The 1,153,433-nt window shown below is 42.0% G+C and overlaps 1 protein-coding gene across 3 annotated transcripts; it reads right to left on the bottom strand.

Moving 5' to 3' along the window:
* Positions 1-200,942: 200,942 nt before the first annotated feature.
* Positions 200,943-740,797, bottom strand: LRRC4C (leucine rich repeat containing 4C). Of its 3 annotated transcripts, XM_019477201.2 has the most exons (5): positions 740,711-740,797; positions 498,188-498,337; positions 346,752-346,838; positions 282,349-282,421; positions 200,943-203,599 (listed from the first exon to the last, which is right to left on the bottom strand). In XM_019477201.2, the coding sequence occupies exon 5, from the start codon at positions 203,555-203,557 to the stop codon at positions 201,644-201,646; it is 1,914 nt and encodes a 637-aa protein (XP_019332746.1). In that variant the 5' UTR covers positions 203,558-203,599; positions 282,349-282,421; positions 346,752-346,838; positions 498,188-498,337; positions 740,711-740,797; the 3' UTR covers positions 200,943-201,643. The 3 variants fall into 3 exon arrangements, with proteins under 3 accessions (XP_019332746.1, XP_019332744.1, XP_019332745.1); XM_019477199.2 differs by lacking the exons at positions 346,752-346,838; positions 498,188-498,337; positions 740,711-740,797 and adding exons at positions 335,434-335,890; positions 336,146-337,272; XM_019477200.2 differs by lacking the exons at positions 282,349-282,421; positions 346,752-346,838; positions 498,188-498,337; positions 740,711-740,797 and adding exons at positions 335,434-335,890; positions 336,146-337,272.
* Positions 740,798-1,153,433: the final 412,636 nt, after the last annotated feature.

Below are 1,153,433 nucleotides of genomic sequence, written 5' to 3' on the forward strand. Positions count from 1 at the left end.
TAACCACATAGCTCCACACTTTCAGCACTCTCCTGCCCCAGCCACCCACCTGCCACCTGCCACTGCCACCCAAAGTCCAGGGCTGCGTGGTTGTGACATAAACTGCTCCACCTCAGTTCAAATTGCTACTGTCCCTGGCACACAAGTGGCCGCTGCACCCAGAAGTAATTTACTCCAGCTCAAACTGCTCCAGAGTTTATTGCTTCAAATTAATTGCATGTGTAGATGCATCCAAAAGGCGCCTCTACATGTGATGCTTACTGTGGAGTTGACTAATTACCTCTGCAGTGGCCACATCTACACAAGATGCTACATCACCATAGCGATGAGCTATGGTGATGTAGCTCATCACTATGGTAACATAGCATCAATGGGCACAAACCATGATGCTATGTCACCATAATGATGAGCTTCATTGCTGTAGCTTGTTGCTATGGCGACATTGTACCTAAAAATAACCATGCACCACTACCTAAAGTGTAGTTAGGGGCACATGTAGACATGTCCAGTAAACATCGCACATGTATACATGCACCCCTATTAAGCTGGAGTAAACGAAGGTTAAATACCAGTACAAGTAGTATCCTGCTGTGGAGTAAAAAACTGTGCAACAGTGCATGTGTAGATGTTGCCCTGGCTGTCTGGCTGGTTCATGAAGGTGCTCCAGGTTGGGGATTGCTTGGTGACTATACCCACACTGAAGCACCCTTGTGCCTCAGCCAGACCCTCTGCAGCACATTGAGGAGGAGGAGTAGCCCTAGGCTGGCTGGTTGGCTGCTCCAACCTGACTCAGTATGCTGCAATCCTGGGTGCATGTGTAAAAATATGTCTGGGAGCAATAAACTCTCGTGCAATAAGCAGAGTTTATTGCATCTCATTAATAGGCATGTGTAGACATGTCCACAGGGAACTAGTACCAGTATATAGAACAGTGGTTGGGTTGATATATGCAGAGAAATATTGCAAGCTCATATAAGTTGCTGCTTGCCCAAATAACTTAGAGGCTCTATTACAAGCAAAGAAGGATTTCTTCTATATTATCTGAGATTCATCTTGCATTTTATTATATTTACAGTAAACCACTGACAAATCAGCCTCCCTGTGAGAACTGACATTCCAGTAAATAATAGCACATTTAAATCTAAATTGAAAACTCATCTCTTGAAAATAACTAATTTAAAGAATTCCCAATCCAGTTCATTCTTTCTTTCTTCTTCTTCTCCTCCTCCTTCTTCTTTTTTTTCTTCTTTCTTGCAAAGAGCAAGGACAGGAGAGAAACCTTTGGAGCATTTAGTCTCCGACTACCCCATAAAAAGGACACAGTTTGTCCAGAAATGGCAAGTGCCCCAGTTTATATTGTGGCTGCCAAACCTCTTTAATATTCACAGTTTAATGTCTGCACAATTATGAAAGGCAGACACTTGTTTCTGCTCACTCAGGCGAAGCACTGTTCTGGCTAAATCTACAGCCCCTTTTGCCTGGGCTTTAAAAAAAAAATCCCCAAATAAATATGCATGTTACCAAGAAAAACTTTGAAACTTATTTTTGATTGGACTATGCTGTGGTAAGTAACACAGGCTATTTCACATTTCTGACATATCAAGAGCCTGTCTCCTGTGGATAATATATATCTGTCCTTGACTAATCATTTAGCATGGCATATGATGAAGATAGCATCAAGAAGAGGAAAAGACTACAGTACATTTTGTAAAATCTGCAATCATGTGTACATGACATACCAGTACATTTTGTAAAAGCTCCGTCTTCCTGTACCAGTGTGAATTAAACTACCAAAATTCATGAAGATGTCATTCAAATCACGCCAGGTCCAAGGTCTAACAGAGATTTTAAAAGGGGTACTTGCAAAAGAGGTAGTTTGCAAAAGAGGACTTGCAAAAGTCCACATGTTCAAAATTAATAAAATTTGTCTTCTGCCACTCCCTTACGTTTAACTTCTACAACATCAATGACAATGCACAGTGCTGACAACCCCAATTTACTCAGTACAGTATAGGAACATGGCATTTTGTGATACCTGTCTTGAAAATGGCTATATACAATCATTTTTTCCATTCCCTTATTATCTGAGCACTTCTGCACCCTGGGTAGTGATGGTGGCTCATGAAGAAATATCAGTGACTGGGCTGCTGACATTTCTGGCAAAAAGACCATAGTGTGGTGGCTTCTATTTTTGCACTTTCCCCACAATTTAGCGCCCTGGTCATTCACCCCCTAGCTATTCTACTGGCTCCACTGCTTTCAATGCAATTGCACAAATGTAAAACTGACAAACATGGCGGAGTGTTGGGTTTATGGCATTTAACATTTAGATATTCAGAAGTGCTCACAAAAATGATGTTCCAGCAGCTTTTTATTGTCACTTCCTTTTCCCCCTTGGTCAGAATGTGTTCTGTTTTCATTGCAGATAACTTTACCCTTTATGGAATGCTGTGACAATATCTGTGATTTTCAGGGAAGTTTTCAATTATTAATTTGGAGAGCACTGAGATCTCAATCCATTGGATAATTTGTTTCTGAAGTTTAGAAGCCTTGTCCATGTCAAAGGGATGGTTATCATTTTCTTGTAATCACACCTTACCTTGTTATCACACCTTGCAAAATGATTCATTTCTACTTCCAAACAATGACAACTATGGAGCTGGTTAACAGCTGGGCAAACATAAAGCAAGAATTTGAAAACTGCCTTAAATTGAATACATTCTATACTTTGGGAGAGAAGATTAAATTCTTGCATTGATTTATTTGTGTTATATCTCATAGGGTATTTATAAAGTAGAAATAGCAAGTTAAATACTGTGGACAACCCCCAACTTGCAAGAAAATCAACTGCCAAAAGCTAAATTCCGTATTCATAACATTATTTCCCTCTGAAATTCTCACTTACATGAATCTAGCCCTTCTCATCCTAATAGAGGGACTGCATCATATCTACCCCTTTGCTCAGGAATCGACTATTCATGAGTTTTAGATTTCATTGTTAAGGAGAGGCCAATTCAGGACCAAGAGCATTGTGGAGACAAGTGGGATAAATTATTTACCAATAAGCACTATAGGAATCTATTCAAAAAGCTTCAGACTGTCTTGTCTTTATTATGGAGACTTTTCTATGATATTAAATGCTCTTTTTTTAGGGCACCTGAAAATATTCTCTCCTGGAGTTCCATTACAGTTTTGGCACTTCCTGGAAGCATGGGCGACTGGTGCCTCCTGAGTCTGGAGGGGCACTGGCAGCACACAACTGGAGGGGGGTCCCCAGTGGCCAATTGTGGCCACCAGGGGGCGGGGTCCCCAAGAAGCTGCTTGCTGAGCATGCCAGCAGCACAGCAGAAATTATGAGACTTCCACACGCAGCATGGCGGCTGCAGAAGTGCCGGGACTTCCACTGCTGGCACTTCTAATACTGATGTCCCACCAGTGGAGCCAATTTAATAGAGGGGCAAAAGCACTCTCTGTGTCCCCCCACCAGTCAGAGTGCTCGCTCTCAGGGGGGGCACTAGCACTATCGGGGGGCTCCCCTATGCCCCCCACTTCCCCCCTACACGTTGCCTATGACTGGAAGAACTACAGAGACACAGAGCAGATGTCAAGGCACCAGTATTTCCAGATGGATGGTTCCAGTGTAAAATAAACCCCTAAGATCTGTGGCAGAACTTAGGGGGTCTGAACAACTTAGGAACTGCACCCTGTTCCTTCCACAGGTAAGTGAATAAGTTAACAATGCCACTGTGATGGAAATCTTCAGGGAAAATGCTGTTACAGGGAAACTTATGACATTTTCTTTACTCAAGGTTCCCTTTACAGTAGGACTGATGTATGACTTCAGTAGGACAAACACCTACTCAATGAGATTCCAGCCGAAGTGGCCAGTAAAAATGAATACATCAAAATTTGGTTTTTAAAGCTGTTTATTGCATCTCAGAATGTGGCTTGATGATCATTTTTGATGATTTTGTATTTTACTGCATATCATTGATATCCATATTAAACTGATCCCCATGGAGAATTACTAAAAGATCATCCAATTATTATGTTTCCCATTAACAAGAACATTTTGAAAACCAACAGAAAGCTACTTTGTAATCTATTAAATATGTGTTATTTAATAATTTTGCTGAAAGGCAGGAAGTTGTAACTACTTCAGCCATTTCTAAGGTTTGCTCTGGAGTTTTTCTTTTAATACAGTTTCATCATTTCCTTCCAAGAACAAGTAGTAAACCATTTACTTGTTATTAGCTTAGCCCTTCATTTTAGATCAACACTAAGAATAGTCAAGTAGGTTGCTGATAATGTTCAGCCAACTTTGAACCCAACAACATACAGCCCCATAGAGGACAGATCTTTTTCAGCTTTTGGTCCCTCTTCATGTCATGGATCTCTTTTCAACTGTTCACTCATAAAATTCATAATAAACTTGTACAATGCAGCTAAAATTGTACTGAGTATTGTTTAAAACATTAAAAGAATATTGATTTAGTCCAAATCTTTATATACTCTTTCTGGGAATGGAGAAAATTAAATCATTTTTAGTAAAACAAGGCTGATATTAGTATACTATCAAGCATGCAATGTTTATTACAGCTTAGAGATTTCAGTAAATACCTTTCAAGAGAAGCTATCTTGAAGTTGCCCCATAGCAATAGTCTGACTTTATGTTTTAATTAACAGTTAAGTACCCAGATGAACTGGGATGGGAACTGTTGACTTATTGCATTAGTATTATTATACACATGGCTGAAAAATATTTTTAGACAGTAATATAAAAAAAAAAAATAAAGCTGTCCTCTTGTACAGCCACTGCATTTGTGCTAGATGGTCCTGATCAGAACTTGAATGGGAGACTGTGAGGAAAAACTTGATGCAGGAAATAGTCCCCTGAATTCAGTAGGTAGCATGCTATGTTCTGAGGTACAGGTGAGTTCAGTACTTCATGTATTATCCTACTTTGTGTGCAACAGCAGCCTAACACAGCAATATTATTTCCTGTTCAGGAGCTAGTATGCATCTAAAGTGTAATGAATAGCCCTTGTGGCATATTTCTGATCACCTAAATACTAAGATATTTCCATAATCTTTCATACCTAGGCATTCCTATGGAAGGCAATGGGGGCATTCATGTGTGAAAGGCTAACTATATGCATAAAGATTAGTAGAAACAGGCTCTGAGTGCCTTTAGTAGTAGGCGGCAACCATTGATCCTTCTGGATCCTATTGTATGCATTAGTGCTATGTGAAGCTTTGGTAGCTGATTTAATTCAGAGGATATTTGGCTGGATTTGGGGAGCGGATCTCCAAATCTGAATTGAATCACGAGACCAAGTAAGCTCCAAATCGATTCAGAGAAACCAAATTGATTCACAAATCTTTGAAAACGATTCAGCTGATTCAGAGATTCAGCCATCTGATTTGGAGATTGAGGGAGGGAGAGAATTGGGCTGGGACAAGCTGTCCAGCCCAGGTGGGGGGGCGCATTACTTGGGAAGAGGGGTGGTGGGAGCAGGATGCAAGCATGGCAGCTCTGGGAGTGAGAGCTCTGCATTAGTGCTATGTGCATTCATCCTGCACCCCACCATGCTGCCTGGCAACTGGCAGCAGGTCATAGCACCCCATGGCTCCCCGAACTGGGGCAGAGGCAGGCAGAGCTGGAGGAGCGACAGAGAAGCCCCCATGGCTGCCCTGCCCAGCCCCATCCACCACCCAGCCCAGCCCCCCAGCACTTTAAAAAAAGAAAAAAGCTCTGCATTCACCCGCTGTGGCAGCAGCAATCAGGGGCCTCTGAGGACTTGTGGCGGAGGCCCCCACACACAGATCAGGGCAGCAGGGGGAAGCAGGGATTGCCCCCCCACGTGGCACCTGCACAGCAGCTCCCCCATGGCACAGGTGCAGCTTGGCTTAGCAGGGCACTGCATGCTGCCTGGGAGCTGGGGCAGCTCCAGCACTCAGCTGGAGCCCAGTAGCACTCAGCCCTAGTAGCCCTAGCTCCCAGACAGCGTGCAGCATTCTGTGGAGCCATGCCACACCCATGCCATGGGGTAGCTGCCGCATGGGTGCCAAGCAGGAGAGAGGTGATCCCCACTGCCCCATGCTGCATGGGGGGGCTCTGCCAGAAGCTCTCAGAGACCCCTGATTGCCGCTGCCAGAGCCAGTTAGTGCAGAGTGTTTTTTCTTTTTCTTTTTTTCTTAAACTCCATAGCCACTAGCTGCAGGAGCAGTGATTGGGTCCCCTGGGCACTCATGGAAGAGCCCCCCTGTGCAGTGCGGGGCAGTGGGGGGCAGCAGAGATTGCCCCCCTGCCTGGCACCCATGTGATAGCTGTCATATCATGTGGGTCCAGTGCGGCTCAGCAGGGCGCTGCATACTGTCTGGGAGCTGGGCAGCTTCAAGTGTCAACCAGAGCCCAGCAGCACTCAGCGCCAGTGGCCCCAGTTCCCAGGCAGTGTGTGGCACCCTGCCAAGCTATGCTGTACCCGTGCCATAAGGTGGATGCCATGCAGATGCCAAGCAGGGGGGCAATCCCTGCTTCCCCCCACTGTCCTATTTTGTGCAGGGGGTGGCTCTGCCACGAGCTCTCAGAGGCCCCAGTTGTGGCTCCTGCAGCCGGTGAGTGTGGGGCATTTTTTTTTTAAGTGCCAGGAGTAGGCTAGGGATGGGGATGGGCAGGGCAGTCATGGGGGCTTCTGCTGCACCTCCCCTCACCCAGGGAGAGGCAGGCACTGTTGGAGGAGCCACAAGAGAACCTAGAGCCACCCAGCTGTGCCTGCCTCTCCCCAGCTGATCCAAATCACCAAATCTCTCTGAATCAGCACCAAATCTTCCAAAACTGGTTCAGCTGAATCAATTCAGGACAGTGATCCAAATCTCTGAATTGAATCACTGTCCTCCGAATCATCTGAATCCAAATCAGAATTGGATGCTTCCATATTCGTATAGACCTAGTATGCATGAAAGGTCATCGAGACCTTTGACATGTACAGCTAGACAGGAATAGGGAAGAATTGAGACTGCCCAGACCACACATCCCCTCTTTAGAGCATTGACACATGGCTGTACTTATATGCATGTCAAGGAATCCAACCTGACCTCCTGTATAGCAGAAAAGGATTCTAACACTGAACCACAACAGGGAGCATGTTAGTAGTGCTAAGGAAATAAAAGCTTGAGCTAGATAGAGGGAATAATTCATAACAAAAAGCAAGTCAACAGAAAAAAAGACCTGGGATGTCTGATAGTATTGTCTATGGTCTCTCATTTCATAGTGAAGAAGCATTCATAGCATCTTGGCTTTGTATATTTGTAGTACTTTTATATATAATATTGAATTCCTTTTTATTTACTAAAAATAACATATTTTTCCACACCATTAAAATGCTACAGGGATATTCATTTAAAATCTCTAACCTCCCTTTAAAGATTGGAAAAACAAAACAAAACAAAGAAAGACGTACAAGAAAATCGATAAGCTGATGCTCGGTCAGTGAATGGGTTTCCATTAAGCTGCATGAATTTATTGCGCGGAATTGGTAACCTTTGAGGAGGGTATATAGTAAATACAATTCAGGAAATACTGCACTTGATTTCATAAACTGCTTTTGATTTCACACCACAAATGGTTGGTGCACGGTAACAATTTCTAAAGATATCTGCTGCTGTTCACTTTCTAAATCAGGGGCTGCCAAACTTCTAGAATAGGGGCAGGTTGCTTGTGCCATTTTGGGCAGTCTATTCCCTCTGCAGTGCCCCAGCTCTCTCTCTGCTCTGTGCTGAGGGCTTGTTTTCTGTGCCCCCTATTTCAGCCTCCACTCACTGAGCCCTGCCAAAAAAACATGTCCATTGGTGACATGTAGGGGGTGCATGCGAGTGCACACGTACCCCCTGAGCATGGTGGTGCACCCCCTATGAAAAGGAACCACCAACACTGTTCACAGTGCCTGCGGGCGGTTGCTGCTCACCATCCTGCCCCTTGCCACTGACACCACCAGTGGCATTTGCGGACAATCAGTGATTGCCACTGGCCACCACTGATGCTGTCAGTGGCATCTGCAGATGGTCGCTGACCTCTGGTCAGCTCTTGGCACTCCCCCCCACCACTGACAGTGCCAGCAGCATCTGTGGGAACTCCCTGCTTACTGCTGCCATGCTCCCACTGCTGCCGGAGGCATGTGCTTGTTCATGAGCATGGCCAAAACAAATGGTTATGTCTGATCAGCAGAGCTTATCAAGTTGCAGTGGGGCATGGGACACCAGCTCTCAGCACAGTGAAGAGAGTGCTGAAGTAGCAAGAGGCTCCTCAAAGCTCCACATACCATGGGCCAGATATGACTGCTGTGGACTGGGCAAAATCAGTCTGCCATAAGTCAAATCTAAGCTCTTGGCTTCCATCAAGCCTGTGGGACATAGGTTGCCAACCCTCATTATAAATCATTTGCTGTGACTTTATTTCAGTACTGGTGTTTTGCTTGATTTTACACTGACAGCATGTTTCATCCAGAAAGATTCGTCACTCTTTTTAAACTTTCAAGATTCAATTAATCTTGCAAAGAAATAAAAATGAATGTAAGATGAAAAATAATAACGCTTTTAACTGTCCAAAATTATTATAGGACAAGACACGAAATACCATCATAACCAATTAAGGCTATATCATGCATTTAGCTATGACGTGAGGGCCAACACTCCTGTTCGAGCTAAAAATGTCATAACAGTTTTTAACGACCATATGGGAGAGCTCTGATTCTTCCTCAAACACCTCCACAGCTTCTCCCATTAGCCATCATTTAATCATGGGAAAAAAAAAACCCATAAAACACAGTAAAGTCATCATTTTATCTTTCAAATTGCTCCTCAAAAACTGCTTCTACTGTGGTGCCCCATCCTCCCCAAGTCCCTACTATTGGATAGACAAGTGGCAAACTGAGGCATCTGCTTTAATGCTAAAATCTTTTATTATTACTTGAATTCTGCAATCTACTTTCACTCCTTTTTTCAGTCTTCTTCATGTGTCACATCCTTTCTGACATATAGATGGCAACCTTTCTGAAACAGGGACTGTCTCTTTGTTCCCTTCTTGATGCAATCCTTAGCACAATGGAAGGCCAGATTTTGTTCCTAAGAACAACAAATGTTACTGACAAGATGGTCAAAATATCTTTTTATAGGTGATCCAGGTAGCAGCATTTGTAGTTGGTCAGCATCACAGTGGGTCACTGAGTCAATAGAATCAGCACCTTAATCACTGTGGGACCTTGATTTCCTTTGTACTTCTGGCAGACAAATGCCAAACGCCCAACTTTATATAACTTTCAGAATCTAAGCAGATTGCAACTATGCACAAGTCTGATGATCAGGGTGTAACTGTGCCCTGGGCAGTGGTGTTGCACAGGGTAGCTGCTGCAGTTTAGCTATCAGCCATGGCAAGCAGGCCAGCAGTATAGCATCTGCTCCCAACAAATCAATCCCCAGGACCTGTTCACAGGTCTCCTCTCAACCTAGTTATGATACTACTAATGATTATTTAACAGCTACTAATTCTACCCTTAATAATTATAATTTTCTACTTTTGCCATGAGTCCAAAACATAGAATCTCAGTATCAATTCAGTTAGTTTACCCAGAAGCTATTTTTTTTTCTTCCCCTGAGAGCCTATAAGTGTTTGTTGCTTGTATCTGAATTTAGCTCTCCTTCTGCCACCACAATCTGAAACAATGCTCCAATTTCCTCTGTACGCTGTTCTAATCTTTACCCTGAAAACTTTCAGCTTCTTTTGCAAATTTATGATTGAATTTCTGCCATTTCAACAGTCTCTCGGTCAGAATACTGAACTGAGTGGAAAAAAAACACTATAAAAATGATTTACTACAAAATACTTCTGTCACAGTCAATGCCATCTCCTTTCCATCCTTTTCTCCTACATTATACTGGCTTCCTTCAAAGTTTGCTTCACTTTATGAGTCTTATAGGCCAGGGGCAAAATGCTTTATGAATCTGAAGGACTACAATTAATGAAGAGAAGGTAAAGTGAAGACTGGTTAAAAGAAAAGTTACCATATTTAAAGGCAGCATCTTTTAAGTATACCAGAATTCTTTGCAAAATTGCTTCTTAAAGTGGAAACAGTATAGCCACAACCAGTCCATGCTGTGAGTAGGATTACTGGCATTGTCATTCAGGAGTGTTAATTAGTCCACCTTCTAATTTAGGAAATATCTTACCCACAGTACATTGTGTTTGAGGATCTAACTCTGGAACAGAGTAAGTTCACAGTGTAGACATAGGCTAAGAATAGTAAACAAAACTCCTCTCAATAATCTGGAGTTAGGGTGAAGTTTCATGTTACACTTAGACCAGCTATTCCCAAACTGAAAGATTGCACACCACCAATTTAAAACAATACAACCTTAAGTACCACCAACATTTTTTTTCAATTCAACCTTAAGTACTATGAGCAATTTTTTTTTCATATAAAGTAATTATAATGAATCTGTTAATGCATACCACTGACAAGCTGTTTTGTGTACCACTGGTGGTATCCATACTACAGATTGGGAATTGGATTGAGAATCACTGACTTAGACTATACTAAATCTGTGGAATGCATAGGTGACTGGTAGGGTGGGCACAGGGAGTGGCACGGGGGGGAGGGGACATGTGGCCCACCCTGAGATTGGCCCCCGACTTGGCACCACTTAGGATGGGGACATTTTTTTGCTGTGCAAGCTTGCGGCATGTTGGGGGCGGGGCACTAAGCCATGACACAGACACATAGGAGTGGATGTGGGGGGTTTGGCTCACTCCTGGGCTTGATCACAAATTGTGCCCCCGCCAGACTCAGGAGGCACCAGTCACCCCTGGTGGAATGTCAAGTGGTGTTAAAGTTAAAATGTGCTGTGAGTAGTTAAACATTGAGGGTTAATACTGATTCTTGCCTGCACCGCTCTAACTTGCTACTAGCAGGCTGGTAAGCAGGGGTGTGGCTAAGAGCCAGGACATCTGGGCTCTATTTCTGCTTGGGGGCAGGGTGGGTAGGAGGGAGAGAGACTGGGAGTGGTGCACATCCTGGGATGCTGGAGGACTGCAGATTACTTGTTTTAGCCCCATGGAAAAGATTAAAGTTATTCTAGCAGTAACTGAATAGCACGACCCAGAGTTAACCCTCACCTGAAGTGGTATAACTTTGAGACACTCAAAAAGCACTTAGCATGAATTAACAAGATTTAGTATGTGGATGCTAGCATTTTATGATTTAAGTGTAATGTGTAACTTTGCTCTAATGAATCTCAGGCCCAAGTGCTCTTCTAGGCCAAACTGGTTATTAAAAATATATCATTGTATCTCTACGTGATGTAGCACCCACAGATCATCATGGAACATTGCTACATTACAGACCAGCAAGTATTAATCAGCTTTATGAAACTTTATCATGTTTTGATCCCTTACAGCTGCCCAACAAGTAAATGCAGATTTCTGGTAGAGACTTATAGTAAAGATTTTTCCTATAGTTACACTCTAGTTGTATAGTTGGGATATAACTATAGTTCTACTAAGGTGAGATCCAAAAAGAAAAAAGAAGCATATGTTGGCATAGTTGCAAGTTCCTGGCTATATCCATTGGCTAATATCTTTTCTAACATTTAAGAACCAGAAATGTCAAAATGTGTCCTTTTTACTGTTGTCTTTCATTAAGAAAACAAAAAAAATCAGCCTTGAATGAACTTGATGGATTGCTGACTTAGCAAACTTATCAATTTAATATTTGAAGATAGTGTAGCCTAGTTGATTAAGCACAATGCTGGGTTACAAGATATCTGGGTCCTCCCACTCGTCCTGCCGTTAGCCTGCACAGTGACATTAAACAAGTCATTTCTTTTATCACAGCTTCCATTTTTTTTATCTGGAAAAAGGAGGAAATATTACCAACTAGGACTGGCTAGATATTTTCTCATTAAATTAAGTTCCATTCAAATACACCAGTCCGTTGAGCCCAAAATAGTTATTTTGAAATACTTTCTGTTTTTCAAGTTTGTGATGCTGACTTCAAAGCAGATTTCTGTGGAAACTCAATATTGACCTAAGATTGGGTCTAATATTGACCTCCTTGTAAACTATTTTAGGTCTATGGATTAAAAATATTATATAAATGCTTAGGATTATTATTTAAGTTGTCAAGAAAGAAGTCCTCATATACCTGTACCATTTCAGACACGATTCAGAAGAATGAATTCCGCTGTATCGGAGGGCTCCTGTAGATGTTCAGGGAGCTGACACTGACAGGCTGGAAATCCGGTGTGGCAGAGCAGGCTCAATTAATTGAGTCTGCTAGAATGCATAAATTTAATATGTAAAAATGCCCAGAGACCCCTGTAAAAGATAGGTCACTCCTATGAAAAGATGACATTTTAAACAAGATTTGTGACAATAAAGTACTATGTAACATTTACCTTCATAAACCTTAACTAAAACTGAGGTAGCCCATTTCAATGCTCATCTTTTGCTCTATCTGTTCTCATCTCTTAAGCAAGGCTGACCCTAATTGCTATCCCATGCTGCAACTAGGTTGGTAGGCTAATTTTGATAGGCCTCTCTTGGCTAATTTGGATATTTTATTTTCTTATGGAGTCATTGTTGCCTTTAAAATGTACTGCTTTTTAAATGTTATTTTACCATTGCCTTACATTCAAAACCCTCCAGGTTACAGAACTTTAAACTAAATAATAAATTAATCACAACCCTTAGCTATAGACTCAATTATTTAAGTAGACTAGGCAATTAAGATATTATAAAATTTTGGAAATTAAGTTTAATTATTTAGGTTTTATAAAATGTACAAATTATAAACCTAATAACTTTTGTGAAGCAGCACACTTACAGTGAGACCAAATCTGGCCCACTGAGTTCAAGAAAAAGATATACGAGACAGGACATGCATTGCACAAAGGTTGTTCTCTCCTCCCTGTGTGTTGAAAGAAAGGGCTGATCTCTTGTCTCTATCCCACCACCTTGGTTTTGGGGGTTTTTTGTTTTATTTGTAATTTAAACAAATGGATTAAATTAATTTCCCTGTCTGAGGATTAAATGAAGTGAGGCCCATCCCTGAAGATCAGAGTTGGGTGCCTCAGGTTGCATAGGCGTGACTTGTTTGTTTCAGCATATTTTACCATAGGTATTACTCTGCGCAAATTTATCCTATAAGAAGGAGCAGGTGCATAACCAGCTTTCCCAAGCTGACTAGCCAAAGTAGACTCGGTTGGATGTAGACTGCATGGAATACATGCAGGAGTAACTTTCTCAACAGTGAATTTATTTGTGACTTCTTTAAAATTAACTTTACACTGGAGGACAGCATTTTTCCAGAGTAGATGCTGTGCATTTTGTATTTGACCCCTTTTGCCTCTGGGAGGATATAAGAATCCTCAGAAGTAAACATGTATATGGGTGCCTATACATGAGCCGGGACGCTGCTCTGACATGCTGTAATTACAGCGTGTCAGAGAAGATTCAATTAATCAATTAATTGAGTCTGCTGGAGTGTGGTAATTACCGCACCCCAGCAGCCTCCACATCTCATGTATCAGCACCCCCATACTTAAAAATGGTGGCGGGGTGCTTTAACTAAAACTTGTTCAACAAGCTTAACATAAAGTACCCCCACCACCATTTTGAAGCATGGAGACTCTGATACACAAGATGCTCTGGGATCTTTAATTAGGGCAGCTCTCAGAGCCACTGTAATTAAACCCCCTCTGCCCCCCACTACTGGACCATTTGTAAAAATGCTTGGAGTGTATCCACACCCAAAAACCCTTGGGAAGGACACGATTTTATAGGGAATGTCTTATTGTTGGATTTTGTGGATCCTATTTTTATGTCTTCAAATGTCCCCTTGGATTGAATAGGGAAGCTGGGAATACAACTTGGTTATTATGAATTCCATGAGGCAGTAAATTGCATAGAAGTTAGGTGCTGCAGCACTCAACCTTATAATCCTTTCTGATAAATCCCTTAGAACCTAATAAGAGATTTCTGTTGACTTCACTGGGCTTTGAATCGATCCCTTATTGCCCTAAGTACCTGTAATCAATATGTTAATTGTCATGGAATTTTATAGGATATGCATCCTTAAATTTTCTTTTAAAATATAATAACTTATGTTAACCAATTGGTATATAAATATTCTATTAACAAAACACATGTTTGGTAATTGAAAATTATGCATTTATAAACTGACTACGCAAATGAAGTGTCACTAATTATTACATAGTGTCACGTTAGAAGGAAACTAAGCAGATGAGAGTAAAAGCAGACATATGACTCCACTGAAACAGTATGCAGTAAGTTAATGTGCCATTGTTACAGTAGAAGGGATCACATAAATGATAATTTTTTTCATATTATATTGAACCCAAACATGATATTATATGTAATCTAAACCAAGAGAAGAAATGAATGTCACAAAACATTAATAATATTACTTTAGTGTTGGGTTACAGAGACCTTTCTTGGTGTAATTCAAGGTGAAATTTGCCTGTATCCAAAGAGAAGGAATATGGCCTATGAACAACCTATAACCCATGTATGCCCTGCAATTAGAATCTAATTGGAATGTAAATAATGTATGGACTTTGTGTTCTTTCTCTGACCAATGGAGATTTCACCCTTTATTCATCTAGAGAGTATGATGGATAACTCTGTTTAGGTCAGTTGCCTGAATTTGTTCTCCATTCCTATCTACTATCCAATATTCAGCTGCTACGTATGGGGTCCACAGCAAAAAAACAAATCACAAGCAGTTCAGGGCAGCAACTGGAAAAAAACAGAAATGAGTTTTTGTTTAGTACCCTGCCAATGCTGTAATTGTGAACCTTGGCAATCAAGAATCGTCAATGCCAGAGTCTGAAATGGATTCAGTCCAGGGCTCTAGATCCCAACTTAGCCTGTCATTGACTCTTTGTTAATAATAAATCATTTACTGAGGCATGACCAGTCAAAACAGAAAGCCATTTGTATGCACGTGAGTGTTTGGTTGTTTTTACCAAGAGTGACTCATGTGTAAGAGACACCAAATAAAAAGAAGGATCCAAATACACAATTAGGTCTGATATTCCATTTCAGGCAGCTTGCATCATCATTTTAACTGCATAAAATGAAATGCTTAAATACTACCAATGCTACCATCTCTTATGTGGATGAGGCATTTTGAAAATTATTTAAGATACAGATGAATTTAGGCAGAATACTTGCCACGATTATAAAAATATCCTCTAAGTGCCTCTCCAGAATAGACTTCAGTGTTGTAGATTGCCTTACACATCCAGACACCCCCAGGTACTTTAGAAACAGGGATGTAATCAAATAAGAATTGGCTTAAGGGATGACTATTATGTGTTAGTAAATACAGTAGGCATTACATATCGCTTATATTCTCATAGTATGGAAAGCCCCATTGAGAACTGTGCTAGGTTCTGTGAAAATACAGTCCCTAATGTGAAGGAAAATGTTATTTCAAAATGATCACTTGATCCCCAATAGGTAATGCTATCATTTCCTCAAGCAAGGTTTCTTTAATAGAAGAAAATGTTAGAGCATAAGGAAAATCTCTGGAAAGTGAAGATGGGTTAAACTACTATTTGAGGATCAGTAGTATCTAGGGACTCCATCCCAGATCAGGGATAGAAGTGGCTAGAAAAATGGTACAGTAGAGCTAGCCAGACAGAGAGATGTTTCCAACATTTTTTTTTTTTCACAGTAATCAGCCCTTGTTGGAAAATTCTAGTACCCCTCTCCCTCCACCCCACTTCCCATGTGAGAACCACCATCCCACTCCCCATGGAAATTTTAAATTATAGGGCTTTCCCCCCCCCCCCCCGATCTTTTTTTCACAAGAAGATGTATGAAAACATTCAGAAGGTGGGGGAAATCTTACAAAATGCTTTCCAATCTTGATTTTTTGTTCTACCCCTGACCCTTAACCTCCCCCAAAACCCAATAACACATTATTAAAAGCTCTTTCTTTCTCAGAACATGTTCAAGCAATACTATTAGCATCCCCAAGGGTTTACATACATAAATAGATCAAAACAAATAAATAGCTGTACTATTATCTCCATTTTATAGTTGGGAAACTATAAGAAACTATAAGAAAAAATTGCATGGCACAATGTAGTGCCAGGCAGAGATACACAAACAACCTCTGAATGAGCTAGCTTGAACACTTCAGGCTGTATGTGCATATTAGCGTGTTGCTCTACCTGATCTCACTAGCCCTGTTGAGAAACTTTGTTTATTTGCTCATTTGAAGCATCATATTAACACCATTATGCCATTTTGTAAACCCGAGCTAATGTTCATACCTCTGCATAACACTGCATTGTGTCATGAAGACCTTGTCCAAGGTCAAGTAGGAAATGTGTGGCAGAGGTGGAAACTGGATGCCTATACATGTGCTTTGGGATGGAGGGGGAGGGGGCACTTCAGATAGAGTGGCACTGAGAGCAGCTCAAATTAAAGCACCCACAGTGTCATGTATATTCAGCATCCCCACATTTCAAGATGGCAGTGGGGATGCTTTAACTAAAGCTTATTTGACGAGCTTTAGGTAAAACACCCCTGCCATCATTTTGAAATGTGGAGATACTGAATACACATGATCCAGAGCCTTCTGGAGCATGCTAATTAGCATGCTCCAACAGACTTGCAGCAGACTCAGTTAATTGAGTCTGATCCAATGTGTGCTAATTGGCACGCATAAGAGCAGAGCTCCATCATGTGTATAGGTACCTTATATAAAGATCTTTTAGATTGTTGTTCAGTATTTTAGCTGTAAGCCCAGCACTTTTTAACAGCAAGTCCAGTCAAGTATAGTTTACTGTTAGGGTCTTGTTAAATGTTAATTTTATGTGACCCTTAGAATTCTTAACCCCTAGATTGTCTATACGTTAACACCTGAAACTAGTTTTAAGCACTCTTTAGGTAGCTTAAAGTTCTGCCACTCCAGGGTAGGCATATTTCTGATTTGTGTTACCCGGCTCATGTTCCATTAATTTTTATTCATTCCCTATGGATGAGCTGCCCAAGTTGTGGTCCTTCAGCATCCTAGGATGCAGTGGCCCCCTCCCCCATCCTGCTATTCTGTGTAGACAGGCTTTCTACCCCCTGAACTCTGCTCAGGAGGCATTTCTGGTACCAAGACAATTCCCCCTCCTGCCCCTCTAGGTACCAAGGCAATTTCCCCTTCTGCCACTGCCCCAGAAAAGGGCCATTTCTGCATGCAGGAAAGGTGTTAAAGGGGATGGGAAGCCCTCTTGGCTTACCGGAGGAGTCAAGAAATGTTTAAAAAAGAAAAAGGAGGCTTACAGACAGTGGAAACAAGGGGTAGTCACTAAGGAGGAATACACAAGTATAGCCTGTATTTGTGAGGAGAGATTAAAGAAAGAAAAAGCAGTGACCAAAATCAGGTTGGCGACCAAAATCAAGAACAATAAGAAGCCTTTCTTTAGGTATATAGGGAGCAGGAGTAAAACCAAGGGAAATGTTGGGCTCTTGCAGAATGCAACAGGACAGCTGATAACAAACAGTCAGAAGAAAGCTGAATTCTTTAATGAATACTTTTTGTCACTGTTCCTTCATACAAATGGTGGTCACCTGCCTGGTCCGATACTGGATGGATGCAAGGGGTAGATTGCCAACCAATGGTCAGGTGAGGCAGCACTTAGAGTGGCTGAATATCTTCAAGTTGGCAGGACCAGATGGACTACACCCAAGAGTGCTGAGGGAATTGGCTGGAGTGCTTATGATCCAGTATGGCATACTGGCCTGCTTTTAAAGCTGTCAAGAGTACTTCCAAGCTGGGTCATTATAGTCATCAAAACACTCCTCCATAATAGATGATTCAGAGTCCACCTTGGGCATGGGGATGAGCGCATGAAGGAAACACAGCAATGAACTTCCACAGGGCTCAGTCCTAGCCCCAAACCTGTTCAACTTATACATAAATGATCTACCAACAACCACATCCCGCAAGTTCATCTGTGCTGATGACATCTGCTGTGCCACTCAAGTTCCATCTTTCCACACTCTGGACCAGACGCTGAAGAAAGATGTGACAAAGCTGGCAGACTACTGCACCACATGGATGCTCAAACCAAGTCCTACCAAAACTGTATCCAGTGTATTCCATCTCCACAATGCCAGTGCCAAAAAACCCCCCAAAAACCTTTAGACAGAACCCTGACTTTCTGGGAACATAGCAGCAAAGGTCAAATCCCGAAACAACTTGCTAGCCAAGCTCACATGATCAATGTAGGGAGCCACAGCCAAAACACTCCAGACCTCAGCTTTTGCCTCAGCATACACAGCAGCCATGTTCTGTGGACCTGTCTGGCAAAGGTCTTCATATACACAACTTGTTGACACTCAACTGAATGCAACCATGTGTATCATAGCTGGAATTCTCTGCTCAACTCCCTTCCCTAGCTTCCCATCCGTGCAAATGTCACTCCCCACTACATTCATTGACTGATGATGACCTGACAGTTGGTTGAAACCATCTGTGTTGCATCTTACCTACCACTCTATGGCCATAAACTGTTACAGGATAGTTTCAGTTTGGATGTAAGGGTGACCAGAATCTGAAATAGATTTCCCAAGGAGGTGGCACAGTCCCCAACCTTGGAAGTCTTCACAAGGAGACTAGACAGGCAACTTACTGGGATCATTTGATCTCAGAAGTTTTCCTGCCCAGAGCAGGGGTAGACTCGATGATCCTCCCAGTTTCGGGCTATGGGCTGAGGAGGGAGAGGAGGATCGAGGTAGTGAATCAAAGACTGTGGTGATGGTGTCATTGGGAAGGCTTTGGCTTCCATGACCACAGTTCGCTCTTTGGTGAGAAAGGCAGTGAGCTGCTGGGAAGGGACAGCCTCAACCTGTCTCCACTGGGGAGGAGGCTCTTCTCAGATAGACTGGCTGACCTGCTCCACCGGGCTTTAAACTAAGCCCACTGGGGGAGGTGGGGACTACTGCCACTGCTGGCCTGCTGAGCAACCCTTGCAAAGCCAACATGCCAAGGCACTTCAGGGATCCCACCCCTGCCCCAACCTTGGAACAAGCTGTAGGCACAGCAAGGGTCCTGAAAGGGACACTTGCATGCCTATACACAAATGCCAAGAGCTTGGGGAATAAACAGGAGGAACTTGTCCTCCTGCTTAACACAAATAACTATGATGTCATAGGGATAACGGAGACCTGGTGGGACTCCACCCATGACTGGGCAACAAGTACAGATGGCTATACCCTGTATAGGAGAGATCGAGTGGATAAAAGGGGCAGGGGTGTTGCTCTTTATGCAACAGGGAAAGCTACGCATCTCTGCAAGCCAACATTGGCACCCAGGGTGGACAACTGGAGACCATCTGGGTTAAAATCTGTGGGAAAGATGGCACAGGAGACACAATGGTGGGAGTCTATTACAGACCTCCTACCCAGAATCAAGAGATTGACCAGGAGTTGGCCAGGGAATTCGCTGAGGCCTCATGCTCCTGTTCCATGGTTGTCATGGGAGACTTCAACTACCCAGACATCTTGTGGGAAGAACGCTCAGCCAAATCCAAGTGGTCACAAAGCTTTCTCTCCTGTGTGGATGACCCCTATCTGACACAAGAAGTCTATGGACCAACAAGAGGTAAAGTGCTGCTTGACCTGGTACTGGCAATGGGGGATGACCTAATCAGTGACCTAATCATCGAAGGGAAGCTGGGTGACAGTGACCATGAGCTGATCACCTTCGCCATCTGTCGTAAAGCTGGCAAGTCAGTCAGCAATAGAGAAGTCCTTGGCTTCAGGAAAGCTGACTTTGACAAGCTCAGGAGACTTGTCAGTGAGGCCCTAAAGGATCAACCCAAAGGAGAGGGGAGTTCAGGATGAGTGGTTGCTCTTCAAAGGAGCAATCCTGCATGCACAAGCAAAGTCTATTCCACCTAGGAGGAAAGGCAGCAAAAGAGCACAGCAGCCCCCCTGGCTCTCCAGGGAGCTAGCAGAACTCCTGCACCTAAAAAGAAAGAACTACAAAGGATGAAGGACTGGATCCACCTCCAAGGAAGAATATTCTGCACTGGTCTGCACCTGCAGAGAGTGAACAAGGAAATCCAAGGCTGCGATGGAGCTCCATCTAGCTACAAGTATCAAGGACAATAAAAACTCCTTTTTTAGATATGTGGGGAGCTGGGGGAAAAGCAAGGGCAACCTTGGACCTTGCTAAAACCAATGGGACAACTGATGACCAATGCCCAGGAAAAAGCCAACCTACTAAACGGGTACTTTGTGTCTGTCTTTCACCAGTCCCATGGGATGCCCCTGCCCATTATGGGAAAGGGAGGCCCGGATGAGGGAGATTCCTTGCCCTCCATCAATGATGACCCTGTGAAGGAACACCTTGAGAGGCTGGATACCTTTAAGTCAGCTGGCCCTGATAGTCCTCACCCCAGGGTACTCAAGGAGCTGGCTAGCATCATAGCTCAGCCCCTGGCATGGATCTTCGAGAACTCCTGGTGTTCTGGTGAAGTGCCCGAAGTTTGGAAGAAGGCCAATGTGGTGCCTATCTTCAAAAAAGGGAGGAAAGTAGATCCAGCAAACTACAGGCCCATTAGCCTGAACTCTATCCTGGGGAAGGTCTTAGAAAAGATTATCGAAGAGGCCATTCTTAACAGACTGGCCAATGGCAACATCCTGAGAGATAGCCAGCATGGGTTTGTTGAAGGTAGGTCTTGCTCAACCAATCTAATTTCCTTTTACAAACAGGTGACCTATCACCTGGACAAGGGAGAAGAGATTGATGTCATATATCTTGACTTTAAAAGAGATTTTGAACTGGTATCCCATGATCACCTCTTTGCAAAACTGGCTAACTGGGACCTCGGCCTCACCATGCTCTGCCGGTTGGGGAACTGGCTCCGTCGTAGGACCCAGAGGGTAGTGGTAGATGCAAGTCAATTGTCGAAGGGCGGTATAACCAGTGGGGTCCCACAAGGCTCTGTCCTTGGGTCTATACTATTTAACATCTTCATTAACAATGTAAACATAAGTGTCAGAAGCAGATTGGCCAAGTTCACTGACTACACCAAACTCTGGGGTAAAGCATCCACACCTGAGGACAGGAGGGTGATCCAGGCAGACCTTGACAGGCACAGGAAATGGGAGGATGGGAACCTGGTGGTGTTTAGCACCAAAAAATGCAAAGTTCTCCACCTTGGGAAGAAAAACCTGCAGCATCCTTATAGGCTCAGCAGTGCCACACTGGCTAGTACTATGGACAAAAGGGACTTGGGGGTCATAATTGACCACAAGATGAACATGAGCCTTCAATGTGATGCTGCAGCTAGTAAAGCAAACAAAATGCTGGATTGCATCCATAGATTCAAATCCAGCAAATCCTCAAGCAAATCCCAGGGTGTCATTCTCCTGTTGTACTTGGCCTTGGTGAGGCCACAACTGGAGTACTGCATCCAGTTTTGGGCTCCATAATTCAAGAAGGATGTGGAGAACCTTGAGAGAGTGCAGAGGAGAGCCACACACATGATCAAAGATCAGGAAAACATACCTTATGATGAGAGTTATCAGACTACAAAAGTGGGCAGATGAGAATAGGATGGGGTTCAACGTAGACAAATGCAGGGTGCTGCGCCTTGGGAGAAGGAATCCACAGCATACATATAGGCTGGGGAGTTCCCTTCTTGAAAGGACAGAGGCAGAAAGGGATCTTGGACTCATTATTGACTCCAAAATGAACATGAGCCACCAATGCCAGACCACAGCCAGTAAGGCCAGACATACCTTGTCATACATCCAAAGGTCCATCTCAAGCCAGTCCAGAAAGGTTATCCTCCCCCTCTATGCGACGTTGGTCAGGCTGCAGATGGAGTACTGTGTCCAATACTGGGCGCTGCACTTCAAAGGGGATGTGGCCAGCCTGGACAGGGTTCAGAGGAGGGCCACCTGCTTGGTGAGAGGGCAGCAGGACAGGCCCTACGAGGAGAGACTGAAGGACCTGAACCTGTTCAGCCTCAGAAAGAGGAGGCTGAGGGGGGACCTAGTGGCTGGCTACAAGCTCATCAGGGGAGATCAACAGCAAATAGGCAGAGCCCTTTTCTCCCCAGCACCACCTGGGCTGACAAGGAACAATGGTAATAAGCTGATGAAAAATATGTTTAAGTTACAGATCAGAAGGCAATATTTTACAGTTAGGGTGGCCAAAATCTGGAACCAACTTCCCAGGGAAGTGGTTCTTGCCCCTACCTTGGGCAAATTCAAGACGAAGTTGGATGATCACCTGTCTGGGGTCTTGTGAACCCAGAATTCATTCCTGCCTGTGGCAGGGGGTCAGGCTAGATGATCTGTTCAGGTCCCTCCTGACCCTAGCTACTGTGAAACTATGAAACTACGAAAGGCTGAGAGCCATGGGACTCTTCAGCCTGGAAAAGAGCAGGCTCAGGGGTGATCTGGTGGCCACCTAATGTTCATCTGGGGTGCTCACCAGGATTTGGGGGAATGTCTGTTTACCAGAGCACCCCAAGGAATGACAAGGTTGAATGGTCACAGAATCCTCTGTGACCATTTCAGGCTGAACATAAGGAAGAACTTCTTTACTGTCTGAGGCCCCAAGGTCCGGAATAGACTGCCACCGGAAGTGGTTTAAGCATCTACTTTGAACACCTTCAAGAGACGTTTGGATATTTATCTTGCTGGGATCCTATGATCCCTGCTGACTTCCTGCCCCTTGGGCAGGGGGCTGGACTCTATGATCTTCAGAGGTCCCTTGCAGCCGTAGTGTCTATGAATCTATGAATCTTTCAAGGTCCCTTCCAGCCCTTAATTTCTATGATTGATTGTTGCCTATGATTCTATGTGAACTTCCCACCCATCCTATGCAAAGAGCTTCCAGAGCACATACCAGGTAGCCAAGTGCCAGGGCTCTGATGGGTCTTAGAATAGGTCTAGTGTGATGGGGAAGAACAAGGTAGGGGGCTGGATTGGGTACCCATGACCTGGGGCTTTCTTCCTAGGGCAGTAACTTCCTCAAAAATACCTTCTCTTATTGCTCCCACCTCCAGGCTACCAAAACTTGCCTCACACTTCTCTTTTCCAAACAAAATAATCCAAGCTTTTTCAGGTCTTCCTCATAAGTCATTTGTTGTTCTTCACTGGACTTTTTCTAATCTGTCCACATAGTTCTTGAAATGTGGGTCCCAAAACTGAACAAAGTACTGCAGGTGTCCTCACCAATGTTGAATAGGGTGGAAGAATTGCTTCCCTGGATTTGCAAGTGATTTCCCTTGATTGTATAAACTCCTGTTTATACAATCCAGGATGCTGTTGGCTTCTTTTTTTCCAACAACAGCACATTGATATTCAGCTAATATTCAGTTTATTGTCTAACCCCTATATCCCTCTCTGCAGTATTGCAGCCTAGCTAGTCTTCCCAAGTCTGTATTTGTGCATGCAATTATTCTGTCCTAAGTGCAGGACTTTGCACTCATCCTTTTTGAATCTCATCTCATTGACTGTGGATGATTTGTTTGTTCTACCCAGGTTATTCTGGATCCTAGCCCTAACTTCTGGAGTATCTGCAACTCTACCCAAGTTAGTGTCTTCCACAAATGTATTAAGCATGCATTCAAGCCCATCATCCAAATCATCACTGAAGAAATTAAACTATACCAGAGCTAGGACAGAACCTTGGGAACTTCACTTGATACCTCCTCCCATCTATACATTGAGCCATTGAAGACTATTCATTGAGCATGATGATCCAAACAGTTATTTGTCCACCCTGCAGTACTTACATCTTGTCAATATTTCTTTGCCTTGTTAATAAGAATGTCATGAAAGAGAGTGTGAGAAGCCTTGCTAAAATCAAGTTATATCACAGCCATTGCTCTCCCCACCCAAGCAGAAAACCTGTCACATTATCATAGAAACAAATCAGGTTGGGCAGGAAGGATTTGCTATGCTGGCTGCTCCTGATCACATTTTTTTACTCTATGTGCTTCACGGTGGATTATTTGAGGACCTGATCCATGATCTTTCACGGTATGGAGGTCAGACTGACTAGCCTATAGTTCCCCAGATCATACTTCTTTTTGTTAAAGATGGGCACCATATATTCCTGTTTTCAGTCAACTGGGACCTTGCCTCACCTCCAAGAGTTTTCAAAGAGGGTAGCCAATAGCTTTAAATTACCTCACCTAATTTTTCAGTACTTTTCAATGTATTCCATTCAGCCCTGACAACTTGAAAGCATCTAGTTTCTCTAAGTAATCTCTAACCTCTTCTTCTATGACTCTAGGACAGAGATGGGCAAAATACAGCCTGCGGGCTAGATCCATCCCACCAAGGGATTTTATCTGGCCCATGACAGGTCCCTTAGTCCACTCACCCCAGGCACCGGGGCAGCCTGGGCTGTGATGTGCGCAGCCAGTCCTGATGCCTCAGAGCATACAGTGGGTCTGGGGCAGCATGGCATCTAGACTCACTTCCTGATAGCCCCAGGAGTGGTGGCTCCTTCCAACTGCCACTACCACTGGACCCATTTCTGCTTCCCCCGCCCATCTGCCCTGCACCCACTGCCAGAGGCAGGACCCATGTAGGCAGGCTGTACGCCTGGGCAGAAGGGATGGGGCCACGAGTGGGCAGGGATGAGTGTTCAGGAGTGGAATGGGTGTTCAGGTGAGGTTGGGATCATGGGGTGTTGACAGCATGGGGCCAGGGCCAGGACATAGACATGATCCACTGCTTTTATGGCCCTACGATAGGCATGGGCTCTGCAGAAAGTAGTGTGTGGGAGTGGATCATGGCTCTGCCCTGGTCACTGGCCCCGTGCTGTCACCACCCCAAGATTCTGGCCCTGACCTCTGACACAGCCTGAATGTGGTCCCATCCTGTCCGCTTGGCTATGCGCCCTGCCCATGTGGGTCCCAGGTGGTCTCCGTGGAGACCCCAGGATTGTCCAGCAGTGTCAATGCAGTGATGGAGTCCAGCAGAGTTGCAATCTGCTCCCCACATGCCCCTACTTGCAGAATTCGTGTTCTGTCACAGGGACATGTGGGAAGTGGTTCACAGCCCTGCCCTGGGACCTGGTCCCACACTGTCACCACCCACTGTCCCAGCCCCCACCCAGCCCCGCCACCTGTCTGTCTCCTAGATGCTGCTCTGTACCCACCTGCAGTCCCATCCCAGTCACTCTACCAAGCATGGAGTACAGCCACTTAGGGAATTTTGGCAAGCTGTTGCATTGGGTGGAGTGCTTACCTGGCCTGCAACAGCTCACCAAAACTCCCTATGTGGCCCATGGGCCCAAATAATCGTGCATCTCTGCTCTAGGCTGTTTGTCTCTTTTTGTATCTTTGCTGCCAACTGCAGTCATCATCTGGTAGCTGCCCTGTTTGTGAAGACTGAAGTAAAAAGGCATTAAATATTTCAGCTTTTGCTGCATCATCCATAAGTAGATTGGCTTCTGCATTCCATGAGCATTTCTCTGCTCTTCCTCTTACTTTTGACATACTTGTAGAATTCCTTTTATTGCCTTTTATGTCCCTTGCCAGCTGTATCTCAAAACATGCCTTCCTAATTTTCTCTCTGCATGCTAATGTGATACTCTTATACTCTTTCCTAGTAGTCTGACCAAGTTTCAACTTTTTATAAGATTCCTCATTTAGTTTCAACTTGTTAAAGAGATTGCTGTCTAGTTAGTCTAGTATCCTGTTGCATTTCCCATTCTTCCATTGTACTGGGATAGCTTGCTCCTGTGCTCTTAAGAGGACCTCCTTAAAGTATAGCCAGCTCTCTTGAACTTATTTTTCCTTCAGACATTCCTCCCGTAGGATCCTGCCCATCAAATCCTTAAGTTTGTTAAAGGCTTATTTTCTGAAGTCCAGTATCCTTATTCTGGTGCTTTCCTTCCTTCCTTACCTTGAACTTCTACCTTCCTTACCAGTCTTGAACTCTATCATTTTGTGGTCACTGTCACCCAAGTTACCTTCCACCTTCCCATTCATAACCAATTCCTCCCTGTTTGCTCGGAGTACATAAAGAAGAGCTCTGACTTTCACCCCCTGCATCTAGTCAGGTTCTCTACCATCTGTACCAAAAATAATCCCCAACATGCTCCAGGAATTTGTTAGACTGCTTGTGCACTGCTGTGTTTCCCTGCCAGAAGATGCCCGTATAATTGAAGTCCCCTAAGATGTTTGAAAGCTTCTATCAATTATTTTAAAAGGGCCTTACTAATCTCCTTCTCCTTGTTTAGAGGCCTATAGCAAATGCTATTGCTCCTGCTGCTCTCTACTCTAACTTACCCAGAGGCTTTCAAATGGCCTACCTTTCACTTTGTATTACATCTACATGTGCATGGCAATTAGGCTGGTGGAGACTAATTTACTGTGCTGGCAGATAGTCCCATAAAACACAAGTACAATCCCATGGCAGAGAAAATTACTGTGCTTAAGCACACATGTAGACAGTGATGGGGCTGGCTGGAGCACCAGGGTGCTTGAGTGCAGGGCTAGCCAGCTGGCAACCTCCACACATAGCTATTCTATATCTGAGGCACCTTTGTGCCTCAGCCATCTACTCCACAGGACATGGAGCCTTGCTGGAGCAGCCCTGGGCTGGCTGCTCTTTTGCTGCTCCATGTGCCATGCAGTGACTGGATGAGGCATAAGGAGCCCCTGTGCTGAAGCACCTTCATACCTCAGCAGGGCTTCCACAGCACATGGATCCCTGCAGCCCTAGGGCTCCACATGCTGCAGAGGGGCTGGCTGGGGCAAGAGGGTGCTTCAGCACAGGGGCTGCCTGCCATCTATCCTCACACTGAAACCCCTTCATGCCCTGCCCCAGCCAGCCACTTTGCTGACCTGCTGGGTCCTCTGCCAGCCTGGGCTGCTGCCACTGAGCTTCATTTGCTGTGCACAAATAAAATCTGAAGTTTATTGCCCCAGAATTTTTTGCTCCAAGGTGCACCATTTGAATGTGCACCAGGGAACAAAAAAATCCAGACCAATAAACTCTGAGATGTATTCATGCACATTAATTGCACATGTAGACTAATAATGTACTGAGATTAATATGATTATTCTAGGCACTTATTTAGTGAGAAATAATAATTCTCTAATGACTGTGGTAGGACTGTGGTAGAGACCCAGTCTCTTGAGTTACAGTAAACAGAACTAGATGAATCTTTGCTGCATATTGTGTCAAGACAGAACAAGTCCACATGATGGATGACATTAATTTAAAGATCATTTCAGAGATTTCAGAGATTTCATAGACATTAGGAATGGAAGGGACCTCGGAAAATCATCAAGTCCAGCCCCCTGCCCCAGGGGCAAGAAGTCAGCTGGGGTCATAGGATCCTAGCAAGATAAACATCCAAATGTCTCTTGAAAGCGTTCAAAGTAGATGCTCGAACCACCTCCAATGGCAGGCTATTCCAGACCTTGGGGGCTCAGACAGTAAAAAAGTTCTTCCTTACGTCCAGCCTGAAACAGTCCTGGAGGAGTTTATAACCATTCAACCTTGTCATCCCTTGGGGGGCTCTGGTGAACAAACGTTCCCCCAGATACTGGTGAGCACCCCTTATAAACGTATAGGTGGCCATCATATTGCCCCTGAGTCTGTGCTTTTCCAGGCTGAAGAGTCCCATAGCTCTTAGCCTCTCATCATAAAATCTGTTTTCCTGACCTCTGATCATGCGTGTGGCTTTTCTCTGGACTCTCTCAAGCTTCTTCACATCCTTTTTGAATTGAGGAGCCCAAAACTGGATGCAGTACTCCAGCTGTGGCCTCACCAAGGCCAAGTACAATGGGAGAATATGTTCTGAGATTTGCTTGAGAAGCATCTATGGATGCAAGCCAGCGTTTTGCTTGATTTACTAATCGCAGCATCACATTGAAGTTTCATGTTCATCTTGTTAATCATGACTCCAAAGTCTCTTTCATCTTCAGTGGTAGCCAGCGTAGCACTGCCGAGCCTATAAGCATGCTGCAGCTTTTTCTTCCCAAGGTGGAGATCCTTGACTTTTTTGGTGTTAAAAACCATCAGGTTCTCATCTGCCCATTTCCTGTGCTTGTCAAGGTCTGCCTGGATTGCCCTCCTGTACTCAGGTGTGGATGCTTTACCCCAAAGTTTGGTATCATTGGCAAACTTGTCCAATCTGCTACTGATACCAATGTCTATATCATTAATGAAGATGTTGAACAAAACAGGTCCAAGGACAGAGCTTTGAGGGACCCCACTGGTCACAGGGTACCACAATGATTGTCTTCCATCAACCACCACCCTCTGGGTCAGACCACAGAGCCAATTCCCCAGCCAGTGGATCGTGGTGGACCCAAGGCCACAGTTGACCAGTTTTGCCAAGAGATGATCATGGGATACCAGATTGAAGGCTTTTTTAAAGTCAAGATATATGACATCAATCTCTTCCCCCTTGTCCAGGTGATAGGACACCTGCTCATAAAAGGAAATAAGATTGGTCAACCAAGACCTACCCTCAACAAACCCATGCTGGCTACTCCTCAAGATGTTGCCATCAGCCAGTCCATTAAGAATGGCCTCTTTGATAATCTTCTCTAAGACCTTCCCCAGGATAGAGGTCAGGCTGATGGGCCTGTAGTTTGCTGGATCTACTTTCCTCCCTTTTTTGAAGATAGGCACCACATTGGCCTTCTTCCAAACTTCGGGCACTTCACCAGAACACCAGGAGTTCTCGAAGATCCATGCCAGGGGCTGAGCTATGATGCTAGCCAGCTCCTTGAGTACCCTGGGGTGAAGACTATCAGGGCCAGCTGACTTAAAGGTATCCAGCCTCTCAAGGTGTTCCTTCACAAGGTCATCATTGATGGAGGGCAAGGAATCTCCCTCACCCAGGCCTCCCTTTCCCATAATGGGCAGGGACATCCCATGGGACTGGTGAAAGACAGACACAAAGTACCCGTTTAGTAGGTTGGCTTTTTCCTGGGCATTGGTCATCAGTTGTCCCATCTGGTTTAACAAGGGTCCAATGTTGCCCTTGCTTTTCCCCCAGCTCCCCACATATCTAAAAAGGACTTTTTATTATCCTTGATACTAGTAGCCAGTCGGAGTTACATCACAGCCTTGTCTTTCCTATTTCACTCCCTGCAGGTCTGGACCAGTGCAGAATATTCCTCCTTGGAGGTGGAGCCCATCCTCCATTCTTTGTAGGTTTTTCTTTTTATGTGCAGGAGATCTGCTAGTTCCTTGATGAGCCAAGGGGGCTGCTGTTCCCTTTTGCTGCCTTTCCTCCGAGATGGAATAGCCTTAGCTTGTGCATCTAGGATCACTCCCTTGATGAGCAACCACTCACCCTGAACTCCCCTCTCCTTGGGGTTGTGGTCCCTTAGAGCCTCACTGTCAAGCCTCCTGAGATTGTCAAAATCAGCTTTCCTGAAGTTGAGGATTTCTGTATTGCTGACTTCCCAGCTTTATGTCAGATGATGAAGGTGATCAGCTCATGGTTACTGTCACCCAGCTTCCTTTCGATCATTAGGTCACTGATAAGGTCATCCACACAGGAAAGAAAGCTTTGTGACCACTTGGATTTGGCTGACTGTTCTTCTCTCAAGACATCTGCGTAGCTGAAGTCTCCCATGACAACCATGGACCAGAAGCATGCGGCCTCAGCGAATTCCCTGGCCAACTCCTGGTCAATCTCTTGATTCTGGGTAGGAGGTCTGTAATAGACTCCCACCATTGTGTCCCCTGTGCCATGTTTCCCACGGATTTTAACCCAGAGGGTCTCCAGTTGTCCACCCTGGGTGCCAATGTTGGCTTGCAGGGATGCATAGCTTTCCTTGACATAGACAGCTACACCCCTTCCCCCTTTGTCCACTCAATCCCTCCTGTACAGGGTATAGCTATCTATACCTGTGGTCCAGTCATGGGTGGCATTGCACCAGGTCTCCATTATCTTATGACATCGGAGATATTTGTGTTTAGCAGGAGGACAAGTTCCTCCTGTTTATTCCCCAAGCTCCTGGCATTTGTGTATAGGCACACAAGGCACGCAGAGTAATATCTCTGATTTATTTAAGTGAATGATTCCTCTGCAAAGCATCATACCTGAAATAAGCTTGTTTTTGACATTCTCCATTTTTGGTTCTTCTGTGCATTTGGCAAGACCTCTGCAGACATGTATGAAAGGATCATGTATGCATACTTCGATCCTTGTGAAAGATTTGAAATACTACTTGCTGTTGAAATTCAGCATCATTTCATGCTAACTAAAAACCTGAGGGGAAGGGAAAAAAAGATGATAAACTTTGACTCTTTCTGACAGCTGACCTTTCAGGATTAAAACAGATGATAATAGCAATGCAAAATAAGTCTTGACTTGGTCAGAACATTATCCATCATGTCAGCCAAGGCCATGTTTAGAATGTCAGCCATTACTGCTCTGTGTTCCAGGGTCCAGGTTTTATAAACTTTACAGATAAGCACAGACATTCAAAAAGCCCAAGGCTGAATTGATTCAATCTTCATAGGTTAATCTTAGGTGCATAGATTCAACCGATAAGTAAGTGAAAACACATTCAATTTTGATTCTGGAAATCAAAACATCGCACCAAGTGCTTGTCTAACCTGCTTCTAAAACTTCCATCAAGGGAGATTCACAAACTGTGAAGGTAATGTGCTACATTGTGTGGCAGGCTGGCCAGTGGTAGCTCGGCTTGATGGCTTGATCAATTAAGTCTGATACTAATCTATCTAGGTTTTTCTTAAACCAGTTTCAGTCATTTTGAAAGTGGTTTAAGTGCACTGAACTTATGTTGTGTTACATATTTGAATTAGTTTCCAATCACTTATACCAGTTTATGTATACTTTCTGTACCTGTAATGTTCAAGACAATTTAGTACCAATGGAAAAGAAGAATCAGAGCTATGGGTGAAATATTGAGTGGGGTGAAATATTTGGGGGGGGGGGTGCTTTTCAAGATTATTAATCTCCCACACAGACAGTGTTGCCAATAAACCTTCACTGTGGCCTATAACCCCTTCCTACTAAACTATATCTGGTCTCTTAACATCTATACTATGCCGCTCAAACTTGAAGCATGGTCCTTTTAGCTATTCTACTCCTGTTCAAATCTATCTCTGTACCATAAGCTCCAAATTTTATTCCACCTATTAGGTATATAAGTTCCTGAGAAACAATTAACATAAAAGGTGAGTGGGTCCTCTTCTTCCTTGCTGCCTTTCTGTGATTCATTTTTAAGGGAGAGATGACAGTGTGTTCTGATTCCAAAATAGATGCATTAATGGATTTTCAAGACTTGATCAGGGTGAAATAAAATTGCACTTGGCACCTAAATGTATTTAGATGCCTAATAGGTGAAATAGAATCTGTTCTGAGGTGTTCTAATTTATGCATGCTGTATAGGAGCCAGGAGATATTAGATGGGTAGTCAGAGCCACCAGAATGGAAGCATTGGGATGTCTCAAGGGTAGATGTGAAAGATTCTGGGACAGAAACATTGAAGCCCTGATCATAAATAAAGTTCTTTGGGAGAAGACGTAGAGGAAAGGGGAATAAAGGGTGACATTTCTTCAGCTTCTTTGGAACATTTGTAGAAAACAAGGAGGGAGGAAGAATAGGTAAAGGAGATGTATAGAGATGTACAAGGACAGTCAACAGTCTTGAAGTTCCAGGGAACAGAGATTTTGAAACAAGAGTTCTCAGACAGCAAGCAGGAAACAACAGAAATGAGATCTTGAAATTTTACTTAGAAGTAGTCATTGGTGCCCTTGGTTAGGGCACTTTTAGCATGGGATCAATGGCTATCATGAGACTAAGGCCCCTGGAAAACATTCATTTAAAGGCATGATGGCATCTGATTTGCAAGCCCAACAACAGTGTCTTCATGTCTCCTGTTCTGCAGTATTGCATGGCAAGAGGCACAAGTGTAGGACTGGGAATCGGATCCTAGTCATGCGCTATTGCTGGTGCATGATCCTGTACAGTGGGAAGTAGCAAGCTACTAGTTCAGTGCTCCTGTTTCTCTGAGCACCAGTCAGCTGACTGTTCCTTCTTGCTGTGGGCTTGCACCAGAACCGTTCAAGAGGCAAAGAAGATGAAATAGAGATAAATAAGGTGCATCTGATGCAGCTGTTGGGAAGTAAGAATCAAGACTGGCATTATAATCGTAGAATTATCAAAAAATAGGACTGGAAAGGACCTAAAGAAGTCATCTAATTTAAATCCCTTCTGAACACAGGAACATCCCACCAAGTGCTTGTCTAACCTGCTTCTCAAAGTTCCAGCAACGGAGATTCACAATGTGTGGCAGGCTGGCCAGTGGTAGCCCAGCTTGACAGAAGGCTCAGACCAATTGGTGGGGGCATTCCCTTTCCCCACTAATCAAGAGAAGGTAGGAGAGAGGCTTACCCCACCCTGACCTAGGGGTGAGGTGAAGAAGAGAACCTGAGGGGGAACTAACTCTTCGGGCTTTCCCATTGGTCCATTCCCTATCTGGGGGTACAGCCTCTAGAAGGAATATAAGCCAGCATGCCCAGCACACCGGTGGCTTCAATGAAGGACAATAAAGATGCGCTATGATGCGCATGCGCTATGATGCGCATGTTGCTCCAGAAGTGGTCTGAAGATGCCTCTGCTGAGCAGGAAGCAGCAGGTGACTGTATCCCAGCCCTGCTGTGGTTCAAGCTGCAGCATCAGTGCACAGATCAGAGCATGGAGGATCCAGGAGTAGACAGGACCTCAGCAGCTGCATGAGGCAGCACTGATCCCCAAACCTGCACAAGACAGGAGCCCTCAGTTCACACAGTGGTGCACAGGGCAGGAAAGCTGAGAAGGGATAGCTGTGGCTGCATGAGGCAATGTGGGTCCCCAACCCTACATGAGGCAAGAGCTCTCAATGCATGGATCGGTGCATGGGGCTGGAGAGGGGCTGGGAGCAGATGGGACTTCAGCAACTCCACAAGGCAGCGCTGGTCCCTGACCCTGCATGAGGCAGGAGCCCTCAATGCACGGAGCAGTGCACAGAGCTGGTGAGCTGAAAGGATTGCTGCAGCTGTACAAGGTAGCACAGGTCCCCATCCCTACTCAAGGCAGGCACGCCTTCGGTGCATGGGCAGCGCACGGGTAGGAGAACTCAGCGGTAATTGATGGGACACCATGGCTGCATAAGGCAGCATGGGTCCCCATCCATGCATGAGGCAGGTGCCCCCTTCGGTGCACAGGGCAATGCATGGAGCTGAAAGAGGGCTGACAGGCCTGGTGGCTGCACAAGGCAGCTTGGGCCTTCCTGCAACAAGCAGTGACTGGATAGATCAACTACCTGTGAGGGAGGATGCCCTACATCCAACCCTCAAGCAGAGATGAGCCTAGCCCTCCAAAGCTGCTGGGAGTCATGAGTTATCCGGGAGGGAATTTCCACAGGGGAGGAGGGGCCCTCCCCATTTTGGGTGATCAAAAGAAAGCCCTAACGGAGCTTCCTTTGCCTGGTGCCTGGAGGGTCTTGTCGAGGGCAGGGACTTCATACCAACTAGAAGGCCACAGAGGATTAAGGCCTGTGCCTGAGTTCAGGGTTAATAAGAGTTATTGTCCGTGTAAACCTATATTTGTAAATAATGTATGTGTGCATGTGTGTGTGTATAAGTTTATGTTTACAAGTTTTATATTATATTGTACCATTAAACCTGTAAACAGTTAAGTATCACTGGATGTCCCTGGTCTCTGTTCTGCTCTGTAGGGAAAGGAGGTGAGCTGACCTGCAGCTAGGCAGTTACACTCCCACAGCATACATGCACCTACTGACATCCCTTGAATTGAAGAATGGGTACCAGCCGTGTACCACCTGGGTTACAACTGGCTAACATCCCCCAAGGTTAGAAGTTTCTTCCTAATATCTAAACTACATTTCCTTTGTTGCATTTGAAAACCATTACTTCTTATCCTGCCCCCCTTGGACAGAGAAAACTATTACCATCCATGTAAAATGCATATATTTGAACTCTGCTATTGAATCTCCATCAGTCTTCTCTTCTCCAGGCTACATAATCCTAGTTCGTCCCATGTTTCCTTTTACATCATACTTCATAGATCTGTAATAATTTTTGATACTCTTCAAGTTCTTTACAAAACCAAATCAGGAACATCTAATAAGACATTTTGATAAAATTTGAACAGCACAAGCAAAGGAAGAGCTAGTTGTGTCAGTTGTTTGGCATTGCAACGATTACAGTGCTTTTTCTTTTACTACCTACTAGAACAACAACAAAAAAAATCCCCCATTCCTTAAACTGTGGGTACTCAGCAATTCTTATTTTAAAAAGGGTACTAAAACATAGGGAACTCCCCCTGAGGAATTTCCAATCAGATTCCTCTATCAGCTGTTGTGGTATTACTCACTCCTGGTAATGCTGGGACTCTAGTGAGCCCTTTTCTAACCCTTCTGATTAGAAAAGTCCCACCTCCTGGCACACATTTGCTAAGAACTTTTAGGCTCAGCAACTGAAAGGGGCTTGTTGCTCGTTGCTTCAAAGAACTCTCCATGACATCAGTAATTCAAAATGGGCTGATCACAAAGCCCAAATCAAACAGGCAAACATACAAGCACTCACAAAGCTTCCCCCCACGTAACAAAGGCTCTCTCCTCTCCCAAACATGAGTCCCGTATTCTCCTGTTAACTGGTGTCACTCACCCCTTGGCTAAGGACAGAAATTACACATAAACCAGACCAAGCCCTACGAGGAGAGACTAGAGAAACTGGACCTTTTCAGCCTCCGCAAGAGAAGGTTGAGAAGTGACCTTGTGGCTGCCTATAAGTTTATCACGGGGGCACAGAAGGGAATTGGTGAGTATTTATTCACCAAGGCGCCCCCGGGGGTTACAAGAAACAATGGCCACAAGCTAGCAGAGAGCAGATTTAGACTGGACATTAGGAAGAACTTCTTCACAGTTCGAGTGTCCAAGGTCTGGAACGGGCTCCCAAGGGAGGTGGTGCTCTCCCCTACCCTGAGGGTCTTCAAGAGGAGGTTAGATGAGTATCTAGCTGGGGTCATCTAGACCCAGCACTCTTTCCTGCTTATGCAGGGGGTCGGACTCGATGATCTATTGAGGTCCCTTCCGACCCTAACATCTATGAAACTATAAGTGATCGGAAACCAGTTCAAATCTGTAACACAACAGAAATTCAGTGTGCACAACCCACTGTCAAAATGACTGAAATCAGTTTAAAATAAACTTGGATGGATGTAGTATAAGACTTAACTGATTGGATTAAATCAGTTTATTGAACTCTTGTCCCAGATCCCCTCCAGATTCAAGTTAACTCACAGTCCCCCATAATCCCACGGATGCTTTGCACCTCCCCTGCAACCTCCCTAACTCAGGGTGGGCAGGCTAGCCTTGGCCCAAGCTCTGTTTCAGCCAAACAGGGAGGCTTGCTTTAGCAGCCCCTGGCTTTTAGTCTGGGCCAGTGCAAGCATGTGGCTGCATTTCCAGAATCAAAAGTTCAAGCTATGCAGCTCAGATCAGCCTGTGAAGATTGAACTGATTCAGTCTCGGGCTTTTTGACTGCCTGTACTTAGACCTGGTGTCAGGTTTCACATCAAGAATACTTGGGATTTAGGACTAGACAATCAGAGTTGCTATATGTCAAAACTGAAGCACAGTGGTCTGTAGCACCAAACACTGATAATTCCTCACCTTCAACATCTTTAACTTGAAACAAACAAAAGAAATTACAAAACAGCACTTGTTTTCTTCTTTTGTGTTTACTTATTTTGTATGATATATCTGTTCCTCAGTTCTTCATCTGTTAAATAGGACCAAATAACATTTTCTTTCATTTTCAAGTTTTTTAGTACCTAGAAGTCTGAGGAAGTTCCAGTACTACTGCTTAACAGAAAAATTGTTAAGATGTCGACCTACTACATCCAAAGCCTGGATTTTCTCTTGGATTGGTCAAATAGCCAGGTGCCTAAAGTTTAGGGGAATAATCCAGGTTGGTCTGGAATTAATTGTTTGAAGGTACCTAATAAGGATTTAGGTGAATTTTAGCAATCAAGTTTGTAATCCACTGAATGAGCCACAAAACACAGTAGATAGCTATGTTCTGCTGGAATCTCCATTTTGACTGTAAAATTCCTTATATGCCTGTATTCTTATTATCTAGGTGCCTACCTCACATCTAACCTGTTATAATCCAGATTGATGTTGTGAAGGTGCCAGTCAGGTGCATATGTGATCTGCATCAACAGTACTGAATTCAACTCAAAGATAATAACACTGAAGGTGGAACATCTCACCTTTTGCCAAGTAATTTACAGTTTAAAATACTCATTCAGGAAATGGAACACCTACATATTAGGTCCTCTGAAAACTAAGGAAATCTGAACCCATATCTCCAACTTTCCAAGAGAGTGTCCTTTGGCACCTATACACATGCTGGACATTTTCTTCAACATGTGGTAATTAGCATCAGAGCAGACTCGATTAATGAGTCTGCTGGAGTGTGCTAATTAGCATGCTCCAGCAGCTTTTACATCACATGTATTCAGTGTCCCCATGCCTCAAAACAACAGTGGGGGTACTTTAACTAAAGCTTATTGAACAAGTTTTATTTAAATCACCCCTGTTGCCATTTTTAAATGCAGGGCATTGAATACACATGATGTTGTAGGCACTTTAATTAAAGCGCTTTCGGAGCTGCTCAGATTAAAATCCTCCATGGGATCGCATGTAAAGACTTCCCTTGTGACTAGGCTATGGAATAAAATCTCAGGTCTCCTGCTTCCTGTGATGTATACTCTAAATTAGTGGAAATTGGACAAAGGGTGTGGGTCACCACCACTACCACCACCAGCGGCACCACCATGCATCTTCCCTTGCAAGTGGCAGTGGGCATTCTGAATCAAGTGAGTTGAGGTGCATAGGTACCTAAATAAAAATGACCCTTTCACTGACAGCAGATAAATAAGATCATTTTTCTTTATTAATTCACAACTGGGAAAAATACTATATGACACCACTTTACTGAATTCACATTTTACAATAGATTATACAATAACCTAATAGCAGTGACTGTTGAAAGAATGGGTATGAAAATGAATCAGAAAGACTGTATTATTACAAATAGGAAGGGTTTTTACTGCATTTCAAGGACAATTCTAAAGTCATAACTGATAAGGGAGGAGAAATTAAAATCAGAAATTAAATTAAATTATACATTTCAATTTTAAATAACCATGTAGTAAGGGCATGGTGCATTTAAGCCACCTATCTTTTTGGAGGTTGTAAAAGGGAATTGAAGGAATTTATGGGGGGCACCATGTGAGAAAACTCTGAAAAGCTCTGCTTTGCTTCAAAAACTCAGTTGTGTGGTGAACCTGGATCCTTAGACCTCTATACCAGCATATGCATGAGGACCATAACTGAATCCCTGATACATGTGAGATGCTGCTTTGCCATCTTCTCCCCGGTGTATTCCTTTCGATCCTCCTACTCTTCTTCCTGTCCCATCTATTTCTCTCTCTTTTTCTCCCATCTGATCCTGAGACCAGATGCAATGCACAGCATCAGTAAAATTGAATGGCATGACCCAAATTACCAGTGAGGAGAGGGACCTGACCAGACCACTCAGCAGCCACCCAGATCAGGGAAGCAAGCCAAGGTTTACAGCAACAGATGCCACAGCTGACCCAGCTAGATCACAACAACTGTCTGTGACTGAGCAGTCACTTTGCAAACTGAGAACATCAGCAAAGACATATTTCTACCATTTTTTACTTTCATAGCTCTCCTCTCCTTTGTTTCTTTCTTTTCTAAATTACAGGTGGGAGAAATATTTTTTCTTAGTGATAAGACTGAAAATTAACAACAGAAGTAACTCTTTCTTTACCATTAATAAGAATTGAAGAATTGGTGGACATAGTAAGAGACTCTAGTTGTTATCTTTGCTTTCTTCAAGGTGACTTTTATGTGTGTTTTTATTACATTTGTCTTGAATAACCATTCAATTTCAGTTTCAAAATGTTTTGTTGTTGTTTATTCTATTTCTTGGGTATGCCCTAAATGATAAATATCCAAACATCAGGATAAATTTTCTGGCAAGTTATGTGGGATTGCAGGACAGGGAGGAGGGGGTTTGTTGTGTTCATGTATTTGTCTTGTGTTTTCCATGGGGCTAGGTAGGCAATCTGACATCTCTGTCATCCAAAACCTGAACCATATTTAACTGTTTAACATGGTATAGTAACATGAGCATATTAGCACTTTTGAGTCTCTGGATCCTTTTCCCATCAATGTTAATGGCCTTTTATACTTTACTCCTGTCAAGTTTACCAAGTAGCATGGTCATGTGCAGATATAAGTATATTACATATATGTGGTGGTAATATTAGTGGTGATAAATTGCAGAAATTTGCAACAAATATAATACTTCAATTTGCTTACTACTTGCTCAGGAATCCATCAGATTGTTTCTAAAATTACAGATTCTGAGCAACTTCAACCACGTTCTATTTTAAAACTCTATTTAAAAAACTGTGAAATATCCCAGATAACAAAATGCCTTAAGCTCTAGTCTGGACAGTGTTCAGACTTACCTGAAAAACAAATCTTAACAACAAAAATGTTTGGTCCAAAGGTGACTCGAATAGGCTCATGCTTCATAAATCAGTGCTGTATATGGAGCACACTGTGATTCATATGATGAAAGGAGTCTATATAAATTAGAAGATCATTATCATTACATTGCCCTTTTGATCAGAGAACTCATGCAGAGACTGTGTAGAACATTAAGATTCAAAAACTACAAATTCATAAACACAGAAGCACCTTAAGGCCATTTTTGCCATAGCTTTCACCAAATTTGAAGGTATTCAGACTAAGTGTAAAAGAGTGTAGCCAGAAAAATGAAGGTGTCTGATCTTATTATGCAACCCCTGGAAAGAAAAATTATCAGTCTTTCTTTCCAATATAGGTCAAGCCTGGTCCATGTGTTTTTTTGTTTGTTTTTTTTTCAGTAGTAATTACTAATTAAAGGGCATAACATTGAAGTGTGTCCGTATATATGTAATGTTTATATTTGTTTTAATTTCTTCTGAACTGACAGTGAGATTGGAGTGTTTTAATTATTTCAAGAAAATGAAAACCAAACAATTTCCTTCAGCCACTAAAAGCTCTTGAACCAATTAAAATGAATATTTAATCACAGGAGAAAATTATACCACTTATGTGCCAAGAGAGTTCAAAGAAAAAAAAAAAAGAAAAAAGAAAGAAAAAAAAAGAAGCTGCATGTCATATCATAATACACCCATCTGGCTTAACTAAACATTGCAGGACTTTAAAACATTACTATCATATTCAGTTAAGATAAAATTCTGTTTAACTGTTTTTAATCAAATCCTTATCTGGCTGCTCCTGGAAAAAATATTTGCAAAGTGTTTAGCTCCCTTAATTCAACTCTTATCCAAGAAAATTTAAGATGTTCAGCGCCTCAGAGAACCAAGCCCCTCATTAATATTTAATGATAAGACATTTCCAACTATTGTCCAGTTTAGTTCTGATAGAAGTAATGGAAACAATATTTTAAGGGCATATTTAGGGCTCAAAATATACCACAGCAACCTCAAAATGCAGCAGGTTGCCAAAGATTCTACCTATCTTACTGATTCTTATTTAAAAGCCTGTAAAAATATCAATGGTATAAGTTATGGTATTAATGGTATAATTTATGGTATAAATATTTCCAAACTATTTTTGCTTTCAAAAAAGCACAAATTGATGAAAAAAAGTAGGAAAATTCTACTTTTAGTTAGTTTCACACAAATTATCCTTTTATATTTCAGCCTGTATTAGTCTGAATGCCATCTTTTCCAGTATCATCAAAAAAATCAGCAGGTATAGGACATAACTGTTCAGAACAAACGACTAAAGCATTTTTTTTATAATTAATAACCCAAACCTAGGGAGAACAGGAGTTAATAGTTAAAATGAACTCAAAGTAGATTCAGACTTATTGATTGATTCCACTCCAGTACATTTTGAAGACTGCCATTCTCCATGCATCTTATGGGTATAATTATTCTGTCCTTCAGGAAACTGCACTAGTTAAAAAATTACAAAACTGATTGGAGTATTTTTTTTAGAACCATGTTGCCCTTTAATACTGTGTAGGAAGGTATTTCTTCCATCATTTTTTCTGTTCTTAAGAAAAGAGAAATGATTGAAGGTGGGTGGCTCTTGACAATTTTTAAGTAGGCTCATACTTTCATAGGCTCTGAACCTAGTACTTTTATATGTGTCTTGTCTGCTTTCTGTGGTCAGGGCTTCCCCATCCATAAAGACAGTGATGACTTCATGTTTTTCCTGCGAGTTTTCCCATCTGATTAAAATGATATTTATGTACCTATCTACCACCAAGGATAATTCAAAGGTAAAAGTCTCGATCCCGGAAGCTTGCTATGTATAACATGTACAGTAAAGTGTCATAGATTCATAGATTCATAGATGTTAGGGTCGGAAGGGACCTCAATAGATCATCAAGTCCGACCCCCTGCATAAGCAGGAAAGAGTGCTGGGTCTAGATGACCCCAGCTAGATACTCGTCTAACCTCCTCTTGAAGACCTCCAGGGTAGGGGAGAGCACCACCTCCCTTGGGAGCCCGTTCCAGACCTTGGCCACTCGAACTGTGAAGAAGTTCTTCCTAATGTCCAATCTAAATCTGCTCTCTGCTAGCTTGTGGCCATTGTTTCTTGTAACCCCCGGGGGCGCCTTGGTGAATAAATCCTCACCAATTCCCTTCTGTGCCCCCGTGATGAACTTATAGGCAGCCACAAGGTCGCCTCTCAACCTTCTCTTGCGGAGGCTGAAAAGGTCCAGTTTCTCTAGTCTCTCCTCGTAGGGCTTGGTCTGCAGGCCCTTGACCATACGAGTGGCCCTTCTCTGGACCCTCTCCAGGTTATACGCATCCTTCTTGAAGTGTAGCGCCCAGAATTGCATGCAGTACTCCAAGTGCGGTCTGACCAACGCCCTATAGAGGGGAAGTATCACCTCCCTGGACCTATTCGTCATGCATCTGCTGATGCACGATAAAGTGCCATTGGCTTTTCTGATGGCTTTGTCACACTGCCGGCTCATGTTCATCTTGGAGTCCACTAGGACTCCAAGATCCCTTTCCACCTCTGTGCCACCCAGCAGGTCATTCCCTAGGCTGTAGGTGTGCTGGACATTTTTCCTCCCTAGGTGCAGCACTTTGCATTTCTCCTTGTTGAACTGCATCCTGTTGTTTTCTGCCCACTTGTGCAACCTATCCAGGTCTGCCTGCAGCTGTTCCCTACCCTCCGGCGTGTCCACTTCTCCCCATAGCTTTGTGTCATCTGCAAACTTGGACAGAGTACATTTCACTCCCTCGTCCAAGTCGCTGATGAAGACATTAAAGAGTATCAGTTCAAGGACCGAACCCTGCAGGACCCCACTGCCCACACCCTTCCAGGTCGAGACCGACCCATCCACCACGACTCTTTGGGTGTGACCCTCTAGCCAATTCGCCACCCACCGGACTGTGCAGTCATCCACATCACAGCCTCTTAACTTGTTCACCAGTATCTTAACTTGTTCACCAGTGTGTACATTTTTAAAACATTTTTTGTCGAACTTCTCTCCCAACTATATAGTTGATCCAATAAAATATATCACCAAAACACAACAAAGCACAACACAACAAAAACAAAACAAAGAAACACCTCCCCCCCAAAAATCCCTCTTGTTCTTCCTGAACAATCATAGCTAAAAATAACTCTCCAATTTTATTGGGTTTTTTTGTGAAATTTAGAGGGAGAGAAAAAAACCTCTTATAAAATGTGTTGAAAACTAGAAGTACAGTGGACAATGTTTTAAATTGCCCTGAAACTGAACATGACTATTTTTCAAAATTGTTAAAGCGCTGTTGAAATTCATACTACAGAGGTGTAGGTTGTATCCATGTTGGTCTAAGGACATAGGCAGACAAGGTTCCTTGGGTGAATCTGATATCTTTTATTAGACCAACCCAAATAGTTGGAAAATAATTATTAAGCAAGCTTTTGGGTTGAAAAACCCTTTGTCAGGCTAAGGAAGTTTCAGCAGTTGGTGTGAAACTGCTGAAACTTCTTTAGCCTGACAAAGGGTTTTTGAACCCAAAAGCTTACTTAATAATTATTTTCCAACTATTTGGGTTGGTCTAATAAAAGATATCAGATTCACCCAAGGAACCTTGTCTGCCTGTTGAAATTCATGTAACTTGTGTACCGTATTTACTTGAATCAAATATGACCTTCAATTTAAGATGACCCTCCAGTAATTCGATTCTAGACATAGAAAATGTATACATTTCTTATAATTTTTCATGTATAGAATCTAATTATTGGAGAGTCCTTTTTAATTCCTCCTTCTCACTGCTGCAGGGGGCAGGCAGTGGGGAGCCAGGTAGTATGTTTGTCCCTACTTACCCAAGTCCCCACCTTCCCCTTATCCTCTGTTTCCCCTCCCAGTCTCTGACCCTCCCTATCCCCAGCCTCTGCTCCACACCACCAGGCTCCATCCCCATTCTAGCCTAGGATATGGAGCACGGACCCAAGCCATGCCCTATAGCAATCATGCAGGATGTTTGCTGCTGGTACAGGCCCAGCTGGGGCTCAGCTGGGGCTGTGGTCATGGTCCTAGGCTGTACTGTTCATGGAGCCTGCTGTCATAGAGCAAGAGTATGCAGTGCAGGGGAGAATAGCAGGTAGGGGACCAGAGGCTGTTTGTTGGGGGAGGTAGAGGAAAATGCTACATGGGGGACATGGTGGGGTACAGAGCCAATGGCGAGGGGGGCAAGCAGCAGTTGTGGCCCCAGGTAGGGGCTGGAGCCCAAGCCACAGCAGACATCTCTCCCGCCCACCCTTTTTACACCTGATTCTAAAATAAGAGGCTTTTTCCCCCATGTTAAATGGGGAAGAAAACCTCATCTTAAAATTGAGTAAATATGGTATTTGCTTAAAAAATATCTGAGCTATTGCTGTTATTATTATTGTTATTATTGTCATGTATTCATGAAACAGTGGCACATGAATAGGATATAGGTTTCATGGGGCCCCCCTATACAAGCAGGTAAGGGACCATTGGGAACTAATGCAGGACCCACACAATCATACATTAGATCACATGGTGCCTTATCGCTGGTGTAGGGAGAGCCTGGTCCTAGGCTCCCTCTGCTCTGGTAAGAAGCAAGCTGTCACAGATAGAAGCTTCCTCAACTGAGGAGCTTCCAGCTTCAGGAGTGGCCCATGCACCCACACAGCTGGGTGACACAACTATGGTCTTCCAGCCCCCAGGGGATGTGAAGCCCTCAGGCTGGGAGATCACAGCCACACAGCGATTCACAATAAAATACCTGGTCCCTCATCCCCATCCCTAATTCAGATGTGCTGCTAATGAAAGGTGAGCTTTGAGCTTATGAGCTGAGTTTCCTCTGAGGGAAAGAACTGCTCTGCTGACCAAAACACAGAGTGGGGAGGCTGTACAAAAGGTTCAGCAACAAGAGCAGCAGGGCTTGGATTCTCCTGAATACCTTATTTTCCTCTGTCCCCAACAGACTATTATCATGTACAAATAAAGCAGGCCATGTTGAGTATTTGTTTGCAATCTGGTCCTTACAGGGAAGAGGTGATAAATGGCTCCTTAAAGAAGCAGCATTGAAGGCTGGTTGGAGAAAGGGACAAAGAAGCAGTGAGTCATGATATCTCTTGCTGAGACAGTCCTAGGGTGCCTACAGATGTTATGGTCTGCACTCCAACTCATGGTACTTTATACAAAACACTGTGAGCTACAGCCTTGATCCCTACCATCCCAAAAGTTGTTTGCTTGTTGGGTCAGGGGGGATTGAGCTGGCCTGCACTGCCCCCCCTGGACAGCATGCAGGGGTGCTTCAGTAGCCTCAAGGGAAGCTGATGAATTGCCCTTCTCACCAGCCCCACAATCCCAGCTCCAGGGCTCTCAGTAGGGGAGGGAGGGAATGGAGCATCATCCAGCTACTGGCTGTTTTGCCAAGCCTGAGGTGGAAGGAGGGGTGGAATAGAGCCTCCTCACCTCATGCCCTCCAGAGCTACCCCAGCCAGGTGTTTGGGGGAACTGAGCTGGGTCCATGAGGTTGGAGGGCTCCACTCCATCCCACCCTTCTAGCTTAGTCTGAGCAAAATAGCTAGCAACTCCATGCTACTGCCCCTCTCAAGAGGCCTGGCTGGAGCTGGGGAAGGTAGAACAGAGCACCACACCCCTTCATAGGCCTGGCCTGGCTCCCCCAATATCCTGGCCAGAGTATCTGGGGGAGGGCGGGGAGCCTTTAGGTGAGAGGGCTTCTTTCTACTCCACCACTCCAGTTCAGGCCAGGCAAAACAGCCAGTAGCTGGATGCTGGTCCCTTTTCTCCTTCTCCTACTGACAGTTCCAAGGATGGGGTGCAAATATATGCACCAGCCCAGCCCAACCTCTCACATGAAATATTAACCCTTGAGGGAATACAAGTTTCCTACAGCACACTGATTTAAAGTGCTTTAATCTAGTAGCTGATTTGACAAGGATTAATTTTTTCATACAATCAGCCATTTTAAAAGTGCTCTGCAGCCATGCTTTATGTTATGCCATGGCTCTAGAGCACTTTCAGGGGCTTGATCACACAAGAAAGTCATATGTTTAAGCTGTCCCTAAGCAGCAGAGTTCTACACAAAGCAGAGAGTCTCCTTGCAGGAAGGAAGGGAAGGGAGAGCATTGCATGCTGGAGAACTTAAACATGATCAGCCTATTTGTGACTTGCCACAGCTTCAAATAAAAGTGTGATACAAATGAGCTTCAAAGATATGCTACATTTAGCAAGTACCATCTTTGTGACTTGATGACCATTTGTGTGGCTCATTATCCAGTGATATATTGCTTGAACTTCTGGCATGTTACAATTTCTTGCTCCAATAACACATTGATCACACTTTAAATGTAATGCCTGTCAGAGAAATTGAAAATGGCTGTCAAATACACCAAACATGCAGCTGCCAGCCTTCTTAGAAGAATAAATGTTGTCGCTAAATATGAATATTAAACTTAAAGCTAACTGTACTCTGTGCATACCTTCTGGTGATGTACATAATTTTTTTATATGCAGCACTCTCTAGTCTTTCATGAGACTACTAGTTGGCCTGGCATTTTAGGCAGGTTCTTAAGTATGTTGCTACACTATTATCTGATTTAATATCTATTGAAGTCAGCGATATATCCCCATTACTTTCAGTGGGTTTTGGACCACAATTTTGGTATTTAACCTTCATATATTCCTATGGGATAATTTCATACCCTTGATGTATATTTTGTTAATTAATTCTAAAAAAAAAAAATTCTTGGGACATTGTCACTTGAACTGCAGTGCACAATATCCCCAAAGAACAGCCATCTAATATGAATGGTTTGCTCTCTATGCATGAAAAATTGCCCAGGGTAACAAGTTACTCCAGGCATGAATGTGTTTTTCCATATGGGGTAACAACTTACCCCAAGCCCATGTTAATGAATTGGGGTTACTTGTTATCCCAATGCAATTTCTGTATAAATGACAGGCCTAGACATGTTTGGTCACTTATGGTGGATGCATCTGAAAGGTCAGCATTCATTCACACCCCATTCATATCCACTTCAGGTATTCATGGTAACTAATGGATGGCCATCCTCCACTCTGCTTTTGCAGAAGATGAGGTAATGTCTTTTGTTAACCACTTTGTTTACAGGCTGCAAGGTCATCAAAACACCCTGCCCTTTGCCAAAAACAAACAAACAAACAAACAAAACTCACCCTTTGTCACACCAAAATCCAGCTCTGCTCTCTTTATACATTGCAATACTCTGCATCACCTGCTCCTTTCATAACATACAAGCTGGTTTGCCCTGCCTTTGTTGGAAGTGAGGACAAGGAACAAAGGGACAGCAGTGAAGAAATAGAACAACATAATACTTCAATACAGCGTATACTATGGAGTCCCCTTCAACAGTAAGGGCTTGACACCCCCCCCCCCCCATGTCCCTTTTACCTGCTCTCAATAATCCCCTTCATGTGTGGTTTCCAAACAGCGTCCACCCACATTTAGCTTTCCTGCAAAGGGTGGAAGCTGGTCTCTGGTTTCTGTGCTCAGGAGGAGAGGGTGCTACCTGTGCTGCCATAGGGCAGGACAGAATTGCTTCTGGGACAGCATAGGTGAACAGGCTTGTCTTGGATTATTATTTATATGCATTCAGTAGTAATCAGTGCTTTTTTTTTTTTTTTTTTTTCAGCCGTCCTGGATGAGAAGGCAGCACATATTCAGTCCTGAAGCCTGTCTTGGTAACCAGGGATGACAGTGACACATCCACTGATGAAATCTTATCCCAAGGCAGTGAGGATGCTGACTTTGTTCCAGGCATGGGAGACTGTTAAAAGCAAGAAGACAATGTGTCTATGGAAGCTTCATCCAGCTTAAATGAGGAGGAGTTGGTGCCACAAGCAGAAGTGATGCCAACAATTCCAGTGGGAAAGGGAAGAAGACCAGCCTAGGGCCACAGTGGAAAACTGAGAAGAACAACAGCAGGATGTGGAGCAGAACCATTGCCACCACCCACATTAAATATTGCAGATGATGACATCTTTAGAGGAAGGAATGACAGTGTGTGGGAAAAAAGTCCACAACTAACACATCATTGGAGAACAGCCAAGGACATAGTACATGGAAGTTCTGGGCCAACAAGAGAAAATATTAAACGTTTCCACCACTGTTTCCACCTGGTTCTCTCAGAAGATATCCTGACAGTTATCATAAAAGAACCAAACAGAGATGCAGAACAAAGATTCAGAGAGTGGAATGATAGCCATCCTGAAAATAGAACGGAGTGAAAAAAACAGATGACACAGAGATGAAAGCCTACATTGGCCTCCTACTGCTGAGTAGTCTATACCATGGGGGTCATGAGACACTGGAGGAGTTGTGGGAGCAATATACCGTGTGTCCTTGTTTCTGTGCCACCATGGGCATGTCCAGACAATCACACACATGCCTCTTGCCTTGTCTCAAACCCCTTTGAGGTGGGGCAAGTGTGCAGGAATGAAAAAATGTTCCCCGCACTGCAAACTTGCAGCATGGGGAGAAAATTAGACCCCTGGATATCAAAAATGTGGAAAAAATGGGTCAGGGCACAGACCCAGACTGTGTTCTAAGGCAACTGGAGGCTCATTCCTCCAGAGATGCTCTGGCAGAGTGCCAGATTCTCTCTATGATTGGCCCTTTCCACACTCCTGAAACACGCTGCTTGCCCATGCTAGTCAGGCAGTAGTGCAAGCTTCAGGGACCTGGACCCAGCTTCTGCCAGGTAAGCAGAGGGCTGGGGGGCTGGAGGAGTGTGGGGGGAACCTCAGGAGTCTAGAGACAGCAGGGGAAGGAGCAGGGGGCTGGAGACAGCCCCAGAGGCATTCCCCTGCTGTCCCTTGCTCTCCTGAAGCTGGAGTCAGCAAGGGAATGTCTCTGTGGCTGTCTCCATCCCCTTGCTCCTTCTCCTGCTTGTCTCCAGCCTCAGGGGAGCAGGAGAAGGAGCAGGGGTCTGGAAATAGCAGGGGAATGTCTCCGGGGCTGTCTCCATCCTCCTGCTTCTTCCCCTGCTTGTCTCCAGCCTCAGTTAGCATAAAAGAACCAAACAGAAAGGCAGAAAGAAGATTCAGAGAGTGGAATGATAGACATCCTGAAAATAAAAAGGAATGAAGAAACCAGATGAAACAGAGATGAAAGCCTACATTGGCCTCCTACTTCTGAGTGGTCTATACCACGGGGATCACGAGGCACTGGAGGAGTTGTGGGAACAATGTACCAGGTGTCCTTGCTTCTGGTCCACCATGGGTATGTCTGGATGAGCATGCAGCATGGAGAGAAACTTGCAGCATAGGGAGAAAATTAGACCCCTGGATATCCAGAGGTCAAACAAAAACCTGGGGGAAAAAAATGGCTCAGAGCACAGTCCCAGACCATGGCCTGAGACAACTAGAGGCTCAGTCCTCCAGAGATCCTTTGGCAGAGTGCCAGAGCATTTCTATGATTGGCCCTTTCCACACTCCTGAAGCACACTGCCTGCCCATGCTGGCAGGCAGCAGTGCAAGCTTCAGGGACCTGGACCCAGCTTCTGCCAGGTAAGCAGGGGGGTTGGAGGAAGGTGGGGGGCGACCTCAGGAGTCTGGAGACAGCAGGGGAAGGAGCAGGGGGCTGGAGAGAGACCCAGAGGCATTCCCTTGCTGTCCCCTGCTCTTCTGAGGCTGGAGACAAGCAGGGGAAGGAGCAGGGGGCTAGAGACAGACATGAAGACATTCTCCTGCTGTCTCCAGCCCCCTGCTCCTTCCCCTGCTCCCCTGAGGCTGAAGACAAACAGAGGAAGAAGCAGGGGGCTAGAGACGAGCAGGAGGCCGGAGACAAGCCCCTGGTGATAAGCTGGAGATTTCCTCTGCTCTCTCCATCCTCCTGCTCATTCTCTGCTACTTCTGGTAAGTGGTGGGGGGGAGGGGGCACTGGGAGAGCAAGTGGGGAGCTGGGGAAATGAACAGAGGGTGCGGGGAATGAACATGAGGGGGAGAATGAACAGGTGGCACGGGGAATGAGTGGGGAACAGGGAATAGATGCAAAGCAGGGGAATAAATGGGGAGCAGAGGGAATGAACAGGGAGTGGGGAGAATGAATGATGGATGGGGGGAATGAATGGGGAGCTGGGGGAACCAATGGGGGTGGGGGGGAATGAGCTTCCTGTTCATTCTTCTATTCTCTCTAGCCTGATGCTTGTTCTCCTGCTTATCTCCAGCCTCCAGAGGTTGGATGAGAGCAGGGGAATGAGCAGGGGCCTGTAGACCAGCAGTGCGGGGGGAGGAACTGTTGCCCCTGGGGGGGCCTGGGACCCTGCAGTCAGGGTAGTCCACATGCTGGGGTGAGCTCTGCCCCGTGAGGGGCAGGGGACCATTGGTGATGCATAGGGGATGCATGTGCACTCCCTGAGCATGGCGGTGCACCCCCTCAAAAAAACTGTTGCTGACACTGTCGGTGGTGCCTGTAGGCAGTTGTTGCTTGCCACACCCCACTGCCAGGGTTTCTGTGGGAAGTCAATGATCACTGCTGGCCACCACTGTCACTGCCGGTGGTGTCTGTGGGTGCTTGCCACTCCCCACCCCTCCCCACTCTGCTGACAGTGCCGGCGGCATCTGCGGGAGCTCCCTGCTTACCACTGCCACCATGTTTCCACAGCCACCAGCACCGCTGTGCCCTGCCAGCTCCCGGGGGCATGCAATATTCGTGCAGGGAACCCACCCCTCCTAAGCAGCCCACACCCACAGTACCCCCACATCTACCCACACAATGACTCATTGCCCCCACATCCCCCCATATCCCTCCACCTCCTCTTGCAAACCCCACATCCCTCCATCACATCCCCCCGCATAACCTGTCAGTGGGTGGAGAGCAAAGAAAGCCAGACATCATCCATGACTATAATAAAAACAAGAGTGGGTTGGAAAGCCTTGACCACTTAGTCCATATATGACCACATGCAGATAGAAAATGAACAGGTGGCCAATGACATTATTTTTCAATATGCTGGATGTGGCTGCCATTGCCAGTCTCATCATTTGGCTAGGCTACAATGCAAATTGGAAGCTAAGATCACATTTAAGAAGATGCTGCTTTTTTTTGCTGGAGTTTGGAGAACAGTTGATCAATGCACAAATAAAAGAAAGAATGATGTGGGGTGGGAGACAGAGGCACAGCTCATGGGGTGGGGGTGGCTCCCGCAACTTCTTGCACCCCAGGGGGAGGGGTGTTTGCCCCCAGATCTGCGCAGGGCTGTAGCCACCCCATATTTTGCCTCAGCTCTGCTCCCAGCCTTACACCGCCGCCCAGCAGAGCCATAACTTTTCCCAGAGCTTGGATAGAGGCAAGGCAATCAGATGGGTCTATAATGGAGGGTGGTGTGGGGCTGCAAGCAAAGCTGTGGCAAAATTTGGGGTGGCTGTGGCCTCCTCCCAGCACCGCTGGAGTCCACTCTGAGCCCAGACTCCAGTGAGAAGAGTCATGCAGTGCCAGCTCTAGCTCCACCCCACAGCTGCAGCCCACTGAAAGCCACACAGACCCGGGGGCACATGCCCCCTCTGCCCCCACCCTCCCATGGTGCAAGCTGCAGTGGAGCCATCCCTACACCACAAGTCATGCCTCCATCCTACCCCCCCACCAGCCTGGCTGGGCAGTGCCTGCCCCTGCCCCCTCCTTCACCACGGGCAGCGTTCATCTGGCCACCCCCCATGCCCCTTCCCTCCCCCCGCTCCTTCCAACTTACCAGCTGGAGGCAGCTCTCCATGCTGCAGGTTCTGCTCCATGCTGCACTGTGGTGGCATGCAGCACGGGCATTTATTGGCCAAATTATCTGCCCCATAAGGCCAATATCCAATATAGAGAATTTTCTTCATATTGGTACCGATCCAATATTGGACAGATGTATCAGTGCACCTCTAGTTCAAATAATCATAAATACTCTTTCAAACAATTTGTATGTTTAATAAATATTTTTTGGTACATTTATACTGTTGTCACTGGTTCCATTTTGTTCATGCAGGTGGGGTAACAAGTTACCACATGAGACCAACAATGTCAAATTGCAGGGTAACAAGTTATCCCATGAGAATGGCAACGGTTACAGTTTCATGAGAACAATGAGGGTTAAGGACATCTACTAAAGCCAAATTGTTCAGTATATTTTAGGAAGAAGTAACATCCACTGGGAGGACCAGCCAGCTAAGGCTGAGGGCACTCATCCCTTAAGAGTGATATTTCACTCATAATTAACTTTTATTTTAGGCAGACAGACAAATAAGCCACTCAAATTGGAAATTTCTTTTAATCCAATGATTCCATGATTCTGTTTCTTTCTTGGAGATTCTAGTGGATGGTTATGTCTGTCTGCCTGAAATATCTGGCATGCATACCAGCCCAGCCTCTGGCTTCTTTACTTTTCATTCCCTCCAGGAAGAGCACACACCAACTGCTGAAACTTCCTCAGCCTGAAGAAAGGTTTTTGAACCCAGAAGCTTGCTTAAAATTTTTTTTCCAACTATTTAAGTTGGTGTAATAAAAGATATCAAATTCACCTTGTCTGAAATAAGGGAGACATTTGAGATAAAAAACATACTAAAACATAGGTGTGTGACCTACTGTCCTAGCCAATTTAATTTCAAAATAATGCTCTTTAAAGTTAAGCACATATGTAAATGGCATCAAAAAGTAAAGTTAAACACTAAGAATACAGGTTGTGATCCAATGCCAACTGAGGACATTGTGATATTTAGGCATATAATGTTTGTGATGGTGGTTTGAGTTTATAGGAAACTAAAGGATATTTTTTTGCCTCCCAAATAGGTTTAAATTTTGGTAATATTAAATCGAAAGTAGATAATGGAGATTATTGAGCAAGAGAATGTAATTAACATGTTCTATCAGACTTCAGCACTTCAAGCAATTAAAGAAATTGGATAAAAGGATTTCATCTAAATGCACTAAACTGGAACAATGCATATTGGACAAGAAGCTCTACACAGACAGCACTAAGGAAATTAAACTTTAGAAGAGGAAGAGGGGTAAACACAAAGAATTTCAAGTGAGTATCCAGTTTTATCAACAAAGTTCAGTTGAGAACTACTACTTATGCTCATAATTTTCTCTCCTGCAAAGATGAAAGGTGAAAATGTTCAATGCATGATGTACAACCCATAGATATTGTTGTTCCTCCCTCCCTAACAGGAAGGAACAGCTCATTTAATCTGCTTGAGAAACAAATGCACAAGCACCCTTGAGCTCCTCCTACATCTGTTTTTCAGCCTTCCCCATGCCTCCTTCCCACCCCATGACAGGTTCTCTGTTATACTGTACTGGCAGGACTATTATTTCACATGATTTTATCTATGGTATGTTAGGAGTGCTGCTAGGGCCTCTGCCCAGGGGGACAAGGCTACCCGGGGCTGGTCTGAGGCCTCCACCCAGACCGAGCCCATGGGGGAGCTGATGTCCCCCTACCTCCTGGCCTGTGGGGGATCCCCAGCAGGGCCGGGGGGGGGCAGAGATTGGGGGCCCCCACACCTGTCCGGCAGGTGCCTGTCTTAGGGCTCTGGAGGCGCAGGTGAGGGAGCTCCGGGAGAAGGTTAGCAGGATGAGGGGGATCAGGGAGGCGGAGGATGAAATTGACAATTATTTCCTTTCCCTGCAGGCCCAGGCACTGAAGGAAGAAGCAGCCGGGGAGTGCCCTCCACAGCAGAGTGGCAGACGGTCACATCCAGGACCGGAGCAGCTTGCAGCGAACCGGTACCAGCTTCTCCAGTCCGACTGGTGAACAGGTAGGAGGCCCTGGCAACCCTGCAGGAGATGGAAGGGGAGGAGGAAACCCTTGGGCAAGAAGAAACACCACGTTCTTCACACTCCGAACAGGTCAAGAGATCCACGAGGACCCAGAGGAGGAGGCGATGAGTGCTCGCCATAGGCGACTCCATCCTGAGAGGTACGGAAGGACCCATCTGTCGCCAGGACCCCTCAGCACGAGAAGTATACTGCCTCCCTGGAGCAAAGATTCGGGATGTGACGGAGGTAATCCAGGCCAGGATCAAGCCCACCGATTACTACCCCATGGTCCTAGTCCATGTGGGTACTAATGATGCGGCCAGGAGACCCCCGATCACCTGATGGCGGACTACAGTGCTCTGGGCGGCGTGCTGAAGGAATTCGGTGCACAGGTGGTATTCTCTTCCATCCTACCAGTGAGCGGACGAGGAAGACGGCATGAGAACTGCCTCCAAGAAACCAACTGGCGGCTTTGGCAGTGGTGTCTCGAGGCAGGCTTCGGCTTCCTGGACAATGACTCGCACATCACGACGAGGGACATGCTCAGCTGGGATGGGCTTCACCTGTCCCCCAAAGGTAAGCGTGTGTTTTCTTCTAGGTTGGCAGATCTCTTCCGGTGGGCTTTAAACTAGGCTTGTCGGGGGGAGGGGAGTACGAGGGCAGGGGAAGCTGTCGACCACCAAACCATGTGGCACCCACAAGGACAGACCAGCCTGAAGAAAGAGAGCATTGGAAACCTGAAAGCCATGGGGAGACCAGCACTACAGAGCAGGTAAGAAACAAGAAGGTAAGAAACAATGGGCCCCTTGGGACTCGGAGCGGGGAGGCAGCAAAGGCACCAGTCGCAGGGCTCAAGTGCCTATATACTAATGCTAGGAGCATGGGAAACAAGCAGGATGAACTAGCGCTCCTGCTTGCACTAAACACCTATGACTTAGTGGGGCTAACAGAAACCTGGTGGGATTCATCCCACGACTGGGCAGTACATATTGAGGGCTATAGATTGTACAGAAAGGACAGGTCGGGGAAGAAAGGTGGGGGGGGTTGCACTTTATGTCAGTGAGCAATATACATCAACCCTCATCAAGACAGAATCCAAGGTTGAGGAAGTAGAAGGATTGTGGGTTAGGCTACATGGGGGGCAAGGAGAAAGGGATTTAGTGATAGGGGTCTGCTACAGACCCACACACCAAGGGGAAGAAATAGATGCGGGGCTCCTGAGGCAACTCTCAGAGACCATAAAAGCTAAAGAGGTGGTAGTCATGGGGGACCTAAACTACCCGGACATCTGCTGGGAGACGCAGACAGCAAAGTCCCACCGCTCACGCAGGTTTCTAACCTGTGTACAGGACCTCCACGTGACACAGGAGGTACATGATCCCACTAGGGGGAATGCCATACTGGATCTGGTATTGGCAACGGGGGATGACATGGTAGGGGACCTCCAGATCGGTAGCCATTTGGGAGACAGTGATCACCTAATAATAGAATTCAACATAAGACATCGAGTGGGTAAGGTAACTAGTAGGGTGAAAGTGCTAGACTTTAGGAAAGCTGATCTCAATGAACTCAGGCGATTAGTCAAGGACGCACTGCAGAGTAGGAGTTTTGAAGGGATGGGAGCCCAAGAAGGGTGGCTGTGCCTTAAGGAAACAATCCTTCGGGCACAAAGCAAGACGATCCCCGAGCGAGGCAAAAGAGGGAAAGGGGCCAGGAGGCTTCCATGGCTGACCAGAGAAATCCAGGGCAGCCTAAGAGCCAAAAGGGGAGCACATAAAAAGTGGAAACAAAGTGAGATCACTAAAGATGTTTATACCCCCTCTGCTCGTGCTTGTAGGGAGGCAGTTAGACGGGCCAAAGCTACCATGGAGCTGAGGATGGCAACCCAAGTAAAAGACAACAAGAAATTGTTTTTTAGATATATAGGGAGTAAAAGGAAGGCCCAGGGAGGAATAGGACCCCTGCTAAATGGGCAGAAACAATTTTTGACAGACAGGGGGGACAAGGCTGTACTCCTCAACGAGTTCTTTGCCTCAGTGTTCCTAAGCGAGGGGCACGACAAGTCTCTCACTGGGATTGTAGAGAGGCAGCAGCAAGGCGCCAGACTTCCATACGTAGATCCTGAGATGGTGCAGAGTCACTTGGAAGAACTGGATGCCTTTAAGTTGGCAGGCCCAAATGAGCTCCATCCGAGGGTGCTGAAGGCACTGGCCAACATCATTGCAGAGCCACTGGCGGGAATATTTGAACACTCGTGGTGCACGGGCCAAGTCCCAGAGGACTGGAAAAGGGCTAACGTGGTCCCCATTTTCAAAAAGGGGAGGAAGGAGGACCCGGGCAACTATAGGCCGGTCAGTCTCACCTCCATCCTTGGTAAAGTCTTTGAAAAAATTATCAAGGCTCACATTTGTGAGAGCCCAGCAGGGCAAATTATGCTGAGGGGAAACCAGCACAGGTTTGTGGCGGGCAGATCGTGCCTGACCAATCTCTAGTCTCTTTCTATGACCAGGTTACGAAACGCCTGGACACAGGAGGAGGGGTGGATGTCGTATACTTAGACTTCAGGAAGGCCTTCAATACGGTATCCCACCCCATACTGGTGAACAAGTTAAGAGGCTGTGATGTGGATGACTACACAGTCCGGTGGGTGGCAAATTGGCTAGAGGGCCGCACCCAGAGAGTCGTGATGGATGGGTCCGTCTCGACCTGGAAGGGTGTGGGCAGTGGGGTCCCTCAGGGCTCAGTCCTTGGACCGATACTCTTTAATGTCTTCATTAGTGACTTGGACGAGGGAGTGAAATGTACTCTGTCCAAGTTTGCAGATGACACAAAGCTATGGGGAGAAGTGGACACACCGGAGGGCAGGGAACAGCTGCAGGCAGACCTGGATAGGTTGGACAAGTGGGCAGAAAACAACAGGATGCAGTTCAACAAGGAGAAATGCAAAGTGCTGCACCTAGGGAGGAAAAATGTCCAGCGCACCTACAGCCTAGGGAATGACCTGCTGGGTGGCACAGAGGTGGAAAGGGATCTTGGAGTCCTAGTGGACTCCAAGATGAACATGAGCCGGCAGTGTGACGAAGCCATCAAAAAAGCCAATGGCACTTTATCGTGCATCAGCAGATGCATGACGAATAGGTCCAAGGAGGTGATACTTCCCCTCTATCGGGCGCTGGTCAGACTGCAGTTGGAGTACTGCGTACAATTCTGGGCGCCACACTTCAAGAAGGATGCGATAACCTGGAGAGGGTCCAGAGAAGGGCAACTCGTATGGTCAAGGGCCTGCAGACCAAGCCCTACGAGGAGAGACTAGAGAAACTGGACCTTTTCAGCCTCCGCAAGAGAAGGTTGAGAGGCGACCTTGTGGCTGCCTTTAAGTTCATCACGGGGGCACAGAAGGGAATTGGTGAGGATTTATTCACCAAGGCACCCCTGGGGGTTACAAGAAACAATGGCCACAAGCTAGCAGAGAGCAGATTTAGATTGGACATTAGGAAGAACTTCTTCACAGTTAGAGTGGCCAAGGTCTGGAACAGGCTCCCAAGGGAGGTGGTGCTCTCCCCTACCCTGGGGGTCTTCAAGAGGAGGTTAGACGAGTATCTAGCTGCGGTCATCTAGACCCAGCACTCTTTCCTGCTTATGCAGGGGGTCGGACTCGATGATCTATTGAGGTCCCTTCTGACCCTAACATCTATGAATCTATGAATCTATGAGATAGTTTTGATATTGAGATAGTTTTGATGTTGTAGGTGTTGTGTCCAGACGAGTTTTGTTGTGTTGTATGTTGTGCTGCAAACACATTTGCAGTGCCGCATACGAGACAGTCCAGTCTTCTCCATGCTGGAAGGGCACGCTGCCCAAGCATGTGCTGTGCCGGGGGTGGGGGGGAGGTTCATGAGGTTTTTTTTACTTCTGGATAATGCTTTTTTGACCAGTGGTAACTTGCCATACGCCAAAGCATGCATGTCATGGGTGTTTCCCAGGGACAAGAAGTGGTGGCACAAATAGCAGCTGCTACTTGTCCCCAGGGAACCAAATGTCCATGCACGTCTTGACATGCCCAATAGCTGCATCCAGATGAGCATGTTGATGTGATTTACAGCACCACAGATGCCTCACATGCAGGTGTTCACCACACTGCAAATTAGCAGTGCTGCTGGCTCTTTTGACACCAGGAGATCCCAATGGCAAAAAAAATCTGCACCAGAAAAAAGCAGGGTGGCACACATGGTGGCAGTGTGCGCCATCCAAAACCAGAGCCTGGAAGGCCAGAGTCATGCTTCTGCTGCCATCTAAACTCTGCACACCTAGATTGCTGCCACAGGAGCTCCAGGAGGCCCCCAGAACCCCAGGTAAGGCTGCTGGAGCATTTTTCCCCATGCTAACCCCATGCTAACCCCATGTGCAGGTGCATGCACTGGGGGCAAAAAGCTGTGGCATGACTTAGTGCTTTTTTACCCACAGTAACTGCATGCTCCTGCTATAGGGGATATGGCCAATGGGTCCAGGAAGCTCCATATCCCTATGTTCCAGTGCTTTAGCACATTCCTACTGTCATCTCACTAGCAACACATTCCAACTCCTTGATAGAAAGCTGCACAATCATTCCCTTCACATGTTTCAATATGTTTTGTACTGTTGTCCATATACTACTTATCCATGGCTCTCACCATAACTTCTTTTACATCATGCCATCATCTGTTTCCATCATATACTTCCTCTAATTATCTCTATTTCCTCACCTTTGTTTTCCTGTCTTCCTTTCTACATTCCATTCTTCCCTCTCCCCTCTCCTCCTCCTCCTGGAATAATTCAGATTCTACAGCCATACTATCCTCTGCAACATCTTCCTCATCTTCAATTACATTTGCTTTGCACCTGACCTTCCCACCATCAGCACCCTTCATTATCCCACACTCTTCTTTCTAGTGCCTCCACCATCCTTGTGTTACACATGTGTTGCTGTATGTGGAATGTCCCCACTGTCTTGAAAATATGACCAGTATTGATAATCTTATCATATTGTGCTACCTCCAGCTCTTGGCTCTGACATGAATCTGGATTTCTTGGTTTTCCACTCTTCTGCAGCTACCCTGCCTTATGGAGGCTTCCCTTTCTCACATACTCCTCATCCTGTATCAGGTTTTGCGTATCTCCTCTCTCATTCCTGCCACTTACAATCTTTCTCATTTCCTATGCCCTCTTTTAGCATTTCATCCATCTTTCCTCTGATCCTCTACATTATTGACATTTACTGGTCAATACATTTCTTCCAGTAATCTGCCTTTCCATCTTATGAGTTCAAGTTTGCTTCCTTTTCTGCATTGGTCCTTGTAATTTCAGTTTCCATCCAAACCTTTTGGATCCAATCCCATTTTATTGCTTATACCTTCATTCAATCCAATTCCACTTTTCTACTCACAGAAAATTCCTTTCACTTAGTCTTCACTAAGTATTTACTTTCTCTCTAATCTCTGTTTCTGAATCAGAACTTTGCAGTCTCATTTAATGTATACCCATCCTTTTTATTTAGGCAGTGTTACTGCCTTGTTGTTGTCCCCCCCCACTACCCACTATGATGATAAATATTAAAATGATCTTGAACTAGACATTTCTCAGATATAGAAAAGTGAATGATCTGAAAAGTGAGTTCTATGTGACAAACTGACTTGATAATAATTGTCTCAACCCGTATCTGGAAGATGACTTCCACAGACTTCAATGAAACTGAGATAATTTTTGCCACTTCAGGATATGCTCAGAATGAAGTACTATGACATAACAGACCTTTAGGTTAGATGGATAGAAAACTGGCTGGAGCATCAGAGGGTAGTAATCAGTGGCTCAGTGTCTAATTGGCAGCTGGTATCAAGGTGAGTGCCCCAGAGGTCAATCTTGGGGCCAGTTTTTCTCAGTGTCTTCATAAGCAACCTGAAAGATGGCATAGAGTGCACCCTCAGCAAGTTTGCAGATGACACTAAGCTGTGGGGAGCAGTAGATATGCTGAAGAGTAGGGCGAGGATTCAGAGTGACCTCGACAAATTGGAGGATTGGGCCAAAATAAATCTCATTAGGTTCAACAAGTGAAAAATCCCACACTTAGGATGGAACCAGTCCAATGTACCAGTACAGGCTGGGGCTGACTGGCTGGGCAGCAGCTTTGCAGAAATGGTCCTGGGGTTTACAGTGGACAACAAGCTGAACAGTGTGCCCGTGTTGCAAAGAAAGATAATGGCATACTGGGCTGCATTGGTGGGAGTATTTCTAGCAGGTCAAGGGAACTGGTTATTCCCCTCTATTCAGCACTGATGAGGCCACATCTGGAGTACTGTGTTCAGTTTTGGGCCCCCACTACAGAAAGGTTGTGGACAAATTAGAGAGGGTCCAGTGGAGGGCAACAAAAATGGTTAAGGAGTTGGGGGACATGATTTATGAGGGAAGACTGAGGGAACTGAGCATATATTGTCTAAAAAGAGGAGACAGAGAGAGGATTTAATAGCAGCCTTCAACTACCTACTAGCCTCAAAAGAAGATGGATCTAGACTGTTCTCGATGGTGGCAGATGATAGAACAAGAAGCAACAGTCTTAAATTGCAGCAAGGGAACTTAGGTTAGATATTAGGAAGACTTTTCTCACTAGGAGGGTAGTAAAACACTGGAACAGGTTACCCAGAGATGTGGTGGTGGAATCATTCTTTGGAGGTTTTAACAACCTGACTAGACAAAGCTTTGGCCGAGATGATCTAATCATATATGGTTGTTCTTTGAGCAGAGGGTTGGACTAGATGACCTCCTGAGGTCTCTTCCAACCCTAATAGATGACTATAACAAGGAAAACTCATTTAAATATGGTAACTAAAGATAGTTGAATATTGCAAAACTGTATTTGTGTAATTTGAATACAGAATAGCCACCTGGTTCAATCATACTTGTTGTTTGCTATTCATGAACTTTTTCATGGGGAGACTTTTATCTCACAAATACCCAATGGAAGCCTGTCCAGTGTATGCATATTGATCTTCACATGTGACCCAAGATATCTGTGCAAGAGAAAGAATAGTTTCTATCTTATATTCATTATACTCCTAATTGAAGTTGAATATTGAGTCATCCAGCCAGCAACAGTATCATAAACAACAAATAAGGAATTATTGCAAGGAACAGTATATAGAGAACCCAGAAGCAGAAATGTGTCATTGAGTAGAAATTAATTCATAAATGTCAAAAAGTCTGAATCTCTGCAAACGTGTGTTTTGTTACTATTTTAGATGTCTGCAGAAGGAATGTTAATGCTAGGTTTTCTTAGATGCATGATGTGCTTGCATGTTGGAGGCTATAAAAGAAATTATTTTTTCTTGGGTCACATCAGAGCTCTTGGTGCTAGGCCTGCAAAGGTTATGTGTTGCAGCATTGTAACACCTAACCTTTCTGTGTCCTACCAGCTGGTAAAATCCATAGTCCTAATTAGGCATTCAGGAATTATTCTATGCCTGGTGCCTATTGTGTATGGTTGCAAGCTCATGCAGAGTAACCAATCAAAAGAGATGACACATGCTCAGGCATAGAAGCTAAGGAGGTAAACAGTTAAATGTTGATTGCATTTATATCATTTGCCATTTATTGTGACTTCCAGCAGAAATGGCCCCTTAGATCTTCACCATGCTCCCAGCACTGCACAGGTCCTAGGCCACTGGCAGGGAGTGAACCTTGGGCAGGGAATGGCAGGCATGGCTGAGCTGTTAGGGGGCACTGTCCAGCTGTGGTGCAGCTGCTTCCCTTCACATGGGCAGAGGCTGGAGCTGGTTCTGAAGGGCTGTGGACCTCTCTATGTCCAGAGCCCAATGCCATGGGGAGGAAGAAAGTGGGGGGGTGGGGGGAAGGATGTGCCTACACAGGGACTCCTGGCCCCATGGTGGGTCTGTCTGGCCTCCCCGCAGTGGTGGGGCCCAGACAGGGCTATTAGCTCCCTACACCTCCTGCTGTACTTGTGCATCTGTAGCCTGGACTTGGAAGGCTCTTCCACACTCCCAGGTCTGGCCCTCCCCAGCTCACCTCGGGGGAAACAGGTGGTTCAGTCCCAGCAGAGCAACCTCCACTGGGCAGGTTGCATCCTTCTCCTTCCCACCTGTGGTGCTGGGGATGTGCAAGGCCTTTCCCAGTTCTGAAGTAGGGCTGAGTGCATGGCTGGCTCAGCCCAAGGAGGTGCCATAGCAGCTGGACCAGGCGACGCTGAGTGTGAAGGGTCACTGCCAGCCCCTTGTATGGTAAGCGCAGTCTCAGAGTATTCCTAAAGACTTGCACAGGGCCAGGGGTACAGTGAAGATATAAGGGGCTGCAGCCATTTCTGCCAGAGGTTGCTTAACTTGGTATGAGTTATTGCTTAAATATTTAAACCATATAATTGAAAGAGATTAAATGGATAATATTTTAAATGATATTTGCATCCCTAAAGAAGCCATCAAGTTAAGATTATTGTTTCATTATGTAGCCAATAGGAATGACAAGCAGAGAAGAATCATCTAATTTCTGCCCTTCTTGGTGAATGATACAATTTCCTCATGAACTAAACCACATTAGTCCCCTGTAAAAAATACAGTCAAGAGGATACGCCATCACTCTCTTTATACAAAGCAGAGTACTCATCTGGATTACGGGAAGCCTACCAATACAGCCAAACCCCTCCTTGCTTGATTGGAAACAGAGATTTGATCTCAGTTCTCCTACCAAAGTGTCACTTCCACTGGGCTATAGGTTAGCTGGAGAAATATTTTTCTCCATCTGTTGTCAAGGCTGCGCTTGTTTGTTAAAATAAATATTTATTTGGACAGAAAGAAGGTGATAAAGGCTCAGTGGCTTTAAATATTAATTCCCTACATCAATGAATATTTAAGTATTAAGTAATTTCTGTGATAGTCTTTCACTTGATTATTATTAGTCAATCAAACTTTCTGATGTTCATATACATTGCACATTCTTACTAGAACCACCCAAAGTTATTTCCATGTGTCAGTTACTAAGCTGGAGAGTTTAGACCCTTATTATAACCAATTCTATTTAACATGAAACTCAGAATAAATTCATTCCATGATAGGACATTCTTATTGCATAATTTTCACAATATAAATCCCTAGATTTTACCAAAGATCCCAATCCTGGGATGTTCTGTGAACCTACTGCAAAATACTGAGAGTCACCACAAAATTCAAATGTCTTTTCTGAACCTGAGTAGCTCATTGAACCGGTACAATTAATGCACACTAATTTATATAGCTAATGGCCCACAAGTGAGTGATGTAATCAGTGTCATATCTATCTAATCATTTTTGACACCTCGACCCAAATGACCACATTCCTATTTAGAGCTGAGTCACTGGGGGATGATAAAACCAGACTGAGGATGAAACACATGACTTTGTATCTGCTTTAACCATGCAGATACTGTACCTCTCTCTGCCATCAACCTCCATCTAAGTCAGAAGTTCTCAGATCCTTAGAAAAGGTAAAATTCATCTATGACTTGAGTGCCAGCTCAACATCTACATGGATCTTCAGTTTCATTTAAGTCAAAATGGGTAAATTTCAATCATGAAGTTTTGAGAACCTTTTGGCACCAGGCCTCAGTTTAGGTAATTTAAACTACTTGACCATCTTGGTTTCTCTTCTAGTGTCTTCCAAACACAAAGGGGACAATTTAAGGGGAAGGAAGGACTATTTTACTCCAAAGCTGGATGTGAATGGAGGTTGATAGATGTTTTAAGTGTGATTATGATAAAAACTGTGCCTGTAAAAGCAGCACCTTCTAACTGCCCATATCTTGCTCATCATGTGTTGTGAGTCATGTCCGCTTAGCTTACAGCGCAAAAGAGGTTGCATTTTTAACACTGTCAGCACTGCTGAGTCAGTGCAGCTGAAGAATGGCACAGCTGGGGCTGATTCTGCTTCCATAAGTGCATAACAAAATTTCCATTTCATTTATAGCTTTCAAAGCTTTCTTGGTGGTGCTGTTTGAAGCGAATGCTATGGACCAAAAGGCTACCACCTGATTTCAGAACTGGGCTAAACTGAAAGATGTAGAACAAATCTTGAGGCTAACTGGCAAACATTTTTCAGAACTGCCTGAAAATATCCTCTTGATTTCCCTGGAAGTGTAAGTAAAGGACTGCAGAATGTGAACACTACTGCAAAACAAATTGAATGGTAATAACAATACTCTGACCTTCTATAGCTGTGTACAGCCAAGGCTCTCAAAGTGCTTTACAAACATTAATTAACTCTCAGGACACCCACACAATGTACAAGTATAATTACACCCATTCTACAAGATGTCTCTATGAGGTCCTGAGATTAGTTATTTCAACTAAGTTATACATTGAGAAAGTGGCAGCACCAGCAACACAATTTGGGCCTCCTGATTTGAATTACTTCCATTTATCCAGAAAATGACACTGCAAACATAGCATTTTACTGTCCCCAACATGTTTCCTTGCACTCCATTAAAGGTCAGCCATCACTGAAATTCTCCCTCTGGTTGAAGGTTGCTAGGTTGCTAAATGCACCTTCCTGGAGGATCTGGCGATGTTTTTTCTAAGACATCAAGGAGCCAGAGGGAGAAGGCAGGGAATGGGGAGTGGGGGGAGAGGGGAAGAAAGCAAGGGTGGTGGACATGTAAAAGGTAAAATAATGCAGAAGAATAGACAAATAGGAAGCCCAAATCTGATTTCCTGCTCAGTGACCCACTATTCTTGCAAAACAATTGGATAGAAATAGCACTTAATATGACTGGCAATATCAGATCAGGCATTAGAAATGATTTAAACTATGCAGCTTACAGAAACTATGTAACTGAGATCAATTCCACCTTCAGTCTTTTGTAAGTCTGTACATAGGCATGGAGTCTAATATCCTGTTTTCAACAGTGCACTCCATTTGGTGCTTCAGAGGAAGTCTAAAAACAATTTAATGTAGATTTTTAATTGTGCGGTATTCTGTTCAGTAAACATGTTCCTTTTCTGAACAGTGTGATGATAATTTTTGTCCAGATGTGTGAACTCCGATTTATCTTTCTCTCATACAATACTGCTATGACTAAAAAGTCATTATTCAGCCATAGTAAATACAAACTTGTATCTAAAATACCACTTTTCATTCATTTAAAGTAATCATAAAATTGTATTTGACATATCACGGTATCTTCCATTCCATTTGGGTAAAATTCACCCCTGAACTGAGGAGAAGCAAAAATCCTATACACAGGGGAGACTTGGAGGCACTGGTATTAACATGCAGATGTTAATGTTTTTCTCGAAGAAAAGAAGTATGGTATATTTCTTCCTCTTTATTCACTGTTTAACATTTTGAATCCCATCAACTGGTGTTTTTCTCAGGTCAACTTGTTCTTTTGGCACAAAATGACTGTACATCTTGCTTTTCATTCAGAGTTGTAGAGCAATTATACCCTCCATTCTCTGGCCATTTGCAGCAAATATTTGCTTTAAGAAAGTCATGTTAACATTTATTTGACAAACCTAATTTCAACAAGGGCACAAAACTTTCATTACCTGTTAAAATGTAAGAATTCAATGATTCCAATACAGAATCCAAGGATGAATTCCTAGATGCATCAAACTCAATAGCAAAACTGCCATTGACTTCAGTGGGGTCAGAAGTTTATTCCATTTTCTCCCTGCCAAGATCTAAATGCAGAAGTTTATATTTCTCCTGCCAGGATTGATGGCATGACTACAGCTCTAAGCAGGGCAGACAGCTGCATTTCTTTACTCTTTCTGTGTTAGCAATATGATGCATTTTTGAAAGGGGAGTGTGTCCATCTTAACTCAGATTTTGAAAGTGAAGTAAAGGAGCAAGTATTTTCACTATGTTTAAGAGCAATGTTATAATGCTTGCTTACACGACATTGATTCCTTGGTACTTTTTGTAATTTCTAATAACTTGCTTATTTCTCTTTAAACCCACATTCTATTACTTTTCTTGAATTTAAAAGTAATTTCTCTTTCTTTTCCCCTTTCCTTTTTCGCTTCTTTCCCTAAACTTTTGAGGTGTCTACCAAATAAGATACAATAGAGTTTGTACCATGCACTGATTGCCAATTAAAAATTGACACGGGTTTTAAATATTTGTTCATAACATGCATAGTCAGAGGGTTAAGGGACACAGCGCTAGCCATTCAGCCCATTCAGCTCCTCTGTTCTTCCCCATAGGCAGAAACGTCATGCTTGTTTGAGTTGCTGTGAGAGGATTTTGAAGAATGAAGTAGCAATGATACAGCCTGCTGCATTCTGGGCTCCAGACCCAAGAGGATTATCATTGGCTGTGATGAGCTTTGAAGATGTTCTTCTCTGCATAAGAATCCTAGAGGGGATTATTGTTGGCTGAGATAAGCTCTGGAGATGTTCTCAACAAAAGAATCATGCAAAGTGACTTGACAAGCGTCTTAAGGTTTAAAATGCCAATAGTCTCAAAATATTGAAATGAAGTATTATTGAAGCATTAAATTTCAATTATTTGGGTCAATGATAGTTTTAGTCACTCGAGTGTAGAAACTCTGTAGCTCAGAAAATAGGTAGCAGAAGTAATATATTTCTGATTAAAAAACATGATATGAAAGTGTATTTAATTCAACAGTTATTATAAATTATGTTATTGCTTGACAGATGCACAGTTTCTGAAGCACAAATTCCCAGAATAATATCAGCAAACAAGAAGAACAAAACTTCTGCTTCTCTGTTTTAGAAGGAATAAATATGATATAAAGTGGTATTAAAGTGGGCAGCTTTTGGGCTCTCTAATTGCTGTGTGTTGTAAACAATAAAAATAAAACACAGGAAATAGTTTTTTACGCATAATGTCTCGCCAACTTATGGAACTCATCCCCACAAGATATCAAGGCCAAAATTCAGGCTTTACAAAAGAATTTAAGTTTTAATATAGCATGGATAATAAGAATAAGAAAGAGAGAATGAGCAACAGGTGAGAGAGATGTACGAAGAACTAACATTTGCTTAAGTCCCTTTAATAAGAAAGTCTAGCTAGAGGTGCACCTGGGCACATCAATACATACATTGATATGCTGTAGTTATTGTGCATTAGGTTTAGTACCTATAACAGGTACTAACTAAATGCACAATAACCAGCACTAATGCACAATAGCACTGGCGCATGCCTTTTAAGTGATCTTATTGCACAATAGACCAATTCTGCTGTGCATTAGTGCGATAGCATGGCTTTCATTGTGATGTGCTAATGCACAGTAGCATTAGTCTATGGTGCATTTAGTGTCTCATGTAGACATGCCCACTGAGAGTTACAAGTATGGGAAATACGTAAAATTTCATCTAGAAGGTGTATCGTGGTTCCACTAAAATCAATGGAAATGTTACACCATGATTTCATCCCATGGATATGTCTATACATTAAATTAATTTGATGAAATAAACTCCAGTGCAGTTTGTGCTGGAGTTATTTGCTCCTAGGTGCAGCATTTACACATACTCCCAGGACTGCAGCACATTGAGCTGGGGTAGTACAGCTCTGGCTGGCAGGAGGCCTGGGGAGTCATCCTGCTAGCCCAGGGCTTCTCCAACCTGGTTCAATGTTCTATGGAGGGGCTGACTGGGGCATGAGGGTGCTTCAGTGTGGGGCTAGTCAGCAGGCAACTTCTGCACTGTAGTACACTCATGCCCCAGCCAGACCTGATCACTGTCTGCATAAATAACTCCACCATAGGACGGTACTTGTGTTGGGCAGTACTAACCTACAGCAGAATTAATTGATTTACTTGGGTGTAATAGCTCCTCATGTGACAATGATGCATTATTTCAGGCTAATTAGGCAATTCCACAGTAAGCATCTCATGTAGATGCACCCCATGTGTACAAAACCTCCATAATTAAAGGCATTAGTAAGAGCTAAATTATATGAAAAAAACTTATATGTGACTATCTTCACAAATAAGCAAGAAGATTTCACTGTGATTAGTTGAATCATTTTTAATTAATGAAAACCTGGATGATTGCTATGTATTTAGCAAAATTCTTCTAGATACCAGACAGTTACTGGAAATGTCCTTATTCTTATAAAAATGATTATTGAAAAACTTAAACTTAAAAAGAAAAAAAATACTTCCAAATTATTTGCTATTATATTTAAAAAAAAATCTTAATCATGTATTCAGCAAACAAATATTGTATTCAGAAAAAAAATGTATCCTTGAGGTTAAAATATTGTTGATATATGGCGGGGAAATGTGTATTTCTCCCCTATCCCCCTTATTTTTAACTAGCTCTATTTATTATTTGGCTGGATCTAGCACGTAGGTATTATCTTTCTTTATTTTTCTATAGCATATTGAAACAATATTAATGTTCGGAAACTATCTATCTTTAGCTCTGAAAAAGAATGCACGTAAATATGAACAAGCTTGTTTAATTGTTCAGTGCCATTAATTATTATACTTGTGACTTAATGTTGTTCTTAACACTACTTAGACATAGGTTATCAATGCCAAGTGCCTAACCTAGAATTCTGTTGAGATTGCTGCAGAGGTATTCACCACTGTGTGATGTTTTGTCATATGATAACTTGAAAAAATGCCCGAGCCTTTAAATTTGGATTACACCAGTGTAACATGAGAAATAACATCATAGAAATTTCTCTTTCATTGTGACTAAGTATAGATATTGCCATGGTACAATAATATGAAGGAATATTTTTAACTACAGTTCTGAATGGAATATTAATGAGCCTCCCTTATTATTTATGGCACTGGGAGCCAACCTTTTTGTCAGGCATACCACAAATTATCATATTTACTCAAATATAAGACAAGGTTTTTCCCCCAATTATCATAGGGAAAAAAATCCCTTGTCTTATATTCTCATACAAGAAACCCTGCCTCATTGCCTATCATTAAACTGTTGCCAAAAGGAGTTATGAAGTTCATTGACTGCAGCCAACACTGAACATGCCTGTAAGACACATGACCAATACTAGGGAAACATACTGATAGGAACCTTTTGTGTGTATATGTGTGGCCCTTAAAAAATGGGTGAGTATTCCCTCTGCTGGAAACCAACACTGGACCTGAAGGTACTACAATACAGGGCCAGTGCTGGGAAGGCCAGAGCTAGCCCTGACACCTTCCGCTGGGTGCCAAAAGTCCTATATTTGATCTTAGTCTAAGAGGCCAAGGTGCTGCTGGGAACCTACCAAAAAGATAAATCAATGCAGCCTATCTGAATAAGATATTGTGCCCACTGGACTCAGTAGCCCTCAGCACCAACTGTTTCTCAAGTCATAATGAACCACTACATTGAATACATTTCAAATTCTTCACTCCCACAGCTGATCAGCACCTTACTTTTCCATTTTCAGTGATTCCTGTTTCTTTACCAGCCTTAAATGTCTGGCAAACAACACCAAACAACCTTGTAGATGAGGGGTGCTGTTGCCCCTTCTCTCAACTTGTCACTGATTGACGTGGCCCTGCTTTTCATGAGGTAGAGCCAGACCAGGAGGCCCAATGCCTCATCTGCATGTACATTTTTTGAAGGATCCCAGGACTCATGATAAACATACCTGATCCCAGTCATGAGTGGGGTTCTAATTAGCACATAGATACTTTGTGAAAGTATCTGGGGTACACACATACAAGGTCTGTTCAAAAAGTATTGACACTAAATGTGTATTTGTGGTACAAAGTGGGTTGAGTGGGAGGCGTGGCTTCGCTGAAACTTTCTGGCCATGTTGGGACTCCTGGACAGGTTTGCAGCTCGTGGTGTTTCCCCAGTTTTCTGTAGCCAGTTGTTGAAGTAAGATTGTTTGTATCTCACATTCCCTTTCGTTATGTCAGAGTGTCCAGAACAACACGTGTGTATAGAATTTTGTGTGAAAATAGGGAAAACAGGGTGAAACATTTGAATGGCTTAAAATAGCATTTGGTGATGACACTATGAGCCGTGCAAGACTTTTTGAATGGTATCATTGGTTTAAAGAAGGACGATCATCAGTCAAGAGTGATGAGCATTCCGGATACCTTTCAACATCTCAAAATGATGAAAATGTGGCAGCAGTTCACAGTTTGGTTTGAAATGATAGGTGACTGACTGTCTGAGAGAGAGAGCAGAAGTTGGAATTTCTGTTGGTTCATGTCATTCAATCCTAACCAGCAATTTGGGAATGAAATGACCAGAACGACACCCATAAAAGTGCGTGTCCCAACTCCCAGATGTTCCACCACAATAACATGCCTGCTCACTCAGCACAGTTTGTGAAGCAATTTTTAGCCAAATATTAGCCAAATACCATATCCCACATGTGCCACAGCCTCCATAGTCACCTGATATGGCCCCATTCAACTTCTTTCTCTTCCCTCAACTAAAGAAAACCTTGAAAGGAAAAAGATTTTGTGATGTGGAAACCATAAAACAAAATGCAATTGAGCAGCTTCTAGTGATTCCACAAATTGCTGATCAGAGGTGCTTCCAACAATGGCAGAATCATTGGGAGAAGCGTGAGGCTACAGAATGATCATACTTTGAAGGAGATTAAGCCCAAACCCAGGTAAATAAAATATTTTGTTTTCTACAGCATCAGTCTCTTGATACTTTTTGAACAGACCTCGTATAATGAGCAGTGCTAGACTCTGGGTTTGCCATGGCTTGAAATGTTATTGACTGCATTTCCTGGGGCCCAGCCCAATGAACTGTGCGCTAAATCTTGAGCCTTTTGGCTTTGGACTAGTATCGTGCATAGTTTGTACTATGTATAAGCAGGTACAAAAGTGCTGCTACAAAAGCGCTGCTCAAAAGTGTGTTTATGGAGTACTTGTGCTGAAACTTACAGCAGTTTGCAAAAGATAAAATCAATTCTGGATGAACCGAGTCTATAGGCACAAGTACTTCATAAACACACTTTTGAGCAGCAGTTTTTTGCTCTGATGATTAGATTCTATACCTGAAACAATTATAGTACATTTATAAATTTTCCATAAATAGAATCTAATTACTGGGAGGTTGTCTTAAATTCAAGGTTATCTTAGCTACAAGTAAATACAGTAGATCTCCACCCTCCCTGAGTGCTACTTTGAATCCCCTTCCTCTGCCCAATCTGTTGAATCTTGACCTGTGCTTCCTCCCTGATCTGATGCTCTGCTTTCTGCTTCCTGCCCCATTTGCTGCTATGTTACTTGTCCTTTGCCTAGTCTGCTATGGGCCACATATGGAGGCAGCCGAAGCCGCTTGTGGCACTCCTGATGTAAGTCAGCCACATGTGATTTAAAGGAACTCCAACTGAGGAGAGAGGGGGAAGGAGGGTTGGATTCATTTCATTCTTTTGTTGAAGGTTTCTTATTTTTTTTATTGTTATGGTAGATGAAACAAGAAATATATAATTTGATAGGTAAGTGGAAATGAAAGAGAAAGAGATAAAATGTTAATGCTGATGAAAAGTGGTGGATTGGCAGTCCTGGGAAATTAAACTCTTTCATGTAGTCGGAAGAACCCATGGTAGTTTACCCTTTTCATTGATAGCTTCATCTGACCTACTTTAAGAATGAGAAGCCAACCTCAGGCTTTGCAGTCATTCTGACCTCCTTTTTTGGTTGTTGTTGGATCACATCTGACTCCTGGTAAGAGAACTAAATCGAAACATCTGTGGTTATGCCCTAAATATGCAAAGGCCCACATCCTGCATAATGCAAACATTTAGCAAAAAAAGTTCCAGGTAGTCAGGAATATCTATCTAGCTATTCAGCTATCTACATATATATACATACATCTATGTCTGTGTGTATATACATGCACACGCACACGTGTGCACACAAACACACACATATGTATACATATATATATATACTATGTGTGTATAGATATAGATATATGGGTCCATCTGCAGTGAGATAGAGAGGCAATTCCACTGGATCTGACTCATCCAGCATTATAGGCCAGGTATGTATCCCAGTTCAGAACAACACCTAACCATGCAGTTAACTTTTAAACACACAAGACATCTCCACTAAGTGAATGAACTCATATAGTAAAAGTTAAAAACATGTTTGCTTGATCAACAGTAAAGATGATTAAATGAACTATTTCTGATCAACTTTATTTACAGATTCAACGCTACCACAGTTTTAGTTGCTTCATGGCAATTAAGGTCTTGTATGCCATACTGAAAAAATATTCTCCAATAACAAATCCCTTAGCTATTATTTTCAACAGAGGCACATGTATTTTCCATGTTGAGAGAGGGAGGAAAATTACACATTTTTTATGATGAAGGAACACAAAAAAGAATGTATAGGTAGAATCACCCTCCTGTTAACGATTATACTTTTCAAGATTTTTCAAATGAAATGAAATTGTGTTTTAAAACCTTTTGCCATCCCATTGGTAGTAGTAAAATTTTAGCTACCGAGAATGCCTTTTTTATTAATACTTTGAAATTGCTCATTGGTTTGAGAAGAAACACTAATATTTCTTCATTATTCATTGTTCTTTTCAATCAGGAAGGTGATTCAGGGAGACCTTGACAGGCTCAGGAAATGGGTGGATGAGAACCTGATGGTGTTTAACACCAAAAAATGCAAGGTTTTCCACCTTGGGAGGAAAACCCTCCAGCATGCTTATAGGCTTGGAAGTGCTACACTGGCTAACACTATGGACAAAAGGGACTTGGGGGTCATGATTCACCACAAGATAAACATGAGCCTTCAATGTGATGCTGCAGCTAGTAAAGCAAGCAAAACGCTGGCTTGCATCCATAGATGCTTCCCAAGCAAATCCTGGGGCATCATTCTCCCACTGTACTCGGCCTTGGTGAGGCTGCAGCTGGAGTACTGCATCCAGTTTTGGGCTCCTCAATTCAAAAAGGATGTGGAGAAGCTTGAGAGAGCACAGAGGAGAGCCACGTGCATGATCAAGGGTCAGGAAAACAGACCTTATGATAAAAGGCTGAGAGCCATAGGACTGTTCAGCCTGGAAAAGCACAGGCTCAGGGATGATTTGGTGTCCACCTATAAGTTTATCAGAGGTGCTCACCAGGATGTGGGGGAACATCTGTTTGCCAGAGTGCCCCAAGGGATGACAAAGTTGAATGGTCACAAACTCCACTGTGACCAATTCAGGCTTGACATAAGGAAGAACTTCTTTACTGTCTGAGCCCCCAGGTTGGGAATAGACTGCCACCGGAGGTGATTCAAGCACCCACTTTGAATGCCTTCAAGAGACAATTGGATGTTTATCTTGCTGGGATCCTGTGACCCCTGCTGACTTCCTGCCCCTGGGGTAGGGGCTCAATTCGATGATCTTCTGAGGTCCCTTCCAGCTCTAATGTCTATGAAATCTATGAAATCTTTACAAAGTTTATTCTTGTCTAAACACAGAAGACAGAATCTCCCTCTTCAGCATCAGATATAAAGCAGCCAAGGAACACAAGCAAGCTTTGACAAACAAAGGAAAATTTCCCTTTTATCACCTCTCCATTTAATATCTATTTACTGAAACTTTGGTGTGTTTTAGGTCCTTTGTCCTACAGTGTTAAAAATAACACTGTATCCACTTGGCTCTGCATGTCTGTTATACCACATGTGACTCCTGCTATCATATTATCCCAGACATGAGGAAGTCTAGGCCTCATTTCAGCAAAACATTTAAACACATACTTAAATTCATTTCTATTCATCAAAGGATTTAGGACTCCAGACACAAAAAATTACAGACCATTTTAGCCTGAACCATTAAAACATGTGATTTGTTTTAAGCATATGAATAATTCCATTGACTTTAAGTGTTTTGGAAGATTGACCTACCCTTCATGAACTTGCAGGTCATAAGGGCAGAAGGTTTTTCCATGATTAGTACAAGTATCACACAGTGGGCATGTCTACACGTGCACATTTGCTGCACAGTAACTGAAATAACTGTGCAGTATGGGCACACGTCTACACATGCATGCCTATACTGCACAGTAAATATAGCAATTTATGCTGGTTTGAGCATAAGTTTGATACCTGCATCATGCCCAATTAGTTACTGCACAGTAACACATGTATAGATGCCTTACTGTGCAGTAACACTGTGTGTGTGGACTGACCACAGGTGGCTCATCTGGGGGGTGGGGGAGCTGGCTCCCTGCCACTGCGTACACTCCCAGGTGGGGAGGGGTGGCACGTGCATCCCAGATCTGTGCACAGGGTAGGGATGGGGGCAGGCTCCCCACCCTGCTGGCTTCCCTCCAGGGCCTGTGCAGTCCAGCAAGTGGGACCTGGCACAGCAGGGCAGAGCAGGGCTGGGCAGGAAAGTTCCTTGCCACTGCAAGCCCTGCACCACCCTGGCAAAGCATTCCCTGCTTACCTGGTAGCAGCGGGGGGTGGTGGCAGTGTTGTGCCCCTTGATGCTGCCAGGTGGACAGGAGGCACCTTGCCACAGTGGTGCAGAGCTCTCAGTGGTGGCACTAAGTTTCCCCACTCAGCCTCACTCTGCCCTGCTGTGCCAGGTCCCACCTGCTGGGTGACGGAGACCCAGGGGCAGGGTAGCAGGGCAGGGAGCACCTGTCCCACCCCCCATGGGCTCCACTCCAGCCGTATTGCTCATGGAGGAAAGGGAGATAGGCTCCACACTCCACCGCTACAGCCACTGCCTCCCTGAGGCAGTAGCCAAGGCTTGGGAACTGCTGTGGGGGGCAAGGGGGCTGTGGACCCAGCTACTTGGCACCATAGCCCTGGCAGTTGGAGGCCCCCTTTGGCAGCACTGGGGGAGTGAGGGGGGCTAGGGTGTGCAGTGAGCAGCACCAGTATGGCCAGGCGGGGCTGTGGGTGGGGAGTTGGGGGGCAGTGGCAGGGCTGAGGGGGGCTATGTCTTGGGAGTGAGGGGCCTGGACTATGTACTGGTGAGCAACAGGGGCAGAGGGAGCTCTGATTTTCCATGATAAAAAACACAAAATGAAATACCAAAACTAGGGTTAGGTAAATGTAAATACCAATCTCTGCAGACATTCATGGGGTTTAAATCAAGCCTGATCTAAGTTAGTTCACCTGAGTAGATGAAATAACTTAGATTGGGAACAGGTTAACTTGATGTATCGAGCACATTTGGAGTGCAGCCTCAGGGATGGGAAAGCCGTGTTGTTCATTCCAGCCCAGAGGCTAAGCCCTTCATGCCTGAAGGGTGGATACGAAGAGGATGGAGCTACACTCTTCTTACTGGTGGCAGATGGCAGAACAAGGAGCAATGGTATCAAGTTGGAGCAAGGGAGTTTTAGGTTAGATACTAGGAAAAAAAATCTCACAAGAAGGGTAGTAAAGCACTGGAACAAGTTACCCAGAGAGGTTGTGGAATCTCCATCCTTGGAGGTTTTTCAGACCGGGATAAATAAAGCCTTGGCTGGGATGAAACAGCTGAAGATGGTCCTGCTTTGAGCACGGGGCTGAACTAGATGACCTTCTAAGGTCCCTTCCAACCCTGATTTTCTATGATTCTAGATTCTATACCTTTAGAGGCCCATCCAGGTTTTTCTGAAGCATGTCTAGACAGAACAAGACAACACTATACAGAGACACCTTAAGATACCTTCACAAGTGCTATCTCTTAAATTGGAGGGAGTATAACCATGTTAAAAATGGTGTTACCTGCAGACTAATTAGTTGTTCTTAGAAAAAGGACTATTATCTTGAGCATACACTCAGGTAAATTTTCCCTTGGTTATTTACCTTTCTAGATAAAGGTTTTTCATCTTATATCCAGCCAAATTTGGATGAAAAATATATGGTCAAGGGGACACAGTGAAAGAAAAGTGTAAAAATGATTTTTCAAAAGCTTTACAAAATACATATTTGACTTTATTCACTTGTAAATACACATTCACATGCATATCTGAAGAATTTTAAAAGTGAGTCATACAAATCTCCATTAAATCAAAAATAAGGGTCACATTTATGATTTATGTGAAAATGAAATATTCACAAATCATTTTTTGCAAAATTTTCCCAGCTCTAGTCATTACTGTCCAGTTCTAATTTTGCAACAGCTTGCAACAAAGTGTGATAGTATTCTGCCTATCCCTTTAACTATCCTTATGGTAATGCAGTTTCTCTTCATTGCTTTTCCACAAAAAATATTTTCAAATTGTATAACAGTTGAAGAAATATATTCTGCTTTAGAGATTGAACTAGAATGCAGTGGTCACCTTCAATTTCTCTCCTCTCCCATTACTGTCAGGGATATCCTCTGAGTTTACACTGTGTTCAGTTTCACCCATTTTCTACTTTTACTTTATGGACACTGATGTTTCATTTAAAGTGTCTGTCTTTGTTTCACCCATATAACTGTTGTGGAATAGTCTAATCTAAAGGTTTTTCATAGTGATCTATTGCAGTTAAATTTGGGGGGAGGTCATATTTTCTCTTCACAGTACCTTGCATATCACTATTTTAAGCTCAGTTTTTAATGTTTTAGACATCATTTTCTGTGAATGTTGGTATGGGAATATTGTTGATTGTGAAAGAACTAGGTCTCTCATCCTACTCAGGGATTTTCTGTGTCACTAAATATATCTATGCATTACTCATACATAGCCCTCAGATGTACATTTTAACTCTCTAGAGTGTAATGCTATGTTTGCTACATTGCATTGGAAACAACACCATGCACATACACATTGGGTTTGTTTTCACTAGGGTGAGGTAGAGAAGTTACACTTATTGCATGGTAGGAATGCAGAAGACCCTCCACAGTTGTAACTGAACAGATGGCCAGGGCACATAAAGCACTGTAAAAATGGCAGATCCCACTCTAAGATATCACTGGATGGATGTTGTATCAGACTCCTAAAAAAAATTGTTTTTACACTTTTCTTTCACTGTGTCCCCTTGACCATATATTTTTCATCCAAATTTGGCTGGATATAAGATGAAAAACCTTCATCTAGAAAGGTAAATAACCAAGGGAAAATTTACCTGAATGTATGCTCAAGATAATAGTCCTTTTTCTAAGAACAACTAATTAGTCTGCAGGTAACACCATTTTTAACATGGTTATACTCCCTCCAATTTAAGAGATAGCACTTGTGAAAGTATCTTAAGGTGTCTCTGTATAGTGTTGTCTTGTTCTGTCTAGACATGCTTCAGAAAAACCTGGATGGGCCTCTAAAGGTATAGAATCTAGAATCATAGAAAATCAGGGTTGGAAGGGACCTTAGAAGGTCATCTAGTTCAACCCCGTGCTCAAAGCAGGACCATCTTCAGCTGTTTCATCCCAGTCAAGGCTTTATCTATCCGGGTCTGTGCTGTAGGGTAGAGCACCACAATGAACATCTGTACCAGCTCCCAACGTGACTTATGGCAGGTTGCATTCCGCTGGCAACCCATAGGGCCTTGCAGCACCCTACTCATCCATCCCCCCAGGGTAGTCCTCTAGCCTCAGCCAGATTTCCTGTGGTCAGCCTGTGAAACAGCCCCTCCCCACCTTGCCTCAGGCTGTCACTGTCACTTAGGATCTGTCTTCTTATGTCACTTGTTCTAATGCCCTAGAATGCAGGGAATAGATCTGTGTGTGTGCAAGTTGTGCAGGTTGTCATGAGTCTCTTCACTCTGTTAAGTACAGCATCAAGCTTTTTAATTCAACAACTTCTGGACCATACAGGAGCACTGTAAGCTGCTGGGGCATATAGCATGGCAAGTGAGGTAGTCCTGAGAACTTTGAAGTTGGCACCCCATGTCACACTAGCTAAATGTCCTAAGGCAGCTACCCATGCAGAGACTTTACTGCTGACCTTCTGAATGTGATGTTGATATGTGAGGGAACAGTCTAATATGATTCCTTGATAGTTTGGACTATGCTCATAGGAAAGGATGTGGTTGCCTACTCTGATATTCAGCATGTTTTTGGCTTGATGATTACCCAGGTGGAAGAGTGATGATACTGATTTATTGATGCTCCCCACTGACCTTTTGCCTTGCAAACACTTCCTCCTACCTCTATCCTGTGCCACTTATCTAGCATGAAACAAAGGTGCTAGGGTTGTTACCCTCTACTGTTGATGAGGGCCTATTAGTTTGTGTTACATTGAATAGGACCATACATTTGGGTAATTGAAAGCTGACGGCTCCATTCCTCAAGGTCACATTGCTTTCCTGAGAGAGGCCAGCATGTTTACCTAGATCCACCTGATGCAAAACCTAATCCAAACAGATCCTGATATACACTGAAAGCTTTTTTATTGAGCCCCACAGGCCAGGTGTAACCAACAGGTGGAAATGAACATTTTTGCTGGCAATTCTCTGGGAGCTATTTGGCAGAGTAGCTACAGGTGAGCACCACTGTAAGTAAGGTGTAGCAGGAAACAAGAACTCACCCTAACAACGTACCCCCTCTCATTCCCTTCCTCATTTTCCAGAGATGACTCATTCCTCCAGGCCTTGATGCTTGGGTTTCCCAGCCCACCTGGCTCCCACAGCAACACGTGTCTGGGTTTTCCCAGCTGGGAACTGGAACATGAGCATTCTGTGCCATGGTCAGCACCTGGTCATGAGGAAATGAGTAGCTTCCAGCCCAACGCAAGGGAAAGAATCTGGACAGGTGATTCACTAGAGGTCCCTCAGTGTCTCTCTTGCCTGCAGGTTCCACATTTTTGTGTGGGAGGCCCAGTCATGAAGCCCAAGATGCTGGATCCAGAATAGTCACCTGGACACTTGCAGAACACCAGAGACATGTGCATTGATGGTGCCAGCAATAGAGGGGAACCTCATTGTGGGGTGTTAAAATGGACAGGTTGGTGACTGCTTGTACCTGTGGTGCTATGGCACTTGATCAAGCTGCCTAGGCCAAGGAATGTACTTTGAGGGTCCAAGAATGAGGTCTATGGATGGCCAGCCACTGAGGGATGCTGCATGAAACACTATGGATCTGAGAGAGTCATAATGACAGGATAAGGAATTTATGCACAAACAGAAATTGCTTGGGATCCAGCTGCGACACTCCTAAGTAGTGTTAGCATTGCATCCCATGGGGAGACCTTTGCCCTTCTGAGCTGAAGTGGTGGGACAGGCTGCTACCCCCTGCCCATGAATGAAGAGCCCTGATCCAGGGACTCCTCCCTGGGATGGTATGCCCAAGAGTTCCAAGGGAGTGGTGGGGAGGGGGAGGCTGGGTGGCACCTGAGGGGGAATACTCCACACTGTGCATTGATTGGGAGATGCTGGGGGATGGGGGGAGCCCCAAGACATGACATATGGCATGTGAGAGCCGCTGACTTTTGGTCCAAGAAGCTAGGAAGATTTCTGGTGGGGCCTGTAACAGAGCATGCTCAGTTACACCTCAGGGCATGGGCAGCAGCTTAGCAGCCTGCAGCTGGTTATTCTCCCAATCAGGCCTAATTACCTGATTGGGAACAGGGCCCAGCTGTTCACTGTAAGAGCAGGCCACTAAGGAGCAAAACCAGCAGTCTGCTTCTAGTAGCTAGGAGAACACCACCTGGCTGGAGCTACTGCCCGTGACATCTTAGCGGTAAGGATAGGAGCTATTGGGATGGCTGGAGGCTCCTGGTCCTGGGGAATGACCTAAAACTATACCATGCTGGGGTTGATGTTGTGGTGGGGCTGCTTGTGGCAGGGCAGCTTCCAGGAAATGCCATGCCTGAGGCCTCCCCAATGAAGAGCAAGTATGGGGAGCCAGAAAGCCTCAGCCCCTGCTGCCTTGCAAGTGACCCCATGGAGGGGAAAGGCTAGGGGAGCACACCCCAAAGAACAAAGCAGGATCCCAGACTCAAGGTGAGTTCTGAGGTAGGGCCTCAGGTCAGAAAGGGACCTGAGGTAGTGCTCAGACTCATCGTGAGCTCTGAAGCTGCACTAAAGGATTGGGCATGAGGCTCCAGGACGGTGGGCCCCTAAGCCTTCAGGGAGATATGTGAGAATCTCTTGATCCTAGTGTGCAGGGGCTAGATGAGGGTGCACAAGGCCTTATCAAGGGGTATGGACCTGATTCTGATATGTGGGGTCTGATCCAGCCCCACACCACTCATCTGGCCCTCAGGGCCAACAAGTTGAGCACCACTGGTCTATGTAAATAATTAGGTATGAACTTGAGATGAAACCTTCAAAGACATAAGAAAGAGCTACCATTTCCTGTCTACATGATATCTTACAGTTTATATAAAATAATGACCATTTCACTTCTGATTTTTTTGATTACAGCTATGAAGTATGATTCGGGTTCCTTTGAAGAACTCTTCTAGGAATCTACTTGTAGACCACTTAGCTCTCTTCTTAGTCTTGTCTCTACTTATAGGCATTAGAGAAAGGAAACAGGGTGCAAAATGTTCAGAAACCAGGATTGCTGCTGCTGCTTCAGGCCTGCATACCCAGTAGGATATGAGCAATGACAAACTCAGCATCATAATTCCAAATTCAGCAGAGCTCAACAGGATTGTTCTGAACTGCTTCCAGGGACAGAGTTTAGAAGGTTACACTACAGACAAAGAGTTTACTAGGGATTATGGATTACCTTAAAGTCTACATTAACTATCAATGAGCATGTCTACACAAGATATTTACTGCAGAGTTGCCTAATTAGCTCTGCAGTAAAAGTTGCACATCTGTATGTGTGTCCTTCTTAAACTGGAGTAAACTAACTCCACAGCAGAATAGTACCTATAAATACTGATAGTATCCTGCTGCATGGCTTTTTACTCTGCAGCAGCACATGCTGGCTGAGGCATGAGGGTGCTTCATTGTGGAGGCTGCCTGCCAATTCACCCTGCACTAGAGCACCCTTTTGCCCCAGTCAGCCCCTCAACCCCCAGTGAGCTGGGGTGGGGGTGGAGTGGGGGCATCCCTGCATTGGCTGGCTGGCTGACCCTGAGACCTCCGCCAGCTGGGGCAGCTCTGACCTAGCTCAATATTCTGAGGTGTTGGCTGCATATTCAAACAGCATGCTCAGAAGCAATACGCACTGAAATGTATTACTTTGCATGTGTAGATACACCAAGTGCAAATTTAGCCAATAAGTTATGGAACCACACACTACCTGCAGGATGTTTTGTATTTTACCTCTACTTCAAAGGGTGGGGAGGGGGATGGGGAAGGAGGGACTGGGGAAGGGGAGAATGTGTGGTTGAGGATGGAAGAAGTACATTACAAATTCTTAGGTTATAAGGTCAGAGAAGACCACTGTGATGGTTTTGTCTGACCTCCTGTGTAACAAAGGCCGATTTTTCTGGCAATCTCAAGGAGTATAACAGGTTGGAAAACAAACAAACAAAAGAAAATCTTTTCAATTCTTCAGAATGATTTTTGCCCACCAGATGTTTTCATCCTACAAAATGAAATGATAGAATGTCTTAATCAAAATATGTGGCACAAATCAACTATATGATTTAAGCCTACTATAGTATTACCTTTATCAACTAGATTTGTAATATCTGCAAAAAAGGGTATGATTTTTAGTTGATCATGATCCAAAAAAAACGATATGGATTTGAATTACATTGTCCTACTTTAATTCTTATTTGAGTCCAGGGTCAGCCATTACATTTTACCTCAGTTCAATGTTAGACTGACAGGCTGATTGTAAATATCTAGGCCATTTAATTTACCAGTTTTAAATACTGGCACAATACCAACTTTCTTCCATTTCTCTGTAACCTTTCTAGCATTCCAAGATTTACTGAAAAATCAATACTGATGGTTCAATTTATTCCTTGGCCAGTTCTTTAAAAACACTTAGATGCAAGTTATGCAGATTCACCAATTAAAAAATATCTAGTATTAAGAGTGATATCTAACATGCTCCAGACTTACTGCTATCATGTGAGATAAGTAAGTCTCTGGTTTTCTCTAAAATACAGATCAATACTATTTATTGAATACTTCTGCCTTTTTAGCATCTTTATATACAAGATTACTATCTCTATCTAGTAATGTATTAATTCTATTGTCTGGCTTCCTTCCATTCCTAATATTTTAAATCTTCCCTCCCCCAATCTTTACTGTCCTTAACTCTTCAGGTCACAGATTTCTCCTGAGAATCCTTTGGCCTCCTTTGCTAAATTTTCCATATCAGCCAGATCTTTCTATGTATATTGATTGCTATTATCTTCCATTTTTTTTTCCTTTTATATGTTAAAACTTTCACTTTCCATCAGACCTATTTATTTTTTTAACTGGCGGAACCTTCTTTCTCAATTGTCTAATTATGGCTTTTGAGAGATATATTAATGTTTTAAGTACCCTCCAATTATCACTTCTATTTTCTGCTTAGATTCTTTTACCTAGATTGTCTCCGTTGTTTTCAGATCTGTGTTACTGGCTGTTTTAGAAAGTAAATATATGCATCTGTAAGTGGCTTGGACTTTAGATTTGTTATGTCTGAACATAATATTCAAATTATCATCTTTTGTGACTAAATAAAACCCCACTTTTAAAAATCTGTGATCAATTCCTTTTTGTCCATCAAAATGAGTTCTAATATAAAATTCTCCCATGTTCAGCTCAATATTTTTTTTTGGATTTATGAATTTGGCATCTAAAATTTTTAGAAAGTGCAGGGATTTGTTAACACTGGAAGCAAGAACTTTTCTGCAGGTGTCACACACATTGAACTCTCCCGTGAGAATGGCACTTTTTTTTTTTTCCCCTAGGCATTATAGGTATATATGTAAGGAGTTCATCATTTTGCTTTTTCATGCGATTCAATGTTTTTTAGCAGATACCAGCTAGCAACCTATTTTGTGCTTGACATAAGAACATTGGTCCATAGTCATTACAGATCATTTTCTTCTGAGTTCTCAATGACTCAGTGAGGCAATTTTTTTAACAGTGTCACTCTCCCCTTTCCATCCATTCAGTCCTTCCAGAATTGGTTATAACCATTCATTTTAACATTCCAGTCATGAAAATTACCTCTAGGATTCATTGATTGGAATTCACTAAGTTTATTACCCAGGGTCCTAGCACTGATGGGGAATTTTAAAGAATTTCACTGATGATGTGAATTTTCATTCTATATAACACTATACAACAATATGCTTTTTTTTATCTCTATGCAACATTGTAGAGGTGAAATCACATCACACAGCTGGGTTCTAAATAATTGTGTTTATTAATTATATGCCAATGCTCAAGGCCTAATACAATGCCTACATATACACCTTCACATTTACACCCGCACTTTTTCTATTTCAATTTGGTGACTTCTCAACCTAAGTCAGTTGGTGCAGACATAGTATAATTAATACTGGTGTAATTTATATCAGATGCATACACCAGTGTAGATTATTGATACTCAGAGCAGAGAGATAACTACCTCTGAGGCAGCTGCTTGCTTGCAGTAGTTGCCATTACAGGCCTTGGCACTATGTTTCAGAGCAGCTGGTCATGGCTTGTTTGTAATGAGAAAAGGACTACACAAGAATGAGATGACTAGAGCTGCAGATACATGGCTGATATATCTGTGTAAATGATGTCAATGTACTCCTGACTTTCTAAGAGTGAGGTGACCTACACTGGTGTATTTGCCATGGGTCTAGGACTCAAGAGGCTCACTGAAGTGTTCCCATGCTTGATAAATGGATACCTGCCAATTTTCAAGTACTACAGTTTTGTTTTACATATCCTTTTACCTTACCCTTTTATTATGGCAACTGGATAAACTATGTTTAGATTCCATAAAATTTAGTCATGCATTGAGGTCTAAATTTACAACTGCAAAACCTAACATAAAAATTGCTTGACTATTTGCATTTATTAATTCTTTAAGATTGCATTTAATTTCATTTCAAGACTTCAGCCCTAATCTACCAACCTTGTCACCCTAGCCATACTCCTCATTTAACTTGAGACTGAAAGTGTACAAGATAGCCCTTACATCTCTTTTTAGTGTGCCTCTATGTTACATTAAGAAATCCTCTAAACCCTCATTGTCCTCTTTCCATTCTGCTTCTAAATATTTTTTCCCTGTTCTATATATATAGTAAAGCACATGGCATGTCCTAGTCGCATGTATAATATGCATAATATAGTCCAAAGAATTGGTAAGAAGCACCTTCTTGTTTTCTGCATAGCACATTTTGCCATTCTATATCTGCTTATTATATAGTTGTACTGACCCTATTCAAGTTGGGAAAGATCAAGATCCTTGTTAGTCACTGACAGCAACAGAAATCCAGGCAAATATTTTACTTATTTTTGAATAACTAGGTAGTGTGGGTGTGATACAAACTGCTTTTTTGCCCATGGTAAAATAAAACACTTTCCACATACCCCAGCAAAATGTATCACATAGGTGCTCATACATGGGCTGTCCATCAAATCCTGAAGAATGGTAGAGAGTCTATTAACATACTCACCTGCTCCAAATGACAAAAAAGGTGTGTGTGTGTGTGTGTGTGTACCAGCAACAGCACCTGCGTAATTCAGAAGCTCTATTCTGAACACCCAAACAGTGCAATACCAATCAAAGCACTCAAAACTGTATTAGAAGAACAATCGCGTTGCAAATCTATATGACTACTGAGTCAACCATGGATTTACCAACCCTGCACTGCCTACCAACCAGTCTGTAACCATTTTTGTTGCTTGCCAACTTCCACAGAACAATAGCAGCATGCACCTGGGCAATTATTTACCTTGTAGGCACTCAAACTCTACTTGTGGAATTTTTCACGTGAAAACTCTGGGCCCAGTGTTGGTGCTCATAATTTTCCAACAAAATGTTGTTCCACTATGTTGTACTTGTGAAACTTTTCCAAAAATAATAGTGTGGTAGAGAGGTGGATTTGTAAAATGCTCTGTCAAAAAACAACATCATCAGCTGGATTTATGTCTGTATGTCACGGCGGGGTCCTCGCGGAGGGCCGTGATCTCCTTGAGGCCCTCTCACCGCGCTACTTTGGCCCGAGGGCACCCTCCATTCTCGCCCACCACATCTTGCTGGAATATGTAATAGGGAGGCTGCCTTGTGTTTCCTCGGGCATGTAAGCTCCTGGACCCCTCGTGGGTCGCCCCGTACAATGGGTGCTACTCAAGCACCTCAGCCTTATGGGCTGTGCGTGGCTCCAACCTCCCTTGATACCACGCCCCAAGCCTTGCAGATATAATGGACGTTGTTAGGTCTGCACGCCCGCTTCCCGGGCCTCCTCTATAGTGTAGCCAACTCTGGGCTTTCTCTAGTACCAAGCCTGTCACTGGGACTCTCATCCAGCCCACTCTGGGCCTTCCCTGACGGTGTGGTCCCGCTCAGGAACTCTCTAGCGGGCCCCGGCCCTTCCCTAGCCAACCGCACGGGTACCCTCTCTGATACGGGCTCACCGCGCTGCTACTCCCTATCTTCTCGGGGCAACCGCAGCACCCTGCCTCGGTCTGAGGGGTGCTGCCGCACTAGCCTGCAGCTGGGCTCGCTATGCCCGTCTCGGGCTCCTCAATATGGCCCCGCTCTAGGGCTCCTCAGTATCGCCCCTCTCTAGGGCTTCTCAATAATACAACGTGGCGCTCCCCCTCTTTGGGGCTCACCGTGCCCACCCTGGGCTTCTCAATGAAATTGCCCCTCGCTCTGGGGCTGGGGTCTATGTACCCCGCATGCGATCCGGGGTCTATGTCCCCCGTCTGCAACCTACTGGTTGCGCCCGCGACCCACTGGCCGTGCTCCTCGCCACCAGTTGCTCCCGCACTGGCATGCAAGCTGAGCCTTCACTGGCGCTGTGAAATTAATGCGCCCTCTTGGAGCTAGGGCACCCCACACTCTCTGGGGTCCCTATGATTGAGGCCTCCTCCAACACCTACAGCCTCACCCAAGCCTCCAGGTGTAATATCACAACATCAAAGCAAACCCACAAGCCCCTAGGCTGTAACACAAATGCAAGCTCAAGCCGTCTGGCTGTAACTCAAACCCGAAGCCCTATGGCCATAACAACATTGCTCCATATGACCATGGTATTTGCTGCTAGGCTTCTTTCCACATCCTCACTCCCACAACTCCTGCCTCCCAGGCTGCTGGCAGAGAACTGCCAGCCTGGCTTCAGCCCTGGGCTTTACAAAGGCCAGGCCCTGCCCCCTTCTGGCCAGCTGCTTCTGATTAGTTGCCCCGGCAACTTGCAGCTGTGCTCATTAGGCACTGCCAGGGCTCTCTCCCTGGCAGTTTCTCCTCTCCAGGAGCAGAGCACCGAGGTGCCCTGCGACACTGTACATCATTAAATGTTTCTTCTTCTGTCTTTAACAGGAAGCCATTGTCTTCCCTCAACATGCTGCCTCTTAAATACATTCTCCTCCTGTCTCTTGGAGACAGATTCTGAAGATACATTTCAAGGAAACCTTACTTCTATTAAAAGCAGAACAAAACAAAACAAAACCCTGTTTGTTCTAGTTGTTAGGAGAGTTGGATCCATATCTTTAAATATAAAAAACAAGAGGACACCAGTTTGAATCCTGTTAAGAAATGAATTTCAGGAGCCTAGATCAGGGATTGGCAATTTCCCATGGGTTGGATCCAGCCGGCAGATAAGGATTTTCAATGGTATTCAGTGCTGGGGGTTTCAGGTGTAAACGCTTTCCCTGTGCCTCTGTAGCGATGAGTGACAGTTGTGTCCTAGCATCTGCCTGCCCACTTGCCTCTGACCTGGATGGGTCATTCTGCCCAAAAAAAGTGGCCTATTCTTATTCTAAATCATTTCTACCAATAATTTCTAGAGAAAAAAGATGAGTCCCACACCACCATACAACAGCATGCATAAAATGCCATGGTGAGGTGTAATACAATGATTCTTGGACTACACACTTAGATACCTTTGCATTTCTCACAGCTATATACAGCACGAGAGCTACCAGTGGACACAGAATCATAGAAAAGTAAGGCTGAAAGGGATCTTCAGGAAATAGTCTTGTCCAACTCTGTGCTCGAGGCAGGATCATCCGTCTCCAAACTATCCCATACATGTGATTGTCTAGCTTATTTTCTGTACCGTGACCGGGTGCCTGAAGGACCCTGCCATGGGAATACCGAGGGAGAAACAAAAGGGACAAACTTACCTCAAGGAGCAGGAGAAGCCATGGCAATCCTGGATAAGGAAAGTGCCATGTTCTGAATGATCAGAGGAGTCAGCTGGGGCCGTTGCAGATCAAAGGCTGCTGTAGAAAACCCAACTGCCAGAGTTTGAACCTGGAAAGAGGAAAATGGCACAGCAAAAGAGAAAAAAACGGGAGACCATACTGGAGAGCAAAAAAAGGAACAGCTGTGTCAGACGGGCAATAAATAGAAGGCTGGCATGGTGGACCCAGCTGGGAAAAAGGAGAATTTAAGGGACACTAAGGAAGGCAAGAGTGGAGGGAACAGAGAAGTAGCAAAGAGAAGAGGAGATCTGAGAGCAGTTGAGAGAAGAGGACTGACACGAGTCTAAGGTAGAGCTCCAGACTCTCAACTTACCTGGTAAGACCCAGTGAAGAATTTGATCCAATGAAGAGAATCAACCAGCTGGCGCATCCAGTACTGGAGGGGTGAAAAGAACCACTACAGGGACCTAGGGGAAGAAGAAGGCACAGGCTGAATTACTTCCTGGAAAGGGCAGGGCTGAGAGTCAGTCTCAGTCCCAGGAGGCAAATGGGGGACCGGAAGAGAGAGAGCTGCCTTGGGACCCATGCAGGGAAGAATGGGTCAAACAGCCACTTAGCCAAAGACCCCAGTCAAGAATCCTTTGAACAAAGGTAGGAATATCGGCCTGAGAGGCAAGTAACAATGCCCAGAACATCAGGTGTGGTAAGGGCAGGGGATGGGGATGGTGGAGCCTTGTGAAGAACCACCAGCATCCTGAGCCTATGACCATTCTCTGTTGTCTCCCAGGAGTGTCAAGACATATCTCCCATAACATCAAAGGCATGGCAGAAGATCCTTCCAATGACAAGACACTACCAGTTCAGTTGGGAGGCGACGTGGCTCCAGGCAGCACAACATCCACCTCTTACATGGACAAACAACCCTATGACATAACTACATCACATATCACCCCAGAACTCAAGAACACCCTGTGGACTTTGACCTTTTTTTCAGTGTAGTCATACTCTTCAACAGTGGTTATTGACTCTTCCTGGCTCAGAAGTGACAAGATTGAGCAAGTAATATTTTATGGAGAATACAATACTTTGATCCCCCTGTCTACTTCAGTTTTAACCTTTGTACTTTCCTGTGGCCATGAATAATACTAGAAGTTCTCACAGGTAACATGTTGCCCTTAAATCACAGCTTAAGTAACTCTGTTCTACTGTGTTAGCCTCAAACTAGACAATTGTTTCATAATTACTTAACTGGTGATTAGACAATAGTGAAGATGTAGCTCTTGGTTTAGGTCTGCATCAGGAGTGGATATTTTTTCCCTAGTATGTTGATCAATTGACTAGACTGCTTTGTTAATCATTTTTTTTTTTAATTTCTGAGTGCATTTTGCCCTGAAGGAAAGCATGATTACATGAGCTTAATTGTATTTTGGGGGTTATAGGAAAACTTAATATAAAAATGTAGGAAAGGAAAGTACAGTTCCCTCATATTAGATGTGTCAGTTTTTCCCATTTGAGAAAATACATTAGAAAAGATCTACCTCATACAAAACAAGAGAAACTTTTGAGATCAGCCCATTTGGACCAGGCTAAAATAACAAGTTTATCATTTCTGCTATTGGACATGATTATTCAGTAGTACTCTGAAGTTCATCATAAGTAGAGAGAGATAACTGGTTTGGTTTAGAAACTGGAATCAAAATAGTAGATTTTTTTTATTGTTCCATTCCCAAGATGACTTCAGAGTATATTACACAGCAAATAGTAGAGGTCATTTTAAAACACACACCAGAAAAGGATTCAGAAAAGGATGGCTATAACTACCCAGCATCTATAAAGAGCCTGATGTCTTTTCTTCATTCATTCCTACTCAGACAGACACAGACACACATACACATAAAATTAGGCCTCATACCCACTATGCACCCTGACAGTTGAATTGCAATAACTGAAATTCACATCAAATCAATGCAAATGTTATTATGCTGTGTGTTCCTTTTTGCTTGTTCCAGCTGAATGGATTGTTGAGCTACTGCAGAGAGAAGCAATGTATTTTGGTTTGCATTCAAGGGCCATGGATTACCAACTGACAGAGCCATTAAAACAATTCCTAAGGAGAAAAAAAAAGTACATTCGACATTAACATTAATCTAATCCCCCCCCGCCCCCAATTAATTTAGCCACAGGCTCTGACTGCATATTTACATATCTGGACTATACAACACAAGATGAAGAACAAAAGAAAGAAAGGCAGACAGACTTTTGACTTTTATGAACATTTATTAAGAGAAAAAGGCGGAGAAATACAACAAAGGATGGTCCACACGGGAGCCCAAGTACAACAGACAGAGCCTGCAAGGCCTGCCCTCACAGTCTACAAACAAAAACAACAAACCACTAAGACCCCTGCTGTTACCCAGGGAAGGGGTGAGCACTATCAGAGTATGAGGACCAAACGGCCACTCTCGATGCTGCAGAGCACCCCCTGAATGACTCAACGCACCTGGAAGGTGGGTACTATCCACTGGAGGACTCATGTTTGAATTCCAGTGATGGGCACACCTGGATCAAGAAGTGAAAGAGCCACAGGGTGTCATCAGAACCAGCTCCAGTGAATTGGTTCCTGTGGCTTTTGAGGATGGCCATCATGGCCTGCCCAACCAGACTGTTGGTCAGGCAGATGACACCCTCTTCAGCTCCCCGGTATGGAAAGGAAAACAAATAGGTGGCCTCTGAGCGGTCCACATCCAGTGCCTGAAATGAAGTGCTGAGGGAAGCGAAGACCAGTGGCCCTGGCCTTCCTCAGCTGTAGGCAGATAGAGAATGGCTCAAGGGAGCCAATGGCACCTGTCCCAGAAAAAATCCACAAGCAGTCTCTGGAGCTTCTCAAGTAAGTCCAGCTGGTTGGGGGGGGGGGGAGGTCCAACACAGCACACCAGTTCCATAATGTTGTGGCTGCCAAGTTGTTCATAATGAGGACCCACCCATGGTAGGAGAGGCCAGGCAGACACCATGAAAGCCATGGGGAGGCCAGCACTACAGAACAGGTAAGGAACAAGAAGGTAAGAAACAAAGGGCCCCATGGGACTGGGAGCGGGGGGGCAGCAAAGGCACCAGTCGCAGGGCTCAAGTGCCTATATACTAATGCTAGGAGCATGGGAAACAAGCAGGATGAACTAGCGCTCCTGCTTGCTCTAAACACCTATGACTTAGTGGGGCTAACAGAGACCTGGTGGGATTCATCCCATGACTGGGCAGTACATATTGAGGGCTATAGATTGTATAGAAAGGACAGGTCGGGGAAGAAAGGGGGGGGGGTTGCACTTTATGTCAGTGAGCAATACACATCAACCCTCATCCAGACAGAATCCGAGGTTGAGGAAGTAGAAGGATTGTGGGTTAGGCTACATGGGGGGCAAGGAGAAAGGGATTTGGTGGTAGGGGTCTGTTACAGACCCCCACACCAAGGGGAAGAAATAGATGCGGGGCTCCTGAGGCAACTCTCGGAGACCATAAAAGCTAAAGAGGCGGTAGTCATGGGGGACCTAAACTACCCGGACATCTGCTGGGAGACGCAGACAGCAAAGTCCCATCGCTCACGCAGGTTTCTAACTTGTGTACAGGACCTCCACCTGACACAGGAGGTGCATGGTCCCACTAGGGGGAATGCCATACTGGATCTGGTATTGGCAACGGGAGATGACATGATAGGGGACCTCCAGATCGGTAGCTATCTGGGAGACAGTGATCACCTTATAATAGAATTCAACATAAGACGGCGAGTGGGTAAGGTAACTAGTAGGGTGAAAGTGCTAGACTTTAGGAAAGCTGATCTCATTGCACTCAGGCGATTAGTCAAGGAAGCACTGCAGAGTAGGAGTTTTGATGGGATGGGTGCCCAAGAAGGGTGGCTGTGCCTAAAGGAAACGATCCTTTGGGCACAAAGCAAGACGATCCCTGAGCGAGGCAAAAGAGGGAAAGGGGCCAGGAGGCTTCCATGGCTGACCAGAGAAATCCAGGGCAGCCTAAGGGCCAAAAGGGGAGCACATAAAAAGTGGAAACAGGGTGAGATCACTAAAGATGAATATACCTCCTCTGCTCGTGCTTGTAGGGAGGCAGTTAGGCGGGCCAAAGCTACCATGGAGCTGAGGATGGCAACCCAAGTAAAGGACAACAAGAAATTGTTTTTTAGATATATTGGGAGTAAAAGGAAGGCCCAGGGAGGAATAGGACCCCTGCTAAATGGGCAGAAACAATTGGTGACAGATAGGGGGGACAAGGCTGAACTCCTCAACAAGTTCTTTGCCTCAGTGTTCCTAAGCGAAGGGCACGACAAGTCTCTCACTGGGGTTGTAGACAGGCAGCAGCAAGGCACCAGACTTCCATGCGTAGACCCTGAGGTGGTGCAGAGTCACTTGGAAGAACTGGATGCCTTTAAGTCGGCAGGCCCGGATGGGCTCCATCCGACGGTGCTGAAGGCACTGGCCGACGTCATTGCAGAGCCACTGGCGGGAATATTCGAATGCTCGTGGCGCACGGGCCAAGTCCCGGAGGACTGGAAAAGGGCTAACGTGGTCCCCATTTTCAAAAAGGGGAGGAAGGAGGACCCGGGCAACTATAGGCCGGTCAGTCTCACCTCCATCCTTGATAAAGTCTTTGAAAAAATTATCAAGCCTCACATTTGTGAGAGCCCGGCAGGACAAATTATGCTGAGGGGAAACCAGCATGGGTTTGTGGCGGGCAGATCGTGCCTGACCAACCTAGTCTCTTTCTATGACCAGGTTACGAAACGCCTGGACACAGGAGGAGGGGTGGATGTCGTATACTTAGACTTCAGGAAGGCCTTCGATACGGTATCCCACCCCATACTGGTGAACAAGTTAAGAGGCTGTGATGTGGATGACTGCGCAGTCCGGTGGGTGGCGAATTGGCTAGAGGGTCACACCCAAAGAGTCGTGGTAGATGGGTCGGTCTCGACCTGGAAGGGTGTGGGCAGTGGGGTCCCGCAGGGTTCAGTCCTTGGACCGATACTCTTTAATGTCTTCATCAGCAACTTGGACGTGGGAGTGAAATGTACTCTGTCCAAGTTTGCAGATGACACAAAGCTATGGGGAGAAGTGGACACGCCGGAGGGTAGGGAACAGCTGCAGGCAGACCTGGATAGGTTGGACAAGTGGGCAGAAAACAACAGGATGCAGTTCAACAAGGAGAAATGCAAAGTGCTGCACCTAGGGAGGAAAAATGTCCAGCACACCTACAGCCTAGGGAATGACCTGCTGGGTGGCACAGAGGTGGAAAGGGATCTTGGAGTCCTAGTGGACTCCAAGTTGAACATGAGCCGGCAGTGTGACAAAGCCATCAGAAAAGCCAATGACACTTTATCGTGCATCAGCAGATGCATGACAAATAGGTCCAGGGAGGTGATACTTCCCCTCTATAGGGCGTTGGTCAGACCGCAGTTGGAGTACTGCATGCAATTCTGGGCACCACACTTCAAGAAGGATGCAGATAACCTGGAGAGGGTACAGCGAAGGGCAACTCGTATGGTCAAGGGCCTGCAGACCAAGCCCTACAAGGAGAGACTAGAGAAACTGGACCTTTTCAGTCTCCGCAAGAGAAGGTTGAGAGGCGACCTTGTGGCTGCCTATAAGTTCATCACGGGGGCACAGAAGGGAATTGGTGAGGATTTATTCACCAAGGCGCCCCCGGGGGTTACAAGAAACAATGGCCACAAGCTAGTAGAGAGCAGATTTAGACTGGACATAAGGAAGAACTTCTTCACAGTTCGAGTGGCCAAGGTCTGGAACGGGCTCCCAAGGGAGGTGGTGCTCTCCCCTACCCTGGGGGTCTTCAAGAGGAGGTTAGACGAGTATCTAGCTGGGGTCATCTAGACCCAGCACTCTTTCCTGCTTATGCAGGGGGTCGGACTTGATGATCTATTGAGGTCCCTTCCGACCCTAGCATCTAAGGGTCTAAGAACCACCCCCCCCCCGCAGGGGCTTAGCACCCTTGCAATGCCAGGTGAGACCTGTGGGCAGGTCGGGGCGGGGGGTTGGGGTAAGGTTAGCCCAAACACTTAGAAGCAGGGTGTTGCTCTTAGTCCTGTTGATGCCAGCCAAAGAGATGTTCTCATAAGCACTCTGACAGTCAACCAATGACCGGACATCACCCTGGGTACTAAGGAGGATGGTCACATCATCTGCATATGCCATCAGCCTGATCAGCAGGCTGCCAACCAAGCCAGAGGCCAATGGAAGGGTGAGGCCGTTCAGGTGCTGTTGCAGCGCATGGAGCAGGGGCTCAATGGCCAGGGTGTAGAGCATTCCGAAAAGGGGCCAGCCCTGGTGAATGCCCTTATGGGCTGGGAAAGGGGCACAGAGCATGCTGTTCACTTTCAAAATTTTGTAAATGTCTCGATACAAGACCCAGAGGGAGGAGGTAAAAACAGATCCAAAGTTAAAAGTCTCTAGGGTCCAAAAAAGGGAGTTGTGGCCAACCCTAGAAAAGGGCTTCTTTTGGTCATAGGAAATGAGCCTGATATTCAGTCTGAAGAGGTCTGCAGCCATCAACTGATCATGAAGCAGGAAGAGATTGTCCTGGATGGTTCCGCCTGGCATGCAGTATCTCTGTTTAGGACTGATGACCAAGGCTATGATGGTATGCAGCCAATTGGCCAAGGATTTGGCCAAAATATTATAGTTGGCATACAAAAGGGATGCTGCCTGCCAGTTCTTAATGCAACCAAGGTTCCCTGTCTTAGGTAGCAGGGTGAGAACCGCCCAGTGACAGCTGACAGGCTTATTAGCAAGGCTATCATGGAATACGCGCAAAAGGCAGGGGCCAATAAGGGGCCAGAAGGTCTTATAAAACTCATCGGGCAACCTGTCAAGACCTGGGGCTGTGCCTGAGGTGAGGCCTCCCACCACAGTTGTGAGTTCTTCTTAGGACAATTCTCACTCAAGGTCATTGGCTGCCAATGGGCAGAGCATAGGGAGGCTGTTGTGTAAATGCCTACTGAACTCTTGGCAGAGAGGTTGAGCTGCAAACAGATCCTGATAAATTGTGATGGCATGACATCAGATCTCAACAGAATCCAAGAGTATCCAGCCATCTGGGGTCTTGAGATGGTCAATGACTTTTCATATCACCCACTGCCTTTCTAGATTGAAAAAGAAATGAGTCGAGGCATCACCCTCTTCCAGCTCTTGGCAGCAGGACCCAAACCTCATGCCCTGGGCTTCACACTCTGGCAGATCCTGGAGTTGCTTCTTCCTCACCTTAAGGCTCTCAAATAGCTCCATGTCACCACCAGCATCACGCAGGGATGCCTTGATCGCCGTCACATCCTCCTCCAGCCCCAAGACACAGCGACGGATCTCAGTTGTTGACAGCTGTATGTGTTGATTCATAGATTCATAGATTGTAGAGTCAGAAGGGACCACAATGGATCATCATGTCTGACCCCCTGCCCCTGGCAGAAAAGAGGACCGAGGTCAGATGACCCCAGCCAGGTGACTATCAAGCCTCCTCTTGAAGACCTCCAAGTTAGGTGATAGCACTACCTTTCTTGAAAGCCCATTCCAGATTCTGGCCACCCTTACTGTAAAAAAAAATCTTTCTAATGTTTAACCTAAATCTACTCTCCACTAGTTTGCACCCATTAATCCTAGTTTCTCCCTGGGGCGCTCTGGTAAATAGCGCATCACCAATTCCCTGTTGTCCTCCCTTGATAAACTTATAGGTGGCTACAAGGTCTCCCTTCAGATGTCTCTTGTGAAGGCTGATGATATCCAGATCTCTCAGTCTCCCCTCATAGGGTCTTTCACGGATGCCACTAATCATTGCTGGCGGAAGTCTCTGATTTATGCCTTTCCCACATCCCACCATTGCTTCCAAGAAGAAAAGGTGGCTCTTGCAGTCTCCCATGTCCACCATAAATGCTTGGCAATGCTTGGTGATATACAAAAAGTTAAGGCATGCCATGGCAAGCCCACTGGCACTCACCTTCAGTCAAGTGTACTGTCTTGCAACAGCATGCAAATGGTGCCAGATGTCAATGAGGTCCACTGCCTTCCAAGCAGTTCACAGCTGTTAGGCTGAGGATGGATGGGCTTCTTTGTCAAGTCACTCACTGACTGTGTAATTAAAGCCCTTCTCAGGAGGAGAAAGTCATCACCATCAGCTGTGGCCTGCAAAAGGTCAGCCAGGGTCTCAAAAAAAGTCAATCTGTTCCCGCCTGGCAATGGGCACATAGATGTTAATTAAAAGGAGATGATGTTGTGCCAAAGAGATGCAAACAGTAAGCAGGCAGCCAGGGATGACCTCTTGGGCTACCACCAAGTCAGGCATCAGCTGAGGTGACAAGAGCATCATGACCCCTGTTCTAAGGAAGGTGCCATGACTCAGGAACATATGGCCCCTCCAGGCAACATGTCAGTCAGCCTGATTGGCTACATCAATATGTGTTTCTCACAGAAAAGTGACATCCAGCTGCTTCTGATGCAGGAAATCACAGAGACCCATAAACTTCACAGACTCTCTGCAACCATTGACATTGAGAGAACTAAAGTGTGTGGCAGCTGTGCATAAAGGGTATAGAAAGGGAGACAGGCGAAGTCAAAAGCAAAAAAGTGAACTTGCTAAATGGGTACTTTGCATCAGTATTTCACCAGTCCCATGGGACAGCCCTTCCCACTGTGGGTCAGGGAGGCCCAGGTGAGGGAGATTCCTTGCCCTCCATTGAAGCTGACCTCGTGAAGGAACACCTTGACAGGCTGGATACCTTCAAGTCAGCTGGCCCTAATGGGTTACAGCCAAGGGTACTCAGGGAGCTGGAAAGCATCATAGCTTAGCCCCTGGCATGGATCTCTGAGAGCTCTTGGTGCTCTGGTGAAGTCCCTGAAGATTGGAAGAGGGCCAATATTGTGCCTATCTTCAAGAAAGGAAGGAAAGTAGATCCAGTAAACTACACACACATCAGTCTGACCTCTATCCTGGGGAAGGTCTTGGAAAAGATTGTCAGAGAGGTCATCCTTAACAGACTAGCTGAAGGCAATATCCTCAGGGATACCCAGCATGGGTTTGTTGTGGGTAGGTCTTGCTTGACTAATCTCATTTCCTTTTATGACCAGGTGACCTATCACCTGGACAAGGGGGAAGAGACCAATGTTGTATATCGTGTCTTTAAAAAAGCCATTGATCTGGTATCCCACGATCACCTCTTGGCTAAACTGGCTAACTGCAGCCTCAACCTCACCATGATCTGCTGGCTGGGGAATTGGCTCTGTGGTAGGACCCAGAGGGTGGTGGTCGATGAGATCCAATCATCTTGGTGCGCCGTCACCAGTGGGGTCCCTGAAGGCTCTGTCCTAAGGCCTATACTATTTAACATCTTCATCAACGATGTGAACATTGGTGTCAGAGTGGACTGGCCAAGTTTGCTAAATGACACCAAACTCTGGGGTAAAGCATCCACACCTGAGAACAGGAGGATGATCCAGGCAGATATTGACAGGCTCAGGAAATGGGTGGACGAGAACCTGAAGGTGTTCAACCCCCAAAAATGCAGGTTCTCCACCTTGGGAGGAAAAACCTGCAGCATGCTTATAGGGTCAGCAGTGCTACACTGGTTAGCACTACATTTGAAAGAGACTTGGGGGTCATGATTGACCACAAAATGAACGTGAGCCTTCAATGCGATGCTGTGGCTAGTAAAGTGAACAAAATGCTGGCTTGCATCCATAGATGCTTCTCAAGCAAATCCCAAGACGTCATGCTCCCATTGTACTCAGCCTTGGTTAGGCTGCAGCTGGAGTAGTGCATCCAGTTTTGGGCTCCTCAATTCAAAAAGGATGTGGAGAAGCTTGAGAGGGTGCAGAGGAGAGCCATGTACATGATCAAGGGTCAGGAAAACAGACCTTATTTTGAGAGGCTAAGAGCCATGGGACTCTTCAGCCTGAAAAACCGCAGGCTCAGGGGTGATCTGGTGGCCACCTATAAGTTTATCAGGGATGCTCATCAGGATCTGGGGTAATGTCTGTTCACCAGAGTGCCCCAAGGGATGACAAGATTGAATGGTCACAAACTCCACCATGACCGATCCAGGCTGGACATAAGAAAGAACTTCAGTGTCTGAGCCCCCAAGGTTTGGAATGGACTACTGCCGGAGGTGGTTCAAGCACCCATTTTGAATGCCTTCAAGACACATTTGGATGCTTATCTTGCTGGGCTCCTATGATCCCTGCTGACTTCCTGCCCTGGGGCAGTGGACTGGACTCGATGATCCTCTGCGGTCCCTTCCAGCCCAAATGTCTATGAAATGTATGAAAAGAACAGAGAGATGCACCAGAGAGGAGAAAGCATGCAGGACAGGGGAAAAACAGGCCTACAGCTCGCCGGCTGGAGCTTCCTGCAACAGACATCCAACATGAGTCACCAATGTGATGAAGTAATAAGTAAAGCTTACCACACTCTTTCTTGCATATGTAGGTGCATCACAAACAGGTCTCAGCATTGGTCAGGCCGCAGCTGGAGTACTGCATCCAGATTTGGGTGCCACACTTCAAGTGGGATGTAGATAACCTGAAAAGGGTTCAGAGGAGGGTCACCTGTCTGGTTAAAGGCCTACAGGAAAAACCCTATGAGGACTGATTGAGGAATTTGAATCTCTTCAGCCTCTGCAACAGAAGGCTGAAAGGTGATCTTGTGGCCATCTACAAACTCAGGGGGGGACAGCAGGAAATAAGGGATACAATGTTTACCAGGGCACCCATCGGGGTAACTAGAAACAATGGCCACGAAGTGAAGGAGAGCAAATTTAGATTGGACATCAGGAAAAAAATTCTTTACAGTGAGGGTTGCCAAAATATGGAATACGCTTCCAAAAGGAGGTGGTGCTGTCCCCTTCCCTGGAGGTATTTAAGAGGAGATTGGACAAGCACCTGGCTGGGGTCATCTGACCCCAGCACTCTTTCCAGCCCAGGGTAGCGAGTCAGACTCAGTGATCTAATAGGTCCCTTCCGACCTTAAAATCTATGAAATCTATGAAAATCTCCTGCAAGCTTGCTTAGGCAAAAGCTATAATGCTGCATCCCCAGAGTGGAGTGCAGCATCAGTGCTGTGGTCATGGAGGAAAGGACAAACATTTCAGGTATTGGAAACCATTTACGAATATGCTTTGAAACTTTCCGGTGATGCTTGATCTGGTCAAGAAACCCGTTGAGGCACTCAATGCAGTAACCAACACAAGGAGGTTTCTCAGAAGCAGGAACAGGCTTCACCACCAGGGTGGAGACCCTCCTCATGGGGGAGGGAGGGGGAGGTCACCTTAGCTGAGACCGGGGGATGCTGCCCCCTAAGTCAGGACTTGCATCAACTCATCCTCAGAGGCAGAATCAAAATCAGACCCTGAAAAGGAGGAGATGTACATGTCATGCACAGAGAGTCACTAAGGCCTGGGGGGGATAGATCCCTCCCACCAGGACTTCCAGGGTCAGACCCTGTGGGAGTGGTGTTCTCCAAGGTCCCCTTGGGAGTTGCTGCAGTCCCTGATCTCTTGGGGGCGGGGGGCACTCTCCTGGGCTGGAATCTCTCTCAGAGCCACTTGCGGCTCCCAGAGGGCCCAAACCCCATGTCAACATCATCAAGCTCAGGGAGCTGAGAAGCAAGTGGAGGGTCATCAGACTCCCCCCCGCCCCCCTCCACCCCTGACCACTACAAGGTCTGGGGGAGGAGGCTATGCTGAGGAGACAGGCAGAGAGGGGAGATCCCACTCACTAACCTCAGATCCCCCTGAAATGATAGGGAAGTTTTGAAGGGATGACAAGGCCTTCTTGGAAGATCTGTTGCTATGCATTACACTTCTCAAGAGAAGGTCCCCCTCATGGGGAGAGGAGGAGACAGGGCCAGGTCCACCCCCACAGAGCTAACTCTCTCCAACGAAATGGGGATTGGCGGGGAAGAAAGTCCATCCCCACCACCTGATCTTCTGCACCAGAGGTGGACGAACCACCATGGGGTACAGCCGCAGTCAGCTCTGCCACAGTAGACTTCTTCCTCAGGCACTGGGCAGCCAGAAGGGATCTGTTGCCACAGTAAAAATGCAAGGTGTCCGCAGTTGTGAGGTAAACCTCCTAATGCTGCCCATCAATCATAAAAATCAGGGAGTGGGGCAAGATCGAACCCTCCATGATAAGAAGCTTAAACACCTGTCTTTTAAAGGACAGGACATGCCAGAGCTCAGGAATCTTGATGCTAAGTGACAGTCTACAGATCAGGCCTGTAACCATGCTACAAGGGCTTAGGCAGTTGGTGAGCTCATTGTCCAAGAGAAATGGAGGGACATTAGAGGCTCCCACCTGAACAGCTGGTGTATCTAGGGGCATTGGGATGCAAAATACATCCCTGGCAGACAAGCCCACTACCACAACATCATGCACCAGCACAGGACAGCTGAAGAAAATGATGGGGACTGAACTCACTCAGGCAGCATAAAGGACATTTTTGCAACCCACTAGTGTACCCACAGCAAAAGTACATTCCTCAACCCTGAGGGAAGATGGGGCATAAAGCCAGACATCAAAACTTCAGTCCAAAGGGGTAGAAGCCCCAGTAGTGGACCACTGGGAGCTGCCTTCAGCCATCTCAGTGAAAAAAGAGTTAACTATGCAAGGAACCAGAGGGGTGGGAGATGGGTGGCCATCTGTCTGACAGGGAACAAATAAGCTGAAGAAAACAAACAAATAACAGAGAAGAGGATAAAGGCAAGCAATATATGAGGAAAGAGGAGGAAAAATAAGAAAGCAACAGAACAGCCACAGTGAGAAGAAAGAAATGCAAAGTAAAACCAGAAAGAGGGTGGGGAGATGGAGGAATGGGCAGGGGGGAGGGGGGTAAGTTACTGCAAGAAAAATGGCTTAAAACAGAGGAAAAAGGCAAGAAAAAGTAATTAAAAGTGGGGGACTATGGTAAGAAAGGGGTCAGACTGTCTGGGGGAGGAAAAAACAGAACAAGAAAAGGAGAAAGGCTCACAGACTAGGCACAAGCTCCCAGAGCCCAAAGGGAACACAGGTCTCAGTAGCCATATTAAAGAAAGGAAGGAAGGAACAAATGAAGGGCGAGCAAGCGAGCTGTCATAAAGGCTGCAAAGTAAAAGAGCACCAAGACCTTTAGCCATAGGTAGGTGTCACGGTGGATGTAGTCTTTCTGGACTTTAGGAAGGCCTTCAACATTGTCTCTCATCCCATTGTCATTAAAAAATTAGGCAACTGTGGTGTCGATGCTTACACAGTCAGATGGGTCACCAATTGGCTGGAAGGCCACACACAGAGAGTGGTCGTTGATGCATCATTTTTGACTTGGAGGGATGTGGGCAGTGGGGTCCCCCAGGGCTCGGTCCTCGGGCCCACACTGTTTAACATCATCAGCAGCAACTTGGACGAGGGGGTGAAAAGCACCTTGTTCAAATTCACGGATGACACTAAGATGTGGGGAGAAGTGGGCACACTAAAAGAGAGGGACAGGCTACAACTAGATCTGGACAGGTTACAGGGGTGGGTGGATGAGAATAGATGGGTTTCAATACTGACAAATGCAAGGTACTGCACGTAGGGAGGAAGACCCAACAGCATACCTACAGGCTGGGGAACTCCCTTCTTGTCAACACAAAGGCAGAAAAGGATCTTGGAGTCACTACTAATTCCAAGATGAACACGGGCCGCCAATGTGAGGACGCGGTCAGGAAGACTAATCGCACCTTGTCATGCATCCACAGATGCATCACAAGCAGGTCCAAGGAGGTGATCCTCCCCCTGTATGCAACATTGGTCAGGCTGCAGGTGGATTACTGTGTCCAGTTCTGGGCGCCGCACTTCAGGAGGGATGTGGACAGCATTGAGAGGTTTCAAAGGATTGAGAGGGTCACTTGCATGATCAGGGGGCAGCAGGGCAGCCCCTACAAGGAGAGGCTATGGGACCTGAACCTGTTCAGCCTCCACAAGAGAAGGCTGAGAGGGGACCTAGTGGCCATCTATAAACTTGTCAAAGGGGATCAGCATGCAATGGGAGAGTCCCGGTTCCCCCAAGCACTACCGAGAGTAACAAGTAATAACGGTCATAAGTTGATGGAGAGTAGATTCAGGCTAGATATCAGGAGGCGCTACTTGATAGTCAGAGTGGCTAGGATCTGGAACCAACTTCCAAGGGAAGTGGTGCTCACTCCTACCATGGGAGTCTTCAAAAGGAGGCTAAAAAATCATCTAGCTGGGGTTGTTTGGCCCCAGCATTCTTTCCTGCCCACAGGGGGTCGGACTTGATGATCTGCTCAAGTCCCTTCCGACCCTACCAACTATGAAACTATGAATATACTCTGAACAATGGCTTCATTTATGTGCGTTAATGTTAAGACAGGGGAGAGAATTAAAATTCCAGCTGTTAAAGACAGTGAGGGAGGGAATGACATTAGCATTTTTAGGTGGTTGTTGAGAGGGACAAACAATTTCACCATTTGTAAAGAAAGGCCGAAGGGATGGACAATCTCAACTGTAAAGCAAAGAGTAGAGGGAAGTGACTACAACCGTGAGGCTTAGAGTGTAGAAGAGTAAATTAAAAAGTAGGGGAGAATGGGAAACTACTAGTAAAGTACAAGACAATTCACAAAGAAAGATTTTTCCTATACTATATGATTCAGTGGTTGGTTTGGGTCCTAAAATTTGAGCTATTATATGATATCCTTCTATTCTTCTTTCTTTTTAAAAACCCAGCCTAATGTACCTAATCTATTCTAATCTAATCTCATTCTCTAGAGAAGGCCTTGAGTGTGCAACTATTCTGTTGTTATCAATAGGACGGATGAAAGAATGAATTTTCCATCCAGGAAATATTTTGGAACATGAAGAAGAAAAAATATCTACTGAATCAGAAACGAAAATGACAATTTTTGAATGTTTGCAAAATTATTTCAAAGAAATATTTTGGGTAATTTTTTCCAATAAATAAGAGGCATTTCAATAAATTCTGTGAATTTTTCATTACTTTTTTTAGATACGTTTTATTCTTAAAAAGTAATTTTAAATAATCAAAAGGTATTTTTTTTTTCATTCTGAAAAGTACCAAAATGGTTGTTGCAAATTTTTTGGAAAAATGTGCCTTTTTTCTCCACAAGAAAATGTCAAAAATCCCACAAGTGCTTTATGGAGAAAACACTAACAGTTTTATTGTAATGACGTTTTTTAATGAAAAGCAGTTTCAATATTTTTTTTAACTAGCAATTATGACAACTGTGTTACCACCAGCATATGGGTGCTAAATGTCCCATTTTTGCAGTTTTGTTTGTCTGTTTTTAAAATCCTATCAATGCTATCTTATGGCAGTAAATGCCATCAGTCAACTATACACTGATTAAAAGAAATAACATTTCACTTAATTTTTTTTTTAATCAGATGCTTTTCAGCTGCATTGTATATGGCCTTGTAAAAAAAACCCCAAAGGTAAACAGAATCATTTGATCTCTCCTCTAGCTCATAGTTTCCCTCATGGTTTCTTTTCTTTCCATACAGAAGAACTCTATCCTTTTGAATCTATCCTTACATGGAGTTCCATGACTCTAATCAGTTTTGTCTGTAAACTCTCTCCATTTCTGAGAAACTGGAAAGGCGGATGACCCAAATGATTGTGGACAGTGATATACATAACTATAGAAACATAAAAGATTGGAGTTGGAAGGAACCTCAGGGAAGTCATCTAGTCCAACCCCCTGCTCAAAGCAGGGCCATCCCCAACTTTGGGGACTTCATCTAGCCAGGCCATAAAAGCCTCCAAGGATTTCACCACCTCTGTAGGTAACTCATTCCAATGCTTCACTGCTCTCCTAGTTGAAAAGTTTTTTTCCTAATAGCCAACCTAAACTTCCCTTGCTGCAACTTGAGACCATTGCTCCTTGTTCTGTCAAATAATTAAGCTATTATAACAAAGCTATTCAATTTAGAATCCAGAAATATGCATGAGTAGGGTGCCTTACAACAGGCATTTGTCAGCAGTGAATTGTATCTGATACCACCTCACTTTGTTTGGAAGATCCCTTGGAAGTACATAAAAATCCTTTCCTGTATTAACTCTTCTATTAAAGGTGATCAATATAAGACAGTATGTTTAGCATCTCTAAAATGAAAAGCTTCTAATCCCTCCTGTCATCATGCAGTCCTAATGGCACAGACTTCATAAAGCTAAAGAAAAACGAGTGTCATTTGTATTAAAATGTGAGCCTTGTCAGCTGTTTGAAAATAAAATAAAAAGGTAACCGTTCCCTGCAATAACTTAATAGCCAAGATCATAGACCAAGTTTGAGGACATCCACCCACAGAATAAAAAGATAAGAATGAAATATTGCAAATGGGCAGATAGTAAAAATGTCTGCGGAAACATATTATCCACAGATAATCCAATTACCTGTTGCTTGCAGAACTCCAATCTGTTAATTATATCCATTCATTCTGAATTAGATGTCTGCTGCTTAGATTCATTAAAGGTCCATCCAGATCTGTACAACTATTCAACTATGTTTGCACCATGTGTTCAGTGCTTAAAGGCCCTTGGATATACGTGTGCAGTGCACACTGAAGTCAATGAAGTATTTGCATATGATAGAGCAATATTTTAGAATATTTTGAGTCACTTTGTTCTAAATATTTACTTTAGTATTTTACATCTGCTTCTGTGATTCCTAGTAGCACCTAATAAAGAACTGAATCTGCCATACAACTCCATTCTATGACAACATGCAAAAAGACTAATTGGTTTAATATCTGGGCATGCTTAATTAGTATTCATTATATTTCTCAAAATCCTTTGAATGAAGGAACAGTTTTAACATATACACACCTCAGTGAGGGTATTCATGACTGTTTGAGCACTAAAATGAAAATAAGGAGCCTAATCTGGATTGTCAAGAAAGATAATTAGGCTCAGCTGGCTATATGCACAATGTAAATTTAAGTTCAGCATTGCAACAACAAACCTTTAGGTAACACATTGCCTAGTCCACAGTATAAGTTAAGTGTTTAGGCTTTCTTTACAATGCATGACAAAAATAAAGATTCACAAAAAGTGGTATGCTGGGTAATCTAAATTAGCCATTGAAAAATGCAAAGGAGTCAAGGGTGGCTTAAAACAAGCCTCTTAAACTAATGTTTGAAGCTACCACCAGGCTAAAGGGAGACATATCTCCACTTTGGAATCAAAACCAGGTACTTTTTCCTGGAGTTTGGTGCCTAAGCCTGATAAGCCTTTTCTTGAACCGAATGTGGAAGCAGGAAGTAGCATTCTAATTTGATGCAATAGCCCAAAGTTGAGCCAAAGGCCTTGAGTTCTCTACGTAATGGGATATTGGATAAATGGGTTGTGTGGCATCCAGTTGTGGACTATTCTTTCTTCAAGTATACCCACTAGGGAGAGGAATAAAAGGAAAATAGATTCTGTGAATTCTGCTAGTGTTTAGCAAATTTACCAAATTCCATGAAATTTGGTAAATTCCATGAATTTGGGGGTGGCTATAGCCTCCCTCCCCCCAAGCATCCTCTAGTGCCACCCTTGCTGGCAGGGTGCAGAGCTGCTCCAGGTGCCAAGCAGTTCCTAAGACTTAAGCAGTTCTGCATATGCCCCCAAGCAGAAAGTAAAATGTCTTCTGGAGTTTAAGGGTTTTAGGTGCTGTTGGGATTAATTTTTGTGGGATGGACTGAGGCTCTGAATTTTGGATTTGGATGCCTAAATTAACATGTACCTTATACTGTTAAATGAAGTGTTGTTGACCAGGAAATTAGGACCTCTCCATGGTCTCTGGACTCTCTGAAATCTCTTTAGTTTCCATGTGACTCCATTCACTCATAAGTAAAATAAGGATATAGTTCTTTCTCATGCAGGAGCATGAGACTCTTAGTTCATAAGATACTCAAAGATCGTGAAAGGAATGTGAAAAGTTTAAATAAACTATTAAAATAAAAACTCACTCTATATTATCATTACAGCTATCTCCACAGAACCACCATAAACTTTTTATACCTATAACCTTGTAGACATTATGGTCTATTCTTCACTAGGATTAAAGGGATGTTGTTAGGAATAATTAAATAACATATTCTAGCTTATTTGGAAAGAACACTGTAGATGATGCATCATTTTAACATTTGCTAACTTTGGTCACTTTTAGATTTTAAAGACTCAGCCATGTCTATGTAAGACTTTTCAGACATGTTAGAATGTAGTAGTTTGCATATTTCATCTGGATATCTAGGACAGGTGAGATCATTAAAATTAGAGCTGAATGCTAATAACCTGTGTCTTATTAACCTGGGCAGGATAGTACAGGTTAAAAGGAGCCTCCATACTGCAAGGATAAATTTTATTTTCAGTTAATTTCAGAAATACTTTTATTTTTCCTTTTGCCATGTGGCCTGATTTATATTAACTGACATTAGGTATCTGCTTGCATGATGGCCTTTGGACCCTATGTAAACTATTGTGTATGTCAGATTATAGGATGCACTTGTAGTCCTGGACCTGGGGAGACAGGGGAATTAGTTTATTTGCAAATTGGACACATTTACTATGGTATCTTTGAAACACAAGAAACACAGGCTCTCCAAAGCCAGTCCTTTAGAGTAGACCACTTTAATGTGAAATACAGAAGAAAAAATAGAGTTCTGAAAAGTTACCCTGTCAGATTCCTTCTGTGATAAGGTTAGAGGGCCTGGCTCAATAGACACATCCAGACGAGTTCGCATATGAGTTTCCCCAGGGACAAATTGCAGCAGCACATAGTTGTGCCATTGCTACATGTCCCTGGGGAATACCACTGCATGCGTGCTCTGTCACACAGCAAGTTGCCCCAGGTGAGGTAGGGGAGGCTGGAACCGTCACCTGGACTGGTCCCAGCAGCCTTACCTGGGATTCTGGGGGCCTTCCAGGCCACATATGGTTGGAGGAAAATTCCCCCACTGTAGACATTGCTCAAGCAACCTGCTAGTCAATGAAAAACCTCAACATATTTTGGAGGCACAGGACAGCCTTTCATCCACACTGAGAAGAAGAAAAATATACACATACTTGAAGAATCACTTTAGAATTCCACAATGTCTCTTGCACATGTTGGCTGCTTAATGGGGAACTTCTAGCCTTTATTTTAAGATACGTTTAGCTGACTTTTATTTAAAAAAAAATCCTACACATACAATTCTGATTGCCAACAACAACCAACATGGGAGACCTTTTTGCAACACAAACACGTTATACTCTTAGGTGATAGCAAACTCTTCACACATTATACTTAGGTGATCAAAATAAATCTATTTTCAGATTTATTAGTTTGTTTTCATGAAAGCCTGTAATTCACAGGCCATTGGTTGGGTCATCCATTTTTTCACTGAGAGGTTGGTGAAAAATAGTTTGCATTCTTTGTATATATTGTTTTGTATTAAGTAGTGCCACAAGGGCAGTCAGAGTAAAACAAACAAGATATGCAAAATGTAAGCCTGAATGAAATTTCATTTGTATATTCTTAATGGTAGAGGTATACAGATTAGTGTGCCATTTGCAGTTGGACAAGTATATGTCTATTGAAGAGGCTAAGAAAGTCCCGGGTTTGGCAGTGGCACACAATAAAGGGGGAAAAAACCCAGCACCTCTCTTCTCTTCTGTACTTGTACCACATTCTGTCAAACTCAATTCAATGTACATTTCTAATTGTTTTGGTGTAAAAATCTGATATGAAACCAATGCAGGTTAACAGGACAGTAATGAGCCAGTAGCTGAACATAAAGGAGGGAGCACTAAAGGTGTGGAAGGAGAGTTATTACAGATGAAAAGCCAATGGGGATTTATTTAAGCTTTCTAACCCAAAAGAATGGCAACTTGAACTTTATTAATCTCTTCTGTTGCCTTTGTTAAATCCAGAGAAAAAGACTGACAGCCCAACATGGCGATCTTAAGTAGCTGCTACTAGGGCTGTGCAAAATTTCACCAGCTGTTTTGATTTGACACTGTTTCAACTCATTTTGAGCTCAAAACTACAAGCAAATCAGAACAATGGGCTTCAAAACAGCCTTGAAACAAAACAAGTCTAATTGAAACATTTCAAAAGTTTCAAAATGTTTTGAGTTTAAAGCAGGCAGCAACGAGATGGTGGGAGACAAGGGAGAACCAGGGCTGCGCTCCAAGCACCAGCTGGGAGCGCAGCCCTGGCTCTCCCCATCTCCTGCTGCTGGGCTGAGGAAATCTGATCATAGTGCAGGAGAAGGGAACTGAGCCCGGGCTCAGTTCCTGTCCCAAGTGCTGCAATTGGGCTGGGGAAAGGAACTGAACCCGATGGCTCAGTTCTCCTTCCCAGCCCTATGATTGGGATGAGGATGGGAAGTTAACCTAGCTGGGCTGAATTCCTTTCTCCAGTGTGGTGTTAGGGCTGGGGTTGGGAAGTCAGCCCAGCTGGGCTGAGTTCCTTTCCCCAGTGCGATGATTGGTCTGGGGAAATGAACTCAGCCTCGCTGGGCTAAGTTTCCCCAGCCCAATTGTGGGGCTGGGGCTGGGAATCCAGCCCAGCCGAGCTGAGTTCCTTTCCCTAGCCCAATGGTCAGGTGAAACGTCAAAACAGCATTGAAACAGCCTCACTGTTTCGATGAAGTGAAACAGTGAGGCTGTTTCGACTCAAAATGAAATTCAAAACACAACACTGTTCTGTCCAAACCTCAAAACTGAAGTCGAAATGGAACAGTGCCATTTTGCACAACCCTATCAGCTACCATTTTTACAAATAAAATAAAATAAAATAAATCAGGAGTAGAAATTTTGTACAAAAACAAGCAACGATTCCCATTCCTTAATGCTTTATAGTATTCTTGGTGATAGATTCCATTAATATACATTGTGAATTAAAACTTTCACTAGTTTTTACTATATTCACACATTTATTTTTATTATTACCAATACTGCTATTACCATAGTACTAATAAGAGATGCATGATTTTTATAGGTGATTAATGGTATGAAAATGAGAACATAAAGCTATTATATTAGAGAGAGTCACATACTATCTAAATACTCATATCAGAAGGGGCATAAATTCATAAGAAGATGAATTTAAGGGTGGGGGTCAAAACAAATAAGTAATTTTCAGAATTCTCTAGAGAGGATTTTTACTCTCAGAATAATTAGCATGATACTTGAGCTGCTATTGTATGTTAGATTAAGTTTTTTTAACTTTCAAAATGTCATCACCAAAACATAGCATCTAACAGGTGAACACAAAGGTCAATATGCACTATATAAAAAAAATGTTTATAAAAATAATTTTGATAATGATAAATAAAGGTGGGTTTCAAAACAGTTTTCTAAATTTAAAGGTAGAAAGACATGTGAGGCCAGATATTCCAAAACACCTAGGCCTAGATCTTAAAGGATAATTTTTCTATGTCTATACCACTTCCCTAGTGTTCCTTGGGGATGCTGCTTTTGAGTATATCCCACCCATCTGCTCCTGCCTTCATCCCTCATATGCCAAACCCATAAATGTGACAGTGAAGTTAATCTGTTGTTCTCAGTGGCAGGGGCAGCCTTGGCATAACTCTACTACTTCATTCATGGGTTTCATGGATGCAGATGCATATTAGCTCAGGAGTGGCCCCCATGGAGCACCATGAGGTAGTAGGTACTGTATATGCTTATAGGCATGTATGTTCACTATTTCTTCTTCAGCTGCCACATAATGTTATGTCATCCCTTAAGTACAAACCAGTCAGTACATATAGTGGGCTAGTGAGCTTGGTCTTGAGTTTAGAACTATGGCTCAAGATCTGAATTAGGATTCCCAAACAACTGTTACCACGACTCTCTCTTCCCCCCAGCATAAACACACATTCTTACCAACAAGCCATTTCTCTTAGCATGTATAAAACAAAAGACACTCATCTGCACAGGACAGGGTAACTGTGTCCTGATGGTTGTGGGCACCTGAGTCTAAGGAGGAGACTACAGTTAAATAACGCAAAATTAGGGTCTTTATTGTTCTAATTTATTGTCTGTTCTATATCCTGGTTTGTCTCTATCTTAATCCCTCCAGTTGCAGCAATTCCACTCTTAATAAATAATTAAATGTTCATATGGAGAGGGACCTGTACCCACATCTTAGGTGAGTGTCCTAACCACTTGAGCCAATATTTAATTATATATAATGTGAAATAGTTCCAACAAAAGGCACAGAAAAAGATCATTTCAAAATGAAGACCTGCCCCATTACTGCCTGGTGTTCAGTCCACTTACCTGGGCTATGCCTGCTATAGTCCATACTTCAAATGAAAGAGAGAAAGAATGATTTGATGCCCAGTTCTCCTATATTACACGTAAGCACCTGACTAATAAGCTTTTCCCACAGGAGCACCTGGTTAGGCACTTAAAACCCAATCCTCTTCCTTTGCATTTCACTCATGGTAAGGTTAGGTTGCTGCCTCCTTAATCTGATTTCTGGGGATCCCTTCTTTAGGCACTTAAATCTTCCCCTTCTTTGTATGTACAACCTAGTACTTAACCCAGGGCCAGAGAGCCTATTACATGTCAGGGCACATGAAAGTTAATTCTCATAGATGAAATGCTTAAGTCACTTTGAGGATGATGTCCCAGAGGTATTTAGTTACTTAGCACACCTTGAAATCGATAAGAGCTAGGTGCCTTTGAGGATCTGAGACAAAATCTCCTAGCAGCACAAGTTCCTTTGAAAGTCATTTGTGGTTTTCCAGTCCCAAAGATCTTTTGTCACCTTCACAGCTTTGGGACATATATATATATATATGTAGCCTAGGTGTACACAGGTATGTACTCCCTTCTCCAATTGAAGGGATTGTTAGCTGGCAGGTGTGCTGTGGATGAAACTGCAGACTACTCACAGTTTCACTCTGTGCCAAAGAAGCCAGGCCAGGCCAATCTGGAATTTAACTATATACAAAAATATTATTATTTACATAAGTGAGTAAAAGATAAACATAAACATAAACATATATATATATATATATATATATATATATATATACATGTATATAAGTATATATTCAAACATATAACTATAAACCTTATTCTCTATAATGGGTTACCACCACTGGGGTTTCAGGTAAGTTACAGGTAAACACAAGTAAATAATGGCAAAGTGTTCCAACGGATAACCCTGGCAGGGTTATAGACTCTATTAAACTACCAATTCATAAATATAGAAGTACACAAAATATAAGGTTTAATATTACAAAATGTAAAGCGCTCTCTCACAAAATATAAGACACATCAATCTTAGACTAAACTTATCTCTTTAAGCCCCCAGGGCCATAGGCTGATCCTGGGGCATTGGCTGTCCTCCAGCAACCAGTAGGAGGTGAGGGATTCCTCCAGTGCTCTTGCCCTTGGAGCCCTGGCAAGGATGCCACCCAAAATGGACCACTTGGGAGGCCCTGGCTGTGATGTTCCCTCCCCTATGGAAAAGACCCTTTTCTCCAGGTAACTTACAGCTCCAGAGGATATCCCATGAGTGGTCAGCATCCCCTCAGTCCCACTGCTCCACACTTGCAAGGCCTCCAGGACCAATGGCTCCCCTTGGGCTGCCACCTGATGGGGCTCCTGGACACTGTCACGTGCACTGGAGGCCACAACCTTCTGTTACAGGTTGGAGGCCTGGGCTGCCTCATGCAGTGCCAGGGCTCGGTCTGTTCCTGGACCCTCTGTGAAATGTCATCTGCACTGAGCCACTAGCCCCATACCAACAGCTGCAGACCTGAGCAATCTCAAGTGGCTCCAAGGGTCTTGTCTCATCAGGGATCCACCGTGCAGTGAAGCCTGTACTGAGCCCTGGTTGCTTACCAGGTGTTGGAGGCCTGAGCCATCTCAAGAGGCTCCCAGGGCCTCAAACCCACTGTGCACCATCCATGCATCAAAAAAGCCTAGCTGCTTGACAGGGGGGTGGGGACCTGAGCTGCCCCATGTGGCTCCCAGGGTCCTGGTCCAGACCATGCACCATTCATACACTGGAATCTTGGACACAAGCCAGGGGTTGGGACCTGAGCCACCTGGAACGGCTCCCAGGGTCTGGGCCCGATGCACTGTGCTGCACACCAGCTGGGGCTGGACCATCAGACTGGCATGAGGAGTCCTCGTGCTCTTCAGGGCACTGGCTCCACCCAGTGGGCAGCTGTTCCCAGCTTTTCTTCTGCCCCGCTCTCTCCTCCATCTCCCCAACACATCTGCCGCATGCTGGGCACACTGCTTCTTTTATACCTTTTGGAGGCCCTGCCCCCAAATTGCAAATGGGTCAATCAAGTTGAAGCAAAGTGCAGGCTTCAACAGGTCCAGGGCTCTTTGCCTCATCCTGGGAAGCCCCTCCCAGCAGTTACCTGATTGGTGGGTGTGTTCCACCAATCACAATGAAGATTCTCCAAGCTCGGATGTGCCTGGCTGTTATCGGTAAGTCCACCACAGATATATACACAAAGAAGTATATTTACTCAAAAATAGACCATCCCATCACTCTTGAGAGATACTTGATAGCCACCATATCGCATGACCTACCAGAGAGGAACCATATTTGAAAGTTAGGGACCTTAAAATCACATCATTCTAATTACAATATTTACTCAAATTCAAGATGAGTCCTTCCCCCATTTAAGATAGGGGGAAGTCCCTCATCTTGGATTGAGGTAAAAGGTGGTAGGGCGGCAGGAAGTTGCTGGAAGAACAGGTATTAGAAAACATACAAAAATGTATTAGCAACAGGGAAACCTTGCTAGTTTTACTGTACCTCTCCTGTTCATCTGCTTCCAAGATTTTATTTTGCAATTACCTACCTACATAACTAAACTTCTATACTAAACCCATTGATTTAGTAACTAAGGCTTTACTAGGACTTAGGAAGGGGTGAAGTGACTTAATCCAAAATTATTACCCAAAGAAACACAGAGCTCAGCTCTTGCCTTATACAATACCAAAAGCTAACTCACTAAGGGACTCCTGTTTCACCTAATAGCTTACTAGTCAGAAAACATTCTATTTCTGAGCATGACCTGGTGCTCCGGTCTAAGTAGCTCTGTGCTTAGCACATACCTAAGCTTCACTGGATACCAGATATTGGATACCAAATGTTGATTTGAACCCCTTCAGACTGAAGAAAGACTGGAACCTAAATCTCCAGTCACCTGGACAAATGTTCTAACAACTAGATTAGCCTACAGGCAGGCACACCTCAGCCATTTCAGCCCTCAACACAGGGCTGAACTGTATAAAGAACTGTATTAATATAAAACTAAAACTAATCTCTGTGTTTTAAAAAGAAAAGTATGAGCCTGTCTACATTCTTCCAATGATGAATACAGGCGTTTGTCCTCAGGAGAGCACTCCTAAATAGAGATCCCAAGGGGAGAGGAACCTCCCACAATCATTTAAGCACTAGAGAGGAAAAGGATTTCAGAAATCACTCTGCAGTGTTTCTTATTGGACAGATCTAGGTGGTTTCCTGCTCATCGTGTGGTTTTCTAACATCATCATTCTGACTGACATGCTCTATGTACTTGAAATGGAGTCCAACAACTGGATTCCAACTCCTAGGGCCAGGCCTAAAATTAGGCATCTACGTTGTAGACACCTACATCCTTTATCAGATCTAGTCCTAAATGTCTCAAATAAAGTAAACCTTTCCACAGTTAAGAAGTGATAGGGCTGGGCCATTTTGGGATATGAGAGTTTTGAGATGCAGATTCATTTGTATCCATTATCCATTTTGCAAAGAGCATAATTTTTAAAAAGGGCATAAAATCCATTAAAGTAGCGAGGAAAGAATAATGAAGTTTGAGGTTTTAATTAATGTTGGGCTTATCCTAGGAGATACAGAAGGTATTTATCAATTTTAGGTTCATAAAACATACCCACTGGATATACCAAGTGCATTTACATAGTAAGAAAACAAAGTCACCCTACAGACTCACCACACTACCTCTGCCAAAGGAAAAAAAGCCTGAAAGGACAGATGAGACTTACACTATGCCCTGAGGATCAACAAACCCATGTGCTATATAGGCCAAGAAGGAAATAAGAGTTCAGAGTCAAAAGACCTAAAGCAAGAAAACATCCATTTTCATTTGCTAACTCAAAATTGAGCCTGTTCTTATCCAGAGCTGTGTTCAATCTTTATACAGGAAGTAGCATGCAAGTGTATTTCTGCTTCACTTCTGTGCAGCTGAGTGGGGCAGGCAAAATGCAAAGTACAGCCCACGGATTCTTGATTCTCCCTGAGTCTTGCAATCACTGATGGTGCAGCGAAGTCTCCTTGCACATTCTACAGATGCAGGGAATGCCCTAGGCAAAAGGAGTGCCTTTTTGCCCTATCTACATTTATGATTTTGCCACAGTCATCACTGTGGCATTTGATCCTCTTTGGGATGGTTTATAAGTAGTTTGAATGGTATATAAATAGCACTAAAGTGTGGAAATGGTGAGTAAAGTAGACGTTGTGAGAACCTGGCAGTCAGCCGTGGTATGAGTATCACCTCAGTAAGGGTCAGAATCTATTTGCCTTCACTCTATTGGCTACAGATTTCTAGAAGTGTTTTCTTCTCAGCCATTTTAGCCTTCAGCACAGGGGATGCTGTATTGCATAGAGAACTACATTACCATTAAACTAAAACTCTTTTAATACAGATACAAATGCATGTGGTGTTAAGATAACTTTATTTCAGTGTAACTAAGTTTAACTCATCAGGGACACATTGGCATATGCACAACACCAGCTGTCAGCGCTCAAAGCTGACATGGCTACTATCTGTTCAGTTAATTATCTAGGTTGGTTCATTGGTCTAATTATAGCGGAACTTAACTGATCATCACTTGTAGTAGTCATTTGATTCAGTGGATCAAATCTGGCTTTTCAAAACCAATTTCTCTCATATATTCCAAGTAGAGGGACCTGAGGTCATGATTAGAACTAACTACTCCTCTCCTTTTCTTTGATGATTTCAAAGGCAGGATTTTTTTTTTCATTCTTTGGAGTAACACTTGGCTTCAGGTAACATTAAAACTGGTGGAAGTACCAATTATAACTAATTATAGTGCAATTGACCTGCTATAACATTAAAATTCCTGGTAGTTGCTTGCTGTGTCTTGACAAAAGGGAGATTATGCTTGAATACTTATTTGTTTTGAGAAATTTAAGGATCCATGAATATTCAGATATAATGCTCACAAAAAGGAATCACTGAAGAAAGTTTTAGGGACTTGTCTCACATTACTCGTAGGACATGTTAAATGCTCTTAAAACTCAAACATCTGAATTGAAGCAGGAAAAAGCATCTAACCTAGAAAAGTTGATTTTCATGTTCCAGTTTGGATGTGGTGAAATCTCACAAGAAAACTCGTTCTTATAGTAATGGAAATATAACAAAACCTACTACTAGGGAACTGGTCATCTAAGAGTGCATCTACAAATTGCCATACAATGATGTTGCTATGGTGCTGTGCTTTAATACTTTCTTTTGGAGGTACTAAAGCATGGTGCAGTAACCTCCTGTGCTGCGCTGTGCTCACGGCACATGGTTAAAATTTTCCGCTACTTCATTGTAGCGGTGCGCTTAAGCGAGGGAGCATGCCGCTATGGTGATATAGCTGCTGATCATGTGTAGACCCATGTGATTGCTACATCACCGTAGTGCACCATACGGTGACGTAACTTGTTGCTTCCATAGGGCAACGTATATATGTGCCCTAAGAGGATTTAACATGGAAGCAGTTGTTATGCAGAAGCTCATATTATACAATGTTAACTAGCTAGAACTCAGTCACAGACCAAAGCAAACTTCTGTCAGACTCATTGGCTATGAGTGATTACCAAATAATACATTGTTCCATGAGTAAAATGAACTAAAAGAGCAGAAGTTAAAAGAAGGCCACCCTTGAAACATTCTGGATATGTGTCAACAACTGGAGGAAGTATAAGCCATGCTTTACTCAGTGCTGCAACTAATGGGTAGAAAACAATCAAAAGGCAGTGTTAGTTCTAGTAATAATTAGCTCTGAAGTATTTTATGTTTTTAATAGTTTTCAGTTTAACTCAGGTAGAAGTGGTTAGGTATTAGACTGTGTTATAGAAATTAGGGTATTGAATGTAATAGTGAAGCAAATTAAATATATGTTTTTAAACAGACCACAAGAAGGTGAAAATATAGACTAAGATTGAACATGAAAACAGTTTCAGTCCAAGGGGCCAATGTTGCAATTTTCAAGGGTTAACCGAGTCCCAGATTATGACTGAGATCTGTGACAAAACCCTCAGAGAGACCATAGAAAGATCAAAAATAAATTATTGACAAAGCAAATAAAATTTGTCAAGTGCTTGAACTCAACCACTCCAAAATTAACCTTATAGGTAGACAATGCTTTGACATTTTGGGGGCTTGCTAGAAAATCCAAAATACTACAAGAAAAGAGAACTGTAAGTCACAAAGAGCTCAAAGTCAGAGATCACAAAAAATATTCATAGAGCAACATATTCTGAAGCAAACAGCGCAAGCCATGGCAATACATAGTATTTGGAAAAGGGTACCTGAATTGTAATGGTTAAATCACTTTATAAAAGCCATCAGTGTGTGCATAGCATGGACAATAGAAAATTAAAATTATAACACTAGTTCTGAGGAATTCTATATAGGAGCAATAGACAAAGTTGCAGCATTTGATGAACAGACTATCAATATGAAAACAAATGGCACACTTAATAATTTTAAGTTGGACACTGGTGTACAAGACAGTTCAGTGCCAGACTGAGTGATATTAGCACTGAGGGAAAAGCTGTATCTAGTAGAAGATAAATGGATGAAACAAAGTTCTGGCAGTGATGACCTCATTCCTTCTAAGGGCATATGAAAAATTAAATATATAGAAATGAACATATTGGAAAAGACACACTTTGAAATAGTATTAGGCAAAGAAAAGGCCTATTACTGCATTAAAAACACATCAAGCAATTGGTCTTATCAAGAGGTTGCATTCCAACAAGCTAGGGTAGATAGCTTGCTCTGACTTCAAGTATGTCTAAACAAAGACACCTTTAACTTTAGTGTAGACATATCCATAATAATGTCTAATAATGCACCAGAGTTTAATGACATGAGTTGATGAATAGACTATCAATTTGAATGAAGTCTGGAAAGAAGTAAACAATACCTAATAAATAAACAATAAAACACCTATTAAAAAAACTCTAGTCAGACTCTGCTCCATACTCAACACAAAATACTGAAAAGCACCAATGAATTGTGCATTGTCACCTTATAAAGTACCTGAAGGTCCATATGACAGCACAGGCACCACAAAAACTAATTGAACATATCATTATATATACTTAACAGACTGATTATAACTTTTTGAGATTCTTTATTATGCTACTATTTTCTAATTGTTAACATCATTATGTTCAGTTAAGAAACTGTATCTTTGGTTCTCACATGAGTCAGCTCTTATGCTGAGGTTCATGTTTCAAAATCATAATTTTGAACTCCGTAGTTAGCCATATTATTCTGATGTTGGGTAGAAGGCAGGAATAGACTAGGCAGGAGAGAGTGGCACTTTAGAGATTAACTTGTTCAGAGAGGTATAAGTTTCCAAAGGCTACAGTGTATTCCGTCATATACTATGAAAACTATTTGCGTGTTGGATGAAGTAGGCTGTAGACTATGAAAGCTCATGCCTCTGTGAACGAGTTAGTCATTTAGAATTCAGACACTGAAAGAAGCAGACCCCAGTCAGATTCTATTGTTCAGAAAGTGATTATTGAAAATACAGAACTGATCTCTTGTGGTTTGTACTATTTTATATGGTGACTCGAAGCAAAAGGGTTATGTTAGTGAGTCTGGCAATCAGACCTCAAAGAAAAAATGGTAGGTTCCATTACTGCACAGAAGCCACAAAAAAAGAACTCACTTTGTATCCATTTTTTTAGACCCTAAATCATGGAATACAAATAACAGACACTGCAAACTAAAATTATAGATTCTCAAACCTTTATTCCCTATCTCAAATCCAGTTTATATTTTCAGATTGCTAATTTGGACCGTTCCTAATTCTCATTCTACTACACATTGCTGAGCTGTATATCAATCTGCAGTCCCCACTTTAACAGAGAAGTCCTTACAGGCACTTAGGCCTAGTAGCATAGAGCATTAAGAAAACATAGATATTGCCAAACATATTTAATGTTTGTATCTTTTCTTGCACATGCAGAGCGAAGAAGTCACTGAAAAATCCTGACAACTAAGGTTTGTTCCTAATAGTCTAAGAAAAGGCTTTATTCAGTATTCATGTATCTGTAGTGTGGTACTGCACCACACATCAAGTTTTTATCTCTGCAATTCATAATATAGAAGTCCATTTATAGCACAGAATAATGGGCATATTTTATTTCCAATTAAGATTACTCATCAGTTCACACCCACCAAGATTTCTACTGTGCTTTTAATTTATTATTGCTTACTTTAATGCACCCACTTTAATCACAGTAGCACCAGGAATCAGATCATTATAACGAGAGCTGTACTGAACTAATTTAATCTTCGTGAAAAAAAGAGAGCATTTTAAATTCAAGGATGTAGCAGGGATGGGGGTTATTTATTTATTTTTACTATGTTACTTGCCATCTCACATTATGTCCCAGTGCTTCATAATATAATTGGACTGTCCTAACGGTTTGACTACTTCCACCATCCAAAGTAAGTTGACTTTCATTTTAAAGCTGCAGAAAGTTGAGACTCAGATTATAGCTAAAATGAACTAACCTGACCTACTAGTAATGAAGCAACCCTCCATGTTATAGCAACAGACTTTCAAACCCCAGCACCAGTCAAAACTTAATCAAAAACAGTTTGGATAGTCTTGTCCCATTCTTTATCCCATTATTCATGTCAGAATAGCATTATGCAGAGCACTACACATTTCTGTTCAATGGAAGCCCAGCAATAGAACAGGGAAAGCTGAAGGATGAGACTGAGGCACATTAGCAGAGTTGTTTTAAAACTATAGGAATGGGATTTCAGATGATGTTACAAAGCAAGAGAAAATGTAAATAGAGTAGGAATATCGATGAAAAATAAGGCCTACAGACAGATTTGTCTTAGGGTGGAGGTGAGGATGTAGGAGCTGCAAAGATATTGCAGGCTAGAGATGGATTTATGTGTGCTCACAACTTCCTGCAAGGAGATACTACCAGCACTGTATTGTGTGGCAGCTGAAACATACCATTCTGGATTTAAATACATTTTGGGGCTACAGTCTTCCCATTTGCTCTGTTTAGAACAAATCTTTCATGTTAAAAACTGAGGATAAAGACTGATTTCCATGATTAATGAGTCAATCTGCACTACAGAACTGGATCTTATTAATGCAGTTGCTTGTAAATGTTGAAGGTATTTTCATCTGTAAAATGCAATTGACCGACAACTGATTTTTAATGCCAGTGAAAACAATCAACAATAAACTTCTGTTTGTCCATGTGGCAAAATGCAAGGAAAAGATCATTGTTGCACATCATAGGCTTTTTTTTTTTTTTTTTTTTTTTGCCTTTTAATATTCTTACAGAGTGAAATTAGGACTGGCCCTTGTCTCTGACCAAGGTGACAGTGCAATCTCTGGAAACACCAAAAAAATGGAGTTCCTGCCTTAAAGGCAATTCATTAATAAATCCTCCACTTTGTCAACCAGATTCAAGATTGAGAAAGATCATGGCCAATGTGAAAGTTTTAGGAACTGTTTTTTCCTTCCTTTATAAGATCCTCTTTCCTAGAACCTAGGGCTTATTTTAACTGTTTTGCAGTGCACTAGTTGTCTCCCCTGGTGTTTAAGGGATTTTCCGGTGACACAGAAACAGTGAAGTCAGCACAGAAGTGGGAGACAATGGCCAGGATATCCCATAAGACTGTACCTTTGCCTGTATAATCACCCCTTTGAACTGTTTGATATCAGTATAACAGCTTTTACTCGATGGATTCCAAAGTTCTAAAAACTGCCTCTGAAAAAACAGAGCAACTGTAACTGGAACAAGCCACTTGGGGCACTTAACTTCTTCGAGACAGATTTTTAACACAGCTAGAAATTTTGTTAAACCTGCTTGATCTTGACCTTAATACTGAATTCCAGTGTATTAATTAAAGCTTTTCAGAGACTTAGAATATAGCAATTGTCACAAAACCATGCACAACCTTTTAGTGCATAAGATATAGATGCACATTAGCCACTTTATCTATAAAAAATGCACCCCTTCATTTACAAATACCTTGTTTGGTCCCAACTCCCATCAGCAAGCTCCTATATAACCTTTAGATTTCCCTCTATCTAGCTCAGTCAATGTTAATTACTTAGAGAAATAAGCATTTCAGTTATTTGCACATGCAGAGCAAAGAAGTCTGCTCCTCTGAGTTTTTTCATACTTGTTGCATAGGAATTGAATTCTCGCTTCTTCTTTTTTCCCCCCTCCCAGAAAAGTTTTAATTTCCAGCTCAACTTGTGGCCCATGGAGTTTTTTGTCCATTTCAAATTGAAATACATTGAGCAACATCTAAAATCAGTGAGCTGGCTTTTATTTTCTATCTTTGCTTTTAATCATACTTGCAGATATCCTTAAAACATGAATTCAGTGACAAGAAAAATGTCTTATATAAAAGGACTAGGGTACCTATTCACTCTTGAATCTGCATATTACTAAAGATGTGCAAAATATTTAAGTCAATCCACAGGTTGTACATTCCCAGGCCTTCACTTGCCCAAGTGCAAAGGCAGAGATTGAAATGTTTACAAAAAATATCCATGTAACCTTCCTTTGGGGGAATGTTCTTGGAAAGTCATGCTACAAGAGATATCTAATAATTTCAAACATATTTCCTTATTTGTGAGCTGGGGAAGCAAGAGCGGTTTCCTCAATAATACTTTATAAAGGGTGAAAGATGAATACTGCCAACACCTTCCATGAAGAAAATTTATACTTCAGAATAGTTGAAATCTGGTAACTTCCAAAAGCCCTGTAAAAAGTAAGCAATTTCTTAACTTCTTGCCCTTAAAAGGGATAGGGAATGCAAAAATGTGTGTACATGTATGCACATGCACACACAAGGCATGTCCAAATGAGCATGCACATGCAGATCCAGGTGTTTCCCATGGGACAAATAGCAGTGGCACATATTTGTGCCACTGCTATTTGTCCCTGGGCACACCCTTGCATGTGAGCTCTGTTACACAGCAAAGGAACCTGGTAATGTAAGGGAAGCTGGGGCCAGCACCTGTGTTGGTCCCAGCAGCCTTATCTTGTTTCCTGGGAGGCCTCCTGGGGCAGCAAGAGTGCCAAGCCAGCCACTCAGAGCCTGGCTGTCCACTAGAGCATGGCTCTGGCTAGCCAAGCTATGGTTTGTGGTGATGTACACTCCTGCTATGTACACCACCCTGGTTTTTTAGCAGCATTTTTTAACACCAGGATCTCCCGGTGTCATCATAAAACCCCCCCCATGCTGCAAATTAGCAGTGTGGTGCATGGGTACATATACAGTGTGTGTGGCTTCTGGTGCCTTAAATGGCTTTGGGAGATGAGCCTACATAGTTAAAAAAAGTACACACTAGGGCTGAGAAGCAACTACTTTGAGAGGAAGGAGCTAGTGACAGAAAAGAAAGCATGGTTAAACTATTTTGTCCTTGGAAACTCAAACTCAAAAAACTCAGAGCAAAGCATTATTCCATAGAGAACTGGATTTGTGGATACACTTCATCAACCATCCTGTGAATCAAATACTGGAGGTTTTGCCAAGTCCTGGTTATTACTTCATATAACCTGTTTCTTATATTCACATGTATTTCAGGAGAAAGTATATTTCACTCTATCAGTCATTAAAGTGAACCCCGGGAAGGTTGTTGGGCAGTCTATGTGAAAGAGAGATGTTTGATTGGTTTTAGTCCATTTCTTACTGTTTCATTAGTAAAGACAATCACCAAAATTGGCACAAACTCACAAACTGCCTATAGGCAGTTTGCAGAGAAGTAAAACTGCAGTGGGGTCTTATCAATACTCTTTTTCCTAGCAGCATGAAGAACGTTTGGGGAGGTAGAGGGGAGACACTTCCTGCATGAAGTATTCACTGGTATAGCTAGCCCTCCCACTGGCCATGCTGCAATAGTGCTATGAATCAAGAGAACACTTCATTCTCTAAGACTTTCAATCTGACCTTTTCACAGAGCGCTAAACTAATTACAAAGGGTACCTATACCCATGATGGTGTTCACCATTTAAAGCAGCAGTTCTTAACCTTTCTTGCGTCAGGACCCATTTGTAAACATCCATGGCCAGTCCCAACCCAGTGCCACTCACTCTCGACCCACTGCCCCCTGCCCCCAGTATGTGGGGCAGGGGGTGACTGTGTGGAGTGGGGGGCAGAGAAATGAGAGGGGGGGGCAAGCAGCCCCTTGCAGGCTGGAACTCTTACAGCCTGCCAGGGAAAAGCCACTGTTTCCCACATTTTTCTCCTTTAAAGGAGAATCTATTTTTTAAGTTTGTTGATTCATTTTTAAAGTTTGTCTGCAATCTCTTTATATATTCTTCCAATCCACCTATGGGTCCTGACCCATGGGTTGAGAAACTGTGATTTAAAGATCACTTAATACATCACCTAAAGCCATCACTTAATACATGTGGATGACTATACAACATATTTAAAAAGGCAGAAGTTGCCTTAATTAAACCTCCTTGTATGTTTTTTTAAATGTAAGGCGAACTGTGGTAGTGCATCTTAGCTTACTTAATTCGCCTTTGTAGCACGTGCATTTACCTGAGGCTTTTCAGACTAGTAATTACTAATTGCTGCAGTATCCAGTGGCCCCTGCCCCGACTCTACAGAACTACATTAAACTTGCATCAAATCTATCGCGTTGTAAGACTCTGTACCTAAAGCACTTTAAGTAACACGCAAAAGTTACAGTATCTTTGGAAATGCCTATCCTGCATGTATATAGGCATATGAAGTGGAGGGGAAAAAACTAGCACATTTCCCTGTCTGAATTTCCCCGCTTTCTGAAGAAGACAGAATGTAGTTTTCTTCACATCTGTAAGAGGCTCCTATAAAAAATAAAAATCCTTCCAACCCTTAATCAGACTTCAATAACACCTCTAATATTGTGCATCCCAAGGTGTTTTAGCAAAAGACAAAATTAGCAATGGCTTTAATTATGAATTATTCAAACAAATGAGCTGTGAACCTAGATTTAAGGGCTGTAACTGAGCCAGCATAGCAATTATCAAGGGTGTGGAATCCCAGAGCTGAGGTGAACTGCATTTGGAAATCCTTAATAGAGAGCCAGGGATCTCTAGACTGAAATTATAAGCCATGTCTGGAAATAAATTGAAATCCCTAAAAATATTAGTGTTCTTCCTGACAGAACCAGTTAAAGCTAACACATTTCAGCAAGAGTGTCAGAGAGGTAAGAGGGAGAGCAGAGTCCCATTTCAGTTGAGACTAGTTATAGATCTGGTCTTTACAAACTAGCCAATGATTAACAGATTTCCAAATTATTTCTGGAAAATCCATGTCCAAGGCTTCCTAAAGTATCTCTGGATGATCCAGGTTGAGTGCCACTGGGTCTATGGAAGTGAAAGCATCTGACTGAGAACAGCTCACTGCAGGATTAAAGCAGGCCCAGTCAAGGCAAGTTGTATCTGCTGCAATTTGAAATCAGAACATCAACAGCAGCAAAGTACCATTGGTGGCATTAAAAAAATCTACATTTTTAATACCAAGCACCTGCAGTGACTGCGGCATCTTAGTATACTTAAAGACACTGCAGTACCACAGTTGCTGCGCAGTGCCAAATGCTGAGTTTTTAATCATGCCCACAGAATTAATAATAATTTGTTTTTATGCAGGCAGATTGTAATGTCTTGATTGTGGATTTAAGAATTCCCCTAGGTTTTGTATTGCTTAAGCACTCCTAGCTACTACAAGCTTGGTTAAATTGCTTATATGAAGAGAAAAGAAAGGCTGTAAATTGCAGTCTCCCTAATTCCCTGAGCTGCTCAGAGATCTATGCAGTCAAGGGACAATAAAATGTTATACAACCTCACTACATATAGTGAAAATGGAGGGACTTTTGGTATGTTCCAGTACCTCATTCTCTTTCCTATCATTGACCTTCTGCCCTTTGGTTCAGTTGCCTCTCCAGGCAGCATAATCTTTTATTGCTTGTCAGCCTTGGTTCTAACCCTTGATGACTCCTTGCCTTTTCCATGAGAGAGTGCTTATGAATGACTCCCACACCTTTCCACATGTACAGCTTATCAGGCTGTACATTGCCTGATAAGCCGGCAAAAGTTTCTACAGGAACACGAACATGCTAGTATATAACAAAAAGAGAATGGGTATGATAATAAGAGACCCCAAATGCATCCCTCCCCACCCTTCAGGAGTTTTATTGAGCAAGTTTTTTGGTTTTTTTGTTTGTTTGTTTGTTTTTGGGGTTTTTTTTTTTTTGGGGGGGGGGGGGGAAGGAATGGTAAAAGAAGCCAGAAAGCAAAAATAGGAAGGAAGGATTCATGAGATGAAATAACACCTCTAGGTAAGGCAACACATATATCACTGAAGCAAGCGACGGAGGGTGGAACTGAAACAAATCTGGATCATCAGACCCCAAATCCTCTGTGGTTACTTCTCACATCATTGTTGTTTACCACGGCAAAATTACCTACTGTTGGGTCCCTACTGAATCTAACAGTTAATTAGGAAACATAAGCTGGACACTTATCCTCTAGAAATGATAGATTCAGATGAGAAAGTGCCCGTCAATGCATTCACCATTTATATGGTATGTTTCCTATCTGGATTTGCAGCCTCAACAGATCTAGTCCTGCTGCCCACCATGTAGATTCCAGATGGAGGGCTCTCTCCTCGCTATTTTCTTATGCAAACAATTTGGATAATTCATATTCCTCGACTAATGACTTTCCTGGTATTGCAGGATATTGGCAGCACTCTTGCATCCCTCTTTACCTATGACATGTTATAGGATATTCTTGATGTTTCACATATTGCTATTTGTAATTGAGGGTGGGGGTTTGAAGTGGAGGTTTTAGAGATTGCTTCGGTTGTTGGCTGCCTCAGAATGCAAGGGACTGATTGCTTTCACCCAGATCTATTCCAGTCCTACATTCCTATGTATTTCCAGGTTACTTATATCTATTCTACTGGTATCTATCTGAACTCTCTTCACACTGTTCTCCTCCCCTTCTGTTTTCTACCAGGATATTCAGACAGTCACAATAGTAAGTGCTCTGTCCAATCTTATTGGCATGGACAAAATGAAAAGAGGATTCAAAGAAATCCCTTACGGAAGATTTTCCTAACAAGGTTTCTACACCCATTTCTTAAAACCTATCGCAAGGATAACGGGAGGAGCAACTCTGGATGTGTATCCATATTTGAAGATACCTCTAAGAAATATTTTTTATGTTTGCCATTTACAAACATTTCTGGACATGTCTATATTGCCTCCAGCTATGCTAGGGAACATATACCCTGACCAGTCTCTGTACCTCCATGTACAAAAAATTGTGAAAATAAAAAAGAATATAGTCAACATTAGGGTGGTGTTGAAGCTCATTACATTGGGTGGCGCTGATGTCCATTACACCGGGTACAGCCTTGGCAGACACCAAAAGAAGCTAGATTACTCTGTTTTTGGTGGCAGGAGAAAGGACATGGGGGACATTTAGTGCATGAAGCAAAAGAGAATGGGCCGTATGTCTTCATAGTAGTGCATTTGCTGAGGTGGAGGGCAATATAGATTTTCCCTTTCAAGCTGTTTAGTAAACACTCCCCATCCCATTCCAGGTTTCAGATTAAACAATCAACATCTGATCTCCTGATACCCATGGCAAATTTTATGCCCAGGTTCTCTGTAAACTCTGTAATTTTTAACTGAAAGCTAGCTTTATCATGTACACCTTCTGAGAACTGTATTAGGGACCTAGGGGTAGTGATCAACCATCACATGAACATGAGCTGGCAGTGCAATGCTGTGGCCAGCAGGGCAAACAACACGCTGTCATGCATTAACCATGCAAAACTAAGGAAGTGATACTCAAACTGTACTCCACGCTGGTGAGACCACAGCTGGAGTACTGCATCCAGTTCTGGGCTCCACGCTTCAACAAGGACATGGAAAAATGTGAGAGGATCCAGAGAAGAGCCATCCATATGATCAGGGACTTGCAAGACAAGCCATATGAGGAGAGGCTGAGGGACATAGACCTCTTCAGCCTACAGAAGAGAAGGCCGAGGTGGGACTTGGTAGTGGCTTACTGCTACATCAGGGGAGTACATCAAGAACTTGGCGAACAGCTGTTCACCAGGGCACCCCTGGGGAAGACCAGGAACAATGGATACAAACTCCTGGAAGGCCAATTCAGGCTTAATTCCAAGAAAAAACTCCTTCACGGTTAGGGTGTCCAGACTGTGCAATAAACTCCCTCCAGTGGTAGTGCAGCCACTTACCCTGGAAATCTTCAAAAGAAGACTGGACAGCCACCTTGCTGGGGTCACTTGACTACAGTTGCCTTTTCCTGCCTAGTGCAGGGGGGCTGGACCTGATGATCTACAAGGTCCCTTTCAGCCCCTAACAATCTATTAATCTATAAGTTATTAAGACAAAGATGACAGTGAAATAGATTTTTCTGAAAAAGTTCATGAACTTAAGGTGCTATTCATAAAGAGGCTTATGCTACTGCTTGCCAGTTTAGGTGCCTAAGTGCAAAACATGGCACCTCAAATGCCAGCTGCCTAATTCTAGAGGCACTTCAGCTCACAAAGTACCTTGGTTTTCAGTGGTGAAGTCCTCTAGGCACCTATGTGTCTGCTTGAAGCATCTGAGTCTTGACAGTGCTGAGCAGCTGTGTGGCTAGTTCGTACCAAGATTCACAAACTGGGTGTTCCTCCATATATCTTGCTGCATGATCTAAACTCGTCTCATGCCATATTTATCAGAGCAGATGATACTAGGAGTGATCCTTCCACATTTTACCCAATATTCCAGTGGTGAAATACTTACTGAGTGCATGGAAGACCTAGGTTCAAATCCTTCCTTAGCCTGACGAAATTTGAAACAGTCTCTTCCCAAAAAATGATCTTAACCAGCAGGCTATAGAGCATTCTCTGGTACAACTCTTTAGATCCTATGAAGCTGTTCCATGTTTCATGGGCTAATTAAAAATTCATAATGGCTTAGAAGAAAGAGACAGCCGAATGGTTAGAGCACTCATATGGGACGAGGAAATATAGGAAGCAATTCTTCCTCTGATGAATATTTAATATAAAATATTTTAATATTTATGGGAGCAAGGACTGGAAACTAGATCTCCACACTACAAACTGTGTGTCCTAACCGCGTAGGCTAGAAAGAGTCCAGTCTCTAAGTTCTGTTTTGGAAATAGATATGATATGTTAGATATCATCACTGCTCAATAGGCATTTTAGCATAGCCAGTTTTGGGCATCGCTTGGTGGTATTATGCAGCCATAATCTCCTGAACTAGCTGTACCTATTGACATGCTGTTATTTTATATTATATTTACTTTAAGAGAAGGAAAAGTATTAAAAAAAATCACCAATGGGTCCTTACAAATAAATCTGTAGTTCCGGAACATACACATTAAAATGCCTTAATCTTAAATCATGTGGTAATGTATGATGTCACAACAAAGTAGATTGCAGGTTGTTTAGGTGATGTGAATGTGTGTTTATTACCTTAAAATGTTAACATTTCTTTAACTATAATACTGATTTTTTGCAGTTTGTAATGCATTGTTTTGAAAATTGCAATACAACATCCTTGTAATTTGTTTGTTTAAAGTATGGCTTTGTTTTACCACTAAATTACTTATATAAGCTCTAAAAAACACTCTCATCTTAATGTAGCCTTAGTTTCTGAGAATTATGTAAGATAAAAATGGAAAATAGGAAAAAGGTACGTGCCAGAGGAATGTTTAAAGCTCCTGCGAAAAGTTTGTAAACTGCACAATGTATTGTCCTTTAAGATCTGGTACCATTATTGTTATGTGATAAAATAGTCTGTGCTTTGCTATTAAATATTACAGGTTAAGTGAAAGATTTCTGCCCTTAGAGAAGAAATAATTTCACATGCTGGATGACAAAAGAGCAGTTTAAGCCCAGCTCTGAGTTACCTAACTAAAGGCCATGTCTATACGAGACTCTGACTGCAGAGTAGCCCGAGATTACTGTGCAGCAGTGTTGCATGGCAGAAACCATAATGCAACACTACTGCTCAGTAGTCTCAGGCTACTGTGCAGTCAGCATCACAAAAAAACTGTTAGTCAGTGCTACTGCACAGAAACATGCGTTACTGCACACTCATTTACTACTTGCTTATACAAGTACTAAATGGCTACACAGTAACAACTGTGCAGTCAGCATCTCATGTAGATGTGGCTACCATGTAGGAATATGTTTATTACCTTTCTGGAATGCAGAAGTGCCATATAATAGGAATGGGATCATTCTTCAGAGATCCACACGCATATCCCTATTCCTATCATGTGAGCAATCACATGCCCAGAGCAGGTAATAGAATTGTTCTAATACAGCGGTTATCAACCATTTTTAACTTGAGGCGCTTCTTGATAGACTTGAGGTATCCCTTAGAAAATGCCAGCTCTTAGTTTTCACTCAATTTTTTACTACAAAAAAAAAAAGAAATTCTTCTGTTGCAAAGAACTCAGGAAGATCATAATTCAACATGTTTTTGACACTATAAAGGTTGGAAATCTCTGGGTTTGTCTTGTGAATCATGTTTGCACACCTAACAGTGCTAACATTAAGTGGCACCCTGTGACACCCTTGAAAGGCACCCTAGGTGATCTAACATTTTAGTTGGGTGCTTCAGACTTAGTCTCAAGCTGCACTTAGGTCATCTATTACAAGAAAAAAAATCTGCCCTATATCTTAACGGTGTAACCTTCTGTGGACAGAGACTGCCTTTGTTTTGCATAGAAGCATGCATAAAGACTACGAAACAATAATGATGATGATAATAACAGGGCACTACATGAACATTTTTCACTTTTTATAGAAAATTGAAGATGGCTTAGAAATCCCAAAATTTATTATCCATTTATAAAAAGCAAAATAATATTGGAATAGCTTATCACATTATCACTCGTTGACCCAAATCTTATAAGCCTACTTAACTAAAATGAGCACAGATTGCAGATAACCTAAACAGAAGAAAGGTTTTGTTTTGTTTCGCTCAAATTGTTTTCTTCTCTTTTTTTCTTCTCTCTCCCCTCCCTTGGTTCCTCATGGTTTATATGTTCTGTGTAAATTACAGTGTTGTTGGCCTAATTTAAAACCATTTTATTCATTAATTTTCTTTGCATCTCATATTTATAAATACGAAAGACACCTGAGGATAGGAGGTGTTATGAAAAACTCAGATGCTATACAAAGGTGACATTAATGCTTTTAGAGTGATGAACAAAGACAGGCTCAATCCTGCCAAGTATTGAGCATACCTGTGAGGTACTCAGTGTACTTAACTCCCAATATGTTTTGGAGGACTTTGTAAAGTGAAGACAATTTTGCAAGGCTGAGACCATAATAAGCTTTTAATTTTAGTGTCCCATGTGATTGTTAGTTTTTTGTTCTGTTTTGGGTTTTTTTTGCGGGGGAGGGGGGTTGTTTGTATTCTGTTTACAGCTTTGGTGTCCTCCAGGGAGCAAAGAGGGCACAAATGGAGGCTGGGTTAGCAGTTGTGGCCTGTGTGTAATTGTATGTAATGTGACATGTCTGTGTTCTTCACAGAGGGTCATAAACACTTCATCCGCATGACGTGTAAGCTGGTGTCTGTCCTGGAAGGAAAGATGCAAAGGTTGAAAGCAAAGATATTCATGCTGCATTATATCAGGCCAAAGAAAGATGATTTGGACAGGAGTTATAAGAGGCAGTACAGGTGAGGTCAAAGAGAAAAGAGGAGAAGTGGCATCATATGCCTACTAGAAGAAATAGGGTCCCCAGAATTCAAGAGGAATAGATTGAAGTCAGCAACTGCTTTCAAACATCCTGCAGTAGAACAGCTGAGGAAAAGGTGGAGAAGAGGACATCTGCAGGCATGATACAGGTCTAGAAATCAGGAAGTACAGGGTTCCAGGGATGCAAGTTCTAGAACCACTGTACCAAAAATGAAGAGCACAGTAGTGATAGCTGATAACTTCCTTTGTGGTGGACAGAAGCAACAATTTGTTATCTGGATATGGTGTCCTAGTCCCAGGGACGCAGGATCAGGCAAGGGGAAAGCCTCATTCAGAGGCACACCCCAGACTGAAGTAAAATAATTAAAAAACATACCTGTTGCAGGGGCCCAGAGAAGCGAGGAGGTGCGCCATGGAAAACTGCCTGAGCTGTTTATCAGCCATGCCCATCTCCAGCTGGAGCCAGGTGACGTAATGGAAAGGCATTACCTGGTGAAGATAAAAATCAGCCCTGATAGCGTGGAAAGCAGGACACTGAGTCCCGGAGGAGCAGCGGGGAACCGCCGGGCAGAGCGCGTCCAGCCTCTGCAGTCGGCAGTGGCAGCAGGAGCTGCAAGGCATCCTTGTGCCGGGGAAGACCGGCAGGGATCAAAGGAGCTAGCAGGGAGGCCAGCAGTAGTGGCAGCAGCAGGAACTGTGAGAGAGCCTGGTACCAGGGAAGACCAGTGGGGACCAGAGGAACCTGCAGAGAGGCCAGTGGCAGTGACAGCAAGAGCCAGCAAGGGAGCTCCCATTGGAGGCAGTGGGTGCTGCAACCAAAGGGTGGAGGTGGGTCCTGGAGGGGATGAAAGAAACCCGGCTGGGGTGAAGGTGTGGGCCCCAACCCAGGGAATGTGCTAGTCTTGGGGCATTAGGAGTGAGGGGAGCATTGAACCCTGTGCGTGGTTGCTCCTCTTCTCTTTTCTTTTTCCCTTTATCTCATTTCCCTTGAAGTCTTGTCTTTAGTTCCTTTGTCTGTCACTTTGGGTTGTTCCCGGGGCGTGAGGTTTTATGGTGGTGAGGGTACCATTTGTGTTTTTCTTTCTTGGTCCGATCTATTTTAGTTCCCTGTCTAGAGCAGGTTAGCTTAGCATACCATACCGGGCTGGGGAAGCAGAGACCCCTTTTAAAGATGAAAGACCATGTGAGAATGCAGTTATGACCAACGGCATCCACAGTAGAAAGCGCAGGGTGTCAAAAGGGACAATCCCAAAGGCCGAGTGCCACCAGACCCTCTGGGTCTGGCCAGAGCCCAAGGCACCCATCTGTGAGGGAGGACATGTAGGAACCAAGGAAGACATTAACAGGGGATAGCTGCAAAAGATCCTGAGGCTCATCTCGAAGGTTGGCATATGCCCGGAGTGTAGGGGAGGTTGGAGCCCTGTGGACATCTGCCAGGACGCGTGGCTACTCTGGAGGCATCCTCAAAGAGGACCCCCTCCACTGAAGGACCATCTGAAGTCATGGCAGGTGAGTTTGGGGGATACCCCGAAGGTAATCGAGGAACACTCCGGGGTCTACATGAGGTTCCTTGGTGAGCAGGATCAGCTGCCTGGGCAAAGGCGGCGCGGGAGCGAATCATTGAGCAGAGCTGGGCACACCTGGAAGGTGGGCTGTTTGCCTGGAGCATGAATTTAGGATGTCACAGAAAGATTACCAAAGTTCATCTGTCCCTCAAACCACTATGTAGTGGTGACATGTAGGAGGTGCACGGGGTTGCATGTGCACCCCTTGAGAGTGCCAGTGCACCCCCTGACTGGCCGCATTCACCACTTAGGCAATGGGAAGGGGAGGCAGGTGGAAGTGCCTGTGCCCCCCCTGCAAGCGCCAGCCAATTGCTGCGATTGCTGCAGCTGCTTCCGGGAGTGGCTGTAATTGCAATCTCTCCCCCCCCCCCCCACCCTTTCCTCCTGATCAGCAGGACTGGTCGCAGTGGGGGACATGTGCCCCCCCCCCCCCCCCCCCCGGTTAAGACAGCTCCAGTTGCCATGCCACTATACTTTCCTGCTTGTCCATGTGGGCAGCAATGATACTGCCAGGAACAACACTGAGTACATCAAAGGTGACTATGAGGCTTTTGACAGAAGGATGAAGAAAAGGAACATAAGTGGTATTTTCATTAATCTTCCCCATGGAATAAAGGGCTCTGGCAGGGGCCATTGTATGTGGAAGTAAATGTGTGGCTGAGCTAGTGTCAATATGAAGACTTTGGATTCTCAGATGGATGTTCTGCAGAGGAGGGCTGCTATTAAGATATAGGATCCAACTAAACAAAACTGAAGAGATCATTTTTGGGTGTTGTCTGTCCAACCTAGTAAGAGGGCTTTAAACTAGGTCTCATTGGAGATAGTGAACAAAATGCTCCAGCACAGAGCAAGCAATCCAGAGGGGAAAGGACTGGAAGCAGTGGCTCTGGGAAAGGGCCAAGGAGATGCAGGATAGCAACAAATGGTGCAAAAGGGAAGCAAATGAGCTGAAATGCAAAAAAAGTCTGATATATGTATACAAATACAAGAAGTATGGGGAAAAAACCAAGATGAGATGGAAGCTGCAGCCTGTGGTAAGACTTATGACCTGACTGGTATCACAGGGACCTGATTGGACTGCTCTTATGACTCGATTGTCAACAATGAGGGGTACATTTTGTTTCAGAAAGACAGAGTTGGGAGAAAAGGTGGTCATGTAACCATGTATGTCAAATTACACACACTTCTTCCCGAGTTTAGAATGAAGAAGGTAGCAAATCAGAATGCATTTGGGTGAAGACAGAAGGTGAAACATACAGCACTGATATAATGGTAGGGATTTATTATAAGTCAACAAGTCACAAAGAGGAAATGGATGATGAACTCTTCAAGGAAATGACAAAACCACCCAAAAGCTATGACACGGTACTGATGAAAGGTTTAAATTTTCCAGATAAATTTGCATGGTGCCATGGTAAGACAGATTGAAAGATAAAGGCAAGGGAGAATAAAGACAACAAGAAGAGGTTCTAGAAATACGTTGGCCAGAAAACAAAGACCATGAATCTGTGGGTCCACTGTTAACTAGCCAGAGGGAACTACAGATGCAAAGAAGGCAGAGCTACTCAACAGCTACTTTCCCTCAATCTTCACAAGAACATTAAGCTTTAACCAGATACCTAACAAAGATTATTTTGATATGGAAGGGGACAAGATAAGGGATGAGATCACAAGAAAGACAGTTGGAGAGTGTTTGATGGGTCTCAATGATTTCCAGTCAGTGGGGCCTGATCAGCTTCCTCTCAGGGTACTGAAGGAACTGACAAAGGAGATCTTGGAGCCCTTGAAAATGATATTCAGGGAGTCATGAATTCATGAAGGGAGACAGGTGAGGTACCAAAATACTGGAAAAGGGCCAACATAATGTCCTTCTTTTAAAAAGCAACAAGGACTATCCAGGGAACTAAAGACTGGTTATCCTTATCTTAATACCCAGGAAGTTACTGGAGCATTTTCTAAGAAAGTCCATTTGAAAGCCTCTGGAGGAGGAAATGCTAATCACAATCACCACGCATAGATTTACTAAGAACAAAACAAACTTGATCTCCTTCCTTTGTGAAGTAACAACTTGGGTGGATAAAGGCAATGTTGTGGATATAAAATATCTGGACTAATTAGCATGCTTCAGCCAGCCTCTGTGTCTCATGTATCAACATCCCCATACTTCAAAATGGTGTTGGGGGCACTTGATGAGATTTAGCTAAAGCACCTCCACCACCATTTTGAAGCGTGGGGATGCTGATGCACAAGACAATGTTAACACTTTAATTAGAGTGGCTCTTGAAGCTGCTCTATTTAAAATTACCCGCAGTGTGCCCCCACCCCCTCAACCCTGAAGCATGTGTAGAAATGCCCAAAAGAATTAAGTTCAATGCTAACAAATACAAGGTACTACACCTCAGGAATAATTAAAAATATATATAGAAACAAAATGTGTGACATCTAGATGGGTAACAGCACTTTAGATGAGGATCTGGGAGTCTTGATATATCAGAGATTAAATATAAGTTTACAGTGTGATGTAGTGGCACAAAAGGCAATGTGGCATTGATGCAGTTTTGCATCATTAGAAGCATTGGGTGCATGACATGGGAGGTGATAGTGCCTCTCTAATTGACATTAGTTAGGCCTCATCTAGAGTATAATGTGAAGGACATGGAGAAAGAGACAGTTTAGAGGTGGGCAAAAAAAATGATAAAGTGCTTGGAAGGCAAGTCATATGAGGAGAGATCAAAAGATCAAAGAAAACTGGTATATTTAGCTTGCAGAAAACATGCTTAAGAAGAGACATGATATCAGTCTTTTAATACCTTAAGGACTATCATAAAGAATAGGGAAAACACCTTTTCTTCTCTTGCTGCAAAGAGTAGGACATGGCCCAATGGCTGGAAGTTGCAGCAAAGTAAATTTAGATTGGATAACTGGAAAAAAAAAATGTCTTCACTGTTAGGACAGTGAGGCAGTGGAATAGACTGACTAGGGAAGTTGTGGACTTTCCATCATTGGATATGTTCAAAAGGAAGCTGGACAGCCACTGGTCAGGGATGAGCTCAGAAGCTATGCCCGTGTTCTACTATGGTTACATCCCAGGCTTCTGAGCTTTCTTGGTTGCACATGAGGTTGGAAGGAAAATTTTTCCCTCCTGCTACTACAAGTTTCAGGATGTTTTTTAAGCTTTCCTCAGAGGCATTGGGTGTTGGGTGCATCCAAGGCTGGGGATTTTGATGGGTGTGCTGGTGCTTCTTCAGGGTCTTAAAACCAGAGGTTCCTGGATAGAGAGGTCTTGCACCTCTGCTCAGGGTCAGATCGATTCCCATATTTGGGATTAGGAAGAGATTTTTATCCCACAGTCATATTGGAATTTTACCCCATGGTCACCTCATTGTTTGGTATGGCTGTGGAAGTTTTGGCTTCCTGTGTAGCATGGGGCATGGCTCTCTTCCTGGGATCTCTTAAACATATATTAACAACCTTTACAGTAGCAGAACATTGGCCACCATCGTCTCCCTGCTTAACTTCTGGCTATTTTAGATGTTATGTCCTGTGTTGTGTTAGTGTTGACTGTGTAGTTTTGCTAAGATGTTAGATAACAGATTTGTATAGGTTGGTTTGGATAGGGATGATCCTGCCTTAGGTAGGAGGTTGTACTAGACCTATGAAGGTTCCTTCCAGCCCTGCTTCTCTATTATTCTATGATTTTATACTTCGATTTAAGTAAAGTGAAGAACTGTTTTATTCCTAATCAATTGGCTGTCATGAGGTTTAAGTGGATTATTATGTTTATCAGTTTTTTATAAGACTAGGAGCAAAATGGGAATCCAGCAGAATGTAAAACTAAAAAAAGGAAATACTTATTTATATTGTATGTAACAAAACTGACTATTAGAGATAAGGATGCAATCTACTCTGGGAACAGATTATCCTGTATCAGTCTACTGCAGGGTTTTTATGCTTTAATCTAAAATATTAGGCATTGGGTATAATCAGCTATGGACTACTAAACTAGATGAACCACAAACCTAATCCAATGTGGTGATTTTTAAGTATTCTAGCATTTTCATATTTTAAATGGAAAACAGCAATACTTACCCAAAGGTAAGTGCGAGGAGCTAGTTTCTTCATTTATGTTGACCTTGTTTTGACTTTGGAATACAAAAAATTATGACCCCTTTCTAAAATATTCTTCTTTTTTACCGTTTCAAAACTTTTCTTTTTTATATAGTCTGTAAAATAGGATAGATTTGCCATATATAGAGATATAAAAATGAATATACCATACTTTTTGCATACAACACCCTGGAATAAAATATGCACTGTATGTTTGAAAGGAAGAACAAAGAAAAAAGATAATTCCTTGTAGCAAGTAAGGGCCTTGTTATATGGTAATTTGGACAACTGCTGGAGTTCTTAACACCTGGACTATCTGCACATTAACACCTGGAACTAATTTTATGCACTCGTTATGCTGTTAAAAGTGATGCCACTCCAGGGTAGGATTATGTCTGATCTGTGTAAATCAGCTCACGTTATACTAAGGTATAAATACTCCAGGCTACACCTTAATGTAAACACATCAGCCAGCCTTCCTGCCCCACTGTGATCATGCCCACTGCCCGCCCCCAACCTTCTCAAAGCCCTAGATCCCCAATCGCTGCCCCCACTGCTCTCCCCTGCATACATGTGGCTGCCCACTCTGTGCTGTAGAGCAGTCAGGGAAGTGTTAATCTGCTTGCCTTGCCACCGCTGCTGCTACTTTTTTCTGCTCTGCGGGCCAGGATTAGCCTGGACAACAGCAGCAGCAGTGGCAACAGCAGTCAGGTAGGCAGATTAACCCTTCTCTGCCTGATCCCCTGGAACAGACAGTGCGGGTGGGTAGCCACAATTAAGTAAGTGAGAGGAGAAGGAACCCCAAGGAGTAGGGGAGAGCCCTGGAGAAAAAGGCAAAGCCCATGATGGGAGGGTGGGGGATTCTGACCCTTTAGTTCTCGAGGCCCCTGCTTGCACAAACGTGTGACTGCTCCAAACTTGAGCAAGCGCTAAGACGAAGCAAAATTTGTGCAGCTCACAGTGTAAGGTGTAATAAATAGGGCTGTGGTCCCTGATTCGATTTGGTGGAGATTGGGCCTGATTCAGTGGCCAAATCTCCGAATCTGAATTGCATCAGAGGGCCCTTTAATCTCTCCAAATTGAATAGGAACCCTCCAAATTGATTCAGAGAGATTCAGAAAGATTTGGCAATTCAGACATAGACACAGATTTAAATGTTTTTTTCTATATACCTCTAGGTAACAGGTGGCTCATCAATGCTGTGATGCTGGGGCACATGGAGTGTCCCAAAGGAGGACGGGGGGGGCAAAGTACACGCTCAGCAGTAGACCCGGAAGTGGACCAGAAGCACTTCCAGTCCACTTCTGGGTCCGCTGGAAAGTGTGCAGCCCCCCCCCCCAATGCCCTCCCAGCTGGTGCCTCCTGGGTCTGGGAGGGCACCCGGGGTCCCCCTGTGGCCAATCACTGAGCCAGGAGGGCATAGCCCCCCCCCCCCCCCGCATGCTCCCTGGCAGACCTGGAAGTGGATTGGATGTACTTCCAGTCCACTTCTGGGTTTATCGCTGAGCACGTGTCTCCCCCCCACCCCCATGCTCCTGTGGGATGCTCCATCCACTCCAGCATTACAGAATTCACAAGCTGCGCTAGTACCTCAAGGTATGTAGAAAAAACATTTAAAACTGTGTTTATGTCTGAATCGCTGATTCCCCAAATCAGCATTGAATCTTCAGATTCAGATTTAGCTGAATTGAATCATGGACAGTGATCTGAATCAACAAATTGAACCACTGTCCCTGATTTGGGTGAAATCCAAATCAAATAGGGCCTGCTTTTCACATCACTAGTAATAAAGCCCTATCTGAGTAACAGAAGCTAACGAGTCAAGCCAGGCCTATACTGTACTGCTTCCTGGAGTCAAGTGCAGATTTTCATTTTGCTTTTTCCTAGTAATCAATGGAAAATCTTATTCCTTATATATACTGCGCACTAACATTTTCAGCAGTTATTTTTTGTGGAAAAAAAAATAATGCGTTGTATCTGAGAAAATATGCTATTCAAGAGAGGAAGCATTAGTAATAACTTATTAAAAGAAGAATAATGTTATGGTAAAGACTCCAGACTAGGAGTCAAAAGACCTGGGTTCAAACCTCACCCTGTTAGAGCATTTCTTTTTTATAGTATGACAGGAGTCAACTAAAGCCAGATTTTCAAACATATTAGCCATGACCATATACACCCACACAGGAACTTTTAGAAATCATAATAAACTCTCAGAAGTCTTAGCACCTTTAAAAATCTGATTATGCTAATTCATTTTTACATATTTAACTTGAGACAGTTTTAAGGGGGGGTCTGAATTTTAGAATTTTAGAAAAATCCTGAATGTGGAATCTATCTGCTGTAAGTTCTCCCTAATTTGAAACATAAAACTACTAGATACTTTTGAAAACCTCATCTTCCAGGTTTCATTTTGAAGCATAACATTTTAGTATATTTAGATCTAGGTAGTTAGTTAAGCATCTAAGTCCTATAAACTCCGCTTATAATTCTTAGGTTCCACAAAACTGAAAAATAAGGGATTTCTGAATGCTTTGTTAAAGGCTTTAAATTCTCTTTGTTTCTTCATATGTAAAGTGAGGAAGCTAGGATGGTGCAAAATTAAATTAACTAATTCTTGTAATGTGCATTGAGACCTCAGGAAAGAAGTTGATGTAGAACTGTAAGTCATGCTTAGTCATGCTCTCCCCAAATCAATCTGTAGCAGATTTTTCCTTTCCATACTAAAATAGGACTTTGTTTTCTTTGCAGGATTTTTTCCTATTGTTTCATTGTTTCCTCAAGACCCTGCTGACACCTCTCTACCCAGGAATGTTTAGAGTGATCACGTAATTCCCATTTTGAACCCATTAGAACTAATCACAAAAGGATGCAACTCATAGCTGCATTACTTATGAAAATGTGGACACATATACACCGTTGCATGATGGCTCTTTCCTAAGGGCTAGAAGGTACATCTCTCTCAGGGTTGCTACTATCTGTAGGATCCCTGCCAGAATGGAGGAAGCCTCAGTTCATGGAATCCAGGACCTTGTTTCATGGGGGGGTACATCTGAAAGGGTTTTTTCTTACTTTATTCTTCCCCTAGCCTCATCACTAGTTATTACTTTAATATGAGATATAGAATTTTAAATGGCCTGATGTACTTAGTATTTTTTTCTCTCCAATATATCCCTTTAGTATTCTTAACAAACTATTAAATACAAATGATGATTCCAAAGCAAAGCAAAAGCAGGCCATTCACAATACAGATATTAAGCTATTTTACATAATCGATTGTTTTCATGAGGGGATGGGATTGTGTTTTTCTTTTCCTCAGCCAAGGTGGCTGAAATCTACATTTTCCTGTTTATGTATCAGATAAAAAGCATTTGGCTATCTTGTCACATGTCAGCTGGTAGATCTATTAATAACACACATCTCTGCTTCTCAGAGACTCATTGGAATTAACATTCATACTGATACTTGACAGTGGCAGGAGGTAGCTTTCACTTCAGGTTTCCCTATATGAATAATATTAGCCATCATGTAATGGCTTTGAGCATTAACCATATTTGTTGTGTGCCAGGAAATTTACACACAAATGTGGAAGCCAGAGAAAGCATTTTTCAGATGGTTTCAAAGGGCTAAAGGAACAGATTGTGATCTTTTCCCTTTAAAACTTCTGCTGTAAACATCAAATTACTTCTGTTGGGGAAGCAGAATCTCAAAAGGCTCTTTGGCATCCTGAGCTTTGCATCAGCCATTTAAAACTGAATAAGCAATAGCAGGGTGTAGCATATACTGAAGCAGAGAAAAAAAAATGAATAAACAAAAATCTCCAGAAGTAGCCTGAAATAAATTCTAAGTGTACATAATGTATGATGTTCATTATAGTGATACCACCTGCAATAGCAATGGGTCATATCCCAGCAATGAATAAAAGATTATGCTTGAAACTACCTGCTGTGCTTTATTTCACACATCCTGAGGTCCTTGCCCTAGAGAGCAACCAGAAAATAAAGGTTTTGGTCCCTGAAGTGGTAGAAAGATATTAGACATGTTTTGATTATTTCACTTGTCTTCCAAGAAGCCAAGAGCAAAGAGAGGGAGGAGAGATTAGCTGCCAGATCAGAACCAGGAGTTCCTGCTTGCCCAGGAAATAGAGATAGCCTTGTTTCACTGAAGATGCTCCCATTATTATTAATTCCTCAGTGCCATTCAGTCATTTTTCCCCCTCGCCCTCAGATGACTCATGGTGCTTGCCGAAGAAATTCTGTCTTGGGTTTTGGACTGTAAACTAGCGCTGTCAGTCGCTAATTTGATTCGGAGGAGATTTGGACAGATTTGGAGGATGAATCTCTGAATCCGAATCGAATCAGGAGACCCATTAATCTCTCTGAATCAAATTTGAAGCCTCTGATTCAATTCAGAAAGCTTTGATGATTCAGCTATAGACACAGCTTTATATGTTTTTTCTAGGAACCTCAAGGTACCAGGTGCAGCTTATGAACACTGAGGTGGTGAGGTGGATGGAGCATCCCACAGAAGCATGGGGGGGCGGTCCCCTGCGTGCTCCATGGCAGACCTGGAAGTACTTCCGGTCCACTTTTGGATCCACCGCCGAATGTGCAGGGGTTTCCCCACCTGCTCCTATGGGACGCTCCATCCATCCCACCATCTCAGCATTCATGAGCCATGCCTGGTACCTCGAGGTACCTAGAGAAAACATGTAAAGCTGTGTCTATGGCCGAACCACTCATTCTTCAAATCAGAATTGAATTTTCAGATTCGACCACATCGAATCAGGAGAGTGATCCAAATCCATGAATCAAATCACTGTCACCTGAATCAGGCTGAATCTAAATCCAAATCAAATAACGCCCACTTCACACATGCCAACTGTAAACGGTTTTTGGAACTACAAAAAATACATTGACTGAACTATTTTCTCATGTTTAGACCCAGGAATTAGTCATGAGAATTTCAAGATGATAATCCTACTATTTGTGGGTTCATGAAGTCACCCTCAGCTCAGTTTTCAAACCAGATCTTTTGGTTTGGTTTGGTTTGGTTTGGTTTGGTTTTCTGCAGACACAAGTTTTTTACCTACAAAGGTATTTTCACAGTATTTTCACAAGGCAGTGTGCACTCCATCCCATTCATTCTTTTCCAGAGGATTCATTCTGGTGAAAAAAATATGCTTGTGAAAGTGGAGGCCTGGTTTAAACTCAAGCGCAAATCAGGAGTAAATTATACAGATCTTACAGTTGATTCATTTCTGCATTGTGCACTGACTTGAAAGGCATTGCTTCACTTCAAAAGCTCAAAGTCCACTCCAATCAATGGATGAATTATACATCCATTATACAGGGAGTGATAGATATAGTTTATCTGTTTTAAAACAGATGCTACTTCTTTGCAAGAATAGTCCAATCTTTAATATACCTAGAATGTCAAAGGTAGTTACTGGATTTTGAAGGCTTCCTCCCCCTCCTTAAGAGGCTTCTAAATTGCAGGAATTGATTAATATTTATGAAACAGTTATTGTTAATCCCTGAATTGAGAATGTAGACTTTTATTTCTGATTTCCAATGGACATATTTAGCCATGAAGGTTCAGTGTCATGAGTTCGCATAAATAATTTTAGGAGTCTGGGAATGCAAAATAATAACTAGGAAGTGTATTTGCATTGCAGCTCACAGCATAATGAAAAATTTCACTTATAAGGGTAATTTTCTGCCTTGACTTCCATGGCTTCTCTGTGAAGTAAAGACTTTCTGAAGCTCAGTCAGAAAATGAAATGTCCCACTAGGGTGCTTTCTTATTATGGAAGCTTATGGAGCCATGGAAATCCATATAAAAACACTTATGCCATGTCTATACTGCCTTTTGGTTGAGCCCAGAACCATCAGGTCCTGAGTTCAGTATGTCAACTTCACACACTACTCCTCTGCCCAAGCTCAGCAATTAGGCATAATAGAGAGCTTGGGGTCCCACATACATAGACAGCATTCCTCAGGGTCCCTGACTGCATAGACTGAGACTAGGTTAGGGACTGAGACTAAGTAAAAGATGACTATCATAGTCCTAGCTAATATAAATATGTTCTTATATATATAGCCTTCGGATTTGTCTCCACAGCTGAATTCAGTATCATACAAAAATACACAAGCTACTTCAGGAACCAGTAGCAGTTTAACTCATTAGTACAGCACTCAAAGGTAGCTCTGATATCTCTGCATAGTATTATATTGGGCCACACAGACATACCCTATGTCCAAGATTCATCATGCCATCTTAGTCAATGATCTGTACATAATGAACTTGTCATTGTTCTATTTCTAACAGATACTTGCTTACTAAAGTAGATTAAAGGTTCTGAAACAAATAATGTGCTTGATTACACGGATGCAACCCAAGAATAGGTCCATTCAAATAAGCGTCATTATACCATAGTTATAAAGATTCAACCCAAACCAGAAGCATTTATAAGCTCATCTTTATTCATTTCATATTTCTGTGTTCATTTCATGTACAGGTGTGACCCCAGTAAATGGTCCTTTAGCACCAGCTTCTATTCTGTGGATGCATCTACTCTTGCACAGTTACAACACAGTAGTTTAGGTTACTATGCAATAACTGAAAATTACTGTGCAGTATGGGTGCGTATCTACATGTATATGCCCATACTGCACAATAACTCTGGCAGCTTACATCAGCATGGCCTGATTAGTTACTGTGCAGTAAGGCATGTGTAGATGCTTAACTTCCTAATAACACTGTGTGTGGACCAATTTGAGACAGCCTTGCTGTGCTGTAGTGTCTACATTAGGGCTGTGCAAAGCTTCAGGTGCTGATTCAATTTGGAGATTCAGTTCGATTCAGTGGCCGAATCTCTGAATCCAAATTGAACCAGGGGACCAATTAAAAGGTCTGAATCAATTTGAAGCTCTCTGAATTGATCTGGAAAAGATTTGGAGAGCTTTGGATATTCGGGCAGTCCCTGCTCGCTGCAGGGGGGAGCTGGACCCAGACTCCATGCTGGTAAGTAGGGGGTGGGGGAGGGGAGGCTGGAGGAGGGGGGAAGGGACCATGGGGGTACCCCTGCTAGGCCCCATTGCCTGCCTTCTCCCCTGGCCCCCTGAGCACCCCGACCCCCTCCCACTCTCCCAGCCCTGCCCCTATGGCAGCACCACCTGGTCCCAGCTCCCAGCTCTTAAAAAAAAGCCCCCACTCACTGGCTGCTGCTGTGGGGGTGATCCCCAATGTCCCCCACTGCCCCACACTGCATGGGGAGCTCTGCCACAAGCCCCCCAAACCCTATCTGCTCTCCCAGCCCCCCTCCAAGGTTGCCCTTTCCATTCCAGCTCCCAGCCCTTTAAAAAAAAAAAAAGTCCTGACTCACTGGGTGCTTCAGTGGCCTCAGGGTTTCTGGGTGCTCGTGGCAGAGCCCCCCATGCAGTGTGGTGCAGTGGGGAGCAGCAGACAGTCAGGACCTTTTTTTTTTTTTTTTTTTTTTTTTTTTACTTATACATCTCTGGAATATCATATCCACAAGGAAAGTTTCTGGTCTGGCTCTGTCTAGTTAGACATTGATTAGTGCTCTAAAACATGAGGACTTTCGAAACATAAAATTAGAAGTGATTTCCTGTATCATCACATCTAATTCACTTCTGGGCTAAGTACAGACAGTTAAAAAAAACCTGAGGCTGAATCAATTCAATCTTTGCAGTCTAAGCTCCATAGATTGAACCCATAATCAAGTGAACAGACATTAACTTTTGATTCCAGAAACACAGTCACATGCTTGCAGTGGGGGCTGCTCAAGCATGCCTCCCTGCTCGGCTGGAGCAGACAGCATGGACCAAGGCTAGCCTTTGCATCCTGCGAGAGGATGGGTTGTGGGGGAGGTGCAAAGCATCCTGAGATGCTGGAAGACTGAGAGTTAACTTGAAATTGGAGGGGATTTGATACAGAAGTTCAATAACCCAATTTAGCTTAAATCAGTTAAGTCTGATAGTGCATCCATCCAGGTTTATCTTAAACTAGTTTTGTCCATTTTTAAAGTGGTTTACATACATTGAATTTCTGTTGCCTTACAGATTTGAACCAGTTTCCAATTACTTATACCACTTTATGTGTAATTTCTGTTCCTATCCCTAATGCATCAGATAATCCTATTCATAAACCATTATCCTGTTCATAAACCAGAAACCAAAAACCTCTATCTTAAAATTAGTTTTTTTGCCCTCCCTAATTCTAGCTGAGGGTGTTCCTAAACCTTGCTCCTTTGATAATCACAAACCTTCTGCTAGCCTAAATTTACTCCACCTTACTTATTCTTGTATCAAACCAGTCCTCTCTTTCCCTTCCCTAGCGTTTACCCTCTGGTTGATTAGGAAAAAAATGAGCAAACATACTCAGGGCCTTGTTATGCAGTAATTTTGGGCAGCTCCTGGGGTTCTTAACCCCTGGATTGTCTGCACATTTACATCTTAAAGTGGCTTAAAGCACTCATTATGCAACTCAAAGTTATGCCACTCCAGGGCAGAATTATCTCTTGATCTGCACAACCCAGGTCCTGTTCCATTAAGGTGTGCCACTCAAGTTGAAGGTGTGACTGCTCCAAACTCCATGCTAACACTAATTCAGTCAACAGTTGTGTAATTCACAGTGTAAGGTCCTCTTTCCCTCTCTTTTCCTTCTTCCCCTCACCTTTTTGGGGGGGCAAGATAAACAAATCAAAATATAGTCCATTCTCATAAGATAAGATCTCCATTCCCTTGAGCACCTGAATAGCCTTTCACTGCACCTCTTGTTTGTATTCATCTTTCTAATACACAGTAAGTCTTATCTTCACCTTGTACAAATTAATAATACTTCCCTACCTTTGCTTGAGACAGAAGAGTATCTCACTGCCTGATGTGTCCTAAGATTATATTTGCTTATTTCATGGCTGTAACGTATTAGTGAGTAATGGTCATCAATCCTCTCAAAAAGTTTTTAAAGGAAATAAGGTTTTTAACCAGATGACATGATCTTGGGATACACTTCAAGGAACAAATCTATGTTTACTGGGACCAGGAAATAGACAAGCTGGCCTAATAAAGGCTTTCTGTCTCTAGGATGCGCTGAAACTTAGTGTTGGCTTAATGAGAACAGTGTTAGATACCACTGAGTGTTTTAACAAAATTATTCATATATCTGTAAGTCTTTGCTCTTCACAGAATACAATTCAAGATCACCAGCCACGTGGGCAAAACATACAGAAATATTCAGTCTGAAACTTGAATATTGCATTGTACTGGAAATAAATGGTTTGGATAGAAAGGGAAATTGTTTACCTGTGTCTTTCAGTAGAAGAACAATATACCCACCCCACATATTGGTTATTACTATATACAAGTAAAATATGCAAACCCAATAGAATTTTCTACGTTGCTTAGTGTTCAGGCTGGAGAATTACAGCAGGACTGCCTTACAGTTTGTTAAAATGATTGTATTATAATGATTTTGTCAGTATGTCGTTATCCTTAGGCACAATATTATAAACTATATTTTAGATCTAAGTATTGCCATATTTTTAATTATTGTATGATTAAAGCAGTTTGGTACTTTCACAAATAAGTTTAACTTACAAAATATTTTTCTTCTGAAATGCATTTGCGCCTTATTTCCACCAATTATAATACATTTACCAACCCGTGTTAATATCTCATTGGGTGTGATCTCATTAGAGCTCTGAACTTCAGGCTAGAAAGTACTTGGATAGGAGATCCTAGGAGACACAGGAAGTAACAAAGCTCTCACACAATATAATGAAGCAATGTCATGGCCTAAAGTACTGTGGTGATAGAGGGGTGCTATCTTTCAGATGAGGTGTTAAAGAGATTCTGAAAACGTACAGATTTGATAACTTTTCCCTACAAGTACAAGTTATTATATAAATGTAAGCTATTCGTATTAATCGGGTCTGGAGTAAAAATTAAGTGAGTGTGTGTGTGTGGCAGAGGGGCACTGGCAACATGTAGGGGGTGCATGCAGGTGCATGTGTACCCCCTGAGTGTGGCAGTGCACCTCCTACAAAAAGGAGCTGCTGACACTGTTGGTGGTACCTGTGGGTGGTTGCCGGTTGCCAACCCCCACCCCTGCAGTCGACAGCACCAGCAGTGTCTGTGGGCAGTCAGCGATTGCCACTGGCTGCTGCCGACACTGCCAGCAGCATCTGTGGGTGGTTGCCAACCCCTGGTTGGTGCTCACAACTAGCCCCACCACCACCAACACTGCCGACGGTGTCTGCAGCAGCTCCCCACTTACCACCACCATGCTCCCACTGCTGTCATGCCCTCCCCAGCTGCTGAGGGTATCCATCATTCATGAGGGGCAGGGTCTGCATGAAAGAACCTTCCTCTGTCTGCTTTTGGTCAATATTTGCTCAAGGGGAGATTTTCACTTCATGTATATGGGCATTGGTCCTGTGAGGTTAATAGAGCTAGGACAGGAGAGGAGCTGGCCTAAAGTCAATGAGAACTGCAGGTGCACAGCAAACACACCCAGATCTCCTTAAGCAGATATTGTGTGCATGTTTTTTACAATGCTGAGCACACTAGTGGTGCTTAGTGATATAAATCCTTCACGTTCACAAAGCAAGATCTGTTGTCCCCACTTTGCTCAGTGTACAATATATTATGAAATCCCAGAAAGGAGAATACATATGTCCATCCCCTCCCCCACCTCCCCAGCTCCCCAAAAAGTGTTACATACTAAAACTAACGTTATTCCTGGCATACCTTAAATATTGTGTCATCATAAGAGTTAATGGACTAACAGAATTACATCAACAAGCTGCACAAGAAAACCTGTTAATTCCTCTCCACAGTGCAAGCCCCAATGAAATGTTGATGATGAACAGTGATTGGATCCAATAACTATTAGTTAAAGCATTTGCCATGTGTACCATAGGAACACTTGCATGACCTTCTGTGAGTTAATTAAAGATAACACTAACTCACACAGCTCAGGATCTATATCCTCACTGCCTATATTTTCAAAAGAAAACAAACCTTCCTAGAGAGCCATAAAGCAGACAAACCAAGAGACAGGCTCCCTCTATAAATAAATAAATAAATAAATACAGCATTATCTTAATTTAAATCTCCAGTGAAAGCAAGGTTAATTATTACTATGTTGGCATTCTATTTATGTGTGGTGCAAATAGATCATGATGTTTAATTGCACTATAATTTATTTAAAGAATATATAAAAATAGGAGTACTTTTCCATAGAATGATTTCAATGAAGAGACCAACTTGTACATATATAAGAACTGCCATTTACTGGGTGAGACCATAGGTCCATGTTGGCAATGCTCCAGAGTCCACCAGAGGTCCACCATTTCTCCCTGAGTGGTTCCCTGAGGGGCCAGGCACCAGCAGGATCCTGTTGAGCTTTCCCACGCTCCAGCTCTCTCCACCACCACCTGCACCTCATCTCCTGGGGGACAAGACCTCCTTCATCACCCACCACCAGGCTTTCCCCCTCCCTCCTGTGTGTATCCTGGTATGTCTTTTTGTGTTTCCCTCCAGCTCCAGCCCCTCTCACACACACCACTTTCCACATAGCCCTCCCAACCAATGGCACCAAAGGAGGTACACTGTACCCCTCTGTAGCAATCCACCCTCTTCCATGCCACTGGGCCCCTTCCCACCTAGTCTCCCATGACAAGTCAAGAGCCCTCTGAGACAGCTACTATGCTGGTGGCCTGTTGGAGGCAGCCAATGAAATGGGAGAGACCACACAGGGCCAGGAGGCTCCTCCTGGCCAGTTTCCCCCAGAATAGGACAAAGTCCCTGAAACCCAACAAGGGCAGGGGAAAAGGCAAAGGGCTTCTCATCCTGCTCCTTCATAAGGGGTTGTAAAGGTATAGGGCCTGAAAAAAGGCACATTAACAACACCTGCAGGGACCAGAGACAACTTGTTAGCAGGTGTCCTTCCCACTCAGCCTTTCCCTAGCTCTGCAAGCCCAGCTTCTCATCACAGCAGCTGGAGCTATGCCTAGGCAGCTACAGAAAAGCCTGCAGCCTTGGAGCCTGGTCCCTCCACTACCTCTGCCCATACCACCTTAGGCAATCTAGGCCACCCACCCCATCATCATCAGGTGCAAAGGGATGCTTTGTGACATTCCCAAGATAGAGCTTCCATCCTTTGAAACCTATGTGTGGGTGCTTACCCAAGTAGTGGGGTCGCAAAGATCATGGCAGCCTCCAGACACTACAGCAAAGGTGTCTACTACTTTGCCATGGAGGCTGCCACACAAGCGGTAGTAGAGAAGGGGCTCAAAGTCAGAGGGAAAACATGTACGCCTTGTACCCCTGGAAGAGATAGGGACCTGGGTGTTCCTCAGCCCCATCCTCCTCACCTCCCTAACTAGTCCCTCATGCCCTTCTTACAAGGCCTGGGGTGAATCCTTTCCCCAGTCACCAGCCTCCACCACACCCAATCCTTCCATACCCAAGTCACCATACAGCTGGCATTAGAGGTGGAGATGGAGGACACCTTTATGATCCCTTTCCAGGGGTCCCTGAACTGCATCTATTACATGGTAGGGGAGGTAAGATTCTTCTGGTGCTCAGCACTGGCGCACCTCCACCAAGAGTGCCCCCTCAGTCAACAATGGGGGCCACTACAGGCCCCTGCTGAGGAAACAGGTGCCAGCACCACTGCCACCCCTGGCACTTCATCTCCCACACAAGCTCTGGAGGCCCCACACCACAGCCAATGGTGGAATTTCAAAGCACATAGATGCAGACATTGGATGCGGGACATGCCACCACCCCATCCTAGACCCACACCACTCTGGACCCCAGGCATACCCCTCCCTGGGCCACCCCAAAGATGGGTGGATGCTGGTCCTATATGGGTGGCAATTTGTCACCCAGAACAAAGTAAAGTGCAAGTCCCAGGTGTAACTAGGACTCTCTCACTTAGGCAGTGACAGGCTCCCCTCTTACTATCTAAGAGGGGGCTGACATCGACAGCATACGCACCACCTCCCAAGCTGCATCAAGAATCCCATCCCTGGGAAAATTTAAAAAGATAGCTGTCACCACCTAGAAGGAGGCCCCAGGATGACACAGCCATCCTACAGTAGAACAAGCCATGAAGGAACCCCCTATCTCTAACATCTATGACCTGTCCCCCTCCCCCCACTACTGCAGGCACTGGGTCCTTGTTCCCAGCCACCCATCTGGGAGAGGTGAGTCCCTGGGACTCACACTAGTGGGCCCCTATAGGGAAGAGTCCCTTCCCCAGGGCTCTGGGGAGGCCACCATCACCACCCACATGCCTGAACCATGTCCTCCCTCCCCAATCAAAGCCACCCCTGCCACAGACCTGAGTGTGTTCTGTGGCCCCAGTACAGAGGGGGGAGATTCAAGGTCCCTCCCTGAAAACCTCTGCAACACTGAGGAAGACTTTACAGAGCCCCCCTTGACATTTTCCCTGTTGCTTCCATTCTTCCTCCTTCCCTACCCCAAGAGACTGCAGCACTACATCTCCCCAAACTCTTCTATTGTCAGGGGATGTAGCAGACAGGGTGGTTCAGGCAGTGGTCCACCAGGCCTCTGCCCCCTTGGTGGTGGAGGAGGGGGAAACACCTATCCCACACAGAAGCCAAAATGGGCCTGCTGAACCACAGAACAAGGAGGAAAATGACCAGGAGTCTGTGGGCTCCATAGAGCTTGCAGAACTCTCAGCCTTGATGGTACCCAGGGAGGAGCTAATCCAATTCCTGGAGAGCACACTGTGCTCCAAGAAAAAAGATTTAGCTTTCCCTGGACTGCTAGGGGGATTTCTATCAAGTCTTCAACTCAGTGAGGGCTCTAGTGGGGGAAGGCAAGGGACATAAGTGTAGCAATGCCCTAAGTATCCATAACACCCTCTACAAATATTGGAGAGAAGTGGGATTGCTCTTGGGCCCCATGGTTGGCTTTGCTTCCTGCCAAAAACCTGCCAAGCCTAACAACAACCCCACTAATGAGGTCCCTCACTGTGGTTACCCTCAATGTGTATGATTGCAGAACAGGTTTCCACAGATGCCAGGTACTCTCCTTCCTCCAGGTACTCTGTGCTCCTCCTTCAGAAGATCCACATGACTCCAGCCACCAAAGCCAAATGGCAACTGTCCCTCTGAAGAGAGCATTGGGAGAAGTGGAAAGAACTCTGAGTTCTGGACATCTTCTACATCTGTGGTACATTCATCTGCTTGTGCATCCAGCTCCTCCAGAAGATGGACTGCAGCTCCCATACCATACCTACTCTCTGGAGAAGAAGAGGGGTGCCAAGTTCACCACTTGCTGGGATCACAGATCCTGGGAAGCTATGAGAAAGGGCAAAGGCGTTCTATGCAGTCTTCTTCTTGATGCCAATAACTGCCAGGTTCTGTGGGAGAGACTGTCACAGGTCAGCATGGGCAAGCAGGATTGGTTAGAGGGTCCTCTCCCCCTGGCTGAGCTCACAAACACCCTCCACCTGATACCCACCAACAAAATGTTAGGCATTGAAGGCATGATTGTGTATTGCATCTTCTGGGACATCTTTGGCCTGGACCTTGCTGTAGTCTGAACTGAGTCTGAAATGGACAGGGAGTTTCCCCTGTCATGCAGGAGGGCCATCCTGACCCGGCAGCCAAAGAAGGCACATGACCTGAGGAACTTGTGTCCAGTCTCGCTTCTCTTTAAGGTCATAGTGAAAGCCAACTTGCTGTACCTGAGGTCCATGCAGGTGGACAGGATTCAGCCTGACCAGGTGTAAGTGGCTCCAGGGTGGTCCATCTTTGACAACCTGTACCTGGTGTGGGACTACCATGAGCTTCCTAACAGGGATGGTCTGTCATTTGCCCTCCTGTCCTTTTACTAGGAGAAAGTATTTGGCAGCATGGATCAAGGGTACCTCATAGGTATTCTAAGGGAGTTTGATTTCAGTCCCCACTTTGTGCAGTTTCTCCATGTGCTTTACACCTTGACAGAGTGTATGGTCAAGCTCAACTGCAAGCTGACAGAGCCCATACTGTTTGGGCAGGGAGTGTGTCAAGGTTGTCTGCTGTCAAGCCAACTCTATACCATTATCCTCAAGCAGTTTCTCTGCCTCCTGTGCAAGTGGATGTTGGGGTTATTGCTCAAAGAAATGGCCATGAGACTAATCAAGTCAGTGTATGCCAATGATGTGCTCCCTGCTACCCAGGACCTGGGTGACCTGGAGCAGGTGGAGACATGCCAGTCCATCTACTTGGCAGACTCCTTTGCCTAGGTCAGCTGGGTCAAGAGCTCTGGCCTGACAGAGGGTGACAGGTGGCAGGTGGGCTTGCTCCCACCTGCACTCAAGAATATCCAATGGAGCGTAGGCTTGCTCTTCTCTCTTGGGTTCTACTTGTTCCCCAGTCACCCCTCCCTGCCTGAGAACTGTCATCAGCTACAGATCAGGGTGTCTGAGTGGCTGCAGGCATGGGCATGCCTGCTGCAGTGTCTGTCCCTTCAGGATAAGCAGCTGGTCCTGCCCATGCTCTGGCACCACTTCAACACCCTGGCTGTGCCCCTAGAGCTCCTGACCAGTCTCCAGAGAAGGGAATTGAAGTTCATCTGGCCAGGACCGAACTGAATTAATGCAGGTATCCATTGATCCACTGGGCAGAGTTTCACTGGTCAGCATCCACAATCTCCCCTGACTCATTCTGGTGCAGGTAAACACCGGACAGTGTGTTCTGTTTGGAGTCCCCTTCCAGATCCCTTCTTTTGAATGTGTGAACCCACTCCCTTTCTGTTTTTCGTTTTCATTTGTCCCAAGCAATCAGTTGCTGCATTCTCAGTTGCCACACTCCATTTTAAGGGGTGCCACACTCTATTTCATGGTAGGCCTAGTTTCACATTCCCTGAGCACAACAAATAGGCCTGTGTCATACAGTGGCAGAGAACAGGTGCTGAAAGGTGGAATGAACACGATATGACCATTGTTTTGTTTTTCTTCTCCCGTTTTTAGCCTCCGTCACTTAAAGTCTAGGAAGTTCTGATTCAGAGTCTATCCCCCTAACTCCCATGTTCAAAAACTACAGATGCACCTTTCCTCCAAGAATTTGTCTAACCACTTTTAAATCTGGTTAATCTGTCAATTTCAACAATAACCCATGGCAGTGAGTTTCACACTTTAATTACACATTGTGTGAAAAAGAATTGTTTTGGTTATTTTTAAACTTACTACCTACTAGTTTTATTTTATGACCCCTAGGTCTTCTATTTTGAGAGACAGTGAATCATAAATCCCTATTTACTTTCTCTTCACCATTTACCATTTTGTAAACTATTAGTATAACCCCCCTGAAGCATCTCCTTTCCAAACTGAATAGGTCTAACCTCTCCTTGTTTGGAAGCCTCTCCATACTACTAATCATCCTTTTTGCCCTTCTCTGTACCTTCTCTAGCTCTTCTATATCCCTTTTTGCATAAGGCAATGCTACATGTTGTTGCCAGGCTTGTCCATTTTTAAGAGTCCTAGACCAAAGATGAAAAAGTGTAGCTAAAGAAGAGCCTGTGTCTGAGTGACTGTAGCATAAACCTTTTCAGATGTAACAACTAGCTTGGTCAGCAAAGTAAAGGAAGCCATCCACATGTTTAACCAGACAAAAATCAAACAGAGCACAAGGATAAGAAAGAACCATGCATAAATTAATCTAAATACACTATATTATAGCTTTATCTTAAAATATCAGAAGTAGTAATTAATATAACCAAATGCATTGAATGTTATTTTGCTATAACAGATATTTTTGTTAGAATACATAGATAGGCTGTAAAAACAAAGCAGCCTTCTCAGATCATAAACTAAGCTGAAGAAGTAACATACTAGTGTGAAACAGCATTCCACGATGAGAAGGAATAGGAGATAAGGAATTCTCCCTTTTGCTCCTATAGGGCTATAAATCCCAACTAACTGACACCTTCCGGGTCTATAAGAAATCTAGTTTAATTCAATTCTAAAAGTTTCAGTGCAAAAAATTTAAATAAAATCAATCAGAGATCAGTCATTAGACTATTAGGGCCAGCCATCTATAAATATTGGGCATAGACTAGAGGGAAATTTGGACATATATACTTGATTTTTTCTAGAGCTCAGTGAACCAACTCAAGTCCCCAGAGGAACAGAGAAGCCTGCTCAGTGGACCTATTTCTTCCCTGAATCTGAGGCTACATAAGCATTGTCTTTCTTGATCCAAATAAGTCTGTGCTACTACATATCCTAATAAAGCTTTCAAGTTGTGACTGGAATGGTCTCATTGATCTATCAATCTTCTCTCACCCAGTTAAAATTGAGTGTAACATTGACATGTGGGAACCAAAGCTGGACACATTATTCAAGGTGGGGATGCACCAGGGATTAATAAAAGGGCATGTTGGTACTTTTGTTGTCGTTCAGAATTCCCTTTTTAATAATCCCTAACATTTTGTTTGCCTTTTTAACAGCTGCTGAGCTCTGAGCTGAGATTTTAGTGAACTGTCCACATGACTCCCAAATTTGTTTCCTATATAGTAACAGCTAATGTACAGTCATCATAGTGTAGGTACAGTTTTGGTTAGTTTCGTCCAGGTGCATCACTTGAGACTTATCTACATTGATTTTCATAGGCCATTAAATTGCCCATTCACTCAATAGTGCCAGATCCTTCTGTTGCGCATCACATTCCACCTTGGTCTTACCACTTTTAATAATTTTGTCATCCACAACTGTGGCCACCTCACTATTTACCTCCTTTTCCAGGTCATTTAAGTATATGTTAAACAGCATACCAGTCCCAACACAGATACCTGGGGAACCCCTCTATTTACTTCTTTCCATTCCAAAAACTGAATATTTATACTAACTTATTGTTTTCTATCCTGAAGACAGCTTTAATCCACAAATGGACCTTCCCTGTAATCCAAAGACTACCTAACTTCATTAAAAGCCTTTGGGCACCTGCATTGGCAATGTGTAGGGGGTGCACGTGGGTGCACATGGAGCCCCTGAGCTTGGCGGTGCATCCCTTGCAAAAACGCACCACAAACACTGCCAGTGACACCTGTGGGCACTTGCCACTCTTTCCTGCTCCCCTCACTGCCAACACCGCTGGCGGCATCTGCGGGCAGTCCCCAGTCGCCACTGGCCACCACTACCAGCGGTGTCTGCGGGTGGTTGCCGACCACCAGTCGGCTCTCACCACCTGCCCCCATCACCGCCAGTGTTGTGGCTAACTGCAGGAGCTCACCACTTGCCACTGCCATGCTCCCACTGCCGAGAGTGCTGCCACTGCCTGCAGGAGCTAACTGTGCCCCCGCCGCCCCAGTCTTCGAAGGCACACTACATTCATGGGCACCTGTACACATCACAGGGTTTAATCCTCATTAAATTCAATATGTTTATAAAATTTAAACTTGTTTATTTTGGAGTGTCACATCAGTACTTGCACGCACTAGGTTTTTGAAATTAAGCCCTGGCCAGCACCACAGGAAAGCAGCATGGTTCTGTGCTCCCCGTCCCCCCCCCCCCCGCCCAGCCTGGGATTCCCCACCCCATACCCTGCCCTGCAGCTGTGGGAGCAGGGAGCTGGGACATAGCACAGGAAAAATAAGTGGGGGTAGGGGGAAGCAATTCAAAAGCAACAGCAATTTGAAGGGGTGAACTACAAATAAGCCACAGTGCCATCTGGTGGACAAAGAGTCTCATTACATGTCTTTGAGTGTCTTTGTGTTTGCATGCAACAAATCCATGGACACAATGCTTTAATTTGCGGTGAGCCAATGTAAACTATGTCCAAGGAGTTTTAATTTAATTCACCAGAAAGACTTTTAAAGCATCCAGAAAATCCACACATGCAAACAGTCATGCCACTGAAGTATAAGAAAGGGGAAAAAATGTGGTATATACAAACACCCTTTGATGGAGAACCTTAATAACTGAACATTCACAAGTGTGTGAACCAGTTCACAATCATTTGCTCCAAGCATTTTTCCCATTTAACTTGAACTAAGGTTTTTGAGCCATTCTGCCACTGACACCATGACTTGGTTAGTGCATTTTATGTCTACCTCAGTTTGCTTGCATAAAATTAGCACTTCTTTTGTAAGGTGCGTCTACTTAATTAATACTTTGGCTAATTATGGTATGTTATGGAGAAGAAAGGAATTCACCAAAACCATTCTATCTCCTGTAATAAAAGTACTTGCTGAAGTTGCAGTAGGTAACACACAGCAGTGTCTCCTCATTTTTCAATACCAATTATTGTGATAAATGTAAAATACATGCAAAATTTTAAAGAACTTTCTGATGTATAATGTCCAAATGAAAGGATGTTTGGCCCATAGCCACTAATCGATTTAGACAGTAGAAGGCAAAAATATTCTTGATGATGTTGAGGAAAATGAAGAATGTACCAAGATAGCTCACAGTGAGTTTCCAAACTTCAAAATTAAAATGTTTAGTTTTGGCAACCCTAAAGGAATTCTTACATTCTGCCTTGAGCTTCAGGTATACTTCAAAGACAATAGTGAGACAGATAAAACAGCAAACAGTAACAGAATATGATTAATGCTGCTTGGGATCCTTGAAACAGCACATTGGGTGTGTCTACATAAGACACTTTACTGCACAGTACTGTAGTTTACTGTGCAGTAAGCTTGCATGTCTATACATGGACATACTTACCTCTCAGTAAATGTCATTGCTCATGAGTAAATTTTCTGCCTACCAATGCAAGTAGCAAATTTACTCACAAGTACTTATGGCATAGTAACACTTGTGTAGATGCCACCTGGGAGCAGATTCACCCCTCCATAGCCATTTGGGGTGCAGCCAGAGCTTAGCTCTAGGGCCCCAGAGCTGGGAACCTCTCATGCCCCAGGGCTGGCTCACCTCTATGGCAGCTCCGTCGCCAGGCCTTTTAAAATCCTGCAGGCATTTTGAGACCTCTGGCATAACAGCAGAGAGCCTAGGAGGACTCTTGGCCTCTGCTGCCCCTGCACAGACTGTGGGATCCTTGTGCCAGCTTGCCTGCACCCTGGTGCTGCTGCCTAGTCCCACAGTGCTGTGCAGCTTCCAGGCCCATGCCATCCAGCTCTGCAGGCTCCTGCTAGGCCTGCCAGCCCCAGAGCCCATCTGCAGCCAGCTCCTGGCTAAAAGGGACAGTGCCAGCTGTCTACAGCCAACCCACAGCCCAGAGCCTGCAGGTGCTGCAGGACATCACCTCACCACGTGGCTCCCAGTCCTGCACCATGCCCCTGCTCTCAGCATTGCAGGCAGATGCCCAGGCCTGGCAGCACAGGAAGAGCCATGTGGTGGCCCAAAGGTCTAGCACGGGATCCTCGATGGGCTCATCACTGATTCAATTCACCACCACCTGGGGCCCCAACGAGACTCAGGAGGAGACTGGCAAACTCATGGCCCTGAGCGGTTAGGCAGAGGTGCAAAGGCAGTTCACACAGTGAAGGCACTCCAATGCCCACATTTATGAGGGAATGTTAGGCTTGATGTGGGAGCATGGGCATGACCAGTTGGCATGGCACTGCCACATAAAGATCAAGGCCTTGAGGGCACAGTGAGTCACCATCACTGACCACAATCATCAGTTAGGGAGTACCCCCAAGACTGTGCCCTTTATGCAGCCGCCGACTGAGTTCCTTGTGCCCCAGGACCCAGGCTGCAGCCATGCTGTGTACAGCAGCATGGACAACCTGCCCAAGCCTCCACTTCAGCCTCACACCTGCGATGACTTGTCACCAGGAAAGGACCCCTTGAGGTGCCAGCAGCCCATCCCACCAAGCTCCCCAGACAAAACCTCAGCCAGAAGCTTGGGGAACTTGGGCCAGTGCCTGCCCTCAGAGCTCCATAGCCTCATCCCCAGCCACAAGGAGCAACTGACTATATCACCACCTGCTGCCAGCAGTGCCAGCTCCTCCTCAGGGGGGCTCCTTGCCACGTGCCCTCATACCACTCGCTGCTGCCCAGGGATACCACCAGGAGTCACACACCATTGCCAACAGCCAGGACTGAGTAAAGCTGCTGGGCACACCAACCCTGCCCACATGGTAAGCCTCACGCTGAGGGGAGGGCCCTCCCTGCCCCTGCCCCTTCTCACCACTCCTCACCTGCTTAGTCCAGCTATGCTCCCCTTTTCCGCATGTTCCCCCCTCACAGCACGCAGGGAGATGGGAGACAGTGAAAAACTTTATTGTGCAGTACATGACCCTACAGCTAGGTGGGCACAGGCCTGTCACACACTAAGGAATGTGTTGATGCTGGTAACAATGTCCTCTTAAGTTGTTCCAGGGAGGGGGAGCTTCCTGGGCCTCAGCCTGCCAGGCCAACTTATGATGGTTCCTGGGCACTCCTACATGCTTAACCCCCAGGGCATCTTATATCAGAAATGTTGCAAACTCTCACAAACAACTTTTTTTTCTCATAGCTCTGCACTCCCTGCAGCTGCACATTGGGTAGAGGTTACAGTTGGTAGCTAGGAACTGTCCTCAGGGTCACTGCTGCCCACATTTGGGGCCCTGGGGATGAGCCAGCTCCACAGGAAGAGGACCCAGGATCAGACCCTCCTCCTGGGTCAGCTGCCAATGGCTACAGAGGACTGACAAGTGGATGTGTTGGTGAAAGGTGTCATCCAGCAGGACAGGTGGCAGATGAAGGATGTCACCTGTGATGACACATGGGACCCTAGACTTGGAGTTCAGGGTGCAGCTCCCGGCCCTGAAACACATGGATCCCATGTGGAAGCCACCATGGTCATGGTGAGGGCAGTGCAGACCCCAGAGGAGGCCCGCTGGGTGATGGACATTGTCTTGGCCCTGGTGGTCACCTTCATGCCACCCACTGCCCTACCCCCAACACTAGCCCCTCCTGCCCCTTGGGAACCACCCACCTCCAAGTACTAGGCCCCCTCATGGGCCTGGGTGGAGGTCCAGCACTGCCTCCACCAGCCACAATCCCCTATTGTAGCCACTGGCCTGGGGCCCCCGCCACCCAGCCACCCAATCTGGGCCCAGCCCCACTGCTTCCCCCAGCTGCAGGAAAATGCAGAACAGGAGCTACCTGCAGTGTGATCAGAACCTCATGCTGGCCCTGCCAGCCCTGACCAACAGCTGCAAGAGGGGGAACCACCTGCACTGGGGGACCAGTAGCTACTGTCACCCCTGGGTGAGCCCCCCACCCACCAGACTCACTGTGGCATGTGAACCCACAGGGAAATGGCCAGAGGCTGGGGTGCTGGCTGCCTGTCCCTGGGCTCCACCCACTAGGTGCCCCCACCCTATGGCCACCACCCCAGGAGGGCACACAGACATACCACATTATAAATAGTTTTCATGGGGAAGAAGATGCTTTATTGTTGATGGGTGGAGTAGGCTGGGGTGGGTGGTGGATGGGCTCTGGTGTTGGGGAGGGTAGGGTCTGTGCTCTTATTGTTTTGAGGGCAATGAAGTGTTTTTCTGAGAACTGTCCATATTGAACATGCTGCTGGGGGTGGGGCATGTGGCAGGTGTCCATGGGCTGCTGTCCAGGCAGCCTAAAGTGGGGACAAGGTGGTCAGTCAGCATCTCTCACACCCTGTACCCTGGCCTCTATGGAGGGGGCATGGGGCCTTGGGGGGGGGGGGGGGAGCACTGCTGTAGCTGCTGCTGCAGCTGGTGCTCCTGCTGCCAGATGTCCTCTTCCTGGTGCACCTCCCCCACCCAGGCCTTGCAAAAGAGCTCTCCTTGGGCCTCACAGGTGTTATGTAGCATGCAGGCTGTCATGAGGACCTGGGGAATGTTGTCCTCACTCAACTCGAGGCAGGTGGTGAGGGTGTTCCAGCATCCCTTGAGATGCCTGAAGGTGCACTCCACCAGGGCACAGGTCCATTCCAGGCACCAGTTGAAGTAGGCCTGATGGGGTTGCAGCTAGCCAGTGTAGGGCCACATGAGCCAGGGGAGCAGGTAGGCAGGGTCCCCCATGAAGTGGAGGAGGACCACTATGTCACTCAGCTGCAAGTCTGGCACCCCCAGCATGAACTGCCTGCTCTGCACCAGAGCTGGCAAGGTGGAGTTCTGAAACATGCAGGCATTGTGGACACTGCCTGCTGGCACTCATGTTGGTGAAGGCACCATGGTGGCTGATGATGGCCTGAAGCACAATGGAGTGAAAGTCTGTAGTAGAGGCAGTCATCATGGGGTGGGCAGGTGATGGGAATGTAGGTCCTGTCCAGGGCCCTGATGCACTGGGGGAATCCCAGGGCATGGAACCCTGGCACCACCATCATGGGATCATGCACCTGCATCATGGTATGCTCGAGTAGGTCCTGGAGAGTCTCACTCACATCCAGGATGGCCTTCCCAGCTGTGGCCTTGCTGACACCGAAGTGGTGGTCCATGTAGTGGATGCTGGTGGGTGTAGTCAGCTTCAGCAGGTGATGGCCAGCTGGCTGTCCGTGGGGAGGGACAGTCACATGGTGGTGTCTTGCCACTCCAGGTGCAGGCAGAGCTGATCCAGGATGTCCTGGAATGTGACCATGGTCATCCAGAATGACCCCAGCCACTGCTCATCATCCTAGGTGTGGTGGATGATGTGCAGCAACTGGTCCTGGCTGATGGAGTGGCCCCAGAGATGGCAGGGCTGGAGGGCCAGGCAGTGGCATCCTGAGGTGCATCCCTGCTGGGGTTCAGCCAGCAGGATGAGGTCCAGGTGGCAGCCGAGAAGCAGTGGTGGCCCTGGGACAGCACAGTGGGGCTGGGCAAGTGGGCTCTGCATGTTGAGGAGCCGGCAGGACCCAGACAGTGGTAGCTGGCACCATGGGCCAGCAGGGCCATCTCATCAACCAGCAGGAACCTAGAGTACTGGGCACCACTGCCAAAGGTAGGGCCTGGAGCAACCAGGGCTCAGGGAGGCAGAGGCTGCTGTGCAAGAACTGCTGCACAGCAGCCCCCATGCTGTGCATGCTGCTTCGGCCAAAAATGCAGCTGGCCAGGGAGCAGGGAGTTGGGCTGCCTTTTAAAGATGGTGTCTGGCCACAGGCAGTTGCAGCCAGAGTCTCCAGTTCCTCCTGGTGGTGGCAAGGGCCTGTTGCAGAGCCCCAGGAAGTGAGAGCAATTTGCTTGCCTCTGTAGATGTCTGTCTAGGACTGTTTACTTGTGAATAGTTTACTCACAAGTAAACTGGTCCCACATCAAATGCACATATAGACACACCCCTTATGCTCAAGAGTAGGTTGGTAGAGTTACTGCTCTCCTGCATATACCTTCAGAGTACCCACCTGATTCCACCCAAATGCTTCTGGCATCTACTACTACTGTGATGCTTCTTCTGCTTTGTAAGGCCACATCCAGACATGCAGGGTTGTGCACTTGCAGTAGCACATATTGCCACAGTACACACCCCTGCATATGCACTCCACTGTGAGACAAATTGTCCTGCAACAGGCAAACTGCTCTTGCCCAGCTCCTTCCAGCTATTCATCCAGGCAGAGCTAGAGGCTGGGTCCAGCACCAATGGTGGCCCCAGGAGTCTTATCTGGTGGCCTGGAGCAGCAGGGGAACAGGTCAGGCAACATGGAGGCCTGGCCAGCACCCAGAGTGTTGCTATGGATGGCCTGGTCTGTGTGTGTGCCGGTGCACACTTGTTGTATGTGCATTCAATTTACATCCAGGTTTGTGCTGCTTTTACATCCTGGTTTTTGTTTGTGCTGCCAGGAAATCCACAAAATGCACACCCCTGCATATCTGGGCATAGTCTAAGAGTGGAAACAGATGTTGCCTGACATCTTATTTGTATCACCATAAAACTTTTTTATGGTGGCACAAATTGTAAGTAAATAGACATTGTAGCTTTTGTCGCACCAAAAGAAAATCAGTGGCATGACAAAGGGTAGTAACAGACTTCCACTTTATTGAGGTGGATGTCTTCTAGCTCTCTGTCAGGAGGTTATGGAAATCCTGAGCTGTTCACACTTTCTAGCTACCCCAGGCAGGTGCTTTTTAAGTCCCTGGAGTATCTGTCCAGCTTTCCTCACTTACAGAGAGGCACCCCAGGGAATCTCAGGGTGCCTCTCTATAAGCAGGGAAGTTGGGGTTCCCCTCTCAATCAGACCCACTTCCCAGATTACAGAAGCAAGTCTTGTTGAGCAAGGAAAACACCACTTTCCCTGCTCAGCTAGACTCACTCCTGTGATTGCCAGGGACAGTACAGCTGAGCAGAAAAAATTAAACTTTTGCTGATCAGCAAAAACAGCCTCTGGAGATCATATCAAAAAACTTCCTTGACTATACAGGGAAATCCTGGGTCACAAAATGCTTAGATACAGGAGTAGAGGTGGACATCGTTTTCTTGGACTTTGATATGGTATCTCATCCTATTCTTATAAATACATTAAGAAGCTGTGACATAGATGTTTACACAGTCCGGTGGGTGGAAAATTGACTTAGCGATCACACCCAGACAGTGATAGTAGATGGGTCAGTGTCAACCTGGAAGGATGTGGGTAGTGGGGTCCCACAGTGTTCGTCCTTGTACATGTACTCTTCAATATCTTTATCAGTAACTTGGAGGTGGGTATGAAGTGTACTCTGTCCAAGTTTGTGGATGATACTAAATTCTGGGGTGAAGTGCACACTCCAGAGGGTAGGGAATGATTGCAGGCAGACCTGGACAGGTTAGAAAAGTGGGCAGTACACAATAGGATGCAGTACAACAAGGACAAGTGCAGAGTGCTGCACCTAGGATGCAAAAATATCCAGCAGGGATGTGCGAAATTTTGCCAGCTGTTTCATTTCAACACTGTTTTGACTCATTTTGAGGTCTAAACAGCAAAATCAAACCAAAACAAGGAGCTTTGCAACAACCTTGAAACAAAACAAGGCTTAGTCAAAATGTTTCTAACATAGCGCTGGGGATGGGAAGTCATTTCATTTGGACCAAGTTCCCATCCCCAGCTAGCTCAAACTGGGAAAAGGAAATCAGCCCAGCTGGGCTGAGTTCTCCTCCCCAGCACCACGATCGCACTGGGGAAATGAACTCAGCCTAGTTGGGCTGAGTTCCTATCCCTGGTGCTAGATAGGGCTGGGGCTGGGAAGCCAGCCCAGCTGGGCTGGGCTGGGCTGGGCTGACTTCCCGTCCCTGGCTAATCTAGCAAAATGTCAAAACAGAGTCGAAACAGCCTCACTGTTTTGATGAAGCAAAATGGAACAGCTGTTTTGAATCTAAATGAAATTCAATACAAAACTGTGTTCTGTCAAAAGCTTGAAATTCAAGGTGAAATGGAACGGTTTCGTTTTACACAGCACTAATATCCAGCATACCTACTGGCTGGGAAGTGACCCTCTCAGCAGCACAGAAGCAGAAAGGGATCTTGGAGTCATAGTGGACTCCAAAATGAACATGAGTCATCAGTGTGACAAAATCATCAGCAAAGCTAACCACACTTTATCATGCATCAGCAGATGCATGACAAATAGAACCAAGGAGGTGATACTTCCCCTCTATGCGGCATTGGTCAGACCGCAGTTGGAGTACTGCATCCAGTTTTGGGTGCTTTACTTCAAGAAGGATGTTGATAGACTCGAGAGGGTCCAGAGGCCACTCATATAGTTAGGGGCTTCCAGGATGAGCCCCGTTAGGAAAGAATGAGGGACCTAGACTGAGGGACCTGGACCTCTTCAGCCTTCTCAAGAGAAGGCTGAGAGGTGATCTTGTGGCTGCCTATAAATTCATTAGGGGGACACAGCAAGGGATTGGAGATGCTCTGTTCACCAGGGTGCCTCCTGGGGTAACAAGGAACAATGGTCACAAACTAACAAAGAGCAGATTTAGGCTAGATATCAGGAAAAACTTCTTCATGGTAAGGTTGGCCAAAGAGAAGGCTGGATAGGCATCTAGCTGGGGTCATCTGAACCCAGCATTCTTTCCTGCCTAGGCAGGGGGTCAGACTCGATGATCTGTTGAGGTCCCTTCCCTAGCATCTATGAATCTATAATTCTATGAATCACCCCATGTCTGGCATCATCAAGGGTGTGTATTTCACATAGTGAAGCGGATCAGCTGCTCCATGACACATTGTGACATAGCTGATCCATTTCATTTGGCAACATCTATTTCTAACCTAAAGCTACATCAGAGTCCTAAATATGAAGCAGATAATTTTGGTATCTACAACCTTTACAAAGGTGCTTGCTTATTTATAACAAATCTAATGAAATTCTTCGTAAGTAAAATTACTTTGATGCCATACTTTCCCCTCCTACCCACCCTCTGTTAAAGCAAGGACATAGATTATGTTCCTTTTCTCCTCCACCCCCCATTTATGAAGTAGCATTATATAAGCAGCCTGAAATGAACCACTCACCTTGCTTTCCATTTAGCTTATCATCTCTCAAACATTTACATGGGGAAATGTTGGTAACAGCAAGCAGATAACCCTGAAGCTATAAAAGGAGAGATTGCTGCTTCATTCTAAATGCACATTTTACCCTTTTTATGTATCTAAACCTCTGTTTGCTTATGACTTTTCCTCCCTGAATTCATGTTTCTTTAGCAATTTGTCCATGTAGAGTAGCTCTACTGTGACAAACCCTATTAAAATGAGTAGCCATGCTGAGTGCAAAACATAACAAATGAGCCTTGTTCTGGAAGAATTTGTTCCAAAATAGAAAACCAAAAGAAAAATTTAAAAGAATCTTAAAAGAAGGTTTTAAAAGGCAAAGACACTGTTACTTTAAATGTTAAGGATGACATCCAACTGTTCTAACTCAGCAAGACATTCTTATTCACTTGAGGATGATAGTGAATTCACAGAGACCATTCATGTCATTAAGGACTATTCAAATGTATAAGGGTTTGCAGGATATACTTTTTACTAAAAATACTTTTACATCTCAGAGCTCAGGTCTCTGTAGTCCACTTGCAAAGGTTGTAAGTAGGCCTGAAACAAGTCCCATTAAAATCAACCACAAAATTAATTTAAAAGGAATGGGGTTTTACTCATAAAAGACCCAACCCTATAAGCAGCATCACTTTCTACTGAATTTAATAAGGCCAAACTTTGAGCATGAGTAAAAGGAGCTGAAGACACTTGTCAACTGCCAAGTTGTGCTACTCTGCTATTCCACGTGTTTAATTATAAGTCAGAGGAGGATGGGCTTTTGCCTCAGATTCTGGACAGGATTTCAAACGTTTTTAACTCCATCAAATGCTTTATTTTTTACACCCTTGTGACCGTAGACACATTATTTGAAAATTCTCACTGCTTTAGTTTTCCTTTCTTCAAAATGGAGAAAAATACAATAGCCCTACCACTGAAGGTACTGTGATGACAAACTAACCAATTTAGATGTTATAATGATTAAAACCACACAAACAGATAATTTGATAACAGAGAGCTGTACTTCTTCTTTTGCTTTAAAATTAATGTCCCCAGCTGCACATGGACACTACAGTAGTAGATGAAAATCCAAAACTTTACAGCTAATGCAGGGCTGAACTTAAAAGAATTTAAACATTTTAAGACATGTTTATTTGTAAAACAGTAGCTACTAGGGGTGTGCAAAGTTGGCCCTATTTGATTGGGATTCATATTCAACCTGAATCAGGGACAGTGATTCAATTTGTTGATTCAGATCTCTGTCCCTGATTTGGCTGAATCTGAATCTGAAGATTTGATGCTGATTCAGAGAATCAGCGATTCTGACATAGACACAACTTTAAATGTTTTGTCTACATACCTCAAGGTACCAGCGTGACTTGTGAATGCTGAGATGCTGGGGTGCATGGAGCATCCCACAGGAATGCGGGGGGGGGGGGGGGCCCTCCACATGCTTGGCTCAAACCGCTAGGTGACTGGCCTTGGGGAGACCCCGGATACCCCCCCAGACCCAGGAGAGACCAGTCACTGAGCTGGGGGCGGGGGAGGGCAGCACAGGAGGGGCCCCCTGGTGTGCTCCCCAGCAAACCTGGAAGTGCACCGGAAGTGTTTCTGGTCTACTTCTGGGTCTGCTGCTGAGTGTGCTGGGGAGCCCCCCATACTCTTGTGGGAAGCTCCATGTGCCCCAGCATCGCAGCATTCATGAGATGCCTGCTACCTAGATGTATGTGGAAAAAACATTTAAAGCCATTTATGTTCAAATCTCTGAATCTTTCTGAATCTCTCTAAATCAATTCAGAGGTTTCCAATTTGATTTGGAAAGATCAAAAGGTCCTCTGATTTGATTCAGATTTGGAGAGTCAGCCACCGAATCAGGCCATATCTCAGCTGAATCGAATCAGAGATCAAAGCTTCACACATCCCTAGTACCTACCAGTATATTGTTCTGAGGCTGAGGTTTTGAATTTATGAACTCTTTGGATATTAAAACTGCCTCAGTTCTGCTTTTGGTAATTAAAAAATAATATTGTCTATGTTCACAAAAGGAAGTGGAGAAACAATCCAACACACCCTGGGAATACTGTCCTTTGCTACTCCTTACTGCTTGTATTAAGTCTTGGAAAATTAATGCTGACATTGCTAGACTAGATTCATCACAAATTCAGGTCAGATAGTGCTTCCCAGTTTCATTCTGAAAGTGAAAATCATTTCAAAGACTCGTCTCCTCATTTCTTAATGTTCTGAGTCTTGAAAAAAAAAACAGGGCAATCAGATAGTTGTCAACAGGGTTTCATCAATGGAACATCAAATTAAGCTTCATTTTAATGCTGATCTGTGTGCGAGTGGGTGTGTGTGAGGAAGGGAAGTGTGAGCACAATTTTATTTGACACTTTGGTGTCTGTAAATAACCGATGGGCTTGTTTTTTGAAGAGCTGGATTAGTGGCAATTTTTTAAAATTTATCTTCCTTTAGAGTTTTGCAAGAGAACATATATAAATCTCTTCTTTGTTTTCAGGCCTATAAAAACAGAACATCTTTCAAGGTAAACAAGTTTTGAATTACAAATGGATTTGACTGGGTAAACCCCAGTGACTGGTCGTAGGATATGGAGCCTTTCACTGATGGAACACTGACTTGAAATCCATCCAGGTGAAGAGTGATGATAAGACATTTTCATTTGACGACTGTATGGTTTATATAGAATACATTACAGGGTCTTGATCCAACTCCTTGGGGTCACACCACCATGGAAATCCTCAGCAAAGAGCCTGAGTTATGAATAGGCACAGAGAGAGGTAAGTATGTCTTCTGTTAAGTGAGGTACTCAGTAGTGAGGAATCCTCTGCTGATGCTGCTACCATAGTTATTTCAGGGATAATCAGAAAATACCGGGCCAGAAAGCTGCCAGTCCAGCAGTTAAAAACAAAAACAGCCAACAAAACAAAACAACCAACCAAAAAAAAATAATTTCAGATTCTTTCTTTCAGACTAAACTCACCTACTACTTAAAAATAAAATAAAATAAAGTAGAAACAAACAACTGTTTAACATAGCATATCTATTTAAAAAGTACCCAACATCTGAACAGAATGAGCACAGGAAACAAATTATTCTCCAAGGGCAAAATACCTCCTAGCTCTTTTTTTAAATGCAGCTGGCTTTTTATCATTAATTCAAAAGTACCATGATAATTGGCTCCCTGAATATGCACATTGAGAAATATTTTGTGAACTTATTGGAGCGATAACATCAAATTCAGGGAAAAAATCTGTTTAATACTTCAAAACTCCCAACATCTCTATAGTCTATGTAGAAGTTACTCCTTTCTCACATTCAACTCTGAATGTTATCACTTAAAAAAAATGCCAGGGACCTGAATGTTCTCCTGAAAGTGTCCATGCTTTCCTGAAAGTGCCCATAGTTCATTTCTTTGGAAATTAAAGTAGATAAGAATACTCTGTTCATATTGATATTGCTCCCTCTTTAGGTTGTGTAGCTTCTAACCGTTATAATGTTATCTTAACTATAACTGTGTGCACTTATCAATGGGGAGTTGTTCTGCCTGTCCACTACAGAGGTAATTGACGTTGTCTAATCAGAAGTAGGGTGCTACAGGGGAAATGCACTACATACATGCATAGTGTACCCTCTGTCTTTTCTTTAATGTGATCTTGCTTTTTCATGTTCTGAATGCAAAACAAAAGTAATTATAACTCTAACGTTAATGCTTTGTGTGATACCCGATAGATATATGGGCATGTCCACATAGCAGATTTACTGTGCTTGGCAACTGCATCCTCAAGCAGGTTGGGCTGCTCCATGCATAGCCATGTGGTAATTCAGGCAGGCCAATTAGCACTGTTGAGAAACCATATCTACACAGTAACTTCACCATTTCAGGCATCTAGCACTGGTGTATCAAACGGATGGCTGGCCCACAGAACCATTCCCTTTAGTCCACAGGTCTCTTGGCAATCCAGGCCTTGCTGCCAAATCCAGGCCTATGGAGCCAAGTTGGGCATGGTTGTCAGTGGCAAGGGGATGAGTGAGACCTGTTCTGATACAGCCCTACTTCGCCTGCCATTCTTAGCCTGCCACCTGTCCTGCTGTCTCCATCACTGGCCTTTTTGCCCCTTCACACTCACCAACACTAGCTTTTAGCACTAGCTCCACTGCTGCCAGGTCCAGATCCAGCCTGTCTAGAGCACCAGAGTCCAGATCTCATCTGGGGCAAAGATCTGGTTTGACATTCCATATCTGGCACATCTGGATGATCTATGGTTCTAATCTATATGCAGTTCTGCAGCATTCACGTCACTAAATTTAGCATGGCAATGGGCTAACTGGTTCTGTAACCCAACAGTGCTGATTATCCTGCTTTACAAACATGGCTAATGTTGCTTCCACTTTAGAAAGTAGCTTCAAGGAAAAGCATTGAATGCTTGAGAACATTGCTACTGGGCTCATTTAGTTTACTACATAGACATGTCCTGACAATGCCATTTACTCCACTATCATGCTAATTAGATCACATAGGCTAGGGACAGACATTCAAAATGCCTGAGCCTGAATTGATCCAATCTTTGCAGCTTAGTCGAACCTGGCTAGGCTGAACCGGTTTGTAACCAGGCAGACATTCTCTCTGCACTGAGCAAATTCAGACATATGCCTGCAGTGGCTCAGGCTAGAAGCTGGGGGTGCTAGAGCAGCCCTCCCTTCCCTTCTGCAGGGAGCTGAGTTGAGGGGGGCATGGCCAGGCTCTGCAGGACATTCTGATTAGGGAGGTCTGACTGCAGCATCCCAGGTTTTTCCCTGCTGGCTGCTTAAGGGGCAGGAGTGTTGCCAGACCCTAGACCCCTACTAGCACTCTGAGGCAAGAGTTAGGGCCGTGCAGTTCATGCATCTGTTAATGCTATGGAGCTTTTTAATCTTCATAGATTCATAGATGCTAGCGTCGGAAGGGACCTCAATAGATCATCGAGTCCAACCCCCTTCATAAGCAGGAAAGAGTGCTGGGTCTAGATGACCCCAGCTAGATACTCATCTAACCTCCTCTTGAAGACCCCCAGGGTAGGGGAGAGCACCACCTCCCTTCGGAGCCCGTTCCAGACCTTGGCCACTCGAAATGTGAAGAAGTTCCTCCTAATGTCCAATCTAAATCTGCTCTCTGCTAGCTTGTAGCCATTATTTCTTGGAACCCCCAGGGGCGCCTTGGTGAATAAATACTCACCTATTCCCTTCTGTGCCCCCGTGATGAACTTATAGGCAGCCACAAGGTCGCCTCTCAACCTTCTCTTGTGGAGGCTGAAAAGGTCTAGTTTCTCTAGTCTCTCCTTGTAGGGCTTGGTCTTCAGGCCCTTAACCATACGAGTGGCCCTTCTCTGGACCCTCTCCAGGTTATACGCATCCTTCTTGAAGTGTGGCGCCCAGAATTGCACGCAGTACTCCAACTGCGGTCTGACCAGTGCCCGATAGAGGGGAAGTATCACTTCCTTGGACCTATTCGTCATGCATCTGCTGATGCACGATAAAGTGCCATTGGCTTTTCTGATGGTTTCGTCACACTGCCGGCTCATGTTCATCTTGGAGTCCACTAGGACTCCAAGATCCCTTTCCACTTGCGTACCACCCAGCTGGTCATTTCCTAGGCTGTAGGTGTGCTGGACATTTTTCTTCCCTAGGTGCAGCACTTTGCATTTCTCCTTGTTGAACTGCATTCTGTTGTTTTCTGCCCATTTGTCCAACCTGTCCAGGTCTGCTTGCAGCTGTTCCCTGCCCTCCGGTGTGTCCACTTCTCCCCATAGCTTTGTGTCATCTGCAAACTTGGACAGAGTACATTTAACTCCTTAGTCCAAGTCACTGATGAAGACATTAAAGAGTATCGGTCCAAGGACCAAGCCCTGCAGGACCCCACTGCCCACACCCTTCCAGGTCAAAACTGACCCATCTACCATGACTCTCTGAGTGCGACCCTCCAGCCAATTTGCCACCCACCAGACTGTGTAGTCATCCAAGTCACAGCCTCTTAACTTGTTCACCAGTATGGGGTGGGATACCGTATCGAAGGCCTTCCTGAAGTCCAAGTATACGACATCCACCCCTCCTCCTGTTTCCAGGCGTTTCGTAACCTGGTCATAAAAAGAGACTAGATTGGTCAGGCACGCTCTGCCTGCCACGAAACCATGCTGGTTTCCCCTCAACATAATTTGTCCTGCTGGGCTTCCTGCCTCGTGTTTCTCTATACTGTCTGCAGAAAACTGACAGGTGATCAAGCTGTCAGGGAACTGATAACAGTGTTTATCACCTCATCAGCAAAACAATGGCCTCTTACCATTATTACAAACTCTTCTTAAATAGTTTACCAGTTGACCTGTTGATTAGCTGCAAAAAGCCCTAAGGGTTCACTGTTCTGTCTGCCTGCTCCAGTAAAACTGGAGATGCACACACAGACAACTCTTGGCATTAGTTAGCATGCCACATACTTAGGGTCCATAGGGCTGGGGTCTATGCTGTGGAAGATGGTAGGGAAGGGGGGATCCCTGCTTAAGCAGTGAGTGGCAGGGGGCAAGTGGTGGGGTAGAGCAGGGGGAAGCCAGGGAGACCCTGCTGTGTCTGTAATCTCTGCTGGAGCTCCAGCCAGGGAGCAGAGGGGAGGGCCCAGCTCTGCCATGGAGCAGAGAGCCCTGTCCAGCCCAGAAAGTATGCTGGGATGCTGGAGGATCCTGGTTTATATTAAACCAGCAAGGGGAGTGGGACAGACATTACATAAACTTGTTTGACCCAAATCATTCAATCAGATTGATCTCAAACCGGTTTCAGTCATCTTCAGACTGGTTTATGTGCACTGAACATCTGTTCAGTTACAGGTTTAAACCAGTTTATTTGTAATGTCTATCCTTAGCCATATAGAACCACAAAATACAGTTATACTGCTTCTTAAGAGGCAGGCCATGCAAAAGGGTCTTGAGATCACAGCTGGCTGAAAAATAAGTTTAATGTGTAAACATAGCTTTACTCTCAAATAAACACATTATATACTATTCTATACATTGTCAGGCTCTTTTTCCAAGCAGTTTTCAAGCACCTAATATTAGAAATGGGGGCATTTTGGTAGGGGAATAAATGATTCACAAAAAGGAGCTCTTAATGGGCTTCACATAGCTTGCAAGACCTAATCAAGTATTTCTGACTGCTAGACCAGGACTATAGTTTATAACCCACTTAGATAAAGTTACAAAGCCCTTCCACGTGAAAACTGGATCCAATTGTGAACCATTATTTTTACAGGCCAGGTTCTCAGCAGGCATACAGTTGCATACCTCTAGGAAAGTGGTGCTTAATCTTTTGCCCACAAGGATTAGATAAGTGACACGGGGCCAGTCCATGCACTGGTTTAGGCTTTGCAACACCCACTCAGTTACCTGCCTCCCAGCTCAGCTCCCTGCCATCCAGCGCTGCCCCACTCAGCCTCACTCACTCAATCTGGCCTACAGGGCTAGAACTTTAACAGTAGAAGAACAGTGGTTAGTTGACCTGCAAGCCAAGGATGGAGCATCCCTGCTCTAGGGAGCTATGTTTTACTCCAGCTGAAGATCAGAGTCTGTGCCTCAACCCTCCAGGGCTAAATACAAACAGTCAAAAAGCCCAAGGCTAAATTGATTCAGTCTTTGCAGATTAGTCTATGATGCAAAGAGTGAACCAATAAGCAAATGAACAGACATTCACTTTTGATTCAGGAAATGCAGCCACATGCCTGCAGTGGCTTAAGCCAGAAGCTGGGGGGAAGGGGAGCATAGCTCTCTGGCACTTAACCAGCATGTGCTGTGTGCTTGCTTCTTCTTCCTACTGCCCCTAAAGTCTCTGGGATTTGCAGTTAACAATCACAGAAGCAGGACTCTGCAGAGTTCCTCACTTCCTCTTCCTGCTTCCAGGTGACTCTGGGATTTACAGTCCACAGTCACAGCTAGCAGTAAGTTTAGCAGGGCATGGGAGCTCTGTACTTGGGGAAAGGGAAGTTTGACACCCCTCCCTGGTCCCAGAACCCAGGCTGGGTTTGCCTGGGGGGCCCAGTGAGCCAGACAATGAGGCCAGTGAGTCAGCCCTCACTGCTCCACTAAGGAGCAGAGGAGTGGGGCCAGCCCTGCTCTCTGGAGTAGACAGCACAGCCTAAAGCTGTGTCCAGGGCTACAAAATGTTGGGATGCTGGGGGATTTTAATTTAACTTGAACCAGGAAGGGGTCTGAGACAGAAGTTTCATAACCCTAAATCAGTTAAGTTTCACCTAAATCAGTTAAGCCCATTTAACTAGGCTTATTTTAAACCAATTTCAGCCATTTTGAAACTGGTTTATGTGCACTGAACTTCTATTCTATCGTAGGTTTAAACCAGTTTCTGATCACTTAAACTGGTTTATTTGTAACTTCTGTCCCTAGCCCAAATGATAAAAAAAAGATTGCTACCTTTCTACTAAAATAAATAAATAAATAAATAAGCTAGAGTGACAGAGCTCAGCATTCCAGTATATAATATAACTATTTTGCCAAGCTTTTAGCTTTTGTTCATGCCATATCAATGGCTAATTGTGGAAGATGGAAGATATTCATCATCCATCCAATAAGATGCACACTCCCAAGAAGGAAAACCGTCCTTTTTCAAAATCCAAAAGATAAGGTAGTGCTAAAACTTTGCAGTGATTAGTCCTCTGAGGGGTGCCCAGCACCTCACAAGTTTAGGTCTTTAGTTGTTCGAATGATCCCTGAAGTGGCATTATCTTGCTGAGAACAAATTATCTTGAAACTAAATATATTTGGCTGCCTTTTAGATAGGAGAAATCTGAAATTATGCCCAGGGGAAGGACATTTTTCTTTACTAAATCACTACTTCAATTTACAATCCCAACTGATTTTAGATCTGTCATTTTACGATTTACATTTAATCCAAACAGTTCTGGTCATGACAACACACAAAGGAAGGATGACTGGGGAATTTATACCCTAGCAAGAGAAATCACACTGGCATCAAGAGAGGCTCAATCTCAGGTCAGGTTTCCAAAACCTACTCTAGACCAAAGCAATAGAATCCTAGCTGAAGAGAAGTCTATAAGAAACATATGCTGAAGGGCATAATAAGTAAATAATGGCATATTCAAGAAAAAAATAACAGTCCCCTTGCTTCAGTTTATGCACGCATTTTAATTTGCTTCTCCAAACATCTATGGAGTTTTACTGTATAAAAAAAAAGATCATCTGGTCTGAAAGTTTTGTGTAGTCTTCAAGAAAAAGATGCAACAGCTTGATTTCAAGATGGGAACATTAACTTTTAATTTAACAGTCTCAAATTCCAATTATTAGATGATATAGAAATCAAGAGACAAAATGAAAATGCATATGTTAATTTTCACATAGCCCCTGAAAATTTAAAAGTATCTCTGAAATGTCCTGACACCTACAAAATTTTGCTATATCTATTTGAGCAAGGTGCTTTGAGGAAATTGAAGAGTTTTCTGAGAGGTTATTCTCAGCTAGTTTAATGTGGGGGTTTGTGGGGGAGTTGCTTGCTTGTTTGTTTTGAGACACTACCCCACAAGCAACTCCTCTCTTTCTTTAGTGCTGCTTCCTAACATTCAGCCCATGTTTTCCTATGATTGTACATATTCCATGATTTCTTGTATCACCCCAGCAAGCCATCTATTTAGCCTGTAATATATGTTTTTTGGGGAAAATATATAGTTTGCATTTATATCCTAGGCCTCCTATTATGATATTGCACTATCTTCTTATGAAGAATTTATTTAAATAGTAAACATTACTCCTACATTTCACATGTCCCTAAAATATGCCTGTATTCTCCTATCTCTTTTCTACCTCAAAATGCTATGTTCTAAAGTATTGGAATCTCCCCATTGATCCGCATTCTCTGAGAGCTTTGCATCTGTTTTTCCTTCACTAGAGGGTCAGTAGGCCCATCACTTCAAACAATTTTCCTCCTGGAAGCCAGGAAGATAAGTGTCACACATAGCTGAGACAGGTGTCTGAAATGGACAAGCCAGTTAAAGCATCACTGTGCAATACAGAAAGGGAACAGGAAATATAGCACTTAGTATGTAAATCTCTGTGTTTTCATCTCTCTCTCTCACCCCCCCCCCACAATTTGGTTAATTAAGTATTTTCTTGTATGTGTGCCTAAAGCAAGATAATCTCTGCTTTACAAAGATTAACCCCATTTATACCAATTAACAGAAGGTAAAGAAGGCTTTTGATATGTTACTGCAGCAAGCTAAGGAGGATGGTATAGAGCAGGATTAGAAAGGATCACCTATATCTTTAGTTTTTGACATCTCATTAAATAACATATAATAGCTGTCAAATCTTTTATACTAAAGAATTTGCAAGTGTTTAAATGGCAGGATATATTGCAAGCAATTAAAGGGGGCAAGGATAAATTTCATTCATACTTATGTGTGGGGGGGGGGGACAAGAAGGAAAAGGACTGAGATAGAAGCAAGAATCAGAGATAAAATTTTAAATTAATTATACAGGGCTGTCTGTCACCATGCCACAATCCCGAATGGAATTAGGAAGGGACATTTTCTTTTGGCTCGTGTAGGGAACAGGGAGTCATGACTATTCATTATGCGATCACTACATTTCACTAGGGTGCTTAACCCTTGGCGCCTGGGACGGATCTGACCTCCAGTAGCTTGTCATCCAGCTTTCAGTGTTCCCCATGGGTCTATGGCTCTGAGCACTAGATGTGGTGTGTAGGGCAGCACAGGGCCTGATTCCAGCATACAAGGCTAAGCAGAGGTGGTGCAGGGAGGCACAGAGCCTAATCCTGGTGCACAGACCCAGCCAAGGGAGCACTGAATCCCAGGGCCCTGATCACACAGAACCATATGGGGAGGTATAAGGCCTGGGGTTCCAATCCCAGCAGGCAGGGCTGGATCAGGGGGCACAATGGGGATTCAGAGGTACAAGCCCAATCCTGAGGCAAGGGGTCTGATATGGACCATTCCCACACCACTCATTTTGCCCATGGGGCCAAAAGGTTGAGCACTATTGCTTGAGCATCCCAATGTACCTGTCTGTTTCAAGTGTTGCCAAAACAGTTGTACTCTAAAGTGGCAGAGTTAATGCCATACATTCTCCCTACTATGGGCATGATTACACTGGTATAAGAAAGAATAGAAATAGTTGTATAAACTATACCAATATAGTGCCCTTCTATAAATACATTACTCCAGTATAAGTGAGTTCACAAAAAATCACAGGAATATTTGAAGTAGACCAGGCTGCAGTTCCTTTACCTGAAAAAAAAAGGAAGTAAGCCTTGGTTTAAAAGATTGACTTGGTTTAAAACCCATTCTCACTTTCAAAAATATAGAAGCAGTTTTGAATCAATGAATTAGGCTCCTAATGAGGACACGCAGGGTGTTCTTGCTCTACTCATCTTACTTGGACATTGTCCTAGTTGCTTGCTTCTGTTAAAATAATATGTAGTAAAAGAATCCCCATACAGGCTGGGGAACTCCATTCTCATCAGTGCAGAGGCAGAGGCAGAAAAGGATCTTGGAATCATTATTGATGCAAAATGAACATGGGCCAACAGTGTGGGGACGCGGTCAGGAAGGCCAACCACACCTTCTCATGCATCCACAGGTGCATCTCGAGCAGGTCCAAGGAGGTGATCCTCCCCCTCTATGCGGCATTGGTCAGGCCACAGTTGGAGTACTGCGTCCAGTTCTGGGCACCGCACTTCAGGAGGGATGTGGATAACATGGAGAGGGTCCAGGGGAGGGCCACTCACATGATATGGGGCCAGCAGGGCAGGCCCTACGAGGAGAGGCTAAGGGACCTGAACCTGTTCAGCCTCCACAAGAGAAGGCTGAGGGGGGATCTAGTGGCTGTTTACAAACTAATCAGAAGGGACCAGCAGGCATTGGGGGAGTCCCTGTTCCCCCGAGCACTACCAGGAGTGACTAGAAATAATGGTCACAAGCTGGCAGAGGGTAGATTCAGACTAGACATCAGGAGGCGCTACTTCACAGTCAGGGAGGCTAGGATCTGGAACCAACTTCCAAGAGAAGCGATGCTGGCTCCTACCCTGGGGGTCTTTAAAAGGAGATTAGACGAACACCTTGCTGGGGTTGTTTGACCCCAGTACTTTTTCCTGCCATGGCAGGTGGTCAGACTTGATGATCTGCTCAGGTCCCTTCCAACCCTACCAACTATGAAACTATGAATTTTCACCGGAGGAATTCCTACTTCTCTTTTTATTTCTCAGTAAAGGGGTTGGAACAGTGATTCTCAACCTTGTTAGCACCATGTTACACCTTTCACTGTGGGCCACACAAATGTTGATCAGTATTAGTGCTTGGTCAAGTTTGAAGCAGACACACATTCAGGCCAGCAGGGGCCTGGAGGACTGAAAGGTAAGAATCCCACCCCCCTCCCATTCCAGGCTTCCCCCCTGCCCCCTGCCTCTTGCCCCTGGGCCTCCCCTTCTGTCCCCCCACCCTCAGGGCTCCCCTCCCTGACCCCTCAGGTTTCCCCCTCATGCCTGGGGCTTCCCCTGTGCCCTACCCTCAACCCCTGCCTACTTGTAGCTCCCCAGCTGTTTGTCCCAGGGGAGCAGGCAGGGAAGGGTTAACCTGCCTGAACAGTTGCCACTGCCAGGCTGCTGCTCCTAGGGCTGAACCTGCCCGGAGATCTGCAGTGGCACAGTCAGGCAGGCAGTTCAACCCTCCCCTGCCTTCTCCCTGGGACAGACAGAGTGGGTGTGGGGCAGTGAGCAGGTATCTGAGATGCAGGGGAAGATGGAAGGGGGCAGTGGCCCCAGGACAGGTGGGAAGTTCACACTAAGGTGTAGCCTAGAGTGGCTGCACCTTTGTGTAATACAAGCTGGGTAACATTGATCAGAGATAATCCTGCCCTGGAGTGTCATGACTTGAGGTGCCAAACAAGTGCTTAAACCAAACCAGTTTCAGGTGTTAATGTGCAGACAATCTTACCAAAATTACCATGCAACCAGGCCCTTAAGATACAAGACACCCCTCCAGGATTCAAGGCACCCTGTTTGAAAGCCACTGTTGCAGTGCCTCAGTTTACCTCAGGAGTTCTCAACCAGGTGCTACTACCACTACTGTCATCAGGTAAACGTGCCCCAAGCACATTGTGCGCAGCAAGACTGAGAAGGCACATGCATGCATGCTTGCTTGCCTATATTTGGGTTCTTGGTTAAGCAGGCACACATGGTCTCTCTTGCCCAACATGCAACTCCTAGAAACAGAGGCACAAAGGACAGTTCCATCTGCCAGCGGAGATGGCAAGGCAGTCTGTAGACAGATGTCTCTGCTGCTACCACGGTAGCTGAGTGGAACTGCCCTATGTACCTGTTTCCAAGAGGCATTTGTGGGACCAGACTGGGAAGGGAGGTAGCAGAAGCATGTTGGTTTCTGGTCTGGCTGTGACGTGCCTCCTGAAAATTGAGGGACACAGGGAAAATTTCACGTCACCTCACCAGTAGCGTCTGTCTCCAGGCTGCTGTGGCACTGCAACAGCCACAGCAGGTAAAACTCTCTCATGTGCCTTGGTTCCTAGGAGGCATGCTGGACCCAAACCAGGAAGTGGATGCACCTGGAAGGGGGCATTTCTGCCTCCATTCAATAATACAGAGAGATGTGCCTTTTACTGTCAAAGCTGCTTCCTGGTTTGGCTGGACATGTCTTCTGGAAACTGAGGTGTGTGGGAAGTTTCACCTGTCTGAAGTCACAGGTGTAGTGATAGTGGCAGACCCAGGACTGCAGTACCCCAGGGTGCTACTACATCCAGTCGAGAATCATTGACCTAGAGGGAAAACAAATCCTTCCTGACCCCAGATTTGGCAATTGGTATGACCCAAAGTAAAAGAACAATATTTTGTATACTTAGAAAGCTCAGATCTTTCTGTGTCAGTGGGAGCATGAACACATCCCAGCCAACCCCCCCCCCCCAACACACACACACACACACACACACACACACACACACACACTCTTACCTGTGGGCAGTGTTTAATTTTTCAGTGGAAGGCAGTGAAAATCCCTGAAGCTTGGAATTGGCAGGCCACTACTATGGGGGTACAAATACTTGTTGAGGGGTTTTCCATGGAGATTGCAAATACATATCTGGCATTCTGATAGTTGAACCAAGAATTTCCTAGCCTATCATTTTATTCCTTCTTCACTGAGTCAGTCTTAAAATGTTATTAGAGTTCTTTGTTCCCACTACTTCAGAAGAATATCCCCAAACTTCACGCCTCTGATTGAATGACATCCTCTGATTTACAGCCAGAATTTGCTCATTAATAGCTTTTAGCAATCTGAACTGGTGCTGGTTTTGTTGCTTAGCCTACCAAGCTCTTTTCCCTCCTTAATATTCATCCCAAAATATATTTGTAAACAATAATCAATCTTTCACAATCTCTGTTTTTTAAGCAAAACAAAGCATGCTCCTTTAATCATCTTTAATAGCATAAGGGTGTCCATATTTATCGGTCACCTTTGTACCTTTTTTTAAAACATTGTTGACCAGAACTGTACATAATATTCCAAATGGGGTATTACCAATGCCTTGTACACTGGTACTAGTATTTCTTTGAATTTATTGAATATACCTCACCTAATACGCTCCAGAATTGCATTATAGCATTTTCCCAGCTGCATCACTCTTGTGATTCCTCATCATCTTATAATTAAACAATAAATCTCATGTCCTGCTCACCCTCAGTTGCTTTCAGGCTATGTACCCCTATCCTATACTTATTTATTACTATATCTACTTGAATCCAAGATGATCCCCCCATCACTCCCCATTTGACATGGAGAAACAAAAAAAGACATTGTTTCAGCTACTCCTTCCTTAGCTCACAACCCACTGTAGCCTTCCTTTGAATGAACATCAATCACTTTAAAATTGTAATATTGATCTTTATCCTTTCCAGTTTTTCCAAGAATTCTTCATGAGACATTGCATCAAAAGCTTTGCTTAAATATAGATAAATAAGTTTACCACATTGCCTTTAGCCAAGAAATCTGTTATCCTGTCAAAGTGTGGTAGCTTCCTAAGATCACAACAGAGACTACCCTTTTGTAGGAAGCCCTCTACAAACAAAATAACTAAATCCTTGCCCTTAAGAACTTACTGTCTAAACAGAGAAGATAAAGGGTAGGAAGGAAAAAAGGGTTGTAATCAATTTAGGACACAAGCAAATTTTCATAGAGCCAAGAATTTCATTCATATCACCCTAAACACAGAATATTTTCTAAACAAAATTCCTTCTTTGCAAGGAAATGATGATACTCCCGCAAACGCCATTTTAACAGTACAAACAAAAGCAGAATTTATTTTAGGAATTATCACAGGATTTCTAACCTACATGTGCGGAGTTGAGAAGTCCAATGAATTTGAAGGAATGAACAGGAACCTGAGGCTTTGGGATACTTTTATAAAACTACTATTAAACACTTAAATATAACTTTTTTTGTTCCCACTACACAAGGCATTTTTTAATATTCTTGCACAGTAGGGTAACTAAGAGGGGTGGAGGTTTGACCAGCACACCAACCCAGGCCTCAAGTTAGTCAGCTGGTGGGGTGGAGAGGACAAGTAAGTTGGAAGGCAGGCAGCAGAGTGGGCAAATGGCTGGTGGAGGCAGGCCACATAGAGACAAATAGATGTGGGGGTGGTTAGGCAGCAGGGGGGTAGACAATGTGTAGTAGTCTGTCTACGTGTCCCTCCCACAACTGCTTTCTCTCTCACAGTTGTTGGGGGGCAAAGTTAGGGTGAGCCCCCAATAATTAGATTTGGATGAATCCCCAACAATTAGATTCTATACCTGAAAAATTGTAAGAAATTTATAGTTTACCAGGTATAGAATCTAATTGTTGGGGGTCATTTTAAATTTGAAGTCATCTTGGACCTGGGTAAATATGGTATAGTCATGTTATAGAGACAGAGGCCGTGTGTGGACAAAATGAGAGGCCTGTGTGCACGACACTTTAAAACGGGCTAAATGCTTTTGCTTTTCTTTAATAGTGTTGGTGTTTGCATGCCTTGGTGGTGTGTTGCGCATTAATTTCAGCCACTGCAGGAACTTCGGTGGTGTAATGCACCTTAAATGACTTGGGGTGCAGCAAACTAAAACTCCTTCAAGGAGTTTCAGTTTGTTGCCCCTACAGCCACATAGTGAAGCACCGGGCTCCATGCAGCTCCACAGCTCAACAGCAGCCTGGGAAGGCAGGCTCAGCCCAAGAAAAGTGCCAAGCCGGATCTTCCCCTTCCCCCACCCCCACTTGGAGCCTGCCTGCCTGCCTGAGCTGCACAGGGGCCTGGTGCTTTCCTCTGCGGCTGCGGTGGCCCCTGGGACTCCCTGAGCTGGGCGCCGGCGGGCGGGTGCTGCCTAGGGAGGCGGGGGGCTGCTGCTGCCATGGAAGGAATCACCAGCCCCCCTCACAGACCAGGGACCACTCCACCCGCCAGCAGCTCACCCTCCCCTCCTCACCAGAAAGGCAGGTAAGTCAGCAGGGTGTGTGCACAACATGGGGGTTTAATCAGCTCTAAATTGAAGTGGTGACTTTTAAAACCCATCGCTTCAATTTATGGCCCCTGTTTTGTCTACACATGCTCAAAGAACATAGCTGCCTATAGAAATGGTTCAAAAAATGTCTGAGGGTTTGGAACACTGCCATTCTCATAAAGAGAAAAATGCTTGATTTACTCTCCTATTTTAACAGAGTTGAAAGGATTGGAGGAGAAGAAATAACAGAAACATCATAATAGCATCTCTTGGAGCATACACTCTCCAATCCTAATTCTGACCTAGTCTTCTCCCAGTGTTTGCACAGTGTAGAAAACCAGTACAGTTAGGAAATCTTCCTTGTATCCTTTTCTGCTTCTGCCTACTTTACCTAAACTAATACTGCTGCTTTCAACACATCCATATTGATTCAGACCCCCTTTGCTCTCTGACATGCTTCCTGTTGGTTGCTAGGAAACAAGAACGGTTTGCAAGCAAGCTCAGAGCTGGCATTCTAGTTTATGGCACGAACTTTTGTTTTTTAACACAAAAAAAAAATACATGTGGCCCTTTAATTCAGAATCGCTTAGCTGATAGCAAACTCACATCTCTAGAGGCAGAGAGAGAGAGAGAGAGAGAGAGAGAGAGATTTAGTGTCTCGAGAACCCGACTTTATGTCCATGCTTAGTTCATGTACTGTAATTTGTACAAGGTTACAGAATATTACCATTTGGTAAATATCCTATGTGGTCAGAAGACTAAATCTTATAAATATATGTATTATTATTTTGATATTATGAACATTTTTTCTTAATTATCTGCTAATAGGAAAACAAAAATCTCCAAATTGTCATATGTGGTAGGTCAGTACACAAATATGTTTATTTATAAGTATAGATGTATTTGTGTATGGATTATTTTTAATCCAAAAAGACCATGGTAATGCACTGGGAAATTCCTGAAGTGATAGCATTTCTTTTTTACTCTTACAGCCTTTTACAATTGCCTGTTTTGTTTTGCTTTGTTTTGCGGGGAGGGTTTGAAGGGGGGAGGGGGGGAAGAAGAGTTGGTGTTTAAAATATAAAAAGCACAACCAAAATGTAGCTACTCCGAGAATGAAAGCCTTTCAGCAGCAATTTTGGGCTATTTTAAGTCTTTACTTTTCTGCCACTGTGTGGCTATGGTTAAATACATTCATCTAACTTTTTTTCTGTGCAAGGAGGATAAAATATACTTAGTAACATATGTACCTGAAAAAGATGTTGCTCCCTCCTTTTCATTTTGTTTCTCTTTCAGCCTTTCCCCTTCTTTTTCCTCAGAACCAATATGCCTGACTAATCATACCAGTTATTCCTCTACTTTTCAGTGGATTTTTATCTCAGAATCAGGCAGAGCCTCTAGGCTCTAGTGTTCCCTCTTCATTCCAGTTCTGCTATGCCCTCCTTCAAGCCATTCCTTAAGAGTGAGGGCCAATCATTTTGGTAGGTGTGCCATAAATTAAACCCCATGCCCTCCCCTAGTGCCCCTGATCCCCTTCTCCTACCCAATCTGCCTCTCGACTTTCTGCTCCCTGCCTCCTCTACACGCCACTTACAGAGGTGCCCCATGCCACAAGTCAGCCACCCCTACTTCAAAATATGCTGATTCCAAAGGGACTATACACTCCAATTCTGCTCCCAAATAAATATTAGCCAAATAGTTGAGAGTTTCAATTATCCCCCAAACCAAAAATCATACAACTGCTAAGACATGTTAAACCCTCATTACTCACTTGTTTTTTATTGCATTCCACCCCCTATCATTTGACGGTAGCTATTTAGATGAGCAGCTTTTCAGGAGAGGAGCAGGGACGATTTCTCTGTTCTCTTCAAATCTGAAGTCAGAGCACCTCAGTAGTGTAAATTCCAGTAGTCTCCATTTAGAATTTGTTTCACTTCATTTTATCTGGAGGTCCAGCAGCCCCTGGAACCCATTGCTTTGTTCTCAACATCCCAGCTGTCTAGAACAATTAGGAACCAAATGAAAAATGTCAGCTGGATTCTCTCCTGGGGCTGTCACACTGTACACACTACCCAATTAATAAAAAATGTCGAGCATTGTATGAGATCCTTGTATTATCTGTCCTGTGTTAAAGATGATGTATTTGCCTTCTAACAGTTGAGGATATTACCACTAACTCAGACAACATTCCCATACTGCTCACACCAAAAAAAACCCCCACATCCTAGGAGTCTGATCATGTAGGATTTAGCAGGAGGACCTGCTAGTCAACATTTTTAAATGTCAAGGCATTTGTGATTTTGTTGAATCTACATTTCTAATTCAGTTACTCTTGTGCAGCCTTCAGTGATTGCAATGCAATGTTGGCAAAAGCTTTTCCATTTACTTTAAAGGAAATAATTTACCTGAATCCTCTGAAGCTTCCTCTCCCTGACTGTCACTCGAATTGTGTTACTGTGTTTCTAACATGACCCTGACTAGAAAACTCTGGCCTGTGAATGATGTAAACTGTGCCATACAGATGATTGCAGTTGCCAAGGGGATTGTGATGCAGAGCTCTCTTATTCTGGAGGTGTATAATTGCAGGTGCTGAAAATAGATATGAACTCCTATCCTGCTTCTGAAGATGCTCCTCAATCTGCCCCCATTATTTTAGAGGCGAAAAAAGAAAGAGAAACTGAATGAGGTTAATTATAAACAGGAAAGAGAGGATATGGGATGTAATGGACCTAGGGTCATGCACTAAACTAAATCCTAATGTAAATCCTTTGAAGTCAATAGATCTTTGTCAGTTACACGATTTGAGACCTGAGCCCTATTACCTATTAAACACAAGTAGTATGACAATAGAATCTGAGGATTTCTCATTCCAAAATGCAGGACTCTATATGCATTAAACTCAGGGTGGGTTTTTTCACTTGTGAGATGTAGCTGGTTGGCAGATGGTGACTATACTCATAATACATTAATCATAGATGAGTAACCAAGTACTGAACCAAGCTTCGGTGAATCGTATAAGGATGAACTATGGTGAAGTTGAAAAGTAGTGTAACTATGCTAGGTGCAGTCTATGTATGTAATACTGTGCCCTGTTGGTTGAAATCACACCATTTCAAGTATTTTTGATTACAGAGGTTGGAGGTTATAAGTAATAGCTGTACAAAACTTCATGATTTCTGGTCATAGACTTCTATAATTTTTCCTGAATACTAGGTGGAAGTCACCCTAACAGTTTAAACCAAAACACACCCAAAACATTTTTGGTGGAAAAGATGTGACACACAAAATTCATGCTATTACCAGGCAAAAAATATAACACAGTTTGAACTCATAAAATAGTTTTCCCTGATTATTCATTCAAATCTCAGATTAATTGGAGAGGGTGGAGGAAGAAGGAGAGCTGAACAGGGTCTGACCAACACTCAACAGAAATCCTCCTTTAGAAGAAATGGTTCATGGAGGGCCTTCCATTTTGTTGTTAGAATCCCAAAATGTATTTCCTTTGTGATTATAGGATCATAAGCAAGTTGGGTTGGGAGGGGTCCCATAAGGTTATCTACTCCAGCCCCATGACCAAGGCAGGATCATGCCTAACTAAACTGTTCCTGCCAAGCATCCATCTAACCTGCTCTTGAAATTTTCCAGGGATAGCGATTACACTTCTACAAGTAACTTGTTCCAATGCTCAACTACTCTCATGGTCAAAAAGTTATTCCTAATCTCCAACCTAAATTTCCTCTGCTGCTGCTTGATATCATTGCCTCTGGTCCTATCCACTACAGCCACAGACAATAATAGTCTGTCTCCATCTTTTCTGTAATCACCTTTCTGGTATTTGGTATTACCAAAACCCCGCTCAGTCTTTTTTTCTCTTGACTAAATAGCTATACTTCTTTCAGCCCTTCCTCATAAGCTATGGCTCCAAAGCCTCTTATTATTTTTGTCATTCTGAACTGTACTCTTTCTAAAATGTCCACATCTTGTTCTTTCTAAAATGTCCACAACTGTACTCTTTCTAAGAATGTCCTTGTTGAATCTCAACTGATTGATTGTAAACCATTTCTCCAGGCTATTCACATAACTTTGGTTTCTAGCCCTAGCCCTCCACAGTGTTTGTAACTCCACCCAACTTGGTGTCACCTGCTAATTTGCTAAACATGCACTCAGGCCCATTGTCTGAATCATTAATGAAGATGTTAAACAAGACCAGACCCAGTAACAGCCCCAGGATGGATCCCTGGGGAACTCCATTTAATACGCTCCTTACAACTAAACACTGAGTTAATGGTAACTACCCTTTGAGCCTGACAGTCCAACTAGTTATGTATCAGTGCTACAGTATGTATTTTTTTTTATATTTCCTAGACATTTTATATGCTATTGTTAAGTGGAATGAGTTTTACACAAAGATTTAGAGATAATATATGGAAATGTAGGCTCATCTCTTAAATTAAAAACTAAATAAACAAACAAACAAGTTCCCTAAAAAAACAAAAAATACCCAACCCCTTATTATTCACATGCATTGAAAATTCTGAAATTGTTTGACTTCTATGGCATTCAGCTTTTCTCTGAGAGTTTTGAAGCTTATTAAATGGAAAATGTTTTCTAGTGCAAATGCCACAGACAGGGTTTAGGTTATGTTTAGCTTTTACTGATGATATAGTACATGTAATTTCTCTCTCTCTTCCCTTCTCTCCAGAGCAAAACACATTATTAAAAGAAATAAACACTTGGATTACAATATATGCTGTTCAGTGCCCTTTGTCACGATGCTATTTATTAATAGCACTTAATACATAGAATCAACTCTTGAAATTTTGAAGAGGATTTCAAAATACTCTTGAGGTGTCAACTTGTAACTCTAATACCAATCACTCCATAATTACTTTTCCTTATGCAGTCCATGTTATCCAAGGAGCCATTAACATATTGTATTTTGAGCAAATATTTTAGAGTCACATTTCCAGTTTTAATGAGCTATAAAATTATTTTCTCCTTTGGAGATCTGTGATGTGTGGTTTGGATCAGGTGAATTGTTGATAAGGCAGTAGTGAGTGGAAAAAGGCACTTATCTGCAGATGAATTTTCTTGTTAGAAGATGTGAGACTACTGAACTGATTTAACACCAATGGATTTTGAGGGGGTTTTGGTTGTGTTGGTCTAAAGACATAAGCAGGCAAGGTTCTTTGAGTAGATGTGATATCTTTTATTAGACCAACTGAGTAGTTGGAAAAAAATTCTTGGCAAGCTTTCAGGTGCAGTCACCCTTCTTCAGGCATGGGGAGTCTCTGCTATTTTGAGACTCCAAGAATTGAAAGAAGCTAAAAGTGTGGCAGGATGTCAGTGAAAATGTAAATAGGTAGAATTAGAAATATAAAAGGTGAGAGAAAGAGGGGAAGTGGGGGCAGGGGGAAAAGAGCAGGGGGAAAAAGGCTGAAGGAAGACAGTGCAGTGATCAAGTACAAGGTAGAAAAGAGGCTTTCAGGCAAGTACCTAGTGAATCAGATGTCAGGTAGGTTGTAATGAGTCATAAAACCAATGTCTATATTGAGTCCGTGATTTTTTTGTATCCAGTAGCCTTATGGAGTGAAGTTTGTAGGCTCCTCTATGGAAGGTGTTTTGCAAGTTCCCATTGAAGATTAGAATTGAGAGATCGGGAGACTCCCCATGCCTGAAGAAGGGTGACTGCACCCAAAAGCTTGTCAATAATTTTTTTCCAACTACTCATTTGGGCTAATAAAAGATATCACATCCACTCAAAGAACCTTGTCTGCCTTGGATTTTGAGAACACTTTTGCTGCCTGACCTCACTGCAGTTTCTTACTGAAAAGAATGGGGATAAGAACTTGCCAAAATATTCACCCTGGGTTCCATTGAAGAATTTGCTTTTTTCTTTAAAAAAAATTCATTTTACTTGCTTTTCAAATCTGCATTTACATTTGGCTCTCATTTCCCAGTGGCAGGTTGTTTCCCTCTTTATTACATCACATCCTCACTTACCCTATTGTGTGTACAAACCCCACCCTCCAGTGGCCTGTTTTGTTTATTCTAATCTGAGTAAACTGTTTAGATCAGACATTCAGAGATGCCCTGCTCCATAAAAATACAGAAATCCATAGACAGAAAGAATTCCACTAAATATTTCTAGAGAGGGACTGAGAAATAACAACAACAACAACAACAAAAAGCCCCACTTCAGAACATAAGACCATAGGAAGTTCCAGATTGGGTCAAACCAATGAACCATGTAGCCTAGCATTCTGTCTCCAATGGTGACAGAAATAGATGTTATAGTGTGATCTATCTTCTATTCAATATCCACCCTGGCATCCACCATTATTAAATTAGAGATACCAGAGGAAACATCTCCAACCATTCCACGCAATAACCATTAACAGATCTATCATCCATGAATTTATCCAGTCCCTATTTGATCCTGGCTATGTTATCTGCCTCCGCTACCTCCTGAGGCAATGCATTCTACAAGTTAATTAGGTATTACGTAAAAAAGTACTTTCTCTTGCTAGTTTTAAACCTAACAACTACTAATTTCAGCAGGTGCCCCCTAGTTGTAGTATTCTAGGACTTAGTGAACAACAATTCCTGTTCACTTGGTTCACACCCATCAGGATTTTATAGACCTCTACCATATCCCCCCATAGTCTTCTCCTTTCTAAACTGAAGAGTCGTAGCCTTTTTAGTTTCTCCTGGTATGACAACTGCTCTCTGTCTCTGACCAATTTGTCTGCCCTTCTCTGAATCTTTTCTAATTCTACTACATCCTTTTTAGAGATGCAGGGACTAGAACTACACACAGTTTTCAAGATGTGGGTGCACCACAGATTTGTATAATGGTATGATGATGTTCTCCATTTTATTTTTAAGTCCCTTTGTAATGATGTCCAACATTTTATTGGGGTTTTTTTTGTTCACTGCTGCACATTGAGCTGACATTTTTAGAGTACTATCTAACAATGATTCCAAGGTCTCTTTCCTGAGTCATAACAGCTAATTCAGAACCCAACATTTTGTGCTATAGCTTGGAGTTATTTTTCCCCATGTTCATTACCTTACACTTATTGACATTGAAGTTCACCTGTCATTTTTTGTCTGCCCATTGCCTTAGTTGGGTAAGATCTTTCTGCAGTTTGTCTCCATTATCTTGGGATTTGGCTACCCAGGATAATTTTGTATCATCTGCAAATTGGGAGATGTCACTGTGCATCCCTATTTCCAGGTCATTGATGAAGATGTTGAACAAATAGGGCCCAGCACAGATCCCTGTGGACTCCATGTCTGACCTTCCTCCAACCTGAAATAAAGTGATCACTTAGCCCTACACTTTTCTTCCTTTTAATCAGCTCTGAATCCACAAAAGAACCTTCCGTCCAATCCCATGACAACCCAGTTCTTTGAAAAAGCCTTTGGTGAGGGACCTTGCTGAATGTTTTTTGAAAGTCTGAATACATCATGCAAACTGGATACCCGTTGTCAATATGCTTGTTACCACCTGCAAAGAACTCCAGTGGATTTGTGAGGCAGGATTTTTCTTTATAAAAAACCAGGTTGGCTCTTCCCCAGCAAATCATATTTGTCCACATGACTAGTAATTTTATTCTGTATTATAGATTCTACCAACTTGCCATGAACAGAATTGAGACTCACTGTGGGCAATTCCTAGGATGACCTCTGTAATACTTTTTTGAAGATCTTGAACACTTGTAAAAGACAAGGAAATTGGAGTATGTGGTATTGAACAGAGGCATAATTGGTTATTTTTGCACCCTGGGCAAAGATTGGGGAGGGGAGTTTGCCAAGCATGTAAGAGACGTAGGGGCCGGGGAGGCGCAAGTGGGGGCAAGTATGAGAAGGTCTTACCTGATAGCAGCTGGACTTCAGAAGAGCAGACTTCGACTCAGGGAACTGGTGGGCAGGATACCTGGGAGGCCAGTCTGAAGGGGAAAGGAGTCCAGACGTTCCGGTTGTATTTTAAAGAAACCTTACTAGGGCCACAGGAATGAAACATCCTGATGCACAGAAAGACTATCAAGTATAGCAGAATACAAGCTTAGCTTAACAGGGAAGCTTACAATAGGTGGAACCTTGGACAAACAAAGAGGGAGGAGTATAAGAGTAGTACTTGGGCATATAGGGATGAAATCGGCAAGGTCAAAGTGCAATTGGAGTTGCAGCTTAGCAAGGGACATGAAGAATAACAAGGGTTTCTGTAAGTAGGTCAGCAACAAAAGAAAGATGTTGAGGGAGTTGGTCCTAATCTTTGAAAACTCATGATGATCAGGAGAGGTCCCAGATGACTTGAAAAGGGCAAATACAGTTCCCATCTATAACAAAAGGAAGAAGGAAGATCCAGGGACCTACAGACTGGCCAGCCTCACCTTAAACCCTGGAAAAATCATGGAGCAGGTCTACCATTATTAAGCACTTAATGAAGAAAAAAGTTTTGAGGAATAATGAGCACGGATTCACCAAGGACAGGTCATACCTAAACAATCTGATTGCCTTCTATGATGAGATGACTGGATGACTGGCTCTGTGGATGTAGGTAGAGCAGTGGGTGCAATATGCCTTGAATTTAGCAAGGCTTGTGATATGGTCTCCAAGTGGCAATGGGTAGGGGGAGCACGTGGGTACACGTGCACATGCACCCCCTGAGCGTGGCAGTGCATCCCCTAAAAAAAGGTACCACCAACAGTGTCAGTGGTGCCTGTGGGCAGTCGCTGTTGCCTCCGCCCTCCGCCGCCTACCTCCAAACTGCTGGTGGCATCTGTGGGTAGTCGCCTGAAAAGGGCTTCCAAAGAAGATGGAGCTAGACTGTTCTCACTGGTGGTAGATGACAGAACAAGGAGCAATGGTCTCTAGTTGCAGCAAGGGAAGTTTAGGTTAGATATTAGGAAAATCTTATTCACTAGGAGAGTCATAAAGCACTGGAACAGTTTACCCAGAGAGGCTGTGGAATCTCCATCCATGGAGGTTTTTTAGACCCACCTAGACAAAGCCTTGACTAAGACAATATAGTTGGGGACAGTCCTGTTTTGAGCAGGGGGTTGGAGTAGATGACCTTCTGAGGTCCCTTCCAACCTTAATTTTCTATGATTCTATACATTTTGTCCAAAATACCTCTTTTAGATGAACTACTTTCATTTTCTGCATCACACCAGTAGTGATTTCATTAAGGAATAGATAGTCTGCAACCTATTGAAAATCATGTTTGGGGTATCCTTACATATTAAATAACCACTAAGCAACAATCACTAGAATGGGAGTCAAATTTTGCATCCTGTGTCCTACATAGGATGCAACTGTCCTACATATGTTGCTACTGTCCTACAATACCTCCTTCCCTCTCAGGTAATAATTAGTTGGAATATATTTCATACAAAACTAATTTATACTTTTATTTTATTTTGGAGGCAAGTATAGTTGGAAGGAGAATGTAGTATAATTTGGTAATTCCAGACAATAAAACAAATTATCCACTACAGAGAAATAATCAATCAATTTAAAAGTTGGTCCTTTTTGCTTAAACATTTGGCTTTTGATTCTTAGGTCTCTATTGTATCCCCCTGATCATTCTCCAAATTAAAAAAAAAATTTAAATAAACTTCCAAACTAAACTTTCCTCGAGAAACAATGGTAGTGTAACTAAGGTGAGAAGCGAGCAAAGCACCAGCTCTGGGTTCCAATTTTGTTAGGGGAGGAGTGCAAGAATAGGAGGAGACACATGGGGTGCAAAACTACACAGAAACATCACACAGTTGGTCCAATGAAAGATATCCCAAAACAATCCTTATCTCTGAGAAAGAGCATTCAGCACTGGTACTTAGTAAATGTTTCATGTATTCAGGACATGAGTATAAAAAACCTCACAGGAAAGCCTGGGAATTGCTTTTAAGAACCTTTTAGAGTCTTTGTTTCCACCCCTCTCCACCCCTCCACCTCCATCTTTTCCTCAAGCTGTGATCTTTCTTATTCATTTGCTGTAATACTGTGAGAAATACAGAAAGCTGTCATACATTTCACAAAGGAGAGGTTGGAGGAGGCTGGAAGGCAGATGATGGTTATATTGCAGAATGGCTTATGAAGCTGAAACCTATTTATATAGACAGTAGGGACAGGTCCAAGGCACATAATTCTAATCAATTTGATTTAATCTATATAGGCCACCCATATACTTAGGGTTTGCATCTAAATTCACCAAATGGTCAAGGTTGTGGGATCCAAGGCTTTGGGAGTAAACATCTCTGTTTATGCAGGAGTACCTGGAGACCTATAGTTTTCTACAAAAAAAAAAAAAAAATGATGATGAATAACAATGTGAAATGCATGGATTCTCAACTGTGACCCATTTTTCTAGCCAGAACCTCATATAGAGCCTCCTTTCTATCTAGCAAAAAATGTAGCCAGAACACCTTCCTCCTTTAGCAGCATGAGAAGGCCTGGTCCTCAAAACTGTTTACTGTCCTACAGGGACTGGAAACCTCTGAATGAAAGACTTGCCTTGGTTGTCAAAAAAAAAGAAAAGAAAAGAAACCATGCAGAATTAAGAATGATGGAATTCAGCAGACTAAATAAATAAAAATAGATAATGGACAGCAGGCTGGAAAAAAAAGAAGCCTCGTGAAAAGAAGCTTTTCTGTGATATTTTATGAAAAGTACTACCCATTTTTATAAGAGTTTTCTGTGCTTCACATTGTGCCAAAAATACTATGAAATCACTCTTTCTTCTTCCCACAGAATTTTGGCATTATCATTTCTACGCTGAGTCAGCTCACCCTCCTACCACCCCACCTTGGGCGTGGGTGGAGAGAGGAGTTCAGTGCAAGTTAAAATCCAAGTTGATATTAAATTCTCTCAAGATGCTTACCTAGTCTATACCACAAATTATGAGTGCTACCTCTCATCACACAACACCACCCCACTATGGCAACTGGTAATTTTTCAGATCATTATGAAAATCTCCTTCATGGGAACACATGAATTTGAATTTACCTAGCTTTGGAAGAAAAGCCATGTGAAAAAGATGTTGTGGGAGACAAAGAAAAACATCCTGCTCCTCAAAGTCCAAATGTATCTCTTTTTCATTTGTATTTAAATAAAAGCAGATAATAGATTTTGAAGCTAGAGAAAATACCTTGTATTTATTTAGAGACTTCCTTTCCATTATCAAAGAACAAAAATTTTGAGTTGTCCATTTGTATCACTGTCATGCTGTCAACACACCTACCATCCATTTGGCTAAAACAGGAAAAAAGTAAAATTGTTTTTATTTATACAACAAAACTGATATACTTATATCCTCTTCAGGTAAGAACATTTTGCTTACAGGGCCAGGTGACCAAACAGGATAGAAGCTAAACATTGAACATGAGTGAAAGGAGAAGTTGTGATGGTTCCTTGGGATTCATCTGTAGCAATGCTGTTCCTTTTAGGGATCCCATATCATATGTAGCATCTAAGAAATCTATGATATTTAAAAAAAATGTATTATTCATGTTCTTTGTTCATTCTTTGCCTTTCTGTCTTGTGAAAAATATGTATGGAGACTTTCAGAGGCTGTTAGAGAAGTGTATGACCATTTTCAGCTCTCATGCTTTGGAACAATACTGTATGGTTCAGGTTATAAACACAACAAACTAACTCTTATGTCCTTTTGGATATATATTAGTTCATATTCTACTTAGATTTTACAAAAACTAAATTGGCCAACTATGAACTCAGAAATATTTTCTCTTTAATTTTTACTAAATGTAGTATTTAAATGTATTTTTCCTCTGCATTCATATCTTTCCTCCCCCAATCCTACTCTTTGGTGACAAAATTATGTTGGATTACTACGATCATGATTTCAGTATATGATGTACACACTATTTATGCAAAAGGATACTAAAAAAATCTGTTGAGTGAATGAATCAGCTGAAGATTTATTTTAATATGATAAATTGGAAAATAAAAAGAAAGCATACAAACTCCAATAAAGAAGCACTTGAGAAATGGAAGAGGACATAATTAATAACAATAAGCCCTGCTTTTTTTACCCATTTGGCTGAAAGATTCATTGATGATGACTATTTGAGGACTTGATATCAGAATTTAAGACATGAAAGCTAAATTGGATATTAATCCCTGCCCTTCTCTCTAGGAAAACAGAATGTCTGAGTATGCTTATTACAAACAATAGGGGTGAGAAGAAAACTAAAATAGGTATAAATCTAGTTTGAGAAAACATAAGTAGGAGACAGGAAATTAGTTTTCTATTTCTAGAATTAGAATATCTACTGACTTGGTCTACTCCTTTCTAAAATGGACATAATACTTACTGCTTTTTATATCTGTGCTGAGGCTTTGTAAAAGCATGTGTCAAGTTACCTGAACCTCCTAGTTGTCAGGTTCTATCAGAATATGGGTGAATGATTTTTCTTTTCTTCCAAATCCATGAATATTTACTCATACATACTTTACACTTGCTTCACCCACGTTCTGACAATTTGTGTTCCCTTTCTGTTCTTCAGTTGCAATAAATGTTTGTGGGAAGCCAATTTTGACATTTCTCTTACAATAGTTACTATTATGGACGTTCCAGACAAACTTGTTGAGTTGATGAACGCCCTTGAAAAAAAGTCTACAGCTTCTTCTGCTATTGCCTGTCCTGTCTCTGAAGCACTTTGAAAAATTAAATGGAAAAAGGTAGATTATTCTTCTGAACTAGGAATTCGGAGAATCATGTATATAGGAGCAGACTGTAATGGATGCCACGTAGAATTGACTGGAGAGTTGGTTTGTTGATCTCCATATTATGGTGTTTCATTTTCATATCTTCTTCACCAAAAAAATAGAATTCTAGGATCGCTCTTGGAAACCAAACACCTTCTATCTGTACTGATCTGATTTTGAGACCCTGATGACTCTTTCAATTGGTATCAAGATATAAAAAAGATAATCACCCAGCCAATATCCTTACTTATGAAGGATTGTGTTTTTTGTCCCTGATGAATATGCGATAATCTACTTTTGTTTGACAGTCCCTAATTCATCCTAGTTTTATGGGTCTATATTCAAAAGCTCACCAACTGTAACACTCAATATGGGTACCAGTAGAGAAGGTATAGGAATTTAATTCCTCTGACATATCAATAGGTGTTCTCTTACATGTCAGAGCTGAAGCACCTCAAGTTTGTGAAGCAATGTGAGGAACTGCTGCTGCTAATGCTTTTTCTGTGTTGTGGCTATATTCCATATTTCATTCTCCAGCCATGTCAATCCAGACCTTTTCATTAGTGTCAACAGTCAGCATATTTTAAAAATAAAATTGTTTTACTGGCTGTACTACTACAATGACTCATATCATGCTTCAGCAAAAAATCCATCCACAACATCCAGGTTAAACAGGGCTGACAAACCACTGCATACGGATTGAATGTCCCAAATTAACATAGCTTCAAGAGTTTGGTTTTGTTTCCATTATCATAATCGTGACTAAGGAAATACAACTGTGCATCAATATAAACACCGTTATCATAGTCTATTGAGCAATATGTAAGAGTAGTGAGTGGTACAGCACTACAAGGTGCTGAGTACTTAGTAAGATACTGAGTGCTAGAACTCCCAGTGAAGTCAGTGAGAAATGATAGCACTCTGACATGCCTACACATCGCCTTCAGCAATGTAGTGATGAGCACAGCACACTAAGGTGACATAGTGACCATGTGGGTCTACACGTGATGGCCAGCTATATTGCTTTAGCAGTGTGCTCCCCCAGTATAGTGCACTGCTACAGCGATGTAGCAAAGAAATCTAACCACGCGTGGCATGCATGGTGCAGTAACTGCCCATACTGCATCATCTACAGTGATGTGTAGACATGCCCTCAGTACCTTACAGCCCAGCAGAATGTCAGAACTTGTTATAACATCAGTGCAGTCATAACTTGGCTTGCCAGTAGAGTTTAGTACAAGCAATATGGTCCCATGGGTTATTATTATGGGTTATTAAACAAGGGGTAGTTCAAATCTAAAAGGCAAGGCAGAAATCTAGCTGTTGGTGACTATAGGGAAGCCATAATTCCAAGTTGAGCTGGGCCAGAGACTAACTGTCAGGCCTGCTGGAAATGGTAAAGGATTGTCTGTAGAGTTGATTGGAAACCATGACCAAGATTTAAAAAAAAAAACAACAAAAAAACTAATACTCTTCAACCCGCAGTTTCAGGTATCCAAATTAAAATGTTACAATGGGGCCTGATCTTAAGAAAATTCTGGGTGAGCATAATGAAACATTAAAAACGGAAGCAACTCAAATTTATTAGCCATTAAAAAAATAGTCTATGCTCATCCCACACTATGAGACAGACTAGATGCAGTAAATAGAAAGGCTATGAAATTTAAATATATAAAAGGCAAGAGAAACTCATAAAGTGTGAGGTAGTGAAAAAGCTGAAAAAGCACCTTACGTTTGCAGGAAAGGAAGTCAAAGCACTTTCAAAATCAAACTAACTGCTAGGCAAACTTTACACATGAATAGCTTCATTTATCACCCAAATGTTTCCATTCCTTCAGCAAAAATATAGTTGCTTAAAAGAGCAAAATTACATGGGTTTGGGATAGGAATTAAAATTATGGGAAAGAAACATGGTATTTTAAGAGGAAAAGGAGAAATACAAAGTGATATAGAGAGGAACAAAAAAGGAAAGAGGATGATGAGGCAAATAGAAAGGAAAACTAGAAGAAAGTATATATAAGCTAAAAGTACTTACCAGCTAGGAGGCAGGAAGGTAGAGTCTACAGTCAGATACACATGGGGTACCTTAGGGCTGCAGCTGCTTGTCTGTCTTCAATTTAAAGGAGCAGATACCAGGAAAGGCATTTTGGGAAAGGTTTCCATAACACAGCGTAGCCCACCTATGGAGACTGGCACTGATGAGGTAATTAAAAAGAATATATCTATTGGGTAACAGGATGAATCTTCATAATTTGTTCCTGATTGGAGATATGATTAGAAAAGAAACCTGGAAGTGGTGGAAGGAAATGACCTTTGCCTTTTTATAATTAGAAGTATCCTGAAAGTCACAACACTACTTCACGATGAGAATATATGTAAGGGGAAGAAGATTCATCATTCTGAGGAAGCGAACCAGTGGAGAAAAAAACAAACAAACAACCCCCTCCCCCCCCCCCCCCAACTGATGGATAATCAAAGTATTTGCCAAACTAGCCTGGTTCCTTAAAACAAATAAACAAAACCACCCAAATTCTTGAGTTTATAGATTTAGAGAATTATAGAAATAAATTCTAGAAAAGGACTATTTGGATACTTAGTTTATTCGAGTAGGTTAAAATCAACAAAACAACCAAATAAACTATATAAGAGACAATCTTCCTTACGTTGAATTTTTTAAGGCTGGAATCTTCACCTTGAGTAATGGTGGAATATCTATTGTTTAACACATTTAAAATTGACTGGATTAAAAACAAAAATAAAAAAGCAACACAAAGAGAAATAGTGTTTCCTATCTCCTGGTACAGGCTTCTGCATTATCTAACTGAATCACAAAAGTTGGAGTTTGAAACACCTTGTGTGTCAGGTATTTCACTGCTACCAATTTTGGACATTCTATACAACTAAGTTTTGCTCAGCTATTCTTAAGTGCCAAATGTTAAAACCAACAGAGACCACTCCAAAATAGCATTTACATGCATAAATTTCCAGTTATATGATCACAGTATACAGATTTCTATCACTACTCTCAGAGTATTATGCCTTGTTCAAAATGAACTCTATTCTTCCTCCCCTGTAGCAGTGACCCCTATATTTCAGTATTGTGGTTGGTACCATTTTGGTAGTGTTTCACAATAAAGATTGTTTATTCACTCCTGGATCCCCCAAAACAGCAAGGTGATAGAAGGGAAATTCCCCAAGTCCCTTTTTCAGACAGAAGAGAGAAGAGAGAACCATACTTCCCACATCTATGCTGTTCTGAACACTCTGGAGCTAGGCAACAGAATATATCAAGAAAACAAAACAAAGCAAAGCAAAATGATTTCTGTGAGACTGTTAAAGCAGGGTGATTGTCAGCCCCTCTCCAACTTACTGTCCAGTCTGACAGGGGCACAACGACCTGGAGATAGTATCAAAAGAAAAAGCATCTGTTGAAATACAGAAAGGAAGAGGGGAGGAGGAAGAAAGAGAAAATGCTCATTTGTTTGCACAAATATTTTTTTAAAAACATTAGAACATTTTATTTATCTTTTTTAAAGATAAGTCTGTTCAGAGTTTCAAAATTTAACATCCCCCCCACCCAAAAAAAACATATTAGGAGAGCATACTCCAGTTGTAAAAACCCACAGTTCTCGAACATACTTGGTCAGAAGACAAGATGTGTACTACTGGGAAAATGACACGGTATTTCATGTGTCTCTTTGTCTTTCAAGGCTGACTTGTTTAGAGCTGGTGCAAGAGGTAAAATTTACAAAATTACTTAAGGACCCTGGGAGGCTGAAACCCAGTTTCAAATGTGAGCCTAGATCTCATTGAAAGTCAGTAAGATTTAGACTCCCCTAGCCCAAATCCTTAAAAATACTTTGATGTTGTTCTGCTCCCTGATGCAACGCGTAACCACTATATGGTCTCTTGTCTAGTAGAATTTTCAATCCAAGGCAAAACCAGAGTATTACATATGCAACGAAGGAATTTTCAAAAAAATGGTCAAATGAGTGGGGAGATACCTGAGCTAAGCAGGTGAGCCATCGTAAGGCAGTGCAAACCATGCCATTTGAGCTGGAAATTTATTGAATTATGGTAGGTAATGTACTTATATTGTAGTTATTATGGTTCTTTGCAGGGACTAGAAACTGAAAATCTGCATGGGTGACTCTAAAAGGTAAATCCTACTGCTTTAACCAGAAACAAAATGTCAAGGGCAGAGGCAGGTGAAAGAAAGAATTTTTAAAGTCTACATAGCAAGTTAGTGTTAGAAGCAGACATAAAATCCAGATTTCTGCATCCATTCTGAGACAAACTAGGTCAAATTTGTTCTTTTGGTTGCTTACGTTACTGAACCATAAGAACCTACGTGGCAAAATATAACTTGTAATTGTTTTAGTTAAGTATGCCTAAATAACCACCTCATCTATGCAATACAGACATACACACACACACACACACGTTCATTTCTTTCATTCCATTTGTAAGATCCTTACTTTAAATAATACAAAATGTGAATGTCTGTGTTAATTATTCATGGTATATATATATACATACATATCAATAAACATATATACATATATATCGATCAATTATATTAATCACTATTTATGACATGTTGATCATAGATATGCTATACATAATTTTTTTTATATATATGATACACTTATGTGACAAGTAATAATATAATTGATATGTGTATATATTTATATCAGTATAATTATTCATTATAACTTGCTTTACCTTGGCAGGGCAGCAAGATACACACATATAAATAGTATTCATAATGATGCATTATTACAGTTGTATTTATGATGTGTAATACATGTGCACACATATATATATCAGGGTATTAAGAAGCAAGATCGGTATACATTTTATATATATATATATATATTATATATATATGTAATGTGTTTGTAATATATATATTACACACCCACATATAATTGTAAAAATATGCACTTATTAATATTATTTATATGCATGTTATAGTTATAATTATAGTTACAGTTTTATAATTCATACCAATCCTGTCCCTCAGTAACTTGATCTTTCCAAAACAGCTTCTTGTTCCAAACTCTTGGTTACAGAACTTACGTTGTTATTACAGTACATAACTGGAGACATTTGTAGAAAATGTATTGGTCAAGCCTTTCAAAGCAGACTGAAACAGTTTTTAGAAAAGGAAGTGGTGAAACTGCATCGCAAAGGGAGAAGATTCATACGAGCAGAGGTTTTTTGTACATCTCATTATTCCAGAGGCAATTTGAGATGCTCCTGTATGAGCTTGTCAGAAAATTAATAGGAATAGGAAGTTCATGAACACCTATACCAAGTAAAGGTCAGACATAATCCTTGTATTTCTGAGGTGTGTTTTCTGTAGTGTGAAAAACTGATTAGGAGTGATGTGATATGTGTTTTCTGCTTGCCTTTATCCTCTGAAGATGTTCCCCTTTTGTGAAGCACATTTCCAATGATATAAAAGCTATTGCAGAGTCCACTTCAGGTTGTTTTGTGACCTTCAAGTGTATGGTGTTTACATTTTTATAGCAGCTTTTACATATACTTTACCAATATTAAGTAGATGTCACAAACTACCTGACAGAAAGGATAGCATTAGTATACCCAATTAGAGTTGAGGGGAAAAAATACACACACAGGTTAAACCCCTTACCTGAAGCCATGTATTGAGTGGTTGACAGAGATACAAATACTATCCAAGCATCCCAATTTCCAGTTTGTTCTTTAATTATTATATAACATCTTTTTCTTCATATCAGAAAAATGTGTTATAATCTACTGTTTAAGTAATGTGATTTTTTTTTTCATGTGAAATGCCTCTGAAGTTCCTACAGAAAGATAGGTTTTATTTTCTTCTGTACCAATGTAAATGAAGTAGCCATACAGCATAAACTTTCAAAGTGTTTCTTCTTTCAGCCAAAATAAGGTAGTAGACTAGGGTTAGGACATAGAAAAGAACTAAAATTTCTCAGTCTTACATAGTGATAAAGATCAAGGTATGTTCATGGCCCAGATGCTTGTACAGCACACTGGGATTCTTCCAGATAAAAGGAACTATGTGTATGTAATATAAAATGAACTGCCTATGCCTTCATGGGGTTTTTTGCTGCCAAAGGACAATCCTGCTGGAGGAAACTTTCAGGTCTTTCTATTGAAATATAATTACTTGCCTAAATAAAAATTTCCACTGAGATCCACCCAACGGTTTCTCAGTCTTTTCCAAAACTTCATAAACCATAGCAATGTCTGGTGAAAATATGACAACTTTGACAACTTTGTCATTTGTGCAAAATCCGCACTGTAGGTCAGTAATATTCATTCCTGGTCCCTAAAGATTACATTTTATTCCCTAACCAATGTCTTTGGAGCTGGTGGGAAGGAATTATTCCTCTGTTTCCAACCATCTACCAGGATTCTACTGTAGTCCTATCACGTATGATCCTGTGCTCTAAGTGGGGAGCAGCCAGATGCACTATGCATCTGCAATACTCTTTCCATCCCAAATGATATTGTTCAGGAGTGCTCAAGAAAACACCACAGAATTAGGCTTCATGGTGTACAGATGTTGAACTCTACTGTGTAAGATCCCCAGATCCTGTCCAAGGTCAACTCATGCCTTCAGTAGTGCCATACCTGTTCTCTTAGTCTCTTCTCGTAGTCCTGTTCTCTTCATGACAGCGCAACAAACACACTCATGGAAACCTTCTGATTGGAGACATCCATCCCCTGCTTACTATCCTATTAGTATAACTATAGATGGAGCTAGTGGAATTGTGTCCTACTGGATTAAGTTTTTCTTTGGTCATACATGCACGTTTATACAAATTGGGGAAAAAGACACAGTAAGAAAAAAACAACATGTTCAGGTTTTGTTCTTCCTATTATATCATGTAGATTATGGTAACATTTGCAATTTTATTTCTTTATTTACTTCTTTAGGCAGCAAAATTGCATAGTTTCTCTTTTGGAACTCCTAATGCTTCCTAAATCTTTATCAGACAGACCTAAAAAGAAAGGAAAGAGAGAAAATGCCATGCTTAACACAGAATTATACAACTGGGCATTTCAGGGAAAGGCAAATAGAAGACAGAATGCTTCATTGTCCTCATTCAAAAGACTAGAGTAATATTGTCACCTTACATGATTAAAGCTTGTGACAGAAGTTGTGCAGGAACCTCAAACCATATCAAATCTAGAACATTAGTCTCTCCATATTCCAAATACAGTGTCAGCTTAGTGTCAACCCTTTTATGACAACACAATTGGCCCACAGCAGGTGTCATCTTCGGAAAAGGGAATCTTGAAACTATCACATGTTATTGTTTGAATGTTTTTAACATAAGAAATACAGCAACACAACCATATTCAAACATACAGCCCTTTTTAGAAACCAAATGTACAAGTTATGTTGCAAAATGAAATGTTATTCAGTTGCTTTTCACATGTTCCTTCTGCATACTGCAAAGCCTATAATCATACTTCTTACTGTGCCTTACTCTTATTCTTAAGATAAAATGCTCTGTAATATGTATTTGTGCAGGAGAGCTGCTAACTTTCTTCAGCCTTGGTCAGGTGAAGTAAAGATTATATCATCCTTTCCCATGTGCACACTATAAAATGATAGTTCATAATCAAGATTGCAGTTTCTACTCCCATGGAGGAAATAACATATCATACCTCATCTAAAATGTCATCAACAAGAGCAATTTAATCAAAGCAGCCTGGTAGCTGTGCTTTGCTATGCACCTTGCACCTGGGCTTCCTTATCAACTTCCAAATCTATGCAGTAGAAATGCACAGTCTGTGACATCATCCCCAGTGGTTAAGAGGCACATCATGTTACTCTCACCATTCTGCAGTCCCTCTGGGTAGTGTTTTTTGAATGGGGCCTTAATGCCATGTTTTTCCTTTTATTTTAGCTATTTTGAAATTGTTTTTATCAACATGATCAAAATGTGACACCTGAATCTAATTGACAAAATCTGACAAAGTCTCTGTGGGAGCTTTTCTGCAGTGCCCAGTATACCTTGTTATTTTCCTTTCTGTTCTTAGGATGTCTTCTCAAAGTGTAAAGAACTCTCTTAAACTAATTCACATAGTAGACTAACCTTTTGTCTTTCAATCTATGTTATAATCTTTAAAAATATTCCAAACTACTTTCAACATAAAGAACATCCAGGTATGAGGCCATTATGTTCCCTGTGTTTCCAAACCCTTTCATTTTCAGTATGCATGAGTCAGTCCTTTCTCCTATTTCCCCTGCAAAATGGCCTAAAGGCCTTTTCCTTAGGCCTTGTTCTCAGCAGCTAAGAATTCTTGCTCAACATGAGAACTGCAGGGAGGGAGGGAGGGGGTCATTTAAAAAAAAATGTGTGCAATTTATTTTTTTAATCTTTGATTATACAGTATGATGCAATTACAGCTCAATTAATATTTTAGATTAAAACTAGTCCTTGGCAGTAATGCTATGAATAAAGAGCAATAACAAATTCTACTGACTTTGTTCCATACCTATTAAACTGTGCATCAGTATCTACAATCAAGCAATCCACCACCTTCACTTTATTAAAGATCCTACTCTGCCATACAGTCAATAAGAAAAAAAGGCAGCTACCAAAATACGGGAGATTTGTTTGCAGCAGCATGGAGACCACATGCTTTTAAGACCATAGATGTGATTTTTGTGAAAGTTGCTTAACATTCTCATGATATTGGATGACCCAGGACTGAGAAACAAAAAATACATTCCTAGTGCTACTGCACAGAGCAGTAATCTTGAGCAAAATACACCTGTTGGATGGATCAGGTATATTGAACAATGCACTTGCAGTATTCCAGAACAGATCTGATCCCAATATTTGTATAGATTTTAGTGGGGAAATGACTAAAGAACTAAGAAAATTAGAAGAGGGCTAGGAAGCAATGTCTGTAGGACCACAAACTATCCAATAGTACAATATTTTTAATTCATACATATCTTCATCTTCTATTAAAATTCTCTTAAAGCAGATATTTTTCATGCAATACATCAAAAGATAATGTATTGTCAAATATTTCTCTGAAATTATTAGATGATTTTTGAGTTCCCCTTTGTAGCATAGTTAGCATACTCCTTTCACACACTGATTCAGTGTCATCCATCCAGTGTCCTCTGTAGATTAGACCTTCTGCCTTAAATATGCACTTGCAACCTTCAGGATTGTACATCCTACAGTGGAGCATTTAACCTTTCACTCTATGTAGTATCTACTCCTTCCAAAATACACAGTAGGCAGATAAACAACTTGGGAGGATCTTGGTCCTGTGAGGACTTCAACAGAAGTCAGTTTCTGAACCTAGATTGGGAATTGGAACTTTAATTATCAGGGGTAGGATGTTGGCAACAAGAGAAATTGTTGATAAGTAGGGAAATAAAAGTAAGATGACAAAGAGCCACGTTCAGTGAATAAATTAGACTTTGTTACATTCATTGAAACTCCCTTAAACCCCTTAAATCTACTTACCTTACCTGCCCATATAATTGCCCAGTCTATGTTGGCATAATTTGCACAGCTAGGCTATGCCCAGATGAGCAGGGGCATGAGATTCATGGTGCCACAAAGCGCACATAGGAAATGTTAAAATGTGCAAATTTGCAGCCCAGTAGCAAAAAAAGCACTGGGAAAAAACCATGGCATGGTGCACATGACAGGAGCATGTGCCCAAAGACAGGGAGGCTTAGTGCTCCAGGGAGATGCTCTGGCTGCCAGCCAGAGCATCTCCACTCCTTCAGCTGTGGTGGAGCTCCTCCAGCATGCTGGGAGCTAGAAGGAGTTGAGCACAGGCAGTTTTCCTGAAGCAGAACAAAGTGCATGGATAGGAAAGTGTGTTTTGGAAAAAAGTAGCAGCACAAATTTGTGCCACTACTATTTTTGCCGCTGCAAGTGCATGCCCCTGCACATCTGAACATGGCCCTGGAGTCTAAATACTCATGATCACTGTTTTTTCTAGCTCTTAGCATGTGAGTCAAGCCAACACATACTCAGCTCATAAACCTGCTCAACAGACTAAATTCTGGGGAACATATTAAAGGGAAAAAATGTAAGTAAGCAATCTCAATCAATATAAGCTAATCAGCCTAATAGGAATATACTTTGGCATTACAATTGGTATAAAAGTAGGTATAGGCTGCAAGCAATTTGGATGTACCTCTGTATGTGACCAAGGGTTTATTGGTCATGCTTTATTTCTGGGTCAGTCAAACGCTTTCAAATATTTTTCTCTGTGAAACATTATTGATAGCACATTGATTCCATTCCAGGAATGTGGGCTCTGGGATGTATCCTTGGGTGGGTGTCTGCACAAGTTTCATATTAACAGCTAGAAACATTTCAAGACCTGCCCAATGAAAGCTATTGTCTTTAAAGATTAAGACTCCAGCATCATGTGTATCAGTGTCTCCATGCTCAAAAATGGTGGCAGGGGCACTTTAACTAAAGCTTGTTCGATGAGCTTTAGTTAAAGTGCCCCTGCTGCCATTTTTCAGTGTGGGGACACTGATACACATGACACATTGGGTGCTTTAATTAGAGAGGCTCTCAGAGGCAATCTAATTAAAGCAGCCCCCCCCCTCCCCCCCAACACACATACACACTCCTGGAGCACATGCCAATTCCAGGTAGCATTTCTTTAAAATAAGAACAATATTTTCGACTTTGTTTAGTTATCCCACTAGTACTTGAACTCTTTGTAGACACCTTCATCACACTAAGGAATGTTTGGAAAGTTTTCTAATCCAATGAAGAAAGCTGAAAGGTCCCTTAGAGTAAATCATCATAATTTTCCATTAAGTATAAGGTATATTTACCATTTTAAATATTAATATTAAATATATTATTCCTCTGTAATGATCCAAAACACTGTAACAATATTCTTTGAAGTATATGTGTTTGGATCATAACAGCAGAAGATAGTAACATTCTTAGCAAACTTTTAATGTTTAAAGCCACACTAAAAATGAGCTATATCCAAGTACAGAAAAAAAACCAACAATATTTTATTTATAATCTTATTTTAGTGTTTGAACTACAAATTCTGATTCTAGAATTGTTTAAAAGATCATGGGTTTTATAGATGTTCACAAGTAAATTAATTTCTTGGATATTTTTTTTTTTTTTTTTTTCTTCTTTCACAGAATGGTCCTCTTGGTAAATACAGAACAGGTCATTACATGAAAAAAAAAAAAGTTTTTTTTTGTTTTTTTTTCCTTATTCTTCCTTATAAATCTACCCCTAATGCTCCACATCCTGTTGAACCATTCAAGAAGGGCATGAAGAAAGAAAAATGAAACAGAAAAAAGAGACAAAATAGACCAAATCTCACCACTAGAATTCACCATAAAAATTCTCAAAGTGTAACAGAATTCATACAAAATTTCCTAGACCAGTTCTTTTAGGGAATCAAGAACTTCTATGAAAAATATGGCCAATGGGGTTTAGAGTAGGTAGGGGAAGGAGGAGGAAAGGACTTGGGTAAATAAGTGCAGCAAAACAGGTTCTGAGGAATACACATAATTTTGTCTGCTTTAGATCACAATAGAATTTTTAATAAATAAATTTCTTTTTTTTTGTAAAGACACTTTTTTGAAACAGTAGATTTAGCCCAGTCATTTGTGTCATTTGTTTTATAAACCGTCTTTTTTGTCCCCTCCCACCCCATAACTTCATAAATGTTTCAGATCTGAGTCTCTTGTACATTGTCTTTAGAGTTCATTCGGATCAATAACGGTTCATGCACTGAACTGTGTATTGAATTTATTGTGTTAACTGTTGTTGTGTGGTTGAAAGGAGACTTATAAGAGTTATAGTGATTTAAGTGCTCATGCTCTATTGCTGGCATGGGCAAATGACTCTCTATGGGTGTGTCACCTGTAAGCTCATCATCCACATTAATAATCTCTACAGTCCTTGTTGGAGCATGGTGGTTCTGCCGGTGATGCTGTTTCCTCATTTTGTAGAAAATTACCAGCATCACAGCAGCCATGAGGGTGATAGCCACAAAACAACCAATTATGATTTTGGTAGTCTTCATAACCTCATCTATTCCTGGAATCCCATTGTTTGGGTCCGTCACTGGGATGGTGTACGTTTTTTCTGTTGACCTTGTGCTCTGTGGAGTGAGAGAGGTTGTCATGTTGGTGGTCTCCCAGTCAGTAACTGGCGTGGGCCCGACCTGCTCCGTGGTCCGTGCCTCATCCTGAGAAGGTTCCACAGTCTCTACTGTGACAGTTGAAAAGTATGTGTAACCATTTTCCACTGCAGTCACATTGAGCGTGGCAGAAGCTGTGGTATTTCCAACAGAGTTACTCACCATGCATGTATACAAGCCCGTGTCTTGCACGGTCACCTTTGTAAAATTTAATGTGCCATCACTAAGCACAGAAATCCGAACTCTGTATGCCCCATGTGTCATAACTGATCCATTTGGAGTAATCCAAGATACAGAAGTCAGAGAGGTCGATGCTCGGCATTTCATCTCTGCAGCCATGCCTTCTGTGACGTTGAGGTCTGCTGGTGGCTCCACTATCACTGGAGCATAGCACGTGAAGTAATTCAGGTCCAGCTCACCAATGTACCTTCCTTTCAAGTTAGGAGGTGTGTGGCAACGGGCACAGCATGCAGTGTTGGAGGGTGCTTTGTCTTTAATCCACCAACTGAGCCAAAGAATGTCACAGTTGCAGTTCCAAGGATTGTGGTGCAGGTGAATCCTTTCTAGTCGGAGTGGTGTGAAAAGGTCATGAGGCAGTAGCGTGAGATTGTTGTGTGCCAGATTGATCTCTACCAGTGACTGAAGGTTATCAAAGGCATTCCGTTCAATCACTTGAATCTGGGATTGTATCATCCACAATTTTTGAAGATGCATTAATCCTTGGAAGGATCCAGGCCTGATGGCAGATAGATGGTTCCCAGAAAGATCTAGCTCATCCAGTTTTACAAGCGGTGTAAGGTTAGGGATCTCCCGAAGGTTGCACATGGCAAGGTTCAAATATCTCAAATTAGACAAACCTTCAAAGGCACCTTCTGAGATGTATGAAAGCCTTTTCAATTCACCCAAATCCAACCTACGCAGGGAAGGGATTCTGTTAAAAGCATAAGAAGGGATGCTCTCAATTGGGTTGTTTCTCAACCAAAGCTCCTTCAGTTTTGACAGGTATACAAAAGCCCCATTAGGGATGGTGGTAAGACGATTGTCAAAGAGTTCCAAAGTGTTGAGATTGGCCAGACCATTGAAGGCCCCTATTTCAATTGTTCTAATGTGATTCCTGCTTAGCTGCAAGATTTCTAGGTGCCTCAGATGTTTGAAACTATTCACCTTAATGATTTGAATCTGGTTCTCATGAAGATTCAGTAATCGTGTGTTGGTAGAGATACTGTCTGGGACATCTCTCAGATTCTTCCGCACGCAGATCACTTTGCTGAACTGGTTGCTGCAGGAGCAGACAGAAGGGCAAGTTTGAGCCCTTACTAGACCAGCCACCACAAGTAGTTGAAGAGCCAATAGCACCACAAGCAGGGGGTCAAATAGGGCCCTGTTAAACCTAGGACCTATCATTATCTGCTGTGGATGTAAGGTCATCTTGTTCAACATTCATAATTTATTTGGTGTTGGTCCTTCTGGAGTTTGAATAGTCTGCAAGAAAGAAAGGAAGGAAGAGGGAAGAACGTTAAATAAATACCAAATATTAATATTAGCTGATAAAAATTCTCAGTGCTTTTCAGTCAACCCTGCCTGTTCCATTAGATATGGGTTTTGGTGTTTGCAGCTTTCCACCCAACAGCGCAAGCTACAACTTGCATTTCAATTTAACACCTTCAGAACATAAGCCATACTTCATTTCAAGTTATAAATGTTTGTAATAGGATGGCAGGTAAACTGCATCACCTACCAGTACCTAAGAGAAACACACTGTAGGTCTAGAAGGGGAGCCCAGAGAACCAATGACAAGACCCTGAAGAGACAGACAGGCAACAACAGTAAAGAAATTATCTAAGTACCAAGTATTTTAAAGCAGAAAAAAAAAAAAAAAAAACCAAACAGAAAAAAATCCCAAAACCTCAGGAGCAAGATAAGGCTTCACCTTTTTGAACCTTTAAGCCTGTGTGAATGTGAATGCAGGTCTGGAGCCATATTGCAAATGAAGCTTTTACTGTTGAATGTAGAACATGAAAATGTGAGTGCAAGATCTTTCTTATTTCATGGAAGCAAATACAAAAAAACCCAAAGCTTTGTGTGACCTGCTGAGCATCAGTTCTCCCCCACCATTAAACAGCCTCATCCAATTTCACGATATTTCCTCCTCTATTCTCATGTTTGGCAGCAGCAGCAGAGAAACACTCATTAGTAAATGTGTGCTGAACACAGAAATGAAGAATAGCTGTTTAAACTCGGAAAAAAATATCTCAGTAGCTGCAGGGTTAGCAATTTCACTGGTACCTCTAAAAAACTTTCCTACAGATCTTAGTGCAAGGAAGAACAGGGGGAAGACCTTTGCACTCTGCAAATGATCATTACCATTAAAAGATTTTCAGTGCTGATTCATTTGTAGTAGTGCCTAAATCCACCAGCCCTGGGTTCATTTTCAATCTGCTGCTCACTGCAAGGTCCCTCTGCTGTAGAGATTAATGAAATTTCCTATAAATCAGCCAAAAGTGAAGTCTTATAAATTACAGCAAGCTCGAAGCACATTTATAACCCAGAGCACCAAGATGCATAATACATGTATTCAGTAGAACAAAATACTATCAGCCAAAGGTTACTATTATTTCCATTTTTGTTTCATTTTGTACTAAAAAGATATCCTACTTTTTAAACTATGGTAAGGGATAATACAATAGAAAGTAAAAGAAAAAATAGTATGTTGCGCATTGGAGCAGATCATTTAATGACAGACTTGTTATAATTATACATTCAAAGTACATGGACGGTGCATCTACATGTCATCCTACGGAAATGGAGTGATGCACTATGCCACTGTATGGCATGCTATGCTGATGTACTGTTCACGTGGGTCTACACATGATTGGCAGCTATGTCACCATAGTGGTGCACTCTCCTGAGCACCACATGTAAGGTGCAGTATGGGCAGTTACTGCACTGTGCTTTAGTACTTCCAAAAGGAAATAAGAAAGCATGGCATCATAGCAATGTTGCTGTATGGTGATGTGTAAATGTGCCCATATTTATGGATGTGGTTTGGTACTCTTGGTACTAACTTTCTGTTTTAGCTTAGAATTAGAAAGAGTTTTCATTTGAACTTTTAAATCTTTACTGCAGAGGTAGCATGGATTAATGGTTAAAGTTCATCACTGGAAGAGCTGGGCTGTTTTATTTACTCTTTGTTGTTTATAAGACACCAGTCATTGTAGTATCTATTCAAGAAACTGGCACCTCAGCCTTTTGCAACCTTGGGCAACGTCTTTCTGTGTCTATAAAAATCAAGTCAGCATTAATACTAGCTTCACAGAGGGAAGGCAACATTTAATTAATCAGGCATGATTCTGATCTTACACTGTTGTATAAAAGGAGTAAATCTGCTGAGGTCAGTAAGGTCACAACGGTTTGAAAGCAATAAAAGCATAAACAGGCCTTTATTGATAACGCTAAGATCTTTGAATGGATTTTGCTACAAACTGAATGCCATGATTCCTATTTTGAACAACTGAGCAACATTTTAAAATATTTTTCTATCGTTTTATTTTAGTGTGTTTCATTAATGCATTCTTTAAAATGTATCCTTTAAGTATCTGGCATAAACGATACATCCCATTAGCAAGTAATAAAACAGGTAGTCATTGAACCACTTCCCCCATGCAGTAGTACAATTCTCTTGACTCTACTGCAGTTAAGAACAGAGTTTATTCCACTGCAGTTAAGTTCTAAGTTGTCGAGTATTGTTGTATATTTGGAATGGTATGTAGTTGGGAGATCCATCTGCATCCAGCAGATCCACTTCCACCCTTTCTCTTTGTTGCCTGTTGGTTAGAATACTTAACTGGGAGATGAGATATCTGAGTAACGATCGCTATTCCAGTCCATGAGTATGTCTTGCAAAAGTGAAAGTATCAACAGGGTCTAAATGTGATACTGTTTTGTACTGCTTGAGTCCCTGAAAAACTGTGTATTGGGGTGGGGGGGGGAGGTGGCAACATGAGTTTATATAGTCTCAGGCACAGAAAGACACTGAACCTGTATCTCTTGACTGCCATAACTACTACTGGTAAAAGGGGAACAATTTCCTCCTCCTTTTTTCTACCCCTTCATTTCCTTTGCATTTATTAACAGTATCCAGAGTGATCTTTTTCTCACTTCAGGTTGAACATTTTGTTTGACCACCAAATTGTCTTTTTTTCTTCTCTGTTATGGTAACTGAAATTGAAATATTTTTCCCTAATATTTCTCTTTAACTACTGAACCAAAATTCACTTATTCACAGAGCCCTAATGCTCACGTTGGCATTACAGGCCAAACAATCCTGTGACATTTGTCTTTACCTTTACCGTTTATGTCCTGCACCAAGCATATTTCATTCAGACTTAAGCCTGAGGGCCATGCTCTATGAAGTCACCATAAATAATTGTTCTCTACCTGTTATATATGTGTACATTTTCATCCCATCCTACTATTTGCTCAGCTAACTGGATACCTTAAACATACATATTCAAAATCAAGATGGCCACTGCAAGAATGACAGGATAAAGAAGAAAATATGGAGATATTTTCATGTGTATTTTGTGGGGGGATGCTCATTTTATCTCCCTGTGTATCTAAGATTTTGTTTTGTATTTTAGGAGTATAAGTACAAAAGATAAGTAAGAAGCCTCTAGTATCTTACTGAGTATATGTGTGGAGTTTTAGCTTTTGTAGCTACTATTCGATTTTATTTTTGGACTTATTTATATAAGTATTTTTCCCCATCTCTAGTAATGCATGATATAAAATTCCCTATATCAGCATAAGTCCAGTCTAATTAGGCTTTGTGCCATTGAAGTACTAGGGAGGGCAAGCTAAAATCCAGTCTCTTCAAATGTGAGGTTGATGCTGCAGATTAGCCACCATAACCACTGCAGTCTAACCAGGAAATAGGGTGCTCAAGATTTCCCTTTGCAGTACACATGGGTTACAAATATTCTTTCTTATTTGGACTGTGGTTCCCCCTTTCACTGTGCAGACCATGTGCATCAAGGTCAATTACACCCAAAATAATATACTAAAAAATAGCCAGCACTAAAGTAAAATATGAAAAAATCGTTTAAATGAATTTTTAAATTAATTAGCTCCAGCCTTAAAAATGTGCTGGAAGTATATTTTTAATGGTCCTCACATAAAGACCCATTTTCAGATGTATATTAGGGGATGGGGTGGTGCTAGTGCTAAGGCGCACAGTTAACAGCCCAAAGATTGCAAATTTGAAGCCATAGCAGAAATGCTCATGGCATGGCCCTGTCATATTCCAACAAATCTGAAGATTCTGTTAAATTCCTTATTACAAAGACATGGAAAAGGAATGATGCATATTCTCACAATTCAATCTCCCTTTTTTTTTTTGCTGGCAAAATATAAAGGTTTGGCTTTATAGATTTAATTTATTTATTACATTTATATACCACATTTCCCAAAAGAGACTCAGGGCAGCTTACAATAAAAGACAAACTAACTTATAAAAACACATATAAAATATTAAATTATATAGAAGGTATATAATAATAGCTCCCTAAAAAACACCCCAACTTAACCTTGCTTGCTAAATGCCTGTTCAAATAAAATGGTTTTCATTGCTTCCAGATGTCCTGGATCGGGTTCTGATGACCCACAAGATAGAACGAGTTCCAAAAGCATGACTTCCTATGCAAACTTGATACACAGATGATACTTGCAGATGGTTCCTCTTATTGGATCTTAGGGATCAAGATGGAACACAAAGGAAAATGAGATAGGTATGTAGGTGTGTAGCACCAAGACCCAGGCCTTACAGGTCAAACCCAGTTCCCTGAATTCTTTTCAGAAAGTTATTGGGAGCCAGGGCAGACTCTGGAGCACTGGACTAATGTGTTCTTGGTGACCCAGGCTCATCACAAGGTAGCTGCCACATTATGCACTAGCTGTAGCTTTTGGCCAGGTGTCAAGGACAGCCCCACATACAGCATTTTGCAATGGTGTAGCCTCAAGTTTAAAAAAGCATAGATGATAGTGGTCAGATCAAAATCTGAAATAAATATTCCAAGCCTTTTCACCAGATAGAGTTAGTGAAAGATGTTCTTAACTACTACCACAACCTGGAGATCTAGATACAACAAAGGATCCAGCAGCACCCCAAGACTGCAGAATTAAGTGAAAGGGGGACTAAATCCCACCAGTGATGAACATCCTTATCCCCACCCCCTACCAAGTCATGAAGATTGCCAACAATCATCATATTTGCCTTGTTAGGGTTCAGCTTTATCTGGTTCATCTGGATTCAACCCCCAACTGTAGCCAGGAACTGGGTAATAACAAAGACTGTGAGGCTCACATGAGAAAGAAAAATAAAGACAGGTGTCCAAAACTCTGTACTGTCTTTTCTAGGGGCCTCATATGCTCATTGAACAAGAGGTGACAAGAAACCTATGGGACAACAAGTAAGGTCTGGAGAGGATGACAAGCACATTTACCCATCACTACCCTCTGGGATCTCTTTATTAGGAAAGAGCAGAACTAAATAAGAGTGGTTCCACCAGGTTGTATAAACTTTTTATCAATAATTCCATCACAGGGCACTGAAAGATTCTAGTATGATTAACGAGGCACAATTTCCTTTTTCAGTTTCCAAGAAAATTCAAACAAAAACAGCACTTGTGGACAGTCAACAAGCTTCTTTCACTTCCCTTGATTACTCTTTACTTCCAAGATATTTTTGCCTAGCAACACATGTACAAACAACACAACTCAATAGTACTAGTGTTTATATTTAAAATTCAATGTAAAATATTGAGAATGCTGTTCAATTAAGTTCAATTCAATTCCTATAAGTTAGAAAATGATTAGATTATGTTTGCCTGCATAACCTTAACTCTACCCTTTGGATTTATGCATTACATAAGGCACTTCTTGATAGATTTAAGACACTCCCCAATAGACTTGAGGCACTACAGAAAAATAATAAAGTAATTCTTCTGTTGCAAAGAACTCGGAAAGATCACAAGTCAAAATGTTTTAACTCTATGGATTCCTATTTGAATTGCTGAGTTTTTCTACTGAATTATGTTTGTACACCTAACAGTGCTAACATTGAGCGTCACCCCACAGAATCCTTTAAAAGATCTCAAAACACTTCAGGGTGCTATGGCACCCTGCCTAGGACTCGTTGACCTATATCCAAAAAGTTGTTTGATATCACACAATTGTGTCATCATTAATGTAAACCCTGATCAAGCAAAGGAGTATTGAGTTCACTTTTCACAACTCAGTCATGTGTGCATGCACTGGAGAAAATCATGGCCAGTTCACACTTGCCCTTCTGATGCAAGTAAGGAAAATTGCTTTTCAGAAGGCATCTATTTGTCTCTTTTAAAAAAAAAATGGTTAGCCTTGGGATCATTGATGTGGCTGCACTGCATGGAACTGAGCAGGAAATGGAACAATAAAAATGTCCAAGTCCAAGGCTGACTTTAAACACAAGTGACTTGTTTGACACCTTTCCAGGGACTCTGCATAACCTCAGCAACTCATATTGATTCTCATCTGGCATCAACATTGGCAGACAAAGCCAGAATTTTTTAATCTACCCTCCACAAACCATGAACGTAACCTAAAACAGGAAGCTGAAACAGGCAAAAAAAATCCTGGTATCTACACTGACACTAAGATCCTGGTAGGAGAGTTCCATGGGGCTCATATAGCCTCAGATGATATTGGTTTTGTAGATGCTACAGATGCGTCTTCCCAGATGGTTGTGAAGAGTTTGGTTACAATCAGGTAATCACATATTCATTCATCCTAGCCTCCCTCAACCTTCATTCCTGTCATCTTCACCCCATTTAGTGTCCATGGGAGAGTGGCCTTCCATTTCAGAAAAAAAAACAAGTCCTTCACTTTCAGTTCCTCATCCTACACAGTACAATGATACTGTTCTCTTGTCGAGATGCACAAACAAGCTATACCCTTATTAAAGTACTACTTTAAGCATGATACTGCATCAGTTCATGGATTGGGTTAAAGTACTATCTTTTAGGTCTTCCCAGCTTGTATTTCTAATTGTATATTTTCTTTTTTCTCATAGATTTCTTTCTAAATTCCCCCTAGTAATGTCTTTACAGTACAGGTTATATTTACAGCAAAAACCTTTTCACTGAATGGCTAATACATATGTTTTCCCTCCTTTTAAACACAGCTTTTTCTTTACACAGTTATGGGACTTTAAAAGGCTCAACAGCAGTTTGGGGAGCCATTGTGATAATGTGTAACAGCCGAGGTGGTTTCAGAGCCTAACAGATTCTATCTGTTTGCTTTTTATTTTACTTTTAGTTAACATAGTGGTAGGTAAAAAGTTCTATATAAGCTGCTTTGCAGAATGAACAGCTCTGCTTATGCACAGGACCAGATGAAGGTGAGATACCAGCAATCCAAGCTCCCTTTTCCATAGCTGTTTCTCTTTTCCCCCCTCATTGGAAAAATAGGGGATAACAACTTATCTGATATTTTTTGTTTCACTGATCATTGGGTGAGGGGAAATCAACCTTATTCTATTAACCAACACGGCTTTCAAATATTATAGACATTTTTAATTTGCATGTTCAGGATTTGGGAAGGCTGCCAAAAGAAAGGAATCCACATTTTACCTGGAATCCAGTTCTTTGGAATCCCTACCTTGCAGTATATAGGAATAGACTAATGAGGCCCTTGTTACACATTCATTTTATGTAGTTCCTGGAGCTCTTAACCTCTTGACTGTCCACACATTTAGACATGAAAATTCATCTCATGCAACCTTTAGGTATTTAAAGTTATGCCACTCCAGGACAGTTTTATCTCTGATTCATGTTACCCAGCTTATGTTCCATGAATATGCGGCCAATCCCCAGAAATAAGCCACACAAGTTTCAGTCCTCCAGCATCCCAGGATGCAGTGTCCCCTCCCCCCACTCTCCTATTCTGTGTGGACAAATTTTCTACCCCCTTATCGCTACTGCCCAGGGGGTGGTAATGGCTACAAGCCAATTTCTCCTCTCACCCTGCTGCAGAGTTTTTTTTTTCATGCACAGCAGCACACATCTGGATGCTGCCCTGCCTGTCTGGGGCATGAGGATGCTTCAATGCAGGGGCTGCCTGCTGGCTAGCTCCACATTGAAGCACCCTTGTGCCCCAGCCAGCCTCTCCACTGGACATTGAGCCTGGTCAGAACAGCCTTGGGCTGGCAGGCTGACCCCTGGAGCCCCTTGCCAACCAAGGATGCTTTGACTGGGCTCCATAATAAATTCTGAAGCTGATTTCTCCAGAGTTCATTACTCCTGGGTGCATGTTTAAATGGTGCACCTGAAAGCAATTGCACAGGTAGACGTGACCACTCAAGGTAACACTAACACTGATTGACATTTCAGAAGCGTAAAGTATAATCTGTGACAAAACCCTAAGAGTAGCAAGTGTGGAGATCCACTGCTTTGCGGCATCACCTATCAAGGAGTGCTGGTGGGACAGGTAGGTTAGATAATGTATTCCTTTCCATGCCTTCCAGTCCAATCCTACTGAATCTTTATCATATACTTGAGCTACAGTGGCTGTATCTACACAAGAAGCTGCATGTCTATAGTGATGATCTATGGCAATGCAGCTCATTGCTATGGCAACATAATGTTGGTGAGCATGAACTGTGACACTGATACTACTGCACAGTAGGGTTGGAAACAACCTATGCACTACCATAGTTTTGCTTTAGCTAAAACAAGTATTAAATGACTGTGCAGTAACAACTGCACATCCAGAAACGTGTAGATGTGCCCTTGTGTAGGACACTCACCTAAGATATATAAATGTGATTGGAGAAGGTCATCCATATTAGATCCCCATTGACTTCAGTGGAGTTTGACTATTTTTTTTTATAAAGATAAATTGCTTTATTTCATAAGCATTCTGGTTGAGCAAGGGTCCTTGATTTCTCTACTACACTTTCTTAGTTTTTTTTTTTACCCTCACATTCACAATGAGCACAAACTATGTCCAAGTATTTACTTTTCTGAATAGGCAGTTTGTATAGGCGAATTCTAGGGTGAATGCTACTATAACTGTCTGGTGTGTCTCTATATTTGAGTATTCTGTCTTAATCTGTTTTAACTTTCACTTTGTGTCCCTTGTTATTGATCCTAACATTTGTGGATTTCAGGAATCAAAGAGAAATTCAGGGACCATCAGATAAGAGATAAATTAAACAGGGAAAGCAAAGACTTATATATTTCTCTAAGACCATGTCTACAAGAGACTGTCAGTCACTGTGCAGTCATCTAGTATGTGTATAAACAAGTACTAAATGATTGTGCAGTAACCCATGCTACCGCACAGCAGTGCTGGCAAATACCATTTTTGTGATGATGACTGTGCAGTAACCTGAGAGTAGTGCGTAGTACCGTCATATCACTGTTTCTGCCATGCAACGCTACAGTGCAGTAGCCTTGGGCTAATGCACAGACAGCATCTCATGTAGACACAGCCTAAGTGTTATAAATATATACTAGGAAGATTGGTCATTTTCATTGTCCGCCTATATACTCGGCCTACATTAAGAACACATCTGTACTACAAAATAGACTCTATGGGTGTTTATACACATGTTCCAGGAGCGGGGGCGTGGGGCCACGTTAATTAAAGCAGCTCCAAGAACCACTCTAATTAAAGCATCCAGAGTATCTCATGTATCAGTGCTCCTGCACTTCAAAATGGTGCTCATTGAATGAGCTTTAGATAAAGCACCACTGCTGCCATTTTGAAGTGTAGGGAGGCTGATACATGAAATGCTGGAGGCTGCTGGAGCACAGTAATTACCATGCTCCAGCAGACTTGATGAACTGAATTGGCTCTGACACACTGTAAGTATAGTGCATCGGAGCAGCCTCACTGCTTGTGTATAGGGGCCCAATGGCCCTAATCTCAACACTGAGGTTTTTTTTTTTCGTAATGGGGCTAATCAGAGTCATTTAGTACCTGCCCAGTAAGAGCTGAACTAAACTCAATTTACTAATGCCACAAAACTTTAATGACAGACTTGATTTGTCTATACAGAGGCACTTAAGAATATTAATCTGAATTAACTTTTAATGTGGATTTTTAAAACTGATTTAAATACTCTATATAGATTCTCTTATTCAGAATTAATGTAGTCTTAATTTGATTTAGCTTCATTCATGAGTTAAACTAAATCAAATTGTGCCCACTTGAATTCTAAATAAGGATGTCCACACAGAAATGCAATGAAGTTCAACTAATCCACTGTAGAAATATTTCAGATTAATTTCTCCAAATGTCCACACGTAGACAAACCCTAGGTATTGTTTCATATTCTGTACTGGCCCAAGCAAGATTCAAACCAATTGCTTGTAGCTAAAATATTTCCTACTTGGCCTCTTGGGTTACTCAAGTCATACTTTTCCTACTTCAACAATTTTATTGATAAGACACAGCTTTTCTGAAAACTTCTTTTCTGTTTTTATATTCTATATTCTCCTAGGCAGATATTTATGAGGAAGGACACCTGGATATCAAAACAGATAATTGCACTGAAGAGTCTTGCAATAGTCCTGACACCAGCAAGCTTGTAATTACTCATACTAAGATGTTAGTACACCCCATGCACCAACTGTAACATGAATGTAAGTCACAGAAATACCTCCTTGATGCCACTCTCTCCGCAAAAAAAAATAAAAAATTATCAACAGGTAATGGTTAAGCTGAAATTTCTCTATACTTATTAATGAAACTTTTTTATGCCTATTTTTATTTTACAGTAATGATACAAACATATTTCTGGAATAGTTTCTTGGAAGATATGTGAGTAACTTAGCCAGCCCCAAATAAATGTGATATGGTAATTTAAACAAATGATCCAAAACATTATAGTTACCACCAGTGTCAATAAATGTGTTTGAACCATTACTCTAGAATTCTGTAGTGCTTTTTATCTTATGAGGTTTAATACTTGTATAGGGCAGATAACTTACAAAGTTGTCAGAGTAATAATTGCCTTACAAATGTCTAATGAACCTTAAATCGGCATGTATAGACATGCCCTGCATGTATGATTCAATAGAAGACATATTTATATCACTTCCCTGGCACTCTCAAAAACCATCAAGAAGCATGTTCTGCTGCCAAAGCCGAGGTAGTTGTTGAAGAATATTCATCATCTTCCTGCTTTTTTGAGATGAGACAGTCAGAAGTTTTCATTAAGGGGGAGTCAAAATTAAAAATCCACTCCAAATATAGAAGGAAGCAAACACACCTGTTAAAGGAGGGAACTTTATAAAATGCAAAACAGAATTTAGAAAAAAAAATGCAGGGAGAGTAACAAGGACCTTGCTGAAAAAGTCTTCTAGTAATAGATGTAAGGAGAAATAGGAATACATCATGATTTAAATTAAAAAACCTTCCCCACTATGTTATACCAGCAAGCTTCTTCTGTGCCACACTGTTATTATGGGCATATCAGTAACTGGGACAGTTTACACATCCCCTTAGGTATTCCAGTTTTCTAAATTGTATTGACATGTAAAAGGCATATGGAAAAGAGCAAGAGAAAGAAGTCCTCCTATTTTTCAAGTCTAGAGTATATTGTGTTGAACAGGAGACTTGCTGAATAATAGTGTTTCATTACCTTGGTGACTACAGGCTGCATCCATCTAGTACGCATTTTAGAGGGAGAATATCAAGGAAACATATCCAGTTAATAACACAAAACACACTGAAGCATGAGAGTCCATTTTGCATTATTGCATTTGCAGGGGCTAACTGAGTCCAAATGACTCCCTCATTATGTTAATAAACAAAAAGGCAGGAAGAAATAGAGACAAGAGAGAAAAGGTAAGGCTCTGAATAGCCTGGAGTCCAGCAAATGATGGTTAAACTTCTTGTCCTTGGTAACTATGGAAACCCCTTAAGGTAAGAGTGGAACACAGACATTTTGTGGTCTGCAATTTACAAGCTGTTTATTTAATTATGAAGGAATATGAAACTGTTAGGGGCAATGCAATTATCATACTGTGATAGCATTCTGGATGCAACAAATTGGTGCAGCAAAATAAGAAGTTAATTTTTTGGAAAATTACTTGTTTTATTGGAGTTTCATGCAACCACAACACATTGTTTTTTACTGGTATTTGAGAGTTTCTTTTCCTAAAAGGTGCAAGAAGCCAAAATTAGCAATATGACATTTTGCAATAACATCCTTCAGCAGAATCATAGCAATTAAGTCCTTTCTGTGCCCAGTGAACAAAACCAAGGTCAGACTGTATTTTCAATTAAACCCTAGGTGTTACCAATGTGCAGCACAGCCAGAATAGCAGGCACATTATTACTAAATCTATCACTGTTGAGCAATGAATAGGTCAGAGGTGCTCCTGAACACGGTATTTGTACACCTTTGAATATTACACCTGGGAAAATGTTTCAAATCAATTTAGGAGGTAGCAAATGAAATAAAATTAAAAGTGAAGCTATGTGATGACTCAGGGGCAATAAAAACTGCCTATAAGTATTTGTACATGTGAACAACAAACTTTGACCTGATACCGCTGTCACTGTGAGTATGTATGGATATAATATCTGAAATGCCCTTTGAAGGCAATGGGAGTTTGGCTGCACTCCATAGCACCCTTGATGAAAGAGTCACAATTGAATAACAAATAGTATTTTAGCCTCACAATATTCCTCAGGTTAGTAATATCTTTATTTTATAACTGGAAAAATAAGTCACAGAGAAATCAAACGGTATGGCCTAATTAACACAAGGAATCCCTGATATAATTAGGACATCCTGATTTTCATTCCAACTAGAGCATACTTCATTCATATTCAGCTGTCAAATGAAGAGGTAGAAAGCCTACATCTAATGATATTTAAAACTAGATTGGAGAAAACATTAGGAAAAAAGCATTAATGGCAGTGTTAGTGATGCTGTAGCTGGGATGGTCCAAAAATTATGTAAGAAGCAAGGATATTTATTAGGGTGATATTTTTATTGGACCAACAGTACAGTTGGGATAGAGTTAGATAAGGTTTCAAATACAAGATATTTCATTTTTTTTTACTATACTGTGTTGGCTCTCACTGCTCAGCTATTCAGTTGGTCTAATAAAAGATATCACTCTAAGAAATCCTTGCCTCTTACAAAAAAGCATTAGAACATTTTCTATGTGGCTTCTTATACTCTCATTACCAGAGTATGAGTGCCTTGAAGTAGTGTATTAAGAGATGTGACTATCATGTCTCCCAGTGACAGCAGTATCAGATCAAAGTGTGTTGTTCACATGAACAAGTACTTATAGGCAGTTTTTATTCCCCCTGAGTCATCAAATAGTTTCACATCATGTGCAGTTTGTTCTCTCTTTCATCCTCTCACCCTAGGAAGGCCAGCATGTTCAGAACAGTGTTCTCTTTTGGTAGGAATGTACAGGTTTATGTACATATTGCAATGATTACGTTAAGGAAGGCAAGTCTGAAAAAAACTGTGTCTTGCTAAGTAGAGGATGGTGACTGTGACAGGTTTTAGTTTCTCTGGAAGTTCATTCCTGAGTCTTGAACTCATCCCTGTTTCTTGTCCAGAGAAATTTTACCATTATGGTCAGAGCCATTGTATCATACGAGAGCTGAAAGCAGGTTGGATGTAAATAGTGTGTATCGCTGCACTGTAGAGTACCTTGCAGAGTTTCCTAAAAGCTCACAATTTCATGCTCGAATATACTGCATTACTGCAGTCAAGAGATGATAAAAGTGTGAATAACTGAGACAAGCTTGTCATCTGCTGGGATAGAATAGTTTCCTAGACAACTGAACATAGAAGATGTCAGGGCTGGTCATCAAAAAGGAATTTAAGAGTCCTTCTAAACTACAAACTGAATTAACCAATAGTGGTTGTGCATCTTCAACCCAAAGAAAATGCACTATGGCTGCAAACTCTCAAAATGCTTTCTTCTTCCTATGAACTTCCAATCTATATTGCTTGTTTTCAGCTTTAACCAGTTGTTCTTTATCCATTAGCTGATCTCATCCAAGTACTGTACTGAGCTAGCTTGATGATTGTGATGAAGTCAAGATGAACAATATGTAGAAAGCTGTGTGTCACCTGCTTATTGCTACAGGCACTTAAGTTGTTATAATCTTAGAAGCTCATCTAGTGGCTGCTATTCATGTTGAACAGAATTGGAGAAAAAAATCATCTTATGCGACTCAATGATTGGCAGTGGAAGAATTTCACATTACTGCTATTTAGGGGGCATCCTGCTAGGAAGCATTTGGTGAATTCCCTACCACAACTAGTAAAAACAGTATCGTATACCCTAGGGAGTAATCCTGCTTTAGCAGGAGATGAGCTAAATAAGTGGCTTGCAATTTTTTCAGAATTTTAAGAATGTGTGTGTGTGTGTGTGTGTGTGTGTGTGAGAGAGAGAGAGAGAGAGTGTGTATACTGGTTATATACAGTTTTCTGTGTATATATACAGTTTTCTGTTCCGCTCCCCCTTCCCAGTATCATATTTACTCAAATATAAGAAGGTTTTTTCCCCACTCAACGTGGGGGAAAAAAGGTCTCATCTTAGATCTGAGTACTGGCCTGAAGCAGGTAGCTCCAGTTTCAGTCCTGGAGCTGCAGCAAGAGCTACCACAGGAAGTAAGTGGCATGAAGTACAGGTAGCATAGGGAGCAGGTGGGGCAGGCAGCAGAGAGAGGCAAGCAGAGACATAGGGGGAGCCATGGTTGGGGGGGGGGGGACATGTGGTGGGAGAGAGGCAAAAAGGGGCCCAGCACAGATGCAGGGAGTGGAGGGCAATGGGCAATTGAGTACATGGTTGGACAGCAGGTGGTAAGGGATAAGGGAGAAGTTGGTGGGGGGCAGGCACTGGGGGATATGTGGCAAAGGGGACAGGTGGCAGAGGACAGGCACAGGCAGGCATGGAAGAGGCAAGGGACAGGTCAAGGAAAGGGGTAGGTAGCAAGGGAGCACATGGTGGGGGGCACATGGCAGAAGGCCAGGTATTGAGGTGAGGCAGGGGGGCTAGAGAAAAAGGGGTGGGAGGGTAGGTAGAGGGACAAGGGACTAGGGGTGGAAGTCTAACCCCTCACTCCCCACTGTTTCTTTCCCCACCACAGTGATGGGAGTGTGGGCAAATTTAATGACAATCCATCTGTAATTAGAATCTATACATGAAAAATTATAACAGATTTATAAATTTCTATTTATAGAATCTACTTATTGGAGGTTTGTCTTAAATAGAAATCTCTCTAGGATTTGTGTGAATTGGGATGGGAAGGTTAGTGGAGGAGGGCATGTGGGATGGGGGAAAGTGGGGTCTGCAGAGGGAATTGTGGGGGCAGGCAGGCTCCATGGGGGTGGGTGGGAACCAGAAGAGTTTGGCAGGATGGTGGTGGAACTGGGGGAGCTAGCAGGTTCTGTGAGGGGTTTGGTGGGGTCTGGGAGGATTTGGCAGGATCAAGAGGGCTTGTAGGGTTTGGGGGGATGGAAGGTTCTCCACTGGTCAACCAAGGACCAGAGACTATTTTCACCCCCCCCCAGATGAATAACTCCCACCCAGAAAAGCAGCCCCCACTCCATTTCTGCCCACCCCTCCCCTCATCCCAATGTGTTTTGATTGCCTCCCAGCAATGGGGGTTTTGGTGGGCTGGGGGAGTAGCTAGTTCATGGAGAGCTTGGAGTTGTTCATTTGGGGGTGGGATGAGGGGCTGTGGGGCCAGAAATCTCCTAGTGCTGGAGGCGAGGTAGGCTTTCCCAGTCCCAGGGCTGTTCTGGGAACTGTACAGAAATTCAATTAGATCAGTCTTGCCAGACCCAATCTAAGTTAGGCTTCCTCTGAGATACAGTTAACTTAGATCTGATTGGCCAGTTTTAGACTATTCTAACCTTTCTGAACTTCTGTACAGTTCACACTTAAATTCCCCAGTTAGGTCAATCTAAGTGTAAGGCCCACCACCTGGGCAAACTAAGTTAGACTGGGTGGCTATTTTTAATCCAATCTAACCTTCCCCTAACTGTACCCAGCCCTTATAATTAAAAAACCAACCTCCCCCCCAAAACAAACAAGCAAACAAACAAACAAACAAACGAACAAAAAACCCTGTATCAAACTGCCTACCTACATTGTGGTCAAATTTAGGTTACACAGACAATCTTAATTTTGGCATTTCCTAACCTTTAAATATTTGACTCTGACATACTATTCTTTAAGTTTAGCTTGTTAGCATTATAACTATATCTGTACATATTTGTAGCTTTCAGTATGGACTCTTAAGTCTTTCTGCCAAAATTATTTTGTTTAAAAAACCAAGGGCAGTAGCTTAAAATTTGGTTTCTGGGTTCGTACCCTTTAAACTGTGCTCAAGCTTGTGACAAACATATTCACAGACATACACACACGCTTCCAGATCTCCCCAGCTGAAGATTTGTGACTTAGCTCTTTATCTGTATTTGCTACCTCAGGGGATGTTGTAAGGATAAATACATTAAAGATTTTGAGGCATTTGGCTATTACAGTAATGGGGATCATATAAGTACTTAAAATGGATAGATAAGTCTCTAATTCAACCATTGCAAACTCATGCCAGAAAAACCTTATTGCACCATTATGCATTCTAAAGTACATACACATTCTATTCTTACAAAATGAGCTTTGCCTGAGTTGTTCACACCATGTTCACATAGTTCTGTGCTGCTGCAAATGATAATAGCGTTCTTGTAAGTGGTAATGTTCCACTGAAATAACACTTTACAGGGTACATACTTTATACATAGGTCAGCAATAGAGGTGCTGTTGATACCACATACTGGGCAGCATATAAGCTTGTACATTTAAATCATGAGTGTCTTTTACTATACAATTGGCAGGTCCATGCCCTTTTTCCTGTTATACATGATGGTGATTATTAAGTGGAAACTATATATAATGTCCAGTCATGAAAGCCTGAGTCACAGAAACCTAGTTTAATTACCTTTAGTTTCTTATTCTTGTTGCTCCCCATAAGTTATTGCTTACCGATGCTCACTCTACTCAAGAAAAGTTTAGGAATTCAGGAGCTATAACTGCAATAGCAAAAACTATTGGAGACTGTAGTCATGTAGTTCACATTGTAGCCATGAATGAGCAAAGAGGTCAGAAGAAGCGCAAACCTGATATGCTGGACTGGGGCCTAAATATCTAAAATGAATTTAAGCAAAGGCAGAAGTGCAAGGGAGTCTTTTTCCCTACGGCTCCATGAAATTTTGGCTAGTTCTCAGTTGCTATTAATTGGTATTTCTCCACTGAAAACAATGAAATTATCATGATTTATAGTGGCTGGGATTTGGGCCCCTTATTATTTTCTTCACTAGATTCACCCATCCTTAATGAATTACCAAAAGGTTCAGACAAATTATTAATAGGAAGCAGCCTTTATAAAAGTTGGCTTCTGCTGTTAAACATGATATGAACACTTTTGTTTTAATTGTGTTTAATTAAGGCGATCTGCAAGCAGCTTGCTAAAATGCTGGAAGGGGGATAATAACACATTAAAATGCTTGATTTATTTTTAGTTTGTAAAAATTAACTTTCTAAACTATTTTTTTCTCAAATGATAAGTAACCCCCTTCCTCCCACACCTTATTATCATGAGATGCCTTGTTCTAATAATAGCTGAAAAATAATAAATGGCAAGCATAAACCAGGATGAATCAAAAGAGATTCTTATCTGCAGCCTTTGTAATGTGTTATGTCTAGTTTGGAGGAGATTTAGAAAGCTTTAAATTGACTAATAGATAATAATAGCTTGCATTTATACACCATCCTTCATTCTGAATAATCCCTGTGGGCTTTATAAATTTACACTGATAAACAACACATATAGTGTACCATGATCACCTTGTACACCACCAAAATGTAGCTATGTCTGGGGAGAACTTAGCAGGCATTTTATAGTGCACCAATATGTGACATCTTCAAGTCACACTACAAGACAAAGTTATGGAGATCCAGGATAATTCCCAATATTAAAATTTGATCATGAAATTCCCACCCTTTTAGAAATTGCGTTAGTAGACCAAATATTATGTGGAGAGGGCCACTCACTCACATCTCTATTTAGCACAACATACCATGTCAGGATTAGTGGAGAGAGAAAGGCTCCTTCTACTGAGTCATCAAACTCACTTCTTGCAACCCACTATGTTTTCCATGGAGAGCTCCCATTAAAAGAAGCACCAGTAATAGGAGTTATGGTGGCACTCATGGAGGGGAAGGGGATAGAAGTGGCCATCAGGGAAGGGACAGGACATAGAGGTTGGTGCTGGCTCAAGTGTTTGCTACTGTGGAAGCTGCAGGAGCTGGTTCTTCCAAATTCAGTGTTGCCATTTCCCAGTGGCAACTAGATTTCATAGCACTGGACAAGAACAGTGCTTGATTAGAGGGGCCTCCTCATATTCTGAACTTAACTTGTGGCATGCTTACCAAAAACATTGGCCACTATTGATTTATGAGTATTTACAAAACTGTTTTCTAGCTAATCCCTGATACTATGGCATCTATCATCTTGAACTGGGACATGAGGCATTACTTGAGAAAAAAAATTAGCCTTAAGTTATCCTATCTTCTCTTAAAAGTAAAGAAAAATGAAACAGCCTGAAGAAGGGCATTTTGTATCCAAAAACTTCTCTGATATCTTTCTTAATGATATAGTTGTTCCAATAAAACATATTACCAAACACATTTTCTTTCAAGAAAAATGATTCAAGCAGTCAGTCATCATCCAGTGAGTACCATTAAAAATTGTTATTCACCCTCTCATATACCATTAACTGCTGTATGCTCAAAATGTGTGACACTAACACTTATACAATGGCAAATACTTGGATAAACAACCACAAAAAAATATGAACGTAGCCAAAGCAAAATTGATCCCTAGCTGTTTACAAGCATTTATGGTAGCAATGTTCCATGCAGCTCCTGCATGTCACTGGACTACAACTATCACTCGGACTACAAGACTGCAGTATACTGTAGTCAGGTAGACCATTGTACTGGTCTTTCCCTAAGACATTAGAGCATTATAGTCATGTACCTTTCACTATAATTAAGGATCTTTCCAGAATTTCTAAACTAAAACCTCATTTTTTTTCTCCTAAAGAATACAAATTCTCCTTTTAAAATTCCATTTACCTGCAGTTTGGTGTCCAATTTGTCAGCTCTGTTGCCATTTATTTTTTTTCCCTAAACACAGTACAAATTGCTTAGTCATTTTAAAATTATATAGCTGCAAAAAGCACGGATTTTTAAAAATGGTTTGGGGTGCTTTTTTTCTTTTCACACTTTGTCATACTCACGCTAAAAACAGTTTCATTTTTCAAAATGAAATTTAACAAGCAGCACTTAAAGGTGAGACAGATGCTTGCTAGACTGAATTCGACTGCTCTTCACTCCTGTTCTTTATCTTCCTATTTTTACTGAGAGGCAGGGGAAGAGAGTTGCACAGGGAATGCCTTAGAAATGGCTGGTGCTTCTAGAAAAGGGGATTACTATTTTTTTTCCCACCTTTTAAGGCATTGCAGCCTCCCTCTAACAGATTAATGGAAAAGCTGGCATCACTTCCCTTAAAATTTGGCAAGAATAATAGTGATTCCATAATAGAATTTTCTATGGGAAAAAATTGTCCATCCACTGAGCTACAGCCATCTGAGAATGCAACATTTGGATTTGGATGTTTCAGTTTGCAAAATGTTTCTATATGCTCACACATATCTTAGGGCAGTTTGAAGCCATGCCACTCTTCCCGTTAGCAAACTTCAGTGTGATGAGTTGTGTGGAACTCCTTGAGTTCATTATTTGCCATCCTGTCCCAAATGGACAAAATGGGATAATCTGACCCATAAAAAGTCTTTCAGAAAAAATAATAATTTAACTCAAACTATGATTGATTTCTTCCTTCCACTATTCATCTGGGATTACACTGCCCCTGGTTATTCTTGCTCCTCCTTTTGAATAAGAATTTTCCAGCTGAATTCAATGAGGGAAGAACCCATATCGTGTCTGCAATACAAATATTTTTTGTAATTACAGATACAGCTCCATTGTTTCATGATATGAACAACCCCTAGTATTGCTGTAGTCATGTTTACTGTCTGAGATAAAGTTCATGGTGATCCTTAAGTAGTATAAATTGGTGTCATGTCACTGAAATTGATGGAGCGACATCAGACTACACTGACAAGATATTCAAAATCATGCAGTATATCGGACACACACATGGTCACATACTTTAAATTTTCATCCAGATGCTGATGAAGGACATTTGGACATACATTTAAAAACAAAGGAGAAGAAGAAGAAGAAAAGAAGAAAGGCACTTCTTTTGTCCTTCCCTTTGTCTAGAGTACTCATTGCTTAGAGGATTGTTTTCCTTTTTCTACTGTGTTTTATATCCTTATTCATTCAATAGCAGTACTAATTAACTATCTAAGTGCTTATATACTAAGGTGCAGGTATCTATGTAAAATAGCTATTTGGCATCCAGTTCAATATACAGGGGATGAAATCTTCTTTAGTGCAATGTTTCTCAAAGTTTATGGTCTTTAATCTACAAGCAGGCTAAAATATTTTCCAATAACCTTTTGTGTCTTGACAATGTGTTCCCTTGGAATGACTGTTGTATTTGGATCCCAAGGATCAGCAGCAGATTTAGAAATTGTGAAAGAAGGGTGATGCATCATAGGGATTTGTGGCCTGGGTCTGGTCAGTGTTAGCTGCTGAATGGGGTAATTAGAGCAGGAAATGTAGAATAAAGAGCTACAATCATCTTTGATTATGGCATGTCAAGGTCAGATGGCTGTCAAATAACAAGACAGTTCTCTTGGGTCATAAGCTCAAGCTGTCTTTTCTTTAACCACTGGTGTCTCAAGAAAATATTAACTAGCTAGTAATTTATTTATCATGAAGTAGTGTGACATCTTTAGTTATTTAGGGCCACTGAAATGAAATGTAACACTTCGCTTTCCCCCTTTTACCCAGTCACCTAACTCAAGGGAAACTGAAGTGCCATTATCAAGGGACCAGTTAAGAAGATTTTACCACAGAAATGATAATCAGTCTTTGCACATGTTCCTATTAAGCTGCTGTGCGCCAGTTCCCTCCCAGGCAAATGCCATATACCTCACCAATATCACTTCCACATATGTGATATTCAGAAACCTTTCCTTTTAGCTTAAAGTCACATATTCACCTTAAACATGAGTTAACGATACATACTGGAGAAGATCACAGTCTGCCATTATCTTGAATATTTGATCTTAATAGGGTCTGACTGCACTTCAAACAAGTTAGAATAAAGTGTGCAAAACTATCAGGGCTGTATTAAAAAAACGGTAACTACAATCTTTGATGTTTTGATTCCTTTCTTATTCATACAAAAGCGAGTGTGAGCTAACAGAACTTCCCCTTCTACTCAAAGCAGCAGGTTGCAAATCCTGAAAACTACAAAAGCATTTTGCCAAGAGATTGTAGCTCCAAATTAACCTGCAGTTGATTGAAGACCTACACTTTATTGTCAAAATTGTATTTAAAAGTATGATTTGCTATAACTTATGATGTAATTCACAACATTTGAAGGAGGGGAAAATGATTCATACTCACTTACAAGGATGAAATTCTAGGCTTTCTGGAAAGAAAAATGGCTCTTGTCCAAACAAGCCATTTTTTGAGGGATATTTTTCTCCTGTAATCACCCTCTACTGTATGTGTTTCATGCTTCTAATCACAGTACCTAAGCAACGATGATATTAACCCTTATGAGTTATATGTAGGCATGGGAGGAGTTGGGGCTATGCATTAAAAAAATGTTTACATTAATTATTTTGTAGGTGATCAAATAATATTAGGTGAATATACTGACACAATTTTTCCCACTGGTCATAAGAACGTAGGGAGTGTCGCATGGTCAGACCAATGGTCCATCTAGCCCAGTATTCTGTGTCTGACAGTGGCAGAGGTGAATGATAAAGGAAGACCACAGAACTGGATACACCTACAGCAACCCCTGGCCCACGGAGCCAAGGCATCTGGCCTGCAGTGTTCCCCACAGGTTGGGTAATTTGGCAGTGGAGGAGTGGTAGCAATTAATACTGCTACTCTTCCTCCACTTCCAAATTTCCAAGCTGTATACAGCCAGATTGAGCCTGGGCCATGCCCCCTCCCCTATGCAACTAGGTCAGGGCTAAGCCATGCCCCTTCCATCTATGCAGTCAGATCAAGGCCAGGCACACCCTGTTCCCAACAATGGCTTTATTGGGGCTGGACCATGGCCCCTAACCTGCATGGCTAGATCCAGCTTAGATCATACCCCATCCCCACTCCAGGTGGCCAGGCTGTGCCCTGCCACACCCACTGGATCAGGCCCATAGGCTGGATCTTACCTCCAGAAGGACACCTCCCATCTGGCCCTTGAGGGAAAAAGGTTGAGCACCACTGATCTACAGAGACCTATTCCCTATTAATTACTTTCCGTGGCATCCACAGAGATGCCAGAGGAAACATCTTCAACCATTCTGTTCAATGACTATTAACAGATGTATCATCCATGCATTTGTCTAGTACGTTTTAAACATGACTATGCTATCTGCCTCTACCACCTCCTGAATTCCACAAGTTGTGTAAAAAAAGTAATTTCTCTTGTTAGTCCTAGGTTTTGCCTCCTAATAATTTCAGTGAGTGTCCCCTGGTATTCTAGTATTCTGGGACTTGGTGAACAACCATTCCAGTCTACGTGTCTCATAATTTTATAGACTTCTAGAAAGAGCTCTAGCCTTTTTAGTCTCCTGGAATGGCAACTGCTCCATAACCCTGATCATTTTGGTCACAGAAAAAACTGCTCACAAGTAAATGTTTTCTTTCTTCAACCTATTCTTGTCTTAAAGATTGTAGTGAATGTCCTTGAGGCTTGCATGGGTCCTTTTGAAATTCTAGCAGAGTTGTGTAACATTTTTCTGTTAATGCCACAACCTTGTTCCTTCTTCTTCTTGTTATCCAAAGCCAAGAAAGACTTTTAACTCACAGATTTCTTTGGGTGATATACAATAATACTACTAATAATAATAATATTAACTCTTACAATGCACAGATGTAATTGTAAGCCAAATGACTACACACACATTTTTAAATCAATTCCTATAACATTTTAAAGGGTTCTAATTGTTCCTATGAAAACACACTCTAGCTAGAGGATGAGCTGTAGTACTAATGCCAAAAATGAAGGCAAATTATACTGTCTCTTATGGGATCGGTATAGGGATATTTTTAGTAGCAGGAATTTCATTAACAGAACAACAACTAATTTTCACTTCAGTTCAGAAGAAGTCTGAGTCAACAGAAGCCCATCCTCTCTCTCTTATATTGGTCAGGCAGAGATGTAAAAAAAGTTATTGACTTGTCTATGCCAAAAAAGAGACCTAAAACATGACATCTGAGTGCTCAAATGCATTTGTATCTTTTGACCGAGATAGGGCTGTGGCTATAAGGGAAGGGAAGAGATGAAACAGGTGCTCCTGCAGCTAAAACATTCTGCCACATGTCTCTTCCATACTCTGTGAGGCTCTGCTTAGCTGCTTATTTCAGGTTCCTCCACGTATGCACTCCTGGTACATAGGACTGTTGCATTACTATATATTTTTGCATGCCACACTCCCCTAAATGAGACATACACCTTGTTTTGGAAAGGAAAAATAAAGAAAAAAAAATATATTGTCCAGAGTCTTACCTGATAGCATGGGCTCACTGTGGCTAAACACTTCCAGCAGCATGCAGAAGGGATGAAGTCTAATCCTCACCACATTCACCCTTTCCTTATAGCTGCAAAACTAAAAGTCTAACCCTGTCACCGCCACTGGGACTGAGGGGCTCAACTCAACTGAGCTGAGGGACTCCTAACTTTGGAAGCCTCCCATGCATCTCCTCGAGGCTGGGATATTACAGCTGTCATGATCTCCTCCCCAGCCCCCCCCCCCCCCCCAACCTCAGGGGTCTGTGAAACCCCCAAATCTGGGATATCATGGCAACTGCATCTTCTAGTGCCAGGGGCTCCACACAGTGGCTGGAAAGAGAGAACAGCCCTAGCAGCCATTCCAGCATTCATTCAGGCATGAAAATGAGCTTAAAATATAAGCTTCAATTTTGGATAACTAACTTTTGGGAAAAGCTATGCACATTATGTGAGTAAATATGGTAATCGTTGCTATAGCTTGTGCAAGAAACTTGATAGCATACATAGGAAGACATGGTTCTTTTTCCAATATAATTGCAAGTATAATACAACTAATGGCTTTAGTAAGCTATAAGAAAGGGGTTAGTTGAACAAGAATGAGGCTTATAGCAATAAGTTTGGGCTGCTCACTAGATATGTCGATATCTTAGTAAGTATAAGAAATTATGTTTATTGCTAGATATTTCATAGATGTTTATAAGGATTAGGTGCACAATTATCATAAAATTCTACTGCTGTATGGTGCTCTTAAGGCCCTTCAAATACCCCAAATCATATTTCTAGCTATTGTTATTACTGACTCACTTCTTGTAGACATTGCTGAAATGGGAGATGTGGATCTTATGAATGAATTCAGATGAATGGGTAGTGGTTTAGAAACACACAAATGTAAGGCTATTCTGTGACAATGGGTCAAAGTGGGGGAAGAAATAATGTGAGAAAGGGAGGCAGAAAAGCAGATAAATGAGTTATCAGCCCCACTGCTATCTATACTTCAAAATGAGTGACATAAGAGAAGCCTTAATCAGTCTCAGGCCAGAGGGACCAGAATGGGTAAGTTACTAAAGGCCCTGGAGGAAAGGATAAATAAAGAATTAATAAAGAGTCAAATTCTAAAATACTAAATTGGGATATAACTAGAACCAGTTGAAACCAATTTGGTCATATTTTCCATCTGTTAACTGCCTACAATTCCATGGTGATTTTCCTAAATGTATTTGTTATTCTTTAGTTCTATTATATGCACATCTTCAGGCTTATGAGTCTTTTTTACAAGCTGTTCACAGCAAATATGACATCAAACACTGAGTATTCACCATGTGAATAGCATGGCTTGTCAATCAAGTCCAGTTAAGTGGCCTCTGTTCCCTGCTTGATTGACCTCACATGAAGACTTTTGGTGCAGTCATTCAAGCATAGATTTGCAAAGGTAAAACATCCTCTTCACCAAACAAAGTTAAACACAGCATCACATCATTGTTACAAAACAAATCAGAGAAGGTATGAACAAATGTGGCTGTACAGATTACTTGGATTTTCCCTTTGTTTTTGAGAACATTTCCCCCACTATTTGCCCAGCTACAACTAAGGTGAACAGTGTACTTGTCATATCCCTGGCTGATGGTATCTATACAAAAAAGACAGCCTCCTACTATGTATAATTAACAAATTAGCTTGCTTAATACAAGTAGCAAAAGTTTGTATGGCAGTAGTGAAAATTACAGGTACAAACCCTGCTGAAGAAACATGTTGGGGATCATTACACATACTGGGTTGAGGCTGATTTATTCTTAAAGCTCAACAGAGAAGCTTCCTGCCTCCACATCAAGCAGCTAAAAATGATTCTCCTCTATAAAGGGTCATATAAAGATGAAGAAAGCAGTTCTTCACATTTAATTATTACAGCTTACTCATTATTGTCATTGACTCGTGGTATGAAAACAAAAGTATAAAGTTCCTACACCAACTGAATACCCCCCAAAATGTTCTTTCATAACTATGAATTACTGGGAATCTTTGATTTATGGTTAAATATCTCTTTAACCCACACGGTTTATCTACTATTTAAGAGCAAGGCAGGTAGACAATACAAATCCTAGGGGCTGCCAGGGAAATTTAATTTCAATGAGAAGTCATGTCTTCTTTTTAAATTGTTTGTTCTTGTTAATTAGTTGCTACTGTTATTTTATATGTCCCCGTTCTTCCTCCTCCAAGTCTGCCTATCAATGTAACCTACAGAAGATTGCTACACAATACAATACAATGCACAAAATGTCTTTCAGAAATAATAAACTATAAAAAGACCAGAAAAAGTGTTGCTTTTTATTAAAGCTAATGCTAGCAAACACTTTTCAAAGCCCTTAGTGGACTGGCATACAGAATATAATGGAAAATGAAACATTTACTATTTTTTTTATATATCAATCTATATAATCTAATAGAAAATGTTCTTCATGCTACAGAATTCTAAGAGACAGCCCAAAACTAATACAGAATAGAGATCAGTGCTGATTAAATTCTATGGATAAAATTCTGGTGCCAATTAATACAAAGACAAAACTTCCATTGGCTTTATTAGGGTCCGGAATAATTCTACAGAATCATTTTAATGGAAATTTGTTTAAATTCTATAAGAGCTCTCCTGTTTTCATCCCTGTCAAAAGATAAAGCATTTCATAAAATATGCAGATTCTTTCTCTTTCTTTTTCTCTGTCTCTCTCACCCACACACACACTTTCATCCTCATGTTCATCCAAAGGGCTAAATAAGAATATCAGTTCAAAACCTTTCCACCCTCCCCTTTTCACCCCATAAGTCACAAAACAACTTGTAATGCTATAATAAATTTTTGATTTGTACAACAGAAGAATAAACCCTACAATGTGGCACAAGGTGAAAACAAGGGGAAAGGATACTATTACCTTGGCCCCTGAAGTGGCAGAGAATTTTCTATGAAAAATTTGCCCAACTGAACTAGGAAGAAAACCACATCCCGTGGTAGCAAGAAAATAAAGTAACCCTCGACAGTCCCTTCCAAACTGACAAGAGAGAAAAATTACTTTCTGAATTACTTCTCTGAACACTGAGAACACTGACACCTGAGCAAGACCCCACACCCAGCTACTGAGAGGTACCTCACTGTCAATAGCAAAAACAGTGCCATGTTTAACACCGTGGTTTTCATTTCCCTGAAGATCAGGAGTGAACCACAAGCAGGTCCCCGCCAACAATCGGTGGGGGGGTGCACATGGAAACTTGCAAGATTAAAGGAGCTGCAGCACACTCCACTTCTGCCATAAATTTGGTAGGGTCCTAATCATAATCCTGTGACTATGCAGGGACTGTCAAGTCATCCTGATTGTTCCTCTGCTTCTCACATTAGTATATAAACACTTCAGGTATCTAACTGCTTGTCCTATCTTCTCCCTGAAAACGTTGCTAAGGCTTCTGCTATTGATTTCCCTCACTAGGTTTTTATCCAGGTCCCTTGGCTCTTTACCTGCCTCTGGGATTTTGTCTCCAACTGTCCTACGAACCTAGTTTAAAGCTTTCCTCCTAGGTTAGCAAGCCTATATGTGAGGACACTCTTCCATCTCTTCATCAGGTGGACCACTTCGCTTCCCAGTAGTCATTTTATGAACAGAACCCTGTGGTCAAAGAAGCCAGAGTTGGTGACACTATCTATGCAACCACATGTTGATTTCCAGGATGCATCTGCTGGGACTTTACCTTTGACTGAAAGGATTAATGAGAACACCACCTAGACCCCTGTTCCCTTCACTCCTGTGCCCAGAGCAATATGTTTACTTCTGATTTCCTCAAGTTCACCCCCGGCAGTATCATTAGTTCCCACATGGATGAGCATCTTAAGATAGTAGTCAGAGGGCCAGATGCAGCATGGCAACCATTCCATGACATCTCTGGTATGGGGTCCTGGCAAGCAGCAGACTCTCTGAGTTAACAGATGGGGCTTCCACACGGATGCTTTCATGCTCCACAGGAGGAAGTCATCAACCCCCACCACCTATCACTGCCTCTTGGCAGCAGTGATCTCTATCCTGCCCCACAGTGGTGCATGATTTGGTGTCTCCTGTTGCTTATGTGGCCTCCTACTCATCTGATGCCAGGGCTTCAGACCTGTTCTCCAGCTGGACAGCTGCAGTTTCATCAGAGGGGTGCTATCTGTTGCCAGAGGTGACAAACTGAAGCTACACCACCAAGCCTTCCTACTCACCAGCACCCACAAGCCCTCTCCCCAGGCAACCATGGCTTCTTGTTCAGCTCCCAAGCAGGGGTCCTATTCAAACTCTGGCTTGTTTTCTAGCTTGTTCACTGGTCCTGTGTCTCTGGATCTTGAGGCTAAATACAAAATAACTGAATAAAATGTAAATAGTGTAACAAGTTTTGTTAGACAATGATCAAGGGAAATTAACCTAATTCAGAAAAGGCTATCACAACTTTTTAATCTGACATTCCTTGCACACACACACCATGCAATCCCTATAATCTAAACCACAGCGCATTCCTAACCCCACCATCAAAATAGCCTCAAAACCCTCATATTATTACAAGTCTACAATCCCTCAGTATAAGCTATTCAGACACTCACATTGAGAGCACTTCCTCTAATTTCAGTCTCTGCCCCAGACCCTGTATCAGCACGGAAGTCAGAAAGACCCATGCCACCAGACAATCTCCTCAGATACAAATAATCCATATGCTGATTGAGTCTCCTTTATTTTTCTCTTGGAAAGAGCAAAAATTAAGCACCCAGAGCTCATAGCACAAGCTTTAATTTCTAACTGCACCATCACTCTTATGCTATTATACTCCTTTTTCCATGAACTTATCAGGCTTTATCTTGAAATGGTCCTTTAACACATTACTTTGTTTGGGAGAGACTGTTGCAGAACTTCATTTATCTGATGCTTAGACCTTTTATCGCCCAGTATAAATTTATTTTGACCAAGTTATTCCCATTTATAGTACTACTCTTTAAATAGCTTCCTGGTATTTACCACTTGAACACAGGTACAAAAAATGATCTTATCACATCTCATTTTTTTTTCCTGGTCTAAACACCCAGGCTTTTTCCCTTCTTCTAAGATTTCAGTAGTAGTTAGGCACTTAGAGATTTCTAAGGATTTTGGTCTCAGCATTTTCTTTTCCATATAAATATGCATCTGTCTATGAAAGACTGATAATAAAACCTTTTGCTATAAAATGGGAGCTAATAGATTAGAGGCAATGGAAGAAGAGTAGGCTCTAAATGTGTTGGTTGATGGCAAAAAAAAAAATGAACTTCTCATGTGAAGCAGATGTAAAAAAGAAAAATGTAAGATGTGTTTTCACTGCATGCAGGGAAATACAGGACATTGTACCTTAATACAAGACAGTAATAAGACTTTATTTAGAATATTATTTACTGCTTTGGTCACTTGTGTTCAAAAATGATTAATTTAACTAGGCACAAAGGAGGGCTAGAAGGTTGTCTAAGAAAGTAAGAATCCTATCTTACATCAAAAAATCAGGGTTTCAAAAGGAGAAAATTAAGTAACTTGCTTACTTTGTCACTATAGACCAGCTTTGTTCCAGGATAGTCACATGCAACCCATTAATTTTAAATCTAATTATGCTCTACTGCTAAGCACAAATGCACAAAATGTTATGCATCCAAGAATATATTTCACAGTGTTTTCCTTTATGGAAACATCTGCAGTACCTATTTTTAAATCAAGGACCCAATATTATGTCTTCACTGGAATGAAGCTATCTTCTGCACAGTGAACCAAAAGAGCCGTCCTCTAATGGTGTACTGCATAAGGACAAAGAAAGAGGAGAACTCCATTTACGTCCTCAGGTACAACAGAAGTCCTCATCAAATGTGTCTACTACTTCTTCTTATGAAGAAAACAGGTTTGACATTAGATATGACAAATACATGTTTGAAGAAAATTAATTTTTCAGAGCTTTAGTTACTGTATTTGATGGACATCTTACATCCCAGTTAGTCTTTCAGATGTGGTAACTTCTGAAAACAGGTCATAGTTTCATAGTTTGTAGGGTCAGAAGGGACCTGAGCAGATCATCAAGTCCAACCCCCTGCCATGGCAGGAAAGAGTACTGGGGTCAAACAACCCTGGCAAGGTTTTCATCCAGCCTCCTCTTAAAGACCCCCAGACCCTTACCTGTAGTCAACCCACTACAGAAAAGAACTCTGTACACTGGATTTAAAATTCAATCTCACCACTCTAAAAGATTGTATTGCTCTGAGAACCTCACTTCATGCTGTGAGTTAAGACTTTGATACCCGTGTGAAACACTGTAGGATCTTCATGCCCACAAGTGGTAAGGTTCTAGGTTTGCAGCTCATTTGAAAGATGAAAAGTCCTCCAGCACCATGCTGGGACATTCTTTCTGCATGTGCTAAAAAGGAAAATTGCTTCTGAGTGAATTATTGCCATGAGCCTTGCAGTACTTGACCTACTACATGGAATGTTCCCATTCATTCACTGACCTACTTCAACCCTGGTTAGTTTATGAGAACTACAGAGATCAGAACTCTAAATCACCTGACTTAAAAATCATAAATAGCATACGTTTTCCATCAAAATGAACACAGCTGAAAAAAATTAGTAGAGATCAATGTTTTCCAAAAACACACGATCCATACAATACAGAAATCACTATCAGCCTTTAAGAATAGCCTTAGGGTGCCCAGTGCTTTTATAACCCATTAAGCTATCTTAATTTGTACATCCTTATCAGGGTTCCGCCATTTCAATAGGCTTCAGAGGCCTGTTACCTGAACATACAGCGTTCCATACCAGTGACTCTGCAATCAACAATAGAATATAATGAAACAACTGTAATAGCACAGTATCCCCACTTGAGAGGTATGTAATTCAATAAGTTTTGTTAGTTCTAGTTCTTCCTAGTTTAGGCAATACCAGGAATGCTTGCCTGTGTTTTCCATTATGATAAATCTGAGGCATTTCAGTGATACACATAGACATAAACTCTGCCATACTTCCTTTGTTGCAGCAAGTTCTAAATATGAAGAAACATTAAACTACCTGGGTCAAATGCATTCCTCAGGCCTACCAATTTGAAAACTAAATTATGTTTGGTGTAGCTAACAGACTTTTTTTTAACTCTCCCTGCTCCCATTTGGGGGCACTATATTCTTAGCTCCATGATTCTTTGGTGAGTCCCATAGTGGTTCTTGCTTTTTTCCAAGGCCAACCCAACCTTATCCTTATGTGAAAACCTTCAGCCCCTGCTGAAAAGACAAGAAAGTGTTTGCAGGGCTCATGATTAAAGAAAAGCTTAAAACATCCCACAGGTATCAACAATAAAAAACTAATTTGCTATTTTCAAATGTCCTTATTTAAGCTAATTTTATATTTTTGCAGCAAAGTTGTAAATAATTTACAAAATATAATAATTTTAAATTATTTTCACAATTAAATCAAAACATTTAACCCCCACAAGAACAGAGCTATTTTTTTTTATTTTTTTTTTTGTAGAATTAAGGAATCCTGTTGCTTTTCCAGCCCAAAGGCAAGAAGGCCAGAAAATTAAACTAACTTGAGTTTGTATACCTAAAACTCAATTGCATTTTAAATAGAAAAGAACGAAGAAATTCTGGAAAGCAAAATACACTTTTAACATAATTTCATTTTTAATAAATTAGTTTGTTATCACTTGTCCAAAAAGGCAGTATTTTCTTTAAAAATGTAGGCTTATATTTCGTCTCTCCATTAGGTTTTTATGGGTATGTCCACACATCGCCATATGGTGAAGTTGCTATGACACCGTGCTTTTGGAAGTACTAAAGCATGGCGCAGTATGGATAGTTACTGCTGTGTGCACGCGGTGCATGGATAGATTTTGCAGCTGTGTCATCATAACAGTGCGCTATACCTGAGGAGCACACCACTTTGGCAACATAGCTGGCAATCATGTCTTGAAACTTGTGATCACTATGTTGCCCTAGCACGTCATATGGTGATGTAGCGTGTCACTACATCACCATAGGATGATGTGTAAATGCGCCCTATGTTTTCCACAGAGCTAATTTTCCAGCTTTTCAGCCTGGAGGTCAGAGTGGATTACAGATTCTCTATGGACATTACATGTATACGAGCTGGTTCCTCATCAGGTGCAGAATATAGTTTCAGTGAAAGCACTGAAGTTACATCAACCCTACACTGGTGAAAATTGGGCTCATGAGCCTAATAATGGGGAATATTATAAGGATAAAATATTTAGAGAACAATGTGTCTCCATTTTACATATATAAATAGTACAGAGAAGTCAGTGGGCCTCTGGTAAGTAGGCCAGGGCAGATGGGGCAACCACCACGGGTGCCAAGTGGTGGCATGAGGAGCAGGTGCAAAAAAAGCATCTGCTGCCAACAACCACACAAACTGTAAATTGTGATTGTGGAAGCAACTGAAAGTTGCCCCTGCTTCTATGCCCTGGGCTCCCAGCTGCATCCTTATGCTGCTGCATGAGGTTTAGGGATGATTTTGGAAATATGGCAAAGCAGGCACTGTCCAACACAAGGGACTGGCTTGGTTACATAAATACAGAGGACAGGGATGACACAAACAAACCTCTTACTTAGCTGCCTAACCAGTGTGAATTGCCCACAGCTAACCAGTGTGACTAATCACCAGTTTGGGTCAGGAAGAAAATTTCCCTAAATCAGGTTGGCAGGATCCTTTTCTTCTTTCTAATCCTGCAGTATGTGGAATGGATTGTCTGCTTGGCCCAAATGAACCCTAACCAATTACCTGCCATTTCAGGTGCCCTTCATTGCCCTGAGGACTGAAAGGCTTTGTTCTAGCTAAAATCAGTGTATGAATATCCAGGTGAAAAATCATGGTTTATGATATATATAGGTTAGATAATCAGACTAGATAACCTAGTGGTCCCTTCTGGCCTTAAACTCTAAAGGAGTGTCCAGATGAGCAGAGGTGTGTGGTTTACAGTGCTACAGACTTCTCTGTGGTGCCACAAACCACGTGCATTGCACGTTAAACCATGAACTGCTGATTTGCATCATGGGGGCAAAATTTGCTAATGGAACTTCCCTGAGAAAAAACCCTGGAAAAAACTGGCATAAAGCACATGAAAATAGTGTGCACCGTGACAAACGCAGAGATGGGGGAGCAGGCAGCCCGTAGCTGCCTACTCCCCTGTCTCCACCACTGCAGAGCCCCCATGCTGAGGCATGTGGAGACAGGTGAGTACTACCCCAGGGCTGCTTGCTCCCCCATTTCGAGGCACACTGTGTGTCAAAGTGGAGGATCCGCAGTGCGTGGAGACTGGGGAGGACGTAGCCCAGGGCTGAGGTACAGGGTGCTCTAGCCAGCTTCCCACCCCTGGCCCCCACAGCACATGAAGCCCAGCTGGGATCCATGAGGAGCTGGGCAACAAAGGGCCTGTAACAAAGGGCACATGCAGGGACGAGCATTGTGCACAAAGTAGCGGCACAAATTCGTGCTGTTACTGTATGTGCCACTGCAAGTGCATGCCCTTGCTTGTCTAGACACAGCCCAAGAGTCCATGCTGCATTTCTTTCAACTCTAGCAACACTACCTACCTGCCTGCCCATCTCTGCCTGAAAAGGTTTTTGAGCCATACAATGCTGCCAAAAAGGCTTCCTGGGAGTATGTGTATGGGGGAATACAAGAAAAAAAAAAACCTGTTGGTGTGTTTGGGCACACGTATGAAAATGTGCGAGAGAGAAAGACTAATAAAGTCCTCTCTTACGTCAGGTCTTTGAGCAGCTACCCAACTTTGCTGATACCGCGTACTGGCCTGGTTTCTTGATTCATACATTCCTAGATTGTTAGGGCTGGAAGAGACCTTCCTCTAGGCAGGATTAAAATTTTAAAAACTATGATTGAGACATTACATTTCTTCAAGCTAAAGTTTGTTACAAAATATTTTAGTTTTATTGTTGGTTCTATACACCAAAGTAATTGTGTGATTATCCGAGACATTAATTGCATAAGAGACTTTTAATGGAAAAGTGTGTGTGTGCCTGTGCACGCACATGTGTGCATTATAGCACCTATGCCTTCAGAGCCCTTAAATGTAAGAGGAAAAGTGCTTTCCAAAGCAACAGGAACAAGCAGATTAAACAGCAATTATTTCTTAAGATGAGGACCAGGACTCCAGGGGAGGCCATTAACATGAATCAACAATAACTTCACCCCTTATGATAGCATTCTAAGATGATTTTTTTCCCCTATCTCACTGGATATAGGTTGTAATTATTTGGTTATGTCCTTCAGACAGACCCTATGCTGCTGTAGTCCTGTTTATGTTTTACTGAACCAGAGATTGGTGTGGTACCCCTGCCTGATACATTCAACAGCACTGCAACTCTGTTCCACCTGATATGGAGCTACCTGACTTAATACACAGCTCTTTGAGGAAAAGAATCCTACAGCTCTGGTGAGTATAATATGAATTACATCTCATCTACTTACAGAGTGGGTATACTGTAGCCTTACCTCCTAACAAGGGCTGTTCTTAATCAAGAATACAGTTCTTTAGTTGCCATGCTAAATAGCTTATATTCATACAATGTTTCATCTAAGAATCTCTTAGATTAGTTATAAAACTACCACACCTAAAAATTAAATTACTCGTCCAAAATCACACAGCAAGTCAGTAATAGAACTGAGACTTGAACATTGTTCTTTTGACTCACCACCCAACCCCTAGTCCAGGGGTAGCCAACCTGTGGCACATGGGCCACAAGTGGCACGGGCAGCCTGTGTATGTGGCATACAGCAGATAAGGGAGGGAACAGGCAACATAGTGGTAGATATGACAGGGATTACAGGACAGAGCAGTAAGAGTAGCAAATTGAGGAGAGAGAAGGGATTGGAGTGGTACTTAGTGAAGGTATAGGGTTAATTTGTAGCATGCCTGCCAAAAAGGTTAGCCCACGCTGCCATAATTTAATGATAGAGCCTACCACTTAATATAGTTTTCTTGTAATTCATCTTCGCTCCAGCTGTTCCAAATCACAAACCAATCCTAAACTTCTCTCTGGTCCTTTGCACTGATCCAGGCTCTCACATATCGGGTAAACAGGTTCACTTGACTTTACTACCTGTTCAACCACAAATGACATACTCAGAATTTTATGTTTTTTCTTCCTAAAACAGACGTTATACTGTGTTATAACCATCATCAGATCTACCTTAAGCAGTTGAAAAATAAAATGATAATTAACTTTGAATGCTTTTCTCCTTGCATTTATCAATCATAGTATTACCATAAAAGCCTCATAAAAAGTGCTAGCCTCCCTTTCCTACTGAAGGAAAAAAAAACAAAAACTTACAATCTTCCACTGTAATAAGGTTTAATTTTGTAAGACCTCCAAGCAGAAAACAAATTTCAGAGCCACCTGGTCAATATTGGGGAAGGTCATTGACCTAAGACTGTCAGAGGCAGACAGAATACCTAGCACAGCTCATGTGTGATATGTAAAGACCTTCAGGCAATTTGTTGTGCCTTATGGCGTGGAAAGCACTGCAGCCTCAGTGACAAGCCAGAGCAGTGATAAACCCATGTTATAAAGCTAATCGAGAACTTTGCTCATCATTTTTGCTTAATGGTAGTGTAAGGCAGACAAAACAAGGGAAAACTGTTCTTGAAATAGCTGTCATTTTAGTACGTGCCATAAAATGTTTTATTGGTCGGGGGTGGAGTGGGCAAACTGAAGAGATGCATTAACATTGCTTATGGTGACTAGCAGGGGGAACCTGTTTTTCATCAGGTTTTATATTGACTGCCTGAGGAGATTATTGAGTCAAGTAGTATGTATGGATTTGATTAAAAAAAAAAAAAACCTGGTTAATGTCATAACCATTATCATTATCCATACTTACACCTGTTGTAGAAGAGTTTTCATTGTAACAGATATAAAGGAGATCCTTTATTGAGGTTGGATGGCATGCATAGATCCTGGGGTTCTCTCTGTGTGTTTAGTTTCCAGATTGATTAAAAACAGCCTGAGCTGTCTGTCATTATCACACAAGGTTTCCTTAAGTTCTAGTTTGGATTCAACAGTCTCCAAAGGGACTCACTGTGCTAAAAATAGGGGTAATCACACTTTAATTTCAGGTCATAAGCTGATTGCTAAAGGATCAGAGACCAAATCCCTTTTCCTCTCACATAAAGCACAACATATTTCTGTGGCTATACTATGTGGCATTTTCAGTTTCATTTGAACCATCAAGTATTGGGCACTCCTGGAGGCAAGACACTGGACTTAATGGTTGTGTGAGCTGATCCAGTAAGGCAAAAACCTATGCTCCTCTCCAGCATGCTGCTAGATCTCTATCTAACTGCAGCTGCCACCGTAGTGATCATATTGTGTGTAATGGTGTGTCTGCCTTAGGGAATTTATGGGCATGCAGTACAGACAATGGGGAAGGGGGATGTGCGTGGGGTAGACAAATCAGCCAGGATGTATAGACATTTTGAATCACTGGCAATCCCCCCAGGGCTGTGCTGCAGAAAAAAAAAAATGAGGGAGTGAAGGAGCTGACAGCTGACACACTGGATGATCAGTTTCTTTCTGAAATGCGGAAAGTAAAACAACACTCAACAGTGATGAAAAGAAGTAAAAAAGCAGTCCTGAACTATCACTTCTTTCGGTGTTCCAGAGATTGGCATAGTGCCCAATGCAAAATTACATCTGAACTCTCACACAGTCTGAGCAGCTCCAGGAAAAAGGCTGGGCTGAGCAAGCACTTGAAGAGCTGAGCTGCCCATTTCCATTTGATCCTAAAAGCAGTTCAAGTTCTCAACATAAGGATTCAAGGATGCAATTCAAAACTAAACCTTATAAATAAAAATATTACTTTATATTGTTTCAGGTAAATTTAGTGGAGGTTAAAGGTGTTGAAATGACCATGAAGGAGACTGCTTATTAACCAAGGAAATGGGCAACTATTAGTAATGTTTCTCCAGTGATGCTCTCCCACCTATGTGCCTTGTCATAAACCTGGAGGGACCAGTGGACACCTTTCAATATTTTGCAATGAAGCCTTTAACACTCACTGCTATAGGATGTCATTGGGACTAAACTCTTAACAGGAGTCTAGAAGAGGAATGGATGAGTGTACAGATAATATCAACATCCACAGATACTGTAAGGATCTTAAAAAATTACAACTCAGTATTTTGAATAAAGGCTACAAACTCCCAAGCTTCAAAGAAACAGGTGATCTCTTCTTGATGGGACCCTGGAGGCAACTTCCTCTGGGCATACTTTATTCCATCCCTGCAAACTATAGGATTTCTTACACTTTCTTTCAAATAAACTGATATTGGCCACTCACAGACAGGAGAATGGATTAGGTAGACCCCTATGCTAGTATGGTAATTCTATATTCTTTGCATTCCTCTTCCTATTGAGGTGCATATAAAAGAGGGATACAAATTAATTCCAACTTCCAAGGAAGACAGCTATGTTTTCCATAATAGAGCATTACTTCTATGTGATCTAAAATAACATGAGTCCTCAAATGCATTTCACTGAAAAAAAAATCATTGTTTCAAATTCAGCTCCTCCTCACCTGCTTGTCAAAACTCATATTTTTATTGCAACAATAGCTGAAATTGCCTGCCTATTTGAGCAGAGCCGTCAGCTGTTCTTTAATCTGCTTTATAGACACTATACATGTATTGAGTGCTTTAAAATAATCAATAACCTGGACTCAGTGCTTGTTAAAAAAAAAAAGAGCAGGCAGTAGTTTCCATTTCTTCTTTGTTTCCAGTTTCATTTTCTTCTCTTATTTTGAGCTTCAAGGACTCTCACAGAAGTGTTGGGGCCATGTTGCTGGATGAAGGAATTTCATTAGGCTAAGATGACATTTTAAGGCTTGTTTTAATTATTCTAGAGCAATTGCTTTCTGCTTGGAATAATTCTTTTAAATACTAGTTGTTGCAGAGCACAATCAAGGCATCTCTTAGCAGGATATAAGAAATGATCATAGACTCCTCTGATAGTTATTCGTACTCTGCAATAGGGTAGAGGTTGGGAGAGAATAGGGCTCCAGAGTGAAGTGGTCTGAAGTTGCCAATCACAGAAACACTGAGTGGCTGACTTTTGCATAGAATTTAATCAGAAACAGACTCCAAGTGGATATACTGCAGTCTAAAGTGGCTCAGCATCTCTTTTTGCAAACAGCAGCCATCCCAGCTCCTGTAAGCTTAGCCCAAGATAAACCTATGATCTCTATTTCCAACTTTAAATACATGCACAGCCTATCTCCTGAGTGTATACAAGGGCATTGCAGCCCCATTTCCAGGTGAACCACATCTTGAAAAAAGTAGGAAATATATAAAAAAAAAAATATCCTGGAATATGAGAGTCAACAATATATTCCTTGTTTGCCAATTACTTCAGATCTGTTTCTTGCCAGAAACCAACTGTGCCTCAAATTCACCTCTAGCTCTGTATTTCTGCAATTTCTGAGATGCTGAGTGACCTAGCGTTCCTACAGATTTACTGTAATCGTATTGCAAACAAATGTGCACCAACAGGCTGATTTTATTACCAAGCAAGGCTCAATTCTCAAACACTAAATTATACAAGACAGTTTTAACTTGTCCTTCTGCAACTTTGCAAGAGTCATCACTTGCATACACAATTGTTAGTAATATTACCAGTGTGTGACCACATGTAAAATCCAATTTGCCTTAGAACTGCCCCACAAATTCTGTTTCCTGCCTGCAAAATCTATTGTTTGTTTGCAAAGTGAGGGAATGAAAAAAAAAAGTCTAATCACTTGTACACAAAGAGCTATATGCACCTGGAGGTTTCGTTTTGAAAACATGATCCAGAGAATCTAACCTCCTTCTTAGATACTAACAAAGAGAAATGTAATTTCCTAATTACAAATACTTTGAACAGTAAGAAAGGCCTAAGTTAAATGAGCTTGTTCAGATCATTAGACTCCACATTAAATTTTGCATTAAAGAAGATTTTATAAGGCTTTACTGACAAAAGAAAACTAATTTAATGAAAAACAGCAACTGTTTTTTTTAACATTTTAACTTTACCCTGCAGGGCTGTGATCCCAAATATCAACAATGTACTAGTCTATGAACACCAGAAAGCAAAACTGACGAGCTGAGATATGTTGTCCAAGCTAACTGAAGTGCAAAGAGCACACATTCTCAATGTGAACTAGCTATTTAAAATTCTGTCAGCTTTAATAACTTAGGTTATTATTAGTAACACAATGTGAGCAGGCATCTTTCCCAGAATTCTCAAAAAAAAATAAAAATCCACACAATATGTAGAGTTCAAAAATCCATGCCCTTCATGAAGTCTCACTTTGTTGCAACACAGAAATTAATAACATTATATAGAATAATGTAACATAACTCAACATAAAAAAGAATAAAACTTACAGTTCAAATCTTCTCCCAAAGACTTAGATACAGGTATATTTCCTCACTCAGGACACCCTATATCCCCGACCCGCAGAGACCCATTCTTTCCCTTATATATAGGTAGGGCAATGAGCTGCCTGTATCTGTCACAGTGTTGTTATTGCTAACCTTCATGATTTACCGTGGGCATTGATTTATTGTTTTTGTTAATAAAAATAATATTATGAATTATCATGGCATGTCAAGTTCTTATGCTCAAAATGATTTTCTTTCTTTCTTTTAGGTGTGTGTGCAGGGGGTTGGGGGGGGGGGGGATACAACATCCTAGCCATATCACATTATTTCAAAGGAGACTGAGGTTAAATGTGTTTTAGCTTACATTTTAGGTAGTGTTTTGCTGTAGAATAGAGGCCACCCCCAATAAAAAGATGTCTCTCATCTTTTCTTATTTTAAATGACATAAAAACCAGGCTGCTATTCTGAATATTATGGTTAGTGGGGCTAAATTATAGTCAGCTAATGGGAACAATTTTTTTTTAACATAATGCTTTGTGCAAGTATCTTTGGGAAGAGGTTAAGTTTGTCAAGTCTTCCAACAAAGACGAATCTGGAGAGTCTGAAACCCCTTGCAGACTCTGAACTCCAACTTTCATCTAAAGCTGCAACAAATCAAGAAGCCCAGAGAACCTAAGAGCACAAGCTTGAGCACAGCTGTGGGAACCAAAATGGCCCCACGGTATGCCAAACTTCTTATGGGCCACATGGAAGAAGAATTCCTCAAGAACTGCACCAGCAGACCCATGCTATACTTAAGATGAATCAATGACTTCTGCATTAAGTGACTGAAAACCTGCAATCTCTGATAGTTTCAATCACCCTAAATACACCAAGAAAGCTGTAATATACAGCCAAGCCAATACCACTGAATTTGCGGTGAGGAGAACACCTGCAATCATCAACTCACAAATCTCAAAAGGACTTTCACTCTACAAGGACACTCCTCCAGAGAGACAGATCACACTTTTGGAAGAGCCACCTGGATACTACATGAAGAATTGCTGCAGTACAAAAAGAAAATCCCCATGAATCACACACCATTAGTTACGGCATACCATCCCTCTCTGGAACCTATATGGAAAATTGTCAAACAATTGCAACCCATACTAGAATAAGACCCAATTCTTAAAGAGATCTTCCCAGAGCCACCCATCCTAGACTTTAAACAAACACTGAACCTCCCCAACCTCATCACTACAAGTAAACTTACTAGGTCCCAAAACAGACCAAAAGGATCCAAACCATGTGAGGACAAGAAATGTAAAACCTGCCAAAATATCTCCACCACCCCCACGATAACTACACCCCACAACAGAACCATCGCCGTTCCCGGATCTTACGCCTGTACCTCCAGAAATGTAATATATCACATCTAGTGCATTAAATGCCCTGATGGAAAATATGTAGGAGAAACCAAACAACAACTGCATGCCAGAATGAGTGCACACTGAAAATCTATCAAAGACAGAAATACCCAATTACCTGTAGGTGCACAATTCTCACAAGATAACCACTGTCTCTCCAACCTCTCAGTTCTAATCTTCAAAGGGAATTTACAAAACACCTTTCATAGATGAGCCTACAAACTTTACTTCATCAATCTACTGGATACAAAAAATCATGAACTAAATATAGACATTGAATTTATAGCATATTATAACTTGTCTACCATCTGATACCCCAGGTTACCTCTCCACTATTTACCAGCTACATTCCATCACAAGCTCACCATTTCCCTCCTCCCCTCCCCACAATCTGTCTCTCACCTATTGTCTCTGACCCCCTCTGACTCTCACTGCCATGCATTTACATTTTCACTGACCTGAATTCTTGCATACTGGCTTGCATCCCATCCAGGAGAGCACAAAACAACTGCAGATGCTCCCTCTGCCTGAAGAAGGGTCTTTGTACCCAAAAGCTTGCAAAGAAGAATTTTTTCCAACTATTTTAGTCGGTCTGATAAAAGATACCAGATTTACCCAAAGAACTTTGTCTGTCTATGTCCTTAGACCAACACAGCTACAACCAACACCCCTTAAGCTTGAGCTGGGCTTTTACAGTTAACTGGCTTCTAACAGTCCCTCAGGGGACCTGAAAATAGGACTGTTGGTTTGTCTGGCAGTTTAGGGAGCATCTGTAATTTTATTAAAAAGAAAAAAAATCTAAAATTAAGTTGTTTCATTTTTTTCTTAAATAAAGGTTAGGGTGCCTGTTTCATCTTAATTTCCTGCTTTGGAATAATGACTTTCATATGAATGGTGGCATCTTCTGTGTAATGAAAATTCCAGATTCCAATCTGTTCTACTAGGAAAAAAATCCCCTTGATTATGCATAGTTTGGGGGTAAGTTAGCATCTTAATTTTGAATGCAATGGGGTAATATTAGAATATTAGAGTCAACACAACCCACTTAACTACCTCCTAAATTCACTTATAGCTTTGATCTATTTGGATATTTCAGGCCAACCTGTTACACATGTAAGTAGTTTCCTTCTGACAAAATACCTATGTAATTAGAATAAATGCAAAACTCTTGAGCTCTAGGTTCAGACATGATGCTTTGTATTAGACCAACAAAGAAATATATATATATATAAATAAATGTGATTGCTTTGTTGGTCTAATAAAAGGTATCATCTCTGAAACAAGAGTTCTAGAGTTTTGCATTTCTGTTTGTCTCAGGTCAACACTACTACCAAATACATCTATGTAACTAAAAAGTATTCCTATATGTATAAGAAACATTTTTTAATTTTTTAAAATTTTTTTATTATTTTATTACAGCAAGTTGTAAAAAGAATTGATATATTTTTTTTAAATCAGTGTTGACATTTTCTATTAACACACACACAACCACAAACAATCAATTGTACAGAAAATCTAAAAAGGAGCTTGAAAGACAGATTGAATCAGATTTCCCCACTGAAATATTGGAAGCATATCATTCATCACATTTAATTTGAATGAAACAGTTAAGCTACAATGGGGTTCCACTCTGTCCACAGCTAGTAGAGAGATATTTTCTGTTTGTTTTTTTAACCAGTGGTAAGAAGGTCATATTTTACTGTGCTATGTAGTAAAGTAAGTAGTAAGGTGAAAAGAGATATGGAAAGGTCTTCTTTCAGGAAACAGACTTCAAAGTTAACCTTGGCAACATGAAATGTAGCAGATGGAAACAATATTTGACATAAAGGCTTTTTGATGTGTATATGTATGTAAGCCTTTGATATTTTTTTGATCCCCCAACTTTTACTGAATCAAGTTTCTGCCTCAAATTACTTTAAACAGCTGCAACATTTTCTCTTTCTGCCCAGTTTATTTATTCATTTGGCTAAAGCTGGGTGAGAATAGAATATTGCTCTCTTAACAATCCAGTATTTGATTTAGTGATTGTAGCTATTAAAAAAATGGATATGTTGGCTGCCACTGCAACCAACTTTTGTATTCGCTCCAAATACTTATTAATACCCCAAGCTATAGGATCCAGAGGAGAAATCCTCTGGATTCTGAAATATCTGAAACAGAATAGATTACACATGTGAAACAAAAGTAAAGGTTTACAATAGATACAAAAGTAAACCCCCCCCAAATACTTCACATCTTTCTTTCCTGAACACTATTTGTATTGTACCAATATAAAGATTCTATCAAAGGATCCTTCCTACAATTTCTGAATCTTAGAAAGATTCAGGGTTTAAGACATATTCTTCAATAAACTCCAGGGGTGCATCCAGATTGACATTTATGTGAGGTATGTGGCACCGCAGACCCATGTACAATGCACACATGCAGGCATTCCCCGCACCGCTTATTTGCAGCAAGGGGCAGGGGGGGGGGGGGGGGGGGGGGGGGAACACGACAGACACAGGGGTTGATACTGGGAAATCTCAGTGTCAAAAAAAACCCGCAGAAGAAAAAAGTGCAGCAGTTCACATGGTGGAAGTATGCACCCCCGAAACCAGACCCTGGCCAGCTGGACCCATACTCCAGCTGGAGGCCAGGCTCCCTGATGCTGGATCACCATGGCTGGAGCCCTGGGAAGCCCTCAAGTAAGGCTTCTGGGGCCAGCCCAGGTGCTGACCCCTGCCTTCCCTACCCCACCCAGGACAGCTGCACATATTGCATCACTGGTATTTGCCCCAAATGAAACGCACATGCACGTTCATTTCTACATGGTCCAGGTGACCAAATACCTGTGCTTCTCTGAAGCACAACTTAACTTCATTGGGGTTCCACCCAAGCACAAAAAACTGTATGATTAGGCTCTTACTTGGCATTTAGATGTGAAGTCTGCAAGAACATTGTTACACATCACTTTTAGGCTGTTTCTAGAACTCTTAAACCCTGGATTGTTCACACATTAACTCCTTAAATTATCGTTAAACACACCTTAGGTGACTTAAAATTATGCTACTCAAGGGCAAATTTATCTCTGATCCACATTACCTAGATCATGTTCCATTAATGCAGAGGTAGGCAACCCCCGGTATGGGTGCCAGAGTGTGTCACTCAAAGGCATTTTGCTTGGCACACATGCCTCTGGCTGGAAGGTGGGAAGGGGCCAGGGCTACATGGCAACAGCAAGGATTGGGCCCCTCAAGGCTCCCCCATCATCCACCCTGGCACACCAACATCTTACAAGTTGAAGTTGTGGGTGTTTTCAGCACTCTGCCCAAAAATGTTGCTGGCCCCTGCATTAATGCAAGGCCACTTCCCACAGATGAGGCACCAAGCTACAGCCCTATGGTATCCCAAGATGTAGTGTCCCCTCTCCCATCCTTCTGTTTTATGTGGACAAAGTTTCCATCCCTTGGACTTTACTGCCCAGGGAGGATTCGCCAAACCAACTCTACATCCCACTCCCAGGGATACACCCTCATGCAAACAGCCTCCGAGCACATTTCAGCTTGCTAGGTCACAGGACCTGGGGGGAACTAGGCTGAATGGGGTCCCTGTGAGCTGGGGCTTCCTTTCCCAGAGCATGACACTAGCTCCCCAAAAAGTGCCTTCCCTCACTGCTCCTGGCTCCAAGCCACCCAAAGAAGCATAGCTAGCACCCCCCACATCCCAATCTATTATAAAATGAGACCATCTTTAATTTACTACCTCTTTCTTTTCAAATCCTGTTATATATACACACTTTTTATTTTATCCTACAGCAGCTGACTTCCTTTTCACAACCCTTCCTCCACTCCATTTCCTTTCTACCTCCCACTTCATTACGTACACCATCTCACTAACTCTCCATCTCCCAGCTTCATGTTTTCATCCCTCCTCCCCAGCCATCTCTCACGCAACCCCACCTACAGCAGGCATAGATGCCTGCCCTGACCCACCTACCCTGCAGAGGCAACCCACAGCTGTATCTCCTAGTCAGGCCCCTAGCTCTGCCCCCATTCTCAGAGCTCCCTTGCTGTCCCTGGATGGGAGGAGGGAGAAGGCATGGGAGGGAGGTCAATCTGAAGTTGTGGGGGGTAGGTGGATTAAAGCCTCCTCAAGGTGAGGGGCTCCAATCCACTTGCCCTCCCCCCAAACTCCAGTAGAGCTAAGAAAACCCTAGTAGGAACATCTCTCCCCTGTCTTATCCCCCTCCTGTCCAGGGACAGCAGCTCAGTCAGGCTGCTATTGCAGCCAGGGCAGACAGACATCAATAATTAATAAAATCGCTCCTTTTAGGAGCATCTTCATTTGAACCCTCATACAACAAGAGTTAATTTGTCATGGGATCGGAGGGCTCTGCAGCCATGCTCTTCTGTTTGGGCATGGCTTTAGAGTCCTTTCAAGGGGCTGATTGAGTGGCAAATGTTATTTCTGTCTGTGCTAAGACGTTGCAGGTATTAGCAGTGAAACTGGCAAGAACAGCACATTCCAAACTAGGGAGCTCCCTGTTCACACTGAAACCAAGTTGAAAAAGAGATAATCGTGTGACTCAGTTACCTTAGTATTCAGCTGGCTCAACTTATCAGTGATTTATAAAAGTGTTTTATGTAGCTATAGCCAGGACCACCAACCATCATATGGCAATGGCATGGGATTTTCAAAAGCATTTGGCAGTAGACTTTATCTACTGCTTTGCTGAAATCAATGGAAATGGGAACAAGGATGGGTCAGTGCTAAACACTATTGAAAGTAGTCAGTGCTACTTAACAAAGACCGACAGGAGTTCTGAACCAATGATGACCAAAGTGAAAAACTCCAGTTACCCAACCACTGAACATCCAGATGTTCTTCCTTCTTTGGAGAGCATTACACTTTAGTTTAAAAAAATGTTTTGATTTCCATCCTGCATATCCAGGTAAAGCTTTTCCATGTGCTAGCATTTTAATTATATTGTTTCCCCTTCTTTTCTCTAAGAGTTGTCACCAAGATTAAAATCCTTGTTCAAAGCAGATCTAAGCAAGAAGGGTGACTTTAAGGTTCATTTTCTAATTGATCAAACAACCTGCTAATTAAATGCATCTGTGCTTAATCAGAATGGAGCTAAAATGCAAACGCACAGCATAACATTTAGCTAGGTGCATAAAATTCTAGCCATCAAGGGAAATGAGGCTCAATATGTTATTTATTTACATTATAACTGGGATTTCAAAGGCACTTGACAGAGGAAGAGTACCTAAATTTCTCCATTTCCTTTGAAAATATAAGTCCATGTTTATTTTATTTATGCACTTTACTCATAATGTATGTGCTGAGAGTTCCCGAGCACGATCTAGCCTCCCAAAGGCTTGTCTTCACATACAGAGCGTGCAATGTAAAACCTGGGAAGGATTCTCTAACTGAACAGTGTTCTGGTTGTTCTATACTCCAGGTCAAACATACTGATAAGTAGGCGTCCAGAAAGTTACAAAATACTTACTTCCTCTGCTTAAAGGATTTGTTTACCTACTAATCTATATGATTAATTGTTCTATCCCCATCATTCCTCCCCATTCAAGTTCCAGTGGGTGCTATTTCTTTCCATAAATTAACTAACATTTGGAAAAAAATCAAGGGCTAGCCTGAGGGTGCCAGCTAATGTTTGGGATTCAAGAGAATAATGAGAAGACAGGAATTAAACTATTTCTACTATACTACGACACTCGCATAGTTTTTCCACGGACCAAATCATAAGGCAAATGTGCTGACACAAATACTGTTGTACCATTTGGAAACAGATTTAACAACGTGTGAGAGGCAATACTGGTTAAATCTAAGGATAACTTGGGTCTATCTGACAAATGTTAAGCTTGACTCACTGTGACTGATATCAGTTAGAGTGCACACTTTGCACTATTGTTTCTCTAATGCAAGGATGAGCCAAATGTTTTGCATTATTATCATTGTTGCTGTTATTGTTGTTGGTGGTGTTTCATCTGGATGCCCAATCATGACTCCACTATTAAAGATTATTTGAAAAACTAAGGCAAAAAAATGACTTTTCTGATGCTACCCCAACTCCCCTTCCCCTCCTTCCCTCTGCCCCCCCCCCCCCCCCCAAATAAAAACCCTCAAAAAATCCAGGAGCAGATCCATGAACAGAAAGCACTGGCATGAAATCTCCTGCACTAACCACTGGGAAGTACTCCAGTTGTTTAATGATGGAGAGAGAAATTACAAACCACAACACAATGTCGTGTCATCCTTGGTTAGGAAACAATTGTGTACTGCCTCTTTGTTTAAACTGCCTCATAGCTTGTCAGGCTTTTATTTCCTTTTGTCCAAAAGAGTGGTCTTATGAGAAAGAGGAAAATTAGCCATTATTCCTACCCACAAACCTCCTACATCATATCTTTTTAGCACTTCAGTGTTTTTTGGAGAGCTGATGTGAGTTATAAAAGACATAATATCAATAGTGCCCAAAGACAGGGCTTATCCACAGCCAGTGAAATGTGCTTGCAGTTGCTTGCCTGTGTAACAACAGTGACATCAAGTGGACAATACATCCAAATCCTTCTAATGGATACTATAGGGAAGACCTCACAGCTGTCTCTCATGAGCTGTACATGGAGATAGAGTAAAGTATTTGGCCTAATTTCCAGTGCAATCAAATTGAGCAGATTCCAAAGTTAGACTCAAATGATATTTGCTTTATACTCTGCTCTGAAGATAAGAATAGGGCTGAAAAATTATGTCTTTGTTATCCTGAACAAACTCTGCCGTTAACCTGGGCCTCAAAGACTATCCTTTATAGCTTCTCATGAAAACTAACTGTTACCTATGGAAAACTTCAGTTATTTTTAGAACAACTTCCCTTTGAATTTAGTTCAGCAGATATACTACTCTTTGGCTTGGAAATAATGGCAAAGGCTATGCATAAGCCTCAGCTTATGTGGAAAATCCATCCCCCCAAATTGGAGGGCCACTAATCGGTTAAGTCTTCTGTAACACTCAATGTCATTTACAACTTCACTTGTTCTAAATGTAAGATAGTCCAGGCCTTTGCTAGTGGGAGATTTGGGCACATGGTGAAGAACTTACAGAGATTTTATAACAGCCACAAACTACTATATCTATATAGTAAGTATACAGGATATGAATATTTCTGTTAAACAAATTATTACAGCACAGTATTAAAATACTAAATTATACTTCTATATTTTCATGGAAGGAGGGTGTGGACATGTGTTTGAGTTAATGTAGGAACTAAGCTATAAAGCTTACATTACATTGCATTACCAAATACATTTATCATTTGTCCTACAGTTGGCAAAGGTGACCTCTGGGATTCCTGGATTTCCAGGGGGGGAGAGGGAGTGCTGTTCTCGTTTTCTTTTAGATTGAAATGTTTTGCAGGCATAAGTGAACAGGATAACTCTTGTCGACTCTTGAAATAAACAAAAAAAATAAAGCCCTCATCTGCTTCAGTTTGTCAAAATAAGGTCTTTCAGCTTTTTTGTGGTGTTGTTACCTAGCAAAAAAAGAAGTGTTTGCTTGAACACAGGAGTTGTGTCCTGAGATACAGTTTCAGCATAGCCTGAGGATTCAGAAACGATGCAACTGGAGGGCAGCACAGTCCAATTAGTTCACATCAGATCTGAGGTGAGATCCTCAGCTGATGTAAACTCAGGCAGCTCTAAAGTAGTAAGATGGACAGCAAGATTAATTGACTGACAAGACAGAAAAGTCCATGTGGGGGGACACTGAAATTCCCAACTTAAGGCTTCCATCTAAGGCTTTTTCACTGTATACTGTGTACCTTGCCATCAGAAAAATCTCAAAAGTCTTAGCAAATATTAACAAATTTAAACTCACATATGTTCTGATGTGGTTATTGTTCAGTCAGCCCCATTTTAGGAACATGAACCAGAATGATTAAAGGCTAAATTTTGAATATATTGAACACTGGTGGGCACTTACTCATATGAGTAGCTTTACTGAAGTCAAAGGTCTATTTGAGAAGTCACTGATAACCAATGTGAGAGAGGATTTGAAATTTGATCTTCAGTGATTTGACAGAAATTCATGGACTAAGTCTGTGAACAGCCAATGAGTTTGACAGACATTGAGTTTGAATTTTTAATATATTTTGCAGTGTTTTTAAGTGCTAGTGAAAATTAACATGTTAATACCTGTCCAGCCTTCTCTCCTCTCTATATACACAGAACAATACAGGCACTACAGCAATGCTAGCTGTCCTTGTGCTGTTCAACTAGAATGCAGGATTAATGCTGTCCCATGTAACAGGTACTTTTGGAAGCAAAGAAGTGATTAACAGCTGTCCTCAGTAAGTTAGAAATATAGTAGGACTCATGGGGCTTTGTGGGAACCAATATAAATGCTTAATGCTTGTGTTGTGCTTTGAAAAGAGGCATTCTCACATCTATTTTTAGGCAGGTGGAAACTGAAGCATAGGAAGGTGAAGTGACATGCCTCAGATTGCATTGTGTGTCAGTGACAGAGTAAGGAAGAATATCCAGGATTCCTTAAAAAGAAAAAGAAATAAAACAACCCTTGCTTTAGTGTAAGGAGCAACTGAGGGTATATCTCCACTATCTCTGCAGTGATACTGAAACATTTACCAAGAAACAAGAACTGACCACTTTTTCCTGGTTCCACGTGGTCCTACATGCTGCTTGTCTCCAAAATGTCGTGTAATTAGTTTTTCACACGTATACTGGGATGCTCTGGAAGGGCCGGTCTTGGCTGTCATGCTCAGCACTGCTTTAACAGTAACTATACAACTCTCTTGAGGACATGTCAAGTGCAGAGGGAAGGTGTGGGCAGGGGGCACTGTAGACATACTCTGAGTGAATCTTAATGTAGCAATCACCATTTTTGTCTTTTATTTCCACTTAAACACCGTGCACTATGCCTGGCCAAATGACAAGGTAGCTCTCTCTCCTTGAAAGGCAAATGGTCCTTGCATGAGTTGCAGTTACTGTATTAATTATGAAAACATCTATTTACTTGGGATTTTTTTCAAAAGAAAAACACTAAAAATAGAATCACTTAAATGTGTATTTAGTTTCAGTGCCCAAGTGACCTGCCCCCAAGGAATACCAGTTGCTGAGCCACTTGAAAATGCCCTTGCAAATTAGCAAACCTTGCACAAACACTGCTGGCAAATTCAATCATTTTTCTGTCCTACTGCATTGCTATCTGCTCCTCTCTTAAAGAGGTGAGCTTCATTTTGCTTTAATTCAGTGTAGGTTACTGAGTTGATACAAATGACTTTCCTTAAGAATCATCAACTCTATTCATATTTAACTATAGACAGTAACAAAGTAGAACAAAACAGTTTAGAAATTCAGCTGTCAGTTGCATGGTATTTTCTGGTCCTCCTTTTTTTTAATCTTTTCCCCCAAAATATATATTTTATCTCTTTAAAAGAAGGGTATCCAATCATCCCTTATACTGCAATTCTGGGACTGCTGAAAGAAAGGGACTTAAAAAGAAGAGGTCCAGGCTCCAGTGGACACATCTACACATGTGCTTTAACTAGCAGTAACCTATTTTACTGCACGTTGAAGCATCACATAAGAAAAGGGCAATTACGCTAATGCACAGTAAAATAAGCTACTGCACATTAAACGTCGCTTTAAAAAAGTGCGCTTTTGGTACTGCACATTAGGGAAGCCTAATAAACTTTTATTTAGTACCTCAAAATAGAGGGTCCTTATACATGAGAAGGAGGCTGGTCTGACATGCCATAATTACAGTGCATCAGAACAGACTTGATTAATCGAGTCTACTGGAGCATGGTAATTACCGTACTCCAGCAGCCTCCCACATCTCATGAATCAGTGTCCTCACCCTTCAAGATGGCAGTGGGGGTGCTTTATCTAAAGCTCCTTAGACAAGCTTTAGATAAAGTACCCCTGCCACCATTTTCAAGTGTGGGAACACTGATATACGAGACACTCCAGGCACTTCACAGTAACTCTTGGAGCCACTCTAGTTAAAGTGCGCCCCCCCACAAAGTATGTGTATAAATACCAGGAGGTACTAAATTTAATGTCCATTAGGAAAAGTGCATTAATGTGCATGTAGATGTACCCAGTAGCTCTTAAAATCACCAAGCTTTTACAAACTCCCAAGGACCACAAAAACAACACCACTGATATTCAGAAACAGAAGCCTGAAAGTAGGGCTTCAAGGTTGTTGACTCAAAAGTGAAGCCTTTCATAAAAGCATATCTGCAACAAGCAGCTGATGAGAGAACGAATCAGGCCCTCAACCACAGTATTATTAAATCTTTTGCTTCCCCTGTCCTCCCTCAACCCTCCCCCCGCCCCCCCCCCCCCCGGAAAAAAATAAGAGAGAAAGATCTTTGGAGGAAAATATTCAAGTGCTCTTTTGAAGTCCAAATGTAAAATTGCTTTGCATACCCTTCCACACTAAAAAACAGTATTAGTACATGAAACCACGCATTTGTTCACACAAAGCTACATAACTGTGCTCCTATGGTCAGATAATAAAAGAGGACCATATGCTTAGGTCTTCCCTACATGTTAAATATGAAGTGTCTTTACAACACAAATGTTTTCAAAAGAATCACAAGATGCTGATTTAGGGATTATTCTAAATACAAAAGTAAACATCTGAATTTGTTCTTGGGTATCACAAGTTCAAATATAAGTAATAAAATAAATAACAAAGAAGAGAATATATATTTTAGGGGTCACAAAGGGGGATTTGGAGACAGAAATTTTAAGCCCTGTAAGACATGGTATTGCCATTAGACATGAAGGTCATTTCTACTCCATAAATGGGAATAAAATATTTAATTCTGAGAAAGGCATAGAGGGCTAATTAAGGTTTACAAATACACTGAGTGAAATGTTCTGGAGAAGTGCAAAGCATTGTTAGTATTAAAAGTGTTATTTCCTGATTTATTTTTCCATTTTTTTTTTTTTTTTTACATTTTACTCTCAATCCTTAAAACAATTCTAATGTTACTCTTAGCTCTACTAAAATACTTTACCTTTTATGTTCTTTTGCTTTTATATGTTGCATAGTACAATAATTGTTGGCATCTATTTTCATATCCATAAACACATGTTTTTCCTTTATTTTGAAGGAGGGTTTTTTTTTGCCTGATAATTAGAACCAATTAAGCAACAGTTTAGTATGAAATCACAGCAAGTCACTATTTGGCTACATCTCATACCAGCTAATATTTAAGCCTTAATGAAGTTAGTCATCTTGCATTAAATATAATGGTGCTGAGCAAATTGTGAATGATGCCAATAACTTGTGTAATTTTCTGAAAGCCACTTAAGCTCTGAAATTGCCCTGTTTCTTCATTCCCATGTTCTTGCTAATGGAATAATTTGAAATTAAGGCAAAATTAAAGTATACATATAGTGGTATTATTTTCTATTCAATATGGGGAAGATGCCAATCTTGTGTTTTGATTTCACAATCCCCATGATTTATTTACATTTTTGGTTGTGGTATTATATCCTGGGTGTACACAAAACAGAATTAGGTCCTTAGGATAAGGCTTAAAATTAGGAATGCACCGACAGAGATTTTGAGGGCCGATACTGATAGCTGATTTTTAAGGAGGCATATTGGCCAATATTGATCCGATTTCCAATACCAGCCTGGCAGCTTGGAAAGCTGCGTGCAGCTGGTAAGGCTGGTGTGGTGGAAGGGGAGCAGGGAGGAAAGGGGTGTGGCAGAGCAGATCCAGGCCCCCGCAGTGAGGGGAGTGGGGCTGGAGCTGGGGCCAGAGCTGCCCAGCTGGGGCAGGACAGGTGCAGGATGGAGCCGTGGCTCATCTGAGGGTCATGGGGGTGGGCAATTCCTGCTGATTCGTGCTGCTCATCTGGGGGATACTGGTCCGGCAGCTCCCACCACTGCTCCTGTCGCTCATCCAGGAGGGCATGTGGGGGTTTGTGCCCCCAGATCTGTGTGGGGTGGGGCAGGCCAGGAAGAGCCCCATGCAGCCCCAACCCCAGCCTGCCTCACCCCACCCCACCCCACCCCACCCCATGAAGATCTTGGTGCACTCCCCCCCCGCCATGCCCTCCTAGATGAGCGATGGGAGCAGCAGCAGGAGCTGCCAGATGAGTGGGTCAGTGCGGGACCAGCAGCTCCTGGACCAATGGAATGCAGTGGTGGGAGCCAGCCCCCCCTCCACACACCCTCCTGAACAAGCCATGGCTCTGTCCCATGCCCACCCCACCTGAACTGGGCAGTGCTTGCCCCAGCCACACTCCTCCCTCACCAAAGGGACCTTGATCTCTGTCCCCCACCCTCCCAGCGTTTCCCAAGAGTGCTGAAGGAACTGGCTGAGCTCATAGCAGTGCCTCTGGTGAGGCTGTTCGAAGAGTCATGGAACTCAGGAGTGGTCCTGAACAACTGGAAGAGGGGTAATGTGGTGCCCATCTTTAAGAAAAGAAAGAGGGATGACACTGCTAATTACAGACTGGTCAGTCTGATATTGGCCTTGGGAAAAATCTCTGAAAAAATTGTCAAGGAGGCCATCAACCACAAGATCACAACTGGTAGGGTACTGAGAAGCAACCAGAATGGCTTTGTAGAGGGGAGGTCATGCCTAATAAACCTTGTGTATGTTTATGAAAAGGTAACTAACCACCTGTGCATGGGACAGGAGGTGAACATCATCTACCTAAATTTCAGCAAGGCCTTTAATACTGTTCCCAATTAAATCCTTTCAGTTAAGTTGGTGAGCACTGGCCTAGACCAGGCTACAGTGAGGTGGGTTGGCAACTGGCTCAGTGGCTGATCCCAGTGAGTGGTAATTGATGGGGTGGCTTCATCCTGGAGAGCCATCTCCAGTGGTGTCCCCCAGGGATTAGTGCTTGGGCCCATGCTCTTTAGCATCTTTATCAATGACCTGGATGAGGGAATGAAAAGCTCAATGATTAAGTTTGTGGATGACAGCAAGCTGTGGGGATAAGCGGGTACATCTGAGGACAGGACAAAGATCCAGGATTACCTTGACAGGCTGGTCCTAGGGGCTGAATGCAATCAGATGAGATTCAACAGGGACAAGTGCTGGGTCATTCATCTGGGAAGGATGAAGCCTCACCACACCTATACAATGGGTGGTGGTCCACTAAGTGGCACTACATCCAATAGGGACGTGGGGGTTACAACTGACCAGAGAATGAATATGACTTCATCACAGTGGAGGCTCATCAACAGAGCAAAAAGAACTCTGGTGTGCATCACCAGGTGTGTCACTAACAGATCCAAAGAGGTGCTCCTCCCCCTCTATTCAGCATTAGTGAGACCACAGCTCAAGTACTATGCCCGGTTCTGGGCACCACATTTCAAGAAGGATGTGGACAAGCTCAAAAGGGTACAAAACAAGGCCACCCGCATGATCAAGGGCCTGGGGGACAGGCCTTATGAGGAGAGACTTCAGGACCTGGGTTTGTCCATTCTGAGTAAAAGAAGGCTGAGGGGTGACTTGATAGCCACCTACAAATATGCTCTCCAAGCCAGCCCAGAACCTGGGAGAGCAACTTTTCAAAAAAGCACCCCCCAGGAGGATAAGAACCAATAGGCATGAGCTAGTTAGGGAAAAGTTTAGTCAAGACATATAGAAAAACTTCTTTTCCATCCAGGTAACCAAAAACTGGAATACTTCCAGCAGAGGTGGTGCAGTCACCATTCCTGGAGGTGTTCAAGACAAAGCTGAACAAGCACCTCATTCAGCTCATTTAAGCCCACTACCTCCTGCCCATAGCAGGGAACCAGACTTGATGATCTTATAGGTCTCTATAATTCCCTCCCCACTCCCCTTCCACCACACCAGACTTACCAGCTGTGCGCAGCTCTCCAAGCTGCTGGGCTGTGCTCTTTGCTGCCTACATGCTGCGCTGTGGCCATGCACACACATGGGCATTTATCAGCCAAATTATTGGCCACATCACCGATTTCTGATACAATCAATTTTCTTTATATCAGTGCTGATCTGATATTGGACCGATGTATCAGTGCACCTCTACTTAAAACTGATAATTGATTATTCCTAACTTGTGATTTTTAAAAATCCCACTGGATTCATCAGAATACTAATGGTGCTTTTAACCTCAGAAACCTATCCATATTCATAGTCTACCCACAAACTAATGAAGTCCATATCACCAGTTACTCTTGAAAATTTGTGTTTCATTCTTCATTCATCATGTTGTCCTACAGCTTAATTTAGCATATTGTTATTTTCCTTTTATGCTTCCAGAATAGAGGCAACACTGAAAGGGAAATAAACCATATTTTCCAAAATTTTTATTTTATAATTAAATACTGTATTGGTCTATATAGATTATGAATAATGAATCTTTTAAAATCTTCTTTGACATGTATTCACAATAACAATCATAATTAAATGCAAAAACTAAGATGTGAAATAACCTAAGTATGATGCAGAAAATGAATCAACGTGTGTGGGAGAGGGAAAAAAATAACCTCAGGAAATAGGAATGAAATCCATGAAAGTATTGTTGTTGTTACTATTACGTGTTTATTCAGCACCTTCCAAAGGAACATTTCAAAGCAATTTTCAAATATATCATTAACAAGATCTTAACACTCATGTATGTTAAATATTATGGCTTTCATTTTATAGGCTGGGAAACATAGGTAAAGATAGTTTAAATCAGAGATATCAAACATACAGCCCATGGGGCAAATCTGGTTTGTGGAGCTGCTCCTTCTGACCTGTGAGGCTTTTGACATACGAGGGAATTTGGGAACTGGTTTAGATGGACAAGGCCTGCCACAGAATCCACATTGGTTGGGGCTGTCAGTGACAAGGGGGCAAGTGAAGGCTGTTTCCAGGCAGACCTTGCTCACCCCATGGCTGACTGCACTGCCACAGTTCTCCCCAGGGCCACTTGGCCTGTGCCATCTTCCCCCATCCCACCACTAGCACCACTTCCACTGCTGCTTCCCCCATTGATCTGCCCATGAAAAGCCCTGAGTTTTGGATCTGACCCAAGCCTCATTTTGACACTCCTGGTTTATTAAGTTACTTGCTCAAGGATATATAGAAGCAGAAAAAGAACTAAAAAAAAAAACTTTATAATTTTGTTGTACTAAATTTAGTTAAGGGGCGGGGTTAATGGAAATGAAACGATAGGTGAGACCATTTGAGTCTCAAATCCTAATTTATTGAACATATAAGTAATACCAATATTTAAGCAAGGCTTTAAATACAACACTCAACTTCTAAGCACGCGCTAACAGTCAATATAGATATTCTTACATGAGTCTCCCAATGGATAAAGTGAGTTCAGCTGGCCAAGTGTCCATCACAGCACAGGTTCAAATAGTTTTGTTTCTTTTCCTGTGTGTCATTCTCTCCCAACTTTAATTTTTTTCCCCCAGGTTTTTATATATTTTTTTACAGTTCTCTTCCCGTTATCCCATATATAGATATGTCCTAAATATTCACCAATCATCTTTTACAGTGTTTGTTTTCCTGGTGTATGCATCCTGTCTCAGACTGCTAAACCACATAATCTTTTAATTTTTTTGCTGACATGGGTTATAAAGAGATGACCCCAAACTGTGACCCCTTTGCTTTGCTTTTAGTTAATGGCATTAGTTATGTCAAGACACAAAATAGCGTTGCTTATGCTAAACATTTTGCTAAGGCGGCTTTCAGGTCTACAGTCTGACAAACAAATAGCACAGACTCCTGTGTCTGTCAATCAAATATTCAACAAACAAAGTGGAAACAAGAAACTACAGGCACACCCAGATGAGCGCGAACATGCAGTATACAGTGCCACAGACCCATCCGCAGCACCAAATGCTGCACACACTGCACATGAAGGCATTCCCCACAATGCCACTTTGTAGTAAGGAGGGGCAGGAGGGGGTTGACCCCAAGAGAAACCAGGGTCAAAAAAACCCACACCTGAAAATAGCAGGGGAGTGCACGTGGTGTCTGTGTGCGCCTCCTAAAACCTGGAGCCTGGCAGGCTGGAGCCACACTCTGGATGCTGGCCAGGCTCCCTGCTGCAGGAGCACAATGGCTGCAGCTCCCAGAGGCCTCCAGGACTGCAGGTAAGGCTGCTGGGGCCAGCACAGTTGCCGGCCCCAGCCTCCCCTACCCCACCCAGGGCAATGTGCCACATGCTAGAGTGCATGTGGCATAAGCCTTCCCCAAGGGACAAGTAGCAGCAGCACAAGGTTTGCTGTTGCTGCTTGGCCCCAGGGAAACATACATTCCTGCTTGTGGGGAAGCACCCTACAAGTCCATTCTATACAAGCAGAAAAGATTTAAATGAAGACAGCTTGGTCTGTAAAGGCACACACAGAGAACACAGTACCATTAATAAAATACTCATACTCAAATCAAGTACAGAAAACTCTTTAGTATTTTCTTGCAGCAGTGTGTAAATATAAAACACAGCAGCACTACTACAGCTTTTCTTTGATACAAAAGAAAGGGGAGAAAAAGAAAGAAAACTCTTCTGTCTTTTCATTGAACTTGACATTTGCTATATATCTTTGCATAGGAAATCAATACAAAAGTCTGTGAGACGTAAGGCAGCAATCAGAGCTGGGAAGGAAGAAAGGCCAAATAAGTAATATTTTTTTTTTTTTGTAAAAGAAGATTTAGTTAATAACTAAGGTAAGAAAGTTAATATAAATCAGAGGCAGGGTAGGGTTCCTATGGAAAAATATAAATGATATTTGGATTAAGTTGATAGTAGGCATTAGCTAGGCACCCACCTGATCAGAAGGAACAGAAACAGGAAAAAATGATAACAGAAATCAAAAACAGGAGATGAAAAGATGACATCAGTAGCAATCAATAGAAGATTTTAACAGCTACCTTGGCAAGTGCTGGAATCCATTAAATTAGATTAGACACTTTTACCAATGCTGTAGCCAGTCACATTCACTTTCCAGCAGTTAGGTACACAGAAGGGTTCATGTTTCATCAGGAGCAGCTTGGTTCTTTCTAGCACAGGTCACTGTATAATGGCTGTAGGATATATTTTGGTGTAGAGTTTCCAATTTGTGCACCTATATTTTTAGATGCCTGCTAGAAATATATATTTCAGTTGCCTGCACAATTCCATGCTTAAACTTTTGTTCATTACATATGCACTTACTACATCAGGGCATGTAAGTGAAGTGGATACCCATTAGACAGGCAAGTCAGAATTTATTCTAAATTTAGATATTAAGAATTATATCTTAGCTTTTATATAACTCTGTGAAGAACTGTAGATTCTTACCCTGTTCTCTTCTCATTTGTGGTCCATCACACTCTAACTGTCAACATGTCTAGCTTTCATTAGGAAATGCAACATGTCTAGCTTTCATTAGGAAATGCAACTCCAACCATGGTCATTTTTTTACAAGATAGAGTTACTACCAAAGTGCCATTACTAATTAACAAATCACCTGAATCAAAATTCAGGTATGTCATGATCAGACAATATGATTGGCACCAGAACAAGAATGGGCCAGAAGATTTCAAATGACCAGGGATCATTTGTTTCAACTTCATTAACTTTCTATAATTTCTGTTCCGAAGTTGGGCTGGCCTCTTTAGTGACTTTTATGATGAAGCATATTTGTGTAATACATAAGTCTAAAAGTTATAGGGTGCTTTATTAATGTGTGGGGTCTGATGTTCCAAGGCTCTCCTATAATAAATGCCCTAATAAAACTCATGAACTTCAATTGGATTTGAGGATACTCATTACCTCAAATAATCAGACTTAACTTTACTAGGAAAATGGGTATAGCAAAACTTATCTTATAAAAATGCTCAAGGGGATGATAAAAATGAGTTTGTTAATTAAACAAGCTCAAAATTGTCCTCTGTATGTTTTGGGGTACTTTGGGACTGCAAGTTGCTTTTCAAGAAACTTTTTGTAGAGGTTTTAGTTTGACTGATTGGCTTACAGAATTATTTTTCTACTTATTGCAGTATCATAGTACCTTTAGTATAAAATTGGTAGCAACAGAAAAGTCCCTTGTGGAGTTCGCTAATCATATACCATATAAATATAGTATATGACTCAATAAAATTACAACCACCAAAACTTCAGGGAATAAAACATAAAATAATAAAGAAAAGACACACTCAAATTTCTCTAGTAAGGTAAAGGCAAATAAAAGACTGATTCAGTTATGCAGTAACTGGTAACATCAAATTACAGTCATATCATATGGGTATCAGATTTTTACTTGGTCATACAGTCCATTTTATAACATCAAATCAAGACTCTGCTCATATTGTTGAATATCACAGAGCACTGGAAACAGCTTAGCATTTCAGATGGGAATCATTTAGTGATAAGAGCAACAACAAATATATTTGAGATGGAGCCACTTTAGAACCATCTCTATGGAGATGCTGATCATGGACTTCAGCATTTGCTGCCTATCTATTTTCCTCCAAGGATTTGTCCCTTTGGCTCTCAAAAATAGAAATGAAAAGGAATATCTGTTTAAATATTTGGAATAATTAAGGCCTTAGAACAATGGAGTAGTGAAAGAGGCTAAGGCACTTAAAGAATGATACACTTAATCCAATGAAAAACACAAGCTATCAATGGTTGCTTACCCAGAAACATCCAACACCACCATGTGCAATAAAACTGGTGCCAAGGTACCTTTATATCTCAGTGCCTTGTAACTGCTCAAAAAAGTAATAACATACAATAATTAATGATTAATTAAGAAGTCTGAGATTAGCAAGACAAATATTGAAAGGAAAATTTTACAAATGGACAAAAAGTGTCAGAGGGAAAGGGAATGAGGCTGTGCTGCCATTAACTGCTTTCTCTGTTAGCTCATTAAGTTGGCTTTTACCAAAGGAGTCAAGCCTAAGTGTGTGTATATGTGTGTGTGTGTATGCATGTGTAGCAGATGAAACATATAAAGCTAGCAGGAAGCTCCTGCTGGGGACCCAGGGAGAAGAGTGCTCAGATTTCCCTGCAAGAGGCCAGAGAAGTGTTTGGGGGATATGCTCCCCTGTGGAGTTCAATAGCAAAGCTACCATTAAACAGCCAAAAAAACAGTGCCAGCAGAGGTGAGGAACAAAGGGAGAAAAGCAGTAACTGCTAAGAGAGCTGAAAGCCTGCTGCTAGCAGCAAGAGCTACAGCATTGGATATAGTGGCCATTTCTGATGTGTTTCTCATTCCACAGGAGAATCTGAACAAAAACAGAGCTGGATTAACAGAGTATTAAGGGGGCAAATAGGGAAAGGCCTGAGAATAAGAAAGATAGGCAGTTCCTCTGGCTGAAATGAAGCAGATGAAAACACAGGTAAAAATTATAGCTCTCCGTATATAGACAGCAGATAGTACTATGAGAGGAAGAGTGCAAAAAAGTCTGGTCTCTTTTATTGCTTCCTACTGGGAAAACATGGTCCTGCTTTACCATTCCCCACAACTGATTCTAGGGTAAAAGACTTATCCTGCTAAAATATTTCCTTTCCAAATCTGGTCTAAGAAATTAAATTCTTGAATCCCCCACTTATTCTACATATGCAGTATCTAGATAAAATGTCCTGGAGTTACAAGGCAAAAAATGTTCTTTTTTAGTTTTCCTCCATCAGCTGGTGTTACAAGTAAGCCAGCAATCAGAATACAGATGATAAATTACACCCTTTCAGCAGAATACAGGCCAGCTCCTCACCCAATAGTAAGGTTGGCTTGACATAGCTTGAATAAACATGTATTTTTGTCAGTGAAATAAGATCCAAGGAGAACAAACTGCACTGAATAAAAGGGTTCCATATTTTATGGTGATATTTTTATTAGACCAATAGAGTTAGACAAGCTTTTGAATGCAAGACATGGGTACAAGATCACTTTTACACTACAAAATGTTATGGCATTTCTTTTTCTGATGTTTAGGATACTCCCCAAGCCTTTCCCTTTTGGCTATTATATTCAAGTTTTTATGGTACAACTTCTTTGTGCCTAGATGACTGGAACTGCTTAATGAACAGCTTACATGGCTTCATACTGCTGCTATACAACTCATAGGAAACTAAATACTGATTACTTAGAATAATAGGATTCTGAAAGGGTCATGGGAGGAAAAAGTGGATTAAATGATTGCTCCATGGCAAAAGTTTTGGGTAAGAGACTACAAAGATTATCAAATTAGGGCCTGAGGTTTAAGAAGAAACAAAAGGAAAAGTTACGAGGGAGAGAGGAACATAAAGACAAGGGAAGAGAGGATGAGCAGCACACACTTGTGGGAAGCAGGACAGTGTTTGTCTGCAGAGATGGAGTATATGTCAGAGGGGCAGAGGAGGACAGAATGAGTCAGAAATAACACAAAAATGCAAATAAATCAACAAGATGTTGATAGAATTGTTTCCAAGTAGAATGGTTTCAGTATTTTCCAAGAGGTAAGGACATAAGTGTGATAAGGTTGTTGAATTCAGCAAGGGCAGAAGTAGAAGACCAAATGAATACAGAAGCACTGATTAACTGCAGAGGAAAGGCAGTAAGAGTACATCAAAGGAGAGCAAAAGAATCTCTTCAGACTTAGAGGAGTAAGCAATTGCACGGTTTATCAATTCTCTTTTTAACTTTCATAAATAATATCAGGTTTAAAAGGAGAAGGTAAGTTCTAGTATATGAAAAGCACATGCACAAGTCAGGGCACGTGAAATATTTAACTTTTAATATCCCTTCTGTTCGATTACCTAAAGCCTGAGGAAAAAGAAATACAAGACAATGTTTTCTCTCTGAGCCCAACTGCAAAGCTCAACTTGAATCTTCTATTCTCCTTAAGACCACAGGTCTGCTGCTGACCTCACTGGGAGTCTTGTGCATGAACTGAACAGAATATCTAAATCAACAATCTGTCCAGTGGGCATGATATGAGAATGGAAATAGAAGGGTTGTATTTGTCTTATTTATAATACATACTGCATACAGGGGGAAAAAAGACTCTAAGATATAGGGGTTGAAAAGTCTAGCATTCAAAAGTTAGCAAATGCTAGATTTAGGATTACCCTGCAATCCCATTTTGCACCTGTGTGCTGCATGGGGAATAGGATCTGTTGAAGTAGGACGGCCCTTAAGGTGTAATCATGTAATTTGAGACTGTATCATACTAAATATGTTTGGGAAAAGGGAACAAAATAATTTCATATCATTCAAGAGCCTGATTTGTAACCAAATAATGTATTTTATTATGTTTCTTAATGTAAGCTCATACATTTATTTTAAAGTAAAAAATCTAAAAGCAAATTCTAGTATGTGCTGCTGTAATCAAATTCCAACTGTTATCTATCATCAGCAGGGACTAAACCCTAAACTTTGAACTTTGTCTTCTACCAGTTGAGCTACAAGAATAACTGGAGCTGGCAGCACCAGAGGGAGGTGATTCCCTGGCATCAGAAGGCAGATCCACAAATAGCCTCTCTTGACCGAATGAGGCTATTTGTGGCCAAGAGAGGCCCCACTTAGGGCTTAGGGAATGGGACTGGAGGTCAGCTGGTTATGGAAAGAACCCACCAGCCAAAGCAGGATAGTGCTTGGTCAGAAACTCTGAGGCAGACTCTCTTCTACAGCAGAAAATAATTCCATCAAGGCATGGCAGGAAAGAGGAAAAGAAAGGGTACCCAAGGAGCCGGAGTGGGGCAGGAGCTGCATGGCCACCTGGGGGTGTCATAACCACCCCTGGAGCTTGGTCTTGTCACAGGGAGCAAGGGGTGGGGCTGGTCCCTTGCCCCCCTGCTGCTGCTTGCCCTATCACAGCAGGGGGGCATACAAATTTAAGATAAACTTCCACTAATTAAATTCTATACAGGGGAAATTATTTAAAAAATATATAATTTCCATGTGTAGACTCTAATGGGGGGAGGGGGGGCAGCTTAAACTCAAGGTAATCTTAAGTTTAAGTAAATATGGTAAATTAATAAAAATACCATAAAATGAAACAATCAAATCAAAACCAACATACCATACTCCCTGTCAAGTTGAGAATGATATGACCAAATTCTACTCAAGTGAAATTTGTCTGAGAAACTTAAGAGCAACTGAAATCATTGAGGCCACCCATACATGTGCAGTGAAGATGCTCCAATGTGCTGTAATTACAGAGCACTGGAGCAGATTCAATTAATCAAGTCTACTGGAGCGTGTTAATTATTGCACTCCAGAAGACTCCAGTGTCAAGTGTATCAGCATCCCTGCACTGAAAAATGGTCGGGGGGGGGGGGGGCGGGGAGGTCTTTAACTAAACCTTGTTCAACAAGCTTTAGTTAAAGAGCTCCTGCTGCCATTTTTTAGCACAGGGACACTGATACAAGTGACACTCCCAGTGCTTTAACTAGAGTGACTCTCAGAGTCACTCTAAAGTGCCTCCCTGCCCCTCACACAGACTCCTGGAGCACATGTATAAATGCCCTGACATTTTAATGGGTGTTACACTACAGCTTCAACTACTGTAGTCACTTGAATGACTACCAGTAAGTTTTAGACACAGGCACAAATAAATCTCATTAGGTTAAATCACTAAGCATAGAGGTAAACAATATTATAAATATATTTTTGTATTGACAAGGTTTCTAACAACATCTACATCTCTTTAGCTTAATTTAAAAATACGAGTTTTGCTATTAAGATGATTGTTTATGTATACAGGGAAAAAAAATCTCATGCTATCTCCTTCCTTCTATATATGCTTATGCATTAAAATTCATTAGCATGATTGAGGCATGGGAAATAAGAATAAGAACACTACAAAAAGGAACATGTATTACTATTGTCCATTTGCAAAGCAAGATGTATATCTGTGGCATGGTGATGTATGTTCCATGTTTCCTAATCTCTCATTGATTTCCAGGGGGGAAGTGGGGGGAGTGGGTCGTTATCAGCTTCAGTAAGTATTTGAAGATGTTCAGAATTTTTCTGGATCATATTTTTTAAATCGGCTTTGAATTTAATAAGAATAACAACACCATATTTAGCCCTAATGAGTCCTTATCCCTTTTCTTTTTAGATATTGCTCTTACATTTGAAAATCACATTTGATCTTGAGCATTAGAGGGGAAAAAAGACTGAAAGATGATGGTGGAATGGAATTAACAACAACAACAACATGAGTTTCTGCAAGAACTATAAAGAAAAATATAAGAATCAGGGGAATAGAACAAATTCAAGTAAATACTGTTTCAAACAGCTTGCCTAATAGACAGCTTGCTGAGGGCAGGATCCAAAGCCCTGGAAGTCAAAGGAAGCCGTTCCATCAATGTTAATTAGGTCCAGATCAGGACCTATGTACAATAAATATATTCCTGTGAAATGTGTGGTTTGGGTTTGGGGAGAGCTGGTTTGTTTTGTTTTGTTTTATTCTTTTATTTCTTTCTTGCCTTCTTTGAAGCCTCCAGAGCTTAAGAGTATTGACAATTCTGAAAACATTTGGAGTTCATTTCAGAGAGGCATGAACATATTAGGATGCATATATTATACTGTGAACTAGGTAAAACAAGATAGTACAGGCCATGGGCAGATTCAGCTAAAAGCACAGGGAGGCAGGTGAACCCTCCTAAAAGGTCTCATGGGAGCAGGAAGTGATGGGTTGAAGCACTACATGGTATGGCCATACTTCTCAGGAATCACACTGGCCTTCCAAAAAATAATCTCTGGAAGAGCTAGAAAAAAGAAATACTTCCCTGAGAACGTGCAAAACTCTACTTCTGAGAGAGAGAGAGAAACTTCTGAGCGTGGTATCAAAAGGGAACAATTGGATTCCCCTTCCTCTTACTTCAACTGGTAAAATAATCACTTTGCCAAAAAAACAAACAAACAAACCCTCCCCTCCCCCCCCTCCAAAAAAAAAAAAAATCAAGGATTTTAAATTGTTACTTCATTTCAACTGGTAAAATAATCACTTTACCAAAAAAACAAAACAAAACAAAAATCAACCCCCCCCCAAACAAACAAAAAAACCCCCACAAAAAACCATATCAAAGATTTTTAGTTCTCTCCTGAATTCCATGACTTCATTAGGACTGAATACTTTTATAGGAAAGCCATTTTTTCCTACTTGACCAAAATATTACGAAAGCATTTTGCCAATCAGATAAACTAGAGATACAGAAGATTTCTTCCCTATCGCATCAAAGTCCTGGACAAAGGAATTTGATATGCACATGCACTGAAGATGCAAATGAAACTACATATCAACATGCCCTAGTGATATAGGCAGGCATCACAAGTGAAATGACAAAAAAATAAAAAATAAATAAATAAAAAAAGAACAAAAACGAGTCAGGGATCACTTTTCACCTACTAAAAGAACACCGATTTTGCATTATTTTTCATATTTCAGTTTGACTACAAAGAGCAACAAAAGAGATGAAAATTATTCCAGGCTGCTCAGTTTTCCTCAGAGACCCACAGCTCTTATTTGCATCTTATCTGTCTGTGAACCAAGATGATGGAAATCTAGTTGTAGCACTTCTGCCTCTGGGAAGCATTGAGGCATGTGAAAATTTTAAATAGCAAACAAAAATTATGCGAAACATTAAGGTAAACAAAGTTTCAAACTGGCCCTTGAATTTGGAAGAAAGTTCAATTGGTTCTTAGCCAGATCATCTGTCTCTGATACAGCTACGATATAGCTGTATGATAACTACATAAAAGACAAGACCATCTACAATGATTTTATAAACCTGACACACATTTTATTTAAAGTATTAAATATGTGTATTTTTACCCTTGGCTATGTTTATTAGAACTAAGGCTTACACTAGCAAGAAATTGGTGCTTCCACTTTGTGACCTTGCAGACAGCAAAAATCATTGAGGCAGATTGTGTTCATTATTGCAGATACAGCTCAGGCTCATTTGGCATACAAACCCTATTTTTTCAGACATATACTGTTTAGCTAATGTGATCCATGTCAGTTTGAAACTTCATTTAAAAGTGGCCAGTTGAGTCACAAATTGTTTTCCTTTTCTAAGAGAGCAGTTTATACCTTTAATCTCTGGAGATTTAGGATCAATTTATGGCTTAATTAAAATAAAAGAAGGAAATGGGTTTGGTGAGCCACAGTGAACATTTGCCAGCATTGTTAGTGTCCACTTAAAAGAGCTTAGAACTAAAATAGCAGGGGAGGTTGTAGGTCAAGACTCAAAACATACTGATGAAGCAGCATTGGACCTTTAGCCCTCTTAGCAGAACAGCATATGGGAAATTAGCACACACTTATCTGTTACTAGTTTTAGCTACTAGCACTTTGCTTTAATGAGTATCAAATTCACCTACTCTTAAAAAAGGGAGCATGAATTAGAACAGAAGAACATATATATAAAAACTTATTAAAATAAAAAATGAAAACAGCAGATTTTTTATAAGTCATTACATCTTGGGTTCTTTGAATGTTGGATAGCTTGGACTCTTTAGGGTTACAAATGCTTTGTGTTTTCCAATGAGAAGCTGAAATCTTAACTGATCTTGATAGAGTTCTGCATACATAAAAGAGATCCTAAAGTCTAAAGTGCTTAAGAAAGGTATCATGTTTTTAATCGATATTAAATCTTTACTCTGTTCCAAATGTTGCCTTTTTTTAACCTTGAGCAAGTCTCCTTGTAGCACAATATATAGCCCAGTACCATAGCAAAGGAGGGCGGGGGGCGAGTGGGGTGACTGCCCTGGGCACTGAAGCGAAGGGGTGCAAACAGGCAAGTCACAAGTCAATATTGTTATAAATATTTGGAAAAATTTTGGCTGACAATGGCACCAATAAGTACTGCATGCAGTCTGTTGGCGGGGAGGAGGAAGGGAGGGAAGGGGCATAGACCAGCCAGAGTCATATTCTAGCTGCTGGAAAGGCTCTATGCACCTTGATCAAAGAGCTGCAACCCCAGGAGGCCTCCAGGACCCCAGGTAAGGCTGCTGGGGCCAGTCCAGGTGCTGGACCCAGGCTCCCCTGACCCATCCAAAACAATCTGCCCTGTGCCAGAATATGTGTGCAGAGGCAATCCCCAGGGACAACTAGCAACAGCACAAAATTCCCCAAGGGAAACACATGTGTGTACTCATCTGGATGTGCCCCTGGAGTCAGTGGGAGAATTTCAGTTGACATCAGTGAGCAGTCAGGTCCCTCAGTTTCCCCCTCTGAAGAATGGGAATAAAGATTATGCAGGGTATTGCTAATTTGTAGAATACACTGCAAGGCATATCATAGAATCATACAAGTAGGGTTGGAAGGGACCTTGTAGATCTTCAAGTCTGACCCCCTGCCTGGGCAGGAGGAAACTGGGTTCAAGTGACCCCAGCCAGGTAGGCATCGACCCTCTTCTTAAAGACCCCCAGGGTAGGAGCCAGCACCACTTCCCTTGGAAGTTGGTTCCAGATCCTAGCCGCCCTAACTGTGAAGTAGTTCTTATGGATGTCTAATCTAAACCTACTCTCCAACAACTTGTGGCCGTTATTCCTTGTTATCCCTGGGGGCGCTAGGGGAAACAAGGTCTCCCCCAAACCCTTCTGGTCCCCCCCTAGTGAGTTTATATCTTGAAGGACTGGTGAAGACAAATAGTTTAAGTATATTTAAGCACATCAGGAATTTTGATTGCCATTTTGCAACAGTTAATACATTGATGTCACTGGGTTACTCTTTTTTTTTAAATGTAATGTACTTTATGTATTGACCAGGGACTTAGAGTATTCAGAGAGGTGCTTGTTGCTGTTTTATAAAGGAATTAGTGCTTTTGGAGCACTTGGATACCCCAGTGATGAGCACCATTAAACAGCTGATAAATCAAGGGGATAAAATAAGGATACTGGGTTCATCATTATAGCATGATGTCTACAAAATACAGCGTACTCCCATTCATTCTGATATAAGCTTTTACGGAAGGGACTGGATTTTTGTTCTGCTTCTGGAGTGCATATCACAATGGTGCTTTTCTTCATAACTATAGCTCATAGGCTCAATGATAGTACAACTAAATAATAATAATATTACGCTGCATAACTGGAATACTTGCACATTTGATTGCATAAAGTTTTTGCACATTTAAAATATAGTCAAATAAAAACTTTCAGAATAAGAAGTTAGCTTTAGCCTCTACATACCATAAAGTTTGTTTGCAGTTGCTTACCTGCTCTAAGGAGTGAAATGTCAGGAAGGGAGGTGTTTTATTTTGTTTCTCAACTTTTTTAGGAAGTTAATTAAAAAAAAACCCTTTATTTTGATTATGTTTACCAGTTTTAGAACTGATAAATATAGCAATGTTCCTTTGACTATGTCTTTGTTACTAAAGTAGCTGGGCATCTACAAAGAAAATAGAGATACTGAGTGAGTATAATATTTCTATGTAGAAGAACATCTCTAGCATAGTATTTGAAACTCATCTGTTGTGTAAAGCTTTTTCAAAGGATTTTTGGCTTGTTCTTATACTTACTACTCCACATATTGCCAAATTTCCAAGTCCTTAGATTGGGATTTGATCTTTCCCCCCACAGAGATCTAATGGGAGCCAAGAGAAGGTAATGTCCACAAGGGAAGGAAATTTTAGATACTCCCAGTTCCATTTGGAATAGGTGATGTGATTTAGCCCCCCGAGGTTTTACTGGATCTTTAGGAAAGATCAGGTAATCTTTGTCATTAGGTATACAAACAGTCAGACCAAGCCTATAGGTTCAATAGGTTTCACACTCACTCCCAATCTTGTTCCAAAGATCATCAGTAAAATAAGTAAATAAATGGATGAAATCCTGGTCCCCTTGAAGTCAATAGTTTTGCCATTGAGTTAATGGAGCAAGGGGACATGGAACCTGGGATAAACACTGAATAACCATATACAGTGTCCTCATTTAGGAACCAAGACGTTTTTACATAATACCTAGTGTAATATTGACATTTTGTAGCAATTATTCTAATGTTTACTGCATGGCAGCACTTTTCCAGATGCACACCAAATTCTCTTCCGCAGTGCCACAAAGTAATAATGTTTTGCTGTAAGCCACAGCAATGCAAACCACAGGCAAATTCCTCAGCTGGCACACACAGCTAAAGCAATGATGTTACTACAGCTACAATGGTTTACGTGTGGGCTGGGGGCGAGCCGGTCCCGTCTTTGTGCACGCGGGCTGTGGCCAGCAGCCCGGGCACGCGGGGTCAGAGGAGACCGCAGCGGTGGCAAGGCACGCACGGGCTAGAATTAGTCACAGAGGCGTAATGGTTGATTGAAAGATGATTTACTTACACCCAAGATGGTCACGGTGTAGGCTGGACAGTTTCCAGGTGCAGCTCCGCTTAAATCCTCATTGGAGGACTACGACAAATTCGGTTCTTTGGCCCCGGAGTTGTTAAGGCTCCGCGGGTTCGGCAATTCTTTCCCACGGAGTTGTCAAAGCTCTGTAGGCTCTGTTCGGTTCTCAGGCCCCGGAGTTGTTAAGGCTCCGTGGGTTCGAAAATTGAGTATATAGGAAAGGGATACATCTAGGATTGCGCTCGGCGACAGGGAGAGGCCAGAGGCTGTTTAGACCTCTGTTGCCTGCTTAAGAAATGCGTTGGGTCCATGAGGATCCACAGCGCTTAGAGATCTTCACGCTCTTTAAGTGATTTCTCTCCAAGTGATTTCTCTCCAACTTGGGCGGAAGCCACCCAAGCCCTTTATATGGCTAGCAAGCCAATCGCTAGCCGTTACGTGTGCATATATTAGAGTTGGCCAATAATGTGGCACGAACTCTAATACAAATGGCAGGAACTCCTTTGCACCGTGCATCTCTGAGATGCAAAAGAAATGCACCATGCAAAGAAGCTACAAATTTGGCGGGAAATTCCCCATTGCACCGGAGTTCTCTTCCGCAGCAGAGAACTACACCATGCAAGGAAGCTGCAATTTAGCGGGAACATAATTTAGCGTTGCCGAAGCGCACACACACAAAAACTCACAACTTTGGGTTGTGATAGTTTACACCTGCTAACAATATGACTGCATAAATCTAGCATCTATTATCATTCATCATAATTGAACCCAAACAAAACTATTTATAAAATGAAATGAAAAAACAAATGGATGAAAAAAACATATAGTGTAGTGCAATTAAGCATAGCAGCCACTTAATACTGCACAAAAATAGCAAACACATGCTGAGAAAATGAAATGAAAAAAAAAAAGAAGGCAATGTCTTTAGTTTCACCTGTGTTCAATCTGTGAGTGACTCCAGTGAATTCAGTAAATTTATAATTAATTCAAATGGACATAACTGGTAGCAAAACTTGGTCTCAAGTGAGAAAGAATGCTATGTTCAATTGAAATTGTAAGTGTGACTAGTATGCCATTGTAGTTAGTATTTGGCCAAGAAACAGGCCTCTTGGTTGTGAAATATGAAATCAAATCTAAAACATTCACTGTAAAGTTCTCAGTCCCCCATCCCCCACCCCAAAACAGCACTTCCAACTGCACTCCCTAGGCATTCCCTAGGTCCATATGGCACATTTGCTCAGTTGTGAATCAAAACACAACTCACAATCTACTTAACCACCTGTGTCTACCTCCACTCTCCCCTGCTGAATGATAAGAGCTGATCAGGTCCAGTGTTTCTTGAGGCTATGTTGCACGTGACACTCAGCACTTGTTTTATATAGATTGTAGTTATCATCACTGTACCATATTAAAAGTTGGAACATGTTCTTAGCAACCACACAGTAATGTTTACTATTATCTCCCAGCCCACGTGCTTCATAGGGAGCTCTGGAAAATCAGACCTCTGAAGCTGGTGGTGGGTGGAGGGAGTCACGGAGAGTCGAGCCCAGGAGATGGTGCCATTCCTGCCACTGGATCCTACTAGTTTCCCGAGACCTGAACTAGTTCAAGTTTCCCATGTGGGCCTAGGGCTAGGACTCAGAATCACTGTGGGTTCCAGACCCAGGACCACAAATTGCTTGCATCTCGAACTGCTTTTGTTATCTCCATGGAGTGGTCAGACAATAGTATAATGCATGCTAATATGCATTATACTAATTCATCATACTTAATATGATCTGAAGATACTCCTCCTGTGAATAGTCCTAACTTTTCTACAATACGAGTGCACTTAGCATGTATTTTACTGATTGAATGCATGGACACTTGCATTTTAAATGCAGTTAACATGTTCTAAATGGAAAATGAAACAAGGCTCTTAGGCCAGACATCACACTTTTGATTGGAATGATTGGAAACTGGTCTATACCCATAACAGAACAGAAGTCCAGAACAAACAGACTGGTTTAAAAATGGCAGAACCTGTTCTAAGATTTGCCCCTCGTACCAAAGGGTGAATGTGTGTTCTGTTCACTAACAATCTAAACTATGCCACTGGCAGAAAATGAAACATAACTTAAATCGAGTCCACTTCAGGCTTTTTGAATGTCTGTACCTAACCTTACTGTCTGCAATACAACCTGGTCTAACTTCTGATGTTTTTCTCTTACATTTACTCTGATAAGAAATCACTTTTTCTGCATATGCAAAACACAACTAGCAGCACCAGGATTTCTTTGTCTTCTATATAGGGCAATTACATTGCACTATTAATCACCTTAGTGTTGGAGTGCCACACAGAATTAAATGAAGGAACCTTACAAAACCCCTTTGAGGCAAGGGGTTATTGTTGACCCCATCTTAGCGATGGAAAACAGAAATAGAGAAACACTGCTCACGGTGAAGCAGGAAATTCAGGTCAGAGCTAGGAACAGAGCACTGATTACCCAATTTACAAGCAAGTTCTTTCCTTTGCTGGTGCCATTGGAAACTTGACTTGACAACTTGTGCAGTTAATATGGAAGCTTCAAGGAAAAAATGCCAAAGAATCCAGCACTAATTTCTTCTACAGAGCAGTAAATAGTGTGTGAAATATGTGTGCAACAAGGAATCTCTGGGCATTTATACACATGCTCCAGAAGTGTGTGTGTGGAGTGGAGGGCACTTTAATGAGAGTGGCTCTGAGAGCTGCTCTAATTAAAGTTCCCAGAGCATCTTGCGTATCAGCATCCTCACACTTAAAAATGGCAATGGGGCACTTTAAAGCATTCATGAGCTTAAAAATGGTGGTGGGCGCGCTTTAAAGTGCCCCCACCATAATTTTTAAGTGTGAGGACACTGATACATGAGACACTGGAGTCTGCTGGAATGTGGTAATTACTATGCTCCAGCAGACTCGATTAATCAAGCCTGCTCTGAGACGCTGTAATTACGGTAAATCGGAACAGCCTTGCTTCTCATGTATAGACACCCTCGGTGTCTGATCACTGGTCATTATTTATTACGAGTTTTGAATCCATATCCCAGGACAGAAGGAGGAGCAGAGGAAATATAGGATCAAAATTATGTCTGTCTAGAAAACAAGAGAAAATGAATGGAGTACCCACAAATATACCCTGTCTTTCCATATCACTTTTTAATTTTTTTCCCAACAAAAATTGTTCATTATCTTCTCTGAGAAGAGTGTGGAAAGCCTCCTAGAGGCTTCCACATCTCTCTCTCTCTCTCTCTCTCTCTCTTTCAAGGTGATAAACCATGTAGAAAAGTAACTCTCAGTAATGTTATGATTGCAGATTGGCCTGTTGTCTTGTGGCTGCCAAGCCTGGCTAAGCATGGAAGCAATTTGTGAATAGCAGCAGTGGAATCTCTGAATAGCTCTAATTAATGGATGCCAGGGAGCTGGAGCAAGCTCACCAGCAACAAAAAAGAAGGTATTTCCCTGAGACTTTTGAAAGCCCAGTCTATTATTTAACCAGCCAAGCCTATCTACATCCCTGAGAGCTGAGTGGAGGCAAAAACGACTCCATTTGAAAGTGTTCTATCCAGCTTCCTCTGCTTCCAATGAGAAGTGGAAAGGGAACATTGTAGAAACTTTTCCATCACAAAGTTCCTTTGCACAATCTAACCAATGGTATTTTCCATTGCCTACATCGTTTCCCCCTTTTTTGTGCAGAACATTTATGCATAAGGAAAGGCAATTTGGTTGTCCTAAGAAAAGAGCGATTTTAAGATGGGTGTAAGTAATCTATTTGTTCCATAACCTTTTTGTTTCTCCTTATCTGAGGATAAATGTGGTGAAGGCACCACTAAAAGCTAAGGGGAATTAAAAATAGCTGGCATGTAGCATGTAGCTGAGCTTTTGGCTATATGTTTCTACTACATTCCATAGTCTGTTCTAGTTCATTGGGACTTCATGGCTCAGTCCTAGGGGATACACAAAGGATTAAGTTTCATCCCTTGCTTTATAAAATCTTGGATCGCCTGGTTATCTTCCTGAATCTTCCTATGCTTCTAAGGCTGATAAAAAGCTAATCAAGCAAGAATATTTACAGTAAGGAGTGAAGCCATCCCTTCAACACTTCCTCCACCCGAGACATACATATTGGAGATAGGCTGTATTGTTCCTGATTGTGCTACAGCCCACATGCTTGTATTGTCACAGAATCTTGTGATTTCCAAACCTAACAGGGCCACAAGAAAATAAAAAATATTAATTTGGTAGAGAAGCCTCTGAATTTTCTGACAGGAGGAGGCATATTTTGCTCCCCATACAGAAGGGGATTGAACACCAAGTCAGGAAGACCTTGGCCACTCTTCAGGAACAGGATAAATCATATGAATGACTGGAGCCCACATACCATTGAAACTTTGTGCTCCTTTCTCCTGCCTCCTAGTACTTTCTTCACTGATAGATAGCCCTAGGACTTGGAGGGAGCTCTAATGCACAGAATTGCCTTCTGTGTGGCTTTACCATCTGGGGGAGATGAAACCAATCTCCCTGCCTAAAACCATCCTTAGACTCCCCAGCCCACCAAAGAGTCTGGTTCAGGATGTGGAAGAGGGAGTGCCATAGAGCTAGCTGGACCCTCTTACAGCAGCCAGGAAGATATAAATATGGATGCCAAGGAAAGCAACTACCCCACTGAGTGAACTCTAAACCTTGCCTCTGAATGTCTTGGCTGCTGTAATTGAGCACAATTGCATTTTGATATGGGTATTACTGTTAGGAAGGATCCATATGCTCATGTTGCATTTTGGCAGTGACTGAGCTCTAAATATATAGATTATATATAGAGATTTTATATCTATATATAAAATCTGACCTTTGAATTCCCTCTGAAATGCACAACTAAAGGAGTGACCTGTACCTCATAGCACTGGGTCATTCTTATTTATGGCACCTTACATGCACATGGCTATTGATTAAAAAAAGAAATGGTCATTTGACAGTAAATGGTTTTAAAAAATAAAATAAATTGCTGCCCTTAGATATAGACACAAGTCTTCACATAAAGAGCCAGACATCTTTATGTAGATCAGTAAATGAATACCATGGCAAATAATAATCACATATATAATCCCATTGCCTGCAAAGGAAGTAGATGCAAAAATAGGTCTTTCATTTCAAATGAGTTAAAAACACTACTAATCTATTAAAGAAAAAAAATCCAAACTTTTTTTATTTGTTAAAAAAAGAGATGGCATCATTTATTTATTTATTTGTTTGTAAAATAAGTGGAGATTCCAGATAACCTATAAGTCTCTAATTTTATTTTCAAAGCCCTGTCTGCTCTCTATTTCTTTGACCTTCGCTGCCTAGCAACCTCCACAGAGCTTTCTTATTCTATACTACTTCTGGAGGGTTTACATTTATATTTATTTATTTATGATAATGTGTAGAAGGGAAATATGGAAACAAACACTGTTTGTCCCTCCTGGGTAACTTCCAACCCTCCGCATCACAGCTCAGTGAGAACTATAACTCCTGGTCTTTCAATAATACAGGTACCTTCCCTTGAATTCAGTGAGGAATAAAACAAACCCCACTTTTATGATAGGAGGTGAACTGTCAAGTCCCTGGAGCATTTTGCTGCAGTCACAGGCACTGGTCTTTTTCAGTCCTTCTAATTGTGTTGATTGAATCTGCAAAAGCCTTTTTATACTGGAACATCATGTACTGGTAAAGCTTCTGCTTTCAAGAAGCCTTGGAATTCTTGAAGAACAGGCACTGACAGAGGTTATACTGCAATACTGACTCTCGAAGAGTTTCTACAGCATCTACGCTGTGGAGAAAACAAAGATTAAACCTTTGATCTCTCACTGAGTCTGTGCTTCAAGTTACAACAGTTTGCAAAGGGAAGGGAACTGCAGTGAGTAGGTTCAAACAGAAAAGATGAGGAATCACATTGTACTAGCCCCAGGGCATGTCTGCATGTGCAAATGCTACCAGATGGGTTTATTTCAAAGTAATTTACTCTAGAGTAAACCCATCCCAGGCAGGCTTCTTCTATACATGTGCCCATTTGGGAGCAAATTTACTTCTACCATCCACTTCGTCCCTGCACCAGCCCCCTGGGTGCTAGCCCAGGGGCCAGCAGGCAGCAAAAGGTCAGGAGACAACTGTCTTCTGGCGGGGTCTCGGAGATTGCTCCCTACCCTGGCAGCTGCCTGCTGCTGGGGCAGGCTCCAGTGGCAGAACACAGGGAAGAATAATGTCCCCCTGCCCTGGGATCACCTGGCCCCAGCTCCCTGATCACTGGCAGGGAGCTTGGAAAGAGCTGCAGGGGAGGAGCAGGTCCCAGCCTCCTGCCCTGATCTGCCAGCGGGACAGCTAGCAGAGCCCCTGGGCTGGGAGGGGATTCCCACAGCTCGTTCATGTTACAACCCAAGGGTATGATTTTTTGTTTGTGTGTGCTTTGGCACTGCTAAATTATTTTCCCGCCGTTTGTAGCTTTCTTTGCAGGGTGCATTTCTTCGTTGCAGCACAGAAATGCACGTTGCAAGGAGTTCCCGCCATTTGTATTTAAATTCGTGCCCCACTATTGGTCAGTCCTAAATTATTCCTATGTGGCAGCTAGCGATTGGCTTGCTAGCCGTATAAGAGGCTTGAGTGGATTCCGCCCACGTTGGAGGACTCCACGAACATCAGGAGGAGGAGAATTCACATCTCGCGAAGATCTCTAAGCGCTGCGGAGCCTATTGGACCCAGCGTGACTATCAAGAAGGCAACAGGGGTCTGATCAGCCTCTCGCCTCTCCCTGTCACCGCCTGATCCCTCGATGTACCCTTTCCCTGCCCGCAAAAGTTCCACGGAGCCTCGAAAACTTTGTGTGAGTGAATTGTGAGTGAATCCAGAGCTCTGTCCGAGTCCTAAAACTAGGATTTAAGCAAAGTATTCCTGGAAAAGTTCCAGCCTGCACCACGACCATCTACGGTGTAAGTAAACAATCTTAAACAACCATTAAGCGTCTGTGCCTAATTCTAGCTTGCCGCCTCCCTTCCCCGACCCAGCGTGTCCGGGCTGCTAGCCACAGCCCGCCACATGAAAAAAGGGCCTCGGACTGCTCCCTGCCCGCACAGTTCCAAGCTCTGTGCTTTGATCTCCCAATCAGGGCATAGGGATGGGAAAAAGCTGTACAGCTGGGACCTGCCACAGACTGGGAGAGTTCCCAGCTAGCCCCAAGCTGCATGGGGAATTCTGCATGTGCATGAGCTGGCTGGGGACTGCCTGAAACAGGACAGTCCCCAGGCAGACCCAGTATGCATGTGCAGACTTCCCCATGCAGCTTGGGGCTGGCTGGGATCTGTCCCAGGCTGGGGCAGGTCCCAGCCAGGTCCAGGCTGGGTGGGGAACTCTCCCCATTCAGACCGTGATAATAGAGCAGGGGCTAGAAGCTCCGTGCTTCTGGGGCAAGGGGACATTGTCCCTGGCCCAGCAGCAGGCAGCTCCTGGGGGCAAGAAGCAATCTCCTGCCACCTGCTGCCTGGTTGACTGGGACCAAATTTGCTCCTTGTTGGCCATCTATGCGTGCTTTGCTGCACAGTAATTTCTTGGCAGTTGATTTGCTACTTGTATTTGCAGATAGCAAATTAACTGCCAAGTAGAGCAAATTACTGAGCAGTAAGGGTCTGAACATTTAGACACAGGCACAGTAATTTGCTCTACTGTGCAGTAAAGTATCTTGTGTATACATGCACCAAGAAAATGAGTTATAGAAGTGTACTGCTTCCCAAAACTAGGGACAGAAAGCAGAGGTCTCCTGTGCCTTCATTGGATGGGAGGTGCTTCTTAGTCTTCTTTTGAATAATTCTTTCCAAGGCTGTCGAGAATTACCTTATGTGGTTATAATGTTTTTTGACTCATAAACTGAGGTTTGCACCATGTCCTCTATCCTTAGTTAGATAACACTTATTCCTTATTTTCATTTGTAGTGATTCTGAAAGACTTTGCAATCATCACTGGATTAATAACACTCTTCCCATACCCCTATTCCAGTGAATTATATCACTATTATGAAGACTCTTTTAAAGACAGTGACAGTGAGGTATGGAAAGGTAGAGTAATTTGACTGAGGTCATCGAGTCAGTAGCAGAGCCAGGAACTGAACTCAAATTTTCCAACTGCCATTCCTCAAGCTATTTGCTAAATTATTTTATCCTGATAGATAAGTCTGAATAAATAGTAAAAAAGCAACAGCAACCCCACATCTTATCTACCCCAAAATATATGTTTTCAGGAATAAAAACACCCCCCTTGTCTTGATAAGGTTCATATGCTTTTATTATTCATGATAAGTTGTAGGACTAGGAAATGTTTGTGAATCACAGGCATTTACCCACTTTTAAATACAAATGGTTTTTCATCCAAAATGTCCAATACTGGGAAATGTACTATAACTATCTATTTTTTTTTCATTTTAAAGTTACCCTGTACTTAGATGTAGTAACTTAAAGCAGAAACAATATCAGATGATTTTACTGTCTTTTCATGCAATACCATTAAATAAGTGGTTGAAAAAAATATAAACAACCTGGTGACATTCACACACTTTGGAATGGGTCTGCAAAGAGTTCATGGTCTGAAAAAGGAGATAAGTTAGTTATAATTCAAGAGAGAGGGATGGGTGGGTGAGTAGAGCCAGGAGTAGAACTATAATTCCGGAAACATTTCTGTTTCTATTTGTGGCGGGGCACCTTTGGGTGCCTGGCACTTGAAGGGCAGAGGCAGGCAGCTCCCAGGTGCCTGATGAAGGCAGCCATTCTCAACAAGGCATATAAAGGCTGCAGTTTCCTGAAGCCAGGGGAGGCAGAATCATTGCCTATCTGAGCTGCAGCAAGAGATAAGGGCAGGAGCTTATGGAGATGGTTTAGAGGCTACTGGTCCTGGGCATGACATAAAACTGCACCCTGCCAGGGAAGGGTGGCCTGCTGGGGCTCCTGGTGGTGTGGGAGTCCACAGGAAATGCCAGGCCAGTTACCTGCCTGGTAAAAGGCAAGGAGGGGTGCCTTGGCCCCAGCCCCCATCTTTGGGTGGGTTTTGGAGACAGCTGGGGAAGTAGTGGGGGCCAGGTATGCCCATAAGTAGGTTCCTGAGCCCAGCAGAGATGCAGATCCCAGAGACCCCTGAGGAGGTAGGATGGAGAGCATTGCGAAGCCCCACACAGAGTAGGGCTGAAGGACAAGTAGACCTGAAGGGTTGTGCGTGTGATGGGGCTGAGTAGGGCTGAAGTTGGAGTAGGCCTGAAGGACAGCCCAAGGGGTGCACTGACTAGGGCTGAACGAGAGTAAACTTGAAGGACAGCGTGGGGCCCAGCCCCATGAGAAGGTGTGCCTGGTGGGAGGCTTGGGGCAGAATTAGCCCAGGGTTTGGCATAAGGCCGACCCACGTACAGTAGGGGAACTCGCAGAAACCGAAGGTTCTGCGTGGCAAGGCCATTATGAGAGTAGCAAACCCTGATGGCCCAAGAGGGGCTGCTCAAGGAGAAGCAGGGCAGTGGAGTGTGGCCCCATAATGGGCAGTATGCCACAGGCCCCAGTGAGAGAGGGGCAGAGTGGAAGAGGCCTCCTGTGAAAGGAGAGGTGGCGTGCATATGGGTGTGTGTGGAGCCAAACTTTGGATTCAGTTTGCTCCAGCCCCAGACTGGGAGTAATATTAACCTGGATGCTATCTGCGAGGCATGGGCTGTGGTGTAGGGGAGGTCAGAGCCACAGATAGCACATCCTGGTATCGGGGCAGTAATGGGCAGTCCCCCGTGTGTACCATCCGTATATGAGAACAACCAAGTCATGGCAGGTGGGATTGGGTGAATTACCCCATAGAGACTCGTGGGCAGGCTGACATAAGACCCGGCCCTGAGAGTTGCCACTTGTCAAACTATTCCTGGATCTGACATTGGTATGGTATGGGCAAGCTATTTCACCTCTGTGCCTCTGTTTTCTCTCCTCCGACTTCTCAAAGTAGACTGTTGATTGTTTGGAACAACTCCATGCACAATCAATCTATCTCAATTGGTGCTACCATAATAAAAATAAGCAATAATAAATATTTAAATTGAAATTGTGGACCCTCTCTACTTATAAACATTTTTTCATGATTACTTTTCACAGAGTGCCAACATTCATTTTAAAACAAAAATCAAATGACTCTTGTTTTCCTTTTACCAAGAACAAATGTAAAAATACGTGCTCCTACCCTGACAAGGCAACATTGCTAGGAATAATGTCCAGACAAAAAGTAGCAATAGAAGTGCAAACTCACCCATCTACCACCTTTGTCATGTGGGCAAGGAGGCAGCTGAATAAAGCTGAATCGCTGTCATGTAAACGGATGACTGAAAAAAAAATATGTATGAATGGGTTTCACTATATAAAGAAGAAAATAGGATTATTACCAAAGCAAACACTAGAGGAAATATTTTGAAAACAAGCAAAAATGGAGATATAGAAGGTTCTTCAGGTTTTTGGAATAGTAAGTTGGAAGGTATCTTCCTAACTTCTGAAACCTGAATTTAGACATTATAAAAGAAAATTACCCACTGCCTTTCTTTTATGCTTTAAAAAAGTTGGTATAGTCAAGGGGATCAATTCTTCCTCCTGGGAAATGCCTGCAGACTTTTTTGAGTCTCAGGTTACATTCTCTATCTAAACCTGAAATAAAGAAAGGCCTCTTAAGAAAATTAACAAGAAGTTATGCAAAGGCAGATGAGATCTACTTTATAAATGCAAAGCAAACATGTTGTAAAAAATGTGCCAAACAATAAGGTATCTCTTGTTTTAATTACATATGTATTTAATCAATAAAGACTGCTATCTAACTTTTAATAATAGGAAGTATTATTCCCATTATTAAATCCTGATCCCGTTACCCTGATGTTATTCCATATTTATTCCAGTGTACCTGAGATCAGAATTTGACCCTAGGTTATCAGAATAATGGAAACATAGACTACATGAAATCATCAGTGTTAAAAAAAAAACAGCTTTATCCAGGCACTGTTAAATGTTCTCAACTGTTGCCTGAACAAAAGCATGACATCATAATAAAAAGAAAGTTGTGATCAAAGGGAGATTGGTGAATGATGGTTAAATAAAAACTTTAGAACTATTGCCATAATGGTGTAATAAATAAAGCATACAAAGAACAAAACCAAACCAATACTAAGACTTCCATTATTTTAGGAAAATGTGCAACACTTGAACATCTACCCACATTATAAAGTGAGAGATAAGATGCTGCCAGGAAAACAGATGTGCTTTGGATGCTTACATCTATCTGTTAGGAGGCACACTGAAGACAAAAGTTACTAAAATGGAAAAGTCAAAATATAATATTCTATTATAAGTCATTTAACTGCCCTTGTGGATACAGAAAGAAGAAACTGTTTTATACAATTTTGTTGGTAAAGACATTTCTTCTTCCTCCCATTCAGTACTTCTAGTGGTAGACATCTCGCCTATGAATAAGTCCTGACATATGCTGCAGTGCTTAGCTACTAAAGGTTGCTGGATGATTTGCAATACCATTTGTTGTACTTTACATTTCTCCCATTTGATAGCACTTTGTTTAAAGGCAGGAATAGAGTGTCTAGTGGAATCAAAGAGAACTACTATGTTCTATGGCTTAAGATATCAGCTGCATGATATTTCATGGTATTAATTTTCATGTATCTAGTGTGGAGAAGATCCTTTGATGCAGTTAACTGATTTATGTATACTTCAATTCTTCAGATTCTTAAAATTAAAAAAAAAAAAAAAATCCACGGAAGATGTCAGAGTGACAGCCCTGGGGGGGAAAAAAAAGGAAGAAGCTGTTTTTGTTTGAAGGCCTAAGCAGGGATGATCATACGTCTCTGTCTCTGGAACATATAATACAAGGGTCCCAACCAAGCTGTGGCCTGTGGACAACATAGCATTACCACCATAAAGTAATAATAAAAAATAAAAAAATATAAAAATGATATGTCCATAACATAGACAGGAATACTTAGGTGGTGGTAGTGTAAGCTATCCCCTACTGATGAACCTCATCTTGGATGTGTTATGTTGGTTATTGCTTACATCTACACAAATCACTGCTCTAGGAAGGAGGATGGCAGGTGCTAGGGGATGTCTCTCTGCTAAGAACTGAGGTGATAGCCATCACCACAAGAGGAGAACCAATAAAAACTGGGGACTGGCATGTTGCATACAGTGCCATATAAGCATAGGTGTTCTTAACACCATTCCAGCTTACATCCTTGAACCTCCTTGCCTATAATTAATTCTCTTAGTATCCTGACTATATGGCAAATTATGCAGCTAACTGGAAATGGAGTGAAAACTGAAATTTTGTCCCCCAGAAATGAATTTTTCCAAAGCTTTGCATTTTCTGACCAGGTCTATTCATTTGAAAATACTAGTTTCTAGATACTCCGCTGACAAATGGTTGTTTAACACAGGTCTGCCTATGAATGGCTTGCCCTGGTTTGTGGATCTATAAATACACATTTATGTGCTGTAGACACAAATATGCATTTGTGTTAGCTTTCATCCCTGCTGTGTTTGTACAACACAGTGTGACATTCACAAACAGAGAAGAAAAGAGAATGAAGTGAAGAGCATTCAGTAGTGCTGTCTAGCATTTTAAATGAAGTGAGAAAAATAAATTAGTGCCAACTTCATCAACTGCTAAGCTCAGAGAGACTGAAATGAGAAAAAGGCAAGGAGGGATAGGCAGAGATATAAGGAGATCTAAAATGAAGTTCTCAGCCTCCCATGCAGTCTCAGCAGCACTAATACATCTACAGTTGAACTGTACCTTATTCCAAAGTACATTATTCATTTTAGATCTAGATTTAACTCTGCCTCTGGTGACTGATCTTGTGTTTCACTATCACTGTTAAAAACAACAGAGCTTTGTCATGTCCAACTGACTTCCAGGCAAGAAAATCTAGGTCATTTCACTAACATGAAGTGATCAAGCCTCAGTGGACCAGGCAATGAGGTAAAACCCATTAGCTCCACTTTACAGAAAGTAAAGTAGCTTGACCAAAGTAACACAAAAACTAGGAAGATGGCTTACCTGATTTCCAAACTCTTATTTTAACTGCCAGAAAACATTGTCTTCATCATTTACTAATGTTACTAGCATATGAAATGCTGACTCTTGAGACTGAATTTACAGAAAAATATGTGTGCACTAAATAATTAGTTATTTTAAAATGTATTACATGTGGCTAGATTTGCAGAGGTTGCAATCATCATCTTAGGCCAGTGACTTCATCTGGCTTTGAGGATGGTCAGCACCTATCAAAATCAAATTTAAGGCTCCTGGCTTGTTAAGTGCTTCAGCATGCTAAGTTTCAATAGCCTACATGTGCTTCATCACCACATTTTTCCTAAAGCAATAGCTCAGAGAGTTTCAAATAAATTGGAAATGCAAAAAGATCTCCTAGATTATCTAATCTGTCCTTTTCCCTTTAGATGCCCATGTTAAGACAGAAGAAGCACTCTAGGTAACATTATCTGTTTGTCACAGTACAAAGAAAAGGTCTTCATAGTGTTTAACAGAAACAAAGATTTTTTTCAGATATATTTTTAGTTACAAATTCCCAGACATCCTTCATGAGACTATGAAGAACACTCTTTGCTCTATGCTGTATACTCATCGCTAGATTACTGTTATATCTGTGACTATAATTTCTGAACGATGAAGGCTTTCTTGGGTATTCTCAGATGTCATACAAATGGCATCACTTTAAAACAAAAGAAAAGTAGTGAATGGCATTCACTATTATAAACTGAAGACGAACAGCTGGATATTAATGGCTTGGCCAACTTCAAGTAAGCAGTTGAGTCCCCTTTATTAATGAACAACTCTGGTTCAGCTGATGGCTTCCTGTAACGATAATATATATTTAATAAATCCATCCCGGCTAAACCCAGCCCAGAGCGTGGCAATGGTGGTGGGGGCTGGGCAGGAAGATTGCCTTCAGGACAGTGCCAGAAGCCAAACGTAAGCTGGGAGAGCAAGGGGCGGGGGGGGGGGAGTGGGGATCTGGGGTACTGGAGGGGAGGGAGGTGATAGAGGATGGTGTTCCTGATCCAGTGGAGTGGACACAGCAGCAGGTTGATCAGGGCTGATGAGGGTGGGGGCAGCAGCCCAACTGGGGGCATGGGGCAGGAGACGAGTGGGGCCAATGTGGGCCAGCAGGGGAGGTAGGGAATGAGGGGTGTTCACACTAATGCATAGCCTAGAATGGCTACAAATTACTGTAACGTGAACTGAATAACAGATCAGAGATAAACTTAGGTTGGAGTGGTGTAACTTTAAGTTGCCTAAAGAGGGCTTAAAACTAGTTTCATGTTTTACTGTGTGGACAATCCAGGGGTTGAGAGCTCCAGGAGCCACCTAAAATAAACATGTAAAAAGGGCTTCCGACTACTCTGCTCCAAAAATACATGTAGACTTTTATTATGTGTTAGAATATTACGACTAGGATTAACTGAGAAATTCAGATTTTGTCTTACAGGGAAAGTGATCTACACGAATAACAATATATTTTATTACAAACCCCCACACTTCTTTCCCGTAAATGGCACTCACTGATCAAGTGATTATCGTGGAATACAAGAAAAAACACATTTACTTTTAAGGCATTATGCAGCTTTTCAACATTCATACAAGAAGCATATTTTATTCGGTGTTTGTAAAGTACTATGTAAATTTATGGTGTAATATAATTTTTTAATAAGAATGTTAATGAAGTGTTAAACTCCATTTAATAATATCATCCATGAGTATTAAATTGCACATATATTGGTTCTCAATAAAAAAAAAAATCTGTATTTTGTCTAATGGAATAGAATTCACATTTTCAACCCTTACGGCAATTTACCATATTATCAACATATCATCATAAGCCGTATTAAAATCAATCTCTCTTGACTTGGTATGCATGGTGTTTGGTTCATAGATCATGAAATGATATAACTGTCACACTTGCAAGAGGTAAAAATTCCTAACCTATTTTTTAACATTTGTCAAACTGTTTAGAGCCACTTGTCTTTTTCTAACAAGCAGTTTCAAGTGAAAAAATATATATACTAAACTATAAGAAGAGGATCAATAATATATCATTAACAATGTGCATAATGACTTTATATGAAAACAGGTAAGTGCAAGGTACAATAATATTTAGTGGAACCTAAACTACCAGGAAGTGCCATGCAATTTTACATATAAAGGATAGGCTATTTCAACAGAAAAAGAAGACAGAGGCAGAATCTAGTATATATCCACTATTAACAGTCTCTAGACAGTCATGATCAAAAGATTCTCTCTCCGATGTATCTGGACCCACTATTAGATCATTTTGTTCTACTAGAGTTGAGCAAAGTAATTATTAGAAACTATTTCCTCAGTGAAGATAATCCCTTTGTCCTGTCTGCTAACTGCCCATGGGCCAATTCACTCTTTTTTTCTTTATTTTCATTCATTCATTCATTCATTCATTCAAAACAGATAAATATATCAATTGACAGTCTATATATACCCACAAATTAAATGGTGGTATTAATTATTGTGCATGATTAGTTACTTAAGACACATGGTACTTTTTTGATCTCTTCCTGGTTGTACTGGTATTTGTAGTTTCCAGAATAAATCATTGGTCTTTTAATTCTTTTGGAAGTGTTGAAAGTGTCCTTTAGGGAAAGGAGCACAAAGATTATAGGTTTAGAGAATACTGGGACATCTCATATCTTCTCCTGTCCTCAAGAAAATGTTCTTTACTTAGCTGTGGACATGGACACATATTTAAAGTTATCTGTGTTCCCTACTGGGGGGAGGAGGGCACAAACAGAGGAGTAAACTGCTCCACTATAAGATTTTACATGTGCATTGCTCTCATTTTACGGGAACTGTTGATGTGGAAGATGCAATTAGGGCACCTCCCAAACTGCAGAAAAACTAAAATAGTTATATTACAAACAAAGGCTGTGCACAGACATTCCCAGGATCCAATCACCACTTAAAGCACTGTAATTGCAGATTGGATGCTGATTGTATAGATGCTCTCCAGTGTTAGGAGCCCAATCTAAATAAGCCAGGTTGAGGGGAGGGGCAGGTGGGATTGGGGAAGCTAGTAGGTCCATGGGTAGAGTGGGGGTTGGTGGAACTAGGGGAGCTACCAGGTCTGTGGGGGGAGGTTGGTGGAATTGGGGATTAGTAGATCCACAGGGGGGTGCCTAGCAAGTCCACAGGAAGGTTTAGTATATCCGTTGTCTATCTGGGAGTAGCGGGGTGAAAGGCCTGATCAGAGTTGAAGGGGAGGGGGAAAAACACAGCCCTGGGGCTGGGGCTGGAGCAAGCAGCTGGGCTCCATCAAACCCAAGGCTGCACTAAAAACATGTACACACATTCTCAGCAACTGATCAACAAGCACATGACTCACTTCAAATTGCATGATTATATGGCAGGTCCTGCATGTGTACACATTTAATGATGACAGAAGCCACACCAAGAGCATGATCTAAGTAAGTCAGGGTGATTTGGGGTGCTAGCAAATCTGTGGGGAAGGATTAGCAGGTCTAATCCCCCCAGAGGGAGTTGGTGGGTCTTCAGGGGGTAGAGAGTGGGTAAGTTGTCCATCAGGGGAATTAATCCATCCTGATACACATGTTTGAGTTAGATTGGGAATGGGTTAGCTCGGTCTGTGTAGTTTACCTTCTAGGTCAGGGCAGGCAATTATTTTGGGTGGAGGACCACTTAAAGAGTTTTGGTGAGCTGTTGAGGGCCACAAGGGTAGCCCTGCCCCTTTGACAGGTGCTCTGGCCCCTGGTGACCATCTTGGGACCAGAAATCCTGCCCCCTAACCCCTGACCTTTTTTTACCAGAAGTCCTTCCCCTTGCCCCAGAAGTAGTCCTTTTGGGAAGGGGTTTTGCCATCTTGGAATCATGAAAAAAAACAAAAAACAAATTATATACTAAAAATCAAACATTGACAACATATCTTCATTTTATTTTTAAAAATGAATATTTTATCCTGATTTGTGTGTGTTTACATTGTGTATATAGAGATCATAAAATAATAGCTCAAAATTAGGTCTTATTAACGTATATTGTGGGGGGGTATGGATGGAAAGGTATGGGGTTTGTGGGGAGTTGTGGGGGTATGTGTGTGGATTTGTATATGTGGGGTGTGGGGAGGGTATGGGGGAGTATGGGGTTGTGGGTGTATGTGTGTGGATTTGTATATGTGCGGTGTGGGGAGGGTATGGGGAGGGTATGGGGGTGTGGGTGTGGGTGGGTGAGTATGGGAGGTTTGTGGGGGGTTGTGGAGATGTGTGTGTGTGGATGGGTATAGGGTTTGTGGGGGACTTTGGGGTGTGTGGAGGGTGAGAGTGGCTGGGGTGTGTGGGGGTGGGTATGAAGTATGCATGGGGAGGTTTGGGTGCATGTGTGTGGGGAGGGTGTACATAGCAGTGAGTGGGGCTCCCCCCAGAGGCATGGGTGTGTGGGGGGGAGGTTCATGTGGGAAAGGGTGTAGAGGGGAGGGTGTGGGTGGTTTAAATAAACTAATAAATGATTAGCTCTAATAAACTAAAGATAGATCAGGCCAGCAATTTATTGTCCAATTTAACCTTACTAAATGTTTGTACAGAATGGCACTTAGATTGACCGAGTTCAAGGAAGGAGGGAGGGTAACACAACACAATGAAAAATTGAGGGAGGGGAAAAAGAAAATCAAAGAAAAAAATGTTGAGCCAAATTCTATTCTCACTCCCAATCACTTAAACTGACCATTGCTCCATTACAGTCAAAGGGTGATGTTCCAAATTCATGGGGATTAACTTAAAATAGAATATGGACTAATGTGATGCTTTTGTATATCATTCCCAAAGAACAGATACCCAGAGCAATTTGAGTATAATGTCCACATAAAATTGATGCTTCTTCCAACAACTTGAAATATTGGAATTTGTCCAAGCCACTCAAAGCACTAATCCAAATTATGGTAACAAGTGGCAAGATTCCAGCATAAATCCCATCTCTGAGGTGTACAAGTGAAAAAAAAAAGTGAGAGCCTTTTTAGATTTTAGACAATCATATAAAACGAAAAACTAAAAAAACAAAGACTCTTTCTCTTCAAATGCTTTACAAATATAATACTTACTTTTTGGCTTAAACTTTGCAGTATAGTGCCAAGTTTCAAGTCAGAATAGATTTCACAGCCGAGTAATTAAAAACAAAACATAAAAGCGCAACACGTAGAAATGACGCTCCCAGGATAAGTCTAAAATTGGAAACTTAGAAAAAACATGAACTGTGATGGCAATAGTGCATCTCTGATTAAGCTGTAGCTTTAATGATTCCTATTAATATTAAGACATTTTAAAAATTCTCCCTGCTGCCAACACTGCACCCAACTCAATTCAGGTTCAGGGCCTAGAACAATCATTAGGCTATAATATAACTTCAGCATCTTTCAGGATCTTGCCCAGAATCTAGCCATACCCAAGAGATGATCAGTGAATGATTTATAAAATATCCAGTTGTCTAACTGCCTGTTTTGCCAGTTCCTAAGATTATATTGAAAATCTCAAAGCCTTTGGTATTGTTCTTAAAGCCAGAATTTACCAAGACAAATGATTAGGTGAGAAAACTTTGTTTTTATTAAAAAAAAGAAAGGAAGTTCTCCACTTAGTTGAGGAGAAAGCTTTAAAATTGACAGGAACACAATCCAAAAACTTGAAAAATAAAAAACAACCCAAAACACACACACACAAAGAAAACACAGTAATGTTTACTCCTAATTCTCATTATTTTTAGGCCGATCTCATGATTTCTGTATGAATGGACCTGACTCATGATTTCTGAATACTTGAAAATGGCAATACTGGATGTGCTTTATTACAAAATGAATGCTCTGCTGATGAAAGATGACTGCTTGTTCCAGAGACCAGTCCTAGATTTGTGCACAGAATGAGTAATGATTGGATAACATAATGGTTGGATCCCTTAATGCTGCCTCTTTCCCATGGCAGATGAATAACCTGCATAAATTCAAGAAGGTCACTCTTTCATTACAATGCTTTCTATTGTTCCTTTGTTTCTCTGCTGAGATTGGCTCTCAAAAGTGCCATTATGAAACATGGACACCTCTCCAGTAGTAGCTAAAGCAAGATCTAGCACAAACATTTTACAAAGTCTCCCAAGGAACTGATAGGTAGCCATTTTGGTTCCTGATTACCTGAGCTGAATGTGAATTTGCATCCCAGAGGTGAAGCACTTATTCATCTGAATGGTTTGACAACCTCACTTATTTTGGCTCCCCATTGAAACCAAATGTGTATGTGTGCTTTATGTATAGATGCATATAAACCTATACATATGTCTGTGTGTGTTTTCTGTATGTGTGTGTATGTTTTATATATGTACATGCACACACATACGTGTGTGTGTGTGTGTGTGTGTGTGTGTGAGAGAGAGAGAGAGAGAGAGAGAGAGAGAGAGAGTGTCCACTAAATCATTTATTACTTTATAGGAGCTATCATATGCAAAGCTCTTTCATATATTTCTTAAGCTTTACAGAGCACAGAACTGACAGTCTAGCGAGTCTTCTCTCCATTACCGAACCTCAAATTTAGGCTATATTGTAAATTGTGAGGAATTTACAAATGCACATGTTCACCATTATCCCCAGCTGGATAGATCCCATTCTGTTCACCATTTTATAGGCACTGATTTGGTAAAATTAGAAAGATATTTTCCTTTAGTTTAGTCATGTGGTTTAGGATATGTCAACTGATCACAGAATGCAACATAGTAAAAAAGATACGACACAATATGCAAAACATAATGGATGGCCATTACTAATGGCTCTGATCTGTTTGTAAACAGTCATCCAGAAAGCTCCTAAGCTGGTCTACCCACTTATCAAATGCCATTATTTAATGTGCGGGTTCAGAGACACTAGCAAATAGAGAGCCATAGTCTAACATACAGGCATAATATAGACTTATTATGCTGTTGTGCATCTACAGCAAGGCTATTTAAATGAAAGGAAATATCTTCTCAAGAGTAGCTTTTTGTTTTTTTTTTATTTCTGTGCTCAGTCACATTAGTGAGAAATAGAGATAATGCTTTGGTTTTACAGGTGCTTTATGCTTCCTGACAAACCAAATGATTTTTGTCAGGATAGGTTGTAGGCAGCATAGAACTGTTGCAATTTTACATCTCATTGGTAGCAGAATGGAAATTGAAAGCAGTGTTGAGTTTCAACCCAGTAATAAAAATACTGTTCACAGGCCATACACATGCATGCAGAGCCCAGATAGAAACAAAAGAAAAAAAAACTGGGTCTGATGTTGTTTTCCCATGTGTCTGAGTCAGGCCTATCTCACCTTTTTGGGGGCCAATAATAAAGCAATAAGGTGACATGCAGCCGAGCAGGTCATTCTGTGTGTAATTCAGAAAATGGTTACATGGAACAAAAGTGCAGTTCAGTGCCAGGAGGCTTAAAGGAGACATTTACTTTTGATAAGTGCATCATATGTACTGGTGGCATATGCACATTCCCACTTCTTGTACAATCACAACAAACACTGTTGAAACAACAAAGCCAGTAGGAAAATTCAGATGTATTAATATTGTCCTGTTGCCTCAAACACAGACTGCTTTAATCTTCTTTTTATTTTAGATAAAATGCACAGGGAAGTGTTGATATAACAAGAACAACAAAAATAATATAGTGTACATATGTCATTTGCAATCTTCCCATTGTACAACATTACACTGCCTTCATCACAGACTTTCCTTGGGCTTTCTTCTATTTTTTTTAACATTTGCCATGCTCTGAATTTTAATCCTTTCCCTATTAAGTGAAAACCTTTAATACATTATTATAGATGTATCCAGAAAAGGGAAAAAATGAAGAGAGTTGAACTCTCTCTCTCTCTCTCTATATATATATATACACACACACACACACACACACACACTCATATACATACACACATACACACACAGGGAGAGAGAGTTGATAGAGAGAGAGAGAGAAAAAGAGAGTGCTATACATTTTTTGCATAGACGTTATATATATAGCACACTCTCTCTCTCTCTCTCTCTTTCTCTCTCCCTATATATCAACTCTCATTTTTTCCCTTTTCTGGATACATCTATCATAATGTATTAAAAAGTTTTCACTTAATAGGGAAAGGATTAAAATTCAGAGCATGGCAAATGTTAAAAAAATAGAAGAGAGCCCAAGGAAAGTCTGTGATGAAGGCAGTGAAATGTTGTACAATAGGAAGATTGCAAATGACATATGTACGTCCATGTGCTCAGCAGGCTGTGATCTACCAATCCTGCAAGGTGCCTTGCTATCTTTCACCACCTTGAACTAAAACTGACAATGCACCAAACTGAAAATATAATAAACAGGTATGCACCAAGACTGAAAAGGATCTACTGGAGATCAAGTATTTAGGCACTCAAAGTTGCTTTACATCATCTTCTTTCTTGTCCTAACTAAAAATGCAAGAGTAGATCCCTTGCACCCCTCATAACAGTCCTATGAGACACATATGTAGCATTGCCTTTTAGAGATAAGAAACAGAGGCAAGCAAAGTGACACACAAGGGCCTACTGGAAGCTTACCATGCTTACCAGGAATAGAAATCTCTTGACCCCAGCCTTAAAAGCAACCAATTAAAAGCCAAAAACAAAAAGCTGTTTGCTAGCCAAGAACAGCAACTGCTGAATCAACCACATTATTATTTTTTTGCCTTTGTCCAACAAGGAAAATATAATTTACTGGTCACCACTGTATTGACTGTGGTTCATTAAGAACAGGTATTATATGAATGGAACAATTATGAACCCTGTGTTGGTATTTTGTTATTAACCTTTCACCAAGGATTTTGCTTAGCAATTCCTCTACACAAAAATATAACTCATTATAAGTGTAATGCAACCTTATACATGAATTCCTGTTTTCTTATTGGTTACATAACTCTTTCCCTAAGTGCTGGAAGCATAAAGAAATAGTGCACCTACAAAAGCAACAGCAGATAAAGCATGAGACACTATACATTTCTCTTTATATTTTTTATCATCATATTTTATAAAAGAAATAATGACCTCTACATTGGCTGTTCTTCAAAATCAATAACTGAATGGGTCAAGGGCCTCAACCACACAAGTGGTCATTAAGTACCATATAATACTTGATCTGGTGGTCCTTGTCAATACATACGTTTTATAAACCAGGGCTGCTCAACCTCCGGTCCATGGGTGAGATCCAGCCTTCAGCACTGTGTCATCCTGCTTGTGGGGTTCCCCATGAGTCTGGAAGTTTCACCATAGGGGAGCATCACTCCCGATCCCAATCCCAGCACACGAGAGACCTCAGGGACCAAACCCAGCGAGTGGGGGCAGGAAGGGGTCACAAGGCTTGATCTGGCCTACAGACTGGCCCTGCATACTCATCTGGCCTCACAGGGCCAAAAGCACCACTGTTATAAATCAGTGAGAATTGGGTCTAGTTAATTTTTTATATATGGTACTTTAGATTCATAGATGTTTGGGTCTGACTGGACTGCAGCAGATCACTGAGTGCAACCCCCTGCCCTGGGCAGGAAAGAGTGCTGGGGTTAGATAACCCCAGTCAGGTGCATGTCTAGCCTCCTCTTAAAGACCCCCAAGGTAGTGGAAAACACCACCACCCTTGGAAGCCCGTTCCAGATTCTGACAACCCTTACCATAAAGAAATTCTTCTTGATGTCTAACCTAAATCTGTTCTCTGTCAGTTTGTGGCCATTGTTTTAGTGACCCCAAGGGGTGCCCTGGTAAACACAGCATCTCCTGTTCCTTGCTGCTCCCCTTCCCCACAATGAATTTGTAGATGGCCACAATATCACCTCTCAGCCTTCTCTTGTGGAGGCTGAAGAGCTGCAAGGTCCTCAATCTCTCCTCGTAGGGCTTTGCTTGCAGGCCCCTAACCATACGAGTGGCCTTCCTCTGAACCCTCTCGAAGTTGTCCACATCCCTCTTGAAGTACGGCGCCCAGTAATGCCCATTTGACAACACATTATTTTGATTTTCCCCTCAGTGCCAGTGTATGCAACTTAAACATATCTCTCAAGTTTTGTTATTTATTTTACTTAGTTAAAGGTGCTGGATAGTATGGTTTTCCAGTCATGGAACAGACGCAAACTGAAAAGCTGCAGGATCAGCTAGTCCATGGCCCAGTAACCTTAACAACAAGTGGTTATGTCTAGAAATAAGAGGACAGCTGATTCCATAGGGCCACAAAATGATGTTACTTTCCCCTGAACTATATTAAAAAAAAAGTAGAAAAAATGCTAATGCAGAAATTTAAACTGTGTTATGGACCAGCAAAATCTACCACACTGTTTTGCATCATTATTCCATCAAAAAGGAAAGCAATGGCTACTCTACATAGATTTGATAGATCAATACCTGAAGACCTACATTAGTTTTCACAACTTTTTTTTTTATGAGAAACTGATTGGCAAATGCAAGGAGTTCACAGAAGAACTACAAATAAGAGCAGACTAGTATGAATGACTTATGAAGTAATGATGAATTACTTAGTGCCATACAAAAAAGAAGAGAATGAAAAGCTAGCAGCAATGGGAAGAAATGAAGGATGGGAAAATTCAGATGGAATGTTAAGAAACATTGCTTGACAGTGAGATCAAGCCATGAAATTCTGCAAAGGAAGTGCCATTAGACCCTTTGCTTTAAATTGCTAAAAATAGAGAGAACAAAGCATGACAGAGGCAGGCAGATGACCCTTCCAATGCCCTAATAAGGATGGAGTAGATGATTCACATAGGCCTTTCCCATTTCATTTTTTGAAGAAAACTCCCTCTATTCAATCATTTTTAAGTACTGCTATGTTTCAACCTTTATTTTTTTAATGGAGCTATCAAAAGAGAGAATTTTGTGACTTAGGTTTCTTCTTTCTCTTTACTTTGAACAAACAGCTTGTGTAGTCACTATGTTTATCCTGATGTTTTCATACTTGAATCTTTCTCTCTTGGTGAAAAAATTATTTTAAGCAGCCAATAGCAATGGCATTTAGTATTCTTCTTGAAAAAATATAGCTCTGCTGCCCTTCTTTGATCTTTTTATAAGGTCACCCATCACCGTGGTCTCTCACTGACCTTATAAAAATCTAGATAGATAGATGGCTAAAGAAAGGCTTGAGCAGTTATGGCATGCTAAATGCCATGACTGCTTCCCATCTTCCAACATATACAGACTCAGACTTTTTTGACATACAAAAGACCAAGTAACAGTCAAACATCTTCTAAAAGTGAGGGAAAAGTCTATAAAACTGTACATACTCAACACAGAAATTTCATGCTTGTGCAAGCCTAGAAAATGGGACTAAAGCTTTTGATGTCATAGAAAAATAAATAGTTATCCCTTCATGTTTAAAAAATAATCAAAACATTCTGACCTTTACTGTGAGATTGTATTTAAAATACCTGATAAGAAATATCTGGTATCTATAAATCTTTCGTTGCTGCAGTACTCTGAGAAGTCTATGATGAAAGGAAAGGTTGGTCGTTTTCTTGATGTTTTTAATACAAATATGCCTTTTAAAAAATAAGTGCAAATACATCTTGAAATGTCAAAGGCAAGGAAAGGGAAAACTGTAATCCAACAAAGATAGTTTCAGGCATCCTAATACTGTATTTTCTTTCAATAGCTATTCAAATAAAAAGTTTCCACTAAAGATATGTCTTCTGACTAAGGGTATGGTCACAGAAACTAACTTTACCCACTTAGGCTGTCACCTTTTCAAAACAAAATCACTTTCCGCTCTTCTGATTCTTTCCCAAATGATATTTTGAAATATAAGAATCTGAAATTCTACTTTTCTCTACACTTCATAACTGTAGTAACCCTCACTAAATAGGAATTTAAAGGAATTTTTGTGCCATGGGTCAACAAAACACTTGAGTCCTTGCATCCATCCTCATTCACCAAGCTTGAGTCTCACAGAAGTAAATTAAAAATAAAATAATTTGAAAATAATTTTGAAAATTAATGTACTCTAACATTCCATTTTCTTACCTTTGGTATTTTACTCAGGTTCTAAAATGAGAGTAGTCAGATTCACCTTGAGGCTTCCAATATATTCTGTTGGTGCAAGAACTTTTTACAAGTAGAGACTTACAAGCGTCCTCCTGGTTTCTAAAACAGAGACAGCTAGCAATCAGACAGAGGTATGACAGGTTAGCACCTTAGGCCAGATCCAGATGTGCAGGCATATGTAGTTTGTGGCACTGCAGACCTCTTTGCAGCATCACAAACTGCACATCTTGCACATTAAACCATGTGTAGCACTGCCAACTAGCAGCACTGAGGCAAAATATGCTACCAGGATTTCCAGGTAGCAAAAAAAAAAAAACCCCTGAAAAAAAATGGCAAAAAGCATGGCAAGGAGCTGTGTGCCAGGACATATGCAGAAACAGTGGAGCAGGCAGCCTGGGGCTCCCAGCTCCCCCATCTCTACACACTGTGGAGCACCCACACTGAGGAACCCTGTGCCCCACCTCTCTATACTGCACATGGAGCCCGCATCTCAAGGCATACTGTGCCCCAGCCAGCCATGGAGTAGCTGGCTGGGGTGCAGTGTGCCTCAAGACAGGGCTCAAGATAGTGTGCCTCAAGACAGTGTTTCCAGGGCTGCCTGCTCTGTCTACATGCGCTACTCTTTGGGTGGCTGGGGCACAGGGTGCCTCAGCGTGGGGGCCGAGTGCCAGCTAACCCTGCATGGAGGAACTCTGTGTCTCAGCCAGCCTTACAAAACAACAGGACAATGTGTCCAGTTGCAAACCGCAAGAGAAAGGGCATGCACTGGAGCACAAAGTAGTGACACAAATTTGTGCTGCTACTATTTGTGCCACTGCAAACTCACGCCCCTGCTCATGTGGATGCGGCCTTAGAAACTGTCACAACCCAAGGGTGTGATTTTTTTGTTTGTGTGTGCTTCGGCACTGCTAAATTATTTCCCGTCACTTGTAGCTTTCTTTGCAGGGTGCATTTCTTCGTTGCAACACAGAAATGCACGTTGCAAGGAGTTCCCGCCATTTGTATTCAAATGTGTGCCCCACTATTGGCCAGTTCTAAATTATTCCTACGTGGCGGCTAGCGATTGGCTTGCTAGCCGTATAAGAGGCTTGAGTGGTTTCTGCCCAAGTTAGAGGACTCCACGAACATCAAGAGGAGGAGATTTCACGTCTCATGAAGATCTCTAAGCGCTGCGGAGCCTATCGGACCCAGCGTGTATTTCAAGAAGGCTATAGGGGTCTGATCAGCCTCTCGCCTCTCCCCGTCGCTGCCTGATCCCTCGACGTACCCTTCCCTGCGTACAAGTTCCACGGAGCCTAGCAAACTTCGTGTGAGTGAATCCAGAGCTCTGTCCGAGTCCTTAAACTGGGACTTAAGCGAAGTTTTCCTGGAAGTTTTCCAGCCTGCACCGCGACCATCTACGGTGTAAGTAAACAATCTTAAATCAACCATTAAGTGTCCGTGCCTAATTCTAGTGTGCAGCCTGCCTTCCCCAACCCGGCGTTTCCGGGCTGCTGGCCACAGCCCGCCGCATGGAAAAAAGGGCCTCGGACTGTTCCCGGCCCGCACAGAAACTAAATGGTTCAGAGAGATTTGAGCTTTAGTAAGTAAGGACCTACTTCATCTAATGATTGCCAATGTTTGTAAGGTGCCTTTTAGAGAGTCATGAAATTATTTTTATGCTTATTATTTTTCCAAAATCTAAAAACGGTAATTGTTAGGCATAATTTATGCCCCTTTTAAGCTCTCAGTAAACTTTTACTATGCTTCTCTACCATTAGGTTCTTGATTGATAACTTGAAGTGTGTTTTAAAGAGATCTATTTAGGGTGGAGTCTCTCTCTCTCTCTTGCTCGCTTGCTCTCTCTCTCTGCTAAATTAGCTTTAATTGCAGCTCAAAATGGTGCAAATCAACAATTGGCAGACTCCACTCGACAAACACTTGAGAGTGGGAAAAGGGAGTTTAAGGATCTAGAAGTGACTTGCAATTTGGCAGAATATATGTGTTGGCAAGATGGAATGGGGTAGAAGGTTTATGGAAATTAGGATGTCACAAAATACCATGTAGTCATACTGATACAGTGATTGGACAGCTGATACTTCTTTCCTGAGAGAGTGCTTCATACTGGAGAACATACTTGGAATTGGAAGAAAGAGTACAGGCTACAGAAGGGAAGAATTCAGAAGAGGCACTAGGAACTCTGTGTGTACCTGGTTGAAATTCTAACACAGTTATGGCATCTCTGTAAATAATTATCATACTAATGAAACAGTTTAATTTTACAACCATGAAGTACTTTTATATTATTCCCCTGCAATACTATGTGACATATGGAAGTAACAGTGAGTTTAGGCCAGGGGTGGGCAATTATTTGGGTCCAAGGTTTACATAGGGAGTTTTGATCAGCTGTTGTAAGCTGGTTCAGCACCCTGCCCCCCCTTGTCCCCCTCCCCCCACAGCAACTCACAAAAACTCCTTATGGGGCTGTGGGTGGGTGGGAGCAGTGTTCAAGAGTGGAGGGGGAAATGCAGGAGAGGCTGGGATCACATGCCCCTGCCCTCTGGGGTGTAGGGTGTGTGTGTGGAGAGGGTATGGGGGGTGTATGCATGTGTGGGGTGTGTGTAGGGAGAAGTATGAGGGGGGTGTATGGAGGGGGGCTGCCTGGGCGCTAGGTCCCAGGAGCCTTCTGTGGGTGAGGGGAGGGAGGAGGGGCACTTGAGGCACATGCAGGAGAGCTCCCCTCAACAGTGCAGTCCATGCTGTCTTCATGGTGCTCCACATGAGGCCAAGCTATGCTTGCTTGTGCTGGGGCAGCCCATGCTGCACTCCTGCTGGTGCCCACAGCCAGGTCGGGTACTGCTCTGTACCGCCCACCTCAAGTTCCAGGATCTAGAGCCAGAGCCCTGTGTGCCTGCTGGGAGCAGCATGTCACAATGTGGCAGGAGCAAGAGGAGGAGCTGTCACTGGAGGTAGGGGTCACAGAGCAGCACCTGGTTGCCTGCAGCCACACCAGGAAGAGCTCACTGCACCATGCACTGTGCCTGCACCACACCACACTGCTTCCAGCAGGTGCACAGGTCTCTGGCTCCAGATCCCAGTCACCTTCCACTGGAAGGCTGCCAGGAGCTGATGCTGGATCTCTTCACACTGGGTTAGGAGACACCCAGCTTAAACTGCTCACCTGGCATGGTACAGTGCAGCAGGGCAAGATCAGAAGCAGAAGCTGTATGCTGGCTGAGGCCGGGGCTGGTGGGCACTGGTGGGAGTCCAGTGCAGGCTGCCTTGGCGTGAGTGGGCAGGGCATGGCCTCATGCAGAGTGCCAGAGGATTAGCCATGGGTCAGATCCAGTCACCTGGTAGTCCAGATCCAGACTGAGAGTTGTATTTTGTCTATCCCTGGTCTAGGGATCAAGGGAGGACGTGTGATTAAGAAGTAAACAGAGTAACGCTGAGAGAGAACAAAAATCAAAGGATTCATATTACTGGGAAGGAAAGATTTTTAGGCAAAAAATGTCTCTGTATAAATATGTACTAATTTGGTATACAGAACTGAATCTGAGGGACAAAATAATGAGGAAAAAAGAATAAGAATAGCATGAGACATCACTGCCAGGATTAATGCTGATAACTGTGGAACAAAAAAGAAAGGTATTTGATGGATCCTATAGTGAAAAAAATACCATTTATTTTTTAACCAACACCAAGAAGCATGAAAGAGAATAGACCCTAACTTTAAGAAAAGGGTCATGTGACTTAAGAGATATTATAGACATTAACTGAAAGTAGGATACTTTTTGGGACACATACTTCCAGCTCACTGCCCTAGCCCTAGAGAAGCAGCTTCTACCAAGGACTGCCTATATGCATGCTGGGGAGGGAAGCAGGGAAGGAGGGACAGTGTTTTAATTAGGGCAGTTCCAGGAGAGCCACTCTAATTAAAATCCCATAGCATCATGTATATTAAGCACCTGCATTTTTAAAAATGGAAGTGGGATGGTTTAACTAAAGCTCATTTGAGGAGCTTTAGTAAAAGTGCCCCAGCATCCATTTTTAAACCTGAAAGGGCTTATACATGTGATGCTGTGGTGATGCTAGCATGTTCTAATTAGAATGTGGAGCAGATTTAATTAATCAAGTCTGTTCCAACACATTATAATTATAATGCTTTGAAGCACATGTATAGGCACCCAAGGATAGCTAAATTGTCTAGGGAAAGGATCAAAATAATAAGAGCACAAGTATGGAACAAGTACCTCAAGCTTAAGGTAGATAAAAAATAGGAAAAGAAACTGACCAAGAATCTAGGAATTTTTGTTTAGTGTATATTATCTGGTATATATATTGTGAACAGCATTACAAAACATTACAAAGGAGCTAATAATCACTAATGTAAAGAACACAGAAAACAGAACCAATTCCCATTCCAATGCCGCTACAATCCTGGTCCTGGGGGAAGGAAACAGAGGCCACATCTACATCACGGTCAGACTGCGCAGTTGTTACCGCACAGTCCATTTAGTACGTGCATAAGCAAGTACTAAGTGACTGCAGAGTAACTGGCGTTACTGCACAATACCGTCCCCACACAGTTTTGTGTTTTTTTTCCCCAACGCTACTGCACAGTAACTCATTGCTAACATGCAGTACCGTCTCATGTAGATGTACCCAGTAGCATGTGAGAAATTGATGATGTGGGGTCTTCAAGTAAAGAGGAATAAATTTGCAGCATCACTTCAGCAGATTTAAAGACACTTAAGATATTCCTGCACTGTGCCCATGACACTGTTGGAGAGCATATCACTTGAGTATACTCCACTCACCCACTCCTGTACCTAATGTAAGAAACCTGGAAATGAGGTTATGATGCCAGTCAGGATTCCCTGCCTCATTTTGTACAAGTACAAGCAGAAGAGGTGACTGAGGTGTGCTCAGGAGTAACACTCCCCAAGAGTGCTGGGAACATCATGCAGATAATACTTTCAATGTACATATCCTGAAGACAACTTCCAGCCATTCAACTGCTGTATTTGCAACTATGTTCCTATATATATATGTTACTATATCAACAGCTAATCTGATTGTCCCTGGTTTGTGGGCCTATCTGAAGTTTAATCCCAGCAATACTAATAAGCAACAATATTCAATTAGAGAACTGAGACCAATGGTTAGATACAGAATTGGTCTGTCCTCCCTGAAATGGGATTTAGGTAGAGTTGAGTTCATTAGTCACTTTTAGTTTGGCCTGAAAAGTTCCTTATGTTTCTATACTTTTCTATACTTTTGCAAGTCTTTTGCATATACTCAGAAGCAATTCCAATAGAGCACATGGATGCATCCCAAGAACTAATTCCTACCTAAGATCTGCTGCAATTCAAACTGTTACTAGGAGACAGCCAAATTTCCTACATCTCCTGAGAGGCACAGTCAGCATATAATGAAGGCTGCTCTGAGGCATGCTTTGAGCAACATTGAAATCAGTCTAGAAATTCTAACAGTGGTGGTGGTACCCACTCTCCTAGTGGTTAGCGTACTTGCTAAGGAGGTGGAAAATGTGGGTTGTAGACTTTCACTAAGGGGCTTCAAATCCATGCTTACCATTTCCCAAGAGAGGGCTTTCATCACAAGACTATAGAATAGGCTATTCCAACTCCTACAGAAGATAGGCCACTGTGCATCTAAGAATGAACGTCCTGGGGCCAAAAGGGAGCAAACAAAGAGCCTATATCTGTAAACTACTGTCTATAGTAGATTTCTGGAGAAGGACATTCCTGGGCTGTAATCCCTGTTACTGAGATACTATATGTATTAACCAACAGACACAGCTTAAAAGAAAAACAAAAGCAAACCAGAAATAACCTGGGCAGCAGGGACCAGTGCCCCCTCTTGCTTGTTCCTCTTCTTTTATAATTAGCAAAGTATTGATTTCAATAGGAGGAGTGGAAAATCCCCTCATTTATTTTGTAGCCGAAACAATTTTGGCACTGAAAATCATTCATTGATTTGGCCACACATAGTCAAACTGAATTGCCCTCCTGGGCAAGGTACCCAGTGTTAGGTGTTGCAATGCTGACATGTAGATGTCTTAAGAAAATAATTAGCACCTAGTCCCAACTGCTGGTGATATAAAAAAAAAAAAACAAGAAAAAAAACCTAAAACGTGAAGCCAAAAGACACATGCAGCATGCTATTAAGAAATTGACCAAGCAAGAGATGTTATTTCCTGAAGTTTATGGTGCCTGATACCAGCAATATGACACAATATAGGGCAGCAAGGCAGAAAGAGCCATGGATTTAATAGTAGTATAAGATTTCAGTGTGCGAGGAGGAACAGCTTCCTGTTCTGCATTCCAGTTAGGTATAGAGATCTAGCTGAAGGATATTGATACACAGAGAGCAAAATGACTGTAGGAACTGACCTCTATTTCTATTTCAGTAGAGCTGCTCAGGTTATTTTCAAGAAAACCAAGACTTTTTGAGAGAATGTACCAAAACTTTCATCAGGGAAGTCAGATCCTGGACGCAACTTCTGGTCAAAAACAGAGAAAGAGATAGACTCCCTCCTAAAAGAGCAAAATGCCATGAGCTCACCTGAGATGTAAACAAGCCAAGTTCAAGTCCTTGGCCCACTGAAAAAAAAGGAGAACAACTCCAGCAGAAGGGACTGAGACACCTCTTGCCTACAGCATCTAGTAGCTTAGTGTTCACGGCATCTTGACTATGGTAAACCAGCCACAAACTTGGACCTAGCTTTCTCATGTGCCAAAGCTGTTGGCTATTTTAGACTCTCTCTCTTTGGTTTGTTAGTTTATCCTTCACAAAGTTTTGGTTAAATCCTGATTTGGAAAAGGAGCATTTCTCAGAAATTTTCACAGAATGGGGAAACAGCTTCTAAACCAGATCTATCCAGGTATGTAGTAACAGTAAGAAAACAATTGGGTAACCTGAGGATGTGCACTCCCTCAAAGCCACTAAGCATCAAAAAGAAGCTTCTAGTAAAGCTATGCCATTCACTCATTCTTACAATGCAAGAAAAATCATCACAGATCAGCCTGAAAGAACACTAGCACACATGTTTGAGGATGTACCACAAAATTTAAAAAAAGGCCTTTTGCATAGAATAGTTTATTTCTGATCAAATTTGTTCAGTCTGAAATTAAACATTTTGCTTCATTTTATGTTCTTTTTATAATGCTTCCAATAAAAAAAATACAATTGTGAAATGAAGAGTTATTTTAGAAAAAAATAAAGCCTTTAATTTCTTGAATGTGGATACAAAATGCTTTTTTCTTTTTTTCCCCCAAAATGACTCATTACATTTCACACAAAAATAGTGAAATCTTTTTGATGATCTGAATCTATATAGGTCAACAGAGAAAGGGATTGGCCAGACTTTTTGCCCAATATTGGTCCCTACTGATTACTAATGACTGAGGACATACTACATGGTTTAACCAAGGTAAAAATGTTCACAGCTTGTGATGTCAAAAAATGGATTTTAGCATATTGGACTAGATGAGCCATCTGCTGCCTGATGAACTTTTATACAACTTTTGGCAGGTACTGCTGAGTACAAATATCGGTGTCCAAATATCTGCATCAGCCTGGCCCAAAGATCTTCCAGTTTGGACTAAGCTTCGCACCACAGTGAAGAGAACCATACTAATCAGTCAGTCTACTCATTAAAACAGCCAAGGACCTGACCAACCCACATGCAAGTAAATAGGATGCACAATACAACAGCAAAAGGTAACAATAGGAAGTAACTACAGTCTCAGAACAGAGATGAAGCCAAAAGGCAGCCATTTAGTAGTTGCACCCAGGTTTTACTCCTGCAAGAAGGGGCCAAGATCAGGACTAGGGAAATATGGAAAGAACCTCAAGCATCAGGAATACTTGAATGACTACCAGGCCAAACAAGCCAACATTGAAAGTCAACATTAAATGCTGATACAGGACATATCCCAAGGCAACTTAGGTATGTACTAACAGTCCCTAGCAAATCCTAGCAGATAAAACACTACAACAAACTAAAATGAAAACCTGAACAGAACTTGGGGGTGGGAGCACAGGAAAAGTTTACAGGAGACACAAGAAAGTTACTTTTTATGCACAGGGCTAGACTGTAAATGTAACCTCTCTCTGTAAATAGTCCTCGTAATGGGAACCAGTTTAGCTGTATAGGCATGGGTCCCTTGAATGCCTGTAGCACATGAAAGACATGGCTGTATTACATTGTAGAGGGTAACTTGCTAACTTCAGAGAAGCAAAGAGGATTAGACTGATCCTCCTCCTGCCAAATTGAGGGTGCAGATACTTACCAATTATAGGAGCAAAAGAGAATCTCCGTATTAGCTAATAATATCAGTCCCATTTCCAGAATTTTTAATGTATTTAAAATGCATTTTAATTTATTTTAAAGAAGAGAAATATTATCCCCATTTCAGAGTTAAGGATCTGAGGCTTACAGAGAAAATAAATAATGTATCTAGGGCCTCATAGAAATTTATAATCGACCATGGAATTAAACCCAAGTCTTTCGAGCGCAATGTCAGGGCTCTAATCACAGGATCATGCTTCCTATGGTCCAGTTAAATAGTTCCTATTTCTTTCAGTTGGAGAACGAACATAAACACACTTTTTTCCTGTGCAATGCACTATATAATCAATTCCAGATTAATTCTGAATTTTATATGTGATGTAATCCAATATTATGTGCAAGACTTATTTTAAAGTTAAAGTATAATGACCTTTAGCTGCAAAGGACAAAGTACCTCGATCTAAAACCATTTCTGTTTGTTTAATAATCTTTCCCAAGGGCTTAGAGGTAGTGAAAAACTATAGCCTCTAATGACTTTGTAATCCAATTTTGTAGTTGGCTTATAATAGCAACTTGCATTTCTTAACAGTACTCAATCCTGCAAGGTACAGGGCACTCCAGTGCTTATCCAGTAAAACATATGTACTTTGGTGGATGGGGGCCTATAGTATCAGAGTATTACTATTCTTAACACAGACAGATAGGACAGTTAGAAGGAATACAGATCTCCAAGACACCTGCACACTGTGATCTAGACAGTATTTGCAAGAGATAAGGGCTAGGTACAGACATTACGCATAATCTGTACTAAATGATCAGAATTCAAACCAAACCTGTAACCATATAGAAGCCCAGGACATATTCCAAATAAAAATGGCAGAACCCAGTCTAAGATAGTCCTGGATGAATGTGCACTCAAACTTATTCAAATTAGGTTAGTCCATTGCATCAGACTTCTGTACTAGATCTCCTATTAAATCAAGATAGATTGCTATCCGCCAGCATCCCAAACTCCTCTGTGGGCCCCTGCTCTGCCTCTGGCTGGCTGTCAGCTACAGCCAGGCAGAGGGGAGGGGAAAATGCTGGCACCTGTGTCCCTGCAGGAACCCTGTGATGGTGTACACACTGGGTTCCGTGACACTGGGGTGCTTCATGACAGGGTCCATGCTGGGACACAGATACCAGCATTACCCCCTCTCCACCTGGCTGTGGCTGGCAGATTCCTGTGACTGACAAAGTGGCAGGGGGAGGAGAGGACTGCTCACCTGTGCCCAGCAGCCAGTCTGGGGTGGCCTGCCTGCTCAGCTGTGCTTGGTGCTGGGAGACATGCAAAAATACCCCCAATCTGCTGGCCTTGGCCACTGCAGGCAGCCTGTGCCTCCCGCCCTCCCCAGTGCAAACTTGTGTTCTGTTTGCTCCTGAACAAACCTAACCAACTTAGACAAACCTGCATAAACTAGTTCAAATCTACCATTGGCTTTTTGAATGTCTGTACCTACCCAAAATGTAAATATAGGAGAAGAATAGGCTGCAGGTCCACCACTCCCATTCCATTTTAGGTGAAGCAGTTGAAAGAGGCTAGACAGAGCCTGGCCAATACATGAACAAGAAGAACTGAACCGGTGCAAAAAATCAGTAAGCCACTTCCTTTAACAAACTGCAGTAAGCACACTGGGGCAGTGGCTGGGCTGGAACAGTGAGTAAATCACAGTTCTCTTCCCAGGGTTCCACTTGGGGTAATGCAGCCACATGCTGCCCCTTTAATCAGGGTTTTGAGCAGCTGTTCGATCTAGTACCTAATTTACTCCCATTTATATTGCTAACTTATGCACAATAAAATAATTTGAATCTTATATATTCATATAAATAGGATTATTCATATGACTATGGGTTTCACAGTCATGCACTAATTAGGCAACACTTCTTTTTTAATACATACTTCTTTCACTTTTACAAGTTATTTATTATATATATTTAAAAAGATAAGTGTTATTTGCAACAGATGGAGTCAGATTCTTTTTGATTTTACTGTTTGTAATTATATAACAAATAGGATCATATTCAAATTATTTTATACAATAGATCTGCATTAGCAATGCTGAATCTTACTGTTTTTCTATTGCCATATGTTGAAAGAGACATGATGCCCAACTCATGACACACTTCATCCTGGCCAAAATGTATTTATATTTGGTACCCCATATTTTATCAGGTTATCTACCCATGCTAGGACTGGATGCTGCATAAATGTATCAAGCATAGCTTTTCCTGACCATTAATATGGACTTAGATGCTTATTAAATACTGCTAGTTAATTTTCTATACAAGAGTCATCTGTTGGAATATATATGGAAACAAATGTACACAACAGAAAGGAAAGCGATGCAGTATGGTGTGTGATTTAAGTTTCCTGTAATGGCTAGCTGCTTCTTGATTATAAATTTGATAATATATATTTTCCTATAGCTTATAAAATTAGATATATGCCTGCTAGGATAACTTTCTTGCTATATATGTCCTCTGTAACACACTTTCCCTTAGAAAAACAAAGTATCTGTTATTTTTATGTAGCGAGACTGAGTTTGTACGTGTGTGTCTACCAATAAATGCAACTGCAGTTAAGCTTAAGCCCATTTATTGATTATGTTTAAGTGAGTGTGTGCAGCCCATAACACAAGATTTCAAAGGGATCATCCATCTTCCAGTATCTGAAAACACTGACAATGCAATCTTAGAAAAGTCAAATGTAAAACCAAAATACACTAATCCTGCAAAGCAGGTCTAATGAAACAGATCCTTTGCATTATGCTTGAGGCTAACACTTTCAAATGTAGCTCCTGGACTGCAGGTTCTCATTACTTTGAAAAAAGATCATTTGTAGTTAGTTATTTAAATACAGATTTAGTTGCCTAAAATACATACACATCTAAAGATTTTCATGGCCAGTGTTCATTATCAAATAAAAAAAAAATACTAAGACATTTCATTAGAGACAGTGTGTCTTTGAAATAAATAAATAAATTATTAATCAAAACTCTAGAAATCAATAAACATTGGCTCAATGATGTTCTCTGCCCTCCTTTTTGTCTTTGGTTATGATACACAAAAAATCACCCATGTAACTTCACTTTAGCTTGGCTGGTGTGTTTACAGCCTACTCCATGCTCATGCCACTAAACTTTTGCAGTTCATTCCTCCACAGTCCAGAAAACACAGATAAGGAATAGCATTGGGTATGGACAGACATACTTCTGGAGCCTTTAGAAAAAGGAAAGGGGGGACTCTGGTTCTGAACCACACAGCAGCTGGTATGGTCTACCAGCAACATGAGTACAAGCCAGGAAAAAGATAAACATAGCAAAGGAGCTCCAGTTTTAACACTTGTTCATCAAGGAGTAAAGTTGGAGCAGTTCTGCTACATTTTCATCATTCCCGTCTTGAGCACACACAACTGTTAGAATGAAACAGCTGCTGAATGTTCTCCATCAGCAGCTATTCTTTTGAAATGCTCTGCTTTAGAAGCCACTCCAAATGTATGTCTGTCCTTAACCTTTATTACTCTCTGAGACAAAGTGCTGTGCAGAGGTAGCTACATTAACTAATTCAGAGCTAACTCAGGCACGAGAAAGCACTATTAGAGTGGCATTCTATTGTGCTAATACACCCTAAATAGATCATTGGGTCTGCCATATTCCATGGACAGAGTGACTGAATGTGTATTATTTGTCTATGATTGTAAAGCTTACCTTAAGCTATATGATCATAGACTGGAAATGGCATGTACAGATATTCTCTGGTCCCAGAAGGTACAAGAGGAAACTGGAGTAAGTAATTTAGGGTAGAGAGGAGGGACAGACAGAATTGGGGATCTACTGATTCTATGGGGGGCGGGGGGAGGTGTCAGGTGCAGGGGTGGTTGTCTATCTGTGGCTGGCAGGTCAGTGGGTTAAAAATAGCCCATTTGGGGGGCAGGGGAGGGGTAGGAAGAGCACAGCTCCCAGGGCTGCACTCTGAATGTTTCCAGGTGTTCAACAACTCAGGCTAACCTGTTCCTGTTCTAAGGTAGTTCACCTCCTCAGGTCAACTAACTTAGATCAGGCCTACCATTTTTGTCTGATTTAACCTCCCTGAATGCTTGCATGATTTGGCATTTAGTTCGACCTAACCTTAGTTAGGTCCATCTAAAGATAACTTCTGTATGTATCCTGTGTCCTGCCAGTAGAGTCAGTGGAGGATGATTCACTTGTCTCCTGCAACCCATGCTTCCATCAATAGATTATTGCTTTTGTTTTTAATAGTTTTAAGTTAATTATTTTTAAGACATAAAATTGAAAGTTTTTCCTGAATGACAAGTTCAAAAGTGTTGCTAGTGTTCAGCTAAAAATCTAAGCCTTGCTCTAGTGGGAGGAAAAATACTCAGGCATATGTAACTTTGTAGTGTGGCACCCTTCTTCATTTTAACCTTCAGCAAGGATTCTTGGTTTCTCTGATCATACTGGTTTCTCCACCCTCAGCTCCATAGTATTGTGTCATAAGAAATATCCTGTGTCTTTTTTATTTTTCAGACTTCACAAAAATTCTAATTAACTATCCTTATCTTCTGACTTAAAGCTGTTGGGGAAAAAAAAAAACCTGAGCCCTCATTTGAGGGGTTTTGAGTATTTGAGAGACTTACTGAAATGAAGGCATTGGGCAGGCTAATTAACACACCTCAGTCAGACATTAATCTCCTCACAGCCCCAAATGAAAAAATCACAAAACCATCTGAAAAGGGTTCTGAGCAATATTTCTGAAGGGTAATGAATCACATCACCATAAAGACTAATGGGCAAAAAAATATTTCTCCTCCATTTCACTCTCTTCTACTGCATATTAACCTTCCTTTTGCATATGCCCATGTGTCTATTGAACTTTCCATCTTAGAAGTCTACAGTATAGCCACTATTTACAACCAAAATCCATGGTCTGGTGGGTCTAAAATTTTGTTGTAAAGTTTCTGGATTCTATAATGCTTTCTATGACAGGCATGAAACACTTTGGTTTAATTTTAGCTAAATTCTGTAGGTCATTGGTTTAAAGAACATAAGCATGAAGTTGATTAATACAATCAGTGCATAAGTGGTTATTTATATTTATAGTGTATCCTAATTATTTCATAACATACCTAAATAAGTTAAACTTTGATATCTAAAATGTCCATATGGATAAGAAGTAGACAAAAGAAGTGGCTTGGAAAGGTATATAGCATGCATTCATTGAGTAGATCTGCTGATATAAATAGGATTGAGATGATCATTTAGTTTTCATTCTGATTATTATTATTCAGAATCAGTATGTCACTGAAAAGAACAGAGCTGGTTCACATATCCAAGACATCTTTCTCAGGCTGTCTTCAGACTCTGGAAGATGCTGTTGTAACCAACTTATTCAACCTTTCCCCCCCAAAAATAGCATACCCTGATCTAAAATTTCAAATGAAAAACCTGTTTTTCTGAACCACAATTTTATGAGTAATACATTCTACATCAATTTTTTTAGCTGCTGATTTCTAGAATGTAAAAGGAATGTGGTTTAAAGCTCAATGAGATACATGTAAATCCATCATAATAAACCACATGCACTTTAAAAGGATGGAATTGACCTAGATGATCCCAAAATGGTAGTATTCTTGTTATTCAAGTCTTTACCTGAACCCAATATGAAGAGAAATATTTTCATCTCTCAAATTCTTAACAAACTCTTTTCTTTGTAATTAATCAACCTCTTGCTAGGCTATGAATCTATACTCCACTACATTTCAATAATGTATAGAAATCAGGAAGTGGAATTATCTAAAATATAGAAATTTGTACAAAACAACTGAGCTGTGTAGCCCATGTTGAGCAAAGTGCATTTTAAAGTACATATATATGTGTATATATATGTATAGCTATATGTATGCATATCAATATGTATTTAAAGTATGTTCATAGGTATCTATCAATATTATATATCTATATCTATAATAGATATAGATATAATATCAATAATATATTATAGATATAGATATATAATATTGATAGATACCTATGAACATACTTTAAATGAATATATATGTATAGACATAGATATATATAGATATAGATATCATTAACAATTTTATTTTGTCATTGGCCTTTTAAAGATACTTTGTTCTCATACACTCCACTATCTTATTTTCACTCTGAAAATAATGACATCAACAGAAGGCTGATAGAGTAGACTATTTCTTGTTTTGCAGATCACAGTGAAATGCAGTAATGCTTCATTTAATTAGTGTAGGTACTTTTCATTAGTTTGCATACTGTTTGGAGTCCTTGTTCTAGAGAACATTCTGTTTTCAGTCCCATATTTAGAAAAAGCTACTGTATATATTACTGGGACAACCTAATTCCTGCCAAATCTGAAGTAATGGACAATATAATGGAAGTCAGTTTTGGCCGTGATGGTACCAGTCAGTGGGAGAGTATTTTCATCATTTTTTTCAGCAGAGATATGACCTTGATTTTACAGTATTGTAGTATAATTATTTTCATACTGTGGGAAAAAAAAAATACTCCATAGTTGGACATAAAGGTCATTTTTACATTGCTATCTTTGACCTTCCATTGAACCCCTAGTATCACCATAGAATTGGAACTCCATTATTTTAGAAGAGATACATGTACTATGTGTGTAACTATGTGTGTAGGAAAAATGGCAAATCATTGGCAGTGATATATTTGAGGGACTTTCTATGAGTCAAGCCTGTTACATGTAAAAATAGAACAAAAAAGACCATTTTGTTCTCCCCATCAACTGGGGATTCCAGAAGTGGTGAGGCTTCTTTTATGGTGAGCAGGATCGGTAGTCGTGCCCCTCCTGACTCAAGAGGAACCAGGCACCCATACCAGGAGTGGCATGTACAGGTGTGCTGGCAGCTATGTGGGAAACTTGGTGTAAGTAATTTAGGGTGGAGGGAGGGAAAGGTGAGATTAACGGGAGTTGTGAGTCCATAGGAGAGGCTGGCAGGATTGAGGTGGCTAAACTGTCTGTGGGGAGGGTTTGGGTTGGTGGGTTCACGGGTTGGAGGGGGCTGTCTGTTGGGGTGGGCGGGAGATTTGGGGGCTAAAAATAGCCTGTTCAGGATCAGAGTGGTAGGAAGAATGTAGCCCTGGGACTGGGACAAGCAGCTGGACTTTCCCGGTGTTGAGGTTGTGCTCTAAGCATGTATAGACATTTGCAGGATTGGGTTAACTTGTTCCCGATCTAAGTTAGTTCATCTGCTCAGGTAAACTAACTTAGATTGGGCATTTTTTTAGTCTGATTTAAACCCCCTGAAATGCACAGATAGATATTTAGATCAACCTAACCCTACTTTGTGCAATCTAAACTTAACGTCTCCATGTACTGTATTATGGAGGTGTTTCCTTCACAGAGAGAATTGAAAAAGAAAAAAAAAAAGAGCATGGCACAAAAGCCACATACTAAATGAAGTTCATTTTGTATAGATGAGGCTACTGGATTCCTTACCTTCCTAAAACCCCCATTTACTTTTATTTTCAACGTTAATTGATTTAAAGGGGTATTTGGAATAAACATTGTGTGCAGGATCAGGGCTAAAAGGACTGACTGTGGGAGAAGCATTAATTATTTAAACAGTGATCTAAAACCTGAACCTGAGCATTTCTCATGTGAGCCATCTTTACTTATATGAGCATTCCCTGACTTCATTAGGAAACACATTTCCATACACAATGGTGTGGCTGTTGATATTACTTGGCGAGTTAAGTTATTACCTTGTTGGTTCAGCTGCAAGGTTGCTGGAGGCATGGTGTTTATAGTTGCCCTCAACTGTGCATTTCACTTCTTGCCTCAGAGTCTGAATCTATTAACCTCTGAGTCACATTTCAAAGCTTGTGTGTTCTCTCAGGGTGTTTTTTTTTCTTCTTCTTTTTAATGCCAAGGAGATTATGAGCATCAGATAAAGGACTTTGGAGAATGCCAGTATTGAGAAAAGCTGCACGTTTGCAGACAAATTTCCACTGTTTATTCAACATTAGCCCATTAGTTATTGCTTTGATAATTTTCTGTACTTGTACAGAGCACTAGATAGCATATTTTATAAAGCAAGTATTAATATGATTAAGCATTACTTGAACAAGTAGAAGTTTGCAGGACCAGACCTCTGGTCCTTAATATAACTAAATTCTTACCAATCAGTTACAGACACTGCTACTTACCAGTCAACTGCATACATCATGAAGGAGCAACCATTCATGACCTCCCACTAAAGTGAGCTAAAGGGATCAACTAAATATGTCTGGCCAACAAAGGAAATCGGTACAGTCATGGGATGATTTAAAATTATTTCATTTGGCAGTGGGCAGTGGTTCACGGCCTGAATGCATAAGTCAACACATTATTCAAAGTAATCAAAGTTGCAGAGTATGACCATGTCCCATAATATTTAGGAATATAACTAAATTTCATATTGTCCAATGAAAACAGGGCTAAAGGAATATTTTAATCATTCCAATTATAAAATAAATTTAAATAAACCAATAATAAATTTCAGTAAAAAAATATAGGGGACTTACTCATGTAAGCCCGTATTCATGCTTTCTTTACTCATCTAAGTGGTTCTTCAGTGCACCCCTTGCAAATGTAAATATACAATTGCTAAATACTTACTCCCAAGAGTAAGAACTTGCAGGCTTGTGACCTAGCTTTGCAGTGAGAAACAGATTTTAAAAACAAAACAAAAAAATCAATATATGCCTCAGGTAAAAAATAAGTCATGGGGAAAAATCCACTTGCTAAGAGTCTGAAATAGGAGCGGTTAGAGATACAATGAAAATACTGCCAAATCTAGAAAAAAACCATTCAGGATGGAAGCATGAGAAGGAGGATTTTGACAAAACATCATCTCTACTTTTAGAATTAACTAATAGAATACTTAATCAAAGAAAATAGGCATGCGCTCTTGTCTTCTTTAGTTACTCTGTGTTCAAATGCTGTATATTATGTATGGTGTTACTACGGTTATGTACAAGTGTTCAAAACCACCATGAAAATTCTTGCACCTTTTTTTCTCCCAGTACAAAAAATTACTGGGAGAGGACTGTACAGGCATGCCAGGGACTGGGTAGGTGCCATGCAGATACCCTACACCAGGGGTTTTCAACCTTTTTTAGTGTAAGTACCCCCAGCAGCCAGACACTGAGTTGGGAGGTGTGGGGAGATAACATGTGGCTGAACACTGCGGGGAGGAGAGTAGCATGTGGCTGGAAGCTGAGCAGGGTGGAGATAGTGTGCCACTGGACACAAAGCAGGGAGGTGGGGATGGCACACAGGCACCCGGGGAAGCTCATGGGGCTAGGATCATGGCAGTGGCACCCCTTTGCAGGGTGGGGAAGCTCACCAGGCTGGTGTGTGGCAGTGGCAGCGGCCACTGTGTGCAAGCTTTCCTGTCCCACAGAGGGGCATTGCTGCACTCACCCCACCCACCCACGTTTACCCCTAGGACCAGTCCAAGTACCCCCAGGGGTACGCATACCCCCACCATTGACAACTCCTGCCCTACACTGTTAATGGTAGTACACACATCCCAGCATGTTCTGTAAGGTCCCCTGGCTGCCAGAGAGTACCAAAAGCAGCAAAATGCATAGGTCAGTGGTGACTGATCTGGCTGTCTCAGGGGACTATGCCTCCCCACCCCGCAGGGAACTTCCCATAGCAACCTTTACTTCCCTCCCTACCGGCTGTCATGCTTTGAGACAGGAGATCCAATATGTCTGTTGTGTTTTCACTAGCAAGCCCCTCAGTTTCCTCTGCAGCAGTCCACAATGGATCCCTACCCCTTTTGCACAAACCAACAGAGCCAGCTCCAGTACAGGTCAGAGAAGCTCTGGCTGAATGTTTTTTTGGCATTCTGGGACTCAGGCCAGCACCGAGCCCCACAGGGGTATACCGGAGAATGAGGCATGCCTCAGTTTCCCTTATCCCTTGCTTCACACCAACATTAGTGCCATTGACTACTGTAAGGGAGTCATGGTGAGCAAGCCCTTGGCTGTGCCCCTTCTGGCACATGGCAAAGCACTCAGTCCCATTAGAAAATGCCAAAAATGAAGGGTCTCTCATTTTCCCTGTCCTCACAATATTGCCATCTATGACCACCGGGAGGGAATCATGGTGCTGGGTCATGTTTGGTGAGTCTGGTCAGGGTGGGTGTTCCTGGGTTGACTCAGATGAATTGTTAGACTCTTGTCCTGGTGAGCTGGGGTCAGGTGAGTCTGGCTGGGGCTGGGTGCTGGTGGGTCAGGTCAGGTGAGTCAACTTAAGGTTAGATGCTGGCAGGTTGAGACTCAGGTGTTTCTGGGTTGAGTCAGGTGTGTCTCCTGGTAAAAATGTAATGTCTGCATATGGCTTAAGTGTAATAATAATTGCACTTATAATTCAATGTACATTTAATGTGTACAAAACCCCTTACAGTCACTAAGCTTTCCAATGCTTCCCACTCCCCCTTTTCCCTCCACCGCTAAGGAACTTTATTTCTGAAACTTTCACTGATGTCAAGGGGAGCATGAGTCATCTAAGGTGCTCAGGGTCTGATGCCCACTTTATAAATATGTTTATTCACCAATCACAGATTGGTAAAATGAAACACAAGGACTTCAAGTTATTTAACAGCATGCAATGAATCATGGGCCAGGCCTAGACTAGAACCCAGGAGCCCTGAATCATCCTTTGTACTAACCACTAGAGAAATCTTAATGGCTCCCTATGATTTCTCTTATTGAAACATTTCATTTCTTCTTTCACATAAATAATCTTGACCAGGAAGTATTAAATCCTTTATACATAATTGCTTCTTCTGAAACAAATACATGCTACATTAAAAAAAATAAAACAAAGAAAAAAATCTCATAATTTTTTTTAAATTATTTCCTTGAAATACCAGCATCTTTTGCAGCTAGCTGCCATAGTATCCAACACTTACAAAGCCAGAGAAAACTAGATCACTGCGGTGAAGTGATTTCCCTCCCACACCAAGAAGTTTATGGAAGTGGGTGCATTGGCAGCTAAATCAAAAGGATTTTTAGCTGCTATTTTCCCATGATGGAGCTACCTGCCCATATAGCCATCACTTATTTTTCCTTAATAATGTTATATTTAGTAAGGAAAATAATACAGTACTGTATATTGGAAAGGTTCATTCTATTTTTTAAACACATGCATACCACTTGTCTTCCTCCCAAATGTTAACCCCATTGATTTTGATTCTGCTCAGACATCCAAAGTCTTCCACTTTTTAGTATAATTGTACAAAAAAGTCCCAGGCAGTATCAGGCCTGTGTTGGGCTAAATGCTGTGTACACGTAAGAAGAGCCAATGCCAGCCACAATCTAAATAATATCAGCACAGAAGGATTATTTTCATTTTACAGATGGATGGCTGAAGCCAGAGAAAATAATGCCTACCTTTTCATAATTTCTACATCTGATTTGAGATACTGGAATTTTCGGCTGTCTAACCTGAGACAGCTTTAAAGGACTTGATTTTCATACAGAAACTGCTTCATGCTATCTGAAAACGAGTCTTCTTTAAAGGAATCCCATGATGGGCAGCCAAAAATTGGGGCATCCCAAATTACTAGTGCATAAATTTAGGCCTTGAAGATTTGTTCAAGAACATATAGGTCAATTGGATAGAAGAACCACGGACTGTGTCTTAGGCACAAGATCATCCTTTCTAAATTAGTAACAGATATTTACATGGCACTTCACTGTATATTTTCAAAGAAATGTACAGCTATTAACTAAGAATGCATCTTAGCAGCCCTTTGAAATAGATGCGTCATTCCCGTTTTACAGAAGGAAAACTAAGGCTTGAAGCCCAGAGTCAAGAACTGTCCCGTATCATATAAGTCAATCATTGTAGAGACAGGGCCAGAACTCAGAAACTAGCTCCTACATTGCTACTCAGTCTACTAGAACAGATTGCTTCAATGAAAAGAAACTATGTGCATTCACTTTTATCACTTTCCTTTATTATAGTTCATTACAGAAAGTGAATGAAACATTTGGGATGCTACAGTTTGCTTTCTTAGATTCATTCAATTGCTAATGAAATTCCACTTCTTAGTTGGTATATATTGCCTCTGAAAAGGCTTTGTTAAAAATAAGTATGTGCATTCATATTGTTTTTAACCTCAATATTTCCATATTCTCCTATGAAGGAAAGTAGTAGCTTAATAAACTTGAGCTGAAGCCAGATATTTTATATCTGTGCAGTCAAATACTGATGTGTTTTGGATTTCTGGATAATGCAAAAGCTTTCTTGATAGGCAACTTCAGAAAGGATGGAAATATGATTAAGAGAGTCTTTATTCCTTCTACCACATCTCTGCTAATTTGGTATCAGAGCAGTTATTTTCTGTCTTATCTGTCCCCCACTGTGGTTCATTCAGGAAGAACTACAATGATCCTGTTCTAAGAGAAGCTGGACATTTGACAGGACATTTGAACTATTTTTTTCACCAGTCGTGCTGATACTATTATTAACCACCACCATTAACATGTATGATTTCTTGCTGGATTAACATGAGTGATTCCTTCCTTCCTGTCTGGGCTCTCCCCACAAGATCTGTCACACACATAATGTTAACGGTTAAGTTTACCTGTAGGAGTAGCCCCACTGGCAGCTTTTAGGAGCAGGTTACAAAAAATGCACCTAGTTTTCCATAAAAAACATGAAACTCTCTTCTTTTTTCTTTTCTATAATTTATCTGCATATTTTATTGCACACATCCACACACACGCAATGAAATTACAGTGGTTTATTTTTCCTTAAAGATATTTAGCATTTCCAAGATGTAGAAGAGAAGTCAAAGTTTTCTTTTAAGTAAGATGAAAACTGTTAGAAACAGTTGTACACAAGGCCCTTCTCCTATGAAGTCCAGTTTGGTAGACACTTAAACACTTGCAAAGTCCCTTCAAAATCAATGGGGCACCACATGGGTGTGGGAATCAGTTGAATTACTTACTTTTGCAACACTGGTAGCCAGTAAGAGAAACAATATGGTGAACAGAAATGCACATATCTTTTACTTCTGCCACTAGTGAGATGAGCAGAGAAAAGCACAATAAAGAATAATACAGTCAAAAACAAAAATAATATTTTATATCAAAATCCTATGGTCATCCTGTTGAAGCGCTGCATAAGGCATCTATGGGCTACCAAGCTACCATCTCTCAAGGGTTCTTTGGGACATCTCTACCATAAAATGCCCCCTGCTTTAGAAAAGATATTTTTATCACTCTATATCATGTTGACCAGAAAAGGGGCATCACAGACAACTCTTCACTCAGAAAGCAACTTAGGTCTGGGACAACCAAAGTTAGCTTTGTCAGTCATCAAATTGAATTCATTTTGGATGCAGCTTCATTCACTTGGCTGCTCCCCAAATGGCTAAATGGTTCTGAGAAGTAGTTAGATAGCTATCTAGTGTGGGAAGCTGAGATGGGGGAGGGGAAATGGCACGCCTGAGTCTCTGCCATCAGGCTAGGACTTTATTTTTCTGACAGTCAAATTTTTCACTGACAACTGGCTAGTTTTTTTCCAACTACTCAGTTGGTCTAATAAAAGATATCACATCTACCCAAAGAACCTGGCCTATGTTCTTAGACCAACACGGCTACAACCAAAAACTTCACTGACAATTGGTAATTAAAACTGACAACAATGAAACAAAGTTTTAGCAACAAATACATCATTTCTCAACTCAATTTACAATATAAGAAATGGAAGAAAACAAACTATCTAGAACAGAAGGATGGATGCCAATGGAAAGGAAAACTACATGAAATGACAAAAAAATAAATTAAACCTACAGTTAAATGATCGATTATAGGGTGTCAGGTATGGGAATAAAAATGAAATTGGAAAAATCCTAGATCAAGAGGACTTTCTGAGACAACAAAAATTATAGTCACCCATGGCACTTAAGCACACAGAGCTCCTTGGCTACAAAGATTTAGGGCTTTTGTACTTGTGAAATCAGTGAGGAGTTAGGTAAGGTGTGAATTTACAGCACATTAACTACCTGTCTCTTATGCCCCATGTGGACATTCAGTATTCCTTTGTGTGGTACAGCTACAAACCTTGAAGATACACTATAGTATTTTAGGATATACCTACAACTGCAGATGACAATGAAGTGTAGAGTTACTTAGGTTAAATGAGTTAGCATTGGTATTGAATGTAGGCTAGACGTGACCACATGGAGCTCTTACAGGCTAACTTACCCTGCCAAGAAGCAGGCTATAATAGATCAGCAGTTGCCAACCTGTTTGGCACTTCCACAGCCCTGCAAACTGCAAATTTATATGGCAAGCAAGGATCAGAAATATTTAATTTGGTAGCAGCTGCAGGGCTGGGGAAATTTTAACCTCCTCTCACAGAAGTGTTCCGCCACCTCACTACCCTACGCAGCCAGAAGCTTGAACCCCACTGCTTTCCCTCCAGTGCCACCTTTACTGAGCATCTAGGACTCAGACTGGTACCTCACATGCTACAGGCTGGCCAGCCCTATTCTATCGTTTTGCATCACTTGGGGGTTAGAATGAAAAAGAAAAATAAAGTCAAAGGATTTTTTTTAAACATTATACAGAAGTGTGGAGAACCACTGCTGTGCACTAGTTCTGCATGGGATCTTTGGTGCAGAAGTCTCAATGCCCCTTATCACCAGGACTGACTTTATTATTTTATTGCCACAGCTGTAACAGGTATATTTACCCTCTAGCCTTGGTTGAGGCATCTAAGGCAGCCTTGGCTAAGGCACTTAAGGATACTTTCAGTGGTGGGTTGCAATGTGACCGGTGACCAGCTCCAGGGCCCACACTTCCCATGGGACAGAACGAACAAGGCGTGGGGATGAAGCAGCAATCTGGCATCTGCAGGGCCTCATGAAGTGGCACCTTCAGAGGCCATGACAGTGACAGGGCAACTTGTATCCTTGGGCAAATACAGGCCAGAAGCTGTCTGTAGAGTCACTGGGGTCTCCTGAAGCAGCCTGTCCATCCCCTCACTAGGCAACACCTTCAGCAGGAATTCTCTTAATGGGATTGCCCCCATTGCACCCTAAGGACCTAGCTGGGTAACACTGTCTGTGTCCAGGGGATTCCATGTGGCAGTGGGATGTAGTGTCCTTGAGGGCTTATTCTAAGGCAATGCCACCCCATACTATCCTGGTCTCAGGATGTCTTGTAGGGCAGTGATATCAGAACCATGGGTCTGGGTGTTAATGAGGGCACCCTGGATGGTAGACTCAGTGTGGGGAAGCATTGGGCCATGTGGGGCTGCGTAAGGGTTGCCCTGCCACATTACTGGTGGCACCTCCCACAGAGGGCTTGGCAGGGGGCAGTTATAGGCATGAATGCTTCGGGCCTTTGAAGGCTGGGGGGTACAGTGAGCTCCCGCAGGTGGTGGTGGTGCTGTCAGTAGTGGGAGCATGGTGGTGGCAAGCAGTGAGCTCTCACAGGCGGCTACAGCGCTGTTGGCGGTGGGGGTGGGGGAATGGCGAGCGCTGACCGACTGTCGGCGACCACCTACAGACACTGCCAGCAGCAGCGCCGCTGGCCAGCAGCAATCAGGGACTGCTGCGGATGCCGCCAGGGGTGTTGACAGTGGCAGGGATGGTGAGTGATGACTGCTCGCAGGCACTGCCAGCAGTGTCAGTGGTGCCTTTTTGCAGGGGGTGCACTGCCAAGCTCAGGGGATGCATGTGCCCCTGTGTGCACCCCGCACACATCACCAGTGGTAACAGGGTTGGCCTTAATCTGGTCTCCCTGGACTTAGACCTTGCTGCAGATGTACAATTTCTGGCCTGAGAGGTGGGCTGGGTCAGGTCAGAGAGGGAATAAGTTTTTCACTCCTCATGCTTTGTGGTGGGGAGGGTGCAGAACACCAGAGAGCATAAAGAGGAAAGAAGAGTGGTCAGTCTTACCTTTTCCTAGAGGATATGTACCCCAGCTGCTGCTGTAGTTGTCCTGCACCTGGTCCCTTTGTCTGGGCAGCATGGGTGATGTTGTATACCCAGCCCCATCTAACTGGGCAGCATGGCTCATGCCCTGCACCCAGTCCCTCCAGATGGGTGGCAGAGGCTGTGTCTTGCACCATGGGGTGTGTCTTGCATGCAGTCCCTCTGGCTAGGCAGTACAGAACAGTTCCTGCCCAGCTCTTCCAGTGGAGCAGGTCATCGGGGCAGGGAAGATCCTGTGTTGGTCTTCCCCTCACCTTTGCACAGACAGTCTTTCTCCAAACCATCTCCTATCCTTGCCCTCAACCATTTCTCCTTCACTTCCAGCAGCCTTTGCATGCCACAGACAGCAGCAGCATGGGCTACTTATAGTATACATGATCCAGGTTAGCCACTCCTGCTCTAATCCATCCTTCCCCTAGTTCATACAAGTGTGAGATTGTTCCAAAACAGTAAAGGAAATATTTGAAAATTTACACGAAAACAATATGCCTGAGAATGATGTGGCAGGATTTTGAGAAAGAAGGAAGAAGTACACAACAAAACAACTCAAGAAAAAGTAAGTGTAGAATTTCTAAATCACCAGATTACTTTGGTGGTGAAATAGTTTAATCTGTCATGGTCATAACTTTGCTGGAAGTATGGCCTTTTCTCTAATCAGATTGTTATATTCAGATTGTTCTATTTTGAAATATTCCTAGTTTTGCCAAGACCAATACAAGACCAATAGGCTCTCAGAGGTCCCTGGAATAACTCCGGGGGGGGGGGGGGGGGATCCAATTCCCTTTCAGAGGACTCAATTTTCTACTCCCTTGTATATGATTGCAGCAGTACTGAGTGATCACATCTACACATGCACTTTAATATGCATTAGCCTATTTTAATGCACATTGGAGCATCACAAAAAAACACTATGCACTTTTGCTGATGTGCATTAAAGTAGGCTAATGCACCCTTTTCTAGTACCTCACAAAGGTACTAAATTGAATGTGAATTAGCAAAAGGAAATGCATGTTGTATGCATGTAGACATGCCCCTTGAATTTGTTTGTGCTTGATCTCCACACTGCTTAGTTGTAAATGATGATAAAAGGCACAAAACAGTGAAGAATTGGGCTTGCTAAAGTTTTAGTTCTCTTTTTAATGCCTTGACAAACCAGCTCCAAACCGTACCTCATGAAGCTACATTGCTAGAATATATCCCATTATCTCATTCACTGACTGTCTAAAGAACAGTAATGAGGAGACAATTAGATTTAGTATCAGAAAAAACATTGTTTACGTTTTCATTAAATTGATAATTAAGGTTGATTTATACTGCACAGATAGTGGGTGACAAAAAAAGGAAACACAGGAATGAGACAGAAAAAGTAAAACCAACAATGTTTAGATCTACCATTTTAGAATATGCCTTCATTTATTCAGATACTACAATAACATCACAGGCAAAGAAAGCCACTTGGAAATTTTAATTAGGTGAAATTTTCTTAAACTTCCAGGATACAGACTCAGGATATGGAATGTGCTCACAACTGATAGTCAATAATGACTGAATACAGTTAGATCCAAAGGACTATCCCTGGATACCTCAGAGAACGTCTCTCTCCATGACCAGGATTTCCTATGACAACTACATTCAGCTGGAACACGAAGGCACTTGAATTTGGGAGACAGACATTATACAGAAGCTGGACCTTAGGTATGGAACTCACTCCATCCCCAAAGAGAAAAAAAATACTACTAAATATGAAACTCAGGACTTTAAGATTTCCCTCAGTAATTTCTTCACAAAGATATAAAGCTCACTTTCATGAATCAGCCAGGATATTTCTCTTAGAGGCTCTGAAGGAAGAATGAAATATAGGTTGTTGTTTTTTTTACTTCTAGCCTTACAATATGAGAGCCATTTGGGTACTATGATAATAAGAGCCAAATATATCCACAGGAAGAACGATAGGTCTTTCCATAATTATTTAGTGGCATATATGTAAAAAGCAGAGGTGGGTAGAGAAAGATACTTACATTTCAGAGAGGAATTAAATGTTTCACACACCCCCCCCCCCGCCCCAATTGGACTAAAACACCAACAGGTTTAACTTCTCTGTGAAAGAAAACATGACCCCTACTGTAGGGCAGCCTGTTAGTTGGCAGACCCCCTGTTTTCCAGCCTCCTGTCTTCCTATTAGCTTACTAAGTAGCCCACTTCAGAGCCAGGAACTTGGTAACCCTAGATACAGAGACAATGGAGACCTTGGCTAGGAATGAACATCAAAAAGCCAGAGCCTGAATTGATTAAATCTTCGCAGATTAGTCTAATCTGCCTAGGTTGAACCAATTTGCAAGTGAATAGACATTCAGGAAATGCAGGCACATGCTTGTAGTGGCTAAGGCTAGAAGCCAGGGGGCGCTAGAGTGCACCCTCAGCTGCAGGGAAGCTGTGCTGGGGATGGGGATGGGGGGGGGGAGTGTGGCCAGCCCCATCAGTAGTGTCAAGTGAACTGGCCAGGGAGGGGATTTAATTCCCCCCTCCCTGTCCCACCAGCACAGACCTGGATCAGGGTCTGCCTGGCACCCTCACCACTTCAGTTTCAGGGGCAGAAGCATGGCCAGACACCACCTGAAATACCCCTGAGGCAGAAGGGCAAGGGAGGGGGTTTATTTCCCACTCTGCCCCATCAGGAGCAAAGCTTGGGTCTGCCCACCCCTACTGCCACCACTGCTGATTGCTCCCTGAGCAGCGCGAGCAGCAGGATAAGCTCCCTCCCTGCCTCTTCCACCAGACAGCACAGGGAGGGGGAAAATAACTCTCCTCCATGCCTCCTCAAGTAAGGGGTCATGCTGGCTGGCATCTGGCTGCCTGAGGGGAGCACAAGCCTCTTTCCGGCAGGGGGCTGCACTGGGGGCAGGAGTGGGGAGGGAGGTACAGTTGCCGCAGACTGTGCAGGGCAAGTAGCAGTAGCACTAGGGGAAGCTTGAGGGGCTATGGCCACCCCTCCAAGCCTTGGTGCTGCTGCTCATCCCATGCAGCCTGTGACAGCTCTTTCCAACCCAGTGCAGACCCCCACCAGGAAGAGGCTTGTGCTCCGGGGACACCATGAGAAAGGGTTCTGCCCCCGTCATGGGTGGGAGAGGAGGAAGAGAGGATTCTGCCATCAGTGGCAGGGGTGGGGGCATGGCCAGAGGCCAGCCAGCATGGCCCCCTGAGGTGAGGGGCAGGGATGGGGTTTATGTCCCCCCTCCCTCTGGCATCTGGAGGAGCGGGCAAGGAGAGGGCTTATCTTGCTGCTCACCCTCTACAGGGAGCAATTGGTGGTAGCAGCAGTCAGGGCGGGCACACCCTAGCTTCAGTACCCACGGACAGAAGGGGCAGAAGGGGGAATAAACCCCCACCCTGCCCCTTCTGTCTCAGGGGCTACGCCAGCCAGCATCTGGCTATGCCCTGCCCCTGCTGCTGCTACAGCAAGGGGGGAACCCCAGGCAGACCCTGGCTCAGGTCCATGCCAGTGGTACAGGAAGGAGGGAATTAAACCCCCTTCCTGATCAGTTCATTTGAGGCTACTGCTGGGGCTGGCCACACCCCTGCCACTGAAGCAGCAAGCAGAGAAATGCCTGGCAGGTCCATGCTGGTGGGACATGGGAGGGAGGGGGGAATGAACCTCTTCCCTGCCCCCTTCACCTTAGAGGGGCTGGCATCTGGCCATGTCCTCACCCCTGCCCGCCCCTGTTCTGACTAGGGAGCAGAGAGCACAGCCCTGTCCAGGGCTGCAGAGCAGAGGATGGTGGGGGACTGTGGTTTAACTTAATCCAGGAAGAGGTCTGGGACAGAAGTTCTATAAACCGGTTTAAGCTCAATCAGTTAAGTCTGATACTACATTCAACCAGGTTTATCTCAAACTGGTTTCAGCCATTTTGAAACTGGTTTATGTGCACTGGTTTATGTTCTGTTACAGGTTTAAACCAGTTTCTGATCATTTAAACCAGGTTATGTGTAACTTCAGTCCATAGCCCTTGTGGTTTTAGCTTTCCATTAGTTTGTCACAGGACTTCTCAGGAGCTAGGAGCCTTGTCTCCTCAATAACTCAACAGGTTGGCTGCCAAGCAACTGGGCAGGTGAGTACTGTTAAACCCCTGCCTGATCTGGGACCTGTATGAACTTTATTGAAATCAAAGCATCTATTTAAAATATTTCAGCTTTGATTAAGTTTAAAATTCAAAAGAACAATTTTTTGTTCTAACCAGGAAGAATTTTGGAGTAATCGTCCTTTGCTAGTAATCTCTTCCAGTAATACCTGGTACTTGATTGGACATTAAACTCACCCTTAGTTTCATAGTAGTTAGGGTCGGAAGGGACCTGAGCAGATCATCAAGCCCGACCCCCTGCCATGGCAGGAAAAAGTACTGGGGTCAGCAAGGTGTTCGTCTAGCCTCCTCTTAAAGACCCCCACCTCCTCTTAAAGACCCCCTTCAACCAACAAGATTGTCTCCTTCACAGCAATGAGACATATTAGTCAGGAGTAGAAAACTGTTAACCACTAATAACTAGGATGTATCTCTTCTATATATAGTTTCTTAATCTAATACCAAAAGAGACATTTAAATAATGTTGTCTGACATTTTGTACAGCAACAAGCCATATAATCTCACCCAGGTATCCCTACAACAAGCTCAATAATTTGTATTTGGATGAAGTCTTCTTCCCTGAATATATCCAGTCAGACTTAGAGGACATGGAGAGAAAAGAGAAACTAGCACCTCCATTAGTAGTTTGTTTCACTGATTAATCACTATTGCTATTAGGAAGTTGTGCCTACTTTCTATTTTGAATTTGTCTGACTTCAGATTCTAGCCAGTGGTTCTTCCTTTCTCTGCTGGAACTTGCTCTCCACCCCAATACCCAACAGAACCAGTTCTCCACCCCCATTTCATCCCCCCACCCCCCCAAAAAATCATTTAGCCACTGATTTAGTCACCTCTCAGTCTTACTTTTGAAAAGCTGAACAGATTGATCTGCTTAAGTCTCTCACTATGAAACATTTTCAACCTTTATTTCTTTTTATCTTTTCTCCACCCACTCCCATTTTTTTCAACATAGTATTCCAGTAGGAATCTAGCTAATGCCACGTATATAGGCAAAATCATCTGTCTTGTCAGTAGTTCCATGTTTATAAAGCCAAGAATCATATTAGATCTTTTGTAAGAATCTTTTACTGGGAGTTCACCTTGAGCCTTATGTTTCCTACATCATTTCAGATTCCTTGTTTTCCCAAGATAAATCCTTTACTCTCTAGGTATGGCCTGAGTGACTTGCTCTTAAGTAATGTTTTAGGACATTTCATTGGCCATTTTGTTTGAAAAACAAAGTTCACTCTCTTTTATTAACCTGTCATTATTTTTAAATCTACCAGTCTTTGTATAATTAATAAATGTTATTGGTAGTGATTTTTTACAATGTCTAAAATCATAGATAAATAATACTGAATAATGTTGATGCAAGAAAATATGGTAAATCAATCCCATGTGCTAAGTGTTTATTATCCTGCTTTGTTCCAAATATGAAGTATTTACTGAACATTCCTATCTTTTCTGCAGCTTTCTTATAAAATGTATTATCTTCATGTATACCAGGCTTCTAACAGCATCAGGATTCCCTTTATTTATTACTTTAAAAAAAAACCCTCCATCTTGCTGTTCTTAGCCTTTCCAAATATTATTTTTCCATAATGCTGCTGGCTTCCCTTATCAATTGTCTATCTGTCAAAACTTTTAAAGTGATACTGATTACTATATATTTTCCCTTGTTTCCATATTCTAGATGGCTAGGTGTGTTTATATGTGTGTACGTGTATACATCTAATACTTTCACACATGTGTGTACGCATGCACACACTTCCTTTTTACTATTTACCCAATATGATCTTTTTGTCCTCTTTCTTAATTTTGGCTGTTTGTCCATCTAATACATTCTTCTTAAGGAACCTCCAATTTCTTTCAACATTCTTCATCTATAATTTTTCCATCCAATATATTCTACTCATAACATGCTTAGCTTTTAGAAATTAATGCTTTTTAAGAACAATGCAGCTTCAAAATGCAGCTATATGCAGCTTTTCCTTTGTTAGTCTATATTCAGTCTTATCAGGTTCAATTTATTGGGGTTTCAGCAGTGACCACTTCCTATTCCAAAGGGTTAATTTACTTATCTTTATTTATAAATTTATTTATAGGTACCTCATCCTTTTGTATTTGAAACTCATTATTTCTATAATTATTTAAATTCTAATTATGTTTTATTACTGGCAGCATGAAACCTCCAAATTAAAGTCCCCAAATTAAAGTCCCTCATAAAACATAGTCATTATTATCCCACATTCTAAACAGATGCTTATAGAATTCCATATCTTGTTCCTGGTTGGATTTGGTATGTTATAACATACCAACACCAGTACAATTTCCTGGACTATTGTTAGCACAGAGAGGGCTTCAGTCTCCCAGCAGCCCCTGCATCAGCAGTCTCAAGTCAATATCAAATTTACATTAGTGAAAAAAATCAACAAAAACATTATTTGAAGGTTATTTCCATGTTTTCCAAGTTCTGCACAGTCAAAAAAAAGAAATAAAATATGGTCCTGATTCTATGAACCACATGTAGGAAAAACTACCATGGGCTTCTGCAAAATTTTGACCTGCATCTGAAGTAAGGATGCATTGGCAGATTTCCTTCCCAGTTATGCAGTGGACAATCGCAGTTGAAATTAATCTCATATCTCCAAATGACGTAGTGTAAATAAAAGTCTGCTTCCAGACAAATAATATATAATCACTTGTAGAAAAACCTGACTTTCAAATAAGGGATCACAAACAGCACTATATGCAGAGTAAAGTCATGTAAAAAGAAAGCTAGGAAGGAGCTTTATCACATCATGTATGCCCTTTGGCAAATAAGTTTATAGAATATATTTTTTCACTTTCCACTTTAAACTCTCATGCAACGAGAGAAAACCATAACCCATCAGGTAAACTGTTTTCTCCCTCTCCCCCCCACCCCCCCACCATGATTATTTCACTTTCCAAATCCTCTTTGTAGTCTTTAAGAGGTGAATTTAAAACAAAATCTAAATACACTAATTATTTCAGATCAGTAACAATGCACAGTGCACATAGAAAGGATTGGCCAACCTAATGTCTTTAGGTTCTTTTGAGAATTTTAACCTAAAAGTCTGAAGTATTTATTAAAAAAAAAAAAAAAGAGAGATGAATGTATTTCTCTGTCTCATGTGAATACAGCCTATGCTTCTCTAACAGTAGAAAATGAGTTGGTGACCTACCTCTAATCACAAACACTACATAACAAGGACAGAAGTATTTTTTTCTGCTTTCTAAGTGCCTGGGATGCTATCAAGAGTTTCTAAGGACACCTAGGATATTTGTCAAATATATATAGAGAGAAAGAGAGAGGAACTACACTTTGAGCCATACAGTATGTCATTTTGACATTTTTAGCTTTTAAAAAGGCTTGGTACTTCATATCTGGGGAGGAAGGGAAAAAACCCAAAAAGCAGTACACTAGATTTGATCCTACCCTGACTGCAGCCATTGAGAAAGCTCCCACTAATGTTAGTAGTACCAGAATTGGGTTCAGAGATTCTCACTGCAGGGTGAGGGGGCAGAAGTGAACTGAGTAATATAAAGAAATACATTGAAATCATTTGGTTCCTGTGAGATGTTACAATGTAAGAGTCCTGCAGCTAGAGTGCTGCATTAACAGAATTAGTAAGTGGGCACTGCCAGGTAAAATCAAAAGAACATTCATATTTCATTATTTGTATGACTTTATTTCAATTAATAACACTGAATAGCCAACCTACCATTTCAGCAGTAATTTACGTTGGACACTTGTAGGTCGATATATAAAAAATACATTGATATATATGAATTGGCGCACACTTTTTTGTAAAGCTATAAATGTGGATACATTGTATTCATATATATATGCACACACAAATATAGCTCTACAAATTTGCAGCATACATTTTTATATCTATAGGAATGCAAATCTACTATGTAAAATAGTTTTTGGCAGGAACTAAAATCATGAGGTGTCTCTACAGTGTTATTGAGTAGAATAAATCGTATAAAGAATAACTGTGTAGGTCTGGCAGACGATTTTAAGGTAGAAAATGCAGTCTCTAGGTCACAGGTTTAAATTCCACTCAGGTCAGGAGCATCTGATTTTTTAAATGGTCTGATGGCTAGTCAGTATAGTATATACGGAACAAATTGATTTACAGCAAGCTTATTGGTCATTTCAAATGTGTCAAGGAATTTTCAAGTTAAGTGAACCGAATTAATCCCATTCCCATCCCTAAAGGTGATCCTGTCCTTAGGGTCATGACCAAGGCACTCTGACAGCTAGCGTGAGGAAGCCTGTACTGTCACTTCAAAGGCTATACTTATCTTGTTGATAGGCAGATGACTGTATTCTGTTTCACCAACACTACAAAAGCACCTGATTTTATTTTCTATCTAACATCTAGCATGTGCCCAATGCTTATTGACATGGAAATGCTGAAAATGTGCAGCAGACCTGAACTACACTAAATACCTTTAAAAATTAATACTATTGGCTCTCAGAATTGGGCCTGACCCTCCAAGCAGCCAACAATCATTTTTACCTACATATAGTCAGGAAAAAGTACAACTACCAAGGCTCTCAGGAAGTCAATTTCACATTAAATTGCCCATGTGAGCATGACAAGAAAACATATCCTTGTTTCTGAGAATTATTCTATTGCACTAGGCTGTATGGATCCTGCTCCTGCAAAATAACCAAGAGGAGATTCCTTGCACACAAAGGACATGTCCAGTGCTCTGAATCTCTGCTGCCTGTTGAGACAAATGCATATTGCTTGAATGTAATTTGCAACAATTCTCCCTGGTTGGGTTTAATTAATTATATGCAAGGTCAAAATTGCTTCCCCCTCCGTTGTCTTCTCGTGCACTGGTTTCATTGCTACGTAGCATACATACACTCCTGGCGTAACAGTATATGCTTTGCAGCCCATGCAAGGGGGACTTTGCTTATATGCTTAGCAATCCAATTCTGTTTTTTTCTTTTCCTTTTTCAAACAGGAAGGATTAGTGGTGCCCTTGCTTTAGGAAAACCATATGTAAGGAGTTCTCAAGAGTTCTGTTTGTGTCTAAATGTACAGCTATCCTTGTATATGCCTACAGAGCAATTTAATCCACTCAGTGATTATAGGAATGGATTCAGTCCTGGCAAATTCATTGTTCTTTTTAATTGTCAGTGACTGCTACACACCATTTGCCTAAAGCTATCCAATTAACATATCTCCACTACACAAAATATTGCAATATGCTAAATGTCTTAAGGGCAAGTGCCTCACCCTCTACTTCTACCCAATAGTTGTCTCCTAATTAGATCTCCAATATATTAAGAAGCAGGGGGGAGGTGGGAGAGGAAATAGAGGCTCAGTTGAACATGAATGGACAATGCAGCCATCTAACACTTTTTCCTATTCTTGTGCAAAGTTCGATGAGAATATTTCTTGTTCCTCAGTGAATCAAAAGGAGATGGGGGAGGAGAAGCTCAACAAGAGAAACGAAAAACATGTAACCTGTGCCCTAAGATATTGCTATGGCAACATTTAAACAATGAACAGAAAACCCTGCAGGATTCTGCTCTTGCTTCCTTGGATACCAAATGTAAATCCTCTCTCTCTCTTTGTTGTGTGTGCGTGCGCGACTGACTTTGGCTGTTCTCTTTAATGGATAGAAGAACATTTCTGCTGCCCCTTTGTTTTAATTCTTCCAGAGAGATCACAGGTTGTTCACTTGCAATTAAAACGGACACTGTCACCATCACCCTCCTAAACACATACATACATGCATTTATGCTACATACAAATGAAGATTTTACAAATAAACTTCTTTCTAAAGGAGAGGGAACTAATGGTTCTGGGAATGTGGGGAAGTATGGAACCTTTTCTTTCTTTTTCCAAACACTGAATAGAACTTGCAGACCTGTCATGAAAACAAGAAGCCAAGGCATCAAATCTTCTGTCCTGTCCTTTACCACAACAGTGAAAATGGGAAGGATGAGAGGGAAACCCTCCTCCCAGTGACAGTTTTCAAGAGAAGTTACTTGCTGATGCAACTACATTAAAGGGTTAGATCCAGTTTATGGGACAGATCTTGCCAAAATTACTCACATGGGCAAGATCATGAAATGAGATCTCTAAATGAGCAGGAGTTGTTTACTTTCATGGGTCTACTGGCATGGATGAGGATATGTGGGATTAGACTATAGGCTAGCAGTGATCCAGAGACTTACAGCCTCACAACTATTTGGCTGCTCTAGAAATGAGTTAGTCGATCTAAATGCCATGTCTTTGTGGGCAGGAGTCCATACCACAGGATCCCTTCCTCATAACTTTCTGAAAATCAAATATAAATTAAAGATTCTCTGTATGCCAAAGTGGAGGCACCTTGGTGAAGCTAAAAGGAAGCTTGCATTGCAGATACCTCAAGCATATTTTTTTTATTGAACAGAGTAGAGATTTCAGTCTCCATCGTTGTTAGCTGATACTTTCCATCACTGCAAATTCCCCATCATTTAAATAAAAGAAAAAAGAAAAAAAAATCTTGTTGACTACCTCACCCCCAAAAGGACACTTCCGTTTTCATAGTACTGAATGCTGTACCAGTTGCAAGAATTACACATAATTTCATGTTAAATTCTCTCTGTAATGAAGCAATCTTAGTATCTTTACAAATATCTTTAACAGCCCTCACGTGACATTGGACTATTAAACTACAAGATTGTATATAGCTATGTATCACTAGTGTTGACTTTACCAGGTTCTTTTTCTGTTGGCCGTTGCCACCAAAATTATAGTGCTAGATACACTGACACAGAGACAACTTGAACAAAAAAAATAATGTGGTGCCCAGTGTAAATCAGTGAAAGATATTTCTTAAGTGTAAAAAGATGGATACTACCTAAATTTTAGATTAGCAATAACCTTTGCATCACTAACTTTCAGATTACATAAACAGGTTGTGGTTTTAGATTAAGTAACCTTTGATCCAATGCTCCAATCCCCCAACAATGACAACAAAATAGGACTTTCAAGCACAGCAATCTGATTTTCTTCTGCACTGGCATTTGGCATTTTCCTATATCTATAGTGGCTCATTGTTCGCACTCTATGGCCACATTTCCTAGCTGTCTTGGGTAATTATGGAATAGTTCAACCAAATCTTGAAAAAGAAGACTGTTTGCAGGATTATCATATGCTGCTGCACATTGCACCTGTGTTTTGCCATGAGTAATAGAAATAGAAAATGAGGCTTCATGTCCGCTCAGGTTACTATAAAACAACACTCTGCATCTAAGTTTGTTTTCTAAGATCACCACTCATATTTTAGCCATTTGTTTTGTGCCCACAACTTCTTTGCAGTTGTCTGAATGCAAAAATATTTGAATGCAAATATTATGTGCATGGCAACTCCCTTCCAAGCCTGAAACAGTTAATTCCAGGCTGCTTCATGTGTCTTTGGCTACTGTACTGAGTGATTCATTGAAGTGTGAAACTGTTGCCTTTTAAGAAGCAGACACATCCCTAGATTTCTAAAGTTGACAAGATTTGCCTATTTCAGCCCAGCTTTGTGAGTAAATTTTTCCCCAGTACTTCCTTAATATAAATGTATTGTAGAAATGAATAACACACCTATGTAGCTTCCTTTTGTTAAAAGATAGCCTGACTTTACCTACAGGTCCTCTGTTTATGCATTCACTTCTGAAGCAATCCAATGAAAAGCTTCAAGATGTGTTTTCCTTGGCCAGCTTCTCTCTCCTTCAATAATTACTGAGTAGCAGCTTGACATAAATTTAGCTGCTCTATTACTGCAACTGCTAATGTAAGTTTATCCCACAATAAAGCAAAGAATTTGGATAAAATATGCAGGTACTCATGGGTAGGAGGGAGGAGACTGAGGTAAGTTGTATAATTATTCTGAGGGGCTGACAAACTTATTGCCCACTCAGTGTCCCAACAGGAAACACGTGTCCAGAAAAATAAATGAGTCTGAAAGCATTGCACACTGTGCTGACTTAGTTAAGGAATTATAAGAAGGATAAGAATAGACCTGTCTGTAAGGGATATAATTGTGCCTTCTTGCTTCTTGTTTTAATCTCAGTAGACCAAATGAAGGGCCGAATGCTACGCCTGTGGGAAAACAAAAATTCCCATGGACTTTTCTGGGAACAGGATTGGGCCCTAGATCATTTATTACCTTCAAGTTGCCAGCACTGAAGGGCCATGACCTCTGAATTGAAGTCCATTGGATACTTTTAAAAGGCAGAAGCTTGAATTTCCATAAGGCCCATTAGACTCAAATGGTTATGATCAGGTAATTAGAGTGTGTGTTTGTTTAACATGTATTTATCTGTCCTGTCCAGACACCTTGTAGCTCTGATTCATGCTTGGGTTCTCTGAAACAGGAATCTTCAGAAAGACTGTCAGAAAGGGGAAAACAGAGAGAGTCAGGAGCCCAGATCAAGAGCTAATCAACTGGTAAATTTTCCCTCTCAGAGGGGAAAAAAAAAGTGGTAAACCTTGTTGTGCTTATTGCATAACAAAAATATTCTCATCTACACAATGGTGTATCAAGTTATGTGCATGCCCTCCCCGAAATTCAGTCTATTAAGTACCTGTACTTGGAGCCTCTACACACAGAAGCCAAGGTCTGAAGGGAGAGAAAAAGCTTATAGATTAAGTAAGCAGCCATACTAGCGGACAAGAGAGGAGAAAAATGGCACTGGGTCCTCTCTAAAACGCAAGAATCTCTATTTATTTTAAACACCATGTTATCCACCCTATATTCCTCTCACCTCGTTTCTGTAGGCAAGGACAGATGTACTTACTAGATACTGGTCCATCACCTGCACATCACTCCTCATCAGCCAAACCCTACCAAAGGCTTGGCATTACTATTATTATCAATAAGAATTATTATTATAAATTATAATAATTATTACTAGTATTACTGTTACTATTGTTATTACATAATGTCACAAAGTCTATCAATTGCAATTCTCCTGCAACTGCTATTAACGTCCTATGAGAACTAGGAGGATTTACCACAAAACCACAGCAAATTGCCTATGAGATCTGGAGTAAATCTGTGGCAAGTAAAGCAGCTTTCTAAACTGTCCTTTGGTAGAAGGCCACCCACCCCCTCTTTGCCAAAAACCACCCTTAGTCACTGAGTGCAAAATGTAACATTTCTCTCTGAACTGACTCAACATCATCTTCTTTTCCTTCCCTCTCCAAAATTTATCCTTCACCTGCTCACCTTATTATCATATTTTCATGTTATTACACCATGTTGATCCACAGTGTCAGACTGAGTAACAGAATTTAAACAGGATCCTTTCAATTTCCAGGTGTTGAAGGGAAATTTTATGTGCATCAAACTCCTTTTGTACCATGTAACTTGCAGTCCTGATACAGTTTGGGCAATCAAGCAGCACAGCATCACACACTGCAGAGGCTTTCTTAGGAGATTTCTTTGCTAGTGAACATTTATAAATGCTGTCGTGCCAGGCATGCAGGCATCTGCAACATCCTATCAAGGTTTGATTTTTACTAACCATAACATTTGATCTGATGTGAGGCTTTAGTTATATTCCTCCCTCCATGAGCTAGAAATTAAATCTTGTAACTCAAGCAGATTTTGTGAAAGAAGAAGGGAGGACAAACACTCAGGGAAGGGAGTAAGGGGAAGGGTAGAAGAAAGAAGGATGCACTGCCTTTTTCAAGAATAAATTATAATAATAATAACAAGAATAGTAATAGAGAAAAAGCACTTACTGTATACTCAGAAGACTATCCAGATAGAAATCCGACTGGTTAACAAAATAAATGTAAAAAAAAAAAAAATGCAGCTGGTGTGGGTGGGAAAACTATTTCATTTCAGCAGCAAAACCAAAATTATAAAAAGGAAAGAAAAAAGAAATATCCAACTGCAATTTTCCATCAATTTCAGTCCACATAGGCTCCAATCCTTCCCTGACTCCCTTTACCTCCGTGGTGTTTTAACTTTTCTGTTTAAAATTGTCGTAGCCATAGTATTCAGTGCTTGTCATCTTTGGGGGATTATTTTTCTTTAAAAAATAAATAAGCATTAACCCCCCCACCAGCAAAAGAATGGTCCTTTTCCTTTCTGAAACTTTTCATTCCAGTGAGGATCCTTTGCTTAGTTCCCCTTTTCTGAGGTTTTCTGCCTTTTGGCTCCTCTGTTCTCCATTGCAAATGATTTAGTTTTTCTCTGGAAGGCAGAGGGGGATATATTTATTTCATAAAAAAAAAAAAAAAAGAACAACCCTCTATCTGAAGCAAGACTATTTTCATTTAATGTAATTTTGTTGTGACTGTTAAGATCCAGGTCTTGCTAGGCAATTTTCTTCTTCCCCCTTCTCTGCTGCACTATCAATTATCCAATCCATGTGTCTCCACGTTAGATCGGGGTTTCCCATTCTTCCATTTTCCCTATTCCTTCCCCCCCACCCACATACATACATACCTTTACCAAAGAGTCTTCTCTCACATTTGGATTTTTTAATATTAAAACAATAAACTTTTCAGTCTCTCTTTTCCCCCTCTCCAAAGATCTGATTAGATTTCCAATCACAACCCAGTGCGCAATTGGATTTTTGATTTCAGTGAGAAGTCAGCATCCACAGCATCATCACCATCTCCTCTCTTCAAACTCCACGTTATATCCTTTTGCTTTCCCTCCAACTCCTTTGCATTTTCATAATCTCACATTTAATGGGAAGCAGGGATGAAAAAAAATCAAGGTTCCTACCAGCTTTCAAGAATAAATCCATTCCCTTTTTATTTTATTTAAACACTTGGGACGGGTGTTTTTAACACCCACTTTTGCCTTTGCCCCCACACTTCACAGATCTTTCTGATGTTAAAAATTCCCCCTATGGGGCACAAAAGTACCCTGGGGGGGTGTGATTTGTTCTCCTAGTTGTGAATTTCATAAGCACCAGGCTCCCCTTGCTCTTCATTTCAGATTCCTCTCCATCTTTTGTCCAGCAGCAATAAAGATCCAGCAGCAGCAAGATAGATAAACTTCTTCTATTTCTTCTTTGGGGAGAGGGGGAGAGTGGGAGAGGGAGGGAGGGAAGGAGGGAGAGAAAAGCCCTCCAATCTCTGCCTCCCTTGTCCTCCCCCTCTCTTACAATTGCAGTTCCGATCTCATGTCCAAGCTCAGCCTGGTATATTTCAGATCTACAAGTTGGATTTCCCTTCCGCGCAGCAGAGACTTAGGTTCCCATCTTCTTCCACATGCCAGTTACCTTCCCCCTTGACTCCCGCCCCCTCCAAGATGAAACATTCCCAGGAGCACAGCAGCTTCTTTCAGTCCTTAATTTCATCCCAGAAAAGCACAGCCCTTTGCACGGCAGAAACCTTTCCTCCCTGCCATCAGCTTCAGCTTGAACACTTCCAGTATATATGCATGTATAAATCCAGTTCCAGACAGCTGCTGCTGTGAGTAGCTTTGTGCGCACTCTCTCTCTCTCACCCCCACCTTTACATTGGCACCTCAGGATTTGCAAAGGTCCCGGGGGCCAGTCTTTCTGGCTTTGCTTTTCCCTTTTCCCCTCTTCCTATCTCTCCCTTTCTCCCTTTTTTCCTCCTTTTCTCTGCTTGTGATCAGTAAAATACAATTACCCAATTACCTCCCATCATCTTAGCACTGATTGGTCAATTGCATTAACACTTGATGTCAGAGAAAAGGGTATTAGAGCTCTTGTGATAGGGCACTGCTGCCACCTGGCTGCCAGTCTGGGAACAGGCTCACAGTTACCTCAAGAAACCTCAAGTCAGGAAGGGGTAATTGAAAAACAAGGGATCATCTTAAGGAAAGGAATGTCAAAACTCATTTTCTTAAAAGCTTTTCTCATTGTGGCAGCCCACCAGTGTTCACAGGTACATGTCTAGCCACAAAAGGAGAGGGAAAGTTAAACAAAGCAGAAAAGGTTTCTAAGTACAAACTGAGACTCTGTGGATGATATTTATTCATAAAAAAAAGTTTTTAACATGTTTACCTCAATAAAAGAAAACACACTTAACATAGGTTGCTTGCATATTTGTAGGCCAAAAAATCTATGCAGTATCTCAAGGTCCTAGGGGTTGCTTTGTTCCATTCAATGAGAAAGGTACATCAATAGAACTAATATCCATCCCAAGTATAATTCCACAGGGCTGAAACTGGCCTAGGATTACCCAGATTTTGAAGACAGGGTAGAGTGGTTTGCTGCTGCAGTGAATGTACTGGTTTTTTCCTGCTTACAAACAGAGTCCCTGATCTCACAAATGCTTATATATACACTTAACTTGAAGAATATTGATTGAACTAATCCTCGTGTGTACACGAGAATTTGCAAAAAATGGGGCTTAGACTAACAAAGGTTCTCACGTGTTAAACGTAACATGTATAAATACTTACAGGATCAGAGCAGAGAATGAGTGACGTACTCCCTCACTTCTTTCTCCTCAAATCAGAAATAACTTATTTATAGTTCCAACTCCTCCACATGCATACACAGAAAGAATTAGTCAAGCACTTTCATGGTAACTGTAGTGGATTTCATAAATCAAGCTGTTTCTTCTACCTATTTTTTTCATTCAGTAGCACAAAGATCCATTTACTCCCTACAGAAGTAAAATATATGTGGTATCCTTATCTTAGATCTATAACCTAGCTTCATCTGAAACTGGCAAAAGTTAAAAGCAGGAAAAAAGAAACTGGAGGAGGTAGGATCACAAAATATATGTTGCAATACGAATAGATCTACGATTACAGAATACATGCTTTAGTTAATTTCAGTTCAGTAATAAAGTCATTAGATCATTAAGAGACGTTGGAACCTAGTCCCCTGAGCAACTTTACAGTGGGTGCATCTACATATGTTATTATGGTGAAGAAATAAATTCCAGCACAGTTTGCACCAGAGTCAGCTGTTCCTGGGTGCACCATTTAAATGTGCATGCCGGACAAGATCACTTTAAGCTGATGCAGAGCAGACCCAGGCAGGCAGGAGGTAGAGGGGATCAGCCCGGGGCTCCAGGTAGTGGTGTCAAGCTATGGGGAGGCTGGCCAGGACACAAGGGTGTTACAGTGCTAACAACAAGCACAGGCCCCGCACTTTAACACCTTCACAACCCAGCCAGTCTCTGTCACTGTCTATACATGTGTTTTAGTGTATATGAGTATTCTACCATAACATAGTACTATCTAAAATGGCGGAGTTAATTAATTTACTGCACCCTAACACCAGCGCATGTGTAGATGCTGATGCTTTCTGCAGAGCTAATTAGTCTACTATGCAGTAAAATGCACATGTATATGTATCCATCTAGTCACAATGAGTTTGTTGGAAGAAAGGCTGCCTATAAACCTGCTTGGAGGGGGAGGGAAGGAGATGGTATTTTAATTAGACAGGTTCTTGGGCAGCCACTATCAGCATCACATGTATTAAACCCCCATGCATAAATTCCGATGCATCTTAAAATGGCTCTGGAACATTTTATCTAGACCTCATTTAATAAGGTTTAGTTAAGGCACCCCATGGCCATTTTTAAACACATAGGGGCATAATTCATGTGTAACGGTGGTTACACTGCAATGTTCTAATTAGGATTAATTAGGATTAATCATTCTAATTAGGATTAATAGAGTCTGCTCCAATGCATTCTAATTAGAATGCCAACGAGCATGTGTATAAGCAGCCAAAGAGCCTGCTGAATGTAAGATAACCAGAATCTTGCCTTTACTTAGTGTTTTATCTTTTAGGGCCTAACCCTGCTGTCATTAAATTGAAGGTCAAATATATATTACTTCCAGTAAGTGAATGATCAGACTGTGGATCAACAACAAAGAACTCAAATTTATTTAAATTCTGAGGGTCTGCTCTGGGACCAATAAAGGGGAAAATGGGGCTCCTTTTTGTCATTGTCAGGCTTACTATGCTTCTAATACTCTACGGTTTTTTTTTTTTTAATATTAAAAAAGTACTTGGGCCTAGGTCTTTATATAAACACTTTTTTTCTTCCTTATTTAAATCAAAATAACAAACAAGAAGGGAAAGTTTGTTTTACACATCCCCAAAGTGTAAACATCATCACAGTCAAATAAAAGTTTGCACCAAGCATGCAATTTTAAAGGTGCCTGAACACTTTACCACTAACATGAATACTCTGTCAACAGATGCAACTTGTTTTTTTAAGTTAAATTAACCAAATGATTTTGAAAGCAAGGGAGGCTCAGCCTTTGAGGGTCTAAACAGATTCTCAGATGCAAACATCTGTAGTAGATACAGCATCTCTTTAGATAGAGACTAATATTCATTTACACTTTTGCCAGACATTTGCATTTTATGCAGCTTTGATGTCATTCCAAGTGGCATCAAAATATGAATTTCTAAATGATGTCAGGATTTAAACAAATATATAGATACATAATAGCTTAAATTAGCTGAAATAGATATGATTAAATACAAAATTAGTACCAAGACATTAATATGCTATCAGCTAAAGTTATAAATTCCTCCTTTACATTTTGTTTTTTTTAATATGCCAATTATAGTTTATCAACAAATAAAACACTGAATATAGAGTGACCAGCCATTCAGAACATAACTTCAAAGCAGTCTAATTTGCAGCAGTTATTAGCACAGACTGCACACTATTTGAAAATAAAGTGCCCTTTCAGTAAATAAAATTAAGTCAAGGAGCAATGGTCTCAACTTGCAGCAAGGGAAGTTTAGGTTGTCTATTATGGAAAAACTTTCTCACTAGGAGGGTGGTGAACCACTGAAATGAGTTACCCAGTGATTTTATCTTTGGAGATTTTTAAGACCTGGCCCAGCAAAGCCCTGGCTGGAATGATCTAGTTGGGGATGGCTCTGCTTTGAGCAAGGAGTTGGACTAGATGACCTCCTGAGGTCCCTTCCCACCCTAGTTTTCTATAATTCTATGATAAATCCAGAATGTAACTGTATTTGATTTTCAAGCTGGAATGTCCATGTATTTGCAACATATATATTTAAATATCACTATATTAAGTCATGTATTAATGCACAAACAAGAAAATGTACTTTTATAAGTATGTGATTATATCTGGTCAAATTGGATGTGCATTTTTTTTTCTTTTCCCTGCAATCCATTAGAATGTAGAAGTCCAGTTTCAAAACTAGTCTTCAGAGATCATTGGTTCCTCAAAATCAATACAAAATGAACATTTGGATCCACCTATGAAGCAATGCTTTTGGTAACATTCAGCGGGGGGGATCCCTACTCTGCGCCACAATCAGGCACCTGGGGCTTTGGCAGAGAGGGTCTCTCTTTGTGACACACTACAGTTGAGCAATAAGTGCTCCAGCAGATAGGCATCTTTTGCTGTGCCCCACCAGAGCTGGGTGGCACGAAGAAGCAACAGCTGGATCCTACAGCCTCCTATCTCCTATCTGAGCTGGGTTATTCCGGCCCTCCCACCAGAAAACACTGTTGACCCCTGCTCTAAATGAATTATTTAGAGCTGTGATTTGATTGCTTAAGATTGAAGAATTAGGGATTGACCCATGACTGACTGATCTAGGGGAGTTACAGCCACTTGCTGACACACTGGAACCGAATTAAAAAACAGGCAGCTGGCTATGTATATGCCCAAAGGCTACGTTCATATTCTCAGTGATTTCAAGTTCTGCTTAAGGACCAAGAGGATTATGGAGCAAGCATGAACAGCTGTGAAGAGACTTGGTTTTGTTCAGATGAGTAGATTGAAACAAAAACCATAGTTTTGTTTCTCAATGTGCTGGACAGCTTTGCCAGATTGCAGGTAAAGAAAAGTATCAATAGTCACTGGTTTGCAGAAGCAAATGTTGATAAAATTGACGAAAGGAAAACAATAACAGTCTGTAATAAGAAAACTGTTTCTATTGACAGCTGATCAGAGTTAAAAACTGAGGTGCTATATGTGAGTGGCATTGAGAAGTGCTAAGTGTACAATACCGGACACTCAAAACTGCCAATCACTTGATGAAAAAGAAATACGGCTTGTTCCCAGGGAAAGCAAATATTCTAATATGGCAGTGACATACAGATCAAAAGGATGTGATAGATATCAAATGCACAATCAGAGAACCCTACAGAGCAGAAAAAGGTATTGTAAACTGTAAGCAAATATAGGGAGTAAAAACAATCAAAACAATTATTTTACTAATAAAAAAATGACAGGCATAGTTTCAGAGCTCTCAGTTGCATTTCAGCATTTCTTTTAAACAGGAAAATAATTGTTCTATTTTATGAAAAAGATACTTCTGACAAACAAGTTGGTTGCACAGAGAGACAGCATAGCTATTGGGATTCTTTCATAGTCTGTTACTGAATGAAGCTGCTGAGAATATTCCCATTGCCCTCATTAACACTGGGTCAAGCCTTCTCTGATTAATTTAAAAGCTTTTCTCAGGAAGGATGATAAGCACCTAGTGGACTGTGTATCCCTGGGCACATCTACATGCGATGCATGGCAAAAACTGTGCTGATACTCTAATGCGCAGTAGTATTCATCTCCTGAGCATTAAGCGTCACACAAAAAGTGTAAGATTGTGTTAATGTATAGTACAGCAGTCTACTGAGCATTTATTTAATACTTGATTATACAAATGTTAAATTTAATGCTCAGTAGGCACTGCACATTTATGAATGTCTAGACGCGCCCTCTTATAAAAAGGAAATAAAAGCTCAGTTCTGATGTGCCTCAAATCCATTTTACACATGTATAATTCCATTGATTATTTTTTATTATTTACTTCAATATTAGGAGCTAAACTTGAGACTACTGAGCTATAAAATCTCTCTTCCCCACCATAAATTTTATCTTAGCCATTCACAAGTCCTGAATTGGCAATTTGTAATGACCTATTGCAGAGGTGTCATGGACCACATGCTGGATTTGACCCATGAAGCCAATATATTCAGCCTACAGAACAACTGGCAGGCCACTGGAAATTAGGGACATGGCCACAGAATTGAAGGTCCCTAGCCCATGGTGGACATAGTGACAGGAAGGCAAATGAGGACTGACATAGTCCCAGTCACCATCTGGGTGTGTTGCCTGTCACCACTGCTGCAGCCCATCTCCCCAGCCACCACCCTTTGGCATGCCCAGTGCTGCAGCTGGAGCTGCAGCCACTGCTGTTACAGCGTACTTTAAGTCAGAGCTAGAGCTGTTGCTGCCACCACTCCCTTGTGCCCTAGGCTGGATCCAGCCCAGCCTAGAGCACAACGTGAGTTTAATGCCCCTGGCCTAGAGTATGCAAGAGGTCAAAACTTCTAGTCTAACAGTGTCTTTTCCGATTAACTCTATGAATCTATCTTTCTAGAAAGGAAAGTACAGAGTGCTGCATATTTCTCTTGTAAAGACGTTCTTTGTAAATTGGACTCCATTTCACATAGACACACACTCAGCATGTTTTTGTCTGTGACTGTCCAGCAACAAATAAGCTACTGTTAAAAAATGTCTGTGTGTTTGTTTGTTTTTGAAACAAGCATGATTCTTCTTTTTTTTTTCACTGTGGCATAGACGAATCTACTGATCTAATCCTATGACATCTTGTTTTCCTTGCAGCCTGGGCCAACGAATTAGCAATTGAAGCAATTTTAAAATAACTTTACAAAGTAAGAAAATAAAATTTCCTCTAATTACCTGTCCAAACTCCCTTTTTCAATCTGCTTAAGAGTCTCTTATTCACCTTATGTGAGAGCCCTGTATACAGAAGTAGTAACTGAGGCTAGCACAGTTTATGCAGCCATAAATGAGAAGAATTGAGCTTTGAGTTCTGGTCCTGGCATAGTGCTGGAGTCAGATCAAGACACTGGTGCGATGTGGGCACTGAAACTGACAGTCAGCTCAGTCCCAGCCTTTGCACAATGGAGCCAATGCAAGACTCCTGAGCAGTGGCAGGGCTGGGACCAATATTCATCTGATTGTTGGTCCCAATCCCAGGACTGCATGGTTATCTTGAACCCACCCCAGTCCAATGCTAACTTATACCAGTGTATCTTTCATTTTCAGCAAGAACAAGTGCCTTTGACAGTGGAAAAGAAATACTTTGTTTAGACATATTCAAGTCCTAAAATTTGAAACTGCATACGGAGCATGCACAATCGACTGTGTCTAGCAGCCACTTCTTGAAGCAGGGTTGCTCATGGATTCTATTCATAACTGCTGGAAAGAAGGCAGGGCATGGTAGCACCCTACAGACTAACCCCTTCAGAAAGGTATAAGATTTCCTGGGTGACAGCCTACTTTATCAGATGCATCTAGACATCTAACTGCATTGCTTTTGGTCTCTCCAATTCACATTCACCTCCCTCATTTGTGTCCTGCCTCCTTTCTTCCCTTTTCCCTATTCTTTGTAGTTAAATGACTGTATACCCTTCTATTTAGTTGTCACATTCTCTGCAAGTCCACTTAGCATCTGACAGAGTAGGCTGTGTGGCAGGGGACCCCACCCCTGTAGCTGGGGGAGGGAGCAGAGTGGAGTTGGGGCTGGTGGGGTGAGTGCTGTTTGCAGAGGTCCTGCCTGTGAAAGGAACTAGATACAGATGGTGTGGGTAGATGGGTTGCAGGACCCAGCCTGCATATTGCAGGCAGCTGGGCTGCCACACAGGGAGTTCGCAGCATCTGAGCCCTGTTAACTGAAAGTCAAGTTAAATGATCAACAGGAGAGAGCCTGACCTGCACACATAGGCTTGGCTCTGGCCATGGCTGTGGAGGAGGTTGGAGCTCTTTGTCAAGATATGACGAACTCAAGCCCACCAGGAAAAGAGGAACCTCTCCCTGCTGGTGAGAGCATGTGGAAGGATGAAGATCGAGTTGAAGATTGCTTGTGTTTCCCCAGAGGGGTGGAGATTTTTGCTGAGGGCCTTTTATGTTAACCCAGTAGGGTCCTGTTCTCTGTTAGTGATTTCGTTCTGACTACTGGAGGACTGGGAGTGGCTGTAAGAGGTGGTCAGGAGGCCACATAGCAGTGTTCCATATGACGTGATCTTTTTCTTTTTGTTTTTTCTCTACAGAAATGAGCCTGAGTGGAGAGGGGCTGAAGGCACAGGGCCAAGGCCTAAATAGGAGAAAGAGGAGACCACAAAGCTAAGGCACAAAAAGACCTGGTTGAGGCTAGGACCAGGAAGCCCAGTAAACAGAGACTGAGTAAAATCTGCAAGGAATAAGTGTGGCTAAGGGGATGGCTAGAGGCCACAGTTCTTGCCCACAAGGTAAATAGGGCCTGTATGGTTTAAAACTACTAAAGTGAAAGCTCTAAAGATGGCACCAGAGACTTAGCACTGGACTCTGCTTTTTCTGACACCAGGAAACCTCCCCAAGATACTTTACTTCCATCAAGTATGGCAGGCCAGTGTAAAGAGGGAGAGGACTGTAGGGGGACCGGGGAAGTGCAGACCTCACTGACAGGCATGGTCCATGATGCATCTTTCTGGGTTGGTCCTGTCACCAGCTTGCACCTACAAAACTAATGACTCTAAAAAAGTTAGTTTATAAGGTGTCATCTGACCTGCCTTCTGCCTAACTCCGTTGGCTTGTATTCAATGGTGGGTCTACACAAGATGCTAACGATGCAGTAGACTAATTCACTGTGCATTGCTGCAGCACAAAAAACCTGTGCTGATGCACAGTAGAATTACTCTACTGCATATTAGCGTCACTTAAAAAGCGTGTGTTGACACTTATGCGCAGTAATGCCTATTTACAGCACATTAAGTTAGTACCTATGATTACAGGTACTAAACTTAATGTGCCATAATTATGGTGCATTAATGAACATGTAGATGTGCCCAATGAGTCACTTAACTTCTGTATGTTGTACTTCCTTTATGTGTAAAATGGACATTATTCTTAAGGGGTTGTGCTAAATTCCTCAAGATCTTACATAATATGCCTTTATTATAACTGGTGTTTCCTGGAGTAAGGGCCTTAACAATTAGTCCTAATTCACTAATAATGAATACAGGTATACAAGTAGAACAAAATTTATCATTAGCCTTAGCCTTGAATTCAATGAACTTTCCCTTATGACTGTCAGCTCTTCATTATTATTCTCCACTCCTACGACCAGTCTACCAGTGCTATTTTCATACTCTGGGATCTGACTTCACACTTAATAATGCCCTAAAGATTAAATACTTATTTTTCTTCTAATAACACATAAAAGAGGTGGAGATAAAATAGCAACAGTAATCATATTTTTACATTGAAAATATGAATGTGTTTTTCCTTGGGGATTTACCCAATTATTCTGGATCAGACCACTGGCCTATCTAGTTCAGTATCCTGGCACTAATAAGGACCAGCTCCAGATGCTTCAGAGGAGGATGAAGAAAATCCCATAATAAATTACCCTGTAATGTATAGTCTGCCCCTGTTTCTCACTGTGTAAGTGAAAGAAGAATCAGGTCACATGTTTGCAATGCATGCTAATCTGTGACTCAATATGATTGGAAAAAGAAGGAATTAAGGTCACAGGTTTTTCTTTTAATTTTTATGTAGCTATAGATACAGATATAGCTATATGCAGCATGATTTTCTAAAGATCAGAAATCAACTGTCCAATATCGTTTGTTAAATATTCTGGGAACTACTATATATTTACAGCCCTGAAAATTTACAAAAAGCATATTGAGTCATACCACCAACTTTATTTTTATACACTGAAATGGGGATTGCTACTTGAAACACACACACACACACACACACACACACAGATATAATGCAAAGGAGCACACTGAAGACCATGTAGGAAAAAATGCATACATATTCTGTAGGGGGAGAAAGGTAACTGTAAATATTTTAGCACTATTCTAAGCGTAAGAAGATGCTCTAATACAGAGTTTTTACCTGGCTGGCAACAGCTCTTCTCATTTTATATTGATTTGTCCACTTGATTCATAAATAAGAACCCCCTTCAGGGAGAGGGTTACTGAAAGTTAGGATGACTATACACATTTAATCAATGCTCTCTCTGTCCCTTTTTACATCTCTTGTTTCCAATTTTTCCTTCTTGGTATGTCTCATGCAACCTTATATACAGACCTACCTTAACAAATCAGATCTGATCTTCAAGATCTAGGGAAGAGCTGCTTAATAAGGGGATGATTTCTTGGGATGAAGAGGACATCAACACCTGCAAAGAAAAAAAGCACATACTGCAAGCTTGTACATGGCGATTTTACAAAAATTCAGGAAAACACAACACACAAGCCAAAGTCTGGGTATGGTCCAGATGAGTATTGTGGGAAATCAGATATCCCACTCTACAAGCTGGAATTGTTTCATTACATGTCATGCCTTCCATTTCATTCTCTCCTTTCTTCTCCACTAGTTTAGGTTGAAATTGAGTTTCCTCACTATTGCCTATGATTTCCACTCCATTGCTTCACGGGTGTGGAATTCCTTTTACAATGCTGATAAATATAGCTGCCATGCAGCAGATGACAGTGTATTGGCAAGTACCAGAGTGTACACTACTAATAGTTTTGGACAGCAGGTAGGGATTCTACTGGAAGGGAAAGTGGCTCTTTTGCTTTCAGAAGAACGAATACATTGGCCAACATTTTCAAAGGTAACTAGTACAATTTGAGACATTCTCAGGCCCTGAGTTTCACAAGGATTTGCAGCATTTCTGCAAGCCTGTCTCATTGAAAGTGAGCTGCTTGGGAAAGAAAAAAAGTCAAGAATCAGTAATCCTCTTTTGATAACTAGGCCAAAACTTGTTGAGCAGGTTATGCCACATAGGCCAAGAAGTTGAAATTATTCTTCTTTATCCGTGAAATGCATAAAGTAACCAGTCTATTAGAATTTCTATACTACTTCAGGAAAGACACAGAGTGAGAAAAACAACATTTTGCAAACAAGTCTCTTTTTCCATTCAAAGGCCCTATTTCCCATAAAGCTTAAAGTTGTAGATTTGTGCCTAATAAGAATTAAAATGCCTAAGTGATTTAGATACTAAACTTCCATTGACTTTTGTGTCTTAAATACTGTCAAATGGGAACACTTATTTTTTGGTTTGTAACACAGTATGCTGAATGTGCAAGCTTCTGGGGATTCCCCAAGCCTAGCCTAGGGTTTCTGACAGGTAGTCTTTCAAGATAAATTAATGAAGTGGCTTCCCCCTCTTTCTTCCCTACCCTTCAAAGGAATTGACTTACTTCTCATTTCTATGAGCAGAAGAGAATCAGTGGGTTGTCCACAAGAAGTGGAAGGCAGTGTGCAAATTCAGTATTAGGCTTAGTAAGTATAATCCAGTATTTAAATTTGCTGGTCAGCAAAATAACTTGGTATGGCAGGTGTATGCTGTGCAAAGAGACAGTGGTTTTGACAGTTCACTACAAGATGCAACTTTACTTCAAAGAACATTGTAGCTATTTTAGGATAAAGAGAACATAAGATTTCAAGCACCCTCTCTCCTGCTTCTAAAAGCTCCAAACACCTGGTTCATTATGCATCCCAAATGCAATGAACTATCATACATTTTACGTTTGTTCTGGAATGCATTATTCTCTTCTGTAGCCTCCCCTACCTTTGAGGCCTGATTCTGCAAGAGGCTGAAATCGAATAATTCACTGCAATAGGATGGTTAGTCTGGGGAAGTGCTTAGACTATAAACTATATCATGGCAAGGATTCCATGCTTTGATTGAATGCGAAGAAGTGTATAAATATATTTTAGCCCATTGTCACACAACAGTGTGGGCGTAGAAGAGTTAGTTAGGCAAGAGAGAAGCTCTGACTAGCTGGAGCTATGACAAATTATTATTCATTGCATGGTGTGTCACTCAGGCTGACTGTCATATGGCACAGTACAGAATACGCACAAACTTAAACAATGAACAGCACCAAAGTGAGAGCAAGGGACAGGTCCTGGGGGTCAGTACTTCTGCCACTCTTCAAGCCTCATATTTTCTGCTGTTTGTCATGCATCTAGCAATGTGAGCCAGGAGAATTATACTCTGGTTAACAACAACCAGTGAAATAAATTCATTCATTACACATCAAGGTTGGTTCATGAAGGCTTCATAAAGAGAAAAGGCATTAGCATTCATCATGCTTAGTATTCACTGGAATATTATTCAGCCAGGTAAGACAGTGACCACAGTGAGTAGGGGAGTCAACCAAAATCAGGAAAACTAAATGAAATGAAGAGGTTACAAGAGGAGACATGAATAACAGGACCAAGGGAGGCATAAATGCAGGAATTTAAATACCCAGAATGAATACAGGGAAGTGAAGTGAGACAAAAGAACAGAGACAACTAATAAAATCAGGTTAGAAGGACATAATAGCTAGTTGGAGGGAGAAAGTAGATGTAAATAAAAAAAAAGAAAAAAGTCCTGGAAGGGACTGAAAGGCAGGGGAAGTCCCAAACCAGTGCACAGATTATTGGGATCTAAAAATGAGAGGAGAGATTAGTAAATGAGAGGAATAGACAGATACAAAAGCCAAATGTGGAGAGGCTCTGTTCACAGAGAGATAAGGTGGTCCTACATCAGGGTGAGTTTGCTAGGGATAAAACAGGCAGAAGGCAGGGCAGGGTTATTAGAGACTAACTGGTTTAGAGAGGCACTTGTTTTTACAGTCTGTGCACAAGCATTCAGCTTTTACCAGAAAAAATTCTGTTCTTACAGTAGAAACCAAAAATGTGCAAATATTCAAGATTTTTTTTTCCTTGAGCAAAAATGGCAGCTCAAAGAGAAAAATAACTTGAGAACCACCAGGTAGAAATCACTTCTGGGAGTTTCTCCTGGGAGACTGAACATGGGAGATTGAACATCTGCATACTTTCTCCCAGATAAAGTCCTCCTGGGGACCAGGAACAGTGAATCTGGGAGAAAGACTGTTTTGCCAGAGATTGGGTCATCCCCATCTGAAGAAGGCATGGGGGCAGGTACTCCAGCCTGTCCCATAGACTAAGAAGGGAGGGCTGTAGCAGCCATTAACTTTCTCTTACCTGCTTCTCTCAGAGAGTTTCCAGTGGAAAACTTCCAGGGGAAGTTGGTATGGTATATGTAATGTACCTTTAAGGGGCCAGCACTGGGACAATCCAGTCTCTCCCCCTGATGTCCTGTGGGTGTGGTTTTCTTGGTGGTGGGTTGTTGTCATCTGTGACTGATGCCACCTTAGTCGGGGGGGCATATGCCCCCCCCCCAGGGACCAGTCAGCAACTGGGGGGGAGTCCCCTTGAAGCCAATCCCACCGACCAGGGAGGGTCCCCCCACAGCTGATCGTGAAGTGGCTGATTGCTGCATCCACTTCTGGGAGAGTCATGGCACTCCCACTCCATGGCCGGTGCTTGCAGGGGGGGCACTGGCACTCCCACCTGCCCACCCTGCCCGTCACCTAAGCGGCGAGCACAGCCAGTCAGGGGGTGCACCAGTACTCTCAGGGGGGTGACATGCACCCCTGTGCACCCCCTACATGTCACTACTGGGTGTTGTTGTTCTCCCTGCAACCTATGAGCATGTAAGCTTCTGAATCCTGTTCCTAATAAAGATAAATCTGTTCACTACTCCACCGGTCTCTGCTGAATAGTGATTCAAGGATAGAACCCCAAAGGTATGGAGATCTGAGTGAGTACCCCATCTCTGGAACCCAATGGCATAGAGTAAACATTATAGCTGGCTGGACCAGGAATCAGGCTCAGGGAAACTCTAACATGTTAGGTCATGGGAAGCCAGGTCTGAGGCCACTTGGGGATCAAGGTACCAACTAGGGTCAGGAAGAGTGAATAGAATCCAGGGACAAGCTGGATCAGGGAGTCAGAAGGTCAAGGAAGAAGCTGAATTGAGAAGATGAGAGATTAGGCAGAAAATGAAGTAAAAAAGCAAGCCAGGTCAAGAAGCCAAGAAATCAATAGGTCAAGCGATCTAGCAGAGAGCAGAGCCAAAGCACAAACAAGAGGGGGAAGCAATGTATCAGGTTGAGTCCTGTTGCTCAGCCACTACCTGTTTCTGTGCAGGAGTTTATATGGGGTGGGGGGAGGAATAGCTACTTTGGTGGGGTCCTGAAGTGGGAAGAGAGTTAGGCCATGATAGAGGCTTTAGGCTATACTGACTCAGTCTGGGCAAACAGCCATAGGGTGCCAGGCCAGGATGGGGAGCTGTGTTGTCCAGACTGAGGCTCCAGATTTGGGGTTGCAGTCTGAAAGGCTCTCCCCAGCGTAGCAGAGCAAAGCTCCTGCTCACTCCTCACACCAGAGTATGAAAGTGTGGAGTTTGTGTGGTTTTTGCTAGGGGGTTCACTCTGCTTGGCCCCCAGGCACTGAAAGCCAAGAGGAGAGAGTAGTGCTGTAATTACCCTTCCCAATTTTCATGCTGCAATCCCTAAATCATCCCAGTCTGTATAAAGCTAAAGGAATAGGAGAAGAGGGTATGGTCGCTAACTGATTGTCTGTATTGCTTCCTCTCCCAGAAAATTTCCACTGCTAGAAATGAACATTTGTACACAGCCATAGGCAACAGTATATTTTGTCAGATACTAGAGAACTTTTTTCTCTCTCCCATTGGCTGTTAACTCCTTTAACCCTGATTTTGGGCATAGAATCTGAAGTAGACTGTTGCCTATGAAAGCTTATGCTCCCCTGAATCTGTTAGGCTATAAGGTGCCACGCTCTCCTGCCTTCTGCCTGATTTCAGGCTAACATAACTAATTACATCTCTCTAGGGATGAAACAGGAATTCCCAAGATTTATTGTGCTCGTTTCATGCTTACAATTTTCCAACAGACAATACAACAAGACAATTTCAAGATTTAAGCTAATAATTAATTATGGAAGAACTCAGCCTTAAATACTAATAATTATATGGTTATGGTTGCTTGCCAATTTGGAAACAAGTCTCAATACAATCTCTGCTAAATTAAAATTTTTTACTACCTCTTTTTTAATGACATAATTTTAGTGAAGGTGAAATGCACAGGTTTTCTAGCTTTGGGGACTCAGCTACAGCTGTACAAATTTCCAGCCTACACTTGCTACCTTTAAACTTTTCCTCTTAATTTACATGGAGACAGAGCTAAGAGAATCATCCATAATAAATCCTTCTATTAGGTGAACTTAGTCTGTTTAGACATTCTTGAACCAGAAAATTCAGGTTTCTAGTACAAGCAAATACACAATAAAAAACAAATAATAAAGACAAACAGCTATTTCCAAAGAAAAGGGAAAGCTCATGCTTATTATCTTGCTAGGATTTTTTAAAGAATACAAAATAAAAATTGTTTATCCTTCCTTTTCCTTTCCCCTTCTCATTCGCCTTCCCCTTCTCTCACAGTTATCAATATTTATGGGGAAATGTTTCAACCCTACCTTTTATTGAATCTCTTAAGGATTCATCAGGATAAAACCTGTCATTATTATATGAGTTTCCAAAGTTGGTTAAAAAGTGTTAAAATTCAAAATTTCAACAATATTTGGTCAAAATGTTATTCTTTCTTTTTTAAAAAGGAGGTGAAGGGGGAGAGCCTTTTTGGAAAGCTGTCATGATTATCCTTTCACTCAATTTCTACTTCTACTAATTATGGTAGTCCAATGGATCCATACATTGAGATACAGAGCGGGATTTGAGTTGCCAGAAGCAGAACCCAGAAGTCCTCAGCCCTAAACCACTTTACCTTCTATGCAAAGCATGAAAACAATTAATGTAGGCCAAATTCAGAAATTTGTTCTTCCTTCCCCTCACTGTTCCTATACTGCTTTCTCTTTGTGTTCCATATATAGCTTCATTTAATGACTAGGCAACTGCTATTTGTTTATTATCTTCTGCTCCAGAATAAAGGAAGGGAAAAATCAGAGTTTAAGAGCAATGTAAAGAAAGAATTCCAAACAATAATTAACAGGACTCCAAAGAAATATTGTAAAGTCCTTTTAACATGCCCTGGATGAGGCTTTCTTGCCTCTAGGATTTGGTGTTGATGCTTTGTAGTTTCATCTACATGTCAGCCAATTCACTTCTTAAATAAGACTGTAGATAATAGACTATGAGACAAATTTGATTAAGAACAATTGGAAGCCTTCCTATTAGAGCAACATTTAAGTCACAATGATTGAGGTCCCATTTCCTGGGGAGTTAATGGATTCACTGAGAGGTGCTTGATTATTACCCCCCACCCCAAGAACCTCCAGTCATTATTTGAATTGTAACATGAAACCATCTATAGCCATAGTAAACAATTAATTAATCATAACAATAAGACAATAATGGCAATAAGTTGTATTTATATAAGACTTTTACCATAATACATCCTAAATCATTATATTGGAAATACTTTACCTATCACTAAAATCCATGCACCTCTGGGGTGCAGCATAACTGCTGCTTAACAACTAACAAGAACAAGATGCACCACTTTCGTATAACAAAAAAGAATGCTCTTTTCATTGCAATCTACACAGAAATTTCAGTAGATGAAACATAATGAGAAAAATTAAAATTTAACCATGACACAAAAACATATTTATGACCACTGAGAACATTTTTAGTTTGTGAATTATAATTAGAGGACAATGAAAGTCAGGGCTGATACTGATGAGGGCATCAGGATGGATACTTAATTGGTAACCAGGAGTATTTCTACATTAATAAATACATAATCAGATCAAATTGCTAGAATAACCCGTGATATTTTTCTGTAATGCTCAATATTGCAATACTACGAAAATGAATGGGAGCGGCTTCAGGAAATATTTATATATCAAATAATTCCAGTCACTCATTGTATTAATATATTTCACAAATAATAGTTTTCAGAAAGTAATTTCTCATAATTTAATAGCAGTTGGACATTACTGCTGTGATTGTGAAAAACTGAACTACATGTACATGCATATAAGAGTGACACTTTAGTGCCCAATAGCAAGAAGGGAACAGTTTTCTGTTAGTTGAAGCCATGGATAAAGGATAAAATGCCTTACTTCATAAGCAGGGCTAATTCCATCCCCCACAGGTGCTCATTGCATATTCTGGTAATGGCACTAGGGAAACCAAAATAACAGTTAATCCAGCACAGAGACTGTTAGAATGTCAAAGTTTAATTAAACTTGCTTCAGTGATCATAGAGTGGTCTTGCTGTGACGTCACACAACAGAAGGCAGCTGCGTTGTTGACTAGCAGCTTAAAAACAAGTAACCTGAAAGGAATGATGTTATCCCAGAGTGTGATTCATCTGCAGAAATAATCTGATTTATTCATTTTTCTTAATCTCTATGAGGAACAAAATAGCATGAAGTATGAGAGCTAACCGAGACAGTGATGTTGGAGCTCAGCTTGTGGCAGCTGTTCTTTGCTGTCCTTGGTGCTGAATTCACCACTGTAAAGAAGGGATTAAGGCTGGTGAATTTCTCGGGGGAAGGCAGCATCCGCTGTAGTAATTCATATAATAGGAATGTTTTCTGAAGAAAATGCTCTTTTATCTAGAATAAAAATATTGCTGAGGCTATGCTGACTACAGCACAAGAGAGAGACAGGCATTAAGAATGAGCAAACTATATATGTTTTAATCCCACTTGCTTCCCATCAACACAAGAGTGACTGATAAGTAGTGATGTTAGCTGTAAAATTATTACCTAGGTATTAGAAAGTCTCTGAGTACCAATTAAGTCTCAAGGAAGTCATGCTGGTGCCACAAATGTTCAGGTGCCCTGGCCACACTGCAAGTTCAATAATCTCATTCTTTATAACTTCACTTGTAACTGAAGAAATCATTCTCAAATTCCAGCCTTAAAATATGCTGTGTAACATGGGTAGAACAGAATAGATTTCCATGACAGAAGTAGCTGCATTTCTGTGGACAGTGTAACATTATCTCAAAACATTTTGCATCCTTCTGGATGAAACTGTCCTATAGATGTACACTGTTCTTAAGTACAAAAGCACAAAGATGTAGGTCGGTCTAGGTATAAAGGATTTTTTTTGGCTAATGTGTAGTGTTATCTAAAAAAAAAGGCTCTGTATTAAAAGACATGTTTCAAAGAAGCACTTTCATGAAGGAAACACTACAGGAATTTCTTTTCATTGATATTTTTAAGACTTCTCTCTCATAGATGTTGATAAAAAGGAAGGTAAACTTATTTTTGTTAGAGGAAAATCCAAGATTCAGTTCAAATGAATTGACAGATACTACAAGATGAATTGAGTTAAATGCAACTTTAGAAGACTGATATACAAAGGAATGTATATTCACTAATGTTATTAACATCTTGTGCTTCTATTTGATTCTAAAAGATCTAAGACCAGACCCTTTTTTATAGCTGAGAACAGTGCATCTTCAATGTTAGGAGGATTCTTTGTCCTTCTTTCCAACCACCACTGTGAAATCTGACTTGGTTTCCTCAGTGACCAATAGGACTATTTGCATGAGTAAAATGAGTACAATTTTTTCTTATCTGGAATTTATATTTACAGCTATTTACTCATTTTGGGGGTTTTTTTTGTTTTGTTTTGTTTTTAGAGAAACCAGTATTTTTACAGGTAGAACCAAAGTGGTCATCCCCTCAAATTTGTGTCTCAGTGTTAAAAATAGTTAAAGAAAGAGCAGGACATCACTGAAAAAAATGTTTTAAAAATTAATATTAAATTAAAAAAAATTACACAAAGACACTGAAACATTATTTGAGGTCAGCACAGGAATCTAGGCAGTTCTTGACAACTGTAATTCTTGTGCCAAGGATCAGAAACAACACAGAGAAACCTCAAAACATTGCTACTCTCTTTTGAAAGTTCCTTGACAGCACTGCTGTGGCATTTCAGACTGCTGAAATAGAATCAAACTGATGAGAAAACTAGAGCAAATGGGGGGCTGGGTTTCTCCCTTTTCCTTTTTTACCACCTGTTTACAAGAACAACTGTGTATTGTAATGAGTAATGACCTTCCAAAAGACCTGTTATTTCATGCTGTCTCATCAGGGAACTCTCTGTATAGGCTTCAGTGCAGGAGACACTGATGGATAAATACAGCAGTATACACTTCTGTTTTTTCTGTCCTCCTGCTCTTTCCAAGTGTGTAAGACATGGCCCCAGGCCAATGGATGAAAGAGCAGATGAGAGAATGTAATATTTTGACTCTTGCCCATTTCACTGTGCATGATTTATACTGAATGGTTTATTTACAGTGGTAGTATGCTTTCAGCTTTCAAGGAAAAAGATCCTTAATGGAACTGTAAATAATTGTAACATGAAGTCCCACACACACAACATAGTATTAAGAGGAGTGGTCCTGTAAGTAATCTGATAGATAGATAGATAGATAGATAGATAGATAGATAGATAGATAGATAGATAGATAGATAGATAGATAGATAGATAGATAGATAGATAGATAGATAGATAGTAGGGCTGTGCAAAACTTCAGTCGCTGATTCAATTCAGAGGAGTTTAGGACCAATTTGGCGGCTGAATCTCTGAATCTTAATTGAATCTGGAGATCTATTTCTGTCTCTGAATCAAATAACAAGCCTCTGATTTGATTCAAAGATATTTGGAGAGATTCGACAATTTGGCCATAGACACAAATTTGTATGTTTTTTCTACATACGTTGAGGTACCAGGCATGGCTCATGAACACTGAGATGGTGAGGCACATGGAGCATCCCACGGGAGGGTGGTGGTGTGCCCCCATGCACTCAGCAGCGGACCCAGAAGTGGACCAGAAGTGCCGGTATTTCTGGTCCACTTCTGGATCCACTGTGGAGCACACAGGGGACCCCACCCACCCCCCGGCTCGGCAACTGGTGCCTCCTGCGTATGGGGGGGGGGGCACCTGTGGTGCCTCCGTGGCCAATTGATAAGCCAGAGGGCTGAAGGGGGGGTCCCCCCACATGCTTGGTGGCAGACACATAAGTGGACTGGAAGTATTTCTGGTCCACTTTTAGGACCTCTTCACATTCCCATAGGTTACTCCATCCACCCCACTATCTCAGCATTATCCCGGTTACCATCTTGTGACTGGAAGTCTCGCCATCTAATCCCTGACCTTTACCACCAGAAGTCCCTCCCCTTGCCTTTGGAAGTACTCCTTTCAGCAAGAGGTTTTGCCATCTTGGAACCAGAAAAGTACCAAATTATATTCTAAAAGGTGAACATCTACAGCATTAATTAATTTGATTTAAAAAAATATGTTTGTCCTGATCTACATGTGTTTGTGTAGTGTACACAGAGGTAATTGGACAATAGCTTAATATGAAGTTTTACTTTTGTATATTGTGGGGGGTGGGTTTGTGGGGGGCTGTGGGTGTGTTGATATGTGGGGTAAGAGATTATATGGGTGTGTGTATGTGGATACATGGGATGTGGGTGGGTAGGGTGTTTTTGGGGGGCTGGGTGCCTGGGGTGTTTGAAGGAATGTGGGGGGGGTCTGCATGTATGGCAGTGAAATGGGGGTGTGCGTGTGGGACTCAGCCTATGAACACAAACACACACTGTCACTGCCTGCACACACACACACACACACACACACACACACACACACACACACTATCCCTGCATGCACAAATGTGTGTGCACACACACACACGCACACACACACACACACACACACACACACACACACTGAAGCTGTGTGAAGCTTCAGGTGCTGATTTGATTTGGAGGAGATTCGGCCCAATTCGGCAGCTGAATCTCTGAATCTGAATCAAATTGGGAGACCAAAAAAAAAGGTCTGAATCTATTCAAAGGTGTCCAAATTGATCTGGAAAAGATTTGGAGAGCTTCAGCGATTCAGGCAGTCCCCACACATTGCTGCAAGGAGCTGGACCTGGACTCCGTGCAGGTACGTAGTGGGGGTGGGCCTGGAGGATGAGGGAGAGGACCATGAGGGGACCCCCACCAGGCCCCATCTCATGCCTGCTCCCCCAGCCCCCCTGAGTGCCACCTGACCCCTGCCCACTCTCCCAACCCTGTCAATGGCTGCCCTGCCCAGCCCCAGCATCCCGGGGCATTAAAAAAAAAAGCCCCACACTCACCAGCTGCTACCAAGTGGGAGGGGGGTGATCCCCACTGCCCCTCACTGCCCCGTGCTGCCACAAGCCTGCATCCCCCACTCGCTCTCCCATCCCCCATATGGCTGCCCCTCCCGGCCCCAGATCCTGGTTCTTAAAAAAAAAACAAAAAAGAAAAAAGCTGCAGCAGCCATTGGGGTTTCTGGGGGGTCATCACAAAGCCCCTCATGCAGCGCTAGGCAATGGGTGGCAGCAGAGATTACCCCCGCCTCCCAACTATCAGGAACTGGTGAGTGTTGGGCTTTATTGTTTTATTTTTTTTTTTTTTTTTTTAACAGCCAAGATGCTGGGGCCAGCATCACTGAATCAAATCATTGCCCCCAAATCATCCAAATCTGAATCCAAAGCAAATGCTAGCCACTTTGCACAGGCCTAACACACACTATCCCTGCCCACACACACATACACACATGCACACACATATACTGTCCCTGCCTGCACACATATGCACACACATGCACACACACACACACATGTGCCTGTGTGGCTCTATGCTCCCTGGTCCAGTGATGCAGCTGGCAACCATGTGGTGCTGAAGCAGGGCAGAGGCAAGAAGGGAGTGAAATGGCTGGGGGTTGGTGGAACTGGGCTGTTAAGTCCTGCTGAGTTTCCCCCCCACCCCCCACCCCCCCGGGTCCTACTGCCCCTGGCTCCTGTCAGCTTTGACAGGCTGCTGGGGCAGATAAATATTAATTTTCTAAAATTTTTAGGGGCCCCATGGGCCACATAAAATAGCCTGGTGGGCCAGATTTGGCCCATGGGCTGTATTTTGCCCGCCCCTATATGAGGAGAATCTGCCTAAGAGATTGAAGAACTGAACAGTCTACTGAGAAAGATTATGGAATCTCCAGTGAAAATGTTTAAGAACATGTAAACAAATATCTGTCAGAGATGTTTTAGGCATACTTGGTCTTTCAGTGCAGAGGGATGGAGTGACGTTTATGCTTAATAGTCATAAGGATCCTAAAATGCATCAAAACTTCTTACTTACCACTGCAACATAACTACTTATGAGCTAGACCATGGCAGTCGCTGATTAATATAAGAGCACTATACTACAGAAAAGGATAGTAAGTGGAAAAATAATACCACTCAAACTGCAGCAGGGTAAAGTTAGGGGTTGGGAGGAGGGACTCTGTAATTGCCTAGCTACAATTTGACAAGGACAAATCTTGAAAAACACTCCAAACCTTCTGGGGGAAAAAAATCTACAAAATTTTAAGTCAGTCTGGCTTCTAAGTTTATTCATCTTAAGAAAAACAAAGTACTCAAGAACACAAAATGATGATTGGTTTGAAACTGACTGGTTATTTCATTTACTTGAAACTTTCTTCTTGACAAGGGTCATTCCTAGGTTGATAAGGCTTATCTTCCTTGGCTTATAAAATCCGGCGAGATCATAACTTGATATAATATATCAGAAGACATTCATCTTATTAGCCAAACAATTAACAAGCAAAATCTTGCATGGTGTGGAAATTTTGACCAGAGATTTTACACCAGATACCCACTGTGGGTAACAGAAATGTCAAGAGAAGTAATTTTTATTATATCATTTGCACTGCATGGTACATGATAGATATGCTAGTCAAGGTTGGTAGGAAGGAGTTGTATTTTCTGTGTTGCCATTTCTCACCTTGTCTTTGATATGCAGGGTTAAATAGCTGCTTTCTCTTCTAGAGGCCATGTTGTCATTGCAACAACAAAGCAGAAATAAAGGAAGTATAGCAGCATGGCGCTCACTTAAGCCTTCAGTTCTAGTGTCATTTCTCTCATTACTGGGTGTGTCTACATGTGCAACTGTGCGATAAGTTTATTTTGGAATAATTTACCCTGGGTGGGCATTTACATGTGCACCCATTTGGGAGCAGATTTGCTCCCAACCTGCTCTGCTGCCCTGCAGCAGCCAGAGGGAGCTTGAGACTCCCCCTGGATGCTATCCCAGGGGCTGACAGATTGAAAATGAACCAATTGGGGGGCTGCAACTTCAGTTCCCAATTAAGTCTGCTCCTGCCCCCCCGCCCCCAATGGAGAACAGGGGGAGCAGACTCTCCTCCTGGCTCTTCCCCTGCCTGTCTCTGATTGTTGGGTTTTGCTCCACCAATCATATTCACAGTCTCCTAAACCGAGAGAGCCAGGCAAAGCCTGGCAAGCTCACCACATTTAGAGCACCCACTGTGTCCTTTGAATAAAATAAAGGCAATAAGGTAATAAAATAAAGGGGTGGGAGGGGTCAGGTAGTTAAAAATAGGGAAAGGGGAGAGACTGCTCCATTTCCCCAAACCCATCCCTCCCCCTGTAGACAACGCTAGCTCCCCTGATCCTGCCAAGCCCTCCCAGATCCCACAACCCACCATAGACCATTGAAAAGCTTAATTGATACACTACGTCAGCCTTTGGCTTTCTACTCCATATTTACTACCTAGTCCTAATCCACACGATTTATAAACTTGTTTTTCCCTCAAAATGAATGTACTGGATTAGAATTTACAGAAGTAATAGACTAACCAATGCATGGGCATTGGTAATAGAGTTCCCTTTCTCTACTGCCTTGCTAATTGCTTCAGGCCTTGATTTAGATCAACTACTTCCCATAGCAAGATAGAAGCTCATTCTCCATATCATTCATTCTTTTGAGACGCCTTCATCAACATCCACCAAACTCCAAAGTCGATCAGCCGTGACTGGTAAGTCTATATAAAAGGGTGAAAGGAGAAATTCAGGACTTCAGCCTCTAGGACAGATTCAAACATTCTGCCTCTCTGCCAACAGGGTAGGCACAATACTGCCAACTCTGGAGATAAGTTAAAGGGACATAGGGTGTGTCCACACATGCAAGCACATGTGCTTGCAGCAGCTCAAATAGAAGCGGTGCAAATTTGAGCCAGGGCTTTTTGCCTCAGCGCACTTACTCGGACATGCACTTTGTTGTGGAGCAAACTGTGCCACTAGGGGCAAAATAACCCTCCCTGTCTCTTCCTGGATCTTCAGCCAGGGGGAGCTAGAGCCCAGGGACAGCAACTGTGCTGTCCCTAGCAGTGTAAAAAGCTGCCCTGTCCTGGCCCGAGCAATATAAAAAGCCACCCTGGCAAGTAGCTCAGGGCTACTTGCTCTCAGAAGCTTCTGGGGCTCAACCAATTGGTACCTGTGGACACTACCGCTTGTGCTGAAGCATCCTTGAGAGTTCCCTGCACCCTCTACCCACTGCAGCAGTCTGGCAGTGGGGGCTGCTGCCTGGCTGTGACCCGCTGCACACCTGCCAGACTTGGATGGGGATTACAGAGCCAGTAGAGGCATCTGCCCCTCTAGGCCAGCTGCCAGTGGACTACAGTTGCAGGGTTGGCCTTTGTGCATCACTACTGCCATTTGTGCCTCCTGTCTGGCCATCTGGGCAGCTATCACCTGGAAGATGTTCCAGGTGTGGTGGCCTGCTTTGAACTGTCAAGGCATGTCCTCCTGGCCCCATTTGGCTAGGAGGTCAGCCATAGCTAGCTGGGTCCAAGGTGCCAGCTCTGAGCACACTGGGTCCTGCCACTGGCCTCCCTAGCAGGAATTCTGGTGTTCTATATTGGAAAACTGAAAAATTCCTGATAAAAAAAATCCCAAAATCACTCTCTAAAATACCCCAAATCCATGTTCCTCCACAAGTAAAACAAAAGACCACTATAAAGAGAGAGACAGAGTGAGACAGAGACAGTGATCAGTTGGACAATGTTTTATTGATATATCTACAGTGTTAAAGCAAGTCTCTTATCATAATAACAAAGTGAACTCTAAATACAGTTTTCATGAATTCATGAAAACATATTTTGCTGCCCTGCCACAGGGCGATGGCTACCACACAAGGGCTATAGCCCCCCAACACAGGGTTCAGCCCCCTACACAAGAGGTTCAGCCCCCACACAAAGGGTTCAGTCCCCCGACAGAGGGTTCAGCCCCCACACAAAGGGTTTGGCCCCCCAAAAGGGGTTCGGACCACCAGCAGGGGGTTCATCCCCCACACAAGGGTATGGCCCCCAACAGGAGCCAAATGACCCTCACAGGAGCTACCACCCCCCCTGTAAGGCCCACATGCCTCACCCCAGCCCCCTGATTGCTGCCCCACCTGGCCCCATCCCCACCAGCTGCTGCAGCCCTCCAATGGCTGCCCTACCCATTCCCTCCCCCCAACTTGCACCCCCAGGCCCCCAAGGCTACCTCCACAACCCCAGGCACTATCACTTAAAAAAAAAAAACAGAAAAAGAACAAAAATAAAAGGAAAAAAAAGCCTCTGCTTACCTTACAAGCAGGGGTGGAGGGGCTCCAGGGCCTCATGGCAGAGTCCCTGGGGCAGCACAGGACAGCGCAGGGGCAGGAGGGCCTGGGCTGGGGCCGCTGGGGCTGTCAGCCTGCCCCGCACTGTGTGGGCAGGGCCCCAGTCAGCCACACGGCACCTCCAACTGCTGGTAATTACCTGGGTTTTTTTTATTTTTTGTTTTAAAGTATGGGGTGGGGGGGCAGGGATGGGGGGGGTTGGGGGGATGGGGCTGGACGGGGCAAGGGGAGGGGGCCTCGGGGGGGCTGGCAGGGGGAGGGGCCAGCCCCAGGGTCCTGGGGAGAGAGAGGCCAGCTGCGGCAGGGGAAGGGGAGCTGGTGGGGGCTGGCTGGGGGTAGGACCAGTCCCAGCAGGGGTTGGGAAGTTGGGGGGGGCTGGTGTGGGGACGGGCCAGACACGGCAGGCATCGGGGGCCTCGGGGAGGTTGGCGGCGATAGGGGGGGGCTGGAGGAGTGGTCAGGGCTGTCGGGAGTCCCCTCCACAGTCCCTTCCCCCCTCCTCCAGCCCCCCACCCCTCACCAGCACCGGAGCCCTGGTGCTGAAACACGCAGCCTGGCCGGCCATGTGTTTCAGCACCAGGGTGAGGGGCCAACCATAGGCAAGGGGCCATCCTCTGTGGAGGACCCAGCCTCCGGTTGCCTCAGGACATGATCGGGGACCGTGTCCTGCTCTGCTTTTTTAAACGTCGATTTTTTAGACCCCTGGATATCCAGGGGTCTAATTTTCTTCCTGTACTGCAAACTTGCAGTGCGGGGAACATTTTTTTGTTCCCGCACATGCCTGTTGCCCCACCTCAAAAGGGGTTTGAGGTGGGGCAAGAGGCATGTGTGCACTTATCTGGACACACCCATAGTGTCATACCCAGGTTCCTAGGGTACACCCCTCCATTTTGAGTAACCTAGGTTTGAGTCCCCAGTCAAAATTAGGTAAAGCAAGCAATTGAATCTGTATGTCTCACGTCCCAGAGAAGTGTCTAAAACCACTTTGTCCAGACCACATTATTATGAAATGGTTCTTTCTGACTGGAAGTTTAGTCCTGGCCCTTGGAAAGAGTTCTAATGAAATGTTTATTGAAACTAAGGGCTTTTTTTCTTTTTGCAGAACATTCCAGTTTCATCAAAATGGCAGAAAAAAATGATGTCGATTTTTCTTTAAACCACCTATCCTAAACCCTACAGGTTGTATAAGCCAGTTTATTTTCTGATACAGCTTCTTCATTCTTAGGTTTTGAAATAGCTGAACAAATTCATCTTTGAATTACCCTCATGTTTCTAGAAAAACACATGGAAAACTGAAGAAACCAAGGGAAAAAATGAAAACCTGTCACAAATTCAAAGACTGAACACAAAGCATCTAGATCAGGGAAACTGCTAAAGGCTATTTTGCCTCAGGGCTTGACAGCCTCATCCTATTAGCATACAATGAAACAGATTGCAATCATTCTCTTCTTTTGGTATGGAGTTCAGGTCTTTAAAGACTACATCCCAAATACACGATGTTGAACAGCCTGCTATTCAGATTGTAGCTGGAATATTACATAATGAGACCTGCAATCTGCAGGGGCTGCATCATTATATTATAAAAAATGACTGTTATGTTGAGGAACTCCAAGGGCCGGACTGTTGTCAGCACTAGAATTGCATGTGCTTTCAATATCACTAAGACAAAAAACTAAATATTTCTCTCCTCCTCACAGCTGGGAAGTGAAAGCAGCTTTACTAAAGAAACAGGAGCAGGATTTGCACATTCTCAACAGTAACTGAATTTGCCCTCTCTCTGCTGGGCTCCATTCTGAGTGGATCTCAAGCAAAGGATCCTTCAGTACTACTTTCCTGCAATTCTTCTTGCCAGAAAAAGTAGTATAATGGCCACTAGGTGTCTGGATAAAATATACATTATACATTTTTAAAATCACAGTAGCATTAGCAACACAAGCAGAGAAATGCTTCCTTCCTAGGTTCTAAAGAGCTCCCTAGTGTGCAGTCCAAATACTTTTTCTGAATGTAGATTTCAAGAACTGGCAAAAAAAGTAGTGAAGGGAAGTGGGGAAAAGATGAGAAAGAAACATTTTATGATCACGTTTGATTCTCTCATTCTGATTCAAATACTAGAATGGGTCAATATCCAGATACTCTATGTTCTACTTAGTATCTTCACTGTTTTGAAGGAACAAAATTAATTGCTTCATTTAGCCCTTCACTTAATTCAGCATATTATTACGTACTTCAGTTGCCACCCAAATGAACATGATGTGGTGCTGGGGGAAAAACTCATTTAAACTGATATCTCATAAATGTGTAATTGTTTCCCGTTGTGGAAAACAATAACCCGGCATTGAATTATAGATCTTATCAATAGCCTTCCTATCATTAGGAGTAGAGAAATAACTCTTTCTTGCACACAGGCATCTACTTGTTAGACTGACCATACACTAAAAATTGGCATAACATAAATGTAGAAGAAAATAATATTAATTTCTCTCAGCAAAAGCTGCAGGGTATCTGGCTCAGAGTGGTTTCTGTAATTTTTTGCATGTAATACTCATGGCTTGCTTCCCATATGACTATAACACTTTATTTGTCTTTGCAAGTGATCAGAATTGGTTTAAGTGACAAATCTAATTAATTTGTCCTATTACAGTTTCTGTTAAGAAAAGTAATCAGTGGGTGCATCTACACATGCAATTAATATGTGACAAACTCTGGAGAAGTGTGCACTGGAGTACACTGCACTTGGGTGCAGTGTCTACCAGTGCACCCAGGACAGCAGCACTTTGAGACAGGACAGAGCAGCCCTTGGCTGGCAGCAGGATCTGGGCATCAGCCCCGGGCTCCAAAAACAAATATTCAAGGCTTAATTTTTATATTTTTTGATGAAGTGTTGTTTTGGTTTGGACTTTAATTTAACATTCAAAATAGAAAAAGAATCTTGGGGAGAAGTTTAAAAGTTAAATTTCATATCAATAAAAATGTTTTGATTCATTCAGAAACAAACTGTTTTCAGGTTTTGATTTCAGTGGAAAAATCTAAACTTCATTTTGGACTGGTCCTTTCTTTGAAGCTCTTGTTCCTTTCGTAAACTGAAAAATCAATTATTTTGCCAGTTCTATCTGAACATTTTTATGCTTAAGCTTTTACTCACTTTAAAAGAATGAAGCTATGCACACAGACAGCTCTTGGACATTTAACCCCTTCAATAAACCTAAACTTATTCATGATAATGTGTGCACATATTGCCAAAGTTAGGAGGTTTTTAAAAAAGAATAATAAAAAAACAGCCCTTTAATTCATTAAGGCATTGCCTATCTCCTCAGTAATTGAGGATGTTCCTATGTTATATTCTTCAATACTTTGACAGAGTCAGTATCATCAATAAACCAATAATTATGAAGAGAAAGGTACTTAAGCTGGGTTAGTCTGAAATCAGGTCAGAAGACAGGCAGGGCAGAGTGTTACCTTAGCAAATAACTCATTTAGAGAAGGATAAGTTCTATAGGTGACAGCCTGCTTCATCAGATGTTATGAATGGACTGGGTTCCATTGTTTCTATTGGATTATTATTTAATGAGATAATTGATCTCAACGTTAAGAAGATTTTCTAATCTAAAATTTCCTTTGTTTCATGTTATCTTTATATTTAGGAACAACCTGGAGTCCTTCATTTCAGTAACAGAAAAAAAAAAAAATCTGTGACACCCAGCAGTTATCACAGTTTAATGTGAGTTTCTGGTTTTTGTACTAGACCCCTAGATCTCTTGTAGATGCCCTAGTCCCCTTGATAGCTATAATTTAGCACAGGAGAAATATGAGTTATTTTACATCAAGAAGTGAAGATGAGAGCAAAATGTCATTGTATATGACTCAGACTGATGACTCTCAGCTCTTCATGCTACATTTGAAAAGCACCAATGCTGATGCATGACGAGGTACAAATAAACATTTCTTTCTGCAGTGTCTTTTCTTTGTCATTCCCTTGAAAGTATTTGTGTAGATTTTATATAGGAAAAAGAAAAAAAGAAAAAAAATATTTCACAAAAATCTATATAAGTATATTGCTGGCTTAATAAAAGTATTAGTGCTAAAAGTCATCCCACAGAGAAAAAATCTCCCACCTCTCAGATTAAATGAATCCTTTAATCCAAAACATTGAACCCTACATGCCATGTATTGAGCTAAAAAGAAAGCATTCCACAAATGTGAGCTTTAATCATTGGAATAATAATTGGAACCCTTTTGGACAGACCACTGAAAATACAAAGGGCCTGATCTTGGTTGTCCTGTACCTTGTATCAAAACATGAAACACCGAGTCAGAATGGTAGCTTGCGTTTTGTGTGCACTCTGCCCTGGTATATGTGACAAAATGAACTTTGGGGAACTAGTATATTGGATCCATAGTTTGGTGATAATGACAGAACTGAAGAAGCGGTTGTGTTATTAGAATAATACTTGATTTAACCATAAATTCCATTTTGATGCTTACTGGGCAGTCAAGAGCAGGTTATGAAGGGCAAGGAGGAGATTCAGCTAGAAAAAGGCCTTGTTCAGTAAAACTGATATTTCCTTGGAAAGGAAAGGGCTCTGGGACTCCCCTTCTGAAGGTGGTGGGCAGTGGAAAGAAATTATCCTGGTGGTGTTCATACAATTTATCCAACAAATATTAAATTCAAGGTGAATTGGGGCAACTTTGGTAAAAAGACAAGAAGGCCTTAATGTTGGCTACAGGTTAGCATCCTTTCCTGGGAAGCAGAAAACAAAGATTCAAACCCTCTCTGGATGACATGGGCCTAGAACCAAGGTCCTCTGCTATCCAGGTAAGTATCCTAATTAGTAAGCTACTGAACTAAAACATAAAGAGACTATTCTACCTCCATTTTACCTCTGGCAAGTATGCATTCAAAGAGAACCTATTTCACTACAGGTGAAAATAGAACCTCAAACTGTGTAGTGTCAAAAGGTGCAGTTATGTGCTGTAGACATGACACTAAGGCCTCCTCTACAAGTTACAGGTATCATGCAATTAACTGGTTAATTGCACAGTTGCCTTGAAAACAGCTACATGTGCGAAGTAGCTATCATGCCATAAAAAGTGTACTAACTTAATAGCCGGTTGCTATCGAGTTTTAATTTGCATACATCTCAGCGTCTCCCCTTTGGCTGGGGGCCCCATCAGCTGCTGCGATCTCCCAGGCTTGGCGTTGCATGAAACGCTCGGGCCTGGGGGAATTTGACTGCTGTGATCTCTCAGGCTCAAGGGTGCATGAAATCCTCTGGGTCTGGGAGATCATAGCTGGTATGATATCCCCAGATGCCCGAGTATGTGAAACCCCGGAGCCTGGAAGATCATGGCTGCTGTGATTCCCCAGCCCCTTTAATTAAGGAAGCTCACAGCCACAGAAGCTTGGATCTTGCCTGTCATGGGGGAGCCTGGGATCTGGCTCCCCCTGCACTGACAATAAGGCATTATGGTATCTAATGCATAATCCCACAATTGCATCTCCTGCCCTGCATATGTGGCATGACAGAGGCAAGACTGTGTAGATAGCACATTAGATCCCATCATGCCATTATGATCTGCATCTGTAGAGGGGCCTTAGGCATGTGAATGGGAAACAGGATTTAACACAAAGTTATTTCTTTTCTCCTACTCGTATCTGGTGGACAGAATAAGTGGTTATACTTGTATATCTAGTATTATAGTAATAAAAAGAGTAGCAAAGAGACAATGCGAGCTCATAAACTAGGACACTTAAACCAGTGGGAAATTATCCCAGAGAGAATCAGAGGTAAACCTCTACTGATTCAAATGACACTGGTTAGGTTTCACCTGCCCATGTCCCTTCTGGGGTAGTCATTTGCTACAGGCATACAGGTTATTATTAGCTTCCTTATTAGCAGTGAGATGTTTAATAACCTCCTACTGTGTGGTAGTACCCTGAGAATGCAACATGTCTGCCCATTTTTGATCCCAGTGTAATATATACTGGTATACAAAACTGATGCAAATTACACTAGACTACATACCATCTCTCCATGTCCTCAGTAATAGTAAAGTACACAAAAACTCATCTTCCAAGTCAAAGTACAATGCAATTTTTATTTTAAAGATTTACTTAGCTTATCTGATATCTGGGAGACCTTAAAATTCCCTACTGATCCACAGACTTATTGTGTGACTTTGGATAAGTCACATAACTCCTCTGGGACTTACTTCAGGCCTTGTTACACCTTACACTGTGAGCCACATAAATGTTGATTGGTGTTGGTACTAATTTGGATTTGGAGAAGTCACATGTTCAGGCCTTCAGAGGCCTGGGGGACTGAAAAGTAAGAATGCCCCCACCTTCCATTATGGACTTTCCCCCTGACCCCTGGGGCTTCCCCAGTTTCTCCCTCCCCTCCCCCCTCCCCAGGCTCCCCTCCCTGCCCCTTGGGGTGCCCCCCTGCCTCCAGCTTTCCCCTGCCCCCAGAGTGGGCCCAATCCTACCCAAATGGGGGAGGAGGTGGGTGGGTGTTTACACTAGGGTGTGTAGCCTAGCGTGGCTGTACCTTATTGTAGCACAAGGTGCATAGCATGAATCGGAGATAATCCTGCCCTGGAGTGGTGTAACTTTGAGTTGCATAATGAGTGCTTAAAACCAGTTTCAGATGTTAATATATGGACCATCCAAAATTATAGTATAACAAGGCTCTTTCTTATGTTTAAAATAGATATAGGATTGCCTTGGGTAGGATAGGGAGAAGAAATACATTGCAATATGTAAAGTGTTCAGATGACACAGTAATGGTAATACACTGATGCAGAAGAAAAGATAGATATTTTATTGGGGAAAAGAACTTTTCTTTTACTATGGAAAATGCTATTCTAAGTTTTGTCTTATTCTTCTTATATGCAATTAAACTAGTCCTCTGCTGAGTTTTAATGCTATATGAGTCATAGTTAATTGCAAGCATACAATCACTTTTGGAATAATCTAGTCCAAATTAAACATTCAACAATGAGAAACTTTTTGTGCGTGTGTGTGTGCATGTGTGTGTGTGCATAGCAGGCCTGCTTCATATTCAGAAAGAAACTGATGTAACGTTTTACATCATATCACATAAGATATGATTCCTCCACTGTTCTACAACCCCTTTTCTCTTTCCTTCCCTCAAAGAATAAGGATAAGAATTATCATTTTACTGAAAGACAAGGTTCTTTGGGTAAATCTGATATCTTTTATTAGACTAAGTTAAATAGTTGGAAAACAATTATTAAGCAAGCTTTCGGGTTCAAAAACCCTTCATGAGGCTAAGGAAGTTTCAGGAGTTGGTGTGTGCTCTTCCTGGATGGAATGAAAAGTAAAGAAGTGAGACTGGGCTGGTATGCGTACAAGACAGGCAGTCAGTGAAAATGTAGATTGAGGAGTCAATGGGTGAGAGACAGGTGGGGGGGGGGGGAGGAAGAGAGAGAAGGGGGATGAATAGTGGAGAGATACCTGGGGAGTCAGATGTCAGGCAGATTATAATGTGTCATAAATCCAATGTCTATATTTAGTCCATGATTTTTAGTATCCAGGAGGTTGATGAAGTGGAGTTCATAGACTCATCTCTGGGAAGTGACTGACTACCTGTCTTGTATGCATACTGGTCTTAGTCCTTAGTCCCAGCCTTCCACCACCTATGCTTCCTTAACACGTCAGTGACAGTAGCTCTCCCCAAATTGCCTTTCCTTAGTGTCCCAGCCACCCCAGGATGCATGCCCAGCACTCCCGAGTCCCAAATCCCAATTTATTTAAACTTGAGATCTTTAATTTACTCCCTCTTTTTTTTTTTTCACTTCTTTTGGCTGACTTCCTTTCTTTCACCACCCTTCCCCCACCCCCTTTTCCTTTCTACCTCCCATTTCATTACCAACCCCATCCCATTAACTCTGCCTCCCAGCTTCATTTTCTCCCCCCACTTCCACCCCCATCTCACCTCTCCCTCCTGCACCCCTTCCTAAAACAAGGATAGAAGCCTGTCCTTGTTCACCAGCCCTATAGTGGTAAGTCACAACTATTCGGGGGGGGGGGGGGGGCAGTCAGAAAATACTTTTAGCCTTAGTGTGTGACAGCTCCACACCCAAGCTAGCATTAACATTTGATTAACATTTGAGCAGCTCAACATGCAACGTGTAACAAGCCCCTTAGACTAACTGATTCAGAGATTCATGAACTTTCTTAGGAAACAGTCTGCTCCATCAGATTTAGTAGCCAGCAATTCGAAGATCCAAAGGTCAAAGCAAATAGTACCCTTATGTTAATAAACCAAATAATATTCTTACTGTAATATGTAAATGATCTTTATAAGACAATGAGAGTTGTGGGTACTCAGACATCCCAATATCAGATCCTTTCAGAAAATAGTCAGCTCCAAAATTTGAATTTGTTGTTTGCATTTGGGTTTCAAGCTTTATATACTGATATTGACACAATCAGGCTTATTCTCACAAGATTTCCAGCCTACATTTGAATTTGTTAATAACAAAATTGGTTAGATTGGGATGCTTAATCTTTTGGCAGGCTCTGGTTTCTGCTGCTCACACTGCCCCAGTTGGCCCTCTGTGCTCAGTCTAGCACACAAGACCATACTATCCAGCCCATGGGGGTCTGTGTGGGACCAGAAATTTGACAATAAGGGAGCAGCAGGTAGCTTCCACTGCTCCTCTGCTGCTAAATTTTCAGGCCTACAGGATGGCCAGATAACTTCACCTTGAGGGCTAGATATTGTCTGGGGGCCAGGAGTTGAGCACCTCTAGGTTAGCCTTCTTGACATCTCATTCCCAGGATTATTTTTCTGATGTAATTAATATATAGTTTATTTCAATTAGATGAATCTCAAGTTGTTAGTAATATGTAATGCAATTACAGAAATAGGAATTCCTATCACTGCCTTTCAACCAGCTTTGGACTAGAATGTACCAGCCTTTAAACAACTTGCAACATTTTAAGTCTCTGAGCAAAAGATGCCACATGAATTATTCTACTTTCCAACTATTTGGAGTTTACCCATCAGTATATAAAATATGTACAGAGACGTTTGGTGGCTAAAAGATTGAATGAGGATGTAGTCATGCAAATTCCACAATTGCAAACTTAAAACATGCACCTTGTTTTCTCTGCATAACTAAGCATTTTGCCTGTCAGCGCTACTGATTAAGAAATATTACATTCCAAACAACACAGCCATTAATACACAAAGCACGCTTGTCTATAAAAATAATAGAGGAATTGAAGCCCATTACACTGCTTTATTGGGATAGTTTGAAGGAGTTTCACTCTGAAATACCTGAAACATCATCCAAAAGTCCCACATAATGGATTCAAGAATATTGTTTGCTTCAGGGACACTATCTATCTGAAGTAGCTGATGTCAACTCCAGTTCTCTTTAGTGAGATATATTGATGCTCTTCCTATTTTATTACACAGTTAATGGATGTTAAGAGAATACAGCAAACAGCAACACACAAGACACAAAAGATCATTTTCTGCATCAGTAATTACTTTCAACTATTTTACAATAGAAGAAACGGAGCAAACTCCAGTACAAGTTATGACTAAATATGAGATCAAAAGGCAGAAAGTTCTTCTGCTTTTATTCAGTAGGTATGAGATTGGGTGGAGGTGGGGAAAGCTATTTGTGTATATATATATTTTTTTTTAAAGTACAGGCTCAGTCACTGATAAAAACTGCATGGGTTGATTATGATGAAGTAGATCCCTTAAACTTTGTAAAAAACAAAAGATATAGGCACCTATTACTGTATTTAAGGTATATTTACTAGATACTTAGAATCATGGAATGTCAGCAGGGCTCATGAATAACTGGATAAATATGGTGAAGCCCTCTTGGCATGGCTAAAAAATGAGTTCCAGGCTGACTTTAATCTTTCAAAATAGTCCCCATAAGGCAAGCTAATGAGGCAAGAGAAACATTAGGTCTGGCTAACTAATAAGGAGGAGGCTCTACAAATGCAGTGAAAAGAGATGACAGTAGGTCATAAAATAAGAAGAAATGTCCAGACAGAATGATTATGAGTCTTGTAAGTCTTGTGTGAAAACCTAAATCAGAAATGTGTATCAAACACCTTTATCAAAGGTAAAATAAATAGAAACAAAGATTGCTGCTTTGCTCCATAGTAGTTTGTAGGGGGGGAAAGGGTACATAACATGGTCCCTAACATAACATCATGGAAGGGTAGAAAAATTGGGGCGCTAGGGGACCTCAGGAAATCTTCTACTCCAATGCCCTGCTCGGGGGCTGGACACTATACATATTTTGTTGAGGATGATCATCTGAGAAACTGATTTCACTACTTGCTCTGAACTTGTTAAAAAGATGTAATAGACTAATGTGCCCAAATGGAGTGACATACTACTTTGATTAATATGTATGCAACAACACTGCTTTGTGTTGAAGTAGCAAAGGAGAAATTGAAAGTCTAGATTGGATTATACTTATCACCCCCCAATCAAGCAAACTGATTGATTTTGGAGAATTCAATGCATGTATAAGAGAAGTCTTTTCAACTAGTGTTACATAATGGGAAGGCATGGATTTGCCAATACCACAGCCATATGCTTCAGCACATAACCTGGTCATTTTAAATTCAAGGTTTTGACAAGCAGACAATGGAGACTATTGAAGATGCCACTAAAATTGTATCAGAGGCACATACCATGTCATTTTCTTTTTTCCTTTTATTATTAGAAAAGGTTTTAGGTGATGTGGGAAGAGAAAGAAGAAGAGAAGAAAGAAACTTGAAAAAAATCAGACTGAAAAATGGTACTGATAAAGATTGTCTTTTTTAGCAATTACATAGCTCATTAAAATTATTATCAACTAAACACATGCGCATGCACACGCACGCATGCACGCGCACACACACACACACAAGATCATAGGATACATTTCATGACAAAATGGACCAGCTCTAGTAATTAGTTCTGTAATGCGATAAAATCAGATACAGGCTATTTAGGGCTGGATCTAATTAGCGCATGTATGAAGACCCTCCACAGAATTTGTTAGTGCCATTGGAACTGACATTTGGTGCTCCTCTCTTTCCACAAAGACTGAATGCATCAACTGATTGTCATCAACTGATTTTGTGAGAACCAGTGTGGGTGCTAGTTCTTCAGGCCTTAACCATCTGACTTTTTACTCAGTAATTGCCAGCCCTGCATTATGAACCAGCATGCTATTTTAAGGGGCCTTATTTGTGCAGGTTCTTTCTCCTTAGTACTGAGATGATAACTTCTTAACAAGGATAAAAGGAATATTTTGGGTGCTACAGGCAAATTTCCAGTGGGCAATTTTCTCCTTATTTTTAGACGTTTTGTAATTGCTTTCCTAGAATGTGGAATGCTCAGAAAGTACCATAGCAAACATTTATTGTAATGTTTGAAATTTCTTACTGGTTGGGGGATGGACAGACACCAAAACATGAAAAGCAAAGCAAAGTAAAGCAAAACAAAAAAACAAAATAAAACCTCCAAGGAATTTTTTTATTAAAATCTGTTTTTGGTTCAGCATCTCAACAGCACTATGTGACTAAATTAATATTTGCAAAGTGATTTAGAATCTTTGGTTGGACAGCACTATATCAAGGCAGTATATCAAGAGAAAATATTATTATTGTTGTTATTATACTTGCTTATTTTATCCTTTTTCAAATTGAGTAGAATGCTACTCATCAAGAGCTACTGCAGAGGTGATTGAAATTATTTCTTTCATATAAATCGAATGACCTATTTTTAAATGGTTACAATTATAAAAATCCATTTAAATATAAATATTGAAGAGATGCTTAACATTTTTCTAACCTGTTTTCATTATTTGCTATCTTAAAAACTTTAAATATAATCAGAATATTTTTCCCCAAACTTTTTTATCTTACAAAATTCTCTGAATGATCAGTAGTAGATGTTGGTTGGTTGGTTCTCTCATTTGTTTGGTTTTTTTTGTTTTTTTTCAACTTTCTTTTAATTTTCTTTATTCCTGGCTCTTTCCTTTTTTTCCTCTTTCTCAGTGGAAATCAGAAGGAAGAAAGGGGTTTGTGTAAAGAAAGGAAAAAATACAAATCAAAATGTCTACAAATGAAAGGAAAATTATAAAGTATTAAATTATTTTATAAACACACACATCATTATTTTTAAATTAAAAAATGATAAATGAAATTATTTAAAAGCAACTTGAAATAACAAGGCTGCATTTTTTCCCCACAGAAATGTCTTTTTTCCAAGTCGCTCCATATAGTTATTTTAAACAAGGAATTAATTATCTTTTTCCCAGAAAATATATGAAAAATTCAAAAAGATACATGATAAACTTTATAAGATCCTATGATACAAAGTGCAAGACTTAAGAGTTTTAATTGTAAGGAACTTCTTAGAATTCCCTCCTAGGACAGAAGCATTAATTCAAGATAGGAAAGAAAAAGAGTCTATGTCTGTACAGATGCTCAGCAATTTAAAACATTCCTGGTTTACCCACAAATTCTACTTTGTTTTGCTGTGGTAGGTTTTTTTTTTTCCTATTGTGTACATCATTTATCCTCTACAAAGATGTTTGAGATCTTTGGCTCAAAACCCCAAAGCAACACAAAAGTATCATCCTAAATTTATATCATGACTAGTGACCGTACCCCTTGTGTGTCAAATCATCCAAGTCTAATTTGGAAACATAAGGAATATTCTTGTCCTCAAGGAATATCTTTTTAAAGTCAAGACATAAGGTGACTATTTTATAGGTTTGATCCACAAAAGTCTGTCCTATAAAAGTTACAAGCACAACACAAAACAGTGTGTTTGGAGAACTCAACAAACTACAGTACACACCCTCATACCAAAAGCTACACAAATTGAAAGACATTTGGCTTGGACATATTTTTATATGATTGTTAGTCATGGATTTAAACCAAGATTTTCCTGGGGAGATTAAACAGCTTAACAGCCAGATGCTGCAGAGCAGTATTTGGCATATGTGGAGTTGATAAAGTTACCAACTTCAAAGTGAATAGGGGAGACCACAACTGTTCCCAGTCACCACAATCACAAAACAGAAATGCATAGGTCAAAGATTCTATTTAAGATGAGTCAGACATAGCTTAGGGATGTGAAAAGGCTTTCACATTTGCCCCACATCAACTAAAATAATAAAAATACACATTTGAGCCTTCATCTTTCTATTATATTGTCCAGATTTTGAACTTGGTTGCCTAGGCGTGAATCTGGAATAAACTCCATGATTTCAGTGGAGTTATTCCAAAGTTGCACCAGTGCAGTCAAGCTCAGAATCAGTCTTGTTGACTGTCCAATAAGGAAGGTGTGAATCTTTCCTCTTTTGGAAAGGTTGGTTTGTCTCTATAACAGTCCCTTTTTTCTCAAAGGCTACCGTTCTATTTCCTTTATTTTAGCTTTCCTTGCTGAGTAGGGGGAAGCATGTAAAATAAAGTTCCAAGACAGCCCAGCAGGAGGATTACCTATGAGTCAGATTTTGATTTGCTTTTACAGGCTGTGTCCAGACAAGTCATGCAGTATGTTCAGTTCATGCAAGGAAGCAGTGAAGGCGGGGGTGACCCCTAGGTATCTGGATGGCAGGAAAAAAAGCGGTATACACAGGGACAGCGTGCACCTCTTAAAACTGGAGCCTGGCTCGCTGGAGCCATACTCTGGCTGCCGGCCAGGGTCTGTGTGGCAGGATTGCCACTTGTGCAGCCCCAGGAGACCCCCAGGATCCCAGGTAAGGCTGCTGGAGTCAGCCCAGCGCTGGCCCCAGCCCCCGCTACCTGACCTGGGGTAACCTGCCATGTGTTAGAAGGTGCATAGCACAAGTGTTCCCCAGGGACAATTAGCAGCAGCACAAGGTATGCTGCTGCTAGTTACCCCCGGGGAACCAAATATGTGGACATGAGAAAAAGTGTGCTTAGAAATTTTCTATTTCATCCATATGGGGAAAAATAATTTGCAAAATATCAATATTTTCTGAAAAAGCAGATTTATCTTTCTAGAATTAATGCTAGTATTGATCATAGCCACAGGCAGAGGTAACATCCTCTCAGTCAAAAAAGCTCTTTTTGTAGTAAATAATACAACACAATTACAACACAGTTCTTTCTCATTTGGAGGGGGAGGGGTTTTCTGTTTTCAGCATAACCATGTAGGCAAAGGTTTTTAAAATGTTCTAAAGATGCCTTTGAAAATGTCATGGTTAATGTTGCTTAAGCTGTGTTACCTTCCCTCGTTCCACTGCTTAGAATTTAATTCTAAAATATGAATCCTCCAAAACTGTTTCTGGGGAAACATTCCCAAACTGCTTTAAATAAGTTTAGAAAACCAAAACATCCTGCAGGCAAACACCTGCCATTATTTCATCCTTTCCTTACAGCTCACCTGTAGTAGTGAGAATGGATCATGGCATTTTCTTCCTCCTGATTACAATAATGCCACTGTTTTTGTCACAAATAAATTGTTTAGAATATGCTATGGGGGATGATAACTGCATGCTACTGAATTTTATCTCTATCTCAGAAAAGTCTGTAAGAGACATATGGGGTGTGGTTTACAGGATTGATAATAGGATGGGATTGGTAATAGGATAAAAGGCTTTTTACTTGTACATCAGGGATTCAAATCTGATCCAGGACAGCATGATCAGATGTTTGTTTTTTTTTACTATCTACAAGAAACTGCTTGGTGTATTCAATGCATTAAGCACCTGTGTCAAAAAGCACCACATTTAGAACCCTTCAGCAAGGGATCAAGGAGAAAAAAATTACAGTTTAATCCTTAGCAGCAGTCCCTCCAGAACAAAAATGGGGCACATTGACAGAGTTCACTGAATGTGAGAACTTTTTGCAGTCCCTATCCATACTGTATTTGTGCTGTGAATAAACAGGAGATTTCAATTACCAAAGTGGCTCTTTTCACCAGCTCTAAAATGCACTGAAAGTGTTTATGGATAGATTCACAGCTTTAGTCTCTGCTAGAAAAGAAGCTTTTAGCACTGTTTAGATATTAACTCAGAAAAAGTAATTTAAAGGCACCTGCCTGCTTTTATAAATTGTTGCTACAGACATACAGACTTCTCTAGTACCTGTACTTAGGCGCTATTATGAAGAAAAATGTCTAATGTCTATGTCTACCCACAGAGAAATCAAGTAATACTCACAGATAGTTCTAATACTAGTTCTGTCACTTTCATGAAACACCTCTTTCATGAAGGGCAAACACCCTTTTGTTGTTTAAATTGTGCTTCAAAATACTCGGTACAGCAAATCTACACAATGGTAAGCCAGAAATTAGAATAGAATAGGAGCTGTCATGTTCCTATTTTAACAAACAAACACAACTCTCTACAATCCCCCTTGATCAATGTTCATATTTCTTTGTGTCTGCCTGTAGGCCTAAATTCTTTTAGTGCCAGCATATATGAACAAAGAGCAAGAAAGTTTCAAAGGAAGTGGGTAGAAGGGTCTCGGTACAACTACAGTCTTTCCTCAAAGTCTATGAAAAAAGAAAGGTTCGGGAAGGGATGGACTGGATCTAAAATTACGTAGTGATTTGTGTCACCAAAACAAGTAAAAGAATTGAATTAAGAACTGAATTCCTAGTAAAGTTAACTATTTTTAGTCTAATAGTGTGCAGCTACATGAGACACCACCTAAGCATTAGCCTAATAATACTGCACAGTAGTGTCGTGGCAAAAACCATGCTAATAGCTTACTGAGCAGTGTCATTAGGCTAATGTGGAGTAAGTCTCACTAAATAACCGTGCACCAGTGCTACCATGGAGTAACTTTAGGTACTTCACATTTAGTTACTACTTTATTAAGGAAGTACTAAACTGAATGAGCAGTATCTAAGGCACATTAATGAAAGTGTAGACATGCCCACAGGTAATCAAAAAACAATATTATATGCTTGCAGCTGTTTGGTGGCTTGAAAGAAGGTACCTCAACAAACTTGCAACCACCACCGTTTATTAAGAGTTAACTTTATTTGCCTGATTCAAAAGAGGCCAGTTATAGATCACCCTTTGTGATGATCACTTCAAGGCAAACTGAGGTATTTTGGAAGGAAGAAAAGATTTCTTTTTTCCAGGCTGCAAACCCAGCATCTTCCACCAGCTCATACAATGATTCATTTGGAAAAAATATAAAGAAGAGGGAAAGAAAAAGGGTGTGGAACTGCTGATAATTTTAAAATTACTAAGAAGCATATAAAGCTTCTCTTTCTGTCTTTCATCCATGAAAAATTATTTACAAGATGAATGGTGTTTAGTCAGGTATTAATAGAAAATCCCTGCTGACCACATCATTCAAATACTGCTACAGTGAGAATTCTTACAGAGTTTCCTAGACAACAAGCCAAACATACTCCAAGTATCCTTCTGTAACAGCTGATTGTGCAATACATATTTAATCCCATGATTAAGAGGATAAATGCAATTTCAGACCACAGGAGCATCCTAGCAAGTCTGAGTCAGTGGATTAATTTGATTTGGAAGAACAATTAGTTCCCAGGTGAAAAGTGTTTGCCTTTTGCAGTATTTTAAGGTTAATGTAACCAGGTCTCAGGGAAAAATACTACAGTAGTAAAGTGAGGACATAAAGTAGAAGTGCATTCCAAATAAGTAATTGGCTTTTTTTTTTCTTTTTGGCAATATATCTGATTAGTCCCCATCAATTCCTCCAGTGCTGTAATCTAAAAAGCAAGGTGTTCAATTAAATGAAAGGCTCTTTCATTTATAACATACAAAAAGAAAACAAACAGAAAGCCTCCATTCAGTGTGAAATCATCTCCTACAGAACTCGCATCTGAAGAATATCAATAGTCGTATAGTCAAGATCCTGGGTTACAGTAGGTGGAACAATACAGACGGATGTATGGTGGCAATAAAGATCAGAAAAGTATTTAAAGGTCCCTTAGTGATCTGATTAAGACTTTCCAGGTTCCCTTAAAAAAATGAAGCTAAAGGCTGCTCTAAATATTGATAAATGCTACCAGATCCCAGGGGGCACAGCAACAGGAAGGCATAAAGAAGCACCATTTATGTTTCTGTTTTCCCTGGAAATACTCCCTGGGAAGAAAAGTGTACTGAGCAAGTGGCCTTTAATTCTGATATCCATGTAAGAAAGAAAAAGATGGAAGGAAGGAAAGTGCAGACCAGGGAGCCTGGGACCTCTGGTTCTTCCTGTCCCACAGGAGACAAGCAGGAGACATATTACAACTGACTTATTTCCACTTGGAATGCAGTGACCTATTGAGATGACTAGGGAATAAAGGGGGTAAAACAGAGGGGAACAGAATAACGGCCCAGAAACACAAGGAAATCGGTGAACTCATTCATATCAATCCCTTTCTTCATCCTCTTCAGCTTCTGGACTCTCTCAGCTGCTAAGCTGAGAGGCAGGGTCTGCTGTTTGGTCTTCCACAACTGCCTGACCTTTCCTTTAAGCCTATAGCAGATCCAGCCTCATTGGCCTTCTGGGGCTGTGGACTTTGTTGGGTTTTATCGGACTGTCAGTGTTCTGAGCCTCAGGCAAATCCTTCAGTGCAGCTCTTCTTATCACAAAGTAATTACTCGGCCTTTCTTCAGGCTGGTTGGAATTCAGTGGTAGAACTCATTGTAAAGGTTAAGGAGTTAAAAAATCAGATTAGAACTTGTTTTCAATCAGTTCCCCTGACTTCACTTTATAACAGCTGGAGTCAGCAACTTGACAAGTGTGACTCTGACAGCTTGACTGAATTTATCAGATGGTCAACTGATCATTTTATATTTGCCAAAATCTGAGAGCTTGGGGGTAAATATTGGAGCACACATTCTGATGTCATTAAAATGAACGGTATAGAGTAAGATTTTTTAAATGACACAGTGTGGTGGGGGGGGGGTTCTGTCTATTAAAATAAGCATACTCGTTAGTAGGTACTTTGAGCATCGTTTGAATCTTTAGTCAAGGGGAACAAGACACTGTGGAGTTCATTCCTCTGAAAAGTTGAAATAAATAATCAAAGAAGGATAAGTACCTTTTACTGGGAGGAATAGTAAATAAATTAATCCTCTCTACCAGTCTTGTCCCCCTCCCCAAAATCACTTAATTTTATTTTTTGGCTGTGGGGCTTGGCACAAGAATATCTCATAGGTCTGCATGCTATTTTGATACAGTCAGATTGAGGACTAAATACTTGCACCTATGGTCTTTGCAGGTAACACCCTCATATTCAAATGGACACACTTTCTCTCAGCATGCCCTCTCTTTCTATAGTGAGAATCTATTTATGTTCCCAAGTTAACATGCCCTTACAACATATCAACCTCAGTTTTATCCTTTTAAACAGAAAAATGGCTTCTCTCCCTACAGAGCCTCTGGCAAAAAGATATTTGTAGATAACTCAGACGTTGCAAATATTGGACAAAATTTGGCATCTGTTTTTCTGTTCAAGTGTATCCTTTACCGCTTTCATGTAACATATAGCATGTGCAGACAGTCTATCATCGCATGGCTTACTTTGAGCCATGTTATCAAAGATTGGGTCTTGCTTTTGCACATGATTGCTAGTGCCAAGAGCCATACCAGGAATGTGATCTAAGTAAGTCAGGGGAAAACCAAGGATGGTCAGGTCTGTTGGTGGGAGAGGGTTTGCAGGTCCAGAAAGGATTGGGGAGGGGTTGGAAGGCTAAAACCGCCCAGTCTGGGTTGTGGGGGAAGCAGGTAGGAAAAGCCCAGTCTTGGACCTGGGATGAGTGACTAAAGTTTTGCATGTACAAGAAGCACGTATAGTCAAGAAGCATTATTTATGTGGTTACATATTAATTGCCCCTCCATAAATTCCACAACAAATTTACTCAAATATAATAAACGAAGTGCGATTTTCCTTCTGATCGTCAGTATCAAAAACTCCAAATAGGTCTTAAATATAATCTGTTGATTCCTTTAAATGTTAAAATCATTTATATTATAAGTTCTTTGTCCACAAAAACCAAACACATTCCAGTATCGTTAGTGTAGAACTTTCACGGGAACTCTCATACATAGCAAATTTCAAGTCCTCCTGAAATCAAATGAAAATTATGCTGTAGCATGCACCAACTAGATTTTAATAGATTTTCTGTGTTCACAGCATCCAAAAACAGAGTGGGGAAAAGGAGAGGGGATCTCTGCCAGTCTTCTTGAAAGTACAATTATTTTCCAGAATAGTTGTATTTTCATCTAGTGGAGAAGAATGTAATTCACAAGGAATAAACTGAAAAGACACTTTATAACAACAGCAATGCCCAGGTCAGAAGACTGGCAAGATGTAAAAACTAAACCTCCTTACTACATATTCGTGATCCCTTTGTGTGTAATTAGTAGCTTGCTCTAAAAGTGCAATCCACAGAAAACAGTCTGAGTTACATAGTTCACCTGAAGATTCACATTTGCAGATATACACTCTTGAACTGCCCACCATTATGACACATGTAGTGTGCATCTGTTATAATTATTATCTGCATACATACTTTATTGATTTTCAGCCATTATGTCCTTTATTTAAAAAAAAAAAAAGAACCCACTGGAAATTATTATTCTGATTTCCAATAAATTGCAATAGGAAGAAATTTGCTTGAGGTAAGACAAAAGCTACATTTTCATTCCTGAGTTCTGTCTAGATTGTAGACAGTTTCATGCCTGGGATGGCTGCCAAGAAAAATCTCACCTGCCCCTCCTCCCCCCACACATGCACCCAATTCTCATCATGACAAATCCAATAACTGATTGAACACCGTTGCTTTAGAGCAGCACAGAGCATGTACCCAGTCATTCTAAGAAGTACCCCTTGATGATCACCCAGGGCTGCTATATACTTGATAGGATTTGGCATATTCAGAGCATGAGTGGGCAGGGCATGCCTCTCAGTAGCACTCCCAGGCTTGGCAAGGGAGGCAGCATAGACGTGCCTTGATCAGCAAATTTCAAATGACTTAAGGGTTGGATATTGACATATTCTAAGCCTCTTTGTCTATAAACAAGGCAAACAATTTCCAGGAAAGATTGTTCCTAGAGATCTGCAGAGTTTACCAGAGCAAAATGTAAAGGAAGATAATGCCTTGTCTGTTGTTCTGAGGCATGTGGAGCGTTTTCTCGGGTGGTATCTGGTTGCTATCACTTTTGATATATAGACTACTGAAGTCTGAATGTTCTGGAAGGCTGACGTTAGCAAGCCACTGTCAAGGTCCTGAAGGGAATGCAGAAAACATAACTCGAATATGTGTTCTGTAGTGGAAGTTCAGAAAGGTTTATTGTCATTGGACAGCACACCAGTTGGTCTGATTCACAATCAGTCCAACTTAGCGAGGCTTGCCCTTGACAGGTATAGACACCGTATGTTATTCATACTCCCCTAGTTCTCTATGAGGAATAGGTTTTCAAACTCCTGTATTTATACTTGTGAACCCCATGCTCCCCATCTTGTGCCCATTCATCTCTCTCTCTGTCAAGATGTTCATCTTTTTTTTTTGTTTGTCAAGTTCATACAACTACACTCTCATTAGTAGTTTTAACTTTTATATTTGTAGCTGCTGTTTTCATACTCCTTCAATGTGTTTTTTGCATTTATATATATTTTTTTCTTTCTTACTGGGTCATCTAGTGTTTAGCAGGCTCCCTTCTCCCATACTGCTTTTTGGCACTGTAGCTTACTACAGTTTAGCATAAGTAGGGCCTAGCACAACTAGAACTCCTACAATGTCTTTATTTCTGTTTCTGAGCCCTTGTCTACATGTTATATCTAGTGCGTAGTTATTTTGTTAATTGCATAATAAATATAGACTGGCTACATGTGCCTACAACTATCGTGCCTAAAAAGATCCAACCAGCTATAAAGTTATTGCCCACAAGTGTGTAATAACTTTATAGATGGTGTTCATCCCACTTTCATTTGCACATGTAGGCAGTCCTATGGCTGGGAGGCTACAGTGCCTGCAGTCTCCCAGCCACTGTGGAGCATAACGCACCCTCAGGGCTGGGAGATCACAGCCAATGTAGTCTCGCAGTCACAGGGAGTAGGGAGACTCCAGGCAGTGAATGTGAGATCACCACTCCTGAAATCTCCCAGCCATTGAAATCTCCCAGCCGTGGGGTGCTCCATGCACTCCTGCAGCTGACAGAATGTACCAGTGCCTCACAGCTGTGGGGGACAAGAGTCCAGCAGGTGACAGGGCCCTTGGTCCTGGCTATGCATGTGGCACAGCAGGAATCAAGAGCACTGTCTGGTGAAGGAACTTTCAGTCCCAACTGTGCTTGGGGCACAGCCAGGACCAAGGGGCTTATCAAGCACAGGACTCTCGTTACCAGGTTCATGTGGGGCACAGCCAGGACCAACAGCCCCTTCAGGTACAAGGATTCTCTGTCTTGGCTGTTTGTGGTCCCTATGGCTGGGAGCCCCATTAGCAAGATGGCTTACAGCTAGGGGAGCCTGCTTTATGCCAATGTAGGGGGAGTGCAGGATTGGGCTCCTTCTACGCTGGCTATAATGCATAATTGGGTGTCACGAATGATCCTACAATCATGCCTCCTGCCATGCACATATTGACCTTTTACTCACCCATTCATATTGATAATCTTGAGCCTTGCTAATGTCATTAAAGCTAAACTTCAAAGAAAATCCTCTCTCTTGCATACATGAACATCCAGCCATATGACTCGATTGATTCCAATGGACAGAGGTTTCAAAATCAGCTGGAATCCTGAGATGGAGGTTGTCTTAAGGTATCAACACCTTCTCCATCAAAGCCCTTCAAAATACTAACATTCTTTAACTCAGTATAGTATTAAACAAGGAAACGATTTATAGACTGAATAATATATAGGATCAATGTACTCTCCATGATCCATGTGGAAATGAAGTGCCAATTTCTACCCCAGATGCAGCATTCTAGAAAAGTTTTGAGCCCAAAGGAGATGATACTGAAGAAAAGTACCCTCTTTTTAATAGGCCCATTTAGTGGAATAAGCAAAGTTTCTGAGAGTATTCTGTAAAGGTCAGTCTTGAAAAGGGCAGAAAGCTGTCAAGGTTATTTAACAGATCCTTTCAGACTTTAATTTTCCCTATCTTGTAAGTCACATATCTTCAACTAATTTACTCGGGATCTATTTTGGTAGATTCCTAGAATAGCCACTGAAAATGGCCAGATACAGACATTACACTTATACTGGCATAAGGGATTGGAAACCAGTCTACACCTGTAACCAAACAGAAGTTCATTGCATATAAACTGTTTTAAAAATGGTAGAACCCAATCTAAGATAGACCTGGATCAATGTGGTATCAGACTTAAGTGATTTAGGTTAGACCAATTTATTCATAGTTTCATAGTTGGTAGGCTCAGAAGGGACCTGAGCAGATCATCAAGTCTGACCCCTTGCTATGGGCAGGAAAGAATGCTGGGGTCAAATGACCTCACCTATGTGATTATCTAGCCTCCTTTTGAAGACCCCCAGGGTAGAAGTGAGCACCACTTCTCTTGGAAGTTGGTTTCAGATCCTAGCCGCCCTGGCTGTGAAGTAGTGCCTGCTGATATCTAGCCTGAATCTACTCTCAGTCAATTTATGCCCATTATTCCTTGTTAATCCCGGTGGTGCTCGGGGGAACAGGGTCTCTCCCATAGCCTGCTGGTCCCCCTTGGTCAGTTTGTAGACGGCCACCAGATCCCCTCCCAGCCTTCTCTTGTGGAGGCTGAACAGGTTCAGGTCCCATAGCCTCCGCTCGTAGGGCCTGCCTTGCTGCCCCCTGATCATGTGAGTGGCCCTCCTCTGGACCCTCTCGATGCTGTCCGCATCCCTCCTGAAGTATGGCACCCAGAACTGGATACAGTACTCCAACTGCGGCCTGACCAGTGTCACATAGAGGCAGAGGATCACCTCCTTGGACCTACTCATGATGCATCTGTGGATACATGACAAGGTGCAGTTAGCCTTCCTGACTGCATCCCCACATTGGCGGTCCATGTTCATTTTGGAATCAATAATGACACCAAGATCCTTTTCTGCCTCTGTGCTGACTAGAAGGGAGTTCCCCAGCCTGTAGGTATGCTGTAGGGTCATCCGCAAATTTGAACAAGGTGCTTTTCACCCCCTCGTCCAAGTTGCTGATGAAGATGTTGAACAGTGTGGGCCTGAGGACTGAGACCTGGGGGACCCTATTGCCCACATCCCTCCAGGTCGAAAATGACCCATCCACCACCACTCTCTGGGTGTGACCCCCCCAGCCAATTTGTTACCCATCTGACTGTGTAGGCATTGACACCACAGTTGCCTAATTTCTTAATGAGAATGGGGTGAGAGACAGTGTCAAAGGCCTTCCTAAAGTCCAGAAAGACTACATCCACCATGACACCTGCATCCAAGGATTTTGTGACCGGTCAAAGAAGGCCAACAGGTTGGTCTGACAGGACCTGCCTTGAATGAACCCATGTTGGTTGCCAACATGGTAATTGAGCTGCTATAGCAAATCCCCTAGTGACTCAAGTGGGGAAGCAGTCTTCCAGTGTCCCAGGCTGCTTTGCAGCACCCCGCTAACTCCCCTTCACAGGGAGAAGGACTGGAACTCAGATTGTGGTTGGCTGCTCTGGCTGAGTGCCTAGCTGGCCCCATCTCCAGGCTGTCACAGGGCCAAGTCAGAACAGACCCTTCCCCCAGCCCTGCATCCTTTATCTGGCCAGTGCTCAGCCACAGATGGGTAGTACCAGGAGGGAGAGAGGCATCTGTGTCCCAGGACCAGCTCCAGCACCTAGGCATCTGCGTCCCTGGGCCTTGTCCACTGACCCCATCATGAAGGTCCCTGGAATATACAAACAAACCAGATGCTGAACCCAGGAGAACTCCTGCATGTTGAGCACAGGCTTACAAGAGCCTGGCCCTGGTACCTGCACACCACATCTCAGTGGCCAGAGCCTGAGAGCAGGGGCCACACCAAGCTTCAGTGAGAGGCAGAGTCACATGCCTGGACTCAAACCTTCACATAGTCTCTTCTCTTTCCATCCTTACAGCCTTCCATCCAGCCCCCTGCAACCATCTGGTAAGGTAGCATCCTGATGAGCACAGTTGTCAAGACCCTACAGCCACTGCCATGGACCATGGATAACCCTGCCCCATTCTCCTCCGCTACTCAGCCCCAATCACACAACTGAGACTATGGCGAGATGAGGGACCTCATCTGGGGTGAGGAGGATATGCAGTGCCAACTCCGGAAAGGGCACTGGGACAGGGATGTCTTCAAGCACATTGCCCAGGAGATGTAGGAGCAGGGCCACAACAGGGACTGGTTGCAGTGCCATGCCAAAACCAAATGGATGAAGATGCAGTATAACTACATGCATGACATAACAGAAGTCCAGGGCCCAGAGGCACACCGTGCCCTTCTATGAGCTAAACTGTTTCCTTGGCACAAACAGGGCCATCAAGACCCCACGCACTTACAGCACCATCCTGGAGCACAGCTAAGTTGACCATGGAGCCCTGGGTGGCCTTGTCCTTTTTGGCTATGTAAAAGTCAGTGGCCAAGTTCAGGATACTTGGCAGGTGCAGGGTGTGGTATCTGGCCTCATGAGGGACAATTAGCTGCTGGTTCTTAGTCATGAAAGTACCTGTGCCATGGCAACCTGCTGCCACATCAGGACCAGGTGGGTGCATATGGTATCCCACAGCCTCTGGTGAGAGTCACATAGGGCAACAACCAGGACATGCCACAGCTCCTGGGTCTTCCCACTTGCACGTGGGAGGTGGGATACAATGGTGAGGTGTGGACAGGCTGGGCCAGAAGCATGTTCAAGTCATGATGAAAGGTGCTCACCCTGGGACTCTTTTGGAAGCCTAGGATGGGCATGGATAGTGGGTATGCCCACTACCCATAGTGGGTATGCTCACTTTCCCCTGCTGTAGTGTCATAGTAGGGGAAAGTGGGCATACTTACCCATGCCCACCAGCCAGTCAAATGTGGCTTGGCTATTTGGTTGTGCTTAAGAATTTCTGGCAGCCTGGGGACCCTGCAGAGTATGCCGGGAGGGGTTCAAGACTGCCCCCAACCTGCTGGCCTCAGTCAGTGCAGGAAGTCTTCATGGTCTTCCCTCCACCCCAGAGGGCAAATATCTGTTCTGTTCACTCCCAACCTAACCTAGGACACGTAGAGTAAAGCATGAAATACAGATTGCCTCTGCCTTGGGCTTTTTGAATGTCTGTACCTGGCAAATGAGTCTTCCAGAAACAGTGGAGCTCCACTGATAGTTTATTGCATTTAGATTTCCACTACTGGGTATATTAAGAGTTTCAGTTTGTAAAAAATGTCAATTTACCTTATACTAAGGCAACTGTAGCTCTTTCACTTTCTGCTTTCTGTGTTTTTTAGGGATCAATTCATGTATGTTTAAAAAACTGGCAATGTGACATAAATAAATAATTTTAATTAAACCATCTGGCCCAGATAATACTTCAGTATAATATATTTCCATGGCCACACTCAAACTTATACTCAGGGGCACAGGAGTTCTCTATAGAGGAAGGTTTCTATTAGAAGTTTATGAGAAGAACAGATGTTCATTCCTGCTGTTTGGTGTTGGTGACATCTGAAAGTTCTCTATTTTACCAATGAGAAAAAAAAGCCAAGGGTAGACTGAGTCTCTGAAAACCAGCAAGAACAACAAATGAAATACTCATAACATTGTAATTAAGCTATCTTTAAAAACAAAAAAAGGTGGAGCTAATTTACTGTTTTAATCTTTATGGTTTTATTCCTTTCTGTTTACCATGAGGCTAACACAAAAAGTTGTGATGTTCATGTCCAACCCTTAAGAAACCGCCCCCTCCCCCACATAATATTGAGTATACTTCTCCAGAGAGCTCTCTGGGTGACATCAGTGTTTTGTCTTATAGAATATATGCAGCTTGTTCACAAATATCAATGTATCTATATCAAGTTAGTAGTGGATGTGGAGACTGTTCTATTGTATTTACTGTGAAGGGCACTTCTGAAACCTCTTATATTCAGTTCATTTGTTTTGGTCGTGTGCATACACATAACCAGCAACAGAAAATTAAACTACTTCCAGGGCAAGGGCTGAAGGCATGTTCAACAAATTTTATCTTTTGTTTCTATAACTTGACTATGAATTTAGGATATTTTTAAAAGAAATTATATGATATAAAGGTCTATTTTTATGAGCATTATAGGCACTTACTGAAAGTCACTGGGGCTCAAATTCCTAAGCATGAGACTACATACTATGCTTATACTGCCTCTGCCAGGCTTCAAACTACTGCTGAACAAGTTCCACCCACTTGCTCCTAAGATAGAGAACCTAAAAGTGGTCCTGAGATGCATGCTTAGGCCTAAGTCATTGTTGCTGTCAGTTTTGCAGGCTTGGTTGTGCATGGAGTAGAAGCAAATGTTTCTTGGCAGTGGTCCAAATTACAGGGTAATTATAGATATGGCCTAATATTCTGAGCTTGATACCACATGGGAGTGAGAGTGAGCAGGCAAGATTTAGTTGTGGTCCTGGGTTCTGTGCCCCCTTTGCAAAGGTTTCTTTTGGAGAGTATGAATCTGAGACACCAGGTTAACAAGCTTATGCCTAGGTACAGCATTAGGAAAAAGCACTAACCAGTTTTTAAACACACATCTTTACTGCTGGACTCCAGTCTCCTGACCTGCAAAGCTTATAGGCCATAGGCTTCATGGCAGTAGTACTCCTTTAAGTGGTAGGTTTAAGAAGAGTGTGTAGTCTTACCTTTTTGGTGGATATTCAAGGCAAGAACAGACAACTCATTTTTAAGTGACACATTTTAAGCTTCATGGGGAGTTTTAGATATATGATTCTATTAACTAAAGCTACAAATTTCTCTTTTCTTTCCAACTAGAGATAGATAACCTTATACATTTATTTCATGTTTCTCTCTTTATCCATATATCAAGTACAGCAAAGGCAGTGAAAGAAAAATATTTCTTATGCTATATGGCTAAAAACTACCCTATGACGTGCAGGAGCTACCTTTTAAGCCACTCCCCATGTCCATTCAACCCTTTGACATTTTGTTGAGAAAGTCAGTAGTGGCTGTTATGGTTCCATAATGTGGAAGGAAATTTGTCCAATGCGGCCTAGATTTCACTAGGTCAGTTGGACAAAAAGAATAATTTTCAGTCACCACTTATCCATATGTAGATTTCTGTCACAGATTGAGGAAAATCTGGTGTGCCTTTAACACCCCCTCTGCAATCTAGTTGGGTGTCCATGTGTGTAAGTGTGCACATGTGCTGAGGATGAAGATGATGGAGAGAGACAGACTACTAAAGTTATTTTAGTTCTTCTTTCAGTTGATAGCCACTACAACGTAACAGCCTCAATGAGACTCTTTCCTTTGAATTTAATGGATATTATAATAAGTTTGTAAAATATTTCTTCTAACAAAGATTATCATAGGGGCCTTTGAACGAATCACTGGGGATATTTTACTGATCTTGCCTTGATCCAGAGGTCAGTAATTATTAAAATAGCTGCCTCTACTTAGTTCTTATTAAATGTCATGAAGAGCAATAGTGTGAACATAGACCAAGACTAAGAGAGAAAGAGAAGTCCGTGGTTATACAGTTCTGCAGGCATAGCACACTTTCTGCACAACCCACATAATTCCATGTCAATACTCTTTTATGGAAGGGGAGGAGAAAAATTATTTGTGAATTTACTAGAGGTGACAGTTATAATCACAGGTACAGAACTTCTTTACATCCCATGTACCCTTTCTCCCTTTACAGCTCTATTGCATGATTACATGGTTTCTAGAGAGGTATTTTTGTTTTGGTAGTTGCAGGCTTTTATTTCTTTCATGAGAATAACTTATTGTGGGTAAAACAGTAATATAACAAAACAACACTCCAAAACAAGTACAAGTGAAACTAAACTAATCCCCATAGAGATTTTCTTATGCCTTAGAACTCTTCTACTTTATTTGACCCCTCTTTCTTAATGTTTTTTACAGCATGACTCATGTAAAATATATAGTACTCTAATAAAGCTCTTTCACCTAATTCTTCTTAAACTACTTCAGTCTGTTTTTTTGTTTCTGAAACAAAAGAAAAAAATACTCCATGCAAGAGTAAAATTGTCTCTTCCCAGAATCTCTCTTTTTTTACTGCATTGTTGCCAACTTTAAAATCTTAATTTAGAAATGGAGCAGTACATTCATTTACTTTTAATTATTTTGCCATTTACAACAGGAAAAAGTAAGATCGACATGGTCAGAATCAACAATAATTAGGACACATACCTATCAATCTATTAGTTAATACTAGAGGCAGACAAGGTTCCTTGGGTGAATTTGATATCTTTTATTAGACTGTCATGGCAGGGTCCTCGCGGAGGGCCATGATCTCCTTGAGGTCCCTCGCTCCGTGTCAGGCCGGCCCAAGGCACCCTCTAGTTCTCACCCGCCACGTCTTGCTGGAATATGATTGGGAGGCTGCCTATGACTCCCTGGGCACGGCTACTCGGGACCTCTGTCCCCGCGGTTCTTCCGGACCCCCTGGGGGTCTCCCGATACGGTGGGTGTTCCCCGGACACCCTAGCCTTGTGGGCTATGTGTGGCTCCTATCTCCCCTGATACCACGCCCCAAGCCTGGCAGATGTAATAGACGTTGTCAGGTCTGTACGCCCACTTCCCGGGCCTCCTCTTTAGTGTGCCCCACTCTGGGCTCCCTCTCTCATGCCCAGCCTCTTGCTGGGACTCTCGTCTATCCCACTCTGGGCCTCCCCTGCCGGTGTGGTTCCGCTCAGGGACTCTCTAGCTGGCCTCCGGTCCTGCGGGCCAACCGCACAGGTGCCCTCTCTGACCCTGGCTCACCGCGCTGCTACTCCCTGTCTTCTTGGGGCAACCGCAGCGCCCTGCTCCGGTCTGAGGGGTGTTACCGCACTAGCCTGCAGCCGGGCTCGCTATGCCCGTCTCGGGCTCCTCCGTATGGCCCCTCTCTCTAGGGCTCCTCCGTATGGCCCCTCTCTCTAGGGCTCCTCGATAATCACCCCTCCAATGCTCCCCCACAAGTGATGCCCTTGCTAGCATCGGCTGCACCCGTCCTGGGCTCCCTGATATGGCGCTCCCCCTCTTTGGGGCTCACCGTGCCCACACAGGGCTTCTCAATCATGTACTATGGTGCTCCCCCTCTTTGGGGCTCGCCGTGCCCCCACGGGGCTTCTCACTCAAATCGCCCCTCTCCCTGGGGCTGGGGTCTACGTACCCCGCATGCAATCCGGGGTCTAGGTCCCCGTCTGCAACCTACTGGTTGCGCCCGCAACCCACTGGCCACGCTCCTCGCTGCCAGTTGCTCCTGCACTGGCGTGCAAGCTACGCCTTCACTGGCACTGTGAAATTAATGCACCCACTTGGCGCTAGGGCACCCCACACTCTCTGGGGTACCTATGATTGAGGCCTCCTCCAACCCCTACAGCCTCACCCAAGCCTCCGGGTGTAATAACCCGGACACAAAGCCAAACCACAAGCCCCTAGGCTGTAACATAACCACAAGTCACATGGCTAAACTCTAGTGCCCATCCTCTCAGGGCTATCATGAGCTGTACTTGCACGTCCTGCTCCTTTCCACATCCTCACTCCCAGAGCTCCTGCCTCCCAGGCTGCTGGCAGAGAACTGCTAGCCTGGCTTTGGCCCTGGGCTTTATAAAGGCCAGGCCCTGCCCCCTTCTGGCCAGCTGGCTCCCCTTAGTTGCTCCAGCAACCCGCAGCTGTGCTCAATTGGCTCTGCCAGGGTTCTCTCCCTGGCAGTTTCTCCTCTCTAGGAGCAGGCACTAAGGTGCCCTGCGACATAGACCAACCCAAATAGTTGGAGAATAGTTATTAAGCAAGCTTTTGGGTTCAAAAACCCTTCGTCAGGCTAAGGAAGTTTCAGCAGTTGGTGTGCACTCTTCCTGGATGGAAAGAAAAGTAAAGAAGCCAGGGGCTGGGCTGGGGAGTCAGTTGCCAGGTAGATTATAATGTGTCAAAAATCCAATGTCTATATTTAGTCCATGATCTCTAGTATCCAGGAGGTTGATGAAATGGAGCTCATAGGCTCGTCTCTGGGAAGTGTTGTGTAAGTTTCCCTTGAGGATCAGGACTGAGAGATTGGAGAGAGAGTGGCCCTCCTGTGAGAAATGTGCCCCCACCGGTAATTGGGTGTTTTTGTCTTTGATAGATTTACGGTGTGCATTCATTCTGGTGCACAGTTGTTGTTTGGTCTCTCCTACATGTTTTCCATCAGGGCATTTGGTGCATTGGATGAGGTATATTACTATGTTAATACTATACATTCATTGCATATATGCATTCATTGGGAAATGGCTTCACTTTACAGGAGAAATGATGTCTTGATCCATTGTTCTAGCTTTATTTGATTTACAGTACACACAAATAACATCAAACTACTGTACGAAAAGCTGAATGGAGACAACAGCAATTGCTAACGCTTGGGCCCTAGAAGTTGTTCTGTTAACTGACATTCTTAAGTCCTACTCTTTTAATATTCTGGATAAATCCTCACAGCTGGTTAGTCCTACAGCCAAGTGAATCCTTTCCAGATTTTCCCAATAAGTGCCACAAAATACCATTCTTATAACAACTGACCTTTTGCTGTGTTACAGCACTGCAGATGAGGAGGGGTTTCATGCCATTATTGTAAGAATAAGCTCCATACCTCTATGCTGCAGTACATGCTGATTATTAAATTCAGGGATAATCTTCACAGATAGATTAGATAAAACTGTGGGATTAAAGGACATGTTGGGTATTGATTAATCAGATAAATTTCTGGTGTTATATTGGCATCTCATAATGCCCAGTGTCACATGGCAGAATCAAATGTTATTTTGAATGTTGTAATGCCCTACAAGCCAGAAGAATTATTCCAGTGAAATCAGAAAAAAAAAAAAAACATCAGGAAGAGTGGAAACTATAACATAGGCAATGATTTCTACTATCTCTTTCTAGTTTAGCTAGATAGAAAGCTAAAAACTGCCTCTACTCTAAAACTTGATTTAGGTTAAAAGAAAAATGAAACCATTGGTGAAAGCTGAAAATATCCCTTCCCTTGCCCCTTCACCAATAAAATTACTCTATTTAAATAACAAAGTGATAAATGGTTAGCTAAGCAGATACTGGAATATAATGGCTGACTCATCTTCTTTTGGAGGTCTCTTATAGCATGGTACTTTAATAGACTGGGCTCTAAGTAAGTAAAGACTGACAAGTGTGAATGACTAATATAATTTAGAGAGTATCATCCTTTTTCTCTTCAGTTAATCATAAGTATACTTCAACTGAATGTGAAAAATTAGGACAATGGGGTGTGTATGCGTGTGTCTATAAACACAAAAGCCAACCAATAACATGAATATTGTATGGGTCTTTGCCAATCTGATTACTTAAGTATCTATGCAAAGCAAGGATGGTTCTCTTTAGTAAGGCATACTAAGAATACAATGAGGGGATCTTAAAATGTTTGCTTCCTTACACAGAATAGTCTCTCCTGTTCCATTTGCATACCTTCTATTTATTTAAATTCCCTATTTATTTGTAGATAAACAGTTATATAAATACCACCTGAGCCCTTTCTAAAGTGCTTTTTTTTTTCTTACAGAAATCAACCCTCTTGTTGTTTTAAAGGACCTTCAGTGTTAAAAAGGCCTATTAGTTTGAGGACTTTGGACTGTTAAAGAGGCATCTCTAGAATGGTAGGATGTCAGGGAGAAAGACTAACAAAAGAATCTTGGTAGAAGTATGTATGATACAATGACTAATTTGATAAGATACTGTGGCCTATAAATGATATGCTGCCGCTGTCATAAACAATTAGGGATTAGGGCTCTTCACCAGGGATGGATCCATGGGATTAGGTCTCCAGCAGGTAGATCCAGAAGAGGGACACTGATAAAGATGCACCTTCCTTTCAGTTGACCATGCTATAAGAGCAGCACCCTGGGATATTTTTTAAGTCCCCAAAGCAAGTGAAAATCCACCCCCTCCCTTCCTCTCTGTGTTCAATGGCACATCATCTCCACTTTCATTTTCCCCCTCCCCTTCCCACTGCTAATACTGCCTCTAGCAGACTAGGAGAATTGGGGAGCCCCAGAGCTGCTCCTTACTGCCTCAGCTGGACTCCAAGGGAAGCCAGAATCAACTGGCACCAGCAGCAGCAGTGGGCAAGTTCCTCCAGGTCACCAGGGTGTTCCTTGGCAGCCCAGGAGCAGGCATGGAGGAAGGGAACCTGCTCATTGCTGCCACTATTTCTGTTGTCTCCAGCCAAGCCTGGCTCCACAAGCAGCCCTACCAAAGTGAGACAGGAATGGCTCTGGAGAGCTCCATGAGTGGGGGAGGAAGTGAAAGAAGGAGAGGGGAGGGAATGTGCCAGTGAGCAGGAGGAGGAAGAATGGGGGAGGGAAGATTTTTAACTGCTTGAAGGAGTGGTGGATGTGGGGAGTGGGGCCAGGGGTTGCAGCCACTCCTACAGAATTGATCAATGCTCCCAAACCCCTGTTTACAAAATCCTGGATCCACCCATGGTCTCTATACCTTACACAAGACATTTACTGTGGAGTTGCATAATTATCTCCACAGTAAAGTTTCAGCATCTACACATGGGGTCCTGTTGGGCTGCAGTAAACTAATAAACACTGTCATAGGTTAATACTTGTAAACACAAATCCTATCTTGAGGTGGCATTTAGTTGCCACAATTCACATGTAGACACTGACAGGGCTGGCTGAGGCACGAGGGTACTTCAGTGTGGGGGGCTGCCTGCTGGCTAACCCCATAATGGGTCACCCTCATGCCCCAGCCAGCCCCTTTGCAGCACACTGAGCTGGGGCAAAGCAGTCCCAAGCTAGCAGGCTGATCCTCCTGGGTCCCCTGCCAATGGGGGTTGTTCCAACCTGGCTCAATGTACTGCAGTTCTGGGTGCATGTGTAAATGCTGTGCCTGGGAGAAAAAACTTCAGCACAAATTACACTGGAGTTTATTTAGTTGAATTAATTGCACCTGTAGATACTTCCCTTGTGGCCGAAAAAACCTATAGTTGCCAGTACAAGACAAGTTGTCAGAAATTGATTGGTGAATCTTACAGCAAAGCCCTGGAAACAAAAAATGAGTTATTGGCTCCATGCAGGCACTTCATATCTCAATCTCAATTCAAGCATGACCTTGAAAAACAAAGGAATCTACATTGCAGAGATATCATCAGTTTGCATTTCAAACAGGCCCAGGGATGAGTATGAGAAGATGCATTAAAAAAATAAATAAGAGGGAAATATTTCATAGTGGTGTGCTCTGACTTTTGAAAACACACCATTTGTTGCTGAATTGCATGCTAGTGAACCTGACAGCCCTGGAGACTGAAATCCTTTCTTTATCTATAGTAAAATCAGCAGTGGAGTAAGTGAACAAAATGAACACCTCACATAAACCACCTCATGGATATGCCTTGACCCTGACATGGAGGAACCATCTCTAGAGGTGAAAAGCAAAGTTAATTAATTAAACTCTAGTATGACTGCCAGCAATGAGGCAACATTAGTAGCCTTTGTGATAGTGCTTTTTTTACAGCAATTCAGATGGTAAGCTCCTTGGGAAGCCTTTTCTTATTCCCATAGAACTATGCAAATAATGATGATATCATAAATTCTTATTAGTTGGCCATTAGACAGGTATACAGAGACACTGCTAATCTGGGCTGGATGTGAACCAAGAATAACAGGATATGTAACTCATTACAACTCCTGAGAGCTAGCCTCTGTTACTCAGCATTTTTATGTTTTATGTTTTTTTGCATAAAGTTATACTGATACTCAAGTGATTGGTAAACAAAATACATTTTCCTGGCCCTAATGTCCAGGTGACCAAAGACATTCAGAAGAGCCAGGTATTTTAATACTAATACAAAAACTAGCATTACCACAAGATATGCTTCAGAAAAATACTGCCCTTTTCTCTGCAGTGACTACCATCTCTTATCATTGTATCAGAAGACAGGAGATAACAGCAAAGGTAATGGAGAGAGAGAGAGGCTCAATCTGGTGAAATAACATCTTGAGACAGGCTTTTATGTGGCCTTTAATAGCTTAGTTGTCCAGATGCAGTAGAGATTCAGGCTGTCAAAGGTGGGCTACCAAACTCTACACACAATTATAATGCAACTGATTGGAATAGTTCACCAGCAGCTGAAGCCATGTTTGCTTTGCATAGCTATTTCATGTGTAGAAGGCACATTTGTTTTAGAAGTAAGTTTGGCTCAGTAAAGCCTGTTTTGTCCACATTGCTTTTTTGTTAAAATATTGGTTGGGGAACAGGGACATGATAGCTAAGGGAAAACATTATTCTGAAACAGAGGAGATCAGAATACAGGAAAGTGTCCTTTTAGGGTCTGGACAAATGTAACAACTGAACCATTTCCAAGTAAAACCGACCTGAAGGTAACGCGGGTTGGAGAGTTGGCAAGGGACTTCCAAATCCTCAAAACTTTTCCTATGTCCCTTGGTGCCATAAAGGGGATTGGGGCTGGAGGCCTGACTTCGGTATTATTCAGGGCTCTATGGGTATTTATATATGTGCTCTAGGAATAGGGGGAAGGGGGTAATCAGAGCTGCTCTGAGAACCGCTCTAATTAAAGTGCCTGGAGCATCTTATGTATCAGCATCCCTGTCCTGAAAAATGATGCCAGGGGTGCTTTAACTAAAGCTCGTCAAATGACCTTAGTTAAATCACCCTCCTCACCATTTTTCAGCTGAGGAATGCTGATACATAAGATGCTGGAGTCTGCTGGAGTGCAGTAATTACCATGCTGCAGCAGATTCAGTTAATTGCTACTCATGTATAGGCACCCTATGGGTCTGGAGGGCAGGTAGTTGGGGGAGAGGGATGGTAAACCCAACTCCCATCCCAACCCAGCTCCCATGCTCTGTCCCTGTGAACATATAACCAAAAGTGAAACACTCTTAAATTGGTACTTGATTTCCAGAGATCCTATTTGGGAGTTTCAGCCACTATTGAAATACCTCAAAGAGTATTTACATGTTTGTAACATTTTAATTGTTATGCCAGTCTGTACCCCAAGTCATACAAAAAAATCATATTGGGTTTAGTAAGTCTTGGGCCAGGAGAACAAGGTTTCATTAATGAGGAGGTTGGTCAACAAACAGGAATTGTCTATGTGAGATGCTTAATGGTGCATTAGCATAGTTTACTGAAAAGTAAGCATGTGCATCTACATGTGCACATGCTTACTATGCAGTAAACTTCTCTAACCCTGAGTGAATTTGCTACCTGCAAATGCAAGTAGCAAATTTATTTGAGATTAGTAACAGTGCAGTAGCGCTCATGTAGATACCTGGCTGGCAGCAAAATCTTCTCCCGGTCAGCCATCCACCAGGGGGCAGGACATAGCTCCCTGCCCCCAGGAGCTGTCTGCTGCTGAGGTGGCCTCTGCTACAGAAGACCAGGTGGGGATTATATTCCCCTGCCCCAGCAGGAGGGAGCTTCAAGCCCTCTGCTCCAAGATTGCAATCAGAGAGCTGGGGCTGGGAGATAAAGATCTCCCAGCCCCAACTCCACAATTAGGATCAGGGAGCAGGGGGCTGGGAGACACTTATCTCTCAGTGCTGGCTCCATGACTGCAGTTGCAGAGCTGATGCAGGGAGCTCCCTGCTGGTGGGGGCAGGGGAGCCTGTTTCCCACCCAGCTCTGTGAATGCAGAGCTGGTGGGGGAACAGGCTGGGGAGCTTGGATCCTGCGCAGCTCTGCACTCATGGACCTGGGTAGGGAACAAACTCCCCAACCTGTTCCCTGCCAGCTCCGATCTGCTTGTGGGGCAATTAGCAGTGAGCTGCTAGCTGCCCCACCAGAAGATTGGGGAGGGTACTAGGACCTTCCCCTCCCCTGCAACTCTTTCAAAGTCCCCTGCCCCTGATCGGGGAGCCAGGGCCAGGAGTTCCCTGCTGCTGGGGCAGGTGGACATTGTCCTCACCCCAGCAGCAAGCAGCCCCCCAGGGCCAGGTGATAGCTATCTCCTGGCCTGGTGCTCCCCTGCCAGCCCATGGGCAAGCACCCAGGGGGAGCCCTGAGCTCCCCCTGGTGGTGGCAGGGGCTTATTGCAGGGTTGCAGGAAACTTGGTGCTAAGACCAGCAAATCTCCCTGATCTCTGCATGTGTAGACACCTGCCAAAAAACACTTACTCCAAATTAGCTTATGCCAAAGTAAACTTAGGCTGGATCAAATGCATGTCTAGATATACCCACAGAGACCAGAATGTAAGATATACCACTTTATATCGGAACATTAGTTCGTCACGTGCAGTTCCTTGCTCTGAAATTCCCCATTACTGAGGTCACAACAGAAGACTATAAAGTTCCAGAAAGACCAGAAAGTGTTTTTATCAAGTGAAGGAGGCTTAGTACCATACCACTGACATCACTGGGAGTTATACAGTTAATTTGCAGCTGGACAAAGGACAAAGCTAGTAAAAAACAGATGTAAGACATTTTTCAGCTGTGTATCTATCTCTTACTCTCCTTCAAATAATATTAGAAATAAATTGATAAAATTTAAAATAAGCAGATGAGACAGAAAACATAACTGCAAAAGGATCTGTTTTGCTCTTCTTAGAATCAGTGTCTTCTTTACCTGCCTGAGTAATCACTGCTTAAGGTTTCAAGGTGCAAACATGCTAGGGTAACTGGAAGATCATTTTATAATTTGACATATACAGAGAGCAAGAGCTGAGGCAGGAACTATACATGTGGTTCCCAGGAGGCTAATCCACCTGAGTTATAACATTTCCAAATGTGCTGCATAATGCAAGTATTAACAGAACACAGGTGCCTTTTCTGTTACATAGAAACAGATGCACTGAAGCGAACCAAGTTATTTTTAATAAAGTAATTTCCATTTTAAATAACATGAGGTAGAAGTTGTAGAAACAGCATCCAAATTCTAAAGTGCTTTACACTATTCACTAACACATGGGGGTGTTCATGCTTTATAAAAAGTATGCTACTATATTTGATCAAGCATAGGGGTTGGAGAGAGGGATAAAGCCCTTGTACCACAATTAATAAAGAAAACATTGTAATTTAAGCAAATCCATGAGGCAATGTGTCTAGGAACTGCGACAACATTCAGCTACTGAAAATGTAACTGGCATAAACAAATGAACGGTGAGAAATCAATGTATCATAAACTGGAGGAGGAAGAACTAAGAATAAAATATTAGATATGCCATAATATTACCCCTGGTTTGGACTATTTTTTGGAATCTAAGTACTTTCACAAAATTTTCCAGTTATTCTCATTGCAGACAGCATTATCCCAGTAAAGAAACTGAAATGATATAACCTGTGGCTCTGATCTTACAACCAAGCAGGATTGAACCAGAATAAGAGAAATTCCAGGGTTTTTCTGTATGAGATGTCTGCAGTTTAGCAACAAGTATGGTTAATATTGACTCAGAGGGAAAAGACACCAGTGGGCACAAAGGCCTTCTATTTTACATGAGTCTTTCCTGTGAGACATATAAACAAGGTCATTACCACTTGTAGTCATTAACGATGACATGGTTTTTTTGACCAAATGAAGGTTTTAGCTTTGGTGTCTTGGGCATATTCCAACCAGGGCAATTATATTCTGATTTTCAACAGATACCTCTGTGTCTGTAGTACTGTGTTGTGCCTCCAAATAGGTGCAATTTTCTGATATAAAAATGTTTCAATATCAGTAGTAGGTGAATGATTAATAAATATGATTGTCTATAACTAGAGGAGGCAACATTAAGTCAAAATGACAGATTCAGTAGTTTAGATTCAATAGGATTGGTCTTAGTTATATTTTAGCTGCAGCCAAATGAAAGAAATGGCTCCCATCTTGTTCAGATTTTATCCAAACCAAACCATAAAGATAGGGTCAAATCCAGGAATATGATTCCATATTTTTCTGCAGTCCAAAGATATGCAAATTCTAGCCCAATATGTCTCCAATCCATATGTCTGAGAAGCACTTTGGGGATCTTCAGGGTGAAAGGCTTTGTATAAATTGTAAGATATTATATTCACAGCCTATTAACCAATATGTGTCCAACTACCTTTTAAATGATAAAGGGGAAAGAAAGATGACAATGGCAGTACAGATGGGTCATTAAAAATTACTATTTTCCATCTGTCATTAGAAATCAAGATACTGGACATCTGCATTAAACTCAACTACACTGAGTAAACAGAAGATGTAGCATTACTGAAAACCACCATACACAGGAATGCTGAAGACCAGAGAAATGATCCCATAATAACAAAACAACTGATGCTGCCTACCTCAGGGCATACCTGGAAGCAGAAAAAGTACTAGGAATATTTTTTTTTCTGATATACTTTGAAGGCCGCTCCACTAGGACCTACTGTCCATATTTCTGAATACTAAAACTTATGTAGCACTTTTTTCACAAAACTTTTAAACAGTTTGATCTGTCTTCAACACTATTATATCCCTCTTGTGTTGCAACAAGGTCTTAGAAAATCTAAACGATACTTTATAACAAAGATCAGATTGTTAGTTTGGTGGGGGGAAGAATGGCTTCTTGCACCATAGTCTTTTTATTTCCTCATAGGATTATACAGAATGTCAGTCCCTTATTCTGATTTTCAAAGCTTCCTGTTATTAACCAAACTGACCCAGGAGAAAGGAAGACTGGTTCTAACTCTGTCACAGACTTCCTATATAACTATGGGCAACAGTCTTTCTATGGCTCAGTTCCCCATCTGTAAAATGGAGGTAACAAAAATACTTGTCTCCCAGGCATTGTGGGGATGCACAGATAATGCAGTGATGGAGGCCAAAGCAGACAGAGAGATCAGTAGACAGATGTATCAGCATCCCTCATTAAACATTAAAACCAAAAAAAATCTCAATTTTCTTTCTCCTTCATTGAGGAAGCAAAGTTATTTTTTCAAATATCAACAGGTGAACAAAAAGGACTGGTGGCTTATGAGGCATTGTGTGTAATTTCAAAACATGGAAGGAAAAAGTAAAGATTAAAGGTTACCTCTCCAAAATAAAGATTTTTTCCTTCTTCAGCCAAGTCTTTATCAGCAGTGAAGAAAATGACAAGGTTATGACATATAGATCTTTTAGTAAGAAACTGGTAATTCTCACTTGAATGTATTAAAAAAAACCATAAATAAAATGGTTATATTCTTAAATCAAACCTCTGAAGTGGCACATACCATACTTTTGGATATGATCTGCCATTAAGCACATGTCCGGAGAAAGCTTATAATGTGACATCCTACTGGGGACCCTCAGGAAGTAGGACCTTTTTAAAACTAATAAGATCTATTCCTTGGTACCCTGGACACTGCTTGTGGATTTAAAACTGAAAGCAGTTTTTATTATTATTATTATTATTACAATACTAGTAGTAGTAGTAATGATAACGTGGTCAATTATAACCCTCATCTGGCTCCAAGCCTTCCTACTTTTACTCTAAATTAATCAGTAAGACTAGATACTAGGATAACTACCATGGCACAGAATATCATGTGAATCTATGTGGCACTTACAAGAGATGTTTAGGCACCTAAGGCATTAATTAAGCATGATCCTGTTCTACTCCACACAATTCTGATGACATCTAGATTCCTTAAATACCTCTATTTTGAACTAGATTCCTAGGTGACTAGGATCTGCTCATGCTCAGATGTGATGAAATATATCCATGTAAGTATATAACTCTAGTTATAGGATCATAGGAAAGTAGGGCTAGAAGGGACCTCAATATGTCCTCCATTCCAGCCCTGTTCTCAAGGTAGGATCATCCATGACTAAACCATGCCAGCCAATTTTCTCTCCAATCTGCTTTTGAAAATGTCCAGAGTTGGAGATTCCACAACTTCTCCATGTATTTGGTCCAAGGCTTGAACACCCTGACAGTCAGAAAGCTCTTCCTAAGCGCAGACTTAAATGTCCTCTGCTGAAATTGGAGGCCAATGCTCCTAGTTCTGTCCCCTATAGATGCAGATAAAAGCCTATCTCTATCTTCACTATAATTGACCTGCAATAACTTGAATACTGCTATCAAATCCCCACCTCAATGTTCTCTTCTTCAGACTAAATAAAACTAGTTCTTTTAGCTTTTCCTCAGAGGTCTTGCTTCTCAGGCCCCAGTCATTTTTGTTGCTCTGCACTAGACTCTTTCCAATCTGTTCATGTCCATCTGAAAGTGTAGGACCCAAAATTAGACACAGAATTCTGGGTTAGGCCTTACCAGTCAGTGCTGAATAAAGTAAAAGAATCACCACAAGTGACACTTTTCTTCATACAACAGGAGTTATGCTCTGTTAGAATTCAGTTCTAGGTAAGAAACCACATAAATTATGTTCATGTCCCTGAGTTCTTAGCTAGGGTAAAACAAAATATGAACATCAAGGTAGTGGTTTTCTGGCTGTTTACTTTTTGCCCTGATATCTAGTAGAAGAAATGATAAGACTGAGACTGAGGCTGTCTGTTCTGTGACCCAATGAACAGAGATACAGTCCAAAAATCCCAATCCACCCTTCTCTACTTTGCACTCAAGTCAATATTGCTGACAGTCAGATACATGTGGACAGCTTCCATTTTTGCAGAGGGCACATCTACACGTGATGCAGTGACATAGCATCAGTGGGAACAAACCCTGATGTCAAAAGGAAGTACTAAATGAAGGCAAAGTAACAACGGTGCCATTGGGGCACTTGTAGGCACACCCAGTATCAAGTTGGATGCCAGTAGGCTGTGTTAAGTCTATCTTTGTAGAAAATGGAGAGTTATACATCTCTCCAGGCAAAATTAAATGCATCTCTGGAGTTACATATAGCCATATGTCCAAATATAGAGTGGGTAAAAGGATGGAGAGATGGAGTGAAGAAAAAGAACAGTAAAAACAAAAATATGTTGCATTAATTTTAGTGTAAGTGGTATATGCTTCCATGTAATATGTCTATCTATTGTTAATATTATGTGGTATGACTGTGATCCATGCCAGGAATATTTTTTTTTAATATTTCAACATGTTATGCTCATTCTACACACATTAATAAGTATGTGGGAAGTGGTCCACAATGTCTGGCTGCTTGTTTTGCAAAAGGCTATTGCTTACCTTTTGAGTGTCTTTGATAATTGGTGATGTTTACACAAGCAGCCAGCATTTTCCATTAGAGGTTCCAGTGGGTGCATCATGTACTGATTGCTTTCTCTGTCAATTCATTTTGTTTGCATGGTAATGAAATAGAAATGAAACTATCCAAAATATTCAGCTCATAAAATCTGAAGGAAGATAGACAGCCCATTCCATCTGACCTAAGAGTATTCAACCTTGATGAGTCCAATTCATTGCTTCCCAATATCTCCTTCTAAGTAACAAGACAAGTTAAGAGGATGAAATGAGACAAGGCTGGAATAAGCTTTTCATAAACTACTTTCCAGACATAGCATTAATTTCCACTTACTGACACATTAAAGTAAGTGTTAGTGGTTTACAGGTATAATGTAGCATTTTTGCCAGCATCAGGGTGCTTTTCTGATGGATACATAGTTGCATGTTGTCCCCTGCAGAATAAATTCTGCTGAGTTCCTATAACAAATCCTTTTCCTTGCTGAAAGACATTGACATCTTAAGGATCTAGAAATATTTCACCTCATGAAGTGTAACCCCCACCACTTGGTAGACAAAGCAGCTCAAATAATGCCTTTGATTGCACTGCAATACTTAAGGATACGAGGTGAATAAGAGTCCCTTGCTCAATTAAAGCAGCACAGGAAATGTAAATGGGCAGAATAAAATTATGAAACTTGGAATTTGGTCAGAACATTGACTCGAGCTTCATATTTACACTTAATGTGAAAGATGGCACATGAAGCAACACAACACCTTCCTTGGTGCCAAGGCATTGGTGCCATAATGACTTGGAAAGAAAATGTCATTTACTAAATCACCAACACCACATACTATAGAGTCCTAATTATTTTTCCATTGGAATAATCCCATGCCCTTATTTACTGACTTCAATTAGTAGAAACTAGTAAGGACAGTGGTAGATTCCTCCATGTCCTTTGTGAATTATTCCACAGCCTAATATATCTTTTGTATCAAAACTGTATAGATCTGGGGAAAAAATAAAATTATTTCCTCAGTCTTGAAAACCACAGTTAAATCTCCCTATCATTTAAATCTACCCCCAGAATGCCCTACAAGGCCATTTTGTTTCCTGCAACCATATTGGTGAGACAAGAGGCTTGGATTAACTTTGTTGGAAAGCAATAAAATGTAATACCATTAATGTTGGGGTAGATATAAATATTTGTGTAAGGCAGATTTTAGCTTATGTTGGCATGTATGGACTGAGAGCCAAAAGAGAACCTAAATATTTCCCAAGTTGCCTACTCCTCCTTGTCCTCCAGGGATTTATTAGTCTTAGTTGTTGTGCTTCCATCCCTAATAAATTGAATAATAGTCTCACTAAATGAGAGAAATCAATTGCTCCAGTTACTTATAAATGCTATATTTCTAACAAAAAGATCCTGGCATGGTGTATTATTTAGTAAAATCTGCCTTCACATTGTTTGGTATATTTTTGTATAACTCACTCTGACTTGATTGACATCTTTTAGCATATTGGTTATGCTAAGAGAAATGCCTTTCCTTACTCAGACGGCTTACACTATGAGATATTTGCTTGGGGGGTGTGGGGAATGTTCTCAAGGGGAGAAAGGTATATGCCATTCATCATGTTCATTTTGTTCTCAGATACAACCTTGTTTCTCAGCAAGATAGGGCTCTTGGATATCATGTTAAAAAAAGCCAGGTCCCTAATTCATGGCTTTGTTCCTTCAAGAGGGGCAGACATTTTAAGAAATGCCTTTCTTTACTCCTCATCCTCTATACAATAGTGCAGGAATAGAGTAAAGAATCTATCCAAGATCTAAACGCCTAGGAGGAATATGATCTTGGTCTTTGAATCAATTTTTATTTACGGTGCTAGACTGTGAGCATCTTATTCAGAATAATAGGGTAAAGTACAGCACCTGTATCATAGAACAAAGTGCTTCATATAATTAGCTGAACCTATATAGTGGACCTGAAAAACAATGCAATATACTACTATACTATACAAGGCAGAGTCCATTATAATAGCTGGGTAAATATGAGGACAGGACCTCAAAAAACTGCCAGTATGTATCCACAAAATAAAATTAGCTCTGCTTATGTTGATGCCTCTTTTGATTCTAGTCTCTGTACGTAGTCTAACAAGCATGATTACGAGGTGAAATTTTTGTCAAGAGGGAAAATACAAGAAAATATCATCCAAAAAAGAAATCTTAAACTCATCTACTGCTCAGAGTAACTTCTGGAATAACATTTGAGTTTGAATATCAGAGAAGGGGAGCAGAAAAGAGAGAACAAGAGAAAATAAAGTGACCTCTGTGACCCATTAAAATTAACCAATATTTCTCATACTTTGAGTATCAAAACTCACAGTAAACTGTTGATGGTCAATAAACAGACTACAAATTAATAGTAAAAATGTATCTTTATGTAATTGCAAACATTACATTCACTCAAGAAGATACCAATCTACTTTCAGTCCACAGGCAAAAGAAAAAGTAACAAAAAACAGTGAAATTTTACTGAATAAATTACTGCCTATACCTCAGCTCTATCTAATCATATTCTATCTGCCTGTTATGATGAAAAAATACCCCGGGCTAATGTAAATTAGCTCATCATGAAGAGGTTTACTATAAGGGTGGGAAAATATCAATATTTTCTCCAAGATATGAGTCTGAACCTTCCAATCATGAATTAAACTGCAGCAAAATTGGTATTATGAAACAGTTTGAAACCTGGCTGGCTTCATATTTCCTGAAAAGTTTGAAAATCAGACCTAACTTATTAAAAGTTTTCTGACTTTTAGAATGAGGATCAGCCCAGTTTCATATACTTAACTTATGAAGTTAGATGACTTCATGGTTCTGGTATAAAACCAGTAAAAAATCAGTAGTTTTTTTTACTGGGTTTCCATTTAAGTAGTTTAGTTTGTTTAATTCTAATCACAAATTTGGAGGGTGTAAACACACATATCAAAAGGGAATGGTGGTGAAGGGAATGGTGTTTTGTGAAGTTTTGTGAATAAAGAATGCAAAGTTTTATTACAGCCCTTTAAAAGTCTAACTAAAGTCAGTATACAGTCCTTAGATTAACAGTAACTGGATCTTAACCAATTTTCATTCTACTTTATCATAATATTGGCTCTAATCTGGCCAAACACTTAAGCAGATGAATGGTCGGTGAGACCGTTCATGTCCTTAAAGTTAAGGATATGGGCTTAAGTATGTACAACAATTAATTAATACTCTGGCCCAGTTTTACAATGTGCAGAAGCTCAAGGTTGCTTGCAAATCATACATACAACTAAGCACCTGCAACACAAATGTTTAGAGATGGACTGCTAAAGAAAGAAAGAAAAAAATTATAGGAGTATATCTCAACAAAAACAGGCACCTTAACTTTAGCTACCTCAATTGTATACATGACTAGCTGATATTTTTTTTAAATGTTAACTTCTTTTCTTTAGAAGGTTAAGAATTCAAACATAATTTAAAAATTAATTCGGAGAAAATATGTTTCCTGTGTTTGTGATCAGATTTACAAATTGCAAGCATAGATAAACAGAAAGGCACCTAAATGTCTCATTACTCGTACAAACTTTCTATTCCTACATGCACTTGTGAGAGAGAGACATATATCATTTTAAACAATTTTGTAAGTGTATTTTGGAATCAAGATCCATGGACTTCCAACCAGATTTTTCAAAATGTTCCATCTCTCCAGTGATTTAATATGTTGTAAGGAAAGTCTATCAAATGATGAGATCTTGGCACAAACTACACAATAGATGGCTATAAGAGACTTTCAGTTCTTTCAAATTCTGGAAAATACCTTAAATGTAAAAAGAATTTCAAGTGTACAGAAACATTATTGCATATGTAAAGCATCACATTCAGGAAGATGCTTTCTAGTTATGGGATTTTTTCAAACCAAAAATAATTCATAAAATACTTGGAAAAGAAAATTCCTTAAAGATGATATTCTCTTCATCCAGATAGTAGTTTAGAGGGCTTAATAAAGTCCTTTTTCTGACCCTGAATAAAAACCATATATTATTACCTAAGAGGTACCTTTGTTGTATTAGTTAATCCAAATGTCATGCAGAAATGCAACACTGAGACATGAAATATTGTAATTGACAAATTTTAGACTCCTATCCCTAGATAGATGAAAGGGATCAATATTACTCGTTTCTAACTCACTCCAAGCAAAATGTGCTTGTGTGTATATGTAATAAGAGATACATTGAAGATGATGGATGTGGGATAAATTTATTCCCTCACTGCTTGTTTACAATGGATTATTTATCCCACCTGCCACCTGAGTTTTTATATGCCTTAATGATTTATATGTTTGATACAGATATTTTCAAAACAAAAATATCCATTCTGGAGACAACAGATAGACACTGTCAGTTAGGATTGTCTTATGCTATGAAGATCTGGGTCCCACATAAAATTTCAGTCGAGGCTAAAATACAAGCCAAAACAATCCCATATAAACAAGACATACTAGAAGCAATCTTACATGATCCCAGCATCTACCTTTGCAAAATTAGGAAAACAGAGTGATTGTTAAAGACATATGCTACCCAAGATACGATCTGGGATTTTAGTGGAGGCAAACCCCAAGCCTGTCATATTGATTTTCCTGTTTGTCAGCATTTGGAAATAGCCTATCCATTTTCATTTCCACTTGCCCTTGAGATATTTAAGTTCCTTTGATTGATTTAGGTGCACTGCACTCATTTCTGGATTTCTCATAGCTAAACTCATTCTTCAAGAATGTAATATTTCAATGTGCTGGATCAAGGGAGGCCTCTACAACTCATCAATTTAATGAGGACTGGTCTTTCATTTTTATGAGTTTTCTTTTTCTCCTATCAAAATGAGCGTGAGTGCCATATATTCTTTATAAATGGGGGAGAAAATGAAGAAATGCTAGGATAGACCAGTTGCAGAAATTAATTTAATCTCTAGTGACTGCTCAAACATCTACATCATTCAAAAAAAACCCCACAAAATTAATAGCGAGCGGTATTTATGCTATTTAACCTTGAAATATAGACAAGCTATTTAGACCAATCCAATGAGTAAACTCAATCAGTATAAATAATCTATTAATGCAAGAGACCAGCTTATTACCGAAGCAAAGTATAAACACTGGTTGTTGCAAAAGCTGTGGTTATAGCTGCAGCTCAACAGGGGCACTAAACGAAGGAATTGTTCAATTAATTTCTGAAGCAGTTATGCTAAGGATTCAGAGAAGGAAATCATTAAAAATAAAAACCTGCAGCCCACAACACACAGCATTAAAAATTACTGTTTTCAGGAAATAAAGCAGTGAGTATTCTGCACCCAGTGTATCAGAGTAAAGTATGAATTTCCATATGGATGTTGTAACACTTGAGGATATAGGGTACTATAAGGAGAGCGGGAGCCCAAAGGGGAAAACAATCTTCAACAGTGTCAAAAGAAAAAGAAGAGGTCATCAACAGTTTATAGAAGACTTTGTGAGATATAGGATAAATTAGGAAGCCCAACAGCTGTGTTTGCTAGTGGTCAGAGTAGGAGGATGAGAGTTGCCATTTGTGAGATAGAGGAATGGTGCAATAATAGCAGCAGGTGTTTATAAGATCCTACATCAGAGATGGAGAGGGGCATGAGCTCAAAAGTTAAGATCAAGTTTCAGGGCATTTGAATCAGGGTTTCTTGGTTATTATAGGAAAAATGTACCTGTTTACAGTTTGGTCCCAGATTTGGGCCTTAACTTTCCCTCGTTACAAGAGTTTCAGATCCAGGGAATTGCTACCACCTTCGAAAAGAACTAAATTAAGTAATTCAGCCCCTTCCTGTGTCACTCTCAAATTGCTCTGTGGCTTACTTGCCATTGTTTAATGAGCCAACTAATAGCACTTCCACTGCTCCCATTGAGAGGTTATTTGTGACACTAGCACATATCAGTGTTAAGAAGTTTCACCTAAGAATATGGGCCTAGTTGTCCCTTTGTGTACATATGTGTGCATACATATTCATAGCATGTGTGTTTTTGACAGTTGAGGGAAAATCCAGCATTAAAAAAACTTACCTTCTTCTGCTTCTTTCCTTACAATCCTAGGAGAAATAGGCATTATCAACTCTCATTTTCTTAAGGGACTTGGTTTATTCCCTTCCTTCTCTCCTGACACAAAAAAGAGTATAGACCCATTCAAAAGACTACTTGTGGAAGAGAACTGGCTCTTCTGTAAGACGTGAAGTTGCATACCTCTGAGGAAGATCATCCTCCTTCCCATTTAACTTGAATGGTGACAATTCTATTGGGTGTGGAGGCCACCTGATGCCACACTGCTTTGCTCTCCTCCCTTCCTCCCAGGGAGGGAGCACTAGCCCTCTAGTGTTCCTTGGATAGAAAGCTTGCCTGTATAGTAGGGCTGTGCGTGGCTTCGGACAGAGCTTCAGATCTGGAGAAGCTTTGGACGCTTTGGGGTCCGAAGCAACACATCTGGGTCGAAGCACTGCCTCGTTCAGCTTCCCGAAGCGGTTCAGAGCTGCCTTGGAGATCCAGCCAGAGGGTATAATGGGGAAACAATAAAATACCTATAACTTTGTTGTTTTTTATCTGATTTGGATAAAATGTTCAGAGGTGGTAGACACTGCAGAGAAAAAGAAGTTTGCCAAGTTTCAAGAAGATAGGTGTAGGGGCTTGGGAGGAACAGCACCCCAAATTCTTGAAAGCAAAACTCATGTCACTTCTAGGCATTACAACATAGTGGGGTGAAGACTGCAGGAGTGGTAGCATATGCTGAGACCACAAAGCCTGCCAAGTTTCAAGAAGATTGGTGTAGGAGTTTTGGGGCAACTGTACCCCAAATTCTTGAAAGCAAAACTCCTGTCATGTCTATGTGTTACAACACAGGGGGGTCAAAACTGCAGGGCTGGTAGCTATTACTGAGGCCACCAAACCTGACAAGTTTCAAGAAGATTTGTGTGGGGGTTTGAGGGGAACTTCCCCTCGAGCTGCGGACAAGCAAAACTGGTACCATGGGTGCTGTGGGACTGACTGTGTCTGTCGTGGGGCATGGGAGACACTGCTGTAGGCCTGGCTGCTAAGCTGCTGTGTTACCAGTTACCAATCAATCAATCATGAGTCACTCAGGGACCAGGGACTCAGGGACCAGCTCAATACACAGGACCTAGCTACTGCATAATAACTTAACTAGCAGCAATTAGCACCTGCAAAACCAGGCTAAGGAGAGGAAAGAATCAATACAGACAATCAACTGCCCCAAGACGGACACAGTCTTGGCAGGAGTTTTGCCCATCAGCAACTAAAAATGCCAGGCCCCAGAACCCACCTGCACCGATGTCCTTGATAGAGGGCAGGCGTCACAGCAGGGGCCACCATCCCTGCAACTGTCACCCCGCTGAGCCTTAATACATGCAGTGTCACCCATGGCATGAGTTTTGCTTGTCCGCAGGTTGAGGTACAATTCCCCCCAAACCCCTGCACCGATCTCCTTGAAACTTGGCAAGCTTTGTGACCTCAGTAAGAACTACCAGCCCTGCAGTTTGGACCCCCCTGTGGTGTAACACAGCCATGACATGAATTTGGCTTTCAAGAATTTGGAGTACACTTCCCCCCAAATCCCTGCACTGATCTTCTTGAAACATGGCAGGTTTCATGCTCTCAGCAGAGGCTACCATCCCGGCAAGTTTCATTCAAATCGGACAAAAAAAAAAGTTATAGATATTTCATTGATTCCCCCATTATAACCTATGGCTGGATCTCCGAGGAGGCTCCGAAGCTTCAGCTGGATCAAAGCAGAAACCCAGTCCGGAGCTCTGGATCAGATCATGGCCATTCAAAGCGGCTGGATCCGAAGCCAGATCAGATCATTGCCAACTCGCACAGGCCTACTGTATAGCTCTCCAGACAGGGGGCTAGAAGGCATGTACACTCCAGCTCTGAAACTATTTTTTTTACTGGTAATGCTTTGCAGAAAATGAATACTATATTTGGCCTAACAAGTATTCTTTGTACTATCCCCCATATCAAGGTTGTGACTAATTAGCACATTTCAGGGACTGGAGGCTTTAAAGATATGAAGATAGTTTAAATACCCCTCTCTCTGTTCCTTTCCCCACGAATCATTTTATGGTTTATCTATGCTATACAAGAAATATTTTGTTTTTTTAAGTTTTGCTCATAAATCTATCCCTGCGGCCCCATAGAATTCTTTTTACTCTTTTATTTGCATCTCACATATTTGTATTATCTGTTCCTACCATCTCTTAGATTTTGAGGTCTGATACTGATCAACACAATAAAAATAGGTCGCACATATGTGAATGCTTACTTGAAATGAATCTAAGAAGCAACCGTTTGTAGTAGTCGCCATGTTCTGTCATTACTGTTAACTGGTGATGAACATGGTATCTAATATTAAGGGGAAAGAAATAATAAGAGTCCAACCAGAGGTTAGAATTAAAGATGAACAAAATAGTCAATGTCCATTCATGAGGTCTTATGTCTACATTATAAAATAGCAAAAGGATCATAGAAAAATTGGTGTGAAAGGAACATGAGAAGTTCAACTAGTCCAAACTCCTGCTCATCTCAGGATGAACCCTATGTAAACCATCTCAGACAATATTTGTGTCACTTTAAAAACTTCCAGTAATGCAGATTCCACAACTGCTCTAGATAATTTATTCCAATAATTAACCACCCTCATAGTGAGAAAGTTCCTCCTAATATCCAAACTAAATTTCCCTTGTTAAAATTTAAGACTATTCTATTTCATCTGGTCTCTTGTTAGCACAGGAAATAGCCTATCACTATGTCCTTTATAACCACCATTCATGTATTTCCAGGTTATTATATCAAACCCCTCTTCTCTTCTCCAGACTAAATAGCCCAACTTCTTCAATGTTTCTTTCTAACTCATGCTTCCCAGAATCCTTGTTGCTCTCCACTTATAATTTTTCAATCTCTTTTCTATGTGGTGCCCAACACTTGACACAGTTTTTCATGGAGAGACATTGTTAATGGCTGAATAAAATAAAAGAGTCACTTATCATAAATTGCATGCAACAGTCTTGCCAGTCCCAGTATGCTATCAGCCCTTTTTGCCACAACAGAACACTAATGACTCATATTCTACTTGAGGTGCCCTATATCTACCAGAGCCTCTTCTGTCATAATGCAGTCATTCCCTAGTTTGTATTTGTGCCTTTGCTTGTATTCTCCTAAATTCAGTACTTTGCACTTTTCCTTACTGAATATAATTTAATTAATTTCAGACTATTTTACCAATTTATCAAGGTATTTGAATCCTAATCCTCTTCTCCAGATTGTCAGCTACCCCACACAGTTTGGTTTGGTTTGTTACCTGCAAATTTACTATATATTCATCCAAATCCATCCTCTAAATCATTATTGAACACATTAAAGAGTACTAGTTACAGGACATACAGGGGAATCTACCTGTTTTTATCACTAAGCCTTTGGTGACTATGGATGGTGAAAGATTAGTGGATGTGATATACCTTGATTTTTGTAAGGCTTTCAGCACAGTCTCCCATGTTCTCTAGTTCTCAGATGTAAAGGAGATAGGATAAAATTAAATACAGTGCATGTAAGACTGGTTGGATCATTATGCTCGTAGGTTAAATATGACCTGTTCATGATCACTTCATTAACGTCTAGGTAGTTAAAAATTAATTCTTTGATGATGCGTTCCATTATTTTTGGGTATAGTACTTAAGTCTTAGACTGACTTATTTGTAATTCTCTGGATCATCCCTGTTGTTGTTGGGGTTTTTTTTTAATAGTCATTTAGATCTCATAGCCCATTTTCAGTCATTTAGATCTCACCTGACCTCCATTAGTTCTACACAATAGGCAAAGACTCTCCAATTACCTTGCCAATTCTTTGAGTACACAAGGCTGTATCAGCTGGCCCTTCTGACTTAAAAAACATCTGGTTTATCAGATTAATATATAACCCATTCTTTCCCTAATATAAGTTGATGATCTCCTCCCGCATCCTTGCTATTAGCTATGCTTATCATGTGATAGCTGACCTTTTTTTTTTATATAAAGACTGAAATAAAAAAGATATTCATCATTTCAGCCTTTTCCACATCAGCCATTGTTATATTTCCCTCCCATAAAGTAATAGACACTTTCCTTGCCCTTCCTTGTATTTCTAATACATTTATAGGATTCTTTCTTGCTACTTTTCATGTATCTAACAACTCTGTCTCAATTTATGCCTTAGCCTTTCTCATTTTCTTCTGATATGCCTGTACTCTTATAATCATCTTTAGCAATAAGTCCAAGTTTCCACTTGTTATGAGGTTCTTTTTCGCCCCAAGTTTCAGGTTATCAAAGAGTTATTCCCATTTTTCCAGTCCAGTCTTTTGCTGCATTTCCTATCCTTCTTTCCCATCAGGATAGCATGTTATTGTGCCACTAATATCAGCTCTTTAAGATATAACCTGCTCTCCCGGATACTTTTTATTTCTAACTTAAACTGGCTTCTCATGGGATCTTGACAACTAGGGCTGTATGAAGCTTTGGTCCCTGATTCAATTCACACATTTCACAGACATTAGGGCTGGAAGGGACCTCAGAAGATCAACGAGTCCAGCCGTCTGCCCCAGGAGCAGGAAGTCAGCTGGGGTCACAGGATCCCAGCAAGATAAACATCCAATTTTCTTCTGAAGGCGTTCAGAGTAGGTGCTTGAACTACCTCCAGTGGCAGGCTATTCCAGACCTTGGGGGCTCAGACAGTAAAGAAATTCTTCCTTATATCCAGCCTAAAATGGTCTTGCAGGAGTTTAAAACTATTCAACCTTGTCATCCCTTGGGGTGCTCTGGTGAACAATTGTTCCCCCAGATCCTGGTGTACACCCCTGATAAACTTATAGGTGGCCATCAGATCACCCCTGAGCCTGCGCTTTTCCAGGCTGAAGAGTCCCATAGCTCTTAGCCTGTTGTTGTATGGTCTGTTTTCCTGACCTCTGATCATGCATGCGGCTCTTCTCTGGACTCTCTCAAGCTTCTTCACATCCTTTCTGAATTGTGGAGCCCAAAACTGGACGCAGTACTCCAGCTGCGGCCTCACTAAGGTCGAGTACAACAGGAGAATGATGTCCTGGGATTTCCTTGAGAAGCATCTATGGATGCAAGCCAGCCTTTTGCTCGCTTTACCAGCCGAAGCATCACATTGAAGGCTTATGTTCATCTTGTGGTCAATGATGACCCCCAAGTCCCTTTCATCCACATTGCTAGACAGCGTAGCACTGGTGAGCCTATAAGCATGCTGCAGGTTTTTCTTCCCAAGGTGGAGAACCTTGCATTTTTCGATGTTAAACACCATCAGGTTCTCATCCGCACATTTCCTGAGCCTGTCAAGGTCAGCCTGGATTGCCCTCCTGTCCTCAGGTGTGGATGCTTTACCCCAGAGTTTGGTATCATTGGCGAACTTGGCCAGTCCACTTCTGACTTGAACTTCTGATTCAGTGGAGATTGGCCCAATTCGGTGGCCAAATCTCCAAATCCAAATCAAATCAGAGGACCCTTTAATCTCTCTGTATCGAATTGGAACCCTCCCAATCAGTTGGAAGAGATTAGAAAGATTAGGCAATTTGGACATAGACACAGCTTTAAATGTTTTTTCAATATATCTCTAGGTAGCAGGCAACTTGTGAATGCTGCAATGCTAGGGCGGATGGAGCATCCCACAGAAGTGTAGGGAGCTCCCCAGTGTGCTGGGAAGCAGACCCAGGAGTGGACCAGAAGCACTTCTGGTCCACTTCCGGGTCTGCTGGAGAGCACGTGGGGGGGCCCCCATGTCCACCCCCAGCTCAGTGACTGATGCCTCCTGGGTCTGGGGGGATACCCGGGGTCCCCCCATAGCTGATCGCCAAGCCGGGGGTGCCAAATCAAATCAGGGACAGTGATCCAAATCAACAAATTGAATAGGGCCCATTTTGCACACCACTACTGACCACCAGTTTCCTGAGTTTGTTCAAGTCTGAAGCCCATTGCTTTTATTTTCCTGCTTTCCTTCTTTCTTTTTGATAGGATCTTGAACTCTGTAATTTCATGATCATCACCCAAATTGCCTTCCACCTTTGGATTCCCAATCAAATCCTCCCTATTCCCTAGCAGAGAACTAATAAACCCCCTCCTTGCTTTTCTCCTCCCCAAGTTGCTTTCTCAACCACTCAAAGGGTTTCCACAACATACTTGAAATACTTGCACTATTATTCATAGATTTCATTGACATTAGGGGCTGGAAGGGACCTCATGAAATCATTGGGTCTAGCCCCCCCACCATAAGCAGGAAGTCAGCTGGGATCAAGTGACCTCAGCAAGAAATATATCCACCTATTTTTTTAAAGAGTCCAGAGTAGGTTCTTGCACCACTTCTGGGGGAGTTTGTTCCAGACTCTGGACACGCACCGTAAAGAAGGTTTCTCTTATGTCTAGTCTCAATTGGCCTTCCTGGAGTTTATGGCCATTAGATCTTGTTATCCCTTGGGGGGCTCTGGTGAATAGCTGTTCTCCCAGGTCCTGATATACCCCCTTTATGTAATTGTAGGCTTCCACAAAGTCCCCCCTGAGCCTTTTCTTCTCCAAATTGAAGAGTCCCAAGTCCCTCAGCCTCTCCTCATATGGCCTTCCCTCCAGGCCTTGGATCATATGAGTGGCTCTCCTCTGGACTGTCTCAAGCTTCTCCACATCGTTCCTGAAGTGGGAGACCCAATACTGGATGCAGTACTTCAGCTGCAGTCTCACCAGGGCTGAGTAAAGCAGAAGGATGACTTCCTGGTCTTGCTTGAGATGAATCGGTGAATGCATGCCAGAGTTTGCTTTGCTTTGCCAGCCACAGTATTGCCTTGGTGGCTCATATTCATCTTGTGGTCAATCAAGACCCCCAAGTCCCTTTCAGTCATGGTGCTAGCAAGCATAGCACTGCCGAGCCAGTAAGTATGTTCGGGATTCTTCCTACCAAGGTGCAGCACCTTACATTTCTCTACATTGAAGGCCATGAGGTTTTGCTCAGTCCACCCTCAGAGCATATCCAAGTCAGCCTGTATCCCTAGCCTGTCCTGCAGTGTGACCGCCCTCCCCCATTATTTAGTATAATTCGTAAACTTGGCCAGTTCACATCTGACTCTCAAATCCAAATCAGTGACGAAGATGTTAAAGATGATTAAGTTACTTTCCCAATGAATACCATAGTAATTAGAATTCCCTGTAAAAAACAAGTCCTGCGGTAGTTTAGTAAGTTATCTTTAAAAAAAAGGCTCATCCACCTCCTCGTGGTTGGGCAGTCTAAAGGAGAATGCCACCATGCCATCACCCTTGCTATTTTTCATTTATCCTGACCCAGGGACTTTCAAAAGGTCTTCCTCCCACTTCAGACTTCACCTCGGAACAAATGTATCTGTCTTTATTACATAAAGAGACACCATATCTTATTTTCCTTGTGTGTCCCTCCTGACCTTGTCAGGTCAGTTCTCTCTTGTCAGTCACTCTGCCTGAAGAATCATTAACGATGCAAAGAAACTCAACTAAACTAGGAGGGTTGTTACAGCATAAAATGTGCCCCACCTGGGTACTATCTGGTACTATGTAAGACAGTACTACCTGTTCCATGGTTGGATTGTCAACTACTAAACCAGTGCCTCCACTTGGGTTAGCCTGGGTGAGAAGGGTGTGTGGAACCCCAGCAGGAGTAAAAACAAGACTTGTCAAAGGGTGGATAAGTTCCCTGTGAGCCAATAGCCATCCATACATTGTGGAGAAATCAACCTCTCTGCCTGCCTGTCCCCATCTGGTTACAAACTCTGGAGGCACCTGGTCTCCATGATAAGAGGGCTGGAGACATTCCTGAGGGAGGGGGGAACCAGCTCCTCTTTGTCTCAAATTTCCTGACACTGCAGGTCAGGTGACTAGATCCCTCACCTGGTCAATCTTAGGCCATCTGAAAGCACCGGTCAGCAGACAATGGGGATGCTCCTGGTGGGACCTTAGTGATAAGGTCATGATAGGAAATAAAAGGGGCCCCCAAGAAGAAGGAGGAAGAGCAGCCATGATGAAGACACAGAGAGCAGCTGAACATCTGCAGCTGTCTCTCTCTCAACACATGGATTCATTATGAACTGCCTGCCTCCAGAGGAAATCTCTATAAGCCTCTGGATGATACTTATAAGTAAGCTACTTGAAACCTAACTAAATATATAGATTGCAGTAACACAGATGCATGATCAAAGGCTATCCAGCCATGATGTTTGCTGTATGGTTATTCTGTAATACTTCTGTATCCTTCCCCTTTCCCCAAGCCTTCCCACTGTAAACAATAAAGTTCTTCACTGTACCTAGAGTGGTGGACTTGTTGGGAGAGACATGTATTGTGACCCCTTGGTCCAGCTGACTAAAGAAGGCTATTTTTGTGCTTTAGGCTCAAGAAAGCACCCCAGGCCTTTGCAGAACTCTCAAGGACTACAAGGCCTGTGTATCCCAAGGGGCAGAGGGCCCAGAAACAGTCGAGACCACTGGGTGGTGGTGACGGTATCCCCAGGCTTACAGGTATGCTCCAGGAAGGGGGTCAGTCAGACGTGAGGTGGCCCCAGGGAGGCACTGGGAGCTTGACAGGTGGATGGGTGCAGTGAGGTAGGTGGCTCAGTGCAGGAGCACTCCCTACTGGCCCACGACAAGAACCACTAGGTCACTCTGCCTGAAGAATCATTAACGATGCAAAGAAACTCAACTAAACTAGGAGGGTTGTTACAGCATAAAACGTGCCCCAATGATCATAGCAGCCTTCAAAATGACTTGACTTGTTCCTCCTGAACAAATCAGGAGAATACTGAAGTTATGTGAACTATTGCACCAAGTTGTGTTTATCCCAGTGATAACATGATTTTGTATATGTACTAAAACTTCTAAACTTAGTAAATGCCTAATCAATCATTTACTGTGTCTTATCACACTGAGAAGGACATCTGAGCATGGCTGATTTGTATCAAATAAAATATACGTCAGCTTCTTTTCACATGTAGTTTAGCTAATGCTTGTAACATATGGAATAGAAGTTACACAATATCATGACATGGGAAAGATAATCACTTCAGTGGATCATAATACTTATCATTTCTAAACATAGCATGCTTAGAAGCATTAACTAATCAATCTTTATTAGACTGTGAGCTCCTCAAAGCAGAATGTGTTTCAACATATATTTGATTAGCACATAGAACACTGTCAGTACAATTAATGTATAATAATATGCCTCATAACACCTCTTCAAAATTGTTGTCATCCCCTTCAAAAATAAGTAAAGTGAGTCAGAGGTGAAATGACTTGTCCTTGCCAGAAAGAAATGGAGCTGACAGCCTTCCATAACATGTTCCTGTAGTCCATATTCTACAAGACAGAAACATACAAAATAGGCAGAAATATGTGGGAATTCAGGGAGACTACCAAGATGTTTATTGTGCTCCCTTTTTCTGAGTTGGGAGTTCACAAGCTGGTCCCATGGTATAATTTAGTACACATTTGAGCCTGAGGGGCTGGAGGATGTTAAAAATAACTCATCTATTAAAATGTTAAATATATTTGATTTAAACTTTGAATTAGATTGAATTCAAGTAAGAAGCTCAAACAACTGCTAAATACAACTACGGATATTTTACCATCAAACAGGCACAAAGACTTACAATAAAGGTTCAAGGCAAAAATCATAAGAACTGATTTATTTAAGGAAATACCTGGTTCCTAAAAATTATAGAAAAAAGATGCTACAGGTTTGAAGAAATTAAGCCTTCAGTTCTTTTAAAGGCAAGTCTATCGTTACAAATTAGCCTTGGTGCTAGATGAATATGACAGAATAAACACTTTAGAAAACAAGACTTGCTAGACACAAAGCAAAAAAAAAGGCTTCGGCATGGGTAGACTTGCCCACATCATTTGGCCAATTTCTCTGACAGGGAAACAAAACCTAAATTGGAAAGGAGTTCTTAAAAATGAACTACCTAGCTGATCATTGCAATCACTAGCTGAGTATATTATCATGTACATATTGGAGATGATAAAGCCTGGAAAGTTAGGGGCACAAGAAAATGCCAAATTCAGAATCTGGAAGGTTCCATAAGACAGACAGACTATAAGGGCATTTATAGACATGGTCCAGGAGGTGAGGGGGTGCTTTAATTAGCATGACTCCAAGAGCCATGCTGTCGCGGCGCACCTTGCTGCCCCGCTCCTAGAGAGGGGAAAACTGCCAGAGGAAAAGCTCTGGCAGTGCATAAGGAGCCCTAGCGGTGATTAGGGAGTACAGCTGTGGGTTGCCGGGGCAACTAAGGAGAGTCAGCTGCCGGTAGGAGGCAGGGCCTGGCCCTTATAAAGCTCAGGGCTGAAGCCAGGCTGGCAGTTCCCTGCCAGCAGCCAGAGAGGCAGGAGCTCTCTCAGCCATGACACTAGAAGCAGTGAGAACTGCAAGTACTGCTTGAGCAGAGTTACAGAAGGCAGCTCAGGAGGCTTGAGCCGTGGTGTTAAGTTATAGCCAGGCAGCTTCAATTTGTGTTGCAGCCTAGGGGCTTGTGGTTTTGCTTTGGCGTTGTTATTTATTAGACCGGTGGTTTGGGTGAGGCTATAGGGGTTGGAGGAGGCCTCATTGGGGACTTACAACAGAGGGTGAGGACCTCAGTGCCCGAGTGGGCACAGCATACTCATAGGGACCCACAGAGGTGTGGGGGCCCTAGCGCCAGAGTGAGCGCAGTGTACTCAGGGAGAACCCACAGCGGCGGGTGGACCCCGGCGCCAGTGAGGGCGCAGCTTACAGGGTGCTTAGACCCCAGCCCCAGGAGGGGCAACTTTGAGAAGCCCAAGTTGGGCACAACGAGCCCCAGGAAGGGGCAGCCTTTTTTAAGAAGCCCTGTGCGGGCGTAGCAAGCACCAGAGCGAGACAACAATTGAGAGGCCCCAGTGCGGGCGTGATGGCCCCAGGAAGGGGGCAATATTTTAGAAGCCCAAGTGTGGGTACGACGAGCCCCAGAAGGGGGCACTATTGAAAAGGCCCAGACAGGGGGCAACAGCGCAGAGAAGGCCCCGAGAGAGGGTGACGGCGCAGCGAAAGCCCGGAGTGGGCAAGGAGAGCCCCAGGAGGGGGCGTCAGTGTACAGAGAAAGACAAACCAACGTCTATCCCATCTGCGAGGCTTGGGGTGTGGTGTCAGGGGAGGTTGGAGCCATGCGTAGCCCATAAGGCTAGGGTGCCCCGAAGCACCCATTTGTGCTGGACAAGATCCACGAGGGGTCCAGGAGTCTACGTGTCCAAGAGGGTATAAAGCAGCCTCCCAACTTAACTTAAGAGCAAAGACATGGTGGGAGAGAATAGAGGGTGCCCTTGGGCCGACTTGACACAGAGAGGGGGCCTCAATGAGATCACGGCCCTCCTGCAGGACCCCGCCGTGACACATGCCAATTAAAAGTGTCCAGAGCATCACCTGTATCAGCGTCCTACACTGAAAAATGGTGGCAGGGTGCTTTGAACTAAAGCTTGAATGAACTAAAACACCCTGCCACCATTTTTCAGCATGGGGATGCTGACACACACGATGCTGGAGAGTGCTGGAGCATGGTAATTACCACTTCCCAGTGATTAATCGAGTCTGCTCTGATGCACTGTAATTAAAGTACATTGGAGCAGCCCTGTTGCATGTGTTTAGGAGCCCTAAGGGCTTTGTTACACATTACAGTGTGAGTCGCACAAATGTTAAACGGTGTTAGTGCTAGTTCACATTTGGAGCTGTCACAGATTCATACCAGCAGGGGCCTGGCATGAACAGACAGAAAGGTAAAAATCTCCTGCTCCCCATTTCAGGCATCCCCTTTGCCCATTGCCCCCCCTCCCCCTCCCAAGTGGCAGCTGAGAGAGCAGAAGTGGTGGCCAGGCAGGCAAGTTGACCCTTCCCTGCCTGCTCCCTGGAACAGACGCTGTGGGCAGTCACAAGCAAAGGAGGGGTGAGGACAGTCAGAGGGGCAGTGGGCCCAATCTGGGCCAGCGGGGAGGGGGTGTGGTTCAATGGAGTGTTTACATTAAAGTGTAGTGTAGAGCTGGATAACACAGATCAGAGATAATCCTGCCCTGTAGTGACCTCACTTTGACCTGAATAACAAGTGCTTAAAACCAGTTTCACATGTTATAGTTCAGACAATCCAGGTGTTAGGAGCTCCAGGAGTCCCCCAAAATTACCGAGTAATAAGGTTCCTAAGGGAACTAAGGAAAGTCTTTTAAAACCAAGAATTGGAAGGAGGACTGAACTACCTAACTAACTAATGAGTGTTTATTAGGACTGTGCAAAACTTCAGTCACTGATTTGATTTGGCGGAGATTTGACCCAATTTGGTGGCTGAATCTCTGAATCTGAATCAAAACAGGAGACCCTTTAATTTCTCCAAATTGAATTGGAACCCTCTGGATTGATTTGGAGAGATTCGAAGATTTGTACGTAGACACAGATTTAAATGTTTTTCCTATATACTTCAAGTTACTAAGTGGCTAATGAATGCTGGGATGGTGGGACAGATGGAGCGTCCCACAGGAGCACAATGGGTCCCCGATGCGCTTGGTGGTACACCTGGAAATGGACAAGAAGCACTTCCGGTCCAGCCATGGAGTGCACGGGGAACCTTTCCCCTGCCCCCTGGCTTGTTGACTGGTGCCTTCTGGGACTGGGGGGGCACCCGGAGTCCCCCCACAGCTGTCCCCCCATAGCCCCCCATAGCCAATCCCAGGACATGAGGGGGTGGGGGGTCCCCCACACACTTGGCAGTGGAACCAGAAGTGGACTGGAAGTTCTGGGTATGTCACCGAGCACGCAGGGAGCCCCCCCATACTCCTCTGGGACACTCCATCCACCCCATCATCTCAGCATTCATGAGCCATGACTGGTACCTCAAGGTATGTACAAGAAACATTTAAAGCTGTCTATAGCCGAATCGGCATCAAATCTTCAGATTCAGATTCGGCTGAATTGAATCGGGACAGTGATCCAAATCAACGAATCAAATCACTGTCCCCTGATTTGGGCCAAAGCTAAATTCAATACAGCTCATTTCACACACCACTAGAGTTTATACAGTGCTTCTTACAGTAAGGATCTGTTCTCATATGATTCTGGGAAGTACTGTAATAAAAATGATAAGTAATCATTCTGATGTGGCCTCAGCAAATCAGGATTGCTGGTTTTGTTATGGTGTGGTGACTAAATAAGACTATTTTAAAAGGATCTCTCATGAACACTAACTTTATTTATTTGTACTTTCCACCCCTCTCCAAATATTCAAATAGGCTTTTTGTGTACTATCAGAAAAATCCTTGGCCCAGAGGGGAAAAACTAAAATTACAGAAAGATAAAATAAAAAACTCCTTCCCAAGTTCAAACCAGGAAAAAAAACCAACCTAAATAATTATGAAAAATAGTTCCATTAATATTTGATCCTTAATGACACAGGGGTTTTTTTCTATATTTGTTTGTAGTATTGCCTGATATAATCCTTCCTCTTTGAAAGAAAGATCCTGAAATTAGCTGATATTCTTTTCCAGATGTTATTTTTCATTCCACCAAGTTGCAAAGTTTTCAACTAACTGGCTACTCTGTTTGCTTGTTTAGTCTCACCAAACCCTATCCTTAGTAATAAAAGGGCTGCAGCCTAGTGCAGGCTGTGAATACATTTTCACAGCTTACAGAGAGCATAATAAATCATCTTAAAGTCCAGGTTTATTAGAAATGACTGAAATACATTACAGGGCAGCAATAACCTCAATGGTTGGTTTACCAACCAGTGGGGTGGAATTAAAAATGCATTAAAATTTATACAAAGGAAGGTAAATAGCAGAGAGTTTAGATTGGTTTTGACATAGTTAAATGAACCATTATTTCTCTTTGTGTGGATAATAAAATAAAACTCTATAAAATGGGAGAAATATTCCATTTTGGAAGCTGAGAGGTGCAAAAATCCATTATTAATTAAATTTACTGCTTATTCCCCCCACTGCATGTCAGTGATGCATTTCAGAAAGGAAAAGTGCAGTGAAAGGTTCTTCTTTGCTCCCCTGGAGCATTTGCTACTCCCCTGGATTTTAATAAATAGGTTTTGTTCAGCCTTTTCAGAGGCAAGTGTAAAACAAAGAAACACATCTGCATGGCAAAATGAGCTGACCTACTGTCATAATAATGACATCTCCCAATTATATATAGCTGCTTGCCTCCCAGAGGATTCCAGAGTGCTTCTCAAACAGTAGGCCAAATTCTTTTTCACAGAGAAAGGCACATGAGACAAGAGGGAATGGAGATGTAGCGCACAGCAACACAGACCTATGCAGGAAGTATACACACAAAAAAATAAAAACAAAACAAAACAAAAAAAAAACACTGGGGACAATAGCAGTTTCCTAACAATTGCTTAAATTATAATATTCTTACAGACAAGCATCTTTATTAGAAAAGAAGTGGTGCTATTCAGGTGGTCCATTGAATTAATTTTAATAAGGGGAGTGGGGGGTGGGGGTTGATACTTCCAAAAGCTGTCCAGGACAATGTGGCAGTTATTTAATACTGCAGCACAACATAAATACAGCACTTAGGATAGGAAATGTGTGCTCGATTCTTTGTTGTTTTACACCTTTATATAGACACTTCATTACTGTTTAGATTTGGTAACATTTCATGTTCACTTTGCTTTGACATAAATAAAGACACAAGCTGCAAGGCACCAGAAAAGTCAGGCTAGAGTGGAAAGAGCAGGGAAGTTAAGTCAGCAGAGTACAATTACCCAGTGAAAATGTGGTGAAGAAACAAAGAACAAAGAGTATCTCTCTGATTTCTACCAAATCATTGGATTCTTTACTGGATCACTGATAACTTTCTCTGACCACATTTTCATAAAAGCCCTTCTGAATATGTTGGTGGATTGGTTCATACTGACACAAAATAAGGGGATGCGGAGGAACTCCTCACCATTACTATTTGCTCTTAAATGTTATCCTGCTCCATCCTTCTTGAGTCCTTGAAAAAAATGTCAACCTACCTTTGTAACATGACATCAGCTTAACCTTAAAACTGAGTCACAAAAAGCAAAAAGGAAGAGGAAAAGGACAAGGACATTCCCTGTTCCACCCCACCCCCAACACACACTCTTACATTATTTTTTGAATTTTTTAAGAGACTTAGGAAGAGTGAAATAGTATTTGACATAACCATCCTACTTCTTATAATACTAAAAATGGATCCCCTAAAAATTAGAGAGATACTGTTTCTTACAAAGTCTTACATTCCTATCAACCTTTTCTTGTGAATAAGGAAATCATTGCGATTTGGCATAATATTACATATGTTAAAACAAGATCAGACTTCATTACTTAAAGAAATCCTAAAAAGTCATCACCTTTGCATGTTTTACATCAGGGGTAGGCAAAGTTTTTGGCCAGAGTGCCAAAAAACACCACAATGCCTACCTTGGAAGGTGCCAGAGTGCCGGCATGCCAAAAAAACAAAATGATGGCAGGGGGTACAGGGCAGGATGCCTGCTTGTGCCCCTTGCCCCTCACCAAAAGCCCCTGCCCCCCAGCCTGGGCTCTGTGGCTGCCAGCAGCTACCCCAGCTCCGGATAGCTGCTGGAGCCCAGGCTGCTACCAGCAGGGCTTGCAGCATCACAGCTCTGTGGCTGGCAGCAGCGAGCCAGAGCCAGCTGCAGCCAGGAGGCTCCAAACAGCTGTGCTGGGCTCTGGCATCAGCTCCATACTGACACGTGCACCCATGCGACAGAGTGGGCGGTGGAGAAGGGGCCTGAGGCAGTGCAGCCCTGGTCTCTCCCCTGCTCCCGGCACAGAGGTGATAGCAGGGTTCTGGAGCCCAGCACAGCTGTTTGCAGCCAGTCTGGGCAGCTGCAGCAAGGCTCCACAGCTCTGGCATCAGTTCCATGTTGGTGGCAACTGCGTGTGCACCTCGGAGCAGACAGCAGGACAGCACAGCGCACTCCAAGGTGCCCGTGCAGTTGCCACCAGCATGAAGCTGATGCAGGAGCTCTGGAGCCCGGTGCAGTTGTTTGCAGCCTGCCCAGAGCCCAGGTTGGCTGCAAACAGCTGCACCAGGCTCTGGAACCCTGCTATCACTTCTGTGCCAGGAGTGGTGGAGAGACCAGGGCTGCGCTGCCTCAGGCCCCTCCCCCACTGCCCGCTCTGATGCATGGGTACATGTGCCAGTACGGAGCTGATGCTGGAGCCCAGCACAGCTGTTTGGAGCCTCCCAGCTGCTGCCAGCCCCAGCTCTGGGTAGCTGCTGCCAGCTGGGAGCCTGGGATGCTCCCAGCAGGCAGCTGGGATGCTGCAAGCCCTGCTGGGAGCATCCCAGCCTCCTGGCTGGCAGCAGCTACCCAGAACTGGGGCTGGCCATGGTGTGCCAAGCAAAATGGCCTTGCGTGCCATGCTTGGCACGCGTGCCGGGGGTTGCCGACCCCTGTTCTACAGGTCATTGGATCTATATGCAACAGCTTTACCAAGCAGTTAAACGGAAGCTCTTCATCTACTAGTTCAACCCCCTGATCAAGGCAAGATCATCTGTGACTAAACCATTCCACCCAAGTTTCTGTCTATCCTGCTCTTGAAAATTGTCAGGGAAGGAGATTCCACAACTTTTCTAGGTAGCCTGGTCCAATATTTGACTACTTTCATAGTCAGAAAGTTCCTCCTAATCTTCAACCTACATCTCCTCAGATGAAGCTTGAGTCCATTGTTCCTAGTCCTGTTCTCTATAGCCATCTCTATTTTCTCTGTAATCACCCTTCAGGTATTTAAGGACTATTATCAAAACCCCTTTTACTAATGTCTTCTCCGGACTAAATAACCCTAGTTTTTTTAGCTTTTTAGTCTTGCTTCCCAGGGCTTGGGATGCATGTTTGTTGCATGCTGTCCACGGGACTCTTTCTAATCTGTTCACATCCTTCTTGAAATGTAGGGCCCAAACTGGACACTGTACACAAAGTGAGGTCTTACCAGTGTTGGCTAGAACAAGTGACACTCCAGTTCATATAACTCAGGATGCTGTTAGCCTTTTCTGCAACTAGAATATGCTACTGGCTCCTATACAGCTGATGATCTACACCCTCAGGTCCTTTGCTGCAGTACTGGACTAGCCTACCTAGTCATTCCCCAGTCTGTATTGATGTGTAAAATTATTCCATTCAAAGTCCAGGCTTTTGAACTTGTCTTTGTTAAATTACATTTGGTAGATGGTGGATCAGTTCTGCAGTCTATCCAGGTCATTCTGGAGCCTAGTCCTACTCTCCAGAGTGCCTGCTACTCCACACAATTTGGTGTCATCTACAAATTTCCTAAGTGTTAACTCAATCCCATTGTCCAAATCATTAATGATGTTGAACAACACTGTACCTAGGACATATCCCCATAGAACCCCACTTGATACATCCCCTCAACTAGACATCGAGTCATTGTCTCCTTGTTGAGCATGATAGTCCAACCAGTAACATATCCACCTTAGAGTACTTTCATCTAATCTATGTTTCCTTAGCTTGTTAATGAGAATGTTGTTCGAGGTAGTGTCAAAAGCCTTGTTAAAGTCAAGGTAGATCACGTACACTGTTCTCCCCACATCCACAGGGTCTTAATGTAGAAGGAAAACAGATTGGTCAGGTATGACTTGCTTATGGTGAATCCATGTTGGCTGTTTCTGATCCACCCAGTTTTCCTCTCAGTCAGGGGTTCTCAAACTTTGTGCTACCACAACCCCGAGTGCTGAATGGTGGTGATAGGGGATGGGGAGCTCACACGCAGCAGCCACCGCTACCATCCACCACTCTGTGCTGCCACTGTGCGCCATTTCCCCACATTGCTGCGGTACCTGCTGAGAAGTTTGCAGCCCCCTTTTAAGTTGCTCATGACCTCTTGGGGGATCGTGGATCACAGTCTGAGAACCCCTGTTCTAGGTGCTTCACAACCAGTTCCTTGAAGACCTGCTCCATGATCTTTCCAGGTATCATAGTCAGACTGACTAGTCTATAATACCCCAGATCTCCCTTCTTCTATTTTTTAAACATGGGCACTATATTTGTCCATCATGTTGTCAGTAGTGTTAAAAAGTACATGTTTTTTTTCCCCGAAAATATGCTCTCTGTTGGAGTAGAACTTGCTTATCCATAAGGGTTGGAATGGGCCAGGGAGTTTATATGGATGGCACCACAGCACACCTATTCGATTAAAGATCAAGCGAAGCTTTATTAGCTACACACAGACACAGCTAAGCAGCAGTGCTACATTGCACTGATGTGAATCTCATCACACTGCTACAGTCTTAGGTGAAATTTAACAAGAGTTCTCAAACAGCTGGCCATGCTGAGGTAAGGCTATCAGGTTCCCATGTCTGCATTGATCACTTGATGTTTCTTGGGATGCAGTCCAGCAGAGAAACAACTGTCTTGTCCTTTGCTGTTTCATTTGTGACTTGATGTGACAATATAATTGCTAGGAAGTTGCTACCCTATTTTATTTTTTCTAAACAGTTCTATTTTTTTAATATTTACAGTATTTACAGCTGCAGCTAGACAGCACAAACTTCTTGCTCTTAATTCCCCATGGTTGGTTTCTTTTTGTTATTTTTTTACTGGGACTTCTTGACCTAACTTTTTCCCTATCTGCTGCTCATTTGTTCTGCTAAATGCCGAGGTGTAAGTGCAAAACTGCATATCAGCTGTTTAAGCCAATTCGGGGTTCATTCAGAGGATCCTAGAAGTTCTGGCTACTCATGTCATAAAGCTGCAGTGAGCCTTTACTTCTTTCTCTACACTCTCCACACAGATTCTAATATATTTTCACTTTAGATCTTAGTTTAGATACCCAACAGAGTAACTGCCTTTCTTTAAGCAATATGTATAAATATTTGCTTATCTGTATTAATGTTAAATGGTGACTCATTGTTTTGTCCCCATTCCCCTCACTGAGTTTCCCTAGGCAAATATGCAAATGTAAGCAGCTGTGAAAATTCCCACAAAAAGGTCTGCACATCTCATTAATAAAACCAGTGTCACTAACACAGAGGGGAGTTTTTTATCAAGAAAATCAAAATGTGAATACCAATGGGTTGGAAGATATGCTTCTTCATTAGAGAAAAGGTATAATGAGTAAGATGGAGGGCTGCACTGCACTTAGTATACATGTACTTACATAAATTATTGTATATGCACTAATATAAATCCACAATAGTGTTTATTTTTCATGCCACCAGAATATATCTAAATAGTTGTGGCTAAATTAATTCAAATAATATATAAAATACTGCAACTACAGCAGAACTGAGATCCTTAGATGTAGATATAATATTTAGAATACTATCATAGAAAGTCACTGCTTCCTTTGTTTGTTTTGATTTGCTTAATTTCTTTGAATGATCAATGAATATAGAAATAAAAAAAAATATTTCAATGTAAAGTCTGTAATCAAACTACTGATGGGGATTTTCAAAACAGATATGCTGAATAGAATGTAATCAAAAAAGATTTCTCATATCTCTGTAGCCATGCAGGCTAAGATAGGTTGATGAATGTTTCAGGATTTCAGTTGATTATTTATGGAGATCATAAAAAATCCTTGTCCTTTACAACCTCATTATGAGTTAGGAAGAATCCCATGGCTAGTTGGAGGCTGGAATGGATTTTACCCCCTCTGAAAAATCAAGTGTTAGTTGCCCTAACGGTCAAGAAACAGATAGATTACAGATCAATGATTTGTAGATTATATAAATATATACATTTATATAATTATCCAAAATATACAATGATTTATCAATTAATGATCTGATATGGCAAACATGAGATTTATTTTTTAAACCAAAAGAGGTAACTGGATAGATTATGAATCTCATGGGTAGTTGGGAAGGAGTTCATATCTAGGTCGTCAATTTGCATCCAGAGTGACCAGACTTCATTAGCATATCTCTCTCTCTCTCTATGCTCAATCAGTGTATGGGTTTAATCCAGTTACTAATGAGCAGGTATCCACAGCAACCTTATGGCCAGTCTCAGAAGGTATGGCAACAATTGGATGGCCTTGAAGACTCATTAGTGGTGAGCTCCTATAGGCCACAACTGAGACTTTTTTTTTTATTTGCCCCTTATAACAAGAATGGTTTTCCCACCTCCATCTGCCATTATCCTTGATGAACATTTAACCTTTGATTTAAATGCAAGGTCAGACAGAATAAGTGATTTTGTGAACAGTCATTACATTTTCTGTCATTGGACCAATTAAGATTTCCAGCTGTCAGTATCTAATGTTGCTGCTCCATTAAAAATAAAAAGGGACTGAGATGCATTGATCTGTGTCATAACTACTTCAGAGGGTAAAAAAATGGGCAGAAATGATGATGGCTGTCATAGAATGTCAAAACCATTGAATGAAATTATAGAAGGAGGAAAAGCAAAGAGGAAGGAGCATCCTCCAGTCAGTGTCATTCTTCCCTACCAGACCTCATTAGATGCAAACTAGCTAATTGTTACCATCACCATTTATTACTTTCACCTTTGACCAATTTACCTATCTTTGATAAAAAAATGAAAGACTTTGTAGAATAGCTAAAGAGCTCACAAATGCACCACCAACCCTAATGACTGTAACCAGATCTGGAGGCACTGACTGTGTATAGAAGGATGTATACTCTTTCCCAGGATGCTGGGTTCTTTCACTTGTACTTTGAGCTTTCTCACAACAAAATGACTAGCACTTGAAAGCTGTTAAAAACACTTTAGGAATGAAAGCGAGAAAACACTTTCCGATTCTGGGAACTGAGAATGGTTGGTGCCACATAGGATCAAGCAATAAGAGTAGTTCTTCCTTCCTCAGGAGCCTCTCAAGATTTCATTTGAAATACTTTTTATTTTATGTTTCTTGAAGTGGGGCAATTCACTTTTCAATTGACATCTGCCTGAATTAATCATTATCCTTAAATTATTAAGATTGAAATAAAATTATTAGGATTGAACTATATAAGTAAAGGAACTATTGGCTTTTTCATAGCTTATTTTATACAACTGATGTTCCTTTTTTCTCAACAGTTACCTTCACTTTTTCTCCTTTCCCTGCCAGTCAGTCAGTTTTTCATTATTTACATGCATTTTTCACAGTGCAAAAGGGAGAGAAGTCCCTTTTTAAAGTCAGAAGTGGATGTAAAATCATGAACATTGGCTAGGAAGCTTGAGTTCAAGCACAGGAGCAGAAATGTCTTTTAACCTTTTTTTCCTTCCAGTTTTGACCAACATCAAGACAATAGCATAATTTAAATATTGGACACACATGCATTTTTAAACAAAATTTGTTTGAGATTATGCCCAAATCCACAGTTCTTTTTTCCCTTATAGCATCTGATGCACTGTGGCATCTGATTTGAAGCAGCATTCTCCAACTTCTTGCATTCCTTAGCAATGGGTTAGGCAAGTTGAGTCAAGAACTTTTTTTTGTGAGACATTAATTTGATTGCAACCTCCTTTTCCTCTCTTGTACTTGACACATCCACTTTGCTGCATCTTGTCATAAAAAAAAGTTTATGAATTCTCTGGACAAGGGTCAGTTTTTTGTCACTTACTTGTATACTACTGTGCATAGCACAAAAGGTCCCTCACCTCACCTCTGACCAAAACACTTGTACACTAAAGAAAATAAATAAAAACTAAATCCTTATTGTTGTGTTTCAAATGAGATATTAATGATAGTAAATGTAAAAGATGCTCAGAAAAGTGAATTCTTTTGCTAGTAAAGCCTCTGAGGTTCAATGCGACTAAAGTGTCAATAAAAGGTCAAACCAGGGTTGTGAACTTAAACCAATTTGAGTTTTGAATGCATTGAACATGCTTACATTGAAATAATTATACCTCATTAGTGCAATTTATTCTCTTTTTTTAGGAGAAAAATAAAACCTTAAATATAAGAAGAGAGACCAATTTTTTACAATCAGTTTTTGAAACATCATTGTGACAGTTAAAATTAAAGAGTTTCTATGTTTCCCTTCAATAGATTTTTTTATGCTTAGACTATAATAATAATAATAACAACAATCTAATAATTGAACCAAATCATCCCAAAAAATGAATTTAAAAACTATTTTGCTAATGTGTTCAGAATATTTTCATGCAGCTGAGAGATAAGCAGCCAACATGGGACACTTCCTAGTAACTCTGATGAATGCTATAAAATAAATTTTGAGTACTGGATGTGAAGTGTTTGCAGCATTATACTCTTAGTGGAGACGTACTGAAAATGTAATCATTCAGGATTGGGATACATCAGGTGATGAACACCTTTCCCAAGGCCTGCAGAATGGGGCTTCTTGCTCATGCAAACAAGGTAAAGCATTAAAAAATGCATGTGGAGGCCTAAAACCCATGGAGTTTTAGTAAGTTTTAGAACATAGACATACAAACAATTTAATATAGAGAAAGAAGAATGAGGAAGTACTGCAGAGCAGATGATTAATGGTAATCACCCATGTACATACTCTTAACCCATGGTAAGTGGAGCTACTTAAGGTAGTTAAGGTTCAATGAAAAAGTGGAGTTATTGTGGGGTAATGAGGACACAGTAAAACTAACCCCACTTAACCTCACCGTATTTGTTTGCAGGACCATACATTCAGTGTCTGGTAAACCTTAAACTACCTTTAGTTACCCATGTAACTTCCTTTACATGGAATTTTTCACAGTCAAGACTTAGTCAAAGACTAAAATGGCCAATGTCTCTTCCTCTTGGTTGGTTCTAGTGTCTACTGAGTCTGACTCACTTCACACACCTTGTTTTCTTTTGTTGATCATTAAAGCTTCAGGCATCTTTATGATGCTATATATTATTATAAATTATTAACAAATATGAATTAAGATGCTGGGTACATAATATGTGTTTGTTGCATAAGCACGGCTTAGAGAGGTTATGAAATGTCATGTTATGCCATGGCATTTCCTATTACAGCAGGACAGCTATCCTGCTCTAGTGTCAAAACAGAATTATCTCCCACATCAAGGCAGAGTCTCCTAATGTTTTTACCAAATATATTAGGAAATTATTTCTGCCATGTCATTTTTTGCTTTAATGAGACTCATTTGACAAGGTGAAGAAGTGTGGGCGGGTGGGTGGGTATGTGTGTATGAAGGGAGGGGCGGCAGGGAAAGAAGGCAGTTCCAAGATCTTTTGCTAGGTGGTTCTAGTGGAACCATCATTCTAAGGAAAGGGAAGCATTTTTCTTGTTTCTATTGCATATACTCCACAATCCCTCTTTATTTCTAAGCTACATGTCTTCACAAGTGTTATAACTATGTGTGACTGTCTATTCCTTATTTGGCAGGAAAAGTCTTTTCATGCCTCACTAACATTTCCCTGTTAAGGAAATTTTCAGTAATTTGTCCTTCCAAAAGCAGCAATCCCACTAGAGAGCCATTCATCAAGCACTGGCACAGGTAGGATACCCTTCACTTCAAGTTAACTGCAGCTGGATACACTTGGCATTCAAACACGCAAATTCAGAGTCCATCAGTGCACATCTTTTCTCAACTACCATGCAGTTTCTCATTAGCAATGCCAGACATTTTGATGGGTCTGCATTACAGACATCCATCTTTCATCTGAAATCAAAGATACAAAATATCTTTCCATTCAGTCATCATCAACTGTGGTTAGCTTTCTTTCAAAGAAAAGAGCTAAAGTCAAATTTGGAAGACAGTTTGGAATACATGAAACTACCACATAGTAATCTTCCTTATATACAAATGCTCCTCATAACACCAAATTCACTACAGTAAAACTTAGTTTTGTGACTCAGTTGTCTGAGATTAGATTTTCTTTCATCTTTCATCATCGGTCAACTTGTCAAGGCTATTTAGTGCTTTAGTGCTTACAAATATGCAAGTTGGAGGATTTTGAATGCAAGACCCTTGAGCTGTGGGATTTAGATAGATCCAAATCATTATTCTCTTCCCACACCCCCTCCACCCCAGAAAACTCCAGCTGAGGACTAACCTCCCGTGTTTGGTGCACATCACTGCCAACAATGCAGGGCAAAAGTATTTGCTTTTTTGGCAGAAGCATCTCATTGCTGAATTACTCTATGTTTGTGATCCTGAGTATCCCAAGTTGCAGTATTACTGCTTAGCCCATTATTCCCCATTCTGTATGCATGCATTTAGTTTGTTTTCCCTAAATTGAGGTTTTAAGTGGTTTATAAGCCTAATATCAATGGCTTGTTAAAGAGTAAGTTTCAGCCGTTATGGCTAGGGATCTACTTAAATTGTGGTGAGACAAAAGGTTTCACAGCCTGCTAATGGTGCACAGAGCCATTTCCACAGGCATTTTGTGGCAGCCCTGCCCCCCAATGTTGATTGGTAGAAAGGCCACAGGAGGAGAAGGGATGAGGGAGCAGTTGCCATCTTGATTGCTGGCTGCACTTTATGTGACCTGCCCCTCCAGCACTGATTGGCAGAGAGACCCCGGAGGGGAAAGGAATAAGGAGCTGGCTACCACCTTGACTGCTGGTTGCCCTTTGTGCAACCCCATCCCGCAGCACTGATTGATGGAGAGGCCCTGGGGAGAGGAAGAATGAGGGGGCGGCTGCCATCTTGTCTGCTGCCCTTCGTGCCACCCCATAATCCAGTGCTCTCCCCTCCCAAAAGTGAGGACTGCTGGCTCCCACTGGGGAGCTAGCTTCATTTTTTTAATATTGTTTTCTTCTCAATTTCATGGATTTTGCAGATTTCACCGTTTCTGCAAAATCTGCAAAACCATGACCTAAGTAGGTCCCTATTTATGGCTTGTCCTATCCAAAGGCAAACCTGCCTCTCAGCATGGTATTTAAAGCTTTTTTATTTAATTAATACTTAAGTACTTTAAGATTCACCCTCCAAAACAGATCTGTAAATATTTCCTCTGAATTATTATCCAGCTCCCACTCTCTTCTATGCTCTTTGCATGACGTACAATGCACCAGACTGGTATGTGGTTCAGTGTGCATTTCCCAGATTGTCAGATAGCCAAAGCTCAACCCACATGCAAAGGAGATGGGAGAGGCTGTTGGCTCCTGGTGGCTGCTGTTACCAGCATGCAATTACCAATAGTATGAGTAGTCAAAGAGGAACAAAGTGGGGGCTGTAAGAAGGCTGGGCGACAAAATATTTCCAAACGCCTTATTGTTTTGTTATTTGCAGCAAAAGATCAACTCTATCATTGTTCAATAATTATATTATTTGTGTGTGTGCATCTGTATTTTATAGTTGTTAGGGGCTGGAAGGGACCTTACAGATCATCGGGTCCAGCCCCCTTGCACTTGGGCAGGAAACAATACTGGGGTCAGATGACTCCAGCAAGATGCTTTTTGAAGATTGCCAGTGTGTGTGTGTGTGTGTGTGTGTGTGTGTGTGTGTGTTGCAAAAAATCCCTGAAGGCTGGAAATAATCATATTATTGTTATTATTTATAAACCTTCAGCTCTGAATGTAGTAGAATAGTTTCTATTTCTTAATTGGCTGCATTAGGTTATTAGTTCACATTATGAATCAAATGATAAGGGCTATCGAGTTTAAAAGTCGCCACAGCCTTTACAGGTTGAGATGAGCCTGTAAGCCCAGGGCAGTGTTCTCTAAGCCTGGCTCTTAGTCAGTAACACTGAAGCCACAGACTCAAGGCAAAAGGTCTGGGTTGTTGTGATGACAAGAAAAGTTCATTAATACAGCTGCCTGCTTATCATCCCTTAAGGTTTCCACCAGCATTTTTTTTTTCTTTGTTTGGGGTTTTTTTGTTTTTTTTTGTTTTTTGTTTTTTTTTGGGGGGGGGGGGGGGTTGAGCAAAGAAACTCACAGTAGACCACACAGCCATAAAGGTTTTTGGAACAATCACAGATTTTTAAACCACCATTCTGATATACTCCCTTTGCTGAGGGAATGCTGAGCAATCACACAGGCAATTCAAATCTCTAATATAAAAGGCATTCAGCTATCAACATTGTCCTGTACCAGTTTGAAACTGTCTCATCCATAAAAAAATAACCCATACATTTTTAAGAGAGTTAACTGTCACAGGGCAGGGCATTTTATCTTTTTTTGATTCACGGCTGGGCCAGTGAAACCTGAGGTGAGCATTACTTTTAAAGAAAGGGACATACACAGGATCCTAACTAATTCAGTCAGACACTCTTGCTGGTAGGAGCAGCTGCAGAAGAATTCACAAAAGAACCTTTGGACATTCAGTTTTGACTGGACTTTGTTTTGTGTTCAGTGCTTGTTTCTCCAATCACCTCTCCTTTGCTCCGTACCTCCTCCTCTTACCCACTGTTTCTTATCTGCCTTGTTTGGCTCACCCATCATCCCCCCAATGTCCTCTCTCCCTTCACTTTTTCTATTTAGCTTAATGAATTTCTAACTAGACCCACGTAAAGGAAGAGATAACTGTACAAATAATATAAAGTATTCTGCCATCACATCGCTCATTTGTGGGCTTGTCCACATGAGACCCCTTATTGTGTGTTAGTCTAATGTAATGCACAGTAAAACATCCCTGTCTACATGTGTGCGGGACTTACTGCATAGTAAATTAAGGTAATGCATGGTTTGCTAGTACCAAGAAATACAGGTACTAGATTACTTGTGCATTGACTGGGAGCAATATGCCCCTTGGTCAGTCTAGGCAGCAGAGGCCACAGGAGGTGAGGCAGAGGGGGAGCTGACCACAATTCCAGTGCAGGACTTGTGATTGCACCTTGGCTTGATGGCTCCAGCTTTGGAGGATGCCCCATGGCCAAGCAGCAGCACCCTGAGCTCTCCCCTTGCTTTGCTTGCTGAGGTGACAGGGGAGCTCTCTGCCCCTAGTTTCAGGGCTGTTCAGCTCCCTTCTCCTCCCAGGTATGGGCAGGAAGTGGGAGCTGATTGGGGTGTGCGCTGCACAGGCAATGGCAAGGCTGAAGAGACGGTTATGCATAGTTGGTAACGTCCCTCATTATCCCATTCTTATACAAGCCTTCATGTTTGTAATGAGTTCACGTTTTCATACCTAATCATCAGTAGAGACAGAAACAATGATCTATTGCACTTGAGCTAAAGAAGAATCACAATTAGTTATCATTATACAAGGGCATATAGCTTATAGCTTTTAAAGGCTGCAGCTATAACAAGACATTATGATTCAATAGTGTTTTACATGTACTTTGATTCCCTTAACCAAGTGCAGAGCAGTAATGAATAGCACCTTGTACACACAGTTATACCACTACTGAAATTCAGGAAAAACTTGAATGAACACAGCAACACCACAAGATGATAGAGCACAGAAACATAACAATATGTGAGAACAATGGAAATTCTTTAGATAGATTATTAGCCAAGTTGGAATTTGGTCTTAACACCCAGAACACTTGCTAAGGATTGCATGGACTTCAGGTGATTTCAAGGCCTTGGTGCTTTATATTTCACCCAGATGATACACAATGTTTACTAAATATTTTAAAAAAGAGAGAGATTAGTCACTTAGTATAATTTATCAGTTTGAGGCAAAAGTGAATCAGTCCTGTAGAATTTTATGCATCTCCTATAGCATTTCATATGGTAAAATGAAAAGGCTACATCAAAATTAAATGTGTTTCTTACAGTTAAAAAAAAAAAAATACCTGGAAATCCATAGCCATATGTTGTAACAAAGTGTCCAGGCACATCAATCACCATACGGCTTTATTTATGCACCACATTAATGGGCAAATTCACTGTAACCACGCAGCAGATTAGCAACATATGCTACCCAACTGCTGCCACCTTGATGCCATTACAGAAAGCAGCATGCGTACACACATACAAGCTGTGTCTGATGTACTGATTAGTGTGCGAATCAAGTGATCATCTGATTAAAGCCATAGGATATTCTAAAAATAAAAGTTCATATACCTCCTAAAAGGAAATCTTAAACTTTTACTTTAAAAATTTTCCTTTCTTAAACAGAATGGAGAATGAGAGGAAAGGAATGTTTCTTATGGGTCTTAATAACTGAACCCAATTATGCTTTGAGAACCTCAGCATATGTATCAGTGTTTAAAAATGGTCCCATATGTAAATCAAAGCATGGTATTTAAGGGGGTTTTTTTGTAGCTTTCTCAATCATCACAAGTAACCTTTCATTTTCACATTATTATTATTATTATTATTATTATTATTGTCTACAGAACTAAGTTTCCATCCCAGAGTCAAGTGAATGCTTTCAGTGTAAAAAAATTCAGGCACTGCCTGCAAATCTTTGAAATAAAAAAACCCCAAAACCTTACTAAAAGTAAAATGCTGGCTCCCCAGTGTGAGCCAATGGAGCTCATGGCCACTGAGGCTCAACCTCACAGCCAGCCAGAGGGGGAGCAGTCATCAGCACAAAGGGGAGCAGCCAAGATCTTGGTCATCCCCCCACCCCTCATCACTGATTGGCTGAGAGGGCTGCCTATCACATGGCCCTACCCTTCCCCACTAATCAGTGGTAATGGGTGGAGCCATATGTTGGATACCCCTCTTGGCCAATCAGCGGTAAGTGTTGGGTCCACTAGAGCCCCTCAGCCAATCAGAGGCATCGGGGGGCACTGTGATAAGCCTACAAAAATGGTGGCTGTCCCTGCGATGGGCCCACCAAATTGGCTTCCTGCCTCCTCCATTTCAATGGGTCCTTAGGTATTGCACAAAGGTTACTCCATGCTGGGCATCTTTGTAGCTACCCATATTCAAAGTGCCTTTAGGTTGTTTAGGTTAATCCAACTCCAGCCTATAAGAAGGTACTCTTATTGTGGAACAAGAGTGTCTACCCAGCAACTTAATACAGAGTACCATATTTTCTTGCATAAAACATGCACCTTTAAAAAAAAAACAGTTGCTGGAAATCAAAGGCTAGAACATGGTAATAACAGTTTCTGCTACTTACTGGGCAAAAGCAAAACAAAAATTTGCATGCAATCCAGAGGGCAGAACAATGAGCAGGCTCAGGTCCCCAGGTCCTGCTACTCAGTTACTTACTACAAGGAAAGTGATTTTTTTTTTCCATTCTGCTTTTTGCAAACTATGTATGTATCTTTTTTCTGGGGTGCACTGCAGGCAAAGAAATATGGTAACTGTTATTCATTAAAATCACATCTAACCTATTTTACATTAAATTCCCCAGTCATGCATAGATGAGCCATATCTGCTTACTTGAAAAGGGCACTGAGAGGGAGGCTGTGATATCATGGCTTTTGAGCTAGGATATCTAAATTGCAATTCAAAACCTAGTCACACAGGCCATGGCACCCAGGGCAATTGCAAACATTCATTATCATCATTATTTAATAATTAAATTATTAATGATTAAATTATTTAAAGTTAAATTACTATTGAATTGTTAATATTAATATTCATAATAATAGATTAGCCTAGTCTCATTCTAATCACATATTAGCTTTGATGTGAAGGAAGCCAAATCCTGTTGTATTTAAAGGAAGGTAAAAAGTAACAGTACTATATATGTTATACTAGACATTGGAAATGACCTCTTGAAATCTTGTCCTGTCTTTTCCTCTAGCTACCATAAGGCTTTAAAATAAATACATGAAAAAGTGGTTGTATACCCAAATATATTGTGTCTGATCATGCTTATTGGAGACTATGGAAAGCCTCCATAGTCATAGCCTCCTCCTTCATTAAAAGCTGGGTCAAATCAATTTTGAGCTTCCACACTGTGTACTTCCATATTGTAAGTCCTCTATTTTCAGGACATTTTTTTCAAAGTCAACCTAGTTTTCCAAGTTGAACAATGATTTTTCATATGCCATCAACTGAATTTTTAGAATCTAAAAATCCATCTTCATCTTCCTCATACAATCTCTTAGCCAGGAAATAGTCTGCTCTTGGGTTTAACTAATAATTTTGTTAGTACACAAAACAAAAACCAAGTTCACTGTCACACAGCTATTTTCTATGCACAATAAGCAAGAGTAAACATAGCAGAGATGACTTCAAGACGCACAGGAAATATTCAGTTAACATAGCTTCCTTTTAGACCATAGCCACATTTTATAGCCCTGTAAAGGAGCAACTTGTCTCTGCATTTAAAAACACTTATTTTCAACAACAATTGAAAGCATGGGTCTGAATAAGTAGGTGGTAACCTTAAACAATATCTATTATGACTAACTTACATTGATGAATCAATGCCAAACAACAGATAAGTATATGAAAGCTACTAGTTATCCTTTTGTCTTGCAGCCAGATGTTTGTAAAGAGAATCCAGGGAGAATTAATCATTCTGGAATTTAAAGACTTCCACAATCTTTCCTTAGATGGTAATTTGGGGAGGGGAGTTAGATTCATGGCCGACAGGCTGATAGAGGACTTGAGAGAGAGGCCCAAAATTTGTTAGGCTTCTCGAAAAAGACCCAGTGTGGTCTGGAGGTTTTCCTCAGTGTGTGCAAGGATGACCCAGTCATCGACATACTGAAGGTCTAGGATGGTTGTTTTGAGTACTTTGGTCTTCAATCAAAAATGACCCAGATTGAAGAGTCCTCCATCCATTTGGTATTAAATGTCAATTTTAGAAGGCAGGTAGTCCCTAATGAGAATGAGGATAACTGTCAAAAAATGGAGAAAAGAGTTGAGACTATGATGCAACCTGTTTAACTCCAGTTTGGATGACAAATGGATCTGTCTCCCATCCACTACACAGAGTAGTCACAGTCATCTGGTCATGGAGAAGCTGAGCACTTGGGTTTCTATGGTAGACTTTCTGCTTCCAGTGCAGAAGACCTCAGTTCCCCATTCAATGAAGCTTCTAGATCAATAAGTTTCAAGCTTGTTAGGAAAAAGGTACTTCTTGACAATGAAACTTGCTTTTAGCTTTACTGGTGTGCTTGGGTTTCTGTAATGTAGCAGTCAGCACATTTGTCTAACACACAAAATTCCTTGGATCAAAATGGGCAGAAACAAGGTGCCCTTGGCCAGAAATTTGTAGCTTAGACTCTTGCCTCAGGATTACAATGGACAGTTAGTGGTTATAGTAATTAAAATAATTTTATTTTTACTGTCTACTGTCTACAGGGGATCTAAGGAAGCAGGGGGGCTGAGTGGGGCAGCCATCGCGGGGCTGCAGGAGCCGGCGAGGGATGGGGCCAGGTGGGGCAGCAATCCAGGGGGCTGGGGGAGCAAGCAGGGGTGGGGCAGGGCATGTGGGCCCTTCAGGGGAGGGTAGCCCTTACACAGGGGAGGCGTGACCCCTAAGGGGGGACTGTAGCCCCTGTGGAGGGCAGCAAAATATATATTCATATATTAATTAATTCATGAAACATGCATTTAGAGTTCACTTTATTATTATGAGAGAGACACTGGTAGTCTTCCAAATTGCTTTAACACTGTAAATATATCAATAAAACATTGTCCAACTGATTGCTGTTTTTCAATCTCTCTCTTTATAGTGGTTTTTTGTTTTATTTGTGGAGGAACATGGATTTTGGGGTTTTTTACAGAGTGACTTGGGGATTTTTTTATTAAGGATTTTTCAGTTTTCCAATAGGGAACACCAGAATTCCTGCTAGGGAGGCCAGTGGCAGGACCCTGCCTGCTCAGAGTTGGCACCTTGGACTCAGCTGGCTGTGGCTCACCTCCTAGCCAACTGGGGCCAGAAGGACATGCTTTGACAGTTCAAAGCAGGCCACCATACCTGGAACATCTTCCGGGAGATAGCTGCCCAGATGGCTGGGCAGGGGTACACATGGCAGTAGTGCTGCACAAAGGCCAACTCTGCAGTCACAGCCCACTGGCAGCTGGCCCAGAGGGGTAGATACCTCATCCGGGTCTGGCAGGTGTGCAGCAGGTCACAGCCAGGGGTAGCAGATACACAATTAGCAGAATAAAAGCAGCTGATTACTGGGAGATCAAGGCCTGTCAAAAGGGAGGAAGGTTATTCTCATTTTACATGTTTGGAAAGAATACAGGAATTAGGTAGATTATAATGTGCCATTAAATTAGTGTCTTGCCACCATATGTATGTGTATGTATGTATGTATGTGTGTATATGTATATGTGTATGGGGGTGTGGGTGTACATATACACACGGACACCCACACCCCCATACACACACACACACACACACACACACATATATATTTAGTAGATTTTACTAGGATCCTAATAGTGTATGCATCTCTCTGTCCTTTATATTTTTTTCTGTGACAATTCATTATGGTGTGCAGTTGCTGTTTATTTTACCCATATAGTTGCCATGAGGGTATTTGGTGACCTGGATCAGATATATCATATTTTGGGAAAGGCATGTGTAGGAACCATGGATTCTGACGGTTTAGTTATGGGTTTGTTTGTAGTAGCATTGGAGTTACATTGACAGGTTAGGCATTTCTTGCTAGGGCAAGGCTGTTCTAACTGATGACTGTTGGGCAGTGGGAAGTTTGCTTCTGATGATGCATTGCTCAAGGCTAGTAGGTTGTTAGAAGCCAGGAACAGAGGGGTTGAAAATAATTCTCTCAAGTTCTGATCTTTGTTGAGTAGTGACCAGCAGTAGTTGGTTGGTGATACTTCTGACTGATTCCAGTGTCAGGTGGTAGGTGATCACTATGGATGTGTAATTGCAGAGGGTGTTTCTTTTTGTATTATAGCAGGCTACTGATGGGTGTTTGGGTAACTCTTTCAAATGTATGGTCTATTTCTCTTCTGAAGTCTTTGTATAAAGGCAGATTTTAAGGTGGCTAGGTGGGCATCATGAGTGTTCTCATATGCAGTTATATCTCAGGGTCTGGCTATAGATAACTGCTTTTTGTATGTGTGTTTAGGATGATACCTGTGGACACAGGTATGGTGATCCATAGGTTTTCTGTATATAGTGGATTGTAGGCTGCCAGCCTAGATATGGATTGTGGTATATAGAAAGTGATTTTAGTGAAGGAGTACTGCAGAGAGAGTTTGATCAAGGGGTGACAGTTCTTAAATTTGTGGTGGAAGTTAGAAAATGAGTCCAGGTGTTCAGTCCAGATACTGAAAATATCCTCTATATAACACAGGTACAGTCCAGATTTAATGATACAGTTTTCAAGAAGCTTTTCCTTCAGGTGGCTCATGGACAGTTTGGCATATTGAGGGGCCATTTTAATGCCCATAGCTGTGCCCACAGTTTGGAGGAAGTGATGATTGCTGAAAGTGAAGTTGTGGGTAAGGATGAAGTGAATGATTTATGCAGCATGTTGTTGCACTAATTTTTATTATACTGTTCTGGTCAGACCTATGAAACGTGCCTTGCATTTGAAAGCTTCTCTAGCTCTATCCTACCTATACAGTTGGTCTAATAAAAGATATCTCCTTAAGAAAGCTTTGCCTCTTGCATTATTTCTGGACCATCAGAGCTATATCACTCTTACACTACCCAGATCAAAGGCAAAATTTAGTTTTTGGGGTGAATCATTGCGAGTAGAATCCCTGATATAACTCAGGCCATTAAAACAATACTAAAATACAAATATAGTTTTAACATTATCATAATTAGTTTCCAACCTTTTATTTTAAAGGTTGATTCTAAAAGGAAAATAGTGACTACATCAATAAGTGAAGAATCCTTGTAGAAGATGTGATGAGTTCTGTAATGTTCTGAGAGTCAGACTCCAAATCTCTTATAATCATTAGTTCTTTCAAATTCCAATCATGGGTTATGCTTTATGCTTTACCCACAATGAACATTAACTGTACTTGTGACATTGTTTCTATGCCATTAGAGTCTACTTGAAACAGGAGACAGCCACAGCATACAGCTATGAAAGGCACTGTATGGTGGTTAATTTGGGCCATTGTTAACAAGCAATGAGAGATATTACTTACTCTGTCTTCAGCCTGATTTCATCTTTCCTTCATGTATGAAAGGAGTTCCATTCATGCATGTGTGTGGAGCAAAGGGGGGGGGAGGGGCAGGGGTACTTTTTTAAGGTATCACCAATCAAGGCAGAAAGTTTATCAACAGACCACACAATCTCTGCTAGAGCCTTCTAGACAAAAATCAAGAGATGTTATCAATCAATGAAATATTTCAAGGCCTACAGTACAGCAGTCTGGTCAAGCAATCAACATGCAGGTAACATGCATGATTAAAGAAATGTATCATAAACTCTTTACTAAGAATTCTGTTTATGCCACTTTACCCTAAAGCATCTACCGGGGAGGTTGGTAAGGAGATTCAAGGCCTAAGCTTTGCTGAAATTGTTACTTCAGGTCCTCACTGAACAATAGTTACTATTTTCAATGACCGTTTTTCCCCCTTTCTTCTTTGAGGGAAATTGCAAGAAAGACTCTCTCTCCCTTCCAGGATCCGATTTTACCAATCCCTTCTTTCCTGTTGCTTCCTTCCTCATACCAAGTAATTAATGTTGTTTCATATACTTTGTCCCTTAGAACCAAGTTATTAAAAAAAACCAACAAAAAAAAAATAAGGTATGTACATTTGAGAGAGACATTTTTGTTCTCCCAAAGTGTCTATTTAATAAATACTTTTCCTTCTCGGAAAATTTCTCTTGAAAACATTTTTGCCCACAATCCATCCCACCCCTAGATTTCACACTGCATCATACTACTCTTGTTTTTATCGTTCTTTCCAAGACATTTATTCTTAAAACATCACCTGATGTGTTTGAAACTAATCAGTACAGCTGCAACTAATCAGTACTACAACTGCAACTCACCTAAATCTTTTATTATATGTACATAAGAATTGCCATTTATTGGGTCAAACCATATGCCCATCTTGCCCAGTACGCTGTGTCACACAGTGGCAGAGAGTGAATGCTGAAAGGGAGGGTGAATAGGGAATGGCCAGAATTTTCCCCCTGTCCTTCTCCCATTTGCAGCCTCCTGCATTTAAGTTTTAGGAAGTTTTGATTCAGAAGTTATACCCCTAACCCTCATGTTCAATAGCTACTGATGTACCTTTCCCCCAAGAATTTCTCCAATCCCTTTTTTAATCCGGTTAAGATGCCAGCTTCCACAACATCCTGTGGCAATTTCTGGGGCACCCTCTGTTTACTTCTTTCCAGCCTAAAAAAATAGTGTATACTAATTTATACTCACTCTTTATTTTCTATCATTAAGCTAATTACTAGTCCATGGGTGGACCTCCCTTGTAATGAAGTTAGGTTGTCATGTGATTAAGAAGTAGTCATGGAATTACAGGGAAGGTCCACTCAAAGCTACTGCTCTTTCCCTAGAATGTAATGGAAATAGTGCATAATTGTACTTGGGGTATAGTTTTGGGTTTTTTTGGCCAAGTGATTTTATCTGAAAACTTAAACTAGTACAGTGACGAATGGTAATGGTACTCTCAGTATGTAAAGATGGCATTGATATTGATGCATGGCAAAACACATAGGATAAGAAGGAAACCAAATTTCTTTATTTCTAATTTCATTCTGGGAATACCCAATTCCTTCATCCCTCTTTGCTTTTGATATAAATCCCTGTTTTAACAAGTGTATCAGGACCTAAGTAAATTTTGTGACATTTTACCAGTAGCATACTAGCTCAGGGCTGTCCACCTCGCAGCCTGCAGGTCCCATGCAGCACATGAGGGATTAATGCAATGCTCCTACCTAGCTGCTACTCTCCCTCCAGCTCCCCCCCACCAGCTGCCACTCCTTACTCCAGCTCCTGCTGCAGCCAGGGGTTCTAGGCTCCCCCTCCTTCTCTCAGCTTTCACCTCCTGCTCCCGCCCCAGGGAAAAGGGAGGCACAGCCTACAGCTCCTGGGAAGCCCATGGTGTGGTGCAGTAAGGGAGCTGAGGTGGGGGCCATTCATACATGCGATGCAGGTGGGGCATGGTCCTTGAACGCTGTGGTATCATCCCACATGGTGTGAAGACACTTGCATGGTGGGGTGGGGAGATTCCTGCATGCGTGGTTTGGCCTGGGGGCCTCTGGCTTGTACTAGTATAGCTCCTGTGGAACGCAGCCTCACTGCTGCAGCCTACATGGTGTGTGGCCTCCAACTACTTAGAAGTTGGACAGACCTATGCTAACTAATCCCTAGGGATAAGATGCTGACATCCTTCACCCTACAGACACGTATGACCTGAGGAACAAGCTGATTTGGCTTGTCCAGCACACATTGTTCCTTGTAGTAGATTTTACCACAAGGAATTTATATTTTAGCATGCTGCTGATTATGTATAAGTCTGTAACATGCTGCTGAGTGTGGGCACATTAAGTTATATTATTAGATAAGCTATCTAACTAGGATATATCTGTTTAGAGGAGAAGAGAGCACTTGTATTTTTAATTTAATTATATTCGGGATTGAGAAAATTTATCCTGATTGTTGTTTTAATCTTGTACAATGTCCAGAGCTCAAACATTAGATTAAATTTAAATAAATGAAAATACCATGCCTGCTACATCCCATCCAGTCATCAAGTTACATCATGTTACGTACACCTAATTTATTTTGTTAGTTCTGTAGTAGTTTAGCACACAATCTCTTTCAGACGCAAAGCAAATATTTCAAAACACTTTTAAAGTATAAAGATGAAGTAATAATAATTACAACTGAAATCATTTTTGTGGGGAAGTGAAATGGTCTCTAATAGGTGGAGTATTCATACTAACAACTTTTCTTTATAGTTTTTATTCACCTTCCTTATGGCTATAAAATAAAAATATCAGTAAAGTCGTTATGTATATAAGATATATAAAGGATTCCAAATAACCTATTCTCTTTTGTATTGTATAGGTCATGTCCCCCTTTTCCACACTTAAAAGTCATGAGTGGAGTGAATAGTATCTAGGCAAGCACAGAGGACAATTTAGTTTTTCAATGTGTCCAAAAATATCTAACCAGACTTGATTTCTTAGCATCCCTAGGGCTAAGCAAGAATTACTGTTTGGTATTGAGACAAGCATGCATAACTTAGGAACATACTGATATGATATAGGAATGGAGACTGGTATTTAGGACTCCAGGGGTTTATTTTTCTATCTTTTGCTTGTTCTTATATTATGGTGACCTCTGTCACCATACTACTTGAATTCATCACAATCCCCACTTTAGGGCGGTTGGTTGTAGCTGTGTTGGTCTAAGAACACAGGCAGACAAGGTTCTTTGGGTAGCTGTGATATCTTTTATTAGACCAACTAAATAATTGGAAAAATGTTTTTTTACAAGCTTTCAGGCACAAACACCCTTCTTCAAGCATAGGGGGAGTCTGCTGGTGTTGTGTGTGCTCTCCTGGGTAGAATAGAAGCCATATGCAAAATGCAGGTCTGTGAAAATGCAAATGAGTGGCAATGAGGATCAAAGGGAATGAGAGACAACAGGTGTGAGACGCGTAGGTGGGGGAGAGATGGGGAATATTGACCTGCTTTTAAAATATATCACATCTACCCAAAGAACCTTGTCACAATCCCCACAACATTGCTATGAATTAGTATAGTCTATTAGTCCAATTTAACAGATGCAGAATTGAAGAAGAGAATATCTCGATTTACAATTCATGAAGAATTTTGAGTAACTCAGAAAACAATTTATGATAGCCAGCAGACTGAATAGGAATACGACTAGGACAATCGAATAAAAATGTTGGAGAGAGGAATGTGTCTGAAATCCCACACCTTTTGGGGCTTTTGGTTCCTCTTAGGACCCAACTCTTGCTTGCAGGAAGCTACTTGTGTTAGATCAATTCAAGAATCTTGAGCACCTGGGGCAGGAGGTCTTGGGTATGCCAACCACTGTAGATTGTGGGGGAGGGATACGGGTTAAGGGAAGGGAAGTCTTATACACAATTGCAGGGGTGGTTGACAATGTTCAGGTGCTTTTTGAATAGCCTAGGAAACTTTATTTATAAATGCTTAGAATTTATCCATCTTCTTCAAAATCCTTGCCAATCCTCTTAGGCACTTAAAGTCTGTAGCTATCCAAATTCTACTTTAGCCACATAGAGCCAACCCTAAATGAAATCTAATATTTCTCCACTTAGATACCTGCATTTTAGTCAATGCAACACCTTTCCTAACAGGCTAATCTAAATGGACAGGCTAAGCACTTAGGCTTCCTATGCAGCGATTGGAGACTGGATTGCTCGGTTTAGTCATCCCTAGGGAAATGCTTATAGGTAGCTAATTGGAAATGGATGTGTCTGAATTCCTGATCCTCCTCAGAGTAGGTGTGTGACTCAAGGCTGGAAGGGAAACACTTATGTTTCTTCTGGGTTCCAGGTCTCTGAGGGGAGACCAGAATGCCTTGCTAAACATAAGCTTGGTTCAAAGCAAAGTACAGACTTTAAACCCAGGAGAAATGGGGAGTTGTGAGGCCCACCTTTTACCCAGAAGCCTAGCACTCACTCAGGAAACCAGAGACGTAGTTTTTTACTCCGAGAGGAATCAATTACCTCTCCCACTTCTGAGAAGCATTTCCTAATTATGAGTTTCATGTTCCCTATCTGCCTGCCAGGCCAGAAGGAAAGTAAGCAAAACATAGAGGGATTCAGATGACAGTCTCTCGGGAAATGGGAGTCCTAGATCCTGCTGCCAGGGTCACTGCTGTTTGACAACTACATGGCTGTTTAATGTAAAAATGTATAAATAGTTCAAGGAGAAAGAAAGACAAAGTATGATTCTTGGGCCCAAAGAAGATGCAATCCCTTGCCAGGAGTGTGTTGGTCTCTGGTCCCCACTGCCAAGACAGTTTATATATTTAAAAATATAAATAAATAAATGAACCACAAATACACACACAACTGAAGTAAGTATGCAGCAGAATTACTCTCCCCTTCTAGGAAAGTATCATAACCATCAGTGCACTCTTTATTTTCTCTCCTTCTACTCCCATGAATCTTGCGTTATTGCCTCATCTTCACCAAGAAGCGGGTAGATCCCCTTCACCCAGCTTAGCCAGTAGCTTCCTGGTGTGGGCACTCTTCTGGGAAGTGGGAGGTGTGGAACTAACTCTCTTCAGGGTAAGACGCTCTATGACTACTTGGGTGAGGGCTCATACCACCATACCATTACCCAAAAGGTGAGCAGCAGCACCTCATCCAGCTGCATTTTGTATTTGACTGCTCTCAGCATCAAACAATCACCAGATGGGCTCTGACCTAACCTACAGAATTAAGAACTTCAGCAGAATTTGTGTGGCTTCCAGCACTGATCTGGATCAGTAGGCTCATCGGGGGATGGGGAAGATGAGGGCAGAGGAAGCCTGGGACCAATAAACCAAGAGACACCCACAAGAACAGCCCAGCCTGGACCAATGATGAGCAGAATGAATACCCAGGTAAGCAACTGGGGCCTGGGCAGTACTGAGATTACGGGGCCAGTGCACACATCTTCAGGAGTCCTCAAATGCCTCTATACAAATGCTCATAGTATGGGGAACAAGCAGGATGAACTTACCCTCCTGCTAGCTGACACCAAGCCAGACATAGTGGGGCTCACAGAAACATGGTGGGACCCAACGCATGACTAGGCGGTGAATATCAAGGGCTATAGGCTGTACAGGAGGGACAGGACAAGGAGGAAAGGTGGGGGTGTGGCAATCTACATCAAGGAGGAATACACATCCTCATCTAGTAGCACAAGGTCAGATGAGAGGCACACTGAAGTGCTCTGGGTTAGAATACAAGGGAGTCGAGGAGAAAGGGACTTAACGGTGGGGGTCTACTACAGGCCACCCAACCAAGGGGAAGAGCTAGACCGGAAATTCTTAAGACAGCTCACGGTGGTAGTTAGGTCAAAAGACGTGGTCATCATGGGTGACCTGAACTTTCCAGACATCTGCTGGGAAGAGCAGTCAGCCAGGTCTGACCACCCACGTAGGTTCCTAGCTGAGATAGAGGACCTCCATGTAACTCAGGAGGTACATAGCCTCACCAGGGGAGACACCTTATTGGATCTGGTGCTGGCCACAGGCGACAACCTTGTGAGAGGGCTGTGGGTGCTCGACCACCTGGGTGACAGTGTTCATTGCCTGCTGGAATTCACTATCCAGCGCAAGGTGGCAAAAGTCTGCAGCAAGACAGCAGCCCTGGACTTCAGGAGGGTGGATTTCAATGAGGTAAGAATAGTTGGGGAAGTACTGAGGTCCCGGAGGGGAGGGGAGTCGGGTGTCCAAGAAGAGTGTCATTCCTTAAGGAGATATTACTCTAAGCCCAAAGGGAGGTAATCCCAACAAGGATCAAAGGGGGCAAGAGGGTGCAAAAGCCCCCATGGCTCACCAAAAGCATATGGGAACGTCTCCTAGCTAAAAGGGAGGCATACACCCAATGGAAGGGAGGGGCCATCACCAGGGAGGACTATACCTCAGTTGCTCAGGGCTGCAGGGGGGCATTCAGGAAGGCCAAGGTAGAGATGGAACTGGGACTAGCTACCCAGATCAAGGACAACAAGAAGTCCTTTTACATAAGGGGCAAAAAGAAGGTATCAGGTAATGTGGGGCCTCTGCAAGACTTGTTAGGAAATCTGGTTGTTGCACCAGATGACAAGGCTAACAGATTTAACAATTTCTTTCACTCCATTTTTCTGAGCAGGGACCAGATCAGCCCATCCGCTGGGACCCCCTCAGGCCCCAGGGGAGGTGCACCCAGGCCTAGGGTCAGTGAGGATCTAGTCAGGGAACTTCTGGAGGGACTGGACATATTTAAATCAGCTGGTCCTGATGACCTCCACCCCAGAGTGCTGAGGGAATTAGGAGAGGTCTTTGCTGGACCCCTGGCATGGATTTACGAGAACTCGTGGTGATCTGGTATGGTGTCAGAGGCCTGGAAAAGGGCCAATGTGGTTCCCATTTTCAAAAAAGGGAGGAAGGAGGACCCAGGAAACTATAGGCCAGTTAGTCTTACCTCGATCATGGGTAAGCTTTTTGAGAGAATTATCCTGGTGCATGTTCACGAGGGGCCAGCACGGGAGATTATACTTAGGGGCAACCAACATAGGTCCATTACAGGCAGGTCCTGTCAGACCAACCTGGTGGCTTTCTATGACCAGGTCACAAAATCCTTAGACACATGGGGTAACAGTGGATGTAGTCTTTCTGGACTTCAGGAAGACCTTCAACACTGTCTCTCACCCCATTCTCATTAAAAAACTAGGGGCCAGTGGCGTCAACACCTACACAGTCAAATGGGTCACTAACTGGCTGGAGGGTTGCACCCAGAGAGTGGTGGTGGATGGGTCATTTTCTACCTGGAGGGATGTGAGCAGTGGGGTCCCCCAGGGCTCAGTCCTCAGACCTGCGCTGTTCAACATCTTCATCAGTGACTTGGACAAGGGGATAAAAAGCACCCTGTTCAAATATGCTGACAACACTAACATATGGAGGGATGCTGGCAAGTGAGAAGGGAGGGATAAGCTGCAATTGGACCTAGACAGGTTACAGGGGTGGGCAAATGAGAACAGGATGGTTTTCAACATTGGCAAGTGCAAGGTGCTGCACTAAGGAAGGAAGAACCAGCAGCATACCTATAGGCTGGGGAACTCCCTTCTCGTCAGCGCAGAGGCAGAAAAGGATCTTGGAATCATTATTGATGCCAAAATGAACATGGGCCAACAGTGTGGGGACACGGTCAAGAAGGCCAACCACACCTTGTCATGCATCCACAGATGCATCTCGAGTAGGCCCAAGGAGGTGATCCTCCCCCTCTATGCGGCACTGGTCAGGCTGCAGTTGGAGTACTGTGTCCAGTTCTGGGTGCCGCACTTCAGGAAGGATGTGGACAGCATTGAGAGGGTTCAGAGGAGGGCCACCCACATGATCAGGGGGCAGCAGGGCAGGTCTTACGAGGAGAGGCTGAGGGACCTGAACCTGTTCAGCCTCCACAAGAGAAGGCTGAGGGGGGATCTAGTGGCCTGTTACAAACTAGTCAGAGGGGACCAGCAGGCATTGGGGGAGTTCCTGTTCCCCCGAGGACTACCAGGAGTGACTAGAAATAACGGTCACAAGCTGGCAGAGGGTAGATTCAGACTAGATATCAGGAGGCGCTACTTCACTGTCAGGGCGGCTAGGACCTGGAACCAACTTCCAAGCAAAGTGGTGCTGGCTTCTACCCTGGGGGTCTTTAAGAGGAGGTTAGACGAACACCTTGCTGGGGTCATTTGACCCCAGTACTTTTTCCTGCCATGGCAGGGGGTCAGACTTGATGATCTGCTCAGGTCCCTTCCAACCCTACCAACTATGAAACAAGTGAGTTTCGGTGGGGATAAGAAAATTAGGTAGTCGGTCTCAGTCACACACAGCTGTCAAACTGCTCCATTCGCCCAAAATGGAGTTGACTAATGAATCCAGGGACTTAAGAAATGTTGTGGCCACAGAAGAGTCTAACTGGATTCTCCTCTGTGACTTAGAAGTGGATATTTGTCTGTTTAGGTACCTTAAGGGGCAGGTCCAGAGTGAGTGTGGCAGTATGGCCACACCACTAGCAGCAGCACCCAGGGACTTTAAGTCCCCATAGCACATAAAAAATTCCTGTCCCTTTCTCCATGCCCAGCTCCCATTTCCTTCTTCCAACTGTGTATTACTGTTGATGTTCCCTGCTGATCCAGGTGTGGCGGGGAGCTCCAGAGCTGCTTCTGCCACACTTCAGCCAAGCTAGTTCAGCCAGGAACAGTGGTGGTGGCAGTCTGCAGGTTTGCCATTCCTGCTCAGTTCCCCTGGGTGTGCCCTACTGACCTAGGATCAGATGCAGGGAGAAGGAAAATGTCTACTGCTATGTCCAACTGAGCCTGGCTCCCTATGAAGCCCAGTTGGAGTGGGCAGAAGCAAAGGACTTGTGCAGCTCCCTCTACCTCCAGATCAGGTGGAGACAGTGCCAGTGGCAAGTGGGGGAGGGAGGAAATAGGAGAGGGGGGAGTGAGCTACTGAGCACAGCAGAGAAGGGAGAAGATGCTGAAAGTCTGGGGCAGGGGTGAAGAGGTGGATTCTTGCCTCATATAGAGACTTAAAAAAAAATCCCAACAGTTACTTTTGCAGTATGCTCTGCCTGCGCCAGTGAAAGAAGTAGACCGGGAATGGTGGTGCAGCTACCACTGCAAGATGGGTCACTGCTCCTACACATCCCTTTACAAACACTTGGATCTGCCCGTGAATGGCCACTAAGTCAAATTAGGATCTGGGCCTGAAGTGTCCTGCCCAGAATCCCAGAGACAGAATTACACAGAAGAGAGTTAGCTCTTCTTAAAAAAAAGTGGGGTCCATGAGAAACACATTTTTTCCTCAATGTTCCTATTAAACAATGGTAAGTATTGGATCTTCAAATCTCACAGGATTGACTAAGATTTTTAAAAGAGCTTTAGATCATCACATGAAAGATAAAGAAATATAAAGTGCCAGTAATGGAAATAAATGTTATTATGTTCAAAGTGACATATTTTTTTCTTGGTGGGGGGCGTTATTCTTATTTGAGCCCCAGGTGACTCATATTACCACAGACAGTAGCCAATAACCACCATCAAAACTAAATACATCCCTGGAATCAGGCCAAAGATGTCTAGTATCCACCTTTGAACATTTTGGCCTATGTGTTCTTAAATATATGTCTCTCATTTTTTTTTATTATTTTTTTTAATATTTATACTCCTGTTGTTCTAGAAAAAAAAATCCTTGATCAGATTAAAAAAATCAGTTATGTCCCTTTTAGATGTCACAGAATATCACTTTTTTATTGACAAAAGATTGCAGCATAATAGTATTCGTCTTCATTTACACAGATGAAGATTGTCAGTTCTCAGAAATCTGTCAGTCTTGTTCAGTTTCCTAGGCTCTAAGAGTAAGTGTCAAAAGGAAACATTATGTCTCATTAAAAGACATTACAAATGGCACTTTCTCCCTAAACTGTAATTGAAAATAATTTTCAAATAATACAAGTGATGGTCTCCTGTGGCTTCTCAAGCACCTTTATATTTATACAGAATCTTAAATAACTTAATTATGGCATTTTCACAGGCACTCTTCCTTGAAATAACTACATTTCTCTACTCTGACGGCTAGAGAATAGAAAACCATAGGGCCTCATCCTGAAAAACTCTGCAGTAGTTGACCCCATGTATACACGGGGTTCATCCTGCTAAGTTCATTGAGACTGCCTGTAAGTACAGTGGTCTGCCTTCATAAAATATTTTGTTAAATCAGCTCTTAGACCAAAATAAGAAATACAGGCTGCTGTTTCAAGAAATGGATACATTCCAAGGAGACCAAGTTTACAAATAATTTATTTTCAGGCTGACTGGGATTACCATTAAACAATTAGACTATTCCACCCAGGAACAGCTGTTTAGCTGGAAAATTCTGACAAAAGACAATTGCAACAAGGTGTCTTCGAATGAGTTAATTCAGGGCCATCAAATTTCTCTGCAATGTGCTGGTTGCATGCAACAACCTCCGTATGCTGAACATGGCCCCTCAGGATTCCCCTCTGCGCCTCCCCCCCCCCCCATCACTATGTGGGCAGTGCTGGCAGTACATTGCCCCTAGCCCTCCACCGTCTGCCATACAGGTGGTACAGGCCACTGTCCAGGTGTGGGATGGACAGCTGCAGGGGTCCACAAGCTGCATGCTGTCCCCTACCAGGCCACATACAGCCCAAAGGCTGCTAGTTGAACAAACCTGAGATAAGTCATGTACAGATATTCACTTTCCCCTGGGAAAGATGCTGCTCTCCCAGTAGAAACCACAAGGGTACAGATGTTCATGATGTTTCTCCCAGAGCAAAAATGGCCACTCTGAGAGAAAAATAACCTGGAAATAATCAGTGTTAAATCATTATCAGGAGAGTTTATCCTGGGACAGAAAATTTCTGAGAAGGCACAGCATAATCTTCTAGCACCCATGGTGCCTCCCTTTCTTTCTTCCCATTTTCCCCCTCTCAGGACAGTGACACTCCGTTCAGACAAGCAGGGAGTGGAACACAACCCCTTCACAATTCCCACATATGATCAGCCTGTCTCCTTACTGCACAAAGCAGTCTAGGTCAACCAATCAGGGCTGCACTGTATACTGTTGTTACAAGTCTGAAGGTATGTTAAGGGAGCTTGCAGAACAAGATTAAATGTGTGCACAGGAGCCTCCTGGCTCCACAGTGTCAGCACGTCAAGCTCTTTACTCTTCAGGGGCTCAACATTCAAATGTCATAGTTTTATAGTTGGTAGGGTCAGAAGGGACCTGAGCAGATTATCAAGTCTGACCCCCTGCCATGGCATAAAAAAGTACTGGGGTCAAACGACCCTGGCAAGGTATTCATCCAGCCTCCTCTTGAAGACTCCCAGGGTAGGAGCCAGCACCACTTCTCTTGGAAGTTAGTTCCAGATCCTAGCCACCCTGACAGTGAAGTAGTGCTTCCTGATATCTAGCCTAAATCTACCCCCTGCCAGCTTGTGACTGTTATTTCTTGTCACTACTGGTAGTGCTCGGGGGAACAGGGATTCTCCATATGCCTGCTTGTCCTCCCTGACTGGTTTGTAAACCAGATCCCCCCTCAGTCACTAGATCCCCCCTCAGCCTTCTCTTGTGGAGGCTGAACAGGTTCAGGTCCCTTAGCCTCTCCCCGTAGGACCTGCCCCGCTGCCTGATCATGTGGGTAGCTCTTCTTTGGACCCTCTCCATGTTGTCCACATCCCTCCTGAAGTGCGGTGCTCAGAACTGGATGCAGTACTCCAACTGCGGCCTGACCAGTGTCACATAGAGGGGGAGGATCACCTCCTTGGACCTGCTCAAGATGCATCTGTGGATGCATGACAAGGTGTGGTTGGCCTTCCTGACCGTGTCCCCACACTGTCGGCCCATGTTCATTTTGGCATCAATAATGACTCCAAGATCCTTTTCTGCCTCTGCACTGACAAGAAGGGAGTTCCCCAGCCTGTAGGTATGCTGCTGGTTCTTCCTCCCCAGGTGCAGTACCCTGCACTTGTCAGTGTTGAACCCCATCCTGTTCTCATCCGCCCACCCCTGTAACCTGTCTAGGTCTGATTGCAGCTTATTCCTCCCTTCTAGCATTCCCAAATCCACCCACATCTTAGTGTCATCTGCGAATTTGAACAGGGTGCTTTTTACACCCCTGTCCAAATCGCTGATGAAGATGTTGAACAGTAAAGGCCTGAGGACCAAGCCCTGCAAAACCCCACTTCCCACATCCCTCCACATCTGTTGAGGCATCTCCAGGTAAGTTTTTCTACCAGGAGAATAAACCTGGGAGAATTCTCCCTGATCATTTGAATATGTGTATTCAGTCTTAGTCTATAAGGTACCTCACAGCTCTATTTTGTGCATAAATTACAATGAGAAACAGGAAGAGAAATGTTTCAAGCCTCAACTAATTTTCTTACTAGTCTTATCAAGCAATCAGCTAATTTGTAGAAATCAGTCATTCTCTACTCATGCACGCACTATCCATGCATGCACCATTGGTTAATTGTATGTATACTTCACAGCCATGCATACGCACATATACTGTATTAATTCACACATCCACTCCAGCAGCAGTACAGAGGGTGGTTGGGCAGCTATGAGAACTTTAGACAGTTTAGCAGTAATGAATGTTGTAACTGTGTTGTTGCTCTATGTTGAGGAGTAGGATCACTGCTGTGAGAGACAGTAAACTTGGAGCTCTCCTGCAAAGCTGCCAAGTCAGATCAAGAAGCTGATGTGTGGGTACTGCCAACCCTGATCCCTGTAAGCAGACTGATCCCTGTGGCAAATCTAATTTTTTTTCTTTTGGTCACTAAAACCTGTTCTGTGCCAATGAGCACTGGCATTCACTCTTATGTAATCTGGCACCCTGTCCTGAGAGTCCCGCATGCTAGGACCATCTGCAAAAATAAATCACTGCAGAGGGAAGCAAAGGGGAAGTCAGTGCTAATGCTTCAGCACTCTTCTCCTCTCATGACCTAATGTTTCCTATGGCTGTTTTCTCTTTCAGGGACTACTATGCTGCTAGATGCAGAAAAGGGCTCAGTGAGAAAGAAAACATTTCAAAGACCAAGATGCATCTGGCCCTAGGAATATCCTGGCACATTAGGCAGATCCCATTCATACCCAGTCTGGTGGTTGAGCTGCCATACCCTTCTTTAATATGTAACAGAGACATGGTGTCTACTTCAAAGGATGTACAGATTTCACTATTTTAGGGGGTATAGTTGGAAGAAGGAGGGAAGCAGAGTTGTGTTTCAAAGGAACCAAAGAGCACTTAGAAAAACAAATGTCCTTTCTCTTATTCACTAGTAATCAGCATTGCAAGTCCCAAGTGCTCAACAATAAAAGCCTTGCACCCCCAAGTTGTTATATTATTTAAAAAACCTGAGATTTAAAAATAATAATAAATATGTGGTTCTTCAGTTTTGTCTTCTGGTTTCTGGGCCTTTAAGTTGCACTCAAATCATATTTTACTCTTTTCTTTTTAATCACAAGGGTCAGAGAATTATTTATTTTTAAATAAAATATAGAACTGGAAAGGCCAGCCCTTGGCCATTAAGTTCAGTCCTCTGCATCTGTAGGCAACAATTTACCCTGGTTTTCCTAAAAATCACTTAAAACCCTCACACACAACTGCAAGGCACAAGCCATAAACACAAAGAATACCTGACAACATGCCAGATGCAAGAGCAGAGGAGAGAAGGGCATTACAATGACCGAAGTAATTGGCTTATACACGTGCACGCCCACACACACACCATGCGACAAAGGAAGATGTGCAATTCTTTCTTGATCACATGATGCCAGGAACTGAATAAGAGTAAAACCGTATCTCACATTACTCACAATACACTTGCAAGAACTGGAAAGCCTACACATTCAATATATGATTCTTTTTATCTAAAAGGAGAAATTTTATTCTCCTTTGATTCAAGCTCCACTCCTTTCTCTCTCTCATAGATAAGTTGCCCTCTTTACCCTCAGCTAAATCCCTAAAATGAGTTGGAAGGCTCCCCCTACTCCTTTGTCAGTCTCACTTCCTCATCATTCCTAAACTATTTAGTCTAACGTCTATACAAATCATATTTATTAAATCTTTGCCTCAATCATGTGTTAGAAACTCCAGTTCCCTGAGCCATTTCCTTGTTCTTTTATCAACTAACTCTTTCTCTCTCTCTCCTTTTATTGGATCTTTTATTCACTCTCTCTCTCACTCTCTCTCTCTTTTTTCCTGATAGCATTCAAAAGACAAGTTCAGAGGGCAGAGTGTGGTCTTGGTCTGAGATCACTATCAATGCGCTTCTCCAATAATGGCTGCTGGCAACTCTTCCTGAAGCCTTCTAGTTTATATTCCAGTTATTAGACCAGATTTTTAAAAGGAATGTAGGAGCTTCAAGACACAATTAGGCACTTAGTGGGATTTTCAAAAGTGTCTAACTCCCACTGAGGAGATGCCATCTGACTAGCTCACTTGATTTCTGGATGCAGCACTCCTTGATCTTCTCCCTCCTCCTGCCCACAAATTTTCTTTGTCTATCTCATTTGCATTGTAATGCTTTCAAGTCACAGCCCTAAAGGTGTCATGTTTAATTTACTTAATGAATATATGATAATTTATGTCTTCATAGCCTGCCCTTTTGCTTGATGATGCATTAATGTTCAGACAGACTCACATCAGCTTCAATTTGCTTTCAAGGAAAAGATACTCCAGCCTTTCAGTTGTTGAGGAAACTCATAGTACTTTCATAAGCATGGCATCTCTAAGGCACTTAGATATATTTCCAACTCCTGCCTAATGACCTAGTTTTCCAGTTTATTTGAATCAGCAGCTTTACAGCAGCCACAAAGGTTACTCTCAAGTTATTATGAAATATTATGGAACATTTTGGGATTTGTAAGGGGCATTTTTGTTGCATTTTCACAGGTGTAACTTAACCTAAGAAATTTTGAGATAGTGCAGCACATTTAAAGCTAATATCCCTTTGCCCTCTCTGTACAATACCTTATACATTTTTAAGACTTCTTTAAAGATATATGCCATTTTATTCCTAGAATCACTGCAGTCTGTTACAGAGGAGACCCTCCCACCTACCCACACAGAGCGCTCTACCTTATGACCTTTTTGCTTTTCCTTTTTGGTGTATTTTCTGTAAAAGAAAACTAACTGACCATATATATGATTGTGATTTATGGATGAAAAACTATAATAAGCACACAAAGTTCAGATGCCTCTCTGGTGTACTTAACTCAAGAAATATGGAGCTGGCAGACTGCCTAAGAACAAGCATGTCCATATGATAACGAGAATATTTCTTCCTGACCAAGCCAAAAATGCCATGTAAAAAAAAACAAACAACAACTCAGTGTTTCATTGCTCTCAATCTCATTCCTTTCTGGTGCCCAAAAATGCAGAAGAAACAATAAAATGAAAAATAATGAAAGAAAATAAATGAATTAGTTAAATATTTCAGAGTTTTCCAATAACATTCTGTTCTTGAATTGATTGAATATTTGGCCAAAGATTTCTCATTGCTAACTAATCAGAAACAAGTAAATACACCTCTAATAATCTATTCAGGTTTTGCTGTCATCTATGGCTGCCCTCATATTCTGATGCTTCCCTATTTTCTCTGTCATTCTTTTTTATTCCTCTCCTTTCTCATTTACAATTCTGTGAGTGCCATTGCAACCCAGTGTCAGTGTGTGTCTCCTTCTGTTAGAGTTTACAGGTATAAAGCACAGCTGTCTTGTCCAAGGCAAATACATACAAGCTCCTGTTGTCTTTAATTCAGTTCCGGTGGTGCTAAAATGATGTTTATTATATAAGTGGCAGTCTGTCCAGATTCAAACAGATACTGGCCTCACATACTTTTAACAAGCTCTCTCCCTCTTGGGGAAATGGATAAACTGCTGATTAGATGGCATAGGTCAGGTATAATACTCTACATGGGTCAGATATTAAGGTGACTGCAAGGCATGGTTTGCCGTTGGCTCTGGGGTTCCTTGGTATAGGTCCCAGTGTCTTTGGCCAGCTCATTACATTCAGGCTTTATAATAATACGCCACAGAAAATAACAAGGAAATTTCCTCCCTCCCCCCCTGGTCTAGTTTCTCTTTCACATAAAATCACTATACATGGCAAAAAGAACTACAAAAGTACACCTTCCCTTCATATCAATCTACAGAGGAAAGTGGTGGCCTTGAGGTCAGAGAACTGGTACCGTTTCAAACACACCTCCAGAAAAAGACAAGTAACAAAGGAAACCACAAAGCAAAGCATGTTCAAAATCACAGGGACAGGTCCCATTACAAAGCACTAGGAGTTTGAGATACACGATAGTCAGGGACACGACGCACAAATTATTCTTACGGGTCATAACATCTTATGCTTCAAGTGATGACAGGTAGACAATGCTGATCACTAAACAATTACTTCTGGTGTCAAGGGGAGGTTTCATGGGGAGCAAAGAGGGGAAGATGCCAAAAATCAAATAAGGTAGAGAAAAAAATATTAAAATATATATTCAGATGAGTCTCAAAAAATAGAGGATATGAAAACCTAATATCAGTTATGTTTATATAGTTCCTATCACTTTGAAGTACAGTTAAGTGTCTCATGGTAATGGATCCTTCACACACACACACACACACTGTGTGCATGTGTATGTGTGTATACACACATGTGTGTGTGTGTGTATACACATACACACATACACGTGTATGTTTCTTCACCGAAACACTGGAAAAGTGTAGGCTCAGAGACAGAATGATACAGTGCAACACTGGAAAAAGAACCAGTAAATAATACTCACCTTTACTAAAGTCACAGCTGGAATTCAGGTAATTAGACTTTACTCATAAGGATTAGAAATTAAACCTGGAGGTTTGGGATAACACTTATACTCTTTAAATAGTAGTTTCCATAGAATGATTATTTGTAGTGAGCACAAGCGTTCCATATGGGACTTTTAGTTCTATTCCAAATTAAAGCATACAATGACAAGTCCATTCCATAATTATTTACAAAGCTTTAAATAATTATGTTTTGGCCCACGCTCAGGTATGCTCTCAGGATCTTATGCTTGGGCAGACTCCTAAAATGGGTGCTATGTGCACCCATACAGCAACTACACAATATGACTTTTTTTCCATCATTCATAATATGCTTCTCATTAACTGTCTTGGGATTATTCTGGAGACTGTACAAACATACCTTATGTACCTTACCTTATGTACATACCTTATGTTTCATAGTTTCTAGGGTCAGAAGGGGCCTGAACACATCATCAAGTCCAACCCTGTGCCCTAGGCAGGAACGAGTGCTGGGATCATAATACCCCAGCCAGATATCTATCCAACCTCCTCTTGAAGAACCCCCCTAGGTAGGGGAGAGCACCACCTCCCTTAGGAGCCATGTTTCTTACATCTTTTGTCACAATAATCACAATTATTATTCCTTATTACAATAACTTATTATAGGAACTTATTATTCCTTATTATAGCAGCCAAAAGCAGTATGAACTATAATATACACTGTAATAGTACAGAATATACCTAGCAGTTTCCTTCCAAATCACCCTGTTTGCAGAGTACATTTAAGTAATATACTTTCAAGGAGTATTAGTCTACTAACAACTGCATAAGTCTACTAATGACTGCATACATTCTGACTGTACAGTTGTCTGCTGTGTAGAAAGAATAACTATACATCATTAAACACCACTGACTCAATGGCTATTAGGGCTGTGCAAAGCTTCAAATCATGATACAGATTCAGAGATGATTCGGATGATTTGGAGGCCGAATCTATGAATCCAAATCAAATCTCTGGAAGCTTTAGGCCTTCCAAATCGATTCAGAAAAGATTCAGAGCCAATTCGGCCATAGAGTATAATGGGGAACCAATAAAATATCTATAACTTTGTTGTTTTTTCATCTGATTTGGATAAAACTTTTAAGGGTGGTAGCCTCTGCTGAGAGCATGAAGTCTACTAAATTTCAAGAAGATTGGTGCAGGAGTTTGGGGGAAACTGCACCCCAAATTCCTGAAAGTAAAACTCATGTCATGTGTATGTGTTACACCACAAGGGGGTGAAAACTTCAGGGGTGGTGGCCCCTGGTGAGGCCACAAACCTGCCAAGTTTCAAGAAAATCAGCATAGGGTTTTGGGGGGAACTGCAACTCAAGCTGCGGACAAGCAAAACTCGTGACATGGGTGACACTGTGTGTATTAAGGTGCAGCAGGGTGAAAGGTGCAAGGATGGTAGCCCCTGCTGTGGCCATGAAGCCTGCCAACTTTTACGGATGTAAGTGCAGGGGTACAGTTTTTACAATAATTTGGGGTACAGTTCCCCCTGAACCCCTGCACTGATCTTCTTGAAACTTGGTAGGCTTAATGCTCTCAGCAGAGGCTACCACCCCATCAAGTTTCATCCAAATCAGACAAAAAACAACAAAGTTATAGATATTTCACCGATTCCCTGTTATACCCTATGGCCGGATCTCCGAGGCGATGCCAAAGTTCCAGAGCCCCTTCAGCCAGATCGAAGCAGAAACCTGGTCCGGAGCTCCAGGTTGGATTGCTGGAATCTGAAGTGGCTGGATCTGAGGCCAGAGCGAATAGTTACCTATCCGCACAGGCCTAATGGATATTTATATGCCCTTTGGAATCCTATGATTCCTTAAAGAACTTCTCTACAAAATTAATCCAATTCTGAACTACCTCACCTTTCACATCCATGTAAAAAGAAGCCAAGTTTTCACTCTGTTAAAACTAGTGAGTCTTACTATATTGATTATATGCCACTACTGCACTAAGAGAACAGGGAGTTAAGTATGAATGAAAAATGTATATACATGCAAGTGCCTACTACTGGTGCAAATCAGTACAGAATGTTGTTTTGTATCATTCTACACCCAGTTTGCACTGAACCTGCTTAGTATAATTAACAAAGACAGGACATTATGCCCAGGATGCCTAGGTAAACTGTAGCCTAGTGTTTCTAAGGCTAGGGACAGACATTCAAATGCCTGAGCCTGCATTGATTCAATCTTTGCAGGTTAGTCTAACCTGGCTAGACTAAATCAGCTTTGTAACCGGACAGTTATCCCAGAAATGTAGGTACATGCCTGCAGTGACTTAGGCTAGAAGCCAGGGGGAGCTACAGCAGCACTCCCTTCCTTCCACTTTGCTGAGGGGCTGCATGACCAGGCCCCAGCAGTATGCTCTGATTAGCCCATCAGGGAATTGATAACAGTTTTTTATCACCCCTAACTCAGTGTTTATCACCCCATTAAGAAAACAACAGAGGGACATTACCAGATACCTGTTGATTTAGCAGGGACCCTAGCCAGCATGTGGTCTGCTGGCTAATACACAGACACTTCTCCACAAGGCAAAGGGGAGGGGGAAATTCCTGCTTAGCAGGGAGTGGTGAGGGAATGGGGGGAGCAGCCCTCAGTCTCTGGAGCTGCAGTCAGGGAGCAGAGGGGAGGGGCCAGCCCTGTTATGCAACAGAGAGCCCCGCCCAGCCCAAAGAGCATTCTAGGATTCTGGGGAGTCTGATTTATCTTAAACCATCAAGGGACAGACAGTGCATAAACTGGCTTGAGCCATTAGGAATGCAAAGTAGCTTATCCCATTTCCACCAAGGGGTGAGCTACTTTTCATTTACCACAACATGATAGCTGATGCTCTGTAAATTCAAAATTTAGCTTACATTGTGGTAACTTATTCATAGGCCCCTACCCCAAGAGTAAGGTTCTTGTATGTAAAATGGGGATAGTTCCATCTGCTTTCCAGGGATAGTCTTATGCTTAAATAAACCTAGATGTCTGTGAAAAGAGAGATACCATGTATATGCAAATTCTTATTGTTACTACTTTATTTTCATTGAATTGTAAGAGACTGGTATTATGAACTTCACTGAATGAACTGATATGCCTTTTGGTGGTTTCATCTCTGTATCTTCACCTGATTCTGCACTAGAGTTCTTCATTAATCTGAAAGGATTGGCACAGACAGTAACACATAAAAGGTGAAAAGTTCACTTTGACACCTATTTTTAGCTTTCACAGTGGAGGTCATTCCCAGCACACTTTTACTACTTACTTACTACTGGGGCTGGATGTTGATCAGGTGACTAACTGTCAGCCTATCTATCCATCTCCCGCTGGTCAACTTCACATAACTTCATCCAGCCTCTAATCCATCACTGTTGGACTCCATTTACTAGATTCTCAGTTCTTGATAGCTACCTATTTCCCACAAATATTTTTAAGACACTATTACTAAAACATCTCTACTCCAAAACTTCCAGGATCTACACAATTCACCAGATGTTAAGTACACAACATATATTTTCCAACTCACACTGTGGCAACATTTATCTTTAATGCCCTACTTTTTTAGATCTACTCATTTTTATAGAACAAGTAACTACCAGCAATATTCACATTAGTTGTATAGCATTATTTGGCTTCAGGATTTTTTTTTTTTTTTGCTCACCCTTCCACTTCCCAGTTGGATTCCCCTAATGTAACTTCACCTTTGCAAGTTAACCTCTGCACAGAACACAGGGAAATAGTAAAAAAGGAAGAAAGTGTAGTCCAGAGGTAGTTGAACAGTCTTTATACTGGTGAAATGTACCCGTACAATGCAGACAGAAACAGTTTTCAAAGGAAGTCCCCGACATATACACACTAAACTATACAGAAGGATGAAAACCTAAGGCTGACCTTACCTGAAGTAGAATCTGTAGTTATGGAGGTATCTAGGCATGAAGGCTTCAGTACCATTCAAGCCCCTTTTACACATAACACTCATTGTAAAAGCAACTGATTCCACACTGGAGGATTTCTCCTTCAAACTAAAATGAAAAGGATGGTCATAAAACTGACTTCTGACGGTGCCCATTTGCAGCCCTGATGTATGGAGGGGGCTATTAGAGCCCTTGATAGGAGGACCTTATACAGAACATCAGAAACTTCAGGTAGTATTGTGACCCATAACCACCTGACTACAGTAACTTAGACGACTCTAGAGGCCTGTCTGGGTCTGCAGGAGAGTGAGTTTTCTTACAGGTACCTATGCATTTGCATCTCCATTCCCTCTGGATTAGGAGTTTTCTGCTGGGTGCACAGAAAATCACCCCTGGTCTTTCAGATTTGATGCTTAGACTATTAAATTAGGCTTTGTCACTGAACTTTTTGCAAGTGAAGTATTTAGCACTAGTAGATTCTGGCCGAAAAATGAATCAAATCAATCACAGATGCAGCTGATTTCAATAGCTTTGTACAATTTTGTTATACATACTGAAAGCTGAAGCTTAGCTGATTTAATTAGCAAAATGGTGCCTTGCTATGTCATAATTGGCTTCCATAGGCTTCTCAACAATCACCATCTTTTAAAACTGACAGACAACTACTATGCCAGGCAAGAAATAAAATAGCTATCCTTCAGTCCTAAAGTCTTCAGAGGAGAGCCTGTTTCCTTATGTGATCAACAGACCTCCTGCTTCTCATACTGATTCCCCTTGAGTACAAGAGTAACTGGCTTAACATTTTTTATCTGATGAGGCTGCTGTTGCATTGATTGCTTTCACATTTATTTCATTTTTCATGTGGCTAAACGATGGATGCAGGTTTCTTTAAATCACCTACTGCTAACTGCTAGACTAATTCCAGATGCAGAGAATATTCTTTTAGAAAACCCTGTTGAGGCAAAACTTTTGCCAACCAAATACCATAGCCAAAAGCATGGACTCTTCATCAGAATCATCATGTATGCATGTGTCCCATGGCAACTAGTGGTTTGAGTTAAATTACTGCTGGCTGCTTTATTTGAATGTAAAATACAGAGATATTTCCCTAGTATTTTTCCTTGTTATAACCATCTTTTAATTGCATGCTTTTGAAGTATTTTTTTAAATCTTGTTTACTTCTTAATTTTTCCCCTGTAGATAGGCACATGATTGTGAAGGAAAATTTGGGGGAAGTGGCCGGGGGGGGGGGGGGGGAAGGAAAAGACTAGAAGGGAAAGAAGATATTAAGAGAATAGAGAAATCAGAGTCACTAGGTTGCTATAAGTAGTGTGAACACTAGAACAAATGTTCTCGTGCCAACACAAAAACACTTGAGTGGGCATGGGCTAAAGCATAGCTTGTATGTACATACATAGTTAATATACAGCTGGTATCCATAGCACTTGTATTGCTTTGTCTATGCAGAAGCCTAGCAAGACATGTAGCTGTATTTCTGTAGCACTAGTAGGGTGTTTTGTTTTGTTTGGGGGGGGGGGGGGGAGGCAGATCCCTTTAAATAGTGAGCGTAGCTGATTTAATTAGCTTCAGTGCTCTGTTTTCTTATCCCAGGGTATAGGTTTCCCACACTTTAGGCTGTACATGTGTTCCTAGAAAACAGTGCATAACTTGAATTTGCATAAAGGGAACCCATTTTCCAATGTAACCAATAGGAATACCTTCTAAGTCTTCGGCTGTACTGACCCCCAGACCCATTTCTACCACTTTTACAAGACAATGTTGGTACTCACCAATAGCAGAGGGGTAGGAGATAAGCTAGCAGGATGCTTAGAAGCCATAATGAGGATGACAACTACAGAAATACATCTTGCAGACAATGAGTGAGGAGCACAGATCCACACAGGAGAATATGTTTTGGGTGTGTCACTCCCACAATGCACCACACAAAGCAGCTGACTGTGGGCTTCCACCACATTGATCGCATAAGAGTGAATTTACCTCACATATAACTAATTTTTGGTATAAAAATGGTCATTGCATAAGAGCAAATTCGCACATACAGAACCTGCATAAAGCGAGGGAAACCTGTAATGTGTGTAATAGCAGAAGAAATCACGGGGAAGCCTGCAGATCTGTGAGGTATATTAATTTGGACTGCAACTCCCAGAAACCCCAGGGGCTGGGGGGCAAGGGGAAAAGGAAGAAGAAACTTGAGGCCGGAGTAAAGGAAAGGGAAAGAGGGAGCAGCATGTAGGTAGAACAGGAATGAGCAAAATGGTGAATCCAGCCAGCAGCCAGACTCCATTTCCCAGCAGCTCCTGCCTGCATGGCTGGGGCTGATCTCCATGGAGACCCCAGCCACAGCTGTGCTGTGATAGCAAGGCTGGGGTTGCCTTGGAGACCAGCACCAGCTGTGCGGGCAGGGCAGGGCAGAGGGCTGCTCCCGAAGCCAGGGCAGAGCCATGATCAGCAGTCTGCATGTTCTGGGCAGGGGCGCACAGGCAGTGGATCATGGCTCTGCCCGGCTCAGGACCATGGTGTCACTACTGCAAGGAGCCAGGGCAGAGCTGCAATCCGCTGCACCTGCCTAAAGTGTGCAGGCTGAAGATCATGGCTTTGCCCTGGCCCCAACCAAGTTGCCCCCGCCACAAGATCCCAGTGGCTCCGGAGCAGCCCCCTGCCCTGCCTTGGGCTGGAGCCAGTCTCCAGGGCAACCCCAGCCTTGCGCTATCATAGTGCAGCTGCAGCTGGGGTCTCCATGGGGACCAGCCCCAGCCATGCAGGCAGGAGTTACAGGGAAGCAGAGTGCACTGCCGGCTGGATCCAGCTCGCAGGCTGGACTTTGCCTACCCATGAGGTAGAACCTGGTCAGTCCTACACAGAGGAGTGCACAGTGGAGCTGGAGATCTCACTGACTTGGTCAGCCAGGACTGTGGGTTGAAGGAGCTGGGTTTAGACTTGGGGGAAGCTGCAGGCTGCTGTTTGAGAACCGTAGGGACTAAAGGTTTATTTGGGGACACCACCAAATTAAGGAGGAAATTAAGATGCTGAGTATGTGTAGCCACAGTGTTATGTTTCTTACCTTTTACCTGTTTCTTCCCTTTGGCCTGTTTGCTTGTGACCCTAACCCCTATGATTAGGGTGACTGTAAGGAAATCTAGGACACTGCCCTCCCCCCTCCTCCCAAGTAAGCTGCATTGCTACAGGCAGAGGTGGAACGGCATGGTGCTGCTGCTCCGTAGTGACCCAGATAGGCAGGCAGCCACAGTGCCTACCTGCCTGCCCACCCACCTGCCTTTCCTTGTGCACTGTGCTACTCTGCCTCCCTGCCAGACTGTGCTCCATTCCCAGGACATTTATTTTAAACTTCACCAACTGGCCAGTGAAATGTAGGACTGTCCTGGGCAAACTGGGATGTATGGTCATAAAGTTTATTCTTTTCTGTATTAAAGTGGGAACTCCCCTTGCTTCTTGTGCCAGTTTCTGGGGCTACAGGGTGGTACACCTGCTTTGGAATATGCTGTGCAGCATGATATTACAGAGTACTGTTGTATGTTTGGCCAAGGCATTCATGAATAAATAATTCCACCCATAAGTGTGGGTAAAGGCTTGCCACATTGGAAGGCATAGAGTATTTTGTAAACAAAGTACAAATATATATGCCTTGGCATTAGCAGTTCCAGTAACTTTAGATTCAGACATGCAAATTAAACACATCCACATAATTCGTGCACTATGGTATGGTCTTCATCCAGCAAAGCACCTTAAAATATGCTTACCTTTCAACATGCAAGTACTCATATTGACTTCTATAATAATAGTCAGGTACAAAATAAAATGAGTGCTTACATGTATTTCTGAATTGGGGATACTGTGTTCTAATCATTTTATTTACTTACTACAGAAAACATCCTTTCATTCCCCTCTCTAGAGCACATAGAAGCACAAATGGAACTAGTCATGTTTGGGCATTCATAATTCTTCTCTTGCCTATATTCAGAACAAAAATGCTGCATGGAAGCAACTCAGTCATCTGTTGCAACTAGGTCAAATCACAGACAAGAAGCCAGTTACAAAACATAGTCATGCTTATTCAATAAACAGCAGTCAGGTTTCCTCAGGGAATGGAAAGTGCTAATGAAATGGTGGAAATATATAAGGGGAGCAAGGGAAAGAAAAACAACACTGATTTAGCCAGGACCCAAACTTGTGTCTACTGGACAGCATTGAAATTCTCATATAAGTAGGATGGAGAAATTCCTTCAGCTGGACAACAACTGCCTGGGGAATATGATAATTTAAACATTATTATTAGAAATTATTCAAGCCTTAAAAAGATTCAAGTCAATTCTTATTTTAATCAAAATGTGTCCACCTAGCCTATTAAAAGTCTGAAACCCCTAAGACATTCTATTTCTTTTAACTTCTTGAGTCACAGGAGTTTTCTAGATTGGATAGTACAGCTAAGTTTCTGGCCTAATAAGTATCATAGTTGAATTCTGCCTACTCAGTTGCAGATATAGAATGTTTGATTTATACATATTAATCTCCAATATGAGTTCTGCCAACCAGTTTGCACCTCTCAGCATGGAACTGGTGATGAAAGAAAGAAATAATCCCACCATCCATGTGACTTTCTTCATGTTTACAGGGCAAGCTATTTCAGAAGGGAAAACAGGGCCATGAGACCTTGCTGTGCTAACACTCACAAGCAAGGGGAGCTGGAGAGCTGCTGGCAAGCCCCCCTCCCACACCTTCAGCTGTGTTGCAATTGAGAAGTGAGGTCTGAGCTCCCCTTGGGTAAAACAACAGGGAGTGTGGGTATAAGGTATAAGTATCAGGGCTCTTCAAGAATACTTTATTAAGTGCTTTAGTGTATGTGATTTTCCCCTATCCCTATGTGGTCCCCAGTAGCAGCTTTAAACAAAAAAAAAATCCTTCCTCCTCTCTCAGATTTCTATTATGTGTAAGTAAAGAATACCATGCTATGTGTCTGTTTACACTGCTTCTAACAAAGAAGTATTAATGCCTTTTAAAGAAGCTTATTTTTATATTGATCAGGGAAAGGGAGGAGTGGCAGTGAGCCATGATCAGAGCCAACCCTAGGAGTGTGAGGGGCCTGGGGCATATCAACCTGGGGGGCCAGGCAGCCAGAGCGCGGAGCGGAGAAGAGAGGGGTGGCAAGTGGCTGGAACGTGAAGCTGGTGACACACGCCAGCCACATGGAGTGGTGGCACTCTCAGCAGGGCACTTGGAGTGAGGGAGCTGGTGCTGCTTCAGTACAAATCATCTTCATCATAGAAGCCTCAGTGTTTGCATTTCCTATCTCCTTACTATAAATGGAGACTTTCAACTTATTCATTTTCAAAACCCAATTTAGGATAAACTTTCTATCACCTAAAATCTTTCAACTGATTTCCTTCTTGAAAGTTCTGTGCATTGTTGCACAGATAACACATGCTACTGAGTATGCACTTTATTGGAAAGTGCAGTGGCAACTATTTAGAAATGCAAAATTCTAGAGCTCGTAGTTCAGAAATGATACCTTTTATTAGGCCAACTAAGAAATAATGAAAAAAAAGTATGGCAATTATATGGGTAAAATCAGTGTAGGTAAAATCAGACAAGAATTACATATCAGAATGAATGTCCTTTACCTTTTTTGGTGCACATAACCATTTTCCAAAGGTCTTGTTCCAGCTGCTACTTAGCTTTGCTGTATCTTCTTCCCTCCCAGAGTCTTGAGGAAAGGTTTGGTACATCTGAAAGATTGCCTGTATCTACCTCAACCATGCAGTTGGTTGAGTAAATCACCCATAAGAATTCTTAGTTTTTACGTGTTTTACAAATGCATTACAAGGCTCTTCAGTTTGGTACAGACATTGCACTTTTTTTGGTTTATGTGATCAGAAACTGGTCTATATCTGTAACAGAACAGAAGTTCAGGGCACATCACAGGCCAGTTTCAAAATGGTGGATCCCAGTCTAAGATAGATCTGGATCTATTTTGTTTCAGACTTACTCGAGCTAGGTTGGATCAGTGCATTGAACAGCAGCTCCGATCAAGAATCAAGGTTGGTCGCTATCTGCTGGTATCCCAATTGCCTGTGCAGCCACCACAAGCCCCCTGCTCACAGGAAGCTGAGGCTAGGCTGCTACAGCCCTGCCCCTGAGCTCTCTAGCTGTCAGCCAAGCAGGACAGAGATGGGGAGAGTGGGGCTCATGAACTGCTGGGGGGAAACAATGCCAGCTGTGCACCCTGCAGCAATGCTCCCAGCCAGATCGGGGGGAGGGAGGGGCACAGAGTGTCTGTGCCTTGTCCTGAGCCCCAGGACCCTGGGCTGCAATGGCTCCGGGAAGGGCTTGGAGGATTCCCCCTCCTCCCCGCACCAGCCAGTCCTGCCTCCCATACAGCTATGGATCCATAGGGAGAGGGGGCAGCCATGCCCTTGTGGCTGCATCACCTGGCAGGGGGTGATTTGAGTGCAAGAACTGTGTTGGGGAGAGGGCAGTGGGGCCCTGTGTTGAGCTGAGCTGGCAGTTGCAATGAGTCCCTGTGCTGGCTGAGCTGGCAGCAGCCCCTTATGCTTCCCTGTTCCCCCACCAGAACCATGACCCACCTGGAAGGACCACTCCCAGCTCAGCACAGGGACCTGATGCCCAACTCCTCTACTGCTCCTGTTCCTTCACTAGAATTGCCTCCTGCCAGGTGGTGCAGCCACAGGGGCATGGCTGCCTCCCTCCCCTCATCAGGCAGAGGACCATTCCAGTGCAGGAACAGGGGTCACAGCATGGGGAGCTGGGCAAGCCCACATGCATCCCTGGCTGTTGCTTGAGCAGGGACTGCTACTAGCTGGTCTGGCTTGGTTCATGTGGGGGAAGGGTAGCTGCCAACTCAGCCCAGCACAAGGATTTGTTCTGCCCCACAATTTCAGTGCTAGAATTGTCCCCCACTAATGCTTCCCACACCCCCATCCTGGACACAACCCAGGGACCCCCATGCTGCAGAGTGGGGCTGAGTGTGCCTCTCTCCTTTGCCTGCAGGCAGCAGCCAGCTGCCTGACAGATGTTCAGTCATCACCATGTTGCTCTGTCAGACAGCTGCCAGGGCAGCGATGGGAGGCATCTGCCTGACAGTCAATGAGGGATGGCACAGCTGCTCAGCTGCGCTTGGGTGCCCTTGGTAATGTCAGTCATTCTGGGAGGCGTGTGAGAGCGCCCTCCTCCTTCTGGCCTCTGTCAATACAGGCATCTGCCTGCCTTCCTCGGCCAAAGAGTGATTGTGAGTTCTGTTCGTTAATGATTCAACCTATACAGTTTAGAAGAAACCTGCATAAATTGGATTGAATCCACCTTGGGCTTCTTGACTGTCTGTACTCAGCCTTTCTTTTTGACTCCTTCTGTATGTGTGTTCCTATTGTGTCCTAAAATTATGCAAGAAATGTTCTTAAATTAACATTTCAGAAAAATTCCAACTAAAGACGAGTATGACCATGAATAATACTTGCTATATTTATGAGCAAGGGTTTTTTTTTTCATATTTACTTAACTACTTCATAATATAAATGTTAATGCTCTTAAGCTTTCCCTAGAAACACTAAGTGCGCCAGTTTTTCATGATGATGACAGAACTATGTTCAACAGCTTATTCAGAAAATGGATATACTGCATTCCGTCAGCCCAATAGTTTTAATATAAATGTAGTTTTAAATATGTAATCATATTAATGTTCCCATACTATAAAGAAATTTCATTTTAAATTCATGTCATGGTCTGATTCAACTCTCATTTTTTTAGTTTATGGTAACCTGAAATTCAGGTTTCATAAGCCTTATCTTGCTCAAAATTTCTTGCTATTTTTCTTTTATGCTGTTTTACACTTTTGAAAATACATATAAGACTTGACTATCAATATTTGTGCTCCTTAAAAGTGAAATTTAATTTAAGAAATCTTTACTTGCAAGTTGCAGGTATGCTAAAAATAACAGCATGCAAATGTAGAAACTGTTTTGCTAACAGTCAAAGCTACAAACAAGAATTTCTTCTCAAAGAATTAGATCCCTTGTACACACATTTATTTTCAAGAAAACAGTTTTTGAGATTTATGTTTAAAGATATTCCTATATTCCTCTTCATGCCTACTAGGAATATGTTATCAGAAATAAAAAACTACATCTTAAAGGGATGTGGGAACTTCTCCTACACTCCCTTTGCAAGCAAAAGCCCATAGTTGAAACCAACCCTGCAAATGCTAAAGATTTTCTCATTGAATGCTTCATTGTATAAGCCTTCAAAATTACACACTCACACTCTCACATACACTCTGCTGGTTGGAAAATAGTACACAAAAGGACCACTTAAGGTTGATTTTAATTAACCTATGTTTCATTTCAGTGGCGTAAATACTGCTTGTTTCTTACAAACTTGAGAAGACAAGTCACTTTTTAAGGCACTTTTTATACAGACCTTTACATAATGCCTTTCTATTGTTATTGTTATTATTAGACAAATAGTGAAATGGTTTATGTAAAATAGAGGAAGGTTATTTGACACTACACCTAGTTACTGATTACTAAGCTACTTAAGTTGAAAAATATTTATAATTGGTGAAATGGTTATTATCTTTCTTACCAAACTAAAGGATCCAGCCCACCCATCAAAGGCACAATGCCTTCTTTAATGAGTTTAAATTTTAAAGATCCTCTTTAAGTTTTAAGTAAGGTTTAAATATATGTGTGTGTTTGTGTGCATGTATTAGAGTTTGAAAGACTTTGTGTAAATAGTAGAACTGTTTGGATTTAAGAGAATTCCAGATCCCATTAAACTTCTGTTAGTAAATGGTATGCAATAAAAGGGACTAAAGAAAAAAAATTAAAAGTGAAGACTAATTTAAAGATACTCTGGAAATCTTCACAACATAGACAATTAGAAATGTGCTGCCACATATGTATTAAGCATATTAGGTTTTCATGAGCTGAAGATGTGTTACTACGTGCTAAGCCAATGGAAAGCTGTCAACAGTAAATTGCAAGTCTAGCCAAGCATGAAAATACTGCATTTTCCTTCTTCCATAAACTTTTTAAAAGGAGGGCAATTAAAACCTTCTGAATTCAAATAAAAAAAAAATCACCTCCTGTCTATTTGGTTCTTTATCTTTACAATATTTATTCTAGCTCACCATCTTTGCTTCTGCAATTTGTCAGTGACCAGAAAGTTAAGAAGATCACAGAACAAAAAGGCTGTAGCACAACAGCAAGAGGAAACCACCTTTCAGTTGAGATGACAGCTTCGTCAGAACGTCAGTATGTGCTGGTGACATGAAGTTGTAAAGCACTGCCAATTTTTTTTTCTTGAAACAATTTTAATGGGATATTATAAGCATACTGAAATTTAAAATACTAACAGATTCCCTTGTTAAGCACCAAGTGTGAACTCCCAGAGATATTCCTTAACTTTTTGTACAGAAAGAGGAAGACAGTGGAATTTACTTTGGATTTAAATTGCTTAAAAACCTACCTCCCCCAAACCCAGAGCAGAGATAGAGGCCAGGGGTCCTGGCTACTAGCCTTGCCCCTGTTTGCCATCCTTCTGCTATCACAGGACAACACCGTGAATAGCTTCTTTTGATTTACTGATTGTCCTGGGTTTTACAGGATTCAGTTAAATTGCTCATATTTGCCACTGATAAACATTTTAGTTTATCCATCATAAACTAAGCAGATTCACTTACCCTTAAGTGTGAACCTTTGCTGTCTGTAAACAGTTTAAATAATCCACATAATAGAGCATTTTTGACCCAAAGATGGTGGAATGTCCATCTATGATAAACACATGCACAGAGCTTGGATGCCTTCCCTCCGTCATTGGAGGGTGGCTTTTACAGAATGAGTGCAGATCTCCCTCTATACATAAGTTCTCTATCAGCACATCCACAATCTACCTTGCCATGCCATGCCAACAGACTCAGAATTATATTATGCCTAGAAGACAGCAGCCTGCTTGTCCTGGGATCTCCCCATCCTGACCAGATACCATACTGATTCTTGTAGTTCTTCATGTGTACACACAATGCTGCTATAGCCACAGCTCTCCTTTGAAAGTACATGATTGTTGATGCCAAGAAAGACATGATGGGGGGGAGGCAGATCATTGGGTCATTCTTCTAAAAGTATATTTTCTAAGGATGCTATTGGAGCTACTTAGTATTTTCTCCTTGCTCTTCCTGGTCCTCCTCCACATACTTGCTACCCCCTAAGCTGCAGTTTTAGGCCTTCAATAGCAGCATCTATGGGAATAGAAGTGGCTGCAATTATTGATCCTGAGATGACGGTCCCAGGGGAGGCAGAGCCAGGCCCAGGGTCAGTGAGGACCTAGTCAGGGAACTTCTGGTGGGACTAGACATGTTCAAATCAGCAGGTCCTGAAATCTTCACCCCAGAGTGCTGAGGGAATTAGCAAAGGTCATTGCGGGACCCCTGGCATGGCTTTACAAGCACTCATGGTGCTCTGGCAAGGTGCCAGAGGAGTGGAAAAGGGTCAATGTGGTTCCCATTTTCAAAAAAGGGAGGAAGGAGAACCCAGGAAACTATAGGCCTGTTAGTTTTACCTCTGTCCTGGGGAAGCTGTTTGAGAAAATTATTCAGGTGCATATTTGTGAGGGTCCAGCAGGGGAGATTATGCTTAGGGGCAACCAACATGGGTTCATTAGAGGCAGATCCTGTCAGACCAACCTGGTGGCCTTCTACGACCAGGTCACAAAATCCTAGGATGTAGGTGTTGCGGTGGACGTAGCCTTTCTTGACTTTAGGAAGGCCTTCAACACTGTCTCTCACCCCATTCTCATAAAAAAATTAGGCGACTGTGGTGTCGATGCCTACACAGTTAGATGGGTTGCCATTTGGCTGGAGGGTCACACCCAGAGAGTGGTGGTGGATGGGTCATTTTTGACCTGGAAGGGTGTGAGCAGTGGGGTTCCCCAGGGCTCAGTCCCTGGGCTCGCACTGTTCAACATCTTTATCAGCGACTTGGACGAGAGGGTGAAAAGCACCTTGTTCAAATTTGCAGATGACACTAAGATGTGGGGAGAAGTGGGCAAGATAGAAGGCAGGGACAGGCTGCAAATAGATCTGACAGGTTACAGGGGTGAGCGGATGAGAATAGGATGGGATTCAATACTGAGAAGTGCAAGGTACTGCACTTAGGGAGGAAGAACCAGAAGCATACCTATAAGCTGGGGAACTCCCTTCTCATCAGCACAGAGAGAGAAGAGGATGTTGGAGTCGTTATTGATTCAAAGATGAACATGGGCCAACAATGTGAGGATGCAGTCAGGAAGGCTAACTGCACCTCATCATGAATCCATAGATGCATTACAAGCAGGTGCAAGGAGGTGATTCTCTACCTCTATGCGACACTGGCCAGGCCGCAGTTAGAGTATTGCGTCCAGTTCTGGGCACCACACTTCAGGAGGGATGTGGACAGCATCAAGAGGATCCAGAGGAGGGCCAATCACATGATCAGGGGGCAACAATGCAGGCCCTACGAGGGGAGGCTACAGGACCTGAATCAGTTCAGCTTCCACAAGAGAAGGCTGAGAGGAGATCTGGTGGCCATCTATAAACTGACCAAGGGGGACCAGCAGTCCCTGTTCCCCCAAACACTACTGGTAGTAACAAGGAATAATGGCCATAAGTTGACGGAGCGTAGATTCAGGCAAGATATCAGCAGGTGCTACTTCACAATCAGGGAGGCTAGGATCTGGAACCAACTTCCAAGGGAAGTGGTGCTCACTCCTACCCTGGGGGGTCTTCAAAAGGAGGCTAGATAGACACCTAACTGGGGTCATTTGACCCCAGCATTCTTTCCTGCCCATGGCAAGGGGTCAGACTTGATGATCTGCTCAGGTCTCTTCCAACCCTTCCAACTGTGAAATTACGATAATTGAACAGGGAGTTATTGTTAAACTTGCATGACTTGGTGGTAAGTAATGAACTCCCAAAATAGTTTTTGCATTTCTTCTTCAGAGCTGTTTCATGTGTGTTTCAGGCCCCTGCTATGGTACACCACCCTAGGCTCCTGTGTTAGCATATCTGTCTATCTGCTATGACCTAAGCACACAGGCTGCCTTTGGTGACTGCATATGTAAGATCAACTTGGGGAAGGTAGCCCTCACTTGAGTTTCCATAGGACTGGTAGATTTTGAAGGTGGTGGGTGCCTTGGTTAATCTCCAAATCTTTAGATGCTCCTGATTTTTACTGACACGACCCTCTCTCATATCCTGAGTGTTAGAAGAAAGCTGGTAAACACTGTGTCTAGCAGAAGTCCCACAACCTATACTGTCCTAATGCTGCAAGAAATAGTCTTGCCTCCTGAAGATACCATCTCAGTTACAAGTACATCACAGAGAGATTGACATAAGAACTTATAAATGTTTTGTCCTCCTCCTCCTCTCTATTTTCTTTGCCTGCATATATCTGCACTAGGAAATATGATAATAATTTAACTAAAAGGGAATTTCCTCTGCTATCCTGAGGTCCTTCTCTGCTGATGCTTTCTCTCTCAGGCAGGAGGAGGCAGGGAAGGGACCATCAATAGCTGCAGTGGGAGAAAGGACAAGAGGGAGAGCAGAAAAGGCAGGATGTAGTAATTCTGAGAGCCATTCACTAGGGAAGGGGAAAGGAAGAATACCACTGCAAAAGTACATATATATAAGAGGCTAGGCAAGTCTGGTTCCTTCCCTGGGGTATTTCATATTCAATAGCAAGAAGTGGGAGGGCTCTAATGGGACAACTCTGTGAATGGCATATGGGTGGGAAGTACTGAGACACATCTCTCTCACTATACTGGAACAGTAAAGGGCCAATGGTAACCTAGTACATGGGGGAAAATAACTGAGTGTTAATTTCTGAATTTTCAAATGACTTGCTGACTGACTGATAGATATCCTAATGGCCCAGAGGAAGTTTCTACAGAGATCCCCATTCTCCCTCCACAAAGGATATGGCACACTTCCACTGAGCAAGAATGGGCTAAATGAAAATGTTCTCAACCCCCACTCCACAGTGGACTGCATTGTATTATGATAGCATTCAGTAGTTCTAATAGCCAAGGAGATGGTAGCACCCCACCTATGTGGTCTCTGAATAACTCATAGGATGCCCATGCCCACCTCTACCCACTCTGGGGTTAGTATGAGGCCCTCCTTATTTTGGAATACCATGGAAGTAAACAGTGTAAATTTGTAGGTCTAGCCATGCTCCAGGCCTTGCATTAAGAATATCTCAAAGTAATGGTGGCCATTTTGATGGAGAAAATAGATTAGTGGTGCTGCCAGAATGAAGATACTTACCAACAGGTCCTGCATCTGACATTCCATCAAGATATCTGAATCCCTGGACTTTAAGAAGATGAGGGCAAGACTGCCATTTAGTCCTCACTGGCATCAGTGCCATTTGAGCTGCTTTGTCCTGAGTGTTGGTACATCTTCTGGTTAGCAGTTCTGAATACAGGAACAACTGCTCCCCCCTGGCACCCCTCAAACTTTTTGTCCATTCAGGGGCTGACTTTGGGATATGACTTGGGTCGGAACCTCCTCACATTTTTCCACATCTGCATCAAGTGGCCATGATGGTGAATGTTTTTTTTTTGGATACCTAGCAGCTAATATTCTCCCAGTACAAAGAGCTGTTGCACGTACTGGTTGATGACTCAATTAAGCTGTGCTTCATTACCAACTCTGGGATGGACTAAGAACTCTTCACTGACAGCACTTTGTGCTGTGCCTTCAGAACTTTTATCTTGACTTGGCACCAATGCCTGTTCCAGTTGTACAGTCAGCATCCATCTCTGCCATGATCCAGTTGCACACAGTCTAGTCCTGAGGGTTCTTCCTGAGAGACTACTGGGTATTCCCCTGACTCCAGGTGGAGAGGCTGTCCATGACTTCCACTCACAGATTCAGACATCCTGGATATAGGTCCTTTGTGTGGATAGTGGGCAGGTACTTGGGAGTGAAGCCAAGTTTCCAGGGTGCTGGTCCATGGAAATAATGGCTGCACCATGCCTTTAGAGACCGGGCTACGACTCTCAGGGCAGTTTTGTTGGGAGCAAGTCACAGAGGGAATACCACATGGCATCATGGGCTTCCTACAGATAGGAAGCAAAACAATGGACTAACCAGCTATCACTTTCTGGCATGGAGCACAAAGCACTTCAAAAGTTTTTATTGTTACATCCAGCATCATTTTGATGCCTTTTGGGCCAACCTGTAGTGATATAGTGCCATATATCATGTGGCTCTTCATTTTTTATAGCTGTTAAGGTGCTTGAAGTACTACAGAAACTTATATCTGTCCATGGCCTCTTTTTAAGCTCTCTACAAGACACATATAAAGCAAGAGACTGAACAATCATGGTTTATTGATTGTATTCTGTTCTTTTTAATGTGTTATTTCCTTTCTGTTCTTTTCTATTCTGTTCTTTTTAAAGTCTTATTTCTTTAATTAGGAAATAGCAATTATTTTTATTTTCTGAAATTAAGGTGTCCCAGAGGGCCTGGCAGAGAAATCCCTTTGACTAAAATAGTGGGATATGTCCAGGAATTGGCTTCAAGAAAGACTAACTTAACACTCACAACTTGATCCATATTTGATATTTAACCACCACCTAAATACTTAAATTAAAGTCTGATCAAGGAACTTAAATAGCAAGTATTTGCTCATGCATTAATTATTGGCATGGAGTTACCCTCACTCGAGCTGATTTCTGAGAAATCAGGCCTTAATGGTAAAATGAAAAAGCTTTCTACTTTCATCTGAGTTTGCAGTTGTGTGTCTCTTCTCTAACAGCTATAAACAACCAGCACCACCATCTAAAGCAGGGCTAGAAGCCATTTTCCTTAGAGTGCACTAGGTGTCAGTAATGTGATTAACAACTAATTACTAACAACTTTAAACATTCCTTTATGGCACACACTAAAATTGATAGCAAAACACCCTCTGACCTCAGCAGAGCTAGGATTTCATATGCAGGCTCAACACTAAGAAGGTTTATGCTGAATGTTAGGACATCTTCTAATAGTAATCATGGAAGTGAGGATCTCTTCCCACAGATTTAAGTCACAAATAATTCCCACAGATTTAAGTCACAAATAATTCAATAGACATTAATAGAGTTAGAAAGGGGTAAAATGAAAGAAAACAGAAGGAGAATCAGGTTTAGCAATAGGAAGGGATTTCCATTTCCCTGCCGGGTTTGCTTTCCCTTATACAATGCAAATTTTATAAGATGTAGTTGGTTGATTATTAACAGAATGTGTGAAACGATAAAAATTTTACTGAGCACCACAGTAGTACGAGTCCTCAGCAGGTTAAATTCTTATTAAACATTAAACACTGCTTCTGCTGAGAGATAAAGACATATTCTGTATGGTGCTCTCAGCAAGTATGGATGGAATCTGACAGATAAAAGTTGTGAAAAGGAAAGATTTTTAAAGTCTTTAGAAATGCATCCTCTTGTTGCTACTTCGGACTGGAACCAGGGTGGTTATGCAGTGTCACAGGCTGAAGATATAAACTATTTTAAAATGAGACTAAAAAGGGCATGGTTTTATAGGATAGTTAGCACTGCCAATTAATGCTTAAGGGCCCGATGAAACTGTCTAATTCTGCCTCTGGTTTTCCAAATATTAATAATTCCACTCACAACTTGATCCATATTTGATATTTAACCACCACCTAAATACTTAAAGTCTGATCACGTACTTAAATAGCAAGTATTTGCTCATGCATTAATTATTGGCATGGAGTTACCCTCACTCGAGCTGATTTCTGAGAAATCAGGCCTTAATGGTAAAATGAAAAAGCTTTCTACTTTCATCTGAGTTTGCAGTTGTGTGTCTCTTCTCTAACAGCTATAAACAACCAGCACCACCATCTAAAGCAGGGCTAGAAGCCATTTTCCTTAGAGTGCACTAGGTGTCAGTCATGTGATTAACAACTACATATAAACCAACCCCCCCCTCCCCCCAAGATTTGGAATTTGGTAAGGAAATAATGGAAGATTTATTTTTCAACTGATTTGTTTAACCAAGAACTTCAAACGTTTCTGTAGTGAATGTCTTACAATATTAGATCTGGTTTGGTAATGCCATCCTGTGAAATTGGCAGTATTATCTGCCTCATTTGAAAATATCTGACATTTAGCCTCTCTAAATGTGGTTTTACTTAACCAGAGACCAGAAATGCAGAAAAAAATGAGAGCGAGCATAAAAGGAGAAAAAGTTAATTGGGCACTACAAAGCCTTTTTCAATATTTTAGTCTTGAACTATTTTGCCTATTTCTAATTCACACAACTGCTTTTGGACACTTTTAATCAGATGCGAATAAAGGTTACCACAAACTCCCAATCTTGATGTCATCTTCAAGTTATGACAGAGCAAAAAGAAGGCTGACAATTCTATTTTGCAGCAATGCGTAGGGTTTCAAAATGTATTTGTTTTCTACAATAGGGAAGGAGGGATTTCACTTTCCCTCCATCGAAGCTGACCTGGTGAAGGAACACCTTGACAGGGTGGATACCTTTAAGTCAGCTGGCCCTGACAGTTTACACACAAGTGTACTCAAGGAGCTGGCAAACATCATAGCTCAGCCCCTGGCACGAGTCTTTGAGAACTCCTGGAGCTCTGGTGAAGTGCCTGAAGACTGGAAGAAGGCCAGTGTTGTGCTTGTTTTCAAGAAAGGGAGGAAAGTAGATCCGGCAACTCCAAGCCCATCAGCCTGACCTCTACCCAGGGAAGGTCTTGGAAAAGATTATCAAAGAGGTCATCCTTAACAGACTAGCTGACGGCAATATCCTGAGGGATACCCAGCATGGGTTTGTTGCAGGTAGGTCTTGCTCGACCAATCTCATTTCCTTTTATGACCAGGTGACCTATCACATGGACAAGGGGGATTGATGTTGTATATCTTGACTTTAATAAAGCCTTCGATCTGGTATCCCATGATCACCTCTTGTCAAAACTGACTAACTGTGGCCTCGACCTCACCACGATCCGCTGGCTGGGGAATTGGCTCTGCAGTAGGACCCAGGGGGTGGTGGTTGATGGAAACCAATCATCTTGGTGCGTGGTCACCAGTGGGGTCCCTCAAGGCTCTGTCCTAGGGTCTATACTGTTTAACATCTTCATCAATGATGTGGACATCGGTGTCAGAAGCAAACTGGCCAAGTTTGCCGACTACACCAAACTCTGGGGTAAAGCATCCACACCTGAGGACAGGAGGGTGATCCAGGCAGATCTTGACATGCTCAGGAAATAGGCAGATGAGAACCTGATAGTGTTCAACACCCAAAAATGCAAGGTTCTTACCTTGGGAAGAAAAACCTGCAACATGCTTTTAGGCTTGGCAGTGCTATGCTGGTTAGCACTACAGATGAAAGGGACTTGGGGGTCATGACTGACCAGAAGATGAACACAAGCCTTCAATGTGATGCTGTGACTAGTAAAGTGAGCAAAACACTGGCTTGCATCCATAGATGCTTCTCAAGCAAATCCCGGGACATCATTCTCCCATTGTACTTGACCTTGGTGAGGCTGCATCTGGAGTACTGCTTCCAGTTTTGGGCTCCACAATTCAAAAAGGACATGGAGAAGCTTGAGAGAGTGCAGAGGAGATCCACGCACATGATCAGAGGTCAGGAAAACAGACTTTATGATGAGAGGCTGAGAGCCATGGGACTCTTCAGTTTGGAAAAGCGCAGGCTTAGGGGTGATCTGGTGCCCACCTATAAGTTTATCAACGGTGTTCACCAGAATCTGGGGGACCGTCTGTTCACCAGAGCTCCCCAAGGGATGACAAGATTGAATGGTCACAAACTCTGCCGTGACTGATTCAGGCTGGACAGAAAGAAGACCTTCTTTACTGTCTGAGCCCCCAAGGTTTGGAATAGACTACTGCCAGAGGCAGTTCAAGCACCCACTTTAAACACCTTCAAGATATATTTGGATGCTTATCTTGCTGGGATTCTATGATCCCTGCTGACTTCCTGCCCCTGGGGCAGGGGGCTGGACTTGATGATCCTCTGGGGTCCCTTCCAGCCCCAAAATCTATGAAATCTATGAAATAGAATTAAACCAAAATCTTTCAAGGTTTCTACATGTGTCATACCACACTCCAGAGGTGAATGCTGGGGATGCTGGACAGCCACTGTTCTCTGATTTATAGCAGAATATCTCATTAAAACAGGGATTGAACCGCCTATATCCCAGATTAGTACCTTCACAGAGCAAAAAAACTTGTCCTATTAAAAGACCTGTGGAAACCAGTACAATTCCACAACACGATTGGTTAATAATGAAAGAGCAAACGCTAATGGAATTATTTTTTAACATCAATATTACAACCATCTCAGGAACAGGGATCAAGAAAGTGCCTACAGCTTAGTGTTGTTTCTCTATACCATCTCAAACATCTGACAATTTGCAACTGTACAGAATAACAAAATCATGTCTGCTTTTGCACATTTACCACTGAAACCTCATGCTTGGATCTTTACTCTAACTGAACTCCTTTAAGATTCAGCCTCTTAGCCTTGTGTTTTCTCTACCTCATTTTTCTCCTTCCCACACACATTTACACTGCAAAAATCACAAGATTCTTATTCCCATCCTTTGGGGACCACTAGAAAACTCCTACTTATCTTTCAAGTTTAACTTCTCAGTATCTGTCCCTGATTTCACTTTCCCAATAATACAAGCGTATCCATTTCCTTCTTTTTTTCCTGAAGTCATCCCTTGAATTATGAAAGAATATACCGCCAAAATTCACAAAGATTCCACTTCAACCAACAAATCTTCCTCTGTCATGACCCCCATGAGTCACTATTATTCAACATCAATTAGGCTGATCCCTCTTCTGACCACTGTCATGGTGTGTTGCGTCACATCACACCTAACCACCTCTTTCTCCCCCTCCCAGCTTTTCTGTTTATTTACCTACTGTTTATCTAACACTTAAGACTCCAGATTCCCTGCCTGTGTGTTATTTATCCATGGGTACAATGTGTCCTAGTACAATGGGTCCCAGTTAGGATCTTTAGTCACTGGTGCAATAGAAATAATATGAATTTCTTTCCCAGATCAGGTCTGGTTGTACACATGATGACCAGCTCTTAATCATTAGAAACAGACTCTTATCCAAGGTACCTGCATGGTCTTGGTGGTCCTTATCAGACATGCCAACAAGGAAAACTGTATTACCAGGTGTGAGGCAATAGCATTTAACAATTAATTCTGCCTGGCATCTGTAGTACAAAAACTATATACCCAAAAACAGGTGTTGAGAGCTGAGCTCTGAAGAACTTGCATGACTCCACAGCTCTCCTAGAGGCCGTTTGTCTCAGAAACTATTTCTTTATTCCTACACTGCAATCTGATAATATTACAAGGCTGAAGGGGATAAATAGAGTGAGGAGGCCAACCAGAAATTAGAAGCATATTGAAGAGCTAGGCCCATTGTCATTAGAGTAAAGTCAGATGTTACACTTAAACCATATTAAGGACACTTAAAATGTGACCATTCACATGTTAAAGCTTGTTAACTCATGCAAAACGTCATTTGAGGATCTTGAAGCTACATCATTTGAGGCAGAGTTTAACTCTCAGCTTGCTACCCAGCTCATGTTAGGGTAACTTCAGTCTTCTCTACTGATATAAAATGAACAATTTGTAATCCTCCAGCATCCCAGGATACATCATCCCCAATCTCCCACCCCCCCTCCCCATTTGTGCTCAGTAGACAAACTTTCCACCTTTCTGAACTCTACTGCCCAGGGTGTGGTACTGCCCTGATACAGGAAGATGCTTGCTCATGGCTCCATGCTCTGTTGGCTCTAAGAGAGAGGAGCAGAGCCACTGGATTTAGCATGGTAACAGCAGAGAGCTGCATGGAAGCATACTTTCTTTCTCCCCAAAGGTACACTTACCCGCTGTGCTAAACCCCAAATGGCTCAATTCTGGTAGCACAGCCATCTCCTCCACTCACCCCCCTATCAACCCCAAGATAGGAACAGGTACTGCCACAGCTGCCATTAAGTTGCCTGGCCAGGGAAGAGCTAGTAGTGCTTGGGGGAAATGGGCCAGGCAGCATGGGTAAATTTCAATTAATCTTGAGTAACCAAGGTTAATCAAACGTTTCTGTGTCTTTTGCCTGGATCTGGGTAAAAGGTGCATCCCTCTACAACAAAGGATGGGGGACTGAGATCAGTTCAGATTAGGTCAACAGGGCTGTGGAGGGCTTCCCACAGCATGTAACTCTACTACCACTCCTCTTCCCAGGCTGCAGGCTCCCTCCATGCCTAGAGAAAAGCCGCAGCTCCTACAGCCCCAAGCCCCTCTGCTTCCTAGCTCCATGCTCTTGCTCCTTCAACCCCCCTCTACAACCTCCCCCAAACCCAGAGCAGGGATAGAGGTCAGGTATCCTGGCTCCTAGCCACATGCCTGCTTGCCAGCCCTCTAGTGGTAAGTCAGAGCTGTCAAGGCAAGAAATGGCATTAACCCTTAATGTGCAACTGCTCACAGCACAAATCTAACTGTTTTAACCTTCCACAGATTTAGTATGGTGATCAAGACTCTCAGACCTCCCTTCAGGCAACTGGGGTAGTGTTCTTAATTGCAAAATAAGCCCTAGGATGGCTCCAGGAATCTTTATACAGGCAGTCCTCAACTTACAATGTTTCAAGGTACAATGTTTTGCACTTGCAATGTTTATAAATTGACACCCTGTTTCAACTTTATGATGTCAGTTTTGACTTCATAAATTTCATAGACATTAGGGCTGGAAGGGACCTCAGAAGATCATTGAGTCTAGCCCCCTGCCACAGGGGCAGGAAGTCAGCTGGGGTCATAGGATCCCAGCAAGAAAAACATCCAGGTTTCTCTTGAAGGCGTTCAAAGTAGGTGCTTACACTACCTCCGGCAGCAAGCCATTCCAGACCTTGGGGGCTCAGACAGTATCTGGAATGGCCTGCCGCTGACTTTACAACACTTGATCTGATGCAACACCATGCCAGCAAACAAGTTTGGTGCATTGCTTATCTCCCTGGAGAGCATTCAAGCTTTCTTGGACATTTTCTTTAAGAAAGCAGACAAGACTTCAGAAACACCTGCAGCCAAGACACCCAAGAAGACTTCAGTCAAGAACCCTTCAAAAAATCCAATCAAGAGCCTTTCAAAAAGTCCAGCAAAGTCACCTCAAAGAAGTCCTTCCAAATCAATATGAATGCTATTTACAATATAAATACATTAATGTAGTTATATTACTCATCTATAACTGATCGAGTACAAAATTCTGGAGTATTTTTAGTGAAAATAGGGTACCAGGACTTTGTTCAGGAACCAATCCCACCTTTATAACATTGTTTCTTATGAGAAAAGTTGTTCCGAGTTACAACGTTTCAACTTAAGACAGGGTTTTCAGGAGCCAATTGTGTCGTAAGTTGGAGGACTGCCTGTACTCTTAACACATTTTAGACTTGTTAAGGTCAGTAAAAGCAGCAGTATGCAGAGAGAACTGGGACTGAAATGGTGACCAGCTACTATATGAAAGGTTAAGGAAGAGTGATATATGTAATCTTCATATGTCCATCCCCGTGTCTTAAGCGCACTGAATAGGGTACAAAATGAGTTTAATAGAATGGAGAAGACAAGGCTCCACTTTTACGCAGTCATAACATATGACCACAGGCCTTAGAGAAAGAAAAGAATAATTCCACCCTATAACCCATCTCCCTGAATACACAAGTTTGTTCGCTACAGAACATTTAAGTGTTTTCTTCACCTGTACCATTTTGTGTTCCTCTTGTAAAAATGAGAGCGAGGAAGAGAAACTAGACCAAAGACTCAAGCCAGAATAGTGCTCCTAAATAACACAAAGTTGTAGATATATTTTTCTTTCTCCCTTTCAGCAGTCTTTGGACAAACTCCCATTGATCTCCCAGTTATTATTAGATAAAGCATTCATCTGTCTTTTCACCACTTCTACAGCCACAGGCATCATCTTAAATAAGCTGCAATTGAACATGACATGTAATGTTAAGCTCAGCACTGCTAATGCAATTGCAATTGTCTCTAGGACAACCTGTAGCATGACCTTGCTTCTGATGTATGTGAGCTGTGCATTCCCCTTTCCACCTCTACCTTGCATTTCTCTTTCAGCCATTCTATATTGCAGACACTGCACATCTCTATTCCCCTCCCCACAACTCCTCCTTCACTAACTCTCTATTTCCCCACCAGTGCTTTTTCCCCCTCCAATGTCTTACAGGAACAGACCACATTTGCAGAATCTCAGGTGAGATTGCAATTCACCCTGGGTATGCTTTATCTGTTCCACTCTTGGTTCTGACAACAGTGGGCAAGGTTTATTACTGGATCACTAAGATTTAATATTTTTTATTGATGAGAAAGAGTGAATCAAGTTTTTGCCCTGTACCCATGAACAAAAAATGCCATTCATTCTGTGAATAGCACCAAGTGTTTTCAGTAGATAGCAAAAGCAGCTAGGTTACACAAATACAGGGAAGTGAGAGGCAAAAGACATAACATGAGTGCTTTGGCTCTTATGTCACAGGTGCACACAAATCTTATTTAAAAGTGCACACACTATTTTGTAGAGTAGGATTTATCTATATCAAATTACAATCTCCATTTTGTGTTGAATACCTGTCTAAACTTGCCTGAGGGCTGCTTGTTGGATTGCATTCCAGACAGAAGTAGAAGTCATCAAGAGAACAATTTGGAGTCACAGATTTTCATTGTTCTCAGTCTCAATCACTAACCTTCTGCCATGGAAAGACACTTTTCTTACCCAACAAAACTGGGGACATACCACATGATAAAAACAGAGACTATGCTGGGAAGGGGGGGAGGGGAGGGACATGGTGAGGAGAGGATGGAGGAAATGCTTCCTAGCATGTCCCACAAAGGTAAGCGTGTGTTTTCTTCTAGGTTGGCGGATCTCCTCCGGCGGGCTTTAAACTAGGTTCGCCGGGGGAAGGGGAAGATGAGGGCGGGGGAAGCTGTGGACCACCAAACCATGTGGCACCCACAAGGACAGCCCAGCCTGAAGTAAGAGAGCATTGGGAACCTGAAAGCCATGGGGAGGCCAGTACTACGGCACAGGTAAGAAATGAGAAGGTAAGAATCAAAGGGCCCCTTGGGACTCAGAGCGGGGGGGCAGCAAAGGCACCAGTAGCAGGGCTCAAGTGCCTATATACTAATGCTAGGAGCATGGGAAACAAGCAGGATGAACTAACGCTCCTGCCTGCACTAAACACCTGTGACTTAGTGGGGCTAACGGAAACCTGGTGGGATTCATCCCATGACTGGGCGGTACATATTGAGGGTTATAGACTGTACAGAAAGGACAGGATGGGGAAGAAAGGGGGAGGGGTTGTGCTCTATGTCAGTGAGCATTATACATCAACCCTCATCAAGACGGAATCCAAGGATGAGGAAGTAGAAGGATTGTGGGTTAGGCTACATGGGGGGCAAGGAGAAAGGGATTTGGTGGTAGGGGTCTGCTACAGACCCCCACATCAAGGGGAAGAAATAGATTCACGGCTCCTGAGGCAAATCTTGGAGACCATAAAAGCTAAAGAGGCGGTAGTCATGGGGGACCTAAACTACCTGGACATCTGCTGGGAGTCACAGACAGCAAAGTCCCACCACTCACGCAGGTTTCTAACCTGTGTACAGGACCTCCACCTGACTCAGGAGGTACACGGTCCCACTAGGGAGAATGCCATACTGGATCTGGTATTGGCAACGGGAGATGACATGGTAGCAGACCTCCAGATCAGTAGCCATCTGGGGGTCAGTGATCACCTAATAATAGAATTCGCCATAAGATGGCAAGTGGGTAAGGTAACTAGTAGGGTGAAAGTGCTAGACTTTAGGAAAGCTGATTTCAATGAACTGAGGTGATTAGTCAAGGACGCACTGCAGAGTAGGAGTTTTGAAGGGATGGGAGCCCAAGAAGGGTGGCTGTGCCTTAAGGAAACGATCCTTCGGGCACAAAGCAAGACAATCCCTGAGTGAGGCAAAAGAGGGAAAGGGGCCAGGAGGCTTCCCTGGCTGACCAGAGAAATCTAGAGCAGCCTAAGGGACAAAAGGGGAGCACATAAAAAGTGGAAACAGGGTGAGATCACTAAAGATGAATATACCTCCTCTGCTCGTGCTTGTAGGGAGGCAGTTAGACGGGCCAAAGCTACCATGGAGCTGAGGATGGCAACCCAAGTAAAGGACAACAAGAAATTGTTTTTTAGATATATAGGGAGTAAAAGGAAGGCCCAGGGAGGAATAGGACCCCTGCTAAATGGGCAGAAACAATTGGTGACGGACAGGGGGGACAAGGCTGAACTCCTCAACGAGTTCTTTGCCTCAGTGTTCCTAAGTGAGGGGAATGACGAGTCTCTCACCGGGGTTGTAGAGAGGCAGCAGGAAGGCGCCAGACTTCCATGCGTAGACCCTGAGATGGTGCAGAGTCATTTGGAAGAACTGGATGCCTTTAAGTCGGCAGGCCCGGATGAGCTCCATCCAAGGGTGCTGAAGGCACTGGCCGACATCATTGCAGAGCCACTGGCGGGAATATTTGAAAGCTCGTGGCGCACGGGCCAAGTCCTGGAGGACTGGAAAAGGGCCAACGTGTTCCCCATTTTCAAAAAGGTGAGGAAGGAGGACCCGGGCAACTATAGACCTGTCAGTCTCACCTCCATCCTTGGCAAAGGCTTTGAAAAAATTATCAAGGCTCACATTTGTGAGAGCCCGGCAGGACAAATTATGCTGAGGGGAAATCAGCATGGGTTCGTGGCAGGCAGATCGTGCCTGACCAATCTAGTTTCTTTTTATGACCAGGTTACGAAACGCCTGGACACAGGAGGAGGGGTGGATGTCATATACTTAGACTTCAGGAAGGCCTTCGATACGGTATCCCACCCCATACTGGTGAACAAGTTAAGAGGCTGTGACTTGGATGACTACACAGTCCGGTGGGTGGCGAATTGGCTGGAGGGTCGCACCCAGACAGTCGTGGTGGATGGGTCGGTTTCTACCTGGAAGGGTGTGGGCAGTGGGGTCCCGCAGGGCTCGGTCCTTGGACCGATACTTTTTAATGTCTTCATCAGTGACTTGGACGAGGGAGTGAAATGTATTCTGTCCATGTTTGCAGATGACACAAAGCTATGGGGAGATGTGGACACGCCGGAGGGCAGGGAACAGCTGCAAGCAGACCTGGACAAGTTGTACAAGTGGGCAGAAAACAACAGAATGCAGTTCAACAAGGAGAAATGCAAAGTGCTGCACCTAGGGAGGAAGAATGTCCAGCACACCTACAGCCTAGGGAATGACCTGCTGGGTAGCACGGAAGTGGAAAGGGATCTTGGAGTCCTAGTGGACTCCAAGATGAACATGAGTCGGCAGTGTGACGAAGCCATCAAAAAAGCCAATGACACTTTATCATGCATCAGCAGATGCATGACGAATAGGTCCAAGGAGGTGATACTTCCCCTCTATCGGGCGCTGGTCAGACCGCAGTTGGAGTACTGCGTGCAATTCTGGGCGCCTCACTTCAAGAGGGATGCGGATAACATGGAGAGGGTCCAGAGAAAGGCCACTCGTATGGTTAAGGGCCTGCAGACCAAGCCCTACGAGGAGAGACTAGAGAAACTGGACCTTTTCAGCCTCCGCAAGAGAAGGTTGAGAGGCGACTTTATGGCTGCCTATAAGTTCATCACGGGGGCACAGAAGGGAATTGGTGAGTATTTATTCACCAAGGCGCCCCCGGGGGTCACAAGAAACGATGGCCACAAGCTAGCAGAGAGTAGATTTAGATTGGACATTAGGAAGAACTTCTTCACAGTTCGAGTGGCCAGGGTCTGGAACGGGCTCCCAAGGGAGGTGGTGCTCTCCCCTACCCTGGGGGTCTTCAAGAGGAGGTTAGATAGGCATCTAGCTGGGGTCATCTAGACCCAGCACTCTTTCCTGCTTATGCAGGGGGTCGGACTCGATGATCTATTGAGGTCCCTTCCGACCCTAACATCTATGAATCTATCTTGAATGTGACAAAACCTGGGATTTAGGGCACTTGTACGTGTGTCACCATTACCATGTACACATGTCACGTGTGACACCATTACCATGTACACAAATGTCACTTTGTGAGGCTTAATGGCACTATACTGTATAGGTGCAAGAGTTTTGGGGGTTTTAAATGAGAGTTTTAAATGAGTTTGCATCATTGCAAACTAAACTACATCCTGACTGCAATGTTGCAAATTGTAATGATAGAGCTGTCAGCTCACCCTCTGGCCATGGGAGAGGCAGGCAGCCTCTTCAGAATAAAAGGATTGGGCCCCTTGCTGCTTCTGTGGCTGGGACCTTGTGGAAGCAGGCTGGATTGCCGCTGGGATGGTGCATGAAGGTGGCAGCAGGGCAGCTGGGTTTGCTGGCAGCTGGAGAAGGTAGCAGGGAGAGTGCACAGGGTGCTGTAAACCTGAGCAGGCTCAGGTAAGCATTGGATTGGGCACATCCAAGCTGGGGCAGCACCCAGACAGCCAGCAGCCCACCCAGACTTCTTGGGCCCCATGCACTGTCCCTACTACCTTGTCCACCTGCCAGCAAACACAGCCACCCTCCTGCCATCTTCACACACTGCCCCAGGGGCAAGCCAGCCCATTTCCTGGTGACCCCAGGTCACCTGCCAGCTGCAGGAAGAAGGCCCGAGGTTAGAGGTCCAATCCTTTTTATTTTATTTTTTTTTTATTTTTGGTGGCATTTGCTTGCTTCTCCCACAGCTGGGGGCTAAGCTGCCAGCAGGCTACGTGATCCTGAGCTGTAGGATGTCCTGGTCCTTCTCTCAGCAGTGCCAGCACACCCTGGAGCCACCCAGGCAGGCAGCTAGAGGTCTGGGTGCAGCCTCAGCTTGAGGTTTGGAAAGACTTGTATTGGGCAAGTGCTGTCTTCAAGCTGGGGCAGCACACCACCCGCTAGTAGGCCACCTGGGCAGCCCCAGGGGGTGCCACCACCGCAGAGGTAAGGGCCAGGGCCACCTGCAGTTTAGGGGCTGCTCAGCCCGCCAGCAACTCACCCCCTGCCCATGGGCAGGCTCCAGCTTTGACAGAAAGAAAAAAAGGATTTGGCTGCTTGTCATAATGTGACAGAAACATTTAAATGGTGGGCTTTCATTAAAAATCCATTGTTTCAATTTCAGAGGCATAGAATAAAACCCTGAGGACTAAACCCCTGTAATGTGTATAAGCACCCTTAGAGATTACAGTACAGTATTTCTGAGCACTCATGCATTTGCAATGAACATCTATAAATATTAAATGCTTGAAGAATAAAGTCACTGGGGTTAAAGAATTCTTTTGCTAGATCTGTACTTCTTGCTTGCCTAGAATGTATCCTGGAAAGAGCTAAAACCAGAAACAGCTGATGCCCAGAGCCTAGGTAGGGAGCTTTAACAGAATAGGTGTCAGCAATTGAATGTACAGGAAGTCCTGGACATTGCCACATTTAGACCTTGAAAACCAAAGTGACAATGACCCAAGAAAATGCATCAGACTAAGGGTCTGAGACTACAAATGTTTGTAAAGGTCCCAATACTGTAGGTACTATACTTCACCCAGACCCTGTTTGGAGCTACATAGTACCAATGAATTAGATCTGTGTACAGCACATTAGTGACTACAAAGAGGTCAGGTAGCAATGCATTGTTCTTATCAAGATGTATAGTACACAGTTCTATGACCAAGAAGAAATTGATTGTAAGCAATGAGATCACTCACTTAGCTTCCCTCTCAAGTCCAGCCAACTCTGCATACTCAGTTTCCAGGAAGTTTATTTTTCATGGGGAAAACCTGTCCCACAGGAACAAAACAAATAACAATAAAACAATAAAATGAGCAATGTGCAAATGGGTAGGAAAAGATAAACCAGAACCCAATGTCTTTCCTTGAACCCTGAATGGACAACCCAGACTTTGTACTTCTCCATCAGTACCACAGCCTTCCCTCTCTCCCTTTGCACTCTGCTCCTGGAGCTTTTAACCCTCTTTGTGGCTCTACCTTCATTTACTAATCATCAATTGAAGCGTGTTCCCTCCTTCCAGCCAGGCAGTCTATTAACTGCTGCCTATCTGCAGCTGGGGTTTTAGCCCCCTGAAGGCTGAACCTCCTTTCACTAATACAAAGTCTAGTAAAAACAGTTAGGAAAAGACTTTAATTGCAGTAGACCTTAGATCAAGGCCACAAGAGTGTGACTGAAAGAGTAAGTTATTGAAACCATTCAAAAACTATTGTAAGAATCCGACATCAAATAAAATTCAAGGTATCATCAACATCTAAATATGCAAGACACAGTGTAAGACCTATGGAGGGGAAGTTACATACACACACACTCTAATATCCTAAGTTGCACATAACTTCTCAAAGTCATTAAAAACATACTTCTTGGTTTATCAGTGCTGGAAACAGTGTTTAACAAAGCTGAAACTTTAAAAACAAGAAGTGGAATATTCAATTTCCGATTCTGAAGTTCATTGCTTCCACATTTCTCTTCTTAACTTCATTAGGATGTTAGATTCTCCTATCCTCTAAGATAAGGAGAAGAAGTACTTCTTGGATAGCGCCACTGAAATAATGAAATCATTTAAACTATTGAATGCTATTCGCTGTAGGAAAAGTTTTCAGGTTTGTTCTATATATTTATCCCTTGCATAACAGAAATCTGTATGGAAATAGCCAAACTTAGGGTATTAGAGTGTGTGTGTATGTAACTTCCCCTCCATAGGTCTTACACTGTGTCCTGCATATTTAGATGTTGATGATACCTTGAATTTTATTTGATGTTGGATTCTTACAATAGTATTATTAAAAGATTTTATTTTTCATAGACATTCTGTTTTTCACTGATCCTGCCAAGCAACTGAAGTCATTGACTGTTTGGTCCAGTGCAGAGGAGCTAGAACATATAGCTGAAGGCTGTGGTATTCAAATACTGCCCTATATCTTTCCTGGCCTCCTCCCCACTCATTCCTTACCCTAGGAAAAGTGAAACAAATGAGAATTTTTCTTTGTTTTTAAGATTTTACCACCTCCTGCTGTCTATTCCTAAAATCAAAATCACCTGCTTGTAGCTTAATCACCCACTGCTGCAGGTGCGATGGAAATCACAACATGGAAACAAACCCAAACCCCAGACATTTTCCAAGGATGACAAAACACTTTACAAAATATTCTTTAAACTCTGCACATACATTTGAACCAACACCACTAGAGTACAGATACCTTTATTTAATAGATGTCTGTCCTTTGTATGTACCCTCAATTCACAATTGCTTAAAAAAGCAAAACCTAATCACAATGTTATGCCCCACACTTTTGGGCATAAAACAGTGATGTAGGTGAGGAATGGAGAAAGAGATCTGCTGAAAGCAAAATCAGTTACTTTGCACCCATTCAATTAGAGTGTGTGAAAAATATTGCAACTAGGCACAACTGCTTCTTAGCAAAAGCTTCTCAAAACTTTTCTGGGGCAACTAAATTTAAAGGTCTTGAAAAGCTAAGATAGCAAAACAAAGGATGATTAAAAAATTCTCGTGTGTTAAAATATTGTACTTCAACTTCCAACTCAAGGGAATTTTCATGGCCAAATTATAAGCCTTGTAGAGGGCAGGATGGGAGAGTTTATAATGAAAATACTGACAGATCATTAACAATGATAATTCTAGCAGGAGCCTACTCTGTAGTTATTGCCTGGCACTTTTGTCCTCATCAGTGTTACTGTCATTAGCATTTTATTTTGTCAACAAGCCAAAGTAAATCCAAAAAGAGATGACGTGGTAAAATGTGCACCTGATGCCCAGATTTCACAATAAAGGTTAGGAGGTTACATTTATTTTAGCACATGGTAGTTCTAGAAATAATTATTATTAACTCCTTACCAAAGTCTCTAGTTAGACTCTTTCTGTTGCTATTACATATTTCTCTACAAATGAGGATTAGCTTTTTTCAGTTATCCAAAGGTTTAGGTCTGTTTTTCCACTTGTTTTCAAGGGGGCTTATACGTATACTATATTACTTTTTTGGTACCCTTCTATAAAAATATATGGCCAGAACTAAAATAATTCTGAAACATCTTCAAAGTGACAGTAACTTGGGGAAACCACATTATACTTCAATAACCCAGTCTGGTGTCAACAAAAATTTAAAAACAGTCCTGTATTACTGGGGATGTGCATATTTATTTCAGTCTGCCAAGCTGTGGAATACCAGGTATCAAGGCATTTCATGTTTTGGATCTGAAAGCTTGCAATGGGAAATCATGGCACATAAAAGGAGTTAAGATGCAAGAAGTTCACATCACAAGCCATTTTTAAACAGGTTCAGTTAGGAGACTCCCTTCTGGAGTTAGAGACAGAAAGTGAAATGGTAGGCTCTGGCAGAGACAGTATATATTTGACAGTAGTTAGGTGAACAGTGCCTTCTGGCTCTGCTGACCAAAAATGTAGCCTGTCGAGGCTTCTGATACAACTGGGACACTCTTTCAAAGTGGCCATCTGGCCTTGAGGAAAAATGTTGTTGGAATATATTGTACTGCTCAGTTAAAAAAAAAAAAAGAGGGGAGGAGGGAGTCATGTGTTTTAGTTCAGCCATTTAATTAACAGCACTTTCAATCTCTAGGACAGTCTCTGATCCAATTGCAGTCAGAATCATTTTCATTTTCAGCAAGTTCTCTAAATGACACAGGTGCTAATTACCTCTTAGCCAAGTGATACACGGCTGCATCCAGGTACCACTAAATTTGAACATAACTGATCCTAAGGAAAGAGATGAGGAACTGAGCCCAAGCCTTCCATATGGTTGTACACAAAAAGTCCTACTAAAACATCAAGCTGTAAAGCTTGAGACAGGTACCTAAGCCTCCAGATAAAAGAAATTAGACCCACATTAACCTACATCTCTCTCTCTCTCACATACGCACACACTTTTCATCAATATTAAAATAATAATACAGAAAAAATATATTTCTATTTTGACTAAACCAGATTTTGTAAATCCTCTTTTCCCTTTTAAGTAGCCTAAATTTAGTTACTTTAAACTACTAGAGAATTGTCCTCTAACTCAAACATCACATTCAGGCCTTTGTTGATTCAGTGAGACGTATGTTTAACAGTAGGATATGGGGTCAGTCAACAGCCAACTGGCCCTATAATCTTTAAAGATAAAAACTGAGCTCAGGTTGCCTACAAGATGGTACAGAGAGCCAACTACTACGTATCAGCAAAATGTATAAATGGGTCCAGTAATACAGAGCAAGGGACTCCCTGTTACTTTACAGGTGAAACAGCCACAGGGAGACCTGAGGTGAAGGAAGCTGCTTGTTAGAAGCTGCAGAAGGACAGGTTGCCATGGATTAGTCAGCTACAAAAGCCTATTGCAGAGCGAGCAGTTCTGCAATGGTACAATAAAACAGAGCCTGGCTTAGGCAACAAGGGCACCACTGCAGGTGTTAGGTCAGCCTGCAAGCCCCATGGGAAACATTTGCAGCTGGCTGGGGAAGACACACGACTGGAAGGATCAGGGCTCAGAAAGCATATAAGCTTAGGGAGATAATCTGGCCTTACAGGCTGTCAAGAAAGGAGCTCTGCACTGAAATGGGTATAGTGGAGCAAGAAACTGAGACTGCTACAACAAGGACAGACAGTAAAGAACTGAAAGCTAGCCAAGAGCTATGCCCCAGGATAAGAAGGGTATTTAGTATGCAGTGAGGGTGCTTAGAGTTTGTGTTATAGCCCAGGGAGCTTACATTTGTCATTATGGTTTAAACTGAAGGACTGGGTTAGGAATATCAGGAGGCTGGACATCTCAGTGGTGCGCAAGGGGCATGTGACTGCTTTGAGCCCTGCCCAGGGCCAAGCTCAGGGTATTGACAGGTGGCTGCCAGGGGTGGGTGAGACCAGAGCTCTGGAGGGGTGAGATGCAGACTGGAGCTTGGAGGCCAGCTATAACTTTGTGGCTGAGGCAGCAGGGCCTGGCAAGAAGAATGGGGGATAAAGAAAGGCCCAGAAAGGACATAGCAGCCTGAAGAAGCAAAGTATTGGACTGGGGCCGAGGGCCCATCAGAATGATAAACTAATAATATCTAAGAAGCATAGATGTGGCTGTAGGGGTGGTAGGAGGCCATGAAATTGGCCATTAGAGTACAGACTGTCAGTAGATAAGGCCTTGCTTTGGGACCCCAGGGCAGGGCAGTCTTCTGTTTCCAAGTTAATTATTTACATCAAGGCACAGCAGCCTGAAAGAAAGGGAGGATACCCAAAGAGCCAGAGTGAAGCAGGAGTTTCACAGCAACTAGGGAGCATCATAGCCACTCTCTGAATCCAAACCTGCTACAGGTCCTCAGGTCAATGAATGTTTTAGGGTCACTAGTTGGCTAGAGGACCGTACCCAGAGAGTGGTGGTTGACGAGTCATTTTCAACCTGGAGAGATGTGGGCAGTGGGGTCCCCCAGGGCTCAGTCCTCAGGCCCGCACTGTTCAACATCTTCATCAGCGACTTGGATGGGGGTGTAAAAAGCACCCTGTTCAAATTCACAGACGACACTAAGATGTGGGGAGAAGCAGGCACGCTAGAAGGGAGGAATAGGCTGCAATCAGACTGAGACAGGTTACAGGGGTGGGCGGATGAGAACAGGATGGGTTTCAACACTGACAAGTGCAAGGTACTACATCTGGGGAGGAAGAACCAGCAGCATACCTACAGGCTGGGGATCTCCCTTCTTGTCAGTGCAGAGGCAGTAAAAGATCTTGGAATCATTACTGATGCCAAAATGAACATGGGCCGACAGTGTGGGGGCGCGGTCAGGAAGGCCAACCGCACCTTGTCACGCATCCACAGATGCATCTCGAGCAGGTCCAAGGAGGTGATCCTCCCCCTCTACTGGTCAGGCCACAGTTGGAGTACTGCATCCATTTCTGGGCACTGCACTTCAGGAGGGATGTGGACAACATGGAGAAGGTCAAGAGGAGGGCCACCTGCATACCACCTGCATGATCAGTAGTCAGCAGGGCAGGCCCTAAGAGGAGAGGTTAAGGGACCTGAACCTATTCAGCCTCCATAAGAGAAGGGTGAGAGGGCATCTAGTGGCCTGTTACAAACTGGAAGTGGTGCTGGCTCCTACCCTGGGGTTCTTTAAGAGGAGGCTAGATAAACACCTTGCTGGGGTCGTTTGACCCCAGTACTCTTTCCTGCCATGGCAGGTGGTCAGACTTAATGATCTGGATAAAAGATCTTGATCTCAGGTCCCTTCCGACCCTACCAACTATGAAACTATTATTTTTGTGAAGGTGATTTATGGTTAAAGGACACCCTTCTGACTGAAAAGTTTAAAAGCAGTGGACTCATGATTTAAAAAAAAAAGAAAAGGAGTTTGAACAAAAGCTCAAGGATGTTCTTGGTGACTAATATATTCACATAAAGTCAGTTTGGGGAAACTGGAGCTATTTTTAATATACCAAATCACTGAGTAATTTTAGCACCCCTTCTCCAAATAAAAAAGAAAAGAAAAAAGCTAAACATTTCCAAAAACAAAACAATGATTGTTTTGGTTTGTTGTTGTTTTGAAGTGTGTTATTTAGAAATTTAAGAATGTAACACAACCCTCCCCTCCCCCCCATGAAACCAAATAAAACGTTTAATTAAACCCAACAACAATATCTGTAGCTTTCTCCCCTTTTATCAAGGCTATTTCAAGGGGGAGGAAGGTTGTTCATTTGTTTGTTTAAACATCAAAATGAAATAAAGGGAGAAGTTCCTTACACCACTCTAGTCAGGTCTCCCTTCCCAGCTTAGGGAGAAATAGTGTGATCTTACATGTAGAGAAGTATGAATGGGAATCAGGGATTCTTCTCTCTCCTCAGCTTTGATTCATGTTGCGACTACCGATGAGTCCATTAATCACTCTTAGGCTAAGTGTCATCACATGGGGAAAAGAAAAAGGAAAAACAGGAAAATACTCCTACATTTCTGTGAATGTTTCATGTGCCCCAAATCTAGAAATGGCAGGTCTTTTCGGTTTCAAAAACACTTCTTCAGCTGTAGATAAGGCAGCTGAAATAACAAATCAAAATGTATTATATTTAACAGATTAAAATAGTCTTACCTGTGTATTTCACTGTGGGAGTAAGCCTAAACCATTTCATGTTATTTGTGAACTGGGTAATAGGTGTCTGGTTCACTTGTCAGATTCTTGAAACTGTTTTCCTTCCCAAATGTATGTCCACCTCCATCAAGATACTGAAACATCAGGAATCTGAGAAATTAGAAGAACAGGGAAGAAACCGTTTTTTTTCCTTTTCAGTAAAAAAAATTCAATACTCCAGAAATGTTACTGTCTGAAAAATGATCATGAACCAACACAGGAAAAAGAAAAAATCAATCAGTTCAGGTCAACTGAACTATTTTGTTTAGATCATTTTGATGGTTCTTTGGGTAAAATATTTTCTTAATCTAAGCTTCCTCTTATTTCAAAATAAGAAAAGTAATTTTATATCAATCACCGCTTTTTATTTTTTCATTTTGAAACTATTATAGTGGAACAGTTCAACAACTTCCCTGCCTATCTCGTAAGGATTTTAAGTTAAGCGATTTCTTAGTTGTTTTCATGAACAACTTAAGTATCAGCAAAGCAGAACTTCTGATCAAAAAATATTTTTGGTTTAAAAATTCCTAACCCAGCTCTCATACTTGTCTGAGTTTATCTATCATCATCTAGAAAAGTTCTATAATTATATGGACCTGGCAAAAATGGGTGCTATTCTTGTCAGCTTTGATGAAATTCCTTCAGGTCTGAATTTGGCCCTCCATCTATTAGTCCAGAGGTCTCCAAACTTTTTCTTATTGCATACCCCTTTCAGATTTACCAGTTGCCAGAGTACCCATACCCGCATGTTTTATATTTTAACCCCTTAAATGCCAATTATTATAATGATTACAATTTTCCCACATACCCCTCAGAGATGTCTTGAGTATCCCCAGGGGTACCACAGATTGGGAACATATGTATTAGTCCAATATAAATCAGGCTCTGAGGCTTACGCTCAAGATTAAAGGGAAAAGCAGCCTAGTTTATATATTATTTGAGGACTTCATTTTCACATATTCCCTTTGCCTTGTTCCTTCCCAAAAATGGAGTTTTAAAGTTATCACAGAAATAGCACTCTTCAGGCAAGACTACCAAAAACTTCGACTCTGCATCTTGACCCTAAGCAGAAGGAAACACCATTCCAGGAATGAAAGGATAGCATAATCTTTCTGACCCATCTATTTCTTTTCTTCTCTGCTGAGACTACCAGTGGTGGGACCACTTAGTACAACTGTAATAGGAGCTTCTGTGATATGTCCATGGAAAACTGGATGGAGACCATCATGCTCATTTCCTGTTAAACAATAGATACTGTTCTGTTGATAATTACTCTGGGATGGATTTCAATTGATGACCAAGAGACGAAAGGCTACATATGTTTTTCCTGCTTCCCTGCGTTGCCATCTCTATGCCCAGTTTATTCTGAATGCTGTTTGAGACATTTTGCCTATATAGACTAGTGTTCATTATTAAGTGCAGTTTTCACTGTGGGACTGCCTAGCTGCTGGGAGCATGGAGGTTATATGAATCACTATGCCTTACATTTGAGTTTAATCTTAAAACCTGTAATGAGGTAGGCAGGGTGAAGAATTCTCTTTATGGTTTATATAACCAAATTAGCCCATTTCACTGCATGTAAATTCCCAGTGATTACTGAAACACCCACTAATGAATACAACTGTAAGCAATTAGACCAGCAAGTTGCTTGAGTCTAGACTGTTTGTTTGCTTCAGTAGCCAGCAGGAACATGGCCAATGTGAACATTAACCATTTTCTTCTCTTTTCATCCTAAGAGCAAAGGTCTGCTTGAAATAAGGATTCATTCATAGAGAAATGGCTTACTATTGAATACGAACCATGCTTACTAGTCATTGAGCAAAAGAATACTAGAGAAACAGCTCAGTAAAATAACACAGCTTTGGGTTTATGACCAGAGGTTGTTCTGACATGCAGTCATGTTAGGAATAGTAATATATAACAATGTTATGATCAGTTTATACAACTATAGGAGGAAGATTCAGAGAAAGGAACATAAGGTACATCGGAGTTTTAAGAATCTCCCGAGTGACTGTTATTGAGCTACCTTACATTATGGGGGCTGTAAAAAGAACAATCAAGGAAGCAACAAAATGAAAGAATAAAGATGGGAGAACAACCAAACACATATTTGAAACATACTGGGTTAAAGTGAAGGCTTCAAAGAACCTATCTACTATGAAGAAGCAACCCTTGTTTGGGTAGAACAGGGAGTTGACAAATCAAAGGACTATAAAGAGTTAAACAGTTTTAATTCTTAAAATGGAGTGAATGGCCAAAACCTTGCCAGGGTAAAGTATGTGAGCTCTGAAAGAGAGAGAGTGTTTCTGCACAGCACTGTGGAAGTGTGGTTCCCACTTGGAAGATGGTCAGATACTTGGAATGTGCTTGGATGTTTGTCCTTAAGCAGGTTCATAGCTTTAAATATGTATAAATACTGCTCTGCTTTAAAGAAGCTGTTTGGTTGCTGGTGGGTACTACTGCCATTGTTTCAGTGGAAAAAGAACTGCAAGACCTAGATCCACCTTATACCTGCCACAGCAAGTGTGGTGCCAAGGGACTGCAACACGGTAGTTGGTCTGGGAGCTGGAGAATTGCATGAGACCTGAAAGAGGGTGATGTGGAGGAGTCAAAGGCACAATTCACTTGATAACTGTTACACTATTCCTATTCAACTCTGCCAGTAGCTCAGTCTTTAATCTAAACTGGCAATTTAACCTCTCTGTGCATCAAAAGTTGGACAAATCGTATTTAGCACAGCACTCTCAGCCTTACAAAACAACCATTATATTCTCTCAGAAGAGAGAAAAAAACAAATTCATTACCCAAACCCCAAACAGTTACCAAATACTAAAAACATTTTGATGGCTCTTGTATTAACAATAGTAAGGATAATTTCTCGATGTGCATACAGCATATTTCATCCTTCAGAAACTCACAGCAGCTTTTTAAGAATGACACATGCTGGAATCATTCTTCCCAAACCACAGGCACTGAACACAGCAACTGTGTAAACTACTATACACAAGTTAAGAAGTAATAGGTCATATCTTATTATCCTACTAAATCTTTGGGAAAAATAAAAGGCAGATACAACAGCAATCTCTAACATATAGCTAGGCCCTAGGTTCATGTTACATCTGGACTGCAGAATCCATTATATCTGATAAAGTCAGAATAGGGCAGTGATGAAAGATAGCTCACTGAAATATATTCAGAGCTGGCATAAGTTGGCAACTACAGCAGCTCAATAGTTCACTGAAACCAAATGAACCTGAAGTAACTTGACCCAAAGGAAAATCCAAACAGAGCCCATTTCAGTTAAGGACCTCTCACTCTTCCTGACATGTATTGATTCTTTAGCACCCATTTCACTCAGCCAAAGCTGTGTTCCTTTATAAAGTATCAATCCATGGTCACAGACACACACACATACACACAATGTATAATTAACTGAGCAACGATTGCAATAAGTAATATATTGGAACGAAAACTCTTGGACGTAAACCTCACAGGCATCTATTTGGTGAACTAAAGGAGACATTTTATGATTTTTGTTTGGAGGCATTTTTGATATACATATAGGTTGATGCTAATTGTTTCATCTATTGTGGAACAGTGGTACATATATAATCAGTTTCTGAATGCAATGGGCTCTGTTGCCGAATCAGCTACACTTTTCTTTGAAAATGAAGTGCATCGGTTATGTGGTGAAGTCAGAAACTTCTGGATTCCAACTTTTCCTTAGCCTGTAGGTGACCCACAAAACACTTGTGTCAAGCCACTTAATACTTCAGTGGATATGTGAAATAATTATGTATGATCACCCAGTGGTCCAAAAAGGGATCAAATCACTGACCAACAGTTTTACTGCAGGAAGTAGATATATTTGATTTCATTTTCAAAGCAAAGTAAGAAACTTCTAAATTGATTCCAACTATTCCTGTTTCTGTAAGTGACCCACAGAAACTTGGCTCAAGCCCCATTAGCCTCTTTCTGCCTAATTTTATTCATGTGTAAAGATGCAAGAGCAATATTATTTATCCCAAGGTGGTGAGACTTACAGTAATGTCTACACTGCCTCTGTGCCACCTGCTGCAATTCCACACACTCCATAGCCAGAAACAGAGTAGTGAGCATGCATCAGAGTACCTCCCACATGCATGCACACATGCGCACACACATGTACATGCACATGCGCACACACACACATACACACACACACACACACACACACACACACTGCTACATGAGTATGGAGCATGTGTAGTTTATTTTTCAGTAGCACCTGTGAAAGAGGCATATAGCCAGTGTAGATTTATTCTTAGTAATTTAGGCACTCTGAGATTCAATTGCAAAGATACTTTATGAAATAATAAAGCATGATGAACCAACCCACTACACTAAAGCTAAGCACCTTGTTGAAACACCTTCCCATGTAAATGGAGTGGAAATTAATTTTTCAGCAGCAGACATCAATCCTTAAGTGCTCCCTCCCCCTCACACTTCTATTCATGTCAAGTCTTTCAGTGTATTTATTTCTCACCTCTGACAAGCCAATAGGGCAGCTCATTTATGAGGCAATAAGAGAAAGACTGAAACACAACTGTATTTATTTTCCTCAACTGGTTTGCAGTAGTTTAATTTGTTTTGTGTGCTTTGGCCCAGTGTATTTATAAACCCATGGCAAAGTTAATCTAGTGCAAAGACAGACCATGACAGTCTCCTCAGCTTTATTTGTGGAAGGATCAGACGCAAAAGGCCATTGCCTTAGTAGCACACACTGATTTCATTAGAGAAAAGAACAGGGACACGCACAACTGTCTGTAAGTTAACTCAGTAAATTGTTTGAAATTATGCTTTATGGTGAAAACTGTAAATCTACAGAGATGGGATTCCAAAATGCCAATGATATTCTGCGTTCGCATGAGCTTTTTAGAGTCCATTTTCTTTGTACCAAAGATAGAAGAAAGTCAGGGGGAAAAGGACAACTTTGCCATCCCCAGGTATCTTTGCAATCAGCCTTACCATTGATTTAGTAATAATTTGTTTCTAAACTTCTGAGAGATTGTTTATCTGTTGTGGCAAGTGTGCCTGCAAGTGTAATATATACAACCTGAAAATGCTCTCCTATATTCATTCTAAAAACACTGCAAGACTTTTCTATTTAGACTACTAGTCATGTGAAGCAGAATATGCACACACACACAGAGATAAACATGGCACTGCAAAACTGGAGATGCAATTATGAGTTACATACAGCCTTTTAATAATAATCCATAAGCATAGATTAGAAAGTACAACGATACCAGCAGAACCCATTTCATAAATATAACTTTCTAGCCCCAACTCATCTAATTGATATAAATACTCCCCTAAAACTATTAGCCAAATACTAATCTGGCTTTTCTATTACATTCTATTACAATATTAGATACATAAAGACTTTTTTAAAGTTGTTTACTACAAAAGAAATAATTTCTGTCTTCAATAGTAATGGCATTCTGCACAACCTGTCTGCTATTTTTTTCTCAAGGAAACAAATTCTTACTGCACTAAACATACCATGGTTTGTAGCAGACAAATCACTCTCCAAAGATGCCTGGTGCTTAGGATGTATCTCATTAAAATTTTAGGAACTTCATCACACCTTGAATGTACTTCTGGGTTTAGTGCATTATATGTATTCTGAAAACAAAACTAATGTTACTTTCTGCATGATTTTTTGTTTTATCTTGGGTCCTGCATTGCATGTGCTTGTCCTGTATAATTTAATTAAACTATCACAGTAGAGCCTTTCCTTTTTCTTTCTTCCCTTCCTTTTGGGTTAGGGGGCTGGGGCACTTGTCTTAGGAGGAGAGGCTGAGAGAACTGGGCCTATTTAGTCTGGAGAAGAGAAGACTGAGGAGGGATTTAATAGCAGCCTTGAACTATATAGAAGGTGGTTACAAAGAAGATGGAGCTAGACCGGGGCAGGCAAAATTCAGCCAGTGGGCTGGATCTGGCCCACCAAGCACTTCCATCTGGCCTGCAATGCCACTCAATTAATTTTACTCTGCTGAGCCCTTCAGCCCATGAGGGTGGGAGACAGGCACATACCCTATTGCATCTTGCTCCCACCCTGTGAGTGGAAAGGCACAGCAGGTCCAGCACACAGCTTCTGGGCAAGACTGCTGATGGAGCTGCTGCAGCCCTAGGGGACCTGCACCACTTCCCCAGTCTCCTGGTGGCTCTGGGCAGCAGGTAGGGAAGTGGCAGGGGTGGGACTGCAGCTGGGTGGGAGCACAGAGCATGGGGCTGGCTGGGGCTGGCAGCAGCACAGAGCCTATACCCAGGGGAGCAGCAGCATTGTGGAGCTCAGCTGGACAGTGTGTGGGTGTGAGGGAGGGTGGGGGGCATGGGGAACCCCCCCACACACTCTCCTCTCATGGTGCACAGCCCTGGAAGGTGGTAGTAGCAGCAGCTCAGCAGGCAAGGTGCTCAGGACACAAGCACCCAGTTGGGCGCAGCTCTGGCCTGCACTGCACATCACAGCAAGGAGCACAGCCTCCCCAGGCCATCTATATCACTGGCCCTCCCTGCCATGCATGCACAGACCCTGCACTCACCAGGCACAGGAGAGAAGCCCCAGGCACTGGAGCCAGCTCCCTTCCACACCGGGACTAAGCGGCAGAGGAGTGAAGCTCCACGCACCTTCTGTGATGGGTGGGGAAAGCAACCAGCTCCAGCACACTGGGTTTCCCTCCCACAACTGGTGAGTGCAGGGGCTGCAGATGAGTGGCAGGGAGCCCTGGCAATACAGATGGTCCAGGGGAGCCTGCGCTGCTTGTTGTGATGTGCAGCACTGACCAGAGCCGTGCCCCACCAGGCACCTCCGCCCTGAGTGCCCTGACTACTGCTGCGCCATGGGGCGTGTGCGAGGGTCCTGACACTTCCCTCACACCCCACACATCCACACCCTGCCCCTACAATCCCCACATATACACAACCCCCAACATACCCTATGCCCCCCCATACACAGCCACATCCCCTCACAAACCTCCCCCCAGAGACCCCACACCCTGCCATACACACACATACCCTCCCACCCCACCATAAAAACTCATACACCCCCCCGCACAACATACAACTCTAAGAATATATTTTTAGTTATTATGCAGTCATCTCTATATACAGTACACAAGTACAAATGACAAAAATATTTTTCATAATAAAATTAAAATATGCTATAGTAGGTGTTTAACTTTTAGTGTATGATTTTTTTTTCGGGTTTTAAGATGGCAAACCCCTCCCGCAAAGGAGCATTTACAGGAGGGGCAAGGAGTAGGACTTGTGGTGGCAAAAGTCAGGAGTTAGGGGTGGGACTTCCAGTCCCAAAATAGTGACAAGTGGGTGAGGCACCTGTCAAGGGGCAGGGATACCCATGCAGTCCTCAACAGCTCACCAAAACTTATTAAGCAGCCCCCACCCAAAATAATTGCCTGCCCCTGAGCTATACTGTTCTTAGTGGTGGCAGTTGACAGAACAAGGAGCAATAGTCTGAAGCTGCAGCAAAGGAGGTTTAGGTTAGATATTAGGAAAGAGTTTCTCAGTAGGAGAGTAGTAAAGCACTGGAATGGGTTACCCAGACAGGTTGTGGAATCTCCATCCTTGGAGGTTTTTAGGACCCAGGCAGACAAAGCTTTGGCTGGGATGACATAGTTGGGGATGGTCCTGCTTTGAGCAAGGGATTGAACTAGATGACCACCTGAGGTCTGTTGCAACCTAAATTTTCAATTATTATATAATTCTTGCACTTGATTTGTTCTTATTTTGTAAAGGTAACATTAAAAATGTGTGTCATTCTTAATAGAGGAGGCCAGGATTTCTTACTGACTGCTGCAAAATTATAGGAAAGTAAAGAAAACCATGGAAACAGTTTCAAACTTTCATAGTTGGTAGGGTTGGAAGGGACCTGAGCAGATCATCAAGTCCAACCCCCTGCCATGGGCAGGAAAGAATGCTGGGGTCAAACAACGCCGGCAAGGTGATTATCTAGCCTCCTTTTGAAGTCCCCCAGGGGAGAAGCGAGCACCACTTCCCTTGGAAGTTGGTTCCAGATCGTAACCTCCCTGACTGTGAAGTAGTGCTTCCTGATGTCTAGCCTGAACCTACTCTCAATCAGCTTGTGGCATTTTTTCCTATTTACTCCTGGTGGTGCTCAGGGGAACAGGGACTCTTCTGTTCCCCACTGGTCCCCCTTGGTAAGTCTATAGACGGACACCAAATCCATTCTCAGCCTTCTCCTGTAGAGGCTGAACAGGTTCAGGTTCCGTAGCCTCTCCTCGTAGGGCCTGCCCTGCTGCCCCCTGACCATGCGAGTGGCCCTCCTTTGGACCTTCTCAATGCTGTCCATATCCCTCCTGAAGTGCGGTGCCCAGAACTGGATGCAGAACTCCAAATGCAGCCTGACCAGTGTCATATAGAGGCAGAGGATCACCTCCTGGGACCTACTCATGATGCATCTATGGATGCATGACAAGGTGCAGTTAGCCTTACTGGGCACGTCCTCATATTGGAGGCCCACGTTCATCTTGGAATCAATAATGACTCCAAGATACTCTTCTGTCTCTGGGCTGATGAGAAGGGAGTTCCCCAGCCTATAGGTATGCTTCTGGTTCTTCCTCCCCAGGTGCAGTACCTTGCACTTGTCAGTATTGAATCCCATCCTATTCTCATCCACCCACCCCTGTATCCTGTCCAGATCTAGTTGTAGCTTGTCCCTCCCTTCTATCGTGCCTACTTTTCCCCACATCTTAATGTCATCTGTAAATTTGAACCAGGTGCTTTTCACCCCCTTGTCCAAGTTGCTGATGAAGATGTTGAACAGTGTGGGCCAGAGGACCGAGCCCTGGGGGACCCCAGTGCCCACATCCCTCCAGGTCAAAAATGACCTGTCCACCACCACTCTCTGGGTGCGGCCCTCTAGCCAATTTGCGACCCATCTGACTGTGTAGGCATCGACGCCACACTCACCTAATTTTTTTAATGAGAATGGGGTGAGAGACAGTGTCAAAGGCCTTCCTAAAGTTGAAAAAGACTACTTCCACTGCAACACTTACATCTAAGGATTTTGTGACCTGGTCATAGAAGGCAACCAAGTTGGTCTGACAGGACCTGCCTCTAATAAACCCATGTTGGTTGTCCCTAAGCATAATCTCCCTTGCTGATCCCTCGCAGATGTGCTCCTGGATAATTTTCTCAAAGAGCTTTCCCAGGACCAAGGTAAGACTAATGGGCCTATAGTTTCCTGGGTTCTCCTTCCTCCCTTTTTTGAAAATGGGGACCACATTGGCCCTTTTCTGGTCCTCTGGCACCACGCGAGAGCACCACGAGTGCTCCTAAGCCATGCCATGGGTCCTGCAAAGATCTCTGCCAATTCCCTCAGCACCCTGGGGTGGAGATCATCTGGACCTGCTGATTTGAACACTTTCAAGTTTCCATATCACTAAGGCTAGAAAACCTTGCATGTAAGCCTTCCATAGATTCTAGGTTAATGACAACTCTGGATGTACTGCTTCTCTGAAAGTCAGTGTAGCCCGGGTATACATGGGTTTGTACTCCCCTCTCCAATTGAGGGAATTTTTGGCAGGGTAGTGTGCTATGGAGGGACACAACAGCCCAGTGGCTACCTCTGTCCCCTATAGAGTCAGTTTATAGAGTCAGGCCCAGTCAATCAATTACTTAACTATATACAAATTTATTATTACAACAAAACCATTAATGGGTAAGGACATACACGCGCACACACACACACACACACACACACACACACACACATCTATCTATACAAATTAACAAAACAATAAACTGTATACCATACACACACACACACACACACACACAACCAATTATTATTTAAAAATACAGATGAACAATAGAACAATCCAGAACAAAGGATATTGATCAAGCAACCTTATAACTTTATTAATATACAAACTATTGCTTTAACTTATTCACATAAACTATAAGGCACAGTCTACAAATATAACCAGCAATCCTTAGACTACCTGGGTGCCCTCCAGGAGAGGGGCCCCACTCCTAAGGTACCACTACAGGAAAGGAGGTGGGGGGAAAGAAAAGGAGAAGGAGACCCCAAAGACTCCTAAGCTCCCCCGCTATCACCCAGGAGTGCCCCACGTAGTGCCCCTTCACAACCCTGGGGGGTCCCTCCCCTGTGGGGACCCTCTCTCCAGGGTAACTTACTACTTCACAGTCCTGGAGGGTTGCCTCCCATTCTCCAGGTCAAGCTCTGTTTCCCGTCAGCCTTTCCTCCCACCGAACTCTGCTGCCGCTAGCCTGGCTTAGGGCTACATGCACCACTTTTTGTAGTGAGTGCTTTACCTTGTGCTAGGGGTTGGAGGCCTGGACAGCCTTGTGCAGCACCTGGACCTTCTGGGCAGCGTTGTCTGCACTGAGCTGCTGTCCCAAACCACCTCAAGTAGCTCCCAGGGTCTCTCACCCTCCATGCAGCACCTCCTGCACTGAGCTCCCAGCCTCGTGCTGGGGGTTGTGGACCTGAGCCACTCAAGGGGCTCCAAAGATCCTGCTCTATGCACTGGCCTGTGCACCGTGAATCTGGCCACATGCCAGAGGTTGCAGATCCGAGCTGCCTCACGCAACTCCCAGGGTCTGGACACCATACTGTGCACCGAGAATCTAACCGCTGGAGCCATCCACTGCTCCCTGCTTATAGAAGTCTTCAGGGGCTCTTCCTGGGCTACTGCTTCGCCCTGCTGAGAAGCTCTCCTCAGCTCTTCCAAGCCCCACTCTTTTCTCTTCTCTGTCCCCGATGCATCTCCCTCATGCTGGGCATGCAGCTCCTTTTATATGCTCCAGTGCTCTTCCCCTGATGTCTTCCAGACCTGACAGTTTGCAGTCTTCAATCAGGTCTGGGGGAGCTCCTCTCCCCCTCCCCTCAGGAAAAGGGCATGACTTTATTTCCCTTGCTGCCTCCTGATTGGTGGATGGGCTACACCAATCAAAACAGCAGGATCTCAAGCAGGATCACATCTCAGGTTGTGATCTCACACTGGCTAAGCACAGACAGTCAAAAGCCCAAAGCTGAATTGATTCAATCTTTGCAGATTTCTCTAAACTATTCAAACTGAACTGATAAGCGAGTGAACAGACGTTCACTTTTCAAACCAGAAAGGCAGCCAGACCCCTGCAGTGACCCGTACCAGTAGCCAGGGGATGCTAAAGCACACCTTCCATCCTGCTGGCCACTGCAGAGAGTCTGGAGCCCAGTGATTCCTCCGTCATGCCACTCCTGAGCCTCCAACTGGTTGAGGAGTAGGAATGGGTGGAAACCCTGCCCCCCCGGCACTGATCCCCCAGCCAGGGTCTCCTTGGAATGGAGGAAGAGGGGATGGGAGGAAGCCCCCACTGAGGTGTTTCTCCCTCTTTTCCCCGCACATGGAGCTGAGAGCCAGACAAGTCCCCTAGCCATGTCTTCTCCTCAGCCCTTGGTGGGGGGAGGGGAACCCCACTCCCACCACCAGACCACCAGCTGGGGTCTCCCTGGTGTGAGAGGAAAAAGGGCAGGGAGAAGTCCACAGCAGGGTATTTCTCCCCCACCCCACCTACCAGAGCCAGGAGCTGGGTACATCCCCTAGCCATGCTTCCTCCTTGGCTGGCAGACTGGATGAGGAGGGAGTGCTGGGGAAGAACACTCCCTACCCCCCACCTAATTCAAGACCCCCAGCAGGCTGTGCCCAGTGGCACAGTGGGAGGGAAGCCCACCATGGAAGCCACCATCTTAAACCAGTTTCAACCATTTTGAAAGCAATTTGAATGCACTGCACTTCTGTTACAGGTTTAAACTGGTTCCTTATTACTTAAACCATTTTATTGTGTAACTTCTGTCCTTAGCCACTAATTCTATACCAGTGGTGTGCTATTGATTTCAGTGGAATTACTCAGCTTTGCACAGATGTAAAATCAGAATGTGGTTCAAATGCTTCTGGACAAGGATACCAGATTCCCTCATGGCAGAAAACACACTCCTGTAAGGTAGAATTGTTCTATATAATAAAAGATGTATTTGAAAGTTGCAGAACTCCCATACTGAAGCTTATCTAAATATTATGGTTCCCCCAACACTAGGTCTGAATCCCTCTCCACTCAACGGCTGCAACTTCTGCCATTGTATGAAGCAAGAAAAGCAAGAGTCTGCTAAAGGTATTCTCTTTATTCAGGTTAAGGGCTCATACACACAAATGACTTCAAGTGTAATTCCAAGTTTTTCATTCCCTCTTGACTTTGCTTTTCCTGGGAAGTACAAATGCTCCCTTGTGACATGTTCTAAGCAGTTACAATTCATACTGCTGTATATTATTCCAGGTAATACTTTTCAACAGTAAACATCTATGGGATGGAAGACCCCAAAGAAGGAAAAATAATCCTGAAGTGTGTATCAGAGTTTTCTAAGAAAAAAAAGCTACCTAAGAAGAAGAAGGATTTGGGGAACAACATATTTGGCAGAAAGCAAGACCTTCCCATCCCAAAATCCCTATAAGGAGCTCTCTAGGGAGGGGAATGTTAGATTTGTACAGAATAGAGTTTTCTTGAATAATCAGCTATCTCCAATGTTGCTCCTATTATCCAACTCTAATTAATGATAATGACATTAAACCTGTTACCCCTAAAACTGTGAAAGTTAATGTTTCTTCTAGCAATGTTAACTCTAGATTGGATGTCATCTTGGACACCGAAGGGGTAAGTCTTGATGTAGCAAATAGTGCTTGTTTCAATGAAACACAGAAACTCTCCTGCTCTTGTGAATTCCAAACTTCATGAGGCTTCTTCCTATGAGAAGGTGGGAAAAGAAGTGGGTTATGGGAAGAAAGGTGCTATAGTGAGTCAAAGAAGCAGCATTCACCATTTTCTGTGGTGAGAACTGAAATGCTGCAGCTACAAATTATGAGAAGCACATCCAGCACACAGTAGCAATCTGGCCTTAGTTTGCAAGCAAGAAATACCGATGCCCTGTTTGCAATGAATTGCTTGGCATTTTGCCCTGTAGTATCAACTGTTGCCCAATGTTCCACTTGAAACAAACAACATATATGTTAAAAATAATAAACACACTAGTCCTTTTAACCTACATCGTGTCAGTTTAAGTTTAGTTAGGGTGCTTTTGCCACATTAAAATTGTCAGTACCACTTTCCTGTTGAGTGGACACTGATTGTAGACTACAAGGGGATTCTTCAGGAAACGTCATGATTAATGCTACACAAAATACTAGAGGAATTAATGATTTACTGCTTGTTGCAAAGCACTGACAAATGCTGCAAGGTTTGCACAGATGACAGCTAATGTCAGCTGTTTGCAGTGGCTTAGCCTCTGCCACCTCCAGCAAACAGAGCAGCACTGTAAAGTAACACAGTGTGTCAGTATCAGAATAATCAAGGAAGTCACTTTCTCTTCCCCCCTTTTTAACTGATTCAGATATACAAGGTGCATCTACATATGCTATTAAGATGACTGAATAAACTCTGGTGCAGTTCATGCCAGAGTTTATTACTCCTGGGCGCACTGTTTGCACATGTGCCTGGGACCACGGCATATTGAGCCAAGGCAGTGCAGCCCCAGATGGCAGGGGGTCCAGGAGGCCAGCCTGCCAGCCAAGGGTGCTCTGATTTGGCTCAACATACTGCAGAGGGACTGGTTGGGGAAGAAGTGTGCTTCAGTGTAAGGCTAGCTGTAGGCAGCCTTCGTACTAAAGTACCTTCATGCCCCAGCCAGCCCCATCAACATCTACATATGAGGTGCGGCAAAGTAAATAACTCACCATAGGACAGTAATTGTGTTTGGCAGTACTAGCTTATGACAGGGTTAATTAGTTTGTTCTGTCCTAATAGCACCGCACAAATAGATGGTGACATTTTACTGCGCAGCTAATAAGGTAACTCAGTAAACATCTCATGTAGATGCATGCACCCACAGTATGCAGGCATAGAAAGTCTGCATGTATAATGGAACAATTACCCAGTAAGCTTTAGTTTTCATGTTACTTGAAATTAGCATCTAGGTTTTCTTAGGTTTGACACAATGCACAGAATTAAGAAAAGCTAAAATATATCTGGATATGAGGAAATATTTACTAACAGTGAGAGCTATTAAAGAGTAGGCAGTCTCCACTGAGCAGGGGTAGAAGTTGAGAGAGCCATCACTTGGGACATTTCAAATTAAATCAGATAGTACACTAGAGAATAAAACGAAATGAACAAGTCAAACTGACTGTCTGCAGCTGGGAAAAATGACCCAATAATATTTTACATACATCTCGTGGGAAGATCACTCAGCAAAATCCGAGTGGTCACTAAGCTTCCTAGCGTGCTAAATGACTTCTACCTAACTCAAGAAGTCTATGGGCCAATGAGACGTGAAGTGCTGCTTGACCTGGTGCTGGCTACTGGGCATGACCTAATCAGCGACCTAGTGATTGATGGGAAGCTGGGTGAAGCTGGGTGACATTGACCACGAGCTGATCACCTTCACCATTCTCTGTAAAGCTGGCAAGTCAGTCAGCAACACTGAAGTCCTTGACTTCAGGAAAGCCGACTTTGACAAGCTCAGGAGGCTCGTCACTGAGGCCCTAAGAGACCATGACCCCAGGGGGAGGGGAGTTCAGGAAGAGTGGTTGTTCCTCAAGGGAGTGATCCTCAATGCACAAGCTAATTCTATTCCATCTCAGAGGAAAGGCAGCAAGAGGGTACAGCAGCCCCCCTGGATCTCCAGGGATCTAGCAGACCTCCTGAGGCTAAAAAGTAAGGCCTATAAAGGATGGAATTCACCTCCAAGGAGGAATATTCTGCACTGGTCCAGTCCTGCAGGGAGGGAACCAGGAAAGCCAAGGCTGCAACTGAACTCCAACTAGCTTCGAGTATCAAGGACAATAAAAAGTCCTTTTTCAGATATATGGGGAGCCGGAGGAAAAGCAAGGGCAACATTGGACCCCTGCTGAACCAGGTGGGACAACTGATTACTGACACCCAGGAAAAAGCCAACCTATTAAATGGGTACTTTGAGTCAGTCTTTCATCAGTCCCATGGGACATCCATGCCCACTACGGGACAGGGAGTTCTGGGTGAGGGAGATCTCCTCCTTTCCATCAATGCTGACCTCATGAAGGAACACCTTGAGAGGCTGGATACCTTCAAGTCAGTGGGCCCTGACAATCTACACCCCAGGGTACTCAAGAAGCTGGCAAGCATCATAGCCCAGCCTCTGGCATGGATCTTTGAAAACTCCTGGTGCTCTGGTGTAGTACCCGAAGACTGGAAGAAGGCCAATGTGGTGCCTATCTTCAGGAAAGGGAGGAAAGTGGATCCAGCAAACTATAGGCCTATCAGCCTGACTTCTATCCTGGGGAAGATCTTAGAAAAGTTTATTAAAGAGGCCATTCTTAATGGATTGGCCGAGGCCAACATCCTGAGAGATAGCCAGCATGGGTTTGTTCCAGGTAGGTCTTGCTTGACCAATCTCATTTCCTTCTACAACCAGGTGACCTATTACCTGGACAGGGGAGAAGAGATTGATGTCATATATCTTGACTTCAAAAAAGCCTTCGATCTGGTATCCCATGATCACCTCTTGGCAAAACAGGCCAGTTGTGGCCTTAGGTCCACCACGATCTGCTGGCTGGGAAATTGGCTCCATGGTTGGTCACAGAGGGTGGTAGTTGATGGAAGTCAATCATCGTGGTGCCCTGTGACCAGTAGGGTCCCCCAAGGCTCTGTTCTTGGACCCATATTGTTCAACATCTTCATCAATGATGTGGACATGGGAGTCAGAAGTGGATTGGCCAAGTTTGCCGATGACACCAAACTTTGGGGCAAAGCATCCACACCAGAAGACAGGCGGGCAATCCAAGCTGACCTGGACAGGCTCAGAAAATGGGCGGATGAGAACCTGATGGTGTTTAACATCGAAAAATGCAAGGTTCTCCACCTTGGGAAGAAAAACCTGAAGCATCCTTATAGGCTTGGCAGTGCTACGCTGGCTAGCGCTATGGAAGAAAGAGACTTGAGGGTCATTATTGACCACAAGATGAACATGAGCCTGCAAAGCGATGCTGCGGCTAGTAAAGCGACCAAAAACGCTAGCTTGCATCCATAGATGCTTCTCAAGCAAATCCTGGGACGTCATTCTCCCCTTGTACTCAGCCTTGGTGAGGCCGCAGCTAGAGTACTGCGTCCAGTTTTGGGCTCCATAATTAAAAAAGGATGTGGAGAAGCCTGAGAGAGTCCAGAGAAGAGCCACGCACATGATCAGAGGTCAGGAAAACAGACCTTACGACGACCGGCTAAGAGCCATGGAGCACTTTAGCTTGGAAAAGTGCAGGCTCAGGGGTGATCTGATGGCCACCTATAAGTTTATCAGGGGTGACCACCAGTATCTGGGGGAACGTTTGTTCACCAGAGCACCCCAAGGGATGACGAGGTCGAACGGTTATAAACTACTGCAAGACCGTTTCAGGCTGGACATAAGGAAGAATTTCTTTACTGTCTGAGCCCCCAAGGTCTGGAACAGCCTGCTGTCAGAGGTGGTTCAAGCACCTACATTGAACACCTTCAAGAGTAAATTGGATGCTTATCTTGCTGGGATTCTATGACCCCAGCTGACTTCCTGCCCTTCGGGTGGGGGGCTGGACTTGATGATTTCCAAAGTACCTTCCAGCCCTAATGTCTATGAAATCTATCAAATCTGTGTGTGTGTGTGTGTGTGTGTGTGTGTGTGTGTGTGTGTGTGTGTAAATATATAGGTATATATATAAATCAACCCCCACAAGTCTTAAACCACTTCCTCCTTGGTCACACATTTTATTTGGGACTAAACAATTGTTTTTGTGTTTTTTTAACATTTGGTCCCTCATTGTGGGACAAGATGAGTAGGTAGTAAAGGCCAATATACAAGAAACCCTATACAAGAGTGGTAATAATACCATACAAATAATACCAGTACTCAACAGCAGTAGATCTGAAAGGGTTTCATGACTGTTACAACAGCCTCACTTCATAACTGGGAAAAGTGAGGAATGTGTTCTCAAGTTCACATAATTTTAGTGGGGAAGCCTTGTACACAATATACTGCTTTTGCCACTAAATTACTGGTATTTATAGCTTTTATGATCCATTTACAATTGATAGATACTGTAATACGTATACTAAAATACCTCAAATCTGTTTCTTATCCCCCTCCCTCCTTCCATCCCTACAACCAGCCAGGATCACATCAGTTGCCTTGACTTTAGTTGAATTCAATGAAAGGTTCAGTCCACCTATTCTTCGTGCTGAGGACTCTAAGGTTTTCAAGTTGGCAACACTAAAGCAACACATAGCCAAATGTTTTCTTAAGTGGGGATTGTTATCTAAACTGTGGCAGACTCATACTTATGGCCTCCTCTTTTTTAGTCCCCAGTGACCTCAATATTGCAAAAGTGACACTCACAAAAATGTAAGGAATTGTCAATAAACCTGCAAGCCTGTGCTATAAGGGCACATAGGATGTTTATATCTTCTCCAAGACAGCTTCCCTCAACCTTTCCTTCCCTATTTGAAGGAAGGACAGCTGATTTACTGGGTTTACTTTTATAACTGGAAACGAGTCTCTTTAAAAAAAAAATGTTCTATTTAAAAAAAACATTTGTTTCGTGCTCTACTTCTTTGAGCTCATTCTCTCTCTCTCTCTTTCTCTCTCTCTGCTTTAAGCAAAGCATTAAAAAATCCACATTCATGAGTTCTGCTCCTGGCTAAACCAAAGTAATGCTCAGTGATACCTCAGGCAAATCACTTGCTTTCTCTGTGCTATCCATCAAATGGGAATCACAACATTTACTTATTGTAGAGAGGTGTTTTAAAGCTTAATTATTTGTAGTACTTTGCAATATTCAGATGATAGATATAGGTACAAAGTATGCTCATGAATGTTTCAACTTTGTGGCTGTTTGCTTTGCTTCCTAGTCACCTGAGAAACAAAATTATTAGTATGTTAAGTAAACATAATGCAGGGGAATAGCACTTGAAGAATGGAGAAACACGGGTTATGAATTGCTTTTTTTTAAATTTTTTTTTTTACATTGGAATCTGAGTGAACCTAGGTATCTCACTAATAGAGTTAACCTGAGTTACCACAAGTATATATTGAAGGTTTTCCACTGGGTTTTCTCATCCTAGGAATTATTTGAAAAGGCTAAAATGAATTCAAAGCCACTTCCAAACACAGTAGTCCTACAATTCAGACAAAATATGATAAGGAAACAAGATCCTTATTTCAGCTCTTACACAATACTTCAATAATACATTGAAATGCCCACTGAGAATGTAAACTATTCCAAACATATGCAGTAGACTCCCATATGCAGTCACAAAGGTAGGATCGCCCCACCAATGCATTGTTTATTTACAATTTTTTGAAGATCCTGTGTCACATCATTCACCAAAGATGCGAAAGAAAAAAAAGTTTAAAAAAGAAAAGGAACGAAGGGAGGAAAAGAAAGAAAGAATTGAATGAATTGCTTCAGGCCATGCATTTACCGACTTAAATTTCTTTGTTCAGTTCACTGAACTGGTTCTCCTTTCATGGTTGACTTGACTGGGTGACTGACTACCTAGGGAAAAATAAAGGAGATATATATTGTTATGCTTTGTAGAGGCTGAATAGCCAAAAACACCTACTGTGTTGTCTGCCAACAGGCAGACAAACACTATACTAGATGCAAGCTGCCTAAACACACATGTATTTTTCACATTTGCTTCACTGAAGAATTGAGTCAGGACCCTGGGGGGAAGGAAACTGCTGCTCTTCCATTAGAACCAAAGGAACTTGCCCCTACACTAACCCATAGGTGCTAAGGCAAAGCTGGAAATTGCTTTCTGCAAATTGTCGTCTGACAGTAGTTGTTTTGTGGGCATTTTTTTAGCATTTGAAAAGCTCCATAATGAAAGTGAGCAGACTTTCTTCTCCAACCTTTCCCTCTTCTTGATCACAGTGGATAAATCCATTGCCCTTCCTATCAACAGACCCTTCAATCTCAAAGCGTTATTTCTGTCATGCTGCTTTAGAGGTGCATACCCACCTTTCTTCACATCTGCCGCATCTTAAAATAACAAACACACACACAATTTATTCTTTAGTCTGTCCCTGTTTCTGGAGCCAGAGTCCAAATGTGACATTCAACTGCCTCATCTATTTCAACCCTCATCTTTTCTGCATCTCTCCCAACTTAGTGGCAGGCTCTGTGGTTGAAATCAACTCCTCCCTACTCATGCCACACTACTCCTCAATTCTAATCCCTTTGACAGATCCCCCTCAGCTTCCACATTATCTGAAATATTCTGATTCAGTAGTGTAACTAGGGTGGGATGAGCGGACAGCAGCCCTGGGCACCAACTAGGAGGGGGCAACAGAAATGCTCCACCCCCAGGAGTCCTTGCCGTAGGAGCCAGGTGGAACAGTGCCACACAAAGCAAATGTATCTGGGGGGCATGGGGATGAATAGAATGGTTCTCCCCACTATCTTGGGGAGCCTTTGCCAGAACAGACAAGCTCTGTGCCCAATATGTATGTATTGGGGTGAGGGGGGTGGGGGTGGGGGTGGAGGTCATGAATGGGGCACCAGGGTCAGATCCCAAGGAGCCGAGTCATAGGGCTGCTGCTGAGTGACCAAACCTGCTGCTACTACAGAAACAGTAACAGCAGTAGTAACCTGGGAAAGTAAGCCTTCCTTTCAAATCCCCCACATTACCTTATCTGTTCCCTCAGCATATCAGTGGCTGGTGTGTTTCCACACACCTCTCTGCCCACAATGCCCTTGGCATTGAATGAGCCTGCTATGTCTATGATATTTCTCATCATAGCTTTTCTCTGTTCTGCTTCTGCCCTACAACTCTGCAGCTTCACTAGATCATCTGCTCTTGTAAATCCAGTAGTTCAATGTAATATATGGCTGCCTTTAATGATAATCTACTATTTCTGCTAAGCAAGTCACTAGTATGGCTCAGTTGTAGAGCCAGGAAGTACTCAATTATACTGTGTTACTGTATGCTTTAGTTCAGACCATGACAGAGCAGTGAGGCTCACTGACACCTGACTGGGACCTCAATATTGTTAACTCATTCTTTATTTGCATTACAGTGGCAGTGGGAGCCTTCCTAAAATTACATACGGGCCCCAATGTGCAAAGCACTGCACAAAAATGCATAGAATGAAGTAAAATCATTGTCAGTAATTGACATCTAAATAGATATGAAACACAAAAGGTGCAAGATTACATCGCTTTTACAGATGGGGAAAGTCAAAGGCAGATTAAGTGACTTTCCCATGGATCAAAACAGGCTTGTGGCAAATGGGGAAGACAAATCTACATAGCTTGAGTGCTATATGTAGCTAGATGTAGGCATTAAACAAAAGGACTATGCTTTGAGTATCTGCTGTCAGGGAAAGTGTGTTACACAGGGTGTCTGTGCTGTAGTGCCCCTAACTAGCTGATAGATGACTGTTGCTGTCAGGTAGGTTCTAGCCCTTTGGATAGTGTTTCCTTAATTTATACAGAAATGCCTATGCTGCTGAAAGAATAAAGCAGCAATTATATGAAGGGTACTCAGATTTCCTTGCCACTTTCCACAGTGTCATTGTGGAACAGAGAGTCATTTCAACCAGAGGGAATATAGTTCAGTTTATTCCACACTTCATGCTGCACCTGTGAATGTAGCCTTAATGCCCAATTAAGAGAAGACCATTTAGGAAAATGCTGATATCTCCCACATAAAACAGTAATTCTGATTATATTGTAATAATGGGCGTGTAAGGTGACGTGTAATTTTCGATGTTAATGTCATTCCATGCAGAGAAAATAAGACACAAATTTCCCAGGCATAGAACAATGCAGTTTTTATGTAAAACAGGTGCTTATGGGAAAACCAATATACTAACCTAATCATACTCACTTTGATGAAATGCTAAGAGGCATCTTGGAGAGGAGAATGACAAAACACATTTGCATAGTTTGCACTTCAGATTTTATTTAATTTAGAAAGAAAGGCCTGTGAGGCTTACAGCATTGTCAAAAACTATAAATATAAAGGACCCTTTGGTATTTCTTAATGTAGAGCAAGTGCTAAGTAAAAGGTCCTTTGGATTCAGACTAAAGCCAGTCTAATGAAGTCAAGCTTCACAGCCTTGAGTATAAATCTTTGGAGAGTAGCTGTGGTGTGAATAAACTATACTACCTTGGAAGGAGTCTATCAGCTGATTCATTAGAAGAAATGAGCAACCCATTCAGTTAATGTTGCTCTTGCCTACACAAAACCAATTTCAGGATTCCATCCAACCGCGACTTCATAAGACTCTTCTCTTCAGCTATTATATATATATAATTTGACTGAGGTAAAGTTCCAATGACTTATGCCATACTATTGAAGACCAAGTACTTTTTCCCATATTTATTCATACATATGCCTCATTAATAATAGTGTTGCATCCATAAAAGATGCATATATATATATGCCCTACCAAACAAAATATGAAACTGCATGCAAAATGTGAAAAGGATTTGATCAGGAAATATTAAAAAGAGACTCATTTAGTAAATGTAGTGCATTCAATACTCTCTGACATCCTGGCCAACGCAGCTATTTCTCTCCAGCATATTCGCACATCTATGGGTGTAACTATTTTTGTAAATAACTCATCACCATGGCATCTGATTGCCATCCAGGGCAAATGCATTAATATCTACATTGCAGTAATGCTTAAAGGTCCTATTTTATTAGACACTATAAAAGGTAAGGGAACGTGCTGAGAAAAGATATAGGAAGCTTACATCGCCAGCTTATGAGATACATAAGTATGTATGTGCCAAACTTTGAGCAGGTTAATAGTTCTAGATAACAGTCCTCTTCATTAATGATATAATTTATGTGCTTAAGCTTAGACATACCTCACTGAATTGGAGTTACAAATGAGATACAAACAATTAAAAGGAACTAAAACATAGGATTGAAAAGGGAAAGGAAAATAGAGAACCAATATTGACATCATGCATTAAACAACCATATAAGCCACTTAAAGCCTGAAAGGTGTGCCACTGAACTCAGTTTTTGGGATCAGAATGTTTATAAAATTATATTAATAAAATGCAATAACAGTATATAATTTCTCAATGCCTGTTATTTTCTGTTTTTTTTGTTTTTTTCTTAAGTGCAAGAATAGATCATATTTGTTAAATATATCTATATACTTTTATTTATGTAATTAATTATATCTTTCCCTTTACAATTTCTAGTTATATATGCTGTTGCTCTTCAAATGTTGTTTGAAGATTGGTTGTTTAGTTTGACTGGTTTTATTTCCTCCCTTCTAGGTGCATCTTTCCCTGCCCCTTTCCTCCCCCACCATTACCCCCTTTTTTTTTTTTTAATAAGAAAAGTGGACTTGAATTGAAAAAATGAGATTAAAGACACAGAGGAGAAGAGGGAGAGAGGTTCAAGAAGAGTGATATAGGAGGAAAGCTGAGGAAACACCAGTGTAGGGGGTGAGGAGGTGACTGGAACCAGGCCATCCCTCCTCTCCCTCACATGATCCTCAAAGAGGAACTAAATGAACCAGCATTTAAGCTGCAATCTGGCAGTTCCTCTGAATTCTGGCTTGGACCCTGAAAAGCACTTAACCTATCCTGTACTTTGGTTATCTGTCTGTAAAATGGGTATATGGCTTTGGAGAATGCAAATCCTTGTTCTAATGAATGTTTGAATTAAATTACTGATGCCAATTGAAAAATCTTCAAAACAGGAGGTACTAAGAAAGTTCACTTACATACTGTTCAATAACGTGGTAGTTATGGCATTCTTCCAGGATGCAGTTGTCATTAAAATCCCTATTCCAGGTGATTCAAAGCAGGGATTTGAATCTGATCGTCTTCAAGTCCCAGGGGTTACCTTCCTCTCTGGTTCATCATTACACTGCTATGAGTATTTGTATTTCCTCCTCTTCTTCCACATTGTGTCTCAGATGCATTGTTGACATCTTTCTTTTCCTCCTCTTGGCCCTTTATGTAAATACCAGCTTGAATATATCATGTTAGATTTTCTGTAAACATAAAGGCAACTACATTTACATCAATTTAGGGTTCATCTACACATTCGCTTTACTGTGGAGCTTTTTAATCGTCTCCACAGTAAAATGTCACCATCTACATGTGGCCCTGTATTAGGGCACAGTAAATTAATTAACTCCATTGTAGGATAGTACTGTTTGGGACACGTACCACAATTACATGTGCCAAAACGAACATGTAGATGGTGACTGGGGCTAGCTGGGGCATGAGGGTGCTACAGCACAGGGACTTCCTTCCAGCTAGCCCCGCACTGTAGCACTCTCCTTCCAGTCCCTCACAGCATGTTGAGCTGAGGCGGAGCAGCCCTGCGCTGGCAGGCTGACCCCCCAGACCTCCTTCCAGCTGGGGCTACGCCAACCCCAGCACAACATGCTGTGGTCCCGGGTGCACATATAACTGCTGCACCCAGGAGCAATAAACTCCACCATGAACTGCACCAGAATTTATTGTTCTGTGCTAATTGCATGTGTAGATGCACCCTTAGTATTGTAATTGAAAAAGTAAGACTAGCATATATAGGAGGCTTTCCCCTTCCGTGGAAGTACTGCACGAGTCTATTCATAATCATGAGTACAAGTGCTGTTACTGGTAATTGTTTTCACTGTAACCTACATTTCCACTCAAGCCATCAGCTCAGGGTATTGTGGCAAAAGTGACTAAATGCTACTCCTATATTCAAAACAATCTCAGAGCTGCCAAAGGATGGTTCACTGTGGATGTGATATCTTAAATAGTGAATTGAATGTGGTCTGTGGCAGATGAACTTCAATGCCCACAAGTACAAGGTAATGCTCCTGAGGAAAAATAACTTAAATTATATGCTCACAATGCTGGCTTCTGAACTAGCTGGTACAACCAAGAAAAGAGATCCTGGAGGCGTTGTAGGTAGTTCTCTAAAAACATCAGCTCCATGTGCAGTGGTGACCGAAAAAGCCAATAAAATGCTGGGCATCCAGAAGAAGGGAATTGAAAACAAAAAAGAGAATACCATCACGGTGCTATCCAAATCCATGGCACACCCACATCTTAAATATTATGTTCAGTTCTGGTCATCACATCTCCAAAAGGATATAGTAGAATGAGAAAAGGTTCAGAGAAGTGCATCAAAAATTATCATAAAGATAAAGCAATTACCATACAAGGAGAGACTGAAAACACTTGGATATAACACTAGGATATAACTAGGGGGCATCTGATGAAATTTATAGATGACAGGTTTAAAACCAATAAGCCAAAGTATTTTCTATGCAACACATAGTTAATTTGTGGAATTCATTGCCACAGGAGGTGGCATTTATTATGGAGGCAGATAACTTGCCAGGTTAAAAAAGTCCTGGATAAATTAATGGATGACAGATCTATCTATTAATGACTATTGAACAGAATGGTTGGAGATGTTTTCTCTGGCATCTCTAAACCAATAATGGTCAATGCCATGGAGGACACTGTGGAGGGGGTGGATCACTCTAGAGATATCTGGATCAATGCCTTCCCTTTACAGCATCCATTTCTGTCACTGTCAGAGACAGAATACTGGGCTAGATGGACCATTGGTCTAACCCCATATGGCACTTTTTATGTTTCTCAAGCACTGGAATTGAGTCAGTGACATGATTTTCACTACTTGTTGTGCAAGCTATCAAACAGGTATCTGTGAACCCCTTTGTAATCAGGTAAAATGGATAACACAAACCAAATAAAGAGATGAGAAATGGTTATCTTAAACTTTCTTTTAAGTAGGAGTTTATCATGTTTTAAACTACTAAAGTTCATGGAGATAATATAGTTTGTTTTCTCAACAAAATAACAAAATAAGCTGTTCCTGAGTTCTTGTAGAGGAAATAGAAAGAAGCAGTTCTTCTCCACATCTGTTAAATCACTACCTATGCTGGACAATTTGGAACCATCTAAGGCAGCAGATCACAATACAAAAAGGATCATACTGTAATACAGTCTCTCTATTCAAAGTCCCCATGAATAACTGTCTCACACATGGGTCTGGAGGTGGCCCCTGACTGACAGTTACTCCCTAATAATCCACATGAGTTAGCACACTAAGTACCATGTACTCTGTCTATGCTTTTGCCAGTCTCCATCCCTTCCAGCCCAGTGGTATACAGGGAGTAATGTTTAGACCTTTTGGTACTAGTCTTATAGGTCCATTTGGGGATTGCCAGACTGTAGCAGCTTTCCATTTGCACCTTCTCCCTTAGCACATCCCAATGTATGCACTTCACTGAATGAAAAAAAGAAAAATAATGGTGGTGGGGGAAATAGATTTCAGCTTCTTCCCAACAGCAGGCTTTTCCAGCAGGCTGCCTACTTAGGGCAGGTGTGGGGATCAATCACATAGCTCTCATGGGGGTCTAATCTATGCCTGGGAGATAGCTGAGTTTAGAGCAGTGAATCTTGACCATATCCTTTGAAGATGCTACAAAGTGTGAGGAGCTAAGCAGATAAGCTAGGCTTGTCCCTTCCTAGGCATTCTCTCATCCCCACTGCCCAGCCCCTGTGTAAGGAGGTAAATAAATTAGTTCTTGAAATGGGGGGCCATTTAATTCACAAAAACTATGGAGGAGTGCCTCGAGTCCAAAGAGGGCTGAGAGTCACATGTTTAGAGCATCAGACTGTTTGCTTACAATTGAGTCTTTCTGTTGGAGCAACAGAAGCATGCAGTGTGAGTTACAATATATATATATATATATATATATATATAAATGAGTTCTACTAACAGACATCATTCCTGTTTGAATGAAGTTACAAACTCTGGCCGTTTTCTTTGAAGTTGTTTAGTATTCAAATATTCTGCTATGCTGAAATGAGAATGCAGCTTTGTCTAGAGGTCTCTTTTGAGATCCATTTTCTACAAGAGCCCATCTCCTAGAATAGGACTGTGTTCAGAGATGGTCATATTACTCAATTGCTCTGTTTTGGATAACAGAGAAGAGAAAACGTGCTAATATCTCTAAAGTATTTGCTAGAGAATGCACAAGATAGTAGAAGTGTTCTCTGAACATATCTATTTGGAGAGGGAAGGGAAGAGAGAGAGAGAAAGAAAATGGAACGGGTACAAGGATTGTTTGAATGATTCTTATTGTCAGCTGAATCCAACAGGAAGGGTTATAAAGCACTGTGTCAAGGGCCTCTTTAGACTGCAGAGTAGAGCTGAGAGAGTTCTGAAATGCCCAACACCATTTTGCCACATGTATTTTGTTCTTAATGTTCTCATTTGTCTCCTCTGATGTTGCCTATGAGACCATTTCAGATACTAAAAATATAAGCAATAGCAAGGAAAAAAGACAACTCCTGAACTTTGTATTTTTATACTAAGGTTCCATGTGGTTAACAATCTGATCTAATACATTTATGCATATGCTGCTGTTAATATACTCTACTATGCTGTGTTTTCTCTCTCACTCCCATTCCTCCCCCACTCATGTTTGATGACATTTATCCTCCTGCTGAGCAAGTACAGAGGAAAGCCAGGTATACGTCCCACTGTGTGCATCTCATTCACCACTTGTAGATGAGTAGTTTCTCTTAACTATTCTTTACTTTCTAATGAAAATCAGTGCCTGCCTAACTCAAGATAAATTCCCTTTGACTTAAAAAGCGAGTTCTGTCAGAGGGATGCAGCACTGGATATTTTACAATTAAACTGTATCATTTAAGCAGTAGCTGTGTCAAAGATGAGGAACAGCTTTGACCAGTAGGAAGGATTATGTTTTAGGAGGGGTTATGCCAGGGAATTTAGATAGTCTAGACTTGACACACAAATCACTAAACTATCTCATAACAATGATGCTCTACTAAATAGTGAATAGCACAGAGTATTTGAACTGCATGCTAAATTTTACCTTTCCTAGGTAGTATAAATCAGGACCAAATTCAATTAAATGCTGATAACAATTATTGAAAAGCACATGGTATATTTAATCTACATATCTCATTGTCACTATTCAACACTGAGGGCAAGAATTTAGTAGGATTAAAAAAAGAAAGAAAGAAAAACTGTACCACTAAATAAAAAGTTAAAAAAATAAACCTGTTCTATCGTTGCCTGCTCAGAGTATTTCTACAGAATTTTTCTTCTTCTTGTGAAACAACTGATACTGGTCATTAGCAGAGATGAGAAACTAGATTAGCTGCATCATTGGTATGAGTCAATATGGATTTTTTTTATTATTACTTTTACTATTAATATTGCTCCTAAAACAGGCACATAAGCACTTAAATCCAAGTTCTCCCCACAGATACACCTCTAATCTCTTGATGTCCTATTAGGAATTAATCTATACTGTGTAGCTGTGTACTTTTACATGTAAAATTTATTTTTTTAGAGAGACAGACATTATATAAAATGAGTAAGAAAGATAAAAGTTGGAGAAATTTTCACTTAATGTTAGAAATCAAAGATACATGCAAAGTAAGAGGCAAACAAGATATGCGTACATAATGTGTGCACATGCAAAGAGATAAAGGGAAACTAATGTCACAGCTTATATATTGGAAAAAAAGAGAGAGTTTTTTAGGTTCTTATTCAACAGAAAACATTAAAAATGTTACACTAGTACAGCGAGAGATAAGTATAAGAAGGTGAATAATTCTTTACAATTGGACAGCACATAGTGTTCACTTAAAATATTAATCAAACTTCAGAGCATTTCCCCTGAACTAAATGGACTATGTCCATAATTCAACCAAAGGGGAATCATAGAAAAGTAGGGTTGGGAGGCACTACCAGAGGTCATCTAGGCAACTCCCTTCATGAAGCAGGATTGTCCCCATCCAAACCATCCTATACAAATCCATTATCTAACCTATTAGCAAAACTACACAGTCAACCCTGACATAATCACAAGACATAACCAAATATCTATGGATCTATGACATAACATGCTAACCTGCCACAAGTGAAATAGGAAGACCAGGGGAAGCACTGTGAGGTGAAACTACTTACCTTAGGTTTTTAAGAAAGTGTGAACAGTCATCAGGTTAGGGATATGGGATACCTACTTTAACAAAAACTTTGGGGGAAATGTCACTAAAGTTAGATTTACAAAGAGACCTAGAGCCTAAAGTGGGACTTGGATAGCATTTCCCATGTCCTAGACTGAAATGTTTAAAACCCCTATATAAATATCCAAAGTTTTCACCAGTAAAGCTCCCCAGGCAACACAATTTCTCCTACTTGTCAAGCATGAGCAGCTGGAGATAGGACAGCCTATCTCCTGCCTAAGCCCAATCAGAATTCACACACTAGGTATTGCCTTGCCTATGTCACTTGAGTAGTCTTATATGATAAGTATGTTCAGTGTAAGCATCCTAAAACTATGCCGAACACTGTAGTAGCCACCACTTCCATTCAAAATTATGGTTAGAGGAAGTCCCTTAAACAGTAGCTGACTAGACAGAACACTTACCCAGGATGTGGGAGATCTGGCTATAGGGCTCTTCACCACTGCTGCACAGACATTAAGTCAGGGAAATCCCTTGGGGGACTGTCTTAGCCACCAATGTAAAAGGTAGGCTATGGTTGAGGTACTCTGACTCCCTTTGAATCCATTCTAGATTCAATTTGCAGAAAAGAGAAAGGGAAAGAAAGTAATCAGGAATCTCTAACCAGTGGTTCCCAACCTTTAAAGAGTCACAGCATCCTTCCACCACTTTTTTGAATGAGGTAGCACCCCAGTTGAGAACCACTGTTATGTTCCACCTACCTCAGTTATTCTCAACCAGGCACTGTCCCATGTGTCTGGTGCAAAGCTAACCAGGAAGGGCTGTGGCACACATGCATTCTCTTGTCTCCTTATGGTTCTCTGATAACCTTGAAGCAGATAGGAGAGTAGGAGAGCAGTCTTGTACTTCTGCCCTTCCCAGTCTGATTCTGCATGGCATCTCCTGCAAAGTGGCTCACAGGACAAGTGGAACTGTACCATGTGCCACTCTTTCTGGGAGCAGTAGGAGTGGGTGGGAGGAGAGGCAGACCAGTAGAGAGAACCCTGGTGCAGAAGAAGCATACACATGCTACAGTCCTATATGTAGGGCAAATGTATCTTACCACTGCCACCACTGTTGCCACTGCTGTGCCTGCATCGCAGCACCCCTAAGGGGCTCTTGCATTGCCCTGTCTGAGAACCACTGGTCTAATCTAGGAGTGGACAATGTACATCTCTCAGCTGGATTCAGGCCATAGAACATTTAGAGCCAGCCTGCAGATGTGGGGCTTCAGTGACATTTGGTGGTAGGGGGTGCCTTTTGCAGGCATTACCTCCATATCACCAGAGGAATAAATGCTAGCTGCAGATGCTCTCCCCAGGTAGCTGGGGAGACTTGTAGTGGTATGGCAGGGTCTGATCATCCCCTCCATCTGCCTCCAATCCAGAGCAGGTCCTTCTGGTCTGTGGCTGGAAAATGTTGCATGTCCCTGATCTAGTCCACTGGGTAGGGGCAAACTTTTGGAGGGAATTGTTCTGGATTGCAGTTCCCACTTCCTGGCATGTTTCAGTATTGAATCTCATGCTACTTCAATGCTTTAATTTAAAATACAAACAACAGGGGGTCCCTCTAACCCCCAGGATAGGTAATTGTGCTCTAATTCTTCTTCCTGTCATAGGCCTCATAAAGTGGTTATTATTATTATTTATCCGGTCCTGCACAGTAGCCCAGTTTCTGCAAGAGAGGTAAAAACTGTCCCTCCACCACAGTAGCTAGTAGCCTCAGGAGAAGCTACTCACTTCAGAAGTGGAATATGTGGGTTTCTACCTCCTCATGCTGAAGAATGTATGGAATCCAGGTTCACTACACTCTGGGAGACTGCTCTATTCACTGACCTTTTGCAGCATAAGAGCATTACTACCTCTTCTTTCTCTTGTACTTTGCAAGTGGATAGCTCTTTCAAAAGGAATGACATTTAGGTGCCTAAATCAAGCAGATCGAAATCCCAATGTGAGAAAAGTACCTATCTACATACAGCCCAAAGCACATTACTTGCATAAACCCAAGAGAAGGTAGGTATTAAGACACATTCTCCCCCTCGCATTTCTTGTTTGACAGCATATGCAGTGCCCATGCCAAGTCTTCTGACTGTTGTGATTCCCATTCTAAATTCCCAACCTGATTCTGCCTGTGCACTATATAGAGCTGTTAGGTATCTAAGTCAGGGCAATTAAGAGGTAGGCATTGTGACATGAGATTCAGAAGGCCTAAGCCCCTTTGTGGATCTAATTCTTAGCCTCACTGTGCCTTATACACACTTCCAATTCACTAAAGGTTGTAAGGAAGCCTGTTATTATGGTAATGGGACCACATAAATCTTTAAAATAAATAGTTTCAGTGACACCAAAATAAATCAGAGCATGGATTAGGACCCAGAAAAACTCATCCTGATTCCCAACAGCTGACCGTTGACATGATGTCACACTTCCACTTCTCATATACATAGAGAAGGTAGAAAATAGGTAAAAAAACAAACAAACAAAAAACCCCCAAACCCTACAACTTCAGAAATGAGGATTGAAGGCAGTATGAACACTTGAATTTAAGAAGCTATCATATAAGCATGTCTAGGCCTGGATGTGCCCACATACGTCACATTTCGGGCACATCTTCCATAAGCTGTAGATATAGAGAGTCATAAAGGCCCAGTACTAGATGTTATTTATGTTTCCATACTTGGCGTCAAGCTTTATAGAAGCCTCTTAACTATGGGAAACAAAGGCTGTCTATACATGTGTTCAGAGGTGTGGGGGAGAGAGGTGTTTTAATTAGAGCAGTTCCCCGGCAGCCACTCTAATTACAATGCCTCATTGTCACATGTATTAAGCCTCTGCATGTTCAAAATGTCCACAGGACGCATTATCTAAACCTTATTTGAAGAGGTTTAGTTAAGCGCCCCGCAGCCATTTTAAAATGTGTGGGCTTAATACAACTGATGCTGTAGCAGCACTACAGAGTTCTAATTAGAATACAGAGCAGACTCAATTAATCGAGTCTTCTCTGATGCATTCTAATTAGAATGTCAACAAGCAAGTGTATAGGCAGCCAAATGTCTATGTGTTTGGAACACATTTGTATAAAGGTCCCTTTAATGGTCTGCCAGCCTCTAGACTAATTGACAGTCTTATTTGCATAAATAGAGAAGTGCAGGAACTGCAAAGGAAGAGATAGGTGAATATTAATTAATGGTCATAATGCTGAAAAAAGAATTTGAAATTTCTAAACCCCACTTCTGAAACCCACCTTGTTTACATTATGGTGTAATGCTACAGATAGTACATACTAAATAGATACAGAACTACATGATTTGCCCATCTCATAAGGGTACTTCTCCTGAAATAATCACAGAGGGACATGTAGCCGAGTATAGCTTCCACAGCCAAATCACAGAACCCTGGTAGTCTGTGTTTCAATGTGACAAGGAAATTTCATTTAAAATAAAAGTTTCTGTTGATACTTTTATCACAAATCATTACAGATCAGCTCCTGGTTCTATTGAACTGAATGGCAAAAATTCCACTAACTTCACTGGAACCAGATTTTTCCCCTAACTGCTGTTATAATCAGAGAACTATGTTTATTTGTATTGGTATTAGCCCCTTCGTATTAGCCCAGCTTCAGTAAGGAATATACATTTGCTCTCCCACTGAAATGTGCACCTCCCTGCATTGCTATAACCAGCTGAGGACACTCACTATTTAAACCTAAGGAAATATTAAAGACTAGAAGGAGAGGCTTCAAATATCAACCTCAAACCTTAATTTCCTTAGTGTTCTGAACAAAACCTACATAGTAAATAGTATATTTACCCATAGATGTGTTCATATAGCAATGATTAGTGCTAATCAGCCTTCTGACTGCTAAATTAGATAGGGTGCTGCAGTTGTAATACCACATAATCTGAATGCAACTGCTGTAAGTACTGAGGATATCTGGGTAGATGGCATTTGGTCTTAAATACCAAACTGAACACAGCCAATAAGGAATCGGATGCATCCGAAATACACCTGCTGTGTTCTTCACTTGATCAGTTTTGTCTAGCTGTTGAAGTACTGACAGTGCTAGCTCTAGACATAACTAGGGGCTACCCAACTTGAGGAGAGAGCTGGCTGATTTCACAGGCAGATTGCAGGACCAGCAACTGTTTTCGAGAGCTTATCATTGTCGGGGCCCCCTCATTCCTCTGATTGTCTGAGGGGTCCCGGTGGCCCCACTGCTGACTAGTGGAGAGAGCTGTCTGTCCTGTAGCCCCATCCCTCACCATGACTGGTGGAGAGGGGCAGGGCCACATGACAGACAGCCAATTAATGGTTAGGAGCAGGGAATGGCAGCCATCTTCCCTGATCACCTCCATGCTGGCAGTCTTTCTCTGTGCTTCTGCTGGCTCGTACTGGGGAGCCAGCATTTTTAGTATGTTCATATCTTTCCCCCCGCCCCACAGATCTTGCAGAGACCTCCCGATTTTATGATTTGTGTGAAATCTGTGCAATCTTGATTTTGGTAGTTCCTTAAATATAACAGGATGCATCCTCTGTACTAACCGTTTTACCAGGTGTTGGTATACCCTTTTGCTAGTTTTATGATCTGCATTTTGAAAGCTTTGCTTATGCTAACTCAATATTAACTGAGGTATTATAAGCAAATATCATGCTAGAAAAATGAAAACAAAAGTCTAGTGGTTGGAAGGAAACAGCAACATGGAGAGAAGGCTAATGAAAGATCTGCTGTAGAGAGCAGTGTTGTAAGAACATAATTTTGTAAGTTTAAAATTGCTTGTGGAGGGAAGATGTGTTTTAAAAACTTAAAAGATGAATGAAAAAATTGTATAATTGATATGCAATGGGATATTGACTTTATGAAGAACACCCAAAAGCAGATCAATAGACCTATTCACACTTAGATGAGTTAGGACTAGAGCTCTATTAATTTTAATAGCAATTCATTCACAGTAAGCATGATAATGACTGAAAATCTGTGGAAAACATTATTAGCAGCTCTAGAAACATTTAAATTATGCACTTTAGATTATGAAGTAAAAATGCCTTATGATTTTAATTAGCACCCACTTATGCAGCTTCATGCTTTTGGAAAATCTCAGTCTGTTACAGAGATCACTTCTCCCTCTACTGACATTTAGGCAAACACAAAACACACAAAGTGCTTATGAGCCTGATGAATCCCACATTACAGCTTTATAATAATTGTAAATAATTATATGGTGTCATATCTCCTACTAAACTTCAGTGGGAACAGGGCCAGGCCTGAAAAGTCCACTCCAATACCACAAAACACTTTCAAACAGGAAGTTAAACAGAAAGCTTTACCTGACTGAAATGACAGAGAAGTGTTACAGAACAATAATGTAATTACACAAACTGGAGTTGCACCAAATACATGTCTACATTGCCTCTGGCCATACTTGGAAGCACCACTATGAAAACACTTTCCCCTTTCCAGTGTTCTAAATGCTGAAACCATGTAATGGGGATGCAGTTAGAATAGGCACACATCAATTAAACAAGCTCAAGGCTAAGAGTCTGAAAACATTGCTAGGTGTCTCTTAGACATGCACCAACATGTAGCAAACCTCAAATACATTACATTTTTTTTTCATCATCTGATGCAAGCAGAGTGGAAAGGAGTGAGTGTTTACCCTGCAACACTCCAAGGCAGCATAGACATGCCCAAAGCCAGTGAGGGCTAACTTTTTTTTTGCCAGAGGTGCTACAAATTAGTCCCAGTCTCCTGAAGTGCTTCCATCTCCTTCCATGACTACTTTGCTGCTCTGCTTTGTGCTCCCTGCCCTATCTACTTTGTTACTTTTTGCTTCCTGCCTTGTGTTCCCTGCCTGATCTGCTGCTCTACTTATGGCTTCCTGCCCTATCTGCTGCTGTGCTGGCTTTTCCCTCCCCAGTCTGCCATGAGTCACACAGACGCTTGGGGTGCACATGCCACAGGTTGTCCACTGCTGCCTTAAACCATCGAGATTGTTATTTTTTTAGGAGGAACTAATCTTGGCTAGGATGATATAGGTGGAAATGGTCCTGTCTGAGCAGCAGTTTAGACTAGATGGTCTCCCAAGGCCCATTCCAATCCTTATTTTCTATGATTGACAGAAATTGGTAACCGTTTCTGAAGTCTTAAAATGTAGCTATTTTGATTTCTTTTCTTTCTATATTTCCTGTAGGACTTGCTTCTCAGCAGACTAACAATGGCAAAAACTTCCGTAAAAAAACGGATGATTCTCTTAAATTTTAAGAATGTACAGTTGAATACATTTTTAAACAATTCAATATATATACATACATAATGGTTTCCTAGTGGACTCTCACTGGCCTGCTGAATTTAGATATTAATCTGTGTGCTTTTCAGCTCCCCTTGGTCACAGATAGTCTCCTGACAAAGAGGCTGCATCTGGCCTCTCTGACACATTTTGAGTACAGACTATTTTGCTGGGAATTTCTTCTGGGATACAGAGCCCCCTGAGCTGGCCCAGACTTGAGATATCTGGTCTGCTATGAAGTTTTGACATTTCAAACTGGTTTAATTCAAATTTTTAGGGGAAGCAAATTCAGAACACCAGGGGTCAGAGAAATTTGGAAAAATACATTTCTTTTGATGCTGGCAAGTATGATGTGAAATTACCAATGTTTTTAGTACCATTCCTGCCACTGACAAGGGGGTGAAACCCCAGGTACAGCCAGGATACCCAGACTCCCATGCTTTTGGTTGTCTGGAAGTCTAAAACCATCCATTCAATACAAGTAAAGAAATACATGCCCATATACTTTCTCTGACTCAGTTTCCTCACCTACTCGAGCAGTCTCTTAGATTTAGATCAGTGTCCTTTCAAGAGTTTGAAGTCTCTTCTGATAATACATATTTTCCAGCTCATCTCTTGTCCTTCAAGTTATAGTTATCTCAACTTCTGCAGTCACCTTTCTTTAACTTATCCTGTTTCATTATTAACAGACTCCACCTATCTGAAGCTGTTCCCTTTTATTTCCTCTCTACCTCAACTTCTCATCTTCTGGATTTTCTAAACCCCTGCTCCAATATCTCCATTTCTTTGCCCCAGTAGGGCAAATTCCTTTTCTTAAAACACTAGTTCTCCACAGGCAAGTTGAAGAAAACTAGTTTTATCTGAGGTATAACCATTCACATATTCTAGGCAATAACTTGTCAGGTGTGGATGGTCTTTAACAACTGCCCTATTCAGAGCTTGATACACTGGAGTCTATCCTTGTCTCATTTGCAGAGTATATATGGCTTAAACATAGAGAGAGTTCATCATCTCAAATAAAATTAATAAATTGTACATCTATTCCTCCAATTTTAAAAGGAGATTAAATAAGCTGGGTCTCATACCCAGTTTATCAATCACTGATGCTGAATAGTTGAAATCACTGTATACAACAACTATAGTTACCAGAATGATAAATATCTAAACAAGGCAAAAATAATGTTTGTGATTCTTATTTCTATATAGTGTAAAATTAAGATAGTTGTTTAGAAACACTATACTAATAATTAATAGAAGGGTTACATACCCAGGCTCGCACACATATTGCCCAGTACCATACGTTGGAGAAGATAAGGGCTGAGTTACGTGCCCTCCCTACATGTGCTACAGGACACTGTAAAGGAATCAATTATCACTCAATATAGGTTCCAGCAGTGGACACTGACATTCGTATGGACTACTGCTTCTTATGATATATTGGAAGCACAACATTTTTGTAGTAGGCAAGAAAACCAGAAAGAAAAGACAAAAAAGAACTAGAAATGGGAATAAATCCTCACTAGCCATCGTTCACTTGAGTAAAAATGTAGCTGGTCTAGTCTCAGGAAGATTATCAGTTGTTTATCTGTCCCAAATGGCATAAATCACATGTAAAAGTAGGTTTTGCACATGCCTCAATAGGCGCTGCAGCCGAATTGATCCTCTAGCAACTGTAGTGGCTGTGAATATAAATCACAAGTTGCCCATGGGGCTGGGATTTGAAATTGAGCTGCAACAGCTCTGAGAAGGGAACAGTGTAGCCTCCTCTGGGTGTATTAATCTGCATGAGTAATGTGGTGGGGGGTGGGGAGGACAATAAAAAAAAAGACAAAGAATGACAATAAGACAAAGACAATGTTACAGAGAAAGAGTTTCACTTCTTGGTTTTGAAATTGTGAGTTAATCTCAACCACACAGAGAGAAGAACTGCATTTCTCTTCATTCCTCAGCTGCAAGCAACTCATAAGTGGATTCTTTTTAATAATGTATATCACTTATGATGGAAATTGATTTGGGGGTCTGTTTACCCTGTCACCCTTTCATTAGACTGCTCCGTATGTGATTAGCATAGTGGCTGGAGAGCGTGGGCCACCAATTTCAAAAGGACATTGGGACTCCTATGCCCAGTTTATCAATCACTGATACTGGACAAGTGAAATCACTATACCTGCATCAGCATCTATAGATCAGTATGTAATTTCTGGCATGTAAAATAAACACATAGTTGTGAAAGAAGGAAATAAATTGTATCTTAGCTAGCAGAATGTCAAAGATGCACCCATGCCTAGCAACATCTTGAGTTAGTACAATGGTGCGCTCAGCATTCTGGTCCTGTGAGCTGAATGAGTGTTGTGGGACCAGCAGTGGGGCCATGGGCAGAATCTGGCACGGGGGGGTCAGTACACAGAGTTACCACCCATGGCCCAGTCTTGCATGCCATATTCGGCTGCTCATCACCTTGATCTCACATTCTGGATCCTATCATGCAATTGCCTCACCCCACACACCAGATCCAACTGCATGCTGGCCTGACCCCACACTCTGGCTTGATCTAGCAAGCAAGGTGATGTCATCCAATCCAGAGCAGGGCCACATCATTCAGCTGAAAATTTGGCAGCAGGAGAGTAGTAGCAGTGTTATTTGCAGCTCCCCTGCTACCAAATTTCTGGACCTGTGGAGAGCCCCATGGGGCAAATTACATGTCTTCTTTGGATGGACCTGGCCCATGGGCTGGAGTTTGAGCACCTCTGGGCTAGTATGCTTAAGACATACCACTTTCTGTAGTGAACAGCATACAAGAGAATGACAAACTAGCGCTACATCTGTCCGCTTTTGTCTCCCCAGCTTCAGTGACTAGGTACCTAATTACTTCTGAGTCAAGCAGGGTGCGTTTCAGCACAGATTTAGGGCAAGGCTCATATTCACATCTCTGGCACCATAGTAACACACCGTAACCTCTCTGTCACTATACTCTTATGTCAGAGCTCACTGTTTATTAAATGTGGATGAACTTAAATGGAAGCCACCACACATGAATTTATTAATGATTATAACATACTATAAGACGTTTGGCTGAAAGGTGCTACCAAAGGACAAATTGTTATTATTGCATCAGATATTGAGCACCCAGATCTCCACAGTTGGCTGCAAATTGGCACCAAACTGCCAGAGGTGCTGCTATTAAGATACTTCTTATTCTAAAGCTAATGTATGAAGGTAATGTCATGTAATAACAGCAGATGTTGAGATTGTAACTGTGACACCTTGCTCTACCCCAGAAGTGACTGCATTTGTGGGATAGAATAAAGTAAGATCTTGAATTGTCAGGTTGTAAAGTGTCCTTGGGGTATAAAATCTCTGTGTGAAAGTAAGGATTATTTTGCTCATCTGAAATGAGCTGAGAAAGACAATGGCTGGTCTCATTTAGGAAGGGGAATTCTAGGAATCAAGGGAGGTTTTCGATAATGTGAGCCTTCAGTGCCTTTGCTATTACACTCTTTTATGATGGAAGCACTATTGTTCAATGAGGCATTTTATCCTAAATGGCACCATTGAAGAGATTAATGAGCCAGGAGACTTAGTGAGTTAAATTAACATTTTTGACTTAAAACTTATCCTGATTAATATTAATTAAAGCAAAGAAAGTATGATAAGGTAACACTAAGGGGCTTGGCCTAATATCTTTAACGATCATTTTATTCTGTAGACTGTAATGTTAAGACATATAAGGAAAGAATTCCCCTGTTTATGTCTAGATATTCTTAATATTTCATCTTCCTTTACTTCCCAAAATATTAATAGTCTTCCTGTAATAGTAACTCAAGGACATTTATTAACATTGCCTCCATCACCCTCTCCCACAAGGAAAATAAACAAACAGTGGGATAAAGTTAGTCACTGTGAGTGAAAACCCCGATGTAATTTATCTGCATGTATCAAGGGTTATATGATCTCATGAAAGGTAAAACTACACATGGAAACTCATGGGAAATACAGTTCTCTGTAGATCCAAAGAAGACCTCTGACATGAAAGGTTCTTATGGCTTGTCTACATCATTTTTGTGCTGACCGTGAAGTGCACTGTCTGCTCTCAAAGTGATCCCTGCTCTCTGAATTCCAAATCCTGAACATGAAATAATGCAGTCATCTGAAAGTGGCCCTGAGCATGTGCTGAAAGGCATGCCCAAAACTGGCAGTGAAGTGCATGTTCACCAGCTTCTTTTTTGGGATTTGGCATGCATGGAACTGGAGCAAATGGGAGTGGAGCGAGTCTTGGCAGCACTCCCAGGTCTGGCATGGAGGTGATGTAGGCAAGCCTTCTGTGTACTCTGTAGGACCTGTTCTAGCCCTTGTAGCAAGGGATATTTCTTATTCCACTGGGTCCCCTGCTACAATTCCCTCTGCAAGTGGTTAATGCTATGAGTGGAATAACTTATTCATAGCATCTGATAAAGTAGGATGAAGCTTACAAAAGTTCATGCTTCTATGAATGACTCTGTAAGGTGCTACCCTGACTTGCCTAACTTATTCATTGATGCAGTATCTTACACATTAATGTCCCTGGCAAATGACTGCATATTTTAAGCCCTTCTGCCCCAAGCAGTTTCACTTGAAGAGTAGACAAGTTTCTATCTGATTAGGTACCTCCAACTATTTAGCTTCCCCATTGCGCAGGTATCTCCTTGGAGGGTTTTTCACATTCAAAGCTGCTTCCCCTCTTCACATCAACTCCTGTCATTCACACGACCCATTGGACAGGAAGGCATCCTCCAGCCCAAGGGGTTTTGTACAACAGAAGAATGAAACAAGCATCCCAAACTGGAAAAGCTCAATCATCACCATGAATTCAATGTAAAATAAAATGATATATTTCAAAGTAGACTGTCAGAGTGTGTTCATTGAAGCAATTCAAATGATACTGACACTACTATAGTGATGACACATCAATATACTTAGATATAGTTTCCCCTAAATCTTTGAGAGCCTTATAAATACCTTTGTGACCTTCCCTGTGGCTATAGTATGTAAGAGGAGTTGGTATCAGCAACATTTTTGTAGATCCATTAGGAGAAACAGTTGCCTGAGAATGAAGGAAACTGAACTTAAAGGCCTGGAAATCCCTAACCATTCCCATTGCACTATTTTCAAATTATGTCAGGTACCAGACAACTGGCCCTGAGAACATCACCTTCAGTCCTTAAATCTTGACCCTTCTGGCAGATGACATTTGATAATCTGACATTTAGTATTTTTACATCATAGATGAGGCATGCCAGAATCAAAATTCTTCAAGGGCAAACTCTTCAAGGTTTTTGAAATATTTTCTTTCATTAGATTTTTAAAAACTATTTTGATTAGGTCCTACTGGGACACTTTGAGTTGTTTACTATGTTTCCATTTTTCAAAGTGACTTTCATTTTGAGATTTACATTAATTTATGGTAAAAGTGCAAAGAAAAATAAAAGGATCTGATCTAAAGGGAAACATTTTAAAATTAGGGAAACAAGGGTTTTTTTGTTTGCCCACCATGAATTTTGTTTTGCATTCTGGGCTAGTGAAAATTTTCAAAAACTTGAGTTTTCATTTGAATTTGTAATGGGAAACCTTTTTTCAGATTTTTAAGTCTCATGGGAGACAGAAAAATATTTTTCATTCAGCTTTTTAAGAATTAACCCTGTCTCTTACAAATATCAATATGAGAACAAGCACCTCATTGCTATTCCTATCAAACACCATTAGTATTTTAGCTAAGTTTCTTGCTGAGTTGCCTTTTGCGTGCCAATTTTATTCCCTCTTTACTAGATTTTTTTGGTCCCATCTCCTTTCTTCCTTTTGTTCCTAGGTTAATGCCACAAATGCTATATTTCAGTGAACAGGAACACAAACAAATTTTGAAGCAGTTAACATAGGTTAATGCTCTCTGCAACAGGGGTTGTTACTCTGAGAAAAGAACAGCCTGCTGTGGGTGACTTCTCTGGGGTCAGCTGCCTAAAAGTAAGCAGCTAGGGATGCAGGGCTGCAAGTCATTATTTGGGAGCCAGCTGCCTGGGAACAGACAAGCAGGGCAGAGCTCCAGGTTAATAGGAAGGACAGCTGCTCTGCTGAGCCAACTTCAGCCGTGGAGAACAGGCTACTCATTGAGATGGGGCTGGTTAGAGGAGCACATGGCCAGAAAGGCTGGAGCCCAGGAAGTTGTAAGCTCTGCTCCTGAGCCAGAGCAGTCAGGAAGCCAGACCCCTATCTCTAGGAAGAGATTTATTTTCAGCCTAAGCTGTTAGGCACAGGAAACTGCAGACCTAAAGAAGTAACTCAAAGTCTGGGAGAGAGCCAACAGTTGAGGTCTACAACCTCCCCATCTCCTCCCAAGATTGAATTTAAGTTAGAATTGGATACCAGTTGACTGGTGTATGTGTTTTGTTAACTGGATGTTTGTGTGTGGCTATAGGGGCAGTTGGAGGCCACAGGGAGGCACTCACTGCCTTGAGCCATGCACAGGGCAGGGATATAAGGTAGGGTAAGACCAAGAAGGATGAAACCTGAAGCCTCCATCACCCTCTCCTTCCTGAAGTCCACGAGGGAGCAAAACCAAGACAGGCCAAGGACAAGAGAACTGAAGCCTGGGCAAAGAAGCAGGAACCCAGGGAGGGGCAGAAGCCCTGCCAGAGCTAGAAGACATGGTAAATGAAGCTAGAGCAGGGGTGAGCAAAATACAGCCCACAGGTCAAATCCAGCCCATCAGGAAATTTCATCCAGCCTGGCTCAGGAGCAGAGCTTCACTGTATCTGGCTTGGCCCTGGGCTGCCCCAGCTGTTCTCACATGGGGCCAAGCCCCACTCCTTCCTGCATGGGCAGCACTCTGCACTCCCACCCTCACCTGTGGGATGGCCCTGATCCCGGTGCTTCAAGTAGGGAAGTGTCAGCATGTGGGGGAAGGGTGGCAGCAGTGGGAAGGGAAGTGGTGGCATTGGTGTTGGCAAAGGGGGAAAGTTGCACTGATGGCAGCATGTAGGCAGAGGGAGGGGAGGGAACAGAAGGAGGGGTGGCAGGAAGGTGGGAAAGTGTAGGGAAGCAGCAGGAGAAGGGCAGCAGAAGGAAGAAGTGGTGGCAGCAGCAGGGAGTGGGAGTAGTGGTGGTGGTGGCAGCAGTGGCAGTGGCGTTGGGTGGTAGATTCATAGATTCATAGATGCTAGGGTCAGAAGGGACCTCAATAGATCATCGAGTCCGACCCCCTGCACAGGCAGGAAAGAGTGCTGGGTCTAGATGACCCCAGCTAGATGCCGATCTAACCTCCTCTTGAAGGCCCCCAGGGTAGGGGAGAGCACCACCTCCCTTGGGAGCCCATTCCAGACTTTGGCCACTCTAACTTCCTAATGTCCAGTTTAATCTGCTCTCTGCTAGTTTATGGCCATTATTTCTTGTAACCCCCAGGGGCGCCTTGGTGAGTAAAGCCTCACCAATTCCCTTCTGTGCCCCCATGATGAACTTATCGGCAGCCACAAGGTTGCCTCTCAACCTTCTCTTGCTGAGGCTGAAGAGGTCCAGGTGCCCTAGTTTCTCCTCATAGGGCTTGGCCTGTAAGCCCTTAACCATACAAGTGGCCCTTCTCTGGACCCTCTCCAGGTTCTCCACATCCCTCTTGAAGTGCAGCTCCCAAAATTGCACGCAGTATTCCAACTGTGGTGTGACCAGCACCCGATAGAGGGGACTTATCACCTCCTTGGTTCTGTTCGTCATGCATCTGCTGATGCACGATAAAGTGCCATTAGCTTTTCTGATGGCTTCGTCACACTGCCGAATCATGTTCATCTTGGAGTCCGCTAGGACTCCAAGATCCCTTTCCGATTCCGTTCCACCCAGCAGGTCATTTCCTAGGCAGTAGGTATGCTGGACATTTTTCCTCCCTAGGTACAGCACTTTGCATTTCTCCTTGTTGAATTGCATTCTGTTGTTTTCTGCCCATATGTCCAACCTGTCCAGGTCTGCCTATAGCTGTTCCCTGCTCTCCGGTGTGTCCACTTCTCTCCACAGTTTTGTGTCATCCACAAACTTGGACAGAGTACACTTCACTCCCTCTTCCAAGTCGCTGATTAAGACATTGAAGGGTATTGGTCCAAGGACCGAGCCCTGTGGGACCCCACTACCCACACCCTTCCAGGTCGATATCGACCCATCCACTATGACTCTCTGGGTTCGACCCTCTAGCCAATTTGCCACCCACCAGACTGTGTAGTCATCCAAGTCACAGCCTCTTAACTTGTTCACCAGTGTGGTGTGGGATACCGTATCGAAGGCCTTCCTGAAGTCTAAGTAAACGACTTCAACCCCTACTCCTGTGTCCAGGTGTTTTGTAACCTGGTCATAAAAAGAGACTAGATTAGTCAGGCATGATCTACCTGCTACGAACCCGTGCTGGTTTCCCCTCAGCATAATTTTTCCTGCCAGGCTCTCGCAAATGTGAACCTTGATAATTTTTTGAAAGACTTTGCCAAGGATGGGGGTGAAACTGACTGGCCTACAGTTGCCTGGGTCCTCCTTCCTCCCCTTCTTGAAAATGGGGACCACATTGGCCCTTTTTCAGTCCTCCGGGACCTGGCCTGTGTGCCATGAGTGTTCAAATATTCCCGCCAGTGGCTGTGCAATGATGTCAGCCAGTGCCTTCAGTACCCTCGGATGGAGCTCATCCAGGCCTGCCGACTTAAACGCATCCAGTTCCTCCAAGTGCCTCTGCACCATCTCAGGGTCTACACATGGTAGTCTGATGCCCTGCTGCTGCCTCTCTACAATCCCAGTGAGAGACTTGTCTTGCCCCTCGCTTAAGAACACTGAAGCAAAGAACTCATTGAGGAGTTCAGCCTTGTCCCCCTGTCTGTCACCAATTGCTTATGCCCATTTAGTAGAGGTCCTATTCCACCCTGGGCCTTCCTTTTACTCCCTATATATCTAAAAACCAATTTTTTGTTATGCTTAACTGGGGATGCCATCCTCAGCTCCATGGTAGCTTTGGCCTGTCTAACTGCCTCCCTACAAGCGTGAGCAGAGGAGCTATACTCCTCTTTAGTAATCTCTCCCTGTTTCCACTTGTTTCCCTTTTTGCCCGTAGGCTGCTCTGGATTTCTCTGGTCAGCCAAGGAAGCCTCTTAGCCCCTTTCCCCCTTCTTCCCCGCATCGGGATCGTTTCCGTCTGTGCCCGAAGAATCATTTCCTTAAGGCACAGCCACCCTTCCTGGGCTCCCATCTCTTCAAAACTCTTACTCTGCAGTGCATCCTTGACTAAATGCTTGAGTTCATTGAAATCAGCTTTCCTAAAGTCTAGCACTTTCACCCTACTAGTTACCTTACCCACTCGACATCTTATGATGAATTCTATTATTTGGTGATCACTGTCTCCCAGGTGACCTCCCATCTGTAGGTCTCCTACCACGTCATGGTAGGAAGCAAACTGGTAGTGAAGCAACAGCTGGGTGGTAGTGCATGGCCAATGCCAGTGCCCCAGGGCTGGGGCTGGTGGGCTCCCAGGGCAGGGCAGTGGGAGTCAGCAGGGTCATGGGGTCTGCCTTCCTCCATTGCATAGGGCTCACGTGCAGTTCCCAGGTTCTCCACCCAAGCTCTACTCCTCTGGGGGAAGCCCTGGATAATGGAGCCAGTGGCTTTCCCCCACTCACTACTACACAAGGTCATGGAAAATGGTGGGGAGCTCCATGCTATGGATCCAGGCCAGCTCTGTCCCTCTCCCTCCCACCCTGGGTGAGCACCATGGCCTGTAGCACCAGCTTTATCATGCAGGACTTCCCCTGGAGGCACAGGGCTTGGGCATATGAGCTTCATGCAATGAAGCCAGTGGCCCAGCTACATGCAGTCCTGGGGCTCACCAGGACTGCATGTTGCTGGGGGTTCTGCCTCCTGCTTTCACTGGCAGCAGAGATTCTGTACAATGGGAGGTACATGTTTGTACGAAGAGCCCCCCACACACCTCCCACTGTACACATTCACCTACACTCCCCTACGCACACACCCAACCACCCTTCCCATCACACACCCCACACCCATCCTCCACAAATCTCATACCCACCCAAACTAACAAATCCCCACAAACTTCTGGTCCCAAGATGGTGACCAGGGGGAGGGGCACTTGTCAAAAGGTAGGGCTACTCTTGTGGCCCTCAACAGCTCACCCAAACTCATTAAGCAGCGGTCCACCTGAAATAATTGTCCACCCCTGAGCTAGAATAAGACTCACAAGGCATGAATGTGACTATGGGAAATGGCTGGAGGTCACTATTAGAGCTAGGAAGGCCATGATCTGTGCCAGTGAGAAGCACTGGAATCACTGAGACATAGAATGTTGATTACCAGACTTAGGATCCATGGGGGCATATAGGACCAGGTTATCCAGCTAAGCCAAGTGCAGGTCTATCAGGTTCACCCAAGGATTCTGGGGCAGCTTCCCCAGGTAACATACAAATTCCATCAAGCATGGCAAAGTAACGAGAACCTGAGGAGTCAGAGGGGAGCAAGATTAGTTCAGCCACAAGGGGTAGCCACAGGACTGATCCTGCTAGACTTTCTCATTTGTTACACACTGCTTACACATTGCTCACATATCAAATTCAAATATATGAACTCACCTCTACTCCACCTAGTCCTAATATGGTAGGACCTACAGATTCACAGTTGTAAATGGTACACAAACTAGTATACACATCTCCTACTACAACAAGCTAAAAATCTAAGATCATGCACATCCTATGAAGAATGGAAGAGAAGGATAAAATCAGAGTATGCATAGTTTAGTGCATATATTACTTCTAAATAGACATATCTGATCCATCCAATGCTGCTAAAAGTACCTTAAATTATATAGCTAATCCATTAACTCCCACTCAAGTCAAACTTCCTTAATGCTTAAAAGCAATGACTATGCGGATCTTTCCTTGTTCAGCTGTTGCTCATGGCTTATTGCTATCTAACTCTCATTAAAGCCCTTAACGTATTATGCAGTTTCTCTCCTTCTCCTGAACCTACAATCATGCAACATTTCCACTTACAAAGATAATGACTTTCTAACTTATTATCCAAACAAGAGTTTCTACATCCTGTGCACATTACCTTACATCGATATTGATTCTTAATACTAAGGTTCTTGCCTTTAAAAAGTCTCAAAGAAGTTCTACATGTAGGTGGAGGACAATAAAGTGAAACGGTGGCATCCCAGGCAATTTAGACCAATTTAAAACAAAGCACCAAGATTTGACACTAAAATACCTAAATATTGTTTGTGTTTGTAACTACCACACACTGATTATTCTCAAAGCCCTTTCCCATGAGGATAAAAGCCAGGATAGAATTGGGTGGAGGGGTAGGAAGGAGGAGGAGGGGTATTTTCTTTGATTCTTCTGGTGAGGAAGTAGAGCAGAGGTCACTGAGACATTGCAGAAACAGTATTATTAACCCAAATCCTTAGAAATTATGCATCAGGTACTTCAAAATCATGAGCTTTAAAAATAAATAAATACTGATATATGTTGATATCTTTTAATTTATTTGTTAGTTTCTGCACCTTTAGGATGATTTTGTGTCCAACTTTCACATTTTTCTTTGCAACCATGGGAGCAAAAAAGATATTATTTTCTTCATGTAGGAAGTTGAAATTCTCACCTAATCACCTATATCCAGGAGCTGGAGCTTTAAAAGAAACATTAACTATCCCAAGTTTTTTGTACAAACCTGAGAACTGATAACCATGCAAAAGCAATATGATTTATGGTCTTCTCATAGGACTAATAGCATCTAGAAATTTCAACACCCTTGGAAGACCAGTCTCCAAGGTATTGAAAAATACAGCAAAAGCATAAACACAACGATTTGAATATTGTAATGAAAATGCTAGACCTCTTCCATTCCCCTCCTCACCTCACACATGCTTTTTTAATGCCACATAACACTGCCACCTACTGATCAATTATATTCTTCATTTTTAACTTCTTTGTTTTTACCCACGTTTACCCACTTTTCCTTGCCTTCTTGACAGAAACAGAAGGAACACACATTTCACTTTAAAGTGCTCTTCATATTTACAGCAGGACAGGCAGTGAAAAAAGTGATGGCACAAAATATTGCAGCCAAAATATAAACATGCTGTTTGTCTTCTCAGACTAGAATTTTTATTACTTAGATTAAGTTTACATGTTAAACTCAGACATGTGAGAAGTTAAAAGAGAAATAGGAGCAACATTGGACCCCTGCTGAACCCAATGTGGCAGCTGGCATCCAACACCCAGGAAAAAGGAAATCTCCTTAATGATTAGTTTGTGTCAGTTTTTTTTTACCAGCCCAAGGGGATCACCCTGCCTGATGGGACATGAGATTACAAGGGTACAGATGACCACATGCGTACATTTGGTGAAGACCTTGTGAGGGAGCACCTTGAGAGGCTGGACATTTATAAGCCAGCAGGCCCTCATTAAATGCACCCAAGAGTGCTAAAAGAGTTGACTGACATCATAGTGCAACCAATGACAAGAATATTTTAAAATGCATGGAGCTCAGGAGAGGTTCCTGAAGATTGGAAGAGGGCCAATGTGGGGTCTGTCTTCAAGAAAGGAAGGAAGGAAGATCCAGGGAACTACAGGCCATTCAGTTTGACCTCAATCCCTGGAAAGATCATGGAAAAAATTATTAAAAAATCCACCAACAACAGGCTAATGGAAAGTGTCATCCTGAGAGACAGCCAATATGGCTTCATTAGGCTATGCCTGACCAACCTTTTCTTCTTCTATGACCAGGTGACATGTCACCTGGACAGGGGAGGAGAGGCTGGTATCATTTACTTGGATTTCAAAAAATCCTTTGATTTGGTCTCCCGTGATGTCCTCATGACAAACTTGGGGAACTGCGGCCTTGAAAACCTTATGGTCCAATGGCTGGGGAACTGGGTCTGTGGTCAGACCCAGAGAGTGATAGTCTATGGAACCAAGTCAACATGGCATGTGGTAACCAGTGGCATCCCTCAGGGTTCAGTACTCAGACCCATACATATTCATAAATTACTTGGATTCAGGTGTCAGAAGCAGACTGGCTAAGTTTGCAGATGACACCAAATTATGGAGAAGAGCGGTCATACTAGAGGATAGGCTGGGGTTTCAGGCCAACTTGCACAGGCTTGCCAAGTGGGCAGATCAAAACCTGATGACTTTCAACATAAAGAAATGCAAGGTGCTCCACCTCAGGAGAAAGAATCCACATCATACCTATAGGCTTGGCAGCGCTATACTCACTAGCACTACAACCGAAAGAGACTTGGGGGTCACAATTGACCACAAGATGAATATGAGCCACCAATGTGATGTTGCAGCTGGCAAAACAAATAAAACCCTGACTTGCATCTACTGAAGCATCTCAAACAAGAATCAAGATGTCATCCTCCTGCTTTATTTGACTTTGGTGAGTCCACAACTACAGCACTGCATCTAGTTCTGGGCTCCACACTTTAGAAAGGATGTAGAAAAGCTTGTGAGAATCCAGAGGAGAACCACGCACATGACCAGAGGTCAAGAGAGCAGGAAAGGCTTTGCTTATCAGGAAAGGCTGAGAGGCATGGGACTTTTCAGTCTGGAAAAGCATAGGCTCAGCGGGGACTTGGTAGCAGCCTATAAGTATATCAGGTGCGTGCATCAGGATCTGGGAGAACATCTCTTCACCAGGGCACCTCAAGTGAAGGCAAGGTCCAATGGTCACAAACTGCTGGAAGACCATTTTAGACTGGACATAAGGAAAACTTCTTTACTGTCCAAGTCTCCACAATATGGAACAGACTCCCTCCAGAAGTGGTACAAGCACATACTCTGGATGCGTTCAAGAAATGTTTGGATGATTAGCTTGCTGGGGTGATCTGATTTCCTGCTCCTTGGATCTGATGATCTCATGAAGTCCCTTCCAGCCCTAATGTTTATGAAATCTATTACATCTATAAAATGTGTTAGATTCCCCTGGAGGTCCTGGGGATGCCTGCAGGACATGTAATCTGGAGTACATCCAGATTGGTTTCTTGTGTGAAAGTGGATTTACACTGATTGTAGCTAAAAGAAGCCACGTAAGAGAATTTCTATAATACAGACTGAGTTCTTTTGCCTGTCCATTCATTGTTCCCCCACAGAAAGATCTGCATGGTTTCACAGCTAACTGGGTAATCTCTCTAAGTGAATCATGATGAGGTGTTAATCCTTATACTCTTTGTTTTTCTAAGGTAAAGACCCATGATTCTCCAGCTTTTAGATCAGGTGTTAGACAACATTATCCTCTGTATTGACTATAATGAGGAAACAGGCATATGGAAGTCTTTCCTCCAGGAACTTTTGACCAATGGTAACCATGATAACCAAATATATTTCTCCAATCAAAAAGCAGTTTATTTACTACAATTAAACTGTTTTCAAAACAAAAGGCCTATAAACATGATTACCTTCTCTAGGTCCCCACCTGCTGACCGAGATATGAGGTAAGTCCTTCTTTCTTTTAGTCCAGCCTCTGAGATCTTAACTCCTTTCAAATTTCACTTCTATAGCCAAAGTGCCCCTGAAAACTGACTTTTTTCCCTACAAAAACTCCATTTATGTTTTGTGGAAGAAAAACTCACCCATCTACTTGGCATAGGGAGGGGATCTAAAATATATTCATAACACCTGGAGCAGTATTACATCCATCCCTGTTACCTTAGGACTAGCCAATAAAGCCATGCAATTGTGGATCCAAAACAACTTCCCTTCATCTGGTTCACCCCCATATCCACAGATAACCTATACTGTATGTATGAAAACTACATACGGACTCTATGGTACAGAAAAAAACACTGGCATCATACATCCTCTCCTAGACAGGATGTATCCGTTACTGAATATATGTCTTCATGTGCACTATTCCAGTATACAAATATATAGTGTGCAAACATGATCAACATGTGCACTTAAAGCTGAAATCAAACAAACAGACACAAGAGTGTCAGTTTTGTCCTAAATTACACACACTTCATGTTTCAAGACAGATAACACAGGGGAAAGAGCCAGGGAAGAGTCTTCTTCCCTGTATATCTCACCACTGCAGATCAGTTTCATTACAGGGAAAATAGAATTAACTTTTCTTCGAAACATCACAAAATGGACCACACTCAGAAATAGAAAGCTGTTGGTGGTATCGATCCATTAATTATAGGATGATCTCTACTATAGCTCATTGATGGAATGTGAAGTGACTTAAAAGTCCAATCCTTGAGCCACAGGTCCAGCCACAAAAATTGCAGGTCTTTCTGCAGGGAAGTCTAAGTCATAGCCTGTTATTTCCCTTCTTCCACTCTTTCTGCTCTGCTTCAAGGGAAAGATGCTTTATCTTGAAGTGGGATGCCACTTGGTTGAGCTTGTAGTGCTACTGCAGTCAGTTAGCAGCCAGTTTCTTCCATCTCTTGATGTTGGCATCCATTTTTTGTGTCCTTGTAGCATTTTCCCTAGCCACTACAAGATCTCAGGCTGCAACCAAGCTGGGAGTAGAGCACCTGTTTGGGGAGTCAAGAGCTGGGCATCCACACTCCATGTCCAGTCCAGCAAAGTTGGTGCTTGAGGATCACCAACTCAATGCTGGTAACATTGGCTTTAGTGAGGATGCTGGCATTTGTATGGTGGAGGATCTTGATGTGGAGGATTTTCTGGAGGCATTATTGATGATAACTCTCTAGGCTCTTGAGATAACAATGGTATGTTACCCACATTTCCCATCCATAGAGGAGAGTGGGGATGAAGAACTGTATTAAGGCCCTGGATATTGGTATCTTTCTAGAGATCATGATAAAAAAAAATGCAAAAGTAATTTTTGAAGGAGCCACTGGCATACCAGATCCTATGCTAGATCTCTATATCCATGTTTGTTCTCTGAGAGAGGTGGCTACCAAGGTAAGGAAAGTGCTCAGCTCCCCCCAGGGTCTTTATTCAAAGGTAATTTAAGAAGCATGTTCAAGCAGGTTGATAAAACACTTTAGTCTTCTTGATGTTGAGAGAGAAGCGCACGTTTGGTAAGCTTCTGCCAAGAGACCCAGTGTTGTCTGAAGGTTTTCCTCAGCATGAGCAAGGATGGCACAGTCATCTGTGTAATGAGGATGGTTGTTTGAATACTTTGGTCTTTGAGCTAAAACAACCCAGACTGAAAAGCCCTCCATCCATTCAATATTCAACGTTGATATCAGAAGAGGGGCAGTCCTTAAAGACAACCAATACCACGATAAAAAAAGAGAACAGAACTGTGGCAATGATGCATCCTTGATTGACCCCAGGTCAGGTGACAACTGGATCTATCTCTGACCTGCTATAAAGAACAGTTTCAGTCATTCAGTCATGAAGAAGGCTCAGGAACTTGATGTATTTTCCAGGCATCCAAATCTAGCCAGTACTTTTCACCAGATTTCAAAATTGACGGAGTCAATGGCTTTAGTGAAGTCAATGGTCCTGCTGTTGTTCCTGATACTTTTTCTTAGACCTGTCAGGCAACAAAGATCATATTAATTGTTGCATGGGATGATCTGAGTCCATACTGAGATTCTAGCAGGCCTTCTTCAGCAAGAGGTAGAAGACAGTTCAGGAGGATGTGGACAAGCATGTTCCCTGCTTTGTAAAGTATGGCAATACCTAGACATTTCCCACATAGAGACTTATCTTATAATTTATGGTACAATTAACATGTAATTTGTGCCATAAATATCATGCCTACTATGGGCCTTTATCAATAATAGAAAATAAGTTTGATTTGTCGTCTTCTGATTAATACAATATACCAAAGATGGTCCAAGCTTATATTTTGTTAGTGACTAAAATCTTTTGCAAAATTGGGTCATATTGAGCAAAGAATGCAGCTTAAACAAAAAAAGGAAGCAAAAAATATCAAAACAAAGGTGAATATACTTTCATGTGATGTATTCAAAACAAATGCCATCACATTTTTGTTGAGAAGCAGGACTTTAGAATTTAAAAAATTACCTTTAAAATGTGTTAAAGTGTCATAGCATCCTTTTAAATATGAAACAAATACTTACTGGTACTTTCAGGTTCAAATAAAACATTCTGGACAGATTCAAAATTATTTAGTTTCACATTTTTTTGGTTCATGCACACACAAAAAACTGAATTTATCTTTTGAAACCAATGCCCCCCACTTTTTTTTCCAGTTTAGCTCTATCATAGAAAAAAACTATTATTTGCCCAGCTCTTTTTATAAGATTTTATATTAATCTAACTCATAAGTTTTATGAGAGATTTATATTAGATTACTAATAATGTGAAGACCCCAGTCTCAGGATCAGAAAGGCAAGTTCCTTTGCACTATGTACCCTTTTTAATTCATTCACCCTCCTGCCCTATGCCCTATATTAAGGCACATAAAACACTAATGCAAAGAAAATCAAAACTATGTTATAGATTTTAAGTAAAGGTGAGAACCCTAATTGCTGATGCCAGTTTATTAAAAATAATGAGATCATGTGTTTAAAGAGTTTAACCCTGGTCTTATATAATATTCATAGCAGTATGTAGCCATGGCTGTAGAACAGAGAGCCAGACTTATATTTGTAGAAGTATGGTAACTATCAGTGGTCTCATCTACATGTGAAATCAACATGACACAATAAACTCAGGCACATAGCTTGCCAGAGTTTATTGCTCCTGGGAACTGTGCATACACTTGTGCCTTGGACCACAGCACCTTGAGCCAGGTTGGAGCAGCCCTGGCTGGTAAGAGGCCCAGGGGAGTCAGTCTACCAGCCTGAGGCTGCCCCAACCTGGCTCAATGGGCTACAGAGGGGCTGGCTGGGGCATGAGGGTGTTCTACTATAGGGCTAGATGACAAGCCCCCTCACTGAAGCACCCTCATGCCCCAGCCAGCCCCATCAACATCTACATATGCATTACTGCACACCGAAAATGCTGTAGCAGGATAGTACTTGTGTTTACAAGTACTAACCTATGGCAGAGTTCCTTAGTTTAGTGCAGCCTAATAGGGCCACAGATGTAGGCACTGAAACTTTATAGTACAGCTAATTAGGCAGTAGGAGTGTGTGAATAGGGAAGTATTTGATTTGGATTCGGCCAATTCAGAGGATAGTGAATCCGCAGAGATTTGGATTACTGTCCTGAATTCATTTGGCCAAATCAGCTTCGGAAGATTTGGCATTGATTCAGAGAGATTCGGTGATTTGGATTGGCAGGTGAGAGCTGCAGGAGAAGCCTGCATGGCTGCCCTGCCCGGCCCCATCCCATCCCCTGCCCGGCCCCAGCCTCCTGGCACTTAAAAAAAATAAAATAAACAAAACGCCCGCACTAACTGGCTGAAGGAGTGGTGATCAGGGCTTCTGGACACTGGTGTCATAGCCCGCCCCCCTCATGCAGCACGGGGCAGTTGGGGGCAGCAGGGATCACCCCCCAGCCTGGCAGCTGCGTGACAGCTGCCCCATGGCATAGGTGCATCGTGGCTCAGCAGGGTGCTGCATGCTGTCTGGGAGCAGTGCCAGCCGCACATGTTAGACAGACCCTGGCAGTGCTCAGCGCCAGCAGTCCCAGCTCCCAGACAGCATGCAGCATCCTGCCAAGCCGTGCTGCACCCATGCATTGGGGCAGCTACCGTATGGGTGCCGAGCGGAGGGGGGGGCAATCCTCACTGCCCTGTACTCCACAGAGGGACTCTGCCATGAGCCCTCAGAGGCCCCAATCACCACTCCTGCATCCAGTGAGTGTGGGGCTGTTTTTTTTTTCTTTTTTTAAGGTCAGGAGGCTGGGGCTGGGCAGGGCAGCCATGGGAGCTTCTCCCAGGGCTTCCCCAGCTGTGCCTGCCTCTGCCTTGGTGGGGGGAGCTGTGGAGGCCATGTACCCAGCTGGTGCGGAAGGGAAGGTGCAATGCAGGCATGGCTCACTCTGGGTGGCAGCAGGGCATAGCCCCTGCTCCCAGTGCTGCCGCGCCCACATCAGCACTGGAAGCAGGGGCTCTGCCCTGCCGCCACCTACCAGCCCGGATGGGGTGGGGCACAGGATGTGGGTGCAGCAGCTCTGGGAACAGGGGCTATGCCCTGCTGCCACTTTCCCCCTCCCATCCAGAGTAAGCCATGCCTGCCCCCCCCCACCCCTGCCCAGCTGGTCAAGTGGCAGCAAGGCAGAGCCCCCACTCCCAGTGCTGCCACACCCACATCCCATACCTCCCTGCCCCCCTCCCCAAGTAACACCACCCCCCTTGCCCTGGCTGGGAAGCTTGTCCCAGCCCCAGCCCCAATTGCTCCTTCCCCCATGCCTCTTCCCTCCCCCTTCCCCCAACCCCAACAGACTTATCAGCTGGAGGCAGCTGTCCACTGCCTGTTTAGTCTATGGCCAAATATTCAAATCAGCTGAACTTTTCCCGACACTTTTCTGAATTAATTTGGATGCTTCAAATTGATTCAGAACTTTTACTTGGTATCCTGATTCAATTTTCATTTGGAGATTCAGTCCCCGAATCAGGCCGAATCTCCTCCAAATTGAATCAGCTATCAAAGCTTCACACAGCCTTATTAGGCGGCTCCTCAGTAAATGTCTCACGCAGACATGCTCAGTATTGACTTAACTGTTCCCAGTGTCTGCGTTATTATGTTTGTTTCTGTTTGAACTAATATAATACCTCCCTTCAATACAATCCAAGTAGTGCCACTGCTTTCTCCTTTCCACCAGCATATAACTCTGACTCAAAGAGATATAATCTGAGTTCTATATTATTACTATGTTTTTTATATTGTGGTAGCATCTAGGAGTCTCAGTCATAGATCAGGGCTACACAGTGCTAAAGCATTAAAAACAAAATAAAAAGGCAGGGTTGCTTCATCTGCTACTACAATACTACTACTGCCTTTGAGATGTAATATAGTAGCTGTTTAACAGCACACAATGAAACAACACAACATCCTATGAGAACTTCCAAATAACATTTTTATAATGAAATTGCCAAAAGCCAGCTTTCAAAAACATAAAATAGTAGCTTGTCAAAAAATGTGTGTGGTGGGGAAGGGTGGGGAATTTAAATGTCTTTTTTTATATCATTGGTTGTCTGTACATAAGCTGGGAGGCTGCTCCAATGTACTGTAATTATAGAGTGTAGAAGCAGACTGATTAATTGAGCTTGCTGAAGCATGGTAATTACTGTACTCCAGCCAGCCTCTGCATGTCGTGTATCATGATCCCCACACTTCAAAATGGCAGCTGTGGGACTTTAAATAAAGCTTGTTTGATACGCTTTAGATAAAGGACCCCCACCACCATTTTAAGGCACAGGGACACAGATACATAAGATGCTCTGGGAATTTCATTAGGAGGGCTTTCAGAGCTGCTCTAATTAAAGCGTCCCCCACCCCCAGAACAATTTGAATAATGCCCAAGGTGTTTACAACCAAACTTATTTTCTGTTTTTGATGAAAAAACAATTTATTAAAATCAAAATAAACTATTTTAATAGAAATGATTAAAAATATAGCTTTTTTTTATTTACTGGACATTAAATCAGTACATTTTATATCAGTTTATAATAACCATTTTATAATATTTCCAATAAAATATCAATTGACAAAATATTGGTGGGGGGTGTGGTGGATTTTTTCTTTCTGTGAAAAAAAAAATGAACACAAAAAAATGCCCCTTATGCAATTAAAAAAAAAATCTTTAAAAATTCAACCAAATCTACAAAATATTTTACTGGATGTTTTTTCTCCTGAACTATTCAGTTTGTGTGAACAGGAAACAGACAATCTTCATGATTTTGATGCAGAAAAATCTAGATCTTCATCATCTAAAACAAATTAACTTGATATTTTTGGTCCAACAGATGAAAAAGGGGAATGGGTTGATCTATACATCTGATAGCTACATGGCATCTAATATCCAAATAAGGAACATACTCCTAAGGCATTTGTGAAGAAGTCATCCTTAGCTTGCTCCTTTGAGTTATGCAATATATATGTGTAGGAACAAATTCGTCAAGAGTGTCAAATGCATAGTTTGAAAGTACTAGGATACTGCATTAGCATTTGAGTGAGGATTTCTCATCCCATCCTTACAACACATCATGCTGGTATATTTTAGTACTCTGAAATCTTCTCAGCTTGTAGGTGGCTTTTGAGTGAATGTGGGGTGCTAAAAGTGTGCCAAGGCAGGCAGCAAAAGAAATAGCTTATCACTCCGGCACTTCACCCTTCTATTATGATTGCATTGGAACATTTTCTAATGCATAAGGGAGTTTAATTTGCAGCAGTGCTATATGGAAGGTGTGCAGATATGAACCTTGAATTTTAATGTAAAACATTTTGGATAATTTTCAACACAGTATATGGAAATTAGTGAAGCTCATGCACTTGGCTGCCTCTAAATCTCAAAGTGTGCAGCGCTCTGTGTGAAGAGTTGAGCAATTCAGAAAATGAATGACCCTCTTGTGGACATAAGAAAGTTGTCGTAAATTAGTGATTTCAGGCATAAGAGGAATGCTTGGGTTTGCAGCAAATTTGAGGTTTATCTGTTTAAACCAAGTAACACTCAATGCTCAACACATATTGCCAGAATAGACAGCATGAATGCAAGTTTCCTCTACATTGCCTTTCTGAATGCTGCATTTTGGTGTGCTTAGCATTGGAGTATCAGGCCATCCAAACAGGATGTTGATTATCATCTGAGGAAATCAATCTATATGGCTTATTCTATTCTTTGCTAATCTCCATACTGCAACAGGGGATAGAATGAAAGTTAATCTGAAAAGGAGAATGGCTCGATTTGGTTATTTCCTTCATTCTACCCTCCAGTGTTATGGGGCATAAGGAATATTTGTAAAGTGTTTCAAAATCCTCAGGTGATGTGGTCATCAGGGCTTAGACCAGCAGTGGGCAAAATGTGGCTCACCGGCCAAATGCAGCCCACCAGGCCATTCTATGCAGCCCACCAGGCCCCTAAAACATTTAGAAAATTAATATTTCTCTGTCCCTGGCTGCCTGTCATGCGGCCCTTGATGACTTGCCAAAACTCAATAAGTAGCCCCCCGCCTGAAATAATTGCCCGCCCCTGGCTTAGACTGAGACAGGACAATAAGTCAGGCTACATTACAAAAGTTTCTTCATTGTCCTTTCTCAGTCTGAGCCCTGATGACCACATTACCTGAGGATCTTGAAACACTTTACAAACATTTCTTATACCAAGTGCCAGAGCAAGGAAGTTTGGGGCTTGGGGCAAGCCCGCAGCAGCAGCCTGCCCTCACCCTGTGCACAGGTCCAGGGAACACATACTATCTCCAGGCTTGACATGCAGAGGCGGGAGTTGCTTTCCCCCCATCCTGGTGCCCTACCAAATGAGCAGCTGGCAGCTCCATCCTGCACCCTGCCCCAGCTGGGCATTGCCCATTGGCACCCCTTCACTCTGGTGCTCAGGGCAGTTGCCCCACTCACCCCACCCTTGCTACAGCACTGCTTATGCCCTACAACACTGGCATGATACCCCTTTAAGCAGGAAATATTGTTGCACTGATAATATAATACAAGTAAGCAGAGCTATTAGCAGGTTTAACAATTTGTTCAGAGCCGCACAGTCAGTCAGTAAAGGAGCCAGAAACAGAGTCCAAAGGCTTTGTTACATAGTTATTTTGGGCAGCTCCTGGAGCTCATAACACCTGGGTTGTCTGCACATTAATATCTGAAACTAATTTCAAGCACTCATTAGGCAGTTCAAATATGCCCCACTTCAGGGCAGGATTAACTCTGTGTCACCCAGCTCATGTTACATAAGGTATAGCTACTCTAAGCAGCCAGGCAGGCACGTTAACTCTTCCTTGCCTGCTCCCCCAGGACAGATAGCACAAGCAACCACAAGTAAGCAGGAGGGAACCCCCAAAGAGTAGAAGGGGAGCCCCCAGGGATGGAGGAGAACTGGGGAAGCCCCAGAGGGCAGGGGGGGAAGCCCAGAATAGGAGGAGGGGGGATTCTTACCTTCCAGTCCTCCAGACCCCTGCTGGTCTGAATGTATGACTGCTCTAAACCTGAGCTACTACTAACACTGATCAACATTTGTGTAGCTCACAGTGTAAGATGTAAGAAGGTCCCAAGAGTCTTGCGTCCTCACATCTCTGTTCTAGCCTCATGGATCATTCTCTTGTTACCAAGGCAGCTGACAGAACAGCTGATGACCCTGAACAGTCCAAATTATCATATACACAGGGATTTGGCAACCTTCAGCACCTACACCTGCTGTATCCCAAACTAAACCAACCACACTCCTGTTGCTTTATTTCTGCACAATGCAGTTCTAATATTGACAATCCAATCTACACCAGCAAGGCACCTCTGGTAATATGCCTTAAACTTCATCTACAACACATGGATTATTGAAAATGAATATTTGCCATGTGTATGGAGATCTATCCATACACATATAGGGAACAGGCAGTGTGTTTTCAGAAATACATTTTCAGAACCCAAATGCCATTCAGACAGCTGCTTGCAGGCAGGCCTCAGGAGTGGGGACTGCCAAATATGGCATCCTTAAGTTTCAGACACACTACGGAGACCCACATGGTGTTGAATTCAAATTAAAATGCCGGCTTTCAGCAGCAGCTCTAGCACAAGAAGGACAAGGTGGGATGGATGATGTAGTTATGGTAGGATGACTGACTGCTCTTTGTGGTGCTTAATTGTAGTTGACAGTTGGTCTTCCATTGCTTGGTAGCTCTGCCATCATTACAGACCATAGGTGTAATCCTATTAGGAGGCACAAGTGGTAATAAGCAGAGTTTTATAAGAATGGAAGAGGCCTCCCTAATTATTCCTTTCTCATTCAAGCCACCCTCTGTCAGCTTTCTAGCCTCCCCATTCATCTTCCCGTCTTCTTTTTCCTCCTTCACAGCCCCTCCCTCTGAGCTGTCTGTCTCCTTAAGTGAAGGGATTCCATATTGCATGGCAAGATGATACAGAACGAGGCATGCAAGATATATACAGCTAACCTTGGGGGTTTACTGTAATGTGCAACCAGAGAGACTGAAGAACCTCTGCTACACCTTGAGGATGCCAAAGGGTCTCTGACACTAACCAAGTAAGGTGATGTACTTTGTAGTATATGCCAGCTTCATTTATGTGAAGGACTGTCAGAATAAGGGGCCATAGTTGAACAGTGTAACCTCAGTTCACCTGTAAACAGACTGAAACTGTGTACACAGGGCTAGTGAACCTGTGGTAGGATTTGTATTTCTAGGGTCAAGTGTGGCAGCTTTCTGGAGAATGTGCTCTTCTTGGCCAGGCAAGTCCCATGGCACAATGATGGCAAGCATCACCAGGAAACTTACTGAGTATCCAGCCATGGAGAAATTCTCTACAATGAAAGCAGACAAACAGATCACACTGTTCCCTTATATTACACAGTCGGACCCTGAGTTATGCAGGGGATACATTCCTGAAAAATACCACGTAAGTCAGGGGTGGGTAAAATGCGGCCCACCAGGCCATTCTATCCAGCCCATGGGGACCATAAAAAATTTAGAAAATTAACATTTATCTGCCCTGGGCTGCCTGTCATGCAGCCCTCAATGGCTTGCCAAAACTCAGTAAGCTCCTTTTTTTAATGTTATGTACAGTCGATTCACATACACTGTACACTGTATTGGCAAGCAATCGATGCAGCACTATTGCCTTCTCTTAATTTATCAAGGATTTCTATTTTCTGGGCCAGGGTGATAGACTACATGCTCTTTTGGGCACAATATCAAAGGGTTTCTTTGACACCATTTTCACAAATATTCAGGGGTTAATGTAACCAAAAATGATGGAGAATCCTGGAGGAGACGACAAGTGATGCTAACGCTATGTAAGCAGACTCCAAACTAACAACCGTTCTACTGCAAACAGTGTAAATGTAAAGCATGGTATCGCGTAAGTTGAAACGTGGTCACATTATATAAAGCGTGTATACATTTATCAGTGTAACTCAAAACCATGTAACTGGGGATCTGACTATACATGGTACCAGGACCTGAGAAATTGGAGACCATATCCACGAATCCCATGTAGGCATAACAGGAAAGCATTCTGTCTGACATATAGATACGCTGCCAGACATCATTTTGGGACTCGATGATAGCCCAAGGATGAGTCCCAGAATGGCCCAGAACTGAGGCAGAGTAGAAATCCTGCATATTTATCCACAGAGTTAATTAGGATTGATAAACACATTAAATTCTGCAGTGTAAGCATTTATGAATTTTTCTGATATCAATATCATGGCTTGCCTGTAGCCAGCCACTCACTAGAAGGAGCCTTGGACCAAGAAGACAAGGGAAGTTGGCTCTAGTGAGTACAAAGGTAGCAAAGTTGGAACAATGTCCAGGAAGTTAATTGAACAGGAAGTTGCCAAGACTGGTCAAGTTGTCTGAGGTGAGATTGTACCTCTGGAAAAAAGTTTGTACTAGCTCCTGAAGCTGGTGTGTAGCAGGCATATCACCTGTGTGGATGCTCAGCCTCTGTCTCTGTGGCCAGTCACAGTTCCTGGACCATGCAGCACTGTTTTGGATTATGCTGAGGAGAGACCCTTGCTCCCCAACCACCCCTATCTTCATGAGAGTGTCTCCCCATACTCCCAATGTACAAGCCCTTCTGTAGAGTATCTGAGATGTCCCTTCAGCCTCCCAGGCCTCTTTTTACTGGGGTTCCCTTCCCTACTCTATTAACTATTGCAACGGTCCTTAGTCCTGTACCTACAACTCTCCAAAGTTGCCTCAAGGCTCTACTTCTACAACTCATAACCTGTTCTTATACAACTAACTGGTTTCCATATACATCCCTCCCTGCAGCCACCTTTTAGTCACTCCCCCCCCCCCCTCCTTTGTCTCTCCCTCTCTCTCTCTCTTTGTGGCTGACAGTCATTATACCTAATGACCACCCTATCCTAAAACAGCGGTCAAAAGTCTTCTACAGAAGTGGTGTCTGTTCTTTGCCAATCATTGACTTTACTGGGAGGTGGCAAAAACTGTTAGCTCTTTTTTAGCTGTTTATTGGCATGACCCTCCCCAAGGACTGTGGCAGAGCATGGCTGCTGCCTGGTGCCATTTTGAATTACACTAGAGTCTGGATGGGAGGTAGCCAATTAAGTACATGCTATAGATCATTACTGTCACCTAGAGACCAACACAGTTGCAAATGAAAGCATGGAATAAATTTAGATTCATATTGAGTTTTTTGAGTGATGGGGCCAGGTCCATTTGAAGTGCTTCTTTAAGTGCAAATTCATGTCTCACTTAACTATCTAACAAGACAATTTGAATTTGGCCCACAGTGAAAAAAACTGACATGTCTTTATTATGCTAAGCCAAAGTGAAATCTCCAGAGGTGAAAGATCAGTTGACTAAACCATTCTCAAAGTTCCATTTGTAACTAAATATCTACCACTTAGAAAAATGTAAGTATTGAGCTATAACCATCCCATTTCAGCCTATGCTGTTAAGAATGAGTAAGTCTTGATCTTCAGAGCAATTTACTCAGTTCTGTGAAATGCGGTTTAATCGATTCAGATATTTTGGTGATCAGTAAATAGTTTGGTTGATAGGTAAGTAGAGCTGAGCACTTCATAAGATCATTTCCTTAATGCTTCAGTAAAAAAACTCACGAGTAGACACTGTACATGTTTTTATGACCTGTTAGTTTCTTTCCCCCTACATGAAAACTAGACTCTCAACAAAAACGACAGCAGGAAGAGGTGGTATTAAAAAGCATGCATGTGTGTGTGTTCTAAAAGAAAGAAAATGCTAGGTTATCAGCCTGGATATGCCATGCTTCATCTGATCATTGCTATCTGTGAGCAACAAAAACAGAGTTAATGTTCCATAGTGAAAGGAGAAGTGACAGTAATGCCCAGGAATGGACTTTTACACAAAGAACTCACCAGAAAAGCTCAAATGTCAAGTGTAACAGGAGTTTACATTACTTCAGGTTTTTGACTTCTGCTCCACACAAGAGTTTCCCTTTTTTTTTATCCACATGTCCAGAGTACTGTAACTTGCAATCTGGCTTTACTATAGCACTTTATTGTTCAGTGCTAATCTGTGAAGAAAATCAACAGAATCCTATATGTTTGTGTGAAAGCTCCTTACAATTGGAGAAAATAATAACTCTATCACCTTCACACATAGCGTGTGCCTTAAGGGTGGGAAGATTATAGCATGGACAACAAGTCAATTGGACCTGACATCTGCTAATGCTAATTGTCTATACTAGAAAAGAATCAATTTCTCAAATAGGTTTTAACCTTCACCTGCCTCTGCTAGAAAGGAATTAGTATTGAGAGTCCTGAATCTCCCTACATTTTATCCAGCCCCTGCCCCCTTCCCACCAAACTCTTCACAGATAGGGACCAATTCCACTCACCTGCATCAATATCCTGCATCTCTACACTGTCAAACATGTTTTCAAAACAAGAAATCCAGAAGGATATTGTGGACCAAAATGTATAAATTATGTTTGAAAACAAAGATGTGTTTTCAACAAAAATAAAACCAAACCAATGAACATATTCACTAAGACACCACATCATGGGTATGTGGGCATGAAGACTGTGAAGCAGAACAGACTTTAATCCTATGTTTATAAATGGCTTTGACCTGTTCGGAACATGATTTATAAAGATACTTATCACCTATTGCCTCAATTTACATTACCTGGAGATGCATGTGTTCAGTCAACAGTCCTGTAAACTGAGGTCACAGATTCCCACAGTTTCATAGAAGTTTAGGGCTGGAAGGGCCAAGAGTTTTATAGTAGAGTGAAATATAAATGCAGGTTTAACACATCCTCATCTGAGCGAATGAGCAGAGTAATAGAATGACACCAGTTTAATGCAACTGAGAGAATGTTCTGCAAGCTGTGTTTCTAACTGTACAATAGTCCGTCCACTAAAACTAGAACTTAGTAGGAATTAGATAACGAAACAAATATGATGTAATTTCATAGATTTTAAGGAAAATGTTCCCCAATATTTGACAAGTGTAATAGAATTAGTAAATACACACACACACACACACACACACACACAAAATAAAAACAAAGGGAAGAGTTAGGCAAATGCTAGGTATGTCTGAAAATCCAACTCACGGAATATATGCGTATACATTGTTCCTGCTACAGTGAACTCGATAGTATGAAACTTGAACTTTTTACTCACAATGGAGTACACTGTCCAAAACAGTTTCATTTGTCTTCCAGTCTTGCTTGAATAGAACAGTTTGGCTCAATTTACACCACAAATCTGAGAGGGAAACATCCCTTGAATGGTCTAATTGAGAACTTTACCATTTTCTTCAGTGGGGTTAGGTTTTCATTCTAGGTGAACTTTGAAAACAAGAGGTCAAATAATTAATTTGAAAAGAAAGTTGACCATATTGTCAAATAATATTAATCAGCCAACTTCAGTTAATGTGCAATGATGATAGATTCAGCTTAATGCATCACAGCATGTTGAAGACCCAGTGAATGTGATGCTTTGAAAGCCCAGTTATGTGCATGCTTTGACATTTAAGAATGAGGTGAGATGCCTGTCTCATAACATGGCACTATTAACATACAGTGAATACAGTTTGATGTGACTTACTCTGATCATAAACAAATAGTGTAGGAAATTACCTGAGATCTCACAAGGGGCATACTGTCCATGAGTCATCACTATATGAAAGCCATTACTATGTCTTTATGAATTGCACAACCCTAGGGAAGGAAAGCAGTGATACTGCAAATAAGAGGTTGTAGTTGGGTGGTTTTGAATTCTTAATCCCAGTTTGGATTTATTTTCCTGGCTCCTGAAAGCAGAGATACACACAGATACACACTACTGTCAAAGCACATGCCAAGAAAATCTGTTATTCCTGCACTCCAAAATAAAAGTTCCCTTGTGTATCAGACTAAGATGTGTTTTTCTTGGATGGACATCCGCTTATTCCACTGGATCAATTGTACACAGCTGGCATTCAAGAGTTATGCATGATGATGACAAATGCAAGCTACTGTATGCAAGGAATGATTCCATAACTAGGTATATATGCTTTGCTGAATGAGAAGGGGTGGAGGGAGACCAGTTTTTCATCATGCTTTCCTTCTCTTCATAGTAATTATTTGCAGAGTAAATTTCACCTTCTCAGTTGCTCTTCCCCTCCCCCCTCCCAAACACTCTCTATAACTACAAATAATGAAAGATTCACCTATAAATAAAAATAATCTCAGAACAGATTCATCAACAACATGAGTCTCTCTGTTTTCTCTCCCACTAGAAATATTCCTCCCTGTCCACATAATCATATAAAAAAAGTGATTTCTTCCATGAGCTTTCAGCTTTCTGCTATATCTTTTGTCTTCAAGTCTTGCTCAGTTTTGTTCAGCTAGTGTTTCTCCTTTCCCACTGGCCATTTTTAGCGATGTCCCAACTTCCACTGGCCATGTCCACCCAGCAATCATATAGCCTGCATTAATATTTCTAACTTTATTATCAATAATCTCCAATGGTCATTGGAATAATTTTGCCCCGGTTTTTGTACCATGGCCTTTCACTTTTCCATTACACTGAGCCAATCTCTCTCACCATATAACACTAACAACCCTCTTCAGCTAATTTACGTGTGTTACATCAAATCTATAATCCTCTGTCTCTCCAGTTGTGCCCAAAATGTCTCATCTTCATGATGGAGATTTACTCTGATTTAAATCCTAGCCTGGATATGCCACTCTGCTATATATCTTTTTAAAAGTGTCAAGAACTTGCTGCACCAGTTCAGATAATTTTTACTGGGCACTACTTATCTCATGTACTTCACACGGTACAAAATGCCACTGTGTATCAGCCACTGAAAGGAAAAACATAACAAAACAAAATAAAAAAGCAAGCAATATTTTCAGAAGATCATTGCTGAAGGAGCTAGGCCAGTTCAGGCTGTGGAAAAGATGGTTAAGAAGGGATGTGATAACAGCTTTCAATATTTGAAGGGCCACCATAAAGAAGAGGGAAAGCACCTTTTCTGACTTGCTGCAGAGAGGAGAACATGGACCAATGACTTGAAGTTGTAGCAAAGTCAATTTAGATTGGATATCCATAAAAATATTTCTCTACTGTGAGAATAGTGAGGCAGTGGAACAGACTCCCTATGGAAGCTGTGGACTCTCCATCAATGGAGGTGTTCAAGAAGAGGTTGGACACTGGACAGCCACTGGTCAGGGGTGATCTACATGTAGCTATGCCTATTTTCTAGGGCTGTGCAAAATAGCACAATTTCATTTAGACTTCCATTTCACCCTTTTGAAGGGACAGTGTTTCGTTTCACTGTTTCGAAGCACTGTTCCATTTTGTTTCATTGAAACTGTTTCTCTGTTTTGACACATTTTGACGTTTTGCCTATAGGCTATAATGGGGAATCATGAAAATGCCTATAACTTTGTCATTTCTTTCCTCATTTGAATGAAAACAGCAGGGATATTAGCCCCTGATGGTGTCACAAAGCCTGCCAAGTTGCAAGGAGATAGATGTAGGGGTTTCTGGGAAACTTCACCTCAAACTGCTGACAAGAAAAACTCATGACAGTATGACTTCATTGGTGACATGTACGGGGTGCACGTGGGTGCACGTGCACTCCCTGAGTGTGGCGGTGCACCCCCTGTGAAAAGGTGCTGCTAACACCACCGGCGGTGCCTGTGGGTGGTTGTCGCTCGCCACCATCAGCCACCCCTGCCACCGACACTGCCAGTGGCATCTGCGAGCAGTTTGCAATCACTGACACTGCTGGCAGCATCTGTAGGTGTTTGCCACCCTCCCCCCCAGTGCAGAGAGTACTGCAGCTGCCTGCAGGAGCTCCCCACTTGCCATTGCCATACTCCTGTCACTGACAGAGCCATCGCTGCATGTGGGAGCTCGCCATGTCCCTCCCCACAAGCACCTGGGGGCACACAGCATTCATGTGTGACTGACTGTGCGTGTGTTAAAGTGCAGCCGGTAAAAACTGCAGGCATGGTAGCCTCTTCTGAGGCCACGAAGCTTGCCAAGTTCCAAGGAGATAGGTGCAGGGGTTTCTGGGAAACTGTGCCTCAAACTCTTCAGAACAAAACTCGTGTCACTTGTAAGTGTGAAGGCACAGAGGAAGCTCAGTTCAAACAATGCTTTTCATGCTGTTTTAATATCCCTTCCCCAGAGCACTGTGATTGGAAGGGATCTCAGGGAAAGATCATAGTCACTGGCCAGCTACACAGTCAATATCAGCGCAGTCCTTCCCCACTCTTCAGTTTCTGTTTAGCTGAAAGCAAGCCCGGCTTTGAAACTAAAAACCTTTTGTAATTTTTTAAATGTTTTGATTGCCCTCATTTTGTTTCAAAGCTGTTTTGAAACCTTTCGTTTCATTTCAATTTTGCTGTTTGGAGGTTGAAACGTGTCGAAACAGCTTCAAAATGAAACACCCATCGAAATTTCACAGAGCCCTACTATTTTCTACCAGGGGTATTACCCATACTTCTGGGCTTTTCTGGTTGCTCCCCCCACCCCCCTTCCCACACCCTTTTTTCTGCTGTACATGTCAGGGTGTTTTTAAGTCTCTGAAGAGGCATTGAGTGTTGGCTACAACTAAGGCTTGGGACTTCTACTGGGGTGTGCTGATTCTCCTGCTAGGAACAAAGCTAGAGGCTCCTGGCTAGAGGGCTTTGCTCCTCTGCTCAGTGTCAGACCAATCGCCTTATTTGGAGTCAGGAAGGAATTTTATCTCAGGGTCAGTTTGGTATGGACTGTGCGGGTTTTTGTGTGGCCCTCTGCCTGGGACTTCCTAAGCATATATTGACAATATTTTATAGAAGCAGGATTTGGCTGCTGTGGTTCCCCTGTTTTACCCATGGCAGGTTAGGGTGTTAGGTCTATGTTGTATCAGAGTAGAGGGTAGTCTTATGTCGAGTTTAGATTATGGTTGTATGGGATAGTTGGCATAGGGATGATCCTGCTTCAGGCACGGGTTTGAACTAGATGACTTCTGAGGTCCCTTCCTGCCTTGCTTCTCTATGACTCCAACTCTAGGAAGGGAAAATGGTTTTTATGCTGTATATGAAATTATATGAAAAAGGCAACTTAGTTTAACATTTATAGTTCTATTTTTAACAGCTTTGGAAACTTAAGCTAAAAAAATAAATTAAACCACTTCGAGGCTTTTAATTTAGAGAAGGTAGTTCTGACCATATATACCTGTTCAAAGTATTGATATACATATGAATAGAACCATTACCAATTAGCCATTAATGCTCTTTCATTAGATTAATTTATGTTGAAGATAGAAATAAGTATAGCTGATGAGCCCACATAGACTTTCTGACTTCAGCTTTGACCGCTGTACAAATCCTATATTGAATGGATTTTTTTCACCTGTTATTTGAAATGAGTTTGGTGGATCTCAGGCAAATGATTAGCAACCTGGTGTTCTCAAAAAAAAAAATCACACTCTGTTCTGAATTAAATTGCCATATAGCTGACACTACCTGAAGACTTCATAGCCATGGAGACTCCAGATCAGACTTGTGATACATTAGCTCAGGGGGAAGTATGCTGGGAAGATTGCTGCCGAAGTAACCTCTATGCACTTTCTCTATATTGAAAGAAATAGTAATCCAGTGTTTTTAACCACAAATATGTGGGCCAGATCATTGACTGGTATAACTGTGCTTCTTCATTGGTAAATCGATGGTAAACTGCCAGCTGCCACCAACTGCGAATCTGGTTTTATGTAAGTATATATATATATATATACACACACACACACACACACACACACACAAACACATACATACGTATATACACACATAAACATATACAATTTCTCATGTTATTTTCCTTTAAAATATCTCTGACAAGTTTCCTATTGCATTAACTCATTTAACTGTGTCTAAGCAATTACACAGTATACAACAGATTCAAGGTCTTATAGGGACACCAAGCAAACAAGCTAATCCCTTTTCCAAGCAGAATGACTTCTTTTGGCCAATACTAGAAAACAACTATTGACATTGCTTGGATGACCTCTGGTGTGTAATGGAAGGTTGCAATGGTTGTTTCTAGATTAGGCTGGGCTTAGTTTGAATGATAACCATGTACTTCCCAGGCTGTGTTGAAGGGAGGGAGGCAATTTGTGGAGATACTTAACAAGTGGCTTCTACAAACACATACTTGACACAGACTCTGTCTCTATTTATAAAACCACAGAGCATGAGATCGTCAGCATATGGTCCTTTCTTTGATGTAGAGGGGGGTAGGAAGTAAAGGAATACCTTGTAAAGTACAAGGTGTGAACAAAAAGATCAAGAAAGCAAGTGAAAAATGTAATGCAGTTCAGTCTTTTTCCACTTTGCACACCTTCTCCATGTTTGCCACCTTCTGCCTTTTTATGCATGAACTCTGGAGCAAGGGAAAAATGGGCCTCTTCTTGTTTGTAGATTTGGGAGTTTTAAAGTTTCCCTTGTCATTCCTTTTTCTGCATCCATGACAACAAGTCAAATATATTTTCCATCATCGGTGCAAGACAGGGAGGAGGAAGCCTCATCAGCACTCTCCAAAATGACAGATCTGGGAATAAGACTGAAGATACCTTGGTCAAATCTCATATTTCACAGACAGACTGATCAGCTCTGGACAAGATGTTGCTCATCTGTCCATTCCTTACATTCCAATATGGTTTGACAGTATGACACGTAGAAGTTATCACTTCGGTCTGCACCAGATCCAAATTTGCAGAGTTTTACTCTTATCTGATTATGCTTTGGCTTTTCCTTTTTCATATTTCCCTGCAACATTAGAATGTCAAGAGTTGCTGCCTACTCCAGGAACAAGGGTCCTCCCCATGTCAGCACAAATATTCAGTAAGCACCTGGTTCTGTCTAGTTAGGCTGCATTTACAAAAGCAAGGTTAAAAAAATGCTGAGTAGTAGGGGGAGTACAGGGGATCTAGGTCCTCCATTAATGGACTGCTACTACAGGGTGCCCTACAGATGCCTAATAACAGGCCTGGGAGCTTAAAGGGGACTGAGCACCTTATTGTCATAGAAATAAGACACTAATCCTATCTGCTTAGTGAAGCCTGTCCTCCACTTGTGAACTGGACTTTTCTAATCCTGTGCTCTTGTGTATAAAGGACTTGAGACTTAGAAACACTCAACAGAGATGGTTACATCTAGTGTATTACCTCACTCACATCCCCTCCACCTTTATTTTAGAATCTCTGGATGTTTCAAAGCTTGACAGGTATTTTTTTTTTCCTTTTCTCCTTCCCATTGTGCCTACTTGTGAGCTTTAAAATGTAAAACCTGTTTTACACACACATTACCCCCCATCACACAAACGCACACAGAGCCCCCTGTGACTACACTCAGTTTCACAGTGGGTTCTTGCTTCCTTGCATCAAAGGATGCTAGATAATTGAAGGCATTCTGTTTCTGTGAAAGAGCAATTCCTCAAAGCACTAAAATGATAATAATTAAATAAATACCACAGGCATGGCTCCGTCTGGATAATTGCAGAAAGAATGCCTGCATCTTTACTCTGCCTGTTCAATCCCTGAAGTGAAACTCAGCTGCCAGGAAATATGCTGCTAATGCTGCAAGCTCCCTTCTAGAAATGAGCTAATGTACCTCTTGCTCAGTTTTGTTCTATATGTTTTTCTCCTTCTTTCAGTATAGCTAAAGCCACTGGTTTTTAATAAGCCTCAAAGGGCACATTCAGACAAGTGTGCATGTGTGTTTCTCTAGGGATAAATAGCAGCAGCACATAGCTGTGCCACTGATACTAGTCCCAGGGGAACGCCTGTGCACATGCACCCTGGCACATGGCACGTTGCCCAGGTTGAGGTAGGGGAGGCTGAGGCCAGCACCTGAGCTGGCAGAAGCAGCCTTACCTGGGGCTCTGGGGAGCTCCAGCAATGGTAATCCAGGTGTGTGGAGCCTGGCCAGGTGCTGAAATGTGGCTCTAGATGGCCAGGCTCCACTTTTGGATGGTGTATGCTTCTGCCAACCCCCACTTCCCAAAAAACCCGTTTTTTCTACCACACAGCTTTTTGACACCAGGATCTCCCAGTGTCAAAAAAACTGTCATCCTGCAAATTAGCAATGGAGTGAACATCTGCATGTATGGTGTGTGCAATTTGCAGTGCAGCAGACGGGTCTGAAGCATCTCAAACTGCACGTGCATGCATAAACTGTGCAGAACACTTGGTGGAATAATATGTGAGCAGACATAGAATGGACTGAAACAAATCAAGGATTAGTCCCACTAAGCCACTGAGGATGGAGAATGATGCAGAAGTGCTTCAAGCAAATAACCTGGCTAATGGGAAAATTTAAGCACCAGTCTGAAACCAAGATTGTGTTGTTGAAGAAGAATCGTACCAAATTTGGCCTTAAAGAGACCCCCTTCTCTAGTTGTATCCCAATCTGTCGTTCTCCTTCTGGACATATTTGATTTACCTTCTAAACTTCTCAAAGGAAGGCTCCTGTCTTCAAGTTCCATAAATACTTGAAAAAACATGCTACCCATAACCATAATTTACAAATATAGGGAGCTTTTTGTTTTCAATTTCTACAGGTCAACAATACAGTGATTAAGACCCAGGTTTGGGGAACATACACTGGGGTTTTTACTGAGATGACAAAACAGCAAATGGACTCTGAACATTTCTGGGACAGAAAGCTAATCTTTGGTTAACTTAAATGTACAATCTTGAACAGCCAAACAATGTACATTTTATGCTTGAGAATATGGGAGACTGAATTGTTGTGTACATAAGAAGCAACACAGAGGTATAGGAAATGTGAGATTTTTCCAAACAAAGCCTATTAGTGCACCTCAATGTTGATTCTGAGTCCCAGTCTAAGGATGAGAAAGTAATTCAGTGTCCACATCCTATTTGTCCTTTAACCTCTTCAGAGAGTCTGCCAAACAAAGTGCCAATTAGTGTCATTTGTGATGTGCTCCACTGTCCATTAGAAACTGGAGAGAGACCAGAAACTCCAGTCAAAAAGTCACTTGAAGCCCATCAGAGTGTAATGACTTTTCACCACTAGCAAACTTGGTTGTGTAGTGTCCCCCAAAGAAGACAAGGAAAATTTAGAAATAACATATATAAAGGTGATTGTGGGAAACAGACAATGCAGTTCCTCCAGGCCCTTTATTTCTCAAAATAAATATAACTGCCTAAATTCAAACCTGGTTTAATAAAGGAGACTTTGCATTGGGAAACCAGTCTGAGGGAGAAAAGAGTTCAGGACAGCTGGCTATACTTTAAAGAAGCCCTACTAAGAGTGCAGGAATAAGCCTTCCTGATTCACAGGAAAACTAGCAAGTATGGCAGAAGACCAGCTTGGCTTAGCAGGGAAATTGTCAGTAAATTAATTCACAAAAAGGAAGTATATAAGAAGTGGAAACTTAGACAAAAAAATAGGGAAGACTATAAGAGCATTACTCGGGCATGCAGGGATGAATTCAGGAAGCTCAAAGAGCAATTGGAGTTGCAGCTAGCAAGGTATGTGAAGGATAACAAGAAGGGTTTCTACAAGTATATTGGTAGCAAGAAGAGGATCAGGGAAAGTGTGGGTCCTTTCCTGAATGAGGGAGGCAACCTTGTGATAGAGGATGCAGAAAAGGCTGAAGTGCTCAATGCCTTCTTCACCTTAGTCTTCACAGGCCAGGTCAGCTCCCAGACTACTCCACCTGACAGCACAATTTGGGAAGGAGGTGAACAACCAACTGTGGCAAAAAAACAGGTTAGGGACTATTTAGAAAAGCTGGACATGTACAAGACCATGGGGCTGGGGTGCTGAGGGAGTTGGCTGATGAGATTGTAGAGCCATTGGCCATCATCTTTGAAAACGTATGGTGATCAGGAGAAGTCCTGGATGACTGGAAAAGGGCAAATATAATGTCCATATTAAATAAAGTGAAAAAGGAGGATCAAGGGGACTACAGACCAGTCAGCCTCACCTCAGTCCCTGGAAAAATCATGGAGCAGGTCCTCAAGGAATCCATTTTTAAGCATTTGGAGGAGAAGAAGCGGATTATGATCAGTCATCATGGAGTTCCCAAGAGCAAATCATGCCTGACCAACTGGATTGCCTTCTATGATGAGGTGACTGGCTCTGTGGATGCAGGAGACCAGTGGTTGTGATATACACTGATTTTAGCAAAGCTTTTGATATGGTCTCCCACAATGTTCTCTCAGGCAAGATAAGGAAGTGGATGAATGAACTGTAAGGTAGACAGAAAACTGGCTGGAGCATTGGGCTCAGCAGAGAGTAATTAATGGCTCAATGTCTAGTTGGCAGCTGGTATCAAGTGGAGTTCCCCAGGGGTCAGTCCTGGGGCTGGTTTTGTTTAATGCCTTCATCAACAACCTGGAAGATGGCATAGAGTGCACCCTAAGCAAGTCTGCAGATGACACCAAGCTCAGAGGAGTAGTAGATATACTGGAGGGTAGGGCTAGGATTCAGAGTGACCTTGACAAACTGGAGGATTGGGCCAAAAGAAATCTCATAAGGTTCAACAAAGACAAGTGTAAAGTCCTGTATGTAGGATTGAACAGTCTCTGAACACTGGTACAGGCTGGGGGCTCATTGGCTGGGCATCAGCTCTGCAGAACAGCATCTGTGGGTTACAGTGGATAATAAGCTGAATATGAGCCAGCAGTGTGCCCTTGTTGCCAAGAAGGCTAACAGTATACTGGGCAGCATCTGTAGGAGTGTTGCCAGGAGGTTAAGAGAAGTGATTATTTCTCTCTATTCAGCACTGGTGAGGCCACATCTGGAGTATGGTGTTCTGTTTTGGGCCCTCCACTACAGAAAGGATGTGGACAAATTGGGGGGGATCCAGTGGACGGTAACAAAAATGGTGAGGGGGCTGGGGGACATGACTTATGAGGAAAGATTGAGGGAACCGGGCTTATTTAGTCCAGAGAAGAGAAGACTGAGGCAGGATTTAATAGCAGCTTTCAACTACCTGAAGTGGTGTTTGAAAGATGATGCAGCTTGACCATTCTCAGTGGTGACAGATGACAGAACAAGGAGCAATGGTCTCAGGTTGCAGGAAGGGAAGCTAAGGAATAGATGTCTAACTAGGAGAATAGTAAAACAATGGAACAGGTTACCCATATTATATAATATTATATATATAATTAATTATAATATAGTACTGGTAGTTAGGAAATCTGGGTTCCAACCTCAGCTCTGCTGTATGTTTTCTGTGACTTGGTATTTAACATTGGGTTATCAGATAACTTGAATTCAGTTTTTCTATATGGAGGTTTACAAAGCCTACCTATTTGTATAAGAGTATTCAAAGTCTTAATTTATTGCTATAGGAAAAAGGCATTTACATAACATAATAAATGGCAATATGTTGCTATAAAATATGCAAGGACTTTATACAGTTGGAAAATACCAGGCTCCCTAAGAAATCTTGTATAGTTAATTTTTATTACTAAAACAGGTCTGTCCAACTTCTGAGTGATTTAGGCACCTGCCACACCACGTCATGCTGTGTCACATCCCAATTGCACTGCATGGGGTCCCTGGTGTCCCTGAGTCATCCAGTTTTGGGCTTCCTAGGGTCAGGGGCAGGAAGCAGAAACAAAAGGAGAGAATGCTGGCAATACTGGTAGGAGTAGCTGAAATGGTGGTTGGAGTATCACTTGAACGGGGGGCAGGGGGAGGGGGAGGCTTAGGTTAACTCTTTATGGGCTGGACATGGCCCTTGGACCACTAGTTGGAAAAGATTAGGGGAAGGCTTAGGTGCATAGATGTCCTAATCAAGAAATGCACCTATTATTACATTACTGGGGGAAAAAATTGGTGAAATGCCATAATTTCTGGTGAATAAACTATTAAACTAGAAAAAAGAGTTGACACCAAAAGAGGAAAGCAGAGAGAACAGGGGTTACAGATGCAGCTAGCAAATAATATCTCAATGGGGGAGGGTCAGTTGGACTAAATCCATATATGCTCTTGCTAGAACTGTTTTATCTGTTGTGAAGGACAGCTAACAAAATGAAGAAGGGATTATTAGAATTTTCTGGGTGCCGCAATATAAAATATAAATGAGTAAATGGTTGTGTTTGATTAGGGACAGAGAAAAAGGACCAGTTATAAAAAATATCTCTTCTTCATGACTTATGATTCTAAAGTATAGTATGTGCTTTTGTGGGTTTTCAGTCCAGTATTACAGTTGCTGAAATAATCTCATTGGTTCTTCTTGTGAGATCTTCAGTCTCACAAAAGACATCTCTCTTTGGCATTAACAGTGTCCCAGAAAAATGTTATACAAATATCAATATCAGGGTTAACTCTGTGTGTGTGTGTGTGTGTAAATACTCCTGCAGAGAAAGCACTCCAGTAAACAACACAATATAAGATGCTGAGCATCACAGAAATAATGAATAGTCTTAATAACTTTTTATGTAACTTCTAAACCATTCTAGACCATTTTAGACTAGACATAAGAAAACATTTATTTACTGTCTGAGCCCCCATGACCTAGAATAGACTCCCTCCAGATGTGGTGCAGGTACCTACTCTGGACTCATTCAACAAATGTTTGGATGCTTATCTTGCTGGGGTCCTTTGACCCTACCTGACTTCCTGCCCCTGGGGCAGGGGGCTGGACTTGATGATCTTCAACGTCCCTTCCAGCCTTAACGTCTATGAAATCTATGAAATGAAGACTCAAAGAATTACCTAATAGCAACCAACCACTCTTAATGAAGAGTCTTAAATACGGTGGAGGGGGAGGAGAAAGAGAAAAGAAAAAACAACCCTCTTATTCACTTCTCAAGAAACAGGAGGAACAACATATATTTCTGTGTTCAGGGGGTGGTAGGAATCTGGCAATGGCATTCTCAGTTTTTCATAAACAAAAGCAGTAGGGAGAGAGGCAGTTTAAACCTTTAAGTATTGCTGGCTCACAGGTGCTAAACAAAATCCTAAAATGGAAGGAAAAAGTCTTAGACAAGTAGATTAATAAAAGATAACTTTAGTGGGAGTTAAACTGGACCTCAAAAATCCTTGTTAAAAGTAATTCCTTTCTGCTGTTCTATTAGATGTCCATTTGAGGTTATATCTATCAAAGATCTAGGCATTCTGATTCCTGTATTATCAGATTAAGATTTGGTTTTGCAATATATATATATATATATATATATATATATATATATATATAAAACAATAATTCATGCTCACCCCTTAGCAGTTAGACATTGCTTATTTTGGTAGATGATCCTTGTTTGTCTGAGTAGGATCAGAAGGCTCTTGTGGAATCTCAGGAGGCTTTATTAATAACCTGGATTCTATTTTTGAGATTTATGGTGGAGATGCCTTCCTTTGAGATAAGCTTTCTGGCTATTACTGAATTCCTAATTTATTGGCAAACTATGCACTTTATCTGAAAGTAACAAACAGGAGGTTTCTGCCAACCTCTTTTACCAAAATAATAATAATGGTAATTTCTATTACCATAAAGTCTTGGAGCACTAGTTATGGTATAGATCCCACTATGTTAGATTTCTTCAAAAACAATATACGGAGTGATTCTTTCCTAAAGATGTTATAACCTAAGCATGACACGGTAGACAGCAGGTGAACAAGGCAAGCAGGAAATACAAGGAAATAATAAATAATACTGGCCAGCATCAGAGGCAATGATCACTGTAAACCAGTGGCTTAATCACTGTAAATTTCTTTGAACGTACCATGAAAAGACAGCTGGTAGGTTTTATTTAAAAGAGAATAATGAGGTAACGTTGCCAATGTTTACGGGGATTCCCTCTTAAGGCCACATGGTGGGACTATGAATTTTCTTAATGGAAAAGTCAACAGTAAATGATGGATGCAAACATCATGAATCAAATGAAGGCAGGAATGGGCATATCAATAGTAAATGAAAGAAAATCAATAGGATAGGGATAGGTTGCAAAGGGCCTTGAAATGAAGTCACATTTATCCTTGATGTGACAGAGAAGTGAGAGCCACAGAGAAACTGAAGGTTGACATGATCAAAGCAAATAAACAGAAAAATGGTCTTTGCAGCATTAGTCTGACTGGATACAGGGGCAGTCAAAATTGCAGATCCAAAGAAAAAGATATTATGGTTATTAAAATATAAAATAGGAGCGTCTGGAAAAGAGTTCTTTCTATATGGATGCATAGGAAAAGCCATATTGTAAGAGGTTTTAACACCCTATCAGCCTATGGCTTGGAGGAAAATGTATCTACCATTGAAGTTACATTTTTGAGACCAGGAAGATTCTGCTCAAAGCCAAGGCAGAAAGGGCAGGTTTCTATAAAAAAAGGATATAACATACTGGTTAGATTTACATGAATGCCTGATAATGATGCAAGGATTTCAGACTGCAAAAACATATATATCAATACAACCTAAGGCAGTAAATAATGATTTTCTGAAATCATGGGATATTTTACTTACTCAGAAACATGAACAGAAACTTTCAAACATTTCTGTACCTTAGTATGTGTATTTGTCAATTAATGCTTAAGTCCCAAGATCAGTCGGGTTATACCATAAAAGTTGTTGGACTGAGAGGCTTGGACACTGATATCCTTTACCCAAACACAGATTAGAAGATGCTAGTGATGATAATAAATTCTTCCATACCTGCTTCTTCTGTCTATTCTCTGTCCATTGCTACCTCATCAATCTGTTAAAATTACCCACAAGGGGCAGGTTAATTTCAGTTATGTAAGGCAGTGATCTTTGAAGAGTGAACATACACTCATCAGAAACTGGAATGAGTCCCACTAACACTTTAAAAGAAGTCACCAAACAACTATCAGTTCTATTTCCTTTTAGTAACTCTCTAGCTGGAGCCAAAAACAGTGATCAAAAGAGATAATAGGTTTCTGCATTCAATTACTAAGTACCTAGATCAGCTAGTAGGTAGAAGTCAATCTTAAGGACAGGATCACTGTGTATATGTGAGTGTGTACCTACGTGCATGCACCCACCCATACACACACATACATATATAACGATCATCTCACACACATATATGAAATGATCATATGTTTAAGGCTACTTCCTGACTGATTTGATGGATATAGTCAACTACTTTTAATTTTTTTTCCCCTTTGGGGTATGTGTATGTGCATTTGTGTACACATATACATACATATGCAGGCACACGCACACACACATGCGCATGAATATTTCTGTTACTGCAATTTTGTAATTTATATTACCACATACAAAGACATGAGATCTGATTCAGAGGTACTAAGCAGTTGCATCTCCCATTGATTTTAGCTAGATTTGTAGACAATCAACTCTCCTTAACCAATCACCTCAGAATTACAAGGTGAAAACTCTCTGGTAAACTCAACTTTCTAAGGCTAAATGTCCTCCTATTAGAAGAACTAAAAAACAAGCTATATTAGAGGTGGGGAAAGGCTATATTGGCTCAGGCCAAGAAAAATCCCCTTTGCACTTTACCTTCAATTCCTTATATCCTGGTCCACACAAAATACTCTCTCCTAGAGAAACAAATGCATGAGTCTACAAGGTCTCACTGACCCAGTAGGCTCATAAAAAAAATCCCTATTATTTGTTGGCATTTGCTCTCTCTTGTGACCTTTATTTCCCAGGTAGAGTTATTATTACCTGTCCACACTGCATATTTCCCTACAGGATACCATCTGCCAGATGCCAGTCTTGCCCAGAGAGTTGACTTGCAGAGATTGAACAATTTTTCACTGACTCCAGGTATTGAGTGGAAACAATGTAACTACATATATGGGTAATTATTTCAGTAGCTTAAATAGGGCAGGACAACCAGTGTACCAGCCCTGGGTGCTATAAAGGGGTGTCAGAATCACCCCTCTGCCAGGACACAACAGGGGCATCTCACCACTGACCCTGCCCAGCCATACATACTGGGCAGTGAAGCACTACACCAGACAATATACTTGGGGGTGCAGAGGTGTGAGTGGGATAAACAGAACAGTGCTCCATCTTCCACCCACACCCGGAGAGCCTTTGCCAGAGCAGGTATAGCTTTGCACCCAATATATACGTATCTGGAGCGGGGTGCATATAGGGAACCAGCTTTCAGGGAGTTTGGCCACAGGTCTGCTGCTTCTGGAGCAGAGCTTTCTACACCTCTGAATGACTTGTTTCTTTTTCATTAATATAAATTCTCTCAAATACAACTGCAATGTAACAAAACAAAAACAAAGCTTATATAAATTATTCAGATTATTTTTTCCTATCAGGAATCATTGGGTACTTAAAATGTATTTTCTGAAAAGGAACCTCCTTCACACAATCAATTGTTATGTTGCATATTATATAGCCAGCTATTTTTATATAAAAGAATGTATTTTTCATGAAGCATTGTTCCCTGCTTATCATTTGTAATCCCCATGCACCACATGTCAGCTCTTTAATAGAAGAATTTTATTTCTTCATCTTTCAGGGAAAGTTAAGATCATTTTCCTTCTCTTTTCAAAGAGGAAAAATTCTTTGGAAATATTTTTTTTTTAACTTTCACTACACCAGAACAACCTACCTAAGGACAATCATACTGTGGTGCTAAAATTCTTCTCAAAGGATGAATCCAAATTCTGAAGCAGCATGTAATAATAAATATGTGAACATCAGTGACTATTCCTATTAAAAGTTGTTGTAAATCCCAATTTTAACTGTAAATTGAGTGGCATGGACACCCCTACCTTTGATTCCTGCTCCACGCTTCAGCTGTCCTGAGTGAGCCTGACTGCCCAACACAAAGTGGGACTAGGTTGGAGGGAGAGACAGAAGAGGAGGAAGTCAGTAAAAGAAAACCTGGGCTAGTAAGATGGGTCGTGGTATCCCAGGAGGAGCTTTGTCAAGACACTCAAGAAGATTAGATTTCATTTTATGAATCTGAATAAGAGATGTACGTTTAATGTTATGACTTCATTATGTCTGCCTAGTTTGTTGTGCCTTTATACTTAATTTATAATATAGCAAATCAATGCACATTGTAGTAAAATTATATTTGGTTTTGCTTCCATCTTACACTGAATAATATAGCCATAGATCCCCAGTATATTAGTAAAGCTTCTGATTTCTTTTTAACTTGAGGAAAATGTGTTGTGTTATATATGATGCTGCACCACACCATCTGCACCCTCCTTTTCAAAATCTTAGATCTGCCCATGCTTAGTGTGAAACTGAACTATGGAAAAAATAGCTTCATTGTTAGTGTATTTAGTTCATTCCATTTAAATATTAAATACAAATAATTTACAACTTTACAGGCATTACTACAGCTCCTCATAACTTCTGACTGGCAGAGAGGTAGATTATGATATATCTTTAAAAGTTTAGCATACCACCACAAAAGCTTTTAAAAAATGCTATTCCTAAACTGCTAGCAATATAATGTACATGCCAGAAAATTGAGAAAAAATCCTTATTCTATTTAACAGAATATAGTAATATTGGTAACTAGATGATATATTGCAATATAAACATGATAAATGGCATTCAATTTACTTTTAAAACCAAACAAAAAACCCCAAAACAACAAAAAGTATACAATATTTCTTACATTTTACTGTTAATGCCTACCAAATTCTAAATATAGCATCCTTTTATAATCTAAGCCAAACATATCTTTTAGTTTGATTTTCAAAGGAGACACATTTGGTCTGTTTGTTCATACTGGGGAGGCAGGGTTTATATGTCTAGTAGTGTTTTGCAAGACCTAACTGTTTGAGAGGCTTTCCCTAAGGAGAGTGTTCACCACAAAAAAACCCTGAATTTCCTTGTTGGCTAATTTTAAATTCCTTCTCTTTGGCAGACTTCAGTAATTCAGTTATCTTTAGTTTGAACTTGATATTGTTCCCCTCTCAGTGAATAGAAAAAATCCTGTTAGGGTTGACCTGGGATCTTTTACTGTATTTGAATAATTAAGGAAATACTCGTTTTATGTTCTAAAAAAATTATAGCTGGGAATTTCTAAGGAGTCTCAAGGGAGTGTTAATGAAAACAAAACCCACTGGAATTCAGTGGACACTGGGCACTTAAATCCCTTAATCATTTTTTAAAATCCTCACCTGAATAAAGATCATTCTTAATTGATTCTGGAAGGCCCTGTTTGGTGCCTAGTACTCATTAAACTCCATGACTTTTTGAGGTTGGTGCACATCTTGGGCCATGATGACTGGTTTGCATCCATTTTATTTTGTATCCTAAAGGCAAGCTCCTACTCCATCTATTGGGCATCTAAGTGGATTTAAGTAACTTAAGTGTGATCCTGTTTTATTCCACTCAAGTCATGAAAAACAATTCACACAAAAGAGTCCTCCTTTTCTTGCTGTCTTTGTGACAATCGTAAAAGTAAGATGTGTGTTACAAAAGTAGGTTTTTAATGTTTTTTTCAAGCACTTGAAAAGAGTGGAATATGCTTATAACAAGTAGAACAGTATTATTTCCCTAAGTGTCTTGCCTACAACTTTTCCTTAAAAGAAAAAGTAAAATGAATATGACAAATATTACACTACACAGATATGTGTTCCCCTCCCCCCTGAAAGAAAGAACCACACACACAAAACAATCCACTCTATCTCTATTACTGCCACTGTTCACTGTTCTCAGTTTTTATTTACCTCTGGGATTTTTATTAGAATTGCCATTGTTTTTGAACTGGTTTGCTTCATTTGAGTTCCAAGCCAATCAGTAAAAATCTAATATTTACTTGGCTTCATCCCCAGTATAACTACTGAACAAAATTCAAAATTCATTGTGTTTGAACAACAAAAGATTTCTAAAGAGTCTCTTACCATACTCCAAAATATGTGAGAATCACTGTTGTGCTCAGTTCTGCACACCACTTTGGGATACACTGTCAAACAGATGGTGTACAAACACCACTGTATGGCATGCTAAGCAAACGAAACAACTTCATTTCTTTTGATATGAGCTTTATTGTTATGGAATTAGGCATTTGAGATGTGAGGCATGCATCTATCTACCCAGATGTGAGGACTTTACTGAAGAACAAACAGTTCGTAAAACTGATTCTATATTTTTTTTCAAAGTATCTCTTTACATTTTTCTTACAAGTAGTATTCTGTCTTGGTTTATAGTAGTTGTTGAGATTTAATAATCCATTTGTTTAATTACATCTGTGTTAGTTTCACTTCTGTGTGTTCCCATATGTTTCTGGATTCTTTTTATTAAGGACTAGAGGACTCTGGAACTCAGTAGCTCAGGCTACTTCTTACTCTATGACGCATACTCAAATGCAAAGACTCAAGGAGTGAGGACTTCTCTAATAAAACAAAACAATAATTGGGACTCATTTTCCATTGCCATGAAGCTCATGCGTTCATTTACATCTGTGCACAGTGAATGTGAAATCCCATTAACTCAACCTAGTACTATTCTACATCAGCTTTCTACTGATTTAAACTAAGACAAAAGATGGAAGAAAGTAAGGAACCGAGTCCTTATTCTTTAAATATTTTATGAAGTTAAAGATTTAGCAATGAACCAATACCCATTGTTCTAGTCACAGAACAAAAAGATGGTCCAAAAAAGCAATACATGGTGATGTCTATTTACTTGTTTCCTGATATTATGTCCTATACCCTAATCAGAAAGAACATAGTTTCATGAATACTACTGAATAATACTAATTTTTCTTAGTAGCCAGGTTAGGACAAAAGTGAAATATGTTTTGATTGCACATGTGTAAGGTTGGTTACTATAGATCTGTTACTGTATGTGTTCAACAGAATAAACAGGCTCCCACTTTTGGGAGGATTCTAAGTTATTTCCATCTTGATGGAATGAATATCAGTGTATGAATATACACTGATGCTACCACAGGCATCTGGTGAAGTTGAATGATTTAAGAACTTTGTAATGACTTTGAATTTTCCTCTGCCTCTTGATTAGAATTCAGCAGCATTTACCCTAGACTTCATTTCACCACACTAAACTACCAAAGTCAGCTTCTCTAGGGGGAGAAAAATGCCCTCAAGACAATTTTGTGAACTCTCTCTTCCATGTTAATGACAGGATTGGCACCTGGATACAAAACACAAAATGCTGGTAGCAAAGCCAAACACATCTGCATGATTTATGTAAATAAATCCTAGGCACTCCAATCTGCTGCTGTTTCAATTCTCCATGAAGTACCTCAAATTATCATCTTGAGTGTCAATTTAATACCTATTCCAAAAATAAATCACCACCAATATCATAGTTTCTCTGTGTCCCCACTCTCTACCCCCTGCCTGATATTGCATCTTCATAATTAATTATAAAAAAAAAAAAAGATGGAGGTAATAGTTAAGAATTTTGGCATGTATAATGTTGCATGTGATGAAAGAAGTAAATATTAATTCTCATACATTATCATATAACTTCTTGAAATGAAGGAATGATATTTTCAGTTTACCTGCTCATAGTTTAATTCTTCTCTTTGCTGAAATGTATTCCACTTATTTTCTCAATTGCTATGCTATACGTTTAGGATATTTTCATATTAACATATTCCACTTGGCATTTTTGATCTTTCAGTGACCTGTGTGAGAAATTGGATGACAGACAGTAATATTTTATGTGCACCTCGCTTTTCATTCTGATGGAGGAGAGTGAGCTTTAAAGTCTAAATGTGTGGAAATCTCCTAAACCAGTATTGAAATATAGATGCCTCTGGAATGAGATTAAGCAAGATGTCTTTTGCTTAATTTAATCTCTACCTATCATATTGTGTAAATTAGACAAAAATGTGTGTTTAACCAAGAAGTACCATGAACACAATATCTCTTTCTTTATGAAAGTATCTTTGTGTCTTTATTCCCATAACTAATAAGGCACTTGACTTAATAGTAGCCAGTGCATCTGCTCAGTCCCTAGTCGAGCTATTCACCCAGTGATTCAGATTAAACAGACCCATCATACCAGTGTTTATCAGGGGAATTAAAACTACAACTATATTTTTGTTCTAGATTGAAGATGGGGCTATGCATTTGACAATTATAGGTGGCACTTGAACCTGGGTACTTTTTTCTGTCTGGAATCCATTCATGATACAATACAGCTTCAGAAAGAAATCCTATTCTTGTTGGTTTCTACCATGCATTAAAGAAGATGCATCTTTATTTTGATGGTTGTGTATATCTTTGCATGTCTGCAGTATACCCACACATCTATTGAACTCCTTTCAAGTTCTTTTGTCTAAGACTGAGAGGGTTGTCAGTTACTGTCAGTGATATTCCACAACTAAATGCAGTTACGAAGATGATATCACTGATTCAACTTCTTCCTTGAACAACTTGATACCAACCTATCTTCACCATTTTGTGCTCTACCTTACTTTTGATTAGTGGCTGCTCACCCATGTGTGATTTTATTCACCTGAAACTACTTCATGCTGTTCCTTTGAAGGTCATCATAATTCCAGCAAGATATATGTAAACCTATGTTAGTTTTATCCATTATGCAGCTGTCCAAATACTGCAACTTTCTACCTGAAAGTGTAATTTCTCTCTTGAAATAAAAAGCATTTGGGGGGGGGGGGGGATAAAGCTGATTCCTACTTAAAAATAATACACACATCACAAAGGCACAATATCTGTCAAATACTCTCTAAAGAATGAATCCTCTTATAGTGAAGGTGGATAGAATAATTGAAAGAGTTTTTCTTTTACTTTTAAGATATTGTTTAGAAAGAATACTAAAAAGATAGTGTCTTTTTTTATTTCTTTTTCTCATTTGCCAGTAACAACAGCAAAAATAACAACATAGGTGGGCTTTTGTCTTCAGAGGATGACAACCCCGTGTACCTGAGTCACTGCACCTACTGCAGTGAGGTTGAATAAGAAATTATTACAGAATGACATAAAAGAAGACTCAGAACAGCTCAGTCATTGTCCCAGTTAACAAGGACGTCAGTTAAGATATGCAGTGAGAATGCCTAGCCAGCAACAGTGTGATTCCTATCCAGTAAAGACTCCTTAGACCATAAAGCTAGAAAGTATGGCACTTGCCAACCATGAGCTCTAACTCACAGAACTTGTTTCATCACAGGGTACCTGAAATGAGCCTGGGTTTCCCAACTAAGAGCTCAAACAAAATGATATGTGCTATATTAAGGAATTAATTCAGACATCATGTGGGACAATTCAATTGCCAGAGCTAGAACACAAATAAAAACAGGTACAGGAAGAAAACAAATGAGGTGTAAATGGAATTATAACCAATTCCTGTTTGATGCCAAATTGAAGAATCTCTTTCAGAAGTGACTTCTACCTCATTGGACAAGGTAGAAGTTTCTACCAGACTTGCCACCTTTTGTCTACCAGAAACTGTTTCAAAGCTTGTACATTTACTAATATTGTACTGGTAGAAATAAAACACTAGCATGTACCCTTAGATTGCTTCAGTAGATGTATTTATTAACTCTATTAGAATTATTTTTCTGACCACTGTTAGTTTTTTTTTCTGGTCTCATTTAATTGATTGGTACTTTGTGTGCTGTGGTTTGCTTCTTCCTGAAGCAGTAGCCTGAAGAACTAGCAGACTGATAGACTATTGTTCTTAGGAGTACTTGCTAAATGGAATTTTGGGAACAAGGGATGGGTGGATTTTCAAGTGGAAATACGAAAATGGAAATATGCTACTCATCAACTTTACTCAGCTAACTACTTGATGAACTACTCTTGTATTCACAATAGGAGAAATCCCTCATGTCTATCTCTACACATTGCTAAGCTGTTTGCTATCTGCTATGACTAACAAGGAAGGTCTGAAGTAGAGGAATAGACCAATAAGGAGGGGGAACAAATAGACATATACAGGACTGCATCAGTATACAGACCAAATTATACTTTATGCACCTATTAAAACAACCACTACAAAAGCTACTGCTAGTACAAGGCTCAGGAGATAGGATGACTCCAAGAACATCTGTACTGCTAGCACAGTAACCTAAATTTGGTTAATGTCGACACTAAGGTTTTAGACATTCCACTTACACTTGAAACCAGTAACATTTCAGTTACATTTATGGAAATCAAGAAAAAGAGTATCACAGAATCATAGAATCAAAGAAAATTAGGGTTGGAAGGGACTTCGGGTGGTCAGCTAGTCCAACCCCCTGCTCAAAGCATGACCATCCCCAACTATGTCAACCCAGCCAGGGCTTTGTCTAGCTGGGTCTTAAAATCCTGCAAGTATGGAGGGTCCACAACTTTTCTGGGTAACCTGTTCCAGTGTTTCACTACTTTCTAGTGAGAAAGTTTTTCCTAATATCTAACCTAAATTTCCCTTGCTGCAACTTGAGACCATTGCTTCTTGTTCTGTCATCTGCCACCACTGAGAATAGTCTAGCTCCATCCTCTTTGGAACTCCTCTTCAGGTTGTTGGAGGCTGCTATTAAATACCTACTCAGTCTTCTTTTCTCCAGATTAAAAAGACCAGTTCCCACAGTCTCTCCTCAAAAGTCATGTGCCCTAGTCCTCTAACCATATTTGTTGCCCTCTGCTGGACTGTCTCCAACTTGTCCACATCCTTTCTGAATGGGGCGGGGGGAAGGGGCTGCAAAACTGAACACAGTACTCCAGGTGCGGCCTCACCAGGGCCAAATAGAAGGGATCCTCTCTCAATCTGATGGTAACACTCCTACTAATGCAGCCCAGTATGCCTTTAGCCTTCTTTGCAACAGGGGTACACTGTTCTGCAGGAAGGTGTATTTCATCTTTCAATATAGTTTTATTGTATTTTAAAATAATTTAAAATATTTTATTATATTTTGCTGCTTTTAGTATTTCATCTCCTGCAAGAATGTTACAAAGCATCTCTTACTGATGTACACAATAAAGAACAAAAAAAGGATCAGATGTGGTCCCACTTCTAAATAAGATAATGTGTTTTCCCTTTCCACATCATGCTATTAAGTAATATTACCCTAATGATATTGATCATTGCCACTCGTTATAAAAAAATGCCCAGGTAATGGAGAAAGAATGGCATGTTGCTTAAATCAAAACAAGGAAACCTTTTCTTAGTCCAAAGGTTTTTAGGCCTTGCTTCCTGGTAGATCCTGTGAGTACTCTCTCTGTTAAATGTATGATAACTTGTGCTCACATTGTAAGGTTGTTTGAGCTACTGAAACATATGGATTACCTTATAAAATATATACAGTAGTCACTTTTAAAAACTAACTAAAGTCATTGTGTCCTTGGATAAAATTCAGATGGATGATGGTCTTGTCACTAAAGTACATAATGTTTAAACGGGAACACGGAAAGTCTATATGAATTTCCTAAGTCCATCACAGGCCTACTATGTGATTTAGACAAGACACCTGGACCCCAATCCTCCCAGAGTTTCCATGAGAATTAGGCACCTAAGCACCTTTTAAGATCAGGGACTTAGTTTCTCTGTGCCTCAGTTTCCCCTCTGTAAAGTATAGTTCATAATATTTCCTTTCACTCATGCTTTCCTGACTTCTTTGTTTAGACTATAAACTGGGCCAAGGGATGTTTCTACGAGGCCTAGGAATCATAGGGCCCAAGCTGCAATTGGGGCCCTTAGATGCTATGATAACATAGGGAAGGATAATCCTTCTTGCAGTTACTCTACCGTTATTTCATTAGTGTAACTGAGCTTGCAAACTTAAGCAGACAATATTATAATTTCCACAATCAAATATTATTTACTGAATAATTTGTATTGTTTGTATAAGAAAGATCAGCTACAGTTTGTATGTGTAGATTTCTTGCTTTATTAAGCTTCATATTTATAAGGGAGTATAGTACTTTCCTAAAGGAGATGAGCAAAATGGAAATTCAATGTAAGTATTGAAAATAAAAATTGCCTGATGGTTAGACAATTAACACAAGACCCGCTAAACAACTTTCCAGGCTATCAGCTAAGGATATAAGCTGCTTGACTATTACTGGGCTAACTAATTGGAGCAACTAAATACAGCAAGACATACAGTTGCAACCTGAATACATTTAATGTGAGAATAAAATACATGCATGTTAATCACAATTTTTAGTTAATAGGGAATGGTTAAGATTGATTTTGTAGAACAGAATCATAGAAAAATAGGGTTGGAAGGGACCACAGGAGGTCATCTAGTCCACCCCCCCTGCTTAAAGCAGGACTATCCCCAACTCGATCATTCCACCCAAAGCTTTGTCTAGCTGGGTCTTGAAAACCTCCCAGGATAGAGACTGCACTACCTCTCTGGGTAATCTGTTCCAGTTTTTTACTACCCTCCTAGTGAGAAATCTTCCTAATATCTAAACTAAGCTTCCCTTGCTGCAACTTGAGACTGTTGCTCCTTGTTCTGTCACCTGCCACCACTGAGAACAGTCTAGCTTCATCCTCTTTTGAACTCTCCTTCAGGTAGTTAGAGGCTGCTATTAAATCCCCCATCAGTCTTCTTTTCTCCCAACTAAATAAGACCAGGTCCCTCAGTCTGTCTTCATAAATCAAGTGCCTCAGCCCTCTCACCATTTTTGTTGTCCCCACCTAGACTGTCTCCAATTTGTCCACATTCTTTCTGTAGCAGGGGTCCCAAAACTGAACACAGTACTCCAGATGTGGCCTTACCAGTGCTGAATAGAGAGGAATAACCACTTCCCTTGACCTTTTGGCAATACACCTACCAATGCAGTCCAGTATGCCGTTAGCCTTTTTGGCAACAAGGACACACTGCTGGATCAGCATTCCCTCTAAGTTGTGCAGCATGCGTGGCTGCACAGGTGTGCCTGGCAGAGCGGCATGTGCGTGCCTGTGTGGCTGTGCATGCTGCACAGCTTAAAGGGAACTCTGTGCTGGATCATATTCAGGTTATTGTCAACAGTAACCCCCAGGTCCTTTTATGCAGAGTGGCTGCCCAGCCAGTCAGCCCCAAGCCTGTACTAATACATGGGTTTGTTCTGACTTAAGTGCAGGACTTTGCACTTGTCATTGTTGAACCTCATGAGATTTCTTTTGGCTCAATCTTCCAGTTTGTCTAGGTCACTCTGAATCCTAGCCCTACCCTCCAATGTATTTACTACTCCCCAGGTGGTGTCATCTGCAAATAGGGGTGGCCAACCTATGGCAGGGGAGCTGCAAAAGGTACAGGCATCCTTTGTGTGTGATTCATGGCAGATTTCAGAGGGGGCAGGTAGCACAGTGGTAGATAGGCCAGGGGATACAAAGCAGAGCAACAGATTGACCAGGGGAACAGGATGGGAGTGGCACTTGGGGCAGAGGTGGGGATAATTTCTGGCACATCTTCCAAAAAGGCTTGCCTGCACTGTTATAGAAAACATTTGAAACATCAGTCTTCTAAGTAGAGATACAGTATTTATGGGTTCTGAGGGCAAGGATCATATGCTTCCTTTTATAAGACCAGTTAGGAACCTCTTACCTCATTTCTTGCTTTGAAAAGACAGACCATTCTACTCCTCACTTCAACTTCTAATTACTGAAAGGGAACATGTTTTTAAAAAACACATGGTTCATTCTAAGTTTCCATCTCTTGCTTGGGCTGCCTATCCATGAATCCTTTACTATTGGTTTCAGATTCAAGAAGATGAAACATCCAGTTCCTTCTACTAGGAATGACCTTCATTAAGTTTTGAAGAAAATTATTTTGATTTACTTAGAGAAAATGTAATTATGTTTAACAGCTAACTTTCAAAGGCATCTATAATACAGTGGGGAATTGCTATTAAAGCAAGCAGGCACTTAAATACCTTTAACTTCTAAAAAAACAAGACTTGATGGCTCATTTCTGCTCCTCCAACAACCTTCATCAGAATTTGAGCTCCTGATATTGCTACTCAAGTTATACCAGGCACATCTACATGTGCATTAAGACACTTTTCCTAATGCACATTATATTTAGAACCTCCAATGCGAGGTACTAAACAAGTGTGCATTAGGTTACCTTAATATGCAGTAACGAATGTGCACATTTTTTAAGTGATGCTTAATGCACAGTAGCCTATTTTTCTGTGCATTAGCATAACAGCATGGGGTTTTTTTTAAATAAAGATAAAATAGGCTACTGCATATTAAAATGCATGTGTAAATGCATCCCCAGTGTAGCACATTTAGAAAGAAAGACTGATGCTTCATTCATTAGGATAGTTAGCCAATTCCAATAGCAATGCAATCTTTCATGGACATTTTCTTGACCATGGGCCGACAGTGTGGGGACGCAGTCAGGAAGGCCAACCATACCTTGGCATGCATCCGCAGATGCATCTCAAGCAGGTCTAAGGAGGTGATCCCCCCCTCTATGTGACACTGGTCAGGCTGCAGTTGGAGTATGGCATCCAGTTCTGGGTGCCGCACTTCAGGAGGGATGTGGACAGCATGGAGAGGGTCCAGAGGAGGGCCAACCACATGATCAGGGGTCAGCACAGCAGGCCCTACGAGGAGAGGCTAAGGGACCTGAACCTGTTCAGCCTCCACAAGAGAAGGCTGAGGGGGGATCTAGTGGCCTGTTATAAACTAGTCAGAGGGGACCAGCAGGCATTGGGGGAGTCCCTGTTCCCCTGAGCACTATCAGGAGTGACTAGAAATAATGGTCACAAGCTGGCAGAGGGTAGATTCAGGCTAGACACCAGGAGGCGCTACTTCACAATCAGGGCAGCTAGGATCTGGCACCAACTTCCAAGAGAAGTGGTGCTGGCTTCTACTCTGGGGTCTTTAAGATGAGGCTAGATGAACACCTTGCCAGGGTCGTTTGACCCCAGTACCCTTTCCTGCCATGGCAGGGGGTCAGACTTGATGATCTGCTCAGATCCCTTCCGACCCTACCTACTATGAAACTATGACCATTATACATATATTTACCTACAAATGCTAATCTCTTATGGGGAAATGGGGAAAGGTATTGCAGATTTTATGGAGCATAATTCAATTCAGTTTTTAAAGGTAGGGTTGTAAAGGCAGGGCACATCCCACCGAGTGTATATGCAGTTTGAGGCACCACAAAACACATATGGTGCATGTGCAAGCATTCGCTGTGCCGCTAATTTGCAGCACAGAGGGTTTTTTTGACACGAGGAGATCCCAGTGTCAAAAAAACTGCTGCTAAAAAAAGTGGCACAGTACATATGGCAGAAGCGTGCACCACCAGAAAGGGATCCTGCCATTCAGAGCCATGCTCTGGCTGCTGGCAAGGATCCAAGTGGCCGGCTTGGTGGTGCTGCTGCCCCAGGAGGCCCTTGGGACCCCAGGTAAGGCTTCTGGGGCCAGCCCAGGTGCTGGCCTCATCCTCCCCTACCCCAGTGCTACACACCAGAGGACATGTGCAAAGGCATGCCCGGGGACAAATAGCAGCACAAATATATGCTGCTACTATTTGTCCCATGAGAAATGTATGCCCCAGAATGTATAGACTCATTAGGATGTGACCATAAGGTCAAAGTCACAAAGAGCATGGGAGTCACAGATGAATTTAAAGCTAGGTTTCTCATAGCTGAGATATTTCTGCTGTTGTTAAACCATACAACCTAGTGGAGTTGTCACAATTACAGAAACTGGCATCAAAAAACATTTTTTTCATAAACATAGGAAAAAAATAAACTTGTTTCCCAGCACTCAAACTTTGACAAGGGCATTTGGCATGCTCATTCATGCAAATTCAATCAATTAGCTCTCAGCATTAAGCTTTCTTTTATTCTTTTTCTATTGATTTGATTAACCACACAAATTTAAAGAGGGAGAGAGAGAGTGAATGAATGAATGGAAGGCCTTTCAAATCATTGCAACTATTTCCAGGCCAAACAGGGTATATCCATCCCATCTGTAACCAGATTTCAGGGTAACTGACTACGCATCTGACAAAACTGGTTCTTCTTTACTAGAAATCAGTTTTTTTCAGACTACCTGGTAGTACATATATAAACAAGCAGTCCCATGAGGCAATAAGCTGTTTCTACACACAGTGAAAGTCCTCTAAAATAATCAACTGCAAAACTGAGAGTTCATTTGATGCACCTGCTAATTGATGCTCCTTTATCTTATAGTTAATACCACAACAGCACAGTACTAAGAAAAGAATGGATTGTGCACAAGAAGTCTTTCTCATATATATGACCCAATATATAGATCATAAAAAAGGCATTTCCAAAAGTCTTCAAGGGAGTGGAGAGCTAGAGAACAGATTAACTGAATCAGAAATAGGTTTACAGGCTTATAATGACTCTTCCCTAATCTATTCTGATTTCTTTTTCTAGCTTTTCATTAAAATGGTTCTTCCCCCAGCTCTGTTCTCCATTCTGCCCAGTAATTCCATTCACTTCTATTAGCTTTCAGATATACTTACTTCCTATGTGAAATCTTACTTATTTCTCCACCTTCTCCATTTCTTACAAAACATAGAACAAATAGTGATGCAATGGTTGATAACTTTTTCTGCTATAAATTACATTTTCTGGGTCTCATTCTTCAGTGCCTGGCACTTGCTGCAATCTAGGGATGTCTAGCTTATTTGGGCCCACAGACCAAATAACTAACTTCCAGTGATGGCGCGTGACTTTCAGAGCTACTGCATGGGTGCAGCTTTCGAACCTCAGGGGTGACCATTCTCACCATTCCCCACCCAAATGCTGATTTGGGTCATAGAATCGTAGCAGCTACAGAAGACCCTAAAATTGACAGTGAGCAAAGAGATGAGGAGCAGTGGCTTTCATCCCCTCATCCCCTGGGCTCAGGAGCACCAACACAGAAGACAGTTGGTGCTTCACATGTAAGAGAGACAGAAAGAGAGAGAGAGAGACTTCTGGGCAGAGTGAAGAGATGTGCACCTGATTATTATTTATATATGATGGTGGAAACTTCCTTTTTCAGACAATGATTGACAAATGCAAACCTTTTCATTTATCAAGACAAACCCATCTTTGATTTTATCCAGAATGCAATAAAATAAAGATGGCACCAAGAAGATCCTAATGCATACGGTTTGAAAAATAGGTTTCATATTAATTAGCAACTGCTCTGTTTGACTCAAACAATGTATTTGTGTATTCCTGAACTTCATAAACACCTAAACATTTTACTTCACAGCTAATTCATGTTAAGATAATTATATTACTATTATAAATGCAGGTATCTGGATAAACAATATTTAAAAGAAGTTACATTCTACAGTAGAATAATCCCAAGGTTATGGTAATCACTACAAGGTAATGATGCCTTGTAAAAAGCAATGAGAATAGAATGATGCTTTTCAAACTATTATGATTATTTTTTTTCTTCCTTTCTAAGCAGATAATGCTCAGCATTGCAAACATATTTGATAGACTAGGATTAGCCTGTGCACTTCTCTGGGTACAAAACTGATGCCTCAGATGGACTCACATTGTTCATATTACCTGGATATGTCTGGAAATAATCCTCCAATTGGCATTATTCCCACATTCTTGATTTTCCCCTTACTGCTATAAGAAGTTTTACTGCTACCTTACTTTTTGGAAGCTTGATTTTGTTCTCAATATTTCTTACTATAATGAATCCATGTGAACTAAATAACAAATAAATAACTCACATAACCCTCTAAAATTGAGACTTACATCCTGGCTCTTCGGCACTGAAAGCACAAGTTTCCAGTATACGAGCCAAATGAGATATTTTTTTGCTGAGTAGCCACTCTAGCTTCTCTGTGGGTCAGCCACAAGTTGCAAGCAGCCAATATGTAGAAGGCCCTATATTAGTCTGATGTTGTGCAGCATGACAGTCATCATCCTCCCCTTCAATATGCTGTTTCCTGGATCATCTTACAAATGACCCCTGAATTCAAAAAGATTCCTCATTGATACAGGGAGGATATAGGAAAAGAACAGTTTGTTAAAGAATTTGAGCATTTTTTTCCTCAGTGGTTCTTCAACCATTTAAGAGCTGTGAGTCAGGTTAAATAGTGAAAGAGACCCTTTATCTTTTCTAAAGATGAGTTAGCAATTTTCTTTCCTTATTATTTTTTTTCACTCCAAATCTATCTATGGGTCGAAGCTCCATTCAGAAGAGTATTCTTTGAAATCTACAATAAAAGAGGCAAGAAATGGGCAGCAGGGGGTTGCCAGGCAAAAATAATAATAAATAAATACATAAACAGCCAAAATAAAAAGCACTTTTCTTTAAGAAAAGTGAAAGGTACATATTGATAGCCAGGAAGAGATTTTTATCATTGTATTTTGTCCTTGAGCTTCCAAAGAGGTGAATTATTATTCCGTTATTCTGAAACCTCATAATCAGATGTTTGCATGATGCAGATGAATTGAGGATTAGACATTACTGTCCCTGGGAAAATGAACTCAAGAAAAATATCAGCATACAATGCATTGATTCCCTAGGCAGTTAGCAGAAAATGAACATATATTGACCAATGAGTGGAATAATAGCTTTGTTGACAATCTCAGTGGAGATGTTCAATCTCTGCACTGAGTGGGTGGAGAGACAAAGAGACAGAGAAATAATGAAAGTCATCTCACTACCTTTTTTCTGCCTCCCTCCACCAATGTCATCACCCTTCATACACATATAGAGACCAGATGGGCAATGAGCAAGGTCGGTATGTCACTTGGTAACACAGCAGCTTGTTTGCCCTTCTGGCTACAACTGACATAAAAATACTTGCCTCGTCACCAAAATGGGAAGGATGGTTCTCTTCATGCCAATTGGCTTAAAAAATTATTGCAATATGCACTTGAGTTAGCCTTCTCCCACTTCTCCTCACACCTCTCACCCCATCTTTTAATAGAACTGGATTCAACTGTGATAGCAAATTATCATTCACTCATTTAATAGATCAAATGCATCTCTGCTATAACCTTAGTGGTCTCATTAGGTCTGCACCAGGTGAAAAAGACCTTATATGTGAATTACATAGGACTATTCTAAATTCATCCATCCCAAATGTATTATAGGAGACTGTCCAGCATTTTTAGAGGAGAAAGAGACAGAGAGATGGAATATGACAAATGGGGCAAAAGACCAAGCAGACTAGACAAAATTGAGCATTTTAATTTTTAGTTAAGCCTAGGAATTTACGAAGGCAAAACTGAAGGTGTTTGCATTAAAAATGATCACTGATGAAAAGGGAAGGAAATCAGCCTCACTTTCTTCTCTTTATTCTTCTTTTTATTCAGTCATATGATTTTGTTGTTTCAAGCAGTGGAAAATTCCTTATGCCACCTTCTCCAATGCAAAAGGTGACCGCATGCTTTGCAGACATGTGTGACATTTAGCAACAGGACAAAAAATTATCATGAGAAAATAAAGCTTCATTATTTGGAAGCCTATAATCAGGATATAGGTGTTAGACCCTGACTCCATGCAGCACCCAATGACTAGGGAGATGACGGTTCAATTGCTCATGGGTCCTGTTACTCATTAGCCAGAGCAAGCAGGGTGCAAACACCAGCACACATTACTCGCAACAGCTTTATTTAGAATGGAGACAGCTTCAGGCAAGTTCCCTTACAGACACCCAGTCTATGAACATGGGGAGCAGCAATGAACAATAGTTTTTTTCCCATATTTATACACTTTGGTTTATACACATTAACATTTATTCCACCTTCACCTCTCCCATGTTTCACACATTTTTCCTTCCATCTCAAGCTCTGCCTCTGTTTACTGTTTGTTTCATTAGCATGGAATTGCCTATGCATTTCATTCATTTCCATGTCTTTTAGCTATGAGCGCATGTCTAAGACCTTGACTCCTGCTCTTCGGTCAATGGGCGGACTTTGACCAAAATTTGGAGACTTCTGGAGGCTACTTATTCACCTTTTTGCATATGTTCATCTGGGATTCTGTTACCAATTACGTGTTGGTTTTCACATTCCAGTCTGTTTTTCTGTCTCATGTTGTACCATCTTCCACATTCCTAAAACTTCACCTCATTCACAGCACACGACTCACACAGATTCACTGCTGCTTTTTCCTCAGAAAATGGTTGACACAGTTAAGATGGTTTCGTAGCATAAGCAAATGGCTGGCTTAACTATCATTCTGCCTTGTGGTCAGTAGCTTTGCTAGGCCACAGGTCATGCCTTTATTCATCTGAAAATCCAGTGCTCCCTAAAATCCAAATATTGTCACCCTAAAACTAGGTTGAAGGGGGAAAAAATGACTACATCAGGAAATGGCTCTCTAAGAGTGGAAACCTGTCCAGGTTGTGTATTTGACAACATAGGACCAACAAAGTAAGAGGTCTTCTTTTATGAGTTCTGGGGGTGGACTTCCAAAAGCATCCAGCTAGAAAACAAAAAAGTTGGCTTCAAAATGTTACACTTTCAAAATTTGGTTCTGTTCTGTATTGGAACAAATAGATATATCTTTTTTCAAATAAATTTTACGTATATGTAGGTACCATTGTAATTCAGACTTCAAGGGATTTCAGGGGAAATCCTGAATTTTAGCACTTCCCTGAAGCCCCAGAAAGCTGCAATTTAGCCAGAAATGGCCTGAAACTGTGGGGGAGAAGAAGACCAGGGGAAAAAAAAAGGAATTAAAAAATAAACCAACCTTACCTGAAGCACAGAGAAGAAAGGCAGCAGAACCCTGGAAATGCTGTGGAAGCCCCACGTTTCCAGGCACAATCTGGTACAGACTGAGCCCCTACCAGGACTCATCCAATCAGGCTGTTATATTCCATACTTTGGCAGGGAGTTTAAAACCCATGCCCAGAGCAGAGTAAGTAACTACTCCCTGCTCTAGGGGCTATGGACATAGGCATGTCAGGTGCTAGCCCCCATAGTCAGGCATGCGGTGCAGGGTGCCCCTAATGCAGGCACAGATCTCCAGAGGCACAGATCTCCCTGCCTGGCACAGATCACCCAAGCCCTGCTTTTGCTCTGCTGCCCTGTGGGAAGGGAATTTCTCCTCTGTGCTGTGAGGCAGAGCAGAGTTTTAGAAACCTGTGCCAGGTTGGGGGGAAAGCCCTGCAGTGAGGACACTGCCCTACACCTGGCTGTGGGGGCAGGTAAATGGCATGGGTCTCCCAAGCCATGCTCTGCCACGCCATGCAGGGAAGGCAGCAGAGCAAAGAAGGACTCAGGAGACCCTGCGTGAGGCCAGGGGAAGCTCCTGTCCCACAGCCAGATGTGGGGGCTGGCTCTCAGCAGCGGGGAGCCCTCCTTGCCTCCCAAACTCATCCCACATCCAGCCAGTTATGCACAGACCTGGATGAGATGATATAGCTGGGTTTGGTCCTGCTTTGGATTAGATGATGCCAGAGGTCCCTTCCAACCCTAAATTTTATTTTATTTTTTATGATTTCAGCATTTTACATGGTGCAAGCTGAAAAGACGAGCAAGAGCAGTGTAACCATGCCCCAGAAAGCAAAGAAAAATTCTGCCATGGATCAAGTGAAGCAGTTTTCTGCAGGCATTCTTCACATAGATCAGTGGCTCCCAAACTTTTTTTTGTTGCAACCCTAAATCTGGGTCGCAACCCCCACCCCAGCTGCTGACTCACTCATGCCCAGTAGCATCAGCAAAGCCTGGGCTGGGGTTACGGGGGACAGAGGTTTCAAGAGCTGCACAGACTGTACTCTGGGACAGCCCTGCAGGCAGGAGGGGCAGAGTGAGGGGTGGACCCCCGTGACCCTTATTTGGGTCACAACCTGAGGTTGGGGAGCCACTGATATAGATGGTGTCAAGCTCTTCTGCTACTCATGTAATGTGACTCTAGATCCAGTGAGAAAAAAATTGTATCAATCACCATTTAGAGCAAAATACACCAGAAGAGTAAAGCTGCTTCAGAGGCTGAAGGACAGCACAAGCGACAAACCACCATGTCCTTGATGTTCAAAAAGATCACTGAAAGCAATCTGACGAGGAGAGAGGCTATATTTGGTCTGATCAAGGCATTCACAGCTGCAAATATCCCTCTGCAGAACCTTGGCCACACGATCCTGAGACAGTACTTTCAGGACAACGTGCCAAATGGGGGAAGCATCCAAGAGCTAACAGGCTTTAGGAAGAATATCTTCTGCAGGTGATTGCTTCACATGTACAGTCCACAAAAGCTGCAATGGCAGACTTTGACTCCATTTCCATTGTGGCTGATGAAGCCACGGACAATCAGGAAAACTACATGCCTCATATTCTATTTGTAGGTGGGAGCTGGACAGGTGGTGACCTGCCTGTTTTTCTGACAGAGCCAGTCTACCTTAAGGCTGTCAGTTTTCAACAGTTGCACAGACAGTCATGAAAGCTGTTTTCACCTACAGCTTAGCTTAGACTTCAATAAGATCTTGGCCTTCCATTCCAACAATACCAGGTACATAGGCAAAGATTTCACCTATGTGCTCCAGGGAGCAATGCCTGACTCTGTATATGTCACCTGAAATGTACACATCCTGTCAATGGTGAGTTACATCTGATGCATGCAGTTCCATGGATGTGGATAGCCTGGTGTCCTGTCTAAAGAAAGCCTTCAAATACTGTCCTGGATGCAAGATCCAGTATAGGAAGTCCCTCGCCAATCAGTGAGAGGAACCACCTGTTACTGTTCCACTACCACCAGAACCTGTGCTCACCTACTGGAATTCATGGTTCAATGCCAACCACTACTATGTTGAACACATCCAGTACTACCAGTAGTTTGTGGTCAAAGAGCTGAATATCACACCAGGTGTGCAGTACACGCTTCAGCTAAGGGATCTCCTCAAGAAGGGAGACATTAAAAAGCAGGTGGCCTTTGTGGCAGAAAATACCACAAAATTCATGGAGCTCCTCACCTGGTTTGAAGGCTGGCAGGCTTTCATCCACCAGGCTCACAACAAAGTGATAGACTTATTAAGTTGGATTAAAGCCAGGGCATCATCGCATGCACTTTCCAAGTGTTGATAAAAAACTAGCGGAGAAGGAACATGTTTCAGACAGTAGCTGCCAAGCTGCACCAATATTACAGATATGATCCCTCCAATCCACCAAGACTCAGGCAACCAGCTGACCTCATTCCTTAGGAATGAGGAATGCTGCCTCATTCCTTAGGGCAGCACAATTTTTTTACCTGAGTCAGGTGGCTCTACTGAGCCTTGATGCTCTGCTGCTCAAGTCCATTCCTGGGTGGGTGGAAACATCATGAGAAGGAATATTCCACTTATGTCGGCAGTGTCAAAGAGTGCCAGCTGCCTTTGACTATAACTGTATCTGGGACTCTGTCAGGGAATGGTTCCTAGAGCTATACATTCTTGCAAAACAGTGCCTCACAGTAGGGGGGAGTGAAACGGGCTGTATTTGATTTATATTTGACCCAAATCAGGGGACAGTGATTTGATTCATTGATTCATATCACTGTCCCAATTCAATTTGGCTGAATCTGAATCTGAAGATTCGCTGCTGATTTGGAGAATCATCGACTCAGCAATAGACACAGCTTTAAATGTATTTTTACATACCTCAAGGTACTAGGTGTGGCTCGTGAACACTGAGATCATGGGGTGGATGAAAAGTCCCACAAGAGCACACTGCTCCCCGCCACCTCCCCCACCCCCGTGTGCTCAGCGGCAGACCCAGAAGTGGACCATAAGTACTTTAGGTCCATTTCTGAGTCCCATGCTTCCCCAGCTCAGTGATTGCTCATGGTGGGGACCCTGAGTGTCCCCCTCAACCCAGGAGGCACCAGTCGCTGAGAGAGGGGTGGGAGGGGGGTCCCCTGCATGTTCTGCAGTGGACCTGGAAGTGGACCAGAACTGTTTCTGGGCACCCCCTCTCCCTGTGCTCCCATGGGATACTCCATCCACTCCAGCATCTCAGCATTTACAAGTGTTCTGATTCAGTTCAGAGAGATTAAAGGGTCTCCTGATTCAATTCGGATTCAGAGATTTGACTGCTGAATCAGACTGAATCTCCACCAAATCAAATCAGCGACCGAAGCTTCATACAGCCCTACCTCACAGTTCCCACAGATTTGGTGGATAAAGTGTGCCATATTTGTTTCTGGCCAAGTGTTCACTCCACAACGACTGGCTATGTCACCAGGAAATGTAAGAGGCTGCTCCATGCTCGCATTCAATCACTGACATGGATTTTGCAGCAGTGGACTTTGCCTGAGGGGCAGCATTCTATGAAAGTTAGCATTCAATAAAAGTTGTTCAACAATGTTTAATTATTATGGTTTCATTAATAATTCTAAGTGGTGAGCTTTACTTAAAAGTTGTTGCTTAATAAGTGGTGGGCTTTACTTTCTTTAAACAGCTGAAGAACAGCCTGTGTTGCTGTTCAGTATTCAGCCCTACGTGGGCTCCTTCAGCCAGAGGCATGGAAGAGCCTGCCCTGAAAAATACTTGAAATTGGCTCCAGCAAGCCTGCAGGGAGTCTGCTTCCCCACTCTCACCCCCCACTGGAGCCTGAATTACAGCGGTCCCTACTTATGTTGAAAAATATGACACACACATGCATAGGAAAGAATATACAATGGTCCAACAGCTAGACACTTGCCTGGGAGCCCAGAGTCAAATCCCTAACATAAATCAGGAAGAACAGGGATTGAACACAGATTTCTAAGATTTTAGATGAATACAATAATTACCTGGCTATTCTGGAATAAGTCAGTCTCTTGTTTTGACTGGAACCATTTTGAATCTGAAAAACTTTCCTGTAAAAAAAGTTTGTTGGAGTGGATTCATTTCAATGAACACTACTAGGTTTAAAAAATAGGAATGTTCTTATCTTAGAACTGGGAGTCTAGAATAGACCACCAGAGTCAGAACTGGATAAGAACAGAAACCTATGCAATATTAATAGAGAGATAAATGCTAATGGCAAACATCATTATTTGAGACTAGCTTCTCAGATATAGAGTATATAACAAATCCTAATAATATGGCTCAAATATTTCTGGATGTGATAGACAATAGATTTTTTTTCACCAAATACTCACTGAAACAACCAGAAGTGGTGTTATTTTACACCTGCTTTGATAAATACTAAGAATATTATGGAAGAACTGATTATAAAATGTAACCTTAGAGTAGATGATCACAAGCTAATAATGTTAAAGTAGAAAGCTCTGAGAAATCAAGCAACTTTCTCAGCCAACTGAACTGAGGAGTTCAGCTTGAATGTTTGGGAGGCTTAGAATTTGTATCCAAGGAGAATGAGGGGAAAATATAGGGAACATTTGAAAACCAAGTTGAGAGAATCAATACCTCAGCAGAGGGCCTACAAGGAATGGAGAATAAAAAGAATAAGAAGCGAAGAAACCTGCAACTTAAAGGCCAGGGGTAAAGTGAGACATGGCAGAAGACCAGTTATGTTAAACCTTTCTAGGTATGGCCTCCAAATTAAATGAACACTGATCTCAGTTTTCAATAAGGACAATGATGTGGATGGTGCAAAGACAGGATAGCTAACAGGAATGAGGGTACAGAACTTGAAATTACAACATCCAGGGTAAAAACAATATTGAAAGAGTTTAATGGGATCAAGTCACTGTGACTTGATAATCTCCAGCCCTGAATATTGAAAGAACTGGGACATTAAATTGCAGGTCTGGTAGCAAGGACATTTAATAAATCTGTCACCTGAGAGGTGCTGGCAGATGATTTCAGAAGAGTCAATATACTTTCTAGTTAAGAATGAAAGAAAAAGTGATCCAGGCAACTGTGAACCTGTTAGTCTTATTCAAATTTATGCAAAGTTTTAATGACAGATTTTGAAAGAAAAATGGATATAAATGGATATAAACAGAAAAAAGGATAACATTCAACACAGATTTACCAAAGACAGATAATACCAGATTAATCTGAATAGATCACAGATTATTCTATACAAAAAAAAATAGAGATATCTAATCTTTCTGGATATTACTTAAGCATTTGATATGGTACCATCTGGGAAATTACGAGATAAATTGGAGAAGATGGAAATTAGTACAAGAACTGAAAAGCAGGTATTGAACTTGCTAAAAAGGGAGATGATAAAGGATTCTTTTAAAGGGGAAGAATTAGACAAGATCATAGTGGAGATTCACAAAAATCAGTCTTGCGATGACCTTATTTAATATTTAATTAATGATTCTAGCTCAGAGTAACAAAACAATGTCATGACACAAAATTTGAGAGACGTGATCAATACAAGAGTATCAAAGGTCTAAAAAATACCCAGGGGAAAAAAAAATAGATGGCTTGAGGACTGACATAATACAAATAGGATGACATATTGGCACAAAGTGCAAGATCATGCATTTAGGGATTAGCGACAATTTTTTTCTGCTGTAAATTATGATAATATTAAGTTAGAAATGATGAGAGAAGAGATAGGTGATTGTACGTGGTGCCACATGTTTAACTTAACACTTACTAAGCATAGTTAAAACATAAGCAGATGCATGTTTAAGCAGTTTAGCATGTTACATGTTCTCATAGCATTGCGAAATTGTTACCTTTCAGGAGAGGGCTATCTCCTAACGGTGTGTGTAGACAAAACATAGGCCCTAAATTGAGGCAGTGGATTGTTAAAAACACCGCTTCAATTTAGGGCCCTTTAAACCCCCGTGTCATGCACACGCCCTGCTGACTTACCTCCCTCTCCAGGGGCAGGGAGGGGAGGGCGAGCTGCTAGTGGGTGGAGCAGTCCCTGGGCTGTGGGGTGGACTGATGCTTCACTCCATGGCAGCAGCACCCCCCCACCCCCAGGTGGCACCCAACTGGAAGGCACCCAGCTTGGGTGGTCCCAGGGGGAACTGCAGCTGTGGAGGGAAGCACTGGGCCTCCACACAGCTCAGGCAGGCAGGCAGGATCTGGTGAGGGGAGGAGAGGGGAAGATCAGACTCGCTGCTTTTCTTGGGCGGAGCCTAGCTTTCCAGGCTGCTGTCAGGATGGCAGGGGGAGTTTTAGTTTGCTATGCCCCAAGTCATTTAAGGAGCATTACGCTGCCAAATTTGCTACAGCATCTGTAATTAATATGCAATATGCCACGGAAGCATGCAAACACCAACACCATTAACACGGTGCAAAAGAATTTAGCCCATTTTAAAATGTCATGCACATGTATGTGCCCCTCGTTTCATTTGCACACAGGCTATCATACTAGATTTAATAGGTCACTGTATTCTAATGATTTGCAACCATTGCAAGTGGATGTGCAACAAGACCCCTAGTCATAGGATGGCTCTGAACTATTTGCATATGACTGTGTAACCCTAGGATACACCAGGTGAGGTTTTTTCACTTGGGATAGGGAAATATTAATGCCGTTGAGCAATGGCCCAGTGAAATTTTATGTGCAATACTGAATACAGTGTTGGCTATCCAGGGTCAGCCAATGTGACTGGAACAAGTATAGGGAGGACTAAACAGTTTAGCTTTTCTAACTAACCAAAATGAAGGCTAAGAGAAAAAAAATGTTTGATGACTATAAATAGATGAGGGGAATAAACTCTAGGGAGGAAAATAACTATTTAAGAAAAGGATAACACTGACAGATGAAGAAATGGGTATAAGATAGCCATAAATGTATTTAGGTTAGACATAAAGATTGGTGAATTTATGGAACTATCTTCTAATACAATTAGCGGGGGACAAAAACAAACAAATGAAAACCTAATTGCTGTTAAAATGGAGCTTGATCCAATTACAAAATATGATTACCCACATTTTGTAATTCTGGGTGTGCACAGGAATGTGGAATAGATGGGTCTTGAGCTTCTTTCCACCCCTATGATTCTATGACTTTTTTATGAAAGGAGTGATATAAAATGCTTGTCTTCAACCTTAAGGAGGCCTGCATTCAATGATCTGTATTCGTATGACATAAATAAGCTTTGTTGAAAATTCCCCAAATAACTCAATTCCTAAATAGTAGGCTTTTACCCGATGGGCTACCTTTCAGTTAGTATCTATACTCTGCACAATGGATACTTCTATATTAGAATTATAACCAGTTGTCACAATAAGGTGCATTATCCTTCAGCACCTTCTATTTTGATGCTTGTAGGATTTGATATTAAATATAATGTTTACTTCACAAACTAAGAAGTGGTCATTTTAACAACCTTTTTTTCCCCAGAAAACAAAAAAACTATTGAGAGATTGTGCTGCTTTTGTTCATTAAATTGTAAATAGTCTTAAAATGGCCTTGAAAGAGTTGCAGTTGAAATCCTACAATTATTCCAACTTGTATGGTTATTTATTTGAGTAACTCCTACAGCAAGTCATTCCTCATTATTCCCTGCTTTACTAATGTGAGTTATTATAAATGGATACAATGATGTACATGCACTTTGAGTGGGTGTTATAACACTTCATGCATTTCTTTTACTGATCACCTGACAGTGAAAGAAGAATGGTAAAAAATATTCTTTGTGGATTTTATTTTTTTCCCCTTTGTTTTCTCTATTAACTATCAACGGATTGATATTTGTCTGGCAAGAGGTCACAAATGAGATTATATGGGGTTCTGATCTCGGTCTAGTGCTTTTTAACATTTTTATTATTTGGATGAAGGCATAGGGTGCAAACTCATGCAATTTGCAAATGACGTGGAACTGGGAGGAGTTTTAAACATGCTGAAGAATGGGGTTAAAGTTCAAAGAGCCCTTCATAAATTCTTAATAAATATAGACAATAACATGAAATTCAGCAATGATCAAATGTAAGGTGCTACCTATACAGGAGAAGAATCAAATTCACAAAATCAGAATAGGGTTAACTGGCTAGACAGAAATACTGTCAAGAGGATCTGGGGATTATTGTGGATCATAAATTTGAAATGAGTCAGCAACATGATTCTTACACATACAGGCACACCATCCAGTTTTGGGCACCAGAGTCTAAGAAGAATTTTGAAAAACTGGAGAGAATCCAGAGGTCAATAAAAAAGATGAAAGAAAAAGGATTACTTTTAATCCTGCTTACTATGCAGTTTTTTACTGTGGAGTAGGCTTTTCGTGCATTAATTGCACATTAAATGTCCAGTGAATAGCAAATGTCAGTAGCCTTAATGGTACACAGGTCCCCAGCCCAAATACTAGTTGAGTTATGCATATGGTTGAAGAATCCTCAGGCATTTATGTGAAAAGAGTATGTTTGTGTAAATGCTTGCTCACAACTAACAAAAAGTGAACATTTATTTGATGCTGAAAGGGTTATAGTTGAGCTTGATTTTAATTTCAGAAGGTCTAAACTTCTTTTTAATTAGAGAGAGAAAATCTGTGAACTTTAAGGGTTGTCTGCTACAGCTAACTTGACATTCATTAAATTCACTCCAACATGATCTCTTTTATGGTTTCTTTAAGAACAGAATGGCTATCTGTTTCTAGGGAAGTCAATGAAAGTCTCAAGTCTGTGAACAAAACAAAGAAAAAGAACCTACATATCCACTCAATCCTCACCTCCTTACCCACACAACACAGGCCCCTTCTCTGCTGATTGAATATAACAAGACAAGTACACTGATAGCAATATCATCGCAAACAGGTGTTCACCAGTCTAGCAAATCAACCCTCTAGAAATAGGTTGTTGGAAACAGTTATTCAAGACAGTTTCTGAATCTGATTAAAAAATGCCTGTAGCCCCTCACCCCACAAAAAAAGTGTTAGGCTGTGTGGAGAGCAATGTCTTGTGGTCAAGGAGGGAAAAAGGAAAATGAAAAGATGAACTGAAATGACAGAATAACAAAATCTACACTCCTGTGGGAAATTAGGGGGATTTCAGTGCCCGAAAGCCCATTGTGTTTGGGCTAACTCTATTATTATTCTTCAATTCTAAACACATTATTCTTCGTATTGGTTTGTGTTGTGAAATGTAAGCTGCTGATATCCAATCATTTTATGACCAGAAGAAAACAACAAAAAGCAATTGAGTTTTCTGGTTAAAGACTTTAACTCAATGCCTATCAGCTACATTGCTTTGCACATCACCCACTTTGGATGAACTGGTACCGTTGAAAGATATTTAATAAGGAACGCTGACATGTTTCAAAAAAAACTAGAACAGTTATTAATGCATTTTTCTTTTGTTTTGTTTCCCACACAAAATATAATATTGATGGAAGAAAAGACAGAAAACAACCATTTGAAACGTAAGGCATGGACCTGAATGTAGACAATAAAAGATATTGTAGAATTGAAGAAACAAATGATAAACACTGCTGGGGGATTTGAATTGTGAATTCCTTTTTTCTCTCCCCAGGTAACTGTTTGGTGCATTCATCCACATTACTTTCTCTTATTGACTTTATAAAATACATGGTCTTGAAATGGCTGCAAATTATGTTCTACTGATCGGTGTTATTCTGAAATAAAAACAATCATTCCTACTCACCAGAAGTAATAAGATTCTTCTGGTGTTGTACTCTTAAGGTATTAACCCTAAATCAACAAGAAGTCCTTTCTGCTTAGGTGAAGCACACAACAAGTGGAGACATTTCCACTAATATGTCTAACTCCTGACTTTTAAAAGAATATTGTGCACAGTTAAGAGTTCAAATTATATCTGTATTAAAACCTTGCTAGCCCTGAACAAGGTTAGCTCAATTTAAATGGTCAGTTGTGTAGGCATTTGCAGGACTCAAATCACTCAAAAATGGTATGCCCAATCTAAGTTAGTTCACCTCTGAGGTGAGCACAGAGAGCACAGTCAAAACTGGAGGAACTCACTGCTGGATGATGCAATCAAGATTAATATTGTGACTAGATACTAGATTATAAGTGCTGAATAATTATACAAATAATTACAGTTATAGTCTTGCATGCTGTGACATGAGTCAACAAATGCCATGCTATAAAGTGGAAGCTAATATCGAAGAGGATCTGGAAGGAATGTTTGCCTTCACTAGCGCCTCTCCCTATCACTATAGCATTATGGGTCAAGAAAGGAAAAATGAAAATGAGGAAGTCAGCTAAAATGACAGAATGACAGAGTTTGTACTCTTCCAGGAGTGCCTGTTAATTTTGTTTTGAAGTGATAAAGGGTTTATCACCTTCTCTTGAGATATTATAGGCTAGCCATAGGTCAATTCAGAATACTGGACTTGGTAAATTAGTGATCTAATCTGGTACAGCAGTCATATAGTCTTACCGGCTTTAAAATCTTCAGCAAATAAGCAAAATTGAAGGAGTTATTACCTAAGCTTGAATCATCGCTTTTCACATGCCTAGAAATATGACTACAAAATGATGTGGAGGAACTAGCTGCTAGCAGTGCATCTCAAGTATCACCCTTCAACACTTTAGCTATGCATTATCTATTTATTGCATATACTCTGACATATACAGAATGATTCACAGAGTTAAAACAACAATTATAAAAATATCTGAATTTCAGACTGGCTTGATATGCCTTGAGACTGAAGTCCTCTTTTCACCCCCAGAACAGAAACAGTTTAAGCATCACATGATTCATTACACCACATCACCCACCTAGAGAGAGAAGGCTCATTGTTAAAGGTAAGAGGCTGATGCAATCCCAATGGGCAGTAAAGCTGAAGGTTTTTTTTAAAGTGATAGAGGATTTTGCACCTGCACTGAAAGAAGTAGGAAATCATTTGCAGAGATGAGGTTCACCTGTATATCCCACTGATATTAAATGAAAGTAACTGATTAAGACAGTGAACATGAAAAACAATGCCCTTTGTGCTTTCCATCAGGCACCTCAAAATTAAGGCACCTCCAAATAATAGACATTCCAAATTGTGGGCCTAAATCACCATACCAAAAATAAATAATTTTCCCATTGGAGGTATTTCAAAAGGATGAAAATAGTTCAATAATTAATTGAACTAGCCTCTGCAAGAAATCATTAGGCAGGCACAAATCTGATTGGAAAAAAAAAAACCAAAATAAAAGGAAATGTGCCTCAAATATTTTGATTCCATTTATACTTTGATCACCTTTCCAGAGTAAGATATCTGCTTTGGTCACGGCTTAGCTTCATCCAGTATCCTTATGAATGCTAGTTTTCTTTCATTCTAGTTTAAGATCTAACAACACTGAAGTGACTTATGTACGCCTTTGATAGCTTCATTAGGCAGCAGATCATTAGGCGGCAGATTCTACCCAACTAAATCCAGGCAGAATTGATGTCTCTCCTGCAATTTCTGTGGATCACTAAATGTCCATCAGTAGGGAAAGCTAGGGAACAACTTCTTCAACTTTGTAGATGGAAGTATGCAGCCAGGAGGTTCCTATTAAGGAGCTCCAGTATGAGAGAAAGAGAGCAGTTCTTTATTATAGTATGCTCTGATAGAGCAAGTTACAGAACAAGCACAGGATGGAGGGAATGGAGGAAGACCGAGAGGAAAAATAACATGCCTTGTGCCATATCAAACAATGGACCTATGAATTAGGTTCCAATACACAGAAGTGTTTCCTTTCAGATTTGTTTGTAAATAAAAATTGCAAATACTGGTGTTGGATTGATATAGTAGCCATGATGGTCAAGGAAAAATGAGAGAGGCACAGATTTTTGAGGGTGATATCTTGAGGATATCTATGAGGAAGGTACTTGGTACCTAAAAGCTTATTTTTACCCCTCCCAACTATACAGTTGGTCCAATACAAATACCACCTACAAAAATCCTTGCCTTATGAAGAAATGGCACTTGCTAGACAAATACAAATATGAAATAACAGTTAGTAGTGATATATTATAATCATGGCAAATTATTTGCAAGTGAAAACATTTCATGGTATGCAATGGATAAAACCCATCAGCTGCAGAAATTGACTTTTTCTTTATTTCGTCCTTATGTATTTTATATCACTGTATAACTGCCACCATTAATAGCAGTTGAAATTTGTCTGCCGATACCTAAAAACAAATGACAACTATTTATTAAATATAAGTGTAACCCATCATAATAATATGGTCTGGCACTTTTTCGCTCTCTGACTGTACTAGGGGGGTAAAATGTTGGCATGTGTTATGTAAGCATACAATTTGGTATTTCAGTTGCCATTGTGGAAATTAAGAGTATACAGACATTTTCATGAAGATAACTGTATTTTTGAGTAAGAAACAGGAAGTGCATTGGTATAAAAACAAAACCCTCGAGAGGAAGTGCTGCCATTTTTAATGTACATCAAAAGTATGTGACCATTTTGAAATCTGAGTTGAAAATAACCATGTATTAAAAGCTATCACCTTTCCGTACAAGTGTCAATTAATTAAGATTAAACTTGCCCCCTGTGGAAAATGTAAAATGATTGAATTATAATCAAAAGGATCTAAATTGAATAGCTTCTATTTCAAAGACTCACTCACATAGTGCTAAGAAGCTCATTAAATTCAATATGCAGTAATGTACTGCTGTCATGTTTCCTCTCTGAACCACAGTATTCTATTAAAGTTCTTTAGGACAAGAACTTTTTATGGAAGACAGTGGTGCATCACATCCACTGAGTCAATAAAAAACAACTGATATAATAAAGCAGATGAGTTCCATAATTACAACTTGATAGTTAGCCTTTTTTTAAAGTCATGACATGTGGTTTCCCAGGACACTGCTATATGCCTCTGTGGAATAGGAATTAACTTTGGTTAATGATAACTTTTTGTAAGCACTGACATTTTGATGATGACCACTATACAGGCATATGATTAATTTCTTCCTAAAGTCTTTTACCAGGTATAATTACAGTATAATATCTGTATCAAACCTAAACCCTGATCACACACACTTTTTACCACAACGCATTTAACTCAGACTCTAAGAACCCTGTCCATGTAGGCCCGGTGCTACAATATGTCTGTATATATATGGATAATATGTTCATATAGCTGATATAAGGTCTCCTATTACACCAGCAGCTAGATGAACATGTGATGTGTTCTGTCTCCTGTTACATTTCAGAGACAAAGTGAGTTCTCTGTTGAAATGCAGAATGCATCTTTGGCAGAGGTGATCACAATATAAGAGAATGGCAAGGAACACTATCAGTTCCCTTCTCTTAGAGGTACCCTGAGTAAAAATAAACTAGCTTTTAACTAGCTGTTAGGCAAGGCAGGGGCAGTGGAAGGATATGGAAAGAAATGGACTACTTATATGCAGAAAATTAAGAAATAGCATATTACCGTGGAAGGAGAAAAGAATAGTGCACTTTTGGTGGTGCTCTGCATTATCTTGCACATTACTCAAAGATCCCTCCTACAAGATGCAGGAGATTTTTAGTGTATGTGCCTCAGAAAGGTAAATATTATTTAAGATGTTTTACAAGGTAGATATATTTGAAGAAGGACGACCACTATAAAATACTTCACAGGGAAGTTGCATATGAGATATTAGGGATGTTTTTTTTAATTAATTGCCATAGTGTACCAGATTCTCACTGTATACAAGTCATCATACCTCAAAAGACTCTACCAGTACTGCCCAAATTTACCTCACCTGAGGATATGGCCTAAAGTTTGAAGAGTGTTTCTATGATAAGTACTGATAAGCTATGATTAATTACTATTAAGAATCGTTCAGAGTAAATTAGGTAATGATGAGAAATTCTAAGTTTCATGGCATCTTCTTCCATGCAAAATGCTTCAACACTAAGCTGACCTTCAATTTAGAGCGCTGAATCAGAGGGAAGAGCACCACCTAGTGTGTGTGTCTACATGTTCATTAATATGCATTTAGTTTAGTACTTGCTTAATTGAGTACTAACTAAATGCACAGTAACTAGTTACTGTGCAGTAGTGCTAGTGCATGGTTATATTGTGACACTTACTGCACATTAGCCTAATAACACTACTCAGTAGGCTATTAGCATGGTTTTTAACTACCACGCTACTGTGCCATGTTATTAAGCTAATGCACAGTAAGCATCTCATGTAGACATGCCCAGTGAGGCATGTATGCCTCTTTCAGGAGCTTTTAGATTCCTTTTGTGAAGTTTCCCTATCCAAAGCCTAACTTTAGCTGAGTTTCTGTGATCTGATAAGGGTTATAAGACAAAGTGGTATACCTTATGACTTCTATATGTTTTGATACCTACACATAAAATGCTGTAAGTACCTGGCTATTGTATAGAATTGATCTTCTTGAAATGAAAACCACAGATTAAATGTATATACATCCCCATACCTGCCTGTATTCTATCTACTGCTCTTCTGTTTTCTCCTGTATTCATTTCAACATCATTTTTGAGGTGATGCCATAGATGCTTGATTTCAAGATCAAGACTCCTGAGATTTTGAAAACAGTCTTGAGGGATTTCAGCAGTTCACCAACAAAACAAAACAAAACAAAACAAAACCTGCCACACACTTGAGAGACAGGCTAAAATCCTGAAATTAAAGATGTTCATCAAGTTAACTCTCTGAAAAGAGTGCTATAGCAATCTGCAAGTACATATATTTCCCCTCAATACAGAAGTAGAGGATAAGTGATTTCAATCTCATCCACAGCATATTCAACATCTACAACTAGCTATTTAAATCACCATCTGAAAGAAGCATAAATCAGGGACAGTTTTGCAGCTTCAGCAACTTTACTCTCCCTCCTAGCAGTGAGAAAGGTCAGAGTGGACTTTGATGTTTCCCCATGCATCTTTGGAATGGTCCTCACTGAAGCAGTTAACCAAGCATACCATCAGTGCCTGCTGTGTGTGTGAGATGTGAACACTGCTGTATGTCTGGGGAGATCTGGCAGCTGTTTATTACAAGCTTGAGGGGAAAATAAATCTGGATGGGTTCCAAGAGCAGTGCTTGAAGCATTTTTTCCCCTAAAAATGCACTGCAGTCAGCATGTTAGAGAAGAATATCGCAACAAGAAGACCATGCCAGGATGAGAGACTAAACAATTTTGTACCTATCTAAAAATGATACTGTTAAATCTTCTCAACTTATGAAACATTTCCTCCAACCCCTTTCCCTATGTGAAGTTTTGATTTTCAGTATTATTTTGAAGTGAGAAAAGATGAGCGGGGTGGAATGAGAGAGGCTGGAGAAATACCTAATGAATGAGATGCATGGAGCTGAAGCCTAAAGAATGCCCAAAGGATGGTCAGGTGCAGCTTTGCTGTTCAGCAAGTCAAATGTGCAGGATGCCTGTTCTCATACTGAAGAAAAGGCCTTTCTTTTCATCTGAGTAATGAAGAACTGATATCTCAAGCAGCTTTGCTTTCAAATTTCAGTCTACTTTTATTGCAATTTAATGTTCAATTTATGTTCCAAATTTCATATGCATACACCTTCTTCCCATCTATCCATAAAGTGTATGGCCGCTGATGCATTTGTGGAACCCAATGTTTACCAGTTAAATTGGAATTCTGAGCAAATAAATTAAGAAGGTATCACCTTGTGGTCAAGTAATTTAATAGTATATAAGGCAAAGATTAAAAAGTACTTGTGCATTAAGTAGTGTCCTTTGCACCTACCTTTGAAAACTAAGCCATTAGAGTAGAAGCACCAGCAGCACTGTGATATACAATTCTGGTATTTACTTAAAAACTCCTACCATCTTGAAGTACTAAGATTTAGGAAAGACAGTATGATCCAATTAATAGGTTCTGGAATAAGAATCTGTTTATTTGAGACAAAATTCTTGTCTTATTAAAGTCAATAAATAGAGATTTTCCTATGTAAGAACCAAGGGTCTGAATCCCATTTCATAGCCTGTGCCTAAATGACACACACATACCCATCCAATTGCAATTTTTGTATATGTACCCATCCAATTTGCTGCCACCCCAAACAGTTTGGTGTACTATTTTGCCCTGGAGTGAGACAGAATACCTGTTCTGCAGGTATATCTGCCAGAAGTAAAATAGGGAAGGATAACAGTTATTCCCCCTTTTAGCCCAATTTCCTAGTGTTTTGGGCAATTACTCAGGAAGTAGGAGACCCAGGTTCTAGATCACCCTCCTACCCAGAATGCATATGAACCTGCTTCTCAGCAAAGTGATCTAAACACCAGGCCATGGGCATGTTTCTCCCCAAGCTTGCCTACATTGTTTAGGGCCATCTCTCATCTTCCTCTTAAAGATGGTACACTGTATTTCACCTTTAATATTAATTCAATAAAATAGATAAGCAGTTTGATAAAATAGATAAACAATGGTACAGTTTCTGACACATTAGGAGCATGGATCCAGAGTACAATCCAGGGCCCCCTCCTTCTCAGGACAGAATCCATCTAACTGAAACATAGATCCTCTGGCTTCTCTTTTTTTACCTCCTTTCCTGGCTCTTCCACCACCAAATTCCCATATGGTGATGTGAGTTGGCTCCCTAGTGCTCCAGCTTCAAAAGGCAGGATGGAAATCAATCTGGGAACTATCCAGCATGTAGTATGGTAGTTCTAGCACTTTGCTGAGAAGCAGGAGAGGTTCAAAATCCCTCTGGAAGAGGTATAGTCTAGAACCCAAATTTCCTACTCCTTGGCCAAGTATCCTAAACATTAGGCTATTGGGGGAAAAAAAGTGAGAACCCTTCCTTTTCCCTCCCCAACACCAAGTCTTGCTTACTTTGTGACTAAGATTTTAAGACTTATCCAACCTTAAATGGGGCAGTGATATCTGGCCTTATAGATGCCTGGCTGGATTACAACCAAAATGAACATACTCAGTGGGTACATACAGGCTCCTACATGCACAACTGAATTGTAAACTGTGTGTAAGTATCAAAAACCACAGCTAAATGGTTACACTCATAAAACATAGTATTTGTCCCTACTAGGCATTTCAAGCTTTGAGCCATTACTAACAAAACATTGGACCAATAGATGGACAAGAATGATCATTAAAAAGTACCCCAAACATTGACCTAGTGTTCTCTTATTTATTCTTTCTTCTTTGTCTGAAGGACCATAGTAATAATGTAGAGAGGAAAAAACACAAAAGAATTAAAGAAATATAGTTGAATGGATCATTCTTCCTTTAAAACATGTATTTTTGTGTATTCTTTAAAATGACTTCCTTTTTCACATTCCTCTTCACTTGAAAAAAAAAATCTACAAAAGACATCATGAAATAGCAAATCTGAATCATTTATCTGGACAAAATACAAGGGATACTTAAATGGGCAGTAATTCCCTTCTGCTGTCAAAAGATAAAGGCTTACAATTTTCTGCTGAAATGTGTAAAATGCCTTTTTAAATTGTGAGCATGTAATCATCCTCTATAAAAGGAGGGGAAGAAAGTACTTAATGTCAGTGCTATACTGTAGTGCTCATAGGATTACTGCCAACTGTAAACATATTTAATTCAGATCTTGTTATAAGAAAGGATGAAGGCTAGTTATTATGTGCATTAGTGGTGCTACACAAAAGTTGACGGTAAATTTTAAATGCTGTCATATTTAGAAGAGTAACTATGAAAAACTTTTGCTCAACATATTTTCACCTTTCATATCTTTGAACCATATCTGTTGACTTTTCTGACAACAATTTTTTGTTCTTTAACTTTGTGGGTTGCACATAGTTGTTGGAGAAACCCGTGTGTACTTTAATCATCAACAATGTTGTCAACCAAATATATTATGTGTGGTAATAGCAATGTCCATTCCAAACACACAATTTTGCAACTGTTCCCAAAATGTGGCAGCAGAAGTACACGTTTCCTAATGTGCCTGCAATCAGATGCAACTAGAGCTGGTTAGTAACAGCTGAATTTTGATTTTCATTTTTAATTTAAACTATTTTTGTGATTTCAGATAAATATATACTAAGCCAAATTTCCCAGTTCTAAATTTGTAACGATTGTTTTCAGTTTAAACAAAGAAACAAATACTATTTTGTAGATTGTTTTAAGGGATTTTTTAATTTTTTTTACACTCTAAAAATAATGGGAGTTAGTTGGTTTTCACTGTGACCATCATTACTGTCATCAGTCTGAAAAAGAGTGAAAACAGACTTAGATTTTCAGATCCCCAAATGAGAAATTAACATGGATCTGTTGAGTAAAGTAAGTTTGGGACAATTAGATGCAGCAAAATAGTATTTTGTTGTCCTTTGTCTAGTTGTAATTGTACTTAAAATGGCATGGTGATGGGTGCCATATGAGGCTTGCTTTCTAGTGTGCTACTTCAATAGGCCCTGATTCAGCAAAGCACTTAAACATGCGCAAAATATTATGTGAGTGGACTAACATCAACCAGCTTTTACAACTATTCTTTGTCTAATAAAAGATACCACCTCTGCCAAGATTTCTGCAATTTTTTTGCCTGTTGATAAACATTGCTAAAACCTGTATCCATCATATAATTAAAAGCATTATTGAATCAGAATCATAAGATTCTTTTCTTTTTTTTTTGACCTCTACATAGAAGATTTTGTGCAACACCGAACATCTGAGGTAGGAGAACATGGGAGGAAAGGGAAAGCAACATGTGGGAAAGAAAAAGAAAACTTTAATAAACAGTAGATGACTATGAAGAAAGAGACGATAGAGACAGAACAGTACATGCACAGTGTACTACTACATAGTTTCACTACTGAAAGGACTATAGCCATACTAGAACACTGATCTATTTGGGCAGAGAAATCAAAGCAGCCTGGCAAATTAGCTCTAACTATGTAGACCGCTACCCAGCAATGCATTGTACCACGTAGACATCCTTACTGTCATACCCTAGTATAGTTCATGCAATCATGTTGCCTTCTACTGCACAGGCATAGCAAGATATTTCAATACCTGGAGCAGTGGTGGTGGACTGAGAAAGTAAATATGTTGACCACAGGAGACCAGGAGGGAAGGCAGAGGGAGGGGGAGTGGAATTGAACTGCCCTTGCTCTCCGTGTTTGGGCACCACCTGCTGTAGCAGCAAAAGCTTGGCTGCAGTAGCTGGGCTGCTGTACCTGAGGGATGGGCTTGCTGCATACTGATGCAGCAGCCCGGCTGGGGCAGACTCCACAGGGCTGCTTCTGATACCCCATTTGCTTTTCTTCCCCTTCCCCCTCCTCTTCCCCAGAAAAACTTCTAGACACAGGGCTGCACTTCCCATGGCAAAGCCATGTGGCCAGAGATGCATCCCACACACTTTGTTAGTTCCCTCCCATGTCGATACACTACAGGGCATGGGGCTGTGCCTGCCCAGCTCCCTACACTCCACTCTAAGGGAGAAAAACCCAGAAAACTGGTTTGATGTGTCCCTAATTAGGTCAGGATATAACTCACACCAAAGCAGACACAGCCCAGCCATTTACACACTAGGTTTAAATGGCAATTAGATTGAATAATCTGCAATTGCTCAAAGGCAACGTGTAAATTTGAATAATCCATACTTAATGCAGGACAACAGGCTTTTTAGTCTGTAAGGTCTGGGGTTTGGTGAGAAACAAGACATTCAAATGTGAACCAAGCAGGTTGCCTGTTTTTAGCCTGAGTCAGCACCCAGGACTGGTACCACCTTCACACTGCCCTAGTTAGGCTACTGCTGTACTGGAATACTTCTTATGAAAGAATCTTGTGCTTTTTGTGCCAGAAATTTTGGTTTTATATCTGCCAATGAATATGGTGTGTGCAATAGAATCAGAATCATGGAACGATAGAAAATGAGGGTTGGAAGGGACCTCAGGAGCTCATCTAGTCCAGTGGTGACCTTAGGGTTGTTGGGGCCCTGGGCACGAGAGTCACTTGGGGCCCATTACAGACTTAATTTAATGACCTATAAGCAAGTCAGACATTTTTTATTTCACTTTCACTTTGCCCAAATCCATGAAACTGCAATAAAAGTATCTTAATACAATATTGATAATACACATATTCAGTGTAATTAATTTTTATTTTTATAAAGTGTGGGGCCTCAGGTGGTTCTCCGGTTTGCCCGCCCCCAAGGCCACTTCTGGTCTAGTCCTACCCCCTGCTCAGAGCAGGACCATCCCCAAGTAGATCTTGAACCAGTGGTTCCCAACCTTTTTATTCCACACCCTGCTGTTGGAAGCAGACAGTGGTGGTGGCCCGGGAGCAGGGAAGCTCCCAATACACAGCATGACTCATCTTTTCTGTGCAGCATCACTGGCATTGCATCCGCAACCCTCAATTGAGTCGCAACCTGGGGTTGGGAACTGCTGCCCTGGACTTTGTCTATCTTGGTCTTAAAAACCTCTAGGATGTAGATTTCACAAACTCTCTTGGTAGTCTGTTCCAGAGTTTTATTACCTTCCTAATAAGAAAGGTATCTAACCTAAACTTCCCTTGCTGCAACTTGAGACCATTGTTCCTTGGTCATCTGCCACCACTGAGAACAGTCCAGCTCCATTCTCTTCGGAACCTAGAGGCCGCTATCAAATCTACCTCAGTCTTTTCTTCTGCAGACTAAATAAGCCTAGTTCTCTTGGCCTCTCCTCAGAAGTCATGTGCCCCAGCCTTCTCATCATTTGTGCTGGCTTCCACTAGACTCTCCCCAACTTGTCCACATCCTTTCTGTAGTGGGGGGGAGGGGCAAAACTGCGCACAGTGCTCCAGATGTGGCCTCACCAGTGCACAAGAGAGGGGAATAATGACTTCTCTCAATCTGCTTGCAACACTCCTGCTAATGCAGCCCAGTATGCTGTTAGCTTTCTTGGCAACAAGGGCACACTGTTGACTCATATCCACCTTATTGTCCACTGTAACCCCCAGGTCCTCTTCTGCAGAGCAGCTGCTTAGCTAGTTGGTCCCAAGCCTATAGTTGTGCATAGGATTCTTCCTTCCTAAGTGAAGGACTTTGCACTTGTCTTTGTTGAACCTCCTGAGATTCCTTTTGGCCCAGTCTTCCAATTTGTCTAGGTCACTCTGAATCCTAGTCCTACCCTCCAGTGTATCTACTACCCACCCCAGCTTGGTGTCATCCACGAGCTTGCTGAGGGTGCACTCCATCCCATATTCCAGATCATTAATGAAGATATTGAACAAAACAGGCCCCAAGACCAACCCCTAGGGCAATCCACTTGATACTGTTTGCCAACTAGATATTGAGCTGTTGATCACTACGTGTTGAGTCTAACAATCCAGATAGCTTTCTATCCACCTTACAGTCCAGTCATCCAATCTGTACTTCCTTACCTTGCTTGCTTGTGGTACATAAGCCAAAATTCATTCCAATAGTATCTTTGATAGTAAAGTAGTAGAAGCAACATTAATTGGCTGCTGGAAATTTTCACATGCTGAAGGCTGTATTTTCACATGAGATTCAAGAACATTTTAAAGATCTCAGAAGAAGCAATGTATTTAATTTCCACAATCATGGCATTCTTAAATGACCCTTTATTTTCACTTCTGGACAAAAGCCTATTTCAGTACCCTCTATAATAGGCTTCTGGTATAGTGCAATTTAGGCCCAAGGCTCTTCCACTGCCTGTTCCTCAGCATGGACATTCTTCTATTGTATAGATAATTCAGATACTGTTGACTACTCCCTAAATTATGAAGTTATATCAGTAATGGGATTTACTCAGGATGGCCTCTAATATTGGTGAAACTCCAATGACATGAAATCAAGAAAAGAGAAATATATACAATAAGGAATGATGGGATTGATTTAACGGGAATAACTATAAGAAATATGTAATGTAGTTTGTCTAAATAAGGACCAAAAGATGTTGGCATGGGTATTTAAAAGTGGCTGAAGGACTGATTAACATGTTCTAATGGGTATCATTTGGAAAAATGTAATGATATTAAAAAAGAAAACTACAGGTAGCATATTAAAAAGATAAGGTGTCTTTCTAAAGATGAACAATATTTCAGTGGGTGTTTATGAAACAATTAGTGAAGATAAAACACTAGGATACTTGTCTAGGGAAAATCCTGCTCTGGTCAAGGATAGAAAGAATGAATGAACTAACAACATTTTTGTTGGGTTTTTTTTCCCCTCTATCCTTCAGGGTAGCCAAATACTTCTCTTTCTGATATGCCTTAAGTATCAGTTTGCTAATCAGCATTTAATAATATGACAGTTTGGCAACACTGATTTTCAGTACCAAAATAATGTGAATTGGTGGATCAAAGGTGTACTTGGTAGCCATGTTGGTCTGAGACAAAAAGACATACAAAAAACTAGAACTCTTGGTTCCAAAATGATACCTTTTAGACCAACTGGAAAATCACAAGAAAATTGTCCTTTTCTGCAAGCTCTTAGACTCAAAGTCCCTTTGTCAGGCTCTGGGAAAAGGTATCATTTTGGAAACAAGAGTTCTAGTTTTTTGTTTGTCTTGGTGAATCAAAGTAATGTCAGTATAGGAGCTATATCTTAGCTAAGCTATTGCTCCTATACTGACATTAGCCAATATACTCAGGTACACTTAGGAACATAAGCCGTACTGAGTTAAGCTAATGGTCCATTTAGCCTAGTATCCTGTCTCTGACAGTGACAAGAATAGATGCTTTAGAGGGAGATCAGCTGAACAAGGTATATCTAGAGCAGTGGATTTTAGACTTTTTAGATCCAAGGCACCTCATAGATTCATAGATGTTAGGGTCGGAAGGGACCTCAATAGATCATCGAGTCCGACCCCCTGCATAAGCAGGAAAGAGTGCTGGGTCTAGATGACCCCAGCTAGATACTCATTGACCCCAGCTAGATACTCATGACCCCAGCTAGATACTCATATTACTTTACATATTATAATTTACATATTACTTTATTACTAGATACCTCTCCATTACTTTTCTGAATTTTGTGGCATTCTGGTTGAGGACCACAGTTATATTGCCTCAGCTTATCTCAGTGGTTCTCAACTGGGATGCTACTGCCGTCACCACTGCTGGTTGGAACAGCACCATGTTGAGCCACATCGGGATGTGGTTGTGGCAGAAGCCGGTACTCCTGCCTGCATTAGGGCTATTCAAAAAAAACTTAACGCAGGTAAGATTGCCCATCTTGCCACAGACTTTCCCACTCTAGTCCTATGCAGCAGCCTGGGGAAACATAAAAAACACACAGATAAATCTCTAGGCTGCTGTGCTGCTTCCTTCAGGTATAATTGTCCTTGCTCCCTCTGCTCCCAGGAGGACATGTAGGATTGAACTAGGAAGATCTATGGCCAGAGGGGAAACTCCTGCCTGAATTAGGTTTATCTAGTAAATCTAAGGCAGGTTAGCTATTAGAGATAGCTATCCTGCTGCAATCCTTCTTGGTCCAATTTCACACATGCTTCAGAATCTGGCATGCCAGGGCATGGCAGCACTTCACTTGAGAAATTCTAATCTAGTTCCTGTTCATAACCTCACTAGCACCCATATCATTTGTTTAGGGATGTCAGAGGATATATCTCTAATTTCTCCTAATTGCTGTTTAATTGTGGATCTTCTAGATGCACCCAGCTTTCTCATTAGGAGATTCATCTCTACATCAGTTTTAATCTTGGAGGAAACTTCACATTATACATATTCAACTCATTGTGTTAGTTTTCATTCTGATAATTACCATCATTGTCCTATTGATGGCAGAAAACCTCAAAATTCTGCTATTCTTATGTTTTTACTCATATGCTCTTTATATTCCCTTGGTATCATGTTTATCATATCATAGCCTGTTCTCCAGCTTGGCAGACCATTTATGCTACCAGACTGTAATGCAATAACATGAAATGATCTAAGGTCATGGCTAGTTACAGTTACTTATACATTAGCATGTTTCATCCCTTTCCTTTTCTCCTTTTCTTCTTTTTCACTCTCTGCCCAAATTAAGATTTTATTCTTCTCTGCTCTCTACTATATTTTCTTTTCTCTTTATTTCATATATTCTTCCTCTTCCCACAATCCTTTCTAGACTTTTTGCCCTTCTCTATTGGCTCAGTGTCCACCACCTCAGGATTAATAGATTTTCTTACTACTTTCTTTTCAGGTATGTCTTAAAACAAAGCCTAAGTCCCAAATATTTTAGAATGTGTCCAATGGCTTTCAAAGCTAAATAAAATATTTTGTCTGTTCCTTGCACAAAGCCTATTGGTCCCTATTGAAATTGTTTTAAGTTTAATGATGTATGGAAGACAGAACAGCTTTAAAAGAAATAATAGAATCAGTGGGGTTCACATGAAGTTTTGCTACAAGCCAAAAAAAATTCCTTAATGGGTCATCTGTAACTAAAATAAACTATGTGCTTTTATTAAATGAAAGGGCCATCATTACTCGCAGAATAGCTCTTTGTTTCATCAGACACAATTCCCCACAAAATGTTATAAGAAGCTTCTTAAGACGGATGTGTGATCTTTATACAGGTTGTTTCAAAATCAATCTAGCATCTTGTCCCTTAAGTTGAAAGCAGGTAATAAAAGAGCCACACACAAGACACAAGTGAGCAATGAATTGGATTGTCATTGTTCTCCAAAAAAAAAAACAAAAAAAAAAACCAGAAAATCCTCACCTGGAAAAAATTTGTGAGAAAAAAACTGTGGGAGGCTGCCAACAATTCTGAAGTATTCATACAAGCTATTTGAAAGGAACTCAGTGATGCCATTCATTGTTGAAGAAAGGATAAAAAGATGCTAATGCAACTAACCTCTTCTTAGGAAAGTCAAATCTTAAAAGGCAAGCCATACAAGGAAAGGCTGAGAGATCTGGGACTCTTGAGCCTGAGGAAAAGGAGGCTGAGAAGGGACTTGGTAGCAGCTTACTGCTAACTAAGGGAGTACATCAAGGGCTCAGTGAGCAACTGTTCCCCAGGGCACCCAGGGAGAAAACCAAGAGTAATGGCCACAAGCTCCTAGAAGATTGATTCAGGCTCAACATTAGGAAAAACTTCTTCACAGTCAAGGTCATTATTCCAAACTCTGGAATAAGTTCCCTCCAGAGGTAGTGCAATCACCTACCTTAGAAATCTTCAAAAGAAGACTAGACAATCACCTGGCTGGGGTCACCTGACCCCCAGTTATCTTTCCTGCTTGGTGCAGGGGGCTGGACCCAATAATCTTCCGAGGTCCCTTCTGGCCTTACAATCTATGAATCTATGAATCAATCTATATTAGGTGAAAAGAGCAACAAGTGTGAATGAGTGTTATATTTGAAGACCAAGACCTGCAAAAATATAGAAGTCTAAACTTCTATTTGCCTTCAAATCAAATTAGCAGAACATCTAATTTCTTCGGTCTCATTTCCTTTTAAAATCATTATTTTATTTCAGTGGAATGTCTGTATTTCCCAAATTTAGGAAAGGGAATAAGATTTGAGGGGAAAAGTCTTTCCTCCTTTAAAATTGAATGGAAAGCTTCCACTTGCTTCAAAAAACAACAACAAAAAAGCCAATCTCTCAACTACCAACTCCAAGAGATCTTTATCAAGCTTTTCTATACCTCAGTGTATCCTCATCTCCTTTGCTCAGGTACACTCTATTTTAAATAATATTAGTAATGCACTTTTATATCCTCCAATGAAAAATGTAACACAACTGCAAAGTACTTTAGTATTATGGTTCAATATAGAAAATAAGCCCACTCAGAATAGATGCTAATGGGCAAAAGTCTTGTTTTATGAGTAAAAACGTTATCTTTCAAATTAGATATTCCCCGTCAGTCTTAATGTTATAGGCAGTACCCTTATCCAAATGTAGTGCTGAAACATTGAGTAACGGGGAGTGGGGGGAGTGACTAAGTACTGAACATGGGTACTGTGCATTGTTTATGATAAAGCAGTAAAACAATTAGAGTTGAGGATGTGATTCGCTGTTGCTTTTTGCCTCTTACAGTCACTTTCATCAGCGTAGAACTCATGCAAACTGCTGCCCTTGTTAACTGAGTAACATTTTACAACAACTTCACAATCCCTTTGTACGTCTATAAATATGCACATAATGCACAACAGAGAACCAACATTTTAAGAATTTGAAAAACTTCAAGATCTGAACCAAACTTTTTCTTTTGCATGTGCATCTCTACATAATTATCTGAATGCAGGGTGAATATACTTTATTTGCAGAAACTCAAGAGAGGTCAAAATAATTACCTTTCTGTGCTCAAAATAACTCTTTAGGGCAATGGCATAATTTGGGAATCATATTACTATATGTACGTGGTGAAACCTGTTTTAAAAGATCTAAAAAAGGAACAGTTAGGGTTGCTACTTTATTTATTTATGCAATTTATATACCACCTGTTCCAACAAAAGCACAGGGTAAAAGAAACAGAACATCTTAAAAGGACAATTAGCATTAATAAAACAGAATAACAAAATAAATTTAAATCAAGCTAAGATTCACTAAATCTGTGGGGAGGGGGGAACCTTATTTGGCAGACATGACACAAATTAAGCCCCTTCACCTCCCTGAGTGCCACTCTGACCTTCTTCCTCTGCCTGATCCACCAGTCTGCTCTCTGCTTCCTGCCCTGTGCTTTCTGCTGAACTACTACTGTGCTTTCTGCTCCTTGCTCTGGACTGCCTGCTTAAGCTGCTTCTCTGTTTTATGCTTCCTGTACCATCTACTGCTACGCTACCTGCCACATCCCCAAACTTCTCTTTGCCACTCATCAAGGCTGCCTCTACCGTGTGCGGTAGGCATGTGCCAGTTGGCCCATCCTGCATCAAACAATGTTTTGGCTTAGCTTTGCTTGCTAGAAACCTCCTCAAATAGCAAGGTCTTGCAGTGCTTCTGAAGGATGTCCAGGCTCAAGAGGCAGGCCATTCCAGAGCTGAGAAGCAATCTTATTTCACAATATGGGGACTGGTTCTGGTATAACAAATTAGTTCCATGCAACTGTAAGTTCACTGTTTTCAGAAGAGACTTTCCTGATGTAAGCTAGTACAAAAATGGATCCTAACCAATAGAAGGTTAAACAAATTTGTATGGGAAAAGTTGGAGTACCTTAAAGTGCTCAACTGAAGATATGGATTTGTTAAGTTATTAGAGGGAGCCTCATTTCATTTACTATGCACATCATTTTGAGAAAAGAAAAAAACCCCTCAAAGGACAAATGATTTAATCATACATAGTGCATGAACATGAATTATTTAAGCATCATTAGTATCCAGTTTATCAGCCATTAAGAATGATCTCTGAGGCCACGTCCAGACAAGTACAGCCATGAGGTATGTGGCGCTGCAGACACTTTTTTAAAAGAGTGTGTTTGTGTGTGTGTGGGGGGGGGGGGGGAGGTGTTGACCCCAGATATCCTAGAGTCAAAAAACCCGTAGACAAAAAAAAGGCATGGAACACTCATGGGTGGTGCGCACCAGTCAAAAGCGAAGCCAGATGCCTGGATCCATACTATGGCTGCCAGCCAGACTTGACATAGCAGAATTACCCCTGCTGCAGCCCTGGGAGGCCTCCAGGACACTTGGTAAGGCTGTTGGAGCCAGCCCAGAGCTGGCTCCAGCCTCCCCTACCAATCCTGGGGTAACTTGCCATGCATCAGAGCACGTGTGGCACCTTGCCATGCATCAGAGCACGTGTGGCACAGGCATTTGCCTGGAGACAACTAACAGCGATGCAAGGCGTGCCACTGCTAATCATCCCTGGGGAACTAAAAGTCCACACCACATGTGGACACAGCCTAAGTATCTAAACCAAGAGATTTAATTAATTGATATACATTCACACGGTACATAAACAATGTAATATAGGTCTAATATTATTTCTGTTCCACCCAGCTTTACACCATGCAAATATAATTCACAGTATTATGTAAATATAGGGTTTTTTTTGCAGTTAGACTATTTCATACACAGTGTATACAGTATATTTTTGGCATCATGTATTTAATTATACACATGCATAACTTGAATATATGTTATGAATCTGCAGCAGAAAAGATTTTATTTGTCTTTAAGTTGGCATCTAAAAAGAACTGCACCACAGCCTACCTTAGCACTTCCCACAATATGTGTTTAAATAATCACTTAAAGAGGACTTGTAAAATCATGTATAAAAGTAGCATCTACTGACTTCTAATACTATCATTCATGGTATCTAATTTACACATGCTGAAAGGTAATATATTGGACATCTTAACAATGGTAAATGGCCTCTAATTTTGTACTTCTGTCTGACATAATATAATGCATTATGGTTAGAATTATGGTGTGCAATTGTTCTGTTAATACTTATATACCTCTTCAGTAAAGTGTAATGAATAATGGAATTTCACCACACATACCACTCCATCAACACCTCACATGCTGTACATCAAAACTAGTGGCAAGCCAATTAACTCAGTTGTCACAGTCCCTGTTTGAGCTGCACTTTGTAACTGCACAGTCTGTTATATCCCTCAAAAAACAGCTGCATATTTAAAAAGTAGTGAAAAGGGTGTTTTTTTAAGTGATAAAAACAAAACATGCCGCTCGAGAATAATAGAGTCACTGTAATCAATGAATATGAATTATAGTTGGCAATCTTTAGAAACATCTATAGTCTCACATATCATAAGACGACAGTGTTCATATATACAAATTCATGGTATTTTGATGCTGATGTGACATATATCTTTAAAATAGAGAGAAAATGATAGCACCCAAGAGATATAGCCAGGTGTGAGTTATAAGTCTCTTGATGAATGGAGATTTACATAACAGAGGTAAGCTAGCATGTTTTATAAGGCTATAACAATAATAATACTTTCCATTTCTCTATTGTATATCTGAGGGGCTCAAAGTAAGTTGAAAAATATTAATTAAAACTTACAACATCCCTGAAAAGCAGAAAGGTTTTATTATCCCATTTTACAAATTAGGAAACTAAGGTGCATACAGTTAATATGACCTGGCTCAGATCAGTAGAATAGTAAATTGACAATGAAAACCCTTAACTCCTGCCTTCTAAATGTTGAATATAATTCTTTCCCCTGTTTCTTATGGTAATATTACTTAGTAATAATAGTACTACTTAGCCTATTTATGTAGCTCAATTCTGCTCCCACTGAAATGAATAGGAATACTTGACTGTAAGAGTACAGTCAATAAATAAATAGGGCTTTACACTATATTTAGTTTATTATTATTATTATTATTAATAGTTAATAGTAATTTTATCTTATTCAAAATTGTGCTAGTCTTTGGAAAAATAATTGCTTTCCTGACTAGTAGATATAGAAAAATGTGAAGTCCCTGTTTGATTGAAATCAAGTTGTACATCCAACCAAGATTTCCTTTAAACAGCTCAAACCAATTAATAATTGGGTAAAATGATGTCTATTCTTTCCAAAAGGGAAGGTGAATAATAAAAACACAAAGCCAGCAAGCAAAAGGTGATTCTGGTGTATCCATTTGCCCAACGACATAGTTATTAGGGCAATATTCCAGAATGTGACACCCTTAGTTAATTCTCTCCACTGCAAGGGCAATTTAAACTAATGCCTCCTTTCTTCCAAAAAGGTTCATTAAGCACCAGAGGTATAATGATGTAGCTAGGTGCCCAGGACAAGTGCCACACACAGGGTTGCAACTTTAGGGTGGCAACTTCAGGTTGCTGCTGCCACCACTGGCATAACTGCATAGCTGCAATTCTCTCCCCCTGTTAGATCAGTGCCTGTGGTCATTACTCAATTAGCCACGTCCTACTTATGCCACCATTAACCACCAAGTTAGAGTGATTCTTCTGTGGGTTATGTTCTGCCGCTCTTGTTTAAGCTTTCTATAGAGTAGTTAGAAATTAAGTTGAAGCAGGGACTTGTAACACAGGTTCCCTCCTCCCTCATAAAGGAATACTTCATAACAAAAGTGGTCAGGACACTGTCCTGGAGGAGAGAGGTGTAGCCTCAAATTCCCTCAAGTGGAAAAAAGTAACTGAACTGGTCTCTCACATCTTAGAGGAGTGCTCCAATCACTGAACAAAAAAAAAAAGAGAAAGTGAAAAAAAGAAAAGAAAATCCATTTTGGATCAGATCAAGCTATTATGCTGTTGTTTTTGCTCATTATTCTAATTCAAATGCCAAGGCAAAACATACATTATTCCCCCACTCTTTACTGATAATTCACAGAAGATAGTAGAAATACACGGGGTAGCACTAATGCAGATGTTTTGGGTCAGGATGAAAGTGGTTAATAGGAGGGATAATATTACAGAAAATATCACATTAGTAACTTTAAATAAACAAAGAAATGTAGCATTAGATGAATTCTAGAAAAGAAGTAGTATGTCATTTTGTTCACCCTCTATCATTACAGGATTTTCATTGATAGTATAGTTTTATGGCCTACTTGATCCTGAATACAATCTCCAGTTCTGATTATCTCATGTCTTACATGCCAGAAGTAAGTAGCTGAAACTATTATAAGATATAGTTAGAGGCAGAATACTAGAATTGCAGATTGCCTGCAGACTCCCTCTCTCTCTCTCTTTTCATTTGGCTACATCTTTGTAACCAGACAGAACCCTCAACCCTGCCATGCTATAAGCAGAAATGTCCATTAAATCTGTTAGCCCTTTTGCCGCCTTATAAAACAGTAACGTTGAAAACATTTTATCTGGCTTTACTTAACTTTCTCTTTTAAGGAAGGAGTCCAAATCTCAGGGATCGACCACCGACAGTGACAATCTATCTTCCAAATCACTGGGGTGTCTTTCAGTAATGAGTACCACTTCCATACCCTTGAAAGGCAAGGTAAATAGAGTCATAGATCAAAGCAGCAGTGCTGCTCAGTGAGTACAGTCAGGAAAGGGAGATGGCAGAGTTTCCCTGTTGTAATTAACAGAGCCATCACTTAAGGTTTACTCTGGAATTCAAAAATGTCATTTACAATTTGAAACAAAAGATCCATTAGCTTAGTGCACCTTTTATTGTGTTATTGATTTGCAATCCTTTACTTCCATTTAATTTTGGGTTGACATTGAGTGCTTAAACATATTTTCTCCCTCAAAATAAGCCTTGCTGATTTCACTTTCAAACAATAATAATTCTCAAGACACGTTTTCCCCCTCGTCAGCTTATCAATAATAAGGACTTCCATTTGCCTTAATTATGTTTCTGGCAGATTTGTTCTCAGCCACATCTCACCTACCATAACATTTTGTCACATTCCCTTGTTTAAATCAGAATGGCCCCGAACAATGATTTCCTCCCTGACACAGGCTTTTTTTTTTTTTTTTTTTTTAAGTACATGGCAATGCTTCCCTCTTTCCTCCTTGTCCTTTCAATAAAATCACGACTACTTAGTGCAATATGGTCATTAAGCAACAGTGTAACACCAAAAGCATGAGCCTTAAACATTTGCATTAAAACCCTAAAGTCTGAGCCAAACATTTAGCTGTAAAGACACTGGGGTTTGCACACCTTAGGTAGACAAGTATAGCATGCACTCAGGATAGCCATTCTTCATGGTTTGTATATTAACATTTTTTTTCAGTGTACTCAGACCTATGAGGGGCTGAACAATCCAAGTGTAGTCTAGAGAAGTGCTGACATGACAGCTTAACTTTAAGTATTCCTATTGACTTCGGTGGGGTTCCTGACCTAAAGTTAATCAGATGCTGACATGCTTAACTGAATCAGGACAATAGTATTCAGAACTCTGCAAGATCAAGAATAATATCCCTAAACTCCAGTCTTAGACGAAACCCTAATTTGCAGAAGGGGATGTAAGCACAGATTGTAGGTCCCCAAGAAAATGGTGAGCCAAAATGCCAGTCAAACTTTTAAACCAACATGCTAGACAAAATCAAGAATCATTCCATTGATTTCTGCCTGCAAAAGCCACTCTGTCATTGATAAAATAAATCAATGTTTTCTTTTCCTGAATGGTTTATTGGTTCCTTGAAGTAAACACAGTAATATAGTTAAAATAGAGCACCTTATTCTCAAGTGACATACTGTGTCAGTGACAGGATACAGGCCTGATGATAAATTTAAAAGTATTGATTAATAATCATCTGCTTGAGTAATTACTAATAGTAGTCTTCTAGGTTAAGATAATGGGGAAATACTTTTAAAAATCAGTCTTTTCACCTGATAAAAAAGTTGGGGGATATCATTTCCTTTATTTCTAATAATAGTACCCTATATTTTTCCCTTAACATGTTGATATCAGCTAATGTATAGATTCTTAACATTAAAATGCCCGCTTTTGATTGTAAAGTATCCATATAATATGTATTATATAACAAATATTAACATTACATATATTGCAAGTTAAAACATATATAGATAGATATATTGCAATAAACATTACAATAAATTATAATAAAATGGGCTCATATTCTATAATATATCTAGTAAAATAAAACGGGCCCATATTATTTAATCTAAGCTAATTTTAGTGTAATATATATTATAGCGTAATGTTTTTAATATATGCACGCACATACGTATATATATATACATATATATTTAATTATTATAATATAAGGCCAGGGCCAGAAATTACACATAAACCTGTATAAGTGATCAGAAACCAGTTCAAATCTGTAATATAACAGAAGTTCAGTGCATGTAAACCACTTTAAAAGCAGGTTAAAACCAGTTTAAGATAAACCTGGATGGATGTAGTATCAGACTTAACTGATTTAGGTTAAATCAGTTTATTGGACTTCTGTTCCACATCCCGTCCAGATTCAAATTAACACAGTCCCCCAGCTTCCTTGAATGCTTTGCACCTCCCCTGCAAACCCCCTATCACAGGGTGGGTGGACTAGTCTTGGGCAAAGCTATCTGTTCCAGCTGAACAGGGAGGCAGGCTCTAGTGCTCCCTGGCTTCTGGCCTGAGCCACTGCAGACATGTGGCTGCATTTCTGGAATCAAAAGTGAAGGTCTGTTCACTTCCTTATTGGTTCAATCTTTGCAGTTTAGATTAAGCTGCAAAGATTGAATTGATTCAAACTCAGACTTTTTGACTGCCCATACTTAGTCTAGGAGATCCAGAACCAAATTTCCAGATTTTAACCGTGTTTTCATTAAAAGCTTTATTTTAGACATGTCTCCAGTGTACAAACTCCTATTGTACAGACAAATACACATCTAAAGGTCAACTAGTCTATAAAATTATAGGTCTGATTCTCTTATGTTTTGGACAAGTACAGCTTCCATACTCCCATCCAGTGGTGAATTTTCATTGGTTTCAGATGAGCTATTCTTGATTTTCATCAGTGCATGTGAATAGAGAATGATCTGTAACTAAAAAGGAAAATACACAATGAAGGTTCCATTCAAATATGAGTTTAAAAAAAATCATACCACCCTTGTAAGTCCCATATTAGTATATGTTAGCTTTGTATACACTGATCAAATAAACTGGGTAATTACATTTTGCCTCTCAAATTCCTTCAATAGTTACAAGTGTATATATAAATGTTCCTTATCTGGTGTTCAGTCTGCAAACATTTCTTAAAAACAGATACACAATGCTTGCATCCATGAATAATCCCAATGGAGTAGTAAAATATTCATGGGAGGAAGTGTGTGCCATAACATACCCTCCCGAAGTTGAAGCTACGCACTATAAAATGGATGTTTATTAGGGGTGTGTGAAGTGGGCCCTTTTCTATTCAGATTCAGCCCGAATCAGGGACAGTGATTCGATTAATTGATTTGGATCACTGTGCCTGATTTGATTCAGTCAAATCCAAAAATGGAGATTTGATGCTGATTCGGAGAATCAGCGATTTGGACATAGACACAGCTTTAAATGTTTTGTCTACATACCTCAAGGTACCAGTGCGGCTTGTAAATGCTGTGATGATGGGGCACATGAAGCATCCCACAGGAGTGCAGGGGGGCCCTCCACATGCTTGGAAGAAAAACCAGAAGTGGATTGGAAGTACTTCTGGTCTAATTCTGGGTTCACTGGGGAGTGCGCAGAGGGCCACGGGGGGACCCTGGGTGCCTCCTCCTTACAGTCACTGAGCTGGGGGGTGCGGGGTGGTCCCCCATGTGCTCCCCGGAGGACCTGGAAGTGGACTGGAAGTGCTTCTGGTCCACTTCCGGGTCTGCTGCCAAGCACGCTGGGGAGCCCTCTGCGCTTCTGTGGGACACTTCATGCAGGGGCATCAGCATTCATGAGCTGCCTGCTACCTAGAGGTATGTAGAGAAAACATTCAAAGCTGTGTCTACGTCTGAATTGCCAAATCTTTCCAAATCTCTCCGAATCTATTCGGAGGGCTCCGATTTGATTTGGAGAGATTAAAGGATCCTCTGATTTGATTCGGATTCAGAGGTTTGGCCACTGAATTGGGCTGAATCTTTGCCAACTCAAATCAGGGACCGAAGCTTCACCCAGCTGTAATGTTTCTTTCCTTTCCAAAAGCTGTTGCATTCTGTGGTACAGGAAATATTCTGGTTTGTGAAGTAATGGGAGAAGGACAGGGGTCTTGGGTTGGAAAGCATCTTTAAAAATAATATTCTGGATTTTCATTAATTTTTTAAAATCAGGTAATTCCCACATCTATGGGATTTACATGAGTTTAGCAAGTACAGAAGGGCTATTGCCAAACAACTTTTACTATAGTCAGTAGCACTCACAACCTTTGGCATACAAAAGTATAGAAGTTAGAATTTCCTTTAAAGTTTAGTTTTCTTATTGCAATGCTATAGAGTATTTTAAACCTTTAAGTTCTTTATAAAAGCATTTTTGGAATTTTACCACCTGTGGACATTGGTAGGCTCAGGGTTTTCTTATCTGAAGGTCTTTGCTTGTGAAAATTTCCCTGCAAGGACAGACTCCCTCAGTATCCCTATCAAGATGCTGCTGTAGTCCTGTTCATTTTAGGCAAATTATTATTTCCCCTCCCCTGCTTGAACATAATTAAATTGTTGATAAGAATGGACAGTTTGCCAGGTGGCAAGTTGGTTTGCCCTTTTGCTGTTTGTTTGACTCTGAGTTGCTTTTGGCTAGGGTTTTTTCCCTTATTGTTGCTATTGTTGCTAATGTTTTCCTTGATTGCTCAGCAATCAGAAGGCTCACAATTAACCCCTGTGGTCAGTTTATTAAATAGATCTGGTGTATTTGATAAGAGATAGACCACAGGAGAGTGTGAACACCCCTAAGGAGCCCAGCTACTGTTATATTAAGATCAATAAAAGCTAGAGTATAAATTCAGATAGGATGCTTTCTTCTTTTATAATAGCATAAAAACCTTGTTCTTCTCTTTCCACCATCTGTTTCATCCACCTGTTGCTTCATGTCACTAAATAAAAGCATTAGCTCCACCATGAATACTTGACTGGTTTGTATAAAGACCAACACAATGGTGTTTCTGGCTCTGAATGAAGCCTCAATACTTCCAGAATGAACTCAATCATAATAATATGGACACTAATCCTTAAAAACTTTCAATGGAATAGCTATAAACTATTCAACAACTGCATTTAAATTCTGCTACAAATGATGTTACTAAAAGGATATCTTTGCTATTCTGATTTGTGTCAACAAAAATAACATTCCCCTGCCACATTTTACAGAGTAAACAACTCATAACTTTATGAGATAGTTTCTATTCTCTTCCAGTGCTAGATAACTTCAGAAAGATTTTCAAGGCTGTCTGAGTCATACTTTAGTGGATTCTTACTGTACAAGTGTTGACAGTGTTGCTGCATTTTCTTCAGTATCCTTAAAGTATAGTGTTTGTAAATTGTGAAGCAGATATATGTGCTCTAACAGTTCCAAGTTGTTTCCTTCATTTCTTTTCCCCCCTCCATAATCTCTCTCATTCCCTCTATGGTCTCTATCCCTATGCAGAGTGTATAGACATTATAATGCTAATAGCTTGCTAATGTGGTATCCAAACATAATGCTCAATGTTTGCTTTTTTGCTTTATTTTATGTCTTGGTGAGCTACACTACTTGAATCAATAATCATCAGGCTACCTATAATAAAAATCTCTGATCAGAACTTAGATGAGAACTGCTGGATTCCTGTTTCATTTAGGGTTTTCTAATATAATTTATATTTGTGCGTTAATATTTCTCTCTCTCTTTCATTTTAAGTGTTTCCTTTTTAACTTGTCTAATCATAATGCAACAGCAAGGGAGTGCTTTAACAAAAGGGTAGTTATTTTTGAACAAATAGTAGGGTTGTGGCATTTAATGAACTATTGAGTCAATCTGGTAGGGTGCCTTCTATAAAAATACAACTTTTTACAAACATACCTATGTCATCCTATGGACTTTACACATTACTGGGATAAATGTAAGATTAGGGATGTAAAAATATAACAAAACAAAAGCTTGGATAACATTTCCTAGCTCTAAATTGTTACACTGAAATATGTGCTAAAAGGGTACTCAAATCTTGTACTTCAGGGCACAAACTGATTACTTGGAAATGTCAATAGAGCATTTTCCCAACTAATATACAACCTATAATTGCTGCACATGATTTATTTTTCATCTGTCTCTGAAGTATCAGGAAATAGCCAGACTGATGCAAGATACTAGAAATGCTTGTCAGTTCATGGTATCAAGAAAGAGAAGTGACTAATCATGCAGCTAACCTCCATCTTAGTATCCAATGTGGATTTCAAATGTGTGTGAACAATCCAAAAGAGTAAGAGATATTAACTGAAAAATGAATAAGCCTGTAGAAAATATCTTCTCAAAGACAAGTGCAACAAAGAGAAAAGTTAAATTCTAAAATGAAATATTTAATGTGAAATTTTGTTCCACTCCAGTTGCTAAACTGGAGCAGCAAACATTTGCTTAGCAGTCAGTTGCAACTGATTTAATAACACACTAATTCACAGCAGTTATATTTCATGGGCTTAGAATTATGCTCATATGTTTTCACAATGCCAGTTGATTAACAATAAACCATTATCATACCTATATGGAAAACTGATCTGTAAGTTTAAAAGGTACCCATAAATATTTACACAAGATAATAAATATAGATTACTTAATTGTGTACAGAAGTTTAAATGACAGACATCATTGTAGTTCTCTAATTCCCAACATCAAATCCAGCAGAAGCCAGAGCTGCAAGGGACCATCCAATATAACAGAAGTCCTCCCGATTACACCCCTCATGCCACAGGCATAGGGGGAATTTAGCAAAGGAGATGATCCTTATCAGGTTGCACAGTACTGGTAAATACAAGATCCAGCTGTAGATATTTAACATACAATTTAACATGTATAGAATGGTTCATAAAGCCTAATTTAAATGACATGTTTACTTTTAGCTGCATGATCATAGATTGGATCCCCATTTGTGCACATGCTTGCCCATGCTATGAATCATGGGAGGAATGTAATCTAAATTGGAGTGAGGGGAGGAGCTGGCAGGTTGAGGGGGGTGCGGCTGGTGGGTGTGCAGGGGGGCAATGGTTGGAGGGTTAAAAATAACTTGCTGAGGGGTGGGGCATAAGAAAAGTTCAGTCTGGACTTTGCCAGGGCTGGGACTCCACTTTGAACATGTACACACATTTGGTTAGATTGGGATTGGCTAGCTCAATCTACATAGTGCACCTTCCTAGGTGAACTAAGTTAGATCAGGCCAGCCATTTTATACTCAATCTAAATTCCCTGAACATATGTGCAATTTGGCACTTAGATTGACATAAGTGCAACCCTAGGTAGGTCTAAATGTAATGTCTGCATATATCCTGTTTTGCAAGGATGTCAGTGTTCTGGACCTGATCTAATATAACACATGATAATTTACTTAACTTTAAACATATATCTTAGGGTCTGAAAGTTAAAGCCAGCATTTTCCTGGATCAAAGCTATGGTGTTCAGTACTTTACTGAATAAAGACTCAGCTAGTGTGAAACTTAGATGTCAGTGTTCCCATTACAGTGGGCACATCTACATCTGCTATAATTCGAAATAGGCTTACTGTGCAGTAAAAATACTGTGCAGTAAGCCTACAGGGGAGCACATCTGTAAGATTTACTCCCAATGGGAGCAGACTGGTACAGAGCTGCTCCTGTCCTGCTCTGCCCACTGCAGCAGTCAGGGAGAGCTCCAGGCTTCCCTCCCTGCTAGCCCATGGGCGGGTATGGAGTGGTCCCAGTGGGCAAGGGACCAGGAAAAATCTGCCAGCTGCAGCAGCAGCTATCTCCTAGCCCCCTGCACATTGGGAGCTGCCTTGCTTGGCACAGAGCCGTCTGTTCCAGGAGAAGGGAACTGGGAATCCAGTCCTACCCCCAGGATTCCCAGTCCCTGCTCACTCCCCAGAGTAGCCAGCTCCATGCAGGGAGCAGGGACAGGGGGCAAAGAGCTCCCCAGTCCAGGCCCTGATCAGCTCCCAGATCCTGGGGGGAGCTAGGGAGTTCAGCAGCACCAAGACTGGGGACAGAGAGCTCCCTATTTCCTGTGGCCCAATGCTGGCTAGGCTGACCAGGAGCAAATTTGCTCCTCACCAGCAACTACACGTTTTACTGTGCAGTTAATTTACTACCTGTATTTATTACCCATAAACTAATTTACCTCACAATAAAGCATCTTGTGTAAACACACCCAATTAGTTACATTTACAGTGAACTAGAAGTATTTGATCCCTGTTGTGTTTGCTATGTCAAGACCATAAACTACTAGAAGGAATTTAAAACAAGGGCAGAATTCGCCTCCTCCAGTGTTTCCACATAAAGCTCAAATCAGAAACCTTGTGGTATACACATAGAAAATCTGTCACAGATTTTGTCACACAAGGTTTCACCTCTCCCTCTGGCTGAGATGAAAGGTCCTACAATCAGGTATCTCTTTCTGGGCATCACCTTTTTTCATCTTAAAGCAAAGAAATTTGAAATCACAATTCCAAAGGGGGAAATGAATTAGTGTTTATGATATGTTAATTGGAAATAGGCAAGGCATTGTACAATAATGTATGCTATGAGATTTTCAAGACATTCCGTGAAAATTAATTATAATGTTTTTGTTTTGCTTTAATTGTATTTTCCCTGGTGGTTAATTATAGTACCTATCAAACTACTGAGAATACAATGAAGCAAAACACAATAGGAAAAATGCCTTTGTTACTATGAGCATTGTTACTGATCTGTTCACCACCTTGGTAGGGAAACCAGGTTAACATTCTGTATTAGCCTTATAGACATCATCAAAAGAAAGAGTAGCAAATCTTGTTACTTGAGGATGTTTAGGGACTATTCTTTCCATCCCCAACAGCAAAGACCACTCATATTATTCTCCAGAGAGTGAAATTTAGTTTGAGTGATGGGTTTTGCTGAAAAATAGTTTTATGGGTATGTGACAAAAATCCAATTAACTAATTAGCAAAATAGATCATTTGCCAAATATATTCCTCTTTCAGGTTTGCAGAATCAGCACTGGACTATGACTGATAATAGGACATCATAATTACCTGTTTTCACTTTATTTCTCAATTCTCTCCCTTTGATCTTCAAATGCATTTTACTCTCTGCCCCCCCAAGTACTATACTTTTGCAAAGGATGGATTCAACTATTTTAAAGCAATAACTTTTGAGAGGTGACCAATTAAGTGTAATTAAAGGATATGTACCTAATTGGTTTTTTTCTCTTTTTTTTGAGCTATTTTTGTGCCCCAATGCCTTCTATTATACCACAGAACAGATGCACTAAACTGGAATTGAGTTTTAGGGTGAGCTTATTTCACTGTCCAAATACCTTTTCTCCACCAAATGCCCACACCAGGATTGAAGGAGGAGCCAGCTGGAGGAGCTCCAGGCCACAGTCCAGAGACTGCGTGCCATCAGGGACTGCGAGCAGGAGATAGACTCCTACTGCCAGGCCCTTCTCCCCCAGGAGGCGGAGGGTAGACCACAGTCTCCCTCCAGGCCAAAGGAGGACTCCGGGACCTCCTGCTCTGTCCAGCCAGAGGCATGGACCACAGTGGTCAAGGGCCCTAAGGCCTCCTGCACCAGGGCCCCTGCCCCGCCAGAGCTGAGCAACAGGTACGCACCTCTTGCCACTCCAGCAGAGCCTGCTGAGTTGCCGGCTCCCGCAGGCAACATGGGCCCAACTGCAGCTCCCGCCCCTGCTCTCCCCAAGACAAAACGTAAGGTGTTTGTTGTGGGAGACTCCCTCCTGAGGGGGACTGAGGGGGCAATCTGCCACCCTGACCCCTGAGCCCGGGAAGCCTGCTGCTTCCCGGGGGCCCGCATCCGGGACATTGCGGAGAGGATCCCAGAGCTCCTCAAACCCACAGACCACTATCCCATGCTCCTAATTAATGTGGGCACCAATGACACAGCTTGGAGTGCTCTCAGCCGGGTCATGAGGCGCTACAGGGATTTGGGAGCAGGGCTAAAGGGTCTGGGAGCACAGGTGGTGTTCTCGTCGATCCTCCCAGTCTCAGGCTATGGGCCGAGGAGGGAGAGGAGGATCCACGTGGTCAACCAAAGACTGCGGCGCTGGTGTCGTCGGGAAGGCTTTGGCTTTCATGACCACAGCCCACTCTTTGGCGAGAGAGGCAGCGAGCTGCTGGGAAGAGATGGCCTCCACCTCTCTCCCCTAGGGAGAAGGCTCTTCTCAGCCAGACTGGCTGACCTGCTCCACCGGGCTTTAAACTAAGCCTGCTGGGGGACGGGGGGACTACTGCCACTGCTGGCCTGCTGAGCAATCCTTGCAAAGCCAGCAGCTCAAGGCACTTAAGGGAGCCCACCCCTGCCCCAGACCTGGTAAAATCTGTGGGCAAGGAAGGAGCCCCCCAGGGGATACTTGCCTGCCTGTACACAAATGCCAGGAGCTTGGGGAATAAGAAGGAGGAGCTCATCCTCCTGCTCAATGCAAATAATTATGATGTCATAGGGATAACAGAGACCTGGTGGGACTCCACCCATGACTGGACCACGGGTATAGATGGCTATACCCTGTACAGGAGGGATCGTGTAGAGAAAAGGGGCGGGGGTGTAGCTATGTTAAGGAAAGCTACACGTCCCTGCAAGCCGATATTAGTGACCAGGGTGGATGACTGGAGACCCTCTGGGTTAAAATCCATGGGGAACATGGCACAGGGGACACAATAGTGGGAGTCTACTACAGACCTCCCACGCAAAGTCCTGAGCTTCACCAGGAGTTTGCCCGGGAACTGGCTGAGGCCGCATGCTCCAGGACCATGGTTGTTATGGGTGACTTCAATTACCCGAACATCTCGTGGGAGGATCGCTCAGCAAAATCTGAGTGGTCGCAATGCTTTCTCTCGTGCGTGGATGACCTCTACCTGAGTCAAGAAATCTATGGGCCAACGAGAGGCAAAGCGCTGCTCAACCTGGTACTGGCTATTGGGGATGACCTAGTCGGCGACCTAGTGATCGATGGGAAGCTGGGTGACAGCGACCACGAGCTGACCACCTTCACCATCCGCCGAAAACCTGGCAAGTCAGTCAGCAACATGGAAGTCCTTGACTTCAGGAAAGCTGACTTTGACAAGCTCAGGAGGCTTGTCAGTGAGGCCCTAAGGGACCATGACCACGGGGAGAGGGGAGTTCAAGAAGAGTGGTTGCTCCTCAAGGGAGCGATTCTCAATGCACAAACTAAGTCTATTCCATCTCGGAGGAAAGGCAGCAAGAGGGCACAGCAGCCCCCCTGGCTCTCCAGGGACCTAGCAGACCTCCTGAGGCTAAAAAGAAAGGCCTACAAAGGATGGAGGATGGGAGTCACCTCCAAGGAGGATTATTCTGCACTGGTCCGGTCCTGTAGGGAGCAGACCAGGAAAGCCAAGGCTGCAACTGAACTCCAACTAGCTTTGAGCATCAAGGACAATAAAAAGTCCTTTTTCAGATATGTGGGGAGCCGGAGGAAAAGCAGGGGCAACGTTGGACCCCTGCTGAACCAGATGGGGCAACCGACAACTGAAGCCCAGGAAAAAGCCAACCTATTAAATAGGTACTTTGCGTCGGTCTTTCATCAGTCCCATGGGACGCCCATGCCTGCTACGGGACAGGGAAGTCTGGGTGAGGGTGATCCCCTGCCCTCCATTAATGCTGACTTTGTGAAGGAACATCTTGAGAAGCTAGATACCTTCAAGTCAGCCGGCCCTGACAATCTTCACCCCAGGGTACTCAAGGAGCTGGCGAGCATCATAGCCCAGTCTCAAGCACGGATCTTTGAAAACTCTTGGCGCTCTGGTGTAGTGCCTGAAGACTGGAAGAAGGCCAATGTGGTGCCTATCTTCAAGAAAGTGAGGAAAGTGGATCCGGCTAACTATAGGCCCATCAGCCTGACTTCTATCTCGGGGAAGATCTTAGAAAAGTTTATTAAAGAGGCCATCCTTAATGGACTGGCCGATGCCAACATCTTAAGGGATAGCCAGCACGGGTTTGTTGCGGGTAGGTCTTGCTTGACCAATCTCATTTCCTTCTACGACCAGGTGACTTATCACCTGGACAAGGGAGAAGAGATTGATGTCATATATCTTGACTTCAAAAAGCCTTCCATCTGGTGTCCCATGATCACCTCTTGGAAAAACTGGCCAATTGTCACCTTGGGTCCTCCACGATCCACTGGCTGGAAAACTGGCTCCGGGGTCAGACCCAGAGGGTAGTCATTGATGGAAGTCACTCATCGTGGTGCCCTGTGACCAGTGGGGTCCCCCAAGGCTCTGTCCTTGGACCCATACTGTTCAACATCTTCATTAATGATGTGGACACTGGAGTCAGAAGCGGACTGGCCAAGTTCGCTGATGACACCAAACTTTGGGGCAAAGCATCCACACCAGAAGGCAGGCGGGTGATCCAGGCTGACCTGGACAGGCTCAGCAAGTGGGCGGATGAGAATCTGATGGTGTTCAACGCCGATAAATGCAAGGTTCTCCACCTTGGGAAGAAAAACCCGCAGCATCCTTATAGGCTCAGCAGTGCTATGTTGGCTAGCACTAAGGAAGAAAGAGACTTGGGGGTCATCATTGACCACAAGATGAACATGAGCCTGCAGTGCGATGCTGCGGCTAGTAAAGCAACCAAAACGTTGGCTTGCATCCATAGATGCTTCTCAAGCAAATCCCAGGAAGGCATTCTCCCCTTGTACTTGGCCTTACTGAGGCCGCAGCTGGAGTACTGCGTCCAGTTTTTGGGCTCCACAATTCAAAAAGGACATGGAGAAGCTTGAGAGAGTCCAGAGAAGAGCCACGCGCATGATCAGAGGTCAGGGAAGCAGACCCTATGATGACAGGCTGAGAGCCCTGGGGCTCTTTAGCCTGGAAAAACGCAGGCTCAGGGGTGATCTGATGGCCACCTATAAGTTTATCAGGGGTGACCACCAGTATCTGGGGGAACGTTTGTTCACCAGAGCGCCCCAAGGGATGACGACTAGGTCGAATGGTCATAAACTACTACAAGACCATTTCAGGCTGGACATAAGGAAGAATTTCTTTACTGTCTGAGCCCCCAAGGTCTGGAACAGCCTGCCACTGGAGGTGGTTCAAGCGCCTACATTGAGCACCTTCAAGAGCAATCTGGATGCTTATCTTGCTGGGATTCTATGACCCCAGCTGACTTCCTGCCTTTTGGGCAGGGGGCTGGACTCGATGATCTTCCGAGGTCCCTTCCAGCCCTAATGTCTATGAAATCTATGAAGTCCTGGTTCCACTGGAGGCAACTTAATCTTGTCATTGATTTCAATGAGGTCAGGATTTCACCTTGAGAGACATTAGCTCCTGATAGTAAGGTCCAAATATATAGCTATCTGCAATGCTGAATTCATTCCCATGAATCTTCTTTTTTTATGTTGTGTGTACATGGATATGCAGAGGTTGAGAAATGCTTTTAAGAGACTTGACCAGAGTGTGAGTATCAAAGTAAAATGTGGGACCCTATCCCTTAGAATATGTGATAAAAACCCACAGCTGAGGAAAACAATATAAACTGCATTGAGAATCTTGTAATGAGATAGGACTTTTTGTAACCACTAGCTTAATTATTCAACTTTGTCAATAATAGGAATGTATGGCAATATTGCAAAATAACACAGGACTTCCAGTCTGGATCAGACCTCTAGTACATGTCATTTGGGATCAAATGTGAGCTCTCTGCAGTAGCTGATTGTAAGTGATCCAGACAAGGATGAAAATTGTGTAACACATATACAGCCAGACTTTCAAGAGCACCTAAGCAGGTTAAGTACCTTATTCCCATTCATAGGGTGCACAGGATCAGGTCCCTAAAGCCACAGGAGTGCCTGCCCAGGGCAGCTGAAGAGCACATGCAGCTCTGAATTGCCTGCAACCTCCTGCCTTAAAGCAAACAGATGTCTGACACAATATAATGGCACAAAATCATACCACCTACATCACATCCACAAATTTTTGGCATTTGTCCCATAACAAGCTCCATGGAAGTCTATTTGCTTGGCTTTTGTGCCTCCATAAACGTATTTATGGCAATACAAAGGCAACATCTCTTTACAACCCTAACTTTAGTATAAACCATGGTAGGCCAGATCCAGAGAGGAAGTTGTTACCCTCCTTAATGCCTTTGGGCTTTGAGGAAATTCAGCATTTTACAAGGTCAGAGCCTTAAAAAATTATATATATATATATAAAACAAAGAAAATATATATAAATAAATAAAATATTATACTCTTATCTCTCACACTAGGTAAAAGGAATAGTAGATCCCATGTATGGGTAATTTCAGACATGCTTGTTTTCCAGCTAGTACAAGTTGAATCCTGCTCTACAGATGCTCCTTTCTTTGGCTTGGTAGGTCCAGCTGAGACAGTGGCATATAGTGAATTTTCTGCCTTGTGTTGAAGTCATCACCAGGGAGAGAAGGGAAGATGCAAGCTTGTTGCTTGTTTTTGTCGGGACCGAGGGCGGTCTGAGACTATGGCCAGTACCCCGGACCGTCAGGTGGTGTTTTTCCACGAAGAAGTAGAGTTAGGCACGGAAGCGTATTGGTTTTACAAAGAAAGCTTTACTTACACTGCCGATGGTCACAGTGCAGGAAGGAAACTTGCTTGAGTTACAGTTGCACACAAACAAACAGAAGTGAGATCTCTTCTCGCACCGAACCGAGATGAGTCGTCGACATACAACTCTGCACACTGAACACGGGGGATACGTCAAATTTTCCACTATGACGGGGAGTGGCTAGAAGCTGATCAGGCCTCTATGTCCTCCTCCAAGACACACGCGGAGTTTGCTAGGCTCCACAGCGCGCTCAGAGTTCCCCATGAGATGGTTGTGGAGTCCTCCAACTTGGGCGGAAACTGCTCTAACCTTTTATACGGCTAGTGAGCCAATTGCTAGCCGCCACGTGGGAATAATTTAGAATTGACCAATAGTGGGACAGTAATTTGCATACGTGTGGTGGGAGCTCTTTGCACCAGGGTTTTCTCTCTGCAGCTGAGAAATCCACCGTGCAAAGAAAGCTCCATGTGGTGGGAAAATTCCAATGTGCCGAGGCACTAAAAATCATTGGGTTATGACATGCCCCCTTGCCGATGGCACAGCTGGAATTTTAAACCACATGTGCGTCGTTTGAGTCATTGTGAGCTCTCTCGGCTGGTTCATAAGTTAAACGGTCAAACACAAATTCAGACAACAAAATAAGTTCGTCCTCTAAGGACCGAATCAGATAATAGCCGGCACTAACACACAGACACATAATTATGTTCATAACAAGAAATTCAATGATCAGGACTTCAGTAGGCGTCATGGCGAAGTCACAAGTCCAGTCCTCGCTTCTTTAACAATGTTCTCCGTCTCTCTCTCGGGACTTCCCCCCACCACGCACTTTGAGTCCTGGACCTGTAAAAAGAAAATCCTCAAAACGATAAATTAACCTATATTACAATATTTACATGGAACCGCGCACGATAGGACAGTCAGCAAGATTTGTAGCTGCTCTCCGCTTTTCACAGCACACAATACAGGTGTTCGGGCACGGCTCTGCTCTGGACGATTTTTCTCTTGCATGCTCGTGGATACAACCGACGCGGAAGTGGATGGCAAACACCGCAGGGTTTTATCCACATTCAGCAAGACGAAAACGTCGATGACAACGTCGAGGAGTCGTCGTCTAGCTTGTTTGGATACTGAAAACCCAGTCCGTAGGCCAGTTGCCATTGGACTGTGTCTCCCAGGACTCGGAGTTGTCGTTTGGTGAGCCCAGAATAGCTTATGAGGAACCCAAACATGATTCGCTCTTCGGGCGTTCTCTGCGGCAACGGTTGATGATCAGATTCGCTATGGCTTGCGCCCTGAGCTTCGATCGGGGATATAATAGATCGATGCTCCCAGTCGCTGGGTGTTTTTGACTTCATGAGGCTGCGCAATTGCGAAAGCTGACGCAAAAGGTTGCTTACAGGTTGACCAACCATTGGGTTGAGGAAAATCCGGATAACGATGTTCTTTCCTCCATAGACCTCAACACAGGCTTTCACACTGTTTAAATTGATTGGAACTGTCCCAGGATTTTGCAGATAGCGGTGAGGCCATGACCCTCTCTGCTGGGATGATGTTAGTCCAGGTACACATGCTCTGGGGTTCCAGGAGTACGAGATTCCGACTATGGCCAGCAAAAGCTGCTCCGCGCTGGCTTTCTCCATCTGTCCGTCATGCCATGCGTGACATTCCCAACTGACTTGTCCTGCAGCAAGCGCCGGAAGCAGAATGGGCCAATGAACATTGAACGTCACTGTATTGACGTCGATGGCATGCCCTCCGCTCCACAAGGCCCGCCAGATCAGGAAACTTGCTTCCTCCAAGTCCAGCAAGTCGGACCCAAATTCCACAACTAAGCGTCCAATTCATATGGCTAGGGTCTCTTCAGGTTTGATCTTTGACTCCTCGTACAGTTCCTGCAACTCAGTTTGAGTACGAGCACGATAGGTGGTAGTACAAGCTGCACTCGATGGATCAGTTGCCTGGCAGGTCGTTGTCACAGGGCAAACTGCTGCTAGAGCCATTACTGATTCTGGTAGGAGGGGCGGATGCTCTCCTCCGCTCGATGCTCCCTCCCCGTGGCAAGAAGGTGGGGCCGCCAGAGGCGACGTCACATCAGTGGGCTGGACCGCTGGATGGATTCTCGCTCGTTCTTTTGAAGCTCCGCCCATCTTTTCTGGCTCCTCCGCGTGGCTCCATTCTTCCTCGGCGCCATCTTGAAATGGCGTCTCAAGATCCTCTCTCACAGCTGCATCTTTAGCCGCCTGAACGGTTGCGAGCAGCTGGGCTTTCAAACTTGCATTTTCCCGCATGAGAGTTCTCATAGCATGGACCATTGCACTTAACATTTTTCCCCTGTCACACTCTGGGGCTTCTCCTTCAGCTGCGGCACGCCCCTCCGTCTCCAAACTCTCTCGGAGATCGGACGGGAGCTCGTGGCTCCTCAATCTAGACAACACTGCTTGGGGAGTAAACTGGTCTTCCGTCCCCTGCACATATCGCAGGCAGCGGGTATACTTTGGGTCGAGGGTCGGGTCCACTGCACCCACCGGTTTCACTCAGACTGAGGATTCATAGATTCATAGATGTTAGGGTCAGAAGGGACCTCAATAGATCATCGAGTCCGACCCCCTGCATAAGCAGGAAAGAGTGCTGGGTCTAGATGACCCCAGCTAGATACTCATCTAACCTCCTCTTGAAGACCCCAGGGTAGGGGAGAGCACCACCTCCCTTAGGAGCCCGCTCCAGACCTTGGCGACACTAACTGTGAAGAAGTTCTTCCTAATGTCCAATCTAAATCTACTCTCTGCTAGCTTGTGGCCATTATTTCTTGTAACCCCCAGGGGCGCCTTGGTGAATAAAACCTCACCAATTCCCTTCTGTGCCCCCGTGATGAACTTATAGGTAGCCACAAGGTCGCCTCTCAACCTTCTCTTGTGGAGGCTGAAAAGGTCCAGTTTCTCTAGTCTCTCCTCGTAGGGCTTGGTCTGCAGGCCCTTAACCATATGAGTGGCCCTTCTCTGGACCCTCTCCAGGTTATCCGCATCCTTCTTGAAGTGTGGTGCCCAGAATTGCATGCAGTACTCCAACTGCGGTCTGACCAGTGCCCGATAGAGGGGAAGTATCACCTCCTTGGACCTATTTGTCATGCATCTGCTGATGCACGATAAAGTGCCATTGGCTTTTCTGATGGCTTCGTCACACTGCCGACTCATGTTCATCTTGGAGTCCACTAGGACTCCAAGATCCCTTTCCACTTCCGTGCCACCCAGCAGGTCATTCCCTAGGCTGTAGGTGTGCTGGACATTTTTCCTCCCTAGGTGCAGCACTTTGCATTTCTCCTTGTTGAACTGCATTCTGTTGTTTTCTGCCCACTTGTCCAACCTGTCCAGGTCTGCTTGCAGCTGTTCCCTGCCCTCCGGCATGTCCACTTCTCCCCATAGCTTTGTGTCATCTGCAAACTTGGACAGAGTACATTTCACTCCCTCGTCCAAGTCGCTGATGAAGACATTAAAGAGTATCGGTCCAAGGACCGAGCCCTGCGGGACCCCACTGCCCACACCCTTCCAGGTCGAAACCGACCCATCAACCACGACTCTCTGGGTGCAACCCTTCAGCCAATTTGCCACCCACCGGACTGTGTAGTCATCCAAGTCACAGCCTCTTAACTTGTTCACCAGTATGGGGTGGGATACCGTATCAAAGGCCTTCCTGAAGTCTAAGTATACGACATCCACCCCTCCCTCCTCCTATGTCCAGGCGTTTCATAACCTGGTCATAAAAAGAGACTAGATTGGTCAGGCATGATCTGCCTGCCACGAACCCGTGCTGGTTTCCCCTCAGCATAATTTGTCCTGCTGGGCTCTCACAAATGTGAGCCTTGATAATTTTTTCAAAGACTTTACCAAGGATGGAGGTGAGACTGACCGGCCTATAGTTGCCCGGGTCCTCCTTCCTCCCCTTTTTGAAAATGGGGACCACATTGGCCCTTTTCCAGTCCTCCGGGACTTGGCCTGTGCACCACAAGTGTTCAAATATTCCTGCCAATGGCTCTGCAATGATGTCAGCCAGTGCCTTCAGCACCCTCGGATGGAGCTCATCTGGGCCTGCCGACTTAAAGGCATCCAGTTCTTCCAAGTGACTCTGCACCATCTCAGGTTCTACGCATGGAAGTCTGGCGCCTTGCTGCTGCCTCTTTACAACCCCAGTGAGAGACTTGTCATGCCCCTCACTTAGGAACACTGAGGCAAAGAACTTGTTGAGGAGTTCAGCCTTGTCCCCTCTGTCCGTCACCAATTGTTTCTGCCCAATTAACAGGGGTCCTATTCCTCCCTGGGCCTTCCTTTTACTCCCTATATATCTAAAAAACAATTTCTTGTTTTCTTTTACTTGGGTTGCCATCCTCAGCTCCATGGTAGCTTTGGCCCGTCTAACTGCCTCCCTACAAGCATGAGCAGAGGAGGTATATTCGTCTTTGGTGATCTCTCCCTGTTTCCACTTTTTATGTGCTCCCCTTTTGGCCCTTAGGCTGCCCTGGATTTCTGTGGTCAGCCAGGGAAGCCTCCTGGCCCATTTCCCTCTTTTACCTCACACGAGGATCGTCTTGCTTTGTGTCCGAAGGATCGTTTCCTTAAGGCACAGCCACCCTTCTTGGGATCTCATCATTTCAAAACTCCTACTCTGCAGTGCGTCCTTGACTAATTGCCTGAGTTCATTGAGATCAGTTTTCCTAAAGTCTAGCACTTTCACCCTACTAGTTACCTTACCCACTCGACGTCTTATGGTGAATTCTATTATTAGGTGATCACTGTCCCCCAGATGTCTACCGATTTGTAGGTCCCCTACCATGTCATCCCCCCGTTGCCAATACCAGATCCAGTATGGCATTCCACCTAGTGGGACCGTGTACCTCCTGTGTCAGGTGGAGGTCCTGTACACAGGTTAGAAACTTGCGTGAGTGGTGGGACTTTGCTGTCTGTGACTCCCAGCATATGTCCGGGTAGTTTAGGTCCCCCATGACTACCGCTTCTCTAGCTTTTATGGTCTCCGAGAGTTGCCTCAGGAGCCCCGTATCTATTTCTTCCCCTTGATGTGGGGGTCTGTAGCAGTGCCCCCTTCCTCTTCAGATCTAAATAGGACCCGCTCTCCACCCATCACACACCCGAAAGCTCCGGGGTGAAGATGTGCTTCCTTCTCTTCTCCCTTCAGCGAAAAGTAGCCGCTGATGGACCTTTCGCCCATTCCGCCCGCCTGATGGTAAGCAATATGCGCCTCTAATTCTTCGGCGTCTGTTACATGCCGTTTTCCACTGCGCCAAGGGCAGTTTTTCACTAACTCTAACTCCATCGTGTCTTCCCCGCATCCTGTTCGTGATGCCATGTCGGGACCAAGGGCAGTCTGAGGCTATGGCCAGTAGCCCGGATCGTCAGGTGGGGTTTTTCCACGACGGAGTAGAGTTAGGCACGGAAGCGTATTGGTTTTACAAAGAAAGCTTTACTTACACTGCCAATGGTCACAGTGCAGGAAGGAAACTTGCTTGAGTTACAGTTGCACACAAACAAACAGAAGTGAGATCTCTTCTCACACCAAACCAAGATGAGTCGTCGATATACGACTCTGCACGCTGAACACGGGGGATACGTCAAATTTTCCACTATGACGGGGAGTGCCTAGAAGCTGATCAGGCCTCTATGTCCTCCTTCAAGACACACGCGAAGTTTGCTAGGCTCCACAGCGCGCTGAGAGTTCCCCACGAGATGGTTGTGGAGTCCTCCAACTTGGGCGGAAACTGCTCTAACCTTTTATACGGCTAGCGAGCCAATTGCTAGCCGCCACGTGGGAATAATTTAGAATTGACTAATAATGGGACAGTAATTTGCATACATGTGGTGGGAGCTCTTTGTACCGAGGTTTTCTCTTTGCAGCTGAGAAATCCACCGTGCAAAGAAAGCTCCATGTGGCGGGAAAATTCCAATGTGCCGAGGCACTAAAAATCATTGGGTTATGACAGTTTTTTCTGATACTGACTTTTTTGTTTCAGTAAGTGCCAAGAAAACAGAAGCAGGAGTCAAAGGCCTGGGCTCTCTCTCTAAAATTCTGTAACAAAAAATATACTTGTAATGCAAAATTCTTAAATCTTTAGAACTGTTTTCAGTATGCTCTGTTATTCACTATTTAATGCCGCCTACATATACCGATTAGGAGTCTCACTTGTTTTATACTCTATTTCCCACACGAACCTGGTATTCCCGTGAGGGCTTTCTTAATCCTCACACTGTGAGCCACACAAATGTTGACCACTGTTAGCACCAGCTCAAGTTTAGAACAGTTACAAATCCAGGCCAACAGGGGCCCGGAGAACTGAAACATAAGGATCCTGCCCCCACACCGCCCATTCCAGGATTCCTCTCTGCCCATTAGGGCTATGCGAAATTTCACCAGCTGTTTTGATTTGACACTGTTTCGACTCATTTCAAGCTCAAATCAGCAAAACTGAAATGAAGTTAAGGGCTTCAAAGCAGCCTTGAAATGAAACGAGGGCAGTTGAAATGTTTCGAGTTTCAAAGCCTTTCAGTGCCAGAGGAAGAGCTGGAGCTGGATCTGGATCTGAGTGCTCTAGCACAGGAAATTCTGGGGAAGGAGGAGAAATCAGCTGAGTTTGTGCTCCATACCCCTCAAGTTTTCCCTAGAGCCACGTCTCCTTCCCCAGAAGGCACTTCAGAGAAGACTGAGGTGGAGGTTGCAGAGGCAAGTGGTTCAGCTGAGTCCATTCCTCCTCAGAAGCAAGTGGGTAGTATGGTCAGGGATCATTTTGAGCTGGCAGATGATCCCACGTACACTATCTGCCTTCACTACTGAGCCAAAACTAGCTGGGGCAAGGGAACAAAACACATGAGCATGAGGAGAATGCTGATGCATCTCCACAGGCACCACCCCCTTGCCCTTGCTCCTCCTCAATCTGGCACCAGTGGGAGCATCTCCAAAGGGAAGTCCCTCTCTCACTCCAAAGCCCCTGTCCCCACAAAGCAGAGGCAGACCACCCTGGAATAGTGAAGGAAAGGTGGACAGAATGGGGGGACAATTGCAAGGGCAAGCAAGATCACCCAGAGCACTGGGGAGATGCTTGCTGTCAATGGCCCGCCCTTCTGCTTAGTTCAGTGGTCAGTATTCAGGTGGCTCATGGTGCTCATGGCTGCATCCTACCAAGTACCCGCACATACCACCTTCAGCAGGACAGTGGTGCCCTCCCTCTATGAGGCATACAGAGAGTACTTGTGGGAGGAGCTGTGCAAGGCAGGTTCACAGGTGGTCTTACACTTCCCCTCGGACATCTGGAGCAGCTGGGGTGGACATCACACCTACCTTTTCCTCACAGGCCACTAGTGTGACCAATCAGTCCATTGGTGGGCTCTCCTTCAAGCCAAGGTGATGGATAAGCCCCACACAGAAACAGAGATCATGGGGGCCATGAACCACTTGGTGCAGGGGTGGCTCATTGGGCAGGGCGAGTTCACCCACGGGTTCTTGATCAGCAACAACAGGGCCAATATGGTCAAGGCTGTCTGTGATGTCAACTTCATTGGCATCCACTGTGTGGCACACAAGTTTCACCTTGTTGTCAGGGATGCCTTGGAGAAGCACAGGGCTGCCAGTGACGGTGCCAGCACCAACAGCATCCTCACTTCAAAATGCAGGAAGGTGGCAGGCTACTTCTACCAGAGCATCAAGGGGGGCAAGATGCTGAGGGACAAACAAGCAGAGCTGAACATCCCATACCACAAAATCATGCAGGATATGGAGACTCAGTGGAACTCCACATACCTGATGCTCAAGAGGCTGGTGGAGCAACAGAAAACCATCCATGAGATGGCCTTGCTCAGGGAGATTGGGATCAGCAACCCCCTTAACAGAGCTGAGTGGGATCCCATAGATTCATAGACATTAGGGCTGGAAGGGACCTCGAAGATCAGCAGGTCCAGTCCCCTGCCCCAGGGGCAGGAAGTTGGCTAGGATCAAAGGATCCCAGCAAGATAAGCATCCAAACATTTCTTGAAAAAGTCCAGAGTAGGTGCCTGCACCACTTCTGGAGGGAGTCCGTTCCAGGTCATGGGGGAATGGACAGTAAAGAAAAATTTTCTTATGTCCAGCCTGAAACGGTCTTGGAGGAATTTATGACCATTGGTCCTTGTTCTCCCAGATCCTGATGCACACCTCTTATATACTTATAGGCAGCCACCAGGTCCCCCTTGAGCCTATGCTTTTCCAGGCTGAAGAGTCCCATGGCTCTCAGCCTCTCTTCATAAGGCCTATTCTCTTGCCCTCTGATCATGCATGTGGCTCTCCTCTGGACTCTCTCAAGCTTCTTGACATCTTTTTTGAATTGAGGAGCCCAGAACTGGATGCAGTACTCCAGCTGCTGTCTCACCAAGGCTGAGTACAGTGGGAGAGTACATCTCCTAGATTTTGGTAGTCCCCAAGCCCTTCCTCAAGGCCACCAAGACCTTCAGTGCTGGCTATGCCCTCCTTAACCTGGTTATCCCTGTAGTGAGGGAACTTCAGAGCCAAATGGAGAGCTTCCAGGGGATCAATCTTCCTGGCTGGGGCAAACTGCTGTCACCAGATGTCCAAGCACTGGTGAGGTGGCTGAAGGAGGGCATCAGGAAATGACTTGATCCTTTGCAGTCCAGTACAGTCCATGTGCTGGCAGCCATGTATGACCCAAGGGTGAAAGGCAGTGTATGAAGCAGCCAAATCCTGAATCAGTGAACAGAGGTGCTGGTGAAGAGAGTCAGGGAGGCAGAATAGTGGAGGTGGGGGGATCTACTGTCCTGTGCTAGCACACCATCCACCAGCTAGTCTCCTCCTCTACCACAGGTGCTGCCAATGTGGGTAAAGGGCATGGCTTCCATGGTGGGGTCCAGAGGCACCAGACCCCACCATCAGGCAGGTAGCACTCAGGCCTTGGTGGCTGCCTATCTTGCTGAGGACATGGAGCTGCTGCTGTGTGACTCTTTGGCCTACTGGGCAAGGCGCAGCCAGATGTGAATGGATCTGGACATGGTTGCCCATGAACACCTGTCCTGCCTACTGATAAGTGTTCCGAGCGAGAGGTGCTCAGCATTGCTGGGGATGTAGTGACACCCCACCACACCTTCGTGGATCCTGGTTTGGTGGAGCAGCTGGTATTCCTGAAGGTGAATCTCCCATTGCTGGGGTTCCCCAAACTACAGGTGCAGATGGAGTGAATGCCACCTTCCTCACTCAGTCTTTGACAGGCCTGAGGCTTGCTGGTTGCAGTGGAGTTGTGAGGCTCCAGGTGAGCTAAGCTTAGCTGACTGGGATGCCAGCTTTTAGGTTGAAAAACCATTTGTCAGGCTAAGGAAGCACCTGCAGTTGATGTGTGTGTGTGTGTGTGCGCTGTTCCTGGATGGAAGGAATAGTAAGGAATATATAGTAATAGGAATAGTAAGAAATAGTAAAGAACTTTTTCTGTAATTATTCAGTTGGTCTGCTAAAGCATACCAAACTAGATTGACCCAAAGGAAAGGACACTGTCTGCCAGTACCATGTCCTCAGACCAACACCCCTAGAACCTGACCAGAAGGACTCAGGGCCCTGGGCATATCTAAGCCCCAGGGCAGGGGCTGGCAGGAAGAGTTCTCCGGCAGCTGCTGGAGAAGAAGCTCCTTTAGGAAAGGAAAAAATGTTTCTAGTCTGTGACAGTTTTCCTGCCTAAAATGCTGTTGGTTCTACTGTGCTGCTTACTAACTTATTACCTGTTGTCATTTAAAATTGTGGACAGAGATGAAGCTGTAAGGGAGGAGGAGACCTCATTGGGGCACACTAGCATGTCGTATAGAGGCCCCAGAGCCAGTGAAGGCACGCCTTAACACACACACAGTCACCCATATCATGAGTTTTGCTTGTCACCAGCCTGAAGTGCAGTTTCCCAGTAACCTCTGCACCTAGCTCTTTGAAACCTGGCAGGCTACATGCCCTCAGAAGGGCCTACCATGCCTGCAGTTTTCACCCTGATGTGTCTTAACACACACACGTGACATAGGTTTTTCTTGTCAGCAGCTTGAGGTGCAGTTTCCCAGAAACCCCTGCACCTATCTCCTTGAACATTGGCAGGCTTTGTGGCCTCAGCAGGAGATAGCATGCCTTCAGTTTTCATCCCACTGTGCCTTAACACACATACAGTGTCACCCATGTCATGAGTTTTACTTGTCAGTAGCCTGAGGTACAGTATCCCAGAAACCCCTGCACCTATCTCCCTAAAACCTGGCTTCATGACCTCAGAAGGGGCTACCAGCCCTGAAAGTTTCATTTGAATCAGGCAAGAAATGAACAATTGATAGGCAGTTTTGTGCTTCTCCATTATAGTCTACGGGTGAAATGTTGAAATAATGTTGAAACATCAAAACAATTTTGACAAACCAAACAGAACAGTGGTTTCAAAATGAAATAAAACTCGAAACAAAACACTGTTCCATCAAAATGTTGAAACAGAAGTTGAAATGGAACAGCCCTACTGCCCATTGCCACTCAGAGTTCCTCTCTATCCCCTTGGAATCCCCCCCCCCCACACACACACATCACCCTCACCTGTTAGTGGTTGAACATGCTGTCTGTTCCAGAGAAAAGCAGCAGTGGCGGTGGCTGGGCAGGCAGTTTAAGCCTTCTCTTCCTGCTCCCCTGGCACAGACAGCATTAGCAGCCACAAGTAAGTGGGAAAAGCAATGAGTAAGGATCTGGGGTAAGGCAGGAGGTGCAGTGGGCTTAATGGGCCAGAAGGGGAGGTGGGATGGGTGGGGGGTGGGTAACAACACAGAACAAAGATAATCCCTGCCCTGAAGTGCCGCAACTTTGAGCTACCTAATGAGTGCTTAAAACTAGTTTCAGATATTAATATGAAGCAATTCAGGTGTTAAGATTTCAAGGAGCCACCCAAAATTACTGTGTAACAAGGCCCTAACTGGAATAAGCCTTGTCTAGAGTTTAAAAAGTCTCACAGGACACCATTTGTCACTATGACAATTGAACTATACAAATACCTAACTAAAAGCATTTGTTATTTCACCTATAAGAAATCTCTTCACATTATGGAATCAACTCAATTAACTATAGGACACATTTTTCAGTATTCAAATATGTAAAAATAAAACTATAAGTCTGGTTGAATTTAAGTGGAAATCAGGTACTTAATATGCTTAGCTGCTCTTGTAAGTCTGGCCCTATATGGATTATGCAATTTTCCCCCAAAATTAAGTGGCCCTCAATAGAACCAGGATTTCATTCTCAAATTCCAGGGCTTGCAGGATCAGGCCCATGAAGCCCCAAGAGTGTCTGCCTGGGTTTTCCTGCTTGTATTCCCCAGGCATGCTTTGCACTCTGGAGCAGGACTCGGACTGCCCTGGGACTACGCTGGAGTTGGCTTTTCCCACTTACACAGACATGCCTCAGAGAGTCCCTGAGGTGCACTTCTGCAAACAGAGAACACAGAGTCCCCCCTCCCTGAGTCCCACTCCCCACCCACCCTAGCTCGGCCGCTTGTCCCAGCCCCAGCCCCAGCCCCAATTCCTTCTTCGTTCTGGATGCATTGATCTGCCCCCACCCCACACCTGTTCCCTCTGCCCACCACAACAAACTTACCAGCTGGAGGCAGCTGCATCCAGCATCATTCAGGACCGCTGCCTGTATAGTCTATGGCCAAATCTCTGGATCTGAATTGGCTGAATCAAATTGAGACAGTGATTCGAATCATCAAATCGAATCACTGTCCTTCTGAATCGGCTGAATCCAAATTCAAAGCAAATACTTGCTGCTTTGCACAGGCCTAATATACATTACACTAAATCTGTCTCTGCTTTCTTGTCAGTAAATTGGAGTGTTGGATTATCTAGTTCACTGGCTTATTACTTAGTTTGCATATCTTTCTATTACTCCACTCTTTACTCCCCATTTTTCCATCACTGTTTCACTTCTTTAAGTACTATTTTAATTTACATAATGTAGCTAAACAGAAGTCATTGTTTTACCAGGTATTTAGCTTAGTCTGTCTATGGTCCTCTCTCATACCTGAGGAAAGGCAGTTTGTGCCCTGAAGCTTGTCTAAGATCTGTCCCAACCATATGTTTAGCTCAGTAAAAGATATCAATAAAATCCACTGCTTCTTTCTTCTCTTGGTATTCACACTCTTTACATGTTAGGCAAATTGGTATGTGTTTTCTCAGGAAAGATATATTAAGCTTTCCCCTTAGTCCCCTTAGTTTTCTTCCTATTCTAGTTATGTATGTTACCCTCATATTTATAATTTTTTCTTCAAATACCCAGGGATACAAGCTGGACACACTACGGCTAGGGATAGGCATTACACATAAACTGATTTAAGTGACCAGAAATTGGTTTAAACCTGTAACAGAACAGAAGCTCAGTACACATAAACCAGTTTGAAAATGGCTGAAGCTGGTTTGAGATAAACCTGGTTGAATGTAGTATCAGACTTAACTGATTTGGCTCAAACCATTTTATACAATGTCTGTCCCAGACCCCTTGCTGATTTAAGTTAAACCAGACTCCCCCAGCACCCCAACATGCTCTCTGGGCTGAGCAGGGCTTTCTGCTCCACAGCAGGGCTGACCCTTCCCCTCTGCTCCCTGGCTAGAGCTTGGCACACACTTGAAGGCACAGCAGGGTCTGCTGGCTTCCCCATGCCTCCCTCTTTCTCCCTACCATCACTCACTGCTGATGCAGAGATCCCTTCCTCCACTCTGCCACATCAGGGACTGTAGCCAGCATGTGGTATGCTAGCTAATGCCAAAAGGTGTCTGTGTATGTCTCTCTCCAATTTCACTGGGACAGGCAGACAGAACGGTGACCACTAAGGGCTTTTGAAACTAACCAACAAGTCAGCTGGTAAGCTGTTTAAGAAGTTCAAAGTAATGTGAAGAGAGGATATTGTTTTGCTAATCGGGTGATAAAGACTGTTATCATCACTCTCCTTCTTTCCCCCCTGCAACTGGCTTGCTCAACTGTCAGTTTGCTGCAGACAGTATGAGGAAGCAGGGAGGGAGATTGAAAAAGCTCAGTATCATCAACAGATGCATGCACTGCACAACTCCCTTTGCCTCACAGTGCTAGCCTGGGGCTGGGGGTTGGCAATACTCCCACCCCTTGAGCAGCCAGTGGGGAAAAGCCTGGGACCATGCAGGCAGACATTCCTAATGAGAGAGTCCTGCCAGAGCCTGACAACGCCCCCCTCAGCTCAATTCCCTGCAGAAGGGAAGAGAGAGCTGCTCTAGCACCATGCCCCCCCGCCACACACACTTTTAGCCTAAGACACTGCAGGCATGTGTCTGAATTTCCTCAGTCCAGAGAGAATGTCTGTCCAATTTCAAACCAGTTTAGCCTAGCCAGGTTAGACTAACCTGCAAGGATTCAATCAATTCAGGCTCAGGCTTTTTGAATGTCTGTCCATAGCCTAGCAGGTTATGTAAAAAAATTATAATAAGCCCAGGGTTGCTGTGGGAGGTGAGGGGGAAAATGCTTTTTTAATTAAAAAGATTCAGTAACCTTGAAATATTTCATTAGCACATGCTGATTTTAACAAGTTTTTTTATTTTTCAACATAAAATGAAATAAAATAATAGCAATACCCCCCAAATGACTGGTTTTGCCCTTTTTTAAACAAATAATTTTATATTTTTGTTTGAAACAATTTTCCATTTAATAAATTCCTTTACATTTGATTTTAAAAAATTGAAAAGCCCAGGATCAACACAAAATGTTTTGATCTAATCAAAAGAAAATGTTTTAATTGCCTAAAACCAACAAATATATGGGTGATTTTGGTGTGTTTCACTCTAGATTTAAATGAGGGTTAATGTCATCATCACACTATCTGACAAAACTACACCTACATTTGTGTGGACTCACTAGTTAACGTACTTAGTGGAGAGGAAGACAAAAGATGGAACAAAAAAAAGCTTACAAACAAAATAAAATCTAATATATATATAATAAAAGTCTCCCAGTAAGTACCAATAACAGAACTGCAGCCTGTGTCTGAATCTATGTCTGTCTCTATGGGGACTAAAATAAAAGCTTTGTAAGTACTGATGTATTTTTTTCCTTGAAGACATGATGTTGCTTTTAACTTGTTTCCACCTCATTTGTAGAGTATTTCCTGTTTTTCTCATTTGTTCTTTTAAAAGCTAAAATGTAGAGGTTTAGATAGCCTTTGAAAAGATATTGCAAATATAATGCAGCTAATGAGGAGAAGGTCTCCTAATGTCAATACCAATGAAAATATACATGGGAAATATAATTTGAGTGGAAATTTGATAATAGTTTCACGCTATCTGACTAGCAGAACTAGTAAAACCATTGTCAACTAAATGACATTACATCAAAATTTTGTTTAAAAATGAATAACTTGCTTCTCTGAGGGGGAGAGAACAGAAGAATGAGTTTGTTCTAGAGATAGCCATGTTAGAGAAGGAGGCATAGGCCTGGGAGAGATGTTAAATGGCCCTGGGAAGAAAAGCCTGCCCCAGATGTGAAACAGGAAACTAGGTAGAAGTGAGAAGGAATATGGGAAGGAAGTGTGAATCTTTTATGGGACAATAAATGGGGGTTCGGAAGTGATGTTGGGTTGGGCAGAGGGAAGCTCCCCTAGATGACAAGTAGCAGGACAGGAGTGGGTGGAATGAAATGGATTGTTTTTTTAACTTTGGTATATTTTGGGTAGAGCTTATTTTGTTATGCTGTCTTATCTTAATATTTTATTCTGTTTTTATGAGTTATTTTGCCTTCCCTTGTAAGCTACCCTGAAATGTTTTTGGAAAGGGAAGCATACATTAATAGAACCATGCTGTTTTTCTGAGGTTGAAATGTTGTCAGTGAAAAATGTTTCTTTCATCAAAATGGTTCTTTCAGTCCAAGACTTTCCACTCACTCATGGTGGAAAAAAGGATAGACATGTTCTCTCTCACACTCCATAGCTTGGTGATTAGGCCTTTGGCTGAACAGTTAGAAGAACCTTATTCAAGCTTGCTTTGCCTGATTCAGAGTCATCTGAATTGAAAGTCTCTTCTCTAAATAAAGGGGCAACACATTAAACTTTGGTCTAAACATCATGAAAGGGTGTTTCTTTTTCTGCCTTCCTTTCTCCCAGAAAGAAGTAAACCTAAACCAACCTATAAGGCAAATTATGTGGTGAATCTGGGTGTGAATATCTGTTGCTGCTCTGTTTCTTTTTTCAAGAAATCAATCTATTCTTATACATAAATAAATAAACAAATAAATAAATAAATAAAACCATTTTGGGAAAGCTTAAATTACTAATAAGCTTGTTTCACGTAATAAAGGGGCAGTGGAGGATGGTATGGTACCCTTCTGAGGGCAAGAATGTACAAATTAATTGTGTATTCCTAAAATAAACACAGAAAGGGTTTGAACTTTGGTTGCTCACTTCCCAGACAACAGCTCTAACCATGGGGTTGTGAAGAATAGGGGAGAACCACCATCTCTTCCTTCTCCACTTTTAGAAGGATGCCTACATTCCCTTGTACATTGGATTTTTTGATTTCCAAATTTCAATTGCTTTTATTAAAAATAAACTGACAATGTAGCAGTTAAGGTCACTCAACTAAAATTATTATATATATATATTTTTCAGTTCACTAAGAAAAAAAAAAATGTTTGGTCAACCCAAAACATTTTAAAATATATATTTCAACTCAGCCATTGAACAAAAAAAAAAAAAAATCAATTATTTTCAGAACTCTATTTATTAGGCAGTTGAAATGTGGCCTGATGCAATGATGGCTTTTTCAATCATGCGTCATAAATCCATGTCAATAATGTAATTATGAGTGAACAATATAGTAAAATATAACAGCATTACAGGCAAGATTGGTGGCAGTTCCACCCCACAAGCAATCTATGTTTTGAAAGAGAAAGAGTGAGAGAGAGAAAGATAATGTTTCAAATACATTACAGATTGGCTATTTTAAATAATCAGAAAAAGCAAAACAGAAGAGTTGGTTGTTACAAAGCTCTCAAGGGATATTCATAGTCCATTACGGTTCTGCCTTTAAGATTTCAAAAGCTGCAAACTGTGTGAGCAGTCCACAGCAAACATATTCCACTGTGAATTTTATTTTATTAATGACATTTTTTCCTGATCTTTTCAGTGCTGTCCTAAGTATGGGGACTAAAAAGGAAAAGAGCATGCTGAGTTCAGTGAGGTTCATTAGTCTCTGCAATATTTGAGTTTTAATTAAAAACAAAAAACCCCAAAACTTTTCCCAACTGAATTCTCTGATCATACTAAAGAAATGTTAATTTTTGTAGTGACTAAACAAACATGTTCATGCACAGTGACTGGCCATGTTCATTCCATAACAAAAAATACAGGCAACATTAATTGTCATGAATACACTGATAACTGCCCTACACAGATGATACACAGACCCAATATCCAAAGTGCCTTCTGTATTATCATATGTTCAGATTTCATGCATGAATTATCCTTGTCGGTCATCTTGTCTTCTGCTAACTCAGCACCGGTGCTCCTTCGTCTACTAATACCCTCTGTTTTGAGCCAACAAGTTCTCTGTTTATTACATCCTATTAATAACTCCTTCAGAGTCACTATAGCAAACTCTCTGGAAAACCTGCCCATTTAGACTTTTATTGACCATTATAATTAATTACTTTTGATGGAAGTTTTGAGAAGTGAATTTTGCTGAGGATATGGGTACCTGATCACTAATGCTATCAAACAAATTCCATCAAAAATAACAAAAAAATGGCTGAAACCCTGGCTTAAAATGAAGTTTATGGCAAAACTCATTGCTTTCAAAAGGACGAGAATTTTATTCACAGACTTTCAAGCCAGAAGGCATCATCACTATGATCATTTAATTACTCACTGCAAAAGAAAAGGTAGGGAGTATCTGCTAGTAATTTTTGCATTAATCCCATAACAACTGGTTGAGTTTGAACATATATTCTAGAAATACCTGTTGAGAAATGGTATTGTCATTAGGATGGTCAAAACAGATTTTATCAAAACTGAATCTGTGCTTGGAATAGGGAAGATTTCAAAATACAGATTAGTTTTAAAATATTTTGGCAAAGATTTCAATATTTACAAATGCCCCATTTCAGCCTTTCAGAATGAAAATATCTGTATTTTTCCCCTTGGACTTATTTTGAAATGATAAGTTAAAAAAATTACAGCAAATCAAACAAACAAACAAAAACCCATAAAAAGGGAACATTTTGAAATCACCGGGGGAAAAATAATTAACCAGAATTTGTTTTTTCTTTTGGATTTTCTGATCATCAAAACTTCTGTTATTTCAAATTTTCAACCATTTTGGAATAAGGAAAAAATATTCAATGCAAGAAAATTATTTTCCTTTTCTGCTTCACTTTGAGGACCTTCAAATGACTGGATAATTTACTACAAGATGCTGAAGGGGCCTTCTGCAAGAATTTAGTAGTTTGGGGGCACCAAGGAAGAGGCTATAATGCAAAAACATCACATATCACTGAAAAGCCTTTTATCTACTTAATTAAGGTGGTATAAGGGTAACAAAATACTCTCAAATCAGAATGACTTTTGCTGTCATAAACCTGGGAATAACTTCCTAGTTGATATTAATGATGGGCATTATATTTTAATCAGCTTAGTTGCATCAAGCACAATTTGGGCAAAAAAGAAAGTTCTTCTTTGAAGTCAGATAAGCAATATTTGCTCTTAAAGCATGATCACAGATCTGATAGTTCTATCTTAAGAATGACTTTGCTCAGAATAATGGAATCCTATGCACACTTTTAATGCACTTTCTTGCACCAGTAAAGAGAGGTTGGCAAATCTCTAAAATATGGCCTTCAACATGAATAGTAGAGAAAAAAAGAAAAAACCCCAAAATAAAAAAAACCACACAATATTCAAAATCAGCTTATTTTAGTACATTGAACAAAAAATATAAGCATTCTTAGGAAAAGCATCAACAAGTGAAACGTTTGAGAGAAAGACTGCAGATGAACCAAGTAGACATAGGAAAACATGAATAAGATTGGCCTCGGCAAAAAGAACTGCCTTCAATAAGATCAATATAAAACTTATTATAAAGAGCGTAAGTCCATTAATTCTTCACTTGTACTTATTTTTATTTGACATAGGCTCCTGCAAATCTTGAGAAGGGAAGAAGTGTGCTGTAATAGTGCTACCTTTCACCATGCCTTGTATTAATAAAATAACTAGCATTTTGATATTATCTTTCATTCAAGCATCTCAGTGTGTTAGGTATCAAACACATTAACAGAGGCCCACAGTGATTGAGTAAAAGTATTGTGGCTGCATGTATTCCCTCACCATTTTTCACTTGAACTGGGACCCTCTAAATTTCCAGAAGGCACATTATAACCTTCCTGCCATTCAATAACGCCAGGTAATCTATATTTTTTCCAGCTGCATTGTATCACCCATCAACATTCCCCTCTTCTGCTGTTTTCCCTGCCACCAACCTGTTTCACACCTATTAACCCCTCTGATCTTCCCTCCCATGCATTTGCATTTTCATAGCCTTGCATTTTGCATACTGGTTTAAGCTTCTATTTGGACCCTATAAATAAGACCAGCAGACTCTCCCTATGCCTGAAGAAGAGTGCCCATGCCAGAAGTTTGCAAAGAACAATTTTTCCTATTATTCAGTTGGTTTAATAAAAGATATCACATTTACACAAATAATCTTGTCTGCCAGAAGGTGCAAAGACACTTTTGGATCTGCTATGTCAAGGAGACAGCATTCTGAGACCATCAGAGTTTTGTTTGCTTATTAAAGGTGGCACAGAAGGTGCTACAATTAATTTTGAACAGCAACTCTAAGATCAAGCCAAGATAGGGATTTTAGATCATCTACTTCTGCTCTACTTGTTTTCAAATTGGCATTCTAGTGCCAAGTTCCTGTTTGCACAGGGAAGGGATAATAAGGAATTAAAATAAAATATAGAGGCAGTGCTTACAAGAATTTTCTTCTAGCAGGCACCTGCTTCTTTTCAGAGCATAAGAGTTTAATTTTGCAGTAGACGGAGAAAAATACCATCCTCAAGGCTCTTGCCTTGTCAGAGGAGAGCTTGAAAATATACAACTTCACAGCACAACAAGGTCGACATTGGAGTTATCTTCCCCGAGATCTCCATCAATACAAAGAATAAGAGATCAGAAGGGGAATGGAAAAAATAAATTATTGGGTTCTGGGTTTTCTTGGTGTGTGTTCATTGCTCTTAACACAAAGATATTTGATTCCATTTGATTTCTGGTGTTATAACCAGGAGGAGGCAAGGCAATCTTTGATACTGTGTAACTTATCAGCGGTATGGCAATGAAATGTTCAATTGTCTTTTTGGTCCTCTGTCATCTGTGTCTGTCAGTCTATGAAATTGATTCATGCCGTTATTGATATGCTGTCACTCTGTCACACTGCTCTACAAAACTTAGACAATTTTTTTAAAGTTCCTCTCTCTCTCCCTCTCTCTCTCTCACACACACACATACAGGCACACACTTTAAAATATACATGATTACTTTCCCACCCATCTTCTTCTTAGTTATATTTATCATACTAGTATTTAAGCACCTTTTTCAAGAAAGCCAAATGTCTGCAAAAAAACAAGAAATCAGTCTCAACTCACACTTCTCATTGTATTATTACAAGTCTGTGATATTGGGTGTTTTTCTTAAAATCCAAACTCCTGGGTTCATTTTATTTCCTGAGACATTCAACATTTATTTAAAAAGAAAGGCAAGTTTATGGATGCATGTTTATGGAGAAAAACTTGAACGTATGACACAAGCATACCTTAAAAGTTGAGATACCAAAATCAAGACAAAAAGAAACCAGAAATTATTATTTTTAAGTTTGACTCACGATTTTTAAACACTAGGACTGTTCAAGCTATACATAGATAGTCACCAAATCCAGTGTATTTAAGCAAAATCTGAAGATAATGGGATAATGCTGCTTAACTTACCCTATACTAGCTGAAATACCTGTTTTTTGCCCAAGTCATTATTTTTATAATTGCACTGTTTGTTTATTTTCAAAGAACTTATAAAACCATATATAGGTAAAAAAATATTATTTTTAAAGAACATAGTACAACATATTTCATATTTAACATGGAGCGACATTTCAAATGACATCCAAATGAATGATCTGTATTATAGAACTTCTTTGTATGTAATGTAATGGTCCATGGTGTTTCTCGTTGGCACCAGTATATAGAACCCTCTTCAGCTACCAATTCTGGAGCAACCTGCATATAACTATCCATGTGAAAAGCACTGTTTCCTTAAATAGTCACTGGAAGCCCCCAAAAGTGTCAAGTGAAAAATAACCCACCTATAATTTTCTTCAGGTGGTATTCAGTGATTTTGGAAGGTTTAGAGTAGATAGGACCAGCCATTCTCAAGTTATAAGCGAACATACATATGTGAAAACATACAGACAAATAGACAGACATTTCATTTTACATATATAGATAGTAAACAGAGTTGTTATTTCACTTGGGTCATATGACATTTTCTCCAAAATCTTTAATTAAAAAACAAACAAACAAAAAAGACTCCACCACTATATTTGCTGAAAAACCATGATTCCTTTTACCACAATCACATTCTAAAAGGCTGAAATGGGGCATTTACAAATGTTGAAATATCTACCAAAATATTTTTCAAATTAAATTGTATGTTGACATCTCCCCCTTCCCATGAACAGTTTCAGGTTTGATAAAATCTCCATTCTTGACTCGCCCTAATGATAATACTGTTCCTCAATCACTCTTTCTAAATGTGTTCAAACTCACCTAGTTGTTATGAGACTGGTGCATGGAATATTAGCAAACAATCGCTACTCTTTTTTTTTTGCAGGAAGTAATAAGATTCCTTAAAATGAAGTTTATGGCAAAACTCTCGTTGCCTTCAGTGGGACCAGAATTTTATTCACAGACTTTCAAGCCAGAAGGCATCATCACTACGATCTTCTAATCTTTGCAACCAATGAATATACTTATAGACCTCTGAAAATATTCACTTCCTGGCTTAGGACCTTTTACTCTAAGTTGTCTTTAAAAAAAAGTAACTGACTTCACAAGCACTTCCCATAACAGTAAATTGTTGCAGAACTGGAAACTGTGGGTGCAAACCAGTTACCAGCTACAGAAAAATGCTGGCAGGAATAAAAGAGTTAAGAGAAATTAAACTATGTATTATCTCTTCAGAAGCCAACTGATAAAACATGGACCAATAAACTCCGGTGCTTATTAAGCCAGTTTATTGCTCCTGGGCACTGCATTAACACGTGCCTGAGACTGGGTCAGCCTGCCAGCCAGGGATGCTCCCCCTGGCTCAATGTGAAGTAGAGGAGCTGGCTGGGACATGGGTTTGCTTCAGCATGGGGCTAGCCAGCAGGCAACCCCTGCACTGAAGCACCCTCATGCCCTAGCAAGCTGGGGATGCATCTACATGTGCACTTCTGCAGAGTAAAAAACTCTGCAGCAGGATAGTACTTGTATTTACAAGTACTACCCTGCTGTGGAGTTAATTAGTTTACTCCAACCTAATAGGGGTGCATGCATAGATGCAACATTTACTGCACCAATAATTAGTCTACTCCACAGTAAAAGTCTCATGTAGGTATGCACAGTTACCTGTAAGCTCTCAGGCAGACAGACTAAAAACAGAGGCTGGATTTCTCCCAGGACAACGCCTTTTATTCTGGGATTCTAGGGTGACTATACATGAGCAGGGACACTGCTCTGATGCACTGTAATTCCAGTGTATCAGAGCAGACTTGATTTCATAGACATTAAGACTGGAACGGACCTCATCAGATCATTGGGTCCAGCCCCCTGCCCAAGAGGCAGGAAGTCAGCTGGGGTCAGATCACCCCAGCAAGATAAGCATCAAAGATGAGCATTTCTTAAAGATATCCAGACTAGGTACTTGCACCACTTCTGGGGGGAGTCAATTCCAGACTCTGGAGACTTGGACAGTAAAGAATTTTTTCCTTACGTCCAGTATAAAATGGTCTTCCAGCATGTTGTGACCATTAGACCTTGTCTTCCCTTGGGGTGCCCAGGTGAACAGACATTCTCCCATTTTCTGATGCACACCCCTTATATACTTATAGGCTGCCACCAAGTCAAACCCTGAGCCTTCACTTCTCCAGACTGAAGAGTCCCATGCCTCTCAGCTTCTCCTCATAAAGCCTGTTGTCTTGACCTCTAATCATGTGCATGGTTCTCCTCTGGACTCTCTCAAGCTTCTCAACATCCTTTCTAAAGTGTGGAGCCCATAATTGGATGCAGTACTCCAGCTGTGGCCTCACCAAGGCCGAGTAAAGTGAGAGGATGAATTCTCGGGTCTTGCTTGAGATGCATCAGTAGATGCAAGCCACTTTTTATTTGCTTTGCTGGCTGTGGCATTGCATTGGTGGCTCATGTTCATCTTGTGGTCAATCATGACCCCCAAGTCTCTTTTGGTCATGGTGCTAGTGAGTGTAGTACTGCTGAACCTATAAGTATGATGTGGGTTTTTTTTTTATCCTTAGGTGGAGCACCTTAGATTTCTCCATGTTGAATGTCATCAAGGTTTTGATCCATGCACCTTATGAGCCTGTCCAGTTCAGCTTGAATTGCTAGCCTATCCTCTAGCGTGACTGCACTTCCCCATAATTTGGTGTCATCTGCAAACTTAGCCAGTCTGCTTCTGACCCCTGAACCCAGATCATTTATGAATATATTAAAGAGTACCGGTCCAAGTACTGAGCCCTGGGGGATGCCACTGGTTACCATGTGCTATGTTGACTTGGTTCCATCAACTATCACCCCACCCTCTGGGTCTGACCATGGAGCCAGTTCCCCAGGCACTGGACCATAAAGATGTTGAGGCTGCAGTTCCCCAATTTTACCATGAGAACATCATGGAAGACCAAGTCAAAGGCTTTTCTGAAATCTAAATATATGACATCAGACTGTCCTCCTTTGTCCAGGTGATGTGTCACCTAGTCATAGAAAGAAATGAGGTTGATCAAGCAAGACCTACCCACAATGAAACCATGTTGACTATCTCTCAGAATTTTGTCTTCTGTTAGCCTGTTGTTGATGGTTTCTTTGGAGATTTTTTACAAGAATTGAGGTCAAACTGATTGGCCTGTAGATCCCTGGATCTTCCTTCCTTCCTTCCTTGAAGATAGGCACCACGTATTGTCCCTCTTCCAATATTCAGGAACCTCTCCTGACAGCCACATTTTCTCAAATATCCTCGCTGTTGCTCATGCTATGATGTCAGCCAACACTTTTAGCACTCTTGGGTGCATTCCATCTGGGCCAGGTGACTTGTGGATGTCCAGCATCTCAAGCTGTTCCCTCCCAAGATATTTGACAATATTGCAAGATCTTCCCCAATATGTTCACTGGATTAATTAAGTCTTCTGGATCATGGCAATTATTGTGCTCCAGCAGCCTCTTGCAGCTTGTGTGTCCATGTCCCCATGCTTCAAAATGTTGGAGGGATCACTTTATCTAAAGCTCATTCAATGAGCTTTAGATAAAGTGTCCCTGCCACCATTTTGAAGGGCGGAGATGTGAGATGCTGATGCATGAGAGCCACTCTAATTAAAGCACTTCTGCACCCACCCCCTGCCCACTCAAGAAGCATCTGTGTAAGCGCCCCTACCAAATTATCATTTAAAGGACTTGGGACTACTGTCCATTGTAAGTACTTGTGAAGCATATGGGGTAAGACTTTTCCCTAGGAGTAATAATGTGAATTGCAGTTCAAGCTGCATGTGTAAATTAATTGTTCTGAACTTATATTTATGCAAATCAAAGCTCAGGGCAATCAGATCCAGGGTATACTTGTCATTTGGTTTTACCGCTAGAAGTTTAGCCAGGGTATTGTGGATTGCTATTTTGGACATGTCTCAACATTCTATCTAAGATGCATCATAGGTGACAATGTGCGTTTTAATAGACCTGATCTTTAATCTCAATGTGCCTCAGTTTCCTGTCTATTAAACAAAGATAATATCCCCTGGGCAAAATCATAGACCTACTGAAATAAATTATAATTGCCTTCAGCTTTATCAGGACCCAAATGATTCAAACACTGACCCATGGCACAATTCACCAGCAGACTTTCTATTTCCCTGAAGAAGGGTGTTTGTACCCAAAGGCTTCCATTTTTCCAACTAGTGAGTTGGAAAATAAAAGATGTCACATTTACTCAAAGCACCCCGTCTGCCTATGTCCTTATGCCAACATAACTACAATCAACAACCCTAAAACACTGACCCACAGCATCCCACAGGCAGAAAACAAGGTTTTAGCACCACCAGGAAATACTTACTGTAGCTCAGGCTAGGCCCTTTCATTAAGTTCCTAATGGAGGGGAGGGGGTCAGGTAACCTAGGAAGATAAATGACAGACACTAGGTTCTGATGGGACGGCATAATGAAACACACCCAAAACAAACTGTTTTTGCACCCTGTTCAAATTTGCAGATGACACTAAGATGTGGGGGGAAGTGGGCATGCTAGAAGGGAGGAATAGTCTGCAATTGGACCTAGACAGCTTACAGGGGTGGGTGGATGAGAACAGGATGGGTTTCAACACTGACAAGTGCAAGGTGCTGCACCTGGGGGGGAAGAACCAGCAGCATACCTACAGGCTGGGGAACTCCCTTCTTGTCAGTGCAGAGGCAGAAAAGGATCTTGGAATCATTATTGATGCCAAAATAAACATGGGCCGACAGTGTAGGGACGCGGTCAAGAAGGCCAACCATACCTTGTCATGCATCCGCAGATGCATCTCAAGCAGGTCCAAGGAGGTGATCCTCGCCCTCTATGAGACACTGGTCAGGCCTCAGTTGGAGTACCAAATCCAGTTCTGGGCATCGCACTTCAGGAGGGATGTGGACAGCATTGAGAGGGTCCAGAGGAGGGCCACTCACATGATCAGGGGGCAGCAGGGCAGGCCCTACGAGGAGAGGCTAAGGGACCTGAATCTGTTCAGCCTCCACAAGGCTGAGGGGGGATCTAGTGGCCATTTACAAACTAGTCAGGGGGGACCAGCAGGCACTGGGAGAATCCCTGTTCCCCCGAGCACTACCAAGAGTGACTAGAAATAACAGTCACAAGCTGGCAGAGGGTAGATTCAGACTAGACATCAGGAGGCGCTACTTCACAGTCAGGGAGGCTAGGATCTGGAACCAACTTCCAAGTGAAGTGGTGCTGGCTCCTCCCCTGGGGGGTCTTTAAAGAGGAGGCTAGATGAACACCTTGCTGGGGTCATTTGACCCCAGTACTCTTTCCTCCCATGGCAGGGGGTCGGACTTGATGATCTGCTCAAGTCTCTTCCGACCCTACCAACCATGAAACTATGAAACTGCTCTAAAATAAATAAAGGATGAAGAGACATAGACGAGGGAATATATATCTAAAGGAGCATTAGCAAACATTCTAGTATACCATTTCATTTTCTTTAATTATAAAAGGAGCTTCTGTATATAATGTAAAGGTATAATTGCCAACACTAGAATGATCAAAGATTAAGGCACTAAAGGGACCTGCAAATTTTCAGTTACCTATTTGGTTTGTTGCATATCTGATATTTTTTTCTTGATGAGAGTTCATAATGAAAGAAAGCACATGGAGGAGAAAAGGGAACAGTAAAAAAGAAAATGCAAGTCCATCAAGAGAGATGTAAGCCCAGTTTTCCTAAGTGCTGCTGCATTCAACTGCTCAATTGTAATTACAAACCTCCATGAGTCCACATTAAAGTTTTCAATCAGGATTCAAATGTTGGATGTTTCCAAGGCCTGCACTGCTTCACATGAAATGTTGTTGTAGTAAAGGAAGTGGGTCAATCTCAGCTATTCAATAAACCATGGGAAGGGTTTGAGATGGTGCAATAAGATTCTAGAAAACCCCTTCCCTCTGCCTCTGTCCCACAGATGTATATCTAAAAATACTATCAGTTTTCATAGAATTGTGATTCTTAGTGACAATAGCTCAGATACCTGCTTCTTTTCATTTTTAAGAACCTGTGATTGCCCTCAGTAGGAGGCCACCTTATTTTGTCAGCAAAACACATTTTATTTCCGCAATGGATCCCTTTATGTTTCTTCTTTCCTGTGCTGCTAATTTATCGTCCATGTCCTTCCCAGACAGCACCAGTCTCATTAAAACTAACTCCTGTTGCTTTGGCTGAGCCTTACTTCAATAAGAAAAGCATCAGTACAGTATACCAGTTGACTTGCACCTTATTCTTTAACTGTAGTCCAACCAGCTGTCAGATTTAGATCAAGAAAGTGAGCAAATTTTAAAAGGGGCTCGTTTTAGCTGCTCCATTTGATTAGGTGTTCTAATAGAGACATGACCTACTGTCTCTTCACAGCTGCAAACATAATAGTTAAATAGCCTGCCTAATAGAACATAATAGAACAATAAGCTGATTTTTTTTTTTTGGTGTTTTTTTTTTGGTTTTCCAACCTGGTTTTAACTATTGAATGTAATTCCTCAGAAACTTCAGGAGCTGGACAATGAAAAAGATTTAAACACCAAATGCTTTTCATTAAAAACCAGTATTTTCAAAGCTGGGTGAGTACATTTAGGTACTTACAGCTATATGTAGTCTCTTATATAAAAGCAGTAAGAATTCCAGAAGTTTTGGCCGCTTGTATATCTCATTCAAGTAAATAATATCCACTGCTGCTTGGCACTTTCAAGAATCAGCTCACTTTTTACTTACTTCTCTAATTATGGATTAAAATGTCTAATTTTCAGCAATCAAGGCCCACATTATCAAATGTGTTAAGATTTAAAACATAAAGACTATCCAGTACTTGAGTTAACAGGAGTGGCTGAACACTTTCAAACATTCAACCATTTATTTAAACCTAATAGTGTTGGGTATAGGGCAGTGGAAACATGTTTTGTTTTGTTTTTTTTCATTTGTTGGCTGACCTTGCAAATCAGAAAGGTTGTGTTAGGTTAAGCCAGTTTTTTTTTTTAAACTGTTTTCTCAATTAATTAAAATACTGAAAAAATAAAAATTATTTCAGGACAAACCATTTTACTTTATCTGAATTGAAATTTACTTTTTGTTTTGAAAGGATTTTCCCCCATTTTTAAAGTATAAGTTTAGCTGCATTTCAAAATGAAATATTGTTTTGAAATGGAAAATGAAAAAGTGTTATCTTGAAAACGTGAAAACAAGGCACTGTCCCTTTTCCAATCTGACAGAACTTCTTCTACAGCTGAAAGTCCAAAGTCACAAATAATTTAGTGAAGAAGGCAGTTTGGGGTTAACTGAAATTATTCCAGGGAGGCAGGAATAATCATACAACTCAACTATGAAGTTAAGCTTTAGACACCAAATTAGGAATATCCTAACTGAAATTTGAGCATTTGGGCCATTACTGAAAGTAAAGATTGACTTGGTCTCCATAATGTTCTGAGGGATTTCCAAACAAGGAAAATAATTCAGGCCTCGTGAACCTGTAAATCTAAGGCACATTAACCAAATACAAACCAACAAAAGCAGATTGGGGATACACAGTTGCATGTATGTATAGCAGTCAGAGTAATGGCTATGCAAATATTGGTTGCTCTGTGCTATTTGTATTTCTTATTTATTGCATAAATTACATAAAAACTAATTTGCAATAAAAAAATAATTAACATGTCTGACATACAATTCCACCTTAGAACTTTGGTTCTGATAAATGGCAATTTTCTCTCTGACAAACAATATTTCGTTGTATGGCAGTTCCATTCAAGGGGATGAAAAGGACAGTAAGAATTCCAATATGAAAGACCTGGAACCTCTTTGCATAAAAGGATCAACAGGATGCAGGGATGGCAGTGATGAAATCAAGCAACTGCAAAGGAAAAGAACATGTCATAATATACCCACCAGCAGGTAGGCAAACTATTAACAGCTGTCCTGTCATATAGTTGGAGCAGATTCCAGGATCCACAAATAATATTATGTGTGCACGTGCGCACACACACACACACACACACACACACACACACACACACACACACACACACACACACACACACACACTGTATTCTGTTAAATTATTTTAACTGAAGAAAATATAAGTGGGAGAGTCGCAACAGAATCACCTCTGAAAGAATCAGTGTAGAAACAAAGCTTGTGTCTATACCTGGTATGCCATTTGTTAGAATGCCTAATATTTGAAATGGAACACTGTGGACCACTGCTCATGTATACACCCCATACATCTCTCATACAATAAAAATGTATCAGTCTTCCATCATACTGCCTGCTATAGATTAAACAGCTAAAATAGTGATGCAGTAAAACCTAATATCACCAAGACTCAAGATATGTGAGAATATATTTACTACCATGCTATGATGTCTAATGTTAAAGAATTAAAACTGAACTACAGTCTTCAGATAAATAAACAAAGTATATTTGTTGTGGTATGTTAGCCTCCCTTATTTTAATGAATTGTGCTTAAGGTACCATGGTCTGGTGGATTAAGAATCTGGGAAACCTGAGATTTATAGTACTGGCCCTGGTGGTAATTTTCAATGCTGCCTTGAAAATGTCATAAAGGCCCCTGGCTGATTATAAAATAATGGTGCAATGCGATCTGATTCCCAACCCCATCAATCATATATCCCACCATGCCCCATGTGCATGGCAGGATGTGCAGTTGTTAGGATTGGGTATAAGATTCCAATTGTCCTGTTATTATAATGGGAACCTTGCAACACAATGGGGATTAGCAAGGTTTGCATCCAAGGAAAACAAGGCTCTGAGGGAGCTGTGGGGCAAGGCAAGCACCCTTCCAGGTCATGGTAAGTCCTGTGACTTGATGTGATTCTGCACCCCAGCCCAGATGATGAGCTCCCTGTACTATGGCACCAGAAAAACTATGGGGTGCAGTACAGATGTCCCTTCCAATGAGAGGCAGCCCATTACCTGGTGGTGCAAACCCATGTAGAAACTGTCAACCAAGCGCCACCATGGTATCAGGCTACATGGTGATGCTGACCGGTCAAATTAAGGAGCTATGAAAACCTGTCACAAAAATGTTCCACATATTTTTGTGGCTGGTTTTTCTCTTTTTGTCATGCCAGTAATTTCCTGAGCATGTGTTACGGTTACTATTTGTCACACAATTAAGTTTAATTGTGTTGTAAGTATAATGTCTACCAGAGCCCATATGGTCAGATTTTTAAAAGTGTGGGTCATGAACCCCATTATGTTTTAGGGGTTCATGGCATGTTATGAATATTTGTGTTTTATTGTAGTGATATAGGATATGATATGTGGTCTCACTGGAAAGCACATGGTATGCAGTATCCATTAATGTCGCTTTAATGATGCTTAGATTATGTTATGCTGTCTATATATATATACATAAATAATTTTGAACATGTTTCATTCAAGGTTCTGAGGCGTTTATACGTAAAGAGAAATTGCTATTCCTGCATTGTCTGCCTGCAGTAGGGAAATCAACCACACAATAGAGAGGCAAATGAAAGAGATGGCCCTTTAGCCAGAGAGGCTCCAGGTGTCTCAGGAAGAAAAGAAATGTCTAGAGGATTCTGGTGACTCATCATGAGCAGTCAGAATGATGCTGATGGAGTGGCATGTGTGGAGGCTTTTTAGAGTCTAGCTGTGTTAGAATTGTAGTCTTTGAATCTCAGGCTTTGGAGGTTCCACTTCCCCAGCAGTCAGGCCTGGCAGAATCAGCAGGAGGTTGAGTACTTGAAACACTGGCAGGACCCTCAGGAGGGCTAGGGTGTAGCTAGATGAGAAGTTAAGCAACTGTACTTGTTTTTCTGTCTAAACCTTTGGCCATGTTTGTTTATAGAAATATTTCCTCCCATATTAAAAAAAAAAAAATCATTTTGTTGTTTTGTCTCCTTACTGATTGCCTGTGGAGAGAGTGGTTTCTGGGTAAGTGATGTCCAAGGCTAGCCCTTGCTATGGAAATGGAGACTTAAAATTTCTTTTACAATCCAATGGAGAGGCCAACTAGAGCTTGCAGAGATTTATTTGCTGCACATGAGAAGTCCAGTAGAGCTGAGATTTGCTATGGTAAGGGATTGTCCCAGAGCAACTTCAGTCTATTCCTTTGGGCAAGTAGAAGCACAGTGGGAAGAAACTCAGACCCATGAATGAATCTGTGACATGTATGCACATAACTCCCATTGAAATCATCAAGAGTTAGGTATTTTTGAGGAAAGTGATCTTTAGTTTTGTAGTGACTCCTGGAAAACAGGGAATAATGGTATTTGTTTCCAGTAAATGTTGTGGGAAATGTTATAGGAGGTGAAGTATTTTTAACAGGTAAATTATTGTTCAACTATTTATGACTGTGAAATGCAGCAATTGCTAAATGCTTAAATCGTAATCGTAAATAGTAGACAAATTTTATTTCCCTCTCCCTTTGTTCTGTACAAGGCCACTCATTTTGGCAGACTCATGTAGAGGTGTATATGTATGTGAAGTGCACCTATATATGAGTAGGCATATCTATTGGTAGAGCCATATCAGGCATATGATAGTCTTACTACAAACTTGGTAACTATTAATGTTTTTTGGGAAATGTGTCTACTGGAGTGTCTGTAGCATTTCAGTAGTTGATATACTATTAGCTTTGGAGGGAAGGTGGAGAGTCTTAGTGGTAAATAAGTTGAGCGCCCTTTTTCTTTGATCCTTCTCTTTCACAATGATTGTCATGAAAAAGAAGGCCTGGAGAACATGACTTATGTTCCTTCTATTCCTCCTTTTTCCAGCAGTTTCCTTCTTTCCAATGCACCCTCTAACACAACTACCAAATAAAACAGGGTCAAAAGTAATGCTAGAGACTTCTCTACTACACACAAATCTGTGACAGATGTTCACCTGTTGGGTCAGGAAGAGGCAGGGTTTGAGCTTGACTGCACCAGCCCTGGCCAGCAGCTGGGGGTGCTCCAATAGCCTCCGAGGAGGCTGCTGAACCCCCCCCCCCAGCCCCACCCCTAAACCCTCCAGCTCTAGGGCTGTCAGCAGGGGAGGGAAGGGAAAGCAGCATGGCGCTACTGGCTGGGCTTTGCCTGGCCTGAGCTGGAGGGGGTGGAACAGAGCCCCCTCACCTTGCAGGCGCCCCCCCCAGCTACCTCAGCTGGGGTATTGCGAAGAGCCAGGCAAGCCTGCAAGGTGAGGGGGCTCTGTTCTATGCCCCCTCCAGCTCAGGCTGGGCAAAGCAGCTGGCAGCTGCTACTGCCACTCTCAAGAAGCCTGGCCAGAGCTGGAGTGGGGGCCAGGATGGAACAGAGCCCCCTCACCTCGAGGGTCCAGTCTGGATCCCCCCAATATCCCAGCTGGGATAGAAGGAGGCAGGGGGCGCAAGTTGAGGGGGATCCATTCCACCTTCCCCTTCCAGCTCAGGCCAGGCAAAGCCCAGCCAGCAGCTCCATGCTACTCCCTTCCCTCTCCCTCTGTCCCTGTGTGAAAACAAAGAAACACACATTGTCCAAGGTGCTATAAAGCAGAGCACCTTAATCTAACACCTGATTTGATGAGGGTTAATTTTTCTCATGATCAGCTATTTGAAAAGCTCTCTGAAGCTGTGCATGTGTATTACATCAAAGCTGTAGAGCATTTTCAGGGTGCTGATCACATGAAAAATGTAACTTGCGTAAGTGCCCATAGTGGAAATGGAGATGCTGCAGTATCAGAAGGACTCTGGTTTCAGTCTGTGCTTGCACAATGCTACCCAGCAACCACATGTATGTCTCACAGGCATGAACATTAAAATGAGTCCTTGCACATAACCATTGAATCAAATTTGAGAGAAATGTGACTGGCTGTATCCTTTCCTGCTGGCCTTGTCATTCCCTTCTTGTCAGGGAAGAGAGATACTCACATCACTCTGCTGATCATTTCAAGGAAAGTATAATAATACCCTGAATCACTGGTTGATTTCTGTACCCTGCAAGTAAAAAAATATAGGATATTCTACTAAAAATTAATAACCCAATAATAGCACATCCATACATATAGCAATATGCTTATATTTGTATCATTTATTTAGAAAATGTATAATATATTATTTTATCATACCAATCCCTGATCTAAGCAATGCTTATATCCTTTTCAACCCAACAAGCCTATTCATTACGCTAGTCCTTTGTAAAGGGTAGATTTTAACCTATAACAAAAGCATCCCAAAGCAGATCACAATATAAAAGGCCATAAATACATTGAGCAATGTGCTGCAGGAGTAGAACATTGCAAAAGAGTCCAGAGTCAATCACACAGGCAATAGCTTTGTCTGTTACAGTGAACATAGATAACAGCCCAACTCCCAACAACGCTGTAGGGTCAGGCTTTTGGGACACTGGAAGGGTGGAAAGGGGAGCTTCCCTCATACCTGTCCAAAAAGTTTGTGGAATTGAGGCCCTGAATATCAAATTACAGTTCAACCCATGATCAAAGAAAGGGTTGGTAAGGTTCCTAGGAAAGGATCCAAATCTGGTTCAGGACATTCCAAAACTTTGGGGAATATCAAGGTGTAATGTAATACTTTTCTGTGGTAAAAGGCATTTACTTATCAGTCCACGGTCAGAGTATACACATTAAGCACAGGCAACAAAGAGTGTAACTTCTTAGGAGGGTTTGTTCTATGGATGATTAACCTTGAGAGGTCAGGCATAATTTAGCCACTAAAGGTGGTAAATGAATGAAAATATCACAATTTCTTTCATTGTTTTTTAACATCATACTTGAGCATTTGGTTGTTGAATGAAGGTTATTGGCTCTTGGAAAGCAACATTCCAGCAAGTAACCTTGGTTTCTTTGATTTGAAGGCAAGAATCATCTTTCATACTAAGGTTTCCTGTCATCAAATTAGGAATTAGGTTGCACTGGTGGAGAAATTACAAGACAGCTATTATTTAGCATCAGCTTAAAAAAATGTGTACCTCCTTATACCATAAGATATCCTATAAAAGGAAATGTTGTCTAGGAAAGTGGCCTGGCCGCCTTCTGTTATTTGTAAGTCTATGCAAAGGTCTTTTATGTTCACCAGAGCATCCATTAAACATAAGATAAGGAAACTGTTTCAACATTCTCAATTTCAGTCTTTCTTTGTAGCCCTAAGTTTTGAATTTTCCACACAAAGAATTTTTGGCCCATAGTCATCGATGTTAGCCAACAAGCTACAGTGATGCTATAGATATTAATAGATGATATAGCACATACACAGGGGCCCTAACTGAATCGAATTACTGTCCCCCAAATCATCTGAATCCAAAGCTAATACTAGCCACTTTGCACAGGCCTACTGCACAGCCAAACTGACCTCCTATCTTCAGGCACTGGCCTAATGCTGCACCCCTTTCTGTCAGGTGGCTCCCACAGGGTTTTCCATTTAGGCCTGAGGGCTAGCCTGATTTCCTCCACTGGAGCTTAGCTCAGCTACCTGTGGTTGTTCCCTTCTAGGCTGCCTGGAGGTCTGTCCCTGACTTACATGGACGCCTGCCTTCCGTGTAATTTACTGCTCTGCAGCTAGCTCCAAGGATAGTCGCTCCCATGCCCCAGGAACAGCTCTGATCCAGGCTGATACCACCTGCTTGTCTCCCCCAGCTGACCACTGTTTAGTTGCTATTGCCATTCTGCAAGCATAGCCTTCAGCCATCCTCTTAAAATAATAAGAGCCTCTGGCTCCCTGATACTAGCTGTCCTAAAGGTAGTACCTAAGTATTGGCCGCTTAATGTCCAGGTAGATTCTTCTCTTTATCCTTCCCAGTCGGCACTACAAGGCTATTGTGTGTTTGTATGTTTTGCTTTGGGTGTTTTTGTTGTCAAAAACTTTAGTTATGGTGGAGAAGTTTTAGAAATAAGTCAATGCAGCAGCATTCTGTCTAATCTCTTTTGATTATTTTGCCCATACATAAATTACCTTTAGTATGAATACATTATTTCACAAATTTTGTTTTCAGCTATTAGCTGCATTATTCCTAATGAGTGAAGTTATGTTGGTGGGTCCAAATCAGATGGAGGTCCAAGCCACCTGAAATCATGAGCCACCTGAAATCATGGACTTCACAGGGCCATAGGTGATTTATAAAAGGCCTCAAAATGCCATTAAAGTAAAACAAAAGCCAGATAAGGATGCAAAGCAAAAGTAATATGTACTGAGAGAGGTAGTTAGCAATGTTAGTCTGAAGTTAAGCAGAAGACAGGGCAGGATGGCACCTTAACTCATTCAGTAAGTCATTAGCTTTGTTAAGCTATAGCCTATTTCATTAGATGCTGCATTCTAAGTAGCAGAATAAGCTGGGGTAAGATCAAATATTGTCCTTATAGTTTTCTATTTGTTTTTCATATCTCTTTCTGTACAGAGCATATGGTTATCGATTCTTATGATTTTCTTGTGCTAGTAATAAATCATTTTACTACCATATTTTGTTGAATATAAAATGACCCTGAATATGTTGATCCCCCTCAGTAATTAGACTCTTATGTGTGGAAAATTTATAAATTTATTATATTTTTCCAGGTGTAATTGAATCATTGGAGGGTTGTCTTGAATTTGTCCCCCCTCCCACTTCTACATCAGGGAAAATAATGAAATAATGGTGGGGGGGGAGGGGGAAGGGAGTGTCCTTTTGGTCCTCTTCCCCCTGCAGCCTTCCTGCCCCACCTTACTGTCAAACCCTGCTCAGACTCTGTTCCCTCCCCTAGCACAATGTGGAAGTGAGCTGTACTTGACTGCAAGGGGAGGGCAGGTGGGGAGACAAGGGACAGAGGAGAAGAGCAGAAATGACAGAGGAGGGCAGGAGACTGCTGTGGGTTTGATTCTGGGCCCCCAACCACTGTAGTTTCCTGCCTCTCCTTGTTAACTTGAAATGCAAGAAACCAAGCAACACCGATTGTCAAATAAACATACTTACAGTGATTTTCATATATGGCAAGCAGAGGGGCTGTGAGTCTGACTTCTTTGAGCGCCACTTTTGTACTTATACAGAATATAAACTGTGCATGATATTAGTCCAAAGCCAAAACCCTCATGACTTATCACATAGTTCATTGGGCTGGGGCCCAGCAGAGTCAACAGGTTTTCAAGCCATGGTAACCCCACAGCCCAGTACTGCTCAGTATATGTGTGTGCTCCAGATACTCCCCACAAAGTTTCCATGTGCTAATTAGGCCCCCATTCATGATTGGAACTGGGTATATTGGGACCCTCCAAAAATGTATGTGCAGATAAGGCACAAGGCTGCCTAGTCCATCTCCACCACATAGGGTAGGCCACACTAATCACATACAACAGGCTGAGGGGGCAATAGAGTTTCTCAGTTACATAAAAGTTTGATGTTGTTTGCTAGATGTTTAAGGCTGCTGAAGAATAGGAATTATTGGAACGAGAAAGAAAGGCACTGCTTAGTGGTTTTAGTTGGCACTGAGGGGAACTGAGCACAATGGGCACTATATCTTTTTCAGATGGGCTGCACTAACTCAGCCTTGTGGCAGGTTCCCATCAATGTGATTGCCCAATACAGGCCAGGTGTTTTATGGGCATGCTCAGCATGGACTGCATTCAATCAGCTTCCTAGTTGGTTTCCATGACTGAGCATGTGCTGCTTCCAGCAGCAGTTCAATAATAGTCAACGTATGGGGGGGGCAGTTACTGGTATGCAAGTATAAGATGAGCACTTTTTCCCACATGCTACTGGGGGGGGACTCAATCTTATATTCAGGTAAACACAGTATTTCTTAAAACTTACTTTTGGTGGAAAGTATGTTTTCAGAGCATTTAGCAATACAGACAGGCCTTCTTCAGGGAACAGGACCTGCAGTTTCTACCACAGCCAGCCATTCATAGCATCTGATGAAGTAGGCTATAGCCTGTGTAAACTAATGACTTTCTGAACAAATCATACTGTAAGGTGTCAACCTCACCTGCCTTCTTCATTATATGTGCTGTTAGTTGTATTATCTGTGCTGACATTCCAACCACAACTATTTGCAATAATCCCATACAATGATAAATGTGTGGCTGTTACGGCCATGTCTTTGGACAACCGGAAGAGAGAATGTCTTAAAAAGTGAAATGTGGTAGGAGGCATTTCTTGCCACTGCTATTGTATATTTGTTCACTGTTAGCAGTGGAACCAATAACAGAATGCTGATGCTTTACAGCCAGCTAAAAGCAGGCCAGGTGACTTTCAGGGAGAGGCAAAGGCAATTACTCCCAAACCTTTCCCCTTTTCTGTTAGCATCATTTCACTATAACTAAGGCTGACTTTAAGTAAATTATTTTTAAAGTTGTAAAAGCTGCTTTTATCTGATTGCACTACCAGGCTGATAGTATAGTGAACTAGATTCTGTATTGTCTTAATCACAGAGAAATCACAATTACAGATTAAGATATTGAACTAGCTTGAAACAACTAATTTTATTTTGAATGTTCAAGCGGTGCCCTTCGATGGGATAGATAGGATCTTATTGAGCATGGATCCATGAAGCCATATCCCTAGGCACAATTTAAAGATGCTATTACTTTACAATTTTCTAACACCTTCTTGTTCTGGAATTTTATTTCACTTACATCAGTTATCACCCAGTAGGTTTATAGGAATTTGGTTCTGATTTTCTAATGGTAGATTCTAAATTACAGAGAGTATGCTCAAAATTACATAGTGAGTCAGTGATAGAACTGGAACTATCACTTCTATCTTCTGACTCCATGTCCAGAAATTGTTGAATTACCCATGATTTAGAGCACCTGATAGATCTATGGCCATAATGTGATATGAAATTGGGTTTCAATTTCTTTGTAACTACATTAAAATATATGCACTATATTACAATATTACTATTAAATATAATATGTATAGATCAAATTAGGAAACAAAGTGTCATAAAACTTCACTGAACATTTACTTTTCTACCTGGTTTCTGTCCATTTTTCTTTGAAAACAGATTCACCTGGAGGAAATGGCTGCTTCTTTTAATGAGCAAACTGCATTTTGTGACCTTTCACTTATTTATTTGGCTGCTGTTGCTTTTGTGTTTCTTCCTCGTTTAAATTTTGAACCTTACTATAGATTTTAATTGGCAGACTACAATAGTACACACATATCAGTAGGGTACTACAGGCAACATCCGAGCACAATATGCAACATCAGTTGCTTAACCTCCTGCTGTCATACTTGTAAACTGAAAACAAACTAATAGCAACAAAGCCTTGAATAGTTTCATCCCCATCACCACCTCTGAGCTGTGGAATTCACAGATCATGCAGAACCACTAAAAAAGACAATGTAATTTAATGACTTCGTACCCTTTACAAGTAACAATACTGACAGATTGAGGAGAGGCTAAATGTGAGCGAGGGTAGAAATATACGCAGCCTTGACACACTAAAGATGAGGAGTTTCAAATGATGTAAAAGGAGATCAAAAATTGTTGCAAGGGCACAAAAACTATGGGTGTTACACAGAGATTATTTGGCTGCAGCACTCCAGGGAGATATGTTGGGAACAATAAGAGATTGTAACATATTACGGAGAAAAGAAGGCTTAAAGTAAGGATTCTCAAACTTTGTTAATAGTATGGGGCATTCCATGTATGCTCCACCTCTTTTCTAATTTGCAGTTATCTCAGACTTACTACAGCAATTTTTTCATGTGGAAAAGTAAAGCCCTGAACAAAAAATCAAATATTTTACATGTCCTTTCAAAGAAAATTTGGAAAAGGAATAAGGAAGAAAAGAGACTACCATGCAGCCAGATGGTTTTCTAAGCACCAAGTAGTGCTCCATAGAAGTCATACATCATATATCATGGCAGAGAAGGGCATGCACACAGTGCAATGTGTGTGTCAATCGAAACACAACAATCCCATTGATGAGCTAGATAGAAGGGAGCTGACCACAGGGACAGAATCCACAAGTAAAGGGTTTGTACTGATTTTCCCCATGACAAGTGCAGAGACAACAATATGTCTGCATCTTCCTTTTTGTAAGCAAAGGCTGGGCAAGGATTTGCAATTCTTCACATAAACTAGTCAGTGCTTCTGTGGATGGTCTGATTATTCACAGTGTTGATTGCATGCTGATTTCATTTTATAAATACACTCCCTCTATGCTGACTGACTGGTTGTTAATTTTCAGTCAAATCCTGTCAGCTAAAATGCATATGCTGCTAGGAAACAATTGCTGGGCAGCCCCTGCTCTTTATATAACTTGATTTAGTAGTGCAATGGCTAGCAGTACAGGGCTCCCTTCCTATGGATGCTTATGACACAGGGAAAAAGTGCCCTTTTGAGAATATGTCCCATGTTTGAAACATGCAGGCAAATGAAATTCTACAGGGTCTTCATGTTTTAAATCCATAAAGATACAGGGTATATTTTGTGTGAATGGAATAAAATAGCCATGCATGTTACTAAGCTAGGCATTCAAATTTCAGCATATAAAATTGAATGCACACCAAAGAGCATTGCAAATGTGGAGCTGTTTTGAAGTGAAGCCCCTGCTGGTATTTCATGAGCATCCTCTGGTATTCTTCTGGGAAATGTGGGAGCCTTTTCTAAGGCAGAAAAACAATCATGTTGAAGGAATTTAGCACTGCAATTACTGAAGAGTTTTATTTTAGGTTCAGGTTATTAAAGAGCTGCTGAAGCCTCTGAAATACATCCAGTTTAGAAGTAATTCTGCCTTTGACATACCACAGAACTGTTTACTTCTGTATCTCAGTAGTTTCCCAGTGAACTATCTAACTGTCAGCATAACTGGGTAAAGTGCAACAGTGCAGATATACTGGACACAACAGAAACTACAGAAAGCCTAGACAAACACAAGCCTCAGAGAATTTTTGGGAGCTCATAAATACTACAAAATCAAGAGGGCAATGTAGTGGGAAGTCTGTGGATTAAGAGCCCATGCTGGAAAATAAGGTCCACAAGACCGGAAGAAGCTCTGGAGCCTAAAACTTCTGAGACTCTTAGGCCATGTCCAGATGTGCAGGAGCATGTGCTTGCAGTGGCACAAATAGTACCTGCTACTTTGTACTGCAGCACATGCCCCTGCACACATACTTTGGTGAGGGACAAATTGTCCCACTTTGGGCAAGCTGGACTTTCTCCACTCCTCCCAGCTCCCAGTGTGCTGGAGCAGCCACAGCATACATGAAATAGTAGAGGTGTTGAGGCCAGCAGCCAAAGCATCTCCCTGGAGGACCAAACCTCAGTTTGTTCCAGCGCACACTATTGTAGTGTGCACCACTTTTTTTACTTAACATTTTTTATTTTTTTTTTTTTTTGCTACTGGGATCCTGACAGAAGATTTTACCCTGGAGATGCAAATATGCAGTGTGGGCATGTTTTAATGTTCTGGGCATGTGGTTTGTGGCACCACAAATTGGTCTGTGGTGTCACAAACTGCATGTGCCTGTATATCTAGACAGCCTTAGAAGCTCTGAAAGGCTGTCAGAGTCACCTGGCAGGAAGATGAAAAATGAGAGGAAAAGTAGAGAAGGGCTTTTTTCTGCCTAAATCCACTTCCAAATGGCTTCATCTAAACCATATAGGCCACATTCAGACGAGCATGGACATTTGGTTCCACAGGGACAACTAGTAGCACGATACCTTCTGCTGCTGCTAGTTGACCTTGGGGAATGTCCATGCCACGTGCCCTCTGGCATGCGGCAGGTTACCCTGGGTGGGGTAGGGGTAGGCTGAAGCTAGCACAGTTGCTGGCCCCAGCAGTCTTACCTCAAGTCCTGGGGCCAGGGGAGCTGCAGCTGTATCGCTCCTGCAGCTTGAAGCCTGGCCAGCCTCTGGAATGTGGCTCTGTTCGGCCGGGTTCCAGTTTTGGGCAGCGCACGCTGTTCCTGTGTGTGCCTTCCCACTTTTTTTGAGTGTTTTTTTTTTTACCCCTGGACCTCCAGGAATAAACCCCTGCCCCAAACCCCGAGCTGCAAGGTAGCAACATGGGAAACACCTGAATGTGCAGTACATGGTGCCACAGATGGGTCTGCAATGCCATATACCACACAATTGTGCTCATCTGGATGCGGCCATAAAGGCCACTCTAAGGGTGAAGTTATATGTTTCATGTAAACTGTACTAAAGATACATAAAATGCAAGTGTCCACACGTTAAAACTTGTTAGTTCATGCTAAATGCCTTCTGAGTGACTCAAAGTTATGCCACTTCAGATGAGGGTTAACTCTGGGCCACACTACCCAGTTCTTGTTAGGGTACAAAATGGCATTAACCCTTAATGTGTGGTTGATCCCAACATGCTCTAACTTTAACACTGCTTTAGTATGGTCTAAGTGTAACTTCACCATCAGCATTACATAAGTATCTATATAGAGAGTTAGTACAGAATAAGCAAGGTTACTTTGGAGAAGGGGTGGGGCAGTGGGGGTGAAGCAGAGCAGGACTGTAATAGAGATAAGAATAGAATCTACAACTTCCTGATGGTATAAGAGGAATAGCTCTTCTTATCTATTTTTTCAAGTGTCATATTTCTATGTACCCTTTAATGTCTACCTTCTGTTGCAGAATGGAAACATCAGAAAATTCCATCATATATTAATAGTATTTGGATAAAATGAGCAAAAGATCCATCATAAAATTTCTCATGAAATTAAAGCCACCTCTGAACATTTAAAAAAAAAAATGTAAACTTTACCATTAATTGTCCCTTCCTTCACCTCAAGAACTAGCATTCTATTATTCATTTTCAAGTGCTTCTGGTGGTCCATCCAGGGCTGAAACAGAAGTCTCAAAATACAAGAGACTAGAGACAGCTAGCACTCAAAGGTCTCTCAAGAGTACAGTCCTCAGAAGAGCTCTCACACAATTTTGCAGATTTAAGAAAACTGAATAAGTTAATAAGCATCCAAAGTTTTTACATTTTGCAATTTGAACCCAGTGCTTTTGAGCTGCACCTACCATTAATTCATAGTGTGAAATATTTTATATAACTGAATATTTGGGAGAAAAATCTGATTATTTTTCCCTGGGAGAGTAGAAGAAAGGGCAATTTTTCAGTCTATTTAGGGACATCAGCAGCTTCTTCATAAGTATGGTGATTCAACAGAGCAACAGGCACGTATTCCATTTATATCTCTGGTTTGTCCTTTACAAAAGTAGCTGAGATGGCATTTCCTGTCAGAGAAGCTTTATTGGAAGTCATAAGCATGAGAAGTATTTAGCCACTTGGATTATTCTGAAAGTAATATTGCACATTCAGTCAAAGAAGAAAAAACTCGACCCTTCAGCGACCCTAATGCTCATTTCAGTCGATGTAATAATGTTTGCCACAATTCACCTGCTAAACCTTCAAAAGAGCAACTGAGAACAGATTCTCTTAATGTCACATATGCAGTTGGTCTATCTTGTAATTCCCTTTGACACTAAAGACAACAGATTAAACAGTAGCAAATGACACAACGGCAAAATTTCAAACACCTGCTACTACTTTCAGCTGGGTCACTGAACTCTTCCAGGTCAAGCATGCATAATTGTGATGCACCCAGGGAATCACCCACTTATGTTGCTGATCTTTCCATTTCACTTGCAATGCTCCCATTTTTCCCATAAAGGGAATAGTTCTCAGGTAACTTTAAAACAGAAATAAATCCACAGCCACGTAGTACTGTTCTGGTGACAGTGACCATGACCTTTAATCTGAGATAGGCTGTTAATTACTTGGATGCTCTATTTTAAGCTGCATAGAAGCTGACTTTCAAAGAAACTGATCTGCTAAATCTAAACTCTTTGAAAACAACCAAAATCTGCCTTGGTCATTCAGTGAATAGGCATATAGACACTGATTTATCTATCACCTGCTTCCTCAAGTAATGATGAAATTGATATTATAATAAATATGAATAGGTGAAGTTAGTAGCTTCTAATGCATACTGCAATAACACCCAAACTTCTGATTTATAATAGTTGCTTAATTTCACTAAGCATTTTACAAACAAAAAGACATATTTCCTGCCTTACATGTAAGAGCTAGCTGAGAGGGCCAAGTGCTCTTCTAAAACAATTCCTGCAAACGTAGTGGAAATATGCCAGAAGAAAAGTTTTTGGCACAATACTAATGAGTGCACTCTCTCATTTTTTCTGTTGCATTGTTTTTATTACTGTATTGTAGCGGTTAGATTAACCCATGTATGGGACAACAATCTATCGATCAGCGCCTTGCTGCAGTTGGGGAATTGGATGCAGGTGAAACAAATTAATTTGAATCCAGACAAGACTGGTTGTGTTGGGAAGACTGCTTGACTTGGTTAGGGGTTGACAGGATTCAGATTCCCCTCGTCACTGGTTCTTAGCCTGAGGGTGCTCTTGGATCCTTTACTGTATCTTGATCTTCAGGTGACAGCAAAGGTTAGGTGCACCTTTTCACCAACTCCATCTGGCGAGAAGGTCACCACCTTTTCCTTCATATTCAGATATGGACAAATTTTCCAAGCCTTCATAATCTGATGCCTAGACTACTGCATTGTGCTCTACTCATGGATGTATAGACCACAATACTTGCCTTCTGACAGGGGTATGTTGCCAGGAGAATATAACTCCAGTGCTGTAGACTCTGCCTTGACTCCAAATAGCTTTCCAAGAGAAACTCAGAGTTCTGGTTTTGGCCTAGAAGGCTTTGCTTGCCAAAGGGACTATCTTCTCTCTTATGCCCCATCACAATCCCTAGAGAGCAACCTCCTTCAGGTACTATCCATATGCCAAGTCTGCTTATCAAAACCACATGGGAGATTGTTCTCAAAAGTCACTCTTCTGGTCTGGAATCCCATCCCTCTTAAGGCCCACCAGAGGTGGATGTCTTTTGGAAGCACTGTAACAACTTCCTATTTGAGCAGGTATTTAGCAAACAAAGCTAGGCTGGGATATTGTTGGGGGTGGAGGGTATGTTGATATTCTATGTTGTTTTTTAACTTATTTTGTTATATTATTGTAAGCAACAGCCTTTGCTGAGAAGGGTAGCATATAAAGCAAATAAGTCAATAAATAATAAATTAATAGTGACTTTAAACAGCTTGGCACACTAATTTGGCAAATGCATTTTTCCTTAACATCAAGTTGCATTCTTGTCTCATTTTTTAAATGTATATAATAATGTTTGGGTTTCACACCTTGATAAAGGTAAAGCTTTTAATTCAAAGAGAATTTCAATAGAGAGCAGGAGAAAAGAAACTAAGACATAATTTCTGCAAGTTATGCAGATCTTTGGTCAAATTAAGGGAGGCTAATTGAATAGCATAAGCAGAGCAGAGAACTTTTCCTTTGGCCCTCATCTTTCAGGCTTAAGAGCAAACCATTCTATGCTAGCCCACATAGAAAGAGCATAGAGTGATTTCCCAATTACTATGCTCAATTAAAAAAATAACTAAGGCTCCAAGCCTGCAAACAAACATGTTATATTAAGCCTAAGCCCACCTAGGGCAAATCCAGTTCCAGACCCCAGCTGTAAGTAATTAGGGAATTAAGTTGCATCATTAGGTCCTATATTGGCCTTTATAAGCTCAGAGAAGACTGTCTTCTCATGCCTCTAGCCTGCTTGGACCACCTAATCTGGCCCTGATCCTGATGCCTGACTTGTGTCCTGATAACACACGTTACCTACCCCAACTGTTCATGTCCTGATGCATTACACTGCTTACACTTTTGTATTTGAACAGATCCATTTAAGTCAGTAAAACTAGTAATGCAAATATATTTAAGCGCCAAGGTAAATATTTGAAGAGTTTGGGGTTAAATCAATAAATAAGACTAAGAAAGCAGTCTTCTCTAATTCTGTAGAAAAAGAGAGATTTGTATAGCATGTGCCCAAGAGTAGGAAACAAACATAGCAGAACTATACTGCAGAACTGTGAGATCTATATAAGGCTGTGCTGTTGAATATGGCTTATTGTTTTCAAATTAAAAAGCAGAATATGCGCTAAATGTAGCAACGTAAATGCAGGGAAGTGTATCCTGTGAATCCTGCGCAACCAAAGACCACTATAGCCGAAGACAGATTCAGTGCAGTAGGAAACAGTCACTGAAGCTGAGCTAAGTACTTATGAGTGTAATTTGTTTAGAATTTCATTTTTTTTTTTTAATTTCACAATAAGTTCATTATGCTAAAATACAGGTATTTCTTGCAGGAAGTAATTCTCATCAGTATCCTAAACTGATTTTAACAGAAAATGGAGAGAAGCAGCTTTCCCTGGGCACTCCAATGTGTATATTTCATCAAGGGACACTGCTTCAATGTACATGCGTCCCAAGCTGTTTATATTGCTTCCAGGGCAGAACTGAACAACTTTCCTGTTGCAATGTTTTTAAAGGTCTCTGCACTTTGCAAAAGCTGGTATAATCTAGTCCAGCTGGCCAAATCTGGGCCTCACTGCGAATCCTTCCAGCAGCCATAAGTGACAACTTTTTGGCTGCATTTATACCCCTAGTGATTTTTTTCCATTATAGGTAAATCAAATGCATGTTTAGGAGACTTTATTTAAAAGATTAGCTCTTCTTTTTGGTAACTTAGACTGTAATCATCATCATAAGCAGCTCTACATCATTTTCCTATAGCACCTAAAGTAATTCTGGGCATTCTGTTCATTGACTGATGGTGCAAATTTCTGTCAGAGGGGGTAGTTAGAAATGATAGGGGTGAACCTACATAAATCTACTCAGAATTTATGCATTAAGGATTTTCCATGAAAGGAAGAGGAAGCCTCCAGTACTGTGTTAGTGCATAGGTTCCAAAATAGGAGTGAGGTTTAGGTGTTCTCAAAAAACATGATGTACTGATACCAGTTTTGAAAAAGTCAGGGAACCCCAAATCCAGCCGACATACTGCAGAAGGCAGATTTTGATACTGTACCAATTGAAATCCATTTAGTGGTGTGACTCAAGAACATAAGCTAGAAGTCTAGGCTTCCACAATACCAGGGTGACTCATTTGTTTCTGACTGTTGCTCTGAAAATCCAAGGAACTTCCAAAAAATCCAAAAGCAATCCAAATAAAATACATGTTTATTTGAGTATTTCCACAAACAGCAAAATAATCACAAATAAGTATGGATGCTTGAATGCTTTAAAACTAGGAATGTCTTTTTTTTCCCTTTTCTAACCTCAGTTCTGCAACTGAACTGTGACCTTTATGCTTACACAGCATTCAACAGCTATTCAAAATCAGTGGCCTCCAGAATTTAAAAGTGGAATTGATGGTAAGGGAAACACTCCAGTGCGTGTGTGTGCATGTGTATGTTTCTCTCTGTGTTTGTTAAAAGATTTTCAGATGGTTTCTGCTAATTGAAACAACTGCTGAAAATTTACTTGGCATTTTACTTACCTTTCAATATTTGCAACCTTGATGAAAATGTTTCATCTCTTAGATTCTTCTGCACTGGGATACAGATCATGAAAAAATTATGTTCCCTGTTGCATCCAATATTTGGATATAACACCACCTGGATTCTATTTATTCAAACACACCTGGTGCTGCCTCTGTTCTTAGTGCCTGATGCAACTTAGCCTTGCCACTAACATGAATCATAATTTCTGAATCTCCCGTGCAGAAAAGCCCATTTACTTCTTTCCCAATGTATTACTCCAGCAAACTGTTGGAGCTACAGTGTTGAAAGAGATTTAATATTTGGGAATATAGATGCAACCAGAATATAATTCTGTCAGAATTTTCTACCACATTCTGTCTTGTTACTTATGCCTTTATTTGCTTTTCGGGTGTTAGGGCCAGTGAAAAATGCTAAGCATATATAGTTTTAGAAGCTAATGCTCTTTATTTACAGAAAAGCTACAATGTTAGCATCTTCAAACACTCTGCTTCATAATATACCTCTCTTGGAAATTACTTAGCAGTCATGGAGCAAAAGCATTTTTTTTCTAAAAATTCATCACAGAAAACACTTCAAACCCTTTTTACCTTAATACAAGCTTTTATTTTTTTGCAATTCCTGTAAATTCTAGCTGCTTATACTAGATCAAAAGAAGTATTTTAAAAGGGCTTATAGTAGATTCTTCACATGAATGAAATATTTGTTTGAAAGCCAAACACCATAAAAATTGTAAACAACATAGGGTTTACTATAATAAATATCATTAGAAGCAATGTTAATCCATTTACCATCTGATGATTTATCTCTACCCTTGGTTTCTTTACAATGGAAAACAATTTATGATCTTTTCCCAGTATTATATCATTGTCAAGACCATATTCTAATATTTTGCCTACCAAATACAGAAGCAGTTTTCTATGATAAAGCTATCAAATATTTAATATAAAGTAACAGCAAGAGGAAGAAAAAAATCCTGATTGTTCCTACCTAAACAATACCCATCTCCATGCATTTCCTGAACTTGATTCTTTTTTCAGAATTGTCTCTTAGGCATCATTTTGTCCAGCTAGGAAACATATCACCACTGCTTTGCTCCCTGTTATCTCTTTCATAAAATTATAGAAATGAAAGACAGCAAAGTGTTAATGGTTCCCCCTAGATCAGTCTTCTGAAAGTGCAAGATCTCTTAGTGTCTAGTAATTGTCCAATCAATGCCTTTTGAATAATCAAATAGATCAGGGTTTAATCACCTCTTCTAGAAGGTCATTGATGTTGGTACTAGTGTAAAGATGGTGAATCAAGCAGTACAGCACCCCCAGCACTGATTTACAGGGGGCATAGTAGCATCCCACAGTGTACCCTCATGCCCTCAGTCTTCACCGCTTGGCACCTTGCTCCCCACCCCGTGTACACATATGCGTGTGTGCACTCCCTCTCTCCAGTTCTGGATAACATCTCTGTCCAGGCTGCTGAAAATGCTTCTTATGTTTTTGCCTACCAGTTAACAGAAAATATTACTGGCTTTATTTTATCCCTGTATATTTACTTACATTAAATTATCTCCATTTATTATAAGTTAATTTTATGATGGGACACTCACCGTTTGCCCAAATACACAAAAGCAGTAAATATCCCATCTTCATCAAATTTGCAGTTAATGTAAAAACCTGTGAGCAACCTCTTACACTCTAATGTCACTTCTTTCAACAAATCAGCATACCTCCTTGTCATACAATGCAAGTTGGGTTTTTTTTTGGGGGGGGGGGCAGGGGTTCATTTCACTGCAGAACTAACTGTTAAGGTTTGCACTAGAATGCAATCTGCTGCGCATTAAAAGTTTAAACCTTATATTTTGTGAGCTGTAAGAGAAATGTAGTGTTGTTTGTTTTTTCAAGAGAAAGTGCATTTTTTAACTTTCCATGATAAGCTCCCTGCTCTGGAATATGGGAGTACATCAAAATGCCATGTAAATCCGCCACATGCCCAACAAGTAGAAACGGAGCATGAGCAGATGCCATATAAAAGATAAGGCTGTTTTATTTTTCAGGAGCTCAGACACCTACTTTGTTTTCCTAAGAAACTGGCAAGAGGATCCTGAATAAACCAATTCTTTCTCACAAATTATGTATTTTTCATACAGTACTACAAATAATAATAAAAATGTCCATGAGAAAGCCAGACTGCTGAGACCATGTATATCAATTATTTTAATTTCTTTCTTCCTTCTAGTGGCAGAAGGAGCTAAGGTATGGCAGAGACTGGCAAGCAGCTGCAAAACATTTCACATTCTGACAGACCCCAAAGACTTTTACAAACTATGTAATAATGAAATCATGTTATTCATTACTGAGATGCAGCCAACTCTGGGGTAGAAAAGTGTTGTTTAACACCACAAAAGAACATTGGCAGAAATCAGAATATTGCCAGGTGGAGGTTAACACCTTATCTATTTGAAAGTACCTGGTGGATTTTGACAGTTAGAATGAAAGTGTTCATAAAGCATATTTACCAGGAGACTAAAAATAATATTTCCTGCTTTTTAAGAGTACAATTGAATTTACTATTTACCATTTATGAATGGTCATAGGTATTTATAAATCAAAGGAACACAGTTTTCTCTCTCACTAGTAGGATGGAATTGCCAGAAATACATCACTGAAGAGGAACATTGAATTTAGACCTGGCTTCAAGTAAAACAGTAATCACCTACTGAAACAATACATGTAACATTGCTTTAGTTTCCCCTGCCCCCCGCCCCACCCCAAACTCTCCTGACCCCATCTGGTTTAATCTCCTGAACTTCACAGAACTCCACCCAAAACTGTATTTTCATCATTTTTTTTTTTTTGTTAATTCTAGTAAGAAACAATTTCCTAGCTGAGGCTTTACAGATACTTTTTCAAAATCAAAATTGTCTCTGTTATAATTCAGGAATTCAACAAAAAACCTTTTTTTTTTAAAGGAAAAATAAAAAGGTGTCCTTGACAATCAAGTCATCAGCATCCTATTTTGCATTATAATTAGCCGGGTACAGTGTCATAATTAGTAGGAACAGATTAATATGATACTGGTATTTGTCATTATATGACAGATGTTGCAAGCATTAGCTGGTAAGCTGGTCTCATCAGTCAAAATTGAGTGGAACCAGAAGGAAAATATATTTGACTACAGCCACAAGGACTAATATTTGAATTTAATCATTCTTCAGAGACAATTTCAGATGAATTGTAACTATTACAGGACACACAATTAATATTTTTCTATTTTGTGATAGTTTAAGAACTAAATGTTGCTAATCTGAAAATGACAAATGTTAGATAAGCACTGGCATTGCATTGTTCAGCCAAGCAATCCATGTCCTTATGCTGAGTGTGGAGGATGGGAAATGGATTCTAGCTCTCTCTCTTTATCTAAGAAGCATCACTGGTTTTCCTAATCTTTTAGAACAGCTGCTAGTGGAAGTTGCTTTTCAAACTCTGTAGCCCTTCTTCTTTTCATCCATGTTTAACCTCAGCACGCAGACTTTGAATCACTGAAACCAGATTCTCTGTTAGAGGCTGGCTACCTATGATCTCTGGGTCAAATATGCCCTGTGAAGATCTGATTTGGTGGGAGGGAGTATGGAGGTGAGGGGGGCTGATACCAATTTAGGGAACTGTGTGAAATTGGTGACTTAAAGTGGCTAGGTTCACAGAGCCACTTAAAACCTCCTGACCTGTGCCCTTGCTGCTGAATTAGTTATTACCCATTGATGTTCACCATGGCTTTTGGTACCACTCAGTAAGTGGAGGGGGAGCACAGAGCTGGGAGGAGATAAGTAGCAGTGGTGAAGGACTGGTAGTTCACAACAGCAGCCAGGTCATGAGCAACCAACCCACCCCTCTAAAAGGTTGCTGCCCCCTGCTCTATATCATTAAAGAGCCAATTCAAACTTGATCTCATTTTTAGACTCAAGCACATCTTAACTGAATTCTTTCTCCCAGGCTTCCTGTCCATCCTTTTTATTATGCACTTGTAGCCCAGGTGTACATGGGTATGTACTCCCTTCTCTAACTGAAGGGGATTATTAGCTGCCAGGGGTACTGCAAGCAAAACTGCAGACTACTAAGTTTCCCTCTGTCCCAAAGGAGCCAGGCCAGGACAATTTGGAACTTAACTATATACAAATGTATTATTATCTACATAAATAGATAAAAATAGACATAAATATAAACATATGTACATATATATGTGTGTGTGTATAACTACGTAACTATATAATGTATAACTATAATATATATATATATGTGTGTGTGTGTGTGTGTGTGTGTGTGTGTGTATATATATATATATATATATATATATATATATATATAAAACTATAAACCTTATTCTCTACAATGGGTCACCACCACTGGAGTTTCAAGTAAATGACAGGTAAACACAGGTAAGTAACAGCAAGGGGTCCCAGCGGATTCCCCAGGCAGGGTTATAGACTCTATTAAACTACCAATACACAGATATAGAAGTACACAAATTATAAGACACAGTATTACATTATATAAGTTGCTCACCTTCAAAATATAAGGCACATCAACTTCAGGTTAACATTCACTTTTTAAGCCCCTTCCCCAAAACCCCTCAAGTGGGCCACAGGGACACTGGCTGCGCTCTAGTAACCACTGGGAGGGGAAATCCTCAGTGCTCTCCAGGTTACACTGTGACCTTCAGAGACAGGCCCAGAGGGAGAGATTTAGACCCATGGAGCCTTCCCTCGCTTAGGCTTCCCCTTCAGCCTCACCACCCAGGGCAACTTTCCCCTCTCCTGTGGGAATCCCCTTTTCCAGGTAACTCTCAGTTCCAGAGTCCTGGATGGGTGGTCTGCATCTCCTGCCTGGCAAGCTAGCACCCCTCCTGCTGAGACCCAGCTGCCTCTGCTCCTTCTGGCCCACTAGCCAGTGTGTGGCCCCATGCACCCTCATGTGCACCCAAGTCTCTGCCTTCTGCTAAAGAGTTGGAGGCCCAGGCTGCCTCGTGCAACGCTGGGGCCCGGTCCACTCCCGGACCTTCTGTGCAGCATCATCTGCACCGAGCTGCTGGCCCAGTGTCAGCACCTGTAGATCTGAACTGCCTCAAGCGGCTTCAGGGTCTCTGACCCTCTGTGCAGTGCCTCCTGCACTGAGTTCCCAGACTTGTGCCAGGGGTTGGGGACCTGAGCCACCGCTAGTGGCTCCCAGGGTCCTGCTCCATGCACGGGCCTGTGCACCATGTCTCTGGCCACATGGTAGGAGCTGCAGACCTGAGCCACCTCACACAGCTCCCAGGGTCTTGATGTCGCGCACAGTGCTGCTCACCAACAGCCTGACCGCTGGAGCCATCCACCCCTTCCCGCTGCCAATGGAAGTCTTCAAGGGCTCTTCTGGGCTACTGCTTCACCCTGCTGAGCAGCTCTCCTCAGCTCTTCTAAGCCCTGCTCTTCTCTTCATCCCTCGACGTGTCTGCCGTGTGCTGGGTACACAGTTCCTTTTATTCTCTTCAGAGGCTCCGCCCCCCAACATCTGCCAGAGCAGCAGAGTGCAGTCTCAAATCAGATCTGAGACTTTTCTTTTTTTTCCTCTCTCTTTCTGTGTATTGCTCCAAGTAGGGGCAGGGCAAAGCCCCTCCCAACAGTTACCTGATTGGTGGATGGGCTCCACCAATCACAAATAAGATTATTTGAGCCTGAGATGCATCAGGCTGTATCTGTAAGTCCACCACACACTATTAGCTTCAGCCCTGGTCTGTCTGTTTCCTCTGTTAGTAAAAGAGTCTTCTCTTCTGCAGCTCTTCCTCAGTCCATTTAATTTCACATCTCTTTGCCATGATTTAACTATGGATATCAGTGAGATGTAATTTGTTTGAAAACACTTCAAAACTGCTAATATATTCTGTTCCATACTCTTTCTCTCTCTCTCTACCTCCTATCTAATTTCAGCAGATCTATCTTCAGATATGTCCTTTCTGAACAGCCATAAGAGACCAGGTATCAGCCCCCACCAAATCTGTAAAGAACTGTGCTACCATCAACCAAAAAATCCAGTGGTAATTCAAGTCCAGTCACTGGTCTAGATAATGAAACAAACAAACAAAAATACCCACATAAATTAAAAATAGAACAAATGAATGATAAGCAAGAGTTTATTCCCCTATTATACTATAAGTCCGATGTATTCACCCAGCTTCTGCATACAGTGCCATAGGCATCTTAAATTTAAAATGCAACAATTTTATACTTGCCACAGTAGGTAATGTAAGAGCTGCACACTTCAATTGTTGTGCATTAGAATTATTCATAAGATTCATATTTAGAGAGAGGAATATTGGATTTAGAAGTAGTCTGCTGCCTTACCATTAAGGATACTCTATAAAGGAAGAGAATAGTTATCTATAATGGTGTATTTAAGAAATGCCAAGAAGTGCCATGAGCAAAGGATAGGTACTTCTTATTAATGAGCATGTGTACATCTAAATAAATAAATAAATGTGTGTAAAATACATAGGACAGTGGAAACTGCAGTAGGATCAAATGGTGGCTGTAATCTTTCCCCCTCTTAAATGCAGCAAGAAGCATTATCAGTGTACTTGAATCAATTGTTAATCTCAGGAATCATCCTCTTAAGTAGGCTTAGCTCTAGAATTTGGCCTACCAGTGGAAGACAAGTCCAGGTAAAATGTACCAGTAGGGAAAGAACAATTGAATGATGCATTGGTGAAAACTGATCAAAAGGGAGCTGTTTGCCTAAAAGTTTCAAGGATCAGCATGAAACAACTGGAGTCTTAAGACTAAACTAACTGACAACATGCAATCTTTATGCTGCCAAGAGGGCTGAAATCCTCTCTGTTCATGTGTCTCCTATACAGTTGTTTTCCAACACTAGAGGTTGTCCTTCAGTTCTCTGGTACTTGCTTTTCCTGTGCATCAGTTTTCTCATTTGTCAGTGGAGCTACGATCTGTTAGAGGGATGTTGTGAGACTATGACTACATTGTTCTTCAAGATACTTGGATGAAAAAGCACTGTAGAAAGACAGGATAATGTTCACTTTATCAAATAACAAGTCATGTAATTAATGAGGCATAAAAATTGGTTTAGGAAGCACATAAATGTTTATATTTGATTGACTAGTTAGAATACCCAGTAGTAGCAAAGTGACTTTTATCAATCCTGTGTATCTGAATTATATACCACTAAAGTCTGAGTGGGCTATATTCTCAAAAGACAAAGCCTGACTTTAGACAGAATTTTCCTTACATTGACATAAGTGAAGTTAATGTTGTGAGCGCCATTTCAGAGTTAATTATTTTTAAATAGCTAACACTTTTATTTTGCTGTTCAAAGTCATCATCAGAATGAAACCCATATTCTCTATTTCCTGGAGATAATCACCATTGTCTGTGTCCTCCAACTGTTATTCAACAAATCAGTTGTTTTCCAAGCTCATACTCATTTTATTGAGCAAGATATTCAGAAACAACTAGTGGTTCTGCTTACCTCCACTGTTGGATAACTAACTTGAGTTGCTTGATTTGCAAAATTAGTCCTCATCAGGATATCTCAAATGGGTACCCCAAAATGGAAGTACTCAAATATCACAAGTCAGTTCTGAAAGAGAGTTCCATGAATATATAATGGATTACTGAGTAATTTTTCAGTACTTTTAACATTGCTTAATAACCAAGAGACAGCATGAGTGTCCAAGTGAACTAAAATCTAGTGGAGGGAAGCCCAAACCCCCAAGTCCATACCCGAATCTGAATTTAACCAAAAACTCCAAGGAGATTCAGGAATCTGAATTTAAGACATTAAATCTCCACTGAATCACCACCACAATGCACACACAGCAAAGTGAATTTTGACTTAACATATGAGTCTGGATTTGAGTTCTGGGAAGCAAGCCCATTTCTAATCATTATCCTGTTAAGGCTTTTTCTGTGTGAAATGAGGCAAGTGGTCACACTTAACAAGTGTATGTCACAAAAAGCACTAGCACAGTTGGCATAATTGTCTCCGCTACCCCCACCGGTTGCCTCAGAGGGTAGCCTAAGAAATGAAAGAGAAAACAAACGTCATTTGTTACAGGCTAGTACAGCACCTAACATACTCTAGTCCAACGTAGTTGTAGCTTTTAGATGCTAATGCATAAAAATACTAATTTAAATGAAAATTACAAAAGCATAAAGACTGAACTACTTTATACATCTCAAAGCTGTGTTCTCTATTGATAAATTCACTTGACTTTTTCCATAAATATTTGTCATCCAGGTAACAAAACACTCAAAGGATGGCTTTCATAGGAGTATCTTCAGATTTGAATGTATAAGTACAATTTTAACTAGTGATTTATATCATATATGAATGCATCTACTTTTGCCATACGGGTACTGTAGTATAAAAACATATTTACCATTCAACAGCTGCTTGAGTAATCTTGTGTTTGATATTCTTCAATTGGTGCATTTACATTATCCTTTATATTGAGTATTAAAAGATTCAAATCAAAATAGAGACCCCTGAGCAATCAGAAAGAAAGATGTAGCCTCACTTCTCAAAAACTCGCAATCTTATTGTTTAACTTATAACAACAGGAGAAGCAACTAATGAAGGAGCTATTATAAGTATATAAAAAGTATCTAATTCAGTGTTGTCAGACTACTGTATTTAACATAAAAATTAATGCATAATTTTATAATTATAGCTGGGTGACTTACAGCTGGGCAATTAATGAAAAGTTTATTCTGAAAATATTACAAATGTGTATGTATTCATCAACATTAATCATTTATGTAACTAATATTATTTTATAAGAATACTATTTAGTGGTTTATAGATACACTTTTCATAATTTGCTGTGGGCCAAGGTTTAATTCATTATTTTATATTATATAATTATATCTTTAGAATTAAAACTTGAATGCAGATAAAATGAATATATATTGAATGGATATATAATTAATTAATGAATATATAAGGGATATATATTGAATGAATATATAATTATTGAATTAATTATATATATATATATATATATATATACACACACACACACACACACACATAGAGAGAGAATTTTAGTTGTGTGTGTATATATATATATGTGTGTGTGTGTGTGTGTGTGTAATTTTAATTTTATAAATAAATTATATATATATTACTTAAAATTTGCTAGTGTCCGTTTTAATTCATTATATATTCATTCAAGAACTATATATTCATTCAATATATACATATATATCTTCATTTATATATATATCTACACACACACACACACACACACACACACACACACACATTCAAGTTTTAATTCAGTGTGTGTGTAAAATCAATTGAAGCTCAATCCATAGTAGATTTTGAAAAGCATGTCAATAAACCACTGGGGGGAGGGGGGTGTTGAACCTGTCTTTTAAAAAATTATATTCTAATACAATAAAAGTCTTAGTTCATCTGTTTTTCTGTCTGTAATGCTCCAGGCCAACTGTACAAGCACTGGTGCAGTGGGGGCAAGGGCACAGGCCCAGTACAAAATGGACAGCGTGCATGGGCATAGGCCCGGCATGGTGCAGCAGGGGCAGTGGGTGCGGGCCAATTGTGCATGCACTGGGGAAAAGGCAGAGGCAAGGGAGCCACAGTGCCATGCTGTGCCCCACCCCCCCACCACAACTGCTACCAGAGAGGGGACAGTAGGAGGGGAGTAGGAGTTATGGCGGTCCACTGCTCCACCGCCACCACCAGGGGAAGGGGGGACTGCATTCAGGCTGGCCAGGGTCATGGGGCAATTGGAGTCCAGCAGTTCCTCCAGGGGTGTGGGCAGGTGGTTCCCACCACTGCTCAGGCTGGCCTGGGTCATGAGGCAATCAGAGACCAGTGGCTCCTCCAGAGACATGGGCAGGCAGGTCCCACCACTGCATACACTGTATTGGAGCTGGGGGAAGGGGGGCACATTCCCACCTTGGCTACCCTGTGCCATGGCCCTGGAAGACCCGTTGGGCTCTGATTGCCCCATGCTCTGGCTCAGCCTAGCTCTGGCCCCATTCACAAAGACTGGGGCCCCAGCCGAGCCGGGTTGTGGGACAATCAGAGCCTAGCAACTTCTCCAGAGGCACAGCACTGGGGAGGCAAGGGGGGTGGGGCATGTGGCCCCCCCATTCTGTGAATGGGACAAGGGCAAGCATACTCCCTCATGCTCCCTGCCTCATTGCCACTGCTTTGACCGTGGTGCGGTGTCTTACCATGTGCCTTGGTGCCCGGCCTGCCCAGCAGCGGGACTTGCATGGTGCTGCGCCACAGTCAAAGCAGTGGTAGCAAGGCAGGGAGCAGAAGTGGAGCCTTCCCTTGCCTCATGCACGGACCAGGGCCACAGGCCCCCTCCTTGGCTCCCCAGAGCTGTGCCTCTGGAGGAGCTGCCAGGCTCCTATTATACCACAACCTAGTCTGGCCTGGCTGGGACCCCAGTCACCATGTACGGGGCTCTGGCCAGGCCAGGCTGGGGCATGGGGCTATCAGAGACCAGTGGGTTGTCCAGGGGTGCAGCGCAGTAGAGCCAAGTAGGGGGGAATGTGCCCTCCCTCCCCCAGTTCCTCTGCAATGTGAGCAGTGGTAGGACCCACCCACCTAGCCCCTGGAGGAGCCTCTGGGCTCTGATTGCCCCACAACCTGGCCCATCTGGGGCCCCATCCACTGTGAATGGGGCCTCAGCCTGGCCAGGCTGTGGGCAATCACCACAGTACAGAAGGGAGCAGGGCAGGGGTCAATAATTTGCCCCTGTCCCATTCCCTCCTGCACTGTGGGGGTCTCAATCTTCCCCCCAAGCTCAGGCAATTGAAGGGGGTGGAGCACAGTGGGGTAAAGCAGGGCCAGACTTGGAGCAGCAGAGGTGAAGTGGGGCCAGACCCAGAGGGGGAGGATAGCAGGGTGCAGGGCAGAGCCCAGAGCATGGGGGAGGGATTGGGGCTGAGCCCAAAGTGGCTGGGGGAAGCAGTGGTGAGAGGGGCAGGGAAAGCAGGCCTGGATCCAGCACAGTGAGGGCAGTAGGCATGGGCCCGGCACAGCAGGGTCAGCAGGTGCAGACCCAGTGTGGCAGGGTCAGTGGGCAGGGGCATGGGCACGGGCCTGGCATGGCAGAGACAGCAGACATAGGCCCAGGCCCAGGCCCAGCATGGTGCAGTGGGGAGCAGTAGTCCCAGACCCAGCATGGTGGGGGCAGCAGGCCTGGCATGGTGTGGTGGGGGAGTGGAGCCAGACCTGGAGTGTCAGGGGGATTGGGGCTGGACCTGGAGCAATGGTGGGAAGCAGAGCTGGACCTGGAGCAGTGGAGGGAGGAGGGCTGTTCTTAGAGTGGTAGCAGGACATGGGGGGAGAGGGCCCTGACCTGGAGTGGTGGGAGGGTGGGGGGGTTGGGCTGGATGCAGGGCTCCGTCCCTGTCTGCCCTTCCCCCCTTCATTTTTTACTGGCAATTTGCTTATAGATATATATATGTCTTGGAATAAAATGTCTTGGAATAAAATACTGTTACTCATGAAGAAGTATAGAAGGTAAAATACTCTTGTACTGACTTATAAAACACATGGATAAGTCTTTGTGGGACTTATACAAGACTATTAGGAGTCAGGATCCCAGTGATGTATATCTGATTCTACTGCTTCCATGCTTAAAGTTTGTCAATTCGCTGACCCTCTTGGAACTGACTTCTCAATTTGAACATGAATAAGGATGGATATGCTTACCTGATTTTGCTTAGACAATATTAACTCAAGTGCAAGATTTTATTATTTTTATTATTCAAAGGAGTGGTACAGTCTAGATTCCAGTCAAGGACTCAGGGGGTCTTTATCTACAAACTAACTTCATTATCAGGCTGGCCTCAGTGCATTATTTCTTAATAAATATAGTCAAGATGTTTGACAAATTATATTTTTGTGTAGAAAATCGGCATTTAAATTATGGAAAGTCAATGAGGCTGGTTTTGGGTTGTTGTTTTTTTTTTTGAAAAAGTACCTTCATTACTTGCTTTCGCCTCCCAAAAAACCTTATAAAAACTATATTAATTTTACATTTGGAGAAAATCCAAGTTGAGATCAATGTACAATTTCAATAACATTTTGATGTTTTCAGCATATTTCAATTTTTTTTAAATACATTTTTAAATGGTGAATATTTCAAGAGGAAAAAGTAAACAAAAATGGATTTGGACTTCACTTAAAATTCTGTGTTTAAATGATCTTTTTCCATATGATTTTAAACAGCAGACCTAAAACATTTTCTAGTTACAGTCTAGTGGCTCATGCAAAAAGGCCCAGCAGAGATGGAAAAAGAGTACACAAAAACAAGGCAAATATGGAATTTTTAATCTGAATAAATTCCAGAGCACGCATGGTAATGCACAGCAACAATAACTAATGGCAAAGACCTTGAATTTTTTTTTTAATATATCCAATTGGAAAATAATATTGCATATAATTTTTAAAAATTTTTAAAACAATCAGCCAGATGCTTTTTCAACCGAAGAAGTAAGCTCAAATCTAGAAAGAGCCAATACATATTATCTAACACAATAGAAATAAGAAGCACTTATGGTGCCTGTACACATGTGCTGCTCTGATGCACTATAATTACGGCATCAGCAGTCTGCTGAAGCATGCTTCACATCTCATGTTTTCAGCATCCGCAAACTTCAAAATGGCAGCAGGGGCATTTTAATTAAAGCTTATTGAACAAGCTTTACTTAAAGTGTCCCTGCGGCCATTTTGAAGTGAAGGACGCTGAATACACGAGATGCTGTGCACACTTTAATTAAGGCAGCTCTGAGAGACACTGTAATTAAAGCATACCCGCCCACTACTCCTGCACCACACCCAGAGCACATGTAAAGATGCCCTTAGATGACTAACTGGATAGTTTTAGGAACTGTTAATTAGACATTTCATTTTTTACCTCATTTGCCTCATTTTTTACCTAATTTGTAGTCAGCAAGATAGTTTTACCATATGATGAATATTTGCTGGTTACTGTAGAGTGAAATGAGTCAGCAGGACTCTATACTTCTTAATAGATGTCCATGAACTAGCTAGCAAAATGGCTGTAGAGGCTGAAATCCATTGCTCCCCCAGAAAAGGGCCCTCCACGTCTCGTTTAAAGCATAGTGACAAGTAGGAAAAGTTTGAACTGCAGTTGCATAACATACACCTGTAGATAAACAGAACATTTTAGTCTCCAGGGCTGTCAATCAGGGATGTTTCACTAGAAAAAATAAATTCAAAAGAAAGACAGAGAAAGTAGGGAGTTGTGAAATTTTGGCAGCCATTTTTTTCAGAGGAGTTTTGGCCCATTTTGGCACCCAAAACACCGAATCTAAAATGAAACAGAAAGCTCCAAAACATCTCTGAGACAAAATGAAACTATCTGAAATGTTTCAGAAATGTTTAGGATGTTTTGAAGGCACACCATAGAAACAGCCCGGTACAGCCCTCCTTTTAAAGTGCCAGGAGGCTCAGGCTGCATAGGGGATGGGGCTGGGCAAGGCAGCCATAGGGGATTTTCCTGCAGCTCCCCCTGCTGGGGCAGAGGCAGGCACAGCCAGAGGGGGAAGCTGCAGAAGAAGCCCCTATGTCTGCCCTGCCCAGCCCCAGCCCGGCTCCAGCCTCTCAGAACTAAAAAAAACCCCTCAAAACAAACCCTGCACTCACCAGCTGCAGCAATAGCAATCAGGGCCTCTGAGAGCCCCCCGCACACATACACACAGCACAGGGAGTTGGAGGGGCAACAGGGATCACATCCCATCTGGCACCCACACGGCAGCTGTCACATCGCATGGGTGCAACACCATTCAGTCCCAGTGATCCTAGCTCCCTGACAGCATGCAGTGCTCTGCCAAACCATGCTGCATCCGCACCATGGGGCAGCTGCTGCATGGGCGACAGGTGGGGGGGTGATCCCCACTGCCCCCTACTGCCTGCGTTGCATGAGGGGAAGTCTGCTATGAGCCCTGAGAGGCCCTGATTGCAGCTGCTACATTAGGTGAAGTGCGGGGTGCTTTTTAACAAAAAAAATTTAAGTGCCAGGAGGTTGGGGCTGGGTAGGACAGCCATGGGGGCTTCTCCCACAGCTCCCCCACTGGGGCAGAGGCAGACACAGCCAGAGGACTGGCAGGAGAACCCACAGCCGCCCAGCTGTTCTTGCTTCTCCCTGGCCAATCCAAATCTCGGAATCAATGCCGAAACAGTGTTGAAACTCTAAAACAGATTAAGCTGAATCAGAACGGAACAGTGATCAGAAACACCAAAACAAATCAATGTCCTTGGAAATGGCCAAATCTAAAACAGAAACAAAACACAGCCATTTTGCACAGCCATAAGAGAAAGTAATACAAATGCTGAAGACAGTAAATGAGCAAAACTAGTAAACCCTGCATATAGATGAGGAGGAGTAATGGTGGGTGTGGATACCACTTTCATTTAGTGGAATTTCAAAATGGTACATTTTTCACTAATGAATTTACTCAATAACCCCCCTTTTTTTTTAAATCTGAAACACCTTAATACCTGAAAGGGGACACATGTACATGAAGTGTTTACTGCACAGTTGACTACTTAGCTGTGCAGAAACCATCTTGGTCTCTACATCTGCACCTCTATTAGGCTGAAATAAATTAATTTAATCTGCAGCAGGATGGTACTTGTAAATACAAGTCCACATAAAAAACTCAGCAGCAATGCATGTGTAGACACTGCCTGGTTGGCTGGAACATGAGGGTACTTCAGTGCAGGGGCTGCCTGCCCCACAATGAAGTTCCCTTGTGACCCAGGCAGCCTGTCCACAGCACACTGAGCCGGGGGAGCAGCTCCAGGCTGGTAGGCTGACCCCCATGACCCCCTGACAACTAGGGCTGCTCTTCCTGGGCTCCACGTGCTGCACTTGAGCAAAATGTGGAGCTTATTGCTTCAAAATTAATTGCTTCTGGGCACACATTCAAATGGTGCACCTGGAAGCAATCAATTCCAAAGCAATAAGCTCTGCAGTTTATTCAGGTACTGTAATTGCATGTGTAGACACAGCCAGGGTGCTCTCTGTTTCTGTCTTCCTTTATTAGATAAAAATATTTTTTTAAATGTCATTATATATGAGTGTGTGTGTGTGTGTGTGTGTGTATCATTGAGCATTTACAATTTTCTGCATTTAAAAAAAATCAAGAGAAAAGGATTCCTTTTCTTTATTTTTTTAAAAGGATTCAATAAATGCAGTAGCTTATAATGGCATCCCCATAGGGGCAAGATTAATTTAAAAGGCTGAGGATGATGGAAGAACTACGAGAGAGCCATCTCTCCAGAGATGAAAGCCCAAGATATAAAATGTGACTGAGTTTGAAAACAATCTCAATTTTGCAATCTCTGTGTTCCACTAATGGAGGGGTGGTGAACCCACTGAGCCATGGGCTGTGACCCTCATATAGCATATTTATGTGCCTCATATAACTATGCTTTATATAACATAATTTTGTTTTTATTTTACAGCAGTCAGTCAGACTCTTTTTCTACCTAAAAAAGTCAGCTGAGTGCTATCTGAGGCACAGAGGGCGGTGCAGACCTGATCCCAGTGTGTGGGGCTGGATGGACATGGTACAGGGTCCAAGGGTCCAATCTCAGTGTGTAGGGCCAGGCAGAGTGGCACAGGGTCCGAAGTCCCAATTCCAGTGGCACACTGTGAGGGCAGTGTGGTAGCCAATCTGTCCGATGGATTAGACCTGGATTTATCTGGTCTGCAGGACCACAAGGTTGAGTGCCCCTAGGCCAAGACAAAACCTTACATGTGTATTCCATGGCAATGTGACAGATTTTTGGAAGCAGAACTGAAATTTGTGAAGAGGGCCCATCTCCAGATTTCCATTTAATTATAACTAAGAGCCACAAGTTTGAAAAGGAACTGATCAGTTTTGAGCAAAAAGATATGGTTTGAATTTGGGGTAAGGGGTTAGGTAATAATTTTACCTAACATTCTGCCACTGGCATGTTCTCTATCAGCATGTTTAAATCCCCTCATGAATCTTGCCCTTATCATCCTTCAGAATATGTTACCTTTAGGAGGTTTAATGCTAGCATGAAACTGGAGGCATAGTGATATTAAAATTAAAAACTCAGATGAAATTAAAGAGCAATAGGATGTGGTCTTTATACCTGACTCAGCCACTCGCCTGCTGTGTCTCAATTTGCACACCTGTAAATTATGGAATTCATAACCCTATCTAATAATGGAACTTTTGAGCATGTTGATTTTTTTTTAAAATCCAATGGGAAATCTGTTAAATATTTTGAAATCCTCTACAATGAAAAACACATTGGATTAAATCATTATAATAATCTTTTACATTTGACTTCAAAACTAAATTAAAGTGTAAGCAACCTGATGAATGAAGTGAGGTTCAAGATGCAGTTTAAACAGAATACAGGGAAAAAAAACCAACCCTCTAACATACTCTATGTGGTTTCATCACATTTCCTTTTCAGACTAAGCTTTATGTGTTGAACCACAGAGGGCAATAAGGTTACATAGTTTTGATCATGCTCTGCCTACTAGGATTATATGATTTTTTCAAATAATCAAAAAATATCTTTTTTTTAGTAGGCCACAACTTTTAAGCAAAAGTAAATAAAAAACCACTGGTTTAATTCATTTTTGCAGTATTCATTATCTACCATAATTTGGTAGGTGCCTAGACAAAGAAAAAGAATGATTTTTACATTTGGATTATTGGGATTAAGACAGGAAAGAGAAATAGAAAAGGTAAAGGAATCTAATACTGGAAAGGACACCAGGTGTCACTTCTACTATAGGTAATCATGTCATATAAACTAAAAGGCTACTCATCAGATTGATCAAGCTTGATCTTTAAATTAGTTAGTGTTTCCCCCCTTAATGTGTCTCTCATTATAGCCTGGTTGTAGGATGTCTCTGTTCTAATGCTTAGGAACCTTCCTTTAATTTCTGGATTAAATTTATTTTTGATCAGTTTATAAAAAATTGTTTTAGTACCAGAATCACCCTTTAGCAATTTTCTCATCCATGATCCATTTATGTAGAGCACTTGTATTTTCCTCATTTTTGTTCTGCTAAACTTATTTGGCCAAGCTTTTTAAGCCTCCTCTCTATTCCCCTGATTATTCTGGTAGTCTTTCTTTGTACCTGTTCCAGCTGGAACTCATTTTTTTTCTGGAATACTGGCAATCAGACATGTAGTACATAGCACTTTATATCAGGTTTTATGAGTGCCTTCTAGAAATCCCACTAATATCTCCCTATCTTTACTGCATATAGTCATTCTGTGATCACCTAGTACAGTGGGACCAACTTTTTTTGGCAGGTGTGCTCACACATTAGCTCTGCACCCTCTGACTCCCAGCACCACTCAGACTCCCAGCTCCTGTCTGATCTACTATTCTGTTTTCTGCTCCATGATCTGTACTCACTTGCCCACTATGCTGCTCTGATTTTTGCTTCCTGCCCTATCTGCTGTTATGCTGCCTGACCCCTACTCCCTCCTTGATCTGCTGCATGCCACACACAAAGGTTGCCCATGCCACTTGTGGCGCACATGCCACAGCTTAGCCATTCCAGAACTAATACATATCTAGCTTATCCAGAGTCATTTTCAAATGCTAAGTTTGCACTTTTTAGAATAAATTTTTGTGATTATAGGGAAAGAAAAGATGTTTGAAGGGTTTCAGCAGGAAGCCTAATTAGAGAGAAAAAAGAAAATAAACTCTGAGGCAGCTGATGTTTATAAAATTAAATACAAGGATCAGTGAAGGAAACACAGTACCTGTGCCATTGTTGCAAGTCAACAAAAATTTTCATGCGACTTACAGGAAGTCAATACTGTCTTGTGAATAAGAACTATTACAATGAGTAATAATTTTGCAGAATTATGATTTAAGATAAGCCATAATATGTTAACTGATGCAAGCTAACACTGGGGAGAAGGGGAAATACACTGGGGAGAAGGGGAGAAGAAGACAGCAAAGAGGCCATGAATAAGTTATTCACCAAGAATTAAAATAAAATAAAATCATAACCAGTGAATCAGGTTATAGGAAAAGAGTGAAGGTTGTGAATATTTAAACTCTAAAAATGCAGTGAAACATTTTCTGAAGCATTTGATATTAACAGAATAAATTCCTGCCTTGTGTAGTTGTGTTTCATATATATTTGATGGTATTTTCACAATTCATTCAGCAGTGTTTTGCATAAATAAGCAGGAAATGGAGATTAAGGAAGTAAAGAATAAAAATATATCATTATTGGATTAGATTTTCTTATATTATCTAAGTTTCAGCTGTTGGAATACACCATTTTATATTAGAAATTTGGTAAAAAGATTGTGCACTATGGGCCTAATTAAATTATTGCTGACATTTATGGAGGCACTCCCACTGAATTCAGTAGAGTTTGGTCCAGTCCTTTAAGGTGAAGCAACAGTATTTGACCTGTACCTTTCTATTTCCTTCCAGGAGGATGAATTTGAAGGAATCCTTCTAGCTTCACTTTGAGTTTAATTAATTTAAGAAATTTAAATGTAGGACACAGAAGCCTTAAATCAGATGTCCTAATATTTTCATTATTCTTTAAAATTGTTATAATAGTGTTTCTGTTTCGGTATTTGGGGTGAAACTTACAATGAACTGAAAAGCAATGGCATATGGTGCTCATTTCTAGCCCTTCTCCTCAGTCTATTTTCCTACATCAGTGGTCTCCAACCTTTTTGTGGTCCCTACAATGAAGTATCCTCATGTTCCAGCCAACCGGACAGTGTCTACACTTTTTTATGTGGACTTGTATTTACAAATACTATCCTGCTGCAGATTTTTTTTCTCATACAAATACTGCAGTCATGATAAAAGAAGAATGAAGCTTATCAACTGCCATAGAAATGCCATTTTCAAATGTATTAATAGGTTTTATGGATCTCACAGTTTCATAATTTCAACATTTTTGCTAACAGCTTTAAGTCAGGATTCATACAATACAATGGAAGGAACATCAACAGATGAAACTGAAACCAGATTTTAATCTAAACTGACAGGCATGCCCAATTTGCAAGCTAGAATCCAAATCTAATCTTTCAGGAGCCTGCCAAAATTCAGTGCCTGATGTGTATCTAATCACTACACACTTCATGCATATCATATATTATGCAATGTAAATGGTACAGGGGCCATCCCTTGAAATATGTTGTAACCAGTGGGGCAAGGTAAGGGAGTTTGAAGGGTTTTAACAGAGCTGCCTAGTCTCCTATACTACATTGGACCTGTTCCTACAGGAATAAAATAAATACATTGTTTACAATTTATGAAAATAAAGGTAATAAAAGCATCATCTCCATTCTAGACATTACCAAGTGTATCTTCTTTCCATGCTAATTGCCTGGAAATAGTGATACAGAAAACATAACTTTCACTTTTTTTAAGTGATGCAGAAATTACTGTTCTTTAGTGTACTCTCCCAAGTATGCCCTTGATACGTTTACCCTTCGATGGGTACAGTACTTTTCCTCTTGCATGCCTTCACCTGATATAGAAGTTATTTGAAAAACAAAGATTTTATATAGAGTGTCAGTCCTTAGAGGCTACAAAATTAACAAGACAGCCAAATCCCCATCCCATCCCCCTGTGACCGGCCATGCGCCACATTCCCCCTTCCTCCAAATGCTAGGGCAGCCCAGCAGCAGGCCGCTGCAGCAGCAGGGGGAGGCGGAGGGGCACACATGCAGCCAAGGAAGAAAGTGGCACAGCAGGCAGGAAAGTGGTGGGATGCAGTGCCATGTGCATCCCACCACTGAAATGCCGTTTAATGGAGTATTCCGGTTAGTAAAAGCCTGGATAACAGGGATTTTACTGTAGTACATATATTTGCACTTCAAAAAAATGTAGTTGAAGCTCCATGTCAAATTCAGATGCTGTTTTAGCCCACTGACTACAATGGGCTGAATTTGAGCCTACCTTTTGCATTAAATATCAGATCACAATTTACAGTCTATGGGATTTTTTATTCCTTTCTTTCCTTTTGTATAACCTAATGCAGTTTTCCAACTGTGTCAACAACCCACATCTTCACACATTTCAAGAGCTACACTGTTTCCCTTCCTTGCTGAGTCAGTAACTATTAAATATTAAAGGTTTTATTTTCTCCTGAGGTCACTACAGCTCTTTCTGATGCATCCTCAGCAGTATTTTATAACAGCGTACACAGTGCTTGACTTTTTACTTTCAAGTTCCATCTCATCCAACATTATTCTTCCATCCACTATCATGCTATCCATATTTCAGAAGAAGCAAATATTATTTCATAGATGAAGTTACACCATTCCAGAGAATGAAGAAAGGAAAATACAAATATTTTTGTCATGACCCTTAACAGATGATCATTTTAGGTTGCATGCTATAGGTATTAAAATGACTAGGATGATTTACTTTAGAAATTTTCAAAACTATGTATTTTTCTACAAAACAAATTGGAAACTTGATTAATGTTTGGTCCAATTCAGAGTAAAAAAAGTTTTTAAAAAGAGTACTACTTATGCATGTTGTCTAGGTAATGAATCCTGTGTCTTGCAGTTCTTCCCTGTATAAACATGATTAAACATGCCCAGATTTAGTAAAAAATCAGCACATTTGCAATTGGGAACATATTTATGTAAGCGTGGATGCATCTACACAAGCAATTAATGGGAAGTAACAAACTCTGGAGCAGTTCTAGCTGGAGTAAAGCACTCCTGGGTGCAGCATCTACACATGCACCCAAAACAGCAGGCACAATTTACACCCAGAGTCACTGGCCCCACATGCATTTCACTGCAGTTAATTATTTCACTGTAAGACAGTACTCCATCTTACAGCAGAGTTAATTCATTTATTAAACTCTAATGCCAGTGCACATGTAAATGGTGATACTTTACTAAGGAGTTAATTAGTGTACTCCACAGTGGGCATGTCTATATATGTGCCTCATTGCTCAGTTGGTACTGCACAGTCATTTAGTAATTGCTTTAGTGCTAAATGACTGTGCAGTACCCACCAGTATGGTGCAGTCCCAGTGGCGCACAGATCATTTGTGACCCCACTGCACAGTAGAAATGAGCACTGCACAGTAGTGGTGGCTTCATGGTTAGTGCATGCCAATGCTATGTCACTGTAGCTCGTTGCTATGGTGACATAGCAACTCATATAGACCTGCCCAGTAATGCTTGCATGTAGATGCACCCAGCGACTTTTATTGAAAAGTCCCCTAATTTTCAAAAATTCTTTAGGCATCAATTTATCAGGTATATCCCTTTTCAGAATAACAAAAGCCCTTTGATAGGAACTGACCAACCCTTTTTTTATGTTTTTTCATAACACAAATCTCTTAAGATAGGGCTGAAATTGTAAAACAAATGAAAAATAAGTATTTTATTTTGCAACACAGAGTCAGCCAGGTGACAAGTCAACCAGGTAAATGCCACTGATAATATATTAAAGGAATATTTGATAAATTACAGTGTTTCTTTCACTTTCTTCTGTGTAACAAATATTAAACTGGCTAGCCTGTTGTCAGTCTAGCTTCAGAATGAACTTCTTGAGGGATGGATCCTAAAGGATTTGGGTAGAGGTGTTGATAATACAGTATAGACTTACTCATTTACAGGTCACTAGCACAAGGTACAAATGTATTACCATTTTTCTGATGTTTCAGTGTCTTGCATGAAAATCTTTGCTGTGGCTAGTCCAGCTCACTGTAGATAGTGGGGTCCACATCACAAAAGTCACTGCCACAATTAGCATTACCTGTTAATACCTTTTCTTTTTCAAGTATCTATGTAAATTATTTGATAGATTTTGCAACGCACCTCTCCAGACCTTTACTGTCTGTCTTAGCCTCAGGCATATAGACTTATTCACCTTAGAACCTTTATATATGACACTTTGAGTCAGATTTGTGGTGCTGTGTAAGGAAGCTTGTCTTATCACTTTCAGTATTTTGGCTTTTCTGCAAATTGTGAACACTTTACACTCATGCAGTCACAGATGGGACCCAAGATTTTGTCCATTTTCATAAAAATCAAGTGAATGTCTTCCGGAAATAAGCAACACTTCAGAATGGTGTCTTTTCCAGAAAAAAAAAGCAGTGAAAGCAATCCAAAGATCACACAAATGGTGGTGTGGATACAGGGTGCATGGTGGTGTGGCTGCAGGGTGCATGCTCAGTAGGGCTGTGTGAAACTTCGGGTGTTGATTCTATTCAGAGGAGTTTTGGCCTGATTCAGTGGCCAAATTGCCAAATCTGAATTGAATTTGGAGACCGATAAAAAGGTCCAAATCAATTCAAAGCTCTCTGAATCAATTCAGAGAGCTTCGGAGATTCAGGCAGTTCCTACTTGCTGCCGCAGGGAGCTGGACCCAGACTTCATGCCGGTAAGTAGGGGGGGACTCCTGCCAGGCCCCAGCCCCCCTCTAACCCCTGCCCACTCTCCCAGCTCAGTCAATGGCTGTCCCTCCCGGCCCCAGCTCCCAGTTCTTTAAAAAAATAAAAAGACCCCACTCACCAGTTGCTGCCAGGCAAGGGGGTGATCCCCACTGCCCCATGCTGCATGGGGGGAGGGGGGGGCTCTGCCATGAGCTTTATCACCTGCCCGCTCTCCCAGTCCCATCAATGGTGCCCTGCCTGCCCCAGCTCCCGGGTTTTAAAAAAAAAAAGGACCCATACTTACATGCTGCTGCTTCTGGGGGCTTGTGGAAGAGCCCCACCATGTACTGTGGGGCAGTGTGGGGCTGTAGGAATTGCCCCCCCCCCCCCACCTGGCAGTAGCCGGTGAGTTCCAGAAGCTGGGGCTGGGCAGGGCAGGGCAGCCATTGATGGGGCTGGGAGAGCAAGCAGAGGATGGGGCCTGTTTGATTTGGAAATTCGGCTGATTTGGCCAAATTGATTCGGGACTGTCCCCTGAATTGGCTGAATCTGAATCTGAAATGAATACTAGCCACTTTGCACAGGCCAGATATGTATGTGGTTAAATGATATAATAAAATAATTTGCTTTCCTTCGATAGGCATGTATAATGGCACTCAAATTCATCATCCTTGGGAGGAGAGGGGGGAGACGGGAAAGAGGATGCCGAAAACATAAACCATAATTATTAGATTAATAGCCCATTAGATACCACAGATTCTGAGGAGGAAACATTTGCAAGTACAACTAAGCCATAACATGATTCACTATTGCAACCTTTACAAAGCTATATACTGACTACAAAAGTTGAGACAGAATGTAGCATCAATGGGATGAACTGCCTTGGATGTATATTGGATTGCTGTGCAGGGTATTGCTATCACTGTTTCTTTTTCTAAGCAAATTAAGTAGTGTAAATATGAGCCAGCAGTGTGATGCTGTAGCCAGTAGGGCAAATAATATTCTGGCATGCATTGATCGATGCATCTCCAGCAAAACCAAGGAGGGGATTCTTCTGCTGTACTCAGCACTGTTGGGGCTGTAGCTGGAGTACTGCATCCAGTTCTAGGCACCACACTTTAACAAGGATGTGGACAATCTTGGGCGAGTCCAAAAAGAACCACCCGTATAATCAAAGACTTAAAAGGCAAACCATATGAGGAAAAGCTGAGAGATCTGAGACTCTTCAGCCTGAGAAAAAGAAGGCTGAGAGGACACCTGGTAGAAGCTTACTGCTACACTAGGGGAGTACATCAATGGCTTGGTGAGCAACTGTTCATGAAGGCTCCTGAGGGGAAAACCAGGAGTAATGGCCACAAACTCCTGGATGATCATTTCAGGCTCAACATTAGGAAAAACTTCTTCACAGTCAGGGTGTCCAGACTGTGAAATAAGCTCCCTCCAGAGATGGTGCAATCCTGGAAGAGGAAATGAGATAGTCAGCTGACTGAGGTCACCTGACTCCCAGTTATCTTTTCTGCTTGGTGCAGGGGGCTGGACCTGATCACCTTCCAAGGTCCTTTCCGGCCTTATAATCTATGAATCAATCTATGAATCTATGGATTTTGTATGCTGAGTTTGTTTTTTCTTCCCCGCTCTGTATGGGAGTCAGTAAGATATGTGGGCCAATAAATACATTAGAAGAATCCAGAACAGATATTCCGTTTCAGGCTTATTTTAACAGTTCCATTCCCTAATTACGCTGTCATATAAAAGGAGATGGCTCTTATTCACCTAAGCTGAGTTCTTGGACATACAAGTATTCATATGAGCTCTTAATATAAAACTGTGTTATCCGATATGAAGATTTACCCCAGATATGTGGTTGAATTATATGATATTCTTGAATCCAATAATTCAACCTTTCTTACAGAAATGGATCTTAATTGTTCAAGTGAATAGATGTAAGTTCTAAAATGTAAAGATTACAGGTCAAGAAATATACAACATAGATAACACATTACTAACATCCTCATGTGTGTAACAAGTCAGAATACTGAAATGTATTGGATACAGTAATGGATCTATGAATGGGGCAGGGTGTGCAGTCCTTGCACTTTGGTGTCAGCTAACTCCTGCATAGTTAGCTCTGAGCTCACTGCCTGGTCAGCACAGACTCCTGCTGAAGCTCCATCCCTCCCCCTGGTGAATTCAGAAACAGAAAAAGGAGGGGACAAGTCGTGGTGGCAGTGCTTATCCTGCAGTGCAGTATATAAGCAGTGCTTATCCTCTGGACTCAAGCATAATGTGAAAGCAAGGGCTCCAGTGAGATCCCATACCAAGAACTCATATGTTTCCATAACGCTGCCTCACTCTGGTGTGACCCTGATTGGTGGCCTACATCAAACAAATATCTTTGATGCTATTGTTTTTTATATTTTATTGGGTTGGTTGGTTTGTTTTGTTTTGCATAAAACTATATTATTTTAATTTGAAAATTGAATTTTAAAAAGTACTTATTGAAAACTGGAAACCATCAGAAGCACAGAAATGTTATTTATGTATTAACAAAGCAAAATATTTTTTCATTGACATTTTGATGTATTCTATACTTCCTGCTGTTTGTAGCCACTTTTGTTTAGATGTACTAATCATGCTTAAAATGTTACTGAAAGTTTCTAATCTCTAGCTTAGACTTGGATGCAAGTAATATATCAAGCTTGTGGTCCTGCATTGACTCTGCAACTCACTATTCTACCTCTATCTCCATCACCTGGCAACAGGATCAGGTCTAAAGGGAATTCACCAACAAATGCACTCTTGTTCCACTATCAATTTAGGTCCCTAAAGATCAGTAAACTCAATGCATGACAATAGTTCTCTTTACTGTTCATATTTGATTTACTAAAAAGACAAATTAACCTACTTTGTCCAGTATTAAGAGGTTAAAACTCCCATTGAAGCATTTGCCATTTTTTAAAATTAAAATTATAGCTTCTGCAATGTTTCCCACCCCCTCAGTCTATATGTTTATTCAGTTACCTTCATACTGTCCTGTTAAACAAGATCTACCCTGGGTTCTTGTTACTCACTTTGAATCAGCAGGGAGAGGACTCCAGGATCTACTTATGTCTCAGGGCATCCTAAGGCCTAAAATGTAGGTACATTGGTCCAGGGGAGCAGTCCAATTCAACAGGATCAGGAACCAAAGATTTCTCCACAGTCAATTTATGCAACTCGGAAATCTTAAAGTCCTCTGCACTGGTCAATGAACATCGATTCCTAGGGCACATCTGCAGGAGATGCTGCATCACTGTAGTGATGAGCTACAGTGACGTCAGTACAGCCACACAGTGTTGGCAGGCACTGTGATGCTGCTGCTACTGCACAGTAGGGTCAAAAATGACCCATGCACCACCAGGACTGCACAGTACTGGCGGGTACTATGCAACCGTTTAGTACTTATCAAAGCAAATACTAAATAACTGCGCAGTATCAACCGAGCAGTCAGGGGCATGTGTAGATGTGCCCCTAGAGTAGAAGCAGCATAGCCATCATATGGTACTTTGCCTAGGTCCATTAGCAACGCTGAAAGACAGGAACAACCAGACCACTCCTAGTTAATTAGTGGCTATCATGCTTCTGTTTTAGGAGGCAGACCGTGCTGCAGCACATACATCTCACTATATTGAACTATAGACATGTTGAGTTAGACTGAATGTAGGCATCTCCATTCACAAATTATCTGCTATATCTACTTCTGCTTGCAAAGAAGGTGCCACTGTAGCATGAACTGAACTAATGTAGCTGAAGTTAACATAAAATGTAATAGTAATGAAATGTAACCATGTTAGTTTTGTCCTGTAAGTAACTTGAAAACTCTATTTTGTATTATTTTGCTTGCCATAAGTGAATGAACTCTTTATGCCCTTTTTTGAATGAGTGTATGTGAAAGGGTGAATGGTGAGAGAATGGCATAGAGGCAGGAGAAAAGATTTAACTTTTTATGTATGCAATAAGGCACCAAATGTGTTACCAGTTAGTAAACTAATTAATGAATGGCTGAAGAATCCCTTTTAGGCCTAGGGCACAAACAATATAACGAGGAAGAGGAATGCACCCATCCTGCCAGATTGGCAGCAAGGATACTCCCCGTCAACTTTGACGACCAAACTGACCTTGGGCTGAGATAAATTGAAGATGGAGCAAAACAGGAGCTGGGTATGGAAAAAATCCAAAGCACTAAAACAAAGGATGCCAACCCCTGTAAAAGAAGACTTTGAAAATGCTAAGTCGGGTGAGTCTCTCAAGCTGTTTTGTCGGAGCACAGGCACATCTGTTTCACCCCACTCCAAGCTGTTATCTCCGGGATTTTTCTGTCATAATAACCACCCTGCCTGCTATCTGCATCTTCTCTCATTAAGGCCTGGGCTGGTCACCCAGTACTATTATTGAACAACTGCTGCTGGTAACTATAATGTCTGAATGGAATGGTTGTTTTGTGTTTGTGTGTGTCTGTGTGTAATGACGTGCATGATAATCTGTGTGTGTCTATAAGAGTGGTGTGTCCGAACCTCTATGTTTAATTCATGTAATCAATAAATGCGACATTTTGCCTTGTCCCCCTTTATAAATTCTCATTCGTGATTTGGCAATTGAAATTTAAAGTAACACCACCTACGGAAGGGATCTTCAAATAATAATTCAAACAGCTAGTCCCACCTCTAAGGGTTGGCACCAAGGAGGAGTAGAGGAGACATTGGTGGTATTTCCCCTCACCTTATGCCCAATAACTGCACTACCTAGGCAGTGGGATACCTGGAATCTAGGCATTACTCCTCCTGAAGGAATTTAAACATTCATCTCCTGTCTCCCAGAAGTGCCCTAAGCTCCAGACCATACAGCAGGCGATACAAAGGTACTCTTGAAGTAGCCCTGGGGTACTCAGGGGTAACCAAAAATGCAAACTTCATGGGGCAAAAAAGATAACAAATGAGAAGGTAGTGCTTAGTGTTTATGTCATGGGCCAGGAAGAGGGAAATCTTGGGCTCCAGTCTCTGCTTCCAGGATCATTTCTATTTTTAGCTACCAAATATCTAATGTAAAATGCATAAAGATTCCTTGGAACAAGAAAGAAAAAGTGTTAATGGCCTAGTAGTTACAGCAATTCCTTGGGCAGGAGTTCTGGCTGTTGCTTTCTCTTTGCATTCTATGTTAAATAGTCAAATAACTCTGGGAACAGAGAACCTGAGAGTCTCTCCTTAGAGGAGTGTGCAATAACTACAGACCTCTATGTAAATACTTCTAATACATACAAAGAGTAGAATAGAAACGCACTTGGAATTAACCCTGCACTATCCCTACTATCTGCTAGACTGATCACCTGGCTGATAATATGAATGAAGGCTACATTAAGTTTCTGAAGAGCTATGCTGCATATTTATTTTAAAAGTATTTCAGTAAGACCTAACAGGTCTTTGGGAGATGCAACACTATAGTGTCCCATGCTCTTTTTGCCTCTTTAATCCAGTTCCAACAGAAGGTGTGATCTATTGTGTACCCTCTGGAAAGTGGAGAAATATAGATTCAAATGCCTCCCAAGATAAGGAGGACCTAGAACCAGATATCTATCCCTTATTAGGCACATGCTCTAACCATTAAGATATTGTACAAAAGCATGTACCATCATCATTGCCATTTTTGAGCTGAACAGCATGCTACTGATATAAGTTAGGTATGCTGGAGCAGGTAGACTGCATCAGATGATTCTGGGACTTAGCCACCTGCCCAGTAGTAAATTAGAGCACAGGGTGATACCTTAGTGAAGCATGTCCAAACATAAGTATCCAGGAAATTCTGCAATCTAAAATGAAGGCAGCCACCCAAACACAGGCTTCTGCTATGTCTCATAGCCTGTGGAGTAGAGACAAACCAGATCACTCTTAAAATAAAGGTTCTTCATTTTTGCCTAAACTCATTTAGGCCCATCTGAGACAAAATTGATCAGGCCCAAGAAAAACATGGAGGCAAAGTTTCTCCACTATCTGCCCACAATCTAGACCAGTGATGTCGAACTTCAAAATGGCCAGGTGCTGCATCAACACCAGCCATTGGCCCCCTATGCTGCACACTGCTGCACCGTGGGCCACATGAGGTCACCAGTCGGACAGCCCTGAGCTAGACATATGCATACTAATCTAAAACAAATGTCTTTATTGTTCTTAGGATGAACTGGCTTATCATGATACAGATGCTTATTCAGCTCACCTGGTTCTGATTCTGCTTTTTTTTCACGGTTTGTGCACAGTTGGCATAAAATATGTTCTGATCTTGATAACGGCAGACAGTGAAAAAAATAAGTCCTTAGTCAAGCAAGCAGGATTATTAGCTATGGCAAAATATCTAGTGCTTTGTCCAGTTCAGTCTTAAGAGAGCCCAGCAACAATATTTCCCTTGGGTAAACTATCATCCTTTGGGACATTATTCTTTAATTTGACTGAATTGGGACATTTTTGACTCTTAGGCCTAAAATCTTACTTTCTACATACACATGCAATTGGATCCTAGTTATTAAACTGAATCTGTAACAAAGGCAGTCCTTTCCCCTAGAAAGTAATTACTACCAAGTTTTGCCTCAGTATCTTCTGGAGCTCTACACTCATTTGCTTTCCATTCCATTCCTTTTTCCTCACCCATTTTAGTACTTATTTATATTTTTGCACAACTAGATGAGACAAATATTTGCTGACACTTTCAAAGGCTGTTAGCATTAACTTATCACCAACTGCAAAATGAGATGAACATAAATAAAACAGAAGTCACAGTACTTTCATGCATCTGCAGTCCGAAATACTGCTGAAGGCAGTTTCTTTTCTTTAGGATAGTTGTAGGGCTGACTCAAGAAACAGCAGTGGGCATCATTTTAACAGCATACAAATGACAGAGCACAGAGAACCAGTGACACTGTTTTTTAATTTGTTTGTTTGTTTTAAAGCATGCATATATTATGGAAAACTTTTCTTTAAATACATCCAAAATATTTTTTTCTGTTAAGTTTCATCCCAAGTTGCAACACAAGCCATTGTCCTAAAAATAAGTATAATCTTCAAGTGCTTCTGATAATCACAGCTGAGAGCCAATAATATCTACTTAATGACTGGCTACAAGGATTCTGTTGCCTGGTGCAGTATGTGAATCAATTGGGTCAGCTATAAATAGCAGCTAAAAACCCAAGAGCTGGTAGTACGGAAAAAAAGGTGTAGAGTCTCACCTTGAGAGGATACCATTTTAAGATTTCTTTTTCTCTTTAACAGTTTGTTTATAGACTGGGTACTTATATTTTCAGTAAACACCGAGCACATTTTTTCCCCCAAGGGCTCCATTGTTCTACTTCTATTGGTTAGGAACATTTTCCTAATTTCCAGACTACATATGTTCACAACCAGTTTATATTCATTTGTTCATGTTCCAACTTGGCCCTTTAACTTAAATAGTATTTTTCCCCTTTTAGGTGTTTATCACCCATATCCCCCTACCTTCACTAGGCCAATTGAGTTAAATTCTTCTAGCCTTTCCTTGAAAGGTAGACTTTCCACTGCCCTTGATCGTCCTGAAAGTGCTGTTCTTTACACACCCCAAACAGAATTAGTATTTCTTAAGAGGCAACCGAAAATGTACACACTATGCCAAATGAGGTCTCACTGCCAGCATTTTAATGCCATTAATACTTGCCTGTGTTTACTGGAGTAACCTGATTATATACACTGTAAGGACTCATCCAGAGTTAGACTTCATTTTCACAACCAGGTCATTTGCTTTTCAGAAAGGGACTTCACAAGGTCATCTAGTCTTACTTGCTGCTCAAGGCACGATCATCCCTGACTAAACCATCCCAGCCAACTGCCTGTCTAACCTGCTTTTGAAAGTTTCCAAGCATGGAAAATCCACAACTTCTCTAGGTAACCTGTTTGGATGCTTGACCACCCTCATAGTCAGAAAGTTCCTCTTAACCTCCAGCCTAAATCTCACCTGCTGCAGCTTGAGGCCATTTCCCTAAGCCTGTCCCTTGCAACGACAGAGAAAAGCCCATCTCTATCCTATCTATAATCACCCTTAAGATATTTGAAGACTGATATCAAATTTCTCTGTTTTTTTTCCCAGACTAAATGAGCCTGCCTAGCTCTTTCAGCTTTTCCTCATGTCATGGCTCCTAGGCCCCTAATTAATTTTCTTGCTTTGCACTGGACTCTTTCCTAACTGTGCACATTCTTCTTGAAGTTTGGGACCCAAAACTGGACACAGTACTCTGGGTGAGGTCTCACCAGTGCTGAACAGAGGCAAGAATCATTTACCTTGATTTGCCAATGACATCATTATGGAAAGTTTTTGTTTTTGTTTTTTAAAGAGGACCCAGCTTCTTTAAGCAAGTAGAGGTGGTCAACATGTTCATTAAGAGTGGTACTTCATTTATATCAATGTTCATTTATCTGAGCAAAAAAAGTTCATACATTTTTATTCATTTGTTACTGTTTAATTACTCAATGATTCAATGAATACATGTTAACTTATGGATCAGTTGTTAGTTGTTATGATTTTTTGTGATTCTCTATTCATATAATAGAATCATAGGGCTGAAAGACACCTCAAAGCCAACTTTGTGCCGTCCCTTTCTTAAGACAGACCATTCCTGCCTAAACCATCCCAGGCAATTAGCTGTCTAACCTACTTTCCTGCTTTTGAAAATTTCTAGGAATGGGGATTCTACAACCTCTCCAGGGAGCCTGTTCCAATGTTTAACTAAACTCATAGTCAGAAAATTATTCCTAATCTCTAATCTACATTTCCTCTGCGGAAATTTGAGGCTATTGCTCCTAGTCCTGTTCCCTATGGCCACATAAAATAGTCTGTCAGCATCCTCTTCACAATTGTCCTTCAGGTATGTGAAAATTTAACAAATCCCCCCCTCCATTTTCTCTTCTCTAGGGTAAATAATCTTAGTTCTTTCAGGCCTTCCTCATGGGATTTGCCACATGATGTTCACTCTGATGGAATACCGTGAGAAGAGTAAGAATTATTTTCTCAGGTCATAAATTATTTATTTTTAAGAGCCAATTTTTTAAAGTCAGATTTGTTTCCCATTTTTAATTTTTGTGACAGCACTTAGTTGTAAGGGGATGTGACCCCAGTAAAGCAAATTGGCAAGCTGTATTTGTAAGAATGCTCCTGAAACATTTTGTGCTGCAGCTGCTCATTTGTAATACAGCCCCAAATTAATTAGATTCATTTTTTCAAAACATTTCTACCAGAGTTTGAAACATCCCATTCTGTTTTGTTTTGTTTTTCCCCACCTGAAGGAAGGGAGAAAAGAAAAGAAGAAAAATGCTGGACTAACTCTGAAACCAACACAAGTTTGTCAGTTTCATTCTTCTTCAGAGTGAAGGATGAAGGGGGTCACTCATTTCACATTTCAATCTCCTGAACTCTCAAAAATAAAAACAAATGCAGCTGCAATCCAGCATGCTTGAGCAGTCAGCCAAGAAACTGACAGTCTTTTCTGGGAATGAAAAATGATTGTCAGAATGAAATATAACTGGGTGAAGAGATAAATCTCTTACCATGTCTCAGTTTGCCTGTCATCATTTACTCATAAGGTCTGATCAGGTTGTGGAGGTGTCAAGGGAGTGGCTGTCAAAATGAAGGTAACAAGATTCAGGGAAAACAATGTAAAATTCCTATTAAAATTATGATGGCTCATACCCTGTACCATGAAGTCAAAATGAATATCAAAAGTGGAACCTTCCCAACCCCTCCAAAAAAAACCCAAACCCAAGGAAGCAATAGTTCAAGAACATTTAACCATTCAGCCAAGTGCTTAAAAAAAAAACCAAAACTCAATTTAGCCTGTTTAGTGATTTCATAAGTAATCCAATTTAGAGTTTGTTAGAAATTCTCTGATGAACTGTTGTCAGGATATGTGTGTGCCCACTGAGATTGGAATGTTTTGTTAAATATATCCTCAGTTCAACTCAATGAATTCTTGAAGAATCCAATTCCTTCATACCCTCTTGTGTATACTGTAAACTGTGGAGAAACCCCATGAATTTAATTATTTACCATTCCCAAATGTGTGTGGGGGGGGGGGGGAGGGGGGAAGAGGCACTGCAAAAATTCCCCCCCCAAAAAATCTTTTTTCTGAAATAAAATATTTTGGGCTGACTACAATATACCACTTCAGTTAAAACTATTTCTGTTTCTCTCTCTTTGTATGAACACACACACACACACACACACACACACACACACACACACACACACAGATTGCCTCCTCACTTTTTCCATTTTTGAAATTAACTTTGACTCCATGGCACAGGATGTGATCCATCATAAAAAATAAAACACCAATTAAAAAAATAAAATGTACATATTATATATCATGTTTAATTTTTTATTTATATATGTGTGTGTGTGTGTGTGTGTGTGTCTGTGTGCGCACGCATGCATGCATGCTTTATTTTTTAATTAAACAAATACTTTTAAAATAGAAAATCATAATGTTCCATTTCAATGAAGCTGAAATACAGTATACTGAGCTTTTCTGAACACTCGTTGTGTTTTGCTTTGTTTTTAAACAACATTTGATCATGTTCAACATTTTTTCATGGAACATTTCCCTTACAATGAATCAGCATTTTAAAATGGAAACCATTCTGTCAGAAAGCTTGCCTTAAGTAGAGCTGGCCAGCGCAACTTCAGGTACTGCTAAAGAAAAGCTTATTTTTAACCACTGTGTCAGTTGTGCACTAAGGATTCCTTATTTTGCATTCCAGTAGTGCATGAAAAACTAAATTTTAGGGGCACTATTTATGTAAACTACTGATTTACATTGCTTAATATGAAAGATGTCAAATTTATATATTCATAAATATTTTGCAAACATATGTAAACCAAGGCTTTAACCCATGGTTAACCAACATACATATATAACATTATTTGTCCCCTTTCTTATTAACGTGAAAAGATGTACATTTATTATTGAACAGCATCCTACTATTCTTTAGTTGATTAGGCAGTGGCTTAACCCATCCTTGAAATAATTATGAAATGCTAGGAACCTTTACAACTAGTATCTAGCATGACTTTAAATAATGGTGAGAAATTTTGAAAACCATTTGCAACCTAAATTCTGGCCAAGAAATAGTATGCATTAAAATGTTGGAATTTAACTTTAAAAACAAATTAGTATAATTCTGCTGCAGAAAGTGTCTGTAATACAGTGCTAACTTTAGATGCTTTGGAATGCTAAATGTTAAATATCTAATATACGTTCAATAATAACCATATCGCTTTCTCCTTCAATAGGACATTGTCTCTGAAGTTGTCAATGTATCTAACAAATATGAATAAATTAGGCCTCTCAACAACTCTTTCAGTGTCATATCATCGCCATCTTACAGGAGAGGGAACTGAAGAATGATGAGGTGAAGGAAATTTACAAGGCTGCAAATGAAATCTATGGCAATACCAAAAAAGAATAACCTTCTAAGTTGCTTGCTCTATACACAACCTTGCTGTGTATGCAGCAATGGAAATGTGTATATGCTATAATTTAACAAGATCCCAAATAATTTATTTGCATGTACCTGCATACACACAATACATACCATATTTCTTGTGGAACCAGTGACAGGCTCTGTGGATGAGGATAAAGCAGTGGACTCCCACAACATTCTTATTAGCAAGCTAAGGAAACACAGACTAGACATAAGTACCATAAGGTGGATACAGAACTGGTTAGATTGTACTCAATAAGTAGTCCTCAATGGCTCAATGTCTAGGAGGCATTATTAAGTGGCATTTACCTTCTTCATTAATGATTTGAATCATACCATTGAGTGCACACTCAGAAAATTTGCAGGAGACACCAAATTGGATAGAACTTTGGACAACCTGGAGAGTAGGGCTAGGATATGGAATGATCAGGATATACTAGAGAAATGGTCTGCAATCAAACAGATGAGATTCAACAAAGACAAGTGCAAAGTCCTACATTTGGCATGGAATAACTGTGTAAAAAAGAGACTGAGGAATTACTGCCCAGTCTATAGTACTACAGAGAAGGACCTGGAGCGTACAGTAGACCATAAGCTGAATGTGAGCCAAAAGTGAGCTTTTATTTCAAAAAAGGCTAATAGTACACTGGGTTGTATTATTAACAGGAGGGTTACTTGTGAATCAAGGGCACTGATTCTTCTGCTCTACTCAACAGTGGTGAGGTATGGAGCAGTGTATCCAATTTTGGCATGACACTTCAAGAAGGACATGGACAGTTTAGAAACAGCCCAGTGCAGGGTAACAAAACTGAATAGGGGCCTTGGAGGCAAGACCTATGAAGAAAGGTTGAAGGAGCTAGGATGGGTTATTTACTCTAGAAAACAGAAGATTGGGGGGAGGAAGGTGATTTGATAACAGTCTTCAGATACCTACAGAAGAATTACAGAAAACATGGATATGGACTTTTCTCTGTGACCATAAGGGACAGTACTAGGGGCCGTGGCCTCAAGCTGCATCAGAGGAAGTTTAGGTTGGAGATTAGGAGGAACTTTTTCACTTGGACCAGGCTACCTACAGAAGCTTTCGAATCTCCATCCCAGGAAATTTTCCAGAGCAGGCTGGACAGATACTTGGCTAGGATGGTTTAGGCAGGGATGATCCTGACTTGAGTAGGGGACTGGACCAGATGACCTTATGTGGTCCCTTCCAGCCCTATTTTACTATGATTCCTAGGATTGTTTCTTGTTATAATTGTTGTTTTTTTGTGTCAGCCATGACTACTGCTACAATAAAGCCCATAGCATTTATACTTGATATCAAGTTGCACCCCTGGGCAACTTAACTAAAGAGGAGTAATTTGTTTTCAAATGTCTCAAATCTTCTCACTAGATGTAGCATATTATAGAGAAAAATAAAACAAAAAATACAGAATTTTAGGAGTAACACATGGCCATAGTCAAAGATAAAATGGTGTAGCTATGAAAATGATCGATTTCCAATATCTACTCACACTTTTAAGTACAAAAAGCAAACAAACACATGTTTTGGAAACTGAAAAATATACCCCCGAGTCCTGCCATCTGCTGCTCTCATAAATAATTTTTGCTATAGTCACCAATCTCTAAAATGGAATAATTTCCTTTATTCCATCTCAAAATAGTTTGTAAAGAATATACTGCCTACATCAAGCAGCTTCTTACCTTTATAAAGATTTGATGTAAAATTGATATAGTCTGCTGACATTCCACGACGGGCATGTATAAATATTACATTTAGATTGACCTAACTAGGAGTAGGTTGATCTAAATGCCCATTGTGTAAGTGTTGGGGCGGGGGGTTACACTTGGCCAAAAACAGTGGGTCTAATCTATGTTAGTTCATCTGAGAATATAAAGTAATTTAGGGCCTTGTTACACATTAATTTTAGGTGCCTTCTGGTGCTTTTCAACCTTGCATTATCTACACATTAACACCTGAAATTAAATGTAAACACATTTTAGGTAGCTTAAGTTATGCCACTTCAGGACAGGTCTTCCTCTGATCTGCATTAGTCAGTTTGTGTTCCTTTAATGTGTGGGCTCTCCTCACTGGTAAGCTTCCCAAGTTGCAGTCCTCCAGGATCCCAGGATACACTGTCCCCTTTCCCACCCTCCTGGGATCTCTATTTGCACAAACTTTCTACCCCCTGAACTCTACTGTTGAGGAGGCAGTTCTGACATCAAGTCAATTCCCCATCCTGCTCCCAGGGGTGTGACCTTTCCACCCCCCTCAAATCCCACTGGGGATGTAACCCCATGCAAACAGTCTGCAGAGCACATGGCATCTAGCCAAGTTGTAGCCAGGTTTTAGGGCATGGATGGGTCCAGGGAGGGGTCTAGGGAGGGAATGGGGGACAGGGGAAGGGAGACAAACTGGTTCCCCATGAGCTGGGGCTTCCTTCCCAGGGCAGGGGCAGTAGCTTCCCAAAAAAGTTCCTTCCTTCACCAGTTCCAGCTCCCAGCCACTCCATAAAGCACAATAAGTATCACAATCCCAAATCCCAGTTTAAAACATAAGACCTACTTTAATGTACTTCCGTGTATTTCTTTTAAATTCTTTCCTTTTTTACTTCATTCTTCAGTGGCTGATTTCCTCCATTTCACCACTCTTCCCCCACCCCCATTTCCTTTCCACTTCTCATTTCATTATTCACCCTCCAAACATTAACTCTCCACCTCCAAGTTTAAATGTTCCCTTCCCACCCCTGCCATCTCTCACACCCCCAGCCCCCCACCTAGAGCAGGAATAGAAGCCAAGCTCTGTAGTGGCAACTCACAGCCGTAGCTCCTAATCAGGTCCCTGCTCTCTAGCCCCCTGCTGGCAAGTCACAGCTGGGGAAAATCACAGAAGACTTTTAAGCCTTAAGGTGTGACTGTTCCAAACCTGAGCTAGCACTAATACAGATCAATATTTCAGTAGCTCAAAGCCCAATGTTTTAACAAGTCCCTTAGGCTTGGAATTGGTTAGCATGATCAGTCCCAGGCCTGAGAAAGCCCAGCAGCTTGCCCCAGCCATGGGGCTGTGCTCTTCCTACCCACTTGTTACTGACCAGACTAGTTTTAGCCCCCTAAGAATCCCACCACAGATCTACCAGCCCTCCTTCCCCAACCTCCAATTCTGCCAAACCCCTCCATATACCTCCTGATCCTACCTGTCCTCTCTGCACCTTGCATTATTACTCCAGTATCCCAGCTTAAGCTCCCAGGACAGGCATGAAGCTGTATTTGCTGCTCCCACTCTACATTCATGCAGCTTAAAATAAGCTATGTAAAAGTAGAATAGATACAACAAGTACCTGTACACACTCAAAGCCAAATGAGTACTGAGAAAAGAAATAGTCCTGTTATTAATACCATTTCTTAATAAGTTATTTTAACATACATAAGATATATCACCTCATGATTGCCCGCATCATTCCAGTTCTTAAGTGTTGAAAATATATTCAAGCCAGGGAAGCATAGGACATTAAGTTACGAAACTAACAAATCTATGGCCACCAAAGCCTACTACTAGTCATTACACTGTACACTATGGTTATCCAGAAATTTCTAGTGACAATGTGACTTGAAATTTGATCCTCCTCTGAAAGCACAAGCCCACAATATTTGAGATATAGGATAAGTTATAATAATTTAAAATCTATGACAAATATCAAGCTATTGAAGGACAGTGATTATATACACACCTATTACGTCATTACTTTATATAACACACACACAATCTTACAACAGCAGCCCCAACCTTTCTAGCAGGAATTCCACAAATTAGCCCCATACCTTCCCCAAGTTGCATCTGATGCCTTTGTTTTGCCACATCTGATGCTCTGCTTTTTCTCCCTATTCTGTGTTCTCTACACAACCTTCTCCTGTGCTTCCTGAATGCTCTCCTTCTCTGCTTTCTGCTTCTTGCCCTACCTATTGCTGTCCTGCCTGTTTCCTTATTGATGTGCTGCATACCACATACAGTCTAGGGATGGACATTCAAAAAGCCAGAGCCTGAATTGATTCAACCTTTGCAGCTTAGTCTAATCTGTCTAGGTAAAACCAGTTTGTAACAGGACAAACATTTGCTCTGGACTGAGGAAATGCAGGCACATGCCTGCAGTTTCTCAGGCCAGGAGTTGGGGGGTGTTAGAGTGCACCCTCAGCTGCAGGGAAGTTATGCTGGGGGTGTGTGGCCAGCCCGGGCTGAACTGGCCAGGGAGGGATTTAATTCCCCCTGCAGTAGTCAGGTCGGGGTACAGCCAGACTCCAGCCAGCAGGGCCCCTTGATGAGGGGGGTAGAGGGTTATTCATCCTCCCTCTGGCATCCAGTGGAGGGGACAGCAGGGACCTATTCTGCCTCAGGGAGTGAGCGTGATGGTGAAAACTAGCAGAACCAGCTGCAGAGAGGAAACAAGCTCTCCTCCCTGCCTCCTTCTGCCTTGGGAGCCATGGTACTCTGCTGCTGCAGCAGTGAGTGGGAAGCAACTGACAGACCCTGCTTGGGTCTCTGCCAGTGGCACAGGGAGGGGGGAATTAAACCCCTCTCTGGCCAGACCCCCATCCCTGCCTGTCCCTGCTCTGGCTGAGGAGCGGAGGGACAGGGCCAGCCTGGCTGGGCTGGAGCAGAGCCCATCCCAGAGAGCATGCCAGAATGCTGAGGGAGTCTGGTTTAACTTAAACGAGGAAGAGGTCTGGGACAGACATTGCATAAAATGGTTTGAACCAAACCTGTTAAGTCTGCTACTACGTTCAACCAGGTTTATCTCAAACCAGTTTCAGCCATTTTGAAACTGGTTTATGTGCACTGAATGTCTGGTCTGCTATAGGTTTAAACCAGTTTTGGATCACTTAAACTGGTTAATGTGTAATGTCTGTCCCTAGCTACAGAGGCTGCCCCTGCCACTTAAGGCACTAGTGTTGCAGGTTGGCCAGTTCTACCTTACAATTTGCTTGCAGGATGTAAACTCAAAGTGATCTGGTTATACAAAGCTTAGAGGCCTTTTTGTTTGTTTGTCTGTTTTGTGTTTTGGGAGGGGGGGTTACATACACACACATTATATATATATATATATATATATATATATATAAAAATCAAGATATATATATTGTATGTATATCTATATATAGACACATATATATATATATATTCAAGAAAGAAAAATTAAAAAAAGGCAGAAACATTTTAACCTACTGCATATATAGATTCAAATTTAAAATGATGTTCCTTGGAATCCTCTCTCCTTTAGCTTCTTGTTTGTTAAAGGAACTGTTCTGTCTAGTATCTGATGTGGTCATCAGTTTCCTAGTTTGCAGGTTATGTCCCCAATTTTCTTTGACCTTTCCTGGAATTACTAGTTTACCAGAATCAACATTTTTCAGTTTCTTCCTGACCTAAAAAGAAATGTCAGTGTAGTTTCCTGGAATGTTTATGGTCTACACTAAAAATTGCCATTCTGTTTCAATGAGAAATCATATGCAAACTAGTAGCAAGGCCCAAAAGAAAAATTGAGAGAGAGGTAAGTTTAGTCTTGATGGCCTTCTTGTCTCCCTCTCAAAAGGTTTTCTGGCTTCTGCACATAAAAAAGCTGATCCTTGTTTCTAACCCCACCACCCCTTTGAAAACCTATATATATTTTCCTGTAAGCAAGGCCCTAAAGTCTCAGTGAAAAAAGAACCATCATATTCTGCCAATTAACACTTCCTTTGAAAGCAGCATCATGCTTCCCAAGTAAAAATGTATCCACCCTCTGCCCCTCCTTCTAAAAAGTCAGTCCTGTACATTCAATAACTGTGTATATTTCTATTCACTCTCTGTCCTGGTACTCTCGCTTCACTGGTGAGTGAAGACGCTTCTGGATAGTTCCACTCGAAAACCCCAGTTAAAGGCTTACTCATGCTAGGTACACTTCATTCAGACATCCTTTAGTTATACTAGTTTGTGGCAGATTAGTTTGGGGTTTTTTTCCTGAAAAAACCTACTGTGTCTGTTCGTCAATACATTGATAGCAAAATCTTAATCTTTTATGGTAAAGATCTTTATTTGTACCCTCTTTGCAAAACTTCTTGTCCTCCTTGGAACTTATGCCAGCTAGAATTCCCTTGTGTCCCCAGTGATGTGCTCTTTCAAAGCATTACACATACAGTTCAGATGATAAATAAGCTTTTGCATACATTTTCTCCCTCCCTCCTATTTTTCTATCGACAAAGCAATCTTAACTTTTCATTCAGTGAAGCTTGCTGCATTCACCGTTTTAGAAGAAAGATGAAGACACTTTTTAATACTGCATTTAGCTAAGCTTATGTATAATCCCTTTTAAAGTGTTCAGTGCCTTGGGATGCTATATAATAAAGAATTTTGCAGATGAGACTGAAGATGAACATTATCAAATCTGAGAACATACCTCATATACAGTATATAAGCAAATGCCTGAGCCAGCTCAACTTCCATCAGAGGTGGAGGTGATCCCCACCGAAATATTCAAGCAGGGGATAGAGGAGCTTACATCACAGCCCCATGCCCTCATATTAAGGATCTTAAAGGTTGGAATGATGAAGAAATCCCAGATGACCTCAAGGACACCGTGATTGTCACAATCTTCAAGAAACAAGACAGGTCCAGCTGTGGAAATTACAGAGGGATCACCTTGCTGTCCACCACAGAAAAGATCATTGTGAGAGCCCTCCTGAACCATCTCCTTCCACTTGCTGAAGAGCTCCTCCCAGAATCTCACTGTGGGTTTAGGGCATCAAGAGGCACAATTGACATGATCTTCACAGCTTGCCAGCTGCAGGAAAAGTACCAGGAACAACATTAACCTCTCAATATAGTCTTCTTTGACCTCATGAAAGCCTTCAACTCTGTCAACCAAGAAGTGCTATGGACAATCCTTCTGAAGTATGGATGCCCACCAAAATTGATGACCATCCTTCATCTGCTCCATAATGGTATGAGTGATTATTCTCAGTATTGGATCTATCACAGATCTCTTTGAGGTTAAGCAGGGGTTAAGCAAGGTTGCATCATCACTCCAACACTCTTCTAAATATTCCTTACCATGACGCTACATCTGACCACCAACAAGCTTCCAGTCAGCATGGAGCTGAATTACCCAATAGATGTTAAATTGTTTAATCTCACTTGATTCCAAGCCAAAACTAAAACCTCAACCATTGAGCTCCAGTACATTAGGGGTATCAGGGAGGCAGAGGATGAAATTGACAGCTATTTATTTTCCCTGCAGGACCAGGCACCTAAGGAAGAAGCATCCCAGGGAGTGCCCTCCACAGCAGAGTGGCAACGGTCACATCCAGGACCGGAGTTGCTCGCAGCAAACAGGTACCAGTTCCTCCAGTCCGACTGGAGAACAGGTACGAGGCCCTGGCGACCCTGCAGGAGATGGAAAAAGAGGAGGAAACCCTTGGGCAGGAAGCAACACCACACTCTCCACACTCTGAACAGGTCAAGAGATCCAAGTGGACCCAGAGGAGGAGGCGACGAGTGCTCGTCATAGGCAACTCCATCCTGAGAGGTATGGAAGGGCCCATCTGTCTCCAGGACCCCTCAACACGAGAGGTCTACTGCCTGCCTGGAGCAAAGATTTGGGATGTGACAGAAGTAATCCAGGCCAGGATCAAGCCCACCGATTACTACCCCATGGTCCTAGTCCATGTGGGTACTAATGATGCGACCAGGAGAACCCTCGATCACCTGATGGCAGACTACAGTGCTCTGGGCAGCGTGCTGAGGGAGTTCAGTGCACAGGTGGTATTCTCTTCCATCCTACCAGTGAACGGACGTGGAAGACGGCACGAGAACTGCATCAGAGAGACCAACTGGCGGCTTCGGCAGTGGTGTCTCGAGGCAGGCTTCGGCTTCCTGGACAACGACCCGCACATCACGACGAGGGACATGCTCAGTTGGGATGGGCTTCACCTGTCCCCCAAAGGTAAGCGTGTGTTTTCTTCTAGGTTGACGAATCTCCTCTGGCAGGCTTTAAACTAGGCTCGTTGTGGGGAGGGGAAGATGAGGGCGGTGGAAGCTGTGGAACACCAAACCATGTGGCACCCACAAGGACAGCCCAGCCTGAAGAAGGAGAACATTGGGAACCTTCAAGCCATGGGGCGGCCAGCAGTACAGCACAGGTAAGCAACAAGAAGGTAAGAAATAAGGGGCCCCTTGGGATTCAGAGCGGGGGGGGGGGCAGCAAAGGCACCAGTCACAGGGCTCAAGTACCTATATACTAATGCTAGGAGCATGGGGAACAAGCAGGATGAACTAGTGCTCCTGCTTGCAGAAAACACCTGTGACTTAGTAGGGCTAACAGAAACGTGGTGGGATTCGTCCCACGACTGGGTGGTACATATTGAGGGTTATAGGCTGTACAGAAAGGACAGGGTGGGGAAGAAAGGGGGAGGGGTTGCACTCTATGTCAATGAGTAATATACATCGACCCTCATTAAGACGGAATCAAAGGATGAGGAAATAGAAGGATTGTGGGTTAGGTTACATGGGGGGCAAGGAGAAAGGGATTTGGTAGTAGAGGTCTGTTACAGACCCCCACACCAAGGGGAAGAAATAGATTCACGGCTCCTGAGGCAGCTCTCGGAGACCATAAAAGCTAAAGAGGCGGTAGTCATGGGGGACCTAAACTACCCAGACATCTGCTGAGAGACACAGATGGCAAAGTCCCACCATTCACTCAGGTTTCTAACCTGTGTACAGGACCTCCACCTGACACAGGAGGTACACAGTCCCACTAGAAGGAATGCCTTACTGGATCTCGTATTGGCAACGGGGGATGACATGGTAGGGGACCTACAGATCGGTAGCCATCTGGGGGACAGTGATCACCTAATAATAGAATTCTTCATAAGACGTCGAGTGGGTAAGGTAACTAGTAGGGTGAAAGTGCTAGACTTTAGGAAAGCTGATTTCAATGAACTCAGGCGATTAGTCAAGGATGCACTGCAGAGTAGGAGTTTGGAAGTGATGGGAGCCCAAGAAGGGTGGCTGTGCCTTAAGGAAATGATCCTTCAGGCACAAAGGGAGATGATTCCGATGTGAGGAAAAAGAGGGAAAAGGGCCAGGAGGCTTCCTTGGCTGACCAGAGAAATCCAGGGCAGCCTAAGGGACAGCAGTGTGATGAAGCCATCAGAAAAGCCAATGGCACTGTATCGTGCATCAGCAGATGCATGACGAATAGATCCAAAGAGGTGATACTTCCCCTCTATCGGGCGCTGGTCAGACTGCAGTTGGAGTACTACGTGCAATTCTGGGCACCACACTTCAAGAGGGATGTGGATAACCTGGAGAGGGTCCAGAGAAGGGCCACTCGTATGGTTAAGGGCTTTCAGACCAAGCCCTACGAGGACAGACTAGAGAACCTGGACCTTTTCAGCCTCCGCAAGAGAAAGTTGAGAGGCGACCTTGTGGCTGCCTATAAGTTCATCACAGGGGCACAGAAGGGAATTGGTGAGGTTTTATTCACCAAGAAGGCCCCTGGGGGTTACAAGAAACAATGGCCACAAGCTAGCAGAGAGCAGATTTAGATTGGACATTAGGAAGAACTTCTTCACAGTTAGAGTGGCCAAGGTCTGGAACAGTCTCCCAAGGGAGGTGGTGCTCTCCCCTACCCTGGGGGTCTTCAAGAGGAGGTTAGATAGGCATCTAGCTGGGATCATCTAGACCCAGCACTGTTTCCTGCCTATGCAGGGGGTTGGACTCGATGATCTATTGAGGTCCCTTCCGACCCTAACATCTATGAATCTATGAATCTATGAATTAATGATGCTATAATCTGTGCTTACTTTGAAGCAAATTGTCAGACAATTGTTGATGTCTCTACCAAGTCATACAAGAAAATGGCACTAATGCTTTATGTTCAGAATACTTAGATCATCCATCAACAAGCACTTAATAAGTAGTCCCCAGCTGTGGTAATTCAGAGGCACAGTGAAATTCCAGAGAATGTTAAACTGTTGTTGTACCATGGAAACCATCTGTAACAGAAGGCTGACATTGATGAAATCCAATATCACCACAAATCTGCAAGTGTAGCCTTTGGACACCTGAGGAAATGGGTGTTCGAAGACTGCAACATCAGATTCAAAACCAAGTTCGTGGTTTATGAAGCAGTCATGATCCCCACCTTACTGCATGGAGCTGAGATATGGACAACATACAGGAGACACCAAGTCACTGGAAAAATACCATCAGTGCTACCTGTGGAAGATCCCTCAAATCCAGTGGGAAGACAAATATATTAATGCTAGCGTCCTCACAAGCAAACATGATGAGCTTCAAGATCATCCAACATCAACTTCACTGGGCCAACCACATCATCTGAATGTCCAACTCCAGACTCCCAAAGCAAGTTTTATTCTCTTAGCTCAGTCAAGGAGTATTCTCAAGATGAGGGCAGAGAAAGTGCTTCAAAGTCATTGTCAAGCCCAACTTGAAAAAATGCAAAATTGACATCAACTCATGGGAGATTATTACCTAGGGCTGCCCCAAATGGAGGAAGAGTCTGCTATAAGGATCTCACTACTTTGAAACCTCATGACAACAACAGGAGATGCAAAATGGGAGTGGCAGAAATAGCATGTTGCAGACCGAACCAAAATCCAGAGCCACCAACCCTTCATATTAATACATGTCCAAGTTGCAACCCTGCATATTAATACATGCAAGATCCTGGATTGGCATTGTTAACTATTTTCAGACCCACAGATAGGGCAGTCATGGAAGAAAATCATCCGCGACTATGAGAGATTAGCTAGATGGTATCAGGATGACATATGACATAGCATATACCTGAAGCAGACTCCAGGAAGCAGTCCCATGAGATCTGACAGACCTGTCAGCATAACATCCTTTTTATTGACTTTATCTGACTTCACTGTATATAAGCAATACTTTAATTATTTCCAAGATATTTTTTAACATTAAGTACTCACCACCATCTGATGAGTACACACGGTTACCTACACTTTGGTTGGACCAACAAACATCCTAAAATACTGACTACCCACTCTACAATGTGACTAGATGAACTTTTTTCAATTGCTTTATAATGCACATTTTTGAACCTCTAATTCTATTGTAATTAGAGGATGTTGGGCATTGTGGTCCTTTCAGAATTCTATCTAAAGTAATTAAAAGTAATGACCAGAACCTTGTGTAGGCTTGCACAGGAAGAAAAGGGAGGCCCCATGGCAGCATGATCATGTAGCATGATCATGTATCTAATAGGGGCGTGTGAAATGGGTCCTTTCAATTTGGATTTGGCCTGAATTGAGGACAGTGATTCGATTAATTGATTCAGATCACTGAATTCAGTGATCCAATTCAGTTCCCAATTCAGTTCAGGCAAATCAGAATCTGAAGATTTGATGCTGATTCAGAGAATCAGTGATTTGGACATAGGCACAGCTTTAAATATATTTTCTACATACCTTGAGGTTGCAGGTGTGGCTTGTGAAGGCTGTGATGCTGGGGCAGAGGATCTTCTATGCAGGAGTGCAGAGGGGGCCCCCCCGTGTGCTCGGCGGCGAACCTGGAAGTGGACTGGAACTACTTCTGGTCCACTTCCAGGTCCGCTGGGGAGCACACAGGGGGACACCCCTGCACCTTCCTGGTCAGCGATCAGCTTCAGGGGGACCCTTCAGGGGGACCCCACAGACCCAGGAGGTACCAGTTGCTGAGTCGGGGGGGGAGGTGGGAGGGCCCCCCTGCACGCTCCCTGGTGGACATGGAAGTGGACTGGAAATGCTTGTGGTCCACTTATGGGTCTGCTGCTGAGCACGCTGGGTATGTAGAAAAAACATTTAAAGCTGTGTCTGTGTCCAAATCGGTGAATCTTTCCAAATCGATTCGGAGAGTTCCGATTTGATTCAGAGAGATGAAAGGGTCCTCTGATTCAATTTGGATTCAGCGATTTGGCCACCAAATTGGGCCATATCTCTGCCGAATTGAATCAGGGACTGAAGCTTTGCACAGTCCTAGTATCTAATGCTATTATGCCCATTCTTTTAGGTGCCAGAGGAGTGCACTGGGAGCCTATATTTCAAAGAAATAAAAAATAACTATGTAGCACAGCTGGCATGAATTCTCTCTCGCATTTATTCTCCCTGTTACTGCACATTCTTAGCACACATTGTGAACTGACTACAGAAGAGGTACAGAGAATAGTAGTCAGCCTGGGTTTGAACCTGTGGTTTATATTTTTGACCCTTTCTAACCTACTCTGACTGAATGCTTCAATTTGAGAAATGGAAGTGGAAATAATATAAGGTGATGAATGGCTCTGATAAAGAAGTCATTTATTTAGAGGTGATGGACAAGAAGGAAAAGCTTGAGTCGGTGGGGTTTTTTTTTCTTAACAAAGCATTATTCCCCCTTCCTCAGTTTTATATAATTATCATAAATTAAATAATATTCAGCACTTCCATACATAATTTTTTCTTGTTTGGAATTATTAATACAGGTGAAGTGCCTATGCTTTGTGAGCTTAGAATTGAGATACACTAATTCAATTAAGGTCAGAAAAGCAGCCAGTGATAAGTTCTGCTCATAGTTCTAAGTCTGCTGACTCACAATCCAGTCAGGTCCCTACTTGCTAATCCATATTGAAGTGCCTTTACTTATTGCAGAGCATGAGTGTGACAGGGAGCAATCTCCAAGGCCTGGTCACAGTACTGACCCACCTGCCTGCCTAGGGCAGTCTGTCCAATCTCTCTTGCAACGCCTTTGATATAAAGTAAGCTGGTGTTATAATAAGTGGGAAGCTGCCCATTTTAAGACCTTGATGTCTAGGCATGTACACACAACTCCAACCTCCCTTTATCATGTCCCATGCTGCTAATGGCAGATGTCATCGTTGAGTTGCTGTTTGCTCCGGCTCGAGGTCAGGCCAAACTCAGCCCCTTGCTAGACCTCACTCCTTTCTCTCTGCCCCAATGGGCCTCACTCAAAACACCCACTCTCATCAGGTCTCTCACACTTCTCCCACTCTCACTGGGCCTCTCACATGCTGCTGCACACAAGGCCACACTCAGCCTGCCCTGCTCCCTTGAGCAGGTCCTGTAGGCCATCAGGTTTCCCTACATGCACTCCTTGGCTGGCCCTGGTGCAGCCTCTCAGGCCATTCCCACAGCCCTCATCTGAACAGGGACAAGTTAGTTCACCTGGCCCTGGATGGAGCTCTGAACCAGAACCCTCTCCAGGTAACTCATAACTCTCACTCTTTATATGAGCCTCAGTATCTTACACCCTCATGGGCCTAGGTGCCTCTGCCTAGGTGTGCCTGGCCCACTACCTTCTGGTCTTCATTACCCATTGGATGGTGGGGGCTGGAGTTATCAGGCACCCCTACCAACCCTTCACCCAGGGAGGTAACTGGCCTGGCAATATGGGGGGACTGTACCATCATGGACAGTCCCACCAGACCACCCATTGCTGGCAGGGTGCAGTTTTAGGTCTTACCCAGGACCAAGTAGGCCTACCTGCCCTGGTCTACCTCCCTTATTGGGGCTCCTGTATGCTGTCCTTGGGCTTTCTCTCTCATTGGCTCCAGCTCTGACTCTGGCCCCATTCCAATCTTATAACAGTCTGCATGCTGACTGACCCCTACCCTCCTCAGCTGTGATGCCCCCTCCCCCCTGCATCAAAGGGACCTTCAGCCCTTACAGGCTCTGGGCCCACCTTGAAGCCAGTCAGGGTGCCAGATAGCTCCCAATGGCCCCAGCCTGCCCTTCACATTGGGCTCAATTGCCCTTTGGCCCTGAGGCCCTGGCCCTCTTGTACTAACCAGTGCAAGGGAACAGAGAGTCAACCTAGTAGCTGCTCACCTCATACTCTAAAGAGGGGTCCCTCCTGGGTCCCACTAGAGAGACCTCTTCTATTCTGGGGCTTGCCTGGCCCCCTTGTACGCCTACCAGCTATTAGCCCCATGCCTATGCTAGGCCTTGTCCTAACTAGGCTGAAGCCTTCTTCCTGGGACTCTGAGGCACCTCCTGCCACCCCCACAGTTCCTCCCTTACCACCAAGGTGTTCCATGAGCATCAGCACAGCTGGGTGTTGTTGCTCCTTCTGCTGCTTGCAGCAAACTTCTGCCTCAGCCCTGAGATCAAGGATCTAAAATGGCCACCTCATCAGGGCTGGACTAAACTTGATAGCTGCCTACTCTCAGTGCTTAACACAGAGATATTCAGAAACAGGTGCCAACAAGATGTGATTGCTACAGAGGGGTGGAAACATGAATCTACCATAACATCCACAAACAATATAGCACATCTCCTAAGGAGAGAAATGCTAGTGAAAAGGTGGCAGTAAAAAAGGTGGCAGAGAGAATATGCATCCCTTATCTTTATGATTAGATTTCCTTGTTTATCCAGGGTCTCCTACTTGTACAACCAACTACTATGATACCTGGACTTCAGATTCCAAATATCATCACATTGGAGTAGAATGATCATGATTTGATTTTCTCAACTTTGAACACTCGGTGTTTGTCTTTTTCAAGTTATAGTAACCTCTGGGTTTGCACAGACCTGTAGATATTATTAATCATTTTTTCAAAGCTGAGTTTATATCCTTATCCTACTTTTGACTAAAAATAATGCTTAGTCATTCAAGTCCACTTCCTAAGTAGACTTTACACACACAATGGGTGTTTCCAGAGATGTATTAGATCTGGGAGTAGTTTACTTACAAGTAAATTACTCATGATTAAATGTTTCCAGGCAGGTGTTTACAAATGTAGGGAAGTGGGAGCAGATTTGCTGCTAATGGCAGCAAACTGCTCTCGCTTCCTGAGGCCATGCAATGGGCCCCTGCCACCACCAGGGGGAGCTCTAGGCTCCCTCTGGGTACCAGCACAGGGGCTGGCAGGGAGCGCCAGGGCTGGGACATTGCTCTCTGTCCCCAAAGTGGGTGTCTGCTGCCAACACAGGTGACTGGTAGGGGAGACACAGGGTGGGCATGTGCCCCACTTGACAACATTGGCCTGACTCAGCACCACTCAGGATGGGGCATTTTTTTGCCAGGTGGGCCGGTGGTGTGTTGGGTGGGGGTGGGGGTTGGAGACACTAAGCCGTGGCACAGGAGTATAGGGTTGCATTTGGGGCTTTTGGCCCCCCCCCCAGGCCCGCCCACAAATTGTGCCCCCCCGCCCCCTCCCAGACTCAGGAGGCACCAGTCATCCCTGGCTGCCAAGGCAGGGACAATGTTCCCCACCCAGATAAGAATCTCTGGATAAGGATCTTCCAGCACTGGCCCCATGACCACAAGTACTAAGCGACTGCACAGTAACTGGAGTAACTGTGCAGTCACACCAAGGAACATGATGCTGATTGCACAGTAGCTCATGACTACTGCATGGTACTGTCATATCATGCTTCCTGCCATGACATACTACTGTACATTAGTCACAGGCTACTGTGCAGTCAGCATCTCATGCAGATGTGGCCACAGGTATTCAAATTTTAAAATTGTGATTGGCTAAGCTCTTACAACTTAAGGAATGTTTTCACCTTTTATTTGAGGACTGTTTTGAAATGTATTGATTGGACTTCTCTCTTCCTCACCACCTTAGAAAATGTTGATTAAAAAAGGTAAGTTTTCTTGAGAAAAAATGCTTTTGATTAAGCTTTTTCTGGGAACATGAATTTAGAAAGCAGGATACCCAGAATAGTTGATAACCTATTGGTTAGCATATTTACCTGAGATGCAAGATACCAGGGTTCAAGTTCCTGATCTGCCTGACTCAGATCAGAGATCTGAACTTGGGGTTCCCACATTTTTATCTGTGCTACAGCCCACTGGATAGTGGCTATCCTGAAGTGGGTAGGTGTCTCTATCAATGGCTCACTCTTTCCTCAAATTTATTCATTTAAAAAAAAAACAACAAACAACTTGTGCTTTTTACAAATGTATCAGTTTTGTCCTTCACTAGTATAAAAACAAATCTTGATATCTTTTTTTTTTCCATAGAACTAATTCTTGTCTTCTTGCCAGACCTACTTTATTCCCTTGACATGGTTCATCCAGCCCCATATGCTTAAAAGTTCTGTGAAGAAATTTCTCTTATGATGTAAAAATGCCTTCCGTCATTGCTTTGATATTTGGTTCACTCAAAGCTCATAAGCTGATTCAAGACGGCTGCTGCAGATTAACTAAGAAAGTACCACTGAGGTCTATTTCTTCCAGGCAATGCCAAGAAGATATTTCAAGAATTTAACTTCTATTGCCTAGAGACAGCTTGTGGCAGTTCCCTAATTCTCTTGTCCACATCATTTTAAACATGTTTCAGTAAATGGAAGTGATCCATTGTCAAGCTCATAGTGTGCAACGGCAGGAATGTCTGAAGCTACATTGCTGGCTTGATTCATCACAAATGTCTTTACTGTGACAATGGCTATATTCTTCACAATGTCTGATAGCAGTCACAGCATACTTTAGTCAAAGCTAATGGCAGTCTCATCTAGAAATTCAGGAGTGGAAACACCTGCAAATAAATGCTGAGTTTCTTATTGCAAGCATGGCCTAAATCTCAAGCAAGTGGGACTCTGTGTTTTGATGAGTGCCCAAAATGGAAGTCTCTAAACAATCCAAACTACTTAGGTCTGTAATATTGCACATTTTTCTGCTACCATTCTGAACAGTCTCTCTCTCTTTCAACAAATACACACAATTAGTTTGCAGAGATGAGCTCAATGAAATAAAGCATGTGATGTATTTATCAAGTGTCTGTGTAAACAATCACATTCCTCAATTTATTTGTCAAATGACTATGGCTAGGTATAGATGTTGCTCTTATGGATGTGTACAAAGCTAAATCACTTTCTGGTAGAGCACTTTATTGATTGTCTGTGCCAGGTCCCATTGAGGGTTATCTTATAGTGTGATCACAACTATCCTGGGTAGCATTGTGCAGGGCTGCTCTAGCCTTGGGTAGAGCTTGTTTGCTCTGCCCAAGCACCTGGGTGGCCCCACCCCCTCAGATGCCACTGACTTGAGTCAGGGGCAGCCTCTGATCCCAGTGCCCCACACAGCCATGAGAGTGGAGGGATACTAAAGGATTCTGTCCTCACAATGCACTGCAAGCTAGTCAGGAGGGGTCTTGGGGGAAGGAGTCTGGGGTCTCTCTCCAAACAGCCATTGCTGGATAGGTTCCTCTCTCCAACCTTATCTCACCCACCAGCTGGAGACTGTCAGCAGCAGCTGGGGGATAGAGAAGGGGGGAAGGAGCCCCTCCCACCATGAGAACCCCCCTAGCTTGCTGGCTTGGGGCTGGGGAGGTTGGGGAGTGGCACAGCAGGGAGGCTCCATTTACCGCTCCCCCCCCCCCCAGCCCAAGCACCCTGGCAGCTGCAGCCAGAAGCTGCACAGAAGGGCTGCTCCAGCTATTTGCTGCACCAGGAACTGCAACTGGAGGAGGTGGGGGGTGGGAAGGGAGCCCTCTTAAATGAGGGCCACCCCTCCTCTGCAGTTTGCTGGCTTAAAGGTTGGGGGGGTGGGGGTCAGCCCAGGTCCATGGCATAGGGGCTCCCTTTCCCCTCTCCTTCCCAATTCCTGGTGCAGTGAAATGTGGGGCCAGGCAGCTCTGCTGCAACTGCTGGCTGCCATTGTCAAGAGGCTGTGGAAAGGGAGCCCCTGTGCTGTGAGGGGTCTCCTTCCCCTGCAGCTTGATAGCTAGGTTCTTCAGGGGAAGGGCAGGCTGGGTCCCTATGGTAAAAGAAGCTTCCTCCCCTTTGGCCAATCTTCTTGACAGCAGCACCCAGAAGCTGCAGGAGAGGCAGCCCAGGCCTACGTTTCCCCACCCCAGGAACTGGGGATGAGGGAAGGGAGGTCCCCTGATACTGTAGGGTCCCAGCCCAGCCCAGCTCCCCCAAAGATCCCAGATAGCTGTGTGGGCAGGGGGGCAGTCCTCATGGCAGGGGTGTTCCCTTCCCCAGCTGGATCCAGCTCTGGCAGTGCAAGTTCCTTGCACTGTTTTTTGCTGTTCTAGGAAGTCTGGTGGTGGGGAGGGGTAAAAAAGGAGCACCCCTGCTGTGTGGGCCTGGCCCTGCCACACCAAGACCCAAGTTGGAGAGCTGGGGGAGGGGCTAGTAGGGAGGCACCTTTTCCATCCCCTCCACCACAGTTTCTCACACTGTGAAAAAATGGCACAGGGAACTCATGCTGCCACTGGTGGCTGCAGCTGGAAGAAGGGAGCCCCCCACAGCTTGCTGCAAGGGGTCTGGGGCACCCAGGCAAGATCTGCAAGGCAGGGGTCTCTCTTCCACCCCCTCATCCACTCCCAGTTGCTGCTGACAATCGCCAAAGGGCTGGGGGCAGTGCTGACTGGGGTCCACTCCAGCAACCTCCTGGATGCCATGTGGGAGTGCTCTCCACCTTCAAGCCTTGGCCAATGCTGCCAGGAACCTAACTCCATCCCCTCCCCCTCACTGAAGAGTGCATATCTGTTCAGTTGAAAAGTGCTCTAACTTACAGCACTTTAAGTGTGATAGTTAGTGTACTTTCTGTCAAGAGCTCTTTGAATGTCTGTAGCCTATGTGATTTACCATATATTTATGATGACTCCACATAATGTCTCTTACCAGAGCATATTCTAAAGTTCCAAATCCAGCTGCAAGCAGCTGCTACTTGTGAATATACACTTATTTAATGTTTTGCTTTATAAATAGGTTCATGTTACTTCAGGCCTTAAAGGCACATGGACATGAAAATTATCTTTAACAACAAGCTCAAAATTCAAAGAATTATTAAAATAATAACCCCACCTGTAGTACACATCATATGCAAGATCCTCAATGACATGAAAGGGTATAAGGGATGTATTAGAACTCAAAGGTTTAACCACCAGGAGTTAATAAGACCACCAAAATTCAGACCAATATAACTTTACATCATAGCACAGGATCTTATACAAGCATGCAGAGCTAGTTATGCAGACAATGATAATTAAAGAGTAAAGCAAAAGACATCTTTCTGCTACCAGAAAGAAATCTGGAGGAAGAAAAGAACACAAATTAAAAATGAAATAAAAAGGTGGTGGTGGGGAGAAAATAGACTCAACATTGCTTACCCTGAAAATATCCTTAGGATTGACTTCTGGGAATAAAGGGATAAGCTGGCTTTTATTTTAGCCTAGCACTTGGTACCTTAAAACTGAGGAAAGGCATTTTATTTCCCCATAGTTCCCTTTCTGTAGAAGATTTGTACCTCGGAAGATTAGAGAGGTTGTTTAAATCAAGAGCTCTAAAGAATGTGGGGATGGTTGGATACAAAATGCAACACAAAATAAAATTAGTAACAGTACAGGCAGTCCTTGGACTTCTGACACAATTGGTTCCTAAAAATCGCGTCTTAAGTCAAAATGTTGTAACTCGGAACCAATTTTCTCATAAGAAATAATGTTATAAATGGGGGACTGGTTCCTGAACCGAGGCCTGATACCCTATTTTCACCAAAAATACCCTAGAATTTTCGAAGTTTCATAGTTGGCAGGGTCAGAAGGGACCTGAGCAAATCATCAAGTCCAACCCCCTGGCATGGCAGGGAAGAGTACTGGGGCCAAATTATTTTGTACTTGATCAATTATAGCTACATTAATGTATTTATATCATAAATAACAATCATATTGATTTGGAAGGATTTCTTTGAGGTGACTTTGCTGGACTTTTTGAAGGGCTCTTGGTTGAACTTTCTGAAGGGTTCTTGGCTGGAGTCTTCTCAGGAGTCTTGGCTGCAAGTTTTTTCTGGAGTTTTGTCTGCTTTCTTAAAGAAAGTGTCCAAGCAAGTTTGGACAGATGTTCTCAAGGGACATGAGTGACACAGCGAACTTGTTCACTGGCGTGGCGTCGCATTGGTTCAAGCATTGTAAGTTGAAACTGACGTCATAAAGTTGAAACAGGGTGTCAGTTTATAAATGTTGTAAGTGTGAAACGTTGTAACTCAAAACATTTTAAGTTGAGGACTGCCTGTATTTAAACTATAACAGTCAAATATAATATGGGTGGAGTGGTTGCTACTAAAATGTAAATATTAGGAAACAATTGCAGTTGCAGTTTTCAATATCAATGTTTTCCTTTGGGCCCATCTCTGGCGTATAGAAAGTGTCATGGTGGGAAGAGGAAAAAGATCGAGTGTTTTACTGTACCTCTTTAAGACATACACCCCTCCCATTCCTCCCCTCCAGAAAAATCCTACTAACCTTGTAGCAAAAAAGAAAAAACACCATTGTATATCCAGTCATTAACAGCAAGAGAACATATTAGTTTTCTTGCAAAATCCATGCCTGAATTGCAAGGTTTCAAAAGCATTTTTATTTCAAATTACTTTTTAAACAGTATGATTTGTCTAACATATTATTAAGGCCTCTTCAGATGAAAGGGAAAAAATGGATTAATAGCAAAGAGCATATTGATTGAAATGTAATTTCTATTATCACAGCTAAAGGGTATTTTTGCATGCAAGCTGGAGTCTCAGTAAACAAAGATTATTTTTGCGTGTGTCCTCTTAACATATTGTCGCTCATTTTTGTGTTCTGTTTTGTGCCCATTTTACATTGAATTGTAAACAACAGTGCATCATGTACCCATGCAATGTGATGCTTTTAATTAGAAGCCAGTTCTCTTGCAAAAGAAAGAAACAAATTAACCATTCCCACACACTACATTCAATTTAAAAGATGCCATCAACATAAAATCCAATTAAGGATATTCTTTACCTGGTTTAACAGCAGCATGACACAAATGTTTAAAACTGAAAACTATAGCTTAAAACTACTGAAACTTGAAATTTCCAGACTATGGGAAATGCTAGTATTTTGACAAAAGTCATTGCTCATTGGAATGAAGATTAGAAATTATAATAATTTATAACATACAATACAAATTATAACCTTTTCAATCTTTTCCAAATAGGAAAAGTCTCCATTTTCTACACACAAAAGAGAAGTCAGGTATTCCAATTCCTAAAGACCCCTCACAATGATGGGATCATACCAGATATTCCCCAGGGAGCCAAGGGAAACTACCACAGTGAAGGAAGCCAAAAGGCTCTGTGTGGTCCAGCTTCCAGCAATGTGGTAAATTTACTACATGCTGGGTGCATCAACACAAGACATTGATTGTGGAGCTGCCTAATTTGCTCCACAGTGAAGTCTCAGTGTCTACATGTGCAACCCTATTAGGCCACAGTAAGCTAATTAACTCTGTTACAGGTTAATTTTGTAAATACTATCGTACGACGGAGATCTTTAATGAGCAGCAATGCATGTGTAGATGTTGATGGGACTAGCTGGGGCATGAGGCTGCTCCAGTGTGTGGGCTGCCTGCCAGCTAGACCTGCATTGGAGCACCGTTGTTCCCTAGCCAGCCCCTCTGCATCACACTGAGCCAGGTTGATCAGCCCCAGGGTGGCAGACTGACCCCCAGTATCCCCTGCCAGCTGGGGCTGCTCCAACTTGGCTTGAGGTGCTATGATCCTGGGCACACATACAAACATGGTGCCTGGGAGCAATAAACTCTGCCATAATGTGCACTGAAGTTTATTGCTCCATGCTAAATGTATGCGTAGATACACCCAGTGAAAGGTAATACAGCTGTACTGTTCATCATTGGCTCTGTAATAACTGGCTAGAATCATGCTCTTACTGAGCCATGGTAAATGAAAATTAAACCATGGCAACTTACTTCATTTTCATTGATAGCTAAGATGCCTGGGCACTGCTTCCATTTGCTGTCAGGTAAGAGCAGTGACTATAGAACAGACAATGCATTTTAAAATTCCACCCCTTCTACCCCATAGTAAACTGATTTTAGATCCCTACCCTCAGACTGTTCACTAATTAGTATGTGTGACTAGTCACGAGAGTCATACACTATCATTTCCACTCTCTGACTATTCAAATACTATTGTTAATGGGTACAAAAACAAGAACATGATCATAGCTGAACTAAAGCAACATAAACTAAAAAAAGCAGACTATTTTCAAACTATAAACAGCACTTATAGAGAGGCCTAAACCACTTTGTTGCACCTTGGTCAGACCAAAAAGACCTTAGACAATATAGTCAAATATAAGCATACAATCCCACCAGCTGTATCAGGGAATTTTGTTGTATAATGACAATGCTTAATACAGTCTGGTGACACAGAATATATCAATGGTCTTTTGTCCTTCCCTTGTACATAAGACCTCAAGTCTGAGAAGAACATTAATATCACTTAGTGTCTTCTCAGGACTGAAAGTTTTAATCAAAGTTTACATTATTGTCTGCTGTTCTGCAGTTTAGTTAATTCCATTCCTTATGCCTAAAGGTCATGATGCTATTTTTGAAGAGGACAACTAGTAGAGAAGTTTATCTGAAGTTAGCTCACTGTTTTCCAGGTAATTTTCTCTAGATCTTAGCTTTATCAATTAGTATAAATCTCAATTTGTGTTGTGATAGATTCTTCTTAACTGAGTTTCTGAATTGTTTAGAAGTATCTGTTATGGACAAATATTTATGAGGCAGTAAAACTAATGGACAAAAAATGTCTTCTATAGTCAGAACTTCATTTTATGCATAAAGTAGACCCTGTTTTTAAAAGCCTCACTCATAATCCCAGAAAAGAAGTAGCATCAAACCTTGCTACCTCTAGTAGTTACAACTTGAGAGCCACTAGCTTCCATGGACTTCCATGACAGATGACAATAAACTCACTTTGGAGCTCACCTTAATAATCCCTTTTCATTTGTTAATTTGCAGAGGGAACTTCTAACCCTTGTGTAAAAAGAGAATTGGGGCTTGCATTTGCCAACTGTTCTGTTAAAGGACTGCCCTTTTCTAGCTTAAGAAGAGAAAGCGTACTACAGCACAAGGTGGGACACTTTCTCATATTGTCTGGATTTCTACTATTAGCTAAACGTTTCCATTAACTGTGTAAATGTTAGTTCTCCCATTGAACACAAATCATGCCCACTAACTTAACTGTACATGCAGTGTTTCTGATAAATACTCACATGATATTCAGAACATCCAGTCGAACATCAATTTGTTTGATTTCCACGTCGCTGAACCATCTTGATTTCTTGCAGTAGAGAAATTCATTTCTGGAGAAGACAAAGGGGGAAAAATAGGTATTAAGTTAAACTATTTCTGCTTGTGCTTGTTTCTCCCTTCCCCTCCCCCCCTGGAAAAAAAGTATGATTTCTGGAAATTTCTGAAAAGACTGTATTTCCTGTTGTAGCAAAACAGCCCAATTTATGAGTGTGCTGCCGCTGGAATATTATGCCATTTTTGTCACTAAAATACTGCTTTTCTCATGAAAACGAGTATGTATTTCCTTGATCAATATGATTTTGAAGCAATATAAAAGAAATTGTTACCATAGTACACATGAATAGCACCTGCTGCACATAAAAGAAAAAATGAAGGAATGAGCAGATTATATTGAGTAGAAGGACAAATGTCTAACAGTGAAGTCTATTTAACTGTGGAATTGACTCTCTTTGGAAATGATGTGAGCACCCCATTTCAAATATATGTTTAATACTATTTACAACAGCTTTTATCCATCTAAGTGCTCCTATTGCAGTCTGAGTGAACGTCAGCATTCATTTCAATGGGAGTAGGGTCAGCTGCATCTTCAAAGTCTTTTGATAGCTCCACATGCTGAGAAACTGTACAGGATGCATCCATTCTCAGTATTGGTCAAGGTTTTGTTCTTGTCCATCCTAACAGAAAAACCTCATGCCTTTCCAAAAAATGTAGTGAGCTCACTGTTTAGCAGACTTAAATAATTCAAGCTAGTCAACATGCTGTGAGAATAACCCTGAATTTAGAAAGTACTGGATGATCTAAAAAGTGTGTTTCACCTCTAAAGTCTATTATTCAAATACTTGCAAAGATATCAGTGTTGAAGTGTAGATACTCATGAAATAAAAGCAGGCAGCATGATATAGCTCTATAGTTTTGTCAGCCCTTCATGGACCAGTGACTATGACATACTGTATTTGTGTAACTATACAGAGAGGCAAACAGGCTTTAAGCAGATGGGGCAAAGCATATCTCTCAATGACACTGTTATGAATACAAATTTAGGAATACAGCTAATTGGAGTGAACTTGTATATATACCCCTTTCCCACCCACGGAAAAAACCCCACACCCAAAAAGCTTTTATGGTAAACCTCAAGTTACAGGAAATATTAGTCATCAGAAGGGTATCCCTTTGCAAAAAAATCCTTAAACATCAGATATCCATAAATATCCAATTCCTTTCCATTAAGAGTCTGATCTTCATAGTCACTGTCATATTGGGTCATAGGGAGTCAGTTTGGGGCCACTTGGGGATCAGGGTACCCACCAGGATTAGGAAGAGCAAGCAGAATCCAGGGGCAAGCTGGATCAGGAAAACAGGAGGTCAGTTCAAGAGTGGGATCTAAGAACAAGCTAAGTCAGGATACCAGGAAATCAGTCAGATAATGAAATCAGAGAGCAAACCAGGAGATCAAGCAAAGAGCAGAGGTAGCAAACACAAGACAAAAGTAACAGCAAAACAGATCATGTTAGGCCCAGTTGCTCAGATATTTCCTGTTTCTTTTCAGGGCTTTATATGAGAGGAAGTAGAGGGTCAGCTGACCCTAGCCACTCTGGTGCCAGTGGGCGTGTCTACACAAAATGCTAAATGCACAGTAGCCTAATAATACTGCGGAGGTGCATGTCACAGCAAAAACAGTGCTAATGCACTAGTGAGCAGTATTATTAGACTGTTGTGCAGTAGCATCACTAAAAGGCATGCACCGGTTTGCGCATTAATTTAGTACTTGATTATAAAAGTACTAAACTTAATGTGCAGTAACTATGGTGCATTAATGAATGTGTAGATGTGCCCAGGGAGTGGGCAGCAATTTAGGCCCTGCTGGAACCTTGAGGTGATCCTAGCACAGCTTAGACAACCAGTTATAGGGTGGCAAGATGAGATGAGCAGTCATGTTGACAAGGCTGAGGCCTCATATTCAAGGCTATGGCTTGGCAGTCACAGAGAATAGTCACCTCCCTGTAGGGGGTGCTCACTCTTACCTCGCATTGAACCCTATGATTCCACATAGTAGCCAGTTTCAGAGATTAAGCAACTAGCAATATTTTGAGATCTAAAATTCATGTGGTCAGTCATAAAGTAAAATATTGACTGAAGAGAGCAGATATTTATGTGGTGACAAAGCAGCACATGCAATATCTGCATTCTATGTGAGGAAAGCAAGTTATACATCCCATGGATTATGGTGGAACCCTTATAATACTGTACTGTAAAGCAGTGCTTCTCAATCTTTTTTGTACCAGGACAAATCGATGGCCAGACCCGGCCCAATGTCCCCTACCCCTAGGGCTCCCCCCCTGCCCCCCAGTGTGTAGGGCAGGGGCCATGGAGAGCCCCCAGAAGTCCCTGGTAGGCTAAAACTCTGTCAGCCTGCAAGGGAAAAGCCACAGTTTCCCACATTTTTCTCCTTTAAAAGAGAATCCATGTTTAAAGTTTGTTCATGACCATTTCATATATTCTTGCGACCCACTTTCACATCACAACCCAGAGGTTGAGAAATGCTACTCTAAATAAAGTACATAGTAGTTAGGGAAGGAAAATGTTATAGCTGGCATCTGCATGTAAGCAAACTAAAATAATTTGGGTGTCTTATCTGAAACCTGCATTCCTTCTGGATGTTTGCCTTTTCTAATTCAGTAAGGTTTGGCAAATGTTACAGGAAAGATGAAAAAAGTACCCTCTTTTCTTAATAGCCATAAGGAAAGAAATTCTGCTAGTCACAAAGTCTTCTGGTAATCAGTTGCTGCAAACCATCCTGTGGAGGAGGAAAGTGTTGATGTTTCAGAACAGCTAAGGTCCACAACGTAAGAATTCCACACCTGCAGATCTCTGTAGATCCTCAAGATCAATACTTTTCTCCTGAAGAGTCTAAATTGCAGCTTCCCTGTATTTGACTCCTTAATATCTGAACAATTAATGTTTTCACCAGAATGGGTCAGAAAGGAAGGAAAAGCTAAAGGAAAATAGGAAGGAGGATAAAAAGGTTCTACCTTTTTCCATTGCCCTCCATACCCCCAATAATGTTTTGCAGCAATTGACAAAATATTCTCTTCCTTCCCCTGATTTTCTTTTGTTTTCCAGGAATTACCTATGGGTTCACAGGAAGTACAGACATCTTCACCAATCTCCATTCACCTCCCTGATAGTCTCAGGGCTGTCTCTACAATTTTGGAGGGAAAAAAGTTCACCCTAGACTAACAAGGTAGATTGAGGATGTGCAGGATTTCCTATGAAGAGTCTAAGGCTAGGGACAGAAGTTACACATAAACCAGTTTAAGTGATCAGAAACTGGTTTAAACCTGTAACAAAGCAAAAGCTCAGTGCGCATAAACCAGTTTCCAAATGGCTGAAACTGGTTTAAGATAAACCTGGTTGAATGTAGTATCAGACTGATACTACTAACTGATTTGGGTCCAACCGGTTTAGGTCAAATTTCTGTCCCAGACCCCTTCCTGGTTCAAGTTAAATCACAGTCCCACAGCATGCCTTCCAGCCCTGGGCTGCCCTGTGCTGTCTGCTGCAAAGAGTAGGGCTAGCCCCATTCCTCTGCTCCCTAGCTGGAGCAGTGAGGGTTGGCTGACAAGAGCGGGGGGGGGGGGGGCATTAAAAAGGTTGGTTTTTTGGTTGAGAAGGCATCCAGGGAACCTACTAGGGATGATTTGTTTGAAAAAAAAGTTTGGAAATCTAATGAGATTCATAAGATACATTTAGATCATGAGAAGTATCTTGAGAATAGCATCCTTCAATTCCCCTCTTCCCCTGTCTGGATGGATTTGACTAAACAACGATTTCCTGTAAGAAAGGGACTTGCTGAAGGATGATAGGTATTTTAAAGGCCCAGGGTTTCATTGACAAAAGTCCTCTTCCATCTCAGAAGCACTAACTACTTTGTAGAATCACAGAAATGTAGGTCTGGAAGGCACCACAAGAGTTTCTCTACTCCATACGTTGCTGTAAGGAGAAATCAAAAGTAAATCAATCTGACAGACATTGTTTATTTTAATATTATAAACCTCCAATGGCAGGGATTCCACAGAGCACATCTACATGAGATGTTTACTATGGAGTTGCCTAATTAGCAAGTCCGTAATAAGCGTCTCAGTGTCTACATGTGCAGCCCTCTTGGGTTGCAGAAAAGTAATAAATTCTGTATGTAGCAGGTTAGCACTTGTAAGTTCAAGTACTATCTTAACTCAGAGTTTTTTCGTGCTCAGCAATGCATGTATAGCTGCTGACCCCACTAGCCCAGCACTGAAGCACTCTCATTCCCCAGTCAGCCCTTCTGCAGCATGTTGAGCTGCATCAGAGCATGCCCCAGGCTAGCAGGCTGACCTCCCTGGGCCCCCTGCCAGCTGGGGCTGCTCTGACTCGCTCAGTGTGCTGTGGTCTTGGGAACACATGTAAGTGCAGCACCTGAGAGCAATAAACTCAGGCATGATATGCAACAGAGTTTATTGTTGTGCATTAATATGCATGTGTAGATGCCCCTACAGTATTCCTCAGTGTTCTGTTCCAACACTTACTACACCAATTCCTTCTTGTTTTATCCTCAGTTGAAATGGAGAACAATTGATCATTGTCCTTTTTACTAGCAATTTACTAGGGCTGTGCGAAACATCACTGTTGTGCTTTGACTTCCGTTTCGAGAGAACACTGTTTTGTTTTGAGTTTCATTTTGTTTCGAAAGCACTGTTCCATTTCATTGAATCAAAACTGTTTTGCTGTTTCAATGCTGTTTTGATGTTTCGCCCATAGGCTATTCTGTACCCAGTGCTGGGAAGATTGGTGCTGCTGCTGGAACCAGCCAGCAGCACCAGCCTCCTATCATCCAGCAGGCAGAATGGGGGCTTGCATCCCTGGAAGCAGTCCAATACAGCCCCCACAGCCCTCCTGGGGGTGAAGGCAAGTCCAACAGGAGGCTGTTGCTGCAGGCTGGGACCAGTGCTAAAGCCAAGTAAGCTCAGCTTCAAAACTTCAAACATTTCAAAACTTTTGAAATGTTTTGAGTGAGCTTGTTTCATTTCAAAGCTGTTTTGAAGGCTTTTGTTTTATTTCATTTTGCTGTCACATAGAAACAGCTTCAAAATGAAACACCAGGCAAAATTTTGCACAGCCTAACAATTTACACAGTAGAAGTATTGGCTGTTTGCAGATGTTGAAAAACAAAACAAAAACAAACAAAATGGCTTTACTGGAAGAAGCAGGCATTACTTCAATCTGGCTCCCCAACATCCATAGAGATTGGACGCTTCAGCAAGGCTGTTTAGTACTTTTAGCTAAATCTGATTCGATCAGCTATTAGATAAAAGTGCCAAAAAAAGGCCCAGTAATTGCCTGATCAATACAGATGTGAGGTGAGCCAGGTGCAACTAACACACTTTCTTTTCAGGACATGTCCTGAGCTCAGTATGGGAGTGCTCCAAGTTTAAACTAAGGCACCATTTTTTTTTCAAATGTCTGCAAGCAGCCATCATGTTCCACTTTATGACTAAATCAACTAAATGATATTAATGTGTCCTTATAGGTCATGTTTTCAAGCACCTATTTTTGGTTGCTTATCATTGACTCATCTGTAGATTGTCACCAATTTTCCTCAAGTTCTTTTTCAAAACAGAACACATTCCTCTAACTGTGGCTTTTCCAGGATTAAGTAGAGCAGAATTATTACATCCCACCTCTTATGTATGATACTCCTCTTATCAGATCCAAGATAACGGACTTTTTTGCAGAAATTATCACACAGCTAACTCATTTAGTTTGTAATCCACTCTAGCTCATAGAACCTTTTCTCCGGGACTGCTGCAGAATGCCTACCAACATTTTTTCCCATTTTCTATTTGTGAATTTGATCTTTCTTTCCTAAACACAGGTTTTCACACTTGTTTCTTACTGACTTTATTATCCTCTATATACACATAAACAAGGAATCTTTTCTAGTTATTGAAGCCAGTCTGATTGGTCCATAATTCCCTGAGTCTTTCTTTCACTACTTTTTGTCCTTCTCCACTCCTCTAGGACCCTGATCTGTCCTCCATGACTTTTTGGAGATAATCAATTATGGTTCAGAGAATGCTTTAGCTCAAGTATTGTAGGGTGAATTTCATGGCCCTGCTAAGCTAAATATACCAATTTTATCTAAATACTATTTTATTATGTCATTTCACTATTATTGCCTGTGTTCCTCTCCTTTATTATTAATATTAATTATATTATCTAGTCACATTTAACACCTTGCATGAAGACTGAAGCAACAAGAGCATTGAATATTTCAGCTTCTTCTGTGACATCTCTTCTTTGTTCACATTCCCCCATTAAGTGATGGAACTATAATTCCCTTTGTCTTTTTCTCAAAGAATTTTTCTTGTACCCTTGAGAATTAATTCTGCTAGGCATTGCTAGAAGGAGAGAAGACATACACCAGAGTGTACAAGAGAAAAAAGTTTTTATCCAATTGAAATTTCCAAAGTTTTTTTTCCAGAAAAACGAATGGAAATGTTGGGCCTGACATCTTGCTCAACCCCTCTGTTACCAAGAAAGGAATGCAATAAATGCATTGTGTCTGCAAATAGAAGCTTGGTTTTTATAGAAAAGACTGTATCCTTAAGCATCTTTCAAGGATATTCCTTCAGCACAGACTCACCTGGAGCGCCCGAAAGGGACTGAAGGGACTGAAGGAAGGGGACTTAGTCCTATCAGTATTGAGGCCAGCCCATTGAACCATACTGCTGAGGTGAGCCCATTGAACTGTACTACTGAGGCCAACCCATTAAATTGTACTACTGAGGAATGAAAGCATATCTAGGTGTTTGGCTTCTCAGAATTCTAGGATTGTAAGTATATTATGAAAAATAATAGTATTGATTCAAATTGAACTTTTAGTTGTAATTGTAATTGTTTTAAGGAAGTGCATTTGGGGCATTGTTTCTGATACATGTAGTTATTGTGTTCTTAATGTTTGTGGTATTTCTTAAAGTGAAGCAGTGTTATATGCGTAGCAAAGAAATTTAAAATAAAATTGTGTTGTATGAATTAAGTGTGCAAACATTGTGAAATCGTGCAAGTAGCTAAAAATTCCCCCAGCCAGTGCATCAAAGAAATCAGTAAGTTGTGTGGGATTTTCTCTATTCCATAACCCACTAGAGATAGTTGGATGATCACCTGTCTAGGGTCTTGTGAACCCAGCATTCATTCCTGCCTGTGGCAGGGGGTAAGGCTAGATGATCTGTTCAGGTCCCTCCTGACCCTAGCTACTATGAAACTATGAAATAAGGTTTCATCCTCCACAGTGACTCCATGGCTCAACACTGCTCAATATTTGTGCATACTCTAGATATCACCCACAAAGGATCCATGTGCTAATTAGCCTTCACTCATGCTCCCCCTCCCCCCAAACCAAATGGGACAACTGGCAACCAACACTCAGGAAAAAGCCATCCTGCTTAATGGGTATTTTGCATCGGTTTTTCACCAGCCCAAAGGGACTTCCTTGCCTAACATTATGCAGGATGGCCAGGGTGAGGGTGAATTTATACCCAGCATTGGTGTAGACCTTGTAAAGGAACACCTTGAGAGACTGGGCACCTTCAAGTCAGCTGGTCCTGAGAGATCACACCCCAGAGTACTTAAGGAGCTGGCAGGCATCATAGCCCAGCCACTGGCAAGGATATTCAAGAACTCGTGGTGATCAGGTGAAGTACCTGAAGATTGGAAGAAGGCCAATGTGGTGCCTATCTTCAAGAAAGGGGGGAAAGTAGATCTGGGGAACTACAGGCCAATCAGCTTGACCTCAATCCCTAGAAAGATTTTGGAAAAAATCATCAAAGAGACCATTCTTGACAAGCTGGCTGATGGCAACAGCCTGAGGGACAGCCAGCATGGGTTTGTTGTGGGTAGGTCTTGCCTGACCAATCTCATTTCCTTCTATGACCAGGTGACATATCACCTGGAAGAGGGAGAAGAGATTGACTTTAAAAAGCCTTTGATCTGGTGTCCTATGATCTCCTCATAGAAAAATTGGTCAACTGAGGCCTCAGCTACATCACAGTCTGATGGCTAGGGAATTAGCTCCGAGGTCGGACCCAGACAGTGGTAGTCAATGGAAGTGAATCATCATCATCACCATGACTAGTGGTGTCCCCCAACGCTCCGTCCTTGGACCTGTATCTTTAACGTCATTATTAACAATGTGGACACTGTTGTTAGAAACAGACTGGCCAAGTTCATAGATGACATCAAACTTAGGGGTAGAGTGTTCATACCCGAGGATAGACTGGTGATCCAGGCTGACTTTGATAGGCTTAAAAAGTGGGCAGATTAAAACCCAATGACATTCAATATGAAAAAATGCAAGGTACTCTACCTTGGGGTAAAAAAAACCCGCATCATGTTTATGGGCTCAGCAGTGCAGCACCATGGCTGAAAGGAACTTGGGGATCATGACTGACTACAAGAAAACATAAGCCACCAATGTGATGTCACAGCTGGTAAAGTGAGCAAAACTCTGGCTTGCATCCATAGATGCTTCTCAAGCAAATCTTAGGATATCATCCTCCCGCTTTACTCAGCTTTGGTAAGGCCACAGCTGGAGTACTACATCCAGTTCTGGGCTTCACAATTCAAGAAGGATGTGGAGAAGCTTGAGAGAGTCAAAAGGAGAGCCACATGCACTATCAGATGGCAAGAGAACAGGCCTTATGAAGAGAGGCTGAGAGCCATGGGACCCTTCAGCCTGGAAAAGCGCAGGCTCAGAGGTGACCTGGTGGCAGCCTCTAACTATATAAGGGGTGTGCAACAGGATCTGGGGGAACACATGTTCACCAGAGCACCCCAAGGGATGACAAGGTCCAACAGTTACAAACTCCTCCAAGACCATTTTAGGCTGGACATAAGGAAAAACTTCTTTACTATCTGAGCTCCCAAGGCCTGGAATAGACTCCCTCCAGAGGTGGTGCAAGCACCTACCCTGGAGTCTTTTAAGAAATGTTTGGATGTTTATCTTGCTGGGACCCTTTGACCCTAACTGACTTCCTTCCCCTGGGGCAGGGGGCTGGACTGGATGATCTTCTGAGGTCCCTTCCAGTCCTAATGTCTATGAAATCTATGAAATCTGTGACTGGAACTGCTGTTCCTGGTACAAGTCCTGGGATGCTCTAAAAAATTATGTGCGGATAAGGTGAAGGGCCACCTAGTTTGGCTTCACCTCATGAAGGGCAGGGCTACACTAAACCTATGTACCTGAAAGAGGGCCCAACGGAGGGATTTTGGGTATGCAATACTGTGGCTCAGCATCACTTGAAAAAAAGACTCAGTGGTGTGTGTGAGACTGTGTTTAATGGGCACTACCATATGTTTTATTCAGATGGGTTATATTAACCTATCCTTGTCGTAGGTTCCCATTAGAATATTTGCCTAATGCTGGCCATGTGTTTAATAGTCATGCTTAGTGTTGGCTGCATTTAATCAATTTAATAGTTTGTTTCCATTGCCGAGCACGTGTGTCTTTTAGTTGAATAAACATGGTAGGTACACCATAGACCATTTAAAACTTCTAGCTTAATTGAAGAGCTTGAGAGAAATGAGTCAAATTACTATACAAAGTGCTATGGCTTGAGGCGTAGTGTTGGTTAGGATTGATTTGGTCTGAACCCAATAATTTAGCTCACAAGTGAATTACAAAGTGTCAGGAATTGGTTCATTTGCCACCTTGCTGTATCTTTTCACTCTCCTTCATGAATTCAGCAATAAACAAGGTAACCAAATATGCCATTTAGGAACTAATCCTTCAGAAAACTAAGTCCTGTTACTTTTCTGTAAAAATACTTGAGTCAATGAGAACTGAAGGTGCTTAACACCTCACAAGAAGCACTCAACAACTAACAACATAAGATGACATTTGATGCTCACTTCCTATTTTTGGTTTTTCCCTAATCAACTATGTCATGTTACCCAATTTATCCATTTGTTAAAACAGAAAAAATAAATTCTTGAGATAAACAGGAGAAATAAATATATTTAATACTGCCTGGGAAAAATACACTGTGGCATTGGATCTGAATCATAATTCTGCAATTTTGATTTTTAAGTGTGACAAAATTCTAGCATAATTAACTTTATTAATAAAAGAAATAAAAATGTCCACAATACTAGCTTCTCAAAATCACAGGCAAGAATAATAGCCTAAGATGAGGGATTAGAAAAAGGAACAGGGATGAAATACTCCTGTTTTATATTTCCAGTTTCTCCACTGACTTATTCTTTGAGTATGTTATTTAACTTATTTTTATTTCATTTCACATTTCCAGTGGGTAAAAATCCAATATTTATCTACTTCAAAGAGATTCTGTGAATCTTATTTAATGTTTATTTCATTCTTCCCTGATCTCAAAAATAGTATTTTTTTAAAAGTGAGAGTAAATAATGGAATAATGTAGTGAACAGTTTAAAAACAATTAGCAAATAGTAGGTCATTTCTGAACAGCCTACTTATGAATGCAGGGATTCAGAGTTGCCCATCACTGAGTGATAGGGTACTTCAAGGATAAGGAATGTCCAGTGGGAATTGCAACAAGCAATAGTGAATAGCACTGTACTCCATTAGCTCTAATTATAAACAGGTGTTAGACTTTGACAGGTAAGCCACACACTGTTTTATTCTTGAGGCTTTGGTGGTGTGAGGGTTGTTATACGATCTTTGTTAAACCCAGAGGCAAAACTATAGTTTACTTCCTAAAGTGCCTCCCAGCAGCTGAGAAAGGTGCTTTGTGGAATGACATCCAGTGATTGACAACATTTATGTGGTCACTTGTTTGTGTTGCTCACATGTCTGTTGCACAAACCCATGTGCAGTCACTTGGTTTAACCATACACATCAGCGTGCATAATAAGGATACAGGTGTGAAACTGCCCACCCCCGCCAGATCTAGACCTAGAGGTTTCAGGAGCAGTGGTTGAGCCAGGAGGGTGAACGGAGGCGGTCAGTGGGGAGAGTTGGGCTGTGTTGGTCCAGCCCTCGCTTGCCTCCTTACCACTGCTTAAAGTGCCCAACAGGGCCCAGTAGCTCCAGCTTCTGTGGCAGGCCCTGTTTCTTGCTAATCAGATCTCCCAGAATCCTCTGGACTGCCAGGAGCCCTGCAAACAGGAGGGAATGCCCCTAAGCTAAAGTATTTAGACATTTTAGAGAGAGGGGCCACACAGAACCCTGTCCAAGAAAGCATCCCAGTTCTGGACAGAATATAATCAAACTGTAAGCAAGTGCTTAAATCCCACAGAAGATGCATACATCTATAACTGAGTACAGCCTTAATATACCATTTAATATACTAGATTTATCCACATGGTTTGTGGGAACCTTTTGCTATATCTAAGACAGATAAAGCTAGGATTCAAATACAGTTAGAAATATACTAACAATCATTGTCTTCAGTCATTCATATTTTAAAAGACACTTGCTCTGACTGCATTCTTACTCCTTTTGAGTTTGCTTTATGTGAATGACCTAATGAATGAGTCTTACCCACATCAACAGTGTCAAAAAGTAAACATTATGCACTGGATATTTAGCAAAAGCAAATTTCAAATGACTGAGCAGCCACTGATAATGAAAATTGCATTTCCTCTCAATATTTAATTCAAAATTTGGTTAGTGCTTGTGAATGAAGTGAGTCACACAATAAGGCAAGTAAAATGATATCTTGTGACTGATGTCGTCATTAGCTGATATGTGCCATTAGGTGAACTGAGAATCTATGCAAAAACTTTTGGGTGATCTACAGAACAACAGTTACAGACTAATGGGATTTACAAATTATTTTAAGTATCAAACAGACTTCAGAATTTTAAAACTGGTTTATAATCAATTAGCTATGCAAACAGAGAGAGAAAATTAACTTGTTAGCCAACTTATTCACCAACATTAATTTACCTGTACTATTTTAATAAAATATAATACATTGGAATTAATTAGAGAATGCTGTATAAAAAATGTTGCAAAAAAATAGAGGTAGCATTTTTTGCTCTAAGGAATTAATAAAATTATTAAGACTGATAAAGAGTAAACATGGTAAAAATTCACAAGAATATGATGCCATTCTTTGCAGAAACTTATTTTCCTTTAATGGTATTGTGTTTGGTTTTGTTGTTGTTGTTGTTTTACTTAAATACTAAATAAGCAGCATCTACAGATAAGAATGAGCAATTTTTACTTGATAAAAGTTTCTGATGTTGGATGGTTAGATCACCACCAAATATTGGACTTGTCTGCAAAAGACTTGTGTTTTAAAAAACAACTTGAATAGTCTGGGGGAGAAAGGACAAAGAACACAGACAGGACTGGGAGGTCATTTCAAGTAACAGGGAAGGCAGGGAAATACTTGCAGAACAGTGAATGGAAGAAGGTGAAGGGAGGAGATAACAGAGTAATCATAGGAAAAAATAAGAACTGTGATGAAAAAAAATAGTAAAGTTTTCTGTAGGTAAAGTGAAGATGAACTGAATGTGCTAAAAGACAGGATTGCCAGAAGAGATTTGAGTTGGAAGGTTTAGCTCAGAATATTAGCAAAGGAAGATGACTTTAGAAAATGGTCCTTGAAGAGCTGGGTAGCTCTGGAGGTAATGTACTTCCTCTGTGAAGGAAGAGCGATATTTTTTTGTCTTTGTCCTGACTGTATGTTAGATCACTGTATTTAACAACCCCCCCCCCCCCCAAAAACAAACAAAAACAACAAAAAACTTTTCTCATTTGCCATTCGTTTAGAGGGGTTTTTTTTTTTTACAATTCATAACCAGTGGACACATCTACAGATGTAACAGATGTAAACCCTGTTTAGTTGGGTTCAGCATTTGAAAAAAAAAAAAAAAAAGAAAGAAAGAAAAGAAGCGCATTGTATAAATTTGCTTGCTGGCTCAGCAAGGCAAATGTAAATGGTTTCTCCAGGCTCACTTCATTGCCAGGCTCCTGTATGCATTACAACAGCAACTACCACACTTTAAATTTAACTTCTATCTCTAGAAAAATAATAGAGTGAATTGTAAGAGAAAGAAACAGCCCACAACTTCTAGAGCATAACAAAACCATAAAAATGGGGAACTCTGGGGCATAGTAGAAGATTAATTTGATTTTTAATGCAGCAGTGCCTAACCCATCTGGCCTAGGAGCTGATATTTGGTGGTCTCACCCTTAAGTGTTGTAGTTCCCAGATCTGCAACAGACATCACTCCTCCCACCACCAAATTTCTGGCCCCAAGGGTCAGATGTCACAGCCTACGCTTCAGACCAGCCTTAAGGGTACTCCATGGATCTAGAAATTTGATGGCAGAAGGAACAGCAGCAGCACTAATTGCTCTTGGAGCCATGACAATTAATACTGTCACCACTTACTACACGGCAAAATTATCTGGCCAGGGGGGAGCTCTGAATGCCAGGTGACATGGCTCCATGAGCTGGATCTGGCCTTTCATTGTTATTTGACCATCCCTCTTTTGATGGCATTAGAGTGACACACTGTCTCAGAAATCTAATGCTGAAAAATAATCCAAATTAGTTTGGCTTTCATTTAAAAAATAAAACAACTGTCATGAAAAGTCTCAATTTGAATTGTTTGACATTGTCAATTAGGTGTTAGAGACAGGTGTTGGGTATAATCAAAATGTATGTTTAACTGGGCATGTCTACACATGCATTTATTCCAGTCTAAATTTACTCTGGTGCAAGCAACTCCAGAGTAAGCATTTTGGGCAGGTGTCTACACACGTGAGGATTAGGGAGGAGATTTGTTCTTTGCACTGTTTCCTGCAGCCCTGCAATGAGGTCTGTCATCACTAGGGGAGATCCAGGCTCTTCCTGGGTGCTAAGTCCCCTGCCTGTTCCCCTCACAGCAACCAGAGGGCTGGTTGCTGCTGGGGTAGGGACAATGTTCTCCTGCTCTGGCAGCAGGGAGCTCCTGGCCTTGGCTCTCCAAATCAGGGACACGGGGCATGGAAAGAGCTTCAGGGAAGGGGCCAATCCTACCAATCTGCTGGTGAGGCAGATAGCAGTGAGCAGCTAGGTCACTGCTAACTGCCCCAGCAGTGGATCAGGGCAGGGGCTGGGCCCCTCCCCTGAAACTATTTCCAATCCCCATGCCTCGATCACCCAATCAGGGCATGAGGCTGGGACCCATCCCTGACTGCAACAGTTCCTGGCCAGGCCTGGGCTGCATGGGGAAATCTGTATGTGCAGCCCGGAGCTGGCTGGGGACTGCCCCAAACAGGGTGCAATCATGATCGGGGAGTGGTGGCTGGAAGCTCTCTGCTGCCGAGGTAGGGGGACATTGTCCCCACCTGAGCATGTAGGGTAGGGGCTGGGCAGCTTGTTCCCCATGCAGTTCCATGAGCACAGAGCTGTGTGGGGAACAGGCTGGGGATCTTGTTCCCCTTGTTCCCCTTCCAGCTCCATTCTTGCAGAGCTGGACAGGGAACAGGCTCCCCAGCCCCTGCCAGCAGGGAAATCTGAATGCTGGCTCCATGACCATGGGACTACTGCTGGGAGATAAGCATCTCTCAGCAGTGGCCCCACAGTTGCAGAGCTGGTCTTGGGAGATAAGGGTCTCCCAGCCCCACACTCCTCAATCATGATGGCAGAGCAGGAGGCTTGGAAATCAGAGATCCTGCAGGCAGGGAGCTATCTGCCACCCCCTGGTGGATGATTGACTGGTAGCAAATCTACACAAGTGCTGCTGCACCATTAACTACTAGTAACTAGTAGGGTGAAAGTGCTAGACTTTAGGAAAGCTGAGTAACTAGTAGGGTGAAAGTGCTAGACTTTAGGAAAGCTGATCTCAATGCACTCAGGAGATTAGTCAAGGAAGCACTGCAGAGTAGGAGTTTTGAAGGGATGGGAGCCCAAGAAGGGTGGCTGTGCCTAAAGGAAACGATCCTTCAGGCACAAAGCAAGACGATCCCCGAGCGAGGCAAAAGAGGGAAAGGGGCCAGGAGGCTTCCATGGCTGACCAGAGAAATCCAGGGCAGCCTAAGGGCCAAAAGGGGAGCACATAAAAAGTGGAAACAGGGTGAGATCACTAAAGATGAATATACCTCCTCTGCTCGTGCTTGTAGGGAGGCAGTTAGGCGGGCCAAAGCTACCATGGAGCTGAGGATGGCAACCCAAGTAAAGGACAACAAGAAATTGGTTTTTAGATATATTGGGAGTAAAAGGAAGGCCCAGGGAGGAATAGGACCGCTGCTAAATGGGCAGAAAGAATTGGTGACAGATAGGGGGGACAAGGCTGAACTCCTCAACGAGTTCTTTGCCTCAGTGTTCCTAAGTGAGGGGCACGACAAGTCTCTCACTGGGGTTGTAGAGAGGCAGCAGCAAGGCGCCAGACTTCCATACGTAGATCCTGAGATGGTGCAGAGTCACTTGGAAGAACTGGATGCCTTTAAGTCGGCAGGCCCGGATGGGCTCCATCCGAGGGTGCTGAAGGCACTGGCTGACATCATTGCAGAGCCACTGGTGGGAATATTCGAATGCTCGTGGCGCACGGGCCAAGTCCCGGAGGACTGGAAAAGGGCTAACATGGTCCCCATTTTCAAAAAGGGGAGGAAGGAGGACCCGGGCAACTATAGGCCGGTCAGTCTCACCTCCATCCTTGGTAAAGTCTTTGAAAAAATTATCAAGGCTCACATTTGTGAGAGCCCGGCAGGGCAAATTATGCTGAGGGGAAACCAGCATGGGTTTGTGGCGGGCAGATCGTGCCTGACCAACCTAGTCTCTTTCTATGACCAGGTTACGAAACGCCTGGACACAGGAGGAGGGGTGGATGTCGTATACTTAGACTTCAGGAAGGCCTTCGATACGGTATCCCACCCCATACTGGTGAACAAGTTAAGAGGCTGTGATGTGGATGACTGCACAGTCCGGTGGGCAGCGAATTGGCTACAGGGTCTCACCCAAAGAGTCGTGGTAGATGGGTCGGTCTCGACCTGGAAGGGTGTGGGCAGTGGGGTCCCGCAGGGTTCGGTCCTTGGACCGATACTCTTTAATGTCTTCATCAACAACTTGGACGAGGGAGTGAAATGTACTCTGTCCAAGTTTGCAGATGACACAAAGCTATGGGGAGAAGTGGACACGCCGGAGGGCAGGGAACAGCTGCAGGCAGACCTGGATAGGTTGGACAAGTGGGCAGAAAACAACAGGGTGCAGTTCAACAAGGAGAAATGCAAAGTGCTGCACCTAGGGAGGAAAAATGTCCAGCACACCTACAGCCTAGGGAATGACCTGCTGGGTGGCACAGAGGTGGAAAGGGATCTTGGAGTCCTAGTGGACTCCAAGATGAACATGAGACGGCAGTGTGACGAAGCCATCAGAAAAGCCAATGGCACTTTATCGTGCATCAGCAGATGCATGACAAATAGGTCCAGGGAGGTGATACTTCCCCTCTATAGGGCGCTGGTCAGACCGCAGTTGGAGTACTGCGTGCAATTCTGGGCGCCACACTTCAAGAAGGATGCGGATAACCTGGAGAGGGTCCAGAGAAGGGCAACTCGTATGGTCAAGGGCCTGCAGACCAAGCCCTACGAGGAGAGACTAGAGAAACTGGACCTTTTCAGCCTCCGCAAGAGAAGGTTGAGAGGCAACCTTGTGGCTGCCTATAAGTTCATCACGAGGGCACAGAAGGTAATTGGTGAGGATTTATTCACCAAGGCGCCCCCGGGGGTTACAAGAAACAATGGCCACAAGCTAGCAGAGAGCAGATTTAGATTGGACATTAGGAAGAACTTCTTCACAGTTCGAGTGGCCAAGGTCTGGAACGGGCTCCCAAGGGAGGTGGTGCTCTCCCCTACCCTGGGGGTCTTCAAGAGGAGGTTAGATAGGCATCTAGCTGGGGTCATCTAGACCCAGCACTCTTTCCTGCTTATGCAGGGGGTCGGACTTGATGATTTATTGAGGTCCCTTCCGACCCTAACATCTATGAATCTATGAATCTATTACTAATAGAAAGTTGCTACTTGCATTTGCAGGTAGCAAATTTACTCAGGATTAGGGAGGTTTACTGCATAGTAAGCATGTGCACGTGTCGATGCACATGCTTATTTCACAGTAAACTATGATAATGCAAAATTAAGTGTTTTGTGTAGACGCACCCGCACAAACCAATCCTATGTTATAAGAGAGAAAGACCAAGCAACCTAATGCAATTTTGTCTCACATACATTTTAAGATCAGTTACACCTGTGTAAATCACAAGTCATTAATTTGACTTCAGCAGAGTTCTTCTGGATATATACCAGCACAGCTGAGATCATGGCTTCTTTCATTTCTAACAGTTCCCAGAAAACAGGAAACTGAACAGAAAAAAAGCTCCAAGGTCCATAGTTCAGAATTTTTATTTGAACCCCTCCCTATCAGGGAGAGGTCTGTTCCAATTTTATTAAGTTGCTAGTATGTATATCCTTCTGAGCACAGTTAAATGGGAGAAGAGGGAGGCAGGGTGGATGCTGATACCTTGACAACGAGAATTTTCATAGGAATATACCAGTTTCAGAGAGCCCTGTCTCATAAGAGGTTTTCAGGTCCAGGATAGAGAAAAAAAGAGACATTTAAGACAGGGAGGTTTGGGCACTAGTCTGGTCTTTGGGGGTATAGCGGAACAGGGACTTGAATATGAATTTCCCACATCTCAATTAGATGCCTTGCTTTATGCCTACTGACTATTCTAGGGTTAATGTCTCTGTAATATTTCCCAAAGAAGTTGAAAAAGTTTTGAATTCATCCTGATTCAGGATGGAAATAAATATTTATGAATCTGAAAAGTTATGAGGGCCAAGAGAAACTGTTTACTACTAGCTTCACTTTTCAGTGATTTCTTCACCTGAGGCTGATAGTAAATGACTAGTTTCATGCAATTCTAATGGACTTTCATCAGCTCGTGTGTCATTTTATGATGTATCTGAGAAGGAAGAAGGTTTCCATTTTCATAACTAGACTTATAATATGTGTCTCAGAGACATAACTGGGCAGTTCTTCATCGTGGGCAATAGTAGCACACTAGGCAGTGTGCTGCAGCGAGAAGAGCAGCAGTAATGGCTACTATTTTTTCATCTCGACTCCCAGGTTGGTGCCCAGGTTTTGGTGCCCCAGTTGTGCCCCTGACTTATGCTATTGATCTATATCTTGCTCCTCCTTTAGCCTTCATTTTTATGTATACAGGAGCAGAACAATGCTAAATTAAGACAGAGAATAAATAGGATTACCACTTTTTGCTGAAGCCATTCCCAGACTCTCACTAGACTCTCACTTGCTAGCACCCAGTATGACCTAGTCGGACTAACCGAGACATGGTGGGATTCTACACACGACTGGCTGGTAGGCATTGAGGGGTATAGGTTGTATAGGCATGACAGAGTGGGGAAAAAAGGTAGGGGGTAGCACTCTATGTTAAGGAGCAGTATACGTCTTCCACCATTAAGGCGGAGTTGGAGGAGGGGAACACAGAGGCATTGTGGGTCAGGATCCGGGGGGGGGGGGACAGGGGAAAAAGACTTGGTTGTGGGGGTCTACTACAGGCCTCCTCATCAGGATCAAGATCTAGACAATGTATTCTCCAGGCAGCTAGCAGACGCCACACAGGCGAGGGAGGCGGTGGTCATGGGAGATCTAAACTACCCAGATATCTGCTGGGAGGAGCAGACAGCCAAAACAAGCTGCTCATGGAGGTTCTTACACTGTGTGCAGGACCTCCACCTAACCCAGGTGGTGTCTAGTCCCACCAGAGGTAGTGCCTTGCTTGACCTGGTCTTAGCAACAGGGGATGATCTTGTGGGGAACATACGAGTTCATGGTAGCCTGGGAGATAATGACCATCACTTGGTCGAGTTCACTATCCAGCGAAGGGTGGGTAAAGTAACTAGTGGGACTAAGGTGTTGGACTTCAGAAGGGCCAACTTTAGCAAGCTTAGAAAGCTAGTTAGTGAGGGGATGCAACTCAAGAACATAGAGCATATGGGGGTCCAGGAGGGTTGGAGGTATCTCAAGGGAACGATCCTTGGGGCTCAAAAGGAGTCTATCCCACTATGTAGGAAGAGAGGTAAGGGGGCCAAAAAGCCCCTTTGGCTGAACAGGGAACTCCAGGAGAGTCTGGGGGCAAAGAAAGAGATGTATAGGCAATGGACGCAGGGAGCAGCCACCAAGGAGGAATATATCTCCCTGGCGCGCTATTGCAGGGAATCAGTTAGACAGGCCAAGGCGGAGCTTGAGCTCAGGCTGGCTTCAACAATCAAGGACAATAAAAAAGTCCTTCTTCAGGTATATAGTGGGCAAAAGGAAAGCTCAGAGCAACATAGGGCCCCTGCAGGACAAAACATGACAGTTGGTGGTTGACACAGGGAAAAAAGCAGAGCTCTTCAATGAGTTCTTCGCTTCAGTATTTCTAAGTCATAACTGATTCCAAGATGAACATGAGCCAGCAGTGTAATGAGGCCATCAACAAGGCCAATCGCACCTTGTCGTGCATTAGCAGGTGCATGACTAATAGAACAAAGGAAGTGATGCTCCCCCTCTATGCAGCACTGGTCAGGCCGCAGTTGGAGTATTGTGCCCAGTTTTGGGCACCGCACTTCAAGTGGGACACGGGGAATCTTGAGAGGATCCAGAGGAGGGTCACTCGCATGATTAGTGGCCTTTGTGATAGACCATAAGGGGGGAGGTTGAGAGAGCTGAATCTCTTCAGCCTTCACAAGAGACGGCTGAGGGGAGATCTTGTGGCCACCTATACATTTATTAGGGGAGGTCAACGGGGAATAGGGGAAGCACTGTTTACTAAGGTGCCTCAGGGAGTGACTAGGAATAACGGGTGTAAACTAGTTGAGAGTGGATTTAGGTTAGATATTAGGAAGAAATGTTTCACAGTAAGGGTGGCCGGGATCTGGAATGGGTTTCTGAGAGGTGGTGCTATCACCTAGCTTGGAGGTCTTCGAGAAGAGGGTAGATAATCACCTGGCTGGGGTCATCTGACCTCAGTCCTCTTTCCTGCCAGGGGCAGGGGGTCGGACACGATGATCCATTGGGTCCCTTCCAACTCTATAATATATGAATCTATGAATCTATGGACTGTCCACCATGGGCTTGGCACTCCCTCACCTGTGTACTAGCACCTTCCTCTTGCTCTTTTCCAGGCTGAGGGTTTGCCCTGAAGTAGTTTTGTGGTCCTGAATGGTACTAATTTTGCACATTTGTATAGATAATGGGCAACTCATGCTCTAAACATTCAAGCCTTGTGCAAATTGGAAAGAAGCTGGCATTGTGCTCTTAGAACAGCCTGCCACAGGCAGCAAGCTCTACAGCTTTGGGCATCTGGGTTAAGTGTCCAACTGGACTCTGGACAAAGACTACCAATCCCCAGACAGTGTAGGTAAACACCACAGGGGTGACTTACGTGCAGAAGAAAAAAAATGTTGTGTATATTTCTAACTAGCTGGTATCTTTATTTCTTCAGTTGCAGTGCAGTGTTCTGACAGGAAATTACACCACAAGGGAGTATGAGAGTTTGAGGGCCCTTGAACCAAGAGCCATCAAACAATATGAAATGTCAAGTGTGTCACATTTACTGAACCACCCAGAACTGGAACTCTGTGAACATTTTCTGTGAACATTCAATGTTCAACAGCTCTCAAAATCCCTCATTTCTCTTCTGTAATGTTACTCTAAAAGTTGTTTTGCTGGAGAAAGAAAAATGCTGGACCTCGTGTTGGACCTTTGAACCTCATGCAAAGCCTGATGGCAGCACTTGTCAGTTACATTCATGATCCTTTTTAGTATTTAAACATACACAGGAAGTTAATTATGCATTGTGTCTATGTGTATCTGACCCACATCAGCTTTCTGGGCTTATTTTAAAATCAGACTCCCTGACCAGATTTGCTAAATTTTATTTTAACCCACCTGCTAGGAAAACTGTTTCCTACTAGGTTTCTAAATATGCATTGGCTTCTCTCCACAGTTTAGGAAGGTTATAATTCAAACATAGGAATATGACAGCTTTTCTAGACATAGAAATGTCAGTGCTTAAAATGTGGTGTACTTCAATTCTGAAAGACCAGAAATGGAATTCTACTTCCTAATCTCATCCAACTGAAGAGTATTTACTTCTAGACCAAGAAGTCCATGATATAAAAAAAACTTTCAGTTCAAAAGCACAGTAGAAGATTTAAAGTGACCCAAGCTCGTGAGCATGTCTATCTGTCCCTCTCCTTCCCTCCACCCCCTATATACAGACTCACCCACACCCTCACCCACCCACCCACACCCACACCCACACCCACACACACACAAATATATCTACAGTGTTACCTTTTTGCTTCCTTATTTTTTTCCTGGAATAAGAAAAATTTACTGATTTATAGATATTTTCAACAGTGCTCAAAGCATTGTCTCAGTAAAATATCAGTGTGCACTATAGAAACATGGGGCTAATGTGTTTAATAATGATGAATGAGTAGTACCACCCTGCATCCATAATGCACTGAATGTTGTGATGCTTGTCTTACATCCTAACATCATCTATGTCCTGCAGGGATTTTTCCTTTTGCTGATATATGAAAATGTGGGCATTTAACATTGTTAACAATGACTTCTGCTGAAGTTCATGGCCATTGTTTGAAGGCAAGGGTAACCAATGTCTTAATTATTCTGAAAAAGATCATAACAACTAACACTGTTTCTACATTGTCTGCTTCTACTTCATTGCTTTTCCTATTAGTCTGACCAGCATAACTGGCTTCAGCAGGAAGAAAAAAGGACAAATGGAAAGAAGAGCATTTCCCTCAATCCCTTAGACAACACTGTATTGACAGTGCAGGTTAGAAAATGTGGCCTACTGGAAGAAAGAAATACTTGGCAGGGTAGCAGAAATGGAATGTTTTGTTGCATGTTTTTGGCATGTAAATCATCATATACAAGAGTCAACAAAAGCCAGTAACATGATGCAGTAACAGAAAAAGCAAATGCAATTTTCAGCTGCGTTAACAGAGGTATGGTATCAGATATGGGAAATAATAGTATCACTCTACTTGGCATTAGTTAGCCCTTAGCTGGAGTACTGTGTACAGATTTGGGCTTTATATTTTAGGAATGATGTTGGGAAACTGGAGAGAAACCAGAGGCAAACAACAAAGATAATAAAGGGAGTTAGAATGCAAGCCAGGTAAGGAAAGAAAACTAGCTATGCTTGCTTTGGAGGAAGGGAGATTGAAGAGAGACATTATAGTAGTTTTCAAGTACTTGAAAAGCTGCCATAAAGAAGAGGGAGAACAACTGTTCTCCTTTGCTATAGAGGGCAGGACACAACACAATGAATTTAAATGCCAGCAAAACAGACTTTGAATCTAAAAGATATTTCAAAATGATGAGGCCTTTGAGATTCTACAGTCTTCATGCTGATCAACAATTGGCAGGGATTTGGCATATGGGAATATTAAATTAGAGAGAAATTAAGTCATTTAAGTCATCCCCCAATACAGTTAAATGATTTGCCCAAGGACCCACAGTAAGTCATTGGCATACACAGAAACAGAACTCAGGTCTCCTTATTCCTACTCTGCCACATTACCCAAATTAACACATTGCTTGAAAGATTAAAAAAAAAACCCCAAACCAAACAAAAACACCTGATAGATAATCATAAACAAAGAAATTAAGCCACAATGCATGAGCTGCTTGGCCACAGTGGTACAGACTTTTTCTACTCCATCATCGATATGTCTCGCATTTATTTTGTGACAGAAAGAGAAATACTCTTTCTTCCACATGGTCTTGGCTTCTCTTGCTGAGGGCCAGTTGTGCTGCTGAGAATAACAGGAATAGCAGCTAAGAAAAAGCAGGTGATGTAAAAAGTTTATGATAATTCTCAAAATAAATAAGGCAATAAACTGATGCAACTCTGAAATCACATTGGTAAGATGGAACTTGGGTGAGAGCAGTGAATGCCATTTACAAGACAGAAATCACAACATAAGTAAGCAAAAAGGACAAACTTCCTCTAATTTCACTCCAGGTTACGGTTATAATAACAATACTTTTCAGAGTCAATAGTATGAAGGTATATATTATGTATCCTTAGGTTCTTAATTCCTACCACAAAAGTTAAAAATGCTTCTCATTATATAGGTGTTCAGCCACCAGTTGGGAGATGCAACACAACACAGTTCACAGACATATCGGCCAGGTAGCTTCTCCACAAGCTTACTTCCTCATGCTATAACTTCATTAATTTACTTCCTTTCCACCATGTCCAGAAAGAGTTAATTTCTCCTTCTTCTTCTGGCATGTGGTTTAGCTAATGGAAGCCAGAAACTTATAGATTCAGATGCTGAATACAGTCATGGATGCAGAAGATGGGGTCTTAAGTAGTGTTCAACACTTAGGAGTGCTGCTGGCACCTGGAGAGTTCCAGCACCTTGACACAAAGGACACTTAATACATGTTAAATCTGTTCAGTATTAAAATTAGAGCAGTCCCACAGTAATGTCTACTATGATTTCTAGTATGCACAGCTCACTGATTGTCAGTTCAAGACTCTGATGCAGTACCAGCTCAAGACTTCCATGTGGCGCTGAGGCTGGGACCAACAAATCAACTGATTTTCAGTCCTCGTTCCAGGACCCTTCCAGTCTGTGGACACCTGGCTTTCAAATCAATCTTGGGGGAACCTGACAAGTGAAAGATTGAGGATCCTTCCTCCGTACATGTTTAGTTGTTCTCATCCCACCTGGAAGTTTGGTACAGTAAAGGTGTCCCTGGCTGATGTCATGGCTAGGCTGGAACTGCAGATTGCTCATATTATCTCCATGGAACAGTCTAATGATAACTAAAACCCATGTTTCTTAATATGATCTGGAGATACTTCTCATGCAAAACGTAGTAATTTTTCTATGACATGAGCACACTTAGCTTTGTGTTTTACTGCTTGAATGCATGGTCACTCCTGCTTTAAACACATTTAACACATGTTAAATATATAATATAGCCCCCATACCTCTTTGCAGAGAATGCCAAAGTTTTTTTAGCTCATTACTCTCATGTTTCTGATGACTTAACACTGCGTGGAAGAATAAGTTGCACAGCCTAATGCCAAATATAATCACTTTTCATATATTTCCTCAACTTCTCCTTTCTTATGTGGCTTTGGCTTAATAAGTTTAAAGCTAGAAGATCATATAGTCTGAGCCTCTGTGTAATGCTAGCCACAGTGTTTACCTTCTGCTCGTGCCATTTGTACCAAATATACTTTGCAGTATGGTCCATTCTCATTCCAAGAATTTAGATCTCATTTTCCACAGCAGAGATTAAGTACACACTTTGTCAATCAACAAATTCAGAGCGGGTTGTAGTCTGGAAGTAAAGAATAAAACAAACCCATCTCCTTTAGCACAGAGATGTAATTTGAGTTCTCAGACAATTATGTGCAAAAATAATGATCGTTCTGTCTGTACGATGCTCCGAGTACAAAATATGCGAGCAAAGGAGGAGTGGACAACCCATAGGGGCTGTGCATGTGGGAGTGGGGAGGTCTGGGGGCTAACAATAGCCTGGCCAGGATTGGGCGATAGGAAGAGCATAACACGGGGGGGGGGGGGGGGAGGGCAGGGTTGTGCTGGGTACCTCTCTCTAAACGTGTATAGTTTTTTGATAGATCAAGCTAGTCTGTTCTCAATCTAAGTTAGTTTACCTCCTCATTTTTTGCCCAATTTAACCCTGCTGAATTCCTCCAAAAATTGGCATTTAGATCGACTTACCCCAGTTAGGTTAATCCAAATGCATTTTTTGTACATACTGTATGAGGTTAGAAGGCAAGCAGACACCTTCACAGGCATATTCTACCTAATGTGTTGGGGTTTTGGTCTGCTTGTTGTTTTTTGTTTTGCCCTTCCTCTGAAGTATTTCCTGTTGACCACTTTCAGAGAAAGACAACTGAACTGAAGGGACATGCAGCAAGTGATCTCCAGACCATATTTTGTAAATCACTGCCCAAAATTAATAGTTTCTCCCTGTATCTATATGCATTTTAAATACAGATGAATCTCAGATGTTTTCTTACAGGTCAGGACATATTTGCTAAGGATTGTAAAATCCAGGCACCTACCATAAATTTCAGAAACAAAAACAAACTATAATTTCAAGACAGGTGAAATGAATCTAGTCATCATGACTGGATATATAAGAAGCCAAGTGGGAGTATTTCAGATTTCTTACTTTGAAAGAGTATGAGAAATCAAAGCTAAAGAGAAAGCAACAGAAGGGAAGCATGGATGCATGCGTTCTGAAACAGCTGCAGATGTCATGTACAGGTCAGAATGCTGAGATGAACCTGTAGGGCATTCCCTGTTCAAAGTAATTTGGCTTTTCTTGAACGCAAAAAATCCTAATGTACCCGCCATTATCCAGCTCAGCTGATCTCACAATTTAGCCATCACAAAATTATCAGAGAACCAGAGACTTTATGCAAAGACCTTTTAATTCATCTTCAGTAGGTCATTTTAATCTCCCACTGATCTTCTTGTATACGCCTTGTATATTTTCCACTGATTTGTCTGGTCTGATGATGGAGCAAACAAGTGGTGGGAGCTCCACTATTCTACAGCCTAATAACTTCGTATTGTGAAGCTTCTCCTGTGATCTCCCAACATGTATTCTTTCTTAAGTTCTTCCATAACTTTTATAAGAAGCAATTAACAAGAGTGTTTTCAGCATTTTGATGCATGAAGAAAGTTTTCTTCAGTCTAACTATACAGAAAGCATATCCTAGCAACAGTTTCTTAGCAAGCTATGGTAACACTTTAAATTGACAAGTATTCCTGCATTCTCAGAGTCTTCAGGTTTGTTTGCCTCAGTTATCTGGCTATGAGCTATCTTCTAATGCAAAGTTTCAATAAAGCAAGAAAGCTTTGACTATGCTATTTGGACTCTTCTCAAAACAACATAGCTAAAAATTGGAAAACATTTCTGTCCAATGCTAAGTGCAATGTCATAGGAAAGATCTTTGCTATTAGCAGGCATTGTTGACACAGTAGTGCTTCAGGAGACTTTTCAAGGAAGAGTTCAAGCAGAGAAGAATGAAGGCTCCTCCTTGAAAGATAAGGGGAAACAGAAAATTGGCAGAAGACAGGTTTCCAGGACTTTGCTTAAATTCTAAGATCTTGAAGACAGACACATCCTGTTTTAGAGAGGTGGAACAGTCCCTTCACACGGAGAGGCACCTAGAGAGGATTATGTGGCCAACAGCCAGAGCTTGCCTGAGGGTTCTAGCTAAAGAAAGCAGAAGATTGCTGCTGACAGTAAGCACAAAACCACTTAAGCAATTTGACATCTGGAGTTCATGACGCAAAAGAAGTTTAATTCAACAAGCAGAGAGTCAGCAGCAGCATACAACTCTGCTTAGCATCCATTGTTAATTGATGGTATAGCCACCAAAATGCATACTTCTAGCCATCTAGGTATATGCTCTGAGTTTTATAAGTGTATAGGCAGGGGAGAAAAAAAATTTAACATATTAAGAAACCAATGGTAAACCAAGAATTTGTGGTTGTCCTCCTAATGGGGAGCACTAGCTCCATCCATTTAATTGAAGAAGAAAAAAATAATCATCTGCCAGCCAGTTAGTCACAGGTTAACAATTCTGATTCCTTTATTTAGTAGTTCTAATACATATAGCCCATTGCAATAACCTCTGTATCAACCTAGGATAAGCTCCCCGCCACCCCATACATACACAGATACAGACACAGACACACACACACACAAACACACAGAGGAACAAATTACTCTAAACTCTACTATTCCATTTTATAACAAGTTACAATGTGATGTATGAATCTAATGCTATTTCCAAAATTCAAACCATTATTCCCCTTCCCCCTGAATAGGAAGTAGTTATGGGCTTGGCACCAAACACACATTTTACAGTGCAATGTACAATGAAGGTGCATCTACATTAGATGCTTTACTTGAGATTAGAGCTAATTACTGCGCAGTAAGTGTCACTGTCTGCACATGCAGACACTTACTGTGCAGTAATTAGCTCTAATCACAAATAAATTTACTACCCGTAAATACAAGTAGCTGATTACTTACTGCACAGTGTGGCACGTGTAGACACCTTAACTGGAAAAAATATGTTTCGGTCAGACAGGCAGCAGGGGGCAGGAGATTGCTCCCAGGCCTGGGGGAGCTTTCTGCTGCTGGGGCAGGCTTCACCACTAGAACCCAGGTGAGGACAATGCCCCCCTTCCCCAGCAGCAGCGACTATATTGCTCTAGGTTAAACCCATCCCAGAGCATTTGTACATGTAGATGCACCCAGTCAGTGATCCATGATCTTGATAACTGGAAAGTTTCTAGAAACAAAGACAATCTCACAATCAGGCTGTTCATTTTTCTCTGAGACTGGGCACTAAATATGGCATTTTTTATAAGGGCATTAAATGGAAACTGTGATGCAAAGAAGTACATGGTGGAATCCAGAAGCCATCCATTCCAATTTCATGACAGATTCTAAAAGTTTGGCTGAAAAAAGCAATATTGGCAGCAGCTAGCATACTGTATATTGTGTCTATGGTACACAATAATGAAGTCACTCTTCAGAAAACAGCAAAGAACTTTATTAAGGAATGACAGGTTTGTCATTGAAGTGCTTTGCCTCTTACTGAGTCGATAGAATCTGCTCAGCAGCTCCATTCTGCATCGTCTGACTTCTTGATAATTACTTGTAGTGCAGTTATAGGCAGAAAATAAACTCTATAAAAATACCATTTTCTTATCTGCTCTCTTTTGTGCATCTTCCAGCCAGATTAGGTTTCTTCACTGACACAAAAAAGAATTTACTATTTTTGTCCTGCCAAGCCACTACCACTGCAGGTGTAGAAACACGAACTAGATTCCGGTGAACCCTGTCCATCGAGAATAAAAATGTCAGCCTGATTCCTACTACAGGATACTTATATAAGGAGAAGAATTATCTGAACAGGATGTGCAAACTCTACATTGAGCTCACAGCATCAACAGTTTGAAAAAATCACAAAAACAAATCTTGTGACTTCTAAATTGGGGAAGTTTGTCATGGAATTGCCAAGGGAGATTAACTATGAAATAGCACCCTGAACTTCATCAGTTTTAAACAAGGTTTTTTTGTTGTTGTTTTTGTTTTTTACTATTAACACTATTTTAAAAGGTTAATCTTTAGATTATGGCACAGGCCTGTGAATTGCAAGAGCCAGATCTTTATTCTATCACACATTCCCTCTGTGTCCTTGTACAACTTTTCTCATATGTAAAACGGATACTACTATAGATGTCATTCAAAATATCTTGATTCTATTGTGTCTGGTTCTGGTTCCCAATACATTAGTACTCCTTAGCAGGAGAATCAGGCTTTTATTGATCTGTGTTGTGTGTCCAATATTCTGTGTTTTTAAGGGAATACCACAGTTAGGGAGAATGCATAGTAGCTTTTGGAAGCTAAACCACTCATGTCTTGAAAGGAGTCACTTGTGTTGCTTAGAAACTTAAGCGATATGGGCTATAAAAGTATTTAAGATACAATGAGTAGAACATCTTAAGAGCCCATGGTGAAAGGGCTGATAGACATCCATTAGTCCTATTTTACAACAGCACAGACATGTTTCTCAGAAAGAATATTTATTTAGTCTAATAATGGATGATCTCAGTTCCTCTGCAGAAAGTCAACTAGATTTGCAGGTTTTCCATCCAGACAAATACATGCCTTGGTGAGATGTTATAAGCTGCAAGTTCACAGCTCAGTTTTATTCTTTTTCTTTTCACATTTTGTTGACCAAGATAAGAGTTTAACTAAATATTGCATTTTCTTCCCTAGTCTGCTCTTCACTAGGGAAATTCAGTTTAGGGTAAAGGTGACCAAGACTCAGCCTGAAGGACAACCTGTAGATTGGGAAATTTGGCAGTCTGGCAAGCATTTGCAGAGTTAATTACCACTGCTGCTGCTCATAATAACACCAAACTTCCTGACCCATGTGGAGCCCCATAGGCCAGATCTGGAACACAGAGCCACATAGCCTGGCCTGGTAGTGGGAAGAGGAGGTACTACTGTCTTAAGAGCTGTAGCAATTTATGCAGATACTGCCAAATTCTAGCTCCATAGGCAGTCCTGTGGGCAAGATGTTGTGGCTTTGCATTCCAGGTGCAGACCATGGACCACCTTATTGCTACCCATCCAGCTTGCATGGATGGATGCATTGGGAATCACTGCATTAGGGCTAAAAGTATCTCCTCTTTCTCTCTCACTGGCCATGTCTTCACAAGATGCTTTCTGCACAGTAGCTCATTACTCCTGTGCAGTAGCATCACGTGGCATGAACTGTGATGCAATGCTACTGCGCAGTAGTAACGAGCTACTGTGCAGTCAGCATCACCAAGAAGCCACGTGGGGATGCTACTGTGCAGTAACACTGGTTACTGTGCAGTCATTTAGTACTTGGGTATGCAAGTACTAAATGACTGTGCAGTAACAACTACACAGGCAGAGTCTCATGTAGATGTGACCATTCTCTCCAAAGCTTATCAACATGCAGGAACAAGGAATGGGAGCAGGGACTTAGCAATTCTGATTAATATTTTTCTTCTGGATCAGTAAGGAATCAACGCCTCTGCATGGTGCTAAGGGACACTGTGCTCAAAACTAGCAACCGAAGCAATTGGGGTGATTAAAAATAAAAAAGGCACTCTGCCAAAGATAATGAATAATACCCTATAACTCTGCTTCACATCTCATCAAAAAGCTGCACCTCAAGCAGAAATCCCTGCTGGAGCACTGATCCAGTTCTAACTCTGAAGGGAAGGAAGAACTACTTGCAAAGTCACCAATGCTTTTGTCCAAAATACTTAGATGTGACCTCTTTCAGCCATCCGCACTCTGGACATTGACCACTTCCACACTGTTCAGCTCTCAGTATCTCCAGTCACATATTTTAGTCACAGAGATTTATCATAAAGAGCACATATTAAGCATTTATTCTAGGGTCTTTCAAAGATCAAAATGTACAGTCTCCTTTTGCAAGAGTAGGATTAATACATTTATGTTCTACAATTTAGGTGATTAAGCTGCTTCAGTTCACAGACATTTCTTGTGTGTGCATTAGTGTTCTATATTAACAAAGAAAAACAGTACCAGTTTACTGGTTACATTTTAAAGTCGAATCACTTGGCTCCAGAAGTTTAGTTGCCTGTTTTCACTTAACCTATTAATTAACATTTCTTGCTTACACATCCACGAGTATGAGAAAGAAAACAGACGCAGTAACGAGGGAATGCAATGTGACAGGTCAGCAATGCATCTGTCACAAGACATTCGTAATCAAGCTGCTGCTGTCTGAGTTACATATCATAGCATTATTTAAAAAAAAAAAAAGATCATTAAACAATATGGAAAAAGAAAGAGGAAATGTAAAATGTTCAAAAGTGCTTAAGTGGGACAGTATATCTCACTGATGTTCAAAGAACTTGTACATCCCTTGTTTGTTTTTTTTCCCTTCACATCAAAAGATACTAGGATGGACAGATGGACAGACATCTTTCCAAGGAATGTTTCATTTTGATGCCAGAATATTTTTTTTAATAAAGAACTAAAAACAGTAGAATTAGCAACATTAATATTTGAACTTAATTTTCCAATAGAAAACTGCCCTATCATTTTGTTTTTGTTTTCAAACAGGACTACGAAGGTGAGAAGAAACTAATCCATGAATAAAGAAAGATGGGTTCTCGAACATCCATCCTTACTGACGGCTTAAATAAAAGGACCTCAGTTTGAACCACTAGCAAGAGAAGTGGTTTTACAAATAATCTATCAAACATATTTCATCTCTACTTACAGGTTCTCTGGGTACCTTTTTTACAGGGTAGTAGCACCTATACAAAAGTCAGAAAGGAAATTTACCCCATCTTCCAAAACCAAGACATACTTCAGTTACAGTCTCACTTAGGCTTCAACTTCTTATACTCTTTTTTTTCTTTAAAAAGAAAAAGAAATGGGAATATAAATAAATACATAAAAAATCACTCATATGCCCCTTAAGCCAGTGTTTGTCAACCCATGGGTCATGACCCAAAAGTGGGTTACAAGAATATTTGTACTGATTGCGAGCAAGTCCCAGAAAAATGTGGGAAAGCATGGGTTTCCCCTTGTAGGTTGGCAGCATTCTGGCTGGCAAGGAGCTGCTTAGGGCAATTGGAGGCAGCAGGTATATGTGCATTTGCGTCCTCACATATATGTGGCTGGCATGCAGCCAGTCAGGGATGTGGGAGCAGCTCCAGCAGCTGGATGCAGTTAAGTGTATGAGGAGTGGGGGTTGGAGGTCCAGGGCTGGGGGACTGTCCGGGGAGCAGAGGGTGTGGGTGTGGAGGGGATGGGTGTGTGAAGCAGAGGTGGGTGTCTGCCAGCATTGGGGAAAGATGGTCAGGCACCTAGGTTGTAGCGGGAAGGAGGGAGGGCAGAGGCCCCTGCCCCTTGAGCAGGGACAGTGGGGAACTGCATGGCTGGGCATGTGGTACCAGAATTGATGCTCCTGCTCTCAGGGGCAGAGAAGCCAGGAGATGCTGCTCTACGGGGCAGGCTGTGACCAGGGTGCTGGGCGCAGTGCAGGAGCCCCAGCCCAGGGCAGGGGGAGAAGGGAGGTGCCACAGGCCTCCCCTCTTCCTCTCTCCAGCCCATGCTGGGGCCAGACTCCATCTGCTGGTACCTACATGAGCCACAGCCTCCGCCAACACTGCATACCATCCCGAGTGGGACAGGGCCAGTTGGGGACCCTCTCTGGCAGGGCTGCAGGAGGAAGAGGCCTGTGGTTTGGGAGTGAGGGGCACCAGCATGGCCCAGGGGGACAGGGGACTGTGAGTTAGGAGAGATGGACACCAGTAGGGCCAGGGGGCTGTGGGTTGGGACCTGCCATTGATCTTTACACATGGGTCCCGGTCCAAAAAAGGCTGAGAACCACTGCCTTAGGCTACAAGAACTATTGCCAACAATTTCATGTCTATCTATTCTACAGAGAATAACAATTCTAATTTAAAACACATTTTTCTGAAGTGTAATTTTTAATTATTTTTCAAGTTTATAAACTATTTTCCAAGAGATGTGAAATTACCTTCTGTTACAGGGAGACACACTGTAAAAGTCATGCTGTTCCCCAGTGATTTCAGAGACTTTATACCCACACAAGCAATGGCAGTCCCTAAAGGGACAAGGCAATCAAGCCAAAGTCCAGGACTGCAAATAGAGAAGGAAGTAGTATGATGGTCTTGATTATAGGGCACAGAAGTGAAACACTTTAGTGTACTTTAATAAAGACAAGATATCTAATATCTACAGGTCTTCATTTAAATGAAACAAAATGTATCTCACTACAATATTTAAAAATAAACCATCATGACCAAGTCCAATAAAAACCAAATATGCTCTTATATTTTTCAGGGATCTTCTCTCAGTGAGTTTGAAATACTAGATTTCTTAGAACTTGGAATATTGTAACTAATGTTGATGAAGATGGCTGTGGATGCCAGGTAAATAGAAGCATATTTTTCTCTCCTTGTTATCAAGGAAAGCAATCCTAAGAGAAAAAAAAAGAAAATAATTTTTTTTTTGAATATGAATACAATAATTTGAATAGAAATGGGGCTTTTGCTTGCTTCCCTTGTTTCTTTGTATTGATTTTCTATATTCAGCTTCTCCTCATAGTGCTGTGAACACAAACAATAGAAGGAAAATCAGAATGTGAAACTGAATAGATATAGAAGACATATTGAAGAGTTATTGTTCCAGTTTTCTGATATTGGTGTGTTACTGGAATCACCTCAGTAGAAAAAAAAAAATGTAGGGAAAATCACATCACAAAAGTTTTATGTCCAAACAAGGAAATTAAAGTAAAAAAGAAAAAAAAAAAAAAAGAGATGGGAATACAGGGAAGTAAATCCAATTAAAAATCAAAACAGAACACTTGTTTTTAATAGGAATGGCATAAAGTTTTAGAATGGTAAAAAAAGAATTTAAAAGTTAGAAATTCCTTTATATATTCAGCACATGATTTGTATCCCCTTCATTAGCAAGATCTATATGCTGTAAAGCATAAGAGTCCATAATAAAACCAGAAGAAACATCATCATCTCTTCAGCCCGTAAAAGAGGTTTGGATGCATTTTTTTTTAAATTGAGTTCCATGCTCTGTTATCTCACCGTAACTATTGAGCTCCAAGTGCTGGTTTTATGAGGTTTTCAATGGCAATATAATGCCTTGTTCCCAACCCGTGGAAGTCCCTTCTGCCATTGAGAAATATAATTCACATTAATATTAATAGGAGCTGTGCTTATGAACAGAGTGGAACAAGCCTTCCCTTCTAAGTTGTAAAATCATGTGGTAATATTAGTTTGGGACTTAATGTGAGCAAAGCAAAAAACCAGAACCAACAACTTGGGGTCAGTTCAGGTAAGCTTTGGGAAATTCTGAGAGGCTTTTCATTGTAAGGCAAAAAAATGAAAAATTCACTGAGTGATTTTCTGTCTTTCCTCTTCTTTGAACCAAAAATACCATGCCAGACTGGCAGTGGGAGGCCTATAGGGAGTGTGTACAAAGCTGACATGTTCCTTTTCTTCCTTGGGAAAATCTAGTTACTCCCCCACTTTGCTTATTGTTAACACAAGGTGGCACTGGGACATGAGAATTAGTAAATATAATATTAGCTCAGCTAATCCCCAGTTGATTGGGGACTTCCCACTGACCTGAGCTATATCTTTACCGTATCTCTGGTTCCTCCATGGAAGGTCACTTTCAAGCACATGCTGCCTGCCCCCTGCTGTCCACACTAGCTGTGTGGTTTGGCATTTCTCAATATCTTGGTTTCTGGGACACTTAAAAACAGCAGTGGGAAGAGCCCTGTGGTGTAGCTTCACTGACTTATTTCTGAGTTTAGTTCTTTTTTTTACCCTACTTTCCCCCTTTGACTTCTAAATAGAACAATTACCTGTATTCTAGTAGGATTCTGAAAGAGCCCCAGCTGAGATCAAGACCCCCAGTGGGTATGCACAGTGCACATGATCGCAAAATGTAGGGACAGAAGCTGCCTTGAAAAGTTTGCAACATAAAATAAAGAAAATCTCCATTCTATAGATGAGACACAGAGCGAGATTAGACAGAATTTTGGCACCTATGTCCAAGAGAACAGTCTAAAAGAAAAAAAATATCATGGCCAGAGAAGAAGGAATTTGCTGTTCTCTCTGTTATCATAAAGATGTGAAAAATCCTGATCTGGCCAGATTAGACCAGTCTGGGATTGACAAAAGTTGTCCTGGTATTCTGAACGGCAGCCTCCCCAAAAATAGGGATTTTGTTCTAAAGAAATGCACCCTGCTTCATTATGATGCCAGATAGTACCATGAGAAGAAGAGCTCTATCCATTCTGGGCAGGCTAGCACCTAAACTGGAAGGACAGTAGCCAACTCAGTGTGGTGCCAGATGCTGAAAGACAGAGCAAGCAATCACACCAACAGCATTGAATTTGGCTAGGTTTACTAAACTGGCAACACTTGTTTTGGTTTTGGATGGTAAGGTCCTGAATTAGAAGTGGTATAGCTGCCTCAAAACAATTATATGCTGTATTGGTATTATCTCAATTCAAACTGGCTTCATTTTAGTAACTTTACTTTGTTGGTATGATAGTCTACTGCCACTTGCCCAAGAAATAAAAGACCTAGGTTCTAGGCCCCATTCAGCATAAATAGTTCAATACCCACATCACCCATGTACCAGCCTAGTCCCCTGTGAAGCTGTATATCCTAGAGGCAGAGCTGAATGTAGGTTTCTAATTGCAACATAAGCCTAAAAGGGAGACAGCATGCCAAACTCATATCTGCTTTCACCACAATGAACATTACTCCTAGGGACAGTAAAGTAACACACAGGGGAGACTGAGGCACCATTCCCAGATTCCAACCCCAGGGAGCAGACAGAAATAGTGACTGGCTTCCCTGGTAGGCCAGTCACTGCCATGTGACTATCACCACTCAGCATAGGTGGCAAAAGGCCAGGGCTAACGGGGCTAAGCCCCCTGCAAATGTGGGGCAGCAGTGGCACAGATGGCCACAGGGCAGCCCAGGGACAGGCTCTAGGTGGCTGCATCAGGGGATGTGCAGAGACACAGACAAGCAGCTGCAGCCTGCACACAGCCAGAACCACAGTCCAGCATCATGTGAAACACTGCCCAGCACAGCAGCCAAGTCTGTGATGGGGAAGGGGTGTGTGGGGGGAACCAGAACGAGGCCCCCACAGCAAGGAAGGGAGTGAGGCAGGGGCAGGTGCTGGGTTTGAATGGGGTCCTGGGGTGGGTCATGATTCATAGATTCATAGATTGTTAGAGGCTGGAAGGGACCTTACAGAGCATCAGGTCCAGCCCCCCCCCCCCCCCCCCGCTCTAGGCAGGACAGCTGTAGTGGGGGGGGGGGGAGCTCCTGCCACTGTGCACAACCCAGGCAAGGCACAGGGGGCATAGGCCCCACAGATTTGTGCATGGGACAGAGAAGGGCTGCCGCTGTGGGCTGGGCTCCGCGCCCCGCTGCCACTGCCTTGGGAGCTGCACAACGTCATGTGCCAGCTGCCGGCAAGTTGTACTGCATCCCTTGCTTGCCCGGCAGTGGCAGGCACAAGGCGTTGCACAGTTCCCAAGGCACCGGTAGTGGGACACAGAGCCCAGCCCAGAGTGGCACCCAAATCCACTGTGTGTGTGTGTGTGTATACTCAGCCCCACCAAATAATATTTTCTTCCTCCACCTATGCCACTCAAGTACCACATTATACATGTCTAGGGACCAAACTCTCTCCACTTGAGGTACCAGAGAGACAAACTTGCATTTGTGAATTCCACTGTTGGAGTCAGTCCCTCAGGCTAGGTATAGCCATTCAAAAGTCCAAGGTGGAATTGATCTAAGTTACGAGGTTTTCTGTAAAGGCATAGTTTAGATCAATAGTGAATGGAATATTCATTTGCCCTTTGGTGGGGAAGGGAAGGGGGTGCGAATCTTAGACTGGCTCCCACCATTTTTAAACCAGTGTATATGTGTTGAACTTCTGTTCTGTTATGTGTATAGGATGGTTGTGTGCACCAAGCTTCTGTTCTGTTATGGGTATAAGCCAGTTTCTGATTGCTTCTACTGGTAAAAGTATAATTTCTGTACCTGGCCTCAGTGCCTCCATGCCTAAAATATTCTTTGGATATAGGCCTAAGTGACATGCTCAAAATCACCTAGAAAGTATGTGGCAGAACCAGAAACTGAAACAGTTTTCCCAAAACAACTCTGTAGATAATCTTCCCCTAGGTATCAGTGGTCAAATAGGTTTTATCCATCAAACCGAACGTCAGGAAAGTAAGAAACAAAGAAAGGATGTCTATACGCATGCTCCAGGGTTGGGAAGGGGCACTTTAATTAGAGTGACTCTGAGAGCTGCTCTAATTAAAGTGCCCACAGCGTCACATGTATTCAGACTCCTGCTCTTCAAAATGGCAGCAGGGGCACTTTAATTGAAGCTCATTCGATGAGCTTTAGTTAAAGTGCCCCACCACCATTTTGAAACATGGGGATGCTGATACATGTGATGCGGAGGCTGCTGGAGCACGCTAATTAGCACACTCCAGCAGACTCTATTAATCGAGCCTACTCCGAGTTGTGCGCTAATTAGCACATGTCGGAGCAGAGGTCTGTCATGCGTATAGGTGCCCAAGGGTATATCCTACACAGCATATTAATCGAGTCTGCTCCGATGTGTACACTAATTAGCATGCACTGGAGCAGACATCCAATGTGTATAGGTCCCCAAGGGGTATATCCTACACAGCATTTCATAGCCATCAGCTGTCATACACTTTATTTCAGGAGTCTGAGAATCACCAATGCCGACAAAATTCAGGAGTCCCTTCTGTTCACTTGAGCTAAAGGAAAACATCAGATATTTCTAGTAGCATAGATTCTCTGAAATTCAGCTTTTGGGTGGGAAATCACATACACTTCTGATCTCCCATCCAATAAAGGGCAGTGATGCACAGATGTTATCCAGTACATTACCTTATGTTACAATTGGTTTTCCATAGGAAGTACTAGAAAACGGGTGCTCTGTAATCATTATGACAGTTCCAGGAACAGGAGATCATATTACAGTAGGTGGACCATAAGTCCATTCTGGTGTGTCTCATCACAAGTTTCTAACCATAAAGCCAAATACAACAAATGTGGAAGCACAAATATAAAATGTGGTTATGGCCTGAAAACTGAAACTGTAAAAAAAATGTGCTTTTTATTACACATCAACTATAGTAGCTGTTTTCTATGTCCCTTCTGAGTCATAGCTGCTAAGTTTACTGACAAAAACACTTTTTATTACTATCATCACAACAGATCTAGTGTAACCAAGACAAAGCAGAGCTGCATTCAAGTCCAATTTTGGTGATGAGTGCTGATAATGTCTAAAGAAGAAGGAACACAGCTGGATTTCCAGAAATCCAGAATTAATAGATTTTTTTTATCTGTATGCTATAAAAGTGAGAAAAGAAAACAAAATGGGACACAGAGATGTGTAAGAGTAAAGGAACAGACACCCTTTAAATGTTCAATTTTTTTATACAAAACGTAATATTTCTAGACATATACAAGAAGTAAATAGGCAATATTTAGCCCATTAACTGAGATAGTGAGAGAGATTATAAATACAAGCCTTGGTGAAATAGTAATTAATCCTGGATATGCACTGTAAAGTCCAGCCAGCTACATATATAGATCAAGAGGCTATTGTCTTAGATTGCCAGTGCAGTATAAATATGAGTGGATTTATATTTGTAGTGAGTCATTCAGGATGATCTACTGAGATGCAGTATATTCCAACATTCCTTCCTCATAACCCTTGTGGGAAAAGTCATCCTCACACAGGAAGCCAGTGATCAACTATGTACAACCTAAGTCCTCCTGAAGCCAGAATCTTAATCTATGGATTTGTGTTGGCCATTTGCACAGAGATGAATTGCAGCCTCTTTGCATGCATGGGCTCAGGCGTCTAAATTTTCTTTTACAGAACTAAAAAACTTTTAATGAATCTATTATTATGAATTAAAACATGACAAAAGCCATAGACAGCTCTTCAGCCTATGAATGTAACTCTTTTGGGACTTATGAGAAGATTTGCACACAGACCGAAAACAGTATGGAACCGTTTATATAGTTTCTATTATACTTCAGACGATCTGATAAAATGAGCTTCAGCTCATGAAGTCTTGTGCTCTCTCTATGGCTAGGCACAGACATTCAAAAAGTGGAACTGATCTAAGTTATGTGTTTTTCTATAAGCAGCACACTTTAGATTGGTAGCAAGCAGAACACACATTCAACCTTTTGTGCAGGGGGAAGGGGGCAGCAGCAAATTTTCAAATAGATGTAGGGTCCAAGGGGACCTGAGCAGATCATCAAGTTCGATTCCCTGCCCTAGGCAGGAATGAATACTGGGCTTATATGACCCCTAGTAAGTTTAAGCTCATATGACCCCCACGTAGGTAGTTATCAAGCCTTCTGAACAAGTTATCTTAAACTGGGTTTTGCATTTTTAAACTATTCTGTGTGCACCAAACTTCTGCTCTGTTACAGGTATAGACTCATATCCAATCCCTTATACCGGCAAAAGTGCAATCTCTGTACCTGGTGTAAATGTCTTAGTTAATCTATAAAGGTTCATAACTACCCTGCCTTCAAACTTCAGAGAAGTCAGAAAGCTAACCGTCCCCTTCCTGAGCAGAAAAAGGATTAGTGAAAATAAGTAAATAAATAAATAAATAAAAATTGAATCAAAAAAGATTGTTGTGTTTAAAGGCAAGGTTTGTTTAGAGAAGAAATGCATCATATCACCATGACAACTGACGTTCCTAAGCAGGCAACTAAATAAGCCTCTGATCTGGACCTCATGCTCATTAACATTGTTCCAGCTGTGCCTCTTTTTGTTTCTGTTTTTGTAGTAACTATCTACCCACACCTCACTCCACCCCCTTTTTCATTTTGTCTTGGGAAGAGGATGAGAACAAACCCCAAAATTGCAAAGCTAGGATCATTCAGGTTTTCAATGTTTTATATCGCAAAATACAAACTATATATTCTTTTGTCTATAAAAGGATGATAATTTAGATAAAAATTAAAATGAGGCTGGAGATAATTAAAAACATCTTCAAGATACCCTTGGGCTTTCAAACAGATTATTTTCTTTTTTATTATTATTTTCAGAAACAAATGTACTAGCTAGTTCAATAAACACAATGGAATTTTCCATAGCTAATGTTTTATGTCTAAGTTATTTCCAATGTAGTGGATGGAGAAAAGGTACTTTTGGGGTTTTTTTGTTTGTTTGGTTGTTTTTTTTTTATTTTTCTTAAGAGGGTGGGGGGTGGCGCCTTAGTGTTACTGTGGTTACTAAAATATGTTTTTTTCTTTCTTTTCTCATAGCATCCAGTTGGCAGGCTCTCCATTTACAACATGGATGGACTACACTTTCACTTCTAAATATCAACAGCTTGTCATACAATAGAAAAAGAAAAAAGAAAAGCCTGAGAGAATATAAAAATTAATTTGCTTTATTATGTTTAACTGGATTTTAAGTATTTATAGGTAAAATTACAGTATCTGTTTTGATCGTGGTAAGATGCGCTTGCTGCAGAGTCTTTGAGTAAATAAAGACTGTGATCCAATTAACCTCCGAGTAAAAAAATTTACCCTTAAAAAAAGATTGTACCATATGGCAGGATTTCCAGTAGAGAGGCGTACAAGACCTTTTCTGTGTTATCCTTTATTATATTCCTCCCATTCTGAGAGCTCCCATCAAACCTGCTGGGAAGAGGCTTGCTGCCAAGTCACTTCCTTACACCAGTAATTCTGATGACTTTAATGAGGATCAATGGGTCCCATAAGAAATAGAGATTGAATCAAAGTCTCTCCAAGCAGAGTTAGAAGAGGACGTTTATAAGCAAACCAGGGATTATTAATTCTTAGTTACTGAAATGGGTTTGTCTATTCCCTCCTTTTACAGGAAAGTTCACATCATCTGACATGGTTTTTGGTACTATATAAACTCTTTTACCTCCACAGGCTTTTAGTTACAATATACCTAATCTGAAATATGCCCTACAGGCCTTCACTGTGCTTCTGTGTAATCTGGACTGAACAAATCTCAGGTCTGTTTCAGAAAAAAGATTATTCACTCCTAAATGTTAAAAAGTGGTTCCTCACTAAAAAGTGAATCTGTAAAAATAAACAATATGCTTTATCGTGCCATCACTAATTCTATGCCTTTTCCTCACAATTTAAGAAAGTAACTTTTTCAAACAGCTAACCCTCTGAATTCAACAAAGAATTTGAAGATTCAAGTAGGTTCCTTCTTCACACATCATCACTAATATAGATTCTGAAGTTTAAACTTTTCCTTTAGTTATACCTGTGCCACACAACTGAACGAGATAATAGGACTACACACATACAAGAATGATCGTAATAGAAAAATGGAACAGAGGTACTTGAGTTCATTATTTTACTACTTTATTTATGGGGAGGAGCAAAGAATATATGAATATATGAGAAGCAAAGAATTCAGCTCGACTCTAAGAATCCAAGGGTAGTTTTGTAGGGAGAAAGAGTATTTGAAAATCTGAAATGAGAACACAAGGACATTTGAACCCTGATAGGCCATTTGCACATAAATCCAAATTTGGTTAGCTGAATGATAGTCCAAAAAGAGTGTACAATGAACTGGAAAAGTTTTACATTTATTTTCTTTCAATAGTTTCATGTCATTTCTATTCAGGTGGTATGTGGAAAGACTTCAGATAGATTTTCCTTGATTTTGTCCAGTCTGCTGTAAAGTATACAGATATTATAAAAATTCAGTTTAAAAAAAACCTGGTCAATTTTTCTTTTTTTTTTTTTTTATATCAAACCCTACATTTTGGATTTTGGATTTCTCCCACAAGGCTAAGTCATTTATCCAAGAAAAGCATGAACAAATATACTGTTTTCTATGCCTTTAAGCTGAGACCCATTGCTGTATTGTTTGAGCATCATCTAAGTAAAATCAATAGAAATAATGAAGTCACTAGTGGACTGCAAAAATGTCTAGCAGATGGTAAGGCAGAAAGGGTCGTTGTTACCTATGAAAACTCAAGCCTCTCTGAACCAGTTTGTCCGAGTGCCACTACGCTCTACTTCTGACTACTTTTAAAAAAACATGGCTGTCATATGCAAAGTATCTAGTACTTCTCTCTCCTCCAAATTAAGCCACAACATAGGTTTGTAGGGCAGGGGTTGGTAGAAGAGAAAATAAAGAGGAATTCAGAGTATGACACGGAAAGCTTTCAACATTTCCTAAAAAAAAAATCAACCCAGATTCTAGAGCAGAGATTCTCAACCAAGGTGCCATGGCATCCTGCCAGATCCTTGAAGGATGTCATGAGATGTGGTAATGCATATGGTGCAAGGAGATAAGCACATGCTTAGTCATGGCCCTTCCTGATCAATCTTCCACTGTCACTGCCAGACCCTTCTACAAGGAAATAAGCATTGTAACATATAAATTCGTTTTGAACCTGGGTACTACTCAGTTCACAAATGTTATGGAGGGGTGCCTTGATTCCATTGAGGGGAGCCTGGAGTCCACAAAGCTTGATAATCACTGTTCTTGAGTCACCTGATCCCTCTCTGGAAGATATCCACAGTTGAATCTCTCCCAACTGAGAATTATTTATCCCAACTTCTTATAAATTTAATCTAGAGCTTTCAGAACTGCATTACCCCAGAGATTTGGAATTGTCACACACAATTCAGAAATCCAGATGTGGTATTTTATGTAGTGGGGGCTCAGTAAAATAACTTAATCTCATTGAAATGAGGCTTTAAATTGATATGAGAAGTAGAGTAGGAAGCAATGAAGTTACTTGAGCATAGGTCGGATATGCTCATATTGACCTAAGCTATAAAGCAAGTGAATTTCCAAATTCTACATAAACTGGAATCTGTACACCATCTTCATGCTCACCTTTAGATATAACATGCCATGAGTAATCAGGCTGAGTCATGATTATATAGATTAGAAAAGAAAGGTCAACAGTTTTCAGTAAGATGCAAAATGGCACATTTGAAAATTGGAGCTAAATAATCATCCAGGAATCACACAAAACTCTGAGGCTTGTATTACTTTTATGAAGCAGTGGAAGGCCACCCAAAGGAAGACAGAGGCAATGCTACTGGGCCACCTCTTCAAAGCACTTCCCATTTCCCACCCAGGTTGTGGTCTGTCCAGCTACTCTTCATCTAAGACCTCATTGGCTTTAGATATTTAGACATTTTAGTGGTAGCAGTAATTGCATTTAGAAGAAATAAAAGATACATAGTTGAATGTTGTCAACCAAAGACTGCTGGCAGCCGTGGCCTCATTTTTTTTCCCCAGTGGTCTCACATGAAAATTGCGCAGAAGAAGATTTGTTATATATCCCTATAAAACTATACAGAGGGAGAGAGCAGTTACCTATCAACACTGCTATAGAGAATCAATAGGAGAAATGGAAATATTGGACCATTTGTTCCTGTTATGGCAGATTTCAATCCCTTTGTTTTAAACTGTAAACCTTTGTTACTTGTAGCCCTATATGTGTATTCATGTACAGATTCAGGGGCTTAAACAGTTCATTTAAATAAACAAATAAATAAGACAATCTTTTCAATTCAACTTTAACAATTTTCTATGTCAAAATCAACCTAGATATCAGTTATAAAAGAACTGCTTGCAGAAGAAGCATAATACATGTTTAATGCTCCAGAAAATCATTGTTGTGGAATGATGGGAAAGCCCTAATGTTCTCAATGAAGGGCCTGTCTATATAGGTAAAGATTTACTGACAATAGCGTCCCCCTCATTTCATTTCTGTCTCTGCACTCTTTTGTTTTCATTTTCAGTAACTTTGCTTGGTTGGTATAGGAAGGCCGGTTGGTATAGGGAATTTTTTTTACATAATCCCAGGCATCTTATCTATTGATTACATTTTTTTGTTGAAATACTTTTAAAAAAGGAGGTAACATTATTGTGGCCAACATATACATTTACTCAAAAAGTAAATGTATTTATTTTGCACTGTGTTTCACTTGGGATAAGGAGCCTGAACCAATACATGATAACCATCATGAGGTTTAACACTGTAAGCAGTAGGGCTATGCAAAGCTTCGGCTGTTGATTTGATTCAGAGGAGATTCGGCCTGATTCAGTGGCCAAATCTCTGAATATGAATCGAAATGGGAGACCAATTAAAAGTTTCAAATTGATTCGAAGCCCCTGAATAGATTCAGAAAATAGATTTGGAAATTCTGGCAGTCCCCACCCCTACTCACCGCCTCAGGGATCTGGACCTGGGCTCTGTGCTGGTAACTAGCGGGCAAGGGGGAGGATGGAGAAGGGGAGAGGGGACCATGGGGGGATCCCAACCAGGCCCCATCCCTTGCCTGGTCCCCCAGTCCCCCTGAGTGACCCCTGACCCCTGCCCACTCTCCCAACCCCATCAATGTCTGACCTGCCTGGGCCCAGCATCCCGGCACTTAAAAAAACAAACAAAAAAAGCCCCACTTTCAGTAGCTGCTGCAGCAGCTGTCAGGGCCTCTGGGGGCTCATAGCAGAGCCCCCGCAACACAGCATGGGGCAGTGGGGATCACATCCCCACCTGGCAGGAGCCAGTGAGTGTGGGACTTTATTTTTTTTTTTTAAATGCCAGGATGCTGGGGCTGGGTGGGGCAGCTATTGACAGGATTAGGAGAGTGGGCTGCAGATGGGGCCTATTTGATTCAGAGATTCAGCCAATTCAGTGGCGGCCAAATCTCTGAATCAGATTCAGCTGAATTGATTCAGGAAAGTGATTCGAATCACCAAATCGAATCACTGTCCCCTGAATTGGCTGAATCCAAATCCAAAGCAAATACTAGCCATTTCACACAGGCCTAGTAAGCAGTACATTGTGATTACTCACTGGGTGTATCTACACATGCATTAAGGTTCTTTTTCTAATGCTCATTAAATTTAATACCTGCAATGTGAGGTAGTAAAGAAATGTGCATTAGGCCGCCTTAATGTACAGTAATGAATGTGCACAGTTTTTAAGTAATGCTTAAAGCACAGCACCAATTTTATTGTGCATTTTGCGTGTGGTGGGCTCACTGCTTTTTCATGGCAAGCCTGTCTTGGAGAAGGACACTTCGGATTGGTGGAACATTTCCTCCAATCAGGTAACAGCTGGGAGGGGCTTGCCCCGCCCCTGCTAGAAGGTGGTGGGTGAGGAGCACCTGGACCTGATGGAAGACTGTACTTTTCAGGTCCACCGGACTTCAGGGCGGGGCCTCCAGTGTAAATAAAAGCCCAGTGTGCTTGGCACGCTGAGCAGATGCAGTAAGGGATGGCAAGGAGAGAGGAGCTCCAGGGAAGACCATCATCAGGACCCCGCCTGAGCCTTGATGGTGCATGGATCAGTGCATGGAGAGCCGGTCCTGGGAGCAGCTTGAGGCTGCTCAAGTTAGACCCAGTTCTAGGCCAGGTAACCGACGCCCTGCAGTGTGGCTCAGCATTAAACTAAAAGATCTCCACTGCCCTGAGCAGAGCCCGGGAAGCAGAAAGAGCCTGGCGTGAGGCTGGGGAACTGGAACCAGTGAGGGCTTGGCTCCCATACAAGCTCCCTGGGTGCCCAGCACAGGGCACAGGGTCCAGAGGGAAGGGCCCTCAACTTGAGGCCAATGGCTCTAGGAGGCCTGAGACAGTGTGGGGACCCAGAGGCCAGATTTTCATCCCCCAGAGGAAGGACTGTGGGTTACCGGAAACCCAGGGCCCACAAGGGAGGTTCCCCTGGTCAAGGAACCCTGGGAGGAGTGGGCAGGGGGGAAGACCCCACACAGGATACCCCAAATATACACTGGGGAGGGTTCTGTGGAACACCCAGGTGGTCTAGGAGGAGAAGACCCTATCCCATTTGAGGAACCAAGTGGTTTGAACCCAGATAGGGTGCGGCTAATATCTAGTTTAGTTATGTTGTTTTTTCATTTGGTATCTATTGTTATTGTTATAAATTGTTGGATTCATTAATTCTGTATAATGGGCTCTGTAAGGATGTCTTTATTAGATAACCTACTTGTGGTATACACTTGCAGGATTGACTGTCCTGGGATCCACCCCCTCTTCTGGGCCTGGGGCATGGGTACTTACCTGAATGCCCTCCCTGGGGCAGGGGTGTAGGTTGTAGCTGTGTTGGTCTAAGGACATAGGCAGACAAGGTTCATTGTGTTAATTTGATATCTTTTATTAGACCAACCCTGGGGCAGACTTTCTCTTGCTAATAGACCTCTTTATGAATATTTGTATCTATATCTGTAACTGTATCTATCTTAAAGAGTTATATATATAAATGTTTGTAACTCAATAAATTGTATATAGATAAGAACTTTGGGCCTGGGCTAACTCTATAGAGGAAAGAAGGATCTGCCCAAAATTCTGGCATCCTTTTCACAACACACCCTCCTGCCTACCCATCCCATCCTATTCAAAATGGGGCACACCCATGGGTGTACCTGGGTTACAAGTGTAATTGCATGTTTTGTGTGCAACGCTTTAATGTGCAGTAAAATAGGCTACTGCACTTTAAAGCACATGTGTAAACATGCCCATTGTTGTAAGCACGCCAGCCAGTAGTAATATATTTGTAAAACAGAAAAAGAAGGAAAAAAAAATGAAAAAGAACACGTACTAGCACTGACAACCTCAAACTTTTAAAAATTATTATTCATCCCCACCCACCCCAATAATGAGCTGGGCTTAAAATCATAATTTTCAAATAAATTTTGGAATTCTTTGCTCTCAGATTTTTGAGAGGTCAGAGTACACGTTTGTCACATTTTCCAAGTATTTTTCTGCAATTACAGGACTAGAAACTTGCTTCTCAAACCTCAGGAACTGAATCTTTGAGAAAAATACTAAAAGATATCAAAATTGAATGAGAAGCAAGGGATCTTTTGTGATATTTCTTACTGAACTCAGTCTACTCTATTTTCTGGACCACCATAGCTAAAACAATACTCAAATCTTATTAGAATTGGCAATACCATCTTAGAGATTCCCAAAAGAAGCTCTTGCTTAACACCTCCAGCTTTAAAACAGTTTCTCTGGGTACATCTCTGAAGCAGGGCAATGGGAGTGGAAAGGAGAATCCCCCACTCACTCCCTTCCCCTTTCCATGCCAGAGGATGAAAAAATCCCAGCAGTGCCAAGGTGAGCTGCAGGAATGCTCAAAGTGGCACAGCAAGAAACGCAGCCCTTGTTGGGGACCCACCAGGAAACAGAAACTGCTGGTAAGAGAGGTCCTGTCTGGAAATGCCCCAGCCAGAACACCATGTTCCGGAGAGCCCAGGACCTCACATGAGGAGATCCTTGGCCTGAATTCACCTCAGGTAAATCACCTTCATATAGAAGGCACGAGCCACAGCTGGAGGGCAAGGACCAACACTGATAGACTAGAGGAGCCTAGGGACTCTAAAAGAACACTGGAAGTGATAAGAAGCATGATTGGGTGCCGGATTGCATCCTGAAGGAGAGTGAGAGACAGTTAAGCTTCCCACATTTCTTTATTTTAGTAGCAGATGGACCACAGGAGATAGAGGGCGCATCTCCATTTGATGCTTAACTTCGCATTAGCATAGTTTACTGCAAAATAAGCATATGCATCTATATGTGCTCCTACTTGCTTCACAATATCTCCCTAATACTGAGTAAATTTGTGACCTGCAAATGGAAGTAGCAAATTTACTTGATATTAATAATGGTGTTGTAGTGCTTGTGTACATGCCTGACTGGGAGCAAAATCTGCTTCCTGCTCCACAAGGGGTTGGCTGGGGAGATAAAGATCTCCCAGCATCATCCCCAAGGTCGTGGAGCTCATTCTGAGAGCTCCCTCATGATTGCGGAGCATAGTCTAGGAACTCCCTACATAAGGACAGTTCCCCATCTGGCCTGGAGCTGACTGCGACAGTTCCTAGCTGGCCCCAAGCTGTGGGGAAGCAGGTGCAGCCTGGAGGTGGCTGGGGACTGTCCTGTTTTGGGCAGTCCCCAGCTAGCTCTGGTCTGCTCATGAGACTTCCCCATGCATCCTGGGGCTGGCCCTAGCCCTGTGCTACAATTGGGTGATTGAAGCACAGGGCTTGGAAAGAGCTTCAAGGGTGGGGTGGGTCAAGGGGCTTGGTCTAGGAGACGCTTATCTTCCAGCTATCTGCTAGCTGCCCTACTGGCATGGAATGGGGACTGGGACCTGCCCCACGCCTGCAGTTCTTTCCAAGACCCATGCCCCTGATTGGGGAGACAGAGCCAGGAACTCCCTGCTGCCAGGGCAGGGAGACATTGTCCTTGCCACAACAGTAGGCAGCTCCCCAGGACCAGGAGACAGGACCTGGAGCTCTCCCCAGTGGCAGCAGGGGCCCATTGCAGGGCTGCAGAGAACTGGGAGAAAAACTTCTCCCTAACCCCTCACATGTGTAGACACCTAACCAAAAACCCTTACTGTGCAGTAGCTTACTGCACAATAAATCTAGGCTGGAGTAAATGCATGTGTAGGTGCATCCACCCAGTAGTAACCCCAGGAGATACTGTTAAGGAACTCCAGCCATGAAGATTTTACAACTGGAGCTAGAGTTTGATACAGAGGTCCATGGTGGGAGTGTAGGGACATCTCCCATTTTGGAATGCATAAGGGTCTTGCCAAATGGCACCTTTGAACTATGCCAGTTTTGCTGATGGGCTGCCTGACTAATTGAGCACTGCTTTCTCCCAGGCAGAATTCTACCTAGTTTTTCATCAAGTCATGGCAGGTGAGTGCCTTTGGAGAATAAGGTGCTCTCTAGGGAGGGCAGACAGAGAAAGAGGCTCAGGCCCAAGGACTGGTGCTTCCACAAATCTATGTGTATACATTGCAAAGTAATAAACTCCAGAGCACTTTAAGATGGAGTAAACTGCTCCTGGGTGCAGCATCTACACGTGCACCTGGGACAGCAGCAATTTGAGCCAGGGCAGAGCAGGCCTCTGCCTGGCTTGGCTGACCTGGTGCAATTTATGCCTGCAGTTACCATCTATATGTGCACTTCAGTATGGTAAATTACTCTGCCGTAAGATAGTACTGTACCCAACAGTCAGCCCCATCATTACTAAATGTGTGTTTAAGCTCAGTAATTTACTTCACTGTTGCATAGTACTTGTGTCTGATGGAACTATCTGATGGCATAGTAAATTAGTCTACCCCTAATTGCCACACATGTGTGGAAGGTAATGCTTTACTGAATAGTAAATTAGTCTACTGTGCAGTAAAGTGCAAGTGAAGATGCACCCTTTGAGTAACCCTTGACATCACCTGCAGATATAGCTTCTACAGTGCACAAGGCCCTGGTTTTTTAGACTGAGTACAGCTTTCCTGGTTTCTGAAGCTATCTCTGTGGTCTCTTAGCTATTTTGTTGTTCAGTTCTTAGAGAGGGACTTGGCTTCTTTTAAGAAGGGGAGTGCCTCTTGAGTTGCATGAAGCAAAACAGGTAGCCCTTCTTAAGTAAGAGAGCATATTTGGTTAACCACAATAGAGCAGTTAAAGTTTGTGTCAGATTGTCTAAGCCAAATCTCAAGAAGCATTCTAATCAGGCAGAAGGCCAGACAATCTTCTTTTGAGACTCTCAGTCTCTCTATCCTGCTCCCCCCTCCCCTCCTTGTTTATCCAACAGGCTTTGTCTTAAGTTTCTTTGATGGCTCTTGTAGGGGCCAGGAACAACAAAAGGTCTGTAAGTGGTGTGGCCTGAATTCTGTAGTGTTCTGGTGCATTTAAAATGCAATTTATTCCATCATGTTTTTATCGGCACATTCCCTCATGCAGGGGCTATCAACCGGGGGTATGCATACCTCTGGGGGTACTTCGGAAGACCCCAGGGGGTACACAGTAGCGTACCTTCCCAGGGTCACCAGCACTTTGCACTGCTTGCACTGCTGCATGCCACGCACCACCCCCACTTGACCAGCTGCAGGGAACACCCCCCCCCACTCATCAACTAGCTGCTGGTGGACTCCCCAGTTCTCAACTGGCCACCGGGGGTACATCACCTAAAACAAGGTTGAAAACTAGGGTTATGTGAAGCTTCAGTCCCTGATTCAATTCAGCAGAGATTCAGCTCAATTTGGTGGTGGAATCTCCAAATTTGAATTGAATCAGAGTACCCTTTAATTTCTCCAAATTGAATTGAAACCTTCCAAATTGATTTGCAGAGATTTGGAGATTCAGACACAGACACAGCTTTAAATGTTTTTTCTACATTCCCCTTAGGTACCAGGCAGCTCGTGAATGCCGCGATGCTGGGGTGCATGGAGTGTCCCACAGAACTGCAGGGGGGTCCCCAGCACACTCAGCAGCATGCCTGGAAGTGGATCAAAAGCACTGGCTCAGTAACTGGTGCCTTCTGGGTCTGTGGGGGGAGCACCTGGGGTTCCCCCATGGCTAATCGCTGAGCTGAGGGAGGTGTGGAGGCGGGCCCAGTGCACTCCCCATTGGACCTGGAAGTGGACTGGAATAACTTCTGGTCCATTTCCAGGTTTGCTGCTGAGCACGTGGGGGATGTACTCTGCTGCACTCCTATGGAATGCTCCATCCGCCCCAGTATCGCAGCATTCATTAGTCATGCTGGTACCTTGAGGTATGTAGAAAAAACGTTTAAAGCTGTGTCTATGTCCAAATCAAATCTTCAGATTTGACTGACTTGAATTATGGACAGTGATCCGAATCAATGAATCAAATCACTGTCCCTGATTCAGGCCGAATCCAAATCGAATAGTACCCACTTCACACTCTCCTACTGGAAACCCCTGCCTCTAGTGGCAATAACATGTTTAAGCAGAAACCTACCCTCACTCCCAGGTCTAGTTCAGGGAAAATATTAACCCATTCTCTCTCAGGTTTATCAGCACATAAGTTAGTCTGGGAAAATGAGGCACACAACATTACAGATGGAAAAACACCCCGCATTTAACCGAGAAAAGTAAACATATATTCCATATTAAAATATATATTAAAAATGGTATGCACGTACACACATATACATACCCATATAAAAATTATTATTCTATTACTATCTCCATCAGTGTTTCCTCACCTAAACAGAAACTGGGGAAGAAAAATTCAAATCCACATTTCCTGGGCTGACACTAATTCTTTCAGATCTATTCTATGGATGTCAATTTGGCATCTTCCAACTATTGTTAATCCTACTCCAGCATACTTAAAACACTTTTTTTCCTTCATATGTTTACTCTTCTTTGTAATTAATGTTTTCAATTAGAATATCTGGTATATTACCCTGAAGTCTTCTTTAATACGTTCTTTTACATTCTCTTCTAAATACTTTTTAAACATTGTTTAAAATTAATACTTAAGCTATTAGCAAAAGACAGGACTCTTGCAGCTTCACATTCTTTGATCTGCTTTACAAATTAGCAACTAAGAACACATGTCTGTTTGGTGATAATAAAACAGGAGCTATAGAAATCTTGCAAGTGTCAGGATGGAAGTTATTCTTCCATGAAATCCGTGAACTACAGCCCAAAGCACAGTTCTGTTCCTGAGAAATATTTTTCATTACTTCCACTGACTTACCAGAGATACTATATGACAGTAAAGAGGCATAATTCCAGCTTTTATCTTACACTTTGTTTGCCATAGCTTGCTCCTACACTTCGAAAGTGCAAATGCCTGCTAAGAGTTATATGAGGACCATTGAGGTTATCTAACTGAAATGTCACGAGTTTTAGAATATATATCCATGACCACCCTTGGGGCAATAGAAGTTTGCAAGTGAAAAGCAAACTTGTTTCTCTTTCACTTTTGGAAATTATGATTGTTTGAATCAGGTGATGGTACCAATATACATGTTTAGGAATTAGATATTTTTAGAGAAAACTTACCTGCAGCAGGAGAAAGGTGGTGATACACCATGCTGGCAGCTGGCAACGGCAAAAGTGAACAGCTTTATTGATGTACTATCTTGACATGGGGTGAAGAAACCATAGCTGAGGAGTCAGAGACATGTTCCTTTTGTTTATTGATTTGCAGTCTCCTATGGAAAATACCACTGCTACCGTGGTTCAAGATCAAAGGGAAAAGCTGCGGTGGAGCCAGGAGGAGCCAGGAACAGCTCCTGCATCTGTTTGGCTGCACTTTGTAAGAGCGTGCTGATGGTGCTTGGCCAAGCAGCCACCTAATGCTGGGATAAAAAGCCCAGCAGGAAGAAAGCCAGGGGAGGAGGAAGAGGAAGTGATGCCCCCAACCAGTCCAGAGGGGTTGGGGAGGACCAAAGGTCCTGCAGTGGAGGAGATGTGGTGGCAACCTAGAGGGGGAGCCACAGAAGACAAGTTGGGCCAGTGAGGGCCCAAGGAGTCATCTATGAGACTGGCATGGGCAGAGGCCGGCAGCAGCAGTGACTGGGACACCTATGGAGACAACAAAGCCAGACCCTGGACACGGATGACAGGCAACAGGTACCAAACCCAGGGACCTGCCAAGGGGACCCAAAGCCTGAGTGGAGCCAGGCCCCATGTAAACCGGGGAATACCAAAGGGCGGCGGTCGACACTTGGTATCAGTGCCATCTGTAGCCCACAGCCACAGCCCTTGAGAAACCAAGCATCGGTGAGGGCCAGAACACCAGGCCCAACAATTAACATCATGGTTGGCTTTAGGCAGGGTGAAGGGGAGGTGTAGCCCAGAGAAGCAGAGGCTGCGAGGACGACAGAGGGGAGGTTCCAGGGAAGATGGGACCAAACACATTCCTTCCACTAGAAGACTAATTACCAAAGACATGGCAAGTGAGACCCCGGGGGAGCTGACCCAAATGATCCCAGTAGCTTGACCATGCAGTCCCGAAGGCGACAGTGAGGCTCAAAGGAGACCCAGAGGCGTGACACTCGGGTGGATAGGCACGGAAAGCTACAATATTAAAGAATGTAAATAGTGAACATTACTTAAGATAACTTTCAATGTAAACCCTTCTGTCACATGTATTTCTAAGAAAGTCCATTTAAAACTTTCACAAACAAAACCTATTAATCAATACAAAATACAACACCTCAGAACAAAAGGGATCTGAGTTAACTTCAGAAGGATACCACAGTTGTCCTGTACTGAATACCTGTTTGACAGAATCATTCATTCAAACTATCTAAACAAAGTTACTCCCATGTTATGGGTACTGAAATTATTTTTGCTCTCTGTCAGATCCTGTTGCACTGGACTTACCATTTTGGATGACATCTCTGCCATTGGAAGAATAGACATGTACTGATGATAAACAACCATTCATTCAGCTCCTGTGTAGCATACATGGTATACAACGTAATCATATCTTCTATTCACTGTATGTGACATGTTTTATAAGTATGTTTAGGACAGACCAGCTACCTTCGTGGGTATTTTTTTTTCTTTTAGCTTCTCTCAGGAATGATGCCTGAATGGAGCTGTGAGATATTGGACAAGCCTTCCTTTTATTTTATATTTAACTTTATTATGTGGAGAAGACCAGAGTTTCAAATGTGACTCAACAAATTAGTTTGGTTGCTGCAGTTCAGAACTCATTCTGGTGGCAGCTACATTAATAAAAAAAAACACTCAAGAATTTCAGAAATGTGGTATTTTCCATAGGAGACTGCATATCAATAAACAAAAGGAACATGTCTCTGACTCTTCAGCTAGTTTCTTCATGCCATGTCAAGATAGTACATCAATAAAGCTGTCTGGGCACCTGGCTGCTGTTAGACACTATAAATACCACTTCCTTATAAATCATTCCAACTTAGTTCTAGCAAAGGTTTTCTTCTGATTAAACACTCTATGTTTGAAATAGTTGTAGAGAAGCATATGGCAATATGTGCTACAAATCAGGTGCTCAAAGGGATTAGAAAGACATTTCTCATTGTCAATACATATGGCCCTCTAAAATTAGTGAGTTATTCATATATACTCAAAGTATCCCAACTGGGATATTGGTATCATCTCAGCTCCAACGATTCCTTCAGTTTTCATGAGAAGAGGGAGTCAGGGAACCTGTCAACAGGCCAAATGGGATATTTAAGGTAGTACAAGAAGAACCACATCTGGTATATGGTATCCCTCCATATGTCAAGGTATGCCTACATTAGTCTGTGAGGAGCATATTGTTTTGTGAACACCATTTTGATCGTACACCATATTGCATTTTCACTTTTGCAACATGGTATTCCAGCTCAGAGTGAAAATTAAGTTGAGCTGGGAGAAATACCTAACAGTGCTAACAAGGGAAAAGCTCAGCCCTCCTCTTTTCAAATGCAAGACCCTGCAAAATTGGTATTAACTCTTGGTTTGACTCTTGGTCGTGAGGGCCTCAAATAATTACACAACATACTAAATGATTCATGAGAGGGTCTCTCAGCACTTGCTATGGGGTATAGTATGTAGAGTGGAGTCCCAAACCCAAGAAAGAGGTATTAGACACATATTTTGTATTTCAAGAAAGGCTGAATTAAGAGACAGTGGGAATGTCTACATGAGACATTTCAAGTGCAGTAGGCTAATTCTACTGAACATTAGTGTGGTGGGCAAAAACTGTGCTAATGCACCAATGCTCAGTAGAATTAGTTTACTGAACATTAGCAACACCAAAAAAGCATACACCAGTGCTAATGCACAGTAGGACTGATTACAAAACATGAAGGTAGTAACTGTAATTACAGGTAGTAAACTTAATGCATCATAATAACAGCACATTATGGAACATGTAGATGCACCTTGTGTCTAGATGCTACTCTTGAAGGTCCTTACATAGAAGGTGAAAGTATGACCCCTTTGGAGTCATTTTTGTAGTTTAATTTTAGTGTCTAAATGGTATCTTCACTACATTCTCACTTAAAGCAGTTCATCATATGAAACTGTAGGGGAATTTTACAATCAGATATAGATACATTCTACACTTCCTACCCTGTAGTGCTACTGGGAAATACTAAACAGCTGCCATGAGTCACACTAGGGTTGGCTCAGTTTCAGTATCCAATAAAGTAATTCCTCTATGTTTGTACACTCAGAGAGATGGAAAAGAAAAAAAAAAACCCACAACATTAATTTACAGGAAACCTTGTAGTGATATAGTCATCGTGGAGTTCAGTAAACACAGACATATATGAATGAGGAGAACTAAACAATTAAGTGTATTGTGAAGCAGTAGGCAAACTCTCCAGGCTGCTGTTCTGTCTCTAACTCTGCTGAAAGACAGTTTTCCAATTCTCAAATTCTGTAGTCTTTTAAGAAAAGGAGTGTCTCTAGATTAACTTTTATCACTACATCTTCCCTCTTAAAAATAACTGAAAAAACAAATAAGAATAATCTGCACATTTTGATAGACTTGAGTCCTTATACTGAAATCTGACTGACTTGAACTTTTGGCAGCTATGCTTCTGTACATAGCAAAAAGTCCATTAGCTACAGACTGCTGAGGCTGATCTCTTTTTGCATGATTGTGTTTGCATATGTGTCCATAGGCATATTTCTTCCAAGGTTTCTTCTTGTGTTCTTAAGCATTTGGCTTCTTCCTAAGAAAATTGTCTAGATTTGCACCATGATGGCCAAGAGGATCATCAGGCGGTATGCATGTTGCATCTTCTTTTACTAAAACAAACCCTTAATTATATTCAGTTTGTCACAGGTTGGCAGATTCAAAAGTGTTGTCACGTCCACAATTAGTAGGGTACCACAATGAATAGGGTACACTCTATTTTTATACTGGATGCTAGCAATTCATCTCCTTTTCACAGGTATATTTGTTTCTGAATAGTCAGCTATTTTAGTGTTTACTGTACCAACTTTAGTCTCAATTTTACATTTCTATATTTCCTGCTGTGGTAAAATATTAACTTGTGCTCCATTTTCCAATGTAAATGAAACCATTGTTCCTTGCATTCCACTGACAAAATCCAGTCCTTCTCACTGATTTTTCTTGATTCTACCATATTTATATAAAATTTATCTGGTATGCTCTCAACTGTATACATATGAGGTTTTGTGTTTGGGATCTGCAGCATCTGGCAAAATGGCTCCTTTTGTTACAGTTAAAACAGAGCTTTCAAAATACAGCACAATGTTTGGGGCCGTGTTAGCTTCTACACTCAGGACACATCTGCTTATTTGCTCTCTCTTCCTTAGCCTTCTCTCCAATGGAAAAGTCTACCCTGTAAGGTGTTGGTTTTTTTACCAATTGAAAATTCTACCCCAGGAAGTGTCTTTTTCTTACCAGGGTCTTTCATGCTTATTACATGAATTACTCTTTTGGTGTATTCATCTCTGCAGCCTGGGCCTTCATAGTGTCTGCTGAATATTTAGACAGTTTTTTCCACGGACAATTCTCCATCATATAATCGCCTTGCTTGTACTGCATTGTTTACAATGACACAAATAATTCTATCTTTAATCATTCCCCAAAAGCACAGTTCTTATTCAGTCTCTTTAGTTCTATAACATACTGGGTGCACCTATACATGCTATTAGCATCCAGCAATAAACTCCAGTGCATATTGCATATTGCATACTGCCCTGGAGTTTATTGCTCCCAGATGCTGCATTTACATGTGTACCTAGGACTGCAGCATTTTGAACCAGGTTGGAGCAGCCCTGGCTGCCAGGATACCTGCGGGGTCAGCCTGCCAGCCAGGGACTGCTCTGTCTTGGCTCAACATGCTGTGGAGGAGCTTGCTGGGGCATGAGGGTGCTCCAGCGTAGGGCTAGCTAGCAGATAGCGTCCCCGTACTGAAGCACTTTTGTGCCCCAATCAACTGCATCAGTGTTTGCGCATGCAGTACTTGTGGAGTAAAAAACTCCGCAAGAGGATCGTACTTGTATTTACAAGTACTACCCTGCTGCAGAGTTTATTCATTTCCTGCAGCCTGATAGGGCCAGACATGTAGATGCTAGGCTTGTGAGAATAGGGAAGTCTTTGATTCGGATTCAGATTCAGCCAATTTGGAGGACAGTTATCTGATTTGGCGATTTGAATCACTGTCCCCATTCAATTCAGCTGAATCAGAATTGGAGATTCAGCATTGATTCAGCACCAATTAACAGATTCAGATTGGCTGGGGAAAGGCAGGCACAGCCAGGTGACTGTAGGTTCTCCTGAGGCTCCTCTGGCTGTACCTGCCTCTCCCCAGTGCGGGGAGCTGTGGAACAAGCCCCCATGGCTACCCTGCCCAGACCCATCCCCTGCCCAGCCCCAGCCTCCCAGCATTAAAAAAAAAAAAAAAAAAGCCCTACACTCACTGGCTGCAGCAGCGGCCCCTCGCTACCACACTTCAGCAGGGTGCTGTGCACTATCTGTGAGCTGGGGCGGCTCCAGTCATCACCCAGAGCCTGGCACTGCTCAACCCCAGTGGTCCCAGCTCCCAGACAGCATGCAGCACCCTACCGAACTGTGCTGCACCCATTCCATGGGGCAGCTTCCATGCAGGTGCCAGATGGGGGGGCGTGATTCCCACTGCCCCCCACTGCCCAGTGCTGCACAGGGGGCTCTGCCATGAGCCCTCAGAGACTCATCCTCACTGCTGCAGCTGGTGAGTGTGGGGCTTTTAATTTTTTATTTTTTAAGTGCTGGGAGGCTGGGGTTGGGTGAGAGATGGGGTCGGGCAGGCCAACCATGGGGGCTTCTCCCATGGCTCCCCCCACAGAACCTGTAGCCACCCGGCTGTGCCTGCCTCTCCCTGGCCAATCCCAATCTCCAAATCTCTCCAAATCTTTTCCAAATTGATTCAGAGGCCTCAGATTCCATACAGACCTTTTAATGGGTCTCTCGATTTGATCTGGATTCAGAGATTCGGCTGCTGAATTGGGCCACATCTCCTCCAAATCAAACAGCAACCAAAACTTTGCACAGCCCTGGTAGATGCAAATGTTTACTGCACAGGTAATTAGTCACTCTACTCCATAGTAAATGTCTTGTGTAGACATGCCCACTGATCTATACATTGTTCTGTTTCTTGTTTGCACATTAAAAAAATGAAAATCTGTGTTTCCCCAGGGCCTCATTCTTTTTTTTTGCATGTAATATTTCTCACATTTTGGACAGCATTACACTTATTTTGACCTTTTTAAAAGGTAGAAGTGTTACAAACAGTCAGGCCTTCTTCCTCCCAGTTTTCAGGAAGATAGCTGATTTGCTAAATGATTTTTCTCTTCTACCTCTGTGGATCTTAAGCATCATGCATTCCTTTTTCTGAATCCCCTCCCTTTCTCTCCTGTAGTTCTTGACATCAAAAGAGAAGGTGGAAGTTACAAAACTTCCATGACAGACTTAGACTATAACTGTACAGGAAGATCACTTACAGTGGCCCTTGTCCTTCCACATGGCTATATAGCTCCCCTTGCTGTTTCCAACTTCTTTTTTAGCTTGCAGCTCAAGTTCTCTATCATTTGCCACTTGACGCCATGTAGTGATGACCTGGTTCAGTAAACACAGGCACATGTGAATGAGAAGAATTAAACAATGAACTTTATTATGGAGCACTTGGCAACCTCTGCAGACTCTTGGTGTCTGTCTAACTCCCCTAACTGAGGGACGATCTCCCAATTCCCAACTTCCATAATCTTTTAAGTATGGGATCGTCTCTAAATTATCATGTCTGTTACTACTGTCATGTCTGTTACTACTACTGACCAGACAGTTGGTCATGTCTGTTAGGACCAGACTTTTTACTTGGGATCTAGAATCCCAGAATCTTTGCCACATTCCCTTACTTACATAATCCTTCCTGCTATTCTTGATATTTTACTCTTTAAGAGCTTGTACAGTTTCCTAGGCACAAAGTACAGGAGCTAGTTGTTTTCTCTGAGGTAACCTTGGCATTGTTGTCATTGGAAATAATAGAAATTGGCTACCATCTTATTTGGGGTAACTTCCTTTCACATTCATGGATGGTAGAAAAACAGTGACCATTTGATGGAGAACAATCAATAGCTTTTATCCCACTACCATATATGTAAAGGTTATTTGAAATAAGGGCAGAAGTAAAATCAAACATAACACCTCTACTCAAATATCAGATTGCAGTTGAACATTCTTTAGCACTGTTTCTCCTCTAAAACCTCTCCGTGACCGGGGGTCAAGTACTCAGAACTTTATGTAATTAAGCAATGTTCCTGCAATACAAATATCTGCTAAATTTCAATAAAGACCTTACTCGACCTCCCATATAAATCAAATGAAATTGGTTTCCTGGAAGGACCTTGTTTTTTGATAAGATGATTTAACCAAGACTTAACTTGGCTAGCTTCCATAAACAGCATGGAGCTATACAGTGAGTTGTGGGGACAGGGAGACACAGAAATCCTGGAGGTTAAAGCATCAGATTGAGACTCTGGAGAGACCAATTTATTTCTCAGCCTTGTCAGAAATGTCCCTTGCGAATGTAGAAAAATGACTTTATTTCTCTGTGCCTCCCCACAGTGAACAGGGTATATTATTGCCCTACTTTATGAAGATGTTGTGAGGATACATTTATAAACGAGTGTAAGTAACTCAAGATATTAAAGCATTACAGGGTATAAAATACTTAAAGTATGTAGATTCTGACCTTCTGGTGCTTCCCATTTATTACATTCAGTTATATGATCTATCTGGCACTTCTGCATGGTTCATATTCCTATTGGACCTAGAGAGATTTGAGGCTTCCATATAAAAGTGTACATGCTCATAAACAAGGAAAGGGTTTGCAATCGGTTTGGCTCATTTTTACTTTATTTTTATTATTATCACCACTTGCAGTAATAACACAAGGGAATTTGTTGGCTTTTCTCAGCCAAGCAGGAAAATTCATCTCAATTTTTCTTTATACCCCCTTTTTCCATGTAAGCTGCCTGCAATTATTTATCATAAACAAATAAATTAGCCTTAAATGTTATGAGCACATAAACTGCTTTCAATTAGAGATGGCACCTTCAGACCTAGCTCACTCACCAGCAGGAGGATAGAGGAAGTATTTCTGCTATTGGACTTACTGGCACTGTCTTGGAGATATTTATTTTAATAAACACAAGATTGTTATGCTGGCATGAATACACCACAGGTTCTCCCCTTCCTCCCCAAATGTTACTTTTTGATTACACAGTATCCATCTTGCTAAAAACTTCAAGAGAGGCCAGTCTCATAAACAGATAAGTGTATGGATAGTTAACAGCCAACACTGCATATACTAATACCACCTTTGGTGCGCTACTTCAACTACAGGGTCTTCATACAGTCCTAGTGCACATTTAAACTTTAATAATTTAGGTTGTAGGTATGATAGAAACAATCTGTAAATGGCATTTAAAAGCAAATTTATTAAAGTTTTAGGACAACTAGAGTACGCAATGCTAGACTTCAATATAACCACCATCCATCATGATAAAATGCTCAATCCGATCTTCCAACTCCTTGAAAACATTTCCCAGTTGTTCTTGAGTTACTGCACTAATTGCATTGGTGATCCTAGCCCTAAGTTCCACCAGAGAACATGGTTTTGACAAGTAAACTACACTTTCAACATGTCCCCATAAAAAGAAGTCAACGCTGACACGTCAGGTGAGTGACGTGGCTAAGCAATTGGTCCTCCTCTGCCTATCCACTACTCTGGGAAAACGGCATTTAGGAACTGTCATAGATTCAGAATGTAGTGGCTTAGAGCTCCATCTTATTTAAGAATAAATTTGTTATTACTTATGAAGTCTAGCATTGTGTACTCTAGTTGTCCTAAATTTTCAATACATTTGCTTTTAAATTCCATTTACAGATTGTTTCTATCATACCCACAACCTAAGTCATTAAAGTTTAAAAGTGCACAAGGACTTTATAATGACCCTGTATAAAACATATCACTTTACAATGAGCTGCAAGAATTGTATCCTATTTTACACACTGAGGATAGGTTTGCTGATGTTTGATTCACATTTTCACCATTCTATATACAAAATAAAGATAAAAATAAATTAATTAATTAAAAAAGGGTTCTGGTAAGAAAGCAGAATTTTGTATAAGTAATGTAAGTGTTACACATGGTAATTACATTCTGCTGTGCTAAAGTCTCCTCCCTAATGCCTTGATTTTGCTGTCCATATTCCCTACTGTCACAACCCCACTGATCATGGGCAGTCACTTTATCTTGCCAAGTGTTCACCTTGATAGCTTTTTTGTGCCCGCTGATATTTGTCATTTTAATTCTTAGAACTATGAACCTCAGCATGAACAAGATGACAACAGCTAAAATATCCTTAAGATTAGTATGAGCATGTATTTTTAAACACGACAAGTCACGTGCAGCTTGTTTTGTTCAGGTCAGCTGAAAAAAATTGGCACACAGCACCCACAGCAAAGATATTCTTATAAACAAAAGTCCTTGCCTTCTCTTTTTGTCTAGTTCTAAAGATGGAAAGGCACTTAAGGAACAGCTGAGGAATTGTACCAATGTCCTGTCTTCCATTCACTAACAAAGCATCTCAAATAGATTCAGAACCATACTGCCAAGCAAGAAAACACATTTTCTTGAGTACAACACATGCATTTTCCAAAGTATCCAAGGTACCCAAACCAAGGTGGAATTCCAGGATCAGAGTCCAAGTTACAGGACAAGTCAAGGCTCTAGAGTCAGTGACTAAATGACTAAATCCAAGGAGGTAAAGTCCAGGGACAGAGTCCAAGTCACTGATTGAATCAGAATTCTAGAGTAAGAGACTGAGTTACCAAAACCAAGAATGTCCAAAAAGCTAGCATCAAGAAACAGAGCTGAGCATGATCATAAGTCACAGAATCAAGTGTACAGGATTTAGCAAACATTCAGGCTAACTATTGGTTGGCCTGCAGTATGCTGCCACAGGTGGATTTAAATGAGAAGACTGCTATCCTCAGCAGCCAATCGGGAGACCTTAATAGTGGCTAGTTAGTTCATCAGCCAGGCTAGGGCTGCAAGTTAGAGCCTCAGGCAGATTAGGCCAATTAGTCCTGGCTGAACTGCCTGTAAGGGCCCCTGACAGCTAGGAATTTAGCTTTAGTTAAGCAGGAAATGGAGAGTAAATCAGCTGAAGGCTCTATCCCTGCTCTATATTGCCATAATTCAGAGGGGTGGGTGGATGGGTGGATGGGGGGGGGGGGGGGGGAATTCTTCATTGTGCCTTTCAAGGACAAGGTGTCCATTGTATTCTGGGGTATATTATTTGCAATAAAAACAGTAACAGCAAGCTTGGGGTGGGGAAAGAAAACATAAGCCAAACTTTGCATGTCTCAGATTTGAGCAAGAACGGTTTTAGCTCTTTATTGCATATCAACAAGTGCACTGTTGTTCCTCAATAAATAATAATAAAGTCTATATCTAACATTAAAAAAAAATCATGCTTCTTTGGCTACAAGCGAGTTTTAGAGAACAAATTGTTCATCCTATAAATGAAGATGCATATGACATAAGTTATAAACGGTTTCCATGCCTTCCAAAAATGTAGCAAATTGAGTGAAATGGTAAGAAAACTGCTATCCTCTTTTGAAATCATAATATTCTTACTAGAAACACTAAATGAGGACCTGTTACTGGGGTTTGGAATCAGTCTAAGGCAAGGATTAGTAGGCTGAGAAGAGGTTATGTTCAGGCTTGGGGCATCATAAGGTATTGGACAGTGTGCAGCTATGCTGAGCTGCCCAGCACCCTCTGCAGCAGCCCTCCTGGTTGCTCATTCCTGCCTACATTTACCTATCTGTAAGAAGGGCCAAGTATTGGCTGTAAGGGATGCACAGGCAGCTTGGCCTTGGGGGGTTGCAGGAGAGGGGAGTTGTAGCTCACAGCAGGGAGCTGGGTTATAAGTGCCAGCCCGGGCAGCATAATGTTGCCAACCCCTGGTCTAAGTCTTTTTGATTGCACTGTTCCTGGTTTGCCCACAGAAACCATTTTTCCTTAGAAACCATGCTATTATGAATCAGCCTAAAGTCCTACCCAAAATTGGAATGAAGGACATAACAGCTAGGGACAGAAATTACACATGAACTGGTATAGGTAATCAGAAACCTGTTCAAATTTGTAACACAACAGAAGTGCAGTGCATATAAACTGGTTTCAAAGTGGTAGAAACGAGTTTAGGATAAGCCTGGATGGATGTAGTATCAGACTTAACTGATTCAAGTTGAATTGGTTTATTGAACTGTCCCAGACCCCACCAGATTCAAGTTAACTCAGTCTCGCAGTACCCCCACATGAACCTTCCCTCACAGCGTGGTCAGGCTAGCCTTGGCCCAAGCTGTCTGTTCCAGCCGAGCAGGGAGACATGCTCTCGTACCCTCTAGCTTCTGGCCTGGGCCACTGCAGGCATGTGTCTGCATTTTTGGAATCAAAAGTCAATGTTTGTTCGCTTGCTGATTGGCTCAATCTATGCAGCTTGGAGTAACCTGTGACGATTAAATGAATTCAACCTCAGGCTTTTTTGACTGTCTGTACTTAGCCAGTGACAACATACATCCTCCATATCCAAATGTAAATCAATAAATTTATGGTGACAGCTAACAAATCAATCTTCCAATTGACTTTACCACAATGACTGGACCTATCAAATTCTGTAATCTTTAACACATACCTATAATTGCCATTCGTGCAGGTATTGCCTCCAACTAAATGACTATCTTCTTTTATTATTAGACAGTTTCAGAGTATTCCTTGTTTAAATTATCCTGATATCTGAATCATTTCACAGTTCAACTATTTCCTCAAGATGGGTATCTTCAACTCATCTTTTCATATAGTTACACAGGCATATTTCCCATTCATTATACCCCACCAATCTCCATAAATATCTGACAAAAATATCATAAATATTGTTTCTAAAATGCATTCATTAAAAGGCACAAGGACACTCTGCCCCTACCCTACAGACACAATTTTGCAGAGTTCTGTGATGAAGATCTACTTGTGGAAATAGGTTTTAGTTCTTCATTTCATATCTTAATGTTTATGGCCAAACATACCCTTTGGAGCATTTCTCAGTGCCCAGTACATCACTTACAGCAAATACAAATCTTGTGTGTTTTAGGGCTCAGTTACCTATTTTCACCTCATAAGTCTTGAACATCCATTTGAATCATTTTTACATTTCTAACACTCTGAAGGTGAAAATTGTTTCCTTGGTAACCTCAATTGTAGAAGTATTTTTCAAATTTGTCTTCCTAACAATTAGAAACTATTTGTGTATTAACTATTCAGTATAAGATATTTTCTCTTTCCTGTCTTTTCTCTCTTTTAAGACATCAGAACTGATCAAATATTAAATTATTCTTTTGAAACATTACTACAATAAGTGTAAAATACATTTGTCTCAATGTTTTGTGGCTTGTTGTGTCAATTATGTATGCTTTCCCATGTCCACTATAAATTATTAGGCACATGTAGATATTTTTTAGTTCATTTGCATCTCCTCAGTTCCCACAGGTGATTAAACTATATTTTGTAACATAAATCTTACAAAAATATGAAGAAGCAAGAATCTGCCATTATAAACTAAGACCTAAGAAGTAAAAGAAACTCTTCCTAGTTTGGCAATCAGTGTTATTACAATTCAGGCATTGTATACACATTGAACATAACTGATATTGTCTTAGCAGACATGCTGTACTACATTTGAAATTCTCATAGATGCATTTGTCCTTCAGAAAGAAAATGTCCTACTTTGAGGCTGTGATTATCCTTCTTTAGGAAAAAAAAGAAGCACATAGAAATGTTAACCCTTAATAAGCAGTTATATTGAAAAAAGGAAAGAGGGAAAATGATAAAATCCTTGATAATGAGTGGAAAAAAGGTCACACTATACAATGCAATTTCTACTTCTAAATTCTTGAATATGTATTTAATATTACAATGCATTATAATATATAAATAACCTATGAAAATGATCTAACACTTACATATTGTTAGTGAAGGTTGCCTGGTGGTTAGGCCAAGGGGGTTATAGTGCAGATATCTCTACCAGTGATTCAGTGTGTCCAAGTTGTTTAGTATCTCTGTGCTTCAATACCCCATCTGAAACATGAGTATAATACCTCCCTCCCCTCCCACTGTACCAAATTGTTGTGAGACCTCATTAATGGTCCATATTCAACCTCTGATGTTATGCCATTAACCTGAATGGAGTCACACCAGGGATGAATTAAGCCAAATTGGTAAGTGTCTCTGAGATTATCAAATAGTCCATGCTCTGTAAGGGAAAAGATCTATTATTTTCATATAGGTTAGAGATTTAATAAGGAAATCCTATGGGTAATTACATGTTCCTGAATACTGCTGTGTATTTTCATTTAGTAGCTCCAAAAGTAATTACTATGTAGTGTGCTCAGTGTTTTGGAAGACATAACATGCAGGCATTTTGTAATTACATGCTCCTTTTTGAATACTTACTCTGTCATTACAAAAGACCTCAACATATAATGAAATGATCAGAGACCCTCTGAATGAGCCAAAATTAAGAATACACATTAAGAAACCTGCATTTAGTTATATTATTACAAAGCATTAGATTAGAAGACAATTAATAAAGAGTCCCTAATCAGTGATGGTATAACACAAAGTTCCAAAATAATTTACTTGATATGTATTGTTAAATTCAGACAGACGTTGAAAAGATTATTTTTCTGCTGCTGTGAAGCATGCTATCAAGGGCCATAAAATTAACAAATATGAATCTGGTTATGATCCTGAAAATTGTCTGACTTATTCATTAGAAGAAGAAAAACAAAAGTAAATTGCTTGCTTCTAACTTTGTCTTTCACAACTCTTCCATATTACTAATGGGTGGACAAGTACCTGAGGGTATAATGTATGTTGTAGAAAGCAGCTCAAAATTTTAAAACTGGAAGTCACAGCACGGTAATATTGCAAGCACTTGAAAATTTCAGGTAAATTACAGGTTAGAAATCAGAAGTTTCAAACTTAAGCTGCCATTACATAAATAATTTGTAAATTAAATTTCCTGATGTGCAGGTGCAGGTTATGTCTACACTGTAGGCAGCAGTCGCTATCTGAACTATAAATGCACTTCAGCATGCAGTGTTCTCACCAACTAAAACAAACTCAGTACCTGAGGTTTTCATTTGGGTAAGAAGTAAATATGACACTATTGAGTCAAAATACCCTCTTAATATTTTTTCATTGCTCCCTGTACATCTTGTTCACTTTATACATACTTTAAATGCTATGACAGTACTGTTGTAGACAGGGTTCTTTGGATAAATGTGGTATCTTTTATTAGACCAACCAAATTATTGGAAAAATTGTTCTCTGCAAGCTTTCAGGCACAAACACCATTCTTCAGGCATTGGAGAAAGTCTGCTCTTAGGTTGGGTGCTCTCTTGTGTAGATTAGAAGCCAAGATGCAAAAATGCACGTCTGTGAAAATGTAAATGGGTGGTAGACAATAGGTTGGGGGGATGAGGGAGAGGATGGTGACTTGGTGAAAGAATGCAGCTAGTAAACTGTAGAAAGGTTACCTTGGATTCTCAGATGGAAGGTAGGTTATAATGTGCCATAAATCCAAAGTCTGTATTTAGTTCATGCTTTTTTGTATGCAGTAGATGTATGAAGTGAAGTTCATAGGCTCATCTATGAAAGGTGTTTTGTAAATTCCCTCTGAGGATTAGAACTGAGAGATTGGACAGAGAGTGATTATTTTGGGAAAAGTGTTCATCTGCTGGTGATTAGATATTCTTGTCTTTGGTAGATTTTAGTTATTGTGGGAGTGGTGGAGATGTTTTGGTAGGTTTTACATTTCTTGTCCTGGCATGGTCTGGATCTGTTCATTGTGGTTTGGCCCATAGAAAGTTTGCTTCTGATGAAGAGGCTAGCAAGGTTTGGTGCTTGTTTAAAGATTAGGATGGGTGGTTCTGGAAAGACTTCTTTGAGAAGTGGGTGTTCTTCTGGCATGGCTTACAATTGTTTAAGGATTTTCCATATAGGTTCCAGGGAAGGATACTATGTCATAACTAATGGTGTGTGATTTGTAGGGATTTTATTTTTCTACTGCAGCAGTTCTTCACGTGGTATCCAGGTGGCTCTTCAAAAATGTAATCTCTCTCTCTGGAGAAATGTCCATGTTGGGTGAAAGCCCTTTTGAGATTTGTGAGGTGGCGATTGTGGGTATTATCCTCAGTGCAAGTTCAGTGGTATCTCAGTATTCAAGAGATAGTATGATGGAGAGGTGTTGATTATTGAATTTCTGATGGAAATCAATCAGAGACTACAGGTTTTAAGTCCAAATGATGATGTCATCAATATATCTTAGATATAGCATGGGTTTGATGGTGCAATTTCTGATTAATTCTTTTTACAAATGGGCCATAAAAAGGTTGGCATATTGTGGGGCCATTTTGATGTCCATACCTGTGGCCATGGTCTGGAGGAAGTGTTGTTTATTGAAACTGAAGTTGTTGTGTGTAAGAATGAAGTGTATAAGTTCAGTAATATCTTGTGGTCTGTGCTCTCAGTTTTAATCTTGCTTTGGTAGATAATAAAGCAGGCTTGGATGCCAACCTGGTGTGGGATGTTGGCATATAAACTGGTAACATCTATGGTGGCTAAACAGTTGTTGCTGGGAAGGTGGTCTATGTTTTTAAGTTTTCATAGAAAGTCTGTTGTGTCTTGTACAAAACTCAAGGATGACAAGAGGTTTTAGGATGGATTCAGTTAAACCTGATACTTCCTCAGTTAGGGTTTCATGGTTGGATGTTATACAGTCTACCTGGGTTCCTTTGTTTGTGGATTCTAGAGAGCATGCAAGAAGTCCCTGAACTGGGTAGTGGGAGGGGATCAAGTTCTGTAGTTTTTTCTTGCATTTCAGAAGAAAATGATGCAATGGTGGTTTTGAGTTTTAAGGTGAAAAGAGGAGTTGGCCCTTCCTTTAGTTTTTCATAGTAGGTAGTGTCAGAGAGTCGTCCATTGGCTTCTTTTATGTAGTCTTCATGGTTAAGGATAACTATAGCTCCTCCTTTATCTCCTGTTTTTATAACTATTCGGTCGTTGGATCTTAGAGAGTCTATGGCCCTTCTGTCTGAGAAGAAGTTGTTATGGTGGTGTTAGTTGTTGATAATTTCGTTGTTCATTCTTCCCCTGAAGCAGTCACTATAGCGGTCAAGGTTTGGATTTCATCCACTGTGAGGTGTCCAATATAAGGGTTTTTTTTATTTTTTGGCACTAATCTATTCCTTGATGTTGCCAGAGGATGAAGTGTTGTTGGAAGTGGATTCATTTTGGTTGTGGAAATATGTGGGAGATAGACCTGATGATCTGTTTAGGTCCCTTCCGACCTAAGCACTACGATACTATGATATTCCTTGAGATGGAGGCATCAGAAAAATTATTTTAGTTCTCCTCATTGTAGTATCTTGACAAAAATTAAAGCCTTTAGAGAGGAAAGATTTTTCACCCAAAATTGGCTTTCACCAAACAAGGACACTCCTCCAGAGAGATAGATCACACTTTGAAAGAGCTGCCTGGATACCATGTGAGAACTTTGAAAGAGGTACCTGGATACCATGTGAGGAATTACTGCAGTAGAAAAATAAAATCCCTATGAATTACACACCATTAGTTATGACATACTATCCTTCCCTGGAACCTATATGAAAAATCCTTAAACAATTGCAAGCCATGCCAGAAGAACACCCACTTCTCAAAGAAGTCTTTCCAGAACCACACTTCCTAATCTTTAAACAAGCACCAAACCTTGCTAACCTCATCATCAGAAGCAAACTTTCCATGGGCCAAACCACAATGAACAGATCCAGACCATGCCAGGACAAGAAATGTAAAACCTGCCAACATATCTCCACCACTCCCACAATAAATACACCCAACAACAGAACCATCACCATTCCTGGATTTTATACTTGCACCTCCAGGAATGTAATATATCTCATCCAATGTACTCAATGCCCTGATGGCAAATGTGTAGGAGAAACAAAACAACTGCATACCAGAATGAATGCATACCAAATAACTACCAAAGACAAGAATATCCAATTACCTGTGGGTACCAGTGTTCCCTCTAAGCTGTGTGGTGTGCATGGCTGTGCAGGTGCACCTGGCAGCGTGGCATAAGTGCGCCTGTGTGGCCGTGCACACCGTGAAGGTTAGAGGAAATGCTGGTGGGTGCACACTTTTAACAAGATAACCATTCTCTCTCTGATCTCTCAGTTCTAATCCTCAAAGGGAATTTACAAAACACCTTTTGTAGATGAACCTATGAACTTCACTTCATAGATCTACTCATACAAAAAAACATGGACTAAATATAGACATTGGATTTGTGGCATGTTCTAACATTTGCATTTTCATAGACCTGCAGTTTTGCATATTGGCTGCTAATGTACCCAGGAGATCACCCAAACCAACAGCAGGCTATCTCCAGTGCCTGAAGAAGCATGTTTGTGCTGGAAAGCTTACAAAGAACATTTTTTTCTCTCAACTATTTAGTTGGTCTAATAAAATATATCACATTTACCCAAAGAACCTTGTTTGCCTATGCCCTTAGACCAACATGGCTACAATCAACAACCCTGAAACATGGAAGATATCATAGTGTTGTAGAGTCATTGTAGCTATTACAGTTCAGGGAATATGCAATATTTGTTTAGTACTATCTTTTACTGGACAAAGAATAGAGTTGGGAGAGGTATTACAAGATTTTTTGACAAGAACAAAACAAAAAAAACCACAGACCTGAGGGAGGGCATGTTTTGCCTGAATGATTGTCTAATATCTCTCCCAATTATATCTTTACTTCAGTGAAAAATATTACCAAACATATTTTGCTTCTCTTATAGAGTATAGGCAAAACCCAGTTAGTTCTTAATGAACTAGTTTAGCTACTGGAAGCAGTCTAGCCTCTACAACACAGTGCTTAGCACAGTTATATTTTTTCTCAGTTCATCTGACCTCCAAGTTGCCATACCTAGGCTACTTCTGAAACCCAGCCTAATTTGGGTATCTCTATACTATGCTACAATCTAAACAGCAAATTAAAAGTAGTATCATCTTAGACAATGTAACATTTCCTTACGTCAGGAGTGATAAAGATACGGTCAATGGATGAGATCCAGCCCACAGAGCCATGTCATCTGGTTTGTGGGGCTGCTTATAGGGCCAGAAATTTGGCAGTGGGGCAAGTGCTGGCAGTAGTAATTGCTGTAACTTCAGGAGCCACAGCAGCCGCTGCTCATCTCACCACCAAATTTCTGATCTACAGGCAGCCCCACAGGCCAGATGACATGGCTCCATGTTCTGGATCTAGCACATGGACCTACCCCATTTGATAACCCTGACTTATGAGTCATCAACAGAGCTGAACCTGAAGATTCTCAGCACTGTAATACATGTTTTTGTTATGTGATTTAAAAAATAAGCTCCATCAGCATTTAGGTATTTTATATAAGCAGGGATTTATGGAATGTCGACCAGAAGTAAACAGCATGGTGGCTTCTTTAATCTTGGAGTTTGCTGCCATGCATCCCACCACTGACTGATGGAGGGGCTCCATCACTCACTACTTACCACCTGGACTTGCCATCCACACCTGAAATGGCAGCTGTGTCCTGGCAATCAGGCTCAGGTGGTGAGCGGTGAGTTACAGGACCCTTCTGTCAGTCAGCAGAAGACAGGGGTATCTGGGGGAAATTTGAAAATTAAAGGAGCCACCATGCTGTGCAGTTTAGGTGTGAATTCTGGGGATTTTTATATATTGGCACCAATATGGCTCCAATTATCAAAGAATCTGGGTTCTCACTAGCGTTGATATACTAACATTGTGACAATCTTGTGAGGGATAGAATACAGTTATCTTTATTTTTATACTTGGGGAAGTGAGGAGTCACGGAGACTAAGAGTTTGATCCTGTACCTACTGAAGTTAATGATAAAAGATTTAATTGACTTCACTAGGGGTCAAGTACTAAGGGCCAGATCCTATTACCTATTAGGCATCTAAGTGGTACTTAAACATCTAAGTAAGTACAATCTTGTACTCTCCTGATCAATTTTGTAAAAGCTATTAACATAAAAAATGGGAAGGTCTTTCTCTTCCTTGATGTTTTTTTGACCTAGTCTTAAGGTCAAGATGAAATGAGTTACAAAGGCAGACATTATTAGACTTCAGCTCCATGTGACACTCAACGACTATGCCCAACCTTGCTTGCCTATGCCCTTAGACCAACACGACTACAATCAACAACCCTGAAACATGGACGATATCATAGTGTTGTAGAGTCATTGTAGACTCTTCCAATAGCTAGACTGCTTCCAGTAGCTAAACTAGCTCATTAAGAACTAACTGGGTTTTGCCTATACTCTATAAAAGAAGCAAAATATGTTTGGTAATATTTTTCACTGAAGTAAAGACATAATTGGGAGAGATGTTAGATAGTCATTCAGGCAAAACATGTCCTCCCTCAGGTCTGCATTTTTGTTTTGTTTTGTTCTTGTCAAAAGATCTTGTAATATCTCTCCCAACTCTGTTCTTGGTCCAGTAAAAGACAACGAACCAATCCAATCACACATCACCAGCACACACTGCTCACCAACAGCTTTATTCAAAATGGAGACAGCTTCAGGCAATGCTCCAACAAACCAGGGAACTGCCACAAACATTAGTTTTTTCCATATTTATACACCTTGGTTTACGCTCATTACATTTACCCCATCTTTGTCCCTCCTTTGTTCCACTCTTAGTCCTTCCCATTTTAAGGTCTGCCTCTGTTTACTGTTTGTTTCATTAGCATGGAATTACCTGTATTTCCCTTATTTACATGTCATTTTGCTATGAGTGTATGCCGAAGACCCTGACCCCTGCTTTTTTCGATCATTTGGGCAGGCTTCAACCAAAGCCTGAAAGATTCTGGAGGCTTCTTTAACAATCACAATTCACCTTTTTGCATATGTTTATCTCAGATTCTATTACCAGCTATGTGTTGTCTTTCACATTACAGTCTGTTTTTCAATCCCATGTTGTACCATCTCCACATTCCTAAGACTTTACCTCATTCACAGCACACAGACTTACACAGACTCACTTAAAAATGGTTGAGACAGTTAAAATGTCTATTTAGCATAAGCAAATGGCTGGCTTAGCATAAGCATTCATAAGCAAAATCTGTTGTATCTTCTAAAAAATTACATAATGAGCTATATATCTTACAACCCTACTATATTGTTAGGAAAATGCTTGCCTAAGCATCTTGCAACGTTACTTTTAACATACCATTTGCCTTGTGGTTAGCAGCTTTGCTAGGCCACAGGTTATAGGCTTTTATTCAGCTGCAAATTCAATGCTCCCCAAGATCCAAATACTGTCACCCTAACAGGCATGACAATGTTTTTTTTAGATTTTTGAAGGTGGGAGAGGTTTACATTTACAGGCTGTTACAGGTTAATTTAAATAATTTTAAATATGTGGAATGATAGGTGATGTCAAAGTTAAAACAGTTTCAGAGCACTCATAAATTAAGGCTTAATCCCAGCTCTGACCTACACAACCATGACTTGCCACTAAACAGCCTGTAGTGCAAAGGCATTGCAAGAAGCCAGGACTGTATCCCTTCTCTGGGAGCAGAGCCCCAAAAATGAATTGTGATGAGATCTTGGAGGCCAGGGCCTCTTTGAGTTCCATGTTCTTGCTGCCCAGTGGCTCCACTTCCAATGCAGGGCTTCTGTGGTTTGACTGCAATGATAGTATGGACCCTGGGGGAGCAGCCCTTTCCCCACTCCTCCCTTCTGGAATGCGGGTGCCTGGGGGAGGGAGTGAAACTAGGTTCCCCTCCAAATTTTCCTGGACAGGGGAGAGCTGCCCAGATGTGGGGCAAAGGGTTAGCCTCTGAAGAGTCCAAACCAGCTGTCCTGGGGTCCTTGGAACTGAGAGCTTGGTGCCATGTGGGCTGGGTCCATACCCACTGGGAGCAGGTGGAGGTGTTGGCTTGAGTCCAGTACCAGGGAATGGGTAATAGAGCTTGGGAGAGTGGAAAGTTTGTCAGAGGTAGAAGGGCTAAGAGCCACATATCATCAGATGCTGAATTACTACAAGTTGTTTGCTTTATCCCTGTGGAGCAGACTAATGATGACATATATTGAACTAAGCAGAACAACTAGAAGATAACATTATGTCACTTCTGGCAGGCATTAAGATGCTTAAAGGGTATTTAGTGCAGTTTAACATCCTTTAATATGTGGGCACTCCCATTCTAAGTGTCTTTAAAATAGTTTAAAGGGCACCTGCAATACTACATTTATAGATCTAAATTGAACTTACATAGCTAATACATGGAATAATATCTGGTCACTTATTCTAGGGAGCCCGTGACAATACAGGAAATTTATTCAAGTATCCTAAGTCCCCAAGTTAGCAGTCTAACTACCTAACTACCTTCTTTTCTGTAAAGAGGCTATCATTTCTTAATGAACCACGTATTGAAGAAAAACAAGAGTCAGACTTTGCCAACATAATATTTGTGAAGACATTTAGATGGGATAGTATTGGGTGAGGGGAGGAGGTTGCTGCATAATTTTTTTTAATACTGTAGTAGCTTTTATAATGCAATTTGTTTCTCCTATTTTCCTTTCTTCATCCTTTGTTTCATAAATTATTTGTTTCTCTAATTTGGGTTGCCCTGAGCCTTTGTTAAGAAGGACATCATAGTAATCTAATAAATAAATAAGTGTACTAGAAAATGTCTATCCCTTTGTACATCATTGTGTACATCACCACAGAAGTCAGTGGGACTATGAGTACATGAAAGCAGGACCCTTGTTCAAGTCTCATTTGAATAGTGGATGATGCTACTGATAATAAAAAGTATTTATTAGAGTTAGTCATGCAGACACAATGGCACAGAGGAGAGAACAGGGTGTTTCATAAAGAAAATATGACAGAAGTTCCAGTTGCAAAAAGGTTATTAATGAAAGCAGAAGGTATTAAGAGACATTATGCACCTACAATGGATAATAGGCTCCCTCTGGAGATCTCAGAAAATATTAGAATATATGATTGTCCTTGCATTGCAAATGAGGAAACTGAAACTTGCCCAACAATCCAGAAGTTAAGAATGAAGTAAATGATTTCTCAATTCTCCTGGCATCAAGTGTCATTATCCTGAATATTAAACCCCTGCTTTAAGCAGTAAATATTGCTGCCTCTCAATTTTGGGTAAAATAACTAAATGTCATTATATTTAAGAGAAAAAATGTGAGTATAATACTAAAAGCAATCTTTAAAGCTGCCAAGAGAAAATAAACTCATCCTAAACCTTTGCGCGGGGTGGGGGGGGGGAGTTAAAATAATATAGCATTTTTTCTAAGAAAAGGAGACATTATCCCATTAAAGTATGAACACAGTACACACTACAACATAGATGTCAGAAGAAAAAAATACATCTTGAGACCCTTGGTGGTGTGTGCAGGCCTGTGAAGTTAAAAATAACTCAATTTTTTTTTTTTTGTAGTATATCTACTAAAAAAATTAAAAAAGAGTATTTTTATAGTATGGCTAGCTGGGCTTTGGGCTTTAATTATTGTTCAGCATACAGTGTTTTCACAAAATGAAATTAATCAAGGGCTAAATCTGATGTGACTTTCACATTCTTTGTGACATTTATGCAGCCATGTAATTGCAGTTTTGGACACTTAGGATTCCACATAGCTATAGTCACCCTGTGTTTCCCTTCGGTAGAAGGTCATCAAGCTGCACTGTCTGTATAGGCACCTGGGCAGACTAGAATCATCCATTCAGTATTACGTTGGGCAAATCCCAAAATTGTAGACTGACTCTGCTGGCTCATGCCTATCCTATGCCTTAGGCCTGGCTTGGATATGCTCAGGTCCTTCTTTTGGGTTTGGCTCCAGCCAGCTCAGACTTCTAATATCCTGGCCTCAGCTCACTCAGTCCATAGCCTTGCCTAACAGCTCAGACCTTCTCCACAATAGCCTAGCTTCTCTGCTCAGGCTTCCTTCTACTCCCTGGGGCTCTGGGCCCTCCTAGCCCCATGGTCTTCCCCACGTCCCTTGCTTTTCTTTCAGGGTGTGCTCCCTTAGCCCTTCCCCTCCACAAGGTCATCACAGGGGCACAGAAGGGAATTGGTGAGGTTTTATTCACCAAGGCGCCTCCGGGGAATTTTTTACAAGAAATAATGGCCACAAGCTAGCAGAAAGCAGATTTAGACTGGACATTAGGAGGAACTTCTTCACAGTTAAAGTGGCCAAGGTCTGGAATGGGCTCCCAAGGGAGGTGGTGCTCTCCCCTACCCTGGGGGTCTTCAAGAGGAGGTTGGATATCCATCTAGCTGGGGTCATCTAGACCCAGCACTCTTTCCTGCCCATGCAGGGGGTCGGACTTGATGATCTATTGAGGTCCCTTCCGACCCTAACATCTATGAATCTATGAATTTATAAGGTAACCCGCAAGACAGTGGGTGCTGTTTTCCAGCACCCTATCCTCACCTCTCACTGGGAAAGCACAGGTGTGGTATTTCCTGGGGACTGCCCAACACAGGCAGCCCCACCACACCATAGATTCATAGATGTTAGGGTCAGAAGGGACCTCAATAAATCATTGAGTCCGACCCCCTGCATAGGCAGGACAGAGTGCTGGGTCTAGATGACCCCATCTAGATGCTTATCTAACCTCCTCTTGAAGACCCCCAGGGTAGGGGAGAGCACCACCTCCCTTGGGAGCCCGTTCCAGACATTGGCCACTCTAACTGTGAAGAAGTTCTTCCTAATGTCCAATCTAAATCTGCTCTCTGCTAGTTTGTGGCCATTATTTCTTGTAACCCCCGGGGGCGCCTTGGTGAATAAAAACTCACCAATTCCCTTCTGTGCCCCCATGATGAACTTATAGGCATTTGACCCCAGCAGGGTGCAGTTTTCTGTCCTGCCCTGTGAGGCCACCCTGCTGTACCACTGAGCTCTACCTAGGTTTCCCTTAGAGATGTACTCTTCTCCCTTCCAGGCTGCTCTTCCACTTTCTCACCCCAGTGCTCTCTCAAGCTCATCCTGGCCCTATCCTTCCATAGGCACAGCTCCTTAAGTCTCTACCTTCAGGTGACTCTCCTAGTACCCTTCATGTGGGCTAGGATGGCCCTGGCCTCCACCTCTCATCTGTGGTCCATGCTATGTCAGGACCTTGTGACCCTATATTAGCCCTGGCCCTAGGATTGGGCTTGTTGGGGTGCCAAGCCCTCTGTAGCTCTGGCCTGCTCCTCTACAGTAAGCATTCACCTGCCGGCCCCCCTCTGGGCCTTGGCATCATCCAGGCCAGTCAAGGTGTAAGCAACCATCTTCTGTGGTCATCCGCCACCCCCCTCTTTCTCTGGGCCCTCCTCTCTGAGCTGTATCACCACTTATACATACTTCCAGGCCTCCAGCCCCAACAGGAACTTAACTACCATAATTCTCAGGTACACACTCTGGCCTAGCACTGTTCTCCCCATGCCTCAGGCATCTCAGCGTCTTTTCTCTTTCATCTGGTGGTCTGCTGCCCTGACTGAGTATAGCCCTGCCCAGGTCTCTCAGGGCCACTCACTCTTAGCCTCAGCCAGGCTGGGGGCCATCTAGAGACCCTTGGAGACTCCTTCATCCCCATAGTTCCTACCCCATCCTCTGATCATAGAAATGACTTCCTGGAGTGATGGTATTCCATCCCCAAGAATGCTGCTCCTTGTGCTCTATGACTGTAATGGCCAACTCACAGCACTCTGCTGGGCCTGGGGCCCTGACCCAGCCCAGACTCCATCAGCCAGTTCCCTGTCCCAGCAGTCACATGAGTCTTTTCATTGTCTCCACCAGTCAGGCTTTTAGCCTGCTGGGCAGTCCTAATGGGGATCAGCCTCACCTACCAGGCTTCCTCAGTCTCACTGGCTTGCTTTAAAGTGGCACACACCATGTTATCCCTGTTTTGTTGTCAACAGATTGAAATCTGCGAGGATTTGAATCTGTTGCTTTTCATAACCATTAAGGAAGGACTTGAACCATTCAACTCTTGAAGTCAAGGGAAGGCCTTCCAGAGACTTCAGTAAAGAAAAGGCAATCAGATGTTTTGTCACACTATTTATAAGTGATCAACAAAGTCATTAGAGTAGAAGGTAAGGCTATATTCACATGAGTCAGTAGTTAAACAGGCTGTGCTCCCATTAAACTACAGTATATCCCTTTCTTTTTTTTTTTTTTTTGTACATGTTCAATTACTGTTATTATATTTAATTACATTATTAACTTAAAATGCTGTTCTGGAAGACTTTTTTCTGTTACCAGCAGTTCCTAAAGTAACTGGATACATAGTGTAGTTGTTTACTGGTAAGGCACTTAGTGCAGTTATCTGTTGCTATAAGCAACAAGGCTGGTGTCTGACAGAACCTGCTACTAAACAGATTATGTTCCTAAATGGGGCTTCACTTTTGCCTACACTCAAAGCAAAACTGCTTTTTACTTATTTAAAGTATCTGCTTTATGTATTTACCCAATAGGCAAACCTTGTATGAGAATTCACACTATAGTTCTTGGGAGATACAGCACTTAATATATGGGCAAGAATAAGAGGGGTAGGACAAAGAGATTTATACTGTCCAGATTTTGCTTTGCTACTGGGCCAACCTGATGGAGTTTACAGCATCCTTCCTGTGACTGTACATGCATTCTTTTTCTTAAGACATTTTTCTTTCTTACCTTTCACCTGAATGGTTAGTGCTTTATGGCAACTGATCTTCAATGATAGGATATTACTTGGAATATTTCTACAGAAGACAGCAATTATGTGGCCTTTAAATGCAACCTGTCATAGAGAAAGGGAATACTCTTCTGTTTAGGTTTCATTTTAACATTCTCAAGACCACCTAATAACATTGGAGAATCCTAATGTTATCAGTAGTTCTAAAATGATGTTATTGGTAGTCCTTATGCTATTGGTAGTTCTAAAATGAAATTGCAGCTACAATGATCCAGGAAATATGCAAGAGGCAATAATTTTTGTGGGTGATACCTTTTATTGAACTTTATGGTTGGGATAGATGAGCTTTTGGGTATTACAATGTAAAAAAATATTCAGCCAATTGACAGAAAATGGAAAATTTTATATTGTTTTCTTCTAAAATGAGACCTGAAGACCCCTATTGGTTTTATATTCATTAGATTCAAAGAAAAAGAGACAAAAGACAACTGGTAATCTAGCCTAATAGTACATGTAATCTAAAGTGGATTCCAAAAGATTAATTCAGTCAAGTCAGAGAGACTAAATAACCTTCATCCAAGAATTCTGAAAGATTTGGCCTATGAAACTGAAGGTCCAGTAGCAAGGGTTTTTGTGGCAGGACACTGTTGGTGCCTGCCACTTTAAGGGCTGAGCCAAGTAGCCAGCAGGTGCTTGATTGCGGTGGCCATTTTTAGATCTCTGGCCACCTATATAAACAGGGCATTGCCTGGCTGCAAGGTAGAATGAAACATCCTGGAGGTAATGGCAGGAGCTTAAGGGGATGGTTTGGAGGCTTCTGGTTCTGGGCATGACCTAAAACTGCACCCTGCCAGGAGTGGGTGGCCTGGTGAAGCTCCCAGTTGCATGGGAGCCCCCAAGAAATACCAGGCCAGTTACCACCCCGATGAAAGGTGGGTTGGAGCACCTTAATAACCCCAGCTCCCACAACTGGATGGGTTACCCCATGGTAGGACCAAGAAGGCAGACCCAATTTAGAGAGTGGGCTACAAACTCAGAAGCCTGACATAGAATACCCTTGACTGGTCAATTCTGGGGCCAGGACCAGAATGGTCAAAGGGGCCAGGGGCCCACTGTAAGGGACACCCAAAGCTGAGAGCCTGGGGTTTCCAACTGGCATTGGAGGTAAAGCCAGGGCCTGTGTGGCCAAAGGTTCCAGGGGGACCATGCCCAAGAGGGAAAAGAGTTCAGGGAGCTAGTCAGCCCAGAATGAAGGTGAAGTAGGCTGCCTGATTGGAGGGATCTGGTTGTGGTCTGGATTGGAGGATTCTGGGGCCCAGTGTGGGGCTGGCAATGGTAAGAACAGTGGATGCCATCTGCGAGGCTTGGGATGTGGTATAGGAGAGGAACGGAACTGCAGATAGCATCCCCTGATAGCGGGGCAAGAAATGGGCAGCCTCCCACCTAATTAATATCATAATTATATATCATCAAGGCCTGGCAGGTGAGAAAGTGGGCGGTTGGCCCAGAAACAGGTGGGCAGGCCAATGACAGATCGGCCTGAGAAAGCCTCTATTACAGTTTTCAATAAATTAATTAAATAAGGAGATGAACAAATGTAACACCTACATTTAAAAAAGGGAGAAGGATGAGGAAAAACTACTCAGACAAACTCATCAGCTAGATTTTCAAAGCATAAAGTATCTAAATATAATTTAGAAGGAAAGAAAAATTAAACATATGAGATAAATGGAAAATGGGATAAAATGGTTTATCAAAAGTAGTTCATGGCAAACTCTCCTGATACCTTTCTACAATAAGATAACAGATATTTTAGGAAATTTAAACATGGTAGCATCTCATCTCGCTAGGTTTCAGGAAAGCATTTAGTATGGCGCATCACAAGAAATTATTAGTTAAGATGAAGAATAAGGAGTTTAGAACAAGAATTATTCAATAGGTAAAGGACTATAGGAGAGACCACAGTGGATAATATTGATAGGGTATCAGGTTTGAAGGATGTTACTAATAGAGTTCCTCAAGGTTTTGTTTGGGATCAGTCTTGTTTAAAAATTGCACTACTGTTGACACAGAAAAACAGGAGAATAACAACAAAATGCACTCATATCTCAAAGTTAGTGGATCATAAACAGAAAGGTGGATTCTAATATTGTAAAGGGAGAACTGTGTGACCTTGAGGAGTAGCGGAATAGAAAAGGGAAGAATACTGCCTTTTGTTATGATACAAACAGCAGGATCATGTATTTAGGAACTAACAACAGTAATTTTTTCCATGATCTGGGTGTTTAACAATTGGCAATCATAAAGAAAGATAAATACGTAGGCATATCACCAACATGAGGAAACCATGAAGAAAGCAAAGTTGATATAAGAATGTACCAGGCAAAACATTTCCAGTAGAGACAGGGAAACACAAATACACACCCTAATATACATACAAATTACAAGACACTGAAAAGTCATTGTCTGGAATACTGTGTACAGTTTTGGCTTCCCACATTCAAGAATTTAAAATGGAACAATAAGGCTACCAAGATGCGCAAGAGGATGGTCAGTTTTACCTTATGAAAGGAGTCTAATACAGCATGGCATACTTAGCAGGGCTGTGTGAAATTTCACCAGCTGTTTTGTTCTGACACTGTTTCAACCAATTTTGAGGTCAAAATAGCAAAATCAGAATGAAACAAAGGCAACTGAAATAGCCTTGAAACAAAACAAGGCTGGTAGAGATGTTTTGACTATAGGCTGGGGATGGGAAGTCAATCCAGCTGACTTCCCATCCCCACCACAAGATCCAGCAGGGGGTGGTGAGGCAGCTCAGCTGGGCTGATTTCCTGTCTCCTGCACTACATCGTGCTGCAGGCAGAAGGCAGCCCAGCTGGGCTGCTTTCTGGTTCCCCGTGCTACTTCACGCCGGGGACGGGAGGCAGCCTAGTTAGACTGTTTCCCAGTTCCCCACGCTACATCACAGTGTAGTGTGGTGTAGCGCGATATAGCACAGGGGACGGGAAAAGAGCCCAGCTGGGCTGCCTTCTTCCCTCAGCACGATCTAGCATGGAGGGGATGAGAAGTCAGTCCAGCTGGGCTGACTTCGCATTACCAGCAAAACTTGAAATAGCATCAAAACAGCTTTTCTTTTTCAATGGAATAGAACAACTGTTTTGACTCAAAATGAAATTCGGTATGAAACACTGTTTCATCGAACCGTCAAAACTCAAGACAAAACAGAATGGTGCCATTTTACACAGCCCTAATACTTAGCCTTACAAAATGAACACTGAGCCGAAGTATGATTATTATCTATAAATAACTTAGGGAGGGTAAACAACAGAGAGGAAAAAGGGCAGCATTGGTACAAGATAGACTGTATATAACTAGATGATATATAGCTGGAAGTTAGAAGGATCTAACTGTCTGGGGAGTAAAGTTCCAGGAGTCTTCCAATAGGAAATGTGGGTGCAGAAGCATAACTGGGTATGAGATAGATCTTCATAAATATATAAATGGGTTTACACAATATTGTTATCTGCTATGGTGAGAGATTTAGTTCAATGAACAAAGAGTTCTGGGTCTCTTGCAGCCTTTGTTTAACTGCAACCATCTTGCAACAGTGGCAGTGGAATAGAAATTTTTCAAGTGCAGGATTGTACAGTTTGCCAAATGTTGCCTGCTCTCTTACTCTCACAGTATATTTCTCTTGTAGTACTTAAAAGATGTGTCACTGATATTTATTTCATTACCCTCATGAAAAGAGCACATAAGTCAACAGAAAATAGTGAAATTTATAGGAAACATGAGCCATCTAACAATTAAATAGAAAAGTCTATCTGTGATAAAAAATGTTGATTGGCTTAATATACCCTCATCTAAGAGTAAATTCCATAGTTTTCCTATGGTAGTTTCTATAAAGAGCTATATCTGATACTTCAAAATGACCCTCAGGATCACATTCAACCTCTGAGGCCAATAAGTGAGGCCAATACGTCCTCAACTAACAGGATGGGGTCAGAGGAGGGGCAGGCTGAAGTGCTCTAGGTCAGAATACAGCGGGGTCATGGGGAAAGGGACTTAACGGTGGGGGTCTGCTACAGACCACCCAACCAAGGGGAAGAGCTGGACTGAGAATTCTCAGGTCAGCTTGCGGAGGAAGTTAAGTGAAGGGATATAGTTGTCATGGGCGATCTAAATTACCCAGACATCTGCTAGGAGGAGCAGTCAGCCAGGTCTGACCACTCACAAAAGTTTTTTGCTGAGATACAGGACCTCCACCTAACCCAGGTGCCTGCTGGACCTGGTGATCATTGTCTACTGGAATTCACCATCCAGAGCAGGGTGTCAAGGGCCTGCAGCAAGGCAGTAGCCTTTGACTTCAAGAGGGCCAACTTCAATGAGTTGAGGAGATTGTTAGGAGGGGCACTGAGGTCCTGGAGGATAGGGGAACTGGGTGTCTAAGACTAGTGGTTGTTCCTTAAGGAGACAATCCTCTGAGCCCAAGGGGTGACAGTCCCAATGAGAATCAAAGGGGGCAAGAGTGCTCAAAATCCCCCCTGGCTCACTAAAGGCATTCAGGAATGCCTGAAAGCCAAAAAGGAGATATATACCCAATGGAAGGGAGGTGTATCCCCAAAAAGGAGTATACCTCCATCAATCAGGTCTGTAGGGGGCTGTTAGGAAAGCTAAGGCAGATATGGAACTAAGGCTTGCATCAAGGATCAAGGACAACAAAAAGTTCTTTTTTAAATACATAGGGAGTATGAAGAAGGCACTGGGTAACATGGGACCCCTGCAGGATACACTTGGCAATCTGGTGGTTGCACCAGAGGAAAAGCAGACCTTTTTAACAAGTTCTTTGCCTCCATTTTTTTGTGCAGGGGCCGGGACATCTCCTCCACTGGGATCCAGGACAGACTCAGGAGAGACTCTGCCAGGCCAAGGTCAGAGAGCATGGAGTTAGGGAACTTCTGGAGGGGCTGGACATGTTCAAATCAGCAGGTCCAGATGCTCTCAACCCAGGGTGCTGAGGGAATTGGCAGGGGTCTTTGCGGGTCCCCTGGCACAGCTTTACAAGCACTCATGGTACTTTGGCCAGGTGCCCAAAGACTGGAAGAAGTCCAGTGTGGTCCCCATATTCAAAAAAGGGAGGAGGGAGGACCTGAGCAACTATAGGTCCGTTAGTCTTACTTTGATCCTGGGGAAGCTCTTTGAGAAAATTATCCAGGAACACATCTGTGAAGGACCAGCAGGGGGAATGATGCTCAGGGGCACCCAGCATGGGTTCATTAGGGGCAGGTCCTGTCAGACCAACCTGTTTGCCTTCTACAATCAGGTCATAAAATCATTGGATGCAGGTGTTGCAGTTGATGTAGTCTTTCTGGACTTCAGGAAGACCTTTGACACGGTCTCCCACCCCATTCTCATTAAAAAGCCTGGCGAGTATGGCATTGATGCCTACACAGTCAGATGGATCGCAAATTGGCTGAGGGGCTGCACCCAGAAAGTGGTGGTAGATGGGTCATATTTAACCTGGAGGGATGTGGGCAGTGGAGTCCCCCAGGGCTCGGTCCTCGGGCCTGTACTGTTCAATTTCTTTATCAGGGACTTGGATGAGGGGGTGAAAAGCACTTTGTTCAAATTCGCTGATGACTCCAAGATTTGGGGCGAGGTGGCCACACTAGAAGGGAGGGACAGGATACAACTGGACCTGGACAGGTTACAGGGGTGGGTGAATGAGAATAGGATGCGATTCAATACTGACAAGTGCAGGGTACTGCACTTGGGCAGTAAGAACCAGCAGCAAACCTACAGGCTGGGTAACATCCTTCGCATAAGCACAGTGACAGAAAGGGATCTTGGAGTCATTATTGATTCCAAAATGAACATGGGCTGCCAATGTGAGGATGCAGTCAGTAAAGCTAACCTTATCTTGTCATGCATCCACAGATGCATCATGAGCAGGTCCAGGGAGGTGATCATCCCCCTCTATGCGACACTGGTCAGGCCGCAGTTGGAGTACTGCATCCAGTTCTGGGCGCTGCACTTCAGGAAGAATGTGGCCAGCATCGAGAGGGTCCAAAGGAGGGCCACTCGCATGATCTGGGGACAGCAGGGCAGGCCGTATGAGGAGAGGCTATGGGACCTGAACCTGTTCAGCCTTCACAAAAGAAGGCTGAGAGGGGACCTGGTGGTCATCTATAAACTTACCAGAGGGGACCAGCAGAGAATGGGAGAGACCCTGTTCCCCTGAGCATCTCCTGGAGTAACAAGGAATAATGGCCATAAGTTGTTAGAGAGTAGGTTCAGGCTAGACATTAGAAGGCACTACTTCACAGTCAGGGTGGCTAGGATCTGCAACCGACTTCCAAGGGAAGTGGTGCTGGTTCCTATCTCGGGGGTCTTTAAGAGGAGGTTTGATAATTACCTAGTTGGGGTCAAATAAGCTCAAACCTACCAGGGGTCATATGAACCCAGTATCTATTCCTGTCCAGGGCAGTGGTCGGACTTGATGATCTACTTAGGTCCCTTCTAACCCTACATCTATGAGCTATGAAATTATGAAGTGGAAACCTACTAAAATCAATGCAAAGAACTAGAACTCCCATGTGCATCTAAGGGGATACCTCCCCCCAAAAAGGTGAAACCATCCTCAGAAAAAAGATTTAGAGTATTAAGAATGGACTCATGTATTATATATGGATGTTTATATAAATGTAGTTGATAAAAAATTCTTTGTTTCAAAGCAATGCATTAGTAGAAACAATACCTTGATATAACCCTTATAAAATGAATTATTGTTGCCTCCAATTTCTGTCAGATCAGGTTTGCCTTTGCCTGCTACCATAGTTTGCAGTAGATGATATACTGGTGATTATTAATACTGAGTGCTGCACAGCAGTTAAATAACCTGGCAACTTTTAGGGTGCCAATGGCTTTGGACAGAATAGTGCCTTAGAGGGGGGTACTAGTTTTACCCTGGTGGAAGAAATGCTGCTGAAAGGTTGTGGAACTGAGGTCCACTCCATGATAGGGTAGACTGGGCTCTTTAACCCTGATCTGCAGCGAATCTAGGAATAGAGTCCTGATAGATGGACAAATGTATGACCTCCCTTGCTCTCTCAGTTTCTGCAGTGAAGCTAGTTGAATATGTACTGGCACCTGCCTTTCCTTTGGAATAAATCAGCAAGGTGGAGATAGGGAAACTGGTGTGTGGGCAACCTGGTATCTCCATAAGCACTGCCCAGGCTTTTGTGCCCTGGAGAGGTCACTCCAGCTTCTTTTATCTTTCAAGTGAGGATACAACATGGGAGGCAGCAGTTAAGAGTTATTAGTCCAGCCCATTTGGTGAAGAGAGGGGTTGCCTCTGCTGGTGAGACAGATCATTGTATCTCATTGATCAGTTGTCATCTACCTAATGCTGGGTAGTCCCCAACCAGTAAGGTCCACCATTGTCTGCCTGCTCCAATGTGTGCTTGGAGCCAAGAGAAAACTAAAAAATCAGACTGCATCACTGCACCAGACAAAAAGAAAAAGAGAGAATCAATACTCTGCATTTCAACGTCTAGTGATAGGACCACATTTAAAGGATTCCCTCGCTTTATACTGTATATGCGTTCCTGGCAAATGACACAACTCAAATTCACATAAAGAAAACACACTTTACAATATAACAAATAGGAATACATTCCAAAACCTTGACTGTACTGACCCCCAGACCCTTTCTATCACTTTTACAAGACAATGTTGCTACTCACCAACAGCAGACAGTACACACAAGCACAGGACACTATCATAATGGGGATGGCAACTACATAAACACGTCACAGACAACAAGCGAGGAGCACAGATCCTTAGTGGAGTCTATGCTTTGGCATGCATCACTCCCACAATGCACCACACAAAGCAGCTGACTGTGGGCTTCCACCATACTGATTGCATAGAGTGAATTTACCTCACATATAATGAATGTTTAGCATACAAAGGGTCATCGCATAAGAATAAATTTGCACATACAGAACCTACATAAAGTGAAGGAAACCTGTACTGGTCAGACTGATGATCCTGTGAATATCTCTGATGTTTGAAGAGAGCTGTGACAGATATGGAATCACACAAGCTGAACACTGACATTGCAGCCCTGCAAGAAACATGCCTGGCTTCAGATGGCTCCTTAAGAGAAAAATATTCTTCTGGGAAGGAAAAGGTCCCAAAGATACTCTTGAACTTGATGTAGGCTTTGATGTTAGAAACAATCTTCTCAATGACCAAGAATCCATCAAATTGTTCTGAGAGGAGTCTCACGCTCTGCCTTTATACTTCATAAGGCACAGTCACCTTAGAGTGCCTATGCTCTGACACTACTCTTCTGCTGAGGTTAAATCAAGTTTTATGAAGAACTGGCTTGTGTTATTGGTAAGACTCCAAATACTGAAAACTTGTATCTCTTGAATGCCAGAGTTTGTGCAAACAGCAAATTGTGATGAGTTTGCTTGGGCTCACAAAACACAGGAAGTATGAATAATAATGGACAAAGACTGCTGGAGTTCTGCTCCTTTCATAACTTGTGGATCACCAACTTCTTCTTTCAAACAAAGCTGCAACATAATGTAACCCAACGGTTACATGGCAGCCCAATATTTGCCACCTCTGCCCAAATATCAGGGATGTGTGGTGAGAGTGGGGCAGGGCTTCTGGCCAACATCAATTTACTTTCTAGCTGGTCCCTGCTCCCCACAGAGCAGCCCGTGGTCCCAAGAAGGTCTAACACTTAACTGATTTAACTATTTAGAGTTTATTTACAAAACAAGAATAATAGAAAAAGTTATTTACAAGTGAACTTAAATGGCGTGACCAGAATCACAAAACAAACCAGAATGCATTAGTCAACCCTTGACTCAAGAACCACAGGTAGGGTAACTGGCAGCTTTCAGCCACTGCTGAGATGCTACCACAAGGAAACAGGATGCTCACTTCCAGCAGCTCCAACAGGCTTCTTAATAAGAGACAGACTGCAACAGTGTAGGCTTTTCTGGTCTGCAGCAATCAAACTGTATCAAACCCCAACCCCCCCAAAGAGGCTGAAGGGTGACCCTCTGTGGCAACCAAAAGGCAAGCAACAAGCAACAGAGTTGACTGTCCTCTGGGGCAGTCACTGGCAGAGGGTCAGCAGCACAGGCAGATCTCAGGGGTCGCAGTTCTAAACCCCTGCTCCAGATGACTGGCCAAGCACCCCACATGCCTTGTGGCTTGTGTATCCTGCTCCGAGCGCCAGCCTGCACCCCGAGCTCCCAGGGACTTGTCCTGGTGCTCTGCCACTCCTCAGGATCCCAATGCCTTGCCTGCTGCTGTCCTGCCTCCCCGGGGGAGGTAAGGGTTTCCTCAACTCACCGGCCCAGCACCCTGCTCTGGATAAGGATGCTGCCTGTACTCTTGGCTGCTGCTTCTTCTCCGCAGTGGAGTGGGGGGCCGACTGCCACCCCTAGCCTCCAGGATGCCCGACACATCCAGCACACTGTGATGGATCCTTGGGGCAACAGCTTTTTGCCCCAAGCCCTGGTCGTGGCTCCTTCTCTTCTGCAGGGCTGGAGGCACAGCTGACTGCTGCTGCCTTCTCCTCCCAGGCCTTCGAGGCTCTTCAGAGGGGTCTCTCTGCTCCCTCTGCTGGGTCAGCTTCCCCCAGCTCTTCTTAGGCCTCCTGCATTGTTCCCTGGAGTCACTGTCAACAGCCTCCCACATGCCAGTTCATCTGCTGCTTTTATCCCCTCCGGCAGTCCCTCTCTTGCTTGCAAACCAGCCAACCAGGGCTCAGGGTGGCTTGCCCACAGCCCCCGGCCATCCCCCTTCCATGCGAATGAGGGGATCGAAAACCCCTTCTTTAAATTGGCTTCTCCTTTTCCACAGGGCAGGGCTCCCCTGCTCCACCCTTGGGGTCACTCAGAGTTCACTGGCACTATTTCTAACCCAGGGTAGGTATCTCAAGCCAATCTGGTGAGCCCACATTGGCAGCCTGTTACAATAAGGTATTAGGGAGGCATCCAAGATCCAGCCACTGGCACCAATTGGACCTCATCATCACTCGGTGGTCCATTCTCAGTAATATCCTCCTATAGCTATCACAGTGCTGATTGTGACACAGATCTCTTGTTTGTGGTCAGTAAGTTCAAACTGGAACCAAAGAAAATATTTCAGTATTTGCCATTCATTAGCATCACCAATACATCTGATTATCAGAAAACTTGCAGCTTATGGAGGTTCTGGAGGATGATGCTTCCAAGCTGCCTTTGTGTGAGACTGCAGAAGATAAGTGGGGAAGCTTCAAAAAATGATCTATGTCACTGATGATTCTACACTTGGCAAGCAGGTCAGAAGAAACCCAAATTGGTCCAAGGCCCACTCATGGAAATTGATTCCATTTATCAAGGCCAAACAAACTGCTATGTTTAATCACAAGAAAAATGCCTCAGATGTAACTTTGAAGAAACTGAGGAAAGCAGAGAGAGCTGTCCAACAAATCTCAAGATGCTACACCAACGTGTATTGGCTGTGATTGTGTGAGGAAATTCAATCTGCATTTGACACTAGTACCATCAGAGATATGTATGAAGGAATCAAAAAGGCAATAGATCCAATTGTGAAGTAGTTCTATTAAAGACAGAATCGGTAGAATTCATAACAGATTGAAAGCAACAGATAGAAAGATGGTTAGAACATTATCTTGAACTCTATTCTAGGCAGTGAAGGATTTAATACAGGGTGTGTGTGTGTGTGTGTGTGTGTGTGTGTGTGTGTGTGTTGCCTAATGAAATTTGTCTAGCTATTCAAATAAAACAATAGATTCATAGTCATTGTGTTCCTAGTTAAAGACATCTCCATAAAACTACAGAAAAGCAAACGGTTTAAGAATGTTTAACATTTTAGAGAGCTTAACAAAAGGAAGTATCCACTCAAGATTATCAGCTTGAGGAGTTCATCTTGGCTTCCTCTGTTCTTTGCACAGTGGGGCAGTAATTTCTTCTGTTCCTCCCCAGAAAGTACAAGTAGCTGTATTTGCAACCATCCCCCAGCCAGACTATTTCAAAACTAGCCTAAGGGGATGTGCATAATTTCCTTTGTGCTCAAACAAGAATATTATCAAGTGCCTTCAGTGTTGGGTATGACTATCATTTGTGACACAGGGGTACATGAGATGCTGACTCATGTATAAAAAAGTACTAAATGACTGCACAGTAAACAACATGAACTAAATAACTGTATTGGCAAAGCATTAGGTATCACTAGAATGCTGAGAAAATGGGTGTAGAACAACAACAAACTGACTGTGAAGACCAAGATCAAAATATATCATGTCTATGTCATCCGCACCCTTTTGTATTGCAGCAAATCCTGGACCACATACTTTACTCAAGAAAAATCATCATCAGTTTCCATTTACACTGCCTTCACAACGTTCTAGGAATTTCCTGGCAGGACAAAGTTGCCAAGCATCCATTGTCTTCTTAGCCAGCATCAACTTTGATGGCTTGGTCATATATGGAGAATGGGTGATGACCATATACCAGTGGTTGTTCACCATGGTACACCATGGGTACACATAGCCCTAGGGGTACTTGAGAAGGCCCCAGGGGGTAAACAGCAGTGGCACAGAGAAGCAGGGGCACTTCTGGTTTTCCCATAAGCACTTCCGGTTTCGCTGCACAGGACCCCTCTGCCCCCACTTGATCAACAGCTGGGGACCCCCCCTCTCCCACACACACACACATACACTTCATTGACTGGCCAGGGGACTCTGCTTCTGAACCAGCTGCCGGGGGTACACCAACCAAAAAAGGTTGAAAACCCCTGCTGTATATCTAAGTATTTTTTGTATGGATTGCTCTTTACAGGAAGAAGACCATGTAGGTGTACTTATCTCCAGTTCAAAGATGGTCGCAAGAGAGATCTGAAGGCAATGAACATCAAGTCAAATGACTGGGAGAAGATTGCAGAGGATTGAAATGCTTGGAAACAGTCTATTCAGCATGGAATGAAGGCTTTTGAAGAAACAAAATCCCAACATGCAGAGAAAAGAAGAAACCTTAGAAAGAACCCTACACCACATTCAGGATGGTTTGATATGAACTTCAAATGTGATAAGTGGGAAAAGGACTCCAGAATTGGGCTCTACAGCCACACACCCAGATGTTCAGCAAGCTGATAACTCACTTTGTACAAATCTATTGTCTTGCAAGACAGATTCCTACCTACCTGCCTGCCTCCAACTAAAATATATGTGATGAACAATTTCAGATTCAACTTTTGTATATTTATAGCTTTTCAGACAAGTTTTTTTTCTTTTTTTTCTCTTTTTGTCCTAAGAAATTAGTACTTTGCAGGTGAACTGATAGGACTCAGCAACTTATTAGAGAGAAATAAGTGAACAAAAACGTTAGTACTTGAAATTCAGTCTGTTTTTGTAGGTTTTATAAGTAATAATATACACAACAGTACATGTAGTATTTTTTCTCTAGGTAGTGCTTGGAAGTAGTGGGTAGATAGAGGACATGGGAAGAAGGCAAAATTCTCAGGGCAATAACTTTTTAAAAGGCTCTCCTATATTTTGCCATTCTGGGCATGTGGAGTTTCCATTGATGAATACATGACCTCCAGAGTATAAGTTATGACTTTTAAAAGGTGCTTTCCTCATAAAATGATCAGTGGTAAATATAATGAAAGTTTGCATTCAAGGAATGGCTACATGAGCAAGATACTGTGAGGTAATCTAGCATGTGTACAGATGAAGAATTAGATACTCTTACATAACAGTCTGTGTGCACATTTTATACCATGATATGTGTGAGATAACTCACACTGCTACAAAAAGAGATAAACTAACTTGCACTTATAAGATTCAAGAAAAAAATCTTTATTTAATTAATATAAAAGTACTTCTGGATTTCCACCAAAGTGCCAAGGAATCAAAGGATCATGCAGCAAAATTTAGTCCTAATACTGCAGGCCTACAAGCATATTTTATTTATTTATTTATTTTGTCAAATATATGTTCTATAAATGGCTAAGGATTTTTAAAATCTTTTTTTAAAGGCTTAAAAATATTTTCTCATAATAAATTATTTCTTAAAGAAATGCTAACAGTTAGTAATACCTTTATTACCTGTTTTGGTTTGTTTTTTTTCACAATGCCATCAGATAAATGCCTCTGGATAAAAATAATAACCAGTGATTCCTTTCCTCTATTCAGCTAAGTTCTTTGTGGAGCTACTTCAGATGGAGCTGCATTAGGCCAATTTTAGTTTGAAAATGGGATTCTCTTGGTCTCTTAATCAGTAATTCAGACAGTTTTGATCCTTGGTTTACAGAACTGGGGTGGGGGTGTGATTTTGAAATCTAGACTCCTGTGAAACTTATTGGAAAAGAAGTCCAAAATGTAGTTTAACCATATGAAAAAGAAAATATTGTAATAGACAATTTGCATATGAAAATAACTTTTACAGAAGGAGGAATTAAGACTGATTTAACATTTACTTGATAACGTTGAAGAAAAGTTTATCATGTCTTCCTGTTCTCTTCCTTTTTTCTCTACTCTTTTGGCTGTAATCATTTTGGAGGTGGATCTCCACCCTTTTCTGTCATACTTTTTACACAAAAAGGTATTAAAGGTCCTTCATGCATGTTACATTTATGGTGCAATTAACAGATTAATAATTTTAGAGAAATTAAACAGTTAAAACAATTATCACACAATAAAAATGGCAAGCCAGCCACAAAGATGTTTTTTGATAAATGTAGAATTTTTCAGTTGCTGTCTATCAAGCTCTAATTTGAATGTGTTATAAGTCTCACATTGGGTGATAAGTCTTTGCTGGGTCTTTTGGCATTACAAGATGCACTGCTCCTCCCCTCACCTCACTAGCCACCTATCTGCCAATGTTAACAATCAGCTGATTGTCAGCATTGTCCTGGGGGAGGGAGTCAGATGGGACAGCCCTAGTCCCAATGTTGAGAATAAGATTCCAGGGAAACAGTTTGCAAGGGTTCCCCCACTGGGAATTTGGTAATCCAAGAGCCCAGCAACCTCTCCTGTCTTGCCCTGCAGCTGATTGTCATCATCAGCAGATAGGTGGCTGATTTAGGTGTGGGTGGGAGTATTGCACCTTGTAATACTGCAGGATCTATTGTGTGATGTATGACTTGCCACACATTCAAATAAAAGGTTGATAGAAATTAGCTGCAAAAACATTCTACATTTTTCAAGAAACAACTTTGTGGCTGGTTAGTCATTTTTATTGAATGACAATTAATTTGAACATGTAGCACAATTACATTTTTTGTGCAATTAAATACAATTAACTGCAGGGGCTACAAGGCAAGACACTTCAAAATGCCAGGTTGCAGTGAGCCAGACTGACCGTGCAGTTTTTAGATGTTCTGGGACTTCTAAATATCACATGTAGAGCTGGATGGTCCTGGGCCCAGCAGACAATGACCAGCCCCAGACAGGTCCTGTATTGGAACCTGATGGTGTTTGGAGGTAGCCCCTAGTCCAGGACAGAGCCAGCCCCTGCCTAATCTGCAGCAGTGCAGTTTGGATTGGAGCAATTTTATGCCCCATCCCAAACATCACACCTCCTGCCACGCACATCTGGCATGGAAGGAGGCACAATTTTGGGAATGGGACATAATAGTCCTCCAATTCCAACTGTGCCACTGTTTTAATGTCTGCCAGGGACCTGCCATGCCTCAGCATTCCTCTTTAGGGGTACAAGTCTATTGTTTTGTTTACAAATGCTACACTAGCCCTCCTACCTCACTGTACTAGCATTAAAAATCCTCAAAAGTCATATTTGCAGCCTGTTGGTCATGTTATAGAAAGATTTGTGTTTTCCTTAACTTGATTAAAATAATAAGTTTTAGTCTGTTCCTCATGGGCTATATATGGGGACAAAGATTCTGCAGGATTGTAGATCCCATGCATTCAGAAGGCATGCATCAACTGCCAAAACATTTGAGATTAGATTAAAAGTAATGTGCATTTATAAAAGAATACCTTTGAGAATTTAAATTTTCCTTCTGGTGTTAGATTCACAATTGTCTATCATCATCTTTCTTTTTTTTTCTGTAAATAAGATGGCTTAATTTGTTTCCTTTAAAAATACAAACTGACCTTCATACATTATAAAATTTTTCCAAGGGCTGTGAAACTTTAAAATTCACAAGCTAGCAATGCTACATTTTTTTCATGAAATGGTTACATTTTGAATGATCTCAGTCAAGCCATTCAGACACCAATCTATTGCAAGCAGAGACATATAGATAGTATGGTTACTACTAGTTAAATCACACCCATCCAACAAGTAGAATAGGATTCAGGACCTGCTGGTATAAAAACACAGATCTACTACTAGAGCTGAACTGCCATTGGTTAGTACAAGGATTATAACTTGTGTATCCTCCTGCAAGTGAAATACTTAAGAGTTCAACTTTTCCAGTCATCAGACATCATGTTAATTTCCTGTGCATCTTTACATAAGAACAAGAAATCCAATGAAAGTTTGGCTGTTCCATTTTTTCTCCCCACGGGGAATGAGAAATTCTTGAGTTTTCAACAAGTTCCACCAGTAACTGATCTCAATAATGCATTGCACACATGTGACACATTACCAACATTTATTAGTTAAGCCCCAGCACAACCTTTATAATATCAAGCAATATCACTTCCATTTTACAAATAAAGAAAATGAGGCACAATCAGTTGAGACTTGTCTAAAGTATGTAATGTCAGATCTTAATATTCTGTTACAGTGACCTCAAGTATACAGTGGAAAACCAGTGAAGTTTTCAAGGCAGCAGGTGGGTTGATGTGGTCAGACTGTCAGGTGAATAAGGTAATATTAATACTTGTATTTTGTGCAAAAATTTTTGTATGGATGATGGATGACATGCATGTTAAGGAAGCCAACGAGGTGGGAAAATTACATCTATGTTCAGCAGGTCCAATGTGAAGGTCAGAATAATCAAGTCACAAGTTAATTAGGGCACAGAGAAGAGTTTTAGCTATCTGGACAAAAAAATGAAAAAAATGTCAGACCTTAACGATTATGCATAAAAAAGTGAAAAGCAGAATTTGCATCTGATTGATATATAAAGAGCTAAATAAAAAGAGCAGTGGAAAGTAATTCCTAGGTAAAAGATATGAATGATCCCATGGAAGACAGTAGCATTAGAAGTTTTCAAGAGAAATACAAATTCAATTTTAGCCATGTAAATTTTAATTCAATACTGAGGCATACAGAAGTGAGTCAGCCTAATGTACACAAATACACATCCATCATCCACATTTTTCCCTCTCACTTTTGACAGAAAAGGCACTGGCAATATTTCTAGGTGAAGTAGCTTTTGGCATGAGCTAGAGGGGAGGAGGTACAGAAACATGCAAAACAAACACGAGAACTATTTCTCCAACATGAAAACTATTTCTTCAACATTCTCTAACATTGGACTTGTTCAGATTGGTCAATCTCTTCCAAAAACTGAACACATGAAAGGGAAAATATGATTTTTCAAATTTCTTAGCTATAAATAGGTTAAAAAAAAATTCTATCTTATTCAATTATTTTCTTCTATCATACAAACTAAAAAAGAGCAAATATTTTTAACTTGAATACTGTTGAGATGATAAAATAGTCTGTTAAATGTATTTGCCTGTTTGATATTTTTACTAATGCAGTCCACTTTTAGAATAGTGTAGCATTTTTTATCCCTCTAGAAGGTAGGGCACCTCAGATGTTTCTGACTACATTAACTCTGAACTAAGTGATCTGGTTCATTAATTGGTCCAGTACAATAATGTACTAAGGCAGGGTGCCCAGAACAGTAGCCCTGGATGGGGACTTCGGGGTGCACAAAACTAAAAGCTACCACCGCTGCTGACCACCCATGTCACCACTTCCAGCAGCCATTGCTGTCCCATAGGCTCTAACAAAGGTTAGGTTGACCTAACTGCTTGTATTCACAGGGCTTAAGTCACCCAAAAATGGTGTGCCCAATATAAAGTTAGTTCATCTCAGGAAGTGAACTAACTTTAGACTGACCTGGGTTAATCTCATCTAGTGAACACTGGGACATATTCACAGGATAGCCCCAGCTCAAAGGCTATGCTTTTATTAACCCCTTGACCCTGACCAGGTTATTTTTAGCCCCCTGCCCCACAACTATTTAATCAACTTAGACAAAGAACCCTAACCTGTGACTCCTCCAACCCCACCTCCCGACTCACCAGGCCCCCTCATGGGTCAATTACTGCCCCCCCCCCCCAATTCCATGAGCCCCACATCTCCCAGTTTATTTACCTTGGGCTGTCTGGGCCACTCCTGGCATCAGTGAATGCCTGCATGCACCACTCCCAGTTTAGGTTTAGGAAGCTTAAAATAAGCTGCCTAGAACTAAACTGGGTCCTGTGAATGCTTGTTCTTATCTGGTATAGCACTGCCCTCTTATGCCTCTGATCCAATGCAAAGGAGAGATTTTCTTACACTTATTTATAAATGGTATAGATATGGGAAGAATTTTAAATAAATATCTTTATTCCCTGCTCCCCCCACATCCCCCATTCACATATTAACAATTTAACAGTTTCTTTGCTGCAACTCCAACATAACCATGAAGGGAAAAATATTCAGTCCTTTCTCCAGGGATAAAAAAAAACATTTCCCACACCTATCTTGTGATAAGATGATACAGAAGAAAAGTGTTTAATAAATTCTTTTTTAAATCATGATTTCAACCCGTAAAAATGTTTACCCATAATTTACCCTTAAAAATGTTTGTTCACTTATGTGGCGGAGTACCAGTGGGGTGCTCACCATTTTAGGCCTATCACAGGATCTGGGGGAGCCTGTTCATGGGAGCAGCAGGGAAAAGCCTTTGCTGCTAAACATTGTAAGGGGGAAGGTGGATGTCAGAGCACCTTATGTGCTCTGCCACTTAAAGACCTGTATCAGGCAGCAGGCAGGTGTGACCCAGCCCTGACAAGTGGCTGTTTTAAGCCCCAGGCCAGCAGGGCTGGAGGCAGCAGTTTGCTTCCAGACACCAAGGAAGCAACATCTCTTGGAGGAGCTGCTGCTCCAAAAACAGATCAGAGGTAAGGGTGAGGCTATGGGGAGGGAGGAGGCCTCAGTGGTCCTGGGCGTGACCTAAAACTGCACCCTGCCAGGATAGGAAGGCCTAGTGCCAGGGCAGGCCCAGCAAATGCCAGGACTTAGAACCTCCCTGGTATAAGGCAGGTTAGGGAGCCTAAACCCCTGCCCCCACCACCTGGTGGGTTACAGGGATAATATCGGAGGTAGTAGTGGGGCCAGGGACATCCATATGGGACACCTGAGCCCACAGGGGTGCAAGATCCCAAAGGGGAGTAGTGGAAGCCAGGCAAGCTTTGAGAAGTGCCTGAGCCTGAAGAGGGGAAGACCCCATAAGACAGTGCAGAGTAGGGTGCAGAGGGGCACATGAAGGTTTGCATGGGAGTGGCAGTCATGAAGCCCTGGGGCAGGAGCTTGAGTTGAGGCCCTGCTATCATGAGGGCCTGAGTTAGGTCCAGGTAAACCTTTAGTCACCTGAGGCCACCAGTGGGCCAGAGGCCAATTGGAGGGCAGCAGAGGAGAAGCAGTGAGAACAGGGGGCGAGACATGTGAGACATTGGCCACTTTGTGGAAAGCAGCTGGGGGAGTTACCTGGCTACGAGACCAGGGTCAGAGTCAGCACAATATTTTGTGAACCACCCAGTGCTCATTCAGATGAGGGTAGCAAAGAGGGAGTGAAGAGTATCAAGCTGAGGACCCTTCGGAATAGGACAGGGTGAGTGTGGTCCTGGGGAGAGAAGTGGGGTATGAGTGAGGCCCAGGAAGGACAGAATGAAAGAGACCAGGTGAGAGCCAGTGGAGCATGAGAGGCCTCAATGAGAGGTAGGCAGTATGAGTGTGGCCCTTAGCAGAGCATAAAGTGAGAGGCTCAATACTGTAGTGAGCTGGGCCCGGCTTCAGGCTGGAGCTTATTCACGGCTGTTAGCAACATCAACCAGGCATGAGACATGTGTAGGGATGATTGGAGTGTATATGTTTGGTCCTTGTAAACAGGGCAGTCAAAGGACAGCCTCCCGCCTAACTAACAACTTAATTATTTACTATCAAGGCATGGTAGGAGAGGAGGCAGGCAGCATGCCCAAAGATGCGTAGCCAGCACTGTGCCACTTGTCACAACTTAAAAGGAAACTAGACAGAAGTGTCAGTCCCAAAGTCTATATGCGGGGGCAGGGAGGGACAGAAGAGGGGAGGAAGATATGAATACAGGCAATTATTTGGTACTGCCAGAGGAAGGGGTGTTTAAGTACTAGTGAAGTTTAAGTACTAGTGAAATGACCAATGCAGACATAAATCCTCCATGTGTAGAATAAATAGATCATGCGTAGGCGTTATGTATATATCCTCCAGTACTATTCCTCCTGATGACCTATTGTAAAATTCTTCTTCAAATTAGTTTTGTTAGGCATAATGTTTTATTACATTACTTTATTTGATAAATACCTGAATTTTTAAAATGCAGTAATACGTTTCCATGCTTGGGCTGAGGTGCCTTTCATAAGTTAAGAAACACAAAATAATACAAAAGGTCTGCTTCTGTCTATAAATGTTCCATTCCTCAATACATTACCTCATTAATACCTTTAAAAAAGGAGAAAGAAAAGCAGCATTTGTAAAAGGCCAGATAAATTAACGACAGCAAGGTCTGTCAGCCAAATATAGAGTGAATTCCATTGCTTAGTACCTTTCATGAAGAATATCTTGTCATCAACCTCCTTTCATTTACCATGGGAAGACTCTCAATTATATATCATAAAAAACAGAGAGCAATTAATGCTGGTAGCTTCTGCCTAGTTTGATTCAATCATTGTCTTACCAGTTAAACATCTAACTAGATGAGTCAGAGAGGATGGTGGGAGGCTGATTTCTTGTCTAGTGACAGTTTTGAGATGTATAAAAACACCCAAGAACTGTCAATTTTCTTTTGTGAAAATGAGAGAGCTACTCACTCTAGAACAGCTATCGGTCAAGGTGTCAAATATATCGCCCACAGATCAGATCTGGCCTACAGAACCATTCCATCTGGCCTGTCAGTAGGCAGCTGGCTTCCAGAAGTTGGGTGGTGTCATCAATGGGGCATGGCCTGCTACAGACTCTGGGGTCTCTGGACCCCATTGGACATTGCTATTAGTGTCAGAGGGCTGAGTGACGGCTATGCAGCTATAGCCCTTGCTTACCCTGCTGCTGCCCATTCCCTCAAACCTCTGCTGCTGCCACCTATGAATCATGCTGATGCCCACTCTCCCCCAACCAACACTGCCATCCACTCCCCCACTGACTAATAGAGCTATGCACTCCTCTTCCAACCCACACTGCCACCCAATTCCCGTATCTGCACTGCTGTTCATCCCAAACCTGTGCTGCTGTAGATTCCTGGACCCCACACGGTTTGGCCCTCACTCATCCTCATACTATGCCACTGGCCTCAGACCTGGTCCTATCACAGCTGCTGCTGGATCCATGGATCTGACCCAAAAAGAGCCCCAGGGTCCAGATCTGACCCAGGGCCTGGGGTGAATTTGACACCTTTGGGTTAGAACATTCATCTGGGATGTAAAACTCTTAGGTTTATGTCCCTGGTCTGCATCCAGCAGAGCAAGGACTTCAACCTGGTGTTTCAAATTGCCACATCCAATGCGGGGGTGACTACTCTGGAATAGGTAGCTTTGTCTGTCTTAATTTTGTAAGAAACCCCATCCTCATTACAAATGCTATATACATTTTCATGGAAAGCTTGAGTTCTGACAAACTGGCATTTTCCAATTAAACATATCCTTGATTGAAAATTCACAACCATATCTAGTCAGAGAAATTGACTGACATTCCCTTGTGACATACATGCCCTTCTCTTAATTCAATTCTTTTTCATATTTCAGTGAGAAGAAAGAAATAATTTCCAAAATGACGAAGTCTCTACCTTCCTGAATCCCCAAAACAGAGCCCTGAATACCTACTGTCTTTGGCCTGGCACTTTTCTCAACCTGTTTCACAGTCATCAATACATTCTACAAGTGCCAAGTTCACTGTCTGTGAAAGTATAACTTTACTGATAAAGGAATTAGGAAAACAAATATCACCTTCCTAGGCACAATTAATTTAAGGGTTCTTCTTCAAGAGCCCTCAGCCCATTTCCTAAACCCTTTCTCCCTCAGGAAGTGACTTTGAAAGGAATTTCCGCAGAAACTAAAGGATATCACAGACCTTTAGTTCCACATGCAAGGCATACCTCTTTGACCCTTCCATACCTAGTTTGAATATACAGTAACATGTACATTCAAAAAAAGAAAATGAGACAGAGGGGCAAGAAACAAAATAACACCCCCCACGCCCCGCCCCTGCCATGATCAAACAAGATGCTCTGCTGTATGCATTTCTCTCCCTGTGGAGAGAGGTATGTGACAGATGTTAGTTATATTTTTAAATATACCAACGTATTACTGGAAAGCACTAAGACACTATAAACAAACAGAATGTACAGCGTTCTGCTCATCCACTTTTCAGTGGAGAACCCAGTGCTCTTGTTACTCTAAATCCAAATTTGGAACCAGTGAAAATTAGACTCAATGCAATTTCATTTAATGGAATCTTAGTTAAGGCAGGAAAATGATCTTCCATGCTTTGTAACCTTTGGGAAATTGCTTCTGTGTTTTAAATGCTTTCAAATGTAGGTTAACTAATTAGATCCTAATAATCAAACTCTTTTTTAGATTAGATACAGATTAAAAGGCTTCCAACTTATTTTTTAAAGTAGTGTAAACTGGAAATCGAACACAAATACTTTCTTGGGACAGGCTTCTTTGAAGAAGAGATTTTTTTTCTAGTGACATTACTGAGACTTCATTTTGTGAAGACACGGATTGTTAGTGTAAGTCTATAGGATTTTAAAGGTTTCACTTATAATCAAAGTGAAGAGAGAAGATAAAAACCACATTTATTTATGAACTTGGAAGAAGAAGGGTTCCTTTGTGTATGAATTAATTAGAGAGTAACTCAGAGTACTTTAATACAGGGAGAAAATTGAATGTCTCAAAAATATGTATTGAAGGACCAAAAAACAGAACACCTAGACAGACAGCTTTCCAAGACCTGTTTCCTAATAAACTAGGTAATGGTTTAACTTTACTGCACACACTCAGCCCATAATCATGCTGGAAGGGTTAAATGCTCCAGAAGGTATTTTTGGTCACTAGGAGCACAGGATCTACTGAATATAGAGCATTTACATACAGACAGTCAAAAAGCCTGAGGCTGAATCAATTCAGTCTCTGCAGATTAGTCTAAACTGTGTAGATTGAAGCAATAAGCAAGTAAACAGACATTCACTTTGATTCTGGAAATGCAGCCACATGTCCTCAGTGATACAAGCCAGAAGTTGGGGGGCACTACAACATACCTCCCTGTTGGGCTGAAGCAGACAGTTTGGGCCAAGGCTATCCTGCCCACTCTGTAAAGGGGGATTTATGGGTGAAGTTCAAAGCATCCTAGGATGCTGGGACACTGTGAGTTAACATGACTTGGAGTTAACTTGATCCCAGAGGGAATCTGGGACAGAAGTTCCACAGACTGGTTTAATCTAAATCAATTAAGTCTGACACTATATCCATCCAGGTTTATCTTAAACCAGTTTTGGCCATTTTGAAAGCATTTTATGTGCACTGAACTTCTGCTGTGTTACAGATTTGAACCAGTTTCCAATCACTTATATCAGTTTATGTGTAATTTCAGTCTCTAGCTCATAGGAACAGAAGGATGAAGTACTGGAGCCAACCTCTATGAGGCACAGGCAGTCCAACCTCAGGCCAGAGTTGTAGGAGCTTCTTGAGGAAGACTCAGAGACACAGACTGAGAAGCAACAGATCAGTGATGATATGGCAAAAACAAAGAATCTCAGCCAGGTAGAACACAAGCCATCATTTTTTAATATTATTACAGGGTTATTATAACATAAAGGGGTCAGCTGACTTGTTTATGACCAATCTTATTACTTGTAAAGGGGGAGATTGCATGCACTGTAATGGGGGCTTGTATTTCATGCTGAGTTTACTTCAATTAAGGGAAGAAATACATCTAATATCTTTGCTTAAGCTTTTCTCCATCCCTAGCCACATGTGATCCAAGTTAGATTCCAAGCAGTGAAAGAAAAATTAAATATGCAAACATTAAATATGCAACCAGTGACTTTTGTGACACATATTCCACAATGTATGAAATAAAGCTGATTTATTACAAGCTGAATGTAAGTCTTCTGAAGACAATAGCACTTCCACACCAAAGCTTGTCAAAAAGGTATTGATGGAAAATATTGCAACCAGACCTTTATTTCACTGAAAATGAAATATTTTTTTATACGAATGTACCAAGGTGGTCAAAGTTTTTGACAAAAAAGTTTCTAAATACACTATTAGATGCTGCTAGCTTTGGAAGGCTTTATCCAAAGAATTGGAATTAAAATATAGTCCTGATTTTTAAAAAATGTGATAAGAGATAACCTGCGTCATATCTTCCTATTAATCTTATGTGTATTCTAGCCAAAATATTTGGAAGACATTTACTTTTTCACGTTCAGACATTCAGACTTAGGTTTCAAATTTCTGTACCCCAGGGTCCCCTGTGAGCTGGGTGTCCCAGTTCTGGGGGCCAGATGTGGCCTGAAGGCCAGGGGTTGAGCACCCATGTTCTAAGTCACTTTTGAAATTATTTTTGCAACCTATGGCAGCTGTGTGTTTCATTACACTATCCATCCATATTAATATGAGTATCATTAGGAAAAACTTGTTATTAAATTAAGATGATTAAGTCCAGGGACTTCTCCAGCCTGTGGCATAATGCATTCTTACTGTAACAACACCTCTGCATACGCTGCTATACAGCATGTCTCTTTTATCCAAAAGGTAGATTTACTTCCCCACATAGGTTAATAATAGGTATTATGCTTTTAAAATTTCTACAGTGATTGATGCAGTGGATAACCACATTTAAATCTAAGCCTTATTGAGGAAGAGGTTCAGATGTAAGAGAGAGATTCCAGAGACATGCCTTTTGGAGACTTCAGTCCATTAAAGTAATTTTAGAACTCCTCTTGATTTTAATGGGGCAAGATTTCATGCCTTATTTTTATTTCCAGTTCCCTCCAGAGATTCATAGATTGTAAGGCCGGAAGGGACCTCAGAAGATCAACGGGTCCAGCCCCCTGCACCAAGCAGAAAAGATAACTGGGGGTCAGGTGACCCCAGCAAGGTGACTGTCTAATCTCCTCTTGAAGATTTCCAGGGTAGGTGATTTGCACCACCTCTGGAGGGAGCTTATTCCACAGTCTGGACACCCTAACTGTGAGGAAGTGTTTCCTAATGTTGAGCCTGAATCGATCTTCCAGGAGTTTGTGGCCATTACTCCAGGTTTTCCCCAAGGGTGCCCTGCTGAACAGTTGCTCACTGAGCCCTTGATGTACTCCCCTAGTGTAGTGGTCAACTGCTACCAGGTCTCAGCCTCCTTTTCCTCAGGCTGAAGAGTCCCAGATCCCTCAGCCTTTTCTCATATGGCTTGCCTTTTATGACTGTGATCACATGGGTGGCTCTTCTTTAGACTCTTTCAAGCTTATCCATGTCCTTGTTAAAATGCAGTGCCCAGAACTGGATGCAGTACTCCAGCTGCAGTCCCACCGGTGCTGAGTAGAGCAGAAGAATCACCTACTTGGCTTTGCTGGAGATGCATCAATTGATGCATGCCAGAGAATTATTTGTCCTACTAGCCAAAGTATTGCGCTGCCAGCTCATATTCATACTGTGGGCTATTATTACCCATAGGTCCCTCTCATTCATAGTGCTCGTCAGTTCGGTGCCACCAAATTTGTTGCGCAATGGAAGACAGTTTTTCAGACTATGAAGACTATCTCTGATCTTACTGATACCAGTAGAGTTTGAAAGAATTTACCTCTTGCATCTAAGGTGCCCCATCTGTAAATTGTGGCACTTTAAAAACAAGCGTGTTTAGAAAAGTATGACCTTTCATGGGCAGTGGCCTACTTCTACCCTGCCTTGCCTTCTTCCTGACTTCAGAATAACAGTTAACTACATCCACCTCTACAATTGATATGATTATTCCTAGGCCACAGACATCATCATCTGTTTGAGTGCAGATGTATGCCAGCCAAGGGTTATGTACTGTTTAGCTGTCTAATGGTTGTAAAGCATTTTAAGAACATGAAGCTCTAGTTAAATATAACAGACTCTGCTCCCCTATTTAATACTAAAAAGTTCTGATGCCGGCCAAATAAAAATAGCTCTGTGGAATTAAATATCTCAGACTCCCTACTATCTCCACAGCATGCCAGATCACGTGTCAGCTGTCCCCATTAAAGCTGTCCCCATTACAAAAGGGCAAACAAACATGTTTTCTTTGTGCTCCAATGATAATTAAATTTGCTCTGCTTCACCAAAGATCTCCCACTGGCAATGAAAAGAATGAAATATTTCAATGGGTCAAACTCAAGACTACTTTGCTTTTATTTTAAACATGTCAGGGATGCATTTGTAACTTTCAGAACAACCAAGGTAACTTCATCTCTTAAGACTATTCAATGCTGATGGGCAAAATTTCATTTAATAGGAATTAATTTTAGTAAATTATTAATCTCACATTAACAAGCCACACTTAGAAAGATTATACATTTTGCTGAACCCTCAGAGATCTTTTGACCAGTATCATACCTACCAGAGCTGTGAAGAGTTCAAAGTTAGAATAAAGAGTAGCCTTGTATTGATCAATCTGCAATATTCTTGCCTCCTGAGGTGACAGAAAAGAAAGTCTTCCCTCTTAAGAAATAGTTACTTATTCTGTGTACTTAACCTCAAACAGCTTGTGCTTGATTTTCAGATTTGTTCAGCACATGCAGCTCCTTATACCTTCAACTAAAATTGTGGGTGATTAGCAAAGGAAATTCTGATCTAAAGAATCTCTGAAAGGACATTCAGAACTTAAAGCACCTGATACCGATAAGCCAGTTTTTAAATTGATGGGTCTAAAGGCTCTGTATTTAGAAATAGTTCATAGGGATTTTCTAGCTTGGGGGTCAGCAACAATTTGATGCTTCAGGCTGGAGCTTGTGGCCCAACTTCCTACCAGGGGACACAGATCTGAACCCCACAGAGAACTCAAGTTTCCAGTTCTGCCTTTACTTCAAATACCTGGCTCAGGCACAAGAGTAATAAGAAGGGCTGCAGAGGGGACAAGCAGCTACATGCCACCTATTCCCATATGTTGCCCTGGCTTGGGTTAGACTTCTTCCCATGCTCAGTGAGGGCTAATCTGTTTGGCAGGCATGCCACCACTTACCCCTGAACCCTCCCAGAGTGTCACTCAGATCCCCTGCCCAAACTGCTGCTCTGCTTTCTGCTTCCTATCCTATCTGTCACTGTGCTACTTGTCCCCTTCATGATCTGCTGTATGCCACACATAGGTGGCTCCTGGCATGCATACTGCATGTTAGTAATCCCTGATCTAGCTCACAGAGTTTCATTTTTCAGCATTTCACTTTTCAGTAAAGGGAGGGGACTAGAGCTGGTCACAACTGTGACTTCCTGTTTCACAAGAAATGTTGAGTATATTATATACTACTATTATATTATAAACTACTAGTATATTATATACTACTAGTCATGGATAGCAAAATAATGTAAACATAAAAATATAAAGAGTCAATAACATTCAAAACAGGATTCTTGAAATATCCAAAAGTCAAAATTCTGAATTAAAAATGTTGATGTTAATGCATGTTTTAACTGAAGGGTGGGCGGGGGGGAAATCTGAAAAAAAACTTCCTTGACAAGTTATAACTGTCACTTCTTTTCCCATTGTTGCATCTATGTAGTTAGTAAAAGACCAAAGTTGGGAAATGGTGTCCACTGAAGTCAAGGGAAATTTGGCTGTTAATTACAGTTAGAACAAAGCTAGATCCTTAATCCTAAATTAATCTTTTCAGTTTTACTAGACCTGGCAGAATTTAATGTTTATGTTTTTATAATTTTGACGGCTAAAATCATGACTAAATGACGGCTTAAAATGCTTATTTTTAAGCATTTATTTAAATTTTTATCGATTTGAATTATCAGGATCATGCAAAATCAGGAATGTGGGGGCACAGGCGCACACACACACACACGCTTTCTACTCCAGCACAACACGTAGCAGGTGTGGGGGAAGTTGCTGCCACACTGTTGGCCCACCTCCCAGGCCCTGTGCACAGCACCACCAAGCTCAATAACTGCTTTCCTTTGTCCCATGGGAGCTTCTGCATACCCCACCACCTGCCCCGACTGTGGATGCCCGCCCCTCACCCCCCCGCTAGCAAGGAAAACTCCAGCTACTGCAGCAGCATCTGCCCTTCCCCACTCCCAGCATCCAGCAGTTTGTTCTGCCCACCAGCTCCCTCCTACGTTTGGAGGGGAGGGCCTGGTTGGCTAGCACCCTGAAAGCACAGAGCTGTGGAGGCAGGAGCGAGGACAGACACACACACACAGACACACAGTGTTCAGCCCATCCCCCAGCCTCCAGTCACTGCTCAGCAGAAGCCTTTTTGGGCACTGTGGCAGCAGCCTATTCTTAGATCTCCTTCCTATAAATTTTGATTATTAATCATGGAAATGATTTTTTGTTAGTCTGTGAGTGTGAGGCAAATTCACCATTTATCAACATTTACTGATTTTAAAAAATGACTACTGCTAAACCTAAATATTATATTAGGAGGAGCAATTTCTAACTGGATTTGAATTTTAAAATTTCCACTTTTTCAGGGGCCTATTTTGCCACTGTTGCAAGATTCTTTCAGTTCTCATTTGCATGAGTGGGAGTTACTTGTATCACAGTGGGAAAAGAAATCCCTAGCCTGTATTAATTACAGAAGACTACATTTAAAGTGGAAAGTAACGTTTCAGTGATCTTACAGGTCAGGGATCCCTTTGAGAGTTGGAGTTTATAGTCTCCTGAACTGATTCTTATAGCAAAAATACAGTTAATAAGTTAATGACCAGGTGACTAATTAAATTTAGAGACCGAAGACCTATTTCCAGGATTGGTCTTATAGAAAAGTAGTCTGCTGGTTAGTGATAGAATTTCATTCATTTAATGTAAAATCATTTTACCTAGACTGCTTGTTAATATATATTGGTACTGTCCCAACTGCTCATCCAGTTTCATAGTCCTATTTTTAGAGGAGCCTGCAATTCCATGTGACCCAGCCTACTTGAATCCTCACTTTTTGCATGTCATTCAGTCATTCTCCTTACACAGTGGAAAGTGAATTTTAATTCAGTTTCTAGTGATCTATGCTATTATGGCCAGGTACAGATCTTACACTTTTACTAGTATAAGTGATTGAAACTGGTCTATGCCTGTCACAGAACAAAAGTTCAGCACACACAGACTGGTTGAAAAATGGTGTAACCTGGTCTAAGATCTGCCCCCACCCCCACCAAAGGGCGATGAATGTTCTGTTTGCTACAGATCTAAACTATGCTGCTTACAGAAAATTGCGGAACATAGATTGATTCTCCCTTGGGCTTTTTGAATGTCTGTATCCATCTATGTGATAATCCTGTAACTAGCTCCATTGAGCTCACACAATGTCCAAGCACAGTATTGTAAATTTAAGCAACTATCCAACCAGCATTAACAATGTCACTTAGCTCCCATGGTTGTCACAAGTGAGGTCTGGCTTTTTATAAGCTCATTACATCTTCTCAAAACAAATTTTGCCTAGGTAGCTGTGCACAGAATAATGTTTCTTCCCATATCTACCTCCCTCTCAACCAGCAGAGCCAGACTGCAGGATGTGGTGAAAACATCTCTCCCACCATGGCACTGGCATCAGGTCAGACTGCTGTGCGTCAGCAAGGGCGCAGAAAAGAAAGCTCCCATTATCACAGTTGCACAACGCTTGACCTTGGGAAAAGCTTAGTGTTGACTGGTACCAAAGGGATTAGCAAATGCTCCATTTTTCCAACACTGTCTTCAATTACTTTGATGAGCAATTAAAATGCTAATTAAAAAACAATCCAAAACTCGGCACTCAGAAGGTTATGAAATAATAAGCTCTTGTACACTTGCTGCAATTGGAAGCGATAAGAAGGTCATAATACAGATGGAGCAGAAAGGTGTTAAGGAGAGCAGCTGTGTCTCTATAAATATTATGCCTATAATTTCTTGGGGTTGTTATGTTTGTTTGTCTTTTTTTTTTTAATGAACACATCTGGCACAATGTCTTCCATGCTATTTCTATCACTGCCTCAGAACTGGTGGAGGTAGGCTCTTTTATTTGCCTCCTGGTAGTTGTTTAGTCTTTTGGGCCATTTGTTTTAGGCTTTCAATTCTTCCTCCTTTATCATGAGGGCTGGAAACTTGCTTTGATTTTAAATGAAAGTAGAGATTTTCATGTACTCACATGATGTACATGAACCGGTGCTTTCAGAAATCTACCAAATATCTTGAAAAAGAATTGGCAATGCTGCATTATTTAAGCCCTATTTTGGAGGCCTAACTGGTACATAGGTTTCCTGCTATTCTACACTGGGGTGAACTTAACCTTATGACAATTTAAGGTATTTCAGTTGAGTTGTGTAAACATCTGCTACCACCCACCACTTATCCTGTTGCTGTGCATGCTCAGAGAACATTAGCCATTGTTTTGAATTAAATTCTCTATAGGCCAGCATACATCATGCTGTGCAAAAAATCACTTCTTATCACACCAAGTAGAAAGAAATGAGAGGGAGAGGGGGGAGGAAGGAAACTGAAAATTCCATTAAAGTGCACAGTAAATGGTAAGACAAAAGTGAATTCAAGCTCAGTGTGGTTCACTGTGATATAAGAATGATGAATATGAGTGCCTCCAACAATGATTATTAATTTTGTCCCATTAAGTCATAGATTTCACCCATTACCTTACCAACACCCTGCTCAAAGCAGGACCATCCCCAACTAGATCAGCCCAGCCAAAGCTTTGTCTAGCTGGGTTTTGAAAAACTCCAAGGATGGAGCTTCCAGCACCTCCCTGGGTAGCCAGTATTTTACTACCCTCCTAGTGAGAAAATTCTTCCTAATATCTAACCTAAACTTCCCTTGCTGCAACTTGAAAGAAATGTGGAAGAATTTTCCATAAAACGGATCCAGCTAAGAAGTAAGAAAATAGAGTGGGGGTTGAACATCTGTCTCTTTGAGGGCTATACAAATAATAGGGTGTCTTTTAAGACTATAGACAGAAGTTACACATAAACTGGTGTAAGTGAACAGAAAATGGTTCAAATCTATAACACAGCAGAAGTCCAGTGCATATAAACCACTTTCAAAATGGCCAAAACCAGCTTAAGATAAACCTGGATGGATGTAGTATCGGACTTAACTGATTTAGGTTAAATCTGTTTATGGAACTTCTGTCACAGTTATAAAAGACTCTGAGGCATAGACAGGCCAAGGAAAACACCTTGTGGGGAAGACTTGAGCTTTTTTGTTTTTTGTGAGGGAGGGATGCCACAAATGTGCCTCTCTCCTGTTTGTTTTGGCCTGGATTAGATTATTGAGAAAAAATGCACACATAAAATATACCCTCCCACACACACAATGTGACTTCTGTTCCTCTGGGATTTAAACATCTTCAGAAATCAGATGGCATAGAACAGGTAATCTGCAGTTACTACGCAGAGAGGAGTATTTTCTCATGGTACCTGTTTAAAGAAATTTCTCTTTCCCTCAGTTTCCAATCCTGCGTATTCTACGAGATGTAATTCATTTTCTTGGTAGCACTGGTGTGATGTTGTAGTCATGATGGTCAAGGAAATGTGTCCCAGGCAATGATATTTTGAGGGGGAGGGGGGAAGTCATATATTTTATTGGACCAGCTACATTGTTGAGAGAGATTTTAGATGAGCTTTCAGACCCAAAGTGTTCTTCCTTAGGTCTCTAGAATATCTGAGATCTGAAGATGAACACTTTGTGTCTGAAAGCTTGCTTTAAATCTCTCTCAACCATGCAATTGGTCTAATAAAAGATATCACTCCCCTATTCATTTTACTACCATGAATCCCCACATTGAAAATAACAGACTACTAACAATAGTAATATTAATTGTTTGCAGGAGGAGGGTCTATTTGAGTAATTCCAGGCCTGAACTGCCTCTTAGTGGACAGCAGAATTGCCAAATATTAGAGAATGAAAGCCACAGAAAATTACTGCTGTATATACTGAATGTTTTGCATGTTAACAAAATTATTGCATTCAGAACAGAAGTTAAAAACGATCCCTACTCTCCCCAGAAATGGATTACACTATAGGCTTGAACCCTGACTCCCAACATCGTTGCAGTGCAGCCATCTCTGGGGTGAACATGGCAGTTGTTAATAGTGCCTGGTCATGCTGCAGACAGTATCCTTTGTCTGATTGAAACTGTTAGGTAAACTTAGATCAGCTGAATGCAATTACCTCCACTGGATGTTAGCCAAGACATTATGAATGCTGCCATCACAAATGCCATGATAATAATCACATTAACACTTCAAATAAACTTTGGTATAACAATGCCATTAATTGTATTTGGATAGTACTTACAATAAAATCAGGCTGAATAATATTATTAAAAACATTTTCTTGTGAGCGCTAAAATGGTTGAATGAGTAGTATCAGCAAAATGAAAATATGGCTGCACTTGTGCTTAAAAAAAAATCCCCCTGGTGTTAGCTATCTTCTCTTTTATTTCTTTATAAATCCTCCTAAGCCTGCTAATCTGGCTTCATGCCTCCAGTGTCATTAGCATTCTGTATGCTAATTTCCCAACAGGTTCTGGCTGTTCTAGGTAAGGTATTTCCCTTAGTAGAATTTCAGCTCATTCCCACTTCATTTCTCCTCCCTAAATCCCTGTAATACTAGGCAGAAAATGTAGTGGTGCCTGCTAGTCAGTTAGATCACTTTGCTTAACTGACAAGGCAAAAGTGGTTTTACCTTAATGCAAGAGATTCAAGGAGAAAAGGTTACATTATTAGAATATTTAAGGAAAATGATGATCACGTTGTCTTTGACAGAGCACGACTCACACTATTCCTAATGCCATTATTCTACAAAGCGTAAGGAAGAAAGCCTCTGAAGAAGCAGACCAACATTCATGTTTTATCTATGTAGTCATTACATATAACAATAAATGTACAACAAAACACTAGCCATTTAGCTACTTGTCACTATACTGAACATAAACACCATGCTGGTAATGAGAACATAATTTAGACCTTCCTGCTATGAAATTTCATCTCCCTACAACTTCACATAAGATGCAGCTCTCTGATACTGATTAGCAACATAGGACCTATAAAACATTGCTGAGCAATTTATAGTTTTACTCAGTAAGGGCAGTATTGTATGAACACAGATGGCTCATTTGTCTACAGTTTATTTAGATTTAAATTTAGTATGAAGAAAGCATTATTAAACTACTTGTTTTGAGGTCTGCAGATAACTTAATGAGAATAACAATGATTCTGGCAATGTTTTAAAATGTAATTAAGTTTTTTTCCTACTCTAATTATATGTTTTTGTTTGCACTATTATAGGTGGGGAATTAGATGTCCATCTTTTAGCTGTCAAAATAACAAAACAACAACAGCAAGCATAAATTGCAATATGTAGGTGCTATAATGAACATCACAGGACTAATGCACAAAGTCTCTATGGTACTTTACCCATAAGAGGTTAAAATTAAAACAACAAAAAGGACAAAAAATGCTAACAAGCTGCCTATGCATTTTGGGCTTTATGCTACATGTGCCCTCAATTCCCACAAAGTCAGTTTGAGAGAACAGAAAGGCTTGTCCAAGAAATATGACAGACCAGTCAATGCAGAATGAAAAGAAGTGCTCACTGTTAATTATTAATGCTTATAATTGGTTTCTTGTACAGGTGGTCCTGAATTTTGAGATTGGTGATGATTCAGTATCCGTTTGGTAATCCAGACTGAAATCTTATGGTTACTCCTCTTCTTCCTCTATCAGCATCCAAACAAAACCCAGTTGTGAACAGCTCTTAAATTCTGCAGGTTTTGAATCTGAATCTGGCAGCTGGAAGGGCTGCTATTTTTTTCATTAGCATCCTGAAAGCTTCACCAAGCTTCCCAAGACATTCCTTCTTACATCACAGAGACAAGCAACATATGGCTTCTTATATCACATAGATGGTCCAAAAGACAGAGAAAGCACCCGCAGAGAAGTCACAGCCCATTCACCTCTGAAGAGAGAGGGTGAGATAGAGGGAAACAGCTGGAGATGAAAAACAGAAAGGAGTCATGACAGCATGGCCTCTCTAAATCATCTCTCCTGCTTTCTTTCCTAGAGAAAAACAACTCAAGGAAATAAAACATGCACACCTATTTCAGCTGGTGCTTTGGTTACTTGGTTTTACTGCTTTCCTCTCTTTGCTCTATTCAGTCTCATTCCAACATTTCTCCAGTCTTCATGACTCTTTCAATCTCTTGCATGCCTGCTCTCATTTTCCTTTTACTGCATCCTTTTCTCTGTGATGCTATTTTTCTCTACCACTGTTTTTGCCTTTTCCTTCTTTATCTTCAGTTGTTCCTTTGTTCTTTTTGTTCATGTGTCCATTCTAGACAAATAGGATTTCCCAAAAGTGCTTGCATTTGACTGCCAGACAGTGAATGGAAGGGGCAGGATCCTGGACACCAGTAACATAACTAAGATGTGGTGTTTGAGACACCAGCTCTGAACACTGACTTAGGGGGAGAGGGTACAATAGCAGCAGTCACAATGCTGCTGACCTGGTCCCTACCATGCCTGGTTGTAGCTGCTGCCTTATGAATCATCCCAGCCCAGGACACAGAACTGTTCAGTTTTACTTCCACTAGTAACAATTCCACCCAGCCACACTATTTGTGATGTATGGTGCAGGCACTAGAGGTATCATTGTCCCATATATGGGTGCTCAAAGATCACGCTATTTGTACACATTATGCAAGGATAACAAAAGATGAAGTCTTGCTGCTACTACAATTAACAGTAAATTACCTGTTCAGTGGTCCACAGTCTCACTCACAATCCTTCCCATAGGGAAATATTTAGGAAAAAATATTTTCCCCCTTTGCTTATGCTCTGTTCCCACATACCTATACCTATAGTTTTTTTCTCTGCCACTGCTTGCATTCAAATATGCAGGGAATGACACAAATATAGACTAATCAAGTTCTTTCTGTATCTTTAAAACACACCTGCAGAAGCTCAAGGGAAGGAAGATTGGAAATGATCCCTATATCCTCAATGTTTGCTGGAAACACAAATGCAGCTTGGGGAGCAGAACCTGACAAATTGTTTTCTTCAGATATTTATATCTCTAGTTATCAATCCTCTCAAAAATTTGAAGCTATTTAACTATAAAGCCAGGCAAAAATGGTAAAAAAACCACATGGCAGGACCATAAGGTGTGTAGGTGGGAAGATTAAAATGGAGCCTTCATTTAATATCTAATGTACACTACCTTACTGCACCTCCCAGACTCTCCCTTCCATCACTTCACTCTAATATTTATGTGCAGTCACCCACATCATTTATTTTTTATGTTTTTCAGTGTATAAATGAAGCCTTCAGTTTGCTAATGGACAATAGAGTAATTGCTGGCTGACCTGTATTTTATATTGTAATGTGTATCATTCTGCACCTTTATTATTTCTTTGATGATGTTTTTATTACAAGGAAAAGAAAAAGAAACAAAGGAAAATGTAAGGTGCAATTGCTCACATACAGAAAAAGACTATTAGTGAACTTTACAGTTTTCTTCCTTAGCTCTTCCCTAGTGTTTTTTTTTTTTTGTTTTTAATAATCTTCTGCTAAATGGATCATAATTATCTATATTCCATTCCACAATTCCTTTAAAAAAAGTGTAGGATGAGGGCAGGGGGGAGAATAAAAAAGTCTACTAGCTAAGTTGAACTTTTGCACTCCAGCGATCTCCAGCCACCTGTTTCTGATCCCTCTCTATATGAGGAACTGCAGCACAAAGGCTCCTATGAAAAGAAAAAAAGCATAGCAGGGGAATAAAGAAAAAGGATTACATTCAAATCTTCTGTTTGATCCAGAGTTTTCCTCCCTCTCATTTTCTAACAGTGGGTAGCAAGAAAATATCTGGATGAAGAAGTGATCGAACGCTCACAGCTGTTTTTTGTGAACCAATATTTGCCCTTAGATCTGCCTGGAGAGGAAGGAACTTTGGCTCTTCTCTTAGCTAGAAAAGTAGAAAGTCACTTCTGGACTAGTCTAAGGCTCTCAGTTTCTGCAGGGAATCGCTCAATAGAGTCTAAATGACAGATATTGTACCACATCTATTATTACAGCTTTCCTCTCCTGAAACTGGAGATCTAAGTCTGAGCCTTTCTACCTACAAAAATGTGTTTTGAATTACAGTTTCTCTTGCTTGATTCTATACTTCTATTTATTATTCTTAGTTTCCAATATGTAACGTTCTGATTTTCCTGATCATAGTTGAAAATTTCAAGCCCATTATTTAAACCATACCATGGCTAAATTTTCTCATTTCTTGCATTTATGACCAATTAATCTTTGTATAAACAAATGCTGAGTTTGTTCACAAAGGGAAAATTTATTTCCCATCAGACAGCACAAAACTTAAACTTGCTGTGCTGCTCCTCACATGCTACCTCCCAAACCATAAATAAAAGATTTGTGTTTATGTGGTCCAGTGTCTGAGCTAATTAGCTCTATTCAGGTGCATGAAACACCTCACTGAGGGCCCAGGCATGTGATCAATTTGTGCCATTCCAAATGCATTGGGGATGTCCCAAAGTGCAAGATGCACATTCAAGCCATGTGTGATATCACAAACGTGAGCAAAGATTGTAAAATGTGCCCTTTTAAACCAGGTTTTTCTGAGAAAGTACCTTTAATGGGAACACTGAGTATATGTCTGCTTCACACAGATATCACTGTTATCCAGCATCCTGGAATGAACCAACCTGCCATCCCCTCCTGCTCCAAGTACCGGCCCCTCCATTGATGCAAACTTTACTGCCTAGGGAGCATAACTAATATGAAAACCCTGGGAGAAAGACACCCCCAGAACCCCCTCAAAGAAATCAGTGAGGTGTGGGCAGTATTTGGGAGATGGACAAGAGTGCACCTTGGTGGTAGGGAACATGAGAGCAACACGGGGATTAGTGTGGGGAGGAAAGGATCAACTTCCCATTCACTACTTTGGAGGGAAAAATTAACTCTTAGTCATCCCAACAAGCTGTGAACTGGCCCATTCGATTTAGGGGCTAGGATTCTACTGAGCTACTCCTCCCTACCCAGAGCCCTCCAGCCCCCTCACACCTCAGTTTACCTCATGGGCCCTCCAGCCTCCATGTGTTTCAGTTTCCCTCATAGGCCTGCCATAGTCAGAACATCAGCTTCCTCCTCAAAGGGGAGCGATGGCTAAAAAATGAAATTTAGAGGTTTACTTTTAGGAAGTGGCTTGTAGATAAAGTAGATATTGTATTAGAACAATGGTCTAGGGGAATGGCAAGGGTGAATTGATTTCTAAAAATTTGTTTGTCACAGTTTCACAACCTTCAAGGTAGATAGGGTGTCTGAGTCCAATGGACATATACATCCTTGGAAATTAAAAACATCTAAACTTTATTTTCATAATAGAGATAGCCCTGGCTCCAGGGCTACAGTGCCCACTTGCAAAAACCCTTGGAATTTCTGGTTTGGAATGAAATCACCAAATTAAGGTGAGTTCATGTAATAGGTTTATGAAGATAGGATTTTGGCTGACGAAAAAGAACATGAACAGTATGATGACCACAGGGATACCAATCAACAACACCCAGAGATGGAGAGTCATCAAAGGAGAAAGAATACAAAAAGAGTTTTCAGAACAACAAGCTGGCGTTGGCTTCTGACCTCTGAGGTTGTTGATGTCAGACATTCAAGCAATGAAGCTCAAGGCACTGTTTACATACCAGCTGGATGCACTGCTTGCCTTGTGTATATTTTGGGCATTGGGGAATTTTTGTAGTGTATGTTGTAATCATTTTGCTTGCTCTTCCCACATTGCTCTTATTTCCTATCAGTGTATCAATAAAATTCACCTACTCTCAACCATGGGAGTATCATCTTGTTGGTTTCAGATCACTTTTCCAACTTAACAAGAACCCTTGGGATTTTGATTCCAGAGTGCCTGCCACATTTCCTAGCTCAGCTGCAAGTTTGATAGGCTTACTTCCTATTTCATCACCTAAGCTATTAACAAAAATAGCGAATAGAATTGGGTCCAGGACAGAACCCTGAAGAAGTCCATTTGAAACACTCTCCCATTTTAATAATGAATGTTTGACTCCTCTTTTTCCCACTACCAGGAAAAAAAAACAACCCTCAAGCTGATTTCACCCTCTTCAAAATATGCCTACATTTCCCTAGCTCACTTATAGGAATATCATATGGAACAGCATCAAAAGCTTTATTGAACTCAAACTATATTGCTTCCTCCTTACCTACCAGGACAGTTACCTTAAAAAGGAAATTAGATTGTTTTGATTTAATTTATTTTTGACAAATGCATGTTAGGTGTTTCTGATAAGCTTATCATCCTCTAGAGATTTATAGAACTGATTGTGGAATGATTTGTTTTATTATCCTTCTGAAAACTGAAATTAGACCTGATTGGTCTGAATTCTCCAGATCTTCCTCCTTCTGCTTTCTAAACTAGTTATTATGCGTGCTCTTCTCCGTTCCTCTAGGATTTCACCTATCCTTCATGAGTTCTTGGAGAGAATCTTTAATAGTTCAGAATTTGCCTTGAGAAGTATTCTAAGGGCCTGCTAGCTTGAATACATCTAATTTCTATAAATATCCTTTAAATCAGTCTTTCTCTAATCTGGTCTGCACACTGACTTACTTGTGAAAATTAATGTTGTTAAGTATTTAGTCACAACTAACTTTTTAGGGGAGAAGACTGAAGCAAAGACCATACCAAAGGAAGTATTGAACAAGATGTAACAGCAGGAGACTATCCAGTCTGATGACTTAGCACCATGACATTCTTTATTTAAATTTGTTGTTCTCATGTTTGAAAAGTTTCAGTCATCCTATCTGAAACCAAACCAGGTAAGATGGTGACCAGAAGTACCAAAATAGTGATTAATTGAAGGGACTTACTTGCTCATTTTAACTATTCTTATCAGACTAGCAAATGAGAACTGTTTGTTGAAAACATTTTGAAAAATGTTATGAATAACCAAAATATTCATAATGAACCTTAGTCTAAGGAATCCAGGTTTCCTGATTCTGCAGAACTGGACTGAAGCAGTAGAAGCAGTGCTTCATTTCCAACCAGAATGGAGAGGAGTGGGGGGGTGGGAATAAAGAACACAGTGTATTGGCACGTTTGGTGTTCCCTCAGCATCTTAGAAGAACTCAATTTTAAGGAGGAGAGATTGCAGATATGACAGAGGGGTCAAGTTCTGTTAGAGTCCATGTTGCACTTTCTGCAAAATGATTTATCCATTCCCAAGGTCAGAGACACACTTTAGCCATAGGAGAGAGAGCTCTTCTTCTCCAGCCCTCTTTCACCACAGCGGGTTGTTTTCCTGACCCTGAAGGCAAATCAACTGTAAGTTGGATCAAAAAACACCTGCTGGAAAAAGCTCAGCTCTTTTGTCACTAGTCTTCAATTCCTAGACAGACAGATCTCAGCAGTTGGCTGGTAAAGCTTGTGTCCCATTCCTCCCTTGCCCGACTTCCTACAGTGATGAGTACTTCAAAGAAAGTTGTCTCACAGCATGATGGGGAGACCAAGGGGATGACTGTGAACAGGTGTGTAAAAGAGACAGCACAAAGGGCAAACTTACTGCTTAAAGATCTGCATGTCTTTTGCAGTTGTTATGCTGACGCATTGATATACAGTATGTCTAGGATTCCTGAGAAGGACTTGTAAAATCTGTTTAACATAGGAATATGTATGATTTGCCATAAACCCAGGTCCCATATGCGCAGGCAGATTGCCAAAGACTGGACACAAATGTGATTCTGCCATCCCTGCTCATTTTATATACTTTAGGAAGGGCCCTGTCACATTTAAGGGGTCTTGTACATACTACCCAGGAAAGGCAATACATGCAGAGGAGTCTACCTGAACAAGCTTGAGAATGGATTATAAGATTTTTCTGTGGTCTGATCACAGCTGCACATGACCTTAGACAAGTTCACTAACTTCTGTACCTTAGTTTAATTTCTGTGAAAGGGAATGGCATAGAAGGATGTGTTACTACAACAGAACCTGGATAATCTGGGTCACTTGCAGCCAACTTTGTTCATAGTAGAGCTGCATTAAAGATGACCCCACTCAGCTGGTTGATACAGCTTGTACTTCAAAGGGCACTGTTTCTTCAACCAGCTGGAACATAGACACAGAACCATGCAGTTTACTGGGAAACAGTGCCTTTGAAATAAAAGCCGCAGCAAGTAGCTGGAACACCTCATTAGTACTAGGCAGTTGTTTCCTTTGCTTTTATACACCCCCAGCTATTTTGCATGCCCTCATTTTGCAGGGGAGTAAGGGACATAACCCTGCAAAGAATCCAGGTTCTACTGTACATGTTTCTACAGAGCTATGAAATGATGGACAGGTATAGCAGAATGACCTGTAAGGTAGATAGAAAAACTGGCTAGATCATCAGACTCAAAGGGTAGTAACCAATGGACTGATGTCTAGTTAGCTGCCGATATCAAGTGAAGTGCCCCAGGGTTGGTCCTAGGGCTGGTTTTCTTCAATATCTTCACCAGCAATCTGGAAGATGGGATGAAGGGCACCTTCAGCAAGCTTGTGGAATAGTAGAGACACTGGAGGGTAGGACTAGGATTCAGAGAGACTTAGACAAATTGGAGTACTGGACTAAAAGAAATGTTATGAATTTGAATAAGGACAAGTACAAAGCCCTTCACTTAGCATGGAACATCCCTTGTATCAATACAGACTGAGGACTGTGATTGGCTAAGCAGCAGGTCTGCAAACAGGACCTGGGCATTACAGTGGAATAGGAGCTAACAGTGTGCCCTTGTTGTAAAGCAGACTAACAGCATACTGGTCTGCATTAGTAGGAGTGATGCCAGCAGATTGAGGGGACTGGTTATCACCCTCTACTCAGCACTGGTGAGGCCACATCCAGAGTACTACAGAAAGGATGTGCACATATTGAAGAGAGTCCAGTGGAGGGCACTGAAAATGTTTAAAGGGCTGGGGAACATGACTACTGAGGACAAGCTAAGTAAAATGGGCTCATTTAGTCTGCAGCAGAGATGACTGGGGTCGGGGGGAGGTGGGTTAATAACAGTCTTCAACCAAACTGAAGGGTGGTAACAAGGAAGATGGAACTAGACCAGGGTGGGCAATTATTTTGGATGGAGAGTCACTTTATGAATCTTGGGTACCCACTAAGGGTCATATTCTCCTTGCCTCGCCTCTTCGCCTCTGTCTTTCTCCCTCTTCCCATCCTTCCAGAACCCACAGGAGCTATAGTTCACTACAGTGGGTGTGAAAGTAGTGGGCCAGCCGTATTGAAAAGGAAGCATGTCAAAGCATCAAGACAGTTGGCTCACATGGCTCTTGGATACCAGTAAAAATGTTGTAGGAAGTCCAGGTTCTACATAGTTGGACACACAAAACTGATAAAGCCAGAACTACTTGACTTTTACTATTTATTACATTTCCAGGTCCTTCAGGGGTCATTTGGGCATTAAACAATGCATATGCAGCACATTCCTTATCTTGGCTTTTGGGTTCCTGCTGTCTCTAGGGTTTTAGGAGGAAGGTGGACTAATGCAGCAAATGTTTTTCCACATGTATTACCTCAGCAACTGTGCACTGTACACCAAGACTTCTGCCAGACCTCTGAGGTGTTCAGCTATTTTCACTAGGTACCAGGAAAAACTCATTCAATATGCATTTGGAAATGCATTTTTAATGGACATTTTATCCCATTCTGAACTGTAATTTAATCCTATCCCTGAGGACCATTCTTTGTGCTTTACATGGGAAATATAAAACTAAACTAAGGCACTGACCAAGATTTTCACATTGTGGGAAAGAAGGAAATCAAGAAAAAGGCAAAGAGTTTTACTTAACAACCGAGACTAAATTCATCCTTGATATAGCTCCTAAGAAAACAAAAGAGTTATTTACATCAAGGGATAAATAGAGACCAAAAATCTTAGTTACTGATTGTATCAGTAAACATAGTCTTACTTCAGGGAAAATTACTTTGGCCATAGCAGAGAATAGAAATGAGGAGGATGTCTTTCAAGGCCACTGCCTTCAGCATTTTGCGATGAGCTTGGGATGTATTGTGTCTGCAGTGTCCCTGCTGGAGTGACTCCCATCACCTGCCTAGATAAACAAAGCAAGCAAAAGGATAAAGTGTACCATAAAGAGATTAAGTGATGGAATTAAGACACACAGGGGGAAAAATTGAGAACTCCCAGCTAGATGATCTGAGAGCTGGCAGATCGAACAATAATTCAGGCGAACAGGTTGTCCTTTTCTTCAACTGCACTGGCATGCAATGACAAGCCTACTTACCAGGACAAAGAAAACAGAGACTACACTGTTTCCAGATATATTTTACATGGTAAGAGAGGGATATAAAAAGCAATGGCATGAAATACATTTAAAAAGCAATGGCACTAACCTTGATTTTGCAAGTTATTTCAACAGAAGAACTATGTTACATACCACAGCATGAAAAAGTCCAAAGGTGCAAGTACCAACATTGACAATAAACATTTTTGCTGTTTGCTTCATTCAGAATATATCATGCTAACAACTCATCTTGGGATGACGAGGTTTCCCTCTCCCACCACATGTGTTACTGACTAGGGGGAAAAAAAAGCACCAGGTTTGGTCCATCATAAAACTGATACATGGTGGCATTACTTCCAAACATTCTCCTTCTCCAAAACCAAGCAATTAAGCTTAAATAAAGAGAAGGTGGTTCTCAACTGAGGTGCCTTGAGACTCCCTTCTACCACAGTGGCAGCCAGGTAAAACTGCCTACAGGGCAATGATACACATGCATTCTTGGCATACTAGGGCTCTCCAGTAGCCTTAAAGCAGGACAGGATAGCTGGCTGGAGCTGTAGCCCTGCCTGGTCTGTGCTCCCCCCTCCACCTAGCCCCTCCCCCACTCCTCCCAGAAACAGAAGTATGTAAAACAGCTTCACCTTCATGCCTCTATTTCTGGAATAAGCATGGGGTGGCGGGGGGGGAACAAGGAAGCCAGCTTTCCTGCCCTGCTATAGGATTATTGAAGAGCCTCAATGCAGAAAGATCAGGAGTACCATAGCCCTTCCCTGGCTAGCTGTGCAGCAGGCATGCAGGACAGCATTACCAGGAAACAGGAGTACCTGGTTGAGAGGCACTGAGGTAAATTGAGAAAGCACCAATGATGGCTTCCAACCAGGGGTCCTGCCAGGCTCCAAAATTGTGTGGAGGAGTACCCTGACTCTGAAAGTGTTGAGAACCACTGACTTAGAATAAGGAAGGGCCTTTCCCACAAGAAAAGATTTTAAGATGTGAAAAGTTGTGAACTTAAAAAAATCAAGCGTTAAGCCATGAACTTGGTCTACATGTGTTTAAAAGGTATTAATGCCAAGAAGAGAGAAAAACTAGTTCATAAATTGACTCTCAGAATTCACATTCCAATATTCTATTTTTTGTCTTTGACAGTAGAAAGGGAATTCACTTAAAATACACTGGTGGAAGCTGTCTTTGGAAATAAATTACATTTACAGATTCATTTGCTGAGTGGACTGCATGACTGTCTGACAAGCCCTCCCTACAGAATAATAGCAAAGTCAGCCTATTGGCTTGACTGCAAACTCTACAAAGGAAAAGGACTCCTAATTTTAAGACTTAGACAAGAGCCAAATAAGCTTATAAATGATAAATATAGCTAAGGACAGGTTATGAACTCAAGTGTAGACTTATATTGACATAGAATTCAAATCTTCAGAGCTTATCGGAAATTGAAATAAGTATTCACAAAGAAAGAAAAAATGTTTTGTTGTTCATGAAAACTTCATTTTCACTGGAAAGTTTCAACCACCTAAACATTTCTCTTCCTTTTCTGGTATTATTACATTGTAGGGCCCAATTAAGATTTTGAGTCCTGGCTGTGAGTATTAGTTAAAAAGCTTCTGCTAGTGTTTCATTCTTTATACATGTTTCCCTGTATTCCCTTAATTTAAAATAATAATTGCCATATACAAAAGAATGAAAAAAAAGCCTGAACCTGACCCATTTCTAACGGGTGATGATTTCTATTAATATAATACATTATTTTGCTGTAATACACCTTCCATTTTTTAAATAGTCAATATTCCAAAATTAATTCAGCAGCTGCAAAACCCTAATTTGATTTTGCTTTATTGAAAAAATCAATCAAACTACTGTGACAAGTAACTGATCAACTACAGATCATCAAACCAAGCAAACTATTAGTTGAATCAAGATATACACCTAAGAAATTCACAACTACAAAAGAAACTAGTTTCACCAAGAAAAAGCTAAAAACAGAAAGCATGCTGTTTCAAAGAAGGGAATTTTACAGGTTGTCAGAAGGAAAATAGACTTTCCAAGCATCCTTAAAGGGGATCACTCTCATTATTACTGAAAGCTGCCTTAACATTCCACTTTTTTGGCAGTGCTAAGGAAATTCATTTATAAATAAAATAAACAAGTGTTTGAAATGCCTCTTATTTTTCAGAACTGCAATGGCACTCATCTGTAGCCTTGCATCACATATTTTGTTCGGGCAATTTGCAAACTCAATGTAGAATAAGCTAATAATAAATATGTATGTACTGTACTTAACATAACAACTGGATACTGCATAATGGACTAGCAAAATGCAAATACTAAACATAAAACAGGCTTCATAGACAGTTCAGTAGGTAACCATTATTCTCCAATATATACTGCACCTTGGTTGTGGCTGTAACTCTGAGCCAGAACATTGCAGAAAGAGAAAACAGAGCTTTAACAATATTTTGCACTTTTATTGCACCTTTCATCTGAAGATATAGAAGTACTTTACAATTATTAAATTAATTTAGAATCATAATACTGGTATGAGTAAGCTGAAGTTCAGGGAATATAAAACATGAAAGTTGAGGATTTACAAATCAAGGTTTCTAAATGTAGAAGAAACTAAAATATGTATTTAAACACTCATATATAGTGATTCTTTAAAATGCTGAGCATCTGCAGTGTTCATTACTTAAGTAGGAGCTTTAAATGTTCATTATCTCTGAAAACCAGACCATCTTTAGCTGCCTAAAAATGCCATCAGGTATCTGTCATTAGGCAGCCAGGGCTGAAAGTTATGATGTAACTGATTTGTCAAAGGAAACACAGAATCAAAAATAAAATCCAGTCCCCCTCAATAGAACATTGTCCCAAAGAGTTAATGCAGTCCTTTGGAAATAAAGATATGAGTCCTGGATGGAAGTAGGGAGATTATTCCTTTGTATATAGGATTGAACACAGTTTGGGTGCCCATGTTTTAAGAATTAACGAGGATGTAGAAAAAACCCAAAAATATGAAAGAAGGGGCTGGGAAAATACCTAACAGTTTCAGACTTGAAGACCTCAATCTGTTTAGCATATCAAAAAGGAAGATTGAGAATTGCTTTGATTATGATATACAAGTACCTTCGCAGAGAAAAAATGCCAGGCACTAAAATGCTCCTTAACAGAGCAAAAGACTCATAAGAATCAATGACTAGAAATTAAAATCAGGCATTTTCTAAGTAGAAACAAGATGAAAAACAAAACATTAGCAATGATGGTGAGTGACAGTTGGAACAAACAAGCAAGGAACGTGATGGGTTCTTCATCTCTTGATGTCTTTGGAAGATGAAAATTTGTGTCAAACACATATTACTGGGCTCAGTGCAGGAATAGCTAGATGACATTGTATGAACTGCAATATATAGGTTAGACTAGATGATCCACCAGTCCCTTCTGGGGCCTTAAAATCTATTAATTGATGTATTATGTATGTGGATCAATCTGTAACAAACAATACAACATTTCCTCTGAGGTGTAATTTTATTCTGTAGCTATGACCTTTTAAAAAAAATAGTCTGTTACTAGCTATTATTTAAACATCACAATAACCTATTTATTATTGTTAATGCCTTAAGATAATCAGAAAACTTCAGTTCACGTTTCGGATCTTTATGTGCAGCAAATTGGTTTAAGGATCAAGTGGAATTGATGATATCAAATAAATATATTAAAGAAGGAAATAAATCTTGTCATTTGAGTTCTAAATGTCAAATCAATTCTTTAAAACCTTGAGTTCAACTTCAAATATGTAATCAATGTTCAATTTTAAGTCTTATAAAAAAAAGAAAAATCTTTATTTGTAAACTTTCATTTCTCACTTTGAAGAGCAGCCTTGTTGATGAAACATGCAGAATGCATGACAATGCCTGCTTCCTTAAAAACCCATTAAACCCACTTCTACACCATCTAGAGCTATGGGCAAAATGAAGTTGCTGTGAGCTCAACAGTACTTGAAAAGGAGGCCATGGAGGAAAATATTGGAATAGGGTGAAGGGCAATAACAGTGTTTTACAAAGTATTTCAAGGTTTTGAAATCTGATTTTATTCCAATTTGGAGCATGCAGACAAAGATTATTCTTGAAATTAACAAAATGAAATGGTTTGGTTTGGTTTAATCAAAATATTTTGATTTAAGTCAATCAATCTCAAAAATATATACAACATTTTGATTGTCCTGGTTGATTATATATTTAAAAAAGAAAAAAAAAATCCCTGTGACTATTTTTGCTGAAATAGTATTTTTTACAGAAAATAATTGACCAACTCTACTTTGTGGAAAATTCCTGACCCATGCTGCTTACACTGGCATAGTGAAGGCAAGGATAGATTTTATATCCTTTGTTTCAACAGGAAGGGCCCCTATCCTACCATAGCATAATGGGGATATTTGCTATCTATTTTCAGTATATGGCATATGACAGTTCAGATGAAAATCAGTGCTATAACCATGCACATATGCAAATATATTTATGTAGTATATTCATGTTATAGTCTTAGACATTATGAAGTGGAAAAAAACCGCCAAACTTTCCCACAATCTCCTTTTATCTCCATACCAAAGAAGTGACCTAGTATTTGAGAGAATTATACAGATTCCAGGCGGGCTACACTAAAACTGTTGGATATATGTGTTCAGACTCCTGCATATTCATCACTAGTCATAATCACAGATTCCTGAAGGCAAGAACATCAGGTGCCAGATGTCAATTAGGGCCCCTCTAGATGTAATAGGATCTGATGCACAATGCACACAGTCACTTCTCCTGCCATTGCCATCCTAGGCTCCCCCTGCATCAGCAAGTAGCAAGCTCCTGAAGCTGGGAGTCCCCCATCAGCAGCATGACTCCCAACCATGGCAGCACACAGTATACCCCCCCACAGCTAGGACCCCCATCTGCTGGCAGCACTCCCAGCCATGGGGACCTAAGCTACATGTGCAAATTAAAGCTGGATAGGAGCCAGATATAAATTTATTACACATTTTTCAGATCAACCTTTATAGCTGAATGGGACTTTTTATAGCATGATAGTTACTTTGCACATGTAGCCAGCCTAAATTTACTGTGCAATTAACCTGTTAATTAGATAATACATACAATAGATAGAAGGAGCCCTGGACCTGCTATGTAAACTAGGTTGATATTCAGGACACTGCATCCCAGAGCTCTGTCTAAAAATGAAAGAACTGCAGAATGCCATCCTACGAGAGGTACAGGCATCAGGAAAGGACATTCAAAGAGAAAAGGAACAAAGGCAAACAAGCATACAGATAAGCACTGTTGTACAAACTAATTCTTGCTGGAAGTTTTCACTTATTCAGTCTTTACATAATATTATATTCTGAAGCTGATAACCAGTATCTTAAAACTACTTTATGCTTAGCTCTGGGTCTTTATCTAGGATCTTACACAAGCTGTCCTTTTTCAAGTTTAGATGGCCAAAAAATAATAAAAAAAGAAAAATGGGGCAAATTCTTGAAGAAGTCTGGCTCAGGTAAACCATTAAGTGAATACGACTAAAAGATGTTTGTTTAATCTTTTGGAAAGTAACACTGGACTGTGGTGCTCTTTGTAATCATTTTAATGCTTTTTGGTGGATAGTTGTACAAATAATTTTTCATTATCAAGAAGAGCTGAGAAGTATTTCACAAATATTTATGTGAATATGTTTTCAGGATATGATCCTTTCCATTACCCTGAAAGATCACTTTTTTTCTCCCGTTAGTTCCATTCATGCAGTTAGGAGGCAGCAACAATACATTATGATTTAAGTGACCCATATAGCCAATAACTGAAGACATTTTCAAAATGAAGGACTCAACTCAGAAGTTGAAACTTTTGGAAGAGTAAGCAGGTTAATAAAATCCAAGGTTGTTCACTGTCAATGTGAGAATAAAATACCCTTGAATTCTCTTAAAAATATATCTGTTCTGAATAATTTGCCCAGATCTAGGTAGGATATTTTGAATATTTCGCTATCCAAAATTTCCTTTTAACCTTGAAATTCCCTAAAAATCAAAGTCAAAACTCAAAAATCAAAGTCCTGGGAAATGTAGTGGAAAAAGAGGATATCATTTTCTAAGGATGCCTTATACCATATTTTGATTTTTCCTAGGCTTTTCTTTCTTCTTCTTATATCAAATCATTTTCTTTGGTACCATCAAAATAGTATCTGAAGACATTGGTGGACACATCTACATGAGACACTTGCAGCAGACTAACTTACTGAGCGGTAAAACATCACCATCTATATGTGCATGGCAATTAGGGCACAATAGACTAATTTACTGCACTGCCGGATAGTCCCATCAGATACAGGTGGTATCTGGCAGCACAGTAAAATCACTGTGCTTAAACGTACATGTAGATGATGGCATTGGGATTAGTTTACTCCAGTTCAAATTGAGCTGGAGTATATATATTCAGTCCCATTAATTACACACGTAGACATGCTCAGTGACACCTATAGGAGATGACTCTAATGCCTCATCAACCAGAAATCCCCTCCAATTTTCCAATGTGAACTATAATTGCTGTATCCTTGTAGTATAAAATAAAGCAACGTTCTCCTAGGATGGTCCAGAACTATTGGCCCGCAGAACTTATTCTGTTTTTTTGGGCCATGGGACAATCAAAATGATAAAAAGTACTGTGAAGAATGTGAAAGACTGAAGTCCACAAAATAAAAGATTTAGAGCATCTATAAGAGTGAATGGTAGGATATTACAAATGCTTCTAGTGGCAAGCTGTTTGCTTAGCTGTCTAGTGGTTTCCACTAAGGATGACTGTGGAGCAACTTCACTAACATAATTCCAGATTTGGGGAACGCACATGGGGCCTGCTCAGAAATATATCAGGGTCTTCTGCCACCACAGTGTACAGTGTATGGCCTTAATTCTACAAGTGGTTTAACTGCTTTGTAATCAGAGCAATAGTGTGCATATATGAGAGGAAATAATTTCTGAATGCTTACTTGTCCAAATCAGAAGTATCACATAGTCTAAGCTGTAAAATAAGGTTGAACTGACAGAGAGGACTTCAAACATATTCTTCTTAAAAGGAAGGGTCATCTAGTGGATCAGGCAGAAATGAAGATAGGAAATTCTCTTATGTCTCTCTCCAGCAAATACTGTCTTGGTTTCTTCTACTCTCTATATATCAGATGGTGTTTTGCAGATTAATTCATTTCAGTTTATAAATCATGTTGTTTTTCTCAGGTGGATGGTCGAAGTATTATTTCCTTCCATGGCAAATGCAAGTTTCCAGTTAGTGTTTCCTTTCCATTGTACTGAAGTAATTTGTTGTACTGAAGGAATATAGTGTCTCTGTGACTCAAGGCAACTTTTTTTTTTTAGCGGGTCAAAAACATAGGGCTTACAGCTCTACAACACTAATTACTGATCTACTTACACATCTGAGTCAAATTATACCTCTAAAAAGGGCAGGATATAAAGCTCATGTATTCTATTACAATGTAATTTCTAGATATACGTGTGTCAATTCATGTGAAAAAGTAATTCACTAGCAAGTATGGTAGTAGCTGAATAGTTGAATCAGATTCTCCAGTCTCCTAAGGTCACTTAGCACAGCAAAGGGGTCTTAAAAGGGCTGGAAGAGCCAGTAAAAAACACCTTCTACATGAGATAAACCTCTACTGGCATAAATCAAAAGGAAGAAGCATGATTTATTCACATGGAAGGTACTCCAGGATGCCCATTCTAGGTTGCACGTTGTGAGTGGATGGTGGGAGCAAGAAGGACAAGAGGAGGTACGACATAGCAAAGGAACACTGGATCTTTTTAGGAAGTTCCATATGGGATGAAATGTAAGGATGCAGGGGAAATTAAAGCAGAACATTCTGGGAGACATTTCTGTAATAATATAGTAGTTTTAAGGAACATCTGGGGAAGAGAATGGAAGATGTGATGGTTATAGTCATAATTCAGATATTTTCTGTTTAAAACACTCTGTAACTCCATTTATCTACTTGAAGGATGAACACCACACCCCTCAAAAAAACCAGAAAACAAAGCCAAGAACAAAGCAACAAAATCACCCTAGATTTCTGGTTCTCATTAGATTTCCCGAATCCTGTAGATCAAGATAGTTTGGGGCAAGTTTCCAATCCAAACTAACTGAGGTTTGCTTATCATTCTCTAGATTCTGCTTTGGACTTAACAGTCCCTCCTTACCATCTCCGTACAAGAAGCTGAGTTGCTGTGAGTTTCTGTTAAAATTCCCTTTTTCCTCAGAATTTCAGCTATTCATTATAAATGTGTCTGCATTGGTGCTATGTAAATGATATATTATGGCCCTTTCCCTTGACTCAAACAGGTATATATGGCAACACTGACATATCTTCTTGCCTTCCCGGATGTGAAATGTAAGTATTAAAATGTTGCTCAGTTTTAGAACGCATAAAGCCTAGACTGCTAACTGGATTTTCATTAAATCTTGTCAAATTTGAAGCACCTCTAAGCTTTGTTGAAACAGATTTCTTTTCTGAAGGAGCAAATGGTACACAAAGGTCTCTCAACATCCTGAAATTATAAATTAACTGTTGTGCAGGATATGGCCCTCTGACTTGAATGGATGATCCTGATCAGCATTCCCAACAGAGAGCAGAAAGTCTTGATGTCAGGCCACAATAGGACATAGTTGTCTTATCATAAATCTAATGCCATTTATAGAGAGCTCTTTGGAAACTGAACCAAAAGCCCTCAAGCACTCCACCCAAAGGTAACAACAAAACTGTCTTCAAATCCTGTTGCAGATATCTCCTCTTACAGAAGGCACTGATTCAGAGGCAACAGACTCAACAACAGAACAAGTCAGAGAATTGGCTGACACTCTTGAATACTTTGTAGTCAAACACAGCACCTCAAAATAACAATTGCTTTAGAAATATAGATTGGCTATAATTAAGCTGCATGGGCCTATCCTGATTTGTGAATTGTGGGTACCAAAATGAGTCTAAACATAAGAGCCATCTGTTTTGACATCCTTATGAAAACTGACAGAAGGGAGTATGTATGGAGCTTCTCACTTCCTGTCCTTACACTCCTAAAAATATTAAACTACATTCTAGCATCCTGCCCCTGTCTCCTTTCCCTAGTCCAATAATACCCACAAGCTCCAGTCAGAATCAGAGTCCCATTGTATTGGACATGGTACAAACACATAAGGCAATCTCTCTGCTGAACGCCTTGCAGCTCATGAGTGAGAATATCCGAGTGTATGCATGTTTATTATATCTCTCCCAGTATAGGGCTGCCGCTAGGACAGAATTCATATGAGAATTATAAAGATAGAAAATAAAGGAATGTATACCTATGCTGGGGAGGTGAAGAAGCTGGCTGTGCATGAGTGGGGAAGAGAGGCGGAAAAGATGAAAATGACTGTGGTTAGTATTCTGAATGTGTAAAGGGGAGTTTACTTTGCAAATTCATGCTGCTTATTTACTGTCTAATGCAGAGGAATAAGCCAACACTAATGGTTGTTACTAATTAGATTTTTAAAGAGCTCACTGGGAATTTGTAACTAAAACTTACTTGTGCCAGACTGAAGATTTGGCCATATTTTAACTGCTTGACTGTGTGGCTGAAGCAGGCAAAAATAGCCGTAGAATGTGGTATTATTATTCAGTTGTGTGACTAGCTACTACCCAATGTTAATTATGCATTAAAAGTAAAAGTGTGGCATTTATGACTGTTCCAAGGCAATATTTATTTATTTATACTGTATATTCAGGCTTCCTTGACAGAAAGCTGCTTTGTATGTGCTCTAGAATTTAAAGGAAAAATAAGTATTCAAGATCTCATTTGGGAATTACTCATTTGGGAATTTTTTCTAGCATGTTAAAATGCAGATGGGTCACTTGAGATTATTCTCTCATCTAAGTTAGGCCTATTATAGTTACAACTGATGCACAATCTTTAGCTAAGAGACAGTAGCATAACTGGGAGGTGGTAGAGGGGCAACTGGGGCAATAGCCCCAGGTGCTGCCTTTGTGACAGGGCACAAATATAACCATGACCACAAACTCAGTGATTTTGCTACTCTGATTGGCACAATGGCAATCTGGCCCTCATGTCGCACAACTGTCGTAAGCATGGAGTGGACTGGCTGCACCTCATGAGACGCAGAAGTAGAAATACAGTATACAACTAGGAAAGTTATTTACGTAAGCCTCAAATTCACTGTATTAAGTATTTACTAAAAAAATCCCCTTTTCACCTATCTTTATGTTTCATGATAAGCTCAAAACTCACATCTACAGAAATGTCTGCTAAAGCTGACAATTTTTTGTATAGGAAGCACAAACTGCATGCTCTGTAACAAAAATGTTCAAAGTGTGACTTTAATAACAACTTAATTATTTCTGATTATCATCAACAATGTATGCTTCTTTAATTTCCTTGACAATGACATTTCAATGAACCATAGCTAAAATTATCAGCACTTCAGAACAGACATGTCTTTATCCTGAAATTAGAAAGCAGTCTTAAGTATGGAAACATAAGATTTGCTATAATAGTCCTTCTTGTCCCAGTCTCTGATATTTCCTCTGATTATGGCCATTGTATCAGAAAAGTAACATACATGTAGTATGAAACAACTGGAAATATATGCAGTTTCTTCCTAATTTCTTCCACATAAGAGGTTTACATACAGAAAGGACCATAATGGTATCTTGCCTAACCTCTTCCATGCCACAATGTCTACATCGTGTTGTATGGAACTTTAGATACTTTCTATTTATTTTTCTAGCAACTATAAGTTTGGAGCCATTTTTTTTGAAGATCATAAAAAGTAGTGAGCTGCACAATTTATGAGCCTACATACAAGATCCCATGCTCAGTGCAAATCAAACAACCTACTGAAGTATTCTCATGAGCAAGAACACTCCAGCCATACGTTCCTATGATCTTATGATCCACACTTCTAAATTAACAAAAATATTCATATATCTCATACTTTAAACCAAACTATTGAAATCTCAGGTTCAGTACCACCACAATCACAACAAAAGAGGGAGAAGATCAGATGGATAATTAAATTGCTTCATAGCCATTTAGGGCCTGGAAGATGTGCCAAAACACATAAAAATAAATTCAAATCAATACAATCAGCCATTTAAAGGTTTGATCTGTGTATGAGCCCAGTCCCAAACTCAGGTGCTTGCTGTCCTATGTAAGTCAACATGAGGAGATGGCAACATCCAGCCTGCTTAGGAACTACTAAAGACAATGGCATAGGTTGCTGCAGAGCTACTTGCTCCATGCATACATATAGCACTCCAGTCAATGATCTAGAAGCGACTTTATCTCCAGGTAGTTGTAACAGTCCCATGTCATACTATCCTCAGTTGAGTCTGTTGTTTTCTCTCATAGAGGAAGGAAAGCAGGTTGGTGGGAAGGCTGCTATCTGTACAATGTGGTAAAATTAAATCCAGGGAGGGGAGATGCATTTTATATCCCTTCAGTTTTCTCTGCTCTCTAGCTAAAAGTCCTGGTCTCACATTTCTAGCTCAATCTGACTTTCACTGTCAGGATGGGTTTATGACTTGCCAAAAGACAGTTTTCCCACTGTGCAAGTGTTTTAGGTTTCACCTGCAGGAGTGGCAACTTAGGTCATGTCAGGCTTATTCTGAAAGGATCAAGTGTAGGTTTTATTTGTTTGTTTTAATCTTGCTACTTGAATGAGTCTGATGCAACTTGAGCTACTATATTATGGTGAAACCTTTTCACCAGAGCTCTCTGTTTCAGGCAGTGACAGTAAAGGTTCTACGATGAGACAGCTGAGACAGCATTTTTTCTGCCAATAGGATAAATTGTTGTAATGATCTGAGAATTGAGTGACTCGCAATACTAAGAGGATGGAGGAATATATCTCTTTTAGTTGTTATTCATGTCATTGTAAGACTCCAGTACTAAATAAGCAGCTTAGAAATGTTGGCAGAAGAGCCAATTTGAAATCTGTGCTGGGTATCTCATTGCCCACAAGACTTCAAGGCCAGTTCAGGCAATGCTGCCAAACCAGCAATCCCAAAGAGCCCTAAAGTAGTTTACTGCTAATAACTGCATGAGCCCTGCTACATAATCAGTATTCCTCCTTTATCCCAGAGTATCTGGGTCTATTCTGTATGGCCCCTTTCTTATCTTCAGCTGGAAAACTCAATCCACTCTTGTTTTACCTCTCCACACAAATACAGTCTTTAGAAAGGATGAGATTCTGAGTTAATTTGCATGTTGTAAAATCAGAACACCACCATCTTCCACACAATCCCAGCCATGGAATTGGTCCAACACAAGATATCACTCACAAAAATATTTTAATCTCATGGCTACAACATTACATAGTTCACAACATAACGTGTTAGTAAAAACATTAGTTTCCTTGAGTGTTTCTAGAACAGATTTCAAAACAGGTTAATATCCTTATACCTTGGCTTACACCTTGGATAGGGACAGGCATTCAAAAACCCAGAGCCTGAATTGATTCAATCTTTGCAGGTTAGTTTAACCTGCCTAGATTGAACTAATTTGCAAGTGAATAGACTTTCCCTCTTGACTCAGGAAATGCAAGCACATGCCTGCAGTGGCTCAGGCCAGAAGGTGAGGGGCACTAGACATGCCCTTGGCTGCAGGGCAGCTGTGCTGGTAGGGAAGGTGTGTGGCCAGTCGTGGCAACAGTCTCAAGTGAACTGGCCAGGGAGGGGGTTTAATTCCACCCGTCCTGTCCCACCAGCACAGACCTCAGCTGGGGTCTACCTGGTGCTGCCCCCTTACTACTGCAGTGGCAGTGGCAGGGGCATGACCAGACGCTGGCTGGCATGGCCCCCTGAAGCAAAGGGGCAGGAAGGGGGTTTATTCCCCCCTTCCACCCCTTCTGCCCCTGGGGCACCGCAGCTGGGGTCTGCCAGCCCCGACTGCCACCTCTGCCAATCGCTCCCTGTGCGGGGCAAGTGGTGGAATAAGCTCTTGCATTCCTGCAATGCTATAATGGGTTTTATACCAGGCAAGGAGACTAAGGCACAGCTGTTTTAAGCTAAAAGCAAGTTTATTGAACTCTAACAGATACAATTTTAATTAAAATTGAAGTAACAGTAGCAGTTAAAACATTTAGGTTTCTAGCTAGTTCAAGCAGATGCTTACTACCCCAAAATGTTGCGAACGCAACTTCACTGGTTGATAAGGCTGTCAAATTTTGTCTGGGGCTTTTGGCTCCCACATTTGATGTTAAGACAGGATTTTGGATTGGTGACAGGATATTTTTAGACTTTTTTTTTTTTTGGAGTGTTTCAAAGGGTACACATTTTATTTTATTTTTTTATATATACCATATAGCTTGCATGTTTTAACACACAAAACTAACTTAAACCTTTTTAAATGAATATTAATAACTTTGCTTTTGTTTGCCAGGTATGGTTACCTTTCACTGGAATTTTTATTTTGAGGTATTTTGTTTTTATGTTTAGTTGGGGGTAGGTTTTGCTTCTGCTTCCCCCCACCCCCGGTTATATTTATTTAATTTAGTCAGCCAACTTTTTTTTTTTTTTTTGAAGTTAGGGACAGTATTTTTTATTTGCTTTTTTTACTGTTTTACTGGGTGCAGGTTTTAAACACAATTTAAGCTAAGCATGCAGCTTGAGCTGAGCACAAAGGTTAAACCCAGGCCAGAAGGCCTTTGGGTTCCAACAATTGTTTTTAATAACTTTTTTGTGGATGGGTTATTACACCAATGTACCTTGTTTTTATGGGGTGTACACCATTTTTTGTTGTTTTTTTTTTTAATATAAGGACTTATAGCGGGGGTCTAGTATAGGTTAATAAAACCTTTGTGAAACTGATAAGCTTGGTGATATGTTTAGGTAGTTAAAACAACAACAAAGATGATGATAGCACTTTGGATGCCAGTTATTACTACAATGGAATGAAGCATTAGAATTTAAACTTTTTGGGCAGTAGGGCCAAAGAATGTTTTGCTGCCCTTTGCACTGTTTGTTAAAAGTTTTGTAATTTTGTACTTTGTTTATACAAAACTAAAAGGTGTCCACTCCACAAAAACAAGGTACAATGGTAACCTCTCCACAAAAAAGCTATTAAAAAAAAATGTTGGAACCCAAAAGTCTTCAGGCCTGGTTCTGACCTTTGTCCTTAAGTCAGGGACAGTATTTTTTTTATCTGCTCCTTTCAGGTCTTGATCATAATTTGAGGTAAGCATTCAGCTTGAGCTGAACACAAAGGTCAAATGCAGGCCTTAAGGCTTCTGGGTCCCAACAAAGCCCCCTCCCCTGGCCCCTCCAGCAGATGCCAGAAAGAGGGGGGTAATAACTCACCCTCATGGCCCCTAAGGGAGCCATGCCGACCAGCCTCTGGCCATGCCCCCACCCCTGCTTCTGGAGCGGCGAGGGGGAAGCAACCCTGATGGGGTAGTACCTCCTGTCATGGTTTCCCGAAAGGCAAGCCTCTTCCCAGTGAGGCGGCTGCGCTGTTGGCAGGGGTGGGAGAAGGGAGGACAGAGCTGTCATGAACTGCATGGGGTAAGCAGCAGTGCTGGAGGAGGCTTAGGAGGCTATGGGCACCTCCTTGAGCCCCAGTGCTGCAGCCCACCCTGCGCAGTCTGTGGTAGCTATGCCTGCTCTGCTCCCACCCAAAATGAAGCCCCCCCTGCTGGGAAGAGGTTTGCACTCCTGGGAAACCATGACACAGGGTGCTGCCATTTCACAGTCCCTGTCCCCTCACTGCTTCAATGGCAGGGGTGGGGGCATAGCCAGAGGCCAGCTGGCATGGCCCCCTTAGGTGATGGGGGCATGGAGGGGGGTTATTTCCAGCCTACGTCTGTTGTCTGGAGGATGCAGCAGGGAGGATGCTTATTCCATCGCTTACCCCACGCCAGGTGGACCCCAGCCCAGGTCCATGCCAGTGGGACAAGGGAGGGGAGAATTAAACCCCCTCCATGGCCTGTTCACTTGAGCCTACTAGCAGGGCTGGGCACACCCCTGCTACTGATGCAGTGAGTGGAGAAATGCCTGGCAGGTCTGTGCTGGTGGGACAGGGGAGGCAGCAGGGGAAAAACCTCTGTCCCTGCCCACTTTGCCTTAGGTGGGGGCAGAGTCTGGCCATGCCTCCACCCCTGTCCTCCCATACTCTGGCTAAGAAGCAGAGCAGTGGGGCCAGCCCTGCTCCACTGGAGCAGAAAGCACACCCCACCCAGGGCTGAAGAGCATGCTGGGATGGTGGGGGACTCTAGTTTAACTTAAATCAGGAATGGGTCTGGGACAGAAGTTCCATAAACCAGTTTGATCTCAATCAGTTAAGTCTGATACTACATTCAACCAGGTTTATCTCAAACAAGTTTCAGCCATTTTGAAGCTGGTTTATGTGCACTGAACTTATATTCTGTTACAGGTTTAAACCAGTTTCTGATGACTTAAACTGGTTTATGTATAACTTCCGACCCTAGTCTATGAGTATAAGGAATACATCTTTTTTTTTTTTTTTTTACACTATACAATTCAAAATAATGTTAATTTTGTATGTGGACTGTTTGACTCTGTTTGCCATTCTTCATTTATAGATGGTAGATGCTGTCAGTGAAGGAAGAACACCATTCTGATAACAGTCTTTCCATATTTTTCAAGGAAAACATAATATTCAAATCACCATAGGTAACAGAGCTATATAATTTATAATTGCTTTTGCAGGCTGTATACATTCTGATTTACTGCCTGTTCTTGTGAACTGTGGAAATCTCATCAGTTAAATCCCTCCTTGTACTTGCAATGGTATGGCTTCTGGCAGATGTTCAGCTAAAGGTGCCATGGGATCTGATGCACAATCCCAACGATCGTGCTCCCTGTCATGTAGATGTGCAGGAAGGTGTAATTGTGGGATTGCATGTCAGATACCCATCTCACCATATTGCTAGTACAGGGGGAGTCTGGGATCATGATCCTTGGCTCACCCTGCACAGGCAATCAGGAAGCCTGCCAGCTGATCCCTGCTTCAAGCCTTGGAAGCATACTGGAATCAAGGGGTACAACAAACTCCAGAGGCTGGAAGCACAGATCAGCTGGACTGTTGCCCCCAGCCTCTGGGGTGTACCATGTCCCTTGATTCTGATATTCCCCTGAAGGTGGGAATCGTAATCAGCTGCTACTGTCACCTTTGGAGGTGCATCTGAGCCATTGACTCCACCTGTGCCCCCATGGTTAAGAACAGCAGCTGATTGAGGCTCCCAGGCTCTGGGGCACAGCTGGAGTCAAGGGCTCTGCTGTACCCCAAAGGCTAAGAGTGCATATCAGCCTGGCCACAAGTGTGATTTTACCCATGCCTTTTGTGTAATAACTTTGTGACTTAGTCCTTGTTTTATCACACCATTAATCTGCATTCATGTGTGGCCAGGTTACTACGTAAAATGTGATGAACTGTTTAATCACATCTTAAGTGTAATGTCTACCAGGGGCTTTCATTCTGGTCTGCAGAACCATTGCTGTTTCAGTCCCATGCACAACAATGACTTTCAGTCCTGACCTACAGCTATGTGGAGTCTTCAAATACACCTCTGCCAATAACCTCCAAACCAAATATGCAAAATGCCTATTGCGTTAGTTCTTTCCCTCAGATGCTGTGCATTATTCAATGGTAGGGATATGTATGGGCATGGGTGGGGGTGAGGGTGGTAGAAAAATAGCTACTGATGGATAGCTACCAAACTGTGTTTGTACTCAGATTTCTAAAGGGCGGTAGACAGGAGAAGCAGCATATTAAATTGCTGAGACAGCCAGCCCCAGTCTCAGAATTATTCCTCCCAAATTGCAGTGCATGTCAGAACAATGGATGTTTCTTTACAGTTGGATAATTTGCATTTTTAAAGTCTTCATGAAAGTCATTCTATTTGGTTTTATAGAAAATTGATAATTATCTCACAATATATGACCAATTTTCTAAAGCGGTTGAATTAGTTAGCAGTATTCTACAAAAAACAAAACACAGAGGCAAAATAAAATAGCTGGCGATTGGCATCATTTGATGTTGGTTATGGTTATAACAGCAATAACCCTTTCCCAAAAGTGGTCATTACCACAGTTAATGACTGGTTAGCTAGGACAGAAACAACTCTCCTCTTTACCCTAGGACATCAACTAACAACCCAGTCATTAATTCCTTGTAATATAATGACCGCACTTTACAGGCTCATTGCTACAGCAATCTTCTTTCATAAGCTGAATGAAATGCTTTTAGCTATATCCATAATAAAAATTCTACTACATTTGCACTATGAAAATGTTTTTATATAGTGACACCTGCTTTACCTCTCTCTCAGTCCATTCTGCCCAGAAAGAAACTGTGTACTCTGCTGGGTTCGGCATCATTAGTTCTTTTGCACATGTGTGCTGCCTCCTTTTGTTCCTTTATGCATATATCATGTTCAAATTGCAACATCATTTTAGCAATTTTTTTTTAGCAATGTTGCTAAGGTGAATGGGAAACAAAAGAAAATCTCTGGGCAAACCCTTCCCCCTCCCCCACAACCTCCCTCCCTGCATCCAATTCTTCACTAAGTGAGAATTAGAATCCTATGTTGTGTTCAGGAATGCCTCTGTGCTCAGCGTGTGTCAAACAATAGCAGAAAAGTAATTTCTCCAAGGGCACAGGGTAAACACACAGGATTGAAATTCACAGCCCGCATTCACTGCAGATCCTTCGTCCTTGAACCCTGCCACTTAACGGTAAAAGCGTTAACCACAGACATCCTATCCAGAGGAAAGCACATAACAAGAGCAATCAGCAGAGATCACAGACCCTTTGTGCCAGGGCAGGGTGCTGAGATACAGCTTTCATCAAGCTGTCTCAGTCACAGAAACTAGGAGGTTTAGATGGTTGGCAGAGGCAGCAGGTTCAGTCTTTTCTGTATTTTACCTTCTCTAATAGAATTTTATAATTTTGTCACATATTTAACTGCTTGACAAAAGTAAAACCTTAGGCCCTTCAGGATTCTGCTCACTTCATCCCATATCAAAGACAGAAGTCCTGCTGACTTGCCAGGATCCTCAGACACACACACACACGTTGGCCACTCAGAGGTGTGGGGCTGAGTATCCCAGGCAAATAATAAAAATGGCAAAGTCCTCTTTGAGTGCTATTCCAAGTGAATAGTATATAGAAAAGCCATATTCACCTAGCAAGCTGGTCATAGACTATAGAAAATAAATTTGAGGCATCAGCACACTACTAAGCCCCACCTCCAAAAGTCAGTTTGAACATATCCTGTTCCACAGATTGAACCTCGGGAATATTTTTACAGTTTATTTCTTCAAGGACACATGATAATGGAAGGACTGTTGTACTGGCTTTGCATAGGTTTCTAGCACAAACATTCTTTAGCTTGTATTTATCTGCTCTAAAACTTTACACAGAACAATACATAGAGGGCTATATTATTCCGTTTCAAATAATAATATACAAATCTTTACAGTAATGTGCTATAATTTGCTAGACTATATAATTTAAAAAACACAACACACTGGGCAAAATGTCAAAAGAAATTGTTTTCTTAGTCCTATATTCGTTCTAGTTAAATATATGGCTCATTCAGATTCGTAAACCAAAATCTCACCTTGAGTATCTTGACAATGCATCCTGACCTTCATGGTCAGTCATTTCCCTACCTGAGTTAAGGTTTTTAGCTATAGTTAAAAATAGTCTACAGGTGTGTGAAACAGAAAACATATTACCAGGAATATTAACATAAAACAAAATTGCAGAAGAAAGGTTAACTTGATAAATGGAACAACAAGATGCTTAAAAAAAGAGATGGTCATTAAACCTGTGGAGTGAAGAAAGAGTAGCAGGAATCAGGTAGATTACAATGAGCCATGAAGTCAACTGATGGCCTCAGCACTGCCTGACTAGAAATTCTGCTGCCACTCCCAAGCAGTTGGGTTTTGAAGTTTGGGTGGAATAGGACCACAGCATCTCTTTCTTTTTCAAAATAAATGGCACTGGGTTCCTACCAAGTAGAAAAGGCTTAATAGAGCTGATTAGCAATTTTCCAACAAAGTAGTTTTTCACTGAAACATGTTTAGTCAGAGACAATCCTGCCTTGAGTACGAAATAGGTCTATATGACCTTGTTCATGGCTAGAAAAAAATATTTAGAATTTTGGTTTTGAGAATTGGCTTGTACGTAAAGTAGCTATGCATTAGAACAATGGTCCAGGGGAATGACAGAGTTAATTGATATCTAAAAGCCTGTTTGTGACAAAGTTTCCTTCAAGGCCTGTTGTGTTTGAAGTCAGCAGTCACACAGACTGGGAAACTCAAGACAAGTACCATGCTGTTTCATAACATGAATAGTGTACCTAAACAGAGATAAAGGACTTTGCAACATTGGTTCCAGGTCACAGTGACAAACTGCAGAGCCCTTGGGATTTGCAATTTTGGTGAATGGACCAAATTAGGAGGCCTGGTATATAACAAAATTAAGATGTGTGCATGTGATGGTGCATGTGAAACAAAGAAATATGTTGACAGGACAGAACATGGACAGTATGATGACTGCAGGGAGACCAGTCAATGATGCCCAGAAATGAAGTCAGAGGGGAGAAAGAATACAAAAAGAGGGATTTCAGAGCAGCAGAGGTTCCCTGAGAGGGCAATCCAAAGCCACCATGGACAGAGGGCACACCACCAGCCCATCTCACCCACTCCACTGGGGGTAGGGATGTGGGCCTCAGCCTTTGACCTTTAGGCTGCTGACATCTGACATTCAAGAAAAAACCTCAGGGTGAAGCTTGTGTACTAGCCAGATGTACCTTTCCTCTGTGATAGCTCTGAACTTGTAGAAATAAAATTGTTTGCATTATTCGTATCTGCCATCACTATGTATCAATAATATTTTCCTATTATCAAATGGAGAAGTCATGGTTAGTCTGACGGTTTGGGTCTGCCTAGGACAAGGTATCTGGGCCTTAAATCCAGCGCCAACACTCATGAGGTCCCTTCAAACCCTACTTTCGTATGATCCCATGCCAGTTGTAGAAACCAAAACATTTGAGTTTTAATGAACTTATGCTGAAACACAGGGCAAATTTCACCCTCTCCTCTTCCTGTTGGTTATCATAAGCTTGGCAGTATACTTTATCAACCATAGTTTCCCTTACCCCATTAATAGTTTGAGTAATCAAATATTCCAGTTGTGCCTCAGTTTTCCAACTTCAGGTAGAAATTTTGACCACACAGTCAGAACTGACTTTTCTTAGAGATAGTTAGCCATGTTAGCCTGAAGCCACACAGAATTTGGAGTAGACATGGACATTATAAACTAAATCAAAGATGCATAAGCTTTCCTGAGTCTGAGCTCACTTCATCAGCAAGAGTAGACAGTGACTTTGCTCAGCCAACTGAATCTGCTTTAAATAAGGTAGCATAGGAGTCTGATGGTTTAAGCTTGATATAGAATTTCCCAATAACCGCAACACAAATATCTTCCTAAAGCTCTATTGTCACCAACAACCTTCATTGGTGTCCTTAAACACTCAGCCCCCCAAAAGTTGCTTAATATGCCCAGTAGCATGCTCAATTTCACTTTTTTTATTAATACTAACAAATAAGATCCAGAATCCTATTGAAAAATCTTTATTTTCTTGTTGTGCTCACATAAAACACAACTATAACTTCCCTTGTAAATCTGAACCTCCTATTCATTTGAACAACAATGTAAAACACAGAAAAATACTTTCACAAATGACATCATTAAACCTTATACAAGAATAATAATTTAAAATGTTATGATCCTGTTTTTTGCAGCTTTTCTCTATATTAAATTAGGTGTCAAGATATTTGCATTGGCAAAGTAGCTATGATTCAAATTTCAATAAAACTCCAGCCCAACATGCCTCTTTTGGTTGGAGGAGGTAGCAGGATGAGAAAGAAGAGTGAAGTAGTTTAGCAGCACATATGACAACCACTTCAAAGCCATAAATCCTGCCAAAGCAGCTCAGAGAATAATCATCACCTAAGACTTTAATCATCAGCAAAAGCTAGTTCAGAGAATAAGGAGGGTCCTAAGGGTAATAGCTGTAAAATGAAAGTGTCCACTGAGAGCATTTGTTTCATTACAGACAATTGGGCCATTTCTCAGCCTTGTTTATCTTTAGCTTTCTCTGTTACACCAGAGAGAGAGAGAATGAGGAAGATTATTCTGTTCTCCCTCTGGAAAAAGAAAAGAAAAACTGCCAGAAATTCCATAAGACAGACAGTGTTTTCACCATAGATCTTTCTGAGCTTCTTGTGTTTGGACATACAAACTATTGGATCAATCAGAAACCATTAAACTGGCCTAGTGTGCTTTAAACCTCTGAAGACTGATAAGAGTCCAAGCACTGTTCCTGACTTGGGACCTAAAGACAAATGTTCAGGGGACAGATATTATGCATCATATCCCAATATAAGATCTGGAATTCAGTCTTTTTTAGAAAAAGGGGGATAAAAATGCTTGTGCATAAAGTCTTTAAAAAACTAAGTAACCATGAGCTTGACTGAAGTTCTGTCATTATAAGAAGGCTAGATATAAAGCAATGACAGACAGATGAAGCAGAGAAACACCACCTGGTTTCTGAGGAAGAGTACAGTACCTTGTAGGGAACTCTGTCAGGACTTTGTGGCACACAGGAGCTTCCATAGCCCCTCCCCACCAGCCATGTGCTACTGCTGCTGCAACCCATTGCCTGCTTGTAATTCTGCTCATCTTCAAGGTAAGCAGGGCCATACCATGCAGCCCTGGGCAGTCTGAGACACTGAGCAGGAAGAGGAGGGAGCAGTGTAGCTGGTATGGACCTGTAAGTCTGGGAGGGAACAAATGTGGTGGGTGAGGGTCTATGTCAGGATGGGAAGAGTAGGACCAACAGCAGTAAGGACGGGAGAGCACTGGGGGGGGTAGCACAATGAGGGGTATGGTTGGGGGACATCAGGGTATGAGGGTAAGTGGAACCCTGAAGAGTGGGTGGCATGGTATAAAATCATAGTGCAGTCAAGCACATTGCCAACCCAAAACATTTTTTTTTTTCTTACAACCAAATATTTTTACTATGGTTGGTGTTGAACCCCTACATTTGATATGGGTGGTGTTGAACCCCTACATTTGAACCTGGCTCTTGTTACTTTTATCCAGGGCCTGGCAGAAGGATTATAAAACACACACACCAGTAAAACTGTTAGCTGTTAGTAAAACGATTGTAGATTGTTGGTAACATTTTTTTTTTTTTTTTGCTTAGCAACCCTGTACTTGCCCTTGAGTTTTATGATGCAACTTCAAGTCTTGCCTAGAATAAATTCATACTCTCCCACAACTTCACTTGCGTGGGTGAATAAATTCATTCTCTCCCACAACTTCATTAAAACTCTTCAGAGGCACAAGATAGATATAAGCAAGCAGAAAAACAGACTGTGTATGGGATTCTAAAATGTGCTGTCTCTTTACTTAATAACCTGAGAACTACCCAGACCTAGACAGAAAGAACAAAACCTATATACATTCTCCTGCTTCTGTTTCTTCACCACTCTGACATATTCTTTGGACTGTGCTTGTCTTTCATTACAGAATTTGTCCTTTGAACCATGCACTTTTCTAGCTCAACCCACCTTTTCTAATTTTAGTTGGTCTCACCACTAACTCACACATCCCTCTCAGGTGTTACAAAAGCATGTTCAGCTCTTCCTCCTGCCAATCCCAAGCTTTCTGTCTGGTTTCCCCTGTGTTCATGCTGTGACTGTGAGGCCTTCTAAAACCCCTATCATATCACCTTTGCTTCACTGGCTATTTAAATTCCTCACCACCTGCTCCCTTCACTTTTTTGCAGACAGGCAGGAGAAGTAGTTCCTTCCAGCTCTGGTCAGTCCTCTTTAGCATATTGATTGTTTGGGCAAAGTACAATTGTTAAGTACTTCCCATTTTTCTTAGCTTACTGAGGAGGTATTAGAGGAGGATCATCATCCAAAGGTGAATAGACAATTCATAATGCAGCAGCTTTCATAAAAGCAACTTCACATCAAACAAAATATGTATGTTTATTCATAGACACAGTGATTAGTTCATGTTATAATACTATTCTATGTCTTGGCTGAATAGGGACTTGCCTCTTCCTCAGAAGAAAGGGGTTAAACCTGACTTAGAGCAGTATTATAAAAGCAAAATGATTTAATGTTTGTAAAACTTAGACACGCTAAAGAAAGGCTCACACACACAAACATGTGCATGCTCATGCACGCACATACACAGACACTCTGATTATGAGATACAATTTTTAGATGTCCTTTTCAGTGGTGGTAGTAATGACTGATGGTCACTGAAATGGCTCAGGAATGTTGTTTTCTGATTCTATCAGATATCAGATTATGTGATATATCTGTCTCCTATCATATAGATCTTAATATGATACACTATATGATCTGATTCTATCAGATATCAGATTATATGATATATCTGTCTCCTAATATGATACATTATATGATATAATATGATACATTATATTTATTCTTCTTTTTAACCGTTTGACCTTGTCATCCCTTGGAGGGCTCTGGAAAAACAGACATTCCCCCAGATCCTGGTGAACACCCCTGATGAACTTATAGGTGGCCACCGGATCACTCCTGAGCCTGTGCTTTTTCAGGCTGAAGAGTCCCATGGCTCTCAGCCTGTCGTCATAAGGTCTGTTTTCCTGACCTCTGATCATGTGCATGGCTCTCCTCTGCACTCTCTCAAGCTTCTCCACATCCTTTTTGAATTCTGGAGCCAAAAACTGGATGCAGTACTCCAGCTGCGGCAAAGTGGAGAACCTTGCATTTTTTCTGTGTTAAACACCATCAGGTTTTCATCTGCCCATTTCCTGAGCCTGTCAAGGTCAGCCTGGATCACTCTCCTGTTCTCAGGTGTGGATGCTTTACCCCAAAGTTTGGTATCATCAGCGAGCTTAGCCAGTCCACTTCTGACTCGAATGTCCACATCATTAATGAAGATGCTGAACAATATAGGCCCAAGGACAGAGCCTTGAGGGACCCTACTGGTCACAGGGCACCATGACTATTGACTTCCTTCAACCACCACCTTTTGGGTCCGACCACGGAGCCAATTTCCCAGCCAGCGGATCATGGTGGACCCGAGGCCATAGTTGGCCAGTTTTGCCAAGAGGTGATCATGGTATACCAAACTGAAGACAAGATATACAACATCAGTCTCCTCTCCCTTGTGCAGGTGATAGGTCACCTGGTCGTAAAAGGAAATGAGATTGGTCAAGCAAGACCTACCTGCAACAAACCCGTGCTGGCTATCCCTCAGGATGTTGCCATCAGCCAGTCCATTGAGAATGGCCTCTTTGACGATTTTTTTCTAAGACCTTTCAGGATAGAGGTCAGGCTCTTCAGCCTATAGTTTGCCAGATCCACTTTCCTCCCTTCTTTGAAGACAGGCACGACGTTGGCCTTCTTCCAATCTTTGGGCACTTCACCAGAGCACCAGGAGTTCTCGAAGATCCATGCCAAGGGCTGAGCTATGATGCTAGCCAGCTCCTTGAGTACCCTGGGGTGTAAACTGTCAGGGCTGGCTGACTTGAAGGTGCCTAGCCTCTCAAGGTGTTCCTTCAGCATTGATGGAGGGCAAGGGATTTCCCTCACCCAGGCCTCCCTGTCCCTCTTTCCTGAGCGGAGGGGGAGAAGAGCTCCCCCAGACCTGATTGAAGATGTTAACTGTCAGGTCTGGAAGACTTCAGGGGTGCAGCCCTGGACTGTATAAATGGAGATGTGTGCCCAGCACAAGGGGCAGATGCAGCAAGTGACTCAAGAAGAGCGGAGCCAAGAAAAGCTGGGGAGCTCACCCTCAGCAGGCAATAGGCCCAATGCTCCTGAAGCTGCCAGTGGAGGAGTAGCTTTGGGAGTGGTGCGAGACCGCTTGGGCTGTTGACAGCGCACAGGGATGGTGTGCAGAGACCCGTCCCTGGGAGCAGCGTGAAACTGCTCAAGCCCACTACAGTGCATGGTTCAGTGCATGGAGCTCAGGCTTTGGGATCTGCAAGTGGCGGCTTGAGTCTGCAACCCCAGCAGGGCACTGGGGGCCACCGTGAGGCAGCTCAGGCCCCATCTCCTGGCAACTGGCCAGGTCCCACAGTGTGTAGGACTTGGGCTAACTCTATAGAGGAAAGAAGGATCTGCTTGAAATTCTGGCATCCCTCTCACAGCACCCCCTCCTGCCTACCCATCCCATTCAATTGAGAATAGGGCACACCCTTGGGTGTACCTGGGTTACATATGTTTAACAATGGGCAGTAATAATCTGGTGTTAAGATATACTCTTATACTCATCCCAGGGTAGGTAAAGCCATTCAGGGAGGTTATGGGGAGGTTAGCTCAAGTTAAAAATGATCACCTAATCTAAGGTAAATCAGGGTGGAGGGGGTGGGGCTTGGGGGATCAGGGGTCCACAGGCAGGATCATAGGGATTGGGGAGCAAGCTACCTCTATAAAATGGTTTGGGGAGATAAAGAGGAGTAGCAGGGTCTGTAGGGTGGATTGGGGGCATTGGGTGGCACAAATGGTCCACAGAAGGGGCAAGTGCAGTGCACAGGGGGTTCACAGGAATTGGGAGAAGCTGGGTTTTCAGGGGGCTTAGAGGAATTTGGAGGAAAGCATGGTCTATGGTGGGTTGTGGGATCTGGGAGGGCTTGGCAGGATCAGGGGAGCTAGCGTTGTCTACAGGGGGAGGGTTGGGTTTGGGGAAATGGAGCAGTCTCTCCCCCTCCCTATTTTTAACTACCTGACCCCTCCCACCGCCAGAGGCTGGGTAGGAAAAGCACAGACCTAAGGCTGGAGAGAGTAGATGGGCTTTTCCAGCCCTGGGGCTGTGCTGGGAACTGTACAGAAGTTCAGTTAGATGGGTCTCATTAGACCTGATCTAAGTTATCCTACCTCAGAGGTACAGTTAACTTAGGTTAGGTCCGTCACTTTTACACTGATGTAAACTTCCCAAACTTCTGTTCAGTTCACACTTACATCCCTTGTTAGTTCAATCTAAGTGTAAGGTCTGCACCTGAGAGAACTAAGTTAGATTGGGTAGCCTTTTTTAATGATCTAGCCTCCCCCTAAGATAACTAAATGTTTGTACTTAGCCCTAAATTCCCATCTTAATCTGCAGAATTTCTTATAGTGTTAGTCATCATATGTATGCTTCTACGTAGCCAGAATCAACAGATACTTTCAGTTACACAAGTTCAGTAAGGATCAGCCAAAACAAAACAAAAAAACAACAAAGTAGTGCTTTCAAAGAAAATCCTACAGAAGAGAACATTCCCATTTGTAACAGTCTACTAGAAGCTATCACAAAACAGTGATCTTTTCTCTTTTGCCAACTCTTCAAACAGTAGTAAAAGGCATTTTAACAGGATTGTATCTAGCAATGTCATAAAAATTAGAGCTGTGCAAGGCTTCAGATCGTGCTTCGGATCTGGGGCCGCTTTGGACTCTTTGGCGTCCAAAGCAGCATGCCTGGAGCAAAGCACTGGCTCATTCAAGCAGTCTGAAGAGATTTGGAACTTCTGAAGCAATTTGGAAAAGCTTCCGATGCTGAAAGTGAAAGTTGGAAGAGGGATGGGGAACAGGGGAGGGAGGGAAAGCGGGTGGGGGGAAGGGGAGTGGGGGGGAAGACTGACATGTGTAGGTGGCCAGTGAGAAGGATTTCTCTCTGACTCCCTTTCCAATGACAGTGTCTGGGGGGAGGGACCTAGAAACAGCATAAAAGCCTCTGTTTGGAGGCATGCTGTGCCTTTTGCTAGTTTGTTCCCTCTCAGGAACTTCCTGAGAAAGGTACCCTCAGACTCAGGCATCTCAGCTTGGTTGCTTTACACAGCAGTTGAACTTGCCTGTTCCTTTTTGTTGTTAGAAAGGATTGGGTAGGATTTAGCTTATTTTATCTTAGCTTAGCATCTCTTATTACTATTCAATTAATTTCTTCCAATTTATATTTGCTTTTTTGTGCAAACTTTGAAAAAAGAAAGCTGTGTTTTCCCTATGCAGTTCATAGGCCCAGCTCTGAGAAGTGGTTTGCATTGTAATTTGTTCCCTCTCAGGATCAGGCCTGAGAGATTGAAGGCAGAGTGCTTTTTTCATGAGAAATGTGCCCCCACAGGTGGTTGGGTTTTGTTGTCTTTGATAGATTCTGGTGTGCAGTTTGTGGGGGTACTGGAGATAGTTGGCAGGTTTTGTGTTTTGAGCTGTAGGAAGTTGGCTCAGTTCTGGTGATGAGGTTAGGTGCTTGTTTGAATGTACAAACCACATTTCAGAGCTGGGCCCATGAATTGCACTTCATCAGCCTTGTACGTAGTAGGTACAGAAACTCATGGACTGAATACACACACTGGAATTCTGGCTTACTGCGACCTGCCGGACATCTGACACCCCAGGCAGCTCTGCATTTTTACCTGTGCTGCTACGTCCCCCTCCCCCCCCCCACCTCTCACCCCAGCCTGTTCCTCATCCCCTGGCAACTCTATTTCCATTTTCACTGACTGGCTTTCTTGCCTGCATTGCAGGCCAGGGCAGCCTCTGGCTTCTTTACTATTCCTTCCATCCAGGAACTACTGCAGGTACTTCCTCAGCCTGACATAGCGGTTTCCAACCGTAAAGCTTCCAAAGATATATTTTTTTTAAGTACTCCTATTTTTTTTTCCATAATACACATATAGACATAAAAACACAAGATAAGCCATCACACACCATGAGTAACATCATATGTCCAACACAACATGTCTTTACTTCTTATTATCAATTTCTTTATAAAAAGAAAGGCTCTGTGACAGTTCTGTTTGGGTACCTTTGATGCTGCTGCAGCTGCTGCTGCTGCTACTGCTGTTGAGCCAGCTAAGTTATTTTACCTGTTGTCACAAAGTGGTAGACTGGGCATGAGGCTGTGGGGGAGGAGGAGACCTCACTGGGGCACACTGCCATGTTGTGCAGAGGCCCCAGCGCCAAGAAGGGTGCACCTTAACATACACACAGTGTCACCCACCCACATCATGAGTTTTGTCAGCTAGCAGTCAGATGCACAGGGCCCCAGAAGGCAGACTCTCCCAGCAAGACACACACATAGCTGGAAGGCTTCGTGGCCTCAGCAGGGGCCACCACCTCAGCAGTTTTCAGCCAACTGCACCATGACACACACAGGGTCATCTAAGTCATGAGTTTTGCCTGTCAGCAGTTTGAGGTACAGTTCCCCCCAAACCCCTGAACATATCTTCTTGAAACTTGGCAGGCTTCAGGGCCTCAGAAGGAGCAACCAGCTCTGGAGTTTTCACCCCCTTGTGGTGTAACACATACATGTGACATGAGTTTTGCTTTCAAGAATTTGGGGTGCAGTTCCCCCCAAACCTCTGCACCAATCTTCTTGAAGCTTGGTAGACTTCATGCTATCAGCGGAGGCTACCATCTCTGCAAGTTTCACCCAAGTCAGAGACAAAACATCTAAGTTATAGATATTTCATTGTACCCCAGTTAACTTGGGTATATACTCTCCTTCTCCAATTGAAGGGGATTGTTAGCTGGCAGGTGTGCTGTGGGGGGAACTGCAGACTGCTCAGTTTCCCTCCATCCCTATAGAACCAGGCCAGGACAGTCAGGGGATTTAACTATATACACATTTATTTACATTAACTTATCACAAGGGAAAGGAAGATGTGCATATTTACTGTGCATATATATAAGATATCTAAACCAGTAACATAAACAATACCTTCTGGGTAAATGACAGAAAACCTTATACCAGTGCTCCAGATACACAAGTCACAAGTAAGCATCAGATCTGAAACAGATAAACCCTAAAGATAAACTCAATCCGGAGGGGAAACCCCAATGCCCTTGGGCTTTTCCCAAGCCCTACAAAGAAGCTGGTAACTTTAGGGGGGCTCTCTCAGTGGAACCTCCCCTTTCAGGAGCCCTTAACTAAATGGGGGGGAGGGGGGGTCTCCCCTCCCCTGTGGGAATCCTTGCAACTCATGGCTCCAAGGCCTGGAGGGTGGTCCTTGTGCTCTGTGCCAGCCTGCTCTCTCACCTGCAGTAGGCTTGGGGGGGGGGGGGTGCTGTCCTCTGGAACAGGGCTCCACAATGCAGGGCTTCTGGGGCCTCTGGCTTGGCCCTGTCTGCTGGCTCAGTAGCCCGATCACCTTCTGGTTCTCTAGACTCAACCTTTTGCTGTGGGTCAGAGGCCTGGGCTGCCTTGTGTAGCACCAGGCTTGGTCTGCTCCTGGACTCTCCATGCAGCGCTTCCTGCACCGAGCTCCCAACCTCATTCTGGGGGTTGAGCACCTGAGCTGCCCAAGCGCTCCAAAGGTCCTACTCCATCCACTGTCCTGTGCACCGTGTCTCTAGCTGCACACCAGAGGTTGCAGACCTGACCCGCCTTACGCAGCTCCCAGGGTCTGGACGCCGTGGGCCGTGCTGCACACCGAAAGCCTAGCTGCTGGAGCTGTCCACCATTCCCCGCTGATGGAAGTCTTCAGGGGCACTTCTGGGCTACTTCTTTGCCCTGCTGAGCAGCTCTCCTCAGCTCTTCTAAACCCCACTCTTCTCTCTTCTCACTCCTGGATGTGCTCCCCTCATACTAGGCAAACAACTCCTTTTATATGCTCCAGGGCTCCGACCCTGAAGTCTTTTAGACCTGAGTGTTGCAGTCTTCAATTAGGTCCACGTGGACGGGGGGAGGAGCCCCTCTACCCCTCCCCTCAGGAAAGGGGCATGAATGAACTCTTCTTGCTGCCTCCTGATTCGGGGATGAGCTCCAACAATCAAAACAGAAAGATTTCACGCCTGGGACTCAACCCAAGCTCCAAAAGGCAAGCCTGCTACATCACTGATCCCCCACTATACCCTATGGCTGGATCTCCGAGGTGGCTACGAAGCTTTGGAGCCACTTCCACCAGATTGAAGTGGCAAACTGATCCGGAGCTCCAGATTGGATCATTGACACCCAAAGTGGCCGGATCCAAAGCCGGATTGAATACCTGCCTACTTGCACAGGCCTAATAAAAGTAATTGAGCTCAGAAGCATCACTACACAATACTGCTATAATTTCTATTTTGCCCAGAGAAAATGATAAAAATAGTCTATTAAACATTTCCATTTTTCTTACTGACAAACCATAATCTCTGCTGGCATGTGAGTGGACTAATTTATGAAGCAGGGGATTTTTGTCTCTGTTAGAGTTATGATCAAAATGGTTTTCCCATTCCATGTAATTTTCAGTATATTAAAAAAAATCAGAATCAGAAGTAAATACTGAAAAAAATGTATGAAACAACAAACCAAAAAAATCAGATTCAGTCCATCAAAACATATATATTCAATTTTTTCCCCTCGCCTCTCCTTCCCCCAATTAAATTTACTAAAACTTTTAAATGAAAAGCTATTTAAGAAAAAAAAAAACTTTCAGGTTTGAAAATCTCAGAACAAGATGTTTAAGAAATTTTCAAAGTTATTTCTTCCAATTTTTGTCATCAGGGGATTCATTTAAAGCAATCCTCTTTTACAAGCTATTTAGTGTGAACAGAAACGGACTTTTCAGCAAAATAATATGTAGTTGAAAAATTTCCAACTGGCTGTATCCAATTCCAAAAAATATGTCTAGAAAAATGAAACAGGGGTGAGGCAAGGGTGGTTAAATGAAAGAAATCAGCAACTGAAGGATAAAATAAAAATAAAAATAAGTAAAAAAATTAAAAAGAAATAAAGAGGAAGTAAAATAAAGAAGGTCTCATGTGTTAATCAATTGGGATTTGGGTTTGGGGTGTGGAGGGTCTTGGGCTTGCTTCCCATGGGGGCTAGTTGGAGGGAAGGTATTTTGGGGGGAGGTACTGCCCCCACCCCAGGAAGTAAACCCTAGCTCATGGCACCCTACCTTGATTACCCATGCAACCCCCCTAGACCCAACTTCTGGACCTATCTATGCACTGCAACCTGGCCATCTGACTTGCTTTCCAGGCTGTTTGCACAGGGTTGCACCCCTGTAGAATGGGAAGGTCACATCTCTGGGGGAAGATGGGAGAGTTGGCTTGATGCCAGAACTGCCCCCTGAGCAGTCAAGTTCAGCAGGGGGGAAAGTATGATCACACAAACAGGAGAGTTGGGTAAGAGACATTCCCAAATTGCATTCCTTCAGCATCCTAGGATGCTGAAGGAATGCAATTTGGGCAGATCATCTGTAGGGAGTGGCCACACATTTATGGAACATGAGCTAGATAGATTTCATAGACATTCAGGAAGGGACCCCAAAGGATCATCAAGTCCAGCCACCTGCTCCAGAGGCAGGAAGTCAGAAAGGATCATAGGATCCCAGAAAGATAAACATTCAATTGTGCCTTGAAGACATTCAAAGTGCGTGCTTGAACCACCTCCAGTGGCAGTCTATTCCAAACCTTGGGAGCTCGGACAGTAAAGAAGTTCTTCCTTATGTCTTCCTGAATCAGTCACGGCAGAGTTTGTGACCGTTCAATCTTGTCATCCCTTGGGGCACTCTGGTGAACAGACATTCCCCCAGATCCCGATGAGCACCCCTGATAAACTTATAGGTGGCCACCAGATCGCCCCTAAGCCTGAGCTTTTCCAGGCTGAAGAGTCCCATGGCTCTCAGCCTCTCACAATAAGTTCTGTTTTCCTGACCTCTGATCATGCACGTTGCTCTCCTCTGCACTCTCTCAAGCTTCTCCACACCCTTTAAAAATTCTGGAGCCCATAATTGGATGCACTACTCCAGCTGCAGCCTCACCAAGGCCAAGTACAATGGAAGAATGATGTCCTGGGATTTGCTTGAGAAGCATCTATGGGTGCAAGCCAGTGTTTTGCTCACTTTACTAGCCGCAGCATCACATTGAAGGCTCATGTTCATCTTGTGATCAATCATGACCCCTAAGTCTCTTCCATCTGTAGTGCTAACCAGCATAACACTGCCAAGCCTATAAGCATGCTGCAGGTTTTTCCTCCCAAGGTGGAGAACCTTGCATTTTTCAGTGTTAAACACCATCAGGTTCTCATCCACCCAATTCATGAGCCTGTCAAAATCTGCCTGGATCACCCTCTTGTCCTCAAGTGTGGATGCTTTACCCCAGAGTTCGGTGTCATTGGTGAACTTGGCCAGTCCACTTTTGACATCAATGTCTACATCATTGATGAAGATATTGAAAAGTATAGGTCCTAGGACAGAGCCTTGAGGGACCCTGCTGGTCACAGGGTACCATGATGACTGATTTCCATCAACCACCACCCTCTGGGTCCTACCGCAGAGCCAATTCCCCAGCAAGCAGATTGTGGTATGGTCAAGGCCACAGTTAGTCAGTTTTGCCAAGAGGTGATCATGGGATACCAGATCAAAGGCTTTTTTAAAGTCAAGGTATAGGACATCAATCTCTTCCCCCTTGTCCAGGTGATAAAAGGAAATGAGATTGGTCAAGCAAGACCTACCCGCAACAAACCCATGCTGGGTATCCCTCAGGATATTTCCGTCAGCTAGTCTGTTAAGGATGGGCTCTTTGATAATTTTTTCCAAGGCCTTCCCCAGGACAGAGGTCAGGCTGTTCAGCCTGTAGTTTGCCGGATCTACTTTCCTCCCTTTTTTGGAGATAGGCAATGCATTGGTCTTCTTCCAATCTTTTGGCACTTCACCAGAGCACCAGGAGTTTCCAAAGATCTGTGCCAGGGTCTGAGATAAACCTGCCCTGTAGTGGAATAACTTTAATATGCCTAAAATGTGCTTAAAGCTAGTTTCAGGTGTTAATGTGTGGACAATCCTGGGTTTAAGAGCTCCAGAAGCTACCTAATAGCCATGTAACAAGGCCTATATGTAATGTTTTGCATCTACCTATTGAATTTAGTTAAAAATCTGGGATAGGATTTGCAAGGTGAGGTGTTCAGGTATGTATTTATTTAGAAAAAAATTCACAGTCACAATGATCATCAGGTTCATCAGGTTTGGACACAAGGTAGAAGAAATCACAGAAAATCCCATATACAATTAAAATCTTCTGAGATCTGACAAGGATCCTAAATTGACTGAGGTAATTGAAGGACCACTGACTATCCTCTTTGACAACTTGTGGAGGTTGGATGTGGTCCTAGCTAACTGAAAAAGGGAAAATATAGTGCCCATCTTTAGTTAGACGCGGGAGCGGCGAGAGACGCGCGGGTGAAAGCTTGCTGCTCCCCCGCTCCCCTGAAGCCCCCCAGAAACCCTCCAGCAGCCGTGGAGCCCCCCGCTGACCCCCAGCGCAGCCGGGGTAAGCGGGGCCTGTGGAGAGAAGGGGCTAACCCCTTAGTGTGTGTGTGGGAGGCGGCAGCTGAGTGGAGCCGGGCCGGGTCAAGCCCCGCCCAGGCCCCTACTTGGCCCAGCCCCCCAGGGAGAGAGAGAGAGAGAGAGAGAGAGAGAGAGAGAGAGAGAGAGAGAAGGGGGATACTCACCAGCCCCCCTCCAGTAAGGCAGGGTCCCCCAAATCCCGGGCAGGGCCCCCGTATTTGCCTTAAGAGCAGCTTCCTCGACGGCAGGCCCACTGCACATGCGTGCAGTTTAAAAGGGCCCGCCAACCGGGAAAAAGCCCAGTTAGACGCGGGAGTGGCGAGAGACGCGCGGGTGAAAGCTCGCTGCGCCCCCGCTCCCCTGAAGCCCCCCAGAAACCCTCCAGCAGCCGCGGAGCCCCCCGCTGACCCCCAGCGCAGCCGGGGTAAGCGGGGCCCGTGGAGAGAAGGGGCTAACTCCTTAGTGTGTGTGTGGGAGGCGGCAGCTGAGTGGAGCCGGGCCGGGTCAAGCCCCGCCCAGGCCCCTACTTCGCCCAGCCCCCCAGGGAGCCACGCGACCGGAGCCGCGCGAACAGGCTGCACAAACAGGCGCGCTTCTCTGCCAGCACGTGAGTTAGCGCGGAGTTTGCGTGGGAGGGCGTGCGGGAGGGCGCTGGACCCTGCCTGCGCACCCCCCAGGGTAGACAGTCCCAGTAGTAGCCAGCCTACCAGAGGCATGACACGGATGGGCACGCGCCGCACCCCGAGTGTCCCCTCGGGCTCCGCGGCCCCCCCCCTCTGGCACCTCAGAGACGGCCACCCAGACGGAGCCCCTGGTTCTGGGCTCCACGCAGACGGAGCCCCTGGCTCTCGGCTGCGGGGGCTGCCTGTCCCTTTTTCAGGCTCTGGGGCCTGGGAGCATGGCGACCTCCCCTTGCAGGGTCTGCTCCCTTTTGGGGTCTCTGGCGCGCCAGCTGGAGGAGCTCCAGGCCACAGTCCACAGACTGCGTGCCATCAGGGACTGCGAGCAGGAGATAGACTCCTACTGCCAGGCCCTTCTCCCCCGGGACGCAGAGGGTAGATCGCAGTCTCCCTCCAGGCCAGAGGAGGACTCTGGGACCTCCTGCTGTGTCCAGCCAGGGGCATGGACCAAGGTGGTCAAGGGCCCTAAGGCCCGCCACACCAAGGCCCCACCCCCGCCACAACTGAGCAACAGGTACGCACCTCTTGCTGCCCCAGCAGAGCCTGCTGAGTTGCCGGCCCCCACAGGCAACATGGGCCCAACTGCAACTCCCGCCCCTGCTCTCCCCAAGACAAAACGTAAGGTGTTTGTTGTGGGAGACTCCCTCCTGAGGGGGACGGAGGGGCCAATCTGCCACCCTGACCCCTTAGCCCGGCAAGTCTGCTGCTTCCCAGGGGCCCGCATCCGGGACTTTGCGGAGAGGATCCCCAAGCTCCTCAAACCCACAGACCGCTATCCCATGCTCCTTATTCATGTGGGCACCAATGACACGGCTCGGAGCACTCCCAGCCAGGTCATGAGGCGCTACAGGGATTTGGGAGCGGGGCTTAAGGGTCTGGGGGCACAGGTGGTGTTCTCATCGATCCTCCCAGTCTCAGGCTATGGGCTGAGAAGGGACAGGAGGATCTATGTGGTCAACCAAAGACTGCGGCGCTGGTGTCGTCAGGAAGGCTTTGGCTTTCATGACCACAGCCCGCTCTTTGGCTAGAGAGGCAGCGAGCTGCTGGGAAGAGATGGTCTCCACCTCTCTCCCCTAGGGAGGAGGCTCTTCTCAGCCAGACTGGCTGACCTGCTCCACCGGGCTTTAAACTAAGCCCGCTGGGGGACGGGGGCACGACCGCCACTGCTGGCCCGCTGAGCAAATCTTGCAAAGCCAGCGGATCATGGCACTCAAGGGAGCCTGCCCCAGCCCTGGTAAAATCTGTGGGCAAGGAAGGAGCCCCCCAGGGGGCGCTTGCCTGCCTGTACACAAATGCCAGGAGCTTGGGGAATAAGCAGGAGGAGCTCATCCTCCTGCTCAGTGCAAACAATTACGATGTCATAGGGATCACGGAGACCTGGTGGGACTCCACCCATGACTGGACCACGGGGATAGATGGCTATACCCTGTACAGGAGGGATCGTGTAGAGAAAAGGGGCGGGGGTGTAGCTCTCTATGTTAAGGAAAGCTATGCGTCCCTGCAAGCCAATATTGGTGACCAGGGTGGACGGCTGGAGACCCTCTGGGTTAAAATCTGTGGGGAACACGGCACAGGGGACACAATGGTGGGAGTCTATTACAGACCTCCCACCCAAAGTCCTGAGCTAGACCAGGAGTTTGCCCAGGAACTGGCTGAGGCAGCTTGCTCCAGGACCATGGTTGTCATGGGTGACTTCAATTACCCAGACATCTCGTGGGAGGATCGCTCAGCAAAATCTGAGCGGTCGCAGAGCTTCCTCTCGTGCGTGGATGACCTCTACCTGACTCAAGAAGTCTATGGGCCAACGAGAGGCAAAACGCTGCTCGACCTGGTGCTAGCTACTGGGGAGGACCTAGTCGGCGACCTAGTGATCGATGGGAAGCTGGGTGACAGCGACCACGAGCTGATCACCTTCACCATCTGCCGAAAAGCTGGCAAGTCGGTCAGCAACACGCAAGTCCTTGACTTCAGGAAAGCCGACTTTGACAAGCTCAGGAGGCTTGTCAGTGAGGCCCTAAGGGACTGTGACCGCAGGGAGAGGGGAGTTTAAGAAGAGTGGTTGCTCCTCAAGGGAGCGATCCTCAATGCACAAACTAAGTCTATTCCATCTCGGAGGAAAGGCAGCAAGAGGGCACAGCAGCCCCCCTGGCTCTCCAGGGACCTAGCAGACCTCCTGAGGCTAAAAAGAAAGGCCTACAAAGGATGGAGGATGGGAGTCACCTCCAAGGAGGATTATTCTGCACTGGTCCGGTCCTGTAGGGAGCAGACCAGGAAAGCCAAGGCTGCAACTGAACTCCAGCTAGCTTTGAGCATCAAGGACAATAAAAAGTCCTTTTTCAGATATGTGGGGAGCCGGAGGAAAAGCAGGGGCAACGTTGGACCCCTGCTGAACCAGATGGGGCAACTGACTACTGAAGCCCAAGAAAAAGCCAACCTATTAAATAGGTACTTTGCGTCGGTCTTTCATCAGCCCCATGGGACGCCCGTGCCTGCTACAGGGCCGGGAAGTCTGGGTGAGGGTGATCCCCTGCCCTCCATTAATGCTGACTTTGTGAAGGAACATCTTGAGAAGCTGGATACCTTCAAGTCAGCCGGCCCTGACAATCTTCACCCCAGGGTACTCAAGGAGCTGGCGAGCATCATAGCCCAGCCTCTAGCGCGGATCTTTGAAAACTCTTGGCACTCTGGTGTAGTGCCCGAAGACTGGAAGAAGGCCAACGTGGTGCCTATCTTCAAGAAAGGGAGGAAAGTGGATCCGGCTAACTATAGGCCCATCAGCCTGACTTCTATCCCGGGGAAGATCTTAGAAAAGTTTATTAAGGAGGCCATCCTTAATGGACTGGCCGACGCCAACATCTTAAGGGATAGCCAGCACGGGTTTGTTGCGGGTAGGTCTTGCTTGACCAATCTCATTTCCTTCTACGACCAGGTGACCTATCACCTGGACAAGGGAGATGAGATTGATGTCATATCTTGACTTCAAAAAAGCCTTCGATCTGGTGTCCCATGATCGTCTCTTGGAGAAACTGGCCAATTGTCGCCTTGGGTCCCCCACGATCCACTGGCTGGAAAATTGGCTCCGGGGTCGGACCCAGAGGGTCGTAATTGATGGAAGTCACTCATCGTGGTGTCCTGTGACCAGTGGGGTCCCCCAGGGCTCTGTCCTTGGACCCATACTGTTCAACATCTTCATTAACGATGTGGACACTGGAGTCAGAAGCGGACTGGCCAAGTTCGCCGATGACACCAAACTTTGGGGCAAAGCATCCACGCCAGAAGACAGGCGGGTGATCCAGGCTGACCTGGACAGGCTCAGCAAGTGGGCGGATGAAAATCTGATGGTGTTCAATGCCGATAAATGCAAGGTTCTCCACCTTGGGAAGAAAAACCCGCAGCATCCTTATAGGCTCGGCAGTGCTATGGAAGAAAGAGACTTGGGGGTCATCATTGACCACAAGATGAACATGAGCCTGCAATGCGATGCTGCGGCTAGTAAAGCAACCAAAACGCTGGCTTGCATCCATAGATGCTTCTCAAGCAAATCCCGGGACGTCATTCTCCCCCTGTACTCGGCCTTAGTGAGGCCGCAGCTGGAGTACTGCGTCCAGTTTTGGGCTCCACAATTCAAAAAGGATGTGGAGAAGCTTGAGAGAGTCCAGAGAAGAGCCACGCGCATGATCAGGGGTCAGGGAAGCAGACCCTACGATGACAGGCTGAGAGCCCTGGGGCTCTTTAGCCTGGAAAAGCGCAGGCTCAGGGGTGATCTGATGCCACCTACAAGTTTATCAGGGGTGATCACCAGTATCTGGGGGAACGTTTGTTCACCAGAGCGCCCCAAGGGATGACGAGGACGAATGGTCACAAACTACTACAAGATCGTTTCAGGCTGGACATAAGGAAGAATTTCTTTACTGTCCGAGCCCCCAAGGTCTGGAACAGCCTGCCGCTGGAGGTTGTTCAAGCGCCTTCATTGAACACCTTCAAGATGAAACTGGATGCTTATCTTGCTGGGATCCTGTGACCCCAGCTGACATCCTGCCCTTTGGGCGGGGGGCTGGACTCGATGATCTTCCGAGGTCCCTTCCAGCCCTAATGTCTATGAAATCTTTAATAAAGGGAACAACAAGGCTCCAGAGAATTGCAAACCAGTCAGTCTGACCTCTCTATGTGGAAAGATTGTGGATCAGATTCACAAGGAATCCACTGTGAATCACCTTGAGGAGAACAAAGTGATAAGGAACAGGCAGTACGGATTCACCTTAAGTAAGTCATGCCTGAGTAACCTGACCTCTTTTTATGATAAAAAGATAGGCTCTGTGGATGAAGGGAAAGCAAATGGATGCGATATACCTTGACTTTACCAAGGCTTTTGAAATACTGTCTCTCATGAGCAATCTCAAGAAATACAGACTAGATTAAAGTAAATACCTGGTTGGATCATTGGGCATTAGTACACATGCTTGTGCTGCAGTGCTGGGTGCTTTAATAGCACCCGTTGCTGTGGCACATATCATTTTATAAACATCAAAATGTGTGTCAGTGCTGAGAAAATGGTGGTGGTATGCTTTTGATCTAAAACACATCAGTGGTGTTTTAGTTCAAAAGCACACCACTCCCATTTTTTGTGTGCTGATGTGCATTTTGCAGGTTATACAACTGCACACAAAGCAGACCAATGCACATCAGCTTGTGTGTAGAGCAAACTCTATTAATCAAGTCTTCTCTGACCCACCAAATTTCTAGTGTATTGCAGGATGAAAAGGTATGTGTATAAATGCCCATTATGCTCCCTGAGTACTCATCAATGGCTCAATATCTAATTGGGAGCAGATATCAAGTAGGGTTCCCCGGGGGTCTAGCCAGGGGCCATTATTGTTTATTAGAGTGGCAGACACTCTGAAGGGCAGGGCTAGGATCCAGAATGACCTAGATCAACTGGAGAAATGGTTTGAAATCAATCAGATAAAGTTCAACAAGGAGAAATGCAAGGTCCTGCATTTGGGATGGAATCACTTCATGCATAAATATAGACTGGCTAGGCTGTAGTACTGCAAAGAAGGCCCTGGGGATTACAGTAGACCATAAGTTGCATATAAAACAACAGTGGGCACATCTACATGGGATGCTGACTGCGCAGTAGCTGAATAATACTGCACAGTAGTGCGTCACAGCATGAACAGTGTTAATATGCTACTTCACAGTATTATTCGGTTATTGCACTGTGGCCCCACTTAAAAGACATTAGCCAGTGCTACTGTGTTGCAACTCCAGTTACTAATACAAGTACTGAATAAATGTGCAGTAATGACTGTGCAGCAGCATCTTGTGTAGACATACCCAGTAGGGCTGTGCAAAGCTTCAGTCACTGATTCAATTTGGCGGACATTCAGCCCAATTCAGTGGCCAAATCTCTGACTCCATATCAAATCATAACACCCTTTAATCTCTTTGAATCAAAACGGAACCCTCCAAATCGATTCAGAGAGATTCAGAAAGATTCGGTGATTTGGACACAGGCACAGTTTTAAATGTTTTCTCTATGTACCACAAGGTACCAGGTGGCTTGTGAATGCTGCAATGCTGGGGCAGATGGAGCATCCCAAAGGAGCACAGGGAGCTCCCCAGCATGTTTGGCAGCAGACCCAGAAGTGGACCAGAAGCACTTCTGGTCCACTTCCAGGTCTGCCGAGCAGTGCGTGGGGGGGCCCCCCTGCACCCACCTGGCTCAACAACCAGTGCCTCCTGTGTCTGGGGGGGCATCCGGGGTCCCCCCATGGAGAATTGCCAAGCCAGAGTGATGTAGGGGGGCTCCCAGTGTGCTCCCCGCTGGATCCAGAAGTGTACCAGAAGTACTTCCAGTCCACTTCCAGGTTCACCACTGAGCATGCGGGGGGGGGGCAGGGGGGGACCTCCTGCACTCCTGTAGGACTCTCCATCTGTCCCAGCATCACAGCGTTCATGAGCTGTGCCTGGTACCTCAAGGTATATAGAAAAAAAAACATTTAAACCTGTGTCTATGTCTGAATCACTGATTCTCCTAATCAGCATCGAATATTCGGATTTGGATTTGGCTGAATTGAATTAAGGACAGTGATCTGAATCAACTAACAGAATCACTATCCCTGATTCAGGCCAAATCCAAATCCGAATCAAATAGGGCCTGTTTTGCACACCCTTAATACTCAGCGTGCTCTTGTAGCAAAAAAGGTCAACATTATATTGGGTTGCATTAACATGAATTTCAAATGCAAATCAATGGGAAGAGAAATGTATTATGACTCTCCAATAAGTATATTCTATACCTGGAAAATTATAACAAATTTTATAATTTTGCATTCATAAAAATATAAGGCTTAAATCTAATTAATGGTGGTCATTTTAAATTCAAAGTCACCTTGGATTCAGGTAAATATGGTACCTAAAAGGGGAATATAGAGATGATGGAGATAGGTTTTCGTCTGTGGCTACTGGGAACAGGACTGGGAGCAATGGCCTCAAGCTTCAGCATAGGAAATTTAGGTTGGGAATTACAAAGAACTTTCTGACTTAGAGAGTGGTAAATGATTGGATCAGATTACCTAGAGAAATTATGAAATCTCCAACCCTAGCAATTTTCAAGAGAAGATTGGAAGGACACTTGGCTGGGATGTTTAGTCAGGGATGATCTTGCCTTGTGCAAGGGGCTGAGCTAGATGACCTCCAAAGTCCCTTTGAGCCCTAATTCCCTATGATCCTAAGTTTTCTGTTGTGTCTGGGTCAGAAATAACATTAACTCCAATTTCTCATGAACATGAAGAGTAGGCTAAGATTGAAAGATTTTATCCTAGCACATTTTTTCAGAATATGTATTACACTAAATAGCTACTTGGCAGTAAGCGTATCAAAATAAACATTTTCCTTCTCCAAAACACTATCAAAGTCTAGCTGTTTCACGGAAGAATCTTGGATCTTCTTCCTTTCTGCTCGCCAAACTGATGATTTCCTTGTTTTAAAATGGTCTGTTTCCTCCCCTCTGCTGGGTAAACTGTTGAATGTTATAGATAAAGCCTGCAGGCTACAGAATCTTTTCTTGGCAATGTTAATTTATTTGTTTTTTCCTCATGTGTTTTTTTTTTTTTTTTAATTTGGAAGACCCAATGCCCAATAAATGCATATTATAATGCACCTAAGAGGGTTCAATCTATCAGACCACATTTCAACAGTTCTTTCCCTTAACAGAATGTAGCTTAGAGCAGTCCAACAGCTACATATTTTTCCACAGCTTGGTGGACTCTATAGACAGGGTTGTCCTTGCAACATATGATGCCACCATAAATTAGAGAAAATCCTGCATTAAAACTATTTATCTCAATTTTGGGAAAATCCAAAAACAAACATTTGCAGCTGTATATTATCCATATGATGGGCCATTTAAAGTCTGTAGTCATAGAATCATAGAAGTAGGGTCGGAAGGGACCTTGTAGATCTTCAAGTCCGACCCCCTGCCTGGGCAGGAAGAAAACTGGGCTCAATGACCCCAGCCAGGTAGGCTTCTTAAAGAGCCCCAGGGTAGGAGCCAGCACCACTTCCCTTGGAAGTTGGTTCCAGATCCTAGCCACCCTGACTGTGAAGTAGCTCCTACGGATGTCTAATCTAAACCTACTCTCCAACAACTTGTGGCCGTTATCCCTTGTTATCCCAGGGGGCACTAGGGAAAACAAGGTCTCCCCCAAACCCTTCTGGTCCCCCCTAGTGAGTTTATAGACGGTCACTAGGTCTACCCTCAGCCTTCTCTTGTGAAGGCTGAACAGGTTCAGGTCCCGTAGCCTCTCATTATAGGGTCTGCCCTGCTGTCCCCGGATCATGAGGGTGGCCCTCCTCTGGACCCTCTCAATGTTGTCCACATCCCTCTTGAAGTGGGGCGCCCAGAACTGGACACAGTACTCCAGCTGCAGCCTGACCAGTGTCGCATAGAGGGGGAGAATCACCTCCTTGGCCCTACTTGAGATGCACCTGTGGATGCAAAATAACATCCGGCTAGCCCTGCTGACCATGACCTCACATTGTCGGCCCATGTTCAACTTGGAGTCAATGATGACTCCAAGATCCCTTTCTGCCTCCGTGCTTTCAAGAAGGGAGTTTCCCATCTTATAAGTGTGCTGCTGGTTACTACTGCCCAAGTGCAGCACCCTGCACTTGTCAGTATTGAAACGCATCCTGTTTTTGTTAGCCCATCCCTGCAACCTATCCAGGTCTTGCTGTAGTCTTTCCTTCCCTGCTAACGTGTCCACCTCACCCCAAATTTTGGTATCATCAGCAAATTTGAACAGGTTGCTTTTCACTCCATTGTCCAAATCGCTGATAAAGAAATTGAACAGTGCAGGCCCAAGGACCGAGCCCTGGGGGGACTCTGAGAAACATCTGTAAAACATCTCTGGGATGTCTGTGAACTCTGAGAAAATTTGGATTTGATTTTTAGTCTGTGATCCCATTGGGTGAGGAGGAGTATCTTTATGTGGATTTGGGAAGTACTTGGAACGCTATGAGTAGTCTAAATAACTATCATAACTAAGGTCCCACTCACATTTCAATATTAAAAAGAAAAAACAAATGGAAAGAAATATCACCACTTTAGCTCCACATGATAGTCAACCTGAAGATAGTTTCTTACACCTTATGCTGTGAGCCACACAAACCTTGATTGGTGTTAGTGCTAGCCTGGAGTTTGGAGCAGTCATGCCCTTAGTCTAGAAATTTGTCTGACTGTTCTCCACCTGCACAACCGTGACTTGCCACTAGAGGGCTGGTGAGCCAGGACAGGTGTCTATCCCTGCTCTATAGGTGGGGATGTGAGAGATCCTAGGACACTTGAGGACTTCGATTTGGGTGGTACATCTGTGGGCAGTGGCCACACCTTAATGGAACTACTGAGTAGTGCAGACCAGAGATAATCCCGCCATAGAGTGGCATAACTTTGAGCTGCATAGCAAGTGGTTAAAACCACTTTAAGGTATCAATGTACAGATAATACAGGGGTTAAGAGCTCCAGGTGCTGCCCAAAATCACCATGTAAAAGGCCCTTAGTGCCAGTTTGAATATGGAGTAGTCACACCTTAAGGCTTAAACTCTTCTGACTGTCCCCCACCTGCACACCCATGATGTGCCATGTGAAGGCTGGCAAGCAGGGGCCTGAATAGGAGCTAAAGCTGTGGGTTGTCACTATAGGGCTGGTCAGCCAGGACAAGTGTCTATCCCTTATCTAGTTGCAGGGATGTGAGAAATTGGTTGGGGAGGGTGAGAACATGAAGCTGGGAGGCAGAGAGTTAATGGGATAGGGGTTGGTAATAAAATGGAAGATTCATAGGAAATGGGGGTGGAGAAAGATAGGTAAATGAAGGAAGTCAGCCACTAAAGGATAAAGTAAAATAAATAAATAAATAAAGGGGAAGGAAATTCAAGAACATTTCATGTTTTAATAAACTGGGATTTGGGATTTGGGGGGGGGGGGGGGGGCTGATCTTCCCAGGGTAGCTGGAAGGTGGGAGATGTAAGGGGAGGCACTTTTGGGGGAGCTATTGCCCCTGCTCTGGGAAGGAAGTGCCAGATCATGGGGACCTAATCCAATGCCTACTTGTTCCCACCCCTCCAAATTCCCCTAGACCTGACTCTTGGCTCATGCCCAATGACCTGGCTAGCTGTCATGTACTCTTCAGACTTCTTGAATGGGAAAGCACCCCTGGGGATGTGAAAATTGCATCCCTGGGGGTAGAAAAATCACATCCCTGGGACAAAAGAAGGAGTAAGCTTAGTGCCAGAAGAAACCCCTGGGCAGTAGAGTTCAGGAATTGAAAAGTTTGTCTACACAGAACAGGAAGGAGTGGGAGGAGACACTGCATCCTGGGATGCTGGAGGACTGCAAATTGGGCAGCTCATCTGTGGGAAGTGGCCACACATTAATGGGACATGAGCTCGGTAACACAGATCAGAGATAAACCTGCCTTGGAGTGGCATAACTTTAAGCCATCTCAAGTGTGCTTAAAAGTAGTTTCAGGTGTTAATGTGTGGACAATCCAGCAGTTATGAGCTCCAGGAGCCTCTTAAAATGAATGTGCAACAAGGTCCTTAGTACTATATCTCAGCTAATCAACTGTCAGCAGAGCTAATTAGCCCAGGCACAGTGTTGTACTTCTAGTTATGGTTATGTATTGGATGTAAAGTCATACACTTCAGGAATCCCTCTCCTCTTCCTTGGACAGATATAGAACTGTTTTTTTCCCGAAGAGTATGATTACTGGTGGGGTGGGCAGGAATCCTTTTTAAAGTTAGATTTACTGAATATTTATAATAGCTGAATATAAAATTATGTCTTGTGACTGTGGAAATGTCCACCTTTACAGTATTTTGATAAGTGACAGTGGGATAGTTTTAACATTTCTGATTCTGTAGGTAAAAGGATTTTATGAACATCAAAACCCAGGGCTTTGATAACATTATTTATTTACACAATGTCAAGTATGTCACTTTAAATATTTAGGTAGGTAAGGTTCCTAGGACAAGGAGTTTATTGATATAAAAATTCTACTAGCATCACAAGAAGCAATGACTATACATCATAGCATGAGAGGACAGGACAGGGAAGAGAATCCAGCAATCGATAGGAAAAAAGTCTATTCTTGTGAGAATAGTATTATACCAAGAAGCAGATTATATACACACTGTTTCACATCTGTCTTGATTATATTTTTTATACTTTTACTTTTTTTCATTGTGTGCTTTTACAGGACAAATGGAACCTGCAGATTTCAATACAGTGGATGGAGGTTGGTAATGAGGAACCAGTCAAATGAAGAGAGTGTTGAAGAAAGATTTGATGGAAAAAAATGCAAGATCCTTTGACTTATGAGAGCAAAAATGCTTCATACATACAATGTAGTGTGAAAAATCCATGGAGTCATAAAGAAAGAAAATGCAATGATGGTATATTCCTGTGTCACACTATCTCTGTCTGGTGGCTTAAATGGAGTAAGTTGCTTGTCCCTATATAATTCCTGGTAACAGCTCCCTGTTGTCATTTTCATTCTTGCCAAAGACAAAGATAGAGAGCCACAGCAGCATGAGCCTCAGCATCATGGGACCTCCTTATTGCATCTCCAGGCATGGAGCATTAAGAGGGGAAATGGGTGGGTGGGCCTAGCTTTTAGCAGTAGTTTTGGCATGAAGTGCAGACATCCCTTTAGTCCTCTCTAAATTGTGGATAATAAAACTTAAAACACTTCTCTAGCTTAGCAGAATGTTGGGTAAGAGAGGGATGACTATGCTAAAGTTTGAGGCTTGTTCACTCTTAGGAGTGAAACCCTGTAAGGACCTAATTAGACAGGTGGACGGAACCACACTTTGGCTTCATTTTAGGGAGTATGTAGGGCTTGAGCCATCCTGTCATCAGTGGGGTAAAATTCATCCCAGAATTTTCCTACCCTTGGAAAAGGCCCATTTCAACAACATTTTTTTTCCAAAGCACACTCAAAAGTGGGAGACAAATAAACTACCTGCGAACGTCACAATATTCAGCTAGTGGGCCAAGATAAAATTAAACACCACCAAAAAATAATGTCGGAGAAAGGCACTGAACAATGCCAAGCCATCTAATACATATGAATAAGATTATTTCCACATATTTATTAATTTCTTTATTCCACCACTGCTGCTGTTGGAAAAGATGACAACCTAATCATGTCTGCCTAGACTTAGGCTGTATGTTTACATTGCACTGCATGTATTCTATCATTATTGGACTGTGTGGTGGGATAATGGGTCTGACTACATTGCGCCACAGGCAGAGAGCTGCTTTTGAAAGTCACTTAGGAATCTACATAGCAGAAGATTAATCTGCATATTTTTGTTATTATTTATTGTGCATATAATGATGATTCTTATTCAGTAGGTGAATTTACAACTTGTCTATCAGCCTGCCAAACTTCTTCAGTACCTTTCTGATGTAGAAGCATTTGGTAACAGATTAGTGAAGCAAGCCACCTGTCGAAACAGTATAGACTGAGTGCATTCAGAAGGTGCTATAGTGAAAAACAATTCTAATTATAGTGCTATTCCCTGTGCACTAACAACCAATGTGCGAGGGTTTATTCTTTAACTCCCTACAGAAAAGTGTGTGCGCTTAGGAGTTACCAAGGTGTGAGAAAAAATAAATCTCACATTGTGGATAGATGAAGCTAGGTTCCAACTGACGGGTAAAATACTTGAGGGAGAGTGAGGGAAATGCTCACGTGCCTTTGGAAAAAGGAGAAGGCTCATATAAAATCCTACTCACACACACCATAGCCTGTAAGATATATGTCTTTTTTCAGCTAACTTGAAATTGGAAAACATAAGCCAGACCACTGATTCTCTTACTAGGGAACTACACCATAGACAGCTATGGCATCCTATAAAATACTAGTCTCACTCTCCCACCAGTGGAAAAGAATGTCATGGTAAAATTTATGTTAAAGAAAAGTTCAATGTTTCTGAGATGAGGTATACAATTACCATTGGTTCAATCCAAAAAGTCTAGTATACTTGAAGGGTGAAAGGAAATGAGATTTAAAGCTTGGTGGTTGTTGAAAATTTAAAATAGCTGATGACCTCAGTAGAAGCTACAGCTGTCTCATAAGCCCAATTTCATTTACTACTAATATAAAAGCTAACAGTTTCATGGGAGAAATATAAGTCTATGGAATTATTAAATTTTTTTACTCCTCTCTCCCTCAGCACACCCATCCATGCTCTCACACACTTATTGTTTCAAGCTAGGCCTGAGTCCTAGTACTTAGATCAAAGGTCTTTCATGCTATACAACTAGAGCATTTATCATCCAATAGATTTATATTATAATTGTGTTTTTATTAAAAAGGCTTGTAAGACATTTGTTTGAACTTTGTACAGTAGAGACCTGCTTCTTCTAGTGCTCACAACTTTTCTTTCTGTATTTTTTGGTCTCAAACAAAAAATGTATATGAGGTTCTAGTGGGGGAAATCAGTACCCACACATTTATGTGAAATCTTCTAGTCTTTCTGAAGCATATTTACCTGCTCCCCAATTAAAATCCATATGGCACATGATAGAAGTCAGGAAAGGAGAAGTACCATAACTATCTTGAATCACCAATTGTTCCTGAGAAGGGAACAGACTCCTTCTAAGAGTCTTTCCTCTCCCATAAAATTGCTTTCATAAAATTGCACTAGTCTGACTCCTTTTTCTGATATATTCACCTTAACTTACCAGACATTCCTTTAACTGTATTACCAGTTGGATCATGAGTAGCTCCAGGGAGACAAGTACATATGTAGTGGGATTGGGGGCTGTTTCTTGCTGTGCAGAGACAAGGTAGGTTGGGATTTTCTTCATCCTAAATATACTTGCTATAAAAAATATCATTGCCCATCAATTAAATCATGCTACCCTACTCTCCTTAACTTCATATTCTGGTTCACCATTAGCCATCGTAACAACCTCAAGCTTCTTATTATAATTTTCACAATTCTGCTCAGCTCCACCCTGGACTAAATCTCAGATCTCAGTCCCTGAGTGTGTAGTCTTTCCTACATTAATAAATTAGAAGTGCCTCTTGTGCCAACCCTTTCTTCCACATTCCTCTGTCCCTTCATCCATGTTGCCTCTATGTACAAATTGTCCTCCCCAAGCACAATATATCAATCGTGTTCACTCTTCTTATTCAAACAGTTCTGAAGATCCACTCACAGATACTGGGCTTAGCTAACTGGCCTCTTCATCAGTCGCATAACTAGGGATGGGCAGGTGGGGCACCAGCCCCAGGTGCTATGAGAGGGCACCAGAATTAGCTCCCCAGGAATCTTTATGATGGCAAAGGTAGCCCTGCACTGCCCCTGCCTGGCTCTTGGAGTTGGGCAGTGCAGTATCGCATTGCACTACATTGCACCAAGTATTGCACCAAGGTCGGGGTGGGGGGGGAGGAAGTAGGGCGACCAACTAAAATGAGCACAATGGTACTCCCTCATCCCCATGGGAGCCTTTGCCAAAGGAGGACTGGCCCTGCATCCAATACATAGGTATCAGGTTGAGGGGCAGGAAAAAGGGGTGGCTTCCAGGGAGTCCATCCATGGAGCTGTTGTGTCTGGATCGGAGCTGCTGCTGCTACTGCTGCTGATGAAGCAGCAGTACTTTGGAAAGGCAAGCCTTCCCATCTCCTCAATCACAATAACCCTCCCCCCCACCCCCATCACCTATGGTCAGGATATCCCCATACACATACCCCTCTTGCCATGGGCACTCAGTGAATTCACTATGCCTCTGCTGTCCATTTGGGCAGAGCTGGTAGTAAGAATGTTGTAACAAACACAAAAAATTGCCATGTTACTCTAGCTTGTTTCATTACTTTCTGGCATTAAGACTGTAACTTTTTCTGAGTCAGAACACAGACTATATGTTAACTGTATAGCATCAAGATTGCTGATGTTTAACAAAGTGCCAGGAAAGGCAAGAAGGCAAGATCCTCCACTAAGATCATCTCCAGGATTCCACAAATCCTTTTTGATCCTTGGATATCACCCTTTACTTGACCTACTATCCAATCCTTTAAAAAATTTGAAATCCAGTTGTCATCCACCCAGGAAAGTGTTCCGTGCCCTTAGAAAATCAGTCCTAGGCAGAAGGCCAGAAAGAAACCTATAAAATGCATACAATAAGTTTCACTTAAATCCTCAAAGCAGAACATAAACAGGATTTCAGTTGTTCATAGGCCTTGTGCTGGCCTACTTCATGAATACAAATATCAGGTTTCAAGTGTTTTGAAAAGCTATTGTATTAGATACATCACATCAAAACCCTGGCTTCACTCTCATAAAATGTGTTCATTTTAAACATTTCATTTAAATTAATTACTTAAAGACTTAATAAAAATAATGGAGACTCAATATTATATCCTTTCAGAATAATAGACGTCCATGGTGCTAGCAACATACATCACTATTTCCTCTTTGTGAAATAGACACTATTAACAAATCTTAAGCAGTGTCTCTCATTTAATTGATAATACCCAGCTTGATTCTGGATTTTATGCAGGTTAAAGGGCACTTCCTGCAAATTATGCTTAATTGATTGTGGCTGATTGAAATAAAGTTCATGCTTTGTTAAAACCAAACATGTTATTATTTCTCTGTGTGAGTCTAGGCTTTGCATTTTCATTCTCTTAATGTCAGAATAAAGTCAGAATAATGAGCAACATTGATCATGCAGTTTAAGGGGAAAAATACATTTAAGTAATGGGAGAAAGCAACAGCTACAAATACTGTGATAGAGAAGATAAAATATTCAGAGTTCACTGACTTTTGGATTTAGGTTCCTCAAGCTTCTCAGGACAAGTGCAAAATTCTACATCTTAAATTAAAAGCTGCACGTGAGAGAGATAAGAGTAATTGCTGTGTATGAAAGTGTATGAATGCATAAACAGTGTGCTGCATGCTGGATTGTAGGAGTATATAGGTAAAGAAAGACAGTGTGCATAGCTTTTGAATGTTTACATTGACTTAATTCTCTCTCCTTCCCTTTACATCATTCTTTAGCTGCACCTCACCTTTGCTTTTTAGATCCATATGTGTTCATCCTTGCATTATGCTTAATGTCTTCTGGTTGTGCTACAGTAGGTCTTTTAGAAATACAACCATCCTTGACACAAAGGCCTCAAGTGATGGAGGTTCTGCCACAATCCAAAACAAGTTAATCCAATGGCTAATTATCCTCACTGAAAAAACTCCACTTTGCTTCTAGTTTGAATTTATCTTATTTCTTTTTGCAGCCACTAGAACTAGGTATGTACATGTGTGCTCAATTAGAATGTTCTGCCTGCTATTAGACATCATGTGTTCCTGTAGGTACTTGTAAGTTGTGTAAGTGTCACATTTTAGTGTTCTCTGAGATAAGCTAAATGCCATATTTACTTGAATACAAGACAAGGTGTTTTTTTCCTAAACAGCATGGGGAAAAAAAGCCCTTCATTTTATATGTACATACAAGGAAACCTCATTAAATATGTCGTCTATCATTCAACTGATGCCAAAAGCCTCATGTGCTCAGTAATGGAAAACAACTATGCAGTTGATTAAATTCAGCCAACACTGAAGATGATTATAAAACACAAGGCCCATGTTGGGTAAACATACTGATTGTTGGGTTTTTTACAAAAAATATATATCGGAGCAGTGGTGCCTGCCTAGCCACTTGCCTGGCGCACCATGCTGTTCTGCCTCTCTGCCAGACTGACTGCTCTCTGAGGAGAAATCACAAGCGTATAGATGTTAAGGCTTTTTCTCCCAGAGTAAAAATGGCCAATCCAGGAGGAAAATAACCTGGGAAAAACCAGGGTTAAATCACTCCCAGGAGAGTTTATCCTGGGAGAGCGAATGTCTATAAAATCCATGGCTTCTTTCAGAAGAGAACATAGTCCTCCAGGATTCTCCTCTCCTCCCCCAGGGAGAGAGAGTGCATTGTTTGCTAGACTCTTTTCTCCTGGAGGGAACAGAACACAGTCCCCACATCATGTTGCATGGAAACACAGGCTGACCATGAAGAGTCTGGGTCAGTCAGTCAGTCAGGACTGCCTTATTCACTGCTGCTATTTGTCACCAAGCAAACTAAGGAAGCCTGCAGAGCATACTCAGATGTGTGCAGCCCCTATCCACTCTCTGCTCTTCAGGGGCTAAGTATTCAAATGTCTGTTTAGGCATCTCTGGGTAAGTTTTTCTACTAGGAATATGAACCCAGGAGATTTTTCCCAGATCATCAGACAGCATGTATGCAATCCAAGACAGCATGATCAGCAGTTGTGATTAGATTGAGTCTATATTAGGGAAATTAGGGAATAACAACCTCCTAGCATTATCACAGAACTAACACTTCAGCAGTTACTTGCAGGATCCTAGAATCTTAGAATGCTCTGTAGTAAATATTATTTAGGAAAAAATATAATTGCTTCAAACTATTTCACTGGTTACCATCATACTAATGTAGATACTCTTCCTTTACTCTATCCTCTTCTCTTATCAAAGGTCTAGTGTGGGTAGAAAATATGAACAAGATCAAGGAAATTGGAAAGTGTTAAAATGCAATTTTTTTCAATTCTTACTATGTTGTGATTCTCTTAATTTTAATGATTCCAGAAAGTTATACGAATAGTTGTTATGCTGTGAATGTGAGACCTTGGCCTAGTATACTGACCAGTATTGCCTCACTGTTATCTTGTCTTCCACCATCTGTTTTACCCATATGTTGTCTTTTGTTGTAAACTAAAACTAAAAGCAGTCTAGGGAAAAGGCCACCTTCTTGTTATATGCTTTTACAGTTTGCAGCACAAGAAGACACTGGATCATTAGTATGGCTCCTAATACTAGTTTAAATAACAAATATATATTAATCATAATATAGAAACATTTTAGTTTCTGGGACCTGATTTTTAATTCACAACAGTTGAAGATCTGGGTTTATTTCTACTTGTATGCTCAGATCGCTTCAGGAAGCTGACATTTCATCTTGCTATTCCCTTTCTCCTACTCTGGAAACTACATCATAGTCATTCCCTTCGCACATGAACCTCTTCTTCATTCAGTTGTAATCTTTAGTTTCTGACTCATCTGATAGCTGCCCCAGTCATCTTACTATTCATTAGTGAAGCAAAGCAATTAATGCAAATTATGTATGAACTTTATTCTAATTACAAAAAGAAGAAAATCATTTTGTTTTATCATCCCTCTTTTTTGCTTTTTCCATTGCATGTTCTGATGAACAAGCTTATTGTCAAGAACACTTGCTAAAACAGCACATTTTATGCACATTTAATTAATATTTGCAGAGTGCTCTGACAGCCTAAGATAAAAGGTACTACGTTTTATATCCAAGCAACATAAAGGCCTTGAAAGCCTGTGAAAGTTTTTCCCCATGGACTAAATGGAGGGTTGGATAAAGCCCAAGGGCCTTATTGAACATATATTTTAGGTGGCTCTGGGAGCTTTTAACCCCTGGATTATGCACATATTAACACCTGAAACTACTTTTAAGAATACTTTAGGTGGCTTAAAATGATGCCACTCTAGGGCAGATTCATCTCTGATCCATGTTACTGAGATTGTGTTCCATTAATGTGTGGTCACTCCCTACAGATAAGATGTCCAAGTTGCAATCCTCCAGCATCCCAGGATTTATGGTTCATTCCCCAACGCTCCTGTTATGTGTGGACAAACTTTCTACCCCCTGAATTCTACTGTCCAGGGGGTGATTCTGGCACTAAACCAAGTTCCTTTCCATCCCCCTGGGGTGCAACCCCATTCAAACAACCTGCAGAGCACATACCAGCTAGTCAGGTCACGGGGCCTGAACAGGTCCAGGAGAGAGGTCTGGGAGGGTAGCATAAGCAACAAGGTAGGGAGCTGTATTGGGTCCCCATGGGCTGGGGAACCCAATACAGGGCAAAGGCAGTTCCTTCCCAAAAACCAACTTCCCTCACTGCTCCCAGCTCCTAGCCACCCTACAGAGCACAACCAGTACCCCCCACACCCTAATCCCATATCTCAATTATTAAAACATAAGAACTTCTTTAATCTACTTCCCTTTTATTTATTTTTTTACTTCTTTTTATTTTGTCCTTCAGTGGTTCACTTCCTTCATTTCACCACCCTTCCTCCACCCTCATTTCCTTCTACCTCCCAAATCATTACCCACCTCTATCCTATTAACTCTACACCTGCCAGTTTCATGTTCTTGCCTGGTTCCACAACCCATCTCTCACATTCCCCCACCTAGAGCAGGGATAGAAGCCTGTTCTGGCTCCCAAGCTCTGTAATAGCAACTCACAGCTGCTGCTCTTAGTCATGCCCCTGCTTGCCAGTCTTCTAGCAGCAAGTAACAGCTGTGTAGGTAGGGGACAGTCAGAGAAGGTTTTAAGCCTTAGGGTGTAACTGCTCCAAAACTGAGCTAGCACTAACACTAATTAACATTTGAGCTGCTCAAAGTGCAACTTGTAACAAGTCCCTAAGCTCCTTTAAGAGGTACATTTCACTTCAGAAACACAAGCTGAAGCAAACATTGCTGCACTAAATATGCGCTACAACATTGCCAGCTGAATAATGTCTCCTTTTCTACAGGGATTTGGACCATTCTATTATTTTGATGTTTGATCCTTAATGTTCATCTGTAAAGTGTTAAAGTTTCATCCAGGCTTAAGGTTCTTTCCCTTACCATGCTCCTCTATGGTAATTGATTTCTTTCTTTCTCATTCTTTTTCTCTTTTCTGCAAATAATTCAATACAATAACAAATTCCTGAAACAGCCCCCTCCCTTCCCCTCGCTCCAAAAGCCAAGCCTTACAATTACTGAAACAGAGACAGCTCTGCAATACATTGCTGTAATTTAGAGTCCAGTGGGGCTGCTTAAATGCACATGGAGAGTGTGACACGGCCTAAATTGGTGGCATCAAGGAGATTGTAAAAGATGATGATATAGAGAGCTGCAGTCAGCTAGAAGCACACACCTTAAACTTTTAGCCAGGCCAACTGCACTTTTCTGCAATCACAGATCTCTTCTACTGTGAAATTAAGATTCCTCTGTTGCTAAGAAGGTCACGTACTGGTTTTTCATTAACAATGCTTTAATTGGGAGTGGATTTTTACTTAATTAAAGTTGAAGGCTGTGGTTTGTTTTTCCGCTGTGTACTAAGACCACCAAAGATATCTGACATTTCACTTTTTTAACCCCCTTTCCTTACTCTTGGAAGCAGAATTCCCATAAATTATATACAGCATATAGGTAGAGGGGTGGTTGCAAACAAAGCTAACTCCATAAAAAAATTATATGAAAATATATTTCAAATATCTAAGAATTCTTTGAAGTTTTAAAATGCTTGTACTAACTCAATATGATATTCTAATTTAATACCTTTCAAGCTCTGACCATTCCTTCTGAGCTATATAAATCTAAGTATTGTTCTTTTCTTCAGCTTTATGTATATTCAATGGATAAATTATATATCCAGTGCTTAAAAAAATATAATTTGACAAAGAAATGTATCTTCTTTGTTACTGTCTTTATTCACCAGATGGGCTTCTCCTAGGTGTTGGAAGGCAATAAATCAATGGACAAATGTGTTATTATGCAGATCAGAAATGAGCAGGTGGTTAGAATGTTACTTTTTTTGGTTAGCAACATTAGCTATGGATGTCTCCATAAAGGATGAAGACTTAGTGGCCTAGAACAAACATTTGTTTCTAGCAGTGGAAATGTTTGAGAAATTTCCACTGCTAAAAATTATTTTGGGAGATGGAGCAGTATAGGCATTCAGCCTGTAGCTGCCCACTCTCCCCTGGTCTCTGCACCTTCCTCATACTGGGAATCAGTCTGGGGAAGCCATGGAAAAGTCGGAGCTTCTCTAGTCCTCTCTGTCCAATGGGGACTTAAGCAACTGGACAAAGCTCCCTGCTGCTTCCCAGACTTGAGTTTCTCAGTCTGGGGGTGGCAAGGGGAGCAGTGGGGAGCACCTGCTCCCACAGAATGGGGTAAAGTAGTGGGGCTGCCCATGTGGCAGAGAAGAAGCTTCTCCCCAGAGCAGCATTTCAAAGATGGTTCCTGCAGCCCCACACACTGGACTGTAGGTATAGGGCTCTGCAAGTGCTATGTAGCAGGGAGCTTCTCTTCCACATGACACTTAAAAGTTGGTTTCCATAACCCTTCCCCTCCCCCAACCCAGAAGTGGAGGGAACAGTGGGGCAAAGCCTCCAGGCAGCCCCTAGTCTGAGAAAGAGATGGGGAGCATTGCCCTGGTTCTTTCCTCCAAAAAGTTTTCTCCCAAAAGGGACATATTTCCCCCAGGAGTAAACAAATGAATACTTGTATGCTTGTCATTTCTACTGGGGGAAGATCAATTCTCCTTGTAGAAATGCAATGCCTGTATGAGGCTAGCATCTTCACATACTAAAAGTTTCCTAAATCCAAACCTCAGTCTAAATGAGTGCTTAGGTGGTGGTTGTTGTAGTGGTGGTTGTTATATTACCCACATCAAAAAGCCAACTTCATACTTGACTACAGTCAACCTTTTTGTATTAGACTTAGCAAAGTAAAAAAAAGACAGAGTCAAAACTACCATCTCATAGCCCTGGAAGTATCCAGTATTGTACCATTGCTGACAATTATGCTGTTTGCCAATTTTCAAGCTTCAAAAACATTTCATTGGAAATTTCTAATTTGCTTTGAAACAAAGGCAAAATCTGTTTGGGGGATCAAAATATGGTCCAAAATTCTGGAGAGCTGTATGAATGTGACTGGGCTAGAATGCAGGAGACCCCAGTTTTTTAAGCTGTACTGCTTGATTCTGAACAGTTTTTCACCTTATATCATGTAGAAGCAGGCAAAGGTAAAACAGCATATTCAGGGATGGGAGGGTAGGGGAGAAGAGATGTTCTAAGCTTGACTTGGAGAACCAATTTGTGTGGGCAGATTGAATGGCGACTGCCAGTGTTCTACCAGTTCCATAGATACACAGAAAATTCAAGCTTTCAGTGCACCAGGGACATAGTTTCAAAGAAAACTATGAATCTGCAAGAAGATATTTGTATTCAAAAGTATTCATTTTGTGTATTAATGGAGTTAGCACTCCCCTTTATCCACATACACAAACTTTGCTAGGACAAGGTCCTAACAAAGCAGCAGGCCCTTCAAAATAAACCTCAAAAATCAAGACACTCATAAAAAAACATGTAATATATGTATGAGGGACCTTACTGCTTGGCACAAAGGTACAATGCCCGTTCATAAGACATAATGAAGGTATAATTTTAGAAGAGTGCACAGCAGAGCAAGGCATATAGCCAGCAGTTGGATTCCTGCATCAATCTCAACAATGTTCTAATTACATTTTCTCTTTTTGTCAAGAGAGCAGCATGACCTCAACTTCAGAGATTAAAGTAGATTTGAGAGTGCAGCCATGAAATAAGAGAAAGGTGAACTTGTTTCCCATAAAAAATAAGGATATGCACTTTTTATAAATACTGCAAACCTTGTCCAAAACTTCAACATTATCTCTATTCATTTATCTTTTTGTCCCATTTTTCAAGCTAGGTTAGGAGGAAGAATAGCATGCTTTCCACCCGAGTCTTGTCTAGACTAAAAAATGATGGTAAAGTTTGCAACTGAGCTCTTTTAAGATAATTTAACTCAATGAAAGCTACTTTTGATATGATTCTGAGATTTTTCAGCTCCAAGTGCCAGCATCTGTGTTGTTCTCTGGCTAGACCTTGAAATCTGTGTCAGCAACCTTTCCTGGAAGGAACCATCTTAGATAAGAGGCAGGCAAGTAGGCATCTGATGCTTCTCCCCACAGTGGCACAGAAAGAATGCTCATAGCCAACCTCTCCTCTCCCCACTCCACAAATGCCACATAAGCTTCACATACACAGGCCAGATGTTTTGGTTCCATGGGCCATATCCACCCTGTGTACCCTAAGTTGCCAACCCCTGCTCTTGAATGCAAGATAAGGAGATATTGGCTGCACACAAATCTTGAAGTTATGTTTGTATGAAATTTGGCATGGTAAAGTGGATTACCTTCTCAAAGTTATTCTGAAAATGTTAGTTCTGTTATTTAAAGTGCTTTGTAAAATCAGTCTTTAATATGTCATAGAAAAGCTGACATAGGATGGCAAAGGATGAACATTTAAGGCATCGCTATTCTAGATTAATTTATGGAATAACAGATAACTGCCTAAGGGGAACAAAACACCAAAAAGAAAAAAAAAAATCATAATGCTCCATCCATCTTCAATCAGCATACAGAACACTTCTGTCTTATCCAATACCTCTTGAATAGAATTATGGGAAGTCAAAACTGTAAATATCAAATTGTAACAGATGTCAGGGCTCATGAATATATCACTCTTCATTCAGAACAGCTCGGTAGGAGAGCATGGATTTCAATAAATATACACCAAAAACAGGAGCATTCCCTATTTGTAAGAGGTTTACAACATTAAAAAGATTATTATGGCTATAAAAAAAATACTATTCCCTGAAGGAAGAATTCAAGCTTTCCTTTGTAATTAAACTTCCTTTGAAACAAAGGACTTTGAGAGAGGTAGACTTCTAAAGCTCTGAGAACTCTTTTCTCTCCTAATAGCCATGCAAGGTTTAGCAAACATTTTCAGCTTCTAATTTTGTTCAAAAGCAAAGAGCTAACTTGGACATTGCCACCATAGAAAAGAACTTCATTTAAAAGCTTAGACTCTTTCTTTTCCTAATGGGTCAGATATACTTTCAAATGGAAAGTCTCATCTCTCAAATGACCTTTTAATACACTTTCTAAAGAATCAGAAATTAGGAGCCATACCTGTCTTTACTCATTCACAATCAGATGACCTCAACCCTCAGCACTTCTCTTGGACTCCACAGGGAGCTTCCTAATAAAGTATATTCTTTCTTTGCCAGAGAATGAGTTTGGGAATAGAATACTGACAGAAACTGTATCTAAAATATAAGACCATTTTTATTTTGCACAATGGCTTTCATACGAACTATAACCTTGAATTGTTTAAGCTGGCAGGAAAAGAAACTAAGGAGTTGGACCTGGCTAACATTTTTTTTTAATGGAACAATTTTCCATTGAAAAATATTTATTTCAAATCAAAACATTCTGTAGAATGTGTCTATTTTAATTTCAATCATTTTCAATTAAACAATTTAAACAGTTTGAATTGTAATCAAATATTTTCTTCAGATTTCTTGTGATACCCTTCTGAATTATAATATAAAGCATTTTGACATTTTTTTTAATAAAACCTTATCTAACTCCAATTCAATGTTTCCAAACTGAAATTTTCACAACTTGCATTACTTTTCCCCAATTCAAAACTAAAAACATTTTGAAATGTTAGAATTTACCACAATGGGAAATGGAATACTATCTTAAAAAGAAGTGAAAAAAGGAAGAATAAAATGAAGTAGACTAGTACAGGAAACCTATCCCAGACGGTAACATCTATAGAAGGATGATTCAATTGAAGTAGGCTCCATTGAATACAAAATTAAGTATACCTTATACAGTTTGGACAAAAATGTTAATTAGCTGATTAGTTTTAAAGGTGTTTTCAAGGCCAACAGATAGTGAATTGATAAGACTAGTACAAAACACCAAACACAAAAATCAGTGTGACCTGGCAAGCAGGTAGCCATATCTGGTGGGAAAGGTGTGCTAATTAATGAGAAGAAAGATATGATGATAACACCTAAATACATTTTATTAATTGGTGAGGACTAGGTTGTGTATACTATAAATGTCAAGTTGTTTTTATTGATGTATAAAAATGAACCTGGCAACACTTATCATTTTGTACTGGGTTTAGGATTTATGGTCATGCCTATACCATATCTGCAGATGACCATATTAACACCATGAACTTGGCTGGTCAGGGTTGTTAGGATCGAGGCTTGTTTCTAGACAATAAATCTAGCCAGACTTTTTGTCACTGAGTAGCAAAGTGACAAAACTGTCTTCTAAAATTGAGGTTATTAGGGCCACAGTATCACAGTTGGTATCCTGCCAGTACATGGACAGATGATCCAACCTGAGGGAACATGATGTGATGAGTAACACCTATCAACTAAACAATACTAGTGGAGTCAGATAACAACACTGATGAAGCCTGACCTGAAAACAATAGTGATTCCTTGGAAACCAACAACTACCATACTAGATGTTTGTCACTGAACAATTTGCTAGGTAATTCAGCTTGATTTGCTTGCAGTCAGGATGAAGAGAAGTGACTCATATTTTACACACAGCTAAGGACAAGCTTTGCATAGTGCCACTTCTGAAAAAAAATTGAATTTAATGGGGAGTTTTCCTGACTACACACTATAAGACACACTGAGGGCATCTACATGAGACACTTACTATGGAGTTGCCTAAGTAGCTCCACAGTAAAGCATCACCATCTGTACATGCAGAGCTATTAGACTGGAGTAAACTAATTAACTCCATTATAGGTTAGTACTGCCTGACACAAGTACTATCCTATGGATGAGCTCTTTACTCGACCACAATGCATGTGTGGACAGCAACTGGGGCTGGCTGGGGAAGAAGGGTACTATAGTGCAGGGTCTGACTGCTGGCTAGCCCTGCACTGTAGCACCTTCGTACCCCAGCCAGCCCCTCTACAGCATGTTGAGCCAGGGCAGAGTAGCTCTGGGATGGCAGGCTGACTCCATGGGCCCCCTGCCAGTGGGGCTGCACCAACCAGGTTCAACACGCTGTGGCCCTGGGCATGCAAGTAAATGCTGTGCCTGGAGCAATAAACTCTGGCACAAACTGTGCCAGAGTTCATTGTGCTGCACTAATTTCATGTTTAGACATGCCCAGTTTGAAAATACTAGAAATGGTCTAGTACAGCCCTGTCCAACTGGCAGCCCACAAGGGGTTAACATATGGCCCTTGAGCTTCCACTCAGCTACTGCTGCTCTTCTCTCTCCTCCTGCAATAGCATGTGGGGGCTTGGGGCTCCTCCTCTCTCTTTTAGCTTGTGCTGATTGACCTACAGCCATGGGGTGAGAAGGACCAGGCAGGGCTATGCAGTGCAGCCCACAATGCCAGGGCATCTGGTGACCCAGACCACCCCTGCAATGCATTGCAAAGAGAAAGCCTGTAGCTGGGCAGCTGAAGGTGAGCTGGGATGACATGCACAATGCAGCAAAGGTGTGCCCACCCACCTGCATGGTGCCAGAGAATGAACCTGTGAACCGTGTAGGGGGGAGAGGAGGGGCTGTGGCCTCCAAGAGGCAAGGGCTGCATTGATGCAGTCCATAGGGCATGCAGCCCCCAGTTGCTTAGATGATGAACAACCCTGTTCTAGGACTTGTGGATTATAAAAAGATCTTGGTGGGAGGGCTGAATCTTTTTTCAGCTGTAATGTGTAGACCTACCAGAAAAGATATCCAGAAATATCTGAAAAGAACAGGGTAGAAAATGGGAGACCAAGGATTTTTACCTAGGATCTATAGTTAAGAATGGTGTTCAGGAAATGTCCCTCCAGTTAATGCTAAGAAATTTACATTTTTTTTTGCTATATAAGGCAACAGGAGAAATCTTCTCTGGGAAGTGGAAGGGATCAGGAGTTAAAAGACAAGAAATAATTCCCTATTAGTAGAAGAAACCTCAAAATACATAATAAACATTACAAAGCAAAGTCAATTGTGCGTAACAAAACCCTTAAGAAGAAAAAAACAAATTAGAAAGCAAGAATGTTTTTGGAAGGACAACACAAGCAGAAACAAGCAGAATATAATACAATACTCTGACAGTAATACAGTACTCACAAACTATATTCTTACTGCCAGCACACAAACACTACTCAAGATACCTATGTGGGAGTTGTGGGAAAAAAAACAAAACAAAACAAAATACTTCTTCCCACTTACAACTAGAGCAAAGAATAGGAAAAAGTCATAGCTCATTCTGCCTTTTATAAAATGTAAGTGACTGCAATCTTCAACATGTTCATTGTGCTGAAAGCATCTGGAGTGCTTTTTAAACCCACTAGCTACAGCCTCTTTTCTCCAGCCTCCATCAAAATTCTCCAAACTCATTTGCACTGCTGCAGTCTAGGGAGCCCTTGGAAAAGTGTCCCATGGCACACAGGAGGCATTGAGCCCATCTGTATAGCACACATACAAAGCAGAACAGCATCCTCTGCTTGTCAGAGGTACTCCTCACTGCTCTCTCAATCACTGTTGTCCAATATAAGATAGGGATTAACAGGGGTAGCCTCACATAACCTTGGGACTTATACAAACATTCAGTTGCTCCTGGAAGAGTCACTGCTCTCCTAGTAAAAAGCCATGAGTGTTCAGGCTTTTTTCCCCTAGAGTAAAAATGGCTGCTCCAGGAGAAAAATAATCTGAGAACAACCAGGGTTAAATCACTCTTGGGAGAGTTTCTCTTGGGACAGCAAATGTCTAAATATGCCTTGGCTTCTTTCAGAAGAGAAAATAATCCTCCCGCATCCCATCCTACTGCATCACTTGCTAGACTCTGCTGCTCCAGCAGGGAGCAGAACACACCAACTTCATAAGCCTTACAATGTATTGCAGGGAAACACAGGCTGACCATGGGGAATCTGGGCCAGCCAATCAGGGCTACCCTATGCACTGCTGCCATTTGTCACTGGGCAGACTAAGGGAGCCCACAGAGCATGCTGAGGTGTGTGCATAGTGTCAGCACTGCAAGTTCTCCACTCTTCAAAGCCCCAGTTTTCAAACGTCTTTCTACATGGCTCCAGGTAATTTTCTGTACCAGGAGAACATACCTGGGAGAATTCTCACAGATTATTGGAATGTGTATATGCAGCCTAGTATATATATAGGATTAAAGAATTACCAGGGTCAGCATCCGGGGATTGGTTTAAGGTACAAACAGAAAGTTACATGGAGGAATGGCTGCAAAAATGGATATTTCAAACACCAGGAATATAATATAAACTTTCATAAAATGTTAATTATAAAAAATAACTACTAGGTAAACCAAACTTAGAATAAATATACAAGAAATTATATGTTCCTACAGCTCTTGTTTAACTTGTATGGAATTAAAGAGAGAGGGACCTGAGGAGCAATTTGGAAACCTGCTTGCAATTATTTGTAGATTAAACAAACAGACAAACCTGTAAGAGATAAAAATCTTCTGAATTAGATAGAACAAATGAGAATGGAAAAATGAAGAAGAAATGTGGAGGAATGCTGAAGACATACGAACTTGCATATTAAGCATTAACACTATTGCCAGATTATGCAATAATGGAATAATACATTTACATGAAATATTTAAGAATAAAAACACCATAAAATAAAATAGATTCTGAAATGAAAAGTCCAAAAACAAGAATGGCCCATTTTATTTTCAAAATTTTCTCTTACTTCATAGATTCATAGATGTTAGGGTCGGAAGGGACCTCAATAGATCATGGAGTCCGACCCCCTGCATAGGCAGGAAAGAGTGCTGGCTTTAGATGGCCCCAGCTAGAGGCATATCCAACCTCCTCTTGAAGACCCCCAGGGTAGGGGAGAGCACCACCTCCCTTGGGAGCCCGTTCCAGACCTTGGCCATTCTAACTGTGAAGAAGTTCTTCCTAATGTCCAGTCTAAATCTGCTCTCTGCTAGCTTGTGGCCATTATTTCCTGTAACCCCCGGGGGCGCCTTGGTGAGTAAAGCCTCACCAATTCCCTTCTGTGCCCCTGTGATGAACTTATAGGCAGCCACAAGGTCGCCTCTCAGCCTTCTCTTGCGGAGGCTGAAGAGGTCCAGGTGCCCCAGTCTCTCCTCATAGGGCTTGGTCTGCAAGCCCTTAACCATACGAGTGGCCCTTCTCTGGACCCTCTCCAGGTTATCCACATCCCTCTTGAAGTGCAGCGCCCAAAATTGCATGCAGTATTCCAACTGTGGTCTGACCGGCGCCTGATAGAGGGAAAGTATCACCTCCTTGGTTCTGTTCTTCATGCATCTGCTGATGCACGATAAAGTGCCATTAGCTTTCCTGATGGCTTTGTCACACTGACGACTCATGTTCATCTTGGAGGCCTTCATCAAGGACTCCAAGATCCCTTTCCGCTTCCATGCCACCAAGCAGGTAATTTCCTAGGCAGTAGGTATGCTGGACATTTTTCCTCCCTAGGTGCAGCACTTTGCATTTCTCCTTGTTGAATTGCATTCTGTTGTTTTCTGCCCATGTGTCCAACCTGTTCATGTCTGCTTGCAGCTGTTCCCTGCCCTCTGGCGTGTCCACTTCTCCCCACAGTTTTGTGTCATCCACAAACTTGGACAGAGTACACTTCACTCCCTCGTCCAAGTCGCTGATGAAGAAATTGAAGATTACCAGTCCAAGGACCGAGCCCTGCGGGACCCCACTGCCCACACCCTTCCAGGTCGATACCGACCCATCCACCACCACTCTCTGGGTACGACCCTCTAGCCAATTCGCAACCCACCAGACTGTGTAGTCATCCAAGTCACAGCCTCTTAACTTGTTCACCAGTATGGTGTGGGATACCATATCGAAGGCCTTCCTGAAGTCTAAGTAAACGATGTCAGCCCCTACTCCTGCATCCAGGTGTTTTGTAACCTGGTCATAAAAAGAGACTAGATTAGTCAGGCATGATCTACCTGCTATGAACCCATGCTGGTTTCCCCTCAGCATAATTTTTCCTGCTGGGCTCTCGCAAATGTGAGCCTTGATAATTTTTTCAAAGACTTTGCCAAGGATGGAGTTGAGACTGACTGGCCTATAGTTGCCCAGGTCCTCCTTCCTCCCCTTCTTGAAAATGGGGACCACACTGGCCCTTTTCCAGTCCTCCAGGACTTGGCCTGTGCGCCATGAGTGTTCAAATATTCCCGCCAGTGGCTCTGCAATGATGTAGGCCAGTGCCTTCAGTACCCTCAGATGGAGCTCATCCGGGCCTGCCGACTTAAACGCATCCAGTTCCTCCAAGTGCCTCTGCACCCTCTCAGGGTCTATGATTGGTAGTCTGGTGCCCTGCTGCTGCCTACTATCCCAGTGAGAGCCTTGTCCTGCCTCTCACTTAGGAACACTGAGGCAAAGAACTCATTGAGGAGTTCAACCTTGTCCCCCCCATCCGTTACCAATTGCTTATGCCCATTTAGTAGAGGTCCTATTCCACCCTGGGCCTTCCTTTTACTCCCTATATATCTAAAAACCAAGTTTTTGTTATCCTTTACTTGGGGTGCCATCCTCAGCTCCAGGGTAGCTTTGGCCTGTCTAACTACCTCCCTACAAGCGCGAGCAGAGGAGGTATACTCCTCTTTAGCAATCTCTCCCTGTTTCCACTTTTTATATGCCCCCCTTTTTGCCCGTAGGCTGCTCTGGATTTCTCTGGTCAGCCAAGGAAGCCTCTTGGCCCCTTTCCCCCTTTTTCCCCGCATTAGGATCATCTCCCTCTGTGCCCAAAGGATCATTTCCTTAAGGCACAGCCACCCTTCCTGGGCTCCCATCTCTTCAAAACTCCTACTCTGCAGTGCGTCCTTGACTAATCACCTGAGTTCATTGAAATCAGCTTTCCTAAAGTCTAGCACTTTCACCCTACTAGTTACCTTACCCACTCAACGTCTTATGATGAATTCTATTATTAGGTGATCACTGTCCCCCAGGTGACCACCCATCTGTAGGTCTCCTACCATGTCATCCCCCGTTGCCAATACCAGGTCCAGTAAGGCATTCCCCCTAGTGGGACCATGTACCTCCTGCGTCAGATGGAGGTCCTGTACACAGGATAGGAACCTGCGTGAATGGTGGGACTTTGCTGTCTGCATCTCCCAGCAGATGTCTGGGTAGTTTAGGTCCCCCATGATTACCGCCTCCCTAGTTTTTATGGTCTCTGAGAGCTGCCTCAGGAGCCCCAAATCTAGTTCTTCCCCTTGGTGTGGGGGTCTGTAGCAGACCCCTACCACCAAATCCCTTTCTCCTTGACCTCCATGTAACCTAACCCACAATCCTACTACTTTCTCCTCCTCCGATTCCATTTTGATAAGGGTCGATGTATATCGCTCATTGACATAGACTGCACCTCTCTATGGGATGAAGTCAGCCTTTTCCATAGAAAGACTTATAAAACATTTTCATCAACTATCAGCTAAAAATTATGCAGGAACATTGTGTTGAACTGCTTTCTCTGGAGTCCCCACAAAGTTGCAAATAAATCTTGTTCAAAGAACAATTTTTAAGCAAATGTCAGGAAAGCTGTGGCTATACTCTGATTAACCGCTGATGTTATAAAGATCTTTACAAATATTAACATTCAGAATACTTATTCCACATCACAGGGGGTGCATCTACATAAGATGCTACGTCACCGTAACTATGAGCTCTAATGCCATACCTCATCTCTATGGCAACATAGGGTCAGAATCAACCCATGCGCCACTGGGACTGTGCAATAGTGGTGGGTACTGCACAGTCATTTACTAGTTGCTTTAGTACTTAGCATATTTGATTTACCATTTATCATTTACTAAAGCAAGTACTAAATGACTGTGCAGTACCAATTGTGTAGTCAGAAGCACATGTAGACACGCCCAGAGCGTATGAACACACACATCCATTAAGTAAATGACACCCTCTTTCACAGAGAATAAAATTAAGGCAAACACAGTAAATAATTGGCTAGGAAGTAATCAGTATCCAGACTAATAACAGAATACAGTAGTCCCATGTATTGGGACAGAGAATGGTTTCTCTTTATGGCTGGAGATCACACTTGCTACCTCATATAGATGAAGAAAAGCCTCAGGCCACTTTTTAAAGCTACTGTGACAGCAGCTGCAGTCTTCTCCATACAAGTGCAAAAATAGCAGAGGATTTTCCCAAGAATCCTGGGATCAATTTTGACAGTTGGCATGGAAGCCAAAGTCCAACCTGAGGAAGGAGGGAAGGGAGGAAAAAGAAGGGGAAATGGTGAATAAACTAATGTTTTGAAAAAAATCCCAATCACGCTTTCAACATGGGCAATCAATTGGCTACGTTTGAAAAGATAAAAATTAAAAAAGAACTATAAATAAATGACAGAGATGAGATTAACTCAGACACTGCTAGGTCACAGGAGTCATAGGAAAAAGGAGGAAAAATAGATGGGTGGAGAAAAATGGGACCAACCAGCAATGCTGTCACCTAACTTACTTAACTATTATTCTAATACTGATTAATGATTAAATATCTGTCAATTTACATATTTTTTACTATTACTGGTTAGGGGTTTTTTTAAGTGTTTTCAATTCCTTTTTTATCATAAATCTGGACATTTATATGGCACCTGTAATTTTCATATTGTTTTCTACACAAAGAGCCAACAGCTTGCTTCTAGCCTTATACAGCTATGTAAATATATTTAAACAACTGCATTTCTTACCGAATCACAGCCTGTTACAGTGACATCTGGCGATAAGGAATAAGGTTAACTAGCAACCAAACAGTTCATAAGAATCAAGGGTTTTTGGTGATACTTTTATTGGACCAGCCGTGACCTGAGGAAGGACACTTTTTTTTTTTTTTTTTTTTTTTTTTTTTTGTGCCCAGAGGCTTGTCTAATATCTTTCCAAACTATACAGTTGGTCCAATAAAAGACATCAACAAAAAAGCCCTTGCTTCTCACATACTTCCTTAACCAACATGGCTACAGCATTAATGCCAGCTCTACTACAAGAGTTTATGAGCATTCATACACATACTTTTTTCCCTGTGATACGCTGGAGATACACTGCTTTGGAGCAGATTTGATTAACTGAGTTTGCTCCACACGTGAGCTGAGGTGAACTGTGCCACGGTTTATCCCAGGACAAACATGCATTTTGCCTCTTAAACAACTGCAAGCATCATGGAGCCAGGCACTTTCAAAGTGTTTGGCACTGCAGCACTTACATATGTAAGTGTGTATACCCTATGTATATGTATACCCTATGTATAGTCATAAGAAGAAGTTGGGCATAATAGGCCCAATAATATGCTTTCACATAACTCACTGAGAAATTAAGTGTGATAGGCTACAAACAGATGTCATATTTGTCCTGAGATAAACCATTTTATCTTGGGATAACATGTGATTGTTCAGACATCCATACCATTTACCCTGGGATATATCCTAAAAAGAGTCACATTATAAAAAATACTAACAATTTATCCTGGGACATCATAAAGTACATCTGAATGGTTATCTGAGGACTGCATCATTGAATCAATGGCAGAAAAGCAGTGGTGCGTTCAGCCCTCACTAAAACCTGATTAGACATTTGATACATGTACACACCTATTCTGGGACATTTCTATTCCAAGACAAATTCAAGTCAACACATCCAGGGACAAATGCAATAGCTGTTCCTAGCCATTTTGAGTTAATTCAGCATATCACAATATCTAGCATGAAAGAGGTGGATAAGAGACTAGGATTTGCTGTTTTACAATATTTTCTAAAGGACCTGTCAATGAAATTCAGTTAAGACAATATTGATGTCCTAAAACTAGTAGCCCAAGACACAAAAATTATCCCATTAGGTGGTGTAACTTTATTCCCAAAGATACTGTATATGCAAGAATATAATGAGATATTTAAAAAACAAACAAACCCAGAACCAGCCTATTTTCAGACATATCACATACCACCATCAACAGTTTTTCATCTCAAATTTCTCCTTCATTTTTGAAAAAAGGCTGTTTTGATTTTTTTTTTTACTGAAAAGCAAAGAGCTATTTTGTTTGCTTGTCTATTTAAAGCCTTTTTCTTTCTCTTTTATTTTTATCTTTTACCACTAACATTTCCAAAAGGGAAGTGAAGAAAAAGGGGCAGGGTAGAATAAAAACAAAAAAAACCCAACAAAATCCTGACAAATGAAAGCAGTTTGACACTTTTTTTTCAGTGAAAAATAAAATCCATGAAAAACTCTGAACAACATTCTACTTTTCTGTTTATTTATTATGTTGTATAAAGTAGCATTTTTCTATTAATTAAACTTGGATGCATATACAAGAGAAATCTATCCAATGTTTGAGCACCAGCTGGTAACCAAGGGTGAGGAAAGATTTTTTTCCCCCTGCCATGATGCAATATTCTAAAGAAGTTTTAGGCTTTCTTCTGAAGCCTCTGGTATTCTTTCACTTTCAGAGAGAGGATAACAGAGCACATGCATCATGCTCTCATTGATAGTCCAAAAAAAAGGCCTGTGCTATTGCTATGAATGAGGAGTCATAAAGAATATATATCAGAATTACAGGAAATACTCACTTCTTTAACTAGACTCCAATTTTTCTATAACCTGTGCCTTATGATTCAGCATTTCAGATAGCAAGGGTTCACCACACAAAGCAATAGCATAACACCAGGTCTTTGCGCGTGGAAGCAAATTTACATGGAAAAATCCTTGTAGTCAGATACAAAATACGGCTGAAAAATCTGTCTTGAGCAGAACGAAGTGCGAACATTAAGAGAGTATGGGGAATTGATGGCTTTATTGTTATTGGGTATGTACAGTCATTTGCTGTACCCGATCTATGTTCACATAACTTTAAGCCTCCTAAATGTAGACCAGGAGTGGCACATATAGCCATTCACTGCTCCTGGGAAACATGTGGGGAACCCAGGGTGGGTAAATTGGGTTGGGGATGGGGGGGAGGGGGGCTGGGAGGAGGGGCAGGCAGAATCAGAGGAGACTAGTGTGTCCATGAGGGGTTTGCCAAGTCCTGTGTAAGGGAGGGCTAGTTGCCTGGTGAGGAGAAGAGAGGGGTCAGGAGGCTAAAAACAGCTCAGTCAAGCTTGGGAGGGAGTGAGACTAGCATAGCACTGGGGCTGGGGCAGAGCTAGGAACATATGTGAGCTTTCAGGAGACAAGGTTAACCTTCTCCTAGATTGGGTTAACCCAATCTCAACCTAAGTTAATGCACCTCTTGAAATGCAGTCACTTAGACTGGTTGTGCAATTTTTGGGCAATTTAAGCCCTCTGCATGCCTACACTATTGTGCATTAATATCTAAATGTAACACCTGTATGTACCCATGAGCAACATTATCCTTATATGACTAGTCTTACTGAGGTCAATGAGATGGCTGATATGAGTAAGGTTTTACTGAATCAGCCCTATACTTGCACAAATATAATTAATGTATAATTAATACTTTGTTAATGTATAACTTTATCCAAATGATAAGAAAATTAGCTTTACAGTGCCTTCATAATCATACGTCTTAGAGGCAGTTCCCATCTCCCCACACACTACCCCTACTCCCTCACTACACAAAGCTATGCAGACTAATCTGGTATTAAAAACAATCTTCCGGATGACTCAACAAGCTGGGGGAGGGAAAGGAGTTGTCTGAGTCAGAGGCAGACTTCAGCATTGTGCAGGCAAATTTTCTGTTTTATTAACTAGAACTGTGTGGGATTTAATGATTTGAATAAACCCTAGCTTCATCATGTTAACTAAAATATCTTCATGAAGTGAGAATGTGTGCACATCTGTCAGAAGGAGATCAGGTCCACTATATGCATGTGAATATGTAGGTTATCTACCATTTTACTATTAATCTATAGCAGGGGTGGGCAAAATGTGGCCCGCAGGCCAGATCCATCCTGCCAACAGATTTGATTAAGCCTGTGGGTAGACAGCCACCAACTCACTGGATCTGGCCCATGAGCTACTAGCAGCTCCAGCTACCACACGGTGCTGGAAGGACAGGTGGGACAGCGTCAGCCCAGCAGCATCAGGCATCAGCTGTGGACCCAGGCAGGGCTTCCACTACAATGGACTCAATTTTTTGTTATTGACTCAATCAGTCTTGTAGTCTAAAAGCGAGGTGCCTCTGGATAACTAGACATTGTTCTAACAGATCATTCTTCAGGTATTTTGAGGTTAATAAGAATCCATGTGGAAGAGAGAAACATTTTGTGATTCTCTCTCAGCAAACACGTGTTCAAAATTGTTTCCAAAGCAAAATGCTAGAGTTGAATAGATTCAGCTCTATATAAAGTTTCACTCCACATCACAGTATTTACTTATTAACATTCCTAGAAATATATTCAATTGATATGGCTATGTAACTGTTGCTTCTCTATAGCATGTTTGTCACATGTGGTAACAGTAAGAAAATAAATACCAAGTTTAAGACAAATAGAATAGAGAGAAATGAATCTCAAAATGAATAGTAATGCATGTATGAAACCACTGAAACTGAAGCACCCATAATACAGAGAGTTTCAAGATCTTTACTGGTCCGTTTTTAGTTCATAAAAGTAATAATCTTATACAGATTATTTCCAGGGAATTAATGACGCACAAATGCTCATGGCCTGAGACTGAGCCTCTGTAAAATCAGAAACTTTTCCACATGATCATTGGTCCCATACAAAGAGATCTGGGTAGAGAGCATCAAAAGCTTTTTATAAAATTAAGAACATACCTCTCCCAGATTCAAGTCTTTAAAAACCATGGCTCAAACATACAATATGAAGTATGCAAAATGATTTAGCAATTATGCAAATGCATATTTAGCACACCTGTATGGTAGAAGGTAAGAAAGCCCTTACATCTCTCTACTACTGTATGACTATCCCCATTGTTTCTCACTAAACATATTTGCCAATGCTTACAGTGATGAAAAACTGTTACAATCTGACCATTTATTATTATTGCACATACTCCTTTTCTCTGTTTTGTCCCTTCATGGTATTTCTAGAATGTTTACTACTGAAATACCTAGGAACTAAATTGATTATAGCCAGGTTCCTAGTGGAATAGAATCTACATCACCAAAACTAGCACCACAGCTGATGCATTTGTCTCAACAAGGTAGAAAAGCAAGTTTTCACTAGATACCCAGTCTCTGTGTATACTTCCTAGAGAGTTGTACTAAGTCACAAACGACAGTCTATGCACTCTACTTAAGGGAAGTATGTTTAAAGATTGTGATGTTGCTCCCTATGTTGTAGCTGTTCAACCATATGATTTTAAAAAACAAATTTCATTTTTCATAGATGCCTGAAGGTAGAGAAAGGACAACAGATATTTCCAGTAAGTTTATTTTATTTTAAAGAAAATAAACCAAGAACAAACTAAAAGCTAGATGACAGAAAATATTTTCTCCCTTTCTCTCTCTCTCTAGTGAGTCTGCAAATAACTCTCTCAAATTAGGCATCTGCCCCTGCAGGAAAAAAAAAAAAAAGCTTATAAAAATTAGAAATGGCAGTTCCCAGAAAATTGAGGCATTTATTATCTTTGAAGACACCATACCACAAAGGAAAAAATACATGTTTTAAGAAGATGTGGTAGTAACCTTTTGGGAGCATTCATTACTGAATGTCTTATCTTTTATATGGTATCTGTTTAATGGAAGAAGACCCCAATTAGTAAATCAATAGTAGCTGTTGTACCCTTGGTTTTAGAGAAATGTCTTGTTTGGTTGTAAGCTGGTGTTATTAGGGAATGTTGTGATAAGAACAGGGCAAACATTTCATTTTAGAGTGTGCTAACAAATTAAAATCAGCAGGTACTAACTTTAAGGAATGGTTAAGTCATTGTTTAAGTCAGCATGTGCTGTGAGCAGTGGCAAGACTGGGGTTAATACTCCCTGTGTCATGCTCAACTCTGGTGAGCAGGGGCATGGCTAAGGGTTGTGAGTTGATTCTGTGCCTGCCCCACATGCCAGCTTTCTAGCAGAACCACACACACACAGACAGCATAGCAGAACACCCCTCCCCCCCACACACACACACACACTCATAACACACAGCACACATGGCCCCCAGCATCCACTTCCCTCACCCCTAGACTTGTCTTTGGTTGTTGCCACCACTGAACGCCACAGTTAGGGCATAGGGACATCAGCAAGGGAGGGGCCATTGCTGACTGAGTGGAACCCCCTCCCACTGCTGCTGGGAAGTATCCTGAGGCACACTGTGCAAACACACACACATATTCATACTGCTGCTTATGTGTGCATGTTGCACTGGCTGTGTGTGTTGCATTTGTGTATCATGTCATGTGTGCAGATCCCCCATCCCAGCATCCTGGCAGCTTGTCATCTTCCTCCTCTACTTGGCCCTCCCCGCTACTACTCCACTGTCCAGGCTGCCATTGGCTAGGGGCAGAAAAGCATGGTGGAATCAAAGTCCAGGAAGATAGCTATCCCACCTGGGAATGGTGCCTCCTAGGACACTCAAGGATAGTGAATTGGTCATTTAATCTCCCATGAATACTTAGAATTTAGGCTAAATTAAGCTGGTTAGTACAACTCAAAGATACCCCTCACTTCAAATGGCATAACTTTAAGATGCCTATAGGCCACTTAGCACTTGATAACAGATGTAAGTATGGGATCATTCGTCTTTTAAGTGTCCTTAACAAAGATTAATTGTAACTTCTCATTCCCCCGCAATGTTAGAGTATCTGAAACAATTTTCTTTCAAGAAAGAAATCCATTGTCTTAAGATTCATAAAGTTGTGCCACAGGATTTCCTGTCTGATTTACTTTGCACTTTGTGCCTCAACCCCCTCCCTCCCAAATAAAAAACAGGGTTAATGACAAATCCATAGTGAGGGGCCACTCAGATATTAGTGAAAGAGGATCATGTAACTATCTAAAAAATAAACATAGACGGGAATGTATGAAGGCATATTAAAAGTTAGTCAGCTTGAAGTACACCCAATATATGAATAACAAACCTTCACTTGAATGGTGCCATCAGTTTTTTGAAGTTTCAGAAGTAAAGCCTTTTCTTGCTTGTATATCTCATTAAAAAGTGGTACTTCTAGCACTTTTGCAAGGAAACAATTTAATTCTCCAGTCAAAGAGAACATGACTCACTATAGCAGTCTGCAGGAACACTGCTTCTTTCCTACTTATAATTAAGTTTGTTACTGCAGACCATTTAATTACACAGTAATTACCAGAGATCCTGGTTTTATCTGATAAAAAAAATCCCCAGTTTTCAGGTTAAAAAAAATAACCCAAAATCCACATTTTTCCATAATTAAAATGAAATGTCACTAATACACACACACACACCCACAAACACACACTGGTGTATCATTTTGATCATGGAAAATGTGGGTTTTAGGTTACTTGAACCTGAAAATTGGGGATACATATCTTTTTTAATCAGAGAAAAATCAGGATCCCTGGTAATTACTATGGAGTGAATGAAAGTAAAGTGTCATAATAAATGTTGCATCAGTGGGAATGTAGAAAGATACCTACATTTTTAAAACATGCTCAGGTATATATAATTGTTAATTTTGGCTCCATTTAGTGCCATTATCCTGCAATCCACTCAAGCCTGACATTAATTTACATTTGCCATTAAAACCATTAATCACCTCAATACTATCTCTAGCACATACCACAGAGAAAGTTTCTAGTTCTGCCCTACATTATCAGGTATACTATTGCTGAAGTACCATATTCCGCAAAGAATGATCAGTGTCATTACCATGGTAAAAATGCATCAGAAATTAGCAAAAAATGTTAAAACTATGTAATTAATGCTTATACCAATAGGAGTTACACAACTATCAAATTAGCTATCAAAATTGTGTAAAGACAGAAAGATTTTCATATAGCAAGAGAATGAAAAAGCTTGATACTGTTTCATGTACATAGATCATGAATAAAGGGTGTTTACAACAGCATTTTTCCTTAAGGTGTTCTTGTTTCATATTTGTAATAGAACTTAGAATAAAAGCTAGAAGTAATCAATCTATACTCCACAAACGTTACTATTGAGGATACTAAAGCAACTGTGCCGATTGCAGCAAGTACAGAAGTTTTTAGGAATATGAAGCATTTCAGACAAGGTGTGAACAAGGATGCAAGGTTTCAAAAGAAAAAAAGGTATAGTTCAGGTAAATCACTCTTTCTTAATGTAAGAACAAAGTCTTTATCATATCCACATTGATGTTAGCAGAAGGCTTTCTACTGAATTCGGTTGGCATTACATCAGGCCACAAATGAAAAACTAATGAGAAATTATTTTTAAATACTTTCCATGATTAAACTTAGGAAGTCATGGTGTAATTGAGTAACCCTTTTCCTTTCCCCCAAAAAAGTGCTTAAAAAAAGGCCTTGTAATTTCTGTAGATAAAAGGATACTACTTTTCAGATTGTAGACAACAAAAGAATAAAACAAACAAAAAAAAAGGTATGCACGCTAATGCTGCACGACAAGAGTTGCTCATAGGCTAATGGTAGCATGACAACACCTATGGTCTTTTCAACTGTGCGCCTCAAAAAACTTACAAACCACTAGGAGCAAACCTTCAGGAGAAGTATTCATTACCCCCATGGCTGCAGAGTGAAGGAACTGATTCTTGGAACAATAAGCACTTTAACCAGCCAATGCATGCTGGAAGGCGTGAGTATCCCATTCCAGCACTGACTGGCAGGTTCTTCTTTGGAGCAAACTGCCAAGCAACAATTGGCTAATTTGCTATGCCATCATTTTGCCTTGGGGGTTGCTCTAAGGCACATTTGCAAAAACCAATCATCTCTCTTGATAAAACTGATTTCCAAAAAAAGCAACCAGAACAACAATAAAGGCAGAACAAAGGATGAATGAGAGCAATTATTACTCTGTGAGGGACAATGACTCAGATTAGCTTGTTGATGAATGACAAAAGCTTGAGAGCTGAACTCATTTGTGTCTTTACTTTGTTTATTGAATTCTTAGTGGTTTGAAGGCTGTTCCACTCAAAATCAGTTTATTATGAAATGGATTTTAATTATTTGTTTCAACTTAATGCAACTTTTAAGTTGAACTAACAACTTTCCAGCAGACAAGGGAAGGAAAAAGAAGTGAAAACCTCCCCTGCTGATAATAAATCCACCACCCCTAAAAACACAAATAGAGAGACAAAGATATATATTTAAAATGTCACTGAATAGTTTCACTCAACATGGGAGCTTATGGTATGCAACAGGATACTGCAAACAACAGTGACTATAATGTATGTTTAATAGAAAAAAGGGCACTGACATATCCACTGCCAGTCCTGAGCCTCTGAAGACTACAGTCAGCGGGGGGTTCCAGTTTTCAAGGGGGTCCTTTGGAGGAATGAGACTTAAAGCAGTGGTTGTCAACCTTTTTCCTACTGGGACTCATTTCTAAAGGTTCATGACCCGTCTCGACCCACACCCTACTGACCCTGCTGGTGAATGACTCACAATCCCCTGCCCCCCCATGCTGGTGTCCCTCACTCTAAAACTGTAGCCCCTGCCTCCCCCCCAGCCCTGCCTTAGGGGCCCCCAGCTGCCCCCATCCCACTCAGGCTAGAGTGCGGTGGCTACGGCGGCTCTGGCTCATGTGAGCAGCAATGAAGTGAGGTGGAAGGAGGAGGAGGGGGGGAGGCCTGTGGCACCCCGTGGGGCTGCTGCACCACTGCTGCACCACTCCAGGCAGTCTGATCACAGCCTGTTCTTACACCTGAGCAGCATCTCCTGGCTGCCCCACCCCTGCAAGCATCCAGCCCAGCCTTACAGCTCTCCCCTGCCCCCTTCCCCCCACCACTCTGCCGTGCCCCAGTTTCCACGCTTTCCCAGGATCAGTGTTTCTTAACCTGTGGCTCACGACCCTCCAAAATCTTCTTGCAACCCACTTCTGGGTCACGACCCACAGGTTGAGAAATGCTGACTGTGCAGGCACCGACATTACACTTTTACCAGTATAAGTGATCAGAAACCTGTCTATACCCGTAACAGAACAGAAGATTTGCACACATAGACTGGTTTAGACTGGTTTAAAAATGGAAACCAGTCTAAATTTTGCCCTCTCCCCCTCCTGTCACTTCCCCTCCCCTCCGCCCCCCCCACCCCTCCACGCAAGCAAATTGGTCACTACCAATCTAAATTACGCCACTTACAGAAAACCACATAGCCTATTTTGATTCCACCACAGGCTTTTTGACTGTCCATACCTAGCCAAAATGGTTTAGTTCCCACAGTCTCCTGAAGAGGATAAGGTGGTACTTCTTTTGTCACTTCTTTTACCAGCCCTTGTTATGCCAGAACAGATCAATGATCCCTCTATTGTACACCTTGTGGCCAGCACCAGATGCTCAAATTAATCTTAATCATGTACCCAATCAAAAATGCCACAAAATAGGGTTTTTTTTAAAATATAGATACCAGGGGTTGGCAATTTGATTATTCAGTCAAGGGCCATTTGTACATGCCACAAAATTGGCCTTTAAAGTGGCTTAATGTCCTTTTGCACCACTCTAATGGTGCAGCTGTTTGCATGTGTCAGCAGTGTAATACACTTTAATGGCAGGCTGTTTACATGTGCCAGTAGCATAACGCGCATTAAATGACTTTGGAACACAGCAAAATAAAATATTTCCAAGGTGGTTTAGTTTGCTGTGGAGGGAAGTACCAGGCCCCATGCATCTCAGGGGCTGTGCAGGCAGCCCGGTGCCACTGAACGGGGGGGGGGGGGGGGGGGGGGGGGGAAAGAAAGCGGTGAGCCTGATCTTTTATTTTTTTTTCCTCCTCAGAGCCTGCCTGCCTGCCTGCCTGAGCTGTGCAGGGACCCGGTGATTTCCACTGCAGCTGTGGTGCCCGCTGGGACCACTCGGGCTGGGTGCTTGTGGGTGGGTGCTGCCTTGGGGGCGCTGCACCAGTCCCTGGAGGGAGGGAAGCACCAGTCCCTCCCTCCAGCTCAGGGACTGCTCAGCCCACTGGGAGATGACCCTCCCCACCACTGGGGAAGCAGATAGAGGTCAAGCCCATCCCTTATGTACATGCCACAGAGGTTTACTTCACCCTAAATTGAAGTGGTGTTTTTAAAGACCCACTGCTTCAATTTAGGGAGAATTAAACTGAAGTAACCCCCTGTGGCATGTACAAATGCCCCCCGTGGTGTGTACAAATGACCAAGATGATTAGTCATCATGATTGTAGGTGCATATACTGGGTATAAGAAACCCTTGTCTAGCTAAAACAGGAAGGCCCTGAAACAGTGCTTGTGTATCCTAGCATAGTTTCATACTCGTTTATACTAGCCAAGACACTGTCACTCTGCCCTTCTTATTTCCTCTTTCACATACAATCCCTAGTGGCAGCTGCTTTCTAGTTTCATCTCACCTCTGAAACACTACCAAATGCAGACAGTAGAAATCTCTTTGCCGGTTAAAGGAGGACAGCCCCAGCTGAACACCACACTGAGTACAAGTAAGCTCAGCAGAAATGTGTGAAAGATCAAGGGTTTCTCCTCCCCTCACTTTTCTTCTGCTTCTTGGCGCCTATAAATAATTGATTTGGCATTCTCTTCCTGAGAGAATGAATAATCAGAGATTGTTGGGTAGCTAAATTTTCTCAGTTACTAAAATTAACTAAAAAAAATCCCGTAGAAAAAACTTCAGTCCAGTTCTAGTGGACAACTGTTTACACAAAAACTACCACTGTGTCATTATAACTAGTTTTCTGCTTGGCAATCTCATCACAGACGACAAGCACTGAGCAGGAACTGGAGAGTAATCTATGTCATCTCATTTCTATATCCAGCTCCCTAAGGAGGGGATGAAGGAACAACAGAAGTGCAGTATAGGACAACTTATTTTGTCATTGCCTCCTCTGAAGTTCTACAGCTGAGTCCTGGCAACAATAATCCCTTCAGCATCATTTCTCCCATGGTAATTCATCTCTTTTAAATTAATCTAAAAAAGTCATCTTCCCTCTCTGCTCACTCCTTGCCTACCCCTCCCCTCTCATTACAATAGCAAATTTTACAATAGACACTTAATTCTTCATTACTGATATTATTATTCAGTGCTTTACAATCTTTATTAATAGAGCTGATAGCATGTATACTAAATTTAATAAAGATTGCATCCTACTGCCCCTCATTCATGTATGTATTCATGCACATTTTTAATGGGACCAGTACTGCTCACATGAGCAAGGGCTACATCTTTGAGTAAAAATTTCCAGTATTATACTTTTATAATATATAAAAATATACTTATAAGAAAGATAATTACTTATAGTTGTAATTATCTGTGAAATAAACATTACTCTCTGTCTTGATTAACCTTATACCATAAAAATGTAAGGTTGTTTCTCTCCCCTCCCCCAGATATAAATGTGTCACCTTGATTCATTTACAGAAAGAGGAAATATTCAGCACACTTTTAAAATTTCTACCATGAAATGCATGAGGGTTGGGTTTTTTTTCTTTTTTCTTTTGATGTATTTGCATTTTAAAATTCATTATACTTTGTTTTCCACAAAATTATCATCCACTATTTGCATGGTTCTTGGTATACAAATGTCTAAAAGTGTTTTTAAAATATGAATTTGTTTTTAAGCCAAGAGAAGGATGAGTCCATTTCACAGATAGTGAAGAAGAGACAGGAAGATTAAATCACTTGTTGAAAGTCAGTTACTTGCAGAGGCAAAAATACAATCCTTGTCCCCATCTGCAACTATAAGATAACACACTCCAATATATGATTAACACCAACAGAAAAGTCTCTTTATATCTTCTCTTGTTTAGTTTAATGAATCTTTCTGATCAAGCCTGTTGCTGACGTCTCATTAAAGAGAGAATGAATTCTGTCTTCCTGTACTAATGAACCGCAGCCTTGATCTGAAATGATGACATTTACTAACAGGGATGCTTTGGATTGTTTGTCATGTTTATGTGCAACTTGAAAGCAAACACCACCATTAAGTTAAACTAAGGATTCTTTAAACTGAATTCTACAATTCATATATCTGTGAAGAGTTAAGAAAATCTGGCTAATCTCCAACCATATTTTTGCTATTATTAAGGCAGGAAGTCCAGCATCCAAAGTACAGGGATAATGTATATAAATCCAGAAGAAAACCATTTTGCCACCATCCCCTGTCTCCACTAGGTTGTTTGGCCACCACAACTAAGCTGAGAGCAGTTTCATAATGTAAATAAACTTTTAGGCTAAATCTGCACTTGGTCAAAATATCCTTGATTTTTGAGAGAAGGTAAACAACTACAAATGTAGATGAATTAGTAGTCTATGAAGTCATTCATCCCCCTGTTTGAGAGCCTCTGCTCCCATAGCTGGACCAGCATAGCCTTGTCAGCACAGCCCATAGTAGAAATGCAGCATGTACCCTCAGAGATGAATCCCTACCTCAGGCTTTGCCAACATAACTCCATTGGCTAGGGACATAATCTTTTCACATGGCTTGTGTGGATACCTTTAAGAGTGTTATGTATAAGATGTTACATTGGCCCCGGGAATTTCAGGAGGGAACCAGAGGGAACAGCAAAACAGTAGGCTGAATACTGCTCTCTGAATAAACAAGCTTTATCATTCTATAAGCTTGGTCTTTAGAGAACAACACATGCCTCACTAAGGTAGCATTTACACTCAAGCTGGATAGCCCAGGCAAATATCAACTGCATAAAGATCTTCTCTCTTGTGTTTCACTAGCTTGAATGAAACCCTGCTTGTTTAGAAGTCAAGACTTTGCTTAGTGATCTATATGAATGAATGTGCTGGTCTCGGTCCACCCTTGCTGGAAAGAACAAAACTCTGAACATGGAACAGTTTAACCACAGCCGTTAGTAACTGAAGGAGCCAAGGAGAGTAAATTACTTACTCATTTTTATGGATGGTTTTGAAATAGGTTCGGCACCAGACACACATTTGCATTCTGATCTGAATATCAAAATTTGGGACCTTTTAAGATCTGGTGCTTGCTTCATACCAAACTCTGTTCAAAATAATCAGAGGTAAATGAATGTTCATTTCATATTTTAAGGATAAACAGCTTTTAGCGCTGTCAAACTGCAATCAAGGAAAGGTCTTTTGGGGTGGCAGGGTTACTTTATTTATGCATTTGGGAGGTAAAAGAGAACCTTAGTAGGGTTTCTAAATCTGTTTTCTCTTTACTTTAAGGAGCCCAAAAGAGTGGGCAGCCCTACTTCATTATATTGCTACTTAACTATTATGGCCTGACATCTCTGGTTGCCATTAGAAAATATTTATTGCTATAAATTGCAAAATAATGCAAAATGAAGCAATGATCTGTTTCCAGCTTGATAAACAGAATGGCTGAAAGAAATAATGATGGTCAGACCTTGGTTCAAATGCCTGTGAGTCTGTAATGATCAAAGGAGTGTGTTATTCCTGTCGACTGAACTATGCAGCTTCCTCCTTTGGGGAGTTAAGGATGGACGAACACATTTAGCATTTTTGTTCGGTTATGAAATGCAAAGCAGCCAGAAAATGAAGCTGCTCCTTCACCAAACCATTCACATCACTCCTCACTTGCCTGCAATTTCAGAAGGGCTGAATAAAACACAGCCAGAGTATTTTAGTGCGTTGTTATTGTTAATTTAACTTTTCATTTATTTTTTCTGTAGTGGATGTTTCTTTCAGGGCTCTGAAAATTTAGAACTGGGAACAAGAACAATAGCATTTTGCTTTCATATAGTACATTTAATCAAAATGGATACTAACATGCATCACAAACTAGATTGTGAAAATGAAAATGCAGCCATTTCTGGTGTGGAGAATAAATTTCATCTCATGAAACAATGCCAGAAATCCCTTTTCCACCCTTAATTTTACTAAGTACAAACTCCTGCTAAAATCTTTTGGGGCATACTCTTACCTGGAATAAACAGACAGAGCTGTTCTGAAGAAAATGGAGCTACAAATCATTCCTACCAGACAATTTTCTCTTTAACAGGTCTTGTAAGGGCTTTGTTACATATTACACCTTAAGCTTCTCAAACATTGATCAGTGTTAGTATTAACTCAAGTTTGAAGTAATTACACATTCAGGAGAGGAAGGACCATAGAGGACTGAAAGGAAAACAGATAAAAGGAATGGCTGAAAGAAATAATGATGTCAGACCTCAGTTCAAATGCCAACGAGTCTGTAATGATCAGACTGGTATGTTATTCCTATTTACTGAACTCCTTCTTTGGGGAGTTAGGTCTGGATGAATGTTCTCCCCTCCCTTCCCATTCTGGGCTTTCCTCTGCCACCCGCCCCTCAGGACTTCCCTTGTTTCCCCACCCTCCTAGGGGTTCCCCTTGCCCTCACTGACCTTTGAGGCTCACCTGTGCCCTCTGGTTTACTTATGGCTGCTGGTGCTGGTCCAGGGAAGCAGGCTGTGAAGAGGAGCCCATCTACCCAGTCTCTGTCACTGCCACCACCATTGCTGCTCTCCGGGTTGGGCTCAGCCCAGAGAACAGCTGCAGCTTGGTAACGGCAGTGGTCAGGCAAGACATGTTCTCCTTCCCTGCCTGCTCCTCTGGGACAGTGCTGGCAGCCAAGAAGAGGGGTGATCAGGGATCTGGGGTGCTGGGGGGGGCTGATCCAGGCTGGATGGGGATGGTAGCAGGAAACAGTGGGCCAAATCTGGCCCAGCAGGAGGGGAGTGGGGGTAGGAGTAGAGAAGGGGGAGGGTAGGGGTTGGCAGCCCAATCCAAGTAGTACAGATGGCAGGACAGCTTGTTTGATCTGAGCGGGTGGGGGAGAGCAGGTGGGGTATTACACTAACGTATAGCCTAGAGTGACCACACGTTAGTAACATGGTAACAGATCATAGATAAATCTAGCCTGGAGTGGCATAACTTTAAGACATTTAAAGGGTGTTTAAAACTAGTTTCACATATTAATGTATAGATAATCCTGAGGTTAAGAGCTCCCTGAGTTGTCTAAAATTAATCTGAAACAAAGCCCTAAGATGCTGAGTACAAAAGAACTATTTAAATAGTAGGTAAAATATAAAGATACTTAGGGCTAGCTCGACTAAGAACTCTCTACCTCCCACAGGCTATCACCACTCATCACTATTTAGATATGCCAACAAAAGTCTGTATTCTCTGTGCCATGAAATTCTACCTCCAGCTACATCTCTCTTCATATCTTACTCTCACTGTTGCCAGCCCCATTCTCAAGTTGGAAAAAACTATTCTACTATTCTACTATTTCCAGATAATTTTACTCTAAGGTCTATTTTATTCCCCAGCTCATCTGGCAGATTAAATTGCTATTTTTCCAAGAAAATAAAAAATGTTCAGGGAAAACAAGTTGCATAGAAAGTGTACCAGACCATTCTTCCATCCCCAAACATTACCTATATCAAAGTCTATTTAAATTGTAAGGCCTTAGGGGAAGGAATCTGTCCTCTTATATGATTGTAAAAGCTAGTGATGCTATATAAATGGGTGATTTGTATCTATTTAGAAAAGAAAGGAATTTAATATTTATTACTCTCAGATCTACCTACTATGGGACAACAGATATCCCAGCTGTAATTTCTGGTTTCATATGTTTATACTCTTCTGTAACGAATCACACAGATAGACATCAGGGCCACAAGCATAAACCCTTTAGTTCCTTCAGGAAAATCCCCCATTGCTCAACTAAGACTGTAAGCTCTTTAGGGCAGGCATTATATCTGTAGTATCCATATGCCATGCACAATTACAGTCTCATGTACAAAGGCTAAACACAACAACAGTAAACCCCTAAGTGTTTACAAATTCTGTCTCTATGACTCCCTTGTCACCATTAGGGGGTATCAGCAGCCACGTTGCTGTCAGAAGTATTTTGAAAGTAATCCAGCAGGGTTCAAAATAACATCCAAGACTCTCCTACACCCTCTTTCCAGCTCCAGTATCCAACCCCTTTTACACGGGATTAAAAAAAAAAAAAAATGTTAATGTCAGATTCCTTTGAAGCTGCCCACGAACATCCTCTTTGGGCCAGATTTATCACTGACACTGCAAGTTTACAGAATTCACTGCAGAATTCTTACACAGGAATCCTCCTATGTAGTTTCATCTACAAGCAGACTGCAGCTTCTTCATACTAAGTTTAGAGTGTTAACCCAGGGGCAAAGTGATGTGTCAGGTTAGGATATCAATCCTGTTGGATGAAAGCCCAAACAAAGCTGCCAACCACAGCTCCTAAGCTTGGATGGTCTTGTTCATCAGAACATCAATGGGAACATGAAAACATATTTAGATTGACCTAATTAGGGTTAGGTTGTTATAAATGCCTATCTGTGCAGACATTCAAGGGGGGGGGGGGGAAGAGAGGTTAAATAGGGCGAAAATGGTTATCTAAGTTAGTTCACCTACTTAGGTGAACTGGTTAACCTAATCCAACAAATGTCTTCAGATGTTCAGAGTGCAGCCATGGGGCTCTAAAAGCCCAGCAGCTCACACCAACACTGGGATGGGCTCTTTCTACCCCTCTAACCCTGACTGGACTAGTTTTAGCCCCCTCCCCCCCCCCCCCAAGATCCCCACACCCCCACTGGGCAAATGGCCCCTCCCCTCAAGGGCCCACCAACCCCCTTAAGCCTGCAAACCTTTCAGCTTCTCCCCCACCCCAAGTTACTTACACCAGGTCCACTGGAAGCAGCACAGAGAACACCTGTATATACCACTCCTAGCCTAGAATCATGTGACTTAAAGTAACCCATGTGATTGTTGACCAGGTGCAGCAAACATCTGTAAGGGTGCTGCAATGCTCCTGTAATTCACATGAAGCAGTCTACCATCTTTTAATATAGACAAAAGGAATTTCTAACAGGATTGCACAAACTAATTCAGAGCCTTCCAGTGTAGGAGGTAGAATCATTTGAAAGCCACTAGGTAGTGCCACCTGCAGAAGGGAGCAGAGTTCTGGATCTGATGATAACAGACAATTCACATCAGTGGAAAGCTAGATTGCTTTTATAAATTGTTGAACAACCTAAATACAAAAATGAGTGACCATGGCATTTATTTTGTTAAATTTAAGTAAAAATAATACAAAACAAAGGAAATTACATATTAAGAAATGAAATCCAGTTGCACATGGACCATTTTGGGGAACGATAATTTATGCTTTTATCTAAGCTCTTAAATAACTGAATTTCCCATTTTTCCTCATAATAAATAAAGCATGGGAGTGATGGGACAGATTCCACACATTTTACTCTTTCAATATAACTTGGTTCTTGCCCTAGATGGAGCCATCTCAAGGTAAAACGGTAGATCATTATTCATAACACTATTTCTGAAACTTTCTTCTAAAACAGTAAAAAGAATAGAAACTGAGAACCTATATCACTTCAGAGGCCATTACAAGTTAATGACATTTGGTCAGTACTTCTCAGTGCTAAATTCAGCCTGATAACCTCCTTATGAAAGCGTCTTTATCCCTTTTACACATCCTTTATGAAATGTACTCTATTCTCTAAGCAACTGCTTCTTTTCTTAAAAGCCAAGCAAGGAATAATTCATGGAACTGTTTATCTACATTGGCATTTATTTTTTGCGATGCCATGCACCCACAACAGATTTCTAGATATGTCAGAAGATTAAAGATAAAGGCAGTTTGCTTCAGGGTATACTATAGCTTATGTTTTCTTCTCAAGTCTACCTAATATATATTTTGAAATAGATTTAAAGTTAAGCCTGCCCTCTGGCAGGACCTGTTCAGGATTTATCTTTGCTATTACAGAGACTGAAATTACTAAGAAAGTTTAGGCGTCTGTGAAAGGAACTAGGAGTATTGGTGCTGTTCTTAACACACACAAATACATTTTAGAATTAGCTTCCTTACTGACAGCCTCAGCAGAGAGCCCAAAGTTTATCATCATCTATTTGGACCAATATTCCCCTGTACTATGAATCAGATAGAACTGAATGTTGCCACTCTGTTCACCATATGCACATATAGAATTCTCACTTAACTATCATAACTAGGCTTTCATCCTCATTATTCTTGACTCACCAGTTGCCTCCATTGTTTTACACACTCATGAATCTTGTTCTTTCTTGGCTTCTGTGATTCTTCATCTTCTGTTTCTCTTCCTTCTTTTCTATTTGCTTTTTCAGCATATACTTTGAAGGATTCTTCTCATCCCCTCTCCAACATTTGTTGAAGGTTCCACAGGAATCTCCCTTTAGTCACCCTATTCCTGTGTAACTTCAAACACATACTCCATTCTCATCTCTATGCTAACAACTCATAGACCCATTTCTGTTCTTAATACCTGCCTCTGTCCAAACTTGAATCATGGTCTGACTCACTGATTTTTCCTTGTAGATGCCTAGCTGTCAGCTCAGGATTAACATGGCTATAGCAACTCTTTAATCTTCCATCCCAAGTTTCCTCCCCAAGCTACCCATTCACTATCAGGCCTAGATATCCCCACCTTGTCTCTCGTTTCTCACATAGTACTAACAGATTATCTCCTATCCCAGATTGCCTAATTGCTCCATCATGTGTGCACCTGGAGCACCTCTGGACCATTTATCTCAAATTCATTTTCTATTGTTTGGTTGTTTTTCCTACCGCCAGCAGACAATAACTTGGGTGCCCATCCCACCAGTGGCTCTTTCTGTCTGCAATTGGGAGTGGTAGTTGTCCTTGTGTTCTAGGGCAAGGACAACAGATATTTAGCAGTTTCACTACTACCTTTTCCTCAAGTATGCATTCCTCAGTTCCTTTGGCTAAACCATGTCCAAAATCAGGAAGCTATACGCAGATGGCATAGGTGATAAAAGCAACAACAGTGAATACAGCTTAACACGGGCTTTTCAACAAGACCATACATGCCATATCAGTACAACAAACACCAGAAAATCTGTGTGACACCCTACAAACCCCCCAAGATTTGTTGGAGCTCATGACAAAAGTATAGACAGGATCATAGTAATGTAGAGCTAGAAGGAATCTCACAAGGTCATCTAGTTCAGCCCCCTGCTTAAGGTAGGATCATCCCTGACTGAACCACCCCAGTCAAGCATTTGTCGAACATGCATTTGAAATAGTAGTTTAACATTCTGAAGTGAGTCTTAATTTAAAAGATAAACTGCCGCTTAAATAGAAGTTCTGAAACTAATACAGAAATTATTATTTGGGGAAGTTCTTTTGCCTTTATCATACAGGTCATCAGATTTGATGGTCTCTTCTAGCTTTAACATTCCATAAATTGAACAAGAAAAAAAACACACCATAAATTATTCATCATTTTAGACTCTAGTTTTCCTTCTCTCCCAGTGTGATGGCTAAATCATATCATCTATATTTCTGCTCCTTTATCAGCCATTAGTAAAGCCTTTCCCCAATAACACAACCTGCACGTCCAAAAAGTATTTAACAGGAAGCTTTTAATTAGACCAGTTACATTATTTTGGAGCATGGCCATCCAATTTCACTTTCATCCTGTCACTTTCTTATTGAATTATTATTTTTAATGATTTAGGATAGTCTCTTTACCAAGGAAATGCAGATCTGACAAGGATCCAGAGGAGTGTCTGCTAAACTATCTTTAAAGGAGGGAGAGAACATCTATCATACCATGAAGTGTGATTTGCAGCTATCCATCTTCTGTAAACTCCTGTGCCACATAATAACCCTGGAAAGGCAACCAATAATGTAACCTGCAGTTATAATCACTAAAAAGCTGTTGTATAAAAAAGAGAAAGCAGCTAAAATCAGATTATATGTAGAGTGTATCATAGGCTGAGATATCTCAACAACACATTTAGTTATTGTCAAAAGAAATTTGCCTTTCTTATGCCCTTCCTACTGCAGGTGTCCGTACCCCCCCCCCCCCCCCATCCTACACTGAGTTTTACTGGATATTATTTACTGTATCTCTGCTCATAAGATGCGTGTATTAACCATCAGTTATCTCCCTGACAAAATATGCACAAGTATATAGGCTATATCCTGATCCCTTTATTTATGTAGAGAGCCACCACCTTCTTCTTGCAGCCATTTTCATTATTCAGGGTCCAAGGTACCAACCACAGTGAGTAAAGCTATTTGAGTATGCCCCATTGCAATGTATAGGAGTATTGCAGAGGAAAAAACAGCAATTCAAAAAAGTTTTAAGGTGTGGGTGAAGGCAAATCAGATAGCTTGAAAATTAGTCAAGGAACATTGCCTTATTCAGGAAAATGTATAGTAGCACACTGTCACAGTTGCTACATGAATTGTGGTGTCAACACCTTTTGGCCCCTCTTGAATGCATCCACTAGGTCTTAGAATTCCTGCACGTCCTCTGAATGAGGCCACTCAGGTTGGATCTCTAGGTGGCAGAAACCTTCCAACTTTACCCGCAGTTTCCCCTCTGTGTTAATGCAGCAGCCGCAGTTGGTTTCCTATCTGTAAACCATTTCATTCTGGGGGCTGGAGACCAGTGAAGTTATATATAGGCAACTGTCAATCCTCTGCCTCATGGTGTACATGTAAGAGGTCTAGTCAGATCCTTGATGAATCAATTTGTGGCTGACAAGTCCAATTCGAGAGCGACACAGCTTGTTACAAGTGAAGTTAAACAGCGCAGACAGAAGTGACATTGTTTGAGTGATCTGACCCCTGAAAACACTCTACAAGCCCAGTCATAACACACATGCATGGCTGCAGGGCACGTCTGAAATGGCTGATTGCATGAAAAATGAACCCTGGTTAAAATCAGGTCTTACATTAAAGGTGCTCAAAAGCAGAGTGCGTTGGGAGACTTGTGTTCCCTCCAGGGTTCATTTTTCATGCAGGGGGTACCCAGCCCTGCCCCCTGGATTGTCAGGGGAAAGGAGAGGGAGCTCTCAGCAGGGGCAGGAAACAGGGCACCCTCACTTCACAGTCTCCCCACCCCCAGCTGGGGTACTGGGGGGAGCCAGGTTGGGCCTGTGAGGTGAGGGGGCACTTTTCCATTCCCCCCAGCTCTGGCCATTCAGCAGCTGGGAGCTCCCTCCTCTCCCACTATCAGTGACAGCCCCAGAGCTGTGAGGAGGTAGGCTGGAGAGAGGGACAGTTTGGCAGCTTCCTGAAGCACCCCTGCCTGCTGCCCAGGGCCTCTACAGGCTGGCTCCAGCCCACTGGCAATGAATAGGGGGTGTAAGTGGGTGCGCACGCACCCCCTGAGATTGGTGGTGCACCCCCTCAGAAAAGCACTGCTGACACTGTCAGTGGTGCTTGTGGGTGGTCGCCGCTCGCCATCCCCCGCTTGCCACCAACACTGCCAGAGGCATCTGCGGGCAGTCGCCGATTGCTGTTGCTCGCCACCAATGTCTGTGGGTGGTTGCCAACTGCCAGTTCGTGCTCGCCACCCTCCCCCCACTGTGGCCACCTGCAGGAGCTTCCCGCTCACCACCGCCATGCCCCTGCTGTTGCCATGCCTCTCCAGCCTCTGGGGCCACACGTTCATGCTTCTGCCCCCCTCCCGACCCAACAGATGAATGTGTGTTGCATTGGAGGGGGAGGGACTCCAATTCATGGTACTTTATGTAAAGCTCCATGAGTTGGAGTGGGGCCCTAACATCTGCCTACAGCCAGAGTAACTCAAAAACAGCATCTTCAAAACACAACGTTATTTATTTATCCAAAGTACAAGGCAGGCAACAGAGCAATAGGTAAAAACACTAAAGGTCTAAAATTATATTTCCTATCATCTGACCTGTAATCTTTCTTTGCAAGTTTTTTTCAACCATTTCAGTTACCTCAACTTGTTGCTTCTTGAGGTACATTCCTAGGGCTTCCCCTGCTGTGGTGGTTTATCTTTCTCTCATTTTCTGTCTCTTTACCAGTCCATTAGTTCTCTCATTGACTCTTTGGACAGCCTCTGACCACTCACTACACTTTTTCTGACCTTCCAAAACCCAGGAACCTTTAATTTAGTGGGTTTGCTCCTAGATTTAGCTTTGGGAAGATTAAAATATTCTTAGCCTGCCTGGAACCAGGTAGAGGGCATTCCCCAGTAAATAACTCTCCTCCTGTTTCCTGATTCTTATCTGCATTGCTGCTTTATTTTCGTGATCAGCTCCTTTAAAATATACTTCAATCTAAGCATGCAGCACGTAAATCCTCAAAAAGAAATAAAAGCATGCACTATATCCACAGAACATAAGCTACTTGTTAGTTTGTCATGTAGTTAGAGCTAAGAAAATGTGTGTTTTAAGTCCCACTGACTCATTTGCCTAAATGCTTTCTGGAATCAAAACCTTGGGTCGCAAATAATAACACAAACCACAGATCAGCATTGGGATAAAGGAAACCTGTGAAGATTAATATATGCCAATGAACTGGGGAATTACTTATTGCCTATTTCTAGAGTCAATGAACTTTAATATATTGGACAATTCGGTAGTCTCTACATTAGAGAATTCAAACTGAAATATTTAGTGACATTGGAATATCATGTTTGCTGCTTTGGGGTCAGAAAGGATTCTAAGGTTTTTTCCTTCACTGATTCCATTTTCTTCTGTACAATACACTTATTTGCAAATTAACAGAGGAAGAATAGCCATTGGGTTAGGACACGAGTTTAGGTGTCAAATCATTTCAACTCAATTTATGGCTACGTTACAGACTGATTGTTCAATTTTGGATAAGATGCAAGATTCAATTTTCAGAGGTTTTGTAGGAGAACATACAGCTCCGATTGCAGACAATATAAGTTGAGGACACTCCGGCCCTCTGAATATTTTACTATAGTTATTCTCCCAGTGCTTCATATGCAGAAATGACTTGGATGATTTTCCTGTTTCTTTCAGAGATCTAACAGCTATTATTGGCTGTAGTGATGAATGTCATTGAAAAAAACCATTTAAATAAACGTTAAATAATTGATAAAAATTATGTTTTATAGTCTATATTTTATACTGCAATATTCTTTGTGAGATTAACCAATATGCATTTGGTTAGGCTGCACTGCATACAGAGTTAAAATGTATTGCAGAAAAAATGTTATATTCACAGCCACTGAATTCAATGAATTATAAATACACAATAAGAAAGGAGTTCATAATGCATCATTTAGCATTGCATATCCTTATTCAGCAGTGACAGCCAAAAGCGGGGGGTCAAAAAAGTAGCTTTCTTGGACACTAATTGTCAGCATTTATAAACTCAGAAAATGCTTTCACCCATTTTTTTTGTCTACAGCAAAATAATAGAGCAAGTTGCCTGTTACAGACAACTCAGACCACAACAGGTCAGAAGGTTTTTAACACTACTGATTCCTATTTGAAAACTCTGGGTTTATCCTGTGAATCATTGTGTAGCATCCTTAAAGGGGTCACAAGGTACCCTATAGTTCCATGGCACCCTAGTTAAGAATCACTGTTCTGGAAGCAGGGGAGAGAATTCTCTAACACCAAGGCTGAATGAGTCAAGAATGAGTAATGAAGCTGCCCCCTCAGGCTATACTGAAGTGGAAGAAAAGGAGAGATGGACAGAATGGAAGAATGAGGAGAAATGGGAGGGATTCTGGGAAGAAAGGTAATTATAGAAGTTTAATGAGAGAAATATGCCTCAGTTAATGCATTTTGGTATTGCAAAAAATGAACTGTTTCAGTGTAGATGGGTAACACACATGACCCCAAGAATTCTATCCAGCATTTTCTGTGATAGAAATATATTGTTAAGAATGAATGTGGCTAATATGCACTCTTGAATAAGAGAGTTTGTATTAATTTTTTTGCTAGTTACAGGTCTTGCATTACCAACACAAAAGATTGAAGTCCTTTGCTGATCCACAAAAGAGATACAATATGGACAGTGGCAAGGTGATTTCATATTTGAAAACCCTGCTCCAGATCCTTAATTCATCTGAGTTCGGCTACAGTATGGCAATCTAAACAAGTTAAGGATGTTTTAACATCTCTCAAGCTTGACATGAAGACATGTTCTTTTGGAATTAAAAGCTTCATCCTCCATGCTCATTTCATCTTTAGGTTTCTGCTTAGAGCTCCCTTAAATGTAATATGATGGGTGCAGCATAAGAAACTAAAAGAATAAGGGCCTGGATACATATTACTAGGGACCAACACAAGTCGCGAACTCACAACCCAGAAAAAACAGGCATTATCTGCAAAATCAGGCACTGCTTGTGAAATCTGTGTGATTTAAAAAAACTAACTAAAAATTAAACATTAAATGAAATTTAAGACTAATTTCCAGAGGCTTTGTAGGAAAACACACAGCTTCTGTGGGAGCCAGCAGTTCTCATGGCTACTGCGGCCCATCCTCACAGCCTGCTAGGGTAGGGGGAAGCCACAGGCACAAAGGGGAGTAGCCAACATGGCACCTACCCCTCACCACTGATTGGCTGAGAGGGCTGCCTATCACATGGCCCCACCCCTCTTTGCCAATCAGCAATGAAGTGCAGGGCCACATGATGGAAAGTCCTCTTGGCCAATCAGTGGTGAGTCCACCAGGACCCTTTAGCCAGAGGTGGAGGGAGGGAGAGGGCATTATGATAAGGCCATGAAAATGGTGGCCAGCCCCCTGATCCACCTTTGAAATTGGCTGCTTGCCTCCTCAATTTCAGTAGGTCCCTACATTTTACATGTTAACAAAAGTACAATTTATGGCAGCTTTGTACAACATTGTAAGTTATCCTGGGATCCAGAGTGGACAGATGACCAACTATCCTGGGAGAGATGGCACAGTAGTTACTACTCAGTATTTTACCACTAGGTGACAGACAGCAGGTAAAAGCCTGTTTGTATTTAGCAAATGGCTACCCCAGGATACATGACACAGGTGCAATTTTATTATGTTTACCTGGGTATCTCTATCCTGAATTCTAGATAGTTTTAAAAGGGCCAGACCCCATAATATAACATTCTTTGTTTACCCTGGGGTAACTATAGGTCAGGTTAGTGTAAATACATTGGGTGTACAACCCTGAGAATTTTCCTTTATTCCTAAAGAATACATAAAGTAAAAAAAGTAACATTAGATTAAATTAGAGTTTGAGCTTTTTTGAAGTACACATCCAGCAATTTGTTTCATGTGAGCTACTGAAGGGTATCTTTTTTTGGATAGAATGAATCAGAAACAGTAATTCAATTGGTCTATCCAATGTAAGAAAAGTAGGCGTCACACGTACAGCTTCAGGAGAGGATAAGCCTGGAAAAACAAACAAACAAACAAACAAACAAACAAACAAGACACCAGAAACCATGATTTTTCATTTACAAAAACCAAACACAAAAGCTCTGTGAGCAACTGCAATCATATTTTCAATAGAAATTTCAGCCTGTTTTTATAAAAATGTCACAACATTTTTTGCAAACAAAGAATATCTGAAAAATAGGGGGAAGTGATTGCAAGATAGATTGGTTTTCAAAGATCATTTCTGATAAAACTATTTTTTATTCAAAACATTTCAACTATCTCTTGTGACAGGGTAGTTCACTGGCACCTTTCTGAGAGAGAGATCACATTTGATTATTGATTGCTACTCCTCTACAAAAGTCAGAGTGGAACATTTGGGTGCTGATTGAATAGTTCTGAGAATATAAAATGGCATGTTAGGAGGGCAGAAATGAAGTTAAGCTGCCAGTATCTGAGTTAATGAGGCAAGATTCCTGATGCCAGATTCTGACCGACTGCAAAGAAAATATGCTGACTCAAACTAAAAATGGCATCTTTTTGTAAGATTTTGTTTTAAAAGAACCTTTAAAAGTGATTAAACTAATTCACCTTTCTCTGAAACCAAAATTATTTTTAATATTTAATTTCAATATTTAATTTTCATTCAAAAAACTGCCCAGTTTGCCCTCTTGTTTCTCTTTAAGCTCTTCATTCCTATATCAAGACCATTCTTCTACAGTCTAGCAATGCTGCAGTAGCCACAAGTGCAACTGAAATGGCAGGAATAATGTTCTTCAAAATGAATATTGCACTCAACTAAACCATAACCTGTCCAAAGTTATGTCCAAATTTGCTGACAACACCAAGTTGTGGGGTGAGATGGGCACACTGGAGGGGAGGGACAGAATCCAGTTAGATCTAGACAAATTACAGAGGTGGGTGGATGAGAATAGGATGGAATTCATTGTAGACAAGTGCAAGGTACTGCATCTAGAGAGAAGGAACCGGCAACACACCTATAGGCTGGGGAACACCCTTCTTGTCAACACAGTGGCAGAAAGGGATCTTGGAGTCATGTTGACTCCAGGATGAATGAGCCGCCAATGCGAGGAAGTGGTCAGTAAGGCTTGTTGTGCATCTACAGAGGCATCACAAACAGGTCCAGGGAGGTGATCCTTCCCATCCATGCAGCATTAGTCAGGCCACAGTTGGAGTACTGCGTCCAGTTCTGAGTGCAGCACTTCAAGAGGGATGTGGCTAGCACTGAGAGGGTCCAGAGGAGGGCCAGTCACATGGTCCAGGGGCAGCAGGGCAGGCCCTATGACTAAAGGGCCCGAACCTATTCAGCCTCCACAAGAGAAGGCTGAGAGGGGATCTGGTGGCCATTTACAAACTCACCAGGGGGGACCAGTGGGAATTGGGGGAGGCTGTTCCCTTGGGCACCACCTAGGGTTACTAGGAATAATGGCAACAAATTGATAGAGAGAAGGTTCAGGCTGGATATCAGGAGACATTACTTTACAGTTAGGGCTGCCAGGCTCTGGAATGGGCTCCCAAGTGAGGCTGTGCTTTTTCCTACTTTGGGAGTCTTCAAGAGGAGGCTGGACAGATATTTGGCTGGGGCCGGCACCCATTATCATAGTGCGTAGAATCATAGTACGCAGGGTCGGGAGGTCCCTAAACAGATCATCAGGTCCAACCCATTTCTGCCTGGAGCAGGGGGTTGGACCTGATGATCTGTTTAGGGACCTCCCGACCCTACGCACTATGATACTATGATAACCATAAATTGCATTTAGCCTTCTTCAATGCTGTCTCAAGGGCAAGCTCCTTTTCTCTTTGTAATCCAGCCCATTAGGGGAAACCAAGATTGTCAATGTACATGTTTACATCCTTTTGCAAACATCTTTTAACCTTTTAGACATAGTTCAGATGTTGAAAATAATTCTTAGTTAAGCTAAAAAAAATTGGATCTGGAAATTGTTAAAGAAATTAAGGATTATCCTGAACTTGATAGCTGATTCAGTAGCACTTCTCTTAACAACTTCCACTTTGCCTTGTAGGCTCTTCTTATGATTAGACATACACACCCAGAGCCAGCAGCAAAATATCAGTGCATCAAGTCTTAACAAAGAAAAAGAACTACAAATACACTGATTAGACAGAAAAAACTTACTTGTACTTCCTCCGTGATTGAAGAGACACACACCCCACACTTTATTCAGGGTGGCTCTTAAGGTCTCATCATATATAAACTGGGATTTCCTGCCAGTGAAGTACTAGTGTAAAATGTTGAAGGAGCTTTGACAGGATAAAGATAGGTATGAAACTAGTTTGCTAGCAATAAAAGCCAAAGCCTTACCTTTCAGGAGCCTCCTCCATTTCTCAATATGACATGCAATTATAAAAAGGCTCTCTCCTCCTACAACACTATGATCTCTCTTTTGGAAATGTGGGAGCTGAGCCCTCAATATCAAATGCATGGATAACTCTTCCAAAGGCCACTGCCTTCAGAAAATGACAGCAGAACATTTCCTTTTAAAGAAGTGAAGAGGGGAAAAATATCCCTAGAAAGCAGATTTTGAACTAATTCTGAACAAATTTTCTAATTGATGTCTATTTGACATTTTCTGGAATCAAAAGGTGAGAATTAAAGATGGGCAACCAGTTCTGATTAAATGCATCAGAAAGATGTGGATAAGCTTGAAAGGGTACACAGAAGGGCCACCCACATGATCAAGGGCCTGGAGGATAGGCCCTATGAAGAGAGACATTGGGAACTGGGTTTGTTCAGCCTGAGTAAGAAAAGACTGAGAGGTGACCTGTTAGCCACCTACAAATATATCAGCGGTTAACACCAAGATCTAGGGGAGAAACTCTTAAGAAAGGCACTCTTTGGGAGGACGAAGTCCAATGGACACAAGCTAGTTGGGGAAAAATTTAGACTAGACAGAGATAGTGCAGTCACCATTCCTGGAGGTGTTCAAGAGGAGGCTGAACAGGTACCTCGTTGAGCTCATTTGAGTCCAATCACCTCTTGCCCATGACAGAGGACTAGACTTGATGATCTTATAAGTCCCTTCCGGCCCTTCTATTCTATGATTCTATGAATATAAAGTGAGATAGCGAGAGGAAATAAATTATGCTGCTGGGTACAATGAAAGACAGAGTTGAACCTCCCCTCATGGAGAACATAGCAGGTCTGGGAAGCCAGTTCTTTCTGTCCAGGAAAATCAAAGCAAGTGCTCATCTGGAGTTAAAAAATAACTATCTTATTTTTATTTTATTACTGACATCACCCCAAGATAGGAATACAACTTTTTTCAATGGGAGCTGTGGGTGTTCATCATCACCCAGGATCCAGGCTATTATTATTAAAAGGAGTTGAAGTTGGGGGTGGAACCAGAGGAGAAAAACAATCCAAGAAGGTGGCATAATCCAGAGGTCTTGAATGTAGCCAGAAACCTTTCCATTAAAGAGGTGGGGAGGAAAGAAGGGGAAAAAGTGAATACAACTCAGAAATGCTTCCAGGTAAGTTGAACTGTAGCATCTGCCCTAATATTAAGCACGCAGTGTATTAACTGAACAGCCAGTCCTCATTTATTATGCTGAAAAAAACTGGTCTTCAGAATAAGCATTTAATTATAATAGAATAGCAGGAAATAGCAATAAAATTCAGTTTAAAAGGCTGCATTTCAGTCAAGCATATTAATCAAGATTTTGAAGCAAGCTTACAAACTGGTGCCTAATTTGGCCACCTTGATAAATGTTCCTCCTTCACTTGTCTTGAATTGACAGTGTTGGACAGCAAGGGAAAAAATTAGCAGATTTTTTTTTTTAATTAAAAAATAGAGAGAAGCTTCCATGAATTTGAACTTCACTGAGTGATGCACAAAATGTTACATTGCTTACATTGAACAACTCAGTAATAATATAAACTTCTGGTTGCTTCCTAGGGTCCAAGTGAAAAACAAACACACTTTTATTTTTAAAGACTATTTAAAGAAAATATCATTGCTATTCTACAATGATGAAATCTGCAACCAGAACAGACTCGGGAAGCTCAAATGTCCTTAGAAGTAGAAAATATTTTGCTTTTAAAAGCCACTAGAGTATTGAGCAGGGCAACTCAGTCCTCCTTGAAATAAAACTGCTGCTGAGTAGAGTTTGGCAAATATTTTTGATAAATAGTATACTTGCTGGAAAACTTCTGAGCCAGGTACAGACATTACACTTTTACCTATATAAGCACTTTGAAACAGGTTTATTCCCATAACAGAACACAAGTTCAGCACACAACACCAGTCTATACCCATAACAGAAGTTTGGCACATACAGACTGCTTTAAAAATGGCAGATCCCAGTCTAAGATTTGCCCCTTCCCTCCCCCTGAACCCTCCCAAAGGATGAATGTGTGTTCTTTTTGTTACCAATCTAAACTATGCTGCTTACAGAAAACAGCATAATTTAGATTCTGCCTCGGGCTTTTTGAATGTCTGTACCTAGCCCTGGAAAAGAAATCAATTATTAAATTCAGGTTCAATCCAGAGAACATTTGCAGCTGAAAAGGGGTTGGAGTTTTTGGGGGGGGTTGTTTGTTTGTTAGTTTTTTGTTTTTTTAGTAATTGCTTCACTTTTGCTGAGGACACACAAGAAAAGCAGGCAGAGAGAGGGGCATTAGCCCAAATGCCAACTTCGGGTGGGAGAAGGGAAATGGAACCCACCACTCTTGCTCTTCCAGTGGCAGCCCAGCAGTGGCCACTGTTCATGCTCCACCACTGCCTAAGGGCATGAAGCTGCCTGCTTATTCCTCTGAAGAAAAAATTTGGTTTTGTTCACATTTCCCCCGGTCTTTTCATACAAATAATTTCTACTCTTGTAGGGTGCCAAGCTTCTCTTTTCTAGAAGGAACTGAGGAGACCATGATAAACTAGTTACCATAAGGCAATAGAGAACAAGGATTTACCATGTGTTAGCTGCTCTGTAGTAACCCCAATTCCCCATGTTCACAGTTTCACACTGTGACAGATAAAAGCTAAATTGTAATAGCTTATGCTAGTTAGAGTGGGTTAAAATCGTGCCCACTTTTACCTCTTGGTTTGTCTACCTATACCTTTAAAATGGGAATCCTTAAGGAATTGTCCCATTAACAAGAGAATGACGGTGTTTAAACCCATTTCTTCCTTGGTATGCTTTGCTCATCTGCATTCAGACTAAAACAAGTAAATTGGTCAGTGTGAAAAACTACACCTATATCAGGGGTGTAGGTTGTAGCCGTGTTGGTCTAAGGACATAGGCAGACAAGGTTCTTTGGGTGAATCTGATATCTTTTATTAGACCAACTAAATAGTTGGAGAACACAATTTAAGCAAGCTTTTGGGTTCAAAAATCCTTCGTCAGGCTAAGGAAGTTTCTGCAGTTGGTATGTGCTCTTCCTGGATGGAATGAAAAGTAAAGAAGCCAAGAGGCTGGTATGCATACAAGACAGGCAGTCAGTGAACATGTAGATTGAGGAGTCAATGGGTGAGAGACAGGCTGGGTGGAAGGAAGCCAACATAAAGGAAGCCAACAGACAACTCTCTGACACCACCTACTACAAAGAACTACAAGAAGATCCTACTCCCCTTTTCACCAAGAAACTCAACAATGCCATCAAATCATTTCCAACAGGACTACAGGAAAAGCTACAGACTTTGATCCCCCCACTACCTAACCCAGGGACTTTTTACATGCTCCCTAAAATACACAAGCAAGGGAACCTTGGCAGACCTATCATATCCAACCATAGGACCCTAACTGAAGAAATATCAGGTTTCGTTGAATCAATCCTAAAATCGCTTGTCACCCACAGAGCAAGTTTTGTACAAGACACTACAGACTTTCTATGGAAACTTAAAAACATAGACCACCTTCCCAGCAACACCCTCCTAGCCACCATGGATGTTACCAGCCTATATACCAACATCCCACACCAGGATGGCATCCAAGCCTGCCTTACATATCTACAGGAACAAGATTACAAATCAGAATATAGACCCAAAGGTATTACTGACCTTATACACTTCATCCTCAAACACAACAATTCACTTTTAATAATCAACACTTCCTCCAGACGATGGGAACAGCTATGGGCACCAAAATGGCCCCACAGTATGCCAACCTTTTTATAAGCCACCTGGGAGAAGACTTCCTCAAGAACTGTACCATCAAACTCTTGTTATACTTAAGATATATTGATGACATCTTCATCATTTGGACTGAAAACCTGCAATCTCTGATTGAATTCAATCAGAAATTCAATCATCACCATCCCTCCATCCAACTTTCTCTAGAATACTCCAGCACCAACATCTCCTTTTTAGACACAGTGATCAGTATCCAGAATGATAAAATACAGACCACGTTATACAAGAAACCCACAGACCAACATACATATCTGCACAGAACCAGCAATCACCCCAAACACACCAAAAAAGCTGTGATATCCAGCCAAGTCCTCAGATACCACCGAATTTGCACTGAAGAGAACACCTGGGATTGCCACCTCACCACTTTTAAAAAGGCTTTCACCCAACAAGGACACCCCTCCAGAGAGATAGATCACACCTTTGAAAGAACCACCTGAATACCACGTGAAGAACTGCTGCAGTACAGAAGAAACCCCCCCACAAATCTCACATCGCTGGTTATGACATATCACCTCTCCCTCGAACCCATACAGAAAATCCTCAAACAATTGCAACCCATACTAGAAAGAGACCCTATTCTTAAAGAGATCTTTCCAGACCCACTCATCCTAGCTTTCAAACAAGCACTGAACCTCACCAACCTCATCACCAGAAGCAAATTTCCTCAAGCCCAGAAACACACCAAATGGATCCAGACCATACCATGACAAGAAATGCAAAACCTACCAACACATCTCCACCACCCCCACAATCACTACACCCCACAACAGAGCCATCAGCATTCCCGGATCTTACAGGTGTACCTCCAAAAATGTAATAAATCTCATCCAATGCACCAAATGCCCTGATAGAAAATACATAGGAGAGACCAAACAACAACTGCGCACCAGAATGAATGCACACTGGAAATCTATCAAAGACAGAAATACCCAATTACCTGTGGGGGCACATTTCTCACAAGAAAACCACTCTCTTTCCAATCTCTCAGTCCTGATCCTCAAAGGAAACTCACAAAACACTTCCCAGAGATGAGCCTATGAACTCCACTTCATCAGCCTCCTGGACAGTAAAAATCATGGACTAAATATAGACATCGGATTTATGATACATTATAACAGAGTCACTTGGAAGAACTGGATGCCTTTAAGTCGGCAGGCCCAGATGAGCTCCATCCGAGGGTGCTGAAGGCACTGGCCGACATCATTGCAGAGCCACTGGTGGGAATATTTGAACACTCGTGGAGCACGGGCCAAGTCCCGGAGGACTGGAAAAGGGCTAACGTGGTCCCCATTTTCAAAAGGGGGAGGAAGGAGGACCCGGGCAACTATAGGCCAGTTAGTCTCACCTCCATCCTTGGCAAAGTCTTTGAAAAAATTATCAAGGCTCACATTTGTGAGAGCCCGGCAGGACAAATTATGCTGAGGGGAAAACAGCACGGGTTTGTGCCGGGCAGATCGTGCCTGACCAATCTAGTCTCTTTCTACGACCAGGTTACGAAACGCTTGGACACAGGAGGAGGGGTGGATGTCATATACTTAGACTTCAGGAAGGCCTTCAATATGGTATCCCACCCCATACTGGTGAACCAGCCTTGTTTTTCTTAAATCTGAATCTCAAATAAGCAATTTAAAGCAAAGTAAGGCACTTGCTACACCATCACCACTGTATTATGTTGGCTTGTTTGCTTTATCTTTATCTTTTTCTTTCGTCGATATTTTATCTATTAAGAGTGTAAGAGTCCTTAGAGCAGAGATCTTGTCTTCTTGCTTGTTTGTAAAGCACCAGACACTTTTACTGATACATACTGGTTCTGGTCTGAGGCAAATCACCCATGTTTGGACAAGTGGGCAGAAAACAACAGAATGCAATTCAACAAGGAGAAATGCAAGGTGCTGCACCTAGGGAGGAAAAATGTCCAGCACACCTACAGCCTAGGGAATGACCTGCTGGGTAGCACAGAGGTGGAAAGGGATCTTGGAGTCCTAGTGGACTCCAAGATGAACATGAGTCGGCAGTGTGACGAAGCCATCAAAAAAGCCAATGGCACTTTATCGTGCATCAGCAGATGCATGACGAATAGGTCCAAGGAGGTGATACTTCCCCTCTATAGGGCGCTGGTCAGACCGCAGTTGGAGTACTGCGTGCAATTCTGGGCACCACACTTCAAGAAGGATGCGGATAACCTGGAGAGGGTCCAGAGAAGGGCAACTCGTATGGTCAAGGGCCTGCAGACCAAGCCCTACGAGGAGAGACTAGAGAAACTGGACCTTTTCAGCCTCCGCAAGAGAAGGTTGAGAGGCGACCTTGTAGCTGCCTTTAAGTTCATCACAGGGGCACAGAAGGGAATTGGTGAGTATTTATTCACCAAGGCGCCCCCGGGAGTTACAAGAAATAATGGCCACAAGCTAGCAGAGAGCAGATTTAGATTGGACATTAGGAAGAACTTCTTCACAGTTCGAGTGGCCAAGGTCTGGAACGGGCTCCCAAGGGAGGTGGTGCTCTCCCCTACCCTGGGGGTTTTCAAGAGGAGGTTGGATGAGTATCTAGCTGGGGTCATCTAGACCCAGCACTCTTTCCTGCTTATGCAGGGGGTCGGACTCGATGATCTATTGAGGTCCCTCCCGACCCTAACATCTATGAATCTATGAATAACCTGCCTGCCATCTGACTTCCCAGGTACTTCTCCACTATTCACCCCCCTTCTCTCCCCCCACCATCCAGCCTGTCTTTTACCCATTGACTCCTCAATCTACATTTTCACTGACTGCCTGTCTTGTCTGCATACCAGACCAGCCTCTGGCTTCTTTACTTTTCATTCCATCCAGGAAGAGCACACACCAACTGCTGAAACTTCCTTAGCCTGATGAAGGGTTTTTGAACCTGAAAGCATGCTTAAATATTGTTCTCCAACTATTTAGTTGGTCTAATAAAAGATATCAGATTCACCCAAAGAACCTTGTATACCTTGTACAAGAAAAAGGCTTTTCTTGTAGCCACTTATACAATAGATTTCACCTTGCTTGACTGCTCTTCCTTGTGCAATCAACACTTCAGAAAAAAATATTCTCAATAAAATATCAGCACTGCACATGAGGGTGTATCCCTTGGGAGCTTTCAGAATTCAGTGCAGTACTGGATAAACCAAATGCTGCAAACATGGGTGATTTGCCTCAGACCAGAACCAGCCTTGTTTGTCTTAAATCTGAATCTCAAATAAGCAATTTAAAGCAAAGTAAGACACTTGCTACACCATCACCACTGTATTATGTTGGCTTATTTGCTTTATCTTTATCTTTTTCTTTCGTCGATATTTTATCTATTAAGAGTGTAATGTCCTTAGAGCAGAGATCTTGTCTTCTTGCTTGTTTGTAAAGCACCAGACACTTTTACTGATACATAAATGAAATCCATTGGAGTCTTCCAGAGTCTATGCCTTAGAATTACGTATGCTACCATCAAGGCATTGATTTCTACATGTATCCAGCTGCAAAAGAGAAAATCATTCTTTCATAGAGAAGTGCTTTCAGTGAAATGAAGAGATGCAAGTCGCAGCTCCCATCCCTGTTACCTTTATTCTATCCCTCCACTTCACTTTGTCACCTTCTCCTTTATATTTAGAAAAAACAAACAAACAAAAAAAAACATACCTAGGCACTTAACTTCTGCTGAAGTCAGTGAGCTTGAAGTGCATAAATAGATTTGAAATATGATCCTAGCTCTATAAACTTGTGGGGAGCTATCTTCAATAGGGATCAAGTTTGAACCAACTGGAATTGGTAAAGGGGTTGTACTCATGTTATACAATGCTGATCAGTCAGAATTCAGGCACTCAAATCAAATCTTTCACCCTTAAGTGATAACTGAACACCACGTGGCACCAGAAGACTACTAAAAAAAAATAAAAAGGACACACCGTGTGGAAGAATGGAACAGTTAAAGGTCCCCTTCAGATGAAAGCCTCTGGAAATAAGGATCACAACTGGAGAATATTTGAATGCTGTTTAAATATCTGCCTGTAAGCAATAAGCATCAACAAAAAAAGAAGGCAGACGGAATCCTTATTTCTTTCCAGATACAACTTCTGATGCCCTTGACAGTTTTAAGAGTTTCAGCTACGGCAGCTAATGATGAAACTATCATACAAAATAGAGAGCTATGCTAATCAGAAGAAATGAAATATATGAGCAATATTTTATTTTAATCCAGAAATGAAATAAAGAAGGTAGAAACAAGAGTCCATACATGACCAAGACTGAAAAAACAGCTCTTCAGCTGTGAGGTGCTAAATTACATAAATAAGACAACACATTACTATCGTGTCTGGGCCAAAGTCTGTGAGAAAGATTACAGGGAGACCCAGAATTAAGCCTTGACAAAGCAATTGTAACTCTTCTGCCAGGCATCAGATGGCAGCAACCAGGGCCAAGTTCACCTTAGGGGATTTACACAAATTGTTTATCTTGGCTTGAACCCCCACCCAGAAACCTGGGAAAATAATTTCTGCCTGGATGTTCGAATGGGAACAAACTTCCCCACTTGCAAGAAATATCAAATGATAAAGGTGTTTATTAATGGTGGAAAGAGAGATGGGTTATCAAACAAAGCTAAAAACCCTTTAATAATCAATAAACAATCAGTACCCCCACTCAACCCACTACTAACAGTTCAGCACAGTCAATGGGTTCAAAGTTCTTTTTTAGTCCAGCATAGGGTGTATGGTGTAGTCAAGAAAGCTACTACAGCTCTTAACCCAAGTTTTCTCTTGTCTCAACACTGCTGGGGAACTGCTCCACTGCTGCTGTTGCCACTCCTAGATGCTGGTTGGGGAGGGGGGAGTGGGGCATGGCACTCCTCCTCATTGCTGCCCACTGCTCCTGGGGAGGTGCAGTCTCTCACTGCCACGGGGGGGAGAGGGAAGTCACTGCTCCTCACCACAGCTGCTCCTTTTTGCTGCTCACCCCTGGAGGACTGTGGGGTAGGGAGGAACAGTAGGGCTCCTCTTCCGGTTGCAGAGGCAACCCGGCTCTCTTAGATACTGGTTTAGCTCTTTCAGGATCTAGCAACTACAGGCTTCTACCTGACCTGCTAGTATCCTAAGTATTTCAGTTTTTTAGGACCCATTGGGTGTATCTACATGTGCACTTTACCAAGGAGTTAACTAATTAGCTCCGCAGTAAAGTGTTACAGTGTACACATGCGCCGGTATCAGGGCACAGTAAATTAACTAACTCTACTGTAGAGTAGTACTGCTGGGGCAGTACTATCTTATGGAGTTGTACTTACCTGCATTGAAACACATGTAGATAATGGCTGGGTGGGAGCCATCTCCCGGCAGGTGCCTAGCCACGTGGGTACAATTCTTCTGCACCCTTGTGCACAAGCCAGCTCCTCCACAGCCCAGAGCTGACCCCCTGAGCCCACTGCCAGCCTGAGGCAGCTCTGCCCTGGCTCAAAGTGCTGTTGTCCTGGGCACACAAATAGATGCTGTGCCCAGGAGCTGTTAGCTCCAGCTCAACATGTTTTGGGGTTTATTTCTTTCCATTAATTGCATGTGCAGATGCACCCAGTGAGCAAGAGACTCAGGCTGGACCAACTAAAGGGATTTATTCATCACCAGCACTCATCACTTTCTGATTGGATGGTAAGATACAATACCATCACCTTAAATATTTGTTTGCAAAAAATAGTATTTCTAAATAAATAAATAATAAATTATACAGACCCACATGCATACACACCTCTACCAACCTGTCTTGCGACCATTGTTTGCTTGACAATCCAAAACACACCTTTACAGTTATATCATTATCATTCCTGTTACAAAATTGCACTGTACTTCTGCACACCTGCGTTCCCAAATGCCCATCACCTTTAACCATTACCATCATGCACAGGGCCACCTCAGTGCCCTCCCCTTCTTCCTTTCCCCCCCCTTCCAACTCCCTCACCTGTTTCCCAGTCTTTTCACTCATCATTGTATTCATTGTTGTCTCCATCACTATTGTCATCATCATTACTTTTTAGGGGACCCGCCACTAAACAACCTACGTCAGTCACCTCTCTTCAATATAATGTCAGCTAACTCTCCCCTGCTGTCTTCCACTGTCTTCCTGTAGTACCAGTACATTTACTCAGTCCCATTTGGATGCAGCCCTCGACTGGTGGTTTTTTGTGTCTGTTCATGAGCAGTCTCCTGGTCTTCCACAGAGTGTTCCTGAAGCAAGAGATGAATAGCTTGAAGCAGGCTGTCAGGGTTCCTTGCTGCTTGGTCAAGTGCCTGTACAGAACCACCTCTCTGGTCAGAGTTATGAACCCTGTCACCATCAGGAGGAGTATGCGTACAACCCTCCACACCTCCCTGGCATATGGGCAGTATCAGAGGAAGTAATCAGTTGTTTCCACTTTCCACCAGCAGGTTTGCTTGGAGAAGTTTGATGGGCCACTCTGTCCCTCACTGTTTTCCCATGCCTACACAAGAAGTGCCTGGTGGGCTACAAGTTGAAGTCTCTTGTGCTTCTTCTGCAGGTCCTTGTGGAAGATTCACTCCCACATGACCAGGCAGTTGGCACCAGATTGTAGGTCCATGATGTCATTTGCCCTTCCACCTCTTGCATCTTTTGGTGGTTCATCAGAGTCGCTGGGGCTTCATGATACAGTTTGTATTTGTTCAGGAAGCATTTCAGGACCTCTTAGAACCATGGTTACTCCATGGTCCACAGGCTCACGTTAGTCATTGTGTACACCCACCACTGTTGCAGTAGTTGCCCTGCAAAATACTTTTCAAGACAGGCTGTTTTGGATTCTGTCCCTGTTCCCAGTTTGCAGATCTGGCTCATGTAGTTGGCCCAGAGAACAGCAGGGCATCTGGCATGCCTCTGCCTGCAGACCATTTTGCTTTGTGCGGTATGGTTCTGCACATCTCACAGCTGCATCAGGGCTCTGTCCCCTTAGGAGAGCTCCAGTCTGGAACCTCTCCTCTTCCCCTTGTGACTCCTGAGCTGGGGGTCCCTTCACCTAGACAAGTCATGGGGAGCACTGCCCCCTCAGATTTATTTACTCAACTTTCTCTTATAGTATTAACCCCCTTAGGAACTTTATAGTCTTAAAAGGCAGGGCCAGTGTGCACCCAAGCCTAACTTCCCTGGCCTCTTATATTCAAAATGTTAAAAGCAATTAAAAGATGGTATCATAATTAAAACAAGCAAAAACAGGTTTTCACCCCCTCGCCCATGCAATAGTAGTAAGAGAGATGCAGATGAGAGACACAGCCCCAATAATCTGACCTTGCATATCAATAGAAGTCTGCAAGTAAGACCCACAGAAAGGTTGTCATGTTGGTACAGTAGTAACAGGGTTACACAATCATAGTTTCCTCTACAAAGGAAGTTACCCAGCCTGCCCTGAAACTTATAAATTGTTATGACCATGTGGATATGAAAGAGAATTCAAAACACACACAAAGAAACCTGAGGCAGAAGGACAAGGAGCTCAATCTCTCAGAAGAAATATCACATGAAACCACACATATTATGGCAAACAACTCAAGCCTAGCCATGCTTTCCCATGCTTTGCCAGTACTCCACTCATCCTGTCTTACATATATAACACCCACCCACACCACATGGATGTAAAGTCCTTTTTCTGAAACTTAAGTCAGCATGTGTCATGAAGAAAACTCTCTTTTCCACTCATCATCTAAGGAAAATCTGCCGCCTCCTCTAAATCTGTTCTCCCATCTCAAACATATATCACAGTTGACAATAGCTGCACAAAAGCATACCTTATCTCTTCAGATTCAGCAGTCTCAAACAAAAAAAAAAAAAAAAAAAAGAGAGAGAGAGAAAGAGAGCCAAGGCATGATTTTCCAGTGCATTACAACTTGTATACTCACTTGTACCCATGTAAAGGTGATAAATATAGGATTATAATGGTTTGGTGATATTTTACACTGAATTTGTCTTGGAAGTCATGACCTCACAATACGCAGGGCAATGGAAATCAAGCACTTCTAATTGTACCAAGGTTTTGATCATACATAAAACATAGCTAATGTTTTCAGATTCATAACAATATAGCCCTAGTAATCAAGACCCTAGATGGCACAAGATGAAGGGTTATATCTAACAACGGCTTTTCCTGTTACCTACTCCGCAATAGTAAGGCACAGGAAAACTGTTTTGCTCTGTTATATTAATCTTTTATATAAAATATATATGAAGAAGCACAGGAGCTACCTGTCCTAATTTCTGTCAATGTAGTAGATATATTACAAAAATAGGGATACAAACATCCCAAAGCCTAGAGCAATTTCAAATCTAGGTATAAAATGTATAGTTAGCCTCATCTCTAATTATAAGCTTTTAAGAAACTCAGAAAATGATTAATTATGTGCAAATGCAGTCTATGGTACACATCCAGAAAAAGAGTAAAAGGTACTGTTCAAAGTAAAGACCCTTTGAAACTAAGGGGATGGGGAGCAGACAAAGAAGCTGTTTTCCTTTCCACATGCCAGAGCCAAAGAGCAACGCACTTGTGTGCTCATGCTCATTTTTCTTATCTGAGCACTTCCAGGTGTCCTGAATCATGAATTACAGTAAATATTATTTCCTTAGCTTTGCTATTAATAATCATTTGCATTTGCGCTGGACCAGAAGGTTTTTATTTTTTAAATTTTCTCTGTAATTCATAGGCACAAATACACATATTTTTGAAAAAGAAGCTAAGATTGCCAGTTCCTTGCTTGCAATCTTTTTTCCCCTTCCTTCCATCCACCTACCTCTCCCCACCTCCAAAGACTATTTGAAGTTTGGAGATATGTCAGCTAGGATTGAAAGTTTGAATCCTAGTCTAAAGATCTGAGACATTATAACTGAAAAATAGCAAGTTCTATATGCTGGTACCAAACTTTTTAAGATGAGACACTGTTGCTACGTTTCCAGAGCTGGTGAGGCAGCTCAATAAATAACTAAAATTACACAGCTCCTGATGAGAATAATCAATTTACATGGTGAATCACAGACCACTTTCCTGTGCTGAACAGAGTGTGAAGTACTAACAGGGAGGATATGTAGAGAGTTCCTCAGGTTCAAATATATCATGTGAGATGAAAAGGTGAATAATATATTGATTATGACAAATCTATCATGATCATGATTCCCTGATAAATACTATAAAAACAACAATCTCATGTAACAATACAGGTCAAACCTAGATTTACCCAAAAGAGCATATTCCTAGTACATGACCCACAGGAGAATCACTGCTCTTAGGGTTATCATACATCCAGGTTTTCCTGGACATGTCCTTTTTTTTTGGCCCCCTGTCCTCATGTCCATTTGTTTTTTTTCAAATAAAATGTCTGGGTTTTTGCTCTTCCTCTGTTTTCCCAGGCTGGCTGCTTGGGGTTGGAAGCAGCAGGCAAGGTGATTGGTGGTTGGGGATCACGTGCTTCCCATGTGGGCCCCAGAAAGCCACTCCCAGGTTCAGAGACTGTGTGTGTGTGTGTGTGTAATACGGGAAATTGTTCGGGCAGCAGGGTGGGGGTCTGTGGCTCAGGAGTGAGGGGCAGAGGCTGGGCACGGGCATATAACTGCCCCCGTTCCCCTCCCCTCCTAAATCATACCCAATCATGTATTATGCTAGGGGATCTGATTTTACTTCTTGTATACCTCTCCCCTTTATGTCAAGCATAGGCAAATAACTTAGATTTTATCCTGAAAATAAGTTAAATTTATCATGGGACTACTAACAGCACATACATTTAAAACATTTGCACATTTTTGCAGGATACCATAGTTCCCTTACAGAATGCAGAATGCAATCTAGTTATGGAGGATGCAGAGAAGGCTGAAGTATTGAATGCCTTTTTTACTTCAGTCTTCACAAGCTTGGGCAGCTGCCAGATACCAAATGCAGTTGACAGCAAAAATAGAGAAGGACACAAAAAGCCTAGAGTAGTAGAAGATTAGAGATTACTTACAGAAGCTAGATGCTTTCAAGACAGCAGAGCTGGATGGGGTGCAACCTAGGGTACTGAAGGAATTGGCCGAGGTAATTTCAGAGCGATTGGCATCTTTGAGAACTCATGGAGGTTGGATGAGGTCCCAGATGACTGGAAAAGGGCAAATCTTTAAGAAAGGGAAAACAGAGGATCTGGGGAATTGCAGACTAGGCAGCCTGACCTCTATACCTAGAAAGATCATAAAGCAGGTCCTCAAGCAGTCAATTGTGAAGCACCTACAGGAAAACAAGGTGATCAGGAACAGCCAGCATTCATGCCAGACATACCTTGCTTTCTTCAATTATAAGGTGACAGGCTCTATGAACATGGGGAGAGCAGTGGATGTGATGTACCTGGATTTTACTAAGACTTTTGACACTGTCTATCAACATTCTTATTAACAAGCTAAGGAAATACAGACAAGATGAAAGTAGAGTAAGGTGGATATGTAACTAGTTGGGAGGAAGTATCAAGTGAGGATCCTCAGGGCTCTTTCTGGGTTCCAGTAGTATTTAATATCTTCATTAATGGTCAAATGTACAATTAGGAAATTAGAGGATGATACCAAATTGGGTAGAGCTGAGGATACTCTGGATGGTAGGGATAAATCCAGAATGACTTGGGTAGACTGGGAAAAAAAAATGGTCCACAATTACCCAGATGAGATTCAACAAGGAGAAGTGCAAAATCTTGCACTTGGGACAGAATAATTGCATGCATAAAAACAGACTTGGGGATGACTGGCTTAGCTGCAGTAATTCAGAGAAGGACCTGAGAATTACAGTAGATGATAAAATGAATACAAGCTAACAGTATGCTTTTGTTGCAAACTCCACCCCCCCCCCGGCCAATAGCATTCTGGGTTGTATTAACAGGAGTGTCACTTACCAATCAAGGGAAGTGATTCTTTCTCTCTATTTAGCAATGGTGGACAGGGCTCTTAGGCATACTAGATCCAGTTTCAAGATAGCAAGTGTGAGGACTAAAACTGTTTGGAAAAAATTCAGCACAGAGTAACAAAAATGATTAGCCTGGGAGGCAAGACTTATGAGGAAAGGCTGAAAGATCTAGGGTCTGGAGAAGAAATGACAGAAGGGTTTTAATAACTGTCTTCAAATACCTGAAGGGAGATTACAAAAAGGATGTAGATGGACTTTTCTCTGTGACCATAGGGGACAGTACCAGAAGCAATGGCCTCAAGCTGCAGAAGAGAAAATTAAAGCTAGAGATTAGGAGGAACTTTTTCCACTTAGAGGTAGTCAGTCATTGGACAAGGCTACTTATCAAAGTTGTGTAATCTCCATCCCTCAACGTTTTCAAGAGCAGGATGGACAAACACTTGGCTGGGATGGCTTAATCAGATATGATTTTTCCTTGAGCAGGGGACTGGACTAACTGACCTGGTAAGGTCCCCTTCCAGCCCTACTTTCCTATGATCCTATGAGCAGTGGGGTAAAATCAAGCTCTAAAAGATACAGTGGCAGGACATAACTGTTGTTCTCAGTTGAAGCCAAGAATCTCTGCTACTCTATTCAAGCAGAGGAACTTCAGTTAGGGTAGGAAATATAGTACTCTCACAAGAAATAATGACATTGATGAAAAAATCTGATCACCCCAATTTTATGAATAGGCATATATTTAATCAAAAGTAGGTCTGAAATATTTAAATTAAGCAATTTCACAACCTTTGACATCAGATGTAGACAGTCCTCAGTGCTTCCTACAGCAGAACAGGTGACCTGGTCTAGTAGTTAGAGCAGGGGTGAGCAATTATTTTGGCTGGAGGGCCACTTAATAAGTTTTGAAGACCTGTTGAGGGTCAAATCCATCCCCCTCTCTTCCCTTCCCTCCAGAACCTGGCGGCATCAGCTGTGAGCACAGCCAGCAGGTTCCAGATCCCTGATTTGGGTCCACAGCTCCTGCCTGGGTCCACAGCTGAGCGTTACGGCTCCTGGTGAACTACAGCTTTGGCCAGGTTCTGAAGAAAGCGGGAGGAAAGTGGAGGGAGGGAAGGAGAGGGAGAGAGACAGAGAGACGAAGAGAGATCCTGCCCTCCTGCCTGGGTCTACGGCTGATGCTGCTGGCAGGTTCCGCACCCAGGCTCCTGAACCTGCCGGTGGCATACACATCTGATGCCATCACTCATTAACTGCAGCAGAAGTCCTGCCTGGGTCCATAGCTTATGCCGCTGCATCAAGGTATGCTCCTGCTGGGTGGAAGCAGTCCCACGCGCCCACCTGCTTGGCACCACACATTGGACAGGGTTTCCAGCAGCCTATTAGCCAGATCCAGTGAGTTGGCGGATGTCCACCTGCAGGGCAGATTGAATCCGTTGGTGGGCCAGATGTGGCCTGCAGACCATATTTTGCTCACCCCTGGGTTAGAACAGACTGCAACTAATACTGATGTAGTGGTTTTGGGTCATTTCACCTCACTGTACTAGTTCACCTCACTGTGCCTCAATCTTCTCCCCCATACATTGAGATAATACTACTTTCTTATCTCAGAGACTTGTTCTGAGGCTCTCTCTCAAGCATTCTGAGTGCTTGGGTGAGAAGTTTCAGAAGTGTTTAATACTATACTGTTTTATGCACCTTTTCTCACTATTGATTTCACAAACATTTCCCCCCCTATGGTAGAGGAGTTTTAATGACACTTATCAATGGAAGGTTTGATTATTTGAGGAGGATTCAAATGAATGCTGCTCATCATCCAAATAGGGTTGGGTATAAAGAAGGAGCTATGGCTATAAATTGAAACTTACATAAAACAACAGGATTTTTTCATCTGAAACAAAGACAAAATATCTGGTTTCGAGTCACCTAATTTCAGAAATGGCATCTATAAAATGGGGCTGGGTTATAATGGCAGTAAAAGGGCAGGGAATAACGTCTGCCTCCACCTATGCTGTACAAACAAGTAATGATGGTCTCATGATGATCAACCTGATTCCTTTCATTCATGCCATGTAAAACAAACAACTGGAAGGTTTAAAATATTTAATATAGTTTCTCAGCCTTGCCAGAAGTTTTTAAAACACTTTGTTGTTAAAGTTGATTCTTCATCCCCTGCTTCACTGAAATGACTTCCCTTGTTCTCAGGAGCTTGTTTCCAATGTGTTAGGGCAAGTCACAAGAAGCCAGCGTGCAATGTATTGGGGACTTTACAATGACTGCTGGCTAGAAAGTTAGTCAAGTGAACCATTTCTCCATCTATCTCTTCATTAAGTTAGAAAGAACACATTGCTTAGCTTATTTTTCTCTCTTCTTGTAGATTGGTGGTACAACATTTAACTACATTAGGCTGAAGCTGCTTATTCTTTCTGAACGATGAGATACAAGTTTAGAAATATATATTTTACACGCATACACTATCCCGTGTCTGGTATTTTTCTCTTGTACCAAATATCATTTGCTATAATGTAGATATAGAGGAAGCATTAAAAAGCTAGCCAAAATATTCCAAAACAATAGCCTCATCCTAGCTCCTAAACTCATAGTGAAGGCACTTAAATTATTAGTTTGCCCTTCATAAGCACCAAATAAATCAATATTAATTTACTTTAATGGTAACTGTTTGGTGCTCAGACCTTTGGAAAATAGACCAATTATTTTAGTATTTAACCATAGAGTTAGGAGTTAAACCTTAAGCTTTTTTAAAAAAAACCAACTTGTCTATAGCGCATATTCATTAAAATTATTGCTCTAGGTACTGTTCTTCATTAAAACAGAAGCTGGATTAACCATGTATGGCCAAAACATAATGTTTAATTTTTCAGAGGAAACTTAAAACTTCTGTTCCTTGGCAGCCAATAAAAGTCTCAGGCAACTTCTCTCAACAGTGACTTGTGAACATTGATATCCTGTTTTCCAATTTCTCTAAATACCTTCCACTATTGCATATCCCCATGCATTTCAGAAAACATAAACCCTTTACTGGATCTGATTTTAAAAAACCCAGACACACACACACAAAGGTGAGGAAACCCCTGTCAGAAAACACCATTTCAGTAAAACTGTTATTAATTTGCAATAATAATTTTTTGAGGAAAATTTTCTGGTCTTTATGAAATTTCTGGTGAGGGAAGAAACCCAAGCCCAAGAAAACCTAAACATAGTGGTTATAAAAATATATCCAATTACAAGTCCATACACTACCCGATTCAGTCCCAGACAAGTCCCCTAACAGGTTACAGAGTCCATCGCTAATCTTGATCTTATGCAAAGTGGAACATCTTCAACAGAAAACACAAGATGAACAAATTGATTCCCACTTTCCAGGCAAGTGTTTTAAGCACCAGACTATTTTGGAGTTGGTCTATCTGCTGCTGTTTCCATCAGCATTTCAAAAGGCTGTTGTCTTGTTCCACTTTGGACAACACATTTCAAAACCTTGACCCTTTTCACAAAACAAAAGTGTTGCTTTAAGCTAAAGTCAGCTTTTATTACTTCTCCTAAACTGCTGAATACAGCTGTTGCATTATATTCCACCTCAGAAGTAGATGCATTTCAGTGGTAAATGAAATGACCCCTTAACTGCATGTGCACACATTCGCTGGATCCAGTGTCTGATCATACAGCTTGCTTTAAGCCATGTGAACTCAGATCTGATCCCCTCTTGTGCGCATGTTCACTGGTGCTGGGAACATGTTCCAAGCAAGCTGGGGTGAGGTGAGGAATGAGCAGGATTAGGGGAGCTAACATGCCTGGACTTTTGGTGGGTTCCAGAGGTGTCTTTCCAGAGGTTGTTGGGGGTTGGTGGACTAAAAGTAACCTGGACTTGTGGGGGAGGTAGGAACCACTCTCTGTGTGGGAGGTAGAAAAACTGCCTGGGGTTGGGGTGAGCAGCTGGGATTTCCCAGGGCTGCACTCTGAACATGTGAACATATTTGATTAGATAGGGCACAGGTTAGCCCAGTTTACATAATGCACTTCCTTAAGTAAACTAAGTTAGATTGGGCTGACTACTTTGCTTGATCTAAACTCCTCTAACAGATATACAGTTCAGCATTTAGACTGGCCTAACCCTAGTTAGGTCAATCAAAGTGTAATATCTGCATGTAACGTTAGTCTGTACTTTGGGATTCAGCAGCAGAAAAGGTACTATATGCTGTATGATTGTCAGGATATACTTTTTGGTTACTGGATGTTTATATTCTTCTTTGCTAGGTGACAACGGAAGAGATATTCTTAGCTTCCAATGAAGGATATTCTACAACCTCCCAGACGCCCTGTTCCAATATTACTTATATATTTCCCCCCTTACTACAAGGATATTTCTTAATAGCTAATATCAATCATCTTTTCTGTAAATTGAACTCTCTACTTCTCGTCCTGTCCAAATGGACACAGAGAATAATTGATCACAATCATTTTTCTAATAGTCTTTCATTCTTCATGTATTAAAAGATAATATGCCACCATGGTTTTCTCTTTACTAGAGAAAGCCAACTCAGTTCTTCTTGCCTTTCCATCATATTTTCCAAATTTCTTATCATTTTTGTTGCTGCCCTGTATACCCTCCCCAACCTCTCTGAAAATGCAGTGCCCAGAACTGTAAACAGTATTCTATCTAATGTTTCACCTAGGCCAAGTAGAGAGGCAAAAAAAAAAAGGGCTTCCCATACCTTATATACAATATTCTTGTTAGTACATACCAAAATTAGATTTGTGTTTTTACAACAGATGACATTATTAACTCATATTCCATTTTTGGTCCATGCAAGATCCTTTTGGCAATCTTGCTGCCTAACCAGCTATTTCCTATTTTGTGTTTGTGCACTCAATTTCACCCTCCTAAATATAGTGCTTTGCACTTGACTTGACTGAATTTTATCTTGTTGATTTAGGACAAGGGCTAATCAAACTGGTGGCCTGCATGCTGCCTGCAGCCTCCAAGAGGTTATTTCTTTTTGCCTGTAATATATTTATATTATTGCTGTAGTGCTTAGAAGTTCTTCACTCGGATCAGGCCCATTGTTCTAGGCAGTGTACAAATACAAAACAGAAAAACAGTCTTTGCCCCAAAAGACTTACAGTCTAATATAAGAGACAACAGATGGATGACAGAAGGAAAGTATAAAGATACAATGTAATTATTTTAATGTGTTGTTTTTTAATCTCTCTACTTTCTATTAACCAGCTTGACACAAATAGCATAAAAGATGGTATTTTGGAGAATCTGAAATTTCTAAAAATGGGTGGTTACATCCATATATGCATGCCTTCCTTCTAAGCCTACATTTCCTTCTAAGTGACTGATTGATTTGCAAAAAAGAAATAGAAAACACTGCCTAAGGGTTAGCCTACATACACAAACACACACGCAGATACATATATACAAATTGATTGATTTATTGAAGAATGAACTATTTTTCTTAAATAATTTAAACTGGGTTAAAGGCTGAGCCAAAGTATTGGGGTTTTATCCAAAAAAAAAAAGTATGAATATAAAAATTTGTATGATTTTAATAACTTAACGTAAGCAAGATTTCTTTCTTCTCTCTTTTAATTAAAAAAAAATCTTCAACAAAAGAGAAAAACTCTACATTATTGTAGAACAATTGCAAAGTCTAAATAACTATGTTTGGTAGTAACCAAGTCTTTTGCATCTTCAAAATACCAAGCAAGCATTGTGAACAGAAGCAGGAACTGATAAGATTAATTGTTCAAGAGAACTGAAGTATATAAAAAAGTCTCAAATCCATTCTTGATTGGCACCCTGCTAAATAGAAGGACAGAATAGTAATGGATGGGTGGAACAGTAATGCTTATTTCTTATGTCTGTTTGCTATTTCACAATATACTTGGTTTAATATGAAAGACAATTCCTCCTTCAATTAAAGAAATATTTTCCATTTAAAATAACAAATTAGGATGCTTTTATTTACTTCTGTTTGGGGTGGTATAATTTATATTAACTTGTAGAAGAAGCATATTGTTTTTAAATATATGTTTATCATGATTTATGTATTTGACGCATATTTTTTCCCCTCAACGGGTTGTTTTTGCTTGTGGATATCTCAGTATTGTGCCTCTCTCACGTTAAATAAAAGGGAATACCTGCAGTGAGTGTGTTGCTTTGCTTATGGAATCTCTTCTGATCACTTTTAATTTAGCAGTATGGGCATGAATGATTTTGGATCCTTGAAAATATCCCTGACACACAAGACAGGCACTCCATGAATACACTCTGCAAAATTAGCCTGTTCGGAGGTGCTTCAGTGGAAATTAAGATAAATAGTGACAGACCAAATGTCCCATCCTCATCATATTCAACACCTTCCTTGCTCAGTCATTCATGTTTCAGTAGATGATCCCAGCATGACATCTAGTGGTAGCAACACATTTAACTCTTTGAATGCCTCTGAGAGGGCTACCCTTTCTTTCAAATAGATTCACTTCCGTTTTCAAACGTCCTTTCATAATATGACAGACATCTCTGATGCAATAAAGTAAGAGCAGAAGTTGAGTTTTCTGGCTTAAAAAGGTTGCTTCTAAAATTCTTGGAATCAGAGTTCATTTTGACTCGGTAACCAACATGAACAGTTTTGCTGGAATGTTACCTGAGTGCAATCAGTCCCGTTTCTAGTTATCTTTGTTTTGATTATAACTTTATTATGCCCATTTCTGCTTCAAAATCTTAGGAAGCTGAGGTTGCTATAGTAAATTCTGTTAATAAATATGCAAAATCTTATTCACATTATAATATACCCAGATCCCTTTGCAGCTACTCCAAAGGCTTTAAGTAACTTCAGTCCAGATCATAAAAGATATGCAAGCAGTTAACTCCCATTGAATTCTAAACACCTCTCTGGATTGGGATCTTGGTGTTTGTTCTACTTGCATAATCTGCTAATAAAACAAACAAACAAACAAACAAACAAAACCCCAAAACTCTTGCCCCTATCCTGATTGGTCTAAAACTATTAAAACAAATATTTTTCTTTTTAGGGTTTGGGGGTTTTTTTTGGAATCAGGTAAAAAATGGATAAATAACTTGGAAACCTAAATTTAATTCACTTTCATTGGGCTATGTCTCCAAAGTGATGAGACCAGATTTACAAAGGTATTTAGGGAGCTAATGATATAGATAGGTATTGTGAAGAACTTACATAGGCACCAGAGTTAATGGGTAAATTTAAATAACTTTATTCCTTTAGCTGCTTCTCTAAATCCCAGAAGGCACCTTTCTGCATTCTTAAGCACCTAAATACCTATACCAATCTAATTCGAAGTCCATTCTGAAACCTAGCATGCCAGGCACAAGCACACTTCAGCACTCCTTGCTGCTCTACATGGGATACCTCTTGAACTGGAAGCAGTATAGCCTTGTTTCTGACTGTCAGCAATGCTGATTAACCTCTCTGTCATATCATGTTCACAGGGCTTCATCTCTAAAAAGACAGTCTATATGCAATAGTCCATATGCGGTATGTTGGAGGACACCTCTACCTAGTATGATACATTTGTACTATAGATATGCTCTAGGTTCTCAACCAATTAGATTTGTGGCACACCTCAATAAACTTGAGGCACCCCTTGAGAGACACAAGGCACCCTCAGGAAAATACCAGTTCCTAATTTTCACTCAGTTCTTGACTACAGAAAACTAATAGAGCAATTCTGCTATTGCAAAAAAAGACCACAACAGGTCAGAAGGATTTTAAGGCTACAGATTCCTATTTGAAATCTTGTGTTTTTCTTGTGAATCACTTCTGCACACCTAGCAATGCTACATTGTATGACACCCTATGTCACGCTTGAAAGGATCTCAAGGCATCCCAGGGTGCCGCATCACCCTGGTTGATAATCAGTACTCTAGGATCTAAACATTTTCAAATATCACTGTATAGAATTAGACCTGAATTAAAATCTTTGTTGCTCAATTTCATTTTTAGCATTTCCAGGCACACACACATACACACACACACACACACACTGCACTGACACAATACAAAAATAGCACTGTTCCTGGAAAAGCAGTGCCATTCTGTATTTTGTCACTAATCCAAGCAGAGCACCAAATAAGCCAGAGTTACTATCTCCTGTTTAAAGCACAATATTTTTAAGACTCTTAGAAGTAGGGACAGACTAGACTCATTTCTCCTGGCCTAGTGCCCTTCCAATGTATTAATATCAGGGTTACAGAGCTCCTGAAACTTCGCCAAGTTATAGAAGTCTGAGGTCAATGGGGTCTGATTGTCTCAGAGTGAAAAGAAAAGAAAGATTCCTAATTTAAGCCACCATCCGGTGTTAAATCAAGGCACAATGTACAAAGAGACTTGGAAAAAAAAACCCCAAATACACACATTGATCAGGCAACAAAACTTGTCTACATTTTCCTGCCAAACCAAAACATATCTGCTATGACAGGCCTCTTTGACCTAACTGGAAAAGGTACAACAAAACCTAGTGGCTGGAAGGTGATGCCAAAGTTTGAACTACCAACCCCACCCCCCAAAAAAGATGCAAATTATTAACAATGACAGTAATTAAACATGTACATACATTACTAAAGGATATCGGAAACTCTCCATCACCTGAAGCTTCTAAATCAAGGCTAGAGATTTTCCTAAAAGGTTTCATCATTAGCAAGAATCCTAGTTTTCTCTGTTTAAAAATCCCAAATTCTCTCATTTTAAAAACCCAATATCCACATGTTTATGGATTAAAATGAAACGCCACTATATATATATACATTAGCCAATTGCCCATCATGGAGGGGGAAGCGGGTGGGGACGGATCTCCATTGCTGCCTCCCAGGAGCAGGGGGTGGGGGTGGGGGGAGGAGGGCAGGAAGATTGCCCCGCCATTCCTTCTGTCCCCCTTAGCCAGCACCCCATGCCTTCACCACCTCCAGGGAGCAGGGCGGGGGGTGGCCCCCCGCTCTGTCCCCTCCATCCCTGCTGTCATGGCGGCACTGTGCCATGTTGCCGCCGCTGCCTCCTGTCTGGAACACATTTGGAGCACACTGATTGGTTGCTTCAGTGACCAGAGTGCTCTAAGAGCGTTACAGACAGACAGACAGGCAGACTAAGCCCTTTATTATATTAGAATGTTGAACACAATGTTTTATTGATATATTTGCAATCGTAAAGCAATTTGGGAGCCTATGAGTGCCTGAATCATTATAATAAATTCTAAACACCCACACAATCTGGCATTTTACTTTGTTATTTTTATCATAGAAAATCAGAGGTCCCTCTGCCCCCTTTGCTCACCAGGACATATGTCCAGTTGTGGCTGCCCCCTCCACTCCTTTGTGGCACTGAGCAGCCCTGATATGCCAGTGCCCGGCTCCTGTCCATGTCCTTGCCATGCCCTTACCCCTCACTCCCAAGGTATATCCCTCCAGCCCTGCTGGTGCTCCTCACTCCCAACCCATAGCCCCCACCTTCCCAGGTGCCCATTGTTCCTGACCCACAGCCCTCTGGCCCTGCAGGTGCACTCCTAACTTCCTCACTTCCAACCCACAGTCCCCTACTCCCCCAGCCCTGCTGGTGCCCCTCACTCCCGATCCACAGCCCTCTGCCTGCCCCTCCCCCCTGCCAGGGCCAGCCCTGCCAGAGAGGGGCCCTCCAGCTGCTAGTTCTATTTTTTTTTTACTCGATTGGTAAGCATTCTTATAGTGAACAGAGGTGCAGCAAGGCAACAATATATATACTTTTAAATTCACTTGGTAAAATGGTGTCAAAAGCAGGAACAGACGCCCGATCTTCCGACTCACAGCTCCATACTTTAAAAACAACCCATGCACAGGGCATATTGAATATACTAACACATAATCAGAGCTTGTCTGCAAAAACACTGTCACATTCTAATACATTTCAATTCTGAAAGGACAGAAGTGCTGAGATGGGATAATTAATAAAGCAATAATCCCCAAGAAATTGGCTATCACCACCACTTAATACTTTATTTTTAGTTAATGATCTGAGCTGGTTGACTCACTAATAAACTCATTTAATATTTTTCTTAATTAGCTACTTTTTTAATTATATTTTTAGCAGGCACTAGCTTGTTGGCACAGAAAGACCTATCCAGACCAATTGCTTTTTACGCAAAGTTACTGCCAAGTGTTTTTACCATCTGGACATCTACCTCTCAGGATTGAATGAGTCAATACCATGATATAATTGCTATCATCACATGGATGGTTGGCGCGGGGAAAAGGAAATAGATAGCAGTGCAAATAGAGATAAAAACACAGAAGAAACGATCCTGCATACAAAAAAAAATCTATAGCAGAGCTAGGCACACAACCAAACTCTCTGTAGGGCTTTGTGGGTGTGTCTATACATATTAAATCTAGTTTATGGAGCTCTTAACCTTTAAATAGCTTAAACCACTCATTATTCATCTCAAAATTATGCCATTCCAGAGCAGGATTCTAATCTGCCTAATTTTGCTCCTGTTCCATTGAGGTGTGGCCACTGCCTACAGCTATTCTGCCCAAGTTGAAGTGTTCCAGCATCCCAAGATGCAGTGGCCCCTCCTGAGTCAGGGTGAGCAGGGATGTCAGGGATGGTTCTTCACCATCCAGGAACATTGGGCAGAGCAAGTGCCACAGCCTTGGAGGACACAGTGGCCATGGTTCATCCTTCTCCCTCCACATGCTGCCCAAGCTCTAAGGGGCTCCTCAAAGTTCAGCCGGCAGGGTGCTGCCTCAGCTCCTGAGGGCCCAAACTTTTTTTTCCTCCAGAGATTGACCCCTCTTCACCACCACTGGTGGGAGCAGAAAGCAGATCTGGGCAGTGGGTAGCAGTGGGGTGGGGGTGGGGAGAAGGAGCTCCAGAGAAGAAAAAGAATCAGGGTCTTCAGAGCTCAAGTAGCAAGCCAGTCCAGGCAATGCCAGCAGGCACTCTGGCCACTGCACACTACTGGGCTGCAGAGCTCACTGCTTGATGGGAGCAGTGAACCTGTCTTGCCCTTAATGTAGTCACTGGCATTGCAGCCAATGCCAATAAATACAACAAACTAAAAAAGAAACACACAAAGTATGAATACATGTGGCTGATAGTATGGATTTCTTTTGAACTGAGAAACAGTTTACATAAGCTCCTAGTCTTCATAAACTTCACAGACTTCATAGACATTAGGGCTGGAAGGGACCTTGGAAGATCATCAAGTCCAGCCCCCTGCCCAAAAGGCAGGAAGTCAGCTGGGGTCATAGGATCCCAGCAAGATAAGCATCCAGTTTTCTCTTGAAGGTGTTCAATGTAGGTGCTTGAACCACCTCCAATGGCAGGCTATTCCAGACCTTGGGGGCTCGGACAGTAAAGAGATTCTTTCTTATGTCCAGCCTGAAACTGTCTTGCAGTAGTTTATAACTGTTCAACCTCATCATTCCTTGGGGCGTTCTGGTGAACAAACGTTCCCCCAGATACTGGTGGCCATCAGATCACCCCTGAGCCTGCGCTTTTCCAGGCTGAAGAGCCCCATAGCTCTCAGCCTATCATCATAAGGTCTGTTTTCCTCACCTCTGATCATGCGCTTGGCTCTTCTCTGGACTCTGGGTCCTGCCCCTGTTCACCAAGCCTCTAGTGGCAAGTCACAGCTGTGCACGTGAGGGCCAATCACTATCTCATCAGAGTTGGTTTTTGCCTTAAGATATGACTGACTGCTCCACTAACAAGGCCCTTACTTGTACACCACTGCTTAATCCAAATGGCTATACTGTCCCATATAACTGTGACTTAGTCACTAAGGGCCCTGGCACACATTACACATAAAATATGATTAACCACTTAATCATGTTTTAAGTATTACCCAGCCACACATTAATGTAACAAATAGCATGTAGCTTGACAAAACAAGGAATAAGCTACAATGACAATGTGTAATAACTTTGTGGATGGTTCCTATCATTAATTAAATGTATGGCCAGGCTGGGGCTCCTGCCATGAGGGTGCCCCTGAGGCAGGAAGGTGTATTCCTGAGGCTGGAAGGTGTATTCCTGAGGCTGGAAGCATGCATGGTGTGCCCCCACAGCTATTTTCCAGTTCAGGGGAGCCAGGGATTAGTACCCCAGCCTCCCCCTGTGCTGGCAATATGGCGTTATAGGATCTCATGCTCAATTCACAATCACACCTCCTGTTATGTCCGTGTGGCATGGCAGGAAGTGCAATTATGGGGACTGGATCAGATCTCCTCACACTTTTAATTTAATGTCTGCCAGGGATTTCACTTTCTTTCCAGTCCATGTATTCAGCTACAAATAGGTTAAAATGTTAAGCAATTCAAGACTCAGCATTTGTTCTCCATTATTATGAACTCTTTATATTGCTACACAAATATATTACATGGAGAGCTGCTTGGAAGCAAGAGAAATAACAATATAATGCCTAAGCAAGAGTGACTTAAATCATGACTGAACCACAATGTGATTGTGCTTGGCAGCAACATTCTCAAACCTCCTTCACTGCCACATGTGGGCTTGTCGTGCCAGATCATGGGCACTCAGGTTGGGGGGGGGTCACTACAGGGTCAGGAGAAACCAGGAAGCCAGAATACAGGATATCTGTCAAGGGAACTGAGTCAAGGACCCAGAAGGTTGGGAAAAGCTCAAAATTAGGCAGCTATCCAGGTCAAGTATCTAGGAAATCAGGCCAGAACCAAGTCAAGTATCTGAAGGGTCAGACATAGAGCGTGGTCAGGCCAGTCAAGTATTTAAGGAATCCATCAGTCAGTAGCAGCACAAGCAAAGGTTGTAGCAGCCCAGGTACAAAGTTAAGCCTTGTTGCCTGAACATTTCCCCTTCCAGGTCAAGGGTTTATATGGTAAGGGGTAGGAGGTCAGCTGACCTGGCCTGGCCACTCCAGTGGCAGGGAGTGGCTGTGTGCCTAGACCGAGGTGGAGGATTCTGGCCACCTGTGTCTAGCCCAATACTCTGTTGGGGATGTGGCAAATGGGGGTGGGCTGCCACTTCAAGCAAACCAATACTCAGGTTCAAGGCCACAGCCTGACTGACAGGGCTACTTCCTAAGCCAAAGACAGCATGTGCACCTCCACACATTCCTATGGAGAAGATCAATTAATACGACTAAAATAAACTGCCTCTCAGCAGTGGTAAGTCTTAGGCTCCCAGTTCACTTAGGCATTTTGAAAAAAATTACCTTAGATGACACAGGATACAGAACTTTTTTTTATCTTTAAAGATAAAAGTTTTTTTTTAGATTAAAGTAAATAAATAAAGTATTTTCTAACCTGAAGACAGGTACTTATTTAATATATGACCCATCTATACAGCTGGGCAAATAAAAGATATCACCAAAAAAATCCTTGCTCCTTATACAGTTCCCGGGCCATCATGATTACAACAGTAGCCCAACCCTACTTTTCAAGTTAGTGTTTCATGTGTATATTTTAATGTGTGTATAATATGTGAATTTTAATCATTTACGCCAAGTGTTTAAGAGGCTTGTTAAAAAAAAACAAGATAAAGTGAACATCTGCAATTGTACAGAGTTAGGAATATAACAGGTATATATCCTCATACACTTCAGAGCATAAGCCAACTGTTATCTGGTGGGGCAAAGAACAGACTTCGCTAAGGGTAGAGTAATTCTATAACTTGACACTATTGGGGTTTTTCCTAATTTTGTCCTACAGAATATGATACTAGCAACTGTTTGAGAAATGATAGTATGTGGACTATTAGACTGGTAAGAGGTGAAAATTTCTGCATACATTATTGGTTCAAACCTAACTCAGGTCACTGGTAAACACATGCAACTATTCCTGTTGCCTATCCAATGCCTTTCTGAGGGGAGTTTATCACCTATAGATGTCCACAACATTGAAACCTTAGTCACAGTTATAGCAGATGAAAATCACTTATTACATTTAAGACTGGCCTTTCTAGACCACAGCTAAAAAACACTGTTAAAAAAACAGTTCAGAGAAGGGGTAACTGGATCATCAGCAGCCAATAATATATTTGTTTCAAAATGTAGGGCTTATCATTTATGTTGAGGGGGCTCTACTTGTACATGTTAATGAGCATTTGACATGATCAAGCCCATAAAGAAGGATTTACTATTACTTCATGACTGAAGTAGCAAATGATCAATTCTATAGAAGCAACAAATAACTTTGCCAGCAACTACTATACTAACCAAATATTTTTAGAATGAGAACTGGATGGATAGGTTTACATTTATATACGATTAAGTTATTATATAAGCACACCCTCCATCAAGCATTTCTATTACTCAGACCAAAAGACAGAAGAAAGGCATTAAAGAGCGTGTGAATTACAGAGGGAAGCTTAACAACACCAATTGTACATCACAGGATATAAGTATTGTTAATGAAGACATCTCATCCCTGGTATATATTGGTTAGTAATAGAAACGAGTTATACTAAAGAGTAGTTGTATTCGTTTATTATTTTCTCAATAGTGCTATTATTCATTTTAATTGAAATATTACTGGTACAAATTAAAAGATACAAGTGGTGAATTATCTAATTGGATGATCCAACCATTTTTTCTACGATGGTGCTAAATCTTCATGGGACATGTTTAGTAGGGCTGTGCAACATTTCACTGGGTGTTTCATTTTGAAGCTGTTTTGATGCATTTTGAGCTCAAAACAGTGAAATTGAAATGAAATAAAAGCCTTCGAAGCAGCTTTGAAATGAAACAAGGCCACTCAAAATGTTTCAAAAGTTTCAAAACACTTCAAGTTTTGAAGCCAGGCTTACTTGGCTTCAGTGCCAGTCCCAGCAGACTGCAGCAGCCTCCTGTCATCCAGTGCAGATCCAGGCGCTGCGCCCCCTAGGAGGTTTCTGGCACATCCCCCAGGCCTCCTGGGGATGCAGGCCCATGGATCTGCATGCCAGATGACAGTAGTATGCTGTTGCTGCTGGCTGAGGCCAGTGGCAGCACCAGTCTTCCTGGTGCTGGGGGCAGGCTGCGCCCAGTGCCGGCCCCCAGGAGGGCTGTGGGGCTCTGCTGGACTCCTCCAAGGGTGTGGACCCCTGATCTGCTTGCCAGATCACAGGAGGGTGCTCCTTCTTCCTGGGACCAGTGCTGGGCACAGCCTGCACCCAGTGCCGGGAAGATTGGTGCTGCCACTGGTCCCAGGTGGTAAGAGCAGCTTCTAGTCATCCAGCAGGCAGATCGAGGGTCTGCCCACACCCTCGGGAGTGTGGACCCCCCATCTGCCTGCCGGATGACAGGAGGCTGCTGCTGCCACCTGGAACCAATGTTGGGTGCAGCACACACCCAGCACCAAAATGATTGGTGCTGCCACTAGTCCCAGGTGGCAGGAGCAGACTCCTGTGATCCCGCAAGCAGATCAGGGAACCGCACCCCTGGGAGGAATCTAGCAGAGCCCCCACAGCCCTCCTGGGTGTGCAGGTGGGCCCCTGATCTGCCTGCCAGATGACAGGAGGCTGGTTCTGCCACCTGGGCCCAGTAGCTGCACCAATCTTCCCAGGCCTGGGTGCCAGCTGCACCCAGCGCTAGTCCCAGGCGGCAGCAGCAGCCTCCTGTCATCCAGCATGCAGATCAGGGGACGCACCCCTGGGAGGAGTCCAGCACAGCCCTGTAGCCATTGGGGGGGTTGTGGGCCCCAGGATCTGCCTGCCGGATGACAGGAGGCTGCCACTGCCAGCAAGTGACAGTTTTGCTTCTCAACACCTTGAGGTGCAGTTTCCCAGAAACTCATGCACCTATCTCCTTGAAGCTTTACAGGCTTCATGATTTCAGAAGGGGCTACCATCTCTGCAAGTTTCATCTGAATCAGGCTACAAATGACAAAGTTATAGGCAGTTTTGTGCTTCCCCATTATAGCCTATGAGCGAAACGTCAAAACAGCGAAACAGTTTCAACAAAACAAAATGGAACAGTGCTTTCAAAATGAAATGAAACTCAAAATGAAACACTGTTCCATCAAAATGGAAGTTGAAGCAGAAAGTGCTCTCTCTCACAGCTCTAATGTCCAGTATAAGTTTGGGAACCTTAGTTCTCAATTTGTGCACATCACAATAGAATCATTAAGGTTTTCAGATGAGACAATGAAAGGGAATGACAGAAGAATCTGCCTAAGGAGATAATGAAGATTATAATAACCCCTGAATAACATTGGGCACATTTACATGTGCAATAAATGCAGATGAATAAACTCCAGAACATATTGCTCTGAAGTTTAGTTTTGCACAGCACATGGAGCCCAGTGAGTGCAGCCTAGGCTAGCAGGGGACCCAGGGGGGCAGTATTCCAGCCTAGGGCTTCTCCCATGGGGTTCCATGTGCAGCCAGCAGGGGGGGTCTGGGGGGAAGGAGGAGGGAGCAGCAAGGCAGCTGACACATGAAGGTGCTTCAGCACGGATGCTGGCCATGACTCAGCAAGCTGCTCCACTAGCCCTACGCTGAAGCACTCTTGTGCCCCAGCCCGCCCCATCACCATCTACATGTGCACAATTAGATTTCACAGATTTCATGTACATTAGGGCTGGAAGGGACCTCATGAGATTATCGAGTCCAGCTCCCTGCCCAAAGGGCAGGAAGTCAGCCAGGGTCAGATGACCCCAGCAAGATAATCATCCAAACACTTCTTGAACATGGCCAGAGTAGGTGCTTGTGGTGGTGGTTGTGGGGGTCTATTCCAGACTCTGGAGACTCAGACAGTAAAGGAGTTTTTCTTATGTCCAGTCTAAAATGTCTTCCAGCAGTTTGTGATCGTTTGACCTTGTCTTCCCTTCTGGTGCCCCGGTGAACAGACATTGTCCCAGATACTGATGCATATCCCTTATGTACTTATAGGCTGCCACCAAGTCCCCCCTGAGCCTACACTTCTCCAGGCCACCAAGTCCTCCCCATGCCTCTCAGCCTCTCCTCATAAGAGCTGCTCTCTTGACCTCTGGCCATGTGCATGGCTTTCTTTCAGACTCTCTCAAGCTTCTCCACATCCTTTTTAAGGTGTGGAGCCCAGAACTGGATGTAGTACTCCAGCTGTGGCCTCACCAAGGCCGAGTAAAGTGGGAGGATGACATCTTGGGTCTTGCCTGAGATGCATCAGTAGATGCAAACCAGAATTGTATTTGTTTTGCTAGCTGCTGCATCACATTGGTGGCTCCTACTCATCTTGTGGTCAGTCATGACCCCCTAGTCTCTTTCGGTCATGATGCTAGTGAGTTTAGCACTGCTGAGCCTATAGGTACGATGTGGGTCCTTTCTCCCAAGGTGGGGCACCTTGCATTTCTATGTGTTGAATATCATCAGGTTGTGATCCACCCACCTTGCAAGCATGTCCAGGTCGGCCTGAACTCCCAGCTTATCCTCTAGAGTGACCGTGCTTTCCCATAATTTGGTGTTGTCTCTGACCTTACCCAGTCCACTGCTAACACCTGAATCCAGATTGCTTATGAACATATTTAAGAGTACTGGTCTGAGAACTAAACCCTGGGGGATGCCACTGGTCACCATGTACCATGTTGACTCTGTTCCATCGACGCTTACTCTTGGTCTGACCACAGAGCCAGTTCCCATGCCATCAGATCATAAGGTTTTTGAGGCCACAGCTCCTCAATTTTACCACAAGGACATTGTGGGAGACCAAGTCAGAGGCTTTTTTGGAATCCAAGTAAATTACATCAGTCGCTCCCCCACATCCAGGTAATACCTGGTCATAGATGGAAATGAGGTTGGTCAGGCATGACCTACCTGTAACAAAGCTGTGTTGGCTCTCTCTCAGAATGATGCCTTCTGTTAGCCTATTGTTGATGGATTCTTTAATAATTTTTTCCATGATCTTTCCAGGGATTGAGATCATACTGATTGGCCTGTAGTTCCCTGGGTCTTCCTTCCTTCCCTTCTTGAAGATAGGCACCATGTTGGCCCTCTTCCAATCTTTAAATTATTGTGCCAGTTGATAGTACTTGTGTCTGATAGGACTATCCAACGACACAGTGAATTAGGCTACTGCACCTTAATTGTCATAGACATGTAGACAGTGATGGTTTACAGTGCAGTAGATTAGTCTACTGCACAGTGGATATGGCTACAGGAGAGACTTTACTGCACAGTAGATTAATTTACTGCTCAGTAAAGCATCACCATCTTCACATGTGCACCATTTACTGGGCAGTAAATGAGCCTATTGTGCAGTTGGCTATTATCTGTAAATACAGGTAGTAAACTGTGTAGTAGTGCAAGTATAGACCCTGACCAAGAGGAAATTTGCTCCTGGTCATCCTCAACACTACTGGGCCAAAGGCAACTGGGAGCTGGTCAGCACTGGGATGAGGTAGCCCTTTGTCCCCACAACCCCTCCCCCATCCCAGTGCTGCTCAGCTCCTGGCTCCCCACAGGAGCCTGGAGCTGAGCAGCATTGGGACTGGTGAGCTCTTTGCTTCCCTGCACCACTGAGAGCTGGAAATTTCTGGGGGCAGAGATTCTGGAAAACCCTGCCACTTCTGGGGTTAGCACCCCAGGGGAGCCTGTTGCAAGGGGCCAGAGCAGGGTAGGAGCAGCCCTGTACCAGGCTGCTTCCATTGGGAGCAGATTTGCTTTCAGGGAAGGTTTACTGCACAGTATTTTACTGCACAATAAGCCTTTATAGCATTAATAGCATGTGTAGATGTTGCCAATAAAGTTCACATGGGGACGTGCCCACTTTGGCCTATTTTTAACTGGGATCTGAAATTTTTAAGATAGTATACACCCGCTTAAAAAAACACTCATATTTTGGACCCAAATACCTCTCAAACTTTGAAGCAAATCAAAATCCTGATGTCATGTCTTGGATCCGTGTAAACCTAATCTGAATTACAATTTAAAATTAGGCCAATTCTCCCAATTATAGCTCACCCCAAGATTTGCATTCCATGGGCATCCCTAAGTTTGAAGCCATGGACATCCCTAACTTCAAGGTGCAGGGCCCATAAGAAAGGATCTTATAACCCCCGTAGCACACAAAGCTTCTAAATTTCCTACTGAAAAGCAAGGAACCAAGCATCAGTTGGAACTGGAAGAGTCTCAGGTCTTCCAGGCTCAGTGTTAAGGAGCTAGAACCTGCATTTTAAAACCCCTGGTTATAGTCAGATCTTGAAGAGCTTCCAAAGGTGTCAGCTCCTAGCAGCTCTAGGGCTTCAAGGTCCTGAATTGAAAGAGAGTTACGATTTAGGGTTTTTCATGATCTCAGCTGTGGACCCAGATCTTTCAGAATTTCCTGACTGGTTGCTAAGGAGGTATGAACCTGAGAACACAAAGAATTTAAGGTTCCTGAAAAAGATAGAAGCTGCAGCTAGACTTAGGTCTTTTACATTTTACACACTGGGCAGGTTCTTGTCTTTGAGATGGAGTTGTCAAAGTTTCCAGGCTCCCTACCGGAACTGAGCTGGGAGCCTACAGACCCTAAGAACCCAAACTAGAGCAGGATCTCCAGGTCTCATAATGTCTCATCAGAAAGCATAGAAGTCCTGGGATCTTTATGATAGAGCTGCCCTATACCTGCATAAGTGTACAGTTTTGGTGCCCATGAAGTAAGGAAGCCTATAGGAAATTAATCTCAAACCTAAGGATATGGCTATAGTTACTTTATTTCAAAGAATGGAAAATTTGAGTCTAGTGTTTAAAGTTTAAGTCTAGTGTCTATGAGTTCATGGAAAAAGGATTTTCAGAGAGGCCCAAAATCCATTGTGGGGAAATCTGGAATTTGGAGACTAAGGGCAGAGTGCTGGAATTGAAGTGCAGATGCAAGAGAGAAGTCTGAGCCCCTAGCTGAGGCTAAGAGAGGACCTGAAACAGTACACTCTACAGAAAGACCAGAGATACGCTTCTCATATTAGAAGGTACTTGGAACCATGACAAGAGTTAGATTGAGAAACTCCAGGACAGAAAACATTTTAAGCCTGAAAGGAAAGCAGAAAATATTTAAAGAATTAGCCTCCAAGTGCTGACTGTTGTTTGAAATACACTTGAATGTGAATTGACAAGAAACCTAGGAGAGAATCTGAGGCAGGTTAAATGAAATGCTATACCACTTGAGGTCATGATCTAGGACTGTACTTTACCACAGTTCTATATAATCCTTCCTCCAGCAGGTCTTATTATATACCCAGATCTTCTGTCTTTAAAAGAAATATGCAACACGAATTACATAAGTTTCCAACCTCAGGTGTATCCTTGTGTTTAATATGCTTACTAGAGTTTAAAAGCATTGCTATGTAACCCAGATAAAATAACTGACACCAAAAATGCACGAGTATCTGTATGTTTGCATTCTAGTTAGAAAAGGAAGTTCCTGTATGGATACTGGTATTGTCCTTATCTCAAAAGTCAAAGAACACCAATCAGTTGTGAGATAACCTACATTACAGATGAGAAACTTGGGCACAGGGGGACTCTGTGATTTTCAAAGTACTTCAGCAACCAGCTTCCACTAAGTTTCTATAGGATTTGGGCAGCAAATTCCCCTTACATTCCTTTGAAATCTCTCAGCATAAGCAACTTCAAATACAGCATCTGCAGCAGTTCAGAAATTCAGCTTAGATGTCCCCAAGCTAGAAGTCAGTGCCTTAAGTATAAGACAATACTTCTTCCCAGACACAAGGAAAGAACTTCTAAATTGTTTACTGATAGGAAAAATGAGATAGGACAAAGGCTGTTATCACAAGATTTCTAGCTCAATTTTACAGATCAAAGAAATCTGCATAGTTTGGAACTGAATCTCAGAACATATTCAGGTTCATTAATCATTGGTTAAAATCTATTATAGTGAAACTTGAGCACAACTGAGTGAAGACTGCAATAAATATTCATGGGAATTTATTTACATAAAGGCAGGGAATTCACTTACCCTGCATTCAAGGCCTTTGTATTTATACTGAGGAAACATTCATATGACTGCCTATTTTGTTTCCAGGAAAGTGAAAATCCTGCAAATACACACACAAGCAAATAAATCACTAGTATCCACATGCAAGTGAATACGTCCCTAAAATCAATGTCTATAGTTAATTTATTAATAGAAAAATAGATGATTAAGTAAAATATCGAGTAAATTTTGCTTTTGCATATTCCCTGAACTATAGTAGTAAAACATCACTACAACACTACTGGAAAAATAGCTACATTTGAATATAGTATTTTGTAAGAACAATGTTAAAATAGTAGTTTTATAGCAAAGACCAACAAATTGTATTTCATGCTTGGGGATAATTTTGTGGGGCCACTAAAGCAGGCAGATGCCTAAAAATGTGTGTTCCTTATACAGGCTTTACTATATTTCAAATGACAGAATGGCAGGCATGAAATGCAATAGAAATATGTAAAAACATGGTAGTGGCTAGATTCTCACTAAGAGCCTTTGGTGCTATTCTCCCTAGTAAAGCACTTTATACTAAAGCAATGAAGTTACAGGCAAGTCCAGATGAGCAGGGGTACGCGGTCTGTGCTGCCACAAGCTGCATGTGATGACCTTTAAAATGTTTACCACAATGCAAATTTTGCAGTATGGTGGCAAAATTTCCTACCAGGATTTCCTGGTAGCAAATCCACCCCCTGCAACAACACATGCAAAAAAAGCATGCACCGACACAAATAGAGGCCTGGCCCTCTGGAACAACACTGGCTACTGGCCAGGCCTCCATGCTGCCCGAGTTGTGCCCCTGCTGCTCCAGGATGCCACTAGGCCACCAGGTAACACCGCTGGGGCCAGCACCTGTGGAGATGCTGGCCCCAGCCTCCCCCCAGCCTCCAGCTCTCCCTGGCTGAAGAGCTGGGAGAAGCTGGGCAAGGGCAGTTTGCCCGAGGCAGGACAATTTGTCCCGTAACATAGTGAACGTGCAGGGGCATGCACTGCATCACAAAGTAGTGGCACAAATTTGTGCTGCTGCAAGTGCAGGTCCCTGCTCTGGATGAGGTCATAGAGTCAGAGGTGTGCTGCAGTCATGCACAGATTGCTAATGTTGACACTGTGCACCCTTGGGAGCAAGATATTTGACATCTGGTCTTAAAAAAAAAAAAGAAGAATGAGCCATGACAGAAAAACCCAAGAAAACAATCAACTTCAGCAAACAGAAAGCACTCAGATCCAGAACTTGTCAAGATGGCATAATACTATCACTAAGATAACCTTCTAATAATGCAAAAGATGCTCATACTCAATAAGTATGCCAGACAACAGCATCAGAAGTAGCAGAGACGGTGACAACTGACTTCTCAGTCACATGAAAAAGTGCTTCCTTGAATCAAAACAACCTTTTGTGTTTTAACACTGAATATAATTTTAAAATAGTTCACAATGTTATATGGTCATTCAAAGCAAAGCTGCAGTGGGTGTTTGTGTTTCTGAAGTAACTTGCCCTGCTATGCAACGTGCATCCTTCACTGATTAAAGCATTTGTCTTCTGTACAAGCACAAAACAGAGCGGTCAGAATGGAATGGGAATGTGGAAAAAAAAAAATCTATAACGTACTTAAATAACTTCATATGACTGGAGTGCTGGAAGGCTTGGGGAATACCACACAAGGCCTTTCACTCCTAGATTACCAGGTCAAACCCTGCAGAGTAGTGACAAAAGATTGTTACAAGCTGATGGTTGTTTATTGGCCTATATGAAATGATTCTGAAGAATCCCAGTTCAGCTCAAGTGAGCAGATAGATATATGAGCAAACAACGTCGTCGTAAGTGACAACAGATCCTTCCTGTTTGGATGAAATCTCAGCAGAATAAATGGATGATAGGGATTGGACTACAGAGCAGCATAAGGAAAAGATGCTGCAGCTGCTCGTGCCTCAGGAGGGGAAACTGTTCTTATGGTTACAGCACAGATTTGAGAGTTGTATTCCAGCCTCTGCCACATGTTCTTTTATGATCTGGAGCAGTTATTTTAACCTCCTTTTAAATCCTTGTATTTCATTCAAAGAATATACAGACAACAACTGCTTATTCTAGTGAAATTACAAAACACATGGAAGTTTACAAATGGAAGGTGCTAAAGAGTAAAAAGACTACTTGAATTTCCTAACTTAAGATTCATGCACTTTTCTTCACTAAATCCAGACTTACATCAATAATTTTTTTGTGTATCAAATACTTTCTAACATATGCAACAAACATCAACAAGAAAATTACCCAGATATACCAAACTGCTAATTATAGTTCTCATTGTATGAGTTCTAAAATAAATGATAGAACAATGGGGGGAAATATTCACAGAAGAAAATTTGACTTTTCATGTATTACAAGCCACTTAGTTTCTCTCATTTGCCCTTATATTGAGTCCTTTGCAGTAATATAAAGTGAGGGAGGGAGGGATTTGGGCAGCAGTCCCAGGAGCAAAAATAACAGCTGCTGCTGTAACTGCCTGGCTGTTTATCCTCTGACCTGTGTGCTTCTGCAGCCACTGCCCAGGACAGCACTGCTGAGTTAAAACTCTGCCCCTTAGTGATTAGTCTTCTCTCCAAATTAAGTAACAGATACACTGCAGTCACTTTAACTTATTGTTCACTTTCCCCATCATGTGGAAAAGTTCAAACTACCAAAATTTGGGCACCTTTTACTAAGGCAAACTACACCTTCTTCTCCCCACAACATCTCCTTTGTTTGCGTCCTTCTCTCCTTATCATCATTTTCCACAAAAAGGAGAGGAAGAAGACATTCAGGAAAGAAGAGAACAGAAGGCTACAAGGTAGATCAATAGTAACTCGTTCTTTCTTGTTCATACTCTTTTTCTTCTATCATATGAAGAATTTAAGACAATCAGTTTATACAATGACCCATCCAATAGGAAGACATGATGTTGAAGTGGTTTTGAAAACTGTAGGTATTAAGTTCATCTTTCTCATTTATATCCACCCAGCAAAGTGAGGCAAAATTATGATCCATCGTTGACAATGATGTTAGCTATTGCTAAAAGTTCTTGAAAACAAACCAAAAAAAAAATCCTATATTTCCCTTTAATGTGTTCTATATGAAACAAGCTTGGTAAGATTGTTGTTCCTGAAGGGAGGGAAAATATTTGAGTTAGAATGACCATAGGCCATTTGCCCCCAAATCCAGTCCTATGCAAGGAACAACTGTCCAAGGCAAATTGAAGCCAAGTTTTTCCAACACCTTCCACTATCCACATATGCACACACACACACACAGAGGAAAAACCAGGAAATTTAAAAAAGCTGTTTCTCCAACGAACCTCAAGCCAGGCACTGGGATGATTTAGTCAGGGACAATCCTGCCCTGAGAATGGGATTAGACTAGATGACCTCCTGAGGTTTCTTCCAGCCTTACTGTTTTACGAGTGTGTGTCACACTAGAGACCAGTATGTAAAAGAATTATTGTCAGAGTTAAGAAATGAAGAAGAATAAACTTTCTTGTTTAACTATCACAGGATATACTGAGGAAACAACTTTATGAAAGCTGTTCTGAAGGAGAGGGTGTTGAAAAACACACGTAAGACTAGAAAGCGACAGCTTACCAGACCTCCAAGGAAGAGAGAGAAACCATAACTCGGAAGAGAAAGCTGCAATATCTTCTTTGACCTAACAGAATCAAATGCAGACTTCTTGTGATGAAAAACTCAAGGGTGTAATACACTTACCAATGCTAGTTTATTTAGTCTCATAACTAAACTTCTCCATTAAGGCTGTCCGTTCAATGCCTCTACAACCTTGAAGGTGAATCCTTCCATTTCCTTTCAGCTTCTCTCATGTTCCAGGCCATGAACTTCAGGAAGATGAAGTTTGAAAATAGAGGGAATGCAGTAAAGCAACCCACAACCTGGACCTAGCACTAATGAAAGTTTTACAGAAATCTGTATGTGACATCTGAACGTTTGTTCAGGGTACGGTGGAAGAACTGTGAATATTCTGACTAACATCTTACTTGACTTGACAGCTTAAACTCTGATCCAGGTACATGTCAACTGGCTGAACTAACACAGGATAATTAAAATGAGAACTCCATATATTACTTATTTCAGGAGCTACTGGAACAAAAAAAAGTGTATAAGCCTAATTGGGCAGATTTAGTATGACTCTAAGGTCGAAATAGTCATCCCCATTTAAAAGAATCCACCATATCTTGGAAATGAAGGACCTGGAGTCTGTCACTGTGACAACAATAGCCTTAAGTGATCTAGCTGTGGTATGATTTTACCACCTCCAGGATTGTGCAACCAAAAAAAAAAAAAAAAAAGAAAGCTTCTTTTTATAGTATCAGCTTGGGAGAGCAAACTCCTCTCAGGTACAGAATCTGGTTTGATATATAAATTCATTCTTGTTATATATGACCTCCATTAAGGCTGAACAACTTATATAGCTGACAGAGTTATATAGTTGGAAGGAAATTACTATCATGCATATGGAAAATGCTGGACCTAAGAAAATAAATAAAAGTGAGCAAAACTCACAAATGAAGAGGACAGATTTGATTTGTGTGTTAGCAGTGGCAGCTGTCTTACAAGATTTACTATCACTCAGTAACAATTTTTATACTAGTTTCCATAGCAACTGCCACCTGACACACCTGCCCCTGAGGCAGAGAACATCTCATAACAGCAACAAATACCATCACTTTGCACTTTTTATAACATCAGTCAAGAGAATAAGTTAGATTTGTACTAGGGGAAAGAAGGGTGACCTGTATAGGTGCTCTTTCAATTTACTCCAAAAAGTATTACTTTAATCAGTTGTTTTATTATTATGAGTTGTTTGCTAATATCATGAAAATACAGATATACTTTCCTTTGGAATATTTCATAAGGATGAACTCTTTTTATCAAACCATTTGGCTCTATGGTAGTAGAAAAAATTGGAAGGAAAACTAACAAACATGAGGGAGAAAGGACCAGTGCCATAGCAAGGCAGAAGAGGGGAGGTCAAGTGGGGTGACATCCCCAGGTGCCGAAGCGAAGGGCCACCAATGGGCTCTGCCTAGAAGAACAGAGCTGCAAGCCACTCTGCAGAGGAGCTGGGATGGTGGAGGGAGGCTCCCGCCACTGCATGCACTCCTAAGCAAGCATGGAGGGGGCATGTACCCCCTGGATATGTGCATGGGGTGAGAGCAGGCGGCTGCTGTGGGCTTGCCCTGGGCACCAAACTTCCTTGCTACAGCACTGGAAAGAACACAAAACCAGAGACAATTAGAGCAGCAACAAGAATATTTGGTGTTCGGATTCTGTCAATTTGGAACCCCTTTGCCTATGCTAGTGTGTGTTGGAAGGACTGGCAAATTAAATTAATTCTTCAAGTCATTTATGCCCATTATTGAGATCTCTGACATCTATTCTTTCTTCAGCCCCAAGGCCTGGCAGTTATAAACAGTGGGTATATTTTTACTTACTTCCTAGGAAATTCCAGGAGAGTTGTAAATAAGACACATACTAAACACAGTTTGTCTCACTGCAACTATTTCAAGTCAGGTGAGTAATTTCTTGAAGAAATATTTATACCAATATAAGTATTACAACAAACTGTTTTATAGATGCATTGCCTTCTACCAATATAAATTGTTTCCATTCCTTTACAGAAATAAACTCTCCCAGCATAGGCACTTTTATAGTGATGTACCAGCACCGACTCTTTGGATGCTGTAGAACTTTAATCACAGTACACATTACATAGATCAAAAGCTAGCTCACTGGACTTACAAGGTAATTTTTAATGGGGATACAGGGCACTTCATGTAGACAGGATTAACACATAATTCACTTCTCAGCATAACACAATGCCTGCCCCGATGTCTTGCTTATTGCTTACATTGCAACAAACTGTATGCTCTGGACACCAGTTAAGTATACACTATTAGCCCCACTGTCTACTTTGTACCCGTACACAGTGTAACAGCAATAAAAACACTGAAGGGGAATAATTTGTCAAAGGGTTGCTATTAGATGCCTGGAAAATGAAGAGAGCTACTTAGTTTCATGGCTGTTCTCTCCCCTCACTCTCAAGGCTTCGATCAGTAGCCTTAAAACTTACTATCAGAAACCTTGAAAATGATGGAAGCTACTGAATTTGGGGACTGCTAATACTACAGTCCTGACAGTGCTATAAGCAACACTCATTATATTCAATGCTGTGGTATTATCACTTTCAGGGTCTCTAATACACCAGATCTGACAGCACTGTGTAGTTAATGAGCATCATTCATATTAAATTCAGATGTGCGTATACTCCCAATAAGTATATAATCTTTTCAATCCTAAGGCTATGCACTTAAATAAATTATACCAAATAATGTGTTTGCATGTGCATGTACACATGTGCACGCATGCACACACACACACAAAAACGATGAGCCAGGCCATTTGGAGCCAAGTCTCCCAGAGGCTGGTTCTTGGTATGCTATTACATATTTTAAACTTTGCTGATACATTTTGCATATGACTCATAATTTTGAGGGTGGTAAATAATGAGGACAGGGGCCTGCTAAGGTGTGGTTTGAATTGAGTGGTTAAATGGTCAACAAAAAATGTATTTAAATACAGTCAAATGCAATGATAATGCATCTGAGAATCAAGACTGCAGGTTCAAACTACTTGATAGAACATCTTACAAAAAAACAGCAACACAGAAGATAATGGAATTCTCAGTGCAATGTGCCAAGAAAGATTACTGTGATCTTTGAATGTACAATAAAGGGAATATCACATAGAAGTAATAAAATACACAGCAGTGGTAAGACTACTGCGAGAACAGTATTTCCTGTTCGGTATTCACCCTTCAAGGAAAATGTGAAAATACAGGACAAAGTTTAAAGGAGGTCACAAAAATGATCAGGGACCTGGAAAAGGAGTCTTATGAAAGAAAGGGTTGAGGCACTGCTTGATGTCTCTGTGTAGGTACTTACATATTGGAGGGGAAAAAAAGAATTGCTAGAGAGGTGAGGAGGACTTTCTACTCTCACTGACAAAAGCACAACCAGTTCTGAAGGCTGGAAGTTGAAAATAGACAAAATCAGTAGAGCAATGAGATGCAAATAATGAGATGCACTTGGATTTGATCCAACTTCTGGGAGTACTCTAGCCTGTGTGTATAATGAATAGGCTGGCTGGTCATGGTTCTTCCTTCTGGTCTTAGAATCTGCAAATCCCTCTATTTTTAGCCTTCCTTTACAATTGTTTATGTTGCTCTGAACATGTTCATAACACTTGCATCTCTGTGTTAATACGATGATTATAATCTAACTGTATGCTTCAGAACTCCATTCAGTCACCTGCATGGGTCAGGAAAGATTTTTTCCCTTCTATTGCATAATCAGCCAGAAGTGTCCTATTCATCCCCTTCCAGCTCACATTCCTCTGAAGCACCAAAAATTGGACAGCTGGAGATGGGACAGGGCTCAGAGGCAGTGCAGGGAATCTGTGATACTTGACTGGTTTGATTTACTCATGGGCTCATGGTCACACTGATCATCAGATCTAGAATGAGGAAGGTGTTTGTCCCCAAATCAGACTGTCAGGGGCCTGAGACGAAGAAGAGGATCTCTTTTCCCCACAACACATTGTGTGGTCCCTCCTTCTGTGATCACCTGGGCACATCTCATCTAATCAATTCTCTTCCTTTGCAGAAGCCTGGATACAGGTGGCACCTGTTCTCTGCTGTATAACTCTAAAGTTGAGTAAGATTAAAGAAAATAAAAGCACTGAGCTCTGTATAGCAATATCTGAGTGAAATTTAATGACCTGTGAAATACAGGAGGCCAGGCTCAATGATCTAATAGTCTCTTCAGGTCAAACTCTATGAAATATCATTTGGTAAGAACATTGAAACTTTTGTATAGATGACCCCTAAGTATTATATTTCAATTTCCATCCAGGAACTTGGTTCGTGACATTCTAAGGATAAGAAGGGATTATATACATAACACAAACCTGGTATCTTAATTTAGCGCTATAGAGAACAATTAAAAAGATTTTTTCAGGGATGAAAAACTTAAAGAGAGACACTGAAAAGACTAATACTGGGGAGGTTTGGAGAGCATCTATTCATGAACTTTAAAGAATGGAGCCTTACAGACTGTGTTCTGGTATGAGATGGTACACTGGTACTGTTTAAGGTCAAAAGGAGAACAGCGTTGCATATCTAGTGAAAACAAAACAAAACAAAACAGTAGAACATCTTAAAGTATTTTCAGGCCTTGGGTGATAGGGTGAAGGAGAATGAACAAGTCTGAAGATCTATATTGCCAGGTTACAGTGGTATTCTGTTTATGTTCCTTGCTGTTTAAGATACAAAACTATAATTCAAGTGTGAGAATCAGACCCCATAATCCATCTACCAGAGGTAAAAATAAATAATCCATTATTCGTGTTATTTAACTATTTTAGCTTCACTTATGACATTAGACATTTTTACATGTGCTGGGAGGGGGAGACACTTCAATTAGAGTGGCTCAAGAGTCACTCTAATTAAAGCACCCAGAGCATCTCGTGTACCAATGTCCCCATACTTCAAAATGGCGGCAGGGGTATTTCATCTAAAGCTCATCAAATGAGCTTTAGTTAAAGTGCTCCCACTGCCATTTTGAAGCATGGGGACACTGACACATGAAATGTGGAGGCTGGCTTGAGTGTGGTAATTACCTTTTAAACACTCTCATACAAGAAGACCACTGAACCAAATATTTTTACATGAAAAAAAAAACACCAAAAAATTAGAAATCAGAATAGTAGTAATTGATTATTTAGCAGTTTCTTTTGAAATGCGCATGAATAAATTTTATAAAGCTTGAACTAAGTTACAGTAAAGTTAATTGCCTGCAAAAGCCAGGGTAAGTTTCTTTAATGCATGAGAGTGTGAGAAGAAAAAGAACAGGGGAATTCAGTATATAAAGGGAGGGATAAATAGATAAAGATTACATGGATTTGTTAAAATTCAAAGGTATTTTAGCCTGTATAATCAGATTAATAGGGAATGAGAGTCATACTGTAAATGGGAAACCACATATTGACATATACTTTGTGTTGGTTATGTATAGTGATATGAATGTTGGGGTAAGGGTCAGACAGATGTGCCGCTATCTTGAGATACATGCAAGCAATAAGTAGCTATTAATGTGAGTTGCCAGGAGGTGGTAGGAAGCCACTTGGTTGCCTTCAGTAAGCAGCTGCTGTTGCATAGTAGAAGTAGACACAAGGACACCTAAACCACTTCAATTACACTAGTGGAGTTTTACTCCTGGATTCTTTCAGGGCAATCGAGTACTAGGTTGGGCAAAGTTGGTCTGGTTTAGAGGTCTGTCATCTGTCTGTTATCTTTTTTTTTTAAATGTTAATGTAGTGCAGTGTAAACACATCTGTTTGTGTTTTCACTGTCAAGGGAACACACATTCTTTTTCTGACTCTATTGCTGACTTGTGTGAAAATTAAGGCTTATCTGCCTAAGTAAAGCAGTTGGACATCTACTGTTGAGAAGCATTATTTTAGGGTGACTGTTAATATGCACCTAAAAAAATTCCTCAACCGTCTCTTGGAAAAGCTAAAACTTAAATCAGTTTGGTGCACAAGGATAACACATTTCTTGCATTAGTCCATGTCAGCAATATATTTACTTACAACTTCACAAACCTTACACTGGCAATTTTAATTGAACAAATACAATAAGAGGACATTAAATTTACAATAGACAATGGTATCATTTTATGGCATTTCAACAGTAAAAAAGGAAATGGTTCTAAGACCACTGTGTCTGTTAGTTCTTAAATAGCTGAATTATCGTAATTAACTCAGTAGGAAAAAAGTAAAATTAGAAAAGGTGGGGTGATGGAAGGGAAAGCTATTGATACTCTTTTTTCACTCAGAAGTCATTGGATTAAATTTCAATCAGCTATATAAGGAAATCAAAGTGGAAGAGATGAATAGCAGTGCCATATGTCATACATCATTTCAGCTAGAGTGGATGCATGGCTGCTGTGCAGAATTTTGCAGCAAATATTAATTTAATTGAATCCAGCAGCAGTTCCAAGTTAGCTCAGGAGTTCGACTGTGGTACTCTGTACAGCTTTGCACGAGGTTTACATTTGGCAGGAGCCTGTGCATTCTCACTCCATGGTTCAGCAGTCTATGAGTGCATCACAGGAGCATTCTCCAACCCCAGAGGAGTGGTGGGGGTGGAGGATTCCAGCTGCATTTGTTCACATAAGAACTCCCTGTTCACTAGTCTAGGAAACAGCCGTGGCATCGAGTTCAGAGGAAGCTTGTATTGTGCCAAGTTGGCATCTGCTGGGAGGGAAAGGAAGCTACTGAAAAGAGAGAGAGAGAGAGGAGGGAAGGGGAGGGGAGGAGAAGGGAGGGGGTGGAGGGAGAGGTCCCAGGGGTGGAATGTAAAAAGGAAAACCAAGGTGTAGACCCAGATCAGTGCAGGGTAGGGACTTAAATACAGTTTTTGGCATAAAGTGTCAAGATAAAATGCCAAGACAGTAGGAAAACTAGTCAGGAGAGCTCACCTGCTGCAGCCATGCCATCTCAGACAATGACCTTGTTACAGTTTAAGCTAAGCAGTGTTGAGCTCAGTTGACAAATGTTACAGCTTGAAGAAAAAACTAAGATGCTATGTACACTACAGGATGTTTTTCTCTTTGCTAGAGAATGCTTTTCCACTACCAGTGTGGTAGCTCAGATGAGATATAAAGAGAAGGATCTCCTTTCTTCTGATATGTAAAGACCCAGATAAATCTTATAAAGATTTCTGCCCTAGAAGTCTGGCTGAATTTCAGTGTTGGAACTATATTCCAGCCATCTTAAGTTTTCATCTGATCTCACATTAGATGGATATGACTGGATGTCACTTTTTATTTCTTCTGCAGCTTCTAAAGTACCAAGTTTTGTGTAAGTGCCATCAAAATGGTTGTAGCTTGCCATTTCAGGAAGTCAGAAGGTAGTACAGGGTGAACCTTAGGTCAAGTACAGAAGTTACACTTATTGCATGGTAAACACGCAGAAAATGCTACAGCTGTAACTGAACAGACCATCAAGGCACAGAGAGTGCTGTAAAAATGGCGGATCCTGCTCTAAGATAACCCTAGATCGATGTGTTATCAGACTTCAGTGCTGTAGGTGACGGTGCTGTAATGAACATCTATACCACATCCCATTGTGACTCATGGTAGGTCACATTTTGCCAACATTCAATGGAGCATTATGGCACACCGCTCACCCCCTCTCACAGGGAGGTGGTCTAGCGAGGCCAGAGCTCATCTCCTTTGCCCAAGTGCTGGGTCAGCCCTAGCTCTGGGCTCTCAGTAACCTGAGGTGGCAAAGCCCCTCTTTTCAAACCCTCCCCTGCTGCCTTTTTTCCCTCCAGCCAGCTATGAGACACTGTCTGGTATTATCTCTCGGTGCACAGAATCCATCTACCCCATCTGGGCATTTGTAAAAATTGCAGCTTTCAATTAAGTGTTGTGCTGCTTGCTGGACACCTCATTCACACAGGAGGCTGTCCAAGATGTTCATTTTATACAGTGTAGTTTTGAAGTGTCTGTATCTATATCTCAGTCTATTCAACCTGACCCACACTTCTCTGTCAAGGTCATGCCCAATGGGGGACTCGTTTGGTAGACTCATTTGGTACAAATGGAAGACTCGTTTAGTACAGAACATTGTTGGAATAGATGTTAGACTGGATTAGTCTGACCAATCATTTCATTTCCATTCACCCCATCTCTTACCTAAATTTAGCGCAGCATAGGCCACACTACCTGCCCTGCTAGGCTCTCCATAGGCATAGAAACCTGGCAGCAAGGGAGTGGTTAAGATCTACCTACTTATGCCACTTAGTTTAATGCCCTAGAGTGCAGGGAGTACATCTCTGTGTGTGTAAGCTCTTCAGCCTATTATGTGTCTCTGTGCATTAAGTACAGTGTTGAGCTTTTCAATGTGACAACTTCTGAACTGTACAGGAGCACAGTAACCTGCTGGGGCATATATCATTACAAGTGTGGTGGGTCTGAGCACTTTGAATTTGGCACTCCATGTTGTGCTGACTAAACATCTCAAAGCAGTTACCCATGCAGAGACTTTACTGATGACCTTCTGACTGTGATGTTTATAGGTGAGGGAACAGTCTAATTCGACACCTAAGCAGGCTTGAGTATACTCAAGGATGTGGTTGCCTACTCTGATAGTCAGTGTGGTCTTGGCTCAATGTTTATCTAGGTGGAAGAGTGATGATACTGATTTATTGATGCTCCCCACTGACCTTGTGCCTTGTAAATGCCTCCCCTTCCCCTGACTTCTGTGCTACTAGCCTGGAACAAAAATGAGGCATCAGGGTTGTTACTCCCTACTATTGTTGGGGGCTTATCAGATCATGTTACATTAAATGGGACCAAAAACCTAGTTGATTGACAACTGGCCACTCAATCCCCAGGGTTGGGTAGTTTTCCTGAGAGAGGCCAGTGTATTGACATGAAAACACTTAACACAAACTGGCATCCAAACAGCTACTGAAAGGCACTGAAAACTTTTTTTTTTTGAGCCCCACAGCTGAGCTATAGTCAACAGGCACAACTACTGGTTCACACATGCCCATATGTCCCATCACCACAGCACCATTTGGCAGAGCACCTACATATGAGCACCACTGCAGGTAAGGCACAGCAGGAACAGGAAAAAATGTCCTTGGCAGCCCCCCTCTCCCCCAAAGTGGAGAAGGCTCATCCCTCCAAGCCCTGATGCTTGGATTTTCAGGCAGCCCAGCTCCCACAGCAGGGAGATGGAATCCAGGCTTCTTGGTTTTCCCAGCTTGGAGGTGAAATGCAGGAAATCAAGGGCACAGTTACTGTTGGGTTGTGAGGCAGTTGTGTGGGAGAGGAGAGGAAAGGGTCCAGACAGGGGACTCACCAAAGGTCCCTCAGCATCTCCCTTGTCTTCAGATTTCACTTTCATTCACAGGAGACCCAGTTGCAGAGGCCAAAATGCTGGATCCTGGATGGTCAGCCAGATACCTACAGAGTGCATGAGACATGTGTAGATAGCAGCAGAGAAATGAGGACCAAATGGGACCTTTGATGTAGGGGATGGGAATGGACAAGTTGGCGGCTTCTTGCACCGGTACTGTTGCAGCACTTGAATGAGCCATCCAGGCCCAAGAACGCACTATGAAGGTCAAAAAATGACATCTTCAGGTAACCACCCACTGTCTGAGGGAGGCCATCCATGCTGCTGTGGAGCTGAGAAAGTTTCAGTATCAGGATAAGGAGTTTATGCACAAGAGTAAAGACCACTTGAGATCTAGCTATGACACCCCTGAGTGGTATCAGCACAACTTACCTCAGAGAAACTGTAGCCTTCTTAGGTTAGAGTGCTGGAAAAGGCTGCACCCGCTATGGAACAGTGAGCCCCAATCCAGTAACTCTTCTCTGGGGCAACAGGAACAGGGGTCCCACAGTGGCCAGTCATGGATGGCAGCCAAGAGGGAATACTCCACACCATGTATTGATTGGGAGCTGCTGGGGGTCAGGGAACCCTCAAACAGGATGTAGGGAACATGGAAGCCACTGACCTGTGGTCCAAAGAGCCAGGAAGGCATCCAACAAGGCCTGTTCAGGGGAGCAGCAATGCAGGAGTGGGGGAAATCACACTGCCCAATACCTGATGCCAGGGCTGGCTTGGACTCCACTTGCCTTCCAGGGCCAACTCACTAGCCCCCCCAGTCACATGCTAAAGTTGCCAAACTTTAGCAAGGACCCAAAGATGTTCTAGGCTAGTCCCAGAAGGGCATGGGAGCACTCAGAGCAGGGAAAGGGTCTGCCCACCAGGCCAGGCCACTTCAGCCCTGGGTCCTGCTCCAGGGAAGCAGCATAGTCACTGAGAGGACAAGAGCCTCCCCGGGCTTGGGTCCAAGTTTCAGAGCAGGCAACATTTCAGTTTTTCTTTATTATGCACACAAAAAGGTTAGCAGCTGCAACATCTAATTAAACCGGGGGGGGGGGGGGTGGATGTCAGTTTTGCACATGGCATTCCCCCTACCACCTCAAGGTTTTGCATTGGTTAAGTTCAGCCCTCACAGCTTCCCACCCCCTCCTCTCCTCAATGGCATAACTGCCTGGTGCAGCCAGGGTTTTTCCCCACTCTCTCAACATTAACTGAGAAGACAGCTCCAAGTTCTAAAATGGGTAATATTACACCATTTTTCTTTAATAAGCCCACTAAAAGTTTGTCAGCTTTAGCATGTGATTGAAACAAGGCAAGTCTCTTCTTCAGGCCACATTCCTCCACACCCTGGTGTGTGCCCCTGAGAGGGTTTGGGAAGGAGAGGGGAAGGGGGACAGTGACCCACCAGCCTGGGTAGGGCATGCTGGGAGACTTATAAGAGCACCCCCCCTCCCATCACCACCAACCTGCTGGGCTCAGCCCATGTGGCTCCAAGCCCCACTCTACCCAAGGACTAAAATGTGTTCTGTTTGCTCCCAACCTAATCTTGGGTGCTTAGAATAAAGCTCAAAAGTTAAAGCACTTCCACCTCAGGTTTCTTGAATGCCTGCACTTAGCCTTAGAGACTAAGCATTTCCGAGAGGCAGGAACTTTTGTAGGCAACAACCTATTTCATCAGATGTATGAGTATTTATTCATCACATCTAACCAATTGGATTGTTACCTACAGAAGGTCATGGCTATCTGCACCATTTAGTCTAAGGCGCCATACTGCTCTATCCTTTGCCTGACTTACCTCTTCACCTTAGTAGGCAATTAATATATACATTGGATGAAACAACGTATGCACAGTATAAAATAATGTACAGGCAGCTTAGAAAAGGTGCTGTATGATTCAATAAATATTTATTTTTGCCCATTCTGAGGCTCACATCCATCAGATACATTGTGGTTGTGGAACTGTTATTCCCAGTGATCTTCTTTCCCTTTTTTGAAACATACTGTGAGTAATTAAATTGAAGAAAGACTATAAACCAAGGATTCAAAATTACGCTAGTCCAAGAGGCTGAATATACTGCTTTAATTCTTGGCACAGTGCCAAAATAGCCCTTCTGGTCAGAAGGGTTAGTAACCATTCTGAAGTCCATTCTGTGGGAAAACCAGGCCAGACAACAAACATTATACACTTCAGGAGCAGAATACATCATCTGTTAAAGTTGCATTATGCTAAATTTCGTACTTTTCTCTGATATATTTTAGCCTCTCTCATTTATAGGGCACTATACAACATTTGCCAGAGCTACTCAGAATGTTGTATGCCTCCTGAGTAATTGTAATTCCAGTCTAAAAATGCTGCTCAGCTTATTAGCAGTTGTAGTTCACTGCAACTGTGAGAGCTCAGAATTGGAGTGCAGTGTATGGTTATGTCCTCGGGCATGGATTGCATCCTTCAGCAGTTGCAAAAACATGCATGGAGACACTGCGCAAAGAAAAGCTGATGAGAATACATTATTGTAAAACATTTAATAAATCACCACCTATTTGGTGATGTGATCAGTTTCAAAAGTCCTAGTAAAAATCCTGCGTGCTTTCTAGTCCTAGTCCCAGAATTAGAAAGAACCAATAGGTCAACTGCGTGTTTATTTTAGAAAGGAGATAATATACAGTTCCATTTGCCAGCTGCATTCTCTATCACAAAACATCCTTCCAGTTTTCAGACTTCAGTTTCCTAATGGTTCTTATTCCTTAGGGGCTCATACATGGGTTGTTGCCATTGAAAGCACATTTGCTAATGCAGATTGCTGTAGACAGAATCCAAATGATCAATCCAGTGAACAGAAGATCCCTCTGAGGAATTATTTCAGAAGACTGTGAGTTCTGCTGCTACTCAACTTGAAACATAACAAGCACTGTCCCCCTTTAAAGCTGAAGGCAGGGTAGGTTTGCACCCTTTAAAGCTAACATATCTGGAGCCACCTAGGAAATTTGCATTTGTCAGCATGCACAGCAAAGCTACACATAACAGTGAGTATCCTAATACCCCTGCAAGACAGACCCCTGCCATCTAAGATAAAGAAAAATTGAATTCAGCTGTGGGCAGTATAGGACCGCAGTGGAACAGTGCTGACTGTATCCAGGACGGAGCAATAGTACATGAATACCTAAATTCAGTATATTTCCCAATATTGCAAAACAAACCTTTTCAGGTTTATTTATTTATAAACTATTCAATCTTGATTAAAATTAAAATAGTTTTAGTCACTTTGCTTATGTTTTTCGGCATATTTCCTATCACCCTAAAATTACCTGCTCTAATAATTAGAGAAATCCCATTAAACACTTGGCCAACAAACCTGCAGGACATGTGTTAGGCAGAGTGAGAACCTTACTGCATTATCAAGTCAGTGATTAAACTGTGCTCAGTCATTGTAGCTAGTGCAAATGCTGATGTCCATCAAAATGTGAGAGAGAGTTATGTGCAGAGGACACCAAGGTCAAAGACATCCTAGGATCAAGTCAACCCTAGAGAAAGAATTTAAGCTAAAGGTACTGTTGTGACTATCTGAGCTGCTAAAAACTCCCCTACAATTCTAAAGAAAAGGAAAAAACTTTGACCTGATATGGCAATCATAGGGTTTATTTGAAGCAAGATGGACAAACCCCTTGCTTACAGGTTTATGGAAAAAAATGAAATGAGCTTTACAAGCCACTTTTAAGATAAGGAGAAAATAGATAAAGAGTATATTATCTACTAATGTGGATACACTTCTGCTGTCAAATACACCACTGTCTAACAGCATGAAGAATAGTTGCATGATACTTAAGGGTAATTAAGTAGTAAAGACGCATACTGAAGATGCGAAAATAATTCACGGTGGATTATTTATTTATTAACAGATTAGGTATACACTTGTGCTGTAGTTTGTTAATTTAAGCAATTTTCTTCAAAAGGTAATCAAAATGTGAACTCTAGTCCTCACCTGAACATGGAGTTCTGAGAATTTAGTTAATATTGTCAACCCCTTAGGGATAAAGATTCAATCTTCACAGCTCACAACTGTACTCCAATACTCAGTGAAAGGGCTCCAATTCAGGAACCATTTTGGCTACGTCTAGACCATAAATCTTCTTTGGCCATGTCTAGACCATGTTGGCTATGTCTAGACCCTAAATCTATGTTTCTAGTGGCACCCTCAAATACATTGTGCTGTTCTACAAAGAACCCCATGAAGCATAGCATTTCAAACAGGCTAACTAGCACAGGGATAGGTTAACTGATGCTATTACTCAGCAAGAACAATTAGTTCTCTTTCTGCACTGCACACATGTAGGTATACTATGTCCTGGTCAGGAGGCAGCTCACATAGAGCAGCACTGAGGGTTTGTGGACATCACTGCTGAGCATGGCAAGCCTGAAGTCTAGACATGAGCTTTAAATACAGTCTTGAATTGATTTGTTTGCAAAAAGCCTTAAGCATGTGCTTCAACACCTTTCTTGACTAAGAATATTCTCCTGAATCACAGTCTATATGGATTTTACAAGCAAAAAGGTTGCTTTTGAAAGTGTCCATGGAACAAAAATGGCAAAGGCCCACAGAAGGTGCACAAACAGAGTCTGATTAACTAAATCTTGACCAAATATTTGTGATAAAGTGATATGGAGCATTCCTCCAGTATTGAACAATGATCTACGAGAGCTGGCTGGAAAACATGAGAGATCCATTTCACAAAAAGTTTGAATTTTTGCAATTGCTTTTGTTCATCTTTAGAACAAAAACCTGTTCCAAAATGTTTCGTTTTCATGAAGGGGAGAGCATGGGTATATTACTTACCACTTAACTGTTGGTCATGATTTACCTAGAAGCCCACCTGTAAGTCCCTGTTATATCATATTTGGAACAGGGGCTTGAACCTGGATCTTTCACTTTCCACAAGGGTCCTTAAACACTAATACCCATTCTGAAGTACCTTTCTCCCCTTCCCCACCCCTTTACATAAAAAAAAATATATATATAATGTAGCAAATAAATCTTCCTGAAGTTTCATGGAAGCTGATATAAAACTGTAATGGGGGCACTTAACCTGCTTGGGGCCTCCTGCCTTTCCAGGAGAATTCACTTCCTCAAGAGCTCCTCAGCCAGTTCTCCAAGCAAAGATCATTCTTTAAATAAAGAAACTGAACAAAATCCCTCTGTCCTTTCCCAGACACTATGTGAGGAGACCCTTTTCACTCTGTTCCCAAAAAAGCAGCCTGACCCTTCCTGTTTCCTTCACAGCCTGCTTCCATCTTCATGCTTTCTCTTCTGGGGACTTTTAAGGTTCCATGTACAATATTCCCTCATTACTCAAATGCTCTACAGCTGGGCTTTATTAACAGGGCTGCTTCTCCTTGAAGGGATGAACAGCCTGTTACAAAAATCATGAAAAGTTTTGGCGTTAAAAAGTCAGCATTTTACAGTGAAAATATTTAGTCAAAAAATTCCTGATCAACTTTAGCAATCTCCCACTGAAAGTGCAGGAGCAATAGAAATAGTGCAATGCCATCTGATTGAATACATTTAAAGAATGCCAATCAACACCTGTTTTTTCCCTGTTAAAAGATAAATAATATAGTCATGAATAAATAGTTGAATTATAGAGCCAGCTCCAAAAATGTTTGATAAACATTAAATAAACAGTAGTTGCCAATACTTTGAAACAACTGGTACTTAGTTGAACATGGGAGGGCTGGGGGGAGGAAAGTGAAGGTGGGAGCTCTAGAACTAACTAGAAGAAAGTTTTACTTCCATTTACTGTGTTATGGGAGTAACATCCTTCATTAATTCAAAATTACATAAATAAAGGACATTTCAGTCCAGGTTTTCAGAACTGGCCACTACGTTGGAGTATACAACTTGGGAAAAACTGAAGCATGGTTTCAGAGATCTCAATCCCAGCAGATCTCAGTGACTTCACATTAGGTTATGGGTATGCAGCCCTTACATTAATCAGGTCCTGGATTTTCCATGCCAGAACTAAGACATTCAATTTTTTATGAACATTTTGACTCTATTCTTATTTATCTGAAAGATGGCACTTCAAATTAGCTCAGTGTTAAATAATGTCATGGTGAGACACCAGTTAAACCATGATTCTGAACAAAGTGCAGCATCTTTTGAATCACCAACATGATATAGCAGAGATGGCTCTTCTGCAGTCCTTTAATCATGTGCTGAACCCACTCTGCTTCATTCAGTATGTGAAATCATAGCAGGGAATGGTAGAGTACAAAGTGCAGTGTGGAATAGTACCAACTCCTAATTTTGACAATATTACCAAAGAACTTCCCCTAAAATATAATTTTCTAGGGGTATTTTCTCTTTTCTGTGGGTATCAAAAGGGAAAAGTCAATTTATTCAAACTTCAAACATTACTCTGACAAGCAAAAGCTATATGTACCCAAAAAGCACAAAATTCTAATTACTTGCATCTTGAGATAGTTTTCAGACCTTCTGTGCAGTTCGTGTTCATGGTAAAACTAGCAGATTGCTCATAAGCACCTTCCATAACTTGTACTATAAAAAAAAAGTCAAAATTAATATCTCTGCTAAATTAAACCTGACGTGGTTTAAAGTGCAAGCCAATCTGTTTTCAATTCTGCAATCACTCATTCCTCCAGTTTTATTAAGTCTAAAGACAGAACAAGCTTAAAATGTATTAACTTTGTTAAACAAAGTCTGATTTTATGATTCAAATGTCAGTCTTCACAGTTCAGCGAGTACTTTTAAATGTTGTATGACTTGCCTAGATTACCTTGGCCGACAGTGATAGATGCCTCTTCATGATGTTTTCATTAGACAGCCAAGTTTTTTAGTGTATGGTAGGATCTTCACCACCACCACCCACCAGATTCTTGATCAGAAATTATACAAATTTGCATCAAAAATGTCTCAAGAGTGGGGATTTGAAATACTGCCACCTTCGTATTCAGAACAACTTCAGATAGACATGCTACACTTCCCTTATGGAAAAGTTTTCATTCTGCAAATGTAACAGATTAGGGCCACATACAGATCTGGCACGAGTCATACCTAGATCTTAACAGCATCTAATTTATTGTATGGACAACAGCTTGCTATATGTGTTTTTCAGCTGGGACTCAAGAAGCAGTATAACTTTCCAATTATCTCCTGTTTTATTTTTTCCTGCTGCCTATATACTGCTAACAGGTTACTTGTATACTAGCAGAGGCTGAACCTTTAGCAGAAAAGAAGGCAGAGACTATTCAGGCCTCTGAGAGATAGTGCAGGGCCTTGAAACCAAATACTCTACATGAGAGAGAGGTTTATAGAGGAGTTAATCTGGAACTGACCAGAGACCTAGTCAAGAAAATACAATTTAAAAGAGTTACATGAACTTCTAGGAAATGTTGGTATGCCCTGTGGCAGTTTCTTTTAGGGGGATTCATATCAACCCGGTTCCAATCCCCAAAAGGCACAGACAGTTCAAAGCTATACTCAGTAGTTCCCCAAACCAGAGATCCTGGAACAAGCACAGTGATCAAACATTGGACATCTGATGCTCATGTCTGTGTACTGTTCAGTCATCCAGTATTTTTCAGGAAAAAGGACTTTTCTTCCCCTGAACAATCTGGGTAGCCTTAAAAATGAAATAAAAAAAAAAAAATCAGGCAGCTAGTACTCTTGTCTTTTATTAGCCTATCAAAACCAATGAATTATAGAAAATAAATTAGCAGACAATGCGTATTATTTCACAACTACTTTAATTATCAGGCAGAAAAATAGGGCATCAATTGCATTAGGATGCACTTGAATCATAACATTTAATAAGGAGGAGGTGTAGAGCCATTCTAGTGATTCAGACTTATTTTTAATGGCTTTTTATTAGTATATGAAGTGTTGGATTTGGTTTAACGTATTAGAAGCTAAGCAGAATGTTCAAATGAAAAAAGAATTAAAATAAAATAAAATAAAATAAAATAAAATAGGAGGCACTCCAGCTCCACAGAAGCTCTACAAGTTTGGGTTTTTTTCCCCTAAAAATGAAGAGAAAATTTGGCCATCAGCCACATGTACTATCTATTACAGATGGTTCTTAGTCCCCTGCTAACCAGATTAGCTTTCACAGTGTCATTTGCCTTTAACCTTCAACAGTTTTCTTACCATCTACTATTATCAAAGCTTTCTATTGATCATAAGCCACTTCCAAAGGGTAATTTGCCAGCTGATAACTTGGCTGTAGTGGTCTGGACTTGTATGACATGAACTAGATGGAAAAAGAAGGAAGTTGACCATTAGGGGAAGCTTAGATTCTGACTTTTCCATAAAAGATAATAAACCAAGGATTAGTCATATTGAGGCATACTGAGATTGAATTGCTCAATATAGAACCAACTTACCTTTTAACCTCCTGGATTCTTCTATCCATTCATTTTTTTTAAACACTAGACAACACTATACATAGAACTAAAGATAGTATCATTGTGAGCAGAATTCACTGAAGGATGATTGGAAAGCACTCTGTTATTGTCATCTTTATTTTCCTTTTGTGATTTTGTGTTTGTTTGTTTAAAACTCTGTCTAGTGGCTGGCAGTGGGCAGATGGAAACTCAGCACAGTTTAATTCAAAGAAATGCACCTCTCCAACTGTGCAGTATTCTTATTCTGGATATCAGCCCCAGTAAGGTATCTGTCCAAGTCCTCATCTGAGGGTAATTAGGTTTGCTATTCAAAAAGAGAACATCCTATCCTTTGAACCATATAATAAATGTAGTTTCTTTCTAAATTAGCAAAGCAATCTTTTCACCTAGCCCTATCAAAGTGACTGCTTCTGTCATAGCACATAATGTTAACAGACACTGTGTGATGCTCTCTTAAAGAATGTCACAGCTCCTAGAAATGAGGCATGCTTTAGCAGTGAGTGAGGTTGATTAACCATTAGAACAAATTACCAAGGGGAGAGATAAACTTTCTACCTCTGAATGTCTTCAAATCAAGACCGGAAGCCCTTCTGGCCAAAACACAAGTTCCTGGGCTTAATATAGAATATGTGGGTGAAATGTAATGATCTTGGAAAGACAGGTGGTCAAATAAATTGAGCTAATTCAGAATGATCCATTCAGGCATTAGAATCTGTTATACCTACAGAAGCAAGGACAGAATCTCAAATCACTTAACTGGTAACTAGTCTAGAATATATGAATGCATACATATATATGCATGCATTGTGAATGAAGTGAAAAGTAGCTTTATTTGAGCAATTTGACATTGATTGTTATCTTTAAGTAAAATCTCTTCACCTTCCATCAAGAAAGGTGGTGACTGCCGGTATCTTTGTATAACCGCTGCAAAGCAGAGAGGGATGAAACCACGTTAAGTCCAGGAAAACCAGACCCAGAGAGATGGATTGAACTACAGCCCCCAGACTGCTTTGAGGGCTACCAGGACAGGAAGTGGGAAAGAGGCACGACAAAGTGGGAACCATTTTGCTCAGAAGTGTGTGGAAGGAACAGGGGAGAGGTTTTTTTTCCCCTGATATCCTTTGTGTACCATTGAAAGAGGCCCCAGGGAGACAGTGGAGAAACCTGGTCTGAGCACAACTGGGATAAGGATCAACTTCCCCACTGAGGAGACCCCAGCAGAGAGAATCTGACTGCTGCCACAGAGTGGGGCCTGAGTGAGATGCACCTAAAAGGCTAAATATGGACAGTCAAAAAGCACGAGGCTGAATCACTTCAGTCTTTCCAGGTTAGTCTAAACTGGACAGATTAAATTGAAACAGAAGTGAATGGAAGCTTACCTTTGATTCAGGAAATGCAGCCACATGCCTGCAGTGGCTCAGGCCACAAGCTGGGAGATGCTAGAACACAGCTCTCTGGGCCTGTAGCCAGCATGGGCTGTGTGTTCACTTCCTCCTCCTGCTGCCCCCAAGGTCCCTGGGATTTGCAGTTCAGAATCACAGCAGCAGGACTCTGCAAGGTTGCCCATCACTTCCTCTTTCTGCTTCCAGGTGCCTCTGGGATTTGTAGTCTACAGTTGCAGGCAGTAGTAAGTTTGACCAGGAGAAGCGGGGTTTAATTCCCCTCCCTGGCCCCAGGCCCCAGCCAGGGTTTGCTTAGGGGGAGCAGTGCCCTTCGCCCATAGACTGGGCTGCATCCCCAGCTGGCCTTGCCCCACCCCCCACTCCCTTGTCAGTCAGCCAGCCTTCACTGCTCCAGCTAAGAGCAAGGTTATCCCTGCTCCCTGGAGCAGACAGCACAGCCTAGCCTAGACCTGAAAAGCGTGCTGGGGAACTTTAATTTAACTTAAACCAGGAAGGGGTCTGGGACAGAAGTTTCATAAACTGGTTTGACCCAAATCAGTTTATTCTGATGCTACATTTAAGCAGGTTTATCTTAAATCAGTATCAGCCATTTTGAAACTGGTTTATGTGCACTGAGCTTCTGTTTTGTTACATGTTTAAACCAGTTTCTGATCACTTAAACCGGTTTATGTGCAAGTTCTGTCCCTGACCTATGACTGTGGAGCAGTGAAAGTCCTTGTGCCATCAAGGACAGCTGAGTCTGTGCACAAGGTGAGGAGTCTTACCCTGAAGGGTCCTTGCAAGACTGCTGGGCTGCGTCCACATGAGTTAGCATGTCCATGTTGTAATGTCTTAAAGCAATTTGAGACACCCCAGGAGGCACACCATAAATGAAAAAATGTTTCCCAGACTGCAGATATTCAGCACAGACTCTAAGATTGATACCAGCTTTTGTTGGCAGCCCCGCTCCCTGGCTGGCATTTGCAGGGTGGGCACACCTGCCCACTAGCTAAACAGGGAGCGTGTCCTGACAGGGGGTGCATCGGTGCTCTCAGGGTACGGGATGCACATGCACGTGTCACCCCTGGTCAAGGAAACATTTTTGAATGTGTGAAAATACTCATTTTTATGAAATTTAGATAAGAAAGAATCTTTTAAAAAATCTAATCCAGTTTACTGGTCTCTACACACTATGAGCACCTATATGTGTGCCCAGTATGTGCTCCAACACCTGCTAATTAGCACACTCCCACAGCCTTGGTGTCTCATGTATTCAGTGTCCCCATGCACTTCAACTAAAGCTCATTGAAGGGAAAGGACCATTTTGTAGTGTGGGATGCTGAATACAAAAGATGCTGCAGGTGCTTTAATTACAGTGGCTCCCAAGAGCTTTAAAGCGCCCCCCTACCCTCCCCACCCTGGAATATATGTAAAGATGCCCTGTGGTAAATAAGTAAATAATCTTCCTAGTTGTTACGCAATGAAGCTTCTTCTTTGCACTAAAGTTTACTTTACAGAATAGAGTGAATAACAAGGGAGGATACTGTGGAAGCGCTAACAATTGTGATTTCCTAAAGGGTAGCATGAAGTATCCTTGTACTAATAGTGAGAATTAAAATGCTACACAAAGTAATATGAAACAGAAATAGAATAAAATAAAACTGAGATTTCATATTAATCAATAATATTTGCTATGACTTTTTACTGCAGTCCCCCTGCAACAGATTTTACCCATGAAAGTCACCATTCATATCTAATAGAGGTTACAGAGTAATTTCAGGTGGGGTTTGCACAGAAAACCACATTACAATTCTGCTGAATTTACGATGCATTCCTTCAGGATGTGGCCACTGTATGTACTCCATCAGCAGCTTTCTTGTTTGATTGCTTTTCCATCCCATTATCTTAACATACTGCAAGACTCTTTAGCGTCACTTTTTTAATATGTTCACTAATGAACTGTTCTAGCTTTCTGTACCTCAGGAAGTAGGAGACTCTGAGGTCAGTCAGTTTCCATTATGCCACTACATAGTGTACTAACAATGAATTTGGCTGAAAAAGAAAATTGCTAATCACTGCTGTTGAGTTTGAAAATATTTTCATTGCAAACAAAACCCAGACTCTTTTTGGCTCATAAGCACTATAATCTCAGCACTTCTAGTAATTGTTTCTTCCCTTCAGCAGTACTTTCCACAAGTACCAAAGTATTTTACATATTTTAATATAAAACACTTGCAGAGCTAACACTCACCAGATACAGAGTTCCATCAGCAGCAGAAAAATAAAATAGGGAAATCCTGTGACATTGTGTCATCTCAAGATGAAGCAAGAGAGGACTTTTCTCTGAGATAAGATCATGTTTCAATGGAGTGTTCCAGTCCAACCACAAAGAAGCAAGAATGAGGTTGGAAGGCACCACTCCTCCAGTACTTAATATATCTTCCTTTGGAAATAACATCTTAGAACTCATAGAGAAATAAGGATGGAAGGGATTTCAAGAGATCATCTAGTCCAACCTGGGATCTAACCTGTGACCATGGCAACACTTAGGGACAACTCCTCAGATATTATGAATCAACCAAGCTCTGGTAAGGCCTATGCTGATTTAGACCATTTCAGGCACTATCCCTAAGACTTAATCTAGATGGGGAAGACTGAGGTTGGTGTACAATTCTCTACTAGAATGACTCACTGGTATCAAGTTAGGTTCTGTTAAAACAGTAGGAGAGAGAGTCAGTAAAAATAAAGCCACAGATTTTCAAATATAACCTGAAATGTAGGTTGCAGCCGTGTTGGTCTAAGGACATAGGCAGACAAGGTTCTTTGGGTAAATCTGATATCTTTTATTAGACCAACTAAATAGTTGGAAAACCTTTTCTTAGCAAGCTTTCAGGTTTAAAAACCCTTTGTCTGAGGAAACCTGCATTTGGTGTGTGCTCTTCCATCCAGGAAGGTGGCTCATCCAGGAAGAGTACACACCACCTGCAGATGTTTCCTCAGCTTGACAAAGGGTTTTTAAACCTGAAAGCTTGCTAAGAAAAGGTTTTCCAACTATTTAGTTGGTCTAATAAAAGAAATATAACCTGACACATTTTCTCATCATGAACACAGAATAAGATAAAATGTGTGCCATTGTGTCAGAAAAAAAAGCTTAAGCCAATTACAGAACACAAAAAAAACACTCAAAGACACTACACATGATTACCAGCTTTCAGTGAGCCAGGCATTAATCATATTGCATAACTAAGATCTCTGGTTCAGACGTACTTACGGAGCCAACAAAATCCCATGATAGCAGTCAGGGGGAAGGTATACGGCAAAACAGAATATAGAAAGTCATAGAAGTAAAAGTTGGCAGAAATTTTGAATTTATGCAGGGGGAGGGACAGGGAATTAGAGTACAGGGAGGAATTGTACCTGGTTAGGAAAAAAACAAAAGCATGAATCTACATAAATGCGTTAGATAAAACAAGGGGAGAAGGTCTAAGAGGGAGAGGTTGAAGAGCAGGACATGAGGATGGCCCAGACACAAGATGTACATACCCTGCATGTATTTCAGTGCTTCAAAGTATCTCAGAGTAGAAACTTATTATTTGGGCCAGAATACATTACATGCTATGTTCAGTTATGGATATATATACATTTATAAAATAATGAATAATAGCCAGATACCTTTACTTACGTATAGTAGGAACTTACTCAGTAAGTCCTCTGAATGTACCATGCTTGGGCTGCATTGACAGTGCTGGACAGAAATGCATACTTGTTTAAAAAACAAATAACAACCCATGTCTGTTGATTTTCCATTGCTCGTAGGTTTGTAAAAATAAGATTTTACAACAAGCTCAATTTTTTTTTTAATCACCAAAAAGTAGCTTTTTTAAAGAAAGATCTGAGGAAGAACAAGTGATAAGTAGGGATCAACAAAACTAAAAGAATGAGGTGAATCAAAGCTGAGCACGTTATTAGTGCTTAACAAACATCATCATCTGTGGAGTCATGCACACAAAACAGGAACGGAAGGAAAAAAACACACTTAAAAGGTACCAATTTAAAGTGATTTCAAAAAGATATTTAGTTTATAATACCAATGACCCCAAGATAGTACATTTCATGGGGTTTAATGACCCATTGTGCATAGTTAATAGCCTACAACTTTGCCATAAGCAATCAACTCAACCCATTAGTACCCAGAGAACACCCTGCCTGTGTCTCTATTATTAGTGTTCCAATAGCCAGCAGCAAATAAGCAAGTTGTAAAGACTGTTCTTAACATTTAGTGAGATCTGCTAAGCACCCTTTTCATGAGGTAAGGCAGCCTCCAAACAGGTGCCAGATTGTCAATAAGAATGAAAGACCATCAATCAAATAAATTACTTTATTTTGCAGAAGAGCTTTTGCTACCCAAAGAGATAGCTTTCCAAGGATACAAGTACAGGAAATTCAATAATAAATAGAGAAAAACCAGTAGCATTTCTTAATACTAGTGACAGACCCAATCAAAACCCATATTTCCAACATAGCTGAATTTAGAAGAAATTCATATATTTGCAGCCATATTGGATATAGCAACCTGACTCTTAACAGTGACCACAACCAGATGCTTTGTTGTATCCTGGAGCTGAAATAACCTGAAATAACTTGTTCCACGCTGGTATCTAAACTGAACCTAGAGGGTCTCTCTCTTATAGACATAACTAGAACTTAATCCTAACCAAAAGTTCCATGTCCTTGTCCTCAGTGATTAGTTAACTTTACATGACTGGGAAACGAGAACATAATTCAAGCAGGAATATAATCAGATTATGTACTCTATAATTATGGCGTTAAGAAGTTGATGCTTCTTCAACCCCTTCTAAAGTTTTTTGCTGCAAAATTGAAATGGAAAGATTAAATGATTCAACACTAGATAAAGAACTGGGATACCCAGTACCCATTAAAAATAATAGGGACTGGATGCCCAAAGGGAAGAGGAATGAGAATAAGGCTAGATACCAAGGTAAGTGGGTGAAATTTAATGTTCTGTGATATACAGGACTTGAGAGGCTAGCTGCTGTAATGGTTTCTTTTGCCTTTAAGTTCAATGAATCTATGAAAGGCTATTTGAAAATCTGCACTGAAAAATCTCTCACAAGAACAGTTTATTTGGGGAGACTGGTCATTGCAACAGAAACAAAGCCTCTTGTTTTCATAACTGATCCCTTCTTTTTCCGGAAACCAAACACAGAGATCCACATAGAAACACAATCCAGGTGAGATATTGTGAGTTCTAGGGAATTTTTGTATGTGCTTTATTTTAATGATACTCGTTTCATTCCCCACCCACCCAGGCACATGCAAAAAAACTGTTGCAGATACTAATCCTTTCCTAGCTTCTAGATGTAAACCTTTAAAACTCAAGCCACGTGAACTGATGCCACTCTACAATTCTATAGCCATCATAAGAAAACAATCCAAGTTCAACTTGCTCTTTCAGGTAGGCATATTCACATTCAAAAGTGGCTTCTAACACACTTTGCAATTCAAAGGAATGACTGCAGGTCCTACACATGTACCAAACCTAACTTGAAACTAGCTAGCCTGGGTATCAATAGCTCAGTGGTCGTGACACCACAAGTTCAGTGCAGGCTACAATCTGTGAAGTAAATACGCAGGTGACTAGTCTGAGTGTATGTCCAAGCTGCCACAGCTCACTGCTACCAATGTTTAGAATAACTAGTCAAAACCAGGGTCAGGACTGTCCACAGGAGCTGCAATCATACTTTCAGGTTGTACGTGTAGGACTTTGGAGGCATAAATTCACAATATACAAACAAACACGATAGTCAGCGCAAAACACTGGTAGAGCATTGATGGATTAGTCATTCTGCCAAGTGAATTATTACAATGAAAAGAAAAACCAAGCCAGAAAAGTTCTTCCACGGCTAAATAAATAAAGCCCTTGTTTTTATTCCTAAGTAGCTCTTTCATACTTCTCAGTATACACTTTGAGTATTCTACAAGATTTGGGACAAACACTTTCCCGCTGCATCTTCCCTCTGAAATACAGAATTTACATTTCTCTTCTTCCAACATTCTTCTAATAACAGGATTGTTGGTACTTATGATGTGCATATATCAGATATCTTAAAGGACCATTTTTCAACTGCAGAGTAAATTTCCACTATAAAAGCAATTATCGGACTTTGTAGGTCCAGCTATTTATGAAGCTAATGTTTCACTTTAGATAAATGCATAAACTCATGGGGCACATCCCCGTGAGTGGGAGCATGCATTTCCTTGCGGACAAGCAGCAGTGGCAGAACATGTGCCGCTGCTGCTTGTTTCTTGGAAATGCCCGTGCACGCACCCTCTGGTGCACTGTAACAGGGAACCCTAGCCCTGTTATGAGAAGTCAGCCCTTTTAAGACCCACATTTTCAAAGCACATCTTGCCAGCAGGGAAGGGGTTAAAGGGCAAGCCTGCAGGCCAGTCAGATAATGGGGTCTATCAGGTGACTGTGAAAGAGTCTAAGGCAAGACCTATATAAAACCTGGCCTGAGCAAGCCAAGGGGATGGAAAGCAAACTCCAAGCCAGGCTACAGCTGTTTTATAAGTGGGAGCATCTGGCAGTGGAGACTTGGAGGTGGAGAGCCCATGAAAACAAGTAAGAAGGCTAACTGCTGTCCTTAACTTTTTGTTACAGCCCAGGGGCTTACTATTTATGTTACAGTTTAAAACCAGTGGTTTATGGCTGAGGCTGTAGGGGAGGTGGAGATCTCATTAGTGTCTGGAAGGGGGCGTAACTGCAGAGGGCCCAGAGGGGTGCAAGCCGCAAGGGGCAGGAGAGCCCAGAACCAGAGGGGAGCAGCAAACAAAGGTCAGAGGCCCAGTGATAGACACATTATATAGGACCATGGGCCCAGAGTGCATTAAAGAGCTACAGCCTCAGAGTTGGGCCCTATCTAGTGTGTATAGGCTAGTGGGCTTAGCTAGAGAAAAGGGGTAGAAGCCAAGTAAAATTGAAGCCCCAACAGAGACATAAGGATAAAACCTGCAAGGCATGGGAAATGTTAAGGCGAAGTCAGAGCATGCAATTGGCCCTTAAGGCAAAAGAGCCTCACTTTTTGTGAGTATGAGCATAGATCCTACCTGGGAAACCCTGGGGCAGCCTCTTCAAGAACCAAGGAACATCAAGTTGTGGCAGATGAGCAAAGGGGAGTTTATTCCCAGAGGAAAGGTAGACTCTGGGGTGCCCCTGCAGGCTTTTCAAACACCGCTGAAGATGGCACCCAATTAAAGGCACCTTGCCCTAGGGGAGGCTGAGGCCAGTACCTGGGCTGGTACCAGCAGCCTTACCTGGGATCCTGAGGACCTCTGGGTGCTGCAGTCATGGCAATCTGGCAGCACAGAACCTGGTGTTTGGCTCTGGCCAACCAGGCTTTGGTTTCCAGCAGTGCACACTACTACCATGTGCACCACCCCACTTTTCTAAGGTGCAGGGGTTTTTGACACCAGGATCTTCCAGTGTCAACCCCCTTCTCTTTGCCCCCCTGCCCCTTCACCCCCCGCCCCCTTTCGCCCCCCTGCATGGCAAGTTAGTGGTACTGGGAACACCTACATGTGTGGTGCTACAGATGGGTCTGTGGTGCCACATACTGCATGTCTGCGCTCATCTGGACACGCCCATTGGTTTTACATTGCAGAACTGGGGTGCAGGGAGCTGAAAGAAAGGGAATAAAATAGTGGGAAGGAGAGATGGAGTTTTTTTTTCTATGCTCTCTCTTTACACTGGTGCCCCACACAAGGCATCTAAAGGAGACCCAAACCATTCAGGAGTAAGGCATGACAGTTACTAGACCAGTTCCATGGTTGTTTCTCAAGCTTTATAGAATATCTCCACTGTAGACAAGCTTCCTTGCTAGATCATACCAAGTAAGCTTCCCAAAACAAGGTCAACCAGGGGTGGAGGACAGAAGGATAGATCAAAGGTCAGGCATCTTTTGCCATTGTGGGCCCCCACATGTAACCCAGCCCCCCCCCTGCCATGGGCTATGAATCTAGGTCCCCTGGAGTGTTCAAGCCACCTACACTAACCTGGTTCAAGTAGTCAGTAGTGACAAAAAGAGTTAAATTCAGTGGTGGAACAGAGTAGGGAGGGCTGAGCTGAGGTAGGTTGACTACATGTCCCAGCTTGGCCGGTACAGTCCCAGATTTCATAAGCTGTCCTGCTGTCTCAGCTGGTTGGTGAAAATGGAAACCCCACCCACGCTGCCAAGCCTGGCTCCTCCTGAGCAGTAGCTGGAGGCAGGAGGCAGGTTAGGCTGGGCATCAGTCCTCCCTCCTGGGGTATGGATGAGTTGGGACATGGGATGGGGCAGCATCCTAGATTTCTTTTCAAAGAACATGGTTTCCCTAGACTGAGAAAATAGAAGGAACATGGTAGGTAGCAGGAACATGAGGATGCCCTCTCTGGATCCCCAGATGCTGCAGAAGGAACAGATAGAACAGGATAAGTTGTAGGACTCTGAGGACATGCCCCTCATGCCCAGCTGGAGTGTGATGCTGTTTCCCTGAGCTGCTGTGGGCCAGATCCAATCTCTTTTGGGGCCAAATCCAGCCTGTGGACTGAAGGTGGTCAACCTCTGGACTAGATTATAAAGATATGTTTTAAAGAAAGGGCTCTTGATTAACTGGCTAATCTGAACAAGCCTTAAATGGTCTACTGTCTCAATATCTGTTCCACTTCAGATATAATCAGGTGCTATTCCAGGTTATTTACTAGAGCAGCCTTCTATTGGAATAACACCTGATTATTAACTAATAATAATCTAATGCTGCTAACTAATTTGTTTTACCAGGGATTATGTCTGTTATACAGAAAACAAAAGTAAAGTGGAGGACAGTGAAGTTTTCTATATTGTTATTAGAATTAGCTGGGTTTCAAAGGAGAAGATAGTACTCTGTAAGTTAGAGCCTTATTAAGATCCAAGGAATGGACATTTCATATCATGTTTCTAATATCTATACCATTATGGAAAGAGGCCAAAGGTTTCTCTTCACCAGAGAGGATCAGTCAACTTTAACCAAAGGATCACAGCTTGTTTATTTGCTGAAGGTGTTTTGAAGTATTCTGAAGAGAACTAAGAGACATCAATTTTTTGCAAGCTCTGAAGAGAATCCCAGTGACACAAAGTACATATTATGGTCACAATACAAAGAATGAGAAATCAAATCTGAACAAAGGTCAGATGGATATGTGTTTGTGTGGTAAAGCACAGGAATGTAAGTGCTACGTTGGGACCTTATACTTATTGTGTAAGAGCAAAATGGGGAAGTCTGTACAACAAGTTCTAGTAGGATTTACAACCAAAGAGTTATTTACTATAAATTACTCATAGTAATGTAAATCCATTCATGACATTTTATAGTTTGAAATGCTTGCATGTATTAAATATTTGTTTACTAAGAAACTTCTTACATGTTAGGTGGGAATTACTAGTGTCTAATTTATTGAGGTTTTACATACATTAGCTCTGATATAGGAATAATGTGTTTGTACTGATTTGTTTTATTTAATTTTATTCTCAAAAGCAATCTTAACAGATGCTAAAACCACCTTCTATGAATACACAATCTTGCTGAGGGACAATACACTTAGACCCTAAATCTGTGGAAAGATAAGCAGTGTTAAAGTTAGAACAGGCTGTGAGCTGTCTTGCATCAAAGCTTAATACAGCTTCTTGACTGCACAGCTCTGATTTTCCAGTAGAAGGCTGAAAAGCAGGGGTGTGGCTAGGAGCCAGGACATCTGGGCTGGGGGGAAAGGGAAGAGCTGGGAGCAGTGCATTATGGGGTGTTGGAAGATTGCAAATTGCTTGTTTTATCTCCATGGAGCAGACTGAAGTTACCCTAACACAAGCTAGGTAGCATAGCCCACAAATAACCCTTTCCTGAAGGGAAATAATTTTGAGACAGTCAGAAGGCACTTCACCCTAGCTGACAAGCTTAAACATGAGCATCCCTATGTTAACGTGTCCTTAGTATGGTTTAAGTGTAAGGTGTTACTTCACCCTGAGTAATTTTACAAATATTTATTAAACCTTACATGACCAATGAATTACTTCAGGTCAAAAAACATTACCCATTTGGCAAGTCAATAAATAAGTGAATCAAAAGGTACATAAGCCCGTTATGAGCATTATTCCTACTAAAAAATCAATGGTACATGTTGCTAATTTGTTAAGGGTTAAATGATTTCCCTTAAAGCCACACAATATATCAGGACAGAATTGGGAAGAAAAGCCTTGCATATTACTTCTTAGTCAACACTCACTATGGAAAGACACTTTAGCAAACAACATTTCCTTATGCTGCTTGTTTAATTTAAAGCCAGTGTTTTCTATTTACTGATGCTATTTTGGTCTGCAGCTCCTCTCAGCAAGAATTTGCCCAGTAGATATTGCTATTTCAGGAAGAAGAAGAAGAATGCAAAGAGTCTGGCTGTTTTTAATGTAATGTTTTTGTGTGTAAGATGACATGCCCTTTAGATACCCTTGGACTGATTAACCAAGTAGCAAATTGCTAAGCAGAAGCCCAGGTACTCTGTCCTTGAAATTAAGTGTAGCGAACTGTTCATTTGTGAAAATTAAAGGCTGGGGATACCAGTTACATCTAGATACACAGAAGTCAAATTTGCACAGATTTTGTCTTAATGTAGCAGAAGAGCAATGACTAACACTTGGTGAATATGGCCTGAGACCAGGGACTGAAGAGAGAAAATCTTTCAAATTCATGTGTCAAATATGCAAACAGTTGTCTGGGAAATGTGAAATGTATTGTATCCAAGTCCCTAAGCTTTAAATGGATGATTGTTCCATTGAGCATGGTCCATGGGGTTATTGAAACATCCATAAACGTAGGCACCCAGTTGTCCCAGATTACTAAACTAGTAATCAGAACAACTGTCTTTCATTGACTGGGGAAAGAAAAAGGATATGCAGCAAACTAACAACAACTGAACACTCCAAAAAGGACCAGAATGTTTTGCAATATAATGATGATGCTATGATTTTGCATAGATAGTCATTTGACCTGCAGTAGTTCTGTTCCAACTCCGGAGATACTTTTCTCATTTAATTCACATTGCTGTTTGTTTGGGATATGTGTTTTTTTTTATATATAGATATATATACACACACAAGGAAAAACACATTTGTGAAAGGGAGTGAACTAATGGTGCTGAAGAGAGATAAATTCTGAGTTATTTGCAGAATGGACTCCCCATAAGGATACTTCCCGTGAACACACACTGTTTCTGGTTCTTCACCATGCCACTGAGTAGCTGACTCTAGGAGTCGGATGATAATTAAGATTTCACTATCTCCACTGAGATGAAGCTTATTGGTGTGTGGCAGTCCACTTTTGGGTGCCTGCCACTTTAAGGGCAGAGTCAGGCAGCTACCAAGTGCCTGATGGCCGCAGCCATTTTGAGACCAAGCTATATAAGAACTGCAGCTTGCCACTGCCAGCTCAAGTGGAAACATCACCTGACTGAGCTGCAGCAGCAACATCAGAAGGTAAAAGTAGGAGGCTCTTGGTCCTGGGCATGACTTAAAACTGCACCCTGCCAGAAGACCCCAAAAGGGGAGTGGGGCCAGGCATGGCTGCAGCCACCTGAGTCTGCAGGCGAGGAAGACCCCAGAGTACCTGGTTTGGGATAGTTGTGTGGCCCTGGAGAGAGAGGGCAATTGTGAAGGCCCTGAGAGGGTAGTGGTGTAGGTGGCCCCACACAGAGTAGGGTTGAATGGGAGTAGGCCTGAAGGGCTGTGCATGAAGGGGGCTGAGTAGAGCTGAATGGGAGTAGACCTGCAGGGCAGTCCCAGGGGCATGCTGAGTAGGGCCGAACTCAGAGTAAGCCTGAAGGGCAGCGCAAGGGCCAGCCCTGCGTGTACATGATTATAAGAATGATGAGAAGACCTCAGGGTGGGGCATGGTGTAGAGGCCCTAGAGTGGGCATAGTGGGAACCCCATGTGTGAGGAAGAGACCAAGGCATGTTTGTAGATGTCCGAGGCCATAGTTTGGGTCAGAAGCCAAATTGGAGGGGGGGGGGGGCTCAGTCAGAGAGTTAGGGGCAAGTCCTGACCCCAGTAAGTCCTCCACCACTAGGAGGCTGAGTGTAGGTCAAAAGAAAAACCTAAAGGTTGAGCACAATGACTTGCTGTTCCAGGGAGGGAGGGAGAGTTCCTGTGAGATCCAGGAGCCCCAGTTGAGGTGTGAGGGAACATCATGTGTATGTGTGGATCATTTGCAAGGTTTGGGATGCTTTACAGGGGTCGCTGGAGCTGTATACATAGGTCCAGGAGAACAGGGCTGGCAAAGGGCAGCCTCCTGCCTAATTAAGACACCAATTATTAAACAACAAGACATGGCAGGTGAGAGAGGTGGGTGGTTAGCCCAGAAACAGGTGGGAGAGCTAACTTCTAACTGGCCCTGGGAAGGCCCCCTGTTGCATGGTGTTAACTGTGTAAACCAACTGACAAAGTTACCTGTCCAATCCTACCACCAGATCATTATTATTTTGTTTACTACATTTTGTAGTAGGTTTCCCTAGTACCGTACCATGTTGACCAAAACAGATTATTGTCTCCGTGCTCCACTAGCATTACAAACCTCAGAACCAATAAAGAGTTTGATACTGGTTCTTCAATGTACCCAAATTCTAAAACTGGAGGCATGCAATTGAAGGGAGGAGAACAGGCTACAGAGATGTACGGTCATTCAAAAGAGTTGAATTAAGGTATGGGGAATCGTCTTATTTTTTTAGTAAAATTGTGTCTTGATTTGCTCATGGATGTTTGTTCTATTACCTGCTTTGTATAAAGGTTAACTTATCAGAAACAGGGGAATAATAAACTGGGAAATAGTCCATTCTCCCACATTTGAAAAACAGTCACTGCCAGCTCAGCTCCCTTGGAGACGCAATGTAGACAAATGACCAGACATTAACTTTTAAAATTGCTGACAAGGGGACGTTTAAGATGTGTATAGACAATGATCTGTCTGATTTGTGTCCCCAGCCCGATCCTCAGGAAGTGTATGTGAGAAGAGCATAGCTAGGAGTGAAAACAAAGGATTGAGGTGGCAGGTGACAAGGATAAGAAAGCTGGTCCTCTAACAGCTAGGAAATTGAATCTGGAATGGTTGGACAAGGCCAGGAAGGTTTACAGCACACATGCAGCCTGTCTCCTAGACCAGGGTAGTAGGAGAGAGAAACCTGCATAGGGTAAGGCAAAAGAACGTGGAACACTATCTGAGATGTGTACACTTAGGCTTTTCTTTGCTGTCTTAACTCAGGGTCCCTAACCAGAACATTACAGTTGACCAACAAATGCATTATTTTGAAAAGTCTGAAGCTATGCTCCTTCCAACATTTGCTTGTTACATAGCTCACAAGAAGTCTCCAACAGGGTTCCAAGATTATCTGGACCTGATAAAGGGGCCAGGCTAACAAAAAATAAATTTATTGTCACAATACCAGTCATGCAGCTCCTTCCTTGGATGAATGGGATGACCCCAGGCTTATTAGTTTGGGTACACACCCAGAAGGACTGTATGGCTGTGTCCAGATGAGCGTGACCATGAGGTATATGCCACAGCAGACATGTCTGCTATGCCACATACTGCACATTCAGCTGTTCTCAGCAGTGCAAGGGAGCAGCATGGGGGAACGGGGGGGGGGACGGTTTGACCTCCGGATATCCACGGGTAAAAAAGAAACATGCAAAAAGAAGTGGAGTGGCACACATGGAGGCAGTGCACACTGTTCAAAACCAGAGCAAGCTCCAGCTGTTGACTAGGCTCCAAGCAGCAGGATCATTACTACCGCAGCCCCAGGAGGTCCCCAGAACCCCAGGTAAGGCTGTTGGGGCCAGCTCAGTGCTGGCCCCAGCCTCCACAAACCCCAACCAGGGTAGAAGGGATGCAGGAGGGTGCGAGGCACAGGTATTCCCCAGGGACAACTAGTGGCAGCTCAAGGTGGGTTGCTGCTCATTGTCTCCAGGGATCAAAAAGCCATGTTTGTGTGGATGTGGCCTATATGTCTAAAGGTCAAAATCATAGCATACTTTGTAGATCTACAACATGAAGACTAAAGTGGCTGCCAAAAGTTATAGATCTTGCCCCTACCTAATACCCTCAAAACCTTCAATAAACACACCCAGGGTCCAATTAAATACTTACTAAACCTGTGCTGTGGTTTCTGCTTAATGCCAAGAGATGCAGAAGCTAATAAATACCTTTCTTCATCCCTTTCCCCACTCCTGATGGTCATACCTTGCAATATATGCAATAAATTTTACCGCCCTTGTTTACAGAGCTGTTAACCTGTCCCACTGTGATCAGGATAAATACTTATTTTATCTAAAAATCTAAACTTGGTGGGGTTTTTTGTCAGATTCTGAGTTACAAGGTTAACATTACCCAATGCTGTTTTTAGCACTTCACGTGAAATCTAATGTTTCTTGTGCTCTGATGGTTTGCTGCCATCATGGGTTTATTAGAGAAACAACCTTTCACAGATCTCTCCTAGCTCAAATAGAAATGGATTGATTTGTCAGATGTGATTAATTGGGGAAAAACAAATATATGGAAAATATCTAAACATAAATTGGCTCATATTCTTCATGAAATAGGAAAGTGGCAGAAGAGATTCAAAAAGAGAAGGCTCAGAACTCATCAGAATGGAAACTGATAGGGCATCACTTCCCTTTTCCTGCCTGAGTTCCATCAGTACATTGACAGAAGCCTAGAAAAAAAATGCTGCATCCTCATTTAAAAATCAGCATCAGGTAATTTCAATCTCTCGCTGTCTGACACATGCATAGCAAGAAAAGTAAACTCTTTCCTTTTTAATACATATATCCCCATTGCAATCAGGGCCAGAGTATTATAAGTCTCTCTCCTTTCCATCTCCTTTACACTAATGTACAGCTTGGCAGGTGAATTTTTTGCAGCAATATCTTGTAGCGTGACATAAAAAACTTTGTATTTTGATGCATTTTTATAAAGTGAGTTTTACCACTACTGAAAAGGTCTCTCCCTGATTGGAGAATAAAGTCTTATCTTTAAAAACGCATGTGTAACAAGGACAGTAGCAGTGGAAGACAATCCAGCATGTCACATTCCATCAATTCATCTCAAACCTGATGATCACAGACCCCCATATAGAATTAAAGTATTTCTAGAGCTGTGATGCCTAAACTTTTTGGCAGGTACAACAGGTTAAGCCCTACCCCTCCCTAAGTGCCACTATGATCCTCACCTCCCTCTTTCCCCAAATGGCATACCTAATACGGCTGTACGATACAGCACCATTTCATTTCGACTTCCATTTCAACAGGACAGTGTTTAATTTTGAGTTTAGTATTGTTTCGAAAGCACTGTTCTGTTTTGTTTCATTGAAACTATTTCAGTATTTCGCCCACAGGCTATCATGGGGAAGCATGAAACTGTCTATGACTTCTGTCATTTTTTGGCAGATTCAGATGAAAACACCAGGGGTGGTAGCCTCTGCTGAGGCCATGAAGCCTGCCAGCTTTCAAGGAGACCAGGTGCAGTTTCCCAGAAACCCCTGCACCCAAGCTGCTGACAAGCAAAATTCCTGACATGTATGTGTGTATGTATGTATGTGTGTGTGTGTGTAAGGCACATCCTCACTGGCACTGGGGCCTCTACATGACATGGTAGTGTTCCCCAATGAAGCCTCCTCCTCACCTAGAGCCTCAGCCCAGTCTACCACTTTAAATAACAACAGGTAAAATAATAACTTAGCGAGCAGCAGCACAGTAGCTCCAGCAGCATCTCAGGCAGCCAAACTGTGGCAGAGCCTTTCTTTCCTCTCCTGCAGGAACTTCTCCAGTGTGTGTGTTAAGGCGCACCCTCACTGTGTCCTTCCCCCCACTTCCTCCTCCCTCACCTTACTTTCTGTTTCCCTGCAGACAAGCCCAGCTTCAGCTTTGAAACTCAAAACAATTAGAAACTTTCAAAATCTTTCATTTTTAGGTTGTTTTCAAGCCCTTCATTTAATTTCAATTTTGCTGTTTTAAGCTCAAAACAAGATTCATAGATGCTAGGGTCGGAAGGGACCTCAATAAAACATTGAGTCCGACCCCCTGCATAGGCAGGAAAGAGTGCTGGGTTCCGATGACCCCAGTCAGATGCCTATCCAACTTCCTCTTGAAGACCCCCAGTGTAGGGGAGAGCACCACCTCCCTTGAGAGCCTGTTCCAGACCTTGGCCACTCGAACTGTGAAGAAGTTCTTCCTAATGTTCTAAATCTGCTCTCTGCTAGTTTATGGCCATTATTTCTTGTAGCCCCCGGGGGCGCCTTGGTGAATAAAACCTCACCAATTCCCTTCTGTGCCCCTGTGATGAACTTATAGGCAGCCACAAGGTCACCTCTCAACCTTTTCAGCCTCCACAAGAGGAGGTCCAGGTGCCCCAGTCTCTCCTCATAGGGCTTGGCCTGCAAGCCCTTAAGCATATGAGTGGCCCTTCTCTGGACCCTCCCCAGGTTATCCACATCCCTCTTGAAGTGCGACGCTCAAAACAGCACGCGGTACTCCAACTGCGGTCTGACCAGCGCCCGATAGAGGGGAAGTATCACCTCCTTGGTTTTGTTCGTCATGCATCTGCTGATGCACGATAAAGTGCCATTAGCTATTCTGATGGCTTCGTCACACTGCCGACTCATGTTCATCTTGGAGTCCACTAGGACTCCAAGATCTCTTTCGGCTTCCATGCCACCCAGCTGGTCATTTCCTAGGCGGTAGGTATGCTGGACATTTTTCCTCCCTAGGTGCAGCACTTTGCATTTCTCCTTGTTGAATTGCATTCTGTTGTTCCCTGCCCATATGTCCAACCTGTCCAGGTCTGCTTGTAGTTGTTCCCTGCCCTCCGGTGTGTCCACTTCTCCCCACAGTTTTGTGTCATCCACAAACTTGGACAGAGTACACTTCACTCCCTCGTCCAAGTCACTGATGAAGACATTGAAGAGTATCGGTCCAAGGACCGAGCCCTGCAAGACCCCACTGCCCACACCCTTCCAGGTCGATACCGACCCATCCACTATGACTCTCTGGGTACGACCCTCTAGCCAATTTGCCACCCACTGGACTGTGTAGTCATCCAAGTCACAGCCTCTTTACTTGTTCACCAGTTTGGGGTGGGATACCACATCAAAGGCCTTCCTGAAGTCTAAGTATATGACATCCACCCCTCTTCCTGTGTCCAGGCATTTTGTAACCTGGTCATGAAAAGAGATTAGATTAGACAGGCATGATCTACCTGCTACGAACCCGTGCTGGTTTCCCCTCAGCATAATTTGTCCTGCCAGGCTCTCGCAAATGTGAGTCTTGATAATTTTTTTGAAGACTTTGCCTAGGATGGAGGCGAAACTGACTGGCCTATAGTTGCCTGGGTCCTCTTCCTCCCCTTCTTGAAAATGGGGACCACATTGGCCTTTTTCCAGTCCTCCGGGACCTGGCCCGTGTGCCACGAGTGTTCAAATATTACCGCCAGTGGCTGTGCAATGATGTCAGCCAGTGCCTTCAGTACCCTCGGATGGAGCTCATCCGGTCCTGCCGACATAAAGGCATCCAGTTCTTCCAAGTGACTCTGCACCATCTCAGGGTCTACGCATGGTAGTCTGGTGCCTTGCTGCTGCCTCTCTACAATCCCAGTGAGACCCTTGTCCTGCTCCTCGCTTAGGAACACTGAGGCAAAGAACTCATTGAGGAGCTCAGCCTTGTCCCCCGTGTCCGTCACCAATTGCTTCTGTCCATTTAGTAGGGGTCCTATTCCTCCCTGGGCCTTCCTTTTACTCCCTATATATCTAAAAAACAATTTTTTGTTATCCTTTACTTGGGACACCATCCTCAGCTCCATGGTAGTTTTGGCCCATCTAACTGCCTCCCTACAAGTGCGAGCAGAGGAGGTACACTCCTCTTTGGTAATCTCTCCCCATTTCCACTTTTTATATGCTCCCCTTTTTGTCTGCAGGCTGCCCTGGATTTCTCTGGTCAGCCAAGGAAGCCTCCTGGCCCCTTTCCCTCTTTTTCCTTGCATCGGGATCATCTCCCTCTGTGCCCAAAGGATCATTTCCTTAAGGTATAGTCACCCTTCCTGGGCTCCCATCTCTTCAAAACTCCTACTCTGCAGTGCGTCCTTGACTAATTGCCTGAGTTCATTGAAATCAGCTTTCCGAAAGTCTAGCACTTTCACCCTACTAGTTTACCTTTGATGATAAAACAGTGTTGAAATGAAACAGCCGGCGAAATTTTGCACAGCCCTAATACTTAACAGAATTTGTACCTGGGGAGCTGGAATGGAGTTAGGGGGCATCTCTATACATGCAATTATTGTGCAGAAAGCTTACTGTGCAGTAAGCTGTCCCTTGGAGTACATCTCCCATACAGCAGCCAGGGGGAGCACAGGGAGCATCATGGTCAGGCCTGGGCTCCAGGGGCTGGGGAAGAGAGGCTGCCCTGCCTCCCTGGCAGCTGTTTCCAAGCCCCATGCCCTGATCAGGACACTTTCCCAGCCCCTTACCCCAATCAGGGCAGGGGCCTGGGAAGTAGCTGTGGGGGAGGGGACAGCTCCCCCACCCCCTTCTGCCTCAGCTGACTGGGAGCAATTTGCTCCTAGTAAGCCATCAAGATGAAACGTGCCGTGCAGTAGCTAATGTGCAGGTAATTTACTACCTGTATTTACATGCAGTAGAAAACCATGCACGATCTTAATTTACTGCGTAGTCACTGCTGTGTGCAGTTAAATGGTAAAGCCTTATTGCTCAGTAGGTTAGTCTACTGCTCAGTAAAGTGTCTTGTGTAGACACATCCAGGGAAGGTAAAGCTCTGGTCATGTGCAACACAGCAGGAACGTGATGATGCTGCAAAAGAGATATCATTGTCAATAGCTAAATTAAACTGGGTCTCCAACTGCTCCAGTTATCTATGATGAATAAGGCTCCAAAGCTCTGATTTTGACTGCGGATGCAGTGCCAGGGAAGCATGAACCTGGCTGCTAGTGGGGACCCCTGACACCTCTATTCCTAGCAGCATCCTGCCCCAGTTCTGCTCCTCAGCCAGAGATTTGAGCCCTTCCCACCTCCATTCTGGTGCTTCCTAGTATTGAGTACCTGGGGTTCAGGTGGCCCACATGGCAGTTGCCTATGGCATGTATGCCATTGTTTGTCTAACCCTCATCTAGAGCATTCTCCAGAAATGGCTGAAACACTAGAGTTCACAGAATGCTACTACAGCCCTAGAGTGGAACGTGCAGTGGACTGACAGCCAGGCAACCAAATCCAAAGCCAGCAAATAGCCATCAATACCATAGTTTCAGTCTCTGCCATATGAGCTGAAATTGTACAAGTAGCCGAAGGGTGAAAACCTCTATATCTCTTAGTATCAAGCTCCTGATCATATTCACTATACTGTATCAAATTATTATGCAGTTCCCGTTAAGTCCCTAACCTCTGCTACAAGATGCCAGTGGTTCATAGTAACTATTATTTATAAATTAATGCTGCTTCAAAACATTAGGTATACTGAGTGTGGAGCTGTCTTTTGTTGTTATTCCACCGATCTGCTGTAATAGAACCTGATTCACCTCGGCTTGGGTCAAGTCATTTTAATTTTGATCTAGTTAGAATGCATGATTAAAGATTAAAAAAAAATATACCCAATAAATGAGGGCTTTGAGAGCTAACAAAATGCAGAGATGGGTTGTAAATATCAAAACAAAAAGACAGCGGAGAATCGGGATTGCTTAGGCAGTAGGGAATAGAGCTATGCCAATAATTGATTTTTTTTTTTTTTAATTTAGTTTGGCTGAGAGTTTGGGTTAATTCAAAATTAAAATCCCTTCTCTCTCAAGAAGAAAAAAAAAAAGTATCTGGAGGCCTTTTAAGCCACATTCTAATTAGAAGCAAAGAAAATTTATAACCAAAAGATTTTAAAAAACCACAAGAGGACATAGATATTATTCATGAAACTAAGGAGCAGCAACAGCTTACATCTGATATCCCAATGGACACTCCTCTCAAAGGTGGGAGATACGTATCCAAATTCCTTCTCTGCTCAACTGGGCACACCTAAAAATTTTAATACTTCAGTTGGGAAATGCAAATATAAACAGTTTCAACATTTCAGAATTTTTTTTAAGGCAAAAGTAATGGCCAAATTTAAGTCAAAATTGGCAAATTGACCACATATTTTGGCAAAGAAATGATTCAGCACTCCCCCCCCCCACAAAGTTCTAGCTGGGAGCTCATAGAATCAACTCTTGCCCTGTTGAATAGTGGATGCAGGTTGCTAATGACTGTTTTACTTTTACTGCTTTTACCACTTGCATAAACTGACATTGAGATAGTCATCAGGAAACAAGCCATGCCATGCTCACTTCCAGTCTACATCTGCTAGTTAGTGAAATAACTTTTTGGCACGTACCCAGGGGCATTCTCAGGATTTCCATCTCAGGAATCCTCCTAGGGGCATCAGCATCAGTAACCATACTGCATTTTTTCAGCAAGTGGCACATGTAGGGCTTATTCTTGGCACTGGTTTTGGAATTACTACAGAGATTGCATAGACATACCTTCAGTTCATTCCTTAGTAAATAAATGCCCACAAAAAGGCTGGCCTCATGGATAAGGTGGACCTGCCACATGTTTATGTATAACCATGGAAAAACCATTCATTCTCTGCTTTTGTTTCACATGTAGAAAGCAGGGGCAAGGCTTAACTATGAAAAAGGGAATATTTCATAGGGAATAATATTTTAATATTATTAATTCCTTAATATTTTATAGGGAATAAACCTACTTCATCAGATGCTACTATGTTAACTTGGACCTGACTTCTCTGAACCAGTGAGTTCCTAAGATGCCACCTTGTCCTGCCTTCCACCACCTCTCAGACATTTTGTAGATTAGTGTGTTAATGCCTGTGAATTGCTTAGAGACTGATGATGAGATGCAATAGAAAATAGCACCAATTGCTTTAGTGTTGGCATAATGGAAACCCCATGGGTATAAACTTGAATGAAGGACAGAGGGTCCATTGCAGAATCCATTGCTTTATGTTGCTTGGACGCAGAGTACCAGCTCTAAAATTATACTGGATACCAAATGTAAAGGCAGAAAAGCAGGACATACTACCTTACTGACATTTAAAACAATCCCCAAACTGTTTCAGTGCAGCTTTAGAAGTTAAATCAGTAAAACAATACTAACTAATGGTATTTCATAACAATAGCTCCAGATTAAGTATACATCATACTTAATTCTCTCTCAGAGATATAAAACCTGAATAAACATTTTATTCTAATATTAAAGAAAATACTATATATGGCATTATATCTACCCCTCCCTTTATTAGTATAATTAATATAAGAACCATATATAGAGAATCAGAAAATCCTGTGTCCTAATGCATCTTGGCCACCTACTCCCTCTTTGGTCTTGGGCTAGTTAAACAACATAAGATATCTAAGTTTCCCTACCTGGGGAGACAAGGTTCTTTGGGTGAATTGGATATCTTTTATTAGACCAACTTAAATAGTTGGAGGAAAAAATTAAGCAAGCTTTCAGGTTTAAAAACCCTTCCTCAGGCTGAGGAAGTTTCCTAACCCCCTAGCTGGGGATGAATTCATTAGGATTCTTTTATTCTCTTTATACCCGGTGTGCTCAATCTCTGGCCCATCATCTGGGCTGTAGGTCTCCCCACAGTTCTAAAAATTTGGCAATGGGAAGGCATTAGATGCAGTTCCCCTGCTGAGAATTTCCAAACCTGTGAGGAGCCCGTTACGCAGGGCTGGTTCAAAAGTGGCCAGATCTGGCATTCAGGATCAAGCCAGCAAGCAGCCAAATCCAGTGCATTTGCAAGTGTGAAGTGTCAGGCTGATGCCTGGGACCAGGCCAGCATGCCATATTACACCTTTGAACTCACCCCACACACTGGATCTGGCCTGTGGGCTGGCTTTGAACCACTCATCCAGCTCATGAATGATTTCATAGATATTAGGGCTGGAAGGGACCTCGGAAGATCATCGAGTCCAGCCCCCTGCCCAAAGGGCAGGAAGTCATCTGGGGTCATAGGATCCCAGCAAGATAAGCATCCAGTTTCATCTTGAAGGTGTTCAATGTAGGCGCTTGAACCACCTCCGGTGGCAGGCTGTTCCAGACCTTGGGGGCTCGGACAGTAAAGAAATTCTTCCTTATGTCCAGCCTGAAATGGTCTTGAAGTAGTTTATGACCATTTGACCTAGTCGTCATCCCTTGGGGCGCTCTGGTGAACAAACGTTCCCCCAGATACTGGTGGTCACCCCTGATAAACTTATAGGTGGCCATCAGATCACCCCTGAGCTTGTGCTTTTCCAGGCTAAACAGCCCCAAGGCTCTCAGCCTGTCATCATAGGGTCTGCTTCCCTGACCTCTGATCATGCGCGTGGCTCTTCTCTGGACACTCTCAAGATTCTCCATGTCCTTTTTGAATTGGGGAGCCCAAAACTGGATGCAGTACTCCAGCTGCGGCCTCACTAAGGCCAAGTACAAGGGGAGAATGATGTCCCGGGATTTGCTTGAGAAGCATCTATGGATGCAAGCTAGCGTTTTGGTTGCTTTACTAGCCGCAGCATTGCACTGCAGGCTCATGTTCATCTTCATAGATTCATAGTTGTTAGGGTCGGAAGGGACCTCAATAGATCATCGAGTCCGACCCCCTGCATAAGCAGGAAAGAGTGCTGGGTCTAGATGACCCCAGCTAGATACCCATCTAACCTCCTCTTGAAGACCCCCAGGGTAGGGGAGAGCACCACCTCCCTTGGGAGCCCGTTCCAGACCTTGGCCACTCGAACGGTGAAGAAGTTCTTCCTAATGTCCAATCTAAATCTGCTCTCTGCTAGCTTGTGGCCATTATTTCTTGTAACTCCCGGGGGCGCCTTGGTGAATAAATACTCACCAATTCCCTTCTGTGCCCCCGTGATGAACTTATAGGCGGCCACAAGGTCGCCTCTCAACCTTCTCTTGCGGAGGCTGAAAAGATCCAGTTTCTCTAGTCTCTCCTCGTAGGGCTTGGTCTGTAGGCCCTTAACCATATGAGTGGCCCTTCTCTGGACCCTCTCCAGGTTATCCGCATCCCTCTTGAATTACGGCGCCCAGAATTGCACGCAGTACTCCAACTGCAGTCTGAACAGCGCCCGGTAGAGGGGAAATATCACCTCCTTGGTTCTGTTCGTCATGCATCTGCTGATACACGATAAAGTGCCATTGCCTTTTCTGATGGCTTCGTCACACTGCCGACTCATGTTCATCTTGGAGTCCACTAGGACTCCAAGATCCCTTTCCACTTCCGTGCCACCCAGTAGGTCATTCCCTAGGCTGTAGGTGTGCTAGACATTTTTCCTCCCTAGGTGCAGCACTTTGCATTCCTCCTTGTTGAACTGCATTCTGTTGTTTTCTGCCCACTTGTCCAACCTGTTCAGATCTGCTTGCAGCTGTTCCCTGCCCTCCGGCATGTCCACATCTCCCCATAGCTTTGTGTCATCTGCAAACTTGGACAGAGTACATTTCACTCCCTCGTCCAAGTCACTGATGAAGACATTGAAGAGTATCGGTCCAAGGACCGAGCCCTGCAGGACCCCACTGCCCACACCCTTCCAGGTTGAAACCGACCCATCCACCACGACTCTCTGGGTGCGACCCTCCAGCCAATTCACCACCCACTGGACTGTGTAGTCATCCAAGTCACAGCCTCTTAACTTGTTCACCAGTTTGGGGTGGGATACCACATCAAAGGCCTTCCTGAAGTCTAAGTATACGACATCCACCCCTCTTCCTGTGTCCAGGTGTTTTGTAACCTGGTCATAAAAAGAAACTAGATTGGTCAGGCACGATCTGCCTGCCACGAACCCGTGCTGATTTCCCCTCAGCATAATTTGTCCTGCCGGGCTCTCACAAATGTGAGCCTTGATAATTTTTTCAAAGACTTTGCCAAGGATGGAGGTGAGACTGACTGGCCTATAGTTGCCTGGGTCCTCCTTCCTCCCCTTTTTGAAAATGGGGACCACGTTGGCCCTTTTCCAGTCCTCCGGGACTTGGCCCGTGCGCCATGAGCTTTCAAATATTCCCGCCAGTGGCTCTGCAATGATGTCGGCCAGTGCCTTCAGCACCCTCGGATGGAGCTCATCCGGTCCTGCTGACTTAAAGGCATCCAGTTCTTCCAAGTGACTCTGCACCATCTCAGGGTCTACGCATGGAAGTCTGGCGCCTTGCTGCTGCCTCTCTACAACCCCAGTGAGAGACTTGTCGTGCCCCTCACTTAGGAACACTGAGGCAAAGAACTCGTTGAGGAGTTCAGCCTTGTCCCCTCTGTCTGTCACCAATTGTTTCTGCCTATTTAGCAGGGGTCCTATTCCTCCCTGGCCCTTCCTTTTACTCCCTATATATCTAAAAAACAATTTCTTGTTGTCTTTTACTTGGGTTGCCATCCTCAGCTCCATGGTAGCTTTGGCCCATCTAACTGCCTCCCTACAAGCACGAGCAGAGGAGGTATATTCATCTTTGGTGATCTCTCCCTGATTCCACTTTTTATGTGCTCCCCTTTTGTCCCTTAGGCTGCCCTGGATTTCTCTGGTCAGCCAGGGAAGCCTCCTGGCCCCTTTCCCTCTTTTGCCTTTCTCGGGGATCGTCTTGCTTTGTGCCCAAAGGATTGTTTCCTTAAGGCACAACCACCCTTCTTGGGCTCCCATCCCTTCAAAACTCCTACTCTGCAGTGCATCCTTGACTAATCCCCTGAGTTCACTGAAATCAGCTTTCCTAAAGTCTAGCACTTTCACCCTACTAGTTACCTTACCCACTCGATGTCTTATGGTGTATTCTATTATTAGGTGATCACTGTCCCCCAGATGGCTACCAACCTGGAGGTCTGCTACCATGTGGTCAATGATGACCCCCAAGTCTCTTTCTTGTGATTTGAGCACCACTTCTCCATACACACTCAAAGCTAAAAAAGTAGTAATGCTGCTTGCTTGCTTTCTCCCTCTCTCTGTCATGTCTTTCCATTGCACTTTTTTATATGTCTCTATACACCTTGCCACCCAACTGCACTTACACTATTTAATTAGTAAATGCATATCTCTCATTGTGTCCTACATGCTTTACTTAAAACTCTTACTTTCTCCTCCCACTCATCAAGGTCCTTACATTCCTATTTTTTAACATGTGTGAAGAGTGTAATGGGTTATTTTGTATATGTGCTATGCCAGCTGTGGGGTGAGGGGGGTGAGAAGGTGGGCAGAAGCAGGACAGGAGAGATTTTTTTAACTGTATGATAATCATTAAAAATAAAATGATTTAATGTCTTTCATATTTTGATAGAAAAAATATATTTATATTCAGCCAGTGTATTTCTGAACAAAGTCATTAAATGATTAAAACATCCTTAAATGAGACAGGGAAAAAATGAGAAGTGCTAACACATAATTATGGGTTTTTTCCCAACTTTGGCACTTCAGTTCTTTTTATTTAAAGTTATTAAATGATTGTACAAAATCAGTATTTCAATTCTAACAAAATGCAGGTAAAAAAGGCAATGCTAGAGAGAGATAAAACTCATTCAAACTTTAGTGATTTGTATTTTCCTTTTTTATATATTTCTAAATGAAGTCCTTTCCATAATTATATAAAGTCTTGATTTCATATGTATAAGGGGGAAGTTAAAAATATTATATAAAATGATGCATTTTCCTCCTTTCTAGAGAAAATATGTTTACACAGTTAGTGTAATTTTACTTAGAGATAAATATTTAGAATACTTAGAAAGTGATATAAAAAAAATACTAAAAAATACTATTGATAATGGTAGAAACTAAAATGCTAGTATCATCATGTGTGTCATGGAACCAAAGTAAAAAAACCAAACCAAAAAAGCCCACACAAGCCTCCTTTCAGTGTTGTCCAGGGAAGCTTTTTAAAAGGTATATAAGGAGAGGAAAAGGCAGAAAGAAAGAAAAAGGTATCCTTGATGAGTACCACAAGCCAAACAACCATATCTTGTTCAGGGACCTTGCAACAAACCATCAGCAAAATCATTATTCTTTAACACATGACCTTTTATAGAAGCACATGTCACAGGCTGTTAAAATGGACCACTGTTTCCTGAGCCAGACAGTAGGATTTTTTGGAATTATTAATCAAAATATATTAGAGAGAAAATTAAAAGGTATTGTTCTGAGAGCTTGTGACTGCGCTATTGTCACAATACACAATCAAATGGCAATCTCTAAACAGTTATTTAGAGGGTCGGAAATTTAAATTACAGGATATTAAAGTAAACTTTTTTTTTTTTTGTCAAGTGGTATTATTTCTAACCTCATGCTCTATTGAATTATTTATTGTGGAACCTTAAACTGAAGATGAAATAGCAAGCAAAAGAACTGTGCACACAGATTTGTCAACTTTACACAAACTGGTATACATCTAATAAGTGGATTTTTCATCATCATTGTTATTACTATCATTGCTGTTAATAAGAATATAAATTTATCAGCTTGGTATCCAAGTTCCACTTCCAATAGAATGCCTTTAATATTTGTCCTTAAAAAGTGGTGAGGAACCTAAACAAATCTTTAAAAAAGTGGGGGCATATGCTTTAAGGTAAATTAAAGGCCTGCTAAGTTTAGTAACATTTTTTGGAGGACCAATAAAGTAAATTAAAATTTTAGCAGGCCTTACACCAAGAACATAAAATACTGGACCATATATTCACTGAAACCAGCTATTTCTGGATGAACAACCTTATGTGTACATTCACTCAAGTTTTATATTATTTTTATGTTTATATTTTTACCTGATATAAACTGTAATCCGAGAAAATTTGCAGCTTGTACATAAGAGGGTAGATGATAGGTCTGAGAAATTACTAAGAACAGAGGTTTCAGGATGATTACAGTCCTATTACAGAAGGACTAGAGGGAAATACTCAATATTGCTTGTCTTAACAAGAGACTTGAAGGAAGGGGAACACAAAATAACTTAGTGCAGTGGTGTCAAACTTGCCCCATGCCTCTGACTGGACACAAACCACAGGGGGTCCTCAGAACTGAATCCAACCCAGGGTATAAGGTGGCTGCAGTTGGGTCAGAAGCAATAACAGATCTAGGCTGGAATGTGGGGTGGCAACAGCAGTAGGGCCAGCGACCACAGGGAGAATATGGTTGACTCAGCATAGATGTTGCTCATCCTCTTGCCACTAAGAGTCAAATCCACTGGGACTCTGGGGTCCCCAAATTCTGCAGCAGGCCCCTAGCTGGAAACCTGGGCAGAGCAGTACTGACTTAAGGATATTTTACTCTGAACCAGATGTTCCATCACCCACATACCTACCAGAGATGCAAATCCATGGGCCACTGTCAGAGGAATGGACCATACACATTTATTCTTGATAAATTAATCTACCAACTATGGTAAAAGAGTGAATGGCTGTGGCAAAAAAACCCCAAAAAGGCATGTGTGTGTGCATGTGCATGTTTACACTTAATTCCCCACACCATTAAAAAGTTTTACATTCAGTTTTCAGTATATTCAGTATTAAATTATTGTTTTATAGAATTATTTAGTGACCGATTAAAAATGTATGAAATGCTGCAAAATCAATAAAATGTGTGTTAATATATATTAGGGGTGATTTGATAGCAGTATTCAACTATCTGAAGGGTGGTTCCAAAGAGGATGAAGTCAGATTATTGTCAGTGGTGGCAGATGACAGAACAAGGAGCAATGGTCTCAGTTAGGGGTCCAGGTAGAAAGAGGCTCACTGTGATAAGCAGATAGCGACATTATTGGGGGGAACACGGGGGTGGACATGACCCCCTCCCCACCCTCCATGTCCCAGCAGGAGCAAGCAAAGGGGAAAAAAAGTTTGGGGTCTGGGTGGAAAGAGGCTGAGGCTGATACGGACAGCCAGAAGCAAGGTGTGTGCAAAAAGGCAGAACATGTTTTTTGGAAATCTCACTTTTCATTAATGTAATATAAGCAATAAAGTAATCAGTAAAAATTTGCAAGATTAGCACCTGGTGTCTGGAAAACTCAGTGTAGGAATAATTGGATAAACTTCCGTGGATTTACAAGTGAGCCCAAGTGGCACCTGGTGGTGCAATAGTTGCAAAGCAGGGGAAAAAAATCACGTTTACAGACATAAGTCAGATTCACGTTACAAATTTTAAATGATAAAAATAACCCTCATGGAAGAAATTTAGGACCTAAAAATAAAACATGTTGGTGTTTTAAATTACCACAAAAAAAAAACAAAACAACAACCTAAAACAATAAAATCAGCTGATAATGTGGATACACAGGCATGATTTAACTAACTTAATGGTGATTTCTGTAAAGTGGTAAGAGAAGTGTAATATGTACATGTTGCAGCAAGGAATGTTTAGGTTAGATATCAGGATAAACCTCTCACACTAGGAGGGTAGTAAAGCAGTGAAACAGGTTACCCAGAAAGACTGTGGAATCTCCATCCTCAGAGGTTTTTAAGACTCAGCTAAACAAAGCCTTGGCTGGGATGATCTAGTTGGGGATGGTCCTGCTGTAAGGAGGGGGTTGGGCTAGGTGACCTCCTGAGGTCTATTTTAACCCTAATTCTCTGATTCTATGAAGATTTTTTTTATTCTTCTCTAATAGGATTTCATAAAATTATTTAATGACATTAGCACATCTACAAAAAAAATTCTCAACTTTCTGGAAGAGATGCAATAATCTATGACTGTTTACTCATGAAGACTACTATATGCATAAACTTAAAAGAATTTAAGAAAAAGTCCCTTTCCCCAAAATAGCTAATAGCTCTATAAATAGAAACATGTCTAAAAATGGTACCTAATAGTAACAGAAAAGGCAGAATGGGTAGAATTACTGTTTTAATTTCTTGACCAGTGAATACATCGAATTAAATGGAATAAAAGTAGGAGAAAGTGAAACAAAATAAATTCTCCGGAGGCAACCATTATCTTACACAACATAACAATGGCCCAGTATGGTTACTACTGACCAGGGTTAGGATTCAAAACCCCATCCTGTTATTTCCAAAGGAAAAAAATGGATTAGCTACAAATTAGCAGGGCGGTTGGATAGTAATCTATACTAAGCATTTGGATTGTGTTTGTTGAAGATTTTGAAACTGTAAAGGTCTCCAGCCATATTCTCCCATAAAATATCTTGAAACCTTGCTCATGTTGTTTTAGGCAATGTCAACTCAAAAATACAAGAAAATTGCTTTCTAATTCACATTGGAAGGCAAGTCATTTATTTTAATAGTTAGTAAGTAGATACATTTTATTAAGTTAGAAAAAAAAAATATTTGATACTCTAAAAATATTATTCCAAAAAGTGCAACTTCCCATGAAGTGGACTGACATTGAGCAGGCTTGAATGATCAGGCAGAGTAGAAATACTCAAAACCTCAAACAATTATTGTTTTCTGTAAGATTTCTAGTCATGGTTTGTTTTTTTTTACCCAGTCTTAAGACATGAGGATGGTTTCAATACGGTTCTGTTCTGTTTATTCTTACCAAATAGAATATACCTAAAGGTTTTGAGATATCTTCTATCCTATTACTAGCAATAACTAAATAAAATAGACACATAGACAAATAAAAACATATCAGACCCAAACAGCTAATGCAAATGGGTTAATTCTATTAGGCCAAATACAGACATTATACATAAACTGATGTAAGTGATCTGAAACCAGTCTATCTGTAACAGAACAGAAGTTTGGGGCATAAACTTGTTTAAAAACAGAGGAAACTGGTTTAAGATAGACCTGGACCAATGTGGTATTAGATTTAATTGTTTTCAGTTAGACTGGTCTATCCAATTTAGAGCTGGCCTTAGGGAAAATGGCAATATTTGTATTTTGGTGTCCTCCCCAGCACCCCCTCCCAAGTCAGCGGCACTGCTGCAGGAAGCATCAGGTAGGCAGGGGTACAGGGTGTAATCCAGCAGGAGGCAGAACTACCTGCACTGCCCAGACCAGTTCCTCTTGAGCAGTGGCTAGAGACAGGGGGGTAGGCTGGGCTCAACACTGCTCTGTCAGCCTCCTGCCAGGGCAGGGTACGGGGTTGGGGGGGGGGAGAGAGTGCTTCTGGGTATCTGGGGGGGGGTTCATAGGTGTGTGTGTGTGTGTGTATGATCCCCTGTTGATTCACGTTAGGTCACTGTACACTGGCATCCCAGGCTCCTTTGTGGACCTCCATTAGCTCCCCCTCACAGGGAGGCATATTAGAGCTCTGCTGTGTTTGGCTGCTCTAGCCAAATGGGCAGGGGACCTCGCCCCCCTGGCTGTCACAGAATCAAGCTAGCACAGAATCTGTCCCCGGCCCTGCATCCTGCATCCAACCCGTTTTCAGCCATAAGCAGGCAGAGTGGGGGGGATGGAGGCTTCTGTTGCATAGACCTGGCTCTGGCAGTTAGTTGAGCAAGCACCAAATATCTTCCTAGCCTCATGTCCTGCATCTTGCATCCAGCCAAGTCTCAGCTGCCAGCAGGTAGGGTGTGGGGGACTGATGTGTCTGTTGCATGGAGCTGGATCTGGAGGTCAGAGTCGAGCTACCACCAAATCTCTCCTGCCCCCGTCACCCTCTTGTCCCCCAGCCTGCTTGCAGCTGAGAGCTGGCTGGACAAAGGGCTGTGGAGAACCAGAGCCAGAGTCAGATCTGTCCAACAAAATACAGCCAGATCTGTCCAGCTTTCAGACAGCGAGAATCATATTTGTCCAACAGAAGCATCAGCCTCTCCCCCCACCCCCACCATGGCTGGCTGCTTGGCATATGCCCCCAGCTCCCTACTGTCAATCAGGGGTGTGACCTGCTGCTCATCTGTATTCAGCTGCTTTCAGCAGCCTCTGGCATGCTGGGAGCCATACAGAAGTGCCCCCAACCTGCTGAGCTTGGCAGTACAGGCGTCTTGTGTGTCCCCCCCTCCCCGCCACCCCACCAAAGAGCAACCTTGTGTTCTGTTCTCTCCCAAACTAACCTAGTCAACTTAGAGAAACCTGCATAAGTTGGCTTGAATCTGCCTTTAGCTTTTTGAATACATGTACCTTGCCTTAGTGTAGAAGATCAAGTATTCAATGGTACCTTTTTACCTTATGTTCTGCAAAGTTATCCAATGCTTTAATCTCGGTTTATAATGAAATAGAATAAAATCCAATATGCTTATTCCAAAATTATGGAATCAGTGCAGAAAAACATATGAAGGACTTTATATACAGTGTACTACCTCTGAAATGGCATCTGAAGTTAATCAAGTAACCCGCAAATATACTTCTTGTTGTTATTTTCAGTTACATTAGAAATACGGTTCTTGAAGTGATAGGATCTTTATCAAAAAAGTTTGCTTGCATTGTTAAGATGCACTGCCTGTATAGCCACATAAGAAAATTGCACAATTTTGCTCAAATATTGTAATAGATTTTCTGTGTCTGTATCACATTGCTAGCAATTATAGTGGAGGTACATAGCTTAGGACAGAAGGATTAGAAGATCGGTTTATCTATAGAGTTGACTATATTGAAACTAGGTTAAACTTGACTGTTGTCAAGTGTGAACCTCTAAGATGACATCCTATCCTGTCCCCTGTGGGAAAATGGAACAGTAGATCACAGTGATTTTTTACCAAGGTGCCGTGTTAAGAATCATAATGTTAGCACTTGTTAGGTGTGCAAACACAAATCTAAACTAGAGAAAAGAAAGAGGAGGGGGGAAAAAAAAGACTTATTTTAAACCTCTGTTATAAAAATGTTAAAAACAAAAAGATAAAAGTATGGGGCCCTCCCAGGAGCTGAGCACAAAACACTTGTAAGTAAAAAAAAAAAAAAAAAAAAAAGGCAGCAGAAGGGGCAGGGTGGGGAAAGGGGTGCAGGTAGGGAGGAGGTGAAGAGGATGATCTGTTCCATCTAGCAAGTTGTTATCAAGGAGAGCTTGTCATGTGAAGTGGTGTTCTTCCAGGGCAGCATGTGCATCTATGGATATTGCAGCTTTTACTCCAACTAAGAGGCATGATCCAAAGCAGACAGTGCCGGCCCAGACAGCTTTTGCTGAGAGCCAGGCAGACCAGCCTGAGTCAAGGAGATGGATCAGCTTGGTAGCAGGCAACCAAATTAAGGAAGGAACAAGACTTCCAGAAGTATGACTTGGTGCCCCCTGCTGCAAGACCAGGTTAGGTTATGGACCAGGGGCTATTGCAGCAGTTCTGGAATTTCCAGGGTCCTGACCTGGGGGTCTCAGTTGGAAGGAGGCCTACCAGGCCTGGCAAAGGATAGAATAGACAGGTGGAAGGGTGTCCCAGCTGAGGTAATCAAGATGCAAGAAAAAGCAAAGGCCAGCCATCACTGGGAAGGAGTCAACAGTCAAGAACAGGCACCGAAGGGCTTGCAGACAGAAAGCAGCTACCCTGTTTGCCAAGTTGATCAGAAAGATCCAAGGAAAATTAAATGAGTGAGAGGGAGAGGAGAACTTCTGGAACATTTGTGAAACATTTCTTCTGATTTTTGAAATAAGAAAATGAAGTTTAATCCTCTAAAACAGTGATTTTTCAACCAGGGTGCCGTGGTAATCTTATGATGTAGACTGCATTAGAGAACTTAAAGTACAGTCAAAAGTATCGGGGCAAAAGTATAAAATCATGCACAATAGCATGCAGCATAAACTGGCAGCTATCTTAAGATAATCATTTTACATTTGGTTAAAAATGTTTCACAAACCTGATTTATACATGTAATGATTTTAGTTAACTAATTTGAGGTACTGAACACCTTTCTGATCAAAGCTAGAGGGCATCTGTTTTGACAACTAGAAATTGCAATACCCAAACAATTTTTTGAAAATACAGGCTATCTTTTTTATATTTTAGTTCAAAGCTATTTTTCTTCTTCTTTATATAGGAAAAGGAATGTGGAAGAAAGGCAGTTGGAAAGAGGAATATGAGCATTTTTCTATTCAATGGTTATAACCCAAACTTTGCGGCATCACACTAGCCCAAGCCACAAAATGAAGCTGACAAAGGAGGTTAATGAGTCTATTTAATTTGCACTGACCAAGCAGAGCTCATCGCAAAAGAAAAAAAAAAAAACAACCAAAAACAACCCACAAACTGAGAGCATAAATAGAAAAAAAACAAAAAACTTCTTGGCTTCAAATCTTAATTCTGCCATAGACTTCCTTTGTGACCTCACACAAGATGCTGAAGAGATTTTAAAAGACAAAGCTGTCCTTTCTGTTTCTAAAAATCTTCCCCTTCATGACCCTGGGCCACAGCTTTCCACATATAAAATAGGGACAATATAGCTTCCCAATCATAATACATTAATATTGCCAAGTGATCAGATGCTAAGGCAATGAATGTATCAAAAATGTCTATAAATAAACAAACCTGACAACATCTTGATAAAGATCTCAGCAGTAAGCGTCAGCCTAGCTTACTTTCCATTGAGATGATTAACATTCCCTTGCAGATTTTATTTTTGGCTGCTTCCTAGCATCTTCACCATGCTGTATGTGCCAACATTTGAAAGCTTTAAATAGTGACATGTGAGGAGAAAAAAAAAAAGTTGGTCCAATGCATTTCAATGGAGGTAAAAGGTAGTAGAAAAATATGGGAAAGAAAATTTAGGAATACTGATATTACTTTCACTTCTAAATAAGAAGCATTGGCCCCCCATAAGGTACAACTGGTATATCCATTTCCCTGTGTGAAAGGTAAAAAAAAATCCTTTTGCTACAATATAGTATATTACACTTACTTTTGTGTTGCAGTCCCTCTGCCCATATACCCCCTCCTCCCATGGTGAACAAAGCAGAGGACACTGAATTTAGTCCACAGAATGCATTAGGATGAAATATATGGCCTTGAAGGAAGAGGCTGGTAGGAAATAAAGTGCTATCAGTTGACTGCAGGAACTGCTTATTCGGCTCACACTGATGGCTGGAAATAACAAATCATGCCAGCTTACTAGGGTCCCTTCTGGGTATGTAATATCCTCCACCTGAGCTCATCAAACAACAAATGAGCAGCTGTAAATTCTTCTCCCCAACATCCAGTTTCCCCATCTCCCACAAAGTAAGCCTGCAAGCAAACAAGAAGCTTTTGAATGCTGGCTTTTCATCAGAAAAGAAAATATTCACAGTGTTTCATCAACTTTCAGACATTTGTTTTGGCTCATCAACTGACAATAACAAAGACAGGAGATTCACCTCCCAGCAAAAAGTATCCAAAGAAACATTTCATGCTCTATTTGTGTGAATTTAAATATAAGGCAATTAAAATCAAACAAAATAAAATAAAAATACTAAATTTGACATGTATTGTGATCATGCTGTAGGTCATATTTTATAATAAATTGGCCAGAGCCTATGGCATGACTTCAATGAAGCTATATTTATTTGTATACGCTTAGACTATAACCCGTGTATCTCTGAAGTAAGTATTAGCATTAGTATCAGTGAACTCTGAATGCATTTAATTCTCCTAGTCTTTGATCTGATAATGCTTATGTCATGACTGAATTTAACCTGACACATGGACATTTTTCCTTCAGGAGATTAATAGAAGGGGGTTGAATTTGATTTAAATCAGGGGTGTCAAACTCACCCCAGGCCCTGGGTTGGATCCAGACAGCAGGGCTCCTTCCAGGCTTGATCTGTGGAGCCAGAAGCAGCTGCAGTAAATTTGGATCCAGGAGCAAGACAAGCAGTACTGGTGGAAAAAACAGGCAGCCATGCTGGTATGGGAGCAGATGGCAGTGGACGGTGATAGGAATTAAACAGTGTATATCCAGGGGTAGGCAAGCGTGAAGCAAATGAGGACTATACATACATAGCCCTTGCTTACCCTGTGATGCTGATGGCTTTGTCCATCAGGGTCCAGAGACCCCAAATTCTGCAGCAGGGTACACTCCATTAGCCATATCCTCCAACTTCTAGACTACAAGTAGGCCAAATGCTATGGCTTTGCCAGCTGGATCTAAACTGCAGGCCATGTGTGTAACATCCCTAAATTAAAACATCCTTTTAGTCTTTAGAAGGCTTCAGCCAGTGCTAGGATTTGCTATGTATCCTCAACCTACCATTCCACTGCTGATACAGTGTCTACAAAAGGACATATTTACATTTCACAAGCAATACTACTACAACTGAAAGTAGTAGTAGTTACATAGTACTAACCCTGAATTTGAGTATATGAAGCCAGTCAGATCCAGGATCATGGAGAGTGGGGAGCAGTCACAACCTATCTGGCGGTGTTAGAGCACATGCACAGTGAGCTCTCTAAGCTCACTAGCAAATCGGTGCAGCTTTTGTCAGAGCTCCAAAGATACCATCAGCTCTCTGGGCTCACCAGCTGATTGGCCATAGCCCCTGCTTTCACACAGCTCCAGAGCTCATGGGGCGAATGTGGTGCCATTCACCCCTCTTTCTGTAGGGGAGAAGAAGGCATGAGTGGTGGCCGTGGTGCTCATCTCCTGGGCTTAGGAGCCACGTGGAAGCAGGGGTTACGGCCAAAACCCATGCCAATTAGCTAGTGAGCTCAGAACTCATGTGGAGCTCAACAGGCAGTTGCACCAATATGATCACTGTATGCATGCCATACAGCTGAAGGGGGGTGCAACCGTACCCCCCTGAACCTCCTCTCCCCTCCTCCCCCAACATACAGCATGCAGCACAATGGTCATTTTAATTATAGATATTAATTTAACAGTACCATTGTAGGAACTTTTTTCTCAGTTATTGCTTACCACAGTATTTTCCTATTTTTTTATATATTGATAGCTACGCATTAGTATTTTCTGCTGTCTTGATCTGAGATGACATGACACAAGAGAGGGATGTAAAAGGATGAGGGAGAGATGAATTAAGGGAAGGAGGAAGGGAATAGTGAGTGTAACAATAACAAAATCATCACACAGTAAGGTATGGACACTTAAAAATCTTTTATTTTGCTGTTACCTTAATCTAGATTTGTATGATCTTACTGGCAGAAGCAAATTGTTAATGAGTGTTCAAATGTGACAAAGAGAATGACTTACCAAAGAAGTTCTAAGCATTAAGGTCCACAAGGAAGGAAGCATGTTTATTTGTAAAAGGAGAAAGAAAAATAAGAATAAAAGAGGTTTTGGGGATCCCATGAATGGCTTGGCAGAGAAGGTAGAGGGGAGAGAGGAAAAGAAACCAGATCAAAGATGTGATGGGACTGAGTTAGGTCCTTGAAACCAAGGACAAAAGTTTGAAACTCTAGCATAGCGCAATGAGGAGCCAAGGAGGTAATTCAAAAGTCATCATAGTGCCAGTTTCCTAGGAATTTGTATGCAAAACAAAACAGGAAACTGTGAAGAGTGCTGTGTACACAGTTTACTAAAGATGGGATAGTTCCCACTATGAGAAAAAAATAGATGTTAAAGATTAACTAAACCAGAATTATGGGGGTTGTATTTAGAAATGTTCCTTTCTTTTTAATCCATTGATTCTTTCCTGGAATAAATCAAATAGCCCCAAGTAAGCAAAACAATTCAAACTTCCATATTGGAAAGCACTAAAGAATTTACTGAAATGGATGTGGACTGCCTCCTCCTCTGAGTCATCAGATTTTAAATAGAAATGAGATAGTAAATTTCTGCCGGCATTACACTGTGTGTCTTTTCTGATTCACTACTCTCATTCATCTTGCTGCTCTCTAATTTGTAAAGATGCAGGCAATGTATAAATATTCATGGCAGGTCTGGAAATAGACCATACAGCTTTCAGTCTTTCCACTAGCAATGGGCAGAATGTGAAATAAGACTACAGACAAGTCTTGAAAATGATACACTTGACATGTCAGTGGAGACTGGGAAAAAGGATGGGGCAATTGAAGCCTAGAAACAAACTCCAGGGCTTCTGTAAACTAGGCAAACAGTAACTTGAGTAAAAGGCATCTCAGTTAACAACAGCAACAACAGAAGCAGAAAGGCTGTGAACTAGTTTTCTTGGCTTAACAGGTTCCAAGTGGAGCTCAGGATCTCACCTTATGAGGATAAATTGTCAGCAGCCATGAGACAACCAACACCCACAAATTTCAGCTAGAAGACACCCAGTTGGTCAGCATATGAAACTAGCTTAAAACATTGCTAATTAAAATTAATTTGAAATAAAATGGGTATCTGGTAACAGCTGCATTTGGGAAAGTCATTACACAGAGAATCATTCCAAAGTTAAAAGGACACAGCTTGAGAGATTCGTTTTTGATACAAACATGACCTCTAAATTAAAACAAGGTATCACCAATGATATCTGAAACAAAGGAACAGTGGTTTGCTGTTCAGATCTGTGTTTAAAGGTATTTTGACAAAACCAAAATCACCCCGGCAAGATCTAAACCAAGAAGGGGAAGGGAAACTGGAAGGGAAATATGGTCCAACCCAATTTTTGGTTTAGCCAAGAATTATAATGTTATTACTAGCAAAGTCAGAGTCTTATCTCCCAATCAGTTTTCACTACACCCTTCCACAAACATTTAAAGTAATTGCTTTCAAAATTCTCATTCCTCAGTTAAGGTCTGGAGGTATTAAAAAAAAAATCCCTAAATTTACTTTTGACTTCTGATACTACTTCTCTTTTTATACTTCATTCAGTCAAGAAAGAAAGTGAAATTAGGAGAGTCAGTTTTATTGTCATATTTTCAAGAATTTTGTATTTTCCTTTAAAAAAAAAATATAGTGGGAAGTTTATAATCAGGCCTGTTTTCAATAACCTTGCCCAAAAAAAACCCATTTCATGCTTTTTTAAAAACCCATGTAATAAAAGCATTTCATATTACATTTTCTAAAACAAACCTAATTTCTGGCACATCTAAGGTGTGGGTTACATCCCTGAAGGAAATACAAAGGATTAGCAAATAGAGGAACAGATTAAGACAAATCTGTTCGTTCTTCATTAGAGATTCCACTTTCACTTAAGTTTAATATTTTAGAGCATGTGATATTTGGGAGAGTTTAACATTTGGGTTAAATCATATTTTAGGTATTTATTAGTAAGTGGTGTGGATATCTGAGGTGTTATTTGTTGTTTGGGGTGTTGTTTAATAGTTGGGGTATTTTGTAGTTATGTTTGATAAGATTTAATTATTTTCTTTATTTTGTATTTAATAAGCTTTTATATTCATTGTGGTATCCAAATTGCTTGCAAGTGGAGAAGTTGTTCTCTTAGGAAACCCAGTAAGGTAGTTTTTTCCCCAAGTTTCTGGATGGGAGCTCAAGCCAACACTCCCAAAATTTGAACCTGGTCCTCACACTGCCACCAGGGCCTGGCAGAAGGGTTACATATAAGTCTACCTCTATCTCTAGTGAATTTTCTGTGACCTATATAGCAAAATCAAGCATTAAAAAAATAACATTTTCTTCCCTGAGTCCTTGATTTTGGATCCTATATTCATTAAAAAGTAGAAGGGGTGAAAAGTAAGGTATAAAAATTTGCTGAAATGACAACATTATTTAGGTTAATAAAGACTAGGGAAGATTGTGAAGGGTTCAGAAAGACTTAATAAAACTTTGTAATTGGGCAACAGACATGGTAGACATCTACTTAAAATCTGAAGTTGAATATAATGCACGTTAAAAGGAAAGATTTAATAATCTGTCCACATGATCATGTATCCTGATTTAGTTATAACCTCTTAAATCTAAAGTTCCTAGTAGAAAATTCAGTGAAGATATCTTTTGTCAGTCATTAAACAAAACAAAAACAGTATTGAAAGGGGTATTAATAAGGGATGTATAATTAAATGAAGACTATTCCATTATTGAATCCCAGCCAATTTTTCTTACATTTAATGCCATTCAGTTTTCGCCTCAGAGTTAACACAAAAAATCTGCCAGGTACAAGAGAAATATTTGGTAAAGACCAATCAAACCTTCTGAATGTCACTTTTCTGTAATGCAAGAAAATTTTCAAACAGCAAAAAAAACTACTCTCACATTCTCAACCTATGGAACTGAACACTATTAAATAATATTAAGGCCAATTACTGGTTATACTTCCAATTTTGATGGGACAGAAAAATGAATAAAGGGAACTGTGACAACGTGTACTTCAAAGAGAACAAACTGACCATCACGTAGTTTGGGGGTTGGGGGGAGGGAATCTTTTTTATATAGCATTTATCAATTAAGTAAAATATGGGGTGGCCTTCTAACACTTCCTTTTATAACACCTAGTTGGGGGGAGCTCCATGTGGTATAGTGCGCGGTGCTTTGCAGTGTGTGCAGCCAGGAAAGCCTGTGGCCCCTGACAACTCAGAATAGGAGCAGCCCTTCACTAGATTATTTAGTCTGACTTCCTTTATGCAGCACTTCCCATTACATCCCAGTGAGGTGTCCCCATTTAGCGCTGAAGGAATTTAGATACAATGAGTGAGCTATACACACAAGACCTTAGTAGAGTGAACCAAATGCTGTGTGTCATAGAATCACAGAACAGTAGGGACAGAAGGAACCTTCAGTGGTCATCTAGTCCAATTCCCTGCATGAGGCAGGATCATTCCTACCCAAGCCATCCTATAACAATCCATTATTTAACCTCTTACACAGTCAACCCTGACAACCACAAAACATCATTCCCTACCTTGCCACAGATAAAGCAAGTGGTTCATAGGAGCCAATATTCTGCTCTTGCAAAGGCTTTTAAAATAGATCTCTTGAAATAAGGAAGAGGACTATGCCCTCTCCCCCCACTCTGCTATAGAGGAAGGCAAAAACTCCCACAGTCTATACCAATCTCACCATGGGCCAGAAGAGATCACCACAGCCATGAATTCCAAACCCTTATGCACAGACTATAGAATTTCTGTCAGAAGCTGGACTGAAGCATGCCTATCTATAAAGATACATGAAATAATTTTAGAGTGATTCCAAGAAATGGTGAACTCACAGTTTTTATTGGTACACTGCTCCAATATTTAATTACAGTCGGGCCTTGATTTGCACAGTATTTTTCTGCACAGTTTCAGTTATGCACGATCAATTAATTGTGACCCTTTATTTCTGTACACGGTAAGGATTCACTTTTACATGTTGCAGCATGGTCACCAAGATGCGCAGATGTGTCAAGAATCAGCTGGTTACTTCCCACCCCTCCTCCACCACACTGCTCTCAGTGTAGCTGGTAAGCGTGTTGTGTTGTGGTGGAAGGGGAGGGAGTGTTGGAGGGGTGCAGATCAACGCCCCCCGCAGTGAGGGAGAGAGTGGAGCAGGGGCTGGGGCAGGCTCTGGCCAGCCGGGGCAGGGTGGATGCAGGACAGAGTCACAGCTTATCTGGGGGGTGCTGGGAGGGGCAGCTCCCACTGCTGTATGCACCCCAGGAGAGCACAGGGCAGGGGCACGTGCCTTCTAGATCTGTGCGGGGGGGGCAAGCTGCACCTGCGGGCTGGAACCAGGTCTGTGTGGGGGTCTTCTCGGTGAGGGCTGAGCCAAGCTGGGCTTGGGATGGGTGGCAGAGGCACATGAAGGGGGCTACGGAGGCACTATAATGAAATTTGGGGTGGCTGCAGCCCCCCACATAGCTCCCTCCCAGTGCCACCACTGCCCACCCCAAACCCAGCCCCCACTGAGAAGCACCCAGTGCAGCTCCAGCTCCAACCTGCAGCTGCAGTCCGCCTGCCCCACCCTGCACAAATCCATACACTCCTGGGGTGCACTCCTGGGGTGCACAGTGGTGGGAGCCACCCCCCCACACCCACCCCTCCAAATGAGATGTGGCTCCATCCTGCACACACCATGCCCCACTTGGGCAGCACCTGCCCCACTCCTCCCTCACCAGAGGGGACATTGATCTGCCCACTCCTTCACGCCCTTTCCCTCCCTCCTCTGCTTCCACAACACCAGACTTACCAGCTGCAAGCAGCTCTCCAAGCTGCTGGGCTCTGCTCCTCGCTGCCTGCATGCTGTGCTATGGCTGCGCACATGCATGGGCATTTAATCGGCCAAATTAATCGGCAACATCTGGAACCTAAACCCTTATTTTCATAGACCCTTGGTATCTTTTTACACAATTTATATTTGCATGGTGTTTTTTCAAGAACATAACTACTGTGTAAATCAAGAACTGACTGAATTGTCATTAGGAAAGTGCATCTTTTCATAGTAGAACATGTTTAACTTCAAGTTTCAACTTCCAGAGCTTGTTATATTTTGACAGCAAAATTGAAAACATTCCCATTACTGCATAAGTACTTTCAATGCATAAGTACCTGAACAAAGAAGAGGTCACCTCTCAACCCTTTCTTCAATAAGGTTCACACTGTAAGGCTTGTTTGTCAGTCTTTGGGTCCTGTTTTCAGCCATCCTCAGAACTGTCCCCAGTATTCGATGATTTTTGGAAGAAGTGAACCTAGGATTCTATTAGTCATCCCGCCACTGCTACATACAGAGGCAGGGTCACTTGCCCACTTCTATTTGAGATTTCCCTTTTTATACATGCGAGAATTGTATTAGCCTTTTTTGCCACAGCACTAAGCCTAACATCAGCAGTGGTTTCCCACAGTCATGCAAAGCCTCTCTCAATCACTGCTTTGTAAGACAGCCTCCTATCCTATAAAATGATTCTTGGAGAAGCCATTCTTCATTCCTAGATGTATTACCTTGTTGTGCCCATATTAAAATGTTGTCTTTACTGAATGGTGACTATTTAACTAGAAGCTTCATAATTTGTTGTAATAATAACCTCATTATTTACTACCCCATCAGTTTGCACAACATCTGCTAATTTACTAGCAAAAAATTGATATCATTCAGAGATTGTAGATAAAAATATTGGATAACATTCAACCAAAGATTGATCCCTGTGGGATCAGGTTAGAGGCATCCCTGCCCATTGGTGTCTTTCTCATTATCAGGTTCATTGTGAGATTTGACAGCAAGCCAGTTTATTCCACCTAATGGGTTTCCTGTTCATTTCATATCATGATTTTATAAAAATAGGTACTATGAAGATATTTAAAATTAATATGTCAGGGGGACCTAAAAAATATCAGCCACATATATAATCTTGTTAAAAAAGTTTAATATACCTCTGGGAAACCATGCTTATTAACATTAATTATATTTCTATCTTTTATTTCTTTACTGAAAGATTTTTAAATGAACAATTCCATCATTTTTTCTGGACTGACATGAGTCTAACTAGGTTATGGTTACACGGGTCATCCCTCTTATCCTATTAAACTACTAGAACTATCTTTGCAATACTCCTATCCCCTAGAATTATAATGGTTTTCAAATCTTTATTATTAAAAATATAGCATCAGTACTTTAGATTGCTCCTCAGTTAGTATTTTAAAGGCTCTTGGGCATAATTTATCTAAGCCTGTCTATTTGAAATTACTTAATTTTACAAGATGTTGCCTCACTTCTTCCTTTGTTATAGATAATAAAACTCCTCTCCCATCTACATCGTCATATGGGACAGATATCACCTCTTACTTGGTTTCTAATACAGAAGAGAAATATCAAATAACATTTCTGTAGTAGTTACCATTTTATGATCTGCACCTAAGGAATGGACCTAATCCTGACCTACTTTGTCTTCCTCTTTTTTCTTCCTAATCTGTTTAAGGATACCTCCACGTCTTTTTCATACGTTTGCTGCAAACGGCTGTTGATATTGTATTGACTCTTCTAGCATCCTTTATCTGTTGGCTCCACTTTTAATTGTTATATGCAATTTGTCCTTAGTAGTTTACCAACATGTAAGAGTTTATCCTTAGATTCACAGATCCAGGTTGAGGGGGAGAATGACAGACAAAAATAGCCATGGGACCTAAGTTGCCAGAAAACAATTAGATATGTTGCCACTGGTATGAAGGAACAGAAAGAGCTTTACAGCCGCATTTGTGCAAGACAAATTCTTCATGCTGCTTAAAACAAGTTATTGAAAAAGAGGCAGTAATTGAAATTGGTGTATCTGGTCATCTGGAAACATTGCAGGTGTAAATGCCTGAACAAAATCAAACAATCATCGGGCCTGTTAATTGTCACTGACCTCTGCTGACACCACGTATAATTAACAACCTCAGATTCATCCCAGAGGCTGTAGTGAACCATACATTCCACAGCAGGCACTCATCTTCCGCAGTCCTCTCCTCAGACAGATTAACTTAGCCTGAGCTCTATGAGAAAGTAACTCACACCAGCAATTGATCCATGGATGGATCAATAGCTCTAAGAATCAATTTCAGAGATCGAGCAAACTTCACATTTTCTTTACAGAATTAGAGAAGAGGAATAGATTTAAACTCACCCTGGAAAGTCAGAAATGAAACATAGCTTGCTTCCAGTTATGATCTCAACAGATTCTCTTAAACCGAACTTAGCTCTTTTCAGGAGCGAGCAGGCTGACACTTCTGTAAGTCAAAGAGAATGCTGGACAGAAGTACTAGTGACTGAGTCCTTTGTGAACCAACATCCTAAAAATTATAAGGAATGGATGCCTAAATGAGAAGTAGAAGCTAGATTTACACACTTGTAATGACTAAAACTACATGGCACTTTTTAAAAAGAATAACCTGTCCTTCTACCTAAAGAAAAGTTGTACAATTATTTCCAAATATAAAAAAAGTTTCGTCCACTTTCAGTTATTTACAGTCTTCATTTATCTTTAATGCTTCTGAATGCTAATTAGAGCTGTATCACTACATGATATATGTCACTGTATTTCAGTGCCAGTAAGTGTGATCACACACCCCTTGAAGGCTTTTTTTCATTTATTTTTTTAACAGTAGTTTGGGATCTGCAGCAGATGAGATGAAGACAGTTTGTCATTAAGAAGCTTTAGAGACCTGATAGTAGGCCAACTACAGTCAGTGGATTAGCTCCTTTAGAGCAAAACTGTGTTTAATATTACAAGTCACATTCAGCAGCATATATTTCTATCCTCAACATCTTTCTGTGTTACAAAAAGTATTGTGCCTATTGACTATACAGAGTTTGCCATCTGGTACCCTTCCAGTGAACTTAAATGGTGTCATTTCAGGAAAGAATATTCACTATCCTTTATTTTCTTTGCTCAGTGTAAGAAAAGGAAAAGAACAGATCCCTTGGGAATTTATTTTCTTATTGCAGAATTCAAATTTTGCCTTGCATAGACTAGACATATCCCTGCACCATTTTTATGCTTTGATACATAATTTCTCTCTTTCAATTGGCCAGCCTTAGAGTAAAATTCAAAACTGTCATAAAAATCCTGTAGTATTGCACAGCCATATATCTGTAGGTCCATCCAATACCCTTTTCTTATGGAAGAACAGCAAATAAGGAGTGAAAGAACAGAGAAAAAATTATGATCCAGAATCTACTTCAGTCAAAAAATTATTTGTTTGAGCTAGAAAGCAAAGAAGAATTTGCTTTACTTAAACCTAAATTACACTTCTTACTCACCTCCTGCCTTAATGCAAAAATGCTGCTCAAAAATCCAACTTAATGAGACATCTTAAGTCAGGTCCAAAACTCACAAATTTTAATATTACATTTGGAGCTTGTTTTATTTGTCTTAGAATTTTTAAACCTATATGGTGTACGTAAGTCCTGTTTTAACATTTTTTTTTTCCTGCAGTCAGGTTTAAAAAGTTTTAAACCACCTTTGTGCTTTCTTATCATTGGGCAGCCAGACGCTGGTCTGGTTCCAAAACATAAATTAAAGCAGCCTATAAGTTATGACAACCAGAACTCTGTTCTGATTTATTTCACTTCCCAATAATCTTTCTTAATTGCTCCCTTTACTTCTCTATGTAGTCCCTGTGCCCAAATAATTATTTCACAGACTCCTGTTAATCTTGCATTTAAAAAAACCTGAAATTTGAGATTCTAACCTGAGTTGTTAGATTCCAATTCTAACTTGTTCAGAGCTGGTTAGAAACACTGAATGTATTTTAATAAGACTCTGTCCCACTACACTGTATCAAACAAGCTCAGGTTCATGAGCTTTCTGCGAACCTTTTTTTTTGTGGATGTGGTCTGATTTAGATAGGTGCCAACAAAAAAAAAATTGAAATGTCTCATGAACTAGAAACGCTGCCTCCTCTAAAACAGAATCCCTGAGGCAGGGGAGGAGACATAAGATCCCTCCATGCTTCCAATATCCTAAGGCTTGGCAATACTAAGGTTTAAAAAATGGCAGCTAGGTCACCTTGGGGAAGCAGCCTTGTCCACAATTTCAGTGTCAAAGCAGTAACAACACTGGGTGGGTGAGCAGGGGACAGTGCCTGGGCACTGACTAAAGTAAGAGGTCCCTCACCCATCTGTCTCCCATCTCTCACACTCAGGAACTTCCTTGCTCTAAGCCCAGCAAGGGTAGAGCAGTAGAGACAGTAAAATAGGAGTGACAAAGTGCATGTGTGTACATGCTCCAGAAACAGAGAGAGAGAGAGAGAGAGAGAGAGAGAGAGATGCTTCAGCATAGGGAATTCTGGGAAATATGGTTCTAAATGTTAAGAAAGTGGCACCAGGTCTTTATAAGGTACACTCTGAAACAGAAGTATAATTGGGAATACAGTACACTGGCAGCAACTGGTGGTTTGCTGTTGCAGGGGGAAGCATCATCTTTTTTGTCACGGGAAAAAAAAAAAAATCAGTGTTTTTTTGTCCATTGACTATACATATCAGTGGCAAAAAAAAAGGATGTGGCATGTTCCAAACAGCAGAAAACTTCAGGTCACTCTGTAGGAAAGACATATTTGGGATAGCACAGCCTACTGGAAATAGAGTGCACATCTCTATATTCTTGGTTTAAGTCTTACCCATGTGAGTCATACCATTCAGTGGTTTCTTCTTGTAGTCCTAGGGTAGTTTCTATGGGACAAGACTCCACTTCACACAGTAGCCAGGACAACTAAAGCCCTGACTGGCAGTCTTTCCTGAAAGGGCAGACTAAATAAGAGTGGAATCACCCTAATGCAGTGCTCCAGGTCCTGAAGAGATATGCAGCAGAAGACAGAGGGAAGTTTCCCCTGTGTTGCCTATACAACACCTGCTCTCCAATCTGGCACCCTTCATAATTATATATACAGAAAAAAAAAAAAATCAGTCTTTATTTTTTTTAAGTATTGATACAGCAAATCTAAGTGCCCAGAGCAAGGATCCAGTATGGCTGCATCTCTAATGCTAACACTTAGTTTCTTTTTGATTCCCTATAGGTAGTTTTTCCTTTTCCTTTGGACTACTGAAACCCCAGTATTCCCCTCCCCTTCCTGAGAGTTTGGTGTATACCAAAATCTTGCCATTCATACTCTATCTCACTTCATTTATATGATATTCAAACTGCTTTCCCCCTCTGATGGCTGATCCAAGCACTTAGCTGGGTGGCTCGAGACTAGCATAAGCTAGAAATTGAAACCAGTTCATCAGTGGGACATGGACATATTTGTCAGCACTATTGTTTTAAAAATACAAACCAAACATATCTTGCTAAATACAAAGGAGTCATTTTAACGGATTTGATAGTGTTAGTGTTAATAAAATGTCCTACATTTTATTTAATGAAAAAGGGAGCAGATGAAAAATATTGTATAAAAGCATACACAAACATTATGATGGATTTGTTTAAAAGAAAAAGGTACAGTTTTATAAATCAGCAATCTACAACCTTCCAAGGCTGTCAGTCTGATTGAACCATTTCAGGTAAGAGATGGGAAGGTGGATACAATTAAGCAAGCAAGCCACCAGCCTCATCCAAATAATGATAAATCTTGCAGTCAAAATATTGGATTGGGGTTTAGGAGTTCTGGTTTCACTTCCTGGCTCTGCCACAGACTTCCTTTGTAACCCTGGACAAGTTAATTTAAACTCTGTGCCTCAGTCTCCAACCTGTCAAATGAGGCTAGTAATACTTCCCTTCTGCCACTTCTTGTCTGATTTGTTTATTTGTACTACAAGCTCTTCCAGGCAAGGACGATTTCTTATTGTATGTTGTTTCAGCACTTAGTAAGAGAAGACTCTGATTTTGAGTGGGCCCCTTAGGCACTCCCATTGTAGAATAATAAATGTTCATTGTCTGGTTTGACTTTGCAAGAAGCATAAAATGAAAAAGAGAGCACCAATGTTGAAAAGTAAAAGTAGTAAGAAGACATTTGTTTAAATATATGTAATGTACACCTTTTTTTTCCTTAAAAAAGTAAGCTGAGAAATGTTTTATAAAACTACGCTGGGGCCCATATTTATCAATGTGGCCGACTCTTATCTAGGACAGGGCTATCCAAATTCAAAGCAACCAGGAGACACTTGCTCCACAGGCTACATACTGTAAAGGCCATGCCCCAAGATGCATGTCCCACACATGTGTGCATGGGCACTCACTCAAAGCTGCAACATGCAGGCAGACACAATCCTGCATAGGGTAGTATGCCACCTCACCTTGAACCCCTGCTGGGCTCCCCTGTGGCACCATGCTGCACAGGTGCTCCTGGCCCACTGCTACTCTGGCACTGTGGGCTGTGCTGTGCTATGCTTTCCCACCCTTGGGGTGGGAGCATGCCCCAGAAACTGAGAGGGAAGAAGGAAGGAGAAGAGCTGAGACCCCAGTTGCAGCTGCACCCAGAGAAAATAGGGATAACAGAAGCCAGTGGGATCCTGAGGGCGACATATGAATCCCTTGTAGGCCGTGTGGGGCCTGTGGACTGCCAGTTAGCCCTGATCTAGCGGGGGAAGCAGAAGGTTTACATTCCAACAATGTTTCCAAAGGTTCATTGTTTAAGCATACGCAAATTACTCTTTTACTGTCTCTCAGCTTCTTCATCTCTCAAATATGCTTTACAATGATTGAATTATAATCTATAACACACCATCAATTTTATATTCTTCTGCATAACACGGGTCACAAATTCCATGACAAAGTAGTTGGGGAGAATGGGAAGTAGGTGAGGGGAATCCTTGTGGAGGAGATTAGGTGAATCCGAGATTTTACCATATGTAGGAAATGCGTATAAACATTGTCTTTTAAATAGCTGCTTTGCTATGCAAATAGCAGAATAACGACATTTATTCCTACTCGACATACACTGTATTTTCTTACATACCACATGTCCCAAATGAGACACGCACCTTGTTTGTGCTTGAACCACAATGAAGGAACTAGAATGAAGAAAAATGTTTTTTTTTTTCCCAGTCATACCCGCATAAAGCAGGGATAAAGACCAATTTTCAGATCACTCATCCTCCCTTTTCTGTTTAATCAAAAACAAAAAACTCTACCTACTGCTGACAACTGGTCTCCATGGATGGATCTACCATTTTGAGAAGAACTAAAAACAGTGTGAAAAGCTGATACAGGAGAAGACAGACCAGTAGTAGCTCAATGTAAAATTGACAGAAGAAAGGTTAGCTTGATTAGCAGAACATCAAGACTATTAAAAAAGAGAGGAGAGATGATTGTTACCATCTGTGGAAAGAAGCACAATAACTACTTCAGCAACCTGAATAGTAATGCAACAGCTGCTGGGAGCAGGAATCATAGCAAGCTGCTTCTATTCTGGGCAGAAAAATCAGCTTCCCTTTTAAGATGTGCATTTTTAGGGGGTGGAAAGGAATGATTTTTTTGGAAAAAGGTAGGTGTGTAGTATGCAAGTCATATATGGTACTTACTAGTCCCACCCCACCTCCTCCTACCCATTCCCTCCACAAAAAAACAAGAATATAAATATAAAATAAATCGAAACCAGAAACCCTACCCCAGCCAAAGTTTTTACTCCAAAAAAGAGATCAGTATAAGAAATCCCATGAAGCCTGACAGGAACTTTCACTGTGGGCACATCTGTACATGCAATTAGCATGGCTGAATAAATTTTGGTGCAGTTCACACAGGAGTTTATCACTCCCAGGTGTAGCATTATTTACATATTCACCTGGGACCGCAGCACATTGAGCCAAAGTGGTGCAGCCCCAGCTGGCAGGGAGCCCAGGGGGTCAACCTGGCAACCCAGAGCTGCTCCACCCCAGCTCAATGTGTTGTGGAGGGGCTGGCTGGGGCATGAGGGTGCTACAGTGTAGGGCTAGCTGGCAGGCAGCTTCCACATCCTCATGCTCCAGCCAGCCCCAGTCACTGTCTACACCAGGAGTGGGCAATTATTTTGGGCAGGGCCGCTTACCCAGTTTTAGCAGGCTATTGAGGGCCACATGGGTAGCCCTGTCCCATGACAGGTGCCCTGCCTCCTGGTCATCATCTTGGGACCAATGTCCCAGGGCCAGCACCGGTGGGGCCCAAAGCGGGCCACAGGTTGGCAGGGTTCTATGAAGCCGGGCTGGGCTGCACCAGCAGGGGCGGGGGGGAAGGAGGAGCTGGCCTGGCTCCATAGAGCCCCTGGCAGCTGGGACCCCACACTCCTGACACCCTGCTCTGGGCCCTGCCAGCACTGGCCCCAGGACACTGGTGCAGGCCCCATGCTCCCGCTGGCTCACTGCACTTGCCCACTCCCAGTGCCCCCCAGCCCCACGGTACAGGCAGGGGGCAGTGCACAGCCCTTACCCCCTGCTCGCCAGCAGGGAAGAAGCTGGTGCTGAGCATGGGAAAAAATGGCCCCTTGCCCGCCCCATGACCGGTGCTCCCTTCTGCAGGTGCTCGCAGCCCATGTGGGGCTGTCTGGAGCAGGCACAGGCAGCCCCACACAGGCTGCGAGTGGCTCCAGCACAGGGTGCCAGCCATGGGGCGAGCAAGGGGCCGCTTTTCCCTGCGCTCAGCACCAGCTTCTAACCTAGCCCTGCTGCCAGCCTGGGCTCCGTGCTGGCTCCAGGCTTGCCCATCAGCAGCAGCAGCTGTGGCCCCCCCACTTGGCATGCCGGGCAGTGTTGGCTGCTGCTGCCCACCTGGAGCTCACGCGCTGGGTAGCCCAGAGGCGGCGGTGGCAAACAATGCCCAGCGCAGCAAGCAGGGGGGCCACAGCTGCTGTCACCACACGCAGCCCAGATGGGTGAGCCCAGAGCCAGCACAGGGCCCAGGCTGGCAGTGGGGCTGGGTTACAAGCTGATGCTGAGTACGGGGGGGGGTGAGAGCAGCCCCTCCCCACCCCGTGCCTTGCACTGCAGCTGCTCGCAACCCTCCTGGGGCTGCCTATGCCTGCTCCAGACAGCCCCATGTGGGCTGCAAGTGCCTACAGCAGAGCGCGCCAGCTACTGGGTGGGGCAGGGGCCACTTTCCCCTCCCCCCCTGGCACTCAGCTTGTCCCCAGGCTCCTTCCTGGTGCAGAGAAAAGCACTGCCCTGCGCTGCAGCCACTCACAGTCCACACACAGCTGTCCAGAGCAGGCAGAGGCAGCCCCACGTGGGTTGCAAGTGGCTGCAGCATGGGGCGCCAGCCACAGGGTGGGCAGGGGGCCACTTCTCCCCCCTCCGTGCTCAGCTTTTTGTTTCAGCATGAGGTAGCCACGTGCTCCCAGGCCAGAAGCGCCAGATGGGGCTTCAGACTGGGGGAGGGGGCGGGGGCAGGTGGGCCCTGCTGTTGTGGGAGCCTGCCAGGCTTCCCCTGGGTCCTACTGCCCTTGGTTCCTGTCATTTTTTACAGTAACCAAGGGCAGATAATTATTAATTTTCTAAATTTTTTACAGGCCCCATGGGCCAGATAAAATGGCCTCGCAGGCCAGATCCGGCCTGTCGGCCATATTTTACCCACCCCTGGTCTACATGTATGTTGCAACACACTAAATAACTCTGTCATGGGGTAGTAGTTGTGTCAGGCAACACTAATTTATGGCAGAATTAATTAATTTACGGTAACCTAAGACCACTGCACATGGTGATGCTTTAATGCCGTGCTAATTAGTCAACTCCCGCAGTAAAGTGCACATGTAGATGCCCTGCTTCTATCAGTTTACAGTGAAGGCACTCTGGTACTACAAGGATCAGAGGCAGCATAAAACAGATAGATTTTTATACTGCTCAGGGTTTTGAATGAAAAATGCTGTGCACAGTCAGTATAAAATCTTTCTAATGTCCTGGCAGCAGCAAAGATACAATGTGAAAGGGGGTTTTTTTGTTTTTTTTTTCCTTTTTCTGTTTTCATTCAGCAATAACAAATGGACTAGCACAAAGATCTCAGATGGCTATATTGCTAACATTTTAAAGCCGCATATGGAAGGCAGCTGCCTCTTATACTTTAGGTGTCAGTTAATGTCATCAGAGCTATTGGAGAAAATCAGGAGTTAAAACTGGAGAAGTAAATAACTTTTCAATTCCATTTTAATACAAAAACATCACACAGGCATTGAAAGCAATTTTCCACATGGGTTAAAGGGCTTTTACTGCTGTAAAGAATGTGCTGAAAGAAATTTCTCAAAAATTAGTTTAGCTTTATATTCTATAAAGAAATAAAGTAACATGCCTCTCTCTCTTCTCCCCTTCCCCTCCCCACCTTCCAATGATTTCCCAATTGTTTCTCCAAATCTGTACCAATTCTGATTTCAGTTCTCTCACATCTACCAACCTAGTCATTTAAACCTCTTTTCTAAAAAGTGTTGAGGTACACAGAATGTGCCCCAATTGCAAAGTATGATTGAACAAAAAAGAAAGAGAGGAAAAAGGAGTAGTCATAAAAGCATCAGTTTTATCAGTCTCATTCTACAAACATAGCTGAGTCAGGAGATTGAAATCTAAAGCTACTATTATCAACAGCGTAACATAAGATTTAGCAATGCCTCAATCAGCATGGGAACCATGGAGCTAGACTAGAGCTGGTCACAAAAATGTGGATAAAGTTTCCATTCCAGAATGCAATTCCTTCAAAATCTAAATGTTTTGATTTTGCCAAATTTTCATTTGGGAAAAACAAATGGGGAAAAGTCCCACTAATGTCAAAACACACAATTACAATATTTTTGGAAAAAATTCAATATTTTATTTGGAAACATCTTTCTATTAAAAGCTTTTATTTTATTTTATTGAGGTTTTATAATGCAATATAATCTAATAAACACACTTTGATTTTGCCAAATGAAATGTTTCCATGAAGCCCAAAGGATTTTTTCCTCATATTTGTTTCTTAGAGAATTGCAACATTTTCAGGTTGTCACAACCCAAAGTTGTGATTTGTTGTTTATGTGTGCTTTGGCACTGCTAAATTATTTTTCCCCCTAAATTGCAGCTTCTTTGCACGGTAGAGTTCTCTGCTGCAGAGGAGAGCTCTGGTGCAAAGAAGTATTTCCCACCAGATTTGTAGCTTTCTTTGCATGGTGCATTTCTTTTTGCATTTGAGAAGTGCTCGGTGCAAAGAGTTCCCGCCATTTGTATTCAGATTTGCACCACATTATTGGCCAATTCTGAGTAAAGGCACACGTGGCGGCTAGCTATTGGCTTGCTAGCCGTACAAAAGGCTTGGGTGGTTTCCGCCCAAGTTGGAGAGAGAGGAAAACTGGAGAGAGAGAGAGAACTCACCAGGAGGAGGAGACTTCGCGCTGTGTGAAGATCTCTAAGTGATGTGGACCCTTACGGACCCAACGCGCCTCTCTTAAGAAGGCAACAGAGGTCTAAATAGCCTTTGGCCTCTCCCCGTCGCTGAGCGCAATCCTAGACTTATCCCTTTCCTATAAACCCAAGCCAGATCCGCAGAGCCTTAACAACTCCGTGGTAGAGGGAACCGAACCAAGCCCGCGGAGCTTTAATAACTCCGGGGAAGATTAGTACCGTACGAACCCACGGAGATTCAGCCACTCCGGAGGGAACCGAACCCATGGAGTCTTAACAACTCCGGGGGAACTGAATCCACTGAGCCTTGACAACTCCGGGGAAAAGAGCTGACTTGTCGTGATCCTCCAATGGGGATTCAAGCAGAGCTGTGCCTGGAAAGCTGTCCAGCCTACACCACTACCATCTTTTGGTGTAAGTAAACAATCTTTTAATCAACCACTACGCGTCCGTAATCAATTCTAGTTTGCCGCGGTCTTCTCCGGCCCCGCGTGCCCGGGCTGCTGGCCACAGCCCGCGTGCGCAAAGACGGGCCCTGGCTCACCCCCGGTCGGCCCGCACACAGGTTTCATTTGATCTGAAACTAAGCTGAGATTCTAAGCCTCAAAGTTCCTTGACATGGCTCTAGCAAATACTCAACTTCTTATAGCAACTACTAGAAATCACATTCTCAAACTACTTTTAAAGATCACCGATGGCCAGCTGAGAGCTGACCAATCCTGTGATCCTGGTTCCTCTGAATGTTTAGTGATTCAGCTGCACCTAGAGTGACAAACAAAAAGTAACACTCAGTGGGTGTATCTACATGTGCGCATATACTGTGTAGTAAGTGAAATTACTGTGCAGTACGGGCATGCAGCTACATATGTATGCCCATACTGCGCAGTAAATATGGTGACTTCAGATATCATGTAGGTATCAAATTTACGCCCAATTACTTGCTGCACAATAATGCCCATGTAGATGCATTACTGAGCAGTAACAATGTGTGTGTGAACTGACTTGGGACTAACTTTAGTCCTAAGTCAGTCTACATACAGCCTTAATGCACTTTAATGTCTGCACAGGCTATTCCTGCTTACTGCTCAGTAACTTAGTGCGCAGTAAATTTAAGCTGGCATCAATGCACATGTAGACATGCTCAGTATTCTGCAAATGTAATGCTCTAGGCTACCACAAGGATGTCATATGAGTACAAATGAAGAGAGACGTCCACCCTGATTGAGAATAAACAGGGAGGCATGTATGAAGAGGAAGAAAAAAAAAAATCTGTATAAGGATGTGGTCAACAATACAAAAACATTTAAGAACTCATACCATGCTGTTCACTAATTGGAGAAGCAAGGAACCATGGGTGGATCCAGAATTTTGCAAAGGCAGATGTGGATGCAGCAATCTTCACTCGTGCATTCCCCGGTCCCCCCACCTTCCCCAAACACCAGGGTGAGCAAACTGTGCCACAGGAGCAGCTGCAAGGGGAGGGAAGATGACCAGGAAGAGAGGAGGAACCCATTCCCTGCTGCTGTTACTGTCTCTCTGAGCTTCACTCCATACAGAACCCAACTGGAGTGGGCAGTAGGCAAGGGAGGATGACAGGGCACAGGAACAAGAAAGTTCACAATTGCTGCCGCTTTCTTGGCATGGGCAATTAGGAGGAATGTGGACAACCTCACGAGCATTCAGAGGACTACTTGTATGGTTAGGGGCCTGTAGGCAAAGCCCTACAAGGAGAGATTGGCCCTACAAGGAGAGATGGAGGGCCCTGGTTCTCTTCAGCCTCCACAAGAGAAGGCTGTGAGGTGATCTTGTGGCCACCTACAAATTCATTGGGGGGGGGGGGAGGAGGGGGCAGCAAGGAATAGGAGATGCTCTGTTTACCAGAGCATCCCTTGGAGTAACTAGGAACAACAGCCACAAACTGACAGAGAGCAGATTTAGGTTAGACATCAGGAAGAACTTCCTTACGCTAAGAGTTGCCAGAATCTGGAACAGGCTTCCAAGGCAGGTGGTGCTCTCTCCTACCTTGGGAGTCTTTAAGAGGAAGCTAGACATGCACCTGGCTGTGGTTGTCTGATCCCAGAGCTCTTTCCTGCCCAGGGCAAGGGGTTGGACTCGATGATCTGCTAAGGTCCCTTTCAACCCAAACATCTACAGATCTAAGAGTGGAGCATGTCCATGCCTGAATTTGCCCCTCAGCCCGATAATGGCTAATTAGCATCTGACATATAAATGATAAGCATTGTGCCTAACAAAAATGTTGAGTTCCGACTGGTTCTTTCCAGAACTTCTTAAAAGTACATTTCTCCTATCTTCATTTCCCAAACAAATATTTAACAAACATTAATAAAGAATTTCAGTCTCTTAACTAACTTAGTAATGTTCAAGGAATCTCAAAATTACTTGGTCCTATTACATGAACATAAGTCAAGGCTGCCCAACTTGGGAGTGCTTCACGGCTGCATTCCACATGGGCTGCACTTGGGCATCCCAAGCTACATGGCCTCACCAACATACTGCTGATGCCCCCCCAACTGTATGAGCCATGCTGTGCAGATGTCTTTGTGCTGCATGGGGACCCCAGTTCCCCTATCCCCCATCCCCCACCAAGCCTTACAGCTCTACCACCGCACCTGGCCCCAAGGATGGGAACAGGAAGTTAAAGCCAAAGGAAGGAGTGGGAACTCAGAGACCCCAGCAGCAGCAGTTTTTGGAGACATAGGGAAGTAGTGCCCAGATGAGAGCTTATAGGCTGCAAATTAACCCCTCAAAGACTGCATGCAGCCTGCAGGTTGCCAGTTGGACAGCCCTACCATAAGCCATCAGCACCGATATTAGGAAGAGGCAATTAGTTCATTAGCTCTTGTTGTGTCATGTCCTGCGGATCAGCCAATTGTAGGTTATCTGCACTGCTTGCAGTACAATTTAAGTATCCTCTACATCAGTGTTTCTCAGATTTTGCGCCTTTATGCCCTACTCTAGCACGGTTAGCTATTCTCAGAGTCCTCTCACTTCAGCTGGTGCGGAAAACTTCTCTTGCCAACAACTGCCACTGGTGAGGGCAACAATTGGCAGCAGGGAATTGATGACCAATCATTTTCACATGGCCTTTCCGGGACTCTTTCACATGTGCCCAGTGGACATGACCCACACTTTGGGAAATGCCACTCTATGCCATCAAAATTATTTTTCTTTTCAGTAAAATGCTTCAAGTGATAAACAACTTGTGGCATTTTGAGGCAGACTTTCCTAACAGAAAGGGTTAAATATGCACAAATATGCTCTGCTTGTTTTTTTTTTACGCACATCTACCCTCTCATACATTCCAGTTTTCTATAAAGTGCAGCAGTTTCATTTTCTATAAGATTTGTGATTAGCCTTTTCCACCTGAGTTAATTAAAAATTATTAAAAATGCCAAGTGCTTCAGAACCAGCTATTGTCATAAATAGCATTTCCTTCTGTCTCATTTTTGTAATGACACGCATTGTTTGCAGATACACCATAAAGCATTGTTTCAACCTTTTGCAGTTGTCTCCCACTATTCTGAGAGCTTCAACTCGAATGGATCTGTCAGCTAGTCTTTTTTCCTGCTGGTGGCATTTTCTTAGGTTTTCTCCTGATACCATACAGCATTCAGTGATCACTCAGAGCCAAAGAGTTCAGCAGAAGTTTGCTTCACCCAGTACCCAATTTCTAACATGCTTAATGCAGAATTATACTTAACATAACCAGATTCATCTGGTTCATGGCAAATTCTCTTGAAGTTGTAGCTCCCTATATTGACACCAAAAATTAAAGCTGTGCTAAGGTGCGTTAAGAAATAAAAGAACTACAAAAATCAACCAACTAATTCAACAGAAAAATAAAAGTTTTACCTACAGTACTTGTAATAACAGGTATAATAAAATAAGATGGTTTAACAGGGAGCCAAATGCTTGTGTTATTTTAAGGGAAAAGCATGTTGCAGACTTATTCCACTGCCTGGACTCTAGGTCAGCTGAAAAGGAGTAGGCAGCCAGGAAGCACCATTCTCTAGGCAGAGAGCTGCACATTAAGGCAAAGGGGAACACCTGCAGCCAAGGGAATATTGCTGAGCAAACTGGCTGCAAGAAGACAGGCAATTAGATGCCAAAGCCTAGGAGTGCCTAGTGCACAGGTGGCTCTGCTGCCGTAAGACAATTGGGCAGCACCTAGCAGGGCCACAAGCTATAGCAGTAAATGAGGTAGTACATTTCCCTTGGAAATGAGGTAGCACATCCTGATAAGCAATTCCTTAAGGTAGTGGGGAAGAGTCACCTGATCTGTAGGGGCAGGGCTTAGGGAGTATAAAAGTCCAGAGTTTGAGCTGGGCGGGGAGGGCTCAGTCTGGCCCTGCAGGTGGCCAGGAAAGGAACTTGGCCCTGAAAAGAGTCTATAGGAGTGACTGGCTGGTGGGTGCTTGCTCTGGGGACTCCAAGCTACCTGGGGAAGGAGCTCTGCACTCAAGGAACCATAGCTGAGAGACTTACTGGGAGCCATCTGCCATGAAGATCACAAATAAAGGATGGAAGGCTTACCGGGATATGTTCTTTATATAGCTTACAGTCTGAGTGGTAGCCAGTGTGCTTTTGTTTTGGTTATAGCTATAACCAGAGGACAAAGCTTGGGACTGGTAAGGGGAGGCTGGAGGTCCCAGTTTTGCCAGAGTGGCATGCAACTATTTTTGGGAGCTCTGCCAGGGCCCAAGATAAAGAATAGGTACCTACCAAGACAAGAAAGCCTAGAGGAAAGGTAGAGACTGGAGGGCAGTGCCCCAAGAGATGAAAACACAGCCCAAGTGGGGTGAGAACTAGGACCCGGGGCCTGTAGCCCAGAGTGGTGGAACCATAGCCTGAGGGCTCCAGGGACTAGGGCCTATAGCAGAAGACAGGCCAAGACTCACTCTAAAACCCTTGGGTAGTCTCCCATTCCAAATCTGGTAAAAATATCAAAGTGGGCAGATGGAAGCAAAGGGTGAGTAGCTTAGAGCTAGGCATGAGCCATTTGACAACTAGGGTGTGCCATGGCTGCCTCTGGGGCCCAGTCCTGTCACAAATGGGAATGACATCTGTTTTTATCACTGGGAGGAACAACACCTAAGGATGTTCTCAGTGAACCTCTAAATGTACACCTGCCCATTCAGGCCAGTGAGCCATGGAAAGCCTGCTCTGGTGTTGCCCATATTGCTTCCTTGCATACTGTTGTTTACAGAAGCTGAGATACTTTAGCCATGCTAAATGCAGCCCATCAGGTAGTCTTGCCATGGGCTCTGGACCATTCAGTTCTAAATCAGGAACAACTAGGTAGTAGAGATCTCACCAAATTCCTATGTCAAACAAAGAGCAAATAATATTATTTGGATCCTTTGGAAATTAGACTCAAGGAGAATGAATGAGGATAATACCCTAAGACCGGAGAATGAAACAAGCATGGGAAGTTTTCAGGTTCTAGAAACTGTGAATGATTTAGCTTAATTCTCTAAATAAAGAAGTTACTCAAATAATATTACTATCCAAAAAGACATGTACCCTGAAATCAGTGGTGTATCGCAGTAAACATACTGACACTGCCCTAAATGACACATGCAGAATGATAACTGTCAACCTAAAACCAACCCCTGTTCCCAGCCTATACACACTATCTGGCATAACGTCACCTTACATCAGGAGGAAAGTAGCAGGCAACACTGACTGGCAGGTAGAAGAGTCAGACAACTGAAACCCACTATATGGACATCAACCAGTTCACCATCATCTCTTATCAAGAAATATCCTTTTGTCCTCTATCACACACACCATTGACCACACGACCAGAATCATCCAGAACTACCCTCTGGCAAAAAGAATGGGAGAGACTAGGCGACAAGGCTGTTAAATATAGTCAGCAAGGAATTACCCCAGTGAGGAGTTGGGATCTGGCTCCCACTACAAATGGCATACATGGCAGACCCTGAATAGAATGAGAGTGGGTCTTGGAAGATGCATGATTCCTCATGAAATCATGGAGCCTCTATGCAACTGACAAGTGTGTTTGTCAGGAGAAGCAAACCATTTTGGTGCTACAGGGCTGAGATGCCTTGTAGCACCACAATGCACCCCACAAGATCTGGAAACACCAACACTAGAAGCAGTGGCCTGTGCAGAATACTGGGAATAGACCATAAAGAGAGGATAGATTGCAGACATGACAAAGTGCATTAGAGCAATTTCTTTGCTGTAGACTTGTTGTATTGCGTCAAACAAGTCCGTGTGCTTTTTTCCTTCCCCCCCTCTCTCTTTTTCACTCAACTGTATGCTCTTCAAGGCAAGGAATATCTCTTATTAGGACACATATCCTAATAGCACCCTCTGTAGGGCTAGGGACAAAAGTTTCACAAACTGGCTTAAAGTGATCAGAAACTGGTTTAAACCTGTAACAGAATAGAAGTTCAGGGCACATAAACCAGTTTCAAAATGGCTGAAACTGGCTTAAGATAAACCTGGTTGCATGTAGTATCAGACTGAACTGATTTGGATAAAACTGGGTTATGAAACCTCTGTCCCCTTCCTGGTTCAAGTTAGATCAGAGTCCTCCAGCATCCCAGTATTTTGCAGCCTTGGCCTGGGCTATGTTTTCTGAGCCAGAGAGCAGGCCTGGCCCTGCCCCACCCCTCTGCTTCCTAGCTGGAGCAGTGAGGGCTGGCTCACTGGCTGGTTCACTGCCCCCCCCCCCCCGCTGCCCTCACAAGCAAACCCCTGCTGGGGTCTGGGGCCACAGAAGGGGGTTAAACTTCCCTTCCCCCAAGTATAGAGCTTCCCTGTCCTGCTTGCTTAGTGCTGCTGCAACTCTGGACTACAAATCCCAGAGGCACCCGGAAGTAGAAAGAGGAAGTGATGTGCAACCCTGCAGAGTCCTGCTGCTGTGATTGTGGACTGCAAATCCCAGAGACCTCAAGGACAACAAGAAAGGAAGGGAACACACAGCCCATGTTGGCTACATGCCAGAATGCCATGCTGTAGTGCCCCTGGGCTTCTGGTTTGAGACACTGCAGGCATGTGGCTGCATTTCTTGAATCAGAAGTGAATGTCTGTTCATTTGCTTATTGGTTCAATCTTTGCAGTTTAGAGTAACCTGCAAAGACTGAATCAATTCAGCATCAGGCTTTTTAACTATCTGTACTAAGTCTAGGTGCTATTAACATGGAAATGAAAAATGAAAAATTTGATTAAAAATATGATCCAAAAACATGCAAAAACAGTGTGCAAGCAGAGAGCATCTCAGAACCCAGAAAAAGAGAAAAAAACTCTCTAGATGCATGAAGATAAACAATGCGAGTATGTGCATGATTCTTACAAGGAGAGAGGGTATAGGTATAGATGACTGCATTGTACAGAGGAACATTACTATTAACATGGACTAGTGCTTCCTAAACTAACTTTTCCCCCCCATTTACCTGAATCATTCTGCAAAATGTTTTAGTTGTTATTATTTAATAAAATGAATTACTGTGCAGCATTCCTCTCCTCTATCTTCCTTAATAAGAAAAGCCATTTAACGTTTTGATTTTCATTTGCTTTTGTTTCAGCAACAACCAACATGACACAAAAAAAATGACATGATCCATGGCTATTTATGGTGGTACATGTTTTGTAATGTATCCTAATAAAATTATTATAGCACAGAAGCAAATTAGCACAGCTGAGGGTAATTGAGCTGTAAAATACACCGTATATGAAGTTAAAAAATGTTTTTAATCATGAGCACTGCTGTGGCTGTGTAGAAGGGTTTTGGGGTTTTTTTTACTCAAATGTTCTGCATACAAAGCTATAGAAATCACTGCAAACAACTTGCTAAGGACAAAGCAATGATAAAACTGGTCTCTTATCAGATAATTCAAGTGACCTTGGCCTAGAATCACAAGAATTCTAATCCTGACACTCACTATTGCCCTAAGCCAGCGGTACTCAACCTTCTCCCATGGGCCAGATGTGTAGTGCCTGGTCTATCTGTGGGACAGATCCAGCCACATAGGGGTGAGGTGGGATGGCTTTACCCTGATCCAGCCATGCAGGGCATAGGGATTTAGCAGCAGGTAAGGGCTGTCAGTATTAATTGCACTGTGGAGATGTCCCATGGAGTGAGCACTAGGGCTGTGCCATAGTTTCATTTCAATGTCTGTTTCACCATTTTGAAGGGACAGTGTTTCATTTAATCATTATGTTTCATTTTGAAGCATGGTCCCATTTCATTTCGTCGAAACTGTTTCGCTGTTTTGACTTGTTTCAACATTCCGACCATATACTATAATGGGGAATCATGAAAATGCCTGAAATGTTGTCATTTGTTGCCTGATTCAAATGCAAACTCCAGGGATGGTAGCCCTTTCTGAGGGCATGAAGCCTGCCATGTTTCAAGGTTATAGGTGCAGAGGTCACTCAGAAACTGCACCTCAAATTCTTGAAAGCAAAATTTGCTGGCAGCAGCAGCCTCCTATCATCCGGCATGCAGATCCAGGGGCTCGCACCCCTGGGAGGGCTGTGGAGCTGTGCTGGACTCCTCCTGAGAGTAAGAGCCCTTGGATCTGTGCCAGATAACAGGATGCTGCTGCTGCTGCCTGGGACTGGTGCTGGGCACAGCCTGCACCCAGCACCAGGGAACACCGATGCTGCTGCTGACCACATGCATCTGCAGCAGCCTCCGGTCATCCAGTGCACAGATTCAGGGGCCTGCACCCCCAGGAGAGCTGAAGGGCTGTGCTGGACTCCTCTTGGGGGTGCGGGCTCCCAGATCTGTGCCCTGGGTGAAAGGAGGCTGCCCTGTCACCTGGAACCAGCACTGGGCGCAGGCTGCACCCAGCACCAGAGAAAATTGCTGCTGCCGCCTGTCCCAAGCAGCAGCAGCAGCCTCCCCTCATCCAGCACACAGATCCAAGGGCTCACACCCCCGGAAGGAGTCTGACACTGCCTGGCGGCCCTCCCGGGGGTATAGTCCCTGGAACTGTTTCCTGGATGACAGGAGGTTCAGGCTGTGGCAGCAGCAATCTTGTTTGGTGCTGGGCACAGCCTGTGTCCAGTGCCAGTCCCAGATGGGAGAGGCAGCCTGAGCCTCCTCTCATCCAGGGCACAGATACAGGGGCTTGCACACCTGGGAGGGCTGCTGGGTCCCCCAGATCTGAGCTGGATGACAGGAAGCTGCTGCTGCTGCCTAGGACTAGCACTGGGAGCAGCCCGCACCCAGCGCTGGGCTCCATGGAGCTCAGCCCAGCAGTGGGAGTTGGAGCATAGTGCCGGCTCTGTCCACCTCCCACTGCCAGCACAATGGAGCTCAGCCTGGTGGTGGGAGGTGGACAGAACCAACACTGAGCTCTGCCTCCCGCTGCCAGGCTAAGCTCCATGGGGCTGGTGGAGCCAATTGGAGTGCAGCCCAGTGGCGGGAGGCAGGCAGGGCCAGCACTGCCCTCCGATTGGCTCTGCTAGCCCCATGGAGCACAGCCCAGTGGCGGAAGGCGGGGAGAGCCAGGACTGCATTCCTTGCCGGGCTGAGCTACACAGGGCTGCAGAGCCACTCAGGGTGCAGCCCTGGCTCTCCCCTGTCTCCCATCACCAGGCCACTTCAAAAATCGAAACATTTTGAAACTTTTGAAATGTTTTGAGTGCCCTCATTTTGTTTCAAAGCTGTTTTTATGCTTTTTGTTTCATTTTGATTTTGCTGTTTCAAGCTCAAAACACGTCAAAACAAAACACTTAGTAACATTTCGCACAGTCCTAGTGAGTACCCCTGTCCTTGGTTAACTTCCTAACTTCTGTTTTGCTTTCCTCATATGCAAAATGGGGATGAGATTTCCAGGCATCACAGGCTGTTGTGAGTATAAACTAACTAGCAAATATTTGTGTAGCACTCTGAAGATGCAGAACATAATTACTAAGCATGATAGTGATGTCTGGCAGTATGGAGTCAGGCATATTTTACAAAAATAGTCTGTTTTTTATTGCTATCTGACTTACATGTGGGGAGTGGATTGCTCAGGGGATTAGTAATAAGAAGAGGAATCTTTAATCCCCCACAAAGTTAGATATGGTAACAGCCAATGAGCTACCAGTCTGTTTTCTCCCTCTTCTTCTCCCATTCCTTTGACATACTATTTGTCCAGTTCAATTTTAAATTACTCAAAACAAAAGTGCTAACAGGATCATTGGCTTAAGCCAGTAGTGACAAAGTTATCACCATTCAAAAGCTGTTCCCTGACCTCACTGAAAACATATTTTGTTCTGGATCCATAATGTGCACTGGAGTAAGGTTGGCTTTATAAAGAAGAAAGGGCTCACTAAAAATATAATTAATTAAAAACTGATGGGATTTCAGCAGTCATGCTATTTCACTGCAGGAAAAAAAAAGGTTTATTTTAGATCTGCAACTTGTCAGTTGTACTGTTATCCAATTGAGACCATGTATACGATCTCTGCATATACCCCTCTCCCAAAACCCAGCATCCAAACTGGCACGTTTTTCAGTTTTCCATTCACTAGAAGGCCAACGCTTAACTGGAGTTGGAGACTTTATTATATGGCGGCATCCTTTAAGCAATGACCTAGGGTAGGTTGTAGAGTTATGGTAGGTAATTTGTGCTACTACTTTACACATCAATCTCTTCGAACTGTCCTATAAAAAACAGTAGCCACCCATATGGTCCAAAACAGCCCAAAAGACTAGAGAAAGGAGATCCACACTATTAAATTTTGCAAGTGTCAAGATTCATTTCTGTAGAACTTTATTACATTTCTATATATACTCTGTTGGCTTCATCCCTAGTCAGTGCCTTAGGAATTTCCAATAAGTCTTTCTAATATATGACTTTAAATTCAAGTAAAATCTCCGAGGCTTGTTTATTTCCTTTTACAAGATCACTGCTGTAACAATATATTAAGTTTCTACTATACACCACAGGCTCACTAATATTCTGCTGTTAAATCATCACAGCTTTGGTTTTGTTGTGGGTTTTTTTGACCCCTTTTTTCCCTCAGTAGAGGCAAGAAACAAATGATTTAAAAATAAAAAGAAAATTAATTTAGGAATAATATTTATCCCCAAACCAAACTTTATCCCAAGCTATTGAAACAGACTGAGTCTGTTTGTCCTTTGGCTTTAACAAGGGTAACTGTGCTTGTAATTCTCCAATAATTTAGTATTTAAACATGTTCAGATAGTACCAATCAAACAAGGGTTTAATCCTCAAGGAAAAATGCCACTCTGATGAGGAAATGAACCAAATCAAAGCTTTAAAAGCTGTTGAATTTCCAAATCTCACCCTCACTTGCGCACACACACCCACACACAGATTTGGGGGTGACAGAGGATTCTGAGGTTTTATTAAGTAAAACGCCAGCTTCATGTTTCTGTTTTCCAACTGGGGGCAACTCGTTAAAAAACCGGACACGTTGAGAGCTTTATGAAAACGTTTTCTTGTATTTGCAGCGAGGAAAAGTCAAGTTATCTCAGATTCCCCTCTGTTGAATGAACCAAGTCATTAAAGTGGCATTTGCATTGAAAGCTTTTTCACAGGGCTTTCTGTCAGGCCTTTCAAACAGGAATGAAATGAATGGGGGCCAGCTTACAAATGATGCATTGTTGAATGTATGTGGGAGCAAACAGCCACCATTGTGAGCGCAGGTGGGAAAGAAAAATGAATAGACAATGAAGCTCGCTGAGATGGAGAATCTCATTATTGATGAACTGTGTGTTTCTTTAATGAAGTTTATGAGGACAGCAGGACTCAATAAAAGATGGATATCCCCCTCATCCTCTTATTTAAAAAATAATTATGATAGTAGAATGTTTAATGGTGAAACATCTAAAAAATAAAGCATTATTTTATTGCCTTTGCCACATTTGTTCCTCTGCCACCCATTAATAATAAATATTGTGGACATAGGCACTTCCTGCAAAGATCTCAAAGCACTTGAAGACAGTTAATTAAACTTTGTTTCCCTGTCTCAGAGAAGCATTATTCTCATTTTTGCAGATGAGAAAACTGAGGAATTATCAGTGGTCAAAGAGTAAGTTAGAAAACTGGATGAAAACCGAGGATTTCTGATTCCTGGTTTCCTGAAAGAACTATTAGGCTATATATATATAGCAGGGAGGCATTGTTACTCTGCAGTTGAACACAATAACAATGTGCCCTGAAACCAAAATGTAAAGAGGAGCAGGCAATTGAAAAACAGCCAATGCCTCAAGTGACAGTGCTGGGAAAACTATTTTCATTTTAAAAGCTATTCCTTTGTAAGCATTCGTTATATGTATTATTCTCCTTTTATACTTTACTGATGTTGTGTGAGCATTCTCCCTTTTGTCTGGGGCAGCTTTTCTTCATCTCTCTGCCTCATTGACAATCCATCTCTTCAAATCTCATCTGCAAATATCTCCCTTACCAATCCCTCTTGTTTTCCCTTTCCTGCTGCTAGTGGCTATATGACTGAACGTTCTGATTAATTTATTAAGCAATACCTTTTTCACCATCATTTGCTGTAGTTTATACCATCTACCACCTGAAGTCTCATATTATATGACTCTAGAAAGCTCTTTGGGATGTTATTACAGTGACAAGCCCTTACTTCTAGCTCAAACTGCATCTCCCAATTAACCTTCTTTTCACCTGTGAAGGTGTCTAATAGAGGCAGAGTAGCAGCCCCTTTTTTCAGAGTGAAGAGGCTCAGATTCTACTGCTCTGGGGGCACATGTACACAAAGTAGGGAGGAAACAGGACCACATTTTTTATGTACACTCTTGTTCACTAGTGAGTAAAACTGCACTTAACTGAGAGAATCCAAGCCCACCCCTGCACTTAAATGAGAAAATCCAAGCCTATTTCTAAACGTAAAGCTGTAGATCCATTTTTGAAGGTTTTATTTTCGGAAGTGAGTAGCGATTTGGTGGGCCTCAATTTATGGGTGCCCATCTTGAGCTATCTTCTTTGATTTACTTGCAGAATCAAAGTCAAATAATTCATTATGAGACACACCAGAGACACCTGAATTGCTTCCAATTTGAACTAAAGCCTGGGTTATCATAAACCCGAGTCCCCCAGCATCCCAGCCAAGGCTGTGTTATCTGCTCCAGACAGCAGAGCTGGCCTCACCCCTTTGCTTTCCAGCCAGAGCAGGGTCTGAGCATGGTACCCTGAGGCAAAGGGAGCAGGGAGGGGGCTTATTTCTTCTCCCACTGGGGGACCTCAGCCAAGGTGTAGCAGCCCCTGTTAGGCTCCCCAATTTGAAGCAAATGGGAAGAGGGGGTGGGATTTAATCTCCCCTTCCATTCTGTCCCAACAGCAGCACACATCCACCAGCCAGGGCAGAGCAGCCCATCAGCCATCCCCCCCTCCCCCCACCACCCTTCCCACTCAGGCAGGGGAGGGAGCATGGCTAGAGCTGGCCATCATGGCCCCACCATCTGCTTGATTTGCCAGTGGCTAGGCTGTGGGACTGAGATGGGAAGTATTGCTGAGCAGAGGTAGAGGGGCTGGCCCCTTCCCAGTGGGCTGCAGCTCGGTGGGGGCTGCATGGCCAGATTGCTCCTCGCTCCCTGCACCCAGGCCAGGCAGGGCTGTCATGGGGCCACAGCTGGCTTGGCAGGGCCCTGCCCAGTGGCTGTGGCTCTGTGACAGCCTGGCCCAGCTGCAAGGGCAGGAGTTGGCTGGGTAACGGGCTGCCCGGATGGTTTGGAGGTGCTGGCAGGCCCCCAAGCCCAGCATCCACCCACCACCACCATGCCCCCCCTGACTTCTGCAGCACCCAGCAGCTGTGGCCACATCAAAAAGCTGCTGGCTGGTTAGGGTCAGCTGGGCTGTTCTGTCCCCCTCACCTTCAGCTGCCCCTGCTATGCCATGCCACTCTGGGTGGACTGGGGAGTTTAAGCCAGATGGCTTCTGCCCAAGGCATGGAGCTCCAATCCCAGGTCTTGGCTAACTTCAACCTGCTCCACCCGCCCAGCATGATGAGCAGGCCCTGCAGACGAATGCAGTGTAAGCAGCCTGAGTGGGAGTCGGAGTTCTGCATGCTCCAACTGAAGCCAGGCTGAAGCTCCTCCCCACCACCCTGCCCAGAGCGGTACAGCAGGGGAAGGAGTAGGAAGGCAAAGGGAAGCTGTGTGCTGGCTGGGACCAGCAGGGCTGTTCCTCTTCCCTCACCTCCAACTACAGCTTCTGCTCCTACCACCCCATGCAGCACTGCTCAGGGCAGGGGGAGCGCTAGCCTTGTGGCTTCCACCCAGAGCACGGATCTCTGGCTCCAGCTGTTTTCCATCTACTCTACCAGTGCGGCGCAATGAGTAGCCCATGTGGGCAGTTTCAGTAGGTCAAAGACAGCTGAGAGCTGGAGCAGGATCTCTGTGCCCTGGGCAGAAGCTGCCAGGCTGAAGCTCCCTCCAACCACCCAGAGCAGTGCGGCAGGGGCAGCAGCAGCTGGAGGCGGGGAAACAGGACAGCCTGCAGCTTTTGATGTGGCCGCAGCTGCCAAGTACTGCAGGGGGCACAGCAGCAGCAGGTGGCTAGTGGGCTCAGGGCCTGCTGGCACTTCCAAGACACCCAGGCAGCCTGCTACCCAGCCAGCCCCTGCCTGTGCTACCAGGCTGGGTTGTCAGAGCTGCCCTGCCTAGCTCAGCCTGGGGATGGGGAGCTGGGAGCAACCTGGCTGTGCAGCCCCCATGGCCCCAGCCCAAGCTGCATTCCACTGGGAAGAGCCTGGCTTTTACAGCCCAGCCTGGGCTGGCCCCTCAGCAGCACTGCCCAGCTCAGCTCAGCCCCAGCCCTGGGTGGATAGCAGGGCCATGCTAGCCAGCTCTGTCCATGCCCTCTGCAGCCTAAGCAGGAGCAGGAAGGAAGTCTGGGCAGTCCCTGGCTCGGGTCCCATGCCCATCTGGAGACAGGGGAGTTTAATACCCCTCCCTCTACCTGCCCCCGCCCGCCCCATCTTCCTTCTTCTGAGGGCACTGCCCTAGCTAGTGTCTGGTCTCAGAGACAAGCCTGGCAAGGGTTACTTTACTCCCCCCTGTCCAGGCACACCCCAGTCAGTGTCCCTAAAGACCAAGATGTGGGTTTAAACCCCTCTGCAATCATACTTAGCCCCTGCCTTGAGCCTGGCCATGTCCATATCAGCTTCCCTCCAGCTTTGTGGCTGCTGCTGAAGGCAAGGGAGGGCATCTGTTGTACCCCTGCCCCTGGCTTCTAGCCTGAGCCACTACAGGCATGTGGCTGCATTGCCTGAATGTTTATTCACTTACAAATTGGTTCAATCTTTACAGGTTCAACTAACCTGCAAAGATTGAATCAATTCAGGCTCAGGCATTTGGAATATCTGTCCCTAACCAAAAAGTTGTTAGAAAATATATCCCATATTGATTTTCATATTTCCAAGAAGAGAGAATTTACTACAACTCTTATTAAAAATCAAGTTGTCCTCACAATTACCTGACTTTACCATCAAAAATGTTCTTCATATTTACCATCTAAACATGTATAAATAGGGCTATGTGAAGCTTCAGTCCCCGATTCAATTTGGTGTAGATTTGGCGACCGAATCTCTGAATTGAATCAGGAGACCTTTTAATCTCTCCAAATGGAATCGAAACCAACCAAATCAATTCAGAAAGATTCAGTGATTAGGACCTAGACACAGCTTTAAATGTTTTGTCTACATACTTCTAGGTACCAGGCAGCAGAGCTGGAGCCAGAGTTCTGCATGCTCCAACTGAAGCCAGGCTGAAGCTCCTCCCCATCCCCCTGCCCAGAGCGGTGCAGCAGGGGAAGGAGGGTGCATGGAGTGTCCCACAGAAGTGTGGGGGGCTCCCCAGCGCACTTGGCAGCAGACCCAGAAATGGACCAGAAGCACTTCCGGTCCACTTCCGGGTCCACTAGGGAGAACGTGGGGGGACTTCACCCCCCAGCTTGGCAACTGGTGCCTCCTGGGTCTGGGGGGGCACCCGCACGCTCCCCAGCAAACCCGGAAGTAGACCAGAAGTACTTCTGGTCCACTTCTGGGTTCGCTACCAAGCACGCAGCCCCCCTCCCCCCCACGCTCCTGTAAGATGCTCCACATGCAGCATTGCAGCATTCATGAGCCACACCTGGTACCTTGAAGCATGTAGAAAAAACATTTAAAGCTGTATCTATGGCCAAATTGCTGATTCTCTGAATCAGCATCAAGTCTTCAGATTTGGATTCAGCGTAATCAAATTGGGGACAGTGATCTGAATCAACTAATCGAACCACTGTCCCCCAATTCAGGCCAAATCCGAATCAAATGCAGCCTGTTTCATACCCCTAATGTATAATTACAATTTCCAGCCATTATTTCTTGTTACACTTATATCTGTTAGATTGAAGACCCCAATTTATCAAATGTCTTTATCCCATGTAGGTACTTTTGGACTAAGACAAAGTCACCACTGATATTCTTTGTTAAGCTAAGCAGAACAAGCACCTTGAATTTCACTATAGACAGGTTTTCAAATCCTTTAATCACTCATAGATCTTTACTGAACCCTCTTGAACTTATAAAATGCCCTTCTTAAACTGTGGACATCAGAAGCAATCAGATCAATTCTGATGACAAATGCAAAGGTAGTATAACTTCTGTAAGTCTAATTCAATATCCCTCTTTTTATATATCCAGCAAGCATCCTAGCTCTTTTAGCTAAAAGACTAAAAAAAAAAAAAACTATACATAATTATCAAATCTTTTTCAGGGTCACAGCTTCTGAAGACGCAATCAACTTTTGCATAAGTATTGTTTTACATTCTTTGTTTGCAAATCACGACTATGTTTGGCCATATTAAAGCACAATGTTTGCTTGCTCCCAATTTACCAGGTATATCAGTATCTTTTTATCAACAGCCAGAAGGGTGTTTGGGGTTCAAATCCTAGTTTCATGGAGATGTTGAAAATTTAGAAAGAGTCAGTCTTTCAAATATCCCTTTCCTTCAAAATTTCCCATTACCTACCTTACTGATAGGTGCCTGATGTTTCCCAGGCATTATATATAGGGAACTTAGGTGCCTGATTTAGATACATTTCATTTTATGGGCTAGGTACCTAAAAGTGCCTTTGTGACTCCTGCCCTATTAGCTTTATCAGTGAAACTTGTAATCTTTATTTTAAAATATCAAGTTAGTTAAACAATATTTATTTTCCACAAAACCATTATGATTAGACTTAGTGATATTACATTCCTTTAATGCTTGATTAAGCAAGTCCTGTATCAGCTGTTCCATTATTTTGCCCATGACTGCTGCCAGGCTGACAAGTCTATAATTACTCAAGTCCAACTATTTACCCTGTTTAAATATTAACACGATACTATCTTTCCTCCAGTACTCTGGAACATTCCTATTGGTCCAAGACTAATTAAAAGTGAACATTAATAGTCAAGAGTGCAGCTCAACAGCTCTTTTAAAACTCTTGGATGCAGGTTATTTTGCTAGAATTACCAATTTACCGTCTTAATTTTATTATCAGTTATGCACCATCCTGCTTATTTACTTTTGGAAACGGAAGTATTTTACCTTCATTATCTTATGATGGGACTGCATGATCTAGCCTTTTAAGAAATATGTAACAGATTTCTGTTTTAATTTCTTCTGGCTTTCTAAAGAATTGATCATTCTACCACTTCTTTATGGCAATACACCAATATAATTGTTAGGACTCTTTTTGATCTTAAGAAGCTTGGAAAAAAAACAAAAAAACAAAACTTGTTATGGTCCTTTATTATGCCAGTCCTATGTTCTTGTGTCCTTTTTGCTGCCTATGTATTTTTTAATTCTTAAGTTTTGATTTATATCTTTCACTATCAATGTATCTCTTTCTTCTATGCTTATGTTTACATTTTATTTTTACACAGTTTTCATTTCCCTGACATGCCAGTGGAGTATTTACAGATAAAACAAAAAAATAGTTTCCAAATCATCATTCATTTTTATTTTTGTTTAAAATCTCTCTTTTCAGCTTTCTGAAAATTACCATATTAAAGAATTAAGTACTGGTTTGGACCAATCACCTCATGTCTTAGCTACAACCCAATATTTAATTCTAGAACCACTTCGTTATTTTGGTGCCAGGAGGAGGTTTAACATAGAATTCCCTCATCTTGGATGCAACCATTTTAAATTAAAATATTGCCATATATAACTTTTAGAAAAATGCACTGGGGCATATTAAAGTCCCCCAGGATAACACAGATTGGTCACTACCCACATTATAAGAGAATCTACATCCCTCTCTCTTCCATGATTTGATGCTTTGCAGCAGACATGAATTAGTACACTGTTTGGACTATAAAACATTGACCCATAAGTATTCAAGAGTATTCAAGTTGTCAGTAACCCAGAAACGGGTAATACCACTTCTGACAGGAGAATAACTCTACCTCTTCGTATTAAATAGGTTATAAGCATTGATTTTTAACATTCTGATCATGCAAATCTTACTGCCAGGTTGCAGTAACATCAAATAGGTCAAAGTTACGCTCATAAATGAGGAATTCCAATTCCTTTTTTTTTTTTTTTTTTTTTTTTTAATTACCCAAGGTATGAGCCTTGATGTATAGGCAATTAAAGAATTTCTTCTCTCCATCTCCTTCAGCATCTTGATTAATTTTGATCTCAAGATCTTGATTTTGTGCTAAATGAGTGCTTATTTGTTCCCTCTTAACATTCCCCCCTTTTTCTTACTATTTTATTGTCCTCCTGATTACTATAGCCACCCAGTCTCCTAGAAAATGCTTCCTATTGAACAGAAGTCATTCAAATGGTACAGACCCATTCCTCCTCAGAAGATGGGTCAATATTCTACAACTCCAGTCTCCCAAAACTTTCCTAGCCAGTACTTCACATCAAGAATCTTTGGATTGCCCTCATGGGTGGAACAGCAAATATCACCAAGATCAGGTGGTTGTTATTCTTTTAGAGCCTTGTTACACCTTACTCTTTGAGCCTCTCAAATATTGATCAGTGTTAGTGCTAGTTCAGGTTTAGAGCAGTCACGTGTTCAGATCAGCAAGGACCTGGGAGGATTGAAAGGTAAAGATCCTCCCCCAATTCCCCCTACCCGCTTTCCCTCCAGGGCTTCTCCCTACCACTATTCCCCTCAGGGATCCCTACCACCCCTCATCTTACTTGTGGCTGCCTATGCTATCTGTCCTGGGGAGCAGGTAGGGAAGAGTTAACCTGCCTTCCCTGCTGGTGCTGCTATTCTTTGGGCTCAATCTGGCCCAAAGAGCAGAAGTGGAAGAGGCTGTGGCAGAAGCCAAGAAGACAGGCTAGCCCTTCTCTGCCTGCTCCCCAGGATAGTCATCATGGCAGCCACAAGTAAGTGGGGTGGGAGGGGGTGAATGGGGATCTAGGGTGGTGGAAAGAGTGTGGGGGGGGGGCAGAGGGTCACTAAGCCTAGAGTGGCCACACATTAGTGTAACTCAAGCTGGGTAACATGGAGCATAGATAATGTCTCTTTTTATGACCAGGTTACGAAACGCCTGGACACAGGAGTAGGGGTGGATGTCGTATACTTAGACTTCAGGAAGGCCTTCGATACGGTATCCCACCCCATACTGGTGAACAAGTTAAGAGGCTGTGACTTGGATGACTACACGGTCTGGTGGGTGGCAAATTGGCTAGAGGGTCGTATCCAGAGAGTCGTACTGGATGGGTCGGTTTCGAACTGGAAAGGTGTGGGCAGTGGGGTCCCGCAGGGCTCGGTCCTTGGACCGATACTCTTTAATGTCTTCATCAGCAACTTGGACGAGGGAGTGAAGTGTACTCTGTCCAAGTTTGTGGATGACACAAAACTGTGGGGAGAAGTGGACACGCCGGAGGGCAGGGAACAGCTGCAAGCAGACCTGGATAGGTTGGACAAGTGGGCAGAAAACAACAGAATGCAATTCAACAAGGAGAAATGCAAAGTGCTGCACCTAGGGAGGAAAAATGTCCAGCACATCTACTGCCTAGGAAATGACCTGCTGGGTGGCACGGAAGCAGAAAGGGATCTTGGAGTCCTAGTGGACTCCAAGATGAACATGAGTCGGCAGTGTGACGAAGCCATAAGAAAAGCTAATGGCACTTTATCATGAATCAGCAGATGCATGACGAATAGATCCAAAGAGGTGATAGTTCCCCTCTATCAGGCGCTGGTCAGACCATAGTTAGAGTACTGCATGCAATTCTGGGTGCTGCACTTCAAGAGGGATGCGGATAACCTGGAGAGGGTCCAGAGAAGGACCACTCGTATGGTTAAGGGCTTGCAGGCCAAGCCCTACGAGGAGAGACTAGAGAACCTGGACCTTTTCAGCCTCCACAAGAGAAGGCTGAGAGGCGACCTTGTGGCTGCCTATAAGTTCATCACCGGGGCACAGAAGGGAATTGGTGAGGTTTTATTCACTAAGGCACCCCTGGGGGTTACAAGAAATAATGGCCACAAGCTAGCAGAGAGCAGATTTAGACTGGACATTAGGAAGAACTTCTTCACAGTTAGAGTGGCCAAGGTCTGGAACGGGCTCCCAAGGGAGGTGGTGCTCTCCCCTACCCTGGGGATCTTCAAGAGAAGGTTGGATATGCATCTAGCTGGGATCATCTAGACCCAGCACTCTTTCCTGCCTATGCAGGGGGTCGGACTCGATGATCTATTGAGGTCCCTTCCGACCCTAACATCTATGAATCTATAATCCTGCCCTGGAGTGGCATACCATGTGCTTAAAATTAGTTTCAGGTGTTTATGTGAGGACAATGCAGGGGTTAAGAGCTCTAGGAGCTGCCCAAAATTATTGTGCAACAAGGCCCTAATAGCAACTTTCCAAGCTCTCTAAAATAATCAGTGTGGTACCTTACAGAAAATGTCATTAGAATGGAAACACACCATGGATCCTTGCCACCACTACATTTAGAAGCCTATTTTTACAGTAATGTGCTGCATCTTGGCTCCAGCAAGAGAACATGTTCTGCTGTTGTCATCTTGTCCCTTGCAAAATATTCTTTCTACTACCTTATGGTCTAGAAAATCCTAAGCAAGGGTTGTTGGTCTTCCGCAAGTGTGCCGGTGTGACAGTAGACACACCTTGGAAACATGAAAATTTAAGGGACTATTACAATGAAACCATTGCACTGAGATGTAATAGAACCAAACACATGGAATAACCAAAAAAGATTATCCTACAAACAGTCTGAATATTTTATACCTCCAAGTTCCTTAAGGGGTTATTATATTCCCAGACAGAGCAAACAAAACAAGACAACTCCCTGACAGTCCCTGGGGCATGAAACAGAATATTTTGATTTAAAAGGGTGAAGGAAATCTTCCAAACAAAGGTCTAAGAATGATAAAGAGTAGCCAGTCCAATATAGGACTAAGAGAAAAATCTCCCCAGTGTAAGAACTGATGTAAATCTCTGACCACAAGCAACAGAGTAGAACAAAGAACTGATGAACATGGATACCTATAAACGATCCTATGCGATTGATGGGAAGTACCTGGAAAATAAACCTGCATGTAGCCTTTTTATTATATACATATTTAATTTATTTTTGCCTTCTAAACTAGCAGTCTTTTCTTACACAATATCCCAAATAATATTTCATCCATGGAAGTTTGTTCTGGCTTAAGGCCAGAAGGAAAATGGCTTTTCATTAGCATGTCACAATCACTGTTCCATCTTCGTAGTACTGAGCACAGCACTACAGATAGAAAGGCTCTCGCAATAAGGTCTCACTCACAATAGGCTCATTTGCCACTTCTGTTTACCCAGAGATGGATCCAGAGAGGGTGCAGATGCACAGTCATACCCCATTATTTGGACCACACCATGGGAGTAGCAGCTAGGGATTTGTTTTTAAGTCCCTGAAGCAAGTAAAAATTCTCCCTGCTCCAGAAGGAGCATGCTCAGCAACATGTCCCCTCCCATTCCCACCTCCTATTCGAGCTGGGCAGGGACAGTGGTGATGGATGAGTTCCCCCTCCCTGCCCGATACCCCTGTTTGTTTCCTGCCAGATGGGAAACGGACACAGGGCACGTCTAGACAAGCGTGGGCATGCGGTATGTGGTGCTGTGAACATGTTTGCAGCACCATGTACTGCACAGTCCAGGGTTCTCTGCACTGTGAGGAATGCTGCCCGAGCGTATGCTGCTCCATTTTCTTTCCCCGTGGTTTCTGTGGATACTCAGGGGTCAAAAAATAAATAACATTTTAAAAAAAGTGTCTGCCAAAGTTACCCCTGTCCTGATTCAGCTCGATTCCCCATGCCACCTAGCTGGAGCAATGCAGGAATGGCTCTGGAGCTCTCCCCACCTCCAAATGAGCCAGGAAGAACAACAGTAGCAGGAAAACAATGCGAGGATGGGAATGTGAGGTGAAGAGATATGCCACTGACCATGGACAGGAAAAGAGATGGTTCTGAGATATGGGGGCATGGGGAAGATGGGATTTTTACCTGAATCAGGGACTTAAAATAATCTCTGGTTGCTGTTGTTTCTGCAAAATGGTCTGCCCAGCTGGGGGAGGAAGAAGGGAGACCAGAGTGTAGACACCCTTACAATGCTAGATAGACAGTGCTTTCACACTCCCCCTCTACAAAATCCTGGATCTGCCCATATATTTGCTTGATAACTGGCTTATATATTAAGCCTTACTTCTTAACTCCATATCCTGTTTTTATGTTATATTTTTTAAATAAATGTATTTTAATTATACTTTATTTTTATACTCTTCTAAACCAAAGATCTTTTCTTACAAAATATCCACAATAATAGAGAGATTAACTACTCATGGTATGTTCATGCAACAGCATCTCTCAGTCAGGATTTTGTCCACAGGATCCTGACCCAGAAATATACCAGTGAGGCAACTCGCTGATTCAGCTGCTTTCAGGACCTTGCTCCCTAGTACGCTTGAGAACAGCCACGTGGCACACAGTGAATTTTAAGGTCAGCCAAAACCCCAAAGCAATCACACCAGTGCATTTTGGGTTTGGAATGTGCAATTCAAAGCAGTTAGAAGACATGCACTCAAAAGCCTCCTTGTTGGACATGCTGCTGTCACAACTACACTACTGCTTTCTCTAGGACTTCAAACACTAGAGCTGATCAAAGACCCAACGGACCTAGCCACACAGCCTGTGTTGAGACACAGTCTGTCTCGCTTAGCCTCTTCACAAAACTAATTTGCAGAGTGTGCTCTGAGAGTCCTTGAGCAAGGTGTAAATTCTTTCTATGCCTCAATTGTCTATCTCCAAAAAGAAGATGATGGTATTATCCACTGCTTATTTCTTAGATGGTTTCTAATAAAACAGGGTTAACATTTACTTTTATTATTCAAACGCTTATTTTCTTGGACAGAAATAATACTGCACTACGATCCCAACACATGCACACGCACGCTCATTAGATATCACAGTTGCTCTCGGGGAATTCAGTTTAACCTGCTTTCTTCTCATACTAATTAAAAACCAAAACCTAACCCCCTGAGTCTTTACATAGCGTAGAAACAAAATTTTCTGTATACAGGCTTTTTAGAACAGTAGTTTAATATAAATTATAGCATAGCCATAATCCACAAACCACAGACAGCAGCTCAAAAGGGTAAAATAAATGGACTCCTTATCTTTAAAGATTTTCTGAGTTAAAAACAATGTTTGAATGAATCCAACATCTTTCAACTGAGGAACTCAAACAGATTTAAGACTATTTTAACAGGAAAGTATTCTCCTCTAAATTGGCACGAAGACCAGATAGAGATAGATAAACTGGCATCATTTCTGCAAGGACAAAAATAAGCATGACTATCATGGGAGTGGGTGTCCAAGGGCACAATTCTCTACTCCAAACTTTATATAGATACCCACCCCTGGGATATGGCTGCTAGGGGAATACAAACAATATACAATACCACTCCTGAAATATTTCTAAAGCTGATAGTTCATAGTTTTCCATGTAGAGTGATTAACTGAATAACTATGAATTAAATGTTCTTGTTCTATAGAATGTGGTATATTCTAGACAGTCTAGTAAATCTTCTGATTGATAAAATTCATATTTATTGGCATGATCAGTTTCACATTACTTCACAAGCCCCATGGCTGTATAAGTTAAAATTCAATTGTCTTCTGAAGCAGCCAAATGCTTGGCCTTTTCCATTTCGGATTACCTGATGGTTAAACCAAGTTGCAGAGACTCAACATCATTAAAATGTGAAATTGTCTGATTTAACAACAGACTTTGGCAGGTGTATGGAAAATTTCAGGGACTGAAGGAGAGGTCCATAATTATACACCTATACAGTAACTAAAGTGAGGAGCTAACCCGAGTATACCATCACATGGCTGGTGATCTTAATTTCTGACAGACTCCAGTCAACCAACAGTCTTGATTAAAGCCACTACAAAAGACCAGTGCTAGATATGTAGCCCTAAGCAGACATTCCTCCCAAACCAAACTCCCCACCCCCAGATACAGGCTAGTCAATTGATAGAGTAAAGATATAAATGCTGAGAGCACCTTATTCCTTCCCTCTATTTTTAAAAAGTTCTGTTCTACCCATTGATTACATCTTCAGAGGAAGGAAGGAAAAACAAATACCAAAACACTGCTCCTCTTGTTCCAATAAGGAACGAAAGATGGAAATCTTACTCTGTCATAGACAGTGACCTAGACTCTCCTAGGAGCATGTGAGAAGTAGGTAAATAAAAATTCCTTAAAAGCCTTTATATCTTTTTAAAGCTACTGAACTGCATCAGTTATTTCTGAAATTTCTAGTCTGTTAAGAGCTCATATATTTTTTAACTATCTAGGGTTGGGATGCAGTATACCGAGGATGGGCCCCTTACACATGAGCACAAACACATACTTGTAACAGAAACACTCTTCAGAACCTTTTCTTCTCTTGGCCCTGTCTGTCTGTCTTCTCTCTGTCTAATCACCACAGACAGACCATAGAAGTCACCAATGTCAGTGAAGGTCCTCTCCTCTCAATGGTTTTACCAACTGGATCCAATCCATATCCCATTCATAGGAAAATCTCCTTCCAAACCCCTGACAACACACATTAGCCCAGACTCATTCCAACCCTGACTCAACTGTCATCTTCTTGGAAACTGCATACAATTACTGCTTGTAAAAAGAAACATGCTAGTAAGTGTTAATTCTTCTGTTCAGAAAGAAAGGGCAGAGCATAGATGGAAATAGCTTAATGTCTTCCCCCTTCCTTTTGCCTCCCTCCTTCCCCACAGCAGTGTATTTAATATTGCCCACTGGGGCACTCTCTAGGTATAAAAAAAAGTCTTCCCTGGATATGCAGTTAATGGCTTTCCTATTAAGAATAGTTATAATGTACCCATCATCCTAATATCAGGACACCTACACAACACAATTTTTGACCTATGCAAAAGGGGATTGATACAACACCATTAAACTGCATGCTACTTCCCTGTCTTGCAGCAGATGAATGCCTAGAGGAACAGCCTAAAATTGCTAGCAAATAATGGAATTACTCCTTCAGCTCAGGAGATAGTGTGATGTGGTGCTGATCGATCCAAATTCAGAACCAACTGGGCCAAGTACAGACAGTCAAAAAGCCCAAGGCTGAATCGGTTCAATCTATGCAGGTTAGTCTAAACTTCATAGATTGAACCCATAAGCAAGTGAACAGGTATTCACTTTTGATTCAGAAGAGCAGCCACGGGCCTGCAGTGGCCCAGGTCAGAAGCTGGGAGGTGCTAGAGTACACTTCTCTGCTTGGCTAGAGCAGGCAGGTTAGGCCAAGCCTAGCCCACCCACCCTGTGAGGGGGGGCATGCAAAGCACCCTGGGATGTTGGGGGATGGTGAGTTAACTTGAATCTGGAGGGGATATCAGACAGAAATTCAATAAGCCAATTTAACTGAAATCAGTTCAATCTGATACTACATCCATCCAGGTTGATCTTAAACTGATTTTGGTCATTTTGAAAGCAGTTTACGTGCACTGAACTTCTGTTCTTACAGTTTTGAACCGGTTTCTGATCCCTTATGTTTGTGTGTAATATCCTAAACATCTACTAATAAAATTGAATCTGTCCCTAGCCTTGATGACTAAGGTGGGAAGTTCAGACTTTGATTTGCCTTACTCATGACCTTAGGGTGTGAATTCTCTATTAGAATTAACCCCTCCCTCTTATTTATTTATTTATTTTTTTACTTTCCTTTAAAGTTACCTATGAATTATACAACCATGTTTCCTTTTGAGACGTGTGTTTAAAGTTATAACACCACGATCTATTTTATTTCCCATAATTAACCTCAGCTGTATTCCCACCATGATGGGCCTGTCATTGCTGCTTACAGTAAAGACTATTGTTATTCAGGAAAGATAACAGAAGGTTACTTTAATAATTGAAGAGCAGCAGCCACTATGTATCAGAATTCTCCACCACATTTTTTCATTTGGTTAAAATCATATTCTGGAATTTGTCCTTGTCAGCACACGAAGTGAGACAATGAGGATCATTTCAACTGAAATAACAAGCGACTTCAGAAGGTGGAAATAAAGTCAGCATCTTGGGCTAAGTGTATCAGACAGAGCTAGGTTCTGCCAGACACTTTGCATCATTAACTTTACAAGCTGGATTTTTGCAAAGAAATCATCCAGGCTTTTATTTTCTATTCCTTCTCTTTTGAGTCAAACATCTGAGTTCTTAGGCCAACACACTGCGTTATCTTTTAGCACCACAGGAATTGCCCAGCACCTTTTAAAAGTTGGGTATAGTCAGACTAATGATTATAAAAATAGCCTCTTCTCATTTGAAGTGCCTTATCTGTATGGGGCTGTAAAAGCTTTACTTATTTTACTGATAGATTTCCGTTAGCAACCAGCACTCAGATCCTATAAATACTTCCATGCACTTCCTTTACCATCATAAGCAGTTCCTTTTAAACCAATGGGGTTTTTTTGCAATGCAAAAAGTTAAAATACATACACACATGCATACAAAAATGTTTACACTGATTTGAAGCCATTGCCCTTTAAAAATCCTACTGCTTTGCATGCCAAGGCCCTTTTAGTTCTTGGCCTCTCCACTGAGAATGCCAGTATGTTTGCTAATTAATGCCAGGTTACCTTTTCAGCCATAACCTCACTTTCAACAAAAACTAGTATCTGACATTGTTTCAATACCTCCATTAAAATGCTACTAGTGTTGGTGCTTGTTAATGTAAGTAGCCATTTCACTGCTGCTTCCCAGTGGGGGTGGAAACTGTAATGGTGTAGTTAGAGACAGAGGAAATACAGCTCTTTTGCATATGTTTGAAGAACAGAAAGCACTCAACAAATTTTATATTTTAAGGCCATTTAACAGTGTTTCAACTGCATTTTGTATGCGTCTTGAAACAAACTGATCAAAATATTAGTTTCATGCTTGATTATTCTCATATTTAAATTATTGAACATGCCCAAGAGAGACTCTGGTATTAGAATACATTACTCTATTCTTCTCCTCCACTGTAGATTAAACTCGTTAGAATTTCACATGTTTGCTTAGGACCAAAACAAAATAAATGGAAGAAGCAATTTACAGGACTAACTGTATAATGATCACTATGCCTCCCATTTCTGTAGCAAAAGAGTTCATTTAATCATACAAGGTCATTTCCTTCATTGGCACTATACCTTTTCTGGCTCCCCCCCCCCCCCCCACCCTCTACAAAATTTTGTCTCCTGTTTCTTTCTATTCCATGGTTGATGGATAATCAAGCTGCAATTTCTGCCATCAGATTTGTCAATGCAACCCTACCAACAGCAGCTTGCATCTGAAAGTACATTTTGCCCTGAGAGCAACAGTATATACTTATAGGGTCATAACCTTAATTAATACATTCACGGGTATGGATCTATGAGCACTGAGAGAAGGACTGTATGGGGACCAAAAGGGCAGGATACATCTCAGCAAAAAAGCACATACTAAAATGATGCTTGTCCAGTAGAAGAAACAAAGGAGAACACTTGGTTCTTCTCCTTCCCTCCCTTTCCCCGACTCCATGAAATGTATTATGCTACCTATAATCTGACTGGTGTAAGTTGTCATACCATAATTATTCTATGCAACTTCTAGTTGTGTTGAAAGTAGCTACCTCAGGGTACCTCTGAGGGTGGACTAATTAGCTGTACTAAAACACAGAAAATTAACTTGGGTGTCGCATCAAGGGAATGTGACTAACAGACATTCAGTTTCTCCTGAGAAAGTCACTGCTTTCCAAGGAAAAACCACAAGTGCACAGATGATCAGGCTTTTTCTCCCAGGGTAAAAATGGCCACTCTAGGAAAAAAAAAAATATGGAAACAATCATGGTTAAATCACTCCCAGGAGAGTTTCTCCTGGGACAGCAAATGTCCATACATGCCCTGGCTGCTCTCAGAAGTGAAAATAGTCTTCCAGCATTCCCCTCACTCCCCTCCCAGAGACAGTTTGTTGCCTCACTAGACTTTTCTGCTCCATCAATGAGCAGAAGATGCCCCCTTCACAATCCTCATACAGTGCTGCAGGGTTTCACAGGCTAAGCATGGGAAGTCTGAGTTAGACAATCAGGTTGCCCTATGCGCTGATACCATCTGGTCACCAAAAGGACTAAGGGAGTCTTCAGAGCATGTGCTGAGATATGGGCATAGTGTCAGCACTGCAAGCTCTCCACTCTCAAAAGCAGGGGTGGGCGGAGTCTGGCCTATAGATTCATAGATTGTAAAGGGCTGGAAGGGACTTCACAAGATCATCAGGTCCAGCTCCCCTGCACTAGGCAGGAAAGACAACTGGGGTCAGGTGACCCCAGCAAAGTGACCATCCAGTCTCCTCTTGAAGATTTCCAGGATAGGTGATTGCACTATCTCTGGAGGGAGTTTATTCCACAGCCTGGACACCCTGACTGTGAAGAAGTCTTTCCTAGTGTTAAGCCTGAAATGGTCTTCCAGGAGTCTGTGGCCATTACTCCTGGTTTTCCCCAAGGGTGCTCTGGTTAGTAGCTGTTCACAGAGTCCTTGATTTATTCCCCTGATATAGTAGTAAGCTGCTACCAACTCCCCTCTCAGCCTTCTCTTTTTTAGGCTGAAGAGAGCCAAGTCCCTCAGCCTTTCCTCATATGGCTTGCTTTGCAAGTCTGATCATACAGGTGGCTCTTCTCTGGAATCTCAAGCATTTTCACGTCCTTGTTGAAGTGAAGTGTGGCACCCAGAACTGGATGCAATACTCCAGCTGTGGTTTCACCAATGCCGAGTAAAGCGGAAGAATCACTTCCTTGTTTTTTTCTTGAGATGCATAAGTTGATGCATGCCAGAGTATTGTTTGCCAGATCTGGCCAGCAGTGGACACCATTTCCCAGCAGTCCCTGCCTGTGTGGCTGGGGCCAATTTCCATGTACATCCCAACACCATCTGCACTGTGATAGCATGGGACTGGGGTTTCTATGGTGACTGGAGCCAGCAGCGCTGGCAGGCAGCAGTGGTCCCAGCTCTTTTTGGTGGGGGAGCTGAGGGGGAAGGCTGTGCTGTGGGAAGGAGTGGGGTGGGCTCAGATGCTTCTGCCTGTGTAGAACTGGCACTGGTACCACTAAGAGGGGTGGGTATGAGGAATTTTGGGGTGGCTATGCCCCCCTAAAATCCCCCAGCACTTGGCAAGGCACACAGCAAGGCAGGGAGCTACTCCAGATACCAGCTGGGATCTTGTGATGGTGACAGTGTGATCCAGAGCCAGGGGAGAGACATAATCTGCAGCCCGCATGCCCTAGGCAGAGGTGTGCAGGCAGAGGATTGTGGTTTTGCACCAGCTCTAGACTATACTGTCACTGCTGCAAGCTGTGGCAGAGCCATGATCCACTGCCTGCATGTCCCTGCCTAGGGTGTGCAGGCTGCAGAATGCAGCTCTGTCCTGGCTCTAGACAACACTGTCCACCATAGCTGGAGCAGCTCTGTGCCTCACCACACACCCTGCCAGTGCTGCTGGGGCCAGTCTCCACAGAAACCCCAGCCCCCCACTATCACAGTGTAGCTGTTGCTAGGGTCTCCATGGAAACCAGCCCCAGCCATGTGGGTAGGGGCTGCTGGGAAATGAAGTCTGGCTGCCAGTCAGATCTGCCATTTTGCCCAACCCTGCTTTAGAGCTTCAGGATTCAAATGTCTGTACCCATGGCTCTGGGTAAATTTCTCTACTGGAATAAAACTAGGAGAATCTTCCCAGATTATTTGAATGTGTCATGCAGCCTATGTTCTTTCTAGTTTGGGAGGTAACCCATAAGCAGTATACGTGCCTTCCTGTATTGTTGAATCTAGACTAATTACTTTTGCTTTCATCAGATATAGGATGGCACTGTGACAATGTTCAGATGGGAAGTGTAAGACAAGTCTGTCTCATTTTAGGGACTCTTTAGGGACAGTAGGCCACAAGTCCTGAAATGCTGGATGATGGGAAAATGTGGAATAATAGCTGTTAGGGCCAACAACAGAACCCAGCAGTTTTGTTTTCCCAGCCTAGAGGCTAGCCACAGTAACCTGACAACTTTCTCATAGTTGATTCAACTATAAGGCCATTCAATTTCAATGAACTATTGTACCCACCATCAGTTGTATGTACTTTGCTCAGTTAGTCACTAGGCAAGACCAAGATGTGAGATTAGTTAGGACTACAGAGATGATCATAAATAAATTGGAATCTACACTGGCATGTTCAGATCATAACCCCTGTGCTGGGTGGAAGAGAAGGAATAGAATTTTTTTTCTAGGTGTTTTTGTTTAGTTTTTTGGGTAGACCAACTAAATTCTTTGCAAGCTTTTGGGCATGAACACCCTTCTTTGTTTAGTTTTCCATTTTGACTGAAATGGAACTATTTGACCCAACAGCTTGACCCTTAAAACTGTGGGAGGAATTATTGGTCAACTTCAGTTTGATTTCTGTTCTTTGTTGTATTTTTTTTCCCAGCAGCCTCAAGGCAACTAAAATATTAAAAGGAAACAGTCTTCCTGTGTCTCAAGAGTACTTACCAGTCAATAACATGTGAAGAACTAAAGAACAAAAACTCTGTAGCAAACCTGTCTGATAAAGCACCACACAGTTCAGATTCACAAGTAAAGTGAACTGGGTTTGTGTGAATTGTTGGGGCTCCTTCACGTAGGAAAAAATGAGGAAAACTAGGACACTCAACCAAACATGAAGCTGAAGCACATTAATCCCCATTTTGGACACCTCAGAGCTAAAAACTGAAGCCACTTTACTTCTGAACAAAAACCTGCTTATTAACTTTACATCATCTTCTATTTTCGCTGAGCATCCCCAGGGAAGCAAGCCTTGAATCTACAAGCACTTTAAGGAGCATTTCTATGATTCGATAGTATTATTGGAAGCCAGCAGTTTAGATCTGCTGGTATTGCTCTCTGCCACAAAGTCATCTGTCACGGGATGGGGTCCCCAGGGATGGCCATGATACCCCTAGGGCTCCTTGACTATGCCAATCTTGCCCAATAGGCACCCTCTTTCTCACCCGCCACGTCTTGCTGGTAATTTTAGTAAATTGGGAAGCTGCCCTCAAGTTTATATTCTGGACACCGTCTTGCTGGACCCCACTGAACCCTGTGGGTTCTTAGACCCCTTTGGCATCCCAGTTCAAAAGGGGTGACTCACGGGACACCCCCAGCCTTATGGGCTAAATGCGTGGCTCCAAAGCCATCCCTTTACCACGCCCCAAGCCTCGCAGATGGTATTGACGTCATCTCTCCTGGGCCTTGCTACAGCTCAGCCCCTTGTCCTCACTGGGCTCTCTGCAGCCCTGTTTCTGCACTGGGGTCTGCTCACCCCCTCATCACCACACCCTTCTCTGGCTCTGGTGTCCCCACACTGTCATGGGTCCCCAATGAGGCCTCCTCCTTCTCCAATAGCCTCAGCTCAATCCATTGGTCAAACAACAACTAAAATCTGAGCCCCTGGGCTATAACATAATATAAGCAGTCCAGGGTGTGTTCTGTCCCTTTAAAAGATCAAACTTCTCCCAGCACTAAGTGCCTTATAAACCAGGGTCTCTGGTGAGCTCCTGGAGCCCCTTAATCCTACCCAGAGTACAACAGGCAGCCAAGCCTCTCTGGTGAGCTTCTTCTCCAAGAGCTCCTCCCCCCTTGGCTGCTGACAGAGAACTAAATCTCTAGTCCCTGCCTTGGGGTTTATATTTGCCCAGGGCCCTGCCTCTCCCAGTCAGCTGACTAGGTGCAGGCTAATTTACTTGTTAGTCTGTTGCCATAGTAAACTGCACCTGTGGGATTTTGTCTGGCTCTTAGGGCCCTCTCCCTAGGCAGTTTCTGTTCTTATAGTCACAGGGCACTAAGGTGCCTGCTCCATTATCTAATTCTTAACACCTCTTAGTTAAACTGTGGTTAATTTCCATCACACCAACCCAAAACCCTCCTGCCCAGGCACCTGAGGCTGGGTCTTCCATACATTTTCTGCTAGTAAAAGATCAGTCTACTAGCATAACATTTAAGGGGATGGACTAAGATGATTGATAACAATTACACAAATGATTAACTAACTCCTCAATGTCAACAATGCCTATGGGTGAGCTTCGTATATAAACAAAAAATGTGTGTTCATGTATGGCTCTGGGCAGAGCTGAGGACTGACAGATGATTGAGGCATAGGGGAGGTATGTTAAAGTAAGAGACCTTGGACTGTGAAAAAAATTCAGGGAACGGCTTGGCACCTGGATGTGTAAAGTGAATAGGGACAAAGGAATGATTTTGCCCTATAGTGGTTGACCCAAATATAGACTACAGGATCTTCTACTGGCTTAAGCAATGTTCCCTCTAGTTCAAATGGTGGAGGTCCATGTTTTCCATAGTTGAAGAACCATAATTTTAGCCCTAGCTTGCTAAAAACAACTATGCACAGTTTATTTAGCAACTGTGGGTGCAGGGAGAAGTGCAGCTTCCCACTGTAACTGAGATGGCTTTTCAGGAAGCGAGCTGAGTTATAATGATCCCCTGGACCAAACAGAAGTGCACTGTTGGATCAAGGGGAGTGGGAAATCTAGCTGCTGGCTGCGAGCATGCAGCTGGTTTCCCCTAGCAATGGCCCCTCCTCTCTCCCAGCATGTCCCTGTTTCAGAATGGGAGGGGAGAAATGGAGAAGAGGAAGCTCATTCTAAGGGTTCCCCAGATGGCACCAGAGGGTAAGGTGGGTGAAATGGATCCCCCACCTCAGGAGGGCTCCTATATACCCACCCCACCCTCCAGTGGGGGCTAAAAAAAAACCCAGACCGAGCACCCTTCACTCCCTTTCCCCCACTTCCCATTCTGAAAACAGCTCACGGCTGGGAGGAAGCATGGAGACAAGTTACAGAAGACCCTCTGTTTTGAAACATCTTCATCTAACCCCTCATGAAATGGGTTCAGATTTTTGGCTGATTAGCCATTTTTGAAGCAGTCTACAGCTGTGCACAATGTGTTTGATCATGGCTATAGACTGCTTTCCATGCCCAGATCAGGCAAAAATTGTCACATCTGTCTACGCCCTGCATCTGTCCACAGCACTTGGATTCATTACTGGGATACTTATGAGGTATGTAGCAGTGACAAAACATTCCCCTTTAAAAGGTACATGCCTCAGATTCAAGTTATTTGCAAATCTTGCTGCACTTCAGCTCATGGAAAGATAAACCTGAAGACTGCAGACTTGCCTGTATTTTGCATATCAATAAATCCAGCTCTATGCTCCATCACAATTAAGAAAAAGCCTAGTAGCTAATACAGAAATTTCATATATCACTGCAAGCATGACACCACAACATTCTCACAGATTACATTGTCAATCATAATACCTAGCAAGGGCAAGAAACCTATTGCCTACAGTGGCCTTGTCAGTGTGCAGATCCCAAGGACTATTTATGAGCTGCAGAGGCCAAGAGCAGGAGAAGATGAAGTAAACCGAGTACTTAATCACCTCAAAAGCAGCAGACCTCATTAAATCCTCACTCTTCCTTTATGAGTTACTGTGGAGAGAACAAAATCTGCTTCCTTCATGGTCTGTGCTTCAATAATAATTATTTTAATTTTTAAAAAGTTAGAGCTCATTTTTGTTGCTATTCAAGCATACAATTCACCCACTGTTTAAGATCCCTACTTAGCTGGATGTCTGATAGAGTTCCTACCTACTGGCAGAACAGCACCTGAGTTCAGGAGAAGCGATGGACAGATGTTCCATTGCTATACAGTTATCTTGGTGATACAAGATAAGTTCCCATTATTGAAAATTCATTGTTAGAACTACAGTATAGAAGGGAAGCTGGAACTATTCAAGCTACTTCAAGCCATATCAAAATAAAGTGAATCTCTTTTTTCCCCCTGACTGTGGTAGTATCAATTACTTCACTTTTGTTCTTCCATGGATGAAATTTGTGCCTATTTTTGTGAAATATTCATGACACACTAAATCTGTGCTTAATTTTCTCTTCCCTCCACATGTTAACTTCCTCCCTTCCCTCTCTTAAACATTCACATTGTTAATTAGACTATTTCTGCTTTATTGTCTCCAACTGAAGAACTGAGGAAACAGTAGGTTTTATTACTTTTTTTTGTTAACTGCCAGAAAAACAATAAATTTTTAATAACCTATTGCAGTCATTTAAAGTCACCTGAGAAATTCTATGCTAAACAACCAATATTCAAAAGAGTCTAGAAACTTCTTATGAAGAATGAAATAATGATTGAGAAGGAAACAATTTTTTGATAAAACTGAAATCCTGTCATTCAAGATTAACACAGCTAAACCCCCAGTAGATTTTCAATCCCCAAAATGGAAGTACTGCCTCTTTAAATTAAGGATGTCTTTACTATACATGGAACATAGACAGTCCATTCTCTCTATACTGGCTGCTACAAAGGAGAACTAGCTAAATGTAAAGGTTGCCACAAGGCCCACAAGAGAAAACCACCCCCTATTAATACAAAACGAACGTAGGGAAACCTCTTTCAGCCTATTGATCTCACTGCCAAAAGAGATCGAAAAGGAAGATCAAAAGGTGAGCTGGGAAACAGACGAATCACAGCAGCTAATGTTTTTTTCTTATTATGTAAGAAAGGAAGCGATCTTAACAAGAAACAAGGAAAGCATCTCCCAATCCATGCCAGCAAAATACAAAGACAAGAGGTCACTCAGCTCCCTAATAGGCATTAGAAAATTTTTGTAATGTGCTTTGAGCACAGTACCATAAGTGCTAAGTATTATTATTATGACCCAATCTTTCCATTAATTCAAAAGGCCAAGGTGAGATTTTAATACAAAGAATGGCATCCTCTTAGTCATCACGATCTTCTCTTTTTTCAGTGGCTTTAGTAATTAAAGCTTTTATGCCTTTTCACTCTTGTTGATTCTGCAAAGCCAAGTAAGTGAATAGAAATTGTTTCTATTTCAAGCATCTTCATAGGAAACAGTCAACTAAATTCCATTTGCAAATCATACAGTTATAATCCCACAGGAAGCAATGGACTTGCACAGAGGTCACCCAAGGCAGCACTTGACGTAAAGGTGGGTTTTGGTTTTTTGGTTTTTTTCAGTCGTTTGGGGTTTTGGGGGGGAGGGGGAGGGGGGGGTGAAAGTTCAACATATAAATCTCTTAAATACTTATTTATTCTGGTGATACAGAAACCAGGGAAAGACATTTTTATTTCTACCATAAGAGTCTTTATATAAGACATAAGTAATTTCTCAGCATGATATTGCTCTTTACCATTAATGCTATGGCAATACTGCTTGTCTACATTGGTTTGGCAAAGACAAAAAGATTTCTACCCTTAGCCCTTCTTGACAGGGAAAAGAGGGCTCAAAATATATAGGTAATTATAATAGTATAAGAAATGGATCCCCATTGCTCATGTCTCCATTCATTTTGTAATAGAGGATGGAGGAACAAGGGAAGGAAATAAGACTGTATCTGTAATAGAAAATGCCAATTAGTTTAAGCTAAAAAACTGTTGTCTTTGTGAGATAAATACCCTTTTACCAAACAAGAAAAGGAAGATTTTTATTTAAAAAAAATAATTTGAATTAAAAAAAATTAGATTTCATTTACCTCTTTCCCACTATGAAGAAATATTCCTCTGCATCTTTGAAAATGCAAACACAAGAACAACTTTTGCATATTAATAAATAAGTTGTAAAGTAATCAATCAGCAATACAATTTTGAATCATGTATGAACTCTTTCAAAATCTTACTTTTTTTAAATATAGAACCTTGCACAACAAACCAGACTGGGACAAGGCCATATATGCACTACATCTTAGTATAAGTATTTATGTAATTATTTACATAATAAAAACAGCAGAGTAAAGCAAAAAAGGGCATATAATCTAGCCACAGATGTGGACCCAAGTCCAAACCCTGAATACAAGTTCACTATATTCTCTTTCTGTTGAACTTTTCCAGAATAAATAAAATTCAAAACAAATCTAGATGTTCTCTATGGCAAAACTAGTGTGGTGCAGGGACTCATTAATCTACTTCATTGGACTGGAACACCAAAAATAAGAGCTGAATAAAATATGGAGACACACACCTCTACATTTTAAGCACATAGAAATCAGAATGTTAGCTCTAAGTTACCACATAACTACATACACCACTCTACTCAGGCCTGAACTCTTGCAAAATATCCATTGAACACTGTGTCATGAGCCTTTATTACATTTTAAATACGAAAAAACCCCACCTTGTCAGCATCAAATTACGGATACATATTTCAACAAAGTAAAAGCTTTCACTCTGTTCCTCAAGACCTTGCTCTAGACCTTAACCCCTATTAGCCTATTCTCATATTTTATCCTATGACTACGACATAGGACACAATACTTTATTTTTTACTCGAATACATGACTATGCCCCACCCCCAACCAGCATGGTAAAAAAGCCCCTTATATTCCTATACAAAGAAACTGCATTAAATACATTGTCTACCATTAAACTGCTGCCATAAGCAGCATGTGCTCAATCATGAAATCCAAGTATGAAGTTGATTTAAATGCAGCCAACTCTGAACATGACTATAAAACACATAGCCCATATGGGGTAAATATGGTGACAGGATCTAACCTGTGCTAACCTTCCACAAGGATAGGTTAGCACAGCACATCTGAATAAGATATATGGTAATGCAGATTTATTTTCCCTGCTCTAACAGTGGGGAGGGTACAAATTCAAGGCAACCTTCCAATAGATAGATATTATACCTGGAAAATTACAACAAATGTATAAATTTCCCATATATAGAATTTAATTGGTGGGGGGGGGAGGGGTCCATCTTATATTAAGGGTCATCTTAGGCAAATACAGTATGTCCATGCCTTATGACAGACCCATCTCTTCAAGATATTGCTTCCCACGTTCCTCCACTAGTGCACAGAATGCACAGGTGCTCTGACCATCTTCTGCTGGGGTGCTGTAGGCACAAGCAGCTCCTGCTGGCTCCCTGGAGTGTGCGCCTCAAGGTACAAAATTGCTGCAGGCTTTTATACCCTGCAACTAGGGACTGCCAGAAAGCAGCCCAGCCCAGCAGCAGGACAGGGGGTCAGGCAGGAGCCCTGGGGCTGGGCTCCAGCTGGGCCCCTAGTAGCTGGGCAAACCCAGGTGAAAAGCTCCTGCATTACTGCTCAGTAAGGCATCCACACATGTTACTGTGCAGCAACTAATTGGGTGTAAATTTACTACCTACATCATGCAGGTGTCAAATTTATGCCCAAGTTGGCATAAGTTGCCATAGTTACTACACAGTACAGGCATGCATGTGTAGACGCACACACGTACTGTGCAGTAATTTAGGTTACTGTACTGTAAGTGTGCATGTGTAAACATGCCCACTGACTTACTGTATCAGAATTGCATGATTGTACTTTAAGCAATTATCTGTACAATTTCTTATAACAAAACTTCAGAGAAATTATGATGGAAAAATCAAAGATTTTTGCATCACATTGAAAGAATAGATAATTCTGCAAAATGGCATAGTTGATTAACTACGTCTTCTTGAACTGAGAAAAGTTGAGGTTATCTGAGACTTTGTTAGAATCAGCTTTCTTGTCAGGTTCCTATGGATGGCATAGGCCAGCGCCCTTTAAGATGACTAATTATTAAGAGAAGATTCTATTGTGATTCAGTGTGTGCATGCATTTGGAAACAACTACAGGGCAGGTGCTGAAACCCTAGAGCTACCTGCTGCCCCCTAGAAGTCAGCTTCCACCTGCCTGCTCAGCCACCCATATAAATGCCTAGTTGTAACATCAAAGCATGGCAGATGAGATTAATTTGCATTCAGGCCCTTAGTCTGATTGAAAGGCAAAAACTTTAGTTTCCTTCCCTCTGTCATATCACAGGGCCTCCTCTCTCAGGCCCTCACATCCTGTTTTTTGCAATCACCCATTCCACCCACCAAATCAATCCCAAGCAGCTTGTCAGCCCCCAAGAGTGTTAATTGAAACCTCCCTGCTGCATTTACAGCTGCCCCATGCCACTTAGCTCAAGCTCCTATTATCGGGTTTCCTTATGGTCCCTTCAGTTCACCGGGAAGGAGGGTCTTTTCACTCAGGCCTCACCCCATGCCCTCCTAAATGCGTCAGGACTTCACCCAATTCTATCCCTTACTTGGTCCTACTCACAGTCAGTTTCTGGGATCCAGTTTTCCCTATGCTGCAGGAGCTGCTACTCTTTATATTTCCAGGGCCTTTCTGCCACACCTTTTGCTGCTTGTTTCATATAGCCCAGCAGCAGCAAGGCTCCTGGTCTGAGCCACCTACCTTAAAGACATCTACCTCATGCCTTGGTTGCATTATTTTCTCCAAATTGGGAAACTCATTAGGGAACAAGCCATTGATTTATTAGTAGCACTACTATAAAGTTTGGCTTACAAGTTGGGGAAAGAAGTCTTTGAATCCTGACAGTTCTGCTTCCACTTCCCTGCAAAGTTGCCTTTAAACAACACATATGCTTGACATATTCAACAGCAGTGAAGCAGTTAATGAAAGAGATTAAAAGTGTCTTCATGGTACTTCAGAGGATGAACTGACCTGGTCCTCAGTGCACCAGAAATAAAGAGGCAGCAATTTACATTTTGTACATTGCAGCATAATTTGTTTGAACAGATTAACATTACTCTACTTCCCTTCTCTGGTGTTATGCAACTGGTTGTAAATGCTAATTGGAAATGTCTGTTTCATTTGTCAATTGGTAACTACAAGAAAACTAGAAACATATTTATGGTGAAAAAAATCCATCATTATTGTCTCACACTTCCTCCCCCCACCCCCTACACACATTATAATTATTCTAGAATGTTGTTTATCAGAACACCAAGTTCTCTGTTCCCATGACCATCCCTTCCATTCCTGAAATTCTTAGCTACAAGACTTGAAAATATATATTATATATATATACACAAATACATACAGTATAGTTATTAGGAGATTATTATACCCCTGGGGGGAAGCGATAAGAAATGCGGGGCAGCCAAGTAGATCTAATCCCTCTGAGGTGAATTTATCTCATGATAACCTCCCCCCTGTAGTTCCCTCATTATCATTAGTATACAACAAAAAATTACATACAGGGAAAATTGATTCCTTTCCTCTCTTTTTAAAACTGAAGATGCTAGAGATTTAACAGGGCTGCCAAAAATCTCAGCTCAGTTAAATTATTCTGATAAAACCATGCCCTCTGAGAGCATGCTAACTAAATTTAAACTTCAATCAAAGCTATTTCATGCATGAGATGTAGATGCAGTACACACAAAAGAGTGTTCCTACTGGTTAGAGCAGATGATTTAAGGGCATCAGTCCTGCATCTGTCCCTGACTGGCAATGCGACTTCAAAGAAGGTGCTTCACCACTTTATGCCTCAGTATTTCCACCTGTGAAATGAGACTACCTACTCAGGCAAGGGTATTGTACGGTTTAATTAATATCATGAAGCCCTTTGGAAGTTATGTGCATCAAGTCATCGTTAAGGACTTACCAAAATCAGGGCTATCACCAAAACCGCTATTTCAGGTGGGCTCCACAAAAAAACACAGGTCCTTTGCTTTTTCTGGGCTTCTGGGGGTTGGGGGAGAACTTCCTGGAAATAAAATGCTGGCTCCCCAGAGTCCTCATGGCCACTGCGGCCTGGCCATGCAGTCTATCGGGGAAGGAATTGGGGAGTGGTGCCGCTGGCACAGTAAGATGACTGCCACCCTGCCCCTCACCACTGATTGGCTGTGACGGCTGTCCATCATATGGCCCCACCCCTCTCCACCAATCTGTGGCCCCTTGGCCAGAGGCATGGGGGGAACCCACTGCACCTAGCTCATGAAAATAGCTGCTGGCCCAAGCATCTGCCCATGAAACCAGGAAGCCTAGTGTTAGAACCTAGTCATAATGTATAGAGCATAAAAATGTCTGTTTTTATGGCTATAGTTTTAAACAAGCTTACTATCCTAGTCTCTTCTCGGGTGTAATTATCTAGTAAAGAAACCTTGGTAAAGATTTTTGTAAAATGGTTTGAATATTGTGGGTCAAAAATCTCTTCACTATCATTGGTACTACTGTCAGTAGTTGTAGTAATAGGAGGAGGAGGAGGAGGAGAACTATCCTGAAATAAACAAGACTAGGCCTAAGCTAGTTCAACTACTACTAACCGTACTACTAGTGACACTGAAAAAAATTTTGGCCCTCACTATTCAAACTAATTTACAGAAAGCTTTGTGAAACTGTGAATGTTTCACATTATTAGAATAATTTTAAAGGGGAACACAGCATACTAAGGGTGTCTGCTGAAAGAGGTGTTAGGGTAAGGTCTGTGTGCAGGGGAAAAGCAGTAATTGATCGTTGCAGAAATGAGGGAAAGATGATCTAACAGCAGATAGTGACCCTGAAGATCTATTTTTAATGACAGAGCTACTTTGAAGGTAATTTAAAATATGCCACTTGACTCATTTTATACTTTGAGAAATAGCATCTAAAATAGAATCCCAGCTGTCAAGAATAGACCAGAACGACTCCGAACCTGTTCTCACAAGAGTATTGCCTGCAGTGCAGCCCTTGACCTACACAAGCTTTTTTGACCATAACAGAGCTGACTCTGGAATGTACAGCATATGACATGAAGAAAAAAAAAAGGGATCTAAAAAGGCCTTTTATTGATTTATTTACTGCTGTGGGAAAGTGTTTTACAGTGAGAAACTGAATGATTTTGTTAGTTCAGAAGGGGGCGAAGGTGCTTATTGGTGGTGCCTAGAAGGTTTTAGCACTTGCAGAAGAATTACAATCACAGTACCTGTCTTAGAGGTCAGTTTGTGCTGGGCATCCACTGTTCTGAAGAATCAGCACAGCCATCAAAACAGTAGACTATGAAAAGTCAGTAAGAGGGAAGAGCCAGAACAGGGCTTTGCAGAAGAATGTGCCCTTTACAGGTGTATCCTTGGCACCAGAATTCTACTCTTTCCCTACATATTGCTGAGGTTGCATGCTACAGAATTGCTTCCTTTGATAAATTAGCCCTATTTCCATTCATTCAGGCTACAGGAAACTAGTACAACTCATCAGGTTGCAGTCAATCCAATATTTGTTCAACAGTCATACCATCTCTTCTTGCTTTATGGACTGATTCACTGAATTTCTAGTGATGGGTATACTTCAAGAGACAGGGAAAAGCAGTTCTCTTACTTCACATTATTAATAATGGAATGAGTTGTTAAAGATGTAATCCTATGGGATTGAGAGTCAAGATTTACAGACAATTATTGTTAATGTGACATTAGCACTTGCTGTTAGTGTATCCTTGACTTCAAAGACTATAGGAGTGAGACGATTCATATTTAAAATAGTTTGGAATGGCAGAAGGTCATATGCCTATGCATAATGGGTAACTGACTGTGCTATCCTGAAGTCAAATGGTAGGGTAAGGCACATGACTGACATGTTAAAGTCACTAGACAGAAGATACTATTTAGGAAAGAGTGGGGAGAAAGAGCAGAAGTCTCACTCTACTCTCCAATTTTTTTCTTTAGAATTGTCAATTCAGAAAATCAGGACTTAGAATGCCGAAATATTTTAGATCACAATTCCAGCTGATAAATTCCAAAATGGGATACTTATGCAGCTTTGGTATACAATAGTAAATCAGGCAAGGGACATGATGAAAGTCTCTTCAAGCATTTGTCTATGGTGCCCTGAAATAAAAAGTGCCTCCTGAAGGACTTCACTGGGCAAGCATGCTGGAGTAAACTATTCTTTAAAGTTCCTAAAGCTATCAGTAGTAACTATTTTAGAAAATATTGCAATCAAATCAATACCATTGTATATTAAATTTCATTTTTTTAATTAAAAATGAATTGATTGTTGAGCTAAAAATTAATGGATGCTGAGGTACCAGTGATCATAACTCAATTTCACTGGGTATGTGCAAGTGTGAATAATAAATAGAAGTACCTATAAGTGAGTCAGCTTCACCTTGATTCTAAGCAAAGGCTAATACAGAATACAATCAGTAAACATAAAAATTAAATCTGTTAGCAGAATTAATATCAATCAACATAGTTTTATGGAAGATAAATCTTATCTGGAAAAAGACACCTTGTTTAATTTTTTTTTTAAACTCCCTAAAAACCTTGTTTTGTTTATCCCAGGGTTACATGTTTTATTGATAAAGGTAACTGTGTTCACAATACGTAAACCTCTGCAAGACATTTGAACTAGTTCTGCGGGACATTCTGATAAGAAAGCATGATATACAAAATCAGTGTTGTGCCTATTAGATTAAAACCCAATTAACTAAGAGATCTCAAAAGAAATTGGGAATGGGAAATCATTATCCTATTGGGTTGTTTCCTGGTATGAGGCTTGCATATAAACTAAGGCATTTCAACTAGAAATTGGAAGGTAATTTTACATGTGTATGCAGCATGACTGAGACCATAATTTGAATAAGGCATCAAGTTCTAGTGACCTCAGTTAAAGATATTGAGAAATTGATAAGGCTATAAAAAAGAGCTACAAGAGTTACTCAGAGTCTAGAAAACATGCCTGGGAGTGAAAAGACATAAACACTCTATTTAGTTTATCCAAGAGATTATTAAGAGAGTGACCTAATCAAAATATAGAAAAAGCTTAGATAAGAAAGAGGTTTTTGATAAAGAGCTCTCTGTGCCTTTTCCTAATAAGTTAAAAATAAGGGCTGGAAACTGGAATTTGAACAAGTCATACTAGAAGTAAGGCCCAGTGAGGTTAACTATACAATTTACCTAGGAACATGGTAGATTTACCATCATATGACGTCTTTAAAAATCAAGACTGGATTCTCTTTTTCAGGTATGCCCTAGCTCAAAGGAAAGTTATAGGTTTGGTAACAAAATTACTGGCTTTATGGCCTATGAAGGAGATGAGACCAGATGATCATAATGGCTCTTTCTGACCTCAAAATAAATGATTCTATGCCAGGGCACTTGGGGTGCCTATACACATGCAGGGAGGCTGCTCTGACGCGCTGTAGTCCCAGTGCATTGGAGCAGACTCGATTAGTAGAAGCTGCTAGAGTGTGGTGATTACCGTGCTTCAGCAGGCTCCAGCATCCCATGTATCAGTGTCCCCACACAGAAAAATTGTGGTGGGGGCACTTTAACTAAAGCTTGTTCCACAAGCTTTACTTAAAGCACCCCTACCACCATTTTTCAGCATAGGGATGCTGATACATGTGATGCTCTGGCTGCTTTAATTAAAGCGGCTCTTGGAGTCACTTTCATTAGAAATCAAAACAGATTTTTTTCAGCTTCACCTGTGAAGTGATTATAATGATTTCTCATTAATGTAGATGTTGCTGCTATTATTCACGCTTTAGTCACTTCAAGATGACCAAAACATTAGGACATAAAATTAACTTTGAAAGCTATGAAATGTTTTAACCCAACTGTTCTAACTACGGATAATATTCTTCTTTATACAAGTCTAACACATTTGTTTTTCTCTCACAACCACCTGTGGCTAATTATTAATATTTTCATTTTACATGGCACTCAAGTTTCATGAAGGAACAAGACTGCCCCCATTCTGTCTGACAAAAGCTTAGGGTGGAAGGTGAACTGGACTAGCATGGGGGAATAAGCATTCAGGTTTCTGTTTTGCTTCAGTCAGCCCAAATCAAACAGAGCAGGAAACTGAACACAAGCAAATAACCAAGACAGTACTAGGTTACGCAGTTACTAGTACTTACTTTCTTTCTTCCTCTCTCTCCTCTCAAAAAAACCCCAAGCCAAACAAAAACATTAAAAGCAATGCCTCCCTGAAATTGTTTTCACCAAGAATGTTCCTGCCCTATCTAAATGACATCACAATCTTTCTCGTGCTTCTGGAAAAAAGGAAAAAAAAAATCCTTAAATATAGAATAACAGAGAAGTAGGGCTAAAAGGGACTTCTAGAAGTCATTTAGTGAATGCTCTGCCTGAGGCAGGAACAACCTATCCAAACCTATTGTGCTATACAAATCTGTTGTCTAGCCTCAAAGCAAGAGTACACAATCACTCTAGGCACAACCCAAGCACAATACCCTAATCTGACACAGGTAATGCAGGGGGACCATGGTGGCCATCATCCTACTGCTAAGTTGTTAAAATATGCTCAAGAGATCTGAGGAAGAGGGCCATGGCCCCTGCTATAGAGGAAGGCAAAAAAAACCCCAAACCCTCCACAGTCCATACCATCATGGGGTAAAATTCCTTCCTGACCCCAAATATGGCAATTGGTCTGACCCTGAGCAAATGGAAAAAAATAATCTCTCTCCAGGAACTTTCAGGTTTAAGTCCCAGCAGGAGCACAGGCCGACCTCAGTCAACACCCTTAGTCTTGGCTGAAGCCAACACTCAATACTTCTCAAGAAAGCTTTAAAAAAGCCTGGTAGAAATAGGAGGAAGAGGAAAAAAAAAAAAAATCTCCCAGCCCCAGACAGAAAGCCCAAAAGCATGGAAAATACTCATAGTAGAACATAGGCATAGATTATCCCTGACCAATGCTTCTTCAACCTCTTCAACACCTCCAATGCTGGAGTGTGCACAACTTATTTAGAAAGTCAGTTCCACTGCCTCACTCTTCTAAGAAATAAGTTTTTCCTTATATCCAATCTAAATCTACTTTGCTGCAACTTCAGGTCATTGGTCCATGTCCTACTCTTCTGCAGTAAGAGACAAAAAGGCATGTTCCCCCTCCTATATAGCAGCCCTTCAGGTATTTGAAGACTGTGCCATTTCTGCAAGCTTAACATACCCATTTCCTTCAACCTCTCCTCATATGACTTGCCTTCCAAGACTGTTGTCATTTTTGTCACCTAACTGGACTCCCTCTAACTTCTCCACATCTTTTTAAAAACATGGAGTCCAAGACTGCACACAGCATTCTAGACAAGGCCTAACCAGTTCCAAGTACAGGGGCACTATCACCTTCCATGTCTTGCACATAAAGCTTCTATTGATGCATCCCAAAACTGCATTCACCATTTGTGCAGCTGCCTCATATTGTAGAGTCGTGTTAAGTCTGTGACCTACTGACTCACACATCCTTTTCCATAGTGCTGCCATCCAGCCATGTGTCACCCATTTTGTACTTGTATTTTTTATTATTCCTCCCAAGGTATAGCACCTTGTATTTGTTAGCATTGAACTTCATCTTGTTATTTCCAGGCCAGCTTTCCAATTTGTCAAGATCTTTCTGAATTACACTCCCATCCTCCAACATTTATTTTTTTTTTTTAAACACTCCTTCCCAGTATTATGTCATCTACAAACTTACCCAAGAAGCTTTCTATACCAGCATCCAAATCATTAATAAACACATTAAACAGCACAGAGTCCTGGACAGATCCCTGTGGGACTTGGCTTGAAACCTTGTGCCATTTTTACATGGACCCATTAATAATTACCCTTTGCTTATGGCTATTGAGCTAGTTGTGTATCCATCTAACAGTAGTTTTATCTGGCCCACATATCTCCAATTTGTTTATGAGAAGGTTATGTGTAACCTTTATGAAAAGGCTTGATTAAGTCCAGATGCATTATAGCCACAGCATTCCCTTCATCTGCTCAAGTAGTTATTTTGTCAAAGAATGAGACCAAGTTTGTTTGACACTACTTATTCTTAGTAGATCCATGCTGGGTGGTTGTGATCAGCCTTTCCTCTTCCAGATTCTTGCAAATGGCCTTCCTTAGAATATGCTCCAGTAACTTCTTGGGTACTGAAATACAGCTACCTAGTCTGTAGTTTCCTAGGCCCTCTTATTCACCTTTTTTAAAGTGGGGCACTGTGTTACCCCTTTTCCAGTCCTCTGGTACCTCTCCCATCTCCCAAAATATTATTTTAAGGGCTCTGTGATCTCTTATGCCAGTTCCTTAAGTATGCTGGGATGAAGTTCATCAGCCCCGGCTATCTCGAATTCATCCAGATCCATCAAAAGCTCTCTGACTGTCTTTCTTGTTATTTCATCCCTTAGCTTGTTCCCTTCCTTATCCAAATAATATTTATTAGGAGTCTGACTGCAGCTTTCTCTTTGTGACAAGAAAGAGGCAAAGAAGCAGTTGAGTAGCTCTGCCTTCTTTGTATCTTCTGTCAAGAATGCCTCCTTGATATTTAGCAGTGGACCCACAGCTTCCTTGGTCTTTCAGCATATTTACAGAACCTCTTTTCTTTAACCTCCTCACAAGGCGCAGCTTATTCTTTACCTTTGCTTTCCCGATTTTGTTCCTGCAGGTTCCTGCTGTTTCTTGGTCAGCTTCCTTGGTGATTTGCCCCTTTGTCCAGTGTCTGTAGGCTTTCCTTCTGCATTTGAGGCATCCTAGAAGCTCCTTGTACAGGCACGTTGGTCTCTTCATATTCTTCTTGTGCTTCTGCTGTGGCAGAGCAGTTTCTTGTCGCATTTCTAATTATGCCTTTTAGAGGCTCAGACCTCCTAGGCACCTTTATTCTTCAGGCTGTCTTTGCACAGCACCATGCCTATCAACTATTTGAGTCAGCTGAAATCCACCTTTTTGAAATCTAGCATCTTAGTTTTTCCAAACTCATGTTTCCCCATCTCAGAATCAGGAATTCTGTCATGTCACCATCACTTACTCCCAAGTTTACCATCATCTTCACATGCTCCACCAATTTTTCTCTATGGATCAAGGCAAGATCCAAGACAGATGATCATTTAGTTGTATCCTTAACCTTCTGGAACAGAAACCTGTCCCACACAAGTTAGGAAGTGGCTCAATATTTTATGTTTGGATACATTTTTCTTCCAGTTGATGTCTGGAAAACTGAATCTCCCATCAGTATCATCTTGTAGCTCTTGGATAATTTTGTCACTCCCTTGAAGAGTGCTTCATCTACCTCTTCTTCCTGACTTGGCAGTCTATAAATCCCTACTATTATATCTTACCAATCAGTGCAATTCATAAGGAAAAATAACTTCCTAACGCTTTAAATGAGTAGCTTCTGCTTTTTAAATTGCAGATAATGGTAATCATATCTTAACAAAAACTGTATTTTTTTCAGACTTAAGTAATCAACTAGTTCAGTCTTTTTTTCCCTCCAAATTCAAGCTACATCCACTAGCAGCAATTCAACAGAATAAATTTCCAGAAGTCAGGAATTTCTCTTGCACTTCCATAAAACAGTGAGTTTCCCAAGGTAATATCCCCAAGGAGATTTAGCTTGAGGGATCTGTTGTAACAGAGTGAAATACCATTATGAGTAGAATAAAGTTTTATTATGTGGGGATAGAATTACATTGAAAAATAGTGTAGGAATTTGGTACCTTAACTTTTCATCAGGTAAATTTTACTCATGTTCTCTGTGAATTGAGTGACCTGATCATGATGAACAGTAAGACCTGACATACAAGACCTGCTATACATACAACCCAACTGCACAATGCAGAAATGGATTTTTCTTCAGACAAGGAACCAAATTGAACCCAAATAAATGCAGACTTCCTTCCAGGACCATACCCACTAACAACAGGGCATATTGCAGTCTCAAATTTGCTAATCTCTTTAACCAAAAGCTGGAATCTTGCAGATTCTGCAGTAGGTAGAACAAGACCCTTTTGGCCATTCTATTAACACTAAGCATTTTTCTTCACAGTAGATAGCCCCTCTATTATTCAGTGAATACCTCTGGTCACTGGGGCCAACATGATCCATGAAGGGTTCTCATCTGATTTGAGATGTGGGGAATTGACTGACAGCGATTGGGTGGAAGGAAAGGAACCCTGCATGCTTGAATGAATATTCATTACATCTTTCAATTTATTATCATGTTTACAGCCAAAACTGCAGAGAAAATTATATTCTACACCAGGTCCCAAGGGGGTTTTCATCTCCACAGCTTGGACTGGTATCAAAATAAAGCACATTAAAGAGGAAGATTGCAATGAGGATCATTAATATTTAATGTGCTGGAGACAGCAATGCTCCTTATCACAAAAAGTGTGTGTGGGTGGAGGGCAGGGGGGATAGGGAAGAGGGTTAAGAACTACTAATTGCCGGCCAAACACCAAATCGTAATCATATAGCAAAAGGAATCCAAACACCAAATCAGTCCAAAAGGCTGCCTGCCAAAAAAAAAAAAAAAAAAAAAAATTACACTAGGAAATTCTTAGAAGCAGCAGATAGAAATAAGAACAAAACTAGCTGTATGATGCAGCAGACAGCACATGGGAAGAAACCAATCCATGGGAAAACCTTGAACCTATCACAAAGTAGGGCTTGAAGAAACATTTTAAAATGCTAGTTTCTTTAGTGAGGCTACAAATGAATGTACATAGAGGACTGAATATTAAGTTGGTCCTGGTTAGTTTTTGATGGGAGGAAAAAAGGTGCAAAGCAACAGAAGGCATTGGTTTTTCTTAATATGGAACTAGATGCCCCAAAGTAGCATCAGAGGAGGGGACTTCTTAATATATGTACTTTGATCCTCTGTCCATCCAGTGTCCCAAGCTGCCAGCTACAACCTCTAGCCACAGTATGATGCAAAACATGAACTCATACTTCTGTGGCCCCAAAACAGGAAATCTATCAGGAGATCATAACAGCTTAGCCCTAAAGAAAAGACCTTTAAGAATCATCTCAGATGGTTCCACTTTCAGCCACATTATAAAGATATTCCTTTACTACTGCACAAACAGTAAAAAATTCAGGATTGGCTGGTTCTATGCTATGAACTATTGAGGCAAAAATGAAAATTTAAGCTTGGCTCACTAACAGGAGGTAGGCATCAACTTTTATCATACAGGAATATCAGTTTCAGAAGGCAAAGCCAAAAGCAAGGGAGCGGCTGAAGAGAAAAAACAGAGAATGAACCGAGGGGTAACCACCAACCAAAGAGAGAGAAAGATGACAGGGGACAAATTTCCAGGTGACTGTCCATTTCCAGTTAGGGAAGCCATGTGGTCTGTAAGCATTCTAAAAGATAAAGATAGAAGAGGATTAAAAGAATACTAGAAACTCATACGAGTAACCCTCCATTCCCCATTCCTGAGCTAAAGAATAGGTGTTCATTGGAGACATTCCCCTACGAAGAAATATGGTGACAAAGGGAGGGGGAAGCCAAGAAGCCTCATGAACATTACTATTCAGCCTGAATACTCTCAACTCAGGCAAGAAATATGAATAATGCAGAAAAATGAGAGGATTCAAGAGAGGATTAAACTGTTCATCTTCAACCTTGCAATTATCTTTTTTCCTAACAAATATTTTTTGGAGAAGAGTGAATAAATGGATCCATCCCTGCATCCAACCATGTAATGAAGCGCAGCCTAAGTCTAACTTAAGTCTAAGCAAATGATCTTTTTGTAAGCCTGCAGTTCTGTGATGTATGTACTTGGTTGGGTGGACATGGTATCAAACAAAAAACCCAAAAAAACTACCATTAAAGAAAATGTGCTTACCCTTAAAAAACAACCATGCCTGTTAGGGTATGTCTCCATAGTAAAATGTAGTGCTATGCTGATATGTGAGCTAGCTTTGACCAAGCTCCTAAGAGCAGTACAGCAATAGTAGCATGGTGTGCTACTTAGCGGAATGTCTACATGTGCTATTAGTATGCTGGAAAACTTACTGCACAGTAAAAGACTGTACAATGAGTTTTCCCAGTGCAGGGCTACTCTCTCCCTGCTCTGCAACCCTACAGCAGCCAGAGAGAGCTCCAGGCTTCTCCAAGTGCCAGCCCCGGGTTGGCAGGGGGCACTGGGGTCAGGCCTGGGTTCTGGGGCGCCGGGAGAGCTGTCCTACCTCTGGGGCAGCTGCCACCCAAACCTACGCTGCAATTAGCACATCAGGTCACAGTGCTGGGAAACAGCTGCTCAGGGGAAGGAACAGTTTCCCAGCCTTGTGCCCCATCTGCCAATTGGGGTGCAAAGGTGGGATGCAGCTGCCAGGGGAGGTGACAATTTCCCCATCCCCTGCTGCCTGAGCTGACCAGGAGCAATTTTCTGTTTACATGTGTGCTACTGTGCAGTAGTTAATATGCAGTTAGTAGAAAACCACGATATAGCCTAACATTGCACAGCAGCTGCTGCATACGGATACATGGTGACGCCTTACTGTGCAGTAGATTAGTCTAGTGTGCAGTAAAGCGTCTCATGTAGATGTGCCCTGTTTAATATAAAACACTTCATATCAAGGCTACTTGGAAGCACTATACTACAATAACTACTTTTTTCAAGGTACTGAGTTACCTCAGGTATATCTCACCGTGGAACTGCATTCTGCCAGGAATATGTGCTCTTAAATAAAGTTTAACTGAGTTCAACAAATCTATTTCATGAAACAAAGTATAGGTGGTTACAACTGGATTTACACTACTGGATATTTATCTTTCAGAATGATATTGTGCTTTGCTACAAATTGTTTTTTATATGACACTTATTGCAGAAGTGTCCTTGAACAATTAGGAATGGCATATTTAAATGAAGGGATAGAAAAAAAACCCTTAAAATCACCCCAAATGGCAGTTGAACTTCTGTTGTTAGCCTTGTTCCCCTTCTCCAGAAAAATGGCTTTTTTGGTTTTTTAATTTCCATGTTTGTTTAGATTGTATTTCAGTGCACTGGACAGAAATCTATAAAAAAAAAAAAAAAAAAAAATACATGCCAGCCATTTTATCCCTTTGAGATTTCTAGTCCAAATGGGAAAATCTACAAGTGCCAGCACATCTTCATGCAGCTTCAGGCACAGTCAACATTTCAGGCATAGTCCACTTTTTGACAAGCATCAGTCATTAGCTTTGCTACAAGTTGAGTTCTGTTTGAATCAAATACAGTTAACCACAGTTCTTAAGATAAAGCCTTTAAAAACTGGTCTAAACAAACAAACAAAGGAGGGAAATGTACAGAAAACAAAAAAAATACCTGAAAAAAAAAAAACTTCCAACTTAATTATTGTATTATAGTGATTGAGGCACTGGTAGGTTTCCAAATTGCTTCACCCTTTTAAATATGTCAATAAATCATGTTCAACTGATACCTTTTAATTGTGGAAAAATGACAGATTTGGGGTTTTAATCAGAGAATTTGCATTTTTTATCAGGGAATTTACAAGTTTTAAATAGAGAAAACCAGGATCCCTGCTAATTAGGCATCCATTCTTTCAGGGACAGTGCAAAATTAAAGCTTCAAAATGATGCTTCATGGAGCACTTTCCATTACCAAAACACGAGAGGAAGTTTCAAATTCAAGGTGTCTTCAGTTAGTCTATTGACACTTTAAATTATTACAAGCAAAAAACATTTGCAACTCCACTGAAATAGACATACAAGGAACTCTTCATAGGCAGAAATCTTATAGAAAAATACCATAAACACAAAGTGACAAGTGCAGTCTTGCAGTCTTACTGTATTTATCTTTTATTTTTCCTTACTGTTTGTTCTTATTTTAGTTCAGTAAGTACTATTTTTCTACTTACTATTTAGAGAGGAATGATAGAAATTTCTATCCACCTAACATACTTATATGGTCTATATTACTGTGGGATCTGACAACCTCACAATCAATTCTCTATATCCCTATGATGGCTCTGGGGTAAGGTACTGAAGTGCTACTATCTCCATTTCACAGATATGGAACTGAAACACAAAAAGATTAATTGACTTCCACAAGGTCACCCAAGATGATGTGGTAGAGTGGACACTTGAACGAAGGTGCCCTAAACCATAAGCCAGTCTCCTAATCACTAGGCTATCCTTCTATCATTCTTCTCTGCTAAATTGTTCCGTTCCTCTCCTCCCATGCAAAGGCCATAAATCTATGAAAGCTATAATCCATATACCAAATAACTTCACCTGTCACTATAACTCAGCCACCTATAATAGTGTTTAATGCTGACCCAGAAGGAAGAATGCCACCTGCTAGGATTTTCTTAGAAATTATGTTTACAGAATATTAGACCTGATATTGGGTAGCACTGACATGAATATCATTTGGGATTATACAGCTACATTTTGTTTTCCTGTAATAGACCCAAGAGTATAGCAACTGATGCATCTTAGAGCAGGGAAGTTAATCACAAAAAAGCTTGACAGGAAATAAACAAACACAAGTGCCTCCTAGATATTTGCAATAGCATGTTTAAGAAATATGGAGTTCATTACTAAAAAAAAAAAAAAAAATAAAGAAAGGGTCAAACAGCCCGCAAATAACATTGAGTTCATACAACAGAGCCATAGATGTTGGATTTAATATCTGGTATCACTGATATTTTCCCTCCTCAGCCCTTCATAATCAGACCAACCACAATATATCATATTGAAGAAAAGCAGCAGTGGGTTTAGAGAAGTGCCAGCAGTTAAGAGTTACTACTCCAAGACTAACCTCTGTCAGTCAAGAAGTTAGTGACCATAAGGGCTATGCGAAATTTTGGACCAGTTTTGTTTCGATGCTGAAGAGGCCACAAATCTGGCTAAGTTTCAAGGAGATAGATGCACAAGTTGCACAAGCACCCATGAGATGAGTTTTGCCTGTCAGCAGCCAGAGGTGCAGGGCCCCAGAACCCAGAACACCTGCACCTATCTCCTTGACAGCTGGCAGACTTTGTGGCCTCAGCAGAGGCTAGCAGGCCTGCAGCTTTCACCCTGCTGCGCCTTAACACACACAGTGTCACCCACGTCACGAATTTTGCTCATCCGCAGCTTGAGGTACAGTTTCCCCCAAAGCCATACACCTATCTCCTTAAAACTTGGCAGGCTTTGTGGCCTCAGCAGGGGCTAGCATGAAAGCAGTTTTGACCCCGCTGTGGCTTAAGACATACACATGACACACATTTTGCTTTCAAAACTTTGGGGTGTAGTTTCCCCAAACCCCCTGCACCTATCTCCTTGAAGTTAGGCAGGCTTCATGCCCTCAGAAGGGGCTACCATTCCTGCAAGTTTCATCCAAATCAAGCCAGAAACGACAGTTATAGGCTGTTTTATCCTTCCCCATTTTATCCTATGGGTGAAACATCAAAACAGTTTCACCATTTTGAAGGAACAAAATGGAACAGCTGTTTCCAATTGAAACAAAATTTGAAATGAAACACTGTTCTGTGGAAACATCAAAACACTGGTCGAAATGGAATGCTGCTGTTTCGCATAGCCCTAGTGACCATTTATCTCATTGATATCTTTTTGGGAGGGTTTCAATTCAAACTAAATGAAGAGAAGTTTACCTTTAGTCAGGGACCCTAAATCCAGCAGCAACTCCTTTTTAGTCCATCAGACTAGATTATGAGAGCACTAGGAAACCTCTGCAGTTATTACCAGAGTATCATGTTCAGAGATAAACTGTCTCCCTCATTCAGGTTACAAAGTATTTAGCAATCATCCCAATCTGAAACTTTGGATGCAATCTATTTAATTCTCCAGGGTCAAATAGCACAAGCTTTTGGCTGCTGTCTGCTGGAAGATTGAATTCATTCTGCCAGGTGTTCCAATAATCAATAAGAATCACATCTATTTCTGATCTTTCCTTTGCTTTAATCTTCCAGGGCCCTTTATTTCACAAAATCCCATCCTTTCTTGTAACATGTGTACAACTGATTTTATAGTACACAGCCATTTGGGGTGCTTTAAGGGTTTATGAATGAGCAAAAAAAAAAAAAAAAACCCATCAAATCCTATGTTGCAAATATAGTGAAAAGTGCCTAAGAAAGACCTAAATATGTCTGTGGTTGTATCAGGAATAACATCAGATGGTATGAATGATGCTTCTGCTGCTATTTTGCTAACCCAAAAATTCACAGATTTCTCTTCAAGTTGTAATCTTTGAATCTGGTTATCAATGATGCATCATATTGTATTGAGAATATATTTTTAGGCTGCATATTTAATAGCCCTTCCTCCACAGAAGAAAAAAAACAAACCCTATGATTTATAGGATTAGAGGTTCATGAGCATCAAATCTTTGGGTATTTCTTTGAACCTGATCTGAACCACTTGAGTTTGCAGAAACAAATAGACACTCTTGAGCTAGTTGCTCCTCCTTGCATCATACTGTGTTCTCTTTGGAGGTTCGCTACACAAGCTAAATCCTACGTAATATGTAAGGATTTTTGATATCAGCACTCCAGGAGCCACAGTCTAGTTTCCACTGAAATCTGTAAGTCCCTAGAGCAGATTCCACTGGATTGAAAAAAAAGCCAGTGAAAATGTGCTGGCACTCCCTATTTCATTAAAAGGATGGGCCCAAAGCCACTCAGGACAACACAAAAAAGTAACACTATGAAGGGAAAGGGCTGGGAGCATCTAACTATAGGGACAAACATATATTTTAGCTTATTTGAAAGAGAAGGAGAGCCTACTGCATGGAAATGCACCTCAGAAGTCACAATTTAGCCTTTAAATCTGTACGGTCACAGCAGTACAAATGAGATAAAGCAGCCTGCCTTTGAGCCTCTATGAAGCTGGGTCAAAGCTAGAGCAGTTTTGCTGTGCTTGCATTGCTATGGAACACTTGCATCATAACAGTTTGTATTGGTATCCTTTGATATTAGTACAATTGTTACTTCTGTCTTTATCCTGCTGATTCATCACAGCCACTGGGCTGCCTCTAATAGTGCTCCTGTGGAGACCAGATCATACATGAAAGCTGCCCTTCCCTTCAGGACCACCCTTAGGCACAACTGGTTCCACTCATCCAAGGGCTTACTATTCAATTCTCCTCAGGCAAGGATGAAAAGCTCAGTGGTCATTGGCATGTAGTCCAGACAATAGTTCACTGTTGGCACATCTATTAAGCATCTGAGTGAGTGATCTCTCTCTACAGGTATCTATATAACCTATTCTTCTATCCTTTAGGTATGGTTTAAGAGTTTCTTAAGGATCTGCTAATTTTTTTACCTATATGCTGTTGGTTTAATCCTGCCCAAATTAGTATTGGTAAATTAGAGGACTACTTTGTGACCTGAATGAAATGGATGAGTTTCAACCTGGTCCTACTGCACACCAAGTACTGAAGTACCATTCTGAGTACCACGACAGTGGAAAGGGATCTGAGCCATAGTCGACCCAAAAATGAACATGAGTCATCAATCTGACACGGTAATAAGTAAGGCTAACCATACTGTTTCTTACATTAGTAGGTGCATCACAAGCAGGTCTAGGGAGGTGATACTTCCCCTCTATGTGCCATTGGTCAAACCACAGCTGGGAGTACTGCATCCAATTTTGGGTGCCACATTTCAAGAGGGATGTGGATAACCTTGGAGGATTCAGAGAAGAGCTACTCATATGGTTGAGGGCCTGCAGGTAAGATCCTATGAAGGCATACTGACGGACCTGAATCTCTTCAGCCTCTGCAAGAGAAGGCTGAGAGGTGATCTTGTGACTATTTACAAACTCATCAGTGGGGGGGTCAGCACGGAATAGGAGCTACTCTGTTTACCAGGGCGCCCTTCAGGGTTACTAGAAATAATGGCCACAAACTAAAGGAGAGTAGATTTAGATTGGACATCAGGAAGAAATACTTTACCGTGAGGGTTGCCAAAATATTGAATAGGCTTCCAAGGGAGGTGCTGCTTTCCCCTACCTTGGAGGTGTTCAAGGAGAGATTAGACAAGACCAACCAAGAGTGGTTCCTTATCCCCAGCACTGTTTCATGCCTAGAGCAGGGGGTCAGACTCAATGATCTACAAGGTCCCTTCCAACCCTAGAAATCTATGAAATCTATTAAACCAATGTCAGGCCAGGCCTCTCTTGGTCTGCTGTCTGGTACCATGTAAACCAATACAGGCTGTTCCATGGTCAGGTTGTCGATGACTAAACCAGCACCTCTACCTGGGCTTGCCTGGGTGAGGAGGATGTGTGGACACCTCACAAGACTAAAAACAAGGCCTGTCAAAGGGCAGATGAGCTACCTTCAAGGCAACAGCCATTCATACATGGAGAAGAAATGGGTGCCACCAGGAAACTTTGCCTGAAGAATCCCCAGTGCTGCAAAGCAACTCAACTAGGGTTGTTATAGCATCTAAGGTGCCCCAACAGTTGCAGCAGTCTTGGGACTGACCTGACCTGACCTACTGAACACAAATGCAAATTATACAGAATTAACCTCACTGGCACCAAATTAGCAAGAGTCTCAGCAGACTGTTTGGAAGTAACTATTCTCAGTAATGACTAGAATAAATTGGCGAAGGGCAGCCAAGGTGAAGGTTATACCTTCTCTATCCACATGATGCATTTGAGGTTAAAACAATGCTTTATTCTCGTGACCTGTGAATTTCATCACTCCTCCCAAGTCTAAATTCACTTCAAAAGTAAACAAATATATATATATATATATATATATATATATATATATATAATAAACACACAACCGTAGCGATAACTAAAACTAAACTGAGGACAAAAAAGCACTTAAGATGGTCATTGATTTAGGGGCATAAGAGAATAAGTGAAATAAAATTTTGAAATTTTAATACAAGTTGGTTACTAGAGCTAAGAAGGTCAAGGGGGTTGTTTGTTTTTTGTTTTTGTTTTGTTTTTTACTTAGTTTGGCTTCAGTAGGGTCCAAAACACTAAATATGATTAAGCTAAAAAACATCCATCATATCCAGAAAGGGCATTCACTATACAAATCAAATAAGTTTTTGCCTCTAACTACGAATGGACAAACTGGTTCAATTGATCCAAATATTTACCTAACATCTAAAAAGCATATTCTGAGCAAGATTTTGAAACAGTTACCCTGATTTTCTAATTTACTTGGTTTCAGAAAGGGAAAGTGCGGAAGCACTGTGAGAAAACATGCATGCACAAAATCTTGGCTAGGGACAGACATTACACATAAAATGGTTTAAGTGATCAGAAACTGATTTAAACCTGTAACAGAACAAATGTTTGGTGTACATAAATCAGTTTGAGAATGGCTGAAACCAGTTTGAGATAAACCCGTTTGAAAGTAGTATCAGACTTAACTGATTTGGCTCAAACTAGTTTATGCAATGTCTGTCCTAGACCTCTTGCTGGTTTAACATAAACAAGACTCCCCCAGAATCCCAGCATGCTCTGTGGGCTGGGCAGGGTTTTCTGCTCCACAGCAGGGCTGGCCCTTCCTCTCTGCTCCCTGGCTGCAGCTCCCCTCCCTCTCCCCCTCTCCACCCACTGCTAAGCAGGAATTCCCCTCTCCCCTCTGCCTTGCTGAGGAGGTGTCTGTGTATTAGCTAGCAGATCAAATGCTGGCTACAGTCTGTGCTGAATCAACAGGCAGAATCAACAAGTAGGCCATAAAGTCCCTCTGTTGTTTTATTAACTGGGTGATAAATACGGTTATCAATTCCCTACTGGGCTAATCACAGAGTCCTGCAGGAGCCTGGCCATGGCCCCCTCAGCTCCATGCTGTGGAAGGAGTGGAGGGCTGCTCTAGCACCTCCCAGCTGCTAGCCTGACTCAGTGCAGACATGTGCCTGCATTTCTGGGATGTCTGTCCAGTTATAAAACAGATTTAGCCTAGTCAGGTTAGACTAACCTGCAAAGATTGAATCAATTCAGGCTCAGGCTTTTTGAATGTCTGTCCCTAGCCCTTAAGTCCTATGTGCCTTAGGACACGAGCACATGAACAAGTTACCATGAGGAAAATGAGGATGAGATTTTCAAGTGCAACAGGGACTCTGCATCAATTGCCCATGCATATATCCTTACCTTGCAGTAGATGAAAGCTAAACTATGTTGGCTTACCATTCTTTCATTATGCAGGGCTAGTTTCATCTACTGGGGGGCAGAAGCATGCATAGTGGAATTTACTGAAAAGTAGCTGAGGCACTGGAAAGCCTCACCCTTATTTACTTTACACTAACTACTTTGTATGCTCAATCCCTGCTAAAAGAATTTTCAATCCCAGCTTCATATGGTGGAGCCATTTTAGTTTTGAATACAGTCTGCTTTCAGGTCTTCTGCAAAATATTTATTTCTAGACCAAAGGACAGAAAGCAGGCTAGGTTGTTCTGAACTCTGACTCCAGCCATTAACAGCAGAGGGAAGCTCTGCCAATATGTAGAAGCTTTAGCTTAGCAGCCCAGAGAATGCAATTCAGTTAAGCTCCTTCTCCTCCAAAGAAATGGCAACTATCCAGCATTTCTTCTTCTAATACCCCGCCACTTCTCTCCCTGCCCCAGGCCAAAAGCTACAGAGCTGCACACAGGAATGAATTTACAAAATGAGCCAAGCTTCTGTGTGGAATTGTGAACATTCTCCAACTGAAAATTAGCCAATACTCTATTGTTATTAGGAAAATAAAAATAAAATAAAAGAGAATTTGTGGTGAGGTAGTGTATAAGAGCAGAGGATCATAGAAATTTATCCAAACCTGAGCTGTCCAGGAAAGAGAGAAGGGTGCAGATCCTAAAAACCTATTTGGATTCTGATCTTGCTCAGGCCCTGATGTTCCTCAGCATGTGCAGGATTCTTTGGAAGGTCCCTCCTCCATCTGCCCTCAGTTGCTTCAAACAGTGGTCATCGACTTTTACTGCTAATCATATATTTCCAAAAAGCAAAGCATTAAGACTTGTTTTGTAACACTATAAAAGTTTGTATAGTTGAATGAAGAATATCTCCAAGTCTCTGCAAATGGGCTACCAGAGACCACAAGCACACATACACTCATTAGAAAAAGGAAAGGTTTAGAAATAGAATTTACTTTGGACCATGAAAATTATCTGTACAAGTGGAATTTTGACTTTTCACTTAGCCTGAAGAATGACACAGAACTGACCAGTTTTATACATATTCTTTGCTACCCTGTTTTGGTTTCTGGCTATTATGCAACAGTCCAGTGTAGTCTTACACCTGCAGGAGAAAGTACAAATTTCTCCCCCAAAGCTATCTTTTACTGCTATTAAGCAAATAGGAGCAGTTTTGATAAGATTTAATTCCACAAGGTATGTACAAGCATTTGCTGCATCTAGTTTAGCTTTAGGCAGCTTGCTTTAAGCCACCTAAACCTAGACCAAGAGTGGTGTGTGCAAGCAGCTGCTACTGCTGGGAGCAGTGCAGGCAGCCCCAATTATGTAATGCTGGGGAAGTAATTAGAAACAGCATAGCCTCGGGTCTGGGACAAGTGGATGGGCTCTCTCAGACTGGAGATGTTGCAAATGCGTGCAGGTGTTCTCTAAATAGGGTTAGCCCATTCTTGATCTAAGTGCACCTCCTGAGGTTAACCATCATAAATGAAGAGTTCCACATTTTGGCTGATTTAAACACTAATGTAAATGGGCATTTAGATCAATCTAATTCTGGTTAGGTCATTCTAAATGGAATGCTTGTACGTACCCTCAATCATTTTCAATATCATATGCATACTAATCAATGCAATCGATACAGTTCTTAAAATAAAGTGTGGACTTGGGGTTCTTTCAGCTGTACAAGACCTGCTGCTGAGAAGAATTTACGTGGCTTTTTGCAACAAGCAAATCTGCAGCTGCAATGCTATACAGACTTAATCTCAGCTTGAGAGAGATAAATCTACATACCAGATACTGGTTTCATTTTGCAAGCAGTCATTCAAAATACCAGATGTTACTTCAAGCCTGAAGAACCATCAGTTTCATCCTTCTGTACATAATTGTGTAAAATCATGTCATCCAAAAGAAGGCTTCGTACAATAAATGAAGCAAAACCAGAAGGTAGAACTTGTTTTCTCTTTACCAACCCACCCTTGGATTTTTGTTGCTTAGCCCTTAAGCATTTTATGGTATGGACTATGAGATCAGGCTCACTGGTTTTTTGTACAGTTGCAAGTATTTCCCATATGGAGCTGGAACACTTGACTCCAAAGGAAAATATTGAAACAATAGACATTGCCATACCAAATGGGCCAAATTCTAGAACAAAGAAAATAGAAGTATCAAGGAAAAGCAGTGAAAGGTACATAAAGAGTATTTTACACAAAGAAACCTGGGATTTTTGATCGACTCATTCCTGTACAAAGGACAGCTCGTGGTAGGATTCCATTCAGTCACATTGGAAAACAGAATTCAGCTCTCCTGAGCCACAAAAACCACTGAGCAACAAATATCAGAAACAAAGCATTAATATCCAGAACTGCTTTCCAATTCCTCAGGTCCTCAAAGTAGGATTTCTGCTCTCTCCCTTCCATCTTTAATGTGCCTGACTTATTAGGAGCCTTGCATTTCCTGGCATCTCAGCGCCATGCAAGGCTTGTCAAGACAATCTGCTATCACAAAAGAAAGTATATCTATTTAAAAATATGTAGGTTAAACTTATTTAATCATGGTTTTGAGAGGCTTTCAAGACAATACTGGATACATGAGATTGAGTTGATTTAAGAATAATGAGTCCTTCACTTTGTAAGGGATTGAACTAGATGACCCTCGAAATCCCTTCTAACACTATGATTCTGTACCATTTTATGCCAGTTCCATATATAGAAATGAAAGGGGGAAGTAGTAAATGAAAAATAAGTCAAAATTTAAGTCGGACTAGTGTCTACATTGCCAAGGAAACTGCACCTCCAAAAGGGTGGCAGCCTACTCTTTTGATGCCTCATATTCTCTCTTAGTTATCCATACCTTTTATGATCTGCTGTTCTTGTTCTCAAGTCTAGCATTAGACCTAAAGGCCCTGTGGCACTTAACCAAAGAACCTCATAAATACACATTGCTATTATTTAGATAGGTTTAATAATTAATTACTCTGAATTCACAAGTGCATATTGATGCCTTGAGAATGGTATTTAGCACCTTGGTATGTTCAAGACAATCCCAAAGAAGTGCAATCTGTAACATGAACATTGTTGTGACACATCTATATGTTAGGGGTAGATATTCCAATTCTCAGACTGCTCAGTGGCATGACATTGTTACTGTGTCTCTAGGCTGTTGTTCAGGTGGAAATAATAGTACATGGTTCTGCTACTGTTCACCACATCTCAAAAAGCAGAGGAAAATGCAAATGCAAAGTGGAAGCCTGAACTGGGTAGCACAAGATAACTAGCCGCTGTTGCAGAAAATGAAGCGGCCCTGAAATTGAAAAGGGCAGATCAAATACTAGGACTAAAGACAGACACCAGCTATACAGATTAGAGGGCAGAAATCTGTTCTCCTTACAATTCTTGTTAAGACTGGAAAAAAATGCTCCTGTTCTACATCAGGTCATTATAAAAAGTTCTGTCTGAGAGTATGAAACACGAGAAACAATCACTTCACAGCCAGTGGCCTGGCAGGAAGGCCACTCACTTTGGAGAAGGGAAAATGGAAGAACTACAAACTTGAACCTGGGTCCCCACATCTGTTTGGCATCCTGATTGACAGGTCACTGGCTTATGAAGAGTGTTTTGTCCTTTGTCTTTTATTTCATAACAGCAAGACTTTGAGGAGTGGGAACAGGGCATATTGATCTTTTTCCCTCCTAAGTATGCAAAGATGTAGAAGGGGAGTGGAGGAGAGGGAAAGAGTATCTACAGCTCGTACTCCTAAACAGCCTAGGTGTAGGAATGATCTCTCCTCCTATAGGGACCTCTTCAGGGTACTAAGAATAAATGACTTCTTGGCATTCATAAATGCCAGTACACTGAATCATTAGCAATTGAGAGATTCATTTGGGCTTATGGATTCAAGTGCCCCAACATTTTTTTTTCATATTAAATCTTAATATGTATCTGAAATTTCTGACTGTGTGGCAGTGCAGCATTCTACCATCATGTTACTCGAAAGAGTCCCTACTCCAAGACTGAGGAGTTAAGGAACTGAAGCATGTAATAGATATAGGAGAGCACCCCCTGGAATAAACACTTCTGAAACTGGACAGACTACATTTTTAAGTTTTAGTAACAGTCTGCATATACATCTGTTGTTGCAGGAGATGGTTCTGAGAATTTACGCCTCCAATTGTGCAACTGCACTTCCAAGAAGTACGAGAGAGGAGGCACGTTTTTCTAAAAATCAATTTCAGAGCAGATCCATACAAGGCCATGTGGGCTGGAGCTGAAACCTTGAATACAAACATTTCTGAACTTAGAATTTTGCATCAGAAGCCCTAGCTTGCTCAACATATGTTAGCCAATTGCCAGATTTAATATCTTTTGGTTTTTGGTCAATTTTTACATCCTTAGACTTTTATCTAATATAAAAATGCAACCAGCTCACCTGCAATCTGCATAAAAATTATATGTTTGATTAATAGCTTTATTTGATTTAGCACCAAAGTTACATGTTTGTATACATTTAAAAACAGTGCAACGTGTCTGTAACATCAATGACATTTTTGCCACCCAAGTCTCTACTTTTTGTACTATTGACTGCAGCTAAATCAGATCTTACCTTAGTAGTGACTATGGAATCAAGATCAATACCCATCATCAAGGACATTTCTCCCTACTAGAAAGAATAGAAGACATGGGAAGAGAAAATACAGGAAAAGAAGGAGGAAGAATAGAAACTATGCAGAATGCTGCAGTGGACAGCCAAGAAAATGTGATACACAGATTTGGTGTATAATACTTAGCTGCAGGAGAAAAAGAATGAAAGGGCTGTCAGGGCCAGGGAGGTCAAGTAATATTTTCATTTAATGGAAATCAATCTGAATCTGAATTTAATTACATGTCGAAACCTGCTTCTTCCTGGAAATAGACAATGTAAGAAAGCAAAAGCAGGTCAGGTCCAATGTCAACACATAGCTACAGACCAGTCCCTCCGTGGTTCCCATTTCTGGAGTCTCCCTCCCTTTATAATGCAAGGGGCGGGGGGATTACCTTTAGGCTACAGTGAAAAGGCAAAGAAACTTGCTTGGAAGGACTTCTGAACTATTCAAGTGTGAATGGATATAAATATTTATGAGAAGATAAACCAGAGAAGCATATCAAAACCCAGCAGCACTGGTAACATGCATGGCCTTTCAAAGACCCTACTAGAGAAGCCCAAGGCCTGCTGTTTACAACACATTAACATAAGTTATGCCATATCACTTCCCTCCATGCTAGTACAGAGCTCCACTCTGACAGAATGGGTGCATGGCTACAAAATTTATTTTTGGGGGTGGGGAGGGGGGTCTGTATAAAGAAAAAGGGTCAGAGGAAACTAACATAAAACTTGCATAAATATGCAGATGTATTCATATGTGGCCCATGAATTCAAATACCCAGTGGAAAAAGGGGAGGGGAGGGGTCGGGGAGAAGGAACTCAAATGTGTAAAAAGTTAACTGTTCGACTGGTATTGAATGTATCCTGAAGTTTTTGTTAGTCCGGTGAACATAAAGGATAAGATTAAGAAAAAGACTCCCCAAAATAAAAATACATTTAATGTATTTTTGGGAATATGCCTAAAAGATCTTATGCCATTTGAGAGCACTGTGGACACCTAACTGGGGGGACCCTTTGTAGACCCATTTTGTAGAATGGAAAATTGAGGTACTGAACTGAGAACAGATTCAAGGTCATCACTATAGTCATTAGGGGAGTCAGGACTAGAACTATTTTGAATTGAATAAAGTTACTTTGAATAGAAAAAAAATCAAATTGTTTCATTTAAGAATTCTGAAACAAAATGAACAATTTTTATATGGACAAATAAATGAAAGCAAAATGAGTTGTTTTTTCAATTGTTGCTTTTCACCCAATTAGAGATTTAGCTGAAATTTATTCCCAGTCTAGGAGTCCCCTGTCGTTCAGTGGTAGAATCCTCATCTGCCACGCAGGAAATCCAGGTTCAATTACTGGACATTTATACAATTACAGACATAGAGACACCAAATGTCTGGGCTCTGGATTCTGTCTTAGTAGTCTAAGGTGGGGATGGAAGCTCTGGGCAGCCCCTACTCCTCCAAAAAAACCCTCCTGCCTAAGCATATGCATTGAAGGTGTAGGTGACCTCTCATGCATACATCATGATCTGGCAGGTTCAATGGTTGCCAAACTTTCCCAGTCTAGTATCAAGAGTTTTGACACTCATCATATCAGCTCATCAATTTTGCCTCTCATTGCAAATGACATTTAGCACTGAACCTGCATAGTCTTATCTCAGAGAAAGGAGGCTGTCTTTGGTCCAATTATCAGGACAAGTACCTGCACAACAGAAGTTTGTTACTATTAATGCTGCTTCCATCAATATATCCCATCTCATTTCCTATCTCAAAATTTACCGCCCCACCACTACTTTAAAAAAAAAAAAAATGTTTTCACACGCTTACCCCAACCTCTCTTGGATGCCTTGTCTATACTTATTCTTCCATTTCCTCTTTTTATCTGTCAGTCTACTCTTTGCCTCTCTTCACTTGTCTGGTACAACTCCTTCCACCTACACCAGCCTATCACTTATTTGTCCACACTCCATTACTTTAGAAAACTTACGTGAAAACAACCACTTTCTTTAATACTTTTTTCCAAGCACTATGTAGTCATAATACCTTGCTTAATCCTGTGAAAAATATAGGCTTCCCTGCTCTGCCATACAATACATACTATTTTCTACTAACTTAGCCATATTCTGCTTAGCTTACAAGACTTTATGGAAATACAGCACAGTGGTATGGCTACCAGCTATTGAAGTCAAACTATTCGTTCAAGACACATTATTCCATTTGATTATTTAAAAAAAAAAAAAAAGATTTTTGAAGGTCTAGGAAAGTTCACCTCTGCAAAAACAACATGTGCATACAAAGTAGCTGCTTTCTTAACTTGAAAAGGGCTAGCTCAGCCCTTTCCATACCCTCTTTATACTGGATTTGATATACTAACAGTGCTTAGCACACGTCAGGGACCAAACTCTCACAAAATTATATTTCCTGAAACTAATTCTGTTTTTACTCAAGGGTTCAAAGCGCCCAAATTTAACAAACAAAATCCATTTCTTTGTTTTGCTCAAGCTATGACAAAAATAAATATGTTAATTTCACTGAAAATTCATTTTTAATTGGTTCTTAGGCTAAGACCTTGTGTGACAGGAAGCCAGGAGGCTTGTGTTACTTTAAGAGGAAATTAAGAGCAGACTGAGCTAGATCAGGGAGGGCTGGCAGTTTAGAAGCAAGCTAGCTGCTAATGAAATTGTTGCCAGCAAGCAGACAGACTGCTAGATCCAGCTAGAGGTCCTCCTAGGGAAGGCAACACACACAGAGAGTAGAGAGAGAGAGCAGCAAACTGTGCTGAGGTGGACAGGGAGACAGCCCAGGAGCAGAGGGCTGCAGTCTGCTGAGTTATGGCCTCATAGGGAAGAGCAGCAGGGTCATGGGGAACAGGAGGGGAACACCTGCAAGTGTCTCCAGAGTCAAGTGACTGGATAGGCAGGGCTTAGGAAGCACATAAAGCCAAGGCCTGAGAAGAGGTAATCAGTCTTGCCCTGCAAGCTGAAGGGATAAGAACTCCTGAGCAGGAAACCTAATGAGAGCTGCCAGGCTGACTCAAGATGTCCTGAGCTCTAAAACAAAGGGATGCTTGTACATCTGACGAAATGTGGATTCTTGTAGTTTAACTGCATCACGCTTTACGCATGCAAGGTTTTTGTTTTTTGGGTTTTTTTTACAATTTAAATGAGTTTGCATATTGCAAACTAAAGCACATCCACATGTAGTTTAGTTTGCAACCTAGCTATCTGTAACATTGCAGCGTTTGACAGCTCTACTCCCTTCCACACCTTGGGAGAGCTGGGCTGAAGGCAGAAGTGGCAGTGGACCTGTTCCTTTTCTTTTTTGCAGAGTCTGTCAACATCTCCTGTGGCCAGGGGGCAAGCTGCCAGTGGGTCAAGTGGCCCCTGAACTGCTGAGAGGAGTCCTTCCTTTTGTATTGTACACCTGAGCTGGCTAAAGGAAACACTCAGAGTGGCTACAGAAGGCCGGGGGGGCGGTGCACAAGCAAGTGCTCCTCTGGCAGTTACTATGCCTAATTTGCCTGATCAGGAAGATAAGATCACAAACAAGGTAACCCTAGCAGACCCATCATATCCAACTTTGGTGCCCTCACTGAAGAGATATCAGGATTCATAGAAAGTATACTAAAGCCATTTAGTCACTCAAAAAACAAGTTTTCTACAAGACACCATAGACTTCCTCAACAGAATCCAGAATATCAATCCCCTCCCTGAGAGGGCCATACCTTGCAATCATGGATGCCACCACACTGTACGTTAACATCCCACACCATGAAGGCTGGCATACCTAAAAGAACATGGAGTACACTCAGATTTGCAAGATGTGGCAGAGATCATCAACTTTATCCTCACTCAGAACAGCTTCACTTTCAACAGTCATCACTTCCTCCAAACCATAGACACCGCTATGAACACAAAAATGCCACCTCAATATGCCAACCTCTTCATGAGTAACCTCAAGGAAAATGTTTCTAGAAAACTGCATCATCAAAACTGCACTATACATACATTGTATAGATGGTATTTTCACCATCTAGGCTGAATACCTGAACTCAATGGCTTCTACCATGAGTTTAACAACTGTCACCCTTCAGTCACACTTCATCTAAAATACCCCTACACTAATATCAACTTTCTAAATATCACAATCCATATCCAGGATGGCACCCCACAAACCACCATATACAAAAAAAGTCCATGGATACTTACATCTACAAGATCAACAGTCATCCCAAGCACACCGAAAAAAAGCTAAAGTTAGGCCCCCAGATACTATTGCAACTGTTGAGAACACTCATGATGCCCAGCTGTCCACACTAAAATCTTCCATTATACAAAAAGACAATCCAGGAGAGGATCTCACTAAAGCTACAAATTAAACACTACGTAGGAGCTTGTTAAGGCTACAGATTGAGCAATAATGCATGCCCATTTTTTGGACTCAGATTTGAATATAGTGATAAGACATTAGACTATGACAATGACAACTCCAACTTACAGAAATAAACTGTACATTTGAAAGAACTATCCAAATATCCAACGGTAACCTGCTACAATACGAAAAGAAACCCCACATTGACTGCACACCCCTAGTGGTCATCTACTACCACACATTGGAACCAATCAGAGGAATCAATCAGCTACAACCTATACTCAACAAAGATCTGACCTTGAAAGAAATATTCCTAACCCCTGTGCTCCTAGTTTTCAAATAGCCTTCTAATCATTCCCAACTCATCACAACCTCCAGTGCTCAACAGACATCAAATGAGAGACAACCTTGCCTTAGCAAGAAATGCTTAGCCGCTCAACACATTTCCACTGCTACTACAGTCAACATCCTCCATAAAATGAAACGAAATCCATAGTTCCTACACATACCTTCCCAAAAAATGATATATGATCCAGTGCACCAAATGCCCTCAAGGAAAATCTACCTAACAGCTTTAAAAGGCAAACTTGGGAACAAAAAAATTAAGTTGTCTGGACACTTAAGGACCAAGGACTTAACCCTGATATTGGTTTTGTGGCATGTTATATCCTACCAGATTCCTAAATTCTTCCCAAACATAAAAGGTGAAAATGACCCTTTTTCCTTTAGATAGGCCTTGATCTCCCAGGAATCAGATTCTTTTCTTCTGCAAACTGTTTGTCTATTACCCTTGGGAATTTCTCCCTGCCTTCTTCAATCTGTTATCTACTACTCTGTGCTGGCTTTAACTCATCAGAGCTGAAAAAGAATGTCTTACATTTGAAAGCTTGTCTAACTCAATCCCAGCTGTACAGTTGGTCCAGTAAAAGATATTACACTAAGAAATCCCTACCTTATAGATTAATAGGTATAGGTACATTTTATTAATATTTACAGGGACATTTTTAAAGGAGATTTAAACAAGATGTTGTATGAAAAAGAAAAGAAAACATTTACAATGTAAGAGATTTATTTCTCCATAATTTGTATGCTAGTTAACACAGTTTAAAGCCACTGAGTATTGTATATTAGAGTTCATAGAACTGTATAAAAATGAATTCCTAAATTATATAATTAATTTCAATTAGAAAATAGATTAGAAAATTCTAATTCCTAAACTCTATGTTCTTTGTTTCTTTCTGTTTTTAAAAATAATATTTCAAAAAAATCTGGCTAAAGAATATCTAAAAAAAAATTCCAATATTTTAATACCCACTAAATTTGAATTGAACTTTTCTATAAGGGTAGATTTTTATTCATGTAAGGCTCCTGCCAGACTTGCAGATAAAGGCACAATGGGATCCAATTCATGCAATTGCACTTCCTGCTATACCACATGTGCATGAAAGGAGGTGTAATTGTGGGATTACACATCAGATCCTATCACACCTTATTGCTGATGCAGGGGGAGCCTGGAATAATTATCCCAGACTCCCCATGAACCAGCAAATAGTAAGTTCCCATGGCTAGGAGCCCAGGTCAGCCACAGCCTCCCAGCCACATAATCACATAGTGTACCCCCACAGCTAGAAACCTAATCAGTTGATGGGGCTCCTGGCCACATGTTCAATTAATGGCATGCTAGCCACAACATTATTATACATTTTTTGTTGAACAACTTTGTGGCTTATTCCTCATTTTATCATACCATTAACTGAACGAACAAGTGACCAGATCACAGCTTAAGATGTGCTTAACAGGTAAATCATGTCTTAAATGTAATATGTAGCAGGGACCTAAAAGTAACAGAAAACCCAGGAAAAAAAAAATGAGAGTTTAAAATATGTATACATTATTTTAAGTCTTCAGCTGCAGGATTTACTCCTAATATGTTGCATTTTCCATCAGAACATAATTGGTTGTACCACAGGATTACCAGTGTTCCCCCAACTGTTGCAAATACCTGGAAAACTGGAAATGCATAAATAATTCTGTAATGTCAATTATTTTCCACTGGTACAATGCCAACATTTTAATGGCATCTGCTACAGCTAGAATTGTTTCTATTTGTTCAGAGTGACAGGTACATTCGCTATATGCATTTTGTGCTCCCAGAAGTTAGATATAAAGCAGGTTGATGGAGAAAGACATATCTAGTTATAGTCATGTTTACATGAGCTCAATTACTCCTTACAGCATACCAGTAGCAGACCTCTCTTTGGACCTAGATGCATGACAGCTACATGTACCTAGAAGAAGAGCAAACACACAGTGTAACCCCCTAGCCCAGTTCCCCACCCCAGCACCCCAAACAGGTTAGTTATAGCAGGAGTGGCATCATGTATTCACATTTACCCAGCATAGACATTTGCTCAATGCAAAAAAGGCTATTTTACCTACTGTCAAGTACAGTGGTTCTCAAACTTTTTAGATTTAAGGCAATCCTTGCTAAACTCAAGGCACCTCTCAGAAAATGTCATCTCTTGGTTTTCACTTATTTTTTGATCATGAAAAAATAATAGAGCAATTCTGTTTCAAGAAAACTCGGAAAAAACCACAACAGGTCAAAATACTTTTGACATTATGGATTTCTATTTGAAATACATTCTATTTCTGTATCTTGTGAATAGTGTGTAGCATTCATGTGAGAAGCTCATATTCCTGTTAGGTTCCAACGTAGATTGTAATCTTGCATGGCACCCCTCTAATGTAGATTGTAATGTTGTGTAGCACCCCACAGCACTATTAAAAGGATCTTCCAGTGACATCCTGGTTGAAAAAAAATAAATAAATAAATAAAAAAAAAAACACTGTCCTTGTGGCAGTTCAGTATAATGTTACCTACTGCAGTACAGATAATAAGTCAAGTGACCACTCCAAATCTGAGTGAAGCTACACCAGCATTAACGGTTTGTGTGTTCAGGCCTTCAGCCTGGTACTAAATTAGAAGCTACAACCTTTGTATTAGAGATAGAACAGAACAAAGTAGCAGCCAGGCAGCATTTTCCTCCTTTGGTGCACTCTGCCCACTCTCAGAATATTGGAGAACATGCCACCATGCAAAACCACCTTGAACTCTTCAAATAAATCTAAACAAGGCTAATGCTAAGGTTCTCTATTAAACAGCATAATAGCTTCACAGAAAGAACCAAAATACACATTAAAAAAGGGAAAACAATATGTAATGCTGCTGTATTTTTTTTTGCTGGAGAAGGAAATGATTTGAATTTAAAGAGACTTAAGGAAACTAGCATAAATTTATAAATGGTTGTGGGACTAGGAAAAACATATATAGATGCAATTAATCCAAGTGGTACATCTGCTATCTACTACAATGAGCAAAGGAAAAACCTCTCTGATTAAACTTCAGCTTTCATGATTTTTCAGTAAAGCATCAGGAGACTACAGGAATGGACAAATTGGACCAGCCCCTTAAAAAATAGATTAGGAGGCATTAAAGGGTTTATGGAAAGGCACTCTGTATCCATATACAATAAAAACGGATTTACTAAACAATCACTCAGTTAGGGACATAAAAGTTTGGAAACAACAACATTACAATTGCTTGTGTACCCTTAATTCAGCCTCTCTTCCTGCCCAAAAGGTGTATGCACTATGACAGCATTTAATCACATGATCATATATTCTATTTTCTAGACTAGAGGACCTCATGTAGTGGGCAGAATGGATAGTGATCATTTAACAGATATCCAATATTTTTATTTTATCCTAAGTACTCAGTGTGAACTCATGTGTTATATGCAGCATACATTTTAAATTCTACTCTGAAAACATTCTTCTGTGATACTCAACACTGATATACAAGCAGTTTACAGACAACTTATGCTCACAAACACAACTATTGTGTGACGTAGGAGAATCAGTCTCTTTTGCACGGGGGGACTGAGACACGTAAAGATCGATATCAAAAGTGTACACTAACTTTAGGTGTCAAGTCTGAGACAACTATGGCATGATTTTTCAGGGGGCTGTAACTTTCCAAAGCTTAGTTCCTGTTGATTTCAGATCCTGCTAGAGTGCTGTAGGTACCCAGCACTATATTGAAATAGAAGCTGGTGTCTCAAGCTGAACACCCAACAACTAAGATAGTTTGATTTAGGATGCTTGCTGAAGCATTGTATACAAATTTTATGACAGACACAAAGCTCTGGAACAGCATTCAGCTCCCTTAGCCGTAAAACTATTCTTCCATGTCTTCATTCATCACCCCCTTTCAAATTATCTAACAAATGAGGCAACAGTCCTTATTCACCAGTCCTATTTTGTTGGTGAGCACCAACTGTCCTGAATGAAGCAGGGGTCTCAGTATTGTGACCTGCACCACCCATATTCCCTTTGTAAAGTACTGTTCACTTTGATATCTGTCACCGTATACAAGCTAGAGTAGCATCCTGATAGCGTAATAGTGTTGTCTAACTTTAGGAAGTGTATCCCATGGATTGTGTTAATTTCAAATGAGACATTTATAGAGGTGAGCAAGGCTCACTGAACAAAAGGCTTCTAGCTCTGTTCTGGAGTGTACTACAAGAAGCTTAGAGGGCACATGGGGTAGATTAAGTTATACATAGACAAACCCAAATTCTCACAATTCTGTTTGGAATATATTGTACTTATGGTAAGTTATCTGTTACAGCTTTATTTTTACAAGCTTATTCTCCCTGCAGTGGAACTTGATATAATTTTTTTTCTTGCTTGGTTTCTCTTTTCTCAGAAGGAAAATCAGTTCGAGTTAAGGTAAAGTTTTGGAATTTTGTGTATAGGAAATGGATGGCAGTGAATTACGCAGCACAGTGAGCATTCCTAGGTGTTTGTTCAGATTGTTCTGAAGATCCAACTGAAATCTATTTGCTAAAACATCACATATTAAATGTCCTCCACAACTGACCACCAGTTAACCAACCCATGAACCAATTCTATGACCTGGTTCAATCCTGCTTTGTCCCCTGACTCAAATGCATAGCTCAACCAGATAAGTTGCAAGGCATTAGGCCCAGATCTTGAGAAGGCATTAAGGTGCCCAATTCCTACTGATTTGAAAGTGGGGGTGGGAGGGGAGGAGAAGGCAAGGGGTAGGATGTCTAAAGATGTGCGATAGAGTCTAAAATAAGGTAGCATTAACACACAGTAGGTGCTTAGCTTCTCACTGATATGCAGCAGGTCCTTTAGCCTCTCAACTTGGCCTTCAGACTTATCCTTCAGTTGTGGTTAAACAGTAACCTGGATCTGGGCTCAACTGGGACTTTACATTTATCCAAAGATACACTCAGAATTGCCATCGTTACTAGGGCTGTACAAAGCTTCAATTGCCAATTTGATTCAAAGGAGATTCAGCCTGATTCGCAGCCAAATCTCCCAATCAAATCAGGAGACCCTTTAATTTCTCCAAATCAATTCGGAGAGATTTGATGATATGGCCATAGACACAGCTTTATATGTTTTTTCTACATACCTCAAGATACCAGGCGCGGCTCGTGAATGCTGAGATGGTGGGATGGATGGAGTATCCTATGGGAGTGTGGGGGGGGGGTCCCCCGCATATTCAGTGGCAAACCTGGAAGTGGACCAGAAATACTTGCAGTCCACTTCCAGGTCTGCCACAGAGCATGCGGGGGACCTCCTCCCGGCCCCCTAGCTTGGCAACTGGTGCCTCCTGGGTCAGGGGGGCACCCAGGTTCCCCCCACGGCCAATCATTGAGCTGGAGAGGCACAGGGGGTCTGCTGCCAAGTGTGTGGGGGACCCCTCTGGACTCCCATGGAACGCTCCATCTGCCCTACCATCTCAGTGTTCATGAGCTGCACCTGGTACCTCGAGGTACATAGAAAAAACAAATAAAGCTGTGTCTATGGCTGAATCACTGAATCAGAATTGATTCTTCAGATTTAGGTTCAGCCAAATCAAAATCGGGACACTGATGCGAATTAGCAAATCAAATCACTGTCTCCCGAATCAGGCCAAATCCAGATCTGAATCAAATACAGCTTGCCTCGCACAGCCCTAATTATTAATAACTCCTCTTCCTCTGGTTGGTGAGGAAGTGAAGAACACTTGAATATATTTTTGCCATCTTCCCCTTCCCACTCCTCAGCATACACCCATTTAATTACTCAGAAGAGATGGGACCACACATACAAAAAAAAGTCTGATGCATTTCAAATGGAAAAAGTGTCACAGAAAGGAGGTAGACTCGTGGTTAGATAGGAGCCAATTCACTGGATTTGTTTCATGGATTATTAGGAGACATTATTTGGGTCAGATAGAAAGGCAGAAAGGAGGGCTTGACAACTTTGCTTGAAGGAATTTATCATATCACTTTTGTCCTGTAGTTGTAGCTTTAAAACTAGGTCATTTTGCATTTGTGGTGACCAGAGGGCACAGCAGTTGCTATACAATGGTTTGAATAATGCCTTGCGGTAATTATGAGATCCATGTCCTCCTAATTATTCTCAGTATGTGACCTGGTCCACACCTCAGTTTTGTTGTCTAACAGCAGCTGGGCTTCTTTCATTCCAGCAGAGAAGAGCATGAAAGCAAATGTTGTTCCTCTATTTTCCTCTCATTCACAGATTCACTTCTTCTAGGAGTGGTAGCTCTCATCTTTTGGACAAAATGTAAGCACAGAAAATGCACCGGTGAAAAGCTTTGTAGCAATAAACTAGAGATGAACCTCTCCCAACTTTTCCCTGCCATATTTGTTCTGCAGTAAATCCAGATGCAGTAGTTTTGCAGCATTGGAGAAACACAGGAGGAAAGCTTGCATTGCTAGTTCTGTTTTTGACTTACCAGATCCACAGTCAAACAGAGGACACGAATTTCTGGCATATTAATATGTTACTGGGTCAGAAAAATAAATTGTTATATAGTACTCTCCCAGAAAAATACACTTTCGATTTAAAATGATTTTTAAATGGTTTCACTGGACTTGTGATACAAAGTGAACCTTGCATTGGCTCTATCTATTGGGCTATGATAGGACTTGAGACTCAGGACCAAGAAGTGGAAAACTCATATTCCATTAACAAAATCTAGAACCATATACTCCCTGCCCTATCCCCACTTTAACTAAATGAGCATTTCAGGGTAGGCAGACAAGGAAAGCCAATATTTCCTGATATTTTAGTCTCTCTCTTTTTTAGTGGGAATGTATAGAGCATCCCACTGATGGCAAGTTACCACAAACATATTGTAAAAGAGGATTCACAGGTATCCCTAGTATTTGCTTACAGTGGCAAGGACTGGGGAGGACATGTTTAACTCTAGTAAGAGAAAAAACATAGAACTCCTAAGTTATATCAAGAATGGAAAAGAACCAACTGAAAGCCTGACTAAAAGATTTTTAAGAGCCATAGAAAAATCAGCATTATTTAAATCTGGCTTGTTTATGCACCTTAGTGAGGCTTAAAAACTGAATCAACTATGAATGCTGTACATACTATACTGCAACAGCTTCCATAGAAGTTGGCATATAACATATTCTGGTTTTGTATCACTGGTTTGTATTACTTGACAAATAACAATAACAAACCACCTTTTACAGCAGAATAATAAGAGGCAGAGAAGATTGAGCTTTCAACCTTATCTACTTATTTCTGTTTTTTTAGTGTTCAGTTGCTTCAAATTAAGTTCATTAAATGCTAGATTTTTGTATGAAAGAAGTTTTTATCCAAATTGTATATTTTCTATCTACAAATTCTATGCTAATTTTAATTCAAAGACCTCAGCATGTGTGCACCAGAAAACAATTTGGGTCTCTATTTCTCCCATCACAGCATACAGAGAATAGATGTAATATACACATGGTATTGCCTGCAGGCAAGTGTAAAATATGATGAATCCTCATATGAAAATATATGGTACATAGTTATGATGTAACTATTTATTCAGGATAATAATATTAACTGTTAGAGCAATATATAACCATTTTCCACAACACTTCAATTTGATAAAAAATAATTGTAAGTGGCCTCAATATAATATGCCATGTGGCCAATATGTTCAGTTCCCCAAACTGTTGCAGACACACACACAGGTGCTTATCTTTTTAGGCACCTTTAAATAAATGAGCAGGCATTTTTAATTCCTATCTCCTCTAGAGTAGTGATGGCATTTCAAATGGCTCGATAGCTAATCCATCTCCTTGGATAAGCAAGACACATTTATTAAGTAATTGCTGCTCTGCTGGTATGACCTGGTCCTGTCTGGTTGTCCATAGATCTTTCTCTTACCTCACAATACAAGTCTTAGTGTAACTGCTTTAGAGTCTATATCCCTTCTCCCTGAAGGTTAAGCATTTCTTTGCACAATGGAGCCTTACTGGTGATATTTGTGCCACTGACTTAAAATTGATAGGGTCAGTGGGGGTGTGTCCTTCTTGACCTGATATTTTGTTTTTTCATAGTGCATTTCAAACTAAAGCATTTTACTAATATGATTAAGCCTCACCATCATCATCATCCCTATGTTATGAGTGCAGAAACTGAGGTACACCATCAACAGTTGTTTCCCCTCAGATTCCAGGGTAGTTTGTGGCTGAACCAAGAACAGAAAGCAGATGTCCCAACTCTTGTCTTCTACTCCATAATGTCACACATCTTCCTCTAAAATTAAGGAGGCCCTGTCCTTTTGTTTCCCAGAAAGACCTATCTGAACATATCATAAGTCTGTTTACTTACATTGCAACTTAGTCCCCAGTTTCTGCTCTAGGTAGTGGCAGAATAAGATTTATTGGGGTCCTGGCCAAACAGAAAATCAGAGCCCCCCACACCCCATTATAAACATGAATGTGTCATGCGACTCCTCCCCCATAGCTGGGTCCCAGATCCCCAGAGCTGGACTCCAGTGGGGAGAGGGGTCCCTTCTCCTCCTGCTGCAAAGGGCAGGGTACACCTCCATGCCCCGTGGGGGAGGCTGAATGGACCCGGCCAGGCTGGGGGTGTGGTGGCACATGTCTGCCTCTCCTCCCTGCTCCCCACCTCCCCTCCACCCCTGCTATGGCCAGAGCTTAGCCAAGCCCGGTGAGGGCAGATGCAGGCTGTCTGCTGCAGGCTCAGGGCTCTCCACCCTGCTGCCTTTGCCCCAGGAGCCTTGTGCTGGCTGATTGCCCCTTCCCACCTGGCAGCAGGGGCACAATTCACTGCCTCCACTGCTGCTGGGTGGGCAGGGGGCTCATGGCCAGCATGGGACTCCAAAGGGGAAGGCAGCGGAGTGGAGAGCCCCAAGCTTGCAGCAAGCAACCCACACCTGCCCCATGCATAAATCTGGGGAGCACACCAGAGGGTGCACGCAGCACCAGAGAGCTGCCCCTTCTTCCCCCCACCCCCTGAACAAACTGTCTGTGGCTCTGTCCCTCTTCCCACCCGAGCCCCAGATCCCATGCACCGCCCTGGCTGAGCAGCACCCCCTAGCCCCAGCCCCACCCGTTGCTTTGCTCCCTCCCTCTGGTGGGGGCAGGGGGGGCGGGAGGGAATCCCCTCGATAGTTGCTCTCCATGATGCCTTCCTGTTTTCCTGGCCATGTACATGCATGCAGCACCCCCTGCATTTTGCACGTGGCAGCCCTAAGCAGGACCCCTTGCAAGCTAGAATGCTGCCCACCTGCAAAGAGAAACCTGCCCTTTCCCAAGGAAACCCAAGCATCCAGCGACCCCTGGCCTGGGTGTTAATCTGGCTCTGGCTCTATGGTTAGCTATGATGGTAGCATTCTGGCTCAAAGGAAATGTCTGACAAAAAGCATACTAGCTTATATTACTTTTTTATTGATTTCCTAGTGTTGTTTTAACAGGTTCAATTCATTATAGTTTTACTGCTGCACAGTTGAAATATGAAAAATGGCAGATCACCTGAGTGCCTTAACCTGAAACACACAATTCTGTTTTGTTTTTGTTTTTTTTGTTGTGGGTTTTTTGCACTTATAACAGGGAAAAAGACTTTGTTAAGGTTTGAATCAGAATCAGACTAACTAAAAACACTGCAAAGAGCACAATTTGAGATGCCTCATGACTCCTGGGGGTTGTCATTATAAAAAAAATGAAAAAATGTAGACAATGATCTAAACAGATTTGTTCCATCAGAGTATCAGAACTGAATTCTCCCACCACACACGCTGTTCTGAAGAATCCAGCCCAATTTTCACACCAGCTACAGCACAACTGAGGAAAAATAAGTTTGTTCTATACACACTTCAATGAAATTGGATTTACAGAGTCTAACCATCAGTTTTGTCCTTGGGCTAGATTCAGTTTAGGGTAAGTGAGCTAAAAATGTAGAGAGAAGTGCTCCGGAGAAGATGTTTCACTAAATCAAAGGGCAGAGAGACAAGCTGCCATTGAGGGGCCTATAGCTTTAAAAGTGATAGGACCCCATACCCTATCTTAATTTGAAGCTTGCTTTGCCCATAGAAGGGAGGGAGGTGGTGGGGGGGGGGGGGGGAGAGGACACAAAAATTCACCACAGGAGACTGACAGAAATAACCTTGTCATCCTTTGAGTTAAATAACCTATCTTAGATGTGCATGCAGGTGCCAAAAGGGAAGAAAGGGGATATTTGTTAGTAGTATACATTCAAGTAAAAGATCCAGTGAATCTGACCTATCAATGAATGGCTTAGAACATAGAGGTAATATTAAAAACTTACATACTAGAACACTGAACTGCAATGGTTTCCTTCCACTTCATGTCCTCTGAACAAGCTGCATTGTTTATCAGAAAGATGGAGAAATCAGAGGAAGTGGGGAAGGTGGCGGGGGAAGATGGGGAGTTGTTACATTTTGGCATTTGTAAAAGATATAGTCTTTCTGCTGCAAATATTTAAACTATACTTACACTTCAGTTCTCTCTTGCCAAAGTATTTTAGAAGTTTAGTTTAATCCAGTTCTTATGCTCATATTTTATACCCCACTGAACATAAAAGCACTTTTTGACTGCTGCTGAAAATGGTTATAGGATCATATAAAAGTAGAGCTGGGAGGGACCTCATAGGGTCATCTAGTCCAGTCCCTTGCTCAAAACAGGATCATCCCTGACTTAGCCATCCCAGCCAAGTGTCTAACCTGTTCTTGAAAGTTTCCAAAGATGGAAATTCCACAATTTCTCTAGCCTATTCCAATGCCTGACTACCTTCATAGTCAGGAAGTTCCTCCTAATTTCCATTTTAAATTGCCCCAGTATTCCAGTATTTGAAGACATCAAATCCCTTCTCAGTCTTCTCTTCTCCAGACTAAATAAGCTTTGTTCTTTCATCCTTTCCCATAAGTCTTGCCTTCCAGGCCCCTGATCATTTTTATTGTCAAACACTGGACTCTTTCCAAAGTGCAGAACCCAAAACTGGGTACTATATGCCAGGTAAGGCCTGACCAGCGCATAATTTAGTGTAAGAATCCCTCTCCTTGATTTGCAAATGACAGCCCAAGATATTGTTGGCTTTTTTTCCCCCTAATAGGACAACACTGGTGGTATTCATCTTCTGGACTACTGTAATCTCCAAGTCAGCGTAACCAGTTATTCCCATCTATATTTGTACATTAAATTACTCTCTCTCAAATGTGGGACTCTGCACTTGTTCTTGTTGAATCTTATCTGACTGATTGCTGACCATTGCTACAGTCTGTCCAGGTTATTCTGGATCCTAGACCTATCCTCTGGAGTACCAGCAACCCCACACTAAGCATGAACTCAATCCCATCATCCAAATAATTAATAAAGATGTTGAATAACACCAGACCCAAGACAGACCCCTGAGATATCCCACTTTGATAACTCCTTCCAACCAGACATTGAGCTGTTGAGGACTACTTGACTAGTATGATCATCCAACCAGTTTTGCATCCAACTTACAGTACTTTTGTCAAGTCTATATTTCCCTAGCTTGCTAATAAGACAATCATGGAAAACTTTTATCAAAAGCCTTGACGAAGTCAAGGTATATCATGTCCACTGTTCCTTCTTCATCCACTGAGCCTGTCACTTTATTATAAAAAGAAAATCACATTGGTCAGCCATGGAATGCTTTTGGTGTATCTATGCTAACTGTTCCTGAACACCAAGGTGCACAGTTAAGGCTGCACAACTGAACATAACATGTGGAAGGCTCCTGCTTCCTAATATGGAATGACTAATATGGAATCAAGCATAAAACAAACCAAGGGTGTCAAATGTACCTGGGGCCCCAGGCCAGATTTGGACTGTGGAGCTTGGGGGCAGCCACCATGGCCAGTGGTGACTGTGGTGGCAGCAGATGGAGTCTGGTGGCAGCAGGTCTGTCACAAAGGCAGAAGCAGCCATGCCAACAAGCCAACTTCACCAGTGACGGCCATGACTAGAAGAGAATTCTGCAGCAGGCCGTGTCACCCAGTTTCTGGTAATAGCTTGATGGCTGTCCAATAGCCATAAATAGCTTGATGAACTATATATAGAGGCTCTCCAGGTCATATCTTGCCCATGGACAATATGTTCAACAACCCTAGTATTACATTTTAATTTGACCTTAGATTGAGCATTGGATTTCAGTTCCAAGTTGATAAAGGGAGACCACATCCTGGCAATGCAGCACAGTTCAGAAGTGAAAGAACTTATTTCTTTCCATCCTGCACTCTGATTTTCACTTTACTGCTTAATTCAGTGTTAAGCCGAATAAACACTGGCAAATCTGAAAACAGAACATTCTCTGATCCTCACTCAATTCAGACAAGTGACATATTCCTGAAGATAGCTATACCTCGCCTCCTACAAATCTATGAATAGCAAAGACAAATGTATTCATATTTTACTTTTACACTGTTAAACTGAATCAGGGCTCTCTAATAGGTGGTTCATGGGCCACAGGCAACCTGTGAGCAGTTAACATGTGGCCCATGGGTCTTAGCAGCTGCCTCTCCTTCAAATGCACAGCAGTGGAACACCTGGGGGCCCAAGGAGCACCACCAACACCACCTGCTGTCTGGGGCTCTCTAAACCTCTATAGTGCAAACAGCACAGCAGGGAACACAAGGGTTGTGTGCCACCATCTAGCCCCCGCAGCATGCAGCCTGCACAGTGTGCAGCCCCCAAACACACCAAATTTGGACAGCCCTGGTCTAAATTATTTGATTGGTTCATACTTAGCCTAGCACTAGATATTTAACTGAACAAATGCTGTGGCATTTCAATAAAACATATTTTACTTTTTATGCTGGTAGTCTGTTCTATGCTAAAATATGTAAAGGGTGTATTGTTTAATTTCTTTATCAGACTGCCAAAATTTTGATGGAGTTATTTTTAGACAAAGCCTAAGATACCTTTATATTGTACTGTCTTCTTTAAAGGCAAAAAGAGAAATGAGCAGAAGTATGGTTCAAAGACACTTGGACAAGACAGAGGTCTCATGGCCCAAGGTGCACCATGTGTGTAGATTAAAAATATTTTCTCTCTTTTACATAAACAGTATTTACTCGAAACCAAGATGACTTTGAATTTCAGATGCCTACCCCAAATCATTAGCTTGTATACATAGAAAGTTATAAAATTGTTACAATTTTCCATGTATAGAATCTAATTAGTGGAAAGTCATCTCTAATTTGTGCCATTTCCAATTGCTGTAGTATGGAAAGCAGCAGCAGGAACTAAAGAGCTAGCCCCTCCCATCCCCGTTGCTTCTCAGTCCTTTCATACCCGAGTCTGTCCCACCCCTCTGCCAGTTTGCCATGCACCAGGAGGCTACTTACCTCCTTGCCATGCACCCCACTTCCACCTGCACCTCTATGCCTGCCCCCTGGCCACCTGCCCCTTGCCCCCTGATGTCTTGTGCTTGCTCCCACTACCCCCAGCTCATCCCCGCCACCTGCCCTCTCCTGCTCCCCCCTGCAGACTTCCCCCCACCCTTTGCCTCCCTATACTTGTGCCTGTCCCTTACCTTCTGCTGCATCTTTGCTTTGGCTCTGGGGCAGTCAGCAGCTGTAGTGACCCTATCTCAGCCCCAGACCAGCCACATCAGAGAGAAATGGGGGCAGGTTGGGGGTGGAGAGAGCAGAAGCTGGAGAAGCAAGTAAGGAAGGAGGGGAGCACAGGCTGAGGGGGAAGACTGCAGGTTCTCTCCCCCACCCCTGCCCCATGCACATCCACACCTTGTGGCCTCTCCCATGCTCCTGCCCGATGAGAGCTCACTTTCCCACCAAACAAGCCAGGGCAGCCTGGGGTAGGTGGTGACACAGCTCCATCTTTAGCTCTGAGCTTGGAACCAAAGCCGGAGCTCAGCTTCCATTTATCCCAGGCTAGTACTCAAATTTAAGACAAGATTTCCTTCCCACCATGCTAATTGGGGGAGCGAGGGGGGACACTCATTTTGAGTATGAGTAAATATCTTATATCAGCATACAAACATAAGCGTACACAAAGCAAAAAGAAGTCAACCTCATAGTACCAAGATTCATTGGCTTGAATGAGAAAAAAAATAAGACCAGTAGCTTTTCAGTAGTAGAACAGCTGGTGTAGAAGCCCAGCAGTGAACAGTTAATGCACATACACAGGAAAATATGTAATAAGCCTTCCCATTTTCCCCAGCAATTACTGATGTTGAAGTAATATTGATCAGGGTGTTGAACCTTGATCAGACATGTGCTATAATCATGTATGCAGAGGTCCGGCTAATTGGAAGCATTAGTTTCCCATGCTACAGCAATTAACATGGAATGTTGTGAACAGCTTTAATTGTCGTAACCTTAGACATGAATATTTTAGTCAACCAGAATGCATTAAAACATTTACATAGACAAGGAATTGTAATATGTTGTATTATGTTAATAAGAGGAAACACTCCACGATAGGTCATTACACTGCTGAGTAGCTGTCAGCATGCAGTGGTAACAAGCCAAACATATTTCTTTTTTCATATGCACAAAAGATGCAATATTTTGCAAATGCAGAATCATTTTTTTTAAACATGTAATAACTGATCTATAAAGATGTCCATTCTAGAGTTACATAATACCATATAAGTAGCATCCTATTGAGTATCCTTCAGTATTTTCTTCTTTTATATTCTTCTTGAGCTTTCTCCTAGAGATTTAGGTAGAGAGAAGGAACTTGAAACAGTATTACAACTGTATAGACATACAGCCAAATAATACAAAGCAAAGAACAAAAATATATATATTTATTTTTATTTTTTTTAATGGAAAGTAGAAGGGTACATTTGAAATATATCCTAAAGTTACTACTAAAGTATTAGAGTTTTCTATCCAGTCTAGGTTCTTATGCCATTCACTATAAGTAATGAATGTCTTGAACTAGAAATGCCTGGTCAGGCTTTTTTTGAAACATATACAAATAATCTCCTAGCCCTTATCACTTATCTCATAAGTCTTTATGATTACTTAGTTTTAATCATGCTACATGAAGAAATGAAACACAGTACAAAATGGCAAAGAGTAAATTCTGAAGACAGGCTACCCACAAATTATCCTTAGTATTATGCTGGGTCTATAAATCATCTAGACTCAGAAAGTGTCATATGTTACCCAAAACGAATGAAAAGGTTAGTTGCTTAGGCCTCTGCACTGGGTCTGGAAACAATACAGAAAACATTCCCTACCTGCTTGCTTCTACTGCTCGTGTGCCAAAACTAGGAAATTATTTTACCATGGCCTAGAGCACAAGCCTAGACAAACACTCAGATCTGCTTCAAGCATGTTTCTTGCCACATACTTCTCGATCTCATCCTAAGTACACTGCTAGATCCATTGTCTGCAGGCAAGCTTCTTTGGGCAGATGTGATATATTTTATTACACCAACTGAATAGTTGGAAAAAAAGTTCTTTGCAAGATTTCGAGCACAAGCACCCTTCTTCAGGCAAGTCTCTGCTGTTCTGAGATCTTAAAAGAATGAAAGAAGCTAAAAGTGTGACAAGATGTCAGTGAGAATATAAGTAGGTAGAAATTAGGAAAACAATGGGTAGAGAAGGGAAGGAAGGGCGGGGAACGAGGTGGGAAATGCCAAAGGTAAGTGAGACTACTGTAGTTGAGTTCTGCAAGGTAAAAAAGAAGCAGGTCTGTGAAAAAGTAAATAGCTGGAAATTAGGAAGACCAAAAGGTAGAAATGGAAGGGAGGAGAGTGTAAGTGGTAAGGTCAGGCAGGTACCTGGTGAATCATGTCAGGCAGATTGTAATGTTTCATAAATCCAGTGTCTATGTTGAGTTTTGTAAGTTCCCTTTGAGGATCAGAACTGTGAGACCAGAGAGGGAGTGATTGTCTTGTGAGAATTGTGCACCCACAGGTAATTGGATAAACAAAACTGTGCACCAGAAAGAATACACACCGAAAATCCAAAGACAAAAACATCCAATTACTGTATTCTGCATTCAAGCATTCCAGCACCTTAGAAATGCACAGATAGATTAGCCTTATCTAGAGATAAACTCTAGGTACAAAAGTCCAATGTGAAATGGATTTAAGTTAACAAAGTTTGTTTTAAGCAGCATAGTTTAGACAGGCGGCAAACAGAATACACATTTGCCCTTTGGTGAGGCTGGGACTGGTGGGGAGGGGAGATCTTAGACTAGGTACCATCATTTTAAACCACTCTGCATGTGATGAACTTCTGTTTTGTTATGGGCATAGACCAGTTTCCAGTCACTTAGGCTAGGGACAGAAGTTACACATAAACCGTTTAAGTGATCAGAAAATGGTTTAAACCTGTAACAGAACAAGAGCTCAGTGAACATAAACCAATATCAAAGTCTAGGGACAGACATTCAAAAAGCCTGAGCCTGCATTGATTCAATTTTTCAGGTTAATCTAACCTGGTTAGGCTAAACTGGTTTGCAACAGCACAGACATCCCAGACATGCAGGCATATGCCTGCAGTGGCTTAGGCCATAAGCTGGGGAGGCGCTAGAGCAGCACTCCCATCCCTTCCACAGCACTGAGCTGAAGTTGGGGTGTGGTCAGACCTCAGCAGGATGCTTTGATTTGCCCAGCAGGGAATTGGTAACAGTGTTCATCACCCCATTAAAAAAAACAACAGAGGGATATTACCAGCTACCTGTTGATTCATCACGGATGGTAGCCAGCATGTGGTCTGCTAGCTAATACACAGACACCAGCTCAGCAAGGCAGAGGGGAGGAAGGAATTCCTGTTTAGCAGGGAGTGGTGAATGGGAGTGCGGGAGGACCCCGCAGTCTGTTCTAGAGCTGCGGCCAGACAGCAGAGGAGAGAGGCCTGTCCTGCTGTGGAGCAGAGAGGCCCGCCCAGCCCAGAGAGCATGCCAGGATGCTGGGGGTGTCTGATGTATCTTAAACGAGCAAGGGGTCTGGGGCTGGTTTGACCTGAATCAGTTAAGTCTGATACTACATTCAACCAGATTTATCTCAAACCAGTTTCAGGCATTTTCAAGCTGAGTTATGTGCACTGAACACTGTTCTGTTACAGATTTAAACTAGTTTCTGATCACTTAAACCAGTTTGTGTTTAAAGTCTGTCCCTAGCCAAAATGGCTAAAACTAGTTTAAGAGGAGCCTGGTTAAATGTAGTATCAGACTGATGCTATTAACTAATTTGCATCAAACTGGTTTATGAAACTTCTGCCCCAGACGCCTTCCTGGTTCAAGTTAAATCACAGTGCACCCCCCACATCACAGCATGCCTTCCAGGCCTGGGCTGGGCTGTGCTGTCTGCTGCAGAAAGGAGGGCTAGCCCTGAACCTCTGCTCCCTAGCTGGACTAGTGAGGGCTGTCTGATAAGGGTGGTGGGGTGGGCAAGCCCAGCTGGAAATGCAGCTCAGTCTACAGAAGGAGGGACTGCACGCCCTCCCCCCCCCAGGCAAACCCCAGCTAAGGCTGGGGGGGTGGAGTTAAACACCTCTTTCCCCACTCACACTTACTGCTGGCTGCAACTGTGGACTACAAATCCCAGAGGCACCTGGAAGCAGGAGGAGGAAGTGATGAGCAACCCTGCAGAATCCTGCCGCTGTAATTCTGGAGTGCAAATCCCAGAGATCTTGGGGGCAGCAGGAAGAGAAAGTGAACACACAGCCAAAGAGCTATGATCTGGTGCCCACCGGCTTCTGGCCTTATACTGGTAAAAGTGTAACGTCTGTACTTGGCCATAGGGACAAAGAAACTACAGAGAGTCATTCAAGGTCTGAATTAGTGTACATGAACAAAGGAGAAGTTCCTCATGCCCTGGAAGACAACGTTCATTGTTTTAACAGTTGCTTTAAACTACAACTCAGGAGGTTGTTAAGAGGTAGATAACCAGTCCAATGAGATAGTATCTTAGTACCTTTTATCAATACAAAAAACAATAAAAAATAACCAATAGTTTTTGAAGTTCACAAACCTAAACTTTATTTACATTTCTGTATGTCCTGATTTTCAACTAGGATAAAATTCCTTCCTGGGCTGAGAACCATCTTAAAGCCTACATGCTTCTTTAAATTCACCAAAATCCTTAAAGACAGAGAGAAGAGATACAGTGACACATGCACGTACATATCTTGAAGGCAGAAACAAATTAAGTGGAGGGAATCTCGAGTTCACCCTCTGCCCACATAGGAATTTCAGTACAGAAATGTCTTATGGAAACACCACAAATAAGGATGTTTTAATGGTAAACCTATATTGCCTAGAAGCAGCGGGCCCAAAAACTCTCAGCTGATATTCTGAGCTAATGTAGTTTCAGGCACAATGACTAAATCAGGGATATTCAGCTAAACTCTAATAATCATCATAGGGTGGCAGGAAGAGAAGAGAGACACGAGTAAGCTACAGATGTTTTGCTAGGTTATGGACATGAAATGTGGCAGACCCAGGTGCTACCTGCTGATTCAGAGCCATTTGGGATGAAAAACTTCTCTATCAATCAGTCAAAACAGGAACTGGGACAGAGCCCAAACCATCCAGCAATAATGAAAGAAACGTTCATAAAAATATTAAAAGGAGGTGCTTTGGGGCTGAACTTATATAAAATGGGATTGCTGTCCTCTGGTCTGCTCTACTGACTACCAGCAAGCAGGCATCTGCACATGAGCAGAGGTTTATTTCTTTGTTAAGGGATCGACATTAATGTATGTGGGGAAGTAACATAATGTGTGTGGGTGTATGCATTGGAACAAGTGCATGAAAATTACAGTACATAGAAATCAGAAAGAAAAATTGCCAGAGTGACAGGTTATCCTTCAAGGAGAAGAAAAGCCAAATAATTTATGCCTGCTGAGGTACTGTAGGACTCATATTTTAGCAGGCAGAATTCCTCCAGATTATATAACCAAGGCCCTGCAGGAAGAATCTATTAATCTTTTGTATGCTTTGTCATTAATATTGTTTATTGGGCCACAAGAAGATGACATAAAACTTTAATGTCACTTTCTCACTCTAAGGGCTTTTTTCCTTTAAAATCTAAGGGTCTCTGCCAATCTGATACAAGCACTTAAAGGAGATTAGAAGAGCAGATGGCTGATGCTTAATGACTAATTTTTGCATCAGCCAAAGCTTCACTGTTTGATGCAAGCTATGTGGAAAAACAATGTCCCTTTTTATACATTCCAGTGGGCAAGAGACTAAAGGAACGAAGGCAGATAAACAAATGAACACTATTTCATCCATGGTGGCTAGGGAAATACAAGGAAAAATATTAAACATGATTTATCATCAGTCCAAAAGGCTGGACACAATGGCAAAATATGAAGAAGTAGAGAAATGCCTATATAGATAAGGGTAGGACAGAGTATGGAGGTTTCTTGAAATACTGAGTTATTCCTAGGAAGACTCATTATTCACCATCTAGGTGTCTGTTTCAGAATTCATATAGGTGGAATGTGGCAAGTAGCTTTAGCAAAGCCACAATACAGATCTCTCACATTCCAGGCAATCTTTTTTCTCTTTCTTTCTTGCTATTTTTCTGCATCTAAGGATGGCTGATTGGATGAGTAGCAAGGTAAGGCAGGACACATAAGAACAACACCCTAGCTGCATTCTATTTACCCAGCTTCTAGGCTTTATGGAAAACAATTGTCCATTCAGAGCTCTAGGAGCTCAGTAAAGTATCACATGCTCTTCAGCCCACTTGATAAGAATTCAATATAGCTCTCTCAAAGAATAAAATCCATACAGATTTTGGAGTACTCATGGATGTAGTAAACTGCTAGAAGATCTAGTATTGCCCTGTCTAAGACTAGGAGTGGAGGGGGGTGGGGGGCGGAGGTAAAATGACTCGTGCAAATCAGATAGGGTTAACCCAGATCATCATCATCATCACTATAGAGTGATTTGCTGGAAAACCATTCCATTTTGAAACATTTGGAAAACCTTATGAAGGTTCCCAAATGTATTTATATTCTGCATTGACACAAAACACAAACCTTGTAAAATTCCTCCCCTTCATAGGCATTTCCAAGGAGGAGAATAAACATGCTAATTAAAACCTAGGTGAACAGACAGCTGTCTGTTTTGGTTGGCTGAGAAGTCTCCTTTTATGACAATTCAAATCTACTATGAAAGAAGGTGGCATCCATCTGCCAGCTTGAATTGTTGGCTCAGGAATTCTGCTGCCTGCCAGGAGCCCACAGAGATGTTACAGAAAGGTTACTGAGACTCATCCAATCCTCTAACTATTATCCCATGCTACTCACTGATGTGAACACTAATAATACTGCCAGGGGTGTCCTTGGGCAGATCAAAAACGGGATTACGTGACTAAGGGTGCAAGTGTGGAGAGCCCAAGGGCCAAAGTGGTATTCTACTGCATTCTTCCATTCAAAGGTAAAGGCTTGCCTAGAAGCAGATGCACCTTCGAAATCAACATACTGTGTAGATAGTAGGGTTGTGCAAAGCTTCAGTCCCCGATTCAATTCAGCGGAGATTTGGCCCCATTTGGTAGCCAAACCTCTGAATCTGAATCAAATCAGAGGACCCTTTAATCTCTCTCAATTGAATCAGAACCCTCCAAATTGATTCGGAAAGATTCAGCAATTTGGACATAGACACAGCTCTAAATGTTTCTTCTACATATCTCTAGGGAGCAGGTGCTTCTTGAATGCCTGTGATGCTGGGGCACATGGAGCATCCCACAGGAGTGTGGGGGGCTCCCCAGCGTGCTCAGTAGCAGAGCTGGAAGTGGACCAGAAGCACTTCCAGTCCACTTCTGGGTCTGCTGGGGAGCATGCAGCCCCCCTCCCCATGCTCACCCCCAGCTCAGCGACTGGTGCCTCCTGTGTCTGGGAGGGCTCCTGGGGTCCACCCATGGCCAATCACCAAGCCGGGGGGGGGGGGGGGAAGTGGAATGGGGGTGTCCCCACACACTCCCTGATGGACCTGGAAGCAGACTGGAACTAATTCCAGTCCACTTCCAGGTTCACCATGGAATACATGGAGGCCCCCCCCCCCCCCTCACATTCTTGTGGGATGCTCCATGTGCCCCACCATCACAGCATTCACAAGCCACACTGGTACCTCAAGGCATGTAGAAAAAAAATGTTAAAGCTGTGTCTATGGCCGAATCGCCGATTCTCTGAATCAGCTTCAAATCTTCAGATTCAGTTTCAGCCTAACTGAATCAGGGACAATGATCCAAATCACCGAATCAAATCACTGTCCCTGATTCAAGCTGAATCCAAATCTGAACTGAATAGGCTCCACTTCACACACCCCTAGTAGACAGCATCACCATCAGGGCTTTGTCTTCTTCAACCACGAAGTGGTGTTCCAAGGAACTGGCCTGTTGGGAAGAAATAGAGTCCACCTAAGAAAAGAGAGGAAAAAATATCTTTGCGTACAGGCTTGCTAACCTTGTGAGGAGGGTTTTAAACTAGGTTCACAAAGGAGTAGAGACAAAAGCCCAAAGGCAGAGTAGAGAACTTGGGGACACGGCTAAAAATATAGTTAGGGGAAATACAGCTAAAGTTAGCTTAGGGGAAAGAACAATAGAAGCTTTATCCTCAGGGAGAGGATAGGACAGTCAGACAACTCCATTTTTGTATGCTAGTGCAAAGAAGTAAAGGAAACAAAACAGGATTAATTGG

This window comes from Alligator mississippiensis, chromosome 2 (assembly GCF_030867095.1).
Source record: "Alligator mississippiensis isolate rAllMis1 chromosome 2, rAllMis1, whole genome shotgun sequence".
Lineage (NCBI taxonomy): Eukaryota > Metazoa > Chordata > Crocodylia > Alligatoridae > Alligator > Alligator mississippiensis.

Bases quoted from the DNA above. Each gene is read 5' to 3' on its own strand.
- LRRC4C (XM_019477201.2), bottom strand. From the start codon at position 203,557: ATGTTGAACAAGATGACCTTACATCCACAGCAGATAATGATAGGTCCT.